At 41.9% G+C, this 1,153,433-nt stretch overlaps 3 protein-coding genes and 1 non-coding gene across 9 annotated transcripts; 2 read left to right on the top strand and 2 right to left on the bottom strand.

Moving 5' to 3' along the window:
* The first annotated feature begins 184,801 nt into the window (after positions 1-184,801).
* Trnas-cga (transfer RNA serine (anticodon CGA)) lies at positions 184,802-184,875 on the top strand. Its single transcript has one exon. It is a non-coding gene; the product is annotated as a tRNA-Ser (tRNA).
* A 9,391-nt stretch (positions 184,876-194,266) lies between these two features.
* Positions 194,267-196,614, top strand: LOC126251702 (uncharacterized). 6 transcript variants are annotated; one of them, XM_049952291.1, is made up of 3 exons: positions 194,267-194,739; positions 195,207-195,323; positions 196,207-196,614. In XM_049952291.1, exons 1-3 carry the CDS (start codon positions 194,437-194,439, stop codon positions 196,594-196,596), a joined length of 810 nt encoding a protein of 269 aa, XP_049808248.1. In that variant the 5' UTR covers positions 194,267-194,436; the 3' UTR covers positions 196,597-196,614. The 6 variants fall into 6 exon arrangements, 4 of the variants coding, with proteins under 4 accessions (XP_049808248.1, XP_049808252.1, XP_049808250.1 ...); XM_049952295.1 differs by lacking the exon at positions 194,267-194,739 and adding an exon at positions 194,829-194,947; XM_049952293.1 differs by lacking the exon at positions 194,267-194,739 and adding an exon at positions 194,935-195,042.
* An 88,868-nt stretch (positions 196,615-285,482) lies between these two features.
* LOC126253236 (E3 ubiquitin-protein ligase rnf146) lies at positions 285,483-327,589 on the bottom strand. The gene is made up of 3 exons (XM_049954424.1): positions 327,013-327,589; positions 326,688-326,936; positions 285,483-286,615 (listed from the first exon to the last, which is right to left on the bottom strand). The coding sequence occupies exons 1-3, from the start codon at positions 327,122-327,124 to the stop codon at positions 286,080-286,082; spliced, it is 897 nt and encodes a 298-aa protein (XP_049810381.1). The 5' UTR covers positions 327,125-327,589; the 3' UTR covers positions 285,483-286,079.
* A 95,121-nt stretch (positions 327,590-422,710) lies between these two features.
* LOC126252593 (kazrin) lies at positions 422,711-1,131,650 on the bottom strand (the record flags this gene model as incomplete). Its single annotated transcript, XM_049953495.1, has 19 exons — positions 422,711-425,166; positions 475,131-475,157; positions 497,893-498,094; positions 509,171-509,315; positions 519,610-519,733; positions 528,210-528,368; positions 539,250-539,438; positions 560,576-560,769; positions 561,826-561,989; positions 571,398-571,488; positions 582,313-582,402; positions 602,114-602,432; positions 612,283-612,462; positions 625,939-626,066; positions 633,166-633,492; positions 695,655-695,775; positions 695,827-696,000; positions 767,333-767,472; positions 1,131,626-1,131,650. Coding segments are annotated over 19 exons (3,099 nt in total), but the record flags the coding sequence as incomplete, so codon positions are not given.
* Positions 1,131,651-1,153,433: the final 21,783 nt, after the last annotated feature.

Below are 1,153,433 nucleotides of genomic sequence, written 5' to 3'. Positions count from 1 at the left end.
AAATACTAAACGACTTTTTTCCAAAATTGTTTCACAGGGGATGATGGCACTGTAGTTTCTCCTTTACATCTTCGCACGAACGACAAATTGACGCCGGCCGCGGTGGTCTAGCGGTTCTAGGCGCGCAGTCCGGATCCGCGCGACTGCTACGGTCGCAGGTTCGAATCCTGCCTCGGGCATGGATGTGTGTGCTGTCCTTAGGTTAGTTAGGTTTAAGTAGTTCTAAGTTCTAGGGGACTGATGACCACAGTATTTAAGTCCCATAGTGCTCAGAGCCATTTGAACCATTTTTGACAAATTGACAGATCTCGATATAAGTGACCAAGGGATAAGAAAGAAAATGAAATCCCTCAACAGGGGAAAGGTCACTGGACCTGGCGGGATACCAGTACGATTCTTCAGTAGAGTATGCGGAAGAACTTTCTGCTTTTCTAGTAGCAGTATACGGTAGGTCTCTGGAGTAACGAAGCATTCCTAATGATTGAAAAAAAAGCGCAGTCATTCTCGTTTTCAAGAAGAGTTGTCTGTAATAGAATTTTGGTACTTGTTTCATGCTCGCTTATTAAGACATCTCTGGAGCCCGAAAATATCATCTGCAGGAACTAACATGGGCTTGGAAAACAACGGTCGTGTGGAACCCAGCTCGCTCTGTTCGGACACGAGACCCCGAAAGCAGTAAATACAGGCGCCCAGATAGATGCCGTGCTTCTTGTGTTTCGAAATGCATTCGATACAGTTCCGCAACGCCGACCAGTGGACAAAATACGAGCGTGCAGAATATCAGACCACCTGTGTGACTGGACCGAAGACTTTCTAGCAAACAGAAAACAGCACGTTGTTCTCAACGGACAGATATCTAGAGGCGTAAAAGTAACCTCGGGCGTGCTCCAGGGGAGTGTTACAGAACCATAACTTTTCACCTAGTGGATAACGTCGAAAGTTCCATGAGGGTTTTCGCTTACGTTGCTGGGGCGTACAGGGAAGTCGCGACGCTAGAAAATTATGAAAATGTAGCAAAATGCAGGAAGGCCTGCAGGGGATCTGCGCTTGGGGCACTGAGCGGCAGTTGCCTTCAACATAAACAAATGTAACGTATTGCGAATACATAGACAGAAGGATACTTTATTGTATGATGACAAAATTGCATGACAGTCACTGGAAGCAGTTATTTTCATAAAATATGTAGGGGTATACGTACAGGACGATTTGCAGTGGAACTTTCACATAAAATTAATCGTGAGTAACGCATATAACATACTGAGGTTCATTAGAGGAATCCTCACTAAATGCAGTCCATTAACAAAGAAAGTAGCTTACAAAACACTCGTTCGATCAGTTCTGAAACACTGCTCGGCAGTATGGGATATGTAGATTAGATTAGATTAGATTTAGATTAGATTAGTTTTTCGTTCCATATGTCCGTGCTGAGGAGATCGTCCTGGATGTGAACATGTCAATTTTTTTTAAGCTGAAATAACAATACTAATTGTATGAATATATACAATACATCATTTGTTTCTATTAAAAAATTCGTCAATGGAGTAGAAGGAGTTGGCCACTAGTAAGTCTTTCAGGCTCCTTTTAAAGTGATCTTTATTTGTAACTAATTTTTTTATGTTTGCTGGCAAATAATTGAAGATGAGTGCTCCTGAGTAGTGGACCCTTTCTTGAACTAAAGTGAGTGCTTTTTTAAGTCCTTGTGCAGATCATTTTTGTTCTTGGTATTGTATGCATGAACTGAGCTGTTTGTTGGAAAAAAAGATATATTATTTAGGACAAATTTCATTATGGAGTAAATATACTGAGAGGCAGTAGTTAGTATACCCAGTTCTTTGAAGAGGTTTCTACAGGACGTCCGTAAATTTACTCCACAAATAATACGTATTACCCGCTTTTGGACTCTGAAGCAAACTTTTTCATTTTCATGTCGCCTATGTCTGCTAACACTCGAATTGTAAATACAGATTTGTTAAGGCGTGTCTACAGTTCTGTGGTGTGCTCCTCTCAACTGAATTTATTATCAAGTTGTAATCCCAGGAATTTAAGACTGTCAACCTCTTCTATCTGCTCTTCTTCATACTTTATGCATATGCTGGGTTGGAACCTCTTAAAGGTTCTGAATTGCATATAGTGAGTCTTTTCGAAGTTTAATGTCAGTGAGTTGGCTTTAAACCGTTTATTAATATCCATGAAAATATCATTAGCAGATCTTTCTAGAAATACACTCGACGTACTATTTATTGCAATACTTGTGTCATCCGCAAACAAACCGAACTCTGCTTCTGGCAGTGTAACTGATGAGAGATCATTAATGTACACAAGAAAAAGCAATGGCCCTAAGATGGATCCTTGTGTGACACCACATGTAATTTCTTCCCATTTTGATGATGACTGATGACTAGTCCCTTGCACTGACACCCTTTGTTCCCTGTTAGCGAGGTATGACTTGAACCATTTTGCAGCACTGCCCGTGACACCATAGGATTCTAATTTACTTAAAAGGATGTTGTGGTTCAAACAATCGAATGCCCTTGACAAATCACAGAAAATACCTGCTGCTTGTATCTTGTTATTTAATGAATTACGTAAATTTTCACGGTAGGTGTAAATAGCCTTCTCGATATCAGAACGCTTCAGAAATCCAAACTGTGTTCTTGATAATATGTTATTTGTGGTCAGATGGTTGAGAAGCTGCCTGTACATTACTTTTTTCTAAAATTTTTGAGAATGCTGGCAAAAGTGAAATCGGTCTATAGTTTGATGGTATCTCTTTATCCACTTTCTTGAATAGAGGCTTAACATCTTCATATTTTAGCCAGTCAGGAAATGTCCCAATTATAATTGACTGGTTACACAAGTAATTTAGAATTGTACTAAACTCACAAGTACATGCCCTAATTAACTTTGTTGATATTTCACCGTAACCACTAGAATGCTTTGTTTTCAAAGATTTTATTATGGAAGTTATTTCTTTTGGTGAAGTGAGTGACATAATCATGTACCTGAAGCTATTTGTAAAGGCTAGTTTCAGATATTCAAGGGCATTATTTACTGATCCTGACAATCCCATTCTATAAGTAACGGATATAAAGTACTTGTTAAATAGATTTGCCACACTATGCCCATCGGTTACTAATGTGTCATCTACCCTTAATGCTATTTTGCTCCTGTTCCTTTCTGGTTCTACCAGTCTCCTCTTTCACTATATCCCATATTGTTTTTATTTTGTTCCTTGACATTGCTATCTTCTTCTCGTAGTGCATTTGTTTAGATGTCTGAATTACTTTTTTTTAATATTTTACAGTATTCCTTGTATTTAGCTAAATCATCAGCACTGGAGCTATTCTTGGTCGACAGATACATTTTCCTTTTTGTCTTACAGGAAATCTTTATTCCTTGTGTAATCCATGGTTTTATTATAGCCTTCAGATTAATTTGATGAACTTTTAGAGGAAAACAGTTTTCAAACATGGTACTGACATTGTTCATGGATGTGTTATATTTTTCATTCAAGTCATGAGCACTATAAACATCTTTCCAGTTCATATCTTTGAGCAGTTTTCTAAAACACTCAATTTTTGGTTGACTGACTACTCTCCTTTACTCAGATTTAGCAGTCTTGATAATCTACTTAGAATTTACATCTAAAACAAGGAGTTGCATGTCATGATCTGATAGTCCATTTATTATAGGTTTTATGATATGATTTTGTTCCTTTGATTTGTCTATAAAAATGTTATCAATGGCTGTCCTTGAGGATTTAGTGATCCTAGTTGGAAAGTTTACAGTGTGAGTTAGATTGAAAGACAACTTTACTAAGTGCAGTAAATGTTTACTGGAAGATTGCATTAGAAAATCTGTATTAAAGTCACCAGCAATCAAAATTTCTTTGTTTCTTCCTGTTAAATAACCCAAAAGAGCTTCTAGATGATTTATGAATAGATTATAATTTCCTGCAGGTGCTCGGTAAATAGTTACTATTATATAGGATCTGTTATGGAACTCTACTTCTGTTGCACATGGAACTCCACCACACAGGACTGATAGTGGAAACAGAGAAGACCGAAAGAGGAACAATAAGTATCGTTACAGGTTCGATTAGTAATCGCGAAAGCGTCACGGATAGGCATAGCCAACTTCAGTGTCAGACGCTGGATGAGAGGCGTTCTGCGTCATGGTATGGTATGCTACTTAAGTTCCAACAGCGTACGTACGTACAAGAGTCAACCAATATATTGCTTCCTCCTATGTACAGGGGATAGGCCAAATAATGTGAACAGTGGTAGTAATAGGATGGTTCTGTTTGCTGGTCAACAACGCAAGTAAGGCACGTGCCGTGCAGGACTGTGCGTGTTCAATATAGACTAGGCATCAATGCAGGTTGTTTACGAGTAGTGCACACTTCGTATTTCCATTCAGAGGCCGAGGTCGACGTGCAATGAAAGACCTAATAGAGTTTCAACCAGGGAAGATTGTGGAGGTCCCATTAGCTGGAGCCTCAATAACCAAGACAGCTAACTAATTGAATGTTTCAAGAGCAACTGTTTCCACCCAACAGCCATGACAACCTACACAAAACACGGAAAGACAGCATCCTATAAACGTAATATTGGGCGCAAATCAAAACTAGATGACAGAGATCGTCGTACGCTAACACGAATTGTGTCAAAACAACACAAAAGTATGGCAGCTAAAGTGAGTGCAGAGCTCAATAGCCGTCTTCGAGACCTTGTTTCTGTCAACACTCTCCGCTGAGAACTCCATAAAGCGAATAGTCATGAAGGAGCTGCTATACCGAAACCATTCGTGACGACAACCAACGCAAAGAAGCGTGAAACATGGTTACAGAAGCACAAATCCTCAACGGCTGATCAGTGGAAACACGTCATATGGCCCGCCGCGTCAATATTTTCGTTATTTCCGACATCGGGCCGGGTTTACGTCTGGAGAACGCCACAAGAGGCCTACGATCCTGATTGCCTGATTCGAACAGTTAAGCATAGAGGTGGCAATGTGATGGTGTGGGCAGCCACATCATGGTATTCTGCTGGTCCCATCATTACTCTCAAAGGACGTGTTACAGCCAACGATTATGTGAACATTTTAGGCGATCAGGTGCACCCTATGGTTCAAATGTTGTTCTTCAAGAGTGACGCCATATTTCACTACGATAATGCATCTATTCGCACAGCCAGGACAGTACAATCGTGGTATAAGCAGCATGCAACTGAACTGCAGCCTCTTCCCTGGCCAGCACAGCCCCCGAACTTGAATATTATCGAACCCTTGTGGGCGGTATTGGAGTGCAGACTCCGTAGCAGATTTCTACCTCCCGCATCACTACAGAAGTTAAAAGATCTTCTGATCGAAGAGTGGCATAACATTCCACTGGAGACTAAACAATCATTATATGCCAGTATTCCAAGCAGAATCGGAGCTGTATTACGGTTAAATCGGGGTCCAACCCCTTATTACTAAACCATTCCCAAGTAAGTACAGGTGTTCACCTTATTTTGCCTATCTCCTGTATATATACGGAGAAACTAACAAGTTAAAATCAGAGAGATTCGAGTCTACACAGAGGCTTACCAGTAATCACTCTTCCCGCGAACCATACGCCATTGGAACAGAAAGAGGGGTAGGTGACACTGGTAAGCAAAGTATCCTCCGCCACACACCGTATGCTGGCTTTTAGAGTATAGATGTGTATCTTTATGACACTTCCGTGCTTACGAAATGAACCTGCAACAAAACGCGCTGATCTTCTTTTGATGTTGTCTGTTTCCTTTATCAATCCCATCTGGAATGGATCCCATACTGAACAGCAATATTCAGTTAATGGTCCAACGATGGTTTTGTAAGGTACCTTCTACATCTACATCTACATGGATACTCCGCAAATCACATTTAAGTGCCTGGCAGAGTGTTCGATGAACCACCTTCACAATAATTCTCTATTATTCCAAAAAACCAACACCTTTTATCTTTCCGTGCGAGCTCTGATTTTCCTTATTTTATTACGATGATCGTTTCTCCCTATGTAGTGATGACTGGGTTTTGTGTGCTGTCCTTAGGTTAGTTAGGTTTAAGTAGTTCTAAGTTCTAGGGGACTGATGACCATAGATGTTAAGTCCCATAGTGCTCAGAGCCATTTTTTTTCTCCCTATGTAGGTCGGCGTCAGCAAAATATTTTCGCATTCGGAGGAGAAAGTTGCTGATTGACACTTCGTGAGAAAATTCCGCCACAGCGAAAAACGCCTATCTTTTGATGATGTCCACAGCAAAACCTGTATCATTTCAGTGACACTCTCTCCCCTATTTAGTGATAAAACAAAACGTGCTGCCCTTCTTTGAACTTTCTCGATGTACTCCGTCAATCCTATCTGGTAAGTGTCCTACACCGCGCAGCAGTATTCTAAAAGAGGACGGACAAGCGTAGTGTAGGCAGTCTCTTTAGTAGACCAGTTACATTTTCTAAGTGTTCTGCCAATAAAACGCAGTCTTCGGCTAGCCTTCCCCACAACATTTTATATGTGTTCTTTCCAATTCAAGTTCTTCGTAATTATAATTCCTAGGTATTTAGTTGAATTTACGGCCTTCAGATCTGACTGATTTATCGTGTAATCAAAGTTTAACTGCCGGCTTGGGTGGCCGAGCGGTTCTAGGCGCTACAGTCTGGAACCGCGCGGCCGCTACAGTCGCAGGTTCGAATCCTGCCTCGGGTATGCATGTGCGTGATGTCCTTAGGTTAGTTAGGTTTAAGTAGTTCTACGTTCTAGGGGACTGACGACCTCAGAAGTTAAGTCCCATAGTGCTCAGTGCCATAGAAGGCAACGATTGTGTCTTGCCGCTAGCATACTTCACATACGACCAGAGTTCCTTTGGATTTTCTGCCACGTTTCGAGACAACTTTTCGTTGTGCAATCTATTATAAGCATCTCGCATTGAAGTCCGCGGTTAACTTCGAGCTTCTTTGTTGACTGACTACATTTCCTAAGGATTCTTCCAACGAATCTCAGTCTAACATCTGACTTTGATTAGTTTTATGTAGCTGTTACACTTTAAATGGCTCCGTAAACATACCCCTACATATTTTATGGCAGTAACTGCTTCCAGTGATTGTCCTGCAATCGTGTGATCATATAAACACATCAAAAAAAGTTTTGCATCACCTCGGTTCCAAGAGTTCCAGAACATGTACAGAAAATAGGAATAGAGCTCAACATAAACATTATTTCCGCCCTATTTATTGCTCATGAAAAACCACACATTGCATGTTGTACCACCATACTGCGAGACCTTCAGAAGTGGTGCTCCAGATTGCTGTACACACCGGTATCTCTAACACCCAGTAGCACGTCCTCTTGCATTAATGCATGCCTGTATTCATCGTGGCATACTATCCACAGGTTCATCAAGACACTGTTGGGCCAGATTGTCCCACTCCTCAACGGCTATTAGGCGTAGATCCCTCAGCGTTGTTGGTGGGGTCACGTCCTCCATAAACAGCCCTTTTCAATCTATCCCAGGCACGTTCGATAGGGTTTATGTCTGGAGAATATGCTGGCCACTCTAGTCGAGCGATGTCGTTATCCTGAAGGAAGTCATTCACAAGATGTGCACGATGGGGGCGCGATTTTTCGTCCATGAAGACGAATGCCTTGCCAATATGCTACCGATATGACTGCACTATCGGTCGGAGGATGCCATTCATATATTGTACAGCCATTACGGCGCCTTCCATGACCACCAGCGGCGTACGTCGCCCCACATAATGCCACCCCAAAACAGCAGGGAACCTTGCTGCAATCGCTAGACAGTGTGTCTAAGGCGTTCAGCCTGACCAGGTTGCCTGCAAACATGTCAGGTTGAAGGTATGTGTGACACTCATCAGTGAAGAGAACATGATGCCAATCCTGAGCGGTCCATTCGGCACGTTGTTGGGCCAATCTGTACAGCGCTGCATGGTGTTGTGGTTGCAAAGATAGACCTCACCATGGATGTTGGGAGCGAAGTTGCGCATCATGCAGCATATTGCGCACAGTTTGAGTTGTAACACGACGTCCTGTGGCTGCACGAAAAGCATTATTCAACATGACGGCGCTTCTGTCAGGGGTCCTCCGAGCCATGATCCGTAGGTAGCGGTCATCCTCCGCGGTAGTAGCCCTTGGGCGGCCTGAGCGAGGCATGTCACCGACAGTTACTGTCTCTCTGTATCTCCCCAATGGCCGAACAACATCGCTGTGGTTCACTCCGAGACGCCTGGACACTTCCCTCGTTGAGAGCCCTTCCTGGCGATTGAACCGCGGTATTGACCGTCTAGGCATGGTTGAACTACAGACAACACGAGCTGTGTACCTACTGTGGTGGAATGGCTGGAACTGATCGGCTGTCTGACCCCCTCCGTCTAATAGGCGCTGCTCATACATGGTTGTTTACATCTTTGGGCGGGTTTCAAAAATGGCTCTGAGCACTATGGGACTTAACTGCTGTGGTCATCAGTTCCCTAGAACTTAGAACTACTTAAACCTAACTAACCTAAGGACATCATACACATCCATGCCCGAGGTAGGATTCGAACCTGCGACCGTAGCGGTCACGCGGCTCCAGACTGTAGCGCCTAGAACCGCACGGCCACTCCGGCCGGCGGGCGGGTTTAGTGACATCTCTGAACAGTCAAAGGGACTGTGTCTGAGATACAACATCCTCAATCAACGCCTGTCTTCTGGAGTTCTGGGAACCGGGGTAATGCAAAACTTTTTTTGATATGTGCAATAATGGATCTTTCTGTCTATGTGCGCGCAATATGTTGCGCTCGCCACATTGTGGATATGTGATGCTGGAAACATCTCTACGGCCATTTTTGTCGACAGATGACAGTCTGTGTATCTCATTACGACATGATAGCTTCTTCTGGAGCTATGGGCAGTTGCCCGAAAGTCGGAAAATTGGGAAGCAACCGGCTCCGCGGCTATTGAATGCTGGGCACCCCCTTTGCTTATCGAACGCCACGGCTACCGCACAGCCCCCAGAGAATAATTGATCACAATGTTTTCGCCTTATTAAGCGTACTTCAAAGAGCCAGATGCCGTGGCACCGTCCGACCAGTGGGAAGAGTCAGTTGCATTCTCTCTAAAAATTTAGTTAAGCCAGTAGTCACTCTGGACAGCGTTCTTGGTGCTTAAGGTTGACCAATCGTGAAGACACTTCCTCAGCTCAGCAGCAACTATGTGTTTAAAAATAAGTGTCTTGTATGAAAAAAGGAGGGCAGTTATATGTGCTGTCCCCTTCTTTTCCATGAATTTAGGAACACGTCTCGCCCGTCACTTCGGTAACAACATAGAGTCGCCCTTTCCATGTAGACCTTTTTTGAAAATATATTCTGGGCATTCTCCTCTGGGCCGTCACAGAGAGGGGGTCACTCTAGCCGCTGCCTGGAGATGATCGGTGCTGTTTAGGGGAATGTGTCGCAATTGCGCTAGTAGAATCCATATTCCGTGTAGCTCGTTACTTGCTCACTTTAAAATGAAGCTTGTGTTGCTTCATTTGACTATAATTTTGTCTTTGTGTTGTAACACTAACTTTGATTTTGCGAGCCGCCGACGTAAGCTGATCTTGTTGCGCTTACTCCACACAGCCTTCCACACTCCAAATACATACGCACATCTACACAGATACTCCGCAAGCCACCATACGGTGCGTGGCGGATGGTATCCTGTACCATTACTAGTAATTTCCTTTCCTGTTCCACTCATAAATAGAGCGAGGGAAAAACGACTGTCTATATGCCTCAGTATGACACCTAATTTGTCGTATCTTATCTTCGTGGTCCTTACCGCAATGTATGTTGGTGGCAGTAGAATAGTTTGGCAGTCAGCTTCGAATGCCGGTTCTCTAAATTTTCTCAATTGTGTTTCTCGAAAAGACCGTCACCTTCCCTCCAGGGATTCCCATTTGGGATCCTCATGCATCTCCGTCACTCTTACGTGTTGTTCTAACCTACCGGTAACAAATCTAGCACCCCACCTCTGAATTGCGTGGATATCTTCCTTCAGTCCGACCTGATATCGACCCCCAAACACTAGAGCAGTAATCAAGACTAGGTCGCACCAGCGTCATATACGCGGTCTTCTTTACAGGTGACTCACTCTTTCCTAAAAAAGCTGGACACTAGTAATACTGTATCCGAAAATTACAGGTTCGCTCTTCCCACTCATCCGCATTTACTTACATTTTTCCATATTTAGGGCTAGCTGCCATTCGTCACACTAAATGGACATTTTGTCAAAGTCATCTTGTATCTTCCTACAGTCATTTAACTCCGATACCATACACCACGGCATCACCAGCCAACAACAGCAGCTGCTGAAAATCCTGTCCGCCAAATCATTTATGTATATAGAGAACAATAGCGGTCCTATCGCACTTTCCTGGGGCACTCCTGACGATACCCTTGTCTCTAATGAACACTCGCCGTCTATTATTTAAGAAGTCTTCGAGCCACTCACATACCTGTGAACTTATTCCATATATTCGTACCTTCGTTAACAGCCTGCAATGTGGCACCGTGTCAAATGCTTTCGGAAAATCTACAAATATGGAATCAGTCTGTTGTCCTTCATCCACAGTTCGCGGAATATCATGTAAGAAAAGGGCAAGCTGAGTTTCGCACAAGCGATGCTTTCTAATACCATGCTGATTCGTGGACATAAGCTCCCCAGTCTCAAGATAATTTATTATATTCGAACTAAGAATATGTTCAAGGATTCTGCAACAAACAGTAGTTAGGGATATTGGTCAGTAATTTTGCAGGTCCGTTCTTTAACCCTTCTTATACACTGGTGTCACCTGCGCCTCTTTCCAGTCGCTTGGGACTTAGTGCATTCACGATAAATGCAAGCTACTACAGGGCCAACGCCGTACAGTACTCTTTGTAAAATCGAACTGGGATTCCATCCGGACCTGTTGATTCATTTACTTTCAAACCTTTCAGTTGTTTTTCTTCGCCAGGGATGCTCATTACTCTTTGGACCTCCCCACTGTGTTAGCATAGTTTTGTAATTTGATTTAAGTTGTGCCGGATTTTGCTCTCTGTTATTTTATACAGTGATTTACTTCAATCATTAGAGCAAATAAATAACTGTTAGCAACAGTCTTGCCGGCCGAGATGCCCGAGCGGTTCTAGGCGCTACAGTCTGGAACCCGCGACCGCTACGGTCGCAGGTTCGAATCCTGCCTCGGGCATGGATGTGTGTGATGTCCTTAGGTTAGTTAGGTTTAAGTAGTTCTAAGTTCTAGGGGACTGATGACCTCAGCAGTTAAGTCCCATAGTCTCAGAGCCATTTGAACCATTTAGAACAACAGTCTTGACGTACAAGGAAAACCTTGAGTGCGAGGACGCAAAAGGTCAATGATTTTTACGGAATTCGACCCCCCACATTTTGTCCACCATGCAACCATAATATTCGCTGCAAATGGCAACAGGGGTCAGGAATGCAGGTATCCAATAGAGAGCACAGCATGAGGCTGCGGAGCGTAGTTGAACTGCTTAGTTGATCAGTATCTAACTACAGAGCTACAGTACTAGTGGTGTTGATTCAGAGCAGAGCAATGTCAACCATAAACAACGCAAACATTGCATTATATCTACAACAACAGTTGCCCAAGTTGTATTTCGTCAAAAATCAACCTAACGAATTTCATAGAGTGAGAAAGAAGTGGCAGATGAATTATAAGTGTTTCTGCAAGATGAGTCAGTGGATCGCGTGGTGTGCAGACAATGTACACGAGGAGAACAATGGTGACGATACGTACCTAACAATTGAAAGTGATGTTGAAATAGGTGTCGAGCCATGTAGTCCATCTTACTTGTCGGGCACGGTGCCACAAATGTACAGTCTTAGACAATAAAACTGACCGCCGGCCGGCCGCCACAGAGACTAAGTCCGAGTCATTCACTTAAGGTGGCCAATAAAACTGACCGCCCCTGACAACTCTAAGTCCGGCCATATGCACAATCTGGCAACACTGTAAGATGCGGAAGTGTTAGGAGGAAGTATTGTCTACTTCCGAGACGTTGTCGGACTATTTGAGCCCGTGGTCTAGTGGCAAGCGTCGTGCGTTCTAAGCTTATAGTCGCCTGTTCGCGTCCAACTTTTTTTTTTTTTTTTTCTCCACAGTCGGTCTAAAGTTATTAGTCTGACTGAACATCAAAGATAATTCGCTTAACATTCTACCCACCAGCAATAACAAGTATTCCAGAAACAATTCCGCAGGACAGCTCGTGGCTGCGTCGCGATCATAACAGCTTACGCTCGAGCGTTTCCTCGCGCTGCAGCGGCTACCGGCCACCGGCCAGGCGCCACCCGTCGCCTGAAATCCGGCACCGCTCAGGTGAACGCGGCGCGACGCTGTCAGTGTATGTATCAACTGTCATTTTCGAATTTGAAGTTCTAGTTATCATCTTGCAGTTAAGCATTGGATTTTGCATACTTGAGAATCATGAACTACAGTTAAGCATTGTAAAATTGAGTCGCAAGTGGAAATAGGTGTAACATCTGCAACACAACGTTTACTTTTGGTATAACAGAGGGGTGAATGCAGAGGAGGCAGCTAGAAAGATTTGAATTGTGTGTGGAGCGAGTGCTTTTGGGAAAAATACGCCAGAAAAAGATATTCTTGTTTCAACAAAGATCGTTCTGGCATCAATGATTTTCCACATTAAGCAAGTCTCGACTACTGATATATGTGATAGATTACCATTTTACCATCATGCGACATTTGCATTCAACAGGGAAAGTTCAGAAGTCTGGTGTACGAGTACTACATGCTCTAATTCGAAACAACAAAAATCAACGGAGTGACTATTATTGAACGTCATCAGGTCGCTCATTGAGCATTCGTATGCAGTACTGTAACTGGTGACGTGTTATGATGCCTTTATCATTAACTTCCTAAGAAGAAATGAAAGGCTGAGCCCCTCCAAAAGACATAAACTCGAGCAAAGAGTAGTGTGAACATAATATTTTACATCTGATAGCTCCAAAAGTGAGTTTTGGGCTACGAATTCTACCAAAACACAGCTGGAATTTGTTGCCAACAACTGAGACACCTTTCGGTCTCAGCGTAAGAAAATCGAGCAACACAACTACATCACATGTTCTACTGCATGATAACGCACTTCTTGATTTGAGAAACAAAACTATCCAGGAGATTGAAATTAAAGTCGTCTCTCAGGCACTTGTATTCATAGAGAAGTCCTCTCTCAAGCACTTGTCCCTCTCGTCATATATTCGTTAAGTTTTACCTTTCCCGCTCTTGATCGATCAACCGTCGACGCAATTCATTTCTAGACGAAAATACTCTTAAAACTACTCTGGTATAATTATATCGTTGAAACCAGTAGGTTTCTACTGGCGTAGAATTTGTAAACAACTTTAGCATTGTCAGATCGTTTTAGATATCGTGAAAGAAAATTCTTTTGCTGATTAATTTCTCAAAAATGGTTCAAAATGGCTCTGAGCACTATGGGACTCAACTGCTGAGGTCATTAGTCCCCTAGAACTTAGAACTAGTTAAACCTAACTAACCTAAGGACATCACAAACATCCATGCCCGTGGCAGGATTCGAACCTGCGACCGTAGCGGTCTTGCGGTTCCAGACTGCAGCGCCTTTAACCGCACGGCCACTTCGGCCGGCATTAATTTCTCATTGATGATTACTGTTGCGTTTAGTAAACTATCGGAAAATCCAATTAAAATATTCACTGTACTAATACAAAATAAATTCAGCTTACTACAGAAACATCACGACGGCAGACTATCTTAATAAAGCATTAAGTATCTGTGAGACGATTGAGCGTATTTTAACACGAATTAGTAGGACATTACCGACTTTTGACTTCGAAAAGATCCGTATTTACTTCATTTCCTGTATCATCCGCTATTATTATGAAAAGTGGCATTTCATAGATATAATTATGTATTCACAACAACAAAAAATATGTCGTCATTATGAATTTGGCAGTACCGTAAGGTTTTCGCTCTGACACTAAGGGTTACTGAAAGTAGCAAGGCGCGTTGTCTTACGATTCCTTTATTGCGTTTGTATCTGCCTGCTTGTAGCTCTGCTACAAAAGAATTAAAAATCTGGCTTTCAGCGAGTCTCGAAAGGCGAACGAAAGCAGCTTGCACCTGGTAGCCAAACATGTTTCTTGGGAACAGGCTACTTCCTAAGTGGGAAGACATTCTTTTGTGGTTGAATTGTTGGCAAATGTCAGTCAGACGTGTGCTGTTGGTCTAAGCGTTTCGGTGTGTTGAATTTGTACCAATGATTTTTCTACAGGTTTTTTCTGTCCCAAATAGAGAGTTGAAGCCTCCCATTAGTATTTTCACGTCATCTTGGTAAATTTTGCTCATAGTATTTTAGAGTGTGTTCCACAATTTTTCGACATTTTCGGTGTTTTCCTTATTTTCGATGTTGGTGGGGGCATGTGCATTTATGAGTGTATATTTTTTATAGGGGCTCTGAATGAGCATAGTCATAACTCGATTGTTGATGGGTGTGATTTCTTCGACAGAGTTGTTGATAGATCTGTGTTCGAGAAATGCAATGCCGAGGATTGGTGCGAGTTTCGCTACCTTTTGTTGTATTTTGAAGATGCCATGGTTTCCGTAATGCAAGTTTTAATTGTCAATTAATCGTGGTTCTTGAAGAGCAAGGATGAGAATTTTTTGGCGGACGATTTCTTTTGTGAGATTATTTAGGTTTCTTGTTTGGATCAATGTATCGATGTTTAGTTTTCAAATGAATGTTTTCTGCTTGTAGGGAAATTTACCAGAGATCTTCGATATTCTCTGCCGTGCTAACCTGGACTCCCCAGAGTGCGAAAATCCAACTGCCGCCTATCGGTGGCCAGGTTGTGTACCACCTGGGATAAAGTTACCTTTGCTTGCATAGTTCATGTTTTCTTGTGTTTCATTGGTTTGGCCTGGGTGATACCAGGACCGGACAGGACCAGAGGGTGTTGAAGCCTTTGGAAGCAAATATTTTCAGCCAAGCTCATTGAGCTAACAGACGGTGACCAGAGTAGCGGCGATTTTCACTCAGATGTGTCTGGATTTTGGGTTCAACGGATTGAGTAGCCGTTCAGGATTGTGTTAGTATTTGGTTCACCACAAGTATTTGATTTCCACGGTACCATCCATATGGGGGAGGGTTTCCCCTATCGGCCACACGGGATTTTTATTATTATTATTATTGTCATTATGTCATCAGCAAATCCGATATGGTGTATCTTCCCTCCACTGAAATAGATGTGTGTTGTTCGATTCAGTATTTCCATCACATAAACATGGTTTATAATTACGTTACATTGCTGCTAGTAGACATATTTCTCACTTTTTCTTAGACAGTTGCTAGCTGTTACCCCATCATAGGAATGTATGTGCGCAGCATTGTTGCAATACAGACGTTCAAATTATCCGATTTCTGTAATTTCATTTCGATACAAGATCGTCCTAATCGGATTCAGCCAGTCAGTCTTAATGTGGCTATCCGACTACGACGCTCATCATATGATAGACTGGGTGAACCACATTCTTAATCGGACTGTTGAATCCAGATCACTTATCTATGACAGGGAATGAATTCTTAAACACTGTGCTTATTACAAATACGTTATTTGAATATAAATATATGAACTAACGACATAACAATGTATTTACAGGAGCAGAGACCCATCCATCATAGTAGAGCAGTGCGAGATTGGTTTCAGGGCCAAGAGAGGATGAAGCTGTAGCCGTTTGTTCCACGATCACCGAACATCAACCAGATAGAGAATATGTGGGCAGAGGTAACAAGGTCATTGCCATGTGTCCCTACAAATGCAAGCGACCTTTGGACGAATATAGAAAACGTATGGTGGGAAGTAAACCATCACGCTACACTGTCGACGATTTAATGAAATCAATTTCCCTACGCCCTCGAGAAATCTTACGTAATGATCGTGGGTGGGTTGGTTACTAAAAGTATACCCGTCCACAAAGCCCATGTGGAAAGTTATCTGATAATCGGTCAAGCTTTGCTTTGTCGCAGCCCTTTAGCATACATCAAGTCCATTTACTTTCAGTCCCCTCCTTACAATTCTTGCAGTGCAAGGTAATTGAAAAATCTCATCCACTCGACGCCAACTGAGGAACTGACTGGTGCATGTGTTGTTCAACACACAGTAGTTGTCACCCTCACAGGAATCAATGACTGTGTGTGTGTGTGTGTGTGTGTGTGTGTGTGTGTGTGTGTATGTGTTTTCGTGTTAACGCACGATGTGAATCAATACTATTAACATTAGAGAGACAACCAACAATAAATATTGCATCAAATATGACTGTAAAGTATTTTAATGCGATGGGAAGCTACAAACTGAATTTTTACCCATCCCACGTCCTGCGTATTCCGTTAAGTAAGATCTATTAACTCCATAGTATCGTTAGCAGAGACAGTGCGCTCTTGTTGTCGAGGCTCGCGACAAGTGCAGCGATTAGCAGTGCCCAATGCCGCCGCGATTTGTTTATGTTGGCTGAGCGTGGACATTGCAGCAGACGCTTCGCCCTAAACAGAAAGAAATCACCTTGGCTCTGACTCCAGTGAGCGGATATCACTGCCTGCGTGTTCTTATAGTAACCAACGTGAGACTCTACTCACAGGTGCCATGGAGCAATTGCAACGGGTATCATGTCATTAGTCATCAGAATATTAACCAGTGATGAAACGTCCACTCTGTTTGAATCCCAAGACAATAGGAACCTTGTCACAAAGGAATGTGAGGTGATATCAAAACTTATCCAACATACAAAAATTAACTGCAGGGCTTTCATGTTTGCAGTAATAGCACACAAGGAAATACACTCCTGGAAATGGAAAAAAGAACACATTGACACCGGTGTGTCAGACCCACCATACTTGCTCCGGACACTGCGAGAGGGCTGTACAAGCAATGATCACACGCACGGCACAGCGGACACACCAGGAACCGCGGTGTTGGCCGTCGAATGGCGCTAGCTGCGCAGCATTTGTGCACCGCCGCCGTCAGTGTCAGCCAGTTTGCCGTGGCATACGGAGCTCCATCGCAGTCTTTAACACTGGTAGCATGCCGCGACAGCGTGGACGTGAACCGTATGTGCAGCTGACGGACTTTGAGCGAGGGCGTATAGTTGGCATGCGGGAGGCCGGGTGGACGTACCGCCGAATTGCTCAACACGTGGGGCGTGAGGTCTCCACAGTACATCGATGTTGTCGCCAGTGGTCGGCGGAAGGTGCACGTGCCCGTCGACCTGGGACCGGACCGCAGCGACGCACGGATGCACGCCAAGACCGTAGGATCCTACGCAGTGCCGTAGGGGACCGCACCGCCACTTCCCAGCAAATTAGGGACACTGTTGCTCCTGGGGTATCGGCGAGGACCATTCGCAACCGTCTCCATGAAGCTGGGCTACGGTCCCGCACACCGTTAGGCCGTCTTCCGCTCACGCCCCAACATCGTGCAGCCCGCCTCCAGTGGTGTCGCGACAGGCGTGAATGGAGGGACGAATGGAGACGTGTCGTCTTCAGCGATGAGAGTCGCTTCTGCCTTGGTGACAATGATGGTCGTATGCGTGTTTGGCGCCGTGCAGGTGAGCGCCACAATCAGGACTGCATACGACCGAGGCACACAGGGCCAACACCCGGCATCATGGTGTGGGGAGCGATCTCCTACACTGGCCGTACACCACTGGTGATCGTCGAGGGGACACTGAATAGTGCACGGTACATCCAAACCGTCATCGAACCCATCGTTCTACCATTCCTAGACCGGCAAGGGAACTTGCTGTTCCAACAGGACAATGCACGTCCGCATGTATCCCGTGCCACCCAACGTGCTCTAGAAGGTGTAAGTCAACTACCCTGGCCAGCAAGATCTCCGGATCTGTCCCCCATTGAGCATGTTTGGGACTGGATGAAGCGTCGTCTCACGCTGTCTGCACGTCCAGCACGAACGCTGGTCCAACTGAGGCGCCAGGTGGAAATGGCATGGCAAGCCGTTCCACAGGACTACATCCAGCATCTCTACGATCGTCTCCATGGGAGAATAGCAGCCTGCATTGCTGCGAAAGGTGGATATACACTGTACTAGTGCCGACATTGTGCATGCTCTGTTGCCTGTGTCTATGTGCCTGTGGTTCTGTCAGTGTGATCATGTGATGTATCTGACCCCAGGAATGTGTCAATAAAGTTTCCCCTTCCTGGGACAATGAATTCACGGTGTTCTTATTTCAATTTCCAGGAGTGTATTATGTCTTGGAAGCGTATATTTCATTTCCTCTTCTCATATTAACGCCCTTGTTTTAACATGAAGTGAGAAAATAAACACGAAAAACTAAAGTTCCTGAGAAGCATATAAGTCATTTCCTCGTCTCATATCACAACTTTTGTTTTAGTATTAAGTAAAAAAATAAACAGTTTAGAGTTCTGAAGCATAATATGACACCAGATTCTTATCGTAGGCGCTATCGGAAACGCCAAAAGCAGGGAGCTGTCCATTCTTTCATCCAACAGTCTGTTTCCTTTCATGTATTTATTCCTCCCGCTAGGAGATTATTATTTAAGGACTTGTGGGCATCAAGTTCTTCAGCAGAACAAGCCTTATGTTATTGTGCTAATTACCGTATGGAAAAAATGCAACAAAGACGAGTTCCGCTAGAGCAGTGAGGTTATTTGCACATGTGTGTATTCAGCAATGACTGCCAACTGCCACAACACTTCACAGAATCCTTGCGGCAGGCAACACAACTGTGCGTGCACTTCAGACTTCATTCAGTGAGACGTCAGGAGATGGATGAAAACGTCAAATTAACGTCGCTTTCCGAGTCGTATTCAATCCAGAATGAGGTGTTATTAAGGTAGTTGGGTGATCTAGCAATTCCACTTTTATGATTCCCATATGAGTATTTCGATAGCCAAAAGAAGCCGTTAGTGTGAAACTATCGGGAACTGCATTATATCAAACTGCAAGAACTTCAGACAATACGTGGACTCTACTCTTCGCTGGGTGACCTATTACTGTTATTTAGCATTCTCCCCGTCCTAGTCAAATGGTTCAAATGGTTCTGAGCACTATTGGACTTAACATCTGTGGTCATCAGTCCCCTAGAACTTAGGTTACTTAGGTTTAAGTAGTTCTAAGGACATCACACACATCCATGCCCGAGTCAGGATTCGAACCTGCGACCGTAGCAGTCGCGTGTTTCCGGACTGAGCGCCTAGAACCGCTAGACCACCGCGGCCGGCCACGTGCTAGTCGTAATGCAAATGGAACTTCAGAGGCGCTTTCCGCTATTCTTGACAAACATCAGTAACCTGTAATCACTGAGAGTCACAACTGCGTTCTAGGCGCTCAGTCAGGAACCGCGCGACTGCTACGGTCGCAGGTTCGAATCCTGCCTCGGGCATGGATGTGTGTGATGTCCTTAGGTTAGTTAGGTTTAAGTAGTTCTAAGTTCTAGGGGACTTATGACCACAGATGTTGAGTCCCATAGTGCTCAGAGCCATTTGAACCATTTGTCACAACTGCGTGATGATAATGGTTCAGGTTGTCAGTAGTTGTGGTGGTGTTACGTTGTCAAACTGCTTACAGTAACGTTAATGGTGGCGCACATACTTTAGCGCTGACTACCTACTTAAGTAAAGATAGTGTTGTGGCGTCGTCGCTTGTCATTATTTGGCCTCAGCTTGAGTAATCCGATTTAACGAACATGGTACTCCAATCGCGGGCTCCTAATAAAGTATGACTGCAGAGGTTATCGTGCGGATATTACATTAATTCTGCAATGAAATGCTTAACAAATCTTACCCTCAGATATGCAGCTGGAATGACTAATTACACAGGTACTCCATGTTGCACTAAGTGATCAGTTCGCTGCAATCCTGCTTGTACTGTTCGTAAATACTCGTATACTTCAGAAATGGTTCTAATGGCTCTGAGCACTATGGGACTTAACTTCTGAGGTTATCAGTCCGCTAGAACTTAGAACTACTTAAACCTAACTAGCCTAAGGACCTCAGACACACCATGTCCGAGACAGGACTCGAACCTGCGACCGTAGCGGTCGCGCGGTTCCAGACTGTAGCGCCCAGAACCGCACGGCCACTCCGGCCGGCTTGCCATATGAACCATTTGAACTATTTAACACAAAATGACATTAAAAATTTAAGTTATTCACGAGCAGCTAGTTGAGAATATGTATGAACATTAAATGACACGACGAACCGTCTTGTTCTGCATATGGATTCAAACCCAGCTCATGCAGACTAAGCAAAGATTTCGTGACTGACGGAAACTAACAGTCATTCCTGATTAGGCATACAGAGAGTGATATACCTCGATTTTAGACTGTATCAATTAGCAAATATCAACTTTAAATTGCATAACGCAAACATTTTTAACAGACTCGAATTCCTACCCAGCATCTATTGTCCCTGTTAACGAACTACGAGAGATGTTAAATATTGCTTCTTCACAAGTAACTTACTTGAAATGCCGTGAGGTAAAGCTGTGTGTTGGACACGGATTCGAACCCGGAACCTAATCGGATTGCTATCGAAGCACAGTCAAATGTGACATATCGGAATTTCGCGGCAGTAGCTAGATGTTTTAACTGAAATGACGAGATGAAACATTAATTTTTTCCTTCCCAGGACTCCAACCCGGCACCTATCGCTGTTATATTCTAGAGAAAACGAACGTTAAATATGGGTTTGTTGCACCAGCAGTGACATGTGAGCATGTTTGAACTGAAATAATATGACGAAGAGTTCAGCGCTCACTGGGAATAGAGCCCCACACATATCGTTGTTGACTACACACAAAGAGACGTCAGCAACCGAATTTTTCTCCACCAGCTGCTCAGAATAGCATCTTGAACTTACAGTCATCTCGCTAATAGTTCTGTGTCTCACTGGGAGTTAAAAACGTCAGATATCGTTAGTGTTGACAGCGAATGAAAATACATTAAAAATCGAAATTATTATCCACCAACAGATATGTATTATCAAGCTCTAGCATGAGAACACCTAATTAAATCTTTAGTGCCGGGCCAGGATTCGATCCCATTCACGCGTAATATGTGAAGGTGTTGAGGAATCTGCAGTTTTGAACAAATAACAAATTGTAGCCGAGCTGTATTGCCACGAAGGGACCAAATTCCGCGTTAAGGGCGGTCTGAGTTGCATTCCCAGTTCAGAACCAATTTTATCGACATACAGAAGCTCAAATAAAAGATGGAATAAGTGTCCTGTGACCATACATAGCGTTTGTGTCGTCACTTGAAATAAATAACTAGTATAAGAAAGGTTACTGGTGATAGAGTTTCTACATGTCGCCACTCCAGACTTTATTGTGGTTCAACCTACCGTCTACTTGGTAAAGAAGGAATATCATCTTTAATGTGAATTTCCAGACCACGCAGCCATTATATCTCCTTCACTTGGTGTAGCCAGGAGAGAATGGAATCTGTCTCTCCCTATCTAAAATCATTGACAGAAGTGGGAATCGAACCCAGACCATAGGTATAACAACCTACCATCCGTCCAACAGACCACGAAATCCTCTTCTCTGCGAGTCCTTTTTCTATCGTAACGCAGTTGCGCCACACTGGATGAAAATTCTGACACACAGGCTCCCTGTAGTAATTTGCAGCATGTTCAGTAAATTCATTTACTTGGTTGACCGAATCACCATGAACTAGCTGCCTCGCCTACCCAGTGCATACATTCGACTATTTTGTAATCACAGAAATAAAATCACGTAACTGCCACCTACACACAACTGCCAACAGTGTAGGAGGCAGAAGTTTAAATAGGAAGTGTTCCTTTCCACTTGAGCTTTCTATTGCGCTATCTGTTACTAGAAAACGTCGTTCAGTCCAAAAGAAAAGCTGTAACTGTTTGTCTCTCAGAAGTCAAGACCTGGCCATATGCATAATCTCACAGTGCTGTGGAATCCAAAAGTTCTGGAGGAATAGTTGCCGAGCTCTGGAGCTGTTGTAGCTACGTGTCAGCTTGTAGCATAGATAAAATGTCGCGAGTTCGAATACATTCAGTGCTACATTTTTTAAAACGCAATTCTGCTCTCTGCTGAAGTTATCAATCTAATGGAACTTTGAACATAATTCCCTTCACTTCTCAACCCAAAGTAGTCGCATGTGGAAAAAGGACTAACTACTGTGACATTTTGTTCTATTCAGGTTTAATAGACAGCAGGCAGCAGATGCATCTCGAAGATGTGCAGGGAGAGCGCATCGTGCCATAATATGTCAGAAAAGTATTTTCTACATTAGCCGTCGTGTGGTAGTGATATTTTAGTCTTCTTCAAACTTTGTTTGACAGCTTTAACTCAGAACAAGTTTTCTACATGCATGTAATCAATAAACTGCATGTGCATTGTCAGACTGTCATAGGTAACATCAGAGAATTCGCATATATCGTTGATGATTAATGTCTCTCTCATGTTTACTATTGTTTTAACAACACTAAAGGAAACCTTACGAAAATTGTGCACTGTATTATAAGAAATGAAATAAAACTAACCATGATAACCTTACGACGAAACTATCTGTACACAAGCATGCCTCTATCGACACGAATTAGTAAAATACTACTCACTTAGATTTTAATTGGGTCTGTGTTTAATTGGTATGCTGTGTCATACTCAAGAGGGATGCAAATGTGGCATTTCATAAATATAGTTACGTATTCCTAGAAACCCAAAATTCGCTTGTCAGCAGTGGAAAGAGGCGTTACCTGTTGTGCAGCATTGTAAGTTTTTCAACATTGCACTATGAGCTGAAAGCATTTTCTTGCGATTTCCTTATTGATGTTTGATCTGACTGCTTGTAGCTCTTTCACAGAAGGGATAAAAACGTTACCAGTCAGTGAGACTGGAACTGCGAACCGTAAAAGACGCTGTTTCACAGGTCAGCACGTTACTACAGAGCTGGCGAGGAGGTATGGGTCTGAGCTTCCTATTACGACGGCAATAGTAACTAGAACTCGTAAACCGCTATTTAAAGGTCGAGATTAGTTGCGATTTCCACTTGCAACGACTTTCCTGGGCTGAAAACCGTAAATTTTCAATCTTTTGTTACCCTTCAAGCGATAATAACTCAGATTATTCAATGGAAATGACAGGTAAAATCAAGTGAACTTTGAGGCTTAATTCCGTGCACACCAGGAAGTAACTCGTCGATCACAGAGTTGCCAAACATACGTTGCCTTGTTGCCAAATCTCAGTTACAGTACCAGCAGGAAGAAGACGAACCGATGTGATCCTACAGCGGTCTGGGAAGTGACCATAGCTGGTGTCTCCAAGTCGCGGCTGCTACGGCCTGGAATACGTAATGCGTCTGATTCGCTTTCTGTAACTAGGTTTAGGGACTGGAGCGTAGTTACTAATAATACTCAGAACTGACTGCAAACTGAGCATCATAAATCAGCAACTCTCATTGTTGTTTTTATATTTCTTTCGTAAGTGTACTCAAAACTAAGAAAGTCATTCACAGGCGTTTTCGTGCCTCGCCGATAGTCGAGCACAACATACAAATAAAAATAAAAAAGAATGTGTGTGTGTGTGTGTGTGTGTGTGTGTGTGTGTGTGAGAGAGAGAGAGAGAGAGAGAGAGAGAGAGAGAGAGAGAGAAAGAGAGAGAGAGAGAGAAATAAAAAGCAATGAGGGAGAGTGTAAAAAATTGTTGTAAAGAAATTGAATCATGGTATTTAAAGAAATCTTTCATTAAAATGACACGTTCCACATCATTACGAAATGTCGTATTCATGATCTATGGAACAAGAGTTAATCTAATGTAATCTTCTCACATCATATTGATGATTAGCCATGAAGAGTCATGAATTACCGAAATTTTTGCCAATACCAGTAACCAAATCTAAACTTGACAATAAAAGACGACAATTTTTGTAATAAACCGTGACTCCTATCAAGACCCTTTCGTCCCTGTTATCTAACCACGAAAGATGTCTGATATACCTCCATTCTGAAGTAACAAAGTGTGCATGCATTTAAAGATGAAGTGCATGATGTGAAGTTCTGTGACGGAGATACGAACCCAACACGTAATCCGATAGTTAACTAAGAAAAATCAAATGTTACGTATCGGTTTTTCTTACGAGCCGCTAGGTGTCTGAATCTAAAATAAGGATACAAACTTTTGTGCCTAAGCGACAATCGAACTGCACACCTACCGTGCATCCACGAATATAGCTTAAGTATCAGTTGCCTACTCATGAACAGTAAGATGTGTGCGTGTTTGACCAGAAATAACGACACATGTTGCGATTGTTGGCAACACATGAACAGACATTGAAATTGCGCGTTAACTTTCACTAGCAGGTGGGTGTGCACTTGATAAAGCTAGAAATGAAATTATGAATATTTTTGTACTGGATCAGGTTTCAGACCCACATACTTACCTTTGGAGGAGACCTAGAGAAGATTGCAGTCTTGGGAAAAGGAACGAAATGACTGAACTACTGTTCCGAGAGAGTCAGATCCTCGAAAGAGGAGATACGAATTCGAATCACAGTCCAGCACCAAATTTTTAAACGTCTCTAGTTCAATCAAGTACAAGTAAAATAACAGCCCTGTCCCTTTAAATGGCTAACTAAGAAATTTGTTGAATTTGTGAAAAATCAAAATGGCTTCACATCCAGCCTATGATGCCTAGAAGAGTCTTTACATCCTGCTGACATGAGAATAGCATAATCTCTGCGTCAGAAGCTTGCTTCTACTTGACCATTTAATAGACTCGCATTTTTTCCACCGGTGACTAATTTTGTAAGCTAAGCACATCATCCGTTACAGCACACTCCTGTGGCTGGGTAATGTGGCCACAATGGTCTGGTGGAACGAACTATCACAGGTGCAATGCGTGGGTTCAGGCATTTACTTTTAAGAGGCACAAACAGATTTATTTTAGCTCTGGTAACCTCAAGAGAAAGACATTATAATCCAGAATCCGCATTAATCATCACGTTCCTTCATTACCAACTAGGCAGAGCCGGTTTACGTTGGGAAATGACACAGCGGAAGTCATGGTAACCAGAAATACAGTCGCCAGTAAGCTTACTTACATTAGAAAATTTTATTTTATTTGATGAACCGATAGCCATTTAAAGGGACAGGGCTGTTATTTTACTTGTACTTGATTGAACTAGAGACGTTTAAAAATTTGGTGCTGGACTGTGATTCGAATTCGTATCTCCTCTTTCGAGGATCTGACTCTCTCGGAACAGTAGTTCAGTCATTTCGTTCCTTTTCCCAAGACTGCAATCTTCTCTAGGTCTCCTCCAAAGGTAAGTATGTGGGTCTGAAACCTGATCCAGTACAAAAATATTCATAATTTCATTTCTAGCTTTATCAAGTGCACACCCACCTGCTAGTGAAAGTTAATGCGCAATTTCAATGTCTGTTCATGTGTTGCCAACAATCGCAACATGTGTCGTTATTTCTGGTCAAACACGCACACATCTTACTGTTCATGAGTAGGCAACTGATACTTAAGCTATATTCGTGGATGCACGGTAGGTGTGCAGTTCGATTGTCGCTTAGGCACAAAAGTTTGTATCCTTATTTTAGATTCAGACACCTAGCGGCTCGTAAGAAAAACCGATACGTAACATTTGATTTTTCTTAGTTAACTATCGGATTACGTGTTGGGTTCGTATCTCCGTCACAGAACTTCACATCATGCACTTCATCTTTAAATGCATGCACACTTTGTTACTTCAGAATGGAGGTATATCAGACATCTTTCGTGGTTAGATAACAGGGACGAAAGGGTCTTGATAGGAGTCACGGTTTATTACAAAAATTGTCGTCTTTTATTGTCAAGTTTAGATTTGGTTACTGGTATTGGCAAAAATTTCGGTAATTCATGACTCTTCATGGCTAATCATCAATATGATGTGAGAAGATTACATTAGATTAACTCTTGTTCCATAGATCATGAATACGACATTTCGTAATGATGTGGAACGTGTCATTTTAATGAAAGATTTCTTTAAATACCATGATTCAATTTCTTTACAACAATTTTTTACACTCTCCCTCATTGCTTTTTATTTCTCTCTCTCTCTCTCTTTCTCTCTCTCTCTCTCTCTCTCTCTCTCTCTCTCTCTCTCTCACACACACACACACACACATTCTTTTTTATTTTTATTTGTATGTTGTGCTCGACTATCGGCGAGGCACGAAAACGCCTGTGAATGACTTTCTTAGTTTTGAGTACACTTACGAAAGAAATATAAAAACAACAATGAGAGTTGCTGATTTATGATGCTCAGTTTGCAGTCAGTTCTGAGTATTATTAGTAACTACGCTCCAGTCCCTAAACCTAGTTACAGAAAGCGAATCAGACGCATTACGTATTCCAGGCCGTAGCAGCCGCGACTTGGAGACACCAGCTATGGTCACTTCCCAGACCGCTGTAGGATCACATCGGTTCGTCTTCTTCCTGCTGGTACTGTAACTGAGATTTGGCAACAAGGCAACGTATGTTTGGCAACTCTGTGATCGACGAGTTACTTCCTGGTGTGCACGGAATTAAGCCTCAAAGTTCACTTGATTTTACCTGTCATTTCCATTGAATAATCTGAGTTATTATCGCTTGAAGGGTAACAAAAGATTGAAAATTTACGGTTTTCAGCCCAGGAAAGTCGTTGCAAGTGGAAATCGCAACTAATCTCGACCTTTAAATAGCGGTTTACGAGTTCTAGTTACTATTGCCGTCGTAATAGGAAGCTGAGACCCATACCTCCTCGCCAGCTCTGTAGTAACGTGCTGACCTGTGAAACAGCGTCTTTTACGGTTCGCAGTTCCAGTCTCACTGACTGGTAACGTTTTTATCCCTTCTGTGAAAGAGCTACAAGCAGTCAGATCAAACATCAATAAGGAAATCGCAAGAAAATGCTTTCAGCTCATAGTGCAATGTTGAAAAACTTACAATGCTGCACAACAGGTAACGCCTCTTTCCACTGCTGACAAGCGAATTTTGGGTTTCTAGGAATACGTAACTATATTTATGAAATGCCACATTTGCATCCCTCTTGAGTATGACACAGCATACCAATTAAACACAGACCCAATCAAAATCTAAGTGAGTAGTATTTTACTAATTCGTGTCGATAGAGGCATGCTTGTGTACAGATAGTTTCGTCGTAAGGTTATCATGGTTAGTTTTATTTCATTTCTTATAATACAGTGCACAATTTTCGTAAGGTTTCCTTTAGTGTTGTTAAAACAATAGTAAACATGAGAGAGACATTAATCATCAACGATATATGCGAATTCTCTGATGTTACCTATGACAGTCTGACAATGCACATGCAGTTTATTGATTACATGCATGTAGAAAACTTGTTCTGAGTTAAAGCTGTCAAACAAAGTTTGAAGAAGACTAAAATATCACTACCACACGACGGCTAATGTAGAAAATACTTTTCTGACATATTATGGCACGATGCGCTCTCCCTGCACATCTTCGAGATGCATCTGCTGCCTGCTGTCTATTAAACCTGAATAGAACAAAATGTCACAGTAGTTAGTCCTTTTTCCACATGCGACTACTTTGGGTTGAGAAGTGAAGGGAATTATGTTCAAAGTTCCATTAGATTGATAACTTCAGCAGAGAGCAGAATTGCGTTTTAAAAAATGTAGCACTGAATGTATTCGAACTCGCGACATTTTATCTATGCTACAAGCTGACACGTAGCTACAACAGCTCCAGAGCTCGGCAACTATTCCTCCAGAACTTTTGGATTCCACAGCACTGTGAGATTATGCATATGGCCAGGTCTTGACTTCTGAGAGACAAACAGTTACAGCTTTTCTTTTGGACTGAACGACGTTTTCTAGTAACAGATAGCGCAATAGAAAGCTCAAGTGGAAAGGAACACTTCCTATTTAAACTTCTGCCTCCTACACTGTTGGCAGTTGTGTGTAGGTGGCAGTTACGTGATTTTATTTCTGTGATTACAAAATAGTCGAATGTATGCACTGGGTAGGCGAGGCAGCTAGTTCATGGTGATTCGGTCAACCAAGTAAATGAATTTACTGAACATGCTGCAAATTACTACAGGGAGCCTGTGTGTCAGAATTTTCATCCAGTGTGGCGCAACTGCGTTACGATAGAAAAAGGACTCGCAGAGAAGAGGATTTCGTGGTCTGTTGGACGGATGGTAGGTTGTTATACCTATGGTCTGGGTTCGATTCCCACTTCTGTCAATGATTTTAGATAGGGAGAGACAGATTCCATTCTCTCCTGGCTACACCAAGTGAAGGAGATATAATGGCTGCGTGGTCTGGAAATTCACATTAAAGATGATATTCCTTCTTTACCAAGTAGACGGTAGGTTGAACCACAATAAAGTCTGGAGTGGCGACATGTAGAAACTCTATCACCAGTAACCTTTCTTATACTAGTTATTTATTTCAAGTGACGACACAAACGCTATGTATGGTCACAGGACACTTATTCCATCTTTTATTTGAGCTTCTGTATGTCGATAAAATTGGTTCTGAACTGGGAATGCAACTCAGACCGCCCTTAACGCGGAATTTGGTCCCTTCGTGGCAATACAGCTCGGCTACAATTTGTTATTTGTTCAAAACTGCAGATTCCTCAACACCTTCACATATTACGCGTGAATGGGATCGAATCCTGGCCCGGCACTAAAGATTTAATTAGGTGTTCTCATGCTAGAGCTTGATAATACATATCTGTTGGTGGATAATAATTTCGATTTTTAATGTATTTTCATTCGCTGTCAACACTAACGATATCTGACGTTTTTAACTCCCAGTGAGACACAGAACTATTAGCGAGATGACTGTAAGTTCAAGATGCTATTCTGAGCAGCTGGTGGAGAAAAATTCGGTTGCTGACGTCTCTTTGTGTGTAGTCAACAACGATATGTGTGGGGCTCTATTCCCAGTGAGCGCTGAACTCTTCGTCATATTATTTCAGTTCAAACATGCTCACATGTCACTGCTGGTGCAACAAACCCATATTTAACGTTCGTTTTCTCTAGAATATAACAGCGATAGGTGCCGGGTTGGAGTCCTGGGAAGGAAAAAATTAATGTTTCATCTCGTCATTTCAGTTAAAACATCTAGCTACTGCCGCGAAATTCCGATATGTCACATTTGACTGTGCTTCGATAGCAATCCGATTAGGTTCCGGGTTCGAATCCGTGTCCAACACACAGCTTTACCTCACGGCATTTCAAGTAAGTTACTTGTGAAGAAGCAATATTTAACATCTCTCGTAGTTCGTTAACAGGGACAATAGATGCTGGGTAGGAATTCGAGTCTGTTAAAAATGTTTGCGTTATGCAATTTAAAGTTGATATTTGCTAATTGATACAGTCTAAAATCGAGGTATATCACTCTCTGTATGCCTAATCAGGAATGACTGTTAGTTTCCGTCAGTCACGAAATCTTTGCTTAGTCTGCATGAGCTGGGTTTGAATCCATATGCAGAACAAGACGGTTCGTCGTGTCATTTAATGTTCATACATATTCTCAACTAGCTGCTCGTGAATAACTTAAATTTTTAATGTCATTTTGTGTTAAATAGTTCAAATGGTTCATATGGCAAGCCGGCCGGAGTGGCCGTGCGGTTCTGGGCGCTACAGTCTGGAACCGCGCGACCGCTACGGTCGCAGGTTCGAGTCCTGTCTCGGACATGGTGTGTCTGAGGTCCTTAGGCTAGTTAGGTTTAAGTAGTTCTAAGTTCTAGCGGACTGATAACCTCAGAAGTTAAGTCCCATAGTGCTCAGAGCCATTAGAACCATTTCTGAAGTATACGAGTATTTACGAACAGTACAAGCAGGATTGCAGCGAACTGATCACTTAGTGCAACATGGAGTACCTGTGTAATTAGTCATTCCAGCTGCATATCTGAGGGTAAGATTTGTTAAGCATTTCATTGCAGAATTAATGTAATATCCGCACGATAACCTCTGCAGTCATACTTTATTAGGAGCCCGCGATTGGAGTACCATGTTCGTTAAATCGGATTACTCAAGCTGAGGCCAAATAATGACAAGCGACGACGCCACAACACTATCTTTACTTAAGTAGGTAGTCAGCGCTAAAGTATGTGCGCCACCATTAACGTTACTGTAAGCAGTTTGACAACGTAACACCACCACAACTACTGACAACCTGAACCATTATCATCACGCAGTTGTGACAAATGGTTCAAATGGCTCTGAGCACTATGGGACTCAACATCTGTGGTCGTAAGTCCCCTAGAACTTAGAACTACTTAAACCTAACTAACCTAAGGACATCACACACATCCATGCCCGAGGCAGGATTCGAACCTGCGACCGTAGCAGTCGCGCGGTTCCTGACTGAGCGCCTAGAACGCAGTTGTGACTCTCAGTGATTACAGGTTACTGATGTTTGTCAAGAATAGCGGAAAGCGCCTCTGAAGTTCCATTTGCATTACGACTAGCACGTGGCCGGCCGCGGTGGTCTAGCGGTTCTAGGCGCTCAGTCCGGAAACACGCGACTGCTACGGTCGCAGGTTCGAATGCTGACTCGGGCATGGATGTGTGTGATGTCCTTAGAACTACTTAAACCTAAGTAACCTAAGTTCTAGGGGACTGATGACCACAGATGTTAAGTCCAATAGTGCTCAGAACCATTTGAACCATTTGACTAGGACGGGGAGAATGCTAAATAACAGTAATAGGTCACCCAGCGAAGAGTAGAGTCCACGTATTGTCTGAAGTTCTTGCAGTTTGATATAATGCAGTTCCCGATAGTTTCACACTAACGGCTTCTTTTGGCTATCGAAATACTCATATGGGAATCATAAAAGTGGAATTGCTAGATCACCCAACTACCTTAATAACACCTCATTCTGGATTGAATACGACTCGGAAAGCGACGTTAATTTGACGTTTTCATCCATCTCCTGACGTCTCACTGAATGAAGTCTGAAGTGCACGCACAGTTGTGTTGCCTGCCGCAAGGATTCTGTGAAGTGTTGTGGCAGTTGGCAGTCATTGCTGAATACACACATGTGCAAATAACCTCACTGCTCTAGCGGAACTCGTCTTTGTTGCATTTTTTCCATACGGTAATTAGCACAATAACATAAGGCTTGTTCTGCTGAAGAACTTGATGCCCACAAGTCCTTAAATAATAATCTCCTAGCGGGAGGAATAAATACATGAAAGGAAACAGACTGTTGGATGAAAGAATGGACAGCTCCCTGCTTTTGGCGTTTCCGATAGCGCCTACGATAAGAATCTGGTGTCATATTATGCTTCAGAACTCTAAACTGTTTATTTTTTTACTTAATACTAAAACAAAAGTTGTGATATGAGACGAGGAAATGACTTATATGCTTCTCAGGAACTTTAGTTTTTCGTGTTTATTTTCTCACTTCATGTTAAAACAAGGGCGTTAATATGAGAAGAGGAAATGAAATATACGCTTCCAAGACATAATACACTCCTGGAAATTGAAATAAGAACACCGTGAATTCATTGTCCCAGGAAGGGGAAACTTTATTGACACATTCCTGGGGTCAGATACATCACATGATCACACTGACAGAACCACAGGCACATAGACACAGGCAACAGAGCATGCACAATGTCGGCACTAGTACAGTGTATATCCACCTTTCGCAGCAATGCAGGCTGCTATTCTCCCATGGAGACGATCGTAGAGATGCTGGATGTAGTCCTGTGGAACGGCTTGCCATGCCATTTCCACCTGGCGCCTCAGTTGGACCAGCGTTCGTGCTGGACGTGCAGACAGCGTGAGACGACGCTTCATCCAGTCCCAAACATGCTCAATGGGGGACAGATCCGGAGATCTTGCTGGCCAGGGTAGTTGACTTACACCTTCTAGAGCACGTTGGGTGGCACGGGATACATGCGGACGTGCATTGTCCTGTTGGAACAGCAAGTTCCCTTGCCGGTCTAGGAATGGTAGAACGATGGGTTCGATGACGGTTTGGATGTACCGTGCACTATTCAGTGTCCCCTCGACGATCACCAGTGGTGTACGGCCAGTGTAGGAGATCGCTCCCCACACCATGATGCCGGGTGTTGGCCCTGTGTGCCTCGGTCGTATGCAGTCCTGATTGTGGCGCTCACCTGCACGGCGCCAAACACGCATACGACCATCATTGTCACCAAGGCAGAAGCGACTCTCATCGCTGAAGACGACACGTCTCCATTCGTCCCTCCATTCACGCCTGTCGCGACACCACTGGAGGCGGGCTGCACGATGTTGGGGCGTGAGCGGAAGACGGCCTAACGGTGTGCGGGACCGTAGCCCAGCTTCATGGAGACGGTTGCGAATGGTCCTCGCCGATACCCCAGGAGCAACAGTGTCCCTAATTTGCTGGGAAGTGGCGGTGCGGTCCCCTACGGCACTGCGTAGGATCCTACGGTCTTGGCGTGCATCCGTGCGTCGCTGCGGTCCGGTCCCAGGTCGACGGGCACGTGCACCTTCCGCCGACCACTGGCGACAACATCGATGTACTGTGGAGACCTCACGCCCCACGTGTTGAGCAATTCGGCGGTACGTCCACCCGGCCTCCCGCATGCCAACTATACGCCCTCGCTCAAAGTCCGTCAGCTGCACATACGGTTCACGTCCACGCTGTCGCGGCATGCTACCAGTGTTAAAGACTGCGATGGAGCTCCGTATGCCACGGCAAACTGGCTGACACTGACGGCGGCGGTGCACAAATGCTGCGCAGCTAGCGCCATTCGACGGCCAACACCGCGGTTCCTGGTGTGTCCGCTGTGCCGTGCGTGTGATCATTGCTTGTACAGCCCTCTCGCAGTGTCCGGAGCAAGTATGGTGGGTCTGACACACCGGTGTCAATGTGTTCTTTTTTCCATTTCCAGGAGTGTATTTCCTTGTGTGCTATTACTGCAAACATGAAAGCCCTGCAGTTAATTTTTGTATGTTGGATAAGTTTTGATATCACCTCACATTCCTTTGTGACAAGGTTCCTATTGTCTTGGGATTCAAACAGAGTGGACGTTTCATCACTGGTTAATATTCTGATGACTAATGACATGATACCCGTTGCAATTGCTCCATGGCACCTGTGAGTAGAGTCTCACGTTGGTTACTATAAGAACACGCAGGCAGTGATATCCGCTCACTGGAGTCAGAGCCAAGGTGATTTCTTTCTGTTTAGGGCGAAGCGTCTGCTGCAATGTCCACGCTCAGCCAACATAAACAAATCGCGGCGGCATTGGGCACTGCTAATCGCTGCACTTGTCGCGAGCCTCGACAACAAGAGCGCACTGTCTCTGCTAACGATACTATGGAGTTAATAGATCTTACTTAACGGAATACGCAGGACGTGGGATGGGTAAAAATTCAGTTTGTAGCTTCCCATCGCATTAAAATACTTTACAGTCATATTTGATGCAATATTTATTGTTGGTTGTCTCTCTAATGTTAATAGTATTGATTCACATCGTGCGTTAACACGAAAACACATACACACACACACACACACACACACACACACACAGTCATTGATTCCTGTGAGGGTGACAACTACTGTGTGTTGAACAACACATGCACCAGTCAGTTCCTCAGTTGGCGTCGAGTGGATGAGATTTTTCAATTACCTTGCACTGCAAGAATTGTAAGGAGGGGACTGAAAGTAAATGGACTTGATGTATGCTAAAGGGCTGCGACAAAGCAAAGCTTGACCGATTATCAGATAACTTTCCACATGGGCTTTGTGGACGGGTATACTTTTAGTAACCAACCCACCCACGATCATTACGTAAGATTTCTCGAGGGCGTAGGGAAATTGATTTCATTAAATCGTCGACAGTGTAGCGTGATGGTTTACTTCCCACCATACGTTTTCTATATTCGTCCAAAGGTCGCTTGCATTTGTAGGGACACATGGCAATGACCTTGTTACCTCTGCCCACATATTCTCTATCTGGTTGATGTTCGGTGATCGTGGAACAAACGGCTACAGCTTCATCCTCTCTTGGCCCTGAAACCAATCTCGCACTGCTCTACTATGATGGATGGGTCTCTGCTCCTGTAAATACATTGTTATGTCGTTAGTTCATATATTTATATTCAAATAACGTATTTGTAATAAGCACAGTGTTTAAGAATTCATTCCCTGTCATAGATAAGTGATCTGGATTCAACAGTCCGATTAAGAATGTGGTTCACCCAGTCTATCATATGATGAGCGTCGTAGTCGGATAGCCACATTAAGACTGACTGGCTGAATCCGATTAGGACGATCTTGTATCGAAATGAAATTACAGAAATCGGATAATTTGAACGTCTGTATTGCAACAATGCTGCGCACATACATTCCTATGATGGGGTAACAGCTAGCAACTGTCTAAGAAAAAGTGAGAAATATGTCTACTAGCAGCAATGTAACGTAATTATAAACCATGTTTATGTGATGGAAATACTGAATCGAACAACACACATCTATTTCAGTGGAGGGAAGATACACCATATCGGATTTGCTGATGACATAATGACAATAATAATAATAATAAAAATCCCGTGTGGCCGATAGGGGAAACCCTCCCCCATATGGATGGTACCGTGGAAATCAAATACTTGTGGTGAACCAAATACTAACACAATCCTGAACGGCTACTCAATCCGTTGAACCCAAAATCCAGACACATCTGAGTGAAAATCGCCGCTACTCTGGTCACCGTCTGTTAGCTCAATGAGCTTGGCTGAAAATATTTGCTTCCAAAGGCTTCAACACCCTCTGGTCCTGTCCGGTCCTGGTATCACCCAGGCCAAACCAATGAAACACAAGAAAACATGAACTATGCAAGCAAAGGTAACTTTATCCCAGGTGGTACACAACCTGGCCACCGATAGGCGGCAGTTGGATTTTCGCACTCTGGGGAGTCCAGGTTAGCACGGCAGAGAATATCGAAGATCTCTGGTAAATTTCCCTACAAGCAGAAAACATTCATTTGAAAACTAAACATCGATACATTGATCCAAACAAGAAACCTAAATAATCTCACAAAAGAAATCGTCCGCCAAAAAATTCTCATCCTTGCTCTTCAAGAACCACGATTAATTGACAATTAAAACTTGCATTACGGAAACCATGGCATCTTCAAAATACAACAAAAGGTAGCGAAACTCGCACCAATCCTCGGCATTGCATTTCTCGAACACAGATCTATCAACAACTCTGTCGAAGAAATCACACCCATCAACAATCGAGTTATGACTATGCTCATTCAGAGCCCCTATAAAAAATATACACTCATAAATGCACATGCCCCCACCAACATCGAAAATAAGGAAAACACCGAAAATGTCGAAAAATTGTGGAACACACTCTAAAATACTATGAGCAAAATTTACCAAGATGACGTGAAAATACTAATGGGAGGCTTCAACTCTCTATTTGGGACAGAAAAAACCTGTAGAAAAATCATTGGTACAAATTCAACACACCGAAACGCTTAGACCAACAGCACACGTCTGACTGACATTTGCCAACAATTCAACCACAAAAGAATGTCTTCCCACTTAGGAAGTAGCCTGTTCCCAAGAAACATGTTTGGCTACCAGGTGCAAGCTGCTTTCGTTCGCCTTTCGAGACTCGCTGAAAGCCAGATTTTTAATTCTTTTGTAGCAGAGCTACAAGCAGGCAGATACAAACGCAATAAAGGAATCGTAAGACAACGCGCCTTGCTACTTTCAGTAACCCTTAGTGTCAGAGCGAAAACCTTACGGTACTGCCAAATTCATAATGACGACATATTTTTTGTTGTTGTGAATACATAATTATATCTATGAAATGCCACTTTTCATAATAATAGCGGATGATACAGGAAATGAAGTAAATACGGATCTTTTCGAAGTCAAAAGTCGGTAATGTCCTACTAATTCGTGTTAAAATACGCTCAATCGTCTCACAGATACTTAATGCTTTATTAAGATAGTCTGCCGTCGTGATGTTTCTGTAGTAAGCTGAATTTATTTTGTATTAGTACAGTGAATATTTTAATTGGATTTTCCGATAGTTTACTAAACGCAACAGTAATCATCAATGAGAAATTAATGCCGGCCGAAGTGGCCGTGCGGTTAAAGGCGCTGCAGTCTGGAACCGCAAGACCGCTACGGTCGCAGGTTCGAATCCTGCCACGGGCATGGATGTTTGTGATGTCCTTAGGTTAGTTAGGTTTAACTAGTTCTAAGTTCTAGGGGACTAATGACCTCAGCAGTTGAGTCCCATAGTGCTCAGAGCCATTTTGAACCATTTTTGAGAAATTAATCAGCAAAAGAATTTTCTTTCACGATATCTAAAACGATCTGACAATGCTAAAGTTGTTTACAAATTCTACGCCAGTAGAAACCTACTGGTTTCAACGATATAATTATACCAGAGTAGTTTTAAGAGTATTTTCGTCTAGAAATGAATTGCGTCGACGGTTGATCGATCAAGAGCGGGAAAGGTAAAACTTAACGAATATATGACGAGAGGGACAAGTGCTTGAGAGAGGACTTCTCTATGAATACAAGTGCCTGAGAGACGACTTTAATTTCAATCTCCTGGATAGTTTTGTTTCTCAAATCAAGAAGTGCGTTATCATGCAGTAGAACATGTGATGTAGTTGTGTTGCTCGATTTTCTTACGCTGAGACCGAAAGGTGTCTCAGTTGTTGGCAACAAATTCCAGCTGTGTTTTGGTAGAATTCGTAGCCCAAAACTCACTTTTGGAGCTATCAGATGTAAAATATTATGTTCACACTACTCTTTGCTCGAGTTTATGTCTTTTGGAGGGGCTCAGCCTTTCATTTCTTCTTAGGAAGTTAATGATAAAGGCATCATAACACGTCACCAGTTACAGTACTGCATACGAATGCTCAATGAGCGACCTGATGACGTTCAATAATAGTCACTCCGTTGATTTTTGTTGTTTCGAATTAGAGCATGTAGTACTCGTACACCAGACTTCTGAACTTTCCCTGTTGAATGCAAATGTCGCATGATGGTAAAATGGTAATCTATCACATATATCAGTAGTCGAGACTTGCTTAATGTGGAAAATCATTGATGCCAGAACGATCTTTGTTGAAACAAGAATATCTTTTTCTGGCGTATTTTTCCCAAAAGCACTCGCTCCACACACAATTCAAATCTTTCTAGCTGCCTCCTCTGCATTCACCCCTCTGTTATACCAAAAGTAAACGTTGTGTTGCAGATGTTACACCTATTTCCACTTGCGACTCAATTTTACAATGCTTAACTGTAGTTCATGATTCTCAAGTATGCAAAATCCAATGCTTAACTGCAAGATGATAACTAGAACTTCAAATTCGAAAATGACAGTTGATACATACACTGACAGCGTCGCGCCGCGTTCACCTGAGCGGTGCCGGATTTCAGGCGACGGGTGGCGCCTGGCCGGTGGCCGGTAGCCGCTGCAGCGCGAGGAAACGCTCGAGCGTAAGCTGTTATGATCGCGACGCAGCCACGAGCTGTCCTGCGGAATTGTTTCTGGAATACTTGTTATTGCTGGTGGGTAGAATGTTAAGCGAATTATCTTTGATGTTCAGTCAGACTAATAACTTTAGACCGACTGTGGAGAAAAAAAAAAAAAAAAGTTGGACGCGAACAGGCGACTATAAGCTTAGAACGCACGACGCTTGCCACTAGACCACGGGCTCACATAGTCCGACAACGTCTCGGAAGTAGACAATACTTCCTCCTAACACTTCCGCATCTTACAGTGTTGCCAGATTGTGCATATGGCCGGACTTAGAGTTGTCAGGGGCGGTCAGTTTTATTGGCCACCTTAAGTGAATGACTCGGACTTAGTCTCTGTGGCGGCCGGCCGGCGGTCAGTTTTATTGTCTAAGACTGTACATGGAAAAACATCCACAGCATAATAGTATGAACAGATTTCGAATAAGTCCATAGCAATATGACAGTGGCGCGCAAAAGAAACTATGGATATTCATTGAGGAGAAGACGCACCTGATACAAAAACTGGTGTTAGCGCGTTTCAGACATGCTCGATACACTTTACAGGATGTGGCGTGATAGTGACGTATTGCATTATGCACGTCACAAAGTGCGTGACATACATTTCAGTGATTTCAAGGGAAGCTGTAGATGGTTGCATAACTTCAAACAGTGCTTAAGAATTGGAAGACGTAAGATAACGAAACTGCAGTCAAAGCGTCAACTTGAGGATGCGGAAAAGGCCCGGAAATTCGTAGATGAGATAAACAAACTTATCCCATCGCCCAGTAAGGAATTTGTTTTCAACTCCGACCAGTCGGAATTTGAAGAGGAAATGCACATGAAAGAAACCCAGGAAATTAGATGTACCAAGAAAGTTGTATAAAGATCAACCAACATCAATGCCCTAACTCATTTGTACGCAATTATGCCGATTGTTAATCTGCACGGTAAATTGGATGGAAAATTATTTATTGTGCCGCGAGAAGTTGGAGATGCTTTGTTCCCTACGAGTCTTTCCCGTGTGCATGATCTCGCAAGGGCAGGAGGGAATATTTACGTCACAGCAAGCTAGATTGGGAAAATGGGCTTAAGAGAACTACAACTACAGTATGGCCACTGCTTTCATCCAATGGCTGGTACGAGAGTCTCCGACTATCTTGCGTCTTCAATGGTGCAAACGTCGAATGACTTTCGACAAAATCCTTTTTTGTTTTGTATCACGCTACTCTACAAAAGGAGTAGCACCATTCCTAAAATACAGAATAACGACTTATTATTTCTTCGTAAACATGGACGAACACAGACAAGCAGGACTGACTAATCTCGTTCTCACACCAGAAACTGTGGAATTTCGTTTTGCTTGTTCATTTATTTCAAGCTACACAACATGGATATAAAATCAACATACACGAGGGAGACTTTGTACCCTTACATATGCCGACCCTTATAAACGAACAAGCGGAAAACGAAGTAAAAAAGATAAACAAACATACATAAAAGATAAATACTTTTACATTATTGTAAAACAATAAATCAAGTCTCCTCCTTTAACTGTTTTCATTTTGTCTTCGAAGACGACAAGTTATATTTTATTTATTTATTTTTCTTTTTTACGCATTGCAGGGGTAACAAACCGCTGAAGTTGTGGTCTGAAACGCTTGTACCTTTACAACCCAAGTGACCAGTCAATGCATCACTTAAAATACGTCATTTACATAGTACAGCATTCGTGATAATTATCATCCCATTAAACAAATATTAGAACCCCAGGATTTCAGTTTATATTCGTATGCAAAGAGTCGTACAACGCTTTTTGGGGTTTCATTAAGAAGTTTAGTTTTCATTATAAAATCCACAACAATCAGAAGAAATAAAAACCTTGAGGTTGTCTCCTGTTTGAAGGTTCTGGACAAAGTTTAATAACATCTAGTTTATGTGGGTCCAGTTTGATTCGTGTTGTACTCACTGTGTCCCAAAAATTTTCACCTCATTCCAAACAAATTGTGATTTTGATAGTTAGTTGTAATTCCTTGGGATCTTAGTCTATCGAAAAACTCATTTATAATTTATAAGTGTTCATTTCATGTGGTAGATATAGCTGCAATGTCATCAACATGAACTACAATCTTATCTCTTAAGTCGTTGTCCATGGCTTTGTGTAAGGCTCTTACAAACACTGACACTGAAACGTTTAGTCCAGAAGGTAATACCTGAAATTGGTATGGTCGTCCTTCAAATAGAAAAGATGTATACTTTCTATAGTCTTATCGAGTTGTATTTGCCAATATCCATCAGTGAAATCCATTGTGCTGATGTATCTTTAACATTTCCTCTAATATAGGCGGTGAACATTTCTTCTATTATAGGTGGCGTGTCTCTTTCATATTAAATTATTTTATTAAAACCTCTTGCATCTAATACTAGCCTCAAAGTTCCATCTGGTTTTTGACTACAACTAAGGGGTTATTATAGTAACTATCAGAAGATTCAACAATATTCCTATTACTCATCCTGTCAGTTTACTTTTGAACCAACACTTTTTTTTATAGAGACAGGTATTGGATATAGTCTTATTTAGAATGGATTGTGTGCCTTAATCTTTAGGGTACAAACAAAGTCTTTTGCAATTCCTGGTCTCATTGAAAAAACATGTATGCGAATAAAGAAGCCATCTGCTCTTTGTCGTTTGTGTTGAGATTTACTGATCTACTCATGTTGTTAACTATGTCCTCTTAATTTATTGGTAGGCCGTAATCATGTAATTTTCTATCATCATCGTTGACTATGTTAGCTTCTACTTCTAATGTAAGATTCATGTCTCGAGTAGTCACTGGATCCAACTGCAATGTGACTGTGTTTCCGTCTTGTCCATAAAGAAATCATGCTATGCTCGTTTGAAAATCTAACATGGTCTTCTGTTCTGTAATCCAGTCTTTTCTGAGAACAATTGGTATATTTAACCCTGTAATCACAAACACTGGATATTCAAATGTATATCAACTCAATTCAAATGTAATCAACAACAAAATGGTTCAAATGGCTCTGAGCACTATGGGACTTAACATCTGAGGTCATCAGTCCCCTAGAACTTAGAACTACTTAAACCTAATTAACCTAAGGACATCACACACATCCATGCCCGAGGCAGGATTCGAACCTGCAACCGTAGCGGTCGCGCGGTTCCAGACTGTAGCGCCTAGAACCGCTCGGCCACCCCGGCCGGCCTGTAATCAACATTTCTTCACAAATTGGTTTCCTTGTGTTTACAGCCTTGTTTTAAAAACCCATCGTCTACTGCACAAATAGCGTTATCAGAATCTAGAAGTATATTTACTGGTGTATGTCCGACTACTCCATTAAGTTCTGGTCGAAAACGTTGCTTAAAGGGTTGTGTTCTTTCTTCTAAGAGATCGTCTGTTAATGTATTTCCATTGTTATGGCTTATTAAACTAGTAGGATTGGTGTCAAATATTGTACCTTGGAGTTCTGTCTCATTGTTACCATTTCTGTGCGTATTTCCTGCTCTGTTAACGTCTTGACCACTGGGTTCTCTGTACATAATACTCTCACTATTTTCTCTTGTTCCCCATTGTCCTATGTTGTAACGCCAAATCATCGTGTTGTGTTTGTGAGCGTTGTTGCTGTTGTTATTTGATTGCCATCGGTCTGATTGTCTCTCAATGGTGTCTATCTGTTATGAATATTCTAATACATTATTAACATTGCTCAAATCTTTGCCGAGAGTCTGTTCCTTACTCTCCGTGGGAGGCCACTGATAACAAGCAGGAGTGACTAATCTCATTCTCACACCAGAAACAATTGAATTTCCCGCTGACATTCTTGTCAGCTCTACGTTCCGGCTGTGGTGTCACCGCCAGACACCACACTTGCTATAATAGGTGGTAGCCTTTAAATCGGCCGCGGTCCGTTAGTATACGTCGGACCCGCGTGTCGCCACTGTCAGTGATTGCAGACCGAGCGCCGCCACACGGCAGGTCTAGAGAGACTTCCTAGCACTTGCTCCAGTTGTACAACCGACTTTGCTAGCGATGGTTCACTGACAAAATACGCTCTCATTTGCCGAGACGATAGTTTAGCATAGCCTTCAGCTACGTCATTTGCTACGACCTAGCAAGGCACCATTATCAGTTACTATTGATATTGTGAATCATGTACAGTCCAGACCGACGTTCACCATTAATGGATTAAAGTTAAGTATTCCACCAGCTACGTCCTTTTTTCTAAATTCTAATTTCCTTGTCCTGTTCCAGACCTCACGCCAGCCTGCATGAGCTAAAACGCGTGCCTTTCGGCCTCCTCTAGTAACACGGTGTTGGCTCTCCTGCCAACCAAAACACCGGTCTTCGGCATTTCTTGGGAGCTGCGCACGGCCTGCGGTCTCTTTGCTGCTACTTGCGAAGACGTCACGGGCAGCTCGACTGTTCTCGGCGCCGCACGTAGCTCGAAAGGAATACCTGAGACAAGAATACAACAGCCGCAGACTGCGAGAACAGTTCTAAAAACGAAATAAGGATAATAATCTCCTTAACAAGAAACACTCTAATTCTCAACTTGTTCTACTTATTCACTTAGTTGAAGCTACACAATATCGATATAAAGTCAACATATGTAAGGGACACTTTGTAACCTTACACTGGTCAAAATAACTTGCTTTCTGCTTGATTCCTGGTCTGCGTATAAAATTCATACTCCTTTAGAGCAAACTATCCCTCCTGAAAAGTGTGTGACTTTGCAGTTGATACCATCTGGAACCACAGGGCAAATTCGACCTCTAGGCGTTTGTTTTTTCCGCGGCTATAAAACGTATTATCGTAATATATGCAGCTACGCCTTAATGTACAGCCAGTTTCACGATAAGCTCCACGATAGACTGTTCCGCATTCAGTTGCATGCCATCACATTCCACGAGTTCTCATCACTCCGTTATACCTTTCTTTAATAGCGGATACCTAGTTGACCGTCCTGCACGGTTTGTAACTCCCAAGGAAATCGCCTTCGATCTTGACGGAGCAAACCATCGTGGTCACTGTGGCGCGCCATTTTTCATTCGGTGTCCGTGGTGCAAGTTAATGGTTTGTCTTGAATATTTCTTGAATATCGACTACGTCCATTTTGTGAAGTGTAGTACCTAGATCCCGTAGAAGGTTGATCTGCCGAACATTCACTTTCTGTCGCCCTCCCAATGCCCGTGGTGAGTCATTAGCAGACAATATTTTTCCCCCTCACAATTGTTAATACAACACTTTCAAATGAGCCTTACTAAAGATTGAACTTGACCATGTACTCAAAAGGTCCTTATTATATTTCAAGGTCCTTTAACTTGTGCTGCAACATGTCGTGGTTAGGCGACTCATATATATATATATATATATATATATATATATATATATATATATTGTTGTGTCTATTTCATACAGCATAGACACAATGAGGTAGCTAGGTGCACGCTAACTAACGCAGACGGGCTTGAAGTACTGGAACAGGAGACTTATTAATGCACTAAAGAAAAGTACGTAGTTTTATAATACTTAACTTTATTCTCTTGTTGGAATACATCTCTCTTGAATATAAGTAAGCTATAAGCACTGATACAAATGGCGCCTTGCTAGGTAGTAGCTATGGACTAAGCTGAAGGCTATTCAATCTCTCTCGGCAAATGAGAGGAAAGCTTCGTACGTCTGGTCGCAAGCTATGTCGTCCGTACAACTGGGGCGAGGTCTAGTCCGTGTCTTGTGACCTGCCATGTGGTGGCGCTAGGTTTGCGATTACACAGTGGCGACACGCGGGTCCGACATGTACTACAGGACCGCGGCCGATTTAAGTTACCACCTAGCAAGTGTGGTGTCTAGCGGTGACACCACATATATATATATATATATATATATATATATATATATATATATATATATATAACGTGTTTTACACCCAATTAGTTCACTTCACTGTCTCAGGGTTTTTCTTGTTCACAGTGATCATTTACTAGGAAAATATACTTCTTTACTCTGCGAAAGCAGCGACTATTGCACTCGCTCATCTTGCATCAGTAAAATTTGGTTTTGCGTATTATATCGTGACAACAACGAGCATTGCACTCACTCGTTTTGTATTACTACAGCCTGGTTTCACTAACCAGGGATCAGAACTTCCAACTAATCCCAAAAAATAATATGCAAAATGCTCGTAATATGTAGTCGATTGATGATGACGATGATGATGTTTGGTATGAGGTTTAGTATGGGAATTCAGTGAGTGGTTTACGTAGACGAAACATGGAGTTGTACACACTGTACTTTGTCTATATACTGACAAAAGAACATGTGTGTGAGTAGTATAGTAGAAGAAAGGTGCAGGTCAAGATTTTAAACGATGCTGGACTCAACTCGTGATAGCGCTGTCCTCGTAACAATAGTAGAGTGTACGCTGTTGCATCCCCTTGTCTCTTTTTCTCGAACCGTTGTACTAACACCATTAAGTAAATTTCTGGAAACTGTGGCAGGTGTTGCAACGTTCCCTTAGTATGTCTTATGTTTCACATTGTGCTTGACACTCCAGCTGTTAGAGAAGCCACTCAAGAACGGACAGAATTTAAGACTGAGTAGGAACGTAGTCGAAGCCGTAGACGTGCCCTGTGTACCGCGGGGTCGCTGAAATTTTGGACGGCAGGTAATTTACTGCACGTGTCTTAGTGGGATGCTTTCCTACGTATGTTACCATAACTTTAATGCTCTAAAAAACTAAAAAAAGCTGGCAACGCTGTGAATCGCATAACGCACTAATACTGTCCAGAGTCAATCAAACAACCCCTTAAGTTATGACGAAACAATTGCAAACGATTTCTTCATTGTCGCTGATATTCATCGTCCGTTGAAGAGAGTATTCCTAGGCAGTGTCACACTTGGCAATCTACAGTGACGAAAGAACAGCATTGTCACAAAAGAAAACGTGTAGTATTTCGACAGCGTGTCAGCCGGTGATGTCAGATAGATAACCGAAATATTAGCACCCATAGCGAGGAACAGCATCTGATAAATTAATTAGTAACTAGTGAATAGGTAAAATACGTTGGCCGCGAGAGCTGACGAAGGGTTCATAGCACTGGATTCGCATTCGAGGGAAACTCAGGTCAAATACGCGTCGAGACATTCTGCCTTAGGTTTGTGTGGTTTCTCTAAATTGATTAAGGTGACTATTGCTGTGTTTCCTTACAGAAAGACAATGTCGACTTCCTTCCCCACCATAATGAAACTGGAGCTTTTATTCTTCTTTAATGACCTCGTTCTTGACTGGACATTAAACACAGATTTAGAGTCCTTTAAAATAAAATCAGATATATCTACAGGGTGGAACTTTGGGATAAGGAACCCAGGTCAAGCACGATTAAATCGATTGTTACAAAGCCAAGCGTGTTGTGGGACAACTGCCAGCGGAATACGAGAACCTGCGAATCATGGTTCGTACGGTGTAATGAATTTATGTGTTATGTAGGGGAGGTAAAGCCGACCAACATGTAGGCGGACACCTATTCTCAGCAGATTTATGCAGTGGCGTGGTTACTCCTGATGTAAAGGTTTGAAAGAACGCAGTTATGTTTTTATAAGAACAAAAATCTTCAGGGAAATTCAGGAATACAGAAATACAAGTCGCTCAGGAATAAAATAAATAGGAAGCGCAGGGAAGCTAAGACGAAATGGCTGCATGAAAATTGTGAAGAAATCGGAAAAGAAAGAAGTCGGAAGGACTGACTCAGCATACAGGAAAGTCAAAAAAACCTTGAGAGAAATTAAAAGCAAGGGTTTTACCATTAGGAGTGAAACCGGAATTCCATTGTTAAATGCAGACACTGGACTCGCATTCGGAGGACGACGGTTCAATCCCGCGTCCGGCCATCCTGACTTAGGTTTTCCGTGATTTCCCTGAATCGCTCTAGGCAAATGCCGGGATGGTTCATCTGACAGGGCACGGCCGACTTCATTCCCCGTCCTTCCCTGATCCAACGAGACCGATGACCTCGCTGTTTGGTCTCTTCCCACAAACAACCTGTACAACCAACCTGTTAAATGCAGAGGAGAGAGCCGGTACCGGTATGTGGAAAGAGTACTTTGAAGGCATCTATGAGAGGGGAAGATTTGCCTGATGTGATAGAAGAGGAAACAAGAATCGATTTAAAGAGATGGGGGATCCACTATTAGAATCAGAATTTAAGAGAGCTTTGGAGGACTTAAGATCAAGTAAGGCACAAAAGATCGATAACATTCCATCAGAATTTCTAAAATCCTTAGGGGAAGTGGCAACAAAACGACTATTCACATTAGTGTGAAGAATGTATGAGTCTGGCAATATACCGTCTCACTTTCGGAAAAATATCATCCACACAATTCCGAAGACTGCAAGAGCTGACAAGTGCGAGAATTATCGCACAATCAGCTTAACAGCTCATGCATCCAAGTTGCTAACAAGAATAATAAACAGAAGAATGGAAAACAAAATTGAGGATTTGTTACATGACGATCAGTTTGGCTTTAGGAAAGGTAAAGGCACCAGAGAGGCAAATTTGACGCTGCGGTTGATAATGGAAGCAGGACTAAAGAAAAATCACGACACGTTCATAGGATTAGTCGACCTACAATAAGCGTTCGACAATGTAAAATGGTGTAAGATGTTAGAAATTCTGGGAAAAATAGGGGTAAGCTATAGGGAGAGACGGTTAGAATACAATATGTACAAGAACCAAGAGAGAATAATAAGAGTGGACGACCAAGAACGAAATGCTTAAAAAGGGTGCAAGACAGGGATGTAGACTTTCGCCCCTACTGTTCAATCTGTACATCCAAGAAGCAATGATGGAAATAAAAGAAAGGTTCAGAAGTGGAATAAAATTCCAAGGTGAAAGGGTAACAATGATGCGGTTCGCTGATGACATTGCTACCCTGTGTGAAATTGAAGAAGAATTAGATGATCTGCTGAATGGAATGGACAGTCTAATGAGTACAGAATATAGACTGAGAGTAAATCGAAGAAATACGAAAGTAATGAGAAGTAGCAGAAATAAGAACAGCGAGAAACATAATATCAGGATTGATAGTCATGAAGTAGATGAAGTTAAGGAATTCTGCTACCTAGGCAGCAAAATAACCAGTGACGGATGGAGCAAGGAGGACATCAAAAATAGACTAGCATTGGCAAAAAGGACATTCTTGCCCCAGAGAAGTCTACTAGTATAAAGCATAGGCCTTAATGTGAGGAAGAAATTTTTGATAATATACCTTTGGAATAGAGTGTTGTGTGGTGCCGGCCGCTGGTGGCCGAGCGGTTCTAGGCGCTTCAGTCTGGAACCGCGCGACCGCTACGGTAGCAGGTTCGAATCCTGCCTCGGGCATGGATGTGTGTGATGTCCTTAGGTTAGTTAGGTTTAAGTAGTTCTAAGTTCTAGGGGACTGATGACCACAGATGTTAAGTCCCATAGTGCTCAGAGCCATTTGAACCATTTGTTGTGTGGTAGTGAAACATGGGCTGTGGGAAAACTGGAACAGAGGAGAATCGAAGTACACTCCTGGAAATGGAAAAAAGAACACATTGACACCGGTGTGTCAGACCCACCATACTTGCTCCGGACACTGCGAGAGGGCTGTACAAGCAATGATCACACGCACGGCACAGCGGACACACCAGGACCCGCGGTGTTGGCCGTCGAATGGCGCTAGCTGCGCAGCATTTGTGCACCGCCGCCGTCAGTGTCAGCCAGTTTGCCGTGGCATACGGAGCTCCATCGCAGTCTTTAACACTGGTAGCATGCCGCGACAGCGTGGACGTGAACCGTATGTGCAGTTGACGGACTTTGAGCGAGGGCGTATAGTGGGCATGCGGGAGGCCGGGTGGACGTACCGCCGAATTGCTCAACACGTGGGACGTGAGGTCTCCACAGTACATCGATGTTGTCGCCAGTGGTCGGCGGAAGGTGCACGTGCCCGTCGACCTGGGACCGGACCGCAGCGACGCACGGATGCACGCCAAGACCGTAGGATCCTACGCAGTGCCGTAGGGGACCGCACCGCCACTTCCCAGCAAATTAGGGACACTGTTGCTCCTGGGGTATCGGCGAGGACCATTCGCAACCGTCTCCATGAAGCTGGGCTACGGTCCCGCACACCGTTAGGCCGTCTTCCGCTCACGCCCCAACATCGTGCAGCCCGCCTCCAGTGGTGTCGCGACAGGCGTGAATGGAGGGACGAATGGAGACGTGTCGTCTTCAGCGATGAGAGTCGCTTCTGCCTTGGTGCCAATGATGGTCGTATGCGTGTTTGGCGCCGTGCAGGTGAGCGCCACAATCAGGACTGCATACGACCGAGGCACACAGGGCCAACACCCGGCATCATGGTGTGGGGAGCGATCTCCTACACTGGCCGTACACCACTGGTGATCGTCGAGGGGACACTGAATAGTGCACGGTACATCCAAACCGTCATCGAACCCATCGTTCTACCATTCCTAGACCGGCAAGGGAACTTGCTGTTCCAACAGGACAATGCACGTCCGCATGTATCCCGTGCCACCCAACGTGCTCTAGAAGGTGTAAGTCAACTACCCTGGCCAGCAAGATCTCCGGATCTGTCCCCCATTGAGCATGTTTGGGACTGGATGAAGCGTCGTCTCATGCGGTCTGCACGTCCAGCACGAACGCTGGTCCAACTGAGGCGCCAGGTGGAAATGGCATGGCAAGCCGTTCCACAGGACTACATCCAGCATCTCTACGATCGTCTCCATGGGAGAATAGCAGCCTGCATTGCTGCGAAAGTTGGATATACACTGTACTAGTGCCGACATTGTGCATGCTCTGTTGCCTGTGTCTATGTGCCTGTGGTTCTGTCAGTGTGATCAGGTGATGTATCTGACCCCAGGAATGTGTCAATAAAGTTTCCCCTTCCTGGGACAATGAATTCACGGTGTTCTTATTTCAATTTCCAGGAGTGTATTTGACATGTGGTGCTACAGACGAATGTTGAAAATTGGATGGATCTATAAGGTAAGGAATGAGGGGGTTCTGCGCAGAATCGGAGAGGAAAGATGTGAAAAAACGTGACAAGGAGAAGGAACGGGATAATAGGATGTCTGTTAAGACATCAGGGACTGACTTCCACGGTACTAGAGGGAGCTGTAGTGGGCAAAAACTGTGGAGAAAGACAGAGATTGGAACACACCCAGCAGATAAATGAGGATGTAGGTTGCAAGTGCTACTCTGAGATGAAGAGGTTAGCAAAGGAGAGAAATTCGTGGCGGGTCGCATCACACCAGTCAGAAAGCTGATGACTCAAAAAGAAAAATATGAAATGTGAAATCGACCAGCCCTAGTGAAATATCGTTGTAACCAGTTAACGAATTATGAAGCACACATAATTTTCATGAAAGAGCAAGAAAATAGGAACGCTGACACATTGTGTAGGGCCAAGCACTCACACACGAGATATCCAATGCGCATTATGCTTCTAAAGCTGTTTCTGTGTTTAAGATGGTATCGTTAAGACAACGACCATGAAGACAAAGAACCATGCGGACCCCCGATATGGATAAAGCGGTGCTTGCTTGCATTCATGAGTTAGGCATCAATCAGCATATAACACAACCACCTGCCACTGTTATACCATAACCTCAAAGCTGGAAGTAGTTCGTAAAAATGAAATTATTTTTATTGAAGCAATTTCAATATAAAGAAGCAGAGCAGTGTTACCCTCTGAAAGCAATTTAGTTGTGTTGACCGTGATATACCTAACAGAGGTGGCTTATCGGAAGTGAAAGTTAGAATTACGTAAATATTTAAACAGTAATAAACAATAATTTACCTATCTACAGTGTCCAAATGATAATAAAAACGGTCGCCAGCCTAATTAGGCATAAGAATGAGTAACATTCTTGTTCAACAAACTGAAAATAAGTAACTTCAGTGGCAAACACAGCCTATACTTTGTCACACGAGAGTGCAATGAACTCTGGCACTTGCATATGTTAACGTTAAGGCTGGAGCTGATAGAGCAGAACAAAATATTTGCATACATATAATAGATAACGATACACACTATTACCTTCAGGGCTTAGTCAACTGAATGGTCTCAATAATATTACTATTAATATTCACTGAAGAATCGTAAATTTGACATAGATTCAATATTACTTTTCAAACATATTCCTATCTGACCTGAAATATGTTCACAGCAAAATTAGTTATTGTGCATAGATTAAGTCTCTCACTGCTAAACACCTTTCTACTTAGAATGAAAATTAAATGGAGTTCACTAACAAATTACTTCTCTCTGTCTTTTGAATAAAGAAGTTACTGTTTTCATAGATAGTGGTCGTTCTATTAATCGTTATCTAGCATGAGCACAATAGACAAACTGTGGATCCTGTTACACCGATAATATGCATTTTTAATACACAAGAGGAACCCAATATTGAACGGAACTTCACAGGAATAGCAAGAGTAATTGAAACTTTCTATAATTAAGTAACTTTGAGAATTTGAACTACTTTCAATTGCGGGGGGGTGGCTTAATTTTGACCACTGTAGTACAGCACAATAAACGCACTTTCAGTACATCAGTGAAACAAGCACTTAGCAAGCATGAACATATAACTTTCAACAGTCGCAGTTCTGAACTGCAGTGAAACACAAAATTGAGATATTTGTAAGATCCTTTCAACAAACAATATTAAATTTAGCACACTCCATTGCCATATTAATTTTAATATACTTTCAATAAAGGACACTCGGTAAGCACTTTAGCGTGGAAGGGACCATAAGTGGATATGTGACTGAGGATAAATCACGGTAGGTACAAGAGTTCAGTCAAAATTTACCTTATATTCGAGTACACTATAACATCCTATGAGCTGATCCTTCACTGTACATTACTATAGTTCTTCTGTTCCATTACAGTGATTGCGCAATGTGGTGGCGAGTGCATGTTGGTAGGTGGATTTGCGGCTAGAGTTGCTGGACTCTGTCATTCCTTGGTGGCGATGATAGATATCAATTCCAACTTAATTCCAGCTAGTTACTGCATCCATCTGAGGCTTTGGCACATTGGAAAACGGCACAAAAAGCCCCTCTCGGCACCAGCACAATTCACAACCTTTTCGTGAGCTGTTGGTGGTTCAGTAGCTCATCCCCGACTGACTCTCCCTTACACCTTTCTATCCATGCCAACCACACTTTGCGCACGCTACGAAGTTCCGTTCCCGAGGGGAACCACAACACCTTTTACATACAAAATGACTGTGAACCCTAAGTGAATGTCAGCAGTTTACATAACAGCAACCAAACATATTAAATAAAACAGAACATTTGCACATATTGATATTTCTACAAAAAATTATTCAAACAAAATTACAATTATATACATTAAGGTTTGTTCTCTCCAAATGAGACAAAGAATTTAACTAATAAAGACAATACATTACATATGACTAAATCAGGACATCAAAGTTTCTACATAGAAAAAAGTACACATTTTTATACAGTACCGAATTAATCATAGAATAATTACAGAAACTCAACGATATAACATTAAATAAAACAAAAGCAAAATAAATCAGTACAGCATTACAGCTATCGTGTTACAAGCACTCCATCAGGTTGCACCTGGCATAGGCGTTGGTGACTTCGGACATCGCATTGTGTTGCCAATGGCTGCTACAGCGCGGTATCGCTGAAGCTCACTTTTCTGCAGACAGTATGTTCACTGCTGGGCGTTCCAAACTGCATGACAGAGATGAAAAGCAAATAAAGTAAAGTAAAAAATACACAAGACTAAATTGGTAAGTGGTTTGGGCATATACAGAATGAAAATTTAGCACACAGAACTGTCACCTACGTAGTGTTGCGCTCTACGAAAACTACGGTTCAGTCCTTTCGGTAAAACACGTAAATGACGTAGTAAATCGTAGGATAACTGGTAGTACTCGTAGCATTGGTAGCAAAAGGAATGAATGTGTAAGACAGAAATTGGGAGCCGACGACCTCTCTTTGTTTTTTGTTTGCTTGTTTTTCACATAATTAAGACCGCATAACGTTCAGTATTAGTCCATTTTGTACTTTATACCCTTACAAATCATAAATTGCTTTTATAAGTAATAAAAGAATATCACGTATCTTCTGGTTTTTAATGTAATCAGAGCAATTATTTTGGATGCAACTACAATTTACAAGCACAAACATTTATTATGTAAGTAGGCTGTTTAGGTTTTTATATTGGTAACGCCACGTAGCGCTCTGTATGAAAATCACTGGCTGTGCTGTGTGCAGTCTAAGGCTGGGTGGCATTGTTGGAATTTGCTATTGTAGTGTTGGGCAGTTGGCTGTTAACAGCGCGTAGCGTTGCGCAGTTGGAGGTGAGCCGCCAGCAGTGGTGGATGTGGGGAGAGATGGTGGAATTTTGAGAGCGGACGATCTGGACGTGTGTCCATCAGAAAGAGTAAATTTGTGAAATAGGATATCATGGATTGATATATATATTATGACTTTTGAACACTATTAAGGTAAATACATTGTTTGTTCTCTATCAAAATCTTTCATTTTTTAACTATGCCTATCAGTAGTTAGTGCCTTCAGTAGTTTGAATCTTTTATTTAGCTGGCAGTAGTGGCGCTCGCTGTATTGCAGTAGTTCGCGTAACGAAGATGTTTGTGAGGTAAGTGATTTGTGAAAGGTATAGGTTAATGTTAGTCAGGGCCATTCTTTTGTAGGGATTTTTGAAAGTCAGATTGCGTTGCGCTAAAAATATTGTGTGTCAGTTTAGTGTTGATCAGAATAAGTAAAGAGCGAAATGTCTGAGTACGTTCAGTTCTGCTGAGCTGTTTGAAAATCAAATAATGTAAGAGGTTAATCATCACAGTAATTTATTAATTTTTCTAAGGGAACATTTCAATTATTATTGTCGTTTTTTGTATTCAACAGAAAGTTCTTCATCATGATCAAAGGCAAGAGTTTCCTGTTATTACTGACAAGTACGGAAGTTGTTTATGAATAATAAAAACATGTTTTATATAAGCTCGACGAAGTATTGAGGCGATGTCTGCACTTGAGACATGCGTCGCGCATAGTACTGTGTGAAAGTAAGTCAGGGACAGTAGCAAACCGTAGTGGTCCTATGTAAAATCGCTTAGCGGGTCTAGGACTCCCATTCAGTCCCTTGTTGACCAGTCTGGTGTGCCAGTGGAAGACAGCAAAACGAAAGCCGAAGTTTTAAATTTCACGTTCAAGAAATCGCTCACAGTAGAGAAGAGTGCAAACATACCGTAATATTTATTGAAGGAAATCATCTTTACGCCAGTGGCTGTTATAGGTTTTTTATTGCACTATTGCAATTTCGGCCTTAGGCCATTATCACGTATTGATATTATGGCTTTCAGCCATGTCAACGTAATGTAAGCTGACACATTTGTATGTCGTTGTCAATACTGTTAAATACATTCGTGTCGTTGTTACGTAGTGCTAGCACACATATTCAGACATCGTAAAATAACATGATCTGCAAATGCTCATATTCGTTAACATATCACTAGTCACACATACATTAGACCACAGCTGCAGACTTGGTAGTCAGCTTACATTACGTCGTCATGGCTTAAAGCCATAACATCAGCACTTGATAATGGCCTAAGGCCGAAATTGCAATAGTGCAATAGAAAACCTATAACAGTCACTGGCGTAAAGATGATGTCCTTCAAAAAGTTTTGTACGACTGTGAATCTTAGCTACAACAAGTATATACCGTAATATAACCAACGGACAACTCCCGTATGGACGAAATAGTACACGCATCAAAACAAGTTTTGCATCACCTCGGTTCCGAGAGTTCCGGAACCTGCACAGAAAATTGGAATTGAGATCAACACAAATATCGTTTCCGCCCTTTTTATTGCTCATGAAAACCACACATTGCATGTCGTACCACCATACAGCGACACCTTCAGATGTGGTGCTCCAAACTGCTGTAAACATCGATACCTCTGACACCCAGTAGCAGGTCCTCCCGCATTTATGCATGCCTGTATTCGATGCGGCATACTGTCCATAAGTTCATCAAGGCACTGTTGATCCAGATTGTCCCACTCCTCAACGGCGATTAGGCGTAGATGCCTCAGAGTGGTTGGTGGGGCACGTCGTCCATAAACAGCCTTTTTCAATCTATCCCATACATGTCTGGAGAACATGCTGGCCACTCTAGTCGAGCGATGTCGTTATCCTGAAGGAAGCTTCTGCCTCCAGCCTTTCATATCTACCTATTAATCCCAATCAAAATTGTTGTTTATGTATAATTTTACCGCTGTAGCCAGTATGATTATTGTACTTAAAAGTCTGTAACATTTCACCTGATTGTTATAAACAAGTATGAAGTTTAAGCCATTTTAACATTTCACCTGATTGTATAAAAGAGTATGAAGTTTAAGCTGTTTTAATTTGTCATAATCGGATTTATATGCCACCTGAAGTATTTATTCCAACACATGTATTCGACACCTCAAAACAAATACTTTGCGATAAGGTCTTCTCCCTCTGCTATACACCTTGCACCCAGCAGTTTCCAGACGCCATATTTGTTTACAAATATGGCAGTTTTACATGTGATATGGCAGTTTTACATGTGATGTGTTATGTCAGCGAAAGGAACCTGTGACCACTGGAGGTACTCTGTTTTACCTACTTTATGCTTACCGTTAGATAAGTTTACTTTTTATCAGAAGAAACCCAAAACCGTGTTCTGAAATAGTGTCTTGTTTCTTCACTAGACAGTGCACAACTTCCTCCAAAAAATCGTAACACACGCACACACACACAAATGTCATACTAACTAATGGAAATCCACCTGGTGATGGAGGTTTAAACCTTTGAAACGCGTCGTGGAGATAAATAAAAACGTGACTGGTAACAGTAAACTTGTTGTTTCATTTATTGTCAATAACAGTCACAGTAAAGCCTAACCTAAAATGTTCGCATTTAAAGATAACCGTGCAACTTATATCTGAAGAAATCCATATTTATAAGCTGCCTTTAGTGAATGCTTTATTGGTGACTAGTTTCAGTAGGAAGTGCCATTTTTAAGTCGACGTATAATATATTATTGTCAAAAACATCTTGGTAGGATAGGTTAACATTTAAAACGTATAATTCAAGTTAACAGATAGTTTTGCCAAGAAATTGTATATTGAAACCTTCTGTACTAAAGTAATAAGTTCTCCATATCGCATATCAACACAGGTCTTTCACAGTTGTACGACCTACAGAAACTTTCTGCACTGCTGTCTACGTTCTCCACGTCATATACTATCACAGGTTTATCACAGCTATGCGAGGCATAAATATTTTCTTGTGACAGATAGTACAATTAAGCGTAACGTTGTAAAACGACGTAAGATGGAAACGAGTGCGTAAGGTCGATTGTACGGAAGTCGAATGGTTGCCTTTAGTTTGTTGGGATAGTTCTAGGAAAGTTCAGCTCATACATAAGGAGGACCGCATACAGGAAACTTGCGCGAGTCATTTTTGAGTACTGGTCGAGTATTTGGGATCCCCAACATGTCAGGTTAAAGGGAGATTTCCGAGCATTCAAAGGCATGCAACTAGATTTGTTACAGGTGAGTTAAATCAAGAAACGAGTATTACGGAAGCGCACCGTGCACTCAGACTGAAATCCCTGGAGCGACGAAAAGGATCCATCCACGGATCACTATAGAGAAAGTTCAGACAACCGTAATTTGCTACAGACTGCAGAACGGTTCTACTGCCACAAACGTACATCTCGCATAAGACCTAGGAGGCAACACAAGAGAAACCACGGCTCGTACGAAGCGTATAGTCGTTTATCCCTCGCTCCATTTTCAAGTGAAAGAGGAAAGGAAATGACTAGTAGTGGTACATGGTACCCTTCGCCATGGACCGCATGGTGGCTTGCACAGTATGCCGTATACAAAGAAAACATTCCAGAATTCGAATCAATAACAACTGCCAACGTGTGCAACTTAGAAGTAGATATCATCGATGCAGCGGAGCAATCAAAACACATAATAAAGGCAAAGCCTCCGGTCCACATTGTATACCAGTCAGGTTCCTTTGAGAGTATGCTGATACAACAGCTACATGCGTAGCAATCATATACAACAGTTCACTCGTAGAAAGATCCGTACCCAAAGACTAGACAGTTGTACAAGTCATACCAATACACAAGAAAGGAGACAGGAGTAATCCATTGAATTACAGACCCATATCACTTACTTCGTATCAGGGTTTTGGAACATATACTGAGCTCGAACATTATGAATTACCTCGAAGAAAACAATTTATTGACTCAGAAAATATCGTTCTTGTGAAACACAACTAGCTATTTATTCTCACGAAGTAATGAGTGCTATCACCATGGGATGTAAATTGATTCCATATTTTTAGATTTCCAGAAGGCTTTTGAAAATATTCCTCGCAAGCGACTTCTATTCGAATTGTTTGCCTAAGAAGTATAGTCTTAGTTGTGTGACTGGATTCGTGATTTCCAGTTAGAAAGGTAACGATTCGTAATAACTGACGGAAAGTCAATGAGCAAAACAGAAGAAACACCTGGCGTTCCGCAAGGAAGTTTCACAGGCTTTCTGCTGTCCCTGGCCTTCATAAACGATGCAAGAGACAATCTGATAAGCCCACTCAGATTGTTTGCAGATGATGCTGTCATTTACTGTCTTGTAAGGCCAGCAGGTGATGAAAATCAATTGCAAAATGATTTAGACAAGATATCTGTACTGTGCAAAATGTGTCAATTGACTCTAAATAGCGAAAAGCTTCAAGTCATCACATGAATACTAAAAGGAATCGGCTAAATTCCGATTACACGATAACTCAGACAAACCTAAAGGCTGTAAATTCAGCTAAGTACTTAGGGATTATAGTTACAAACAACTTAAATTGGAGCGATCACATAGATGATGTGGAAAAAGAAAAGATTGTGATTTACTTGCAGGACACTTAAAAAATGTAACTGGTCTACTAAGGAAACTGCGCACACTACGCTTGTCCGACCTCTTTTGGAGTATTGTAGTGCATTGTTGGATACGCATCCGACAGGATTGACGGAGGCTATCGAAAACGTATAAAGAAGGGGAGAGAGGGCCATGGATATGATACGCGAATTGGGGAGAAAGTCATTACAACAAAGAGTTTTTCGCCGCAGCAGGACGTTCTCGTGAAATCTCAATCACCAACTTCCTCCTTTCTTCTCAGAGTGTGAAAATATTTTGTTGGCGCCCACCTACATAGGGAGGAACGGTCATAATAGTAAAATGAGAGAAATCACAGCTCGGACGGAAAGATTTGTGTTCGTTTTTCCCACGCGCTGTTCGAGAGTGGGACGGTAAAGGAGTAGCTTCAAGGTGGTTCCATGTACCCTCTGCCAGGCACTTAATTATGAATTGCAGAGTAATCTTGTAGATGTCGATGTAGACGTAGATTTTGACCCGCATGAGACAGTCGCACTGATTACCTGGCCATTCTTCTAGTACATCGACAACAATTTCAAACCATACAGTAGTGGCAAGTACCTAGGTCAAAAGAGCAAAAGGCATAATTGCTTGGACTTCACACACTGTCTCGAGGGGGGGGGGGGGGGGCTGTAGCCGGGTAGCCGGAGTCCGGATGCCGCTGACGTCTGACCTCAGCACTTGATAACTAATGTGCCAATTCAGATGCAACGCCGAGCCAAGGCTGCAAACACATGCGCTTGTTAGATACATTAACACCTCTGGAGTACGCTGTTCGCTTGGATTTCTCCACAAGAGTCGACTACTCCTCCACGGCAGTACACAAAATTGTAAAGTAGCTGTTTCTCTCTCTCTCTCTCTCTCTTTACCAGTCTATCTGTCTTCTCCATCCCTTCCACCATTTTCACTATTTTATAGTCCGTCAGTCAGTGTACCGTTAAATATTGCAGGTTGTCACCCTTATACAACCATTTTCACTATTTTATAGTCCGTCAGTCAGTGTACCGTTAAATATTGCAGGTTGTCACCCTTATACAAGACGCGGCAGCATCTTGCTTTTGTTTGGTTCGCCTCCCATTTTAGATTTAACACATAAAGGCAAACAGTCGATAGAAACAAATTACTCGTAAGTGACGTGTAGTTAAGCCGTTTAAGAATAGTTGTTGTTGTTGCTGTCTTCAGTCCTGAGACTGGTTTGATGGAGCTCTCCATGCTACTCTATCCTGTGCAAGCTTCTTCATCTCCACGCTGCCTTCCAGTACTAAATTGGTGATCCCTTGATGCCTCAGAACATGTCCTACCAACCGATCCCTTCTTCTTGTCAAGTTGTGCCACAAACACCTCTTCTCCCAAGTTCTATTCAATACCTCCTCCTCATTAGTTATGATGATCTACCCATTCTTCTGTAGCACCACATTTCGAAAGCTTCTATTCTCTTCTTGTCCAAACTGATTATCGTCCATGTTTCACTTACATACATGGCTACACTCCATACAAATACTTTCAGAAACGACTTCCTGACACTTAAATCTATACTCGATGTTAACAAATTTCTCTTCTTCAGAAACGCTTTCCTTGCCATTGCTAATCTACATTTTATATCCTCTCTACTTCGACCATCATCAGTTATTTTGCTCCCCAAATAGCAAAACTCATTTACTACTTTAAGTGTCTCATTTCCTAATCTAATTCCCTCATCATCACCCGACTTAATTCGACTACATTCCATTATCCTCGTTTTGCTTTTGTTGCTGTTCATATTATATCCTCGTTTCAAGACACTGTCCATTCCGTCCAACTGCTCTTCCAAGTCCTTTGCTGTCTCTGACGGAAGCTGTTTCTCTCTCTCTCTCTCTCTTTCTATTTACCAATGTATCTGTCTTCTCCATCCCTTCCACCATTCCCTATTTTATGGTCCTTCAGTCAGTGCACCGTTAAATACTGCAGGTTGCCCTTAAACAAGACGCGGCAGCATCTCGCTTTTGTTTGGTTCGCTTCCCATTTTAGATTTAACACATAAAGGCAAACAGTCGCTAGAAACAAATTATTCGTAAGTGACGTGTAGTTAAGCCGTTTAAAAATTACACGGACTCGCCCATATTTTAGGTCAAAAATGTAGATGCCGCATGGCACTGTTCGTTCGGAAATCCCATACGTTGGGTTCAGCCGCCTGTCGGAAAGGATGTTCTTCGTCTGCGCACGTCGGCCCCTTTCCTTGCGGATATGTGAGAGTTGTGTCGAACGTGTAGTTGTAGAATGTAGGTGAGTGTAATAGACGTGTGTTTGCTGTAGGGTTATGTTTGTATTGTACAGTGATAATGAGAGAAGGGAGAGAGTGAAACGTGGTGCCGACATCCCCATTCTTCTCGAGACCACCAAGGGGGCCGTAGAGCTTAATGCCCCCCATCCGGCGCGAAACACCACCAACAGAGTCAAATGGTTCAAATGACTCTGAGCACTATGGGACTTAACTTCTGAGATCATCAGTCCCCTAGACGTTAGAACTACTTAAACCTAACTAACCTAAGGACATCACACACATCCATGCCCAAGGCAGGATTCGAACCTGCGACCGCAGTGGTCGCGCGGTTCCAGACTGCAGCGCCTAGAACCGCTCGGCCATCCCGGCCGGCCCAACAGAGTCACATCTCCTCACCTCCTGAGGCACTGAAGAGAGGTTTTGAATTTAATGCAGGAAAATTTTATCCACCACTAGTATTCGAGCCGGCTTATCTCCGAGTCGAGCGCTACCGCACAAAAGAACTCGATTACAGAATCGCGACAAGTTTAGATATTTAACCAGAGATGAATTATCGTGCTAACATAAAACATAGCTCAGTTTATACTTACTTCTTTACATAGATTGCAAACAAACATGCATTGAGCCTAATGAAATAACATGATACACAGTCTTATATCTCTGGGTGGACGGTGACTGAAGGTAATCGGACATTAATACTTTGTAGCGTTGGTGGCCGTTTACCATGCTTTATGGTGTTGGTGGCAGTTTACCGACACCTTATTTTGGTAGCCTAAACAGAATGAATTTGGGCGTTTATAAAACGTGTTGTCAAGCAAGTGAATTCTCAGCGCTTATTTTTGTCTCGAGAAAACCCGAAATCATGCACCTCAGACTGTGTATGGACTCACTTCCAAGACAGTTGACATCTTCAAATACTTAGGGAGTCTTTTTAGCAAAGGTGACAGAACGAACACAGAAACAAATGTCCGTCTGACAGGGTCTAACAAAGCACTTTAAGAGTTATGTCAGTATCTTCAGGAAAAGATCACTTAGCATTAACTTCAAAATTCGTCTTTTCAGTCATCTGTCTTACTACTAATATCTGGATATGAAGCTTTAATACGCAAGACAAATAATAATAATAACGTGCACAAACGAAGGAATTAGCCGAATAGGACGAAAGTTGGTCGATGTGGGGTACACGTACAGACAAACAAATCATTACACTTTCAGAAAAATTAGATGATTTATTCAAGAAGAGCTTCACAAACTGAGCAAGTCAATAACGCGTTGGTCCACCTCTGACCCTTATCCGAGCAGTTATTCTGCTTGGCATTGATCAATGCAGTTCCTCGATGTCATCCTGAGAGACATCGTGCCTAAACTCCATTCACCGAAACAAGAAACACAGCAAGGCGCATGACCACAACGCTGCCGTCGAGGGGTGTACAATGCAGGGGCGTCAGAAATTAAAAAATGAAAGTCGTGTTTTTTATAATTTGGCACCTGAACAGGATAAAGTGATCCGAGAACTACCTTCCGACAACTTTTTTATATTACATTAAAATTTATTGTCACTGAAAAAGAGAAATATTTAAGCTTTCAGGAAAAGTTGCTTTTTCACGTTACTCTATATTTATCACGCCATATCTCCTAAACTGTGTGTCGCACAGCAAAATAATTTTATAATTGGCTTCAGTACTATATGTTGATGACGTCTGCAAATTTTCTGCCCAATAGAGTCAGTAATAGTGAAGTAATAAATTAAAATCTCACGTCTGATGCAGAACTTTTACCAAATCATCATCCGAAATATAGTAAGCGAAAAACTTTTCCCCTTTAAATTTTTTTGTGAGGATGTAAGCGAGAAAAGTTTCAGAAAGGTTTGGATTTAATTTCGTAGTTTGTTCGAATGCGATGGGTGCAACCGTTTGTCCTTTATGAGCGATGCATTGTGCGGTTCGCAGGCGCGGCGCTCAGTCAGTGTGGCCGTCTCAGTTGCAGGTGTGAGCTCGTTAGTGGGTGCTGTACAGCGGCGATTTCAGGATATCTTAAGTTCATCTGTAAAGACGCTTGAAAGACTAGTTGTTGATTATTAGAGTAAGTATATGTCTTTGTAGTCACGCTGAGCATTCACTGTTTATGTGCGCATCCAATAGCATCGCATGGTTTCTTATTTTATATATTCACTTATTTCATTAGCATCACATACGGCTATCCTCATTATGTCATCCACGGATTCAGCGAGTGAGGTTGACGTGTCAGTTCTGAGTCAACCAAAGAAGCGAGCAAAGAAGAAATCATTAAGTTCTTCTGAGAAGCACATGGTGCTTAATGTGTATAAAACGGAACTGTTACATCCAGAGCAGTCGATGAGTGACATTGTTTCGAAAACAGCTGCAGCTACAGATGTTGGACGTTCTTCAGTGTATCGTGTGATAAGTGAGTACAAGGCCACACACTCTTTGAAGTCTTCCAAGACAGGAAAGTTACGACAGGAACTTTCTGAAAGTGTTGATGACTTCGATAGAAATGCGATACGAAGGAAAGTACACGATTTTTTTTTTTTCGTAACGAATTGCCAACAATTGACAAAGTGCTTACAGTCGTGAACGAAGATGCGGATCTGGGCAATTTTCGGAGAACTACATTTTATAAGTTATTGAGAGAAATGAATTTCAAATATGTCCGGCGTGGGCGCGATAGCATGCTAATAGACAGGGATGACATCATTTTATGGAGGCGGCGTTATCTTCGAACCATTAAACGGTTGAGAGATGAAGGCAGACCCATTTACTATTTGGACGACATTTGGCTGAAAGCAGGACATACCCGAAGTCACGTCTGGGTAGATGACACTATAAATTCCTCAAAACAAGCGTTGTAATGTTGTTGCTTTAATTTGTTCTGATTACGGTGCTGATATTCAATAAAAGCGGTTTAAAAGCTGTGAGCTATGTGGGGAAGTTAACCTTGCATTACTGCGCAACTGTTTCACCAGGTATCCAGTCTAGCTTACTAAATTCCCAACCAGACTAACATTAATTATAATCTTTCAATAGTCATACGACAACCGGTGATATATATATATATATATATATATATAAGAGAATTTAAATAAAAATAAATAAATCAGTTTATATTTGGAAATTTATTTTAACATTGATCATTGAAATTTCAGCACATTAAACTTGATTCATAACTAAACTGGTGCCTTATTTAGGATTGTGAAAATGTGAGATTGTAATCTTACGGAACACATCAAATATGGAGCCAAGTTTGGGAGACTGCATACAACACTGCATTCATAAAATAACACACGAAGAACGTTGAAACATATGCAAGAGGAAATTAACCACAACCAACCGATTCAATTTTCACCCAAAGAAGTTACGTTCGTAGCGCAATCCTGTCCGTCATGTAATTACCACACACTGGTATACTGAATTCATACTAACTCTCTGTGAAATCTTCCCGAAAAGAATAGCTGAGGGCTACTTTTATGATTACACCACATGCTTCACGTGTTCAACTTGGTTTACACAAAGAGTGTAACTCCACAATAATTTTGATAATTAAAATAAATTAGATCTAAAAGCAATTTACAAAAGAAAAACATCGAACTGGTTACTATCGTCTTACTATTAACCTGATGGGTCAAACAACTGTATAAGCACGTGGTACTGGTCTCACAAAGTACACCCCACGTGGGTTGAACATAAAGAAAACTTGCTATATTGAAAAATATTGTCAAGACGAGACGCTATAATCTCACGCACATTCGCATTGAAGATTGATGATGTTAGTTAGAGTTACTGATCAACACGTGGTTCCACTTTACTCACAAAGTAGTGACAAAGCAACTACCGGAATATATTCTGAACTTCACACTCGAATTACACTGCGTTGCCATTTAAGATAACATTAGATATTTTAGAGCTAAACCTGAAATAAAGGTGATTAAATTTTCAGTTAGGCTAATCTTAAGAAATCCATTGTCCTACGGACTTAGCAGACACGTGCTTAGCTGGAGATCTTACCACTTCAGACGCTCGCCGCGGACAGACTGACCTGGGCTCCTACCAATGGTGCTTCCGTATACAAAACGGAAGTGACCAGAGAGGCAGCTTCCTATACCAACATGACAAGGGACGGACAGGACCATACTAAGGATAGAAACCTCTTTGCTTTTAGAAAGCGTAGCTACCTGTTCCGACGTTGGTCCTACTGTTCTCTAGCAGACAGGCTTGTCTGCTACCATCCAGCATGCAACTAGAAATACATTTGCTCATTCATCCTCTCACACAGAAGGGAAGGGGGATGACAGTATCTTATCATATACAGCATACAAAAGAAAGCGGATGTAGGTTCCGTATGAGACTGTGTGACATGAATTACATATAGACTGTGTTTTAAAGTGTAGTAGTGTGACAGATCGTTCTTGTTTATGTGTAAAAGTAACACGTTCCACTACTCAGTCTCCTCCCAGATAGTCAGAAACGCCACAATAAATTTAGAAGAGGAATTTATGCCGTAAATGACAACAGATTTAAGAAATCAAGATGAAAGGAATCCAACAGAGACCTTTCAGCGTTTCTGTCCGGATTATCCACCGGAAGCAAGGGCCCATCAGGTAAAGGGAAACGTCTGATTATCGCACACATTGGCAGCAAAGCATGGTTCGTTGAAGGATGTTTGTGGACTTTCGAATCCAAGGAAAGTGGAGATTACCATGAGGAGATGTGCGCCGAAACCTTTGAGAAGTGGTTTCAAGATGTTCTTCCTCGGCTTCAGGAAAATGCAGTTATTGATCTTGATAACGCGCCGTACCATTCTCGGAGAAAAGAAATAGTTCCCAATGCGAATTCCAATAAGCACGAAATATCAGAGTGACTAAAATCTAAAAACATCGATTTCGAAGACGTTATGTTGAAGAAAGAACTTTTAGATATACAGGGTGTCCCAAAAGTCTTTCCCTGATTACATAAATTAGTAACTCAGGTTAGAAGTAAGATACAAACATGAAACTGGTGTCTAATTGTTTACAAACTGTCAAAGTTTTTTTTTCAGACATCAGTAAACTTTCACTTCCATTGTTGCCCAATGACAGTACACGTTGATATGACTTTGCGGTCGAAATGCTATCACGTATTGAGGACGATGATGGTTATCTCAGACAAATTGCCTTTTCCGACGAAGCAACCTTTTTTGTCAGTGGAGTAGTGAATCGCCATAATGTGCGCATTTGGGGTTCTCAAACCCCTGGCGAGGTCATGGAGTGCACCAGAGGCAGTCCAAAGGTGAATGTTTGGTGCGCGCTATTGCACGATCGAATTATCGGGCCATTCTTTTTCGCTGAGGCTACCATCACATCTGCAGTGTATCTGGACATGTTGCAACTGTATGCTGTTCCTCAGCTGCTTCAGTATCACCCCAATGTCTTGTTTCAGCAAGATGGTGCACCGCCTGATTGGGGTTTTGGCGTCGGCGCCTATCTCGATATGACCTTTCCTGGGCGATGGATTGGTCATGATGGGCCAGTTAGTGTGGGCCAGAATCAAAGGCTATGTCGCAGCGAAAAACAAAACATACAAAATGCCGGAAGTAAAAGTACTCCTAGTAGAAGCAGTAAGAACAGTGACTACAGAGGATTGGAACAAGTGCGTCCTACATGTAGAAAAAGTGGAAACTCAAATGTGGAAATTAGACTGCATTATAGAGGAGAGAGAGGAGCGGTTTGTTATAAACCTCAATGAAAACAGTTCAAGTTCGATAGAGTGAACCTTGTTTTGTCCTTTATCATTATTATTACTGGTATTGTTATTAAAATTAACAATTAATTGTGTTTGAATGGAGCGTTTTGTTGGCAACCTGAATGAAAGTAATCTGCTTCGACAGAATGAACTCAGTTTAGCATTATTTTAACATTATTGTTAAATTTTTTCGTACATTGTTGCCACGGTTTCTCATGGTCCGCTGTGACAGCTCGGCAGCCAGCTGAACGCCGCCAGCTGCAAAGCGTGCGCCAAGGATTTTCCACACCCCTACGTATCACGTGAACACCGAATGCTTTCTCTGGAAACGAGCGTAGACGCTCACGTGACACTGTTTATGTTTCATCCCGGCTCTCGGTGAATAGACTATAATTCTGTCCAATTGACACGCTAGATCATCAAAATCCCCTGCTGGTTGGAGGGTTCTGCCATTAATCCTCCAAACAATCTCCATTGGGGAGAGATCTGGCGACCTCGCTAGCCAAGGAAGGTTTTATTTTTCTGTAATATGTGAAAAACATTGTCATTTTTTCATGTCAGGTGCATCGAGTGAAAAGGACAAAGACAATATGCATGAGTTATCTGTGTCAACAATGATTAAGGAAGACAATCTATAATCTGTTACTTTTTATTTGTCTGAGAAAAGAGAAGACATTAGGACTTTTCGAGTAGTACCGCTGACCTAGCAAGACGCATTTTTCCCACGTTCCACATTAAGAGGCCTGTAACAAGTGCAATAATTGTTAATTTACCTAAATTGTTTTCAGAATACTAAACGTTATTTGTTACTATTGAAACCATATTTTATTTACAGGAGAATTGTCTCCTTTCCTGCAGCTATTGAAAGTTTTATTAGTTACGATCTTACCATATCGTTGTCGGTACAAATGTTTTTGGTAATTACAGCTCTTCCACCCCGGATATTATTAATATAACTAATTCAATTTATGCACTTATGAAAGTATTAAAGCATTCCGCCGTTAATTTCATTTTATGTTGTAAATTTTGCCGTACTGGGCCACAAATATCGAGTACGTTATTTTTCACGTGGGCGACATAACAGAGAAAGCTAAAACTAAATATCCTTCATGCAATTAAAATTAACAAACCATTGTGCTACTAAGAAATATACTTAGGTACGAACAATAAAGTTCCAGCCCTTGAGACCAAAAGAGATCATGTTCACATGTTGTTTTTGCTTTGGTGCGCAATAACGTATCAGCACAATAACGTAACATCAATAAAAGGAAATAATTATAAATTATTTAGCACACAGAAGTGTTGGGCATAATAAGTCTGTGTTAATATTTTTACATTTTAGAAGGTTATAAGAACATAACTAACCATTATCGTTTAAAAGACAATTTCATACAATACGTTACAATTACACTGCACACAGACAATATTTTTACACTACATCGTGTGCACTGGTTGTCGGGGCTCAGTTCGAAGCACGACTTTCACTGAAGCCAATTCTACTCCAGTCAATGAGATTCCAGGCCGAAGACGTGTCTGGAGACACACCCAATATCAGTGGGCTATCAATCTGTCTGTGGCCCACCATGTAAAGTAAAGAAAATTAATATTTGTCTGAAGATTTCTTTCTGAAATTCTCTGATTACTTACTCTGAAGGACTAAAGTTTTATGTTATCTGGACAGCTAGTAGTAATGTTCGTTTGAAATAAGCAAGAGAGCATCTATTATTCTTTGACAAATGACAATCTGGTAGTGGATATATTGAAGATGTTGCTATTTCTGAGGAAGCAGCGGCTGTTTTGAAAGTACTAGTTTCCCGCTAAATTTATTATGTTATATTCAGAATGAGAAAGCAGATGTACACTGCCTTACAAATAAATTGACGCTCCCAGAAGACATAGTCGGGTGTCACTGTAACCTCATACAAGCACACACCACTGGCGGGGCCGGCCGAAGTGGCCGTGCGGTTAAAGGCGCTGCAGTCTGGAACCGCAAGACCGCTACGGTCGCAGGTTCGAATCCTGCCTCGGGCATGGATGTTTGTGATGTCCTTAGGTTAGTTAGGTTTAACTAGTTCTAAGTTCTAGGGGACTAATGACCTCAGCAGTTGAGTCCCATAGTGCTCAGAGCCATTTGCCACCACTGGCGGGTACGTAAACGGCTAGAGTTGCAATTTTCTGTGACAGGTAGAATGGCCACCCGAGTGCATTAGTGTTGTTTGTATTTACTGTTATTCGTGTTTAATATAAACACATCAAAAAAAGTTTTGCACCAACTCGATTCCGAGAGTTCCAGAACCTGTAGAGAAAATTGGAATAGAGATCAACATAAACATCATTTCCTCCCTTTTTATTGCTCATGAAAATCACACATTACATGTTGTACCACCATACAGCGAGACCTTCAGAGGTGGTGGTCCAGATTGTTGTACACACCGGTACCTCTAACACCCAATAGCACGTCCTCTTGCATTGAGGCATGCCTGTATTCGTCGTGGCATACTATCCACAAGTTCATCAAGACACTGTTGGTCCAGGTTGTCCCACTCCTCAACGGCGCATCGGCGTAGATCCTTTGCAGTAGTTGGTGGGTCGCATCAATAAACAGCCCTTTTGAATCTATCCCAGGCGTGTTCGATAGGGTTCATGTGTGGGGAACATGCTGGCCACTCTAGTCGAGCGAGCCGTTATCTTGAAAGAAGTTATTCACAAGATGTGCACGATGGGGGCGCAAATTGTCGTCCACGATGACGAATGCCTCGCCAATATGCTGCCGATATACACTCCTGGAAATGGAAAAAAGAACACATTGACACCGGTGTGTCAGACCCACCATACTTGCTCCGGACACTGCGAGAGGGCTGTACAAGCAATGATCACACGCACGGCACAGCGGACACACCAGGACCCGCGGTGTTGGCCGTCGAATGGCGCTAGCTGCGCAGCATTTGTGCACCGCCGCCGTCAGTGTCAGCCAGTTTGCCGTGGCATACGGAGCTCCATCGCAGTCTTTAACACTGGTAGCATGCCGCGACAGCGTGGACGTGAACCGTATGTGCAGTTGACGGACTTTGAGCGAGGGCGTATAGTGGGCATGCGGGAGGCCGGGTGGACGTACCGCCGAATTGCTCAACACGTGGGGCGTGAGGTCTCCACAGTACATCGATGTTGTCGCCAGTGGACGGCGGAAGGTGCACGTGCCCGTCGACCTGGGACCGGACCGCAGCGACGCACGGATGTACGCCAAGACCGTAGGATCCTACGCAGTGCCGTAGGGGACCGCACCGCCACTTCCCAGCAAATTAGGGACACTGTTGCTCCTGGGGTATCGGCGAGGACCATTCGCAACCGTCTCCATAAAGCTGGGCTATGGTCCCGCACACCGTTAGGCCGTCTTCCGCTCACGCCCCAACATCGTGCAGCCCGCCTTCAGTGGTGTCGCGACAGGCGTGAATGGAGGGACGAATGGAGACGTGTCGTCTTCAGCGATGAGAGTCGCTTCTGCCTTGGTGCCAATGATGGTCGTATGCGTGTTTGGCGCCGTGCAGGTGAGCGCCACAAACAGGACTGCATACGACCGAGGCACACAGGGCCAACACCCGGCATCATGGTGTGGGGAGCGATCTCCTACACTGGCCGTACACCACTGGTGATCGTCGAGGGGACACTGAATAGTGCACGGTACATCCAAACCGTCATCGAACCCATCGTTCTACCATTCCTAGACCGGCAAGGGAACTTGCTGTTCCAACAGGACAATGCACGTCCGCATGTATCCCGTGCCACCCAACGTGCTCTAGAAGGTGTAAGTCAACTACCCTGGCCAGCAAGATCTCCGGATCTGTCCCCCATTGAGCATGTTTGGGACTGGATGAAGCGTCGTCTCACGCTGTCTGCACGTCCAGCACGAACGCTGGTCCAACTGAGGCGCCAGGTGGAAATGGCATGGCAAGCCGTTCCACAGGACTACATCCAGCATCTCTACGATCGTCTCCATGGAAGAATAGCAGCCTGCATTGCTGCGAAACGTGGATATACACTGTACTAGTGCCGACATTGTGCATGCTCTGTTGCCTGTGTCTATGTGCCTGTGGTTCTGTCAGTGTGATCATGTGATGTATCTGACCCCAGGAATGTGTCAATAAAGTTTCCACTTCCTGGGACAATGAATTCACGGTGTTCTTATTTCAATTTCCAGGAGTGTAGTTGCACTATTGGACGGAGGATGCCATTCACATATCGTACAGGCGTTACGGCGCCTTCCATGATCACTAGCGGCTTACGTCGACCTAACTTGCCTCCTAACACGACTGCGACGATTGTCTGGTTCAAGGCATATGCGATACTCATCGGTGAAGAACGTGATGCCAGTCCTGAGCGGTCCATTCGGCATGTTGTTGGGCCCATCTGTACCGCACTGCATGATGTCGTGGTTGCAAACATGGATCTCGCCATGGAAGTCGGGAGTGAAGTTACGCATCAAGCAGCCTTTTGTGCACAGTTTGAGTCGTAACACGATGTCCTGTGGCTGCACGAAAAGCATTATTCAACACGGTGGCGTTGCTGTCAGGGGTCCTCCGAACCATAATCCGTAGGTACCGATCGTCCTCTGCAGTAGTGGCCCTTGGGCCTGAGCGAGGCATGTCATCGACAGTTCCTATCTCTCTGTATCTTCTCCAGGTCCGAACAACATGGCTTTGGTTCACTCCGAGACGCCTGGACACTTCTCTTGTTGAGAGGCCTTCCTGGAACAAAGTAACAATGCGGACGCGATCGAACCGCGCTATTGATAGTCTAGGCATGGTTGAACTACAGAGAACATCAGCCTTGTACCTCCTTCCTGGTGGAGTGACTGGAACTGGTCGACTGTCGGACCCTCGTCGTCTAACAGCCGCCGTTCATGCATGGTTGTTTACATCTTTGGACGCGTCTAGTGACATGTCTGAACAGTCAAAGGGACTGTGTCTGTGATACAATATCCATAGTCAACGTCTATCTTCGGGAGTTCTGGGAACCGGGGTGATGCAAAACTTTTTTTTTTTTTTCGCGCGGGATTAGCCGGGCGGTCTGGGGGCGCTGCAGTCATGGACTGTGCGGCTGGTCCCGGCGGAGGTTCAGGTCCTCTCTCGGGCATGGGTGTGTGTGTTTGCCCTTAGGATAATTTAGGTTAAGTAGTGTGTAAGCTTAGGGACTGATGACCTTAGCAGTTAAGTCCCATAAGATTTCACACACATTTGAACATTTTTTATGTGTATAGTTGTCACGCCTGGTAGGATATGTTCAGGGCGTGAACAGTCTCAGTTGTTGAGTGATCACAGTGGAGGACACGGAGACGCCGCATAAGTGTGTGAGAATTCTGTCAGCACTTGACAGTGTTTGAATGAGACTTCATTGCGGGTCTCCTTTTGGCCAGGTGGTCAAATCATGCAATATCCATAGTTATGGGGAATAAGGATGTGATGGATGCAGTGCACGGGTATGTAAGGGCAAGCATACTCGTCGTCACAGTTCTACTCGATCACCTCTGAACACCACAAAGTTGGTGGGGGCGGGGGAGGATCGTCGTATTGTGCATCAAGCACATTTTAACCCTTTACATCTGTGGCTGCAATCCAGAACAAGTAATGGACCCCCTGAAGCATTCTGTGTCATCAGGCGCCATTGGTAGAAGGATAGCAACAGCCGGACTAGAGAATTACAGTCCACATGTAGACTCCACCACAACACTCACGGTTGTGTTTGGAGTAGTGCTGTGACCGTGAAGCACGAACTGCAGATGAATGGTGTCGTTTCAAGTTATGAAGTGCGGTTCGGCCCTACCCCAAATGCCAATCGTCAGAGAGTATGGTGGCGACCTGGGGAGGTGTCCCATTCTCCCTATGTTTTGGAGCAGCGGAGCGGTTTTACACATGGCATCTTGATGTGGGAAGCCATCAGGTACAACTTCATGTCACGGTTGGTGGTGAATGAGGGAACTGTGACATGTACATCTTGCGTCCTCATGTGTTACCTCTCATGTGGCAGTACTAAGGCGCCATTTTTTTAACAGGGCAACGCTCGTCCACAACTGGCACATGTTTCAGTGAACTGTGTGCGACGTGTTGAGGTACTCCCGCTGAAAGGCGTGTGTGCAAATCTTTGTAGGATATTTTCTCGTTCTGGGTGTCTGGAATGGCGCTCTTAAGGTCTGCACAGAGAAGCTGCACTGCACAGAGTTCAGATAGAGCTGATCTTTGCTCTGCGAAGATGCACGCCAGGATTATCTGTAGATCGCGAGGAGATGGGAGGGACAAGACAGTTGAGCTTTTTGTGTTCGATGTGAACAGTTGAGTTTTGGTTTAGTCACGATAAGCAGCAAACAATCGAGATTTCTGGGAATTGTATTATGAACTAGCTTAGCTCCCGCTGTTTCGCTCGCGTAGGCTGTATGGCCTGCAGAGATTTTTTTGTCTTTATTTAATCGAATTTTTATGTTGTTCGTAAATTTAACAACTTCTAAGCTCTTCACGCTAATTGAGGCCATATAAGCATGGTCTTTTCCGAATGTACTTCTGACCAAAAAGCGATTCTAGTAGCTAGAGTCCAAAATTTTTGTTACTCATCATTTTGCATCCTTGTGGAAATATTTCCATAGCAACTTTCATCCCCTAACAAATATTTATTTATATCTAACCGAGAAGTGAAATACCAGTTTTCATAACTTTAGCTTTAAACATTTTTTTAATACAACAAAATGTTTTCTTAAGGTTTTTTAACACCTTTTGCACTTCCTTAGGGGCTGAATTTCCAGAAACACTGATACACGTGTTTTTTATTTCTAACCGAGAAATCAAATACCAATAGTCATAGACGTAGTCTTAAAAATCCTTTAGTAGTTCTTTAGTAATTATGAATTTTCAAAAAAAATTCACCTACTATTTTACCCCTTTAGTGGTTGAATTTCCAAAAGCAGTGACATGAGTATACTTCACGTGGTGAAAGATCCGGGTTGTATGGAGGAAGTTGCAGTGTTTTGCAACCAAATTGCTGAAGCGTAGCCTTCGTCCGATTGACAGTGGCAGGTTGCGCGTTACCAAGCACCAGCACGACTCCGACGAACATCATTCTTGGGCGCTTTGACTTATGGGCGTCGCAGTTTCTGCCAAGACTCTTTATAGCGCTGTGTATTGATCGTGGTCCCACGCTCGAGGAAGTCGACGAGCTGAGGAAGCTTCCTGTTGCACGATAACGCCCCCCCCCCCCCCCACCCCACACACACACACACAATGCTACTCGGATGAAGGCTAAACTTGAGCCATTTGGCTGGGAGACAATGTAACATCCTCCGTACAGTCCGAATCTTTCTCCACGTGATTATCAGATATTTGGAGACATGTAGAAAGACATGCGTGGACGTTGGTTTCAGTACGGTATACGTACATCCGTTTTTATAATATGCTTGGATATAAGATGTTCCACAGCACTGAAGATTCTCTTTCATCATGGTACCAACGAATCAGGATAAAATAATGCACGAAAATGGGAACCGCTGATTTTCTTGTTTACGTCTTACGGTAACGAGGAAACGAAAAATGGACGAAAGATTCATTTAAAAAAATGGTTCAAATGGCTCTGAGCACTATGGGACTTAACTGCTAAGGCCATCAGTCCCCTAGACTTAGAACTACTTAAACCTAACTAACCTAAGGACATCACACACATCCAAGCCCGAGGCAGGATTCGAACCTGCGACCGTAGCGGTCGCGCGGTTCCGGACTGAAGCGCCTAGAACCGCTCGGCCACTCCAGCCGGCGATTCATTCAAATAGCCTCTTCCACTTTTACATCTATATTCAGCAAACCACCTCACTGTCTTCTGTGGAAGATAAGCCGACATCTGGTATCACCATCATTTCCTCATTCTCCTCCTCCCTTCGCGAATGCTGCGGAGGAAGTACAACTGTCGGTAAAACGGCGTAAGACTGCGGTCACAGCGGCACTGACATCGATGGATTCCACCGCCGACCGACATCGGCCGAAGACAGACGATCTTTTTATATCAGTAAGCCATTACGTGCGCGGTCACAATGTAGCCGATCTCATCGACCGAACGTACTGACTTTGGACGACAATCGGTGAAGTTCGCATCAATTTGTTTTCTTCGTTCGAATTGGCCGACGTTCTCACACAAGAAATACTGCCTGTGAGAAAGTGTAAGATTAATCCAAGAAAGAACTCACACTGACTTGTAATTACAGACTGACAGTTGTCACCATCCGGCTCAGCGTGAAGGGGTACTTCGTACCTTGGTACACAGGGCACATGTCGTTTCCGACACTGAGACTTTGCCAGTTGAGCTGGCCTATCTTGAAGCTACATTTTGTCAGAATGGTTATACTGAAAGACGGATTGGACGTGCGTTGCGCTATCAACCAACTGTGCATCGGGTGACTGATGACAATACTGAGTCGACGGCGAAGTCTACTGCCTTTTTGCCTTGCGCAGGAATCACTTCCAACAAAATCGATCGTATTTTACGGGAATACGATGTGAAATGTGTCTTCCAATCTCCATCTAAGATTAGAGTGCTTTTGGGTTCTGTTAAGATGGCCGCCGAGTAAGTGACGCCAGAAACCATTTCCAGAAAGATAAGTGATTTAGACAGTAATATAATTTAGTTTAACGCCGACAACAAATTAAATACGTGCATTAGTGTATCGTTTAGTCTTGCCATTAAAGGTTTCACTTTTCTTTGCGTATTTTTTCAGAAAACACAAAAAGATCGTAACTTCGCGAAGTCGCGCTTAGGCTTAAATTTTGTAAACGTGTTTGTTTCTTGTTTCACGGTAATTTAACTAGTTTCTCGGTAACAAATAATTAAACTACCGCAAATAGCGTATAACTTCATTGTTTTAATACAGATTTCAGAAAAACAGCGTAACTTTATATCAGAAACTTGCCTATATACATTTGTTTATAGGCCTAATTCTCGTAACGTTTTGGAGAATCAAAGTTAAAGTATCTCGTTTACTTGTCCTTTTTTTCATTCCATCGAGTGAAATATATAATAAATAGCGTATACCTTCATTGTTTTAATACAGATCTCAGAAAAACAGCGGAATTTTAAATCAGAAACTTGCTTATATACATTTGTGAATAGGCTTAATTCTTGTAACGTCTTTTTTGATTTTCGGTAATTTAATTGATTTATTCTAGCTAAAGTATTATTTTTGCCATGAGTGAGACGTGCCTGACTTGCCGTAGAATTGTTAGTTCCGGGGTTTGGTGTGATGGATGTAGTAGTTTTTTTCACTGGGGGGACTGCAGTGGCGTGGGTGTTGGGAAAGTGGATCAGGCTCATCAGTGGTTATGTAGGATTTGCAGCAGAGATAGGAAGATAGTGGAACAGGAGGGGAAAATTGCTGCCCTTCAGGCTGAGCTAGATCAGGCTAGGGAAGATCTGGACAGGTTAAGGAGGGAGAAGGGCAAAGAGAGGTGGGAAGTGGCAACAGGTAGCAGAAGGAACAGGCCTAGAACTAAGTCTGACAGTTTTGTGGTGAATGTCAAAAATAAGTTTGACCTGTTGCTTCAGTTAGAAACTGATGAGCCTCAAGCAGAGGTAGGTGTAGACAGGACACAACAAACTTTCAATAGGAAATTGAAAAAGAATGTAGAAAAGTTATCGAAAAGGAAGAAAGTTTTGTTGTTAGGCAGTTCTCATGCCAGAGGTGTAGGCCAACTTCTGCAGGAGGAATTAGGACCAGAATACCAGGTCACAAATTTTTTCAAACCAAGTGCTAGTCTGGATCAGGTGACAGAGGATTTAGGTTCACTCTGTAAAGGTTTTACCAGGGAAGACACCGTGGTTATTGTGGGAGGGCCAGGGAACAGCATTGACAGAGATCCTGGGTACAGTATAGAGTGTGACCTGGTAAAGATTGCGTCGGCATCGAGACACACCAATGTTGAATTTGTATCTGTCCTGAGACGTCATGACCGGCCTCATTTGGACTCTTCTGTTGGGAGAGTTAATTTGGAGTTGGAACGGCTGCTTGGGTCGGGTGCGGGGGCTCATATTGGTGTGGTTCCTGTTGATTATCTCAGTAGGTGGGACTATACCAGGCACGGCCTACATCTCAACAGGAAAGGGAAGGGGAAACTGGCTGGGGTAATAGCAGGAAATTTAAGGGGGGGAGGCACTGCCATGAATGGTAAAATACCAGTGGTTACAGGTGTTGGAGCAGCACCTTTTTTAGGATAGGTAAGACAGAAAGATGTCAAGTTCTACGAGAGGTCAGGATTGAAACAAATCTTCAGTTTAGGAAAGAAATTAAACAGCACAATTCTAGCACATTGGATCACCTATCACAGCTATCAATTATAAATTTTCACCAATCACCAGAAATTTTATTTCCACCAAGTTGTAGCTCAGTCCTAGGTAATTGCATTGATGAATTAAAGTCACCCAACCCAGTTGACATAATCTGCCTCTCTGAACACCGTGTGACCACTGGTATAGGAACTAGGCCTAAGCACAATGAGAAACTCAGACAGGAGAGTACTGCAAATGTTAGAATAAGGAAAGGTTCTCATAAAGGTATAATTAAAAATAATGTAAGTATATTTCATCAAAATATTGGGAGTTTAAAGAATAAAGTAGATGAGCTTCTGGTTTGTTTAGAAGATTTAGAAGCTGAGAATGAAATAGATATACTATGCCTGTCTGAGCATCACATTGTTACTGATATGGATAAGGTAAATGTAAGTGGATATAAGCTCTCTGCACATGTAATGAGAGAAAATATGGAGAAAGGAGGAGTTGCCATATATGTCAAAAGTTATCATTGTGCAAAAAGTATAGAAACAAAAAAGTTTTGTGTAGAGAAACATATAGAAGCATGTGCCTGTGAGCTTAAATTAAATAAAGGCACATTTATAATTGTAACTGTATATAGGTCCCCATCAGGAAATTTTCATCTATTTCTGAAAAATTTGGACTCCTTGTTGTGCTATCTGTCAGACAGGGGGAAGCAAATTATTATTTGTGGGGACTTCAATGTAGATTCTCTGAAAGAGGGTAATAGGAAAAATGACCTTGAAGTATTACTCGGTTCTTTCAATTTGACACCCGTTATTGATTTTCCTACTCGGGTGGTAAAGGATAGCAGCTCACTGATAGATAACTTCTTTATAGACCAAGATAAGTTTAACCAGATAAATGCTCAGCCTGTTGAGAATGGTCTTTCTGATCATGGTGCACAGCTAGTTACAATATATGACATAGCTCCATTCAGCAATACTAAACAGTCCTCCAAAGTGGTACGTTCAGTCTACGATTTAACAATTGCAAATTTCAGGGAAAGCCTACAGCAGTTAGACTGGGATGAGGTGTACCGTGAACCTGATGCCAATTTAAAATATAATTTATTTCATGACATTTTTGTAAATGCATTTGAAAACTGCTTCCCCAAGAAAATAGTTAAATATACTCGTAAGAAACCTTGTAAGAAACCATGGCTTACTAAGGGTATAAAAATATCTTGTAACCACAAAAGGGAAATGTATCTGACAGCAAGAAAGAGTAGTGACCCAGAAACTATCAAAAATTATAAAAACTACTGTGTTATATTAAGAAAAGTTATTAAAAAATCCAGGAGTATGTGTATCATGTCTGAAATCAGCAACTCTGATAATAAAATTAAAACAATTTGGAATATTATTAAAAGAGAAACAGGTCAACCAAGAGCAGAGGAAGACAGTATTACCATCAAATTGAATGAAAACTTTACGAACAAAAAGTCAGAAGTTGAAAATATTTTTAATAATCATTTTCTAAATGTTGTGGATATAGTAGGATCCAGGTGTTCATTAGAAGATGCTAGGCTGTTAATGGAAGAGGCCATACCTATGCAATTTGATACAATTGAAATCTCACCCACTTCTCCCTTTGAAATTAGGAAAATAATAAACTTGCTTAAAAGCAAAAACTCACATGGAATTGATGGCATTTCCAGCAAAATACTAAAAGCTTGTTCTCAACAGATAAGTAAGATTCTCAGCCACCTGTGTAATAGCTCTCTGGAACAGGGCATTTTCCCTGATAGACTGAAATATGCTATTGTTATACCTTTGCATAAAAAGGGGGATAGATCTGATGTCAACAATTACCGTCCAATCTCCCTTCTAACAGCTTTATCCAAAATTTTTGAGAAAGTAATGTATTCAAGAGTAGCTTCACATATCTGTAAAAATGAAGTACTAACAAAATGTCAGTTTGGTTTCCAGAAAGGTTTTTCAACAGAAAATGCCATATATGCTTTCACCAGTAAAATTTTGAATGATCTGAATAACCGAACACCACCCATTGGGATTTTTTGTGATCTCTCAAAGGCTTTTGATTGTGTAAATCATGAAATTCTGCTAGACAAGCTCAAGTATTGTGGCATGAGTGGGACAGTGCACAAATGGTTTAATTCGTACCTAACTGGAAGAGTGCAGAAAGTTGAAATAAGTAGTTCTCGTAACATGCAAAGATCAGCACATTCCTCAAACTGGGGAACTATCAAGAATGGGGTTCCACAAGGGTCAGTCTTGGGTCCTTTGTTGTTCTTATTATATATTAATGACTTGCCATTCTATATTCATGAAGAGGCAAAGTTAGTTCTCTTTGCTGATGATACAAGTATAGTAATCACACCTGACAAACAAGAATTAACTGATGAAATTGTCAATACTGTCTTTCAGAAAATTACTAAGTGGTTCCTTGTAAACGGACTCTCACTGAATTTTGATAAGACACAGTACATACAGTTCCGTACAGTGAATGGTATGACGCCATTAATAAATATAGACCTTAATCAGAAGCATATAGCTAAGGTAGAATATTCCAAATTTTTAGGTGTGTCCATTGATGAGAGATTAAATTGGAAGAAACACATTGATGATCTGCTGAAACGTTTGAGTTCAGCTACTTATGCAATAAGGGTCATTGCAAATTTTGGTGATAAACATCTTAGTAAATTAGCTTACTACGCCTATTTTCACTCATTGCTTTCATATGGCATCATATTTTGGGGTAATTCATCACTGAGGGATAAAGTATTTATTGCACAAAAGCGTGTAATCAGAATAATAGCTGGAGTCCACCCAAGATCATCCTGCAGACATTTATTTAAGGATCTAGGGATATTCACAGTAGCTTCTCAGTATATATACTCTCTTATGAAATTTGTTATTAACAACCAAACCCAATTCAAAAGTAATAGCAGTGTGCATTACTAGGAGAAAGGATGATCTTCACTATTCAAGATTAAATCTAACTTTGGCACAGAAAGGGGTGAATTATACTGGCACTAAAGTCTTTGGTCACTTACCAAATAGTATCAAAAGTCTGACAGATAACCAACAAGTATTTAAGAAGAAATTAAAAGAATTTCTGAATGACAACTCCTTCTACTCCATAGAGGAATTTTTAGATATAAATTAAGAAAAAAAAGAAAAAAATATTAAAAAAATAAAAATAAAAAATAAAGAAAAACAAAAAACACAAAAAATAAAGTTGTTATATTAACTTAAGTATGTTGTTAAATTAACCTAATTATGTCATGTATTGGAAAATTCGACTCGTTCCACATCATTACGAAATATCGTATTCATGATCCATGGAACTAGTATTAATCTAATCTAATCTAATCTAATCTAAGGCAGGTGTATATCGTATTCCTTGCAGCTGTGGCATGGCACACATTGGTCAGACTATGAGGTCCGTGGAGGGCCGATGAACTAAGCATAAGTGGCACAGACGATTACAGGAGCCAAGTAGATCTGCTATCGCCCAACATTGTTTGGATACTGGTCACCCTACGTTATATAACAATACCGAGATATTTACATGCACGTCCAGCTATTGGGTGTGTTATTAAGGAAGCGGTTGAGATTAAATTAGCGAGAAACCTTGTAAACAGGAATGGAGATTTTTGTTTAAACTCTGCTTGGATCCTGCACCCTCCCTTGTCAAAAAAATAGAGAGACAGAGGCAATGTTACCTCACATGCTAGTTCATAGTCTTTCCCTATCGATACCTCAGACTTTGGTCATCTTCGGTGGCACTAGTGTTCAGTGTGTGTGTGTGTGTGTGTGTGTGTGTGTGTGTGTGTGTTATCTTTCCTGAATTACTCCAAGAACCGAGGTTTTAAATTTGCTTTTACATCTCCTGTCCGTTGCAGTTTGCGCCTTCAAAACGGCGGGGTGTACTCCCGCCGAAATATCGGAGGTCGCTGTAAATATTACCTGGCTGAATTCCCGTAAATTGTTTGAATATTGTATACGCCAGGAGAAACTCAGATCTCAATAGAAAGAAAGTTCGTGGCATCCTGAAGAAGGAAAATATCATCTACATCTGCACGATTACTCTGCAATTCACAACGAACTGCCTAGCAGAGGGATCATCGATCCAACTTTAAGCTATTCATCTACCGCTCTACTCTAGAACATCGCGCGGGAAAAACGAACACTTAACGCTTTCAGCGCAAGTTCTGTTTTCTCTTATTTTATTATGACGATCATTTCTCCCTACGTAGGTGGCCACCAACAAAATATTTTGACACTCCGAGGAGAAAGTTGGTAATTGAATTTTCATGAGAAGGTCCTGCTGCAGCGAAAATTACCTTTGTTTTAACGACTGCACCCCCAATTCGCGTATCATACCCGTGGCACTCTCACCCTTATTTCGCAATAACACAAAACGAGCTCCCCTTCTTTGAACTTTTGCGATGTCCTCCGTCAGTTGTATTTGATGCAGATCCCACACCGCACACCAGTACCCAAGAAGAAGGCGGACAAGCCTAGTGTCAGCAGTCTCTTTAGTAGGCCTGCTCCATTGCCTAGGTTGCTGTTGTTGTGGTCTTCAGTCCAGAGACTGGTTTGATGCAGCTCTCCATGCTACTCTATCCTGTGCAAGGTTCTTCATCTTCCAGTACCTACTGCAACCCACATCCTTCTGAATCTGTTTAGCGTATTCATCACTTGATCTCCTTCTACGATTTTTACCCTCCACGCTGCACTCCAATACTAAACTGGCGATCCCTTGAAGCCTCAGAACAAATCATGCCAACCGATCCCTTCTTCTAGTCAAGTTGTGCCACAAATTTCTCTTCTCCCCAATTCTGTTCAATACCTCCTCATTATGTTAACAGAATCTTCCTCATTCATTATATGGTCTACCCATCTCATCTTTAGCATTCTTCTGTAGCACCACATTTCGAAAGCTTCTATTCTCTTCTTGTCCAAACTATTTATCGTCCATGTTTCACTTCCATATATAGCTACACTCCACACGAATACTTTCAGAAACGACTTCCTGCCATTTAAATCTATACTCGATGTTAACAAATTTCTCTTCTTCAGAAAAGCTTTCCTTGCCATTGCTAGTCTACATTTTATATCCTCTCTACTTCGACAATCATCAGTTATTTTGCTACCCAAATAGCAAAACTCCTTTACTACTTTAAGTGTCTCATTTCCTACTCTAATTCCCTCAGCATCACCCGACTTAATTTGACTACATTCCATTATCCTCGTTTTGCTTTTGTTGATGTTCATCTTATATCCTCCTTTCAAGACGCTATCCATTCCGTTCAACTGCTGTTCCAAGTCCTTCGCTGTCTCTGACAGAATTACAATGTCATCGTCAAACCTCAAAGTTTTTATTTCTTGTCTCTGGACTAATTCGTGCTCCAGTTTTTTCTTTTTTATCCTTTACTGCTTGCTCAATATACAGACTGAATAACATCAGGGATAAGCTACAACCCTGTCTCACTCCCTTATCAACCACTACTTCCCTTTCGTTGTAAGAGGTATGCGCTGTCTGCAATAGGCAAGGCATAGGAGAGTCTCTGACCAGAGAGCAGTATGTAGTTAGTTGTTGCTTGTCGCTAGTCTGCGGTAGTCTGCAGTAGTCTGCGCTAGTCTGTGCTAGTCTGCAGTCTGCTCTGGTCGGGACTCTGGAGGATGAGTATTATTGTATAAGGTAAAGAAGCAGCCTTGCGCATATCTAGTTATCTATGTGAACTGTCATCCAAACTTTTAAAAAAAAAATGCCCTAATAATAATTTTTATAATATAAAGTAATTTTTTTTAAAAAAGCATTCATTACAATTTAAAGAATTTATCCAATGCATGATCATTCCTTTCACGAATCACAAATGTATAGGCCAGCATTGCACGGAGTTGTGCCGGAAATTTTTTAGGTAAGAGCAGGTATATTCGCCGTTTTTATTGAGGTAAGAATTTTTGCTTTTTTTATTCAGAGTACAGGGCCGTGGCGCAGCGCTGCTGTCGTCCTAAAATTTACCAGGTTACTGAATTTTTTTTTTTATTTCGGAGTTTAGGAATTTTTCTGTTTCGAACTTAACATTAAATGAGAAAAGAATTTTGTGGGTACATCAAATGTGAATGCATTTCCGCATGGAGACGTTAAATGGGAACCAATTTTGTTCAGAGGTTACATTAAACTAGAATCACATTCATTATTCATTTTAGTATTTTGTGGGGAGGTTACACTTGGCGACATCCGGCCAGGATCGTATTTCTTTGTGAATCTCTGAGAAGTAGTTATATATCTGCTCTTATTTATTTTAACGTAGTTTGCATCTGGCGCATCACATTTACTAATTTGTCACTCTTTCTTTCACAGATCATCGGCAATTTGTTGCTCTTTGTTGTAATTGTGTTTGTTGCATTTTTGCATCGTCCTTGTTTCATTTGTGCTTAATTTTGATTAGTGAAAATGCCGCGAAAAACTGTTAACAGTACATCGCGATGTACAATCAGTGAAAAAGCTGACTCAAATAATTTGACCGATCATACAAGCGACAGTTTGTGTAATAATGATAGTCCTCCATTTACAGACAATCAGTGCGTACCGACCACTAGTAATGATTTTGATCCTAATGATGAACAAATAAATTCAATTGTGTCCTCTGTCAATTTAACGACAATTGATGACGCGGCGTGTTCTGTTACAATGAACGCTGCCCGGTTTAACACACCTGATTTGCAAAATTTACGTAGCGAACAGATAATTGTTCCTAACGAAGGTGAACAATGTACTCAAAGTACGTCAGATTTATTTGATTCCGAGGTAGTGACTAACAGTGCACATCGAAGTGGCGAAGCTTTTCAAGAATCAGAGAATGACCAACTGGTTACACAAAACGCGACAAAAGCAGATACACCATCACACAGCACAGAGAATACAGTAGCTAATTTTGGCATGGATCGAGTCATAGCATTAATGATACAACTTAACGAAAATCTCAAACAACAAATTAATGAAAGTCTTAAACAGTCGAATGATAAGCAAGACAACAATCACAAACAACTTGATGAAAATTTCAAACAACTTAATGAAAAACAAGACAACCTTAATGAAAATTTCAAACAACTTAGTGAACAGAATAAACAACTTAGTGAACAGATTACAGCCGTTGCCGCGCAATGTCACGATACTAAAGAACAATTACGTGAGGAAATTAAGGCTTGTGCTAGGAACAATAGTGAAGAAATTAGATCTGTGGCTCAAGAATTAAATAATACACATGCAGCTACAACTAAAGTACTTAGAGACGAAATTAGTGCAGTCGCTAAACAATGCTCTTAAAACGCAACACAGTTACGGGACGAGTTTAAATTAATGTCAGCAGAACTTTCACGCACACTGGATGCAAAAGTAGACGCGAAATTTGACCAACAGAACAGTCAAATTGACGAACGCTTTAATCACCACCTACAAAACAGTGAAACGCGTTACCGTAAATTTATACAGGAATAGAATAAAGTAAAGCGACAAGTCATGGAAACAATTACTGTACAGAGACAGGAAGATAAGCGTAAATTGTTTACGAAAGCAAAAACATACGTAGACAACAATATTGCTACAGTATCAGACGAAATTAATACTATCAAACAGTTGAACACCGAATTGCGTGATGAAATTTCCGATCTTAAATCAAAAACAGATACACACAGTAGACTTTCAGACAGTGACCGACAGACTTGAACAATTAGAACTAATACAGGATCCCGATGCCATCAAAGCAGACGTTAAAAAGTTGAACAAAACCACACGTAAAATACAAGAACAAATTAATGCTTGTGACACTAAAAACAGCTCGTGGTCGTGCGGTAGCGTTCTCGCTTCCCACGCCCGGGTTCCCGGGTTCGATTCCCGGCGGAGTCAGGGATTTTCTGTGCCTCGTGATGGCTGGGTGTTGTGTGATGTCCTTAGGTTAGTTAGGTTTAAGTAGTTCTAAGTTCTAGGGGACTGATGACCATAGATGTTAAGTCCCATAGTGCTGAGAGCCATTTGAACCATTTTGACACTAAAAACGATGATCAGGTAAAAATACTGACTGAAAAATATGATGAATTGGCCAGTCGTATTGACGTTATTGAAAGTAATAATGACAGCAAATCAGACGATACTTCACCGACTTCGTTTAATCAAACACCTGAATTCCAAAATTTACAGCAGACAATCAGTGAGATAGGTTCATCCAATAATACATTAGGCTACGTAGAAAATTGTCAACTTTACAGCAAGAGGTAACAGAGATGAAAAATGTTTCAGCCTTTAACACATCACAGCAGACGCCACTTTGCGAACATTTGTCAGACTCACACAGCCAGTATAATTTAGGTAATTTACAGCGACTTAGAATCCAAACAGTCACAGACAAACAGATTGTTACACAAACCTGAACCTGTTCACAGCCAGTATAATTTAGGTAATTTACAGCGAGTACGCGACTTATAATCCAAACAGTCACAGACAAACAGATTGTTACACAAACCTGAACCTGTTCACACATTCAGAGACGATAACGTTAATCATAAGCAATTTTTATCCGTAAAAAAATCTAAGGTATTTAAAAATGACAGAGCACAGGTACACGCTTTGAACTGGATACGTCGATTTATTTTTGTTCTTTCACCAGCTTGGCCTGTAACGCAGAAACTAGCTTTGGACTGGATACGACAACTTACTTTTGAATTTTCACCGGCATTGCCTGTAACGCAGAAACTAAAATTTATTTGCAACGCGTAATTGACCTCAGGGGATTCATTACGCTTCGATGAATATGTGCCGTAGCGTGCACAGGGCCCCGAGCTGTAGTAGCGCTATTTCATCTTTAGTTTTCTGCACTGCTGCCTTCTCTTCTACTATCCTTTATATCCATCAAAACAGCTCTTCAAGTATCGATCTATCTAGGATCAAGAATGAGTAAAGAAAACCCGATAAGACAAGTTTTACCGAAAGTTACAGTTTTCATTAGACGCTCCAGAAATGACAACCACGAGAACTTTAATAACAGATAAAATTTTAATTATCAGTATGTGTAAAATTATTAGCAACAGCGAACGCATTTTGGTAACAATAGAGGTTTTTCACCGCAACAGCAACAAAACCAGCCGGTTAGCATACCTAACCAACAATGTAATGTACAAGGTCAACCAAGCTTTAATGTTTCGCCGCCTGCACGTATAGCGTCGGCTCCAACAAATAGTAACGCACAGCAACAAGGAAATCAGTATGTACAGAAAACACACTATTTCAATTCCTATCGCAATGCACCGTACAGAAATGACTATCATGACAGACGTAAAAGTAATGAGCACAATTTTCAGCGTACGTTTAATAACAGTCGGTCTTATCAGCAGCAGAATCATCCGCAACAACAAATTATCATGAATGAACCAGACAGTAGATATCATCCCGAACGCAATACGTCAGGAAGAAATAACAGAACAGTACAAATAGTTGAAATGCCACAGCATCCTCCCGAAAATAATAGCACGTCAGATAGAATATGACTAGATACTGTACAGGTTGCATCTTCCAGTAACGTAAGCAATACTTTTGACACGCAGAATCTTGTTCACGAAAATGTTATTACTTTTGACGACATCCGACACACACTTTTGCATGAAAGACAGAATCACAACGTATGTAGACGACATTCTTATTGCAGAAGCTATCTGGTCTGAACACAATCTAATTCTTGAACAACTGTTACGAACTTTTCGTGCACAAGGACTCACAGTTAATCTCAGTAAATCGCACTTTGGCAAAAATTCTATAAAATTTCTTGGACATGTAATTTCAGCAGAGGGCATTGCGCCTGACCCGGAAAAACTTCAAGCTTTACGTGACATTACTGTTCCTACGACGAAGAAGCAACTACGCAGCTTTTTGGGTTTGATTGACTTTTTTCGTAAGGTTATTCATTGCTCTGCTTTAGACATCCCTAGATTATGTCAATTGACAGGTAAAAACACTATTTGGTCCTGGGATAGCCAAGCACATTCTGAATTTGTGAACCTGAAACAAGCTTTGTTGAATGCACCACTTTTATCACATCCAGATCTTACTAGAAAATTTTCCATTGCCACCGACAGTTCTAACACCGCTTTAGGCGTACACATTTTTCAGGAAATTGAAGAAGATGGCACTACAGTAATTAAAAGAATCGGCTTTGCGAGTCGCATTCTGTCACTTGCTGAACGCAATTATTCTGTTACAGAACTTGAAACATCATGTGTTGTATGGGCATTTACGAGATTTCGTCATTTTCTTTATGGAAGACATATGACCGTTTACACAGATCATAGAGCTATACAGTTTTTACTTTCCGCTAAATTTACACACGATAGATTAAGCAGATGGAAACTTTATTTACAGGAATTTAATTTTACAATTTTTCACATTCCCGGTACACAAAATATTGTAGCAGACGCACTATCCCGTTCTCTCAGCAACAATCAGCAAGACATCGCAACCAACTTCTGCAAAGCAAATTCCAGCGTCATGTACATTCAAGAAGTTGCATTTGAAAATTTCATTTCGTCGCCATTACAAGACATAGCACAAGAGCAGAGTAAAGACAACGTATGGAAAGAAATTAAACACCTTTGGCAAGATAGGAATAATGTTACCATTAGAAACCATTACACTGTACGCAATAACATTCTGTTTCGCCGCTCTCACCCTGACAGCAACAATTGGTTATTATGCATTCCTGACGAACTTGTTAACAAATTAATTTGGTATACTCATTTAAGTTACGCACATTACGCAGCCAGAAAATGTTTTCTTATACTGAGACAGAACTGATATTTTACCAACATGGAGAAACGTATTCGACGAGTTTTAGCGTCATGTAAAATCTGCCAGAAAGCTAAGTCAGACACGACTTCACATATTCCTCCGTTACATCCCATTGTACCTGTTAAATTGAGACACATGGCTGCTGTAGATATTTTTGGTCCGATTCCCAGAACTAATAGAGGTTTTTGCTACATCTTTGTCGCTGTTGAACTCACTTCAAAATTTGTTACCTTAACTCCGTTACGCAAAGCTACTGCTAAAACTGTTTCGAAAGCATTTGTAAAACATTTTCTATTCCATGTAGGGCATGTATTGAAAGTAATTTCCGACAATTGATCACAGTTTCGATCTGCTATATGGACACGTATGTTACGAGCTAGAAACATTTCTCCAGGTACCATGCTTCTTCGAAACCTTGGGAACGACTAATGAAAGAAATTGGTAAACTATGTAGAATATACTGCCATAAAAAACATATTGATTGGGTCACACACATACTCTCATTCCAGGATGTAATTAATTCCATACCAAATGAATCTACTATGCTATCTCCGACTGTTATACTGAAAAATGTTGAACCACCTAACAAAATTAAAGAATTAGTAACCTTTCCTACATCTCGTCGACTACGACACCATGAAATAATTGACATTGCGCTGAACAACATCAAACGTGCCGCAGAGCGCCGGAGAAGACAGCAAAAACAGGTTAGTACACGCCGTGACTTTCACATTGGACAGAAGATATTAGTACGCACACATTATTTATCTAATAGAGGGAAAAGTAGATGTAGTAAATTTGAGCTTCTATACGCAGGTCCATATCGAATTCGCAATATTCCTCACCCCAATGTAGTACACGTCGAAACTCTGAGAACCAGAAAAAGTAAAGACAATCACCATGTCTCCAATATTAAACCCTTTATTGAATGAACATACTTTATGATTTATCACACTGTAATGCCATTTCCTGATTATTATATGACCACTTATGCAATTATATTTACATGAACACTTACTGATTATCGTTTTTTTTTGGCAAGTGCCCGGCAAGGTAAGGTTAGCAGGTCGCTTTTCTTGTCGTTACACCTCAGACCGTGCACATTTTTCCAGATGAACTTACACATTTTATGACCACTTATGCAATTATATTTATGTGACTACTTACTGATGATTATCGTATTTTTTCTTGGCAAGTGCCCGGCAAGGTAAGGTTAACAGAGGCATTTCTTGTCGTTACACATCAGACCGTGCACATTTTCCATTCTTCATGTATGTATGATTGTTTTCCTGTTTTGTTTGTATGCACTATGAAATATTTAAGATATAACAAACATCAGTTGACTTTGAAATTTTGCCTTATGATATCTCAACATCGTGACTATTTTACATTTTTTTGCTGCTACATTGTGATACTCTGTGTACATTTTTGCACCTGCACACTGTCTATGTTTTTGACATATTACGTTTTCTGTCATGCTATGCTGTATGCTTAATTATATCACTAGAAACCAGTTTTTATTTAATGGGTATATGATTTAAATGAAAGACATTAATCATTGTTCATCATTTTCAGAAAGCAATAACGTGTAAAGAATTAAATTAAACAAACCACAGTGGATTACTGTGAAATGGGAATTTCACCTTCGGAATGAACGAAAGAAGATGCAATACCTCGTCACGAAGAGTAAATGGATCAGAATTAACAAGCATTAACAAGAATATACTACACACATCGTATGATAGCAGTCTTAACTAATTTTTTCTTTCAGAATACGAGGCGATTGATTCAGGCTGTCAGACAGAACTACACATCTTAGTTTTAGTGATGAAATATGCTAGAAATAAGGAACTCTATACTATGAATAGTTGTATAATGAATAATGAAGTGTCTTTTTGCAGATGATAACGAATGGTGATGAATAGTGATGAAGAATATAGTAATATGAATAATGAAGTTTTTCTTTACAGGTGATGATAATAATGGAGTTTTTCTTTGCAGGTGATGATAGTAATGATAACGAAGTTTTTCTTTGCAGATGAGGATAATGTTGAAGTTTATGTATTTATGCTATGCAGTTATTTAAGTATTTGTTGCAGTTCGTTTTGACAGTATGTCTTATGTCGCATGGTATGATGACTGAAGGTTTTGGAAAGGACAGATAGAGAACATATATATTTAATACACATTTCATTACCTGTTAATTCGAAGTTCACTACTTTTCAGCATAATATGCGTTCCTTCTTTCAGCTTAATAGTCCATTTTGTATTTTTTTTTCAGGAGAAGCTATTCATGAAATTAATGTGCTATAAGCAGTTGGTCATTAAACCTGTTCTAGTACTTGCATTTTTTTTACCCATTTGTGTGTGTCATTCATGAATGTGATCAAATATACTTTATTTGTTTCATAACCTTGCTACAGCTGACTCACGATGAATGACGTTACCTATCCTCATTTGCAGCAATAAGTCAAAAGCAAATATTGTTATGCCCAAGCAATTAATTATCGATCCCAACGCAATGCATTGCTAGCACAAAAAAAATGTATTACCAGTCCCAAATAATGCTACCAGTTTAAGAGAGTTCTAAGTAATACTGAATGATGTTGTTCTAACCACAGACTTGAGTAATAGTTACAGCATGTTATATTTTAAATATGTCTTATGTCACTTGAATGATGAGTTCTGAGTAATAGTGAATGATATTTTGTAATAATGCATGCATGCTCTACACTCATTAGCTCCTGTTTCGACTGATGACTTCTGATGATTTGTAACTGACCAATGAGTGCCAATAATTATTTTTAAATACGTCATATGTCACTTGAATGATGAAAAATGTTTTGTAATATTCAGTACTTGATGGCCAATGAAAGCCACAGTTTCTTATATTTTAAATTTGTATTATGTCACTTTCATGCTATATATATGAATACCAGTAGCTTGATGCTACACTCATTAGCTCCTGTTTTGAATGATGACTTCTGATGATTTTTAACTGATCAATGAGTGCCAATAATTATTTTGAATATGTCGTATGTCACTTGAATGATGAAAAATATTTTGTAATATTCAATACTTGCTGGCCAATGAATGCCACTGTTTCTTATATTTATATTATGTCACTTACATGCTATATATATGAATACCAGTAGCTTGATGCTACACTCATTAGCTCCTGTTTTGAATGATGACTTCTGATGGTTTGTAACTGGTCAATGAGTGCCAATGTTCTCTGTAAACAGATGACTTATGAACATTATTCTGTAATATTTCATACATGGTACAGAAATGTTCAGCAACTGGGCGATGAGTGCCACCAATTACTCAAATCAGTTGATAGACTAGTGTAATTATCAATGATGAGTGGCATAAGACTTAATGTCCTTCACCTTCTGACCTAATTACCAGAAATTACTACAATATCCATTAGTTCTGTCTATTCTCATGATCATGGAGCACTGTGATTTCCCTAAATCACTCCAGGCAAATGCCGGGATGGTTCCTCTGAAAGGGCACGGCCGACTTCCTTCCCTACTCCGATGAGACCGATGACCACGCTGTCTGGTCTCCTTCCCCAAACCAACCAACCAACCAACCATGGAGCACAGTATTTGGTTTTTGCACTAATTCTACGTTGGGGTACCTTACAAGAACGTGGTGTTGACACGACATGCTGTCCACCACCTTGAGCGATGGAGATGTTATTATGGTCCCACTGTTTGGTGTACCTAATGTACTACCAAAATGATAACATGGAATATTAATACGACATTTCAGTGTCTTGGCTACACTGATTAATACTTCAGGGAAAAGATGGTTCAAAAATGGTTCAAATGGTTCTGAGCACTATGGGACTTAACATCTATGGTCATCAGTCCCCTAGAACTTAGAACTACTTAAACCTAACTAACCTAAGGACAGCACACAACACCCAGCCATCACGAGGCAGAGAAAATCCCTGACCCCACCGGGAATCGAACCCGGGAACCCGGGCGTGGGAAGCGAGAACGCTACCGCACGACCACGAGATGTGGGCAGGGAAAAGAACTTCAGATTTGTCTCACTTGGTGTTGTGCTTCTGTAGAAAGATATGGACTTCCAGTGCAGCTGCGTGCAACCTAATGTGCTACAACCATGATGCAATCCTTCCCTTTCCTATCCTAGTTCTTGTAAAATAGTAAAAAAACTACAGTGCGTGTGCACTTTATATCATTTGTTAATATGATTTGTACTCATTGCGTATACATTTTGTGATTTCCTGATATGTTCTGTACTACAGTGCGTGTGCACTTTATGTCATTTGTTAATATGATTTGTACTCATTGCGTATACATTTTGTGATTTCCTGATGTGTTCTGTACTACAGTGCGTGTGCACTTTATGTCATTTGTTAATATGATTTGTACTTATTGCGTATACATTTTGTGATTTCCTGATATGTTCTGTACTACAGTGCATGTGCACTTTTGTCATTTGTTAATATGATTTGTACTCATTGCGTATACAGTTTGTGATTTCCTGATATGTTCTGTACTACAGTGCGTGTGCACTTTTGTCATTTGTTAGTATGTTTTGCACTCATTGCGTATACATTTTGTCATTGCTTGATATGTTCTGTACTCGGTGCATGTGCACTATATTTTATTTCATGTTCTGCACTTACATTCTGTGATTGTAAACATAGTTAATTAAGAAAAATTTGTTGCTCATGGCAAGTCCAATTGACTCACCATCGCTGCCAAATTTTTGCCCCCCCAGTGGAGGGTTATGTAAGAGGTATGCGCTGCCTGCAATAGGCAAGGCATAGGAGAGTCTCTGACCAGAGAGCAGTATGTAGTTAGTTGTTGCTTGTCGCTAGTCTGCGGTAGTCTGCAGTAGTCTGCGCTAGTCTGTGCTAGTCTGCAGTAGTCTGCGCTTGTCTGCAGTCTGCTCTGGTCGGGACTCCGGAGGATGAGTATTATTGTATAAGGTAAAGAAGCAGCCTTGCGCATATCTAGTTATCTATGTGAACTGTCATCCAAATTTTTTTAAAAAAATGCCCTAATAATAATTTTTATAATATAAAGTAATTTTTTTTAAAAAAGCATTCATTACAATTTCAAGAATTTATCCAATGCATGATCATTCCTTTCACGAATCACAAATGTATAGGCCAGCACTGCACGGAGCTGTGCCGGAAATTTTTTAGGTAAGAGCAGATATATTCGCCGTTTTTATTGAGGTATGAATTTTGGCTTTTTTTACTCAGAGTACAGGGCCGTGGCGCAGCGCTGCTGTCGTCCTAAAATTTACCAGGTTACTGAATTTTTTTTTAATTCGGAGTTTAGGAATTTTTCTGTTTCGAACTTAACATTAAATGAGAAAAGAATTTTGTGGGTACATCAAATGTGAATGCATTTCTGCATGGAGACGTTAAATGGGAACCAATTTTGTTCAGCGGTTACATTAAACTAGAATCACATTCATTATTCATTTTAGTATTTTGTGGGGAGGTTACATCGTGCCCCTCGGCTCTTATAACTGCCATCCGGTTTCTGCACAAATTGTAAATAGCCTTTCGCTCCCTGTATTTTATCGCTTCCACCTCTAGAATTTGAAAGAGAGCATTCCAGTGAACATTGTCAAAAGCTTTCTCTAAGTCTACAAATGCTGTAAACAGAGGTTTGTCTTTCCTTAACCTATCTTCTATGAGAAGTCGTAGGGTCAGTACTGCCTCGCGTATTCCTACATTTCTCCGGAGTCCAAACTGATCCTCCCCGAGGTCGGCTCCTACCAGTTTCTCCATTATTCTTTAAAAATGTTATCTAACAACTGTTCTGCAATGTTCCTGTAAGCAATGAACTACTTACCTCGTCTTGTCGCTGCAACTGTGCGAACAACAATACGCTAAAAAATATTTTAAAAGCAATACAGCGATCCATACATGGTTCAAATGGCTCTGAGCACTATGGGACTTAACATCTGAGGTCATCAGTCCCTTAGAACTTAGAACTACTTAAACCTAACTAACCTAAGGACATAACACACATCCATGCCCGAGGAAGGATTCGAACCTGGGACCGTAGCAGTCGCGCGGTTCCGGACTAAAGCGCCTAGGAACCGCTCGGCCACCACGACCGGCTCTATACATGTTCATAAGAATTGTAATAACTACGGCCATAGTTTTTATATAGAAATTAAATGATCAGGAAGGGTTTAAACTAGCCTTAAACGGTGTAAAAAATGAAAGAAACCAATAAAGACTTTAATTTACTACATTCGCAAAATAGATTATTTAAACACTGACAAACTTTACGTAGACCTTAATTGTTCCACAATGACCACGTTTCTGGCCACAACAAAGATATGAATATTACTCTCAATGCATAGATACTCAAAGCTGACAAAATCTCTCCAGTCCGCAAGTAAACAATAGCTATGTGCAAAAAAAGACAAATTACCAAAAATCCTCAATTAACACCCAAGTCTCCTCCGTTGCTACTATCACAATTACTGCAGGCTGCGACTCGTGAAATGAAATGTCGTGTGGCGAGGGCCTCCCAGGGCGTAGACCTGATATCTTGGTGCAAGTCTTTAGAGGTGACGCCACTTCCAGACTTGCGCGTCGATGAGGATGAAATGATGATAAAAACAACACAAACAGCCAGTCCCTGAGTGCAGAAATTCTCCACAACCCAGCCGGGTATCGAACCCGGCCACCCCAGCACGACAAGCTGGCGCGCTGTCCACACAACTGCAGTGGCGAACTGCGACCTGTAATGTCGTGCGACCTCTCTTCTCCGCAGGCTGCGTCCGACAACTTCCGACTTCTCTCAACAACTGTTCGCTCGCTGCTACCCGCGATGATAGTATCTCAGATTCAGATTTGTGTATGGACACCACAGCAGAATCATTGGTCAGCTCTGCAAATCTTTCACAATCACAGGTCCCATGGAAGTCCAGGTCAGTGCCCAACACAGCATAATATTGCACACACTGGCCTGTGGCCTAGGGATGGAAAAAAACTGTCCATTTGAAACTGATACCGGTATTTTAGGTCTGAAAAACCGGTATTTTTCGGTATTTGTTTGGTCTCGCATACAACGTGTTTTTTTATTTATTATTTATTAATGACCGTGTAAGAAACCAAAATATCAATTACTAAGGCTTTTTTTTAAAAAAAAGAGTAATCTTTATTCATAAAATTTGAATTGATTTGAAATATTGCGATTTTACAGGAAATGGGAAAAGCGATCAGTGCTCTTTTAATCACAATGGCGACGAACAAGCGACAAACATGTAGCATAAGAATTGGTACAACATTGCTGAGACAATGATGTTCATGTTGCCGTGTGCCGTCGGTAAAGGTACGTGTGAACGTGACCCCACCTGGTCTATACAGTAGCTACTCGTTGTCGTCGACGAAATCTGTTGAATTCCAGAAAGGCACCGACCTTAGTCTGGAAATATTTTTCGGAAGTAGCGTAGCAGTGATGTACAATGCTTCATTTGCATTAAAAGGCTAAATATTTGTCTGCCAAAAAAAAAGAAAATTATGGTAACAATAATAAATTAAAAACTTAACTACAATTCATTCACAGAATACAGAAAAATTAGCAAGTAGTTGATCTGCCGCCTGTGTTTACGTAATATGACTTTGTCCGCTTGTAGGTCTTGAAATAGACAACTTAACACAAAAAAGAAGACTGTTGAAAGGTGGCTGCACTGAGCCACAGCGCCAGAGATCGCGCTAGAGAGTATTGTTCCGCCGCCTCCACTGGCAGTGATTATTGAGAACTCGTAGTAGTCAGTGCTTGGGGAGAGCTCGTGGTAGTCAGTGCTTGTTAAGAACTCGTAGCAGAGAGTGTTTGTTGAGATGTGCTAGTAGGGAGTGCTTGCTGAGATGTGATACTGAAAAGTTCTTGTTGAGATGTGGTAATAGCGAGTCGGTGTGGAGATATATTGTAATGATTAGAGTGATTTTGGTCGATATATGAAGGTAACGAAACTTGATTTATTTTTCATTATTTCCATGTTTTAAATAATGCGTCATTACAGGTTCAGTCAACAAAGCATCTGGCTTGTGTTCTTGTATTAGAGTGTAATTCTGGTTTTCTTGAGTAATTATGGTATTTTTATTTTCTTTAATTAATTCAGTATAAATGATATTTAAAATTTCTTGTGTTATTGAAGAAGAACCGTGCCAGATGCGTACGTTGAGTCATACTTCCACACACAGAACAGTTACACTTGTGCTTTGGTTTCGTAGGTTTTATAGTTGCTGGGGACTTAATTAATTAATTGTGTTAATGAAAATTTCCATTTCATTCTTTGTTATTGTTCTATGCAGTCAGATAGCGTAATAATACTAGTCAGGGCCAACCGTTACGAGACTTCGTAACCAAACAGACAGCTACTGAAGCAAAAAATTAAAATTATTTGCATTATATTTTAATTAAGCCCCCATGCACGTGGCGACCGCTGCTTCGGATCGTCCCTTGGAATTCTTCTGATTGTAAAAATAGTAGACAGTAGTATTGTTGTAGTAATTTGTAGTTTAGTAATTGTAGTCTATTTTGCATGTGTAGATTTGGTAATTGTCATTCTTCTAATGGTATTTTATTTTGCAAAATTTAATTTTGTTATCTTGTATACGGGTTTGACAATTTTGTGCAGTTAGGAAGATTTCAATTGTTCGTTAATCGTGTTTGAGGGAAACATTTCGTGTGAATGGTATTGTTGGAGATAAAGTGTCATTGTGTGTAATTTTCATATAGTGACGAGTTTTGTATATTTTGTAAATGTTTACGCGATCAATGAAAAGGGCAAAAATGATGGATAGTCAGAATGACGAAATTGTTGACATGGCGAACTCGCCAACACAGGACAACAGTATGATGAATAATGAAGTTGAAAACAATTTAATAAGCAGGGAAAATAGTCCAGAACCATTTCGAAATTTTTCACAATCAGAAAATTTTCAGAATACGAGATTAACGACAGAAGATTCTGTAATAGTATCGAATACAGAGAGCCTTACAGCTATGACGAAGGAAGCTGGTTTTGCGGGAAATGTTAGGGGCGAAAAGAATTTCGAACAAGTTAATATGGAGCAGTTGATGAGTGCAATATTAAATTTTCGATCTGAATTTAAAACTAAGATGGGAACAATGGGATCACAGTTACGATCTGAATTTAAAACAGAGATGGGAACTTTGGCAACACGGTTAGACTCACAAATGGAAACACGGATGGGAACAATGGAAACACGATTAGACTCACGAATAGGGACATGTTTCAAAAATATGAAAGATGAGTTAAAGAAAGAAATCAGAGAAGAAGTACAACCGATTTTGAATTCTCACAATAATAGATTAATTGCAGTAGAGATTAGACAAAGGGAAAAAGATAGAGAACAGGAAGAAAGAGATCGCGTGATAGTACAAAAATTTTCAGAGTTAAATTTATAACATGCACACGATAAGGAAGAAATATTTGAGAGAATCGAGGAATCCGTACCAAATGACAGAATAAATAACTTAACGCAACAGTGTGAACAGTTAACTACTAAATGTGACAATACTGAAACCCGAGTCGCGACACTTACGGAAGACGTAAATAAAGAGAAAGAGCAATTAGGTGACTTATCGGAAAGAGTTGAGGAGATTTCAGATAAATTGACAAGTCTTAGTTTAAATGGGGACAGAGAATCGGATGATACAGCTCCATTGCCATTTGAGGAAACTGAAGAGTACCAGAACATAAATAGATATGTTGAAAATCAGGGAAAATTTAATGAACGCGTGAAAAGGGAATTTGAGGCATTACGAAAGCAAGTCAAACAAATCGAAGGCGAAATTGTAGGAAAGGACAGTAGAAGAAATTTAGAATCACAGATAGCAGAGGGGTTTGAAGAAAGTAATTTATTTCATTTACGAGAAGCAACAAGAGAGCGCCAGGCGCGCGAACTTGACAATAATCGACATTCGGACTGGGACAGATGCGGTAGGTCTTTGTCGCCACGAGGCGAAAACTTTGACTATAAACACTTTTTGACTGTTTGGAAATTTAAGATCTTCCGCAATTCTAAGAATGACATACATCCATGTTCATGGTTAGATCAATTTACGTACGCACTTCCGCCAAGTTTGCCATTAAGTCACAAACTGAAAATTATGTGCAGCTATTAATGTCATCAGGGGATTCACTATACTAAGTGAATATGTGCCGTAGCGTTCACAGGGCCCCGAGCTGTAGTGGTGCTATTTCCCTTTTAGTTTTCTGCACCGCTGCCTACTCTTTCACTATTCTTTGCATCTATAAAAAACAACTCTTCTACTATCCATCTATCTAGACAGTAGGTAAACAATAACCGGATTTGACTGTTTTACCCAAAAGTGACTTTGGAAATTACCGTTTGGACTTACTATATTATCTGCAGCATTCATTCGTAATTTAAACGAAATCTTACCTGTTTATCTTCGTGACAATATTACCTCATATGTTGACGATATTCTTATTGCTAAACGTTCTTGGAGTGAGCATAACAAAATTTTGGATTACTTATTACGTATTTTTGCAAGAGTTGGCATTACAGTGAACTTGGAAAAATCTGAATTTGGTCGTTCTCAGGTGAAATTTCTCGGTCACATTATTTCTACAGAAGGTATTCTTCCCGATCCAGAGAAACTAGACGCTATTCGTAATTATGCTGTTCCTACCACAAAACGTGATGTTCGTAGTTTCCTTGGTGTCTGTAATTTTCTTAGACGCTTGTTAGATTGGATGATTTGGCCACACCTCGTTTACGCATTTCAGTTATGCACACTTTGGTCCCAGAAAATGCTTTCATAAATTACGAGAAAATTGTTACTTCAGTAATATGGAAAAACGTATTCGATCTGTTCTTGCCAAATGCAAATTATGTCAACAGGCAACGTTAAAATTTTTGTGGAATGACATATTTTTGAGACATCAACAGTTATACGTAAACATGCGGAGAGTACAAGGATACCGCGCCGTGTTCCGGCGGCGGCAGATACTCAAAGCAACAGTGAAGTCTGCGCGCCGCACAAGGCAGTCGTTGACCGCAAACAATCACTTCCTACGTCACACGCCTACAGCTGATCGAGCGCTCAGTGCGAATGCACTGACAGACGTAAACAAATACACAGTCTAATTTCTCCGATTAAATTCAGTATAAAGCGATAATGACTTGATGAATTATTTTATTAACGTTTAGTATTTTTCAGGATATGGTTGTATAAAATATTTAAGAACTTCAGGTAAATTCTGTGCGTGTCCGACGTTAAGACGACTTGCTATCGAGAAAATTTCAGGAAGAATGTAATTTCGAAGATGAAACTAATAAACTAAAAAGGTAATGATTAATTGAGTTTATTTTTCAGGTAACATATTTCCACTTAGGTACGTACTTTAGACGTAATTTGCTGCTCGCGATTACGTGATTCAGACTTTGTGCTAAATTTCATGTTCCATGAATTTACTTGTGAAGCGACGTGCTTGTGTACATTTACTGATTTTGACAATTATTGATTAATGAACAGTGTTGTTACTTATGTATATTATGCATCGCTTGGCTGCACTGCTTTTTCACTGATGTCATATTTTTTTTATTATGTGCCTGCTGTGCTTATTTATTTAAATTATAATTGTCACCTGATTAATTGTGCTGACTGTGGTTATGTATGTAAGTTATACTTTGTGATTTATCTGCTTGCGCCTTCATGTTTACTTATTAAGATTACATATGAACATTTATTTGCTTATGCTGAATGATGCTAATGACTTGTTTATTACGTAAGATATATGTTTGCTGCTGTGCGTATGGATTGCATATTTACACACTTCTGTTTTGCTGTCATAACTATAAGTTGGTATATAGAAATGCTGATATACTGTGTACAAACATAGAGTTTAGGTCACACTATGGTATTAATTATAGATTGTTCGCTTGGCAGAGCCTCGTTGTAGGGATTGTGCTGCATCCACTTGTTGACATTCTGTTCTCTACTGGTATATTTACTCGCTATTGCATGTTTTGCTTACGCTCAGTGCTTTATATTTTTAAGATAAGAAAATGAACTGCTATAATTCGACGAACGACATTAGTACGAGAAACTTCATAGAAGTCACATGAGCTGGAGGTTTTATGGAAGCTGTATAAATTTATGCTAATAGGAAGGAAGATAACGACATGACATACCAACACTAGGTTTAGACCATCGACAGTTATTACACTGCATTTTTCGTGAGTAATTGAAATAGGAAGTGACACTTGACACAAGAAATACTCCACATGTTTGCTTCTGCCATGATTCTTGAAGTGGTGTACACACTGTGAAATATTATGATCATTCACACTCCGTAATCGTAATTAATTACTGAGAGTTATTCGAACTAAGTCTGTTAGAGGTCATGTACGCATTTCTTTTATTTAATGATGGACAAGGTAAACAAAATGTATCTTATAATTTATAATGAGTAGCAGATTTGGATCAGATGCATTACACGAGAAGTTGTGTGTTGACATTGTGTCTTCGGATTGTATGAGATGATGAATTGAGGTTTGCATTAGGATTTTGTCTGCACTTGTTCGAGGAGACTGACTAGAGGAAAGAGTTGTTATGGAAGTGAAATGATATTGGCAATGAGGTTATATATATCCTCGTATTGAAGAGGTATGATTGAGGTATTGAGATTATGTGAAGTTGATGATTATTGGAGTTTTCGTGGACAAGAGGTAAGGTAAATGATACTGATGATCGACGTATTGAAGAGGTATTATTGAAGTATTGAGATTATGTGATGCTGATGATTATTGGAGTTTTGGTGGATAAGAGGTGAAGTAAGTGAGGAGCATATTTTTTTTTTGTTGGTCTATATGGAACAAGGAGGATAAAGATGGCAGACTAGAACACTCAAGTAGAAGGAAGATTGTCTACACACACACTTTGTTAAATCACTCAGCAGTATATACTTTTTTGAAGAGAGGAAGTATTTGCATACCTTTGCTCACTGACAGTTGTTCAGCAACCGTACATTTTGATCTGGCTTGGCAAACATTGGTCTTGACATGATGACTATGACGTTAACTAACTATTATTGACTGTTATACATTGCTGCCACTACTACTTGATACACATGATGAACATAAAATTGTGACAGAATTGCATTTACACAGTTAACACTATTCAATTACACAGTAGCACTAATGTGGATGAAAGATGAGTGAGTGTGTTTTGTGTGTTTTCCTTTTCCTATCCCAAATTGGTACCAACCTATCTCCTAAATATTATTTTACTTGTTTGTTGTGGCTTGCACTGACACCCATAAATATTATAGGTTTACTGGTATTTGTGTATTGTAATAGTTAATAGGACAATTATCTGATATCATTTGTGTGTTTGTTATGATTTGTATGTTTAGTGTAAAAGCATTGTATGTGTATTCAAACTATTGTTCATGCCTGAACTGTCTGATTAGTGATGGTGCTGCACTTTTCAACATGATGTGTGACATTTAGTCATGTTTAATTTCTGCTGATGAACAGTGTGATTAGTGAAAGTGAATATTATGGACTGCGGTCTGCACCTGTTCAACATTGCTGGTGCCACTAATGGAACTGCTTATACTGAAATGGTGTTACTTGTTGGTGTCTGCACCTATTCAACATTGCTGGGTGCCACTGATGGACTGCTTCTACCGAAATGATGTCACTTGTTGGTGTCGGCACCTGCTCAACATTGCTGGGTGCCACTGGTGGACTGCTTCTACTGAAAAGATGTCACCTGTTGATATCTGCACCTGTTCAACATTGCTGGTGCCACTGATGGAACTGCTTATACTGAAATGGTGTTACTTGTTGGTGTCTGCACCTATTCAACATTACTGGGTGCCACTGATGGACTGCTTCTACTGAAAAGATGTCACCTGTTGATATCTGCACCTGCTCAACATTGCTGGTGCCACTGATGGAACTGCTTATACTGAAACGGTGTTACTTGTTGATGTCTGCACCTGCTCAACATTGCTGGGTGCCACTGATGGACTGCTTCTACCGAAATGATGTCACTTGTTGGTGTCGGCACCTGCTCAACATTGCTGGGTGCCACTGGTGGACTGCTTCTACTGAAAAGATGTCACCTGTTGCTGTGTGCACCTGCTCAACATTGCTGGTGCAACTAATGGAACTGCTTATACTGAAATGGTGTTACTTGTTGGTGTCTGCACCTATTCAACATTACTGGGTGCCACTGATGGACTGTTTCTACTGAAAAAATGTCACTTGTTGGTTTTTGCACCTGTTGACCATTGCTGGGTGCTACTGCTGGAACTGTCAACTGCTTATTCTTGAGCTATGGAAAGCGTTTATGTGAATATTTGTATAAACTGATTTTTTTGTGTATTACTGTTTGTGAAAAGTTATGAGACTCTTACCTGCACATATTCGTCATTGCTGACGCTATTGATTGAACTGTTTAACCACATAATACTTGTGTAAACTATTATGTAAAGTCACATGTATGAAGGAATTTGTATTGCTTACTGTATTTTATATATTAGGTTATTGAAAGGTCAGTGCAAAGCCAAAATTTTATCTAGTTATATGATATTTACGCATTAATATTATCTTTTATTTTTGTCTGTATTTTTTTTGACGAATTTGGTGGTATTTTCACCACCAATGCTGGCAAAAATACCATCAAATTCTAGCCTGTGGAGGAAGGGCATATGAAAGGTGGCTACACTGAGCCACAGCGCCAGAGATCGCGCTAGAGAGTATTGTTCCGCCGCCTCCACTGGCAGTGATTATTGAGAACTCGTAGAAGTCAGTGCTTGGGGAGAGCTCGTGGAAGTCAGTGCTTGTTAAGAACTCGTAGCAGAGAGTGTTTGTTGAGATGTGCTAGTAGGGAGTGCTTGCTGAGATGTGATACTGAAAAGTTCTTGTTGAGATGTGGTAATAGCGAGTCGGTGTGGAGATATATTGTAATGATTAGAGTGATTTTGGTCAATATATGAAGGTAACGAAACTTGATTTATTTTTCATTATTTCCATGTTTTAAATAATGCGTCATTACAGGTTCAGTCAACAAAGCATCTGGCTTGTGTTCTTGTATTAGAGTGTAATTCTGGTTTTCTTGAGTAATTATGGTATTTTTATTTTCTTTAATTAATTCAGTATAAATGATATTTAAAATTTCTTGTGTTATTGAAGAAGAACCGTGCCAGATGCGTACGTTGAGTCATACTTCCACACACAGAACAGTTACACTTGTGCTTTGGTTTCGTAGGTTTTATAGTTGCTGGGGACTTAATTAATTAATTGTGTTAATGAAAATTTCCATTTCATTCTTTGTTATTGTTCTATGCAGTCAGATAGCGTAATAATACTAGTCAGGGCCAACCGTTACGAGACTTCGTAACCGAACAGACAGCTACTAAAGCAAAAATTTAAAATTATTTGCATTTTATTTTAATTAAGCCCCCATGCACTGTATAGATGGAAGAAACCTTGAGATACCAGAGGGTATCAGATACATTATATAATGGTAAGACAGAGATTTAGGAACCAGGTTTTAAATTGTAAGGCATTTCCAGAGGCAGATGTGGACTCTGACCACAATCTATTGGTTATGAACTGTAGATTAAAACTGAAGAAACTGCAAAAAAGGTGGGAATTTAAGGAGATGGGACCTGGATAAACTGACTAAACCAGAGGTTGTACAGAGTTTCAGGGAGAGCATAAGGGAACAATTGACAGGAATGGGGGAAAGAAATACAGTAGAAGAAGAATCGGTAGCTTTGAAAGATGAAGGAAGCAGAGGATAAAGTAGGTAAAAAGACGAGGGCTAGTAGAAATCCTTGGGTGACAGAAGAGATACTGAATTTAACTGATGAAAGGAGAAAATACAAAAATGCAGTAAGTGAAGCAGGCAAAAAGGAATACAAACGTCTCAAAAATGAGATCGACAGGAAGTGCAAAATGGCTAAGCAGGGATGGCTAGAGGACAAATGTAAGGATGTAGAGGCTTATCTCACGAGGGTAAGATAGATACTGCTTACAGGAAAATTAAAGAAACCGTTGGAGAAAAGAGACACACTTGTATGAATATCAAGAGCTCAGATGGAAACCCAGTACTAAGCAAACAAGGGAAAGCAGAAAGGTGGGCGGAGTATATAGAGGGTCTATACAAGGGCGATGTACTTGAGGACAATATTATGGAAATGGAAGAGGATGTAGATGAAGATGAAATGGGAGATATGATACTGCGTGAAGAGTTTGACAGAGCACTGAAAGACCTCAGTCGGAACAAGGCCCCGGGAGTAGATAACATTCCATTAGAACTACTGATAGCGTTGGGAGAGCCAGTCCTGACAAAACTCTACCATGTACTGCCATCTGGTGAGCAAAATGTATGAGACGGGCGAAATACCCTCAGACTTCAAGAAGAATATAATAATCACAATGCCAAGGAAAGCAGGTGTTGACAGTTGTGAAAATTAGCGAACTATCAGTTTAATAAGTCACAGTGAAAAATAGTAACGCGAATTATTTACAGACGAATGGAAAAACTGGTAGAAGCAGACCTCGGGGAAGATCAGTTTGGATTCTGTAGAAATGTAGGAACACGTGAGGCAATTCTGACTCTACGACTTATATTAGAAAATAGATTAAGGAAAGGCAAACCTGCGTTTCCAGCATCTGTAGACTTAGAGGAAGCTTTTGACAATGTTGACTGGAATACTCTTTTTCAAATTATGAAGGTGGCAGGGGTAAAATACAGGGAGCGAAATGCTATTTACAATTTGTACAGAAACCAGATGGCAGTTATAAGAGTCAAGGGACATGAAAGGGAAGTAGTGCTTGGGAAGGGAGAGAGACAGGGTTGCAGCTTATCCCTGATGTTATTCAGGCTGTATATTGAGCAAGCAGTGAAGGATAAAACAGAAAAATCTGGATTAGGAATTAGTCCAGAGACACGAAATAAAAACTTTGAGGTTTGACGATGACATTCTAATTCTTTCAGATACAGCAAAGGACCTGGAAGAGCAGTTGAACGGAATGGACAATGTCTTTAAAGGAGGACATAAGATGAACATCAACAAAAGCAAAACATTGATAATGGAATGTAGTCGAATTAAATCGGGTGATGCTGAGGGGATTAGATAAGTAGTAGATGTGTTTTGCTATTTGGGGAGCAAAATAACTGATGATGGTCAAAGTAGAGAGGATATAAAATGTAGACTGGCAATGGCAAGGAAAGCTTTTCTGAAAAAGAGATATTTGTTGACATCGAGTATAGATTTAAGTGTCAGGAATCGTTTCTGAAAGTATTTGTATGGAGTGTAGCCATGTATGGAAGTGAAACATGGACGATAAATAGTTTGGGCAAGAAAAGAATAGAAGCTTTCGAAATGTGGTGCTACAGAAGAGTGCTGAAGATTAGATGGGTATATCACATAACTAATGAGAAGGTATTGAATAGAATGGGGGAAAAGAGGAGTTTGTGGCACAACTTGACTAGAAGAAGGGATCGGTTGGTAGGACATGTTCTGAGGCATCAAGTGACCACCAATTTAGTATTGGAGGGCAGTATGGAGGGTAAAAATAGTAGAGGGAGACCAAGAGATGAATACACTACGCAGATTCAGAAGGACGTAGGTTTCAGTAGGTACTGGGAGAAGAAGAAGCTTGCACAGGGTAGAGTAGCATGGAGAGCTGCATCAAGCCAGTCTCAGGACTGAAGACCACAACAACAATAACAACAACACAAAAAACAAAGCTCTTCAACCTCAGATTTCACCCTTCAGTATTGACTATTCGTAATGCCCAAATAGTGGAATGAACCTCGATTACAATATGATTTTTGTGGAGAGTTAAAAAATTTCAACCAGTAGGAGAATAGTGGCGATTCAACCAGTTACCTCTTTTCGAGAAACGCAGGAAGCAGTGGATGGACCATGTTTTCTTTTATTTGCCTCTTTAATTTAATATTTCGATTCTATGTTCTTTGAAAGTGAGAGAGTCGAAAATTTTCATTTTTTTTTTTTCGATGTATAAGTTTACTCGAAAATCGGGTTCAGAAACCAGTTATTTTGAGCGCCTTTAACAGTCAGGTTAAGCTGGCGTGGAAATGAAAGCTATACTATTGCAACCCGTTTGTTTCAGCGATAACCGCCATCCCTACAGGGTGACCGTGGTGCAGTGCATGTTTCCTGCAGCCGTTCGCCTGGGTTGGGTTGGGTTGTTTTTGAGGAAGGAGACCAGACAGCGAGGTCATCGGTCTCATCGGATTAGGGAAGGAAGTCGGCCGTGCCCTTTCAGAGGAACCATCCCGGCAACCATCCCGGCATTTGCTTGGAGTGATTTAGGGAAATCACGGAAAACCTAAATCAGGATGGCCGGACGCGGGATTGAACCGTCGTCCTCCCGAATGCGAGTCCAGTGTCTAACCACTGCGCCACCTCGCTCGGTCGTTCGCCTGGGTCACAGTGGATCCAGACAGGGCCAGCAACTTGGCTTAACGAGAAACGTCATTCATCCGACCAGATGACACGGTTCGTTGATAATCCAATTCCTATGATCTCAGCCCACTCAATTGAAACAGATGATGTTGTGGGGTCAACAAGGCAACACGGAGGTTTCCTCTATAGCGGAGCCCCGTGTTCAAGAATCTGCGGCGATAGGTGTGCTGGGAAACACTTGTGCCTGCGCCAGTACTGTACTCTGTCGTCATATCTGTCACGGATCGCCACCTGTCCTGCTTCACAGAGCGACCACGCCTCTGACCTCAACGGTCTTCGTTGAGGTGTGGAGGTCCACCACCTGGTCACGTACTTGTGGTCCCACCGTCCTTTACACATGCTCACGAAAGCAGCGCGCAAACGGCAGACCAGCATCGTTGTTTCTGAGATATTTGTCACCAGGCGCCAGCGCATAACAATCTGCCCTTTGTCTAACGAGTAGAACGAACACCGACTCAAAGGAAGGTCTCGGCGCTTGTTAGTGACGTCACGTCAGCTAGGCACGGCGAACGCCAGGTCTGTTGCAGGCATACTCGTAATGGTGGTGTCTCCCTCTCTGACACAGGAAAATGTGAAACTATTGGCGCTAGTTGACCAACACACATTGTTCTGAGAGATTTCTGCAATCAATTAATTGTGCAATTCATTACACTTCTTAACAAATAGTGTACTCCTGAACTTAAATTTCCACCTGTTTTAAGGGTTGGCATACAAAAAAAAACTTCACGGTCCAGCAGCAACAGATTTCGTGTTTCTTTACCTTATTTATAAATCTGAGGAAGTTACGTTTGTACTGGGTTGCTTTTACAAGAAACTGTGAACATATTGGTGCTCTTCTTTAGGTATCTTGGTTGACTATGGGGTGAGGAGCACTGAATATTAATGAAATATGTTGCGATTGTACACGTTGGGGGAGGGGGTGGGGGACAAAAGAAGAGGCAAAAGAGAGATACTTGTTTTATCAAATAAAATTTTTTTATCTTAAAGTTTCTCCGTTCAGTTGCAAGAGGGGAATATTTGCTAATGTGCATGTTTAAAAAAGTTTAACCTCAGCAGTATTTTCGATGTTGAAGCTATTTTGTTTCCTGTTTAGAATTCCTTTCGTTGAAAACGACTGTAATCTAATGACGCAACAGTTGGACATTTACACATGTAAATTAGTTCACATTTCCAGTGACGATGGCAAACGAAAATAAATAAATAAATAAAAGAAACGAGTTCATTTTAAGGGGGTTGGGGTAAGTTTCGATAACAAAATGGATCAAGTAAATATAGTTACTTGAATGTAAAATTTCCGAAGCTTGCAATGGGGCAAAGCATCTTCTCATATTGATCTACGTTTGTTTCGACAGGATTCAGTAATACAGAACTATGATCTTCATTTGTAGCTTTACGATAGTAAGAAAATCTTTCATCTAAATAAAACTGCAGAATCCAAAACAATACCAAACATTTTGTCCAAAAATAAGAGATTTATAGTGATAAGCACGCCCAGGAGTTTCTGCCTGCAACGGACCTGGCGTTTGCCGTGACTAGCTGACGTGACGTCACCATCAAGCGCCGAGGCCTTCCTTTGAGTCGGTGTTGGTAGAACACGGCAAGTGCCATACGCACATTTCTCTAAAACTACGCTCAGTGGAAGAGGAGTCAAAAACTCTGTCTCTCTTTCAACGTATTTTAGAATCAAAATATTAAATTAACTAGACAAATAAAAGAAACTTAGTCCGTCCACCTTTCGCTGTTTTCTCTAAAAGTGGTAAGTGGTCGAATACTAGGAAAAACCACGATTTTTCTCTTATTGATTGCAATTTTTTGAAACTCTGCTCAAAAATCATTTTAGACAAAACCGGTTTTTACTTTGTTTTTAATAGAAGTTTCGTATCTGTAAATTTTAGCCTGCCGTAGCATTAACATTTCATAAAGCAGCAGAAATACAGTACACCTGTACAGTATTCGTGGAGAGGGACTGAAGAGGGATTTTTGCTACGTTTATGCAGTTCGTGCAGCAATAAAATGCCAGTAAAATATAAAAACCTTTAATAAGCAAAGAAAGAAGTAGCACCACTGAAAATTTTTCAGTAATGTTGAACATAGTGTGTTACAATGAATGAGACAAATTTTTCAGTATGTTTAAATCTTACTGGAAGTGTTGACAGTATAAGTCACGAATTGCAACTTCGTTCCAGTTACTGTACCAGAAAAATTAATCAACAGTACCAAAACGAAAATGCAGTATTCTACACATAAATTACACGAAGGCCTACATTTTCTCCCATGCTCTTGTTTAAAATGATATACAAATGTGTTGTACTGTAACCAACATAAGGAAAATATCTAAAACATATAAACACAGCCGGCCGGAGTGGCCGTGCGGTTCTAGGCGCTACAGTCAGGAACCGAGCGACCGCTACGGTCGCAGGTTCGAATCCTGCCTCGGGCATGGGTGTGTGTGATGTCCTTAGGTTAGTTAGGTTTAATTAGTTCTAAGTTCTAAGCGACTGATGACCGCAGCAGTTAAGTCGCATAGTGCTCAGAGACATTTGAACCAAGCCATATGAACACAAAACATCAATAACGAACACACTATTATTTCATTTCTGTGTAAAAATTCCACAAATTGGAATTTAATTTTTTTTACAACTGCAGAAAACTTGTTTTAACCAGTCGCTGTAACTTTAAAATGTTTATAGTAACTCATACCATAGTATACTTTGTTTGCTTTTTGCAGTTAAGATGTGCGTACGCATTTTGCATTTGACGACGCATTTGTTTCAATGCCTGATTTGAAGCCAACAATTTACAGAAAACGAGAATTTGAAAATAAGTGTTCGTTATTGTTAGGAGTTAGTAATCTCCAAATACGTAACAAACAAAAATGAACATTGGACGTTGCAGCCCATATATTTCTCCGAAAATGTAATAAAAATAAGTCGTTTTTCGCGAAAAGTCGCTATAAGCGATGTCGTACTAACCGATTTTTAAATATAGCGTTTACGTAGGATTTAAACGGAACCGTTGGATGTCGCTGTTACAGCCAGTACGCCGTTAATAGCGATGTCGCTATAAACTGTATCCACTGTATATGCAATTTAAAACCGAAAACGAGAGGGAGACTCAACTGAGTTAACGAATAACTTCTACTAGCATCCATCTCAGATCTTTGTGCAGCATTATGCAGTGTTCCTCTACCAGTAATTCGCTGTTCAAGCCATCAAAGAGTCCACAATCGTATTCGCGATTTTATCCGCTGTTATCCGACATTTGCTAACTTAATTAATGCAGCTGCTTTATGCGCGTTCATTTTCGTAGAGAACCTGTGCCAGATGCAGCCAAGAACTGCCGCTGGAGAGCGCGCTGCGGTCGGAAATCACGATGAGGAACACGTGCCGTGAAATGTGGCAGATCGTTTTAGAGCGATTGGCAGACACGATGGCGTTCCTCGTGATGAGATCCACGTCCCGTGTGAGGACGGGTTTAGCTCTTCGCACACCACAGGAGACACTCAGAGCTGCAGGTCCGCCGCAGGCTGGTACGTTGGCTCTGCTGGAATGCCAGTCTCGCAAATCCGGTGAAAGCCGGGCGCCAACACCGGAACGGGGACGATCGGGTTACTCGTGGCACCTCACGGCCGCGTCGCCGGATCTCAACAGCTTGCCTCATTAACCCGTGCCTCTGCCGTCCCCCCCTCTGCTCAACAAACTATCAGACAAATAACACGCCGAGTTGATTCCGACTGCGGACAACCTCGCAGTGACATGCACGAGCGCGTTCGCGAATCGACTTGCTTAAAAGTACTTTCGGAAGTATCCGAAGGCAGTTTTATAGGGCGGTTACTATATATTTTTTAAAAAAGATCTAGTTTTTAAATGTACACTCCTGGAAATTGAAATAAGAACACCGTGAATTCATTGTCCCAGGAAGGGGAAACTTTATTGACACATTCCTGGGGTCAGATACATCACATGATCACACTGACAGAACCACAGGCACATAGACACAGGCAACAGAGCATGCACAATGTCGGCACTAGTACAGTGTATATCCACCTTTCGCAGCAATGCAGGCTGCTATTCTCCCATGGAGACGATCGTAGAGATGCTGGATGTAGTCTTGTGGAACGGCTTGCCATGCCATTTCCACCTGGCGCCTCAGTTGGACCAGCGTTCGTGCTGGACGCGCAGACCGCGTGAGACGACGCTTCATCCAGTCCCAAACATGCTCAATGGGGGACAGATCCAGAGATCTTGCTGGCCAGGGTAGTTGACTTACACCTTCTAGAGCACGTTGGGTGGCACGGGATACATGCGGACGTGCATTGTCCTGTTGGAACAGCAAGTTCCCTTGCCGGTCTAGGAATGGTAGAACGATGGGTTCGATGACGGTTTGGATGTACCGTGCACTATTCAGTGTCCCCTCGACGATCACCAGTGGTGTACGGCCAGTGTAGGAGATCGCTCCCCACACCATGATGCCGGGTGTTGGCCCTGTGTGCCTCGGTCGTATGTAGTCCTGATTGTGGCGCTCACCTGCACGGCGCCAAACACGCATACGACCGTCATTGGCACCAAGGCAGAAGCGACTCTCATCGCTGAAGACGACACGTCTCCATTCGTCCCTCCATTCACGCCTGTCGCGACACCACTGGAGGCGGGCTGCACGATGTTGGGGCGTGAGCGGAAGACGGCCTAACGGTGTGCGGGACCGTAGCCCAGCTTCATGGAGACGGTTGCGAATGGTCCTCGCCGATACCCCAGGAGCAACAGTGTCCCTAATTTGCTGGTAAGTGGCGGTGCGGTCCCCTACGGCACTGCGTAGGATCCTACGGTCTTGGCGTACATCCGTGCGTCGCTGCGGTCCGGTCCCAGGTCGACGGGCACGTGCACCTTCCGCCGACCACTGGCGACAACATCGATGTACTGTGGAGACCTCACGCCCCACGTGTTGAGCAATTCGGCGGTACGTCCACCCGGCCTCCCGCATGCCCACTATACGCCCTCGCTCAAAGTCCGTCAACTGCACATACGGTTCACGTCCACGCTGTCGCGGCATGCTACCAGTGTTAAAGACTGCGATGGAGCTCCGTATGCCACGGCAAACTGGCTGACACTGACGGCGGCGGTGCACAAATGCTGCGCAGCTAGCGCCATTCGACGGCCAACACCGCGGGTCCTGATGTGTCCGCTGTGCCGTGCGTGTGATCATTGCCTGTACAGCCCTCTCGCAGTGTCCGGAGCAAGTATGGTGGGTCTGACACACCGGTGTCAATGTGTTCTTTTTTCCATTTCCAGGAGTGTAGTTACATGAGAAGGACTAAAAACTAATGTGCTCATTAATGTTAACACCAAATATGCATACATGTCCTGTAAACTGACTCGTTCTACAACATTTCGATAAAAAAATCGTTCAGGTGATGTATGGAACATGTAAATAACTAACCAACTAATTTATACCAGTGGTCTAGGGGTGGGCAACTGTTTTGGATCGAGAGCCACTTTGTGGAAGCAGAGATCAGCGGAGGGCCGCACCTTTTCTGCTTTCTGCACTTAACTCTGCATTTCAGAAAAGGTATTATTGTGCCATAAAAATCAGTAAATATAACCAAAATAGTCGTAGTTTTATTTAGAGTGTTTTGCTAATTTCGTATCATCAACAACTGCAAGCACGTTTAAATTTTTCTCACCACAGCCTGCAAGTTAATGTCTGTCAAAGAGTATCGATATTTACTCTTCAATTTCGCTCACAAATATGATATACATAGACCCAAGTATGGAGAACATTTTCCCAGAAATATATATATTCACACATGAAAATTTTTCAGCTGACAAAGATTTGTAAAAAATCGATTGATGTCGCAGTGTTAAACATTTATTGCGCAATGTGTTCTGACTGCGTGATAATAAGTTCAAGGTGCAACTCTTCAGATTCTGTGTCAATACCAGCAGTGGTAGGATAAGAAAGAAAATCGAATTGAGATTCAATTTTCTTGAAGTCCTGAAACCATCTTGTGAACTCGTCCTCCAAATTCTGCAGGTGACTCCTAATCTTAGCAGAAACACTTTCAGGCACTTCCTGTTTTCCTAACAAATGGAAATGACAAAAACTGTCTTGTCCTTCTTGCCTTGTGAATAGACCTAGTTTTACTTTCGTCCACATTTAATGTGCAACCAACCCCTTTTTCCTGCAGTGTCACATTCCGTTCATACAATTTCGCCAATACCTCAGCTGCAAACATCATCTCGTATCTCCACTCATCACATTCTATTTTTGAAAAAAAAAAATTATGAAATATCTCTTTCGTGTCCATAAATAAGAGGATTTCATACTGCAGTGCCCAGACTCTCTTTGACACTTATCCGGGCTCGGCCACCTCACACTGCTGTGGTAAATTACGTCTTCATATTTTGCCCCCGCATCCTCAAGAACAGATCTGAACTGTCGATGGTGGAGTTTCCTTGCTCATAATGTGTTCACAACGCCAACAACAGAATCTACCAAGTGCTTTAATTCCAGCGCAGCTTTGCAAAGGCTCTCCTGATGCAAAATGCAATGAAAAGACAAGATTTCACTGTCTGCGTCTTGTGCTTGTAACTCGTTTTTTAAAAGGTTTACCATAACCACATTTTTCCCACTGAAAGCTCTGGCCCCATCTGTTGTAATGTTACAATATTGTTCCAGGACAAGCCGCTTTGCTCCACATAATTCACAGCACACTGGAGCAAGTGACCAGCGGTTAATTGATTCTAGACAACAGTATTATTTTATGAAAATTTCATTAATTCCACCGATTAATATGAATAATTATGCAGTGTCTTCGTTATCTGTGCTCTCATACACTGCTAAGGAAAATCAAACAAAATCTTTGCTCGCAATATTGAGCTATTCTGTGAACTTGTCTGCAATTAAGTCAATGTGCCGCAGTATAACCCCTGACAATGAAACGCTTTCAAATTAGCTTCCAACATCAGGACACAATAGTCGTGCACCTCTCCATACACTGCTTAATAAACTACTCATTTCGAAAGAGGCTTGTTGCGTTAAGCAAGGTTACAGGTTACCCCGAAACTTGCTTCTGTAGTGCTATTTTGAAATTCTGATTGTTCACTAAATGTTTGTTGCTTTTTCAGCCTTTTCACAAACTCCGCAGAACTTTTAGTTTGTGTTCTTCCTTGGAAAGTTTGCAGCCAAATTCGCTATGTTTTGTTTCATAACATCGTTTCAGATTGTACTCCTTTAACACGGTCATCGTTTCATGACACAATAAACACACTGATTTATTCCCGGTACCAACAAGGAAATATGTGTTTGTCCCTTCTTGATTAAACACACGACGTTCAGCACTGATTTTACAGTTTTTTTTTGTTTTCGCAGGTTTCATGGTTCCACTAGAGTTGGAAATTTACATATTTACTATTGCTCAGAAAAAACGAAAATAAACCAGATAAACCGGGAAAGTAATACTGTCGTTGGTCGTACTATGCTTGCAAACCAAGTTGACACTATGCGCGGTGGCTGATGGGAGCGCAAATAGTATCTACAATGCGCGTGCGTATTGACTTGGCCATCCATATTCGGTGGCGCACGGGAAGGAAATCTCGGTTCAACACGGATTTTTCTTTCATAGCGGACAGCACGAAAACCATCATCGCGCGGCTTGTGGTCCGCGGGCGGCTTTTTTTCCCACGCCGGCTCTAGTGGGTAACATTGGGGGCTACGTGAGGGTATTCGCGGACGACGTAGTTGTCGGTAGCAAGGTTACAACGCCACAAGAATCGACTTCAGACGCGGAGGCCGGCAATTGACCCTTAAACGAGAATAAATTTGCGCATTGCACATAAATAGGTGAAGAGATCCAGGATTGCTCGATTACACTATTTGCGACAAATCACTGGGAACAGCAAATACCGTAATATACGTTCAGCAAGCCATCTGGAGCGACGTAAAGTGGAATGGGCACATAAGACAGATGGTGGGATAAGCCGATGCCGAACTGAGGTACATCTATATCCACATGATTACTCTGCAATTCACAATTAAGTGCGTGGCAGAGGGTTCCTCGAAACACCTTTAAGCTATTTTTCTACCGTTCCACTCTCGAACAGCGCGCGGGGAAAACGAAAACTTAAATCCTCCCGTGCGAGCTCCGATTTCCCTTATTTTATTGTGATGATCATTTCTCCACGTGTAGGTGGATGCTAACAAAATATTTTCACACTCTGAGGAGACAGCTGACGATCGAAATTTCATAAGGTCTTAACGCAGCGAAAAGCGCCGTTGTTTTAATGACTGCCACACCAATTCGTATATCATATTTCCTGAACTCTCACCTTTGTTTCTCAATAACACGAAACGAGCTGCCCTTCTTTGAACTTTTTCGATGTCCTCCGTCAATATTCTCTTATGCGGATCTCACACCGCAACAGTACTCCAGAAAACAGCGGACAAGTGTGGTGTAAGCAGTCTCTTTAGTAGACCTGTTATATTTTGTAAGTGTTCAGCCAATAAATCGCAGTCTTTGGTTTGCTTTCCCCACAAAATTATGAATGTGATCGTTCCAAGTTATTCGTAATCGTAATCCCTTAAGCATTTAGGTGAGTTTACAGCCTTTAGATTTGTGTGATTTATCGTGTTACTGAACACATGGAGAATCTTAAGGAAAATGTAATTCATCCACGGAAGTAGTGGCTTATGAAACTCCCGTTCGATCGATTCTTGAGTATTGTCATTAGTCTGTGACTCTCTAAGAAGCAGGATTAACAGAAGAGAAAGAGAAAATCCAATGATGAGCGGCGCGTATCGTCAGGAGACAGTTCAGTCGACGCTACAGCGTTATGGACATGCTCAACAAACGCTCACAGACGCTGCAAGAGAGGCGTTGTGCAACACGGATAGGTTGACTGTTGAAAGTTGGAGAATGCGCGCTTCGTAAAAAATCTGTTATAGAGGGTGATTCAAAAAGAATACCACAACTTTAAAAATGTGTATTTAATGAAAGAAACATAATATAACCTTCTGTTATACATCATTACAAAGAGTATTTAAAAAGGTTTTTTTTCACTCAAAAACAAGTTCAGAGATGTTCAATATGGCCCCCTCCAGACACTCGAGCAATATCAACCCGATACTCCAACTCGTTCCACACTCTCTGTAGCATATCAGGCGTAACAGTTTGGATAGCTGCTGTTATTTCTCGTTTCAAATCATCGATGGTGGCTGGGAGAGGTGGCGAAACACCATATCCTTAACATACCCCCATAAGAAAATATCGCAGGGGGTAAGATCAGGGCTTCTTGGAGGCCAGTGATGAAGTGCTCTGTCACGGGCTGCCTGGCGGCCGATCCATCGCCTCGGGTAGTTGACGTTCAGGTAGTTACAGACAGATAAGTGCCAATGTGGTGGCGCTCCATCCTGCTGAAATATGAATTGTTGTGCTTCTTGTTCGAGCTGAGGGAACAGCCAATTCTCTAACATCTCCAGATACTGTAGTCCAGTTACAGTAGCACCTTCGAAGAAAAAGGGACCAAAAACTTTATTGGCTGAAATGGCACAGAAAACGTTCACCTTAGGCGAGTCACGTTCATACTGAGTTGTTTCCCGCGGATTCTCAGTGCCCCATATACAGACATTGTGACGGTTGACTTTCCCGTTAGTGTGGAAAGTTGCTTCATCACTAAACACAATCTTTGAAACGAAAGATTCATCTGTTTCCATTTGAGCAAGGATAAAATCACAGAAATCGATTCTTTTAATCTTATCACCTGCAGACAGTGCTTGAACCAATTTCAGACGATAAGGTTTCATAACTAACCTTTTTCGTAGGACTCTCCATACAGTTGATTGTGGAATTTGCAGCTCTCTGCTAGCTCTGCGAGTCGATTTTCCTGGGCTGCGAACAAATGCTTGCTGGATGCGTGCTACATTTTGATCACTTGTTCTCGGCCATCCAGAACTTTTCCCTTTGCACAAACACCCATTCTCTGTAAACTGTTTATACCAACGTTTAATACACCACCTATCAGGAGGTTTAACACCATACTTCGTTCGAAATGCACGCTGAACAACTGTCGTCGATTCACTTCTGCTGTACTCAATAACACAAAAAGCTTTCTGTTGAGCGGTCGCCATCTTAGCAGCAACTGACGCTGACGCCTAGTCAACAGCGCCTCAAGCGAACAAATGTACAACTAAATGAAACTTTATAGCTCCCTTAATTCGCCGACAGATAGTGCTTAGCTCTGCCTTTTGTCGTTGCAGAGTTTTAAATTCCTAAAGTTGTGGTATTCTTTTTGAATCACCCTGTATATTGCTTCCCCCCGTCACTTACGTCTCGCGCAATTACCGCGACGAAAACATCAGCGAGATTGGATGGCACATGGAGCCTTATCAACAATCATTCTTCACGCGCGCCATTCATGAATGGTACAGGAAAGGGGGGAGAAGATGGGAGAGCTCAATATAAACGGACAAAATGGTTCAAATGGCTCTGAGCACTATGGGACTTAACATCTTTGGTCATGAGTCCCCTAGAACTTAGAACTACTTAAACCTAACTAACCTAAGGACAGCACACAACACCCAGCCATCACGAGGCAGAGAAAATCCCTGACCCCGCCGGGAATCGAACCCGGGAACCCGGGCGTGGGAAGCGAGAACGCTACTGCACGACCACGAGATGCGGGCTTAAACGGACAAAACAATTCAATAGTAATGAATGGGAAAGAATATGAAAGAGTGAAAACATTTAAATATTTAGGTTCTGTAATAAGGGAGGACAATAAAGTAGCAGTAGAAATACAAGAAAGGATAACGAGTGGAAATCGTTGCTATTTTGCCTTGCAGAACGTATTTTAATTCCAGGAATGTTAGTAGGAATACAAAAATCAAAATATACACGACCATATTAAGACCTATAGTAATATATCGATCAGAAGGCTGGGTATTGATATTAAAGGAGGAGAACTGGTTATTGAAATGGGAAAGATACTGAGAAGGATTTTTGGAGCAGTGAGAGAGGAAGATGGCTGGAGAGTAAGGACAAATGTAGAACTACAAACACTTTTTGGACAGATGGATATTGTTGTTAAAATTAAGCAGGGAAGAATGAGATGGGCAGGACGTGTACAGAGAATGCCAGAAACTCGGAGTGTCAAGAAAGTTTTTATAGGAAAACCTGTCCGTCCCAGGTAGCAAAAAAAGAAAAAAAAAGTAGCTGATTGGTCAGCGTGACAGAATGTCAATCCTAAGGGCCCGGGTTCGACTCCCGACTGGGTCGGAGATTTTCTCCCCTCAGGGACTGGGTGTTGTGTTGTCCTAATCATCATCATTTCATCCCCATCGACGCTCAAGTCGCCGAAGTGGCGTCAGATCGAAAGACTTGCACCTGGCAAACGGTCTACCCGACGGGATGCCCTAGTCCAGTGGTTCCCAACAGGTGGTCCGCGGACCCTTAGGTGTCCGCGAGCTTTGCCAGAGGGGTCCGCAAGATGCTATTAGAATATAAAATATATGAAATATATATCGTATTATAACAGATTTTTTGTTTTGGCCGCTTCCTGCATGAGCAGAGCTTTAGCGAACACTAACTTCTGCGTGTAGCGTCTTCCTAGAGCCAACTGACACCAGCTCATTCTAGCGCAAAACTAGAATTAGATAGATGCAAATAGTTCTGTTGTATACCGTTGGACTACACGCGCTGCCTCTTTGCAGCTGACAACTGAGTCACTTTACTCAGAAACTCGCATCTCAGACGACAATCAGCCATTGTAAATTTATTTCTAGTGCTTTCACAGACCGTATTGTTCAATAGTCTGTATTAAAACAGTAGTGTTTGTAAAGCGTTGTTTTTTGGGAAAGCTACAGTGTTTTTAGGGGAAGCTACAGTTCGCGTAGTTAAAAATGGACCGTTGGTTAAAACATCAAAAATTTAACAATAACAATGATGGCTAAATTGAAAAAATTTTAAGCTCAATATTTTTTTCAATAATGAATATGTCAATGTTTTTTCTAAGAGCCAAAAACAGAAAAGGAAAAAACTCTTAATTTGGCTTTTTTAGGTACTTGATACGGTGATATGACAAGGTACTAATCATGCTCGATGAGGGGGTCCTCGAGAAAATTTTGTTGGGAACCCTTGCCCTGGTCACACGACATTTATTTATGGGAAAAACTGACGGGAGAAGGCGAAGAGGTAGACCCAGGAAAAGGTGGCTGGACGATATTGGAGAAGATGTAAAGGCGATGGGAATAAGAAATTGGAGAAGGAAGGCAATGGACAGAGAAGAATGAAGGCAGGTGATACAGGAGGCCAAGGTTCTTCAAGGAATGTAGAGCCAACCAGGAAGAAGAAGAAGATGGTGGTAAAAGATGTACCCCCCGTCACAACGCATAACATGGCTTGCGGAGTACAGATGCAGATACGGATTCGTTAATGCTGCTCAGGCAAACGCGAACATTAATTTTACATCAACAAAAAATTCAAGATAGCATTTTCTAATATGCCTAAAGATATTAAAGAGTTGACGAAAACTTATTTAAAAATGCGATTAAAAATTACCTATTAGGCATACGTTTCATGAATGAAGGATTATTTAGATGGCATATATTAGAGGATTGGTAAAAACTGTAACACAAATAAATAGTAATATAATGCCCTAGTCATATGTCAACACAACTTCCGCACAGTTATGTTTTTCCTGTAATACCTCACACTCACGTTTTGCAGTGAGTGAGTAACACTATACATGTTACCGTTTTTCTGAGTTCGACATCGCTCTCATTATGAAGGAGTGATGCTCCAGAATTCAAGACAAATGGTTCAAATGGCTCTGAGCACTATGGGACGCAACTGCTGTGGTCATCAGTCCCCTAGAACTTAGAACTACTTAAACCTAACTAACCTAAGAACATCACACACACCCATGCCCGAGGCAGGATTCGAACCTGCGACCGTAGCAGCAGCGCGGCTCCAGACTGGAGCGCCTAGAACCGCACGTCCACCGCGGCCGGCAAGACAAACAAATGGGAAATTACAGTACTCACAATGGGAACCAAATGTCATTGTTGTGGTGATTACTGCTGTGAAGAATCTATAATAACATTTTTATGTTAAGAAATAACTTATTTACAAGAATTTATAAACCAAACATCCGAATATCCTAGGTATAATATCCGAACAAGGTTGCGCTATTATAGACTGGCTTTGTATTCAAGAGGATTGAGGCTTTATTCCATATCTGGTAATACTGATTTATAATTTTCTTTGGTTCCTAAATTACTTCCTGCACCAGGCTGGTTCTTACTACAGCGCGCGCCAACCTGTCCCATTCTTGTCAAACTAGACCTATAATTTATGTTAGTGACTATGAGTTACGTTATTGTCCTTACTCTGCAATACAATGGCATATCCAGCATCCCTGTAAAAATGATCCATGGATGAAGAAAACTATTACTACTGTTACTACTGCTACTACTACTACTACTACTACTACTACTACTAGCATCCACGTGAAAATCCACTTTTCGTTAAGTCGATACAATCGATCTTCAAAGTTGGAGCTACACCTCTTTCTCTGACATTTCTGAAGTCTGCTGAACACATATATCATGGACGTAACTTATAGCGCAGTACCTAAACTGTCTAATGAGTGTCGGCAATCTGTCACTATACTGTTATCCATCCGCGAACGTACTTACATGTCACTACCGACAGCAAAGAGCAGTTTCTAGTCGCCCTAAAGACAACCGCAGCAAGTCGGTCGAAACGTCGGCAGTTTAGTTTCCTTTAGTAGTTTATAATGACACGGTTCAATACCCAAAATTATTTTATTCCAAATGGCACGGGCCTACGAATTTTGTCAGTTTCTAACAATTTCACTTCCATACTTGCTTGCCTGCCTCCTTTTGCCAGCGCCAGTACTTTGTGATGTCTTGTGGAAAACGAACATCATGAGGCCGGCTCTATATGAAAACACAGGTAATTTCTGGGAGGAAACAAAAGTAGCAACCAACTACAGTTCATTGTTAAATTTATTCAAAACAAGGCCGTAACCAGTTTTAAACCGACAAGTTCATCTTCAGTCGTCGTACAGGTGTTATTTGCCGGTTGCGCAAGGTCAAACTTCAGAAAAGAGGAACGTTTTATATTATATCAAATGACGAAGAATATAACAACATGTCGCTGTTTATAATGGAAGAATTTTGCGACGTTTCTGGACCACTGCCATTACTATTACCTTTGTTATTATCTGTTCTACGTCATTCCAGCTGGACAGACAGCGTGAAGTTTGCAATACTATTACTGTAATAAAATGCATACAATACAGCAACTTAATCTATAATACTAAAATGGGTACTATAAAACATAAATTTAATAACTAGATTACAATATACTTTACAACAAAAAAGAGAGTCAGTATTAGAACATAGTGTAGTAAAAACCAGAGCAGCTGCTGTTTTCATAGGCGCTGAGTTGCAGCTCAGGTAGATACTTTTCTATCACCAGAGAAGTATTCTTCAGTACTTAACACAAAATTTTAGTTCTAAATTGTTCGACTGGTAATGACTGAACATCCTTCGATAGAGCACTAAATAATTTTAGGGCCACCATTGGGAGGCTGTTCTGCGTCTTAGTTAACCACATCTTGGCCTGTCTATAGTGTCTTTATAGCGAGTGCTGTGTTGATCATTTCTCTTTGTGTGAACAAGGCAAGTGAAAACATATCGAGGTCAGGTGCCGCAATACCATCTATTGCACAAAATACATCACAGCGGTTTTGATGTTAAGTGACCCGTGTAAGAGTTCTTTTTTCCCTTTAAAAACTGTTATATTTGTTGCATGTATGGTTCTCGGGCGAGACGTCGGATGTTATAGTGAAAACTCCACAATATTTCGTCAGCACAACTGGCCGACATCTTCAGGTGCGACGAACACACCGCTAAGGCAGCACCAGGGCCCCCTATTTATGCCAGTTTTATACAGGAAGTGCGCATGCGTGGAGGCGCCAAATTCGATGGCCAATAGCGACGATATCAACTGATAGCTGGAAGGACAGTAACGCCACCTACAAAATGAAGGACCAAATACTTCGGCGCACACGCGGAGGCTGCCGCCGCTGCTCCGCACTGCCATCGGCAGCCCCAGCGACCTCTGTCGGAAGCCGCAAGGGCGGAGGCTGCCGCTATTACTCTGCGCTGCCATCGGCCGCCCCAGCGACCTCTGTCGGAAGCCGCAAGCAAAACTGCGCGTCCACGTAGGCGCCTTGATTATCCTCCGGTTGTCAACAGAATATTTATGTTGCTGGCTAATCGTCGTCCGTCTTATGACCAATAGTATTCCTCTCTGCTCGAAGCGACTTCAATATGGCCAGTGCAGGATCCCATGCTGAACTAAGCTGAAAGCCCGTGTCTCTGTTTACAAGATTCGTCGAGCTACGTATTTCCACTGCTTCCTTAATAACACTGTCCCAGTACGAACTCGTCGATGCGAGAATTTTTGTATGTTGATAATTCATAGAATGTCCTGTACTGAGACAATGCTCGGCCACTGCAGACTTTTCTGTTTGCTCCAGACGAGTGTAGCGTCGGTGTTCAGTGCATCTCTCTTCCACAGTGCGACAAGTTTGTCCGATGTACGACATGCCGCAGCTACAAGGAATCTCGTAAACACCGGGTCTTCTTAGGCCAAGGCTGTCCTTAGATGAGCCCAAGAGAGCTCTGAGTTTTGCTGGCGGACGAAAAACACATTTAACTTTATGCCTCTTCAATAGTCTTTCTATTTTTGAAGAGACACCGCCGATGTATGGCAAGATGACCATTCCCCTTTGTTCTTCGCCTTCTTCCACTTCCTCACGTTGGGTAACCCTCTTTGGTTGTAAGGCACGGCGAATCTCCCGTTCGAAATATCCATTTTGTTGGAAAATGGTACACAGATGGAGTAGCTCATTGGATAAGCTGTCTGAGTCTGATATGGCTCGTGCTCTGTGGACCAACGTCCTCAGTACGCCACTTCGTTGCGAAGGATGGTGACAGCTGGTGGCCTGTAAGTATAAGTCCGTGTGCGTTGGTTTACGGTACACTGCGTGACCTAATGTGCCATCTTCTTTTCTCCGTTCCAACACGTCCAGGAATGGAAGTTCGCCGTTTTTCTCCATCTCCATCGTGAACTTGATGTTGGGATGAAGCGTGTTAAGATGCTCAAGAAAAACATTCAGCGATGCAATGCCGTGAGGCCAGATAACAGGCCACACCATATGGTAACATGTGCATTATTGTATCAGCAACGATGTACCATCCTTACGCAATGTGTTTGTTGTTTGTTTCTGGCGCATTGTTGTTACTCGTAAAATAACACTGATATCTCTCCCAATTTTCTAGTATAACGCTATATTTCAAATCAAATGAAAATTTACGAATAAAATTTACTCTTTACGTTGAAAAAGGTTTATTTAAAAACCAAAAGATTTGTCACTGCTGCTATGGTTAATTGATATTTCGGTTTTTTACGCGGTTATTAGTAAAAAATAAAAACACCTCTTATAACCGAGGCCAAACAAATACTGAAAAATGCTAATTATTCAGAACTAAAATACCGGTATCGATTTTAGCCGGTCGGTTTTTCCCATCCCTGATCAATACTGTGAATTAATTGTTGTTAAATTTTTAATTTATTAGTGATATCATAATTTCTTTCCTCTTATATTATTTAATAGAAATGGCAAACAAATATTTTAAAGCAAATGAAGCATTGTACTTCATGCTACGTCACTTCATAAAAATATTTCCATTCTAGAGTTGGTGCATTCCACAATACAACGGACATCCAGCGACGACAGAGAGACTATGTGGGGGCAAGTCCTGCCCACTGCATGTACACACGTACTTCAAGCCACGACACGCGACAAAAGGGACTTCATTGTCTCAGCAACGCTGTAACAGTTCTTATCTATGTGTCTACTGCTTGTTTCTGTCGGCGTTGTTATTAAAACAGCACGGATCGCTTTTCCCGTTTTCTATAATAACGCAATATTTCAAACCAATCCAAGTCTTACCAACAAAAATTACTCCTTTTTAAGCAATATTTAGCAATATGCAGTATTTATCTAAACACGAAAAATTTTATCAATGCTGATATTGCTAATCGATATATCGGTTTTCTTACTCGGTTATTACTAAAAAATGAAAAACTGTAATATCGGTTTTAGCCGGTCGGTTTTTCACATCCATAATTCGTAACCGCCGGTTTGCTTCCTACAAAGAGGTGCCAATCTTTGGACTCGTTACCAAGTAGGCATGGCAGCAGGCCGGCACTAAAAATGGTTCAAATGGCTCTAAGCACTTTGAGACTTAACATCTGAGGTCCACTCTATCCTGTGCAAGCTTCTTCATCTCCCAGTACCTACTGCAACCTACATCCTACATATATTTGACATGACATACACAATTACAGAAGCCACAATAAAAGTACTCCAAAAAATATTTGCCATAGGAGGATACCCCCAAGACCAAAGTGTCCAACAATGGAACAAATTTTTATCAAACGAATTCAAAGATTTCTGTGCCAGGAATGTAGTAGAACACCAGACTACAGCCTCATTTCACCCTGCTCTAAATGGTGACGCAGAAATATTTGTCAAGATGTAACCGCTCCTCTTTCGTCAACAATTCCGAACTATGTGCACAGATTGGCACATAGCTCTGTTTTTCGTCAAGTTTCTTTTCTAATTCCGACACTCTCGTAATTACTTGGCAAGTGGTTGTCGCAAGCGTTTCTACTTCCCTTTTTTTTCTCTTCGCAGGTATTAGCCTGCTTCGTCACTTTGGTATCTACTTCAGATACTAAAGCCTTTGAAGTTTCCACCTTCTTTTGATCCTCTTTTTTCACTAATTGAATTTGTTCCGTCACCTTATTCTCGATGATCGGAGCAACTGCTTCTCCTACACTTTTCTCGATTCTGCTAATTTCGGAATAAAAACGAGTATTTATGCTTGCAATCTCCGCCTGAACGCCCATCATTTCCTGTTTAAGATTACCGATTTCAGTATTAATCACAACAATATCTTCTTTGATTTATCAACTTTTGTGTTAACAACTCCAACATTGTTGTTAACAACATTAATAGCTTTGTTCTGATTGTCTAGCATTCGTTCAATTTTTTCAGACTGAGCTTCTTGCTTGGCAGCCTGAGCTTCTTGCTTGGCAGCCTGAGCTTCTTGCTTGGCAGCCTGATCTTCTGGCTTGGCAGACAGAGCTTTAATTTCTGCCGATTGACTCTTGATTTCGTTAATCAAAACATTCAATAAATCAGTAGCGGCTTCCTCTTTAATTGTCCCCCCGTATTCGTCATCAAGGGATTCAGATTTGATTTTCACTTCCGATTCCGAAACATTTTCTAAAGTTTGGAATTCCATTTCTGCTCTTTGTTGCGTTTCGGCGGTCGCGTCGTTCATGCTAGCTACCTGCCCCTGAACAATGGGTACCGCGGTGCGCGTTTCCCACTGTTCGACCGATTGTTCCGTATCCATGTCTACCAAATTTTGGCAATTGTTGCCTTCACTCATTTTAATAATTTTCAATGTAAATGCCAAATCTCAAATCTAATTAGGATTCCTCACACTAATATTCTCGCTGACGTATCGACCATTTCGTAACAAGTACTTTGTTACGAGATTTGCAGAATGCAAAATTCTTGCCCAGAACAACCTCAAATTTGAATATTGTCCTGTCACCAGGTCGCCACGTGTAACCTCCCCCTCACTTATCGACCTTAATGACAGTGAAAAATTAAACCGCGTGTACCTAATGGAAATTTGGGAAAAGCAATCGTCACCGAAGTTAATCTGTCGGTAAAGAGGGAGGAAAGGGTTACATCTAAATGAAAGGAAAAATGCAAATGAAACTGGTGGAAATTAATTTTGAAAAGGGGTAAAGTTAATAAAGAAAGTAAATGTGCGACCGTTACGTTAACAATTAACTAGCGGTAATTAGATATTTGAGATTTGGGGGAAATTACGGTCGCCAGTCCTAAGGACAATTACTATAGTAACTGAAAAAAGAAAGGTTATTACACATATAATTAGCACTAGAAGCGTGGCAACTGAAAGTTGACACGTGTAGTGTGAAAACTGAAAGTTTGTCAGAAGTAATAAATTTCGCTACACTCTGACTTAATTTAGCAAAAGAATTAATAAAACCGGAAAATCGAAAGTTAATTTAGTGACTGAAGTTAATAGTGAGCTTTCTTTCTGAAGCACATCGAAATTCAGTAAAATACGGTTAGTCTTGTACTACCTCAACAATTATTTCAAAAGCTACTTGAATCTACGCAATTTAGAAATAACAGATTTAACTTTGAACTTGAATTAAATGATTCTGAACAATTAACAATAGTAAAATTTAGTACGTACCAAGCTGAGCTGCAGTCACAGGTAACTAAAATACGGTAACAAAACTCGCGCTCTTAATTTGTACTTGTGCAATCTAAATATTGTAGCCAGCTATGAATACCTTAACTGAACTTTGAAATTAAAGCAGTGAAATCGAATGATGCTGGCGTTTGAATTTCAACGACACTCGGGCTCATTTCGGAAAAGGAAGGGACCTTGCTTGGCAATGCAATTGCGACAATGAGCAACAAAGGTTCATGCTAAGTTGCTGTAATTTTGTGATGCAACAATTTTAAAAGTTTGAAAAGCTGAGGTCTGCCATACAGTTCTAAAACTTTACGTGCTTCCAGTCTTCCTTGTTGGCTGATTGAAGGTTTGAAACCGTCGATCGAGGAGGTGGCGACAGTCACTCATTGTCGGCCGTCGCTGTTGCAGAAGCTGGGTGTTGGCGCGCCTTCTTCTCGACACAGTCACCAGACGAAACGGGCTCTTGATGTGCGCCAGCTAATGCTTCCCGTCCGCGACACCATGTCAGAAACTTTCATCGCAAGTCGAGCGCAATTACATGCTGCCAAACCCCGAAAGCGCGGCAACTCGCGGTAGCTTCACACAACACACCTGCTCCACTGCACCACCCCAGCCAGACTCCCTCTCTGCTCTGCTCTGCCCACGCTCCACGCGGCAGAGTTAACACTTTGGTTGTCCACACGACCTATCGATGTATTCGTTCGACAGCATAGTTTCCTTAGGCCAGACCCAGCGTAAAAATACAAATAATCTTTACACAACAAACCAATTAGACATCGACATAAATGCATATATATATATACAAATAGTAAAACAATTACAATATACAAAGACAAAGAAACGTCATATATTCAGGTAACAAAATATAGTACAATAGATGGAAATACGAGGATATGCATTTCCGGCGTTACAAAGACTTTCTAGGAAGCCACAGAAAAGGCTAACTGGGGAGGACAGAACAAGCAAGATGCTCTGCAGAAAATATTGTTGTTGTTGTGGTCTTCAGTCCTGAGACTAGTTTGATGCAGCTCTCCATGCTACTCTATCCTGTGCAAGCTGCTTCATCTCCCAGTACCTACTGCAACCTACATCCTTCTGAATCTGTTTATTGTATTCATCTCTTGGTCTCCCTCTATGATTTTTACCCTCCACACAGCCCTCCAATACTAAATTGGTATTCCCTTGATGCCTCAGAACATGTCCTACCAACCGATCTCTTCTTCTAGTCAAGCTGTGCCACAAACTCGTCTTCTCCCCAATTCTATTCAATACCTCCTCATTAGTTATGTGATCTACCCATCTAATCTTCAGCATTCTTCTGTAGCACCACATTTCGAAAGCTTCTGTTCTCTTCTTGTCTAAACTATTTATCGTCCATGTTTCACTTCCATACATGGCTACACTCCATACAAATAGTTTCAGAAACGACTTTCTGACATTTAAATCTATACTCGCTGTTAACAAATTTCTCTTCTTCAGAAATGCTTTCCTTGCCATTGCTAATCTACATTTATATCCTCTCTACTTCGACCATCATTACTTATTTTGCTCCCCAAATAGCAAAACTCCTTTACTACTTTAAATGTATCATTTCCTAATCTAATTCCCTCAGCATCACCTGACTTAATTCGACTACATTCCATTATCCTCGTTTTGGTTTTGTTGATGTTCGTCTTATACCCTCCTTTCAAGACACTGTCCATTCCGTTCAGCTGCTCTTCCAAGTCCTTTGCTGTCTCTGCCAGAATTACAATGTCATCGGCGAACCTCAAAGTTTTTATTTCTTCTCCATGGATTTTAATACCTACTCCGAACTTTTCTGTTCATTCCTTCACTGCTTGCTCGATATAGAGATTGATTAACACCGGGGAGAGGCTACAACCCTGTCTCACTCCCTTCCCAACCACTGCTTCCCTTTCATGTCCCTCGACTCTTATAACTGCAATCTGGTTTCTGTACAAATTGTAAATAGCTTTTCGCTCCCTGTATTTTACCCCTGCCACCTTCAGAATTTGAAAGAGAGTATTCCAGTCAACATTATCAAAAGCTTTCTCTAAGTCTACAAATGCTAGAAACGTAGGTTTGCCTTTCCTTAATCTAGCTTCTAAGATAAGTCGTAGGGTCAGTATTGCCTCAAGTGTTCCGATATTTCTACGGAATCCAAACTGATCTTCCCCGAGGTCGGCTTCTACTAGTTTTTCCGTTCGTCTGTAAAGAATTCGTGTTATTATTTTGCAGCCGTGACTTATTAAACTGTTAGTTCGCTAATTTTCACATCTGTCAACACCTGCTTTCTTTGGGATTGGAATTATTATATTCTTCTTGAAGTCTGAGGGTATTTCGCCTGTCTCATACATCTTGCTCACCAGATGGTAGAGTTTTTTCAGGACTGGCTCTCCCAAGGCTGTCAGTAGTTCTAATGGAATGTTGTCTACTACTGGGGCCTTGTTTCGACTCAGGTCTTTCAGTGCTCTGTCAAACTCTTCACGCAGTATCATATCCCCCATTTCATCTTCATCTACATCCTCATCCATTTCCATATTGTCCTCAAGTACATCGCCCTTTTATAGACCCTCTATATACTCTTTCCACCTTTCTGCTTTCCCTTCTTTGCTTAGAACTGGGTTTCCTTCTTTGCTTAGAACTGAGCTCTTGATATTCATACAAGTGGTTCTCTTTTCTCCAAAGGTCTCTTTAATTTTCCTGTAGGCAGTATCTATCTTACCCCAAGTGAGATAAGCCTCTACATCCTTACATTTGTCCTCTAGCCATCCCTGCTTAGCCATTTTGCACTTCCTGTTGATCTCATTTTTGAGACGTTTGTATTCCTTTTTGCTTGCTTCATTTACTGCATTTTTATATTTTCTCCTTTCATCAATTAAGTTCACTATTTCTTCTGTTACCCAAGGATTTCTAGCAGTCCTCGTCTTTTTACCTACTTTATTCTCTGCTGCATTCACTACTTCATCCCTCAAAGCTACCCATTCTTCTTCTACTGTATTTCTTCCCCCCATTCTTGTCAATTGTTCCCTTATGCTCTCCCTGAAACTCTGTACAACCTCTGGTTTAGTCAGTTTATCCTGGTCCCATCTCCTTAAATTACCTCCTTTTTGTAGTTTCTTCAGTTTTAATCTACAGTTCATAACCAATAGATTGTGGTCAGAGTCCACATCTGCCCCTGGAAATGTCTTACAATTTAAAACCTGGTTCCTAAATCTCTGTCTTACCATTATATAATCTATCTGAAACCTGTCAGTATCTCCAGGCTTCTTCCATGTATACAACCTTCTTTCATGATTCTTGAACCAAGTGTTAGCTATGATTAAGTTATGCTCTGTGCAAAATTCTACCAGACGGCTTCCTCTTTCATTTCTTAGCCCCAATCCATATTCACCTACTATGTTTCCTTCTCTCCCTTTACCTACTGACGAATTCCAGTCACCCATGACTATTAAATTTTCGTCTCCCTTCACTATTTGAATAATTTCTTTTATTTCATCATACATTTCTTCAATTTCTTCGTCATCTGCAGAGCTAGTCGGCATATAAACTTGTACTACTGTGGTAGGCGTGGGCTTCGTATCTATCTTGGCCACAATAATGCGTTCACTATGCTGTTTGTAGTAGCTTACCCGCATTCCTATTTTCCTATTCATTAGTAAACCTACTCCTGCATTACCCCTATTTGATTTTGTGTTTATAACCCTGTAGACACCTGACCAGAAGTCTTGTTCCTCCTGCCACCGAACTTCACTAATTCCCACTATATCTAACTTTAACCTATCCATTTCCCTTTTTAAATTTTCTAACCTACCTGCCCGATTAAGGGATCTGATATTCCACGCTCCGATCCGTAGAACGCCAGTTTTCTTTCTCCTGATAATGACATCCTCTTGTGTAGTCCCCGCCCAGAGATCCGAATGGGGGACTATTTTTACCTCCGGAATATTTTACCCAAGAAGACGCCATCATCATTTAACCATACAGTAAAGCTGCATACCCTCGGGAAAAATTACGGCTGTAGTTTCCCCTTGCTTTCAACCGTTCGCAGTACCAGCACAGCAAGGCCGATTAGGTTAATGTTACAAGGCCAGATCAGTCAATCATCCAGACTGTTGCCCCTACAACTATTGCAAAGGCTGCTGCCCCTCTACAGGAACCACACTTTTGTCTGGCCTCTCAACAGATACCCCTTCGTTGTGGTTGCACCTACGGTACGGCTATCTGTATCGCTGAGACACGCAAGCCTCCTCACCAATGGCAAGGTCCATGGTTCATGGGGGGAGGCCCCTAGACTTAGAACTGCGTAAACCTAACTAACCTAAGGACATCACAGACATCCATGCCCGAGGCAGGATTCGAACCTGCGACCGTAGCAGCCGTGTGGTTCCGGACTTAGGAACCGCTCGACCACAGCGGCCGGCAAAGCCCAGTCGAAAGTGTAACAGAAATGCCCGGGGATCTTAAATGGAAATTCTTGGTAAGAGTGACTGAAGGAGGATAAGTTAACAAAGAGACCACACAGTATTCGGATTTTTGCAACTTTTTTATCTTTTTTACACGCGAAGTTCAGAACTGAAATACTAATCATTATAGTAGTCCGACGCAATTCTCAAATATTCTCGATAAAGTCGACTTTGAAGCTTTCCAAGAGACTTTAGAACGCGAAACTGAGATCGCTTTCTCGATAGGTACCGTGGATCTGTAGTAGACTGTTCGGATCTCTCGTGGGCGACCCGTGTTTGATTCCCGGGCGATGTAAATTCTTAAACACACGCGGGGGACATTTCCGTGAAGCTTGAAATATATAAAGATGGAAAAAATAGCTATCGCTCGAGATCGGTAATTGTTGATTCGAGTCTTGTTTCAATTATTTTTTACGCTTTTCTTTCATTCAGTTCGAATACCACTATCATTTAAATATAAAATCCTGCTCATTCAGATACATCTAATTGTCATTGTTATGAGAAATGCACGTCTTCTTATTTACAGTCACATATCACCCACAAAAGTCCAGTTTTCAATGCACATATTAAATTCTTAATTATCTATCTTTTATAAAGATTGTTTGGATAAAAAAACATTAAAAATTACTCTTTCTTCATGTGTATGTAATTTACTCTTCACTGAAATGCTAATAGAACATGCACCGTCGTTTTTAAAAATTTGCGTCAGCCGAGAATCGAACCAGGGCCGCCAACATGACAAGCAGTCAGTCTACCACGGTGCCACACTCCCCTCGAGAAACGGAATTTGAAACCAGTTTTGGGTACCAAAGACGCACGGATAACTTTCAAGTAGATTTTCTGGAAATTTTTTGAGAGGTACGTCGAATAGCTTTAGCCGATAGGTACTTGCGTCCTGAACTTCGCGTACCATAAAATATAAAAATTGGGCATGTACGAATAGGACTCGCGATCTGAGGTTCCGTACAAACTTAATATGTATACAGACAGTTTATCCACCCCAGAAATCGAGAATATCGAGCATTTTTGCCTGTTATCGGCACTCACACTGCCGTCCGTTGTGACCGAGCGGTTCTGGGCGCCTCATCCGGAACCGTGCTGCTGCTACGGTCGCAGGTTCGAATCCTGCCTCGGGCATGGATGTGTGTGATGTTCTTAGGTTAGTTAGGTTTAAGTAGTCCTAAGTTTAGGGGACTGCTGACCTCAGATAGTGCTCAGAGTCAATTTGACACTCCTACTCGCAAGATATCGGTTCAGGGAATTCCAAGACTTTTGAGCATGTTTTAATTTTAAGTCTGAAGTCGGATGACAAAAGGCAAAAGTAATATTTTTTGTGTGATATAATTACAAATTAACAATTTTATTATTTTCTTTCCTTCACTTGTAGCGTGAAACCTCGTTTCTTGCCAAATTTCTTTATTCTATTTCAACAAAACGTACCCTACAGGTTTTGATGAGCGAGTTTACGAGTATCAAAATATGTGACGTAAATGGCCGTATCTTTTGACTGCACTGACTTTGATACTTTATTTTTTTACACCGCCAAGAGACAGTAGACCTCAGTATGTGACGTAAATTTCAACTTGATGCGTTTACCCGTCCCTGAAGGAAAGGATTTTTAATAGCTGGACGGACAGACAGAAAACAAAGTGATCCTATAAGGTATCCGTTTTTACTGATTGATGTACGGAATCCTAAAAAATGCGATAGTGCCATTGCGTATGTTCTCCTTGTTAGCACTTCTATTAGGTGTGTTTGCTCTACACGTAGAAAAATGCAATTTAATTGAGATGGTAGGATCAACAGCTCTGTAACGTTCAAATACAGTATCAAAGTCAGGCCGATTAAATATCTAGGCGTAAAGTTGCAAAGTGATATGAAATGCAATGAGCACGTAAAGAAGGTTTATTGGAAGAGTTTTAGGTAAGTGTAGCGCACCTGCAAGGGAGACCGCCTATAGAACACTTGTGCGACCCATTCTTGAGCACTTTTGGAGTATTTGGGATCCCCACGAGATCGGATTCAGGAATGACATAGAAGCAATTGAGAGACCTACTGTTAGATTTGTTACTGGTACTTTCTATCAACACACAACTTTTATGGAGATGCTTCATGAACACGAGCGGAACTCATTGGAGGAAAGGTGACTTTCTTTTCGCGAAACAGTATCAAGAGAATTTAAAGAACCGGCATTTACACTGACCGCAGAACGATTCTACTGCCGCCAACGTACATCTCGCGTTAAGGACCGCCAAGTCCAGATAAGAGAAATTAGACCTTCTACGGAGGCATATAGATACCCGTTTCTTCTCGCTCCATTTGCGAGTGGAACAGGCAAGGAAACCATTAGTAGTGGTGCAAGGTATCCTCTGCCATGCAGAATACGATCACATGCGGAGCATGTATGCAGACGGACGAGGGGCGTTAAATAAGTAATACGACAATTTTTTTCTGAAAGCAGTTTGATGTTATTCAGGATTCCAATACGCTATATTATTCTCCATTCTTTTGGCTACAAAATCCTATTTTTAGACATAATCTCCATTCAAGGCGACGGCGTTACGTCACCTTCCTGCAAGGACTTGTATGCCTGCATGGTACCACTCTAATGGTTGATGTTGGAATCAACGTCTTTTTGCATCAATAACCTCCCATTACCCTTGTACTGCTTACCACGGAGTGCATCTTTCATTGGTCCAAACAGATGACAATCGGAAGGTGTGAGTTCTGGCTATAGGTTGGATGAGGAAGTACAGTCCAGCAATGCTTTTTGCACTCTACCAACAGAGACGTCCAACTGTGCAGCGAGGTGTTTGATTGCAATCCGTCGACCACATAGAATGAGACAGTCCGCATGTTCCAACACTGCCGGAATCGCAGCTGTGTGCAGCTGGCCGGCATGCTGGACATCAGACAAGTTTGCGCGACCCAGGCCCGGATCCAAGGGGGGTGGAGGGAGGGGGAGTGGGGCAAACCGGTTATCTTCCCCTGGCGACAATTTCAGGGGGCGCCACATTCATATTCTTGAAGAAAACAACTCACAAAGCGCCACAAAACGAAACAAACGACTAGCACCGATAATAGGTAAGAAAGTTTACATATTATCTTCTCGGTGTATCCAAGAAAATGAAATTTTGACGTAAAATTTTTGCCAGATTGCTACACTATCAGCTGTACAGTCTGAGGTTAGCTGCCGATTTAAGTTCCATTCTCGGAACAGCGCAGAAAACGCATTGTACAAACACGTAAAAACACCTGACTGAAGAATAAACACGGGATAACTGAACCAGTTATTCTGGCAGGTTTAGTGAAGATAACTGAGGAATAAATTTTGGCAGTGGCAGGAATAGTTAAAGAATAAGTAAGACGCGATTGTTTGTTACACCGAGCAAGGAGAAGAAACGGAGACATCATAAAAATTATATTTAAGAGTATGACAGTAGAAGGACAAACTATGTTCTGCCCCACTTTCCATTGTTGCCAAATTTATTCAAGACGACGGATCCAAGATGGCGGAGATAGATATGGCAATGTTGCAATGACGTCATGGTGGGAAGTTCAAATTTTGATGGGAAGATAGGTCAATTGGGCTACCACCAATAACTTAACCCCCTCTCCTCCCCCTTCCCCTCCCCTTCCCCAGAAAATGGCGGGAGGATCCAATTCCAGCAGGACAATGCAACACACCGCAGCTACATCCAGTAAACTAAGAAAATGGTGGGAAAATAGGTCGCTTGGGCTACCTTCGCTAACCTAAGTCATACAACTGCCACCCCTTCCTAGGAATTGGCGCGAAAAGGACTCAACCTGTGCTGGATAGGATGGATGTAAGTGTTTATTCTCCAGGCAGTCTTTACGTAAACAATTAGAAGCATTACCCCCATCCAGTATGTCCACCACAAGGCCCAGAGTCCAACTTACCTAGCACACAGTACTGCCACCAGTGGACGCTGTCGTCCCATGGTGGTATGGGTTGGGGAAAATGGCGGGAAAAGGTCTCAGCCTGTGCTGGGCTGCTGGATAGGATGGACATAAGTCTTATTTTGCAGGCAGTCTTTATTTAAACAATTTGAGGCAGTAGCTCCATCCAGTGTGTTCACCATGAGGTCTGGATTCCAACAGACCTAGTACACACGACCGCCACAAGAGGGCACTGTAGTCCCTTCCATGACATAATCCAAGATGGCGGTATAGGGTGAGGAAAATGGTGGGAAAATGACTCAGCCTATTCTGGGCTGCTGGAGAGGAGAGGGAGTGTACATTATTTATTTTGGAACAATTCATTTAGGGACGGATTTGACGTAGTTCATTTACTACACTGATGCAAAACACTCACCCTGGCATGCTTGTGGTCTCAGTAAATAGTCCACAGATCTGCAAACTACTCGTAAATCACGAAAATAATGCAGTACACTAATGTACAGACACGATAACAACTTGTGAATTACCGAAATAGTGCATAGCACACACTATAGACCTGCAAACTACTCTCAGATCACCAAAATAATGCATGCAAAACGCTCTGCAGACACGCTTCCTAACTATAAATTGTCGAAATAATGCAGTACACAGCAGATAGACAAGCAAACTACTTGTGATCACCGAAATAATGCATATATAACATTCTGCCAACACGCTCACAACACTTTAACAGCCGAAAATAATGTAGCGCACAAACACTCAGTGCATGTAAAGAATCGCTTTTGAACTATCGTCAACAGCGACATGTCAGCAAACTGTTCCAACACATGCATATGTCGACTACGCGAGCCACCACTGGACAGACAAATAGAGAGGCGCAAGCTACTGTTCACAGGCTGCTCCCCAGGGAAGTCAACATGTGAAAGTCGCACAGAACTCCAAGGCGCGCATACTGGGCTGCTATCTCATGCCGGTCCCTTACATTAGACGCCTCTGGACCGCGCACTTGTTTACCATTGCTGGCGCGATCTCTCTCTACCTGAGGATACTGATGTCACAGGTTGCTCTATAGAAATCTGTTCCAATGCGTCCCAGTATAGCACAGAGTGCATTGTTCCTAGCGATCCTGCCAGGCGATGCGAGCTGCATCTAGCCATGCACAAGTGTTTGCTGTGGCTGGCGCATAGCTTTTGGACTTGTGGGTCCAGCAGAGGTCTAATTGCCAAGTGAGAGACGTCTGATCAGCTACTCACCATCGCAGGTGTAGCTCAGAAACGGTAAACATTCTCAGCGCTATGTAGAAGCTCCTACGTCCCAGCACTTTTTAAAGGATGTCTTGTGAATTAATTGCGCATTCTGATTTGCTCTTATTGAATGTACCCACCAAACTGCTGCTGCTGGTACGGGAGGACTGTCAGCCTTTTTTACTTTTTTGCTGCAGATGAGACATTCAGCAGCAAAACTATTTTGTACAGATCGCCATATTGCACGGACAGCTAAACCCTGCAAAACTGGTCTACGGATCGTCAAACACGGAAAGACACTTTCTCAATTATGCCGCTCTGCCTCTGAGAATGGAAGTTTGAATAGTGGAGCATGAAACATGTACCACAAAGAAAGACAGCACCGTATATATCACTAGATATTTTCCCATAGCTGACGGTTACAAGCTATCAGCTGCCGACGCAGACCGGAGCACCCTCAGCGGACCAAAGTCACTCTCCAAATTGTTGTACAAAGACAGGCTCATTTCCCCGAAGCACAAAGGCGTCGCCGTTTCTAGTCCCAACCTGCTTGCTTGCTAGCTTTCTACACCAATCTCAAGATTGTGGGATTACAAGAACACACGTATTTTCACCTGCTTTGCCAGAATATTATACCATTTACGCGATATTTCTCGATATCAATCACATAGCAATATCACTTTCACAGCAGTATCGCTCGCGCAACATAATTCCAAAGATATAGACAGGAAGTCATTTCTCTAGAAACCTGAAACTTCAGCGAGGAAGCGTGCTGTAAACCACTGAATAACTAGAAACTTATTCCGTCTATGAAGACCTTTATGTGAAAACTAGAAAGAAAAGGGAAACTGATATTTCCACTCGCGAGTACTGATGTCGGTGATGTAACAGATTTCAAATCATTCTCATAATTTACAAAGTCAACTAAAGTGTTTCTCATGTCTAGAGAACCAGAAAAGGGTCTTCCAACCTTCTTTCACTTGCTAGATGCGTACACTGCAATCGATTTACCCTCAACTAAATAAAGACATGAAATGTGTAGAAGCAGTCAACCAGACAATTTACATGGGAGGGAATAATGGTCCAGCGCAAACACATGTCCATATTGAATCTTCTCAAATTTCCACGTGATTACGAAGACTGTCCAACACATACCAAATATTGATTCGCTATTCAGCCGTCTAGTAGAGGCCACAGTGAAGTCAGCTACATTCATGCATCCCAACAGGCCTCTCTATTTGAACAGCTTCTACTGTTAGCTGGAAGCGTGAATCATTCCCGCCACAGGCCACGCACCCCTGGACAGAATCGTCCTACATATTTGATCGCTATACTTGCAATTAAATGTTACGATTGTGGTCCCAACTGAACAACATTCGACAATGAGCGAAGTATAGGAAATACACCCTGGTGACAGCTTTGGTCCTGGAAATAGAAATATCTGTACCATTCTAATGACTTGACATACTCTTCCCTTTGCTATCACAGTATTCCACATCAAATCCATACCTTCCTTACGACTGGACATAGTTATTTCCTTTGCATGAGTCCGAACACACACCAACATACTATATAAGCCTGATGCTCATGGCGAACGTATCACGCATCTCCTACTACTAAATATAATACTGCGTCAATAACTGATTGCTGGCGATACGAAACAATACTGAGAGAAAATCTGCGATGGGTGGACATGTCTCGTAAGTTTATCCTGCGAGTGCTACCACTGTGTCTTAGAAAGAGAGGCGTAATCCTCTTACACACTGCTAAACACGAAAAAAAAACACGATCGCAACAACCATATTACTATTGCAATCAGTCTTGGTTCTACAGGTGCACACATGTATTCATGTTAAAAAAAATACTTGCTTCATAAATCAACGTATGGTATTACCCATGAATGAATTGGTTTTTCCAGACAAATAGTGCGACACTGAATATAGACAGTGATCGTAGGAGTATATATTATCAGACCAGCAATGCGGTTACATGTAGACCACGATGTTACCTCATGATAAAATCACTGAATTTTGAAAGTGATTTGGCTAAGGAACATGGTATGAAACTGGATTTCCAACTCCCTCACGCCACCACTAGATATTTCTCAAGTATTTGTAACGTATTCTGTCTCGATGCCATGTTAGAGGTTCCGTGATACATCCACTGGGCTATAAGCGAAGTCTCGCATCCGTCGGCCGTCGTAATTTAATTTATTATTTACTACAGAAATTGATTGGTAATGGTAATTGTTGCCGACTTACGTGGTGGGCCTTAATCAAAATGATATTTCATTCAATTTTGATTTACAATTAAATGTTCTTGTGAAGTTGTCTCTTTTTTAACAATAATAATCTTCACTGGTAATTATTTGTTACGTTAATGAAGTAAGACTCACTGAATCTTAAAACATGAGCATATAAGTTGAACAATGGAATAAACTTGTCATATTAATGTCCTCGGCTAGTCAGTTCACTTTAAAGCAAAAAATCTTTAGTTATTAATTACAATTGCGGTCCACACACGCGCGAGAGTATTTTTTCTTACCTCCGTTAACCATTGCATTGTCGTCGGAGTCCTCCTGGCTCTGGCTCTCGGCTGTTGTACTGAAAATAATAATCTTAAAGCTACGTATTTTCTGCAACGTCGGGCGGCTGTGGAGAAAAATGTATATTATGTTAATAGCGGGAGAGTTTTTCGCTTCCGCTAATTTTTATAAGTTAATATCGCCACGTAATGGCGTCGTTGGCTGCATCAGCCGCTGCGATTGTTGCACTGTAAATAACTCGAATGCAGGTTAATTCAAGGAAGGCCGACACGACGTCGGGATCACCTCTTACAAATTGAAAATGAACAGTAATAGTAAATCAATATATTTTCTGCTTAATTAGTACAAATATGCTTACATTTGCCAGAACTCGCAAGATGTCCGTCTACACGCAACCAAGACAAGAGAAGAAGTGAAGACGACTAAAAAATTAACAAAAGAGCGTATCTTGTCGTCTCTTTAGATCATTTTGTTATATTTCTTTGCCCTCGAAACTTACACAGAGAAACTATTATAATACGGATACATGAGAAAAATACATGTTCGCTTGAGCGGCTAGTGTCCACTTCTTCTTGATTTTTTAAATGTCTCTTCTTTATAAATAATATTTTAAGTCTTTTTTAATATTTCACTGGGAACGGTATATTGCCCCCCCCCCCTCCCCTGAAAAGTTTATGTCATAAAAAATGTTCGTGTTTTTTGACATAAATACTTCCTATTTCATGTCCACAGTGTTCACACACATGCATTTTTTTCTTTCACAGTCTACATATGTCACATCGTATGTTTTAATCATTGTACTTAGTGATGTTTGTTGCACACAAAGCAATACAGATGAAGTTATTTACATAACAATATAATATACAATTGGTTACGAATATATTCATGTACAAAAGAAAAGGACATAGAATACAATTAGTTTGAAAATTATGTTATGACATTTCACATTTGTACATTCATTTTGGCTGCTTCTTTTTGTGATTGCAGCTTATGCAGTGTTCGAAGGTATACAATTACGGGTTAGTCTGTAATTCTTGCAGTCCCAGGGGTGTTAACTGTTCGCTCCCCATTTGGCGCGGCCGTAGGGAAACCCTGGGCGAAAACCTCGGCGGAGCGGCAGACTAACCGCTTTGGTTACTTTCACTTAATTCTTTTTGGGATGTCATTGGAGTACAGGGTGTGCATATGTTACGAGCAATTTTTCGTTGCACTATGCAAAGATATGAGGTTATTATAACAATTAATATATTGTGGTTATTGATTGCTGTGTCGTTGATATACGCCGCGACGTTTAGCTCGCGACGGTGCACGTTCGTGTGTTCAGTGCTAGGCGTTCGCGGCGGCTGCGGAGAGGTCAATGCCCGCTCGACGCCAGCGTGTCTCTCGCCGTCGTGGAACGCCAGAATCAGCTGATCGGCTGCACGGTTGGCGATGCGCTTCTGTCTGGGCCGGGAGTGGCGGAGTGGGGTGATATCCGCCCCACGCGCTTGTTGGCTGGAGTCAGCTCTGCTACGCACCTCCGACGTAGTACATGAAACATACACGCAAACAACGTAATATTGCCCTCCCTCTGTAGATGGTTACGCTAGTGGGAAAGAAGCATTTATCAGTGCGGCAGTTGTTAAGTTTTAGCCAGTTTCCGAGTGTCAAGCCAGCATTGTCTTGCAGAATACATGACATGGATCTTATCCCGTGAATGCAGTTTTGATGCGTCACTGTTTTCATTACATGTCAGTTTCTGTTTTGATAAAATTATTTGTTTTCGCCGCACTCGAAGGCACGGGTGAGTGTCCCAATACGATCTTAGCACAATCATTCGCTGTTTCTGCGGTCGCTGTTTTCGAACAGTCCATTCATCGCATTCCAATCTCGCATTATTGTACTCACTGAAATTACAGTCTGTCCCAAAAATATTGACTGTGTGTTCACTTCACGTCAACAGTTCACATTTATAGGCAAATTCACAGTTTTTCGTGCGTAATATTGGCGTTTGGCGTCTTCGCCGCTGTTGCACGTTCAATACTAGCACTTCACTATTCTTTTTCATAGATTCACCTTCACAGTTTTTCACACTGTTTAAAGTAACTGTTTCGATTAGTTCACAAACACTAATGTATTTAATTCAGTCTGAACTGGATTTTGACTAGTACTGGATTTTACCAGTCTCTCGCACCAATTACATCGTTCCATTTTCCACTTACAGAGTCGTACTTGCCTTCAGACTTTTGACTATACAATTGTATTTCCGTCTCATCTGAGGTAAGTCCCCATGTCATGTCTGCCTACTCATTGCATACTTGCCCTCCAGAGCCAGGCTCGACTTAACAAAACTTTGCCTCTCGCATTATTTTACACATTTTGTAATCTAGGCCTAGCGTGCAAGTTCCTAGATTAGTGTTGGATTTGTGACTTTTGTTTATACGATAAATTCGTGCAACTCTCTGCCTTAGCAGATGGCATTATATTTTAACAGTGCTTCGCGTTAATCGCGTTTACTGATTTGCTTGTACCTTGTCCACAACACAGGAGGTACCTTGGGCGATGTACACCCTCCACTCATGTTCTATAGTAAATTATGATTGATCATATTTCAGGATCGGTACAGACATACACTACTGGCGATTAAAATTGCTACACCACGAAGATGACGTGCTACAGACGCGAAATTTAACCGACAGGAAGAAGATGCTGTGATATCCAAATGATTAGCTTTTCAGAGCATTCACACAAGGGTGGCGCCGGTGGCGACACCTACAACATGCTGACATGAGGAATGTTTCCAACCGATTTCTCGTACACAAACAGCAGTTGACCGGCGTTGCCTGATGAAACGTTGTTGTGGTGCCTAGTGTAAGGAGGAGAAATACGTAACATCACTTTGATAAAGGTCGGATTGTAGCCTATCGCGATTGCGTTTTATCGTATCGCGACATTGCAGCTCGCTTTGGTCGAGATCCAATGACTGTTAGCAGAATATGGAATCGGTGGGTTCAGGAGGGTAATACGGAACGCCGTGCTGGATCCCAACGGCCTCGTATCAGTAGCAGTCGAGATGACATGTATCTTATCCGCATTGCTGTAACGGACCGTGCAGCCACGTCTCGATCCCTGAGTCAACAGACGGGGACGTTTGCAAGACAACAACCATCTGCACGAACGGTTCGACGACGGTCGCAGCAGCATGGGCTATCAGCTCGGAGACCATGGCTGCGGCCACCCTTGACGCTGCATCACAGACAGGAACGCCTGCGATGGTGTACTCAACGACGAACCTGGGTGCACGAATGGCAAAATGTCATTTTTTCGGATGACTCCAGGTTCTGTTTATAGCATCATGATGGTCGCATCCGTGTTTGGCGACATCGCGGTGAACGCACATTGGAAGCGTGTATTCGTCATCGTACTGGCGTATCACCCGGCGTGATAGTATGGGGTGCCATTGGTTACACGTCTCGGTCATTGACGGCACTTTGAACAGTGGACGTTACATTTCATATGTGTTACGACCCGTGGCTCTACCCTTCATTCGATCCCTGCGAAACCCTATATTTCAGCAGGATAATGCACGACCGCATGTTGCAGGTCCTGTACGGGCCTTTCTGGATACAGAAAATGTTCGACTGCTGCCCTGTCCAGCACATTCTCCAGATCTCTCACCAGTTGAAAACGTCTGGTCAATGGTGGCCGAGCAACTGGCTCCTCACAATATGCCAGTCACTACTCTTGATGAACTGTGGTATCGTGTTGAAGCTGCGTGGGCAGCTGTGCCTATACACGCCATCCAAGCTCTGTTTGACTCAATGCCCACACGTATCATGGCCGTTATTACGGCCAGAGGTGGTTGTTTTGGGTACTGATTTCTCAGGATCTATGCATCCAAATTGCGTGAAAATGTAATCACATGTTTGTTCTAGTATAATATATTTGTCCAATGAATACCCGTTTATAATCTGCATTTCTTCTTGGTGTATCAATTTTAACGGCCAGTAGTGTAAATACATGGAATAACATATATATTATAGTATTGACTTTCGTAAGTTTCATTACTACTACAATTCAAAAATATGCATCACACACTAATGAAAAATTCCTTCATCATTACATGCTTTTGATTTTTTTTAATAATATTTTTAAAGCATTTTTTAAAAATTAAATTTGTAAAATATTCTTAAACCTACGTTCATTTTTCCTTCAAAATGGAATTTCTTTCAAATTACTGTCATTCCTAACATTTACAAAACTGAATCGCACTAATCCTGTGTGCCTCATTGTCTTCACATGTTCCACTAAAATTTGAACATTTTCACACAGAAAAAAATACACTATAAACTTAACCTACTACTCACATATGTAAGAGTTGCTCTACTGAGCGAACTTCTTTAAGTCTTTGTATGGATAGAGTCCTTTGATCTCTTCAGATTCTACGTCATTCAACAAATAATAACATCCATGTGGTATGTCTATGATTTTGTAGGGCCCGGCATACATCGGTTGCCATTTCTTATTCTTTTTCGCTAACAGAGATGACTTGGGATGAGTCGTTATTAGCACCAAGTCACCTGGTTGATACAGTGTCACCTTCTTTATCTTCTTATCATGCTTCTCTTTTCGGCGCTCCGCGCACCTCGTTAAATTATTTAAAGTCTCAGCTATAATTTGTTCGTGAGGTACAACTTGTCGTGGTACAGTCGGTAATGGTGGCAGCCAGCTGTCGGTTTCATTCTTTCCAAACATAACTTCTAGTGAAGTATAACCGGTGGCTGAATGTGGCAATCTATTGTGGAGTCCCTCAAAAGTCGAAACGTATTCTGCCCACTTGGTGTGGCGATTCGGAATGTAAGTTCTCATGAACCTGTTCAATTCTTTAAAGGTACACTCCATTAGACTGCTCTCAGGGTGAAATCGAGCAACAAAAATGTGTTTAATAGCCGGCCGGAGTGGCCGTGCGGTTCTAGGCGCTACAGTCTGGAACCGAGCGACTGCTACCGTCGCAGGTTCGAATCCTGCCTCGGGCATGGATGTGTGTGATGTCCTTAGGTTAGTTAGGTTTAATTAGTTCTAAGTTCTAGTCGCATAGTGCTCAGAGCCATTTGAACCATTTTTTGTGTTTAATACCTTGCTCTTGTAGAAAAGTTTTCCATTTGAGACCTTTAAAATAGGTGGCATTATCGGGTAACATGATCTGTGGTTTGCCAACATTAACAAAATAATCTTTTCTTAATTTCTGAATGAGGGGTGTGGCCGTTGAAGTTTTTACAGGATATAATTTTAGAAATTTGGAAAAGGCATCATATACAGCAAATATATATTTCACACCACCTCTGCCAGTGGGTAGTGGCCCTAGAATGTCAACAGAAACTAGTCGTAATGGTTTGTTAGGAACAACAGGGTGCAATTCACTTACAGTGGGCAGATTTGTAGGCTTCGTCCTTTGACAAACTACACATGTCCTTACAAAATTATGAATTATTCTTTTCATGTTCCTAAAGTGACATTGTCTTGCGAGAGGAGCTCTACATTTTTCAGTGCCCACGTGTCCCCACGAAAGGTGCACGTGCCAGATTAAATCACTGATACATACTTCCGGTACACAAATACACCACAGGTCTTTGTTAACATCCTTCCGGTAATATAATACCCCCATTTTACACAGAATAATGGCTATCTATCTGATTTCCACCCGAAGCTAGGAGTTCTTGTTTGACTACTCCCAAGGCGGTTCAAAAATGGTTCAAATGGTTCTGAGCACTATGGGACTCAACTGCTGTGGTCATAAGTCCCCTAGAACTTAGAACTACTTAAACCTAACTAACCTAAGGACAGCACACAACACCCAGCCATCACGAGGCAGAGAAAATCCCTGACCCCGCCGGGAATCGAACCCGGGAACCCGGGCGTGGGAAGCGAGAACGCTACCGCACAACCACGAGATGCGGGCTCCCAAGGCGGGATCTTCGTCCTGTAACGTAGGCAGTTGCTTGCACGCCTGCAGGAACTTTTTGCGACAAGTAGGTCTTTCATTACTAAAATTTTGTACTCTGTTGCCTGTTCTAGTATTGTTGTTAGCTCAGGCAGACCTTGCGGCAACCGTGACAAAGCATCAGGTTCTACGTTGTCACAACATTTTATATACATTATTTGAAATTGATATTCCCGCAGAGCAAGCACCCACATAGTCAACCTGTCGTGCATTAACTTGCATGTCAGGAAAAAACTTAGGGCCTGATGATCACAGAACAATTTTACATTCTTTCCGTACACATAATACCTCAACTTCTTCATGGCCCATACTACTGCTAGTGTTTCGAGTTCTGTGACTGTATATGATCGTTCACAACTTGACAACACTCGGCTTGCGAAACCGATTATTCTTACATTCTTGCCGCGTGGGATTAGCCGAGCGGTCTGGGCGCTGCAGTCATGGGCTGTGCGGCTGCTCCCGGCGGAGGTTCGAGTCCTCCCTCGGGCATGGGGGGGTCTGTGTTTGTCCTTAGGATAATTTAGGTTAAGTAGTGTGTAAGCTTAGGGACTGATGACCTTAGCAGTTAAGTCCCATAAGATTTCACACACATTAGAACATCTTACGTTCTTGTTTCCACCTTCCTCGTCGATTTGGAATAAACAAGCGCCTAGTCCGACAGTGGAAGCGTCTGTAGCAAAGCAAAATTCCTTTGACATGTCAGGATGTGACAGCAGATTAGCAGTTAAAAGGGCTTGTCGTATTTGCTCAAATGACTGCTGTCACAGCTCATCCCACATCCAACAAGTTTACGAGTGTATTATCATTTAAAAGCTGGTCAGGTATGAATCATCTGAAAAATGACACTAGACCCAAAAATGCCTTTAACTGTTTCTTGGTTCTGGGAGGAGGGAAGTTCTCAATTGCTGCCATTTTCTTCGGATCGGGCACAATACCTGTGGGTGATATTACATGACCAAGAAATTTTATTCTCTCCCTGCCAAATTTGGATTTTGCGAGGTTTGTGGTTACGCCCACCTCAGAAAATCTTTTTAGTACGCATCTCAGCGAGTCCATGTGGCTTTCCCAATCGAGAATAGCTATTAATAAGTCATCGACATACAACGTTACTCGGTCCAACAAATCTGGTCCAAATACTGTATCGAGTGCTGCAATGAAGACACCTGCACTAATATTTAATCCAAATGGTAAAACTTTAAATTGGTAACTTCTGCCAGCAAACACAAAGGCAGTGTATTTGCTCGATGATTCAGTTAGCGGAATTTGCCAATACGACGAACGTATATCGACAGAGGTCAGATATTTAACTCCATAAAACTTCTGTATCTGTTCATCCAGATTTTCTGGTCGCGTTCTGACAGGTACAATTATTTTGTTAATATCGCGCGCATCAAGCACGAGACGTATACTGCCGTCCGCTTTCGTTACTGCCACGAGCGGACTGCTGTACGGAGACAGAGATGGTTCAGTTATCCCCCAATCAAGCATTTTTCTTATTTCATTAGTAACTGCCTCCTTCTTTGACCACGGGATGGTATAGTTTGCGTGACAGAAAGTATCGTGAGGTACCACTTCGATGTTATAGGTGTATCCCTCGATAACACCGGGTTTTCCCGAAAACACATTCTCATAATCTGTAACTAGCTGAGTCAATTCGTTTTGTTGCGTCAAATGTTCTGACTCCATGACTTTCATGGCTATCAGTTTCCTTTTTTCCTCTCTGTCTTCAGTAATAAACTCTTTATAATACGCTTGTCTTGTACATAAGTCAGAATATACATTCATTACCTGTATTCCTTCGAATCTAGACTGAAAGCTCCGGCAATATTTACCGTGCATTTCCCGTGTCCTCAACAGTGGCAAAATTACACGTCTACCCTCATTCATAAGGCTTACTTCCCCGCACAAGAGGTCGATTTTTGCGTCCCTCTGGCGTAAAAATTCCATCCCCAGGATACAAGCAACACCTAATCCTGTAACTACTAGGAACGAGCTTTTCATTGCTTCATTTCCTACCGTAAACTCGACTTGCACCTGGTGCTTTATGATATGAGATTGTGCATCTATTGCACCTGTTACACGACAATTCTTCACTGGCAATAATGGTATTCTATTATTTTGACTCAAGTGACTCGTAAAGATTTGCACTCATGACATTGGTTGACGCACCGGTATCGACTATTATCTGTATTGGTGCTCCGTACATATCAGCTTGCTCCCACGCCCGGGTTCCCGGGTTCGATTCCCGGCGGGGTCAGGGATTTTCTCTGCCTCGTGATGGCTGGGTGTTGTGTGCTGTCCTTAGGTTAGTTAGGTTTAAGTAGTTCTAAGTTCTAGGGGACTGATGACCATAGATGTTAAGTCCCATAGTACTCAGAGCCACTTTGAACCATATCAGCTTGCAATATAGCCTCCACAACACTTTTGTCGGTCCGGTTCAATTTCTGCGGTATATCTACAAGTTCCTTTTCTATTTTCATTCCCTCATTGTATACACTTCCCCCATGAACCATGGACCTTGCCGTTGGTGGGGAGGCTTGCGTGCCTCAGCGATACAGATGGCCGTACCGTAGGTGCAACCACAACTGAGGGCTATCTGTTGAGAGGCCAGACAAACATGTGGTTCCTGAAGAGGGGCAGCAGCCTTTTCAGTAGTTGCAGGGGCAACAGTCTGGATGATTGACTGATCTGGCCTTGTAACATTAACCAAAACGGCCTTGCTGTGCTGGTACTGCGAACGGCTGAAAGCAAGGGGAAACTACAGCCGTAATTTTTCCCGAGGACATGCAGCTTTACTGTATGATTAAATGATGATGGCGTCCTCTTGGGTAAAATATTCCGGAGGTAAAATAGTCCCCCATTCGGATCTCCGGGCGGGGACTACTCAAGAGGACGTCGTTATCAGGAGAAAGAAAACTGGCATTCTACGGATCGGAGCGTGGAATGTCAGATCCCTTAATCGGGCAGGTAGGTTAGAAAATTTAAAAAGGGAAATGGATAGGTTAAAGTTAGATATAGTGGGAATTAGTGAAGTTCGGTGGCAGGAGGAACAAGACTTTTGGTCAGGTGATTACAGGGTTATAAATACAAAATCAAATAGGGGTAATGCAGGAGTAGGTTTAATAATGAATAAAAAAATAGGAGTGCGGGTTAGCTACTACAAACAGTATAGTGAACGCATTATTGTGGCCAAGATAGACACAAAGCCCATGCCTACTACAGTAGTACAAGTTTATATGCCAACTAGCTCTGCAGATGATGAAGAAATTGATGAAATGTATGACGAGATAAAAGAAATTATTCAGGTAGTGAAGGGAGACGAAAATTTAATAGTCATGGGTGACTGGAATTCGTCAGTAGGAAAAGGGAGAGAAGGAAACATAGTAGGTGAATATGGATTGGGGGAAGAAATGAGACAGGAAGCCGCCTTGTAGAATTTTGCACAGAGCATAACTTAATCATAGCTAACACTTGGTTCAAGAATCATAAAAGAAGGTTGTATACCTGGAAGAATCCTGGAGATACTAATAGGTATCAGATAGATTATATAATGGTAAGACAGAGATTTAGGAACCAGGTTTTAAATTGTAAGACATTTCCAGGGGCAGATGTGGATTCTGACCACAATCTATTGGTTATGAACTGCAGATTGAAACTGAAGAAACTCCAAAAAGGTGGGAATTTAAGGAGATGGGACCTGGATAAACTGAAAGAACCAGAGGTTGTAGAGTTTCAAGGAGAGCATAAGGGAACAATTGACAGCAATGGGGGAAAGAAATACAGTAGAAGAAGAATGGGTAGCTCTGAGGGATGCAGTAGTGAAGGCAGCAGAGGATCAGGTAGGTAAGAAGACGAGGGCTAATAGAAATCCTTGGGTAACAGAAGAAATATTGAATTTAATTGATGAAAGGAGAAAATATAAAAATTGCAGTAAATGAAGCAGGCAAAAGGGAATACAAACGTCTCAAAAATGAGATCGACAGGAAGTGCAAAATGGCTAAGCAGGGATGGCTAGAGGACAAATGTAAGGATGTAGAGGCTTGTCTCACTAGGTGTAAGATAGATACTGCCTACAGGAAAATTAAAGAGACCTTTGGAGAGAAGAAAACCACTTGTATGAATATCAAGAGCTCAGATGGCAACCCAGTTCTAAGCAAAGAAGGGAAGGCAGAAAGGTGGAAGGAGTATATAGAGGGTTTATACGAGGGCGATGTACTTGAGGACAATATTATGGAAATGGAAGAGGATGTAGATGAAGATGAAATGGGAGATAAAATACTGCGTGAAGAGTTTGACAGAGCACTGAAAGACCTGAGTCGAAACAAGGCCCCGGGAGTAGATAACATTCCATTAGAACTACTGATGGCCTTGGGAGAGCCAGTCATGACAAAACTCTACCATCTGGTGAGCAAGATGTATGAGACAGGCGAAATACCCACAGACTTCAAGAAGAATATAATAATTCCAATACCAAAGAAAGCAGGTGTTGACAGATGTGAAAATTACCGAACTATCAGTTTAATAAGTCACAGCTGCAAAATACTAACGCGAATTCTTTACAGACGAATGGAAAAACTGGTAGAAGCGGACCTCGGGGAAGATCAGTTTGGATTCCGTAGAAATGTTGGAACACGTGAGGCAATACTAACCTTACGACTTATCTTAGAAGAAAGATTAAGAAAAGGCAAACCTACGTTTCTAGCATTTGTAGACATAGAGAAAGCTTTTGACAACGTTAACTGGAATACTCTCTTTCAAATTCTGAAGGTGGCAGGGGTAAAATAGAGGGAGCGAAAGGCTATTTACAATTTGTACAGAAACCAGATGGCAGTTATAAGAGTCGAGGGGCATGAAAGGGAAGCAGTGGTTGGGAAAGGAGTGAGACAGGGTTGTAGCCTCTCCCCGATGTTATTCAATCTGTATATTGAGCAAGCAGTAAAGGAAACAAAAGAAAAATTCGGAGTAGGTATTAAAATTCATGGAGAAGAAGTAAAAACTTTGAGGTTCGCCGATGACATTGTAATTCTGTCAGAGACAGCAAAGGACTTGGAAGAGCAGTTGAACGGAATGGACAGTGTCTTGAAAGGAGGATATAAGATGAACATCAACAAAAGCAAAACGAGGATAATGGAATGTAGTCAAATTAAATCGGGTGATGCTGAGGGGATTAGATTAGGAAATTAGACACTTAAAGTAGTAAAGGAGTTTTGCTATTTAGGGAGTAAAATAACTGATGATAGTCGAAGTAGAGAGGATATAAAATGTAGACTGGCAATGGCAAGGAAATCGTTTCTGAAGAAGAGAAATTTGTTAACATCGAGTATAGATTTAAGTGTCAGGAAGTCGTTTCTGAAAGTATTTGTATGGAGTGTAGCCATGTATGGAAGTGAAACATGGACGATAACCAGTTTGGACAAGAAGAGAATAGAAGCTTTCGAAATGTGGTGCTACAGAAGAATGCTGAAGATAAGGTGGGTAGATCACGTAACTAATGAGGAGGTATTGAATAGGGTTGGGGAGAAGAGAAGTTTGTGGCACAACTTGACTAGAAGAAGGGATCGGTTGGTAGGACATGTTTTGAGGCATCAAGGGATCACAAATTTAGCATTGGAGGGCAGCGTGGAGGGTAAAAATCGTAGAGGGAGACCAAGAGATCAATACACTAAGCAGATTCAGAAGGATGTAGGTTGCAGTAGGTACTGGGAGATGAAGAAGCTTGCACACGATAGAGTAGCGTGGAGAGCTGCATCAAACCAGTCTCAGGACTGAAGACCACAACAACAACAACAACAACATTGTATACAAAGTTCATGGCTGTCATCAGTGAATGATCCCTCACTACACCATCCTGCAGCCAACAACGGAGAGCGTTTTGTAACTTTTTTTTAGTTTAAGTGGGTTGACAGTTGTCTGTCACTTCCACTGATCTCACATTGTGGTTCTGGTTGTGTTGCTACTGTTGGGTTAGCAGCCCTGCCTCCCCGATGGCGTATTTTGATACTGTGCATGGCTCTGGTTTTGCGGTGATCGTTTATAACCTCCTGACATGCTCTGTGATGGCCCTGGGTTGGCGTTCCATTGTGGCGCTGTGTTTTGTTGCCACTGTGGTGTCGGTTCATTATAACCACGCCACTGGTTTCGGTTGTTCCGCCATTCAGGATTGCCGTTACTATTATATCCACTAGTCACGCGTCCATCATGACGTCTCTTGCGATTTTGACGATTTATCACCGTTGCCGTTATAACCTTTGTCATTGCTTGTGCCTCGATTCTGTTGCCGGTGCTCTTGCCTCTTCCCGTTACCATTTGGTACTGAGTTACTACCGTTACTGTTGCTGCCATTGTAATCGGCTTTTTGTTGATTACAGCTTGCATGGTTCCCCTTGTTTTCGGTTTTCATGTCTTCGATCAATAAGTCAACAGAATCCACTATTTCCATGAATTGTTCTATATCATATTCCGTCAAAAAATGGCTCAAATGGCTCTGAGCACTATGGGACTCAACTGCTGAGGTCATTAGTCCCCTAGAACTTAGAACTAGTTAAACCTAACTAACCTAAGGACATCACACACATCCATGCCCGAGGCAGGATTCGAACCTGCGACCGTAGCGGTCTCGCGGTTCCAGACTGCAGCGCCAGAACCGCGCGGCCACTTCGGCCGGCATATTCCGTCACATTGATGAAATATCTTTTAATTTCACTGGACAACTACATTTTTATTAATGTGATTATGTCGCGATCGGACAAGAGCTCGTCCCAGTACCTGGTTTCAAAAATGGCTCTGAGCACTATGGGACTCAACTGCTGTGGTCATAAGTCCCCTAGAACTTAGAACTACTTAAACCTAACTAACCTAAGGACATCACACACATCCATGCCCGAGGCAGGATTCGAACCTGCGACCGTAGCGGTCGTGCGGTTCCAGACTGTAGCGCCTTTAACCGCTCGGCCACTCCGGCCGGCGTACCTGGTTTGTTTATATACTTTTCAAAATATTTGCGTAACGTTCCCACCTTAGGATTGTATATTTCTGGACTGTACAACTCCCTGCGTAGTCTTTCTTGGACGCTATTGGACCAGAATTTTTGCAAGAATGCACCTTCAAACTGTTGCTTCGTGAAATATTTTTCGGACACGTCGGTGGCCCACAGTGCCGCGTCACCTTGAATGAAGGAGACCACAAACTGTATTCTTTACGTCCATGGCCTGGGAAACACATTCCTTAAGCTCTTAATGAATACCACAGGATGGAATTTCAAGTGTTGGAATGTACTGTGTTTTAACACATTGTCCTCCCTTTTGCACATCTGATTGCTACCTTCTGTGGCATTCATTACTTCGTGATGCGCGGTGCATGATATCGCATATTGTTCATGCCCGTAATTAACGTTAGGTTGTGGTTGCGCACTCGCGTCCTGCATACCCTCTGCGTTATTATTGTAAACAGTACGCGGAGTCGGATTCATTACCTGTCCGCCACTGTTTACATTGCTTTCCAACACAGACAGTCTCCGCGCTACCTCCTGTTGCCAGTTCGTCAACTCCGCTGTCACACGGGATTTGATCTGTGTTAATTCGGTGGGTAGTGCGGCAGCGCTAGCGTCAATATTTACATTCGCGGCCACAGTCGCTTGTTCTACAGCTGTTTTTACATCGCTTTCAATCTTTGCAGATATCTCGCGATCCTTTACTTCTAGCCATTCATTAAATTCTTTTTCGACTTTTTGAGCTTGCACTTCCAAATATATATCAAGATTTTTCCGTGCAACTAACCACGCGGTTGGTTAAAGTCTGAACATTGTCTTCTAGCCTTGTCTGCGATATCTGTAGTTTTTGCATCTGGCCGGCTAGGCTTATGCACAAGATCAGGTATTTCTTTGCAAGCGTCTCGCGTCTCGGCAAGTTCGCTTTGGGTGCTGTTTAGTTTCGTTTCTAGTCTTTGGTCTCGCTCTCTATCTTTTTGCTCGCGCTCATGGAGCATTTGCGTTAATTTTTTCACCTGCTCATGTAGCATCTGAGCCAGTTTTTCGTCCCTTACTCTGTCTCTTTCTTTTTCCTTCTGATCTGACATTCTTTCTTTTCCCTTTCTTTCTGTTCTCTTTGGTGCTCTTGCTCATAGAGCATCTGAGCAAATTTCTGATCTCTCACCCTATCTCTTTCTTCTAACCTGCGCAGAAATTCTGCAATGGGTCTGCAATCGGTGAGCATACTGGTGCCCCGCTTAATCTAGCACTCGATTGCCCCCCCTGCCCAGGGAGTGGAGTTGTTATTCTATTCCCATTCTGCTGTGGAGCGTCATTCACCGTCCACAGATCCTCGCCCCCCGCTCCGGAAATTATGTTATCCGAGGCGGTGGCTTGGGATTCGTTTACGTTTTGCAAATGATCCTCACTTTCCATATTAACAAGATTTTGTTCGTCTGGTCCAGACCCCTTTGGTTGTCCTATTTTTCCCATAGTAAATTCACTTTAAGCCACTGACAAATCTTTAACTCTGATACACCCACGAATAATTATCCCCTCCAAAAATAAACACATAAATACACACAATTTCATTTGCACTCTACTTACTATTTTTTCACCGAAGGTCTCTCATGTGTATATGGGTTCGATATTCCGCACAGAGCTACACAGGATGCTTGCACAATAGGCCTTACCTTTGTTATTTCTCTTTCACGTAGTCCTTTTTCTTGTCTACACTTTTTCTTCTCCAGATCTCCTCAGGGTGTGTTGTTTTGTTGTTGTACATGTAAAAGAATTCGGAAATACAGAAGCGTCCGATCTTACCCGTCGGCTTTGACCCATGACGTCACAAATACCGCGGAAACGACCATAAACAACAATTCCAATATGGCGGATATAAAAACATCGAATACGTATTGTAAACACTGAAATACAGAAGTTTCACAAAAAGCCTAATGACTGTAACGGGACAAGCGTGGGAAATTGGGGGTTTTTGGGTGGGGAGAAACTAAATATGTCGTTATGCGGTGGGGGGAGTCTGCAGTGCCCCCCCATCCCCCCACAGGCTTCATTAGTGTCAAATCAATATTTTCGAATCATAGGCGGCCGCTGCCGCGGCCGCATTCCAATAAAAAAACTCCCAACCTCACCTCAAGTGGGCTACGCTACAGATCAATATGTTCATCAAATTGCTTCATATTACGTATACATGTTCTTTAAACAAGAGTACATCAAACCATGTATTAGGTTTTCCGCGCCGTAATGACGTCACACACCACAACACGCTTACGTCACGGGTCACAGCCGACGAGTAAGATCGGACCTTTCTGTTGACCCAAAGAATTCATATAGGCATTAATATTTTACAATAATTAGGCCCATACATAATTACATTCATTACAATAGTAAGTATCATATTAATAAATCTCGCATTTTCTTTGATAGGTCCCCAAAGTTTCGGCGCCAATCTCGCGTCCGTTGGCCGTCGTAATTTAATTTATTATTTACTACATAAATTGATTCGTAATGGTAATTGTTGCCGACTTACGTGGTGGGCCTTAATCAAAATGATATTTCATTCAATTTTGATTTACAATTAAATGCTTTTATGAAGTTGTCTCTTTTTTAACAATATTAATCTTCAATGGTAATTATGTGTTACGTTAATGACGTAAGACTCACTGAATCTTAAAACATGAGCATATAAGTTGAACAATGGAATAAACTTGTCACATTAATGTCCTCGGCTAGTCAGTTCACTTTAAAGCAAAACATCTTTAGTTATTAATTACAATTGCGGCCCACACACGCGCGAGAGTATTTTTTCTTACCTCCGTTAACCATTGCATTGTCGCCGGAGTCCTCCTGTCTCTGGCTCTCGGCTGTTGTACTGAAAATAGGAATCTTAAAGCTACGTATTTTCTGCAACGTCGGGCGGCTGTGGAGAAAAATGTATATTATGTTAACAGCGGGAGAGTTTTTCGCTTCCGCTAATTTTTATAAGTTAATATCGCCACGTAATGGCGTCGTTGGCTGCATCGGCCGCTGCGATTGTTGCACTGTACATAACTCGAATGCAGGCTAATTCAAGAAAGGTGGACACGAAATCGGGATCACCTCTTACAAATTGAAACTGAACAATATAGTAAATCAATATATTATCCTCTTAATTAGTACAAATATGCTTACATTTGCCAGAACTCGCAAGATGTCCGTCTACACGCAACCAAGACAAGAGAAGAAGTGAAGACGACTAAAAAATTAACAAAAGAGCGTATCTTGTCGTCTCTCTAGATCATTTTGTTATATTTCTTTGCCCTCGAAACTTACACAGAGAAACTATTATAATACGGATACATGAGAAAAATACATGTTCGCTTGAGCGGCTAGTGTCCACTTCTTAATCAATTTTTAAATGTCTCTTTTTTATAAATAATGTTTTTAAGTCTTTTTTTAGTATTTCACTGGGGACGGTACAGAAGGTTGATGAAGAAGGATCACAAACAGTAGATGGTGTGCTGATTAAGGTCGTCAGAAATGTACAAAGGCTTCTCAGAGCTCTAGTGTTACGCTGTCTGGTAGGAATGCTGTCTGGGATTTGGAATCAAGTCTTTCAATTTGTAAGATGGCAAGAACTATGCCGCTTACATGAAGTCATTGAAGATCACCTAACTCACGTTGAACGAACAGTAGGGCTGAACAAAAAAGACTGACACGGCACAATGCGTCTTGTAGAGGGTATAGTATGGACGTATTGGAATAATTAATGTCGGGTGATGTAAAGTAATTCACACGACGTGAAAACATTGTGGAACGCGTCGATTTACTGGAGGCTAGTTTATCCCAGGGATGTATTCAGAGTTGAACATACGCATGGTGTAAATCATGTTGTTACTGCTGCTACCATAACACACCACACACACTGGATGATTTTAAATAAAAGACAACTACAACATAAGGAAACTAGAAGAGTTTTGTAGTGTTGTGGAGCGTTTCCAAACTGCTGTCCAAAGGTAACGGACGTCCACTGCATTTAAACTCATCTGTCACAGTGATGGGATAGCTTATGGCTCTGCGTTCCATTTCGACTAATTGCTCATATTGCAGTCATGTACGAGACCATTGTTTGAGTGCTAACTATCCCCAGAAGGTGTTGCTCCTCCACCAAAACTCTTTCTCCATCTAAAACAAGCGATGTCAGTCAAACATTAAGTGGTAACCAACAGCGCACCAGTGGACAGATGAAGCGGAAATGACACCGTCGATGTACTGTAATAATACACATACCAGTTCATAGTGCGAACAGTTTTAGCAATTTTGTAGTAATTTCAACACTGACCAATGATGTGACAGCATGTTTCCCAATTTCAGTATCATAGCTAAACCGCCCATTCTCTACTTTGTATCATTGCGAATGTAGATAGATGACTGTGCAGCACGTCCACTCATTGTCAATTCTCGAACACATACATCATCAAAGTATACCAGACAGCACTCTACATATTTCTAGCACCTCGAGCATAATGCATAATTTATGATCTGTCTCTATGCGGATGGGAGTCAAAGAGTATTCTCGGTTTAGGATAAAATCAGAGACTGAAAGACCCCCTCGCACTGTCTTTGACCGGCCCACCGTGCAGCACCATTACCAATTTAATCTGCAGCTGACCAGATGTAGACCGCTACATTCCACGTCTCGTGAATGAATGGACCCTGCCGAGTCCTTGCCCATCCAAGTGCACAAGATTTCCCCAGATGCGCCCATGTCGAGGAGATAAGTACTCCTTATCGATGTATAGTAATAGATTTGAAAGTGTTTTGATGTAATAGTCTATGCTGCGACTTAAGGATTGAAGAAATGTGTGCTGTCTTGCTTGTCTCTTGTCTTTACTGCTTTAATGTTTCCTGCATTTAATTTTATGCCACACAAAAGAGGAAGTTATTAGCTAATAGGCAATAATAAGTGCAAATTTTCTGAAGAGATCTTATACTACTGGTCACAAGAGGAACCACAGGGCATTTTAATTTGCGCTGTTCTGAATATAAGTTTGATGGCTTCCATTACAAAATATACACGTCTGAATTCCACAGAGCGAAATACAGTGATGTGCGATAGAAGAATGCTGTGTGAAGAGGCATGGTGCTGCACTTTGGCACACGTCTTCATTTCCTTGAACATATATCTTTTATGTATCAAACTCTTCATAAAGACGTGCGATATAAGATGAACATATTTTAGAAAAATCTTTTTTTGTATATACAGGGTGATTCAAAAAGAATACCACAACTTTAAAAATGTGTATTTAATGAAAGAAACATAATATAACCTTCTGTTATACATCATTACAAAGAGTATTTAAAAGGTTTTTTTTCACTCAAAAACAAGTTCAGAGGTGTTCAATATGGCCCCCTCCAGACACACGAGCAATATCAACCCGATACTCCAACTCGTTCCACACTCTCTGTAGCATATCAGGCGTAACAGTTTGGATAGCTGCTGTTATTTCTCGTTTCAAATCATCAATGGTGGCTGGGAGAGGTGGCCGAAACATCATATCCTTAACATACCCCCATAAGAAAAAATCGCAGGGGGTAAGATCAGGGCTTCTTGGAGGCCAGTGATGAAGTGCTCTGTCACGGGCTGCCTGGCGGCCGATCCAATGCCTCGGGTAGTTGACATTCAGGTAGTTACGGACAGATAAGTGCCAATGTGGTGGCGCTCCATCCTGCTGAAATATGAATTGTTGTGCTTCTTGTTCGAGCTGAGGGAACAGCCAATTCTCTAACATCTCCAGATACTGTAGTCCAGTTACAGTAGCACCTTCGAAGAAAAAGGGACCAAAAACTTTATTGGCTAAAATGGCACAGAAAACGTTCACCTTAGGCGAGTCACGTTCATACTGAGTTGTTTCCCACGGATTCTCAGTGCCCCATATACAGACATTGTGACGGTTGACTTTCCCGTTAGTGTGGAAAGTTGCTTCATCACTAAACACAATCTTTGAAACGAAAGATTCATCTGTTTCCATTTGAGCAAGGATAAAATCACAGAAATCGATTCTTTTAATCTTATCACCTGCAGACAGTGCTTGAACCAATTTCAGACGATAAGGTTTCATAACTAACCTTTTTCGTAGGACTCTCCATACAGTTGATTGTGGAATTTGCAGCTCTCTGCTAGCTCTGCGAGTCGATTTTCCTGGGCTGCGAACAAATGCTTGCTGGATGCGTGCTACATTTTGATCACTTGTTCTCGGCCGTCCAGAACTTTTCCCTTTGCACAAACACCCATTCTCTGTAAACTGTTTATACCAACGTTTAATACACCACCTATCAGGAGGTTTAACACCATACTTCGTCCGAAATGCACGCTGAACAACTGTCGTCGATTCACTTCTGCCGTACTGAATAACACAAAAAGCTTTCTGTTGAGCGGTCGCCATCTTAGCATCAACTGACGCTGACGCCTAGTCAACAGCGCCTCAAGCGAACAAATGTACAACTAAATGAAACTTTATAGCTCCCTTAATTCACCGACAGATAGTGCTTAGCTCTGCCTTTTGTCGTTGCAGAGTTTTAAATTCCTAAAGTTGTGGTATTCTTTTTGAATCACCCTGTATATTTGTGACGTTCTATCTCAAACGCCCGAGGAGGGGGAGGGGGAGTGGCGTGGGAGCCACTATCAAGCTTTTACTCCAGTTCGGAAATGTAGTTCCAGGGCTAGCGCGCCTTGTTGCGTCGATGAAAGAGGCCTCGATCAGTGACTCATGCCACTTTTGTTCACTGCCAGTTCTCCGTAGACATTCTGCAAGCTCTGCTCTGGTTTTCCGCCAAAAGAAGCCCAATGGCAGTTCTCTGCTTGGAACACACCACCCTTACAGACGCCATTTTGGAGGCTACGCTTATTGTCGCAGCCCATCGAAACTTCCTGAAACTATAGGGTCTGAAGCGGGAATATTCAACGACGTCCGACAACAAATTATGTATTTTTTTCAAAGGAAATTGGCCGAGAAATAAATGTGCTGCATTACTTATTCAACGCCCGTCGTAGACGAAGACTAAGGAATTCTCGTGAAATCCTGTTGGGCAACTTTAGGGCGCCAGTATACATGGAACACTTGGCAATCATTCTGATTCCACCAAGTATGTCTCGTGTAGGAATCATGAGAATGAGATAAGAGAGATTGGGGAGGCATGTAGACGCTCATAGTTGATCAGTACGTGAATGCAATAGAAAGAAAACAGTTAATGTTGGTACGGTGTATTTCCACCAAGCAATGTACAGTAGCTTGCATAGCATTTAGATCAACATGTGGAAAACCTTTATACCACCTGAAATTGAAATTATCAGGAATTGTGCTTTTAACAGCCTTGCTTCTGAGTAACTAGAGTGGACTGTAGCTCGTCCCACATATATGCTTAGGGCAAAGTCTTATGGAACAAAAGGATCCTGAGTAATAACTGTCATCGTTTGTCTCGTATTGGACGTTATGGAACAGGGACACAGTGGAAAAGGACTGACTGCCCTCCTGCCTGGGTGTTATCCTTACATGCTCTCTATTTCAGTGAGCGTCATGGGTGTGTTCCCCCCGCCCCCCTTCCCAAACCCTCCCCCCACTGCCAGCAATTAAAATTGGCAGCCACCCTCACTTTTAACGTGCCAAACGTACCTGCGATTTTAATAGGTAATAGTAAGAATAAAACACATAAAATGTTTTAATATACCGTAATAATCTTCCCCCCATAACCATGGACCTTGCCATTGGTGGGGAGGCTTGCGTGCCTCAACGATACAGATAGCCGTACCGTAGGTGCAACCACAACGGAGGGGTATCTGTTGAGAGGCCAGACAAACATGTGGTTCCTGAAGAGGGGCAGCAGCCTTTTCAGTAGTTGCAGGGGCAACAGTCTGGATGATTGACTGATCTGGCCTTGTAACATTAACCAAAATGGCCTTGCTGTTCTGGTACTGCGAATGGCTGAAAGCAAGGGGAAACTACAGCCGTAATGTTTCCCGAGGGCATGCAGCTTTACTGTATGATTAAATGATGATGGCGTCCTCTTGGGTAAAATATTCCGGAGGTAAAATAGTCCCCCATTCGTTTCTCCGGGCGGGGACTACTCAAGAGGACGTTGTTATCAGGAGAAAGAAAACTGGCGTTCTACGGATCGGAGCGTGGAATATCAGATCCCTTAATCGGGCAGGTAGGTTAGAAAATTTAAAAAGGGAAATGGATAGGTTAAAGTTAGATATAGTGGGAATTAGTGAAATTCGGTGGCAGGAGGAACAGGACTTCTGGTCAGGTGAGTACAGGGTTATAAATACAAAATCAAATAGGGGTAATGCAGGAGTAGGTTTAAAACTGAAGAAACTGCAAAAAGGTGTCCGGGTAAGCTACTACAAACAGCATAGTGACCGCATTATTGTGGCCAAGATAGATACGAAGCCCACACCTACTACAGTAGTACAAGTTTATATGCCAACTAGCTCTGCAGATGACAAAGAAATTGATGAAATGTATGATGAGATAAAAGAAATTATTCAGGTAGTGAAGGGAGACGAAAATTTAATAGTCATGGGTGACTGGAATTCATCAGTAGGAAAAGGGAGAGAAGGAAACATAGTAGGTGAATATGGATTGGGGCTAAGAAATGAAAGAGGAAGCTGTCTGGTAGAATTTTGCACAGAGCATAACTTAATCATAGCTAACACTTGGTTCAAGAATCATGAAAGAAGGTTGTATACATGGAAGAAGCCTGGAGATACTGACAGGTTTCAGATAGATTATATAATGGTAAGACAGAGATTTAGGAACCAGGTTTTAAATTGTAAGACATTTCCAGGGGCAGATGTGGACTCTGACCACAATCTATTGGTTATGAAAGGTAGATTAAAACTGAAGAAACTGCAAAAAGGTGGGAATTTAAGGAGATGGGACCTAGATAAACTGAAAGAACCAGAGATTGTACAGAGTTTCAGGGAGAGCATAAGGGAACAATTGACAGAAATGGGGGAAAGAAATACAGTAGAAGAAGAATGGGTAGCTTTGAAGGATGAAATAGTGAAGGCAGCAGAGGATCAAATAGGTAAAAAGACGAGGGTTAGTAGAACTCCTTGGGTAACAGAAGAAATATTGAATTTAATTGATGAAAGGAGAAAATATAAAAATGCAGTAAATGAAGCAGGCAAAAAGGAATACAAACGTCTCAAAAATGAGATCGACAAGCAGTGCAAAATGGCTAAGCAAGGATGGCTAGAGGAAAAATGTAAGGATATAGAGGCTTATCTCACTAGGGGTAAGATAGATACTGCCTACAGGAAAATTAAACAGACCGTTGGAGAAAGGAGAACCACTTGTATGAATATCAAGAGCTCAGATGGAAACCCAGTTCTAAGCAAAGAAGGGAAAGCAGAAAGGTGGAAGGAGTATATAGAGGGTCTATACAAGGGCGATGTACTTGAGGACAATATTATGGAAATGGAAGAGGATGTAGGTGAAGATGAAATGGGAGATATGATATTGCGTGAAGAGTTTGACAGAGCAGTGAAAGACCTGAGTCGAAACAAGGCCCCCGGAGTAGACAACATTCCATTAGAACTTCTCACAACCTTGGGAGAGCCAGTCCTGACAAAACTCTACCATCTGGTGAGCAAGATATATGAGACAGGCGAAATACCCTCAGACTTCAAGAAGAATATAATAATCCCAATCCCAAAGAAAGCAGGTGTGACAGATTTGAAAATTACCGAACTATCAGTTTAATAAGTCTCAGCTGAAAAATACTAACGCGAATTCTTTACAGACGAATGGAAAAACTGATAGAAGCCGACCTCGGGGAAGATCAGTTTGGATTCCGTAGAAATGCTGGAACACGTGAGGCAATACTGACCCTACGACTTATCTTAGAAGAAAGATTAAGGAAAGGCAAACCTACGTTTCTAGCATTTGTAGACTTAGAGAAAGCTTTTGACAATGTTAATTGGAATACTCTCTTACAAATTCTGAAGATGGCAGGGATAAAATACAGAGAGCGAAAGGCTATTTACAATTTGTACAGAAACCAGATGGCAGTTATGAGAGTCGAGGGAAGCAGTGGTTGGGAAGGGAGTGAGACAGGGTTGTAGCCTATCCCCGATGTTATTCAATCTGTATATTGAGCAAGCAATAAAGGAAACAAAAGAAAAGTTCGGAGTAGGTATTAAAATCCATGGAGAAGAAATAAAAACTTTGAGGTTCGCTGATGACATTGTAATTCTGTCAGAGACAGCAAAGGACTTGGAAGAGTAGTTGAACGGAATGGACAGTGTCTTGAAAGGAGAGGGTATAAGATGAACATCAACAAAAGCAAAACGAGGATAATGGATTGAAGTCGAATTAAGTCGGGTGATGCTGAGGGAATTAGATTAGGAAATGAGACGCTTAAAGTAGTACAGGAGTTTTGCTATTTGGGGAGCAAAATAACTGATGATGGTCAAAGTAGAGAGGATATAAAACGTAGACTGGCAATGGCAAGGTAAGCGTTTCTTAAGAAGAGAAATTTGTTAACATCGAGTATTGACTTAAGTGTCAGGAAGTCGTTTCTCAAAGTATTTGTATGGAGTGTAGCCATGTATGGAAGTGAAACGAGGACGATAAATAGCTTAGACAAGAAGAGAATAGAAGCTTTCGAAATGTGGTGCTACAGAAGAATGCTGAAGATTAGACGTGTTGATCACATAACTAAAGAGGAGGTATTGAATAGAATTGGGGAGAAGAGGAGCTTGTTGCACAACTTGACCAGAAGAAGCTATCGGTTGGTAGGACATGTTCTGAGACATCGAGGGATCACCAATTTAGTAATGGAGGGCAGCGTGGAGGGTAAAAATCGTAGAGGGATACCAAGAGATGAATACACTAAACAGATTCAGAAGGATGTAGGTTGCAGTAGGTACTGGGAGATGAAGAAGCTTGCACAGGATAGAGCAGCATGGAGAGCTGCATCAAACCAGTCTCAGGACTGAAGACAACAACAACAACCGTAATAATAATAATAATAATAATAATAATAATAATAACTTGCATATGTTAATGCTTAGTACATTACTTAATCTTACAACTTCACTTTATAATTTACGTAATAAAAAATTTAAAAAAGTAATTATTTCATCTATATTTTAAACAGAAAGCCGACGCTACTGGGCATATTATAGAGGAATTAACGTTATTTGTACAATAGCCCCAATGTACGGTGAAGTAATAAAGCATAAAACAGAAACATTAAATAATGGAGTCGGAGAACAAAATGTGTTTAAGAGCGGGACATTAATAGACCCCTTACCCAAAAGCGGCTAGAAATGGGAATGAAAGTTGACTTAACACTTTTTGATACGAGACAGTCCCACTAGGTAAGTTATGGATAGTAATGCAAAATTTTGGTATCGGTAATAAATAAGTCCAGGTAATAGAAACTTCTATGAGGGTTGCAACAGTGTGATTAAAGTAGGTAACAAAATTCCCCAAGGTAGCTCTAAGACCAGAGAGCTCATTAGCACCGATTTTATTTAAAGTACGATGTTGCAGTGCCTGTGTTAAGAAATGGTTCAAATGGCTCTGAGCACTATGGGACTCAACTGCTGAGGTCATTAGTCCCCTAGAACTTAGAACTAGTTAAACCTAACCTAAGGACATCACAAACATCCATGCCCGAGGCATGATTCGAACCTGCGACCGTAGCGGTCTTGCGGTTCCAGACTGCAGCGCCTTTAACCGCACGGCCAATTCAGTGCCTGTGTTATTGTGAATTACTATGCCCCGCATGGGGCCTCCCGGCCAACAATGCCATACGATCATTTCCACTATGCAATGTTGCTTTGGACCTACATGCATGTTTAGAATAACACAGACACCGCAATATAGTATTTTTCCGCCGACACCGGGGAAGCGACTTTCAAGTAATATGTACGGAATATACAAAATGGATGTGAGAGTGTAGGCCGTGGACGCATTTTTTACGACATATGGAGGTCTGGATCTGGCCGTGAGGCGTGCGAGGAAAGCCAAATGTTAAAGCGACCGTTCACGATCAGCGAGAAAACCGGGTTGAGTAGCGGTCCTGCAAAAATTGTCATTGTCGTCATTCCATTCTTAGTTGATTGTTATACATATTCGCAGTTGCGAATGCATTTAATGTAGTACTTAAAGTATTCTTAGATAATGTTTTGCAGAATTGGAAGAGGAATCGTCGCGCAATGAGAATCCTTGTAGGGCAAGGAATACTGAATAGTTTACTCTTCGCCGATGATCATGTCCCGATAGCAGGAGACAAAGACGACTCCAGTTACTTAAACCCCACGAAGAATGTTCAGAACGAGGCCTCTCAATGAACGTAACGACGTCGGAATACATGACAGAGAATGAAGATGATCGAGAAGATTAAGATGTAAGACTCTGCAAAATTAAAAAAAATAATAAAAAAAATTGCCTGTACATTTAAATACTTGAGCATCACTTTCACAACAAACGGAAGAAGAACACAAGGCATCACAAATAAAATTGGGCAAGGAAAACGAGTAACTGGCCAACTTAACGCCTTGCTATGGAGGGCAAAATTATATAGAAAACGAACGTCTTGCTGTACAAGTCAACCGTAGAAAAACCATGACATATCGCGTTGAAATATGGGCGGGAACCAAAACGGAGAAAAACTAATGGAAGTCCCTTGAGATGGATTTATGGCGGAGAAATTGTCGCATCTCTAGGCAAAAACACGTCAGAAATGAAAGACTACGGGAAATTAATAGACGGAAAAGAGAAGTATTCTAGATGCTACAAATGGCAAAATATTAACTTTGTATGGCCACCTCCAATGAATGAATGATAGCCGTTCGTCAGAAAGAATCTATGAATTGACACCAGCTGAGCGAAAGAAGCGTGGAAGACCACGTAGAGGAGGGATGCAAGGAGTTAATTTTGCGATGAATTCACGGGGAATTCATAAAGAAGATCAGACAGATGGGAAACTGTGGCATTCGAGAAGCGGAATATCTACAGTGTGCACTTAGCATTACGGTTGTGAAACCTGGTCTCTAGAGTAAGCGAGTCTGTTAACAGGGGAAATAGTGATTCTTTAAGTCGTTTCTGCTTCCTGTTCGGGAAGGCCATCGTTTGGTTTTCTTGTTTTTCAAAGCCGCGTACACACTGAGCCTGAAACATGTTTTCAAAACATGCCTCCGGCTACTTGATGTGGACACCATTTGGAAACATGTTTCGAAACACAGAAACATCTATCCGTAGCAGTGTCGGTACTGATCAAAGAAAACAATATTTCAGGCTAGCTACCAGTTGTCACCGCTGCACGACGCTAGCGTACGTGTGTATGTATCGTCTACTGTTAAGTGGTGTTGTGTTTACTATAATGTCGTTATCGCTTCATTTTTCTAAAACAATGGAATGGTCAAGGCAGCAAATTGTTGATTTAATTGCCGTGTACCAGGGGGAGGATTGCTTATGGAACGTCCGGAGCAAGGAATATAAGAACAGTGTTAAAAAACAAGATGCACTTACAAAAATTGCAGCAGCTTTTGGCACGGACAGGGAAAGTGTAGAGAAAAAAATACGACCGCTCGTGGTTGCTTACAGGTGTGAGAAAAGAAAAATAATTTCCAGCAGACCATCTGGTAGGGGTGCAGACACTGCATACGACACCAACTGGTTCGGCTATCGGCTGCTGCAGTTCTTTTGACGATGCTCATGAGCCGAAGGAGACAACAGATACTGTGGAAAATGAGGTATCAAAATTATGTTTGTTTGTCTTTATGTGTATTTTATAGTACAGGTTCTATTTGAGATAGTGCTTGCTTCGAAATATGAAATAAATACGCAAGGCTCTGAAATGAAACTCCTGTTGCCAGAAAACAAAGCCTTTGGTTGACTAGTATTAAGAGTACAGCTCCACATATTATTACTGTTTACTCGACACCAGACATAAAGCAGCAGCAGACGTTATGAACACAATAATACAAGGAGCACTGCAGACGACATGAACACACAACGAGAAATGTTTGCCGCCAGTGTGGACGGAAACAGAGACCAGAAACAAAGTCGGAAACATTTGCGGAACATCGCAGAAAACAATGTTTCCAACAGAAACATGTTTCCAGCGGCAGTGTGTACGTGGTGAAGGGTCTCTCCCTTTCTGTCTTGCACCTTCCGGCTTTGTGCCGTTTCTACCTGGCACGCGGGTCGTGCTGGCAGCAGATAACGGTCGGCCCCTGAAGGGGCGTCTTTATCTGTCTGGAATGTTCACCGCAAGCGCTCGGGTCGCATAGCCAGGTGGTGGGTAGGTGGTGGTTAGTGTTTAACGTCCCGTCGACAACGAGGTCTTTAGAGACGGAGCGCAAGCTCGGGTTAGGGAAGGATTGGGAAGGAAATCGACCGTGCCCTTTCAAAGGAACCATCCCGGCATTTGCCTGAAACGATTTAGGGAAATCACGGAAAACCTAAATCAGGATAGCCGGAGACGGGATTGAACCGTCGTCCTCCCGAATTCGCATAGCCATCCACGTGGACAAGCCACTGAGAGAGTATCCTGTGTTAAACATCGCTTGTGGTTTGTAGAATTCCTTGTCGTTTTTCGAGGTTCTTAAATTTCATACTACCTCATTCTCCGAAAGTTAGCTGAGAAATTTAGAAACTGATATATGCGATGAATGGCGAAATAGTCTTGATATTTCGTGAAAACCGAGTCATGGTACACTTGCTGCTACTCTGTATCCACTATGCATTATTGCTGTCTTCCAACATGCTGAACTGCCAATTCTCTCTCTATTTGGCGGAACTGGATGCGCGTTCGGTTGGCGGAAATTGTTTTCCTGGGAGGAGAAAAGGGGGCGGGAGGGGTGAGGACGGCATCTGCGCTCCTTGTGTAAAGATATATGGTTTTGTGAAATTTAAAATTATCCCGGCGAATTAAATGTTGGAAGAGATTTCGGGATTGCAGCTGGTCGTCGTAAACTTCAATCTACGATCTTTCAACCAGTTATCTTCAGGTGAGCCATCGATGACTCAGGCTCTACCAAAATACAGATTAGGTGCTGGCATTTAATATAATAATTTGTTTACCGTTTCTTGCTAACGTATGTGATGTTTCCACACATCCCGTGAGTGCGACGTAACTCTTCGTGGTTACATGTAATATTTTCATCTTGTTTTTCTTTCTGATCAAGTATCCTTTATTATTGATTAGGCGCTCACTTGAGAAATTTTATCTCTGCCGCCGTTTCATTCTTACTTATTTCTAAATATATGAAAAGAGATAGGGGTAGACGTAATCTGTCTTCTCCCTAGTAGATGTAGTGAGCGTACACAAACAGAGCCGGCCGCGGTGGCCAAGCGGTTCTAGGCGCTTCAGTCCGGAACTGCGTGACTGCTACGGTCGCAGGTTCGAATCCTGCCTCGAGCATAGATGTGTGTGACGTCCTTAGGTTAGTTAGGTTTAAGTATTTCTAAGTTCTAGGGGACTGATGACCTCAGATGTTAAGTCCCATAGTGCTCAGAGCCATTTGAACACAAACAGAAATGCGCTCAGATTTTTGTTATAGGTCAACACGGATGACCGCAGACATCTTTCCAAGAGGGGGCAAGATTCGAAAAGTTTCATTTTTTGATAAACTGGTTAGCTGAATTCGAGAACGTGTCGTACCCTAAGAAATAAATTTGACAGGAAGTACACAAATCTGGTCCGCAACTCGTGGACTTGCGTTCTCGCTTCTCGCGCACAGAGTCCCGGGTTCGATTCCCGGAGGGGTCTGGGATTTTTCCCTGCCTTGAGATGACTGGGTGTTGTTGTGTAGTCTTCATCATCATCATTCATCCTCATTACGGTCGGAGGAAGGCAATGGCAAACCACCTCCGCTAGGACCTTGCTTAGTACGGCGGTGCGGGTTTCCCGCATCGTCCCTACGCTCCTCCGAGTATGGGACATCATCATCACACAAAGCTTATTGTATCTTTAAGTTTCGATAGTTATCCAGTCAATATTTTCTTGAAGGTACGTTACTGCTGTACATTCAATGTAACAATATTTCATTAATATATCCAAATTACATATTTTTAAATGCACGGACGTATGAAACCTGCGAAAACAGCGATCAAATTGGTCGGTAAAACCACTTCTTAACAGCCTAGTCCTTCTGGTTTGGCACATTATGGTGTAGACATGGCAAATGGACTGCAGAACTCGTAACTCTACATCTACATCTACATTTATACCCCGCAAGCCACCCAACGGTGTGTGGCGGAGGGCACTTTACGTGCCACTGTCATTACCTCCCTTTTCTGTTCCAGTCGCGTATGGTTCGCGGGAAGAACGACTGTCTGAAAGCCTCCGTGCGCGCTCGAATCTCTCTAATTTTACATTCGTGATCTCCTCGGGAGGTATAAGTAGGGGGAAGCAATATATTCGATACCTCATCCAGAAACGCACCCTCTCGAAACCTGGACAGCAAGCTACACCGCGATGCAGAGCGCCTCTCTTGCAGAGTCTGCCACTTGAGTTTATTAAACATCTCCGTAACGCTATCACGGTTACCAAATAACCCTGTGACGAAACGCGCCGCTCTTCTTTGGATCTTCTCTATCTCCTCCGTCAACCCGATCTGGTACGGATCTCACACTGTTGAGCAATACTCAAGTAGAGGTCGAACGAGTGTTTTGTAAGCCACCTCCTTTGTTGATGGACTACATTTTCTAAGGATTCTCCCAACGAATCTCAACCTGGTACCCGCCTTACCAACAATTAATTTTATATGATCATTCCACTTCAAATCGTTCCGCACGCATACTCCCAGATATTTTACAGAAGTAACTGCTACCAGTATTTGTTCCGCTATCATATAATCATACAATGAAGGATCCTTCTTTCTATGTATTCGCAATACATTACATTTGTCTATGTTAAGGGTCAGTTGCCACTCCCTGCACCAAGTGCCTATCCGCTGCAGATCTTCCTGCATTTCGCTACAATTTTCTAACGCTGCAACTTCTCTGTATACTACAGCATCATCCGCGAAAAGCCGCATGGATGATTGGATGTCACGCAGGGTTGCACTCCGTACAGCTTAAGAACTATATAGTTTAAGAAGTTCCGAACAGCTTTTTTACCTTAACGTTTCTTCACTTTATTCTCTCGTCAGGCGTAATAATTTGTACTTCTTCTGCATTTGGGCCCATACCCATAGACGGCAGTGAAAACAACTACAGTATAGCATGACGGAGATACCCTTTCTCTAATACAATCGCTTTACCGTGCGGATGAGATGCGAACTTAGTCGAACTTAGTGATAAGATTAAACCGTGCACAAGCGAAAGGCTGTTCTTATGGAGAATGGGGGCAGATACACTGCAGCCGTGTCTGCACTGTGCAAGGTGCTGGAATTGTCTCTGCCGCGCCGGATTAGCCGAGCGGTCTCAGGTGCTGCAGTCATGGACTGTGCGGCTGCTCCCGGCGGAGGTTCGAGTCCTCCCTCGGGCGTGTGTGTGTGGTTGTCCTTAGGATAATTTAGGTTAAGTAGTGTGTAAGCTTAGGGACTGATGACCTTAGCAGTTAAGTCCCGTAAGATTTCACACACATTTGTACATTTTTTCGAATTGTCTCTTTCCGTACGAGGAAGAGACAGAGGAAAGATAGGGTACTCTACAGGGTGGCGCACGAAAAACTGGTCCCGAGTACTTCACTGCTCTTTGTCACTAGCCGGTTTTCAAGGTCAATTAAGTAAATATACACCTTTGCATCGGCTTACTTGTGATTTATTAATTGTCAAATTTTTACATATTTATCTATTTACGGTTGTATCTGCTCATTTCGGGCAACAATTCGTGCGCAATTGGCGAGCAGTTTGTATTTGGGGCCGATCTTTCGTGCGCCACACTGTACTTCGGCAATGTTCTGTAAAGATTCACCTCCCCTAAGATTTCAAGACAACGCCTAAACCGCCGCCACGACAATTTAGCAATTTGCAAATGGTGCAACTTAGTACAGTAGAATGGCCGGAACATGGAGGCAACCTGCAGTGAGGATGGATGATTTTACTAAGATGCACACAGTGTAGTGCGTCACATGAAAGCTCCCTAGGTTTCTACAGTTTATCTTATTAGGCCACTGAGTAGGCTGGCAGACGTTATTGTTCGGAAACGGAAACTGATCAGATACGCATAATTTCGATGGCAACGCCCGCATCTCGTGGTCGTGCGGTAGCGTTCTCGCTTCCCACGCCCGGGTTCCCGGGTTCGATTCCCGGTGGGGTCAGGGATTTTCTCTGCCTCGTGATGGCTGGGTGTTGTGTGCTGTCCTTAGGTTAGTTCGGTTTAAGTAGTTCTAAGTTCTAGGGGACTTATGACCACAGCAGTTGAGTCCCATAGTGCTCAGAGCCATTTGAACCATTTCGATGGCAAAATATTGCATACAGCCGACAAATGACCGGATAAAGTATCTCAAGCGGGTTCGGGTACTCAATTGAATAGTAATTAACGAAAGGACACCATCCATGTGCGATTGTTCATGTCCGAACAAATGGTGCAACTTGATGACGGAATCGACACAAATATAGATATTAATAACATTTAGACCCAGCAAACAGTGACTGCTTACACACCTTGGGTCTGCACAGCTCAAGAGGTTCCGAAAAATAGAGAGAGAGATGATTTTACAGGAAAAAGATAAAAGAGCAGCGCTCCTTCAGTTATTCTCAGTGATTTTGCATTTACACCTTCTGGAAGTTTCGCCACGTTAAATGCAATCGTTGAACATTTAGCAAATACGTTTATCACAAATTGGTTTTTTACAAATGAGTTATTCTTTTCTTATTACTCCTTGTTACCTTATCAGTTATGAGAATAAAAAATAGAGCAAAAAAAAAATAGTAATAATATGAAATACTTCACCCTCCCTTGCGAACGCCTATGCAGATCAGTTCAATAAACGGCGAGTTAAAAATAGAATACGTTGGGGTATACTATACTAATTATCAACCTGTACAATTATATAATAATTAAAATAAATAATAAAGTAAAATAATTTATGTTGTTAGACCAACGGTAGAAAGAGAGTTATACAAGGCTACGAAAAGATTTCTTCCTCCAATAATACTGAAGTTGATATGAGAACTTTAATCGATGCAGAAATAGATGAATTTTATTCCCGTGTTAACAGTAGAAGTTCTTTAGCAAATATTTTCTCAGTGCTGAGGCGAGCACTATTGTTACTGCATGCTCACTGTACAGTTGCTTTAGCATGCATAAATAACTGTGGCTGCCACCTGATTCTTCCCTATAAATAATCTGTAACACTGCAAACTACTGTGAATTGCACGGCAAAGGGTACGTCCCATTGTACCAGTTATTGGGGCCTTTTTCTACTCCACTCATATGTGGGGCGCGGGAATAATGACTGCTTAAATTACTCTGTACGTGCTGAATTAATCAGATCTCGTCCTCACAATTCCTTTGGGAGCGATATGAAGGAGGATGTAGTATATTTCTGGAATCGTCATTTAAAGCCGGTTCCCGAAACTTTACGAGTAGGCTTTTTCGCGATAGTTTGCGTTTTTCGTAAAGATTCTGCCATTTCAGTTCTTTTAACATTTCTGTGAAACCCACAGATCAGACAAAACCGTGACCATTCGTGCTGCCCTTCTCTGTATACGTTCAATATCCCCTGTTAGTTCTATTTGGTACGGGTCCTACACACTTGAGCAGTGTTCTAGGGCGGGAACACTTGTTCTTATTACAGAAGTTTATTCACCCAGATCGCATAAAAATATACAATGATTACTAGTTTCAGCAAAATCAAATCGCCGTCTTCGGATCATTTCTCTAGAAAATTCTTTCTACAGGGTCAATCCATTTCGTCGACTGTTCACATTAACTGGACACAACTTATAGAGACGACATTCCATAGAAGCGGTATCATAACTTGCGGCCAATTGATGTTGACGGTCGATGGAATGGATTGACCCTGTAAAAAGAATTTTCTAGACAAATGATCTGAAGATGGGGATTAAGTTTCGCTGAAACTAGTAATCATTGTGTATTTTTGTGCGATATAGGTGAATAAACTTCTGTAACAAAATGAACGACCGTGTTTAGTTTCTGAGATCGCCTCCAGTACAGCTGACAATCTCAGGTGACCATCGTAATTCTACGATGTCTCGCACGAGTGATTTGTAAGCAATCCCCCTTCTAGTATTCTACCAATACATCCAACCCTGCCGCCTGCCTATATGATCATTCCATTTCATGTCCCTACAAAATGTTACACCCAGGCATCTGTGTGAGTCTACCCATTTCAGTTGTGACTTTTTGATATTATAGGATACGTCGTTCTTTTCGTTTTGTGAAGTGCTCAAGTACGAGTTGTGAACTGAAATTTCAGTATGCTTCCATTTTTTGCCGTGCCGTTTTCCAAAAATAAAAACGTTAACATGTGGAAGTGTGCTGTGAAATGACTAGGGTATATTTTTACAGTTTTTGCGTTTCCTACTCCATGCAATCTAAGTAATTCTTCCCTGTTATAATATATTACCTAGCAGGTACGTTTTAACTGCCTTTTTAAATGTGTTTTTGTAATATCTTTAATAGCACAATATAAGTATCTCCAAACCTCGAGCTATTAATTTGCCCTACTTTTAACTCGGCCGTTCTTTCATCCATTGCAGATATCTAACGGTAATGTAATTTTCCGGTAACGGTTGTGAACCGCTGAAAACTAATACACCGTGCAATGTCGCCTATAATTCGTTCGTCATAAAGAATAAACCTGATGTAAACAAACATAAACGCGATGATTGGTCAGAAGCCGTAGCACATGTACACTGGTGGTGTTACGCTCTTGGAAGTAGGTTCTACTCATGTATTAGATATCTTATTAAGAGGATGTAGATGAAGATGAAATGGGAGATATGATATTGCGTGAAGAGTTTGACAGAGCAGTGAAAGACCTGAGTCGAAACCAGGCCCCCGGAGTAGACAACATTCCATTAGAGCTTCTCACAACCTTGGGAGAGCCTGTCCTGACAAAACTCTACCATCTGGTGAGCAAGATGTATGAGACAGGCGAAATACCCTCAGACTTCAAGAAGAATATAATAATTCCAATCCCAAAGAAAGCAGGTGTTGACAGATGTGAAAATTACCGAACTATCAGTTTAATAAGTCTCAGCTGCAAAATACTAACGCGAATTCTTTACAGACGAATGGAAAAACTGATAGAAGCCGACCTCGGGGAAGATCAGTTTGGATTCCGTAGAAATGCTGGAACACGTGAGGCAATACTGACCCTACGACTTATCTTAGAAGAAAGATTAAGGAAAGGCAAACCTACGTTTCTAGCATTTGTAGACTTAGAGAAAGCTTTTGACAATGTTGATTGGAATACTCTCTTTCAAATTCTGAAGGTGGCAGGGGTAAAATACAGAGCGCAAAGGGCTATTTACAATTTGTACAGAAACCAGATGGCAGTTATAAGAGTCGAGGGGTATGAAAGGGAAGCAGTGGTTGGAAAGGGAGTGAGACAGGGTTGTAGCCTCTCCCCGATGTTATTCAATCTGTATATTGAGCAAGCAGTAAAGGAGTAGGTATTAAAATCCATGGGGAAGAAATAAAAACTTTGAGGTTCGCCGATGACATTGTAATTCTGTCAAGAGACAGCAAAGGACTTGGAAGAGCAGTTGAACGGAATGGACAGTGTCTTGAAAGGAGGGTGTAAGATGAACATCAACAAAAGCAAAACGAGGATAATCGAATGTGGTTGAATTAAGTCGGGTGATGCTGAGGGAATTAGATTAGGAAATGAGACACTTAATGTAGTAAAGGAGTTTTGCTATTTGGGGAGCAAAATAACTGATGATGGTCAAAGTAGAGAGGATATAAAATGTAGATTGGCAATGGCAAGGAAAGCGTTTCTGAAGAAGAAAAATTTGTTACCATCGAGTATAGATTTAAATGTCAGGAAGTCGTCTCTGAAAGTATTGGTATGCAGTGTAGTCATGTATGGATGTGTAACGTGGACGATAAATAGCTTAGAAAAGAAGAGAATAGAAGCTTTCGAAATGTGGTGCTACAGAAGAATGCTGAAGATTAGATGGGTAGATCACATAACTAAAGAGGAGGTATTGAATAGAATTGGGGAGAAGAGGAGCTTGTGGCACAACTTGACTAGAAGAAGCGATCGGTTGGTAGGACATGTTCTGAGACATCGAGGGATCACCAATTTAGTATTGGAAGGCAGCGTGGAGGGTAAAAATCGTAGAGGGAGACCAAGAGATGAATACACGAAGCAGATTCAGAAGGATGTAGGCTGCAGTAGGTACTGGGAGATGAAGAAGCTTGCACAGGATAGAGTAGCATGGACAGCTGCATCAAACCAGTCTCAGGACTGAAGACCCCAACAACAACAACAACATTACTAAGTTATGTTAAATGAAGCTTTAAGATGTTCAGATGTATTAACAGCAATCAACGTTTTTCCTATTCACGCTTTAGCTACGTAGTTTTTATTTCAAAATTCATGTACAGTCACAGCCTCTGCAGCGTTGTGCTCTAATTGTCGCGCTGTGCGCAGTATGAAAATGGCTGGGCTGATTGCTGTTCCGTAGGGAAACACGCATGTGGAACACAGTTAAAAAGTGCCGAGAAATAGGCTGTTTTTAATGTTTTTCACACATCTACGAAGATAATCGGCTTTTAAAGTTTTCCCAAAATTGTATATAGTCAACGTGTAGCTCAGTGGATAGCGTAATATGATGCAAAGCATGTGCTATTATTTATGCGTCGGTTCAAATCTCTCCACTGTCATTTTTTCCTCGTTCAATTTGAAATACCTACATCTCGTAGTTATAAAACTCATCATCATTTTTATGAATAATGCACGTCTTCTTGTTTCTAATTACATACTGGACGCAAAATTCCAGTTTGCATTTCAAATACAAATTCTTAATCATCGATATTTTATGAAAGACTGTTCATAAAAGTTGTTTAAATTAAGAAAACATTACATTTTAATTTTTAAGGCAAAAATGAAAAACCAAAATCTCTTTATTTCGACTTGTCCATCGTCTTATTCCACAGAGGTAGACAAGTACCGTAGAAACATGAAAAACAATCCTTTACACAGCATCGAGCACATCATATAAATGCTCCATTTTTACATATGCTGCTGTACCATTACAATATGAACCCAACATAACTGATCTGGAGTGAAGCTGTGGGATTTGGCCCGAGAAGTGACAAGAATGTTAAGCTGCCAGACGTACTGGAACTAACGCACGCAGCTGTTTCACACGTCACTGCCGAACGCTGTCGGGATACAGAACGGCTCGTCATAAAAGAAGAAGAGAAAATGCTGCGCCTGGTTGACTCGTTATCAACGTAGCAGGTGACACTTCCGGAACTGAAATGTATTTGTCGGATTCGGATAAGGAGCCGGCCGAAGTGGCCGTGCGGTTCTAGGCACTGCAGTCTGGAACCGCGAGACCGCTACGGTCGCAGGTTCGAATCCTGCCTCGGGCATGGATGTGTGTGGTGTCCTTAGGTTAGTTAGGTTTAACTAGTTCTAAGTTCTAGGGGACTAATGACCTCAGAAGTTGAGTCCCATAGTGCTCAGAGCCATTCGGATAAGGAAGGAGCTAAGAGATTACCTTCAGTGGCTTCAATATTTAACTATACGGTGAAATCTATCGCCGGCCGGGTTGGCCGAGCGATTCTAGGCGCTACAGTCTGGAACCGCGCGACCGCTACGGTAGCAGGTTCGAATCCTGCCTCGGGCATGGATGTGGGTGATGTCCTTACGTTAGTTAGGTTTAAGTAGTTGTAAGTTCTAGGGGACTGATGACCTCAGATGTTAAGTCCCATAGTGCTCAGAGCCATTTGAACCATTTTGAAATCCTTCAGTACTCCTTACGTTACAGATAGCTTATGCAGAAAAATTACCCTGAGTTTAAGTCCGGAATTTTCATCAATCTTGTTTTTTATTACAATAGTACGTTAACTAAAAATGATAACGTGTTGCGGTTTTCGTCTAGTCGTCTAAGGAGCGTATTGTGGGAGATTTGTAGTGTATTATTTCATTCTGCTTAAAAATTAAATGACGTTCGGAGCTGTATTGCTTCTCTGCTCGTCTCTTTCTAAATGTGAACTGCAGCTGGCCACGTCACTGCAGGCTAGCTTTACCATTTGACCGGGCAGTGTTGTCCAAGTTAAATGTACCGGTAAACCTGTTGTCCCGAATTTTCGCTAAGTCGATGTGGGCGTAACGCACAGCACAAAAAGTACCCTTATTGTCGTATTTGACAATACTCGAGACAGCTTGGCTGCAACCCCACGTGAAACGGAAATCCAATGAGGTTCTAGCAAACGCGGAAGAATAAATAGTGCAATGTTTACATCAGGTTTATTCTTATGACGAACGGATTAGGCTGCACCTACATTGCATCCGGAAGTCGTCCGTTCCGATCCCGTCCGGCGCCGTCTAACGCCGGAGTAAAAAACAAAAAACAAACACCAGGTGGCTAACGCAGGTGCCTTACATTAGAGGGAGAAGCGCCGTACGACGTCGTCCTGCACCGGAATGCCGGATTGGCCAACCAAACATGTTTGTTTCCAGTTCGGCAGTGCAGTCCGGCGGTGCACCATGAAAGGGATGATCGACAAGGAATTTCTAATTCATCTCGAGAGGAATGAGCCTCGCTTGTGGAACTAGCCTATTAAACGCTACCATAACCGGGATATTAAGCGAGAACTGTGGGAATCTATTCGGGAGCAACTGTCAGTCAAAGGTAAATATCGAAATTATGTTGCAATAGTTTTACTGCTTGCTTTCTAATCACTACATGTTACTACATATCAGTACTAATTTCAATCATATTACTTTTAACATATAATTTTTTTATGAAACTGTCAAAAGGAAATAAGTTTTTAATTGCTAAAGTACTACTCGATGCATTCGTTTTGCTACGGAACGGCGCCAATCCCATTGAAGTATGACTTGAATTTATCTCTGATAATTTGAGCCTGTTGTGACGGTCTGTTGAACGTTCTCGATGAACCACTTTCTTGACTTGGTGACGCACTTGCGTCTTCTTCTAAACTTGCGGAGTTAAAGATGTCACCACCTTCTCGGTCAATAATTGTGTTGTGTAGTAAGCAAATACATTTCACTACCCTCTGCGCTTTGCCAGATTCTGTTCAATACATTTTCCCAGTAAACGCCTCTTGGCAATCATGATACCGAAAGCACACTCCACACAGCTTCTAGCCCTCGATAGCCTGTAATTGAAAACTTTTTCTTCGTGTGAGGAATGTCGTTTGGAATAAGGTTTCATGACGTAAGTTTTCAAAGGATATGCATCATCTCCAAGCAAGACAAACGGCATATCTGTAGTAATTCCTCCGACAGGCGAAGGTTGCGGTCGCAGGTTCGAATCCTGCCTCGGGCATGGGTGTGTGTGATGTCCTTAGTTTAGTTAGGTTTAAGTAGTTCTAAGTTCTAGGGGACTTATGACCTAAGATGTTGAGTCCCATAGTGCTCAGAGCCATTTGAACTTTTTTTTTTTTTTTTTTTTTTTTTTTTTTTTTTTTTTTTTTTAAGGTTGCGGTAGCGTAGCATGACAGTTCTCCAAGAATGCAAACAGCGTAGAAGCCGAAAACGTTCCTCCATCACTAAGTTTTCCATAACCTCCCACATCTATAAAAAATAAATCGACAACAGTAGTCCGCCACAGCTTGTAAAACTATTGAAAGAAACTTTTTGTAGTTAAAAAAACGTAGTTGCACTTTGTTTTGGACACTTAATTCGGATATGCTTGCCATCAATGCATCCAACTGCATGAACAAAATTCCACCGCTCGTAGATTCCTCTCGCTATTTCTTCAAAAATTTTCGGATCGGGAACTGGTAGATGTCGCTCACAGAAATTCCTCCATATCGCATACACAACTGCCGAGACACACTTACCTACTGTATAATCACTCAGTCGAAATGTTAGGCCCAAGTACCGAAAAGACATCCCTGTTGCTAAGTACCTGAAAGAGTGAAATGATAATGGAATATTACTCAAGTGGTTTGGGTAGCCTTTGTTGGAGATGTTTTAGGAATCTTAAACATACATAAACAACAATAGAACATTTGTTCCAAGAACGGAGTACACCTTCTGTGCTGATTTTGTGAGATTTACGTTTCCTTTTGCAGGTGAACAAGCTCGGATAACGTGGCAGAATCTGCGAGACCCTTTAAGGAAAAAATATAAAATACAACATGACTCCAAAAGGGGTCAGGAAGCTACTGCATCTGATAAATGGCGCCATTTAAAAAGCATGCTGTTTTTGAAAGACATTATAATACCTGGGCCCAGCTCAGGAAACTTGCCTGCCACAGAGAAAGAGAATGAGCCTTCTCCACATGATCGAAGTCCTACCACAGCAAGTGAGAAAAGTACAAATGACGGTGAAATGTGTCTCTCTTCAGAAGAATGAGAGGTGTCAGCTTCTATGTCGTCTTCTGTGAAAGCAGACAGAAACAGAACAAAACATCGTGTAAAAAAATATGATTATGATTCACATGTACTGGACATTGAGAAAAGAAAGCTCGTCATATTTGAGCAACATGTTTCTCGAAAATAGAAATATCAGGATGATTACGACTACTTCTTCTCATGTGTTTACTGCCATCAGTCAAACAACTGGATCAACTGGAGAAAATGAGACTACGTATGAAAATTTTGGGGGGGCGTCACGGAAGCCTTAGAAGCTCAGAACTTCGAAAATGATGAGAGATCCTCAATTTTTATATAGTCACACACTGGATGTCCTGTACCATCGTTGCTACCGTCACCTTATCCGTCACCAGGTGCATCTAATTATGCCCAAGATTTTTCTTCCTTTGTGAGCGTAGTTCAAATGTGTCCTCCTGCCCAACAACCTGATGGCAATTCATTTTAATGGGCTGTCCCTAATGTACTGTTAATATGTTTTTATGTATAAACTAGACGTTTATTTGCCACAATTTTCTCATCAAATTCAACGCTGATATTTGTAAGTCTTGAACCAAACAATTGTTTCATTGTGATTTTCAGATCATACATAGATACGTGTTAAAAGTTGCTTATTTGCTAATAATATCTAATTACCGTGAAGGAACGTTAACAAATATATGTCTGTGTTAATAAATTTATTTTATTGTAACTGATGCCAGAATTTATTTATAATATTCTAATATTATTTGACCAGTTATGGCACTCACAATAACAAAAAGGCTTTTAACGTTGACTTACCTGATTGTGATGGTTTTTCTTCTCGAGTGGGCAGCATTCTCGCTTCTCGCGCATGGGGTACCGGGTTATATTCCCGGCGGGGTCAGGGATTTTTCCTGCCTCGAGATGACTGAGTGTTGTTGTGTTGTCTTCTTCATCATCATCATTCATCCCCATTACGGTCTGAGGAAGGCAATGGCAAACCACCTCCGCTACGACCTTGCTTATTCGGCGGTGGGGGTCTCCGGCATCGTTCCCTGCGCTCCTCGGAGTATGGAACCTCATCATCATCATCATCATTCCCTGAAGTTGGAATGGCCAGTTATATCGTCTCTTATGCCTTCAAGTATACAGTCAAACGTCTGTATAGACATGTGGTAATAGTCTTTGAACTTATCTGGAAAATTTTGCAGTGACTGGCAAGTTGTAAAAAAACTCCCCTGCAGATCTGTCTTCATTAAAACGATGCACCCAAGTCCTTTTCCTACGTCTTTTAAGGCGAATATTCTTGTCTAGCAGCAGCCAACACAAAAAACCATCATCCGAATCACTCATAATAGCTTCTCAACAACTGCTACTGCTGACCTACAACTTGTAACTGAGTACAGTGCGGAAACTCATGAATGACGACAGTACACTGGGTTGACGCTCAGTATAATCACTTCCCGTCCCACGTGCGACAGCTGCGCGCCGTTGCCGGATCGGCTCGGACCCAGGCATTCACGTCGGACGACGCCGGGCGTTTATTGCCCTCCACCGGACCGGAACGGAAGACTTCCGGACGTAATGCAGGTTACCGTAAAGCCGTTCGGGAGCCATTGTTTCTTGTGTTCGCACAGCAAATTTCTCCTGCAGATCACGGCAATATTCCACAACACTAGGAAGATCACTAGGTAAATTGGTTCAGTCGGATGTTTCTGGAGTCGGAAAGGCAACTGCATAAGACCTTTTGGACGTGCAACTCTGGATACGCGTTGTGGGGCAACATGTGTGTGTTCGTAGCCTCTATCGGGGGAAATTTTATGCTATCCTCTCTATATACTTGTACCCTTTAAGGTTCTGTACATCAGTTTGTAGAAACGGAACCCTCGTACGATCGCTTTATTGTCCATCTGTCTGAATGTCTGTCCGACTGTTGAAAACCCTTCTTCTCAGACAGGAGTAGATGTATCAAGCTGAAATTTGTGTCACGTACTGAGGCCTACCGACTCATGGCGGTGTAATAAATCGAAGCTTTTATGTCAATGCCATCAAAAGATACGGCCGTTTATGTCAAACATTTTTATAATCGCAAACTCACTCATAGAAACCTGGCCTGGAACCACGAAATTTGGCAGAAAGTGAGATTAAACAGTACAACCGAAGTAAAAAAAATCCCAAAACTGTAATTTCGTAAATGTTTCACATGATTTTTTTTTTAACCGACTCTTTCAGTTCGCCCATCTGTCAAGACTCCTTTATCTTAGGAACGAGTAAACGAATCAAGTTGAAATTTATGTCACATACTAAGGTCTATAGGCTGTTAGCAGTGTAATAAATGTACGTTTCTAAGTCAGTGCAGCCAAAAGCAACGGCCATTTAGCTCACATATTTCGATACTCGCAAACTCACTAATCAAAACCTCTGGCGTACTTCCCATTGAATTACAATGACGAAATTTGGCAAGAAGTAAGATTTCACAGTGCAAGTTCAGGAAATAAATCCGAAAATTGTTAATTCGGAAATCTACCACACGAAAAAAATATTTTTTTTTGTCATTTGTTATTCATCTTAAAAATTAAAACAGTCGGTAGTTCTGCATTCAGGCTGATTGGGTCGCAATGGTAAAAATCAAACATCAGGCATGGAATGACTTTTTGGCTCATATGACGCGTTTCGGAATTTATCCATCAGCAGATATCAAGAAGCGACGTAGATATGGCGTTTCAAGTTGTACGCGAAATAAACATTCACAGACTAAACAAACGTTGACTTTTACCACTGCAACCCAGTCAGCCTGAATGGGGAACTACTGATTATTATAATAATTACTTTATGTCACTTTCATATTATTAAAGTTAAAACATTCTCGAAAATATTAGCATCCCTGGGATCAATATCTTGCCAGTACCAATGTCGATAACAGGCAAAAATGGTCGAGATTCTAGATTCCAAGAACTGATTATATACATAATTAAGTTTTTGCGGATCCCACAGTACGCGAGTCTTACTCGCATCTGCCCTTGTTTTTTTTTGGGGGGGGGGAGGGGGGGGGCTTATCACCTCCCGTTTTTTTGTGTACGTTTGTTAGAGTTCCGTTTTCGAGAACTGATTTTTAAGTCTGTCGAAATTAGGATGTTGGTGATACTGGGAAGCCAACACGCACATAGCCGTACAGAGGCCATGGCGAGATAGGGCCCCTCCAAGGATGCACAAAAACTGACCGAAAAAAAAACCACCAGCGAGACGATTTAAAAATTAACCCTGATAGGTACATGAGTTTTCCCGTCCCATGTGCTATCTTTTGCCTGCGAGAAAAAGTCTTTCCCACTGTAACACGCAGTTATCACGACATCATGTCGTCCAAGTAGCATCATAAAGAAGTGACTACTACCAGAACAGACGTCACATGGGTTGTGCTTCAACAGTGAGCTTGGTTCTACAGCTATCGCATTTACACGGCTTAAAGGCACGTTTACCCCTGTGCATCTTGCCCTAGTCGCCGTGCCAAGCTAGTAGCGGCACGTGTCTCCCTGCGCCTGCGCACGGTGGCCTATGCGCACAACTCGGAAGCATGCGTGATTTTGCGCCGGTGCATGCGCCTCCTTGCCTCTTCGTGCAACGGCCACATGCGCCTAGTGCGCACAGGTGTAAGCGCAACTTGAAGGTGCGTTTACATCTGTGCGACTTTCCGTGCGCGCTAGACGCATGCGGCCGGGCCACAGTGCGTAGAAGCAAGAGTATGGGGGCCAAGGGCAACAGTCGTGCGGCCGCGCATGTCCGCGCTTCTCTCCGTTTATTGGTTTGTTTGGCTGTAACTGACAACTGAAAGATTCTGTTTCTTGCTCTCACTTGCACTAACCATGGCTAATTGAGCTAATGAGAAACAAACAGACTTTGTGGAGGATTATCGTTCCTTTCCTCGTTTGTAGTTCATCAGTTCTGCCGATTATAGAGACAGAATTACAAGGAATAATTGTCTGCGGATCTGACAAATACTATAACATTGCCGGACGCCGTCACCAGCGTTTGCTCGATAAAATGGGCCGACAGCTTTGTCACAGGTCGTCCGATCCTCTTTGTGAGCTTTTAGCGGGAACAAGGAAGTTAGGTTGGTAAGGTTAGAATCTATTCTACATGTACCTCCATACTCTGCGAACCACCGTGAAGTGAATGGCAGAGGGTACGTTATTGTATGAGTTGTTAGGGTTTCTTTCTGTTCTATTCACGTATGGGACACGAGAAGAATGTTTCAATGCCTCTGTGCAGGCTGTAATTATTCTAATCTTGTCCTCACGATCCCTATGTGAGCTATGCATAGGGGGTTGCAGTATATTCCTAGAGTCATCATTTAAAGCTGGTTCTTGAAACTTTGTTAGTATACTTCCTCGGATAGTATCTTCAAGAGTCTGTTAGTTCAGGATATTCAGTATCACTGTAACACTCTCCCACGGGTCAAACAAACTTGTGACCATTTGTGCTGCTCTACTCCCTACACGTTCAATACGCCCTGTTAGTCCTATCTGGTATGGGTCCCACACACTTGAGCAATATTCTAGAATTGGTCGCACAAGAGATTTGTAAGAAATCTCATTTGTAGACTGATTGCACTTCCACAGTATTCTATCAATAAACCGAAGTCTACCAACTGGCTTTACCCACAACAGAGCCTATGTGATCATTCCATTTCACAACCCTACAAAGTGTTACACCCATTTATTTGTATGGGTTTGCCGATTCCAGCTGTGACTATCTGATATTATAGTCATAGTATACCACGTTATTCTTTTTGTGAAGTGCAGAATTTTACATTTCCGAACATATAAAGCAAATCGCCAATTTTTGCACCACTTTGAAATCGTATCAAGATCTGACTGGATAGTTATGTAGCTTCTTCCTGACAGTATTTCATTACAGATAACTGCATCACGTGTAAAAAGTCTGAGGTTACTATTAATATTTCCGCAATGTCGTTAATACACAGCATGTGCAGCAAGGGTCCCAACACACTTCCCTGGGGCGCACCCGAAGTTACTTCTGGACTCCACGTCCCAAGATATCATGCTGTGTCCTCTCTGCCAAAAAGTCCTTAGTCCAGTCTCAAATTTCACTTGATACCCCATATGATCCAACTTTTGACAATAAGCGTAGGTGAGGTACTGATTCAAATGCCTTTCGTAAATCAAGAAATACTGCATCTACCTGAGTAACTTCATCCAAAGTTTTCAGTATGTCATGTGAGAAAAGTGCGAGTTGAGTTTCACATGGTCGATGTTTTCGGAATCCACAACGGTTGGCATGGTGGAGGTCATTCTGTTCAAGATACCTCATTATGTTTGAGCTCAGAATATGTTCTAAGATTCTACAACAAATCGATGTCAAAGATATTGGACGATGATTTTGTGGATAACTTCTACTACCCTTCTTGTAGAAAGGTGTTACCTGTTCTTTCTTCCAACTACCGGACACGGCTTTTTGTTCGAGAGATCTACGATGGACTATAGTTAGAAGAGGGGCTAACTCAGCCGAAGGTTTAGTATAGAATCTAATAGGGATTCCGTCGGGCCATGGAGCTTCGTTCCATTTTATTGTGTCTGAAGTAGGTTAGATTTTAACTTGGGATGGGATGGATACCACGAAGTCTCTGTGACTGGGGACGAGTGCTTTGGCTACCAAAAAGAGACAAACGTTCTGTTATATGCTCAAGATAATTCGTGGTGACTACGAAAAGTAAAATTAAAAACACTGTGTTTTGATATATTTATTTGAAGTTGTGCAGACATTCGTCAATTAAACTTCAACGTACGTCACTCAGCATACATGTGAAAGACAAGCATTAAGGGGAGGTTTATTATCTTTTGGTTCAAAAAATCGATTTTTTTAAAATTGAATTTTTGGATCCATAAAAGTGTTTAGAATCCACCCTTGAAACGGTTTTTCCGAATACCGAACGGAAATGTTCGTTATTCGCGGTTGAACAAAAATATGCACCTGCCTGAAATCGGCCTTTTTCACGCACCAGTTTTTTTCTTTCGGAGGACGAGTTATTGTACCGGTGCGGGAGGAAACACACAAAATTCAATTGAAAGTTTGAACGCGTGTGTTTGGAAGTTAGCCCCCAAGCATTTGCATTCTGGTGCGAAGACTGTGGAGACTGCGACTTTCCTGGCAGTGAGCAGCTTCAACGAAAGGTATTCACCAATTCTGAAGACAATGACAACGATGGACGTCACCCTGGGACTCTATACGACGCAGGTCGCCAAGCATTCGGACGACCACCGGATTCAAGCGACCGAAAACCGCTTGTCACCGGCCGTTGGCGGCTCTGGAGCAGCGCAGGATGGCCCAGATCGAGCAGAACGCCCTCTATGAGGAAGAGGAAGGACTAGTTTATGGACCCAGAATAGCAGATTGAACGTACGTTGCATAATATTGCATTTATATGTAGTCAACCCTTCAAACGCGTTTTTCTCGAAATCATGTTTTTTTTTTTTTTTTTTTTTTTTTTTTTTTTTTTTTTTTAATCGCGCGGTATGGCAACTTCAAATCTACTGAACCGATTGGCATGATTCTTTGTTTCCGACGAAGCTAACTAAATTGCCTAGGAGTTGTACCACTTTTATTCCGATCCATCAACTATAAATATTTTTACTTGGCCGACGAAGTCGAAAAATCGATGAAAAAACCCTATTTTTTTAAATGGCCGCCATTTTGTTTCCTACGGTCCAAATAACTTAGGCGAGGTACAACTCCTAAAGAATCTTACATACTTCGCTGACGTCAACTCAGTTTTGATTTCAGACGAGCCGACTGATCTGTGACATACAGCGCGTAGAGGTCTACATCGAAATTTTGTTTCACTCCGACGGCACTTCCGCCTTTGCTCTTCGACATTTCCGGTCGAAAAAATTCCAGTTTGTAGAGGAAATATCAATAAACATTTTGACCAAATTTGACCCTGATATCTATAACACATCCCGAGAAAAAAATTCTCAAAGAACGTGCTTTTTTCGGGCCAAAGATAGTAAACCTCCCCTTAAGTTTAGAGAAAAATACTCTGAAAACGTAAAGCGCTAGAAAGTGGTAACACATACACCACATTTGAAAACCACTTCAAGTCACGGAATCACCACCCTACGTTTCATCCCCATTGATGCGCAAGTCGCCGAAGTGGCGTCAAATCGAAAGACTTGCACCCGGCGATCGTTCTACCCGACGGGAGGCCCTAGTCACACGACCACCCTACTGGCTAAATAACGCCAATAACTGGCATAATAACGCCAATAAGCTACAGAAGAATGCTGAAGATTAGATGGGTAGATCATCATAACTAATGAGGAGGAGGTATTGAATAGAACTGGGGAGAAGAGGTGTTTGTGGTACAACATCACTAGAAGAAGGGATCGGTTGGTAGGACATGTTCTGAGGCATCAAGGGATCACCAATTTAGTATTGGAGGGCAGCGTGGAGGGTAAAAATCGTAGAGTGAGACCAAGAGATGAAGACACCAAGCAGATTCAGAAGGATGTAGGTTGCAGTAGGTACTGGGAGATGAAGAAGCTTGCACAGGATAGAGTTGCATGGAGAGCTGCATCAAACCAGTCTCAGGACTGAAGACCACAACAACAACAAGCAGTAATACCAATTTGTAGACACCTAATACCCACCTACAGCCGGCAAGGGGAGGAGTGATAGTAGCGTGGAGTTCCTGATCACCAGACTTTGCGCCAATGTCCTGGTTTAAACACCAGACTTATCCGCAGTGTTTCATACTTCTAGATAAGCTCAAGTACTGTGGTATGCATGGGACAGCGCTCAAATGGTTTAAAGCATACCCAACTGGAAGAGTGCAGAAAGTTGAAATAAGCAGTTCACATAATATGCAAAAAACTGAAGATTTCTCAAACTGGGGAACAATCAAGAATGGGGTGCCACAACGTTCGGTCGTGAGTCCTCTACTACTCTTAATATACAGGGTGAGTCACCTAACATTACCGCTGGATATATTTCGTAAACCACATCAAATACTGACGAATCGATTCCACAGACCGAACGTGAGGAGAGGGGCTAGTGTAATTAGTTAATACAAACCATAAAAAAGAATGCACGGAGTATGTTTTTTTAACACAACCTACGTTTTTTTTAATGGAACCCCGTTAGTTTTGTTAGCACATCTGAACATATAAACAAATTCGTAATCAGTGCCGTTTGTTGCATTGTAAAATGTTAATTACATCCGGAGATATTGTAACCTAAAGTTGACGCCTGAGTACCACTCCTCCGCTGTTCGATCGTGTGTATCGCAGAGCACCGAATTACGTAGGGATCCAAAGGGAACGGTGATGGACCTTAGGAACAGAAGAGACTGGAACAGCACATTACGTCCACATGGTAACACCTTTTTATTGGTCTTTTTCACTGACGCACATGTACATTACCATGAGGGGTGAGGTACACGTACACACGTGGTTTCCGTTTTCAATTACGGAGTGGAATACAGTGTGTTCCGACATGTCAGGCCAATAGATGTTCAATGTGGTGGCCATCATTTGCTTCACACAATTGCAATCTCTGGCGTAATGAATGTCGTACATGCCGCAGTACATCTGGTGTAATGTCGCCGCAGGCTGCCACAATACGTTGTTTCATATCCTCTGGGGTTGTAGGCACATCACGGTACACATTCTCCTCTAACGTACCCCACAGAAAGAAGTCCAGAGGTGTAAGATCAGGAGAACGGGCTGGCCAATTTATGCGTCCTCCACGTCCTATGAAACGCCCGTGGCCCGTGTTTGTTACAACACGCAACTGAATGTCGGAGGTTTCAAGCGTCAAATTTAGGTTACAATATCTCCTGATGTAATTAACATTTTACAATGCAACAAACGGCACTGATTACGAATTTGTTTATATGTTCGGATGTGCTAACAAAACTAACGTGGTTCCATTTAAAAAAACGTAGGTTTGTGTTAAAAAACATACTTCCGTGCATTTTTGTATGGTTTGTATTAAACAATTACACTAGCCCCCCTCTTCACGTTCGGTCTGTGGAATCGGTTCGTCAGTATTTAATGTGGTTTACGAAATATATCCAGCGGTAACGTTAGGTGACTCACCCTGTATATTAATGACTTTCCATTCTATATTCACGAAGATGCAAAGCTGGTACTTTTTGCCGATGATAACAAGTATAGCTATCACACCCAACAGACAAGAATTAACAGGTGAAATTGTAAACGATTTTTTTCAGAAAATCATTAAGTGAAGAAGAATGAGATTTTTACTCTGCAGCGGAGTGTGCGCTGATATGAAACTTCCTGGCAGAGTGAAAATCTCATTCTGGAAACATCCCCCAGGCCGTGGCTAAGCCATGTCTCCGCATATCCTTTCTTTCAGGAGTGTTAGTTCTGCAAGGTTCGCAGGAGAGCTTCTGTAAAGTTTGGAAGGTAGGAGACGAGGTACTGGTAGAAGTACAGCTGTGAGGACGGGGCGTTAGTCGTTCTTGGGTAGCTCAGTTGGTAGAGCACTTGCCCGCGAAAGGCAAAGGTCCCGAGTTCGAGTCTCGGTCCGGGACACAGTTTTAATCTGCCAGGAAGTTTCAAATCATTAAGTGGTTCTCTGCAAATGGGCTCTCATTAAACTTTGACTAAACACAGTACATACAGTTCCACACAGTAAATGGAATGACACCATTAATAAATATAGACTTCGATCACCACGAACCTACTACGGTGTCGTAGCAGGCGGAGAGGTGATACTCCGACGTGGCGCGTCCCAGGTGGCGGATAGGGGGGTCCTCACCGGCTTGCCGGCGGACTTGAGCGAAATAAAATAGCTCTCGCGGACCAAACACACAACATCAAGAAATCCATTAGTGTCTGTTCTGGTATCCAGCGACTAGTGGTCTGCGTCTGTTTACCTAGTTGGTGCGGCAGTGAAATATGGCTTGATCTCAACAATCAAGTCTGCAATTACCGTGATCTTGTTAAAGGTCACCACAACCAACTTCAACTTGAAGTAATCATGATGGAACAAATGGAAAGAAATCCGCTACCCCAGGCCCCAGTCAACGGACTGGACTTTCCTGGTCATCGGATTCTGGGGGACCAGGAACATCATGAGGAGAAGAGTCGGAGCTTCTCAAAACCTCTTCGCAAGCACTACCTTGGCACTCTCAATGCAAACACTCTGTTCAAACTTGGAAAACTAAAACAACTGACAGACATGCTAGATAAATTTCACATCAAAATTCTTGCCATTAAAGAGACGCGCTTCGTAGATAAAAACCATTTCGACACAGAACATTACAGGATTTACAAAGGTAAACCTGCGGTCAGAAGAGGAACACCATTATTGTTTGGTACAGGGTTTGCAGTACACAAATCAGTCATGGATAACATCATAGACTTCAATTCAATATCAGAACGTATCTCGACACTGTCCTTCAAATCAGGTAATAAAGCATACACAATTATCAACGCACATGCACCTACAAATGACCATAACAGAAAGAAGCCACAAGAAATTGAAGACTTCTGGGAAGACATGGAGGAAGTAACTAACAACGTACCAGAAAGACATGTGAAAATTTTAATGGGTGATTTCAATGCGCAGCTTGGTAAGGAGAGAAAATTCAGAGAAATAACAGGCCCATACTCAGCACATATTCGCACGAACAGAAATGGGGAACACCTCATAAAATATTGTCAAAACTTTAACCTCAAAATCGTGTCAACACAATTTCAAAAACCAAGACGAAAACTTACAACATGGAAAGCACCTAACACAGTGTGGGGAGAATTTCAGATTGATCATGTGGCCATATCCAAGAAAAATTCGCGGGGAATTCTAAATGTCAGAACACGTAAAGGAGTCTTCGAGTCTGATCATTATTTGCTACAAGTTAAGATTAGGCCAATCCCAAGACTGAAACAGACAGCGCAAAACAAAATAGTCAAACCTGATCCGGAATACTTGAAGATAAACAGGGATAAAATCGTTGAAGAAATTAATAGGCATTCAATAGACACATGGACAGATCTGGCGAAGGCAGTTCAGAAGACTATGTGCTGGGGACAACCACCTAGAAAACGCAAACATAGGTGGTGGAACGCAAATTGTGATGAAGCCATTGAGAGAAGAAAGCAAGCATGGGACAAGTTCAGTAGCTACAGAAATTCAGAAACATGGAAAGAATTTCACGAAGTTCAGAAACTAGCATCGAAGGAAATCAGAAGGGAAAAACGAGCATATGACAATAACAGACTAAAAGAAATTGAGGAAGATTTCAAAAGAAATAACACAAGAAATTTTTACAGAACTTTCAAAGAAAATATTAAGGGCTATCAACCCACTAGCCTCTGCTTCCGAAGAACAGATGGATCCCTGGAAACAAACACAAAAGAAAACTGTAAAATTCTCAAACATTACTTTGATAAACTTCTTAATTGCAAAAAACCTACAGGAAAATTAACATTCCAAAAAACCACATCTAATGCCGATTCTGATCCACCCACAATAGAAGAGATGGAGGAAATCATAAAACAAATGAAAAATAACATAGCTGCCGGAGAAGATGGTATTATCGCCGAGATCTGGAAACTCCAAGATGAAAACATCACCAAAAAAATCCATAAGATTATCTCCGAAATTTGGATCACAGAGAAAGTGCCAGAGGAATGGAAATGTGCATTGATCCATCCGTTACATAAAAAGGGTGATAAGTCAGATCCAAACAATTACAGAGGCATTTCGCTAGTACCAGTTACATACAAAATTTTCTCTAAGGTACTATTAAACAGACTAGAACCACAAGCAGATCTGCAAATTGGGGAATACCAGGCGGGCTTCAGAAAAGGGAGATCATGCATCGAACAGATCTGGAACTTGAGAACACTTTTGAAAGTCAGACAGGCAAGAAACACTGTAGTTACCTTTGTGGACTTTAAAAAAGCATATGATTCCATAGACAGACAGACACTCTTTGACGTACTGGAAGAATATGGTATCGACAGAAAAACCAGGACACTTATACAACAGACGCTTACAGACACTACCTCCAAGATTAAGTTCATGGGAGAAATTTCGGAACCCTTCCACATACACACAGGTGTCCGACAAGGAGACGGGCTCTCACCAATCCTGTTCAACATGGTGTTAGACAAAATTATCAAGCAGTGGGAGGAACAAGTTAAAGGAATACAGCTGGGAAGAACACGTGAAACCAAAACAATCATAAAATGTCTGGGATTTGCAGATGATATAGCCATACTCAGCAATAATACACAGGAGGCAAAGGAAGCACTGGAATGCTTGCATGAAATAGCTGCCAAAACAGGTCTGCAGGTATCTTACGAGAAGACACAATATATGGAACGACAGACCAACAATGTACACACCATGCATACTGTATATGGATCCGTAGAAAGAGTCGAAAAATTTAAGTATTTAGGGGAGTGTCCGCAGCTCGTGGTCGTGCGGTAGCGTTCTCGCTTCCCACGCCCGGGTTCCCGGGTTCGATTCCCGGCGGGGTCAGGGATTTTCTCTGCCTCGTGATGACTGGGTGTTGTGTGATGTCCTTAGGTTAGTTAGGTTTAAGTAGTTCTAAGTTCTAGGGGACTGATGACCATAGATGTTAAGTCCTATAGTGCTCAGAGCCATTTGAACCATTTAGGGGAGTACATACAAATGGGAGGATCAAACAAGGCGGCTGACATGGAACGAACGAAGAAACTCCAGAAGGCATACAAACTCACATGGTCACATTATAATAAGAAAAGCATATCGAGGCAGGCCAAACTTAGGCACTACAAAACAGTTGTATTACCAGAAGCATTGTACGCGTCAGAAACAACCACAATTGGAGCATCAGGCATCATAGACACAGAAAAAATAGAACGCAAAATTCTCAGAAAAATATTTGGACCAATTCACAGAGATGGCATATGGATGAAGCGACCTACCAAAGAGCTGTACCAGCACACTGACAGACTAACAGACGCGATCAGAAAACGCAGATTAACTTTCTATGGGCACATACAGAGAATGGACAACAACCGACTTACAAAGAAAATTTTTGATGTAGTAAACAGCTCAAGCAAGAAAACAAATTGGTATCATGAAATAGACGAAGACTTAAGGCAGATAGGGATCAACAGGCAAATGATAGGAGACAGGAAATACTTCAGAAACAAAGTTAGGAGTGCAAAATTTATTGTAAAGGAGAGAAAGAAGACAGGACATTATGGACAGAGCAAAGGAAACAGGAGCACAGCCAAAGGATGAAGAGATTTTGGGAAGAGAAGAGGAAGAGAGGAAAGAAGTGAAAATTGTGTCATCATGTGATTTTCGAGTTCAAATACTGTCCATAAGGGCAACAATGAAATGAATGAATGAATGAATAGACTTCGATCAGAAATCGGTAGCCAAGGTAGAATATTCAAAATTTCTAGGTGTATGCATTGATGAGGGATTGAACTGGAAAAGACACACAGAAGATCTGCTGAAACGTTTGAGTTCAGCTACTTATGCTATTAGGGTCATTGCAAATTTTGGCGATATACATCTCAGTAAATTAGCCTGCAACGCCTATTTTCATTCGCTGCTTTCGTATGGCATCATATTCTGGGGTAACTCATCATTGAGTAAAAGAGTGTTCATTGCAGAAAAGCGTGTAATCAGAATAATTGCTGGAGCTCATCCAGGATCATCCTGCAGACACTTATTTAAAGAGCTAGTGATCTTCACTGTAGCCTCACAATTTATATATTCACTTATGAAATTTGCTATTAACAATCCGAACGAATTCAAAAGTAATAGCAGTGTACATGGCTACAACACTAGCAGAAAGGATGATCTTCACTACTCAAGGTTAAATCTAAAAAATGGTTCAAATGGCTCTGAGCACTATGGGACTCAACTGCTGTGGTCAAAAGTCCCCTAGAACTTAGAACTACTTAAACCTAACTAACCTAAGGACAGCACACAACACCCAGCCATCACGAGGCAGAGAAAATCCCTGACCCCGCCGGGAATCGAACCCGGGAACCCGGGCGTGGGAAGCAAGAACGCTACCGCAAGACCACGAGATGCGGGCGGTTAAATCTAACTTTGGCTCAGAAGGGGGTAAATTATGCTGCCACAAAGGTCTGGTCACTTACCTAATAGCATCAAAAGTCTGACAGATAGCCATGCAGCATTCAAAAGGAAATTAAAAGAATTTCTTAATGCCAACTCCTTCAAGTCATTAGATGAATTTTTGGATATAGTTAGTGGGTAATTTGTGTAATGTAATATCTTGTATAGACAACTTTTATTAACCTGACACGTTCCACATCATTACGAAATGTCGTATTCATGATCTATCGAACAAGTACTAATCTAATCTAATCATGAAATGAGGGCATGTGGTATTGTTGACGGTGATCCGTCCGTCGGATGGAGACGTTAAGCTTGGCAGCTCTCTTAGTGCTTGCTAGTCGCGAGGAGAAAGCTATGTGCCGGCACACTCTCCCTTCTCTCATAATAATAATAATAATAATAATAATAATAATAAAACAACACACACACAAATACATACATACCAGTATTGAGTAATGGAGCATGTTGTAAACAAACAAAGCACCCATCTACAACAACCCAGAAAGATCCACTACAGTAACTACAAGCCTCCCCCGTCACTTGAAAAAATTGTTTTTTTAGGCTATAATTTACGCCTGAAATTTCCGATAAAGATTTCGCCTGCCTGTGTTTTCCTATAAACCTGTGATTTCGGTCCATAGATTCCGAACTAAAGCCCGATTATGATATTTTTTAATCCTCAGGATGCCACTCAAACTCGCTCTTTCTTGGACTTAACTGCTCACATTCCATATTCCATGTACGAGAACGTCGGCCAATTTGACCAAAGAAAACGAACTGGTTTCAGTTTCACCGATTGTCGTTCGAAGTCTGAACGTACGGACGACGAGATGGGCTACAGTGTGACCGCGCACGTAGTGACGTTCTGATTTGAGACGATCGGCCGTGTCGGTCGTTGGCAGAATCCACCGATATCGGTGCCACCACTCGTGTTCAACAATGGAGTTTTTGCTACTGCTTTACTACGGTATTGTAGACTCTTGGAGGTTGGCTCGCGGTAGCTGAGCTAATTATGCTGTTTGACCGAAGGCTTTTCCGATTTCTGACAAATGAGGACTGGAGTGAAACTATTTACGCTACAGTGCCTCAAAGTATTTAATAAAATAACAAGTGAACTGGGAAACAGATCTCACGCATAACACACCATTTAAACGAGAGCTCTGCATCTTATTTTGAAAAATATGCAGCAAATTTTGGTGCCAAATACAGACCGTAGCAGAAATGTCAATGCAGCTGAGGTAGTTAACGAAACAGCGGCATCCAGATTCCAGCAGAAAGAGCTGATCTAGAGCACATACACAGCCTTCCATATGGGAATTTAGAAGTTTTTTTTTTTTTAAAGTATGGGTTATAAAGTGACTGCAGCATCTCGTCAACACAGTTTCAGCCAATTAAAGATAATAAAAAACTACGTACTTGATGTTCGGTAGGCTTACAGGCGAAGCAGACTATTCATTTCAGTTGTCTTGTTAGAACATGACACAGCTGCTAAAATTGACTTACATCAAGTAATAATTAAGTTTGCTTCGCTCAAGCAAGGAAATGGAAAGCAAAATGAAGACAAAAACAAAGTTCTGGGAAAGGAACCTTTTATCAAGTCTTAACCCTCTATTGCATGGCTGTATTTTAGTACTGTACAAGATTTTCAGTGGGGAAAAAAAATTGTCCTGAGGCAAGGTCTGACACACAAAATACTATGTAACACGTTGAACATATAAATTTTGATTTAATCTATATTTTAGGTTTGTTCCCAAATGAAACAATTTGAAAATATTGATTAACTACAGTTACAGTGACATAGAAGCATAATCTTTGTTATCATCAAGCATCATTTTGCATACCTTAAAAATCAAAGTGGCAAAAATAATTCTCTCTTTCAGATGCTTTCGTGTATCTTTACACACACTCGACCTGCAGCAGAGATGATTGATTTTGAACTGTTTCTGCCAACACAATGAAGCTAAACACAGGTTAAATGGTTCAAATGGCTCTGAGCACTATGGGACTCAACTGCTGAGGTCATTAGTCCCCTAGAACTAGTTAAACCTAACTAACCTAAGGACATCACAAACATCCATGCCCGAGGCAGGATTCGAACCTGCGACCGTAGCGGTCTTGCGGTTCCAGACTGCAGCGCCTTTAACCGCACGGCCACTTCGGCCGGCTAAACACAGGTTAGCTTGATGCAGTCGGACTGTGTGTGTTACGAGGTGACATCACGCATATACGAGTGGTTTCGCTACAATTGTACGTAAATTTATGGTTTGTTGCCAAATGGGAACACCATGGAATATCGGGTTAATTATAGCGCTTTTTTTATTTCCAATGTATAATTAATCCACGATAATAATTTATAAGAACCAAATAAAATCTGTTCTTAATTGTACATCGTACTAAAATCAGTATACAGCTGCTGTCGTAAACACTATGTCGTAGATTTTGTTTTATTTTCAATTTTGTGGAATGTTTATACAATTTGTAATTTATTTATACAATTGTACATTTAATTTAATGTGTGCAATATCTATCGACTATCTAGCTCATTTAAGTAATATTACTCAACAATGCCGCATTTTAGTTACATCTTACCTTACAAATTAAAAAAAAAACTGTCTATAAAAATTGCAGCTTGCGGAACGGTAGTTTCCGGGGTGTGGGGGGGGGGGGGGGGGGGGGAGGCTGCAGAAATACCAGTTCTGCCAAGGGCGCAAGGTCACGGCTCTGGAGACAGATACACGTCTTACACAACAACTACATTTTCAAGGGGGAAACATAAAAGCCAATATCGTAGGCCTACTCTGATTACAGGTATTAAGGGAAAACTGTTCGGAATGTGTCTACTCAAAAAGTAACCATTTTAAAGATACGTTCCGAAATTAAACAAGGCATTCTGTTCTGTCTAAACCGTATTCAGAACATGATTCTACTTGTTACGTACAGAAATGGACTTGTAAGTACCGGTAGCTGATGAATGAAGTGACTGACACGACATGAAAGTTTTTCCGCATTCGGGCCTTGTTTTAGGAGCTGCTTTCCACATTTCACCAATTTTGAACTCAGGCTTACATTGTTCAGACATTTTATCTGGTGCATAGGAAATAGGGGTCGACAGAAGCGTCCGATCCCACGCGTCGGCTTTGACCCGTGACGTAAGGGTGTTGTGTGTGACGTCATGACGGCGCGGAGTTTGGTTTGAGTGTGGCTGTCTCCAGTTCTGTTTTATCTTATTTTATTTACTTTTCTGATCTGTTCGTTCTATCTCGTGAGATTTTTTTTTAAATTTAAAAACACTTATTACTTATTTTAATTATCTGTTTCCTCCAATTTCTGTTTTAGTTTATTATATTTATCTTTCTGATCTGTTCGTTCTATCCCGTGAGATTTTTTTTTTTAAAAAAGACAAAAAAACACTAATCAGCTACTGAAGCATCTTTATCTTCTATGGGTTGCAGGGGTTACGACCCCTGGGGAGGTGGGTGGGTATTCATGCATGGCTGTCTTCACTTACACGTTGTAGCTACGCAAGGCGTCTAAATTTGTTTATATTTAGTTTGCCCCCCCCCCCCCCCCCCCACCCAAAACACCCCATTTCCCGCGCTTGTCCCGTTAGTGTCATTAGGCTTCTTGTGGAAAGTGTGTGTGTTTGTTTTTGTTTCCGCCGTATTTGTGACGTCATGGGTCAAAGCAGACGGGCGGGAACGGACGTTTCCGTATTTCCGGAAATAGTGAATTAAGCTTTGTGTACAGGAGGAATTTCATAATCAAATGCCCGGATACAGTATTATTAGAATATTTATTTGCAATGGCTGCTGCAGTTCTTCTAAAACTCCCCTATTACAGCCGCAAGAGATGTTTCTGATAGTAATCAAACCGGACGATTTCTGTGTAACTGTGAGTGCATTAAAATGATTTGGCGCAGTTGCTACCGGTCATATTTCTCTACTTCTGACAGTCTCGCAGCGATGTTCAGCCGATTCCACTAGCAGAAACTACAAAACAGATTGTGCATCACGCAGAGAATTACCGGTACTCTTCAAATCCCGGGAGGGTAGGTTCCAAGAAGAGTCAAACAATATATTATTTCCTTTAAAATGTTTCAAGCGAAATGAGAATGACAGTAAAATTAGAGAAATATAAACCCATAGGGAGAATTACCATCAATAATTATTCCCACGCACCATACGTGAGTGGAACAGAATTGGAGGAATGATAGTGGTATTCGTACTCCCCGCCACACATTGTAAGGTGGTTTCCAGAGTATCTACGTAGATCTGGGTTTACGCGTGGGTCACTCCGAAAGTTTTCACATTTAATTACATAATTTCGATGAAAAGCGGTCGGTGACGGCACCCAGTGTAATGATAAGTTACTGTACAGGAGTCGTGCATATTTCACTTCATTCAGTCTAAGGTATGTGTCTCTGGTTCAACATTTGCTTGGCTACATGTCTTTGTTCGGCAGAGGAAAACCATACGATGTACGTCAAAACCTGAACAATGTAAGAACCGGCTCCATTAGCAAGACCACGTGAAGTACTCTTACAAAAGTAAATTTTTACCTGTTTGCTGCGGAGAATGGTAGATCGCCTTTGTGCGACGTCCATCCCTTATCTACTTAAAGGTAAACAAGTACCGGTAGGTGCTGAACAGCGGGACACGTACCGAGGCTGCGAACAATGTTCCTTTCCGCCAGAGGGGAAGCCGAAAAACGTTATCACAACAGAACAGGTAGAAGGAACAAAAACTGAACGGTTTATTTAAGCTCCTCGTGGTACGAATATATGCTCTAGAAAGGATTTAGTTTACGATCCGTTACACTACTGGAGTAGAGGGAAGACATTTTTCTAAAGTTGTCCAAACACGGACTACGGGGCATAACGAGTTTCGTGAGGTCACACGCTTTGAGGCGTTCACGCGCGAAAAATGCGTAGAGATTTTAGCAAAGTGGTACGAAACGTGAACCAATACGATGCGAGAACGATATTTACGTCACAGGCATGTCTCTTCCCTTTTCAGTTCTGAGCAACATGGCTACCGCATGGACAAGAGAACAAATGTCAGTGCTAATAGATGCTATGAAAGAAGAACAATGTCTTTACAATGTAAAAAGTAAAAATTATTACAACAAACGCTGTCGTGCGGAGGCGCTTTTTCGTGTATTTTTTAAAGTGAAATGTGTTAGGCCTCATTTGAGCAATCCAAAGGAGTGTCAAACGAAATTTTTGAATATGAGGAACATGTTCAACGTGGAAAATCGAAAGAGGAAAGAGAGTATGAGGACTGCAACCTGCGAAGATGATGTAAGTATTTACCATATTAGTAATTTTACGATGGACCGACCTCACATTTCCAGACGTTGTCCCTCATAGTGTGCTCATAAAAGATGCATTATTGGAAGATCAAATAGTATGTGCTGCAATTAAACTGCATATCTCAGTAGTGCGTGAAGTACAAAAACCTCTAACTACGTCACTTAAGGTTCACTACACGTAATCCAACATGGCGTCGGTATGTTTATATCAGCCAATCACAGCACATGACATATGACAAAACGTAAACTTGTTTTCTGGCGGCACAATGGATCATCGGGACTGTGTATTTCTGTATTTATTCATTGTTATTTTTTTTCCTACGCTTTGACATCGGCCCATTGTAATGTTACCTAAGTATTCACTCCTCGCTAATTGGTTTATGAATAATGGGTAATAGTATACCGTTTGCTGAATATAAATTGCATCCTGTTTTATTTGTCACTTTACACTTTCAGATATATCGGCCAGGTTTGTGGTATTTTCAGAAACTCGAATTTCTAGACGCTCATTACATGCCACGAATTAGGAACTCTGCTCCTCTACAGACTATGGAATGTAGTGACAGTTTTCAGGTATGTACATTTACTGATGATAATTTTTATTCTGAAAGCCATCGTTGTTTGCATGCATCTGTTTACCGATTACTTTTTGACGTTGCATTGAGAACTCCGATTATTTGCTTGTAGTTTTTGGAAGTAGATTGCTTGTATGTTGTTTATATGCGTTTCGCCGCTAGCAGAATGCGGATACGAGAGCGTTTGTGTGTGTGTGTGTGTGTGTGTGTGTGTGTGTGTTTCAAAGTGAGAATTGTCATGACTTTTAGGTGGATAGGAATGTTAATTTAACAAAAATTTTTACACAATCTTGGCAGTGCACATCTGCATGTATTGTGTCCGATTGAAAACATTTTGCCCTGTTCTCTTTTGCTGCCATTGTCTTTATATATCACTAAAAATGCACTTTTTGTATAGGAAACCACTGATAGATGTAAAGTGATTGCTAAACATTGGAACAGAGATTTTTATATATACCAACAGCAAGAGTATAATGCACTGCTACTGGTTATTTCATACCTGTGATCTTATTTGACCACCTTGTTTCAACATTTCATTTTAATTCTGGTGCGGTCTTTCAGGCAGGATAAATATATTTTATATAATTGAATTTTTTATTTGCTACTATTATGACTAAAATACTACTACTACTACTACTACTACTACTACTACTACCACCACCACCACCACCACCACCACCACCACTACTACTATTTACTCAAACACCATAGCCTCAGAATATCAAATACAGGTGAGGCAAACTACAAAGTTTTAGTTCAAGCTGTTATAGTTGTGTATTTATTGTGACTTGCATGTTCTAAGTAAATAATAATAACTTTCTAGCTTTTACAAAGGAACAACATGGTCATTTTTAGCTCAGTCATTATTTTGTACATTTCAGACAGATGAAAGCACATCACATGAAAGTGATGTCGTGGAATCTTCCATGAGCAATGTCATTGAATTTACAGAAGAAAGTGACGTGAAGGACATAGGACTAGTTGAATCTGATTCAATTCTAGAACAAGTACCACTAGCACAAACCTCATGGAGTTCAGCAGAGAGCGCTACATCCAGGTCGTCTACTGCAAGAAAAAGAAACAATAGTGACAGTTATGACACTGCAATACAATTAATTGTAGACAGACTGCAGGAAAGTTATGATGATGACATAACTGTTTTTGTAAAATATCTGGCAACAGAAATGAGACAAATAAAATGCAGAGAAGCAAGGAATGCCTGTAAGCAAAAAATACTAAAAATTGTTTATGATACTTTAGATAATGAATAAAACATTGTGTATATTGCATTTGTGTTTACTTTCTAAAAACATAACTATTTAATTGAAGGAAAATGAAATCAGTGTGAATCCTGCAATTCATTCTTCATGTGACGCATGGCTGTGATCAAAATGATGGCTGTCAGCAGTAGTAATAATATACTGAGTGCTACCAAATCACTGTAAATCTGATCAGTCTGAAGGACAGTGTGATTTGGTATGGGTAGTATTGTAATATCATTAACAGTGATATCAGAGCTGTACAGGATCATATGTTCTTATTTTTGCCAGTTGAGTGTTGTTTTCTGTTTTATTTTTTATGTGGTAATGTGCTGAAAAGTGATTTATTGTCTGTGAGTTGTGATACCTTGAAGAGAACCACAGCTGTAGAAGTAACTTCAGGCCTGCCCCAGGAAACTGTATTGGGACCTTTGCCCTTCATGTTGTATTTTAATAACCTGGCAGACAACATTAACAGTAATCTCAGACTTTCTATAGCTGATGCAGTTACTCTTAATGAATTAGTATCTGAAAACAGCTGCACAAATATTGTGTCATACCTGATTTTAAATGTTCAGAATTGTAAAATTGTGTTCTTCACAAAATGAAAAAACATTGGGCTGTTTTCGAATACTGGTTGGTGCTTTCTATGTGAATAAATAGCGTTATAAAAAGTGGCTGGTTGCTATTTCCTTCTCTGCAAGAATAAACCTGGAAAAATAGTATGCTATGACTACAGAATGACACAATTGGAATCAGTCTACTTGCATAAATATGTGGGTTTAACAATTTGTATGGATATGGAACATAAGTCACCTAGCCATAGTCATATTTAAAGCAAGTGACAGCTTTTGGTTCATGGGCAGGATACTGGGAAAACGCAATCAGTTTGCATTCCATCATAGAATATTGTTAAATATTGGAATTTGTACCAAATAGGACTGAAAGGGGATATTTAATTCATACAAAGAAGGGCAGCACAAATGGTTACAAGTTTGTATAATATATGGGAGAGCATAGAGGAGCTGGAAAACTTTAACTGGCATACACTTGAAGATATAGGCCAAATATCATACAAAAGCCTTGAACCTAAGAATTTATTACAAGCTCTTACATGTAGCTCCCACAGGGAGTACACTTTTCCAGGCACATCGCAGTGGTTTGTATTGATATATGTAAATGTAGAAATTTTTAAAAAAAAAGTTACACAAGTAAAGTGCAATATGAGCGAGTGTGTGGTTTGTGTGTACATTACTCTTACTGCTGCTAGGAGTGTATACTTTGACTAATAAATAACTTCTCTCTCTCTCTCTCTCTCTCTCTCTCTCTCTCTCTCTCTCTCTAGTTATTTATCAGAGGAGTGTCAGTGTGGTTGGTACACATTATCAAGGTGGTTGCACAGTAAAAACAGTACACATTGTTTACATCAAACACGCAGTTACAGTAAACATACTGATGATAATAATAATAATAATACAAGGCACATAAAATATACACTAGAGAACAATTTCTTAATTTTACAGTACATAGAAAATAGTGTACAGAAGTATCAAATAAACTATTGACTAAATACAAAATAGCCTAGTTTACAGTTAGAAATAATTTAGTATCTCAGGTCATTCTTAGAACAGTTTTGAAATGCTGAAAAATTGTAGAAAGCCTTTTCTTTCAACCATTTTTCAGTTTTTGTTTTAAAGTCATTGAGATGTGATGCACATGTTAAGGTGAAGTATTAAATAATTTTATGCCCAGGTATTTATAACTAGACTGTATTTTCTTTAATCTAGCTGTGGGCGTAGTTATCTGTTTCATTTGCTTAGTTTTATTTTGCTGTACTACTTTTTAGTAGGCAGCAGTGTCTAAAAAGTGATGAGACTATGAATAATTTTAAGTCTTTAAGAAGTGGTCCGGAGAAGGTTTTAGGGTTTGTAACTCCAGAAATAGTCCTGATAGCCTTTCTTTGCGAGGTGAAAATTTCTTGGTCCCCATAAAAGGATACTATGTAGCAGGTGGCAGTGAAAGAAGGAATAGTGGGAATTCAGCAACAAGGGTGTTATTACAAATGTCAGTAGTATAGTCAGTAAAAAGGTAACAATTGAGAGATTTCTTCACGCATGGTCTGTGTGTTTGTCTCAGGTTAATTTGAAATCGAGGGTTATACCAAGTAGCTTAACAGTTGAGCATTCAGTTTCACTGCTTGATAAACTGAAAATGATGTTCACTGTTGTTTCATAGTTGATGGATAACTCATTGGCTTTGGACCATGTACTAGACAGGTAAGGTACTCAATCTTCCAGTTTCAATCTGTTTATTTCTTTCCCAGAGCTAATGATGATGTGTCATCAGCATAAAGTACAGCTTTTCAGACCATGTTACATGGAAGATCATTCACAAATACACTGGTGTCCAAAATTAAAGCAACAAACTGCTGTTTTCCCATCCTGTGTCTAAATCATGACATAATTATACAAACTGACAACACGTCCATATGATCATGTTCTGCACAGAAAATGGCATTCCGGTCAACTGTCAACCACGCCCATCATGACGTCAGGACACCTGTCAAACGAGGTAGTATGGCGCAATATGGCCCAGAGGAGGAATGGAAGCAGGACAGTCACAACATGATGTGGCCAGATGCTTAATGTGAATCATTTTGTTGTTTTTCGGATGTGACAACAGTTTATAGAGACAAAAACTGTATCCCAAAGACCAGGGCAGGGGTGACCACAAGTAACATCAGATAGAGAGGACCGTTATTTGGCTGTAAGGGCACAACAGTACTGCATGGCAACTGGCATCTAACTTCGCAGCATACTCTGGACATGTTATATCGAGGCAAACGGTATGCAGAAGGCTTCGGTAGAGTGGCCTTTATTGTTGGAGACCTGTTATACCTCCGATGCGTCTTCACAGAAGGGAATATCTAGAGTGGAGTCATCAACCTGCCATCTAAACGGTCGAAAAGTGGCCCAATATTCTTTTCACAGATGAATCCTGATTTGGTCTGGAGAATGATTCTTGATGGATTCACATATGGAGGGAACATGGAACACGATTTCAGCACCCAGACATTGTGGAAAGAGACCAGTATTGAGGAGAATCCCTAATGGAGTGGGCAGGAATTATGTTGACCACTGAGACAGCTCTTCATGACATTGTACAGGTGAATCGAAAAGGTCTAACTGCTGTCAGGTATTGTGACAAAGTCTTGGGACCTCGTGCGGTTGTTGCGAGGTGCAGTGGGTCCAGACTTCATATTGGTGGACGATAATGCTCTACCTCATAGAGCAGAGGTAGTTGATGTTTTCATGTAAACTGAAGATATTGCTTGCTCTCCCGATTTGAATACCATAGAGTATGTCTCGGATGGAGCAGGGAGACTGCTTGCATCATGTCGGCATCCAGCAACCACTCTCCAATACTTCTGAGCAGCTCTGCAGGAAGAATGGGCGTTATCACCTCAACATAAGATTGATGACATCATTCACAGCATGCCCCATTGTCAGGCCTGTATTGCTGCCAGAGGTGGTCACACCTCATACTGAGCACATTAAACAGTTGTCGGAATGTGTGTGCAAATACGTTAAGTTGGAAAAAATGAAGTACTTTTTGTCTACCCTTTGCATGTTGCAGTTGTTTATGATCTGTATTTTTTACATTGTTTCTTCTTTACTATCATCTGTTTATATTGTTTTGTGGCAAATAAATGCAAAATTACAAAATTTCCACTTGTTCCTTTAATTTTGGACATCAGTGTACTATAAACAGTGAAGGGCTAAGCACGGAACCCTGATGAATGCTTCGAGTTACACTAAGTATTGGAACTTTTGGTTGTTTCTTGTCACTGAGACAGGGGCTTATGAGGGAGAGTTCCGAGTCTCTGACTCCATAACACGTAAGTTTCTTTAGTTCACTGAATCATATACCTTGCTTAGGTGTACTAGAATAGCTTCAGTAGATAACCTTCATTCAAATGAGGTTGGATATTTGTATAAAAGAAATGATGTCTTTCACTGTTGATAATAAGAACCTAAAACCATCCTGAGATTTTCTCAGAATGTTGTTTTCAGACAAATAAATACCTGCAAATATCTTTTTGTACACAGTTCTCTATTATTTTGTAGGGAATAAATACCAGTGAAATTGGACAATAATAATTTGTGCATATCTTGTTACTCTTTGTATGAATAGGGATGACAGCTGTTCTTTTTAGCCACTCTGGAAAATGGCCACTAGCATACATCCAGTTTATTAGTGTACAAAGAGAGTTTGATAAGAGATCCAATATTTTTTAATCAAAATTTGATAATTTATGTCCATGTGGAAGTTCACACACACACACACACACACACACACACACACACACACACGCCTTCTTATCACCAGTGTGGCAGCAAACTCTTTAGATTATTATTATTATTATTATTATTATTATTATTATGTCTACTGTTGTGGCTACAACAATAATAAACAAGTGCAGCACTAAAAAGCTGAAATGGAATAAGCACTGAAATAACAACAGCTTATATTATATTCATTAGGAACAAATGGAAATATTAGTTGAAATAGCCTTCAATTAAATCTTACAAAACTTTTTTCACAGACATAAAAGATGACAATTTTGTCACAGAATTCACGATGGCACTTCTACATTAATCATACCTCCCATTTTAAATAAACACTTACAGTAAATCTTCAGTGAAAATTAGAATTAAAATAAATTATTTTTTATGCAGAACCCATATATTCACTCTTGTGGCACAGGGCTGTATGACATTTAACATACATCAGTTGTGGGTTATAACTGAGGTACTATAATGCTGATTAACTAACGATAATATGTTCAGTAAATATTGCAGAACAACAGAAGTATGTGGTTGTTAAAAATAATTATTGTATTTGTCCTGTAGCAGATGCAAAGGAAAATTTTTCACATTCAAATATCACACAGCTTCCCATTTCCATTGTTCAGCACCAATTACATTGAAATAATTTCTGAAATCGCCTTTCATTTTCATGGTGAACTCACCCGGATGCTTTTTATGTCATATTGGAATTCACTCAATTCCAAATGTTACTTTCCATGTTACACAAGTCATTCAATTTCAGATGATAGTGATTTACTGTGAAAATGCCTGCTTGTATACAGAACATGGCAGGTTCTTAATAGTTTCCACCTTCTTAGGAACATATGGGCTTGGGAGAACCAGAAACTTATTGGTTATAATGTCAAAAGCATTTTGACTGCTCTTGATCTCTGCTCCGTTGATACTACAGCACCTTTTGTTCCACTGAGATACCTGTCTCAGGATATAGTGTCATTATGTACCGTTTCAGGGCAAATGCGTTAGCTGCCACAAACACGTATGGCTATTCAGGGCCCCTGAAATATTCCACTTTCTCCAGTGCTAGCTAATTCATATTGTTCCTCTTTAAGCCTCAAACAGTTAATTGCTGTTAAAAAATGCCCCATTGTTTACCCCAAGATTTGCACCAATGTTTGTATGAAAGAACTTACAATGTGCATTAACAATTCCTAGAATCACAGTTCTATCATTTTCTTTATAGTAGGCTACCTGAAGTAGGCATCTTTTGAAGTTCTGAGCCTGAAGATAACTTGTGGTTGATAATGGTACAAGTGCAATGTGGGAATTGCCAAGACAACTTGAATAAATGGGAAATTTGTTTTTATTAATTAGATGTAGCCGAAACTTAAACTAGATATAAATACTTTGTATTAATATTACTGGTGGGGATGTATTTGTGGTTTCTCTGCTTAAGAGACCCAAAGGAATTCCGGAAATATAAATAATACAAAATGTATATTTTTAAATAACTTAACCCATCTAACAAAACTGATCATATTAATCCTCTGAGAACGGGGGCTCCAAGTATGACTGAAATACAACATACTGTTCCCCTTCAGTACTACTAGACCACCTGGTTACTACAATGTATACTGATATATGCCACTACTCTTGCCACTGTACCCAAAAATTGCATTATAAGGTGACAGTAGGCAAATTTAAAAAAAAAAGTAGGTTCTAAACATACATTATCTTTACATATTTATGTTGCAAATGACTGAGTATTGCTTGAAGCTTGTCATGTATAATTAGTGAACATATGTTTGCAGCAATTTGAGTTGCACAAGCCAGACATCGTAAGTCAATGCTGGCCCACAACAAAATATAAACAAAGTTATACAGTGGAAGCTCCTGCTACTTACAAAAATATTTGTAAATTTGGGACTAGAAAACTTTGTGACAGAATAATTTTTATTAGGGCAATACAACGTCAAGAACACTGATATTAAAAACACAGAAACTGAAGTATGGCTACACTATATTTAAACTGTATGCAGCACAAAATAAAACTGTTTCAGATTAATTCTCATGTACATCTGTTCATTATGCAGCAGATGCACTGTTCCTTACTCTGTTTTTCACTGTTAAATCCAGTGGTGTGTCTGAGATTTTATGTATCTATCATTCACAATCACTAAGAAAAACAAGACAGCTAATTCATGTCTATTCATTCTTTGAAACAGCTATGTTTTAGTTTTATATATGTTCTGTCTGTTCTTTTGGACATTTCCAAAAGAACAGACACCACATATATAACTAAGGCCATGGCGGCCATTGATCCCTTCAGTGCAGATGCAACCAAGCATGAACTCGTACAGGAATTAGTGAGATGCCGCAAGTGACGAGGCTAATGAGCAGAGGCACTGCATCAGTAGTGTGTGGTATAAGGTGAGAAATTTGGGTCTGACCGAAGCTTTGTTAATGTAGTCAGTGTAGTTGTGGTGATCACTGTGTCTGGATGACATACCAGTCAGCACATCTGCCTAGAAAACAGGACATGCGGGTTCAAATCCCAGTCTGGGACCAGATTGCAACGTTCCCTATTAATGTAAATCAATGCCCATGGACAGCTAATCTCTTTAATTCCTTTCTGTCCGTTTTAGTTTGTTCAAAAAATGTGGGCGACAGCTGCTGCTGGGTAGTGCTGTTGTTGCAGATCGGCCTATGTGATTGTTTCAGAGTACCCACCATAGCTTGTATCTCAATACAAGGCAGCATGTCCAGGAAGAAAGGGAAGGTTAAGGAAACAGGGATAATGTCAACTAAACACATGCTGCCCGAAAGTGATAGACAGCTTTCTTATTGCCAAGCATTCAAAAGTGTAGTTGTGGACAATAATGACAGATACCAATCGACAGTAAATGTGTCAATACATTTACTCCCAAATGGTATTTATACTTAATGATAAAAATGAATTTGATGTGAACTGTGAAATTCACAACCACACTTCTAGAAGTAAAAATAATTTTCGTATAGATTGTGCATTCTGAAAGATATCTTGCAGAAATTTTTAACATGTTTGTTGATAGATATCAGGGAGGAAACTGAAACTCCCCAGATACCTAGAAAAAAAGTAAAAAAAAGTATCTTATTAGGCGTTTCATTTATAAAGTACTGGAATATTTGGACTTAAGACATGTAAATTATGCTTCATTCTAATGTTTGTATTAATTATATTTCGACTTTGCAAGTATAATATGGTTTTTGGTTGTTGTTGTTGTTGTGGTCTTCAGTCCTGAGACTGGTTTGATGCAGCTCGCCATGCTACCCTATCCTGTGCAATTTTCTTCATCTCCCAGTACCTACTGCAACCTACATCCTTCTGAATCCTCTTAGTGTATTCATCTCTGGGTCTCCCTCTACGATTTTTACCCTCCACGCTGCCCTCCAATGCTAAATTAGTGATTCCTTGATGCCTCAGAACATGTCCTACCAACCGGTCCCTTCTTCTAGTCACGTTGTGCCACAAACTCCTCTTCTCCTCAATTCTATTCAATACCTCCTCATTAGTTATGTGATCTACCCATCTAATTTTCAGCATTCTTCTGTAGCACCACATTTCAAAAGCTTCTATTCTCTTCCTGTCCAAACTATTTATCATCCATGTTTCACTTCCATACATGGCTACACTCCATACAAATACTTTCAGAAACGACTTCCTGAACTTATATCTATACTCGATGTTAACAAATTTCTCTTCTTCAGAAACACTTTCCTTGCCATTGCCAGTCTACATTTTATATCCTCTCTACTTTGACCATCATCAGTTATTTTGCTCCCCAAATAGCAAAACTCCGTTACTACTTTAAGTGTCTCATTTCCTAATCTAATTCCTTCAGCATCACCGGACTTAATTCGACTACATTCCATTATCCTTGTGTTGCTTTTGTCGATGTTCATCTTATATCCTCCTTTCAAGACACTGTCCATTCCATTCAACTGCTCTTCCAAGTCCTTTGCTGTCTCTGACAGAATTACAATGTTATCGGCGAACCTTAAAGCTTTTATTTCTTCTCCATGGATTTTAATACCTACTCCGAATTTTTTTTTTTTTTTTTTTCCTTTACTGCTTGCTCAATATACAGATTGAATAACATCGGGGAGAGGCTACAACCCTGTCTCATTCCCTTCCCAACAGCTGCTTCCCTTTCATGCCCCCAGACCCTTATAACTGCCATCTGGTTTCTGTACAAATCGTAAATAGCCTTTCGCTCCCTGTATTGTACCCTTGCCACTTTAGAATTTGAAAGAGAGTATTCCAGTCAACAGTGTCAAAAGCTTTCTGTAAGAATGAGATTTTCACTCTGCAGCGGAGTGTGCGCTGATATGAAACTTCCTGGCAGATTAAAACTGTGTGCCCGACCAAGACTCGAACTCGGGACTTTTGCCTTTCGCGGGCAAGTGCTCTACCATCTGAGCTACCGAAGCACAACTCAGGCCCGGTAGGTAGAGCACTCAGGCCCGGTTGGTAGAGCACTTGCCTGCAAAAGGCAAAAGTCCCGAGTTCGAGTCTCGGTCGGGCACACAGTTTTAATCTGCCAGAAAGTTTCAGCTTTCTCTAAGTCTACAAATGCTAGAAACGTAGGTTTGCCTTTCCTTATTCTTTCTTCTAAGATAAGTCGTAAGGTCGGTATTGCCTCATGTGTTCAAACATTTCTACGGAATCCAAACTGATCTTCCCCGATGTCTGCTTCTACCAGTTTTTCCATTCGTCTGTAAAGAATTCGCGTCAGTATTTTGCAGCTGTGACTTATTAAACTGATAGTTCGGTAATTTTCACATCTGTCAACACTTGCTTTCTTTAGGATTGGAATTATTATATTCTTCTTGAAGTCTGTGGGTATTTCGCCTGTCTCATACATCTTGCTCACCAAATGGTAGCGTTTTGTCAGGACTGGCTCTCCCAAGGGTGTCAGTAGTTCTAATGGAATGTTGTCTACTCGCGGGGCCTTGTTTCGACTTAAGTCTTTCAGTGCTCTGTCAAACTCTTCACGCAGTATCATATCTCCCACGTCATCTTCATCTACATTCTCTTCCATTTCCATAATATTGTCCTCAAGTACATCGCCCTTGTATAGACCCTCTATATACTCCTTCCACCTTTCTGCTTTCCCTTCTTTGCTTAGAACTGGGTTTCCACCTGAGCTCTTGATATTCATACAAGTGGTTCTCTTTTCTCCAAAGGTGTCTTTAATTTTCCTGTAGGCAGTATCTATCTTCCCCTTAGTGATATAAGCCTCTACATCCTTACATTTGTCCTCTAGCCATCCCTGCTTAGCCATTTTGCACTTCCTGTCGATCTCATTTTTGAGACATTTGTATTCCTTTTTGCCTGCTTAATTTACTGCATTTTTATATTTTCTCATTTCATCAATTAAATTCAATATTTCTTCTGTTACCCAAGGAGTTCTACTAGCCCTCGTCTTTTTACCTACTTGATCCTCTGCTGCCTTCACTACTTCATCCCTCAGAACTACCCATTCTTCTTCTACTGTACTTCTTTCCCCCATTGCTGTCAATTGTTCCCTTATGCTTTCCCTGAAACTCTGTACAACCTCTGGTTTAGTCAGTTTATCCAGGTCCCATCTCCTTAAATTCCCACCTTTTTGCAGTTTCTTTAGTTTTAATCTACAGTTCATAACCAATAGATTGTGGTCAGAGTCCACATCTGTCCCTGGAAATGTCTTACAATTTAAAACCTGGTTCCTAAATCTCTATCTTACCATTATATATCCTATCTGATACCTTGTCGTTTCTCTGGGATTCTTCCATGTATACAACCTTCTTTTATGATTCTTGAACCAAGTGTTCGTTATGATTAAGTTATGCTCTATGCAAAATTCTACCAGACGGCTTCCTCTTTCATTTCGTAGCCCCAATCCATATTCACCTACTATGTTTCCTACTCTCCTTTTTCCTACTCTCCTTTTTCCTACTCTCGAATTCCAGTCTCTCATGAATGTTTAATTTTCGTCCCCCTTCACTACCTGAATAATTTCTTTTATCTCATCATACATTTCATCAATTTCTTCATCATCTGCAGAGCTAGTTGGCATATAAACTTGTACTACTGTAGTAGACGTGGGCTTGGTGTCTATCTTGGCCACAATAATCATTCACTCTGCTTTTTGTAGTAGCTTACCCGCACTCCTATTTTTTTATTCATTATTAAACCTACTCCTGCATTACCCCTATTTGATTTTGTATTTATAACTCTGTATTCACCTGACCAAAAGTCTTGTTACTCCTGCCACTGAACTTCACTAATTCCCACTATATCTAACTTTAACCTATCCATTTCCCTTTTTAAATTTTCTAACCTACCTGCTCGATTAAGGGACCTGACATTCCACGCTCCGATCTGTAGAATGCCAGTTTTCTTTCTCGTGATATCGACGTCCTCTTGAGTAGTCCCCGCCCGGAGATCCGAATAGGGGACTATTTTACCTCCGGAATATTTTACACAAGAGGACGCCATCATCATTTAACCATACAGTAAAGCTGCATGCCCTCGGGAAAAATTACGGCTGTAGTTTCCCCTTGCTTTCAGCCGTTTGCAGTACCAGCACAGCAAGGCCGTTTTGGTTCTTGTTACAGGGCCAGATCAGTCAATCATTCAGACTGTTGCCCCTGCAACTACTGAAAAGGCTGCTGCCCCTCTTCAGGAACCACAAGTTTGTCTGGCCTCTCAACAGATACCCCTCCGTTGTGGTTGCACCTACTGTACAGCCATCTGTATCGCTGAGGCACGCAAGCCTCCCCACCAACGGCAAGGTCCGTGGTTCAGGGTGGGGGTGGGGGGGCTGGGTTTGGTTAGCAGCCACATTAACTATAACTCTTGAAATAGCTAGTGTAATAATACACACACATTTACTAACACAAAACATACAGCATTAATTCTGTACAATCATTTAGTAAAATACGTGAGCAACAACTGAATACAAAATTGAAAGTCTGGCATTTCTAAGCATGCATAGAAATTGTATTAAAATTTAGAAAAGATCAGATATAACATCATTATGAAAAGGATAGTTGTTACATATTACATAGAGATGATGTTGAATCGCAGATGGGCACAGTAAAAAAAAAGACTGTCCGAAAATGAGCTTTTGGCCAACAAGGTCTTCATTGGACATGTAACACACACACCCACTCAAGCAAATGCAACACACACACACACACACACACACACACACACACACACACACACACACGACCGCAGTCTCTGGCTGCTGAAGCCATATTGCGAGCAGCTACGCATGATGGGAGGTGCACCCAGGTGGTAGGGGTAAAGAGGAGGATTGAGCAGGGAGGGGGAGGGATAGCAAGGTGGAGTGGGGGATGGCGAAGTGTTGGCTGTGGGAGCATACAAGGATGAGATGGAGAGAGGGTAGGGCAGCTAGGTGCAGTCAGGAAGTTCAGATGGCAGGGGGAGGATAGGGGAGGGGAGCTAGCTGAAAAGGAGAGAGGTAAAAAGGCTGTGGATGCATTGGTGGAAGAGAGGACTGTGTAGTGCTGGAATGGGAACAGGAAAGGGGCTGGAGGGTAAGACAAGGACTGACAAAGGTTGAGGCTAGGAGGGTTATGGGAACATAGGTTATATTGCAGGGAGATTTCCCACCTGCACAATTCAGAAAAGCTGGTGCTGGTGGGAGGGATCCAGATGGCACAGGCTGTGAAGTAGTCATTGAAATGAAGATTGTTGTGTTGGGTGATGTGCTCAGTAGTGGGGTGGTCCAGCTGTTTCTTGACACAGCATTCATGCGGACAGACAGCTTGTTAATTGTCAGTGTAGCACAGTGGTTGCAGCTTAGCTTGTAGCTCACATGACTGGTTTCACTGGTAGCCCTGCCTTTGATGGGATAGGTGATGCTTGTGACTGGGCTGGAGTAGCTGGTGGTGGGAGATTTTATGGGACAGGTCTTGCATCTAGGTCTATTACAGGGGTATGAGCCATAAGGTAAGGGGTTGGGAGCAGGGTCGTGTAGGGATGGATGAGTATGTAGTGTAGGTTCAGTGGATGGCAGAATACCACTGTGGGACAAGTGCGAAGGATAGTGGGTAGAACAATCCTCGTTTCAGGGCATGACGACAGGTAGTCAAAACCCTGGTGGAGAATGTGATTTGGTTGCTCCAGTCCTGGCTGGTACTGAGTCATGAGGGGAATGCTCTTTTGTGGTCGGATTGTGGGACTTTGGGAGGTGGTGGGTGACTGGAGAGATAGGGCACAGATCTGTTTTTGTGCAAGGTTGGGAGGGTAATTGAGGTCTGTGAAGGCCTCAGTGATACCCTTGGTGTATTTTGAGAGGGACTACTTGGCACTACAGATGTGATGGCCATGGGTGACTAGGCTGTATGGATGGGACTTCTTGGTATGGAGTGGATGGCAGCTGTCAAAATGGAGATATTGCTGGTGCTTGGTAGGTTTGATATGAACGGAGGTACCAATGTAGCGTCTTTGAGGTGGAGGTCAATGTTGAGGAAAGTGGCTTGTTGGGTTGAGTAGGACCAGGTGAAGTGAATTGGGGAGAAGGTGTCAAGGTTCTGGAGGGATGTGGATAGGGTGTCCTCACACTTGATCCAGATCATGAATATGTCATCAGTGAATCTGAACCAGGCGAGGGTTTGGGATTCTGGGTATTTAGGATGGATTCATTTAGATGGCTCATGAATGTAGCGGCAGCTGCCAATCCAAGAGGATGCACTGCAGCAGCACTTGTGTGATAAACTGTAAATTAATTTAGTCTTTGTTTATGTGCTTCTGCAAAGAAGTGAACTGTATGTGTGTATTTTACTGTCTAGACTAATGGTTAGAAAATTAATCATATTTTTTGTTTTTGTGTAAGTCTTGAGAATATCCTGGTTTAGGGTGGCTTCCTGGTGTAAATTTTCCGTGTAGAGAAATTTATTTCTGTGTAATAACTTGCAGTCTCAGAGTTCAGTGAGAAATCTGCACACCAACTTTTAGTGTTCCTTTCTTCTCCTTTGGTATATTTTCAAACTCAGGAGCGCAATTTGAGACATTATATCTATTATATTCACAGTACGTTATGGCTAGGGACTGTGCTTGTTGTGAGTGGACACAAGGAGATTTGGCTGCTGTCCGTAAATGACTGGAAGCTGTGTTGCCTACCATTGACAAGCTTCTAGCTAATGCTCGAAGTTGTGGTGACATCAGGGCACCAGTGACGAGACCTGCAACACCTTTGGTGTCACTGGAATCCCCTGGTGGCCCGGATGTCACTGCGATTTCTGATACACAACATCTGACCAGTTTGTCGTCACCCCAGAGTGGGTGGCAGACAGTGGTGGGTTCACATGTCACTGGCCGGAAGGCGAAAGAGGGAGCTGGCGGTGCGGCTGGCTCCCTACATCTTAGCAAAAGGTATGAGGTGCTTCCCAGTGTTGATGATAACTCTGAGCCAGCATGGGATGCCTATCCTGTTGGGCCAGTGGTCAATTTTCCTGCCCAGTCCAGACAAGTACAGAGGGTGGGTATGGTAGTCATTGGGAGCTCCAATGTTAGTCGGGCAATGGAGCCACTCAGGCAAGGCGGAAAAGAATTCCAGTGTGCATTCGGTATATTTTCTAGGAGGTCTCATCCATAATGTGGAAGAGGCTCTGCTGGCGGCTATCGAGTGCACTGGGTGCAACCGGCTGCATGTAGTGGCACATGTCGGCATAAATGATGCGTGCTGCTTGGGTTCTGAGGCCATCCTCGGCTCCTTTCGGCGGCTGGCTGATTTGGTGAAGGCAACTAGCAATGCACGCGGGGTGCAGGCTAAAGGTACGTTATACAAAATTGTTGAGGCTTTCGTGGCCACTTGTTGACAAACTGCCTATTGGCTTCTGTCTCGGGTTCTTCGGCCGACGTTCATCTAATGATTTTTCTGACGTTTCGCCAGCACGAGTGGCTGGCATTGTCAAAGCTTCACCCTCCATTGCCGGTGGTGAACTGGAGCCGAGCTCGCGGGCGCAGACTATATGTACCTGGCGCGCCAACGTCCGAGGGCTTCTCCGCGGTCATTTCCGGTGCGGTTCTCCTCTTGCTACCTGCGACGGTCGTTCGCTGCAGTACGGGAAGCCAGGATCCGTTGACCTTAAGGCTTTCCTCTTTCTTGTTCAAACTGTTCGCGTGTTTTTGTATTTCTACAGCTTCTCTGAACAAGCGCATGTGATAGTGGTTCTCTACAGCCAGAACTTCCGTGTCGGCGAATTTTATTACGTGGTCGGTCTCATTCAGTGCGTGTTCTGCCACGGCCGATTTCTCCACCTGCCCCAACCTGCAATGTCGCTTATGCTCCTTGATCCTGGTGTTAATGGATCGTCCAGTCATCCCAATGACTATGCGGAAAAGTTTATGTTGGGATGACTGGACGATCCATTAACACCAGGATCAAGGAGCATAAGCGACATTGCAGGTTGGGGCAGGTGGAGAAATCGGCCGTGGCAGAACACGCACTAAATGAGACCGACCACGTAATAAAATTCGCCGACACGGAAGTTCTGGCTGTAGAGAACCACTATCACACGCGCTTGTTCAGAGAAGCTGTAGAAATACAAAAACACGCGAACAGTTTGAACAAGAAAGAGGAAAGCCTTAAGGTCAACGGATCCTGGCTTCCCGTACTGCAGCGAACGACCGTCGCAGGTAGCAAGAGGGGAACCGCATCGGAAATGACCGCGGAGAAGCCCTCGGACGTTGGCGCGCCAGGTACATATAGTCTGCGCCCGCGAGCTCGGCCCCAGTTCACCACCGGCAATGGAGGGTGAAGCTTTGACAATGCCAGCCACTCGTGCTGGCGAAACGTCAGAAAAATCATTAGATGAACGTCGGCCGAAGAACCCGAGACAGAAGCCAATAGGCAGTTTGTAAAGGTACGTTGTCCAAGACGCGACGCACACTAGCGACTGCCACGGGTCGCTACGTGACGTCAGAAGTTGCCTGCTGGCGCATGCGCAGTTCGAGTTTGGGATGCGACGCGCCACTGTTGCGGCAGCTGCCGCAGCACTGCACCAGTGAGCAGTGTTGCGACGGAAGTCGGACGACACAAAGACGTACGGCTGTCAGAAAGATATCGAGCCACTCAAGGAAAACTGAAATGAGCCACTCACAGGATGTGATGCTCTGTGAGCTGGTCTCGCAACATCCTTGCCTTTACGATTTCAAGAACCCTAAATATAGAGACACTATGTTCAGAGACAGAATTTGGGAAGAAATTGGTGCACAGTTGAAACTGGCAGGTGAGTGAAATATATAATATTTTCCCATTAATGGAAATGTTTCAGGCCTGTTATGAAAATCATATAATCCATGCAGATGTAGAATTAGAATGATGAAAATGAACTTGAAGGTCAATTTTCGCATTACTCTTTTTTGTGACGATAAAAATTGAAAACGGCAAGTACATTATAAAATGAACAATCTAAAGTACAACGAGAAAGTTACAATTTACAATACCTTCACTTCGAAAGTAAACGGTAGATTGGTGTCTTGATGATACCTTCTAGTTGTGAAAAACCACCACCAGATTGTTGTACAGCTTTCTGTAATCGATAGATGTTCGTTTTTGAGGAAGACGTTTCTCAACAGATTGCGCAGACAGTTTGCTGCAATGAGTAATTTGTCACATTTACTTCAATTCATTGGTAGAAGATGGTGCTCAAAAAACTTGTGCCAAAAGTGCACTACTGTTTTACAAGGCCCTTCTGGTCTGACACAGTTCACAATTGAAATTCGTCTTTTGTAAATCCTGGAGTCATCTTTTGAGTGCAGCTTGGCAAGATTAAATGTTCATGTCATACATAACGATGTATGCTGTCAGAATATAAGAATATGGAAGTTCATTTGGATGGGAATAAAGAGTCAGTCGGCTATGAAAGTTGCCTTAGCTTGTTCCAAAAGTTTCTGCATGGGAGAAATTGACAAGTATAATTTGGGGAAATTTTGTGAACAAGCACGGACATTATTTCTTCCACATTTCTGCTAGTGTATACTGTAGACGTTCAGAATGAAAATTCTAGAGATGTTTAAGGTGTAACCCTATCTTGTTGTCAAGAACTTGAAACAATGCAATGACGCTAGCGTGCGCTTATTGTTAATAAACTTATCTTTCATTGGAATTTTTGGTGAAATGTGCAAAAACACATGGAGGAATATTCGGGACTCGTATCAGAGAAATAAACGAGAAAGAAAGCTTGGAACAGGTTCAGATGCCTCAGCAAAACCAAGAAAATGGGTTCTGCTTGATCACTTGGCTTTAAGAAACCTACATTTCGTGGCATTTTAAATGAAATTGTCAAGAGCATATGGAGAAATATTAGTAACTCATACCGGAGAAATATATGACATAAAATGGTTTCATTAGGTCCAAATGTGTCAGCGAAACAAAACAAATGCATTCTCTATCGTGTGATGACCACACGATTCTCGATGCGCGTCGACAGAACTGGCGGCTAGTCGCGACGCTCCCGGAGATATATGAGCCCAAATCTCGGAAACGGAGATCGATATCATTCTGATCTCAACTTTAAAAATAATTTCGATATGTTAGCTTCTTTTCATCGGCAACGATGTATGACCTAACGTGAACCATACGTAAAGTAGCCAGCGACCACATTTTTCACTGTACACAATTCAAATTTTATGCAGTAGGTTACTTGTAAATTAAGTATCGGAATAACTCTGACGAATATCGGAAAAATAGACACCTCATTATCAAGCTGTGATGTGAAACTGTAAGATACGCAAACATCAATTTTTTGTGCCTTTTACTTTCCTCACAATTGATAGAGAAGTAATATACAGCGAAAAAAACACGCAAAACCGGAAGAGATACTTTTCAATTTTTTAAAGTAAAAGGAGAATCTGTATCGAAAAAGTAACTCTGGGAGCCGATGTAACTTTGTTGCATTAACATACAGTATTTTTTACAGCAAGAAAATCGGAATTCTTATTTTTCTTATGTATTTGAATCCGCCGCCGCCGACCGGAGCTTGGGAAACGGCGACGACTCCAGTCGTGTTGCGGCCGTGTCGCCGTCTGCCAGGGTGGCAAAAGAGGAGGGGGCAGCGTCGCAGTCGCAGCCAACTGTCGCGTCTTGCACAACGTAACTTAAGCTGTCTATTTGTAGCATCGTACCCAGGGATGACCGTGGTCCTCTGGTTTGGAGCAAAGTGGAAGGTCTAAACCAGAGGCTCAGATGGCTCTGTGATGGTATCAGATGCAAATTTCTCGACCTCCACTACTGGGTGCAGAATTGTAGGGTTCCCCTTAATAGGTCAGGCATGCACCACTTGCAGGAAGCGGCTATTAGGGTAGCGGAGTATGTGCGGTGTGCACATGGGGCTTTTTTAGGTTAGAGGACCCCTCCCTTGGGAGCAAACACAATTTGCCTGTTAAATCAGCCACAGCGACCTCAGACAATCTTGGTCCTCGCAGATCAGAGATAAAAAAAAAATAATAATAGGATTTTAGTAAGCTGCAGGAGCATCCAAGAAAAGGTCCCAGAATTAGTATCGCATATTGAAGGTGATAATGCACAGATAGTATTGGGAACAGAAAGCTGGTTGAAGCCAGACGTCAGTGACAACAAAATCCTAAGTTCAGACTGGAATGTTTATTGTCAGGATATGTTAGTCGCCAATGGTGGCAGCGTGTTTATTGCAGTAAAAAATTCGATAAAATCTAGTGAGGTTATCACGGATTCCGAATGTGAATTAAGCTGGGTGAAATTGAGTATCAAAGAATCGTCAAAAATGGTGATCGAATGCTTTTATAGACCACCTGGGTCAGAATCTGTAGTTGTAGAGCGCTTCAGGCAGAGCTTGCAGACTTCCATTAGTAATTTTCCTGATCATGCCATTGTAATAGGGGGTGACTTCAACTTGTCAGGTATAGATTGAGAGTATTATGCCCTCATAACTGGTGCCAGAGACAGGGAATCGTGTGGCATTGTTCTGGATGTCTTGTCCGAAAATTACCTTGAGCAGACAGATAGAGAACCAACTCATGAGGGTAAGGTCTTATACCTCCTGGCAACAAACAGACCTGAACTTATCGAATGAGTTAACATACAGGAAGGTATCAGTGATAATAAGGCTGTGACAGCATCTATGACGATGGGTCCTACAAGGAATGTTACGAAAAGTAGGAAGATATATTTGCTCAGCAAGGCTGACAGGATACAAATTTTTAGAATATCTCAGCAGTCAGCATCAAATATTCAGTGATGAGGATGAAGATATGGAGAACAAATGGAAAAAATTCAAAGCCATCATTCAATATGCCCTAGACAAGTATGTTCCGAATAAGGTTTTAAGGGATGGGAAAGATCCACCATGGTTTAATAGCCATGTTATAAAAGTGCTATGCAAACAAGGAGCACTTCATCTCAGATTCAAGAGAAGTAAAAACCTAGCTGACAAACAAAAGCTGAACGAAGCGAAAATGAGCATAAGAGGAGAGCAAGGAGAGAAGCGTTCATTGATTTTGAAACTAAGATGTTGTCAACCGTCCTGAGTAAAAACCCTAACAGATTTTGGTCGTATGTAAAGTCAGTAAGTGGGTCAAAATCATCTATTCATTCTCTCAGCGACCACAACGGCACCAAAACGGAAGATAACAGAGAGAAGGCCGAAATACTGAAGTCGGTCTTCCGAAGTTGTTTCACCACGGAAGATCCTAACACTGTCCCTCCTTTCAATCATCGTGCAAATGTTGAAATGGCAGATATTGAGATAACCGATTGTGGAATTGGAAAGCAGCTACAATCAGTTAGTAGTGGAAAGGCTTCAGGGCCAGATGAGGTACCTATAAGATTCTATAAATATTATGTGAAAGAACTTGCTCCCTTTCTAGCAGTAATATATTGTAGATCGCTTGAGCAATGAAAGGTACCTAACGACTGGAAAAAAGTGCAGGTCATTCCCGTTTTTAAGAAAGGCCATAAGACAGATCCACACAATTATAGACCTATATCGTTGATGTCAATCTGTTGTAGAATTATGGAACATGTTTTATGCTCAAGAATTATGACCTTTTGGAAAATGAACAGCTCCTCTATAAAAATCAACATGGATTCCATAAACAGAGATCCTGCGAAACTCAGCTTGCTCTCTTCCTCCATGAGATCCACAGCGCAGTGGACAATGGTGCTAGGGCTGATGCTGTGTTCCTTTACTTCAGTAAGGCATTTGACAGCGTCCCGCATTGCTGTTTAATGAAAAAAATACAAGCTTACTGAGTATCGGAACAGACCTGTGATTGGATTCAAGACTTTCTTGCAGTTAGAACTCAATGCATTGCACTTAACAGAACTAAATTGACAGAGGTAAAGGTAATATCCAGAGTACCAGGGAAGTGTGATAGGATCGTTGCTGTTCACTATGTATATATGATCTAGTAGAAAGCGTCGGATGCTCTTTAATGCTATTCGCAGATGATGCAGTTGTTTATACCAAAGTAGCAATGCCAGAAGATAGTAAGAATTTGCAGAACAACCTGCAGAGAATTGATGAATGGTGCAGACTCTGGCAGTTGACCCTGAACGTAAATAAGTGTAACATAATGCGCATACATAGGAAAAGAAATCCACTACTGTACAGGTACACTATTGATGACAAACAGCTCGAGACAGCATCTGCCGTAAAATGTCTAGGCGTAACTATCCAGAGCGACCTTAAGTGGAATGACCATACAAATACGATAGTGGGAAAAGCAGACACAAAACTCAGATTCATCGGAAGAATCATAAGGAAATGTAACTCATCCATCAAATAAGTGGCTTATAACAAAGAGTGGCGTGCTTCGTCACGGGATCGTTTAGCTGGCAAGATAATGTTACCGAGATGCTAAACGAACTCCACTGGCAGACACTACAAGAGAGATGAAGTGCATCACGGAGACATTTACTATTGAAATTTCGGGACAGCATTTTGCAGGAGGAGTCAGACAACATATTACTTCCCTCCACATACATCTCGCCTATTGACCACGAGGAGAAAATTCGAAAAATTAGAGCCAATAGAGAGGCTTACTGACAATCATTCTTCCCATGCACTGTTCACGAGTGGAACAGGGTTGGAGGGATCATGTAGTGGTACTGAAAGTACCCTCCGCCACACACCATTAGGTGGCTTGCAGAGTATGATATGGATGCGGATGTAGATGTAGATGAATAGGTTGGCATAAGATGGTACCATGTGAGTGCCCATAGCTGTACCCCGTATTTGTTTGTAGGTAATGCCTTCAAAGGAGAAATAATTGTGGGTGAGGATATAGTTGTTTGTGTCAGTTAGAAAGGAGGTTGTAGGTTTGGAATCAATAGGTCATTGAGAAAGTTTGTGTTCAATAGAGGTAATGCCATGGGCAATAGGGTTGTTAGTGTAAAGGGAGGTGGCATCAATAGTGATGAGTAAGGCACCATGTGGTAAAGGGGCAGGAACCGTGGAGAGTCAGTGAATGAAGTGGTTGGTATCTGTTATAGAGGAAGGTAGGTTGTGGTTAATAGGCTGAAGATGTTGGTCAATGATAACAGAGATTCTCTCAGTGGGGGGCACAGTAATCAGCCAAAATGTGGCATCCTGGGTGGTTGGGTTTTATGGACTTTAGGAAACGTGTAGAAGGTAGCAGCGCGGAGAGTGGTATGGGTGAGGAGAGAGATGGACTCCGAGGAGAGGTTCTGGGATGGGCCTTAGGATTTGAGGAGAGACTGGAGATCCTGCTGGATTTCTTGAATGGGATAACTGTGGCAAGATTTGTAGGTGGATGAATCTGACAGCTGGTGGAGTCCTTCTGCCAGGTAATCATTGCGGTTGAAAACAACAGTGGTGGAACCTTTGTCTGCAGGTAGGGTTGTAAGTTTGGGATCAGTTTTTAGGGGATGGATTGCATTTCTTTCCATTGCTGTAAGGTTAGTTTGTATGTTGAGGGAATGGGGGAATGATGAGACAAGGTTCGAGGTTAAGGAATTCTGGAAAACTAGCAGGGGGTGATTTGGTGGCATTGGTGGTGGATCACGGTTGGATGGAGGAGTGAACTGAGTCAGCCAGGGATCAACATTGGTCTTTAGTTGAGTCTGATTGGTAGGGACCGGTAGAAGGAGAGCAGGTCTTTAACAAGTCATGCATGAATGAATTTGGGAGTGGAGCAAAAGATGTGGCCTTTGGAAAGGACTGATACTTCTGCAGGTGTAAGGCTTTTGGAGGAAAGGTTCATGACTGTGTTTCAAGTCTGTTTAAGTTCTGAATTCTATATGGTGGTGGGAAGGAATTATTGAAGGTGATGTAAATGCAGTAGGTCTGCAGGGCAGGGTTTGTCAGCCATGATGGGATGCGGGGGAGGTTTGGAGGTTGTTGTAGAGGTGATGGGAAGTGTTGAGTGTTTATGGAAAAAGTTCAAGGCAATCGTAAAATGCGTTTTAGACAGGTACGTGCCGAGTAAAACTGTGAGGGACGGGAAAAACCCACCGTGGTACAACAACAAAGTTAGGAAACTACTGCGAAAGCAAAGAGAGCTTCACTCCAAGTTTAAACGCAGCCAAAACCTCTCAGACAAACAGAAGCTAAGCGATGTCAAAGTTAGCGTGAGGAGGGCTATGCGAGAAGCGTTCAGTGAATTCGAAAGTAAAATTCTATGTACAGACTTGACAGAAAATCCTAGGAAGTTCTGGTCTTACGTTAAATCAGTAAGTGGCTCGAAACAGCATATCCAGACACTCCGGGATGATGATGGCATTGAAACAGAGGATGACACGCGTAAAGCTGAAATACTAAACACCTTTTTCCAAAGCTGTTTCACAGAGGAAGACCGCACTGCAGTTCCTTCTCTAAATCCTCGCACAAACGAAAAAATGGCTGACATCGAAATAAGTGTCCAAGGAATAGAAAAGCAACTGGAATCACTCAACAGAGGAAAGTCCACTGGACCTGACGGGATACCAATTCGATTCTACACAGAGTACGCGAAAGAACTTGCCCCCCTTCTAACAGCCGTGTACCGCAAGTCTCTAAAGGAACGGAGGGTTCCAAATGATTGGAAAAGAGCACAGGTAGTCCCAGTCTTCAAGAAGGGTCGTCGAGCAGATGCGCGAAACTATAGACCTATATCTCTGACGTCGATCTGTTGTAGAATTTTAGAACATGTTTTTTGCTCGAGTATCATGTCGTTTTTGGAAACCCAGAATCTACTATGTAGGAATCAACATGGATTCCGGAAACAGCGATTGTGTGAGACCCAACTCGCGTTATTTGTTCATGAGACCCAGAAAATATTAGATACAGGCTCCCAGGTAGATGCTATTTTTCTTGACTTCCGGAAGGCGTTCGATACAGTTCCGCACTGTCGCCTGATAAACAAAGTAAGAGCCTACGGAATATCAGACCAGCTGTGTGGCTGGATTGAAGATTTTTTAGCAAACAGAACACAGCATGTTGTTATCAATGGAGAGACGTCTACAGACGTTAAGGTAACCTCTGGCGTGCCACAGGGAAGTGTTATGGGACCATTGCTTTTCACAATATATATAAATGACCTAGTAGATAGTGTCGGAAGTTCCATGCGGCTTTTCGCGGATGATGCTGTAGTATACAGAGAAGTTGCAGCATTAGAAAATTGTAGCGAAATGCAGGAAGATCTGCAGCGGATAGGCACTTGGTGCAGGGAGTGGCAACTGTCCCTTAACATAGACAAATGTAATGTATTGCAAATACATAGAAAGAAGGATCCTTTATTGTATGATTATATGATAGCGGAACAAACACTGGTAGGAGTTACTTCTGTAAAATATCTGGGAGTATGCTTGTGGAACGATTTGTAGTGGAATGATCATATAAAATTAATTGTTGGTAAGGCGGGTACCAGGTTGAGATTCATTGGGAGAGTGCTTAGAAAATGTAGTACAGCAACAAAGGAGGTGGCTTACAAAACACTCGTTCGACCTATACTTGAGTATTGCTCATCAGTGTGGGATCCATACCAGATCGGGTTGACGGAGGAGATAGAGAAGATCCAAAGAAGAGCGGCGCGTTTCGTCACAGGGTTATTTGGTAACCGTGATAGCGTTACGGAGATGTTTAATAAACTCAAGTGGCAGACTCTGCAAGAGAGGCGCTCAGCATCGCGGTGTAGCTTGCTTGCCAGGTTTCGAGAGGGTGCGTTTCTGGATGAGGTATCAAATATATTGCTTCCCCCTATATACCTCCCGAGGAGATCACGAATGTAAAATTAGAGAGATTAGAGCGCGCACGGAGGCTTTCAGACAGTCGTTCTTCCCGCGAACCATACGCGACTGGAACAGGAAAGGGAGGTAATGACAGTGGCACGTAAAGTGCCCTCCGCCACACACCGTTGGGTGGCTTGCGGAGTATGAATGTAGATGTAAATGTAGATGGTAGTGCAAGGCAGGACTAGGAAGTGAGCAGGGCAAAGCTTTCTTGAGGTGGCATTGTGCATGTTGCTCTAGTTCCTGGAGGACAAGTGTTTCAATGTGTGATATGGGATCCAGGAATTTGGGATTTCATAGCAGGAGAATTTTACAGACGGAGAAGAGATATTGCAAGGAAGTTTGGTCCAGACTGATATGGTTCTGCAGGACTATGTTGGTAAGGGTCAAGGACTGGTGGAATCTGAAAAGATGGAGAATATTGTGGGCAGAACAGTGGCAGCCAGAGATAGGTAATCTGATGGGAAGGCCATTTGGGGGGGGGGGGGGGGGGGGGGAAAGATATCACGAGCCAAGCAACAATGCAGAAGCAGTATGTGGGGACTGGGTTCTGTCTAGAGATAAGGAAACTTTTCTGTATTGATGCAGATGGAAGGAGCAAGGATCTGTGGTGGAGGAAAAAGATGCATAAAAATGCCTATCTCTCTCCTTACCCCAATCACTCCCCGCACTCCTACCTTCTAAGTGCTTCCTAAAGTACATAAACCCAATCACCCTGGATGCCCCATTGTGACTTATTAATGTGTCCCTCCTGAGACTCTCTGCTGTTGTAGACCAACACCTTACCTGCAACCTACCCTTCTATGTAAAAGATACCAACAATTTCCTCCACTGACTCTCCACAGTTCCTGTTCCTTACCATATGGTGCCCTGCTCATCACTATTGACGCCACCTGCCTGTACACTAACATCTCTAGTGTCCATGGCCTTACAGCTATTGAACATTACCTTTCCCAATGTCTGATGGATTCCAAACCTACAACCTCCTTCCTAACTACTATGACCAGCTACATATTCACCTGCAATTACTTCTGCTTTGAAGGCATTACTTACAAACAAATCTGGAGTACAGCTATGGGCACTCACATGGCACCACCCTAGGCCAACCTACACATGGGCCATCTAGAGGAATCCTTCCTAAATACCCAGAACCCCGAACCCCTTTCCTGGTTCAGATTCATAGATAAAATTTTCATGATCTGGATCAAGGGTGAGGACACCATACCCGCATTTCTCCAGAACCTCAACACTTGCTTCCCCATTCACTTCATCTGGTCCTACTCAACCCAACAAGCCACTTTCCTCAAAATTGACCTCCACCTCAAAGATGGCTACATCAGTACTTCCATCCATATCAAACCTACCAACCACTAGCAATACCTCACTTCGACAGCTGGCACCCATTCCATACCAAGAAGTCTCTTCCATTCAGCCTAGCCACCAGTGAATGTCGCTTCTGTATGACGAGTGGTTCCTCTTGAAATACACTGAGGGTCTCACTGATGCCTCCACAGACCGTAATTATTTTTGCAACCTTGTACAAAAACAAATGTCCTGTGCCTTATCTCTCCAGTCACCCACCATCTACCAAAGTCCCACTGTCTGGCCACAGAGGAGCGTTCCCCTCGTGACTCAGTACCACCCAGGACTGGAGCAACTGAATCACATTCTCCACTAGAGTTTTGACTACCTTTCATCGTCCCCTGAAATGAGGATTGTTCTATTCACCATCCTTTCCACCTGTCCCACAGTGTTTTTCTGCTGCCCACTGAACCTAAACAATATCCTTGTCCATCCCTACACAACTCCTGCTCCCAACCTGTTGCCTCATGGCTCAAATCCCTGTAACAGACCTAGGTGCAAGGTCTGTCCCATACATCCTCCCACCACCAACTGCTTCAGTCGGGTCACAAGGATCACTTAACGCAGGGGTCTGCATGAATGGTGACTGAAAAACTGTGGCCAAGAAACAGCTAGACCACCCCACTGCTGTGCATGCCATCCACCACAATGTTCTTCATTTCATTGACTGCTTCATAGCCTGTGCCATCTAAATCCTTCTCACCAACACCAACTTCTCTGAACTGTGCAGGTGGGAACTCTCCAAGCACTATATCCTACATTCCCGTAAACCTCCTGGCCTCAACCTTTGTCTGTCTTTGTCCTACCCTCTAGCCTCTTCCCTGTTCTCATTCCGGCACTACACATACCTCTATTCCACCAATGCACCCACAGTCTCTTTACCTGCCTCCTTTTCCACTAACCCCTCCTCCTCCCCTGTGGTGTCTAGACAAGACAGCCTAGACACAATGAGAGGAAGCCGAAAGGCACGCGCTTAAACTCACGCAGGCTGGCGTGAGGTCTGAAACAGGATACGTAATGAATGCTATAAAGAAAAGTACGTAGCTTCTGGAATACTTAACTTTAATCCACATTTGTAGAACATCGCTCTTGATGATACATTAATAGAATCTCAATATCAATTGAATACGGCGCCTTGCTAGGTCGTAGCAAATGTAGCTGAAGGCTATGCTAACTATTGTCTCGGCAAATGAGAGCATATTTGTCAGTGATCCCCTTCTGGCAAAGTCGGCTGTACAACGGGGGCGAGTGCCAGGATGTCTCTCTAGACCTGCCGTGTGGTGGCGCTCGGTCTGCTATCACTGACAGTGGCAACACGCGGGTCCGCCGTATACTAATGGACTGCGGCCAATTTAAAGGCTACCACCTAGCAAGTATGGTGTCTGGCGGTGACACCACATCCCCACCCTCTGTGTAACCTTCCAGCTGCATCTAGCTGCTCTAACCCCTCTCCACGTCATTCCTGTATGCTCCCAATGGCAACTCTTCACCATCCTCAACCCCACCATGCTATTGCTCCTCCTTCCCGCCTCAGCCTCCTTCTTACCCCCACCACCCAGTTGCATCTCCCATCACGCACACTGCTCACAGTGTGGATTCAGCAGCCAGAACTGCATTTGATTTTGTGTGTGTGTGTGTTTTTTTTTTTTTTTTTCTTTTTTCTTTCTATCTCCGACAAAGGTCTTGTTAGCCGAAAGCTCATTTTCAGACAGTCTTTTTGATGTGCCTATCTGTGACTCAGCATCTCCACTATATGGTGAGTAGCAACTATCATTTCCATAATATTATTGCATTCATCCTGGATTTTCAATTGAAAGATATAACACCCATTTCTCAAGTAATTTTATTATGGGCTCCAGCGTACCACATTTTAGGAGTCACTGTTGATCACCAAAGTTGGGTTGGTGTCCTGTTAATCTGTGTATTTTCTGGTTCAGCCCCTGAAGTATCCTGGGCTCCATTTTCATACTGTTCTACTGCGATCACAAGATATTCGAATTAAATGCCATTCATCTTCATTTCAGTGTTGATCACTATTCTTCAAAATATTACATTTTGTGAGCTGGTTTTGATGCCTTTTAACAGTTCCATAAGGCAGTTCATGAGGTAAAGCATATTTCCCAGCTGTTTTACTGCACTGCCAATGATCCACAGTAATCCACTTGACAAATTGTTGGAAAATTTTTAGCATACACTTGATCACCTGTTTGAAATTGTAAACACCTCTTTGGCTTTGCCTCTGTTTTAAAGGAAGGATTAGCGACAGTGTGACTGAAAGCCATGAAGTAGTTCAGCAGAAAATTTTCCAGATATTGGATTTGGAATTCTGTGATAAGTAATCAGTATTTTCTGCAGTAAAACTGAAGAAACTGCAAAAGGGTGGGAATTTAAGGAGATGGGACCTGGATAAACTGACTAAACCAGAAACTGACTAAACCAGATGTGGTACAGAGTTTCAGGGAGAGCATAAGGGAACAATTGACAAGAATGGGGGAAAGAAATACAGTAGAAGAAGAATGGGTAGCTTTGAGGGATGAAATAGAGAAGGCAGCAAAGGATCAAATACGTAAAAAGAGGAGGGCTAGTAGAAACCCTTGGGTAACAGAAGAAATATTGAATTTAATTGATGAAAGGAGAAAATATAAAAATGCAGTAAATGAAGCAGGCAAAAAGGAATACAAATGTCTCAAAAATGAGATCGACAGGAAGTGCAAAATGGCTATGCAGGGATGGCTAGAGGACAATGTAAGGATGTAGAGGCTTATCTCACTAGGGGGTAAGATAGATACAGCCTACAGGAAAATTAAAGAGACCTTTGGAGAAAAGAGAGCCACTTGTATGAATATGAAGAGCTCAGATGGAAACCCAGTTCTAAGCAAAGAGGGGAAAGCAGAAAGGTGGAAGGAGTATATAGAGGGTCTATACAAGGGTGATGTACTTGTGGACAATATTATGGAAATGGAAGAGGATGTAGATGAAGATGAAATGGGAGATACGATACTGCGTGAAGAGTTTGACAGAGCACTGAAAGACCTGACTCGAAACAAGGCACTGGGAGTAGACAACATTCCATTAGAACTACTGACAGCCTGGGGAGAGCCAGTCCTGACAAAACTGTACCATCTGGTGAGCAAGATGTACGCGACAGGCGAAATACCCTCAGACTTCAAGAAGAATATAATAATTCCAATCCCAAAGAAAGCAGGTGTTGACAGATGTGAAAATTACCGAACTATCAATTTAATATGTCACAGCTGCAAAATACTAACGCGAAATCTTTACAGACAAATGAAAAAACTGTAGAAGTCGACCTCGGGGGAGATCTGTTTGGATTCCGTAGAAATATTGCAACACGTGAGGCAATACTGATACTACGATTTATCTTAGAAGCTAGATTAAAAAAAGGCAAACCAAAGTTTCTAGCATTTGTAGACTCAGAGAAAGCTTTTGACAATAATGACTGGAATACTCTCTTTTCAAATTGTGAAGGTGTCAGGGGTAAAATACAGGGAGCGAAATGCTATTTACAATTTGTACAGAAAGCAGATGGCAGTTAAAAGGGTTGAGGGGCATGAAAGGGAAGCAGCGGTTGGGAAGGGAATGAGACAGGGTTGTAGCCTCTACCCGATGCTATTCAATCTGTATATTGAGCAAGCAGTAAAGGAAACAAAAGAAAAATTCGGAGTTGGTATTAAAATCCATGGAGAAGAAATAAAAACTTTAAGGTTCACCAATGACATTGTAATTCTGTCAGAGACAGCAAAGGACTTGGAAGAGCAGTTGAATGGAATGGGCAGTGTCTTGAAAGGAGGATATAAGATGAACATCGACAAAAGCAAAACAAGGATAATGGAATGTAGTTGAATTAAGTCGGGTGATGCTGAGGGAGTTAGATTAGGAAATGAGACACTTAAAGTGGTAAAGGAGTTTTTCTATTTGGGGAGCAAAATAACTGATAATGGTCAAAGTAGAGAGGATATAAAATGTAGACTGGCAATGGCAAGGATAGCGTTTTTGAAGAAGAGAAACTTGTTAACATCGAGTATAGATTTAAGAGTCAGGAAGTTGTTTCTGAAAGTATTCGTATGGAGTATAGCCATGTATGGAAATGAAACATGGACGATAAATAGTTTGGACAAGAAGAGAATAGAAGCTTTCAAAATGTGGTGCTACAGAAGAATGCTGAAGATTAGATGGGTAGATCACATAACTAATGAGGAGGTATTGAACAGAATTGGGGAGAAGAGGAGTTTGTGGCTCAGCTTGACTAGAAGAAGGGATCGGTTGGTAGGACATGTTCTGAGGCATCAAGGGATCATCAATTTAGTATTGGAGGGCAGTGTGGAGGGTAAAAATCGTAGAGGGAGACCAAGTGATGAATACACTAAACTGATTCAGAAGGATGTAGGTTGCAGTAGGTACTGGGAGATGAAGCAGCTTGCACAAGATAGAGTAGCATGGAGAGCTGCCTGAAACCAGTCTCAGGACTGAAGATCACAACAACAACAACAACAACAACATTTTATGCAGAGCATCTTGCTTGCTCTCTCCTCCCCAGTTAGCCTTTTCTGTGGTTTCCTAGAAAGTCTTGACAAATATTTCAGCTTCACCATTTAGAGCAGGATGAAATGGTGGTGTAGTCTGGTGTTCTACTACATTCCTGGCACAGAAATCTTTGAATTCCTTTGATAAAAATTTGTTCCATTGTCGGGACCTTTGGTCTTGGGGACATTCTCCTATGACAAAGATTTTTTGGAGTACTTTTATTGTGGCTTCTATGTCATATCAAATATATGTAGTATATGTGAGTATTTGTCCACACATACGAACCAGGATGCTTTCCAAAATGGTTTAGCGTAATGAGTATGAATCCCTTCCCATGGTGCTGTTGCTTGGGATAATTTTGAAAATCCTTTTTAGGAATTGGTTTTGCCATTATAAAACCATTCTTTTTGTCCATTTTTGGTCACCAGTTATTTCCTTGTGACAATGCCCCAGCGTCAACCACAAGTGTTTTCAGAATTTTCTTTTGGCACATTTTGTGTGTGATAACTGTTGTGGAATCTGTGTGAAGAAATAACAAGGCATAACTGTTGCTGATGGAAATCCCCTTGTTAAAATGTGGCTGCAAAATTTTTTGTCCTTTGGCAAATAGTGTGGTCATCTGTTTTTCACGTAATATAGAATTACTTTTAGTGCTGCATCTTTGACCATGGCTTCTTGAATGTTTCTGTGATCATCTGGAATGAATTGATCTGTTTATTAATTTCTTCACCAAGTTGCAAGCAAGATTCTTAGGCATATTGAATTTTTCATCCGGATCAGCAGACAGCCTTGATAAGGCATCAGCATTGCAACCTTTTTCCATAAGTCTGTATCGGATATCACTTTTGTATCCCATCAACGTGATTGCCCATCTTTGTAGTCTCTGTACTGTCATTACCGGCAGCCGTCTGCTTGGATGTGATATTGATACCAGAAGCTTGTTCTCTATGCTCAGTTCAAACCATTTTCCATAAAAATATTTGTGGCCCTTCTTGTTAACAGCTATTAATGTAAGAGGATGATCAGTGTGTTTTCCTCCCCCCCCCCCCCCCCCCAAAAAAAAAAATAGCTACCTTTTTCCTATATATCCAAATATAATATTTGCATGTTACTTGTTCCATATTCTTAAAGGATCTCCTTCATGAAGGGATTTACGGGGCACAATAAGGAGTGAGTGAATGGTTAAACAGACACAGCAGGTAATCAGTACCAGGAAGCCTGTAGTAAGTACTGTAACAGTCCAACTAAACAAAAATCCTATAAGTACAAAAGAAATGATCAAAGTTTGTCAGCAGTGTAGGAAAATGTACTCCAAATAGCAAACCTAACATAGACAAGTCATATGTGACATACAAGTTTCTCTAGGCCTCAAGTACATCTGTATCACTTAACAATCCAACAAGAGGTATATAAATGCTTCCCAAGTTTGTTCAATAAAAATTTTGAGAATAATTAGATAACACACTAAGGATAGATATACCTTGTAAGTGCAACACACCTTGTAGCTATTTTCATGTGTTTGATATAATGGAGAATTGTTCCAGTCCCCTTACATCCATTACTTGTGTGATGCCATTGATCCATCTCATTCTTTGATCCTGTCTTCTGTGTGCCTTCAATCTTAGCCAGCATTACAGTCCTTTCCAGTAAATCATATCTCCTTATGATGTGCCCAAAGTAGGTCAGTTATTGTTTCAGTTCAGACCTTCCAAGGAGCAATCTGGTTTTATTTGCTGTGATACCGACCTGCTCATTCTCTTTGCATTTGAAGTGTGGCATTACATTTGTATGAAATGGCATGCCTCACTCCCAGATTTCTGTGATGATAGATGTTTGTGATGTTCCATATGTGATGTTCCATATGTGCAGGTGGGAGAATGTCTTGAACCAATCACATCTCAAAATGGGACAGCAAGTGAGCAACTCCACCTGCTGTGTGAGACTGCTTGTTCCTTGACATTGTGATTTGAAGGTATTTAGAAGACAAGGAGAAAAAGAGAAGGCCCTGGATACAATGAACACTGTGGAAACAGAAATGAGTCTTGAACTGGCCTGTATAGAGAATACTTATCTTGATCTTATCCAAACTATATCAGCTTTAAAAAGACCTGTCAACCCATATTGTACTCAAGACAGTATAATAGACATGATGTTATTGTAAGAAAAAGTTTTATACAAAAGGTTTAAAGTTCAGTTGTTTACATTATGGGAACTCAAACATATTCCTTTGTTCACAACAAAAAATGCTCAGTATTCAGTAACAAGTTTATTATGCAAGCATGGGATGAAATAACTAACAGAAGATAAACAAATGTAATTACAACAGTAACTATGTGGACAGCAGCAAAGCTTTCTATAGTCTGCTATGGTTTTGCTCATTTCTCATGGCAAAGTTTATTGTGGTATTGCCAAATCAGCCCTCCCACCTGACCCTTTTTTGAAACTGGATGCTCCGGTACCTGAGAGGAATTGCATTTGAGCTGCTTACCGGTCCTCAAAAAAAAAGCTGGTACGGGCAAGGATTGCCCCTAGTTTGAGGTAGATGCTTTGGTGGGAGACTGGTGTCAAAGAGTCTGTCTCTTTGTTGAAGTGCAATGTTGTAGTATGAGAAGGGGACATACCCTCAATGGTATACACATGCTTGAGTCACTCTATTGCCACTGTAACCTTTTTACCATCCTTTTCAATCTTGACAGTGTGACTCTCACATGTGATTACTTTGTGTGGTTCTCAATATGGTGTAGTATCACCCATGAGCCATACCTGGGATGTATTTTCTAGGTCTTTATGTACAAACACCTGGTGGTCTCCATCTCTGACATGAGTGAATAGACTGAGTTGTTTTGCAAACTGGGTGCATAACTGTGCAATGACAGGTTATATGGATGCTGGTAAGATCATTTCTCCTGGAACCCTCAGTTGCTTGCTGTAGACCAGTTGTGCTGGTGAGCACTGGATGTCCTCCTTCGTTGCCATTCTCCCGAGTAGAGCCAGTGTCAATGATCTTGATCATGATGATGAATTGCACATTTGGGCCATTTTGAGTGTGAGGTGGAATAGTTCTACCATTCTATTGCTTGCTGTGTGGTAACATGTAGTGTGAAGGTAGCTGCAGCTGCACAGTAGGAGAAGTTCACTGAAAAGTTGACTTTCAAATTATTTCCCACACTCTGTAGTTATGTCTCGTGGTGCATCAAACCTGGAGAACCAAGCATGCAGTAGTGCCCTCGCAACTGATTCAGCCGATATATGTTTTATCTCAATGACCTTTGGTCATCTGGTAAAAAGATCGATGATTGTTAGTAAATAATTTTGTCCAGCAGAGTGTGGTAGTGGTCCTATGATGTCCAAATGTAAGTGCAAAAATGTGGGTGGCAGTGTCGGGGAAATGCGCAACAGGCACAAAGACATGCCTGCCGATCTTATTATACTGGCATGTCAGGCATGTATATGACAATGCATGACAATCCTTCTGCACTCCTGGTCACACGACTTTAGTGGAGACTAACTTGGCTGTTGTTCAGACTTATGGGAGTGCTAAGTTGCGCCATGTGTTGAAAACTTACCCGACAGTACTGCCCCTGTATGTAGGGTTGCTGCTTTGTTCTTGCTGTGTCTCATCAAATACCATCCAGCATATCCTGTGCTGGTACATATCTGTGCTGGTACATATCGCAACTCCTGTATGAGAGGGTGCAAAAGGAAATCATCTTGTTATTTTAACGCTATCTCTGCCCAATGAATAGAGTTTAAACTGGAACATTTTCAAGACAGGCAATCTGCAACCAGGTTGTCTTTCCCTGCTGTGTGCTGCACAGCATTTGAGAACTGTGCAATGTACTCAACCTACCTACACTGACACAGTGAGTTGAGATCAATGTCGTGCTGAAAAATGTCTTCCAGTGACCTATGACCAGTAAAAATTGCAAAATGTCACCCTTCAAGTGATGAGTTGAAGTGTTTATTTGCTAAATAAACAGTGAACGATTTACAATCAACTGCACTCCGTTTTTGCTGTTGTCGAGTCAAGTTCATAGAGAAGCAGGCAAGTGGCTGCCAGTTGCCTTCAACTTTCCGTTGCAGAGCTGCTATCACTGCTGTTTGGCTCACATCTACCATAACTGCCAAGGGGTGATTCAATACTGGGTGTCCCAGCAGTATGACCTGTGCTACATGTTTCTTGAGGTCTTAGAAAGCTGTTTGCTATTCGGGTTCCATGGTACCTTACGATTCCCTGTGGTATTCTTGTCGGTGGGTAATGCTGTGAGTGGCTCTTGGATGGCAGCTCAGTGAGGCAGGTGACACTGATAATGGTTTTGAATGTCTAATAATCTACAAACTCCATTGTAAGTTGTGGGAAAAGGCATCTGTTGTATTGCTTTGACCTGCTTGAGTAACAGTCCTGGTGGGGAAACCACGTATCCCAGTAAATTAACCTGTTATTTTCCCCATACACACTTTACTTCATTAATAATTGTGCCATATTCTTGCAGATGACTGAAGAGTTGCCACAGGTATACTGCATGCTGTTCTACTGTAGCAGAAAATACAAGAATGTCATCCATTTAACAAAAAACGGACAGTAGTTCTATAAGCACTCCATGAGTGAACCGTTGCCATGGTTGTGCAGAATTCCTGAGGCAAAGGGGCCCAAAAGTTTACTCACACAAGCCGAATGGAGTGGTCACTGCTGGTTTTTAATTTCAGCTGGCACCATGGGAAATTGCGAATATGGCTTGTGCAGTCTATCACACTGGATATTTTTGTATTACTCATGATATTGTTAAAATCCACTGGGTATAGGGTAGTAGTCTGAGAAATGCACTTCTATGAAGCACTCTTATAATCTCCACATATGCTCCAGGAATTTTCTTTTTTATTAACCACATGGATTGAGGAGGCCCACTGACTATTCGACTTGGTCACAATACCTGCTTTCAGCAGTTGGTTGAACTCTGCTGCACTGTGAATAGCTTCACTTGATGCAGAATGTGATATGTTGACAACGTGTCATGCAGATGTGATTCTGAATATTGTGTGAGCATTTTCTGGTGGCACAGAAGGGTTCGGTGAGTGCTGGAAAGTCTATGAGTAGATTATGAAAAAGTGTCTCCTCAGAAAATGCAATGATATTGTCAACAGCACATGAACTGTTATGACTCCTGGAGTTCTTCTTGCTTGACATCTACATCTACATCTAAATTAATACTCCGCAAGCCACCCTTCCTGTTGCAGTCGCGTATGGTTCGCGGGAAGAACGACTGTCTGAAAGCCTCCATGCACGCTTGAATCTCTCTAATTTTACATTCGTGATCTCCTCGGGAGGTGTAAGTAGGGGGAAGCAATATATTCGATACATCATCCAGAAACGCACCCTCTTGAAACCTGGACAGCAAGCTACACCGCGATGCAGAGTGCCTCTCTTGCAGAGTCTGCCGCTTGAGTTTATTAAACATCTCCGTAACGCTATCACGCTTACCAAATAACCCTGTGACGAAATGCGCCGCTCTTCTTTGGATCTTCTCTATCTCCTCTGTCAACTCGACCAGGTACGGATCCCACACTGATGAGCAATACTCAAGTAAGGTCGAATGAGTGTTTTGTAAGCCACTTCCTTTGTTGATGGACTACATTTTCTAAGGACTCCCCCAATGAATCTCAACCTGGCACCCGCCTTACCAACAATTAATTTTATATGATCATTCCATTTAAAATCATTCCGCATGCATACCCCCAGATATTTTACAGACGTAACTGCTACCAGTGTTTGTTCCACTATCATATAATCATACAATAAAGGATCCTTCTTTCTATGTATTCGCAATACATTACATTTGTCTATGTTAAGGGTCAGTTGCCACTCCCTGCACCAAGCGCCTATCTGCTGTAGATCTTCCTGCATTTCACTGCAATTTTCTAATGCTGCAACTTCTCTGTATACTACAGCATCATCCGTGAAAAGCTGCGTGGAACTTCCGACACTATCTACTAGGTCATTTATATATATTGTGAAAAGCAATGGTCCCATAACACTCCCCTGTGGCACGCCATAGGTTACTTTAACGTCTGTAGGTGTCTCTCCATTGAGAACAACATGCTGTGTTCTGTTTGCTAAAAACTCTTCAATCCAGCCACACAGCTGGTCTGATATTCCGTAGGCTCTTACTTTGTATCGAACGCCTTCCAGAAGTCAAGGAAAATGGCATCTACCTGGGAGCCTGTATCTAATATTTTCTGGGTCTCATGAACAAATAAAGCGAGTTGGGTCTCACACGATCGCTGTTTCCGGAATCCATGTTGATTCTTACAGAGTAGATTCTGGGCTTCCAGAAATGACATGATACGCGAGCAAAAAACATGTTCTAAATTTCTACAACAGATCAATGTCAGAGATATAGGTCTATAGTTTTGCGCATCTGCTCGACGACCCTTCTTGAAGACTGGGACTACCTGTGCTATTTTCCAATCATTTGGAACCTTCCGTTCCTTTAGAGACTTGCGGTACACGGCTGTTAGAAGGGGGCAAGTTCTTTCGCGTACTCTGTGTAGAATCGAATGGGTATCCCATCAGGTCCAGTGGACTTTCCTCCGTTGAGTGATTTCAGTTGCTTTTATATTCCTTGGACACTTATTTCGATGTCAGTCATTTTTTCGTTTGTGCGAGGATTTAGAGAAGGAACTGCAGTGCGGTCTTCCTCTGTGAAACAGCTTTGGAAAAAGGTGTTTAGTATTTCAGCTTTACGCGTATCATGCTCTGTTTCAATGCCATCATCATCCCGGAGTGCGATAGTCCTGAGTTGCGATGGGCACAAATTAAGCTTTCAGCTTTTGTCAAAGGCCTTGTTGGCTGAAAGCTTATCTTGTGACAACCTTTTCATTGTGCCTATCTGCAAATTGGCATCTCCACTGTATGGTGAGTGGCAGCACTACTTTTCATAATACTGTTACACAGCATTGTATATTGCTGATATGGTTGAAATTAAAGGTGCAATGGAAATTAGTATTACAGTTTGCCAACATATATGACTGCATATGGGATTGTACCCTAGAACTGCACTTCTCAACTGCCGTGCTGCGTCACATTGGCAAGTCGCAGATGTATCAGATGTGTAGAGAGATTTTTAATGTCTTCTAATCTTCCACAGATTAAATACCTAGAATATACAAAAAAAATTATCACCAAATCATTTCTTGAAGTAATGAATTTGCAAAATTTGTATCTCATAGTCATCCCATGAACCATGGACCTTGCCGTTGGTGGGGAGGCTTGCGTGCCTCAGTGATACAGATAGCCGTACCATAGTTGCAACCACAATGGAGGGGTATCTGTTGAGAGGCCAGACAAACGTGTGGTTCCTCTAGAGGGGCAGCAAACTTTTCAGTAGTTGCAGGGGCAACACTCTGAAAGATTGACTGATCGGGCCTTGTAACATTAACCAAAACAGCCTTGCTGTCCTGGTACTGCAAACAGCTGAAAGCTAGGGGAACTTTATAGCTGTAATTTTTCCTGAGGGCATGCAGCTTTACTGTATGGTTAAATGATGATGGTGTCCTCTTGGGTAAAATATTCCGGAGGTAAAATAGTCCCCCGTTTGGATCTCCGGGTGGGGACTACTCAGGAGGATGTCGTTATCAGGAGAAAGAAAACTGGTGTTCTACAGATCAGAGTGTGGAATTTCAGAACCCTTAATCAGGCAGGTAGGCTAGAAAATTTAAAAAGGGAAAAAGGGAAATGTTGAAGTTAGATATAACGGGAATTAGTGAAGTTTGGTGGCAGGAGGAACAAGATTTCTGGTCAGCTGATTACATGGTTATAAGTACAAAATCAATTAAGAGTAATGCAGGAGTAGGTTTAATAATGAATAAAAAAAATAGGAGTGTGGGTCAACTACTACAAACAGCATAGGGAATGCATCACTGTTGCAAAGATAGACTCGAAGCCCATGCCTACCACGGTAGTACAAGTTTATATGCCAGCTGGCTCTGCAGACGATAAAGAGATTGAAGAAATGTATGATGGGATAAAAGAAATTATTCAGATAGTGAAGGGAGACAAAAATTTAATAGTCATGGGGTACTGGAATTCAATAGTAGGAAAAGGAAGAGAAGGAAAAATAGTAGGTGAATATGAACTGGAGATAAGGAATGAAAGAGAAAGCCGCCTATTAGAATTTTGCTCAGAGCATAACTTAATGATAGCTAACACTTGGTTTATGAATCACGAAAGAATGTTGTATATGTGGCAGAGACCTGGAGACACTGGAAGGTTTCAGATAGATTATATAATGGTAAATTCTGAAGGTCACAGGTGTCAAATACAGGGAGCGAAAGGCTGTTTACAATTTGTACAGAAACTAGATGACAGTTATGAGTCAAGGGGTATGAAAGGGAAGCAGTGGTTTGGAAGGGAGTGAGACAGGGTTGTAGCCTATTCAATCTATATTGAGCAAGCAGTAAAGGAAACAAAAGAAAAATTTGGAGTAGGAATTAAAACCCATGTGGAAGAAATAAAAACTTTGAGGTTTGCTGATGACATTGTAATTCTGTCAGAGATAGCAAAGGACCTGGAAGAACAGTTGAATGGAATGGACAGTGTCTTGAAAGGAGGATATAAGATGAACATCAACAAAAGCAAAACAAGGATAATGGAATGTAGTCGAATTAAGTCGGGTAATGCTGAGGGAATTAGATTAGGAAATGAGACACTTAAAGTGGTAAAGGAGTTTTGCTATTTGGGAAGCAAAATAACTGATGATGGTCGAAGTAGAGATGATATAAAATGTAGACTGGCAATGGCAATAAAAACATTTCTGAAAAAGAGAAATTTGTTAACATTGAGTTTACATTTAAGTGTGAGGAAGTCTTTACTAAATGTATTTGTATGGAGTGTAGCAATGTATGGATGTGAAACATCGACAATAAATAGTTTAGACAAGAAGAGAACAGAAGCTTTCAAAATGTGGTACTACAGAATAATGCTGAAGATTAGATGGGTAGATCATGTAACTAATGAGGAGGTACTGAATAGAATTGGGGAGAAGAGGAATTTGTAGCACAGCTTGACTAGAAGAAGGGATCATTTGTTAGGACATGTTCTGAAGCATCAAAGGATCACCAATATAGTATTGGAGGGCAGCGTGGAGGGTAAAAATCGTAGAGGGAGACCAAGAGATGAATACACTAAGCAGATTCAGAAGGATGTAGGTTGCAGTAATTACTTGGAGATGAAAAAGCTTGCACAGGATAGAGTAGCATGGAGAGCTGCATCAAACCAGTCTTTGGACTGAAGACCACAACAACAACAGCGATCCTGGGATCATTTGCCATAGTAAGTTAATGTTCCATTGTTGCTGTCAATGTGTCACTGGCACCTTGGACAGACATTTATTTCTCAACCCGTATCAATAAGATCAATCTGATAACAAGTCCTGCATAACAATTGGTGTGATTGGTTGACTGCTGCTAATGTGGCATTTGAATATCTTCTTACCCTACTCTGGACTTGGCACTTCTGTTGTTGCTAATGGATGCTAGCAGGCAGCTAACACCCATTTTGAAATGTGGGTAATTGACCATCTTTGAAATTTGGGTAACTGCAGCACTGAGTGTACTGACAGGTTGAGTTGCTGGAATACCTGTGGCACCAGCACTACCACTCCAGCAAGTCTTGTTGCATGGGAGTCTTCATTACTGCTGCTGGTGTGTGGCTACCTGCATGTTTAGTTTCGCCAGTTGCTCGATGGTGGTTTGGCTGATGCATGCTGCTGGTGAGAAGTATTTGTGTGCATGACTAGACCAGTGGTGTCAGCTTTCACCTCTCTGCCTGTTCCTGCATCCTTGTCTTGGCCATAGCAGGTTTTTGCACACATGGAAACTTCACTTAAGCTTTTTGCAGTTGTATCTACCTTCTTTTCTAAATCTTGCAGTGCAAGTCTGTCTATGCCACAGTGATGGTGTGGATCATGGCTGGAAGTGTACAAAACCATAATATGCATTAAGACTGTTCAAGTAGAAATTCTGGGCTTGCTAATGTATGTCAAACTTTGAGCACTTGTGATGAAGTCCTGTTGCCCATGTTTTCATCTACAAAAATCTTTTGTAATTGCCTTTCTGGTGAAGGTGTGTAGTACTGTATGAGAACTTCCTTTAGTGCAGCATAGTTTTGCTGTGACAAGATTTCTTCAATTTCATCATCCACTTCTAAATCCAGATACAAGACCATAATATTAAATCTATCAGTATTATCAAACACCCAATGTGTTGAAATATGCATTCAACTTTTGTGAACTGAAGCTGAGGTCGTGTAGACCAGAATGCTGGACCTTAACATTTCTGTGTCACGTGATGTACTCCCATCTTGTGTGCTTATAACTATTGTGCCATTTTACAGCAAATCAAAAGTTGTGGATGGTGATGCTGGGTTGAGTGGTAAGTGTTGATCCATTCTGGTTCAAATTTCCAGTGCAAGTGTCAATAGATCCGTTATTTCCAATGATACATTTCACTGTTACCATTTGCTTTCCTTTGGTTTTTTGGTGTCTCCACTATAGGAACTTGAACTTATTCTCTCATTCACAATAAATATTGGTCAGTATTTGATAGTAACTTTATTATGTTGGCAAAGGATGAAACAATGAACAGAAGATAAAATGTTGTAAATAATGACAGGAACTATGCTGACAGTGGCAGAGATGCTTTTTATAATGCGCAATGGTTTTACACATGGATCACATCAAAATGTTTTGTAGTGTTGCCACAACATCATTCAAACAGTTTCAGTACCTACCCATGCACAACGGGATGAAGGCCAATAAAGACTGGGTTACATACCTGTGGTGTAAGGTTAGCGTCTTTGATTAGTAATCAAAATATCCTCAGTCCTGGGTTCGAAACTCCCCCCATCAATTGAATTTTGATTAATAATCAGCACTGGTGGCGGAAGACTTCAAGCATAAGAAGTCACCCTCATTCTCCCAACAGCCTTGTCAAGGAGGGCAGAGGGGCGGACAGACATTCAGGGTAGTCTCTTGTCCTGGAGGTGGGAAACTGCCCCTAAAGGCAAAAGAATCAGCAGTGAGGATGCAGAAAGCAATGGAAACCACCACATTAAAGACACATGACATATGTCCACAGGACATGTGGCCTGTAATTGAAAAAAGTGTCATGAAGATTTCTTCAACAGCAAAAGATTCCAGAATAGTCCCCCCTTGCATCTCCAGGAGGGGACTGCCCAGGGAAAGGTGACCACGAGAAAAAGATTGAATAAACAACAAAAGGATAACGTTCTATGAGTCAGAAGCTTGAATGTGGTAGGGAAACTAGAACATCTGAAATGGGTAATGTAAAGGCTCAATCTAGATATAGTAGGGGTCAGTGACGTGAAACGGAAAGAAGACGAATATTTATGATCAGATGAGTATAGGGTAATATCAACTGCAGCAGAAAATGGTATAACAGTAGTAGGATTTGTTATAAATAGGAAGGTAGGACAGAGAGTGTGTTACTGTGAACAGTTCAGTGATAGGGTTGTTCTTATCAGAATCATCAGCAAACCAGCAGCAACAACGATAGTTCAAGTATACATGCCGACGTCCCAAGCTAACGATGAAGAAATAGACAAAGTATTTGAGGATATTGAAAGGGTAATACAATATGTAAAGGGAAATGAAAATTTAATAGTCCTGGGGGACTGGAATGCAGTTGTAGGAGAAGAAATAGTTACACGAGAATATGGGCTTGGGGCAAGGAAAGAGAGAGGAGAAAGACAAATCGAGTTCTGTAATAAATTACAGCTGGTAATAGTGAATACTCTGTTCAAGCATCACAAAAGGAGGATGTATACTTGGGAAAGGTCAGGTGATACAGGTAGATTTCAGTTATTTTACATCTCGGTCAGGCAGAGATTCCGAAATCAGATACTGGATTGTAAGGCATACCCAGGAGCAGACATAGACTCATATCACAATTTAGTAGTGATGAAGAGTAGGCTGAAGTTTGAGAGAGTCAGGAAGAATCATTACACAAAGAAATGGGACACAGAAGTAGTAAGGAATCACGAGACAAGCTTGATGTTGTTTAAAGCTATCGATACAGCAATAAGGAATTTCTCAACAGGCAGTACAGCTGAAGAGGAATGGACTTCTCAAAAAAGGGTAATCACAGAAGTTGAAAAGAAAAGCATAGGTACAAAGAGGGTAACTAGAAAGAAACCATGGGTAACAGAAGAAACATTAGAGATGATCAATGAAAGAAGGGAGTACAAAAATGTTCAGGGAAATTAAGAAATACAAGTCACTGAGAAATGAAATAAATAGGAAGTGCAGGAAAGCTTAGAGAAAATGGCTGAACGAAAAATGTAAAGAAATCAAAAAAGAAATGGTTGTTGGATGGACTGATTCAACATACGGGAAAGTCAAAACAAGCTTTGGTGAAATTAAAAGCAAGAGTGGTAACATTAAGAGTGCAATGGGAATTCCACTGTTAAATGCAGAGGAGAGAGTGGATACGTGGAAAGAGTGCATTGAAGACCTCTAAGAGGGGATGTGATAGAAGAAGAAATAGGAGTCAATTTAGAAGAAATAGGGGGTCCATTATTAAAGTCAGAATTTAAGAGAGCTTTAGAGGACTTAAGATCAAATAATGCAGGAGGGATAGATAACTTTCCATCAGGATTTCTAAAATCATTGGGTGAAGTGTCAACAAAATGACTATTCGTGTTGGTGTGTAAAATGTATGAGTCTGGCCACATACGATCTGATTTCCAGAAAAATATCATCCACACAATTCTGAAGACTGTAAGAGCTGACAAGTGCAAGAATTATCACACAATCAGTTTAACAGCTCATGCATCCAAGTTGTGACAAGAATAATATACAGAAGAATGGAAAAGAAAATTGAAGATGTGTTAGACAAAAATCAGATTGACTTTAGGAAAGATGAAGGCACCAGGGAAGCATTTCTGACACTGTTGTTGATAATGGAAACAAGACTAAAGAAACATCGAGACACATTCATAGGATTTGTAGACCTGGAAAAAGCATTTGATAATGTAAAATGGTGCAAGATGTTAGAAGTTCTGAGAAAAATAGGGGTAAGCTACAGGGAGAGACAAGTAATGTACAATATGTACAAGAGCCAACAGGGAATAATAAGAGTGCATGACCAAAAATGAAGTGCTCAGATTAAAAAGGGTGAAAACAGGGATGCATTCTTTCGCCTCTACTTTTCAATCTGTACATCGAAGAAGCAATGATTGAAATAAATGAAAGGCTCAGGAGAGGGATTAAAATTCAAGGTGAAGGATATCAATCATATAATTTGTTGATGACATTGCTAGCCTGAGCGGAAGGGTAGAAGAATTACATGATCTGCTGAATGGAATGAACAATCTAATAAGTACAGAATATGGATTGAGAGTGAATCGTAAAAAGACAAAAGTAAAGAGAAGTAGCAGAAATGAGAACAGTGAGAAACTTATCATCGAGATTGATGGTCACGAAGTAGATGGAAATGGAAATGAGTGTTTGGTGTCATTGGCTGGGAGGCCGCCTTGGTGCAGGTCTTATTACATTCGATGCCACATTGGGCGACATGCACGCCGGATGGGGATGAAACGATGATGAAGACAACACAACACCCAGTCCCTGAGTGGAGAAAATCTCTGACCCAGCCGGGAATCGAAGCCGGGCCCATAGGACGGCAATCCGTCATGACATGAAGTAGATGAAGTTAAGGAATTTTGATACCCAGGCAGCAAAATAAATGATGATAGATGGAACAAGGAGGGCATCAAAAGCAGACTAGCACTGGCAAAAAGAGCTTTCCTGGTCAAGAGGAGTCTGCTAGTATCAAACATAGGCATAAACTGGAGGAAGAAATTTCTGAGAATCTATGTCTGGAGCACAGCGTTGTACAGTAGTGAAACATAGACTATGGGAAAAATGGAACAGAAAAGAATTGAAATATTTGAGATGTGGTGCTACAAACAAATGTTGAAGATTAGGTGGACTGATAAGGTAAGGAAAGAGGAGGTTCTGCACAGAATTGGAGAGGAAACACTGTCAAGGAGAAGGGACAGGATGGTAGGACATCTGTTAAGATGTTAGGGAATGACTTCCATGGTACTAGAGGGAGCTGTAGAGGGCGAAAACTGTTGAGGAAGACAGAGATTGGAATACATTCAGCAAATAATTGATGATATAAGTTGCAAGTGCTACTCTGAGATTTAAGAGATTGGCACAGGAGAGGAATTCACAATGGGACACATATACAGGGTGATTATAATTAAAGTTAAACTTTCAAACCACTGTAGAAATAACACCACTGGTCAGAATGATGTCAAATTACGATGGAATATTATCGGAGAAGGGGAAAGTGTATGGCAGAAGAAAAATAAATAGTTACAAAATGTAGCAATAAATGGCTCTGTAAGCATCATAATTTAATAGTGGTCAACTACAAATGACAAATGAATCATACAACAATGCCTAAGGTGTACATTTGACATTAAACAAACTGTACTACTCTGTGCACGTGTGTATAGGTGTGACACTTAGTTACGTAAGCCCATCCATTACAGCAAGGTCGTATCACATCGGATGGAAAAAATCGGTTTTTAATTGCCCTGAGGTCAAAGACTGCATAAAAAGCATCAATAAAAATCAAATTGGATTATTAATTTTCGTGTGACTGGCGCAAAGCATGTCCAATATGCTGTCCATTTTCTGCTACAAGTTGAAATCGAGAAACAGCATGTTCCACAACTGATCGATGTGTTTCTGGGGTTACATTCAGAATGTATTGCGCAATGCATGCCTTCAACGCAGCTAAGTTTGCAATCAGAATACTGAACACAACATCTTTCAGATAGTTGCACAGATTAAGATCAGGTGATCAGGACAGCCATGATGTAGGGAAATTGTGGCTGATAATTCTAGCATTTCCGAAATGGCACTTCAGCAGCTGCTTAACTGGATTTGCAATGTGCGGAGGTGTGCCATCTTCCACAAAAATAATCTGATCCACCCATCCACACTGTTGGAGAGCTGGAATGATGTGGTTGAGCAAAATGCACTCATAGCGCTTACCAGTGACGGTACAGGTAACAGGACCGGAAGCACATATCTGTTCGAAAAAATATGGCGCTATGATAAATGATGCCAGAAACCCGCAACACACAATGACGTCTTCAGGATGAAGTGGTGCTGGTTGATTTGCGTGTGGATTTTCTGCTGCCCATATTTGACAATTCTGTGTATTGACATCCTGTCAGATAGAAGTGGGCTTTGTCTGTCCACAAAATCTTCCAAGGCCAGTCAGTGTCCGCTTCCATGAAAGCGAGCAATTCTAAGGTGAAGATCTCTCTTTCTGGCAGATCAACAGGAGGCAACTAGTGCACAAGGGTAACCCAAAAGGACCCGGAGATGCCGTCGGGAGATCGGGGAAGAGTTTTCTTTTCTGCATGAGCGTTCAAGTTCCCTGGAATCCTCTAGCAGGGAGATAGAGTTTGGAACACAAAGAGCACCGCAGTTGCGGCGGTGTACCGATCTTCCCCTCGGACCATGAAAATCCGGGAGAGGGCCACGTGGAGGTGTCGCGCCGGTTCGTACCCATATCCACAGCAGGTCTGGAAGTGGGTCAGCACTAACATGCCGGGCCTGGGTAAGGTGAGTGCCGTAGGGGTGCTGGTAAGTGCGTGTGTTTAGCACGGGCGTGGTCTGCTCTCGTCGTTGGTCGGCCTCGGCCGGCGGTGCAGGATGCATGCACCTGCGCGGCGTTCGCACCCCGGTGCTTCAACCTGCGTGCAGGATCCGAGCTCGGTCCCGTGCCTTGGCCTCCCATGGATCTTCCTTGCTGCAAGGCTGCGTCTGCCTTAGCGTGCTCCTCCAGGGGCACGCGGGGGCGTGGATTCTCTTTGGCCACCATTCAATGATCAACTCAGAACTGGCACGGACTGTGGGAATCCGACTGCCTAATTAAAACAAAGCATTGCGATGGCCCTAGTGGGTGTTGATGCAATGTGATTTCTGCCCAGTGCTCTGAATGTCAAAGTGAAGAAATTCAAGCAAGCGCGGGTAAACAGCGGGAGTAACTATGACTCTCAAGGTCATAGCTACTGGGCAAGTGATGCGCAATACATGGGCCTAGCCCTCTTAGTCTCTCCTTGCCTGCGGCTTCCCCCCTTCCCGTGGGCCTGCCGATACGCCAGTCCTCTTTAGGGCTGGTAAGCAGAGTGGAAGTACACACCTGGGGCTTTTGAACGCGAATACGGGTACCGGGCCTTCTGCTGAAGGTCCTGGCCCAACTGTCCCGACTCCTAGCTCGCCAACCCTTCCTGGAGTAGAGGAAGCTGGAGAGCCATGGTTCCACTGTGGCATCTGCAGCCGCGCTTTCTGAAGTAAGATCAGGCTCGGACAGCACCGCTGCCACACCCATCCTGAGGCGGCAAATGCGGAAATAACCACCGAGAGGAAGCAAGCTCGGTGGGCGGAGGAGGAGACGCGGGAGCTCGCTCTGGCAGAGGCCAGGCTTCTCTGTGCCAGTGACTCGAAGTTCTTATTTGCCAACCAAGAACTTTTACCCCTGTTCCCGCATCGTACCCTGGACGCCATCAAGTGTAGGAGGAAGACGGCGGCACAAAGGGCCATGGTGTGGGAGTACGTGGAGGAGCTGACACGGGGACAACAGGCGCAGTGCGGACTGCACCACCCACCCGCCTCTGAGTCGCTGCCAGAGGAGCCACCCTCTCTGCCGGAGCTGGAGCGCCCGCCACCGACATCTGCAGTCGACGAGGCAATATGGAGGCACCTTGGCGAACTGCCACAATCTGCCTCGCGCTTCTCGGCCTTGGATGACCTTGCGAGTTTGGGGCCGGGTACGCCATCAGCGGTGGTTGCGGCTGGATTGCCAGAGGCCCTCCTCGCTGTCGGCTCTGAGGGAGTAGGAAGAAAGAAGAAGAAGGCGCCGCGCCCGCCATCCAAGCAGGTGCCTGGTCGTGGTCCTCCGCTCTCCAAGTGGAAGCGCCGCCGGTGGGAGTACGCCAGATGCCAGGATGCTTTTAGGAGGAACCGTGCACGTTGCGTGCGAGGCCTCCTGGACGGCACCCTGCTCCAGCCACCGCCGAACATCCCTGGGCTGGTGGACTTCTGGTGCAGCCTCTTTACGTCGGAGCCACCCTCCACCGCAGGCTCAATGCCTGACCGGCTTCTCCTGCGCGCGGAGCCTGTTGACTTAATTCGCCTGTGGGGGTTGATCACTGCAGAAGAGGCAGCCGTCGCTTTGCCGCCCAGAGGCTCCGTTGCTGGCCCAGATGGCCTCTCACCAGTGCAGCTGCACCGCCTTCCACCGGAGGTCACCACCAAACTGCTAAACCTATTCCTACTTGCCCGCAAGCTTCCCTCTTCCCTCCTCTGAGCCAGGATCTCCTTGCTGCCTAAAACAGCTGCCCCAGCATACCCCGCTGACTTTCGGCCCATCACCATCTGCTCGGTGTTAGCCAGAACCTTCCATAAGGTCCTGGCGACTCGCCTTATGCAGATGTGTGCTGTGGACGAATGTCAGTGGGCTTTCATCCGAAGGGATGGGATGCTGGAGAATACTTTCCTCCTTGACTAGGTGCTTGTCGGCGCCGTCCGCTGCTGTCGTTCTGTGTTCATAGCATCCCTTGATGTGTCTAAGGCATTTGATTCGTTGGACCATGCGGCCCTCCGCCCTGTACTTAAAGCCCATGGTCTTCCAGACGAATTTGTCGACTACATAGAGGGCTGCTATGCGGACAGCACGACGGTAATTGCGGGGGGGTGGCGACGAGTACCCGGCCGTGCGGCCAGCAAGAGCTGTTGGGCAAGGAGATCCTTCGTCCCCTCTCCTGTTCAACTTTGCTGTAGATTATGTTCTAGGCCAGCTGCCCTCGCACATAGGTGTTGGGCTGCCAGGTCAACGCAGTGGCCTTCGCAGACGACATTCTGCTCTTCATCTCTACGAGGGGGGGCCTGCAGTCCCTCACCAACGCAGCAGTAGCAGCCCTCGGCCAACTGGGGCTGCGGGTGAACCCGCGGAAGTGTCTCACCCTCGCACTCGTGGCGTCCAGCCGCGAGAAGAAAGTGAAGGTTGATGCTAGCGTCACCTTCACTGCCGGCGACACCACCATGCCGGCGCTGGGTGTGGGCGAGACCTTCCGCTACCTCGGACTGCAGTTTTCCTCCTCCGGGCGGTACCTCTTCCATCCGAGGTGCCACATAGAAGAGCAGCTGTCGGTCATCACGCGGGCGCCACTGAAGCCGCAGCAGTGGCTGTACTCGCTTTGTGAGATCCTTCTCCTGGGCCTGTACCATGGCCAAGCCCTGAGTCGCACCCGCATCGGTGCGCTCAAGGCCATGGACAACTGCGTTCGGGCTGCGGTAAGGAGATGGTTCCGCCTCCCAGCAGACACTTCCTTGGGCTACTTTCATGCTCCAATAGCCCATGGAGGCCTCGGGATTCCATCAGCCCGCTGGATGGGGCCAACCCTGAGGCGGGGCAGGCTCCTTACCCTGTTGCAGCTCGAGCCCTCCACCACCGACGCAGACCTGGGGGAGGCACGGCACGAACTGGCAGCGCTGGCGCGACACCTCATGTGGGAGGGTCACTTGCTGCAGTCAGCTGCGAAGGTTGGAGGGATGTGGGCGGCGCACCTGCACGTTACCTTCGACGAGGCAGCCCTTTCGTCATCAGCCAGGACATCAGGCCAACATGGCTGGGTTGAGGACACCAGTCATTTCCTGTCAGGCCGCGACTATGTGGCGTGCATCCACACGCGGATCAACGCGCTACCATCTGAAGCGCACTGGAGTCAAGGCCGGGACAGGGAGAAGATGTGTTGTGCAAGGTGTAACGCCGTCGAGACCGCGAATCACGTCGTCCAGGGTTGTGGGCTCACCAGCCGAGCCCGTGTGCGGCGTCACGACGTGGTGGTGAAATCGTCGCGCGCGGGCTGGCTTAACGCAGGTTCGACGTGTCTGTCGAGCCACTCCTCCAAACGCCAGAGGGAGTCTGCACGCCCGACATCATAGCGTCAAAGGACGGCGTGGCGCATTTCATCGATGCGCAAATCGTCGGCAACCACCTCGACACTGACTGGTGTCACTGGCAGAAGGCAATGAAGTATGATGTCCCGTCGGTGCGGCGTGCTATTGGCACTCTTCGACCGACGGCCAGCAGCATGGAATTCAAGACGGTGACGCTGAATTGGAGGGGGACCTGGGCACCAACATCTGCCCGCCAGATCCTCCAACTGGGCTTCTGCAGGCAGGAGCTAAGCATCATCAGCATGCGGGTGCTCAGGGGAACTGCATGGGTCTTCGGCTTGTTCGAAAATATGATGTCTGTCAGGCCGAAGTATAGGGAGGGCATGGGTTAGCGAGTCGGTATTTTCTAGGTTAGTTTGCCCTGACTCCTGGGGCTTCAATATCAGGAGCAATACCATTCTTTATTCTGTATTGTGTTAATTATTAATTGTATTTGCATTGTGTAATAATCTAAGGTATTGGCGGTTACACCACCAGCGGTAACCGGTGTCCCTGTAAGCTACTCTCGGGGAGTATGACGCATTAGTCTGTAAGTGTGTATACCTTGTATTATTCACATGTATTTTGTGAATAAAGATGGCTTCATAGCCAAATGCCTCGTCATCTAATTAGTGACGCGCATGAATGGATTAACGAGATTCCCGCTGTCCCTTCTACTATCTAGCGAAACCACTGCCAAGGGAACGCGCTTGGAAAAATTAGTGGGGAAATAAGACCCTGTTGAGCTTGACTCTAGTCTGGCACTGTGAGGTGACATCCTGTCAGATGGAAGTGGGCTTCGTCTGTCCACAAAATCTTCCAAGACCAGTCAGTGTCCACTTCCATGAAAGTGAGAAATTCTAAAGTGAAGATCTCTCTTTCTGGCAGATCAACAGGAGGCAACTAGTGCACAAGGGTAATTTTGAATTTATAGCAAAGAAGGATGTTTCGTAGGATTTTACGCACCGTGCTCACGGACATGTCCATTGTTTGGGCAATTCTCCGTACACTACACATTTGCACACCATCACTCGTCTCCTCCTGCATTGCTGTGGCCACTGCTTCCGCTGACATCAAATCAATTTGTTTTCTCCCTCTACTAGGATGTGCACCAAATAGAACCCATCTTTTCGAATTTCCGAATCATGTTCTCCAGAACCACAGCAGTCATCAGACCAACACCTTTTTTCAAACCCTTCAGTGTCGAGAACTTCTGCAGAGCAACGTGTGCACAGTCATCGTTATTGTAATACAGCTTTACAAGCAGAACACGATTCTGCATTGAGACAGTCATGGTGAACATCGCTGACGCAAAAGGAGGAAAAGCCACGTACCTGGCATGTTTATACCAACTTCAGGGGGTCATGCACATGACAGGTGTTTTCATGTACATATTCTGACACATACAGTGCCATCTATTGATCATTTTTCACACTATTTTTTTTTTCTTCTGCTATACTTTTCCCCCTTCTCCGAAAATAGTCCGTTGCAATTTGATGTCATTCTGACCATTGGTGTTATTTCTACAGTGATTTGAATGTTTAATTATAATCACCTCGTAGATTACACACAGGAAGAGAAACACTGATACCACACTGAAAGTCCTTGATGTTGTGTTTAATTATGGTAACATTAGTGAAGGACTCAGATTAGCAGTGCTAGAGAATGAGATAATGAGAATATTTTATACAAATTTCATCAAAATAACTTGGGAAAATATGTTGTTGCCATATACAACCAATATGGACAACAAAGAATAAAGAAGAATAAGCACATGCAGTGTAGCGAAATACACTGAACTACAAGAAGAAAAATAACTTCAAGTACTATCAAAAAGAAGAATTTTAAAAAACTGAACTGAAAGGGAAGTTTGAGACTACACTTTCTTGTCTGTAGCAACCCAGGCAACAGTAAATACAGCCTTGTTCGAGTCAAATAGGACATGTCAATAAAGAAGATTTCACCGTTTTACTAAGAAGATGTCCTGTCTTGGGGCAGAGGGCTACAACTGACTCAGCAGTCCATGACACTGCTACAGCAGCTGACAATTGACACAATGGAGGTTCATCTACACTCACTGCCCATGGCACAGAGCATCAACTCACTGCGTCAGCTACACATCTACTGCTCACTGAGCTGTTTTCATAAGCCAGTGAACTGTACTCACCCTAGAACAGTGATTATGTGTGTTTTGTTTGTGTTTAAATTCCCAAAGAACTGAATTAGTGTAGAGGAGTGAATATGAAGTGACATTATTTAAGTATTTTTAAATCTACAAATGTATTTTTGGTCTATATTGCATGCCTGTGGTCACATGAAGTGTGGAAGAAAATGTAGTGATCGTATTTGCAGAACTGGAGGAATTGATGATTGACATTAAAACCACTAAGACATAATTAACTTCTAGCATTAACACACTAGGTGATTAGGTTTCTAATGTGCCTAAGAAGACAATTACAGACTGAAAACCGAGCGAGGTGGCACAGTGGTTAGCACACTGGACTCGCATTCGGGAGGACAACGGTTCAATCCCGTCTCCGGCCATCCTGATTTAGGTTTTCCGTGATTTCCCTAAATCATTTCAGGCAAATGCCGGGATGGTTCCTTTGAAAGGGCACGGCCGATTTCCTTCCCAGTCCTTCCCTAACCCGAACTTGCACTCTGTCTCTAATGACCTCGTTGTCGACGGGACGTTAAACACTAACCACCACCACCACCACCACAGACTGAAGGAAATAAACAATGTGCTTATTAAGAAACCAAATGAATGGGCAGTTTAAAGAAGTACAAAATAGATTTAAGGCATTAAATGATAAAATCTCAGATGGATGGGTAGTGGTGTTAGAGCAGAGTAGACAATTTAATGAAACACTGGGTTCACAGAACACACTGACTACTTTGGAGGAATGGCTACAGAAATTAGTGGAGGAGAAAGTAATGAAAAAAAGTTGAATCTCCCAGCACTAAACCTAATTCTGTGGGCAGTAAGAAAACCAGAAAGAGTTTCAAATGTTGTAGGAAGATTTAGAGAAGACCAAACTAGAACTTAGCAAAAGATCAGCTGCCAGTAACAGTGGGATGACAGGTGATTGGTTAGAAGAGCTTCAACTCAGGACAGGAATAAACTTATCAAAACAGTTTCCTAAATTCAAACCAGATGGGGAAGCACATTGCATCTATTTTTAAGAGTATTCAGTTCATTACCAAAAAAATGGGAGAACTTGAGAAAAAAAAATAGTTTTCACACTTGGTTACCAGGTGTGGGTGACACTGAAGAATGGGGAGCTGCCCATTTGAAGGAAATTGAATCATGGGATGATTTTCAGGAAAAGTTTAAAAGTAAGTACTGGTTGATAAGCAAATTGGAAGAACTGACATTATAATTGTCAAATCTGAAATATTATAATAGTTCATGGGGAAGCTGTAAGAAGCATATTGAGTGGCATTTCACTAGATCAAAATATTTTGTGCAAGTCCACAGATACCACATTATGTTATAAAAGAGGTCTGGTATTGAGGGTGGAGGGATGTTACAACTTGTTAACTTTTGCTGAGGGCCTAGACACTCTAAATAACAAAAGATGTGATTATACACGAAGAGAAAATCACATAAGTGACACTAATGACAGTAAGCATTATCCAAACAAGCCCATAAAGAAAAAGGAAAGTACCTGCTGGAGTGTTAACAGCAAAAACAGGAATAGAGGAAATAAAGGAGACAGAAGAACATGCAGCCCCAATTATTTGTCCTGAATACCACAAATGATATCTGTGCTAATATAAATCATAACATGTCTTTTCCTAATCAAGGCACAGAAGAGGGTAGTTATCCTGTTATAGCAAAAGGAAATGAGGAACATCCTGGAAAACGGACCAGAATCCAGTATGTAATGCTACAACCATGGGCCCATATAAAGAAAAATTGATTGCTTTCACACAGGCTATTCTTACAAAGGAATGGTTATTGGAAGAAGATAAAGTATTAGTGTTAAGAGGACGAACAAACAGGAGCAATAGTAGTAAGAAACGTGGGGAAAGAAGGTAAACATTTATACTGAGTCAGTGAGCAAGATATCTCTGGTGTCACAGGATTTCTTAGAGAGGTTTAGAAATAAGATTCCTTGTCCCATATTACCATTGACTGGAGTCTGTATTATTGGAAAATGGGAAACAAAGGAAGGTTAATTAAAGAGGAAACAGGGTTAGCCTTAGCTATAAATAAGTTCCTACAAACTTTATTAGTGGTGCCAAATGTAAATTTGCAAATACTGTTAGGTATTGATTGGTTACTAACATACAAGGGAAAATTAAGACTCTAATGGGAAAGTACAGGGTGTTTCACATAGTTTTGACAGTTTCAGAGTTGAATAACATGCACTAAAAACAAGATACAATGACAGCGGTGCCTTTATTAGTAATGTGGAGTGTTAAGTTTCATCCTCTATACACTGATCAGCCAGAACATTATTACCACCTATCTAATAGCTGGTATGTCCACCTTTGGCACAGGTAACAGCGGAAATGCATTGTTGCATGGAAGCAATGAGGCCTTGGTAGGTCACTGGAGGGAACTGGCGCACACAAAGTCACCTAATTCTTGTAAATTCCGCAGAGGGAGAGAATAACCTCTGACACCATGTTCAGTCTCATCCCAGATGTGTTTGATCAGGTTCAGATCTGGCAAGTTGGGGGGGGGGGGGGGCAGCACATCAACTGAAACTTACCACTGTGTTCCTTGAACTATTCCATCACACTCCTGGCCTTGTGAAATGGTGCATTATCTTGCTGAAAAACCCACCAGGAAACAAGAGTATCATAAAGGGGTGTATGTGATCTGCAACCAGTGTTCCCTAGCTGTCTTGGTGCCATGCATGAGCTCCACTGGAACCATGGATGCCCGCACGAATGTTCCCCAGAGCATAATGGAACTGCTGCCAGCTTGTCTCCATCCCACAGTACAGGTGTCAAGGAGCTGTTTCCCTGGAAGATGATGGATTCCCACCCTCCCATTGGCATGATGAAGAAGGTATTGGAATTCATCAGAGAGCAGAGAACTGTCATGCGTGTGCAACATGCCTTTTGTAATCATTTCAAGGTGCAGCCACGATATCCACTTCCTGCTGATGAAACAATATTGAATTGGGTTAGAAACTTCCATGCATCGAATTGAAAGTCAACCAGCTGTCAAAAAAAACCATCGAAACTCCCGAGAACAGGTCTCAGTCGCCTACTTTAACAATGCCAGACTTTTATTTATGGGGCTATTTGAAGGTGAGAATGTACTCCAGCCAGCTGAAAAGCTTGCAACAATTAAAAGATCGAATTCAGGATGAAACTTCCAGAATTCCCCCACCAGGTATGAAAGATGTGTTCAAAAACTGGGTGAAATGCCTTGAGTATTGTAAGGTCATGAATGGCTGTCATTTGTCCGATGTAGTATTTCATAAATAAACTTAACTAAATGTTGTCCCTTGTGTAAACTGTTCAACTTTGTTTCACAACTAGTTCGTGTGTTATTCAAATTTGAAATCATCAAAATGTTGTGAAACACCCTGCATTGTACTGGAAAAATGAAAATTCCAATAAGTAGCAACAAAGATACATCACCTAGCAAATAAGCAAAACGCATTATTGGATAACATTCGTTTAGTTATACTGCTCCAGTAGTGAGCAAACAGGAATCAGTAATGGACATTGATGAATTGGGTGAACAGATACAGATTAAAGCTTATGAATCCAGCCTTTTAACTGAAGGACAAAGGTACAATTTATATAATAACCTGTTAAAGTATAGGAGTGTATTCTCCAATAAACCTGAAGTAACTGTTGTATAAGTCCGCCAATTTAAAATAAAAGATAACGAACCATTCTGTTGTAAACTGTATCCTGTTCCCTTAAGTTTTAGACCTGCATAACATAGGAAATGAATACGATAGTGGAAAATAGAGTAATAGAAAGAAGTTTAAGCATACACAACAATCTCTTATTAGTAGTAAGTAAAACTACAAGAGAGGTATGCTAGGTGTTACACACATGAACACTTAATAAACACACAAAAACAGAGACAGACAGACTCGTCTGTATTGACAAGGTGTTAATTAAATTTGAACATGAAGGGGAGGGAATATCTTAGCTCTATGGATTTAAGTGCTTGGTGTCAGCAGGTAAGCCTGCATGAGTATTCGCAGAAGTGTTCTGCATTTTTATTTGATGGAAAAGCATATCAATTTAGAGAGCTGTCTTTTGGGTTAAACATCTCAGTCTCAGTGTTCATACAAACACTGGATGAAGATTCAGGCAAGGTCTTATTGCAGGAATTAATCATTTATGTAGATGATATTTCACTAGTGTCAAAGACATGGTACTGAACATTGTTAATCAAAGATTTTATGTAAAGATCATTACTATTAAGTTATCAAAAACACATTTTGAAAGAGAACAACTCAAATTTTTAGGACATATTGTAGGAATATACAGGATAAGACCAGATATATAGTCAATAAGTGTGAACAAGAACTATCCAGAACTGAAAAATGTGAAACTGTTAGGTTCTTTCCTTGGATTCGCTGCATTTTGCTGTCGCTATGTACAAGGTCAACCTATGACTGATCCTAGGCTGCTTTTTCTGCCAAACCAAAGGTCTCAGAGGATATGGAATGAAGGAGCATCGGAAGCTTTTCAAAATATTAAGCAAGCTTTAGTGCTTATGCCAATATCAGGGACCCCATAATGAATGAACCATTTAAACTGGCAATGGATGCTTCAGAATATGGTGGGCATGTGAACTATTCCAGTGTGAGTGGAGTCCAAATTTTGGAGAATGTAACACCATCATCTTTTCTAGCAGAAGTATCAATAAGCATGAACTCAACTACACACTGACTGAGAAGGAGCTGTCAGCTCTTGTATGGAGCATACAGAAATTTCAAACATTAATTTGGAGCTCTAAAATAATTGCATATCTGGATCATTAAGCATTAGTGTCCCATATGGAAAGGATGCTTCTGCGTAACATAAATTTTATGGGTATTGATTCCCCAGGAATTTCAACTAGAGATCAACTACATAAAAGCTTTACAAAATAAATTACCTGAGGGGTTGTCGAGACTGCCATTAGGAATGAGTGAAAAGGCAAGAACCAGATGACAGAGTATTATTTTCTCAGTAAATTTTCTAGTTTTAAGATAGGGGAACCTCAGGGTTAATTGGAACATCACATTAATTAACAATACAAGAGGGATAATTATTTTTTTCATACCATAAAATTGTTTCCTTAGGTTGTATGTACTATTTGACGTTACATGGTTGCTATGTGTTAGCTGAATTAGCATATATATATATATATATATATATATATATATATATATATATATATATATATATATATATATATACACAGGGTGTCCAGAAAAGGACTCCCTGATTTCAAAATTAAATATCTCGAAAACAAAGATCGATAGAGGAGTGCAGTAAACGGTATGTTTATTGTGAAAGCTGTAAGAAGTTTATACAGCAGTTTGAAATAATAGTTACAAAAGCTGCTAACAGATGGCACTGTGATTGCCATACTTAATGCCTAGTATAAATAGTGATCCGAAGCCCAGAGCGATCAGTTCCACTATTGAAACGTGAAAGGAGGTTAGCGTACCGAAGGAAGAGATTAAAACCATGTACTCCATTGAACAACGCGTTTTTCTGGTGCTAGAGTACCACAGGTTAGAAGAGAGTCCTACAGCAACAAGGCAAAGTTTCCAAGCACGATTTAATGTTCCAAAAGGACCCGATGCGAAAACCATTCATACGCTCTTCGCAAAATTTCAACGAACAGGCAGCGTAACTGATGATCTAGTGGGGCATGTTGGCCACAAGCAAACTGAAGTTACACCTGAAAATATCGCCACAGTTTCTGGAATTATTCAGCGAAATCCAATGTCATCCGTCCGTAGAATTGCATCTGAGACTGGTTTGAAGCATTCCAGCACGCAGAAAATACTGAGAAAGAGCCTACACATGTTTCCATTCAAAATTCAAACGCACCAGGCCATACCCGTATGAGCTGTGCAACAAAGGGTTGCCTTTGCTAATCAGATGCTCACAATGATTGATAGTGAAGGATTTGATGTTGGCTGCATCTGGTTTACAGATGAAGCACACTTCCACCTGAATGGATACGTGAATAAGTAGAACTGGCGATTTTGGGGTTCCGAAAAGCCATATTGGTGTGAAGCGAAACCCCTGTATTCTCCTAAAGTTACTGTGTGGGCTGCAGTATGCAGCAGAGGCATTATTGGCCCTTTTTTATTCAAGAAACGGTCACTGGTGCAAGTTACATTGCAATTTTGGAACAATTTGTCGCCACACAGCAAGCATTAGAGGATCGACCAGGTACTGAATGGTTTATGCAAGATGGAGCCCGACCACATCGGACCGAACAAGTTTTTCGCTTTCTTGAGGGATACTTCGGGAATCGAGTCATTGCTTTGGAACATCCCAAATTTATTGGTGCAGGCATGGATTGGCATCCATATTCGCCGGATTTGACTCCCTGTGACTTTTTTTTGTGGGGCACAGTGAAAGACATGGTCTACCCGAAGCATCCCGCCACACTGGATGAGCTTGAATCGGCGATCTCTGTGGCATGTGAATCCATTTTGGTTGAGACACTACGAAATGTGATGGTGAATTTCATTCTTTGTTTGCGCCACCTCTGTAGTGCCAATGGTGAACATTTCGAAAACATTGTGATGTGATTGTTTGCAAAGATTGTTTTCATACGATTATTTCACTTATGTATGCTGATATGAGCTGTACAGCGTACAGCGCCATCTGTTAGCAGCTTTTGTAACTATTATTTCAAACTGATGTATAAACTTCTTACAGCTTTCACAATAACCATACTGTTTACTGCATTCCTCTATCGATCTTTGTTTTCGAGATATTTAATTTGAAATCAGGGAGTCCTTTTCTGCACACCCTGTATATATATATATATATATATATATATATATATATATATATATATATATAATAGAGGGAAACATTCCACGTAGGAAAAGTATATCTAAAAACAAAGATGATGTGACTTACCAAATGAAAGTGCTGACAGGTCGACAGACACACAAACAAACACAAACATACACACAAAATTCAAGCTTTCGCAACAAACTGTTGCCTCATCAGGAAAGAGGGGAAGGAGAGGGAAAGACGAAAGGATGTGGGTTTTAAGGGAGAGGGTAAGGAGTCATTCCAATCCCGGGAGCGGAAAGACTTACCTTAGGGGGTAAAAGGACAGGTATACACTCGCACACACACACATATCCATCCACACATATACAGACACAAGCAGACATATTTAAAGACAAAGAGTTTGGGCAGAGATGTCAGTCGAGGCGGAAGTGAAGAGGCAAAGATGATGTTGAATGACAGGTGAGGTATGAGTGGCAGCAACTTGAAATTAGTGGAGGTTGAGGCCTGGTGGGTAACGGGAAGAGAGGATATATTGAAGAGCAAGTTCCCATCTCCGGAGTTCGGATAGGTTGGTGTTGGTGGGAAGTATCCAGATAACCCGGACGGTGTAACACTGTGCCAAGATGTGCTGGCCGTGCACCAAGGCATGTTTAGCCACACGGTGATCCTCATTACCAACAAACACTGTCTGCCTGTGTCCATTCATGCGAATGGACAGTTTGTTGCTGGTCATTCCCACATAGAATGCATCACAGTGTAGGCAGGTCAGTTGGTAAATCACATGGGTGCTTTCACATGTGGCTCTGCCTTTGATCATGTACACCTTCCGGGTTACAGGACTGGAGTAGGTGGTGGTGGGAGGGTGCATGGGACAGGTTTTACACCGGGGGCGGTAACAAGGATAGGAGCCAGAGGGTAGGGAAGGTGGTTTGGGGATTTCATAGGGATGAACTAACAGGTTACGAAGGTTAGGTGGATGGCGGAAAGACACTCTTGGTGGAGTGGGGAGGATTTCATGAAGGATGGATCTCATTTCAGGGCAGGATTTGAGAAAGTCGTATCCCTGCTGGAGAGCCACATTCAGAGTCTGGTCCAGTCCTGGAAAGTATCCTGTCACAAGTGGGGCACTTTTGTGGTTCTTCTGTGGGGGATTCTGGGTTCGAGGGGATGAGGAAGTGGCTCTGGTTATTTGCTTCTGTACCAGGTCGGGAGGGTAGTTGCGAGATGCAAAAGCTGTTGTCAGGTTGTTGGTGTAATGGTTCAGGGATTCCGGACTGGAGCAGATTCGTTTGCCACGAAGACCTAGGCTGTAGGGAAGGGACCGTTTGATGTGGAATGGGTGGCAGCTGTCATAATGGAGGTACTGTTGCTTGTTGGTGGGTTTGATGTGGACGGACGTGTGAAGCTGGCCATTGGACAGGTGGAGGTCAACGTCAAGGAAAGTGGCATGGGATTTGGAGTAGGACCAGGTGAATCTGATGGAACCAAAGGAGTTGAGGTTGGAGAGGAAATTCTGAAGTTCTTCTTCACTGTGAGTCCAGATCATGAAGATGTCATCAATAAATCTGTACCAAACTTTGGGTTGGCAGGCCTGGGTAACCAAGAAGGCTTCCTCTAAGCGACCCATGAATAGGTTGGCGTACGAGGGGGCCATCCTGGTACCCATGGCTGTTCCCTTTAATTGTTGGTATGTCTGGCCTTCAAAAGTGAAGAAGTTGTGGGTCAGGATGAAGCTAGCTAAAGTGATGAGGAAAGAGGTTTTAGGTAGGGTGGCAGGTGATCGGCATGAAAGGAAGTGCTCCATCGCAGCGAGGCCCTGGACGTGAGGAATATTTGTGTATAAGGAAGTGGCATCAATGGTTACAAGGATGGTTTCCGGGGGTAACAGATTGGGTAAGAATTCGAGGCGTTCGAGAAAGTGGTTGGTGTCTTTGATGAAGGATGGGAGACTGCATGTAATGGGTTGAAGGTGTTGATCTACGTAGGCAGAGATACGTTCTGTGGGGGCTTGGTAACCAGCTACAATGGGGCAGCCGGGATGATTGGGTTTGTGGATTTTAGGAAGAAGGTAGAAGGTAGGGGTGCGGGGTGTCGATGGGGTCAGGAGGCTGATGGAGTCAGGTCAAAGGTTTTGCAGGGGGCCTAAGGTTCTGAGGATTCCTTGAAGCTCCGCCTGGACATCGGGAATGGGGTTACCTTGGCAAACTTTGTATGTTGTGTTGTCTGAAAGCTGACGCAGTCCCTCAGCCACATACTCCCGACGATCAAGTACCACGGTCGTGGAACCCTTGTCCGCCGGAAGAATGACGATGGATCGGTCAGCCTTCAGATCACGGATAGCCTGGGCTTCAGCAGTGGTGATGTTGGGAGTAGGATTAAGGTTTTTTAAGAAGGATTGAGATGCAAGGCTGGAAGTCAGAAATTCCTGGAAGGTTTGGAGAGGGTGATTTTGAGGAGAGGAGGTGGGTCCCGCTGCGACTGAGGACGGAACTGTTCCAGGCAGGGTTCAATTTGGATGGTGTCTTGGGGAGTTGGATCATTAGGAGTAGGATCATTTTTCTTCGTGGCAAAGTGATATTTCCAGCAGAGAGTACGAGTGTAGGACAGTAAATCTTTGACGAGGGCTGTTTGGTTGAATCTGGGAGTGGGGCTGAAGGTGAGGCCTTTGGACAGGACAGAGGTTTCGGTCCCAATCCGAAACCTCTGTTCTCATTACCAACAAACACTGTCTGCCCGTGTCCATTCATGCGAATGGACAGTTTGTTGCTGGTCATTCCCACATAGAATGCATCACAGTGTAGGCAGGTCAGTTGGTAAATCACGTGGGTGCTTTCACACACACACACACACACACACACACACACACACACACACACACACACACACACACACACACACACACATATATATATATATATATATATATATATATATATATATATATATATATGTGAAATACACTGGCAAGAGTAATTTTTATTCCATTGTGAAACACCTCATTTGAAGCTAAAAAGGAAAGATAGGAAAGTGGATCCATCATGAACGGTCTTACATAAGTCAGTTAATTATTTAAATGAGATGATAAAATCATAAATCAGTTACAAATGGAGCTGAAACCATTTTCAAAACAACTAATACAACAGAAGATACTCAAGATAGAAAGAATAATAATTAGGATATGCATAAGTAAACAATATCAAGTAAATGGGAATTTGAGAATAGATTCAAATGAAACAGTATTCAAGACAATAGACCCAGTAATGAGCATGATCAGGAAGAAATGCATCTCATTCTTTGGACATGTGATGAGAACACCAAGAAACAGAATTTATAAAAGAATAACAAAAAAAAATGTGTAGTAGTAAGAAAGAAAATATCTGACAGAATGGTAAATATTCACCAGACAGAAGAACAAAACAACCTTTATATCATAGTAAGTTATAATAATCCTTGTATAATACTGCATTAGTGAATTGTCTTATTGTGTCCACCTGCTTAGCTGAGTGGTAATGTGCTTGCCTCCGATGCAAGCGGGCACAGGTTCGATTCCTGGCCAGGTTGGAGATTTTCTCCGCTCATGGACTGGGTGTTGGGTTGTCCTCATCATTATTTCATCCTAGTCGCCGGCACGCAAGTCACCCAATGTGGCGTCGACTGAAATAAGACTTGCACTCGGCAGCCAAACTTCCCCAGATGGGGCCTCCTGGCTAACAATGCCATATGATCAATTCATTTTTTTGTGTTATTGTTAAGCAAGGAAGCACTGTAACAAATATGTCTCAAATGGCTGCGTGCAGAATCACAATTGGCAAGTCTTGGTACCCAGTTCATATTCAAGATAGGAACATGGGGTAAAAAGTTTTTGGTTTAGGTCAGGCCAGCTGTTATTTGTATAGTCATTCGAATATCTGGCTTACTGTAGCTATGTTACAATATGTTAAACAAGGTTTGAATGACAAACCAGAGCTGCTGACCAGCAAATTGATTAGTTCCTTTTGCAGAAGATGTTAATTAGTCTGAAATTTATGCTCGGCTAATGGCATCATTTGTATATGCACCATTAAAATTTTATGTGCAACTATGTGAAAAAAAAGTTTTTCTGGGAGGTTTTTGAAGCATGCCACTTCTATACTGTAAACTTGTATGAACAGGTTCAATCTTCACACTAAGGTAGATAAAAGGATAAACTCAAAGAGAATTTCTTTTTCCAATAATTTTAATCCATTGTAAAGATACGTTGGTTTAAAGTTGAGCTAAATGTAGCATATAAAATTCATTCTTACGTGAACTGAATAAAAAATGCGTTCATACAATAAAGCTGAAAACTCACTTTCAAAAATCTGGGTTCATTTGGATACTATGTACAAAATAACAGTTTTTTTTAGTTTCTTTACACATTCCATGTATACATTTCAAACTTGTGTGAACTGGTTCAAATTTTGTGAGAAAGTAGACAGCTACATGCAATTAATGTTTGTCTTGTTGTTTTGTAAAAGATTTCTCCATTGCCATGATATAAACAAAACGGTTCAAAAGATGATGAAAAACCTACACTAGACCAGTCAACAAAAATCTACATTAGTTGTCAAGCTATGGTGGTCTAATATGAAAATGGCAGAGTAAAAGTTGAGAATCAGAATGAAAATCCTCCTATCATGACATGAAAAAAGGTGAACACATCCTGGGTTGAGTTAGGGATGCAAAAGAAGGGAACTAGTTTTTTGACTTATCTGGCAGCTTCAAAGACATTTAAATCAAAACATCTTCGCACTTTTTCAAGTGTTAATCCTACTTCCCCAGTGCAGTGAGCTCTCTTGAAATTTATAGACTAAGTCCTTGATCCATGCCTAAAATCCAGAAGATTCACCAGCCATAGTAAACAATATATAGTATCATATAGCTTGTATCATGTTACCTGACTTGACACAATGCATTATATTACATGGCATGGGTACTAATACCAAAAAGTAAAAAAGTGTGAATATGTCAAGATCTTTTGATTTAAATGTCTTTGAAGCAGCCAGATCAGTCAAAAAGCTAATCCCCTTCTTTTACATCCCTAACTCTGCCCAGGACATATTCATCTTAAAGTGCTGTAATAGAAGCATTTTTCATCCTGGTTGAATTATTATTGAAGTGAATTGTGTTATTGAATAACAACTCCAAGTGCAAGCCTATGTATAATTGACTGCAGTGGTCAAGAGGGCTATAAAACAATTAAAAATAATAATTTACTTCTGTGGCAGCTTTTGAATGAACTAGTGTCACTACCAAACCAAGGAAAACAGATGGTGCATGGTTCACATAAAACATAACCGTAACATCTTTCACTTCGTTTCTGCAGTTAGTAATGATGGAGAATACATTTAACTGTAGATGGAAAAGGAATCAGCATAAAAAATACGAAAAGTTGTTTTCATATTTGATGGAAGTTTTTCACTGAAAACTGTGGGAATGTGACTGTCCCATGAAAACACATATTCCCACATCTGTATGACTATAAAACATTTTCTTGTCACAGACTACAGTCAATATGCCTCAACACCCTCTTTGTCATATTTTGTCCTCTCTAAATGTAGCACTTAAATTATTTACAAAATTGCGAAGTGTATTCCAAGCAATGGAAACTGGGTTACACCTTTGTGGATGAATTCACATTGAGAAAGAACATGTAACACTTTCCTCTTCACGAGACTAATAAATGGTGTTAAGTCTTCCACTTTTTACATAAAAAAGTGTATTACAATACCATGGCTGGCTTCAGTTATGTTGACACCTGCTTACTACAGACACTTCTATTGGACATCCTATGCAACTTTGCTGTGGAACTTAAGGCAAACCTTAAATTAAATAACATTATTTGGCATCAATAGTTACAATAACTATACTTCTGTCATACCAGTATAGCGCATTCATTAAAAGTTTTCAAAGCATGTGTATGGTGTTGAAATGAATCTGTACCATTCTGACACCCAAACAAAAGTAGCTGATGATACATCTCTGCTTAATGAGCCATTTGATATAATTCATGTTTTGACAAAGTTTCTTTGCAAACTGCACTTCTTATTTTGGTTGTGGGCATTTTGGGATTATCATATTATTTGGAACTATTATTTGAAATTTCACTTATGCTTTTACACTCCGAAAAACTGTTTCTTTCACTTTTGTGTCACTTTTGAAAGCGTTAATTATCCTATGAAATTGCATCTGTTACTTACCTCGGTAAGTGGAAGATAATTATAATTTACCATAATGGTGAAACTTAATTACGTTCATTTTATCATCATTGTGATACCTAAGGGTGGGAATGGGGTTGTTAAGAGTGTGCTGCTGCTAGTGAAACATCAATCAACAACAACTAGTCTAAATATTTTCCACTTGATCTTGTTTTATGGGCACTCAACTGTAACATTTCGTCTTCCGATGCTGGAGACATCATCATATGCTATTCAAACTCGAAAAGCAGTTACAAACTGAATCAGAGGCTGAGACGGTTCTGTGACCGTGTGGGCTGCAGATTCCTCGACTTGCGCCATAGGGTGGTGGGGTTTCGGGTTCCGCTGGATAGGTCAGGAGTCCACTACACGCAAAAAGCGGTTACACGGGTAGCAGGGGTTGTGTGGCGTGGGCTGGGCGGTTTTTTAGGTTAGATGGCCTTGGGCAAGTACAGAAATGGCAACAGCCTCAGCGGGTGCGGGGCAAAGTCAGGACATGCGGGGACCAAGCAGCAATCGGTATTGTAATTGTCAACTGTCGAAGCTGTGTTGGTAAAGTACCGGAACTTCAAGCGCTGATAGAAAGCACCGAAGCTGAAATCATTATAGGTACAGAAAGCTGGCTGAAGCCAGAGATAAATTCTGCCGAAATTTTTACAAAGGTACAGACGGTGTTTAGAAAGGATAGATTGCATGCAACCGGTGGTGGAGTGTTCGTCGCTGTTAGTAGTAGTTTATCCTGTAGTGAAGTAGAAGTGGATAGTTCCTGTGAATTATTATGGGTGGAGGTTACACTCAACAACCGAGCTAGGTTAATAATTGGCTCTTTTTACCGACCTCCTGACTCAGCAGCGTTCGTGGCAGAACAACTGAGAGAAAATTTGGAATACATTTCACATAAATTTTCTCAGCATGTTATAGTCTTAGGTGGAGATTTCAATTTACCAGATATAGACTGGGACACTCAGATGTTTAGGACGGGTGGTAGGGACAGAGCATCGAGTGACATTATACTGAGTGCACTATCCGAAAATTACCTCGAGCAATTAAACAGAGAACCGACTCGTGGAGATAACATCTTGGACCTACTGATAACAAACAGACCCGAACTTTTCGACTCTGTATGTGCAGAACAGGGAATCAGTGATCATAAGGCCGTTGCAGCATCCCTGAATATGGAAGTTAATAGGAATATAAAAAAAGGGAGGAAGGTTTATCTGTTTAGCAAGAGTAATAGAAGGCAGATTTCAGACTACCTAACAGATCAAAATGAAAATTTCTGTTCCGACACTGACAACGTTGAGTGTTTATGGAAAAAGTTCAAGGCAATCGTAGAATGCGTTTTAGACAGGTACGTGCCGAGTAAAACTGTAAGGGACGGGAAAAACCCACCGTGGTACAACAAAGTTAGGAAACTACTGCGAAAGCAAAGAGAGCTTCACTCCAAGTTTAAATGCAGCCAAAACCTCTCAGACAAACAGAAGCTAAACGATGTCAAAGTTAGCATAAGGAGGGCTATGCGTGAAGCGTTCAGTGAATTCGAAAGTAAAATTCTATGTACCGACTTGACAGAAAATCCTAGGAAGTTCTGGTCTTGCGTTAAATCAGTAAGTGGCTCGAAACAGCATATCCAGACACTCCGGGATGATGATGGCATTGAAACAGAGGATGACACGCATAAAGCTGAAATACTAAACACCTTTTTCCAAAGCTGTTTCACAGAGGAAGACCGCACTGCAGTTCCTTCTCTAAATCCTCGCACAAACGAAAAAATGGCTGACATCGAAATAAGTGTCCAAGGAATAGAAAAGCAACTGGAATCACTCAACAGAGGAAAGTCCACTGGACCTGACGGGATACCAATTCGATTCTACACAGAGTACGCGCAAGAACTTGCCCCCCTTCTAACAGCCGTGTACCGCAAGTCTCTAGAGGAATGGAAGGTTCCAATGATTGGAAAAGAGCACAGGTAGTCCCAGTCTTCAAGAAGGGTCGTCGAGCAGATGCGCAAAACTATAAACCTATATCTCTGACGTCGATCTGTTGTAGAATTTTAGAACATGTTTCTTGCTCGAGAATCATGTCGTTTTCGGAAACCCAGAATCTACTATGTAGGAATCAACATGGATTCCGGAAACAGCGATTGTGTGAGACCCAACTCGCTTTATTTGTCCATGAGACCCAGAAAATATTAGATACAGGCTCCCAGGTAGATGCTATTTTTCTTGACTTCCGGAAGGCGTTCGATACAGTTCCGCACTGTCGCCCGATAAACAAAGTAAGAGCCTACGGAATATCAAACCAGCTGTGTGGCTGGATTGAAGAGTTTTTAGCAAACAGAACACAGCATGTTGTTATCAATGGAGAGACGTCTACAGACGTTAAAGTAACCTCTGGCGTGCCACAGGGGAGTGTTATGGGACCATTGCTTTTCACAATATATATAAATGACCTAGTAGATAGTGTCGGAAGTTCCATGCGGCTTTTCGCGGATGATGCTGTAGTATACAGAGAAGTTGCAGCATTATAAAATTGTAGCGAAATGCAGGAAGATCTGCAGCGGATAGGCACTTGGTGCAGGGAGTGGCAACTGTCCCTTAACATAGACAAATGTAATGTATTGCGAATACATAGAAAGAAGGATCCTTTATTGTATGATTATATGATAGCGGAACAAACACTGGTAGCAGTTACTTCTGTAAAATATCTGGGAGTATGCGTGCGGAATGATTTGAAGTGGAATGATCATATAAAATTAATTGTTGGTAAGGCGGGTACCAGGTTGAGATTCATTGGGAGAGTGCTTAGAAAATGTGGTCCATCAACAAAGGAGGTGGCTTACAAAACACTCGTTCGACCTATACTTGAGTATTGCTCATCAGTGTGGGATTCGTACCAGATCGGGTTGACGGAGGAGATAGAGAAGATCCAAAGAAGAGCGGCGCGTTTTGTCACAGGGTTATTTGGTAACCGTGATAGCGTTACGGAGATGTTTAATAAACTCAAGCGGCAGACTCTGCAAGAGAGGCGCTCTGCATCGCGGTGTAGCTTGCTGTCCAGGCTTCGAGAGGGTGCGTTTCTGGATGAGGTATCGAATATATTGCTTCCCCCTACCTATACCTCCCGAGGAGATAACGAATGTAAAATTAGAAAGATTAGAGCGCGCACGAAGGCTTTCAGACAGTCGTTCTTCCTGCGAACCATACGCGACTGGAACAGGAAAGGGAGGTAATGACAGTGGCACGTAAAGTGCCCTCCGCCACACACCGTTGGGTGGCTTGCGGAGTATAAATGTAGATGTAGATGTAGAAAGTCAACGGAAGAAATTTTATGATGAAATAAATACGCAGCACATCCAAGGAAAAAAAAAAAGAGTCCAGAAGATATAATTTGGTGATAATTAATAATTAAACTAGAAGAATTGATGGCCAACACTATGACTGTTCCATCCAGAGCAAAAACTGCACTACAGCAGCACACAATAGCTACATCAGCGGTGCACTTATCAACAGTAGTCCAGTTCACTATGATTAGGGATCTGGGGCTTCACTGGCATCACAACTTACTTTAAGACAACTTCAGTGAACTGTATTGAATCCCATCTGATTTTTTGTTGCTCTATGATGGTAGTGTGTTCTGTGGATAGTTAAAGTGTATGTCCATTCAAAAGATTGTTTTTAACTGAGTTACTGCTAGTGGGGTGGCAAGTCATTAGTAGGAGATTAGTCTCAAACTAACTATTGGTTCAGTTGCATGCCTGTGTTGACTCAAAAGACGGAAGATATATGGAGGATGTGCAGAAAGTGGAAACAACAACTTGAGTAACACTGATAAGAACATTATTACTATTGAGGATCCTTGTGGGAGTAAAAGAACAGTTAAATACACAAGCTGCTAGGTTAGATACTACTAATGCAAGTTTAAAATCTTAAGGTGATGAGCTAGGTGCTAGGCTGAATACTACTAACACCAGCATAAAGGCTCAAGGTGACGAGTTGAAAGCAAACATAGTTTTCCAAGGTGTTAAATTCGAAAAGGCTCTGGCAGAGACAAAGGAAGAATCTCTGATCTTAATGGTACACAAGAGATCACTAATGCTGATATAAAGAAGAAAACAAATAAGAAGGTCCAGAAGCTAGAGCACATAAGTAAGTCTCTAAAGGATAATTTAGAAATTAAGAGTTACATTTTGGCATGTTTGCACTGTATGATTTCGTCATTAATTCATAGCATGTATATGCTGTCGAATTAACTTCAAGGACGAGTGTCAGCTTGAATATTTTAGAGCTAAATACAGTTTTATGTAGGGCAGAGTTTTGTGTCCCACTCTGTCAACTCTGGAGGAGTGTAGCAATGATTTCTTTAAAGTAAAAGTTCATCAAAATGTTGAGTCAACTATTAACAGACCTCTCTCGGCAGATGTTGTAGCTAAGCAACCTATTTGGGATAGATTATTTGATTTTACTGGATGGTTACAATTAATTTGGTGGACCACTTATTTGACGTAGTCATCATTTTCGAAATAACCATGCACACTTTAAGTGTCTATTATCATTTGGTGTTAATTATACGACATGTATGGTATTTTCGTATGATCAAGTACAAATGACTTAATATTAACAGTTGGTAAAATGATTACTTACGAAAAGAACAGAATAAGTTTTAGCTAGACATTTACATTTGAACTTTATACTATGTTGAATACTGGCTTTAGATATTTATGGAAGATTAAGAAGAGATGAAGAGGGAGATCTGAAGTGGATATCAACAGCCTCATGCCTATATTATGCAAACTGACGTACATGGGTCAACTGGAATATACAAGATAGCATCTTGAAACATACTTTTCAATGCCACTGTCAGGAATGGGTTATAGTTGCACGCCATTGACCTCAGACGGTTCACAATCTATGTTAACTTTGTAGAGTAATGCCTTATACTGCTTCTTCTTTTGGTTTCGATGTAATGATCCTTCATCTTTTACTATCCTACCTACTTTAAATTATAATTTTCCTCCACTGTCCCAATCTATTTTGCTAGAATAACAGGACGTTAGCATATGCTTCTCTTACAGTGGAGCAATTGCCTTTCTCTAGCAGGCATTCCAAACAGATTATAAGTTTAAATAACCCATACAAAACAGCAATGATTTCATTTGTCATGAGCATGCACTGCCAGTACTGCAGAGCACAACAGAGCAATTGTTCTTCTGAACAAGAAACAATCTTCAGAATGGGAAAAATGAATTGAAGATCGAGGAAACCTGGCAAATAAAGTCAACTGTTGTGAGCACACAGAAATTGCAGAGCAGTTGCAGCACAGTGAAACAGTTCCCACCAACAATGGGAAAAGCAATAATCCTGCTCACCGAAGTGGGGCAAGAAGACACCACCAGCCACAATGTACAGTCACTATGAATGTGATATATCATGAGTGAGAACAGAGAAGATTTGAATTTACTAGTGAAGTTGGGCTTTAAAATAAAGACTATCTGTGATGGCCATATTTTGCAAATGCAAGTGACAACTACTGGGAATCGCAAAGCAGTGTGTCATGTGTACCAGCAACGCAAAATTCCACAACCTCTGATTTTTAAGAATGGCAAACAATGATACGTTAAAGTCATCATCCAAGGACTTCCATGGATCGTCACATGTGAAGAGGTAAACAACTACTTTTGCGACCTGAGATTCTGGTGGGGAAAGGTACATCTTCATCATAAAACCAACCAGAAGTGCAACCCCCGCCTTCATCTTCAAGAGGAGGTTCCAACTGCCATCGGAGCCCAACAAGAACAAGAACTCAGCCCCTGAATTCAACAACCTACTCCCAGTCACCAAAGTACTCGGTACCTCAGTGTAAGTAAAGATGATGCCAGAAGAACTCAAAAGGAAATCGCAATATTTCAAATGCCGTGCGTACCGATATGTGGCGACGTATTTCAACAATAAGCCCACCTGCATAAAATGCACAGATGACCACGTCAGCCACAACTGCACTAAAAGTACAGAAGAACTGCCAAAGTGCACAAATTGTGGTGAAGAACACAATCAGTAATTTGCTTGGTTTTGCTGCAGCGAAGAAATCTCAGCTTACCAACCTGGGAATCAGGAACAGAAGATTCAAGCGAGGCACAAGTATCGCTGACAACCAACATATGTCAGGCGCTACCGATTCCCGGTGGTGGCCACCTCCACTCTCCTGCCAGTGGCAGCAATGGGATGGGGAGATGGCTGCTGCTACCCAGTCAGCCGCATGCCACTGCCCAGGCAACATGCAGTGTGCGACCACCGGTGAGAGAAGCAGTCACAGTTAGTGCTCCAGTGAAGAAGACTGATGGCAGTCTCATACAAAGCCTCACAGCTCTGAGATGCAATGAAAATGGTTACTAGCGAGCTAGTCACCACCATAAGATATGCAATGGTGACTGCACTACATGCAACCTTCCTCAAACTAACAGCCACACTCACTGTACCAAAATAAAGTGGCAAAACCAGCAGTTCTAGACACGGTTTTTGGAGGTTTTCCTTTGGCTGTTAAGCGAATGCCAGAGCAGTGCCCCAGTTCCTCCACTGAACATCTTCTTCTCCCAAATACAATAATGTCAAATGAGAATATCTCTAAGTTAAGCTCATAGTATCAGCTGAAAAGGGCTACGCTCTTCTGCAGCCCGCCATCTGCCTCTGAGATGGAATGAAAGGTAAATAACAATAATAATAATAATTTTTGAATATGCTTACATTCTGTGGGCAGAGTTGTATGTATTGGAGCTTGGATTATATTAACACATGCTTATGTCATATCGGGAGGTCATAATTACGAACACCACATAGTCAATTATCATTCCCTATTTAACTTTACCACAAACTTGTTTACATCATAGTTATGGATCATCATTTGCCACACAATATACACTGATGAGCCAAAACATTGTGACCTTCTGTTTAATAGCATGTCATTCCACTTTTCAAACACAGTACAACAGACATTCTGTTTGGCATGGATTCTACAAGTCCTTGACAGGGTGCTGTAAGTATATGACACAATATGTCTATGCACAGGTCAAGTAATTCCAACAAATTATGGGATAGTGGTTTATGGGGATGCAGCTGGCACCCAATATGTGTTCCAATAGGTACAGACGGTGCAAATTTGCTGGCCAAGACATTAATATGAGTTCAATATAATGGTCCTCAAACCACTGTAGCATTCTTCTGACCTTGTAATACGGACAGTTATCCTGTTGAAAGATGTCATTGCCATAGGGGCATGTGCCTGCAACACCACCAGGAAGCATTCAACCTCACAGTAGGCCTTGGTCATAATGTTTTGGCTCATCGGTGAATCATTAAATCTACTTGTATAAGGTGTAGAAATAACTATAAGATGAAAGTACAGAAATCAGTTAACAACAGAAATTGCTATTCCCTTGCAAGTATTCTCATTGTACAGAACAGCTTTAGCCTACAATTGTTTTTGTGGAAAAATTACATTTGTATTTGAACAAGGTAATTATGTGGTAAACATATTGAAGAACGATCTTACTAACCAGGATAAAACATACTTTCCTTTGACACAAATCCAACATGTAAATGGAGAATGTCAGCAATGTCGTGTGAGGGGGTGCAGAAAGCAAGGGTGAAAAAGTATCAAATCTAGACTAAGTTATATGAAGTGCTAACATCCAAATGAGATCATTAAGATACATAGCAGCACAATTGTGGTTAAATAAATAACATGTTTTGGTCACTCTAAAAGGAATGTAGGGGAGTACTCAGGAGACAGAAAGGAGAGAAATCAGGCAATCGCGTGTGGATTCATAATCAATCACGAGTAAGTTTATCTCAAAATACAGGAGTCGTTTCTACGGAGGAAGAACACTGCAGATTTTTGAGGCTTATTCCAACGTTGCAAACTAGAGCAACTGTGGTGTCACCGCCAGACACCACACTTGCTAGGTGGTAGCTTTAAATCGGCCGCGGTCCATTAGTACATGTTGGACCCGCGTGTTGGCACTGTCAGTGATCGCAGACCGAGCGCCACCACACGGCAGGTCTCGAGAGACGGACTAGCACTCGCCCCCAGTTGTACGGACGACGTAGCTAGCGATGCACACTGTCCAAGCCTCGCTCATTTGCAGAGCAGATAGTTAGAATAGCCTTCAGCTAAGTCCATGGCTACGTCCTAGCAAGGCGCAATTAGCATGTATCTACAGAGTCTCACTTGTATTGTCAAGAGCGATGTACAACAAGGATGGATTAAAGTTAAGTATTCCAGAAGCTACGTACTTTTCTTTATAGCATTCATTACGTATCCTGTTTCAGACCTCTCTAGCCTGCGTGAGTTTAAGCGCGTGCCTTTCGGTTACCCGTCAGTGTGGACTGGCTGTCTTGTCAGTTCACAACATTTTTGGCGACGAGGCTTAAAAGAGGATTTCGCGTTCGTATTGCTCTAATTTATTTGTGTCATGGCTTCGCCACAATCTCCAGATGTACTGTCCGAATTTTATCGCTTGCAGAATCAGCAGACGCAGGCGTTATTGGATGCCCTTGGACAGCTCGTCCAGGGTCAGCGTGCAATGCACATCGATGCGGCAGCCGCCGCTTCACCGCTACCGCAGCCACAACGTGCTGTTGCACCCCCGTTCCGGCAATTTGATGCGGCGATGGAAACCTGGACGGAGTGGTCCCGCCAATTTGGATTCCATCTCGCCGCCTACAGAATTCAAGGTAACGAGCGGCAGCCTCACTTATTGTCTTGTGTCGGCGTGCAAACGTACCGTGTGATAGTGAAATTGTTTCCCCGACGCGACGTAGCAACTCTGTCCTACGAAGAAATTTTGTCAGCATTAGGATGCCTATTTCAAAGAAACAGTCAATGTCGTTGCAAAAAGGTATACGTTCTTTCATACAAAACGTACGGCCGGTCAGACTAATAGGGAGTGGGTTGCAACATTGCAAGGCCTTACTAGGGATTGTGCGTTTGAGTGTGAATGTGGCATCCCTTATTCAGATACAATGGTACGTGATGCAATAGCACAGAACGTTTCTGATGTTTGTATACGGGAACAAATTTTGAAACTAGTCAATCCCTCCCTTCAACAAGTGATAGACATTTTGGATAGGCAAGACACACTTGACTTTGCTCAGGAATCATTTGCAACTTCGCCAGCTGTGTGTCACATTAACCGGCCCGCCGGGCGCGCTGCACGGAACGATAAACAGCCCTCGCGCCCGTCCGCACAGCTGCCGCCACGCTCTCAACCAAGTGTGCCGCGTAAGCGAGCAAATGCAGTTCTCAAATCATGTCCGCGGTGTGCAACTAGACATTCGCGTGACAATTGCCCGTCACGCCAAGCTATTTGCTTTTACTGTAATAAGAAAGGACATGTTCAAAGTGTTTGCCAGAAAAAGTTCAGATCAGACAATCACAACCATTCCAGGCCCTTTGCTTCGCGCCGGAATCGAACCAAGACTAATCAGGCTCGTGGACCTTTGCTCATGGACATTCATGTAGTTAATTCCACTCCGTCCAGTGCCACTTTCTCTAACAGTGACTGTGTTCGTCCCACACATAGTGTGCGTCGACGTCGCCAGAAACCTCGTCAGGTCGCAAGTGCTTCTGTACCTGTATCAGTTCAAATTGCGCGAGAAAGTCGCTCTTGTCGTCAGCAGGACAATAAACTTTTTGTAGACTTGGACCTTGAAGGCAAAGTGATCCCATTCCAGCTCGATACCGGAGCTGCAGTTTCCTTGATCAATCACAACACATACAAACAACTGGGCAAACCTCCGTTGCGTGCCGCAAATGTTAAGTTAAATAGTTATTCAGGACAAGCTATCCCTGTATTAGGACAGTGCAGCCTTCTTGCAACATACAAGGGACAAACAAAACTTGTGTCATTTTACGTACTTCGTTCTTCTTCTGCTGTGAACTTGTTTGGTTTAGATTTATTTCAGTTGTTTAACATGTCTATAGTAAATCAGGTACTATCAGTGAACCAGACTGTGCCTTCCGCCAGTGTTTCTCATCTATGTGAAGAATTTGCAGACATTTTTGCACCGGGCCTTGATTGCGCGAAGGACTATGCGGCACATTTGGAACTGAAAGTACACGCACAACCAAAATTTTTCAGAGCGCGCAATGTTCCCCACGCATTGCGTGATGAGGTCACAAGAACATTACACGATTTAGAATCACAAGGTGTAATTGAACGTGTGCAGGCTTCTCTCTGGGCCTCACCATTAGTAATTTTGCCAAAACCTTCCGGAAAACTGAGACTTTGTGTGGACTTCAAGGCAACAGTGAATCCACAACTAGTGATTGCAACTTTTCCTTTACCCCGCCTGGAAGATCTTTTTGATAAACTGTGCCCGGGTAAATACTTTTCGAAGTTGGACCTAGCAGATGCGTACTTGCAAATACCAGTGGACGAAGAATCCCAGCGCGTCTTGGTGGTTAACACGCATCTTGGTTTGTACCGATTCAAACGACTGCCATTCGGGTGTGCATCCGCCCCTGCATTGTTTCAGCAATATCTGCAAACTATTTGTGCGTCGGTCCCTACTGCAGCAAACTATCTGGACGATATTGTGATCTCCGGAAAGACGGAAGACGAACATTTAGCAAACCTACGCACATTATTTCAGGTCTTGCCACAAAATGGTCTTCGCTTGCGGAAGGACAAATGTGTTTTTTGCTCGTGACTTACCATATTTGGGACATGTCATCAATGCCCAAGGCATACATCCGAGTCCAGAGCACCTCCGTGCCATCCAAGACTTGCCTTCACCGCAGAATTTGAAGCAGCTGCAGAGTGTGTTGGGAAAAATTAACTATTACAATAAATTTGTGCCGCGCGCTTCTTCCATTTCAGCTCCGCTTCATCGTTTACGCCGTAAAGGTGTTCCGTTTGTCTGGACGACGGAATGCGAACGCGCCTTTCGCCAGTTGAAATCGGCGTTGCTTTCAAATACTTGCCTTACGCCATTCGATCCCTGGAAACCCCTTTTGTTGATGGTAGATGCATCGGATTTCGGGATCGGTGCTATGCTTGCGCACAAAGAAGGATCGCATGATCGCCCTATTGCCTTTGCGTCAAAATTGCTCTCATCTGCGCAAAGAAATTATTCACAGATAGAGAACGAAGCTTTGGCTCTCGTATTTGGTGTTACTAAGTTCCATGATTTCTTGTATGGTCGTCACTTTACCATCATCACGGACCACAAACCTTTGACATCGCTTTTTCATCCGAACAAGCCTGTACCTCCACGTACAGCGCAGAAATTCATTCGCTGGTCTATTTTCCTCTCGCAGTACTGCTATGACATCTTGTATCGGTCCACTGCTAAGCACGGAAACGCCGATGCGTTGTCCCGTTTGCCTGTTGCTGAGGATCGAGCATTCAATTCTTCCGAACTTGCTTGCATGTTCATTGATGCGGAAACTGATAACGTGGTCGAATTGTTTCCGATTGATTTTCGTCGTGTAGCTACAGCCACAGCTGCTGACCCTGTCCTTGCTACCATTGTGCATTTTGTTGCTACGCAATGGCCCTTGTCATAGTCGTGGATCGAGGATCCGCTGGTTCGCCGATTTTTTGCTCACAAGGAGAGACTTTTTGTAAGACGTGGTGTTTTGTTGTTGCGTTCTGATAATGATCAGTGCAGGGTCGTGGTCCCACGTTCGTTACAGTCATCTGTCTTAAAGCTTCTCCACCAAGGACATTGGGGTATAGTGCGAACGAAACAACTTGCTCGTCAGCACTGTACTTGGTTCGGCATCGATGCTGCGATTACGAATATGTACTCTTCTTGCATGGCGTGTGCCGAACAACAACCGCACCACCGCGGAAATACTTTGCATGGCCGAAAGCCACTTCCCCTTGGCAACGCTTGCACATAGATTTTGCTGGTCCATTCTGGAATGCTCGATGGTTGGTTGTGGTCGCTTCTTTCAGTAATTTTCCTTTTGTTGTCCGGATGTCTTCCACGACGTCATCTGCCACCATCCAAGCGTTATCCGCTATCTTTTGCATTGAAGGTCTTCCACAGACTATTGTTTCCGGCAATGGCCCACAATTCCTGTCCGCAGAATTTCAGTCATTCTGCAAGGCCAATGGTATTCAACATCTGACATCCGCGCCGTTTTCGCCTCAGTCAAACGGTGCCGCTGAACGATTGGTCCGGACTTTCAAGTCGCAGATGTTGAAGCTGAAAGAGTCGCATTCGTGGGAGGACGCGTTATTGCTCTTTTTGTCTTCGTATCGCTCTCAGCCCCGAGATGGTCGCTCGCCGGCTGAGTTGCTCCATGGTCGTCCTCATCGAACCTTGATTTCTTTGCTGCATCCGCCGCATCAGGATCCTGTGCAGCGGCAGACGCCTGCTTTTGCTCCTGGCGACGTTGTATTCTATCGCACCTATCGAGGTTCACGGCGTTGGCTCGCAGGGCGCATTTTTCGCTGCCTCGGCTGCGCGATGTACTTGGTTTTGGGGGCCTCTGGTGAGGTGCGTCGGCATCTCAATCAGCTGCGCCTCTGTCGTCGCACGGGTTCTGCCGCTCCCCTTCTGCTTTCAGCGACGGTGCCGTCCGGTCAGTGCCCTGGGGACCCATCTACTGGCTCGCCTCATCCCCAGGTGTTACCGATGCTGCCTTCCATTTTGCCCCATGGCGACGCGCCGTGGCCGCCGCCTGTTCTCCCGCCGGCGCCGCCCGCAGAGGACGCGTCGCTGCAACCGCCTGGCGCCTCCCTGGGTCATGCGCCGCTGATCGCTTCCCGTGACCAGATGTCCTCCGCCATGGAACTTTTGCCCGCTCCGGACCAGATGTCGTCTTCGCCCGTCGGGTGCCCCGACGCAATGGAGGTCGACCCTTCGGCCCCTCCTGTCTCTCTACGGGCGCATACACCGCATGTTGACGTGCACCCTGGACTAGATTTTCAGGCGTTTCCTAGCTCCCCTCGGACCGAATGGCAGGATGCGGGTGGCACAGCCTCGCCTGTTGTTAGGCTCCCCACCTCATCACATATGTCAACATGGGGTCCTCCCCACAGTGGGTGGAAGCCTTATAACACGACCGTTCGCCGATTTGCGGGGGAGGAATGTGGTGTCACCGCCAGACACCACACTTGCTAGGTGGTAGCTTTAAATCGGCCGCGGTCCATTAGTACATGTCGGACCCGCGTGTCGCCACTGTCAGTGATCGCAGACCGAGCGCCACCACACGGCAGGTCTCGAGAGACGGACTAGCACTCGCCCCCAGTTGTACGGACGACGTAGCTAGTGATGCACACTGTCGAAGCCTCGCTCATTTGCAGAGCAGATAGTTAGAATAGCCTTCAGCTAAGTCCATGGCTACTTCCTAGCAAGGCGCAATTAGTATGTATCTACAGAGTCTCACTTGTATTGTCAAGAGCGATGTACAACAAGGATGGAGTAAAGTTAAGTATTCCAGAAGCTACGTACTTTTCTATATAGCATTCATTACGTATCCTGTTTCAGACCTCTCTAGCCTGCGTGAGTTTAAGCGCGTGCCTTTCGGTTACCCGTCACTGTGGACTGGCTGTCTTGTCAGTTCACAACAGCAACCATCTGAGTTGTAGTGGTTAAATAGGGGTACTGATTCAGATAATAATTAGCAATGAGACAAATGTCTGAGATTTGTATGCTGTCACTAAGGAAGGTTATAATTAATGAAGAAACACAGTAAAGAAAGCTTCCATAAAATGTGTGTGTGTGTGTGGGGGGGGGGGGGGTTGCAGAAACAATAGAAGAGAGAACACAACATACTATGAAGGAATTGTCTAAATGGGATGGAAATTGGTAAATGTGATGTACATGTACAGAAAAACAAATGATTACAATTTCAGGGAAATTAGATGATTTATTCGAGAGAAAGTGCTTCATAAACTGAGCATGTCAATAACACATTGGTCCACCTCTGGCCCCCTTATGCAAGCAGTTATTTGGCTTGGCATTGATTGATAGAGTTGTTGGATGCCCGCTCCAGAGATATCGTGCCAAATTTTGTCCAACTGGTATGTTAGATCGTCAAAATCCTGCAATGGCCCAAGGGCCCTGCCCATAATGCTCCAAACGTTCTCAACTGGAGGGAGATCCATGACCTTACTGGTCTGGAAAGCACAAGACAAACAGTAGAAACTCTCGTTATGTGAGAGAGGGCATTATCTTGCTGAAAGGTAAGCCCTAGGATGGCTTGCCATGCAGGGCAACAAAACTGGGCATAAAATATTGATATACCAATGTGCTGCAAGTGTGCCACAAATGCCAACCAAAGGAGTCCTGTTATGAAAAGAAACAGCAGCCCAGGCCATCACTTAACATATTCACAATTCCAATATAACAAATTTTCTTGAGATTAAGAAACTTATGTCCATGAATCAGCATGGTTTTAGAAAGCACCGCTCATGCCAAATTCAGCTTGCCCATTCCTTGCTTCATATAATGCGAACTATGGATGAAGGGCAACAGGCAGATTCCATATTTCTAGATTTCCAGAAAGCAGGCTGTTAACGAAGGCGCTAGAATGTGGAATAAGTTCCCAGATATGAGAGTGGCTTCAAGACGTCATAAGTCATCATCATCAGTTATCTGCTATATTAGCAGGTCCTTTGCCTCTCCATTGCTTCCTTCTTAAAGTTGCTGTATGTTGTACTGTCCATCATGTCATCCAGTATCTGGAATCTCTTCCTTCCTCGCTTCCTTTTCCCTTCTACATAACTTTCTAAAACTATTTTTATCAGTCCGTCATTCTTTCTTAATATATGCCCAATCCAATTTCTTTTTCTTCTCTTTAATACACCTAGTAACTGTCTTTTCTCTCCCACTCTTCTCAGTACCTCTTCATTTTTTACTCTGTCCATCCAACTTATTCTTTCCATCCTCTGCCATGTCCAGATCTCAAAAGCCTCCAGCCTTTCTCTGTCTTTCTTCCTCATAGTCCATGTTTCAGCGCCATATAGAAGAACACTCCATGTTGTTGTTGCGGTCTTCAGTCCTGAGACTGGTTTGATGCAGCTCTTCACGCTACTCTATCCTGTGCAAGCTTCTTCATCTCCCAGTACCTACTGCAACCTACATCCTTCTGAATCTGCTTAGTGTATTCATCTCTTGGTCTCCCTGTACGATTTTTACCCTCCACGCTGCCCTCCAATACTAAATTGGTGATCCGTTGATGCCTCAGAACATGTCCTACCAACCGATCCCTTCTTCTAGACAAGTTGTGCCACAAACTTCTCTTCTCCCCAATCCTATTCAATACTTCCTCATTAGTTATGTGATCTATCCATCTAATCTTCAGCATTCTTCTGTAGCACCACATTTCGAAAGTTTCTATTCTCTTCTTGTCCAAACAATTTATCATCCATGTTTCACTTCCATACATGGCTACACTCCATACAAATACTTTCAGAAATGACTTCCTGACACTTAAACCTATACTCGATGTTAACAAATTTCTCTTCTTCAGACATTTTATGAGTCTCTTTCTGAGTTCTCTGTCCAGACCGCTGCAGAAAATTCTCCTTTTCTTATAAAACGCCTCTTTTGCCATTGCTATCCTTGTTTTAATTTCTGTAGTGCATTTCCAGTCGGTGTCAATCCTGCTTCCAAGATACTTAAAATTTTGCACCTGTTCTAGTATTTCTCAATTCAGCATAATTTTTATTTCCTCCTAGTGTCAATACTTTTGTTTTATTTGTGTTAATTTTCATTCCATATTTTTTTCCGTTAGTTTCAATGATGTCCACCAAATCCCGTAATTCTTTTTCCCCTGTGGCTAGAAGGACCATGTCATTAGCAAACCTCCAACACCCTACTCTTCTTCCTCCAATTTCTACTCCTTTGTCATCTAATGAGCATTGGTCAATCATACTTTCCAAGTACAGGTTGAAAAGAGTAGGTGATAGACAGCATCCTTGTCTTACTCCTTTTCCTAGTGCGATCTAGTTTGTACTTTCTCCTCTCACTTTAACTGAAACTTTTTGATTAAGATATAATGAGTTTACAAGTCTTCTGGTTTTCCAGTCCACTCTCTTTTCCCTCATTATAGTCGCCAGCTTGTCCCAAACCACATTCTCAAATGCCTTTTCTAGACTGATGAAGCACATATATAGGTCTCTTCCTTTTTCAATAAAACTTTCTCCCAAGACTCGTAGGAGCCCTATTGCATCTCTGATGCTCGTATTCCGTCTAAAGCCAAACTGCTCCTCGCCAAAATTCTCCTCCATTACTTTTTCAAGACTTTTATTAATTATTCTTAACATCATTTTGGCTGCATGTGGAATGAGGCTGATTGTCCTGTGCTCGCTGCATTTCTTGGTTCCTCATTTTTTCGGTAATGGAATCACTACTGTTGTCAGAAAGTCCTCAGGCCATTCACCACTGTCATATATTTTATTACATAACCTCAATATTTCTCTTATTCCATCTTGGTTCAAGCATTTTAATATTTCTCCCAGTATTGTATCTGTACCTACCGCTTTGCCATTTTTCATTGCAGCTATGGCAGACTTGACTTCTTCCATTATGATGGTTGGTCCTTTCTCGTCATCACTTACACTGTTGTGTGATTCAAGTTCCCGAGTTTCTGGTTTGCTATTTGTGTCATATAGCTCTTTTAGATATTCTTCCCATCTCTGGAGGACATCGTCACGATCTTTATACACTACCTCTTCATCTTTACTCAAAATTTACATAGTAGCACTTCCTGCTCTCTTTTGTTCCCATGTCATAGTCTTTACTCTGTTGTATAGTAAGTCTTATCTTCCCTTCCTGTCCAGTTCTTCAATTTCATCACTTCTTAAGTAACAGAACCCAGTATGCTGTCCTCAACAGTGAATGTTCTTCAGAGACAAGGGTATCGTCAGGAGGGCCCCAGGGAAGATGATATGATTGCTGCTGTTTTCTATATACATAAATGATTTGGAGGACGGGGTGGGCAGCAGTCTGTGGCTGTTTGCTGATGATACTGTAGTTTACTGTAAAGTGCTGAAGTTGAATGACTGTTGGAGGATGCAAGATGACATAGACAAATTTCCTAGTTGGTGTGTGATGGCAGTCAGCTCTAAATGAGGGCAAATGTAAATTAATGCAGATGAGTAGGAAAAACAAACCTGTAATGTTAGGATACAGCATTAGTAGTGTACTGCCTGACAATCACATTGTTGAAATATTTGGGTATAACATTGCAAAGCGATATCAAATGGAATGAGCATGTGAGGACTGTGCTAGGGAATGCAAACTGTCAGCTCCATTTCATTGGGAGAATTTTAGGAAAGTGTGGTTCATCTGTAAAGGAGACAGCATATAAGACACTGATACGACCTATTCTTGACTACTGCTTGAGTGTTTTGGATCTGCACCAGGTTGGATTGGAGGAGGACATGAAGCAAATCAGATGTTGGCTGCTAGATATGTTACTGGTAGGTTTGAACAACATGTGTTACAGAGATGCTTCGGGAATTCAAACAGGAATCCCTGCAGAGGAGGCGATGTTCTATTTGAGGAACACTATTGAGAAAATTTAGAGAACTGGCATTTGAAGCTTACTGTAAATGATTCTATTGCTGCCACCATACATTGCACATGATGACCACATAGATAATATACGAGAAATTAGGGCTCATAATGGAGGCATGCAGCCATTTTTCCCTCACTCTTTTTGCAAGTGGAACAGAAAAGGAAATGACTAGTAGTGGTAAAGATTAACCTCAGCCACGCACTGTACTAATCTTGCAGAGTATCTATGTAAATGTAGATCACTCCTGGTTATCAGGCTATGCTAGCTAGGCGAGTCAGGTTGGTTTTTTGTGTGGGATGTCTTCAGACACCTCTTTGGCCTGGAAGCTCACTGACCGGCAGAGAACTGCCTTCAGTGATGAGTTCCATTTCAAACTGAGCTCTGACCAACCAAGACATGTACTGAATGATATGACTGGATTTGAATAATATTCTAAAGATGATTAATAGTTTAAAAGTTACACAATGAGAACTAACATAAATGTAATATGCTTAGCCAATCATATACTTATTTTGACATACCTAAAGAATTTAAGAATGGGCTACATGTACAGCTGAGTACAAGTAATATAGAGATTGTTTATGGTTAAGACATTTATAATTTTATCATACCTAAACAATTTAAGGACAAATTACATGAGTGGCCACTTGGAGAAACACCCAAGTAGCTTCTGGGACAATGTCAGCTAATGTTAAAGTCATAAAAGGAACTAATATTTACTTGATTTTCATTCAGAATAAATAAATGATGCAACAAGTCACAATAAGAATTGGTCAAGTGTGAGTATGACTTGCACACTGAGGGTGCCATACAAACTTAATTATGTACGTAGATAGTTCACCCATTCTGGGAATCAAGGAACTCGATGAATTTTCCCGTTATCAACATTGATACTGGCGAGATATCAGCTACAGGGATTCCAAGACTTTCGAGAATGTTTTAATTTCAAGCCTGAAGTTGAATAACAAATGATGTGGTGACATCATTCTTCTAAAGGAGAGGATATGTGGTACAATTTATCACTTTGGTACAGCAGTGTTTTACCCAACATCTGCCTAGCCAATGAATAATGACTGCAGCAGCTGAAACCATTTATTAGTTAAATAGTTTGGAACTGAAAACTGTGTGGAAGTTTTTGTCATTGTTTCTGCATGAAAGATGATACGGATGGATATTGTGTGTCTTCAAGGCAGGACAGATATTACAGTTTGCCATGAGTTGCATACCTGCAGGGCATTACATTTGCTCAGTGCTTCGAGATGCTGGCTTGGAGAAGTAAGGTGTGTTATCAAGTAAGAGTGCACCAGAACAAAGCGAATGATGTCCCAGCAAACAGAAGACCATGAGTTAACTGTCAAATCATTCCTTCCAATATAAAATGCTAGATCACTTGCATGTAAAGTCAAAGTGAACGTATGCACACATACTATACACCCAGTGTTACTCTACATTAACTATCTGTATTAGTAGACACAACAAGACTGTTCTGATACGAAGTAGTACTTCCTATTCATTTGTAGGTAGTTGGAAACAGTTCAAGGGTTTACAGATTTCCAGCCCAAGACACAACTGCAGAGGAAATGAAATCCACTGTGTGGAATCTGCATGGTCTATGAAGAAATCATAATTACAGGTGCTGCAATTCAGAATTTGAAGATGGCCCCTCTATACATCTTAGCATAGCAATAACTGGAGCTTTGTAAAACCACAGTATTGGAGAAACAAATCTGGTGGTTCCCTGTTACTGCCTATTTATCCACCTAGCTTGATGAGCTTTTTTGAGTTTGTAACTGCCTTCTGAGTCTGAATAGCTCCTGATGATGTCTGCAGCATTGGAGCTTGGATCACAGCCTAAAGTCCATACAACAAAAATCATGAAAGATATAAATACTGGCCATCAAAGCCTGCATCTTATTGATTCTTGTGTCCATTTTGACACTACGCATTTCTTCTCTTGGTTATTATAAATATAGGCACTTCGTAACACGTAAACCAACAGAGAGGAATTTAACACTGCTGTGTCAACAGTAATTACTGTAGTGCCTGTTTACTGTATCACTAATTTCCTGAGGTCTTCCAAGTTTTCCAACACACTTTCACAAATAAAGTGATAATACTTTGTAAACAGAACAATTGGAAAATGATAAAATTAACAATGAGCATTAATTACATTTAATAGTAAAAATTCTTCAATATAAATACATATTTATTTGTGATTACTGAAGAAGCTGCACACATTTTTAAAGGACACTTATATTTATAAAACACTAGTTGCAGTTTTAGGAAGCTCATTTCATACCACATGGTTCAGTCATTATCAAAGATTTATGTACATGCATAATGTACAAGTCATGATTATGATACATTTAAAATTAACAACAGAGAGAAAATTGAACTAGTCTACCATTTCACAAGTAACTACTTATTTCCTTAAAAAAGAAGACACACTGAAAGACAAATTTCATATTTTTTACTTATATGAAAAGTAGTATCAATAGATAACAATAACAGTGATGGAAGACATAAACAGGTTATACACTGATTTTTGTGCATGTATTTGAACTAGCAAGAATAACAGTTTCTTTACTACAACGCAGACACAAGAACAGTGTATTAACAAATTAGGTTGTTTTGCAGTTTAGATCTCCTCATTGAAAAATAAATTCAAACAACTTCCTGAATTGTAGCCTCACATTCAGTCATTTATTCATAGTGCTTAATAAACACTATGTGTTGCAACTTTAAATTATGTAAGACTTCCTGACATTGCATATCTCGGTCATCATATAGATGAAAGAATGAATCAGTAAATGGAGTATACAAAAAATTAAATATGATACATACATAATGTAAGAAATCAAATGCCTGATTGGACAGTGACAATTCAGCATGGATAATTAGGTAACCGTACTGAAGTTTAAAGAAACGTGATTCAAAAGGTTAAAGCAAATATACTCAGAAACTAACCAATGGTAATAGAATCATTTTCTAAACTGGTGATAAATGGAAGAAATGATTTAATGCCCAGTCATTGATGGGTTTGTTAGAGATGGGCACAAACTCAGGCAGGGCAAGGGTGGGGGAAGGGAATTGATTGTATTCTTTTCAAACGAATCATCATAACATTCACTTAACTGATTTAGGAGAAAAAAATAATCCACTGCCTCAACAATTACCACCATGCTTTGTCTCAAAAGCACATACTCTGCTGATGCAAGAATTTAAATGCCAAGTTCAGAACAGAGCACTACAATAAAATGTTACTTGGCAAAGATTAATAACCACTGTCACATAGCAACTGACCTCCTGATTAAGGAAGTACTTATTACGAGTTTAACAGGTTCATTGATAAGTCGTTGTTGTGTCCATTACAATTTACCCCATTACACAAGGAAATACAAGCAAGATACAGTGACATTCACAATAAATTGTATAAAAAGGGAGTTCACTTGAGAAAAGTATAAAAGTACATGACAGAGTTGCTGGCTGGTAAGAACCTCAGTGTGCACAAATCTTGGTACTGCTGAAAGACAAGCATGAAAGTACAAATGACTATCGCCACTTCTGGAAATATTAGTTCCTTCCTCGGGTTCAAAAGAGGCAGATTGGAGAAGGTTACAAAGGAATGGCAGTTCATTCAAATCCTTGAATGAGAGGGATCCATCTGTTGAAAGGATACATTCTCTATGTTTCCAAGTCTCATTATGGAACAAATTTTTGTAATTACAATATAGCTGGTAAGGGAGGGGAGTTGATGGCAGCTTACAGTTCTTGCTCATCGGACTCTTCCTCAAATCTGAATTCATTCAAACCATCTGGCAGTGTATTTTTGAGAGAAGCCATAAAACACTGGTGATTGTCGTCTGTCTTGGATGGGGTGTTAGGCACAGCAACATACACTGAGACGAGTGGGCTGTGTGTCAGCATTACGATTCTTTCTCACTTTGATTCCACATCTATAACATTACTAAATCATACAAAATTCTCTGAGATTGTGGACCCCCCCCCCCCCCCCCCCCCGCCCTAGTAACTCCTTTGCATTTGTATGCACTCTTTAGCTTTACAACCTTGCATTGATATTTCAGTCAGTCATTCAAATGAATCTTGTACATGGCCAGCATATTCTTACATACATAATTTTAAAATGTTTGTATCTGTTTGGAAAATAACAGTTTAATTTTTTTCCGAGATATCAGCCTGCTGGTTTGTTTGATGTGGTCTACCACGAATTCCTCTCTTGTGCCAACCTCTTCATCATAAAGTAGCACTTACTCCCTACATCCTCAATTATTTATTGGATTTATTCCACTCTTTGTCTTCCTCTACAGGCTTTATCCTCTACAGTTCCCTCTGTGGTACCACGAAGTTATTCCCTGATGCCATAACATGTGTCCTCTCTCTCCTTGCCAGTGTTTTCCATATGTTCTTTTCTTTACCATCTCGATGGAGGATCTCCTCAATTTCTCAGCCCACATAAAACTATTTATTATACGATCTACAGATATATAATTAATCAACCAGCATTCTTGATGTTTGAAATTAAGTTAATAAATACTTTTTCAAGTGTAGTTTTACCGTTCTGCAACAAAAAATTATCAGCAGTTGCTACGTCTGATGCATACTGCTGGAGATTCATAATACAGTAAAAACACTCGTGACTGTCCATTGTTGGTGAGAGTACTACCATACAAATAAGCCTCATCATCAACTTCATCCAAGTCTATTGAGAGTTGTAGAATTCTTTGAAGAAACTTAATGAAGAACTTCCATGCATGAGGCATCTGTAGTCTACTGAACCACAATAAATTATTTTTGGATTCTGAGCTAACAGTAACTTCACAAAAATATCTTAACATACCCTTCTCCTGTCCTGGGAAGTTTTCTCCAACTCATACAGGAGAGATCATATTTCATAGGAGACTCATAATCAGAATATAACTCATTTTAAGTGACAACTTTCAAAAAGTATGAGAATGGTCCAATACATAGGCAAAAAGAGCTCTCATGCATATATGTCTCATGCAAATTAAATTCCAGTCTACACACAAGAGAGCATCAAAGCTTTCAAAAGTCACCAGTTACTGGAAGTAACTGCGTTGTTGCACTCTGAATTAGAGTTTCGAAATGGAGGCATATTGTTATATAGTTGGTGAATGGAATGCAAAGAGTAATAAGGTTTTTAGTTAAAGAAAATGTTCTTGTTGCTATTCTTCATCAACTAGTGGAAGTTTATGGAGCAAGTGCAATGTACCAAAACACGTATAGTTTTGGTGCCAGGAATTTGGTAAAGACAGAACGGATGTGTGAGATGAGCAAAGGCCCAGGTGACCAAGCACATCCACCTCAGATGACAATATGTACAGTACTGAAGGACTGATTCCAGCTGAGCTGATCCACTGCATTCATGTGAGGCAGATTGCGCAAAAACTCAACATCTCTATTGGGAATGTAATGGATAGTATGCACAACAGAATAGACTATTGGAGGACGTGGTCTTTTTGGGTACTGCTCTCAGTTGAGAATAAAGCCAAGCAATGTGGTTCTCTCGCCAGCACTTAATGTGGTATCAGGCAGGCAGTGTTGCACTACTGCACCATACTGTCACACAGGGCAAAGCATAGGTGATGCCCGAGATGAAGAAAGCATCTGTGTCATGGAGATTACCCTCTATTCCACCCTCTCACATAAAATGTTCAAAACAACAGTATCCATGAGCAAGTGTTGTTGGCCAATTTCCCCACCCTCAAAGAGGACTTGATTCCAGTTAAGTATTGTGCCACAATGGAATGGTTGCAGGAGACGATTTGGAGGTAATGAACGGGACTGCTTTTGGAAGGTGTCTTGTTGTTGTACGAGATTGTCTGAATGTATACAACCTTGGTTACACGTGATTTGACTGTATTGGAACACAATTCCTAGTGCCTGTATTTCACAGTAAGTGATTTCTATCTCTTCAGATTGTTGAAGTACCTGGTCAGTTGACAGTTCAGGGCTGCAGCTGACATTCAGGATGCTCCCTACACCAGGACCCTGACAGTTTTAACAGAGTGGTTTACCAACAGAATAAATGCTTAGACAACTGTGTGGACTACGTCAATAACTTTGTGTCACTCCTCTGATTTTTTTTTTAATAACTCTTTTTTGCTGAGAACTTGTTATCTTACTTTTTGTACCATCTTCGTAAGTTGTCGCTCCTGTCTGAGGAGGACGTCATTTCGCTGCAGTGATATTGCCACAAAGCATGATTCTTGCACATATGACCAACAGCTTTATGATCTCCAAATCACTGCACAAAAATAAAATTTTCATATCCATACAACAAATATTTTTTACGAGATTAGACCTAAAACTTAATAGATATACTGTATGTTAATAAGCATGTTTTTAAGAAACAAATAAATTAATGCCAAGGGAATGAATTTCAAAGGCAAAATCTGAGGGTTAATTGGGAGTGGAAACATGCACAAAGTGATGGAAATGATCTACATGTAAGTGCCTAATATGCCATCTCCATGTACAGAAGAGGTAATTTTCAAATTTTCTGTAATAACGGATTCCTTTTATTAAGCTCTTGTTAGAATAAATATTATGTTATGGACACAATACTTTGTGAACAAATGTATTAACAAAAAGTTAAGAACTTTTATTTCAAACAGGGTAAGCTTGCACCTATATTCTAATTTATTCCCTTGCCTGGTAATTGTGGCCTTTCCTTGTTCATGCTCCAAAAGTTATGTGCTAATAAATTAAAGCCTGTAGTGGTGTAATCAATTCCTAACGTTTTCTGGTGTGGACTATTAGCACTTCACATTTATATTTTGTTCTGAAAGGACCACAGATTACTTGCTTCTGAAAGTTAGGGCTTTAAATTTGTTATAGACAACACCAAATAATTTTAAATAGTGAAGTTTTGTCTGACCTCATCTCATGCTCAATTTAGATCTATTTCCTGAACTTATAAATATGTATTCTGTTTCACATAACGGGTGCATCTAACAGTTTAGCAAAAAATGAAATTTGTAAACATATCGTAAAATTATTTTTCAGCTAAGTGTTTAAATCACTAAATGCACTCTCCCTGCAGGCTCTGCATCTAGACAGAGTCTGGAGAAGCCTTACTTAATTAGATAAAGGACAATATTTTGATTTGGTCTCTGATGCCCATGGAAAGAAAGAACAGAAATAATGCCTCAAAAATTGATGTGACAACCATTTAACAAAATTATTTTAGGAGTGGGAAGAAATGATCATATACTACAATGAGATCCTTATGACAAATTCATGCTAATACTACTAAACAAACTTCCAGAATATTACACTTTCACATGTGACATTACTTTCCATCCTACAGAGTTTATAACAAAATAAATCAAGAACAAAAAGAAAAAGTTACAACATTATCTAAATTAAATAGTAACACTCCAAATACATTTTAAAATGTTAGAAATCTGTCATTTTCAAAGACAAAAGTAATTGTAATCATAATCACTGGAACTGTAAAACTACCTGGAACTGACACTCATATTGAATACTGGACAACAAGGGATAACCAAATAAAGAGAAGAGTGATTAACTAAATAATGAGAGTATTATTCATATTTTTCTCATTTAGTGTCTAATTTTGTTGTATTCTTTATACATAAGTTAAACAAAAAATGTTAACTATCATATACATATCTATCTTTATTTTCTAGAAATTACGTCTTATCAACTCTATGCTCATGGCACTGGCACAATTAATATTTCAACACTTGCAAAAATTTTGGACAAAAATAATGTATTAATACAATTTCATGGCTTTTTCTATCAAAGTTATATAGTACATTACAGCTTGTGTCCACTTGACATACACTGGCAATTACGTATATAACAATGTGGCACCATCAATCTAAAACGTTCTCATGCTTTCTATAAAAACATCTCTGTTATTTGGATGCTGCCAGTAGCTCCTAAAGGACATTTCAAAACTTTATGACATAAGACAAAAATAAATAGCTAACACACAAATTCACTACCTTGTTTAATACTGTTTCTAATCACAAGACATTCTTTTCTGGCATTGCCTTTGACAGTATTTTATCCATCTACAGGACAGGGGAGGGACGAGGGGGATGGTATTCTTAACAAATAGCAAATCGTTGCTCATTTACAATCACAGTCAAGTTCCAGATGAGACAGAGAAAGGAAAGAAAAAAGAACTTAATAATTATTCTATGGAGTTCAAAAAATCACCTATAGCCTGCTATCTGAGTTTGAAGAAAAGTTAATTATGGCAGCAGTAGCAGCAGACAAATCTGGGAGTGCAGAGTCTTCATCCCCACTGCCACTGCTCTCTGACGAAGAATGGTGGCGCACACTGAGGATCCGTATTTGCTCTATAGCACGTCGTAATGAAAGGTGTCTGTCTGGTGTGGTGCTTCCACTGGTTGCACCACCAGCAGGAGTCTGTGGTGTATTTGTGGGTGGCACAGGTGTGGTTGCACCATCACTCTGTCCTGTGGCAGTTAGGGATTGGGGCGTGGGACTCTTCGGGCGATCTTCTCCTGTGCCAGATCCAAGCCTAAGCCCAGCCACACCCTTCTTTGGAATGGTAGCGAGATCACGTTTTATACGTCTCCGCCTGGATGGGTCATTTTGTCGAACTTGCAGCATGTCATCAAAATCAGCTACATAAAGGAAGCCTGCTATGAGCAATTCACAAATCCTTTCCCCTTTCTTATAAGCTGTCTCCAATTCGTGACTGGTCCGTTCATCATACTGCCACCAACCTAAAACAGTAGCAACAACATTGTGAGACAAGCAATGAAACTTGGGAGTTGAAGCACAAGAAATATATCAGTATTAATGCAAACAGTTAGACAGCTAGCAACACAGATATAAATTGTAAATCCATACATATTATAAAAATGGGGATGCATATTTAAAATGTATGTATGTTCCACATCTCCTCCTAAATCATTTGACAAATTTGAAACAAACTTGGTACAAATATCACTTACTGCCTGTAAATCATCACTGATGTATAAACAACCACAGGGGTGGGGTTGAAAAAGCAGTGTAGCCCACAATGTGCAAAGAACTACACTTAAGTCATCCAGTATTTGAGAATGATAGCAATTAAAAACTTGCAACAAACTTTACATGTAATTTCAAACCTTTATGAAACGTTTTCTCGCTGACAACCACGACAAAATGATGAAAGGAAAAAGATTGGTTGCTCACTATGTATTTGCTGTTCATGAAGTAAAACTGCTGTATGAAGCCTGATGTTTCAATCTGTTACTTCTTTACTACTAACTCTTTTCCCAACACATTTCATAGACAGTAGCCACTTATACTACTAGATGTACCTGCAAAATTATGTCACCGCATAGCACATAGTTCAGGAGATATGACATCATAAACATTGAGCTGCATGAAAATGAAAACGCAGGGCAAAATTTGCTAGAGATACACATGAAATGTGTGTACAAATACATGTGAGATAGAGATATAAGGGGTGTTCAAAAAGAAACGAGCTGGAGGCATAATTACAGAAACCAGTACATGTATGTTAGAAGTATTTACCCTGGCTGTTGAGACACTTGTCCCACTGTGACACAAGGTGGTGAATGGCTGTCTCATAAAATTCCCGGGACTGTGATGTTCACCAGTTCCGCACGTACAGCTGGACGTCGTCGTCCGAGATGACTCGTTTGCCCCTCAGAGCCTTTTTAGGGGGACCAAAAATGCATAATCACAGGGAGAGAGGTCCGGACTGTATGGAGGGTGGCCAAGAACCTCCCATGTGAATTTCTGCAGGAGTGCCGCGACTGTGTTGGCCGTATGGTATGAGGCTTTGCATTGTCGTGGAGCAGAATGACCCCACAGGTGAGATTTCCTGGTCACTTTAATTTGATCGTTTGGCATAGGGTGGTCAAGGTTTGTGAGTAACGCATTCACTGTTCTTCCATGCTGCAGGAAGTGAATCAGAAGGGGGGCCATCTTGGTCAAACGATCTGAGGGGCAAACGATTCACCTCAGATGATGACGTCCAGCTGTACGTGTGGAACTGGTTAACATCGCAGCCCTGGGAATTTTATGAGACAGCCATTCACTGCCTTGTGTCACAGTGGGACAAGTGTCTCAACAGCCAGTGTCAATACTTCTAACATGCAGGTACTGGTTTCTGTAATTATGCCTCCAGCTTGTTTCTTTTTGAATGCCCCTTATATGTTAAATATATGTGAAAAGGGTCAAGAGCTCACCCTAAAGCCCTGAAATTATTCCAATCAAATTTGGAACATATGTTAGTTAAAATCTGGAAACAAATACGGAGGGGATAACTGCTGCCAGCCTCCTATTAGTGTGTGCATGATGAGGAGGTAGGAGTTGGGCAGAGATAAGACAGGTAGGGGTAGAGGGAGGAGATGAACAGAGAGAGAGAGAGAGAGAGAGAGAGAGAGAGAGAGAGAGAGAGAGAGAGAGAGGGGGGGGGGGGGGGAGAGATGGACAGGGAAAGGAAAGAGGAGACGGATGGAGAGAGGGGTAGGACAAGATAGGCGGAAGTAGGGGAAGGAGGAGATGGGAGATGAACAGACAAAGAGGTAGGAGGAAATGGATAGATGAACGGAAGAGGAGATGGACAGAGAGGGGGGGAGGAGATGGACAGGGAGAGGGGGGGCAGAGATGGACAGAGAGAGGGGGGCAGAGATGGACAGGGAGAGGGGAGATGGAGAGGGGGAGGAGATGGACAGGGAGAGGGGAGATGGAGAGGGGGAGGAGATGGACAGGGAGAGGGGAGATGGAGAGGGGGAGGAGATGGACAGGGAGAGGGGAGATGGAGAGGGGGAGGAGATGGACAGGGAGAGGGGAGATAGAGGGGGAGGAGATGGACAGGGAGAGGGGAGATGGACAAAGAGAGGGGGGAGGAGATAGCTAAAGAGAGGGGGAGGAGGAGATGGGCAGAGGGGGAAGGAGCAAATGAACAGAGTGGGGAGTGGAGGAGGTGCGCAGAGACAAGGGAAGGATAAGATGGACACAGAGGGGTTGATGGAGGAGGTGGACTAATAGAATGGAATAAATACAAATTTGGTCAATGCTGGTTCTCAGCTAGTCGATTACAAATCTGCATTTTTTGACAACTCTACTTCCTATTCTGAAATAATGGACGCAAAACACACACGTCCAAACCAAAGAAATAGAACAACTATCACAAATTCCTTAGTCCTGGACTGTGCATAACACATTTGGAATAGCAACACATGAAACAAAGGAGCAAAACTTATCTATAGCAAATAAAGGCACTGCTTCAAACAGAAGTTTGGCTGTCTAAATGTTCTTGACACGTAGTACACCTCAAAGCATGAAAGTGTACCACTCATTCTGTCTTGTGCATTAATACAGAAATGAAATGTCATTGTTTCATTGCTCACTTTTTATCAAACACATGAGAGATAACCTACCACTGCCCTTGTTAAATTTGCAAACAGGCAGTTCCCCTGGTCAGTAATAACCTTTTAGAAGGTACAGTTCCGGCTTTTGTAACTGCAGGTTCCTTCTTCTGGGAAGAAACAGAAATTTCTTATGGGAAGGGCAGATCACCACGTGAACAGGGACCTCACTAGTTTTCTGTATCCACAGCAACACAAATTATGTCACTCACATCAATCATTAAGTTATGCAGTAGTGAACCTATTAAGAGTAGAGTAAATTTGGTGCATCAGATGGAAGTTACTCCCGTGACAGTGCAGTGACAATTTTCTTGATCAGAAAAACGTCTGTGTCAGCCTACACACAAAGGGAAAAACAACACAATTCATAGCATCAGCCATCACATTTTCTGCTACAATAACACAATGAAGTACATGGACAAAATTATAGTTCAAATGCTAGCATATGATATGGAAATATTGGCCTACAAACGTGGAACTGTAAATTTGTAGATCCCCCAATGAGGAGTGTTAACTTAAGGATGGATTAATTAATGGAGAAACTATATTATGAAAATTTTGGATAGTTGCTATTCACCATATGACGGAGATGCAGATGGGCACAGCAAAAAGACAGTCGCAAAATGAGCTTTTGGCCAACAAGGCCTTTGTTGAAAATAAACAACATGCACACACAGACACTCAAGCAGACACAACTCACATACACATGACCACAGTCTCTGGCAGCTGAAGCCTCTCTGTGACTCAGCATCTCCATTATATGGTGAGTAGCAACTATCCTTTTCATAACACTGTTCCATTCCATACTGGATTTTCCATTGTTTAATGGGAAAATTAATAGACAGTGGCTCAAACTCCATGTCGCTACTTGCAGTCTACATTAAGAACATTTCCAGGAGTATACAGTGTCTTATATTAACATTTATCACTTCACTGGGTGCTTTCCTGCCTTTGTGACGAAACAAGCTGGGATACTTTTACTTGCCCTCTTGTTCTGTCATCTGCCTCCTTAAATTCGTTTTTTCTCTTTTAACTAATCATCATTAACATACTTGAGTATAATCGGCATTTTCATAAAAGAAATAGGTTGGCCCTTAGTCTTAAAGAATATACCAGCAGATCTAATTTTGTGCTTAGTTTTATGTATGTAATTGATTTTCTAATTTATTTTGGCTATTCCTAGTTAGTATCTTTGCTATAGGGTAAAATCAATAATTGTTTTGTAACTTAAATTCTATCAGTGACGTATAAACAAATATAAATTCTGTACTGATTATAAACATTTGGGGGAACAATTAATAGTATTCTTAAAGGATCTATTTGGCTCTATTCGAAAACAAGTTACCAAAGCCGGCCCTTGATTAATTCAGAAGTTTTCTCAAAAGTATTGTTTGCGTAATGATATCTGTTAATTTCATCATTTAAACAACTAATATGGCTTAACTCTTGTAGTAGAAGAAACTGTTAAAAAGACGGAATTTTTTGATGTATTCAGTTGATTTAATGAGTTAAGCTTTAATAGTAATTTCTGTAAATTAAACATCAAACAATGTGTAGTTTCAGTGTCTATTATTGTGTTGATATATAAGGGTCTAATTTTTGGTCCCGAGACAGTCAGTCCACAGCCGAGTTTCAGACGAGGAACATGTACTGGTTAGATCAACAACAATGCATTAACTTAACTGTGAAACAAATGTAACACAAATAGGCTGTGATAAAGCAATGACAGTGCCTGTTAAATTTATCTGAAAGACTGTTAAATGTGTGGTTAGGTTTTTACTGCTTGTAGATGTTCAACAGTAAACCAACTGTAGCAGTATGTTGATGTTTGCCTGTGAACTATTAATGAGGCTTATCGAAAGTCAAACAATAGTGCACTGGCCATATTAACTGGGTATATTGTGGAGGCTGTGAACAGTGAAAGTAAAGACCTGTGAAACAGAAATGTGCACCTGTCGGCTACATCATTTAAAGCAGTCAGTGTTGAACCTCCATTCCCCATTTTTCAGCCAGTGTAGCAACACAGTATGTCGACACCGAGGACAATCAACAAAGAAATAATGCAGGCGAACATCACACCTTGAGTGCTCTGCAACGGCTGCTATTTTGAGAGCTTTGTATATGATTATGCTGCTCCTCTGAACTATTGGTTCATACATAATAAGACCAAATGAATGGGTTAACATTCACTCCAAGGCCTACCATATTCCATACTGCGAATCAATAGCTATACCGCATGGCTATGATTGACAGCCAACATATTGGAGTCATTTGCACCACCACATAATCTCGGGCACCGTACATATTGAAACTTCCTGGCAGATTAAAACTATGTGCCCGACCGAGACTCGAACTCGGGACCTTTGCCTTTGAGTATTGCTGCACTATGAAATCAACATAGTGGTAGCACCCAACAGAGAGTTAATCAACTTTTGTCAAGGACCATGCCCATACAACAATTTATTGTAAGGGGCAGTCAAATGAAAACAAGACAATGGAAAAAGTAAGTAAACTCTTTATTATTTCAAAAGTAATTACTGTAACTTAATACATTTATACCACTATGAGACAAAATGATCAATCCCTTCACAGAATAATGTTTGTGGCTCTTACAGAACCATAATTGTCCCAGGTATGCACCTCTTTGACCAAATTGTACTGACAGCCAGGAATGTATTTCTTCAGAGCTCCAAAAATATGGAATTTGCACTGGGAGAGATCAAGACTGTACGGTGGATGTGTAAGTGCCTCCCAGTGAAACTTCTGCAGCATACTCAAAACAACCTTGGCAACATGTGCCCTGCCTAATCAGGGTGTCAGTTTTTATGTGGGAGGAGAAACAACTGACATGGCTGACACATACTGGAACTAGTCTCAGTAGGTGTCAAGTAATTTGAGTAACAAGGAGTAAATGTGTCTCCTGAAATGATCAGTGAGTGTAACTTGTCCCATTATGTCAGGCTTATGAGCCACCATATTAAGTCATGGATGGACTTGTCATGTTTTGATAACTCCATAATGTTGTTGTTGTTGTGGTCTTCAGTCCTGAGACTGGTTTGATGCAGCTCTCCATGCTACTCTATCCTGCGCAAGCTTCTTCATCTCCCAGTACCTACTGCAGCCTACATCCTTCTGAATCTGCTTAGTGTTTTCATCTCTTGGTCTCCCTCTTCGATTTTTACCCTCCACGCTGCCCTCCAATACTAAATTGGTGATCCCTCAATGTCTCAGAACATATCCTACCAACCGATCCCTTCTTCTAGTCAAGTTGTGACACAAGCTCCTCTTCTCCCCAATTCTATTCAATACCTCCTCATTAGTTATGTGATCAACCCATCTAATCTTCAGAATTCTTCTGTAGCACCACATTTCGAAAGCTTCTATTCTCTTCTTGTTTAAACTATTTATTGTCCATGTTTTGCTTGCATACATGGCTACAACCCATACAAATACTTTCAGAAACGACTTCCTGACATTTAAATCTATACTCGATGTTAAAAAATCTCTCTTCTTCAGAAACACTTTCCTTGCCATTGCCAGTCTACATTTTATATCCTCTCTACTTCGACCATCATCAGTTATTTTGCTCCCCAAATAGCAAAACTCCTTCACTACTTTAAGTGTCTCATTTCCTAATCTAATTCCCTCAGCATCACCTGATTTAATTAGACTACATTCCATTATTCTTGTTTTGCTTTTGTTGATGTTCATCTTATACCCTCCTTTCAAGACACTGTCCATTCCGTTCAACTGCTCTTCCAAGTCCTTTGCTGTCTCTGAGAGAATTACAATGTCATCGGCGAACCTCAAAGTTTTTATTTCTTCTCCATGGATTTTAATACCTACTCCGAACTTTACTTTTGTTTCCTTTATTGCTTGCTCAATATACAGATTGAATAACATCGGGGATAGGCTACAACCCTGTCTCACTCCCTTCCCAACCACTGTTTCCCTTTCATACCCCTCGACTCTTATAACTGCCATCTGCTTTATGTACAAATTGTAAATAGCCTTTCGCTCCTTGTATTTTACCCTTGCCACCTTCACTCCACAATAAAAAAAAAAGCATCACAACACCAATAAATAATTAATATAGAGTAATGAAATTTCAGGAATTCATTTGTGTAGGTAAAATATTTGAGTGATTAACTGTGCAAGATCACAAGTTAATATAAGCGCAAGATAAGCCATTGCAAATGTGAAATGCTGGTACACTAATATACAGTGTAACTGCCAGAGTAATGAACGCAAGCAGGCATGCATTGTTTTGTTCTGCATGTGCCACTTGTCACTTTGTGGGATGGGGTTCCACGTCTATTGCACTTGGTTGGTCTATACAGGGACAGCTAATGCTGATTGTCCCATATAAACTCGATTGAGGACACATCTGGTGATCGATAAGGCCAAGGCACGTCGACACACTGTAGAGCATGTTGGATTGCAACAGTAGGATGTGGATGAATGTTAGTGTTGGAAAACACCCGCTGGAATGTTGTTCATGAATGCCATCACAACATGTCGAACCACCTGATTGATGTACAAATTTACAGTCATGGTGCACGGGATGATCACGTGAGTGCTCCTGTTGTTATACAATATTGCACCCCAGACCATAACTCTGGGTTGACTGAAGGGCCCCAACTGGGCTCCACCTAACCATAACACAGCCATCATGGCACAGTGGCAGAAACGGCTTTCATTATAAAACACAACAGACTCCACCCTGGCCTCCAATGAACTCTCTCTTGACACCACTGGAGACGCAAATAGCGGTGGTTTGGGGGTCAGTGGAATGCATGCTACCAGGCAGTTGCCTAGGAGTGTCCTTGATGTAATCTATTTGTTACAGTTTGTTGTGTGACTGTGATACCAGATTGCTGCTGTAGATGTAGTACAATGCTCCCGAGTGATACACTGAACATGATGGTCTTCTGTCTCAGTAGTGCCATGTGGTCGTCTGGAGCACGGTCTTCTTGTGAGCATACATTCTTGTGACCACCACTGCCAGCAATCATGTACATTGCCTTAATTCCTGCCAAATCTTTCTGAAATATCATAGAAGAAACATCCAACTTCTCATAGCCCTATTACATGACATCATTCAAACTCAGTGAGGTGTTGATAATTGCATCTTTGTCACCTTAAAAGGCATTCTTGACTAACATTAACTCGCACATCCAATGTCAAAGGTAACTAATGCTCACAACTATTACAGAGCATACTTAAAGCAAACCTGATTTGCATCCTCAACAGTGGTGTTACTAATGCCACTCTTATGAGACTAGTGTGTAATCTTTCAGATTAAAAAACACACCTATCAACTTTTGTTTCTGCCACACAACTCCTCCTTGATGTTGTGATCTTTATTTTTTGCATCAGTGTATTTGTTATCAGTTCACTCAATAATGATTTATGTATCTCAATATTGGGCAGCACACCTAAATCTGTATTAATGAACTATTTGATGTGCTCGAGTATGAGAGTATTTTTTCGCCAATGTTACATGTCATGAAAGATGTGAAAAATGTTTGCAGAACCTATGCTGGCCTACTATTTCACCTAATGTCAATACTTCTCAGACACTGAGTAACTATACAAACAAGGGAAAGAAATTTTTTTAAAGAAAAACAGATATTTCCACAGGATAATATTTATGGCGACATCGTATTGTGTCCTAAAACTACATACATTACTCACTGATTCAATCTCTGATGAGCTGAAATGACTAGCTAAGCATAGTGTGACAATGTCACATCTTGAACGTCCTGTATATTTTCATAAAACTTTGAGAAGTATGTCTTCTTTAGTTCATGTATTTGAGAAAACTAAAGAAAAAAGTAAGATTATAATAAAGAAACAATCTGGCTTTAGAAGTGGATGTTGCAAAAGGAATCAGTTGCATGTCATGAATGACATAAAATAAAGCCATAAGTATCAATTTCAACTTTGTCTAGGATTCATAGATTTTGACTTAGTTTCAACAAAACCAGTATTAGCTTATTCAAACAATTATGAAAAGTTTAGAATTTAAGGAGTAGTCAAGCAGGATGATTTCATATTGCTGAAAGTATCCTCAGTACCCCAAGAGGAATTTTCAAATCCTTAAACTGAGAAAATCAAGAAGGAATGTGTGTGAATGGAACATATCTGAACCATATGGAAGAACAAACAGTCTAACTTGCAAAATTGGATTTTTATTTTGTTTAGCCTCCAAGGACACATTTTGCCTTAAGCAAGGCATCTTCAGATTGGCCTATAAGAAAAAATATGTTTCATATTTTCTTATAGGCCAATCTGAGGAGCAGGAAACACGTCATTGGAGGATAAATAAAATAAAAATCCAGTTTTACAGCCAAGACTGTTCTTTCATATTGTTGCCATTGGTTGCTATATCACACCGCCAAGGATTGGAAAACATTGTATCTGAATCATCTTTAATTTGCTGATGGTGTCTCAAGCACAGATAACCATCAAAAATAAATCTCAGTAGTAAACAGGTCTAGTGTTAAAGTAGGCCTGAAAATGAATTACAGTGAGACTCAATTAATGTAAATAGTTGAGAATTATGATGAAATTATGTTCTTTCAAGAATTGTCAATAATTAAAACAATTAAAAGTGAAAAGACAAATCACCACTGAAGTGACAGAAGCAGGAAATGTGGAACATCCCCCACCCTTCTCCTCAGAAACAGAGACAGACAATGTTCAAGAAAATCACCCACGGAAACTAATTCTAATGTATACCAAAGAAGGAATTTGGATTTCACAAGAGGGCATATCTTTTCTGGATCCAGGGTATATGAGAACTCAGGATAGCCTCCACAACTTTCAACTCCATCGGCTGTCTGATATTGCATCTATCGGCTGTCTGATATTGCATCTATACTATCTTCACACAGATACAATATGAAATTGTGAAACAACAGGAGCATAGAATGCAATGAGCACTGTAAGAACAACAATCCCAGAACAATATTAAATAGATTATTTATCAATAAAAGTTAAAATTGAAGAAGTGGCACACAATTGATGATAATCAGGGGTCTAAGGTAAAACTGTCCTTAACTTCAGGGTTGGTTCTAACACTACAATTCTTTACTACGCATGGCCCTACTGGAGGTGGGATACCCTAACTCTGGGGTGGGCTTCATTTCAACATGGTGTTGAACTGTATTGCAGCTGGCATTCTTCAGATATATAAACTACTGTCAAATGTCAAAGATGCGATAAGTGATATATATATATATATATAGAGCGAAACATTCCACGTGGGAAAAATATATCTAAAAACACAGATGATGTGGCTTACCGAACGAAAGTGCTGGCAGGTCGATAGACACACAAACAAACACAAACAAACACACAAAATTCAAGCTTTCGCAACAAACTGTTGCCTCATCAGGAAAGAGGGAAGGAGAGGGAAAGACGAAAGGATGTGGGTTTTAAGGGAGAGGGTAAGGAGTCATTCCAATCCCGGGAGCAGAAAGACTTACCTTAGGGGGAAAAAAGGACGGGTATACACTCGCACACACACACACATCCATCCACACATATACAGACACAAGCAGACATCTCACAAGCAGACATATTTAAAGACCAAAATATGTCTGCTTGTGAGATGTCTGCTTGTGTCTCTTTATGTGTGGATGGATATGTGTGTGTGTGCGAGTGTATACCCGTCCTTTTTTCCCCCTAAGGTAAGTCTTTCCGCTCCCGGGATTGGAATGACTCCTTACCCTCTCCCTTAAAACCCACATCCTTTCGTCTTTCCCTCTCCTTCCCTCTTTCCTGATGAGGCAACAGTTTGTTGCGCAAGCTTGAATTTCATGTGTATGTCTGTGTGTCTATCGACCTGCCAGCACTTTCGTTCGGTAAGTCACATCATCTGTGTTATATATATATATAAAAACAAACAGTTTGTTGCGAAAGCTTGAAAATCCGTGTGTATGTTTGTGTGTCTGTCGACCTGCCAGCACTTTCGTTCGGTAAGTCACATCATCTATATATATATATATATATATATATATATATATATATATATATATAAAGAAAGTGATGAGACTTACCAAACAAAAGCGCTGGCAGGTCGATAGACACACAAACAAACACAAACATACACACAAAATTCTAGCTTTCGCAACAAACGGTTGCTTCGTCAGGAAAGAGGGAAGGAGAGGGAAAGATGAAAGGAAGTGGGTTTTAAGGGAGAGGGTAAGGAGTCATTCCAATCCCGGGAGCGGAAAGACTTACCTTAGGGGGAAAAAAGGACGGGTATACACTCGCACACACACACATATCCATCCGCATATACACAGACACAAGTCTGTTTTTGTCTGTGTATATGCGGATGGATGTGTGTGTGTGTGTGTGTGTGTGTGTGTGTGTGTGTGTGTGTGTGTGTGTGTGTGTGTGCGCGCGAGTGTATACCCGTCCTTTTTCCCCCTAAGGTAAGTCTTTCCGCTCCCGGGATTGGAATGACTCCTTACCCTCTCCCTTAAAACCCACTTCCTTTCATCTTTCCCTCTCCTTCCCTCTTTCCTGACGAAGCAACCGTTTGTTGCGAAAGCTAGAATTTTGTGTGTATGTTTGTGTTTGTTTGTGTGTCTATCGACCTGCCAGCGCTTTTGTTTGGTAAGTCTCATCACTTTCTTTCTTTTTAGATATATTTTTTCCACGTGGAATGTTTCCCTCAAAGATGATGTCTGTGTATGTGCGGATGGATATGTGTGTGTGCGCGAGTGTATACCTGTCCTTTTTTCCCCCAAGGTAAGTCTTTCCGCTCCCGGGATTGGAATGACTCCTTACCCTCTCCCTTAAAACCCACATCCTTTCATCTTTCCCTCTCCTTTCCTCTTTCCCGATGAAGCAACAGTTTGTTGTGAAAGCTTGAATTTCGTGTGTATGTTTGTGTTTGTTTCTGTGTCTGTTGACCTGCCAGCACTTTCGTTCGGTAAGTCACATCATCTTTGTTTTTAGATATATTTTTCCCACGTGGAATGCTTCGCTCTATTATATTCGTATAATTAATTTGAAGCCAACAATTACGTTTGTTATTGTCACTTTTGCATTTTGAAATCTTTCCTGTCATCTTATATTCTCTTTCTGTTTTTGCAAGTAGTTAAACTTTGTATTCACCTTACTCCTCTTTACCGCCTATATATACTCAATAATACGTAACTCACTTCCCCCAAAAAAAAAAATCCGCTTTCAACAATACCGCTGCCACAAAATCCACCGTTTCCAGTTCACAAACAGTTCCTTTCAGCTATTAAACAGCCTTTTCGGCTAGTTCTAATAACTTTTGTTTTTTCGCTTTTTTTCCATTTCCGTTTTTCCCACATCACTGATTTTTTTAGCCGCTTCCCACAGGTGTTAATGTCATTATTTCTTCGTCAGACAATTGTTAGCCTCATTTTCACAATCTGCCACCACTAAACCACTCCTTTTAATACATTTACTCGCAGTTTTCGAAATTTTCCCGAATTGCCCCAACATTTAACGTGTTTTGGCGGCAACACAACCACATAACCTTTGTGCACATCGTTGTCTACCAACCCAAGTTCACCACAGGATCAACATAGCCCAGCTATAACCAACACTTTTAAAAAGGTGTCTGTGTATGTGTGGATGGATATGTGTGTGTGTGTGTGTGTGTGTGTGTGTGTGTGCGCGCACGCGAGTGTATACCTGTCCTTTTTTCCCCCAAGGTAAGTCTTTCCGCTCCTGGGATTGGAATGACTCCTTACCCTCTACCTTAAAACCCACATCCTTTCATCTTTCCCTCTCCTTTCCTCTTTCCCGATGAAGCAACAGTTTGTTGTGAAAGCTTGAATTTCGTGTGTATGTTTGTGTGTCTGTCAACCTGCCAGCACTTTTGTTCGGTAAGTCACATCATCTGTGTTTTTAGATATATTTTTCCCAAGTGGGATGTTTCCCATATATAAAAACAAAGATGATGTGACTTACCAAATGAAAGTGCTGGCAGGTCGACAGACACACAAACAGACACAAACATACACACAAAATTCAAGCTTTCGCAACAAACTGTTGCCTCATCAGGAAAGAGGGAAGGAGAGGGAAAGACGAAAGGATGTGGGTTTTAAGGGAGAGGGTAAGGAGTCATTCCAATCCCGGGAGCGGAAAGACTTACCTTAGGGGGAAAAAAGGACGGGTATACACTCGCACACACACACATATCCATCCGCACATACACAGACACAAGCAGACAAAATAATATATCCCAGGATCACCAGGCACTTGAACCTTGATCATTTGGATATGTAATTTGACGATGACTCATTTAGACCACCACTAAAATTTTGCAAAAATGCCAACTGTGCAATAAGTAGGATATGTAACGTGTTCACATTGAATTTCATTTTTTCTATTGCCACATTTTTTCTGAAGTATATGTCAAGATTTCCTGGCTGTAATCATCAGACTGCAGGGATGATGAATTCATTTTTACTCTCCTTGTGTATCTGCTTTCATTTAGCAGCAACAAGAATGAAAATAATGTTTCCTGATTTTGAATCACTTGTTTGTTGAATTCAATCTTTCCGTTCTAAAAATACTTCTACATGCTATTCGACTTTTTTACCTCTTCTCACAGCTGTTGTCCTGATCCTTTTAGCCACTGCCCTCCTCAACGACTAAGCTTTTACATAGATTCTCAGACAATTTAATATTAGTTTACACGATTGTCATGTGTTCGCTTGCAGCCACCAACTCCAGTGGGAAAAAGGGAGCAAACATAACATGTAATTTACAAACCACAAGATAACAGGTGTGTGTGTGTGTGTGTGTGTGTGTGTGTGTGTGTGTGTGTGTGTGTGTGTGTGTGGGAGGGGCACTTTAATCTTAATATCCAAACAATTTTCAAATGATATGTACAAATGGAAGTTTTATTTACTACCATTTGAAATAAACTTATGAACAGATGAACGCAAGGATAAACTACACCTGTAATTTTTCTTGAGGGCATGCAGCTCTATTGTATGGCTAAATGATGATGGCATCCTCTTGTCTAAAATATTGCAGAGGTAAAATAGTCCCCCCATTTGGATCTTGAGGCAGGGACTACTCACGAGGACACTGTTATCAGGAGAAACAAAACAGGCACTCTACGAATCGGAGTGTGGAATATTAGATTCTGGATAAACACAAAGAACCAGATGTTATAATGAGTTTAAAAGGGAACACTAGGGAATGATTGACAAGAACAGGGGAAAAGAATACAAAAGAAGAAGATGGGTATCTTTGAAAGATGAAAGAGAGATGGTACCAGAGGATCAAGTAGGTAAAAAGATGAGAGCCAATAGGAATCCTTGACTAACACACGAGATATTGAATTTAATTCAGGAAAGCAGAAAATATAAATATGCAGTAAATGAATCTGGCAAAAGGGAATACAAACATCTAAAGAAAGTGCAAAAGGGCTCAGCACGAATGAGTAGAGGACACATGTAAGGATGTACAAGCATGTATCCACTAAGGGAACAATAGATGCCGCCTACAGGAAAAATAAGAGAACATTGGCGGAAAGTGAACCACATGTGTGAATATCAAGAGCTAGGGTGGAAAACCAGTCCTAAGCAAAGAAGGGAAACCAGAAAGGCGGGAGGAGTATATAGAGGGTCCGTACAATGGAGATATACTTGAGGTCCACTTATTGGAAATGGAAGAGGATGTAGATGTGAATAACTTGACAGAGCACTGAAAGACATGAAGAATTTGACAGAACACTGAAAGACCTAAGTCAAAACAAGGTCCCGGGAGTAGACAACATTCTGTTAGAACTACTGATAGCCGAAGGACAGCTAGCCACGACAAAAATCTTCCATCTGGGGAACAAGATGTACAAACAAGATAAGCAAAATACCCTCAGACTTCAAGAAGAATATAATAATTCCAATTCCAAAGAAGCAGGTGCTGACAGGTGTGAAAATTACCAAACTTTCGGTTTAGTAAGTCACTGTTGCAGAATACTAATACAGGGGCTTTACAGAAGAATGGGAAAAACTGGTAGAAGCTATCCTTGGGGAAAATCAGTTTGGATTCTGGAGAAATGTAGGAACACACAAGGCAATACTGATCCTACAACTTCTCATAAAAGGTACAGCATTTGCAGACTCAGAGAAATGGTTTTGACAATATTGACTGGAATATTCTCTTGCAAATTCTAAAAGTGGCAGGGGTAAAATACAGGGAGCGAAAGCCTATTTACAATTTGTACAGAAACCAAATGACAGTTATAAGAGTCGAGGGGCACAAAAGGGAAGCAGTAGTTGAGAAAGGAGTGAAACAGGGTTGTAGCCTATGGTTCAAATGGCTCTGAGCACTATGGGACTTAACATCTGAGGTCATCAGTCCCCTAGAACTTAGAACTACTTAAACCTAACTAACATAAGGACACCACACACATCCAAGCCCGAGGCAGGATTCGAACCTGCGACCATAGCAGTCGTGTGGTTCCGGACTGAAGCGCCTAGAACCGCTCAGCTACCGTGGCCGGCGTTGTAGCCTATCCCCGATGTTATTCAATCTGTGTATTGAGCATGCAGTAAAAGAAACAAAAGAAAAATTTGGAGTATGAATTAAAGTCCAGGGAGAAGAAATAAAAACTCTGAGGTTTGTCGATGACACTGCAATTCTGTCAGAGGCAGCAAAGGGCTTGGAAGAGCAGTTGAACAGAATGGGCAGTGTCTGGAAAGGAGGATATAAGACTGCCTGAAAAGGAGGATGTAAGATAACATCACAAAAGCAAAACGAGGATAATGGAATGTAGTAGAGTTGAACCATGTGATGCTGAGGGAATTAGATTAGGGAATGAGACTCTTAAAGTAGTATATGAGTTTTGCTATTTGGGTACCAAAATAACTGATGATGTTCAAAGTAGAGAGAGGATATAAACCAAAGACTGAAAAAAAGATTCTGACGAAGAAAAAATTAACATCGAGTATAGATTTAAGTGTGAGGAAGTCTTTTCTGAAAGCATTTGTATGGAGTGTAGTCATGTATGAAGTGAAACTTGGACAATAAACAGTTTAGGCAATGACAGAATAGAAGCTTTTGAAATGTGGTGCTACAGAAGAATGCTGAAGATTAGATGGGTAGATCATGTAACCAATGAGGGGGGGTACTGAATAAAATTGGGGAGAAGAGAAATTTGTGGCACAACTTGACCGACCAGAAGAAGGGATCATTTGGTAGGGGACATTCTGAGGCATCATGGGATCATCATTTAGTACTGTAGGGATGCATGGAGGTGTAAAAATTGTAAAGGGAGACCAAGAGATGAATAAAGTAAGCAAATTCAGAAAGCTGTAGATTGCAGTAGTTACTCGGAGATGATGAGGCTTGCACAGGATAGAGTAGCATGGAGAACTGCATCCAACCAGTCTTAGGACTGAAGACCACAACAAGAACAGGGGATAGTTATACCCTGCTAATTTATATAGCCCAAAAGATGAACTTAAGATAAGAAATATAAATCATTAACACAATTGATTTCTGTATGCACTGATTATTGTCCTATGTTATAGACTCAAAGACATGTAACTAACTGTGATTGTATAGATCTCATAATTAAATTTCCCCGAGACATTTAAGTCTCATCTTTATCTATGATAATGTTGGAAGGTGAGGATATGAGTTGAAATTTGTGCCATGGCCATGCACAGTGCTGCAGTGGTGTAATGGTCAGCATTTCTGCCTAGTAAACAAGAAGAACTGGGTTCGAGTTCTGTGGCTGTGGCACAAATTTTAGTTCATATCCTCAGCTTCCAACAATATCGTACATGTAACTAATTTTAAAATGAAATCTATTACTTGCACATCATGTAACAGAAACCAGAATGACAGCTGGACACCAACTTAAACATTGATTCAAACACTTGCCCATTTTTGAATGCTACAAACTCTTTTAAGATTGTGCTATTCCATAGTAAATCATTTTTGGGAACAGAAATATCTGTAGGTGACTAATTCAAAGATATCTGTAAATAATTTAAGATCAGTAGATCCTAATATTGTCTTTACTTTTGAAGGTTACTATTCTGCTCATAGTTGTATGAACTGAGTAAAAGAACCACAGTGCTTCATGCATAACTGAGGTCATAGGGGATACTATGAAAATCTCCATCTTTACAACCCAAATCCTGAAAATTATTCCTTTGAATGAATGACGCCAATAGTGCATGAAATAAATGTGAGATAAACCAACTTCCTCTAAACACCTAACATATCTCTAATCATCAGTCACTGCTTAATATTTATCCTCTCATTCTTTAAATACACAAAATCTTGGCACAAATAAGAACAGGTTATTATATCTCCAATTCTGCTAATAGATGATAAGAGGACGACAGTAGTAATGACAAGCAGAAGCAACTAAAATAAGGTTGGTAAGACTTGGATTTAACATAATGTAACAGCAAAATCACTGGTGACAGAACACACTTTCAGTCTGGACAAGGACAGAACAGGAATTCAGCATCAGCCTACTGAAGAAACAATGCCAGATCACATAAATCAATTTAGGGAAAGTGTACAAAACCTGATTAGCAGCACAAGAAAGAGATTTAAAACTCACTCCTGCCAAACAGAACTCGTGACGTAACTACTAGACATCACTTCGTCTTAGGAACTCCCAGTAAAGGCAAAAATGTGAGTTCAAGTCTTACTACATAGTTTTTCCATAGCTGAAATGATTCACATCAGAGTTGCTTGTCCTAGACCAATGTAAAGATATTCATTATTGCCGTAAGTTTATCATGTAAATTGCAAATTTTTTTATTGTACATTCCACAGTTGAAGATGAATTTTGGTCAAGAGTGTCTTACAATAACACTAAGGAGTAGTTAGTGACAGGACACTTCTTGGGACAATGGATGCCTAACTGCATCTTTCAAAGGATTTGTGATTTACTTTGTTATTTAGGTTTGAAACTAACTTCTTTGTTATATCCAGGGATAACTGTAAATCATATCTTACATTTTTTGCAATGCACGTGGGCACTTCTCTACAAAGATAGTACAGCATATTCTGTTTGACTGAAAACTTTAAGCTGTGTGTCTAATTCGAAATCTGGGTGCCTTGTCCATTCAATTTTTTCCTTGTCTCCTCCTGAAAAAAACATTCTTGCCTAAACATGTTAATTGTGTCATGTTAACAGCATATTTTCATCAACAATAACTGTAATTTATTTTAATTTCAATTATAGAAAGTAATAGCCTCAATGTGAAATTCATACACTGAAAATATCAACAGACTTCTCCCAAATGAAAGCGGGTTATAAATCTCCATAACAAGATCAAGGTGACGTAATTACCAATGCAAACTGCAGCAGATAGCCTGCCAGATAACATTGCAATTCGATTTCACATACTGAAATCAGCTATCTGGTGGTACTGGTGCATCTGTCTAGTAACCCCTTGTAGCATATTAATAAAGATGGTTCGATATCATCAAGACAGAAATACCTTTACGAGGTGGATTCAAGGTTGTAAGCAAAAGCCATATCATGACTGAATAATGATTTAGTAAAATATAGAAGTTTCCAGAAACCTGGTTTGTGTAAATGATAATCCTGCTGCCTTAGCCATCCAAGTTACCAAAGCTGAATTATTAATCATGGGTTTGGAAGAAATGTAATGGTTAAAAAAAAAGACATATAATACATCCATTTCTGTTAAGTGGTATATTTCCTTTTGAGAGCTATGTACATTTTTATATTAAAAAGATATTTATTAAAAACAATAGAATTTTTTGCACTATGTTGCAAACATATCCAACAAATTATCACATGGAAATTCCTTGTCAACATTTTTAGTTCTGCGAATAGCACAAAATGTCCTATCGGAGACCAGCTATTCCTTTAGTTTTGGATGATTTTTTGTCCCTCTTTATTCTCCTTTTCTTTCTGGGGTCTTTCTTCTGATGTTGGATGTTGTCTTTAAAATTTATTACATACAGTGTGCCGCAAATCATCATTTCACAGCTTGTTTCCCCTAAGTTGTATATTTCTTCAAGATCAGCACTTGTCCGCTCATCGTACATCCACCAACCTACGTCAGAAGTGAACAGTAAGCAATGAACTGTGTGATATGATCATGATATAGATGCAAAAATAATTGGTGGATGCTTGCTCCTTTATTTCATGTCACTTGATAACATTTAGGGGAAGGAGAAAAGGAAAGGGTCTGTGGGGAAAAAACGAGCAATATTTGTAATCTGACGACACAAAGAATAAACCAAACATTTTAAAGGAAGAATAAATAAAAAATCTGAAATTAACAGGAATGGGAAAACAGAAGGTACCTATATAAACACTCCCTTTGATAGCCAATTGAAATAATGGGCACAAGTAAAAAAATGCAAGATATCATTTAACATGCATTTCCTGTTTTCGTTATGAACATGATATTAATACCAATAAAACCTGAACTGGCGGAAGTAAAGCTGTGAAGGCGGGCTGTGTGTCATGCTTGAATGTTCAATCAGCTGAGTACTTGCCCATGAAAGACAAAGTTCCCAGATTCGAGTCCCAGCTCCACACACAGTTTTAATCTGCCAGAAAGTAACAATAAAGCGTAACTGGGAAAACACACATAGGTGAAACAAACAGTGGTCCAAACAAACCCTAGATACACAATAAGATCCAAACAGTAGTTAACATAGTGAAATTTGATGATATCTGAAAAAACACTGGTTAACAGATTTTTATGTCATTGTTCTGTATCAGCTTCCAATTTCCTTCCTGTACTTTTACAATATCACAAACAAATCTTAGTTCTGAATAGAGCCACAAAAGGATTTTAATTAGGATGCATTCACGGTGCTATCTCAGATATACAAGGACCAATTTACAATAAATACGAAAAAAATAAAATAAAGAGAAAAGAAATTAAGCAATTTTGGAGTTGGCCAAGGATAAGTTTGTACAAGTATGTTGCAACAGTCAGGGACAAAGACATAAAAAATTAAAACGTATGTAACTGAGAAGGTGCGGGTTGCTTGAACACAAAAGGGGTGAAGACCTTTAGAAAGCCATGAAGTCTAACCACAGTGCAAGATGACACAATTGGAAGCAAATAATATGAAAATGATTACGGCATGACAAAGTGTTACATAGCACTATAACATAATGGCAAAGGAGTGCCTGCAATTCAGAGCTGAGTCTACTCCAGGTAATAAACAACCAGTTTAATATGTATGGTTCTGAAAGGAATGGAACCAACTTACGGCAGTCCCTCGGCCCACAGTTCTGCAATATCACTGTCATTAAGCCAAGATCCACATATTCGTATGCTTTTCTAAAGCCAAACGTATTTGTTACGAACAGGTTTTTATCGCAATTGTGTGTGTATTTGATTGCAAAAGAGCTTATGAGCTATGAGGCTACATTATCAATATACTGATGTGCCAAAACATTACGACCACCTGTTTAACGACAGGATTGCAATGCAGCAGTGATTGTTTTACTATTTTTGTAAATTACATGCCACTGGTTTGTGGGCACGTAGCTGGTGCCTGATAGTTCCCAGATCCATTCAATTTGGTTCAAATCAATAGGAATTTGTTGGCAAAGACATCAACAAGAATTCACTATCATGTTTCTCAAACCAATGTAGCCCAATATAGCTTGATTTTTGCTTCGTGACATGGACAGTTACCCTGCTGTAAGTTGCCACCACTTTTGGGGAAGCCCTCAAATATGAAGGGAATGCAATAGTGTTCACGGGGAACCCTGCTGTCATGGTGCCTTCGATTACTACTCACGGTAGTCCATGTGAGAGCCATCCTACTGTCCTCCCCACAGCATTGCTCTACCAACCTGTGTCTGTGGAGTGATGCAGGTTTCGAGCAATCATTTGCCTAGACGACGGTCTATCTATACACGACAATCGAACTGGTGTAACAAGAAATGTGATTTGTCCAACTCGGCTGAGCATTTCCACTGATCCATGGTCTACTCTCAAAGATCCTGTGCCCGGTCATAATTGATGATGTCACTGGGTTCACATGAGAGAAGACACACCCCCAAGCTCCATGATCTGTGATGAGGCATTGATATTCAAAACCTTGCATCTATTCACAGTTTCACCATCATTCAACCATTTTCTATGAATGGTTACAACAATAGCACATGAATAGCCAAACAGCTTCATCATTTCTGAGATATTTGTGCCCAGATGCAGGGTCATGACAATCTGCCTTTTTTCAAAGTTGCTTATGTCAGCCTATTTCCCAATTTGTGGCATGTTGTTGCCCCAGAAAGTTTTACAATTTGCCTCTGCTCTGCTTACACACTTACCTTACTGTGTCATATGCCCCCTATTTCACCAGTCGGCATTCGAGTGTTTTTATTCTAAAATATCAGCACTATACATTAATTCATGTGCTCATTTAACACTGCAGTTTTGACAATTCATTTGCAGAGGTCTTTCACTCAAATACATTAAATTAAAAATAAAAACCATATGGAAACAAAATTTATGCTCAAAGACTATATGTTTGAATACGTAAGTCACATAAAATTTCGTAATCAAAAGGCTACCAAAAATGTATTACACATGAAACCTGCACACATCTGAAAGTTATCACAATTACTTTTTAACTTTGCAGAACGTGATGATAGCTTGTCAGAAATTGAAAATTATTGGACAATATGACCTGATGGTAAATAAACAAGGGCATGGGCACCAACTAGGACTTGTGGAAGTGTAATGATAACTGATGACTGAAAACAGACACGGGATTATATTTAATTTCAATTAAGGTGTACCAAAGAAATCTTGGTAATGATTATCACCTATGTCTACATCCACAAACTGCAAACTACTATGAAGAACACAGTAGAGAGTACTTCCCAGTTTACCACATTCCTGTTCCATTCATGTAAGAATGAATCTAGAAGGGTGGGACTTAAGCTTGGACAGAAGACGAATATTTTGCAGGATCAGTAGTGTGTTCTTTGTCTGACACACACCACAATCTCTAGCTGTTATCTTCCCTGGCACAACAGATAAAGCCGACACATCATCCAGCTAGGGAATTGTTTCTACTTCTGTCACAACCCCCCCCCCCCCCCTCCACACGCACACCTGTGCGCACATGCACAAAGATTTATAAGTATACAGGGTGGTCCATTCTTCATAGTGACCGGGCCAAATATCTCACAAAATAAGCGTCAAATAAAAAAACTACAAAGAACGAAACTTGTCTGGCTTGAAGGGGGAAACCAGATGGCGCTATGGTTGGCCCGCTACATGGCGCTGCCGTAGGTCAAACGGATGTCAACTGCATTTTTTAAAATAGGAACCCCCATTTTTTATTGCATATTCATTTAGTACGAAAAGACGTATGAATGTTTTAGTTGGACCACTTTTTTCGCTTTGTGACATATGGTGTTGTAACACTCACAACCATATAAGTACATGGTATCACGTAACATTCTGCCAGTGCGGATGGTATTTGCTTCATGATACATTACCCATGTTAAAAATGGACCGTTCATCAATTGCAGCAAAGGTCGATATCGTGTTGATGTATGGCTATTGTGATCAAAATACCCAAAGGGCATGTGCTACGTATGCTGCTTGGTATCCTGGATGACATCATCCAAGTGTCCGGACCGTTCGCTGGATAGTTACGTTATTTAAGGAAACAGGAAGTGTTCAGCCACATGTAAAACGTCAACCACAACCTGCAACAAATGATGATGCTGAAGTAGGTGTTTTAGCTGCTGTCGCATCTAATCCGCACATCAGTAGCAGACAAATTGCGCGAGAATCAGGAATCCCAAAAACGTCGGTGTTGAGAATGCTACATCAACATCGATTGCACCTGTACCATATTTCTATGCACCAGGAATTGCATGGCGACGACTTTGAATGTCGTGTACAGTTCTGCCACTGGGCACAAGAGAAATTACGGGACGATGACAGATTTTTTGCACGCGTTCTATTTAGCGAGGAAACGTCATTCAACAACAGCGGTAACGTAAACCTGCGTAATATGCACTATTTGGCAACGGAAAATCCACGATGGCTGCAACAAGTGGAACATCAGCGAGCTTGGCAGGTTAATCTATGGTGCAGCATTATGGGAGGAAGGATAATTGGTCCCCATTTTATCGATGGCAATCTAAATCGTGCAATGTATGCTGATTTCCAATGTAATGTTCTACCAATGTTACGAGGTGCATTCAAGTTCTAAGGCCTCCGATTTTTTTTCTAATTAACTACTCACCCAAAATCGATGAAACTGGCGTTACTTCTCGACTTAATCGCCCTGCAGACGTACACATTTTTCACAAAGCTGACGCCATGATTCCATGGCAGCGGTGAAGGCTTCTTTAGGAGTCTGTTTTGACCACTGGAAAATTGCTGAGGCAATAGCAGCACGGCTGGTGAATGTGCGGCCACGGAGAGTGTCTTTCATTGTTGGAAAAAGCCAAAAGTCACTAGGAGCCAGGTGAGGTGAGTAGGGAGCATGAGGAATCACTTCAAAGTTGTTATCACGAAGAAACTGTTGCGTAACATTAGCTCGATGTGCGGGTGCGTTGTCTTGGTGAAACAGCACACGCCAGGCCTTCCCGGACGTTTTTGTTGCAGTGCAGGAAGGAATTTGTTCTTCAAAACATTTTCGTAGGATGCACCTGTTACCGTAGTGCCCTTTGGAACACAATGGGTAAGGATTACGCCCTCGCTGTCCCAGAACATGGACACCATCATTTTTTCAGCACTGGCGGTTACCCGAAATTTTTTTGGTGGCAGTGAATCTGTGTGCTTCCATTGAGCTGACTGGTGCTTTGTTTCTGGATTGAAAAATGGCATCCACGTCTCATCCATTGTCACAAATGACAAAAAGAAAGTTCCCATTCATGCTGTCGCTGCGCATCAACATGCCACACGGGCAGCCATGTGGTCGTCCGTCAGCATTCGTGGCACCCACCTGGATGACACTTTTCGCATTTTCAGGTCGTCATGCAGGATTGTGTGCACAGAACCCACAGAAATACCAACTCTGGAGGCGATCTGTTCAACAGTCATTCGGTGATCCCCCAAAACAATTCTCTCCACTTTCTCGATCATGTCGTCAGACCGGCTTGTGCGAGCCCGAGGTTGTTTCGGTTAGTTGTCACACGATGTTCTGTCTTGATTAAACTGTCGCACCCACGAACACACTTTCGACACATCCATAACTCCATCACCACATGTCTCCTTCAACTGCCGATGAATTTCAATTGGTTTCACACCACGCAAATTCAGAAAACGAATGATTGCATGCTGTTCAAGTAAGGAAAACGTCGCCATTTTAAGTATTTAAAACAGTTCTCATTTTCGCCACTGGCGGTAAAATTCCATCTGCTGTACGGTGCTGCCATCTCTGGGACGTATTGACAATGAACGCGGCCTCATTTTGAAACAATGCGCATGTTTCTCTCTCTTTCCAGTCCGGAGAAAAAAAAATCGGAGGCCTTAGAACTTGAATGCACCTCGTACTACAAGATGTTTCACTGCATGACAGAATGGCACTGTACTTCCAACATGATGGATGTCCGACACATAGCTCGCGTGTGGTTGAAGCGGTAATGAATAGCATAGGTGGATTGGTCGTCGAAGCACCACACCATGGCCTGCATGTTCACCGAATCTGACGTCCCCGGATTTCTTTCTGTGGGGAAAGTTGAAGGATATTTGCTATCGTGATCCACCAACAACACCTGACTACATGCGTCAGCGCATTGTCAATGCATGTGCGAACATTACAGAAGGCGAACTACTCGCTGTTGAGAGGAATGTCGTTACACATATTGCCAAATGCATTGAGGTTGACGGACATCATTTTCAGCATTTATTGCATTAATGTGGTATTTACAGGTAATCACGCTGTAACAGCATGCGTTCTCAGAAATTATAAGTTCATAAAGTTACATGTATCACATTGGAACAACAGAAATAAAATGTTCAAACGTACCTACGTTCTGTATTTTAATTAAAAAAACCTACCTGTTAACAACTGTTCGTCTAAAATTGTGAGCCATGTGTTTGTGACTATTACAGCTCCATCTATCACAAAGCAAAAAAAGTGGTTTAAAAAAAAAAGCAGTTGATATCCGTTTGACCTATGGCAGCGCCATCTAGCAGGCCAACTATAGCGCCATCTGGTTTCCCCCTTCAAGCTAGACAAATTTCGTTCTTTGTAGCTTTTTCGTTTGACGCTTATTTTGTGAGATATTTGGCCCAGTCACGATCAATGGACCACCCTGTATATATATATTTGCTTTTTCCCCCAACCAAATGATGTTAGTAACTGGCATACGATGCAGTACCCTGCTACTTGCTACTGTGTATTGTCACACCATTATACCTTCTTAATGTGTACATCACTCTAATACAGGCACTCTAATAATAGGCAACTGAAATCTGAGACTGCAGTCATGTGTGTGAGTTGCGTTTGCGTGAGTGTTTGTGTGCGTATGTGTATCTATTGTTGGCAAAGGCTTTCAGAGAATAGGGGGGATGTGAAATGAATTGGAATCTTACTTCCATTAATTTTGCGACCACAAAACTGCTGAGATGTGTGCTGGTGCATTGTGATGATGGAAAAGGACTTCTTTGCTGTCTGATCACCAGCGTTTTTCTTGCAGCTCGGTTTTCAAACGGTCCAGTAACAATGAATAATATGCACCTGTAATAGTTTAACCCTTTTCCAGATAGTCGATGAGGATTATCCCTTGCAAATCCCAAAAGACAGTCACCATAACCTTTGCGGCCGAAGAAATGGTCTTCGCCTGTTTTGGTACAGTTTCTCCCTTGGTAACCCATTGTTTAGATCATTGTATGGTCTCAAGAGTACAAGTATAGTAATGTATCCATGTTTCATTCACAGTGACAAAATAACACTTAAAGTCCTGCGGGTTCTTCCTGAACAGCTGCAAACCATCCTTCTTCACACGATTCCATTTTTGGTCAAGCATGAGCAATTGCGGAACCCATCTTGCAGATAGCTTTCTCATGTCCAAATGTTTATGCAAAATATTATGTACCCGTTCATTCGAGATGCCCACAGCACTAGCAATCTCATGCACCTTAACTCTTCTGTCATCCATCACCATATCATGGATTTTATCAATGATTTCTGGAGTCATAACATCCACAGGGCATCCAGAACATTCAGCATCACTTGTGCCCATATGGCCACTCTGAAGATTTTGAAACCACTTATACACTGTTCTAATCGAAGGTGCAGAATCACCGTAATGTTTATCAAGCTTCTCTTTAGTCTCCTGAGGCGTTTTGCATTTCATAAAGTAATGTTTAATCACCACACAATATTCTTTTTCGTCCATTTTTTGACAATCACTCAAACTTCCTTCATTCACACGAGTGCCAAACACAAAGAAATAGACCAATACGGCTGAAACTTGGTGTGCATTCTTTCCAAAGGTGCTACTAACTAAACATGACCTCGATACGCGCCGATGGTGCCATCTCTCAGACTTTGCACTGACTTTTCAAATGCCCCTCGTACTCCTATATCTCAAGCTATAATTAAATTCAATTAATTTTCGATGATAGGAAAACAGCTTTTAGAAGAATAATAGCAATACCAAACAATAGTAGTTACAATACCCTTTGTACTATAAACAATCAAAATCGTGTGTTTAGAAAATGTCTTAAACTTGTTCTAGCAAAGTAGGGTGTATTTTAGAGGTTTTGATAATGTTGTTAAACTATTTCATATGATAAATTATGTTTTCCATTATTATAACCAGTAGTACATTGTAGGAAGAGTATAAATACTCGGCCTCGAGTATTGTTAGGGCAGATGAGAGCTGGATCCACTAGAGGACACATCTGTGCACACAGCTGGGATAAGTTCTTGGTGAATGATTCAGGTTTGGATTTATAATAGAACAACTTGTGTGTTGGACATTGTCTAAAACAGCACATTACAACAGTGCGATGATGGATTATTTGGGAGTGATAAACAGTTGCAAAAGGCAGAATGATATGTGACTTTATATTCGTACTTTGTTGAGTATTAATGCTGAACAGTGCAATGGACCTCACACAAACATTTCTATCAAATTACTGCATCTGGACTAATTAATATCGCCAGTGTAGTATGTGCTACCATCGCTTAGCTGTAGTAATAACAACAAGGCTTATTACACTGAAGACTGATCATGAGCTCATAAGATACAGGTTTTGAAGTGAATAAATCTACGTAGTTACTTTACTTCAGTTGTGACCTACATCACTGTAGTGAAATCCATTATGGTATCCTGTATTTATTGAACAAGCATATTTTAGCTCATGTATGTAGTCATCAAGGGACACCGAAGGCAAGATATTCACAGGTATTTAACCAATTTTTAAGTACTAACTAACTGGTGGGACGTTACAAAGTGTATAATCACTCTTTTGTCTTGTTTCGCACTTGTTTGGGGAATATTGAAGAATAGGATACAACCTGTCGGCTTTGAAAAATGACATCACAAGTTACCACAGTTGATCACTGCACAGGCATAGACAAATGATAGAAACAAAGGACTGTAGATTGTGGGATACACCGCAAAAAAACATATTTCAGATGTGACTTTACATAAATTGGTCTTTTTGCAGTAGAAAGTCCTAGTATCATTCTTCAGTTGACCTATACAGGTCAATTGAAGGATAGAATACTAGTGCTAGGGGAACAAGGAAAAAGTGACATATGTAACATTGGCATGGAATACCTCAGTTGACATATATAGGTTGTATTGGGCACTTCAGTTGACCTACATTAATCAGCTAAACACAGATTACAAATGTTATGTATGTGTTTTTCACATTTGTTAGTACTAGTATCAAGTGAAGTACATGCTACTAGTACTAGCAAAGGTGAAAAAAGCGACAAACATTAAATTTGTATCTCATACTTCAGTTGACCTACATAGGTCAATTGAAGAATAGGATACTAGTGCTAGCAAAGACACAGTACAGAGGGTGGGTATGCTTGTCATTAGGAGTTCCAATATTAGGTGGCTGATGAAGCCCCTCAGGGAGATAGCAGACAAGGTGGGAAAGAATTCCTGTGTGCATTCGGTATGTTCGCCGAGAGGCCTCATCCGGGATTCCAGGAGTCCCTGCCGGCAGCTATCGAGCGCACTTGGTTCAACCGGCTGCATGTAGTGGCACATGTCAGCACGAATGACGCCTGCTGCTTGGGTTCTGAAGCCATACTTGGCTCCTTTCGGCGGATGGGTGATTTGGTGATGGCAACTAGCAATGCATGTGGGCTGCAGGCTAAGCTGTCTAATTTGTAGCGTCGTACCCTGGGTTGATCATGGTCCTCTGCTTTGGAGCAGAGTGGAAGGTCTAAACCAGCTCAGACAACTTTGCGACAGTATCGGATGCGAATTTCTCGACCTCTGCTATCAGTGCAGAACTGTAGGGTTCCCTTTAATAGGTCAGATGTGCAGTACATGCAGGGACCGGCTACTAGAGTAGTGGAGTCTGTGTGGCATGCACATGGGGCTGTTCTAGGTCGCAGAATCCCCCCCTTGGCATCAAAGACGATTTGCTGTTAAATCAGTCATCGTATTCTCAGACAATATTGGTCCTTGTAGATCAGAGATAGAAAAGATTAATATGATTTTAGTTAACTGCAGGAGGAGTAACATCTTGTTAAAAAACTGGGTCCATCTGGCTCCGGATGGTGGCACCCTGTAAGGGGACCTGCCTAGGGTTACTAGGTGAAACCTGGTCAACAGTCTTAAAAGCGGAAGAGGAAGTTCAGATTCCCAACGGCGAAGAGAGCAGAAGAACTACCTCCAGGACTCACAATCTTGGTTGTATTTTTTGTGGCCTTTGGGCCACACCCAAAATAACTTTCATCAATTATGGAAGTGTGTGATTTAACTATTTTACCCCAGGTGGACGATCCACCATACGCCAGTACGTTAGCAGACATTCGGATTCTGGGGAGTCTTCAACATTGCACAAAGACAAGTCGGAGCGTCTTGGAATCTCATCCAAATTTCAACATAAGCAATCAACGTACCTAGCAACTTTCAATGCAAACTCATTGTTGAAAACCGGAAAACTAAAACATCTAACAGATATGCTAAAGAACCACAACATACCCATAACAGCCATTCAAGAAACAAGATACATGGATACAGATACCTTTCATTCCGAAGGTTTTAGAATATACAAAGGCAAAGTGGGGCCGATAGTAATGAAAAAAGTACCACATCTTGGAACAGCCTTTATAATCAACAAACAAATCTTGAACTCAATAGCTGACTTTGATTCTTAATCAGAAAGAACCTCAAGTCTTACATTCACAAGCACAAACAAAATCTACACAATTATCAATGCACACGCCCCTATAAATGAGGACCATAACAGTAAAAACAAAGAAAAGTCGAGACCTTTTGGAATCATCTAGATGACATTAGTCAGAAAATTCCAGATAAAAACATCATCATTCTTCTTGGAGACTTTAATGCACAGATTGGTGAAGAAAAATGATATAAGAAAATAGTTGGAGACTATCCCGCACACAAGAGAACAAACAGAAATGGTGTGAGGCTAATAAAACTTTGCCAAGCACACAATTTAATCCCTAAATCCACAGCTTTCTAGAAACTACCACGAAGACAAAGGACATGGATATCACCAAATACTAGCCTTGGGAAATTTAAAGTTCATCATGTGGCAATCAAGAAGATTTCTCGCAAAGAAATCACGAATGTTAGGTTACTCAAGGGTGCAAACTTGGATTCAGACCATTACCTTTCTAAAATTAAGTTCAAAGTCATCCCAAACAGGAAACACAGCATGAAACAAATTAAGGGTCAGAAGTAGTACAGCTTGGAAAAGATATTAAAATCAGATGAATTCACAAAAGCAACACCAACCACACAGACACAAAGCTGGGAGGATATCAAGGAAAACCTCATTTCTACAGCCGAATGGATAGCACCTAACATAAAAAGTAAAAAACATGCCTGGTGATCGCTGGAATGTGATGCCCTCATTGAAACAAGAAAACAGGCATGGCAAAACTGCAGAAGAAAGCAGATTAATGATGAATTTCATTAGAGTTAGAAAACTGGTAGATAAAAATATAAAAAGGATTAAGAAGACACATGAAAACAAAACCCTCCTCCAAACTGATGAAGAATTTACTAAAAACAACACAAGAAGCTTTTACAGAACTTTCAAACAAAGGTTACCAAGATACAAAGCACACACCCAACAATTTCGAGATGTAAATGGGTTGTGTGGGATGAAAGGGACCAGACTGCTACGGTCATCGGTCGATGTAAATGGGACCATCGCTCACGATAATGCGTAAAATTGCAAAATACTAGCAGGATACTTTGAGAAACTCTTGAATTGTGAACCCATCCTTTAAAAATTTGAATCCATCCCAAATAACTGTGATAAGCTGGATTCAGAAGCACCAACAAATGCAGAACTACAGAAGGTCATTTCAGAACTTAAAAACAACAAAGCATTTGGAGAAAACCAAATAGTGGCTGAATTATGGAAAAAAGCTGACAAAAATGCAATTGCATCCCTTCAGTTTGTTTTCATAAAATCTGGAATAAAGAAGAGATCTCCACAGAATGGAGGACAGCTCTCATTCACCCTATCCACAAGAAAGGTTTGAACACAGACCCCCAACAATTACAGAGGAATTTCACTGCTGGATATAACATACAAGATTCTTTCTGAAGTCCTTTTGAACAGGGAAGGGCCGCAATTGGACCCGCAAATCGGGGAATACCAGGGAGGTTTTAGAAAGGGTAGATCATGTTCGGAACAAATACTAAACCTCAAAAACATTATGACATACCAAAAATCAAGGGCAAAGAAAACAACTAATATTATAAAAGCGACCCTTACAAATACATTTTCGAAAGTTAAATTTGTGGGCGAATTATCGGAACCCTTTGAAATAAAAACGGGAGTGTGACAGGGGGATGGGCTCTCGCTGTTGCTGTTCAATTGTGCACTTCAGAAAGTAGTCAGAGAATGGAACACAAATATTAATAGTGGTATAAGACTGGGTTGCAAAATGAAGGACCTTAAAGTAAATTGTATAGCTTTTGCAAATGCAGAAACAATGGAAGAGCATGGGAGCAAATCCTTGAACTAAAGAAGTTTACATCTCCTTTGAAAATACTAAGATATTGACAAACACCAAGCACTCATGTAAATACCTCAAAGTTCAAGAACAAAAGACTGAAATAGTAAAAGAATTCAAATATCTTGGAGAATGGATTAGTTGGAATGCTGGGGAAAGCAAAGCAATGGAATCCAGAAAAAATAAATGTAAACTGGCCTTCCAACTAACAAAAAATAATACAACAAAAAATCCCTATCGTGGGGGTCCAAAATTACAGTGATTAAGCCAGAAGCACTGTATGCAGCAGAAACACTAAACATGAATTTCAAAGGCCAAATGGAGAAACTTGAGCTAAAGGAAAGAAAAATTTTAAGCAAAATCATAGGACCAAAATTTCAAGACAGTAAGATTATATACATAAAAAATGATACTCTCTATTGAAAATTGAAAAACTTTCAGATAATATGCGAAAAAGGAGGATAAATTTTTATGGTCACCTTCTCAGAATGAATTCCAACAGATTAACCAAACAAATCTTTGACTTTTTCCGTAACTGAAAAACGAAGCCCAACTGGTTTAAAGAAACTAAGAAAGATCTTGCAGAATTAAAGATTTCAGAAAATTCACTTATTGAGTGAACAGCTAAATTAATTACTAAAAGATGACAACATCAGGTTCCAAGACAAATCTGTGAAATAAAAGAAGAAGAAAACTGTAGGAGCATCCAAGGAAAGGTTCCAGAATTAGTATCGCTTACTCAAGGTTATAATGTACAGATAATATTGGGAACAGAAAGCTGGTTGAAACCAGATGTCCATGACAATGAAATCCTACATTCAGATTGGAATGTTTATCATGTTGTTGTTGTTGTTGTTGTGGTCTTCAGTCCTGAGACTGGTTTGATGCAGCTCTCCATGCTACTCTATCCTTTGCAAGCTTCTTCATCTCCCAGTACCTACTGCAGCCTACATCCTTCTGAATCTGCTTAGTGTATTCATCTCTTGGTCTCCCTCTACGATTTTTACCCTCCACGTTGCCCTCCAATACTAAATTGGTGATCCCTCAATGTCTCAGAACATGTCCTACCAACCGATCCCTTCTTCTAGTCAAGTTGTGCCACAAGCTCCTCTTCTCCCCAATTCTATTCAATATCTCCTCATTAGTTATGTGATCAACCCATCTAATCTTCAGCATTCTTCTCTAGCACCACATTTCGAAAGCTTCTATTCTCTTCTTGTCTAAACTATTTATCGTCCACGTTTCACTTCCATACATGGCGAAACTCCATACAAATACTTTCAGAAACGACTTCCTGACATTTAAATCTATACTCGATGTTAACAAAGTTTTCTTCTTCAGAAACGCTTTCCTTGCCATTGCCAATCTACATTTTATATCCTCTCTACTTCGACCATCATCAGTTATTTTGCTCCCCAAATAGCAAAACTCCTTCACTACTTTAAGTGTCTCATTTCCTAATCTAATTCCCTCAGATCACCCGACTTAATTCAACCACATTCGATTATCCTCGTTTTGCTTTTGTTGATGTTCATCTTACACCCTCCTTTCAAGACACTGTCCATTCCATTCAACTGCTCTTCCAAGTCCTTTGCTGTCTCTGACAGAATTACAATGTCACCGGCGAACCTCAAAGTTTTTATTTCTTCTCCATGGATTTTAATACCAACTCCGAATTTTTCTTTTGTTTCCTTTACTGCTTGCTCAATATACAGATTGAATAACATCGGGGAGAGGCTACAACCCTGTCTCACTCCCTTCCCAACCACTGCTTCCCTTTCATGTCCCTCGACTCTTATAACTGCCATCTGGTTTCTGTACAAATTGTAAATAGCTTTTCGCTCCCTGTATTTTACCCCTGCCACCTTCAGAATTTGAAAGAGAGTATTCCAGTCAACATTGACAAAAGCTTTCTCTAAGTCTACAAATGCTAGAAACGTAGGTTTGCTTTTCTTAATCTAGCTTCTAAGATAAGTCATAGGGACAGTATCGCCTCACATGTTCCAATATTTCTACGAAATCCAAACTGATCTTCCCTGAGGTCGACTTCTACCAGTTTTTCCATTCGTCTGTAAAGAATTTGCATTGTATTTTGCAGCCGTGCCTTATTAAACGGATACACTGGTAATTTTCACATCTGTCAACACTTGCTTTCTTTGGGACTGGAATTATTATATTCTTCTTGAAGTCTGAGGGTATTTCGCCTGTCTCATACATCTTGCTCACCAGATGGTAGAGTTTTGTCAGGACTGGCTCTCCCAAGGCTGTCAGTAGTTCTAATGGAATGCTGTCTACTCTGGGGGCCTTGTTTTGACTCAGGTCTTTCAGTGCTCTGTCAAACTCTTCACGCAGTATCATATCTCCCATTTCATCTTCATCTGCATCCCCTTCCATTTCCCTAATATTGTCCTCAAGTACATCGCCCTTGTATAGACCGTCTATAAACTCCTTCCACCTTTCTGCTTTCCCTTCTTTGGTTAGAACTGGGTTTCCATCAAAGCTCTTGATATTCATGCAAGTGGTTCTCCTTTCTCCAAAGGTCTCTCTAATTTTCCTGTGGGCAGTATCTATCTTACCCCTAGTGAGATAAGCCTCTACATCCTTACGTTTGTCCTCTAGCCATCCCTGCTTAGCCATTTCTCACTTCCTGTCGATCTCATTTTTTGAGACGTTTGTATTCCTTTTTGCCTGCTTCATTTACTGCATTTTTATATTTTCTCGTTTCATCAATTAAATTCAATATTTCTTCTGTTACCCAAGGAGTTCTACTAGCCCTCATCTTTTTACCTACTTGATCCTCTGCTGCCTTCACTACTTCATCCCTCAGAGCTACCCATTCTTCTTCTACTGTACTTCTTTCCCCCATTGCTGTCAATTGTTCCCTTATGCTTTCCCTGAAACTCTGTACAATCTCTGGTTCTTTCAGTTTATCCAGATCCCATCTCCTTAAATTCCCACCTTTCTGCAGTTTCTTCAGTTTTAATCTACATTTCATAACCAATAGATTGTGGTCAGAGTCCACATCTGCCCCTGGAAATGTCTTACAATTTAAAACCTGGTTCCTAAAGCTCTGTCTTACCATTATACAATCTATCTGATACCTTTTAGTATCTCCAGGGTTCTTCCACGTATACAACCTTCTTTCATGATTCTTAAACCAAGTGTTAGCTACGATTAAGTTACGCTCTGCGCAAAATTCTACCAGGCGGCTTCCTCTTTCATTTCTTAGCCCCAATCCATATTCACTTACTCTTGAATTTTAGTCACCCATGAATATTAAATTTTTGTCTCCCTTCACTACCTGAATAATTTATTTTATCTCATCATACATTTCATCAATTTCTTCGTCATCTGCAGAGCTAGTTGGCATATAAACTTGTACTACTGTAGTAGGCGTGGGCTTCATGTGTATCTTGGGCACAATAATGTGTTAATGCAATAATGCGTTATCGTAAGGATAGGTTAGTTGCCAATGGTGGCGGCGTGTTTATTGCAGTAGAAAATTCGGTACAATCTAGTGAGCTAATCACAGATTCTGTTGTGAATTAATTGGGTGAAACTGAGTATCAAAGAACGGTCAAAAATAGTGATTGTATGCTTTTATAGATCACCTGGGCCAAGATCTGTAATTGTAAAGCACTTAAGACAGAACTTGCAGAATATCATTAGTAATTTTCCTGATCATGCCGTTGTAATAGCAGGTGATTTCAACTTGCAAGGTTTAGACTGTGAGTATTATGCCAACAGAACTGGTGTGAAAGACAGGTTCATTGGTTGGTTTGTTTATAAGAAAGGGGGGAAGGGACCAAACTGTGAGGTCATTGGTCCCTAGTTCCTGGTAAAATAATTACACAAGGGAGAGAAGAAAAGAAAGGAGATGTACAGCATAATAACAGGACAATGGAAGAACCAGAAGATCGACAGAAGGACAACAAACACTACTATGGACAAAACAGGAAAAGAAAATCTCAAAGAGAAGCAAGAAACAGGTCGAAGGGATAAAAACAAGAGAGCAAATGACCGTGCCTGGCCGACCACGAGAATAAAAAGGAAAAGCCAGCCACTGTGCAACACATTAAAACATCCAGCCTAAAAGCATTAGCGTGGAGAACACAAAGGGACAAAGGACATGAGCGAAAACTTATTTACAATGATAAAACCCACTGTCACATATAAAATGTAAAACTAAATTAGCCAATGAGGCGTTGCCAGGTAAAATTAATGGCAACGAGTCCGGTAACTGAAGAGACCGTACCGTCAGCCGGGCGCCGCACCGACACTGAGGTGGGTCATCACGGCGCACGAGGTAGCCGTGTATCACCGAAGCGTGATCAATGTGGAGCCGACAGAGAACCACAGAGACCCTGTGCGAGGCCTGCGTGGAGGTCTTCCACACATTCGTAGTCTCCTTAATGGCAAGCAGTTTGTTCTGCGTACTGAGGTTATGCCATTCCATCTTGCAAAACCGCAAAACTTTGTGGTGTAGTACTGAACATAGGTCAGTTGCAGAGAAGCCAGTATCCATAAGCGGTTTCGCATAGCCTGTTTGGCCAGCCTGTCAGAAAGTTCGTTGCCTGGAATTCCGATGTGACCTGGGGTCTAGACAAACACTACTGAACGACTGGACCGTTCCTGGGCACAGATGGACTCCTGGATGGTTGCTACCAAAGCATGATGAGGGTAGCACTGGTTGATAGCTGTAGGTTGCTCAAGGAGTCAGAAGAGACGAGAGCACGAGATACAGACACCAGCTCGGCAGTGAAAACACTGCCCCCATCAGGCTAGGAATGCTGCTCAATATGTCCTCCATGGACATACATGAAGCCAACGTGATCATCAGCCATTGACCCATGGGTGTAAACCACTTGATGGTTTTGGTACATGTCAAGAATTGAGAGGAAGTGGCAGAGGAGAACCACGGGATTAACTGAGTCCTTAGGGCCATGTGAAAGGTCCTGGCGAGTCAGCGGCCTAGGTGTACATTATGGAGGTGTATGTGAATGGACCTCAAATATAGGTGGTAAAGGCAAGGACTCCAGTTCGGAAAGAAGGGATCGGACACGAACTGCAATTGGAAGCCCTGACCTGGGCCGCCGATGTGGGACATGAACCGCCTTTGGTGGGAAAAGGATACAGTAATCCAGATGCGCAGGAGAACTATAAACGTGTGCAATGTAACTGGCCAGCAATTGTGCATGCCTAACCTGCAATGGAGGGACTCCGGCCTCCACAAAGATGCCGGTCACCAGACTCATCCTAAAAGCACCTGTCGCTAGGCGAACGCCACAGTGGTGGACTGGGTTGAGTAAACACAATGCTGAGGGTGCCGCTGAACCATAAACCAGACTCCCATCATAGTCAAGGCGGGATTGAACAAGGACTCTGTAGAGCTGCAGCAGCATAGAGCGATCTGCACCCCAGTTTGTGTTGCTCACGCAGCGGAGGGCATTGAGGTGCTGCCAGCACTTCTGCACAAGCTGACAAAGGTGAGGAAACCAAGTTCAACTGGGCATTGAAAACCAGTCCTAAGAATCGATATGTCTCCACTACAGTGAGGGGATCGTCATTAAATAAAGTTCTGGTTCCGGGTGAACGGTACGACGCCGACGGAAGAGCATAACACATGACTTTGCGGCTGAAAACTGGAAGCTGTGGGCTAGAGCCCATGACTGCACCTTGTGGATGGCTCCCTGTAGGCGCTGCTCAACAACACCAGTTCAAAAAAATTTTCAAATGTGTGTGAAATCTTATGGGACTTAACTGCTAAAGTCATCAGTCCCTAAGCTTACACACTACTTAACCTAAATTATCCTAAGGACAAACACACACACCCATGCCCAAGGGAGGACTCGAACCTCTGCCAGGACCAGCCGCACAGTCCATGACTGCAGCGCCTCAGACCAAACAACACCAGTACTGGAGGAGCAGTACATAATGCAGAAATCGTCTGCATAAGAGAAGGTGAGACGGGCGGCCCTACAGCTGCTGCTAGACCATTAATGGTCACTAAAAATAGAGATACACTCAATACAGAGCCCTGTGGGACCCCATTCTCCTGGACATGGCAGGCACCAACTTGGACATGGAAAGTACGAAGTGACAGGAAATTTTGGATAAAAATGTGGAGCGAGCCTCGGAGAACCCACTCATATAATGTGGCAAGGATATGATGTCTCCAGTTCATGTCATATGCTTTTTGTAAATCAAAAAAGACGGTAACCACATGTTGGCGTCTGGAAAAGGCTGTTTGGATGGCAGACTTGAGGGACACAAGATTATCAGTGGTAGAGCGACCCTGGTGGAAGCCGCCCTGACATAGAGCCAGTAGGCCATGTTACTTCAGGACCCAATCCAACCGCCGACAAACCATACGTTCCAGCAGCTTACAAAGAACATTGGTGAGGCTGATGGGCAGATAGCTATCCACCTCAAGCAGGTTTTTACCTGGTTTGAGCACCGGAATGATTGTGCTCTCCCACCACCTTGATGGAAAGACGCCATCACACCAGATCCAGTTGAAGATCATCAAGAAATGTCGCTTCTAGTCAGATGAGAGATGTTTAATCATCTGACTGTGGATCCGATCTGGCCCATGAGCAGTGTCGGTGCAATGTGCAAGGGCACTGAGGAGCTCCCACTCTGTAAGTGGGACGTTATAGGATTCACTGCGGCACGTAGTGAATGAGAGGACTTTCCCTTCCAGCTGCCGTTTGAGAGTGCAAACGTACGGGGGGCTATTCTCTGACACAGAGGCTCGAGCATAGCGCTCAGCAAAGGGCTCGGCAATCGTGATTGCATCGATAGATAACACGCCATTTATGTTAACACCGGGAACACATGTTGGGGTTTGGTACCCGAAAACACGTTTGATCTTTGTCCACACTTAGGAAGGTGACATATGGTACCCAATGGTCGAGACATATCTCTGCCAACACTTCTGCTTCCATCATCTGATAAGTTGATGAATGCGGGCACGGAACCATTTGAAGGCTATGAGGTTCTCCATGGAAGGGTGCCGCTTATGCTGCTGTAGAGCTAGTCGACGATCCTTAATTGCTTCAGCAACTTCTGACAAACCACCAAGGGAGTGCCTTCGCCGGGGGCACCCTAAACAGCGAGGGATTACATTTTCTGCAGCAGAAAGGATTGTTGTAGTCACCTGCTCAACCATTACATCAATGTTCCCATGTGGGCGAGATTCAACGGTGACAGCAGAGGTGAAAGTTTCCTAGTCCGCCTTGTTTAAAGCCCACCTGGGCAGGCGTCCTGGGCCTGACGCCACGGCACTGACAGGAAGATGGGGAAGTGGTCACTACCACACAGATCGTCACATGCTCTCCAGTGGATAGATGGGAGAAGTCCTGGGCTGCAAATTGATAAATCAATGGCCGAGTAACTGCCATGAGCCACACTGAAATGTGTGGCAGCCCCAGTATTTAAGAGGCAGAGATCCAACCGAGACAGTAAAGTTTTGACAACTCTGCCTCGGCCAGTAAGCACGGTGCCACCCCAAAAGGGGTTATGGGTGTTAAAATCTCCCAAAAGTAGGTACGGCTTAGGAATTTGATCAATCAGTGCGGCTAATACATCAGGGGTACTGCACCATCTGGAGGAAGATATACACTGCAGACAATTATTTCCTGTGTCGTCCTTATTCTCACAGCCACAGCTTCAAGAGGGGTTTGAAGGGGCACACCTGACACTCAATTATAGACGCTATGGTTCCTGTAATATCCCTCCCTGTTGACTGGGAAGACATGGAACATTCAATGAGGTAGTTTACACCTCAGGGTCACCTGCTGCCACCGACTTATTGCCTGAGCAGTCTATATCCACTGTGTCTGAGGGTCTGGCGGTACCTAGGTCCTCAGCGGACAGCAAAATCTCCACCTCATCCACAGACACAGAGCTTATAGATAGCAGTGGTGTAGTGCCATTGCAATTCCCTTGGTCTTGGGGATCATCATGTTGACGGGTGTGATTTGTGCTTTCTTCCCACCATGGACACAATTTTTTTTATTTGAGCATTTCACTGTACATTATGATGAAAATGAGAGCTAACTCAGCTGCAAATTCCATATGGCATGTGACAGTGATTCCTCAGAACCTGCAACCCTTACTAAAGTACAAACCTGACAGTGATTCCTCAGAACCTGCAACCCTTACTAAAGTCCAAACCTATGTTTAAATGTTGGGTCGGCTGTTTCCAGAAATCAGTTTTGGACAATGATGTAACGATGCTATGAAGTGTGATGACAATTGTGTGCTAACAGTAACATAAAACACTGAACATATCTATTTTGCTTTGGAATGCAGGTTGTGGTGAAAGGTTCATCTGCAGCATAGTTAAAATGTCTAGCTTAAGCTGGAACACGACATTTTAATTATGAATTGGTGAAGACAACACGTGATGCCACACTCAACTCTAATACTTGCTATGACACATATTTTCTGCATAATGGATTCTGATGACTGATTCAAGACTGTTTTGATGGCACCATGGACAAAGCACACAGATGGTATTGTCAGACTAAGTATTTTTGAAGGTCAAACACGTCACGACTTGAAAATATCAGACGACTTGGAGAATATGTAACTATGGAATAACATATGTGAAGACTGTTCTGACACATTTGTCGGTTTCACAAACTCCCAACCAAGCCATCACCTTATAATGTAAAATGGACTTCAGGCTATGCTTTATTTCACACACAACAGTGTGTCTGTGGAAATTTATAAAAGATTTAAAGTAAAGAGCACAACATAAAACATATTCCTCCTCAAAGTATATCCTTGCTACCTAGCATCTCCACTTCGTCTATATAGCTCTAATGAACAAAGCGTTCTAAGCCACCACACACGAGAAATAACTGAAATATATTCAACGAAATATACAACAATTAATTTTTAGTAAACGGATAAATACATACAAAAGCATTTCAGACATAATCGCAAAACTTACGACGTACTTCAACGAATGGACCGATGGGGTTGGCGCGTTTCAGTAGACTTGGAAGGTTTTTCTTGTATCTGATGTGAATATTTTACTTTCATTCTCAGGGGATTTCTTAATTTCCTTGTTGTATGAATCTAAGACAATCTCCGTGTTAACACAGCATTTAAAACGACGAGACTGTAATTTAAGACGCTGTACTATCCTTCTCTATCGTGTGTTTGTATGGGATGTTAATTACTACCTATCAGTATTCTGTGGCAGTGAAAATTGATGTCAAACACCGAAACCATTACTCACCATTCCTTCCTTCATAAAACCACTGGTACCCATCATCGAAGCTAACAGTCTCCTTTTCTAGTCCACTGACTTCGACAAGCTGAGGTTTTTCCAAATAATCCGGTGGAATTTCCTGACGGCACATTGCACATTTTCTGCTCTGATTGGCAACACCTTTTACACACAGAAAGCAGAAGATATGTCCACAAGGAAGCTGGGCGGGGTGTATACACGTTTGGAGACAAACTGCACATTCTGGAATCTGCGGGCCTGAAATCGACAGCAAATAAAAATTAGTATCTACTTACTTACCAATTTCGTCGAAAGTATAACACAAACTCGTTACCTTCAAATACTTGTTCCTTATTTCCAGTTGCTGCTGCGCGCTCTTCTTTGTCCTCTTCTTTCGCTGACATCTTTATTTTATTTGGCTCAGCAGACGTGCCACCCTCAGCCATTTTCAGTTTATGACTAGCTAGACCGCATGAGCACCACCTTCAGGACACCCACGCGTTTACAATTTAACAGCTACACCCCTTAACACGAAACGACAATAACATTTGTTTTCATAATAACCCGTTGAGATTCACCTCTTTCACTCGAACGAAAACATAACATGATAACACCCAAAGTCAAAGATATTACATCACAACATAACGGATCTTGTTATTAATTATTGTGACTTGTGGTCCGAAGGCCGTATATCCTTCTCTCAGAGTTTTGGAGATTACGGAGTAATGTTGCATTTATCAATGAATATCATAATTTTTTTTTAAACTGCGATATTATTTTGATGGAGTGGAGTAGTTGGAAATGGTTGATCACATCGTATTAGCTGTTGAATGAAATCGGTTTACTGATTTGCGTACAGTTAACATTAATAAAATATGTCACTGATATTCCCTACTGTTATTCCGTCACATTCACAATAAGAGTTATCTCCAACTTGTATTCGGAGAAGATGGCTAGGGAACGATCCAAGATTAAATCACATCCGAATACGGTGCTTATAAACTTTTTATTCGTCTGAAGTATGTGGAACCTGGGCTTCGAGGGAATGACTGGCTGTATTTGACCGTGGTATTTACCTTTCATGTGTATTGATAGTTGATATTCGTCTCGCCATTCATGTCTTATTCTTCCGTATAATGTAGTCTACAGGTCTGATGGCGGCAATAAGATGTTTTTAACCCCTTGTTAGTCGCGTACGCATCTGTGGGATACGTGGACTAAATTTTGTTCAGAATTACAGCAATACATAAAGGTAAGTGCTTGCCAGCCCAGGACTCTTGCATCATACCTTTGTTATTGTGGCACGGAAGTTTCAACCCTATTTCGACGCTGTTGAGGTCGCAAACGAGGCAGACGTCGACACGTGTATCAGGTTGTGTCTACTAGAAACATCGCGCGATTTCAGGTAATGCATTGTCGTCGCTATCCATTGCAACTATAGTGTTGTTTAGAGCATGCTTAACCCTCTGGCTGGCGCGCCTACTGTTGTCACACGATTAGGCGCACGTTGTAAAATTTACAACATGGTCATTTGTCAGTAAAAACAAACTCGTCTTAAACAGACTATTATATTTATTAAAGAAAGGAGTTCATATTCAGTATCTTCAACATTTATAACAAACATTTTTGCTCTTTTAGTTCATTAAATAACAATCTAGCCGGTTTTCTGACATATATTCACTTTCATAAAACTTTTCACAGACAATTAGTTTGCATATTAATTCCGACAATGTCCTTAAAAATGAAAAAGTAGCCAATGGCCATCACCTTGTAATTCTTGAAATGGAATATCAGGCACACATTTTAGCCACAATGTCAACTCCACCTTTTGTCATGTTGTACTCAATTATGATTTCAAGTTTGTGTGTTTCTTCATCCAGTGTCGCTATGTCATGTACAGCAGACAAACTTATTATAGCACAGTTTTTACAAGGAACATATGAAACTAAGGTCTTATCCAAACACTGCACTTCCAATTTCTTTTGTTTTGTTTGGGAGAAATTCTGGAAGAGCTTCACATCAGTTGTTCGTCACTGTACTAATGCAAGTGATAGTCTTCTGCAGTAAATATTCAGAAAGGAGTTAGCATGAGTACCATTGTCAGTTGTAAGGTTCCTGTTAGAATTTTCTATAGGCACCACTTATCTTTTCACTAAGTCCTCAGGAGCATTAGATACCCGATATTGTCCTTTGGTTGTATGCCACAATAAACCTCCAGATTACAGCAATAAAATGTTTTTGCATCACAAAGAGCAAACATTTTTGTCTTATTTCCTGGGTATGTACTGAATGCATCTACAGCGGTGTCCGTATGGGTTAAGCATTTCATCTATCGTGGTGAATTCCCCAGGCTGTAAGGACATTGACAGTTAGTAGCAATAGGATCCAGTACAGTACAAATTGCAACCAACTTATCAGATTTTCTGCTGCCATTCCTCGTTTCCATATCAACAAACCGCATACAGCTTAGAAAAAACATAAACCTATTGTAACCCACTGCAGTCCTAAGCAGCAACATTCCCATTACGTCTGCTGCCCAGAGTTCCAGTACATTAGACAGATGGCATTTTCTTCTTCTTCTTAAAAAAAATCCCAAACGCAGCCATTATTTCGTCACTTTATTACCTCTTTTGCACGAGAATTGATGTGTGTCCCGCTGTTTATTTATATAGGTATTTGTATAGTTTACGATTTCATTAATAAAGTCAAAAAAGCGCTAACTTCATCAGTTATCTGGTGGAATTTACACAATGTTTTTTGTGTTAATTTTTGATGTTTTGGCACACTCGCTTTACACCAACGTGAAACTCTGTTTTTTCAATGAAGAGCCCTGGTGCATCTGCTGTTTCTTGATGATACAAGCATAATTATTAATCCAGTTAAAGAAACTCCAATTGAAAATTATACAAATAAGGTCTTTGGAAAAGTCATTAATTGGTTTTCGCAAATGGGATGGCTTTAAACTTTGAGAAAACTCAGTACATCCAATTTTCTGCTGCAAAAAGTACAGTTCCTTCAATAAATATAACACATCAACAGAAGTCAGTAGACAGGGTAGAGCATACTAAGTTTTTGGGTGTACATATAAATGAGAATCTTAATTGGAAAATTCATATTTTGGATCTTCTAAAGCGACTAGGTTTAGCAACTTTTGCAATCAGAATAATAGCCAATTTTGAGGATATAGAAATTAGTAAGCTAACATACTTTGCATACTTTCACTCTCTGATGTCATACAGAATAATATTCTGGGGTAACTCAACACTTAGACGAAAAGTATTCACTGCTCAGAAGAAAGTGGTTAGAATAATGTCTAGGGTTGATAGTCGCACATCTTGTAGGCATCTTTTTAAAAGATTGGGAATTCTTACAACAGCCTCACAGTACATTTACTCACTAATGAAATTTGTTCTCAACAACATGGATCAGTTTAAAAACAACAGTGTCATTCATGATTATAATTCCAGAACAAAGGAAGACTTACACCATCCTTTACTCAACCTACCTTTGGCACAGAAAGGGGTAAAATATGCTGCTATAAAAATTTTTGGCAGATTACCAGATGAAATAAAACGTCTCACAGACAGCAGTAATAGCTTCAAAAATAAATTGAAATCATATCTCCTTGACTACACCTTCTATACCATAGAAGAATTCTTGAATAGGAATAAATACATCTATAAATATAGAATATGCATTTTGTGCCATTTAAAGGAATGGGGTAAATAATAGAAATATTAATCTTTAACACTGTACAGCACAGTGTTGAAGTGAAACCCACATCCTTTCGTCTTTCTCTCTCCTTCCCTCTTTCCTGATGAAGCAACCATGGATTGCGAAAGCTTGAAATTTTTGTGTGTGTTTGTTATTGTCTCTATCAACAGACCAATGCTTTCATTGGTAAGTTACAGCATCTTTGTTTTTAGATATATTTTTCACACATGGAATGTTTCCCTCTAATATATATGGTGTTACAATAAGGTACGGACAAACTTTCAGGAAACATTCCTCACACACAAAGAAAGAAAATATGTTATGTGGACATGTGTCCAGAAACGCTTACTTTCCATGGTAGAGCTCATTTTATTACTTCTCTTCAAATCACATTAATCATGGAATGGAAACACACAGCAACAGAACGTACCAGCGTGACTTCAAACACTTTGTTACAGGAAATGTTCAAAATGTCCTCCGTTAGCGAGGATACATGCATCCACCCTCCGTCGCATGGAATCCCTGATGCGCTGATGCAGCCCTGGAGAATGGCGTCTTGTATCACAACCGTCCACAATACGAGCATGAAGAGTCTCTACATTTGGTACCGGAGTTCCGTAGACAAGAGCTTTCAAATGCCCCCATAAATGAAAGTCAAGAGGGTTGAGGTCAGGAGCGCGTGGAGGCCATGGAATTGGTCCGCCTCTACCAATCCATTGGTCACCGAATCTGTTGTTGAGAAGCGTACGAACACTTCGACTGAAATGTGCAGGAGCTCCATCGTGCATGAACCACATGTTGTGTCATTCTTGTAAAGGCACATGTTATAGCAGCACAGGTAGGGTATCCCGTATGAAATCATGATAAAGTGCTCCATTGAGCGTAGGTGGAATAACATGGGGCCCAATCAAGACATCACCAACAATGCCTGCCCAAACGTTCACAAAAAAATCTGGGTTGATGACGTGATTGCGCAATTGCGTGCGGATTCTCGTCAGCCCACACATGTCGATTGTGAAAATTTACAATTTGATCACGTTGAAATGAAGCCTCATCCGTAAAGAGAACATTTGCACTGAAATGAGGATTGACACATTGTTGTATGAACCATTCACAGAAGTGTACCCGTGGAGGCCAATCACCTGCTGATAGTGCCTGCACACGCTGTACATGGTACGGAAACAACTGGTTCTCCCGTAGCACTCCCCATACAGTGACGTGGTCAACATTACCTTGTACAGCAGCAACTTCTTTGACGCTGACATTAGGGTTATCGTCAACTGCACGAAGAATTGCCTCGTCCATTGCAGGTGTCCTCGTCGTTCTAGGTCTTCTCCAGTCGCGAGTCATAATCTGGAATGTTCCGTGCTCCCTAAGACGCCGATCAATTACTTCGAACGTCTTTCTGTCGGGACACCTGCGTTCTGGAAATCTGTCTCGATACAAACGTACCGTGCCACGGCTATTGCCCCTTGCTAATCCATACATCAAATGGGCATCTGCCAACTCCACATTTGTAAACATTGCACTGACTGCAAAACCACGTTCGTGATGAACACTAACCTGTTGATGCTACATACTGATGTGCTTGATGCTAGTACTGTAGAGCAATGAGTCACATGTCAACACAAGCACCGAAGTCAACATTACCTTCCTTCCTTCATTTGGGCCAACTGGCAGTGAATCGAGGAAGTACAGTACATACTGACGAAACTAAAATGAGCTCTAACATGGAAATTAAGCATTTCCGGACACATGTCCACATAGCATCTTTTCTTTATTTGTGTGTGAGGAATGTTTCCTGAAAGTTTGGCCGTACTAACACCCTGTATATATATATAGGGTGTTACAAAAAGGTATGGCTAAACTTTCAGGAACAAGATTTTTAATATATATATATATATATATATATATATATATATATATATATATATATAATATCTTGTTTCATATGTGCATTTCTTGTGCACTTGACACGTTCCACATCATAACAGCTACAGTACTGTGCGACTGATCAATGGAACACGCAACCAACTATCTACCTAACTAACTAACTCTCTTTGAGATCATCTCCATCATCACCTTCAAATTCAGATTCACTGGTATGGTCCCATTCAGTATTTTCATCACTCAAATCTACTTTAGTTTTCTACAAGTCTGAAAAGTCTGAATGGACTTTATCATCACCTTCTTCGAGCAGTCTGCAAATTTCTTCATCTTGTGTGGCGGCGAGTAAGTTACTTTCACTGGTTTTATTGTTTTTATGCCGTCTTTAATCACGTGAGCCTGGCAACTAATTTGGTGGTCGGCCAGAAAGAGAAGGGAAACATACTGGCCTTAGTTTCCAGTCTGCACGGCCACATTCCGGTCCAGCCCACTGGAAGAAAAGTGTCTATTTCCCATTTAGTTGCGGGATCAGGACTATGATTTCAGTAAAAGTTTAAAGTTCCAATCAAGATTTAATTTAATTAAAGTTTTTCACAAACAACACTTCAAATTGCGTTATGTTCAATTGAAAACAAGTCTTTCTAATCTAACAGCAATTGAAAGTTCGCAATAAATGTTCAAAAATTAATGCTCGCCATAAATGTGGAAATAAATTCACCACTTGCCACGCGGAATTGAATTTCACACGGATGGCACACTAACAGTTATTTTACCGAATTCTAAACGATCTAGGACGGTGTACAGTCCCCGCTAGTTCACTATCTGTTTTCACTGGCAAATACGCGCTGTCACAGCTCGGCTCTGACGTCATCCGAGGCAGAGCGCGACGAGACGTTTAACTGGCGTGAACCTCACAGTGTCTGAGAGCGAAGTGAACCTTCCTACTGCTTCAGGGGCTGTATTTATAAAGTGCCGGTGCGGACTGCCCAGAAAACATCTGTTGTCTCTGTCTATTTGCATACGGCGGCAGTCTACAAATGACCGCTATCTCGGGCACGTAATCTTTAATAATATAGTTACCAATTACTTCAGAAACTTCTTAATTTTTGCTGGTATGCAGATAAGCAGTTTGAAAGCACGTAGAAAGTTTCAGCTCGCTAGAATGAAAACTTTGCTTGACAGAATTTATTTAGTGGAACTAACGGTAGATTGTTACCTCTGAACCATACCTTTGCTAAGACTTATATCAGTTGCTATTTATGTTACAAGTCATAAGCTTGGCGTAGCTCTATTATTTGATATATTTGATCATCTGGCGTAACCAAAATCCTCTATCATTAAAATTTCAAATACTTAATCTACAACACTTAGGAACATTTTAGGTACAGAATTAGTTTTTATTTAATTACTCAAAAACTATAAGAGGTAGATTAAGGTGGACTCTCTGTTATTATTTTTGGGGTGTGCTGAAGCATAAAACAAATTTTCAAGTTTCTAAGTCCATTATTTAGCGCCTCTGATTTTTCCGAAAAAATGTAGATTCTAGCGTTAATTTTTGTTTTATGATTTTGGAAACCAGCATCACTTATTTTTAACTTCTAACTGCACCTTCTGACCAAATTCTGGCTTCCTAGCGTTATTATTTAGCGCCTCTGATTTTTCTCTTAAAACGGCATTTTTCCGTAAACTATTACGTTTAGAACACCAAGACTTGGTATTTGGAACATTATTACACTACACTATAATTTATAAAGTTTTAAACATAAATTTTGATTTTTAATTTCATACTAAATTGTGGTGCAATACTTGTGCGCTACATGCAGAAGCGTTAAGGTGACTTGGCGCTACTAGCAGTGAACTGGGGTAAGTCCTGGCGCACTCGCTCGCCTTTGTATCTCACACATGATACAGCGCTTGGTTTGCTTAAATCTGATAGACCCTTGGAACAAGACATCAAGGAAATGAAATGAATAAGTACATTCAGATGTCAGTGTAACCAAAGTAACATTTAATGTGCATCTATAAAAACTAAAAAAACCGAGCAATTGCAGTTAACTTTTTAGTACACTTTCCTCTGGACATTTAGAGCTCAAACAAAGATTGTAACTGTCACACCAGCAGGCGTGCATTGTACTTTTTACAACATTCGACACATCATTGCTTACAATTCTGAAAACAAATTGAGAACTCTAACCAAATGAACTGAAGCCACTTTAACATTGTCGAGAAAACATTAACAATGGAATACACAGCAGCAATGGCGTAATAGCTCAAGGTTAAGGCGTCGATTAGCCATAGAAACTGCTGCCGTTGTACTTTTTTCAAAAGCGCGACTGCTCGGGTTAAGTCTGTAGTTCTGTTGTTGTCTGGTAAATAAAGGAACATTTCGTTGCTAATACGAATCCTATCTTTGAAAACGAATAAAGTGTATGGTATAGAGAATACTAAGTGTTTAGAATGGTTATGTCACATTCTTTTCGACGGTCAGGTACCCATTGATGATCATTTTGTAGAAACTGATTCTGAATATGAACACATAACTGAAACAAGACCTTTAGACTCAGATGCAGACAATGACGATGATGAGAAGCAAAATAATGAAGCACAGGAAAGCGATGAAATACAAGGAGTGGAAAATGTAAGGAATATGATAACTGAATTTGACTGCTGGAGCCCTTCCATCTGTGATGACATGTCATGTCTAATAGTGGAAAATACGAATAGGTACATAATTGACTTGAAAGGTAATTTTGAACGAGAAAGAGTGATTGCAGACCGACAGACATAGTGGGAATGAAAGCTGTTTTGGCTTATTACATCTTGCTAGAGTGTATCATGCAGGAACGCAAAATATTCACGACTTCAGGACAGCAGATCACCTTTGTGTCAATATGCATTCGTTTTGATGATGGCACCTCGAGACAAGAACGGCACAAAATAGACAAATTGTCTTCCCTGAGGCAAATGTTCATGTTGTTTGTGAATAACTGCAAATCACATTACTCCCTCTATCAAAAGGTCACTGCTGATGAACTGCTACCAGCATTTTGGGGCCAGTGTGAAGTTCCTCAGTTCACATCAGCAAAACTATCTAAATAAGGCATAAAAATCTTCTGTTTGTGTGATGCTAAGCTATACTACACTTACAGTATGAAGATATGTTGTGCCCTACATCCTGAACATCCCTTTCAAAATAATAATTCTGCCAAAACAGGAGTTTTGATACCTGCTGGGTAAATATATTAGAGAAGTAGGTATGTTATGGCAGATAATGGGTTCTCTAGTTTGGAGATAGTGAGAGAACTGCAGAAAAGGAAGTTATTTTTTTCAGGAAAAGTTAGAAAAAATAAAAATCAAGTGCCTTCAAATTTCATATGCCCAGTAATATGATAACATATCTGGCTACACCAAATATAAGCACTTGCTTTGTACGTCTTGAAAAAAGTGAACACTATGCTCCTCTTTTTAGGTATACACGGATAGTCAAACGAGGATTTGGAAGGATTAGAGAAAAAGCCACTTCACTATAATGACACAAAATCTGGGATTTAAGTGGTTGACAGACTCCGTGCAACCTACCATGTAGATAGGTCAATAAGGAGATAACCTACGGTGAATTTTTTCCATAGCGCTAAACGTTGCAGGCATCACCTCAAGTGTAATTCTCTGGGGCAACAAGAATAAATATGGAGATAGGAGTGAGTATCGGAAAGCTTTGACTCTGGCTCTACTGGAAGACCAGCTTAGATGAGTGGTAATTACAAAACTATCAGATGGTGTAAAATTAATACTGGTAAAGTACAAACCCAATGTACATCGGCAAGAAAACGCTGAATTTCCTTTGGAAGCAGAGAACAGGAGTAGAAAATGGTGCGAGTCATGTAACAAGGAGCCAAATAAACGTGCCTCAGAAAGTATTCATGTGACAAATGTGGTACGCATCTTTGTTTGCAAAAACAGGCAAAAATAGTTCGTGAAAATTGTCTATCTGTAAGGAGCAGTCAAGGCACGAGAAGGTTTTGTGAATATTTTAAAGCTTTGACTATAGCTATAGCTTCTGCTGAGAAACTAAAAGTTTCAATGTGAAACGAAATCAATTCTTTATAACCTGTGGTTGGGCATAGAAACGCACTGTTCACTCTGTCATTATCTAAGGTTTTGGGGCTGTCAGTCTAAATATGGAAATATTCTGGGAAATTATCAGCAATTCAGGTTTTCGGTGGTTGTTCTGCTCCAACGCTTCTTTTTTTGGAAGAGAGAAGACATCAGCTACTGATATTACTTCGCTATAAGGTAGTCTGAACTTGGATATGTTGGTTTTCTTTGGAGTTTAGGAAGAAGGTCTTTTAAATATATAAAAATTGTACATAATTCTGATTTTAGAGCAATGTTAATTCTCTGTCTGCTCATTTCTTCTTGTTGCAATCTGCCCAGTTTCTGTTTCTGTGGGTGGTCAGTTGCAGAAAGTCTTTTTAGTAAGAATGTATCCATCATTAATTTTCATCATAAGACATTGGCCATTTCTGCAGCTTCCAATAACAATGCATTTGTTGGCATAGCTCCTAGGCAACCTGACGCAATTAAACTGGAGTTTTCCTAGTTTCGAAATTGATTTTCTGTTGCCTCTACAGAACAACATGTTTTTATAGTCGATTTTAGATGTTATTGGACCTCTGTATAATAGCAGAATAGTATTAACAACTTCATACCATACTCATATAACTGAGCACATAATGTTGTGACAAGGCTCAGTCTTCTCTAAGAGGTATGCAGTATGCCCCACCCGTGATAGGCGTGAGTCCATTATAATTCCTGGGAATTTAGTTTCACTCATCACTGACAAAAACTGGTTATTTAATCTTATGTGTGTTAGTTCCTGTGGTATTCTTTGCTTGCTGAAATTAACGAAACCTGTCTTAAGGACTGAGACCTGTAAGCATTTAGATGCTAACCAGGTTCCTAACTGGGATGTCACTAACACATTACTCTACTCGTTTCTTCAAGGCTGTTATCAGAAGTGTATCTGCATATATCATCAGCTTATTATAGTATCTAAATTACTTTTGGCAGCCTAGTTCTCATGTCTGCTGTGTAAACATTAAACAGGATAGGACTCAATATCGATCCCCATGTAAGTCCAACAGTGGTGTACCTTGGGCCTACAGTTCTATTTTTTACATGTAAGAGGATAGGTCTTCTAATGAAAACTTTGCTTATATCATAAACAAACTTGTATGGTAGCCCTATCTACAGTAACAGCCAGTAACCGGTTGGCCACACTTTCAAAACACGTGCCGCCAGTTATGCCGCAGTGTTTCCTACAGCTGCCACCATGGTATGAGGGCGCTGACATGGACGATCACGCCACCACCAAAGAGGTGCAAGCATCCGCTCTCCGGAGCCCCAGCAATGGGTGCATTTTCGTTCGAACATTTATGCACTGAGTCCATTTTGCACATTTGCCCACTGAATAACATTTACAGACCTTCATATTGGTCAGGGCTCATGATCTATGGAATAGTTATTGTATTGAAGACTGACTTTTTTGTAAATCTACTGTATCTGTATGCAACTACAGGAACAAAGTTATGTGTTATTTTTGCTGTTTGATATTAGATCTAGAATAAATTAATATCTGAATTCTCTGTTCCTGAAAAAGCTGTTCCTCACTCCTGTACCTACTAAAAAACCACATAGCGTGTAAGGAAGTTATAACGCTACCTCAACCATTCTTTGCGATAATAAGGTAATGATAACGTTATCATATGCTCTTTCAGTGTACACAAACATGGATCTCATGTACTGTCTATTCTCAAATGCACTTTGTATGTGAAAAGTGCATTGTGTTAGATTATCTAACACAGAGCAACGTTTCAGAAAGTCATTTTGATAATCTAGTTGTATACTATTAATACCGAGGAACCATTCAGGATGATTTTTAATAAATTGTTCCAAGGTTTTCGCAATGCACAATGAGAGTGCTATGGGTCTGCAGGAGTCAGTAGATGTTGGATCCTTTCCAGGTTTCACGACTGCTATAATGATCTGAGTAGTTCATATTCAGGAAATGTTTGATTGAAGATATCCAGCAGCCACCCTTTTGCAGATTCACGTAAATTTCACAGTATTTCATAATAAATCTTTCCAATTCTGGAGCTGTGGCAGCTGAGTGGATTAAGGCAATCGACAGTTCTTCCTTTGTAAACTGTGAGCATAGGAAATGATATGATACTTCTTCTGGAGCACTGAAAAGTTTTACCCCTATTGAAGGATGTGGTATGTTGTTTCTTGTTGTGGTCTTCAGTCCTGACACTGGTTTGATGCAGATCTCCATGCTACTCTATCCAGTGCAAGCTTCTTCATCTCCCAATACGTACTGCAGCCTACATCCTTCTGAATCTGTTTAGCGTATTCATCTCTTGGTCTCCCTCCACGATTTTTACCCTCCATGCTGCCCTCCAATACTAAATTGGTGATCCCTTGATGCCTCATAACATGTCCTACCAACCGATCCCTTCTTCTTGTCAAGATATGCCACAAACTCCTCTTCTCCCCAATCCTATTCAATACTTCCTCATTAGTTACGTGGTCTACCCATCTAATCTTCAGCATTCTTCTGTAGCACCACATTTCAAAGGCTTCTATTGTCTTCTTGTCCAAACTATTTATCGTCTATGTTTCACTTCCATACATGGCTACACTCCATACAAATACTTTCAGAAACGACTTCCTGACATTTAAATCTATACTCGACGTTTAAAAATTTCTCTTCTTCAGAAACGCTTTCCTTCCCATTGCCAGTCTACATTTTATATCCTCTCTACTTCGACCATCATCAGTTACTTTGCTCCCCAAATAGCAAAACTCCTTTACTACTTTAAGTGTCTCATTTCCTAATGTAATTCCCTCAGCATCGCCCGACTTAATGCGACTACATTCCATTATCCTCAGTTTGCTTTTGTTGACGTTCATCTTTTATCGTCCCTACAAGACACTGTCCATTCCGTTCAACTGCTCTTCCAAGTCCTTTGCTGTCTCTGACAGAATTACAATGTCATCGGCGATCCTTGAAGATTTTATTTCTTCTCCATGGATTTTAATACCTACCCCGAATTTTTCTTTTGTTTCCTTTACTGCTTGCTCAATATACAGATTGAATAACATCGGGGAGAGGCTACAACTCTGTCTCACTCCCTTCCCAACCATTGCTTCCCTTTCATGTCCCTCGACTCTTATAACTGCCTTCTGGTTTCTATACAAATTGTAAATAGCCTTTCGCTGCCTGTATTTTACCCCTGCCACCTTCAGAAATTGAAAGAAATTATTCCAGTCAACATTGTCAAAAGCTTTCTCCAAGTCTAGAAATGCTAGAAACGTAGGTTTGCCTTTTCTTAATCTAGCTTCTAGGATAAGTCGTAGGGTCAGTATTGCCTCACGGGTTCCCATATTTCTACAGAATCCAAACTGATCTTCCCCAAGGTCAGGTTCTACCAGTTTTTCCATTCGTATGTACAGAATTCGCGTTTGTATTTTGCAGCCGTGACTTATTAAACAGATAGTTCGGTAATTTTCACATCTGTCAACGCCTTCTTTCTTTGGGATTGGAATTACTATATTCTTCTTGAAGTCTGAGGGTTTTTCGCCTGTCTCATACATTTTGCTCACCAGATGGTAGAGTTTTGTCAGGACTGGCTCTCCCACGGCTGTCAGTAGTTCTAATGGAATGTTGTCTACTGCTATTTTGTCTAGAAATATGTCTGTGAGAGATTCATCCGTCCTTTTGAAACTGATATTTCTTTGGTTCCCATGTCAAATAGCCTTAATATGCCTCCATGTATCTGTGACATTAGTATTTTTTTGTAAGTTATTACAAAATGCTGACCTGCTCTTTCTTCTTTTTCTTTAAACTACACTTCACTTGTGAATCAATTTTCTTACACAGTAAAGGGAGGAAGGAAGTTTTTGTTTAGCATCCAATTGACAGCAAGGTCATTTAGAGACAGTGTTGTACATTAAGTACTTATCGAGTGATTAGTTTTTATGATATTCTCTCAATTACATTTTTCTACTTCCTTGTCCAGTGTAGGTCTTATTGCTAGGTTAATTTCTATTGGGAGATGACCTGAGCCCAATGTATAATTCTGAACTGTCGACTGAGCTAATGTAGCCAATTCTAGTGAGCATATGGTCGCCTATCTGAACTAGATACTGTGGTTATTAAGTAGTACTAACCCATAGTCTTCAATTACCTCTTCCAGATGTGTACTGAACCCATCTGTAACACAACAGTCCCACAAAATGTTAAATGCATTAAAGTCTCCACACACTAGATCTTGCAGTTGCATCTGGCTAAAAATATTTATCCATTTCCTGTCCTGAATCCTGGTTGTTAATGGGCACCAACCAGAGATTAGAGAGAAATTGTGCATACATCAATGAGTTCTAACAGCTACAACTTGAATTTCTTCATCCAGTGGTAGTTGTATGGGTACATTGAGCAACAAAGTTCCTCCAGACAAGAATCGCTACACTTCTTCTCTCATCCATTCATTCATCTTTCTTGTAGCATATTATTCTGAAAATACTGTACTTGTAGTAGTTTTAAACCATGTTTCCGAAAGTGCTGTGACATTTACTTTATTTCTGCGTTATTCTTGTATCAAATGTTCTTTATGTGATACTACTGATCATGCTTTCTACTGTAAAATTTTAAGCATTAGATTGTTTAATCAGTTGTTTGATGTTCTTCCTGATTTATTGTGTTTATTTTCACCTCCTACTGATTTTATTTGCTCCATATAGTTAATATTAAGCTGAAAATACCATCCACTAATTTGTGATCATCTGTAGTTTGTCTCTCAATGATGCCTGCTTTGTGAAGTGAGGGTGCGTATGGATTTGAAGTTATTGACTATATTCTTTGTTGAGAAGGTGTGTGAGCTGAACGATATGTATTCCAATGGCTGGTGTTATATCGTTGTAGAGAGCACATACTTGTTTTGATGTTGTGTTGAGGAGTGAAATGGGTTGCTCTCATCTATAGTTGTTGGTTTATGTTGAAAGGTCTCTGATGGACTCCTTTCATGTTAATTTCTTAACTCTGTTGTCATCTACAGCATGAATTCCTCTTCTAAATTTACTGTGGTGTTCCTGACTCTATCTGGGAGGAGACTGAGCAGTGGAACATGTTAATTGTACACATAAACAAGAACGATCTGTCACACTACTACACTTTAAAACACAGTTTATATGTAATTCATGTCACACAGTCTCATATGGAACCTACATGCGCTTTTTTTATATAGTGTATAAGATACTGTCATCCCCCTTCCCTTCTGTGTGAAAGGATGAATGAGCAAATGTACTTCTAGTTGCATGCTTGATAGTAGCAGACAAGCCTGTCTGCTAGAGAACAGTAGGACCAACGTCGGAACAGGTAGCTACGCTTTCTAAAAGCAAAGAGGTTTCTATTCTTAGTATGGTCCTGTCCGTCCGTTGTCATGTTGGTATAGGAAGCTGCCTCTCTGGTCACTTCCGTTTGTATCTGTGAAGCACCCTCAGTAGGGGCCCAGGGCGGTCTGTCCACAGCGAGTACCTGAAGTGGTAAGATCTCTGGCTAAGCGCCTCTCTGCTAAGTCCGTAGGACAATGGGTTTCTTAAGTTCAGCCTTACTGAATATTTAATCACCTTTGTTTCAGATTTAATCTAAAATATCTTATGTTATCTTAAATTGCAATGCAGTGTAATTCGAGTGTGAAGTTCAGAATATCTTCCAGTAGTTGCTTTGTCACTACTTTGTGAGTAAAGTGGAACTACATGTTGATGAGCCATAACTCTAACTAAGATCATCAATCTTAAATGCGAATGTGCGTGAGTTTATAACGTCTCGTCTTGACAATATTTTTCAATATAGCAACTTTTCTTTATGTTCAACCCATGTGTGGTGTACTTTGTGAGAGCAGTACCACGTGCTTATACAATTGTTTGACCCATCAGGTTAAGAGTAAGATGATAGTAACCAGTTTGAGGTTTTTCTTTTGTAAATTGCGTTTCCATGTAGTTTACTTTAATTATCAAAATTATCATGGAGTTACACTCTTTGTGTAAACCAAGTTGACCACGTGAAGCATGTGGTGTAATCATCAAAGTAGCACTCAGCTATTCTTTTTGGGAAGATTTCACAGAGAGTTAGTATGAATTTAGTATACCTGTGTGTGGTAATTTCATGACGGTCAGGATTGCGCTAGGAACATAACTTCTTTGGGTGAAAATTGAATCGGTTGGTTGTGGTTAATTTCCTCTTGCATATATTTCAATGTTCTTCATGATTTATTTTATGAATGCAGTGTTGTATGCAGTCTCCCAATCTTGGCTCCAAATTTGATGTGTTCTGTAAGATTACAAACTCACATTTTCACAATCCTAAATAAGGCACCAGTTTAGTTATGAATCAAGTTAATATGCTGAAATTTTAATGGAACAATGATCAATGTTAAAATAAATATCCAAATATAAACTGATTTATTTCATTTTATTTAAATTCTCTTTTTATATATATGTCACTGGTTGTAGTAAGATGACTATTAAAAGATAATAATTAATGTTAGTCTGGTTGGGAATTTGGTGAGTTAGACTAGATACCTGGTGAAACAGTTGCTCAGTAATGCAAGGTTAACTTCCCCAGATAGCTCACGGCTTTTAACCCGCTTTTATTGTCTTCAATATCAGCACCACTTTCAGAACAACTTAAAGCATCAACATTACAATGTTCATTTCCTGGTGTGCGCCACTTGAAGTTGCCAACTATCCCTCATACCCAGGAAATCCCATATTTTCACTTAATTTCGACGAAAATCCTGGGTCGTGTATTTATCAAGAACTACCCTGTTTTTTCAGAATTTCCTCCATTGATTCGTTTAAATTAGGTGATGGTTGGTTTGATGCTCCTTGTCACTTTCTTTCCATTGTTTTCCTCCACCCTCCTATCAATGAATTTAGGCTCGACAAAATGACTTCTGTTTAGTGTTGTGTCAGCCCGATACATTTCAATGTGTGATGAGGTATTCTTCTTTTACTATCGCTCAATCGCTGCAGTTGTGCTCTGAGAGGACAATGTGTACCAGTTAGGCACTGAAATATTTTTAAAGAGTTGAAGATGAGTGATGCTGTTGAATACAGCGAAGAAAAATATCACCAAGAAAGAATATAAAATCGTTATGTGTGTATTTCACTAATTGGGAGGAAATGTACTTGTGGATTCCACATGTAAAGAATAATCGTCATAAAGCTCATTGTTCTTTCAGCAAGAAGGATTTTAGTATTGCACATTGTGGCAATGGAGGCTGTCTTCAACATTCGAAAACTTTGTTTAAGTAGTATGAATTATAGGCTTATCGTCATTATTTATTTTGTGTTATTCATTTTGTAATGCAGGAAACGCAGCACTGACATTAGCTGTTATTATGTCTTAGAAGGTCACAAAGAGAGGGAAAGGAAAGTCAAGCAGGCATACAAGACATCTAACGTCTTCAGCGGCACATCACAAAAAAATTATGCAGCACAATTGCAGGAGAACTGACTTTATGTATCACAATGTGCAACATAACATTGGGTATAATAGCACGGATTGCAACGTGAAATTAGCTACTGAAGGGTACAATAACTCGTGTATGTCAAAATATATGCAATGTGGTCGTCCAAAAGCTGAAAGTCCAGTGAAAAATGTTTTGGCCTCCGAAAGTGTGTCCGAATTTACTGAAATTTTGAAATACCAACTTAAGTAGAGCTTGTTTTCCTTTATTTGTACTTACATGACTAACCACAAAAACAGAAAAATGCTACCAGTAGTCTTACGCTACTTTGATCCAGATGTTGGTATACAACATAAACTTTTAGACTTTATAGAACAAAGTGATGAAAGGGCCATAGGCATTCACAACTTGCTGAAAATTTCCTTGTGTCTCATGGCTTAGATGTTTCAAATTGTAGTGTGGACTGCGGGGATAATGCAAATGTAAACTTTGGAAAGCACAGTTCAGTTATGAAACTGCTAAATGATGATAACAGAAATATTTTAAAGGCTCATTGTTCGAAAAATGTTTTACATAATTGTGTAAAACATGCATGTGATACTTCAAACACTGATGTATAAAATGTAAATTTAAAATTGTATGATAATTTTTGCATTTCTGCAAAGAGAAGGGATTCTCTTAAATCATGTTTTTGAATATATAGAAATGGAATGGAGTGAAACGCTCAGGCATGTTCCTACCAGCTGATACACTAACTCCTGTTGTTGGAAGAATAATTAAAAACTGTGATCCCATAAGAAGTTATTTTAAAAGTGTTGTACTTAAGTACTACAAAAATTTCAGTTACTCTAATGATCCAGAAAAGGAAGTCATATTACAGTCATACCTTTGGTTTTTTTCCTTGTATTGGTAATGTAACAATGGAATACCCAAAGAAACTAGAATGTGCTGACATAAGTATAATTTAGTGTTTTGAAAGAGTCAAATTGTAATTTGTAAAATCAATCGAAGAACAGCTGACAAATTTTGGTAGTGCTACAAAGAAAATGTTAAATGAATTGTTTTGTTACAGGGCAGTTATTGAGACATAATTTAAAGATTTCTATTCCATTTTGCACGAATATCCAAATCAATTTCAAATTTTGGATACCATTTACTATAGTGTATGAAGAAATTTAAGCACATTCAGAAACTTCTGGAATTTCTTCAGATCGAAGTTGATGAAGATGCTTTGTACGAGAAATCTGCCAATTCCTATGACATTTTAAAAATGCCATCCATCAGGAAGTAAGTATTTGTAAAAAATGGGTTTCCATTTTTACTCCTTCAAAAACTAGAAATGACGGTTTGCTTAATATTTTGAAGGTATTTGGACTTGTTTTCAGTGTGCCTGGATCAAATACAGATACAGAAAGAATTGTTCTGATAATGAATAGTAAAAGTAGTGACATACCAAACAAGAGAAGTGTAGTGCTAATAAAAGCAGAAGTTCAGGTTAGTGTAAATTAAGAATATAATTTTAACGAATTTCTCTCTTTTGTAGACAGTGACACACTTTTAGAGAATGATGCACAATCTGCTGCAAAATACCAGAAAGCTATCAATAATTAAAAGATAAGGTATTAAATCACTGTAAGTGTGATGTGTCAAGTACAGAACATCTGTTCTGGTATGTTTTTTTCCTTTCTTTTTTATATTTGCGGGAATGTGTGAAATTGGTGTTGTTAATGTAGTAATATAATTTTTTAATACAGAATAATAATACAATAATGAGAGAGGACAAGTTACTCTCTCACCTATTTTTCATATTGGGAAAATTATTAAAGATTTTATTACAACCTGATGCACCTTGAGCGAGACTCTAGAAAGTTAATGGCCTCAGCAGACATTGATGGAGCTTGGTAGGGCGCTAAAAGCATGAGGTATTTTTGTGGTCCTTAGCTCATAGAAATGGCATGTTGGGAGTTGGAAGCAACTGGCGGCCAGCCTATCCCTCAGTAAATCTTGCCAGACAGGCCCACAGCCGTACAGGGCAGACAGAGCAGCCTCTCGTCAAGACAGGTCTCCAGCAGAACAATGCCGCGATATGTGCATTGGAGCCAGCCAAAGCCTGGGCTAGGGGTGACAGACTGAAGGAAGGCATCTATACAGTGGAGTTGTAAACCAGGCATTGTGTGCAGAGCCACGCATAATAAAAATTCACAAGTTTTCGTGTTCATCGATACTGCAAATAGGCCTGTGACCGACTTCCACCGGCCGTCTCGGTTGTATAAGAAACTCAGCCATCTGCGAAACGTTTAGAGAGAGAATATTTATTACACCTCATAGCTAGGACTAACAAGCTCCAAGAAACAGGCGATTTAAATAAAAAGAGAATATTTATTACACCTCATAGCTAGAGAGAATATTTATTACACCTTATAGCTAGGACTAACAACCTCCAAGACACAGGCGATTTAAATAAAGATCTTTAAGATTGTATGTGTTCACTTGTTGCCATGGGAAGTGACGCGACTTCGGAGAAAATCATCTTCAACCACCACAAAAACTTAAAAAAGCCAATAATTGGATTTTTCATTTTTTCTCCAGGGATGCAGGCTTCTTAACTCTTGACCTGGCTCGACAGGAATTTTTGCTGTTGTGTTGGAGGGGAGATTTAGCGCTTCTAGAGTCCTATGATTGTCTCAAGATGGCGTGAAGGCGATGTCGTTCGCGCACTTTGTAGGATAACTTTTTTTTCTAAAGAGGTGCGAGGTACTGGGGTGCTAGACTTTGTTCTGGTAGGAGACTTCTGCTCGATGCTCTGGCATGTGTGGTTGGGCTTGGGACCTGTCCTGAGACTGACTTCACTTGAAAGTAGTTTAGACTGGGGAGACTGTGTTGAAGTCCATTCTTTACTAACAGTGTGACTTCAAATATCTTTGACTACTAGTTTGCAAAGGGCACACTTATTCGTTTTTGGTTTACCAGTCTTGATGGTAGTATCTTTGTGCACACTGTCGTACAAGTGAGCCAAATTGGTCCTTGGTACAACCAGGAAACAGGTGTGTTACACAATGAAATCTACCATGGTTTCAGGGCTCTGGTAGAGAGTAAATTGCGATCCGTCTGCCTGATCACTAGAGTATGAGATTTTTGTACTTCTTTCATGGCTGTGATCGATTCACAGGTGCTGCCTCACGTCTCACCTCTGCCACACCCATCTCGCCAGCTACAAGTTACATTGCTGCACGAAGCAAACAGGGTAATGTACTGCTGCTCTGGCATTGTCAGGGCGTACAGATCTCAATCGCCACTTGCTCTCAGCTGCACCTATGTAGTGAAACCACAGTAGATTTAATCAATCAAAGTCTGCTCAGCGCAGATCAATTCAGATTGTGTTATCCACATTTTTAGGGCCAGAGTACTTGACTCACTTCTGCCAACCATGATCCTTGTCCATTGTACTCTGAAACCAACTGTTAGTAGTTTACAGTATTCAATCAGTAACTTGCTTAGCATAATGTATGTCTGTCTTTATTTTGGAAAAATAAATGTAGTTGGTAAACTAAATTTTGCATACATTCTGAATCATTTCATATAACAACCCCACAGGTTTAACTTTCACTGTGGAGTCTCATGCTAGGATTTCGGATTCGTGGCACCTTCTGTGAGTACTGGAACAATGTTCGTACGGCCCCAAAGTACCGTTATCCAAGATGGAGGCGATGACGTCACCCCAGATAGTGGCGATGACGTTATCCAATATGGCGGCAATGACGTCAATAAATTTTGGCGGGAAGTTTGAATTTTGGTGGGAAAGTGCCATGCCCCCCTTCCCCAGAAACATGGCGCGACTTTCAAATTCCAGCAGGATAATGCACCACACCCCGCTTATCTCTACTAAACAAAGAAAATGATGGGAGAAACGGACTTGTCTTCATTATTTAACCATTTTCAAGAAGATGTGTTCGACACTGGGTCTGGACTCAAACTGGCTTAGTTCATATTGGTGCGACCAGAGGGCGTTCTCCTGATGTCAGGTCATGACGTAAGTACCATTATACAAGATGGCGGCAACAAGTGTGCTCACCACGAGCTCCAGAGCCCAACTGACTTAGTTCAATCGTGGCCACCAGAGGGTGCTACCGTGACCTTGGGTGATGACACAAGATCGTTTGTTATCTCTCTCTCGCGCATTATAATTGGACACGCGTCACGTCAGCAGCCCACGAGCGAGTGGCCACTGACGCCACAGCCTCCAGCCTAGACCTTAAATAATCTAACTAAAGTAACACCCACATCCCACATCTAACGTATTAATTAGCTAAGTACTTAATTCTATTTCAGTTTTAATCATATTGAATAAGTAAGAAGTTCCACATTTTCCCACTATGAGCACAGTGCACAGTGTTCATCCATGACCTAGCACCCCCCCCCCCCCCCCGCCACCCTAGCTGCACTCCTATTGGCTACTGCATTAGTCACGTGCTTCGATTTCATAGAACCTAACCTTTGTTGATCCATTATGGACTGTGGGACAACGGCTGGCATGTATTTCTTGATACAATGATTTACCAAGAGCCGTATGTATTGTAGAAATTTATTTTATGAACTTCTTATATGCTACCAGTTTCGGCATTACATTGATGCCATCTTCAGGCCACACAAGTGATAGTCGTAAAATCGCTATACATAGAAGGAGCAATATAACTGGACCCGTGAATCAAATCGCTATGCAACAGCTCTTGGTGGCCAGGCGATACAGACTGTGCATTTATCTGCGACACAGGCGTGCATATACACAGACATACAGAAAACAGACCAACCGCTCTCTCAATGTGGAAGTGGCTGGATACAGTCAAGTACAGTGTTATATTACACTTCCCGATCAGTGCATTTGGGCTAGGTGTTGTCAGCTGTGCTACATTTACAATCAATTTTAGAACACAGAACGGGACGTTATGTCATGATCGCATGGATAGATCTGACCTAAAATCGATAGAATTGCGAAAAATGACGAGGGAATAGGTGTAAATTGACCTAATACACACCAAAATGCAGGGAAATTGAGGAAGTACTTGCATATGTTCTGGTTCATGCTGAACAATTTGTACATGGGATCAAGTACGCTGCATCAAGAGGAATCCGGGAAAACGTTGACATCAAAAGGAAGGGAATCAGGGAGGGAGTCAATTTTTTCCTTTGAGGTAGTATTACACTGTATGTCTATTGAGGTACCAGTGATACACACGAGTTGACTACTGTATTTGGTGCTTTTCAGGAGGACAGAGAACTATTCACCTCTACACTTACTTGCATCTGCACTAAAGGATAACCGAGAGTGGATGGGTTGATCAATTCAGATACAGCTGTAACAAGGTACGATTTAATGGTTGACTGATTCATTCTAGAGAAGGAGATGTTGCTGGAGGTCAATTTTTTTCCAGTGTTCTGTCTGGATGCATCAGTCACGTGACATAGCCTGCGTTCTACTCGTATACAGCCACATGTTCCGTATATGGTTTAAAGCACTGTCTACTTGCAATCGTTAACTTTAAACTTGTCGGTCATCAGAGGGTTTCCATCTCATGTGTGATGAAACTTGACACAGTCCTCTAAACGAACTTTGATTTATGCAATCCCCCCTGTCGCATCTTGGGTGTAAAATCTAGACTTCAGCGTCTTAACTAAGTTAGTGATAGGAGATTGTGAGGCGCTGCAATCCCAGTGTACACAATTGCCCAACAGATGTGGTGCTTACAGAGTTAGTGACAGAATGACTTGTAATTTTCACATGTAGGACACTGCTGCTATGCGTTTATCTGTTTCCATGTAGGATGTATCCTCCGCTGCTAACGATCATTTTATATAGACCTTATGGAGGAATGGTATAATTGCTGAACCATGGTCGGATGTGAACAGTGTATGCTTTACGTCTCCGCAAAGCTATATTAAGCTCGTATGACGCAGAACGAGCGTTTTACGGAAGTAGTTTGTTTTTCGTTTTACGGTTCGATAAGATAGTTCATCGTAGAGCAACCAGGAAGAAGGATGTATGTCCTGCACTTGAAATATCTTTCACACAATGCAATATTAACAATGCTACAATCCATACGACTGATAGGTCGGAAACGTAGGCATATAACATTATAGACCCGTTTTAAGTGCAGAACATAGTAGCCTTAGGAGTGTGTGTGTTTATGTTCTCTCTCTTACCAGTACCTTCCAGGTACCGATCCTAGAGTCTAGAACAGTATTTTAGAGTTGATAGTTTGGATGAATTAGGTAAAAATTTATCGGACTCCATCCGTCTGGAACTGCATTGCGTATAAGAATGAATACTTCCTTGTTCTTCTTAACTGTCTGCTATTACATTACGGCACTTTGAAATCTGTTACTATACATCGATAAGGAGTGCCAGTTTGTGCACATGGTCCCATCTCGAGAAAACTGGTGCACTTGGACGGGTTAGGACTTGGAAACCTCGATTCATTCACGAGACGTGGAGTGTAGCGGTCTTCTTCTTCTGATGGCTGGCTCTGAGCACTATGGGACTTAACATCTTAGGTCATCAGTCCCCTAGAACTTAGAACTACTTAAACCTAACTAACCTAAGGACATCACACACATCCATGCCCGAGGCAGGATTCGAACCTGCGACCGTAGCAGTCCCGCGGTTCCGGACTGCAGCGCCTAGAACCGCACGGCCACCGCGGCCGGCTCTTCTGATCGGTTGCAGATTAATTCGATAACGGTGCTGCATGGTAGATTGGTCAATGACAGTGTGAGGGTGGTCTTTCACTCTCTAATTTTACCCTAAGACAGGGAGAATGCTATGTGACTCCCATACACAGAGAGTTGGATCGTAAACTAAGTACTATGCTCGAGGTCTTAGAAATATGTAGAGCGCTGTCTGATATACTTTGATTATTTATGTGTTCGAGAATTAACAATGAATGGGCGTACTGAGCAGTGATCAATCCATGTTCGCAATGATACTCGCAAAGTAGAGAAGGGATGGTTTAGCTATGATACTGAAATTAGGGAAACATGCTGTCACATGAATGGCCGGGGTGTAAAGTTAGTTCGCCTCCACGTGGTGCACCCTGGGTAACGCTAAATGAACTAACACAGCTGGCGGCAGACCGAACGAAGAATTCCTGCCCCGCATCACAGTAAAACAGAACGATAGACAAAGCGCTATGCAAGATACATACAACGGTCCTTTTAGGGACCAACTGACTAAGGATCTCGGACCATGCATCCGAATCTGCCATTTCAACACTGAGGGCAAAAGCAGAGCAAAATACCAAGTATTGCAGAGAATTTTACACGATAACGACATTGACCTGGTAGCCATACAGGTAACTCGTGCTGAAAATAGAGCCCAACTTGAAGCTAGAGGAAGGATACTGGGATATGATCTACTTGGAACCACGTATGACAGACACTATTGCGTTGCGACATATGTGCGTGGGGACATAGAGGACGCCTTTCTAGTTAAAGCCCCCATTGCAAATGATATCCATGAAGTTGTCATCAAAATAGGAGAAGTTACAGTAACTAACATCTATAAACCTCCTGCTACTACATGGCCAGCTGAAGTGATAAAGATCCACCCACACCCAAGCGTATACGTTGGGGATTATAATAGTCACCACGAAATGTGGAAATATAGTACGAATGATAACAATGGAGACATGCTGGTCGTTTGGTCCAAGGAACAAAATACATATCTGGTCTTTGATGCCAAGGACCGAGGGACATTCAGATCAGCCGCATGGAACTGCGACTATAACCCGGATCTGTGCTTAGTTTCGAGGGATACAAACGATAAACCACTGACAGCCTGTAGAAGAGTCCTGACGGACTTCACTCATAGCCAGCACCGCTATGTGCTTATTAATATCGGTATATCCATCCCGATGGATATATTATGGAAATGGAAGAGGAGGTAGATGAAGAAGAAATGGGAGATATGAAACTGCGTGAAGAGTTTGACAGAGCACTGAAAGACCTAAGTCGAAACAAGGCCCCGGGAGTAGACAACATTTCATTAGAACTACTGACAGCCTTGGGACAGCCAGGCCTAACAAAACTCTACCATCTGGTGATCAAGATGTATGAGACAGGCGAAATTCCCTCAGACTTCAAGAAGAATATAGTAATTCCAATCCCAAAGAAAGCAGGTGTTGACAGATGTGAAAATAACCGAACTATCAGTTTAATAAGTCACAGCTGCAAAATACTAACGCGAATTCTTTACAGAAGAATGGAAAAACTGGTAGAAGCTGACCTTGGGGAAGATCAGTTTGGATTCTGTAGAAATGTTGGAACACGTGAGGCAATACTGACCCTACGACTTATCTTAGAAGAAAGATTAAGGAAAGGCAAACCTACGTTTCCAGCATTTGTAGACATAGAGAAAGCTTTTGACAATGTTGACTGGAATACTCTCTTTGAAATTCTGAAGGTGTCTGGGGTAAAATACAAGGAGCGAAAGGCTATTTACAATTTGTACAGAAACCAGATGGCAGTTATAAGAGTCGAGGGACATGAAAGGGAAGCAGTGGTTGGGAAGCGAGTGAGACAGGGTTGTATCCTCTCCCCGATGCTATTCAATCTGTATATTGAGCAAGCAGTAAAGGAAACAAAAGAAAAGTTCGGAGTAGGTATTAAAATCCATGGAAAAGAAATAAAAACTTTGAGGTTCGCCGGTGAGATTGTAATTCTGTCAGAGACAGCAAAGGACTTGGAAGAGCAGTTGAACGGAATGGATAGTGTCTTGAAAGGAGGGTATAAGATGAACATCAACAAAAGCAAAACGAGGATAATGGAATGTAGTCGAATTAAATCGGGTGATGCTGAGGGAATTAGATTAGTAAATGAGACACTTAAAGTAGTAAAGGAGTTGTGCTATTTGGGGAGCAAAATAACTGATGATGGTCGAAGTAGAGAGGATATAAAATGTAGACTGGCAATGGCAAGGAAAGCGTTTCTGAAGAAGAGAAATTTGTCAACGTCGAGTATAGATTTAAGTGTCAGGAAGTCGTTTCTGAAAGTGTTTGTATGGAGTGTAGCCATGTATGGAAGTGAAACATGGACGATAAATAGTTTAGACAAGAAGAGAATAGAAGTTTTCGAAATGTGGTGCTACAGAAGAAAACTGAACATTAGATGGGTAGATCACATAACTAATGAGGAGGTATTGAATAGAATTGGGGATAAGAGGAGTTGGTGGCACAACTTGACTAGAAGAAGGGATCGGTTGGTAAGACATGTTCTGAGGCATCAAGGGATCACCATTTTGGTACTGGAGGGCAGCGTGGAGGGTAAAAATCGTAGAGGGAGACTAAGAGATGAATACTCTAAGCAGATTCAGAAGGATGTAGGTTGCAGTAGGTATTGGGAGATGAAGAAGCTTGCACAGGATAGAGTAGCATGGAGAGCTGCATCAAACCAGTCTCAGGACTGAAGACCACAACAACAACATCCATCCCCATAATAAGGTCTTACCAAGGTGGAATTTTACAAAAGCTGACTGGACAAAATTCTCTGAACAAGTTGATTATACCTTGAGCTGGATCCCTCCAACCAGCAAGAGCTATGAGAGGTTTGTGGGAGCGGTCATTAGCTCTGCAAAAACAGCGATCCCAAGAGGGTACCACAAAAAATACATTCCCGGTTGGACTGGTATATGCGATGACCTGTACGCGGAGTTCCTCAAGAATGGGGACCGGGAAATAGCGGATGAACTATTACATAACATCGAATTTATTAGACGGCAAAAATGGGAGAATACTATGGAAAATCTAGACTTTTCAAAGTCAAGCCGACAAGCCTGGTCCCTACATCGTAAACTTGGAGGCGCAAATCCACCTGAACATAGAAAGGACGACATATCTCCCAACAAGGTTGCATCCAGCGTAGTTTCTACGTCTAGAGCTCCACGAGATAGAAAGCACACAACAAAAGTGAAGAAGGACCCGTGCAATGGACTCAGAATATTCATCAGATATTCGTATCGAGGAGGTTACCAATGTCCTGAAGAAGATTAAACCAGGCAAAGCTCCCAGTTTCAATGGTATCCACCCAGAGTTCCTCACACATGTCGGAGCCTACACAAAACAATGGCTGGCTAAGTTCTTTACGGACATTCTCCAAGTGGGTAACATTCCTCCCTCACTTAAACGAGCAAAGATCATCGCAGTCCTGAAACCTGGTAAACCAGGCGATAGACCAGAGAGTTACCACCCCATTGCTCTTCTCAGAATGGTCTATAAATTACTAGAAAGACTGCTCCTCAACAGAATAGGCCAAACTATACTCAAATAAATCCCCATCGAACAAGCAGGATTCCGTCTCTATCGCTGCTGTACAGATCAAGTCCTATAACTGACAACATATAAAGAGGCAGGGTTGCAGAAGAAACATAAAGTAGCTGCAGCATTCACAGACCTAACACCAGCCTATGATACAGTTTGTAAACAGGGACTCATATACAAATTAATCTGTGCTGTCCTCTGAAAGAAGATAACCAACCTCATTGATGATGTGTTGTCAAATAGAACCTTCCAAGTAATAATGGGGAATGAGAGAAGTAAACAGATGAAACTCAATGATGGACTCCCACAAGGCTCTGTCCTTGCGCCCCTTCTTTTCAGCCTTTACATCGCTGTCATGCCTGCAACCAGATCGCGCAAATTTGGTTATACTGACGACTGGGCTCTGGCAACAGCCCACAGAAATATAGAAACTGCCGAAGATATCCTTACGAGTGACCTAGGGATTCTCAGCGAGTAGTTTAGAAAATTGAGGCTACAACCTAGTGCTACAAAGACGGAAGTATCTGCCTTCCATTTGAACAACAAAATGGCCAACAGAGAACTACATGTATATGTAGACGGGAAAATACTAAATTACAACAAACACTCAAAGTACTTTGGTGTTACCTTAGATAGGACACTAACATTCAAAGAATACCTGACGAAAACTGCAGCGAAACTTAAAACACGCAACAACATTTTGCAGAAGCTCTGTGGCACCACTTGGGGCTCCTCAGCATCTACCTTAAGAACATCCGCGCTTGGCTTGGTTTATCCAGTGGCAGAATACTGTGTCCCAGTGTGGCTCAACAGCAAAAACACACACATGGTAGATAGCCAACTTAATGCAACAATGCGTATTATATCAGGCACAATCAGGCCAACTCCTACAGTGTGGCTGCGCCGAGAACACGCTCTAGTTAGAGAATTTCAAAAAATCATGACCAACCCTCAATCACAAATCCATGAAGATACTCACGACATCCAAGGAAACCGACTCCGGTCTAGGTATCCTCCACTAAAGACCGCACAGGCGCTGCACCAAACCAACTTTAAAAGAAATGACCGATGGAAAGACGAATGGGAGAGCAGAACAGCAGTAAACTGCCACAGTATGCCACGCATCTTTAGTAAAACAAAAGGATTTGATTGCCCTCGCACAGTTTGGTCAACTCTTAATCGCATCAGAACCAACTGTGGGAGATGCGCCGACTCCTTACACAGATGGGGTAAACTTCCTTCGGCCGCTTTCGACAGCGGCGCTGAGAGACAGACGGTCAAACACATTGTGCAGGATTGCCCACTAAGGGCATACGACTGTGACCCACAGGATTTCCTAATGGCGACCCAAGAGGCAATCGACTATATATTATCTAAGCTGGACGTTTGTTTGTGATTGCTCTTCTGTGAGTGTAAATATACAATTGCTGGAGTCCTTATATACAAACTGTTATTCATTGGTCCGCAGCTCGTGGTCGTGCGGTAGCGTTCTCGCTTCCCACGCCCGGGTTCCCGGGTTCGATTCCCGGCGGGGTCAGGGATTTTCTCTGCCTCGTGATCACTGGGTGTTGTGTGATGTCTTTAGGTTAGTTAGGTTTAAGTAGTTCTAAGTTATAGGGGACTGATGGCCATAGACGTTAAGTCCCATAGTGCTCAGAGCCATTTTGTTATTTATTGTTCTGTTTATACATATGTGAATTTTTTTAAAAATCGTGTTGGTCCTGTAATTTTATTGTGATGTTATGAGCCATACGCTAAATAAATAATAAATACATGATTGGCCGGTGTTGGAGTTACTGTAAAATTGCTAAAATTGTTTGCCCTATCAACTCGTTGCTTAATATTACACTACATGGGCGTTGTCTTTTCCATCCCATCCGTGCATTGATGTGCTGTTGGTTACGAGATAATGAATGACTGACAAGTCTTGTTTGAGCTGGGGAATGAGTTTTGTGGATGGGTGACTGCTTCTGGGGGTTTCTAGCAGTGAAACAGTGATCGCGTACATAAGTGCAAAATGAGGAATGCAGAGCCATAATCTATTCCATCATTGTGACAGACGAGTTTAAATGTAGAGGTCGTCAATAGCTTTGGGACATCAGTTTGGAAATTCCAAACAAAGCAGCCAAAGTTTTCTAGTTTCCTTATGTTGTAAGTGTCTTTTATTTAAAATAATTCACCGTGTGTAGCGTGTTATCGTAGTTACAGTAAGAAAATGATTTACACAGTGCGATGTCTAGTTTTCTGTGAGAGGCCGTCGATCAGAGCGTCTTAATGTCAGTTTAGAACCTGACACAGGCATCGAAGACGTGGAAGAAAAATGAAATCTTTGGTGTTGTACAAAAGCGTATTAGAAAACAGTGTTTGAAGCAACTAAACAGGACCAAAGGGAGCATCTCATACGATCATTGGTCTAGAGCAGGGCCGCACAAGGTGCATGCACCGGTGCATCGCACAGTGCAGAGTGCAGAAGACGGCTGCGCTATGTTGACGACGGCGCAGACCCCCCACTCCTCGGCTTTGCGCAACAGCGCTGCCTCTCACTTCCTTAGCTTGTGTCGCTCGCGCCGCCTGTCTCGACCTGTTGTCTTCGTCATTGCCAAATACTAATGTACACTAGGTGGAGAGCTTACTTTGGTGTACCGGTACAAAAGAGATTTATATAATAACTGTAATGGTAACTGTTATATCCTAGCCAGTAATGCCAACCGAGCCCGCTGCCAAAAAGGTTGGCAGCACCAAAGTCCGGACGCCATCCGCATAAGCAGCGCCAGCGATACAGGAAATCGCCGCAAGTCTGCGCGCACCACCGCTGGCTTCTGGCTTCTTAAGCGCTGGAGTCGCGAGCGCTAAGACAGTTCTGGATTCGCCGCTCAGTTGTATACTCGCCACCGAATTGTGTACCTGCTAGTCAGTTGTGTGTTCATCGCAGCAGAGTTGTTGTTTGTCGTCAGCCGACGCTGACCAAGCCGCTCCGACTCGAACTAGACAGACTTCTGTAGACCATGTTCACCACTGTGTTCTGTATCGTCGTTAATAAAGATAAGTACCGACTTTCATTTAATCCGAGTGTTTGGGTTTTCATCTTTCGGTTCACTGTTCCAGCGGACCGGTCGGCCCGCTATTAAAAAGTGTGGCGGTGACTTCGTAGGCCGTTTCTACAGCGAAGTGTTGTCGCTACGAAGGCCGTCACAAAAGTAACAATTTTAAATTTGGTTTCAACACAGATGTGCTCTTTATTTTATTTGCAATTATGCTACTAAGATCTGGAACAAGAGATTGGCTGACAGCAATTCTGAGAGAATATTTTAAATTACAATTGGAAATACTCGCACGCAATCTAGTTTTTGTACAAGACAAAACAGAAAAAAACCATTCTCATACACAAGTGTAACCAAACATAGAAATAATCTTCGCTGCTTCTCTGTGTAACTTGGGAAATTCTTCCTTCGGCCAGTTCTGGTAGAATTGGAGCAAACGTTTTGTATTGTAAAACACATCCTTTCGGTGAACATCGCTTTGCAAATCAATTAGTTCGAAATGTAAATCTAAAGGCGCACTTTCAATACCCATCGAAAAAGGTTTCACAAAAACATCGAGAATTGGCTGCAGGTAGGTAATTTCCTGAAACAATAACAAAGCCAATGTTAATAAATGAAAGTAATGTAAGCCGTTGTTTCGAAGTACTAAAATGCGATAGATTTTAATAAACGTGTCATGTGTACTATTGGTTTTAATGTAATGTTACACTTGCATATGTAACGCAATCTCCTTTATTTAGCTGTATGTCATACCGGCACATTACCTGGAATCGGTCGTTAAACGCATTTTCAAGGGATTGTAGCACCTCGACGTATTTTTCAAAGCGCGCTCCTTCCTGCACAGATGCTGTCAAACAAAAACATAGTACCGTTTTGATTAGAACGGATATAAAAATCAGGTTCTTTTAATAAAGGTACAATTTATATCTCGCTTACCTAGTTCAGGAAAGTGTTGCGTATTTTTCTCTGAAAGGTTGTTTTTGAGGAGCTTCAGTTTATACCGGAAAGCGTTTATTTTGCTGAACATATCGTTGATGAGATTGTTTTCTTTTTGGAGTTTCAGACTTAAATCATTTAGGAGAGCCATAATGTCTGCTAAAAATCCTAAATCAGCTACCCATTCAGGGTCATGAAGAAGTGGCTCCCGACGTCCTTTGCTCTCCAAAAACTGAGCCACAGTGTGGCGTAGTCGAAAAATTAGGAAAATCACTTTCCCTTTGCTCAGCCAGCGCACCTCAGCGTGGTAGGGAATATCTGGATACTCCTCTTCAAAGGAAATCAAAAATTCTTTGAATTGACAATGAGTGAGTCCATGAGAACGAATGTAGTTCACGATACGCACCACTACCTTCATCATATCTTGAAGACTGATAACTTTCGCACAAAGAGCCTCTTGGTGTGCAAAACAATGACCGGAAGCTAAATTCGGCATGTTAAGTTTTTTCCGCAGTACGCCAATAAACCCTTCTGCTTTCCCGCACATTGCTGGTGCCCCGTATGTGGTTACGGAAAACAGCTTTTCCCAAGGTAGTCCTATTCCTTCAGCTGCCATTTCAACAGCTGCTAAAATATCCGCCCCTGTAACAGTGTCCTTCAACGAAATCATATCCAGGAGCTCTTCCGTTACATGTAGGTCGTCGTCCACGCCACGCAAAAATATTGCAACTGAGCCGTGTCGTTAATATCCGTGGACTCATCAAGTGCGATGGAGTACGCTAGGAAGTTTTCAATTTTGGCTGCCAGTTGTTCATGCAAATTCTCAGCAATGTCGTTGATTCTCCGATGTATTGTCATTCTGGAAAGTGGTATTCTGCCATACGCGGGAGCTAATGTGGGATTCATTGTCTCTACTACGTCCAACATAATGTTTTTTATTAATGGCCCGTCCATAAATGGCCTTCCTGCTCTTGCTAAACGTAGAGAAACTTTGTAACTAGCTCTGAGAGTCCTTTCGCAACACCCCTCATCTTCTTCACCCTAAAGTAGAGAAAAAAAGATATGTTAGAAATAATTTATGCGAAAACGAAAACTAAGGAATCCAAACAAATGTTATTTCGTTTCGCATGACCTTTAACTAAAATATACATGCTAAAGTACTTGCAACAAACCTCGTTTGTAGGTACAGAATTCTCTTCTGCAAGAGTTTGCAACTTCCGTAATTCTTCCTCTCTGGCATCCACTGTTATATCACTATACTTTTCTGAATGCAATTTGCTGTAGTGACTTTCAATAGACGATTTTCTGACACACGTAATTAGTGTACCGCAGATTAGACATTTGGCTTTATCGTCACAACGCACAAAAAAGTAGGGGAGTTCCCATTCCGGTTCAAACTGACTTTCGGCAATTTTCCCTTTTATTGGAGCAGATGGTTCCATTATTCCGGTAATTGTCTTGCGCTTACGTATTCCAGTGTTGACTAAACCGTCCGGCAGCACACAGCGTCGGCCTCACCTAGCAAGCCGAGTTGAGGCGAAGTGTGCCGAGTTGAACCGATGCACTGTGCAGGCATTCGCTGCACCTCGCTTTGCACGCGTGCGGTTTTCCGTGTTTGTGCGGCCCTGGTCTAGAGTATAGATAAACAAACTTTAAAGTGATCTCTGCAGTGCCAGTATATTTAATAGGATCGTGTCAGAGACAACAGTAGTAGCAGTAGCAGTTTGATGCAAGGGTCTGGGTACACCGTTAGGAATGTTTGGATGACTGCATGCTACGCTATTCTGGTGAAGTATTGTGAAATGTCTTTCACAGCGCTGGAGAACCACCGCAGCTATACGTCATTGCACGCTCATCGGCCCATAGGTGACTTGTAAATATGATGAGCTTTTATAGTTCGTAATTTTTCTATGTGTGGGGGAAAAGAATATTGATGATATGATGTTTGGCTGATTTATTTGAATGGGCGCGGATCTGTAGTACTTGTATCTAGTTTGGGGACGTAGGACATTGCGCGCATTTCCGTCGAATGGTCAAAACACGCTCCTGTTGCAGTAAATGTGGTCGTTCTATTCCTACATGGAGTGCTGAATGTATTGTATACGTCTTTCTCCGACTTCTGCTCAGTTCCGACTTAAACTGGAGCGATCACATGCGCGAAGCTGAAATGGGTGCGGCTGCAACATGGGTGCGACGAAAGAGATCTTTTAATTTTACTGTAACAGATAGATTACAGGAAAGTGACTCGTTTAGAGATATGAGTGCCTGAAATATGATTCGCTTGTGGCTGTGTGCATATTGAAGTATGTGCTTGAATGGAAAGATCTTATTCGAAATGATGGACATAATTTCTAACATATAGTATAGCACTAGAGATCGGAGAAGCTAGTATACATTTGTCTTCTCACGACCTCAATCAGCACATCATCTACTACTACTGTTTGTATTGCTTCTCAATGAGTCATGGCCTATAACTCAGCGGATATATCGTGGAACCTCTGATATGGTCTCGAAACAGAATGCGCTGCAAATAATAAAGAATTATCTAGTTGGGGTCGGTGTGAGGGAGTCGCAAATACCGCTTATATGCCACGTTCCTTAGCCGAATCACTTTCAATGTTCATTGTTTTTATCCCGAGGTTGCATCGTGGGCTTACATATTGCTATGATCACGGTCACGGTATTTGTCCCGAAAAAAGAAAACTACCTCATTCAGAGGTAATGTCGTACCACCATTTGTAAAGTGGGTATAGCTTTTAACATGGATACTTGTGTGCACCTGTAGAACAGAGAGCGCTTGTGAGACTAACATGCAGTAGTTGTTGGGATGGGTTTTTTTCTTTAACATCTGGTCGATGACATCTCTCTTTCTATGACACTGTGGTAGGACTCACAAGAAGAACCTAAGGGACATGCATGCTGATCGTTGATTCTGGGTCAGTATTATTTTGTATCATAGGCAATGATTTATTGACGAACTTTTATACTTAGTAGTAGCGGTGGCTGCGTGATATGTACGTATTTGTGAATTAGGTTTATAAAGTATGTGTTTGTGACTATTCCCTATTGTAGGGAAGGCATGGATTTGACTTGGAGTACTGTGATAGCAAAGGGAATAGTATGTCCATTCGTAAGGCAGTTACAGATATTTCAATTTCCAGAGCCACCGCCTTCGGTAGGGTGTATTTACGATACTTTGCCCATTGTTGAATGACGTTAAATTGAGATCGTGATTGTAAGATGGGCAACTTTCGTGATCAAGTGGAAATTTGAGAAGATTGTGTATGGAGTTGCGTTTGCGCTGGATCGTTATTCTCTCCCATGTAAATTGTTCGGTTGACTGCTTCTGCATATTTGGCGTCTGTATTTAGTTGAGAGAAGATCGATTGTGGTGTGTGCATCTGGCATGTGGAAGATACGTTTCCCTATTCTCTAGACATGGGAAAGACTTTAGTTGGCTTGTAAATTATATGGATGATTTGGAGTATGTTAGATCAGCGAGATCGGTATTCACGGGTGGAAATATGATTTTTCATGTGTTTGTTTCTAGTTAGTCAGTGGTCTAGAGCACGCTCCACGTACCTGAAGTTTCGTGTTTGTAGAGAAATGATTTCGAGTATATATGTCGGGAATTATGTTGCGTTAGCGATCGGTAGGACGCCGCCTAGTGCTTGATATGGAGAAGTATAGCGAAAATGGTATAATATTATGTCGAAAATACGTGTGTTCTTGTAATCACCGAGTCTGGAGATGTGAATAGAAAAGCGATTAGGCGAGGAAGCAGAGACAGTAACGCGTTTGTGTCGAGGGGAAACGATCGCGAAAATGTAGAACAGTTCTGAGAGCGACTTCGGCCCGCTGATTTAAAAGGGGCGATTTTGTATGGTGGGGGATATGAACTGTATGTTTACTAGACCGACACGGTACTTGGTGATATATTGCTGGGATGGTGATCGGTTTCACGCTCCAATATTCTTGCGAGTCTGGTATGTATTTGATGATCTGTGGACAATTTTGAGAGATTTAGTTGTTGGTGCGCAATGGTGATCAGTGTAAAGTGGTTTATTACCGCTGAATGTCGCGTCTGTAGAAAGAAAGTAAAGGCTGACTGTGTTTCCCTAGGACTGGGGAGCATCGTAACATATTGCCGGTGTTAGTGTAGGCGTACGATAATTTTTTTGGGTGCTGTACAGATATAAAAGATAACTACACTGTTTGTCTAAAATGTATATATGTTGCATTGTAAAGTTAGTGTGGCTTACATTGTGTAAAATGTGTATGTACTGCATTGTATAGATAGTATGGTTTATGTTATGACAGGCCTAGAGAGGGTGACTGTGTGTCCTATCGTGAGGGACGTATAGATTGAGCAGATTTATATCGACAAAGTTATGAGATAAAGTTTTTAAGTGAAAAATTATATGCGCTATAGAAACTGAACAACAGTCGTCAAGAGGAAAGATTACCAATACATTGGTTGGTGTCAGACTGTAGCAGCAATCGTAATATTTAATTGTAGTTACATGGTAAATATCCTCCCGTTGCAATATTCTTGTGAGTCTGGTACGTATTTGATAATGTGGAGAGAATCTTGCGCGTTTAACTGTCAATCCAATTTAGCGATTTGTGTAAAATAACTGCTGGGAGTCCGAGAAGGAATATGTGGATGGTGCTTCGATACCTGCAGCATAAGTAATCGCCATGTAAATTCGATAAGAGCCAATCAGAATGCTCGATCCATTCACATCTTTTGTGCTAGGATATAGGAGTCTCTACATAGTGGAGGGAATGTTTGCGTATGTTGAAATCTGGAAGGGTAACACGTTAGGAGCGCTGGGAAGACTGCATTCGGCGTTATTTTCGTAAACAGGTTCTGTTAGAGTAAGAATTTCTGTGCATACAAGCTGAGGCATGAATAAAGCGAGTGTTAACTATTTCTGGGGCAGTATATAATTCCCGAGAGGTCGACTTGGCTCTTATTTTTTTACAAAGCGATATGACGTAAGAATAACATTGGGAACGTTGTTAGATGAGTTTGTAATTATGGGCGTGCACTTGGCGGTGTTGCGTCAGTCACGCTAGGTAGTTAAGTACGGTTAAACACGTGTGTCACGTCGCGCTAGGAGCAGTGAGCCCTGTGCTATTCTGTCATCAGCAGTAAAGACAAGTGGTGCATGGAGATGTCTCGCATATGAGATTGGCTTGAGCGCTCCTTGGACTTCCGAGAAGTCGGTATAACGGAGACCGTATAGAATCAACTTTCACATGCGTTTGGTTGCAGCGGCTCGCGGGTGTGACAGAGCGCGCGTCCCTGGCTGGTGGCGCCAGGAGCTGTGACTAGGTGAGCAAGTATTTGGATAGGAATTTCTCAGAAATGAAGTATGAAACGGATGTGGTCGCCTCATGCTTGCGGGACCCGAGCGGGGATCTGTGGGCAGGGTGTGGCGGAGGGTGCTTGCACGCATTGATTGCATTATTTTGTAAGCTGGTCTGTAGGCTGTGATATGCGTTATTTGGACAGTTTATTGTACTTAGCGTGTCTACACATCACTGTGCTGTATTATTTAGGAGCGGTTTGCAGGTCTGTACTGAAATTATTTCGGAAAGTTAGGAGTTGTTTGCGTGTCTGCAGACTGTGTATTGTGACGCCAAGCACCTTAGGGCGAGTCTTTTCCATGAGTGTGATAAATGTAGTCAATAGCTAAATAAAATGTTTAAAAATAAGTAGAGTGCACTCCTTCCTCGCTCTATCCAGCAGCCCAGCGCAACCTGAGTCATTTTCACGCCATTTTCTACTCCAGACCACGATCTTGGATTACGTCACACCAGGGATGACGGCACCATTTGGTGGCAGTAGTGTGTACTAGGTCAGCTGGAGTATAGATCTCGTGGTGGACACACTGGCTGAAAAATTAAGACTTGTGTTCAGATCTGTTTTCCCGCCATTTCGCCCACCATCGGATGACGTCATACGCTGTGCTCGTTAGTACACTCTAGTGCACGTTAGCCCACCAACATGGGTCAGTAAGGGGACGTGGTGCTGGGTTGAGGATCATGGTGGAGACTTTAACTATTTGATTCCATGTTCAGGTGCGTGTGGCATTGGCGAAAATTGATTTCAAGTCCTAGGTTCTATGACTTTCTTGATGCAATAATTTACCAACAGCTGTCTGTATTGTAGAAATTTATTTTATGAACTTCTTATATGCTACCAGTTACGGCATTACATTGATGCCATCTTCAGGCCCCACACGTCATAGTCGTAAAATCACTATACACAGAAGGAGCCATATAACTGGATCCGTGATTCAAATCGCTATGCAACAGCTCTTGGTGTCCAGGCGACACAGCCTGTGTCATGCTGCCCAGTCGTCTGCTAGTGCAGGCGGCACATCTCAAGCCAGCTCAGACAGCAGGACGCCCCCCATGTGCCGGCAGCAACCCTCTAGCGGCCAACGAGCCGCCAGGCCGCTAGTCAAGGGACAAGCGAGTCGCGTGGCACCACAGTTGACGCGTGAACCGAGCCTAACTGACTCAGTAGAGTGCCGAGAGGGATGTGTTCCGTCGACAACAGGTGAGCTAATTCGATGTCCCATGCCGGGAGGCGCTTTCCGATGTGGAGGTGAACGGGAAGAGCAGGGCCATTCCGTGTCCCGCTAACACTAAATGGACTTCTATGCCAGGGGTCAGGTTGCACGTCAAACGCAACGCTGTCACGCCAGTCGCTGACAGCTAACTGCTGTCTGACCAGGATGATGCCAAGAGTCTAGCTGCAGTCCAGAAGCTGCCAGAGGTGCCAGTTGCTGCCCAATTGGCAGATGCTGCCTTGAGACGAGAGAAAACGCCAGAGACGTCTGCCGCCATTTCTACCACGTCCCGCATTGAGTGAGAGGCCATTCCGCTCTGGCGCAAATTGCTGTTCATCAGTCCTACCAGTCAGAGTTTCACAGTTTGTGCGAGTGCATAAGTGCCATGTTTTCAATTCGTGTGACATTTTCACTTGTAAAATTTGTCTCCCCACGGACCCTTGTGGAGGGAGTGATAGGATTTTATATAGTCCCCCCAGCATTACCTTTCAATATGATTATTTATTACTTGTTATTGTATATGAGTAGTCAACTTTAGGTCTGTTATTTTTTGCATTTGTCCCTTATTTTCACTTCTGTGACACACTATTATCCCTTACCTCCATTTTAAAGAGTTGGCAGCCCTAGAGCCACCAGTCCTTTGTAGTGCAGGAAATTCCTCAGTGTTATTTACCTGGCACTGCATGTCAGGTGTATTGTTCAGAAGAATATGTCCTACTGAACAGTATGCAGCAGTGGGTAGATATATGCATTTAACTTCTTGTTTGCTTCGTTATACGTTGTTGTAGGTAGCTACTTCTTGTATTTGTTTCCTTCTGATGTATTCATGGCATCTGTGGCTAGGTGATTTTCTTGGCAATAAATACATACAATCGATGGAGATGTGCAAGTATGTGATGTGTGGTGTTCATCGCATCTTTCGCACCTCGTTTCTCCTCTGCATTGATTGCTAATATGACCATAGCATAGGGATTTGAAATATTGTCTCATAGTAGGAACATAGTGTTCTACAGAACACCTCGCCCCATGAATATGTAAAAATTCTGGCAACGTTTGAGCATCAGTTGTTAATACACAAGTCATACGTTTCTAGAGCATTTACATTTCATTTTGCATCACTCGTTTTGAAAATCTTCGAACCTTTGTAACTTTAAATTCACTAACAATAACATCCAGTATTTCCTCTTCTTATTGATAGGACATTGTCCCCAATTATGTCTTGATTGTTCACTGAGTGAGTGGGATTATACACATCGCAATTATTTTCTTTGAAAACCTTCACCTGTTTTTAATTGGTTTGCTGTCTCACTTTCGGCAAGCTCTTTTTTGAGAGCAAACAGCAGACACTTTCACGATATCAGATTTCATAATGGTTACTTTTGTACAAATTTGTTTACTCACAGGCATTTGATGGAGTTTGCAAATATTTTGTCGCGACTTTCGATGTAAACTATGTGTGGTCCCATATCTGTCTTCTATATCTGTTCTGAGATGTTCGTTGTTGTGTTGAAATTAGTTGCATTCTCTCCTGTGTGATCTCTTTGGTGTTTACCTCCCAGATGACACTTGTTGTTGGTTGTACAGGTTTTCCTGTCTTCGTCTCTTCAAGAGTCTTTGCTGTAGTTTACGCTTGCCATTCTTCCCCGTTCTTTTATTCATTGTTCTCTCGTCATTAGCAGAGTCCATCTAAGGTCTACCCGCTAAAGTACTCATTACCTTAGAGGTTGTCTTACCTGAGCTGTGAGTAGTATCTGACGCTGTGTGTTTATCCATCTTCATCTTTTCCATCCTTGCCTGCCTTTTTCTCGATGCTGCGGTCTTTCAGTACCCATCTAAAGGTCTTCCTGCATTGCCTGTACACATGGCGACAGTCGCCTAAGTTTCAAGATTTTCCATCAAATCTCGATATTCACCTTTTCTATAACCCCCGCTAGCCATAGCGGAGTATCCACTACGGACCTTTGTAGATCAAAATATAATTTTTGCACTATCTTCTAACTTCGAAATATTATGTTTACTTAAAGTTTTCTGGTTGCTCTGGCGTGAGAGCTACCGGACATTGTACACTACACAGGAACGAAAACTTTTATTCTTCGCTTAATAACAGGATGTGAATATTCCTATTCATTAATATTATTGCGCTGTACGTTAATAAAAAACAGTGCTATGTGCCAAAGGATACAACTGAATTTAATTTTTATCCTATAAATGTTGGCAGTAGAACTTGTTGCACTTTGTTTTTAAATGAGGTTCATGAAACGATCTGTAAATGTGCATAGTTTACTAATGTGAAGAGCTACAGGTGTTGAAACAAAATTGATTTTGTTACGTATTATGGTTCAAATGGCTCTGAGCACTATGGGACTCAACATATTAGGTCATAAGTCCCCTATAACTTAGAACTACTTAAACCTAACTAACCTAAGGACATCACACACAGCCATGCCCGAGGCAGGATTCGACCCTGCGACCGCAGCAGTCCCGCGGTTCCGGACTGCAGCGCCAGAACCGCTAGACCACCGCGGCCGGCGTTACGTATTAAATGAGACTCCGTGTCCAAACTTTCTTCGTGCCCTCGTATACAACCAACTACTTTAATACTTCCAGGATGAGATTTTCACTCTGCAGCGGAGTGTGCGCTGATATGAAACTTCCTGGCAGATTAAAACTGTGTGCCCGAGCGAGACTCGAACTTGGAACCTTTGCCTTTCGCGGGCAAGTGCTCTACCAAAGCACGACTCATGCCCGGTACTCACAGCACTCAGAGCACTTGCCCGCGAAAGGCAAAGGCCCCGAGTTCGAGTCTCGGTCGAGCACACAGTTTTAATCTGCCAGGAAGTTTCATATCAGCGCACACTCCGCTGCAGAGTGAAAATCTCATTCTGTAAACATCCCCCAGGCTGTGGCTAAGCCATGTCACCGCTATATCCTTTCTTTCAGGAGTGCTAGTTCTGCAAGGTTCGTAGGAGAACTTCTGTAAAGTTTGGAAGGTAGGAGACGAGATACTGGCAGAAGTAAAGCTGTGAGTACAGGGCGTGAGTCGTGCTTCGATAGCTCAGATGGTAGAGCACTTGCCCGCGAAAGGCGAAGGTCCCGAGTTCGAGTCTCGGTCGTGGCACACAATTTTAATCTGCCAGGAAGTTTCTTTACTTTAATACTGTCGCTACGGTCGCAGGTTCGAATCCTGCCTCGGGCATGGATGTGTGTGATGTCCTTAGGTTAGTTAGGTTTAAGTAGTTCTAAGTTCTAGGGGACTGATGACCTCAGAAGTTAAGTCCCATAGTGCTAGGATCCATTTGAACCATTTTTTAATACTGTTAGTCCACGATAAGTTGACGATTCGCAAGGCGACTGTCGGGAACAGCCTGACCCCCGCACTGTGGCTGCTGAGGAGCGAGGAGCTGTGAGGAAAAAGCAGCGTCGGTTGTTGGTAGCAGTGCTGGCACCATTACCCGTGTTTTGTGCTTGATATTAAACAGAAGGTGGTATTCACGGAAATACTGTCCACTTAAATGACGCTTGCATCGGAGACGACTGTAAAACTTACGACACTATGAACCAAAAATCACAAACTGATTTTTGGAAACTGTGTCAGTTAGACCCTCAGTGAGGAAGACCTGCGTTCCTGTTGCATGTGAAGGCGAGTGCATCGTTCGTTTGGGAATTATATTTAAGAGTACGGTCAGCTGACACACCGCATAAGAAGCGACTTATTTTATATGTCTTCAGTGTTCTTTAGCTTCAACTCCTATATTTCGTGCGTGTTTATTTCTCTATCAGTCACAGTTCCGCGCTTTATTAACTCTATAGTGCATAGATCCGCTGTTTGCATTGCACCAGGTATCTTTTTATGCTTCAAAAGCCACTTTTAATAGTTATACCCAAATGACAGCTCTCCTAGCACCTGCGCATTAGAATAGTGTGAGTTGACGCAGCTTCTCATAAAAAGCGACTTACTTTACATTTCATCAGTATTTTTTTAGCTCCAACTGCTATATTTCGTGTATGTCTTTGTACTTACCAGGCCGTCTTTAATATGGGTAGGTACTGTGATAACTGTGTTCAGATGCGAGCTGAGTTGGTGACCTATCGCTCACAGCTGCAGGTGATGATGGCTTTGGTCAAGAAGCTTGAGGATGTTGCCAGTAGGATTACTGTTGGGGGCCGGAGAGGACGTCCAGCATGACCCTTGTCTCCTCCGATCGATACACTACTGTGATCGCTACGGGTACCACCCGCTCTGAGGTTGATTCCCCACCTGTGGTGTAGTGGGAGGACATTCCAAGGTGTGGCCGGCAGCGAAAGACAATCTGAGGGGCTAATGGGAGGACCTCCCAGTTCATCTGACGTAAAGGTTTCAGGTGCTATCGGTGGCTGACAAAGTCCCTGATCCAGATGAAGTCGCTCGACATGTTCCAGAGGAATCCTCTCAGTCTGCAACGTCTGGACATTCACAGTGGATGGAGTTACTGGTAATTTGGAGCTCCAACATTAGTTGCATAATGGGTCCCCTTAGGGATATGGCTGATAAGGAGGGGAAGAAATCCAATGTGCACTCTGTGTGCATATTGGGCGGAATCATTCCAGATGTGGAACAAGTGCTTTTGGATGCCATGAAAAGCGCAGGATGACACCAATTGCAGGTGGTGGCTCGTGTGGGTGGCTTTCGATCACAAGAGTTTTTCTCTGGCTGGGGGCGGCTAGCTGAAGTAGTGAAGACTGCTAGTCTTGCTTGCAAGATGAAGGCAGAGCTCACCGTCTGTCGTATCATCGACAGAATTGACTGTGGTCCTTTGGTAGATAGCCAATTGGAGGGTCGGAATACGAGGTTCAGACAGTGCTGGGACTGTGTAAGTTGCAGATTCCTTAACTTGAGCCATAAGGTAATGGGTTTCTGGGTTCTGCTAATAGCGCATTAAAAAAAAGGCCTTTTTTCGCTGCAGCAGGACCTTCTCATGAAATTTCAGTCGCCAACTTTCTCCTCATAATGTGAAAATATTTTGTTAGCGTCCACCTACACAAGGGGAAATTATCATCATAATAAAATAAGAGAAATCAGAGTTCATAAGGAAAGATTTAAGTGTTCGTTTTTCCCATCAATTGTCCGAGAGTGAAACGATAGGGAAATAACTTGAAGGTGGTTCAGTGAAACCTCTGTCAGGCACTTAACTGAGAATTGCAGAGTAATCATGTAGAAGTAGATGTTTACAAATTGCATTTATTAAGCAAAGCGCAGCAGTAAAATTTACTGAGTTTAACTGACTATACCTGAAAGGCTTATTTTGAGTGGTGTCGGACATGTCTGAAAGAACAGACACCACTCAAACACATGCATTTATGTCAGAGCGCGACTGCTCCTTGACGTTTGTTTCAGTGTAGATGCAATTGTATCTACATCACACTCCGCAAGCCACCTAATGGTGTCTGGCGGAGGGTATTTTTGTACCACTAACTGAGCCCTACAACCTTGTTCCACTTGCGTATAGGAAGAATGATTGTCGGTAAGTCAGTTTTTTTTTTTTTTTTTTTGAGTCATCAGTCTTCTAACTGGTTTGATGCGGCCTACGGCCTGCCATGAGTTCCTCTCCTGTGCCACCCTCTTCATCTCAGAGTAGCATTTGCAACCTACATCCTCAATTATCTTCTGGATGTATTCCAATCCTCTACAGTTTTTGCCCTCTACAGCTGCCGCTAATACCATGGAAGTCATTCCCTGATGTCCTACCTTCCTCACCCTTCTCTTTGTCAGTGTTTTCCACATAATATTTTTCTCTCTGATTCTGCACAGAACCTACTCATTCCTTACCTTATCAGTCCAACTAATTTTCAAAATTCGTCCTTAACATCATATCTCAAATGCTTTGATTCCCTTCTGTTCTGGTTTTCCTGCAGTCCATGTTTCACTACCACACAATGCTGTGTTCCAAAAGTACATTATCAGAACTTTTCATCCTCAAATTAAGGGCTATATTTGATACTAGTAGACTTTTCTTTTCCTGGAATGACCCTTTTGCCAATGTTAGTCTGCTTTTGACGTCCTCCCTGCTCTGTTCATCATTGGTTATTTTGCTGCCAAGGTAGCAGAATTCCTTACCTTCATTTAGTTTGTGACCATCAATCCTGATTTTAAGTTTCTCCCTGTTCTCATTTCTGCTTCTTCTCATTACTTTCGTTTTTTTTCGATTTACTCTCAGTCCATATTGTGTGCTCGTTAGGCTGTTCATTCCATTCAGCAGATCATGTAATTCTTCACTTGCACTCAGGATAGCAACATCATCAGCGAATCATATCATTGATATCCTCCCACCTTGAATTTTAATGCCCCTCCTGAACCTTTCCTTTATTTCCATCATTGTTTCTTCAATGTACAGATTGAACAGTAGGGGCGAAGGAATACAGTAGTGGGACAAGGGGGGTGCCACCCCACACTCCATTTTGGTCAGATGTATCCAATATGGCGGCGATGACGTCATTCAAAATGGCGGCATGTAGACTTGGCAACAGCGCATGATGTCATCCAAGACGGCGGATTTTGGCGGGAAGTTTGAATTTTGGCGGGGAGAAGGTCAATTGGGCTACCTCCACTAACCTAACCCTCCTGAAAACAATTGGCAGCAAATTCAAATTCCAGCAGGATAATGCGTCACGCCACGAAAATGGCTGGAAGAAGGTCAATTGTGCTACCTCCACTAACCTAACCCCCCACCCCGTAGAAAATGGTGGGAAGTTAAAATTCCAACAGAATAACGCACGACACTGCTCTTATTTCTACTAAGCAAAGAAAATCGCACAACCACTACCTCCTCCTTCGAACTGGCACCAACTTTTAATTTTTGCCGTAAACAAAATTCAATTTCCATATGTCTACTGAGCTAACAAAAATGGCGCAAAACAAAAGACACTTTACTAACCTCAGTCACCAGTCTGCCACCACCTTCTAAGGATTCGTGGGAAAAGGACTTTGACATAAGACTTTATTTAAACAATTCATTGCAGGTGTGTTCACCACAAGGTCAGTACTCCAACTGACTTAGTACACATCGCCACCAACAGAGGGCGCTCTCATCTGTGACGTAATCCAAGATGGCGACACCCAGTGTATTCACCATGATGCCTGACTCCAACTGACTTAGTACATATCGTCGCCACCAGAGAGCGCCACTGTGACGTCATCCAAGATGGCGACTGTGACGTCAATCAAGATGGCTGCAACCAGTGTATCCACCATGTGGTGTAAGATTGTATACTTGGCCTACCTCCACTAACCTAACCCCATCCCCAAGAAAAATGGCGGGAAGTTCAAATTCCAGCACGATAATTGCGGGAAAACCGGACTTGTCTTTCTTATTATTTAAACAATATCATGCAGGTGTCTTCGCCACGAGGTCTGAAGTCCAACTGGCTTAGTACACATAGCCACCATCAGAGGACATCAGTCAAGATGTCGGATTTTGGCGCGAAGATAGGCCAATTGGGATACATCCACTAACCTAACCCTCCATAAAAAAAATTGGTCACAAGTGGGAATTCCAACACAATAATCGGTCACACCTACGAAAAAATGGTCTGAAATAGGCCAATTGGGTCACACCCACTAACCTAAGTCCACTTTATCTTACGAATTCTCAGAAGCTTGAATTTTGGCGGTTAGTTATGTTTTAGCTGCTAAGCTATGAAAATCACGTCAAATAAAGTACACTTGTACTAACCTAAGTAACCTCCTGTCGATTGGCGGGAAAAGGACTGAAGTCTTTATTTCAAGCAGTACGGTCATCACTTATGCTCCAGCAGACTTAGTACACATCTTCGAGATGGAAACACCCAGTGCGCTCGCCACTAGGTCCAGATTCTAACTGACTTGGTTCAAGTCGTCGCCGGCATTGGAGGCTACCCCTGGCGCCACTGATCAGCGGTAGCCCGCTCGCGTGCCACTGGTCCAGCGACCGCTCACGTCACAGCCCTTGGTCGGACGGTGCCAAAGTTGTTTTGCTGGACAGTGGAATCTGCCCTGACGTCACACAACCGCCGGTCCACCACGAGGCTTGCTCGACAAAGAACGCTCTCGCTAAGTTAACTGATCACACAAGTCTCATTATTCAACCCACATGGCCCGAGTACCTAATCCAAGATCATTGCGAACACACACGCGCGTATGTGTGAGCCATCGCTCACGCCAAACTATCTACCTCCGCAAGTCGATCTAACACAAAGTTCCCAACTCAAATCCCTATCTAGAAAAAAAAAAAAATAAATAACGACTCATACAGGTAAGAAAACGTGTTCACTATACTTTCAACCATCTAGTTTCAACTACTTTTCAATGTTCAGACCGCCACCTCTCCCCAGGAACCGGCGCTGAATTTGAATTCTGCCAGTAAAGAAAGGTCACTTGGGCTTTTGCTGCCAACCTAAGAAAATTGGGGCAAAGAAAGCACACTTGTGCTAACCTCAGCCACCCGACCGCCACCTCTTCCTAGAAACCGGCGCCGAGTTTGAATTCTGGCAGTAAAGAAAGGTCACTTGCGCTTCCGCCACCATCCTAAGAAAATTGTAGCAAACAAAGCTCACCATCACTAACCTAAGCCTCCACGACGCAACCTCTTCCTAGGGGTTTCTGGTAAAAGGACTCAGCCTACACTAGGAACATGGATGGAGGAACGAATGTACTTTATTTAGGGATGGAGTATATGTATCACAGAACACACGCACTGACATGACCCACAGCATACAGACCTGCAAATCACTCCTACATAACTCAAATGGTTCAAATGGCTCTGAGCACTATGGGACTCAACTGCTGAGGTCATTAGTCCCCTAGAACTTAGAACTAGTTAAACCTAACTAACCTAAGGACATCACAAACATCCATGCCCGAGGCAGGATTCGAACCTGCGACCGTAGCGGTCTTGCGGTTCCAGACTGCAGCGCCTTTAACCGCACGGCCACTTCGGCCGGCTCCTACATAACTCATTTATAATGCTCTACGCACACGCTTGCTAATTGTAAACCGCCAAAAATAACGCATAACCAAACAGCTCCTAATTTCCCCAAATAATTTCAGTGAAGACCTGCAAACTGCCCCTAAATAATAAAGCAAAATGATGAATAGACACGCTAAGTGCTCGTAAACTAGTCAAATAGCGCATTTGAAGGCCTACAGACCCGCTCCTGAAGTAATGCAATCAAAACGTGCAAACACAGTGCACAGCCACCCCCGTCCATTGAGTACACAAGAGGTAGCGATAAATGACGTATACCTCAGATATCAAACCGCGCACAGCCCCTGCTCGGCTTCCACAACCATGAGGTCGCGACACATCGCATTCATATGTAACACCTGAGAAATTCCTATCCAAATACTTGTTCACCTACACACACGTGCCGATGTGATCGGGCGGGAGCGCAACCGCGAGCTGCAACCGAATGCATGCCAAAGTTGTATGTAGGCGCCGTTAATGACCAGGCGTTTATTTACACAGCGCGCACTCCAAGTAGAGCCGCGCGCGTTCAGCGTTCCTCGCTACCCTCACTCTAACTGCGGTCCGGCAAAGACGCTGCAGAATTCCGTTCCACAATAGCAGAACCTGCTTTCCTCCCTTAGCGATTCTAATGGACCACAAGTGACGATTGACTGACGCTTCACTGCACGCGCCACAACCCCCGCGTAGTGAGGCAGCCAAAGCTAGGGTCCCGCGCGTGTCGTCGAACACCGGTGAAAGTTGCATTCCAAGCATCGCTCACGCCAGTCTCATTTGCCAGGCATCTCCAGAAGCCACTTGTCTTTACCATTGAAGGCAGGGCATGTTGACACACACACACACACACACACACACATTTAACCATACTTAACTACCCAGCACGGCTCTCGCCTCGCCGCGAAACGTCTGCGTGACGACTCGCCATCTAAAACGTTCTCAACATTATTCTTACCTCACATCGCTCTTTAAAAAAATAACACCCAGGTCAACCTCTCGGAAATTGTATAATGTCCCATAAATAGTTAACGCTCACTTCCTAGATGTCTCAGGTTGTGTGCACGGAAATTCTTCCCATAACAGAAGCTGTTTACCAAAATATCGACTAATCCAGTATTCCTCCCGGACATAACGTGATAGCCTTCCTGCTCGCAACATACGCAAATGTTCTCATCGCTTCTATATCCCACCACAATAAATCGAGCATTCTCATTAGCTCTTATCGAATTTACCAGTCGAATTACTAACGCCGTCGCTATCGAAGCACCATCCACCTTTTCTTTCTCGGGCTCTCTCTAGTTATTTTGCAAAGATTGCTAAATTGCACGGACAGTTCCCTCAACCTATACAATGTCAACCTGTTCTTTCTTTCTACAGACGCTACACTCAGTGGTAATAAACTATTTTGCACTGATCACCATTTTTCACAGACAACTAAACATCGCAAAATTGTGTGCAGGTCATCAAATACAAATGATACTCGCAAGAATATTGGACTGTCAAACAGATCTGCAACCAGGGAATATATCACTGAGTACCGTCAATTTTCACTGTACTTCTCGATATCAAGAACACCGCACTAGCCTCCTGATCGCTAACGCAACATAATGCACAACATATACACTGTAAATTATTTCTCCAAAAAACACCAAACATTTGCGATGTGCAGCGTGCTGTAAACCATTGACTAACTAGAAACAAGTAGAGTAAACTGATATTCGCACTCTCGAATACCGAAGTCGGTAATCTAATAGATTCGAGATGATCAATATTCTCTACAAACCAACTATGGTCTTTCCCACGTCTAGAGAACAGGCATATGTGTGTCCAACACACCACAATCGATCTTCCCTCAACTAAATAAAGACACCAAATGTCCAGAAGCAGTCGATCGAACAATTTACATGGGGAGGGGAGGTGGGGGGGATAACGCTCCACAGCAAGCGCAACATCTTCTCAAAGTTACACTTTATCACGAAAGCTGCCCAGCACATAATAAGTATTAGTTCGCTATTCATTCGTCTATAGAAGATGGTAAAGTTAACTCTAATACATTCCTACACTCCAACAGGCCTCTGCATTCGGTAGACTGCTACCATTAACAGGGGAACACGAATCAATACCACCACAGACTTTGCATACACGGACACATTCCAGAAAACCCCTCACATATATCTTCTATCATTATACTTACAATTAAATCTTACGATCGCGGTCTCAACTGAAGTATATTCAGCAATGACCAAAGTATTGGAAATACACCCTGCTGTCAGCAGTGGCTCTGGAAATAGAAATGTGACTACCATTCTTATGACTTGACATATTCTTCCCTTCGCTATCACAGTACCCCTAGTCAAATCCATACCCTCCCTACAACAGCACATAGACATTATTATTACATCCTCAATAACTGGATGCATATGACACCAAAAAATACTGACTGAAAACCAACGATGCGTGTGCATGTCTCTTACTTTCATCCTGCGAGTCATACCACCGTGTCATGGACGTAATCGAGCAAATGTTAAACAAAAAATCTCTATCCCAACAACTACTGCATGTTACTCTCACAACCGCTCCTCGCTCTACAGATATCCACTGGTAAAGATGTTAAAAGTTATATACTTGCTTTATAAATATAGGTACGACATTACCTCTGAATGAGGTCAGTTTTTGTCGAAACAAATACCGAGCCGGTAATCGTAGGAATGTTTATTATCAGACCAACACGTACCCCCCTATGCAACCTAGTGATAAAATCGGTGAATTTTGAAAGTCATTCGGCTAAGGAACGCGGTATGTGACCGGCTTTTGCAACTCCCTCACGCCGCTAGATATTTATCCAGAATGTGTAACGTATTCTGTCTCGATACCATGTCAGAGGTTCCGTTATATATCCACTGAGTTAAAGGCGATGACTGCTTGAGAAGGATCACAACGACAAGTGAATCATATCTCGAAACGAGTCAACTTTCTCGAACCTATTTGCTACAGTAAAAATCCAACATAGTCTTAGTTAGTCCCTACACATCTTGCAACTGCTTTCATTTCTACAGCTTTGCGCATGTGATCAACCATTTTAAGTCGGAACTGAGCAGAAGTCGGACAAAGCCATATCCACTACCTTCTACAACCCGTCTAGAAACAGAGCAAACTGAATTACTGTGACAGGACCATGTTTTGACCATTCGGCGGAAATGCGCGCATTGTGATGCGTTCCCAAACTACATACAAGCACTACAGATCCACATCCATTCAAATCTATAAGCCCAACATGCTATCGTCCTTATTCTCTACCCACCAGCAGACAAAAATTGACAACTATAGAAGCTCAAATAACTTCATCCGATATAGAACTCATAGAAGCCATAACTCGCGCGATGACGCAAAGCTGCGTTGGGAGTCCAGCGCGGAGAGAGAGAGAGAGAGAGAGAGAGAGAGAGAGACAGGGAGAGAGAGATTTCGCAATGCTTCCAAGAATAGCACAGCGTGCAGCCCTCCAAGCATTCCTAACGGCATACTTCGCCCCTCACTGAATTTACCCCTAAAACTGCTGCTGCTACTGCTCCCTGCCTCGAACAAACCTATTAAATACACACTTATTCATACACTACAGAGGATAATTTGAAGTTTAATCACCTCTACTCTAGGTGAATGATCGTACCCCACGTACTGTACTGTAAATCGCAAGAAACGCCCACCGTGGCCCTGTTTAGTTGCTTGAAACACTGTTTTCTAACGCGCTTTGTACACTGCTAAACATTTCTTTTTTCTGCCACAACTTCGAACTCTATGTCAGATTCTAAACTGGCATTAAGACTCTCTGATCCACGACCTCTCACAGAAAACTAGACATCACGCTATGTAAATCATATTCTTACCGCGGATAGCATAACACTGAATCATTTTTAAATAAAACCCACTGACAACATAAGGTAACTAGATGAGTTTGGCAGCGTTGTGGAGAGTTTCCAAACTACCATGTGGAAGTCTTTCATGACCTCTACATTTAAGTTCATGTGTCGCCGTGACGGAACAGATGATGGGTCGGCGTTCCATTTCGAGTTATTCGTAATTTTGCTCTCACGTACGCGATCGCTGTTTAGATGCCAGCAACCCACAGAAGATGTCTCCCACCCACAAAACGTCTCCCCCAACTCAAACAAGCTATTTCACTCAATCATTATGTGGTAACCGGTGCGCGCATGTGATGGAAAAGACACCTTTGATGTACTGTAATATTAAACAAACAGACTTGATAGTGCGAAGAATTTTACACTAAGTTCAGCACCGGCCATTGATGTGACAGCATGGCCCCCAATTTCATTATCACAGCTAAACCGCCCCTTTCACATCACTTTGCGTGTATGATTGAGAATGTGGGTTGATTAATGTGCAGTACGTGCATTCATTGTTAATTCTCGAACACATACATGTTGAAAGTACATCAGACAACGCTCTACATATTTGTAACACTTCGAGCATAGTGTTTAATTTAAGATCTATCTCTCAGCGTATGGGAGTCACAGTGCATTCTCCCTGACTTAGGGTAAAAGACCAACCTCACACAGTCGTTGATCAACACACCCTGCAGCACCGTTAGAGAATCAATCTCCAAGCGATCAGAAGAAGAGCGCTACACTCCACGTCTCGTGAATGAATATACCTCTCCAAGTCCCAACCCATACAAGTGCACGAGATTTCTCGAGACGTTACCATGTCGAGGAGCTTAGCACTCCTTATCGGTGTATTGTAACAGATTTCCAAGTGCCGTAATGTAATAGCATACAGTTAAGAAGACCAAGAAAAGACTTATTTTTATACGTGATGCAGTTCGAGACGAATTGAGTTGGACACACCTAAATCAACGAAGCTATCAACTCTAAATTATTGTTCTAGAGTCTCGGATCTGTACTTGGAAGGTAAGATAAAGAATAAACACACACTCTCCTAAGACTAAAACGTTCTGCACTTAAAAACTAGCTGTAATGTTAGATCGAAAACCTCCCCCCCCCTCCCCATTAGAGATACATCCTTCTTCGCAGTTTCTCTATGCTGAACTATCTTATCGAATGGTAAAAATTTGCTTTGCATGATACAAACGCAATATAGCTTTGCGGAGACGTATAGTGTTCACTGTTCACATCCGATCACGGTTCAGAAATTATACCATGCCTGCATAAGGTCTACATAACATGATAGTTACTAGCTGGGGATACACTCTACAAGGAAACAGATAAACGCAAAGCAGCTACGCTACAGATCAATTTATTTATGGAAATACAAAGTACAGTCTCCAACAAATTTTACATATTCACATACACCTTTACCTTTAACCCAAATAAATACAGACTCATTTACAGATATTTTACGTCTTCTACGGGTGTACAGGGATAATGGGGAAGGTGACATATTCACAGATTTACCAAAGTCTTTATTTGCAAGTTCTCCAATATGATATGTGCGATAGGCAATAATGTCTCTATCGACGAAACTCTCAAGGCCACCAACAGAAGGAACACCAGTACCACCTCTTACAATGGCTACAGTTAACCATCCATTGCCATGGGTAAAGGAATCATTAATGTCAATGCTGAAGTTCAGTCTGCATCCACGAAAGACACATGGTCCGTCGACAAGTGCAGTAGCAGCAATATTCTTCACAGTATTCTTCTTCTTGTCTGCAGCTGATGTGGTGAATTCGATGTTCTCAATTGTTTTGTAGATTGTTTGACGAGAACGTCGACGGTACCTTCTGTACGGCATCTTGGCAGCGTTCAATGCAGTTGCCTGTGCAGCAGCAGCAGCGCGAGTGATCCGCTCCGCGGGCCTCGCTCGCTTTTATAGACGCGCGATAGTGCGTGACGTTGATTCGGACTTAGAATATTTCACAGTTCCAGCCGCGCGTTATCCCGGACGGGAGCACTCTCGTCAAACAATCTACAAAACAATTGAGAACATCGAATTCACCACATCAGCTGCAGACCAGAAGAAGAATACTGTGAAGAATATTGCTGCTACTGCACTTGTCGACGGACCATGTGTCTTTCGTGGATGCAGACTGAACTTCAGCATTGACATTAATGATTCCTTTACCCATGGCAATGGATGGTTAACTGTAGCCATTGTAAGAGGTGGTACTGGTGTTCCTTCTGTTGGTGGCCTTGAGAGTTTCGTCGATAGAGACATTATTGCCTATCGCACATATCATATTGGAGAACTTGCAAATAAAGACTTTGGTAAATCTGTGTATATGTCACCTTCCCCATTATCCCTGTACACCCGTAGCAGACGTAAAATATCTGTAAATGAGTCTGTATTTATTTGGGTTAAAGGTAAAGGTGTATGTGAATATGTAAAATTTGTTGGAGACTGTACTTTGTATTTCCATAAATAAATTGATCTGTAGCGTAGCTGAGAACCGGACAAGGGTACATCACGAACCGGGGGCTCAAGGAGGCAAGAGCATGTTCCATGTTAAAGTTCTTATCAGTTTGACCTTTGACCCCAGCGCGCGAGGCTGGCTTACGTAATCTAGGCAGCGCGCCAGCCGCGGACTGTCACGTGACTGTTGCATCCGGAATCACTGGTACCTCAATAGACATACAGTATAATGCAGCCTCAATGGGAAAAAATTGACTGCCCCCTTATTCCCTTTGTTTCAATGTCCACGTTTTCCAGGATTCCTCCTGTTGCAGCATACTTGGTCCGATATACAAATTTTCGGTGTGAACCAGAAGATAGCAAAGTACTTCCTCAAGTTCACCACATTAGGCTCTATATTCAGTCGGTATATGCCTACTCCCTGGTCACTTTTCGCAATTCTATCGATTTGAGGTCAGATCTATATATGTGATCATGACATAACATCTCGTTCTGTCTTCTAAAAATGATTGTAAATGTAGCACAGATGGCACCACCTAGCCCAAATGGATTGATGAGGACGTGTAATATAGCACTGCACTCGACTGTATCCAGTCACCTCCACATCCTGAGAGCGTTTGCTCTGCTTTCTGTATGTTCTTTTGACATTCCCTTATAATTGAAGGGATACCAGTACTTAAGGTTTGTTTAATTGCATTCAGCTATTTGTTACTCATTGGATTGCATTAAAAAAATAGGAAGTGAATGCTCGTGGATGAATGCTTACTAACTGGTAATGGTACCCCTACATGTGTATCACTGACATCAATCAGAAGTACGAAAATGGCAGGTGAAATCCAGGTTGTTGTTTATGTTTTCTTTTATACACCCTCAGAGCGGGTTCGGATATTTATGGTACCTCTCCACTTTCCTCTGTCTTCCATCGTTTGTCTACTAAAACTGTTTTGTTTCAGTCCGCATTCCTCCTCCTTATAATGGTCTCAATGTACTGACTCGATTACTACCAGTGCAAGAAGAAGGTATGTCGACCAGAACAAAACTGTTGTAGTGGAAGAATATTGGAAATACAGGGGAAATTGCTGTAGTATCATAGAAGTGCAAACATGGACTGATCATGGGTAAAGGAAAACGAAGACGACTGGCTATCGTTATTAACCATCCTGGCATTCACCTCCACGATTTCCATACTTATATTTCACTCCAGTGATTCACACATTCCATAAATAGACGTTTTAAAATTACATTGTATTTAATACAAATACAGTCCACGAACTGACTTTAGCATATTATGTGATTACTCTGTCATTTGCAAAGGGTACGATCATCTTTGGTAGCCTAATGTATATGAACTGATGCCTCATGCTTATTATTACTATTATTATTAGGTAACAATGGCGCTGTTAAATAAAATTTATATAATTATGGTGATTACATTGTGTACTTATTTCTGATGCCTCATGCTTATTATTACTTTTATTATTAGTTAACAATGGCGCTGTTAAATAAAATTTATATAATTATGGTGATTACATTGTGTACTTATTTCTTTCTATCTGTTTACTTCCACTTCAATGTTTGTTTTGCTATTGGGGCTTTAATGACAACTAGCAAATTTGCTGGGACTCCCTCTCCCATAATTTCCTACACAATAAAGAGCTACACCAAAGCTGAACTTAATCACAACATAACTAAAATATGAACACAAAATTCAATCCATAGACAGTAGTTAAATAACAAAGAGGTATTTGTAAGAGATCTGTATATAAAACTAAATGCAGAAGCATTTATCAGAGACATGTGACAAGAGCAAAATATTACTGGAAGATGATGGAAGTTATCTTTAAATAAATAAAATATATCTGAAGTACTCTGTTTCTGGTTGTAAGCCTGCACTGTGATAATAAATGAACTGTTGTAATGAAACTTGTACTGTCGTAATGTGCAATAATAACAATTAATTGTTATAATGAAATTGGAAGTCTTTCATATTGTAAAAGTTAGCAACCTGAGTGCAAGAATTTAGAACACTATAAACTGCCTGAATAATTAATTTGGACATGAAACCTTCAGTAATTGGCTTTGCAAAATTTGATCACAAAAACTGTCTCTGAGTAACGTAAGTTGGCCACGACTGAATAAATAAAACAATCAAAATATTTCCTCTTTACCTCTAATCTGCACAAATCTGCATAATGCATTGCAGTACTGCTCTGTCTTGTCCGCCGCTATGCTAAAGCTATAAATTAGTGCATCAACAGAGAACCTTGAGAGGTGCAATGAGTTCTCTGTTAATTGCAAATCGATCATACTTGTCTGGATCATCCATTAAAAAGATTGTAAGAGAAAAGTTGGTAAGAAAATGAAATATGCACATAAATGACAACACTGTGTTTTTTTTTCTTTTTTTGTATATTGAGAACAAGCGCTCAAGGCAGATTTTAAATTTAATGAACTTCTCAACATCCAAACAATACACTTTCCTATCTCTCAAATGTAACAGCTTTCAGTACAATAGCCAAGTTAGTTTGATAGCACAGCAATAGTGAAAATAATATCATTATTGTATTTACCTGACATTCCATTAGATTTCTTCCACCACAAATCAGTTTCATAATCATGTTGCTTGTAGAAAAGATAACTTTTAATTTTCATTGTAAAACTGCTATAGTTTCATCACTAACACTGCTTAAAATTATCAGCTTAACTCTAACACAGTTGAACTTCGTCTCCACACGCTATCAGAGCTAAACGTTGTCTGCCCCCACTGCGCCCTCGTTCAGCTCAAAGATGTTAGCTTAACTCCTGTGATATGGCTTACAACAGCGCTGTTCGCTCACAATCGATTCAGATACCAAAAATTCACATATCAAAATTATACATGACACCTATCAACAAACCTAAGTATTGATAACTCCAATGATTACGACATCAAATCATTCTGTAGCTTATGTGGCACATTTAAAAGATTTTTTTGGAAAAAAAACATGACAGTCCCAGAAGTCCTTTATGATGCAGTGTGTTGGAAGAAAAACTAAGAATCCAGGAGCAGAAATGGGGTTTCTATCCTCCAGCATTTGAATACACAACAGATGACTGCAGCCACAAAGAAGATACAATTCTCACATAGGGTGCAACTGCAATACTGAAATTGAACATCAGATAAATAAGTTACACAGGAAGAGAGGGCAACTGCAGAAATAAAAAGCAGTGCATAGTGAAGCATTGTACACAAATACTGCAGTAGGATGGAAATATTAATTTATACGTCCTTGAAGGCAAAATAGCCTCAACTTCTTTTAGAGTATTTGCTGCACGGTGCAGCAGCGTCTTAGATATATAAATACAAAAATAATACTAACCCTTAATGTTGCTTGTCATGATTGTTTATCATCATCATCACATCATTTTGGCAATTTATATATATTGATTTCTCCAAAAGAAAATGTGCATTTGTGCGTTTGTTGGAAGATACCTAGTGGTGTTTACTGGATCCTCAGTTGCGAAGAAATGGAAAATCTATTAACGCAAGCAAGAGCTCTTATTTCTCATGTTGCGATAATTCATTAATAATTAGATGATGGTTCCACTTCCTTGGTACGGTTGTGTGGAAAACCTCACGGAAACAGCATCTGGATAATCAGGTGAAGTTGATCACAAGTTTCCCAGGTATTATTTCGACGTCCTGGCTCTGCACCATCATGTCTGGCGTCTTAGTTACGAACGAGGCATCCAATAATCATTCCTTTGCGTTAGAATTGAATGCCTTATCACAAAGAAAGGAGCCTTAATTGCAAATTTGTCCTCTCCCGCATGTTTACATCTGATCAAACCCAGCCAGGGCATAACAATATTGCAATTAAAGAGGAGAGTACATATTGATTACGTTCATATATTTATAATGCAGAGAAAAATCTTCTGGATTCTTTACTTGTAATAGCCACACGGTAGATCCTTGTTACACTAGTTGCTCGTACTCTAGTTCCGATGGTTACTGAATATCTTTGCTGGCTGCTCACCTGTCAAATGATACTCGCCTTCCAATGATCACATTCACAGTAAATTTCTGCTTCAGATAATCGTTCGAATGATGGAAAGTCGAATTCAAGAAAGAAAACAAAAAGTTATACATTTGCTATGTTCTTCGACATGAAAGAGGTGAAATGTACCGCATCCTTTCACTTCCGTTCAATATACAAAAATGGCTGAATAAACATCGTGTCTTCAGAAACGCTACTTACTTTGCATGTTTTTCACAATGTAAATAAAATATTTATATGACCCTACATACATTACTATATGAAAGTACAGAAAAAAATAAAGCCATAAAACAGACAAAACACTGAAAAAATGGCTCTGAGCACTATGGGACTCAACTTCTGAGGTCATTAGTCCCCTAGAACTTAGAACTAGTTAAACCTAACTAACCTAAGGACATCACAAACATCCATGCCCGAGGCAGGATTCGAACCTGCGACCGTAGCGGTCTTGCGGTTCCAGACTGCAGCGCCTTTAACCGCACGGCCACTTCGGCCGGCAAAACACTGAAAAATTGGCTTCTGAAAAACTGTGTATTTGTTCACAGGGGGATTTTAAAAAACTGTGTATCAGTTCACAGTGAGATTATTTAAAAAATGAGGGTAATTACAATACGATTTGTGATTTTGCATTTAGCAGGTGAACAAGATGTTGCTACCATCACAGCTGACCATATACTGATATCAAATTATGGTTATCTGAACAGAAGCCTATTAAAACTGGACAAATACTTCGACAAAAAGCAAAATCTATCAAACTAATTATCAGCTGAAATACACGATCAAATATTTCAGTAGTGTGGTTGTTATCTAATGCTATTTAATGGTAAACTGTTTTCACATGATAATATTCTTCTCGGGTGTGCAGCCGGATCATAATGTCATCTTGACACAATATTTGAGCAGTCCGCCTGACCTCCATCTTCAGGTGAGAGTGCTGATACACGATCTGGCCGGAACTGACTTCTCAGCGTGTTTTTCTTTATTGTCATTTTAATACCTTATACAGGTAGGCCGGCAGCGGCTAAACTACGCCGCTCTTCGGCCACAGATATACATCTAGTACATATGAAGACATAGAAAAATAAAACAAAACGATGGAAAAAAAACAGTAGACACACAAAGTAAAATACACTCCTGGAAATGGAAAAAAGAACACATTGACACCGGTGTGTCAGACCCACCATACTTGCTCCGGACGCTGCGAGAGGGCTGTACAAGCAATGATCACACGCACGGCACAGCGGACACACCAGGAACCGCGGTGTTGGCCGTCGAATGGCGCTAGCTGCGCAGCATTTGTGCACCGCCGCCGTCAGTGTCAGCCAGTTTGCCGTGGCATACGGAGCTCCATCGCAGTCTTTAACACTGGTAGCATGCCGCGACAGCGTGGACGTGAACCGTATGTGCAGTTGACGGACTTTGAGCGAGGGCGTATAGTGGGCATGCGGGAGGCCGGGTGGACGTACCGCCGAATTGCTCAACACGTGGGGCGTGAGGTCTCCACAGTACATCGATGTTGTCGCCAGTGGTCGGCGGAAGGTGCACGTGCCCGTCGACCTGGGACCGGACCGCAGCGATGCACGGATGCACGCCAAGACCGTAGGACACTACGCAGTGCCGTAGGGGACCGCACCGCCACTTCCCAGCAAATTAGGGACACTGTTGCTCCTGGGGTATCGGCGAGGACCATTCGCAACCGTCTCCATGAAGCTGGGCTACGGTCCCGCACACCGTTAGGCCGTCTTCCGCTCACGCCCCAACATCGTGCAGCCCGCCTCCAGTGGTGTCGCGACAGGCGTGAATGGAGGGACGAATGGAGACGTGTCGTCTTCAGCGATGAGAGTCGCTTCTGCCTTGGTGCCAATGATGGTCGTATGCGTGTTTGGCGCCGTGCAGGTGAGCGCCACAATCAGGACTGCATACGACCGAGGCACACAGGGCCAACACCCGGCATCATCGTGTGGGGAGCGATCTCCTACACTGGCCGTACACCACTGGTGATCGTCGAGGGGACACTGAATAGTGCACAGTACATCCAAACCGTCATCGAACCCATCGTTCTACCATTCCTAGACCGGCAAGGGAACTTGCTGTTCCAACAGGACAATGCACGTCCGCATGTATCCCGTGCCACCCAACGTGCTCTAGAAGGTGTAAGTCAACTACCCTGGCCAGCAAGATCTCCGGATCTGTCCCCCATTGAGCATGTTTGGGACTGGATGAAGCGTCGTCTCACGCGGTCTGCACGTCCAGCACGAACGCTGGTCCAACTGAGGCGCCAGGTGGAAATGGCATGGCAAGCCGTTCCACAGGACTACATCCAGCATCTCTACGATCGTCTCCATGGGAGAATAGCAGCCTGCATTGCTGCGAAAGGTGGATATACACTGTACTAGTGCCGACATTGTGCATGCTCTGTTGCCTGTGTCTATGTGCCTGTGGTTCTGTCAGTGTGATCATGTGATGTATCTGACCCCAGGAATGTGTCAATAAAGTTTCCCCTTCCTGGGACAATGAATTCACGGTGTTCTTATTTCAATTTCCAGGAGTGTACATGGAGCCGTTCACAGGCGTAGTGAATTAAAAAACGTTCATCACTGGTACACGAACATAGATGACAGAAATGATACACGTGAATGATGGAGCACTGACAGTGAAACACTAAGGCACTAACACGATGGCACACAAAAAACAGATGGTGATGATATTGAGAGGTGGCATGAGCCCCCTCTCATATTTCTATCTTCCCACGCAGCGTCTCTCGTCACCCGGGTGGTCCGGTGACAGGTGGGCTCTGCGGATCTCGAGAGGGTTAAGCCGACGCGTGTGAGGGAGTCGAGTGAATGCTTTCCAGACGCCTACATTGTCAAGAGACACGTCCGCAGGGGCCTGAAGTAGCGGCTGGGCTAGAGGTTCCGTTACTTCGCAGAAACTTAGCGAAAACACTTTCTGGCGGGCTACCAGCGAGGCGTGGGAATGACTTGTGTACCCAGGCAGTTGTGGCGGGAAAATTCCCGCGTTTTCTGCAAAATAGTAACTGTGATTGGTTTGCTCAGGGCATAGCTCCGTGACGTAGCAAAATCAGCGCAGAAATTGGCGCCAAGAATCTCCATTGGTGGAATGGTAGTGCTCCGGCAATGGAGTGGAATTTTCCGCCGGTTTTCGAGTTGCTGATTGGAATGTTTAACCACGGCCACTGTCGTGGGGGCGGGAATGTTCTGTGTTCGGCCTGTACGGGTGCTCTAGGTAGTCGGCTCTCGCCTTTCGGTCGAGGACGTCGAAGCAACCAGCCATCACCGCCGATACGCCAGATCGTGTTCTGGCAGTCAAGAAGACAGTTTGGTAATGTATGTCCGCAGCACCGGCACATAGGGATTTTCCTAGTCAATCAGAGCTCAGCAGAGCGCGCCTGTTCGTCTTTTTCTAACTTTGTTCTGTCTTGAGTAGCAACAATTACTGTTGGGTTAGCTGTGTGTCTCTCTTGAGATTTGAGTGGCAAGGAATTGGCTCCACATACCACTTCATCTTAAACCTCACGATCTAGTTTAGGGACAACTTCACCTTTACAGTGTTTGTATGAGTCTCCAATTTGAGCCAATTTGATGTATTATAAATATTTCATGTGTTTTTTTATTATTTTGTGTTTAGTCTTAATAAATCATATTGTTATTTTGGACAGAACTTTCATTCTGTTAATCGGTAGAGCAACCCATCATTTCCCACTATGTTAATGAAACCTTCGTTTATTTAACTTATTTATCAAATTAAATTATTGCAGGTGCCAAACTCTCTTCTACTCCACTGGCAGGGTTGATTAGAGTCAGTTCGCGTGTTTTTTTTTATCCTTGTGCAACAGCAAAAGTCGGAGTTAGAATAGGGGGGCTTTGAGCATCATTTACATATGTAGATTCAAGAAGAATTTAGTGTCAAATACACTGCTAGCCCCGGCACCTCGCATAATATGGCGACCCTTAGCCTCGGATCTTTCCTGTGAATCACTGATAAGCCAACAGGATTCTTAGTAGGAACATTCAATTGTTTTTCTCTATTTTTTTTAATGAGTAATACCCAACTTGTTTTTGTTGTAGTTCCGCGATTAGTTTTTAAGTAGCGGCGCATGTTTACTGTTTTTGTTTTCAGCGTATATATTTGTTTGTTTGTTCATTGTTTTATATGTTTCTTTGATGTGGTGTCCGTACTACTTCACACTTTGTCGGGTTTGTGTGCAGTTTCTGTGCATGTAGTTACAGCGGTGGAACGGCGTTGTTGAAATTTTGTGTCTATGTCGAAGAATATATGGAGTAGATTAGTTTTATTGTGCATCTTAGATAAAATTGTTTTTCATGAATGATCACGAGAAGTAAGGCACGACTATTATCGAGCGAAGTTAAACCAAAAGAGAATTGCATAATGGATAAGGGGCAGTTTACTGACGGGGATAGGTTCGGAGATGAAATGGGCACATTTTTAGCAGGACAGGACGACAGGGTCATCGATGAGGAAGGTGATTTGGACGCGATCTTAGAGCAACGTCGCCGCCGTGATTATGATAGTGAGGTAGAGGATGAAACAGAGACAGGCACACAGGTCGAGACGGTAGTAGAGGTTTATAATCAAATGAACGAGAGCAGACAGGGGCCAGCTCGGCCACGTCAGAGCTCTAGCGCCCAGGTGTCCAGAGTTACATCACCCATGTGTGACGAGGATCAAAATGATGACATTAACCCAATACTGAGCTTCCTACGATCAATGAAAGAAGAAGCTGACGAACAGCGTAAGAAGGAGAAAGAAGAAGGTGACGAACAGCGTAAAAAGGAGAAAGAAGAAGCTGACGAACAGCGTAAGAAGGACACGGAGGCAATAATTTCGCATATAGGGGAAAATCGTGGGGAATTATTAACAATAAAGAAAGAATGTGGAGAAGCAAAACAAATGTCAATGGTAGCACAAAAAGTAGCAGGCCTAGCCAAAACTGCAGCAACAGGGCAATGAAAATCGCAAGAGTAACTTCTCAACTCGCAGGGCGCTTGCGACGTGTGACACAAGTCCACTCAAAATCCCTAGCGGCCTTAAAGACTCAAGGTAATATTGCGGTTACGAACATCGCGAAACGAATGAAAGAAGTAGAGAGTCGGATAGCGAAACTAGAGCGAAACGGGCACACGAGCACTGCGCGTTCGGATACCAATGATGGAGTACACAGAATTGTGTCTCCGAGGAAAAGCCCGCCGTGCTCTAGCCCAGTGACAGAGTGCGGAACTAACAATGCACACGCAGAAACACCTAGTAATAGCTCCAATAATTGTAGCCCACTTAGGAGAGTGAATTCTGAGTGCCACTGCCACTGTGATACAGAGGTAGTACATCACAGTTATCAGCAAGATAGATCAGGACACTCAGCAGACGTGCAAGTATCGGAAACGAGTGACAACACCCGTGCGAGGATCGGACAGGATTTTGATCACAATCACTTCCTGTCGATACTAAAATTCCAAAAGTTCAGAGATAATGGAGGGTCGATGCATCCCAAGAGCTGGGTGATGCAGTTTACCAACTCATTACCGTCATCATGGCCAACCCTGGCAAAATTAGAATTCATGTGTGGAAACATCGAAGGCCAAGCCGCGGAAAAGATGCGGGATGTGGCAGCGACGTGTCAGACTTATCAGGAATTTGTTGATGCGTTCCTGGGGATCTACTGGTCAAAGGAAACGCAAGACAGGATTAAAGAGGAAATAATATTTTGTCCTGAACTGGAAGTGTCCGGGCAAAGGAGCGCAACCAAATTTTTTTAAGATTTACTCAAGAAGAATCAATTTTTAGATAGTCCATATAGCAAGGGAGAAATCATCAAATTTTGTTTTTCCAAATTGCCTGTTAGGTATCAACAGACACTTGTTGGCAAGTGTGGATCTGACATAGAAGCATTCAAGAGTCTATTGCGCGAACTCGAAGTAGTCTTCGATAAACAAGACGCAAAGGACAGGAAGAAGGCGCAAAATAATAAATACCACGGGCCAGAAAGGGCAGACGACAACAGATAGCATAATCGCGGTCGTCAGTTAGGAAATCAGGGTTACGGAAATCAAGGTTACGCAATTCAAGATTATGGAAACCAGAGACACGGAAACGAGAACGTTAGGGAACAGGATCAATCTAGACAAGGAATCTGGGACAGGAGGAATAACGAACGACAAAGCGACCGTAATTGGAGAGAGCAAAACCAAGGGCAACAGGAGAACCAGGAGATTGAAACTAGACCCGCAAATCCTAATGCATGTCAGAGGAGGGGTAGTCTGACAAGGGATTGGCGCTAGTCCATAGGACTCCACCACATCTCTCACACAAATAAGTTCGTGGAATAATGGTAGTTTAAGTGGTGTACATAGTAGAATAGGCAAATATATGAATCTTTCTTCGGGGAACAATAATCGTTGCATTAATAGATTAAGATTGTTAAAGTATTAACACGCTGCGTTTTCTCGCATAAGAATTTACTGCTGTTAACTTTTTCGTCTATGTTCGGGATCTCCTCTGTCGTTGCGATAAGAGGCACTACCTTTCCATGAGCAATGTTTTTGTCCTTTCCTATCTGGTGTCCATGTTAAGGGATAAAGATGAGTGACGAGATGTCGCACAAACGGGCGCATACAAGAACGTGCTCTTAGAAGCGTTCTGAGAAGTCGTGATACGCTCCTTAGCGGCCACAACCAGTTCGTGAGACGTTCATACCAATGCTTGCAGGCACGCGTCAGTGCACTGCAAGATTGTGGTATATTGCGTGATTTCGAGGATGAATATGGGCAGTATAGTTGTTTTGCAGAGCTGCGCCAGCATCGTTGTCTTGCAAGTCGGGGTGAACCTGTGAGCGTTTGACTCCAATGGTGCCCTAGACGAGAGAAATGCGGGCATAAAGCCTACCATGCCAATGTGCTGGTTGGGGATTTAGCGTGCTGCTCGTGACCGTCACAGATGAATAACCAGGGACTTATACTTGGATATTCGTGACATACTGTGTAGCTGATGTGTGGTGGGCGACGGAATCCTCAACAGGAACCGGTCCTGGCTTGGACATATTACATTGCCTCTGGAAAGGTGTGCTTTGATCGCGAATACTGCATCACATAGAGAAGGAAGTTGCAACTATAAATTTATTGTCGTGTATAGCCATGGCTAACCCAGTCTCTGGAGTTTCAGTGAGGCGTAATGAAAACTCGGAGGTCATGTCGTACGGCGCGCACATCACTGTCGTCAATAGCGGCGAGCAGCGAGACATCTCAACGTAACAGGAATTATGTAAGAGTATTGTATAAGGTAAACAAAAAATAATAATAAATAAATAAATAAAAAAAGAAAGTACGATATACTAGGATAAGTTAAACTTTAGGATTTAACAATAACTAGATTATTATTGTGGGGGTTTTCTACCACAAGTGTGGCGCGCGCCTGTTGAGATGCTATTTTTCAGGTCACCAAACCACAGACCCGAGATGGAGGGACGACGGGCGAGCGAAAGTAGCATAGTTGCATGTTCCTTATAGCACAGTAAAACTTAGATCTGCATAACAACATAATTGAATTAAAGGACATAGAATGTAGATCGTTGGCTAATGGTAGTTAATTCTTGAGCATGTCTACTGTCGATCTATATAATTAATAGTAATATTAGTGCGGGCCCGCACATTTAGTTCTTCATCCAATATAGTGTCACACACCATGTACAATAGTGAGATCGGTCTCTACACAAATATCAAGATCAATTTATTTCCATGATTTTTGTTATGATAGCTACAGATAAATAACTATAAAATTAAAATTAGAGTGTCTGAAATGACAGACCATCAATGTATCGTGATGTAAATTTATTATAGCATAGAAGGTCATGGGGAAAAGTTAGGCATAAGATTTTTGTAAGAATTGTGCAGATGACGGGGATCGTGGCAATGCAGAGGCCAGCCGGAGGTCATCGGCTACCTGCAAGAAGAAAGCGTCAGCGCGCTACCTGACGTGAAGGGCGCGAGAACATCCGGTCCTACAAGCTGACAGTCACCGGGCCGTATACCTGAGGGATTAAGCGGGATCCTCGCCGGGCCACAAGCGAAAGTGAGGCTGGCCGTTGACACTGACACGCGACCCACACGCGACAGCCTGCTAGCTCTCCGGACGCGGCAGCCGTTTGGAGGGATTCCCTGCGGCAGACCACGTTGTCGTGAGTACACGAAGAAGATCACATATCGTGTCAGAACCTGCGCCTCATGTGCCTCAGGACAGAAAGGGACGCTCTATACTCACCTGTTTGGGTTTTTACAACTCACTAGCACTGGCTGATCTGCATACACAAAGCAGTATCGTGCCACACTAACAAATGTATGATCTCATTTCTAACTTCTCCTCTCTATTAGAGAGCAGTTTTAGCAATCGTCGCTCCTAGTTCGATCCTGTATGGATGACCTCACACACTTGTGGAGTCACTCCACGTGCCATCATCCCTCGTCGAACTGCAATATTGGGAAACGTAAAGTACTGTCCAGCGAGAGAAGAGACCTAGACTAGTGATGTATCCCAACAAATAGACCTCAGAGACAATTAATCGTTGTGAGGAGAGCCTATCACTGTGTCTTCCTACCGTACTGCCGTGATCATATGCGTAGGTCTTGGTGCAATCTCAACAGAGTACTGCAGATGCTCCAGCACACCCTATTACCGTTGCAACAACGTAGCAACAACACCCGACGTTTAGCCCTATGTGATGTCAGTACTGTGGAATTTGTGAAGTGCTTCGAATATTTCTAACAATGTGATTTAGTGCCTCATTCTCAGCACAGTTGTGAACTTTGTGCAATGTGCACGCACAACTTGATGCCCCATGAACCTTGTTTTTTTCTTAAATTTCTTTCTCTAGGGTTGTTTTTGTAATGTATGTTATACCTTGCATGTGTGTGTTTTTACACTGTAATTCTTATTACAAATTACTGTATTGTTCTCCACACCATGTTGTTTTGTATTTTGTATTTATTGTTGTGTGTATGCAAACAGTGTGCCTGAAGTCCCCGTAAACTGAAGCAGATACCACCACTGTCATTGTGAATGGACCATCAGTTCAGGGAACATTTTGTAAAGGTTATTCTTGCTGCAGGGAGACAGAATGAATCGGAGGTTGTAACTAGATTCTGAAAGCTCACAAAGAGATTGTTAACTTAAATAGTATCATGTGTGAGTGAGTTCAGGTTAGTTTCATGATTCAAATTGTTGTAAAATCTTGGGCATTTAATTGCGGAGCACTCCAACTCTGATTGTAAAGAATAAACTGCTCCATATTTGGCTCACATGCCCGGGCCATATTTAGAGCGTGAATGTCTGTGTGAATCGGTGTTTGGAAGGGGCTCCCTGGGTATGGATGTGTGATGTGAGTGTTAGAGTTCCATATTAAGAAGGTGAAGTTGGCTACATCATAAATAATCCTCCCTCTATGAGCTGCATTTTTCAGTTGCAGTGATTTTTTTTATAGAGTGCGGCATGTGGAGTCAGTTTGTAAGATTGTTCTTGGGCGATTGACTCACTACCTTGCTCCTAAGTGAGCCAACCGCTCACCAATTACAATCTAAAATGGCGTGGGCAATGAGAGGTGGCATGAGCCCCCTCTCATATTTCTATCTTACGATTCTCCTCTCTAATTTGCATGCAGTGGGAAGTTGCTATTCCTTCACATGCGGACTTCCCATGCAGCGTCTCTCGTCACCCGGGTGGTCCGGTGACAGGCGGGCTCTGCGGATCTCGAGATGGTTAAGCCGACGCGTGTGAGGGAGTCGAGTGAATGCTTTCCAGACGCCTACATTGTCAAGAGACACGTCCGCAGGGGCCTGAAGTAGCGGCTGGGCTAGAGGTTCCGTTACTTCGCAGAAACTTAGCGAAAACACTTTCTGGCGGGCTACCAGCGAGGCGTGGGAATGACTTGTGTACCCAGGCAGTTGTGGCGGGAAAATTCCCGCGTTTTCTGCAAAATAGTAACTGTGATTGGTTTGCTCAGGGCATAGCTCCGTGACGTAGCAAAATCAGCGCAGAAATTGGCGCCAAGAATCTCCATTGGTGGAATGGTAGTGCTCCGGCAATGGAGTGGAATTTTCCGCCGGTTTTCGAGTTGCTGATTGGAACGTTTAACCACGGCCACTGTCGTGGGGGCGGGAATGTTCTGTGTTCGGCCTGTACGGGTGCTCTAGGTAGTCGGCTCTCGCCTTTCGGTCGAGGACGTCGAAGCAACCAGCCATCACCGCCGATACGCCAGATCGTGTTCTGGCAGTCAAGAAGACAGTTTGGTAATGTATGTCCGCAGCACCGGCACATAGGGATTTTCCTAGTCAATCAGAGCTCAGCAGAGCGCGCCTGTTCGTCTTTTTCTAACTTTGTTCTGTCTTGAGTAGCAACAATTACTGTTGGGTTAGTTGTGTGTCTCTCTTGAGATTTGAGTGGCAAGGAATTGGCTCCACATGCCACTTCGTCTTAAACCTCACGATCTAGTTTAGGGACAACTTCACCTTTACAGTGTTTGTATGAGTCTCCAATTTGAGCCAATTTGATGTATTATAAATATTTCATGTGTTTTTTTTATTATTTTGTGTTTAGTCTTAATAAATCATATTGTTATTTTGGACAGAACTTTCATTCTGTTAATCGGTAGAGCAACCCATCATTTCCCACTATGTTAATGAAACCTTCGTTTATTTAACTTATTTATCAAATTAAATTATTGCAGGTGCCAAACTCTCTTCTACTCCACTGGCAGGGTTGATTAGAGTCAGTTCGCGTGTTTTTTTTTATCCTTGTGCAACAGCAAAAGTCGGAGTTAGAATAGGGGGGGCTTTGAGCATCATTTACATATGTAGATTCAAGAAGAATTTAGTGTCAAATACACTGCTAGCCCCGGCACCTCGCAATATCTGGCGCCCGAATGTTCACTGTTCTTGTACGAATCCGGGGACCTGCCAAAGGGGAAGTGGGGGAGGAGGGAGAGGGGGAGGGTGTAAATGCCAGTTGCAGAGGAGTGGGGAGGGGGAGGAAAGAAGGTAGGGGGTAAGGGAAGCCCAGGGGGGAGAGGAGGGAGGTAGGAAGAGAGGAGGGAGAGAAGGGAGAGAGGGTGCCCTTGGGAAAAACACAGGGGGTGGAAGGAGAGGATCAAAGTTGGTAGGAGGGGAAGATGGAGGGGATGAGGTCACCATCAGGGAGGAGGAGTTGACGGAAGCCACCTTGGGCAAGGGAATGGAGCGTGGAGAGATGGAGAGCGGGTGGGACATCGGAATACAGGCACAGCAGCAGACGGGGGTGGGAAAGGATGGGAGAGACAAGCGGGTGAAAGGGATCAAGTTTGCGGGAGGTGTAGACGATCCATATCCATTCAAGGAAAAGGAAGAGGTGTGGGAACAGATTGAGGTCATACAGGATCCATGTGGGGGAGGGGAGGCGGATGTGATAGGCGAGGCGAAGTGCATGGCATTCCAGGATTTGAAGTGTAACAACTATAACGACTTCTGATACCAAATGTATCAGTTGTGATACTAAATGTGGCACTTCTGTCACTACATGTAACTGGGTTTTCTCTTTTGATGCAAGTCAATTGTCAGGATGAGCATTCTAAAGCATTCTGTCAGGGTGAAAATATTAAATAAATTAACTTTTCTCTCTTAACAACATGTGGGCAGGGTGGGTTCTTCCTTGGCTCGGGTATGAGGTCGAATGAAACATCATTTTTACATAAGATAACTTTTATTGAAGATTTGTACAACTGTATCTTACGGAATATTCTGGTTCGGAGAGCGGCAGCTGTGTCGTTTGTGAAGTCTTCTGCTGCGGCAGCGGCAGCGGCGGCGGCGGCGGCGGCGGCGGCGTCTGATTACGCGTAGCGGTGTGTATCTCGTGTCGCTGTCTCGCCCAGCTGACGGGAGACGCGCAGCGCGAGGGGGCCGGTTTAATTATTGCGAGCGAAGTCGTGCGTCGGATGATACCTTGGGTGTGGCGTCCCAGTGTTTCTCTTCTCTATGCTGCCGCGTGTGTTGTGCGTCGACCAGCGGAGCGGCGCGGCGGGGGAAGGCCAGTGTCCCGGACTCGAACCACGGACTCCCGCTTGCCAGTCTTCGGCTGTCAGGTCTTCATCCCAGCTCACAGGTGACTGCTGAGGTGAGGCCGTCTCCTTCCCGTCCTCACGAGTCACCCGGGTATGTAAAAACCAGACTTTAAATACCTTTTAACTTCTGTCTTCTGGCACCGCGGCTGCTGCCTGCTATTCCATTACAGCGGCGGACTTGGTTCGTCTATGCATGATGCAGACTCTTCTTGCATGACGGTCTTTAACACCGAAACTGACTGAAAACTACTTCGTCTTCTTCGTCTCTCCTCTCCGTCTCCGTCTTCGTCTTCGTCTTCATCTGTCTTCATCTGACTTCATCTGTCTGGCCCACTGCGTCTCGCGTATTTATTCACTTCAGTTTACTGGAGGTGAACGACTTCACGGTCATTGCCTCGTCTGTCACGTTGAAAAGCTTCTCGAAGAATCTTCTTAACGTCGGTCGTTGGCTCTTGGAATGTAGGTGAGGGCCTTTGATCACATACGACAACTGAGAAACACGTGAGCCGGTCGGGCGATGCCCTGACGGCTGAATCGACAGCGCCCGCTTATGTGGAAGTTGCTGACTTCATGGTCATTGTTTCTTCTGTTCTGCTGTTCGGCCCGCTGTTTGCGAGTATGTAACTCTCTAAACTAAACCAAGTTTTTCATTTATATTCTAATTTCTAGTTCACTTTGATTTCACTAATTTATTTACTTAAGTACCACTCAACATTCCTCCACCCTTCGGAGAAATTCGCCCTCGAATTTACCACTCAACATTCCTCCACTCTTCACACGGCAAAAGCACTAACATAAGCAATGAAAACTCTCGACTTAGAAGATTACACACGCTTCACATTAAGTATGTTGAAAATACTTTATCACTTTACTAAAGCACTGTACGCTCATAAATCACATAGTTCACACATAAATGGTTGTAATAAGTGTAACAAATCTTTGATGACAATGAATAAACAAAAATAGATTATTCACTTAGAAATTTACATAGCAACACCTGTTTAATGTACCCTATATGAATGCAAGAATATTTATTCTACAGTATTGTTTATTTTAACATGAGTCTGTTTAATAAAGAATGAAGTACAATAAACAAAAGTAGTACACTAATGCTCAAAAGTAACTACTGAAGTACACCAGTTAAGAGTGTGGTATCCAGTGAACAGGGATTTGATGAAGTGGTATATTATTATTTGGCTTATTTTTTCGTCTTAAATAAAAGAAAACTGTACAAAGCAGAAACACCAACACAAAGGTTCCAGATATACCCGTTCCTAAATTTATACTTTTACTTTTGTTTTCACTTTTTAACTTTAAAACATGTAGCATCATAACATTGCCATCAATTTTGCCTTGCTGTGAGTTTATGAACATATCTAATGACTTCAGAAGGGAACTGTCAAGGGAGTCATTGACGTAGGATAGGTTTTGTGTAGGAAATGCTTGCATGGCGTTTTCTGAAAAAAGCAAACAACATGGTTATGAACCTACCAACCTAGTAAAAACAAAAACAAAGAAAAGAAGGAATACATTGTTAACTACAAGATCTACATGTTTCTACGTTCAACTTTTCTTTCTTAAAAAATAAACCATTATCATTTATTAATTATTTACATTTGTATATTATCCACAGTCTACTAAGATTCCACTAGGACATTCGCACTCTTGGTCGAAGATTGTATGGTGCCATGTCTGTATGTTGTGCTGGCGTGGCCACTCTTTTTCCTTTACGGGAACTTCCTCCACCCTTCGGAAAAACAGACACTATTGTTGAAGGAATTACATCTGGAGCGCCCTTGAAAGGTTTTAAACGACTTGCATGCACAATGGTAGTTCGGGTGGGCAGTTGCAATTTAACGTTGACTGGTGACGTGATCTCAATAATTTGGTAAGGACCTCTGTAGTTTGTTACAAATTTCTTCGTTTTTCCTTTAGCAATGTAAGGAGTTGAAACCATAACCCACTGACCTATTTTGTAATTTGGATATTTAGCTTGGGTATTACCTAATCTTTCCTGTCGTTCCAAAGCCTTTGTATTAGATTTTTGAACCTTTTTCCATACATCCTTCATCATTCGACTGAAATCTCTTACTGTTTCTCCGACTTTTCCGTTTTTCTGCCTGAGTACATCAAAAGGGGACGGCATTTTTCTGCCATAGACCACTTCATAAGGTGACATGCCAGTTGCTTCATGTGTTTTGGCGTTGTATACCGACACGATTATTGGTAAATACGTATCCCAATTAGAATGTTGTTCGTTAATATAATAACTAAGCATCTTGCCAATTGTCCGATGAACTCTTTCTGTGCGCCCGTTGCACTGAGGGTGTAACGGAGTTGTGCGTAATTTACGTATTTTTAGTAAGTGGCATAGCTGTTTCATTAGTTCAGACATAAAATTAGATCCCTGATCTGTGATAATAGCTTCAGGTACGCCAAATTTAAGTATCCAGTTGTTAACTAAAGCTTGGGCAACTGTATTTGCTTGCTGATCTGGGAGACTCACCATAGCTAGATAGCGTGAAAAGTGATCGATAATTGTAAGGACATACTTATTACCAGCAGGTGTTCTATGATATGGCCCGTAGAGATCTAGTCCACAGATTTGAAACGGACATGAAGCCTCGGGGAGCCTCTGTAAGGGTATTTTTGAACGAGAAAGTTCAGCTCGTCGTGCGCACGCAATGCAATTACGAACGTACTGCACAACATCCTGCTTTCTGGTTTGCCACCAAAATCGCTCTGCTACACGTCTTTCGGTTGTCCGCTGTCCACCGTGTCCTGCAAGGATATGATCGTGGGCCTCTGCCATTATTTCTTGTCTAAGGTGTTGGGGAACAACAATTCGCGGTCCAAGTTTTGTTTTACGGCATAATACACCATCTTCAAAGCAAAATTGTTTTTGAGTTGCGTATTTTTTGCATTCTGTATCCTCATCTTGTGCCTTTCTCCAGTCCTCAGTATCTCGGCCTGTTGCTTCCAAAAGTGCTATTTTCCGACTTAGACAATCTGCATTCGTGTGTTTTTTGCCTGGTTTATGGATAACTTCGAAATCCATTTCGGAAAGACATAGGGCCCAACGCGTGAGACGACTAGATGGATCCTTTAATCCAAGCAACCATTTTAAAGCTGCGTGGTCTGTAATGACTTTGAATTTCCTACCATACAAGTAGCATTTAAAGTATTTGATACCATAAATAACACTTAACAATTCTTTCTCCGTTGTGGAATAATTTCTTTCTGCCGTTGTTAGTTGTCTCGAAGCGTAGGCTATGGGGTGTTCCGCGCCATTAATATTCTGACTCAAAACAACTCCTACTGAATGACCACTTGCGTCACAGGATAAAATAAATTCTTTATTATAATCTGGGTAGGCTAATACTGGACTGTGTGTTAACTTATCTTTAAGGGTTTGAAATGCTAATTCACAATCTTCAGACCAATGAAATTTTGCACCCTTTTTCAATAATTGGGTTAAGGGTCGGGCAATTTCAGCGAAATTTTGAACATATTTCCGGTAGTACGATGCGAGACCAATGAAACTTTGTACTTCCTTAACGCGTTGTGGTGTTGGGAAGTCCTTTACTGCCGAAATTAATCGAGGATCTGTTTTAATTCCTTTTTCACTAATGACATGCCCTAGGTATGTAACCTCTGTCAATGCAAAAGTACATTTTTCCATATTTAATGTTAATTTAGCTTTTCTAAGTCTCTGAAAAACATTACGCAGACGCACAGCATGTTCATTAATGTCTTTGGAGAATACAATAATATCGTCTAGGTATACACAACATTGCTGAGTTTTGAGTCCTCGCAATACTCCATCGAGTAGTCTTTGAAAAGTTGCTGGTGCATTTTTCAAACCGAAAGGCATTCTTTTAAATTGCCAGTGGCCTCCAGAGGTAGAAAATGCTGTTTTATGCCTATCTTCAGGTGCAACTTCCAATTGATGATATCCGCTACGTAGATCGATTGTTGAAAAGTATTTACTGTTACCCAAACTGTCAATGATGTCTGTAATGTTTGGAAGAGGATAAACATCTGAGATAGTTTGTTTGTTAAGGTGTCTGTAGTCACAACAAAATCTATATCGTTTCGTACCGTCGGGGGACTTCTTTGGAATAATTACGATATTTGAATTATAAGGCGAATCAGAATATTCTATAATTCCATCTTTTAGATGCTGCTCTATAAATTCATCCAGTACTGGCTGTAAGTGATGCGCAACTCTATAAGGCTTCCTATAAACTGGGGGGCTATTTCCTGTTGGGATCCTATGCTGTGTGATATCTGTTGCTGGCAGTGGACCTTCTTCATTAAATAAATCTTGAAACTCAACTAAAACTGCTTCTATCGTGTCTCTATCATTTCCTTTCAAATGCTCAATCTTCTGGCGTAATGCGGTTTTATAGGCGTCTGGTTTCTGACCATCATTAATATCTGACCAAATGAAATCTTCTTCTTCAAAAGTACTGACTGTAGCTACTAATATTCCCTTATGCAACTCTTTGTCCTCCACTCCGAAATTGTCAATATGTACCGGTACTTTTCTTTCTCCCTCAACGTCTTGAACCCGTACAACACTTCTACGTACAAAACAATGTGATACATCTAATTCCTCATTTTCCTCTAAAGGCTCTATTAGACACACTGTATCTGTAGGTACTTCGGGGTCAACTGTCATCCAGAAAAGTTTTCCTGAGCCAGATGGTATCTGATCCCGCGAATCAACCTTCAAGGACGTTGCACGCAGTATAGTTGATTTCGCCTTCCGGTTGGGGAAATCTTGCGGCAGCGGGCCCTTTGCAGTTCACTTTGATTTCACTAATTTCACTAATTTATTTACTTAAGTACCACTCAACAGAAGGGATTTGTGAAAGGTAGGAGGGGCAGAGATCCAGGCGGGATGGGCGTAGCAGAGGATAGGGCAGATGAGGGATTTATAGGTGTGGAGGAGGTGAAGGGGTCCAGACCCCATGTGTGGCCAGAAAGGAACTTGAGGAGACGGAGTCAGGAGCGTGCCTTGGCTTGGATTGTCCGGAGATGGGAGGTCCAGGAGAGGTGATGGTAAAGGGTGACGCCAAGGTACTTGAGAGTGGGGGTGAGGTTGACAGGACGGCCATAGATTGTGATATAGAAGTCGAGGAGATGGAAGGAAGGGGTGGTTTTGCGTATGATGACTGCCTGGGTCTTTGAAGGATTGACCTTGAGCAACTTCTCAGCGCAAGTGGCGGCCCCTATATAGGCCGCAGAAGGCCCACAACGTGTGCGCGAGAAGGTGCCATAACTGCCCTCTAGCGCTAGTAAACATACAGCTCCCCAGTGGTGGAACAGGCGAAATCTAGATATCGCTATCAAAAATTAAAAATTATTCCGACGATCGAAACACAGACCATTGTTTTTTAATGTCTGATAACACCGGGTTCCAAGTCTTACATAAAAGGTAAACCTTGTCTCTATTAATAAGATTATCAGATAATCGAATCTCTACGGATTCTTTTGAAACACAGTCCCAAAAGCGAGATGCAGGGGCAACCAATTGTGTCTCGTCATACAGCATTCTATGTCCCTTGGTGAGACAGTGCTCCGCCACTGCAGATTTCTCAGGCCGAAGCAACCGTGTGTGCCGCTGGTGCTCAACAAATCGGTCCTGAATGGTTCGGATTGTCTGACCAATATAAGCCTACCCACAGTGGCAAGGGATCTTGTACACCCCGGCTTCCTCAAACCCAAGTCATCCTTATCTGAGCCAGGTACCCAGTGTTATCAGACATTAAAAAACAACGTTCTGTGTTTCTATCGTCGGAATAATTTTTAATTTTTGATAGCGATATCTCGATTTCGCCTGTTCTACCACTGGGGCGCTGTATGTTTACGTGCGCTAGAGGGCAGTTACGGCAACTTCTTGCGCAGGCATTGTGGGCCTTCTGCGGCCTAAATAGGGGCCGCCGCTTGGTCTGAGAAGTCAGCTCTGGCGAGATCGTGTACCAGCACTCTCACCTGAAGATGGCGGCCAGGTGGACCGCTGAAATATTGTCTCAAGATGACTTTATGATCTGGCTGCATACCTGAGAAGAATATTATCAATTATTACGCTGGAAAGCGTTTGTTTTCATATGAACAAAAGTTTGCAAAAAATATTATTTTGTTACCAGTTTGAACTTTACAACAGCTATTCTTCCAACAAAAATATAAGGTTGTTCCAAATTTCATGTTCAGTACAAGAGATCGAACTTAGTTGCCCCCATAAACAGATCAGCTGGTACACAAAAAAATTCTTTGCGTCTCACTGAATTAGCATATCATTATGTGGTGCTATTGAGGCTAATGTACAGTACTTATAATCTGTCAAGCAAAATACTATTTTCGTTCAAAGCACTTCTGAATCATAATAGTGACACGTTTGCTCTGAGGCAGAGGGAAGACCGAAGTAGCTTGTTGTCAGGTGAATTTGCTTACCATTTTCGATGTACGGAGCCAGCAGTAAGATGAATATTACGTATCCACACTCGCTGAATATAATTGCATACGTATATGTTCCATGCACACACTTAAAATCACAATAAAACCATTTTTATTCACCAAAACTAACACATCTACTTCCCTGACTACCACAAAAACCTTGTCCCTGCACACACAACCACAACCCCAAAGAGTACTGAGTACACATGTACTGATTCGCCTACTGCCATATGACCAAGACGTCAATCGGAAAGTAATTACATTAGCACGGCGATTTGACTTTCGGAAAATATAGCAGGCATGTTGATATTCATCAGTTAATCGTGACGTGTTTGCGTTGTTTATCATTTAGTGACATAAACTTCCACTAGATAGTTCAACCCAGTCCTGAGAGAATTGATGCTATATAACGTTTAAAAATTATGATAGTTGAAACATAAATGACAAAGAAGTTTTTTCGTAACTTTTAAGTACAAATTAACACTATTTGCATTTTGTCGGAAATATTGCTGCTAGTCTTCGTCTCTCGTCGAATATTATGCTCCTAGGTCGAATAGGAAGCACCTAAAATGGCCGATGTGTGAGTTATCGATTACCATAATGTAGTGGAAATCGCTGTAATGATCGATTGCAATGACTTAGAAGCTTCTATATAGTACACAACGAAGGGACCACGGATATCAGTACGTGACATAAACTTCCACTCGATAGCTCCTCCCAGAACTCAGAGACTACGTGCTATGTAATGGTCGAACATTACGAAGGTCGATATAGAGATGACAAAACAGCTTTTTCGTAACATTTTACTAGAAATTAATACATTTGCGTTCTGCTGTAAATATTGCTGCCAATACTCATCCCTTGACAAATATTACGCTCCTAGGTCAAGTGGGAAGCGCCTACAATGGCCAATAAATGACTGAAGTGAGTTATCGATTACTGAAATATGTAATTGAAATCGCTGTAATTTTCGATTGCAATGACTTAGAAGCTTCTGTTTTGTACACAACAAAGGGACCAGCCACCTTAGTACGTGACATAAACAAGTTTTCTGCTCATAAAATCCAAACAAAGCAAGTTTTCTTCAAACAGTTGAAACTTAACATTAGCCCGAGGTTCGACACACCAGTGGACCGAATTTGAACTATCAATATCGTACAAGTCATTGAGTTATTTAAGGCTGACGATTTCTGCACATAAAATCCGAATGATACACTTGCAAACGGTGCCATTAGCTGAGTATTAATTTCAGCCCAATTAAAATCTTATGCAAAAGTATTTATCGAGTGGCACAATTTTCCTGAGCATCAACTCCAGATCATAGTTGAAACTTTACTTAATATACTGTAACAAAACTCCTGTAAGAGAGATGTTCGGGATGACTTTACGAAAGTCCGCTAGTCTGGACCAAACCAAAAACTTTTTGTTCTTAATTCATGTAAAAACTGAGCAGCAAGACGCCGCAAATCAAGATTTTAGCGCGCAGCATGACCATACTTCCACGCTGTAACGATTGCAGATCAACCTTTTCCCAATCCATTGCAGTTTTTAGTTTACGACTGAATACCTCAGACAGTGCTGTGAAGCTCACTTATCCAGTATCCCTGCGAATGCATTCAGACCTGTTCTGTACTTGGCAAACAGGTATGTAATTCTAGGAATGTGCCAACTGTGCTGCAAGCATTACAAGTTAGCTATCCTTTTATCTGTCCATGATGGCCTCTAGTTGATGACAATATGTAACTCAGAGTAGACAACCAGCATATCAGCATCCCGAACAGTGTGTGGTTATCGTTTCAACAACCAGCATAATACCTGTGTGTTTTTCTGAAATATGGCGACCATGACAGGAGAACTACTTGCAGGGCAGCCTCTTCCCTACTTGTAGCAGCTTGTGGCCTGTGTCTCACTTGATGCAGACGAGTGTTCCAGTATCCCTATGTGCATAGTAGTAGTAGTTGTTGTAATATCCCTACAATAAACGCAGTGTCCGGCCAGCAAGTGTCCCTTCTAGCCACCTGAGTCGTCATCCGTGGTGCGTGCTGCACCTCTGGGTCCAGACCAGCCTTCGCGTGTCCCCAGCACATGCCGGTCACGCATGCAGCCCTTTCAGGTTAACGACCAGACAGGAGGTGGAGGCCAGGAGATACACAGTGTTTTTACAGGGACGCCGGCACCAAGGTTCGCGTCTTTAGCGTACGTGGCATTCAAAGTCCCCTTTCTCGCAGAATGGTGGGCACTACGAGGTACACCTGATCTCTACATCCTGCACCTGTTCCTGCATCCCCAATACCTCAGAATGGCCACTGCGTGGGCGAAACTGACGCCGTGATACAAGGATATTCTGGTCAGGAGTGGCAATGTAATACGCTAATGAGAAAATTTCCTACGCTTAAGGGGCCGGTTCAGCGTAGCGGTCTTATAACGACATAACAGTAGCGAAAACGCCCAGAAGACCGCGGAGGTTGCCGTATGGAAGACCAGAAGCTAAAATATTTGTAATAGTATTGTGAATAGCAGCGATCAAAATGAACAGTAAAAGCCTTTTTATTCGTAAGTGTTGACTGGTTTCGCCCTGTTGTGGATCATTTTCGGACAACACTCGAGTGATGACTTGAAGAGACGATGGCATCAAGCAAGAACTGTGGATACCATCCACTGATCAACCACAGCAGTAGGGGTGGGAAAAATCAATCGGTTAAAATTAGTAAGGGTGTTTTAGTTCTGGATAACCGAAATATTTCGAAATTTGTTTTGTCCCTGGTATAACAGGTGTTTTTTATTTTTTTGCTAAAACCGAGTTAAACAAACCATAATATCAATCAGCGATAGTAGCACTGCTAAAATTTTTCGTTTTTAAGTATACCCTTTTTTAAAAAAAAGAGTAATTTTTATTAATAAATTTGCACTGGTTTGAAATATTGCGTTATTATAGAAAATATGTAGTCAGTGCTATTTCAATAACAATGCCAACAGAAACGACCAACAAACACATAGCACAAGAATTGGTACAGCATTACTGAGACAGTAATGTCCCTGTTTCCACGTGTCGTGGTTTAACGTGCTGTGTTGCGAGACTCGCCCCCACCTGGTCTACACGGTAGTTTCTCGCTGTCGTCGCCAGACTCATGTTGTATTGCAGAATAGCACCAACCCTAGCCTGGAAATATTATTACATTGTGACGTAGCAATGCAATATTACGACTTGTCTGTCACATCTATGAAATAATAAAAAGGAAGAACGTATGGTAACAGTAATGAATTAAAAACTTAATAACAATTCATTTGTAGTACACAATAAAAAACAGAAAGTACTTGATATACTGCCTGTGTCTACATAATATACCTTGATCTGCTTATTGCCCGTAAAAACGGGCAAATTAACACGAAGAAAAGAGTCCTTCAAGATCAGTTTTCACCCTTCAGCAGTGACTATTCGTAAATCCCAAATAGTATGATCCCTAATTGCGACTTGATTATTGAGCAGAGTTTCAAAAAATTAGAATCAATGGCAGAGTACATGAGACTTTTTTTGTAGCATTCAACCACTTTTCACTTTCCAAGAAAAGCAGCGAACGGTGGGTGAACTATCTTTTCTTTTATTTAGCTGTGTAATTTGATATTCTGATTCTCTGTATCTGGAAAGAGAGCAATAATTTTTCCATCTTTGTTCAATTTCTACATTTATCACAGGAAATAATATATATATTACCGTAAAGTGTGAGCTGCTAAAACTCAGAAACAAGTCCCAGTACGATCAGGGGAGTTGTATGGCGTGGTAGCCATCTACCCCCATTCATGAAGAACGTTCCCGTTTTTACCTGAAGGGCGTACTTTTGAAGATATAAGGCCTGCGAAGTTTTGCCCTCTAGAAATTTATAGAACATTGCAGAACATCCGAGAGCATTCCACATATTCCAGAATGTTCCACAATGATCCGGGATGTTCTGGAATGTTCGGAAATAGTCCACAATGATCCGAGATGTTCTGGAATGTTCGGGAATAGTCTGAAACATTCGGAAAGATTCCAGAATATTCGGGAACATCCCGCAGCATCCCAGATCATTGTGGAACATTCCCTAAACTCTTGAATTTTGTGAAATGTTCAGCAACATTCGAAGCCATTTTGGTTGGTTGGTTGGTTTGGGGAAGGAGACCAGACAGCGAGGTCATCGGTCTCATAGGATTAGGGAAGGACGGGGAAGGAAGTCGGCCATGCCCTTTGAAAGAAACCATCCTGGCATTTGCCTGGAGCGATTTAGGGAAATCACGGAAAACCGAAATCAGGATGGCCGGACGCGGGATTGAACCGTCGTCCTCCCGAATGCGAGTCCAGTGTCTAACCACTGCGCCACCTCGCTCGGTAGCCATTTTGGTATGTTCTGGGATTCGCCACTGGTGGTGCTACCCGTTGGATACATTGGCTGAATACAAACCGAAAATAAAGTGTGAAAAGTATGTAAAGTGTACTTAAGGTATTTGTTAGTAAAAAGTTGATTTATTTATATTTTTTAGTCAATGACCAAATGTAAAACAGGAGGAGATCTTCCCAGTTTTTAAGTTAAACGGCGAAAACAAAAATAACAGCGAAAAAACGAAACAGACGAAGAGTGTAGAGCATGTTTAAGTTCCCAACAAATGATTAGTGAGTAGTGTGAGATGCAGAGAAACCGAAGAACAACGAAATGAACGGGCTGAAGAATCAAAAATTGCGACAGAGTCTTACAAATGACTGTGAACTCAAGCCGGCCATGAAAATATCACACTCGAGAAACACAGACGAGAACAAGTAAACAGTACAACGTAACAAATAAAGAATTCCAGTACTACCCGACGAAAAGAATGTAACAAACACAAACACATCGTAACCGGAACAATGGATATCCTCTGCCAATTTTGCAACGCGAAAAAATTCAGTAGAGAGACACCAGGATTCTACTGCATGAATGGAAAATTTCGGTTACCGCCACTGGAAGCGTCTCCTCAGGAATTTTTGCATTACTAGGCCCGGGAGAATCTAAACACTTTCCTCAAAATATAAAAGTGTACAACACCTGCCTCCAAATTACTACTTTCGGTGTCACTTCGATCAGCACTAACATAGGTGAAATCGATTATGTTTTTCCATCTAAGGATAAATTTATCACAACCACTACCCAACGAAGATCATAAATTTCTGCAAGTATGTTCAACGCCGTCAGAGATGTACAGAGGATCTCACACGAATATAATCACCTGATTCACATATTCAAAACAGCCTTAGACCGAATGATTTCTGATTACTATAAACTTATAATTGCAGCCAACAAAAGACCATCTGGAGAAGAAGAAGAAGATGATGATTTATGGTGGAGGGCGCTAAACAGCTGGGTCATCGGAGCCTTGCATTAATGTTATACTGAAGAAGATTTTCATAATCTTTGGAAGCAGACCAACAAACTGGAAAACTACGTTTGATCCCACCACAGGAAACGTAAAGCAACACCAGGAAGGTGAGGTTCAGAAAAGCCCGTAATAAAACCCCAGCGAGACACAGCGGGATAACTAAACGAAATCATGGAGATAATAACTGTAAAGATGCTGTTAAGAAAGGGACAAATAAGCGTGGCTGGCTGGCGACTTAGGAATAATACGTTACCCAGGCACTCTGTGACACATTAAGATTGCACACCAAGTATTTTGGAAAGAATTCCGGACACCGCACAAAATTTTAAGACACGAACAACACTCTCCTCTTTATCAGTTAAAATAGAGGGAAGATCCTGTGAGAGACCCAGTTAAACCCTCAGGTCGTCATATAGAACACACTCGGTTAAAAGATGTCGTACTGACAGTTGTGCCCCGCATCTCTAACATACTGGGGGCTCCTCCCAACGTAAGAGGAAGCCGTGTGTCAGTGGGCAATGTCCCACTCTAAGCCGAGTAAGGGCAGGAGGAGGAAGGGAGCAAGTCTCCTTAGCAGCAGCAGCAGCGAGTTGGTTTCCCTGGATGCCTATGTGCCCTGGAACCCAGCAAAAAATGATTTCCTTGTTTTACCTGTGCAGGAGAATGAGAGCGTCCTGCATTTGTTGCAGCATCCGATCTGCTGGGTACATCTGTCCAACAGCAAGAAGGGCACTTTGAGAATGATAAATTTTTTTGTCACGGCGCCGCCTCTTCTGTTCCATTGCCCTCAGGATAGCAAACAATTCCGAGTAATAAACTGAAAACTGCTCTGGGAGCCCTATCCTGAGGACAGCGTCGGGGAACACGACAGAACAACCGAAAACATCTCCCTGCTTAGAACCATCCGTGTAGACGGTAATAAAATTTGGGTGGCTATGTAAAATTTCATTAAATTTAATTCTAAAAACATGGTCTTGGCTACAATGCTTCTTGTAAGCAGTCAGTTCTAAAAGCAATCTAGGCCTTGGTAGTAGCCAGGGGGATACTCTACTCCACCCCTGGCTTTGGACCTTAATGCCCCCCCCCCCCACCTGTAATAATTAAAGGCTCTCCCTTGTACGGATCCCAAATGGCCGTGTTGCTTGTGGTCGATGATCGAACAGCCGTTCCAGTGGCGGCTGAACAACGTAACTGGATGCTGGCGATGTAGGAACGGACAAAACCCTATTTTCTTGGCGTACCACAAGCAGAAGACGTCGAATAGACAGCGGAGGCTCACCAGCCTCTGCACACAAACTAACAACAGGGTTGACACCCTGTTGACAGCCTTGTACCCTCGTGGTGAACTGCATCCAACATTTTAAGGTATGAAGCCCTTGCTGACACATAAATCTGGCATCTGTATTCAAGCCAGGGTCGCACGAAGGCCTTATAAAGTTGGAGCAGACGTGCTCTGTCGGCTCCCCAAGACCTGTGACTAACACATCTAAGAATGTTTAAGGCCTTGAGACATCTCAGTTTCAGTTCTTTAAGTTGTGGCAACCATGTTAACTTCTCATCAAAGATAAGACCCAGATACTTCACCTTTTCCTTAAAAGTGAGATCGGTGTCCCCCAGTTTTAAAACGGACAAATTAAAGAGAGAGTGGGAAATATTAAAAGAAACACAAACAATTTTCTCTAATGAGACTTTAAAACCTGTGGTGCGAGACCATTCCTCCAACCGCGTGACCGTCAGTTGCAATTGCCGAGTAGCAGTGGCGAGGCTGGAGGATGCACAGAAGATGGAGAAGTCGTCTACAAATAAGGAACATAGTACTGGACGTCGCACTGTGGTTGAAATACTATTGATTGCGATGGCGAAAACCGCGACACTTAAAACACTTCCTTGAGGGACACCATTCTCCTGCCAAACGGATCCATCAGCGATACAATACTTTAGGTCGACGTCCCTACCTATTACGCGTGGAACAAGAAATATCTTTTAATGACGAAAACAAGTAGAAGATCATCCAGGAATCATAGACACTGGCGCACTAGGCAGTGTAAACGCCTCACATCCGAACATAAACTACACTGGAACAATAGTAATCTTATCCTCATCATACATAGGAAGTCCGAGACACATGCAAAAATACACTCAAGATGCCATGGCTTACATAAGAAAATATGGACATGACCTCTCCATAAAATTCAGAGGCGACTCGTTGTGCCAGAAATCAAAGAATAATTAAGATGCGAACATGCCCCCAGGCATCGACAGGACATTATAGCCCGAGTCTTCTGGCAAAAACAAACGATATTTGTTGAAGTAATCGAAAATACAATATCTTTGGAACCGTTAGACACTGAATGTACACTATCGAATGGCAAACACGAGAAATGCCTCGCTCACACAATCTCATATGGCTACATGACAAAATTTGTCCCACGGATATGGGCAACATCATCCAAGCTGAATTTCCCAATCTACAAGAAGATCCATAACTGTAAGATATAGTAGCGAAAAACATTATTCACGGAACATGCGAGCCATTAAACCCAAATTCGTCATCTATGAGTGATGGAAAATGTAAAAATAAATAAATAAGTAAAATAAAATAAAAAAAAACGAAACCATACTTGGACGACACACAACCTGGAGTTCATGGCTATCCCCAGTATAGGAGAAGATCACACGGTGGCTTCACAGCAAAAATACGAATACGAAGCAGCGACGAACTGGAAATACAGGGTGTTTCAAAAATGACCGGTATATTTGAAACGGCAATAAAAACTAAACGAGCAGCGATAGAAATACACCGTTTGTTGCAATATGCTTGGGACAACAGTACATTTTCAGGAGGAGGAGGAGATTAGTGTTTAACGTCCCATCGACAACGAGGTCATTAGAGACGGAGCACAAGCTCAGGTTAGGGAAGGATGGGGAAGGAAATCGGCCGTGCCCTTTCAAAGGAACCATCCCGGCGTTTGCCTGAAGTGATATAGGGAAATCACGGAAAACCTAAATCAGGATGGCCGGACGCGGGATTTTACCGTCGTCCTTCCGAATGCGAGTCCAGTGTGCTAACCACTGCGCCACCTCGCTCGGTAGTACATTTTCAGGCAGACAAACTTTCGAAATTACAGTAGTTACAATTTTCAACAACAGATGGCGCTGCGGTCTGGGAAACTCTATAGTACGATATTTTCCACATATCCACCATGCGTAGCAATAATATGGCGTAGTCTCTGAATGAAATTACCCGAAACCTTTGACAACGTGTCTGGCGGAATGGCTTCACATGCAGATGAGATGTACTGCTTCAGCTGGTCAATTGTTTCTGGATTCTGGCGATACACCTGGTCTTTCAAGTGTCCCCACAGAAAGAAGTCACAGGGGTTCATGTCTGGCGAATAGGGAGGCCAATCCACGCCGCCTCCTGTATGTTTCGGATAGCCCAAAGCAATCACACGATCATCGAAATATTCATTCAGGAAATTAAAGGCGTCGGCCGTGCGATGTGGCCGGGCACCATCTTGCATAAACCGCGAGGTGTTCGCAGTGTCGTCTAAGGCAGTTTGTACCGCCACAAATTCACGAAGAATGTCCAGATAGCGTGATGCAGTAATCGTTTCGGATCTGAAAAATGGGCCAATGATTCCTTTGGAAGAAATGGCGGCCCAGACCAGTACTTTTTGAGGATGCAGGGACGATGGGACTGCAACATGGGGCTTTTCGGTTCCCCATATGCGCCAGTTCTGTTTATTGACGAAGCCGTCCAGGTAAAAATAAGCTTCGTCAGTAAACCAAATGCTGCCCACATGCATATCGCCGTCATCAATCCTGTGCACTATATCGTTAGCGAATGTCTCTCGTGCAGCAATGGTAGCGGCGCTGAGGGGTTGCCGCGTTTGAATTTTGTATGGATAGAGGTGTAAACTCTGACGCATGAGACGATACGTGGACGTTGGCGTCATTTGGACCGCAGCTGCAACACGGCGAACGGAAACCTGAGGCCGCTGTTGGATCACCTGCTGCACTAGCTGCACGTTGCCCTCTGTGGTTGCCGTACGCGGTCGCTCTACCTTTCCAGCACGTTCATCCGTCACGTTCCCAGTCTGTTGAAATTTTTCAAACAGATCCTTTATTGTATCGCTTTTCGGTCCTTTGGTTACATTAAACCTCCGTTGAAAACTTCGTCTTGTTGCAACAACACTGTGTTCTAGGCGGTGGAATTCCAACACCAGAAAAATCCTCTGTTCTAAGGAATAAACCATGTTGTCTACAGCACACTAGCACGTTGTGAACAGCACACGCTTACAGCAGAAAGACGATGTACAGAATGGCGCACCCACAACTGCGTTGTCTTCTATAGCTTTCACATCACTTGCAGCGCCATCTGTTGTTGAAAATTGTAACTACTGTAATTTCGAAAGTTTGTCCGCCTGAAAATGTACTGTTGTCCCAAGCATATTGCAACAAACGGTGTATTTCTATCGCTGCTCGTTTAGTTTTTATTGCCATTTCAAATATACCGGTCATTTTTGAAACACCCTGTAGATAATCAGTGGGTAGTACCATATAACACACTACTTTCCAAAATGTTCCAAGAACACAAACATATAATACTGCAGTTCCGTGAAATCCTTCAGATAAAAGTATGTTAATAAAGGCAGTGACTTGGCAGTATTTCAAATAGCCAAAGACAGCGAACAACAATACGAGATCCTCATGTACCAAACAGGAAGACACAACAGTAAAGAAGCAAGATGGCAGATTTTCCCCAAGGCAACACCAGCAGATGAAATCAATGCATACTTAAAAAATCACATATCTGCCACACATACAAACATCGCGACTAACAAAAAAATATGAGAGTTGAACTATTGAAAGATGAAACAACAGCACATTTTGTTCAACAACTTTTACAAATAGGCGAAGCCACATATCCCACTGATCAGACGACCGGCTTCATTAAACTCAACAGTGATTTCTGCAACATAGCCAGTGCTGAAAACGAACTCTCGACCAAATTTATCCAAACATTGTTCACAACTATATCAATTCACACAGGCTATTTGAAAAGGCAATTTTGGCAATTAAAAATAATATTGTCGACGATATCATCTTTAACATTCAAAAGAAAATTCCCGGGGAAGAGCGAATATACAAATCGATCGACGTGATGGTAAACGTTGAAGAAAGTGAGAACTGCCCTACGGAATTTCTAAACTTTTTGCAAGTACCAGAAAAGCCATTACACTGCGTTCGACTTAAAATTGGATCCCTGATCGTACTGCTCAGAACACTGAACTCACCAAAACTATATAATGGAACATGGATGATAGTCAAACAGCTACCGAGTACATCATCGAGGCTGAACTTATGACTGCAAAGTACAAAGGACACAAACTATTTATCACCAGAATACCACTGATCTCTACTGAACTGCCATTCCAATTTAAGAGACTGCAATTTCCAATCAAATTAGCCTACAGTTTTACAAATAACAAAGCGCAAGGGAAAACTTTAAAAATTGTGGCATCAACCTCAAAGACACCTGCTTCTCTCATGGTGAACTATACGTAGCTTGCTCTCGACTAGGTAATTCGAAAAATTTGTACTTATATACCCTCAATAACGAAATGAAAAAAATTTTGGATATAGACAAGTATAATAAAATGTTTACTTCTTATACTTTAACAAGTATTTTAAATAGTTAGAATATGTTTTCGATAAAATATTTTTACCTTCAATACTTTAAAGTTTATCCTTTTATTTCAACTGCCACAGAATCTAACAGCAACTCGCTGATCAAAGTCGGGTACCCCCACTAGTACGAATAAAAAACCGAAAATGGGTTATACCAAAAATTTTGAACGGTTTTAACAGTGAGATTAAAGTGGCGCGGCAAGAAAACGATATAACCGAAAACCGGTATTTTAAGGGATAACCGCCATCCCTACCCAGCAGTTGACACGAGTGGGTGGCATCCACAGTTCATGCTATGGCCATCGTCTCCACACATCATCACTTGAGTGTGGTCCGAAGATGAACCAAGTCGGGTAGAAACTCACCACGAGATTATTCTCATTGCGAAATTTTAAGCTCTGTTTCTATACTTGTAGGAAATAATAACTTAAAATGAGTCCACCTTCTTGCAAGAAAGCAATTTTTTTTGAGCCCCAAACAAGTTTCACCACACTTGAGGCATCTTCAGTGAATTTTTTCGTGTATGTACACATACAGATTTTACGACGTCAGGAATATGTTGACAACAGATTGTGTTATCTAAATTACATTCGCACTTTACCGTTTTTTGCATTATGTGTTCCCTGTGGCTACCAACAGAAATCAGCCACAAGTCTAAATAAATGTAGCATGGCATCTGCAACACAGGGACGTTAGGGCAACATCGAGCCACTGTACACTTATTTATGAAGATTTGGTTTTAAGTTAGTAGAAAGCTTTTTTCTTCCGGGAAACGATCTACATCTACATCTACATCCATACTCCGCAAGCCACCTGACGATGTGTGTCTGAGGGTACATTGAGTACCTCTATCTGTTCTCCCTTCTATTCCAGTCTCATATTGTTCGTTGAAAGAAGGATTGTCGGTATGCTTCTGTGTGGGCTCTAATCTCTCTAATTTTATCCTCATGGTCTCTTCGCGAGATATACGTAGGAGGAGAAATATACTGCTTGACTCTTCGGTGAAGGTATGTTCTCGAAACTTTAACAAAAGCCCGTACCGAGCTACCGAGTGTCTCTCCTGCAGAGTCGTCCACTGGAGTGTATCTATCATCTCCGTAACGCTTTCGCGATTACTAAATGATCCTGTAACGAAGCGCGCTGCTCTCCGTTAGATCTTCTCTATCTCTTCTATCAACCCTATCTGGTACGGATCCCACACTACTGAGCAGTATTCAAGCAGTAGGCGAACAAGCAGTATTCCAATGAATCTCAGTCTGGCATCTACTTTACCGACGATCAGCTCTATATGATCATTCCATTTTAAATCACTCCTAATGCGTAGGCCTACTCCCAGATAATTTATGGAATTAACTGCTTCCAGTTGATGACCTGGTATTTTGTAGCTAAATGATAAGGGATCTATCTTTCTATGTATTCGCAGCACATTGCACTTGCCTACATTGAGATTCAATTGCCATTCCCTGCACCATGCGTCAATTCGCTGCAGATCCTCCTGCATTTCAGTACAATTTTCCATTGTTACAACCTCTCGATACACCATAGCATCATCTGCAAAAAGCCTCAGTGAACTTCCGATGTCATCCACAAGGTCATTTATGTATATTGTGAATAGCAACGGTCCTATTACACTCCCCTGCGGCACACCTGAAATCACTCTTACTTCGGAAGACTTCTCTCCATTGAGAATGACATGCAGCGTTCTGTTATCTAGGAACTCTTCAATCCAATCACACAATTGGTCTGATAGTCCATATGCTCTTACTTTGTTCATTAAACGACTGTGGGGAACTGTATCGAACGCCTTGCGGAAGTCAAGAAACACGGCATCTACCTGTGAACCCGTGTCTATGGCCCTCTGAGTCTCGTGGACGAATAGCGCGAGCTGGGTTTCACACGACTGTCTTTTTCGAAAGACATGCTGATTCCTACAGAGTAGATTTCTAGTCTCCAGAAAAGTCATTATACTCGAACATAATACGTGTTCCAAAATTCTACAACTGATCGACGTTAGAGATATAGGTCTATAGTTCTGCATATCTGTTCGACGTCCCTTCTTGAAAACGGGGATGACCTGTGCCCTTTTCCAATCCTTTGGAACGCTACGCTCTTCTAGAGACCTACGGTACACCGTTGCAAGAAGGGGGGCAAGTTCCTTCACGTACTCTGTGTAAAATCGAACTGGTATCCCATCAGGTCCAGCGTCCTTTCGTCTTTTGAGCGATTTTAATTGTTTCTCTATCCCTCTGTCGTCTATTTCGATATCTACCATTTTGTCATCTGTACGACAATCTAGAGAAGGAACTACAGTGCAGTCTTCCTCTGTGAAGAAGCTTTGGAAAAACACATTTAGTATTTCGGCCTTTACTCTGTCATCCTCTGTTTCAGTACCATTTGGTCACAGAGTGTCTGGACATTTTGTTTTGATCCAACTACCGCTTTGACGTAAGACCAAAATTAATAGGATTTTCTGCCAAGTCAGTACATAGAACTTTACTTTCGAATTCATTGAACGCCTCTCGCATAGCCCTCCTCACACTACATTTCGCTTCGCGTAATTTTTGTTTGTCTGCAAGGCTTTGGCTATGTTTATGTTTGCTGTGAAGTTCCCTTTGCTTCCGCAGCAGTTTTCTAACTCAGTTGTTGTACCACGGTGGCTCTTTTCCATCTCTTACGATCTTGCTTGGCACATACTCATCTAACGCATATTGTACGATGGTTTTGAACTTTGTCCACTGATCCTCAACACTATCTGTACTTGAGACAAAACTTTTGTGTTGAGCCGTCAGGTACTCCGTAATCTGCTTTTTGTCACTTTTGCTAAACAGAAAAATCTTCCTACCTTTTTTAATATTTCTATTTACGGCTGAAATCATCGATGCCGTAACCGCTTTATGATCGCGATGCATCGACACGTCCTAAAGCGAAGAAAGATAATTGCTTGCCCAGTGTTCGGTATCATATAAACATAAGAAAGGGCCGCACCGCAAGTAAATATAGTTGTAAGTATGAACATGATAGTGTGAAAATATGTGGTGAAGAATACAGTTGCAGTACGTCGCATCTCACGATGCTGAACTAGGGTGGAGCACCACCAAATAATCAGGGGATCGAAACCTAACTACTGTGAGCGTCGACTACTCATGAAAGCGTCAAGCACCTGATTTACATTGGAGTTTTTATACACGTTTGCTACTTATACAAAACCCTATTTTACGCTCATTGTACATAACATATAGTATTGATAGATACTAATGAAATATAGAGTCACACATTATCTTAATATGAACAATCTGATAAACAGTAATCAGCATGGATTTCAAGCTGGAAGTACCGAAACAGCTGTACTAGAATACACAAAAGAAATAATCACTAAATTGGAAGAGGGAAAAAGTGTAGTTGGGATAAATTTAGATTTGTCAAAAGCCTTTGACACTGTTGACCACAGCATACTTTTGAAAAAGCTTGAAGCTATAGGTATCAGAGGACCGGCAAAAAAGTGGTTTGAGTCTTATCTAGAAAAGAGGATGCAGGAGGTTGAAATTGCAGCACCAAATATTAATCAAAAAATTAAACTAAGATCATATCCAAGGGAGGTCACAGTAGGAGTACCCCAAGGAAGTGTATTAGGCCCCTTACTGTTCCTCATTTACATTAATGATATTCAGGTGTCAGAGAGAAAAGCTAGAATCACGTTATTTGCTGATGATACTACGAGGGCAGTTCAATAAGTAATGCAACACATTTTTTTTCTGAAACAGGGGTTGTTTTATTCAGCATTGAAATACACCAGGTTATTCCCCAATCTTTTAGCTACACAACACTATTTTTCAACGTAATTTCCATTCAATGCTACGGCCTTACGCCACCTTGAAATGAGGGCCTGTATGCCTGCACGGTACCATTCCACTGGTCGATGTTGGAGCCAACGTCGTACTGCATCAATAACTTCTTCATCATCCGCGTAGTGCGTCCCACGGATTGCGTCCTTCATTGGGCCAAACATATGGAAACCCGACGGTGCGAGATCGGGGCTGTAGGGTGCATGAGGAAGAACAGTCCACTGAAGTTTTGTGAGCTCCTCTCGGGTGCGAAGACTTGTGTGAGGTCTTGCGTTGTCATGAAGAAGGAGAAATTCGTTCTGATTTTTGTGCCTACGAACACGCTGAAGTCGTTTCTTCAATTTCTGAAGAGTAGCACAATACACTTCAGAGTTGATCGTTTGACCATGGGGAAGGACATCGAACAGAATAACCCCTTCAGCGTCCCAGAAGACTGTAACCATGACTTGACCGGCTGAGGGTATGGCTTTAAACTTTTTCTTGGTAGGGGAGTGGGTGTGGCGCCACTCCATTGATTGCCGTTTTGTTTCAGGTTCGAAGTGATGAACCCATGTTTCATCGCCTGTAACAATCTTTGACAAGAAATTGTCACCCTCAGCCACATGACGAGCAAGCAATTTCGCACAGATGGTTCTCCTTTGCTCTTTATGGTGTTCGGTTAGACAACGAGGGACCCAGCGGGAACAAACCTTTGAATATCCCAACTGGTGAACAATTGTGACAGCACTACCAACAGAGATGTCAAGTTGAGCACTGAGTTGTTTGATGGTGATCCGTCGATCATCTCGAACGAGTGTGTTCACACCCTCCGCCATTGCAGGAGTCACAGCTGTGCACGGCCGGCCCGCACGCGGGAGATCAGACAGTCTTGCTTGACCTTGCGGCGATGATGACACACGCTTTGCCCAACGACTCACCGTGCTTTTGTCCACTGCCAGATCACCGTAGACATTCTGCAAGCGCCTATGAATATCTGAGATGCCCTGGTTTTCCGCCAAAAGAAACTCGATCACTGCCCGTTGTTTGCAACGCACATCCATTACAGACGCCATTTTAACAGCTCCGTCCAGCGCTGCCACCTGTCGGAAGTCAATGAAACTATACGAGACGAAGCGGGAATGTTTGAAAATATTCCACAAGAAATTTCCGGTTTTTTCAACCAAAATTGGCCGAGAAAAAAAATGTGTTGCATTACTTATTGAACTGCCCTCGTAGTTTAATAGTTAGTGATATGAAGCAGTCATTGCACAGTACTGTGGACCATGTCCTACAAGATATACAAAAATGGCTTAGTGCTAACAAGCTAACACTGAATGCAAAAAAAACTAATTATGTGCAATATGGAAAAATAAATGAACAGGATGACCTAAATCCCACCATGGAGGGCAAACAACGTGAAAGAGTACAGTGTGCAAAATTCCTGGGTATGCACATTGATGAGAAGATTAATTGGAAGGACCATGTGGTGAGCTTAGCACTAAAACTAAATTCAGCATGTTTTGTGCTTAGAATAATTTCAAGAGTTTGTAGTAATGACTGTACCAGATTAGTATATTTTGGCTGTTTTCAGTCCATTGCATCCTATAGGATAGTATTCTGGGGAAAAACAAATTGTCGTCTAAATGAGATTTTCAAATTACAAAAACGTGCTATTCGGATAATGACCCACAGCCCACCTCAAACACATTGTAGGCCCCTTTTTAAAGCATTGAAAATTTTTACAATTCCATCATTATACATTCTGAAATGTCTGTTGGTGATCAAAAGAAATCAGGACAAAATGAAAACCAATACAGACTTCCATAATTACGATACACGGCAGTGTAAAGATCTCCGCATTCAAGCTTTAACAAGGACCCGAAGCCAGAAACATGTATGTAATCAAGGCATCAAACTTTTTAATGCACTACCAAAACATATCAAAGAGCTGGAAAATGACGATAAATTTAAAACTGTTATAAAGAACCACATGCTTGGAAAATGTTATTACAGCATAAGTGAATATCTCTGTGCAAATAAATAACAATATATGTTTAAGTTAATGTGACAAATGAAATTACATCAGTGCATAAGAAATTATGTTATAAAAACACTTATTAGTTGTATATTGTATTAAACATAAGATAGATTAATATGAATTCAGCACAGATACAAATTTTGTAATGATATTATATAGCTGTTAAAATGTACCCTGACAAATCCTAGATCACAAATGTGATCATTGGGATGATAATAAATAAATAAAAAATAAATAAAAAGAATATGAAATGGTCATCCTTTATACAATGAACATAACAAGTAAATATTGACGTGCACTTTAAACACTGAATTAGTATTCGATACGAGTGGTATGGTCAGGTTTACGTTATGTTTGTAAACAACAAACTGTTTTTGTTAAGTCCAGTAAAGAGCCGTAACTGAGCACCTAAATGCCTTTCCGTGAAATTTCCTTAACACTGTAGTGTGTAGATCCTTCCTGGAGAAATCTAGAGAGGCGAGGCCACGCGTAGTTATTTAAACAGAGCGTAGACTATGTTGTATCGACTATTGTTTACTTCTTTAATTCTTTGAAATTGATAAATATGCTCCGACAAGAAGTCTCTGTGTATTTAAATGAAAAGTATGCCAATTTATGCCATAAAGGGAAAACAAATCTATTACCGGTATTGTATGAATGTTATGTAAGGCAAAAAGAGTACTCATATAATTGGAATTGAATTTCTCCGCTCAGGGACTGGGTGTTGTGTGGTCCTAATCATCTTCATTTCATCCCCATCGACGAGCAAGTCGCCGAAGTGGCGTCAAATCGAAACACTCGCACCAGGCGAACGGTCTTCCCGACGGCAGGCCTTAGTCACACGACGTTTTTTATTGGAATTGAACAATGTAACGAAATTATAATTTGATACAATGTACTAAAACAAAATGATAATCAGACTGTAGTGTATGTAAGTAGCGAAAATGGCATATCAGCAGATGAATAGGATAAGTTTATTTTCGTAGTTATAATTTTTCTTTTTTGTTATGTGTATATTATGTGGAAAGGACACTACAAAAGCTTTGTGTAATGCAATGGTGTGAAAGACGCTCAAAAACATACGAAACCTGCCTGCAAAGTGTTAAGTGTGCGTGTGAGGTATGTGGATTTACGCGTGATGAATTAAAAAATGACAATACTTCGTGTAACATGAATTTTCTGTGCTCGACAACATCGTAAAATCATGAATTTTCTGTGCTCGACAACGTCATAGAAGCGGCAAGAAACTTACATTGATGTCGGATGTACGGCTGCTATCCCCACAGTGCGAGCGACGGGTTGAAATACATTTCTCGGGCCGCTGGTATGGAAACCAGTTGTTACCACCTCGAAGATTTCACAAAAGATCTTGCCGCTGAATACGGGCTTTACGAGTTTGTGCAGTAAGGACTATGTGGACGCACGATACGGGCATTCTGACTTTGTGTTAAACATGTCAAAGTGAGAGCAGTGACAGCAACGGACGTCGAGTTGCGCGTGCATGCTTCGCAAGCTAAACAGTGACAATAATGGGACTATACGCTTACAGCAAGCACTTTGTTATGAAGGAAAACTTATGTATATATGTGTTAAGGGAGTTGACATGCCTGTATAAATTGGTAATCATATAGGATAACTTCAATGGCAGAAAAATAAAGGCTATGCCCATACCGGCCAGGGTTATCAACGCATAAAAAGAGGGATAAGTTCAGACACTTGTGTACCTCCGTATGACGTCAGTGCACAGTGGGGGGCATATATAATATAATATATTGTTATTATTTCCTTCTTTTCTCTCTCGTTCTTATGGTATTGTTCAGAAGTGTGCATTCCAATTGTGCATTGGAAAGTATTAAAGAAAGTTATCGAGGTATCAAAGTTTATTCGTACATTCACGGCGATGATACCCGTGTGTTCATCTCTCCGCGACGTGCCGGAAATCCTGCAGCAAGAGGATCAAAGCAGACAAGAATAATTTGCGTGAGCAGGAGAGGAACGATCCGGAACAAGTGTCGTCTTTCCAAGCTCCATGCACAATGGCGGTAACAAGAAAAAGAAGTACGCAAATTTAAATTTGAATAAATGTATTGAATATTGAAGGTCTGTTTATATTAGTGCCAGTTAAAGTTCACTCAGGATATGTGTACCTTCCAATTTTTTTTTTCAATCATTCTTTCAAAATTTTACTTTTAATTATTTAAGCAGCAAATTTATATTCAGTTTTCCAATATATATATATTACATTTTATATCCACCCCACCCTCCCCCACTCTTATTCAAGCAACAATATTGGGTTGAAATCTGAATCCAAAATTATTTTTAGATTTAGCGAAAGGACTTATTTTTGAGACTATGATTTGTTTGTTATTCATGGTAGTTAATACTGGCGCAAAAGGCACATTAAAAACTCTTGAGGATAGGATTATTGAAATCAAACGGACCTGCTGCATATTTATGAAATTACCACACCTATACATTGTTCGGCAGGTGCATTAGTAATGAGTGTGGAAGTAATTTTATCAGTCAGAGAATCTAGTTACTTCCACAGGGAAGAAAGTGGGATTGGTTGGGGAAGTTGAGGAGGGAGTGGCAAATCACAGACTTCTGGTTGAGAGAGAACCATCTGTTGTGAGGATGAGGGGCCAGAAATTGAAATCAGACTGAGTGACCTGCCCCTCCTTCCTGGATACTGTAGGTTAGTATTAGCTAGCTGTTCTGTCTCCTTGTAATTTTAGGCATGACATTTACTCATTAAATGGTGATATGTTTTTTTGGTGTGCACACACATTAGACTGTCCTGTACACATTTCCTTCCAAAAATGAAATTTAAAGAACTGACAGAAGCAATTTCTTTGGGGAGATGATTTGTCAGTAAGGCTGATACCTCAATTGTAGACACATGTGCACTTACCTCCTCCATCCCCCCTCTCCCCACTGAAAAAGGGGCAATCCAGAGAAACTTGAGAATAACGAGGGTCGTACACTATGATAAACTTACAATGTGGTGCCCATGACGTAATCACTCTGTTATATCGGCATTCGTATTTTGCAGTTACCACTTACTCATTTTCAAACATCTCTATGTTGATATAATAGGGACTGAAATCTAACAATAAGGTAAAAGGATTTTATCATACATTTATTCATTTTAATACTTTAATATACACATTATAAATTACATAATCAGATACAGGTTAATAACACTTCAGTTTATTCACAGAACTGGTTCTCAGCTACTCAGAACCACAGTCAGCATCATTCACTTGTTCTTCATTCAATATAATTTTACTCAGCTTTTTCTTTACTCTGTAAAGAAATATTGCTGATATTTCTTACTGAAAGCAAATCTTCATTATACATCACCATTGGTGCTCCTCTATCTGCTTCTCTGCTTTCAGAAGTTGTTATCGGATCTAAGTAATTTTCAGCTGCTATTACTCGTAGCATCAACAATATATTTTGAAGCAATTTATGATAAGCTGTTTTTTTTTTTTTAAACTGCGTACCCATTTTTCAATATTTTTGTCTTGGAATATGTAAGAATATGATGTCTTATATTTATGATATGTGATACAGAGCAAATGCAAATACATTCCAGCATTGTTTGTTGCTAAATAAACTCTTTCACCCATACAGAATCGAGTATGTCCTATCTCCTTTATTGGAACACATCAGATATTAAAGTTGATAAATATCAGGAACATGTGTAGTACATAATGCACTATTAATGTGAGATATATTGACTGGGGTATTTCTCTGCATTATTTTAATGTGATAGATCTGCTGTTTTATTTGAGTGAAACTATAAAGGAACCCATTTTCTAAATGTTTTAAGGTCATTGTCCTATAAGAAATAAACAAACAAATTTTTGATTATGTGGACAAGTTGTTTGTGAGGAACCATTGAAATTAAAGGTGTGGATGTATCCGAAATTGGTTATATTTTTATTTTCATTGCAGCACTATTGCTTCAATATTAACGAGTGGTATCCGTCTTTTTTGTAGAGTCGGTCAGGTATAGCAAAAACTATGTTGTTTTTTTCTCTAACAGTTGATTAAAGCTGCACTCTCAATTCTGACGTCTGAATATTTGATATGCTAGACAGTATCATATATAAAGGAGAATGACATCACATATATTCTACAATTAAATAGCTGATATCACAGTTGGTATTTACACATTGAACCGCAATAGATACTTGATATAGTCAGTATCCAGCAAGATTTACAACTGTATGCTTTTAATTATCAGTACAATGTGGGAAGAGTTTCCTTTGTGTTCCCTTTGGCACGCAGTTGCCATGCTCATGTATAATTAAGAAAAAGAGAGGAAAAAAAAAACATTTGGACATGTTTAATTCATCTGCCCACTGCATATGAACTAAAGGAAGTTGACAGAGATGTTAATTATTCACATTTATGTTTTACATGAATTGAGGACCAATTCACTTTTTCTACTTTAACTTAGATTAATGTCTGATGACACAAGTGTACCATCAGTAAAAAAAATTATTCATTTCTGAAAAATGTGATTTATCTCATCTGAAAAATATACTGTTTAAGGGCTTCTCAGTATGGTCATTCATCCTTGTGGGTTGTCATTAATTGAGACCTGCCCCAAAAGAAATTGTGATGAGTATTAATTAACCTAAGGCTGACACATTATAGAGGAAAAATGGTGTTTTCTAGTAACATTCCAGTAAAGATATTTTATCCAGCAATTTTATAACTGAAGCAGAAGCAAATAATTAATTAAAAGAAATTGTCTCTATTTCACAGTTGTATTCATTGTTATAAATACACCCAAAAGATACAACTTTTAATGTATTTTGCCTGATGTACTCTCATGAGAATGTGTGCTAAGGGTTCCATAGGAAATTCTTACTACAGCATAGTTGTCAATGTTTCTTTAGGCAGCCTTCTACATTTTTAATAGAAAATTACCTGCTTAGTTAGATATATTTAATTTCATGGTGTTTACATTTTGCACATAGTTATTTAAACATTCAGGGACTTAACAGATTTAGTGAAAATTCCATTCTTGTAACAGTACTGGCATTTAATACTTATACCTTGGTCCACTCATGTATCTGATATGCCTCATTTTTGTTTTGTTTGTCAAAGAATAATTTTGTTCAATACGAAGACTCTGAGGCATCTGGAAAAAGATTTAATAATATTGTTTCTGATATACAACAATTTTGTATCATATTCCACTTGATTGTCTTGGGAACATTTTAAGTTAAAACAGATGACATACTCTGATCTTTAACTTCATACAGGTGTTACTGTTACTGTGTCAATATCTCCTATAGACTTTACTCTACGGTGATGATGGCGCTTTTTCAATGTGCCAGATGATGCTATTGCTGGTCTCTGTGGTGAAGCACTGTTATTGGCATCTGTCTGCTGTGGTGATGGCACTCTGCAGTTGAAACTGACAACTGAGGAGCTGTTCTCTGATGAGGATGATGGTGATGCTATCCCATTACTATTGCCTGTAAAGTCACGACTGTCTCTTTTGCTGCTGTTGTCCTGACGCATCTTCAGTCCCAAAGCGCGACTTAAAGACCCCTGTGTTAGGAAGATAAAAGTTTTAAATTGTGAAAATTTACCTTTAAGTGAAGTGAGAGGACATTAATCATTACTAAAATACATTAAGCAAATTCTTAATTAAGAGCATTAACAAATGGCAAGGAAAAAGCCTTCAATATTTTGAGCTCAATAATGAAACTATATTTGCTCCTAAAATAAGTATGTCATATTTCTGGAGTGGAATATCCATGATCTCAGACTCTAAGAATGAAAATGTTTTCTCTTCTTTGCTGCATTTGTGCCTGTTACTCTACATGAAACAACCTTATGCATAAATTTTCATACCTGCGAGCTCCTCCATGATGAAAACTATGAAGAAAATTGCAGGAAGAGGTTTAAAAAGCTGCTCTAATTTTTCTATTTTTAAAATGTTGCTTAAACTCATAAATATAATTTTCCATTGTACATTATGATCACTAACGTTAAACAATGAACTACTGCAGTTAAAGAAAAAGTGTAGTTATAATATAAAGTAAAATTTTATACACTTTTTTTTAAAACAGTGTATGTGTATTATGGGAAAAAAATGATGTTTGATTCTTCATAACAAGTGTGTGACACAATTTGTCCTGGAACTTCCACAGTTTTTAAGACTGTGACAAAAAATAGAGCTGTTGAAGGGACGATTCTACATTTATGTCTACATTTATAATCCACAAACAACATTATGGTTTGTGGTAGAGGGTACTTCGTGTACTACTGTCACTCCCCTCCCCCCCTCCCCCCCCCTGTCCCCTCGACCTCCCACCCCCTTTCTTCTTTCAGTTGTGAATGGTGTGGGGAAGAATGTCTTTCATAGGCCTCTGTATGATCCTGAAAACTTTAATTTTACCTTCTTGGTCTTTTTGAGGGTGAAAGCAATATGTTGGTTGAGTCTTCTAAGTATGTAAGCCTTTGGAATCTTTAACAGTAAATGGCTTCCTGATGCACAATCCACTTCTTTCTGTGTGTATCCATTATATTTTTGTGTTTACTAAACAAACCCGTGAAGAGTTATTAACTTCTGGTAGAGATGGTGGTGGATAAGTTAACAAAGTGCAGCAGACTAATTCCCACCCTGAGCATAGGGGAACTTTATTTTAAGGGCAGCCATCTTAGTTTCCACTCGACTCGCGAGTAGTGCACTTTGAATATTGATATGACTATCTCCAACATACATCAAGCTATGGGTGACAGCCTCAAAGCACTGTATGTCTAGGAAAAGTACTTAAAAGTCTGGTATATCAGGCTGTGAGAAATATCATTAAAATTATTTTAGAAAAGGCTTCATTTGTTGAGTAACAATCATACTAATGTGCTGTTTTTCCTTGCAGGAGAACCACTGCAACTAATGCTGTCCATTTTTGTATTCTTGAATAAGGTCAGAATTTAACTTTAGTGACATAATGTTGGCAACCGATACTTTTTGTGCCTTGTGAAAAGTGTTTATTTGACAGCTGGCAGAATTCTCCCAGAGAAACTCAAATATTATGGTATTAGATATCTTGCTTTTATCTGTATCCCCTCAAAATACAGTGCTTCACATTAAGAAATCTATGGAGTGTACACAGTGGAATAATTATTACATGTGTACCAGAGGAATTGATATTGCATCTGTTTTGTTTTATTATATACAGGGTGAGTCATGCAGGGTGTAACACTTCTTTTATTTCATGAATGGTTCCAGATATCGAAATGAGTTTTTTGGCAAATGATAGTATGCTAAGGGCACATGGTTTTGCTTCGTAATAAAGATTCTCACTCTTGTATTGAGCAAGATATTGAAGCAGATATAATTTTTTTAAATAGAATGATATACTTTTTGATATACTCTAGACTCTTGTTAAACCAGCCATTCCTCGCACTTATGGGTGCTGGATTAGCAGAAGTGCCGGATTGTTGAGAGTGTCTAAAATTTAGTATAAACACATAGGGATTGTACTTAATCAAATCAAAAGATACGTTCATTTTTACATAAAACTTAGTCCTTGGGTGTGTACATGCATATTAGTATCACTCGACATTCACTATTAAACATGTCCCAAAGTTTAGTTGTCACCATGATGATACGCAATGGTAGTATGCTTTATCACACAACGGCTTTACAAGCATTTCATAGGTCCTGCCATGTTTTTGATTGTTGCTTAACACTTACAGCACGGTGCCCGTATGCCATACGGGCGCGGCCGCCCTGACGTTGGCGACGACGCCCGAATATCGTATGGGCGAGCCTTTATTTGGCTCCGTAAGCGTGTTTAGCACATCTCCGAAGCAGTTTCGTCAACTAATGTGGACGTATTTCATTCTTCTTCCGCAAGAGGCAAGCACTTATTGGCTATCTCATCCTGTGAGCGGCTGTGAGCACTGCAAAGTCGAAGTTACCTGCAGTTCATTCACAGCGAGTTGACGGAGGCAGAGATCTTAGATATTCTTTATGGAGAAGAAGGATCTGAAGTTGATGATTCTGACAAAGAGGATTTGTACTCTCCAGACGAAAGTACAAGTGACGATTCAGGTATGTATATGTCTCAATTGTTCATAAAGTGAAGAGCCCGTTTGCCCGAAAAACTTTGAGTGGTGGTAAAAGCTGTTTTTCCACTCGTTTATAGTGTCAACTGCCAACAGTTTTATTTTATATAAAGAGAACACTAGCTAGAATGTATTCCTCGTAGACTTTATTCACAGAGTGGGGAAGAAATTGGCTGAGAAGGGCGGAAATATTTTTCAGCAACAAGCCGCTTCATCCTCACAAATTGAGAGGACATTTGCAAGGCACTTTCCAGAGAAGGTCCCACCCACTGCAAACAAGGTGAATACTACTAGGTACTGCAAAGTATGTTCAGACAGGGGGAAGAAAGAGACGGGTAAGCGCATCAGGAAGGAAGTAGATGGTGGTACAAGGACTGTGGTGTTGGCCTTTGCGTCCCACATTGTTTCCAGGATGTTCACACGAAGGCTAACTACATCTGAACTATTAAAATACTCTAGTTTACAGGTACCGGCAGTTAGACAGTCAAGTGATATTTTGTTTTAAATTTAGATACAGTAATAATGGCATTACTCAAGAGAGAGATCATGTAAAACTTTTGTATCCACGATATTTTTGTGTTTTCTTTTTTTAATTATAACACCCATTTGTATTTTATATTGTAAAATAAACTCACTATCATGTAAAGCTCTTACTTTTTCCTTTTAAATGATGCAAGAACCATATTCCTATCATTTTCCTGTTCTTTGCAATCTAATTTCAAACATTAATTAAATATGCCAGTTCACAGCCAAGTGCCGCGTGTAAAGAGGGCAGTGTTGAAAGTGTTAATGTACTCCAGGAAGATGTCTCCAACTTCAGCACAAACAGTTTAAAATATCCTTGTTCTCTTCTCCTATGTCCTCTTCTTTATCAGTTTCATTGGAAATTTCCTTTGAGCTTATGATTACCTCTTTTCTGCTGAAGTTTGGTCATAGATAATTGCTCGTCCAACCTTGTTGCCAGCAACAGTGGTTTTCTGTGAAGAACCTCAGTTCAGTTTATATCTAATTTCGAGTTTCTGCTTGAGGTCTAGCAAAATGTGTTTCCTTTAGAAGCCATGATAATGATCAGCAATGAAAGCCATAATTTCAAGGTGAACCTGAATGTTGAACATCATAATTAACTAACAACATTGCTGCAGACGAAATTTCATTATTGTAGACATCATTTCAGGTTGAACAACTAGAAGCTGGAAGTGTGCCGGATTACTGAGAGGCTGGACTACTGAGGGCCGTATTAGCAAGAGTTTAGTGTACTTTTTTCAATAGCATCCAAAATGCTTCAGAAGACAAGTACAGTGGTGTAATGCGTGTTAACTTTGAGGTAGAAACTTTTCACAAAGGAATGTGAGAAATATCCTAAAATTGAGAGGCAATCGGCTGGAATCGGCTGTTGCATGTAAATGCTCTCTTGCAGGGCTACTTCATCATATCAAGCCTTTCAACTGTTTATGACGGTCTTTCAATAAGTAATGCCCCACATTTTTTCTCAGAACATATTTATTGTTAAGAGTCAGAATTTGGTGACAACATACATCAACAGGTCTTGGTCATGTCCTACTTTTCTACATAGTCCCCATCTTGTTCTATGGCCATATGCCAATGTTGTGAAGAGCATGTATTCCCTGCTGGTAAAAGCTCTTGTCCTGTAGACGTAGCCATGTTTTCATGGCATGACTGACACTCTTGGTATCTTCAAAGTGTGTTCTCTGTAGAAAATCGTTAAGTGTCCCAAAGAGATGGAAGTCCGAGGGTGCCAGGTCTGGACTGTAGGGTGGATGAGGCAATGATGTGCAACCCAGTTTGGCGATATGTTCCCGGGTTCTCAGACTTGTGTGTGGATGTGCATTATCATGTTGGAGCAAGATTTATGCAGGATTCTTGTCTGATCAAATAAGTCGGAAATGGTTCTTGAGTTTATTCAGAGTCTTCACGTATGCCTCTGAACTGGGGTTGACCCTCTTGGCATCATATCTATGAGAATGTTGCTATCAGAATCCCAGAAGACTGTCACTATGACTTTTATGACAGAGGGGGATGACTTGAATTTCTTCTTTTGTGGTGAATGAGGATGATGCCACACCATTTTTGATTTCAGCACAAAGTGGTGCACCCAGCTTTCATCCCCCATAACGATCCATGACAGAAAGGCCTCTCCATTGGTCTCAAAATGCTTCAACAATTCAGATGAAATGGCCATTCTTTGAATCTTGCGGTCTGCTGTGAGCATTCGTGGAACCCATCCAGGGCACCTCTTTGAATATCCCAGAGTCTCAATTGTTGCAGATGCATTTTCAATGCTGACTGACAACTGTAGAGCCAATTGTTGAGTTGTGATGCGCTGGTCGGCATGAATAATGGCATCCACATGATTCAACACGTCTGGAGCAGTGGCTGTGACAGGACGTCCCGAGCATGGCTAGTTATGGAGCTCTGTTTCTGCATTTCCTGAGGCTGTAACTTTCTTTACCTATCACCCAACTATACTCCTATCAACTTCATCATTGCCATACACTGCACTCAAACATTTATGGATCTTCACCACAGTTTCTTTTTATTCACGCAAGAATGCAATTAAAGCACGCTGCTTGTAAAATGAGTCATATGTAGATGCCATTTTCACGCTGTACTACGGCTCTGCCATCTGCCAGAATGGTTTGAAACTTTACCGGTGCACAGAACAAACATCAAATGTGAAGTACCAACAATGATGTTTGTCTATTATATTAATGGCTTTTTAAGAAAATGTGGGGCATTACTTATTGAATGAACCTTGAACTTGTCTGCTCTGCCGAACTAGCAGGAACCATGTTGTTTATTGGCAGGTAATATCTGCTTCAGCATTCCGCACCTGCAGGCTTGCACACCAATGGGGAGAAGTTAGACATACCACTTTTGTATGGTGAACGTCAAAGAAATAGTATCAAAATGGTATGGCAGTTGAGGAATGTCCATCCTGACAGTCACTGTCTGTTGTGGCAAGCACGTGCATGAATTATTGGGCCACTAGTGTGAACAGGTGGCAGCAACGTCAAACACAGGATGAGGATGATGACTGCAACTGACAGAACATATGAAGACACTATTCTGACTAGGACACTTACCAGTTCAGAATTTGGCATGAGACAAATTTGCAAGGAATGTGGAATCAGCAAGACAAGTGTTGTTCCCATCCTCCAACTACAAAAGTCTATCCAATTCATGTCATTTATCAGGCACTCTGAGGACATAATTTCATATTTCATGAAGAATTTTGACAGTTTGCTCTGCAACATCTGGGAGATGACACTATGCTTTTCAAACATGTGCTCTTTACTGACAAAGTAGTGTTGACAAATCACAGTAATGTAAATTTACTTAACAAGCACTATTAGGCACCTGGAAATCTACTCTGGCTTCATCAGGTACAACTTCACGCTAGTTGACCATAAATGTACTGTGCAGCATTGTAGAAAATTCCATTGTGGGACCTTACATCATAGGGATGTAAAATGGAAATTCATAGGCACACTTTTGTATGAAGAATCTACCTGTTCTTCTAGAAGAGATACGACTGAATAAGCAACTGTGTATCTGGTCCAACAAGATGGCTGCCCAGCAGTGTTCCTGTGTCAAAACACAAATACCGAATGAAAAGTGTCTGACTACTGGGTAGGATGGTATGTTGCAATACAGTGGCTGAATGCATTTTTTGTGAGCCTGTTTACTACCACTTATGACTGTTTGAATCTCCTCTACAGTGTGAAATCTTTTGCTTTTTAACTTGAGTTTCATTATTGGGCATAAGGAACAACTGTCATTTTGTTTTTGCCAGAAACTCCTGGGTGATCAATGCAGCTTGTAATCTTGCATTGTCATGATGGAGGAACCAATTGCTTGTCCCACTTTCATTAAACGAAATTGTCTGCTGCACCCCACAAGACAGCACCATGACATAGCATACATCCCAGATCTTCTGCCTACGATCTTTCAGCACTGTATTCTGAAGAGCAGCAACATTTTCAGAATTAATACTGGTTGACAGCTGTTCTGAATAAGGATCATCATCAGATGATTGTCTATTATCTTGGAAATGTTCAAAATAGCTGTAAGTTTGGCTGTAACCTAAGGTGTCTTCATCAAATGCTTGCTTTCAACATGTCATGTTTGCCTAGTGGTTTTTCTGAGTCTGAAACAAAAGCTTATGCATAGACATTGTTCCCAAACACCCACCATATCAGTGTTGCAAGCCACACAGCACACAAGAATGAGGAAATGTGTGTAAAAATTAAACATAACCACCTAGCCCAAACTCGCTTTGGCTAACTCTCAAAGGTTGTGTGCAGTAGCACCTTGCGGCATTTCATTGTGCTACCTACGGTAGACTTCTCTAGCTACAAATGAGTTCCAGAAACTTCTGGGTAATACCTTGTGAAATGTGTGTTATGGCATGTGTGACTCTCACTTTATAAATAAGAAGCTGAAATAGTTCTCTTTGGCTAATTATAAAATTATTATAATCAAGCCTATTGGAGAAACTTCAACACTTGAGAATGTGCAGCAAATTTACTTGGACATTATTATCTGGTTCTATGTTAATGGACTGTCACTAAGCTTAGATAAATACACAAACATAAATTCTGATAAATGCACAGCCTGACCACACTATTAGAAACAATGAAATGAAGTAGAAAATGCTAAATTGTTGCATGTTGGTAAGAACCTGAAATGGAAATCACACCTAATAGATCTTTTTAAACATAAAGATTCTTCAACTTTTGCATCATGAATAATAATAGTCTTCGGAGATGGAAGTGAAAAAAAGAGTATTCCATTTGTAGAGTAACTGGTATATTAAACATCATAGTGAGAGATTACAATTAGAGTCCAATTAATATGCAAATAACTAACCAATATCATCACAGTTTTCATCTGGCTTGACACTGTGCTCTATTTTGTTAATGCTTATGCTCCACTTTTTGTCTCTGCATATCAGTTGCATCCAATATACTGTGCACTATATATCCAGTTTTTATCATTCTTATCATTTTTCTCTCTCTGCTGTTTCCTCCACTACCAGATTAACCACTACAGGATTTTACCATGCCAGCCTGATAGATTTATTTTATAGATTTTGTTCATTACCTATTTCATCCAACACATCTTCATTTTACATGTCATCTCTCCACATCATTTTTAATTTCTTTCAAAAACTTTAAATTTTTGGAACTGTAGACAAAGCAAAACTGTTTGCTCAAGCAGAACTCAAACTTGAAATCTTGCCTTTTGTGGACAAGCCTCTTAATGACTGAGCTATTCAGGCATGACTCATATACAGTCTCAATTCTATCATACATGTCTTCTACTTTCTAACACATAAGCTGTTCTGGATTTCTTGTTGATGTAGCTCTCCTGGAAGGAAGGACACTATGGAGAAGTGGCTTAATCATAGACTAGGCCAATAGTTTTCAAACTTTTTGGGTTCACAGCTCCCTTGACCTGAAAGTAAACATCCATGGCTCCCTGTGCACATGACATCTGACTCAAAATTGTGGGGTAAATACATTTAATTTTTTTTTAAAAAATGAAGAAGAGTAGTTATTTCATTATTAATTGTTGACATAATATATTTTATTCAACTTTTAATGTGGTTGCGTCTTACTCTTGCAATGAAATCAATGAGAAGGATGAGCCTGCTTCTCCATCATCATTTCTGTCATTTCTGTCTTGGCAAAAGATTTGAAATTGTGATTCACATCTCTTTCCCCACATTCATTTGTTATCTACAGGGTGTTTCAAAAATGACCGGTATATTTGAAACGGCAATAAAACCTAAACGAGCAGCGATAGAAATACACCGTTTGTTGCAATATGCTTGGGACAACAGTACATTTTCAGGCAGACAAACTTTCGAAATTACAGTAGTTACAATTTTCAACAACAGATGGCGCTGCAAGTGATGTGAAAGATATAGAAGACAACGCAGTCTGTGGGTGCACCATTCTGTACGTCGTCTTTCTGCTGTAAGCGTGTGCTGTTCACAATGTGCACGTGTGCTGTAGACAACATGGTTTATTCCTTAGAACAGAGGATTTTCCTGGTGTTGGAATTCCACCGCCTAGAACACAGTGTTGTTGCAACAAGACGAAGTTTTCAACGGAGGTTTAATGTAACCAAAGGACCGAAAAGCGATACAATAAAGGATCTGTTTGAAAAATTTCAACGGACTGGGAACGTGATGGATGAACGTGCTGGAAAGGTAGGGCGACCGCGTACAGCAACCACAGAGGGCATCGCGCAGCTAGTGCAGCAGGTGATCCAACAGCGGCCTCGGGTTTCCGTTCGCCATGTTGCAGCTGCGGTCCAAATGACTCCAACGTCCACGTATCGTCTCATGCGTCAGAGTTTACACCTCTATCCATACAAAAGTCAAATGCGGCAACCCCTCAGCGCCGCTACCATTGCTGCACGAGAGACATTCGCTAACGATATAGTGCACAGGATTGATGATGGCGATATGCATGTGGGCAGCATTTGGTTTACTGACGAAGCTTATGGGGAACCGAAAAGCCCCATGTTGCAGTCCCATCATCCCTGCATCCTCAAAAAGTACTGGTCTGGGCCGCCATTTCTTCCAAAGGAATCATTGGCCCATTTTTCAGATCCGAAACAATTACTGCATCACGCTATCTGGACATTCTTCGTGAATTTGTGGCGGTACAAACTGTCTTAGACGACACTGTGAACACCTCGTGGTTTATGCAAGATGGTGCCCGGCCACATCGCACGGCCGACGTCTTTAATTTCCTGAATGAATATTTCGATGATTGTGTGATTGCTTTGGGCTATCCGAAACATACAGGAGGCGGCGTGGATTGGCCTCCCTATTCGCCAGACATGAACCCCTGTGACTTCTTTCTGTGGGGACACTTGGAAGACCAGGTGTACCGCCAGAATCCAGAAACAATTGAACAGCTGAAGCAGTACATCTCATCTGCATGTGAAGCCATTCCGCCAGACACGTTGTCAAAGGTTTCGGGTAATGTCATTCAGAGACTACGCCATATTATTGCTACGCATGGTGGATATGTGGAAAATATCGTACTATAGAGTTTCCCAGACCGCAGCGCCATCTGTTGTTGAAAATTGTAACTACTGTAATTTCGAAAGTTTGTCTGCCTAAAAATGTACTGCTGTTGTCCCAAGCATATTGCAACAAACGGTGTATTTCTATTGCTGCTTGTTTAGTTTTTATTGCCGTTTCAAATATACCGGTCATTTTTGAAACACCCTGTATATTTCATGTTGATGACTGTCTTTGCTGAAAACCCTACCTCACATAAATACGATATTACATAAAGTATCAGCATTTGTAGGGCTTTGTCACCTGCTTTCAGGTAATCCTACTTCACAAAGCTCCAAAACTCAAGCAGTTATGAGGAAACAAACTTTGATTTCAATGTGGAGTCTGAAAAAAGATCAATAAATTGCTCTTGATCTTCTTAATGGAAGTTGAGTATTGAAAGGGTCTTTCGTCCAGTTGTGTTGATCAGCTTGTTCTGGAAAGTATTTTAGAAAGTAATCACAGAGCTCAGTTGAATGATCTACAGACACAGACTCCACTTCTTTACTCAGCTGAAAGTTTTCTTGACAGTTGCAGAGTTTTTAATAAATATCATAAAAGTATGACAGTTTCAAAACATTGTCACTGTCTACAGACTTCTGCGAACTCAAAATGTTTCTCTTGAACAAGGTAAGAGTGTAGTTAATTCCTTAGTTCATACACGCTTTTCAAGACTTTCTCATCTGGAAGCCAGCAACATTGTATTGTAGTAAATTACAGAAATGTGTTCAGTCACCATATCAATGCATATTTGTTGAAAACATCTTGACTGAAGTGGCAGACTTTTAATGAAATTTATCACATTGTCCACTGATTCAAGGATAGGGCTCAACATTTTGGTGACAGTGCTTCTCAATAAATAAAATAGTGTGTTGAAGTAGCATGAGGAGCCTCTTTAAAGATCAAAGCTTGCAGTTTGGAGTAAAACTAGCGATACTGTGATCTCCATCTGTACACACACTTGCACCATTTTCCCAATTAACGTTGTTTTCTTCTGTAAAAGAGTGTAGTATTTCAAAAAGATCTGTTACTTTTGTACCAAGAGTTACTTTCCTGCAGAAAAGATCTTAAAGAAATTTGTTGTCATGTATAAACCACACATAATAGATCAGATGTGCAGCATTGTGGTTGTCTGGAGCTTCATCCAATTGGGTAGCAAAATCACCATTACCTTTGAGTTTTTCAACCAATTGATAACTGATGTCATCAGGCATATCGACTATTCAGCCGCTAACAGTGTTGTCTGCCAAAGGTCCTACTGACCAGTTACTTGGCAGATGACTCACGTATCATAATAAATATCATGTCCAGAGCAGCTGGTAAAGTAAGCTGTGAGGTGTCTTGTTTTTAGCTACAGGAAGGCAACTTTGTAAGATGCAGGAGAAGCCTTTGTAGGAATCATAGCTTGTTTAGTGAAAATTTTTGTTGTCGTATCATTTCTTTTAACTTGTGGGAAAAGAATTCTTGTGGTTTGTTTACTAAACTACCATGATTTGAATCCAAATGTTATTTCATTTTATTACGAAGCATGCTTTCAGTAGCTAGGACTTTGAAACAAATGGCACACTGTAGTTGTTCTTCATTTCCAACAGTAGTACACAGAAACTGAAATTCAAGTAACTGTTGTCATGCTTCCGGTATTTTTGTCTATTCATATCTTTAGAACTGCATGATACATGTGAAATACCGTTGCAATTACACTTAAAAATTTTACCATTCTGACAGAAAAACATAAATCACAGAAGACAAGATAATAATTAAAAAGATCTGCATTCAGCAAAACTAACCACCCGACAAATAATTACTGAATAAAAACAATTAGAACAATTAGGCTACCATCTATAATCCTGTCATAGTAACAACACTTACTTGCCAGTCCTCTAGATATTTATTGTTAGCACAGATGTTGTTCCTTTATCCAGAAAAACATGTAAACAAAACTATTATTTTCACAAAACAACTGTGACGCCCTTACTGTAATGCTGTGACACTCCTGGGACCCATGATGTCCAGTTCGAGAAACTCCTGGTCTAGAATTTATTTCTAGAATGTATCTTTCACTTTGCAGAGTATCCACTGATATGAAAAACTGTGCCACACTAGGCACTAAGTAAGGACCTGGGCCAAAGTCACATTCTAGCTCACAGTTTTAATCTGTCAGATTGTTTCATAACCACACACACTTTGCTGCAGAAAGAAAGAGTCACAGAGAAAGAAGCCTTTCATGATGGCATTGTTGTATTACACTTTCTCAGACTTCTTGCCATGTCAGTTCAGGGTAAAACCTCAAGCTTTTGATGATATCCACTATCATCTTCGTCAGGAGCAATTGACTGTCAAAATTGTTACTGTGGTGGCCTTATATAGCCCAAGAAGGCTTCTGATTGGTGGGGCATTATGTCTTGCTGTCACAGATGATGCCAACATTTGCATTGCTGGCATCACCACTCCCTCCAGAACATAAACATTGCAATGAATATCAATGGCTCTCCTCTGCATCAAGAGCTCAAGTCTATGCACTGCTAAGATTATATCCACCATCACGGTTGAAGGTTTTCCCACACATTCTTATTTTTACAGGCTCTTTAATTATAGAGGCCCAGTAAGTGGGAGCCTGGGACAAACCTTTTGTTTTGTCAAACAGTTTTTTATGTTTGTTTGTGAGGCTGTGCCAAGCAACTGTAGATTTCTCCAGTTCTCAATTTTTAATATGCACTGATGTTCTGCACAAGCTAGGTACTAAAATGGGATCCATCTCTGTCATACAGCAGAAAAAAAATGGTGGAGCTCCTGAAGAATTCTGGTCTATCAGAGGATGCATCAAAAGCCTTAGAGCATTATCTCCTAGACCTCCCAGGCTGTACAGTTTACCTTAAGTCCATAAGGAAGATATTCAATTGAGGCCAATTGTTAGCACCATTGGTTGTCCTACAGGGTGACCAATATTTAAGTAAGCTGATGGCTTTGATAGTTGGTTGCAGTGAACATCACATCAAAAACTCCAAGATGTTCATTGAGAAAATTAAACAGATTATAGTTGGCCCAAATGATATTTTATTCAGCCTGAATGTGACCTCACTATTTACAAAAATTCCTGTGGAGGGCACATTGAAACTGTTGCCAGAGCATTTTCCTCCTGAAATAATAAAGTTGTTCTGATGTGATAATGACTGCCTACTTCTTGTACAGCGGTAAATTTTATGAAATGACGGATGGAATGGCTATGGGTTCTCTGTTGTCTCCAGCAATGGCCAGATTTTTTTATGGACCATTTTGAGGAACATGCATTAAATTCAGCTCCCTTTCATCCATCTTCATTCTATTATTATGTTGAAGACACATTTAAGATCTGGCCACATGGTGTCGAAGGGCTTGAGCACTTCCAGAAACATATGAGCAGCATCACCAAAACAGCTAGTTCACTGTCAAGACAGAGAAAGAGGGAAGGGTGCCATTTTCAGATGTTCTGGAAGATGACACACACAGATTGGTATCTTAATGTCCAGAGTTTTCACCATCCAGTCCAGAAGAGAGCAACTTTAAATACACTGGTACACAGAAAAAAAACTGTTTCTGATGAAGACCACTTGGATTCCAAAATTAATCATCTGAAATATATGTTTGGAAAGAATGCCTGTGTGTCACATGATATCAAATTACTATTTTCTGACTGCCTAAGAAGATAAAGGAGTTTCTGTGTCCTGTTAAGGACAGTCTCGGCCTCAGGATTGCTGAGATTTACATCCCATGTGAGTGTAGAAGCAATTACATTGGTCAGTTCATCCACACCATTTCTGACCACTGTGCAGAATATGAGCGGCATATTAAAAAATCAAGAACATGAGAAATCTTGCAGTTTCTGAGCACAGTATCACAAGCAAACATAAAATACTGTTTGATGAAACAAAAGTTTTGTCTCAGGTGCCCACATACTGTGACTCAGAATGTGTGAGAAAATCTTCAACTGTGATGTCAGATAAAATCTTAGCAGTGCATGGGAGTAAGCTCTCAATGCAGAGAAGAGCCATAGATACTCATCACAAAGTTTTCGCTGTGGCAGGAGAGGTGGCACCACCAGTGCAGATGATACTGACACCATCAGTGACAGCATGTCATACTGTAACTACCAACCAATGAGAATCCATCTTTGGGCTACACAGGGTGAGTCACAAGGTTTTTCCCAGTTGCTGGAGGTTATTCCTTAGGTTATTTGGAACAAAAAATGTAGATACATTAATGTGATCAGATCCATAATTAAGGAGCTACAACAGAGTTCCGAAACATGCAACAGTGTATGGAGCACTACACTTGTGTTCTTAGGACACACAATCAGTCTTAGGTAGACAAGTGCAATGAGTGGTACATTTGCACAACAACCACGTTGTTGATACTGCAGTTACTGTTTAATGTTATTGCCTCCTGTGTACAATACATTTTGCAATGCCGTACAAGTTTTCATTGGAAGAGTATGGAGAGATGGTGTATATTTTGGGCTTCTGTTATGGTAATGCAAAAGTTGCTGTTGCCGAATATCACACTTGGTATCCTAATCGTAGGATTCCCAGTGCCAAAACATTTAGTGGAACATATTGAACGTTGCTAGAAACTGGTACTCTTCCCAGGATTTGTATTCACTCTGAAAGACATTGTGACATTCAAGAAAAGGAAAACAATTCAGTAGAACGCAGTCCCCATTCAAGTGCATGACGCCTAGCTACCCGATTGAACGTTACACGATGTAAGGTATGTAGGATTCTTCTTGAGAATGGACTGTATCCTTTTCATGTGCAGAAGGTTCACCATTTAGACCCACATGATTGTGCCAACTGTTTGCATTTTGTGACTGGTTTAATGTATATCGGCAGCTCTATTGCTTCATAATGTTCAGTTAGGAGGCAAGAGATGGCATCAACAACATGCATAACATGTATGTCTGGGCAGACAAAAATTCCTATGCCATGGTAGTATCTCAATTTCAAAGCAAATTCAGTGTCAATGTCTGGTGTGATGTTGCGTGTGACCAGTTACTGGAGCCATTTATTCTTCTGGGGAATTTAAATGGTCAGATGTACAGTAACTTTTTACGAGAAGACCTACTGTATCTTCTTGAAGATGTTCCTCTGGAATCATGATGCTACATGTACATCCAACTTGATAGGGCACCTGCACACTTCCACCATGTGGTAACAGCTTATCTTACTCTGCAATTCCCACATCGATGGATAGGTCGCGGGGGCCTATCAACTGGCCTGCCAGATCCCCGGATTTAACACCCCTAGATAACTGCATCTTGGGGTGTATGAAAGACATAGTGTACGAAGTTAAGGTGGAAACATGAGAAGAATTGATACAATGCATTTTCGATGCCGCAATGTCAATAAGGAATGAGCATGTGAAATTACGAAATGCTACTCGTACGGTTCACTCCCATATGAAACCTCTCCCTTCAAATGCAGGGAGGAAATTTTGAACACTTCCTTTAAATCCACTCAGAATGCAAGAGACTGCTACAAAATTGTTTAAATTAATTATTATGTGCATTTTTGATAGTGAAATCCTACAATAAAAGTTTTTTCTGCTATTTTCCTGAGTTTTTTTAATTACTGTAGCTCCTTAATTATGGATCTCATCCCATTACTTTATTTTCATTTTTTGTTCCAAATAACCTAAGGAATACTCTGCAAAAACTGGGGGAAACCCTCATGACTCACCCTGTATAAGGTCACCACAGCAGCAGTTTTTACAGTCAGTTGCTCCTGAAGAAGACAATAGTGGAAATCATTGAAAGCTTGAGAGGTATTACCTTGAATTGATACAGCAAGAAGCCCGAGAATGTTTTATACAGAAAGGGTCATGACCAACCACAAATATCAGATTCAGCCCACATGTGAACTATAGAAAACTTTTCAGTGGAATGTACTGTTCATAAATTTTAATCTAGGAGAGAATGATGTACTGTCTTTGGAGATAAAGTGACTGAGTGACTATGTTCTATTATTTTTTATATTTTTTCTTATTATGAAATTGCGGAATGTCCATAGAATTGTGTGTGACTTGAGGAACATGTTTTCTGTAACTACTTGAAAACAATCATAACATCAGAACTTTTCTTCTGTCATTCTTTTCCCTAGCCAACAATCCATGAAGATTTTCTCGTATTTATTCTCCTCTCTGCCTGCAATCAAACTGACTGATTGTGTGAATTACACAGAAGAACTCTCTGTCCTAGGAATCTGTAGTGTTCATACTTTACAGCATGATTTAAGGGATCACATATGTGCTAAACCACACAGACTATTTGGATCCTCCCATCCAGCACAGGTTCCCTGAATTCTTTAGATGCGTCAGGGAGAATAGTAGGTCAAAATTTGCATTTTAGTTACAGAATGATAGAACTGAGTTAGTGTGAAACAAGGGTATTTTTCCTCCCCAACATGTACTCTCATGCTACCATCCTCTTGGACTTCACTTTTCGTATATAGAACTTGTTAGAATATTATTATTATTAACCAATTTATATTCAACTTCATTTACTGTTTCTCATTTTTTCTCTCCTTTTTTTCCCTGTCTGTAACAATTCTGGCACCTGTTATATATTGTTTTGTAAAAGTTTATGGAGTAATAATTACATTATCACCCAACCAGATAACAGGTGCCTGAACTGTTAGAGATAGGATAATAGGGTACACATTATGTAGTAATAATAAATATTAACACAGTAACATACTTAACATCTCTCATATTTTCTTTCTTTTTTCATCTTATTTCTAGTCCTTAAATGTCCATCCAAATAATTCCTCACTAGATTAAAACTTTTAATTCTGATTGTGGAGGGTATGCCAGAATTTATACAAATGGTTAAGGATCTTAAAGTGAGTACTTTGGGTTACTGAACTAAAGATTGGTGGAAAGGCATCAGGACCAGATATGGTGCCTGTAGGATTCTTCAAAGATTATGCAAAAGAAATTGCTCACCTTCTAGCAGAAGTTCATCTTAGATCACTGGAACAAAGAAAGGTACCTAGTGAGTGGCAAAAAGTGCAGGTCATTTCCATTTTTCAGAAGGACCATAGGCCAGATGCAAGTAATTATAGGCCTATATTATTGAAATCAATCTGTTGTAGAATTATGGAACATATCTTTTGGAAAATGAAAATTTCTTCTATAAAAAACAACATGGATTCCATGGAATCAAGTTCAGCTCACTCTGTTTCTTCAAGAGATCCATACCATTGTAGAATACAGGGTCAGGTTGCTCCCATGTTCCTTGACTTCAGCAAGGCATTTGACATTGCCATTTAGTGAAAAAAATATGAGCTTACCATGTATCAGAACAGATTTGCAGCTGGAGTAAAGGCTTCCATGCAGACAGACCTCAACATGTCACTTTTAATGAACAAAATGGACAGATACAAATGCAATTTCCAGAGAACTCCATGAAAGTGTGATAACACTGGTACTGTTTACAAAATATTTAAATGTACAAGTAGGATGCTCAGAAGCTCTTTAAGACTGTTCCCAGATGATATGGTTGTCTATTAGGAAGTAGCAACACTGGAAGACAGTATCAATATGCAGAATGACCTGCAGAGGATTGATGAATGATGCAGGCTCTGGCAGTTGACCTTGAATGTAAAAAAAATAATGTATTGTGCATACATAGGAAAAGAAATCCACTACTACACAACTGCACTATTGATGACAGATTGCTGAAAACAGTATCTGCTGTAAATTATCTAGGAGTAACTATTCAGAGTGACTCTAAGTAGAATGATCACATAAAGCAAACAGTGGAAAAGTATATGCCAGGCTGAGATTCATAGGAAGAATCTTAAGAAAATGTAACTCATTCATGAAGGCCCTTTTTCAACCGATTCTTGAGCACTGTTCATCTGTCTAGAATCCTTAACAGAAAGGAGTGGCATTCTGACCAGAGATACTGGAGTTGGCACTCATGTGTGCATATATGCGTATGACTGGTGTGTGTTTCTCTTTTACTGATGGAGGCTGCGGCCAAAAGCTTTATGTAAGTGTCTTTTAATTGTGCCTGTCTGCAACTTGATGTGTCTTCTTTACAGCAAAGTAGCAATCTGCCTTTTACTACATTGATGGACTGATAGAGGAGGTAGGGAAGGTCCAATGAAGACTGCTGTATTTCATCATGGGATCATTTAGTCAGCACAAGAGCATTGCAGAAATGTTCAGCAGATGTTGCAAGAGAGGCATTGTGCATCATGGAGACGTTTACTATCGAAATTTCAAGAGAGCACTTTCCAAGAAGAGTCAGACAACATATTACTTTCTGCCACATACATATTGCAAAATGATGACAATAAGAAAATTTGATAAATTAGAGCTAATACAGAGGGTTAGTGACCATTTGTGAGTGGAAAAGGGAAGGGGACACCAATTAGTGGTACCAGAAGTACCCTCCACCACACACCATTAGGTGGCTTGCAGAATATGACATACATGTCTATGATGTGGCAGTCAGTTAAGATAATCACTTAGAGACACCTGTCACTTGGGTTTGGAGGCCAACCTCAGTTTGTAATGGTAGCCAGCGGCAGTAGTGAAGACTTCTAGCATCACTTGTGGGGTGCAAGTGTAGCTTACAGTTTGCAGTATTGTACCCAGAAACCCAGAATTGATTGGGATCCCTTAGTCTGAAGCCGAGTGGGACGAGTCAGCTAGAGGCTCTGTTGATTCTGTTCCAGTCTTGACTACAAATTTCTGAACCTGCATTATGGGAAGGAGAATTGTAGGACTCCCCTTGATAGGTCAGGGGTGCATTACACAGAGGCATCAGAGTTCTTACAAAGTACCCTTTTTTGTGATAGTTTCAGGTTTTCTGATGAAGACTCCCAGCCAGTACACAGAAAGTGGAATCAGATTATATACACAATAAAGACATTTTGAATGCCAAAATAGTAACATTAAATTGCTGAAGCAAAATCTCTGAATTTATCACTGTCCAGGAAAGCTGTCTCACTCAAACTGGAATAGAGACTTGGATGAAACCTAAAGTATAAAGCTCTGAAATACACTCCTGGAAATGGAAAAAAGAACACATTGACACCGGTGTGTCAGACCCACCATACTTGCTCCGGACACTGCGAGAGGGCTGTACAAGCAATGATCACACGCATGGCACAGCGGACACACCAGGACCCGCGGTGTTGGCCGTCGAATGGCGCTAGCTGCGCAGCATTTGTGCACCGCCGCCGTCAGTGTCAGCCAGTTTGCTGTGGCATACGGAGCTCCATCGCAGTCTTTAACACTGGTAGCATGCCGCGACAGCGTGGACGTGAACCGTATGTGCAGTTGGCGGACTTTGAGCGAGGGCGTATAGTGGGCATGCGGGAGGCCGGGTGGACGTACCGCCGAATTGCTCAACACGTGGGGCGTGAGGTCTCCACAGTACATCGATGTTGTCGCCAGTGGTCGGCGGAAGGTGCACGTGCCCGTCGACCTGGGACCGGACCGCAGTGACGCACGGATGCACGCCAAGACCGTAGGATCCTACGCAGTGCCGTAGGAGACCGCACCGCCACTTCCCAGCAAATTAGGGACACTGTTGCTCCTGGGGTATCGGCGAGGACCATTCGCAACCGTCTCCATGAAGCTGGGCTACGGTCCCGCACACCGTTAGGCCGTCTTCCGCTCACGCCCCAACATCGTGCAGCCCGCCTCCAGTGGTGTCGCGACAGGCGTGAATGGAGGGACGAATGGAGACGTGTCGTCTTCAGCGATGAGAGTCGCTTCTGCCTTGATGCCAATGATTGTCATATGTGTGTTTGGCGCCGTGCAGGTGAGCGCCACAATCAGGACTGCATACGACCGAGGCACACAGGGCCAACACCCGGCATCATGGTGTGGGGAGCGATCTCCTACACTGGCCGTACACCACTGGTGATCGTCGAGGGGACACTGAATAGTGCACGGTACATCCAAACCGTCATCGAACCCATCGTTCTACTATTCCTAGACTGGCAAGGGAACTTGCTGTTCCAACAGGACAATACACATCCGCATGTATCCCGTGCCACCCAACGTGCTCTAGAAGGTGTAAGTCAACTACCCTGGCCAGCAAGATCTCCGGATCTGTCCCCCATTGAGCATGTTTGGGACTGGATGAAGCGTCGTCTCACTCGGTCTGCATGTCCAGCACGAACGCTGGTCCAACTGAGGCGCCAGGTGGAAATGGCATGGCAAGCCGTTCCACAGGACTACATCCAGCATCTCTACGATCATCTCCATGGGAGAATAGCAGCCTGCATTGCTGCGAAAGGTGGATATACACTGTACTAGTGCCGACATTGTGCATGCTCTGTTGCCTGTGTCTATGTGCCTGTGGTTCTGTCAGTGTGATCATGTGATGTATCTGACCCCAGGAATGTGTCAATAAAGTTTCCCCTTCCTGGGACAATGAATTCACGGTGTTCTTATTTCAATTTCCAGGAGTGTATTTAATGAGGCATGGAGTGTGTGTCAAAAAGATAGGTTAGACACCATAGGAAGGAGAGGGTTTATTGCAATTGGTAAAAGTATTGGGTCTATTGAGGTTGAAGTTGAGTCTGACTGTGAAGTTATCTGGATCTGAGTAATAACTGGCTTAGGTGAAGTCAATTAATCATCAGATTCCACTGTAACAATTGTAGAATTGTCCAAAGAAAGACTGTAGTCTGTGTGAGAAGTCTATGCTCTATACTGCAGAACTACCCTCATCATGCAATATTAGCTGGAGGCAATTTTAACCTACCGATTATAGATTGAGACATCTGAGTTCATTGCAGTTGGTACAGACAGACAGTCTTCCGAAGTAGTTTTGGACACATTTTCCAAAAACTGTCTTGAGCAGCTACTCTGGCGGCCCACATGCAATTGAAATATTTTAGACCTTGTAGCTACAAAGAGGCCTGATCTTATCAGTAATGTAAGTATAGAGCCTGGTATTAGTGACAATGATGTTATCATTGCAACAGTGTTTACCAAAGTTAATGAAAAAGTTAATAAATCCATCAAGAAGGCTGGAAGAGTTTTTATGCTAGAAAGCATTTGGTAGTATCTTACCTACACAATGAATGGAGTTCATTTGGTTCCAATATGATGATCATAGAGGAATGATGGGCAAAGTTTAAACTGATTATAAATTGCACTCTGGAGAAGTACGTGCCAAGTAAGTGTATGAAGGACAGGAAAGATCCACCTTGGTGTAATAACAAAATTGAGAAAATGTTGAGGAAGCAGAGATTGTTGCACTGTTGGTTAAAAAGAGGACACAGGACTGTGGATGAGAGAAAGTTAGTAGAAATTTTTGTGTCCACAAAAACATCACAAAGTGGAAAGCATGCAACAACTTCAACTGTCATACTGTAGTAAAGATCTTGCTGAGAACTTGAGAAAATTTGGGTCCTACATAACATCACTATGGGGGTCAAAGGCTTCTGTTCAGTGACTTGTTGAGCAGTTAGGCATGGCAAGAGAAGACAGTAAAAGGAATGCTGAAGTTTTAAATTTTATGCTTAAAAAATAATTCACACACAAGAATTGAACAGACATACCATTGTTTGACCATTGCATAGAGATCATAATAATAGGCATCTTTGGAATTCAGAAGCAAATGAAAGAATTGAAAACAAATAAGATGCCAGAGCCAGATGGAATTCCAATTCAGTTTTGCAGAGAATACTCTTCAGCATTGGTCCATTACTTAGCTGGCGTTTATTGTGAATCTTTCACTCAGTGCAAAGTCCGAAGCGACTAGAAAAAGCACAGGTGACTCCTGTATCTAAGAAGAGATGATTGCTGTATATAAGAAGGGTAACAAAAATGGACCCACAAAATTACAGACCTGTATTCATAACACTAGTCTGCTGTAGAATTTTTAAGCATATTCTAAGTTCAAATATAATAAATTTCCTTGAGACAGGGAAGCTTCTCTCCACAAATCAGTATGGCTTTAAAAAGCATTGCTCATGTGAAACTCAGCTTGCCATTTTCTCACACAATTCCCTGCAAACTATGGATAAAGGGCAACAGGCAGTTTCTTATTCCTTGATTTATGGAAAGAATTTGACACAGTGCAGACTGTTAGCAAAAGTCCAGGCACATGGGATAGGTACCCAGATGGGTGAGTGGCTTGAAGACTTCTTAAGTAATAGAACCCAGTTCATTGTTATGGACAGTGAGTGTTTATCAGATAAGGGTGTGATCAGGAGTGTCCCGGGGATGTGTAATAGGACTACTCTTATTCTCTATATATATAAATGATCTGAGGGAAAGGGTAAGCAGCAATCTGCAACTGTTTGCTGATAATACTATGGTGTTTCAGTACATTAATGCTTGTTCCACACACACACACACACACATATTTTTCAGTGCTGGGCCATCAACAAGTGTCAGTTCGTGAAACAATCACCGAAACATTATCAATATGGGCTTTTGGAGCTGAAGGCTCACTCATGTACCCTGGATGACCGCATGACACAAAGCTTTACACCACACCTGGTACCATCAGCACTGACATTGGACTGTTGAGGACTGGAAACATGTTGCCTGGTCGGATGAGTCTCGTTTAAAATTGTATCGAGCTGATGGTTGTGTATGGGTATGGGGACAACCTCATGAATCCATAGTCCCTGCATGTCAGCAGGGGACAGTTCAAGCTGGTGGAGGCTCTGTAATGGTGTGTGTGTGTGAGGCGGGGGAGGGGGGGGGGTGCAATTGGAGTGGTATGGGACCTCTGATGTGTCTAGATATGGCTGTGACAGATGATATGTATGTAAGCATCCTTTCTGATCATCTGCATCCATTCATGTTCATTGTGCATTTCGACGGACTTGGGCAATTCCAGCAGGACAATGCGACACCCCGCACGTCCAGAATTGCTACAGAGTGGCTCCAGCAGCACTCTTATGAGTTTAAACACTTTTGATGGCCACCAAACTCCCCAGACATGAACATTTTTGAGCATATCTGGGATGCCTTGCAATGTGCTGTTCAGAAGAGATCTCCACCCCCCTCGTATTATTTCTGATTTATGGATAGTCCTGCAGGATTCATGGTGTCAATTCCCTCCAGTACTACTTCAGACATTAGTCAAGTCCATGTTACATTGTGTTGCAGCATTTCTGCATGCTCACGGGGGGCCCCTATACTGTATTAAGCATATTAAGCAGGTGTACCAATTTCTTTGGCTCTTCAGTGTATGATGCTATAAGAAAGCAGTGAATGAAAGTAGGCATAGTAGGCTAGTTTACTGATATGTTTATCACCAAAATTTGCAATAACCCTAATAGCATAAGTACCTGAGCCTAACTGTTTCAGCATATCATCAATGTGTTTCTCCCAATTCAAATTCTCAACAGTGTGCACTCCCAGAAATTGTGAATATTATGCCTTAGCAACAGACTTTCATTCAAAATCTATATTTATCAGTGGTGTACAGGAAAGTGTTGCACTGAGTGACAGTAGGAGGAGACAAGATGACCTAAACAATTTCTAGTTGATGTGATGAATAACAACTTGCTCTAAAGTGATTAAATATTTAGGTACAACATTGCAAAGCGATAAGAAATGGAACAAACCTGTAAGGATTGTAGAGGTGAAGGCGAATAGTTGACGTTGGTTTATTGGGAGAATTTTAGGAAAGTGTAGCTGATGTATGATGAAGACCATATATGGAACATTACAGCAACCCTTTTTTGAGTACTGCTCGAGTGTGTGTGATACCTGCCAGGTTGGATTAAAGAAGGGCATTAAAGTAATTCTGAGCCATGCTGCTAGATTCATTACCACCAAGTATGGTTAATAAGCTAGCTTTATCGAGATGCTGCATGAACTGAAACAGGTATCCCTAGAAGGAAGACAAGTTCTTTCTGTGAAACAGTATTGTGAAAATTTAGAGAACTGACATTTGTGACTGACTGCATCTACATCTACATCTACATTTATACTCCACAAGCCACCCAACGGTGTGTGGCGGAGGGCACTTTACGTGCCACTGTCATTACCTCCCTTTTCTGTTCCAGTCGCGTATGGTTCGCGGGTAGAACGACTGTCTGAAAGCCTCCGTGCGTGCTCGAATCTCTCTAATTTTACATTCGTGATCTCCTCGGGAGGTATAAGTAGGGGGAAGCAATATATTCGATACCTCATCCAGAAATGCACCCTCATCGAAACCTGGCGAGCAAGCTACACCGCGATGCAGAGCGCCTCTCTTGCAGAGTCTGCCACTTGAGTTTGCTAAACATCTCCATAACGCTATCACGGTTACCAAATAACCCTGTGACAAAACGTGCCGCTCTTCTTTGGATCTTCTCTATCTCCTCCTTCAACCCGATCTGGTACGGATCCCACACTGATAGGCAATACTCAAGTATAGGTCGAACGAGTGTTTTGTAAGCCACCTCCTTTGTTGATGGACTACATTTTCTAAGGACTCTCCCAATGAATCTCAACCTGGTACCCGCCTTACCAACAATTAATTTTATATGATCATTCCACTTCAAATCGTTCCGCACGCATACTCCCAGATATTTTGCAGAAGTAACTGCTACCAGTGTTTGTTCTGCTATCATATAATCATACAATAAAGGATCCTTCTTTCTATGTATTCACAATACATTACATTTGTCTATGTTAAGGATCAGTGCCACTCACTGCACCAAGTGCCTATCCGCTGCAGATCTTCCTGCATTTCGCTACAATTTTCTAATGCTGTAACTTCTCTGTATACTACAGCATCATCCGCAAAAAGCCGCATGGAACTTACGACACTATCTACTAGGTCACTTATATATATATTGTGAAAAGCAATGGTCCCGTAACACTCCCCTGTGGCACGCCAGAGGTTACCTTAACGTCTGTGGATGTCTCTACATTGATAACAACATGCTGTGTTCTGTTTGCTAAAAACTCTTCAATCCAGCCACACAGCTGGTCTGATATTCCGTAGGCTCTTACTTTGTTTATCAGGCGACAGTGCGGAACTGTATCGAACGCCTTCCGGAAGTCAAGGAAAATAGCATCTACTGGGAGCCTGTATTTAATATTTTCTGGGTCTCATGAACAAATAAAGCGAGTTGGGTCTCACACGATCGCTGTTTCCGGAATCCATGTTGATTCCTACAGAGTAGATTCAGAGTTTCCAAAAACGACATGATACGCGAGCAAAAAACATGTTCTAATATTCTACAACAGATCGACGTCAGAGATATAGGTCTATAGTTTTGCGCATCTGCTCAATGACCCTTCCTGAAGACTGAGACTACCTGTGCTCTTTTCCAATCATTTGGAACCTTACGTTCCTCTAGAGACTTGCGGTACATGGCTGTTAGAAGGGGGGCAAGTTCTTTCGCGTACTCTGTGTAGAATCAAATTGGTATCCCGTCAGGTTCAGTGGACTTTCCTCTGTTGAGTGATTTCAGTTGCTTTTCTATTCCTTGGACACTTATTTCGATGTCAGCCATTTTTTCGTTTGTGCGAGGATTTAGAGAAGGAACTGCAGTGCGGTCTTCCTCTGTGAAACAGCTTTGGAAAAAGGTGTTTAGTATTTCAGCTTTACGCGTGTCATCCTCTGTTTCAATGCCATCATCATCCCAGAGTGTCTGGATATGCTGTTTTGAGCCACTTACTGATTTAACGTAAGACCAGAACTTCCTAGGATTATCTGTCAAGTCAGTACATAGAATTTTACTTTCGAATTCACTGAACGCTTCACGCATAGCCCTCCTTACGCTAACTTTGACATCGTTTAGCTTCTGTTTGTCTGAGAGGTTTTGGCTGCGTTTAAACTTGGAGTGAAGCTCTCTTTGCTTTCGCAGTAGTTTCCTAACTTTGTTGTTGAACCATGGTGGGTTTTTCCCGTCCCTCACAGTTTTACTCGGCACGTACCTGTCTAAAACGCATTTTACAATTGCCTTAAACTTTTTCCATAAACACTCAACATTGTCAGTGTCGGAACAGAAATTTTCGTTTTGATCTGTTAGGTAGTCTGAAACCTGCCTTCTATTATTCTTGCTAAACAGATAAACCTTCCTCCCTTTTTTTATATTCCTATTAACTTCCATATTCACGGATGCTGCAATGGCCTTATGATCACAGATTCCCTGTTCTGCACTTACAGAGTCTAAAAGTTCGGGTCTGTTTGTTATCAGTAGGTCCAAGATGTTATCTCCACGAGTCGGTTCTCTGTTTAATTGCTCGAGGTAATTTTTGGATAGTGCACTCAGTATAATAGTGTCATGGCGGCTGCAGTGTAACACGTGTTAAGTTCGGCTCGCGAAATTTAGTCGAATTCGAAGGTGTTCTCGCAGGTGGTGTTGTCTAGTACAAGTGGAAATCGTGTAAACGACAGTGTTCTGTGCAGTAGTGCTATTTTTTTTCTGTGCTCCGCCAATATCTTCAAGAAAATGGTAAACAGAAGAGTCAACAGCAGCGCGTCCAGCAGCGGGGAAGCAGCAGGTGCGGCGGGTCTGCTCTTGGCGGAAGGTGCGGCCGCGGCTCCCGGCATAGCGGATCTGGTCCGCTCTGAGGTAAACGCTGCGCTTCGCGATAAAAACAATCTCGATCTGATAGCAGGCACTATATCAGATACTGTAACGGCAGCAGTATTGGCCAAAATGCGTGAAACTGTTGAGGCCAATACTGCCGAAATTACAGCACTAAAAAAGTCTGTGTCTGAATACGAGAAAAAGGCACGAGAGTTGGAAGTGAAACTATCTGCCGCAACTGACGAACTAGAACAGTACCAAAGGCGAAATAGTCTACGACTGTTTGGAGTAGTAGAAAATAAAGAAGAAGACACGGACAACCTGCTTATACAGGTTGCGCGTGAAAAATTAGGCGTAGAAGTGACCAAGGCAGACATTGACAGGAGCCATCGGGTGGGACGAAAACTACCAGGTGCCACCAAACCTCGTCCAATAATAATTAAATTTATCTCGTACCGAAAAAGGGCAGAGATCTTTACCCAGAAGAAGAAGTTAGCAAGGACAGGGCTTACAATAAGGGAAGATCTGACACACGAACGGCTAAAGATTTTAAACAGTGCCATATCCCATTTCGGTCTTCAGAATGTGTGGACTCAGGATGGCAGAGTAATCATTAAGACAGCAGTTGGAAAGAAGACAGTCACAAACATGACAGAACTGAATAGTATTAAGTGAAGCTACTCGAGCCAAAAGTGCAAACTTAACTCCATTTGCAAATTGTAACAGCCCTATACTCAGATATAGTCTTGTAATTTTATTAATTTTTTAATTATACCCATATTTGTACCTTCAACTAATTGTTTTTGTAACTGTCTTAACTTTTCACTATTTTTTTTGTGTCTGTAGCTCTAACCATTACTTAATTTTAGTTACTGCTAATACTTTTTTCATTTTCTCAGTTTATTCTCTTCCGTTCTGAATTAGTTCTATTGCAATTATTAGTTTCTCCTTTAGTTCATTAATCACCCATCCCTTCGGTTTAAATTGTTCATAACAAAAATCACTATCAGTATCACTTTAGCAAATTTCAATCTAATTGTAGCTTCCTACGATAATCACTACCAGCATCACTTTAGTAAATTTCAATTTAATTCTAGCTTCCTACGATAATCTATTAATTATTAAGCTTACTTCTCTCTGCTGGCAGCATCGGCCTCTTAAATCACTCCCTTTTCCCTAATTTCCACCCTAAGCTGTTTCAAATACGCTAATTACATTTCTCCTCGTATGACAGAGGATACACAGTGACACACAGCCGTCACTATTTTGGTCATATTCTCCTTGCACCGAATACCACTAATCCATTTTCTATACTCCCGCAACCTCAGGAAATCTCTGGCAGTCGCCTTTCTTTCGGCACTCGCGGTGTCACACACAGGGCGCGCAAAATCTCGGACACCCCTGTGTTATGTCACTTGGCGGAAGCAGCGGCCAGTGCCCCTCGCGGCAGGTAGTGCCTAACAAAGGGACAAACCAGTCTGCCACCCTAGTTCAGGCTGCCCAGCGGAACGCGTCAGAGCTTTTAGCAGCTCACTGCAACATCCAGTCTTTACCTGCACATTACGAAGAACTTAGCCTCCTCTTCAACCAACTAAACTACCACGTAATCCTCTTATCCGAAACGTGGTTGAAACCACACATATCCTCTGCATCTATTCATCTCCCAGGGTACACATTTCTTAGGGCAGACAGATCAAAAAAGCGAGGTGGCGGCGTCGGCGCGTATATACGAACAGATCTCAAAGCGAAAGTCTTATGTACGTCAAATCCTGCTGAAGAAAAAGAGGCTGAATTCATGTTCATTGAAATAAATATACAAAGTCGGAAATTCTTGACTGGCGTCGTGTACAAGCCACCAAAAATAAGCTCAATGAGTTCCTTCCAGTCGGAATTACATTCACTTCAGTGTCAATACGAACATGTCATCGTAATGGGTGACTTGAACATAGACCTGCTAAGAGACACTCCCTCCGCAATAAACCTAAGAAGACTGTTTAGTTGCAATAGCATGAACATTCTTCCATTACAACCTACACACCATACGGCGCACAGTCATACTCTTATAGACGTAATCGCAACGAAACAGACTGACAAAGTAAGAGATGTTGGTCAAACATCGGCCCCTGGCCTCTCAGCACATGATGTAATATTCCTGGCCTACTCTGTGCAGCCCCCAAGGATCAAATCGCGTTACATAACTTGTAGGAACATGAAACGTATTGACCTTGACGCTCTAACAGCCGATTGCTCAGAAATCTCATGGCATCAAATAAACAGAAAACCCACAATCGACGGCAAAATTAATGAACTTGGTGATAAACTCACTGCCCTCTATGACAAACATGCACCTGTGCGCACAATCCGTGTAAGAAAATCTCCTGCTCCATGGCTGACAGCTGAATTACGTCAAATGATGACTAATAGGGATGCTGCCCACAGGCGTTTCAAGGCAGATCCGAAACCCGAGCGTTTCGAAGAATATAGAAAGCTACGGAACAGAGTGAAACAATGCATTCGTAATGCTAAAATCAGGCACGCTCGCTCCCTTGTATGCAGGGATCTGACGCCCACGACTCTATGGAAGAATCTCCGTAGCTTGGGGGTCGGAAAGGCAAAATCGGAAACCACTTTTCATGTGTCAGCTAACGAATTAAATGAATTCTTCTCTGCACCTCTGAATACCAGCACAGCTGATAATTACCGTCCACAAGAATCCCTAAACAGGATAACTAACAACGATACCTTCCATCTAAAACATGTAACAACAAATACGGCAAGAAAAGCAATAATGAGAATCTCTTCTGATGCAATAGGCAACGACAGTATCGGTATAACCATGATTAAGAATGTTGCCGATATCTTAGTGCCTGTCTTAACTGACATATTTAATTTTTCCCTCGTGAACGGAATATATCCCACTGCATGGAAAAGAAGCCTAATTCGACCCATCCCTAAGATCGAAAACCCGCAACTGCCTAGTGATTACCGACCAATTAGCATGCTGCCTGCTGTTTCCAAAGCACTTGAATATATTGTTCATGACCAAATCACTGAACACTTGCATGAATTCAGCCTATATGACAAATTTCAATCCTGTTTCCGTAAACATCACAGCACAAACACTGCTCTAATTAAAGTAACTGATGACCTGAAATATGCCATCGACAATCGAAAGGCAACAATATTGACGCTACTGGACTTCAGCAAAGCTTTTGACACTGTTAACTTTGACATAATGCTCAGAAAAATGCAACAGCTTAATTTCTCTGAAAGTGCAATGAGATGGTTTGAAAGCTACTTAAAAGACAGACAGCAATGTGTTGTCTGCGTAAATGAAAAATCTTCCTGGAAACATGTTTCCTCGGGAGTGCCACAAGGATCAGTCTTAGGACCACTTTTGTTTTCTTTATATGTCAACGATATTTCATCGGTTCTGTCCTCCTGTAAATATCATTTCTATGCCGACGACCTCCAGCTCTACCTAAGCGTCAGACCTGAAGATGTAAACACTGCAATCGCTCAGATGAATGATGATCTATCTTCAGTAGTGACATGGGCGAAAAACCTGGGGCTTAAACTAAATGCAAAAAAGACGCAAGTAATCTTAATAGCCCATCAGAAATTAATAAGTTCAGATTTCCGCAAACGGCTACCTCCTATTCTGCTCGACGGTACTCCAATACCATATCAGAAAACAGTGAAGAACTTGGGTGTAACTTTGGATGAGCATCTCAACTGGGCGGAGAATACAGTCGCAGTGTGCCGAAAGACGTCTGCTTGTCTCTATGCTCTCAAAAAGTTTCGGAACATATTTCCACAGGACTTGAAACGCCAGCTCGTGCAAGCACTCGTTCTACCGAACCTCCACTATTGTGATGTGATTCAACAAGGCATGAGCAGTGAAAACAAAAGACGGCTAGAGCTAACCATGAATGCCTGTGTGCGTTACACCTGCAACATTCGCCGATACGATCATGTTAGTGCTTCATACTCCCAGCTAGGGTGGCTGCGGCCGGACAAATTGCGCGACTACCACACTCTATGTCTACTCCACCGACTCCTCGAGGCGCAAACACCCCAGTACCTTGCTTCAGAGATTAAAAACCTGTCATGTCATCATAATCGAAACACGAGGTCACTCTTATTTGGTATCCTAACTGTGCCCACTCACAAAACAAAAACTTTTGCAAACTCCTTCTCAGTTGCCGCTGTCCGCCTCTGGAACAAACTGCCCCTTACCTTGCGCAAAATTCAATCTCCTGCTGCTTTTAAGAAGAAGTTGAAGCATTTCCTACTATCATCCTTATAAAGTTCTCCACAAAATTAATGTACAAGGACAATCCCCTCATCTGTCAAATAGCAAAGCTAGCGTCTCCTATGTTGCTCCTGAGATGCCTTCCTCTTCATCCATCTCTATTAGCCATGCAATATTCTTTTCCTTTATATTTCCTTAATTATGTTTCATCATGTCTCTCTATTCTTCTCCTCCCTTCACCATGAGTCTCCCTCATACTCCCTGCTGCCAGCACTCCTATCTCAAATCTGTGTTCAATAATGTCTAATTATAACAGTACTTGTGATCTAAGAATATAAACTCTATATGTATGTATTTTTCCAGGTGTACCTTTCAAATTGTTTATTTCACTTTTTGTACTAGATGTAGTTTAACATGCTTACTAAAACATATGAATGTAAAATAAGTAGAATGCCTGGTTAGATGTAAGAGAGGGCCTGATGGCCCTAATCTTGCCAGGTTAAATAAATAAATAAATAAATAAATAAATAAATAAATAAATAATGTCACTCAATGCTCTGTCCCTACCACCCGTCCTAAATATCTGAGTGTCCCAGTCTATATCTGGTAAATTGAAATCTCCACCTAAGACTATTATATGCTGAGAAAATTTATGTGAAATGTATTCCAAATTTTCTCTCAGTTGTTCTACAACTAATGCTGCTGAGTCGGGAGGTCGGTAAAAGGAGCCAATTATTAACCTAGCTCAGTTGTTGAGTGTAACCTCCACCCATAATATTTCACAGGAACTATCCATTTCTACTTCACTACAGGATAAACTACTACTAACAGCGACAAACACGCCACCACCGGTTGCTTGCAATCTATCCTTTCTGTGCCTTTGTAAAATGTTGGCTGAACTATTATATTGCCACTAACAAACTTGTGGTGTAAGGACTGGGGACAAAAGATATGAGAAATTAGGGCTTGCATGGAGGCATATCCATTTGTTTTTACCTTGCTCGATTTGCATGTGGAACAGGGTACAGAATAGGTATTGTCAAGTTGGCATAAGACGATCTCTGACAACTAACAGTGCTGTTGCCAGCTTTATACTGTGAAGTGTGAATGGCTGCAAGCTAAAACAATAGCCATATATAGAGCTATAACAACACTGAAGTGTTGCCATTGAGACGTTTACAAAATCATGTTATGTGATTGGTTGAGGTAGGTGTGTGAAGCTGCCTGGCCCAGTTCACTATAACTGCTGACTCTACTATAGTAGTGATACAGAGTACTCTCTACTGTGCACCAAATGGTGGTTGTGCAGAATATGTGTGTAGATGTAGATATAGATGTAGACATGACTCCAAGGAAAGAAACAGTTCGTCCATCAAGACTGGCGTAGTCTTCACTTTAACCACTGAGTGTCAGGTCATAAGTGAAACGTTCATATCACATACTACACACAAAACATGATCTGAAAATGCAATGAAAAACAATTTTTGACACAAATGTATTGTGAATTTTCTTAAATGAAGTTGATGTGCATCTCTTAGCCTCTGATCACATGTGTGAAAACGTGTGCTGTAATATGCAAAAATTAAAAATAACTGAAGAATTGCTCAGATAAAAATAAAAAAAAAAAAAAACTGAAGTGCTTTGCACCAAAATGGAGTTCAAGGAAGCTAGAATACTGAAATACTAACTAAAGTGTAAAGGAATGCATTTAAAATGCATTTTTTGTCAAGTCATTCACAGTTACCATTATGGTCAATGACATATGGCTTTTGACAGATAAACAGATTAAAAATGTCTAGAGAGACACAAGAGGAAATTCATTGGCTTGGATCTTGTATCTAAGAGAAAACAACACACAGTCAGTACATACATTTTATGAGGAACTAGTAAATTTGACAGAAATGCTATATAGGTGAAGAACAATTTCTTAAAAATGATCTTCAATACAACTTCAGTAAGAAATTAGATGTTATAAAAGTCAGAGGGACAATCATGAATCCATGCATACCATAGCTTCAATTACAAGCTAAAATATATAAAGAAAATAAAATGATCAGGCTATTTGTCAATAATGTTAACTGCTGTACAAACAAAATTAATCAATAATTTAATAAGAAGAGGATTTTATTTCTCATACTTATTACAATACAAAAAAATAGTGCTATTTTTGCCCATGAATAAAAGGGTATAAAAATTCTGCACATCTGTTTTCAGTTTATATCAAATATGTACTAGTATCCCTATTACAAAGGATGCCTATGTGTAGTAGTTCTAAGCTGACATTGATCTGGAAATGAGTATTTGACGTGATTGAAACTTGTAATCCAAAAATGTAAACTTGACTGTCTCTAAATGTGAAGATTTCTTTCACAAATATAGCTGTCATTGTTATCACCATTGGGATAAAAGTTCCTACCTCACAAAAGAAAACTTTGTCAAAAGTAGATTAATGGACACTACTAGATGAAATGAAGTGAAATGTGCATAGGGAATATTTGTCAGGGAGTCCCTTTTCAGGGAGCTGGCCATCTGGTGCGTCTTTCTATTTGATGTCACTTCAGCGACTTATATGCTGATGGTAATGACATGATGATGAGGCCAACACAACACTCAGACCCCAAGCAAAGAAAATCTTCTATCTGGCTGGGAATTGAACCGGGGTCCTTGCATGGCATTCAGCCACATTGACTGCTCAGCTGTGGAGCCAGACACTATTAGATGATAGGACCAAAAATGGAAGGCAGTACACTTGCAAAAGTCTCACTCACATTAAATGTGGTTAATAAGCTGATCCATTGTTGCTTATTTGAAACTGGGTTAAGTCAGTGTAGTGGTAATGAATTGGAATGATGTTTGATAAACGAAGTCCAAGTTCTGTTCTGAGTATTTTGAATTAGATTTGTTTTACCTTTGTTATTTGATTTGTGTGAATGAACAGCCTATGATAGCAGTATTAAAGCCAGTTTTTCTTGTTTCTTTGTCAAAACTGAGCCAATGTTCCACTCTCCATTTGAAACAACAATACTTCTAAAGTAAATTAAAAGGAGAAAAGAAATTTCTTATAAGGAAAATAGTAATATTTGACACACATTATCATAAGGAGGCACTCTTTTGCAAATGGGCACTGCAAGTTAGTGTATGTTATCATAAGCTTTTGTGTTTGACACTATAGATCAAGTGCTGAGATGATCAAAAGTTTCATACGATATTTGCTTTTAATCTAGATGCAACATAAGCAGCAGCAAATATCAAACTCATTGCGGTAAAGAATAGGTATAGTTGAGAGTCTAGGCTCTTGACACCAACAGATACATTAATCATAAAGCTAAGTTCTGCCTGCTTTGCACAGTGTGAATTGAAAAGAAGCTTTCATTCACTCCTATCCTTTGGCACAATCTTCTGGGAAAATGCAGTTAAAGTCAAAAGAAGTATTTATTCTATTAAAATGAGCCATAGGGATATGATGTGAAGTTGATTACCTAATATTTTGCAGACGTTCTGTCAGGAAACTTGCAGTTCTTACTCTTATATGCGAATGTACTTACTCCCAAATGAAAGGAGTAAATTTTGAATGAACTCTGCAGTTACAGTACAATAAGTAAAGATAATTTCTATGTAAATTATGTGCCACTGTCTACAGTTAAAATTTGTATAACAGTTCACATCTAGATTTCATGAAGGACATTGAAAATCCTCAGACACACAAAAACAAAGTGAATGATTACTTACCTTACTAACTATTCCCTTTCTAACTTATCAGAATATTTGGACTCAGTGATGTAAATTTTCTGTTAACAATAATCTTCATATTACACATGTATTTAACCTTCCCAACATATAGACATCCAATAGTGTCTGTGAAAACAGTAAAGGTACATAAATGATTAGTATGAAGAAGTAGATAAAATCAGTGACCAAGTGGAGTAAGAGGCGGGGCAGTCGTTTCTTTTCCAAGGTGGTTACTTTTCTCCTTCAATTCACTGTTATTATTAAGCACAAATACCATTAGGAAGTAAATATATTGGTCTATAAGTGTAAGCACTTGTATTCCCCAGAGTCCCAGAAGCAGCTTCTGTAAGGTGTTTGGTTATCAACATGGCATAATATTCTTATGCAATACTTGTACAGAATGAATATTTTTCAACGTTATATACATTTTCCCAGAAAATTACATTAAAGGATGGTTTTGCATGAAAGTACACTAGCAATCCTGTCTGCAGCTCAGCACAGTGCAAAACAGACAGAAATAACCCTTTTCTTAAAGTATCCACTTGTTGGTGTTGGCGCCTGGAAATACAGTTAAATCTATTCAACAGTCTTGCTTCAGCAGGCATCCAATTTAGGCATTGTTAAAAGTATGACAGTCTATTTAACACTGCCTAACTCTGCCAGGAGCTGGTGCAGCATTGCTTCCCTACTTCCACAAATGAAGCAGTGTGTGGGTTTTGCAAATGTGGTCTTAAATTGAAAATGTGGAAAATGGTCTTAAACTCCTTTACCTTTTCAGTATGAATATATAAAAGTAATACCATAATTGTCCATGTAAGTAGATTAACAGTAATCATTATTTGCTGTTAGTGGACATTACAGAAATTGCCTATTAATTTATAACTTGTCTCACTTCATATCCTTGAAGGCCATCCTTCAAGATAACATTTATGAAGCACAATGTGTGAATGAATAAATTGTACCATCAGTAGAACTATTCTTGAATGACAGCTGAGAATGCCTGAAGTTCATGAAATAATCCAAAGCTTCAGCCGTTAATCAAAATTGACAAAATGCAGTGATACAGTATGAGTAAATGTAAAAATAAGAAATGGACTCTGTAATTTTCTTTTATGACAACAACATCTGGTACCATAGGACTTTGATATAGGTATGAGTTATTTCTCAAAAGACTATTGGCATATTTTTCTTGAGAAAAATTTCAGCATCAAAAAACGGTATGAAAAATTCTATGCTTAAGTTGTCCTCTTTAAGGCACTCTAATACAGGAGTTATGAATGGTTTTTGGCAAGACATGAGTGATAGAGACTAATTAAAAATATAGTGTACAAAATTGAGCTGTAACACAAAGGTATATAAGAATAAAATTCATCTAGCACATCTCATAAACATCACTGACAGACGTTCATATGCAAACTACCCCCTCTCCCACACACACTCCTGATAAGGGATATTTTTGTAACTGATGTTGGTATGCAACAGATGACAACAACAAATTTACATTAAGGGTCCATAGATGTTTGATCTCTGTTGTATTTCTTAAGAAAAACAAAAAAGGAAAGATATGGAACAAAAAAAACTTTAAGTAATAAAACCTGTTTCATCTCGCTCTGTGAGGTTAGACTTCTGAAAACAAATCTATCTAAAACAGCTCCAGTTTAAAAATACGTAAGCTGTTTGATGCCTGGAATACAGCAGTTTCTATGGTAGTGGATATTAAGCATTTTCAGTCTTTGAAAGAAGTTTATGAATATGCTAAAGTTATCAGTGCTAGTAACGTAGTCTAATTGCCAACACACCGTAATGGATCAATCACATGCCACATGCCATTTGTGTTAGTTATCAAACAAACTACACTTGCTCCCTTTGTGCTGCAGCTAGTTTCTACCGATGTAACAGTCACTACATTCAGTCATGAGGGAGTAGCAGTCAAAATGCAGAGAAAATAAAATATAAATATAATACAAAGGATGTTTATCAGTATTTTGGCAAGTTTCTGTGTGAGCTCATATTTTTCAAGATTTGAATTCAATTTAAGAAGGAAAATGAGATACTGTTGCTTTCAGTAACAACGAATTATGCCAGGATCGAAAACATGAATAATTTTTTCTTTGTGATTGCTGTTACTCATAACAAACAATATACTGTGAAGTAAGTGCCAGATACTTCTGTTTATGTTGATCTGAATATTATTTGATATATTCTTACAATATGTGTATATTAATTTGTGTCATAATGAAAAAAATTACTTTGCTTTTTTCTAACCCATAACCACTGAAAAATTATATTTTAGAATGATAAACTTTGGAATCTGTCATGTAATTTTTTGCTGCTCTAATAAGATATAGATATCCAGAAAAGGCATCAGTTCTGTCTCTGTCATCATATTTTGACTCTGAAGTTTGTTAAACTTTTTTTGAGAGAATGTCTCTCATTTATAGTGGTGCTACAACAGAATGTTATAACATATGACAGAAAAGTGTGGAAATTGATATTTTTAAATGGATATCAACCTAAGAATTCTAAATGTGGAACAATTTGAATTTGTATTTATGCATTATTTTATTAGTTGTGAGAATATTTTGAATGAAATATTTTGTATGTCACTGAGGAACTATGACAAGATAAACAATTCAGAGAAAATTACCATCTTCATAGGGAGGGATCTGAAAAGGTAAAGTAAGGGCATACAGGTTTTCAAGTGTTTCATTTTTTCTCAGTATAGGGAAAAACTGTAGGAAGGACACACACCCTGCTATGACTGTAGGTTGTATGAAGTTCCTGACAACTGAAAGCATATGTCAGTGGTGTAAAGTAGATCTCTGGAACACGGAAAATAAGAGACAGAGCTGGGCAGAAAAAGGGCCTCTGAGGGATGAGACAAAAAAGAGAAACAAATACGTAAGAAGTTTGAAAAAAGCTGGGGGACTGCGGGAGCATAGTTGTATTGTCAATTCAGAAAATGTGAAGAGAAATAAGAAGGAGAGAAAATGGTTAGATGAAAGAAAATAAAGAAAAAAATAAAGTAAGAAAGGACCTTATGAATGAGCTCAGATCAGCAACACAGCAGCTGTCTAAAAGAGCTGCAAAATGGACTGCAGTTGACTGTGGGCTTTTAGAACGTCATTTGTGAGTAAATGTGTGCAAGTAAATAAAATGTTAGATCACAATGTTTCATTTACTAACACCTGCATTTGTTCTGTTTCATATTGTTTTCATTAGTTTTCTCAGAAACTGTTAAGAACAGGACATATGTTGATATGACATTCAGAATTGCTAACACTATCACCCCTCAAAGAATGTACCTTTCCTCCAATTCAACCTGTATATTTATTGGGTGATAAAATGAGAGTGCTCTTGTTTTTCAACTTCACTTTCTTTGACTGTCTGTACTTAAATCTCTCTCATTTTTCTGATTCATCCCTCTCTAAATCTCTTATATATTCTCCATATCTGAATTCTTTATCCTAAAAAATGTGAATTTAAGGATAAGACAGGTTCTTAACTATTGTCATGTATGAAGCACAAAATGTTGCCATTATTCACAGTTGTCTATTGATAAAGCAATATAACCAACAGTTTTGTTAAGCAGTATAAGCTACATGAAAAAATGAAATGTTGTCAAGGGTACATGGATTTAAGGGTGCAAAAGGAAGAAAGTTTAACAGAAATGATACTCAATGATAGGTGTACCAAATGAGTAATGTGAACTCTTTTCTGAGCTGAGGTATAATGCACTGTTAGAAGTTTCAGTTTTGAGCCATGTACTAAATGTGAATAATTATTGCACAACAAACTAATACAATTTCTACTGACAGAAAAATATTCCTTTAAAATATATCATTAACATTCTGCAACCATTATAATAAATTTTTTTTTCCAAAAACCAAACAATGGAAACTCCAGGATGGAATAACACCACTGGGCGCCCTGCTCATCACTGTCAATCCCACCTTGCTCTATACTAACATTCCCAATATCTATGGCCTTGGAACTATTGAACACTACTGTTCCCAATGCCCATCTGACTCAAAATCTACAACCTCCTCCAAGTCATCATGACCAACTATATCCTCACCCACAATTACATCTCCTTTCAAGACACCACCCACAAGGCACCATCCTATGCGGGAGGACACCTTAACCACATTCCTCTGTAAACCTCAACATCTTCTCCCCCTATTAGATTTACCTACTTTTCATTAGCCTAACAACTACCTTCCTTGCTGTTGACGTCCACCTCAAGGATGGCTACATCAGTACCTCTGTCCACATCAGATCTACCAACCACCAACAATACCTCCACTTCAGACTTGCCACCCATTCCATACCAAGAAGTCCCTTCCATACAGCCTAGCCACCTGTGGTTCTCCAATCTGTAGTGTTTAGCAGTCCCTCTCCAAATATTCCTATGGTCTCATGGAGGCCTTTACAGACTGAAATTACATTATCAGAAAGAGATCTCCCATGCCTTGTCTCTCCACTCACCTACCACCTCCCACACACCTACTGTCCAGCAACAAAGTGCACCCCTCTCATTACTAAGTACTACCCAGGACTGGTTGAATCACATTCTCTGCCAGGGTTTTGACTGTTTCTCTTTGTGCCCTGAAAGAAGGAATATCCTACCCACAATCCTCCTCATCACACAGTAATGTTCTGCCACTCACCAAACCTATGTTGTATCCTTGTTCATCCTTGCCCCCAGCCCCTTACCTCATGGGTCACATCCCTGCAATAGATCTAGATGCAAGATCTGTCTCATACATCCTCCTCCTACCATCTACACCAGTCCTGTCACAGGCCTCTCTTACCCCATCGGAGGCAGAGCTAACTGTGAAACCAGCCATGTGATCTACAAACTAAGCTACAACCACTGTGCTTTTTTCTACGTGGGCAGACAATGGCCACTGTTAAACTTTGCCCAGGAGATAGTTGTACCACCCATTTTATGCTAGATGGATTGTTCCTACTTACACTAACTTCGCTGAACTGTGCAAGTGGAAACTCGCGCTACAATGTATCCTTTGTTCCTGTAACTCCCCGGGCCTCAACCTGTGCTAGTCTGTGCTTCCACCTACCTATCTATCCCCTTCCCTGCTCCCACACCACCCCTACACAGGCCTTCTATTCTGCCTATGCATTATAGTTTTATCCCCATCTCTCTCTATCTCCTTTCCCCTCTACATTTCCTGACCCACCCCATCCTCCCAGCACAGTTTCCCGACTCTGTACCTAGGTGTCCTATCTCATGTCTCCACCATATCCCTGTATGCTCTCCCGTGCATCACGTATCTTCTCTGACTCCAGACTGCTGCTCACATCAGACGCAGCAACAGTCCACAGGCAGCCCACAGCAGCCAGAGACAGTGGCCATGTGTGTGTGAGTTGTGCTTATGTGAATTTGTGTGTGTTTTATGTTTCCAAAGAGGGACTTTTTTGTCAAAAAGCTTACATATTTAACAGCCTTTTCACTGTGCCTGTCTTCAAGTCAGTGCCTCCTGTATATTGTTATTTTCCAAAAACATATTCAATAAAATTAATTAGATAAAATGATGTATAACATCATAAATGTACAGGCAAACAAATGAACTAGTAAAATATCTGTCCATAACTGCATTCAGTATCAAAATAACTACATTATTTTTCAGATGTATCTATCTATGGTCATACCACTATAATTATTAAAGAATGACTTCTCACACTGTAATTTTGTCACTATTGTACCTGTTGTAACGATTTGTCCTTTATCTCTCTAATTTTTTTATACAGTATTGAAGGCTTCAAAATCAGTAAATCAAGTTGTTCACTGTGCAATATTTCTAATGTTGCTCTTTGTTTTACATCATGTTAAAATGAATTTACTAAAACATATTTTCTTCCAAAGGAAGATTGATGACTACACCATAAATTCCATGAGGAAATTACAGAAAATGTTAATAGATTAGGAAACGTGAAGCAACATAGGACATTTATCAGTCTCAAATGTTCTTGCAATGAAAAATATTTAGTAAAGAAAGAGTTTACACGAGATGGAAAGCTTGGAAGTTGAGAATGTTTAAGTAAGGACAGGAAAAGATAATTCTGAGCGAAAATTGCAGTGTATTTGTGCTGGGAAGCGGTAAGGGCATTCTCATCTAATGAACCATGGACCTTGCCATTGGTGGGGATGCTAGCGTGCCTCAGCGATACAGATGGCCATACCATAGGTGCAACCATAACGGAGGGGTATCTGTTGAGAGGCCAGACAAACGTGTGGTTCCTGAAGAGGGGCAGCAGCCTTTTCAGTAGTTGCAGGGGCAACAGTCTGGATGATTGACTGACCTGGCCTTGCAACATTAACCAAAACGGCCTTGCTATGCTGGTACTGCGAACGGCTGAAAGCAAGGGGAAACTATGGCCGTAATTTTTCCCGAGGGCATGCAGCTTTACTGTATGGGTAAATGATGATGGCACCCTCTTGGGTAAAATATTCCGGAGGTAATATAGTCCCCCATTCGGATCTCCGGGCGGGGACTACTCAAGAGGACGTCGTTATCAGGAAAAAGAAAACTGGCGTTCTATGGACCGGAGCATGGAATGTCAGATCCCTTAACCGGGCAGGTAGATTAGAAAATTTAAAAAGGGAAATGGATAGGTTAAAGTTAGATATAGTGGGAATTAGTGAAGTTCGGTGGCAGGAGGAACAAGACTTTTTGTCAGGTGAATATAGGGTTATAAACACACAATCAAATAGGGGTAATGCAGGAGTAGGTTTAATAATGAATAAAAAAATAGGAGTGTGGGTAAGCTACTACAAACAGCATAGTGAGCGCATTATTGTGGGCAAGATAGACACAAAGCCCATGCCTACTACAGTAGTACAAGTTTATATGCCAACTAGCTCTGCAGATGATGAAGAAATTGAAGAAATGTATGATGAGATAAAAGAAATTATCCAGGTAGTGAAGGGAGACGGAAATTTAATAGTCATGGGTGACTGGAATTTGTGAGTAGGAAAAGGGAGAGAAGGAAACATAGTAGGTGAATATGGATTGGGGCTAAGAAATGAAAGAAGAAGCCGCCTGGTAGAGTTTTGCATGGAGCATAACTTAATCAGAGCTAACCCTTGGTTCAAGAATCATGAAAGAAGGTTGTATACATGGAGGAATCCTGGAGATACTAGAAGGTATCAGATAGATTATATAATGGTAAGACAGAGATTTAGGAACCGGGTTTTAAATTGTAAGACATCTCCAGGGGCAGATGTGGGCTCTGACCACAATCTATTGGTTATGAACTGTAGATTAAAACTGAAGAAACTGTAAAAAGGTGGGAATTTAAGGAGATGGGACCTGGATAAACTGAAAGAACCAGAGGTGGTACAGAGTTTCACAGAGAGCATAAGAGAACAATTGACAGGAATGGTGGAAAGAAGTACAGTAGAAGAAGAATGGGTAGCTCTGAGGGATGAAGTAGTGAAGGCAGCAGACGATCAAGTAGGTAAAAAGACGAGAGCTAGTAGAAATCCTTGGGCAACAGAAGAAATATTGAACTTAATTGATGAAAGGAGAAAATATAAAAATGCAATAAATGAAGCAGTCAAAAAGGAATACAGATGTCTCAAAAATGAGATCGACAGGAAGTGCAAAATGGCTAAGCAGGGATGGCTAGAGGACAAATGTAAGGATGTGGAGGCTTATCTCACTAGGGGTAAGATAGATACTGCCTACAGGAAAATTAAAGACACCTTTGGAGAAAAGAGAACCATTTGTATGAATATCAAGAGCTCAGGTGGAAACCCAGTTCTAAGCAAAGAAGGGAAAGCAGAAAGGTGGAAGGAGTATATAGAGGGTCTATATAAGGGCAATGTACTTGAGAACAATATTATGGAAATGGAAGAGGATGTAGATGAAGATGAAATGGGAGATACGATACTGTGTGAAGAGTTTGACAGAGCACTGAAAGACCTAAGTCGAAACAAGGCCCCGGGAGAAGACAACATTCCATTAGAACTACTGATGGCCTTGGGAGAGCCAGTCCTGACAAAACTCTACCATCTGGTGAGCAAGATGTATGAGACAGGCGAAATACCCTCAGACTTCAAGAAGAATATAATAATTCCAATCCCAAATAAAGCAGGTGTTAACAGATGTGAAAATTACCGAACTATCAGTTTAATAAGTCACAGCTGCAAAATACTAATGCAAATTCTTTACAGATGAATGGAAAAACTGGTAGAAGCCGACCTCGGGGAAGATCAGTTTGGATTCCGTAGAAATATTGGAACACGTGAGGCAATACCGACCTTACGACTCATCTTAGAAGAAAGATTAAGGAAAGGCAAACCTATGTTTCTAGCATTTGTAGACTCAGAGAAAGCTTTTGACAATGTTGACTGGAATACTCTCTTTCAAATTCTAAAGGTGGCAGGGATAAAATACAGGGAGCGAAAGGCTGTTTACAATCTGTACAGAAAGCAGATGGCAGTTATAAGAGTCCAGGGGCATGAAAGGGAAGCAGTTGTTGGGAAGGGAGTGAGACAGGGTTGTAGCCTCTCCCCAATGTTATTCAATCTGTATATTGAGCAAGCAGTAACGGAAACAAAAGAAAAATTCGGAGTAGGTTTTAAAATCCATGGAGAAGAAATAAAAACATTGAGGTTCGCCGATGACATTGTAATTCTATCAGAGACAGCAAAAGACTTGGACGAGCAGTTGAATGGAATGGACAGTGTCTTGAAAGGAGGATATAAGATGAACATCAACAAAAGCAAAACGAGGATAATTGAATGTAGTCGAATTAAGTCGGGTGATGCTGAGGGAATTACATTAGGAAATGAGACACTTAAAGTTAAAGGAGTTTTGCTATTTGGGGAGCAAAATAACTGATGATGGTCGAAGTAGAGAGGATAAAAAATGTAGACTGGCAATGGCAAGGAAAGCGTTTCTGAAGAAGAGAAATTTGTTAACATCGAGTATAGATTTAAGTGTCAGGAAGTCGTTTCTGAAAGTATTTGTATGGAGTGTAGCCATGTATGGAAGTGAAACGTGGACGATAAATAGTTTGGACAAGAAGAGAATAGTTTGGACAAGAAGAGAATAGAAGCTTTCGAAATGTGGTGCTACAGAAGAATGCTGAAGATTAGATGGGTAGATCACATAACTAATGATGAAGTATTGAATAGAATTGGGGAGAAGAGGAGTATGTGGTACAACTTGACAAAAAGAAGGGACCGGTTAGTAGGACATGTTCTGAGGCATCAAGGGATCACAAATTTAGCATTGGAGGGCAATGTGGAGGGTAAAAATCGTAGAGGGAGACCAAGAGATGAATACGCTAAGCAGATTCAGAAGGATGTGGGTTGCAGTAAGTACTGGGAGATGAAGAAGCTTGCACAGGATAGGGTAGCATGGAGAGCTGCTTCAAACCGGTCTCAGGACTGAAGACCACAACAACAACAGATTGTTTCATGAATACCTAAAAAGTTATGCTTTCGTTTATCTGCATTATGAAACAAAAGCATGTGTACCATTTTTTGAGATCTGTAGAATAAATTACTTTAAATGTTCCAGCACATTGTAGAGTGTAATATAACAGCACAGAGGCTTTTCTGTCAAGAAGCCAAGGGAATTTCATCAAAAGATATGAATGAAAATTGTCTTTTCCTCTATTTTTTTCATATATGCACAAATATACTAGGTAATTATAAAGTCCATGAAGTATTTTAAAACATCAGCATAGGCAAATGGCTAAGTATCATGCAACACATTGTAATGGATCTGGGAGATGTGTTATTTTCTACTGGAATTGTCAACACCAAATTGTAAATGTTTTCTTATATTTTTGTCAGAATTTTTTTATTGTAATTTGCCTTATCTTATGTTAATTTACTTATATTTTTGAGAGTGACAGCATATTGATTACTATTAGTAGATGTAACAAAGAATATCAAAGAGACTGGTTACAAGTGGAAGCTTGTGTGTTGTGTAAAATGTCTTTGATGCTGGAGTCGCCTTTGACTATAGTCAGTCGGCAGTTAACTCTTGGTGTGTGTTGACGGTAGAACAATGTGCAGTTTGCCGTCATAATAATTTGGAAGTGAAAAAAAAAGGGTTACTATTTTTTTTATATAAACTTTAAGAAGAAACCACATTCGAAGAAATGGTATTTGAAGCACCAAAAATGAGGCAAACGCATTGAACCAGGTCATTTCTGCAGCCAACAAAACTGCATTGTGGAATCATACTTCCACTAGACAACTGAAGCCAAGACAACTATCGCCTTGTAAATATTATACGGAAAAGGTACTGTCACGAAATATGCCAAATGTAAGTAAATAAAAAATAGTGAGCATATTTCAACATGATACAGCATGTTCAACACAATCTAACAAAGGTTTTTTTACAACATGGTACTGTCAGGTTAATTTGGAAAACTGCCAGCAAGGTTCCGATCAATCATAATTGCTGCAAGTGACTTCTAACCAGACAGAGAAAGCATGTTGGGTGCTAGAATTTGCCTGTTGCCAGTAAGTAGTGAGTGTGCAAAGAGCTTTTCGTGGCAAATATCACAAGGCACCACCAGTTTACAACAGCATAGCGAAGTGGTGCAAGAAATTCGAGGACAATTGTTGTTTGTGTGATGCAAAATGTTCAGGTTGGCTGGGTGTGCCAGAACAGACAGTGCAGTATGTAAGGGACATGATGTTGCAAACTTCACACGAAGTCTACTTAATGAGATATGCAGAACTGAACATCTCTCAGCTGATGGCATGGAAAATTCTTTGTAGGCCATTAAAGGTGAAGCCCTACAAATTGCAGCTTGTGCAAGCCATACATCCTGATGACAGATTGAAGTATCTCAATTTCTTGAAAATGAAGTCTTTGCAAGCAAATTAATTTTCAATGAAAATATCACTTTACATCTTTTCTGGAAGTTCAACTTACGTGACATGCACACAAACACACACACACACACACACACACACACATGGGAAACAGAAAATCCACATATAAATGTTGAACATTTCCGGGGTTCCAAGATAGTTAATGTGTTCTGTGCTGCATCCGATAAGACAGTCTGTGGACCCTTCTTCACTGAGAAACTGTCAATATATCACTTATCTCACAGGCTGCAATGTGGCTCATGCCATAACCTGAAACTGATGGCAGTGATTTCATCTTTCAGTGTGAGCCTCCATATTTGAGATTATCAAAATGAGATGTTGCCACATCACTGGATAGGCCATGGTGCATCCGCTGCCCTGACACTGCTTTAGTGGACCCTACAGTTGCCAGACTTGATGCCTTTGGTATTTTTTCTTGTGGGGTTACATCAAGGGTAGCATTTATGTTCCACCACACCACCAAACCTTGAAAACTTGCAATACCACATTGCAGCAGCTGTTATTGTTTCTGTCACTGCTGATATGGTGTGTCAGATATTGGCAGAATTGGTCTACCAATTAGATACATGTCATGTGATGAATGGTGCATACATAGAACATTTGAGAAGATGATATGCAAAGATGAACATGTCCACTAAATGCAGTTTTCCACAATCAATATAAAACTAACTTCAGGCATATGTATCAACAGAAATAAGATATTGCAATGTAAATGCCTTTACTTTTGTTCCAAAAGACAGTTAATATCCATAAATCAAATCTACAATGAAAACATTACTTTCAAAAGTACATTTAAATATGGATGTGTTCTTATTTACATTAACCATTTGGACATTTTTGGCTTTGAATGATTTTCAAAATCAAATATTTTGTTTTTGCAAAATCACTTACATGTCACTGCATAATGCTTGTAATACTATATCATATTACAATTTCGTATTTGAAATAATCGAAAAAATTATAAATTGGCAGCTGAAACATTGATATTCAGTTTTTTAAAATAAAGTTCTGATTTTATTGTTGCTTCACAATTATTTTAAATATTTTAAATCACCATAACATACTATAGTGAAGTAACACTGGCATTACCTATTACTAGAACTTTTCTTTGAGGTAGCTGTTACACTTAGGCATATAAACCAGAGGCATCTCGTAAGTAATCACAAGCAATTTCCTCCACCTCTTTGTTGAACAACATGGGTACATCATCAGTGAACAATGTATACAAACTTAGGTCCTCTTGGTTTTGCTGGACTTCTCCAAAAGCAGTTTACAATAAACCCTTAACGACTTTTTTCTTGTCACCTGTGCTTCATATTTAAGAAAAGAGTTTCATAATGGCCCATTCACATTTCTAAAGAGACTTCTGCTCTTGTACATCTTTTTGGAATCTGTACGATGCAGGTGCTTCCATATTAATCAGAGCATTTCCCATAGTTTCATACTTCTACACTAATCAGCCAGAACATGATGACCAGCTATCTAATAGCCAGTATGCCCACCTAAGGCATGGATAACGGTGGCAACGCATAGTGGCATGGAAGTAATGAGGTCTTGGTAGGTCGCTGGAGGCAGTTGGAACCATATCTGCACACTCACAAGTCATCTATTCCAGGGGGGCAGGGGGCGATGGGCACTGACGCCATCTTTGGTCACATCCCAGATCTGTTCAATCATGTTCAGATCTGGCGAGTTGGGAAGGGGGGGGGGTGGCAGCACATCAATTGGAACTCGCCACTGTGTTCCTTGAACCATTCCATCACATTAATGGCCTTCTATCATGGTGCATTATGTTGTTGAAAAATGCCACTGCCATTGGGAAACATGATAGTGATAAAGGGCTGCATGTGGTCTGCAATCAGTGTACGATATTTCTTGGCCATCATGGTATCTTACACGATCTTCACTGGATCCATGGATGCCTACATGAATGTTCTCCAGAGCCTAATGAAGCCACTGTCAGCTTGTCTCTGTCCCTCCATTCACGTGTCACGGAGCTGTTCCCCTGGAAGACAACAGATTCGCACCTTCCCGTAGGCATTATGAAGAAGGTATCAGGATTCCTCAGATCATGCAAAACTCTGCCACTGCACCAAGCCCAGTGCTGATAGTCATGTGCCCATTTCAGTCATAGTTGCCAATGTCGTGGTGTTAACATTGGAACATGCATGGGTCATCAGTTACGAAGGTCCAACTTTGGAGTGTTCGGTGCACTATGTACTCAACACTTGTACTCTGCCCAGCATTGAAGTGTGATGTTCCACCACAGTTTGCTGCCTCTCCTGTTTTACCAGTCTGCTCAGCCCATCTGTAATGTGGCATGGCTATCCAACCCCATGACGTCTGGACATGGTTTCGCCATGTGTTGAAGACACTCACCTCAGCATTCCTCAGACAACTGATAAGTCATGCAGTTTCTGAAATGCTCATGCCAAGTCTCTGGGCCATCAGAGTCTGCCCTCAAAGTCAGATAAACCAGGCTTCTTCCCGATTCTATACATGGACAGCACACTCACTGATGCAACATGCACCATGCATGTGTGTGAGTAGCAGTCATTCCTTGCCAGATGAAGCTACTATCGCCTGGATGGATTTATATCAATAGTAGGTCGATGGTCACAATGTTCTGGCTTATCAGTGTATATGGAAATTCATTATATTTCAAATGTGTGATCTATATTTTGTAGGCCTTTAGATAGGGATTTCATGTCTATCACTCTCCAATCTTCACCAAGGCTTCTTGCTTCACCCATGCTCTATGAAAAATGTAGTCAGCAGGTAAGTAACTGTGTCCTCATAATAATAATTATGATTTATATCTAAAAACAAAGATGATGTGACTTACCAAACGAAAGCGCTGGCAGGTCGATAGACACACAAACAAACACAAACATACACACAAAATTCTAGCTTTCGCAACCAACGGTTGCTTTGTCAGGAAAGAGGGAAGGAGAGGGAAAGACGAAAGGATGTGGGTTTTAAGGGAGAGGGTAAGGAGTCATTCCAATCCCGGGAGTGGAAAGACTTACCTTAGGCGGAAAAAAGGATGGGTATACACTTGCACACACACACATATCCATCCACACATATACAGACACAAGCAGACATATTCAAAGACAAAGAGTTTGGGCAGAGATATCAGTCGAGGGGGAAGTGCAGAGGCAAAGATGTTGTTGAATGACAGGTGAGGTATGAGTGGTGGCAACTTGAAATTAGCGGAGATTGAGGCCTGGTGGGTAACGGGAAGAGAGGATATATTGAAGAGCAAGTTCCCATCTCCGGAGTTCGGATAGGTTGGTGTTAGTGGGAAGTATCCAGATAACCCGGATGGTGTAACACTGTGCCAAGATGTGCTGGCCGTGCACCAAGGCATGTTTAGCCACAGGGTGAGGAGTGGCACAGCCAGCACATCTTGGCACAGTGTTACACCATCCGGGTTATCTGGATACTTCCAACTAACACCAACCTATCCGAACTCTGGAGATGGGAACTTGCTCTTCCATATATCCTCTCTTCCCGTTACCCACCAGGCCAACAATCTCCGCTAATTTCAAGTTGCTGCCACTCATACCTCACCTGTCATTCAACAACATCTTTGCCTCTGCAATTCTGCCTCGACTGACATCTCTGCCCAAACTCTTTGTCTTTGAATATGTCTGCTTGTGTCAGTATATGTGTGGATGGATATGTGTGTGTGTGCGAGTGTATACCCGTCCTTTTTTCCCCCTAAGGTAAGTCTTTCCACTCCCGGGATTGGAATGACTCCTTACCCTCTCCCTTAAAACCCACATCCTTTCGTTTTTCCCTCTCCTTCCCTCTTTCCTGACGAAGCAACCGTTGGTTGCGAAAGCTAGAATTTTGTGTGTATGTTTGTGTGTCTATCGACCTGCCAGCGCTTTTGTTTGGTAAGTCACATCATCTTTGTTTTTAGATATATTTTTCCCACGTGGAATGTTTCCCTGTATTATATTAATAATTATGATTGTTAGAACTGTGGAATATTGTTACAAGGGAGCACAGAAACACAAACTGATGCTAACAGTTGCTCTGTGTGGGAACATCTAGCCATGAATGGGATGAAAATTAAGTGATTGGAATCAGCATCTCCTTGTGGCCTTAATGAACTAGTTCTTCTCTGCACAAAATGTATGTGTGGACAGTTCATGTTTGCTCTGGACCATTTGTTTTCATAGGCTTGTATGTTGCCAGCTGTCTGATTGTGTGATGTATTTAGATTCTGCTTATCCTGTGTGTGCGGTTCCATTCCTTATCTCATTTTTAAAAAAAATTGTGGACATGTTGGAATTTGTGTGTCACCTTCTCATTTACAAACATCATGACAGGAAACTTCGAGAGTTTGCACTTTCACATAATGTCTTATTTGTCATGTTATTCTTGGCTGTTTATATGTACCAATTTTTTAAAATGTTTCATGAACTTTAAAACTGCCCTGTACCTGTGGCAATAATGCAATAGGCAGTTAAACAGAAATTCACTGAGAATTTGTTCATCCACGAATTAATGGCGTCATCATTTCGGTTATGTTCTTTTTTAAATAATTTCATTCTCATTCTTGGTAAAATAATGTGGATCTACCTTCTGTAACTAATTTAATATCTTTGTGTGAAACTAAATATATTTGCAGTAATTTGTGTTTGACATCTTCAAAAAGCAGACATATTTGGTTTCAACAACTAAATAAATTCTGCCATAAAAGATGCAGTTGAGAAAAATATGTACCTCACAAGTGAGGGTACTGACACATATATAAAAAGAATTACTTTACTTTCCTATTCTACACAGAATTAAGGTTTTCTTTGCAGAAGACTGAAATTTATATTGTGCCATGAAATGATCTGCAAGTTTGCAAATCAAACAGATCAGAAAATGTAGCAAAAATGTTTCATTAACTCTTATATGTTGCCTACAACCTACATTAAAATAAAAATTAAATTTAATGCCAACCTTTTTCAAATACAGGAGACTGTAGGTCTGATGTAAGTGTTCAGAATTTTGATCAGTATATTAAAATTCCAGTGGTTTGATGAACAAGTGGAAGGCAGCAAAAAATATAAAATAGTTATTAGATTCATAGACAGAAGTTATAAATTAGACACTAATTGTGAAAAGACAATGTACACATGTATGTCATGCATGGCATGTGTGTTAGTTACTGTAAAGTGCACACACTTTGATGACATGCAAAAACACACACACACACACACACACACACACACACACACACACACTTGCACAATTTATAGGCATAAAATAATTCAAAGTATGTAACTATAATAAAGAAGATTGTAGAAAATGGCAGCATTTCATGGCATCACAGTTAACTGCACAAATAAGTATGAAGTTAGGAGAGCCAGTATGTGGATAAAAATCTAAAAAGCTAAGAACTGATGCTGCAGTAACACCAAACACTGATGACACCATATCAAAGGGTTTGCATAAAAGAGATATAGAACATATACTGCCAAAATACTTAGGTATTTGTGTGTTTTATTCATGCAGTAGGTGAAAAATAGGTTCATTTAACCCGTTGTTGCCTGACGGTACTTAAAAGTACCAGTAAGTTTTGACTCTCATTATTTTCTCGTGGTGCAGTTTCGTGATCTGAGAGCCTGTTGGTACGTAACAGTAACTCTTCTCTACTGTTTCATAGATGTTACTGTGCAATACATAGACCTCTCTGGCGGTCAGAGCTTGAAACTGTTTTTCGCGCGCTGCTGTGAAAACAGAAGATTGTATGTGCTTGTTTCCATGGTGTTGCCTGAATCTGTGCGCAATTTATTGAAACTTCCGTTGAATTTCCATTGTACGTACTTACTTTCTTTGTTTTTTTATAATAGTTTGAAGCATTACATTGCAAGTGAATGAGAGAAAGTGGAAATTATAAGGCGGACTTATTAGTACCGTCAGGTTGTGCAAACACTTTATTGTAGCAACAATGCGTTACCTCTCACTAGTTGTTCTGTCCACTTTTTCTCAAACAGAAATCGGTAAATACATTTGCCTGTGGAACAATTAGAAAAATGTCTAAATCAAATCACAGAGAGTCATCTTTAGACCTAACAATATTTCAATGGAAGGAAAATAAAGTAGTGTATTTTGCGTCAACTTCCATGGCACTGAACAGAGCGTAGTGACAAGAAAACAGAAAGATGGAACTAGTATGACTATACCATGTCCAGTTATTGTATGTGATTACAATAAAAACATGGGTGGTGTGGATCATGCAGACAGATTACGTTCAACGTATGGTCTTGACAAGCGATCAAAGAAATGGTAGCACCGTCTCTTCTGGGGAGCAATACAAACTGCTTTTGTCAATGCTTATGTCATTTTCAGTGATATACATGGGGCACTGCCACTGCTGGAATTCAGGTGTCCTGTGGCACTAATGAATGAACAGCAAGTGCCAAATCTCAAAAAGAGAAACTCTGGTAAAGATGAAATAACTCTCCCAAAGAGAAGGAAGGATAACTTTTCTGTTCCGAAGGATGTACGTCTTGGCATCCGAGGAAACCATTTTGTAGTGTTCAGTTGTAAAAGAGGACGATGCAAATGTGTGCGAAAAATAAAATTCAGTCGAGACCTCATTCACAATGTAGTACATGTAAAGTGTATTTGTGCTGCAATGAGAAAAAGAGCTGTTTCCTACAATTTCATGAGGTATCACTAAATATGTGATATGTATATACTGTCAAAAATGTATAGCTAAGTTACTATGTATTGGGAAGTTGCTCTAGGATAAATTTATGCGAAATTTAAAAAAAAAATATTTAGAAATATATTTCTGTTAATTAATTTTCTAATGTAAGAAAATTTAATATTTATGTGGAATAAAGCACAAGTTATAAAAATTGGAGCATTTTTCTGCGCATGTTGTGATTCTGTCCATGGAATCTGTAGGTACTTCTGAGTACCAGGAGAGAAAAAAGTTGTGAAAAATAAAATAAAATTTTACAAAAAATCCTACCGTCATTTGAGGCCACAATAGCATAAATTCTGCAAAGAAAATGTTAAAAAGTAAATTTTTTCTTATGTCAGGAAACAAAGGGTTAGCCACATTTTCTTCTGATTTCTTCAATGGCAAACCACTGTAAAATGCACAACTGAGGATCCTTTCATTGCACCACTTACTAATGTCTAGTCCCATTCCATCTCTAGTCAAGTAGTTTGACTATTTACTACCTCTGTGTGAGTTGGTATTTATTAAATTAAGAGCTGACAAAACCAGCATTGCCCAGGTATTAATTTTGCCAATTTTCTATTAGAAAGGAAACCTTAAAAGTGCTCCTGCAGTAGACTCAGTGTGAGATGATCCTGGACAGTTTCTGTATACTGGGCACAGCTGTTTTGAGTCTACAACAACTGTTTTGCATGTCTACAAATCAGTTTTGTACACACCTCTATGGAAATGCCTCTTCACAGCTCTGTAGATGGCTATTATTTTTGCCTACATCAGTCTGTGCTTCACAGTTGAAAATTGTCAAAAGCACTGCCAGGTGTCAGGGATTTCCTTAAGTGGACTTGACTGTAGGAGGAGTATTTTGTAGTAAAGAATATATGTATAAAAACTTCATGCATGATGTGGTATTTTTTCCGCACTTCTCAGTGTTTATGATGTCATATCTCTTGAACTAAGTGTCATACAATGAGATGTTTGTGTAGGTACATTTAGCAGCATATGTGTATACTGTCTGCAAAATATGTTGCAATTAGAGTTAGTTGCAAAGAAGTAATAAATTTAAATGTCATGTATGATTCAGCAGTTTTCTAAGTGTGTCAGTGTTTATGACATCATATATCCTTAACTATGCATGGTACCATGATATAATTTTGTAGGAGCAGTTTGTGACATATGTGGATACTGTCTGCAAAATTTATTATAAACAGAGTGAATAGTTAGAAGTAATAAATTTAAATGTCATGCATGATGCAGCAGTTTTCTATGCATCTCATTGTTTATGACATAATATCTCCCAAACTATAAGTAGGTAGTTCTTACATTCTCAGAAATTGTTGCCTGGCTGTAAGTTTGATTGAAAAGAGCCCAGCAGTTTAGGAGGAAGGTGGACCGAACACCCCACCCCCCGACCACACACACACACACTTCCATTATTATAATATGTATGGATATCCTGAGGTCACCATGAGAGCATGAATGTATGTGCTGATGAGTGCTAATATATTACACCCTGCAAACCATTCATTGAATTTCCTCAGCACTTTTTACAAAATATATAGAGTTTTTCTTCTGGTGATTGCCTACTTAGAGTCTGCAACCTTTATGTAACTCTCATGTGAAGCAAATGAGATAATGGCTATCAACACCTCTTTATACAAGATCCAGTCACATTAGTCTGACCACTGCTTATGTTCAAAGTCAACATGCTATAGCCACTCAGATGGCAGGTAGCTGAGGAAGGTATATAAAGCATGTTGGGGGACACAAAAAACAGTGCAGTTGTAGTCATAATGCGGAAATGGAGTGATTTATCTGACATCAAAAAGGGCATGATCATTGGTTTTACGTCCGAGGGTGTTAGTGTTTGTTAAACAGCTGAGTTTGTAAACTGTTCCCATGCTGCTGTGGTTAAAGTATACCATGCTTGACAAAAGAGCACTATCAAAAACTGGCGCAGAGGCAACTGTGGTGAACCACAGGCCAAAGATGGAAGGTGTGAATGATAGCTGTGGAGATGTACTTGGTGAATAGATGTGCAACTGTTGAGTAACTGACCACTCAGATTAACAAGGAGCTATGAACAGTGACTCCTCAATGACCATTCAGCAAATGTTGCTGCCTATGGGCCTTTGCAGCAGATGCCTGGTTGATCTACCCATGCTGATTGCTATTCGTCAGTGTCAAAGGCTGAAATTTGCATGCCAGTACTGCAACTGGGCTTCCACTGAATGATGACAGGTGGCCTTTTCACATGAATCCCATTTTATGCTCTGTAGAACAGATAGCCATTGATGCATGTGGCCCTGCGACAGTCATCATAATGGTCTAGGTTGGAAGACATAGCATTATTGTTGGGAAATGTATCTTTTGCATTCCCTGGATGATCTCATCATTCTGTAAGACACAATGTATAAACACAAGTATGTATCTATCTTTGGGACCATGTAGACCTCTACATACAAGTTGTTTTTTCCTTGGCACAATGGCACCTACCAGCAGGACACTGCAACATGTCACACAGCTCACAATGTACATGCATGGTTCAAAGAGCACCAGTGTGAGTTTACTTTATTCCCCTAGCCACCAAACTCCTCAGATTTAAAGCTAATCAGAATTATGTGGAACCACCTAGAGAGAGCTGTTCACACTATTACTCTTCAGCCAAAAAAAAAATATAGCACTGCTCATCACAGCAATGGAGTTGTCATGGCTGTACATCCCTGTCAGTACCATCTGTAGCCTCACTGACTTTCTTCCTGCAAGTCCGTGCTGCAAAAGGTGGGTATGAAGTTGCATTGATATGACTGGGCCATGTATATAATCATTGGCTCCCCTTAGTCTAACTTTATATGGGCCCTTACAGTTAAACAGTATTTCTTTAGGTATCAAAAAGCATAAATATTATCAACGAGAAGGTTGGTTTGAACATCACTGTTTTTTGCTGGTCAGGTCCCCTTGGAGATGGTACTACGCCTCACCTTCATTTGACTTCTGAACTGTTTTTCCTAGACTAGTAAGGAGGGGTGGGGAGGAGGTCATAATTTGAGACAGGCTGCAAACCATGGTATAAGTTTGCCTTTTTCACATGCACATGAACTTAATTGACACATAAGTGACAGAAAAACTCCTGGAACTGACTGATAGAATGTGAGTCCTGAATCTTTGGATTTGTAGGATCACACATAACTATTCAACTAGAAAATCATATTATACATGTATAATATTAATGCTGTTTGCCACATCCAGGGACTTAGACTTGACTGACTATAAAGGATTCATTACAATGTAGTTGGATATTAATTTTGTGTTTTGTGCCATTTAAGATTTCTCTACACTTATACCTATTTGTGTCAGGTTGTTAATTATCATGATGACTTTAATTCTTATACTGTGAAATGGTGTCAGTACCAGTTTAAACTGTGCATGAAGAAATACACTAATGAGCCAAAACATTATGACTGCGTTTGCAAAAGACACCAGTTGGTGTCTCCATGCAAAAAAAAAAAAAAAAAAAAAAAAAAAAAAAAAAAAAAAAAAAAAAAATTTACAATAAATACGACTGCTCCCCACTACAAGACTGAATGCCACTCAGTGGTATTGCAGGCATATGATGCAGTAAGGAAAGTCATCAGTGGAGCAGAGGCAAATGGGGAATCATTTTAGTGATGATATGGACCACAAACAGGAAATGCCAGTTACCTAAGTGACTTTGACAAAGAGCAGATTGTTGTAGCATAGTGCCTGGGAATGAGCTTCTGGGAAAAAGTGAATCTGTTCAGCTGCTTGCATACTACTGCTGACAAAATCTATGGTAAGTTGTTGAAGGGTGATGAAGTCAAGAGCAGGTGACATGGTATTGACATTAGTGCCTTATCAAATAACATGGAGATTATAGACTTGCCTTCTCTGCAAAGCAGGAGGAGTATAGTGCTAAAGAAGGCACAAATATTTTGGAGCACACTGTTCAGTGCACATTGTTGAACATGGGGCCATGCAGCAGGCAAACCGTACGTGCTCCAATGTGTGACCAATGTCATCGTCAGTTACTACTGCAATGAACACATGACTGTTGAGATTGTAGTCTGGATCAATGGAAACATTTTGCCTGGTCAGCTAAATCATGTTTCTTGTTAACCAGTTTGATTGCTGTATCCAGATATGCCATCATCCAGCTGAAACGCGTACCGTGCCATGGACAGAGGCTGGTGGGGGCATTATTATGCCATGGGGGACATTCACCTGGGTTGCCACGAGGCTTGTGTTAATAATTAAAGGCTCCATGAGAGCTATGGACTATGTGATTGTTGACAACCGGTGTTCCTTCATGGTTGATGTCTTCCTTGATGGCCATGCGAACTTCCAAAAGAAAACTTTCCAAGCCACAAGGCAAGAATCATGCTTCAGTGGTTTGAGGAGCATGATAGTCAACTCATGTTGCTGTCTTTGCTGACAGATTTTACTGATCTGAACCTGATGGAAAACGTCTGGTATGCCATTGAATGCCAGTTCCGTGCCCACAAATCATTGGTCTCTAATTTATGGGCATTGCATGACCAGTGTGTAAACATCTGGTGTTGCATACAACCAGAAAGCTATGAAGGGCTTATTGAGTACATGCCACACAAAATTGCTGCTGTATTGCACTCCACTGATGGAATGAGACACTATTGTTAAACAGGTGGTCATAAGTTTTTGATTCATCATTGTATACAAATCTGCTACACATTACAGAAGTAAACCTTCACCCAGCTATCACAAGAAATGATGTTAAAGTCGAAAGAAACATTTGGATTCCTTTGAAAAATATGGTAAAAAAAGAAATTGACACAAGAAACAAGGAAATGGATTGCTGTAATTCAATTAATGCTGGGGCACAATGCTGGTGGTCATATCCACATGGCCTATATGATCTTCAACTGCTGTTCAAAAATGTAACACTAAAAGTAGCTGTATTCATAAGTGTATGCCACATGTAGCCCTGAACACACTACTGTACCATCTGGTATACAAGGGGGGACCCAAAAGAAACCGGATTGTTGTCATAAAAAATTTATTGATGAACCTTTTTACAAAATTACTTCAGTCACCTTCAAAATACTCTCCATTACATGCGATGTACTTGTCAAGTCTCTTTTCCCACTGTTGGAAGCATGTTTGGAACTCTTCAAGTTTGATATTGTCCAGTGCCCTTTGCGAAGCTGTTTTTACCTCCTCCACATCATCATAACGCTCCCCTTTTAGCGTTTTTTTCATTCATGGAAATAGGAAAAAGTCACACGGGCTAGGTCCAGCAAATACGGAGCGTGGGGGACGACAAACAACCTCTGAAATGCCAAATAGTGGGTCACTTGTAAGGCCGTATGTGCTGGACCGTTGTCGTGATGCAGAAACCAGTCACCTGATTGCCAAAGTTCCGAGCGTTTCCTCTTCACATCCTCTCGCAGATGCCTTAAAAAGTGCTGGTTAACAGTCTGGCCAGGGTTACGAATTCCCGAGGCACAATTCCACGAACATCAAAAAAGACAATGATCATCATCTTCACATTTGACCTCACTTGCCTTGCTTTTTTTGGTCTGGGAGAGTTGGGAGTCCTCCACTGGCTAGATGCTTGCTTGGTTTCTGGGTCATACCCGTAACACCAACTCTCATCCCCTGTTATGAATTTGTTCAAGAAGTTTGGATCATGTGCAATCTCTGTTTTCAAGTCCTGACACACATTCATGTGGATGGTTTTTTGCTCCTGTGTGAGAAGGCGCGGAACAAATTTAGCAGCAACACGACTCATGTGCAAATCCTCACTCAAAATCCGCTGGCACGAGCTCCAACTGATTCCTGTCTCTGCTGAAATTTGGTCAATCGTTTGGCGACGATCCTCGTTGATCTTTTGGCGAACCTTTTCAATGTTCTCCTTATTTCGCCATGTTGAAGGGTATCCAGAATGAGCTTGGTCTTCAACACACATCTCACCACGTTTAAAGCACCCAAACCACTCAAAAACCTGTGTGCGGCTCATATCGCCCTCCTGAAAAGCTTCCTGAAGCATTTGGTGTGTCTGTGTTGCAGTTTTTTTTTAAGCAGGAAACAAAATTTCACACACTCTCTTTGTTCTTTTAAAGTTGCCATAACGATTTTGCAGAGGTAACCCGACAACAGTCAGAGAAACACAATACCACACTTGCACGTTCAGCTCTACGCTGGCGCCGTCTGCACAGCTGTTTCATGAAGGTCTCTACTAGCATGAGAACCCTGCACTACATCTACTAGTGGCAGTGGCCTTGGAGTCCAGTTTCTTTTGGGTCCCCCCCTCGTATATATATCTTTCACTTATAGAAAACAAAATTTCAAGGAAAACAAAATGTAATTTCTTAGAGAGGATTTCTTATGCAGAAAACATTTAAGGCTGTTTATTTTCTTTCTGTATAATGTGTGTAAAATTGTATGCTATTAAGATAGCAGCATTTAAAATTTATTGTATACATCTATTGTCAAGTATTGAAGTCATAGTAATCTTCTACATTCAGAGAGCAAAGATAATACAATGGATTATGTTTTCTGTTGCATAGTATGTCATAAAAAGTGTGTGTGTGTGTGTGTGTGTGTGTGTGTAACACACTTGGAATGCCATTGACACCCTTAGGAGTGTGGTTGGTGTGTGAAAGAGGTGAGATGAAAAATAATAAAAATTTGTTACATCGGTTTCAGAGTCACAGTTTTTAAGATTGGGGGTAGATTAGTGACATGTCCAATGATATTTAACCCATTTTGGAGAAGATGTGGCAGTAAGAAGGATGCGATGTAAAGTGTAACTGTGGAGCACATTGGGAAGTATCATCCAAACTTACACCACAAATGAGTTATTATCTACTGAAAAATACTGAGGAGATAAGGTACCCTGGAAAAGGATTACAGGATCTGCTGAATAGAATAAACAGTCTAATGAGAACAGGATACGGATTGAGAGTAAACCAGGAAAAGACTAAAGTAATGAGAAGCAGCAGAAATGAGAATGGTAAGAAACTTAACATTGCAATTGATGACTATGACGTAGATGAAGTTAAGAAATTCTATTACCTTGGAAGCAAAACAACCCATGATGGATGAAACAAGGAGATACAAAAAGCAGACTAGCTGAAGCTAAGAGAGCATTACTGTCCAGAGATGTCTACTAATATCAAACACAGGCGTTAGGCTGACAATATACGTTTGGAGCACAGCATTGTATGGCAGTGAATCATGGACAGTGGGGAAACCAGAACAGAAGAGAATCAAAGTGTTTCAGATGTGATGCTGCAGAAGAATATTGAAAATTAGGTGGACTAATAAGATAAGGGATGAGGAGGTCCTCCACAGAATTGGTGAAGAAAGGAACATGTGGAAAACATTGATAAGAAGAAACAGAGTTATGTGGCATGTTTTAAGACATCAGGGAATAGTCTTCATGATACTAGAGGGAGCTGTTGAAGGGAAAAAACTGTAGGGGAAGGGAAGACAGGGATTGTAATATGTCCAACAAACAATTGAGGATGTAAGGTGCTAGTACTTCTCTGAGATGAAGAGGTTGGTACAGGAAAGGAATTCATGGGGGAGCTGCATCAAACCAGTCAGAAGACTGATGATGAGGCATTTCACCATCATAATAACAGCATTCCTTCTCCCAAATATGTTCATAACATCAGTCATGGAATACTCTCAGCAACCCAATTTTTGGGGGATGAGGATGGAATGTGGTGATGTGTATGTATAACTCTCAGAGACTTAATGTCTGAAGAATACACTGAAGGGGTAAGGAACCATTAGGGTAGGAAGGAGATGACAGGTAAGAATAATTGAAAAGGATTAGTTTCACCGCAGAGCTACAGTTTTCAATGTTGTTTGGCTGAGTGATGATATTTCTAAAGATATTTCACACATAGCTGTTTGGTGGATGTGAGGAGGGAGTGACATGTAAAACGTAAGTGTGTAATGTTTGGAGTAATTTCAACCAAATTTGTTACACAATTCACCTTCCATATTGAAAAAAGCAATGAGAGTATGACATGCCTAATATCTGTAGGTATGGAGAGGGGAAGGTGGTGACAGAAATAATTGAAAATGATATTAGTTTTATACCCAAAGGCCTTCAGGGTTGCTGGCTGATTGGTGACAGTCATGATGACATTTCACCTCTAGTGGCAAAGTAGGGGTGGCAAATCAGTGACTTAAAGAGAAATAACTGGCCAACACTGAGCAATCAGCTAGTTTCAATATATTCTTAGTCATTATTTGACACACATTTCAGATTTAATTCTGAATAAAATAACAAAAACTGAAAAATAAAGAAGTTTAGAAGATTCAGTTTAATTGGGATCTGAAACTACTATATTTGTATTCACCACTTTTTTGTTATGCTACAGTTATATTTACCACTATTGGTAAATTTTTGGCATGTGATGGACAAGCTATAACTGTAAGCAGGAAATAAACTGCAGCAAGAAGAATACCACATTCTAATATCTTTCTTTTGATTTAAATCTTAAGCACAAAGTAAAGGTGATGTGTCTAGAACTTCTGGAGTTTCAGATCTTTTATTACATAAATTTGCTTATTGTCAGATGGATACCAAGCTGTAATAGAATCATTACATACATAAACTAATCAGGAAGCTCATTTTGGCATGTTTTAAGCTAATAACCATCTCCCACTGTGCTAGCTTATTTTGCATTGTTCTCTTACAGAATTATCTCCAGAATCAATATGGCTGAATAAATTATTTATTTTTCAAAAGTGAGTGGTAAAAAAAAGCTGTGTAAAATAGGTAATTGCACACCATGCAGAGTTATCTTCAAATGTTTTGGAATTCTTACACTCATTTCCCAGTGCATTTATCCAGTACCAGTTTAACTGCAGCTTATATAAGGTTCACACACACACACACACACACACACACACACACACACACATACAGAGAGAGAGAGAGAGAGAGAGAGAGAACACTGTTAACTCTCCCAGCACTTGGGAGTAACAGTGTAATGGAAGTGTGTATGTGGTGTGTGGTGGTGTGTGGTGGTGGTGGTGGTGGTGGTGTGTGTGTGTGTATGTGTGTGTGAGAGAGAGAGAGTGTGAGTTTAGGATTGTGTACAAGAGCTAAGTAGTTTATCACATTTCTTTGTGCCTGTTCTCTGCTCATTGCTCCCATTTGACAAGAAGTAATACATCTTTGTGCTGAAGGTGGGTTACTCCCCATCTTGGTTCTGAGTGATCAGCTCCTTTTCCCAACCTTTCCCAATTGATCCCTATTTTCCCCATGAGAAAGGGACTATTGGTTACTAATGCTAGATAATAATTTTTTTGTTCCAAATGTAGCTTTTCAGTGACATATTTCATTGTTTGCTTTGGTTAGAGGAAAATGTCTCTTATTATAAAATGATATGTGAGTCCTTTTAAGATGTCAAACACAACTGTGCAATGGTTAAAACACTGGCTCACCTATATCTTTTACATACTTAAAATATCAATGTTTTCAAAAAGTATTACTGAACCTTTTTTGTTGTTGATAATATGGTTTATTTTTTGAAAGTTCATTAGCAGTGTACTCAACACATATGTTCAGTCCTCAGTGTTACTATGTGCACTCTAATGAATGCACATTTCTGATCTGCACATACAGTAATGTGTGTAGGCAATAAATTATGGTCATAGGGTGCCCAAAATGGAGCCTTGGTGTTAAGTTTTTGAGAAGCATTAAAAATTTGCTCATTGATATATTTTGAGGTTCCAGTCACAAATTTTAACTTTTAATCAGTTTTCTTACTTTTTTCCGTGTAACTTACGAGAGGTATATTTTTCAAGTAAAATCAGTCTGTATTAAATTGATTTGAGATACCAGTCACAAATTTGAACTTTCAATCAGTTTTTTTACATTTTTCCTTGTAACTTAAGAAAGGTTAATTTTTCAAACAACATCATTCTGTATTAAATCGAGTGAGAATAAACTCCCAAAAAAACTGCAAAGCAAACCTCTGCATTCTGGCCCAGATTGACTAATTACAACCGACTGAACTCTATGTCATCCTCAGCCGATGGTGTCATTTGGATGTGGTATGAGGCGTATGGGGTCAGCACATTGCCCTCCCAGTCACTGTCAGTTTTTTTGACCTGGGAGCCAATACTTCTTAATTGTATAGCCCCTCAATTGGCCTTGTGAGGCTGAGTGCACCCTATTCCAATCCTTCCTCCAAGGAATAGTCCCTGGGAGTACAAGGAATTGAACCCAGGTTGTGTGCATAGTTGCCAGGCATCCTGACCACTGTGCTATGGAGGTGGACCAAGAAAGTTGGACCCTAATAATTTTCTTTTCTTTCTGTTACCTTGTGTACTTTCCTTTTGAGTGTTTTCAGTTATTTCCTTCATTTCTATCTCAGCATTCATATCCTAAGCCCCTTATGGGACCTGCAGGTGGAGTCCTGTTATTTGAATCTGCCTTCTTTCCCCTACCACCATAGCTTATGTGCCCTACATCACTTATACATTGCCTTATCATATTCTTTTGTTCAGTGCTTTTTTGAATTAGTTGTCTTGAAGACAAGATAATTATTTCGGATCAAACTATTCATCACGTGACATTTGTCGGAAATGATGCAGGACTACCTGTGGTTAAGGTATGGGATCTTCATAATATTTATCCATCTTCAGAAGCTCTTATACCTTCCATTTCTGATTTCTTGTGGCATAACAGTAAAAATAAAGATATATGGGTATTCCAGTGTCGAATGTGTTAACGGCGGAAAGTACCAAAAATATCCCCTATTAAATAATTTTCAGAGGTTGTTAGCCATTCACAACTGTTCCTTCCAGTAGCTATGACTTCACCATCACAGCTTTGTTGTGTGCAGTGGGGAAGACTGAAAAACTGCATTAAAAATGTGCATGGAAAATGACAGTATTACGAAAAGGGAAAGCAGAAAGGTGGAAGGAGTATATAGAGGGTCTATACAAGGGCGATGTTCTTGAGGACAATATTATAGAAATGGAAGAGAATGTAGATGAAGATGAAATAGGAGATACGATACTGTGTGAAGAGTTTGACAGTGCACTGAAAGACCTAAGTCGAAACAAGGCCCCGGGAGTAGACAACATTCCATTAGAACTACTGACAGCCTTGGGAGAGCCAGACCTAACAAAACTCTACCATCTAGTGAGCAAGATGTGTGAGACAGGCGAAATACCCCCCTCAGACTTCAAGAAGAATATAATAATTCCAATCCCAAAGAAAGCAGGTGTTGAGAGATGCGAAAATTACTGAACTATCAGTTTAATAAGCCACAGCTGCAAAATACTAACACAAAATCTTTACAAATGAATGTAAAAACTGGTAGAAGCTGACATCAGGGAAGATCAGTTTGGATTCCGTAGGAATGTTGGAACATGTGAGGCAATACTGACCCTATGACTTATCTTAGAAAATAGATTAAGGAAAGGCAAACCTACATTTCTAGCATTTGTATACATAGAGAAAGCTTTTGACAATGTTGACTGGAATACTCTCTTTTAAATTCTGAAGGTGTCAGGGGTCAAATATAGGGAGTGAAAGGCTATTTACAATTTGTACAGAAACCACATGGCAGTTATAAGAGTTGAGGGGCACAAAAGGGAAGCAATGGTTGGGAAGGGAGTGGGACAGGGTTGTAGCCTATCCCAGATGTTATTCAATCTGGATACTGAGCAAGCAGTAAAGGAAAGAAAAGAAAAATTCGGAGTAGGAATTAAAATCCATGGAGAAGAAAGAAAAACTTTGAGGTTCACCGATGACATTGTAATTCTGTCAGAGACAGCAAAGGACCTGGAAGATCAGCTGAACGGAATGGACAGTGTCTTGAAAGGAGGATAAAGATGAACATCAACAAAAGCAAAATGAGGATAATGGAGTGTAGTTGAATTAAATTGGGTATTGCTGTGGGAATTAGGTTAGGAAATGAGACACTTAAAGTAGTAAATGAGTTTTGCTATTTGGGGAATAAAATAACTGATGATGGTCGAAGTAGAGAGGATAGAAAATGTAGACTGGTAATGGTAAGGAAAGATTTTCTGAATAAGCGAAATTTGTTAACATCGAGTATAGATTTAAGCGTCAGGAAGTTGTTTCTGAAAGTATTTGTATGGAGTGTAGCCATGTATGGAAGTGAAATTTGGATGATAAATAGGTTAGACAAGAAGAGAATAGAAGCTTTCGAAATGTGGTGTTACAGAAGAATGTTGAAGATTAGATGGGTAGGTCACATACCTGATGAGGAGGTATTGAATAGAATTGGAGAGAAGAGAAATTTGTGGCACAACTTGACTAGAAGAAGGGATCGGTTGGTAGGGCATATTCTGAGGCATTAGGGGATCACCAATTTAGTATTGGAGGGCAGCGTGGAGGGTAAAAATCGTAGAGGGAGACCAAGAGATGAATACACTAAACAGATTCAGTAGGATGTAGGCTGCAGTAGGTACTGGGAGATGAAGAACCTTGCACAGGGTAGAATAGCACGGAGAGCTGCATCAAACCAGTCTCTGGACTGAAGACCACAACAACAACAACAACAACAACAACAATATGACAAGGATGTTTGCTACTCACTGTACAGTGGAGAAGTTGAGTTGCAGATGGGCACAACAAGAAGACTGATAAACAGGTAAGCTTTCAGCCAGAATGCCTTCTTCTGAATTAGACAACATACATACACACATTCATGCAAACATAACTTACACACACACACACACACACACACACACACACACACACACACACATACACACACACTGTCTCTGACTGCCAAGGCCAGGTAGAGTATAAGGCCAAATCTGGTGGCCTTGCAGCTGGAGACAGTGGACATGCATGTGAGTTGCATTGTATGAAGGTGTGTGTGTATGTTGTCTAATTCAGAAGAAGGCACTTTGGCCAAAAGCTTATTTGTTGTGCCTGTCTGCAATTCAACATTCCACTATAGCAACTTTTCGTGTTACTGTGCGTGGTAAAATTTGATACACCATAGCATTGAAGGGTTGAAGGCAAGTCAACATTCTGACTGCCAACTTTCAAATGTTGTCATAAGACTTTTTTGATTCAATTTCGCAATGACTCATAAGAATAATAGGTTTTGTAAAAAAAGGGAGTTGCCTGAAGGAACTGCTCTGCACAGTTTATACATATATACAGGCAACACTTTTGAGGAAGAGGTCCCCAAGCAGCTCAAACCTTCCAGAATAAAGACTACTTTGATATAAATATTTAGCCCCTGAAGTTCTAGCCATTTACTGCTCATAACAAGTAATACTAATAACATTTTATATGCATACATTTCATTGAATACTTGATATCTACAACTTTTCAAATTCTTCATTATCATTCAGCAGTTTCTCAAAGAATTTTTAATAATTTTCAGAGAAACCAATGAACAGTGAAAGAAAGTCTTATTGACTTCATTGCATACATTAGAGAAGAAGTGATAAAAAAATTTGGCAGTGGAAAGCAGTGATTCATTGACATAAGCATTTGCTATAAAACTGCACAATAGACCGAAAAGTTATTATGATCAAAATTGCAGGGAATTTATTCTCATTTAATGATGTTACTAAAAAATGCATTGTTTTTATGTTACATGCTAAAAAGGTAGAAAGATTTGTATCAGCACAAAAAAAGAAAGGAAAGAAAGCAAGTTTTCAGTACTTCTCTAAAGCTGTCCGGGTTGTATCCCCATATTCCTGGATGACAAAGAGCATATGCACTTATCATTAACTGATACTGCTTGAATAATTATGACAAATCCCATTTCTGGAGATAACAGTATTGACGTACTTTTCATTTAGGATTAAAATGCTGACAGTTTTATCTCTATATCTATGTCCAGTAATGGAACTAAGAGACTTGATTTTTCTGGGACAACTAACAAATGCATGGTAAACATGAAACTTCCTGGCAAATTAACACTATGCGCCAGGCTGAGATTTGAACTTGAGGCCTTGCCTTTTGCGGGCAGTGCTGGTACCAACTGAGATTTACAGACACAGCTCATGACATGCTCACACAGCTTCACTCCCAACAGTACATTTCTCCTACCTTACAAACTTCATGAAGTTCTCCAGCATGCCTTGTGACAGAAATTTGTCTGCATGCCTTGTGAGACTAGCCCTTCTAGAAGGAAGGATAATACAGTGAACTGGATTAGCCACAAACTATGGTATTGTTTCCATAATGTATTTTTCACTCTTTGGTCTGTAGTGGAGTGTATGTTGTTTTGAAACTTCCTGACAGATGTTTACTGTGAGCCAGTCCATGAGAGGGAATGATTCATTATGGAAACAATCCCCTAGACTGTGGCTAAACAATTTCTTCACAATATCCTTTCTTACAGGAGTACTAGTCCTGCAAGCTATGCAGGAGAACTGCTGTGGAGTTTGGAAGTAGACGAGAAATGTTGGCTAAAGTAAAGTTGAGTGGGTGGGTTATGAGTTATGTCTGGATGTCTCAGTCATAACAGTATTGCCCGCAAAAGTTTAGTCTCAGCCTGGCAGCAGTTTCAATCTGCCAGAAGGTTTCAAAACAGAGTACACTCTGCTTTAGAGTGGGAATACATTCTGAAATACACTAAATAGTTTAAAACAGCCTGTAAATTGCTTTTCTTACCACTGAAATCATTAATTACTTCCTGTACAAGTATTCTTCAGTAAAAATATAAATTGTCCTTTCAGTTATCTTATTTACAAAACTCACATTAAAGATGAAGAGATAAGGAATAAATATATACAGAAAAGGTAGTGAAGAGCGAAAAGCTTGAAAACTTTTATGTTCCCACACAACAGAGATGTAGTTTACACTTCTTATCTTCCTGCCTCTCCTTTGAAATGAATGGCCGTCTGTCATGTCAGTCATTGTTTACAAGAATTTCCTTATTTTCAGATTAGTGGAAATGAATGTGTATTACATATTTGTGTTTCTACATGCATAAATGTTCTGCTCTGAAGTAGGTTGGAAACATGAAAATTTTAATCATTGTTTTATACACTGATTTCTCCTTAAGGTCGGCAGTGACCTGTTCTCTCAGTGATTATTTACAGACTGAGATGATCTTCCCATTATTGTAATTACCTATAAAGCTCTCTAACACAATCATTGTGTAATCAGTTATGTAATAAAACCCAAATAATTATTTTTAAATATATTTTTATATTCTCTTTGAATGACTCTTAATTACATACCAATATTTACAGAAAGTAGGTCACATTGTATATATTTAACAGTGAAAAATAATAAGTTAATGGTAGAATTCTTTTCTGTCCACCATTATATCTTTAAGACATATCCATAATTCCCACTGGAAGCAGTGTGCATAAACCAGTAATAATTTCTTCTCTGCTTTATATGATCAGACAAGTGGCACATCTTACTTCTGATTTTCATAAGTTACATATACACTGAACAAGACTTTCAGAAAATGTTACATATATATCTGAATCTTCAGATTTACCTATTTTAGGTGGGAATTAGGGATACACTATTCTAATGGTGACAAAACATGTAATCATTACAATGGGATGAGTTAGAAAGATTACCATAAAACATGGTTCATGCCTCTCTGTTTTTGTGACAAATTATTTACAAAATATTTGCGTATTTATTGTTTATGAGTCCTGATGTTTGTCTGCAGGAAAATAAGAAACTGATAATATCACCTCAACTGTATGACACTGCAGGTATCAATAGCAGTACACTGAGACAGCTTTTATAAAACTGCTGGCAATGCACAGACACCTAACTACAGCAGTAGAAGATTGAGAGAATCAAGAGGTAGGTCACCCAGTTCAGTACATTTAGAGTAAATCTGCCATTAAAGTGCTTTAGGTTTGTGTGGATTTAAAAAAAAGTAATAGTTCATATAATTTTGTGTCTGTTACATTCAGTTATTTTTTCATTGTTTGCAGTTACATTTTTTGAAAACACCATTTATCATTGAAACTATAAATCTTGTGAAATATTTGTATGTGAATGAACAATTTTGTTGTACACATTGCTACTGTATATTTGGGTGATTGTGGGAAAGTCTCGAAAAGCATCCTCACAATAGTGAATATTTCCCATGGGCATATATTTTAAGCAATTCATATCACATTTCTCTTGTTACACAGTTTTATTTCTGTGAGGCACTTTGCAATTGCTTTTATTACTATCACTGGCTTGAAGACAATGTAAAAGGTAATGCTGTCTTGTACTTCATATTTAATACTGCCAGTAAAAGAAAAACCAAGGGAAGTTACAACCGCAAAACAAAAGAAACAACAGTTAATATGTTTCACTGATTAATATGTTAACTCTGATGCCTGAAATATATATATTATGAAAATATATTTCAAAGTTGTACTTTTTAGGTATGGTTGTTGAGACAACATCTGAATAGTAAGCAATTTACTGAGTATGAACAAGTGCTTGATTGGGGTATTGGCCAAGTGAATTTGATATAATGTGTGTAATCTCATCTGATGTGAAGTAGGACAGTATCAGACCAATACGTATGTAGAGAAGTTTCAGGTACAAGAAAAATTTATATAAATTGTGGGTGAGAGATTAAAGGGAAGAGAAGGAAAAAAGATATGCTACATTTAAATAGAGGAACTTGAATTCAGTTGAGACCTGATGGATGAAATCCAATCAAGAAAAAACAAGGACTGGTAATTCTCATGTTAGATTTGTCTATGTGCAGGTGAATAAAATCAATTTATCATGCAGATCATTAGTAGTCTGTAATAAGATCATTAGTAGTCAGTAATATATACTGGTACTTATTTATATGTATACTATTTTGTTTTACACACTAGACACTGTGATTTCAGATTAAGAAGTCCCAGTAGGAACTGTTTCTAACTGGAGAGGTTGTAAACGTGTAAAACAAAATAATATACACATAATATATGTATATTTTAGACCACTGATGATGCTTTTCAAAAATTAATGCAAAATATTTATAGAATGATAAAACTGGTTTTATTCAGTTACACGCAGATGGACCTAATGTGAAAATTTTCAGAATTATAGTATGTGCAACTGAGGGCCAGAGATCAGTAAAAGTTAAAAATATAAGAGAAATCAGTAAGTGAAAACTAGTGAAGAAAGAAGACATGAGTAAGAACACTGACAAAGAAATTTTACAGAAATAATAGGCAGGCTCCTAGCTGAAATTGAAATCATGAGATACCAGCTTCAAAATGGGGAATGAAATCTTCGAACTGATATTGACTGGTACCTAATGGGAAAGTAAATCTTCGATTTCTTATCGATCTGCCTCCAGCATCTTGGTTGTCCACAAGCAACCCTTAACCACATGACCAACATTATTGGTGTAGACTCATTTCTACATCAAGTTTGATAACACTAAAACTTTTCTGTACCAAACATAAAACTGATTCTGCTACATACACTGAGAATAAATAGACAGCAGGAGACTGATATGCTGCATTGATTGGGAAATAAATGTAATGAAGATATGACTTGGAAGTTGAAAATCCAGCAAAGAGAACAGCGAAGGTTGAGAATAATTCTGTTAATTAATGACATGATTTTTCTGGGGTCATCTCTAATGTCAGCACTTATTGCATTCTTGATTTCATTGAACGATGCCTATCTATAAATGAGAATGGCAAGTATTGATAGGCTTTTAGATGTGTTTGAGCTGAGTGAGTACTCAGTGAAATTGGCTTGTCATGACACACAGGTGAATCGATGGGCAACCAAACAACAAGCGAGACATTTTGGAAGATTAGAAGATATACTAAGAGAAAAAAAAAAACTACTCCAATGAAACTTTTCCAAAATGCAGCTACAGATGAAAATGAAGTTATCCAAATAGTATAAAACTTATATAAGGCCTCTTTTCATTTGTGACAGATGTTGCAAATCTGTTCTAGTGCAGGTTTAAATGTGCACATGCTTGTGCATGCATTCCCTCACCCCCCCCCCCCCCCCCACACACACACACATTAATGCATGCACACACACAAACATGTATGCTGCATAGTTCTCAGTACTTCCTCAAACCACTGTATTCAATACCCAACATATTTTATGTGTTACTCTGTTTTCATTCATGTTTTCTTTCTCCTATGGCCCTTCCCTATTAAAATATCTACTGTTTCTTGTTGTTTTTCACAATATTCCCTCCTTATCATCTTTGGTTTTAAAATTAGTACTATGTCATTGTTGTTGTCTTCAGACAGTGTCATTGTTATTCATGTTTGCTATATTGCTACTTTATTTTCCCAATTACAGGACCATAACATATTTTTCATAGCTCCCCTTTATGTAACAATCCTTCTTAAAGCCTGGTGTATGGGTAATACATTATCTTTCAAATCATTTTGAAGAAATAAATTATTGTATTATCTCTAGTCTCAATATGCTGCCCACAATATACATGTTGTTGAGTGTAGCCTTCCGCCTACTATTATACATGAGAACAATCTCATCTCATTCAGAATAGTATTAATTTTAGACCATGGATGGTCTTTCAAAGGAAAGTGGTGTTGCTTTTCAAGCAAGCATATTTTGATAGAGACGCATGGCAAAATACTGTTGGACTACTGACAAGGTGATTTGTTCAAATACGAGCACAACATATGTTACTTATCAGCATGAATGTGAAACATAGTGAGATGTGACAACTATGCAATAAATTAAGAAAGATGGTGAAAAACATTTGAATAAGAAAATGAGGCAATAATATTAACATTTACCCACAAAATATGAAACTGAATGACGGATGTCAATGAACTGCAAGAGCCAATGAATTGGTATAAACAGTTCAGAAGAATCTGATTGTCTAATTACATAATAAATAATAAAATAAGTCACAAAAGAAAAAGTGTAGGTGAAAATATTCTCAGTGAGCTCATGGATAGTAACTTCAACATTCCTTCGGATTTTAAAGTTGTTGATTGTCTCATAATGACAAGCCCACTCTTTCGATGTTGCTGAAAGAGGGACCTATAATCACTGTACTGTATTGTATTTCATGAAAAGGTTGTTTATGTGGGCTTTTCAAAAGCCTTCCAGAAAGAAATATCAATTTTCAAACCACCAGAAAGAAATACCAGTTTTCAAAACAGAAGCAGGGGTGATTTTTTCATCTCACAAAAGACATACCAGGTGTACAACATCTTTCATTGTTATTTTTAGAAGTTTTTTGTGGGTAATATGTGTGCATTTGTTACGAGAGAAGGAAATATTGATAGTTGTGATGTTTTCAGCTCTTACAGCAAATAAATTATTTTATTACATACGTTGTACTCAGTAATGTAGAGCGAGCAATCTAAGAGCTGATATAAAAGAAATGGGCCACAGCAATATATTTCTGTTTCATTTCCTAGGCCACAGGCAAGTAGCACACTCCTAATAAATGTACAATGAGAATGGTAAGAGCCAGACACCATAGCATCTGTGGCACGTAGCTGTGAGTTTGTTTTACTGCTGCAGGAGTTTATAATGTAGAGAAATAGCGTACAGAAGGTTATGTGCTATGGACAAACACTAGTAGCACTACCCTCAATGTAGATATGCAGTTTCTCTAAATGCACATTGTGTGAAAACCTAATATATCCCTCAACAAGCCCATTCCTGAGCCTCTCCCACTCTTTTCCAATCCAGGCTGATGATCCATTTCTAATGACTTTGACATTGATGAGATATTAAACTGTAACTATACTTCCTCTCTTCAATTGATGACTTTGATGTTGAAGAGACATTAAACCAAAACTGTACTTCTTTTCATTTATTGGTATAAAAGGAAGCCAAAAAGTTGTCCATCAAATCATAGTATTTGGTTGTCATTTTAAAGCATTTTGTGATAAGTATTTTCACTTGGCAGTTTTTTTCAGCACCATACATTATATTTTATCAAAATTTTGTTTTCATTTGTCATTAAATGTTCAGGTAATAAAAAATATAGCCGTTAGATACTCTAATTCCATGGATACATACTTTACAGCACACAGTTCATTATTTACACGTTTTAAATTGCCTAATTCTTGCATGCTCTTTTGGTGTAAATAACATTATTATTATTATTATTGTTATTATTGTTATTATTTATATTCTATTAATGTGCTTTTTCTGGCCTCTAGCTTTTGCTACATTTACATTGATCCTAACTATTGGAAGTACATCCAATTTTGTCACATCTCTTTACTGAAATAAGACTTAAAATGGCATAGCGAAACAGAACATGTACATAATTGTTGACATTATGATGCAAAATATTGACAACCAAATTTATGAAACAATTAACCAAAACAATGTCAAATAAGGAAGCAAGTAAGCCATGCATCACACAACAAAAGTAACAGCAGCATCTTGCAGAAATGAAGGAGTGTGAGGACCCTTCTTTTGTAATAACAGTAATTGTCAGTGTGTGATGTTGTTCATTCCTAAAGTTTAATCCTATTCCAGGTCAGTAGTTTACTAAGTGAGACTGTATTTTTACAAAGTCATGTGATGATATGTGTTGATGAAATCTTCTGTGAATGGAAAATGTTATTATTGATATCAGGGGTTCCCAAAGAGTGAACAGCAGTTAAGAACTGTCATTTTTAGAGATAATCTGTGTGAATCAAGTTAAAAATTATATCAGTCTTAAACATAAAGGCAATTTACTTGTATTTTTAAAATATGTTTTCTCAACCATTATTCTAAAATATATAACAATCCAAAAGGGATGTGTTTTGTAGAATTTGCATTTTTTATCTTTCTTAAATATTAGGGTACGAACAACATACACTTTCTGAACCAAGTACAGCACCAGGTATTTATGTTGTTTTTGTCATTCACACCACTGCTTTCATAGTTTTCCTCTGTAGAGAGCAGTATTTTGGGAAACCCTGATTTATTGGGGGTGAATGGAAAACATCAAGATGAGTGTGGGGCTGCACAACTTAAAACTTAAAAGACCAGCCATTTTTACATATCTGGTCTTATTTCAGTAGTTTAAAAGCAAGATGTGGGATATAGTTCTGTTTGAGGCTTACTCTGAGACTAGAACGCCTGCGTTCCTTCTCTTGCTCAGGTGCGGGCCCAGGACCAGGGCGTTCAGTAGCTGGGGATGAACGCTCTGCCAGCCCACCTGCGTAAGAGCGAGAGAAGCTCCGCCCCAGACTTCCCCCACCGACCAACTTCTCAGCACGCCTACGCTCCGACTTGCTTACGCGCACAAAGTGCTCAAAAGCAGCTCTGAGACATGGATAAACAGAAAAAATGGTTGTAAATTAACTAATACTTTTGTCATTTAAAAATTAATGAAGAGAACAGTAATACATATCTACCTAAACCCTGTTTATATGGGAATTGAAACTGATCTATCATTATGCCAAACAAAAGTGTCACATTGGAAATAAAATGTTAGGTCTCATACAGTACCAAGTGTGGCCTGAGAATACTGTTAATAGTGTGTCATGCCAGTGTTTCCTAATGTTTTACCATCAAGACAGATTACATCATTAAAGGTACTTCATGATACCTGATAATGTGGTTAGTGATTACATTAGACTGTAAGCATTGAAATTCATTCTGTGCAAGAAGTGAACATATGAATAGTTTCATGAAATGTATGCAAGGTTATTATAACCCACAAAATTGCTATTATGCTGATAATAAATTTAACTTATGTATCTTTTTCTGTTCGTCCAGAGGATGTTTCTTACATTTCTTCTATTTGTGAAATATGTGTGCATTAACACAAGAGGCTTTGTTTTCCATGTACATATGCAGCCACACTTGCTAACTATTCAAAAACAAAAAATAAAGCACCAGATAAGAATAATTTAAACTGAAATTTTGGAGAGAGTGGTAAAGAAAAATAAGCTTGATTTACTGATATAATAGGAAGTAGTGAAAGAATTCATAAATAATTCAAGATTTCAAAACAGGTGTTGATTCTTCTGAGATTCCTTCTCCAGTTTCACAGTAATTAACATTACTCTAAAATTTTAGAGCTTTCATTGCTGCTTGTATATTTTCAGTGTATTCCTGATTATCTGTGTGCAGATTATCCAAATTGTGGAGTATATGCGCATAAAAAAAGACATGCAATGTTTTTCTCTGGCTAATAGCAATAAATGACACACCATGTGACAATAAGTGCCATTTCCATTATTTAAATGACTGCCACATCACAACAGAGTAACATTTCCATTGTTATTGGCCAACCTAGCCTGCTCCATGTACATTGAAAACAAACTCAGTTTTCTGATGTCAATTGGCATGCAAGTGTGAATGAAGCAAGTTAAAAGAAATTTGTAATGCAGAAGCAAACAACACGTCAACAAATTAGAATCAACTGAAAGATTAGAGAAGGGGGAAACTGCTGCAAAACCAAGTGCTGATTATGTTACTGGAATGCAAACTGTTCCGGACACTAAAAAGAATAAGCAGAAAATAAAGATTTTATCAGGAATTGTGATTCTAGTTCTGGACCACCTGCACAAAAAAGCATGAAGAGATCTATATTTGATGAATTATGCTGCTCTTTTACAATGGCGCAGCCAAAAATGAAATGAAGGCATCATTGTTTCAGGTGCAATGTATGCCTAAGAAGTTCAATTTTTTCATGGAACTCTAGGGTTGGAGGGAGAATCTTGGTCTGAGATGCTAGAGTTGACAGTTGTGTGTGCATGACGTGTGTTTGCTTATGTGTGTATATTGTGTGTGTGTCTCTTTACTGACAAAGACTGTGGCCGAAAGCTACATGTGAGTGTCCTTTAATCTTGCCTGTCTGCAACTTGATCTGTCTATTTTTCTATAAGTAGCAATCTATCTTTGCCTACATTGATGGTATTCCTACCTGGAGTTTCCATTGTTTAATCTAATTTCAGGTGGATTTCATCACCTATAAGAAATATGAAGGTATGGTGCATGGTATCAATTACACTTAAAGATTGAGAAGCCTATCATTGAAACCATGAAGTAGTGTACACAACTCAAGCAAGCTAATATTGTGCAACTAAGTACATTGTTCAAGCTAACATTATGCAACTAAGTACATTGTTCCTAAAAGGAGTACAGTCACTTTGTAGGAGGTGGTTACTGGGGTGACCAGACATTCACAGATGTCCAATCTGCGAGTAAAATAAAAAAGAAACACTAAGATTAACCTATAATCCAAGCATAATCACTTTGGTATTAGAGTTTTTAGACACTCCATTCATGTAAAGTTCAAAAAATGCATGGTGGCACAACATACATAAATGGCATAGTGATTGACAGTTTTGACTACATGACACTGTTTACACCTTTCATTTAAACATTGTGTAGATTCTTTAGATTGGGTTCTTCTGGTTAATGCTGAAGTGAAGACAAATGCTGCATAATTAGTTCTTGAACCTGTGTTTCTGGGGGAAGGGGGGGGGGTCAGTTACAAGTACCTGATTAATTACATTTGTCCTTCAAAGAGCATAGTCTTTTCCTTATAGACTGAGAACAAGAGAGTCAATTTGATGGATGTGCATATAACAGCTGGAGGAGAAAAATAGTGTTTAACTATTTCAATGACTTCTAAATGCCAGCCAGATCAACATGAAACAACCCACAACAATATTTGTTGTATCCCAGTACAGGAGCTATTTAATTCCCCATTGACTTTATACTTTTGGGGGAAAACTAAAATGGAAATTTTCAAAACCTTTTGCAAGAGCCCTCGGCTTTAGAATTGTATCAGTTGAGTATTACCAATAATTAGATGAAACGGCATTGTTATGATTGAACCCTGGAGAACAGAGTGTTGCTCTACATCAAACATTTTGAAGATGCCCTTAACACATGAGGATTAAAACTGTTGAATGCAGTGTTTCAGAAGAACCAGATATTGGTTTTAGATTCTTTCAGGAGAGATCTCAGATCTTCAGTGAAATTCCTGACTTGAACCCTACCAAAGAATCTTGTGGAACTATTTCAGACATAATCTTAAAAAGAAATATAGGCCTCCAATAAACTTCTGCTAGCAAAAGGAGAAGGTGGTCACTGAATAACTTTAGGTTAGTCTGGACTACATTAAAACAGTTTTCAGGTACATGTCAAGTCAAACCGCTGACATAATAAACATGAGAAAATATGCCTGCAGTGAGGTACATTTTGCACAATGAACAGCAGAGACCTGGATATATGTCTAGCATTGATCTTGCTACAGAAAGAAATCAAATCTTTGTGTAGTAGAATAATTGGTAAGAAAGTGGTATAAAGGCTTCATAATGATGTTACCATCTGTAGGATGTTCCATCCTTCTCTTTCCTAAGTAACAGCCAACACATGCCCAATGTTCACCAAAGGTGTTTCATTATAGTGCTGCTATTACCATCTTACAAGAGATATTTCTCTTATAGGTAACTTATGAAAAAAGTGTAACACACTAGCAGACATGTAGTAGATCTAATGTTGTCATGAGGAAGTTCAGCTGCAAATAAATGCACGGAAAACAGCTATGTGTATTACATTCATACTTATGCACCAAAACATACAATATAATGAGTGGACTTACAAAATAAATAACTGACAGATGGTATAATTTTACTGGTATGTAATTGTCCTCTTGCATGAGAAAATATTCTTCCAATGTGGATATTCTAGGAATTATACACTTTAATGATTGAAAACTATGATTGTCCAGCACTAAAGGTAGCTCCTATTATTTGTCCATGGCTTTGTGTTAATGTTGCCTGGAAATACTGAGAGAATAATTTCACCTTTAAACAATTTGAGTTTTCTGTTTTCAGGTTACTTTTATGGTGCATTCCTACATGGAGAATCAATGACCATTGCACACCATCATACATGTAGCAGTCCCATCAACAGCACATACATACAACTGGCAATAAAACTTCTAGAGATTAGAAGTTGGAAAACTGCTAAAAGAATGTTTCAGTACTTTTTGAATTAAGTTGTTCTTTCTTAAACTGATGTTTCTGTGTAATATTTGGATTTTATAAAGTCAAGGAAAAGATATGGACATCAGAATCTAGAAGCTTTCAGCATTCTAAGTGTTAGTTCTCATTGTCAGTAAAGGGCATAAAATACTTGTTTTCCAATGTTTGGTGTGAGCAAGCTTACACTGTGTTACATTATGTCACATTGGCAGAAAATTTTCCAGGATGTTGTTATAGAAACAAAAAAGAAAGCTTTTTGTTCCTGCAGTAATACATTATTTTGAGCAATCCAGCTAATTTATGTATCACAAAAGAAATTATATCAACTGCAAATGTAATAGTAGTAGTTGCAGAACATGGAAACAATGTATCCTTTTTTGTTATTTTTTATTGTACATTGTTAGATAATTTTCAACCCAAATACTAACAACCCATTATTATTTTTGGGAAACTATACTGTGAAAAGTTAACAAGTAAATAAACCTAAGTAAACTGTGTGCATGTATCCTAAATCCTTATTTTAGGAGAGGTTTGTAGTGAATTAATGAAACCAGTTCATTGTATTTCTCAAGCTTATTATGTAAACGCAAGTTCTCAGGAAATGGATGTTGTGTCCTTTTATTATTTGGACACTCTAGATACTGTAATTATATTTGATAGGGATTATGTCAACAATGAGTTAACAGAAAAATTTAAAATGTATGCAGACATAGGGTCAATAAATAACATGTGGCTCCTAGTGTGTTAACAAGGCTTTCGATCTGCCTCCACTTTCTGACTGCATGTTAATTTTGCCACTTTTATCAAGCAGTTTATCATTTGGACCACATTTATTGAGTGTACTCCATTCTATATCTTCCCACCACAGAAAAATTGGAGTTGGTCACTTCTAGTTAAATCCAGGCCCGTCACATCAGTTAACTGGCATGCTAACTCCTAGGCTACAGAGGTGACCATGGACACAGGATTGAATACAGCTACTGTATTCAGCTTTGGGCAGTGGTTGATTATATGCCTGGTATGTGATGCTGTACCATGTTGAACGATAAAGATAAACGATGAGCTGTCTGAAACACATGATGTGTCAGCTGCAATGATCTTTAGTTGCTACTTACACTTGTCATTTATGTTTGGTTAAATTACAGATTTCATAAACAGAACATGTTAACTACATTAATGAGTCCATAGGCTTCAAACTGCAAATCATGACATTGCTGAATTAGTTGCTGCAGTGTGAGCTAATACAATTTTCCAAAGACGTATCAGTTTCATTATTTTAAATGAGTTTTTATGTAAAGTAAATTACGAACTTCAAGACAATTTTAACCATATTCTTTCTAAGTCATCCCACAGTACATTAAAATGTGATACATGTAGTGTCAATCCTAGTGAAAGAAAATAAGACTTTCAGGCCTTAAAAAATGGTCGTACATTACTATATATCTGCTCACAACCATGAATATGTTATTGGTCTCTACAGAGAACAGCATTTAATATGAGTCAAAATTAGAAATTCTTTTGAACACAGGATGAAACATTTCCTGCAATTTTATTTTTACTTGATACTTAATTTTGTTCACTAAAATTCTCTTCTCCTTAGCTTTTCAGTGAGTACTGAATGAAAATCAGAAATGCATCTTCAAAGCATCTCTTCAGTTAAGTAATGAGAATGTTAAAATTTCACACATACAATTTCTGTATAGCATCCTCCAGAATATAATATAAACAATCCTTATAATGAAATTTTTAGGTTTACTTCAATATTGATTCTTTACTCTCTTCCATAATAAATGAGAAAGAAAAATAGAACTCCCTAATGAAAATCAATTAACAGTGTGTTCAACAGCAAAAATATTTAGTACCTAATGATTCTCTGTGCAATCTTGCCAAAATTAGTGCTCCTGCTTACAACTATTAAAAAAATATATATCGGTGCATACTTCAGTTAAGCTGTGACTCTGATTTATTTTAATGAATGATTGTGATATAGCAGATATTTACAAATGACTTCATATTAACAATAAATCCATTTATATTAATAAATTTGGTATCTTAAAGGAGATTTCAGCAGTTAAGCACCACAATGTAGAGGATATATATTGATAATCTCTCATTTCCAGTTCATTTTCTTCAAGAATAAAATAACAGCTTATTTCTGATTTAACATACTTCCTTGATAGAGAATATCTGTAGGCAGGAATGCATAGGCAATGTTTGCTTGCCAGTACAGCATTTTTGAGTGGTTATAGCAAGAAGCTACTTACCATAGAAAACAAGTTCACAGTACCAACAGTTCACAAATTCTTTTCTGAATGCATTTTACAGGTTTAGCCTGAACTTCCTTGTGGGACATATTCCACCCAACACAAGATAACAGATAGGATAGGAATCGTTTATATGTGTATCCATTCATATTATGGTGTGAAAATGCAAAGAAGTGTATTTATATCTGCTAATTTACTAAATTTTAAATCTGAGTTTGAAAAAAATATCACTGGTTTGTTTCTTCTGTAACTTGTAGTATAATGAAATTTCTAACAGTGACTGTATTTATGCCTGTGTGCTCATTTGAATATGTGATTTTTTTTCTTGAAAATGAGGAATACTCAAAATAGAAGTCACAAAAATAGATTTTTATGACAGATGTAAGAGGTAACTATCATATTTAATAATTACATGAAGACTATGGAGCCATCCCACGTCTATGAGGGCTGTTAGAAAAGCACCCAACCTCATATTTTATTCTTGAAGCCAACAGTGGTATTAGGGCATGTGCACTCTAAGTTTGTACACATACTTAATGCGTGTACCTGATTTTTTTCATTGTATAGACAACCAGTCACTGGCTATCTCTTGACAAGTGAACACATGTAAACTGAAGTAATCAGGTTTTATGTTGTGGATAAAATGACAGAAAAAGTGGACGAACATTATTACTTCAAATTTTGTTTTAAGCTTAACAGTTATCAAGTTAAAACAATCTGCATTATGTGACAAGTGATTGGGGACAAAGCAATGGGTATCACACAGATAAAGGACTGGTACAACTGCTTCAAAGATGACCACTCATCAGTAAAGAGTGAAGCAGAATTAGATATGCCTTCAACGACCACAAATGAGGTTATTATTGATCACTTGAGGTCCCTGGTGAAGCAGGATAGACGAATCATAATCAGAGAACTTGTAGACAAGGTTAAAATTGGTACTGGAGCCATTTGTTCAATTTTAATGAAAGATTTGGACCTCAGGAGTATCTCAGAAAAATTTGTGCCAAAGTTAGTAACAACTCAGCAGAAGCAACTTCATTCAGAGGTTGCACAGAATAAGCTGGATTCTGTGAACATCAATCCCAACTTTCTTAAACAGTGATCACTGGTGATGAATTCTGGGTTTATGGGTATTACCCAGAAACAAAGTTCCAGTCAACACAAAGGGAGCATCTCTGAGACTCAAAAAGGCGAGGCAGGTTGGCAGCAACGTGAAAGTCATGCTGACTATCTTTTCGACTCCAGTGATGTGGTCCATCATAAGTATGCCCCAGAAGGTACTAATGTCAATAAGGAGTACTGTCAAGAAGTTCTGTGTCACCTTCATGAGGCAGTGAAATGCAATTGGCTGCAGTTATGGGCAGCAGGCAGTTTGCACCTTCACCGCGATAATGCAGCTGCTCATCATTCTCAACTAATTCTTAATTTCTTGGACAAACACAAAATGGTTTGTCAGCCTCCCTATTCCCCTGGGCTATCATTAAGTAACCTCTGGGTTTTCCATAAACTGAAAAAGACACTGAAAGGGACCAGATTTCAGAACAGGGAAGGTATTATGCAGAATCTGATGGAGAAGCTGTGTACCATACCATAAGAGGCTTTCCAAAAGAGGCTTTGCAGCGATGCTTTCAGCAGTGGCAGTAGCATTAGGAGAGGTGTGTAGAAACTGAAGGGGGCTACATTGAAGGTGACTAGAGTAAAACAATTGTATCTCAATAAAGATGATTTTATAAATTAAAGTCGGATACTTTTTGAATAGCCCTCTTAATTGCATTATTGTCTCAGCTGCTGTATAACAAAATGATAATTGTGACTAAAATGGCAGATATTATTTTTCCATTGTGATTAGAAACTCTAGAAAAGTTGTAATGTACTTGTGATTGTAGAGGGGTTTGGCAGCAGGAAATTAATGACAATGTTCTTAGCAACAACATGAATCAATATGTGTATCTCTCTTGAATTCAAACAGAAATCAGCAGTTTGTAGACCACTGTAAAAATATGATTTGGCTAATTGGTGAAACATTCAGTTGACAGTAAGGTATCAGAATGGTGCAGACCCCATGAAGCAATGGGTCATCATGGTACAGTAAGACTTGGTTGTTGTTCTGTAATGATATGGACTGTATTGTTGTGGTGTATTTCCAGTTCTCCTGAAAACAGAACAATTTATATTGGTGAAAATGCTGAGTAATGCAGTTGGGTGACCATGTACATCATTTCTGAACTTTGTTTGGTTAGAACTAAAAATGTTAAATAATTACTATTCCAAAGGAGAAATGTAGGGAATTATTCTGCAAATAATTTTAAATATATAACTAAATTATTTGTAGTGATTAGTAGTTAGTGCAGAAATTGAGTCAGAGCCTAGATGATTGGGGCTTCTCATCATTCACTGCAAATGCATTATTGGTCATAGAAAGCTGTCAGTTTCTGGACAATAAAGTTCCAAGAGAAGTGTGTGAATTAATTATTAGAAAGAAAATAAAAAGCTTGTGCTAAAATTTTGAAGGCCACCTAAAGGTAATTATTAATTAATAGAGCTTGTTATACTGTTTGGTAATAAAAGGAAGTCTGTGGCTTTCAACCCATGAATGAGCTTCTGACCTCGTTGCAGTAGAGGGCAGCCTTCTGTCCACTGTGGCACTAGGAGAGGGAAGGTGGCAAGCCTATCAACCCAGCTGTCTTTTACCCCCGGGGATGCTCTACCTGCTACACCACCATTGCCAGAAGTATTTGGTACTCATATAAATGACACAAGGCAGGTTGAAAGCATCATACTTTTTCTAATCACATGATAGCTGGGGAATATCAGTTGGGATGCAATGAAGGAAAACAACAGTGGAAGTAACAAAAGTAATCCAGGAAATTAATGGACACACAGGATCTCCAGTTGCATGACACAGGGTGAATACTTACAGTTTCATGATTAAATGTGTGGATTTTTATTTGTGTGTAAGGCATCACAGGATGATGCTCTGAGGTTTAATATAAATAAATTAAACAAAAGGAAAAACTGCATGGAAAATGTTCCCAACAATTTAGTTCTAATTGAATTTGTGTACTTGTGGTAAAGTGAAAACACAGTTACTCTAGTTAAAAATCTTAAGTTATGACAACAACAAGTACATACATTAAACACCTTTCAACAGTTGTCAGAATCAGGTACTAACTGTAAGCATTAAGGAGAACAATTTTTATACACACATTTAAATTTTTACATAATTCTTTCAGACTATTCCACATGTTTAAAAATGTATAGCTACTTGTCTAGTTACAGATTTAAATCATTTTACTTAAACAGTTCATGCTATTTCAAGATAAACACCCACAAATTTGATCAATTAAAACAGATTACATATTCGTTGCTGCTAACTTAAAGCATTCTTAGATGCTCCATAGAACACAATGTTATTTGTTTTCTCATATTACGTTCTGTCATGGCCACATACAACTGATTAATAACATCTCTTTATCAAAAGCATCAGTTATTGACATTTTCAGCATTTCTCATCAGAATATATTAAGCTGACTATTTTGGTATATTGTATCAAGACCATAAATTATATTAACAGTTCATAATCAGAGCTAGATGCTGAATAAATTAAATTTTTTTGTTGTCGCAGCAATGTACTGTCTGGTAGCTATCAACTAGCGTATCACTTTCCAAACTGTGACAGCAAAACTCTTGTTTGGATTGAATTTGTGACAAATACTGATGTAATTCTTGAGTTTTTCAACTTATGTGGTGAGGCCTTGTATTTATAGATTGCACTTAAATTTTATCTTCTCTGCTTGTGGTATATACATATTTTCTCACTATCACAGATAATCCATTGTTCTAAAGAAAATGCTTCTTTTTTCTTCTCTCTTTCTATTTGCTTTTTAGTTTCTTCATTTTTTCATAGGATGATGCATGATCAAAGAAAGGAATGGAACATTTTTATGCAATATTTACAATAGATGCAACTGAAACTTATGTCACATGTTATGTTAATGTGATGTGGTTCAATAAATTTTAATTTTGACTTAATAAACCATGCTGCAAAGATGAGGTTGGCTGTAAAATAATTTTATTATGATGTTTACTTAGGAATGTTGTATAAATTCCATTAACTAGAGCTAAAGAAAATTTGTAACGTTGTAATGCCAAACATGCTAGGTGGATATAAGCACTGTTTTATAGCATTAATGTAACATATTTTGTTTGTTTGTAGGATGATGTTACAGCATCCAATAACATGAATTTGTAGGGAAACAATTATGTTCACAAAACAAGTTACTGTAAAATATTGATTCTCATTAACCACGTTTCTGCATTGAATTAATCCAGTGGTTGCTTCTAATTATAATTAGGACTGCAGTTACATTTTTGCCAAATGTAATTTTTGTGATGAAGAATGAAAAGGTATTTTATGGTTGTTGATATTATCTGAAGTACAAATTTACAACATTTTGGTGGGATAATATATTGCAGTGAATTTTGTGCTGCTACTTGGAGAATGAATCCGCAATTCCAACTAAAGCTACATTGATCCTTGCTTATCTCTGGAAAAGTAAGAAATTCAAATTAAAACCTTAACATGCATAAGCACCATAATTAGTATAAGGAAATTAAATTATGTAATGGTATTATGTATAACTCTCAGATGAAAGATTTTCTTCACAATGACAGTAAGCTGTCTTAAAATGCACTTTTACTGCCAAAATGCAGTTAATTGCATCCTACAGAGTTCAACAGTAGTACTTTACATACAATAGTGAAACGATATTGAAATTGGTCGCTAGAAACTAAAGCATGAATGTGAAAAAAACCTGAGTATGGAAAATCACATTTTATCTTCGTAATGGGTTGTCCCTCTTTTGCACTTATTATGACTATTGGCACATATTTCACAACAAATAGCCATAGTTCTCTAAATGATGCAAATAATATGAAAAGTCTGAAATCAGAATAAGTGTGCTGATAATGATTTATTTGTGAAAACCTAAGAGCATTATTTGGTTGTTATGTGTGTCTGGTACTCTGATTATGCACAATCAGTTTATCTTGTGACCTGCTTGACATTGTTGACAGCTCTGGCCACTTCAGCCTGGTATTCTTCCATCTGGCAGAAGATGACATACCTGGCAGGCAGTACTAATGCCTCCAGCTCCGTGCTGAGGTGTCGCCGTATGATGTTCTTTGAAGGAGGTATGCCTAAGGCTGTTGCCATTGTGTCACCATTGAATGAAGGCTCAAGGACAACTAAGGCTCCATGGACACCACTATCTGCAAATTTCAGAAACTAAGATTACTCATTATGTACTTGATGATTATTGTTGTTATACAGTTAGTGATTCTCTGTTTGAATCAGTCACTTCAACAAAATTTAATTTGCTTATGAATACACATATCATAATCATGTGGTACACGGAAGTATTACATGATCTACTTAAACATGGTACAAATTTAGATATAGTTAGATGTTATGACTCTGCATGTGAAACACGAAGGAATCTCTGACTACATAGACTTTCTGGCATAATAATAATATATAAGATTCTTCTCAGTGTTACTCTGGGCCAGACCATTCAGACAGATCATGACTTGTGTGTGGACACCAAACTAGTTACAACATCTGCATAAATCCACAGTGGTGTAACATTGCTTGACTGGGGGATGTGGTATGAAATATGAGGAAAGACAAATAATTGCTGCCACATTCAATTTTTGTCATTGAGTCCTTAAAGCAGCAATGTAAATCATGTTGATGGATAATAATAATCTCATTAACAGTGACTAGGGCTCCATTATAAGCAAGATGCAAAACCCGCCATTAATCTGCTTCATAACACAATACACTTGGGCCTGCCTGCTAAAAGATTGCTGCAGCCATCTTTGGCAATGGTAAATCATTCCTGTCAGTGATTGCCATATGGTGGTATCACTGCCAACGTTTGACATAAGCACCAAGTATGTTGTGTTACCTATGCAATGTTGCTGTCTGGCACTAATGTTGTTATGGTAAATCTTAACAACAGTGTTTCATGTGAAGATGATGCCTAACAGGCCACTTAAATGTTAAGTTAAGTTGATTTTAATGTCAGACAGCAAGACTGATAAATATACCATTGAAGAATCTGTTATTTAATTAAATATACAGTTGAAATTTTTCTTGTAGTATATATGCTAGCTACTCCTGTACATAAATTAGAATATGATGCTTTGTACTTCTTTTTCAGTTGTTTTTGAAATATTTTTGGTTTCTGGTATACAAGCAAAGAAATTTTTAGTATCATAATTCATTCCTTTGATCCCAATGACAGGAAATTCTGTTGACCATCACCCTCCTTTACATAACTTATTGTGAGCTCTCTTAAAAAAGAACCTAAAATGTTATAATAGCTGAAATGCACAGCAAAAGGTGACTCCTGTATTTTTTTTATATCCTTATCGTATGGAAAAGTAAAGGCACCCAAGAGACAGTATTTACAGAAACCCATTAAGCTCGGATTTGTACTGTTATGCCAGCAGTAGTCAATAAGCTGTGTGGAGGTATCTTTGCATTACTTAATAAGTGACACTTGCAGTATCTGGATGTCACCACAATCCACTGTAAGGTTACATCAAATTAAGAGAGTCTAGTAGATGAAACTAGTGAGTGAAAGACGATAGTCAAGATAAATTTGTGTGATAACCTGCAGATACAGAACACCCTTCAACAGTTAGAACTTCCATGATCAAGGAATGAGGGAGGAAGGCACAAAGCAACAGTGTATCTTCTATATGCTGGACATATGTGAAGGCTAAATGCCAGAGTTCTGGGGTATTGTGGCAGATGTGGCATCACAAACAAAGGTGTCATGCAGAACTTTGCCAACTCACTAAGTTAGTTGTGGGTGAGCCATACAGTGGAAGACAAAACTAACGTGTCCATTGCCCTACCTCTCCTAGGACTGAATAGTTGCAGGAGTTATCAAAATCTGGCTGGATAACCTCATGGACAAAGAGAATGTATTATAAAATATTGAAGCTTGAGATCCTCTAGCAACATGCTAGGGTAATTTTTCATCTGAACAATGAGTCATATTTTATACTGATTTTTACATCTGTGAAATCATTATTTGTCTAGCAATGGATGGGCACATCAGTATGAAGGCTTTAGAGTTATCTAACACAACACTGAGTGATGTGTTTAAAATTACTTAAGCTTATGAAGTTACAGTTTCAACATAAGCTTTGTCTGATGATTTTGTAAGTGTATAATATCTTTCAGATTGTCAACATTGTGTTTGTCAGGTAACTGATGACACTCAGTAAATGTCATCATTGATTAACAGAGCATCCAGCCATCCACTATTCTAGTGGTGCATGGTGCAGTAGTTGTATGGAATTGGGATTCACTCTTCTCGACATTGGTAGATGTGCACAGAAAAAAAGATATTTAGGTACCTGTCATTTCATCCCAGAGCAACAACAGCCCAAGTAAATATTTTCCCCACATTGTTGCTTTCTCTCCCCCCCCTCCCCCCCTCTTGAAAAGCCAGGTCAAATAAATAGTATCCAGACTGTGATGCCAGGCGCCAGTGACCATTCTGTGATGCCAGCTGTTTTGTCTGCAGTAAGTCCAGACACTAGGCGAGTGTTTGCTGCAAACAGAAATCAACAAAGTGGGCCATTGCATCCCTGCATGCCACCCGTTCAGTGCCTGTCACCACACAGGCCCCTGCTGCAACTCACAGTAATGCTCAACATCAGTGGAGCAGCAGTTGATTTCCAGATGCACACTGGAGCAGTTGTATCTGTAATAAATCTGGGCCCATAACTGCAGCAAATTTCAGTTTGGACCCCACTGCAGGCTCAAACAATGGCTTCACTTAAGTATAAGAACGCTGGGGGGGGGGGGGGGGGGAAATTTGTATGCACACTTTTTCACCCTGTCTTAGGTGATGCTGTGAATTTTGAAGTGCACATTTTGTTAAGTCAATCAGTGAAATCCTGCCTCTTTTAAAGCAGTACTTATGTTCTGTAGAACATGTCCAGTGCCCTTTGCTATGTGCGAACATGTTAGTGCAGAACTAGACAGGCTGGAAAGTAATGGAGGTCATTTCATCTTTCTCTTCAAGTAAATGGGCAGCGTCATTGGCAAGTGTTAAGAGACCAAATGGGGCAGTTACACTAGATGGTTATTTCAAAGTTGCAGTAAATTCTCAAATACCAGTAGATCTGTATCCAGTTCCTAGACCAAAGCAGTTGCTAGCAGTCATTTGTTTTCAAAAATTAATCTGACTTATGCCACTTGCCTGTTGACGAGGAAGCAAAACAGACTGTAATCATTAATACGTCTTTTGGTATGTTGAAATACTTCAGATTACTGTTCAGAGTACCAACTGCTCCTGTGATTTATCATAGTTATGTCAAACACTTAATTCAAGGAATCCCTAATCATGCAAAATATTTGAATGAAATCAGGGGCAATCAAAAAGTTTTCATACAAAGGCTGTACAGTCCAGAATTAGTATGCTAATCAGGTAAAATCACCATGAGCATTTAGGCAGTCATCCCACCAGCACACCAGGTTGAAGATAACCCTTCACTGTGATCTGCTGCATGAAGAAGTCCGTAAGTGCATGATGCACATCCTAGTCTGCAGGAACTGTCAACCCTTCAAGGCCTTTTTTAGAAACCAAAGGCACGATAATCTCAAGGGGAGAGATCAGGACTATAGGATAGGTACCTGAGTGTGTACCACTTGAGTTGGCATAACTTATGCATTATGACATTTGTGATATGGGGTGTGTGTTCTCACTGTTTTCATTCCACAACATAGGTTTCCAACAGGCATTGTGCCCAATACAAATTCTTCATTCTCCGATGGACGCCTACCAGTGTTTGTTGTTGAGCAACCAAGAAAAGAACGACAGCACATTGGGCCTGCTTGGACACATTTGGTAATAATGTTGCCATAGTTCACATATCTGCTTTTACCATGTGCTCATTGGAAAGACATGAATGCCACACTCACATCTTGCCTGCATGTCGATGCTTATATATCCACATCAGAGGCACTCTATGTTGCATATATGCTGCAGCAATGCCCTCAAACAGAAACCTTTTGACCACACTCTATATAATTTATATAAATACAGGTGAGCAGCATGTTCAACACTTGCAAGTTGTGAAACTCCTGGCAGATTAAAACTGTGTGTTGAACAAGGACTCAAATAGGGACCTTAGCGTTTCACAGGCAAGTGCTCTACCAACTGAGTTACTCAAGCACAACTCAAGACTCACCCTCACAACTTTAATCCTGCCAGTACCTCATCTTCTACCTTCCAAACTTTACAGAACTTCTTCCACATACCTTGTGAGACTAGCACTCCTGGAAGACAGGAGTGTTATTTGAGTGGCTGCAAATGCATGGACTGTGTTGCCAGCTCCACAAGTGTCAATGTTTTTCTTCATGAATAATAAATTCCACTGCAGTTATTTTCCAAGTTCCTTTATTCATATGAAAGCATGTGCACTATCCAGATTTCTGGTCACTAATCCTATTTTCATGTGCTACTGTAACAGTTATTAAAGTTTTGGTAGGACACTAAACAAAATATATAAACAAAGAAGGGCAGTTAAGGTTGTAAACCAACCATATGACATACCTCAATTATGCATGACAAAACATACAAGTCATATGGAAACATTAACAAATTTATCCAGTAGTAGGAGAGAGCATGTGCAGGTGAGGCATGAAAAATGTAGGATCAACCAGTGAGACTCGAGACAAATAGCATGACCAAAAAAAAGAACTAAATCCATAAATATACACTTATAGACAAAAATAATATAATTTGATGACCTACTATAAACTGTTTTGGTTGGCAGGAGAGCCAACACCGTGTTACTAGAAGGAGGCCGAAAGGCACGCGTTTTAGCTCACGCGGGCTGGCGTGAGGTCTGGAACAGGACAAGGAAATTAGAATTTAGAAAAACGGACGTAGCTGGTGGAATACTTAACTTTAATCTGTTAATGAAGAACGTCGGTCTTGACGGTACATGAATCAATATCAATAGTAACTGATAATGGTGCCTTGCTAGGTCGTAGCAAATGACGTAGCTGAAGGCTATGCTAAACTATCGTCTCGGCAAATGAGAGCGTATTTTGTCAGTGAACCATCGCTAGCAAAGTCAGTTGTACAACTGGGGCGAGTGCTAGGAAGTCTCTCTAGACCTGCCGTGTGGCGGCGCTTGGTCTGCAATCACTGATAGTGGCGACACGCGGGTCCGACGTATACTAACGGACCGCGGCTGATTTAAAGGCTACCACCTAGCAAGTGTGGTGTCTGGCGGTGACACCACACAAACGACCAGAGAAGTGGCATGTACTTAAGAAAGGGAACATAAAGGCAAAAATGCTGTTACAAGCAACCAAAATGCCAATTGCTGATCTGCACAGAGGCACTTACCATATTAGAGCTCTGGCAGCCGCATCTCAAGTACACCCAGCATAACTGACAGCCATGCAGAGCACAAAATGCCCCAGTATATGCGTGCCATTGAGTGGCCATGGCATGAACTAGAACCAAAAGAAAGGGAATAATACTGAAGGAATTCAATTACTGACGTCCATGCCTCATTCCAACACTATCTCACAAACCAACCCAGAACAGATATGTCTCTGGCCATTTGCAGTAGGTCAGGTTATATTATTTTTGGCTATGAGAGCATATTTACAGATTTAGTCCCATTTTCTTGGACAGGCCTTGTTTGTCTTGAGCCTCACCAGCTGATTACGCCTTTTCCATGTCTCACCTGTGCAGGCATTCACATACTACTGGATAGAATTGTTACTGTTCATATGTGACTTGTATGTTTTGTCATACAGAATTAAGCTATGGCTCATGGTTAGTTTACAGCCTTAGCAGACTTTTTATGTTCATTTATTTCATTTAGTGTCCTGCCTAGGCTTCATTTATTGTTATAGTAGCATCGAAATATAGGATTAGTGACATCAAAACTGGGTAGTGTACATGACTTTATCCAATTAAAGGAAATTGGAAATTATGACTGCAGTGGATTTTATACATCATGAACAATCCAATAAAGAGTTGTGTATGTTGTGGATGTTCCACTAAGAATATATTACACAGATGTTTTTAACTGAGTATTAAGTACCTCAGTCATATCTTTAGCAAAAAGGTGCTTATACCCACTGAGGATCATGTAGGGATTATAGACAAGCTACCAATCCCCAAACCTATAAGATTTGCAGTTGTTCTATGGTGAAGTAATTTATTACAAGTTCATTCCACAGACTGCCCTCATTTTGCACCAGTTCAACCAATTGCATAAAACAGTGATGAAATTTGTCTGACCAGAAACATGGCATAATGCGTTCTTAAGTTCAAGAAGTTTCTTTGAACGGCTCCCTGTATGACTACTTTTACTTCAGGTAAACGTCTTATTCTGATGAAGGATGCTTCATTTTGATATCAATGTCTTACTACTGTGTAAGCATTGTCCCAGCATCAGCACTTCCTTTGAGTACACAATCGAGAAACCGTCATATCTGCACTCACAGTCAGTTGCACCACCACCTTGTGTTAATCCCTGGCACTGTCCAGAGCACCCTTGGCAAAAAGTTCACATTGATCTCACTAGACCATTCCAGGGGACAGTGTGGCTGCTTGTTGTCTATGTCCTTTCTAATTTCCCATACATGAAATGGATGCCTAATCAAACAATGCTGGCTACTGTCTGTGCTCTGTCTATGATCTTTTCAATTATGCCATAGAGGCAGCATCCAACAACATCTTCTCTGCCAATGGCCATCAATTAATAGATTCTGCATTTCAGTTATTCTGTCAGTGCAACATTGTCGAGCATATGACCACTGCTCCATTCTAGCCAGTGTCAAATTCAGAAGAGAAGTGACTGTTCAGAACATTCAAACCACAGATGTGCAAATAATGGTGATGGCCATTTCCATGGAAGCACTCACCAACTTTCTTCCCACATAGTGTCCTCACCCATCAAGAAAGACAGCCTGGCCAAAATACTGTACATGTGCAGGCCGCATACATTATCTGATTTGCTGTGCCTGCTCTTTCAGCAGCCAGAGCCCAAGCTGGACTGAAAGTGTCATTGTCAACTATAGGGGGAGACAGATATCTGAAATCAAGGCTGGATATGAAAAGATAGTTCAGCATCAAAACCAGATCCCGTTGCAGCAGTCCACAATTCCCCCTCCCCCCCCCCCCATCCAAAAATCCCCAAACAGTCATAACTAGCACCACTCTCTCATCCACCTCAAAGTATGACCTCCGCTCCTGCCCATGATTGTGGCAATGTAGTTGGGTCAAAGAAATTCAGCAGCAGGAGCTGTTGGGAGTGGAATCATTGCCATCCACCACCATTTCTTGCACCATTCACCATCACATGTGATCCCCTTCATAAATCGGACACAGTAACAAAGATCAGTCTTCAAAACAGTGAGCACTTCCACCCATAGCACACATTCCTCTTCAGGGAAACCCATGCAGCATAATGGGTGCGTATGATCAGAAAATATCCCTGCTACTCATCCCAGAATGGACCAAGATGCAGCAGGTGCATTGGTAGGGGTCTCAGCACCTTTTTCTATGCTTCCTTGATGGACTAGGTACTAGCCTGGTCACTTTCAGCCTTACATGCTGATTCAAGAGATCTGAAGCTGACAGATTCCCTACAAAGCCGCAAATGGCAGGTAGATACAGTACCTTGTGCAGACAGTGCAAACCATGAATACAATGTGTGCTCTCTCCGGAAGAGTTTGGTTCTTAAATGTGCAGACAAGATCACATACTGGCAATTGTTTATTAGCATTTGAAGCATTCAGGCTACACTATTTGCTACAGTGGTCAATTATTGCTTGTGGTACGTTTTCCCTTTCCTGGTATCTGGTATTCACTCTGGAGTGATCTTGTACACTTCCTGTGTTTTGGAAACTGTTTTCTAACTGCCATACTATGTGAAATTAGTTATTATTGACCACTTGGAACTACCATTTGTTCCACGGGTCACTGCTTGCCAAGTGATACAAAACTTTTACTACCTATGCGAGTAGGATAGTAAAGACCTTAAGCTTGTATCACTAAAATCATAATACAAAGTGAGGTTTCATCACAGCAATGTTAAGATGACATGTGTAGAGACAACCTATCACACCATCTATGTGGTTGTAACAGGGGTACCAACAAGACTATACGTTTGGAGTAGACAAAAGTTCTCAAAATGTCTCTTGTAAGTGGCAACAACTGTTACTGTAATATCTTGAGTAACCAAGGTCCTTAAATTGGTAAATATCCAAAACGAATATGTGTACTTCTAGCACAAAGTCATTAATGAAGTCATCAGTAACTTTTAAGAGCACAAGCTTTTACAGCCAGAATTCATTTTGAGGCTGCCTGAAACTGTTGTTGGAACATCAGTAGTTTTATCCATAATAATGTGGCCACATACTCAGAAGAATTTTGTTGAAAAAAATAATCAGAAGTAATTTAGGTTGAAAGTTCTCTCCATTAATCAAAAACTTCATTGCTACCACATATTTTTTGATTGTTCTTGCAAGATTATCAAGGTGTGAAATAACTCAAAGGAAAGACATGAGTATTGCCTTCTTGCAGAAAATTAATAACAAGAGTACACAAAGTGAGAGACTGGGGAGGAACTTAAACAGTACCTCAGCACCCAGCTTGTTTTTAAAAAGTCATTTGATGCTGAATATTCTTTAGTAAAATACACATGGAGACCTTAGTGAATTGTGGTTTATGGGCATTAGGCCAAGATGACATCATTAGACACTTAGACTTTGATGAGCTCTTTAGAATTGGGAGACAAAACATTAGTCCTAATGCCTATAAAACAAAAATCACCATGGTTTTAAATACCAGCCATGAAATCTTGAATTGTATAAACAGATGGAGACTGTCTCAAGATGTATCCCTTTATCTCCTTTAAGTTATGGTATCAAATATATTTGTTCTTGTTTTAATATAAATTGTATATGGATTCTTCCAGGTAAAATTTCCTACATTTTCAATCACTGAGATAATGTTGGTCAAATCACAGCCATGGCAAATTCATTAGTGTAGTGAAGTATAAGGGGCATTCAAATGAAACCCAGTCACTAGTGTAAAGTAACGGTAACGATTTTATTAACTGAAAAATGAAGTTATACACAGTACATATACTCAAAAATAGTCACCAAAACTGTTGGCAAATTTATCCTATTGTGACACTAGCTGGTCCATTCCATCCTTGAAGAAGCTAGTAGGCTGCTGTCGGATCCAGACCTGGACCCAGTCACACCCCGCGTCATCCATTGCGAACTGATGTCTGCGAATAGCTTGTTTTAGAGATCCAAACACATGAAAGTCACACAGTGAAAGGTCAGGACTGTACAGTGGATGTTCCAGCATTTCCCACCAAAACTGCTGCAATGTCGTCTTCAGTGCATTGGTCGTGTGTGGGTAGGCATCATCATGCAGGAGGATAACACCTTTGGACAAAATGCCTCGGCGTTTCAACTTGATGGCTCATCTACGATTCTGTAAAATGGCTTGATAATGCTGGGCATTGATGGTGGTTCCCCATTCCAGGAACATGACAACTAGTGGACCCTTGTGGTCAAAACAGAAGGACATCATGACCTTAGCAGATCTGGTGTGCAGAACCTTTGATTTCTTTGGAGGTAGTGAAGTCACATGTTACCACTGCTTGCTCTGATGCTTGCTTTCTGGTTCAAAATGGTGACATTGTCTTTCATCTCCTACAATAGAAGACAGAAAGCCATATTCCCCCTAATGATAATGCTGCAGATAACTCAAAGACATTGCCATTCGAGTATTGCAATGTTCGGCAGTCAATTGGTGGGGAACACACTGCAGACAGATTTTTCGAAAGTTCAAGTGTTGATGCATTATGGTGTGGGCAGCGCCCACACTAATACTCAGTAACTAATGGATCTTGTCCATATTGATTCTGTGGTTGTCCAAGACTAAAGCATTCACTTCTGAAACCATTTCCGGTGTGATGGCAAGATGAGCATGTCCAGGATGAGCATTGTCTTCCAGTGACTTGCGCCTCTCAAGGAATTGTTTGCGCCATTCCACAACGCTTGACGGTACACAGCCTTCATCCATCAATACATTTCATGGCCTCCAACTCCATCCGCAGCCAAAACTCGAATCACTCCTCGTTGCTCCTACTTACTTGCCTGGTAGTGGACGATAACTTGTGTGACCACCTTCTCTTTGGTGTGAAACATCACTGGTGCTATGCAACATCAAATGGTGCACACACATCAGTCTCTCTATCAGTAGATGGCACGACCATACCCGCAGTTACATGGTGCCACCTTACATGTAATGCATAGGTAAATGCACTGACCAGGTTTCATTTGAATGAACTTCATAATACTGTACTACCTGATGTTACTTCCATCTGGACCACATATTCTTCTCAGAGTATTTACTTTCTCTCATATTTCCTAACTTTCCTTAAAAAAATCTGCATTTTAAATTAGAAATGAATTTCAGTGTCTCACCCTTTAAGTTCTCTGCATATTCACTGAGATCAATATTTCTTGCCCATCTAATGAATCTTTGATTTGTCCAGACAAGAGGATCTGCATCAATTGTTTCACATTGATGTCTCCGGACTGCAAGTGCCTTTAACAATATGAAATAAAATGTAATGATGACTTATTCTAGAGAAGACAGCATGAGAGACATTAAGATGAATTTAAAAATGAAATACATGAACGAAATGGGTACAAAACCTTGTGTAACACCTAATAAATGTAAAAGAAACACTTTATTAAACATAATGTGAGCACATATACATTTTACTAGAAAGTACCTTTTAAAAATAAAATTCATCAATGAAATAGGTACACAACCTTGTGTAACACATAAAAAATGTAAAAGAAACAATTTATTAAAAAGAATGTGAGCACATATACATTACAAGAAAGTACCTGTAAACTTCTGATTGTTGAAGGGACCAAATTCCCATGTATAAAACAGTTTCAAGCTTCTGATTATTTTACAAACGAGTTAATGTGTTAAATATTTGATGTGAAGCATGTTAAGTGGAAAAAAAAGTTTAAGAAAGTTGAAATTGCATTTAATGTTGGTTGTAAGTTGCTATGTGCTTCCATTATCAAATAGTGGATTAGTATATTCTGGGTAATTTGCATCCCATTTTAAGCAAAATCTAGTTTTTCATACATCATCATATCTCATGATTCATGTGTTGTTCAATGATATAATTTTGCAGGTACATTCACTGCTATATGTGGACACTCTTTGCAAAATGTGTTGGGAATACAATTAGTAGAAAAGGAGAAATAAATTAAAACATCAAGCATGGTGTGCAGTTTTACTGCATAAACAGCGAAAATGTAGTAAGGGTTCAACTTTTTTCTTGCAAACAGTAAAGGATACAAAAGAAAAGTTCAGAGTAGGTATTAAAATCCATGGAGAAGAAATAAAAACTTTGAGGTTCGCCGATGACATTGTAATTCTGTCAGAGACAGCAAAGGACTTGGAAGAGCAGTTGAACAGAAGGGACAGTGTCTTGAAAGGAGGGTATAAGATGAACACCAACAAAAGCAAAACAAGGATAATGGAATGTAGTCGAATTAAGTCAGGTGATGCTGAGGTAATTAGATTAGGAAATGAGACACTTAAAGTAGTAAAGGAGTTTTGCTATTTGGGGAGCAAAATAACTGATGATGGTCGAAGAAGAGGGGATATAAAATGTAGACTGCCAATGGCAAGGAAAACATTTCTGAAGAAGAAAAATTTGTTAACATCAACTATAGATTTAAATGTCAGGAAGTCGTTTCTGAAAGTATTTGTATGGAGTGTAGCCATGTATGGAAGTGGAACATGGACGATAAATAGTTTAGACAAGAAGGGAATAGAAGCTTTCGAAATGTGGTGCTACAGAAGAATGTTGAAGATTAGATGGGTAGGTCACATAACAAATGAGGAGGTATTGAATAGAATTGGGGAGAAGAGGAGCTTGTGTCACAACTTGACTAGAAGAAGGGATCGGTTGGTAGGACATGTTCTAAGACATCGAGGGATCACCAATTTAGTATTTAGGGCAGCGTGGAGGGTAAAAATTGAAGAGGGAGACCAGGAGATGAATACATTAAGCAGATTCAGAAGGATGTAGGCTGTAGTAGGTACAGGGAGATGAAGAAGCTTGCACAGGATAGAGTAGCATGGAGAGCTGCATCAAACCAGTCTCAGGACTGAAGACCACAACAATAACAACAATTTTGTGGGTGGTGTTAGTACGAAGAAGTTTTGTAAAAGTGGATGAGTGTAGTCTGGGTATTTGCATGCTGCCTCAAGACACACACACAGGTTATAACTCTAATGTGTCATATTGTGTTGAATTTTCCACTTAAGATTATACCATTTAATGAGCAGATTATGTCAACAAGTTAAATTTTTAAACTAGAGTGCTATTTATCTGAAATACTGAAAATCAGTTTTTGTATCCATTAAAGCTGCAACTGGGTGTGGGTTCTATGGCTCGGCATAAGTCACTTGGTAATATAGATGAAATATTGATCATTAAAATTATGTACTAATTAATATTATTGTCAGATTTATATGTAATATGCTTCAGTGGCCGTATACATTTCAGTTACGCAGATTATACATACAATCATTTAATCACTCAGTGTAACCAATATCCGTCTTTTACTGGAAGACTGTGGTGTCTCCTAGAATTAGGAGTATAAATACAAAAAATAGACATAAAAACACATCACCTTAGTAAGAAACTCAACAATATAGAAAACTGATAGTGAATGGTCTGCTTAGTTAAAATGATAGCTTGGATCTTAAATTAAGAATGATAAAAATTAGTCATAATGTAACAGCACTATTTGATAAACTATACACTCTAGCCACTCAACACATGACAGAAATATATTATTTCCAATGACAGTAAATTGACCTGACATCTTTGAAGATGTATGCATTGAAATCGGTATCAGTGACAAGGCAGCAGCTGTAGGAACAGTGATTACCAAAGAACAAAGGGTGACTAAAACAAACAGAAAGATTTACATGTGTTCAGTAAAATACATAAAGAAACATAGTACCATATCTTGAAGAAGAAGTTGAAACCCTTAGCTGTGGGTATGTGCAAGTAGAAGATCTGTTGCTTAAGTTTATAAAAATAGTCAACCAAGTACTGGATAGATATGTATACAGAGCAGGGCCGACCACAACGTGCCAAACTACACCCATGCAACATGTGCAGGCCAAAGCCTGGCATGTCACTCGGCTTTGCTTGGTTCTTCTCAGAAGTACCCGGAACAGTGTGACATTTCATTTAGCATTGCAGTGCATCATTTTACAGTTAGCATGGTGCCAGTGTTTGTTCATTGTGTGAAAGATGTTCACTGGTCCAGATGGATGTATTCAAAAAGAGGCAGTCTAGTGACCTGTCGTCACTGTTCTTTAAAATGAATGGGGGTCACAGAAGAGATGGATGAGATTTCTCAGTTCACAAAAGTGATGGGTACCACTTATTTGCTATGAATTGACTTTATAGTACCATGCTGAAAGAATTTAAACTTTTGGATGACAATGAAAGAGCAAAAAATTACAATGATCAACAGACAATTCGTTGTTCTGTACATCAAATAGAACTCTGAGCTAAATTTGCAGGCATGGAGCACTTGAAGAAATTGATGGTAAGAATAGTAAAATTTCTGTACTCACACCTATTGTTCCATTTTTAGTTGCAACAGTTTTCAGTGGAAACGAACAAAGAGTATGGAGACTTAATATATTTCTACAAAGTACGTTGATAAGTCAAGCAATATGCTTGAAACAATTTTTCAATTTAAATCTCACTATTCTTGGATTTTTGAAGGAAAAGGAGTGCAGCAATGAAGATTAGAACGTTTGGAGTGAACTGCAGACTTCCACATTTTAAATTGACTTGACTGCACACTGCCCACAATAAGACATTGCAAGGTGATGATTTTCTTATTAGATGGTGATGCATTTAAAAAGGAACTCATGTTACAGAAGGGACACATTCTGGTAAACACAATCCAGTTCCCTAAGCTCACTGTCATTAAAGAAAAGTGCAAGGCTTTGAAGAATTATTGTGGACTTGCAAGAGTTACAGTGATAGTTTTATAAAGATTTTGAGGACACTGTCAATCTTACATCTGTTTTTGAGCTATTTTCAAGACCATTTACTATTTCACCTGAAAGCACCCCTGTGCATTTGCAAATGTAAATTATTGACGTGCAAGGTAATTCCAGTTTTAATTACAAATAATTTTACGTTAAAACTGTTGAGGATATCTACATTGCTTTTCCCAGGTCGATTTTTCGTCTCCATAATGAGGTTGCAAAACTGCTACAATATTTTGATCGACATAAGTAATGATTACATGGCACTGTGAAATTCCATGTGTCTGTCTGTGTGCCAACAGTTTGTACCAGATAAAAATTATATTATGTTTTCGGCAAACCAAAAATAATTAATTAATACTGAAAACTTGTTTTGTTTGTGATCTATGTTGTTGAAAAATGTAAAATATAAAACCAAGTTGCATGCAGTACAACTGCAGTGCCATTTAAAAATGGCACCTTCACTGTTTTCCCATCTTAGACAGCATGGCATGGTGGTGGGGAAAAATGTGAATCTGGAATGAGTGCTTTGGCACTCAGACCTGCACATGGCCTGCGAGCCAAGATCTCGAACATTCCTGATTTAGTGATTGGATGGACACATTATACAATCACTGTAAAGAAACTTCTAAAGAAACAGCAACTATAGCACAAAAAGTGTAAAACAAAAATTGAGCTATTGATAGAGACATGCCAAACAAAACATATTTAACTGTTAGAAGGACATTGCATGAAAGCTTACAGTGACTACACTGACAGAAGCAAAGCAGAAGAAAACGTGCTAACTCCAGTTTCAAACATTTCTTTACAAAGGAAGATACAGGAGTTCATCCACAGTTTAATTCTTGCACAACTGCTAAGATGAGTGATATACATAATAGTGTTGGCAGTGTTGAGAAACAGCTGAAATTACTAAAAATAAACAAGTTTTCAGGGCCCGGTGTAATACCTATTAGATTCTATACAGGTTCCAGGGCCCTGTGTAATCCCTATTAGATTCTATGCAGAATTTGTGACTGAGTTAGCAGCTCTTTTTACCATTATATATCATAGCTCTAACAGACAAAAAATTGTGCCCAGTAACTAGAAAAGGCAGAGTCACACCTGTCTACCAGAGGACTAGCAGAGGTGATCCACAAAACTGTTTTCCAATCTGACTGATATCCAGCTATTGCTAAAGATTAGAACATATTCCTAGTCAGATGCAATGAAATGTTTCAAACACAAAGCCCTCCTCCACTCTAGCCAACATGGATTCCAAGTACATCATTCATGTTTCGAATCACTTTTTCACTCGACATGCTGAAAGGCATGGAGCAAGGCAGTCATGCAGGTGCAGTATTTCATGGCTTCCAGTGTTTAAATCAGTACCACAGCAATGCATATGAATGAAAATACAATCATATATTTCATTTCAAATGAAATATATCCAAAAACAAAGATGATGTGACTTACCAAATGAAAGTGCTGGCAGGTCGACAGACACACAAACAAACACAAACATACACACAAAATTCAAGCTTTCGCAACAAACTGTTGCCTCATCAGGAAAGAGGGAAGGAGAGGGAAAGACGAAAGGATGTGGGTTTTAAGGGAGAGGGTAAGGAGTCATTCCAATCCCGGGAGCGGAAAGACTTACCTTAGGGGGAAAAAAGGATGGGTATACACTCGCACACACACACATATCCTAAGGTAAGTCTTTCCGCTCCCGGGATTGGAATGACTCCTTACCCTCTCCCTTAAAACCCACATCCTTTCGTCTTTCCCTCTCCTTCCCTCTTTCCTGATGAGGCAACAGTTTGTTGTGAAAGCTTGAATTTTGTGTGTATGTTTGTGTTTGTTTGTGTGTCTGTCGACCTGCCAGCACTTTCATTTGGTAAGTCACATCATTTTTGTTTTTGGATATATTTCAAATGAAATTTTAGATTGGATTGAAGATTTCTTGGTAGGGAGAATGCAGCATGTTAGCACTGACAAATGTAGAAGTAACTTCAGGCATGCCCAAAGAAAACGCATTGAGACCCTTGCTGTTCATAATGTATGAGATATTAGTGACCCATCAGACAGTGTTTATAGTACCATCAAACTTTTTACAGATAATGCAGTCATTTATAATAAATGCTGTCTGAGAAGAAGCTGTACAAATGTGTAGGGAGATTTTGGTAATATTTCATAGTGGTGCATAGACTGGTGGCTTGCTTTAAATATTCAGAGATGAACAATTGTGCATATCACAAAATGCAAAATTGCAATGCCATATAACCACAATATCAATGTGTTACAATTGGAATCAGTCAACTCATACAAGTACCTAAGTGTGACAGTATGTGAGAATATGAAATGAAATAACAGTGTAAGGTCAATAATAGGTAAAGCAGGTAATAGACTTCAGTCTAGCACTTTGAAAATGGAGTCAGTCTGCAAAGGAGGACTGCTTACAAAACACTTGTCTGATCCATCTTTAAACATTGCTTATGTGGGTGGGAGCCATACCGGATAGTTTGTTGCAGGAGATATTGAACATATATAAAGAGAGTAACACAAATGTTGACAGAAGTATTTGAGGCCCACAAAAGTGTCACAGAACTGTCGAAAAACTTGAAATGTCATACACTTAAAGATAGATGCAACTATCCCATAAAAGCCTACTTACAAAGTTTCAAGAACAAGTATTGAGGAATCTAAGAATGTACTCTACATTCTGTGTATTGCTCCCACAGGTGCCTTGAAGACAAGAATAGACTAATTACAGCAGCAGAGAGGCATTTAAGAATCAGTCATCTCATGCTCCACATGTGAATGGAATGTGTACTATGGGAATCACTCTCTACCATACACTTCCCAGTGGTCTGGATGTAGATGTAGATCAACTCTGTGACAGTAGTGTTAAAAATTCTTTAAATGAATGCAAAAGTCACACGCTAACAGTCTTCTGAATGTTTGCTCTCAGCTTTTCCAGTGGAAAGGGCTGTACATCAGGAAGCACACGTTAAACGTTTTCATTGCAGCTACTGCACTCTGCTTTTTTTTCCTTTCTCTATGCACTCCACTAATAAAATTTTCAGTGGTTGTTCAGAAATGTCTTCTGAGTATTTTGTTACCAGGGGTCCATGGTCTCCAAAAGCTCATTGCACAATAATAAAGTAATTATATTTACTTGATTTCTAACCCCCATCACCTCTGTTTCTGTGAAAATATCTTCACAACAGTGAATATGCCTGTAATACGCAAATACTAGAACTTCCAACACAAAACAAAAGTAATGCAAGACCCTTCAACAGATGCAGAAATACCATGATGTGGTTGCTGTCTCTCTGCTAACAGGTCAGCCTTGTGTCATTTAGCTACTCTTCCACTACATTCAGTGAATCTGTAGATGAAGTGGATATTGTCTATCCCTTCATCAGTAAACCTATCCATACTGCATTGTGTCTCATTGTTAACACAGAACTAACACTGCTAGAAAAACAAACCCATGTGAGAACTGAGCAGCACTGATTGCAAGATTGAGAGCAAAGACTAAGCAGCTGGTATGAATGGAACAAGACATACAATGCACACCGTTCACATTTGCATTGTGGCTTGGAACCATTGGGCCTTCATGGCCTGTCTGTGCGGAGATCAGTTCAGATATTTTCAGCGAAATATAGAGATACAAAGATAAATGTGAATAAGAAATCAAACAAAACACAGTTATTCTGTAATGAGCAACCACAGATCAAGAGTCCCTTATAACAAAATACCCCAAACATGTTCCTGAAAAGCAAATGAAAATCTTCCAGCAGGGTTTCGGTTTACCTTGTATATACGAAAACAGAAATAAAATACAAACTTTTCGAAAATGTGCTCTAAAGAAAACAGAAGCCGTCTATCCAAATGAAATGGATAAGAAATATGATAATAAAAGTCTTTAGTGTGTAGTAATTCCTTGAAAACATATTGATTGCTAAATACTGAATTTGTGATGCTTTCTGAGTAAGCATCATCAGATAAAATATGCTTAGGAAAGACTATACAAGTGAGCAATACAAGAAAAATGCAGACTCTCATGCGCTATTGCCATTAGGGAAAAATGTTCTGTCAGAATGTAAATAATTTAGGAGTAGAGGAGACAACTCATTTGACAGTACAAGTGTTGAATAACATTTCATTTTTCAAGCCACCTCAGTTCGAATAGAGTTGTCAACTTTTGATGGCTATCTCCGCCACTGATGTCAGGAGTAAAATCCAGTGACTGTCAGTGGTTTTTACTCCTGATAATGATGGTGGAGGTAGCCATCAAAAGCTTGAGTATTTTATTTGAATTGACGCAGCTCGAAAACAGAAGATTTTATTGGTCATGTTGTCACAAAAGACTCCAAGGACAGTAGAAAGGTTAAGTCATTGACAGATGCACAAGAAAAATGAAAACTGTGTTAGCTATCAGATGAATCCTTTGGTGAGATAGAGTAGACATGCATACATACCTGTGCTCACCTGCCCCCTCCCCCGCACGCACACACACACACACACACACACACACACACACACACACACACCAGTTACATTGTGCCAGGTATTTGTGTGTGTGTGTGTGTGTGTGTGTGTGTGTGTGTGTGTGTGTGTGGTGTGTGTACGTGCTTGTGTGCGTGTGTGTGGAGGGGGGGGGGGAGGGGAGGGGTGTAGTGGTGTGCATGTGATGTGTGCACACGCAACTGCATACTCAAGCTCCTCAAAATATTCATCCAAAAGCTAACAAAGTTTTCAATCTTTTTTGTGTGTCTGTTGATGACTCAATTCTTCTTACTATTTGAGAGTGGTCTCCTTTCCTCCTAAGTTATTTATGAAATGTATAGTAGTAACAGAATAGTGTTTCAGTTAGGAATATCTAAATTTCAGGTGCAATGAATGACAACCAGACATAAAATGCTGTTTTTATTTTTAATTATGTATTTGCAATTAGAATATTAACATATCATCATTTTACCTGTCTGTCATATTTCATCATTCTTAAAAGGTGAATTCCATGGACAATAGAGGCTTGGTGAAATTTCCTTGTTACACCAAGAAATTTCTCCAGCTCCTTCTTGCTGAGGTGATCCAGCATCCTTGCATCCACCATGTTTGTTGCAAAATTCTCTGAATACTGGTAAATAATACATAAAATGTGACATGATATTTCACCTCACAAATATGTACTAATAATTTATAAGAATAATAATGAAATGAGAAATAAAAATATTTGTTTGCTTACTACATTACAGAGATTAATATTAAAACTAAAGTTAACAATTCATGGAAAATCAAATTATAGTGGATAATAACAATGTCATAAGTAAATATATGAAGGAAAGTCTAATGTGAGTGCCTAAAAATATATATATTTTAAAATATTTCAAAGACAGGCACTACTTGTTAGAAATAATTTTTTCCTAAAACATAATGGAAAGGCAAGATACAGTTGTTATAAATATCTGAAAGTGAAGTTTCAATATCTACTATTGACCCCCCAATTTCTTTTATATACTCTTGAAGGAACAATCAAACAGAATAACAGACAAGAGAGAAAGAGTAAACAGGTTCTGTATTGAGAGGAAAGGGAAAAATTCATCGTGTTTTGACTGTGCCAATTGCTGATGTAATATAATGACTGAATGGTAGTGTAAAAAAGATGCATGAAAATGAATTAATGTAAAAACTAACAAACAGGAAATTAGAAAAAGTGAAAAGAAAGTAAATGTGATAATCTAATAATGGAAGTAGTAATTCTGACAGAAATGTTTCTGTTGGCAATAGTAGTGGCAACTTTGAGGACAACAACTGAAATATCTGAAATGTGTTTTTTCAAGCATTCAAGATTTTCCCTTTTGAAGTGTGATGGTAAGTGACTAATATTCCCTTTTTAACAGTTACAAAACTTCTGTTTATCTCTTAAAGAATGAAATGTTCTGCTGTCGCCTTTATTAATTGACAGAGAATTTACTACTAGATGGTACACCAGTAACACTGTTCTCAACAGAATTGGAATAGAATCTTGGCTCTGTAGAAATAACAGGACAGATGAGAGCATAAAGTCTCAGTGAAATGAAAGAAAATGCTTATAAAATTCCATAGATGAAAGAGGAAAACAAAGAAAATGATAGATGTGCCTTTCCTGTTTCCGTAGCCAGTAGTTAATTCAAGGGAGGGAAGTCATGTGAACCATCTATCTGTAAATCATGTGAACTTTGTTCTGAATATTATCATATTTTAACTGTTTGTGTATCATATTTTTTTAGGTAGAGATAGGGAACCAGCCCATCATTTGTCTAAACAAATACGGAAAACTTGTTCCCAAACAAGACCTTCATTGCATACTGTTGACATTTGCATTGTTGCTCAGATATTTTTAGTGAAATAGAGATGCAAAGATAAATGTGGGTAAGAAATCAAACATAGCTCAGTTATTATGTAATGAGCAATCACAGATCAAGAGTCTTTTATACTGAAATACCCAGAAAATATCCCTGAACAACAAACAGAAATTTTACAGTGGGTTTGAGTTCAGTTATAACCCACACTCAGTCTGGGTGGTGTACTAGACCAATGGTCATTAATCTATTGTGCAAATTCAGTTTGGTATTGTCTCACTTCCATACATTTAAAGCTAGTATGTTGTGCATTATGCTATATGAGTAGGTCAAAATGATAAATAAACTAATAACAACCAGGGTGGCAGTTCTTCTGGAAAACGGGAATTATCATGGAATTACATTTTACCTGGAAAAATCAGGGAAATCTCAAGGAATTTCATAAAATCGCAGGGAATACTGCATTTTTAACCTAGCATTCAACTTAAAATTTATTGAGTTTTATAAACCACAAATTTTAAAGTACTTAATGTTTCAAAGTATGTTGATTATATGAGTATTATACCATTTAAATTATTTATGTTTAAAAACTGCAGTTAAACTACTGCTTAAGGCTGGTATTTAGCACAACTGAGAGGAAAGAAAAGTCATTATTGTGGTATGCTGCTCCCCACCCCTCCTGCTCATTGTTAATTTATCAGCTTCTTCTTGGCACCATCTTCCTCCTCACACTTGGAATTCTCAGAGATTTTTTTTTCCTGAGTTTGAGTAGCCACCCTGGCAACTTTTGAGAACATAAAAATTCAAATGTGTACAGTGGAAAAGAGAGGAAAAGAAACAGGGAAGTGAGGCAACAGAAAGAGACTGAAAGGGTTGGGGAGACTGGGGATTGAAATGTGAACTTGAAATAACAATACCTGAGAAAGACAGAATAAGAGATGGATTATAAACTAATGGATGGTGTGAAAAAAATCATTGAAAGAAGGGCCCTAACAAGAGAAGACCGCACTATATTCTGAGAACCTGTTACTAATGCCATCATAACCATAAAATGAGGTGCTATTGTGTGATATACCCAATGTGGAAGACATGTGAGGGAGTGGAGGAAGGGGGGAAACGAGACAGGTCAGAAAATAGAAGATATAGAAAACAAAAAATTGAGTGGAGAAAATGAGTAGCTACTGAAAATAAAAGCTGGGTGAAAGAAGTTAACACAAAATAAAGACAGGTGGGTGGGGAGAACTAAGAGCATGTTGCAATGCCAGTTTCCAGCTGCATAGTTCTGAGAAAACGTTGTCATTGGGGGGAGAATAGAGATGGCGTGTGTGATGAAATGGTCACCTAGGTCAGGACTGTCATGTTGTAGGCCACACTGTGCAACAAGATGTTGTGTGTTGCCAGCATACATCCTCTATCTACGCCCATTCACTCTAACTAGTAACTTGATGGAAGTCATACCAATGTCATATCAATGTGGGAGGCTGAAAGCTGTGTATATCAGGTACTTGACGTGTCATTTCAGAGTTGGCTCTCCCGTTAATGGTATACATTTTGTCAGTTATGAGACTGGTATAGGTGGTGATAGGAGGGTACATACATCAAGTTTGCAGTGGTGCTGGTCACAGGGGTATGAGCCATAAGGTGGGAAGTGGGTGCAGAAGAAGCAAAGAGTCCGAAAAGAATTTTTTTTTCTTTTTTTTTTCTTTCTTTCTAGGTGTGGTGAGCAAAATGTCAGACACAATCGACCTCATTTCAGGGCATGATTTTAGGAAGTAATAGCCTTGTCGAAGTAGTTGATTAATACAGTTAAGAGTGACTGAATGACAAGACTTGGACTCCTACGTTCTTTTATTGGGGAGATAAGCAGTACCAGGATTGGTTTGAAGGCCTCAGAAATCTACTTGTGGACTAGGCTGGTGGAGTAATTATGTCCAGTGAAGGCTGATTTGAGAATGGTGGTGTGTTGCTGTAAAGTGTCTGCATGTGAACAGATGTGTTTGCCTCAAATGCCAAGGCTGTATGGAAGGGAATGTTTGACATGGAAAGGGTGGCAGCTGTCAAAATGTAAGTACTATTGCTTGTTAGTAGGTGTAGTGTGAACACAAGTACACAGCTGACCCTTGGTGAGAATGAAGTCAACATCAAGGAAAGTGGCATGAGATTCAGAATAGGACCATGTGAAATTTAATTGCAAAAATGTATTTAGAGATTGCAAAAATTTTAACAGGTTAGCCTCACTAAGAGTCCAAATGGCAAAGATGTCATCAGAGTATCTAAACCAAACCTTGGGCTGGTATACTGGAAAAGTCCTCTCCAAGTGACCCCATGAAAAGGTTGGCATAGGAAGGAGCTATCTTGCTTTCCATGATTGTGCCTCAGATCTGTTTGCTTTACCTACTCTTCAAAGGTAGAGTAAAGGCAAGCAGAAAGGCAAGCAGAAAGGACATCATAGGTTTTGGTGCTGGTTGATGTAATGTTCTACAACAGACAGACTATATCCATGGGGAATGTTGGTATAGAATGAGGTGGTGTCAATAATGATAAGGAAGATATGTGATGGGAGTGAGATGGGCACAGATTTCAGACAAACTAGCAAATGGTTGGTGTTTTTGATACAGGAGGTGAGTCTTTTTACCACAGTTCACAGGTATTGACCAAGTAAGGCAGATATATGTTCAGTGGGTGGTTTGAAACCAGCAACTATGGAATGGCCAGGTTGACTGGGTTTGTGGATCTTAGGAAGAAGGTAAAAGGGGGGGAGTGCATGATTTGGGTGGAGTAAGAAGTTGTGTGGATTGACATGCTAGTCCTTGAGAGGAGCCTGAGGTTTTAAGAAGGTACTGTAGGTCAGTTTGTATCAGAGTATATTGATGCAGATGCTCTATGTGGAAATCTCAGAAAGCTGGTGTAGTCTCTCACTTACATACTCCCATTGGTCAAGTATCACAGTGGTAGATCCCTTGTTTGCTGGGAGAATAATGATGGAGTCATCAGCTTTTAGGAAAGGAAGATTTTTATTGCAGTGTTGGCTCCATTACTGTTTATGACTTTGCATGTAACTCTGTGTTTATGGTTAACCAGGCACTGCAAGGTCTTCTCCCAATTGTCTTTCACTGATTTATTTGCAAATTTGATAGTACTTTTTTTCCTTTCCTTCTTTCCACTTATCTTCCTTCTCAGTGATTCTTTCACATTTTTGTGTGTTTGTCTTTCACTAAACTCCGCTGATCAATTGTAAATTGCAACATCTTGCATTATTTTCTCACCAAAATGCAGTAGTTTCCATTTTCTCAAATGATTTTCTCTTTCTGTTTGCTCTGTTTTTAAGCTTTTTTTCTGTGTACATGTCTTTTCCATTAACTTTCCCAATGATAATTTACTATTGCAGTTATTTTTCTATCATATAGCCCACTTTTCTTGCAAGAAGTACTGCCTCCCCCCTCCCCCCCATAACCTCATCTTAACCCTTGTCCTCACAATTTTGATGTGAATGTTTCTATATTGTTCTGATCTTTATCCTTGCTTGTCTTACTTTTTTCTCACATCCCCCCTCCTGCCTTCTTCTTCTTTTTTGCCACTCCCATCATCTCTAATACAGCAAACTCTCCTCTGTTGCCTCAATGAATCCCATCACATATCATACCTAGTCCTTTCAAAAATGTTTTTGCACTGTCCAGACTAAGATTCCATGTTCTGGTTCTTGAAATTTGAACATCCCTGGGAGCTACCCCTAAAGGCCTTACATTGAAAGTCCTTATTTCTGGATGTAATCAATCTCTACACCAGCCCCTTTTACAGTTTCAAATACAGTCATCTCTTGCATGTACCAGCTAATCTGCATGTTACATGCCTTATCTGCCAATTTCCAATCCACCAGACATAACTCCTTCTACAAAACCTGCAGTTATCTGCCCCTCATGATTCCTTGGATGGTATCATCAGTCAAGCCAGCTTTATACTGCAACAACAAGTGAGACTTCACTTCAAAAAGCTGTCCTACCTTCTCCTAAACTATCTCCTGTCTTTCTCCAACACCCTACACATTCACACCATTAATCACCATTCCTGTCCTACAGACCAGTCTTGGGCAACCTTCTTAATATTTCCCACTCTTTGCCGCTGCCTCCCACAGCAATGGTAACTCATGATTACAAGAACCAGCCACAATATTACAGTATTCTCAACCTCTAATCTAAGGCCCTCTACCCTTGAATTATCTGTATTATTCAAGAGTCTCACTTACAGCCATAAACCTGCATTTATTCATGCTGCATTGGTTAAGGACACACTTTCCTTCAGACATAATGTCACCTGGAAATATCACTTGAAACCCAATCTCAAAGCTTTTTCAACAGCAAATCTGACATTGAACTTTGTCTTGACTGTTCTGACCATGATTCCAACTTGATGCACCACCATTACCTGCAAATCACCCCTTACAAGCATTCCAAGAATGCCTAAAATCCAGCATTTCTCCACAGCCCTTTCTCAGGTCCCTACAATGTAATCAAAACCTGTCCTCTGCAAAACTATAGGCTCTTCATTCCATAAAAACTGATAGCTCCATTATTATCCTCCTGTCAGGCAAGAGATCTACCACTGTGGTACTTCAACAATGGGGGTATGTAAGAAATGACCTACACCAACTGTTTGACACATGTCCATATAGCATCTGCCATCAAGGTCCCATCCCTGTGATACAAACTGACTTGCGGTACCTCCTTAAAACCATAGCCCCCTCCCCCCAAGGACTAACAACTCAGCCAACAGAACTTCTTACCCCAACCAGGTCATGCACTTCCAAGTTTTACATTGTTCCTAAGCTCTATAAACCCAGTCTCCTAGCCATCCCTTAGTTGCTGGCTTCAAAGCACCCACTGAATGTATATCTACCTTAGTTGATCAACACCTATAACCTGTAGTACAAAGACTCCCCTCTACATTAAAAATACTAACCAGTTCCTAGTTAGTCTGAAATCTGTGCCTGTCTCACTCTCACCACATACACTGCTTGCAATTATTGATACCACCTCCCTCTGTACCAATATTCCCCATGTATATATCTGTCTGCTGTTAAAAATTACCTCAATCACCACGCAACCCATGACATCCTTCCTGCTCACCTTTATCAACTTTATACTTATGAACAACTACTCTACCTTTGAGGAGCAGACATACAAACAAATCCGGGACACAACCATGGAACATAAGATGGCTCCTTCCCATGGCAATCTTTTCCTGGGTCACATGGATGCCAGCCCAAGGTTTGGTTAAGATACATTAACGTCATGTTTGCCATATAGACTCCTAGTGAGGCTAACCTGCTAAATTTTTGGCAGTCTCTAACTAAATTCTCTAAATTAAATTTCACATGGTCCTATTCCAAATCCCATTCACTTTCCTTGATTTTGACCTCATCCTCACCAAGTGTGAGCTACACACTTGTGTTCATATTAAATCTGCCAACAAGCAACAGTACTTAAATTTTGACAGTTGCCATCCTTTTCATGTCAAATGTTCCCTCCACTGCAGCCTAGGCATTCAAGGCAAATGTATCTGTTCAGATGCAGACACTTTACAGCAGTACACCACCATTCTCAACTCAGCCGTCATTGCACGTAATTATTCTATCAGCTCAGTTCATAAGCAAATAGCCAAGGCCTTCACATCCAATCCTGGTACTGCTGATATCTCTCTCTCTCTCTCTCTCTCTCTCTCTCTCTCTCTCTCTCTCTCTCTCTCTCTCAAAAAAAAAAAAAAAAAAAAAAAAATCTTGTCACTCTTCTCTTAATTGTATTAATCAGGAACTTTGACAAGGCTATGAGTTCCTAAAAACAGACCCATTCCATCTCACATGTTACCCACCATACCTAGAAAGTTTTTATGGAGGGGGGCTCCACCAAATTTACACAATATTCTGTTCAGACCCTATGCTTCTTCTGCACCCATTTTCCTATCTTATGGCTCCTATCCCTGTGACCATCCCATCTGCAAGACTTGCCGTGTATACCACCCTACCACCACCTAGACCAGCCCTGTAACTGACAAAACACATACTATCAAAGGGAGAGCCACCTGTGAAACGTTGTTATGTAAACAGTGTTTGGCCTTTCACATTGGTATGACTACCACCAAGTTATCAGTTATGGTGAATGGGCTTAGACAGAGGAGGTATACCGGCAACACACAAGATCTTGTAGCAGAGCATGCTCTATGAAAGACAGTCTTGACCTTGGTGCCCATTTCACCACACATGTCATCTGGATTCTCCCCCCCCCCCCCCCCTCCTCTGCCCCCGACAGCATTTCCTCAGAACTATGCAGGTGGAAACTGGAATTACAACAGTACTTGATTCTCACAACCCACCTGGTCTTAATTTACCTTAATTTCTTTGGTCTCAGCATTTATTTTCAGTACCCATTCCTTTTCTTCACTGCCTTTTAGTTTTCTAGATCTTCTATTCAATGACCTGTCTATTTTCCCCCACTCCTTCCCTCCCTCACATGTCTACCACGTAAAATGCACTTAGCTTCCTGTTCTTATTAACTCTTGCACAATGTTTTGTCGGTAATCTCTACCTTGCTTTTAGCCTGTCTTCCACCTTTAAGCTCTCAGGTTTTCAAATCTTTTCTAGTGCAGTCCCCAACAATCAGTCTTTTATTCCCATCCCATACGCCTTGGGTGACTTTTTTGTAACTCTTTCCACTTTCTGAACCTTGCCAGTCCTTTTCCTTGATCCCTCTTCTTTCCCCTTCAGCCCTTCTGATGGAGGAAGGAGCTACTGGCTTTGAAAGCTTGCACATTTCCTCCTGTGACTGCTTGGAGTAGATTTTTTATCTATCCAATTAGATTATGTTTTCATGTACAGTATTTTTAAAAATTGATTATTTTCATAGATATATTTTTATTGTTTATTATATTCTGAGCACAAGATATAACTCTAGGTGAAGCCTGTCTTTCCTCCTTTTTTCTGTCCAGTTTCCACAGACAGGGGAAAAATTTGAAAGAATTGAACAGGTAAAATTAGCTAGGTTTTCATTTTCTACACTTCACTGACCTCATGTAATATCTGATCAACGTGATCACTGTAAATTATGGCCATATGTTCTGAATTAACCTCTATTTGTGATTCTGATGACCAGTATTTTTCTTCTACAACCTAACAGAGCACATCGTTTTGTCATGATTTGATAAAGCAAATATTGTTTGTATTACAATTACTGGCTAAAAGCAGTTGGATCTAAAAGCAAGTTTCAAGTTGCTGTTACTTGATTATGGTCTACCCTGTGAAAATTTGACCACAGCTTCACCTCATCACATTTAGGTACTATTTGACAGAAAATAGACATAAGAATCTACAAAAACCATAATGACTCTTTATTTAAATTTTTCATAATATTATTAATGCTCTAATTACAGACTGAAATTTACTCTAGTTATATTTTCAGTGGATTTGATAGTTTACACACACACACACACACACACACACACACACATGTTCTTTATCAAAATACTCTCTCTGTCACACAGATTCTGCAGTCACATATCATTCTGCTGGTGGTGTTAAGTATGATAAATGATGAATATTTGTGACAAGATAAAATTCTGTGCTGGACTGGGACTAGTCACTAGTTCATTTACATATTTTTTTAAAAATTCCACAGAGGCACTTCCACATTACTGCAGGACTAGCATCTCTGGGCGAAAGGATATATCGGAGAGTTTGACTTGCAGGGAGAGGTCCCCAGAGGTGGGATTGACTTTTTGGATCCATATATACAGTTATGTAGGTTAAGATCCAAGGTATCATGCACTGCAGTCATTCACCCTGATGGGGTTTCATTTTGGTATAAATGGTGACAAAATTTTGCATGATGCTCAATAGCATTAAAAAGGTTGTAATGTCCAGAATGGTTGTGTGGTATAATGGATATGGTAAGGATTTCACATGCAGGAGGTTATGGGTTTTAATTTCATCATGAGCATCAATTTTTATTGAAATGACTTTGATCATAATTTTTATTCAATTAATTGATTTAAATGTAATTTTTTATTTCTATTCCTTTGTCACATCATTTTGATCATATCAGCTTCTTCATTTGCTCTCATTTTTCTTCCTATAATTCTTTTTCTACTTGAAAACTTTTTTCATGTGTTTTTGTTTAATTTTATGTATTAATTTTGGTATAATTTCAATGTTTTTATTATTCTATTTTTATTTTTTTTTTTTTGTCGAGATTATTACATTCATTATATCTATTCCTCATATTGCTTGTTTAATATATAAACCCATCGTTTGTTTAAATCTTCATCTGTGTTATTTTGTCCATAGTGCATTACGAATTTAGGTTACGTTTTAAATATTTCTATGATGATTACCATGAAAAAATGCACATCTTGTAATAGAAAATGCATTTTTCACACCCCTTGACATTCAAAATAAATATATTATTTCGTCTTTTGTTTTTTAACTGTTGGATCAGAATGTTCAAATAATAGATTATTATAGTAGATAAATGTAATTAAATTCACATTCACAAAAATTCTAAGTGGAGGAAGAATGATACAAAGAAAAAATGAAACACATTAAAAAGTTCATATGATGATTAAAATGATGTGACAAAGGAATACAAATAATAAATTACATTTAAATCAAATAACTGAATAAAAATAATGATCAAAGTAATTTTGATAAAGATTTAAAAATAAAAAAAATTCATGTACTTGACAAGGTTTGGAACCCACAACCTCTTGTATGTGAAGTTCTGACCCTACCCATTACACAACACAACCAGTCCACAGAGTACAACTTTTTAATGCTACTGAGCATCATGCAAAATTCTGAAATTTATTTTTGTCAATTACTCACAAACAAGGGCCCACCGGAGTGAATGGTTGCAGGGTGTGATGCTTGGGATCTTAACCTACATCACCATATATTTGGTTTCAAAAAGTCAATCTCACCACTGAGCACCTCTCTTTGTTAGTCACAGTGTTGAACTGTTACTAAGAAGATCTGTTTTTGCTCTCTATCAGAGAATACACCATAGAGAACATCTATCTCAACTTAAAATTATGGACTGTGCCAGAACTCAAACCTGAATGCAATGTCTAGTGGAGAATATTCTCTACAAAGATGTAACAATGCATCCTATTGTTATCAATGGTGTGTTATTGTACTCTGTATGAGGTGTTTTATTTAAAAATCATATAGAAAGAAATTTGTAAAATTACAGTGAGACAGAATGAGCTTTCATTATTTATCTTCAGAACATAAAATTTGCTTCCTGAAGTAAGTAACTGTCAATCAATCTGTCTTCTTGATGTTTTACAGTTTTCTCAAATTAAAAATCTCCTCTTGATACAAAATAATTTTTTTTGTTCCAGTAATGACAAAATAATGATTCAGATAATGAGAAACAAATAATACTTTCAGTTTTGTCCATCTCCTTTCTTTTCTTTTCTTTTTCTCTCTTTCTTTCCACTTTTTAATTAGGCACACAAGAGCACTTCAACATCTGTATGAGTAAATTTTTCTAACAATAAAATAAAACAATTTGAGTGAAACAGTTTAATATATTGCCCCATGAATCCTATGTACTTCCCATTACTCATCTCTTGTTTTCTCTGTTTTACTTTAACTCGTATCTTCTCTCATGTAGGTATTTTATGCTTACCTGAGCAAGACCAAGGTCTGGTAACCACTCACTGGACACCCATGTGTGTCCTAGCTGTGCTATACATGGGTATCGCACAAGTGCAGGGTGCCTATGCTCTTCAATGGCCAGGCGAAGCTTTTTTCGGTGCATAGGATGTGTTATTCCTAGCCCAAGTTCTAGCTCAACATCGCTAAGTTCAAGAAGCACCTGAAATTTGTGTTTTTTCATTAGATAATTTGGTTTTCATTAGAGTTAATTGAAAGTTTTATAAATTTTTGGATGTATAATAATACTAAACTCAAATGTATATGGCTAGCGAGAAGATACAATATCAGCATTACGATAATGATTAAAATTTGTTCTACTGTATTCATTTATGTATTAATTCAACGATTTCCATGATGTGTTTCATAATCCCACCAAGAAGGAGAATGAGTCTTAAGGGATGTGGAAGGAGTCAAGTTATACGCTAACAGGTACAAGCAGATACTCAAGGCTATTTCTGTGATAGATTTGGACTTTTTTCAATATACATCTATCATTAGCAAACATTACAGTTTTCTAAGGTGTTCTTTTTTGGTAAATGATTTGTGCAGGTAAAGAACTGGATTGGACAAGTATTGAACCACACAGGATACCACATTCAAAGAGACTCTCCGTTTTCTGCTATAGAGATATGACTCCATTCGTGCAAGGCAAATATCTTTATACTACAGCGCTTTAGTTTCTTTAGTTTGCCCGTTAAATTTTTATCTTCACACATTCAAATTCGTTGCAAAGCTCAAAGAAGATGTCATTTGGATAATTTTTCTTCTTTTTGATTAGATTAGATTAGATTAGATTAATACTAGTTGGATCATGAATACGATATTTTGTAATGATGTGGAACGAGTCGAATTTTCCAGTACATGACATAATTAAGTTAATTTAACAACATAAGTAAGTTAATATAACAACTTTTTTAGTTTTTTTATTAAAAAAAATTTTTTTTATAATTTTTTGTGTTTGGTTTTTCTTTTTTTCTTAATTTATATCTAAAAATTCCTCTATGGAGTAGAAGGAGTTGTCATTCAGAAATTCTTTTAATTTCTTCTTAAATACTTGTTGGTTATCTGTCAGACTTTTGATACTATTTGGTAAGTGACCAAAGACTTTAGTGGCAGTATAATTCACCCCTTTCTGTGCCAAAGTTAGATTTAATCTTGAATAGTGAAGATCATCCTTTCTCCTAGTATTGTAGTTATGGACACTGCTATTACTTTTGAATTGGGTTTGGTTGTTAATAACAAATTTTATAAGAGAGCATATATACTGAGAAGCTACTGTGAATATCCCTAGATCCTTAAATAAATGTCTGCAGGATGATCTTGGGTGGACTCCAGCTATTATTCTGATTACACACTTTTGTGCAATAAATACTTTATTCCTCAGTGATGAATTACCCCAAAATATGATGCCATATGCAAGCTATGAGTGAAAATAGGCGTAGTAAGCTAATTTACTAAGATGTTTATCACCAAAATTTGCAATGACCCTTATTGCATAAGTAGCTGAACTCAAACGTTTCAGCAGATCACCAATGTGTTTCTTCCAATTTAATCTCTCATCAATGGACACACCTAAAAATTTTGAATATTCTACCTTAGCTATATGCTCCTGATTAAGGTCTATATTTATTAATGGCATCATACCATTTACTGTACGGAACTGTATGTACTGTGCCTTATCAAAGTTCAGTGAGAGTCCGTTTACAAGGAACCACTTAGTAATTTTCTGAAAGACGTTATTGACAATTTCATCAGTTAATTCTTGTTTGTCAGGTGTGATTACTATACTTGTATCATCAGCAAAGACAACTAACGTTGCCTCTTCATGAATATAGAATGGCAAGTCATTAATATATATTAAGAACAACAAAGGACCCAAGACCGACCCTTGTGGAACCCCATTCTTGATAGTTCTCCAGTTTGAGGAATGTGCTGATCTTTGCATATTATGAGAACTGCTTATTTCAACTTTCTGCACTCTTCCAGTTATGTACGAATTAAACCATTTGTGCACTGCCCCACTCATGCCACAATACTTGAGCTTGTCTAGCAGAATTTCATGATTTACTCAATCAAAAGCCCTTGAGAGATCACAAAAAATCCCAATGGGTGGTGTTCGGTTATTTAGATCATTCAAAATTTGATTGGTGAAAGCACATATGGCATTTTCTGTTGAAAATCTTTTCTGGAAACCAAACTGACATTTTGTTAGTACTTCATTTTTACAGATATGTGAAGCTACTCTTAAATACATTACTTTCTCAAAAGTTTTGGATAAAGCTGTTAGAAGGGAGATTGGATGGTAATCGTTGACATCAGATCTATCCCCTTTTTTATGCAAAGGTACAACAATAGCATATTTCAGTCTATCAGGGAAAATGCCCTGTTCCAGAGAGCTATTACACAGGTGGGTGAGAATCTTACTTATCTGTTGAGAACAAGCTTTTAGTATTTTGCTGGAAAAGCCATCAATTCCATGCGAGTTTTTGCTTTTAAAAAGTTTATTATTTTCCTAATTTCAATGGGAGAAGTGGGTGAGATTTCAATTGTATCAAATTGCATAGATATGGCCTCTTCCATTAACTGCCTAGCATCTTCTAATGAACACCTGGATCCTACTATATCCACAACATTTAGAAAATGATTATTAAAAGTATTTTCAACTTCTGACTTTTTGTTCGTAAAGTTTTCATTCAATTTGATGGTAATACTGTCTTCCTCTGCTCTTGGTTGACCTGTTTCTCTTTTAATAATATTCCAAATTGTTTTAATTTTATTATCAGAGTTGCTGATTTCAGACATGATACACATACTTCTGGATTTTTTAATAACTTTTCTTAATATAGCACAGTAGTTTTTATAATGTTTGATAGTTTCTGGGTCACTACTCTTTCTTGCTGTCAGATACATTTCCCTTTTCCGGTTACAAGATATTTTTATACCCTCAGTAAGCCATGGTTTGTTACATGGTTTCTTACGAGTATATTTAACTATTTTCTTGGGGAAGCAGTTTTCAAATGCATTTACAAAAGTGTCATGAAATAAATTATATTTTAAATTGCCATCAGGTTCACGGTACACCTCATCCCAGTCTAACTGCTGTAGGCTTTCCCTGAAATTTGCAATTGTTGAAACGTTGACTGAACGTACTACTTTGGAGGACTGTTTAGTACTGCTGAATGGAGCTATGTCATATATTGATATTGTATGTTATGAGGGTCGGATGAAACGAAATGCCTCCACCTCTGTAACTTGGGTTTTGGTGAGAATATTTTAATAAACCAAATGCACAAATAATCCTTATAATTTGCTCTTTTCCACATATGCACCAGACAATTGGATGCTCTCTGCCATTAACAAACAAGTTCTCTGAAGCTGTCAGGGAAATGTAGACACACAGCCTCCAGCAGTTCGCTAACTTTATCTAATATTCATGGTAACAGATGGTAGACCAACAGCGCCAAATCTAGACTTTATGGAGGATGCTATATGGCTGTGACCTTCATTTTCTGCTGTGGCACTATATGAAGTGTGCAGTCTGGTACAGTCATGCTGCTGGAAGATATTTCCCTTTTTCTTTCAGTTCCTTGTTATTCATCATATCAAAGTTTGAGATGTTGTCATGTAACACTGAACTGATTGGTGTTCCATGTTTTGCTTGTTCAGCTCAGTGACCATGTCACATGACATCCAACTCTTCCTTTGTCATGCAAGTCAGACATTCCTGCACCATCAACTTTAATCTTACTGGACCAAAGATGGGCAGTGCTTAGGATCAACACAGTCACCATAAACATAAATGGTTAGCATTCTTTGATGAATTTCCTTCTGCTGCCAAACATTTTTGACTGACCTTCCATTATTTACTCTATAATAACACAACTGTTCACTGCTAAGGCTTCCTGTCAATTGGAACTATAGAAGAGAATCTACAGAATAGTTCAGTGCCTCCTGCATATCACTGATACCAGCTTTTGATGAGTTACAAAAGTGGAGCCATTACTTTTCTTTCAATATGGTTTGTGCATGTAGTGTTCACAAAGCTTTCAAGTACTTGGAGAAAGGTAGACATGAATGTTAAGAAGATGCAATATGATTTTAGTCTTCCAGAACTTCCTAGACTGTCAATATGACTTTATTTATACGCAGCTACTTATGATAATACTAGCTTATTCTGATTGACATAGTCAAGCAAGCAAACTAATATGACTTGATAGTATTTAGTGGGGTGATAGTGTTCTCAAAAGTAGTTGTGAATGTAGAAAGTCATATTCTAGCTTCTTGGTAGTTATGTCATCTTTTTTCAAGATCATATATTGCTTTCCATGTAGAGTAAACTTTTTGTTAGAAGCTATCTTCTCACAAATTTTGGAGAACATAGAGGGAAGGGGTGGGTTGCTTATTTCTACTTTCAGACAAGGATGTATTAATACTGCAGAGTTCAATTTTTCAGAAAATATATCCTGACTCATTGACTTATTTCTTAGGCAACTCAAAGAGGACACTATCGAGTCAGCACAAAATTTTAGTACTTTGGTTAGAATACTGTTATAGTCAGACGAGGTACTGCTCATCAGCAAACTAATGATTTTTTTTGTCTTTCTAAATGGAGAGTTGGCAAAACTAATTCCTGCTGGTGTGTTATGAATCCATCCACCCACTCTGGTGCCCTATATCTGGCCAATGCCAGGCCAGGATTGGTGTGATACTTCTCCAATTGTGTGGAGAACCTTATCTGTATAGAAGCTATTATTATGCCTCCCAAATGCATAACAGAGCTACTGCCAGCTCCCCTCCCCAGGCAGGAATTTGTGTACACCCTCTGTCTGCGTACAGTGTATGATTAAATTGCATGGTCGAAAGTGACATTGTTTTTCAATGTTTGAGCATTGTGTAACTGAGGCTGAGTCTGGGAACCAGTGCAGTATTTACCTAAGTGGATGTGGCAAACCACCTAAAATCAAGGGCACAACTGGCCATCATAATGGTTCCCATTGTTAATTCATAAGGCAGATTCGATCTGTGCCTGGCTATCCAGACAGGTCGTAGCATGCAATGCCTGTCTAAGTAAGCCTAAAGGATCTGCTTTTGATTATCCATTTTTTGGTCATTGTGTTTGCAGCTACTGTCAGGAAGAATTCATTGACTTTAGGGGCAAATGATTAAACCTAACATCAAATGTCTCACAAGAATGTCACCAAAGAGTTGATTATCATTTACCTTGTCAAGTGTATTTTTTTTTTCTATGCTTAATAAGGCTCCACTTTACCTTTGCTTTTTCCCTTGTAATTTTGTAATTTTTGTGCTTGGTTCATTGTTTCTTTTTTTTTTCTTTTTTGGTGACATGGGGAATAATTTGTCATCACTGGTTTTAGTGCATCTTTAAATCTTGATTAGAGCTAGGTTTCTTCATTAAGGAATTTTCTCTGTTTCTGGCAGAAGATACTTTGATTACAACTGGTAGTCACCCTTTCCCTCAGCTTCCACCATATTTGCCTGTGACTATTATAAAGAAAATTAAGTTTTTAGAGCTGTAGGTTAGTTTTAGAAAAGAATTAAATTTCTCAAATGCTGCAAATTTTGTTCTCATTGTTCATCCGGTAAATTCTTTCTGAACAATGTGACTGCATTTGCAATTCTTTGAAACTAGTAAAGCCCTACTGAGAGGGATGCTTTATTGTTGTTATTTTATTGTTGTCTTAATAGAACTTGCATTATAGCCAATATGTTTTGATCGAGGAAATTACTGACCCCTGAAAGAAATGAAAACAGGAAAGGCTCCTGCTTTTGATGGAATAATTCATAGTTTCTGCTTAACTGGGTGAAATATGCAGTAATGCAGCTCTAAAGGTGTATCACTGATATAATGCAATTGGCAAACATACCCCACCTCCTAAGATAGCAAAAATAGTTATCGACTTAAATCAGGTAAATCCACTAACATATCCTACGCCTGATCACCCTACTAAACAAACAAAACTGTACAGATCAGGTACGCTAGCACTTTGCATCTACAAAGAGCCTTGCAGAAGCATCTAAAGATAACTGCTATGTTTATTTTTTGACACTGTCTCAAGGCAGAGCTTAATTGGCAACTTTTTTTGTATCACAGCCTGCCAAAAAATAGATCACATACTGAATAAGGTGCTTAGCAACAGACTGTTAGAAGTTGTCATAAGTAATAGAAGGAGCAAACAAATATACTTAAGCAATGGGCTTCCACAAGGATCCATTCTGACATCACTTCTTTATATATGCATATCACCAACATATCTGAGATAGAGTCTGTAATATTTGGGTACTGTGTCTCTGGGAAATAGCTACCCAACATAAGTGCATGGAAACAGAAGAGGAAGTATTGTTGAAGGACTTAAGAACTCCTGCATTATACTTTTGTGAATGAAGACTTTAACATTGAACAACTAAAACAGAATCACATGTTTCTCCTTAAACAATGGATTGCCCCATCACAGATTACAGCACATTTTGAGAACAGCACTCTTCCTTACAGTTAAATTTCAATACTGCAGAATACAGAGCACCACTGTGGCTCAGTATTGCTCATCTGAAGAAGGTCAACATAGAATTGAACCATTCAGTGTGACTGATACCCGGAACAGTAAGGTATCATGGCCTTGGATCCTTATGCTCTGCTGCATTTACCCAATCCAAATATGGTGGAATCATGCTCTTGTCAGAAAATACTCTGCTTGGAAAAGTGCAACACCCTCATGGCTTGTTTTCAGTGACACCTGGGTATAATATGTGTGTACTGAGGGGCTGTAGTGTGATTGATCATTTGTCACAGTCATTGGTGATCAAATGGCTCTCAGGAGCCCTGTTTAGGTGTCCTCTGTTTTGACTTTGCAAACAGTAACTGAGCTGAGTTTAGAGGTGAACAGTGTTTGCAACATTGATTCTAGGGTACAATTATGTCCCACCGATGATTACAAACTCCTGTAGAACTGTTGAAAGGCTTGAGCCATTTGAAAGGGATCGCATTGTTGGTCTGTGGGAAGCTGGATGGATGTAATGTTGGATTCTGTGCATGTCAGGTACAATGTATTGGTGATGTGTTGCTGCTTCCAACAGTGGTCTGTGGAACATTCTCACACCTGTCAACCATGTAATATTTGTATGCATAGAATGGATGCACACTATAATAAAACTGGTTATGGTGAGATGAATACACTAACAGATCTTGGATCATATAAAATGACCAACTCCTAAGTTGAATATTCAAAACCCAGAAATTCACTACCATAGAGTTATATGAAACTGTATAAATGTCAACATATATAAACACTTAATGTAATTACAATGACGATTATGGACTTCTTAAAAAGAGAAGCAATGATAAACAATTACTTGTACTTTATTTTTGAAATGTATGTTTCAGAGTTGGTTTTGCACAAATAGATTGATATGTGATAGTATTTTCTTTGCTACATGTTGTTAGAGGTAAATCTTTGTCTTTGTGTAGTTATTAGTATGCGTTTGAAGCATGAGGATGGAGTACAAGTTATGTGTGTCGTGTTAGCATCATGGATGATGTTGATTTGTATTGTAAAATGAAATGACTGAAAATATATGTGTTCAACACCAGAAAGTCCACCAGTGTTCATGTTATTCAACAAAATGAAGCTGAGCATCCTCTAGAACAGTATAAAAAGTTACATTTCAGAATGGTCTATGAGCCTACAACTTACAACAAAGAAGAAGAATAAAAGATCAGTATTATGAAAACTGTTTGTTCAGCTTCTACCATCGCTATCTCTCACTGCAGTGTGTCACTAACTCAGCATGCAAAGTGCTGTGAAAATGTGACCAGCTGCCTAAATTATAAACTTGCTTCAAAATTAATAAGTCAACATTGGGCTACAAGAGGGTGGTTATGGTTAGAATGCCCAGATCAACACATTGTGCAAGCAGTGGTGATCAACAGAACATCATCCAGGGATGAAATCCAGGCACATGTTGCATCTGCTGTGTCATCACGTACCGTTGGTAACCATCTGCTTGCAGCAGGATTTAGATCATGTGTGTCTCTGACCAGGCTACAATTGGCACCACAACACTGCCAAGCATGGCTACTCTGGTATTGCAAAAGAGTCAAGTGGAGAATAAAATGAGACTCTGTTATCTTCAGTGATGAGGGTACATTCTGTCTGTATGTGAGCAATGGATGTACATGGGTATGGCGTAGACCTCGTGAGCTGCCTATTCCAGAGTGCATTCCCCCACAACACACAGGCTGCATCCCATGCTTCATTGTGTGGGGGCCATCTGTTGCAACTCTTGGTCACATTTGGTGTCACTTGAAGGGTAAAGCAGCCAGTGCCTGATACACATTACATAGGCTGTTATGTGCATGCTATTGCCATTTCTTTGACAGGAAGATGACATGAATTTTCAGCAGAGCAAAGCACATCTACATAAGGCTGCTGTGATGCAACATTCTCTTTGTGGTGTACAACAACTGCCCTGGCCAGCAAGATCATCAGATCTCTTGCCAACGGAACACATCTAGGACATGGTAAAGCAAAAACTTACTTGTTCTTTTGGGAGTGCCAGAATCATTTCCGAATTGCAAGAAAAGGTGCAAGATGCTTTGGACAATGCAGAATGTCATTTGGCATCTTAATGATCTTTTGTGTGTGAGAATACGTGACTGTTTTGCTGCCATATGGGGCTTCACTACATATTGATGAGATTGTTTGGGCAGTGATGTGTGTTTCATTTGATCTAAATTTGTTATCATATACTCCTACAGTGGTGAATTACTTATCATGTCACTTCTCAATAAACTGACCTTGGCCTTGAGTGTTTTGCATTTTTGTCAAGCAGTGTATATTTAAATATAAAGTAATCCTTTACTCCTAGTTCACCAGATATATAAAGATGCGGATGATATGAGCTCTGCAAACAGGGGCCATGTTGTCTAGGAACACAGCAGCACCACTAGGGGTCAAACATTGTACCATGTACAGATCTAATCAGTCAAAATGGTCACGCCGGCCGAAGTGGCCGTGCGGTTAAAGGCGCTGCAGTCTGGAACCGCAAGACTGCTACGGTCGCAGGTTCGAATCCTGCCTCGGGCATGGATGTTTGTGATGTCCTTAGGTTAGTTAGGTTTAACTAGTTCTAAGTTCTAGGGGCTAATGACCTCAGCAGTTGAGTCCCATAGTGCTCAGAGCCATTTGAACCATTCAAAATGGTCACATAATCCTTTGTAGTAAATTGACCATGCAAAGTAACCAAGGGGCCCATGGAATACCACAGTATGAGTGTCCAAATCATCAACAAACAGCCACCATGTTTCGCTCTTTGAAAAAAGACTCATCTAACCAAACAACTTCCTTCTATTGCTTCATAGTCTAGGTTTTATGACTTTGGCACCATGTTTTTCTGTTACAGGAATGTGCATCAATGATGAGTGGTTTTGGAATTCAAGTTTGCCCTACAATTTCCAGATAATGGAGCTCCCTTCACATTGTCTTGGTGTTGACAGGGTTTGTGCATGTGACATTCAGTCCTGCAGTGATTTTTACAGCCATCATCCACATTTTTTTCCATCTCAATTCTGTTCAGTGACTATTGCCACAATCACTCAATGCACACTTTTGTCCACAATGTAACTTAGTGGATGACATTTTTTTCACTTTCCAGTATGCAGTATAAATCTTCAATACTGTGCATCTTGAAATATGAAACACTTCAGCTACCATGGTTATGGAAGCTCCCACCATATATGCACCTAAACTTTGCCCACATTCAAATTCACTTAACTCCAACTTCAACCACAGAGAACACTGTTCTGACCATGACTGACACTTGTAACACATTGAGGACATTGTGCAGGTGCCACTAATGTCAGATACAATAGCACAACCTGTAGGCTTGGCTAGTATCTGCTTTCATGTTCACAAAATCATTTCACATGGTGTTTCCATATTTTTGTCAAATCCCTGTTATCATGCATCTTCATTATTCAGTGTTAATAATCAGTATGCTGATTACAGGAGTATATATAGGTTTGCTGAAAACCATGTTGATAAAGAATAACTAATAATTGAAAATGTTGCTGTAGCATTTAATAGTAGATTTTGACAACCTGGAAATATTAACATAACCATTAGAAATCTATGACTCCAGACTTTACAGCAACATGTTTTAATTTTCCTGAAAGTAATTAATGTGACAGCTAATTAGTGTTAAAGCCCAGGGAAATCCAAAACTAATTTTGATTTTTGTATCATTATATCTGTCTGATTCCCAGGTTTATGACAGTACTTTTGTTGCCCTAAATTTTCTGGACTGAATACCACCCTTCATTATCCAACTAAGCCATTAATTAAACACCTGCATAATTTATCATCATTTCAAACTTGCCAACTGTACTCATAATTAGGTAAGTCACAACACATGCATACAAACATTTTTCCTTCATTAAGTAACCATTTGTTAGGTAAACCAAGTCATTGTTGGAACACATACCTTATCTACTAGTGTTCATTTCAACATATCCATTTCATAAACCGATATGTATCTCCTGAGATCATGAAATATTCATGTGCAATGTTATAGTACCTCTCCCCTCCCAAGAATCCTGTCTGCCACCAGCATCTATAAGACTAACCTTTCTGTGTTGGTTCTGTGGTCATGTAGTAAAGTTGGTGTCTAGAAAGTAGTTCTTTAACAGTTTGATACAAGTTTGTGCTTGTTTGGACCAGCTTATATATTGAAGGATATAACAGTCTGTCAGACGTAGTATTTGGGAACACTTAATATTGTTTCTCTCACTGACAACATGTCTGTGTGAAATAACTGTACAAACTTCATTGTTTGTTGCGAGCAAAGACTGCGTTTACCAGATTGCTCTTTGTAAATGTTTCTGTTCCATGCCACACTAAATGTTTATGGTGACTTTCATACAGTGCTCAACTTTCTTTCCCTACAAATTGTGAATTATGAGGTGAGTTTCATTATAAATGTAAACTGTCATCATCCAACAGATCAATTTAAAGTTAATAAATGTGTGATAAAGTGAAACTGAAAAAACAGTGGCATTGTGTACATTGTGTATAACATCATTCACTATGCCAGAAGTTTCCAGTGTGGAGACTACAAACTTATGCACAACCAAGATGAATAAGAAGATGAGTCTTGAACTAGTTTATTACTGTTTCAAGACAGATAAAAAATGAGAATGATGATTAGTTTCTCCACCAATAATTTCACCATGAAAATCATTTATGCCTTACTTTTCCATATTATGAAATTTTGCTATTAAATTCATCAATATTTTGTAATATTATTTTTTTCATGAAGAAGATGACTCTATCACTCACACATGTTCCATAAATTCCTTCATAAATGACAACCTTCAGGGACGTCGAATGAGTCAAGCTATACATTAACAGAAAGCTAAGGTACTATCACTGATAATCATGGGCATTATGTCTAGATTATGAAAGAAGCCACTTTCCTCTTCTTATATACTCATCTGCTCTTTGCAATTAATACTTCAAATGAAGAATTTATGTAACTTAACACAGATCACTATCAGTTGGCAGAACTGGCCAAGTTAAGACACGTTTAATACATACAGTAGAGTTATGTGGAATTTACACCATGAGTCCAAATATTCTGATCAAGAACTGTAAAAAGATAAACATAATATTCTCCTCTGGGACAGCACACCAAGATGTACAAACAGTTTCCTGTATTCACACCTCCACTTCACAAGCTTTATGAGCATATGTTCACTGCACTGAAAATAAGTAACATTTTATTTACAGGTGAGATTTTTCAGTTCAATTTGACAACTACCTTAGAAAAGTTTGTATATACTCTTCACCAATGAAAAGGGCATTGACAAATACTGTTGTTTTACATCAAATTTTCAGTACAGAGTCTCATGCCAGTTGTGCATGTGTTAACGCATTGAATAAAAATTATGTCACCTGATCAAATTGCTGACACATTGATTAAAACATTGAACTAATATTCAGGAGAAATTTGGTTCAGGTCTCCTCTTGTAATATCTTCCCTAAATCACTTTAAATGAATTCTTGGATTAATCTTCCAGCCTTGCCCATGTGCGCTAGTACCCTTATATCCAATGACCCAAGTAGCAACAGATCTGAGGAGTAACATGAAAACTGATCAAAAATGGATTAATATTTGCAAAAACTGCATCATCAAGAAGGAAACTGATATGAATACTGTATCACAGATTAGGTTCATGACAATATGAAATTATTATGACAGACTGTACACAAACTCTGTTAATACTGTATGGAGAGAAGCCCCAATGTACTACACTCAGAGCATCTTAACTTTGTGGCATGAGATGTTTCTGGAGACTCTCTCTATGCATCGTTTGTGTAGAAGTCCTGAGATCATTAAATGTTGTTGCTGGGCAACCACAATGAATAATTACTGACCAACCATATTAAAAACATTTTTGATGAACAAGATGTATGGTGAGTTTGTCTGGTATTGCCTTGCTAAAGTAAGGCATGTTGACAGACTCATTGAAATGGCAGTACTATAGGCTTTAAAATTTGACAGATAGAATGGTTGTAGCTTAGACTGCTCTCAATATGCAGGAGTAAAAGAATGAAAAAAGGAAGTAAGATTAGTGTTTAACATTCTGTTGACAATTAGGTCATGATAGATGGAGCACAAGCTTGTATTAGGGAAAGATGGGGAAGGAACCTGGGAACCTGGCTGTGCCCTTTCAGAGGAACTGTCCTGGCATTTGCATCACATGATTTGGGGAAATCTTGGAAAATTTAAATCAGGATGGCTGGATGCAGATTTGAACCATCATCTGCCTAAATGCAAGTCCAGTGTGCTAACCATTGCACTACCTCTCTCAGTCATAGGAGTAGAGATTGTATGTTGTGTGTCATGCCACCTGAAAGCATCAGATTTCATATATGTCTAATGTACCGCTCAGCACGGAGGCTGCCAAATTTTGACTACAACAGTAGTGTAGCCATCACTATAGGATAAGTTGAAGAGGGACTCATTTGAAAACCCTTAACTTCAAAAAGCAGAGCATCAAAACAGTGTTCATGTCCACTTTTCGGTCAGAAACAATTTTAGTTTCTGGTCTGTGTAATGCATTGCAGTCATGTGTGTACCACCAATCCATTCCACAACAAACAGCATGCAACTGTTGATGAAGACATGTCTGTACCTCTTGTCATGTTCCAGCATCAAGCCAACACTGTGGACAACACTTTGCCATCAGTTATTGCAATACAGATAAGGTGCTGGTAACTATGTGCTATGGTCTCATTATGTGTACCAGTACCTATCTGCTGCTGCATATGATGCTATATTTTTTCATTGGATCCATGTACAAATCACTGTTGCAGTGCTAAGCTTCCCACAGGGCAAACTACTACAGAATTACAAACCCATTTCTTACTGACAGATTATTGTGTCCTGTTTGAATTTTCCCACTTGCTGATATGCCCTTTGAGTTCAGTAATACATAATGGCACTTGCTCTTATTTTTCTGTATTCCTTGATATCCATTCTTTGTCTGAGCTTTGTGCAACACAAACTTTTACAGTCATGTAAGATAAGATACCGTTAGGCATGTGTGTACAACTTCTTGGAATTTAGTTATCTGTTTCCAGAATGTATCTTTCACTTTGCAATGGAGTGTGCCCTATTTTGAAACTTCCTGGCAGTTTAAAAGTGTGTGTTGGAGGGGGACTCAAACTCAGAAACTTGCTTTTGGGGTACTTTGCTTACTGACTGTGCCATCCAGGCACAGACAACTATTACCTACTGCTGTTGTTGTTCTGTGCATACATCTATTATCTACAGCTGTTATGCTGTGCATACATCTTGCAAGTTGAATTCATTAGAGCCATTCTTTTTGATAATTGTAATTTACACAAATATTAGTATGCTAAGTTAGGCCATTCCAGGAAAACTGAAACATAGACTGAACAATTATTTTATTGTGCTTCAGTACTAACATGTTGTTTTATATGTGCTTCATACTTTAGTACACAATTTCTATGTCACTTCTCATTAGTTTCAGACTTATACTTGTGAATACATGAACTAGAATAATAAATTCTGATAAACACTTCTTTGCCAAGCATAGAGAAGCAGCAATATACCTTTAGAAAGATTCTGCAATTGATTCCTAGTGCCAATGTGGCACCTACAAGTCATGTATTCTCACTAGCCGTAAGTACTGTGTATGATATAGGTGGAACAATTTGATGAATAAAATAATGACTCAAAAGATAAATGAATTACTAAGCACTGGATTTCTGTATCTACATCTACACTCCACAAGCCACCTGATGGTGTGTGGTGGAGGGTATTTGTGGTACCACTGTCTGATTCCCCTTTCTCTGTTCCATTCCCGAATGGCATGTGGGAAGAATGATTGTTGGTAGATCTCCACATTACCTCTAATTTATTCAACTTTCTCTTTGTTGTCATTTTGTGAGACAAATCTGGAAGGAAATTATACATTGTCCTACTCTTTCTGGAACATACTCTCTTGGAATTTCAACAGCAAACCTCTATGAGGTGGACAAAGCCTCTCTTGTAGCATTTGCCATTGGAGTTTGTGTCCATAACACTCTTGTACTGACTAAATGATCCAGAGATGAAACGTGCTGCTCTTCACTGGATCTTGTCTGTCTCCACTATCAGTATGATATGGTAAGGGTCTCAGGTTGAGCAATACTTAAGTATTGGTTGAACGAGGTTTTCTGTTAGCCCATCTTCCATGGATGAATTACATTTCTCTAAGATTCTACATTTCATGGAGATTCTTCCTATGAATGTCAGTCTCACATCTGCTTTTACTACAATTTGTATTATGTGGTCATCCCACTTAGGTTCACTCCTAGTTACACTGAAGTGCCAAAGAAACTGGTATAGGCATGTGTATTCAAATACAGAGATATGTAAACAGGCAGAATATGGCGCTGCAGTTGGCATCACGTATATAGGACAATAAGTGTCTGGCGCAATTGTTAGATCAGTTGCTGCTGCTACAATGGCAGGTTATCAAAATTTAAGTGAGTTTGAATGTGGCGTTATAGTCAGTGCATGAGCAATGGGATGCAGCATCTCTGAGGTAGTGATGAAGTGGGGACTTTCCTATACAACCATTTCACAAGTATACTGTGAATATCAGGAATCCAGTAAAACATCAAACAGCTGGAAAAAGATCCTGCAAGAACAGGACCAACGATGACTGAAGAGAGTCATCCAATGTGACAGAGGAGCAACCCTTCTACAAGTTGCTGCAGATTTGAATGCTGGGCCATCAACAATTGTCAGCGTGCAAACCATTCAATGAAACATCATTGATATGGGCTTTTGGAGCCAAAATCCCACTCATGTACCCTCGATGACTACATGACACAAAGCTTTACATCTCCCCTGGGCCTGTCAACACCAACATTGGGCTGTTGATGACTGGAAACATGTTGCCTGGTTGAATGAGTCTTGTTTCAAATTGTATTGAGTGGATGGACGTGTATGGGTATGGAGACAACCTCATGAATCCATGGATCCTGCATGTTAGCAGGTGGAGGCTCTGTATTGGTGTGGAGTGTGTGCAGTTGGAGGAGATATGGGATTCCAATATATTTAGATACGACTCTGACTGGTGACACGTATGTAAGCATCCTGTCTGATCACCCGCATCCATGGTGTTTTCTGATGGACTTCCAGCACTACTTCAGACATTGGTCGAGTCCGTGCCACATTGTGTTGCGACACTTCTGTGTACTCGAGAGGCCCCTACACAATATTAGGCTGGTGTGCCAGTTTCTTTGGCTCTTCAGTGTATTTTGCGATAATTCCTGTTTCCAGCAATTTGCCACTTATAGTGTGCAGTAGTGGATTTCTTTTTCTATGTTTGTGCAATATGTTACTTTTATTTACATTCAAGGCCTACTGAAAGTCCCTGCACCATTCATCAGTCTTGTGCAGGTCCTCCTCCTATGGCCTTCTGACATTTCTGCCTTCTTATAGACATCTGCACCATCTGGAAGCAGCCTTATGGTGCTTCCAGTGTTATGTACTGGATCATTTATGTATATATTGTAAACAATAATGGTGCTATCACATTTTCTGTGTTTTCCTGGAATTACCTATAATCTGTTGATTGCATAGCATTAAGAGTGATTTGCTGAGTTGGTCTGCAAGGAAGCCTTGAATCCAGTCACAAAAACATGGTCTGATGATCAGTAAGCTCATATTTTTTCTCACTGAATGACAATGTGAGATTGTATCAGATGTCATCCCGAAGTCAAGGAACACAGCATCAGTCTGAACACAGTTGTCTGCACTGCTGTGAGTCTCATGGAGGAACAGAGCAAGGTGAGTTTCACAAGATCTCTGTTTGCAGAATCCATGTTGATTTCTATAGAGGGGATTTTCATTATGTAAAAGATATAATAATATGTGAGCATAAAATGTGCTCAATAATTCTGCGACAGATTGTCTCAGTAATACAGGTCTAGAATTACGTGCATCTGCCCTATGATACTTTTTGAAAATGAGAATTACCTGTGTTTTTTTTCCAGTCACTATGAATCCTTCATTGTCACAGCAACTTATGAAAAAACTGCTGCTGGAAGGAGAGCAAGTTCTTTTGCATAATCTCTGTAGAACCTTACAGGTATCTCATCTGGTCCAGATGGTTTTCCACTACTAAACAGTTTTAGTTGCTTTTCTACTCCACAACAACTTATCTCAGTGTCTGCAATTTCAATGGTCATGATGAGTGAAGGGAGGGACCATTATTACTGTCGTCTGTGGTGATCACATAAACAGTCTACACCTGTAACTTAGATATATAGTTCACATCCATCATCAGTATGCACACATACTGCATGAGCATGCACATGAGTATGTATTTGTGTGCACACATCTATGTACGCTCACACACACACACACACACACACACACACACACACACACACACACACACACATGTTCCTGTGTCCTAATACTGCACCCCAACAGGGATGTGTAATGTTTTCACATGGAGCAGGAAGGTAAGATGGAAACTGAGGAGTAGGACAAACAGAAACCATTAAAAGAGCACTGTGAAGCCAGGTGAAGTACTCAGATTAAAAGAGAAGATGCTAGGAAGATAGAGAGATATCCATATTGAGTTTATAAAATAACGAATGTATGCAACAAGGAAAAGTATAAAGTTAGTGAGGGGACTGGGGGAATGGCTTGGGAATTTAGGCATGAGTAGGTACTGTGAAGGAATTTCAGTTTACTGACTAGCAGCAAGGGTTAGTGGAAATGAAGGCAGTGAGGCTGTGTGACTGAAGGGAATAGGAAACACTTATGTGTAGCATGCTCTTCAGTCAGGTGCTTAAGTTCACCTTTTGTAGTGGTGGCCTTTCATATGGGTGGAGAGTCTCCCTACCTTGTGACTTTGCTATTTAGGTCCACATATACTATATGTGACCACTATTAGACCCAACTGGACTGCAGCACTGTGAGAGAGGATGACTGTATCTATACTGTATGGGTATGCTCTGATGGAATTCACAAGTTTACTAACTGAGTTAGTCATTGACCCTTGATTATGTGCTTATTTGCCACTTGATGCCTTTTCTACACCTACACCTACACCTACTCTGCAAGCCACCTTGTGAAGTATTTGAGGATGCTTCTCATACCACTATTATTTCCTCTCTTTCCCATTCATTTTGTATGTGCAGGGAAGCAATATGTTGGTTATCTCTTTTTCGAATGTGTGATTTCAGAATAAACAGTAAACTCCTCTTACGATACGAAACACTTCTTTTGTAGCATTTGGAACTAGAGTTTGATGAGTATCTCCATAATGTTCCAATATTTACTAAAAAAAAAAACATGACAAAATATGCCATTCTTATCAATGTCAGCTTTATTATTAATCCTACCTGATAAAGGTCCCAGAATGATGAAGAATACTTAAGAATCAGTTGAATGAGTGTTTTATAAGTGACTTACATTTTGTAAGTGAATTACATTTTATAAGGATTCTTCCAGTGAATCTCAGCCTGGCATCAACTTTTCCTACAACCAGTTTCAACACTTTGGGGATGAGTCATGTGGCTCATACATTGTGTGGATAATACTCCAGAAAGATAAGCAGCATAGGACCTACAGAGACCACTTCTCAGCTTTGTAAATATATTCGAATATTGTCTTGCATCTGTCATCAGTAAAAAGGTACTGTATGATGCTTGTACTACCAGAAAAAAACACAGATAGCAGCACCTATTACTCACATTGGCAGGAAAGGAATACAGACAACAGTGTGTGTTGTTTGCTTTGTGATGTTTACATTTCCCTTGTTGCCACACGTTACACCTCACAAAGTCACATGCAGTGACCAGCAAATGGACTAATATCCTTCTGAACAGAAACAAATAAAGTGACAGAAGAAAGCTTTTTTTCACATTGTCATGATGGTGTTTGTAAATTCATGTGTTTTTCTAAATACACTGTCTATGTCTAAATGCAAACATCTTGTTGAATTTGTTACTGAATTGGCAGCAGTTTTGGTGAACAAAGATGTCCTGGTTGTATCAACTTCCACTCAAAATAGTTCACTAGTAAAGATACTCAGTGGAAGTTTTTTCCTAAATTTGTTGTAGCACAGAAATATCAAAATGGCTTCAGAGGAGATTTAAGGTTTGCGTAAAACGAGTCAAGACAAGATCTAGGAAAGTGGCAAGAAAAGATATTAGGTACTGTTGTGAAGAATGTGACACAGGACTTTGCTTTTCCAAAATGTTGGGAAATTTTTCATATTAAGGCCAATATAACTATGTAATTTTCAGTAAAAAACTACATTTTGAAACTGTTTTATTTCAGTACCAACAGCTTATAACTGTATCTCAATTTAGGAAATGGAAGATGAAAAATACATTTTTTGTTATTGTGAAAACAACACATTTTCAATATAAAACAATGGTCACTGTTTTAAGTCTATTTTTCTTTGCAGTAGTTCATAGAAAAAAAGCTGACAAGGTTCTTTATATTAGAATTTTCTACACAAAATTCAGAAAATGTATGAAAAAGCACAGTACTGATATCACCCAATTGAATTAGCCCTAGCTGCCCAGTCCTTGAAGTGTTAAAGAGATTGTTTCTACTTTAAGTCAGTCCAGATGGTTGTTCCAGATTTTACAGTTGTTACTAATTTCAGTGATTTATTGCCAATTGTGTAATAAAAGAGCAACAGGTATTTCTGCCTATTTATGTACAATGCATTACATTTATTTATGCTGAGAGTCAACAGCTAGTCCTTGCCCCAAACATAGACATTCCTCGTGTCTTTCTGTTATTTCACTACTGTTTCCTGCCAGAGCAATTCTTCTACGCATAACACCATCATCCATGAACAGTCTCACAGAGCTTCTGACATGTCCACAAGATTATTTACACAGATTGTAAATACTAATGGCCTTTCAGAAAGAATTTCCACACTGCAGCAGAGTGTACGCTGGTTTGAAACTTCCTGGCAGACTAAAACTGTGTGCTGGACAGAGGCTCAAACGTGATACCTTTGCCTTTTGTGTGCAAGTGCTCTACTGAATGAGCTATTCAAGCACAACTCATGACGCACCCTCACAGCTTTACTTCTGCCAATACTTGTCTCATACCTTCAAAACTTCACAGAAGTTCTCCTGTGTACCTTGTGGGTTAACACTTCTGGAAGAAAGGATATTGTGGAGATGTGGCTTAGCCACAGCCTGTGAGATTGTTTCTAGAGTGAACACAGTTTAAATCTTCCAAGAAATTTCAAATCAGCACACACTCCACTGAAGAGTGATTATTCATTCCGGAAAAAATTTCCTATGCTTTGTCTAATCCATGTCTCCCACAAAATCCTTTCTTCCAGTTTTGTCAGTTGCACAATGTGTGCAGCAGAACTTTGGTGAAGTTTTGAGGGTAGAGACGAGGTACTGGCAGAAGTAAAACTGTGAGAGTGGGTCATGAATTGTGTTTGGACAGCTCAGTCTGTAAACACCTGTGAAAGACAGAAGTCCCTGGTTCAAGTTCCATTCACAGTCTGCCTCACCTCAGGGAGCAGCACTATTACTACCATTAACTGATGTCCTTGAAGGATAAAACAAATGGGAAACAATGGTGTGATGCATTTTCTTGGGTGATGTTGGGCACACATACTTCCCTGGGTGACACTGGGCATATACATTTCCTTCAAAGAGGACTTGCAGGCATCTGTATCAGAAGTCTTGTATAGTGAACCATTGCATCTCACAGCAGAATTTGTTGACTGACCAAATGTGTCAGAGCTACTGAAATTAGTCAGCAGAGTATGAAAACACATCACTACCAAAACTACACAGCATAGATTGCCGCGCGGGATTAGCTGAGCGGTCTAAGGTGCTGCAATCATGGACTGTGCGGCTGGTCCTGGCAGAGGTTTGAGTCCTCCCTCGGGCATGGGTGTGTGTGTTTGTCCTTAGGACAATTTAGGTTAAGTAGTGTGTAAGCTTAGGGACTGATGACCTTAGCAGTTAAGTCCCATAAGATTTCACACACATTTGAACACATACACAGGATAACAAAAGTTCTTGTGAATAAGGCACTCACATTTTGTGACTATGTGATTTAAGAGATGACACTGTATGACTGGCACCCACAAAAAGTTCTTCAAAGGGGAGACACAGTTGTCATTGTACTGCCTGATGAGCCTAGTCCTCAATGATGATCCACTCACACACATGCCAGACACTGTGGCAAATATGCCAGAGGAGCTTGAACCCTTTTCATTGCACCACATTGAACAACAGACTGTCTTCAGCTGTGTCTACACCCCCAAGCTTGGATGATGAACAACACCCCTGTTTTAGCTGCCCACGCAGTCAGTGAGGCACTTACAGGATTGTATTCTGGACTGAGTGAAGGCAAAATGCTTCCTTCTCAATTGTGCTTCATACTAAAGAGAGGGGGGGGGGGGTGTTAGGGGGGAGTAGTCTCTGTGGGGCTTGCAGACTGTGAAGCAATCAAAAAAATTACAAAGTACAACCTGTTCACTAGGTCACCTCTCTGACATTCGAGTGAGGAGGGTTAACACAGACACTCTTTGCTTCAAGCGGTCTGGCTCTGACTATTGAAGAGTAAATGTGTGCTTTTAGATTGTGCAGTGTTATTAGCAGTAATGTGTCTTTTGTCAAGCAACATTTCAGATTTGAATACTTCTATTAACTTTCCTGCAGTGACAACTACATATGTATCTGTGTGCAAACATACCTTGCCACTCTTAACATTCTCTGCACATCGAGGACCGTACTGTGGCATACCGAGAGCAATTTCAAGCCATGCTAATACTGTAGGTGCTCGCCACCTTTCCATTGGGATGGAGGCAGCTTCTCTCAACAATCTCAGTTTTTCTGCATACCCTTCCTCTGTTAACGGTGACCAACTGCGGTATGCATCTGATGCTTCTGTAGAATTAAAATGAAAAATGCAATGATTATCACAGTAATGAATTTTCAGTTTTATATCCATGCCTTAAACAAAAAATCATGATAAATGAAACTCCATGTTTCCAGCATATTTCTCTGCTGATAGCATCTGAAACAAACAATTCCTAATGAGTCACAGCATTTGGTCTCTGATCTCATTTATATATACCTATTTCTATTTTAAATGCTTCAGTTATTATTTAAGAAACATAGATCTTCTTTAAAATGCACAAAAAAGTTTTCAATGAATGTACATATAATGGTACAACAAGAATTTATGAAATAGCATCATAAATTTCTTTTATGTGAATCTTTGTAATTCCTTGTTGTCTCTAACTAGAACTTACATGTTTAAGCTGTTTGGTAACATTGGTTTGTTGGGGAACTAAAAACAAGGCACAGTATTATTGTCTTCTATGTAAGTATATTTTATTTCACTTGCAACTTGTGCTACTGAAAATTTGTAGTGTGAGAAGCTGTCGCATGACAAGAAGTTTTTGTAAAACGAAAAATTTGTAATCTATGAAGACAATTCTTGTATTGTCTCTCAGTGTAAATCTGAATATAAAAGATTAAAACACATGGATTTTGAGTGAGAAATATTCAAAACGTATGTTGAAGATAAGCCTTCTACAGAAAAATTGCAGTTTGAAAATTCCATTTCAAAACCAAAATTGTTTCATTGACAAATATTTGGAGTTTTCTGCATTCCATTTTCTCCCTGATAAATCTAATTAAATTTTGTAACTACCATTTCAAGTTCAAATACATGAAACCATTAAGGAGGATATTGATAAAACACACTGAAAGTCATTAGACATGGTTTGTATGATGAGAATAGCTTCATGTTACATATTAGCTGGCATATTTACTTATAAGCTACTCCAGTTTCTGATAAGGGCATCACATTGTAATAAGTAAATTATAAGTGAATCAAGAAACATTTTAAATAATTGTTTCATTTCATAATAATGGATTGGAAAACAACAAAACAGTGAAATTTATGTAAATCTGAGTGCGTACCCTGTCACTTACCCTCCTGACTTGGGCTGGCTGCCTTACGATGTCGACTTCGAGCAAAAACTCTGGATATGCTGCCCCATGTTCCACCTCTACTACCACCACTTCTACTCACAGGAGCCACATTTTTTGGTCTTCGAGGCTCCAATTCCATAGGATTGCTGAGCTGCTCAACTGACCTAAGAATCACAATAACAAGTTAGTATCATACAGTTCCTTTGAGAATTGAAAGTAATTACTTTAACCAGCACTTTGAGATCATTTGAAATACACAATGAATGGCAGAATTTCGGTAGCTGCAATAAACTATGAAAAATACAGTAATTTTATTAAAATGTGAAAGACAATAATTTTATTTTGTGGATTAAGTATTCAGGTTAATAGTTTCAGAAAAAATATAGTGTTCAGATGTGAGAAAAAGTGGACTAGTCACTCACATGCCATTGAAGTGAAACTTTCAAAGTCAAAAGAAAAAAGGAAATACCTATAGTTTAGGACAGACGTAATAGTATTCCACTGAGAAAGCATAGTTAGTGAAGAAAGAGGTACGAAGTCATAGAAATAATTTTATAGTGTGTAGAAAATAAATATTTAAGTAATAATATGATTTATTTTAATTAAGTTAATTGTAGATCCTTGGGGAAACATTATAATGATTGCACTTGAAAGTGCAGATTTTCACCTGTGGCATATAAATTTTTTACTTCACATTACATAGGCATCAGGTTGCAAAACAGTTTTCTTGCATTACTATTTCAAAGATGTTATTTATGTATTCTACTGTGAAACAAAGAATCTACAACCACCAAAAAGATTACATGGTAACTGAAAATGCAGTGTCTTACAGTAAACATCAAAGAAATCAAATGGCATTGTGAGACATTGATGGGGTGGCAGATGTTATATATGATTTTACATTACAATATGTTGATATAAAATTAGTACATATGTAATAAACATATACACTGATGAGCTAAAACATTATAACCACCTGCTTAATAGCTTGTTTGTCCATCTTTGCAATGAAATACATCACTGATTCTGTGTGTCAAGGATCCAACATTTTGTTGGTAGGTTTGTGGAGGTATGTGGCATTAGATGTCTATGCACAGGTCTTGTAATTCACATAAATAATGGTTCGCAGCTGTCAGTGTGTCTTTGATTACTGCCACAGGTTCCATGCAAGTGCAGGAGAATGTCTCCCATAGCATAATCTGCTCACACCAGCCTGCATCCATGGCGCACTGCATGTTCTGAGCAGCCGTTCATCTCAGTGATGGCATTTATGAAGATGACCATCAACCTTGCGTAGCATTGTTCTCTTTCAGCAGAGACATCACAGATCACCATCTATCATACTTAACAGAGCAGACAAGCCTCCATACCCCACATTCTGTGATGAGTCACTGATGTCCAACCATTTAGCTCTTAGTGGTAGTTTCACAGTTCTACCTCTTTCTGTGGATGCTCATGACAGTAGCACATGAACATTCAATCAGATATGCTGTTTTCAGGATACTCATTCACAGGCTCTGCGTAATAATAATAACCTTTGTCACAGTTGCTTGTATCAGTGGATTTACCCATTTGGAGCCCATATCTTTACTAGTGTGATCCTCTGTCTGTGTCTGCTCCGCTTACATACTTTTGTTACCACGTCACATGTCCACAACGCTACCGGGTGACATCCAGTGTCACAGTGGGCAGTGGTCATAATGTTTTGCTCATCAGTTTACATTGCTCATCATTGTTCCAAGACTGGTTTTATTTCTGGTGTATGAGCAATGCCAGCACAGTAACTGTGGTGGTAGCTTGAACTAACAATTGTAAACAACTAATGTGCATTTGACTAGTCAACTTGAGCATGCTATATTAAGCAGTGGAATTGCCATGTAGTTTGTTGATGCAGTTGCAACACAAGTCACAATGGAGCAACACCTCTCATCAAGTCTTCAAGACGTTCTCCAGCATGTTTTGAAGTAGAGAAAATTGTGTGCAAAGTTTGTTCTGCATATGTGGACTCTCAAACAAAAACAACAAGAGACACCTGCCATAAATTGACTGAAAGGCAAGATGTAATCAATTCTTTAATAGAAAAAATTATCATAGGTAGTGAGACTTGGTGTTATCAATACAAACCTACCATAAAACAACAAAACTGCAGAAATTCTCATGAGGAGATTACACTAGTTGAACAACATCCCAAAAAAGGCCTTTCCAGACAGTCTCACAAGGTTGTATGTGTGTTCTACTCAAGTTGGGAACAGGGTGGAGGGGTGTGTGTGTGTGTGGGGGGGGGGGGGGGGGGGGTTGGTTGGTGCTTACACCCAAGCTTTAAAACCTTCACCTTAATTTTTCTGTATTTTTGTTATTAATCCAGGTTTTGGACTTTTTGTTCTGAAACTACATACACTGAAGCAATAAAGAAACTGGTATAGGCATATGTATTCAAATACAGATACTTAAACAGGCAGAATATGGTGCTGTGGTTGGAAATGCCTGTATAAGACAACAAGTGTCTGGTGCAGTTGTTAGATCCGTTACTGCTGCTACAATAGCAGGTTACCAAGATTTAAATGAGTCTGAACGTGGTGTTATAGTCAGCATGTTAGTGATGGGACACAGCACCTCCAAGGTAGCGATGAAGTTGGTATTTTCCTGTATGACCGTTTCACGAGTATACTGTGAATATCAGGAATCTGATAAAACATCAAATCTCCAACATTGCTCCCTACAAGAAAAGGACCAATTGTGACTGAAGAGAATCACCCAATGTGACAGAAGTGCAACCCTTCTGCAAATTGCTGCAAATTTCAATGCTGGGCTATCAACAAGTGTCAGTGTGTGAATCATTCAACAAAACATAATTGATATGGGCTTTCAGAGCCGAAGGTCCACTTGTGTACCCATTATGACTGCATGACACAAAGCCTGGGCCCATCAACATTGACTTAGGACTGTTGAGGACTGGAAACATGTTGCCCGGTCAGACAAGTCTCATTTCAAATTGTATCGAGTAGATGTACGTGTACAGATGTGGGGACAACTCATGAATCAATGGACCCTGCATGTCAGCAGGGGCTGTTCAAGCTGGTGGAGGCTCTGTATTGGTGAGGGGTGTATGCAGTTGGAATGATATGGGACCCCTGATAGATCTAGATATTACTCTGACAGGTGACACATATATAAGCATCCTGTCTGATCACCTGCATCCATTGTGTTTTTTTCTGATGGGCTTGGGCAATTCCAGCAGGACAATGTGACACCCCACACATCCAGAATTGCTATGGAGTTACTCCAGGAACACTCTTCTGAATTTAAACACATCTGCTGGCCACCAAACACCCCAGACTCATCATTATTGAGCACATCTGGGATACCTTGCAACGTGCTGTTCAGAAGAGATTTCCACCCCGTCACACTCATACAGATTTATGGATAACCCTACAGGATTCATGGTTTCAGTTCCCTCCAGAACTACTTCAGACATTGGTCAAGTTCATGCCATGTCATGTTGTGACACTTCTGCATGCTCGAGGGGGCACTACACGATGTTAGGCAGGTGTATCAGTTTCTTTGGCTCTTCAATTTATTTAAGGGGACACAGTCGCGAACAGGCTCAAAAAAATCGAATTTTTTTTTTTAGTCTTAATCTATGCTCCAATTATTTGGCTACAAAATGCCATTTGTTTCATACAAAACTGATTATTAGATTCAGAGTTATTATTTTGTTCGTGAAGCATGGTAACTAGCGCCACGTCCATTTTTGCTGTGTCTTGCGCAGTAGTCAGCATTGACTATAGTACAACAATCATTTATGTTCTACGGATATAAATACTCTTTATTTGGGTTGCAAGAGAGAATTGTTATTCTGATGTTTGCCAGCCTGTCTGCATTGTCGACTATCGTTTGTCAGTTTCTTCATCCTAGTTGTTTATGTTTTGGTGATAACTGTAATGATTTTGTGAAATGTTATAACACAATGGGTAGAATAAGGAAGTTTAGATATAAGCCTAAGTTTTGTGGAAATAAATATGTAAAAATAAACCGCAAAACTGCTAGTTTTGAACAGAGGGCAGAAAATAATATTGAAAGTGAAGTCAGTGCGAGTGTCAGTGCTTCAAGCAAGAAGCTTCTAGGTGCTGCCGGTTCTCCAAGTGCCTCTCAAATGCGTGACAATGCAATATGTTGTGTGAACAGTGTTTCTGTTGTTACTGACACAAACATTCTGATCTCCATGAGGTTATTACATGAATTTATCGAAAAACACACAAATTGTAAAAACTGTGGTGGAAAAGTTACTTTGCACGAAGATGTGGTGAAAACCAAGGGAATTGTTTGTAATTTAGTTTTGACATGTTTGGAATGTAGCTGTACTGCCAATACAATGTCATCCCACATAAGAAGAAGCAGTTTGTATGATAACAATATAAGATTAGTGTATGCACTTAGATATATTGGAAAAGGGCGAAGTGCAGGTGCTGTTCTGTGTGCAGTGATGAACATTCCTCCAACTCCAAGAAAGTTTGATGTTTACAACAAGACTATTGGTGCAGTTGTAGCTGAGGTAAGTGAATCTATAATGTTGAAAGCAGCCAAAGAAGCAGTTCAGTTGAATGATACGAAATCTGACCCAAGGCAAATTTCTGCTGGTTTTGATGGCAGTTGGCAGAAATGTGGGCATACATCCCTAAATGGCATTGTGTCAGCAACTTCTTTTGATACTGGGAAGGTTCTGGATATTGAAATTATTACTAAGTTCTGTGACATCTGTAGCAAAAATCCCACTATAAAACATGTGTGCAAAAAGGACTATGATGGTTCTAGTGGAGGCATGGAAGTGGCTGGTGTTGCTAACATTTTCAAAAGGTCTGTGCAGTCAAGAGGTATCCTCTATACAGACTATCTTGGGGACAGTGACAGTAAGGCTTATCAGAAAGTGGTAGAAGATAAACCTTATGGGCCTAGAGTCAAAATTAATAAACTGGAATGTATAGGACATGTACAGAAAAGAATGGGATCACGACTTCTAAAGATATGTAAGGAAAAAAAGTTAGGTGGTAAAGGGAGCCTGACAAAGGCTGAAATAGACAGGATCCAGACTTTATGGTATGGCCATTAGAAATAACTGCAACAATGTAGAAGCAATGAGGAGAGCCATCTGGGCTATATTCTTTCATAAAATTTCAACAGATGAGGAACCACAACATAACCTTTGCCCATGGGGACATGACAGCTGGTGCAAATTCAACAACCCAGCTACATCTTCCAGCTATAAGCACAAACATTCAATTCCAGAAAAAATACTGCTAGCTGTGAAACCCATTTTCAGAGACCTTAGCCAACAAGAGCTCTTGAGAAAGTGTCTCCATGGAAAAACTCAAAACCCAAATGAAAGTTTGAATTCTGTCATTTGGACAAGGCTACCAAAAACTGTTTTCATTAGAAAAGAAACACTAAAATTTGGTGTTCATGATGCAGTGATGTGCTTCAATGCTGATGTGTCAAAGAAGACTGATGTATTAAGACTCTTGGGAACAAAGGATGGTATCAATACTGAAAGGGGACTGAAAAAGATTGACATGGACCATATCTGTTATGCTAACATTTCTGCAGGAAATGCTACCAAGGAGGCCAGGATAGCCAGCAGATCAAAGAAAAGAAGAAAAGAAGATAAAGATCAAGAAGCTGAGCCACAGTATAGCCCTGGAATGTTATAAAAGTGTGTCTGTATGACATTGTACATTACTTTCTTGCATGTAAAACTTTAATACCATTTTTCTCAAAATTACATTTTTTGACTTTCTGGTACACTTTTCTCAAAAACTATGACTGCCACAGACATCAGACATACAGTATTTCTTGTTAATACAACGATGATTAATTAGATTAAAAAATAGTCCAGTAGTGATAAAAAGAACAGATTTACAAGCTCCAAGGTGTTTAGAAATTTTTTGTCTTACAGAACAAAAACATGATTACTCATGAAATATATAAAATACATTAACCATTTTTTATGTGATTTTAGAATGATGTTTCAGCTGTACACTGTAAAAGTTTCAGGTCTTTATCTCCATTAGTTACTTCAGAAAGTGTACCTGATGTTTGCTCGTTTTAGCATTGATTCCTTGTCGGAGTTCCCTCGCGACTGTGTCCCCTTAATTGGTAATTTGAGTTAGATTTTACACATTCACTGTCTCTTTTTGTCATTTATTTTCTTTGTTATATACTGTAAGATCTGTATATATGTTCAGATGCCATTTAATTTCTTTGTTTTGTTATATTTTCTTTATGTCTTAGTATACATAAAATGTGAATAACATCTTTCAAACACTACTACTAGAGTCCTAGGTCATGTTAAATAAGAAGTTGTGAAACATGTACCAAAAAGGGATATCCACCACATAAACAGTGTGTTGACTGCAGAAAATGATAAAGTTTTTACAGTAACCAAGAAATATTCCAGTAACGGTGCCAGATTTATATTTGCAACTGCATCTGCATCTATACTCTGCAAACCACTAGGAAGTGTATGGAAAAGGCGTGTCCCAGTGAACCAGTTATTAGGACTTTTCTCATTCCATTCATGTGTGGAGCATGGTAAGAAAGGCTGTATGAATGCTTCTGTGTGCACTGCAATTACTCTAATCTTGTCATCACAATCCTCATGTAGTGATAATTAATCAGGGAGTTGTAGTATATTCATACAGTCATAATTTGAAGTCAGTTTTTGAATAAGTAGCCTTTTTCAGGATAGTTTACGTCTATATTCAGCAGTCTGCCATTTCAGTCCCTTCAGCATCTCTGTGACACTTGCCCATAATTCAGACAAACTTATGACCATTTTCGCTGCCCTTCTCTGTATACGTCAATATCCCCTGCTAGTCCTCCTTTGTACTGGTCCCACACAGTTGAGTAATATTCTAGGATGGATTGCACAAGTCATTTTTAAGTCAATCTCCTTTCTAGACTGATTGCATTTTCTTAGACTTCTGGCAATAAACTGAAATCTGCCACCTACTTTACTCATGACTGAGCATACATCATTATTCCACTTCATATCCCTACAAAACGTTACAACCAGGTATTTATATGAGTTGACTGATTCCCGTGGCGATTCAGTGATATTATAATATTAGGATACTTCTTTTTTTGTGTGTGAAGTGCACAGTTTTACATTTTTGAAAATTGAAAGCACATTGCCAATATTTGCAGTACTTTTAAATTTCATCAGGATCTAACAGAATTTTTGTACAGCTTTTTTCAGACAGTACTTCATTATAGATGACTGCACCATATGCAGAACATCTGAGGTTGCTGTTAATATTTGTCATCAAGGTCATTAATAAACAACAGGAACAGCAAGGGTCCCAGCACATTCCCTGGGGCACTCCTGAAGTTACTTCTACATCTGCTGATGACTCTCCATCAGAGATAACATACTGTGTACTGCCTACCAAGAAATCTTCAAACCTGTAAAAAATTTCACTTGATAACTACATGAACATAATTTTGATAGTAAGTGTAGATGTGGTACTGAGTCAAATGCTTTTCAGAAATTGAGAAATATTGCATCTATCTGATTTCCTTGACCCATGGCTTTCAGTATGTCAAGTAAGATAAGTGTGAATTGGGTTTCACATGATCTATGTTTTTGAAATCCATGCTGACTGGCTTGGAGAAGGTCATTTTGTTGAAGGTATTTCATTATGTTTGAACTCAGAATATGTTCTAAAACAGTACAACAAATGGATGTATTACTTCTGCTACACTTCTTGCAGACAGATGTGACCTGTGCTTTCTTATGACTACTGGGGAAATTTTTGTCTGGGGAATCTATGACAGATGACTGAAGAGGACAATTTTGAGTGAATCCGTCCCAGTATTGACTGATGAGAAGGTGATATAACAACTCTAATATCTCTAAACATTACCACAATTTGGGAACTATTTTCCAGGTAACCTTGGGATATTTGCCTGTTGGTAGTAATGTGCCACCCAGGGAGATGCAGGATGACAGCAGGCATGGTTGTTATGAGAAAACTGGTAGCTTTTGAGGATGGTATGATGACAGTTGGCAGAAATGAAGGATGAGAGAAAAATACTGCTGGTAAGGTTCTTAGTCAAAAATTTCGGTCAGTTAATATGATGATATGTGACCTTTTTTTTTAAAAGAATCTGAAAGACTTGATTAATTATTATTATATTTAATTTATTTTATTAAAATTATTGCTATTGTGGGATGGATTGTGTCTGATAATGTAGTTAATTTGAAATAAGTTAAACTAACTCACATTTTCATCTAATATTTTCTCTGTAAGTTGTGTTAATATATTTAGGTGTTGTATTAGCCTCCAGTGAATTCATGGTAATTACAGAAGTCTGTTTTTATTGAAAGCTTATTTGACTTATAATTGTAGTGGACATACCTATAAGATATGCTAGCTATATTGTATAGAAGTGCAAGATATAGACATACATGGAAAGCCAAAAACTTGTTTATATGCCATACCTATGCTATGATTATGATGTCATATGAGAAAAGTGTGAGTTGGTTTTCGTATGATCAAGGGTTTTTGAAATCCATGCCAGTTGACTCGGAGGAGGTCATTCTTTTCAAGGTACCTCATTATGTTTGAACTCAAAATATGTTCTAGGATTCTACAACAAACTGGAAAGATACTACTACCTGTTAACAGCCATACAAAGAGAGGCAGACAACTGTTTGCTTCAGTAATTATGGGACTTCCAACTCCTACAGATTGAATATAAAGCTGCCTGCTATCTGCATAATGATAATGCTTGAAAAGTAACATTCTGTAATCAGTAATCAATGACAGGGGTGGTGTATTCAATGCCACATTTGTTCCACATGTCTTAATTTTTGTGTAATTATGGTGTTGTTTCACTGTTATCATTGATCTTATATGGCAAGCAGTGTATAAGAAGATTTTACAGGATGTTTTTTGTATTTGTTAATTTAGATTTTCCTTTCCTTGTAGATTTCATGAGAGGGGCAACAGTGGCCAAAACCGCTTATAATTTCAAATATAATTATGACTGGGACTGATTGACAAATATTATAATGATTTCACAGTGAGAATTAGCTGTTAGCAACTCATGTGGTTACGTTCATAATTTTTTAAATGTTAAATGCATATTGTTAGATGTTACTAGAAATGTAGCACATGCTCATCTTTGGAGAAATGTTGGAAAGAATTAGCAGTGGCATTACTGTTGAATTGCTCTAGAGATTTGCAGAAAGCAAGGGAGCATAAATCAGCTTAAAAAAGCCTTAAAACTTGTGTTCATCTGCTTCTGCCTGCTCAGTCAGGTTGTGTTCTTCATTCCAGTCCTCCTGAAATCTCTCTCTCTGAGCCACCATGCAATTCTCAATTGCGTGTTTTTATTTTACATATGAAGTGGACTGTGAATACAGCATCTTAAATTAACACAGTAATAGAAACCACATAAACAGTTTTTTTTAATCAGAATGCATTTATGAATGTAAGCCTTAGAGCAAAGCATAACATATGAAATTAGAAGCAGAACAATAATTTAGACAATATAAATAATGTTAAATTCACCTTGAGAGAACGCTGTTGTCAATGGACTTCGAAAAGGCATTTGCGTTCAGTGGTGACAAGGAAGGACTGCAGTCCTTTGGTGTTGTAGCAGCTGGAAAATTTATTGAAAGCCCATAATTACTAATCATACATTTAATTGTAAGTAAGACTAATATGTTAAAACTTACTCCAAAAGACATATTATAACATCAATGTTGTATGTTCATTAAATACATTTCTTTTGCTTTCCATGATAAGATCATAGTATTTCAAGGATATTGAAATCTTCAAAGGTTGTTGTATCATTATGTTATGCATAGATAAATTATGAATTACTTCTTGTCCATGAACCAGTCTAATTTTTTCAAAAAGTTTCCATTAAATGAGAATCACTTTAAAACTTTTGAGGGTGATTAGTCTCTGGTCTGTTGTGAGATTTCCAAGATGGTCAAAAGACAGACACATTGTATCAAACATATTGTTGCAGGTTTCACAAGTTAGCAGCTATTGGAAAGGTAGAAAAACTTGTAGTGTCATAACAGATTGTTACATTGCAGGGTATTCAGCCAGCCAATCTCAATCAAGAATTTCAATGACTGAAAAGTAATTTGAGTGACTAACACAGTTACATGTGGATATATTCCTCCTTTCATTTAGACAGTAAAATTAATTAAGAATGAAAGCTTTTTCTTTTCTTTTTTTTTAAAAAAAAACAGTACTGTAAAGTTGTAGATGTATGGGAGTTGCCAGAAGAACATCTGTGAATGCACAGTGAAATGAAGCATTATTCTGTGGTGATGAGTGCATGGACAATCTGCTTTACTCTTTGATTTTTAGTAGTATTCTTTGTATTGACTTAGATTTTTCAGTTGATTGGTGGTCAAGCTTTAGGAAATAGAAAGCTATTGCCTGACTACTACATTGTATCTCTTTAACAGATGGAGATAAGCAGTAGTTGGCTAAAGATGGAATACAAAGAATGGAAGAAGTGAAGATATTGACTAAATTTGGCTGATTTGTTGAATGATTGACAGGTGCATAAACTTGACTGAAATTGTCATCAAGCTTTTAGACAATATCTGTTCTGAGAAGTAACAAATTGGGAAAAAATGGACTACTTTGCACCAAGACTGCAGCTCATCTAGTGTGAGGACAGAGTAGGTGAGGCAAACAAAGGAAAGGGGTGGAGATGAAAGGACTGGAGAGAAGAGAAGGAGAAGAGAAGATGATGTATGGGAGGGAAGGGAGATAATGGAAGAGGATAGGAAGAACAAGGTAAGAGAAAAGGAATTCAGAACTAGATAACCTGCCCTGATGCAGGCAGGGAAGTTTTTGTAACAATCCAAGTGGTGGAATTGGTTGGAGAAGGGGGAGAAAGATAGCAAACAGGAAGGAGGACTGCAGAGAGAACAGTGCAGGTGTATATTATTGAAGTGAAGATAAAGGCATGGAAAGAAGAGTTGAGGTGGGTATGGGAAGGGCTGGCAGAGATCATGGCCAGATAAGACATGGGATCAGAGGATATGTTGTAAGGGAAATTCCAATCCATGCGGAATTGAGAGAAGCTGATATTGGGAAAGGGGGGGGGGGGTCCTGTTGGTATGAGTTACAAGGCAGTCACTGAAGTCAAGTGTGTTATGCTCAGTAGCATGCTCTGCCACAGGGAAGTAAACTTTTCTCTTGGTCACAGTTTGGCAGTGGCCGTTCATACTGGTGGATCGTTAGTTGGTGTCATACCTGTTGGGTGCACCTAATGTTAATGGAAATTTTCAGAGGTAGATTGCAACACCATGCTCAGAGGACATACATGTGCAATGTACTGCCATCTTTCAGTCTTCAAGAAAGGCAGAATCTTTGGCATGAAGATTCAGGAGCATCATACTGACCGACTGCACAAACTACTGGTTGTTGTTCGATGACTATAGAATGAGAGGTGACTAGATGGACCAGAAGAGCAGTGTCCTTCCAGAAGGGCTACACCACAAGAAGATTGTATGATTGTTCAACTGACTCTGATGAATAGAGGACTGTCAACAGTTGAAATCCAGGCAGATATTAGAGACAGTGCCGTGATGAACTGCTGGGAACAGATTATAAAAGCTGGATTAGTATCTGGAGCTGGCAAGTGTCATTTATTGCTGACACCTTACCACAGACAACAGGGATTTGCATGGTTTAGAGCCAGAATTAATTGGCACATTGAGTGGAATTCAGCAATGAATCATGCATCTGTTTGTAACAGTCAGATTGATGTCAATGCTGTGGTGAGACATCACAGGCAGTAATGATTCTAACCTTTTAAACAGATGCCTACAAGATATGTGACTATGAACCCCACACATTATTCTAACTATTTTCTTTTGAGCAGTGAATACCTTTTGCCTAAGTGTTGAGTTGCCCCAGAATATTATTCCGTATGAGATCATAGAGTGGAAGTATGCAAAGTATGTTAGCTTACTAATTTCTATATCCTCAAAATTGGCAATTATTCTGATTGCAAAAGTTGCTGAACCTAGTCGCTTTAGGAGATCCAAACTATGACTTTTCCAATTAAGATTCTCATCTATATGTACACCCAAAAACTTAATATGCTCTACCCAGGCTACTGACTTCTTTTGATGTGTTATGTTTATTGAAGGAATTATACTTTTTGCAGCAAAAAATTGGATGTACTGTGCTTTTCCAAGGTTCAGAGCAAGCTCAGTCACAGAAAACCAATTAATAACTTTTCCAAAGACCTTATTTGTATCATTTTCTATTGGACTTTCTTTTATTGGATTAATAATTATGCTTGTATCATCAGCAAACAGTGTCAGTTCAGCATCTTGTTTCACATAAGAAGGGAGGTCATTCACATATATCAAGAACAAGAGGGGACCCATGATCGAACCTTGTGGAACACCTAATGTAATTTCACCCCAGTTACATGAAGTGGCAAACTCCTTTGAATCACTTGAAGCATATAAAGAGACTTTTTGCTTCCTGTTCTGTAGATATGACTTAAACCACTCATATGCTGTTCCATTTATACCATAGAATTGTAATTTCTCTAACATAATCTCATGGTTCACACAATCAAATGCTTTGCATAAGTCACAGAATATTCCTACTGGTGACATTTTACTATTTAAAGAGTCTGTTATGTGGACAGTGAAATCATATATTGCTGTCTCAGTGGAACAGCATTTCTGAAATCCGAACTGTGATTTACTAAGTATCCCATTACTGTTGAGATGGCTAACCACTCTTGAGTACATTACTTTCTCAAAGATTTTTGAAAATGCTGTAAGCAAGGTTACTGGCTGGTAATTATTGACATCCATGGTTTCCTCCTTTTTGTAGAGACGCCTGGCAATGGCATATTTTAACCTGTCTGGAAAAATACCCTGAGTCAGTGATGCTTTACATATGTGACTCAAAACATTTATTTTTCAAAGATTTAATAATTTTCCTTATTTCACAAGAGACGCCTGACAATGGCATATTTTAACCTGTCTGGAAAAAACCCTGAGTCAGTGATGCATTACATATGTGACTCAAAACATTTATTTTTCAAAGATTTAATAATTTTTCTTATTTCACAAGAGGATGTTAGATGAAACTTAATCTGACTAAAATTTTTCAAAACTGACTCTTCCATGTACTGCCTGGCTTTTTCTTTTGAACTATTCTCATAAATTTTTTCTCCTACACTTAAGAAGTGATTGTTAAATACATTGGCTACCTGTGTACTGTTGGTTAAGATGGTATCATTCTCTTTAACAGTAATACTATCTACCCCAGTGGTTACTTTTCCTGTCTCCCTTCTAACAACATTCAACACTGATTTGATTAAATCATGGGGGACTGGAATGCAGTTGTAGGGAGAAGAGCAGAAGAAAAGGTTACAAGAGAATATGGGCTTGGGGCAAGGAATGAGAGAGGAGAAAGACTAATTGAGTTCTGTAATAAATTTCATCTAGTAATAGCAAATACTCTGGCCAAGAATCACAAGAGGAGGAGGTATACTTGGAAAAGGCCTGGTGATATGGGAAGATTGCAGTTAGAGTACATGATGGTCAGACAGAGATTCTGAATCAGTTACTAGATCATAAGGCATACCCAGGAGTGGATATAGATGCAGATCACAACATAGTAGTGATGAAGAGTAGGCTGAAATTTAAGAAGTCAGGAAGAATCAATATACAAAGAAGTGGGATATGGAAGTACTAAGGAATGACGAGATATGCTTGAAGTTCTCTAAGGCTATAGATACAGCAATAAGGAATAGCTCAGTAGGCAGTGCAGTTGAAGAGGAATGGACTTCCATATAAAGGGCAATCACAGAAGTTGGAAAGAAAAACATGGGTACAAAGAAGGTAACTGAAAAGAATCCATAGCTAAGAGAAGAAAAACTTCCGCTGATCGATGAAAGGAGGAAGTACAAAAATGTTCCGAGAAACTCAGGAATACATAAAAACAAGTCGCTGAGGAATGAAATAAATAGGAAGTGCAGGGAAGCTAAGATGAAAAGGCTGCATGAAAAATGTAAAGACATCAGAAAAGAAATGATTGTAGGAAGGACAGACTTAGCATATACGAAAGACAAAACAACCTTTTGTGACATTAAAAGGAAGGGTGGTAACATTAAGAGTGCAATGGGAATTCCACTGTTAAATGCAGAGGAGAAAGTGGATAGGGGGAAAGAATACATTGAAAGCCTCAGTGAGGGGAAGATTTGCCTGATGTGATAGAAGAAGAAACAAGAGTCAATTTAGAAGAGATAGGGGATCCAGTATTAGAATCAGAATTTAAAAGAGCTTTGGAGGACTTAAGATCAAATAAATCAGAAGGGATAGATGACATTCCATCAGAATTTCTAAAATCATTGGGGGAAGTGGCAACAAAATGACTATTCACATTGGTGTGTAGAATGTATGAGTCTGGCAACATACCATCTGACTTTCAGAAAAATATCACCCACACAATTCCAAAGACTGCAAGAGCTGGCAAATGCGAGAATTATTGCACAATTGACTTAACAACTCAAGCATTTAAGTTGATGACAAGAATAATATACAGAAGAATAGAAAAGAAAGCTGAGGATGTGCTAGATGACGATCAGTTTGACTTCAGAGGGGTGGCCATATGAGCGTCTCTGCTAGCTCATCATCAATTGGCTCATAAAAAACACCAACCATTCCTATCCTATGTCATCAATGTGACAATAAATGATGTCTTTATTCTGATACAAGGAAAGAAAGGAATGGCTGAGCCCAAACAAAGCAGCAACTCCTTGTACAAAGACCTGCACATATCCACAAAAGATAATATTATGCATCTGATGGAACAACAACAGTGTGCTGTATCACGAATTGCTTCTCCAAGGTGTAACCATCACTGCTGACATTTATTGTCAACAGTTGAGATATATTGCAGACGCAGTGCAAAAATGACCAGGAGGACTGTATGAAGTGCTGCTACTGCACAATAATGCCAGCCCACGTTTTGCTAGAGTGACAAAAAAACACTATACCAGAGTCGGGTTTGGAAGTTATTCCTCATGCACCTTATTCATCTGATCTTTCATCCTCAGATTTTCACCTTTTCTGCTCTGTATCAAACAGCCTTCAAGGAACTTCCTTTTTGGATACAATTGTTCTCTGTACATGGCTTGACAAGTTCTTCACCTCATAACGACATGATTTCTGTAGTCATAGAATCAAAAAGTTACCCCATCCTTGGCAACTGTTGTAAATAGTGAAGGAGAATATATTATTCATGACAGAAGTCTCTGTTATGTTTATTAAATTTACAGAAAAATGCTACAAACTTATGCATCAACCTAATATACTGCAGTCCCTTATATGTCACTTCCATAGGAGCTATTAAGACAATTTTAGACCAGTTTCATCACACACAGAGGAATTTAAACATTTGTTCTTTCTGCACTCTGTAAGTGAATGTAACTGATAGAAACCCTAATATGAGGTACAATGGTATGTCCCTTTACCATGTACGTCACAGGTGTTTGTAGTGTATAGATGTGTCCCTTATGCTATCCTACAGTGTACAGTATATGGTGTTTGATGGCAAACAACATGTACACCATATGTACACTGCAGCTTACAACTGTGTTTTGATTTTTTTTAACTCTCAGACAGGCATGCTGTTTTTCATAACATGAGTGGGTGCACGGTGTACTTTGTTTATGTTACCACGGTTAACAAGTAAGAGCAAAATCACAGTTTAATCTTAATTTTATTAAACAATGACTGAATAAATTTATATGAAATGAGCTAAATCACTGTTTAGTTATAATAACTAAACTCTCATAATAAATAATAAAATAAACTTTCATTGTATCGATCTGTTGCTGTGGACAAGTGTTACCTGACAGTAATGACCCTCTAAAATCATTAAACTCCATTAAGCAGTGCAGATGCATTGTATCCAAACCATCTGCTTATTTGATTACTAATTATCTTGTAGACAACTGCTTCATTGTGGGATTGTGCTGCTAGCTCATAATCTGTATCATTTTCTTGCATGGATTGCAATTTTTTCCTCACCTAACTCGCTGTTTATTTTATTTTACTGCTACTCACTTGGTCATATGACAACACAGTTTATCACTGTGTTAGCTGAAGTAATAATGAAGGAATAGGTATGGGGTCACAGTTGTAAAACAACAATGGAGCAGTACAAGACAATGTTAATTGTGCTTCTGCTTGTGTTTCTACAAAAGTGCACCTACTTGAAAGTTAAATATGTGTATTATAAAATTACAAAATTTCATAGATTATGTCAGTTATACAGGTACATATAAAAATGCTTATAATGTTAAATGGCATGTGTGTAAATGGCTTGCCATAGTTAGTATCACTGTTTCATTTGGCCAGATGATGATAATACTATCAGAACTAGTCACTCATTAAAGTCACACCACAGCTTTCTAGCAGTCATTTTGTACTTCTTCAGTTAATATTACTATGATGAGAGAATGTAGGATGGTATTACTACTTACAGTATTGTTCGATTGGGTGGATGGTTCTTTATTGGACTATTTTTATCATACACCACAAATTGTGTAATTGATGTTGGAGGATTGATAATGTTGGCAATGATTGTACACAACATAGTACCAATTCAGAACTACATAGTCCAGATGCCAACATAAAGTAATGCTTAATATCTAGTGGTAGGACCTTCTTCATGTATGTAGTCCTCCTCCTACTAGCTATAACATGTGCTATCATACTGCTGCTGATATCATCTGGTTATCCAGTAAGCTTTTTCCAGTCTCCAAAGTGTTGAAGCTGCTGATGAGGTAAAGATAACAATTTGAAGATTTTCAACATCTTTTAAATAATTTACTTATTTTGGCTTTGTTTTACCATTAATTTAATTATCTGATATGTTACTATTAATGTTGCTACTGCAACTGCTACTCTTAACTGCTCTGATTACTTCTGGGTTTCTGGCAAATACTGTTGAAGTTTAACTTTAATTACCTCCTTGTCATATCAGTGCAGAGAAACAATAACAAAAAGATAGCCTAAATCATTTTCAACCATGTTGCAGCATGGTTTCATGTATGAAAATTGTTCAATGAAACATTATCCTCATATGATCACATTGTTATGGACAGATGATAATGCAGTTAACATTATACAAAATGAGCTAAATGAAAATTAAATTTCACAGCAAAAATTTTTGTGACCAGAAATTTTGTACTCAATGAGGTGATGAAAAAATAGTGTAAATAATTATAACATGCTAACAGTAGACAAAAAGCAAGAGGCTTAAAATTTCTGCAAATTCAAAACAAAATTTAAACTATGTGATATTAGTCACTTCTAGAATTTATTTGACTGTCTATATTCAAGAACTGTAAACTCCTTCATTAAAAAGCACTAGTAAATGAATGACAACTACAGAAACACTGAGGAAGCAGCAACTTTTTTCCCCAAATTAAAGACTTTCCTGCTAATTTTATTATTTTTTTAAATTATTATTTTTTATTTTTTTTTTTAACCTGTGTAAGCACTGTGTATGACGGTTCAGCGATAGTTAATTGTTAATACAGGGTATTAAATTAGTTTCAGAAAGGTGCTAAGTTTTTGAATTTTAACCTTGAATTGGTCCACACTCCAGAAGTACCTTTTTCAATGTGTAGTCTACAGAATATGACAAATAGAATAACTGGGCCATTGAATTAATATGTCTGGTGTTCCTACTTGTTGGCCTTTGTTGGAATTGTATGTAATTGTGATGTATCTTCTTCCTACTTAACATTTTTTTTAGAAAAATTATTATGTTAACACTTATGCAACAGTAGATATAAAAATAAATGTTTTAAAAATAAAAACTGTTCAACAGAACTTGTGAGCAATTAAGTTAATTCATTTTAGCAGCACTTACAAATCTTCATCTTGTAGATGAAAGTCTACTAAAGATTCTGGGGCGAGGCCTTACCTAGTCTTTATCTGCCTGTGACAGTATTTCATGTGCAAAGATATTACTATAAAGGTTAGGGTAATGAAATGAAAACAATTTTTTTCAGAATTCTGTTAAGCTAAACGTGCATTTGTAGCTGTACCAGCCAACCAAACTTATCATTCAAGTGTTCTGAAGTTGGCAGATCAAGTAAAGAAGTGAGCAGCATTCAGTCTTGGATTCATTTGAGCAGATTATAAGCTTGCACTGCTTGCTGCACATTGTTGTTAAAAGAAAATTTATTTTCACTCTCACAGTAAAATTACGTGCTAGTTCCAGGGTATCTATTAAAAGAATTGCATATAGTCTGAACTAAATCATTTGACCAGTAAATATTCTCCGAGAAAATGGTCAATTGTGCCAAAATTTAATGGATGGTTAATCAGTGCTAAAATTAGAATTCTGGATTTCTAGCTAGGAAGCAGCAATATCTTAATAATTACTATTTATAAAAAGGTGCGAATTAAAGATATGGGACTACAGATATGTGCAAGATACAGTGTAAATGATTACAGGCATGTTCTATCAGTTTTGGAAAACAAATACAACTGAAATGTTTCATGATGCATTGGCTTATTATTGACCAGTAACTTTAGCTCAATTTTTTTTGCATTTTTTTTACTGCTATAAGCATGAAGCTAGTACATGGCTCAAGTACATGATACCAGATAAATGAGTAGGATTATGATGTATAATACTAACCACTATGGTTTATCAGTGTTTAGAAAACAAGTGGCTAAATTCATTGAAGAAGTTAGTAGTCTATATCATCCTCAGACACTAACTTAACTATATTAGTTTGCATTTGCAGCAGTGTCCATGCCCTTATGAGGAGTGATAACTAGGGCACAGAAAGACTTGTCATTTACTGCATAAATATCTGTTAAAGTCAGATGTCAATAATATTACAACAGATACGTGAGTGAAGGGATGCTGATCTAGTGACATCTTGGAAGTACATTTGTGAGACAACCTTTACTAAGCTAATCAGGGATACAAATAACATAAAAGATGGCTCATAAAAATTTGCTATCAGTACTGCCAAAAGTACAGGAATCTATGGATAAATATTATGTGTGATGACAAAAGCCAAATATATTTCCATACCTAATACATAAAATATGTCAGTGTTGTGATACCAATGTACACAACAGATAGCTATGGTCAGCAATAACAACTGATAGTAAAACCAATACAAAATTCGTGAATTTTAAAAGATGTATATAGTTCTTTTTCTGTTTTTGACATCTTCCCTCATAAGACTTATTTTAGAGGGAATACACATTTTTGAAATAATAAAAATCATTAAGTACCAAGACAAGTTATGGAACAACGTAGGTAGGAAAAGACTTTTCCACTCATGTGACAGGATGTTGATTATAAATATGTTCAGTGCAATACTTCATGCAAGTGAAATCTCATAAGAAAAATAAAATGAGACATCTTCTTGAAGTACCAGCTGCTACAGCCGTACAATTTTTGTATTAGTAGTGATGATATTGCCTGGAAACAAACATGACCTTTCACCATTGCTGAGTTAAATGTTGGGTTGACAACATGTATAAAATTCACAATTAGATACCACAGAAGTAAGCAGTTGTAAGTCCTGTATGCAGAAAGAAGCACTGTACTCAAGAAAAGGAAGCATATAAAATTTTAGTTTAATAACTTTAATACTTTTGGCATTATGTGAACAAAGTCATGAAGGTTGTTATGAATATCACATTGATGTTTTTAGCATGATTGTATTATAACTGGAATGCCTTCTTCTAACAGGCCTGTGACAACTGGCACAACGTAGAAGTTCGAAACACGGTGCTTCTTTGCATCTGATTTTTATTTTTCTCACATACACTAAGCATTTTCAGAGGTGACAACTTCAGTAGGTATTAGAAAAAAATCTTAAAGTGGATTAGGTACTGAAGGCCAAAATTTTGAATTTGTTTCTCAAATTTTTACCAATCCTAAATGAATAACAATATATGGTGAATTACTAAGACTCTAAAATAATTTTGTTGTTTGAGTTTTCAAGGGCTTTTTTACTTAGTTTAATTTTGTTTGATGGATTACTCTTTGGTAACAAACAACAGTTAACGTAAATAAAAGCATTAAAGAAAGAATGTCTATTCAAAGAATTAATTTCTTCTGATGAGTGGTATTCAGTCACTTATTATGCATTTACTTTTAATAGTGAATTTTATGTTGGTGTATATGAACTCATTAAGCAAGATGCAAAAACGTTTAAAGAACCTCTGTTGTTACTTGGATGGAATGCATTAGATTTTTGAATGAATATATGTTCATGATTTAGCATGTATTGAGACATGTTTTTGATCATGGCTCAGAGGCAAATGGAACTGCGAACTTAGAAAATTAATAAAAGGTCTATTCAATGAAAAAAATAATTGTGTTTTTGAATGGGAAAAACATTTTGTATTGTGAAAATAACTCCACTTACATTGACAGGTATGTGGAGTGGCTATGTAGGATATTAAAGATACTGAGTCCGTATCAACATTGCTTCCTTCCACGGTGATTGTGGGTGTTCCTGGAACCAAAAACTCCTGTTCAACCAGTCCCAATAGTTAAAATGAGTTTTATTGATGTGTTGTAAAAACAGGAATATTCTGTTTGTGTGTTATGTTAATGAAAGTTTCAGTCAACAGAAAATTTCATATCTAAACCAGCGCTTGTTACTTAACATCAATCAGTCAACATTTTCAACAATTGTGTGCCCAGATAATCTATTGTTATTACTTTCAGTGTTTTTACTTTAACTGCTTCATGCATGTGTTTGAAAGAACATCAAGAACCTTTGTACTCTGTATGTTGTCTGTATACAGTCTACCTCTCAATTTTATTTTAATATAGTAAGAATATAATTTACTCTACAAACATTATAACTCAATAAAAAATTGTCACCAGGATCTGAAACCCCAACCTCATAGTGCTTTTTAATTCTGTAGGAGAATTTCAGGTCAATTGATTACAGTACATTATTTTTATCATCTGCATGAAGCACTACTTATGTTTGACTGCAATTCTGGGTAGTTGTTATATACTACCTGTAATGACTCCAGAAGTTTTACTATTTGGCAAAACAAGTGCAGATTAAATAAACTGTTTGGGACAAATAAGTATTCATGAGGCAATGACGCTTCAATGGCAGCTCTCCTAATCAGCTTCTGTCTCTAACAAATAGTAGGTCACATGCATTAGACTAAAATTCAGCACCTAAAATTATAACTATTTTGTTTAGCTGATTAAGGATTGTGTCTGCATATAATTAATCCAAACAGAGCAGAAGAAGCGTTTGTGCTAAGTGCATCCTATCATGCAATTAACTGAATAGTGAAGATGAAGATTCTTACACAGGTGCCATTCATATGCAGCAAATATAGAATACTACACACTGCAACTTGTCTCATGTAATGTTTGTATGCGTTATAAAAATATGCTTAATATGTTAGGGATAATATTCAGGGGATATACAGCAAGATGCTATTGTGTCATCATGGAAATTCATGGTTAAAATAGTGTTTCAACATATTTGTTTTCTATTTCCTGTAGTTGTGTAAGTTGAACACTCCAATATGAAAACACTAATTTCATGATTTTAACCATTCTACTCAAAGAATATGTTCTAATTTGGTTAAAAATGACTACTAATACCACCCCAAAATTGTTACAAGTAACATTCTATATCAATTCCACACTAATGATGAAAGCTGTTACAAAACTCTCTTGTTGCATGCTCAATAACTAGTTCTTCATAATTTTCTAAATAATCTGAAATAATAATGATAATTATTAACTAGAATTTGGAAAAAGTGAAACACTGAGAGCAAGAGATGTGTCCACAATGAACTTTATTCCACCAATATGATTAGCATTACAGACCTGTACATGCACTGTGACTGTGGAAATTCAGTATGGAGAAGCACCGACAAGTGATTAAGTCAGAGCCACTAGATGTCATGCATGGAATCAAAGAGCACCTGAATATACTGTTGGAGAATTCTCTGCATACAGTTTGTAGATGCATCCACAAAGCATAAACTGTAGTTGCAGGAGGACCTGGACAAACAATTTGCTGACTGACCACATCCCAGACATGTTATGAAAACAAGCAGGCCTGGGAAGCACAGGTACCTGCCGTTCTTCAAAGAAGCCTTGTACATTCCTTGCCAAATGTGGCTGGGCATTGTCTTGCTGAAGTGTGGAATGTGGAATGGCCTGCAGGAAGGGCAGTGCCTCAGGCTGTAAAACCTCCCTATGTAGCAGTAGTTGTTCAGATTGCCCTGAAGATGTAGGAGGCAAGACTTTATGATATAGGCAAAGATGATCCAAACCATCACACTTGGCATTTGTCTGCTATGCTGCTCAGCAATACAGTCTGCTTGATTGAATTCACCAAGGTTATGTTGAATGCGTATGCAGCCATCACTGTAGGACAAGTAGAAGTGGGCTCATCCAAAAATGCCATATTTTGCCACTCAGCACACAAATGTTGGCATTCACGTGCCCATTGCATTCTGTGTTGTTGGTGAGTTCTGATCAATGGGAACCAAAGCAATGGCATGCATGCCACAATCCCAGCCGGTGTCAAACCATCAATGCAGACATGTCTGCACCTGGTGCAGTGCTCCAACATCACACCAACACTGTGGACAAAGCTGTTCTGTCTGTTGTAATCAAATGGACAAGATGGTGGTCATCTTGCACTGTGGTCACATTGTGTAATTCAGTACCCTATCAATGATGTGTATGGTTCTCTTCTCTCCACTGGTTCCACATCTGCCTCACTATTGAGGCAGCATGCTCTGTACAAGCTGCAAAGTCATGGAATGACAGACCCATCCCCGGAGATGAATTATTCTGCCCCATTTGAATGCACTCAGATGCCTACATTCCACCCTGTGATGCTGGTGAGACATAATGGCACTTGGTTACATGTTTCCACTTCATAAGATGGCTCTGCACTTAATGAGTATTGTGTAACACTGACCTGCCTTGTCACATAAAAGAAGGTGCTGTGACACCTACATGCATGCCACCTCTCTGCCATTTAAATCACTTATTATGGTTCTGCTATTCTACACTTCCTCTTATAGTGGCACATTGCAGACCACTTATTTTAACTGTTTCACTTTTTACAAACAGTAGTATATTATTGCAGCCTACTAAAATGAATCAGTAGCACATAGAGAGAAAAAAAGCTTGCTTATGAATATAAATATCAGTTAATTAGTATCGTGAAACTGCTCTTCAACATTTCTCTAGCACATAATGTATACACTACAAACATTGTGAACAATAAAAAAGAGAGCCATGTAGAGGTATGAATTATTTATAATGTGTACATGTGAACTCATAAAACTATATTTCACTGTTTATCTCTGGGCCCTGTCACAAGCTGTAATTAAAAACTAAGTCCTCTTCTGCTGTTTGGTGTTTTATTCAAAAGACAAGACTCTTAATTTTTTCTAGAAATTACATATTATCATATGCAATGCAGTTCTGACAGAGACCAGTATTCATATTCTGAAAATCTGAGGCACTCCCCTATTACGACAGCACATTGGGCTAGAAACTGTGTCGTCCCTGCAAATATGTAACTCTCAATCGTTACAGATCAATCTGATGAGTTTTAGTGACCATATGTATACTTACAATATTCTGAAAGCTGATTTGTTAAATTTATTTATTACACTTTCAAATACAAGTCACTTTTAATCAGTGTATGTTAGCATGTTGGCACTAACAACTGAAAAATCCTTTTACTGTGAAAGCTGTGTTGGTCAAGCTGCCTCACCCCTCCCCGAACACATTATTTGATTATGTCTGCATCTGAACTATTTATTGTGAGGAGTATGGGGAATTGATCTCTCTCAAAGGAGTCGATTTTCCTGAGGTTACCCTCCCTCTCTCTCTCTCCTCTTTGAAGATTCAATGTTTCCAATGAGACTGTCCAATCACAAGGGCAATAAGCAATGGAAGAGGTTGCTGTAATTTTATCTGTACCAAAATGAGAATATTGTGGAAGCAAAACACTTGCTGCAAAGATGCAGGTGAGATTTAATGTGTCTAGATAATTCAATGATAACAGCACAATTCTTTCATCATTCCAGGCTCAGGTGCCAAACTGATGCAGGTACTAAGAAGTAGTCTTCAGTGAGGCCATGCAAAAGACAAGACTATGTTGTAGTCACATTATTACATTATTCTCTATTGATTACAGCCAATACGGGAAAAGGATTTAATCTTATTTCAGTAAATTGTAGTTTATTATTGGGTAAGAAACTTAATACACAAATTCACTTCTTAATGAAACCAGAAATTAATAATAATAAAAATCAAGGATCTGAACTGTTAATATGGCTTAAACAACAACCATAGCAGAAAAAATTGACTTAAAAGAAAGGCATTGGTAGTGAACAACTTGATCAAGTCACATGAAAATTATATAAAACTACTGAACAATCAGAATACTTGATGGAGTACGGAAATATTTTGTAGCCACTCAGGCATTGATCACACAGGTATTATGAAGGATATATTATTTGCTGCCAGTTTAAGTATACAGGAGAAAAGGTTTATAAGCAGAAGATGTGGTTAGAAAATAAATGTTAGTCGAATGTTTCCAAGTTCTTTTCACTTGGAAAATGACATGGTTAATAGAGAAAAAGATATGAATGGAGAGATTAAATTCATGAATAAATCAGAGTCATTTTCATATTATCTATTCCTGAGTTAGTGGGACAGGTAATTTGTATGTGATCTTTAAGTTAGTTATGCAGGAAATAGTGCAAGATATAAGCATGTAGTTGTGTCTGGGCTTGAAGTATTCATGCCACAGGCTAATAGTGGCAGTTGTATTGTTCAGCACATGTTTTTGTAGGATACATGTGAGCCTATATGCATCTAAAGAAATATTCATCTTAATTTCTGGTATGTGAGGGTAGGGTGTCCTGGTTCATTGATGGTATCTTCATGATCTGGTCTCAGACCACATCCTTCAGCAGGGCTGTGGTTATCTATCATCACATCCTGAAATGAGGGACATCCTACCTAAGGTCTTTCCCACCCCTCCTAAAGTTGTGTCACACTGCCCACCCAACCTTCACAATGTTCTAGTCCATCCTTATGCCACTCCCACTCCCAGCCCCTTGCTACAGGTATTATATCGCTGTCCCTGTGGGACACCCAGGTGTGATGCCTACCCAATCCACCCACCCAGCACTTCCTATTTCAATCCTGTCACAGGACTATCCTACCTTATCAGAGGCAGGGCCACCTGTGAAGGCAGCCATGTCATATACCAGCTCTGCTGAAATCATTGCTCATCTGTTTGTATTGGTATGACTACCAACCAGCTGTCCACCAGGGTGAATGGCCATTGCCAAACTGTGGCCAAAAGCAAAGTGGACCATCCTATAGCACAATATGCAGCAGAACATAGCACACTTGATTTCATTGGCTGCTTCATAACCCGAACCATCGGGAGCCTTCCCTCCACCATCATCTTTTCTGAACTGTCCGGATGGGAGTTACCTTTACAACACATTCTCCATGTCCAAAATCATCCAAGTCTCAACTTATGGTAACCTACTGTCCCCACACCCTTTACCCAACTTTTCCACCCCTTCTATCCTGTTATTTCCCCCCAGTTTGCGTCCCCTCACCATCAATGTGTGCTACCCTCCACTGACACACCCCTTTGGTCTTTCCCCCTTCTCTGCTTGTCTCCTTTCCACTTCGTGTTTCCCACATCTCCCCTCCCTCCCACACAGCCTCCTGAAGCTGTGCCTGGCAAGCTTGTCTGAACACCTCAAATCCCTGCAATCTCCACCAGGCAGTGCTGATTCCTCTTCCCCCACACATTGTATATTGAACTGGGAACCTAGAAATAACAGAGAGGCTTCGTCCCACCATAGCTGTCAGTGGTTAACAACCCGGCAACAGGCCACAGCAGTCCACCTGCCACCCCACACCGAACCCAGGTTTATTGTGCAGTTCAGCCTCCAGTGGACCCCATCTGGAATGTCTCATACCGGATGAGTGTACCCCATATGTTCATGTGGTAGAGTAATTATGGTGTATGCATATGTGGAGACAGTGTCTGTGCAGCAATTACTGACATAGTTTAACTGAGGCAGAATAAGGGGAACCAGCCCACATATGCCGAGGAAGATGGAAATCCATTTAATAACCATCCACAGGCTGGCCGGCACACCAGTCCTCGACACTAATCCACCAGATGGATTCATGCCGGGAATCGGCACACCTTACCACTCAAGAAGCAGCTGCCCCACCCATACTCTTCTATCCTTCCCCCTTCGTTTTCCCATTCTGGATTGTTGCTCCCACTCAATAGCATTCAGTTGCAGTCTGACTGGAACAGCTGTAGACAGCAGTCATGTTTGTGTGAGATATACTTTTTTTGTGTGAATCTGTGTGTGTGTTTTTCTTTTCTGAAAAAGGCTTTCGTCAAAAGCTTATATGAACACTCTTTTCATTGTACCTGCCTGTAACTCAACATGTCATCTTCATGATAAACAGCAATCTGTTCCACTCATAATAGTGTTCAGTTGTACATACTTTTAACTGTGTAGTGAAGTGTACTCTCCTACTTCAAGATCTCATTCTCATAAAAGTGCATACATGTTCACATGAACGTGGTTTTTGAGTGTACGTTTATAACTTTCTTGTTTGGCATTGCCTTCCAAGTAAATGAACACTCCTAGAGAAGGACACAAACTTTAACAAAGCTTCTATCGCTTTGTGCTCTTCTAGCGATGGTTGTAAAGTATATGCTGTCCAACATTTCTTGGCAGACATGCTGACACTCACCTTTCCTGTCAAGCTTTAAAATGTGACCCATCATGAAAGTAAATAGCAGAAGCCTAGTTTTGATATTATGGAAGAAAATGTACATCTCAGACTTTATCTTCTGTTTCACTGTGAACTGTACTATATAATAAATTCCTTTACATGTTAAAAGTATGGCCAAATAAGAGTACAGGCTTTAGTCTTGATCTGGTGCTGACTTGTTATCTGACAGGAAGCTATGTTAGGGCTTAAACACCACGAATGAGTGAAATATTCATTCTGGAAGCTGGCTTTGGGATGTAGCTACACTTTTATCCACCATATTCCATAGGCTCTAAAAGATATGTGGAGTTCCGAAACTATGAGAGATTGACAGATTAAAGCTCACACATACCTGCCTCAAAACGATTCAAACATTAGTCCACAAAGAGTGGACACTAACTACATGCAGATGATGCAATGGCTTTGTATACGTCCTCAGAAGGTGGAAAACTAAATTATGCAGGTAGTGCCACTGGCCCAGACACACCCCATGGGAAATTGTCTCATGTGTTAGCTATGTAACCCAGTATTGATCTCGAACAATAGCCATTACCATGAATCAGCTGTTTGCTACTCTTTGGTTTGACTTCATTGGTTGTCTTCAAAGTGCTAATGGGTTACTATGACTGGGTCTGCAAGGGACTTCTTTTATTGTAACCTGCTACAGACTGTCTGGCTTTCTACTTATGACAATAGTGAACTTATTTCATGGACTTGATTTGGGGAACTCTTTGTAACTATTGGTGGTTTATTTATAAAAACCTTGTAGAAAATCATTTCTGGGCCACACTTGTGCATTTGTCCTGTCTCTGTTATGTACACTACAGGGCCATCATGTGGTAGCTGGGGGAAAGAGGTTTTTGTAAGCCTCAAGTTGACGAGCCAGTTTTTTATAGGCTTTAGTCTTGATCTTAAACAGTACTCCCATTTTGTTATCATGAAGATTATTGGCAGAAGTTGCTCAGAGCCAGTTGAAAACAGTGTACATATTAAAGTCCAGTGATTTGATCCTGGAATCTTTCCAAAAGTGTTGGGATTACTACAGAGCTTTGATTATTGATACTGGAGTAGTGAGGAGTTTAACTATGTCTCACGGGTCAGAGCAAGGATGGCAACGCTTATTTAGAACAATTTTATTTGGGTAGCAGTGCAGAGTAATAATCCAGTTTCACCAATAAACATTTGTAATTAACCCTAGCACCACTAAACTCAGATCCGTCACATGGATGTCTAAAGGGGGGAAGGGGGGGGGGGAGGGCAAAAATTGTCCTCACATTCTTTTCACATTTTAACATTTTTTGTTTGTTTGTTTGTTTTGTTTTGATTATTTAATGAACTAGGAATTTCTTTACTAGGCTGCAACACACTTTCCAAAGTTATCAGGAACATCATAACATATACAAATAAAATAAAATAAAGTAGTGAATATGAGAACTATTATTATATAATTTGTCATGAAACTAACACTTTCATATACATCAGACTTACATTAAGAAATCATAAAAGAACATACAATAGCAAACCACAAATAAGAAAACAGAAAATCAAAATCAGAAATTAGAATTGAGTTTTTCTTTCCTACTCACTTTCAATTTCACAACCTTTGCATATGATTGTTTTTGCAGAATGAGTGGAACACACACAGACTACTTGGAACACCTGCAACAAACTATAGACACTTTTGTCATCTTGTCTTTTTCCTTTTTAGAGTTTTTACTCTTCAAACAGATGTGACGTCTTCCTCCTGAATAAAATTCAACAGATTGAACAGTTGCAGTAATGTTGGGCAGCATTTTCCCTAGAACACTTTCCATTGCAGTGATGATAGGCTTTTGTAAACCCATGATATTCTTTGCTCTCTGTTCCACATCTGGCCCAATGAGCTGTAGACCTAATTCTAGCAGATACAACCTTCTTACATTATGCTTCTTCTTATTCCAGTTTGGGTTATTTATCATGAAAATTGTTCCAGCATTGAGACAGGCAACATCTATCAAGGTGAAAAGAGAGATAATGACCACCTTCTCATCCCTTGTTTAACTGAATGATGTCATGTCATTTGGTCATTTGATCAATCCTGTCCATGCCCCCTTTGGTCTCATTCTAGTAGAGATTGATGTTTGTCTGTTTTCTCTCTGTTGACTCATCCACCTTGTTATCATTGTGTTGTGTGGAAAGAAGTATGAGATTCTTAGTAGGCTTCAGTTTGGAGATGTATGAAACCAAGGTAACTGGTGCATTGCCTGTTTACAGATCTGTGAATAAGAACTTAGAGGAAAATAGCTCTTGACCCTATTTCTTCATTAGCTGTTCTGGTATGTGTTTTCTGTTACTCTTTGATGTTACCACCAAAGTTAACTTGTCACCATTGTAAAGCTCCTTGGCTAGGTCTAAGGATGTATAATAATGATCTGTTATTATATTTCTTCCACTTCCTGTCAGTGGATTCACTAGGCGTCTAACAACTGGCTTTGCACTCTGTTCCTCGACAGGTTGTTCGTGCTTCCCTGCATAGACCTTCATTTTTAGAACATACTGGGTGTGTGCATCTGATAATATCCTAATCAATATGCCATACTTCCCAGGATTGTCTTTCATAAAGACAAAGGGACATCTTCCTCGAAATAGGGAGAGCATTTCATCGATCTTTAGATCTGCACTTGGTATGTAGTATTTCACAAACATTTCATCAATTTTGTCAAAAGCTTCAGAAAGGGGGCAAAACTTATCCTGCTTTCATCTTTTGGTTCTTGTTTCTTTATCATGAAATCTAATCAGGGGCAGAAGTTCTCCACATCGAATACAACTCATTGTAGCTATGTAGATATTCTTTCCCAGTAATTTCCCCCGTAAGTCCTCAAGAGGCAGTCTAGTGTTATTATTTGTGCCCATGAGTATCAGAATACCAATGAAGGCATACATTTCTTTAATGGTTGAAAGTTTTAAGTCCTTATTATGAGCTTCTTGGTTTGTATAGTCCACGATAACCTTCATTATTTCGAGAGCTATAAACTTTTTGAAATATTCTGACACACTACAGGTCAAGTCTTCAAGAGTCAAACGTTCACAAAAATTCACTATATTTTGTACTGACCTGCGTACTTGGCTTGGAGGTGCAGTAATATATTCCCTACCACTTTTTGCTGTAACAATGATGCTGGAAGCAGTTGCATGCTGTTCATCAGGGGATTAACTCAGTGAACTTGACTCATTTTCAATTGCTGTGTCACTACGGTATGTCACAACTGTATCATCTTCTTCTGGATCACTTTCATCACCTTCACTTGCTTCATTTATTGTAACTGACACCTCTTCATCTGTGAGAAACCTCTGATGCTGATGAGACATTTTATTTGAACAGTGAGTAATGTACAACTGCTCAAAGAACAAAAGAGTTTTATTTCAAAATAACAATGGCAACACGACAGAGCGGTACCAACAGTCAGAAACTGCATTTATTTCTGACATATTGAGATATATTTTAATGAGAAAAGTTGTCTCACCAATGTCTAAGGGGGTGGGGGAGGAGGGGCGGGGGTGCAAAAACTGCCCACACTTAAATTAAATATAATAGGCAGATTTAAATAGTTCACAAAAATTATAAAACCATGACAGCACATACTCTTAGATATTTTTCTACAACTACCTAAATTCTTACTTTTTCACTCCAACAAATAGATATATTACACAAATAAAACAAATACTGTGGGCAATTTTTGCCCCCTCCCCTTAATGGTGCTAGGGTTAAATCTGTAGAGCAGTACATTGCATAATTCATCTTTCATGCTGCACATCACCAAGAGAGCATGGATTCTAGTCACAGTCAAGGTTGTGGGACTTGGTGTGACCCAACGGAAGCTTCAAGACATGTTTCAACCTGGATATCACACCTATGTGTACCTAAACTTACCTAAACTGTGGTGAAATAAACTGCTGTCTAACAGTTACAGAGAAAATGGTGTTTCTGGATAAAGTATGCTCAGATAACTCAGTTGGTGAGACTCTTTCCTGCACAAAGCAAATGCCTGAGTGGCAGCCTATTCCAACAAATGATTTTAATCTATGAGGAAGTTTCAGTTCCAGGTCTTCTCCATAATTAACATGCATACAGGCACCATGTGTTAGCTCCAAAGCCCCGTATAAAGAGGATACCGAACCTTAAGGATCAAAATTATTCAGATGGTGGAGAAAATTGTACTGTGTTCTTTGAGATACTGAGCTAACGGCTGAAAATGAATATTTGGTTTATTTATTGACATAAATGGGCTACAACTTGTAACAACAACTTAAACTCATAACAACTATTGTTTGACTTCATTGGTTACACACACTGGTACTCCACCAATACTCGCTACTATATCTTCATTGAAGTATGCATTTCACATAATGAATCTTCTCCAACATGATCCAACACCATATCCTCAAATAATACTGAAAGAGCAATTCTTTTTTGAGGTCTTTGGCCAACTCTATGTGGTCTAAATGAAACCATCTATTGTAGGTCTTAATTCATAACAGAGTATTTCTTCCACTTTGGATGTCTCGTGTTGTGAAAGTTTTGTATGTAGATTACATCAGGCTTGCTATGCATTACATCCTATTGCATCATATAAATGGAAATCAGCAAGTTCTGGTTATGAGTAATGATCCATATTTGACAAGCCATGAACTGCAAACACTTGTGGACACATTAGAGACAAGTGTGTGTTTCTTTAGGCAGTGCTACTGACATTGATGAGGGAGGTAGATTTTTGCTATGAAAAATAACAGTTTACAAACATGTGCCTCAAAATGCTTGTTTAAGACATAAAGCTGCCTGAAATACAGCTTTTCTTATCAAAAAATGCTACTCAGTTTCAGATCATTTACCCCGAGTATCATTTCCACACTAAAGGTTTAGTACACACTTCGAGTAGTTTTCATTGAACTATTCCAGTTGACATCAGTCTTGTTGGACAATGAGGTTTGTGGTGGACACAAAAATGACTTTATACAATGGCTTTATCTGAATAGTGAAACAGTGCTATGCAGTGTGTCAGTTGGCTCTCACACTTTGTAATAGCAGATTTTCATGCAGTCCATTAATGGTACATGTATCTTTGCTATTCCTTGATGTAGAGGCAAAGAACATAATGCAAACTTCACCTTATAGCAGATATGGTACCTCTTAGCCCAAAAACTGTAGATCATTCCCTACTGCATTTTGGGACATGTCTCTGTAGGTGAGGTAACAAATATACTAGTATATGATGGCGCTCAACTTTGATATACCTTGTTTGAATCTTGATTGTGGAAGAAATTTTCACTATGATAATTTGGCCAGCAATGGGTGAGAAGTGAGGATGTAAGGTTCCTGGTCTCCAAACTTCACGCCCATGTCCTGGAGTAAACTGTAAACCTCTCCACCGTATCTTTAGGAGTGAGGGCAGGGGATGATGATTTGTCTTTTAGACAGGGACTCCCCTCTTGGTACTGAACAATAACATTCTGCCACACTGGCTGGCCCTTTGACAGATTAACATATCCCTTTATTTTGCCTTGATTACAGCACAGCCTTTAATTGTGAAGTCCAGCCAACCCCCTACGTTTTAACATTGTGTGATTTGATGAATGTTAGGAGTCTAACCTCATACATTCATTTTGATGAGTTAGACTATGTGAACATTTGAAAATGGCTCCACAGTTGAAACTTTGTAGTAAAGGACACAACACAAAGGAAAGCTTTACTTTATCCAGTAACATCCAGCATGGCAGAATGTTATTATTCAGACAGCACATAGTAGCTGTGGACCAAGTTACAGTTAAAGTATTCTTTGGTGTTATTTGACAGAAGTAGGCTTTATACTAGTCCTGGATATCATCCTCTCCCTTTTTCCAACCATCAATAACACATAATTAAGCCCTAAAAATAATTACACCAAAAGACACTGATTAACAGTTACCTCCCCGTTAACCAGATACACTTGTCAACTTTCACACTACATGAAGGAATAGTGCCATTGTGTGTAATGAAGAAAAAGTTTTCAGATCGAGCAGTTCAACAGTCACAGAGGCAACAGTGCTATAGGATCTTTCTCCTGCAACATGAATAAAGTGCTTTCTTTACCCATTATAAGTGAATGATTGGATATGGACAATTTGTCAAACACCTTACATACCAGTTTACCTTAATATACATTGCAAAAATTGAGGATGAGTTTGGCTTTAGAAAAAATAAAGGCACTGAAGTGGCATTTCTGACAATGTGTGTGGTAGTGGAGGTAAGATTTATGAAAAATTATAACATTTTCATAGGATATGTTGACAAAGAAAAATTGTTCAACAATGTAAAATGGTGCAATATGTTTAAAATTCACCACTCTGCAAAACCGAAGGATGAGATAGATAATTCTAAATATATAAGCAATTATAAGTATAAATAATTATAAATATAAGTAATTACAAATATATTAACTTCTTGGTGGAAATGAATGGAAGTGTGGGAGCATGTTGCCAGAGGTCTCCCAGGCATGCATCATTGTGACTATAGCTCACAAATTGAGCTGGCTCTGCAGTCTGAGGCAGTTGAAAGAAGGGGAGAAGACAGACAGACAGACAGACAGAGAGAGAGAGAGAGAGAGAGAGAGAGAGTGTGTGTGTGTGTGTGTGTATGTGTCAATCAGAGAACAGTTACACTGCACTGTGATGGTGTTTGTCATTAAAACATGGTCCAGAGACAACACAAGGGGAATAATCATCGGGAAACTGCAAGGAGGGTGAAGTGTGATGAGTGTACCCCATGAATTTGGTGTTACTAAGTATCGTTGTTTCATGTGCATGGGGTGTGTTTTGAAACACAGGCACTGCTGCCTGAATGAGAGGAAGTGGTTGACCACAGCCAACTACAGCAGAAGATGACTGCTACATTGTGCAGTGGGCAAGAAGGGGCCCCACATGAAACAGCAGGTGCAATTGCAACCACATTTAACAGCACAGTGAAGCACACAATCTCACACTCTATGGTGACATGGCAACTGCATGGGGGTGGTCTCTCGCCCAATGATTAGTATATTGTGTCCTTGTGTCCTGTTGACAACCACACATGGGTAGTATTATCTGTGATGGTTCCAAGAACATAGGAACTGGACCAACGAGGAGTCAGGTCACACGCTTTTCTCACAGAAGAGCAGATTCAGCCTGAGTAGTGATTTTGGACATACTTCCATACATCAAGAGGTGGGAACATGTAATGCATCCAGGAACACTGTTGATGGTCTAGGTGTTATGGTGCTGGGAAGTGTAGTATTAAATGGGTGCACTGACCTCTGAATCATTGCATGTGGTACACTCATTGTTAAAATTATTGTGATACTGTACTCCTTCCCCAGGTGCATCTTTTCAAGGCTGATTTTGGTGTTTATTTCATTTTTGTCGATGAAAATGCACAAATGCTTCAAACTGAATAGGGGGAGGAGCTCTTCGAACAAGAGGATATTCGGTGAATGGACTGGCCTGACCATTCCCCTGACTTGAATCCCATCGAGGATTTGTGGATGTGGTGGGGAGATGTATTGCAGTACGTCCATATACAGTGCTGACAATTGAGCAGTTGTCAATGGCGCTGGTGGATGAATGGAACAGCCTACCACAAAAACTCCTTACCAACCTTGTGGCCACTGTGGGAGCACATTGCAAAGTATGCATTGCTGTCCATGATGATCACATACCCTATTAAGAACCACGTCCCACATTTTGACTTCACTGCAACTATTGTATTTGAATAAAAGTGTTTGTTTCTGATTGTTGCATTTCTTTCAGCTACCTTCTATGCTATGCTGTAGCAGTTCTTTCTATGTATGGTCCAAGTTTTGTTGGATATGTTACCTGGCAGTGGAATATCATGTCAAAGTCACTTTTTTCCTTATGTTTTGCACAACGGTGTATGTATAAGCTGTAGGGAAAAGATAGATAATATACAGTATACATAAGATCATACAAAGAACAGCAAGAATGGAAGATCAAGTTAGCCGTAGGCCAACTCAGATTTATAAGACAAGGAGTCGGCCTTCATGCCTTATTGTTCAATCTTCACATTGAAGGAGCAGTGAAGGAAAATAAGGGTCAGGAGTGAGATTAAAATTCAGGGTGAAAGGATATCGATGATAAGTTTCACTGGTGGCACTACTGTTGTCTATGAAAGGGAAGAAGAATTACAGGACCTGTTTGATGGAATGTACAGTCTAATGAGCACAGAATATGGTTTTCAAGTAAACTAGAGAAAGAAAGTATTGAGGGGAAGAAGACGTGAAATTAGTGATAAATGTAATATCAGATTTGAGGAACATGTAATAGACAAAGTGATGGAACTAGTTCAACTGCATTTTCTGACTACATATGCATTATGAAATTGGTCTGATATTCCACATGACTATGTATTTTATTCGTGAATTTATTGTTGCCTAACCAAGCACTATTGGTGCAGCTTTAATAGGCCTGGTTTGAAAATGAACTTGGGAGTTTGAAATTAGTCACCAGCCTGATAATAAGCAACTGTGATGGAATTACTATGAATAATTTTAAAACCAGGTTATGTGTACTGATTAATTAAGTTTGCTGCAGTTTAAAATATAAAATTAAATAACATTCCTTTCTCTTTCTCTCAACGGCTGCTGGATTCATGCTTGTATCAATAACTGTGTTGTGTGCAATGTCCATGTTGGTATTCAGTGTTAGTTCACAGTGTGAGTGTATACTGGGTTCAAGTTGTGTCAAGGTGAATAATTTAAAAATTATTAGGCATGGAATTCTGTTTTTAAGATATTTTTATTTTTCTCGGACATATTCCATAAGTCAGCTATTTCAAAGCATGTTTTTGCTCTGTGTACACGTGCAAGTATACCAAACTGGGTAGTATCAGGAACGGGAGCCTAACCTTGGGAACTGTTATGTTTCAGACTGATAAGAAATGAAGAAGTTCTCTGCAGAAGTGCTGAGGAAATGAATACGAGGGTTGGAACTCTAATAGTGGCAACTATTTGTTTACAGCTCATACAAAATAGAGACGTGTTTCAAAGTTTTGCTGACCTTCAAAATAGTCACCAGCATTGTGATTAACCCGTTACCAGTGATGTGGAAGTCGTAGGATGCTCTTAGCAGTGCCAGTTGTGTTGACAGTTCAAGCGGCGTGGTCTATTGCCTGACAAATTTGTAGCAGTCCTGAAACAAATGCTGTTAAGTGTTTCCTTCAGTTTAGAAAACGAGTTGAACTTACGAGGGCTTAAGTCAGGGGAGTGCAGTATGTGGTATAGCACTTAGCAGCCCAATCAGTCAAACAAATCAGTAACAGCTTGCACTGTATGTGCTTGAGCATTGTCCTGCAAAATGATGGTCAGGTCCTGCAGAAAGTGTCATCACTTCTGTCTCTGTGCTGTTCGTTTTTGGAACACAACCTATGACCAGCTTAGAGACAGAATGTCAGTCAGTAAAACTTTGAAACACATATATATTTTTTACGAACTGTAAATAAGTAGCTGCCACTATTAAAGTTCCAACCCACGTTTGTGGGAAAGAAGTCACAAGAAAAGGGTATAGGACCATAGCACACGTGTAAATGCATCAAGGAGTAGTCTTCCATGGTACTACAGAGAGCCATAGAGGACAAAAACAGTAGAAGCAGACAGAGATCATCATACATCCAACAAAGAACTGAGAACTTGGAATGAAAGTGCTATGCTGGCAGCCGGCTGGAGTGGCTGAGCAGTTCTAGGCGCTACAATCTGGAACCGTGTGACTGCTACAGTCGTAGGTTCGAATCCTGCCTCGGGCATGGATGTGTGTGATGTCCTTAGGTTAGTTAAGTTTAAGTAGTTCTAAGTTCTAGGGGACTGATGACCTCAGCAGTTAAGTCCCGTAGCACTGAGAGCCATTTCAACCAATTTTTTTGCTACGCTGGCATGAGGAGACTGGCACAGAAAGGGATGTTGTGGTGCACTGCGGTAAACCAATGAGAAAAAAAAAATTACACTGTCAGAAAAAAAAAAAAAAATAGTACACCTGGAAAGATGACGTCGATTTTGATCTGATGATGGCATATGCTACCCAGGGAATAGTAGATGTATTGGTAACTGTTTAAGAATTGCCTGCCAGATGATGGCATAGAGACATAGCTACCACGGCCCCATCCGTCTCTACCCTTTGATAGGAAATGCACAGAGTGGTGCAAATGTGTGAAGAATGCAGGCAACCATTCCACAGAGAAAATCTCGTGCTTCCTAACAACTGAGCAGGCCTGAAAGGGGTCACATTCTGTACTTAGGTATGGCGTGATGGTCGTTTCGGAGAACTGCCACACAAGTTCAATGTGCTGCATAAGTTGTGTAATGCTGGTGATGTGAAAATTCTCACCCTGTAGACACGATTGTGGCCATCTGCACAGCACAGATGCCCACCAGGTTTATGGTGTTGTAACTACAGGAGTTACAGACCTTACAGACACCACAGGAAAAATAAAAGAGCTTGCAAGCCTAGATGTGTCAACAGGAGCTGTTTTGAACTGGTTGTTAGCAGCAGGGGTACGGGGCAGGCCCACCTCTAGTCCGTCTTCCAATCACGCCACAGCATCGACGTACACAGCTTTATTGTGCTGTCGGAGGATCACTTGGGAGACGGAATGGCATGCCGTGGTTTCCAGCGATGAAAGCAGATTTTTACCTGCATGTGAGTCGGAGACACACTGGCCCCGCCCCGTGCCTTATGGGTAGGGGTGCAATAAGCTACAACTCTCGTTCACCTTTGGTGTTTCTGGAGGGGAGGCTAACCAGCACTTAGCATGTGCAGAATGTTGTTAGACGCATTATTTTGCCGTTGTTGCAGCAGGAAGGTGGTGTGTTGTTCTAACAGGATAATGCCTGCCCAAACACGCAACTTGTTCTACAACACGTGCAGCAACTTCTTCGGGCAGCACAATCTCCAGAATTGTCTACAACTGAGCACGTGTGGGATGAGATGGGACGAGAAGTGATTTGTGCAACTCATCAACCGACAACTTTTTCAGAACCACATGAATAGGTCCAACAGGTGTGGCATAAGGTATTCCAGGCAGTATTCGCCATTGTACAATCGACTAGATGCCACCCGTACACATACTAATAGGGATGTGCAGCAACTTCTTCGGGCAGCACAATCTCCGGAATTGTCTACAACTGAGCACGTCCAGGATAAGATGGGACGAGAAGTGATTTACACAACTCATCAACCGAGAACTTTTACAGAAGCACATGAATAGGTCCAACAGGTGTGGCATAAGGTATTCCAGGCAGTATTCGCCATTGTACAATCGACTAGATGCCACCCGTACACATACTAATAGGGATGTGCAGCAACTTCTTCGGGCAGCACAATCTCCGGAATTGTCTACAACTGAGCACGTCCAGGATAAGATGGGACGAGAAGTGATTTACACAACTCATCAACCGAGAACTTTTACAGAAGCACATGAATAGGTCCAACAGGTGTGGCATAAGGTATTCCAGGCAGTATTCACCATTGTACAATCGACTAGATGCCACTCATACACATACTAATACGGATGTGCAGCAACTTCTTCGGGCAGCACAATCTCCGGAATTGTCTACAACTGAGCACATCCGGGATAAGATGGGATGAGAAGTGATTTACACAAATCATCAACTGACAACTTTTACAGAAGCACATGAATAGGTCCAACAGGTATGGCATAAGGTATTCCAGGCAGTATTCGCCATTGTACAATCGACTAGATGCCACCCGTATACACACTAATGTGGATGGTCCAGCATGGGCCAATACCTGATACCTCAGAACGACTTGTGCTATTGATCTGTAAATGTAATCATTTCATATGCTCAGTATGCACTGTTGCAACAACAAATCTTGAGTGAATTGGAATGCTCTAAGTGGGTGTACTAATTTTTTTCTGGGATGTATAATAATATAATAATTACCGAACTATCAGTTTAATAAGTCACAGCTGCAAAATACTAATGCGAATTCCTTACAGACGAATGGAAAAACTGGTAGAAGCCGACCTCGGGGAAGATCAGTTTGGATTCCGTAGAAATGTTGGAACACGTGAGGCAATACTGACCCTACGACTTATCTTAGAAGAAAGATTAAGGAAGGGCAAACATACGTTTCTAGCATTTGTAGACTTAGAGAAAGCTTTTGAAAATGTTGACTGGAATACTCTCTTTCAAATTCTGAAGGTGCCATGGGTAAAATACAGGGAGCGAAAGGCTATTTACAATTTGTACAGAAAGCAGATGGCAGTTATAAGAGTCGAGGGACATGAAAGGGAAGCAGTGGTTGGGAAGGGAGTGGGGCAGGGTTGTAGCCTCTCGCCAATGCTATTCAATCTGTATATTGAGCAAGCAGTAAAGGAAACAAAAGAAAAGTTCGGAGTAGGTATTAAAATACATGGAGAAGAAATAAAAACTTTGAGGTTTGTCGATGACATTGTAATTCTGTCAGACACAGCAAAGGACTTGGAAGAGCAGTTGAACGGAATGGACAGGGTCTTGAAAGGAGGGTATAAGATGAACATCAACAAAAGCAAAACGAGGATAATGAAATGTAGTCGAATTAAGTCGGGTGATGCTGAGGGAATTAGATTAGGAAATGAGACACTTAAAGTAGTAAAGGAGTTTTTCTATTTGGGGAGCAAAATAACTTATGATGGTCGAAGTAGAGAGGATATAAAATGCAGACTGGCAATGGCAAAGAAATCGTTTCTGAAGAAGAGAAATTTGTTAACATCGAGTATAGATTTAAGTGTCAGGAAGTCGTTTCTAAAAGTATTTGTATGGAGTGTAGCCATGTATGGAAGTGAAACATGGACGATAAATAGTTTGGACAAGAAGAGAATAGAAGGTTTCGAAATGTGGTGCTACAGAAGAATGCTGAAGATTAGATGGGTAGATCGCATAACTAATGAGGAGGTACTGAATAGAATTGGGGAGAAGAGGAGTTTGTGGCACAACTTGACCAGAAGAAGGGATCAGTTGGTAGGACATGTTCTGAGGCATCAAGTGATCACCAATTTAGTACTGGAAGGCAGCGTGGAGGGTAAAAATCGTAGAGGGAGACACAGAGACGAATGCACTAAGCAGATTCAGAAGGATGTAGGCTGCAGTAGGTGCTGGAAGATGAAGAAGCTTGCACAGGATAGAGTAGCATGGAGAGCTGCGTCAGACCAGTCTCAGGACTGAAGACCACAACAACAACAGTATAATGATAAAGGGACCGCGCGGCCTACGTCAACTACGCATTGTAATCGCCCCAACTAGAAACTGATCGTAACAGTGTGGCTGAACACTGGTCGGGTGATCCTGTGAGTTAGCAGAGAGCGGGGAAACGCCGTGCGTACTGACCGTCGGTGGTGGAGTCGGAGAGGTTCCCGCCGCCCGAAGTGGCGCCGCCCGACTCGCGGTCGGAGCTGCCGCGCACGCCCGAGTCCGCGCTGCAGCTGCCGCGGTCTCCGGGCAGCAGGCCCAGCCCCGCGGTGGGCGTGGCCAGGCCGCCGTTGGCGCGCGACGCCGACAGCGACATGGAGGCCAGGCTCTCCTGGTCGGACAGGCAGCCGCCGCCGCCGCCGCTGCCCCCGCTGCCGCCCCCGCTGCCCGGCCCGCCGCCGCCGCCCGCCAGCACCACGGCGCCGCCGCCCTGCACGGCCGCCAGCTGCCGACGAGCCTGCGGTGGTCACACCAGTCCACTCATCGTGTTCCGTAGATCCAATCAATGAAGTGAGTGCCTGCTCTGGATATAGCGTGTGATAAAAAAGTCAGTATAAATTTGAAAACTTAATAAGCCACGGGATAATGTAGATAGAGAGGTACAAATTGACACACATGCTTGGAATGACATGGGGTTTTATTAGACCCCCCCCCCCAAAAAAAAAGCAAAGTTCACAAAATGTCCGACAGATGGCGCAGGACAGCAAAACTGCTACCGTGACGGGTGAGAGGTACGCCGATATGTTACAGAATCACATCTTCCCCATCCTGGCTGATAAACATCTGCTGGAATGTACGATGTAAATGCAGGATGGCGCTCCACCCCATATTGCTAGAAGCGTGAAAGATCTCTTGCGCGCGTCGTTTAGTGATAATCGTGTGCTCAGCCGCCACTTTCGTCACGCTTGGCCTCCCAGGTCCCCAGACCTCAGTCCGTGCAATTTTTGGCTTTGGGGTTACCTGAAGTCGCAAGTGTATCGTGATCGACCGACATGTCTAGGGATGCTGAAAGACAACATCCGACGCCAGTGCCTCACCATAACTCCGGACATGCTTTACAGTGCTTTCATAACATTATTCCTCGACTACAGTTATTGTTGAGGAATGATGGTGGACATATTGAGCATTTCCTGTAAAGAACATCATCTAGAAACAAAAAAAATACAAACGTTCAAAAATGTCCGACAGATGGCGGTTCATCTGATCAGAATAGCAATAATTAGCATAACAAAGTAAGACAAAGCAAAGATGATGTTCTTTACAGGAAATGCTCAATATGTCCACCATCATTCCTCAACAATACTTGTAGTCGAGGAATAATGTTATGAACAGCACTGTAAAGCATGTCCGGAGTTATGGTGAGGCATTGGCGTCGGGTGCTGTCTTTCAGCGTCTCACCCGTCACGGTAGCAGTTTTGCTGTGCTGCGCCATCTGTGGGACATTTTTTGAACGTTTGTATTTTTTTGTTTCTAATAAAACCCCATGTCATTCCAAGCATGAGTGTCAATTTGTACCTCTCTATCTACATTATTCCGTGATTTATTCAGTTTTCAAATTTATACTGACTTTTTGATCACCCGGTATAAAAAGGACGCTGTTGTCCATTACAATTGCAACACCAGGAGCGATAGCAATTAACGAAATTTTACTTATTGTGCATTTGCAGTACAGTAGAAAGAACGTACGATTGTAAGTGATTTGGTGCGAACTTTAGTAGACACAGCTTCCACCTCTGGCAGCAACAACGCCTCGTTCCCGGCTGGACATCAACTTGAACTGAGCTCGGATGATAGGTACGAGGTGAGCCAATTGATAACAAAATCAAAACAATTTGGAATATTATTACATGGGAGACAGGGCAACCAAGAGTACAGGATGACGGCATCACCATCAAAGTGAATGGAAACTCGATAAACAACAAGCCGGAAGTCGAAAACATTTTGAGTAATCATTTTTTAAATGTTGTAGAGAAAATAGGATCTAAATGTTCATTAGAAGAAGCAAGGCCGTTAATGGAAGAGGCCTTACCCACACCATTAGATACAATTGGAATTCCACCCATCTCTCCTTCTGAAATTATGAAGGTAATAAACTCTCTCAAGAATAAAAGCTCACATGGAATTGATGGCATTTCCAGCAGGATAATAAAAGCTTGTTCCCAAGAAATAAGTGGGATTCTTAGCCACATATGTAATAGCTCTCTGAAGCAGGGTATTTTCCCAGATAGACTGAAGTATGCCATTGTTAAACCACTGCATAAAAAAGGGGATACGTCTGATGTCAACAACTACCGCCCAATCTCTCTTCTGACTGCCTTATCCAAAATTCTTGAAAAAGTAATGCATTGTAGAGTAGCTTCACACCTTTGTAAAAAATAAGTTTTAAAAAAATGTCAGTTTGGCTTCCAGAAGGGTTTTTCAACGGAAAATGCTATATATACTTTCACTAATGAAATATTAAATGCTCTGAGTAGCCGGAAGTTACCCGTTGGGATTTTTTGTCATCTATCAAAGGCTTTTAACTGTGTAAATCATGGAATACTTCAAGATAAGCTCAAGTACTGTGGTGTGAATGGGACAGTGCTCAAATGGTTAAAATCATACCTAACTGGAAGAGTGCAGAAAGTTGAAATAAGCAATTCACATAATATGCAGAACAACTGGTGATTTCTCAAACTGGGGAACAATCAAGAATGGGGTGCCGCAAGGTTCGGTCTTGGGTCCTCTGCTGTTCTTAATATATATTAATGACTTGTCATTCTATATTCACGAAGAAATCAGTGTGGCCGTGGCCTTCATTTGTGTAAGATCCGTTATTTTGCTTTGCTGGAAAAATGGTAAGCGTAATAATAGAGCAACGAACTGTCGTGAAGTTTCACGCGAAACTTGGAAAAACTGCTACTGAAACCTGTCTTTTCTAAAGGAAGTGTATGCTGAAGACTGTTTATCACATCCGTCAGTTTTTCAGTGGTTCCTCACTACTGGCCATTAAAATTGCTACATCAAGAAGAAATGCAGATGGTAAACGGGTATTCATTGGACAAATGTATTATACTAGAACTGACATGTGATTACATTTTGAAGCAATTTGGGTGCATAGATCCTGAGAAATCAGTACCCCGAACAATCACCTCTGGCCGTAATAACGGCCTTGATACGCCTGGGCATTGAGTCAAACAGAGCTTGGATGGTGTGTACAGGTACAGCTGCCCATGCAGCTTCAACACGATACCACAGTTCATCAAGAGTAGTGACTGGCGTGTTCTGACGAGCCAGTTGCTCGGCCACCACTGACCAGACGTTTTCAATTGGTGAGAGATCTGGAGAATGTGCTGGCAAGGGCAGCAGTCGAACATTTTCTGTATCCTGAAAGGCCCGTACAAGACCTGCACCATGCGGTCGTGCATTATCCTGCTGAAATGTAGGGTTTCGCAGGGATCGAATGAAGGGTAGAGCCATCGGTCGTAACACATCTGAAATGTAACGTCCACTGTTCAAAGGGCCGTCAATGTGAACAAGAGGTGACCGAGACTTGTAACCAATAGCACCCCATATCATCGCGCCGGGGGTGATACGCCAGTATGGCGATGACGAATACGCGCTTCCAATGTGGGTTCACCGCGATGTCGCCAAACACGGATGCGACCATCATGATGCTGTAAACAGAACCTGGATTCATCCGAAAAAATGAAGTTTTGCTTTTCGTGCACCCAGGTTCGTCGTTGAGTACACCATCGCAGGCGCTCCTGTCTGTGATGCAGCCATGGTCTCCGAGCTGATAGTCCATGCTGCTGCAAACGTCATCGAATTGTTCGTGCAGATGGTTGTTGTCTTGCAAACGTCCCCATCTGTTGACTCAGGGATCGAGACGTGGCTGCACGATCCGTTAGAGCCATGCGGATAAGATGACTGTCATCTCGACTGCTAGTGATACGAGGCCGTTGGGATCTAGCACGGCATTCCGTATTACCCTCATGAACCCACCGTTTCTATATTCTGCTAACAGTCATTGGACTCGACCAACGCGAGCAGCAATGTCGCGATACGATAAACCGCAATCGCGATAGGCTACAATCCGACCTTTATCAAAGTCTGAAACGTGATGGTACGCATTTCTCCTCCTTACACGAGGCATCACAATAACGTTTCACCAGGCAACGCCGGTCAACTGCTATTTGTGTATGAGAAATCGGTTGGAAACTTTCCTCATGTCAGCACGTTGAAGGTGTCGCCACCGGCGCCAACCTTGTGTGAATGATCTGAAAAGCTAATCATTTGCATATCACAGCATCTTCTTCCTGTCGGTTAAATTTCGCGTCTGTAGTACGTCATCTTTGTGGTGTAGCAATTTTAATGGCCAGTAGTGTAGCATTACGTTTTCGAGATGGCCGAGAAGATGCTGAAGATGACTCACGCCCAGGAAGCCCTTTAACATCAAAACCGGATGAAAATATCGAAAAAGTAGGTAATCTGATTCGATCTGGTCGTCGGTTGAGTATTCGATCGATTGCTGACACTGTAGGAACTGAGGAAGAATTTGTAAGGAAAATTTTTCGTAAACAGTTTAACATGAGAAAAGTGTGAGTAAAACTGGTGCCGAAAATTCTCACGATCGAACAGAAAGAAGCTCGTGAAAATGTTTGTATTGGCACTTTGAATACCACTGAAAATGATCCTAATTTCTTGGAAATAGTGATAACATGTGACAAATGTTGGTTTTTCACTTACGGCAGGGAAATCAAGCGCAAATCCATGCAGTGGAAGGCCCCAACTTTACTGCGAGCGAAAGAAACTCGATTGAAGAAATCCAGAGTCAAAGTTGTGCTGAATGTCTTTTTTTTATTATTATTTTTTTTTTTTATTCAAGGAACTGCGTTTCTTCACTAGGTTCCTGAAGGTGAAACTATTAGCCAACACTGATAACTTGAGGTTCTTTGCTCATCTCCGTGAGAAAACAAGAAAAAAGGAGAAAAAAGAAAAAACGACTCGAACTGTGGGAAAACGATTCATTATCTTTGTATCAAGACAACGAACCGGCACATATCACATTGTCCACCCTCGGGCATGTGTGTGTGTGTGTGTGTGTGTGTGTTGTCCTTAGCTTACGTTACTTTAAGTTAGATTAAGTACTATGTAAGCCTATGGACCGATGACCTCATCAGTTTGGTCCCACAGGAACTTAGCACAAAAAAAAAAAAAAAAAAAAAAAAAAGCGTTCCGCTACACCGGGTTGCGGAAACACTTCAGCAAGGCGGCCAACACCCTGTACTATAATACGCGACAATCAGGAAACGGAAAAATCGGAGCACCCGGCACCCGACCTCATTTGCGGCCGACGACAAGCATGCCCGATATCTTGCTCACGTAAAAAACCAAGATCTGTATACTGAAAACATATGTACGTCTTATAAAATTACAGCGCAAGGGTCCATCAGTTTGAAGATGTATGTTGTTTATATATTCCAGTGTTTTTTTTTTTTGGGGGGGGGGGGAGGGAGTATATATTCATGATTAAGGGGCTTGCGAAAATATCATTGTGTAAGTGCATCGAAAGCACTCCGATTTCTGGCCATTTGTATTCATGTTAAAGCAGTAAAAATTTTAGTGGGTATTTTCGGGGTGTGTATTTTATGTTCATGTCTTCGTTGTAAGCGCATTTACAGCACAACCAACTCCACTGGAAATCAGAGTCAGTACATATTTTGATGGGTTTTGTGGGTGTATACTGACGTTAGGGGAATATTGGGTTGATTTCACTGTATTTTCATAAGTGGGAATAAAAAACCTCGTATGTACACTGCAGCGCCAAGGAAACTGGTACAGGCATGCGTATTCAAATACAGAGATTTGTAAATACACACATCAAAAAAAGGTTGTACCGCCATACAGCGAGACCTTCAGAGGTGGTAGTCCATGTTTTTGTACACACCGGTACCTCTAATACCCAGTAACACGTCCTCCTGCATTGATGCATGCCTGTATTCGTCGTGGCATACTATCCACTAGTTCATCAAGGCACTGTTGGTCCAGACTGTCCCACTCCTCAATGGCGATTCGGCGTGGATCCCTCAGAGTGGTTAGTGAGTCATGTCGTCCATAAACAGCCCTTTTCAATCTATACCAGGCATGTTCGATAGGGTTCATGTCTGGAGAACAGACTGGCCACTCTAGTCGAGCGATGTCGTTGTCCTGAAGGAAGTCATTCACAAGATGTGCACGATGAGGGCGTGAATTGTCGTCCATGAAGACGAATGCCTCGCAAATATGCTGCTGATATGGTTGCACTATCGTTCGGAGGATGGCATTCACGTATCGTACAGTCGTTACGGCGCCGTCCATGACCACCAGCGGCTTACGTCGGCCCCACACAATACCACCCCAAAATATCAGGGAACCTCCACCTTACTGCACTCGCTGGACAGTGTGTCAAAGGCATTCAGCCTGACAGCGTTGCCTCCAAACACGTCTCCAACCATTGTTTGATTGAAGGCATATGCGACACTCAACGGTGAAGAGGACGTAATACCAATCCTGAACGGTCCATTCGGCATGCTGTTGCTTCCATCTGTACTGCGCTGCATGGTGACGTGGTTGCAAAGATGGACCTCGCCATGGACGTCGGGAGCGAAGTTGCGCATCATGCAGCCTATTGCGCACAGTCTGAGTCGTAACACGACGCCCTGTGGCTGCACTTACAGCATATTCAATATGGTGGCGTTGCTGTTAGGGCTCCTCCGAGCCATAATCCGTAGGTAGCGGTCATCCCTGCAGTAATAGTCCTTGGGCGACCTGAGCGAGGCATGTTATCGACAGTTCCGGTCTGTCTGTATCTCCTCCATGTCCGAACAACATCACTTTGGTTCACTCTGAGAAGTCTGGACACTTCCCTTGTTCAGAGCCCTTCCTGTCACAAAGTAACAATGCGGACGCGATCGAACCGCGGTATTGACAGTCTAGGCATGGTTGAACTACAGACAACACGAGCTGTGTACCTCCTTTCTGGTGGAATGACTGGAACTGATCGGTTGTCGGACCCACTCCGTCTAATAGGCGCTGCTCATGCGTGGTTGTTTACATCTTTGGGCGGGTTTAGTGACATCTCTGAACAGTCAAAGGGACTGCGTCTGTGATACAATATCGACAGTCAATGTCTATCTTCAGTAGTTCTGGGAACCAGGGTGATGCAAAACTTGTTTTGACGTGTGTGGGCAGAATACGGCACTGCGGTCGGCAACGCCTATACAAGACAACAAGTGTCTGGCGCCGTTGTTAGTTCGGTCACTGCTGCTACAATGGCAAGTTATCAAGATTTAAGTGAGTCCGAACGTGGCGTTATAGTCGATGCACGAGCGATGGGTCACAGCATGCGAGGTAGCGATGCAGTGGGGATTTTTTCGTACGACCATTTCACGAGTGTACGGCGAATATCAGGAATCCGGTAAAAAATCAAATCCCCGACATCGCTGTGGCCGGAAAAAGATCTTGTAAGAACGGGACCAACGACGATTGAAGAGAATCGTTCAACGCCGCAGAATTGCAACAATTCCGCAAATTGCTGCAGATTTCGATGCTGAGCCATCACCAAAAGTCATCGTCGAACCATTCAACGATACATGATCGATATGGGCTTTCGAAGCGGAAGGCCCAGTCGTGTACCCTTGATGACTGCACGACACAAAGCCTTGGCTCGTCAACACCGACTTAGGAAGAAGCTTCTGCCTTGCAATGTGCTGTTCAGTAGAGATCTCGACCCCCTCATACAGATTTATGGACAGCCCTGCGGGATTCATGGTTTCAAGTCCCTCCAGCTCTACTTCTGACATTAGCGGAATCCACGCTACATCGTGCTGCGGCAGTTCTGCGTGCTCGCGGGGGCTCTACACGGTATTAGGCAGGTGTACCAGTTTCTTCGGCTCTTCAGTGTACAGGGTAATCAAAAAGTCAGTATAAATTAGAAAACTTAATAAACCTCGGGATAATGTAGATAGAGAGGTAAAAATTGGCACACATGCTTGGAGTGACATGGGGTTTTATTAGAACAAAAAAAAACAAAAAACAAATTTCACAAAATGTCCGACAGATGGCGCGTGAAAGATCTCTTGCGCGCGTCGTTTGGTGATGACCATGTGTTCAGCCGCCACTTTCGTCATGCTTGGCCTCCCAGGTCCGCAGACCTCAGTCCGTGCGATTATTGGCTTTGGGGTTACCTGAAGTCGCAAGTGTATCGTGATCGACCGACATCTCTAGGGATGCTGAAAGACAACAGCCGACGCTAATGCCTCACCATAACACCGGACATGCTTTACAATTGAGCATTTCCTGTAAAGAACATCATCTTTGCTTTGTCTTACTTTGTTATGCTAATTATTGCTATTCTGATCAGATGAAGCGCCATTTGTCGGACATTCTTTGAACGTTTGTATTTTCTGTTTCTTACAAAACCCCATGTCATTCCAAGCATGTGTGTCAATTTGTACCTCTCTATCTGCATTATTCCATGATTTATTCAGTTTTCAAATTTATAATGACTTTTTGATCACCCGGTATCTACGTCACAGAATGTTATGTCAGTGCAGACAAGCTCGATGTTGTAATGGCGTCATCGATGTTCATAAATCGCTCATAGGGGAAACCTAACCCCCCCCTACCCCGCCCCCTGTGTGCGCTTTGGAATTTTCTGTTTATGTCGACAGCAAAGAAGACGACAACTAACAAGGAAGCAAGTAGTTTCACCAAGCGAGTCCAGAGTCACATCCCCAAGTGCTGAAAACTCCACAAAGTCAAGGTGTAAAAAGCACAACAACTATGCTGCGAGTGCACCCCCGAAGGGTGGTGGCCGTGGTGGAGGTGGTACTGGTGGAGATGAAGACACTCGACCGCGAACTGTGGCCTCCAGTGTCAGCGCTAGTGCTGTTGAGTGTGGAGGGCTATAGCGCGGACACTGGGGAGTCACGGTTCTCAGCTGGGTGCTGCTACCGCCACCACTCACCGAGCGTCCGACAGAGACGCGAATGGAGTGATGGAGGGTGTAATGCCACTTCCTCGGACGAGAAATAAAAATCAAAAATTAGCTCCCAATACCCCAAAGATTTTCCCCCCAAGTCCCAAATTCCCAGAAAAGTGAATAAGCAAACGAAGTTCCATTCATCACTGTTATTAGGACATTAACAAGTAATTAAATCAGGAATCTAGGACTTGACAATTTAACAATCTACGAAAGAAAGATTAAATTTCAGTAAAATTAAAATCAAATTCACAATAAATCGCAAAATTAGCATAAATTAACATTCGCAAAGTAGAACCAACGATCCCAAAGAATACTCCGTGTGAGTACTCTTTGGGAATCGTGAGTAATGACTAAGTATAGTTCAGTGTATTGTCACTACGTTACGAGAGTTAGCCGAAGCAGGTCATATATTTGAATGGTCGTCCATGTAGGCGCACTTGGATTGTTTTTGAGATTGAATAATTGCGGTCTATTATGACACAGTAATACGATCTTCTGACTTCAAATATCACGGCATTAGAATTCGAACGGAGGACTTTTACCTACTAGAGTAAAGTGAACTTTTAACTAGATAATTGAACTAAACATTACTTAGACAGTGATTTAGGCAACGAACACTTATAGACAATTTTCATTCATAATAGCCACTGGTTTATGGAACTTCAGTGATAGGTCCGAAGCATATAATTTAAATCCCCCCAATACCTGGAAAAGTTTTCTTCTCAAGGCTCGGTTTGGAAGTGACTGATATTGTGCAATAAAACACCCTCTCGTGCCAAGTCGTGCATTTGTGATTTAAAATTCTATCAAATTATTGACATCAAACTCCCGAGTAATAATTTGACTGTAGCGCTCGGCGCTTGTGTAGAATCTTTGACTCAAATAACAAGCCCACTGTCACGATTTCTTAGATACTTGAAATTACGACCAGCTTGTAGGGAATTTGTTGTGGATGTGACTGTATTGGTTTTATCATTAATATTTCATCATTAATCAGTTAAACATCGATTACGAACGATTAATTACGATTCTTGGTGAAGTAAATATCTCACGCACGTCGACATTTCGGTTCAGCACTGTTATTTTGTGTAACGTCGTCTTCGTAACTTGATCTCAACACTCTACCGACTGTCGCCGAGTTTTAGCCGAGGCCAAGTACTAATCAAACCAAATCATAAAGAAGAAGAGGCGTTATAAGGGGTAACGGCCAACGCACGTAGGACACGGACAAGAGCAGAGCAGGAGTCATCAGAAAGCACGGACCCGTCAGCCGGAGTGTCGTGGTACAGGGAGTACGTACCTCTAGCAGCTGGTCCTGCAGCTGCTGGATGTGCTGCTCCTTGGCGTCGAGCTGCGCGGCCAGGGCGAGGCTGCGCTCGGCCTCGTCGCGGGCGTGCCGCAGCAGGCTCCAGCGCTCGCGCTCGCGCTCCTCGCGCTCCGTCGACAGCTGCTGCAGTGACGCCTCGCTCTCCCTCATCCGCTGCACACAAGAGGAGCACAGGGGTAGCCGGGCCGTGCCACGGGCACTGCGTCTACAGCAGCCTTCTCACACCTCCACCCACAGCTCCTCGCCCAACAGACTTTCCTACACGCTCGTGTCAAAATTACGAATCTTCCTTTGTGATATTTGCATATGTACCCTTACGTGTTAGCAACGTGGGAGCATATTCATTACTACACTAAAATAGGTGAAAATTACAGCACCAAAATAACACATACAGAGTGACTTTAAATGCGAACATTTTTAGGTTAGGCTTTACCGTGACTGTTACTGACATTAAATGAAACAACAAGTTCACTGTTACCAGTCACCGTTTTATTTATTTCCACGACGCGTTTCGAAGGTTTAAACCTCCATCATCGGGTGGATTTACATTAGTAAGTATTACATTTGTGTGTGTGTTGTGTTACGATTTTTGGAGGAACTTGTGGCACTGCCTTCAGTGATCACAGGTTCCTTTTGCTGTCGTAACACATCACATGTATACTGCCACATTTGTAAACAAATCAGCTGATCCCAGACGCCATATTTGTTTACAAATGTGGCAGTATACATGTGATGTGTTACGACAGCAAAAGGAACCTGTGATCACTGAAGGCAGTGCCACAAGTTCCTCCAAAAATCGTAACACAACACACACACAAATGTAATACTTCCTAATGTTAATCCACCCGATGATGGAGGCTTAAACCTTCGAAACGCGTCGTGGAAATAAATAAAACGGTGACTGGTAACAGTGAACTTGTTGTTTCATTTAACATACAGAGTGGTCCATTGATCGTGACCGGGCCAAATATCTCACGAAATAAGCGTCAAACGATAAAACTACAAAGAACGAAACTTGTCTAGCTTGAAGGGGGAAACCAGATGGCGCTATGGTTGGCCCCCTGGATGGCGCTGCCATAGGTCAAACGGATGTCGACTGCGTTTTTTAAAATAGAAACCCTAATTTTTTATTACATATTCGTGTAGTACGTAAAGAAATATGAATGTTTTAGTTGAACCACTTTTTTCGCTTTCGGCAGATGGCGCTGTAATAGTCACAAACGTATAAGTACGTGGTATCACGTAACATTCCGCTAGTGTGGACGGTATTTGCTTCGTAATACATTAGCCGTGTTAAAACGGACCGTTTACCAATCGCGGAAAATGTCGATATCGTGTTGATGTATGGCTATTGTGATCAAAATGCCCAACGGGCGCGTGCTGTGTATGCTGCTCTGTATCCTGGACGACATCATACAAGTGTACGGACCGTTCGCCGGATAGTTACGTTATTTAAGGAATTAGGTTCAAAAATGGTTCAAATGGCTCTGAGCACTATGGGACTTAACTTCTGAGGTCATGAGTCCCCTAGAACTTAGAACTACTTAAACCTAACTAACCTAAGGACATCACACACATCCATGCCCGAGGCAGGATTCGAACCTGCGACCGTAGCGGTCGTGCGGTTCCTGACTGTAGCGCCTAGAACCGCTCGGCCACCCCGGCCGGCAAGGAATTAGGAAGTGTTCAGCCACACGTGAAACGTCAACCACGACCTGCAACAAATGATGATGCCCAAGTAGGTGTTTTAGCTGCTATCGCGGCTAATCCGCACATCAGGAGCAGACAAATTGTGCGAGAATGGGGAATCTCAAAAATGTCGGTGTTGAGAATGCTACATCAACATCGATTGCATCCGTACAACATTTCTATGCACCAGGAATTGCATGGTGACGACTTTGAACGTCGTGTACAGTTTTGCCACTGGGCACAAGAGAAATTACGGGACGATGACAGATTTTTTGCACGCGTTCTATTCAGCGATGAAGCGTCATTCACCAACAGCAGTAACGTAAACCGACATAATATGCACTATTGAGCATACGTTCTGTATTTTAATTTACAAAACGTACCTGTTACCAACTGTTCGTCTAAAATTGTGAGCCTTATGTTTGCGACTATTACAGCACCATCTATCACAAACCGAAAAAAGTGGTCCAACTAAAACATTCGTATTTCTTTACGTACTACACGAATATGTAACAAAAAATGGGGGTTCCTATTCAAAAAAACGCAGTTGATATCCGTTTAACCTATGGCAGCCCCATCTAGCGGGCCAACAATAGCGCCATCTGGTTTCCCCCTTCAAGCTAGACGAGTTTCGTTCTTTGTAGTTTTTCCGTTTGACGCTTATTTCGTGAGATATTCGGCTCGGTCACTATCAATGGACCACCCTGTATAATTGACATAATCCCGTATTCGATAATGTACTACAAGTAGTCATTAAGTTTTAATCATGAGTTCAGAAAAATTAGACTAAGTAATGAACTTTTTTGTCTGTTTCCTGTTACACTTATGCACCCCTCGTGCACTAGGATGGTCCGTAGCTATACGTAATTTTCTGAAAGTTATTATTTTAGTTCTCCCACCGCCCACTTTCGTTTCAATTGACAAAAAAACAGTCACTGAAAAATTTCGTCTCAATCTAACAAATACTCGGCGACTCTCAAAAGCCTCCAAGTTGGAACGTAGCATGTGCAACACCTATGTCCATTAAAACACATGGTATTCTTTCTTATCTCCACTGTATACTCTCTTTCATGAGAGTAATACATATGACACATTTAAATAAACCCAACAATTGTTTAATACCATTTTTACTCATAGTACTAAAAAGTTCATTCGAGGTATTCAAAACACAATGTGAAAAATTTTTTTGTTGAACAGTTGAATAAACGATAAGTTTATTTCCCATAATGTCCACATTTTCAATTTGAGAAGCTATTTTACTTACATTCATCATTTTACAACATTCATTTTTGTACAATCAAAAAATAATTTGATCGAATTGGCACTTAACATTATTTATTGCGAAGAGAAGTTTTTGTTATAGCTGGGTGCCCGCCCGTCTAGCCATGCGGTCTAACGCACTGCTTCTCGACCGGGAAGGCGTACCGTTCCCCGGCACGAATCAGCCCGGCGGATCATCCACACTAGTACGAAAAGGGATCCATGAAATTTCGGTTACAAGATAAATCACACGAATCTAAAGGTTGCCACTTCAGCTAAATACCTAGAACATATTGCCGGCATACTGTCGGTGTAGCAGCGACGAATACAATACTGAAAAAGTTTGCTTTAGTCCATAGTCGCACTTTATTTATTCTGCCTAGCGACTGAATGTTTCGGTACACAGTACCATGCTCAAGCCATATCCTGGCACGCAGTTGTCACGTTCGCTTCCCATATAGGCGACTCAAATACAAGTGTTTGACACACCTTCGCGGAAAGCGAACGTAACGACTGCGCGCCAGGGGAGGGTCTGAGTGACCATGGTACTGTGTGACCGCTCGCTTAGCTGCGCGGTCTAACGCGCTGCTTCCCGAGCAGGAAGGCGTGCGAGTCCCGACACAAATCCGCGCGGCGGATTAGTGTCAAGGTCCGGTGTGCCGGCCAGCCTGTGGATGGTTTTTAAGGCGGTTTTCCATCTGCCTCGGCGAATGCGGGCTGGTTGCCCTTACTCCGCCTCAGTTAAACTATGTCGGCGATTGCTGCGCAAACACTGTCTCCACGTACGTGTACACAATACTTACTGTACCACGCAAACATCGGGGTTACACTCGTCTAGAATGAGACGTTCCCGGTGGCGTCCGCACAATAACCCTAGGTGGTTCGGTAAGGAGCGGCGGTGGGGTGAGCGGACTGCTGTCTCCTGTTGTGGGGTTGTGTACCACTGACGGCTACGGCGGGGACGGAGCCTCTCCGTCGTTTCTAGGTTCCCGCTTCAATAGATACAATAGCTGGGTAATTTCTACGATGTTCAGCAAACATTTGTAAAACAAATCGATTCTCAGTCCTCCTGATAATTTATCAATTGACTCATGGGTAAGAAGTTGCCTTCTGAATAATTAATAGAATGTGCCCCCAACGCCGGCCGTTGCTGCCGAGCGGTTCTAGGCGCTTCAGTCCGGAACCGCGCTGCTGCTACGGTCGCAGGTTCGAATCCTGCCTCGGGCATGGATGCGTGTGATGTCCTTAGGTTACTTAGGTTTAAGTAGTTCAAAGTCTGATGACCTCAGATGTTAAGTCCCATAGTGCTCAGAGCCATTTGAACGATTTTTTTGTGCCCCAAACGTTTAATTAAAGCTAAAATACATTAAGAATAAATTTTCTCTGTGTTAATATGCCTGTAAACTAGGGAGAAAAGGCCATGATTTAATATGAGGGATGCATTTTTTGCTGTTCCGATAAACAATTTTCCAGAGAAATGTTTCTATATTGATCTGTAAAGCAAGTTGAAAGGCAGTCGCCGTAATTTGTTTTGGACTACATAAAAGCAGTAGCTGTGAGCTCTCTCTCTCTCTTTCGTTTGTTTTCGATGGTTGTTTCACAAAACGTTCAAATGGTTCAAATGGCTCTAAGCACTATGGGACTTAACATCTGAAGTCGTCAGTCTCCTAGACTTAGAACTACTTAAACCTAACTAACCTAAGACATCACACACAGCCTTGCCCGAGGCAGGATTCGAACCTGCGACGGTAGCAGCAGCGCGGTTCTGGACGGAAGCACCTAGAACCGCTTGGCCACAACGGCCGGCTAACAAAATGCAAGTGTCGCTCTCGTATCCATAACTTTTGGTTAACTAATGACGCTAATTTAATTTCAATAGCCGTGTTTGAATTAAGAACCTACTTTCCTCTTCCATAATGCCGCATCTCAATTTATTATCTTGCATTTTAGAACTTTTTTACGCTGCAGCGAAGGAGAATTGCCGACGAATTGTTTGGTGGCCACAGCCGATCCCTACTAGTGTTCAATTGGCATTTACTTCATCAAACTTTTATTTCAGCGTCCCTGAGATATCTGTTACCGATCTTTTCTGTCAGTATTCGGGCAAGGTAATGACGCAAACTGCGTAATTTTGAGATCGGTCACTGGCCTCTAAACAATGCTGTCGGTCAACGTTCTCGTTGGTCTGATGGGAATCTGATGCTGGATGGCGGAATGCAATTTCATGACAAACTAAAAAAAATTTCTGTGCACCATTTTATCATTTTCAGAAGCTTTACGACCTGCAAAAGTGATAAATGTAATACTATTTTATTATTTTTTTGGAATATCAGTAATATTATAATGATGTTGTGCCCCAACTACATGAGACTGTTGCTGTGAACCTGGATGAGTGTCACACCTCTTTCTGCATCGTTCACAACAACCATCTCCTCAAGATTATAGATTACACTTTTGTAATGAGAATCATCTCTCCACTTTGAAGAGCGCGCGGAAAATTGGTAATTATCGGAAATCTTGCGTAGGAAGTTTTCGGAACAGCTGTTACAAATGCCGAAAGGTCAACATTCCTAAAAGAAGGAAGACAGTTTTTGTGTATAACGTACGTTTTTCCTTGGTTTTTTGTATACTATTTTTCAACTTTTGTAATTTCAAGACAGCTTTAGCTATATTTGCCTTAACCTTTGTTGGAACATTATCATCAAACGGAGTTTTCTCATTTTGAGATTACTGAAGGACGATCTGTTTTAATTATTAAAAACCATTCAATAGCCAAGATCGCATAAAATATTTCTTTATTTAAGACAACCGGTTCCACCAGACTTTGCTGTCTCTTCAAGTCTTAAACTTTTTACTGTAAAATATGTTAATCTTTGTTGTAAAACGTGCATTTTTTGCTGAACCTCACGCACAAGAAGTCAAATGTATAAAAACCAGTACACTATAAAAAGTGCTGGTTTTCATCCACATGATGTCCTGTGAGTCAGGTTCAGCGCAAAATGAATATGTTTTGCAACAAAAAGTTTAAGAACTGAACATGACAGCAAAATCTATTGAAACCGGTTGTCTTAAATAAAGAAATATTTTATGCAATCTCGGCTGTTGAGTGGTTTTTAACAATTATCATCAAACAAAAGTAAAAAAAAAGTAAAACCGTTGTTTCTGCAACCATGTACCAGAGGTGTCTGAAAATTCTTTTTCAGCAGCTGTATCTACATCTACATCTACATCCATACTCTGCAAGCCACCTGACGGTGTGTGGCGGAAGGTACCTTGAGTACCTTTATCGGTTCTCGCTACTGTTCCAGTTTCGTATTGTTCGTGGAAAGAAGGATTGTCGGTATGCCTCTGTGTGGGCTCTAATCTCTCTGATTTTATCCTCATGGTCTCTTCGCGAGATATACGTAGGAGGGAGCAATATACTGCTTGACTCCTCGGTGAAGGTATGTTCTCGAAACTTCAACAAAAGCCCGTACCGAGCTACTGAGCGTCTCTCCTGCAGAGTCTTCCACTGGAGTTTATCTATCATCTCCGTAACGCTTTCGCGATTACTAAATGACCCTGTAACGAAGCGCGCTGCTCTAAGTTGGATCTTGACTATCTCTTCTATCAACCCTATCTGGTACGGATTCCACACTGCTGAGCAGTATTAAAGCAGTGGCCGAACAAGCGTACTGTAACCTACTTCCTTTGTTTTCGGATTGCATTTCCTTAGGATTCTTCCAACGAATCTCAGTCTGGCGTCTGCTTTACCGACGATCAACTTTATATGATCATTCCATTTTAAATCACTCCTAATGCGTACCCCCAGATAATTTATGGAATTAACTGCTTCCAGTTGCTGACCTGCTATTTTGTAGCTAAATGATAAGGGATCTTTCTTTCTATGTATTCGCAGCACATTACACTTGTCTACATTGAGATTCAATTGCCATTCCCTGCACTATGCGTCAATTCGCTGCAGATCCTCCCGCATTTCAGTACAATTTTCCATTGCTACAACCTCTCGATATACCACAGCATCATCCGCAAAAAGCCTCAGTGAACTTCCGATGTCATCCACAAGGTCATTTATGTATCTTGTGAATAGCAATGGTCCTACGACACTTCCCTGCGGCACACCTGAAATCATTCTTACTTCGGAAGACTTCTCTCCATTGAGAATGACATGCTGCGTTCTGTTATCTAGGAACTCTTCAATCCAATCACACAATTGATCTGATAGTCCATATGCTCTTACTTTGTTCATTAAACGACTGTGGGGAACTGTATCGAACGCCTTGCGGAAGTCAAGAAACACGGCATCTACCTGGGAACCCGTGTCTATGGCCCTCTGAGTCTCGTGGACGAATAGCGCGAGCTGGGTTTCACACGATCGTCTTTTTCGAAACCCATGCTGATTCCTACAGAGTAGATTTCTAGTCTCCAGAAAAGTCGTTATACTCGAACTGATTACTGGATCAATATCCTGATAACTTATCAGTTGACTCATGAATAGGAAATCATGGTCAGGTGCCCTAATTGCTTCTGTTGACAGAAAGCGGGCTAGGACGTACACGCGCGCAAGAAAAATACATTTTCTTGTTAATTAGTTGTATCAGATAAGTGAAATTGATTTTGAAACATGTATAACTCGCATGGGTATATTGCCTTTGCCATCCACCTGGGACGTGAAAAGACATCTCATTCTTTGGAATGCCGCGAAGAAACGTTATCTGTACCTCCAGCAGTTTTCGATAATCATCTCGCGTTTGCTTCTGTGTCGAAGGTTGGTTTTCAAGAAATCTGAGAGTAATATACCGTACATCATTCTACCGATCATTCACTGCTACCGGCCATGTAAGCGTTCTTGTCGAGTATCAACTAAGTTATTCTAAATTTCTTGAAGAATTCCGTGTTGGGGGCAGAAGTTGCCGACATAAGTTAATTGAAATAGGTCCGTAACACCAGTTCCAAAATGAGATGACGGCAATGGGGATGTAACATGTCAAGATTGAACAACTTTTCTAGATTGTTACAGCTGACATTTACTCCACCTGTATCGCTCGCTGTCGTATCACAACAAAGTGCCCGAATTTTGTCAGCTATACCCGACTTCTCTAACGCCTGATGAATAGCCATGGCTTGATCTTCTCCAGAAGATTTTGGGATTTCTGGGACTCCCATTATTGTTCCTTGCCTTGAAATGTCACTAATACTCTCATATACATTTTCAGCACCTTTGAGTGCTGCGAGCAACTTTCCATCCGACTACAACACTAATTCTTGGCAATCATTTATGTCAAACTTGTGCTAAATTTCTGCATGTTTCGCTTCTATAAATTTTTTATGAGACGTTGAAAAGAAGTTCGATTTACAGCGAGATTTTCAGTTTCATGCCCGACCGGCAGCTATTAATATGTAAACCCCATTTCTATCACTGATCTCGCATCTGTCAAAATCTTCAGAGAGATGTTGTTGTTGTTGTTGTGGTCTTCAGTCCTGAGACTGGTTTGATGCAGCTCTCTTCAGAGAGATAGGGAGTAAAAAATTGCTGTGAACCTCTAGTTTTTGTTACTGTTCAGTTTTTACTCTTGGTGATATTTGCTGAATGACAGAGAAATTTTCGCTGTCGACACTACTATCACTTGTTTGACTTCTTGATATCCAATAATATTTATTATATATTAGTAGTAAATATTATTATGTATTAGGATTAGAGTCCTAAAATAGGGTTATTAAAATAAGTAGACATGTATTTATGCTTTATATGTGAGATTGTTCTGTTTTTCTACATCATTTGTTTTGATTAAGGTTCAATTAATACCTGAAACAAAACAAGCTTAAATCACTACTTGTACCCACAGTCAATTGTACTATTAAAGTTAAGTCGATCATCTGCGTTTTCTTAAGTACAAACAGATCATTATCGCAGCACCGTGCCCTGCACGTCTCGAAAGCTGACGACAAGGCAAACCCATTTACTGAAAACAAACGATTTTACTGTGTTCAAACTTGCCGGTCTTTTGAGATTACCCGACTTGACTTTAAACAGATCTACTGGCAAATACCGAGTGGTTATAATTAAATTGCAACTACTCACAACACAGCAGACTGGGCTGTAATTATCGTATGGCAGCGAAACGTGGTGGATATGCTAATGCGTTAATGCGGAACCAATTTACGTTGGAAAAAAAAATAGTTCCAATTTTGGCCACCAGTTGCAAATCCGGCGCTGTGAATGCAAGAAAGGCTATAAAATCCCTTATTTGCGGAAATTAAATGCCGCAGTTTAAGTTACGTAACAAACGGTACTAAAAGCGTCACAAAGTTGTCCACTGTTACGGTGTCTTTAACCTTAATACTGTGTGCGTCGATGGTCGTTCTGATATTGGCACAGTTTATAAAATGAGTGATAGGGCGACAGTGATCGTCACGATGCTCCAGTCGCTGTGGATGCCATCACTTGCCGTCGGCCGGCCGCGGTGACCGAGCGGTTCTAGGCACTTCAGTCCGGAACCGCGTGACTGCTACGGTCGCAGGTTCGAATCTTGCTTCGGGTATGGATGTGTGTGATGTCCTTAGGTTGGTTAGGTTTAAGTAGTTCTAAGTTGTAGGCGACTGATGACCTCAGATGTTAGTCCCATAGTGCTCAGAGCCATTTGAACTTGCCGTCGGCGGCTACTGCTCAAGCAGAACAAGCAGTCATCGACTTTGTGTACACGTAAACAGATACACTCACTTGTGCAAGACGTTTTCATTTTTTTTCTAGTACGTATTGGTACAGAATTAAATTGAAAATGGTTCCCAGCCCTAGTTCTAATCAAAATTTTCAGGATGTTTGGCTTGGTTGTAAAGCAAATGAATGAACAGAAAATCCCCCACAAATACACTGACGGAGAAAATCGTAATATCAAAAAATAATTAATGTACACTAACGAAACTTTGTGAATATATTTGTCTAGGTAACATATTTAAGTGATTAACATTGCAGGATCACAGGTTAATGTAAGCGAGAGATAAGCTACTGCAAATGTGAAATGCTGGTACATTAATAACCGGTGTAACCGCCAGAATGTTGAACGCAAACATGAAAACGTGCATGTATTGTGTTACACAGGTGCTGGATGTCAGTTTGTGGGACGGAGTTCCATGCCTGTTGTACTTGGTCGGTCAATGTAGAAACAGTTAATTTTGGTTGTGGATGACGTGGGAGTTGTCGTCCAATGATGTCCCGTACGTGAGACAGATCTGTCGCTCGAGCAGGTCAAGACAACATGTCGACACTCTGTTGAGCATGTTGGATTGCAAAAGCGGTATGTGGGCGAGCGTTATCCTGTTGGAAAACATCCCCTGGTATGCTGTTCATGAATGGCAGCACAACAGGTCGAATCACCACACTGCAGTACAATTCTGCAGTCAGGTTGCGTGGGATAACCAAGATATTGCTCCTACTGTCATACGAAATCGCACCCCAGACCATAACTATAGATGTAGGTCCAAGTTGCCTACACACGGTCATCACTGGCGCCGAGCAGAACCAGTTTTCATCAGAGAACACAACAGACTTCTATCCATCTCTATATCGAGCTCTCGCTTGACACCACTGAGTCGCAAATGGCGATACCAACTCAGTTTTTAGTTGATGGTTGCAGACACAGCATCGTTGTTATGGTAGTCAACGGAAACCAGTTTATAGATGTTGGCCGCTGAAGGGATCACGGATACTACTAGAGCTTACGTCCTCAATGTCAGTTAAGTCCTGAAGGTGGCTTACTGAATTACCGAAACTGGTAGCTATATAATACATAACATCGAAAGGACGACTGCAGGTGCTCCATCTAATTATAATATTCGTTTATCTCGCACAACACTTTCTTGATCTTGCGATCTTTTCCCCGGCAGTATTTTTTCAACTGGGACTCCTCCTCCTCTCGTAGTTGAATCTCTCCTGGTATTTGGCTGAGAGGATCATAGCTCTACAGTGGCTTCGCGCTCAAGAAGTTCACCCTACATTCAGGAACAAAAAATGAAATGTAAAACCTCGAAAGCTTAAGTCCTACCCAATTCTCAAAGCACAACTTAAGCTTTTTACTCCAAACTTATACTTTACTGGTGCAGATCCTACAATTTCGTACAGTGTTTCGTCTTTATTATAATGACTACCATCAATATCACAAACTACAAAGATTTTTGTCATCACCAACTTGCAATCGTTTTTTCTAATAATTAAAAATATGCTAATACTTAAAAATTTTAATATTTTAAATCTACCCTTGCATATTTTTATAAATCTCTTGACAGAAAGCAGCAATTCATCACGTCCCACTGAAGAATAACAAAAAGAAAAATGTGAGTTCCAAGTTGAAGAAATATGAGCTCTCGCGTTGTTACAATGGCCCTGAAATTTAGGTGAAACTTCAACTTTAGTCGGTCATGTAAGTAGCAAACTTTTAACGTCTCTAACGTGCTGCGAGCTTCTGTTATCACTACTCAGTCGACGTTATTCGTCACTGTGTTAGCTGTTTAAGGAAACACTTGCTAATGACCATATGCCAAAATCAGACGGTAGTGCGTGTCATGTGACCGATGAAATAAAGAAACATTGATCCTAAAATTCGAAACAAAGGTAGTAACATGGTTTTAACCTTCAATAAATCTTAATATTACTACAGTACATCGGGCAACATAATAAATGTTCGACCGTTCTAAATGACAACAGATGTTAAAATGCATGCGTGCACATGCATATGGAGAGACATGTTATGAAATGCAGTATCGCACCAAACACTCAAATCTAAAGCATATAGGGTCTTACAAACTTGAGGGTGAAAATCATAGGAATTTCAGAGGATTTTTAACTGAGTATCTGGAGATAAGAGAGTAATGGGTGGAAATGAATACTGGTATTTCAAGCGTTACGAGGTCTTGAATGAGGCAGCGCTACTTCGACAAACAGTACCCAGTCCTTCGTGATGTAAACACAGCGGAGTTTACCACTTCCTGAATGGTTCACCGGCGTTACGTTTGATGGTGTTGCGTAAATCGTCCAATATTTCCACGAGACTGCTGCTCGTCATTTTCAGGTGATACTGACGAATTGCTATTTTGGTTCGCCAAAGTAATTAGAGGTAAGAACATGCTTAAAAAGATGTTAAGATGTCCCCTTCCAGCTTAGATTGTATGAGTTGTAATGAATCCACAAGGGGCACTCGTATGGACAAGGAGACCACTTCATAACTCATTAGTACGTCGGTTCGTTCGAGTCGCAGGTTCTTCAGTCGTCGCATAAAATCTTCTGAATTCCGACTATGGTGTTTACATTTCAGTACCAAGGGGCTCAAAACAGAAACTAGATGTTTTGCTAGGTGTTACACTGGGGTTCCTACAGTGCTCAAAATGGAGCACAGCCGAATCCCTTCTTTGTGTATCTTTGGCAGTCGGGGTGGAACAGGCATTCGTACTCTTAAGTCAGGAAACTGGCTGGGTTTAAAGAGGGAAGATTTCTTCCTTTGTGGTGCATCCGTTGGATCCTTCTAGAGGTGACGATACGCTGAGTCTTGCAGAAAACCCATCAACAGGTAAAATTACTATTACTGTGTCTTCTGTTAAAGATCGGATCGCTTTTCTTTCTTCAGTGGTGACATTCAGGGTGTCCCAGAGGGAACGGTCACTATTCTGGGATATGACAGGAAGGATTATTCAAAGCAAAAAAAGTAAACATAGACTGTAATATACATAACTTAAGACCTATAAACTCTTCTTCATCTTAGAAACTGTGAAACACATCTCTTCTATTGAACAAGTGTTCATAGCTCTTAAGGTATGCATTTTGGGGTCCATGTTTACTAGTCTTTTTTGCTTCGAATTGTCTTTCCTCTCATATTCCTGAATATTGACAATTCCTCCTGGGGCACTCTATGTAGTCCCTTGTCCAACACTTATGTCGCAGCGTCACTCAGTGGTCTAGCTGCGAAATTAAACACAGTGCGTCTACGTAAAAGACTATGTAACATCAGTATGACCTTATTGTAAAGTTGTTTGTGTAATGTCATTTAGCCTGAAGATGAGGTAGAACCCTCGAAACAAGTCGCTTTACATAGTTACATTGCATGTTGCGTTATTTATGAAAAACATCATATTCATTATTTCACCATACACGAATCGTCATGTTAATGCCACTTACATGGTATGTCACGATAAAAAATGAAAGTATCATGCAGGTTACCAAGAATTTTATACAAAGTTATTGTCAGTCAAACGGAAAAAGCTTTACCATTTAAACAGTCTTGATGAATGATTGTCGTACGACGAACTCGATAGGTCGTTACCTTACACAGTGACTCAAATTTTTAAAATTCGTAGCCGAGTTTTAGTCTCCTTCATGGAATGGAACATTCGTGCAACACAGTAAGAACGTCATAACTGATATGGCAGTAGGACTAATGCACTGTCATCGACCATCCGAAGACGTTGCACTGTCTGCAAAGCGATATCGCTCTCTACGCGGCGCTTGCCTGAGTCGGTCTAGTGAGCTGGGCGGTGCACAGAGCTGGTTTGTGAATACCAAGCGTGACGGTGCGAGAAGGGGACATTCGTACTGCGATGGCAGAGGGAGCGAGGATGACCGAGAGTGCGGCGGGGCTGGCTGTGGTGCTGGGGACATGCCTGCAGCGTGCTTCGCCTCGCCCACCTTCTTACCTGTTCGTAATTCCTGATGAAATCTCGCAGCTCCTTCTCCTTGTCTTCCAACGTCCCGTACAGCTGCTTCATCTGGTTCAACAGGTCGAATTTCTCGGCTTTTAACCTCTTCCGATCGGCTTTCAAAGCTGAAACATTCAAAGAAATCACTCAGCCAGAGGATAAGCAATTACACTATATTTAATTGTGAATCTACACAGGTCACACGATGAGATTCGTGAAGGGTAGGGAAGGAAATTGGCCGTATGATTCCCAAAGCAATCATCCTGGCATTTGCCTACCGTAAATTAGGGAAACCACGGGAGATATGGATTTTGATGGCTGGATGAGGATTTGATTCACTACAGTATGGAAAGCGAATCCAGCTTCTTGCCACTACGCGACCTCAAAAATTTATTTACTCAACTAGTTTGAATCTTTATTTATAGGCATACGTCTGTACAGATTTAAAGCCCAACACCACAATACCGTACAGGAGCTTAACAAAATGGCGCAGCCCGTTTATAAAGTGGAGATAAAAGCCTGCGGCAATGCGGACATCTGGGGAGGGGAGCCGACAATATTAATTACTTTCTGGTTAAAGATAAAGGAACGTGTCAATATGCAGATTTTCGTGTGCTTTTGTACACTACAGGCCATTAAAACTGCTACACCAAGAAGAAATGCAGATGATAAACGGGTATTCATTGGACAAATATATTATACTAGAACTGACATGTGATTACATTTTCACGCAATTTGGGTGCATTGATCCTGAGAAATCAGTACCCAGAACAACCATCTCCGGCCGTAATAACGGCCTTGATACGCCTGGGCATTGAGTCAAACAGAGCTTGGATGGCGTGTACAGGTACAGCTGCCCCATGCAGCTTCAACACGATACCACAGTTCATCAAGAGTAGTGACTGGCGTATTGTGACGAGCCAGTTGCTCGGCCACCGTTGACCAGACGTTTTCAGTTGGTGACAGATCTGGAGAATGTGCTGGCCAGGGGAGCAGTCAACATTTTCTGTATCCAGAAAAGCCCGTACAGGATCTGCAACATGCGGTCGTGCATTATCCTGTTGAAATGTAGGGTTTCGCAGGGATCCAATGAAGGGTAGAGCCACGGGTCGTAACACATCTTAAATGTAACGTCCACTCTTCAATGTGCCGTCAATGCGAACAAGAGGTGACCGAGACGTGTAACCAATGCCACACCATACCATCACGCCGGGTGATACGCCAGTATGGCGATGACGAATACACGCTTCCAATGTGCGAACATCATGATGCTGTAAACAGAACCTGGATTCATCCGAAAACATGACGTTTTGCCATTCGTGCACCCAGGTTCGTCGTTGAGTACACCATCGCAGGCGCTCCTGTGCGTGATGCAGCGTCATGGGTAACCTACCGAGCGAGGTGGCGCAGTGGTTAGCACACTGGACTCGCATTCGGGAGGACGACGGTTCAATCCCGCGTCCGGCCATCCTGATTTAGGTTTTCCGTGATTTCCCTAAATCGCTCCAGGCAAATGCCGGGATGGTTCCTTTCAAAGGGCACGGCCGACTTCGTTCCTCATCCGCCCCTAATCCGATGAGACCGATGACCTCGCTGTCTGGTCTCCTCCCCCAAAAACCAACCAACCAACCAAGGGTAACCGCAGCCAAGGTCTCCGAGCTGATAGTCCATGCTGCTGCAAACGTCGTCGAACTGTTCGTGCAGATGGTTGTTGTCTTGCAAACGTCCCCATCTGTTGACTCAGGGATCAAGACGTGGCTGCACGATCCGTTACAGCCATGCGGATAAGATGCCTGTCATCTCGACTGCTAGTGATACGAGGCCGTTGGGATCCAGCACGGCGTTCCGTATTACCCTCCGGAACCCACCGATTCCATATTCTGCTGACAGTCATTGGATCTCGGCCAACGCGAGCAGCAATGTCGCGATACGATAAACCACAATCGCGATAGGCTCCAATCCGACCTTTATCAAAGGCGGAAACGTGATGGTACGCATTTCTCCTCGTTACACGAGGCATCACAACAACGTTTCACCAGGCAACGCCGGTCAACTGCTGTTTGTGTATGAGAAATCGGTTGGAAACTTTCCTCATGTCAGCACGTTGTAGGTGTCGCCGCCGGCGCCAGCCTTGTGTGAATGCTCTTGAAAGCTAGTCATTTGCATATCACAGCATCTTCTTCCTGTCGGTTAAATTTCGCGTCTGTAGCACGTCATCTTCGTGGTGTAGCAATTTTAATGGCCAGTAGTGTATTACAAGCGACAAGCCGCGTGTCCTAAAAGGGCGCCCGGGTCATTTCTCTGATGTTTCGACATATATTTACAATTTTTGAAATGTGTAACTGTCGTCAGCGCAGACAAATACTGCTCGTCACGTCTTTCATGCGAAGCCCAGTGTCCACATCAATTTTAAAGAGGATTTTACGTGCTCATTCGACAGAGCGGTCCCAGATTAGTCTAGTGCGATATTTGTTTTATCGATATGTTTTAACACGGACAGTAAAACACGAAGAATAACCAGTACCCCGGCAGGGGTGAGCAGCAGTGCTTGCATGCCAATACCAGGGTGGTGCTGTCGCTGCTAGGGTATTGGTTATTATTCGTGTTTTACTGTCGCTTTTAATACATTTTGATATAACGAATATTAATCAGACTAATTTGGTATGGCTCTACCGAACTGGAAAGTAAAATCCCGCTTTAAAAATAATTTTGTTTGTAACTGGAAACAAACCAACATTTTCCGTCTACAACGTGTGTCCCTTGAAAGTCATGATGAGCAATATTTGTTTGCTCTGACTTCAGCTACACATTGCAAAAACGAAATCGTAAATATTTGAGAAAACGCCAGAGAAAATGCGACTGACGTCTCTGAGGAGGGACGCCTTGTATAATAATGATTTTTACTGTTTGAGTTATTATTATTACCCAGCCGGGGAGGAATGCCGGTAAATATTTGAAAGATAGTTGTATAATATTTTCTGTACAGTGGGAAGTCAAATGAAGTTGCATTACAAGTTACCGCCACATTATGCATTTTGTTAAATGTAGCCATGTTAGTTGTACGTTGATTCAGCATAGTGTTAAATCATATTATTGTGTTACAGCTCTCAGTGTAATAAAGAGTTGCACTGCATATTTATAAGTATTTTTAAGAGAAAAATTGATGGCACCGCTGATTCAATAGAGAACATCGTTGTATATCGTATGTGATACAGCAATAGGAGTCAGACCTTGAAGCGAAGATTGCATTGCTTGACTGTTCCTTCGTGGCAGCTTTCGGCAATGACGAAAGTGGCCCCTTAATGTAAACGAAACACGAATGCCTTAGAAGTAAGGCAGCTGCTGATACGACGGAAGCAGCATGCACGTGTAATTGTGCGAAAAATCAAGAATGATCGCTATGTCACCTTCTTTAACTCTTTCAGAAGTCATCAACTAGTCTACTGTCTCTAGGATACTCCGCATTCAAGTACTTTAGTGGTATTCCTTCCCGAAGCGGTAATAGTAATAACTTAGAAGAATAATGGTCATTATTATAGATCGCTTGTAATGCAAAAACAGTCGAAAATCGTGAAGTTTATGCTGCAGTTTAACCGCAGGGTAGTAATTTTTTCCGGTATTCGCAGATCCAACTGCGGATATCGGCATCGCCGCAGGTTTTAGCCGCAAAGTCGAAATTACTGTGGACATTCATAAAGTACGAGTAACTATGGAGTGAGCATATAGCCAACATCAAACCAAAATAGCTACGTGACGCTGGTATAGTATAACATCTGTTTTCACATGTTTGTTTATTACTAATAGCAATGATGTTGAATTACTGTTGCTACAAACATAAATCGCAATTCAATAAAAGAGGAAACGTTAGTTTCGATAGCTGAGTACTACAAAGGTGTGAGTATAGCTACCAAACTATCAAGACGCGTTTTATGTATTGATTCATATCGAGCTGCAGTGCTAAAGGTAAAGTCTGTGGCTCAAGCCCGTGACCGGGCTGCAGGAAGAGTGTAGCAGCCCTTCTATTCGCCACGGTGCCAGGAGGGGGAGGGGTAGCCCCCCTTCCCCCGGCAATCTTTCGACAGCAGGCTGAGTGGAACAGCGAAGGACTAGAACGAACAAAAGTACCCGCTACAACTGGGATTAAACCCGGGACCATCGGGTCCAGAGTCGGGTGCTCTACCCGCCAGACCACCACAGCCGATACAATGAAATGAAGTTATAAAATCTTTTGAGATAATTTTTGTGACTGTATCGCAATGTAGCTATGAGATAAGCGCTAGATGAACTGGTTATTGGGGAGTGTGCTGGCATTCAGTCCGTTTAACGTACAGACATTTCGAGCAATGTTCACACACATATAACATTTTTGTATGGCAGTCTGAGTCATTTCCTTTGTATTATTCAGCTGTCGAAACACTTGCTTTTTTTTTACGTTAGTAAAGTCCCTATAACGTGGTGAATGATTATGCGCCGTCAATGTTTTAGTTTCCCTAACGCTCAACAAAGCTTAAAAAGATTATACCAAAAGGTGAAAAAGGAAGGATTTAGTTCCCAAAAATATTTTTTAAGTGTGGTAAATCACTAATTTGCTGCTTGTCATGGCTTCAGAATCTAAGTTTATCCCGTCGCTTTCAAATTGATGCGCAAGGAAACCATCGCACGACCGCAGCAGCATAATTAAAAGCGAGGTTCGGCTATCGATTCTTCTTTCGATACAAAAAAGCCGCCGCGCGGGATTAGCCGAGCGGTCTGGGGCGCTGCAGTCATGGACTGTGCGGCTGTTCCCGGCGGAGGTTCGAGTCCTCCCTCGGGCATGGATGTGTGTGTTTGTCCTTAGGATAATTTAGGTTAAGTTGTGTGTAAGCTTAGGGACTGATGACATTAGCAGTTAAGTCCCATAAGATTTCACACACATTTGAACAAAAAAGCCGTTATCAGAGCTGTGACACTTGTCGCAAACAAGCGAAATGCCCTTGCTTTAATATCTTCAAAGCTTGAAGCCAAGTTCACTCCAGACATTGGGTGTAAATGATTAAGTTGGTTACGGGGTGTGAGTACAAAATCCAGTGTGCACTATTTATGTAACAGCGTTCAAAATCTGCACGGTGGTAACGGGCAACCTTTCCGCCGTGCCATAGTAGCTATACTGATGGAGTCTGATTACCAGACTTTTCAAAAACCTTCGTCAAGGCGAAGTGTGGACACACCCCATTTTAACGTCCAGTAATAGGTGTCCTCATACTTCTGATCAGACAGTGCATGTTGGCGACAGAAGTTCCGTTCTGCGCATCTAAATGCTCACTGCGTAAATATTCCTGTACTTTGCGTTTATCCGCTTCCACGCAGTCCACTTTCTTCAGTCAAAACAAAGTAATGGACTTTTCCCGTCGGAAAACCGATGCACCTGATTGCCTCCGTACTGCGGGCGTCTATGAAATGACTTGTGGCTGCGGTAGAGTGTATATAGCTGAAACATCGAAATGAGAAGGACTGTTAAGGACGTATTAAGGAACACGAACGCCACAAGCGGCTAAAACTAAGTATAAATTCGGCGATAACGGAGCATCACGAGAACAGTGGCCTTGACTTCGCCGGCCGGGGTGGCCGAGCGGTTCTAGGCGCTACAGTCTGGAACCGCGCGACCGCTACGGTCGCAGGTTCGAATCCTGCCTCGGGTATGGATGTGTGTGCTGTCTTTAGGTTAGTTAGGTTTAAGTAGTTCTAAGTTCTAGGGGACTGATGATCTCAGAAGTTAAGTCCCATAGTGCTCAGAGCCATTTGAATCATGTTTTGGCCTTGACATCGATTTCAATAACGTACGTGAGCTGGATAAGGAAACCAACAATTATACAAGAAAAACCCGAGAAGTGACTGGAATTTCTAAGAACACATGTAACTTCAATTAGAGAGGAAGGCTACATAGGCTTCCGGCATCGTGGCTCCCCTCCATCAACAAAATGAATACACGGCTGCGGCGTGCGAGCAATACAAACAACGACCTGGAAGCCACATATTTTGGTGAAACGTGCCCGCTCTCTAGCTCAGCCCGTTTCGCTTCTAGCCAATGATGTTGGGCCACCAATAGCAGCAGGAGAAATTGTAACCAATATGCCTTTCCAGCATAAATGCGGGAAAAATCCCTTTCTAACCAATGATTCAGAAATGTAAGGACTATGGTATGAAGATTAGCATCTCCAAAACGAACGTAATGTCAGTGGAAAAGAGATATAAACGGATTGAGTGCCAAATAGGAGGATCAAAGTTAGAACAGGTGGACGGTTTCAAGTACTTAGGATGCATATTCTCACAGGATGGCAACATAGTGAAAGACCTGGAAGCGAGGTGTAGCAAAGCTAATGCAGTGAGCGCTCAGCTACGATCTACTCTCTTCTGCAAGAAGGAAGTCAGTACCAAGACTAAGTTATCTGTGCACCGTTCAATCTTTCGACCAACTTTGTTGTATGGGAGCGAAAGCTGGGTGGATTCATGTTACCTTATCAATAAGGTTGAGGTTATGGATATGAAAGTAGCTAGGATGATTGCAGGTACTAGTAGATGGGAACAATGGCAGGAGGATGTCCACAATGAGGAAATCAAAGAAAAACTGGGCATGAACTCTATAGATGTAGCAGTCAGGGCGAACAGGCTTAGATGGTGGGGTCATATTACACGCATGGGAGAAGCAAGGTTACCCAAGAGACTCATGGGTTCAGCAGTAGAGGGTAGAAGGAGTCGGGGTAGACCAAGGAGAAGGTACCTGGATTCAGTTAAGAATGATTTTGAAGTAATAGGCTTGACATCAGAAGAGGCACCAATGTTAGCACTGAATAGGGGATCGCGGAGGAATTTTATAAGGGGGACAGTGCTCCAGACTGAATGCTGAAAGGTATAATCAGTCTTAAATGATGATGATGAACCAATGATAGTCACAAGAGTTTTAGCCGATAGCCCCCTTTTCCGGCTCTACCGCGGAAATACTTCTTTTACTATCCAATGACGATGGCTCACCAACGGTAGCCACAGATTTCTATTTCTTAATTAATTTTTGTTTACCCAATAATCCCACTTCTCTAGCACAAGCGCGAAAAAATTGTTCTTTGGAAGGAGGCACTGGTCTCTGACAGCGCTCAGTCTGCAGTCACACAAGAGCCTGAAGAAGATCCCAGCAGAGGGGTGGAAACGAAATGTGACGCTGCATAGCAACACGGAAGATTTGAACAGTACCTGCGAGCGCCTCGCGGGCGTGCCGCAGCTCCATGTCGAGCGCCTGGACGCGCAGCGACTCCTCGGCTCCGCTGCCGCCGCCAGCTGGTGCGGCCGCCCCCGCCGCCCCCTCGGCGCCGGCCGCCGCGCTGTTGGCCGCCCCCGCGCCCGCGGCCGTCAGGTCCCTGGAGGCGACCAGCATGCGCAGCTCGGCCACCTCGCACTTGAGACGCTCGTTCTCGAGCCGCAGCCGCATGGCGGCCGCCGGGTTGTTGACGGCGTCGCGCTCCGAGCAGCTCCCAGACTTGCCCTTGGGACGCGAGCCGCCGCCCGGCACTGCGTCCGCGTCTGCACAGTGGGAGCGACCACTCTCTGTAACGGGCCTGCAAACACACTACGAGATAAATCAGTCACTGCCAAATATAGATATATTCAAAAGGAAACTCGTGGGTCTCAATTATATGTAACCAGCCATATTCTTCAGATTCTACCTCGGCTGTTACTTACAAGTATTTGCTTTATTGAAAACCCACAGTTGGCTAATTTCGGCCTTTCACTTAATTTACAAGTGCTATCTACTATGAAAGCAGCACAAAGATACACCAGGTTTATGTCTGGCTTACCGACATACTAAAAATACATTCTACACTGAAGCGTCAGAGAAACTGGTATTCAAATACAGAGATATGTAAACAGGCAGAATATGGGGCTGCGGTCGGCAACTCCTATATAAGACAACAAGTGTCTGGCGCAGTTGTTCATTCTCAACAGAAAAAAGCACACTGAGTAGGAGGGTGTCGAGGTCCATATACATGACACTGATTAGACCTCTGAGGACGTACGCAGCTACCGTCTGGGGATATGCAGCTCCTACACGACTGCGCCGCCTGCAGATCATACAGAACAAAGTGCTACGAATCATTAGCAACACTTCACGCTGCACACGCACCGTGGATCTTCACCATGAATACCGCCTTGATACCCTCAAGGAAGTATTCAAAAAACACGCCACACGACTATACAGGAACTCGAGACACTCGAACAATCCTTTCATCCTCACTCTGGGAAACTACGATCACAACCATAGGTGGAAGCACAAGCGGCCAAAGACACTGCTAGCTAGGGCATAGCCACCTATGGTAAACTAACATACGCAAACAAGCGACAAACGTCGGCAAGCCCCTGCATATCAGCAACACTGACTGGTAACTACCAGCTGCTATTAGAGCCGACCAACAGGCCACACGAGGGACACGGACGAGCTCGTCCACTGGCGCACAAGCAAACCGCCAACATTACCTTACACTGTGCTTCCGATATATGACCTATCGGACACAAAAACGAAGATAATCCTAACTGTTGCAGGCTGTTGACGCTGAACGAGGACTCTAGACCGGCACCCAGCGCCAGCCTCCGAGCAATACAACCGCACAACGTCAAGGTATCGACATGCATGATACCCACTACTAACAAAACCTATCCTTGCACGACCTATCGCAGGCAGCAAGACATCCGCTACTGTTCTTACCACCCGACCTAACTATCGCAGAGGTCTTTTTCCCTTGGCTCTTGCCTTGGCACTTTTTTTCCTCTGCCCTTCAAACCGCTACCCTTCGTTCGATTTCGACCCAATCTATCTCCAGATGAGCGCGTCTTTATGGTTAACCTTAACGAGACGTACGCAAACATCGCAGTACCCACATCCTGCGACACCTCACTTTAGTGAAAACTAACCCTTATGCAGAGATGGCAGTAGACCTATTGTGTTGGCCATCATGCCGGTGTGGGTGTGGGAGGGACATCACCTCTTACAAACACAAAAAAAAGCGCAGTTGTTAGATCGGTTACTGCTGCTACAATGGCTGGTTATCAAGATTCGAGTTTGAACGTGGTGTTATAGTCGGCGAACGAGCGACAGGGACACAGCATCTCTGAGGTAGCGACGAAGTGGTGTTTTCACGAGTGTACCGTGAATACCAAGAATCCAGTAAAACATCATATCTCCGACATCGCTGCGGCCGGAAAAATATCCTGCAAGAACGGGACCAACGACGACTGAAGAGAATCGTTCACTGTGACAAATGTGCAACCCTTCCGCAGATTGCTGGAGATTTCAATGTTGGGCATCAACAAGTGTCAGCGTGCGAACCAGTCAACGAAACATTATCCATATGGACTTTCGGAACTAAAGGCCCCTCTCATGTAACATTGATGTCTGCATGACACAAAGCTTAACGCGTCGCCTGGGCCCGTCAACACAGACATAAGACTGTTGATCACTGGAAACATGTTGCCTGGTCGGACGAGTCTCGTTTCAAATTGTATCGAGCGGATGGACGTGTACGGGTATGGAAACAACCTCATGAATCCATGGACCCTGTATGTCAGCAGGGGACTGTTGAAGCTGGTGAAGTCTCTGCAATGGTTTGGGGCATGTGCAGTTGGAGCTATCTGGGACCGCTGATATGTCAAGATACGACTCTGATAGGTGACATATACGTAAGCATCCTATCTGATCACCTGAATCCATTCATGTCCGCCGGCTGGAGTGGCTGAGTGGTTCTAGGCGCTTCAGTCTGAAAACGCGCGACCGCTACGGTCGCAGGTTCGAATCCTGCCTCGGGCATGGATGTGTGTGATGTCCTTAGGTTAGTTAGGTTTAAGTTGTTCTAAGTTCTAGGGGACTGATGACCTCAGAAGTTAAGTCCCATAGTGCTCAGAGCCATCATTCATGTCCATTGTGCTTACCGACGGACTTGCGCAATTCCAGCAGGACAATGCGACACTCCAATTACTACAGAGTGGCTCCAGGAACACTCTTCTGAGTTTAAACATTTCCTCTGCCCACCAAACTCTCCAGACGTGAATTTTCTTGATGCCTGGGATGCCTTCCAACGTGCTGTTCAGAAGAGATGTTCACCCTTTCATACTCTTACGAATTTATGGACAGCGCTGCAGGATTCATGGTTTCAATTCCCTCCAGCAATACTTCAGACAGTGGTCAAGACCATGCCACGTCGTGTTGCGGCACATGTGCGTGCACGCGAAGGCCCTACACAATATTAGGCAGGTGCTGCAGTTTCAAATGGTTCAAATGGCTCTGAGCACTATGGGACTTAACATCTGAGGTCATCAGTCCTCTAGACCTTAGAACTACTTAAACCTAACCAACCTAAGGACATCACACACATCCATGCCCGTGGCAGGATTCGACCTGCGACCGTAGCGGTCGCGCGGTTCCAGACTGAAGCGCCTAGAACCGCTTGGCCACAGCGGCCGGCGCTCCAGTTTCTTTGGCTCTTCAGTGTCAGAGGAAAAAAAAATGATGCAACACGAAGGAATTATCCAATTGAGAATCATCCAATTGAGGTTCAAATCCTGTCTCGGGCATGGATGTGTGTGATGTCCTTAGGTTAGTTAGGTTTAAGTAGTTCTAAGTTATAGGGGACTGATGACCTCAGATGTTAAGTCCCATAGTGCTCAGAGCCATTTGAACCATTTTTGAACTAGTGGTCAGAAACTTAACGCCACCATCTCTTCTCCCCTTGACCTCCGATTGCCATTCGCAGGCAGCCTTACGATACAACGGTATGTCAACAATATTCTACGCCCCATTTTTTTTGGCCTTCTTGGCAAGGCATTTTGCGCTTACCATTTTCCTCAAAAGACGAAACACCGCTCGACTTGATGGAATACAAGTTCGATTTTACACAGAGTACGGGAAGGAACTTGCCCCCCTTCTTGCAGCGGTGTACCGTACGTCTCTAGAAGAGCATAGCGTTCCAAAGGATTGGAAGAGGGCACAGGTAATCCCAGTTTTCAAGAAGGGACGTCGAACAGATGTGCAGAACAATAGACCTATATCTCTAACGTCGATCAGTTGTAGAATTTTGGAACACGTATTATGTTCGAGTATAATGACTTTTCTGGAGCTCTGTAGGAATCAGCATGGGTTTCGAAAAAGACGATCGTGCGAAACCCAGCTCGTGCTATTCGTCCACGAGACTCAGAGGGCCATAGACAAGGCTTCCCAGGTAGATGCCGTGTTTCCTGAGTTCCGCAAGGCTTTTGATACAGTTCCCCACAGTCGTTTAATGAACAAAGTAAGAGCATATGGACTATCAGATCAATTGTGTGACTGGATTGAAGAGTTCCTAGATAACAGAACGCAGCATGTCATTCTCAATGGAGAGAAGTCTTCCGAAGTAAGAGTGATTTCAGGTGTGCCGGAGGGGAGTGTCGTAGGACCATTGCTATTCACAATATACATGAATGACGTTGTGGATAACATCGGAATTTCATTGAGGGTTTTTGCGGACGATGCCGTAGTACATCGAGAGGTTGTAACAACAGAAAATTGTACTGAAATGCAGGAAGATCTGCAACGAATTGACGCGTGGTGCAGGGAATGGCAACTGAATCTCAATGTAGCCGAGTGTAATGCGGTGCGAATACATAGAAAGAAAGATCCCTTATCATTTAGCTACAATATAGCAGGTCAGCAAGTGGAAGCAGTTAATTCCATAAATTATCTGGGAGTACGCATTAGGAGTGATTTAAAATGGAATGACCATACAATATTAATCGTCGGTAAAGCAGATGCCAGACTGAGATTCATTGGAAGCTTCCTAAGGAAATGCAATCCGAAAATAAAGGAAGTAGGTTGCAGTACACTTGTTCGCCCACTGCTTGAATACTGCTCACTTGTGTGGGATCCGTACCAGATAGGGTTGATAGAAGAGATAGAGAAGATCCGACGGAGAGCAGCGCGCTTCGTTACGGGATCATTTAGTAATCGCGAAAGCGTTACGGAGATGATAGATAAGCTCCAATGGAAGACTCTGCAAGAGAGACGCTCAGTAGCTCGGTACGGGCTATTGTTGAAGTTTCGAGAACATACCTTCACCGAGGAGTCAAGCAGTATATTGCTCCCTCCTACGTATATCTCGCGAAGAGACCATGAGACTAAATTAAGAGGGATTAGAGCCCACAAAGAGGCATACCGACAATCTTTCTTTCCGCGAACAACACGAGACTGGAATAGAAGGGAGAACCGATAGAGGTACTCATGGTACCCTGCGGATTAGGGATCTAGATGTAGATGTAGATGTAGATGTAGAAGGCAAGGCCCGCCCGCACACGGCGAGAGTTTCTACTGTTTGTCTTCGTGCTTACCAAAACAGACCTTGGCCAGCAAAGTCACCGGATCTCTCCCCAACTGAGAACGTTTAGAGCATTACGGGCTGGACCCTCCTACCAGTTCCGCGATTTCGACGATGTAACGCGTCAGTTGGACAGAATTTGGTTGGATATACCTCAGAAGGATATCCAACAACTCTATCAGTCAGTGCAAAGCCGAATAATTGGTTGCATAAGGGCCAGAGGTGGATCAGCGCGTTATTGACTTTCTCCATTACGGAAGCTCTTTCTCTTGAATACATAGTCCAAATTTTCTGAAACTATAATCATTTGTTTGTCCGTACATGTACGTCACATCTACCGATTTCTACCCAATTCGCATAAGTCCTTCGATGTGTGTCTTCTTCTTTTTTTTTTCCTTGGTCGCTAACTAATTTACTGACGCGATTCAATACATCGTCATCAAACACAGCTGCGGTAAAAACAAAGAAACAGAATATAGAAAAAGATGCATACATTTTTTGATAGCTCTTTATTGTACTGTGTTTCCGGTTTTTGGGACAGCTATGTCTGATGAAGACGTATCGAAACACGTCAACAAATTAATTTGTGACCATGATCTTTCACAGTTCACTGTGTGCCGATTGTGATTGGTCATCGGCCTTATAGATGGAGGTATTTCATTGTCTAGTGAAGGAAAAAAAAAACAAAGGACAGCCTAAAATATGCACTGACAGATGCGATCGATGTTTTAGCCTGCTATACATCTTTTAGTCGATGCACCATCTCACATTTTTTGCCGGTAGTAGCACTTTTTTATGTATGGCGACCTTAGGTGTATGAAGCTAGATTTTAAACTGACTATCGTTTCATTGTATATTGCCTCGTTTTTACACATCGTCAACATTTGCTATAGCAAACGACTTTTATCACTTTTTTAAATAAATGGGTCTTCATATTTGTCGTTTATTACGTTAATTTTATGTATATATATCATTTAGCTGGACCATGTATCACAATAACTGTTAAGACTTTGAATGCAAGCTATCTTCAGCCGCAAAGTGTCGCATTGCAGATGAATCTTAGTCTTTTGTATTTTCTGGTACATATTTTTTAATTATTTTACTTCCAAAAGCAATTAAGAATTCCTATCTCCTTTTCCTCGACCTTAATTGACTCTGCAGACGCAGTAGCTGCTTTGGCACACGGTTCAGACTAAACTTATTTGTTGCAAATTCGAGCACCTGATATGTCTGTAGTTACAAAGATATTTGCGTATACTTCTCTGAGACACGTATGTCGATATCTGAACACACGGACAGAACTACTGGCAGGCGGTTTTTCAACAACGAAACCGAGCACATACAGTTACTTATAACGTGGGAATAGTTTCGAGGATTGTTATCATTGCATTCAGTAAACATTCTGTTTTTAAATTTGACGCTTGCACATTATGTGGTCGGTCTGAGAACTGCTGCGAAAGTTCGCGCCAGTATTTCGGTAGTGGTAGCTCGCACGGCCTGGTGTTGCAATCAGTCTTACGCCTACAATATGTATGGATGAACCCAAAAAGTTCTGCAGTTCGCTACTAGGTGGCAAAGGCGTCGTTTCACTGCGGCAGGGGATTTTAATGTATCGTAGTTCAGCAAATTTGCACAAAATATGTATAAATTATACAAACAAACCTTTCTTGAGAATCAGTCTACGTAATAATGAAAGCCGTATCAAAAACCCTATAATAGTTCCTGAGCTTAGCCTGGAAATACAGGCAGAAAGAGTGGCGGGGAACTAATTTGTGTGTCTACAGACTGAAAGAAGAAGATTTGTTGGTGATACATAAATAGAAGACAGATTCTGTGGTTTATAACACATGATCTACAAGAAGTGATCCACAAAACTACCATCCAATCACATTGACTTTCATCTCTTATAGAATGTAGGACATATTCTGAGCTGAAATGTAAAGAGGTATTTTATTCTATCCATCATTGATGATGTGGTCCCAAAGGTATGCAATTCCGTTGTATTTTATTCCCTGAAAGACAGACTTCCTCGGCTGTACTTTGTTGAAGTTGATTATTCATACAACAAACGTATTCGATTTCATAATACACATTTCATCGTCAGGAAGTAGAGGAAAATCAGAATTTAACATAGTTTGACATGTTTCGACATTAGCCAACAGATCAAAACAGAGCAAAAGGAAAGAAATAAGCGTCAACTCATTGTGAGCCTAAACACAAACTGGGTAGCGTAGAACTTGGCAACACGATTAGTAAATACCAAAATAAAATCTGAAAAACAGATACTCTGTATCACTCTGAATTTATGGTACACTGGATCAACTTCCAGACCAAGCCTCGTGACAAATGACTGAGGAGGCGCTACAGGCAAAAGCGGATAGGCTTACCAGTTGAATATTAAACTTAAAAGCTTCAATCATAAGATGAAACGACATAAAAATACATTTAATGATTTAAATGACTCAACAGTCCTATCCATACAAATAATAATAATAGTAATAACAATAATTTCGTGTTGCTCAGTGACCGCGTGCAAGTCTTTCAATTGAACGGCTCCTCGGCGACTTGCGTGTCCTAATCTATCCACACATCCACCAGCAAAGTGGAATCCGAACCACGTGTCCATTTCTCACATTGTTGAAAGATGACAGTTAGATTGAACGCAGACTGGCGGTTTCCGTGGTCGGACCAGGATTCGATTCCGCGAACCCTCGGTTTCCTGACACGCGCTTTATCACTGGACCACCAGGCTCGACACTATGTAAAAACCAAGTGTGAATACATTGCACTAATTCAGTACGGTCCTCTTTGCACATCTTTGAAACGTAAAATACAAAAATAAAAAAAAAATTAACAGATACAATCAGACGATGAAAAGTTCAGAACTTAGCGAAGGCAACCATGATGATGTATCATTACGTAATCACACTTGGTGTTCATATTATGTATAGGAAGAATGACTGTTCCTGCCTTTTAAATTACTTAACACGTTCTGATGTGGTTTTATCGTATTACTAAAGCTATTATGTTTAATTTTCAGCTGGTCTGTCAATCAGCATTTGATTGTAGTGTCACGTAGTGGTTATTTGTTATCAGTATCTCAGTAAGCCATCATCAGACTCAGTCTGGCATTTGATTGCTATAATGTACAGTTCAGTTGTTGACATGACATTGTTTCTGTGTTTCATATGTTATTTTCAAATGTATTAATCGTAATGAAATGTTCTATGCTGACCAGTTCGTGTATCAGTTAAAATGAACTGCTCCTTGCATGTTTCCCTTTTCTGTATTTAGATGTTTTGATCACATCATCACAACAACAACAACAACAACAACAACAAGAAGGCTGATGACGACGACAATAGCTGTATCTATGGCCGAAATGCGTCATACGGAACGATGAACACACTGTGATCGAAACGAATTCATCTACATCTACATCTCCATGGATACTCTGCAAATCACACTTAAGTGCCTGACTGAGGGTTCATCGAACCACCTTCACAATAATTCTCTGTTATTCCAATCTCGAACACCTATACCTTCCTGTGCGAGCTCTGATTTCTCTTTATTATGATTATTGTTTCCCCCTACACAGATCGGCGTCAACAAAATAGTGTCACATTCGGAGGAGAAAGCTGGTGGTTGAAGTTTCGTGAGAAGATTCCGCCGCTTTTGTTTTAATGGTGTCCAAATACGTTCGGTAACATGTCAGTTACACTCTCTTCCCTATTTCTCTACACTACAAAGCGTATTGGTCTTCCTTGAACTTTCTCGACGTACTCCGTTAATCCTATCTGGTAAGGATCTCACACGGCGCAGCACAACAGCAAGAGAACGGACAAGCATAGTGAAGGCAGTCTCTTTAGTAGGTTCGTTGCATCTTCTAAGTGTTCTGCCAATAAATCGCAGACTTTGGTTCGCCTTCCCAACAACATTTTCTGTTACTTTTCAATTTAATTTGTTCGTAACTGTAATTTCTAGGTATTTAGTTGCATTTACGGTCTTTAGAGTTGACCGATTTATCGTGTAACCGAAGTTTAACGGAATCATTTTAGCACTTAGTGATGGCCTCACAAGCCGGCCGGAGTGGCCGTGCGGTTCTGGGCGCTACAGTCTGGAGCCGACCGACCGCTACGGTCGCAGGTTCGAATCCTGCCTCGGGCATGGATGTGTGTGATGTCCTTAGGTTAGTTAGGTTTAATTAGTTCTAAGTTCTAGGCGACTGATGACCTCAGAAGTTAAGTCGCATAGTTCTCAGAGCCATTTGATGGCCTCACACTTTTCATTATTTAGGGTCAATTGCCAATTTTCGGACCGTAAAAATATCTTTACTAAATCGTTTTGCAATTTCTTTTGATCTTCTGATGGTTTTACTAGACGATAAATGACAGCATAATCTGCAAAAGGATGGAAACTGAATGTAGAAAAACCATCTGCAAACAACCTAAGATGCCTGATCAGATTGTCTCCTAAGTTGTTTATGTAAGGAACAAATGGTTCAAATGGCTCTGAGCACTACGGGACTTAACATCTGTGGTCATCAGTCCCCTAGAACTTAGAACTACTTAAACCTAACTAACCTAAGGACATCACACACATCCACCCCCGAGGCTGGATTCGAACCTGCGACCGTAGCAGTCGAACGGTTCCGGACTGAGCGCCTAGATCCGCTAGACCACCGCGGTCGGCTGTAAGGAACAGCAGAGGGCCTATAACACTACCTAGGGGAACGCCAGAAATCACTGTGTGTAAGTGATAAGAATGATCGCCGATCCTAGTATGGATTTCCTATCCTATGTAGAATTTCTTTAATTTATTAACCCAAACGGTCCTTAAGAAAAAAAAAGAACACTAAAATGTAGGTGGCTTTTCTTCGGGCGGAAGATAGTACCAAAACTATAGGAGGGGAAAAAGGATCCCAAACAGTGTTTTGAAATACGGTACCAATGGTCGGAAATGGACAGTTCAAGCGTTGCCACATCTAGAATGAGCTCTTGCAAGTGAGAATGGTACACTTGCTTACATCCTGGTTGTGTCTCATAAAAATAACTGTTTACTTCATACACTTGGAGATGCCTTCCTTGAAATACTATACAGAATCTGTGATGTGCGCACGGTGGTTTATTATCGTTTGCAATGCGTGATTTGTTGTCGAAGATGGAGCATTACTCCTTGCCAGAACTTGCAGGCATACATTTTAAACGGGCTGTAGCATGATTTTCACGTGAAGGAATTTGAACAACCAGTATTCTAGGTTGCAGTAGATCGCTCATGATACTATTAAGGTTAAAATTTACTTTATAAATCGCATTCATATCAAAACAACTGGAACTGCAGAACGTGTTTATGGAACAATTATTACCTCTGTAGTAGTTATTATCATTAACGCGACAGAAGAGAGGTTCAATGAGAACTTTAGGAGATGGCCACGACAGAATACTTAAAGTACTCAGCTTACAAGCACTATATACGTAATTTTACTGCTAGAAATAGATGTTCAACGCAAACGTTAATTAGGAAAGATTTCCTGAACAGGGCAAAAGAGTAAGGTTCGGCTACGCAATTATTTCTATTTTTTTTAACAAAATAGCTGACGTTAAGATCTCAACGTTAAAATTCTTGGCAACCTTCTAAGATTTGCAGATCGTTCAAAATGTTAAATGTTACGTAAATATTGTTTCCCCTGGAAGTATAGTACCATCGTCACATGTGCCGGAATCGTTGTTGCAAGGTAAGCTGGTATAACTTCGAATTAAACGGTCGTATTTTACGCATGGTGTTGCAACGATTTCCACAAAACGCCTCGGTGGGTAGCGGTCAAATTCACTGACGCAGCAGTGCAGCCCGTCCAGGTGAACGGGAGAATCATCGTGCGTAAAATTGGAAATTAGATCAGTGTACCTTGTACCAGTGTTCCCAGTGTATATTTATCAGCCTTAACTCTACAGACCGAAGACGATTACAGACTGTTGGTGCTCCGGGAAAGCGTGAAAACTGGCATTAAATCCGTTGGTCGGCCAAGTGAAAAATGACACAGAGCGTCCAGGTTCTAGAACGCGATATTTTGTCTACTGCTTGTGGAAATAAGATTTTTCTTCCATGTGGCCAAACCTGTGTGGAGATTACCAGGAGAAACGTAGGTAAACGACTGAAGGAAGATAAACTACGAAACTTGTCAGTGGGCTAAAATTAATTAATTGTACTGGCGTATCGCGTTCACCAACGCGCAGCATCTGGTTCCATATTCCAGGGTACTACCATTCACTGACTGGTTTGTACTTATCGTTATAAAAAGGGAATCATTTCTTTTGTTTCACAGTGCCGAGTGTTAACAACACACATAAACTTCTATTTTCCGTTGGTTCATGGGCATTTAAGTACCAACTTGAAAAATGCTACATGGAAGGAGGGTATCTAGTTTCACGTCTGGGTTTCTCAAATAGTCTTGCCGAAGAAATCTTTTGGATATATAAAATTAAATAGGTGAGTGATTAATGCGGTCCTTGGTAGAGTATTTTGAGACTTATCGTTTTCATTACCAAACCTGTTGCAAAAACGTAAGCACGCCGCTCTTGGCAACCTCTCAGCTTCACCAGCCCTAGAAAAAGACAAATAACGTGTGCCTCTCACTTCTTTCATTTATTTCGAGACAGATGAAAATTAGGAGGTAGCAGAGGCACAATTGCTCAAGTGAGCGCCTACTCGATAGCAAAAACAGAACGAGAAGGCGCAGTTTTAAGCACACTGGACTCGCATTCGGGAGGACGACGATTCAAATCCACCTACATCATTATTTAAATTTTCCGTGATTTTCCTAAATCGCTCCAGACAAATGCAGGGATGGTCCTTTTGAAATAATGCGGCCGGTTTCTTTCCCCATTCTTGAAACAATATGAACTTGTGCTCCGTCACTAATAACCTCGATGTCGACGGGACGTCAAACTCTAATCTATATCTACATGACAGTTCTGTAATTCATACTTAAGTTCCTGTCAGAGGATTCTTCGAACCACCTTCAAACTATTTCTGTACCTTTCCATTCTCTAACAGCGCACGGGAAAATGTACACTAAAATCACTCCATACTATTCTAAATTCTCTTATTTTATTATGATGATCATTTCTTCCTATACCGGTTGGCGACAATATTTTGCATTCAGAGGAGAAATCTGGTGCCCGAAATTTCGTGAAAAGATCTCGTCGTAACGAGAAACGCCTTTGTTCTAATGATTGCCACCCCAACTCGTTTATAATATTCGCGACACTCTCTCCCCTACTTCGAAAGAATACAAAACAAGCTGCCATTCTTTGACTTTTTCGATTTCGATGTCCTCCGTCGATTATATCTGATAAGAATCTCATACTGTGCAACAGTATCTTAGCAGAAGACTGACAACGGTAGACAGTAGATCTGTAAGTGTTCTTACAATAAACGCAGTCTTCTTTTTTGCTCCTCCATTTGGTCCTAAGAACCTATAAATAAAAAAAAATTATTTTTCACTGTGTGCTACTGTTTTAGCAGTAGTTTATCTTAGCATTTAAGACTCTTCGCGCTACGGTCGCAGGTTCGAATCCTGCCTCGGGCATGGATGTGTGTGATGTCCTTAGGTTAGTTAGGTTTAAGTAGTTCTAAGTTCTATGGGACTTATGACCACAGCAGTTGAGTCCCATAGTGCTCAGAGCCATTTGAAACATTTGACTCTTCGGATTGATGTAAGCAAATGATTGTGGAAGTATAAAGTTGTGATGTACTTCTTACTGTGCTCTGCGTGTTAGGCGACGAAATTACCGACAATAACGTCATTAAATGAACTAAGTACATGCTTATCACATAATGTACATACTATAACATATTTATCTTCCCGAATAGGCGTCTTTTTCGACACATAACCTCACCGTCACACACAGCCATTGAACCTAATCAAACTTCATATTAATTACAAAGTAAAAAAAAACTGTAAATGTATCTGATGATTGCAGCATGCTGCTGATTTGCACCATGCTAGTAACAAGTGACTGTTGCAGTATATATTATTATCTTAAAATCTTACAATTCAGACGCACCCCTCAAATAACATTCATATAACATTGATAAATTTAAGTTTATTTATTTTGCCTTGTTGCTACTCAGTGCCATTGACCGTGGGAGGTGCCGCCGTGGTTAGCACACTGGACTCGCATTCAGGAGGACGACGGTTCAATCCCGCGTCCGGCCATCCTGATTTAGGTTTTCCGTGACTTCCCTAAATCGCTCCAGGGAAATGCCGGGATGGTTCGTTCGAAAGGCCACGGTCGACTTCCTTCCCTGTCCTTTCCTAACCCGATGCGACCAATGATCTCGCTGTTTGGTCTCTTCCCCTAAACAACCCCAACACAGTGCCGTTGAGTATTGTATTGTATTAAACCGGGGACCTAGAAACGACGGAGAGGCTTCGTTCCGCCGTAGCCCTCAGTGGTTCACAACCCCACAACAGGCCACAGCGCTTCAGTTTGGAACTTCGCGACCGCTACGGTCGCAGGTTCGACTCCTGACTCGGGCATGGATGTGCGTGATGTCCTTAGGGACTGATAACCTCAGCTGTTAAGTTCCATAGTGCTCAGAGCCATTTTAAACAGGCCACAGCAGTCCACCCACCCCACCGCCGCCCCACACCGAACCCAGGATTATTGTGCGTTTCGGCCCCCTGTGGACCACGCCCGCGAACGTCTTATACCAGACGAGTGTAACCCCAGATTTTTGCGTGGTAGCAGAAACCAGATGGCAGCCATAAGAGTGGAGGGACATCTTTATAAATGTAGATGTAGATGTAGAAAGGGAAGCAGTGGTTGGGAAGGGAGTGAGACAGGGTTGTAGTCTCTCCCCGATGTTATTCAATCTGTATATTGAGCAGTGGAGGAAACAAAAGAAAAATTCGGAGTAGGTATTAAAATCCATGGAGAAGAAATAAAAACTTTGAGGTTCGCCGATGGCATTATAATTCTGTCAGAGACAGCAAAGGACCTGGAAGAGCAGTTGAACGGAATGGACAGTGTCTTGAAAGGAGGATATAAGATGAACATCAACAAAAGCAAAACGAGGATAATAGAATGTAGTCGAATTACGTCGGGTGATGCTGAGGGAATTAGATTAGGAAATGAGGCACTCAAAGTAGTAAAGGAGTTTTGCTATTTGGGGGAGCAAAATAACTGATGACAGTCGAAGTAGAGAGGATATAATATGTAGACTGGCAATGGCAAGGAAAGCGTTTCTGAAGAAGAGAAATTTGATAACATCGAGTATAGATAAGTGTCAGGAAGTCGTTTCTGAAAGTATTTGTATGGACGATAAATAGTTTGGGCAAGAAGAGAATAGAAGCTTTTGAAATGTGGTGCTACAGAAGAATGCTGAAGATTAGATCGGTAGATCAAATAACTAATGAGGAAGTATTGAATAGGATTGGGGAGAAGAGAAGTTTGTGCCACAACTTGACTAGAAGGAATCGGTTGGTAGGACACGTTCTGAGGCATCAAGGGATCACCAATTTAGTATTGGAGGGCAGCGTGGAAGGTAAAAGTCGTAGAGGGAGACCAAGAGATGAATACACTAAGCAGATTCAGAACGATGTAGGTTGCGGTAGGTACTGGGAGATGAAGAAGCTTGCACAGGATAGAGTAGCATGGAGAGCTGTATCAAACCAGTCTCAGGACTGAAGACCACAACAACAACAACAACAACAACAACAGAGGTATTATGGTGTACGTGTGCGTGGAGACAGTGTTTGCGCAGCAGTCACCGACATAGTGTAACTGAGGCGGAATAAGGGGACCAGCCCGCATTTGCCGAGGTAGATGGAAAACCGCTTGGAAAACCATCCACAGGCTGGCCGGCACACCGGACCCGCACGCCTTCCTGCTCGGGAAGCAGCGCTGAAGAGTGCGCGGTTAGCCAGGCGGGCGGACGGTACCCTGGCGCGGAGTCATTATGTTCGCTTTCCGTGAAGGCGTGTCAAATAATTGTATTTGAGCCACCTATGGGAAGCGAACGTTGACTACTGCGTGCCAGGGTATGGATTGAACATGGTACTGTGTACCGACCCCTTCAGCCGCTAGGCAGAATAAATAAACTGCGACTATAGACTAAAACAAACTTTCTCAGTATTGTATTCGTCGCTGCTACACTGACAGTAAAATGGTTCAAATGGCTCTGAGCACTATGGGACTTAACTGCTGTGGTCATCAGTCCCCTAGAACTTAGAACTACTTAAACCTAACTAACATAAGGACATCACACACATCCATGCCCGAAGCAGGATTCGAAGCTGCGACCGTAGCGGTCGCGCGGTTCCAGACTGTAGCGCCTAGAACCGCTCGGCCACTCCGGCTGGCACACTGACAGTATGCTTGCAATATGTTCTAGGTATTTAGCTGAAGTGGCAACCTTTAGATTCGTGTGATTTATCGTGTAGACGAAATTTCATGGATTCCTTTTAGTAACAGTGTGGATGACTTCATACTTTTCTTTATTTACAGTCAACTGATACTTTTCGCGCCATCCAGATATCTTACCTAAATAGTTTTGCAAATCTTCTGATGGCTTTACCAGACTGTAAACCACAGCATCATCTACAAACAATCTTGTATGACTCTACAGATTACCTCCCAAATCATTCATGTAAATTACCGACAACAGAGGGCCTATAACAATTTCTTAGGGAACGACAGTTAACACTTCAGTGTCACCCGATGACTTTCTGTTGATTATTACGTACTGTGACTTATCTGATAAGAAGTCACGAGTACAATCACACAACTTAAACTTTACTCCATAAACTAGCAGTTTGATTAGAAGTTTGTTGTGCGGAACGGTCTCAAACGCCTTATGGAAATTTAGAAATTTAGAATCAATTTGAGATCTCCTGTTGGTAACTCACATTTCCTTTCTTGAGTAGTGACCTGTGCAATAACGCTAAAGACGTGTATGACTAACAGTTATTTTGGGCAAGAATGGTGATAGAATATTGTTTTTCTTTGGTTCTATAACATCTAAGATCACAATTTTGAATAAAAATACAGCATCAAACCAGTGTAGAAAAGGCCGTATATACTGAGAAAGCTATAACGTTATTGTCCGCAGCTAGTGGTCTCGCGGTAGCGTTGTCGCTTCCCGAACACGGGGTCCCGGCTTCGATTCCCGGCGGCCTCAGGGATTTTCACCTGCTTCGAGATGACTGGGTGTTGTTTGTCGTCCTTATCATCATCATTCATCCTCATTACGGTCAGAGAAAGGCAATGGCAAAACACCTCCGCTAGCACCTTGCCTAGTATGGCGATGCAGGTCTCCCGCATTGTCACCTACGCTCTGTCAAGGAGTATGGGGCCCATCATCACCATAACGTTATTACACAACATCATCCGTAATCTCATCATTAAGTGAGGCTGAGGTTGCCGTTTTCCTGGGTGTACGGGAATGTTCCAAAATCATTTTACAAAAGAGATGTAATACTTCATAGCAATCAGCCGCACAAGTCAGGGGAAATTTTAAATTGTGTTTTGAACAAAATCCTATGCAAAGAATGTAAAATGCGCTGCTTAATAAACATGTACTTACAGAGTCAATTATTTTGACTTGATATTATACAACTATTATCATTTTTATTTCTCTTGTTCCACAATACATAAAAATGTCAGACTTTGTAAGTTGAAACACAAGCCTCAAACAGCGTCCAAAATATCAAACCAACTGATCGCGTCCACATCACCGTGTGCTCACGTACGACAGTTCATCTGCTGGCGAGTGTTTCGTATTTTCGCTCGGTCGCAGCAATTTGCTGACCATCCGGGAGGACGACAGTTCAGTCCCGCGTCCGGCCATCCTGATTTAGGTGTTCCGTGATTTCCCTAAATCGCTCCAAGAAAATGCCGGGATGGTTCCTTTGAAAGGGCACGGCCGACTCCCTTCCCCGTCCTTCCCTAATCCGATGAGACCGATGACCTCGCTGTTTGGTCTCTTCCCCCAAACAACCCAACCCAGTTCGCTGACGTAGGATGCCACGGGAAACAAGAGATACGCGAGTCTTGCAACGAACTTGTGACGTCACGCTAGTTGCCTTGTACAGCGACATATATCGCGAGGGCTCGGCTCCTTCCAGGGCACACGGAAAATTAACAACGACAGCTCGCTTATATTTAAAAGCGCACCTAATAATTATTAAATTCGTCTGAAATGATAACTCGCTTCCCGCAGGAGACGGCCACTGGAAGTCATTATGACCAATAGTGTCGCTTACTGTGACACACGCAGCGGGAACAAAACTCTCGTTGACCCCGAGACGTTCCCTATGTGGATTCTGGAAGCGGTCGCGACACAGTGGGCCAGCTCGCTTCAAAACCTAGACATAACAGAAAACTTCATATAAAATCTTACGAAACGGTATTCTTATTACGTTCTTTGCGTTGCTGCTTAGCAATTCGACGTCGGAATGACAAAATTCAAAATGGTGAATTCAAACTGTCGGATCAAAAATTGTAAATTTAGCGTGTTCGAGTAAAACTTGGGTTATAAAGTATTGTGAGGTCGATAATAACAAATTACAAGTCGAAATTGGCGTACTGAAATGTTTTATTCGATATATTATATTTTTCAATCGAAATCATAGTCACATTCCTTGCTTGTGTCATTATTGCTTTCAGAAAGGTCGCTGTCGGGTTGTCCATTGGGAGTTGCTTCGGAAATCATATCTTTTACCTTAGGTGGAATCTATCTATCTTCTTCAATAGTCATTTTCTGGACTCTCGAGTTGAATGAATCCGTAGATGCCGATGGAAGACATCACTTTCTCACGGGGATACTTGTGTGTAAAATCTTGTCGACTACGCTGGGTATCCTTATTCCAATCTCGGTACGCATCTTCAGACAGCCGACCAATCGGCAACGGAGCAGCTTCGGTTATGGCATACCGTGCATCAAAACTACATAGAGTAGTATCGGCATTGGGCATTATTTCAGGATATTGTGTCCAGTGAAGCTGGCACCCGACTTTCAAGAAATATACATTTTTTCAGAGCTCTTCATTGATGTGTTTTAATTCTAGAGTTTTCTGTACAAAATTGGATTAGTTCTGCAGCATTCCGCAAAAAAAAAAAAAAAAAAAACGATATTACTCGTGAAAAATTTATTTTTGTAAAAAAGATTATTTGCCAATTTGCGAAAAAATAGTAATCACAATTCCGAATAGGTCCTCAAGAATTCTACAGAGAACGAAATTGACATTTTTTGTGCAGATGATAGTTTATAAGATAAATGCAGTAATGAGGGACCGAGTTTTACCGTGTTGTGCTGCAGCACGGCAGAAAAATGACCGCCCTACAAAAACGTGCTGATGTGTGCACGAAAACACATTTGAATTCGTTAACTGTAGTATTTAGGTAGTAGGAGAGCCATTTACAAAAGTGGAGCCACGCAGAGGAAATTTTTTAGCCAACAGTTTCGGATAATATCAGTAGTAGCTTAACTGTAAGTCGCTAAACGTAATTACATCGGTTAAAAATATCAAACATACGTTCTAGAGTGCTAACCATCTTATTGTATCCTGAAAATCAGGCAGCATCGCTGTCATATATTAAACAGGCCATACAGACGCTGTTTCTTGTTCGATTTACTGTTTACTGTCAACTGTCATGTCGACTTGAGACTGGAATGTTAGTGTCGTATTAGACAAGGACGCACCAGTCCTATCTACACCAGGTTTCGCTGGACCAAAGTCAGCATGCACACCTCTTTTGTTAGTATTTTGTCGAGGTTTTGAAGCGAGTTGCCCCACTGTGCGCCACTGTGATTTCGCGGGACACTGCGGAAGCTCCGAGGCGCAGACGAAAGGAACGTTTCATTATTATTGTAGTTTATATGTTATCATTATTATTTTTATTTGCCCGCCCGGTTGGCCGTGCGGTCTAACGCAAGGCTTTCCGGGCGGGAAGGAGCGCCTGGTCCCCGGCACGAATCCGACCGGCGGTTTTGTGTCGAGGTCCGGTGAACCGGCCAGTCTGTGGATGATTTTTAGGCGGTTTTCCATCGGCCTCGGCGAATGCGGGCTGGTTCCCCTTATTCCGCATCAGTTACACTGTGTCGGCGATTGCTGCGCAAACAAGTTCTCCACGTACGCTTACACCACCATTACTCTACCACGCGGTTACACTCATCTGGTGTGAGACGTTCCCTGGAGGGGTTCACTGGGGGCCGAACCGCACAATAACTCTGGGTTCGGTGTGGGGCGACGGAGGGGTGAAGTGGACCGCGGTGGTCGTCGTGGGGTTGTGGACCACTGCAGCTGCGGCGGGGACGGAGCCTCTCCGTCGTTTCTAGGTCCCCGGTTAACATACAGTACAATACAATACAATTATTTTTATTTAATTAAAAATGTAATGCAGACAGATTTGTCCGCGGAATCTCCTGGTATGATGTAAGAGAGTCCTAATCTGACCGACTGAATAAATAAGTTATTTAAAAATGTCGCTAGCCACGGGTAGCCCCGATAGAACTGCTCTTACCAAAGCTGTATGCACGGTTGTTGCAGCGATAAATGCGCATATCTTCTTCTGTATTCTTCCTTTCGGCGCGACAGTCACAAAAAAGCGTTTGTACCCGGCGGGAAGACGTCTGTCTTCAGTTGATAGGAGCTGGTCCTGTGATAGCCATCAGCGGTGCAACTTGACCGGCGCTGCAGTCTCTCTGAGGAGCGCCACGTGTCCGTGCTGGGACAGGTGAGTCGTACACAGCAGGGGGGTGGGCCGTCTCCGCAAAGAAAGGCCGCTGACAAAAGGCGGGACGCAGAGGAGAGGAGAGGAGAGAAGACCGATTGAAAACAAATTGCTCCGCGGAAGCTGCAGGAGGAGGGGGAGGGGATAATGAAGAGGGGACAATGCGAGCGGCGTTAACCTGCCAGCTGCCGGAGCGCAAATGACGCTCGCCCGGGGCGCCGTCGTCCGCCCTTCCTTCAGTATTCCTCACCCCTCACCTCCTCCCCTCCGATCCCTAGTTTATGCATGAACTCTTTCGTCTTATTCGTCGTCTCTGCTAGCTCTCTGTTGCCACAAACTCGCTTTTCACCTGCTCCCTGAAATGAGAAGCTCGGTAACGAGATGTTTCAATTAAACGGGTTCCTCCAGCGCCTCAGTACGCAAGACACGGCGACTTTATCCGCAAGCCACAGTTCTCGCCGTAAGGTGTTTTTACTTCTAGAAATGACCTAGCTCCTCGTTGCAGATAACACATGTGTGGCTAGAGCTCTTACAGGGGCACCGAGCCGTGTTCCGACTCGCGTTTGTGCCGTTGACAGGTTGGCGTCGTGTATTCGGATTGTGACCTCTCGTTTTCTTAGTCCGTTCACTGGCGCCACTACGTTTGCTCGCTTTGTCTGTCCATGAGTGGCAGCAGCGAGTACTGTGGTACTATCTTTGGAGTGACCTCTAGTATTTCCCGGTCGTCGTGTGTCAGAATGGGGGGGGAGGGGGGGGGGACGGAGCAGCAGTGAGGTCAACAAAGCCAGTACTTGCCCGATCGCTGGCGACATACATGCGCTGCCCAACAGAAGGATGTGGTTGTGAGAACTTTCACTTGCGTGTGTGTCCGTCCGTCGAAGTGACCCCATGCCAAAAAAAAAAAAAAAAAAAAAAAAAAAAAAAAGTTTCAAATGGCTCTGAGCTCTATGGGTCTTAACTTCTGAGGTCATCAGTCCCCTAGATCGTAGAACTACTTAAACCTAAGGACATCACACACATCCATGCCCGAGGCAGGATTCGAGCCTGCGACCATAGTGGTCGCGCGGTTCCAGATTGGAGCGCCTAGAACCGCTCGGCCACTCCGGCCGGCACCTCATGCCATCAAGCTGTCATTTGGCGGTTTTATACTTGACTAACTTGATTGGCAACGATTGATGGTTGGTCGTTCGGTCGGTCGTCTCAGTGGACGACCTGTATCTGGGCTTTAGATCGTTTCTGTGTTCTTAGCGTTCATGTCTATGTGCAATTCGTCTTGTTGCCGTATAGTGACTGTTTTAGCATTGAGTTGTTTGTGGAATTGTCTTTTGCGGTTCCATGTGCATCTAGTCAGATTTTGAAGAGGCAGTTTGGTTTTAACCCTGTCTGCGTACTAGGATTTGGTGGAGCCAACTTGTGTAATTAAATGCTTGTCAGTTGACGACGTTAACTGTTATTCTATCGTGGTATTGGTTATCGCATTTTAGGTGGATTTTCCGAGGGTGCTGGTCGGCGTTTCAGCTGTCCCTAGTTTGAGTTGCCACCCTGTTAAGAGAGCATAGCTCTTGGCTGCCTGTCCCACCGCTTACTCAGCTGTAGTGACTTTTCTCAGGTCGATACTTGGAGCACTGTCTGTGGATCACTCCCTTTTTTTTTAATTTGGTGTGATTGGGTAAAGTATTTAAAAATAAATTTTGTTTAAATTATTCCTATTGCTTGTGGCCTTCAGCCGACAAATAATTTAAATTATTCTTAATAAGGACTTGAGTTTGTGTTACAGTCCATTTTTTAAATGATTGTTTTAAAAAAAATATTTCCTTGAATAAAGTGTATGTGTTTACTATGCAACCAACGGCAAATGATTAGACCCCGTCCGCCGGCCGGTGTGGCCGTGCGGTTCTAGGCGCTTCAGTCTGGAACCGTGTGACCGCTACGGTCGCAGGTTCGAATCCTGCCTCGGGCATGGATGTGTGTGATGTCCTTAGGTTAGTTAGGTTTAAGTAGTTCTAAGTTCTAGGGGACTGATGACCACAGATGTTAAGTCCCATAGTGCTCAAGAGCCATTTGAGCCATTAGACCCCGTCCACACCTTTTCCTGCTTTCCCTACGTCCCACGTTTCAGGCACATTATTGGTTTACGTGTCAGATCAATCAGACACCTACTGTAAGCTTGAAATGTTCTCACCTATACATTTAAAGTTCGGATATAATTGTAAATTACTCAAATTTACTACAACTGCCTTCCACATATAGATTTTGTTGCTAGCGTGAAGAAAAAGGTTTATCAAGAAAGGTCACATACGTGAGAAATCTCACGACAGTTAAAAGAAACACATTATGCCGCAGTATAGCCAAATATTCCGCGAGAAACCAGATTCTCCCAAATCAAGCTATCTAGACCTCATACCAGTACCACAACGCGCATCCGGCTGGGTCACGTTTGTTACCCTTCACATCTACATCTACATACATACTCGGCAATCCACCATACGATGCGTGGCAGAGGGTACCTCGTACCACTACGAGCATCTTCTCTCCCTGTTCCACTCCAAAACACATCGAGGGAAAAATGACTGCCTATATGCCTCTGTACGAGCCCCAATCTCTCTTATCTTATCTTTTCGGTCTTTCCGCGAAATATAAGTTGGCGGCAGTAAAAATGTACAGCAGTCAGCCTCAAATTCTGGTTCTCTAAATTTCCTCAGTAGCGATTCACGAAAAGAACGCCTCCTTTCCTCCAGAGACTCCCACCCGAGTTCCTGAAGCATTTCCGCAATACTCGCGTGATGATCAAACCTACCAGTAACAAATCTAGCAGCCCGCCTCTGAATTGCTTCTATTTCCTCCCTCAATCCGACCAGATAGGGATCCCAAACGCTCGAGCAGTACTCAAGAATAGGTCGTATTAGTGTTTTATAAGCGGTCTCCTTTACAGACGAACCACATCTTCCCAAATTCTACCAACGAACCGAAGACGACTATCCCCGTACCCCACAACTGCCATTACATGCTTGTCCCTCTTCATATCGCTCTGCAATGTTACGCCCAAATAATTAATCGACGTGACTGTGTCAAGCGCTACACTACTAATGGTGTATTCAAACATTACGGGATTCTTTTTCATATTCATCTGCATTAATTTACATTTATCTATATTTAGAGTTAGCTGCCATTCTTTACACCAATCACAAATCCTGTCCAATTCATCTTGTGTCCTCCTACAGTCACTCAACGACAACACCTTGCCGTACACCACAGCATCATCAGCAAACAGCCGCACATTGCTATCCACCCTATCCAAAAGATCATTTATGTAGATAGAAAGCAACAGCGGACCTACATATTTATAGGATGAGAGTTCAGCCATCTCCATACTGTGAAGGCCACCCAACTGAAATTGCAAACCTCAGCCGTGTGATACTAGGATGTTCACGCTATGACAGACAACGCTGCAAGTTAAGGCCTTGATCAGAGCAGGAATTCCTCAACCTACATCTGTGACGGACCTGTTTCGACAGCTGACCACAACGGACTATGCCAATGTTGCCCAGTTTCTGTAAGAAGCGGACAGCCAGTTATAAGTCAGACTCAAAGGTTCGAGCGTAAGAAGTTGTGGTGTATGGACTGTGTTGTGTGCGTGAATGTACAGACTGTACCATGGAGTTTACCTGGAATTAATGTAATTTCTAATGTGTATGCTGTATATGTGCTATTGTTTACCATATCTGTAGGTACTCACTTCTCTGGCTAAATGGATAATTGCAAATGCTAGTAAATTATATATAAATAATACTCAAAATAACGGATATTTTATTTATTTATGAGATTCTGTGGAACCATACGAGGCAAAACTGCTTGTTCATGGAACAAGTTTTCAGATTACTGATTAAGAAAACTGTAAACAAAATAAAGCAAAGAAATAAAAAAACACAAAAATTGAGGCAATGTATGAACATTTTTTGAACGATTAAGATAAACTTCTGTACAATGTAGACTTAGTATCTCTCCTGGAAATACTTCGAATTACATTTGAGCACTTCTGAGTTTACAACTCAATTTTTTTCGATTCTGCTGGAAACCTATTAAAAACGGAACCTGCTGAATAGTGCACATCTTTTTTTATTGTGCTTAAGAAAGTGTTATACAGGTGCACATCATTCTCCCCTTAGTGTTCACTGAACAGATGCAGTTTCTTCTGTGTGATACAGGGTGATTCCGTGATGATGTTACAAAGTTTCAGGGGTGGTAGAGGAAGGTAAATGTATCAATTTGACGGAAAGGACCCTTGTCCAAAAACAACCGTGTTGCAAGTTATAAACGGAAATCGTTTTGATATCTCTGGCAGTGGAATTCATATATCGGTACTGTAAAATAATGAGCGTACGGCATTGGTGGCCGGGAGACCCCACGCGGGGCGGTTCGGCCGCAGCTCCTCAAGTTCTTTAACGCCACTACGGCGACTTGCGAGTGAATGAGGATGAAATACACACAACACCCAGTCATCTCGAGGCAGAGAAAATCCCTAACCCCGCCGGGAATCGAACCCGGGACCCCGCGCGCGGGAAGCGAGGACGCTACCGCAAGACCACGAGCCGCGGACATCGGTACTGTTATTTTTAAGATTGCAGGGCAGGTAACTTTTGCATGTGGTAATATGAACCAAAACAAGATAAAAGTGTCTAGTAAACATAGGCTCCAAATTGTATACCTTAAAAGCTATGAACACTCGTTGATCTTCCGTACTGCCAAACACATCTCTCATACTGCAAGCTTTCTGATTTCCGTATTTTTGAAGGAGTTAGTATGGATCAAACCGAGACAAAAATGTTCAATAAATATGGGCTCCAAAATGCATACTTTAAGAGCTGTGTGCACATGTTCAGCAGAAGAGGTGTGTTTCACATTAGCGAAGATAAACGAGTGCCCGCATTTACTAGATTTTTTGTTGTTGCTTGTTTTGGTCCCAAAAGTTTCCTACCCTACAACCTTAGCAACAACAGAAACAGTACATTTATTCCATTGACAGAGGTATCAGAATGAACTTCGCTTATAACTTTCGACTCCGTCGTTCTCTGTCCGGGATCCCTTACCTCAAATTGATACATTTACTTTCCTCCATGATCACTGAAACTTCGTAACATCATCACGGAATTACCCTGTTCGTAGCGGGATGACAGAGTTCAGAGACACCTGAATTAACGCCCTACACGAGCTTCGCGTGCTGACCCCAGAGCACAGCTGGACTGCCATTTACTGGCCTACTGCAATCGTTTAGACATAAGCACACGGTATTTTGACTTATCTCGTGCTGGACCTTACGAAATGGTCATTGTAGGCAAAACATTTGCAGTTTCCATTACAGTCTCGATTTCATCACAGTTTTTGAATGCTGCATATGTGAACTGGTGACTTCCCGTTTTGTTTTAAATTAATTTCTCAGATTTTTCATGCTTTTATTAGATACATGTTGTTTATTTGTTTTAGTTGCAAGATGTTAATTCGAACCACATAAGTCATCTTTACAACTAGCTCAGGCTAACACCAGATCTGAACTCTCATTATATGTGCTCACTAAAGATTGCGTGATGGACAAAGAGTGGGCCATGCGCCAGCTATGATAATGTCTTTGGACATTAGAATCGATATTGCGGGAGGCTGGGATATCTGCGGCGGATGGCCGGCAGCTAGAGGCCAAGACAGTTGGCGAAGAAGGGGGATTTTGTCTGTGCGGGCCAACTGAGGGCAGTTGGAGTTGGATCGGAGGTACTCTGCGAGTGTAAACAGCTGAGGAGGTTCCCGATCGCGGATACGAGGACGTCACTCGATGTTTATACAAGCGCCGATGGCGGCAAGTCGAGACTGGGAAGTGCGTGGTCTGTTGTGGTTCTCTAGTTTGAAATAAGGCCTGTTGAGCGGACGCACCGTGGATTCGTTCACGACTGCACATTCTGTTGAATGAAAGACCTGTGGATTTAGGAGGTCTCTAACGATTCAGCGTTCTGTTAACCACGTGTCATTATTGTGTACATTGAAAACAGAAGATGCGTAGCCCTTAGTGGCGTCCAAGGTTTATTAAATTCTTTCGCTGTAATAATACGCTTGTAGTTGTAGCGAACGATTATATTGTGTGCTTATGTGTAGCGAGTATACCATTTGGGACAATCGATTTCCAGTAGTTTTGAGTTGCTTATTTCGTGTGTGTAATTCGTGTCATAGGTTTCAGGCAGCCACGGAATTAAGTTTCAGACCTATCAAAGCCTTGCACTTAGACCACTGACTTCAACATTTGTTGTTAAGACTTTAGACGAGTGGTCTTGTTGATTGTATTTTTGCGGCTGTTTAGTATCTGTTGCGGTTGCCGCTATCTCAAAAGGTGAATTTTTTTAGTACTATTAACTACTATTTAATCTATGTTTAAGGTAGTCCTCAGGTAGGTTTTAAGGTAAATTACTAGCTGATTTACATGACTAAACTCTGTGATCCTCAGGGGCCGTGTTTTCATCTGCAGGCGCCATAATTGTTAATAAGCGTGTTCGCTATCTACACCGTTACTTGCTTGCATTGGGGCACGTTTTCCACCAGCTGACTTGTTCACATACTACTGTGCCCCTTTCATTTCAATGGTTGTCGACTAAAAATAACACCAGATATTTCTTGATCTTGCATTCTACCGGTTATCTACTGAATTCTTACTGACCACGTCATTAGGAATAATCTGTTACTTTATAGCTGCAAATCACTTACATTTCTCAAACTTAAAACTGGTAGTTGGCCGTTACTGTGATTTAAGTGACATTCCCAGACCTTTTTTATTTACATTACGTAAGATAATTCAAGATTTGTCTTAACGATAGTTATTTGACCTGGAAATTCTTTCTTCCGGTTCTGAAACGGGCCGCTGGCCGTTATAACAGTTAACTGTTACTTGTGGGATTTGTCCAGAAGTTGATTACCTCTTAACTGAATTACTTAGTATTTTATTTTATTACCGTGATGCTTTTGATGCGGGCCATGGGGCCGCGGCAGCAGCGATATAGCTGCGTTATGCCGATTTGGTTTTTTTATACTAGCTTGTATATTAATTGTCATGGTATTCTATTTAAAACGTGTTGCAGGTCGATCATCATAGAGACAGAGTTGTATGACAGTGAATGTTGGAGAAAGATTGTTTCTTGAATCTGTCCTTAACACTGTAATTAACCTTTTGCCCAGTGAGTTATATGATAATTGCTTCCAAGTTTTGAATGTTGATACAGGCTGTATAGTAACTGTTTTTATTTTCCGTCTTGATTAATTCTGTATTGTTTTAGGTCAAATATACTTTAGTTGCCCCAGTTGTTGCCCAGTTGTACTGGGCAATTCCAGCAGCACAATGCGACACCCCACACGTCCAAAATTGCTACAGAGTAGCTCCAGGAACACTCTTCTGGGTTTAAACACTTCCGCCTGCCATAAAAATCTCCAGAGATAAACATTATTGAGCATATCTGGGAGGCCTTGCAACGTGCTGTTCAGAGAGATCTCTACCCCTCGTACTCTTACAGATTTATGGACAGCCATGCAGGATATATGGTGTCAGTTACTCCAGCACCACTTCAGACATTAGCTGAGTCCATGCCACGTCGTGCTGCGGCACTTTTGCGTGCTAGCGGTGGCCCTTCACGATATTAGGCAGGTGTCCAGTTTCTTTGCCTCTTCAGTGTATATGAAATAAAATCGTCATAACTTCTCAATGACTTGCGATAGGACGTCCAAACTGCACGGTTGACTACGGGGCATGATGGGAATTAATATACGCCTGTATGGTTTCGCCCATTTTCATTTGGATGGGTTCTTCAATAAGCAAAATTGGCCCATATGGGTGACTGAGAATCCTTATTTCGCAATCGAGAATTCTCCTCAATATCAAGGGATCTGTCTTGTGTGATACGTCCTGTTACGGAATAATCGGTGTATTATTCCTTGATGGTACGGTATCTACCGAACGGTACGTGAAGGTTTTGGAAGATGATTTCATCCCCATTACCTAAAGTGACCCTGATTTCGACTAAGACGTGATTCGTGCAACACGGAGCTTGACCCCTTCGAAGCAGGAGAGTGTTTGATATCCTGGAGGAGCACTTTGCGGACCGCGTTCTGGCTCTGGGGTACCTAGGGACCACTGACATGGGTCTTAATTGGGCGCCATATTCTCTGGTTCCGAACACATGCGACTCCATTTTGTGGGGCTATATTAAAGACAAGGTGTACAGCAACAACCTTAGAACCGTTGCTGAGCTGAAAACAGCCATTCAGGGGGTTATCGACAGCATCGATGTTTCGACACTTCAGCGGGTCATGCAAAATCTCGCTAATCGTCTGCGCCATATCATGATGGCAGGTATATCGACCATGTCGTAACCTAAATCCGAGTATCTATAGTGACGTTTACATGTTGAATATAGTGTGTGCACGCCGTAATTTGTAACTAATTTACGTTGTTTTTTCATACAGTTAATTGTCATCCTGTATTTAGATGATCTAAAGAATTAAAATTTGCCGAAACTAGTCGTCTATAGACGTACTTATTGCGATCGGGGCAAATAAAACTTCTCTAATCAGAAGATTATATTTTTCCTCATTTCTGCCTTTTTAAAATAATTTCCCATATCAACTTTCTAATGCTTTGCGTTTTATTTGCTGTGCGCGATGGAAATTTTCTGCACGGAACCCAACGGAATTCCCTTGCAATACCGTCAATGGGTGGTTATTTTCTCCCTCTACAATATGAACGTGCAATCAATACTCGCTTAATGATCGCAGTCAAAGTGACACCGATCGTCGAAAGCTATAGTCTTAATTTGATATGCAAGATGTTTTCTTCTCTTATGTCAGCTCTGAGTGATACGTGCTACGTCTATACTCTGCGAATCACTGAAGCTTGTTGCAGGATGCACCTTTTATTCTTCCATATTTAATGGTTTCTTCCCAATCCATTTAGGGCTAGGGTTAAAGAGGCAGGCAGCCGCTCTTTAGCTGGCCTGAAAATTTGCCTTGTTGGTAGACTCGGACTCGATTTGAGTAACGGTGGTTGTCGGAGGTAAGCCGGTTATGTTATACTGAAGCCGTGAATGGACACACACACACACACACACACACACACACACACACACACACACACAGAGAGAGAGAGAGAGAGAGAGAGAGAGAGAGAGAGAGAGAGAGAGAGAGGGGGGGGGGGGGCGGAAGCGACGACCGCCACTTGTGGATAATTAGGCACGAGCAGAACGCCGCGTCCAACTACGAGAACACCGCCTCCCCGCCCACCAAAAGTTCCCTCTCAGGGCTGACCCGGAAAAGGCTGTTTGTAAACTAATTAGGCCGTCTCTCCATTTGATGTGCGCTATACTGGTTGCCCAGCGCTGGTACGTAAAGAAGCTGACAGCTTTGACCGAAAATTTTCCCGTTTTCTGCCTTATCCGAACAAACCTAATGGCTTTTCCTTTGATGGACATATATAAAAGCTTTTGGCTCCCCCATTTTGAATATTCTTCCATTAAAAAATATTCGTCATATACATTAAAGCTCCAAGAAGGTAATTCCCTCTACTTTATTCAACTTGTTATTAGGATAGGGACCGAATTAGTCTGAAAAAGCACACTGTGTTTTGTACAAGTGGAATGTGATGCCCGTATAGTCCTCTCGTTCTTCGTGTCAGTACTCTCTACAAGTGAAGAGACGTGACCTCTAGTATAAGCTTCTTTGGCACTCCAATTCGATTGACAAAATAATTTTCAAGAGAGAAAATCCGATGTATACCGTAGAATTGACGGGGCCCCATAAATCGATATCAAGCTAAAGCGGCCGATAATCAAGGGCAGCTATGTCTTTTTTTGTCTAGAATTAATGCACATTGAGTAGTATAATATAATAAATAATGGAATAGATGATAATAAAATGTTGAAATGCGTGGCTTTTTAAAACGTATTGAATTAATGAGATTAATATTTCGGCATGAATGACAAGCACAATAAGCTGAGCTATGTCTGGAAATAAGTTCGTATTAGTTCATATTATTTTGCAGGGCGAAGTAATTTCTTTCTCCGCTGTAGATTTGTGCTTACCATTCTTTATAATGCTACGTTTGGTCGCCGTGTTCACCTTTGAAGTCTTGACCGTGTTCCCATGAAGCTTATCGGATCTTCGTAATTTTCCAAAGTACACAGGTGGGCTTCAGTTCTTGTCATTATCGTACTATTTGAAATAACAACTCACACGACCTTTCTGTTAATAAAAAAATACTGTATTTTTCTAAACGGTGCACATATGAAATACATACTCCTCACTAATTCATAGCGACCCCAAAATGGCGGTCTACAATTAATCGCTTAAAATGGCGTGCTTCTCACTTGTTCACTAGCTGAGCGCGAATCCTTCCTTCCTCCTCCTGGTACAAAAAAACTCCTCTCTTTTTTAACAACTGAAAATCAAAAAACCTGACGGTAGGCATAGGTTCTATGATGGGCTACCGCTTCATCTTTTCTCTTTGCCTTTAAAGAAGACGAAAACATAAAAGAAATGCAAAAGGTTTATCACAGTAGTTATTATCTAGATGCATTTCTTTCTTTTTCTTTATTGCTGTAACGTGTAATTGTGATTGGTCTTGCTGAACGTGTACGAGGGGATGTCAAAAAGTAAGTTACAAATGTCGCCCCAAGCTAAGACCGTTGTAGAACAAGAGTGGCACATTGTCAGAAGAGAGAGCATGTTCCGAGTTTCCTGCAGACATAGTTCTGTTGCGATACGGACTGCAGGTGTATCACCATGTAAGACTGAAATGGCGCGGCGACTGAAAATGTACTACAGAGTTGAAGTACGAGGAACATTACGAGTCTTCGAGACAAAACGTCTACATTGCTCACAGATTCACCGTGAAATTCTGGTTGTATATGACTAAAATCCAACGTCCAGCTACAGTACATGGTGCCGACAATTTCACCAAGGCCGTACACACCTCGGTGATACTGATCGGCAAGAAAGGCTATCGACACTGACCACAGACTACCTTGTCTTGACAGTCGAGCAACTGATTCGCAGACGTCGCAGATTTTCCATCGATGACGACGTTCACTCAGTGGTTCTCGAATAGCTCCGCGACTGAGGAGCGGATTTCTATGGTGGAGGAACTGAAAGACTGGTAGAGCGTTCCTACTGTTGTTTACAGAGACTTGGTGACAATGTCGAAAAATAGTGTCACGAGTCGGTGTCGCTTTGAAGTGCAGCTCAGGATTCAATAAACGTTACTTGGTCTCCCATAATAATGTGTAACTAACATTTAGAAGTCCCCTCGTATGTAATGGATGTACAGGAGTTGGACAAAGATATGTAAATTAAGTTTGTACTTGCGTTCCGAACACCGAACGAGATGGCCTTTTATTAGGAAGGACGGTGGTTCGAATACCCGTCCGTCCGTCCCCATAATTCCCGTATATCACTTAAAGCAAATGCTCGGACGATATCTTTAAAAAGAGCCCAACCGATTTTCCTTCCCAACATCATCCATTCTGAGTTTCTACATCGTCTCTGATGACCTCATTATCGACGACACGTTAAGTCCTAATCTTCCTTTTTTCATTGCAGACTGCTTTCCTTTTCCTATCTAATATGATACTGGTATAAATGCGTAACCGAGCAGCGCCAGCAAAACAGGAATAAACGGTGGTAGAGTTTCACTAGCATGTCTACTGTTAAACGATCTAGCCAAATATACACTGAAGAGGCAAAGACACTGGTACACCTGCCTAATATCGCAGAAGTGCCGCAACACGACGTGGCGTGGACTCGACTAATGTCTGAAGTAGTGCTGGACGGAACTGACAACATGAATCCTGCAGGGCTGTCCATAAATCCGTAAGAGTACGAGAGGTTGGAGATCGGTTCTGAACAGGACGTTGCAAGTGCATGTGCTTAATAATGTTCGTGTCTGTGGAACTTGGTGGCCAGCGGAAGTATTTACACTCAGAATAGTGGTCCTGAAGCCACTCTGTTGCAATTCATGACGTGTGGCGTGTCGCATTGTCCTGCTGGCATTGCCCAAGTCCGTCGGAATTCACAATGGACATGAATGGATGCAGGTGATCAGACGGGATACTTACGTACGTGTCTCCTGTCAGAGTCGTATCTAGAGGTATCAGGAGTCCCACACCGCTCCAATGCACACGCCCCACACCATTACAGAGCCTCCACCAGCTTGAACAGTCCCCTGCCGTCATGCAGGGTCCGTGGATTCATGAGGTTGTCTCCATACCCGTACACATCCATCCGCTCGATACAATGTGAAACGAGACTTGTCCGATCAGGCAACATGTTTCCAGTCATCAACAGTCCAATGTCGGTGTTGACAGACCCAGGAGAGACGTAAAGCTTTGTATTGTGCAGTCATCAACGGTATACGAGTGGGCCTTCGGCTCCGAAGGCCCATGATGATGATGTTTTGTTGAATTATTCGCACGCTGACACTTGTTGATGACCCAGCATTGAAATCTGCAGCAATTTGCGGAAGGGTTGCACTTCTGTCACGTTGAACGATTCTCTTCGGTCCTCGTTGGTCCCATTCTTGGAGGATCTTTTTCCGGCCTCAGCGATGTCGGAGATTTGATGTTTTACCGGATTCCTGATATTCGCGGTAAACTCGTGAAATGGGCGTACGGTAAATCCCTACTTCATCGCTACCTGGATTTGCTGTGACCCCTCGCTCTTGCGCCGACTGTAAGATCACGTTTAAACTCACTTAAATCTTGATAACCTGCCACTGTAGCAGCAGTAGCCTATCTAGCAACTGCGCCAGACACTTGTTTCTTATACAGGCAATGACGAGTCCAGCGAAGTATTATCCGTGTTTACATATCTCTGTATTTGAATACGCATGCCTATACCAGCTTTTTTGGCGTTTCAGTGTAGAAGGATAATGTAGGAATACTGACATTACCCAGTGATTCCAATGGTGTCTATACCGTATAAATGAAGTTCATGGCACGACCCATCTGTATGAGCGTAGGCTTCCACACCCCTTTGTGTTCCAGGTGTGGACCTCGCCATGATGTAATATGTCCCAACGCACCGACCAGAATTGCGTGTGGAACGCAATATATGCGCAAAGCAAGCGCATGCCTGCAGATTCATTAGGGGATGCGCACCGAATAATTCCCTCGGCAGCTGCCGCAGGACGGCAGGTAATATTTTCTCGGAACTGACCACACATTAAAGTGCAATGCGGGTAAATTAATTTTTCTTTAATAAAAAAATGCACACCATGAAATTTTCATCTCCTGGATCGGCGTCAAAGGCTCTGCATTTTCGTTTCCGTTGCTAATCAATGACATGGTTATGGCTATAAAACTGCACATAAACACGTTAAGTCATTTGAATTTTAATTGCAGCTGAAGAATTTTCTTCTGCGATGCAGGATATGAAAATTTCATGTCCAAATGAATATGCTAAAGTGAAGCAGATGTAACGTTCAAAATTCGGCAACGTAGCCCTTGAAAATGGAGTTGCTGCCACGAAGTGCGACGGAAGACCGCCAGGAATATTCCAGCATATAAATAAGTGACGTATAGCCTGTGAGGAAATGTCTACTAATATCGTCAATTTCATCAGTTTTATACAGCATTATTATTTCCAATCAGTAAAGCCTGCAAGATGCATAAAAATAAAGTCTCTAGGATGCATCAACATAAGAATGAATGGCAGACATGATCCACGTGAAATTTTTAGGCTGGATGTTATCCTGCTCCGAATGAAACGTTTGACGCCCTGTGGTAAAGCTTTCGAGAGTGCACGAGAAACAGTAAGCAAATCGAAAATGAAATCTCAGCGGTAAAAAAAAGCTCTGGAAAAACAGGTGGCCGGCCGCGGTGGCCGTGCGGTTCTAGGCACTTCAGTCCGGAACCGCGTGACTGCTACGGTCGCAGGTTCGAATCCTGCCTCGGGCATGGATGTGTGTGATATCCTTACGTTAGTTAGGTTTAAGCAGTTCTAAGTATAGGGGACTGATGACCTCAGATGTTAAGTCCCATAGTGCACAGAGCCATTTGAACCATTTGATGCAATTACTTTGGTTTTAGAGAGGTTCTGTTCAAAGACAAGAAATACGGAGGTGATAAACTTTGACAGGGCAAACAGTACAATATTTGTGTGGTTGCTGCGTAACACAAACTGTGACTCCTTGATCCCTGGTAGGCTGGGAACAGGGAAAACCTGAATTACGAACATATTTTAGAAATATAGGAACGAATATTTTCGCGGCCGCCCATGACGCCCTTCAAGTAAGCCAACCATTCTGTCGTAGCTCAACTTGTTGAATCGTGCGGACATGATCTGATTTTGCTGATATTCACCTTATAGCATAATAGTGAGAATCGCTGTAGGTTGTCGGCGGCTTTGTCGCTGGCCACCAAACTGAGAGGACGCCAAAGGTGCGTGCAAACATAAATGCAAACAACACGCCAGCCCTTTTCCGCCGTTTAGCCCACAGTTAGTCATAAACAGCTATAGCGATAACCGCGGGAAACACTGACTTTAAATTTGCGAACCTACGAGAGTGCGCCACTGTAGCTGGAAGAAGGTAAGAAGGCCGAAAAGATGGATCTGATGATTCTACAAGAAGGTCGAAATACAAGAATTTTTAAGATCGCATTTTCGAACCTTCCCATTGTCAGTTTTCTCTTAAAACTAGGCTGAATAATGTCACCTACGAACCTGTTATAAGATTATTGATTCCTGGAAACTGAAGTAGGATAGTAACTTCTAACATTCGTTAGCTAAAAGGGCCAACGAAAAAAACTTATTACTTTTGTTAGAAAACAGTTTAATCACATTTTGTTTTGGGTACTCAACGTATATCTGACAGGTTCTTTTGCTTTTTATTTTTTGTTTTTTGTTTTTTTAATATCCGGTCCAGTCAGTTTTGTCAGAATGTCAATTCGCTATAAATTTAAAAAAAAAATGGGAAATCACATGTAAACGAAATTAAAAGCACGGTACTTAAATTTTTCAACATGAAAAATAGCTTTATTAAGGTATACATATGGAAAGATTCCTTAAGTGCATAGGAATTGCATGTCCATTGGCTTACAGTTCTTGTCTCCCTTCTTCTTGAAGCAACTAAATAGCTTTTTCTACTCTGAACTACTTTTTGGACATCTCGGTCAAGCGAGCAAGAGTGGTCTCACACGGGTGTTCCAGCCTGACACCGCCTCTACATCACCCTAATGTCTTGATGAAAGCGTTCGCCTTGTTTCTCATTAGCACCGCTCAAATTTTCATGGAAAAACGCAACGCGAATGTTCAAAAAATGAATCTAACTTCCTGTCGGCTACTACAGAAATATAATGTGTCTCCCTTATTGATGTGTAAGGACTTAGTGACGACTTCAGTGAGTGATACCCTAGCGCCCCTCTCACTCAGGCATTTTTAACTTAACGTTGGAATCGAACATCATTTTCCGATGGTCAGGTCCCACTAACACGCCCTATTACACTTCCGACAAATAAAGAAACGTCCATCTTTGGGTAATACTGTCGGAAACTGTTTTATTAGGATCGACATAACGTGTAGAGGCGCTAATACATACATCAAAAAAAGTTTTGCATCACCTCGGTTCGAGAGTTCCGGAACCTGTACACAAAATTGGAATAGAGATCAACATAAACATCATTTCCACCCTTTTTATTGCTCATGAAAACCACACATTGCATGTTGTACCACCATACAGTGAGACCTTAAGAGGTGGTGGTCCAGATTGCTGTACACACCGATACCCCTAATAACCAGTAGAACGTTCTCTTGCATTGATGAATGCCTGTATTCATCCTCGCATACTATCCACAAGTTCATCAAGGCACTGTTGGTCCAGATTGTCCCACTTCTCAACGGCGATTCAGCGTAGATCACTCAGAGTGGTTGGTGGGTCACGTCGTCCATAAACAGCCCTTTTCAGTCTATCCCAGGCATGTTCGATAGGGTTCATGTCTGGAGAACATGGTGGCCACGCTAGTAGAGCGATGTTCTTATCCAGAAGGAAGTCATTCACAAGATGTGCACAATGGGGGCGCGGACTGCCTAGCCAATTTGCTGCCGATATGGTTGCACTATCGGTCCGAGAATGGCATTCACGTATCGTACAGCCGTTACGCCGCCTTCCATGACCACCAGCGGCATACGTCGGCCCCACATAATGCCCTCCCGAAACATCAGGGAACCTCCACCTTGTTGCTCTCGCTGGACAGTGTGTCTAAGGCGTTCAGCCTGACCGGGTTGCCTCCAACACGTCTCCGATGATTGTCTGGTTGAAGGTATATGCGACACTCATCGGTGAAGAGAACGTGATGCCAATCCTGAGCCGTCCATTCGGCTTGTTGTTGGGCCCATCTGTACGGCGCTGCATGGTGACGTGGTTGCAAAGAAGGACCTCGCCATGGGCGTCGGGAGTGAAGTTGCGCATCATGGAGCCTATTGCGCACAGTTTGAGTCCTAACACGATATCCTGTGGCTGCACGAAAAGCGTTATTAAACATGGTGGCGTTACTGTCAGGGTTCCTCCGAGCCATAATTCGTAGGTAGCGCTCATACACTGCAGCAGTAGCCCTTGGGCCGCCTGAGCGATGCACATCATCGACTGTTCCTGTCTTTCTGTATCTCATCCATGTCCGAACAATATTGCTTTGGTTCACTCCGAGACGCCTGGACACCTCCCTTGTTGAGAGCCTTCCCTGGCACAAAGTAACAAAGTGGAAGCGATCGAACCGCGGTATTGACCGTCTAGGCATGGTTGAACTACAGACAACAGGAGCCTTGTATCTCCTTTCTGATGGAGTGACTGGAACTGATCGGCCGCGGGACCCCCTGCGTTAATAGTCGCTGCTCATGCATGGTTATTTACATCTTTCTGCGGGTTTAGTGAGATCTCTGAACAGTCAAAGGGACTGTGTCTGTGATACAATATCCACAGTCAACATCTGTCTTCAAGAGTTCTGGGAATCGGGGTGATGCAAAACCGTTTTTGATGTGTGTAGACGTTTTGCTGATCTATGAGGGGCTTGTGGAGCAGGAGAAGAGTGAAAGAGCTTATTATAATAGTTACCATAGATTCGAACCAGAACCACCACAGCCACCTAAATTATTATTAATGGAAATACTGTATGAAATTAGCCGTTCGTCCAAACAAGTGCAAGCGGCGACAGCGCAGTAATTACGGTGGCAGTTTGAGCTAATAACTGTACACAACAGATGTGAATTCGACCAGTCATTTGTGAGCAGGCAGTGTTAAGTAGTGGACGTGTGACAATAGTTTGTCGACTCTGTTGTTTCACGAATCGCAAAAGAGCAACATCTCTAAATCAGGTGTTCAACACGTTCTCCAGATTATTTTTAAGAAGAGACGAGAGCGTGAAAAATCTGTCCCGCACACCATTACTCCAGAATAAAAACATCGACTTGATTGAAATGCAACCCGGACAACTGATTTGTGAAAAAAAAATCATCACGGGTGACGAGACCCTGTGTCATCCACATGAACCTACCATAAAACGACAAAGTGCGGAAACTCACACGAAGGACCAACGCTGTGACGACACAACCGACAGTCAGGCCAATGTGACGCACTTGTTGAACAACATGCCGAAGAAGGACTTTTCTGACAGGTTAAAATGGCTATACGAAAGTTCTATGCGTTGTACTGACGTAAAGTGGTATCTCCTTTCGTTGTACGTTTAATCTTAGCTTTTTTCTCAGGTGCTACAATGAAGTAAGTATCATTTTTTTTAATAGAACGATATACCAGGAGAGTTCACTAAACAAAAGCACAGTGAGTCGTTGGGCGAGGCATCTGTCATCATTGCAACAAGGTCGCGCAAACCTTCCTCATCTACCTTATAGTCCGGATCTCGCAACTTCCAACTTCCATCTATTGGGTCCAATGAAGGATGCATTCCGCATCAAGGAGTATGCGGATGATGGGAAGGTTATTGATACAGCGAGACGCTGGCTTGGACATCGACCAGTGGAGTCGTACCATGCGGACAAACAGAACCTCCATTGAACGGAGATTACGTTGAAAGTTAGGGTTGTGTAGCCAAAAGAGTAAGGAATAGTATTATGTATTGGAATCCTGTTAAAACCAAACTGATTTCTGAAAATAGTGTTGCATTATTATTGAACACCCTTCGTTCTTTTTCTAACGGCATTCGAAACTTGTTGATGTAATGCTTGGTAATGTTTGTGTACAAACTTTTCCCAAACGTATTTGAGTACCTGGCTAAAAAGTGAAGGGGGTCGGAATTGGTCACAGTGAACTGGGGGTGTTATGCGTGGCTCCGTCGCTGTACGAAACCTTTTGAGTCGATTACTTGTTTCCACGAAAACTTCTCTTAGATATGTGTATGTACACACAATTGAAATTGTTTCGCTAAGTGCCACAGATGAAAAGCATATGATTCTCTTTATAAAAATCATATCTGGTCAATATGTACATCATATGAATTGGAGCCGAGAGATAATATGTTGTACCTTCTTACTGCATATAACGACGGAGCCTGCCATGAGAGCCTCAATTCTAGATGTTGCCTCGTCTTGCCATGCCTTTAAATTTGAGTACATTTCTCGGAAGCTTTTGCGAAGAGCTTCGATGGCAAAGTTAACAAGCGTTGTATCACTATAACCGTCTTTAAAAGACCTTTCCAATGTTGATAAAAAAGGTATGTAGTTCTACACAAAAAAACATATTACTTCAGTATCTTGACGGGAGGGACCGATGGCCTTTGTAGTCTGGTCCCTTCAACCCCGCCACTAACCAACCAACCAACCTTGACGGGTTAAGCGTTAACCAAGCAATAAAATTAGAAGTTTCGCCACGTGCTATCATTCCCCGAAAGCCTAAAAAAAATAGTTCAAATGGCTCTAAGCACTATGGGACATAACATCTGAGGTCATCAGTCCCCTAGAAACTTCGTAAACCTAACTAACCTAAGGACATCACACACATCCATGCCCGAGGCAGGATTCGAACCTGCGACCGTAGCAGGCGCGCGGTTCCAGACTGAAGCGCCTAGAACCGCCCGAAAGCCTCATGTTTATATTATTTTCAACTGTTTACGAAATAAATGGGGTATTGCGTTAACGCGACTCACCGTGTGTATTCATAAAATCTGGAAAGTATGCATATTAAAAAATATTGTTGATTGTAAACACAACGTAGGAGATAATTCTTAGTCATTTAAACGTGTTTTTATATCGTTGGACTATGTAAAAGCTTTGTGTATCGGCACGGGATTGCAGAAATGGCAACAAATAGATGTTTTTGGCGCTAACAACCTTGTGGATGAGCGCGCCTAAACCACAAACACACAAATGGTTAGGATGGACGATATTTTGGATACTCACGCTATGCCGCCGTGCAGGATTACTCATGGTATGCCACTGTGCAGTACATGTCGGGTAAGAGTGCTTTACTTTTGGACGGAATTTACGATGGAGACACGTCAGCACGTAATGGAACAGACGTACCGCAGTGGAAGCCTGGTTAGTGCCCAGAGGGCGCTCCGTCCTCCTGAGACAGCTTCCCACCCTGCCCGGTGCTCTGTACCCCGGCTGGTCTCTTTGAGGAGGACACGCCGCCTCTCCCTGGGGCTATTCGTAATTACTCAATTAGCGTTGGCAGCCTCCGTATCCCTCTCAGCATTGCTGCTGCTGCTGCGTCAGCAAAAGCACTGCAGCGAGGGGCGCCGACTCTAGTCTGGCTGAGAACGTAATGCAGTTCCCTCTAATCCCCTCACAGACCCTCCAAAGAGAAAGGTCCGTGCTTGACACATCCTTAGACGCTCTCCTTTGTACCTACATTTACATCTGCACCTTATTTTGCAAGCAACTGCACTGTGCGTACTTGAGGATAAATAGTTCATGAACATCACCCACGCCTCCGCCCTTCTCTTTTCCATTTTCAGATGGTATGCAGGAACAAAAACTCTGTCGCTAACACTCGGTATGGGCCAAATTCCTCTAATTGCAACATCGTGACTCGGTCTGAAACATGAACTCGGCAGTGCGCAATGTCTTGCAACGTCGAGTTAAAAATGCCTTAGTGAGAGGAGCGTTAGGGCATCTCTCACTGAGGTCGTCACGAAGTCCTTAGACACCAAAAAGGGAGCCACATTATATGTATGTATTTCTGTAGTAGCCAACAGGAAGTCAGATTCACTTTTTGAACATTCACGTTGCGTTTTTCCATAAAAATTTGAGCGGTGTTAATGAGAAACAAGGCGAACGCTTTCATCAAGATGAATGTGATGTAGAGACGGAATCAGGCTGGAACACCCGTATGACAGGAGACCACTCTTGCTCACTTGACCGAGATGTCCAACAAGCAACTCAGAGTAGAAAAAGTTATTTAGGTGCTTCACGAAGAGGAGACGCAAGCCAATGGACACACAATTCCTATGCACTTAAGGAATCTTTTCATATGTATACTTCAATAAAGCTATTTTTCATATTGAAAAATTAAAGTCCCGTGCTTTTAATTTCGTTTACATGTGATTTCCCAATTTTTTAATTTATAGCAAACTGAGATTCTGAAAAAAGTGGCCCGGATATTAAGAAAACAAAAAAACATAAAAAGCAAAAGAACCTGTCAGATATACATTGAGTGCCCAAAACAAAATGTGATTAAACTGTTTTCTAACAAAAGTAATAAAAGAATTCTTTTAGTTGGCCCTCGTAGTTAATAAATATTAGTCATTAGCCTACTTCAGTTTCCAGGAATCAATAACATTATAACCGGTTCGTAGGTGACATTATTCAGCCTAGTTTTAAGAAAAAACTGACAATGAGAAGCTTCGAAAATGTGATCTTAAAAATTCACGTATTTCGACATTCTTGTAGAATCTTCCGACCCATCGTTTCGGCCTTCTTCCAGCAACTGTGGCGCACTCTCGTAGGTTCGAAAATTGAAAGTCATTGTTTCCCGCGGTTATCGCTATAGCTGTTGATGACTTACTATGGGCTAAACGGCGGAAAGGGGCTGGCGTTTTGTTTGCATTTACGTTTGCACGCACCTTTCGCGTCCTCGTAGTTTGGTGACCTGCGACAAAGCCGCCGACAACCTACAGCAATCCTCAATATTAAAATTTTTGAGGCGTTTGGTTATAGCAACTGCCTCTCTGACTACCCTTTTACACTGATATGATGCTATAAGGTGAATATCAGCAAAATCAGATCATGTCCGCACGATTCAACAAGTTGAGCTACGACCGAATGGTTGGCTTGCTTGAAGGGCGTCATGGGCGGCAGCGAAAATGTTCGTTCTTATGTTTCGAAAATACGTTCGCAATTCAGGTTGTCCCTGTTCCTACCCTACCAGGGATCAAGGAGTCACAGTTCGTGTTACGCAGCAACCACACAAATATTGTACTATTGGCCCTGTCAAAGTTTATTACCTCCGTATTTCTTGTGTTTGAACAGAGACTGTCTAAAACAAAAGTGACTGATTCTTCAGCTAAGAATTCAAAAAGCAACCAAACTGTTTCATCCATAGATTACATCACAATGTATCTACCCTAACTGATGAAACCTTGCACAAGCCAGGAGGAGCTACGTTCTTTAGGTTCACTTTTTTTTTCTTCCAAGGAAAGAGGAGAGGGGTGGGGTGAAGGAGGATGAAAATCTATTGACCAGCAGCTGCTATGCAAAGGACAACAGAACTGAGTTTCCCTCATTCTCCCGATGAAACATTTATAATTTTGAAAGATACAACCGCCATTTGACCGTACAACAGATTTCATTCCACAATCTAGATTTCGGCCTTATGCCATTAGCAAGTGTAAAATTATCAAAATTCATTAGAATTGAGTAGAATGTAAGTCGTCGTGAAACTGTATTTTCGGTTATATAAACCGAGTCAAAAGTAAGTGCGAGCACATTTGTGTAATAGGCTAATTTAGCATGACTTATTCTATCACACTAGACTCGCATTCGGGAGGACGCCGATCCACACCGAAGTCCAGCCATCCTGATTCAGGCTATCTGTGATTTCCCTAAATCGTTTCAAGCAAATCCCGGGATGGTTCCTTTGAAAAGGCACGGCTGACTTCCTTCCCCATCCTTCCTGACCCGAAGGACCGATGACCTCGCTGTTTGGTCCCCTCCCCAAATCAAGCAACCAACTTATTCAGTTGATGTGGTTGTGAAATAAAATAGATGAACAAATCACTTACACTGGGTTTAAACAGCAGTGATACAGTGTCTGTGGCTGTTGGACAGTCAAATTGCGGTTATATCTTTCTAAATGTTTTATATGACTGTTGCTTTCCACAACAAAGTGAAACTATCGTTCACATTGTGTTCTGTGAAGATTTTGGCTCTCGAAAGTTCTCTGATTTGTGACTGACAACAGATTCCTCTTCGAAAATAAAGCCAATTGCTTTTGGCGATTATAATGGTTTGCTTTTATAAGACGAATAGGGAAGATAGTCCATTACACGAGAGGACTTAAAAACCTAAGTTCTACATTATTACGGCAAGCTAGCACTACACTTCAAAGAGAGACAGATACATGACACGGATGGTCACTAAGTCACTATAAACAACGGTCGGAATGTTCTAGCGAATTTCAGTTCCTTGACGGTAGAAATCCGCTCTTTGGTCACGGAGCCATTCGAGAACCGCTGTTAGAACGTCGTCATAGTTTGTAATCGAGCTGGTCCCGGCGGAGGTTCGAGTCCTCCCTCGGGCATGGGTGTGTGTGTGTGTTGGTCCTTAGGATAGTTTAGGTTAAGTAGAGTGTAAGCTTAGGGACTGATGACCTTAGCAGTTAAGTACCATAAGATTTCACACACATTTGAACATTTGTAATCGAAATCCAACACACACACACACACACACACACACACACACACACACACACACACACACACGTTCCTCGATTGCCTGAACATTGTCCTCTGTGGTCGATGTTGATGGGTTTCCTTCACAATCAGTATCATCCACATCTGAGTGGCCTTGGTCAAATTGTTGGTACCATTTCATTACGGCTGGACTCGAGGTTGCGTTTGGTCCAATATACAAGGTGAACCTCTGTGCAATTTGGATGTTATGCCCACACGAATCGTACCATCCCAAGCACATCAGATTTGGATTATGTTTCCAGTGCCGCACCATTTCACTGGCACACTGTGATGCACCTTACCCGTAACTCGAGTCAGCAGGAAACCTGGAACATGTACCCTCCCTGCTGAAAATGTGCCACTCTTGTTGTGAGATTTCTTAGCTTGAAATCACATGTTTAACTTACTTTCTGAAGAAATTACGTAGCTAGACGGAAGCCATCTGCTTCAAGTCACTCCAAGTAATGTCATAAAACTCTTTTTCGTATCAATCCAGTAATTAATCGTCACTGGTGGAACTTTGATAGACCTGCGATAAAATGAGGCTGAAGAGATACTTCGGATTTATTCTGGATTTCTAAAATCACTGGGGGATGTGGCTACCAAAGTAGAATCTATGAGACCAGAGACATACCACCGAACGTCCGGAAAAATTTACAGAATCCCGAAGATATCAAGGACAATTAAATGCGAGAAAAATCGCGCAATCTGCTTAACAGCCCATGCTTCGAAATTACTGACAACAATAATATACAGAATAATGGAAAAGAAAATTGATGACCTGTTAGATGACGATCGGTTTGGTCTTAGGAAAGGTAAAGTTTGCATAGAGGCTGTTCTGACGTTGAGTTTTCGAGGTACGACGTAACAGATCCCAAGTTACTTAAATACGGATTTGCAGACTAGGAAAAGTGTTTTAACGGATCACAAGTTACTTAGATAGGATTTGCAGACTATGAAAAGTGTTAGACACTGCAAAATTATTGCAAGATGTTTAATATTCTCAGAAAAACGGATATAAACTGCAGAGAAAGACGATTAATGTGAAATGTGTTCAGGAACCAATAGGGAACAGAAGGAGTGTAAGACGAGGAAAAAAGAATCGGTTGAAAGACAGATGCAGTCTTTATCCCCTACGCTCAACCTGTACATAGAAGAAACAGTAACAACAAAGAGGAGGCAGTAGTGGGATTAAAATTCATTGTGAAAGGATGTCAAAGATGAGATTAGCTGATGACATTGCAATCCTCAGCCGAAGTGCGGAAGAATTACTGAACATGTTGACCAAAATGGTCTAACAAGCACAGAATATGAAGAGTAGCAGAAAAGAGATCAGCACAAAACTTAAAATCAAAACTGGGGACCACGAGGAAAACCACACTTGGCAGGCGAAGCAAGGAGGCTTTAACAGCAGACTCACAAAAGCTAAAAGGTCGTTCCTCTCTAAAAGAAACTACTAGTATCAAGCAAAGGAAAAAAAATATGGAAGTGAATCATGGCCAGTGGAAAACCAGAAAAGAAAATAATCGAGCGGTTGAAATGTCGTGTTGTAGAAAGATGATAATAAATGAGGAAATTCTCTGCTGAATCGACGAGGAAATAATAGAAAACACAGACCAGAAGAAGGAACAGGATAATAGGTCACGTATCAAGACATCAGGAAATAACCTGCATGGTTCTACAGGGTGCTTGGAGTGTTGAAATCTTTTTCTTGTGCCTTTGGCGCAAGTGCGGCGAGGGCGGATTCGGGATGGTTAGTTTAAGGGAGAGCCTGATTTCCTTCCTGCCGTGTTCCCTGGGACGGAATATTTATACCCCAACTGTCTGCATGTAGTGTTATTCACTTGAAACTGTGCGAAAGTTCTCTAAATGTTTGTGAATCGTGTAACTGTACTGAGGCACGACTAAAGTATCAGCCCGGTATTAACCTAGTGGGATGCGGTAACTGCCTAAAAACTAGCACACCGACCTCGTCGTCAATGTGCTGGTCGGATTCTGCATCTTCATCTACATCTACGTGATTACTCTGCTATTCACAATAAAGTGCCTTCAAGCTGCCTCTACCGTTACACTCTCGAACGTGAAGTTCACACTAGTTACTGCCCACCATCCATGTGGAACACGTGTTGGTCTCACCGCGGACTTCTAGACTGAGCAACACACAACTGATTTCATCAGAGTGTACGGGCCTGAAGATGGCGTTGACGCAACGTCGAAACTAGTAGCGAAGTAAATATAAAATCTTAAGTACAGCTTGAAGAAATTCATTTTTAATAAAAATACTTCCGGAACGTCCCTGAGTAATTTGATTGCTAAGGGCTTTTAACCCTTTAACTGCTCTGGACGTGTTAACGCGCGCCTTTGTACCTGCCACTGTGTTCTCTGAACGTACATTACTGGCCATTAAAATTGCTACACCACGAATATGACGTGCTACAGACGCGAAATTTAACCGACAGGAAGAAGATGCTGTGATATGCAAACGATTAGCTTTTCAGAGCATTCACACAAGGTTGGCGCCTGTGGTGACTCCTACAATGTGCTGACATGAGGAAAGTTTCCAGCCGATTTCTCATACACAAACAGCAGTTGACCGGCGTTGCCTGGTGAAACGTTATGGTGATGTCTCGTGTAAGGAGGAGAAATGCGTACCATCACGTTTCAGACTTTGATAAAGGTCGGAATGTAATCTATCGCGATTGTGGTTTATCGTATCGCGACACTGCTGCTCGCGTTGGTCGAGATCCAATGACTGTTAGCAGAATATGGAATCGGTGGATTCAGGAGGGTAATAAGGATTCCGGAATAGTCCCCCATTCGGATCTCCGGGAGGGGACTGCCAAGGGGGAGGTTACCATGAGAAAAAGATGGAATAATCAACGAAATGATAACGTTCTACGAGTCGGGGCGTGGAATGTCAGAAGCTTGAACGTGGTAGGGAAACTAGAAAATCTGAAAAGAGAAATGCAAAGGCTCAATCTAGATATAGTAGGGGTCAGTGAAGTGAAGTGGAAGGAAGACAAGGATTTCTGGTTAGATGAGTATCGGGTAATATCAACAGCAGCAGAAAATGCTATAACAGGTGTAGGATTCTTTATGAATAGGAAGGTAGGGCAGAGGGTGTGTTACTGTGAACAGTTCAGTGACCAGGTTGTTCTAATCAGAATCAACAGCAGACCAACACCGACAACGATATTTCAGGTATACATGCCGACGTCGCAAGCTGAAGATGAACAGATAGAGAGAGTGTATGAGGATATTGAAAGGGTAATGCAGTATGTAAAGGGGGACGAAAATCTAATAGTCATGGGCGACTGGAATGCAGTTGTAGGGGAAGGAGTAGAAGAAAAGGTTACAGGAGAATATGGGCTTGGGACAAGGAATGAAAGAGGAGAAAGACTAATTGAGTTCTGTAACAAGTTTCAGCTAGTAATAGCGAATACCCTGTTCAAGACTCACAAGAGGAGAAGGTATACTTGGAAAAGGCCGGGATATACGGGAAGATTTCAATTAGATTACATAATGGTCAAAGATTCCGAAATCAGATACTGGACTGTAAGGCGTACCCAGGAGCAGTACAGACTCAGATCACAATATGGTAGTGATGACGAGTAGGCTGAAGTTCAAGACATTAGTCAGGAAGATTCAATACGCAAAGAAGCGAGATACGGAAGTACTAAGGAATGACGAGATACGTTTGAAGTTCTCTAACGCTATAGATACAGCAATAAGGAATAGCGCAGTAGGCAGTACAGTTGAAGAGGAATGGGCATCTCCAAAAAGGGCCATCATAGAAGTTTGGAAGGAAAACATAGGTAGAAAGAAGGTAGCTGCGAAGAAACCATGGGTAACACAAGAAATACTTCAGTTGATTGATGAAAGGAGGAAGTAAAAACATGTTCCGGGAAAATCAGGAATACAGAAATACAAGTCGCTGAGGAATGAAATAAATAGGAAGTGCAGGGAAGCTAAGGCGAAATGGCTGCAGGAAAAATGTGAAGACATCGAAAAAGATATGATTGTCGGAAGGACAGACTCAGCATATAGGAAAGTGAAAACAACCTTTGGTGACATTAAAAGCAACGGTGGTAACATTAAGAGTGCAACGGGAATTCCACTGTTAAATGCAGCGGAGAGAGCAGATAGGTGGAAAGAATATATTGAAAACCTCTATGAGGGTGAAGATTTGTCTGATGTGATAGAAGAAGAAACAGGAGTCGATTTAGAAGAGACAGGGGATCCAGTATTAGAATCGGAATTTAAAAGAGCTTTGGAGGACTTAACGTCAAATAAGGCAGAAGGGATAGATAACATTCCATCAGAATTTCCAAAATCATTGGGGGTAGTGGCAACAAAACGACTATTCCACGTTGGTGTGTAGAATATATGAGTCTGGCGACATACCATCTGACTTTCGGAAAAGCATCATCCGCACAATTCCGTAGACGGCAAGAGCTGACAAGTGCGAGAATTATCGCACAATCAGCTTAACAGCTCATGCATCGAAGCTGCTTACAAGAATAATATGCAGAAGAATGGAAAAGAAAATTGAGAATGTGCTAGGTGACGATCAGTTTGGCTTTAGGAAAAGTAAAGGGACGAGAGAGGCAATTCTGACGTTACGGCTAATAATGGAAGCAAGGCTAAAGAAAAATCAAGACACTTTCATAGGATTTGTCGACCTGGGAAAAGCGTTCGACAATATAAAATGGTGCAAGCTGTTCGAGATTCTGAAAAAAGTAGGGGTAAGCTATAGGGAGAGACGGGTCATATACAATATGTACAACAACCAAGAGGGAATAATAAGAGTGGACGATCAAGAACGAAGTGCTCGTATTAAGAAGAGTGTAAGACAAGGCTGTAGCCTTTCGCCCCCTCTCTTCAATCTGTACATCGAGGAAGCAATGATGGAAATAAAAGAAAGGTTCAGGAGTGGAATTAAAATACAAGGTGAAAGGATATCAATGATACAATTCGCTGATGACATTGCTATCCTGAGTGAAAGTGAAGAAGAATTAAATGATCTGCTGAACGGAATGAACAGTCTAATGAGTACCCAGTATGGTTTGAGAGTAAATCGGAGAAAGACGAAGGTAATGAGAAGTAGTAGAAATGAGAACAGCGAGAAACTTAACATCAGGATTGATGGTCAAGAAGTCAATGAAGTTAAGGAATTCTGCTACCTAGGCAGTAAAATAACCAATGACGGACGGAGCAAGGAGGACATCAAAAGCAGACTCGCTATGGCAAAAAAGGCATTTCTGGCCAAAAGAAGTCTACTAATATCAAATACCGGCCTTAATTTGAGGAAGAAATTTCTGAGGATGTACGTCTGGAGTACAGCATTGTATGGTAGTGAAACATGGACTGTGGGGAAACCGGAACAGAAGAGAATCGAAGCATTTGAGATGTGGTGCTATAGACGAATGTTGAAAATAGGTGGACTGATAAGGTAAGGAATGAGGAGGTTCTATGCAGAATCGGAGAGGAAAGGAATATGTGGAAAACACTGATAAGGAGAAGGGACAGGATGATAGGACATCTGCTAAAACATGAGGGAATGACTTCCATGGTACTAGAGGGAGCTGTAGAGGGCAAAAACTGTAGAGGAAGACAGAGATTGGAATACGTCAAGCAAATAATTGAGGACGTAGATTGCAAGTGCTACTCTGACATGAAGAGGTTAGCACAGGAAAGGAATTCGTGGCGGGCCGCATCGAACCAGTCAGTAGACTGATGAAAAAAAAAAAAAAAAAAAAAAGAGGAACGCCCTGCTGGATCCCAACGGCCTCGTATGACTAGCAGTCGAGATGAGAGGCATCTTATCCGCATGGCTGTAACGGATCGTGCAGCCACGTCTCGATCGCTGAATCAACAGATGGGGACTTTCGCAAGACAACAGCCATCTGCACGAACAGCTCGGAGACCGTGGCTGCGGTTACCCTTGCCGCTTTATCACAGACAGGAGCGCCTGCGATGGTGTACTCAACGACGAACCTGGGTGCACAAATGGCAAAACGTCATTTTTTTCGGATGAATCCAGGTTCTGTTTGCAGCATCATGATGGTGTTTGGCGACATAGCGGTGAACGCACATTGGAAGCGTGTATTCGTCATCGCCATACTGGCGTATTACCCAGCGTGATAGTATGGGGTGCCATTGGTTACACGTCTCGGTCACCTCTTTTTCGCATTGACGGCTCTTTGAATAGTGGACGTTACATTTGAGATGTGTTACGACCTGTGGCTCTACCCTTCATTCGATCCCTGTGAAACCCTACATTTCAGCAGGATAATGCACGACCGCATGTTGCAGGTCCTGCACGGGCCTTTCTGGATACAGAAAATGTTCGACTGCTGCCCTGGCCAGCACATTCTCCAGATCTCTCACCAACTGAAAACGTCTGGTCAATGGTGGCCGAGCAACTGGCTCGTCACAATACTCCAGTCACTACTCTCGATGAACTGTGGTATCGCGTTTGAAGCTGCATGGGCAGCTATACGTGTACACTCCATCCAAGCTCTGTTTGACTCAATGCGCAGGCGTATCAAGGCCGTTATTACGGCCAGAGGTGGTTGTTCTGGGTACCGATTTCTCAGGATCTATGCACCCAAATTGCGTGAAAATGTAATCACATGTCAGTTCTAGTATAACATATTTGTCCAGTGAATATCCGTTTATCATCTGCATTTCTTCTTGGTGTAGCAGTTTTAATGGCCAGTAGTGTATTTACGCGCTCCACCGGTCCTTCTACCTCGTAGTCTGAACAACTTTACACGCGCCGCCTTAAAGTGGCACCTGTGTGCTGCTGACCTGGGAAAAGCCATTAGCGCAGGTACCAGGAGTAGGCGGCCTCAACGGCGCGCTCGACTCTGCTAGATGGATGCACGGCTGCAGCAGATTAATTACCGTCTTAGGAGTTGTGCGATGCTCGCGCGTCAAAGCAAGGCCGACGGTCCGTCTCTTTACCCGTGTAGCATTGGGGAGAATTAATCGGCGTTCGCCATGAAACGTTTCCGATTAAGTCTGTGGAGCAGTACGTCACGTAGTTCGTCTCGCGCTCCGCTAACAGCCAAGAGGGCGTGTATTCAGACGTGGTGAGAGTGTCACGTGGTGCGGCGCTGCGGTAGCTTCTACGACGGCCGAAAGGAACATTTCGGAGTTTCAGTTCCTAGGCAGACGCCGTCATAAGAAGCTGCTCGGCGTGTTCCCAACAAAAAGGTCAGCTTCCGGCACGGGCGCGACCGCGGTTGCAGCAGAGCAGGTCGGCGCCCCGGGCACGAAGGCGACCTGCAGGGCCGCGCTCGTGGCCGGCAGCGGCTGCCGCTGTGACTGCGGCACACGCCGCTGTCGTCATCCGCTGAGGGAAATACGGCGGCGCGGGGGCGTTCGCCGGCCGGGATCGTGACGACGGCCCGCCCTAAATTTCCCGCTGCAGACGTTCCATCCTCCGCCGGGGGCCATAAACTGACGACGGCGTCATAAATACGGCAGCCAGACGCCACGCAGTGCTGATTCGCTCGTGTGCTCCTCGGCAGGGGGCAAACCACGGTCGTAGTAGATACCTGTTCCCCTCTCACTGCCGGGTATAGGTGGTTGACGCAGGACATCAACGGAACGGAACAAAAGACGACCTCAAATTGCGGTGTGTTTACAGCAAACGGAAGGCCAATATGTCACTTCGCTTAGCTCGGGACCAAACGGTGAAAGTGAAGATCTGAAATACCATCTGTGATAGATGATTCGGCATGTACCAAGAGAGTCAGGAAACTAGCAGCGACAGATTTTATTTATGCTGAAGCAAAGGTTATATCGCAAATTTTCCACACAGCTGAGAAGTGAAAGAATAAAAGTGTCATCCGAACACACACACACACACACACACACACACACACACACACACAACCACACACATGTCAGAAAGTAAGTTCTGAGGGCCGATCGGTCGTGAAATGGAAACCACAATGAAAATCAGAAACGTTTTATTTGCAACAGTTAGGTACACCTTCCAACTACTTCTCTGCGTAGTCGCCGCTCCAACTTCGAGTTTTGTCGTAGTGTTGTATCAACTTTCCAATATCCTCGTGGTAGAAAGCAGCTGCCTGTGCTTTTGCCAGTTATCTGCACTGGTTTTGCAGCTCGTTGTCTGTGGAAAAATTTTGTCTTCTCAGCCAGCGGCTCTTGTGAGCAGAGATGAGACTCAGGGGAGCCAATTACGGACTGTATTGTGGGTGATCAAACATTTCTCATCGGAAACGCTGCAGGAGCGTCTTCATTGTCCCTGCAGTGTGCAGCCGAGAATTGGTATGAAGAAGGAACTGCTCGACAGTTGTGTTATGTGGGCTGCATGACACAGGCGAAATCTCTAACCAGGCCCTCATACTTGGCGGGAGACGCTACTCCCTACGCATCTTTACGTGCTCACTATTCACTCAGAACTGAAAAGAGCGACGCGACACAATCGACGGGCATACTAGAGACACTACCCAACACATTGTGCAAAGCTTTACCGGATTTTCCCATTTTCCCAATGGTTTCCATTTCGCGACCGATCGGAACTTTCTTTCTGGAGAACCCTCGTATACACACACACACACACACACACACACACACACAAATGCGAGACTGTGCGGCTGGTCCCGGCGGAGGTTCGAGTCCTCCCTCGGGCATGGGTGTGTGTGTTGGTCCTTAGGATAATTTAGGTTAAGTAGTGTGTAAAAAAAAATGGCTCTGAGCACTATGGGACTCAACTGCTGAGGTCATTAGTCCCCTAGAACTTAGAACTAGTTAAACCTAACTAACCTAAGGACATCACAAACATCCATGCCCGAGGCAGGATTCGAACCTGCGACCGTAGCGGTCTTGCGGTTCCAGACTGCAGCGCCTTTAACCGCACGGCCACTTCGGCCGGCCTAGTGTGTAAACTTAGGGACTGATGACCTTAGCAGTTAAGTCCCATAAGATTTCACACACATTGGAACATTTTGATTTGAAACGCGAGACGGCCAATGATCAGTCCAGTGCAAACCAGGCTCGAACTAGAACGGGAATCGGCGAAATTCCGCGAGTAATGAGGATAAAGGGCATGAGGTACTACATTAGTGATGTGTGGGTAAGTTGAGAATTTGGGTCTGCTAGGGTGTGCTAAGGTGACCACTGTGTCCGGATGGCTCAGTGGTTGGAGCATCAGTCTAGTAAGCAGGAGACCCAGGTTCGATTCTCGGTAAGGCACAAATTTTCGACTTTCCTCATTGATTTCAAACAAGGCCAGCTTGCAGCCAATGTCTGTAACGTGTTGGCTGATGCTTTCACGGTGGTCTTCTTGTAGAAATAGTTCTCGTGAGAGACATCGGACATCGTTGTGAAAGCTCCACACTATTTCATCGGCGCAACCGACCACAAATGACCACGCGTACGTGCGATATTATGGGGGGACTATATGTGAATGTCAGATATGTGAACGGATTGAGGAAACTTCTAGCTCGTACGTGAGACTTCCTCGGATGACGGTTCAAAACACAGCTTATGGACAGCAGGGATGGGGCTTTGTCGGCTTTTGGCACACAGCTCTGTATCTGTGAAAGTAAGTTTCGTAGCAGCGTCCAAACCGTTGTACGGGAAACTCCGATCTCTATCATGTAGTGGCGACAGAACATACAGCTTTGAGGGTACCTGTTTCTTTCATGGCCTCAGGATTATGACAATACGTGTGGACTGCACAGGTTGTTGTAACAACCACAGTCTAAATGGGCCCACTTTATCCTGAGAGTCTTAATTACATGCGTATCTTATCCCACTTGAAGAGCTGGCCTCGTGCGAACGAGACAAATGACAGAAGTTAATTAACATATCACATGTACATAACAAAATAATGATATGTGTAACTGAAAGCTCGAAGCGCAGTGGTATACACATCGACAAACTGCCGGTACCGCAAGGCAAGTCAGCGATCAAATGGCTCTGAGCACTATGGGTCTTAACATCTATGGTCATGAGTCCCCTAGAACTTAGAAATACTTAAACCTAACTAACCTAAGGACATCACACAACACCCAGCCATCACGAGGCAGAGAAAATCCCTGACCCCGCCGGGAATCGAACCCGGGAACCCGGGCGTGGGAAGCGAGAACGCTACCGCACGACCACGAGATGCGGGCAAGTCAGCGATCAATCGACAAAGCAGCACCACATCAAAAGCTCCGTTGTTCGACGTCGGTTGAGCTCGTCCTGTTTTTATCAGTGACTAATAGTTATTGTGCTATAGAATATTTCATCACCGTTGTATCAGCAGTGTATGAAGGACCGAACAAATTCTTGTTCTACTTGCACATCCAAGACGAAGAACTAAAAAATCCTTACGAACTTGAAGAAACAGGATTTCGTACGAGGGTGGAATTTCGACCATTTGGAAGGGTTAAGGAGGTATAAGTGTATCCGTTACAATGTCATTAGAGACTGAGGTCTATCTCAGGTGGATAAAAATCAGCCACAGGAACCGTCCCGGAATTTACCTTATCTGAGGCGCTAACGAAACACGTATCCGGATGGCCGAGACGGGAACTTAACCACTCTTCTGTGTCATAACCATTGTGCCATTATACTTAGTTAATAGTTTTGGAACAACTCTCCGTTTCCAGCTGAAGTAAAATTAAAATTGTATTGTATTTTATGGAACTGGGGACCTAGAAACGACGGAGAGGCTTCGTCCCTGCCATAGCCCGCAGTGGTACTCGACTCCACAAAGGGCTACAGCAGTCCACTCACCCCACCGCCGCCCCACACCGAACCCAGAGTTATTGTGCGGTTCGGCCCCCAGTGGAACCTCCCGGGAACGTCTCACACCAGACTAGTGAAACCCCAATGTTTGCGTGGTAGAGTAAGTATGATGTAGTACGTGGAGACAGGGTTTGCGCAGCAATCGCCGACATAGTGTAACTGACGCGGAATAAGGGGAACCAGCCCGCATTCGCCGAGGCAGATGGAAAACCTCCTTAAAAACCATCCAAAGACTGGCCGGCACACCGGTCCTCGACACCAATCCGCCGGGCGGATTCTTACCGGGGACCGACACGCCTTCCCGCGCGGAAAGCAGTGCGTTAGACTGCACGGCTAACCGGGCCGGCTTAAAAAATTAAAATAGTCAATAAACCTACTGAACGGGAAACATTCAGCCTCTACTTTTTGTGATGCAGCGTGGATGCTCAACATTTCGTCGTCTGCTCGTGGTTTCGCCGTCGTTCAGTAACTTTTCATAGATGCTAACGACAGTAGCTTGCGAACGAACGAACAGCTTCGCCGCTCCAGTGACGGTCGTTCCCAGGCGCCGGGCTATAACAATCTGCCTTTTGTCAAAGTCGCTTACGTCACTGAGTTTCTGCATTTGCGGCATGTGTAGTCATTCTCACATCGCCATCATGTTGCATTCAGTGGCGAGTGTGGCAATGGTCATAATCTTCTGGTTCATCAATATACGTATGTTCAAACATTTTTGTAAATGTAATGTCGCACCCGTCCCGCTAGTTACTGACCTGAGGTATTTGGCAGTCATGTTTGCGGAGAGTGTGCGTGGAACGGCCGCGGCCAACTGTCAACGGTTACTACGGATCGTACGTGTGATGGCACACCACAACCTGCTCCGGGCCTTGAACCAGCTGCCATGTGTGGAATACCTGAATCTCTACGTGGCGCAAAAATTCAAGTCACGTGGCACATGTCCTCCCTATACCGGCAGTGATACTTCGCAGACTTCAGGCGGCCTTCGGTTATTACCTGCCCACAGGACACGTATTTAAAGTACGTTACGACAGTCTCACTCCCCCCCCTGTGCCACGGAGGGCTCGGACTGATTAACGTCCGGGCATGGGCAGGGGTCGTTTGTTGGACGTCCTGATGCCGGTCTCTCACGTCCCACCTGTGTCGGTGGTGATGTCGCGACACATCTCTCCCATGCAACGAAATTCATTCTCGAATACGGCTGTCTGATCTCGGATCTCTCCGCAGTGCACCCGCCGAAAGACTTTTATACCACCCTTCCGCGGGCGGTTGTGCGTAAGGTGCTAGAATTAAAATACCCATTGTTCATTGGCCGCGAGTGTGGAAGACGATACACCACCACTTTATCCCAACCACCGTGCACGCGACGTGGTATCGAGTTGCCAATAAAAAATATGCGACGAGGCACCGGCTCCACGCTATCGGATTAACGGACTAGACTCCCACCTTTGTCCTGACTGTCGCCTCCTGGACACCGATGAACATCTCTTCACGTGCGTGCCGTCGTCCGGCGGCTGGCGACTGACATAGAAGATCTTAGCTTATTACTTACGTGTCACACTTGACGTGATTGGATCTTGCACGCTCCTGTGTCCGGATGACTCTTACTCTGCCCCCGCAAAATATCATGCGCTTACATGGTTGAAGATTTGGAATGAATAACGGGAGAAAATCTCTTAAGCTGAGGAAAGCCGCCGGTCTAGACGGAATATTCCCTGAATTCATTAGACACCTGGGCCCCTCCGCCCGTGCATGGCTTAGACAAATCTACTGTGACATCATGAACACCAGCCGGGTTCCCTGTCAGTTCAAGATAGCCAAAATCCTCGCAATCTTAAAACCAGGAAAGCCACAGGATGACCCAGCTAGCTATTGGCCAATTGCCCTATTGAGCATTTGCTACAAGCTATTAGAAACACTGCTGTACAACAGAATATATGACTCCATAGATAGACTAATTCCCGCAGACCAGGCAGGATTTAGGAACAAACGGAGCTGCTGCGAACAAATACTTGCCTTAACCTGATACATTGAGTCAGGCTTTCAAAGGGCCCAAAAAACTTGTGTGGCTTTTGTGGACCTCTCGGCCGCCTATGATACCATCTGGCTCGACGGAGTTATACTCAAGCTGAAAAAAGCGATCACTTACCGCAACACAACTAAGCTTCTGGAAAACATGTTGAAAAATCGCTACTTCAGAGTGAACGTAGGTCAATCTACGAGTAAATCCTACTCAATAAACAATGGGCTCCCACAGGGATCAGTGTTGGCTCCCCTTCTCTTCAACCTATACACGAGTGACATGCCAGCAACTGAATCGCAAAAATTCTGCTATGCGGATGACATTGCAATAGCCACTCAGAGCAAGACATTTGAAGAGGGGGAAGCTACTCTGTCAACGGACCTTCAACTTCTTCACCAGTAGTATACGAAATGGACGCTCTGCCCAAATCCAAATAAAACTGAGGTAAGTGTATTCCACCTGAACAATCATAAGGCAAGACGAGAGTTACAAGTAACATTCTGCAATGAGCGATTGCCGCACAACAGCCATCCAAAATATCTAGGAATCACTCTTGACCGGTCACTAACCTATAAAAAACACCAAGAAATAACCAGTCAAAAGATAAAAAATCGAAATAACATATTAAGAAAGCTGACTGGAACCTCATGGGGAGCTCAAGCTAACACCCTACGCAACGCAACACAATCTCTTGTTTACTCGGTGGCAGAATACTGCGCCCCAGTCTGGTACAAGAGCACACACACGACAAAAATTGATGTCCAGATTAATACCACCATGAGGATTGTCTCAGGAGCTCTGCAATCAACTCCACTCCCCTGGTTTCATGCCCTTTGCAATATAGCTCCTCCCTCCCTCAGAAGGCAACAAGCAGCTATCCGAGAAAAGAAGATATACCTATCCGAAAAATATTGGACCATCTAACAGATACCCGCCTAAAATCCAGGAAACCTATATGGGAAGACGAAGTCCTCAAATTCCCAGAAAGGTACGACATAGCAAGGGAATGTCGCTGAATAATCACCATCCTCTCATCACTGATTTTGATCCTTCGATACCGGTGGAAGGAATGCAAATGCCCAGAAGAACTTGGTGCAGGCTTAATCGTGTGAGGACTAACCACGGCAGGTGTAAGGCCATTCTCCACAAATGGAAACTCACTGATGACCCACGATGCAACTGTGGTGCAGAAGAACAAACAATCCCTCACCTGGTCTTCGAATGCCCTACAAGGAGGTTTGAAGGAGAATGAAGGGATATCATGAATGCCACTCCACGTGCTGTTCAGTGCGTGACCTGCTTAGATGTGGACTTGTAATAGCTGCAGTGGCTGTCTACCTAATCTTTTGCATATTGTTGTTTGCAATCAATCATTTAATAATATATTCGTAATTCGTTTGTTCAGTCATTAATAGTATGTGTGCGATTTTACTCTGTAGATGCCATACGCTAAATAAATGAATAAATAAGTGAATGACCACCGACTACGTCTTCGGCGCCGGGGAGGAAGTGGAAATTGCTTACTGATGGTACCTGTAAAACGCTCACAACGCCTCGAACTTACACCGGCGTACCGTACACACTTCGCGAAGTACGACTCTTATGCAGGATGGTGCTCCATTCTGTATAGCTACAGGTGTGAAAGACCTCTCGCGGACATCGTTTGGTGTGGATCGCTTGCTGAGCCGCCACATCCATTATGCTCAGCCTCCCAGGTCCCCAGGCCTCAATTCGTATGTTTTTTGCCCGTAATTTTACCTGTCTACTGCGATGTCCGACCTTATTAAAATTGCTAAAAGACTACATAGGATGGCAGTTTCTCACCACACCTACCTATATGCTGCACAGTGCTGTTCACAACATTGTGCCTCGGCTACAGGTAATTTTGATGAAATACGGCGGACATGTTGAGCATTTGTTACAAAAAATGTTTTTTGCTAATAATCAGTTGTTATGCTAATTATTGGTTTCGTAACATATGAAGCGCCATTTGTTGGTCATTTTGTGCACTTTGTTTGGTTTCAATAAAACACCATGTCATTGCAAATATGTCTGTCAATTTTTACATTTCTACCTACACTATTCCGTGAAGCACTGAATTTTCGAATGTTAACGGACTTTTGGGTCCCCCGTATATTAAATGCTCTCACGTCTTCAATGCACTAATCCTTTAAATACAAAGTCGGTGAAATTTTCTATTCGTGTACATGATATCAGTAACTGCTCAATCAGTAATTCGTTATACTGGTATTCTGTATGCAACATCTGAAATGCGTTTCTTCGTTACGATGCACGCTTCGTTCTATTCAGTCGAAACATCGACAATGGTAGGATTTCTTGCTTTTAATGTAGAAATGATGCTTGCATTCACGTTTGATTTAAATTTTGCCCTCTGGCGATGAATTAGTAAATAAAAAAATAGAAACTGTGAGGCAATAACAGACTACGAATGATACACAATGTAACCGTAGGTTTCTGCAGCCGTTGTCACTGACAATTCTTGAGGGTTTGTTATCAAATGGTCAATGTTTAAAATTCTCGAATGTTTCTGCCAGTAGTGTAAATGGCTTTCCTCAGGACACTGTACTGACTGCACAACAAAACACCCTGACGAAGTCCATTTGAAACAGTGTAGAAGTTTATATATTGACCATACGGTCACATACCCTGAAGGATAGTACTGACAATGGCATATAAGACTGATAATAGTCTGTTGGTAAGGTTATATTTTCCCGTTGGCCAGTAATATAGTGCACTGAAATATGCGGAACTTAAGGGACGAAAATCAAGGGCTGTTTCCCAGCTCCCTGCCTCACCCTTCGCAGGTACTGTCCTCATCTGCCTACATCCTTTCTATGCAATGTAGCAATACTCCGATGCGGGCATGTAAACAGCGACATACGGCGTTCGTGTCTTTCCGACGTGCGTGCGGTAAATGAGGAAACATGAACTATGGCGACGTTTTTACCAAATGCGTTCAAACGGGACCAATGTGCTGTTATTCTTTTAATAATTTTTTCATAATGCTGGGCCACAGTCATAATATATTTCTTTAAAGTCAGTACCGCCATCAGACTGTTGTTTATTTACAGTGTTACATTTACACTTACATAATCATGATTTCGGCTTCAAAGTGCCATTATCAAGTGTTTTAAGTGCAATAAATTGCCTAAGATGGCATGCTGTCGTATTGTATTTTAATACTACAGTATGCCATCTTAGGCAATTTGTAACACTTAAACACTTGATAATGGCACTTTGAAGCCGAAATCATGATTATGTAAGTGTAAATGTAACACTGTAAATAAACAAGTCTAATGGCGGCACTGACTTTAAAGAGGTGTTATTCTTTTCTCGGTTGGCGAAGGACCAACACCGGTAGACAACCATTGGAGAGCGGAGAATGTGTATGGGTCAGGATGCCTATCGAAAACCACCGTTGTCGAATCGTGCGCCAAGGTGTGCTGCTCCTTCAAGATAACGAACGTCCCAGTATCGCCAATGTCGTAACGTAAAAGTTAAGTCAACTCAAGTGGGAAACAGTCTATCATCTGACTTACAGTCCTGATTACTCACTATGCGATTTAACGCCTTGGATCCCTTATCAAAGGCCATGAGTGTCAAAGATTCCTGTCTGACAAGGAATTGGAGCAGGCTGTTACGGACTTCTTCACGGAGCTGCACATGGTGTCTCATCAAATTGGTATCTTTAAGCTGATGCGTCGGTAGGACAATTGCATCAGTGCTCACTGCGATTTTGCCTCACTGCACAGCCTTCGAACGGAAACATTTTGATCGTCCTTCATATAATAATCAGCCTCACTAAGTTACACATTCTGACTTGCGTTGCAACGAAGTTGTACAGCCTTCAGGGTATCACTAGCGTTGTTGTCTAGTGCTGACCATCTGTCCAGAAACCAGTATGACAGGTGGTAGGTATTTGCCACGACCCTGTCGGTCTGTGAGTCTTCCTCTGTGAGATGCAGCAGGGGCTCGATTGCGATTTCCCAAAAAGAAGATTTCACAAATGTAGCCTTGGGGGCCGCCTTTTCTAATCTTTTTTGGGCCGTGGCTGGACTGGTGCCAGGGCTATCTTTGGTTACACACTATCGATTCCCTTTGGCAGAAGTTTGTCTTTGGAGCCTGTGCCGGCTCAGGATATAGCGGGCAGTACGGAGTGGAAAGGGACAACGACGTTGCGCACGGCACGCGGAGCTGCGCGTATTAGCGAGGCGTTGGAGAGACGACAGCTAGCACGGTGTACCTGAGTATGGACAGCAGTTGGGGCTTGATCGTACTGGGGACAGTAACAGCGGGCCGGCGCTGTGGCTTCTTGGCAACCTCGTGAAGCTATGCGTGCGCTCGCTTCCGTGAAGGAACACGCTGTTACTATCGGACTAAGGAACGTCTGGTGTCTTCGCCACATCGATCCAGCAGCTGGCATCAAGTCCTACCAACGATTAGTGAAATATAATGATGATTGCTCTTGAGGCAGCGAAGCGTTGCAAGGACTGTCATGTGATATTTCATGCCTCTTATTAAGTGTGTGCTTCGCTCCTTAATAGTACTGTTCTTACTTCAGCTGGCAAGTGTCTAAAACATTGATACGTGTGCGCAGCCTTAACGAACGATCTATATTCCATGTCTAAAGATTGCCGCGTGGTACCTTAAAGGCCCACGTAAGGTGCTCCATGTGATGCTTGGGTTTTAATGAGCCAGTTCCGTTTGCATCATTCGTGCACGTGGTTCTGCTTACAGGAATGAAAACAGTTTTATTATTGTCAATTTTATCAAAGTAGTTTTCTGTATAAGTTTGAGTATTAAGGTGAAGGAAGGGTTGTTTGGTTCCCTGTTGTCACTTCTGATTTCTGTTTCAAAGATCGGAAGCAGTGGGCCACCGAAGTGCAGAGCCTCCCCTTTTAAATTACTAGCGAGCGTACGGGCGGTGGACTTCGCCTGAGCTCGCGTGTGCTGTTTGGTTCCGATTTCGGTGTTCTGAACGGGGTGGAAGTACAAACGGAGTCCACATCTTAATTCGAAGATAAGTACTCAGTCGCCTCCACCGTTCGTGGCCAAGTCGCGGCCTCACAATCTCGGGCCTCAGTTATTGTACAAGCTGCAGTTTTCTAAAACTTGTGTTGGCTATGCAAGGTTGTCCGAGTTAAATGTTTTAAATATTTTTCTTAAGAATTTTGAGGGATTTCTAGAAGAATGTGTGTTAATTGAAACCGTTTTCAAAAATTTCGGTGCAATTCAGCCTTAGTGGCGTATATCAGTTTTGATGGGGAAATAACTGGGTTTATTGATCAAACTGTCTATAACGTTGTAAAGTTGTTTGGTAATATCTCGCCCGGGAGAGGTGGTTTTCAATCTATGTGGAAATAGTAATTGATTTCCTGGTTATTTGATGTAAAGTTAATTTTAAATGATTTACTTGGCCCGAGTGGCGGTTTTTTTTAATGTTTGCAAAGAGATTAATTCGCTTGTGGTTTCATATAACAAGCAGTTTGTAAAACTGGCCTGAGTGGCGGGTTTTTAAGTGTTTTTAAAGAGATTAAATCATTTATGGTTTTATATGACAAGCAGTTTGGAAAGTTTGCCTGAATGGCGTTTCTTAAAGAAATTATTATCTGATTTATGATTGTAATTCTCTTAATGATTTATCTATGATGCAAATAAATATGTTGTTGTTGTGGTCTTCAGTCCTGAGACTGGTTTGATGCAGCTCTCTATGCTACTCTATCCTGTGCAAGTTTCTTCATCTCCCAGTACCTACTGCAGCCTACATCCTTCTGAATCTGCTTAGTGTATTCATCTCTTGGTCTCCCTCTACGATTTTGACCCTCCACACTGCCCTCCAGTGCTAAATTGATGATCCCTCGATGCCTCAGAACATGTCCTACCAACCAGTCCCTTCTTCAAATGGTTCAAATGGCTCTGAGCACTATGGGACTCAACTGCTGAGGTCATTAGTCCCCTAGAACTTAGAACTAGTTAAACCTAACTAACCTAAGGACATCACAAACATCCATGCCCGAGGCAGGATTCGAACCTGCGACCGTAGCGGTCTTGCGGTTCCAGACTGCAGCGCCTTTAACCGCACGGCCACTTCGGCCGGCAGTCCCTTCTTCTTGTCAAGTTGTGCCACAAACTCCTCTTCTCCCCAATTCTATTCAATACCTCCTCATTAGTTATATCTACCCATATAATCTTCAGCATTCTTCTGTAGCACCACATTTCGAAAGCTTCTATTCTCTTCTTATCCAAACTATTTATCGTCCACGTTTCACTTCCATACATGGCTACACTCCATACAAATACTTTCAGAAACGACTTCCTGACATTTAAATCTATACTCGATGTTAACAAATTCCTCTTCTTCAGAAACGCTTTCCTTGCCATTGCCAGTCTCCATTTTATATCCTCTCTACTTCGACCATCATCAGTTATTTTGCTCCCCAAATAGCAAAACTCCTTTACTACTTTAAGTGTCTAATTTCCTAATATAATTCCCTCAGCATCACCCGACTTAATTCAACTACATTCCATTATCCTCTTTTTGCTTTTGCTGATGTTCATCTTATACCCTCCTTTCAAGACACTGTCCATTCCGTTCAACTGCTCTTTCAAGTTGATATGAAATGGTCGCTGTATGGGACAAGTCCTTCCACTCCCTTTATATTAAAGGTTAAGGAAATTGCTGTATAACGTTCCATTTTTGACTAATTTTCGGCTTCCTGCTTGCCACTCTGCGACTATGTGCTGGAAGCTCCGTCTAGCTATTGTTCGAGCAACGCTCGGTACTCTACGGTGCTCTGCGGTATACCAGGAAATCTCGAAGTCGTCCGAATGCGAGTATCGTTGGGCGACCCGTAACTGCAACTACGCTGGAAATCGGCCGTACCTGACGCGGCGGTGGCGGCAGCAGAAGTCACGGCTGTAGAGGCGGACGCCGCCCCGACGCCGACGCCGCCCGTCGCGGAGGCGTCGCCGGCGGCGGAGGCGGCTCCGGCGATGGGCGAGGGCGGCCGGATGCCGGCGGGCTCTTCGGCCGTCGTCGGTTTGTCCTCGGCGGCGCTCGGGTCGGCGCCGGCGCCCGCGGCCACCTTGGCCAGGTGCTCGTCCAGGCGTCGCGACGCGTCGTGCAGCTCGCCGCGCACCGCCGCCACCTCTTCGTGGGCCACCGCCAGGTCGCCGTCGATGCGCGCCGCCAGCTGCTTGTTCTCCTCCACCATCCTGCGGAACTTTGCCTGCGAAAACACGCAGACCGATCGCTCGTCATTCTTCTGTAGCGTTCGGTGCAACACTACGACATTATGCATGGTATCTCAAACCTTTTGGATCAGATTGAAACAGGTAATAGTGGATCCGCGATCGATTATATTGAGATAGGGAAGCAGTGGTCGGAGATGCATATTTATTGTGTTACAGATATACACAGGTACACCTCATAACACCAAGGTAGCTGATTGTGTTTATTTAAAACGACGACCGCCAGTGTCGTGATGTACGTATTGCAACGGCACTTGTTGTTCTGCCACATTCTCTTAAAGATCCCAGGTGGTTCAAATGGCTCTAAGCACTATGGGACTTAATATCTGAGGTCATCAGCCCCCTGACTACTTAAACCTAACTAACGCCATTCATCAGCCGTCCGTGCTTCCCAGCCACCGTACAACTTCAAAATCAACGGTTGTGTTGCGATGACTATGGCACAGAACAGGAGTTCCCTAGGCCTGCTGCTGGCAGTCTCTGACCGATAGTGTGGGATGACAAATGCGGTTGCAGGAAGTTTGCTACTTGTTCTTGGATGACAAGCAGAGATGTAAAGGTGCTACCTCGTGCTTGATGCATAATAGGGCGGTCCTACTTTGTAATGGCCAGACGTGATTGTCCGAAACCTTGTCGAAGAGTATGCCTGCCCACATGAATCCAACATCAGGCCGCTGTCACATCCGCATCAAATCTGGACACTGCACGGTTCGACCAGACGGCCAAACGGAAACTCAAAATTAATGTCCTTTCAAACTCTGTCAAGTTCTGATATTTACACCTTCTAACAACCCTACCACAACAAAGGTCAGCATTTAATAACGATTGTGGTGTTGCTCACGCTGCTAAATACTGCATTTTTGGGCAACAACAGTCATATTATGTGGCAGGTGTCATTAGAGCACAGTTAATAGTAATTTCATGTAATAATGAAAAAATTAGGCACTCATCTTTTTGTGTTTCCCACGCTGGTCTCGTTGTATGATCATGGCTCAATCGTTGAAAATCTAGGTGGTTATGATTCCAAGCTCGGGTGCAAAGAGGCCTAGGTTTTATTCTGCTATATTCAAAAGTTTTGTAGATGCGTTTCACAAAACATTCTTCAAGATTAAACCTTTCAAAGTTAGCACAATGGTGATGTAAAAAAATAATCAGCACTCCAAATTTAAGTTACACTTCCTTTTAATTGCTTTTATTGCAATATCACGTAAACACAAAACATCACTTCACAATACAAAACATACTTTAAACCATCTCTCTCACAGTCACTGTTAAAGTTCACATTTTATAAGCTGACGACAATATTCGTCTTTCCAACATGACGTCCACGACTTGTCCTTCTCAAGGTCGACTCTCTAACAAGTTAACAACTAACTAACAATCGCTTATGCACCCAAAAATCTGAGTTACATGTACGTCAAATATCATAGTGACAAAAGAAAGAATACACATAAGAATAATATCATTGCAATATAAACATATCGATGTATCACAAATAAAATCAAATCTGAATGTTGTCTCAGAAATATGTTAAGTAGTTAACAGAAACACAGTAGAATATTACTGGTATCGATAAGTTCAGGTGAGGTGCCGTAATGGTTGCGTAATTTAAGTACCATTACAACCTGCACTTACTCACATACTCCACAAGCCACCGTACGGCGCACGGCACAGGGTACCTTGTACCTTCCTTTCCTGTTCCACTCACAAATAGAAAAACGACTGTCTAAAAGTGTCCATACGAGCCCTAATTTCTTGCATCGTATCTTTGTGGTCCTTACGCGAAATATACGTTGGCGGCAACAGAACCATTCTGTAGTTGGCCTCAAACGCAGGTTCTCTAAATCTGCGCAATAGCCCCTTGTGGAAAGAGCATAGTCTTCCCTCCAGGGTTTTCTATTCGAATTCACGAAGCATCGTCGTAATACACTCCTGGAAATTGAAATAAGAACACCGTGAATTCATTGTCCCAGGAAGGGGAAACTTTATTGACACATTCCTGGGGTCAGATACATCACATGATCACACTGACAGAACCACAGGCACATAGACACAGGCAACAGAGCATGCACAATGTCGGCACTAGTACAGTCTATATCCACCTTTCGCAGCAATGCAGGCTGCTATTCTCCCATGGAGACGATCGTAGAGATGCTGGATGTAGTCCTGTGGAACGGCTTGCCATGCCATTTCCACCTGGCGCCTCAGTTGGACCAGCGTTCGTGCTGGACGTGCAGACCGCGTGAGACGACGCTTCATCCAGTCCCAAACATGCTCAATGGGGGACAGATCCGGAGATCTTGCTGGCCAGGGTAGTTGACTTACACCTTCTAGAGCACGTTGGGTGGCACGGGATACATGCGGACGTGCATTGTCCTGTTGGAACAGCAAGTTCCCTTGCCGGTCTGGGAATGGTAGAACGATGGGTTCGATGACGGTTTGGATGTACCGTGCACTATTCAGTGTCCCCTCGACGATCACCAGTGGTGTACGGCCAGTGTAGGAGATCGCTCCCCACACCATGATGCCGGGTGTTGGCCCTGTGTGCCTCGGTCGTATGCAGTCCTGATTGTGGCGCTCACCTGCACGGCGCCAAACACGCATACGACCATCATTGGCACCAAGGCAGAAGCGACTCTCATCGCTGAAGACGACACGTCTCCATTCGTCCCTCCATTCACGCCTGTCGCGACACCACTGGAGGCGGGCTGCACGATGTTGGGGCGTGAGCGGAAGACGGCCTAACGGTGTGCGGGACCGTAGCCCAGCTTCATGGAGACGGTTGCGAATGGTCCTCGCCGATACCCCAGGAGCAACAGTGTCCCTAATTTGCTGGTAAGTGGCGGTGCGGTCCCCTACGGCACTGCGTAGGATCCTACGGTCTTGGCGTGCATCCGTGCGTCGCTGCGGTCCGGTCCCAGGTCGACGGGCACGTGCACCTTCCGCCGACCACTGGCGACAACATCGATGTACTGTGGAGACCTCACGCCCCACGTGTTGAGCAATTCGGCGGTACGTCCACCCGGCCTCCCGCATGCCCACTATACGCCCTCGCTCAAAGTCCGTCAACTGCACATACGGTTCACGTCCATGCTGTCGCGGCATGCTACCAGTGTTAAAGACTGCGATGGAGCTCCGTATGCCACGGCAAACTGGCTGACACTGACGGCGGCGGTGCACAAATGCTGCGCAGCTAGCGCCATTCGACGGCCAACACCGCGGTTCCTGGTGTGTCCGCTGTGCCGTGCGTGTGATCATTGCTTGTACAGCCCTCTCGCAGTGACCGGAGCAAGTATGGTGGGTCTGACACACCGGTGTCAATGTGTTCTCTTTTCCATTTCCAGGAGTGTAGTTGCGCGCTGATCGAACCTTCCAGTAACAAATACAGCAGCACGCCTCTGAATTGCCTGTAGTTCTTCGAAGTCTTCTTTTAGTCCGGCCTGGTGGGGATCCCATATACTCGAACAGTACTCAAGAATGGGTCGCACTATATACGACGTCTCCTTGATGGGTGAACTATACTCTCCCAAAATTCTCCCAGTAAAACGAAGTCCAACATTCGCCTTCCCTACTACCAACCTGACATGCTCATTCTATTTCATATCGCTTTGCAACGTTAGACCAAGGTATTTAATCGAAGTGACAGCGTCAAACGTCACCCTACTAATGCTGCACACGCTGCATTCGGGAGTTACAGGGTTGTTTTTCCCATTCATCCGCATTAACTTACATTATTCTATATTTAGAGCAAGCTGCCATTCATGACTCAAACTAGAAATTTTGTCAAAGTCATCTTGATCTTTCTACACTCACTCAACGACGACATCTCCCTTAAAGCACAGCGCCATCAGGAAACAACCTTAAGTTGCTGCACACCCTATCCATCAGGTCATTTATGTACCTAGAGAATAAAACCGGTCCTACCACGCTTCCCTGGGGCACTCCCAAAGATACCCTCGCTGTCGAGGAGCATGTACTAGGTTCTATTACTTAAAAAGTCTTCGAGTCACTGACATATCTGGGAACTTAAACCGTATGCAGGGATCTTCGTCAACAGGCTACGGTGGGACATAGTGTAATGCTTTCCGGAAATCTAGGAATATGAAATCTGCCTGTTGTCCTCCATCCATGGTTTAAAGGATATCACATAAGAAAAGGGCAACGCTGACAGTACAGTCTGACACGAGTACCAGGGCTCTCTATGTCCTTCATAGTAATCACTCAACATCTGACTCTATTCACGCCCCTTATATAAAGCACCAGGCCTGGTAATAACACTAAATGCGAACAAGACTAATGCATGCAGGTTGCCGCTTTATCTGTCACGTAGAATTGCAACTTTAATCATTTATATACTCACCGGTGGGGTGTACATGAACCAAGTTACATTGACATCTGACTATGTCTTCTGCGCTCTTCACTTCTCTTGTCAGTCACTGTATACTCTTATGTACCAATTGTCACTATAAACTGAACTTGGATTACCTGCGGTTGAAAACTATCGATTTCAGATTGAATAAAATTTGGAAAAGGTAGTACTTATTGGGTGTCTCAAACCTTTTGGGTCAAACTGAAACAGTTGATAGTGGGTGCACAACCGATTATATTGACACAGATAATCAGTGGTGGGAAATGTATATTTATTGTGTTATGGACATACACAGCCTACACTTCATAACAACAACATAGCTCATAATAAATGTTAGAAGTGACGACTGCTAGTGTCAGTGCATGAATGGCAACAGCCCATGAGGTTCTGCTACACTCTCTCAAAGATTACTGCTGTCTGTCGTATCAGGAGATAGGCAGCTTGGACCCTAGCAAGCAGGTCTTCATCCATTTCTACGGGAGATTCGTATACCAACGTCTTGACGTATCTCCAGAGGGAAAAAGTCCAGAGCTATGGGATCTGGCTGTCGAGGTGGCTGTGGGACAGGACCTCTCAATCCAACGATGAGGGTTTATGTTGTTCAGGTGCTCTCAGACATTAACACTGAAATGGGCTGGTGCACCATAGTGTTGAAACCACAGCCTTTCGTGGTCAATAATGGGCACAGTCTCCAAGAACTGTGGCAACACATTTCGCTGGAACACGGCATAACGTTGACCACTCAAATGTGGAGGCAGAAAATACGGTCCTATTAGATATTCTTGGACAATGCCCCATCATACGTTGACAGAGAATCGTTGCTGGTGGTCACCGATGTGGGTGGAGTGGGGATTGTCCTCGCTTCAGACAAGACTGTTGCAGCCGTTGAGAACACCATCAAGAATGAATGAGGCCACATCTGTGAGCAATAAAAACTGTACAAAGCTCGGCCCTATAGCACTGCAGAGGATAATCGATTGACAGAAATGAACACAGGGATCAAAATCCGTTGGTCCCAGTGCATGCACATATTCTTTATGATAGGGGTGTAATATCTGTTCCACCAATACACTCCACATTGCATTCTCCATAATGTGTGCTTCGCGGACAAGTAGAAGGGAGCTCATTGTTTGTGGTCGGCCACATGATGCAACACCATAGCCTGTGTTTGGACATGTCTTTGGAAGGAACCTTGGCTGGGGTGAACGAGCACACCTCTCGTAAGCTCATATCCACGGAGATCATTTCTTCCAATTAGGATGATGTCTGTTGGAAAAGGGCTCTCTATACATTCACGCTGCTTTGCGGGCACCACATCCTGCTGCACCGTACATTAAATGCATGTCTGCCAACTCTAGTGATCAGTAACGTTCCATCTTTGACTCGTAAGTAACACATCTCATCATGGGCACATCGCCAGCTTTCTGGTGCAATGGACAACTGCGTGCGGTACAACTTACTGCACCGGTGCGATTCCTGCGGTCATCACGTGACACAAGTGCTATGAGTTGTTTACAGTGTGTCTGTTTGGTGGTCAGGGTTGTGCGCTGTTTATCAACTAGTACCAGTTCCAGTGCACAACAAACACCTGGGATCCTGGAACAGCGCGACCGCTACGGTCGCAGGTTCAAATCCTGCCTCAGGCATGCATGTGTGTGATGTCCTTAGGTTAGTTAGCGATGAACAGCGGATGTGAACTACCCCGGATTACCATCGTCGGCGAGTATGGCGGCGAAATGGGTGGAGGTCCTACTTGAGAAGTGGCGCGGTTGCTGACGTCGCCTTTCGAATTCCTGTCGCTATTAGCTCGATCTGTCGTGTGATGTCCCTCTGTGAGAATCGAACTCACGACAGAATTCAGCACGGCGAAACTGGCTTCAGCTCTCTCCTCGGTGTGCCACGTCACAGAGCTACCTGGCGAGGCTACGCACGAAGACGGCGCTCGAAGTCAGCCACGGATTCAAATCGACGCACAAATATGTCCAGCAACCGGTCGCCGGACTTCGTGCCCAAGACGCTTGCGCAATTGCTCCCCTTAGACCTCCTCGCTCCGTGACCACTCTCCAACTCGCTACGCTACAATACGTCCCGTCCCTCATCGACAACCTCGATCGAACATCTTAGTGGCCTCAAACTAGAGGGACATCACACGACAGATCGAGCTAATAGCGACAGGAATTCGAAAGGCGACGCCAGCAACCCCGCCGCAGCTCAGTACTCTTGCCATGTTTTGGAGAGGCACAGTGATGTTACTCTTGGCGTCAGGGTGTGAGGAGTCATTGGGAATGACTTTAAGTCAGGGCTGGTACTGACGGAAGAAATCCTGACGGCACAGTGGTACGTCACGGATATCCTGTATCCTCATGTGTTACCTGTCAGGCGACAATATCATACTGCCATTTTTCGCCAGGACAACGCTCGTCCACAAGTGTCTCTACGAGCACTCCTCTTGACGCTGAGCTCCTTCCGTGGCCAGCAAGATCCCCAGATCTGTCTCTGACAGAAAATATGGGACAAGTATCCATGATATAAAGTACCGTTCAAAATGGTTCAAATGGCTCTGAGCACTATCAGTCGCTGAGGTCATCAGTAGCCTAGAACTTAGAACTAATTAAACCTAACTAACCTAAGGACATCACACACATCCATGCCCGAGGCAGGATTCGAACCTGCGACCGTAGCGGTCGCTCGGTTCCAGACTGTAGCGCCTAGAGCTGCACGGCCACTCCGGCCGGCTAAAGTACCGTGTTCAACAGTTGTAGGCCAGATTTTCCCAGAAGACGATACAATTACTTATCACTCCATACGTCCAGACCAAACAGCGTGCAACACCATATGATAAGTGGACTCACATTGCTAAGTTATTTGTGAATTTGACTCGATTTGTAATCACCCTCTCGTCTGTGAAGTTCGATTTCGTTTCCTCCTGGGTGCTTCGTTTTTCTGTGAGGCTGCGCATTTAGTATCAATGTGTAGAGAAATGAAAAGACTATCGCTATATTCACATTGGCTGTATTAAGATCACAGTCATTTATTTTATTAGTATCAGCTGATTTCGGCGATGTGCCATTTTCAAGTACTTACTCTGGATCACCATACAACACATGATACATACTCGTACATACCAGGTCGTATGCTTATAAATTTGTGGGCCAGTCCATATTGTTTATATGTAAATATGGTACCATTTAGTTTGCATTGTTTGTTACCATGTTCGTATTTTACAAAGTTAACCTCTGTCGGTGTTTACAATGTGCTCTTTTTTTTAGTTGTATTTCGATTCCCCACGAAGGAATGGGCTGGGACCGGATAAAACCTGTCTTGAGTCTAACGTTTTTCATATTTAATAGAAGTTTTAAAATATATAAAAAGCACGTTAAATAAATGATGAATTTGAAAATACACGTTGATGGAATGTTTCGTTGATTTTGAAACTTTTTAGATGATTTTAATTACAAATAAAATTCGCTGATGATAATAATGTAATGTAGTGTCATGTGACTAGGGCCTCCCGTCGGGTAGACCGTTCGCCGAGTGCAAGTCTTTCGATTTGACGCCACTTCGGCGACTTTCGCGTCGATGAGGATGAAATAATGATGACGATCAAGAAAACGCAACACCCAGTCCCTGAGCGGAGAAAATCTCCGACCCAGCCGGGAACCGAACCCGGGCCCTTAGCATTGACATTCTGTCACGCTGACCACTCTGCTACCGGGGGCGGATATGATAATAATGCTGCTATGGGATAATGGTGATGCTGATAGTGCGTTAAAACGATAATGCTCATGATGTAGGTGGTATGAAGGGCATGACTATGGGGTCTTGCGTAGAACCAGGTAGCGACTAAAAGTCGTTGAGAGAGGAGGAGGAAAGTGAAAGGATGGTGGGAGAGCTGGGAAGAACGGTATATCTTAAGACGGATTTCATCGTTAGGTAGTGGGAATTGGTTGAAGTTCTGGCAGGAGATGATGGATAAGGCGTGAAGTTGCATGGAAAGTGGGTTATCGATTTAGTGCCACTTCAGGATAACTGGATTGGGGATTGCTAGGTAGGTATTGGGTGCCGCCGCTGGGTTTGGTGGTTAATGTTGTTTTGACCCAGAGTCGCAACCCCTGTCACGTAGACTACCCTACAGCCACGGCAGGTGGCCGGAACTACATATACGACAGGCGAAACTATTACGTCAGCATTTCATTCGATGGCTTAGCTGGAAGTGTGTGTTATTCAGCGGAGAGTCCGACAGAGCTATCCAACAGCCCCGGATGTTCCCCAGCAGTAGCCACTACAGCTCTAGCCCCACCGTGCATCTGACCGAAGAAGAACTAACACTCTTCAACAGTGTTTACAACAGGATAGAGACTGTACTGTATTGTGTAATTGGACTTAGCCATTGACTTTACTGTTACCGATCTTGAAGTTGAGTATTAGCGTTCTTTTAATAAAAGTGCGTCTTTGGAACCGTGAACTGTAATAATTGTTTCAGTGGTTATATTTTTTAGAGTGCGTGCATGGTGTGAAGTTGGGAGTAGATCCCCAGTTACACTGACATCAGTGGCACCTCATTGGCTGTCCGGATACATAGCAGAAACTGACGACGAGAATATCAGACCTCTACGGGCAAGCCCAGGCCTAAGTTTTGGTGATTATGAGATTCAGACTTGGTCGAATTAAAACAACTTTTGTGTCGTAGTGAAAACTTAGTGGTTTTGGACGCAATGGCTGAACATTTTTCATGTGTTGTCTTTCCTTTGAATTTTCTCTCTAACCTGTCACAAAGTACACTGTCTAATCTCTTGTTTCCAGTAATCCTATATAAGCACAATAATCAGTGTGCAATACAGCTTCAAATGACGCAAAAAAACTGACCTTATGGTACAAATATTGCACCTTTTCTCAGTCTATTTGTCACTTGCAGGTAAAGCGGCTGCAAAGACAGAACAAGAGGGTCCACCGGCAAGAGAAAGACATGTGGACACCGCCGGTGCTCCATCCGTTTGACTGGATGAAGAAAAAATGGACAAATTACTTCGATGGATGGAGGAACGCTTCACGGTGCACAGAACAACAGGTAACGTCATGCAAAGAACCTTTTTGAGTCTAAAGTTGGAGCTAACGTTTACGGTTTATTTAATTTTTGTAGATCCCCCATGCTGATGTGTATGCAGGACTGTGGCTTATTGTCGTGCATTTAAACTACACACATCGATTAAGTGGAATCAACGGTATCCAGTTCAATTACAGTACCTATTCTATGTGCGCCAATGTTTGGTTCTCTCCAATCATTTTTCACACAGGTGGCTTGAAGATGAGGCCAATGAAGCTTCGAAACTGGTTACTTAAATAATAAAATATTTTAGGAAGCATTACAGCTTCTTGTATCCTTTTTCTAAGATTTATGATTTAGAGATATAGTTGTTTCCAGACAAGGATCCAACTGCATTAGGTTATACGCAGCTTATAGACAAATTGTCTGAATATTCTGAAAGTCAAACTGTCGTAGCAGCAGCACGCTACAAATTGTAGAGACCTTATAAAGAAACCCGATTAGACTTTCAGGGTGAGGGTCAGCCTCCTTCAAAGTGCAAGCAGAGACTGTAAATTCGAATGTCAATATCGTGAACGTAATCTTTCGTATGCGGATACAGTAATAAGGGGTATGCTCATAGTCCATGCTCCTGACGCAAGCCTACTGAAGGACCTCATTAGATTCAGCAACCTCACTCTCCAAGAACTTTCATCCGTCATTCAGGTATTTGATCAGAAGAAACAGAATGGACTCTCGATCATGGAAGAGCCGGTGTGTTTAAAGCAGAATTTCGTCCCCCCCCCCCCCCCAAATTTCCCGTGAACTCCAGTGACAGAACTGCAAAACCACCCATATGAAAAGTTGGAAAGCTCATTTAATAAATTTCAGGGTGTGCTAACAAGATACAATGATCAACTGATCCTAATAACCGGCCGCCGTGTACTAAGTGCTTAGTATAAGCACAAGGTAGTGCAAGCAACGCTGCTCGTGACGTAGTTTCCACTTATTGCGATTATGTTGGGACGATCATTTTGAGCAATTAGGGTTCACCGTTCAGGACGCAGCCAATCAAAACACATAAATGGAATGTAAACAACTCTTTTAAGGAGTACAGCCAAGATTTTTACGGCGCTTCGTGAAGCTCTAAAGATTATCAGGTACGTATCACTTCCAAACGTCACACAATTCCGAAATTCTGCAAGGCTAGACCCGCCCCTTACGAATTGTGTACAAGGTCAAGCAAGAATTGGATAGTCTAGAAGGAACTGGCATATTTTAACTCCCTCTCGATCAGTCTCTTGGTCACGCTCTTGGTCGTCGTGGAAAAACCTAACAGGAGGCTCTGGCTGTGTGCCGACTCACAACCATCTGTGGATGCTTATTTGGTCATTGGTCCCTTTCCTCTCTCGGCCGCTAAGATGCTTCACGACAGAAAGGATTAATTTCCCTCACTGCATCTCACACACATGGAGGAACCGTCATTGGTCATTGGTCCCTTTCCTCTCTCGGCCGCTAAGATGCTTCACGACAGAAAGGATTAATTTCCCTCACTGCATCTCACACACATGGAGGAACCGTAGCCGAGAGTCAGCATATAGGAAACGGTAATTCGACATTCACGGGAAAATATCGGATGTAGAGGTACAACAGGAGAAGAATTAATGGTGCCCAGTGACTGTGATCTGAATAGGAACTGCAATGTATGTAATAATTCTGTTCCTCAAAATCTTACCGTCTCCACTCTCAAAGCAACTCACTAACTCTCTCAACTTACACTCGGCTACCTCAAATCGTACTCGCGCTCAACTTGTCGAACTCGCATTGTCAGTGCAATAATGCCCAACGAATGTCCGTCTCCCAAGGAACAAGGCTCCCTGTCGATATGGTGAGCTTACATCTGTTATCGCTGTCTCGGCTCTATGTACGACAGGTAAAGAGCGACCGAATGATCGAGTGGGTGAGAGAGTTAGCTGAATCAAGCAGACGCCTCCCGGCAAACCCTTGAACCGGCAACTTAAAACTGGCACTGAGGTAGGCGTTCAGTTTCGACAAGCAACTTAAAATTCACCCCAAGATTTAGAAGAAACAGTCTTCTGCAATCAGATGAATGCTTTTGGAACAACTTGTATATCTTTTGACAGATATTCTCGTATTATGCAAGTCACAAGGGATAAACACTTGGACCAGTTTTGGCCGCGATATGACGCACTTTCTCATTCCCGTTTCAGTCGAGGAGAATTCGTCAACCTTGGATGGTGAAGGAGTAATCATGGAATCACAGTAGGCAACCAGAACCAGAACCTTCAGAGTTGGAGCCCAGGAGGAACAGCACAGAGGTCAGCATGTAGGTTGACTTTGTCTGTCCAGTACAGTAATTGCAGAAGAAAAGGATGCTTCGCATCTCTCCCTTGCGGGGGAATGATGTTGTCACCCCGAGCCACAACCCCTTCACAGTGATTACTATTCATGCACAGGAGGTGAGCAGGTCTGCCTATACGCCAAGCGGAATTAGTACGTATACTAGCGGCTATCAGCAAATGTCGCCGACAGCGAGGTACTATGTTGCAAGTCATTCGTCACGTCCAGCCAATAGGACGGAGCTATAGTGTCATTGTACGTCGTAATATAAGTCGCCCCTGCAGCTTAGACAGCAATGTGTGTTACGCTGCGCAGAGTTTGACAGAGTTATCCAGCAGCGAGAGTCTTCGAGTGTATCCACAGCAGAAGCCACTATGGCTCTAGACACATTGTGCATGTTTACATCAGGATAGAGACTCATTGTGCAATTGGACTTAGTCACTGACAGGATTGTTACGAGCCTGCATTTTACACTATTCTTTAAATTATGTGTTTGTGTTCTTTTAACGAAAATGTGTCTTTGGAACTGTGCGTTCTGTAATGATTTCAGGAGTTATGTTTCTTATAACGCGTTCCTGTCACGCTTCCATCAGCGGCAGCTCAGAGCCTGTTCTCGATATCTTACTCGGCAAGGCCAGAACCACAACAGAAATTCGAAGCGATCGAGACCAGTATACAGTATACACAGTAATAGTACTGGATCCGAAGGTGCTCGAGGGACAGAAGGTGTTGGTAATGGCTGAGTTAGCATAGGATAAGAGTTGGGGAAGGTAGGTGTACGCGGAAAGCGATGAGGAGTGCATGTCTTTACAGGATTACAGAGATCGAGGCTATGATGGCATTTAATGGACGTCTCTCATATTCAGTGTAATTAGTGATGTAGTAAACTCGAACGACATCACCATTTCCACTCTTGTCAGCCATTCGGAGGACACTACTACCGTAATGGTATTCGTAAGTAAATACAAGTAAATATAAAATATACGATAAATCGCGCAGAAATCACTCTCATAAGGTTAATCTGACATAGTAGATTGTACAAAAGCAGCAGTTCAGTTGTCTGATCGAACCTATCGGTATGCGTCTAAGATATGGAGCCTAGTTGTTACGTATTTTTGTCGACGTGTTTAGCATTATCATCACATCCTGTAGTAAGATATTGTACATTCTGCCTTAAAACTGCATTTAGAGATGCGGATGGTGGTGTAACTCTCTTTATTTGTGGGACGATACCTCAGGTCTTACACTTTGCACGTACAAATATGTTAAGGCTTAAGACATTCAACATAGCAAGTTGTTCTACAAAACTGAAGTCTAAGTTTTAAAAATTTCAAACACTGAAATTTAAGAACTATCACAAGCTTATCGAAGTTTCCAGCTGGAATATAACGAAACACACTCAACCGCAAAATACCCGAACACTTATTTGTTACACTTATATGCTTATTGTAAACATATGTTTATTCATTGCAGTGCAGAAATTATGTGACTTGCATAATACGATAATATCTGTCAGAGCATACTCAGGGCGATTGAAAAACATTCAACTAGTTGTACAAGACTGTATCTTCTACACGAATGAAAACAACTTGGATAAATTTGAGGCTCGTTATCGGCACTAAAGGTTTTAGGTTGCCATTCAAAATGATTGCCGATAGATGCCTCCCTTGTGCAGCTGCCTCATTCTCAGTTCTCTGAATGGTGCCCGCTAAAGGTTCACATTGGAGATGTCTTTCTGTGCAGATTTTGTTTACTGGTGCAGCTTCGTTACAACCTATGGGCAAATCAATCATCATAACATACAGAAATGATCAGTTGAAAAGCCACGCCGGTTAGAGAAGTGGATAAACTGCGACCTTGGTCTATACAACGTGTGATGCGGGATTTTTAAGAAGCGCTTCATTGGTCCATATTTTATTGATGGGACTCTAAATGATCACAGGTATCTACAAGTCTTAAGAGATATGCTGCCTCTTTTACTGGAAAACATCCCACTGGCCATTCTTCTGGTACCAACATGACGGACGTCGGCTCCCGTTTCGCGCAAATAATTACAGACCATCTTAACAGAACGGAGATCGTTGATTTGGTTGTTTGCGAAACACAAAATTGCCGACACGCTCAATGTATTTCACACGTTTGGGCTTTTATCTGTGGGGAGAATTAAAGGAGAATTTAAATAAGCAGCCTACAAGGAAACACCGACGATTCCAGAGCACATGAAATGGCGTATAACAGGTGTCTGTGGTGCAATAACTCAGCATGAAATTCAACACGCAGCACTGCCTGTCCGGAATCGCTTTACGCTCGAGATAAACCATTTTGGATCCTTGATACGAGTTTGCTTACGTTTGGTGCTGTAGGAACGACTTTTGCGTGACCTCTTCTGCTAATGGCGGGACAGTAGTTGGTGGCGCTCATCTTGTTGCTTGATCAAGTTCCACACATATTGAATTGTTAACGTCCTCTTCGTAGGTCCTTTCCAATGACACAGACGAAGTATACAGTTCCATTAACAAAAACTGCGGTGTCATAGTTCAGCAGCTATAAACCATAAAAATTATTTGCGTAGGTCAGAAAATTCACCACAATGTTGGCTTTAAATCAGCGGAAACTAACCTCTATGTAGTTGTAATTAAAGTGCAGATAGTCATAGAGGCCCAGTGTGGGCTGGAATTATCACACGGAAGCAAAACTTGGTAGATATTCTAATGCGTTAATGCGGAACCCATTTACGCTGGAAAAAATTAGTTTCATTGTTGGCCACCGGGTGCAAATCTGGCGATGTGATTGCAAGGAAATCGTATAAAAATGTTTCCACATGTAACGGATTAAGTACGGGTCGCGGGCAGGTAAGGTCAAACAAGTGAGAAAGACGTTGATTTTATTATTAACCGTCGCTTACACAATTTGTTCAGTGTGAACACTGGAAACGCTGGCGGGATGCTGCATCCGTAAAACGTCGTGATCAACAACCGCTAGCAACAATACCGGTGGAATCCGAGCAACGTGTTCTTGTATACTGGCCTTCAAATCAGCTAGAAACAGAACGTGTAAGTGGTAAATGCGTTCTTCTAGATATCCCCAGAGCCAAAATTCACATGGATACAGGTCAAGTGATCTTGCGGGCCATGCTTCTGAAAAACCTCTGGAGATAACACGTTCGCTCAAGGTTGCATTAATTATATCTATCGTGGGTTGAGCGACATGAGGTGTTGCTCTATCTTGCATGAAAACAGTGGTTGCCATACAGTTGCGCTCTTCCAAAGCAGGAATCACATGTTGTACAAGGAGGTCTCGATAATGTGCAGACGTCACGGTACACCTGTCAGGCACTACGGGTGTATTCTGTTCAAAGAAGAACGGACCGAGAATAAAGGTGCTTGTGAATCCACATCACACACTCACATACTGCGAGTGAAATGGCTCTTTGTGCACAATACACGGTTTAACAATACCCGAAATCCGGCAGTGCTGTGTAGTCATTGCACGCTCTAGTGTAAAATGTGCCACATCAGTTGCCTGCTGTGCTGTGTCAAAACGCACGGGGTACGTTCGCCCTTTCTGGTGCTGAGCGTTCTGCGAGATAAATCAATGATAACACCTGGTGGTCACGATAATATGCGTGTATGATGTGGTAAAACCAAAATCAAATTGTGTACTAGATGATATGAGAGCGTCTACGGAATAGCAGGTGGCGAGCATGCGCGACTGCAGCGATATACCATATCGCCCTCGCTGCGTCCAGAGATGCCGCCTGACCGACGCGCAGCAGCCGGCCGCTATTGCGAAGAATCGACAGCATCGATGATTATTACATTATTTGTTAAAAGTTGGCGTGGCGTTGCGTGTTTGTTCGTTTTAAATGGTTCCTGTTGTACACCGAAAAGGGTTAGTTAGTTCCCGGATAGCCCTCTCACCGACCAAGTGGTGGTAGTGGTGTATATCAGGTCTGATCTTATAGTGTTTCACTGCGTGGTGTAGTGAGGCTACTCAGTTGACACCTAAGTCTTGGGAGAGTGCACGGAATTTTGTCGATTATAGTTGTGGGAACAGTTTCGTTCGTAAAATTTGCTGGGGTGAGTCCCGCGTGAGCCTGATTTAATTGAGAGATTGATTTGTTAGGTGCTGAGTTTTGTGGAATCGGTGTGACCGATATCCCGTCTGCATTGTATGTTGAGTGGTCGCGACGCGCCCAGAGGTAATTGGGTTGCTTGTCGTTTTTATGGAGGTGGTTCGGGTATTGTGCGTGTGTGTATCGAGAAGGGAAGCCTCGAACACGTGTTGGTAGTTGTATTTTCAAGACTACTAGCTTGCAGCAGACAGCGAATTGGCGCACAGAACGACGAACTGTTTCACTATACGGTGATGGTGTGCACGTATCACTGAGTAGACAAGCGATAGTAAATTGAAGGAACCATTTAACGAGCTACACGTAGCTAAACCAAAACTTGATTCATCAAGGTGACGAGTGGCCGATTTAAATGTTAGGGAACTTAGCGGGTCGCGTGTGGTCAACGCCTGAAGAGGTCGAGATTTGCTTTTAAATTGTAACTTAAGATTAGCTGAAAAGTGGCGGTGACATTTAGGATATTTGTTTGATTTTTTTTTATGACTTGTTTCCGTATTGTGGGGACTGATAATTTATTTGCTGGCACTCGTTCACTGGTGATAACCAACGTGTAATGAGATGCCTAGAAGGAAAATAAATCCAATTTTATTGGGGTTAAAGGAAACCTTCCAGTCTATTTAATTAGTATCTAGTGTGAATATATCGAGTGTAATTCAGAGATATTGATACAGTGGAGTCGATATCACATATAATGTGGTGTTTTTAAATGTGCTTGGTAAAAGGTTTTTGAAAGAATGAAATTATAAATAATCTACTGAAAGTAGATCTTCTCAATATTAAAGAAAAGATTTCAACTAAGGGAAAAAGCTTCCTAAATGATGAGTAAGCTTAATTGAAGTAATTGAATTATTTACGGAAAGGCCACAGATTTTGCAACTAACAAAGATTCGTTATTCTGTGACGCATGCGGAGTCTCATCACTTACATATTATCGCTGCGTCGAGTTGGAAAAATATTTAAGGGAGAATTAAAAATGTTTTAATTCCTAACAGTAATGATGGAAGTGTCCATAAACAGAATAATCATTTCAAGACGGTAGACAGATTGGTATTTTAGTACAACTAATAAAATAGTTCCGAGTTTATGTCAGAGAGAACGTACTGCGTTGTGAGCTCGTTGCGAAAGATAACAATTGCTAGCTGGATGTCGCATTTATCATCACGCAAGATAATCAGGCACTGAAATTAAAGTAATTTGTTGCTCGGACGAGCTCAGTATCGTAGACAACGAGAATGGTTCATTAAATTGGCCCATTTACTCACTACCGGTTAACTTCAGTGATCATTGGTGTGTGAATGTTGTTAAGTGATTATTCGTAGTTCTATCGTGGCTTGGTACGATTTCGGCGTCGTGTCTAGGCAAGGTGTTGTTCCCCTTATTTGGCAGACAGGCTGTTTGCATGGTCAGCGGTTGAGGTGGCTGCAATATTAATTGTACTAAGGCTGATTTCGTGTCCGATTAGTTCATTGCCAGTGTGATTGCGGCGCGGGCTAAATTCTTGTCATCAGAGACTCCTCTCCAACTGGAATCTCCTGCAATTAGATAGCGTTCTGCAGTCTTAACCTCTACTTAAAAATAAGAAACTGTACCTAGTTAAAGGTGTGGTGGTCGACTGGTGGTTTAAGTACTTTACGCAACAGGATACTCTGCAGTAACGACATAGAGACGTTGGTACAGTACGATCCCTTGTCGTCGTCAATCGATCTTGGGTACTGCCAGTCACGGACCAGTACACTGCCCAAATGTCATTAATTTCGATTCGTGCGAGAAATCGAAGAGCAAATTCAGAATGTTCCTGCGAATCATGAGTTTTGAGTTGCTGCACCGTTCGGCGGGTACCAGTGTAAAATAGACCGAAAAACTTTCCATACTGTTGACCATGGAATGGACAGCTCTCGTGACACTGCTTTAGCACGACCAGGGGCACGTGTTGCGTGGTCAGTTATGGCAACACCAACCTCATCAATAACTAACACCGCGATAGGACGCCTTCCTCTTTGAGATGCCACACCAAACTCTGCCGCGTTTTCTAGCTTCATTATTATCTATTTAAACCGTTTAATGGCATCGGGCCTCTCCTGAAACCTTTCAGTCGGCGATACATACGGCGCACAGTACCAGATTTGCAACTGGTGGCAAAATTGGATCTATATTTTTTCCGACGTATATCGGTTCCACATTAAAGCATTAGGAAGTATCGCTGCTGTAAGATAATTACAGCGCAAACTGGACCTCCTTGAGTAGCCGGACTTTCACTATAACCACCCGGTATTTACTGCTTATGGATATATTCTGGGTGGTATTAGTTATACTCCACACAAAAACACACAAGTTTCTAAGAGTGCTTGTACTACCATAGAAGCCATGACATTCCGAAAATCCTCACTCCACTGCCACATTCTACACTGGGCAACTTCTCATCATGCCTTCACTGACGTACCAGTAAGGTCGGGCACAATGTTATGAAATCCAGTACAATTAAAACATCTATACAAAGAAATTTTGACTTCAAGCGTGCTTGTAGATCAGCCAGTGCACACAGATAGCCGATAACATTTGATAACTAAATATGAACTTTAAGCGATCCTGCTGGCTTTGTACGATACAACGCTCCGGTAAATGCAAACGACTCGGAACCATATATTTGCACTAACTTCTTCTGGTTCGGCCTCACAGGACCGATAATTTTAGAGAATGACATCGTTTCCACAAGCCTTTTATTCCAAATGAGTACTTTAGTCGGCACTATTGCATGGTTTCGAGCGTGTGGTCACTCTCAATCCAAACTAATTGCACATCCAAGAACCTCGTTCACTTCCTACCAGTCTGTCATTTGCTGTATGCGGTCTTCATGGCGTTGTAATTTTAATGAACAGCAGTGTATATCTAACTGCATGCAGTTCCACGGCACGTATACACATGCGGTACAATTCCGAACACGCGTGTATGTATGATTCGTGGATACGTATTCCGAGGTCGTGTCCATTGACGTCCGTGCGATGTGTTACTCTGCATGGCATGCAATTTATGCCTTATACTGCTTACAAGGATTATGTATCGAAATCTGCTGTACACTTGAGAATGAGCGCACGCTCGTAAGGATCTGATGATGCTGAACAAAATTCAGTTTTGAAATAAATCCCGGTGGAAACGATGTAATTTTTACAAAATTTATAATTACGATAATAATTCGTGGCGTTAGACCTGACGATGATCGGCAGCTCAGACTGAAACCCGTAGTCGGTAATAAAAGTTGTGATTCAGGCAGTGTCAGTTTATTTATGATAACAAAAGAGATCACGGTTCCTACACATGGTGACAATTATGAGAAACGTTATTTGGTTAAGACAAACTAAGATTTTCACAAGATGAACTTGTAACTGAGGAAGACTAGCTGCAAATATTAAGGAGATTGTAAATGTATTTGAAATTTAAAAAAAGTATGTTGATGGATCACAATCAATGGAAATACCTAACAAAACAAAAATATTTTACTAGTTTCCTCCGTGCTAAGGTCCACAGTCCTCAAACCCTGAAAATGGCAATGTGGTTGGAATTGGGAAACAGCGGAGAATAAAATACAGTGCATAAACGTAGTCTCTGCCGAACAGTAACTTCTCGTAAAACTATTTTATTATTCTAATAGCATTTAATTGGAATTTGCAAGCAAACGCTGAAATTTTTGGTATTCTTCAAAACTGTAATGTTGACTGTTTACTGCGTAAAAGGTAGGCCTACATAATTTCGCTCTGTATGACGCTTGGAAGTATTTTATTTTTGTTTTTACTACACTAATCGCTTATCTGTGAAGCTAGCTGATTTTGGAGAGGCATCTCTTTGTATATGGATACCTCTGCAACTGCTCCAATAGAAAGCAGCTGTTTTTTAAATATCGACGGGAGATACGCAGCGCTTAGTGTTGGTTACCTTGCTGTTTACAATATGTCTGTCGCTTAGCTTTGTTTCGTACGAAAATATGTGACTTTCGTGTGGAATAGTGTCTTTCTAAGGGCTTTGGTTCAGTTTGACAGACTATAAGCATGCCTAGAAGAGCAAGACTCTTTTAAGAAACGTAAGTTTGTATAGAGAAAAAAAAACTTTTACAGGGCCAATCCATTTCGTCGCCTGTTCACATTAGACAAAAATTGTTGTGTCCAGTTAACACTCGATAAAATGAATTGACCCTGAAAATTTTGTCTATATAAATGATTTGAAGATGGCTATTTAATTTCGCTGAAAAAGGTAATCATTGTGTATTTTTTACGATTTGGGCGAATAATGTTCTGTAATAAGGACAACTGTATTTAGCTTCTGAGATAGCCTCCAATACAGCAGACAATGTCAGCTAATCATCATAAACGGAAGTTTAGTGGTAACCAGCATTCTAGAAACGTTAAATCATGTGGTTCTCATGAGAAAGATGCATCAGCAGGGTAGAAAGGAATGATAAGAATGAAACATAAGACAACAAGAGAGACACGCCTCATACTAGGACACGTGAAACTAAATTAAGTGAACAGTTAAAAGAAATCACTGGAGAACACACTGGCAAATAGTACTTCACGTGTAGGCCGTGTCTGTCTTGGTATGAGCATTATCTACACTGAGAATCCCAATGAATAATTCAGGACTGTTATTCGGACACGAGAGAGGGTAAATACTCTGAAATGGGGAGTCGGTGATTCTGTGTTATTACTTAATGCTGCAAATGTGGGAAGAATGAGTGCTAACACATATGAACATCAATGCTGGCTAACATACTGTACAGAGATTGCAGCTTTTTCACACATAAAGACTTGGCAAGTCACAATGTTCAGCCGAGTTCAACACCAAAGAAGCAAGGTCAGCACGGAGGAAGATGCTTTTAGAGGAAGAGGGGACGAGGAAGAAGATTCTGATTATGCTGCTGGGTGCTTTCGAGCCTTCTTTTAAAAATGTCAGTAAATATTTATCATTTTCAGCTTTTGACTAGGTTATTTCAAAATGGTCTTTTTTACAGTTAACGTTCCTGTATCTGCAAAATTATGCGTGCTAGTCGCCTGCAATTTTGTGAGCCGCTTTATTATCCTTTCTTCCAGGAGTGCTAGTCCTGCAAGTTCCACAGGAGAACCTCTGTGAATTTTTGAAGGTAGGAGACAAGGGAGGTACTGGCGGAAGTGAAGCTGTGAGGAGGGGTCGTGAATTGTGCTTGGTTAGCTCAGTCGGTAGAGTACTTGTCCGTGAAAAGCAAAGGTCCGGAGTCTGGGTCCGGCACACAGTGTTAATCTGCCAGGAAATTTTGTTGCTTTGTTATAATTTATTATACCTATGAAGCTGAATTATGGCAGTGGTTTGAATGGGTATGAAGTTGTGTTTGCATGTACAACTATTTAATGTGAAATGTTGCATATTTAAATAAATTAATGTCGTTGGTTCATTGAATTTCTGTAAGTCTGCTTCAGTCAAAGTAAATAACAAGGATGTATGTGACATGTGTGTGAAATCTTATGGGACTTAACTGCTAAGATCATCAGTCCCTAAGCTTACACACTACTTAACCTAAATTATCCTAAGGACAAACACACACACCCATGCCCGAGGGAGGACTCGAACCTCCGCCGGGGCCAGCCGCACAGTCCATGACTGCAGCGCCTTTGACCACTCGGCTAATCCCGCGCGGCTCACACGGATGTATTAACTGTAAAAAAAGTTAGCGTGTTTTCCTCATTGGTTCCAAAGACAAAGATACATACAGTTAGCTTATTTAACACTGGAAGCATAAACTTTGCAAATTCCCCTTAAAAGCGTTTGTATAGCGAATGACTCGAAACAGAGCGTCGGTTGTGAGGCACCCTGTGTAAGCACAAAAATATTCTTTCTTCGCGGAGTGTGTCTTAGTTTAGTTGTCGACATTTAGCTTTTCACTGACGCAGAAAGCACCTTTGGGAAGCGCACAAACTTTCCGGGAACAACCCGTTTGTTTTAAAAATTATGGCGGAATGAGTGCGCGCGCGATTTATTCCCTCATTTATTCCCCCCGCGCCCCACAAACGCTAGCTCTAGAATCTGTCCCGCGTTTCTGTGTCGAGGGCGACGGAAGAGAGCGGAAAGAATGAAACAAGGTGGATGGTGGAGGGAAGAGGAAGCGGCAGTCAGAGTGAGAGAAGGGGGGAGTAGGGGGAGGACCATCGGCGCACTCGCTCATTATCCCCGCCCAGCCCAGGCCGGGCGGCCGTCCCATTGTGGCCGCCAGCGCTTTGTTCGACTCGCCGCTGGCGAGCGTTCTCTCCGCAGATGTGGAACAGGACAGCCCCTGCCGCCGCCGCCGCCGCAGCAGCAGCAGCAGCAGCAAAATTAGCAATTTTTAATTTGGCTAATGGCCGCGCGGCCAGCAAAGGCGGCGGCCCAGCCGGCCCTTGCAGGGAGGCAGGTAGAGAGGAAGAGGGGCCCTTTTGCGCCCCAGAGTGGTCCTCGTACAGCGGCAGGGCTGACACCTGATGCGCCGGCAGACGCGCGGACACGCTAATTAGAGGCGAGCCACGTAAGCGGCACACAGCCGCCATCAATAGGACCACCGCTGCCACTCTGAGTTGGCGGGCGCGATGCTAAAAATACCACACAATCAACTCCCGAGAGCTCCAGCGAATGCAGCAGTAAGTGACTGGGCACAATAATTGCCCGAGTTCTGTTTATTCCCATCTTCTATTAGTCCATCTTCACCACCCTCTCTCTCTGCTCGTCTCCTCCATCCCCCACTCTCTGCCCATCTCTTCTACATCTACATTTATACTCCGCAAGCCACCCAACGGTGTGTGGCGGAGGGCACTTTACGTGCCACTGTCATTACCTCCCTTTCCTGTTCAAGTCCCGTATGGTTCGCGGGAAGAACGACTGCCGGAAAGCCTCCGTGCGCGCTCGAATCTCTCTAATTTTACAGTCGTGATTTCCTCGGGAGGTATAAGTAGGGGGAAGCAATATATTCGATACCTCATCCAGAAACGCACCCTCTCGAAACCTGGACAGCAAGCTACACCGCGATGCAGAGCGCCTCTCTTGAAGAGTCTGCCACTTGAGTTTGCTAAACATCTCCGTAACGCTATCACGCATACCAAATAACCCTGTGACGAAACGCGCCGCTCTTCTTTGGATCTTCTCTATCTCCTCCGTCAACCCGACCTGGTACCGATCCCACACTGATGAACAATACTCAAGCATAGGCCGAACGAGCGTTTTGTAAGCCACCTCCTTTGTTGATGGACTTCATTTTCTAAGGACTCTCCCAATGAATCTCAGCCTGGCACCCGCCTTACCAAAAATTAATTTTGTATGACCATTCCACTTCAAATCGTTCCGTACGCATACTCCCAGATATTTTACAGAAGTAACTGCTACCAGTGTTTGTTCCGCTATCATATAATCATACAATAAAGGATCCTTCTTTCTATGTATTCGCAATACATTACATTTGTCTATGTTAAGGGTCAGTTGCCACTCCCTACACCAAGTGCCTATCCGCTGCAGATCTTCTTGCATTTCGCTGCAATTTTCTAATGCTGCAACTTCTCTGTATACTACAGCATCATCCGCGAAAAGCCGCATAGAACTTCTGACTCTATCTACTAGGTCATTTATATGTATTGTGAAAAGCAATGTTCCCATAACACTCCCCTGTGGTACGCCAGAGGTTACTTTAACGTCTGTAGACGGTACTCTCCAGTGAGAACAACATGCAGGGTTCTGTTTGCTAAAAACTCTTCAATCCAGCCACACAACTGGTCTGGTATTCCGTAGGCTCTTACTTTGTTTATCAGGCGACAGTGCGGAACTGTATCGAACGCCTTCCGGAAGTCAAGGAAAATGGCATCTCCCTGGGAGCCTGTATCTAATATTTTCTGGGTCTCATGAACAAATAAAGCGAGTTGGGTCTCACACGATCGCTGTTTCCGGAATCCATGTTGATTCCTACAGAGTAGATTCTGGGTTTGCAGAAATGACATGATACGCCAGCAAAAAACATGTTCTAAAATTCTACAACAGATCGATGTCAGCCCCTCTTCCTGTTCATCTCCTTCCCTTTCTTCTCTGTGTCCATCTCCTCCTCCTCCAACTCTCTGCCTATCTATTCCTCCTCTTTTCTCTGTCCACCTCCTCCTCTTTCCTTTCTTTGACCGTCTCTTCTCTCATCTTTCTCTGTCCATTTCCCACTCCCCGCTCTGTCCATATTCTCCTATCTGTGCCTATCTCCTCATCCTCCCTTCTCTCTCCACATTACATGCTCACCCCAGTAGGAGGCTGGTGGTTCTTACCTACACACTATTTCTCGTCGTATTGTATGTAATGTGTGTACAGAACTTGATAAAAATCTTTCTAGTGGTTTAGGATGGGCTCTTTACCTGTGATTTTGCCCACATACACACAAGTCAAATATATGTCATACACATTTAACAAATCTCGTGCGTATTTGTACACAGTTTTCACCTGTATGTCCAGTGAATTTTGCCCAGATATTTCATTTTCACACAGCCCAGTGTTTATGACGTCTTGCCTGTTGAACGATTTGCTGTACAATCACAGAATTTTGTATATTTGCTTACTGTCTAAGAACTGTGTTGTGAAAACAGTTAGTAGCAAATAAGTAACAAATTAAAACGTCATGCAAGATGCGGCAGTTTTTCACGAATCTCAGTATTTGACGTCATGTCGTCGCACTGAACGGAGATTATGTTGATAAACAGAGTTTTGTAGCCAAGAGAGTGAGGAATAATATGGTGTACTGGAATTCTGTGCAAAACCAGCCTGCTTCCATAAAATAAAAATGTTGCATTACTTAATGAATGTTTCTCCTAATATAATATCATTAAAGACCTTTCTTTTGTAAATGTGTTTAATTTAGTGGTTACTGATTGGCGACTCCGTAGAGTGCTGCGTGCACAACGACCACGTACGTGAAATTAGAGTTATTGTGATCGTTTCTTAGCTTTGGTTACTGATAATAACTTGACACCAGTGTCTATGAGTTTAATTTGTGCACTACAACACTGAAGATGATCACTATGTGATTGAAAATCGATTTTGCTGTCGCCAGCCTGGATGGACGAGCGGTTCTAGGCGCTTCAGTCTGGAACCGCGCGACCACTACGGTCGCAGGTTCGAATCCTGCCTCGGGCATGGATGTGTGTGATGTACTTAGGTTAGTTAGGTTTAAGTAGTTCTAAGTTCTAGGGGACTGATGACCTCAGATGTTAAGTCCCATAGTGCTCAGAGCCATTTCAACCATTCGATTTTGCTGTCAATAAACCATCAAAATTACGGCTAACGCTGACCTTCCTTCTAATTTACTAGTGTTCGAATAGTTTTTCAATAATAATAGAGTGGGTTGTCATCTATAAACATAAATGTGACTTATTGTTCCACGCCACGCAAACATCACCGAAATTCAGAATCCAGGCCTTATCTCGGTTCGCTTCGTAAGCCTGGAGTCAGACGCTAGATGCAAAGTGCCACGGAGTACTATGGATCCCAACTAAATGCATGAATGCTGTCAGATTCATTAATACATCGGCTTGCGATCCGTCCGCATAAAACTCACGTTTTCTACCGTACGGATGGCTTAGCGACCGGCGCTGGTTCCTGTACTTGGACGATTCGTAGCGCCGTTGGATGACATTTACAGACACGGGTTTCTATCCTCAGTTTGTTTATCAGAGACACCACTCTAAGTCTCTCGCCATTGATTTCATACACCCTGTATAAAGGAGACGTCACTTTTACAAGTGCAATTTAAACTACAACAATACAGAATTTATAAACTCTCTTTACGACTTTTTGTGCAGCTTTCGCACTGTCCGTCCTTGTCGACATAAATCTTCATAAATTTGTCCGAAATAAGGAGGTAGAGCTTTGTTTCGAAGGCGCCTTCGAAAGCAGAGACCGTTAATTGCACAACGGGAAAGTTAATTTAATTAAGCGCTCGCACAGAGGTATTATGTGATGACGTTAAACGTGAAGTACAGAGCTGGCAAATTAATTCAGAGCAGACGTCGTATGCGGAAAGGCACAGCTGCTTCCGAGGCCAGCCAACTTACTGCGTTCCCGCTGCTTTTCTCTGAATTTATTGCCGTTTCTTCGGCGGTGTCATAAATTCATAATCCGTGCCTTGCGTAGTCAGTTGCACAGCACCATGAAAAGCGTTTTCGAATATTGCCGGTGCTCCCCTGCTGGTGCTGAATTGTGAAAGAAGTGGATGAGTAATATCCAGTTTCTGAAATTCGTTATCGTTTGCAGTAAAACAGTTGGTCATCAATTTAACACAAAATATGGGAAGTCTTTAATATTAATTTATTATTTCACAGTTGTTACTACTGCCCCAGATATAGCTAGTGCCTTACTTTGTGATTATTTTTTACGGTAGCTGTTGTTTGCAATAGGCATGCAGACAACTAAAAATCAGGGGAGATTTTGTTTCCCCTCTTAAGCAAGTTCGTTCCACAAATGTTCTTACAATTTTGTTTTTCGAGTTTATGTAAACTTTTAGACCGTCTATATTAATTTGGACACCGCAGTTTTCTTCAGATATAATTTCTGAACACACATAAAAATTACAATTTCATATCAGTTGTATTTGCTGGCATAAATAAACACGTAAGTTGGCCAAATGGTGAATGAAGCTATATACTGTGTGTAAAGATACGAAGTTCTACTGGATGTAGAATCAAGTAAAAGCCTGTTAATTGTAAATTAGACGTTAGTGTTCAACTAGGAAAACTTGATGGCTATAGATTTTTTCCTCCGAAGGACACCTCACGCATGCAACTTGCAGTCGAAATTATCGTATGATGATGAATACATCACTGAAATGAAAAAAAAAAAGAATGAACAGTGAGGGTTGAACGAAGTGAATGAATGCGGCTGTTCTTGGATGTTTAACTAGCTGAGCTTGAAGTATTCCAAAGTGTTTGGTCGACGATGTGTAGCAGCTGTATATAATGCCCATGGAAGTTAGGAAACTCTTACATTCATTCTGGTAATTCGTTACACACCATGAAAAGAGAAGGAAAAAAAATTCGCTAAGTGCAGACTGAATCTGCTGCTTCGGTGTTAGTGGACTATGGAAACGAGTAGGAGAGGAAACCTGCACTTAAATAATCAATAGCACCTTGTGAGATGACGGACGCCGCAGTGCGGAGTGACTCTGGATACAGGTGGACATGTCTGCGTATGGAGTTGTCAAACTGTAACACATGACGGATGAGCCTCCGCTATTGGCGGGACTACCTATTAGGAAATAATCGGCAGCTGTCAGAAAGACGGCAGGTAAAGTGAATGGTTACTGCGTCTTGTTTTCCACGGGCGCATGATCGTTGCAAGGCCATGTGCAGAATGACGGCGTCGCCACAATACAAAGACCCAAAGAACGCAAATCATTTCACAGCCGGCCCATGAGCAACACCAATAACAATGAAGCTACGTAAAAGGCAGTGACACCACATCAAAGAGAAAAATGGAGCGAGGAAGCACGTTTAAAGACCCACTTTGTAGGTGGGTAAGTACCTTAACAAACGTCTTAGAGATCAGAAGAAATACCTATAGAACTTGAATAGCACTATCGAAAGCAAGTACAATTTTTTTTGTTTATAAACGCCGCATAATTTGAATAATGAACATGGAATGTTGATTCCGATGATTCAAAACGCATTGAAGTAAAAAATAATTTGGAAAACAGTACGTACACAGGCAGTACATCTACGTCTAGATCACACTCAGCAAACCACCTAATGGTGTGTGGCGGAGAGTGCTTTCGGTACCACTATCTGATCGGGCTCTTTATTGGCCCTAATTCCTCGAATTTTCTCCTCGTGATCAATATGCGAGATGTATGTGGGGGGAAATAATATGTTGTCCGACTCCTCCTTAAAAGTGCCGTCTCGAAATTTCAATAGCAAATCTCTCCGTGAAGCACAACGTCTCTCTTGTAACGTCTGCCAGTGGAGTTTGTTCAGCATCTCCGTACCGCGCTCTAGCCAGCTAAACGATCCCGTGACGAAACGGGCCGCTCTTCGTTGTATCTTCTCTATCTCCTCTATCAGTCCTACCTGATAGGTATCCCAGATAAATGAACAATGCTCAAGAATCGGGCGAAGAAGCGCCTTATAAGCCAATTCTTTCGTGGATGAGTTACATTTCCGATGAATCTGAGTCTGGTGTCTGCTTTTCTCACTATCTGTTTCATATGGTCGTTCCACTTAAGGTCGCTCTGGATAGTTACGGCTAGATATTTTATGGCAGACGATGTCTTCAGCTGTTTGTCATCAATAGTGTAGCTGTACCGTGGCGAATTTCTTTTCCTATGTATACGCAATATGTTACATTTATTTACGTTCAGGCTCAACTGCCAGAGCCTGCACGTCGTTCTACAAATTCTTACTATCTTCTGGCGTTGCTACTTTGGTATAGACAACTGCATCATCTGCGAATAGCCTTTAAAAACATCCGACACTTTCTACTAGATCATTTATACATATTGTAAACAGCAACGGTACATCACACTTCCCTGTGGTACTCCGGATATTACCTTTACATCTGTCGATTTAGTTCCGTTAAGAGCGACGTGTTGAGTTCTATCTGCAAGAAAGTATTGAATCCAGTCGCAGGTCTGCTCCGATACTCCGTAAGCTCGTACTTTTTTCATTAAACGGCTATGCGAGCCTTACTGAAATCAAGGAACACGGGATCAGCCTGAGCGCCGTTGTCCACTGCGCTGTGGATGTCATGGAGGAACAGAGCGAGCTGAGTATGCGTTAATAACTCAGAAAAATTGTATGTATAAGTATGGATCTTCTTAGGTACAAGTAGTTAATCGTGAATAATGCTTAATTTTGACTACTCCATAATGGGATGCTAACAATTCACAACCCAAGTACCATGCACAACAATCAATGCTCCCATATCAACACTGGTGGAATTGTGGTAGCAGTAACTTTAATATAGTTATTATTCACTGAAAAGTCCGCGCTAACTCACGAGAGACGCCGCAGCTTAGCGGTTCTAGGCGCTTCAGTCCGGAACCGCGCTGCTGCTACGATCGCAGGTTCGAATCCTGCCTCGGGCATGGATGTGTGTGATGTCCTTAGGTTAGTTAGGTTTACGTAGTTCTAAGTCTAGGGGACTGATGACCTCAGACGTTAAGTCCAATAGTGCTTAGAGCCATTTGAATTTTTCAAGAGAGACATTAATCAAGATGCCCCATAAAAAGCAAGCCACCTGGTATATTGAACCAAGCACCTAAGCACGAGTAGTGTGGAATATGTGTATATATATAGAGTTAGGAATAATTCATACCAGTATAATAAATACGTCTAAAACAATGAACCGATTTCGATGAAATTTGGTATGGAGATAGCTGGAACCCTGAGGAAGAATGTAGGCTACTTTAGAAAGTAAAATAAAAAATAAATAAAAAAGCGTTGTGCCATAAGAGGGTGAAGTAGGGAATGGAACTTCTTCTTTTACAGTGAACATAAACCATGTCAAAATATTATTAAATTCGCTGCAAAATGCACATGTTGCTTAATGTATAGCTACATCAACGGCACATTGCATAGATGTGTGTTCCTCACCAGCACCACTACGAATGCCGCCACATCATGCATTTGGGCAGTTTGGGGGAAGGAGGAGAAGGGGGCGGGACACACATCATGAGACGCGTGAGGGCAGATGACGTTACTGCACGTACAACAGCTTGCTAGTTCACCATTACTCATCATAAGAAAAATACGGACATGCAAGTGCAGCCGCAACCAGTGTGTATATCAATACATTTTTGTAAGTTTAGCATCGGCATATGTAAGACTATGGGGATTTGAGGATGGAGGCAATATTGGCCTGGGCGAGTTGATCGTACAAGCTCGTCGAGAGAAGACCTGTGCGGATGTGTGACATGCCAACCACCAAGAGCTTGACATTTATCGTGCAAGATGTCTATGAACATGTAAAATATGCGCACGATATGGTGCATGTAGGAATGCTGTCCACAATATTTTTTCGGACTTTGAACAGCGGCGTAGTGTTCAGGACTTGCTGAATTCTTGACCGAGTTCGTGGATCAATTTTTTGTTGCACTCACAGCAGATAAGTACGTGTAAAAAAAAAACATTTTTGTTTACCAGGCAGTAACCACACTTTGTTAAGGACATTTTTACTTCGCCAATCATACCCTGCCTGCAAATTAATCAATTATGAAGACGTTGGTCGAGCAGTAATGCGGTAATGTGGCGTGTTTGTATACTACTGGCCATTAAAATTGTACCCAGTACAACCATCTCTGGCCGTAATAACGGCCTTGATACGCCTGGGCATTGAGTCAGAGCTTGGATGGCGTGTACAGGTACAGCTGCCCATGCAGCTTCAACACGATACCACAGTTCATGAAGAGTAGTGACTGGCGTACTGTGACGAGCCAGTTGCTAGGCCACCATTGACCAGACTTTTCAGTTGGTGAGAGATCTGGAGAATGTGCTGGCCAGGGTAGCAGTCGAACATTTTCTGTATCCAGAAAGGCCCGTACAGGACCTGCAGCATGCGGTCGTGCATTATCCTGCTGAAATTTAGGGTTTCGCCGGGATCGAATGAAGGGTACAACCACGGGTCGTAACACATCTGAAATGTAAAGTCCACTGTTCAAAGTGCCGTCAATGCGAACAAGAGGTGACCCAGACGTGTAACCAATGGCACCCCATACCATCACGCCGGGTGATACGATAGTATGGGGATAACGAATACACGCTTCCAATGTGCGTTCACCGCGATGTCAGCATACACGGATGCGACCATCATTATGCTATAAACAGAACCTGGATTCATCCGAAAAAAATGACGTTTTTCCATTCGTGCACCCAGGTTCGTCGTTGAGTACACCATCGCAGGCGCTCCTGTCTGTGATGCAGCCTCAAGGGTATCCGCAACCCTGGTCTCCGAGCTGATAGTCCATGCTGCTGCAAACGTCGTCGAACTGTTCGTGAAGATGGTTGTTGTCTTGCAAACGTCCCCATCTGTTGACTCAGGGATCGAGACGTGGCTGCACGATCCGTTACAGCCATGCGGAGAAGATGCCTGTCATCTCGACTGCTACTGATACGAGGCCGTTGGGACCCAGCACGGCGTTCCGTATTACCCTCCTGAACCCACCGATTCCATATTCTGCTAACAGTAATTGGATCTCGACCAACGCGAGCAGCAATGTCGAGATACAATAAACCACAATCGTGATAGGCTACAATCTAAGTTGGAAATGTGATGGTACGCATTTCTCCTCGTCACACGAGGCATCACAACAACGTCTTACCAGGCAACGCCGGTCAACTGCTGTTTGTGTATGAGAAATCGGTTGGAAACTTTCCTCATGTCAGCACGTTCTAGGTGTCGCCATCGGCACCAGCCGTGTGTAAATGCTCTGAAATGCTAATTATTTGCGTATCACAGCATCTTCTTCCTGTCGGTTAAATTTCGCGTCTGTAGCAAGTCATCTTCGTGGTGTAGCAACTTTAATGGCCAGTAGTGTAGTATGTCCCTACACGCTTTATGAAGCATTTTTACTGAATTGTGTGTACATGGTGAAGAATGAGTTACCACCATTCTGTTTATTCGTGTAGTAAATCCTGTTCTTTCGCGCCTGTGCTTCGCATGATTACGCTACCATCTGTACTGACTTTCTGAATGTCAGTTTATTGTGCTGTTTGTGGAATAAGATATGTTTAGATTCTTGTAGGCTTTTACAGTGCCCTGGTCGCTGCTGTTCTCCAAAGCTGACTTCTGGATGGAACAAGGGCACAGTGCTTCTGCCAAGATCAGTTGCTTTTTGACTGCAGAACGAATTGCTGCAAACCAGAATCCTCAATGGCGGCTTCCCGCTTACGACAGTTTTCATTTTTTCCTAACTGATCATATGTGACAAGATACAATTTTTTATGAACCCACAGATCTAGCAGTTAGGCCACCAGGACACTCCTAACGCATCCACTCAAATCTTCGATGTGCTACTGTCTCCTGTTCAGTTCTCCTAAGTTCCACGTTATCGTGTTACGAACTATCTGGAGTTTTGTTTTCTGAAATGAAAGAAACATATCGTGTGTTCAAATGGTCAAATGTGTGTGAATTCCTAAGGGACCAAACTACTGAGGTCATCGGTCCCTAGACTTACACACTACTTAAACAAACTTATGCTAAAAACAACCACACACCCATGCCCGAGGGATGACTCGAACCTCCAGCGGGAATGTTCGCGCCGTCCGTCACATGGCGCCTCAAACCGCATTGCCACTCCGCCCGGTTCATGTGGTGTTGTTTTAATGTCTTCAAAATCAACGGGAAATCGGTGTAAAAACTTTTACTTTAAAGAAATGGGATGGTTTTTTATTTGTTATGAGAGTGGCATAATAACCAAAAATTACAGCGTAAATTAGCGGTTTCAACCAGACTACCTTCACTACGATGACAATATGGTTTCGTCACCATATTGCCTGAATGATTTGTTTCTTTCACTGTATTCACTTAAAAAGGACAGTGGTGTCTGGAACTTGTAATGCTAGCGAACAAACAAATCGTTCTCTGATACGACAGAAATGTCATTTTCCTAAAAGCGCGTATAAGGTCGGATCTTTTTATCTGAGTGGATTACTCAGAGAACGAAATAACTCCCGCCTGGAATAAAAGATAAATGAATGAAAAGAAATAGTTACATATACCTTAATCAAAGCAGCTTCGTTTTCGTATTCATATTCTGCGGATAAAGCTCAGATTATGTCAGAATATAAAGTTCTGGAGAAATGAGGGCCATGGAAACTAAAGAAATGATGAGGGGTTTCAGTTTCAAACAGCTGACGACTAAGCGCAGTTTATTCCTGGCTTATCTGGCAGTGCAGTATAACTTTAGTCTAAAAAATAATTTTGCTAAGAGGATTAAATATCTGCGAAGAAATATTTTATTCGTAAAATTTACGTAATTTAATTTGACTTGTAGAAAAAAAAAACTATGAATCACTGATGAAGCTGCTTCAATGTCTGGCGGCTGTCTGACTACAGAGAATTCATTAATTTTGCGTGTGCCAAAGAGCCAGAGGGAACGCTTTGATTTGTTCGGATTGACTTTGCTGGGAGCAACAGTGCTGCAGTCACTTTACCTAACACAGAAAAATATTTGGAGGACTGCGTAAACATTGTTCGATCATTTCCGCCTGGGTGAAACTGTGCCGGTTAGCAAGATCAAAATGAAACATCTTTCATTGTTGTTGTTGTGGTCTTCAGTCCTGAGACTGGTTTGATACAGCTCTCCATGCTACTCTATCCTGTGCAAGCTTCTTCATCTCCCAGTACCTGTTGCAACCTACATCCTTCTGAATCTCCTTAGTGTATTCATCTCTTGGTCTCCCTCTACGATTTTTACCCTCCACGCTGCCCTCCAATGCTAAATTTGTGATCCCTTGATGCCTCAAAACATGTCCTACCAACCGATCCCTTCTTCTAGTCAAGTTGTGCCACAAACTTCTCTTCTCCCCAATCCTATTCAATACCTCCTCATTAGTTACGTGATCTACCCACCTTATCTTCAGCATTCTTCTGTAGCACCACATTTCGAAAGCTTCTATTCTCTTCTTGTCCAAACTGGTTATCGTCCATGTTTCACTTCCATACATGGCTACACTCCATACAAATACTTTCAGAAACGACTTCCTGACACTTAAATCTATACTAGATGTTAACAAATTTTTCTTCTTCAGCAACGATTTCCTTGCCATTGCCAGTCTACATTTTATATCCTCTCTACTTCGACCATCATCAGTTATTTTACTCCCTAAATAGCAAAACTCCTTTACTACTTTAAGTGTCTCATTTCCTAATCTAATCCCCTCAGCATCACCCGATTTAATTTGATTACATTCCATTATCCTCGTTTTGCTTTTGTTGATGTTCATCTTATATCCTCCTTTCAAGACACTGTCCATTCCGTTCAACTGCTCTTCCAAGTCCTTTGCTGTCTCTGACAGAATTACAATGTCATCGGCGAACCTCAAAGTTTTTACATCTTCTCCATGAATTTTAATACCTACTCCGAATTTTTCTTTTGTTTCCTTTAATGCTTGCTCAATATACAGATTGAATAACATCGGGGAGAGGCTACAACCCTGTCTCACTCCTTTCCCAACCACTGCTTCCCTTTCATGGACCTCAACTCTTATAACTGCCATCTGGTTTCTGTACAAATTGTAAATAGCCTTCCGCTCCTTGTATTTTACCCCTGCCACCTTCAGAATTTGAAAGAGAGTATTCCAGTTAACGTTGTCAAAAGCTTTCTCTAAGTCTACAAATGCTAGAAACGTAGGTTTGCCTTTTCTTAATCTTCCTTCAAAGATAAGTCGTAAGGTTAGTATTGCCTCACGTGTTCCAACATTTCTACGGAATCCAAACTGATCTTCCCCGAGGTCCGCTTCTACCAGTTTTTCCATTCGTCTGTAAAGAATTCGCGTTAGTATTTTGCAGCTGTGACTTATTAAACTGATAGTTCGGTAATTTTCACATCTGTCAACACCTGCTTTCTTTGGGATTGGAATTATTATATTCTTCTTGAAGTCTGTGGGTATTTCGCCTGTCTCATACATCTTGCTCACCAGATGGTAGAGTTTTGTCATGACTGGCTCTCCCAAGGCCATCAGTAGTTCTAATGGAATGTTGTCTACTCCCGGGGCCTTGTTTCGACTCAGGTCTTTCAGTGCTCTGTCAAACTCTTCACGCAGTATCTTATCTCCCATTTCATCTTCATCTACATCCTCTTCCATTTCCACAATATTGTCCTCAAGTACATCGCCCTTGTATAAACCCTCTATATACTCCTTCCACCTTTCTGCCTTCCCTTCTTTGCTTAGAACTGGGTTGCCATCTGAGCTCTTGATATTCATACAAGTGGTTCTCTTCTCTCCAAAGGTCTCTTTAATTTTCCTGTAGGCAGTATCTATCTTACCCCTAGTGAGACAAGCCTCTACATCCTTACATTTGTCCTCTAGCCATCCCTCCTTTGCCATTTTGCACTTCCTGTTGATCTCATTTTTGAGACGTTTGTATTCCTTTTTGCCTGCTTCATTTACTGCATTTTTATATTTTCTCCTTTCATCAATTAAATTCAATATTTCTTCTGTTACCCATGGATTTCTATTAGCCCTCGTCTTTTTACCTACTTGATCCTCTGCTGCCTTCACTACTTCATCCCTCAGAGCTACCCATTCTTCTTCTACTGTATTTCTTTCCCCCATTCCTGTCAATTGTTCCCTTATGCTCTCCCTGAAACTCTCTACAACCTCTGGTTTAGAGAGTTTATCCAGGTCCCATCTCCTTAAATTCCCACCTTTTTGCAGTTTCTTCAGTTTCAATCTGCAGTTCATAACCAATAGATTGTGGTCAGAATCCACATCTGCCCCTGGAAATGTCTTACAATTTAAAACCTGGTTCCTAAATCTCTGTCTTACCATTAAATAATCTATCTGATATCTTTTAGTATCTCCAGTATTCTTCCAGGTATACAACCTTCTTTTATGATTCTTTCGTTACAATTTCCATTTACTGTTTCATCAGATGAGAATATTATAATTTGTTCTATTTAATAGAAGAAACAACAGACCCCTCATAAAATATAACCTTTCATAACTGAAAAGTTTAGTAATTAATAATAATGTTATTAATAATAACTAATATAATGGTACAAACCTAAATTCACTTGGAGTTAGACTTTAAATTGTTGTAACAGTGTACAGGCAGAGCTGATCTCACTTTTATCATAAAACAGAGATTTATGTGAAGAAAAAATAAACAAAAATTTAGAAGATGTAGAGTCAACTCTCGGAAACCTCTTTTAAGATTAGTGCTCACGCCATCTTTTTCGATGTATACTGACATTATGACCACCTGCTTAATAGCTTGTTGCTCCCCCTTTGTAAAGCATTACAGCACCGCTTCAATGTATCATCGATTATATAGGTCGTTGGTAGATTTGTGAAGATATCTGGCTCCAGATACCACCCTGAGTTAAAAGAACAGTTGGCCGGAAAGCGATTCAGCTCCGACGACGAGGTGAAAGAAGAGGTTCATAACTTTCTGAACAGCATGGCGGCGAGCTGGTATGACATGGGCATACAAAAGCTGCCACAGCGTCTACAAAAATGCATCGACAGAAATAGTGATTATTTCGAAAAATAGCTAAATGTTCAAGCTGTAAACTGATGTAAACCATTGTAGAAATAAACAGGTCTGTGTACTTATATATAAAAAAAATAGGAGACCTTAATTTTGGGATTACCCTTGTAATTAGTGCTATCCAAGATGAACATAATGACTATGAAACTAGCAGTTAGGCAAAAGTAATTACACCAAAGAAGACTGCAACGTCCCTCGCAGGACGAAGAACATTTTATGGTAATATAAAGGCCCTTAAGCAACCCTAACCCGTGTCGTCAGCTTCGCCTTCAAATCCGTTAGTGAAACATGTGCGCTTTTGACCACATTTACTATTACCATGAAGCAAGACTCATAGAAGAAATATGCTCGCTATAAAGCCCGTTTCAATGCTACATAAATCTATAACAAGCTGGACCAATGTGCCCAAAGTATGTTTTTGGATGTGATTTAATAGAAATTTTACACAAGTGATGGAAAAGCAGCCTGTTTATCAACGTTATTTTCATGTTTAAACCACGCAATGTGTAGCACGAAGTACTGGTCAGCGGTCTAGTCTGTGTTATTGCAATCAGCGTAAATTACATCCATGACACTGGTTAACTAAATATCGAGTCCGTAAAGGCCAAAACAGACCATGAAATATTCTGATGTAGTATCAACCTCAACATAAACATGTAGGTACGTAGTAAGTGCACTACCTATGTACTAGATGTTTAGTTTGACTCTGATACTACATCAGAATATTTTATGATCTGAAGATAGCAGTAGACGAAACCGATAACAGTGAAGTGTAAAAGTTCGTGTTATCAAGACGGACCTGTAAAATAAATTGCCAAAATATGATCGCAGACTCATTTTCAGACTTTATGCCTTCAGTTGATAAAACTATAACAAGATTTTTAATCTGCTGACTGATGTGCATTTGACCATATTTTGCCGGCCGGGGTGGCCGAGCGGTTCTAGGCGATAGTCTGGAACCGCGCGACCGCTACGGTCGCAGGTTCGAATCCTGTCTCGGGCATGGGTGTGTGTGATGTCCTTAGGTTAGTTAGGTTTACGTAGTTCTAAGTTGTAGGGGACTGATGGCCTCACAAGTTAAGTCCCATAGTCCTCAGAGCCATTTGAACCATTTTTTTTGATAATATTTTAGATAACACTCTGCTAACTGAAGCGAGAGTCGAAATTTGTTTTCCGATCAGAAACATAGCTTTACGAAACTCTGATAGCTACTGCAGAAACATTATAAGGCTCCCTCAGTGTGTGTCGACTTGCACTGAGTGAATTTTTTATACTTGTCTACATATTATGTTCCTTCGTCGTTCATATATTACATTTCTGTGACCCGATTAATTTAAGGAAATCTGAAAATTGTCGATACTATTTTAATAAGTAGCTGTCTTGTTCAGTATTCTAGAGTTTTTGAACTTTTCATGAGATGGAAAATGGAAATAGAAGGAATTCCGCCGTCAATTTTATACACGTCTTCATATTTCAAGTTAAAGAGAGGTTACATCAAAGATAAAAACCCAACTGGCGCGGTATATAATTCTCTTGAGAGAAGGGAAGAGAAAAAAAAACAAAATTAAAAATCCTGTTTCCGAACTTGAAATTAAACTTCACAAATAGTGGTGTTAATTAGAACCCGTCGTGTTATCAGGAGCACTGAGGTGGAAGTAATTTTCCCGTCAATGGAAGGTAACTCACAAAGATACACGGACTTCAAAGGAAACGAGAGCCAATATGATGCCGAAAAACACGTTAACTGACGTATGTGACCCCAATTTTGTTCCTGTTATGTTCAGGAAAAAATAATATAGGTAAAGAATTCCTCCCAGCGGAGCTTGTTGTTATCGGAGGATTTCAAGAAACAGTATCATTGAGTTAACCCACGTGTTCAATATTTACTTTATGTTTCATGTATTTTGTCCGTCCTCTTCGAGAAGAGTAAAACTGAATTTTGCCTCTGTTTTGGGCACCTCCTTAAATACACAGTGGGCTCAATGCAATTGGCCAGTGACAATCATGTCATGAAGTGGTGAGATTATCACGGGCTAAATCCTGCACATAACTGTGGAGGACTAGGAGTGTATTGTATACAAGTCTCTTCGTCTCTGCAAAACTAATGCAACCAACATCCACTTCAAACTGCTTACTGCGGTCAAGTGTTGGTCTCTCTCTCTCTCTCCCTCTCTCTCTCTCTCTCCTCTTCCCTCTACTGGCAAATTAACTATTCGACGATGCCTCAAGTTGTATCCTACCAAACTATCTTTTAATCAAGTTTTTCCACAAAAATTTTTTCTCCCAGATTCGATTCACGTTTTCTTTACTTATACGATCTCATACATTTTTTCTCCCAGATCCGTTTCACAACGTTTTCTTTGCTTACACGACCTACTATTCTAATCTTAAGTTTTTTTTTCTCTACCACTATATTTAAAAAGCTCCTGTTCTCTTCTTCTCTATAAAGAGTGAATACAAACGGACTTTAAAACTTTGGAATGATATAGAAACGTATTAACTTTCCTCAAGTTTCACATAAAAGTGTCAAGTGTTATTTTGGTTCGATGCGACTACCATATGTGATGCTGCAAACGTCCCACCGGAATCAATTTCTTCCTACAGCCGTTGCAGAAAATCGGGCTTAACTTGTGCAACGACAGCCTTGATTCGATTTTTCAGGTCGGTTATATTGCTTGGTAAGGTAGGAACATACACACGGTCTTTATTGAAACCGCAGAGAAATAAATCCAGTGGTATCAAAGTCTGGGGCTCGAGATGGCCATGCGCCCCACCGACCTGCGAAGAGATTATCGAGCAAACTTGGAACTTGCGTGAGGAAATGAGGTGCTGCACCGTCTTGCTAGTAATCACCCATCCCATCTCGGTCAGCTTCATCGATACGTGTAATCAAAAACTTTTCAATCTTGTCCAGATACACAACACCAGGGATAGTTCTGTCCATGAAGAAGAAAGGCCGTATACTTTCAGTTTTCTAAGAGAATAAAACAACAACAACTTTGGTCTCTGTATGTCCATCTTTTGAGCGATGGTCGCGGGACTCGGCTGTTCGACTGAGAATGTCAAATTAAACACCTTTCAGCAGTCAATTTTCAACCTTATTTTATTAGGCAACCAATTTCGGCACTTTATTACGCCCCTGACCGACGTGTTGGAATAATTACCTTACTTGTGGTCGAAGCAGGAACCAGCAATACTGGTATTAGGAGGTATCTACTTGCGGCAGTGACACGTCGGTCAGGGACTCAATTCGAATCGGGAGTTATCACTGAAGACAACCCCGCGCCATCCAGTGAGATTCCAAGCCGAAGACGAGTCTGGAGACGTCCCAGACAGCGGTGGGATAACAAACTGGGTATCGCCCAACATACCGCCCGACAACCAGGAGCGATGGTTTGGGGTGCCGCTTCCTTTCATAGCAGGACACTGTTGGTTGTCATCCGCGGCAGCAAGGTAATACCAGCCCCAACTCGGCGAGAGTTTCTACTGCTTGTTTTCGTGCTTACCAAAGCCTACCTTGACCAGCAAGGTCGCCAGATCTCTCCTCAATTGGGAGACTTTGGTGCATTATGGGCAACGCCTTCTCACCGACTCGGAATTTTGAAGATCTAACGCACCAAATGGACAGACTTTGGTACGATATCCCTTAGGAGGACTTCCAACAATATTGTCAATCAATGCTAAACCAAATAACTGGTTGCATTAGGGCCAGAATTGGGGCAGAGCATTGTTGACATGCTGAATTTGTGAAGCTCTTTATGTTTAGTGAATCAGTGAATTTTTCTGAAACGTAATCATTGGTTTGTCTGTACATGAACACACATCACATCTACCGATTTCTTCATCAACTGTCGATAATTCCTTCGTGGTGCGTCTTTTTTTGGCTTAGAGTCTATTATCTAGGACATATAAACGTTTCTCACTGTTTTGTGTCATAATTCAGCTTAGCCTTCTTGTGTTAAACTGATTCGAAAGAAATAAGTCTTCCGAATGCATTAGCCTTTGAGGCAACGTGTGCCTTTGCTATCGATGCCGCATTTACCCATTTTAATACTCCGCTGTGTTCGGTTTTTTACCCGTATTGCTTGGATCTCCTCTGCTCTTGTGGTTCATATATTTTGCAACCAATTTCCATTCCAATTCCCAGTGACTGCATCAGTGAACTGCTCGAATTCTTACAGGAAATTTAAGAATTTTTAACATTATGCGGCCCTGTCAGCAACTGTGATAATTGAACATGTAACACGTCAGTCTCAGTTGCCAATAGAAACCAATCTTTATTCAGGTTTCAGCCAAAATAATTTGGCCTTGTTCAGAAGCCAGTGACACTTGGCATGCAATAGTTCAGTGTCACTGGCTTCTGAAGAAGGCCAAATTATTTTGGCTGAAACTGGGTAAAGATTGGCTTCTATTGGCAACTGAGGGTGACGCGTTATATGTTCTTACAGGAAATTACGCTGGGAGGGTGAAAACGATAGATCTAGAATATGAAAGGAATGTACTATTATCAGGCAGTATACACAGTGTTCAGAAACTGTCTGAAAAGCTTGTAAGGGTATTACAGGGTAGGCTGTGCTGAGAAATATTTGTTAAAAAATTTGGTGCATTTGACTGTTTCCGAGTCAATTAGCACTGAAGTTAGCCAATTACACTGTAGAGCGCGTAGATTCACGCAGCCCGCTAGAGACATTATCACCAAACGAGTTCTTCCATTGGTTTACTAAACTCGAACAAGAGAGCGATACAAAAATTGGACATGGAACGATTGTAAGATTCGAAACCGAACGAAAGGCTGAGCAGTCTCGTCCGCTGTCATCTACGCTGTAAGAACAACTGACACAAATTGTAGCTGGGCGGTCACTAGAATTTGCGCCGGCAATGGATTCTTTGGCAAACTTCAATGTTAACTGACGCGGAAACGGCGCAAAGTATCGAATTCTTTTCTTAACAATTATTTCTCAGCACACCCTACCCTGCAACATCCTCATAAACTTTTAGGACCGTTTCTGACCACCCTGTATTGGCAATTTATAACACGGAAGCCAGTAGCAACAGTTGGTGATACGATGGTAAGCTTCACAACACGAATGCATGGTAAAACTTCATTCAGATCAATGACGTGCCCTCCCGTTAGCTGGCAGACCGTTCATCGCGTCTTCACTTCGTTTACGAACCTAGGCTGGGACTTCGCCAGTATACACAGTCTCCTATTAGACGCGACATACTGCACACACTGTCCAACATAATTTTTAATCTTGTTCCAAATTCCTATGGCGGGATTCAGTACAGATCTAGTCTCTTCTTTTTAAATCCGAAGCTTATTCACAACTCTGCTTCCCATGTTTTAAATACAGCCCCTATAAAACCTCCATAAGAGCTACCTTTATAGCCTTCCCGAGAGTTCCACAGCAGGGTCCCATCAAATTCTCCTTCAACTTCTCTACTTTCTACCAGGAGTGACTAATTCTCAAGATGGCAAATTTCCATGCCTTGCTGGCTATACTTCAGCTAATGACCTGCATCAGCGGCCTGCCTCACAACAACGTAAAGTAAAAATAAAAGAAAAGCTCTAACTACTGTGGTGTGGGCTCATTGAGGCGTAGACGTAGACCTAATTGTTCTGCATAGACTTTTCGTATGAAGTTATCTGTGCGCTGCTGACATGAATTAAGACAGCGTTCAAACCTCACTCTCCGTCTCGTGGAACATCCAGTGGCGCCAGGTCAAACGCTTGGCAAAATCGCTAAGACGTTTGTCAGAATGGTTACTGAAACTTGGGCAGTTTGAGATGAGTTCTATTTTATGGAAAGCGGATATCTTTCTTACTTCATTTCATCCAAAGAAGAACCCATTAAAATGGTTTTCTTCATGTCGCCAGTTCTCTCTAAGACGGAGAAAACAACTTTCGGATACCTTCATTCTTTAATGTAACCTTACAAGGTTTCTTAAGGTTACAGCATCTGACATAATTTACTGATTTGTGATGCCGTAGCAGCGTCACACCAGAGCGGTTTTAACAGGCAATTAAAACGTCAAATAAACGCGGAGTTTTAAAGAAGTACATATTTTATGATACAATGCAGGCTTTCGTGGTCGGTATTTTCTTATGTGGTGATTTTTTTCTTTTATGGGCGTTTGGCCTTGATCCAAGGCATATCTCTCTGCTTAACGTTCGTCTTGCAAAGCTACAGTACAGGCTTTCGCGGCCGATATTTGCCTGTTTGGTGATGTTTCTTTTCTGGCATTTGGCCATGGTCCGAGGTATATTTCTCTGCATAATGTTCACCTTCCAAATCTGGAGACATCATGAGTCGCTATAACGACTCAGAGAGCATATACAGTCTCCTGAAAGCTGAACTGTTTATACACGTTGTAGGGAAGCAGCCTACTCACGCTGTAGTAAATGCATATCAGTCTTTCCATTGTGTGCCAGTCAGTCTGCTGTAACTAGCTCTGACGTCATAAATGTTGCGCAATACCTTAAAAATCAAGTAAATGACATAAAACGTTCCTAGTATGTCAGAAGTAATGCTAAAGTAATGTGTGTTAAATATCAGTTGGATAACTTCAGCCAATTCCGAAATTTGGACGTTTTTCTATAAAAATAATTGGCGCAACAGCAAAGAGCTAGAGACTTCAAAATTTATATTTAGATTCATCTTTCATAATGATTTAATAAAAACAGTACTTTGGATTTCACAAATTAAGATTTTAGTGTAAATTCATGATTTTGTGGTTTTCGTCTCAAAACTGAAGGAAGCAAGATAGGTTAAGTGAGCTTATAAATAAGACTAGGATGTTTAGATTTAAATAGGTTGGAGGTCCGCTATGACAATGAATATGTGAGAAGTTTCTTTTGAATATCTATAAAATTATAGCGATAGCGGATCTCAAAAGGGACAGTTCAGAGCTCATATTCTGCGTGCAGTGCAATTAAATAAATTCTCTCGCCCAAGTTATTTAACTTAGCCACGTCAAAATTTTATTATCAATACTTATCTACGTGCTGAATGCATATATAAATTAGGAGCTTCATCGGCCTTCAGCAAGAGAAGCTAGAATTTATTATGTAACTTGAAGTGGTGCGTTACTAGCCCAGCGGCTAGTCGAGGCAGCCGACTTGATCGAGCGTTCCCTCCGCCGTCCGCACCGCGGCTTTATATATAAGAGCACTGTGCGAGGAAAAAAGGCCCCAGTTCTCTCCAGACGCTGAATGACACGCCATCTGTGTCGGGAATCGCATCGCGCCAGTATCAGCGCTACTAACAGCCTCGGGTGCCGTATTATGTTACTCGAGATGCGCGCAACTAGGAAAGCGTTTCAAGTAAAGTGTTAACTTTGGGATGATTTTCATTATCTAGTCTCAGTGTGCGTTTTGTCGTATTTTCACGTGCCGTCGCGGGACAGACATTCTACCAATTATTTAGCGTGGCGTTTGGTGAAATCTCTCATCAAATTATGGCGAGCATTCATTTCAATATTTAACTCGGACATTTATAGTTGCATCAGCGCAATAGACTCTGAACTGTTCTGTTGGTTAGGTTGTAGGGATACTTGTGTGTGTATTTGTGATTTGGAGAATATACTCAAATATTTTGGAATATCGTTTTGATTAGAAATCCCGGACAATCTCCTAGTTCCTCAGAGCTATAAGCTGCAGCTATAACATTTTTCTCAAAAGAAGTGGGCACTAGGAACTCTTATTTACAGGCTTCAGGTTTTGTCAAATCGCTTTCTGGTGGCCTACAAAGTAAATAGAGAGCCAGTGTTGAGAACGGCGAAAGACAGCATTAACAACATTATAAAAGCCTGAAACTTTTATACAGCATTCAAACATTTATGCATCAACGATACCAATTCAATGCTAAAATACTAACCGCCGCCCCACATATGGTGCATCGGCCGGGAAACAACTAAGTGAAAGTGATTTTAACTATTCGGATTCGCGAGTGAAATGCGACGCGCAACTGAGTAATAGACAGTGAAAGTGTTACGTGTGCATGTGAGCGACGCAATTGGATTAACAACGCATCTGGATTGACGGAGCTGGCACTGAGTCTAGCGGTGCAGCCGGCATCGCGAGAAGCCAGTTTCACCTTACCGCAGTCGTCCGCCGCAGCAGCCGGATACGCGCCTGCAGTTACGAGCCACGCAGACACATCACAGCCGTCGGAGTGCCGTCTGCAGTTCAACGTGTCACGTCGCATCAGTAATCCCGATACGCCGCGCAGACAACGTCGTGCAGAAGGAACTAAGTTAAGTGAAAAGCTGTTAAAAATTTTACTAACCTGCACTAAAAGACTGTCGGCGATGGAGCCGTCAAAAGAAACGGAGTTTAAATTTAAATTAGAACATATGTCTGTTGAAGGAACTGTAAATTCAGACGACGATTCAATTGTAAATATGCATGAAAGGAATAGTGTTAAGGTAAAATATGAAGTATTGTCTCCTGACTGTAGTGTGGGAAGAGGCAATGATTCTGTAATAGAGACCCCTGTAGTAATGCAGAAAATTGAAACTGTAAATTTATTTGAGGATAGTTTCTCTGATGAATTGAAAATGAAACAGTCATCAGAGATAGTAGAATTTAAAAAGAAGAAGTTAGACATGTCTGATCAATCAGATGTTTCATTTAGTTTTGATGACTCTGGTATTGGAGCTAGTTTTTCGTCACCTGAGTGTGAAAAGAAACCAGCTATTGAGACACCCAAAGATACTGGGGCTGTTGATTTAAATGTTATATTACGAGCAATAACTGCCAGCAATGCTGAATTAAAATCTGAAATAACTGAAGTCAAAAGCAGTCATGCAGAAATGTCAGCTAGAATGAATGCTGAATTAAAGTCTGAAATAATTGAGGTAAATAACAGGATTGTGGCCAGTCAAACTAATTTTAATAAACGATTGGAGGTAATGGACGATACCTTCAAGGATGGTTGCAATAAGTTGAAAGAGGATCTAGACAGTTTAAATTATAAAATTGATTACAATCATGAGGATATTAAGAAAAAGGTTGCTCAACAGTTTTCTGATATGTATAAAACAGTAAAATCCGAAGTTGCTGAGGTTCGCAAAGACTTCCAAATGGAAGATGCGAAGCTGGAGCACAAGTTAACAGAAAAGATCGAGGCGGAGTCTGAACTGTGCTCAGATAGGTTTAAAGATGTAAATATAAAAATAAACATATGTCAAGCAGACGTAGATGCAATCAAAACGGATACTACTCATATTGTACAAAGAGTAGATAATGTGGAAATGAAAGTAGAAAGTATAAGTACTAACATTGCTAACATAGAGAGTAAAGTAGCTTCAGTAACTTCTGGTAATGGTAGTATACAACAAGTTGTAGCTGCAAACGCCGCTTTTATCGGGTGTCGGCAGTTCTTGCGGTTCGATCCAGATAAAAATATCCACCCGCTAGATTTCTGGAACGATTTTGAAGATGTGATTCCACCGACTTGGTCTGAACGAGAGAAAATCTCATTTATTAAAAGCCATTTAGCAGGTGACGCCATGCGTTGGTCAGCTGATGTTATGTTGAAGTGTAAAACATTAGCGGAGTTTAAAACTGCTTTCATTAATGAGTATTGGTCTGGCCATAAGCAAAATGAAGTGTTAAGAGAATTTTGGAGTGGAAAACGCTTCAATGCAGGCAAAGAATCTATTAAAGAGTTTGCTAGGTCATGGATTTCACGTTTGTTGCATTTGGACGAAAAGCTGAAACCTGAGATGATTATACTAGGTGTTGAAGCCAAACTGCCATGGTATTGGCAAACTAGAATTACACTCCTGGAAATTGAAATAAGAACACCGTGAATTCATTGTCCCAGGAAGGGGAAACTTTATTGACACATTCCTGGGGTCAGATACATCACATGATCACACTGACAGAACCACAGGCACATAGACACAGGCAACAGAGCATGCACAATGTCGGCACTAGTACAGTGTATATCCACCTTTCGCAGCAATGCAGACTGCTATTCTCCCATGGAGACGATCATAGAGATGCTGGATGTAGTCCTGTGGAACGGCTTGCCATGCCATTTCCACCTGGCGCCTCAGTTGGACCAGCGTTCGTGCTGGACGTGCAGACCGCGTGAGACGACGCTTCATCCAGTCCCAAACATGCTCAATGGGGGACAGATCCGGAGATCTTGCTGGCCAGGGTAGTTGACTTACACCTTCTAGAGCACGTTGGGTGGCACGGGATACATCCGGACGTGCATTGTCCTGTTGGAACAGCAAGTTCCCTTGCCGGTCTAGGAATGGTAGAACGATGGGTTCGATGACGGTTTGGATGTACCGTGCACTATTCAGTGTCCCCTCGACGATCACCAGTGGTGTACGGCCAGTGTAGGAGATCGCTCCCCACACCATGATGCCGGGTGTTGGCCCTGTGTGCCTCGGTCGTATGCAGTCCTGATTGTGGCGCTCACCTGCACGGCGCCAAACACGCATACGACCATCATTGGCACCAAGGCAGAAGCGACTCTCATCGCTGAAGACGACACGTCTCCATTCGTCCCTCCATTCACGCCTGTCGCGACACCACTGGAGGCGGGCTGCACGATGTTGGGGCGTGAGCGGAAGACGGCCTAACGGTGTGCGGGACCGTAGCCCAGCTTCATGGAGACGGTTGCGAATGGTCCTCGCCGATACCCCAGGAGCAACAGTGTCCCTAATTTGCTGGGAAGTGGCGGTGCGGTCCCCTACGGCACTGCGTAGGATCCTACGGTCTTGGCGTGCATCCGTGCGTCGCTGCGGTCCGGTCCCAGGTCGACGGGCACGTGCACCTTCCGCCGACCACTGGAGACAACATCGATGTACTGTGGAGACCTCACGCCCCACGTGTTGAGCAATTCGGCGGTACGTCCACCCGGCCTCCCGCATGCCCACTATACGCCCTCGCTCAAAGTCCGTCAACTGCACATACGGTTCACGTCCACGCTGTCGCGGCATGCTATCAGTGTTAAAGACTGCGATGGAGCTCCGTATGCCACGGCAAACTGGCTGACACTGACGGCGGCGGTGCACAAATGCTGCGCAGCTAGCGCCATTCGACGGCCAACACCGCGGTTCCTGGTGTGTCCGCTGTGCCGTGCGTGTGATCATTGCTTGTACAGCCCTCTCGCAGTGTCCGGAGCAAGTATGGTGGGTCTGACACACCGGTGTCAATGTGTTCTTTTTTCCATTTCCAGGAGTGTATCTCTGCCCCTAGAGACAATCTTGATCGTTTCATTGAATATCTGGAACGTGTAGAACGTGTTGCTGCCAATGAGGAGCAAGCACGTAATAACAGAAATGCCAATAACAATAATAGTAATTTTAGGAACGAGCAAAATGGCAGTGTAAACATTAGAACCGTAGGTGTTCGCCAGCCTAGGAGAGGTAAGAGTTGGGGAAATAATTATCCGAATCAGCAGTGGCATCCAAATGATAATAATTTTGTTCCAAACAGAAATATGCATGTAAACCACAGTACGGAAAGTAATGCTGTGCCAGTCAATTATAATGAAAATAAAGGAAACAGCAGTAGGCCGAGGCAGGAAAACTAGTTCCCGTCTATGAGGACACTGGCGCTCACCAGGCGGTTACTTTTCCTAAGCCAGTAGTTAAGGGAATTGGTAAGACAGATCAAAATACTCAAACTGAACATGTGGATGAAGAGTCGGTAGCACCTAAGGATACAACAGAAATATTAGATCACTCACAATATTTGATAGATACCGTGTTAGAGACGCTTTCTAAGTGGGAAAAGCAAGAGAAGGCGCAGCTGTGTAATGATAGGGAAGAGCTACAAAATATTGAATTGTCAGGTGAAGAAGCAGAAGAAATTCAGGCTTATATTTACGATGAAGATGATGTGCTCTTATCTAAAGTGCCTGTGCAGGATGTTGATAATGTATTAATAGATTTAGGACAGGAAGTAAGTGAGAATGTAGAGGGTAGGTTGTTGGGGGTCGATGAACCCGGTAGCTGTGACCAGTTGTCACTTGAGAAGGAAACCGACGATAATGGTGAAAATGGTTTAGCTGTAACTAATGTTATGCCCGGTCTGGAGGCGCAGAATCGCTCAGACTATAGTAATTTGGGTCATGTTCAGCAAACTAAATGTAATGAAGTCGTGCGGTGTTTCGATTTAAAATTAATAGACCGACTGGAAAAGGCAGCTGAAAATGTAATTCAGGAAACCCCTACACACTGTGACCTAAATGTAATGAAGACAGATGTCGATCACTTTAGTTGGAGACAAATCCAAAAGGAACTATTAGATGAATTTGAGAAACCACCTGTACAACCTAGAATAAGCCACCCTATAATAATAGTGAATATGTTGGGTATCAATGTACGTTGTCTCTTAGACAGTGGAAGTGAGGTGAGTGCAATATCACAGTCCTTCTTTGATGCATTACCTGGTAAAGACAAGCTTACAGTAATGAGGGTATCAGGACTGAGAATAATTGGTGCTACTGGCAAGGTGTCAAAAATGGTAAAGCAAGAAGCTTTACTGCCCTTTAATATTAATGGTAATTTAATTGATCATCCATGTTTAATTGTAAACAATCTGAGTATTGAGGTTTTAATTGGCATAGATTTCTTATCAAAATATCAAAGTGTTGTTGACTTCGAAAAAAGCCAGTTAAAAATGGTCATGCCAATAACAGGAGTAATTACAGTCCTTTTTAGTGATAAACATGAAGTAACTAATGATGAAACTTGGGAGCTGCCTATACGAGTTCTGAAAAATAGGAGGTATTGGGACGAGGATGTTAATCTTAGTAACAGTAAGCTGAACACAGAAGAAGAAGAAGAAGCAATTGTTTTAAATAAAATAGAAGCTAGATTGCAGGAAATCGATAAAATTTCAGACGATCGGAAGGAAGAACTGAGACAGGTTCTAAAAAGGCATCATAAAGTATTTTCAGATCGACGGGGCAGATTCATAGGCAGCCAATGAGTGCTGTAGGGAGGAGGTTGTTCTGTAACCTCTACACAGTGTGGCAGCTGTGCAGTCCCAGCTGTGTGAGATCTTCTTTCCTTTTCAGGTCTCACTCGTTCTTCATCTTTCCTATCTACAAAAATTTCGACCCCTTCTTTCCAACAAATTAAATTTTCCGTTATGATTATTAAGCCAGCATTCAACTAATGAATGCTGTAGGGAGGAGGTGGTTCTGTAACCTCTACACAGTGTGGCAGCTGTGCAGTCCCAGCTGTGTGAGATCTTCTTTCCCTTTCAGGTCTCACTCATTCTTCATCTTTCCTATCTACAAAAATTTCGACTTCTTCTTTCCAACAAACTAAATTCTTCCGTTATGACTATTCAGCCAGCATTCAACTAATGAAAGCTGTAGGGAGAAGGTTGTTCTGTAACCTCTACACAGTGTGGCAGCTGTGCAGTCCCAGCTGTGTGAGATCTTCTTTCCCATTTCAGGTCTCACTCATTCTTCATCTTTCCTATCCACAAAAATTTCGGCTCTTATTCTCAAGTACTAAAATTTTCCGATATGACTATTAAGCCAGCATTCAATTAATGAGTGCTGTAGGGAGGAGGTTGTTCTGTAACCTCTACACAGTGTGGCAGCTGTGCAGTCCCAGCTGTGTGAGATCTTCTTTCCTTTTCAGGTCTCACTCAATCTTCATCTTTCCTATCTACAAAAATTTCGACCCCTTCTTTCCATTACGAAAATTTTTTCTGAAGCCAGCATTCAACTAATGAATGCTGTAGGGAGGAGGTTGTTCTGTAACCTCTACACAGTATGGCAGCTGTGCAGTCCCAGCTGTGTGAGATCTTCTTTCCTATTTCAGATCTCACTCACTCTTCATCTTTCCTATCTACAAAAATTTTCGACTTCTTCTTTACAACATTAAATTTTCCGGTATGGCTATCAAGCCATCAATTATGTAACCATTCTATCTACCGATTAGTGAAGAAAAATACCTGATGTGACAAACCTAATAGTGACAAACAATAGAGAAGTATGAAGTAATTAAGAGAAAATGTATTTGAGTAACAATTATGTATAGAACCCTGGTAATATAGTAAGTACAGAGTATTGTTTTATTGGAAATGGTCCACCAACAGTAATTTAAAAAGATATATGAATTCGTGTACGAGTAGGATCTGAAGTGGTAGTGAAATCTAGTGTATGCATTAGAGCCAACTGAGAAATAGTAAAAGAGATTGCTTAGTGTTATAAGAAAAATACGCAGACAAATTGTAAGATTAAACTCACCTGGTGTAGCAAGGAAAGGCAGTGTAATAGATTTGAGCAGTGTTTGTGGTTGAGACGTGAAGGACACGTCCCTGAAGTATTTATAAGGTTGGAGCTGGCCATTATTTTGGGTGTAGTGTGTGAAAGGATACACCTACACGTATTGAGGTTATGAGTTGGAGGCGTGAATGCGACCATAGGTACCCTTATGTTAGATGAGACAGAGCAGCTCATGGTGTCCTATAGGTTTAAGGAAATTAGCATTACGCTCATCCATAATTACTTGATGCATTTCAGTGGTAAGTCGAGAGAGACTACCTGTGGTTTCAGCGTCCGATCGAGTGGAAATGGATTGCCACGTGAGCAAACTAATCAGCTGCAATATACTATGAATATGAAATAAATGTGCTATCCTATGCTTTAAATATTAATAGAGTGAGTGTTAAATAAGTACATACACTAGCAACGTAATTAAGTAACATGATGGCAGACGTAAAACATTATTTTAGCTCAGCATAAATACACGTCAAAGTAAGTAAGTACCTAATTGCAGATGTGGAACTGACAACAGTAGAGGACCAATAAGTGGATTTAGTAATCAACTAAACGTAGTGTGTTTTGAACACTCAGAACTGTACTATTACCAAAAGTTACTCACATGTACAAAGAAGCTGAAAAACAACTACTAATCAAATATACTCATACTATCTCTAAGAATAAGGTAATCAAAGATGAGTCAGCTAAGTGAATAAAATACAGATTTATCAGGAATGTACCGAGCATTGGTTCAGTGTTCCGGCCCAGAAATAATAAATTCAGATTAAATATGATTTATAATTATATGCCTTGAGCATAAATTTTCTCTAGTACGTGACTAACGGCGTTTTGAGCCATTTGTTTACCGATTTTATGACAGTTAAGTAACTGTAAGAGTAAAATTGAAAAAGTTCTGTTAACTTTGTTCCAGAAAAGTATTGAAGGATTAAATGTATATATCCCCATTTCATTGTGACCCACCCTTAGAGCCCGCATCTCGTGGTCGTGCGGTAGCGTTCTCGCTTCCCACGCCCGGGTTCCCGGGTTCGATTCCCGGCGGGGTCAGGGATTTTCTCTGCCTCGTGATGGCTGGGTGTTGTGTGCTGTCCTTAGGTTAGTTAGGTTTAAGTAGTTCTAAGTTCTAGGGGACTTATGACCACAGCAGTTGAGTCCCATAGTGCTCAGAGCCATTTGCCACCCTTAGATATTAAGTGAACAGAGTCTGAGGCACTCTTTTTGTTTGTTCAACAGGACAAACCAGATAATGGCAGCCTGGTAGCTGCGTGAAAGCGTGGAGTGGCTTGGACACAACTCACAGTGACCCCTCCCCTTTCCCCTGTAATTTAGAGAGAACGTAAAGGACGCACACCATAGCAACTTCCCTCCTCTACCCTTGTGAATGGAAGTGTAGGACGCCAGCCAAAGCGGCTACAACCACGTGTGTAAAAATTATGTGTGAACTTTTCTTTCAGGTTTATAAAAGACTGATAAGGAATAATCATCTGTTTATGTATCATGTTATTTTCTTTGAATTTGTGTATGTAAAAATGTATTTAATGTAGTTAATGAATCTAAAATTTTCATAATTTTCAATTTGTATGTGTTTGTTGGTCTAAGGCAATATGTATGCCAAAATATTTCGTTGACTTTGCTTAAAATTTGAGTAATGACATTCTTTAAGTGGCAGTGAACATGCCCACAATTTAAATAATTAATGTAGGTAATCAGTTTTCTTTAATGTGTCTATATGTTTAGATTTCAATTTTGAATTTGCATAGGGAGTTAAACTGTACTCTTGCTTCCCTTTTTGTAATTAAATTTTTTTTTTATTCATTAACATTCATAAACAAAAAATTTAAGTAGAGGGTGATGTAGGGAAGCAGCCTACTCACGCTGTAGTAAATGCATATCAGTCTTTCCATTGTGTGCCAGTCAGTCTGCTGTAACTAGCTCTGACGTCATAAATGTTGCGCAATACCTTAAAAATCAAGTAAATGACATAAAACGTTCCTAGTATGTCAGAAGTAATGCTAAAGTAATGTGTGTTAAATATCAGTTGGATAACTTCAGCCAATTCCGAAATTTGGACGTTTTTCTATAAAAATAATTGGCGCAACAGCAAAGAGCTAGAGACTTCAAAATTTATATTTAGATTCATCTTTCATAATGATTTAATAAAAACAGTACTTTGGATTTCACAAATTAAGATTTTAGTGTAAATTCATGATTTTGTGGTTTTCGTCTCAAAACTGAAGGAAGCAAGATAGGTTAAGTGAGCTTATAAATAAGACTAGGATGTTTAGATTTAAATAGGTTGGAGGTCCGCTATGACAATGAATATGTGAGAAGTTTCTTTTGAATATCTATAAAATTATAGCGATAGCGGATCTCAAAAGGGACAGTTCAGAGCTCATATTCTGCGTGCAGTGCAATTAAATAAATTCTCTCGCCCAAGTTATTTAACTTAGCCACGTCAAAATTTTATTATCAATACTTATCTACGTGCTGAATGCATATATAAATTAGGAGCTTCATCGGCCTTCAGCAAGAGAAGCTAGAATTTATTATGTAACTTGAAGTGGTGCGTTACTAGCCCAGCGGCTAGTCGAGGCAGCCGACTTGATCGAGCGTTCCCTCCGCCGTCCGCACCGCGGCTTTATATATAAGAGCACTGTGCGAGGAAAAAAGGCCCCAGTTCTCTCCAGACGCTGAATGACACGCCATCTGTGTCGGGAATCGCATCGCGCCAGTATCAGCGCTACTAACAGCCTCGGGTGCCGTATTATGTTACTCGAGATGCGCGCAACTAGGAAAGCGTTTCAAGTAAAGTGTTAACTTTGGGATGATTTTCATTATCTAGTCTCAGTGTGCGTTTTGTCGTATTTTCACGTGCCGTCGCGGGACAGACATTCTACCAATTATTTAGCGTGGCGTTTGGTGAAATCTCTCATCAAATTATGGCGAGCATTCATTTCAATATTTAACTCGGACATTTATAGTTGCATCAGCGCAATAGACTCTGAACTGTTCTGTTGGTTAGGTTGTAGGGATACTTGTGTGTGTATTTGTGATTTGGAGAATATACTCAAATATTTTGGAATATCGTTTTGATTAGAAATCCCGGACAATCTCCTAGTTCCTCAGAGCTATAAGCTGCAGCTATAACATTTTTCTCAAAAGAAGTGGGCACTAGGAACTCTTATTTACAGGCTTCAGGTTTTGTCAAATCGCTTTCTGGTGGCCTACAAAGTAAATAGAGAGCCAGTGTTGAGAACGGCGAAAGACAGCATTAACAACATTATAAAAGCCTGAAACTTTTATACAGCATTCAAACATTTATGCATCAACGATACCAATTCAATGCTAAAATACTAACCGCCGCCCCACAACGTCCACACACTACACAAAGGAAGCGGATACTCGGGTAGCATTGTGGAGAGCACATGGTTCTCTGATGAACGTTCGCCAGGCGACACGCAGAGAGCGATTTAAGACCGTGTAAAAATAAGACACACCAACTGTCAAAATTTAGCAGTAAATTTTCGAAGTATTCCTAACAATTACGGTATATTGATAATTTTTTACTTATGGACCGTCTGACAGCAACTGAATAAAACACAATTTTAGTGCCTAACAAAGTTCCTGAATGTACTGCCCTCCAGGAAAGATGTCACGCTCAAACTATTGCCGGAACCGAGATGTGGCTGAAAGATCTGAAATATTTAGCGAGGTATGGAACGTTTATCGAAAAGACAGATTAGGCGTTATAGGAGGGGGAGAGTCCATCGCCGTCAACAAAAATGTTGTGAACATGGAGGTCGAAATTCAGTTTAACTGTGAAGTTATCTGGAGGCGAGTAACAGGCCTACGTAAACTCAAGTTAATCATCAGATTCCGCTGTAACAGTTGCAGAATCATGCTGAGTAGCGCGGAAATACTCCAGATCATGCAATATTAGTTGCAGACAACTTTAAACTACCGAATACACACTGGGACGTCGATGGATTCATTGCGGGTGGTACAGACGAGTGGTAGTATGAAAGGGTTTTGAACATTTTTTCCGAAAAATGTCTCGAGCAGCTAGTTCGTAAACCCACACTCAACGGTAGTGTTTTAGACCTTGTAGCCTTAAAAAGGCTCGATCTGATTGACAGTGGGAGAGTAGAGACGGGCTTTAGTGATCAGGATGTCATCATAACGATCACAAAGCTAATAATTGGAGCCTATTTTTGCTAGAAAGAGTAGATAGTAAATTGTTAGCATCCCATTTAGACAATGAATAGACATCATTTAGCTCCATTATGATGGATGTAGAGGAATTGTGGACAAAATTTAAACTAATTGTAAATCGCGCTCTTGAGAAGTATATATCGAGTAAGTTGCTTAATGACGGAAAATACAAATCTTGATTTAATAAAATTCGTAAAATTTCGTGGATACAGAGATTGTAGCACTCTCACTTTAAAAAGGATCGCACAAATGTCGATACGTAAAAATTACTACAAGTTCGTACGTCTATGAAAATATCGATGCGTGGAATATATAACAACTTCCGCCGTCATATCTTAGCGATGGATATAGCCGAGGACTCGAAAAAATTCTGGTCCTACGTAAAATTACTCAGTGGTTCGTAGGTATCTGTTCAGCTACTCGTCGGTACTCGGCAATAGAAGACACCAGAAAGAAAGCCGATGTTTTAAATTTCGCGTTTAAGAAATCATTCACGCAGGAGGATTGTACAGACATACTATAGAATTGATCGTCGCACAAGATTCCCGTACGGCGGACGTGGAAGGAGGCATCCCTGGTGTAGACAATCAGATGGAGGAGCTAAAAACAACTAAGTCGCGAAGTCCGACTGGAATCCCATTTCGGTTTTACAGCGAGTTCTCCACGGCACTCGCCCCTTACGTAGCTTGTGTTCATCGCTAATCTCTCGCCTAGCGCGAAGGAAAAACGCAGGTGACAGCTGTATGTAAGAAAGGTAAAAGAACGAACCAGCAAAATTACAGACCAAAGACCTTAACACGCTCTGAGTTCGAACATAATAAATTTCCTTGAGACGGATAAGGTTGTGTCCACAAGTTAGCACTGATATGGGAAACATCCCGAAACTCAGCTTGGCCTTTTCTCACATATCCTGCGAATCATGGATGAAGGGTAACAGGCAGGTTCCATATTCCTAAATTTCCTGTAAGCGTTCGACACTGTGTCCCAATAAAGGTTATCAGCGAAGGCCCGAGCATACGTATTAGGTTCTTAGATATGCGAGTGATCTAGTGCTCTAAGACAAGTAATAAAACCCAGTACCTTATCCTCGACAGTGACTGTTCATCAGAGACAAGAGTACCGTCAGGGGTGCTGCAGGGAAGTATGTTAAGAGAGCTGTTATTTCCTATACAAAAAAATGATCTGGTGGACAGGATAAGCAGTAGTATGTGGCTGTTTGCTGATGATGCATTGTGTACGGGAAGGTGTCGAAGTTGATTGACTGTAAGAAGATACAAGATGATTTCGACAGAATTTCTAGTTGGCTTGATGAATGGTGGTTTGTCCAAAATGAAGAAAATGATGACGTTTGGTTTGTGGGGCGCTCAAATGTGCGATCATCAGCGCCCGTACAAAGTCCCAATTTTTCACTGTCCAATTTTGCCACTGTTACGAATGATGATGATGAAATGATGAGGACAACACAAACACCCAGTCCCCGGGCAGAGAAAATGCCCAACCCGGCCAGGAATCGAAGCCGGTACCCCGTGTTTCAGAGGCAGCAACGCTAGCCGCTAGACCACGGACTGCGTATATGAAGGAAATATGTAAGTTAATGCAGATGAGTAGAAAAAAAACAATCGTGTTATGTCCGAGTAGTGTGGTGTCTGACGCAGTCACGTCGATTAAATATCTTTGCGTAACGTTGCAAAGCAGTATGAAAATGAACAAGCTTGTAAGGTCGGTAGTAGGGAAGGCGATTGGCAGACTTCGCTTTATTGGGAGGATTTTAGAAAAGTTTAGCTCATCCATGAAGGAGACCGCGTAAAGACCAAGTACTGCTCGAGTGTTTGGGATCGACACAGGTCGGATTAAATTAAGACATTGAAGCAATGTAGAAGGGTGTTGCTAGATTTGTTACCGATGGGTTCGATCAACACGAAAGTATTACGAAGATGCTTCGTGAACTCGGATGGGCATTCCTGGCGGGAGGATAATGTTCTTCTCGAGATACACTACTGACAAGGGAACCTCCCCATCACACCCCCCTCAGATTTAGTTATAAGTTGGCTCAGTGGATAGGCCTTGAAAAACTGAACACAGATCAATCGAGCAAACAAGGACGGTGTGAGCTTAGGAGCGCCGTGGTCACGTGGTTAGCGTGAGCAGCTGCGGAGCGAAAGGTCCTTGGTTCAAGTCTTCCCTGGAGTTAAAAGTTTACTTTCTTTATTTTCGCAAAGTTATGATCTGTCCGTTCGTTCATTGACGTCTGTTCACTGTAATAAGTTCAGTGTCTGTGTTTTGCGACCGCACCGCAAAACCGTGCGATTAGTAGACGAAGGAACGTGCCTCTCCAATGGGAACCGAAAACATTTGATCGCAAGGTCATAAGTCAACCGATTCCTCCACAGGAAAACACGTCTGATATATTCTATACGACTCTGGTGACGGCATGTACGTCACATGACAGGTGTATGTTGTCGACCCACCTAACTTGCACACTTGGCGAATGGGTAAAAAAATTCTTCTACCTTGTCCGATTTAGGTTTTCTTGTGGATGTGATAATCACTCCCAAAAAAGTGATGAAAACATAAGAGTTTGTCACATAAACTGCAACAAATGAATGCAACACTTTCACAGTCACACAGTTTTCCCTGTGCTCTGGCAAAACATATGTTTTTAACGTTTTCAAATTTTTCCGTGTATAGACCGCCAAATCCTGCATACGTCCAAGCAAATCTGAACATGTCCTGGAATTTTGGAGAGCGAAGTTGATTATGTGTGAGTGCCTGAACTTTGATAATTGACACACGATCAGGTAAACAATACTGCTCTGTGTACCTGTGCAGCTTCGCAAAATAATTGTCTGAAAATAAAAAGTTAAAATTTTCATTCGAGGGAAGACTTGAACGAAGGACCTCTCGTTCCGCAGCTGCTCACGCTAACCACGGGACGACGGCGCTCCGGAGCTCACATTCTCCTTGATGTTGCCTATGTTACACATGGACTACTCAGTTTGTATATTTTGCTTATTTTTTTCATACTTCCACACAACTTCTTCCTGTTTTCTCGAGTGATCTGTGTTCAGTTTTTCAAGGTCTATCCACTGTGCCCACTTGTAACTAAATCTGAGGGGGGTGCGATGGGGTGGTTCCCTTGTGAGAAAATTTGGAGAACTGGCGTCGGAACCTTATTGTAGGAGGATTCACCTGCCTCCAACGTACACTTTTCTAAGAACCAAGAAGATAAGAGAAATTAGGACTCGTTCAGAGGAACATAGTCTAAGGTACCCTCCGCCATGCACCATACCCTAGCTTGCGAACTATGTATGTACGAGGGCGTGCCGAAAAGTTATGCTACCGAATTTTTTATGTGAAAGCTCCTAAAGCTTTTTAAATAAAACAAATTTTATTAAGATTCTACATCTTTATTCTTCAAATCTACATATTTATTTCTCAACATAGCCATCCTGGCGACGAACACGTCTCCGAGCGAGATGTCAGTTTGTTGATACCGCCTCTGTAGAATTTCTGTTGATAAAGTCACAACCACATCTCTGCTTGCACCACTTCATCGCTATCAAATTGAAGTTCTCGAAGGTGTTCTCTCAGTTTTGCAAACAGATGAATCTCGTGTGGGACCAAGTCAGGACTATATGGAGGATGATCGATAACAGTGAAACCAAGGCGTCGGATTGTTGGAGATGTCGCAGCGCGAAGGAGATGGAGTTTCATGTGTGGATGAAGTCATCGATTTCGAAACACGATTACAGCACACTGTTTCTCGTGTGCCGACGTAGTTAGGTTGCACACCGCGTTACACGCTACAATTCGGAGCCCTGTAGGGCAGAAGTTGCAGCTTGCGACAGCGAAGCAGGAAACTTCACCGAGTAATATGGATGACACGTAATACCTTTATCGATATTGAAAACAGAATAAAAAAAATTCGAAGGCTTTACTTTTCAGCACCCCTCGAAGATGCAGAACGATCTGTTCGTGACGTTATCAGACCGCTACCTAATATCGCGGTGTCGTACGGACATGGAGCTTGTAGTGGGGAAGAGTTGGCTCTGTATGCGTTATTCAGCACAAAGGCCCATAACTTGTATAATTTCAGTTCTACACCATTTCTGTTAACGTTGTTCTTGTGCTTTTATATTTCTATGGCCCCTCTGTACATCCTAGCGTAGTAATAATGGGATGTTCATAAAACCATAGTATCGAAGAAACGATTTTGATGATTCCCTGAGCCCAGCGCATGATCTGCTACTGCCAATTTATCACTGTCGCACAGACGACAATTATTGTTCTTGTGTTCCTTAAAGCGTGTCTTAATGTTTTTTATAGTTCCTATGTACACTTGATTACATGTGCAAGGGTACAAAGTCAACAGAATGTCCACTCACACTGATAGATATCTCCAAAAATATTCCAATTACCATGTGAAGCAGAAAAGATGATTGATAAAAACATTGGCAAACCGCGATAAAAGAATATGTTAGCACATTACTTGGAGGACGAGTTCGAATATTTACGAACTGCTTTCAGAAAGAAAAGTCTACTCTGACAAAGATATAAAAGGGAGACTAGATCCTAAAAGGTCTTGGGCCTCTAGTGAAAATAAACCAACTGAAAGAAAAGTTTTCCTTCTGTTCGTAAAAACAATCACCGATCAACCATATAAGCAGAGTACGCAGAAGATGCGGCATTGGCACAGCTTCTAACACCTTCACGCCGGCGTTGAGAATTGTTTGCTTCTGTGGAATGGCCCGCTTATTCATGCTTTCCTTCATTTGGCGGCGCTGCTTTTCTGTTTCTCGCCATGGGGCGGTGGTCGTAGTGAAACGACCAGGCTACTACTTTAATGTACGAGCTTTTTATTTTGGAAGACCGTACTTTTAAAACAAGAACATACTTTTAAAAACAACGAGAGATCACATAAAATAATACAGTAAATAAATAATTAATAATAAAATATTACAATAAATTAATCATTAATCACAAATTTTGTGAGCTCTCATTTGCTCAGAAGGCTCTGTCATTGAAAAGGAGGGTGGGGGTGGGGGGTGGGGGAGGGAGGCGGGGAGAGGGAATTGTATTCAAAACTGTTCGTTGCGCCTGGCTGATAGGTAACACATCATACGTTAGTGTTGTGCTGGTAGCGTAACTGGTAGGGGCGAGCGTGAGCTACCGGCAGTACACACACACAGCCCAACGGAGGACCTAGCGAGAGCCGCCGGTGATGGTACACGCCGGCGTGCACGTGGTAACAACTAAATCAAGAAGAAAGGTGCGCGAATACTTGAACACTGCAAACTACGAGTTGTGGACCTTTTTGGCAAATAAAACAAACGGCGTCAACTCTTCCCCACTACGAACTCCATAATGTACGTCGGCGTGACTCTGCGATCTTAGGCTGTACAATGGCGTCAGATACCGGTCGTTGCATGGATACTTATAAACAGTTCAGTTTTCTGAATCGTTATGGCCTCTGACGACGTCTGGACCCTTAGAAGACGAACGTTAGGCAGAGAACTATGTCTTCGATCAAGGCATAATGCCCGCAAAATAAAAATCAGTGAATGCCAATTTATTTTTTTAAAAAATTGTTGTACTACCAATTGAGAGCACGACAAAATTTTTTAACATCCCTATTACAGCATTATGGCGGCTGTACTTGTCATTGAAGGGCATAATATGGAACTGTCGTGGCCACTGTGTCAGTCATTTTAGATGAATAACAACAGCGTAACAACAAAGTAAAGCTATCACTGTAATAAGAATTTTTGTACTTGTCTGTGTAACCTATCGTTGTGGACCACTGTGAAATGCAAACTAATCACTATAAAAAGGATAGCGAATTTAAAAGCAGAAATGAAATAAATTGTTCAATTTTCAATTGTGTCGTCAATTCAACAATTATATAGTAAAACTGTACAGAATTAAATGAAACTTTGAATCCTTCATTATAAGTTTTTAATTTTTAAATGATTTTGTTGTGGATTAATTAACATAAAATTTCTTCTGGTGGGGACCGAACCGCAGGATCAGCCTAGGGATCTTGTGTTGTTGTGGTCATCACTCTGATGAATGTTTCGATGCCTCTCTCCACGCTGGTCTGTACTGCATACCCATTACAGCCCACGTTCATTTGAACCAGTTTACTATAAGAAGCTCTTGGTCTCCACCTTTGGAATTTTCTCCCCAAATACTTCCATCCACTAACAAATTTTCAAGTCCATGATGTCTCAGGATGTGTTATGAACCGATGCCACTTTTAGTTAATTCGTGCCATAAAATTTTTTTCCTCCACAATTTCTTAGAGTACTTCCTCGTTAGCTGTGCGATCTACTCATCTAATTTTCAGCATTATTTTATAGCATAGCATTTCAAATGCTGCAATTATATTCTTTTCTGAACTGTTTCTGGACCATATTTCGCTTCCGTACAAGTTTATATTTCAGACAAATATCTTCAGAAAAGATTTCCTGACGCATTTAACAAAGTTCTTTTTCCCAGAAGCAATTTTCTTGCTACTGCAAGTCTTCATTTTAAATCTTCTTTACTTCGGCCATAGTCAGTTATTTTGCTGTCTAAATAGCAAAACCCATCTATTAGCTTTAGTGTCTCATTTCCTTATCTAATTCCAAAAGCAACGCCTGATTTAATTCAAATATATTTAATTACACTCGTTTTCCATCTGTTGACGTTCATCTTATAGCCTGTTTTCAAGATACAACCCATTCCAATCAACTGCTCTTTCAAGTCTTTTGCAGTCTATGACAGAATTACAATGTCATTTGCAAACTTCATAATGTTTATTACTTCTCCTTGAACTTTACTTCGCTTTCCAAATTTACCTATTTCTCCTTTATCGATTTCTCAGCGGACAGAGAAATAAGATCAGTGAGAGGCAACAACACTGCCTCACTCCATTGTCAGCCGCCTCCTGCTTTATTTATTTATTTATTGATCCGTGGGACCAAATTAAGGAGAAGTCTCCATGGTCATGGAACGAGTCAATACATGAAATTATAACACGCTAGTAGAAACAGATAAAATGAAATATAAAAAACATAGTCAGCCGACAAGTCGTAAGTTTAAATAAAGAAAATCATCAATGTAACACTGGAATTTGCTTAATTTTTTAGCTCTTACATGAGCTCCTCGACAGAATAGAAGGATTGAGCCATGAGGAAACTCTTCAGTTTAGACTTAAAAGAGTTTGGGCTACTGCTTAGATTTTTGAGTTCTTGTGGTAGCTTATTGAAAATGGATGCAGCAGAATACTGCACTCCTTTCTGCACAAGAGTCAAGGAAGTGAATTCCACATGCAGATTGGATTTCTGCCTAGTATTAACTGAGCGAAAGCTGCTATCTCTTGGGAATAGGCTAATATTGCTAACAACAAACGACATTAAAGAAAATATATACTATGAGGGTAATGTCAGAATTCCCAGACTATTGAATAGGCGTCGACAAGAGGTTCTCCAACTTACACTACATATAGCTCGAACAGCCCGTTTTTGAGCCAAAAATACCCTTTTTGAATCAGAAGAATTGCCCCAAAAAATAATACCATACGACATAAGCGTATGAAAATATGCGAAGTAGACTACTTTTCGTGTGGAAGTGTCACTTGTTTCAGATACTGTTCTAATGGTAAATAAAGAAGCATTTAGTTTCTGAACAAGATCCTGGACATGGGCTTTCCACAACAGCTTACTATCTATCCGAACGCCTAGGAACTTGAACTGTTCCGTCTCGCTTATAATATGCCCATTCTGTCTGATCAAAATATCGGTTCTTGTTGAATTGTGAGTTAGAAACTGTAAAAACTGATTCTCACTGTGATTTAGCATCAAATTATTTTCCACAACCCACGAACTTATTTAATGAACTACATTATTTGATACTGTTTCAATATTACATAAAAGATCCTTCACTACCAAGCTGGTGTCATCAGCAAACAGAAATATTTTTGAATCACCTGTAATACTAGAAGGCATATCATTTATATAAATAAGAAACAGCAGTGGCCCCAGTACCGACCCTTGGGGAATGCCCCACTTAACAGTGCCCCATTGGGACTGCATATCACTACTACTCTCAATATTGCGGAGAATTACCTTCTGCTTTCTGTTCTTAAAGTAAGAGGCGAACCAATTGTAAGCTACTCCCCTTACTCCATAATGGTCCAACTTCTGCAGTAATATTTTGTGGTCAACACAGTCAAAAGTCTTCGTTAAATCAAAGAAAACACCTAACGTTCGCAACCTTTTATTTAATCCGTCCAAAACCTCACAGAGAAAAGAGAATATAGCATTTTCAGTTGTTAAACCATTTCTAAAACCAAACTGAACATTTGACAGCAAATTATGTGAATTTAAATGCTCCAGTAACCTTGTATATACAACATTCTCGATAACTTTAGCAAACACCGATGGCATAGAAATAGGTCTAAAATTGTCAACATTATTCCTGTCTCCCTTTTTATAAAGTGGCTTCACTACCGAGTACTTTAATCGGTCAGAAAACCGACCACTCCTAAAGGAAAAGTTACAGATATGACTAAGAACTGGGCTAACATGCATAGAACAATACTTCAGTATTCTGCTAGATACCCCGTCATATCCATGAGAGTTCTTGGTCTTTAGTGATTTAATTATTAACTCAATCTCCCTCTTGTCAGTATCATGGAGGAGCATTTCAGGTAACAGTCTCGGAACACTTTTTTCTAAGAGCGCTATATGATTCCTTGTTGGGACTAGGTTTCTATTTAGTTCACCTGCTATATTCAGAAAGTGATTATTAAATACTGTACATATATACGTCTTATCAGTAACACGGACATTCACACTACGCACTGATTCTATATCCTCGACCTGTCTCTGCAGACCAGCCACTTCCTTTACGACTGACCATATGGTTTTAATTTTATCCTGAGACTTAGCTATTCTATCTGCATATCACATACTTTTTGCCTTCCTAATAACATTTTTAAGCACCTTGCAATACTGTTTGTAATGGGCTGCTGCATTTAGATTTTGACTGTTTCTAACGTTTTGATATAATTGACACTTTGTTCTACAAGATATTCTTATCCCTCTAGTCAGCCACCCAGGCTGCCTGTTTGTGCTAGTATCCTGTTTTGAACGTTCTAACGAAAAGCAACTTTCAAAGAGCACGAGAAAATCTTGAGAAAAGCATTATATTTATCGTCTACTGTATCAGCGCTATAAACATCTTGCCACTCTTGTTCCTTGATAAGGTTTACAAAGGTCTCTACAGCAACTGGATCAGCTTTCCTAAACAGCTGATGACTATATTTAACACGTGTTGTAGCACAAAAATCTTTTAAGAGTTAAAATTTGTGCATCATGATCTGAAAGGCCATTCACCTTTTTGCTAACGGAATGCCCTTCTAATAATGAGGAATGAACAAAAATGTTGTCTATGGTTGTTCTACTGTTCCCTTGCACTCTCGTTGGAAAGAATACGTTTGCATAAGATTATATGAATTAAGGAGGTGTACCAGCATCCTCTTCCTTGCACAATCACTTATACAATTAATATTGAAGTCACCACATATAACTAACTTTTTGTATTTCCTATAAAGTGAACCAAGAACCTCCTCTAGCTTTAGCAAAAATGTTGTGAAATCGGAGTCTGGGCATCTATAAATAACAACAGTTAGAAGTTTAGCTCCATTAAATTTAACCACACCTGCACAACATTCAAACACCTTTTCAGTGCAGTACTTTGAAACATCAATTGACTCAAATGGGATACCGTTTTTCACATACATGGCTACTCCCCCACACCGCAAAGAGCTCCTAGAAAAGCTGCCAGCCAACCTGTATCCTGGTAAAGGAAGCCTCTGAATTATCTCCTAATTTAAGAAGTGTTCAGATATACCAATAATTTCAGAGTCAACATCTATAAGCAGTTCACTAACTTTATCTCTAATACCTTGTATATTTTGATGAAATATACTAATTACCCTCATTACTCGGATACCTAATCTTTGTCAAAAGTGGTTCCTTTGTTAGAGAGACTTCCCTTAAGCAGGAATACCTATCAGCTGACTTCAATCTAAAAAAGGTGCAGCTCTAACACCCACTACTGCAGTGATCCCACGAACCCCACCTATGCTGTCACCTATAGGCTTTGCCAACCTCCCGTTCCCATACCTGTTGAGGTGCTTTTAATGTCCTTAACTGTTAACGGTAGTTTGGTTGCTGTGCAAGCTGCAGAACTTTTGCCCCCTGTGTTTTATCCCTGTTGTCTTCAGAAAGTGTGTATTCCAGTCGACAATGGTTTCTTTAAATCTAAAAATACTGTAAATGTAGGTTTGCCTTGCTTTAACCTATCTTCTAACATACGTATTAGGTTCAGTACCGCATCGCGAATTTCTACGTACCTCCGAAACCGAAACTTGTCTTTCCGAAGTTGTCTTCAAGTAGTTTTTCCACTCATCTGTCAACAAGCAATATTTTGCAACTATGAATTAAACTGGTGGTTCAGTAACATTCAAACCTGTCAGCATTCGCCTGTTTTGAAACTGGAATTATTGTATTCTTCTTGATGACTACAGGTACTTCGCCCGCCCGGCTAGCCGTGCGGTCTAACGCACTGCTTCCCGAGCGGGAAGACGTGCCTTTCACCGGCACAAATCCGCCCGGCGGATTAGCGTCGACGTCCGGTGTGCCGGCCAGCCTGTGGATGGTTTTTAAGGCGGTTTTCCATCTGCCTAGGCGAATACAGGCTGGTTCCCCTTATTCTGCCTCAGTTACACTATGTCGGCGATTGCTGCGCAAACACTGTCTCCACGTACGCGTACACCATAATTACTCTACCACCCAAACATTGGGGTTACACTCGTCTGGAGTGGGACGTTCCCGTGGGTCCACTAGGGGCCGAACCGCCAATAACCCTGGGTTCGGTGTGGGGCGGTGGTGGGGTGAGTGGACTGCTGTAGCCTGTTGTGGGGTTGTGTACCACTGAGGGCTACGGCGGGGATGAAGCATCTCCGTCGTTTCTAGGTCCCCAGCTCAATACATACATACATATAGGTACTTCGCCTGTCTCATGCTTCATGCATATCGGGTACAATAGTTTTCTACTGACTGGTTCTTCCAAAGACTCAATAATTCTCGGGGAATATCTTCTTCTCCAGTGCCCTAGTTTGCACTTTTAGGCATTTTAGTGTCCTGTCAAATTCTTCTCACAGTATCATATCTCCCATCGCATCTTCATCTGCTACCTGTCCTGTTCCCGTAACATTGTCCTCTAGTTTGTTTTCCTGAAAATAATTAGGTAAATTTTGAAAAATATAGTGTAGGGTTAATAGATCCACAACACCGCTGGCAAGATGCTCCCAGTAATAAAATGAAAAAAGCTAAAAAATCTGTTCACTTATGATGAGAGTAACTGATAACACAAGGAAATGTTTTTCATTTATTTTATCTATTTCACCCACAGAAACAACAGTGTAATTTTTGCATAAAATAATTTTGGGTATTGGGCCGCGCCAGTGTAACTACTACGACAGCTAAGTTGCCGAAGTTTCGGCCGACATGCAGCAGTCCTCTTCAGGGCTGTTAATTTTTGACTATACTTGCTGCAATCACATCGATGTTTATGTTAGAAGCGCTGCTGTTATTATTGTCCACACCACTCATTTGCTAGGAGTGAGAAGCAAGTGGTTCAGTTGCGATTGACTGTCATCCCCTTCCCCGCCCCTCTCCCCCTCCACCACTTCACACACCCAAGACAAGACGTGCCGCAGGCGTTTCGCACGTGGCGTCGCGGGACAATAGGAACACCATAACGGGAAATAGCCCACTTGCCAGCTGCTAGCGAACCAGATAATGGCTGATTCCTAATGACTGCACCTACACGGTTAAACGATCGTCGCCGGGCGCAGCGGCCCATTCAGTGGAGACAAACCGAAGAAAACCTAGCGGAAAATTAAACGAATCGTTGCGGTGAAGCCAGCCCCGCCATAGGTCTACGACCTGCGTAAAGAAGGCACAAAGTCTCATGCAACCATAAGTGTGGTATAACTTTCCAAATGTAGCTCTGGTGCAATATGAACGGTAAATGGAAAAGTCAGCAGGGTGAGAGGGGAGTGTGAAGGTGTTTAGGATTGCTCGTAGGCTTTTTATCCGTTGATTAGAAAGCTTTGTGACAGACGTTTTGGCGAGTCGAGTGGCAGGGGACAGACGTCACCCAACCACAGTTCCTTCCACATCTCTAAGTGCTGGCTGTGTTGCCTGTTTTGTGGATACGCGTATGACTTTATCAGGGTCTAAGCTGGTCTACTGCAAATAAGTTTACTGCCTATCCCGCTGGCTTCTGTTGCAACATGGTCTGAATGATGTTACTTGCTTTCCGAGGCTACACCTGAGTAAAGCTGAAGTTATCTTCAAGATATTAATATCTAAAAACTTGCGAAATTGAGGACTGAATAAAAATCTAAAAACTTGCGAAATTGAGGACTGACTGGTGCAAATAACTGACAGTTGACTGTAGATGTTCATAAATATATAGTAGTACAAATATGTTAGTTGAACTGATAGTCGACTGTAGATCTTCATAAATATATAGTAGTATAAATATGTAAGTTGAAGACTCAGAAATAAAGAAATGTTATGGTTATGAGTATAGCGGTACTAGATCCTTAGATGCCACTCAATAGTGATAATAAACAGAAAGCTAACATTCAACCAAAACTTTATTACAACGCATTAAATGTATTTCTTGGATCCCACAGAGACGAATGTCTCGAATATGAAAATAATTCAAGGACATTCATTTTATTCAAACTCAGAATCACAAATGACTTAACAAGATGAAATATGATAGTATTACACGGCTAATATTTATTATATTACGACCTAATAAAATTTATTTGATCATAATTTTCAACTCATTTGACAGAATTACTGTATAGAACGCTTTATAATTCAGTTGTAGGCCCCACCACAATATGTTTTGGCTAGTTGTTGAATTCATGTATACTCATGTATGCTATCCTTTCTTCGCTATTGTTGACCCACTGAAGGCTTTGTGGAAGTAGTTCCTGGTTGTAGTATTTTACTGGGTGTGTCATCTACCACTACCTTTGGGTTTTACGAAACCCGCAACACCCCCAAATACCACGTGCCAGATTTTCATATTCTCTCGCTCGTAACACACAAACTATTAGTCCTACAGAAAAAAAATGAATAGGTCCTTCTTTCGTAAATTTACTGTAGTTAAATTTGGTACTGGAATACGTTTCCGCTAGAGACCGTAGTTTTCGAATTATTCACGAAAAACGTACGGAAATGCCCTCCAAATGTGTTTTTCTTAAATAACTCGACAACCGTGGCCTCCAGCGAAACGTATCCCAGTACACAATTTAATTACAAAAATATCCAGCTCAGTTTTTCTGTAGGACCAATAGCTCGTACATTGTGAGTGAGGGGATATGACAATCTCATGCTTTCAAATAACTTCCGGGAATTCAGCCAGGTAACACTTTCAGCGACCGCCGATATTTCGGCTGGAGAACACCCCGCCATTTTCAAGGCAAACTGCAACGGACAGGCGGCGTGCTTGGTTTTTGAAGGCGTCGCGAGTTGCAGCTGAGTCAGCCTATACACATATTTTGCACTAATCGGGAAAGATTGTTAACAATATAGAATAATACTGAATTTGAGTTGCCAAAATACGAAGTTTCTTTGAAGATTGTCTAGAGGTGTTCTGGAACAAACATCAGACGTTGTTGTCATACCAAGCATCTGGCTTCCGAAAACATAATTCCTGTGAACTGTGCTTACACACACAAAAAATTATTCCATAACTCATTAGAGATTCGAAACAGGCAGAATGAACTAGTTCCTTTTTAATTTTTAAGTCACCAGTAACAATAACCATGCATATTGCAAATGTAGCTGAACCAAGGATCTTCGTTACGTCTATGGTGTGGGTGTTCCAATTCATGTTGTGATCCGGTTGTAGCCCCAAAAATTGAAACCATCGACTTCTCGTGTTTCATTAACTGAGTCGATCATTTGTACGCCTGCAGAGTTCTATGAGAAGCGCTGAATCCTACATACTGACACTAATCGTAATTTAATGACAATGGATTTGCTTTGAATCATATTCAGTACCTGCCCTTTCAGGAAAAGCATTGATGCGATGTTTTATATCTCTATTTATGTGCCGGCCGGAGTGGCTGTGCGGTTCTAAGCGCTACAGTCTGGAGCCGAGTGACCGCTACGGTCGCAGGTTCGAATCCTGCCTCGGGCATGGATGTGTGTGGTGTCCTTAGGTTAGTTCGGTTTATTTAGTTCTAAGTTCTACGCGACTGATGACCTCAGAAGTTAAGTCGCATAGTGCTCAGAGCCATTTGAACCATTTTTTTCTATTTATGTCGTCTGCAAGAACTGTGGGTGGTAACGTTCTATCGCAGTGGGTATTGTCGCATGGACAAAATATGGATTTATTTTCCTTTCATTACTGCTCATTTTCGGCTATGAAGATATTTTCAAATGTCTGAACGGTATAACCTGTCGCAAAGGATACACACGGGTTAAATCTCAAGATTTCAGAGCTGGCTCTGTAGCTTCACGACCAGTATCCTATCCGTTGAGCCACGAAGGTGAACCAAACCCAGATCGAATTCACGCGGCGGATTAATAACTGTGGCTTGGTGCACGGGACAGCTTGAGTGTGGTTTTTAGGAGATTCCCCACGCTCATTTTGGTAAATGCTGGTCTCGTCCCCAAAATACTCTTCAGCGAATATGATACACAAACAGATAAAAATGCAGTATCACTCAAACCATACACGATTCGCAGGCAGATGGCACTAAACGACCTCTGTCCCATGGGTTACATTTACGGCTGTGGGATCAGGAAGGGCATGTAGCTAGAGCTGCAAGCGGGGGCCCAATTCGCCTGTGGTGTGCAAGGAAAGGGGTGAAGAAACTTCGCACAGCTTGGTGGAACTTGCCGACCGCCGACACTGTCTCGGCTAGTGACATAGGCACGCGGAAATGACGCGGATTCGCATGGCTGCGAAGTTGCAGTGTGGATACGCCTCCTGGTGCTTTCTCTCTCTTAGCTAAGCCCCATGTTTTCTTAGCCGCGTGGAAGTGATCCACCCTCCCAACACGCTTCTGTTAGCTAGCACTGACTGAGCGCTCACGCCTGAAAGCGGGTGAGACCGAACCCCGTGCACAGCGAGCGAAAAAAAAAAAAAAGAAAAAAAGAGGCTCTGAGCACTATGGGACTTAATTTATGAGATCATCAGTCCCCTAGAACTTAGAACTAATTAAGCCTAACCAACCTAAGGACATCACACACATCCATGCCCGAGGCAGGATTCGAACCTGCGACCGTAGCGGTCGCGCGGTTCCAGACTGTAGCGCCTAGAATCGCTTGGCCACTCCGGCCGGCGATAGAGAACTCAGGTTCGCCACGTGGATGCAGTGTTCCATATTCGTCAACATAGTGAAATACTGAAAAATAAAATTCGCCAAGTCCTGAAAAACAGATCCAACACTAGACGGGTTAAAAGCTAGGGGAATGAGGGAGATTTCAAGAATTCAACAAATTACAAACTCACACACTTCTGAGTGTTGTTTTAGATCGGTGGTGTAAAGATACACTTGATGTCATTTAGCTGATAATTTTGGCTTCAGGTCAACCCCCTTCATTTTCATCTAAGTGTGTTTTGATGAATTCTGTGGCTCTAACCGACGTATGTCAGTTGTTAGAGTTCCGTCCCTCAATCAGTAAAAATGAAACCCTTACAGGATCACTTTTTTTGGCTGTCCTTCTGTCTGTCCGATTGTTCAAAACCATTTTTCTCAGGAATTGGTATCCGTATAAAGTTGAAATTTTATGTCCCTCGCCGATGTAAAAAAAGTGAAGCAAACAAAAGTACGGCCATTTGTGTCACATATTGTGATACTCGAAAACTCACTCATAAAAACCTATAGGGTACTTCCCATTGGTTCACAATCGTGAAATTTGGCAAGAAAAAAGGTTTCTCTGTACAAATAAAGGGAAAATCGGAAATTGTTAATTTGTAATTATATCACAGAAAAATTTCTTGGCGTTTGTTATCCGACTGTCTGTCTGTTCCTCCGTCTGTTAACATCCCTCTTTCTCAGGTATGGGTAGACGTATAAAGTTGAAATTTATGTCACATACTGAGGTTTATAAGCCTTTGATGGTGTGAAAGTGTTAAGCTTCTAAAAGTCAGTGTAATCAAAAGACTTCAAACTTGAAATTAAAAATATTCTCGAAAATGTTGGAATGCATGGGACCAATATCTTGGCGGCATCATTGTCGATGACAGGTAAAATCATCGGTATCCTGGATTCCCGAAATTGGTGAACTGTCTGTGTACATGATTAAGTTTGTAAGGAACCCTCAGTGCCCGAATCTAGCTCACAGATGGTCAGTTTTTTGTTAGATTATTCAAAAATTTAAAAATACGAGTAGCTCCATGAGCGACTCTGAGCAGTAATGAAAGCACAATAACGCAATATTTAAATCTATGTCAATGTGATGGAGTCTGTTGCAATAATATTTGGAAAAAAAAGTCTTGTACTTTTTGACAATGCAAACGGCTAACCACAGTTGTGAATCGGAAACAAAAGTGGATACAAAATAGATCCCTTTGGTACATCATGTATGTGGTGCGTATTGCTACGAGATAGACAGTAGAGAGCAGGTGGTGTGCTGACCTGAGCGTCAACCAGGAGGCGCCGCATTACAGCCATGGAGGAGTGGAGGCCGTGCGGCTCGCCATGATGCGTCGCGGGCAGGAGGTCCGGGCCGAACGAGATGGCCAACTGCCGCTGCAGCGAGTCCAGCGCCTGGATAGCTGCAACACGCCCAACACACCTTTCTGTCAACACCTCACAGAGCCGAGCACACTATTTCACAGTTGTCCATTCTTAAGTATGCGTTACTAAAACATCTGCAAAAAGACAAAAGATGGCTCTGATAGAGAATGCTTAAATTAAATTTTATGTGTGGTCTGCATTTCACTACAACACCAACACTTTTTAACGGGGGTTGGAAGCAGTTGCAAAAACAGCAAGACCGGCCTCAGTGTCCGCGCTGTTCTAGGCGCTTCAGTCCGGAACCACACTGGGGCTACGGTCGCAGGTTGGAATCCTGCCTCGGGCATGGATGTGTGTGTTGTCCTTAGGTTAGTTAGGTTTTATTAGTTCTAAGTCTAGCGGACTGATGACCTCAGATGTTAAGTCCCATAGTGCTTACAGCCACTTTTTGAGCAAAAACAACAAGTTTCTCTGAAGAATCTCTGCAGGATGCTCTAGAATAAACATTAGTTGTTGATGTCGTACCAATCATCTATCTCCTGAAAACATAATTCCTATAAGCTAGGGCTGCCCAGAATATTATTCTGTATGGTGAAATATTATTCACTTCTGTGAATCTAAATACAAGAATCGAATTAAATTTTTGTTTTTATATCGTCTTCCAAAACTGACTCCAATTGTCATTCTTGGCTATTGTCATAGAATACTATGTTTTGCATTTCGTGAAATGCAACATTTTGAATTTCTGCACATTTAAAGCATACTACCGATCTTTGCATCATTTTCAAATCTTATTAAGATCTGGCAAAAGATTTCTGTAGAATTTTTCCGATACTACAACACTGCAGACAAGCGCATCACCAAAATCTCTTAGGTAGCTAATAATGTTATCTATTAGGTCATTACTACGCAACGTGAACAGCAAAGGACACAGCGCACCTCCCTGGGTCCCGCATGAGCTAACTTTCACTCCCGTGATGACCCTCCATCTCAGATTAGATGCTGCCTCCTCCATACCCACAAATCCCCGACTCTCTGAAATGGTTCAGATGGCTCTGAGCACTATGGGACTTAACATCTGAGGTCATCAGTCCCCTAGAACTTAGAACTACTTAAACCTAACTAACCTAAGGACATCACACACATCCATGCCCGAGGCAGGATTCGAACCTGCGACCGTAGCGGTCGCGCGGTTCCAGACTGAAGCGCCTAGAACCGCTTGGTCACAAAGGCCGGCCCCGACGCAGTCAGAAATTTCATTCGATATCAGATATAATCACACTTTAGTCAATAATTTTCGTTTTTTTGGACTCAGCCTTCTCCAAAATACAATGCATTTCTTTTACTATTCAAACAAACATGTTTCGACACCTGTGTGTTATCCTCTGTGGGTCTCGATTTATTTCTGGACCTACATAACTTGTGGAAGTGGATTTCTGCAGGTCGGCTTGTTTTTATGCCTGTTATATTTAGACAGCAAGTCATATTTTCGTACAATAGTGCATATTTAGTATGTTTTCTTCTTATATGGTATTTATAAACACTGTTGTCCACATCTTTTCATACTTCACTGCTATTTTTTTCACGTGATTTTTACACAAAAACGAGATCTGAGAAAAAAATTATGTCACCATACTCAAAGAGAAACGCTTATGGAGCCTCAAGTCTCGGTTTTGTCTCAAAATCGTGTGGAAACAGATGGGAGTGAAGAATAAAAAGAATTGACAACAGTGTTTGTAAAAACAATAGAAGAAGAATATGCACCAACGATGTACAACTTTACGAAAATATGACTTGGAGCACAACGATAAAAGACATAAAAATCCACTTACATACATAGCGTAATTTCAGCAATAAATAGAAGATGAGACATAGGTGTCGAAATAGTAAGTGGAAAAAGAAATACATTGCCTTTTTCGGATGGCGAATTTCAAACAACCGAACTTACTAACGAAAGTTCAATCATATCGAAGATGATTTGTGCTTGGATCCGGGATTTACATGTTGGGAGACGCAGCATGTTATCTTGGATGGAGAGTCATTGACATGCATGGAAATATCTTCAGGTGGACCACAGGGAACTGTGTTCGGACCTTTGCTGTTGCTTTTGGCATAACCAAGACCTAACAGATAATATGACTATTTTCAGATGATGCGCTTGTCTGTATATAATTAAGTACTATGGGTAAAACACCCCACAGATCTTCTGTCAGGTCTCAATAAGATTTAAAAATGATGCAAAGATCAGAAAGATGCTTTGAATGTAAAATGTTGCCTTTCACAAAACGAAAAAATATAGTATTCTATGACTACAATAGCCAGGAGTCACAAATGGACTCTCATCAGTTAGTTATTTAGTTACGTGTTCCATTGATCAATAGCACGGAAAAACCGTTATGATGTGGAACGTGTCAAATGTACAAGAAATGCGCACAGGAAAAAAGGCTTTTTTACATTATAGTGTTATATCTAAATATTTCTATTATATATTCCCTTCAATGACACAAAATGCATATATCTCCAGATTTATTTACTCATATTCAAGAATTCACCTATGGTGTAGAAGGAGATGTCAAGGAGGTATGATTTCAATTTGTTTTTGAAACTATTACTGCTGTCTGCCAGACATTTTATTCATCTGTTAATTTATCAAAAAGTTTTATAGCAGCATATTTTACCCCTTTCTGTGCCAAAGATAGGTTAAGTAAAGGATAGTGTAGGTCTTTCTTTTTTCTGGTATTATAATCATGAATGTCGCAGTTGATTTTAAACTGGTCAATGTTGTTGGGAAAAAATTTCATTACTGAGTAAATGTACTGTGAAGCAGTTGTAAGAATTCTTAACCTTTTAAACAGATGCCTACAAGATGTGCGACTATGAACCCCACACATTATTCTAACTACTTTCTTTTGAGCAGTGAATACCTTTTGACTAAGTGTTGAGTTGCTCCTGGATATTATTCCGTATGACATCAGAGAGTGGAAGTATGCAAAGTATGTTAGCTTAGTAATTTCTATATCCTCAAAATTGGCAATTATTCTGATTGCAAAAGTTGCTGAACCTAGTCGCTTTAGGAGATCCAAACTATGACTTTTCCAATTAAGATTCTCATCTATATGTACACCCAAAAACTTAGTAAGTTCTACCCGGGCTGCTGACTTCTTTTGATGTGTTATGTTTATTGAAGGAAAAGTTCAGAGCAAGCCGATTCCCAGAAAACCAATTAATAACTTTTCCAAATATCTTATTTGTATCATTTTCTATCGGACTTCCTTTTACTGGATTAATAATTATTCTTGTATCATCAGCAAACAGTGTCAGTTCAGCATCTTGTTTCACATAAGAAGGGAGGTCATTCACGTATATCGAGAACAGGAGGGGACCCATGATCGAACCTTGTGGAACACTTAATGTAATTTCACCCCAGTTAGATGAAGTGGCAAATACATCTGAATCACTTGGAGCATATAAAGAGACTTTTTGCTTCCTATTCTGTAGATATGACTTAAACCACTCATATGATGTTCCATTTATACCATAGAATTGTAATTTCTCTAACATAATGTCATAGTTCACACAATCAAATGCTTTGGATAAGTCACAGATTTGTATGACTCGCAGAAGAGCGTTACGGAAATGGTGAAAAACCTGACCTCGCTGACGCAAGTTACCCCGCAAAGGCAACTTACAAACTTTCAAAAACCAGTATTATGTACGGTATTTGTTGCGAAAACGAAGGCAAGACTACATTTACAGCGGGCACGTAGGCTATTCTTCCCGTTCTCAGTACGCGAACTGTAGAGGAAGAATATCTGCTACAATAGGAAGTACACCTTGCCTTGCGCCTAACACCGGTTTGCATTCAGTATATGTGTATCTAGTTGGTTCTGCACCAGCATTCGTGAATGAGACTTGTTAGCATACGCAAATGACTGCTGAAAGTTAATTGACACGTAGAAATACAAATACGTTCAGAGAAAGTCACGTAATAGCTGTACGGTTTTGATTCTCAGTCAAATAAAATGTAATAGATCACGTACTAATATTCTCCAAATTATGGCGGAAGCTGCCAAACGTCTGTAAAGAGAAACTAACACGAGAAACGGCGTGACGTACGTTTCACGAAAGTGGCTTGGTGGCACATGGCGCATAAGCTACGATACCTACTGAATAATATGATCCATTTTCAACACAATGTTTCTCTTGCTGTGTGCCAGGAAGCCTTAGTGTTCAATATCGTCAGGCTGAAATAGTTTATTAAGGGTTAAGCGATAGAAAACATTCCATCTGCTTCTATAGATCCCAGAAAGATACCATACGGGCTGCTGTGAAGGGGCTGTAGTTATTGAGCGAATGCAAATTGCTTAAACCAGTAATCTCTGGCATATAAAAGCTAGTCTATTGCGGGGAAAATCCGACTAATTAGCGAAATTGAAGTAAAAGCAAAAGTCATTCCAAACAATCCCCGATGATTTAACGAAGTTAGCAAAACTGAATAAACAGAACGTAATTGCCAGCACAAAATAAAACTGCAGAGGGTGAGCAGCGAATACGGAGATTAGCAATGGGGTTGTGATGTCGAGTGGCAAATAATTATGTTATGTCTGCTCTCAGGAAAGGCAAATGACAAAGGACGTTTTCTAACGAACCATTTTGTATCAGAATCCTTCACGGTTTTACAGTAGCGCCGAATAAAAGCTCACAGGGCACAGGAGCACACTTGCCGCTTTGTAGTGTTGTAGATGCGGAGAATTGGTACCGGTCGGCCACGTCACACCCCACCTCTGACGTCTGCTTATTTTAATCAAGTGTTAATCAAGTGTTGAGTTCCCTTTTTCATCTTCATGACGAGCTTGCTGTACACGCTCCCACCTTCCAACGATTACAGCCTTTGTAACGGAAAAGCATTATATTTACATTTCCACAGCGATTTGTCAGTATGTAATGTAACTTCTTAATGATTATTCCAATGTGAGTATGGGATAGAGATATTCTAAGATGATTGTAAAAGTGTGTTATGATCAGCGAGTGAATACTTTATTTCGATGTTATACACTAATGTATTTAAAAAAAGTCATATTTGTGAAGTCTGGTCCCTTCCTCAGAAAACAATAATTAATTATAATACGTAAAAATGTCATAGTACGAAGAGAAATACACTTTAAAATGGGAATCATTTTCCGAAACGCGTCGTGTAAAATATGCGTAAAATAAAATGGTAACTTGGAGCAGAAAAGTTATTTATAAACAAATGTATTGTTTTATGCTTATGGGTCAAAGTGGTGAGCGAAAATTTGTACAGAGGCCGGGAATCGAACCAGGGTCGCCTGCTTAGTGTGCAGATGGGTTACTCACTAAGCCCCCTTAGTACAGCGGTTCACACAACTGCACGGATTACCTTCGAAAGCCTCCCTCCTCAACCCAAATCCTCTCACAGTCTACTTTAAATTCCCCTGACACACAAACAGAATTGCCGAGGTTCTCCATGTTCTGGAATAACACCCCCGCATTAAACGTAAATGGGGGATCAAGCCTGAAACACAAATGCAAAGTTTCGCCCGCCGCTTCAGTCTGTATAAATGAAATCATATATGTGTGAGACTAGTAAAGTCTCTGAAATTGTGTCATTTCAGTTGTATAAGCACCTGGGTTCATGATGGATCCCCAATTACGTTCGATGCTGAGTGTTATTCCAGAATATGTATAGCTTCGGCAATTCGGTTCGTGTGTAAGGGGGAATTTAAAGTACGCTGAGGGTGACAATGAGAAATTGGATCGAGAAGGGAGACGTGCCAGGGTAATCTGTACAGTTGTGTGAAACTGCTGTGCAAAGGTGGCCTAGTGGATAACGTACTTGCCTAATTAGCAGGAGACTTGGGTTCGATTCCCGGCCTTGAAACAGGTTTCATTCCCCGTTTCAATCTATATACATAAAATACTATCTGTATGAGACCAGTAAAGTCACTGAAAATGTGTCATTTTATCTGCAAGCCCATTGTTTTCACAATCGTAGGCTTTCAAAAAACCATTTGTAATGGACTAAATCACAGTCGTATTTAGTTGATGAGATGGAGAACTGTGAACTGCCAAGACTTTTCCCTTGCCGTTTCCCTTTCTGGAATACCTTCCCCACGGCAGAAATGCGCAGTAGACCGGCCCAGACACACCGCGGACATAGCGTTAGCAGGTGGCGTGGTAGTTTCCGTTTCGGGGACGCCTTATTTTTTTTTTTTGGAACGACGAGTATGACAGGCCGGCTGAAGTGAGAGAAGTAGCCAGCTAGTAGTGGCTGAGAGAGGCCATCTATGGATGCGCTGATCTTTGATATTTTGTGCTAACATCGGTGCAGTTTATGGAGGAAGGCGGTAAACGGTACTTTTGCATTAATGTTGGATTAATACAGTAATAGTTAATTCTCGGAAGTGTTACTTTCTTATTTCAAAAACCTTATATTTTCTTTGTTATAACCTATTTTAAAATTATTGTGTTAAATGCAAAAGCAATTGCATTTAATGCTATGTTTGTGTTGTAAAAAAAATGGTTCAAATGGCTCTGAGCACTATGAGACTTAACATCTGTGGTCATCAGTCCCCTAGAACTTAGAACTACTTAAACCTGACTAACCTAATGACATCACACACATCCATGCCCGAGGCAGGATTCGAACCTGCGACCGTAGCAGTCGCGCGGTTCCGGACTGAAGCGCCGAGAACCGGTCGGTCACAGCGGCCGGCTCGTGAGTTTCATTCTAGTATTAAAAGCTACAATGACATTCATCCAAGGATAAATTCACTGGCTGTTTCAAGTTTGATGAACAGAATTATTTTGAAAATTCATTCCTTCAGGAACAGTGACTGGTATTAGGCAGCAAAATTACAAGAGATTTCTTTTTTTTTCGTTTTTTTCAGGCTCCGATTGGTCGCGAAATTAAAAGTACAGTGAAAATTCGAGGGAGCTTTGCGCAGATGTGATGTGAAGTGTCTCTACTATGCCCGTCGATCGTTTCGCGTTACACTTTTCAGTTCTGAAGGCACGGAGAGCACATGAAGATGCTTACAACAGTAGTATCTCCCGAAAAGTGTGAGGTGTCATTCGATTACTTCACGCAGAGGGATTCCACTGGATTTGATGCAACCCACATGGAAAATTTTGAAAATTTGTAGTAATTTCCTATGAGACCAAAGTGCTGAGGTCATCGGTCCCTGGGCTTAAACATTTCTTAATCTAACTTACACTAAGGACAACACACACCCATGCCCGAGGGAGGACTCGAACCGTATCAAGACGCTCTAGACCGCGCGGCCCACCCAACCTGACGTATCTGTTATGCACGACAGCAAAGTGCAGCAGTGGTGCAGAAACTTTCACGTAGAACGTATTGACGTTCATGAAGCAGGCAGCCAAGGAAAGAACAGAGTGTTCAAATGGTTCAAATGGCTCTGAGCACTACGCGACTTAACTTCTGAGGTCATCAGTCGCCTACAACTTAGAACTAATTATATCTAAGTAACCTAACGACATCACACTCATCCACGCCCGAGGCAGGATTCGAACCTGCGACCGTAGCGGTCGCTCGGTTCCAGACTGTAGCGCCTAGAACTGCACGGCCACTCCGGCCGGCGAACAGAGTGTCAATCGATGATCTTGTTCAGCGTGTGGATCAGGCCACTTCAGAAAACTGTCAGTTCACTATTTCTATGTTGAGTGATTCGTTTCCCGAGCATTTTTCCACAGACAACGAGCTGGAAACCAGCGTAGATAATTGGCCGAAAGCAAAAGTGGTTGCTTTCTATGACGGATGTGTTGGAAAGTTGTTACCGTGCTATTACATATGTATAAATATTTCAAAAGCCAAGGTCGCTTGAATACTGTTTACTGGAGTAAACAGTATTCAAGCGATCTTGGCTTTTGAATTATTTCTACAACAGTGTTATCGCCCCACTACGCACTATGTGTTCACTGCAAAAGAAATGTATAAGTCGGAGAGGCGACAATGAAGAAAAGTAACTGGAAGGTAGTTTTTTCAGAAGGAAAGTTCTCAAGGTGAGATTGTTCTGGCTCAATGGTAAATACTGGCACTATGTTTTCGTGTTTGTAATTTTAATATGTGAGCATCGAAAATTGAAGCATCGATTTGTAATGTTAATCATATAAGGAAGCCAATGAAACTTATATAATTCGAAAAGTAGTTTACCGTAGATGTACACAAAAGGAGGTCAAGTGTGGACGTAGTCACTACGAGAAGTAAATGGAACTAGGCACACACACACACACACATGAGAAAGTTTTCTCCGTCTCTCACAATGCTGCCAACTTCTACCCCACGTACATATGAGGTGCAGTGGTAGAAATGACACACGAAAGCAGCAACGTTTCCTGAAATTTTAGGGTCGTTCATGTTTAAATGTTGCAGATTGTTCACTTGCAGTAACACACGCATACCGGGCAGCTGCAATCCCACAACTGCTAGGTCGCCAATGTCAGCAATGGAAAACAAAACGTCATAATAAGGAAGAATTCGGGGGCAACACAGATTGTACAAAACGTTGTATATTGGCGTCGTGTTTTCGCTTACGTTTGATAAGGGTACACAGAACTAATTTGTATTCACGTGCCGTCTTTACCAAAAACTTGAGGTAAGTATTTAATTTTCAGTTTCTTCATTTTAAATAGTTAGGATTTCCCTTGTTGTACGGAAACTACGCCTCGAAGAAGAACGCTAACGGGGTGGACTGAGAGACACAATATCTGCGAAGGAAAAGTAAAGGAGTATGTTGACATTGGCAATCATGATTTTATTGTTATGTTAAGAGATATATTGCAATGTGCACTGAACGTAACTGCAAACAATTTTGAGCGTTATTACCGCGCTTGATGAATTTACAGGGGAGATTTTTTATTGAAAAAATTTCACATCTGATGTTACTTTACGTGTTACAACGGCATTCGCATTGTGTTGTCATAAGGGAAAAGTTAATTAGCTGCTGTGAACATAAATTTTATTTTTCAACGCACTGCATCAAGGACGCGCTTCAAATGATCGAACGATCAAAGAATTATTTGAATAATACTTGAAGCTACAATGCAGCACACTCGCACAATTGGTCGAATTTTGACCACGGGCAATACGACTAACATTAATTATCAAAACTATAATTTAAGGTAAGGTGTGGAGTCAAGTACACTACTGGCCATTAAAACTGCTACACCAAGAAGAAATGCAGATGATAAACGGGTATTCACTGGACAAATATATTATACTAGAACTGACATGTGATTACAGTTTCACGCAATTTGGGTGCATAGATCATGAGAAATCAGTACCCAGAACAACTACCTCTGGCCGCAATAACGGCCTTGATACGCCTGGGCATTGAGTCAAACAGAGCTTGGATGGCGTGTACAGGTACAGCTGCCCATGCAGCTTCAACACGATACCACAGTTCATCACGAGTAGTGACTGGCGTATTGTGACGAGGCAGTTGCTCGGCCACCATTGACCAGACGTTTCCAGTTGGTGAGAGATCTGGAGAATGTGCTGGGCAGGGCAGCAGTCGAACATTTTCCGTATCCAGAAAGGCCCTTACAGGACTTGCAACATGCGGTCGTGAATTATACTGCTGAAATGTACGGTTTCGCAGGGATAAAATGAAGGGTAGAGCCACGGGTCGTAACACATCTGAAATGTAACGTCTACTGTCCAAAGTATCGACAATGCGAACAAGAGGTGACCGAGACGTGTAACCAATGGCACCCCTTACCATCACGCCGGGTGATACGCCAGTATGGCGATGACGAATACGCGATTCCAATGTGAGTTCACCGCGATGTCGCCAAACACGGATGCGAGCATCACGATGCTGTAAACAGAACCTGGATTCATCCGAAAAAATGACGTTTTGCTATTCGTGCACCCAGGTTCGTCGTTGAGTACACCGTCGCAGGCACTCCTGTGATGCAGCGTCAAGGGTAACCGCAGCCATGGTCTCCGAGCTGATAGTCTATGCTGCTGCAAACGTCGTCGAACTGTTCGTATAGAAGGTTGTTGTCTTGCAAACGTCCCCATCTGCTGACTCAGGGATCGAGACGTGGCTGCACGTTCCGTTACAGCCATGCGGATGAGATGCCTGTCAACTCGACTGCTAGTGTTACGAGGCCATTGGGATCCAGCACGGAGTTCCGTATTACCCTCCTGAAACCACCGATTCCATATTCTACTAACAGTCATTGTATATCGACCAACGCGAGCAGCAATGTCGCGATACGATAAACCGCAATCGCGATAGGCTACAATCCGACCTTTATCAAAGTCGGAAACGTGATGGTACGCATTTGTCCTCCTTACACGAGGCATCACAACTACGTTTCACCAGGCAACGCTGGTCAACTGCTGTTTGTGTATGTGAAAACAGTTGGAAACTTTCCTCGTGTCAACACGTTGTAGGTGTCGCCACCGGCGCCAGCCTTGTGTGAATGCTCTGAAAAGCTAGTCATTTACATATGACAGCAATTTCTTCCTGTCGGTTAAATTACGCGTCTGTAGCACGTCATCTTCGTGGTGTAGCAATTTTAATGGCCAGTAGTGTATTTAATATTGTTTCTGGATAGAACGACCGCCTAGCTTTTTATTAATGGCTTCAGAATAAGTACGGTAGTGTAAGCATTTCTCAAAGTGTACATTTCATTATTCTTTCCGACTCCGTACTTAGATGCCAAGAAAGCCATACAAGGTTGTAACAAGGTCAAGCAGTTTTGAGGAACGACCAGCCACTCGAAATAAAAGACGGTAAAAATAGTCTATAGTTAGGAATAGAGTAAAATCATGTAGGGGCGTTATACCATGATCAGACAGCTATGCGCATACTTTCCTGGTTTGACGGACACTCAGTCGCTCTGTCGAAACTCAATTGGCCCTCTGATGTTAATGGCTAGAAAGTATTTGGTACAATGTGGAACAGTGTGTGGAACGTAGCATTGAGGCAATTTGGCAGCTTTACGTGATCTGACCATCAATATGTAGCTTCAGCAGGATATGGTATAACTAAAGAAAAACTCGTGGATTGTATTCCTTGCCGAATTGGGGTCGTTATCTGGTGCATAGGCGGTATTAGTGCAGTGTCTGTTACCGGTCACCAGTTCATTATCCGGTGTGCTTACATATCACCCCCAACAGCCGTTCAGCAGTGTTTTCATTGATTTAGAAGCATCACGGTACTCGCACAACAGCAGCCAGTGAAGCTATTCCGCCGAGACAAACTGGCAGGCCGGGACACGACAGTTCCCCGAGGACTTGTTGGCCCAGCGATGCTCCCATGGGCAAGGGAGGGGGAGGGTTAGGGGTAGGTGGAAGAGGAGGGGTCGCATCTTGCTTCTGGCTACTCGCTGGACTTCCTACAGGCATAGGCGGTCCAACGATCGACAATTAATGCTAGAGTACAAACGGAAAAATTTTACATGTTTCAGAAAATAAATTTCAACACTCTTCATATGAACAATAATTTATTCGTGCGCAAGACCATACTATCGTACCAATGTTTGAGCGATGCACAGACCCACAAACTAGCGCGCTGGCACCAACAGTATTGAAAAACTAGTAAGGCTGCTGAAAGCGAACAAGGCATCGAGCCCTGAGGACAGTGGTCGTCAAACTTTTTTGATCAAAATCCAATACCGACATTGTGGCGTGGCACCTCGGGTCGCACATGTACCGATCTTATTATTAATTAGTTGCTTCCGGGCACGCGTTGTTTGTGGCTCACTCTGGTGAAATGGAAAATAAAGAAAAGTGGGAGCACACATTTCTAATGCGTAGCCTATGGGAATCTCATAAACGTCCTAAACTTCTTCTCCCCCCTGTCTCTGTCCATCACCTCCTTGCCCTCTCTCTCTCCATTTTCTCCTCCCCCTTTCTCTCCATCTTCTCCCGCCCCCTCCCTCCCCTCTCTCTTTCCATACCCTTCCCCCCCTCTATGTCCATCTGCCCCTTCCCCCTCTCTCCATCTCCTCCCGACCCCTCTCCTTTCTATCTCTTCCTTTCCACTTTCTACTTCATTTTCGCCCCACCCTTCTGTCGACCTTGCCCCCTCTCTCTGACCCTGAGCTTTGTTTATTCTTATTGCAAATTGTGATGCCGTAGTAGTATTCTAATCATAAACTGATAAGTCATAAATTCGACTTTCCTGTTTGCTAAGCACGTTTCACTATTATATATTTTATAAATGTGTTATACTGTCTTAATTACGTTGCCATCACAATATTTGCCGCCCATAACTACCCACTTCCACCTAGCGCGAATAAAACACCATAGTGCACAATGCGAGACTTTAGGCTTCCATGCATAAACGCCATTGGTCTGCAGTGAGTAGTTTTAGCTAAAAAGTGAAATATATGGGCGCGATTTTCTGAATGTTGGTGTGTACGTGATAGCTGAGGCAACTGTGTCGACACTGTTCTCACGTTTACGCGAGCGGTTTTTCCTTCAGTATTTTTTCCGGCGGTTATTAAAAACAATATTGAGACGGGCTGGGCAGGGATCACACCACAATATTTTTGTCGGAAATGACGTTGGCATTAAAATTTTTACCACGCAAAATCACCCATTGCCACCCACCGTGGCCAAATCACCATAGTCCACAATGCGAGACTTAAGACTACTCTCATGCATATACGCACAGGTCTGCAGTGAATACTTTTGGCTACAAATTAAGGTATACGGACACACGTCCCACATAACTTAGTACGAGGGCAGTTCAATAAGTAATGCAACACATTTTTTTTCTCGGCCAATTTTGGTTGAAAAAACCGGAAATTTCTTGTGGAATATTTTCAAACATTCCCGCTTCGTCTCGTATAGTTTCATTGACTTCCGACAGGTGGCAGCGCTGTACGGAGTTGTTAAAATGGCGTCTGTAACGGATGTGCGTTGCAAACAACGGGCAGTGATCGAGTTTCTTTTGGCGGAAAACCAGGGCATCTCAGATATTCATAGGCGCTTGCAGAATGTCTACGGTGATCTGGCAGTGGACAAAAGCACGGTGAGTCGTTGGGCAAAGCGTGTGTCATCATCGCCGCAAGGTCAAGCAAGACTGTCTGATCTCCCGCGTGCGGGCCGGCCGTGCACAGCTGTGACTCCTGCAATGGCGGAGCGTGCGAACACACTCGTTCGAGATGATCGACGGATCACCATCAAACAACTCAGTGCTCAACTTGACATCTCTGTTGGTAGTGCTGTCACAATTGTTCACCAGTTGGGATATTCAAAGGTTTGTTCCCGCTGGGTCCCTCGTTGTCTAACCTAACACCATAAAGAGCAAAGGAGAACCATCTGTGCGGAATTGCTTGCTCGTCATGTGGCTGAGGGTGACAATTTCTTGTCAAAGATTGTTACAGGCGATGAAACATGGGTTCATCACTTCGAACCTGAAACAAAACGGCAATCAATGGAGTGGCGCCACACCCACTCCCCTACCAAGAAAAAGTTTAAAGCCATACCCTGAGCCGGTAAAGTCATGGTTACAGTCTTCTGGGACGCTGAAGGGGTTATTCTGTTCGATGTCCTTCCCCATGGTCAAACGATCAACTCTGAATATTGTGCTACTCTTCAGAAATTGAAGAAACGACTTCAGCGTGTTCGTAGGCACAAAAATCTGAACGAACTTCTCCTTCTTCATGACAACGCAAGACCTCACACAAGTCTTCGCACCCGAGAGGAGCTCACAAAACTTCAGTGGACTGTTCTTCCTCATGCACCCTACAGCCCCGATCTCGCACCGTCGGATTTCCATATGTTTGGTCCAATGAAGGACGCAATCCGTGGGAGGCACTACGCGGATGATGAAGAAGTTATTGATGCAGTACGACGTTGGCTCCGATATCGACCAGTGGAATGGTACCGTGCAGGCATACAGGCCCTCATTTCAAGGTGGCGTAAGGCCGTAGCATTGAATGGAGATTACGTTGAAAAATAGTGTTGTGTAGCTAAAAGATTGGGGAATAACCTGGTGTATTTCAATGCTGAATAAAACAACCCCTGTTTCAGAAAAAAAATGTGTTGCATTACTTATTGAACTGCCCTCGTATTTATGAGCCCCCAGTAACCTACTCATGGTGAGCGCGCGATACCTTGGGCGCCGATCCCCAAATCGTTATACGTCGGCGCCATTCCGAACACTCGAGTCGAATGTTTTCGTTTTCAGAATGCGAGCACCGGTAGTGACCCCACAGTTGACACGATCAGCACCTGATGAAGGTTCAAATGGCTCTGAGCACTATGGGACTCAACTGCTGAGGTCATAAGTCCCCTAGAACTTAGAACTACTTAAACCTAACTAACCTAAGGACAACACACACATCCATGCCCGAGGCAGGATTCAAACCTGCGACCGTAGCGGTCGCGCGGTTCCAGACTGTAGCGCCAGAACCGCTCGGCCACCAGCGGCCGGCCCTGATGAAGGGATAATGTTCATGTAGGCAGAGGATTTATCGGTTGATAGCAGTAACTGCTCCTATATTTAAACACATTATGCTGTATAACAGCCGGCCGGAGTGGCCGAGCGGTTCCACGCCCTTCAGTCTGGAACCGCGCGACCACTACGGCCGCAGGTTCGAATCCTGCCTCGGGCATGGCTGTGTGTGATGTCCTTAGGTTAGTTAGGTGAAAAGGTTTGCGACAGGATTATGAGCGCGCGGTGGGTATTAACAGACTTTGAACGCGGAATCGTTTTTGGAGCTAGACGCATGGAACATTCCGTTTCGGAAATCGTTAGGGAATCCATTACTCCAAGGTCTACAGTGTCAAGAGGGTGACGAGAATACCAAATTTCAGGCATTACCTCTCACTGTGGAAAGCGCAGAGACCTGTGGCCTCAATTTGACAATCGTGAGCAGCGGCGTTTGAGCAATCGTCACTGCGTGAAATAACCGCAGAAAGCGAACGTACGACGAACGTATCAGTTATGACGATGCAACGAAATTTGGCGTCAATGGGCTATGGCAGCTGAAGACCAAACATGGTTCAAATGGCTCCGAGCACTATGGGACTTAACATCTGAGGTCATCAGTCCCCTAGAACTTAGAACTACTTAAACCTAACTAACCTAAGGACATCACACATCCATGCCCGAGGCAGGACTTGAACCTGCGACCGTAGCACCAGCGCGGTTCCGGACTGAAGCGTCTAGAACCGCTCGGCCACAGCGGCCGGTAGCAGAAGACCGAGGCGAGTGTCTATGCCAACAGCACGACCATATCAGTTGGACCCTAGACGACTGGGAAACCCCGATCTGGTCAGCTGATTCCCGATTTCAATTGGTAAGAGCTGTCGGTGGTGTTCGAGTGCATCGCAGACCCCACAAAGCCACGGACCTAAGATGTCAACAGGGCATTGTGCAAGCTGTTTGCAGTCATTCGTGTATATCATGTTCCAAAACCATGACGAAATTTTTATGGATGGCAATGGGCCACGTTACCGGGATACAATTGATCGCGATTGATTTGAAGAACATTCTGGAAAATTCGAGTGCGTGGTTTGACCACTCAGATCGCACGACATGAATCCTATCCAACACTTATGGGATATAATCGAGAGGTCAGTACGTGCACAAAATCCTGCACCGGCGGTCCTTTCACTATTATGTATGGCTGTAGAGGCAGCAGGGCTCAGTATTTCTGCAGGGGAGATCCAACGAATTGTTGAGTCCATGCCACTTCGAGTTGCCGCGCTATGGCGGGCAAAATGAGGTCCGACTCGATATTAGGAGGCATCCCACGTCTTTTGTCACCTCAGTGCGTATCTCGCGTACAGATCATGAGGAGTGGATTATAGAGGTTAGGAAGCTTACTGACATGAACAGAGTCTTGGAAAAATTTATGTAGATGTAGCCGTTCGAATGCGAGGGCAATAAGGCTTTACTTTTATTCTTTTTTTAATGGAATGAGTAACTGGAGGGTGCTTTATAGTGAGAGTTACATGAGGCAGCAATTCCGCACAGCTTGGTGGCAAACGGGGGCAGTGAGTGAGTGTGGGAGCACGCGGGAGCGCCGCCGCCTATCGACCTGTGGCGGCAGACACGGGGCAACCAGCCAGCCGGCCTTATCTCCCTTTGTGTTGCTGCAGCCGCCGCCGCCGCCGCTGCTGTTGTTGTTTGTTTGTCGTCGGTAGTTTGTCGCGAGGCGCGCCGCAGCGCTTTATCAGGACAGGTAGCGCGGGCGGCTGCACTGCGGTTGCAGGCGCGGAGCTTTGTCAGAGGCGGGCGGCTTTTGCTGTCGGGTCTCACCTGCAATTTTTGCGCGCATTCTGTGTGTGCCAATTACGTCGCGTCTCTTCGTCCTTTCTGTCCACAGAAACGTACAGATATCGTAGCTGCTTTGCTAATGCATTCTGCATATGCTCATGTAGGCCGTTACGTTACCAGGCTGACATTTTATCTAAATGCTACGTTCGTATTAGTAATACTGGAGTGTATCTCATCGATTATCGCGCAGTGTTAAGAGACATTCCACCAAATTCATCCTAATTTCAGCGGAATCTTTTCAGTTTTTACAATAATTTTTTATTTTATTTTATTTTTTTTTTTTAGTTTCGCCTTACTGCGGGATAAATTAAGTGTTACATGACAAATATGAGGACTATTCAGAAAGTAACTTACGTTTTAGAACAAAAAAAGGAAAGATTCCTAAAAAGCACAATGTTCAGGTATTTTCCAACATAATCACTGTATGTAAAAGGCAATGTCCCGACTGACTGATTTTTCGATATTCCGTCGCTAAGGGCGTCAAATAAGAGAGGAAAGATTTTTTGAAAAATGTCGCTTTTAAGGCAATTTTGAAGCTAGATTTACCAAAATTGATATTTGATTTCTCGGTCAGAATCAAAGAAACACGTTTCACATTTTTGGAAATCTAACCCATATGAGGGTGAAATATTGGGTGAAGGTTTATTTAAAAAATAAATCATTATTAAAGAACTTCCGAAGTATTTTTAATGCTACGTCTATGAAATTTGGCATTTGACTTTTCAGCTACAAATAAAAAATACATGTTTCAGTGTTTTTTGAAAAATTCAACCCCTAACGGGGTCAAATAGGAGATGAAATGTTTTATGAAATATTTTATTATAAATATTTTTGGATGTGTGAAAATTTGAATTTGGCTCCTCTGTTACAAATAAGAAAACACGTATTTCATTGTTTTTGGAAATTCAACCCCTAAGGCAGTGAAATAGGGGGTGAAATATGTTATGAAAATATTACATTGCGAAAGAATTTTTAAATCTAAAACTGTCAAACGTGATATTTGACTTTTCAGTTGGAAATGAGAAAATACGTGCTTCACTGTTTTTGGAAATTAAACTCGCAACGGGGTGTAATAGGGTCAGTCTGATTTACGGACTCAGCATCGTCCAAACCGCTATTGATAGAAACTTGAAATTTGGAAAGGGTGTGGATCTTAGACTGTAGGCATAGTTTAACAACGGACTGTTCGAAATTCCACTCCTAAGGAGGTGAAATAGGGGATGACAAGCTTTTTTAAAATATGTTGCTATTAAGGTAATTTTGAAGCTAGAACTACGAAAATTGGTATTTGGTTTCTCAGTTAGAAACAATAAAGCACCCCTATGGGGTGAAATAGTGGCTGAAATTTTATTGTGAAAATAAATAATTATTAAAGAACTACTACAGCATGTTTGAAGTTACATCTATGAAAACTGGTATTTGACTTCTCTGTTAGGAAAAAATACGTGTTTCAGTGTTTTTAGAAATTCAAGCATGTGTGTGTGTGTGTGTGTGTGGGTGTGTGTGTGTGTGTGTTTGGAGCTCGCGGGCGCTCAGTGCCGCTTGGAAATTCAACCTCCTAAGGGGGTGAAATAGGGGATGAAAAATGTTACGAAGTTATTTCATTATGATAGCATTTTCAAAGCTAAAGCTATGAAACTTTGTATTTGGTTTCTCTGTTAGAAATAAAACAAAAGCACTTGTTGAGAGGCTTTTGGAAACTGAACCCCTAAGGGGGTTGACATAAGAGCTGAAAATTATTAAGAAAATATTTGGTTATGTTAAAAAAAGTTTAAAACGAAATCTTTGAAAACTGGTATGTCAGTTCCCGGTTAGATGTAAAGAAATATGTGTTAGGGAGTGAAAGTTTCTATGGAAATATCACCACAAGAACGCAAAAGGCGTTTGACACCTGCTAGCAGTAACGCCTTTTGGTCAGAAGTACATTCGGGAAAGACCATGCTTCTTGCCTTAATTGGAAGTTTTTGAAAGTGTTGCACTTTGTGAACAAATCAAAGGTGCAGCTAAAGGAAACACAAAAGATCTGTGCAGACCATACAATCTAAGTGAGCGAAGCAGCCGGCGCTAAGCTAGTCTCCGTGTAAATTAAGGCATTTATCACAACGGTCTACCAGCCTGTTAATTTCATCGTCATAAAATATTGCCGCTTGAGACTTCAACTGTGAACGGACGCTGTCTTGCAGACCGAGTTTTCGCACGTGAGAGAAAGTGGAAACCGCTCGGAACAAGGTCTGGACACCACGGTGGATGACCAAAATACCCACAAGCGGCATGGACCTTAGTACCAGCTGCTTATCGCACGGTCAGCTTTACGTGACTTTCCAGTTTTAGTGTAGCAAACCAGCTCCTCGTTCATGTCCCCGATCATCTACATCTACGTCTACATGGATACTCTGCAAATCACATTTAAGTGCCTGGCAGGGGGTTCATCGAACCACCTTCACAATTCTCTATTATTTCAATCTCGTATACCGCGCGGAAAGAATGATCACCTATATCTTTCCGTACGAGCTCTGATTTCCCTTATTTTATCGTGGTGATCGTTCCTCCCTATGTAGGTCGGTGTCAACAAAATATTTTTGCATTCGGAGGAGAAAGTTGGTGATTGGAATTTCGTGAGAAGATTCCGTCGGAACGAAACACGCCTTTCTTTTATTGATTTCCAGCCCAAGGCCTGTATCATCTCTGTGACACTCTCTCCCATATTTCGCGACAGTAAAAAACGTGCTGCCTTTCTTTGAGCTTTTTCGATGTACTCCGTCAGTCCTATCTGGTAAGGATCGCACACCGTGCAGCAGTATTCTAAAAGAGGACGGACAAGCGTAGTGTACGCAGTCTCCTTAGTAGGTCTGTTACATTTTCTAAGTGTCCTGCCAATAAAATGCAGCCTTTGGTTAGCCTTCCCCACAACATTTTCTATGAGTTCTCTCCAGTTTAAGTTGTTCCTAATTGTAATACCTAGGTATTTAGGTGAATTTACGGCTTTTAGATTAGACTGATTTATCGTGTAACCGAAGTTTAACGAGTTCCTTTTAGCACTCATGTGGATGACTTCACACTTTTCGTTATTTTGGGTCAACTGCCACTTTTCGCACCATTAAGATATCTTTTCTAAATCGTTTTGCAATTTGTTTTGATCATATGATGACTTTATTAGTCGATAAACGACAGCGTCATGTGGAAAAAACCGAAGACGGCTGCTCAGATTGTCTCCCAAATCGTTTATATAGATAAGGAACAGCAAAGGGCCTATAACACTACCTTGGGGAACGCCTGAAATCACTTCTGTTTTACTCGATGACTTTCCGTCAATTACTACGAACTGTGACATCTATGACAGGAAATCGCAAATCCAGTCACATAACTGAGACCATATTCCATAAGCATGCAATTTCACTACGAGCCGCTTGTGTGGTACAGTGTCAAAAGCCTTCCGGAAATCCAGAAATACTGAATCGATGTATAATCCATTGTCAATAGCAATCACCACTTCAAGTGAATAAAGAGCTAGTTGTGTTTCACAGGAACGATGTTTTCTAAACCCATGTTGACTGTGTGTCAATAGACCGTTTCCTTTGAGGTAATTCATAATGTTCGAACACATCATACTACTAAAAATGATGCAACGAAGAAGCTTTATAAGTCAAAAATAAATTCCATGCGTACGAAATGTCAGGCCCAGCTATAAATAAATTCCGGGGGAACGCCAGGTATCTCGGTTTGTGATAAATAAAATCTCAAGTGGTGCGATTTAGGCAACTCTCATCTAATGCAATGAGAGGCGGACGTAAGAGAAAAGGTATCGACTGGACTGCGCTCTGCTCTGTTGTGGTCGTGGTCCTGGAATTGAGAGTCGCCCCATCTGGTCTGCGTCCAATATCGGCGCACGGTCACCATTGAAACGAAATTAAACTAGTGCTCCGTGGTCTCTGTGGCGCCCCCGATTCCCCTTATTAAGGCAGCCTGCAGCCAGCGCTTAACCGCATGCCTCATCGCAGTTGCCACGCATTGCTAAAGCGATCGGGCGGCTATCATCTTTTCTTTTTCACCGCCCTCATTCTGTGCACGTTATTACGTTGTCGAAGGGAAGTAGCGCGCTGATTGCTGCAGAGTGCTCGTGGGAATTTTGTATTCAGCAATGGCGGTGGAGAGTCGTCGACTATGAATACCTGCGAGATGTAGTATCCATTTCGACGTCCTTAATTTAATCTATTGAAATTTCATAGCGAATTTATATCTCTATAATTAACATCGTGAGTCATGATGACAAATATGTTATATCGGTAGTGCGAATCCATGTCCCAGCGCTTGTTTTAAATTCATTATTCGGAGAGTCGTTTGGACGAACTGGAGAGAGTGGTGCTAATTCTGCATACTATTTCTGAAATTACTATTTCACTGAATCGAAGACTGTCAGATGTTGGATCGTTGACTCAATACTCGAGATTTCAAAAACGTAAAAATCACACCGTCAAGTTACGACAGTAAAGCAAAAGTAAAAAAAATTAATCCTTATGTTTTCAATGTTCAATTAATTCATCTCTATTGAAGCCAAATACCTCCAGGTTGTAAGGCCACGTCATGTTCAATTTCTTCTAACAAGGGGACCACGCGAACTTTCCCTCACCTATTTGATACATACTGACATGGTGTGTAGGGCACGAGTACCATTTCAATATATGTAACCAGTAAGAGGCTATTCTCAACCGTTTTCAAGAAAACCGAGTTTGAAAATTTTAGGCATGGTCACACACTTTGTATGGTCGCTAATATTTACAGAGTCCACAGTCGAAGCGCTTAGTTTCATAAGCACGTGGTCTCCGGTGCCGCTAACGTTTTTCATTGCCACGTAATTCTAACAAGAGCTTTATTATGACTGTGTAAATTAGCAATATTCAAAGAGTCACAATTTTTCCCGGGGAAAAGGAGAACAATTTTTTCCTAATGAAATTAGAAATAAAAAAGAATACACGAAAACTTTCAATCAAATAAGTACAATCATTTAATTTATATTAATGTGTGTACATTTGTGACAAGCATAACGGGAACCCTACGTAAAATTGCGCAAATCAAGATGATACTGATCGCAGACATACAGAAACCAATAATTCTTGCCACATGCGCCATATGCAATGAACATCATAAGCTGTTATAATAGGTACCTACTTCTAAAACTTCACAGAAATATCCGATTTTCCAGGGTAAAGATTAAGAAAATAATGAATGATTCATTAGATATTGATAATCTGCACAGTGTAAAGATCAAGAAAACAATAAATGATTCATTAGATGTTGATAATCTGCACAGTTGTAATAAACCTGCTTATATAATTGTCAATAAAAAAAGTACCAGCAGCGAGATTCGATTCAGAGATTTCCCACGTAAGCAGCTAAGCACTTAATCGGTCGGCTGCGGAGTCCCTAAATACTAGCAACAGTACAAAGTATATAAGAATGCCTAAAATTTTCAAACACTATTTTCTCGAAAACGTTTGCGAGTTGCGGCCTCTTGTTTGTATACAGGATGTGACGGATATAAGTGCAAATATTTTTTATATGGTTTCTTAATAGGTGCAGACATCAGTGTGTTTGTTGTTTCTTCTCTGTGTCGAACAGTCTTTCCACAAACACGTCACAAGCTTTACTACAAATGGTTCAAATGGTTCTGAGCACTATGGGACTTAACATCTGTGGTCATCAGTCCCCTAGAACTTAGAACTAATTAAACCTAACTAACCTAAGGACATCACACACATCCATGCCCGAGGCAGGATTCGAACCTGCGACCGTAGCAGTCGCGCGGTTCCGGACTGCGCGCCTAGAACCGCTAGACCACCGCGGCCGGCAAGCTTTACTACCTGATGTTTTCTGTATGGTCTTAACTGCATCTCTAAGAGGACTATACCTGTCAGAATAGACTTGTACCCATTACACCATGTATATTGAAGTCCAGGCCGTGCCCTTCACACCTTGTCAATATGAATCAAATCTATTAGGAGAAGTTCGTACAGTCTCCTTGAAAGCGATAGACGTTTCGACCGCTCTGAAATGTCAAGTTCACTTATAAAAGGAAGACCTCCCGCACTTATTCTGAAGAAATGGGGTTAATGGGTAAAAATTCTTGCAGCTATTATTGGTGAGCCATTGTCACTGCACTGAAGGGGAAACAGATAGAGCAAGGTGGGGGGTGGGGGGGAGGGGGGAGAATTTTTTTGAAAGTAACACAGCGAGATTCTGCCATCACGAGTGCAGAGTTAGGACGTTCTGCTTCAATTCTATTAAGTATCACTTCACCTTATCAAGTTCTCACAGGTGAACCATTACTAATTTTAACCCATGACAACTTTTCAGAATAAATGTCACTTGGTTTTATAGTAAGCTATTGACTTCGTCCTTAACGGCATAAATGGTTGATGATAGTAGCGTGTGGTATACGCACTCCCACTAAGTGGTTCTTAATTGAAATATAATATGGTTGCCAACATTATAAGATGACACATAACATGTGTAAGTTAAAAAGTATGATTGTATCAGTGTTTGCCCATAACTACGAGTAATTGTAATTTTATGTACAGTTGAACATGAACATAGTAACCCTAGTGTGATCTCATGACCAGGAGAGGTCTAATGACTTGTACGAGGTGCATTCAAGTTCTAAGGTCTCCGATTTTTTTTCTCCGGACTGGAAAGAGATAGAAACATGCGCATTGTTTTAAAATGAGGCCGCGTTCATTGTCAATACGTCCCATAGATGGCAGCACCGTACAGCAGATGAATTTTACCGCCAGCGGCGAGAATGAGATCTGTTTTAAATACTTAAAATGGCGACGTTTTCCTTACTTGAACAGCGTGCAATCATTCGTTTTCTGAATTTGCGTGGTGTGAAACCAATTGAAATTCATCGACAGTTGAAGGAGACATGTGGTGATGGAGTTATGGATGTGTCGAAAGTGCGTTCGTGGGTGCGACAGTTTAATGAAGGCAGAACATCGTGTGACAACAAACCGAACCAACCTCGGGCTCGCACAAGCCCGTCTGACGACATGATCGAGAAAGTGGAGAGAATTGTTTTGGGGGATCGCCGAATGACTGTTGAACAGATCGCCTCCAAAGTTGGCATTTCTGTGGGTTCTGTGCACACAATCCTGCATGACGACCTGAAAATGCGAAAAGTGTCATCCAGGTGGGTGCCACGAATGCTGACGGACGACCACATGGCTGCCCGTGTGGCATGTTGCCAAGCAATGTTGACGCGCAACGACAGCATGAATGGGACTTTGTTTTCGTCGGTTGTGACAATGGATGAGACGTGGATGCCATTTTTCAATCCAGAAACAAAGCGCCAGTCAGCTCAATGGAAGCACACAGATTCACCACCACCAAAAAAATTTCGGGTAACCGCCAGTGCTGAAAAAATGATGGTGTCCATGTTCGGGGACAGCGAGGGCGTAATCCTTACCCATTGCGCACTACGGTAACAGGTGCATCCTACGAAAATGTTTTGAAGAACAAATTCCTTCCTGCACTGCAACAAAATCGTCCGGGAAGGGCTGCGCGTGTGCTGTTTCACCAAGACAACGCACCCGCACATCGAGCTAACGTTACGCAACAGTTTCTTCGTGATAACAACTTTGAAGTGATTCCTCATGCTCCCTACTCACCTGACCTGGCTCCTAGTGACTTTTGGCTTTTTCCAACAATGAAAGACACTCTCCGTGGCCGCACATTCACCAGCCGTGCTGCTATTGCCTCAGCGATTTTCCAGTGGTCAAAACAGACTCCTAAAGAAGCCTTCGCCGCTGCCATGGAATCATGGCGTCAGCGTTGTAAAAAATGTGTACGTCTGCAGGGCGATTACGTCGAGAAGTAACGCCAGTTTCATCGATTTCGGGTGAGTAGTTAGTTAGAAAAAAAATCGGAGGCCTTAGAACTTGAATGCACCTCGTAAAACAGTCCGTGAGTAATGCTGTTGTTTTGTGTATGTAATTTTTAAAAAGGATTTTAATGTGAGTGCAACCGAAGATGGGGATGGTAGTCCCGAAACTGATAATGCATTAAAGAGACTGAAAGCAACGGCTGCAGCTAGAGGCTAACATGTTTATAATTTCAACTCAACGCACGACAGCGTTCCCGCCCTCCGTAACCATAGAAAGCTTAAACATTTGTCAAAATATTATTGTCGTAGCTCAGAGGTGGCTTATTGGTCGTTGTTTGTATTCCCCGCTCACGGTGCCTGCGTGTTTACATCCTTGATGGAGGGAAGCCACGAAGCTGGAAGTCTATAGTAGTCTTCTCTATTGAAGTTACATTCGTTCTTGGAAATCCCAAACCGCTTCTCGTAATTTCCTGCTATGCATGTTTATTTCCTTGGACAGCATACATACAATGCTGAAGGCAATTTTTTGGCCGCGGTTACCTTACCGTTCTGTTATTGCAGATTTTAAGCTTCGTTATAACCGCGTACGGGCTTCGTGCTCGCTAAAAGTTCTTTTACTGGCCTTTCCCGGTCCCCTATGTACACTACCATAATCACATTTCACCTCATAGACACCCACAGTGTGGAGGTAATCAGGTGCTTCCGTTTTGCGTCGGAAAAATTTTATTTTGTTCGGGCAGAAAAAAAAAGACCGAACAACAAGCGTTATGTAATGCGCCACTAAAACCTTATTTGAAAAGGTTTAGAGCCACTTACGGACGTGATAACCTATTCCGAATGCTTGAACCTTTGTTAATAGTCTTCGTCGGCCGGTGTGGCCGATCAGTTCTCGGCGCTACAGTCTAGAACCGCGCGACCGCTCCGGTCGCAGGTTCGAATCCTGCCTAGGGCATGGATGTGTGTGATGTCCTTAGGTTAGTTAGGTTTAAGTAGTTCTACGTTCTAGGGGACTGATGACCTCAGATGGTTCAAATGGCTCTGAGCACTATGGGACTTAACTTCTGAGGTCATTAGTCCCCTAGAACTTAGAACTAGTTAAACCTAACTAACCTAAGGACATCACAAACATCCATGCCCGAGGCAGGATTCGAACCTGCGACCGTAGCGGTCTTGCGGTTCCAGACCGTAGCGGTCTTGCGGTTCCAGCGGTCTTGCCTTTAACCGCACGGCCACTTCGGCCGGCAACCTCAGATGTTAAGTCCCATAGTGCTCAGAGCCATTTGAACCATTTAATAGTCTTCAGTGTGGCACTGCGTCTAACGCATTCCGGATATCTAAAAATGTTGAATCCGCCTGTTGCATTTCATCCATATGTAACGTTCCCTGGCATTTTCACAATTTATTTGTAACATATACGCCGATCTGGGATTAATATTACTGAATGTGGTATGAAATATGTTTGTTATTTTTATTATATTTTTTGTAACATTTCTCTGTATTAGGATAGGAAATTTCTATATTTATTATGTGAATGTAAAAGTGTCAGTATTTGCGGTATCAGCGATATTTGCTAGAAATCGATTTACAAAGAAATGTTAATAATCGTAATAGTCGTGCCGTTGTTTATCTTTGGCATGTGGAGACTCTCTGTCGTTGTATGGACAGAGCCGCTAGAGTGAGGAAGGGTCAGTTGTGGACAGAGCAGCTAGAGTGTGGAAGAGTCAGTGTGTAGACAGAGCCGCTAGAGTGTATGGACAGAGCAGCTAGTTGTGTGGACAGAGCCGCTAGAGTGAGGAAGGGTCAGTTGTGGACAGAGCAGCTAGTGTGTGGAAGAGTCAGGTGTGTGGACAGAGCCGCTAGAGTGAGGAAGGGTCAGTTGTGGACAGAGCAGCTAGTGTGTGGAAGAGTCAGGTGTGTGGACAGAGCCGCTAGAGTGAGGAAGGGTCAGTTGTGGACAGAGCAGCTGAAGTGAGGAAGAAGTGAGGAAGTGTTAATCCATGATCGCTCTAGCAGACGCGATGTGCAGCTACGCTCGCGCCCATTAGACGCGCCTGATTCATTAACCCGCATTGTGGGCACTAAAGTTGTGTATGCATTGTGGTTATCCAGCAGAGTTAAGATGTACTTCTTTTGTATCTGTCGGGACTTTGCCGCCTTTAATCAAAGCGTACGAATTAATGTGAGTTGACTTGTCGTTTGGGCTAAATATATTAGTATTCATTAAAAGTGTGAATTATTTATGTAAATGAGCATGCCCACGTCATCTATAAATCACATGCGTAATGTAGTAGGTTTGATCAGTGATAAATGTCGGCTTGGCAATAATTAAGACATTTTCTGTTAATTAAAATATTCTTGTGTTCTATGGCTAGTGCCGGGATAAAAGTCAGTAAAAATATTTCACAAAAAGAAAAACCCACTGCATTCTGGAAAGTGTATGCCAAGGCCGAATGATTTAAGAGACTCAGTTCTTATCCAGATAGTACTATCCAATTAATATGAGTGCACGTAATAATTTCCTTTAAATGTACGTAATCCTTGAGAAAGTAAAATTTGTTTTTTTATTACCACACGTAATGAAGAGAGTGGTTCTACAACAAAGTTCGCACTAAGGCAAATTAACTTTTAAGCAAGAAATAAAATTATTATTTCCTTTTTTTTATTTCTACGAAATTTCAAATCATTCATTCCAGTAATTTCATTAAAATGGCACCCAGCGTGAAGCTCGATTCAATTTTAAGAGAATATCATTAAAATGGCGCCCAGCGTGGGGCTCGATTCAATTTTAAGTGAATATCATTAAAATGGCGCCCAGCGTGAAGCTCGATTCAATTTTAAGAGAATATCATTAAAATGGCGCCCAGCGTGGGGCTCGAATATGCAGTGGCCACGAAATACCCTTGAGATACCTAGGGAATTAATATAGTCGAACTTTGTTGCAGGACATTTAATAATTTTGTCATGTACTGTATGTATTGCTTAACCAATATTGTGTGGTAATACCTGTGTATGATTTTTTGCATGAGAACACTATGTATCCGGAGCTGAAGCAGAGAGCTCATTATTTTGAAAAATTAATAACCTTCCACAATATCAGGGGGCAGCAGCACCCAAGATAGATCACCAAAAGGTAAAGCTACAGTGTAGTTGTCCTGTAGGTAGTAAAGTAGCCTCCGTGCAGTGTCCTCGGATCATTAGTGGTGTGCTTGTTGTTAGTACTTTGTTTTAAAATAACAGGACATTTAAGTAGTTAGTCATTGTAGTATATAGTACGTATGTATTGGGTAATGTCCATTTCTTGTGTGCTTATGTGAGTGAAACCTGAAGTGTTAGGATACTTAGTTCAGATTTTATTTCTTTTGTTTACTATGGTTAGATTGCGTAGTCAGAAAGATATCAACATGGATAATGAGCAACAGTTAGTTAATAGTGATACCGAGTTAGAAAATGGGACACAAAGTAATGTTAGTGACGTAGCTCAGGAAGTACAATGTGAGAATCTGGGGGCAGAAGGGCAAGAAATGTTGCCACTGCCACCCAGTGATTCAGTTGATAGCGTAAATAGTGAGCCATCCGCAAGCACTGGGCACGGACCAGAGAGTGGTGTGATGTCAGAAGTGCAATCATTAAAAGATATGTTTGAGCGCATGATCACTTTCCAAGCTGAATTTGTACAAATGCAAGCAGAGCGTGATAAAGAACGTGATGCCGAACAAGCAAAGCGTGACCAGAGATTGGTAGCTGAATTTGCATGTAAACAAGCAGAGCGTGATAAAGAACGTGATGCCAAACAAGCAGAGCGTGACCGACGCATGCATGAGAGGGACTTGCAATTGATGCAAGCTTTAGAAGTTATGCAAAGTGACATTGTTAACTTGAAACAAAAATATGAAACCATGCCCAAAACGGTGCAAGCATTAAGCGAAGGACTAAATAGTATTCAAATGGCTAATGCCAATATCGTAGAGGAAGTCAGTGTCCTGACTAATAGGGTCGAACAACTAGAACTTAACACAACCCACGTAATTGAGAACAAAGTGATCGAACATGTGCACAAAGTAGAACGTAACTTCATAAAGGAATTAGATGAGAAAGTGCACGCCGCAATTGAGGCCAGAGAGATGGATTCTACTGCGGATGTGCAAGATCTTAAAAAGATAGTGCAAAAGGACATTCCGCTGTGGCAGCGGAGTGTGGACCGCCGTCTTGCCGAAATGGAGCTAAGTTTGCGGCAAGACGATGCGCAAGTCCAACAATGATAGGCATATAAATACAGCAGTACACAATTGTGACTGCAAGACAGGACAGGCAACCGATGTAAGCGGAACAAATAAATGTCATTCCAAAGTAGTGATTGAAGAAAGTCTGATTAGAAACCGACAGTTTCAGATCTTTACAACGGAGAAGAAATCTGTTCACCCTGTAGTGTTTATCAAGGGATTTAGAAACATTTTGCCTAGCGTTTGGAGTCATACCCAGAAAATACAGTTTGTTATGTCTTACATACAGGGAGATGCTGCGTTATGGGCAACCGAAGCAGCTGACAGTTGCGATACATATGAGCAATTCGAAAAGGCATTCTTGGCCAAATATTGGTCAACATGTATTCAGGAGAGATTACGGAAGGAAGTATATAATCCAGAGCCGTATTCTCCTCGATTAGGCAATTTGCGAAAATATTTTGAGAAGTACATTAATAAGACCCGTTACTGGGACGAACAGATTTCATCTCGGGATTTGATCAGACTTTTGAAATCACACTTGCCGATAGATGTAAAGGAAAAGCTTATACACGTGCCCGAAAATGATATGGAACATTTCTTGTCTATTCTGGACGCAATTGACCTGATTCAGGAGGACATTAAGGCGGCCTCTGAACAGATTAGAAGTAACGGAAATAGTTATAGAAATGGTAGAAATAACACGCCTCTAACCAGTAATAGAAACGGCGGAGGTAATAATAGGAGACAAGGGTATACACAAAACGGAAATAGAGATAGAGACCGGAACGGAAATAGACCACCGGGGAATAATGATAGGAAAAGGAGGTTCGATGACCGGTATGAAACAGGCCCACCAAGCAGTCATAGATGGAAAAATGCCAGGGGGCCGTACAACACTAATACTTATAATGATGCAAACCGAACTTGGCCACAGAACCAGAGGCCCAGTCCGGACCGGCAAAACAGTGATAGATATGACAATAACCGACCGCCACCACAAAATGCGCCAATTGCGCAGCCGTGGCGGCCGACGCAACACAACGTGCACATAGTGGAGGTCAATGACACAGAGCAGCCACGCCCATCCACTAGCAATAATTCAACAAACTAGATGCGGCCGAGATACGCTCTCCATCGTCGGCTACGGTTTGGAGTGAGAGCAGCCCGACACAAAACAAAACACCGAAAACAATCTGTATCCTTAGGTATAATGACGGGGTACAGATGGGAGATGAATTAATAACCGAACCATCCACGTGCATAAAGGAACACAAGGACAATGTACAAGTGATAATAGAAGTTAAAATTAACAATATTGATGTGCAAGTGGTCATAGATACAGGTGCTACTGTTAGTGTTATGAGTATGGACTTATTCAAGGTACTGGGGAAGGAAAGGCGTATGCTGACTTTTCCCGTGAATAATTGTAGAGTCACTGGAGCCATAAGTGCACAGCGACAAATAATTAAGCTCCAAGTGCGGGTAGAGATGTATATAGGGGAAGAAGCCATAACGAGCTCATTCCTGGTAGTAAAGGGTTTAAAGGTAGCCTGCATTTTGGGGGTAGATTTTTTGAGAGAGAGGGACGCAATAATAGACCTTTCTCGGGGAAAATTAAGTTTGATGAATGCTGGTAGGAGAATAGAATTTTCCATGCTTAGATCTGAAGAGGTACCTGTACCTAATTGTAACGCCATAAATATAAAATGTAGGAATCAATCGATACTACAATTAGACAATTATTGTCCAGGGCAGAATCTCTATTATCCTGACGTACAAGGTGATCAATCAAAGGCGAATATGGATATATTAGTGAACAAAGTATCACAGTCCGAAAATTTAAATTCAATTCAACAGAAGGAAATAGTACAGTTATTATCTAATTATGCAGATGTATTTTCTGAACGACCAGGAGTTGTTAAGGGATATCAATACAAGATCGAGGTAAAGCCTCACAAAACTTACTGTCGAGCCTCATACTCCATTCCTTGGTCCAAGAAATCCGCGTAAGGATGTAAAAGCATTCCTACAGTAAAAGACTAATAGTCCTATGCGGACACCGTTCCTTTGTAAACAATGAACATTAATAAGGTGTACTACTGTAGGAGTGTATAGTTATAAGAATATGATTGACTTTTTTCATGTGTGTGGATATTTGTGTTATGTACTCTTTTAATTTGTGTTTAATTTGAGATATTTCTTGGCACAATCCTTTATATTATGTGTATCTATGTGTAGCTGTCAGATTGACAGATCTGAACCCGGAACAATATTAGTAATATAAGGCCCTGAGAACTTTATTATCTCACTAGTGTTATCACAAAATAATGCACCCAGTAGTGACCCGAGAGCACCACGGGAGGCAACCTTGTTGTAAATTTATGTAGCGTAAAGAAACTCACAAAGAAGCTTCAATTGAAGCATGTGCAGATTCAATCAATAAGAAAGAGCTAGCCAGATACGGTCCAAGTAAATTTTCGCCTACAGAGACTTCACTGTGGTTACGTAGGACGTTGATTGTATGTACGTAAATCTTACACTCTGGTAAAAGGTTACGAATGTGCTGTTGCAAACAAATTCAGCAGCGGACATTGTAAATAGAAATAAATAAACTGTAACAAAAGTGTAGTATTGTGCGGCAGAAACAGACAGTGACAGTCACTGATAAAGAACTAGCACAACACGAACAGTGAACCGATAACGGACGGTGGATAAACCTAGTGTCAAATTTTAACTTTTTGTATGTAAAGGGACGCTAGGAAAGAGCGTGTGACTAATGACAAGTCATGACGGTGGAAAATATTGTGTGCCCATAAAAGTGTACTGTGACAATGAAACCTTATGCGAACCAGACTAGTGAAGGCCTGAGTAATAACTACCACTAATTGTGTGCGTTCTTTCCCACAGCAGGAAATACGGATAGTATACTGTTTGTGAACTTGTTGCATGTTTCCTGGAGCACCGCAAGAAGACGTCGCACGGGCGAGCTGGTATCCAACGCGTTCGGCTATAGCAGCTATGCAGCGGCCACAGCAGCCCGTAGCAGACCAGACAGCCACGCCCGTACGCGCCGTAGCTGTCAACGATGGGGCGGTGACCTACACGAAGTCAGCGCGCCGCGCCGAGCGCCGCACCCCACCGCTCATCAAATACATTATTGGCTTTTGAAATGTTTACATAAACTGAATAACATATTAATGACTTCATTTTGATAAACATTGAACATGTACTATGTACGTCCGTAATTGATATATCCTAGGACAAGTGACCTTGTAGTGTATCACAAGAAAAATAGTGATATTGTGTAATTGTGTAAACCCGTTTGTGACAAACTGCAAAAATACTTCAAATGAAAAACTGTTAATATGGACTATAAACCAACTGGGATGGCTGGGCTCCGGCACAGTTTTGCCCAGGTTTCCTGATTGCCTACGCCCAAATGGGGGAGCCATGTACTTATATAATCCTGGGGCTAATTACAAGAGCCATTCCATAAAACATACAGAGGTGTAAAGAACGTTACTGGCACCATTGTGTCAAAGTGTAAAACCTCTTTGCCAAATGCTGCCAGGGGGCAATGTAACGTTCCCTGGCATTTTCACAATTTATTTGTAACATATACGCCGATCTGGGCAAGTTATATATATATATATATATATATATATATATATATATATATATATATATATATATATCTTAATATTACTGAATGTGGTATGAAATATGTTTGTTATTTTTATTATATTTTTTTGTAACATTTCTCTGTATTAGGATAGGAAATTTCTATATTTATTATGTGAATGTAAAAGTGTCAGTATTTGCGGTATCAGCGATATTTGCTAGAAATCGATTTACAAAGAAATGTTAATAATCGTAATAGTCGTGCCGTTGTTTATCTTTGGCATGTGGAGACTCTGTCGTTGTATGGACAGAGCCGCTAGAGTGAGGAAGGGTCAGTTGTGGACAGAGCAGCTAGAGTGTGGAAGAGTCAGTGTGTAGACAGAGCCGCTAGAGTGTATGGACAGAGCAGCTAGTTGTGTGGACAGAGCCGCTAGAGTGAGGAAGGGTCAGTTGTGGACAGAGCAGCTAGTGTGTGGAAGAGTCAGGTGTGTGGACAGAGCCGCTAGAGTGAGGAAGGGTCAGTTGTGGACAGAGCAGCTAGTGTGTGGAAGAGTCAGGTGTGTGGACAGAGCCGCTAGAGTGAGGAAGGGTCAGTTGTGGACAGAGCAGCTGAAGTGAGGAAGAAGTGAGGAAGTGTTAATCCATGATCGCTCTAGCAGACGCGATGTGCAGCTACGCTCGCGCCCATTAGACGCGCCTGATTCATTAACCCGCATTGTGGGCACTAAAGTTGTGTATGCATTGTGGTTATCCAGCAGAGTTAAGATGTACTTCTTTTGTATCTGTCGGGACTTTGCCGCCTTTAATCAAAGCGTACGAATTAATGTGAGTTGACTTGTCGTTTGGGCTAAATATATTAGTATTCATTAAAAGTGTGAATTATTTATGTAAATGAGCATGCCCACGTCATCTATAAATCACATGCGTAATGTAGTAGGTTTGATCAGTGATAAATGTCGGCTTGGCAATAATTAAGACATTTTCTGTTAATTAAAATATTCTTGTGTTCTATGGCTAGTGCCGGGATAAAAGTCAGTAAAAATATTTCACAAAAAGAAAAACCCACTGCATTCTGGAAAGTGTATGCCAAGGCCGAATGATTTAAGAGACTCAGTTCTTATCCAGATAGTACTATCCAATTAATATGAGTGCACGTAATAATTTCCTTTAAATGTACGTAATCCTTGAGAAAGTAAAATTTGTTTTTTTATTACCACACGTAATGAAGAGAGTGGTTCTACAACAAAGTTCGCACTAAGGCAAATTAACTTTTAAGCAAGAAATAAAATTATTATTTCCTTTTTTTTATTTCTACGAAATTTCAAATCATTCATTCCAGTAATTTCATTAAAATGGCACCCAGCGTGAAGCTCGATTCAATTTTAAGAGAATATCATTAAAATGGCGCCCAGCGTGGGGCTCGATTCAATTTTAAGTGAATATCATTAAAATGGCGCCCAGCGTGAAGCTCGATTCAATTTTAAGAGAATATCATTAAACATAGTTCGCGAGAAAAGGATGAGCGGAGTTTCGCGATGCTTTATAAACTCGTACTGATTTTTGGACAGAAGTTTTTATCTCTCAAGGATGTTTATTGTATTCGAACACAGAATATGCTCAAGAATCATGCAGCAAACCGACATTAAGGACATTATTTTGAATTTTTCCGGGTCCGTCCTTTTATCCCTTTTATATACGGAAGTCACTTTTTTTTCTAGTCGCTTGGGTTTTCTCACCGGGCGAGAAGTTAGCGATAAATACAAGATAAGTATGGGGCCAATGCCGAAGACTGTTCTCTGTAAAACTGATTTGGATTCCATCAGGACCTGGCGACTTAATTATTTTCTACTCTTCCAACGCCAGGGATGCCTACTTCTATGTTCTCCGGACGGGAGTTTGCGCTGCAGTCAAACGGTGGTATGTCGTACGATCCTCCTAGGTGAATGACTTTTTTAAACTTTAGCTTTCCTTTTGTTATATTCTACTGCCACACACCCTGGTTTGCGATTGACTGACTGGAAGCCTTCGATCCGCTTAGCGATTTTATGTAGAATCCGAATTTTCTAGGATTCTCGGCGAGAACTTCGCGAACATATCCAAAAGGTTTCGCGATTGCGATAATAAAACACACAGAACAGTTAAGACACTGTTTTTCATGCTTCAGGTGTTCCCTCTTCATTACAACACACAGAACGTTCACAAAACCATGTGAAACCATCAGAAAAATCCTTCTTTGCGATGTTGTCCGATTCGTGCGTCACATTGGCTTGACTGTCCCTTATGTCGTCAAAATGCTGACCCTTAACGCTAATTTCTGCACTTTGTCATTTTGTGGTAGATTCTTATTGATAACATCAGTTCTCGTCACTCATGACGATCGTTCCCAGAACAGAATTGTCCGCGTTTTGCATTTCAGTCAAGTCGCGCGAGACATCCGCGCTTCGTTGTCTTTGTTCGGGAGTGGATGTCTACGTTACAAACTTGGCACAACGTCTAAAACATTGCATGGGGGCTTAATTAAAATAGAATGCAAATAATTTTAATTACTGCTTTAGTAGCTGTTTGTCCGATTACGCAATGTCTCGTCAACGGTTGGCCCTGACTCGTATTATTACGCTATCTGACTGCATAGAACAACAACAAAGAATGAAATGGAAATTTTCATTAACACAATTAATTAATTAATTAAGTCCCCAGCAACTATAAAACCTACGAAACCAAAGCACAAGTATAACTGTTCTGTGTGTGGAAGTATGACTCAACGTACGCATCTGGCACGGTTCTTCTTCAATAACACAAGAAATTTTAAATATCATTTATACTGAATTAATTAAAGAAAATAAAAATACCATAATTACTCAAGAAAACCAGAATTACACTCTAATACAAGAACACAAGCCAGATGCTTTGTTGACTGAACCTGTAATGACGCATTATTTAAAACATGGAAATAATGAAAAATAAATCAAGTTTCGTTACCTTCATATATTGACCAAAATCACTCTAATCATTACAATATATCTCCACACCGACTCGCTATTACCACATCTCAACAAGAACTTTTCAGTATCACATCTCCGCAAGCACTCCTTACTAGCACATCTGAACACGAACTGACTACTACGAGTCCTGGACAAGCACTGCGCACTACGACATCTCAATAATCACTGCCAGTGGAGGCGGCGGAACAATGCTCTCTAGCGATCTCTGGCGCTGTGGCTCAGTGTAGCCACCTTTCAACATTTAGAGACGTTACTCCATTACAATTTGTGACCCGACATTGCTGACACACTACGGCCGCACGTCCACTACTTCACACTGCCCATTCACAACTGATTGGTCGAATGCGCTTATAACCCAGGAATAAAAACCAGTCTCGTAACTTTGTGGACGGACGGTTGTATGACAGCGGAACTAGTTGTATGCTTCGCACATCGATCTTTTTACAGTCGCAAGAATTTCTGTAACTTTTTCATTTTGACATTTCGTCGATATTATTTGAACCGAGATAGCAACTCTATCTGTTTTCTCAGTATTTTCAGAATTTTGGTACTAGACTGTGGCGAGTCCTTTCGGGCCTTAATCCTTTTACTCGGCACATAGTTCAGAGGACGAAATACACTCGGTTCAGACTTTGCCGTTAGTTTCTGTACGAGCATCATGCAAGCACTACAAGACATACACTAAGTACGATGCTAACACATCTGCTTTTTGCAGGATGCACGTTATAACTTGGAAGTGAAACGCGTGAAACTGAAGTAACAGTGAGTAGTACTTTTTCCATTGGGAACCACAAAACCATCATTCAAATTACAGAAAAGGAAGTAATTTCCAAGGTACTCTTATGGAAGAACATGATATAATTAAAAAATACTGAAATTGGAGTGCATTGCAGATTAAATGTGACTTTGCAGATTCATTGCTATAATTTAGTTTCTACACACGTAACCACATAGTAACCTTGTTATACAAATTTATTTATCGTTGAGCCGTGCGCGGCTCGTGTTCATGCCGTTTATTGTTTGTCATCTTCTCTTACGGTACTGCCGCCTCGTTTTCTTATTCCATTTACTGGCGTCACTAAATTCCTGCCTTGCCTGCCCGTGAGTGGCAGCAGCAGCGCTTATTGATAAGTGCACTCTCGTACCATCTCTGTAGCGACCGATAGTATTTCCGGGTCGTGGTGTCGGGAGGTGATAGAAGCAAGCACCAGTTCAGTCGGGACGCAGCAGCAGTGAAATCGGGGACGGAGCGCCGGTGAAGCGCGGACAGCCAGTAGACGCACGACCGCTGGCGACACACATGCATTGTCTGACGGAAGGAGATTTGAGCGGGGACGACCTTTCGTTGGTCGTTCGGTCGGTCGTCTCATCGGGCGACGTGTAACCAGTTCTCTGACCGCTTCTGGGCCCCTTCAATTGGTCATCCAGACCGACCGACAACCTCTTAATCGGAAGGCAACCCAACCAAAGGCCGGCCGACAAACCAACCAACCAAATCAGTTCTGCTCCAACCGACGAGCAAAACGACAACAAGATGTCAATAGCTCAACGTGGGTCGGTTCCTTGCCTGTGCAGAGATGTCAGCCTCGCCAGTGTCCCGGGTCGTCGTGTGTCCGAGTTGCGGACGGACCAGCAGGGTAGTCGGTCTGTTGGCTCAGAGCTGTAAGGAGGTCCCCGTCGCGCGGCGTCAGGTCGGAGCCGCTGGAGGCGTGCACGAGCGGTAGCAGTTGTGAGGCGATTCTTGCGAGGGTTACGAAGATCGTCGCCCACCGATCTTGGACTCTAAAGTTGAGTGCTCACTTAGCCTGCTATCAAGCCTCAACTGATATCATTTCTCTTCGTTTGATCCTGGTGGTTGCTTTTACGAGATTCCCATGAGCAACAACGTGTGTGCATTCAAGTCGGCTAGAACTGTAAAATGTGTGTGAAATCGTATGGGACTTAACTGCTAAGGTCATCAGACCCTAAGCTTACACATTACTTAACCTAAATTATCCTAAGGACAAACACACATACCCATGACCGAGGGAGGACTCGAACCTCCGCCGGGACGAGCCGCACAGTCCATGACTACAGCGCTTCAGACCGTTCGGCTAATCCCGCGCGGCCTGCTACAACTGCCGCCGTTTCCTTGGATGGGGTTTAACTTAACTGAATTCACTGCTTCATTAGTGAAGTTCACCATGGGATCTTTCACCTTGTGACCGTTAACGTTCCGGTTACCTGACCTGGGTGTTGACGTAGTTTTTGGCAGTGTATTTTCCTCGTCGTGTTGTTGCTGTCCAGCACGGCGTGTAGTTCGACAGCTGAGGTGTGTTAGTAGTTTTCGGCGTTTTTTCTGACTTGGCTGGATTGGGCACCAGTATCCAGAACGTTGAGCTGGCGTTTATGACTCGGCTGGATTGGACACCAGGATCCAGAGCGTTGAACTATTGACATCTTGTTGTCGTTTTGCTCGTCGGTTGGACCAGAATTGATTTGGTTGGTTGGTTTGTCGGCTGGCCTTTGGTTGGGTTGCCTTCCGATTAAAAGGTTGTCGGTCTGGCTGCCTGTCTCACCTAAACGTGCGTTAGTGTTACTTCCCAGGTCGACCCTTGGAACATTCTGAGCGCCGCTCCTTGTGTTTTACATTGCCTTTCAGTCTTAAGTACTCCGTGTGGACTTCAGCCGACTTTTAGCTTACTATAATTTTAAGTTTTTTTTTCTTTTTAGGCCTTAAGTTGTGAAATTGTTTTCTCCACTGTGTGTGGCCTTCAGCCGAGTTTTAAACTCTCTTAAACTAAAAATTTAAAGTCTTGCTATTTACGTTAAGTCATAATATTGTTATTTTTTTTAGGTATGAGGTCTTAAGCTGAGTTTGCATGAAATGTTTCAAGCTAAGGCCCTCAGCCTTTTCAAATTGCATGCTCTTTTTTCCTAGGACTTAAGCTGTGAAAATTTTTGACATGGTGTGTGGCTTTCAGCTGAGTTATAATCTCTTTTAAATTAAAATTTCAAAATTTTGGTCTTGCTCTTAGGTCATAAGACTGGTATTCTTTAGTATGTGGCCTTCAGCAGAGTATGCATGAAATGTTTTAAGCTAAGGCCCTCAGCCTGTTAAATTGAAAGTCCTTCTTCCTAGGCTTTAAGTCGTTAAATTGTTTGGTTTATATGTGGCCTTCAGCCAGGTTTCAGCCTGTTTGGAATTAACAATGAAAATGTTTGTTTTGGCCTTAAGTAGTAACACTGTTCTTGCTTAATGTGTGGCCTTCAGCCTATTTTTATTGAATTAAAAAACAATTTTTTTTGAAAGAAGTGAAACTTCCAGAAGAACTTCTGGACCTCAACTCCTTGCTTAGACCTTGGGCCCTGGATTTTCGTATGTGGCTTTCAGCCGATTTAAATCAAATCAACAGAGCTCTTTCGTTAAAACCTTGAGAGTTTTTAATTCTTGCTTATGTTATGGTGTGTTTTAACTAATAAAATTTATATGTTGAGTGTAACTGACAGCAACTTATTTTGGCCTCTTTCCACAAATATAACCTCACCTGTTCTGTCCTACTAGTCTAGGGATTTCAATCGTAGTTCAGTGTGTAAAGTTACCAGAGGGAATGACCGAGTGAAATCATTGCCTGAAAACTATCAAACAAGCGACTGATCAGTTCTGATAAGACATAAATGTGTGACAGAGGTGATGTTAAACAACAGGACCGCATGGGAGTCGGAGCGCAAGTGAAGCGACATATCTACAAAAGCTCCCGTGTTTTCCACCAGAATGCTCGTTGCCTCACAGAAAAAACCGTGCTGTCCGCAACGTCAACGATATTTGTCTGTGTTCCGGTAATTAAGAGAGTTTTCAAAAATATATACAAAATATCTTATGCAGGGAATTATTTATTGTTATTATATTTTATTAATTAGAATGAAAGCACAGCAGAAAAGCGAATATTATAAAATTCTATTTGACGAGATTTAAAAGCACGACTCACGCCCGGTCCTCACAGCTTTACTTCTGCCAGTATCTCGTCTCCTACCTTCCAAACTTTACAGAAGCTCTCCTGCGAACCTTGCAGAACTAGCACTCCTGAAAGAAAGGATATTGTGGAGACATGGCTTAGCCACAGCCTGGGGGATGTTTCCAGAATGAGATTTTCACTCTGCAGCGGAGTGTGCGCTGATATGAAACTTCCTGGGAGATTAAAACTGTGTGCCCCACCGAGACTCGAACTCGGTACCTTTGCCTTTCGCGGGCAAGTGCTCTACCATCTGAGCTACCGAAGCACGACTCACGCCCGGTCCTCACAGCTGTACTTCTGCCAGTATCTCGTCTCCTACCTTCCAAACTTTACAGAAGCTCTCCTGCGAACCTTGCAGAACTAGCACTCCTGAAAATAAGGATATTGTGGAGACATGGCTTAGCCACAGCCTGGGGGATGTTTCCAGAATGAGATTTTCACTCTGCAGTGGAGTGTGCGCTGATATGAAACTTCCTGGCAGATTAAAACTGTGAAGGTAGGAGACGAGATACTGGCAGAAGTAAAGCTGTGAGGACCGGGTGTGAGTCGTGCTTCGGTAGCTCAGATGGTAGAGCACTTGCCCGCGAAAGGCAAAGGTCCCGAGTTCGAGTCTCGGTCGGGCACACAGTTTTAATCTGCCAGGAAGTTTCATATCAGCGCACACTCCGCTGCAGAGTGAAAATCTCATTTTGTAACATAAGGTTCATCATCGTCTTCGTTTCCCCTCTATCCAACATCTGGTCGGGTTGGGGTATCAATGGTACTTCGCCACTTTAATCGGTCTTTCCACCATTCTACTTCGACAATTTGGTTCCATAGCAGGTTTCTCCTCCTTAAACTCATCTTTATTGTATCAGTCCATCTCGTTCTCGGTCTTCGTCTTGGCCTCTTGCCCTCAATCTTTAACTCCATCGTTCTTCTTGGTATCTTCTCTCTTCCATCCTCTTCACATGCCCAAACCATTTTAATCTATTCTTTTCAATTTTCTCAGTCAACTTCGCCACTCCAATTTCTTTCCTAACATATTCATTTTTCACTCTGTGTCTCCACGTCTTCCCTAGCATAGTTCTCAGATACCGCATTTCATTGGATTGTATCCTACTCTCCTCTGTTGTAGTCGTTGTCCAAGTCTCTGAGCTGTAAATTAGTATGGGTGTGAAGTAAGTCTTGTATAGCACCAGCTTGCACCTCATTGGCACTTCCCTTCCCCACACCAAGCCTCTCAAACACTGGTAAAATGTACTACTCTGTTGTATTCTTTTGCTAATTTCTGTCTCCAAACGAGCATTTCCCATTAATACACTTCCCAAATATTTAAAGTTGTCCACTATTTAAATGTCGCGTCCCTTAATATGAATTTGTCCCTTGACTTCTCTATCCCCTCTAGTCACCACCATGGTCTTGCTTTCCTCCACACTAAATTTCATTCCATACCTCTCGACCTTATCATTTAGGACGTCTATTTGTTTTTGTACCTCTTTACTGCTTGTTCCCCACACCACAATATCTTCAAAAAATGTCAACATAAGATTATGTCTATTAATAAGTACAGTTGGCAGCATTTCCAATTTTTAAATTCGGCCAATAATTATGCGAAATATCAAAAATAAATTTTTGTTGCACCTGGAAGACATTGGATAAACAACCGCCAAGTGGTAATGGGTCCTGGCATAGTCGTTTAGTAATATAGATTCTTCCATCTCGAGCACTGGAAACTCCCTGCTACATGCGTGTCGTATAGATCAGTACATATTTCTAGTGTCGGTGCCTGTTACGAAAAAGAGTGTGTGTGTCGAGTGCAGTGCTATGTATGACGAAGGGAGAGAATCAAACCCAGTGTATGTAGCTTGATTTCCGCATCCCCTCACTCCGTCAGTCACGACTGAGAGCGTTAGGGTTCCGTACTACAATAATGGTGGATAGCGTAAGTGAGCACTACATCCCATCCCATCTCCTTGCTGACTCGATTCCGGTGGCGGGACTTCCATCTACTCCCGCAACTACTCCCGCAACGAATGCCATTATACTAGCACGTGCTATTGACGTCGCCCTCGAAGACGGGAACGTATTCAGTAATTTTCTGTAAGAATATATAGAGTGTTTTCTGTAGTATGAACCTCTTTTTATTTTTTAAAAGAACCTCGTGTAATCAGAAAATTGGAAGACAAGAATCGTGACTTTTGGCGCTCCCTTTTCTTATTGTGTTTCATTGTATCTGCTACTCTGAGATGAGGAGGTGGGCACATCTTGAGAATTTGCCGCAGGTGAGGAAGTTGTCGCAGGGTGCATCAAACCAGTCAGAGGGCTGACGGAAAAGAATCCGGATAAGTGCGAGTTGGATTTACGCACCGATTGTTCCGTACAAATTTAATTGTATATATAGACTAGCTGTTACCCGCTGCTTCGTTCGCATATCAGTATTTTTGTTGTGATGAGCGATGGTAAGTAGCTAGCAATTTTACGACATGTCTGTTTGTACAGTGGTGTGTATAAAAAATATATGCAGTGCCGATATGAGAGTACATAATGAAGGTGTTTCTATTATTTTGCTTTAGTCGAGTCAAAAAGCATGTATAATATTTTCTAATTATGTTTTAAAATGCCTCCATTCATTATCGGCTCACCTAGTGCTGGTTGTGAGATTTTGCCACCATAGCGACACGTACCAACCGTTTCTCCCTTCCATTTTAATGCGTTATGCTGCCTACATTTTTATCCGTCCCCCTACATGCCTAATTTATGATTAACATAGTCAGTTAATAGATGATAATCAAGGGCACCCCACAAAAAGCCTAGCACGTTCTACATGTAAACGTACGGTTCTCTGTTTGTCGTACAGCTTTTAAATGGCGGCGTTGTTGTGAGTCTTCAAGTTTCTTGAAAGCTGTAAGAGACACGTGACGTTCAGCGTCTAAAATGCGACGGTCTTGTGACTGTTCTAATGGACCTGCATCTCTCAGGGCTGCTTGATGTTCTGCATCCAAGTTCCGGCGGACATGAGACTGCTATGGGGCTTGTTGGATTCGAGTAACTTTCGCAGCATGAGTTATCTTGTGAAACAAACAAACACTGTCCGAAGAGACCTTGAAGGTTCAACCGACCGCCGTGTCATCCTCAGCCCTTTGGCGTCACCGGATGCCGAGACGGAGAGTCACGAGGTCAGCACACCGCTCTTCCGGCCATTGTCAGTTTTCGTGTCCGATGACGCTACTTCTGAATCAAGTAGCTCCTCAGTTAGAATCACAAGAGCTGAGTGCAACCTGCTTACCAACAGCACCCTGGAGATCCATCCAAGTGCTAGCCAAGCCCGACAGGGCTTAACTTCGGTGATCTGACGGGAACCGGTGTTACCACTGCGGTGAGGCCGTTGGTACGAGTTCTCTTGAAATTGTACCCTAATCAGACTTGCGTTTGAGAGGTTTTTAGTAGTAATGAGAAGAGTGCTCCACCTACCATCTTTCAAGGATGCCATGGGTCTGATGATGGTCATGTGATATGATCGAAACCGGTCTCCTATGTTCATGTAGCATACGTGGTGCGATCAAGATTGAATTTTAAAAAGAAAAAAAATTTTAAAATTTTTTGGTCGCTGTTCCAAAAATGTTTATTAAAATTTTTAATATGGTTCTCCGGCTTACCACCCGCTTTTATCGTTGTATCCCCATCAGAACTCTGCAGCTATGCCAGGTGGTGTAGAAACTCCTTATCGTAAACCACGTGAACAATAACATTGGATTCGCCCTGTCGCGGAATAATCTGAAGACACTAAGAGTTGCCGACTATCGCACCAGTGTCGTCTGCTTGCCAGTCACGTATACCACACTTGAAAGTGTTAATAATATTCTAAAAGATAAAACTTCTTAAAGTAACCTATGGTCTTCCTCAGGCTTCAAGCTATTTCCAAACCAAATACCATCAAAATCAGTTCAGCATTAGAGTTGTGAAAACATAACAGAGTGAGTTACTTTCGCAATTAATAATACTGGTATTAGTATGGAAGTAAGGATTAAACATGTCGAAAACTGAATAAACATCGTATTGATTACGTTGAATCATATTACATAGAACATATCAACCAATTAAAGCACTTTCATAAATAAGATAAAGTTCAAAAGTCAAAGAGTAAGTAACTTTGTCAAGGAGTAATTATTGTTCCTTATTTCGGGTCATATTCTTCAAATCAATAAAGATGTTGCACTACAGACTTTCTAAAGTAGCCTGTGTTCTTCCTCAGTGTTCAATCTGTCTAAATACTAAATTTTATCAAAATCGGTTCAGCGATTTAGTCATTATAGCGTAACAGACAGACTTACTTCCGCATTTATAATGTTACTGTGGAAATATGGATAATTCATCCATCCAGGGAATGAGAATTTCGACGAGTTTTGCCTGTTATAGGTATTGATACTGGATATGTGACATATATGGCCGTATCTTTTAATTGCATTGACTTAGATGCTTCAGTTTTTTACACAGTCAAGGGACCGTAGAGTTTAGCAAGTGGCATACACTTCAACTTTATGCATCTACCCCTGATAAAACGGGGTCTTTACAGAAGGACGGACAGACAGACACAATCGGATATCAAACGACAAAAAATGTTTTGTCAAGTGATATAATTACAAAGTAACAGTTTCCGGTTTTTTCCGTTGATTGTGCTGTGATACCTTGCTTCGTGCCGTATTTCATGTATTTGACATAAATTTCAATACGATACACCTACACGTTCCTGAGAAACAGCGTTTTTGACAGTCGGACAGACAGGCAAGAAAGTGATCCTACAAGGATTCTGTTTATACCTATAGAGATATGAAACCCTGTAAACGACTAAATGCGGCAGCCCATTGGAACAGACGTCTTTGTATGTCAATATCGATAATGAGCTTATTTAGTACAAATGTGCTAGACACCTTGCAAAAACTGAAAGCTAGCCAGTAAGAGGATCCATGAGTTGCTTATGCAGAACAAAAGTTAGGCGCCTGAATCACGGACTATTACAGTTAATTTCAGAAAGTTAAATAACAGAATCATGTAAAACAGCTCTCACGTGGAATGATCTGAAAAGGAACTGAACTTAAGAAAAAAAATGTTGAAGACCTCATGTCATTCTTAAATTTTTGTGCTACTGTACAAATAAATCATACAGAAATTACATGCGAGTCGTGAGTTGAGCAACAGGCAACCTTAAACAGAAAAGCTTAATTATCAAGAAGTGTTCAGGCAACGGCTCTGAGCACTATGGGACTCAACTGCTGAGGTCATAAGTCCCCTAGAACTTAGAACTACTTAAACCTAACTAACCTAAGGACAACACACACATCCAAGCCCGAGGCAGGATTCGAACCTGCGACCGTAGCGGTCGCGCGGTTCCAGACTGTAGCGCCAGAACCGCTCGGCCACCAGCGGCCGGCGTTCAGGCAACGGAAACAAGGATAGTATACCATTGGCGAAGAAGTGATCACACTTTTAATGTAAGTCCTCCCTTTTCTGCATAACAGGGCTGGTTTTGAGAGCAACTAGCATTGTGTAGCCAGTCAAAACACACACACAAAAATGAACTGTGTACAAACGAGTGAAACGGTTAGAAGATTCTTACGATCTGCGGAAGACTCGCAGATTATCAGTGCCTAGCGCAAAAACTGACAAATGAGTCATATCGTTAATATAATGTAATGTAAAGCGTGAAACAAGCCGAAAATATTGAACATCTGTTGGCTAAATGACCATCAATCGGCCATTGATTTCTGTCAAAATCATGAAAAGTCCTGGAGACCCTGTCTGGATCAATTTGACGCGGAAGGACACGGATATCAAATACCAGACTGAGGAGGAGGAGGAGGAGATTAGTGTTTAACGTCCCGTCGACAACGAGGTCATTAGAGACGGAGCGCAAGCTCGGGTGAGGGAAGGATGGGGAAGGAAATCGGCCGTGCCCTTTCAAAGGAACCATCCCGGCATTTGCCTGAAGCGATTTAGGGAAATCACGGAAAACCTAAATCAGGATGGCCGGAGACGGGAAATACCAGACTGAGATTTAAGGGATGAATACTAAGAAAATTTCATTCGGCCATAAGCTGTCTTAAGCCCTTACGAACTGACCCTCTAACAATTTCTGTGTGTTGGTTGGCATAGTGAGAACACAACGAAGGCGGGATGGAGAAGAAGAAATGGGGATTCGAATAAGAGCTGATCCATTTGTGACGGAGATTTTTAGCCGTCAAGAGATCTTAAAAATTCTTAGTAATGTACAATGAGAGACACAAAACGAAGGGCTCGTACTAAGTGGTAGACATTCTTTCAACTTCCGACAGGTCACGTCCCTATACACATCAACTCCTACTATATACAATTCACATAATGACTAAGGTAGTAAAATTTGAGCTATACGTTTTGCACAGATGGATGCTAAGTATCATTCTTCTCGTGAGCAATCGCGAATGGAACAGGAGCGGGAAAATGCACTGTATATCCTCAAATAGACGCAGTACGGTACCACTCACATCAGTGATGCATGTGTAGATATGACAAATGTAAACAATATATAGTTCAACAAACTAGAAAGAGCTATTTCAAGTTGAAAAAGTTTTTCATTATAATGAAACTAGGAATGCGGAAATAGAGTTGCGTGTCGTGTGTACAGTTATTTTTTGTTGCACTACGCTAGAAAGTTTTTGTGCCCGCCAACCTTATTTGTTTTCCATTTTCGCAATTTTCATTTTAGTACATTTCTTTCTTTCCCTACAAAATTAATATGCCATGTTATAAAAAATGTAATCTGTAATGGAAAAACGTAAAAGAAACATATTGTGAAATCCGCACTGAAGTGATCTTCCTGCTGACAGTTATCTTTCTGATTTAAAAAAAGAAAACTGTACCAGAGCGGGGGAGAAACAAGCTCGGCTTACGTGATATCGCGTTTTGGACAGAATGGAATGCGCACGAAGGAAACGCAATAGATATTAGCACCTTAAAATAACAACGAAGAAAATAAGACAAATGCGGTTTATTCACAGAAAGGAAAGATATAAATGTATTTCATGTGAAAACCTGAATGTAACTATTAATCTAGAAACTTAGATTAAGACGTAGAAGCCTGTTCCGCGATATTTCATTTTGGTAGTCAACAGCTATGTCATCACGATTAATGCCACTTACAATCTCATCTTCAATTTGAAATACAGATAATATGTTCCTTACATAGCAGTAAATCGGATATATTTTTTAATACTTTTTAAATCAGAAAACGACCTCCCCGGTGAATAATTAGATACTGCCGTTGACAGATGCATTCTGAGCCCAACCGTAATGTTTTCACATAATTTGATCGGTTATTTTTCTTGCCCGAAAAGCAAAAGTTTTTCTGTCGAGGTTCTATTTCATCTTTGCTCATAGCATGTTCCAAGTGGAGTGCAAGATTTGTACATTCGCTTTCTCTGTACGTTTCATGGATAGCCTGAACCTTTTTAGTCGTTGTCTACGTTCATCCACATAAAGCTTTGTAAGCTTAGGCATTTTGCATACTCCAAATCTTTTAGGGTTGGCAATATCTTCCCTTTCACATTCAGCAATTCGTGTCCTATTTTGTGCAACACTTATCTCCCTAACGTTGCTGATCGAACTGGATAGACTACGTTTAAAAAAAGCATTATCTAACAAGGGCAGAGATGGCAACAGACAACCAAGGCATGATAAACTTGTACGCGAGTCAATGCGAAATAATTACACACTAGTGTGATAAATGCGGTTGCAGGTTTTCTCGGTGTATTACAGCCAAGGATGATGGGTACGAAACTCACCGAAACGTTGCGACAAGACGACGCCACCCCTCGGTTGATCACCCGAGAAGAGTTCATCAACTATACAGCAGTTGCAACAACCAACATAAATAATCACCCTCCATCTGGACATTGCAGTGAACCAAATGCTGCTCTAGCGACTGTTCTTATGACTACTGGTTTGCTTTCCACGTTTCCAAATTACATATAGGTTTTGTTGTGACGGTATCTAGGCGGCCCCTTTCCGCTCGGCGCCCTAGAACCGGTCAGGTCTATTTGCCCTAATCGAAAATGCGGCCATGATCACAATTCTACATATGTAAGTCTGCAGGCTTTCGTGGCCGTTGTCACTGAAGTTAAAATCTTCTGGGTTATTAGGCCGCGTCATGTTTCTTCTAAAATGTTCGACACACAGTGTTCTAGCGGTAGTGGACACCAAAAGATCCTGAGGAAGATCCCAGCAGAGGGGTCGAAACGTCAAACATTTTAGAAGAAACATGACGTGGCCTAATAACCCAGAAGATTTTAACTTCAGTCACAATTCTAAATAATCACGTAGTTCTCCAGCCCTTACACTTTTGAAGAAACACAAGATTTCTGAGGTGTCTTTTGGTGTTTGTTACTTTGGGAAAGAAACAAATTTCGGTGGGAATCCGCTTGGTGTAGAGCGGTGTGCTACGCCGTGTTGTCTCGCCGCAGGCGCGAGGTAGCGAGCGAGTTTATCCCAGCTACAGGCACGCCTAACGCGGAGACCGCAGCTGCGTTTGCGACACGCATTACCAATTGAGCCGGGCGCGGGCTTAACTGCGCCATTTGTCTGCCGGCCGCTTCCATCACCGCCCGCGCGATATGATCCCCACGGCCCCCCTTTCTGCTCGACCGCTGACAGCCGCGTTTCCACCGACTGCACGCTGTACGTTACACAACGGCCGCGAGTAGACACGGCGCATAAACGTAACACGCTTCTGGCAATCCACGGGCTTTGAATTTTTCTTCGGTAGATTTCTGTCACAATTAACAGTGTGTTTTCCTGGTTGTCGTGTTACTGTTTGATTTCAGAACTGAGACAGCCGCAGGCTAGTTTAATAAAATCCCCGCAACAGGTTTTTCTCTGCGACAAAGAGAAATTTATTTCGAAGCTGGGACAGTCTTTAAATGACGCCAACCTTAACAGTTGAACATGTTTCTGGTAACCTACAAAAAGAGGCTGTCCTCTGTCAACAAAAAGGGAACAGATTTTAATCAGACTGGGACACTATAAATTGAGGACGTACCGCAGGGTTCCTTTCTGGGGCCACTGCTTTTGTTAATGTGTATCTATAATTTTCCTCTAAAGATGGCAGATGACTCAAAATTTTTGTTTCCATATGAAAACTCTTGTCAAAAACATGGAATGACTGAGGAAATGCCGGCCGGGGTGGCCGAGTGGTGCTAGGCGCTACAGTCTGGAACCGCGCTACCGCTAAGGTCGCAGGTTCGAATCCTACCTCGGGCATGGATGTGTGTGATGTCCTTAGCTTAGTTAGGTTTAAGTAGTTCTAAGTTCTAGGGGACTGATGACCTAGAAGTTTCGTCCCATAGTGCTCAGAGCCATTTGAACTGGGGAAATGAGATTTTAGCTCTTACCTTACAGAAAAATTATTTCAGCTTAAATTAATAAATAAAGGATTATTAAAACAAAAAAGTATTTATAATATACCGCGTTTTTATATCGGACTAAGAAGTATAAAATAATATCTCCTAACGCTATACGTACTCCTAACGCCATACAGATAGTCCCGAAAATATGTGCTTGTGAATTTTTAATAGCTATGCAAATACTTGCAAGATAAAAAAAAAATGGGCACCTGCAATACATAATTGATGTATCAGTAGTTCATCTCCTTACTATTTCGCTACTTACTAACTGATGCATGAATAGTTCACCCCCATACTATTTTCCATTCCATGCTCACCACTTTTTTCGTTTTACGTGTTACAAGTATTTTCATAGCTACTAAAAATTCACAACTGCAAATTTTCAGAACTACCTGTATGGAGTTGGGGATCTGTATGGAGCTAGTAGAAATTGTAATATACTTTTCAGTCCGATTTAAAAACGTGGTATATTAAAAATTCATTTTTATTTAAAAAATTATTTTCTGCTTTTTAGTTTTCTGTTTGTGAAATTTTTCGATCGCCATCAAACAATTTGATGAGAATACAACGTAGAGGTGTGGTAATTTTAGCTTTATTTAAGTTCTTATTTGTATGACTCAACCAATATATTGTTTCTTCTTACGTATATCTCGCGGGAAGATCTTGAAGGTAAAAATGAGAGACATTCGAGTTCACGCGGAGGCCTACGAGCAATCGTTCTTCCAGCGAAATATTCGCAACTGAAACAGGAAAGGGGTCAAATGGCAGTGGCACGCAAATTACACTCCGCCACAAGACATGAAAGTGAGTTAATACGGCATTGTCATCCAGTTCTGTGCTATGTTTAAATTTAGGGTGTCTAGCACATCGGGAATTTGGTTTAATATCATTTACAAAATTCGTACCGTGCAGACAGTGACTTAATAAAAATGTGGTAAACAAGCGAAGGCGAACTTTTTATACGTAAGTTGGAACTTAAATAGTGGCAACAATGCTGTGGAGACACTTTGCAATGGAATCTACTATTGTCGCTGACAGCAAAAGTTGTTGACATACCTACCTTACCTCCGAGCAAATGGAGTCGCCCGTCTCACGTCACCGGCATGCGCATAATCGAGGGATACACAGTCACTTGTGAGCGAGCGGTCTAACGTAAAAGTGTCACTATGTTTTCGAAACAGGAACAACAGAGTTGGATCAAGATTGAACGTGCCAGAGGTCGTACAGCACGACATTGTCATCAAGGTCTTCAAGAGCTTTGCGAAAGAAGCGGCGACACTTTCTGCGCAACCCACCCGCCATTTTGCACGGCAATGCGCGGGCGCATACAGCGAAAGCTATGGCTGCTCTGTTCGGTCGATGGGACTGGGAAGATCTGTACCATCCACCATAATCCCTGGACTTAAGTCCTTGTGACTTTGATTTGATTCCGAAGATAAAGGAACCACTTCGTGGCATTCGCTTCAGAACTGTTCCAGAGATTCGACAGGCAGTAGACCGCTACATTCGCACCATCAACAGAACAGGCTCTGCTAACGGTATACTACGCCTTCCACATCGCTGGCAACGGGTTCTACACAACGCTGGTCACTACTCTGAAGGACAGTAACAAGTGCAAAGATGTAACTCTTTTGTATAGGTTGTGAATAAATAGTTGCCACTATTTAACTTACAACCATCGTATTATTAGGAATGAAGATAGATGAAAACCTCTCTTTGAAGTACTCCATTCAAAGTTTTGTGAGAAACAAAATGCTGCTACCTTGACTATATGAATAATCTCCATTGTCTCTGATACGCTTGATTATGTTGAATAGTTTCACACTGTTAAATTTTGGGGCAGCTCTGTAGATTCACAAGTAATGTTCTCACGTCACTCCAGAGAAGGACAGTAGGAACAACTCGCGGCATCACAGCGTAAACGTGGAGCGTTTCGGACTTCTAACTCTGCCGTCTCTGTACATACGTTCCGTCATCGCATTTGTAATGAATAATATGCCATCATTCAATAGCAACCTGCCACATTCTCTTAGTGAAAACAGGGCCCTAAACGGTTTCACTTGGGTAACACTTCTGTAATAGCAGTACAGAAAGCTGTGCTCTATTCTGTTGGTCTCATTTTCAATAGAATCACAGCAGAACCGAAAAATCTAGATCGTAATCCTTAAATGTTGAACTCTTACGTTAAAAGATTTATTTGCAGAACAGTCAATGCATTCTGTGGCTGATTCCCTCGAAATAGTTTAGAGTTTTTCTTCGCAACACGTTATTTATTTTTGAATTTTTGTAGTCCCCTTTAACGGTTTTTAATTTCTTACTACGTGTCTGTGAATTATGTAGTAACTCTTATCATGCACAAATATCTTTGCCTCGAATAATGCCACTAGCCCTGAAGATAAAATACATTACACTAACGAAACCGCATGTTTTCATATGAACATTCGTGGAAAAAACGCAAGTATCCAGAATGAAATTTGTTCTGTGCGTCACAGCGGACTATAGAATGAAACATCCTGTTAATTTTAACTGTCTCGAATACGCATTTAGTTTATATGGCATAGGCAGTTTTACTATGCGAGAAAGATTCGTGTTAAGGTTTTTGTGCCTTGCAATGCTCTAGCGGTTACACTGATATACGTTGAGTACCGTATTTAATTAGTTAATTAATTAAAATGTGCCTTCTGTACAGAAACTACAATTAAAAAATACAAAAATGAAGTTATGTGCGCCAACTGCCTGGAATGGAACTGCACATGTATCAGGACCACTTCTTTTTTTACTTATCGCACAGCTGGGAAGGCGTGAATGTCACATTTTGTTTCAGTCGACAGATTTAATTGAAAAGTTTCTATTTTATTTTGAAGCGGTGGATGTGAGTTTTCTTCTTTCTGAATCTCTTTCTCTCAGAGCAACAGTTACACCAAGCGCCCAAAATTATTGGTTGTGTATACTATATTCCAGTCTCTATTTTCCCCTATAGTTTTTTCCCTGTACTGCTGTTCCGGTATCATGAAAGTTATTCGCTGGGTCCTGTTACAGTTCCCTCGTTTATGGTTTCCCGTATATTGCTTTCCTCGCTAATTCTGTGGAGAACCACCTAATTTGTTTACCTTATCAGTCCATTTAATTTTCAGTATGTCTATATTATAGTTCAAATGCTTCAATTCTCTTCTTTTCCTTTCGTCTCTCAGTCCGTGTTTCAGTACTGTCGTTCCAGCATGCATTCTCAAAAATGTCTTCCTCAGTTTAAAGTTTGTGTGAGATTTGATTTTGGTCTGATACCGTGGATAGCTTCCTCGGCCCCGGGTTCGAAATCCGCAACAACTTAAATTTTGATTAATAATCAGCATTGGCGGCTAAAGACTTCCGGCATAAGAAGTCACCTTCATTTTGCCAACGGCCTTGTCAAAAGAGGGTGGAGGAGCAGACAGAACTTCAGGGCATTCACTTGTCCCTGGGGTGGGAAACTGCCACTAAAAGCGGAAGAATCAACAATGATCAGCGGCATGCGGATGCAGAAGACAATGGAAGCCACTACGTTACAATCACATAACATGAATTGTGGCCTATAACTGAAAAAGTTTCGTGATGATCTCTCCACTGGTAAAATATTCCGGAAGAGCCCCCACTCGGATCTCCGGGAGGTAACTGCCAAGGGGGAATTGACCACGAGAAAAAGACTGAATAATCAACGGAAGGATAACGTTCTACGAGACAGGACGTGCAATGTCAGAAGCTTGAACGTGGTAGGGAAGCTAGAAAATCTGAAAACAGAAATAAAAAGGCTCAATCTAAATACAGTAGGGGTAAGTGATGTGAAATGGAAAGAAGACAAGGATTTCTGGTCAGATCAGTATAGGGTAATATCAACAGCAGCAGAAAATGTTATAACGGGAGTATAATTCGTTATGAATAGCAAGGTAGGGCAGAGAATGTGTTGCTGTGAACAGTTCAGTGATAGGGTTGTTCTTATCAGAACAGACAGCATATGAACACCGACAACGATAGTTCATGAATACATGCCGCCGTCGCAATCTGAAGATGAAGAAATAGATAAAGTATATGAGGATAACGAAAGGGTAATACAGTAGGCAAAGGGAGATAAAAATCTAATAGTCGTAGGTGGACTGGAATGCAGTTGTAGGGGAAGGAGTAGAAGGAAAGATTACAGGAGAACATGGGCTAGGGACATGGAATGAGAGAGGAAAAAGACTAATTGAGTTCCGTAATAAATTACAGCTAGTAATAGCGAATACTCTGTTCAAGAATCACAAGAGGAGGAAATATACTTGGAGAAGGCGAGTTGATACGGGAAGATTTCAATTAGATCACATCATGGCCAGACAGATTTCGAAATCAGTAACTGGATTGTAAGGCGTACCCAGGAGCAGACATAGACTCAGTAGTGATTAAGAGTACGCCAAAGTTTAAGAGATTTGTCAGGAAGACACAATATCCAAATAAGTGGAATAAGGAAATGCTAAGGAATGACGAGATACGCTTGAAGTTCTCTAAGGCTATAGATACAGCAATAACGAATAGCTCAGTCGGCAATATAGTTGAAGAGTAATGGACATACTCTAAAAAGGGCCATCACAGATGTTGGAAGGAAAACATAGGTACAAAGAAGGTAATTGCGAAAAACCATGTGTAACAGAAGAATACTTCAGTTGACCGATGAAAGAAGGAAGTAAAAAAATGGTCAGGGAAATTCCGGGATACAGAAATACATGTCGCTGAGGAATGAAATAAATAGGAAGTTAAGACGAAATGGCGGCATAAATAATGTGAAGAATTCGAAAAAGAAATGACTGGCGGAAGGACAGCTCAGCATATAGGAAAGTCGAAAAAAACCTTTGGTGAAATTAAAAGCAAGGGTAGTAACATTAGAGTGCATCGGGGATTCCACTCTTAAATGCAGGGAAGAGAGCGGGTAGGTGGAAAGAATACACTGAAGGCCGCTGTTAGGGGGAAGATGTGGCGTGATAGAAGAAGAAACAGGAGTCTGTTTAGAAGAGATAGGGGATCCAAAAATTGAGGATATGTTAAATGACGACCAGTTTGGCTTTAGGAAAGATAAAGGCACCAGAGAGGCCATTCTGACGTTGCGGTTGCTAATGTAATCAAGACTAATGAAAAATCAACACACGTTCATAGGATCTGTCGACCAGGATAAAGCGTTCGACAATGTAAAATGACGTAATATGTTCGAAATTCTGAGAAAAATAGGGTAAGCCATAAGGAGAGTCGGGTAATATACAATATGTACGAGAGCAAAGAAGGAATAGTAAGAGTGGACGATCAAGAACGAAGTGCTCGGATTAAAAAAGGATGTACGACGGGGATGTAGGCTTTCGTCCCTACTGTTCAATCTGTACATCGAAGAAGCACAGATGGAAATAGAAGAAAAGTTCAGAAGAGGGATTAAAATTCAAGGTGAAAGGATATCAATGATGCGATTCGTTGATGACATTGCTATCCTGAGTGAAAGTGAAGAAGAATTAAATGATCTGCTGAATCGAATAAACGGCCTAATGAGTATAGAATATGGATTGAGGGTAAATCGAAGAAAGAGAAAAGTAATGAGAAGTAACAGAAATGAGAACAGATTTTACGTTCGGAGCACAGCACTGTATGGTAGTGAAACATGGGCTGTGGGAAAATCGGAACAGAAGAGAATCGAAGCATTTGAGATGTGGTGTTACAACACGAATGTCGAAAATTAGGTGGACTGATAAGGTGAGGAATGAGGTTTCGCGGAGAATCGCCGAGGAAAGGAATATGTGGAAAACACTGACAAGGAGAAGGGACAGGCTGGTAGGACATCTGTTAAGAAATCAGGGAATGACTTCCATGGTACTAGAGGGAGCTGTAGAGGGAAAACATCGTAGAGGAAGGCAGAGATTGGAAAATATCTAGCAAATAATTGAGGATGTAGGTTGCGAGTGCTACTGTGGGATGAAGAGGTTGTGCACAGGAGAGGAGTTCGTGGCGCGCCGCGTCAAACCAGTCAGAAGACTGATAACTCAGCAAAAAAATAGGAGACGTTTTTCTGCGAGGAATGCCCTCTTTGCGTGTGCAGCTCTGCTTGTGGTGCTTCGTCGTCGTGTGTTATACTGCTTGCAGGATAGCAGAATCCCTTCGCTTCGTTTATTCCGTAGTTCTCAGTTCTTACGTTAAGTTCATTGCTAATCGTATTTATGCTTCTCCATTTTTTCGTCATCTTTCAGTCTACATTTTGTGCTCAGTAGTTAGTTCTTTCTATTCAAGAAGTCCTACAGTTTTCCTTCATTTTTGCTAAAGATAGCAATGTCATCAGCGAATCTTATGATTGGTGTCCCCTCTCCCTGAATTTTATTGCAACTTCTGAAACATTATTTTGATTCCTTCGTTACTTCTTCGATATAAAGGCTTAACAGTATTGGATAAAGATGTAATCCCTACCCCTTTTCAATCTGAGCGCTTCTTTGTCCTTTACTCTTATTTATTCCTCTTGGTTTTTGCACGTATCGTTATATCCCTATAGCTTATGTGAGTATGTACGTTTTTGAGAATTTTGAACATTTTGCTCCATGTTGGGTTTCTGAACGCTTTTTGGAGATCAACAAGTTGATGGAACTTTCTCTTTTGTCTTGCATCTTGCTTTCATTATGAAGCGCAATATCAAATTTGCCGGCCGAAGTGGCCGTGCGGTTAAAGGCGCTGCAGTCTGGAACCGCAAGACCGCTACGGTCGCAGGTTCGAATCCTGCCTCGGGCATGGATGTTTGTGATGTCCTTAGGTTAGTTAGGTTTAACTAGTTCTAAGTTCTAGGGGACTAATAACCTCAGCAGTTGAGTCCCATAGTGCTCAGAGCCATTTGAACCATCAAATTTGCCTATCTGCTGCCTTACCTTTCCTACAGCTCAACTCATTCTCATCTAATTGCTCCTCATTTTGATTTCCATTCTTTTGTGTATTATTCTTGTGAGCAACTTGGATGCGTATGCTGTTCAGTATGCTATTGTTTACATTTACTGACTTCAAATCTTCTGGGTTGAGTGGATGATACTCTTTCAAAAGTTTTACCGATTATGAACTATTGAAATACTTTCTTAGTGACAGGAAAATGCCTTTAAGATAGACTAATCTTTGCTTAATACACCCATAAAAACATAACTTAACAGGGTCTTGATCTATTTCACCTTTCTTGTGCCTATGATTACCTACTGAAAGAGGTGACTGCATATTCGGTGTACCGTATGGCTTATGAGTTTCTGATTGTATATTTTTCTGCCTCGAGTATTTCAATTTATACAGCTTTTGATCTCCACTGAAACCTTTGTGCCATCTAAACTTTAACTCCTAAATTCTATCAGGAATTTTCTTGTCTGCTGTTGTAGAGAATATGGTCTAAAGACGTCAGTCTCCTTAGCCAGATGGTATTTATCGTCTCCCACATGTTGCTTTGTACTTCGTCGTTCTCCCGGTACTTTCACACTAGTTTCAATGGCTGCTAACCCAGCTTCTCCATTTCCGATATAAAAGCTCTGCGTTCTGATTCACACGTCACATCCGGTCTTCCGGCGGTCTGGTAGTGTTGTTTCTTTCCTTCCCCTTGTATCACTACCTAATGTAGCCGCGGAGACCGCACAAACGTTGGGAGGTACTCGCATCAAGTGCGGTGTTTCTTCAGCTACGACGCGTGGCTTTATATAGGGACCAGTATCATCCAGTAGCACGTTCACGTCACCTGACTGACAGGGCTGACCTGCAGTGATTTGGAATTTCTTTTTACTCGATTTCTGTATGGAAGACTGTGTCATTTGCGTCCGGCTTGGCTGTCGATTTCTGGACTTTCTGGTTTGTCTTCTTCTTTTGTGGTTCTGCTGGACTTCTACTCGGCACGGGCATTGCATTGTGCTTCAGTTGTGAATAAATCAGTGTTCACCAAGGCAACACGACTGTGTTGTTATAATTAGCGGTAGATTTCGCGTGAAGATGTTTTCTTCTATATAATATCCCAATCTCGCCTTTCTGGCTACAGACTCTCTTAGGTATCGAAGCACCTTGTGTTATTTTTAACTTGTGCCTGGTTATCCGCCAAAAGAAACTCAATTACAGCTGTCTGCCTGGAAACGCAATTCTGAAGCCTACCTATAGCGCCGCCACTTATCGGAGCCTCATGAAACTGTGGGGGGGGGGGGGGGGGGGGGGGAAAGCGGAAATATTCCACGATGCCCCACAACAAATTCTGCAGTTTTTAAACCGCAGCTGGCCGAGAAGAAAAATGTTTTGCATTACTTACTTAACGCCTCTCGTATGATGTTTTGGAGGTGTTTTCGTTGCATTAATTGTGCAACGCATCCACCAGCATGTTTATTATAGCATTATCTTTGGCCAAGTGTTGTCCTTTCTCATTAAAGGTTTGCTGTGGGCTCTCCCGTCTTCCAAGATGACTGCTTCGTGTTCACGGGCTGCTTGCAAATGTTAGGGATACGATAAACGTTCAGGCAGCTTACCGCACTTCGACCGGCCCGCTAAATCCTCCTACCGTAATACCACAGAAAATGTGTGGATGTATTTTAACCCTAGGAATCAAAATGCTCAATAGCATGTATTGGTTTCCCGCACAATCTGAATCAGCCCCTCGGTCGATCGTCTGTAGGAAGTCCAAATCGCGTCCTCTACTGATCGCTACGCTGAGCCTGTATATTGGTGCGGCTTGTGCAGGCTATAGGAGGTGAGTCGAGTGGGTACCGGCAGGGACGAGTACGGCAGAGCAGTCGTGTCTTGTGAAGATGAGGCAGCTGCTTTGGAAGCCACTAGACAGTGTGTTTGGACGGTAGGGCTTTAAGCAGTTTTGTCGATGTGACGCATTGTGCCCAGGAACGCTTAAGTTGTGGCAGTTGCTAAACAAATCTGACGAACGTTGTGTGTTCAGCAGCCGTGAGCTATAAGGTACTGTATCATTGTGATAGCAGTCTGCTTTCTCTTCGTATGAACTGCAATGGAATTGAACAAGCTATAACGATGTTGACTGAAGTTATATTCTTCCTTAGGTTAATGATCGTCTTATTGTATCGGTCTGCACTGCAATAATTTGGAGTTTACTTCAACACCCCCACTTCAGTACGCCATAACAGTGAATCCGGTATCGTATCTTCAAAGTGAACGGCAAGTATGTCATTTGGTTTAAGCTAATGTATGCCTTCCTTGAACTAAGTCTACCTGTTATTGGGTAAAATTGACTGAATGTAAGCTAGCGGGTTATTTGGCACCCAAGGAAGGCTTGTAGTAAAGTTTAAGCGTAGTTGCTGTATGTTTGATTTAAGAAATTATCAGCTTAAGTTGGTTTACTTGGCAAGTCACGTAAGCTGCGTTTTTCACTAGTTGCTTCCTGTGACGGTCAACATGATCATCGTGTGTGATTAACACCAGTTCTCTTGCAGGTTTCATCTAATGTTAATCTGCCTTGTCTTGTTAAGATGCGGACTAAATGACTGACGGCCTGGCCGTTGCTCTGAATCTGTTTATATTGAATAATGTTGAGCCCACGTTTGAGATGCAAAGACGTGTCAAGATCTATCCACGTTCTAAAGGATTTTGGAACCTTCCGGATTTAGTAAAAATACTTTTTAATAATTATCAGTGAAATTACTTTTGTTTCCAGTCGGCCAAGCTATTGTGTGTTTACTGATGTTGTATCCAAAATAAATTTTGCTTCGCTGAAGAATTCTTAATGCATCGTGTGTGTGGAAAATACAGATTAAGATTTTGTTATGTTCTTGGAAGAAAAAGGTGATATAAGTGTATCCGATGTGCGAACTGGTCCTGCTCACCACGCAATTCCTCCCAGTTGTACTGGTATATTGTTTCGAAGGTGGGTTAGCTTTGTGCAGGGGTAACGGGGATCTTGATGACAACGAGAAGCTTACGCTACGTTTATCATACCTGAAGAAGCTTGTAAACTCTGTTCCTCGTCGAACTGAGCGCATTGTAAAGACTGTGGGCTGTGGTGTTGCACGATTTTAGCATGATGTCTCCTAGAGAGAGGGGAGGGGGAGGAGGGCCTGTAATGAACCAGTCAGTTTACTTTCTGTAGTCAATTTTCTTCCCTTTGCATCTATGCGTGCTAGCTAATCCGCTAGATCACAGAATTTCCGGAAATAAGGATGCAGGCCATTCATTTTTTGTCGGGTGTTCTTCCATTCTGATACTCACTGATAAATTACTTTATTGTATGATACACCTGGCACTTGGCATTCTAGTTGTTATTCGGGTATTATTATTTATATTACTAAGTGACTAACCCCGAACCCGCCGCCAGTTGCAGGCTGCCTATCAATAGCTTTCTGGGGCAACAAAAATTTGAATTTCAATGTTTCGCGTGATTATTTCCCGAATTTGAAATTTTAAAAAAATGCCGTTATCTACTCATTAATTGTTATAATTTTTTGTTAAAAATTTAACACAAGAAGACAAGTATTACTGTTAGATACTATGTGTTTGTTGGTTGGGTGGGTTGTTTGGGGGAGGAGACCAGACAGCGAGGTCTTCAGTCTCTTCGGCTTAAAGAAGGACGGGGAAGGAAGCTGGTCGTGCCCTTTCAAAGGAACCATCCCGGCATTTGCCTGGAGCGATTTAGGGAAAACACGGATGGCCAGACGTGGGATTGAACCGTCGTCCTTCCGAATGCGAGCCCAGTGCTATGTGTTTGTCTTGAAGGAAGGAAGGAAGATTGGGTTTAACGTCCAATCGACGTCGAAGTCATTAGAGACGGAGCACAAGCTAGTATGGTATCAAGGACGGGGTAGGAAATCGGCCGTGCCCTTTCAAAGGAACCATCCCAGCATTTTCCTGGACCTATTTAAGGACATCACGGAAAACCTAAATCAGGATAGTCGGACGCACGTTTGAACCGTCGTCCTCCCGAATGCGAGTCCAGTGTTTGTCTTGAGGCAGTGTAATCGACGGCGCGCAAATAGTCGGGTTTTACTCTGATCAGCCAGAACAATTTGACCACCTGCCTAGCAGTCGGTGTGTCCACTTTTGGCACGGATAACAACGGCGACGCGTCGTGGCATGGAAGCAATGAGCCCTTGTTAGGTCGCTGGAGGGAGCTGAAACCACATTTGCACACACGAGTCACATAATTCCCATAAATTTCAGTGAGGGGGAGTTGTGAGCTCTGAGGCCATGTTCAATCACATCCCAGTTGTGTTCGATCGAATTCAGATCTGGCGAGTTGAGGGGGGGGGGGGAGGCAGCACATCAATTGGACCTCGCCAATGTGTTCCTCGACACACTACACCACATTCCAGGCCTTCTGACATGGCGCATTATCTTGCTGAAAAGTGCCACTGCCGTCAGGAAACATGATCGTCATGAAGTGGTGTACGTGGTCTGCAACCAGTATACGATACTCCTTGGCCACCAAGGTGCCTTTCATGAGCTCCACTGGATCCATGGTGGACATATTCTCCAGAGCATAATAGAACCATTGTCTCCACCACGCAGTACAGGTGCCAAGGAGATGTTTCCCTGGAAGACGACGCATTCGCGCTCTACCTTCGCCATGATGAAGAAGGTATCGTAATTCAACAGACTACGCAACGGTCTGTCACTCCGCCAACGTCCAACGCCGATGGTCACGTGCCAATTGCAGTCGTAGTTGCCGATGTCGTGGTGTTAACATTGGCACATGCATGGGTCGTCGGCTGCGGAGCCCCATCGTTGGCAGTGTTCGGTGCAGAGTGTGTGCAGACAATCTTGTACTCTGCCCAGCATTAAAGTCTGATTTTAGTTCCGTCACAGTTCACCGCCTGTCCTGTTTTATCTGCCCGGCCTACGATGTTCGTCTGTAATGAGTGGTGGCCGCCCAATTCCACGACGTCTGGACGTGGTTTCACCTGGCTTTCGCCATGTGTTGAAGACACTCACCACAGCACTCCTCGAACACCCGATAAGTCTTGCAGTTTCCGGAATGCTCTTGCCGAGCCTCCGGGCCACCACAATCTGCCTTCGGTGAAACTCAGTTAGATCGCGTGCCTTCCCCATTCTACACACAGACAGCACGCTAACTGATACTACAAGTACGGTGCGTGTGTCTGACTAACAGTCATTCCTCGCCAGGTGACACTGCTGTCAGCTGGAATTGGTTATATCGATACTACGAGTAGCTCTGTGGTCGTGATGTTCTGGGTGGTCAGTGTATTACACACTATTTGAGACTGGGACTTTCAACAACCTTTACACATGATTTGAAACCTTTGTGAAAGCTTCACTCACTGACACCTCATCACAAAATTGTTGTTGTTGTGGTCTTCAGTCCTGAGACTGGTTTGATGCAGCTCTCCAAGCTACTCTATCCTGTGCAAGCTTCTTCATCTCCCAGTACTTACCGCAACCTCCATCCTTCTGAATCTGTTTAGTGTATTCATCTCATGCTCTCCCTCTACGTTTTTTACCCTCCACGCTGCCCTCCAATGCTACATTTGTGATCCCTTGATGCCTCAGACCATGTCCTACCAACCGGTCCATTCTTCTTGTCACGTTGCGCCACAAACGTCTCTTCTCCCCAATCCTATTCAATACCTCCTCATTAGTTATATGATCTACCCATCTAATCTTCAGCATTATTCTGTAGCATCACATTTCGAAAGCTTCTATTCTCTTCTTGTCTAAACTATTTATCATCCATGTATCACTTCCATACATGGCTACACTCCATACAAATACTTTCAGAAACGACTTCCTGACACTTAAATCTATACTCGATGTTAACAAATTTCTCTTCTTCGGAAACGCTTTCCTTGCCATTGCCAGTCTACATTTTATATCCTCTCTACTTCGACCATCATAAGTTATTTTACTCCCCAAATAGCAAAACTCCTTTACTACTTTAAGCGTCTCATTTCCTAATCTAATTCCCTCAGCATCACCCGACTTAATTCGACTACATTCCATTATCCTCGTTTTGCTTTTGTTGATGTTCATCTTATATCCTCCCTTCAAGACACTGTCCATTCCGTTCAACTGCTCTTCCAGGTCCCTTGCTGTCTCTGACAGAATTACAATGTCATTGGCGAACCTCAAAGTTTTTATTTCTTCTCCATGGATTTTAATACCTACTCCGAATTTTTCTTTTGTTTCCTTTACTCCTTGCTCAATATACAGATTGAACAACATCGGGGAGAGGCTACAACCCTGCCTCAGTCCCTTTCCAACCACTGCTTCCCTTTCATGTCCCTCGACTCTTATAACTGCCATCTGGTTTCTGTACAAATTGTAAATAGCCTTTGGCTCCCTGTATTTTACTCCTGCCACCTTCAGAATTTGAAAGAGAGTATTCCAGTCAACATTGTCAAAAGCTTTCTCTAAGTCTACAAATCCATGAAACGTATGTTTGCCTTTCCTTAATCTATTTTCTAAGATAAGTCGTAGGGTCAGCATTGCCTCACGTGTTCGAACATTTCTACGGAATCCAAACTGATCTTCGCCGAGATCGGCTTCTACTAGTTTTTCCATTCGTCTGTAAAGAATTCGCGTTGTATTTTGCAGCTGTGACTTATTAAACTGATAGTTCTGTAATTTTCACATCTGTCCACGCCTGCTTCTTTGGGATTGGAATTATTATATTATTTTCACAAAATTATGAAAGGAAAAAAAAAATCCCTTACTAGATTTTTGCTGTTCATGTAGTAAAACTTCACCATCAGATATGACGTTTTAATTTATTACTTCTTAACTGAAGAGTCTACTTAGAACACAGTTTGCAGACAACATGCACATGTACCACTGAATGTACTCTCAAAATTATATCATTGTAACACACATACTTCAGCAGATATGAGGTCATAACATTGAGATGCGTGAAAAACTAGCTTCTGGTTAAACTGGAGTTCAAATTAGCCAGACAATATGCATCCAATGTCTCACAACTGACTTAAGTAACAAATTTTAAACATTATTTCAAACTTTTTCTAAATATTTTCTCGCCTACGTGCTTCACGTCAAATACACTGACGGGAAAAATTCGCAACGCCGAAAAACAATTAAAGTAGAGTAATGACATTTGTCTAGTTAACATATTTAAGTGGTTGACATTGCAAGATCACAGGTTAATATAAACGCGAGATAAGCCATTCTCGTGATCACAGCTGCCAGCAGACATGTATAGTTGTTGTATTCCTGCCAAATCTTTCTGTGAAAATTGCAGGAAGATTTGCCAGCTTCTAGTTCAAGCTCAGTGGGGTGTTGACAGTGGCATCTTTGTCGCTTTACAGGCATTCTTGACTAACATCAGCTCACAACGTCCAGTTTCAAAGATGAGAAACGCTCAAGTCTGTTACGGCGTATATTTAAAGCAAACCTGATTTGCATCCTCATAGAGGCGCTACTAACTCCACTCTTATGCGACTGGCGTGAAATATGAGTAGACATCATCTTTCAGAAGTAGAAGCGCGGCTACCAACGTTCGTTTATATCGCACAAGTCCTTCATGGTGTTGCAAATTTTTTCCCGTCAATGTATTTAACACGTGAACCTTTTTCTAAAGTAAGCAGACGTTTGAAACAGTTTATACGTGGGAGTTTACTACACTAGTGGCTACTAAAATTGCTACACCAAAAAGAAATGCAGATGATTAACGGGTCTTCATTGGACAAATACACTCCTGGAAATTGAAATAAGAACACCGTGAATTCATTGTCCCAGGAAGGGGAAACTTTATTGACACATTCCTGGGGTCAGATACATCACATGATCACACTGACAGAACCACAGGCACATAGACACAGGCAACAGAGCATGCACAATGTCGGCACTAGTACAGTGTATATCCACCTTTCGCAGCAATGCAGGCTGCTATTCTCCCATGGAGACGATCGTAGAGATGCTGGATGTAGTCCTGTGGAACGGCTTGTCATGCCATTCCCACCTGGCGCCTCAGTTGGACCAGCGTTCGTGCTGGACGTGCAGACCGCGTGAGACGACGCTTCATCCAGTCCCAAACATGCTCAATGGGGGACAGATCCGGAGATCTTGCTGGCCAGGGTAGTTGACTTACACCTTCTAGAGCACGTTGGGTGGCACGGGATACATGCGGACGTGCATTGTCCTGTTGGAACAGCAAGTTCCCTTGCCGGTCTAGGAATGGTAGATCGATGGGTTCGATGACGGTTTGGATGTACCGTGCACTATTCAGTGTCCCCTCGACGATCACCAGTGGTGTACGGCCAGTGTAGGAGATCGCTCCCCACACCATGATGCCGGGTGTTGGCCCTGTGTGCCTCGGTCGTATGCAGTCCTGATTGTGGCGCCCACCTGCACGGCGCCAAACACGCATACGACCATCATTGGCACCAAGGCAGAAGCGACTCTCATCGCTGAAGACGACACGTCTCCATTCGTCCCTCCATTCACGCCTGTCGCGACACCACTGGAGGCGGGCTGCACGATGTTGGGGCGTGAGCGGAAGACGGCCTAACGGTGTGCGGGACCGTAGCCCAGCTTCATGGAGACGGTTGCGAATGGTCCTCGCCGATACCCCAGGAGCAACAGTGTCCCTAATTTGCTGGGAAGTGGCGGTGCGGTCCCCTACGGCACTGCGTAGGATCCTACGGTCTTGGCGTGCATCCGTGCGTCGCTGCGGTCCGGTCCCAGGTCGACGGGCACGTGCACCTTCCGCCGACCACTGGCGACAACATCGATGTACTGTGGAGACCTCACGCCCCACGTGTTGAGCAATTCGGCGGTACGTCCACCCGGCCTCCCGCATGCCCACTACACGCCCTCGCTCAAAGTCCGTCAACTGCACATACGGTTCACGTCCACGCTGTCGCGGCATGCTACCAGTGTTAAAGACTGCGATGGAGCTCCGTATGCCACGGCAAACTGGCTGACACTGACGGCGGCGGTGCATAAATGCTGCGCAGCTAGCGCCATTCGACGGCCAACACCGCGGTTCCTGGTGTGTCCGCTGTGCCGTGCGTGTGATCATTGCTTGTACAGCCCTCTCGCAGTGTCCGGAGCAAGTATGGTGGGTCTGACACACCGGTGTCAATGTGTTCTTTTTTCCATTTCCAGGAGTGTATATTATACTAGAATTGACACGTGATTACATTTTCACGCAATTTCGGTGCATAGATCCTGAGAAATCAGTACCCAGAACAACCACCTATGGCCGTAATAACGGCCTTGATACGCCTGGGCATTAAGTCAAACAGAGCTTGGATGGCGTCTACAGGTACAGCTGCCCATGCAGCTTCAACACGATACCACAGTTCATCAAGAGTATTGACTGGCGTATTGTGACGAGCCAGTTGCTCGGCCACCATTGACCAGACGTTTTCCATTGGTGAGAGATCTGGAGAATGTGTTGGCCAGGGCAGCAGTCGAACGTTTTCTGTATCCAGAAAGGGCCGTACAGGACCTGCAACATGCGGTCGTGCATTATCCTGCTGAAATGTAGGTTTTCGCAGGTAGCGAATGAAGGGTAGAGCCACGTGTTGTAACACATCTGAAATGTAACGTCCACTGTTCAAAGTGCCGTCAATGCGAACAACAGCCGGCCGCGGTGGTCTAGCGGTTCTAGGCGCTCAGTCCGGAACCGCGCGACTGCTACGGTCGCAGGTTCGAATCCTGCCTCGGGCATGGATGTGTGTGATGTCCTTAGGTTAGTTAGGTTTAAGTAGTTCTAAGTTCTAGGGGACTGATCACCACAGATGTTAAGTCCCATAGTGCTCAGAGCCATTTGAACCATTTTTTTGCGAACAAGAGGTGATCGATACGTGCAACCAATGGCACTCCATACCGTCACACTGGGTGATACGCCAGTATAGCGATGACGAATACACGCTTCCAATGTGTGTTCACCGCGCTGTCGCGAAACACGGATGCGACCAGCATGATGCTGTAAACAGAATCTGTATTCATCCGTAAAAATGACGTTTTGCCGTTCGTGCACCCAGGTTCATCGTTGAGTACACCATCGCAGGCGCTCCTGTCTGTGATGCAGCGCCAAGGGTAACCGCAGCAATGGTCTCCGAGGTGATCCGTTACAGCCATGCGGATAAGATGCCTGTTATCTCGACGGCTAGTGATACGAGGCCGTTGGGATCCAGCACGGCGTTCCGTGTTACCCTCCTGAAGCCACCGATTCTATATTCTTCTAACAGTCATTGGATCTCGACCAACGCGAGCAGCAATGTCACGATACGATAAACCTAAATCGCGATAGGCTACAATCCGACCTCTATCAAAGTCGGAAACGTTATGGTACACATTTCTCCTCCTTACACGAGGCATCACAACAACGTTTCACCAGGTAACGCCGGTCAACTGGTGTTTGTGTATGAGAAACCGGTTGGAAACTTCCCTCATGTCAGAACATTGTAGGTGTCGCCACCGGTGCCAACCTTCTGTGAATGCTCTGAAAAGCTAATCATTTGCATATCACAGCATCTTCTTCCTGTCGGTTAAATTTCGCGTATGTAGCACGTCATCTTCGTGGTGTAACAGTTTTAATGGCCAGTAGTGTATTAGCGCAACTATTGCGCAGAAAGCCAGTAGTGTAGTTATTGCTGTTCAGTTTCTGTGCTGGTATGACGACCAGTGGTAATCAGTAACATGCCTCCTAACAGCCGAAAACGCAATTTCTCTGCAACATTAGCCAATTGGCATACTTGTCGTGTCAGAGAAAGACAGCGGCCCCACAGTTTCCCAAATCGGAGCGAAACATTGCCCGCGGTGCATGACGGAGCAGGGGGCGCGTTTATTATTCTGTTTTCCAGGCGGGTCGCTCGTGTGATGGGCGGAATACCTGTCCAGCAGCTGTCTGCGCTGTCCGCTGCAGATTGCTCGGCAGTGGCAAACGGACTGTGTAATGAGCGAGCCGACACGTCGCACCGCCCGCCAACAGCAAGTCCCTGTAAACCACGCAGGAGCCCGCCGCTGCCCACGAATGACACTTTGGGCTAAAGGATCAGCCGGCCCCGATGTAGCGTAACTCTCTTTCGCAAGCAGCCCATCTGCTTCTCTCTCATTCACTGTAGTGCAGGCGGACTTACGTGGTTCAACACACACACATTTCGCCTCACAAACATTAATATGCGCTCAGTAGTAAAGGCCTGATGGCCTAAAGTTATCGAACAATTGTAAAGTAAAAGAAATAAACCATCGCATACCAGCGACAGAGTCTATTGTTCTTTATCTTTGCCGTTCTTGCGCGTTGCCTGTAAATCTCTATGTACATGTATCGATTAATGGTATAAAAAAGAATTCTGTTGTTTCAAGACAAATGGGGCATTTGGCGCCTCACCTTTTACTGTTTGTATTCTATGAAAGGCGGAAGCGGACTTGCTGCGTTCCTCAACTGTATTTTATATTTTATGTGAAAATATTGAGTGAATATGCTAATTGTTATTTTTTTTTTCAATCAGAAAACATGTAGTTTCTTATAACTGATTACGAACAGACAGCATCAAGAGGACATTTTGACTGTAATGTATAAAGTATTTAACCACAATGGTCATCTATTGTAATTTAATATGAAAAGGTACGTAGCATAAAAAATACGTGTGTTAAAGATAAGTGTGCTTATTTTAGTAAATTAATCTTGATGATTTCCATCTCCTTATTTACCTCAATGATAATTATTTTGTGTTACTTCATCACCAGAAATTACGATCACGCTGATGGGCCGAACGCAGCAGGAGGCAGAAGGAACATTATCGTTTTCCTATTATTTCTGAACCAACTCTTTTTTAATTGTGTAGTGTTGCATTTCCTTTAAAGTCTATAAATCTTCTGGACCCTTAGTGTTGATGCGGGTATGACTACATCGCGACTATAAAAATGCACAGAAATGATGTTTCTTCCGAACGATCTCCAATATATCAATATGCTGCTCTTATTCAGGTATTTAATGCTCAACATATTTTATTATAATAGTGTAATCAATCCCTGATTCTGTTGCCAAGTGGCCCACCAAAATAGTCACTTTTTCGACATTAAAAAAGAAACAATTCATTTTATTTACGTCCCCCCAAGAGCAACGTTACAATATATACGCGCGCGCATGCAACCCGTTGTCGGCTTCTAAAGTGGATCAGAGAGAACACCGAAAAGAACAAAATAAACTGACAAAACATTTCTGAAAAAGTCTCTCTCTCTCTCTCTCTCTCTCTAATACAGAATGACTCCGGAAAACGGATGTTATTTTTCTTCGTACATCCATATTTAAACTGGATGAAGGTGCGACACAGTTGGTATACTATTTTTTATTAAAAATGAAATTCCTCCAGCTATACTTAAGATTTTTTATTTACTTCGCTACTAGTTTCGACGTTGCTTCAACGCCATCTTCAGGCCCGTACACTTCGATGAAATGAGTTGTGTGTGGCTCAGACTAGAAGTCCGCGGTGAGACCAACACGTGCTCCACATGGATGGCGGGCAGTAAATAGTGTCAAACACTTGCCCGCCATCCATGTGGAGCACGTGTTGGTCTCACCGCGGACTTCTAGACTGAGCCACACACAACTGATTTCATCAATGTGTACGGGCCTGAAGATGGCGTTGACGCAATGTCGAAACTAGTAGCGAAGTACATAAAATACCTTAAGTACAGCTGGAGGAATTTCAATTTTTAATAAAAAAGGATGTTATTTGATTGGCTATACTCTGTACTGCGAGAGAAGAGCTCTGACGGTTGAGGTGGCCTTGGCACAAGTGCTTATCGCGTCCACGATACCAGATCATGAGATTTTATATACGTTACCGTGCCAACACCTCAGTGTTGCTGCAGTGCTGTGAGACCCCTGCTTTCAGGCAGTGGTTCCGCGTCCTTCATTCTGGTTTGTGTGTGTAAGTGTGCATTCCATTAATTCTGTGAGTTTCTTGCCGTTGTGTGGGAAATGGCTCTGTGCAGTGCAGAGAAGAGGAGTTTTGGAAAAGCAGCTATGCTGAAATCTCAAGCGCGCGAAATTAATATAACTTATATATAGATTACGTATCCACTTGGAAAGGGTGAGTGAAGTGAGTGACAGGGTGGCAGAAGCATTGAACATCTCTACAACGACAATGATGAGAGCTACAGATGATAAAGAGGATGATAATTCAGAAGGGAGCCTTTTGACTGTGACGTCTGGGAAGTCAAGGAAGAGATCGTGTCGTGTGGCTGAAACAGACAAATTTGACGAAAGTGCTATCAGGCAACGTATATACGCGTACCACCAGCAATGAGTACCCGATACTTAAAAAGTTAAATGTAAATGTCGTGTGACTAGGGCCTCCCGTCGCGTAGACCGTTCGCCGGGTGCAAGTCTTTCGATCTGACGCCACTTCGGGATGGGGATGAAATGATGATGATCAGTACAACACAATACCCAGTCCCTGAGCGGAGAAAATCTCCGACCCAGCCGGGATTGGAGCCCGGGCCCTTAGGATTGACACTCTGTCGCGCTGACCACTCAGCTACCGGGGGCGGATCTTAAAAAGTTGATGGCGCCACTGTCGAACGGCGGTGTGTTCACAAGCAGAAATACAAGTCTCTCCATTTTTCTTTTAATAGGTTCCGGTGGAAAAAGCTCTCAGGAAGAAGTTACTAACGGAACGGGGAGACATTGTGGCATGGAGATGTTTCCTGCAGGGGTCGCTATCAGTGAATCCTGAGCATGTAATACGGCTTGACGAAACATGGATCAACGTGCGTCATGCACGCTACATCGCGTGGACAGACGATACGCGCCATAGAACTATGAGTGTGCCAATTGGTAAGGGAGAGCGACTAATTATTGTTCGCGTTGGCTCTAGAACGATTTTGCGCCCGTTGCTATGATAAAGTTTCAGTAAAGAAAGGACTGCCGATTACCACCAGGATATGAATGCAGATATATTTCAAGAGTAAAAAATTGTTCAAATGGCTCTGAGCACTATGGGACTTAACTTCTTAGGTCATCAGTCCCCTATAACTTAGAACTACTTAAACCTAACTAACCCAAGGACATCACACACATCCATGCCCGAGGCAGGATTCGAACCTGTGACCGTAGCGGTCGCGCGGTTCCAGACTGTAGCTCCTAGAACCGGTCGGCCACCCCGGCCGGCTATTTAAAGACTAATTGGTTACTCGTTTCCTCACAAATGCCAGTTGTGGTAGTGTTTTTGTTATGGACAACGCGCCGTACCATTCTGGACGATTAAATAAGTCACCATCGGCTGCTGCAAGGAGAGACGAAATAGTCAGCTGACAGAAAGATAGTAAAACAGGCTTTGGACAGAATATGCGAAAAGAGGAGCTTCCGGAATTAGTGACACGGTATAAGCCACAGGTGACGCAGTATATAACTCGTGCGTTAGAAACGAACCACGGCCATAACGTTATACGTCTTCCGCCGTACGACTGGTATTACAACGCCATCGAACTTGTCTGGGCTTAAATAAAAGCAGGTGTTGCTGAGCAATATAAAACTTTTAAAGTTGGGAGACACAGAGAGGTTGGTAAATGAGGCTGTCGCACGAATAACGCCAGAAAATTGGAAGAACGTTGTGAACCATGTATGGGAACAGATTAGAAGGTCGAAAGTAGAAGAAGGCGTAAGAGAAGAATCCATACAAAATATGTTAACTTTTTATGAGACTATGAGGACAGCAGCAACGAAGATACCGAAGCCTGTGTGGTCGTGACGGAAGATGATTAATCAGGTGACGATGGCCTTGGACTTAACGTTTCCCCGCAAGAAATATAAAGGCAATGTCTTCATTCGATATTTTACATGCAACATTTCTGTATTTTGTTGTACCCTGTTCACGTCGAAAATATATGTGTTTGTGTAGGAGGCAAACACTGTTAGCGCACGAGAAAAGAACATCGCTCAGTAGAATGTTGCCAACAAAATTGCTGCAATGAATCGTGCGGCATTGTTAGGCTCCGTAACCCCGGCTCCCGTTGGGTCGAAGGGTGGGAGGGGAAGGTCTGTCAGCCCGCTCGCGTACCCCCGGTCGCTGCCCCACTGCACTTCCGTACTGCAAATGCGCTGCCAGCTCTTCTCTCGCCGAACGAGCTTAGTAAATGGTTCAAATGACTCTGAGCACTATGGGACGTAACATCTGAGATCATCAGTCCCCTAGAACTTTGAACGACTTAAACCTAACCAACCTAAGGACATCACACACATCCATGCCCGAGGCAGGATTTGAACCTGCGACCATAGCAGTCACGCGGTTCCGGACTGAAGCGCCTAGAACCGCTCGACCACCGCGGCCGGCTGAGCTTAGTACATCACTGTCAATGGTATGTAGAGCTGTAAAAGTAGCGACTAAATTTTGTATGCGTGTATTTGGTATTCTCGAGAGACGTACTCGCTACAAACTATGCCTTACTCGTTACTTTCGCTACTGAATGTTATTACTCATAAAACCTGTAAAACATGCATAAACCACTGAGCAACGAGCATGCTGTTGTTCGCTTTGACAAACAGGCCCGGTTCTACGGGGAGGGGAAGAAGAGGGGGGAGGGCGTGGGGGGGGGGGGGGCGTCAAACCGGGGCACCTACCCTGGTGGCAATTTCAGGGGGCTCCAATTTCATATTCTGAAAGAAAGAAAAGCTTGTTTGACAGAGCGCCTAGCATCCAGCGTACGTTGGTCTATCGAGTATTCTTATGATTCTGAAACGCAGCGCAGTTGGTTTCTGAACATTTTTGAACACATTCTAAGTTGATTTATGAACGAAGCATAAGTTGATTTCTGAATGTGTGCATAATGTCTCTGTCAGTGGAATCCCCGTTGCATCTAGAAATAAAAAAAAAAAAACTTTCCCTCACACAAAAGAAGACGGGGCTATATGAGCTGAGCCGATTAAACCCGAACGGGTGAATGCCAATCGCCGTTCGTTTATGTGGTTGACTGGATGTACGAATGATCAGCATCGTTATAATTATTAGCGAAATCCATAGATTCAGATTACCAGAGTGGAAATAAACGACAAACAGGAATAACAGGTAAGGAAGGTGATATATTACTTCTCGGCATATCCAAGAAGACATAAATTTATATGCCAGATTCCTACACTACCAGTAGTACAGTGTCCGGTTAGGAGCCGCTTCAAGTTCTACTCTCGGAGCAGCACGGAAAACGTAATAGTGATCAGCCGGGGAATAAACTCGAGATGACCTGTATCTGTGAACCTGGCAGCGTTAGTGAAGTTAACTGGAGGATAAGTTTTGACAATGGCCGGAATAGTTACAAAATTAGTGATGACAAGTTTGTTTGTTAGAACGAGGAAGGAGAAGAAACAGGGACATCATACAAATTATATGGAAGAATATGACGAATCCAAATTTATAAAAAAATTTCGTACTGTTACTTTTCGATTTCATGCTTGAGAAATTCTAGCATATGAATGAAATTGAAACTATTTCCTAAGACTTTCTGCTTGTAGTAGGCCTAATAGGCGTATGATATTGGTACGTCGTGTCGTTTATTTAAATGAGGTACATAAAAATGACCATTCGCGCCAAAACAGTCTCACTTATTTGGCGTGTGTTACAATTGCTGCAATATTACAAAGGCCTATTTCGTTTTATCTAGCAGACAGTGACAAAATAGACGTAATCAAATCGAGAAACGATATCAGTCTTGGGTACTATCCGTATTAACAGCTTTCTCAGTATTAGACAACAACATTTTGATTTTTCATGTAGCAAAACGTTTGACGAACTTTCAGATTTAGAGTCTTTCGCAGAAAGGAAAGCACGTCGTGTAAAGCCACAGCAAGATAGAGAGATAGAGTTCTGGGACCTAAGGATTGAAGAAATGTGCACTGTCTTACTTGTCTCTAGTCTTTACTGGTTTTATGTTTGCTATATTTAATTTTATGTCACACAAGAGAGAAAGTTATTAGCTAATAGGCAATAAAGAGTGCAAATTTATAGAAGAGTTCTTATTCTGTCTGTTACAAATACACTCCTGGAAATGGAAAAAAGAACACATTGACACCGGTGTGTCAGACCCACCATACTTGCTCCGGACACTGCGAGAGGGCTGTACAAGCAATGATCACACGCACGGCACAGCGGACACACTAGGAACCGCGGTGTTGGCCATCGAATGGCGCTAGCTGCGCAGCATTTGTGCACCGCCGCCGTCAGTGTCAGCCAGTTTGCCGTGGCATACGGAGCTCCATCGCAGTCTTTAACACTGGTAGCATACCGCGACAGCGTGGACGTGAACCGTATGTGCAGTTGACGGACTTTGAGCGAGGGCGTATAGTGGGCATGCGGGAGGCCGGGTGGACGTACCGCCGAATTGCTCAACACGTGGGGCGTGAGGTCTCCACAGTACATCGATGTTGTCGCCAGTGGTCGGCGGAAGGTGCACGTGCCCGTCGACCTGGGACCGGACCGCAGCGACGCACGGATGCACGCCAAGACCGTAGGATCCTACGCAGTGCCGTAGGGGACCGCACCGCCACTTACCAGCAAATTAGGGACACTGTTGCTCCTGGGGTATCGGCGAGGACCATTCGCAACCGTCTCCATGAAGCTGGGCTACGGTCCCGCACACCGTTAGGCCGTCTTCCGCTCACGCCCCAACATCGTGCAGTCCGCCTCCAGTGGTGTCGCGACAGGCGTGAATGGAGGGACGAATGGAGACGTGTCGTCTTCAGCGATGAGAGTCGCTTCTGCCTTGGTGCCAATGATGGTCGTATGCGTGTTTGGCGCCGTGCAGGTGAGCGCCACAATCAGGACTGCATACGACCGAGGCACACAGGGCCAACACCCGGCATCATGGTGTGGGGAGCGATCTCCTACACTGGCCGTACACCACTGGTGATCGTCGAGGGGACACTGAATAGTGCACGGTACATCCAAACCGTCATCGAACCCATCGTTCTACCATTCCTAGACCGGCAAGGGAACTTGCTGTTCCAACAGGACAATGCACGTCCGCATGTATCCCGTGCCACCCAACGAGCTCTAGAAGGTGTAAGTCAACTACCCTGGCCAACAAGATCTCCGGATCTGTCCCCCATTGAGCATGTTTGGGACTGGATGAAGCGTCGTCTCACGCGGTCTGCACGTCCAGCACGAACGCTGGTCCAACTGAGGCGCCAGGTGGAAATGGCATGGCAAGCCGTTCCACAGGACTACATCCAGCATCTCTACGATCGTCTCCATGGGAGAATAGCAGCCTGCATTGCTGCGAAAGGTGGATATACACTGTACTAGTGCCGACATTGTGCATGCTCTGTTGCCTGTGTCTATGTGCCTGTGGTTCTGTCAGTGTGATCATGTGATGTATCTGACCCCAGGAATGTGTCAATAAAGTTTCCCCTTCCTGGGACAATGAATTCACGGTGATCTTATTTCAATTTCCAGGAGTGTAATACCACCTAGTATTAATTGTGAGTTTTTTTTTAAAGGGGGAGTAGGATGTCAGACCGGCCGACTGGGAGCTGGAGAGACACTACAGGACATTTTGCTTTCCACTGTCCTGAATAGGAGTTTGATGGCTTCTATTACAAAACATACACATTTGAATCCCGCAAAGCGAAATACAATGACGTGCGATAGAAGAATGCTGTGAGAAGAGGCGTAGCACTGCACTTTGGCACACTACCTACATATGTCAACTGAAGTACGGGATACAAATTTTACAAGCCTTGCTTATTTCGTCTCCGCTACTACCAGCATCCTATTCTTCAGTTAATACTAAGACCGAATAATGTCTTATATTTCGTCGAACCTACACTACTGGCCATTAAAATTGCTACACCAAGAAGAAATGCAGATGATAAACGGTTATTCATTGGACAAATATAGTATACTAGAACTGAGATGTGATTACATTTTCAGGCAATTTGGGTGCATAGATCCTGAGAAATCACTACCCAGAACAACCACCTCTGGTCGTAATAACGGCCTTGATACGCCTGGGCATTGAGTCAAACAGAGCTTGGATGGCGTGTACAGGAATAGCTGCCCATGTAGCTTCTACACGGTACCACAGTTCATCAAGAGTAGTGACTGGCGTATTGTGACGAGCCAGTTTCTCGGCCACCACTGACCAGACGTTTTCAATTGGTGAGAGATCTGGAGAATGTGCTGGCCAGGGCAGCAGTCGAACATTTTCTGTATCCAGAAAGGCCCGTTCATAACCTGCGACATGCGGTCGTGCATTATCCTGCTGAAATGTAGGGTTTCGCAGGGATCGAATGAAGAGTAGAGCCACGGGTCGTAACACATCTGAAACATAACGTCCACTGTTCTCAGTACCGTCAATGCGAAGAAGAGGTGATCGAGACGTGTAACCAATGGCACCCCATATCATCATGCCGGGTGATACGCTAGTATGGTGATGACGAATATACGCTTCCAATGTGCGTTCACCGCGATGTCGCCAAACACGGATGCGACCATCATGATGCTGTAAACAAAACCTGGAGTCATCCGAATAAATGACGTTTTTCCATTCGTGCAGCCACGTTCGTCGTAGAGTACACCATCGCAGGCTCTCCTGTTTGTGATGCAGTGTCAAGGGTAACCGCAGCCATGGTCTCATAGATGATAGTCCATGCTGCTGCAAACGTCGTCGAACTGTTCGTGCAGATGGTTGTTGTCTTGCAGATGTCCCCACCTGTTGACTCAGGGATCGAGACGTGGCTGCACGATCCGTTACAGCCATGCGGATAAGATGCCTGTCATCTCGACTGCTAGTGATACGAGGCCGTTGGGATCCAGCACGGCGTTCCGTATTACCCTCGTGATCCCACCGATTCCATATTCTGCTAACAGTCATTGTATCTCGACCAACGCGAGCGGCAATGTCGCGATACGATAAACCACAATCGCGATATGCTACAACCCGAGATTTATCAAAATCGGAAACGTGACGGTACGCATTTCTCCTCCTTACACGAGGCATCGCAACAACGTTTCACCAGGCAACGCCGGTCAGCTGCTGTTTGTGTATGAGAAATCGGTTGGAAACTTTCCTCATGTCAGCATGTTGTAGGTGTAGCCACCGGCGCCAACCTTGTGTGAATACTCTGAAAAGCTAATCATTTGCATATCACAGCATCTTCTTCCTGTCGGTTAAATTTCACGCCTGTACGTCATCTTCGTGGTGTAGCAATTTTAATGGCCAGTAGTGTATATGTTCTATATATCATACACTTCACAAAGATGTGCTTTATAAAATGAACATATTTATAAAATGAACATATTTTTGACAGGACAATTTTTCGTCCTATCGCAAACGCTCGAGGGTGGGCTGGGGGTTTGCACCACTATCAAGCTTTTGCCCCGGTTCGGTAATATCGTAGATTTGGAGCTGTTGACAAATGAATGGCGCTACAGGAGACGGGGCTGGAGTAGCAGATATCGGTGAAAGGGTTATTTTGAGATATCAGATAGCACGGTTGAAATTAGCTTTCGGTGTCGGAATTGATTTCATAGTTCTGGAGGTAAAGTGCCGTACGGAGTGGTTCTGTATTATAGCTTGTGGGTGATGGAAAGAGTGCTCTTTCTATTCATAGTGCACGAACCTGCCGTAGATGTTGCAGCTCTAATGGAAATAAACTATCATTGATAGATTAGTGTTGCGTTAGGATATGCATTTTTCAAATCTGTTGTGGTCTCTTCCGTAACTGAATGTGACTGTCGTCAGAAATCACACTTTGGTTTGTTTCTTGGCTCTTCTGTGGAAAAATTTTACATGATTAAGCTACACAATTAGGAAATATATCAAATTACCGTTGAGGTCAACTCGTACGAGGCGTAAACGGAACCTATCTCTCCACTCACCTCCGATTTCAGTCTAGTCATCGAAATGATCACTTTGTAAAAACCGTAGGTAGGGCGAATTATGCGATGTTGGAGACCTACAGCTCCCGTGCAAGTCAGTCACAGCATCTACTTCACGCGCGAAACATTTCTGGGAGTAAGGAATTGGTAGCTTACGAATACAGCCAGCTATGCCCAAGTGCGACGCCAGATGCAAAGGGAAAAGACCTTGGCGACCGACAAAATGTGTTCGTTACTGTGCATCACCGACGGATTGCTCCTCCGAGAATAAGAAATTGAAGGAATCCGAAAACCAACGAATCCTCACGAAGCGTGTGGGGAAGAAGACAGGCCAAAAATGGAGCATTTCTGTTACTCTACTGATCATAACGAATTCGAGGAATACGAAAACTACCGACTCTGTCAGAGTCGGGCACGAGGTGCGTGCCGGGAAGAAAACATGTGAGTGACGAAATGTTTCAGTCAGCAATGAATCGGTACTTCGAGTCCTGTGGAATATTCTTTACTCTGTAATTAATAAGTACGAAACGCATCTGCCCTGCGGGTGGTACTGAAGCGGCGCACATGGTCATTCAGTTTGGGGTTGATAAAGATTTCAGTAACAATGCAACAGTGCGCCACAGGGCATCGCCTATTCGTCTACGATACCTTTGCTCTAAATGTTGACTCTGTCGTTAACACGGGGCGGATATCTCGTCGGTATTTTAATCACACAGCTCCAAGTCCCGGTAGGATCCTACGATGGGTTATATATAGTCTTCAGAAAAACAGGAAATGTTGTTAAGATGAAGCCGCTAGATCGTGATATATAAGCAGGGACACATGAAAACACAGAAAATGTAAGAAAGGCACTCATTAGGAGCGCACGACGATCGGCACATCAAAATACACACTGTCTACGTATGAGCCTTCGGTATACGAGAAAAATGTTTCGCATTCCTGCCAACTTTCGGTACGAATGACCAAAACCGCGGCTCAAGATCTCGAGACAAGTCGTATGAGTCTTTCCCGTGACGTTAAAGCTGTAAGAACGGAGATGAAGTCGCAAGAACTACCCAAAACGTTCAATCGTAAAACCAGGGGAAGGAAACTACTCGCCTGTAGCGGACTGGTGCGTGATCGACAGAAACACGTGAAAGAAAGCAGTTAATCTGCCATTTATTTCCGTTATAACACTTCGAGCGTAAATTTTCATCATCTTATGTTAAACTTCAACTTGTTGTAAAGTCCCGCCGCGCGAATAAATACCGTACTAAAATTCCCTGTTCTCGGGCGGCTTCCCGTTTCGAACATTTAAATTCCAGTAATTTTTACATTTTCTCCACTTTTTTTTCCGCATGCTTTTAAACAATGATTTTGCCACCTTGCATTGCATAAATGTCGCATCGGCAAATAGTAAAACATACAAACGACGGACTTTTCGACGCTCGATAATGCATGGAAACTTATAGTTTCAAGAAACCAGCGAACAAAAAACCGAATAAAAGTGCTACGAATATGACGAATAAGATTCGCGTGAAATAACCGCTTACACAAAAATAAAGCCTTTCAGGGATTCAGATAACAAAATAACACTCATCAACTCTAGATAATTATACCGATTACTAAAGCGTTGAATAATAAGCGACTTCATTTAAGCACAATGAAAACACAAAAACACAAGTTCTAACTGAGTACAATACTGAGCAACTGAGCAATACGATTATCTACAAAATCCACGGGAATGAGGCGAATAACAATGTATATGCAGGTCACATAAGACTTGCTGAGTTCTATAAACTTCCATACTTACATCAATTAAAACAACTATGAGCGAAGGACTTCTGACCATTGGCCAAACAAACTGAAGTGGCGCATTTTCTAAACAAATGTATTATGATGGACGATTATTAGCTAAAAATCTGGAGAAATAATGGAATAATTGGGAAGCGGGAGATAAGGGTGGAAAATCGTGAATCTCTCGCCTAAATCGGGAGAGTTGGAATGTATGGTTACGTTTGGATTTAAAATTCCATCCTCGTAACAAATCGTTGACTCGGCAGATCAAAGACAGGGACATAGAAGAACAAGAAGACTTCGCTGTGAGTGTACAAGTGATCTTTGAAGATCCAAGTAAGAGATCGTTTATGAGCGATAAGTCATAGTGTCACTTGAATGGGCCAGTTAACGAACATAGCTATCGTTTTTCGGCCCCTGAAAAGCCTTGCGTAGTTTATGAAAGGCTTTTTCAGTTCCCACGTTCAATGTATGGTGTGTTCGTGGAACCGAGTCTTACCGTTTTGAGGATGACACAGTAACATTGACCACAGTGAACTCCGAAGGTTACGTACATAAGCTGAACATGTTATTTGTGCCACAACTGCGGAGACGACGGACAAACATGAAGAGTATTTTCTACAGAATTCTGCACCTTCGCACACTGCAAACACATCCATGGCAGATGCGAGGAATGCTTTCCCTGGAAGCTCATTTCTCGTTTCGATGAGATGCCGTAGCTACTACGGTCACCAGATATCCGCTTGTAACTTTTTTGTATTTGAAAGAGCGTGTCCATGCTAAAAAAAATTTAGCGTAGATGAAAGCTTCCACTGATTGATCAACGCCTTCTGGCAAAGTTGAAAATTGTATTCGAGAGAATATTTGCCACCTGCATGCAGTGATTATTCGTAAGTGACCATGTAAATCAAATAGATGATGTTAACCTTTGATTTTGTATAAACAGTTTATTATTCTTAAAAGTTTAGATGCTGCTGTTCATTTGAACGCCGTCTGTTTCCCGTAAGTTTCCCTGTATAAAAGCGAGCTATGACTGGTTGACAGTATTATTCCTTCTTGTTTGAAGTGTCTTATGACAAGTTTCGAGTGGACATTCTCCGTTTTCTTGTGTCCTATGCTTCTTTCTTAATCTGCTGCTATCTTCGTTCATTTTTGTCATCCAGCATTCCAACTCCTCTTCTTCCTGTCCTTCTTCCCTGCAATCTTTCCTTCAGTGACTGTTCGTTTCAGGCAATTTCTTCGCGTTATACCTCCGAGACAAGATTTTTTCTTTCGTCTCTATTCTTCCTAATGTCCAGTTTTGGCATTTTACCCAACAACTACATTTTAAAACTATACAAGTACCATCCAAGTATACTTGGAGAGGTTGAAAGAACTATCAATTGATTTTTCCTGTTTCTTTTTGACTGTTCACTATTCACAGTCTTACAATAACACATTCCACACAAAACATTTGGCGAATCTCTCTCTTAATTACGTCGGAATTCTTTTTGCTCTCAAGAGCCCGTTCACCTTTTCAAAAACTCTTTCATCCACTAGTATTCAACTTTATTTCCTGTATACAGCTTCCATTTTTCGTCACCGAACTGCCTAAACACCGTACTTAAAACATTTTATTTCTACAAAGATTGTTCCTTCCAACGATATTTTGACGGAAGTTTGCTGGTTCTCACCACGCTGGGCTTCCTTGTATTCATCTGCATACCATCCTCTTTTTCCCACTTTAACCTTTCCAACATAAAATATACTTCTACCTTCGTTTTCCCCAACAGTACTTGACCATAAACATACTTAGTTGTCTTAACCCTTTCTTCTCCTACTATTGGTCCCCTTACTTCTCCTAGTGTTTTGTTAGTTTATCAGCATAAACATTGAAAAGTGTTGGCGACAAACAACATTTTCTAACACCTGTTCAGGTACCTCTCTCATCTTGTTTCCTTATCGCCAATCCTTACTACCACCTTCTACTATTGTGTTAGAGTTCCTTTATAAATCTTCTGCCTTGCAGGCTACATCAGCATCTTTTAAGGTATTCAGGAGAATACTCTAGTCCACTTTGTCAAGCATCTTTTCCCAAACAAAAAATAAGAACATAATCCTGCTAGCTTCCAGCATTCTTTGTCCTATCTTCCGCAAACATTCAGTAGCACCTCGTATTCCTTGTCCGACCTTGAATCAAAACTCATCCACCCTCACGTTTTACTCAATTTTTGTTCCCAATTTTTCCTAGCAAAACGCTGTACGCAATCATTTAAATGTGAGATATTAGAATCCCAATGAACGAATCGGATATGCATAGTAGTATTATGAAATATAAACACTATATTTAGCCCCAGTTTGAATAACAATTACAACGGCAGGTTAGAGACAACAGCATTATTCAGTGGAAATATCGGTGAATAGAAGTGTAGCGCAGTCTTTCTCTCTTTGCCAGTATTGGAACCCCCTCTTCATGCGGCTTTACGGCCGTTGATCCTCTCGCGCTATCCATTTACGGCTCTATTACCAGCCGCGGCTGTCGCAACGGATTGTCAGTAATCCAACTGTCTGGCTCGCACGCCCAGAACAGGTGTCCTGCCGACCTGCGGGCGTACTTACGCTCATTGCCTGCACGACAGTGATTGATGGCCGTCTCGCTGATCTGGGAGCGATCGGCGAGGCGTGCAGCGCACAAACACTGTCTGCTCGATCTCTGCAATATATCGTCTGTATTCCGTAAGGTAATAAAGGATACTTAAGGCAGACTTGTTTCCATTTTAATTTCAAAGAAATTGAGACATATTCTATGCTTGCGCGATAAAGTTATACAATTTATCATTTCACGAACAATAGTATTTACTCTACTTCAAGAAAAAGCTCTTTATCAAAGAGACCTGCCATTAAAAAATTCTACAGACACGGCGCTGTTTTTGTCATGTCAGCAGGGTCTGTATTCTTGTTTGGCTCTTTGTTTTGTTTTTTAAGTTTTCTGCGTTTCGACTGGTTTGACTCTGTCCTTCACCTTTTCCTGCCTTGTGCAACATCCTCTGTAATCTGTTTTGCATTTTGCAACCTTTACTTGAAGCTACAATTTTTCGTTCTCTGCTGATTTTTCCATCAACAAGTTAACTATTCCTGAATGATGTGGTGTGTTTTCTTATAAGACGCTTTTACGTTCTTTCCTGGTCTATTTTTTAGAACTAGTTCTATTTTTTCTTTTGTGTCAACTCAATATTTAAGATCGTTCGATAGCACCACACTTGAACTGTTACCAGCTGCGTATTTTTCTGATTTCCTATGCGCCACCTTTTACTTCCACACAATGCTGCAATAATCCACACGTACTATCTCTTTTATGCTATGCAGTGCAAATAAGTCTTGGTTACAGAACTAGATTTATTGCTTTATTTGTTTATGACGCGCTTTTCGCCTAATACAAGTCATCTTCAGGTTGACCAGTACGTTGTTTGTAAACGGGTTTTTGGATGCCACGTTTAGTGTTCGGCAAAAATAGACTGCCCTCGTCGTATATAGCAAAATACATCGAAGCAAATATGTGCTTACGTCATAAGCTAAAAGCGTAGTACAGGATAACCTTGCAGGTCTGCGTAGGATAGACCAGAGGATACATGGTAGGATTAGACACGTACATAGTCCGTCATATGGTGAATACGCTAGAGGCACCGTTTTCCGTTCTCCGGTCTTATACACTGATCTGCAATGTTACCAGGTTCAAATGGCTCAGAGCACTATGGGACTTAACATCTGAGGTCATCAGTCCCCTAGAACTTAGAACTACTTAAACCTAACTAACCTAAGGACATCACACACATCAATGCCCGAGGCTGGATTCGAACCTGCGACCGTAGCAGTAGCGCGGTTCCCGACTGAAGCGCCTAGAACCGCTCGGCCACCGCGGCCGGCTGTAAGCTTAGGGACTGATGACCTTAGCAGTTAAGTCCCATAAGATTTCACACACATTTGAACGTTTTTTAAACCTATGTAGCTGATGAATGATTTTTATTTTCGTTGAAGAAATACGCACCATAGCTGCTGAACAACAGCTATGAACAAAATCTTAATTAATCAGTTCAGAAGCCCTTGTAAATAAAGCTGAATTGGTTTATCTTACGCGGTCAGGATGGAGACCCCTGATTTTGTACGAGATTACAGCCAGTCAAGGAATATTTAGGGAATTGGTTTACAAAAATTACACTCCTGGAAATTGAAATAAGAACACCGTGAATTCATTGTCCCAGGAAGGGGAAACTTTATTGACACATTCCTGGGGTCAGATACATCACATGATCACACTGACAGAACCACAGGCACATAGACACAGGCAACAGAGCATGCACAATGTCGGCACTAGTACAGTGTATATCCACCTTTCGCAGCAATGCAGGCTGCTATTCTCCCATGGAGACGATCGTAGAGATGCTGGATGTAGTCCTGTGGAACGGCTTGCCATGCCATTTCCACCTGGCGCCTCAGTTGGACCAGCGTTCGTGCTGGACGTGCAGACCGCGTGAGACGACGCTTCATCCAGTCCCAAACATGCTCAATGGGGGACAGATCCGGAGATCTTGCTGGCCAGGGTAGTTGACTTACACCTTCTAGAGCACGTTGGGTGGCACGGGATACATGCGGACGTGCATTGTCCTGTTGGAACAGCAAGTTCCCTTGCCGGTCTAGGAATGGTAGAACGATGGGTTCGATGACGGTTTGGATGTACCGTGCACTATTCAGTGTCCCCTCGACGATCACCAGTGGTGTACGGCCAGTGTAGGAGATCGCTCCCCACACCATGATGCCGGGTGTTGGCCCTGTGTGCCTCGGTCGTATGCAGTCCTGATCGTGGCGCTCACCTGCACGGCGCCAAACACGCATACGACCATCATTGGCACCAAGGCAGAAGCGACTCTCATCGCTGAAGACGACACGTCTCCATTCGTCCCTCCATTCACGCCTGTCGCGACACCACCGGAGGCGGGCTGCACGATGTTGGGGCGTGAGCAGAAGACGGCCTAACGGTGTGCGGGACCGTAGCCCAGCTTCATGGAGACGGTTGCGAATGGTCCTCGCCGATACCCCAGGAGCAACAGTGTCCCTAATTTGCTGGGAAGTGGCGGTGCGGTCCCCTACGGCACTGCGTAGGATCCTACGGTCTTGGCGTGCATCCGTGCGTCGCTGCGGTCCGGTCCCAGGTCGACGGGCACGTGCACCTTCCGCCGACCACTGGCGACAACATCGATGTACTGTGGAAACCTCACGCCCCACGTGTTGAGCAATTCGGCGGTACGTCCACCCGGCCTCCCGCATGCCCACTATACGCCCTCGCTCAAAGTCCGTCAACTGCACATACGGTTCACGTCCACGCTGTCGCGGCATGCTACCAGTGTTAAAGACTGCGATGGAGCTCCGTATGCCACGGCAAACTGGCTGACACTGACGGCGGCGGTGCACAAATGCTGCGCAGCTAGCGCCATTCGACGGCCAACACCGCGGGTCCTGGTGTGTCCGCTGTGCCGTGCGTGTGATCATTGCTTGTACAGCCCTCTCGCAGTGTCCGGAGCAAGTATGGTGGGTCTGACACACCGGTGTCAATGTGTTCTTTTTTCCATTTCCAGGAGTGTATTTGAAAGCCCTCAGTCAAGTCTCTACAAGTTTACTCCCGCAGTAACTCGGCTATGCCTATGTGGCCGAAGGTGCCTATCTTTCAGACCCAAGGAAGTTCCGTCCGGTTAAAGCTGCTGCCAAGAGCCGCCTTCAGCCCTGTGTTGAAGTTGCTAGCGAACTCACGCCATCGTTTCACCCAGTAGCGTACATGGGAGACAGGTCACGTATTAGAGCTAGAGGATTTTGCAGGGCAGAACACAAGTTTCTTCTCTCTCTTGTGATCGAGACCTCGAGTTGAATAGACCTCTCTTTTTGGGAGGCAGAGCGTACGGTTCTTCGCTCCGCTATCGGCCACAACATGAACCGCCACCTCTCCCATTGCCCACATTCTTCAGCTGTTCGACCTCCTAGATTGGCCAACTCATGTTAATTTATTACCGTAGGCGCGCCCCGTGTATCCCGTACACTGAAATATATTCTGCTTATCTGATTAATTTCCTGTTCTATCATGTAACGTCTGCCCTGGACGCACACATGCTAAGTCCTGACCACTCGACCACCTGTACACTAGCGTCAGAAGCGGGATACAATAACTCCTCTCTTCACGCACCAGTACAGCTTAAATGGAGTGGCAATCTGTCATGCGAAAAGCTATCAGACAGTTGTATTTTTTCATCCAGTATCTCTGGAAGGAAAATTAGCACAAACCTTTCCTTTCAGTAAATATGTTTCATGTACACTACTGGCCATTAAAAATGCTACACCAAGAAGAAATGCAGATGATAAACGGGTATTCATTGGACAAATATATTATACTAGAATTGACATGTGATTACATTTTCACGCAATTTGGGTGCATAGAACCTGAGAAATCAGTACCCAGAAAAACCACCTCTGGCCATGCAGCTTCAACACGATACCACAGTTCATCACGAGTAGTGACTGGCGTATTGTGACGAGCCAGTTGCTCGGCCACCATTGACTAGACGTTTCCAATTGGTGAGAGATCTGGAGAATGTGCTGGACAGGGCAGCAGACGAACATTTTCTGTATCCAGAAAGGCCCGTACAGTACCTGCAACATGCCGTCGTGCATTATCCTGCTGAAATGTAGGGTTTCGCAGGGATCGAATGAAGGGTAGAGCCACGGGACGTAACACATCTGAAATTTAACGTACACTGTTCAAAGTGCCGTCAGTTCGAACAAGGGGTGATCGAGACGTGTAACCAATGGCACCCCGTACCATCACGGCGGGTAATACCCCAGTATGGCGATGGCGAGTACACGCTTCCAACGTGCGTTCATTGCACTGTCGCCAAACACGGATGCGACCATCATGATGCTGTAAACAGAACCTGGATTCATCCAAAAAAATAACGTTTTGCCATTCGTGCACCCAAGTTCGTCGTTGAGTACACCATCGCAGGCGCTCCTGTCTGTGATGCAGTGTCAAGGGTAACCGCAGCCATGGTCTCCGAGCTGGTAGTCCATGCTGCTACAAACGTCGTCGAACTGTTCGTGCAGATGGTTGTTGTGTTGCAAACGTCCCCATCTGTTGACTCATTGATCTAGACGTGTTGCACGATCCGTTACAGCTATACGGATAAGATGCCTGTCATCTCGATTGCTAGTGATACGAGGCCGTTGGGATCCAGCACGGCGTTCCGTATTACCCTCCTGAACCCACCGATTCCATATTCTGCTAACAGTCATTGGATCTCGAGCAACGCGAGCAGCAATGTCGCGATACGATAAACCGCAATGGCGATAGGCTACAATCCGACCTTTATCAAAGTCGGAAACGTGATGGTACGCATTTCTCCTCCTTACACGAGGCATCACAACAACGTTTCACCAGGCAACGCCGGTCAACTGGTGTTTGTGTATGAGAAATCGGTTGGAAACTTTCCTCATGTCAGCACGTTGTAGGTGTTGCCACCGGCGCCAACCTTGTGTGAATACTCTGAAAAGCTAATCATTTGCATATCACAGCACACAGCATCTTCTTCCTGTCGGTTAAATTTCGCGTATGTAGCACGTCATCTTCGTGGTGTAGCAATTTTAATGGCCAGTAGTGTATTTTTGTTGTATGACATGTGCTGCAACCTTGAAAGCATTGTCGCTGTGAATGTGTGGAACAAAATGTTAATGTAAACTAGGCTGGGTAAGTCAATTCGTAAGTCAATGCATGCCCCCCCCCCCTCCCCCCCGATAGCAGAATGGTCAGCGCCAGCGTGACGGACTGCCGTCGTAAGGGGCCCGGGTTCGATTCCCGGTTGGGTCGGGGATTTTCTCCGCTCAGGGACTGGGTGTTGTGTTGTCTTCATCATCATTTCATCCCCACCCGGCACGCAGGTCGCCCAATGTGGCGTCCAATGTAATGAGACATGCACCAAGGCGGCCGGACGTGCCCCGTAAGGGGCCTTCCGGCCAATGACGCCAAACGTTTAATTTCGAGTATCACCATGGTGTATTGGTTATGATACTTAACTGTTGCACGAAGGGTCGCGAGTTCTGAACTCAGATGGACTGTAAAATTAGCCGGCACGGTAGCTCAGCGTGTTCGGTCAGAGAGCTGGTTGGCCTCTGTAATAAAAAAAAAAACTGAGTGGAAGGATCAACAAACGAACTTATAAGGATGTCAGGTGACGTCCGCAACGACCAAACACAAAGATTTTTTTTAAAAAAGAAGAAAAGTATGGCACCTACAATAGGACCTGTCTAGTGAAGCACTACGATTATCAAGTCACCCTTCGGCTTGATGACTGCTTTACGGAAGGAATGTATCCTGGAAGTGTGAACGTACCATTTTGGTACACTCTGTTTAAATGTCAAAGTTTAAAGTTTTCGGTGAGGTGTCTGACTTGAAACCGCATGACGTCGACATCACGCCACAATATTTCGGCTGCCAGCTATTCAAACAACTTCAAGTGAGCTCTAAATTTGGTGACTGCTGCTGCACGCCGGTGATCAAAAATTTGCGCGGAGACGCAAGGAGCAGTACTAAGGCACTCTGTCTAGCTTAGCGACTGAGATATTGCTCCACGGGAGGCGTGTACGCAGTTGCATAACTGCAATATTACATGCACACCCTCAGTCGAATTGTGGGTCCTTGGAGTTAAAATCCAGTAGTCAAAATACTGGACATCTCATTAGGCGTAATTTTTTTTCTTTCTTAAGGTACTGAAGAATTTCCAGGTTTTCGCATTGCAGTGGATAGTTTCTTCTGTATCATTTAAATGAGAGTCAGTAAGAATTCGGATTGCTCGCAGCGTAATAGTGCACTTGTGCTGGACAGGCCCAGGCTGATGGTAGCTCGTTTGCGGCGCAGTTCTACGCGCACACACACCCGGTGAGGAACTTGTCCGGCAGGAACTGCCGCTGTGCAGTGCTGCCAACCACAGTAGATCGATGGAGGCAGGCCGGACGTGGGACGTGAGACACCGCCGCTGCGGCTGCCCTGATTAATGGCCAGAGACAGCGGCTATGGGCTCAGGGGATGGTGGCGAGGGGAGGGGGATGGGGTAGCAAGGCCTCGTCACCGCAGGTGGGTGGGCGCCGGCCGCTGCTGTGGTGAGCAAAGACGCCGCCAACGGGCTGCTAATGCGCGAACCTGACTCCAGCCTGCCTCCGTAACAGATGCAGTGACCTAACTAAGACAATCTTACGATGAAGTTTCTTAAACGATTTATACAGGGTGTGACTGGAATTCGATAGTAGGAAAAGGAAGAGAAGGAAACGTAGTCGGTGAATATGGATATGGGGTAAGAAATGAAAGAGGAAGCCGCCTGGTGGAATTCTTCACAGAGCACAACTTAATCATAACTAACACTTGGTTCAAGAATCATAAAAGAAGGTTGTATACATGGAAGAAGCCTGGAGATACTGACAGGTTTCAGATAGATTATATAATGGTAAGACAGAGATTTAGGAACCAAGTTTTAAATTGTAAGACATTTCCAGGGGCAGATGTTGACTCTGACCACAATCTATTGGTTATGAACTGTAGATTAAAACTGAAGAAACTGCAAAAAGGTGGGAATTTAAGGAGATGGGACCTAGATAAACTGACTAAACCAGAGGTTGTACGGAGTTTCAGGGAGAGCATAAGGGAACAATTGACAGGAATGGGGGAAAGAAATACAGTAGAAGAAGAATGGTTAGCTTTGAGGGATGAAGTAGTGAAGGCAGCAGAGGATCAAGTAGGTAAAAAGACGAGGCCTAGTAGAAATCCTTGGGTGACAGAAGAAATATTGAATTTAATTGACGAAAGGAGAAAATATAAAAATGCAGTAAATTAAGCAAGCAAAAAGGAATACAAACGTCTCAAAAATGAGATCGACAGGAAGTGCAAAATGGCTAAGCAGGCATGGCTAGAGGACAAATGTAAGGATGTAGAGGCTTATCTCACTAGGGGTAAGATAGATACTGCCTACAGGAAAATTAAAGAGACCTTTGGAGAAAAGAGAACCACTTGTATGAATATCAAGAGCTCAGATGGAAACCCAATTCTAAGCAAAGAAGGGAAAGCAGAAAGGTGGAAGGTGTATATAGAGGGTCTATGCAAGGGCGATGTACTTGAGGGCAATGTTATAGAAATGGGAGAGGATGTAGATGAAGATGAAATGGGAGATACGATACTGCGTGAAGAGTTTGATAGAGCACTGAAAGACCTAAGTCGAAACAAGGCCCCGGGAGTAGACAACATTCCATTAGAACTACTGACAGCCTTGGGAGAGTCAGTCCTGACAAATCTCTACCTTCTGGTGAGCAAAATGTATGAGACAGGCGAAATACCCTCAGACTTCAAGAGGAATATAATAATTCCAATCTCAAAGAAAGCAGGCGTTGACAGATGTGAAAATTACCGAACTACAATAAGTCACGGCTGCAAAATACTAACGCGAATTCTTTACAGACGAATGGAAATACTAGTAGAAGCCAACCTCGGGGAAGATCAGTATGGATTCCGTAGAAATATGGGAACACGTGAGGCAATACTGACTCTACGACTTATTTTAGAAGCTAGAGTAAGAAAAGGCAAGTGGTATTGGGGGGCAGCGTGGAGGGTAAAAATCGTAGAGGGAGACCAAGAGATGAATACACTAAGCAGATTCAGAAGTATGTAGGCTGCAGTACGTACTGGGAGATGAAGAAGCTTGCACAGGATAGAGTAGCACGGAGAGCTGCATGAAACCAGTCTCAGGACTGAAGACCACAACAACAACAACAGGGTGTCCACACTGAGACTCCAACATTTTAATATCCTATATGTTTCTCATTTCAGATGGTGGACCTGTGAATCCTGAAGCGGCATACAGAGCAACTCAACAAGTTTGTGGTGTGCAAATTTGTTACGCCAGGTAGCCGTAGTGGAGCTGCAATCAATTGTTTTAGCAAAATGGAGGCTATGAAGGAGCGTGCTCAAGTGGTCTGGTGGTAGGCAGAGACAAAATCGGCGACCCAAGTGCAAAGAAACTTTCGTAGAGTTTACAAAAAGGCGCCCCCGTCGTTAAAGACTATAAAGAGGTGGTGCGATCAGATTTTGGCTACTGGGAGTGTTGCAAAAGGGCATGGTGATGGTAAGGCTGGGATCAGCGAATATCATATAGAACAAGTGCGGCGGTCATTCGAACAAAGTCCACAGAAGTCAATGCGACAGGCAGCGCGAGAACTTCGTATGAAACGTTCAACAGTGCACAAAGTGCTTCGTCAGCGATTACGTTTGTACGCATATAAAGTGCAGGTCGTGCAAGTAATGAAGCCTGATGATCAACCAAAGCGAGAAGAATTTGCATGTGTCATGTTAGATTGCATTGCTGCGGACGAGACATTTTTATCACGCGTGAAATTCACTGACGAGGCAACCTTTCACGTGTCAGGGGCTGTCAATCGTCACAATGTGCGCATTTGGGGCTCCGAAAATCCACATGCACCTAGGGAACATATGCGCGACAGTCCGAAAGTTAATGTGTGGTGTGGTTTGATGATAAATCACATTGTTGGGCCGTTTTTCTTTCAGGAGCCGACTGTGGATGGAGCTATCTACCTGGACATGTTGGAACAATTTGCCGTGTAACAGATAACAGACCTGCAGCCAAATGTGATGTTTCAACAGGACGGTGCAACACCCCATTGGAGCCTTGATGTCCGAAAATATTTAAATGACACATTCCCGCAACGATGGATTGGCCGTGGAGGTCCAATTCCTTGGCCGCCACTTTCGCCCGACATAATACCCCTCGATTTTTTTCTTGTGCGGTTATGTGAAAGACCGGGTATGCGCTACACCAGTAAAGGACCTGCAAGACTTGAAACAGCGCATAAGAACTGTCATCAAATCTGTCACAGAACAGATGCTCCGTAACAAATGGCACGAAATCGATTATAGACTTGATATTCTTCGCACTACCCGTGGCACCCATGTTCAAGTGTACTGAACCGTCCACCTGTGTATGAAAACTTGATGAGCTGCTCTATGATTTCCCTGTATTGGTTCGTCAATAAATTGTGTTTCCTCTCAGATTTTACGAGTTCAAATGTTGGAGTCTCATTGTGGACACCTTGTATTTCTTTGAAGTCATCAGTCCTGGTATTCATTTGATGCTGAATTACACACTAGAAGACAAAAGAATGACACACGACGAAAGAATTATTCGAATGGGTCAGAAATCAGTAGATGTTATGCACATGTACCGACAAATGATTACGATTAAAAAAATGGATGATTTGTTCGAGAGAAAATGCTTCATACACAGAGAAAGTCAATAAAGCGTTGGTGTACCCCATGCCCTTATGCAAGCAGTTATTAGGCTTGTCATTTGTTGACAGAGTTGTTAGGAATCCTTTTGATGGATATCATCAAAATTCCGAGCTGGTTGGAGGCCTCTGCCCATAACGCTCCAAACGTTCTCAATTGGTGAGAGATCTGGCGACACTGCTGGCTGAGTTGGGATCTGAGAAGCACGAAGAAAAACGAGAAATTCTCGTCGTGAGAGGACAGGGATCATCACCCTTACAGTACAGCAATATTACCCTTCATGGCAAGCCATCCTGGGCTTACATTTCAGCAAATGCACGGTCGCGGACGGCGGTAGTTTCTGCTGCTCGTCTTCGTGCTTGCCAAACACTACCTTGTCCAGCAAGGTCGCCGGATCTCTCCCCATTTGACAATGTTTGGAGCCCTTGGACCAGTTCGCTATTTGGACAACCTAAGCGCCCCGTTGGACCGTATTTGGCACGATATCCCTCAGGAGGGCATCCAACTCTATCAATCATTTCCAGGCCAAATAACTGCATGCATGAGGGCCAGAGGTGAATCAACGGCCGGCCGATGTGGCCGAGTGCTTCAAGGCGCTCGGTCTGGAACCGCGCTACCGCTACGGTCGCAGGTTCGAATCCTGCCTCGGGCATGGATGTGTGTGATGTCCTTAGGTTAGTTAGGTTTAACTAGTTCTAAGTTCTAGGGGACTGATGACCTCAGACGTTAAGTCCCATAGTGCTCAGAGCCTTTTGAATTTTGAATCAACGTATGATTGATGTGCTCAATTTGTGAAGCTCTTTCTCTTGAATGGACCATCTAATTATTCTGAAACTCTAATCATTTGTTTGTCTGTACATGTGCATCACATCTGCTGTTTTCCGTCGCATTCGGTTAATTCCTTCGTGGTGCTTCCTTAGAGTGTATCTTTTCTGTTTAACCCGCGTCATTTCGAGTAAGATTCTGAAGGTTTCGGCAGCTACTACGATGCCAGTCATCAAGTTTTAATCATCACTAAAGAATCGGGCTGGGACTACGAACCTTGATGAAGGTGTTGGTGCTAGTCCTGCTATACATATTCACCCTTGAGTGCGACACATTTTTCCCACCGAGCGAGGTGGCGTAGTGGTTAACCCACTGGGCTCGCATTCGGGAGCACGACGGTTCAAATTCGCGTCCGGCCATCCTGATTTAGGTTATCCGTGATTTCCCCAAATTTGAAGTGCGTGTCAAACTGCACTCCCGATGGTATTACATACTAGTTTCTGTACGTTCCATTCAAGTATGAAGCGCAGAAATGTCTAAATGCCCCCGTGCGCGCTGCAGTAGGAATCTTGTCTTTTCTGTCCCTATAAGAACGATCCGTAGACAGCTGTAGTAAATTCCTGTACTCTTTACTTAAAAATAATTCTTGAAACTTTGGAAGGAGGCTTTCACGGATTGGTTGACTATGTTAAAGCGTCTGCCTCTTCAAATGTTTCAGCATTTCCCCAACTTTTTCCCCCGGGTCAAGCAAACGTGTGACCATTCCTGCCACCCTTCTTCGCATACGATCCAAAAACCTTTGTGTTATCGGCCCACACACTAAGGTAATAGCCGGCCGGTGTGGCCGTGCAGTTATAGGCGCTTCAGTCTGGAACCGCGTGGCCGCTACGGTCGCAGGTTCGAATCCTGCCTCGGGCATGGATGTGTGTGATGTCTTTAGGTTAGTTAGGTTTAAGTAGTTCTAAGTTCTAGGGGACTGATGACCACAGATGTTAAGTCCCATAGTGCCCAGAGCCATTTGAACCATTTGAACTAAGGTAATATTCTAGGATGGATCGCAGTAGATCCTTGTGACCAGTTCGTTTTGTGGACTGCATGTTCCCAGTATACTTCCAATGAAATGAAGTCTGCGACCTGCATTACTTGCAACTGAACATTTTATTTCACATCCCTAAATACTGCTACCCCCAGGTGTTTTTATGAATTAACTGGTTATAATTACTGTTTTATATTGTAGTCGGGAGACACCATTTTTCTGCCTTTGTAAAGTGTACAATTTAATGTTTCTGATGACTTAAAGCCAAATGACAATATTTGCGTCTTAACTCTTATCAAGATCTGACTAGATATTTTTGTAGCTTCTGTCACACGAAACTTCATTATAGATAAGTGCATCGTCTATAAGTAAGCTAAAGTTGCGTTAATATTGCCTGTAAGGTCACAGAACATGCGGTTGGTTCCAGCATGAGACTTGTACTGTATATCAATTTTTTCAACACATGATGATGTCACTACTTCGGCCTTACATTCGGTGAAAAAGTATTAAACCTGGTTTATAGATAAAACGGCACGTTCAGAAACATGGAATACACAAATGCTATAGACAGTACAAAAAAGCATTAAATGAGAATAAAATGGCTCACTTCAAGGGCATATTGTACTATTGAGATTTAAAATTACAATATTTTTTATTGCTTTATTTTATGTTGTTAGAACAAATATGTGGGAACGGGGAATGAAACTGAACAGCGTATTCTGTGTATCTGTATGAAAATTAAACCTTACGTGGCAGCTTTTCGTAGAGTCCTACTCCCCCTGCTGGAGCACTGCTTGTTACTTACACCGCTTGAAACATCGTGAGGAGGAATACTCACCTGCAACGAAAGAAAATGTTTCAGTTTTTTTATGTACAGATCTTTGATAACACGATAAAACCAACATAATACATTATTTGTCAATACACTTCTTACATCTTTAAGATATTCTGATCACGCTGGGTACAGACCTATCATTTAGCTAATAAAACAATGGGTTTATTTTGAACGCAAAAGAACTCTACTAGACACGCTCATGTTGGAGTAGGTGCGCCGTCGCCTGTCGCCGACCTCTGAACTGACTCACCCAGCCAGTTGGAGGGCAGCTACTGCTCGATGTGGACTCCGAACCATGGTTCGGCTTAACATTTTCCACACTCACAAAACGACTCCAGGGGTGTAAGAATCGGTAAGTGAAAGAAACAGTTCTATTCTTAACGAGGACTGACTCCCGGTTCTTAGGATCTGTAGAGCGACATTTGCCCATTTACATTTAGCCACAAAGATTATAGAACTGGACTACAAACAGCTAGTACTAGAAATTACATACAGTTATTACAAAACTTTTCAACTCCGTGGATGAACGCCTTCAGTATTTTAATGGTGAGGCAGCCATACATGGAAACGAAGTTGACGCGTTACACTTTAACTGGGTGTTAAGGTAGAGTATCTGCTTCCTTTTTGCGAACTTTCAACTTGCACTTCAAATTGGCTATAAAGCCGGAATAATGATTGTGTGAAATAAATGAATAATAATTTACAGTTTAATCGTGGAAATTTCTTTCAAAACGGTTGTGCATGTAGCGGGTATGCCGCGAGTCCGTGGCTATACTTGCGAACTCGTCTAGCCGCTCTCCTTTCTGAGCGAGTCGACTCCCCCTTGTACCCGACAACAGACACAGGTGACAAGCGGGCTGCGCCGGACACTCAAAAAAGTCGTCTACGGGCACACGGCGACGGCGAGTTACAAGATGACGTCTCAGGACTCGATGACCAGTTTAAAGCGAGCACACGGAGCTCAGTTTTCATCCCTAGTTTGCATGTTTCTAGCAGTGTGGTCTTGTCAGACTAAGCTGCTCCTTTGTCATCTTGTGGTGTTCGTGCTCTGATGTACTTGTTGCCGTTTCGTGTACCTCACCGGAGTCACCATGGAGGAATCTCAAGCAGTTGATGTAAAAAAAAAGAAATGATTTGAGAAAAAAGAGGTTTCAAAAGTAATTTCTGTTTTATTCTTATCTTTGTTTACACTTATTGATCTACTATATCTGTAAAAACAAAAGTTCATTCATGCTCTCAGCACATTTTCCAAAATTACAACCTGTGACACAACCACTTCTACTATCTTACTACAGTACTGTTTCTGCAATATAGCCTATTACCTGAACAGGTCAATAGTATTACGGTAATTTTAGCGTAGTTGGTTTGACAGGTAAGCTTTACTCAGGAAACAACGCAGTAAATTCGCGTCTAACGAAACCAACCACGGTTAGGAATTTTAAATTTACCTAGCTGTGACTGTTCAGCTGTGTCCACTATATTCAGCTTTCTTTCGCTTGTGCCCTTATCCCGCTGTTTCGCAGGGTCGGCGTTGTTAGGAACAGATTTGGCAAGGTTAATGTTAAGAGGTGGCCAGATACCCTTCCTGCCGCCACCCTGTACCCCACAGGGCCGTAATTAAGGTACCCCAGCTGTCTGCGTGTAGTGTAATCCATGGAATAGTGTAAACGTGTTCAGATGTCTGCGAGTCGTGTAACTGAGTCGGGAAGTGGGGACCAGCCCGGTATTCACCTAGGCAGATGTGGAAAACCGCCTAAAAACCACATCCAGGCTGGCAGGCACACCGGCCCTCGTCGTTAAGTCGCCGGGCGGATTCGACCCGGGGCCGGCGCGCCTACCCGAGTCCAGGAAGCAGCGCATTAGCGCTCTCGGCTAACCTGGCGGGTTATATTCAGACAATTTAATCAATCAGAAATTGTGCTCCATAGCATAACAAAGATTATCTGGGGCGAGTTAGTTTAAACGCACACACTTATGCTCGTTCGTCCCTGACTGGCTAACGTTTTACGGCAGTTCCTCCACAACTGGGTGTTTTCGACATGTTGTCACTTGGAAAATTTTGCTCCATTCGAAATCCGCTAACCCCCTATGAGTGAGCCGTGAGTGCGTGAGAATCATCACCTGCCGCTCATTAAACTTTTCTGTATTTCGTATCATAGCACCGGGTTCGCCAGCGTTCTACAAGAGTCAGCGTGGCCGCGTCGCTGAGCGGATTTTACGTCACGCGCGGTCCTCCGGCCCTCAACGTTCGCTTGCTGGTCCACGTGGTAACTGGGGTTAGTTCGCTGAACATGGAGGTCCGGTTCGCCGTGTTATGAATGTGTGATAGTTCATTGTGAAGTTTGAAGATTACTGCTTCCCTCTGCCTTCGTGGTCGCGGGTTCGTATCTTCAGAGTCAGGAAGTTTTTTGTTTCTACTGCTGTGGTTTGTGGATGCTGAGCTACCAGCATTTACTATACAACCAAGGGTCGGAGTAATAAGAAAAAGGTGAGCGACTTCTGTAACATGTAACTAAAGTAATGGTTGTGATTCACGAAAACCCCTGTAAGTTGAATCAGGCTTTGTGATAGATATTTAATTTGGATTCTCACGTGTAACGCTGGCTGGCTTTGATTAGTGACCGTCGTATTGGTCTTAGTCCTCAATATGGATCAACATTCCGAGTTACCACAATATGCCCGAGTTATTTTTAGGCCTACCTGCAAAAAAACAGTACCTTGCCAAGCTGAAGTTTTTTCAGTTTGTGCTATCACGGCTGGCCATTGCAACCACTCGCCCATTTGGTTGGATAATGAGTATTAGATAGTTTTCGTTCATTCCTTCTTCAAACAAACGTTTCGGAAACGTATTGGAATGATATTTCAATAAAGAGTATTTAAAAGGGAAAGCATGGTAACTAAGAGTAAAGATACTATAAGAAAATAAAGCTCAACGCCGTAGCTTCTTTATGTTATGTAAGTCCGAAACATTCATTATACTCTCTCTCTCTCTGTCCAGATCTGTTCTGTAAGAACTAATCCCTTCGATGTGATGTAGAATTGTGAATTGGAAGATGAAACAATACATGATTATTAGTAAAAGTGTGTTTTACCTGATTTATTCCAAAAAGTACGAGCGGGTGGAGATCTCTTCTGAACAGCACATTGCAAGGCATCCCCGATATGCTCAATTATGCTCATATCCGGGGAGTTTGGTGGCCAGCGGAAGTGTTTAAACTCAGAAGGCTGTTCCTGCAGCCACTCTGTAGCAATTATGGACGTGTGCGGTGTCGCATTTTCCTGCTGGAATTGCCCAAGTCCGTCAGAATACACAATGGATATGAATCGATGCAGGTGATCAGACAGGACGCTTACATACGTGTCAGCTGTCAGAGTCTCATATCCAGACATGTCAGGGGTCTCATATCATTCCAACTGCACACGCACCACACATCACAGAGCCTCCACCAGCTTTAACAGTCCCCTGCTGACACGCAGGGTCCATGGATTTATGAGGTTGTCTCCATACCCGTACAGTCCATCCGCTCGATACAATCTGAAACGATACTCGTCCGAACAGGCAACGTGTTTCCTGTCATTAACAGTCCAATGTCGGCCCAGGCGAGGCGTAAAGCTTCGTATCGTGCAGTCATCAAGGGTACACGAGTGGACTTTCGGCTTCGAAAACCCATATGGATTATGTTTCTTTGAATGGTTCGCTAGCTGACAGTTGTTGATGGCCCAGCATTGAAATCTGCAACAATTTGCGGAAAGGTTGCACTTCTGTCACGTTGAACGATTCTCTTCAGTCGTCGTTGGTCCCGTTCTTGTAGGATCCTTTTCCGGTCGCAGCTATGTCGGGGATTTGATGTTTTACCGGTTTCCTGATATTCACGTACACTCGTGAAATGGTCGGACGGGAAAATCCCCACTTGCCCGCATCTCGTGGTCGTGCGGTAGCGTTCTCGCTTCCCACGCCCGGGTTCCCGGGTTCGATTCCCGGCGGGGTCAGGGATTTTCTCTGCCTCGTGATGGCTGGGTGTTGTGTGCTGTCCTTAGGTTAGTTAGGTTTAAGTAGTTCTAAGTTCTAGGGGACTGATGACCTTAGATGTTACGTCCCATAGTGCTCAGAGCCAAAATCCCCACTTCACCGCTGCCTCGGAGGTGCTGCGTCCCATCGCTCGTGCGCCGACTGTAACACCACGTTTAAATTTACTTAACTCTTGATAACCAGCCATTGTAGCTGCAGTAACCGATCTAACAACTGTGCCAGACACTTGTCGTCTTATATAGGCGTTGCCGATTGCAACGCCGTATTCTGCCTATTTACACATCTCTGTATTTGAACACGCATGCCTCTACCAGTTTCTTTGGCTATTCAATGTACTCGATATTTGCTCTGTGAAATTTTAACGTAGCGAACAATACGCTAACCGGTAGTCAATTGTTTGAGTGATTTTAGAAGGGAATAACAGTTAGAATCTCTGGTTTCTCCGCCAATCAAACTGAGACAAACATTATTACATTTCACATGATCGTTAATTTGCCTTCGCTGGATATGCGAGGGAGATATTCAATTCAGAACCTTATTGCTCCAGCTCGAAATAAAGTGCTCAGTTTTAGCGTAAGCTTGGATAATCGTGAATACAGCTTGTTGTGTAGCGCTGTACATCGCCGGCCGCGGTGGTCTAGCGGTTCTAGGCGCTCAGTCCGGAACCGCGCGACTGCTACGGTCGCAGGTTCGAATCCAGTCTGCTTTCCGCAGCGCTGCGCCGAGGACGTCTTGTTTACGTCGCGAGTGCCCGTAGTTGTTTACTACTGCGTTGTCGCTAGTTTAGAGTCCATCACTACCGACGCAACATGGCACATTCATACAGACAAACCACCATCAAGATCAGTTTTCAAACCGATCATGCACGACCGCGAGCTTTTGAAGTGGAACGTTTTCTACGTGACGACGTTAAAATTGACCCGCGAGACATAATTGGTATCCATCTCTCTATCACGAGCAGTGTTGTCTACGTCAAGCTAGTAAGTGACGAGATGAGCAACAGAATCGTGAGCGCACATGCGAACGATCTTAAATTCAAACATTCTGATGGCCATATTGGGGCGGTCTCTATCGATCACGCGGGGCTTGGCCTCCGTACGATACGCGTCTTCGAACTCCCTTTCGAAGTACCACCGGACGTAGTCACCGCGGCTTTCCTGCCCTACGGCAAAGTGATCAGCCATATGGCCGAAAAATGGACCACCTTTACAACGTACCCCGTTCTTAACGGGGTACGACAGATTAAAATTGAACTGACCAAACATGTTCCGTCATATCTTGTCATCGGCGGATGTAGGGCGATCATTATGTATGACGGTCAGCCACGCACTTGCTCTGGTTGTGGCCAAGTAGGGCACGTCCGGTCGGATTGTCTCCGACGACGGCTTACTCAAATCCCGACAGGTGAATCTATGACTCCTTCTACGGTGACGACCCTTCCTCTCAATTACGCCGAAGTTACACGGGCAGCAACCTTTTCCGATGCTGACGACATTAGTCCGATAGCCGCCCCCGATGGAGAGACCAAAATGGCTTCTGCAGTACAGGATCCGGCCTCTACAACGGCGCCCCCACCTGAAGATAATCACCGACCGACCTTGCAAGAAGGCGTGGAGGCCAGGATGGACATTGACCCACGGGTTGTGCCGACAGCGGCTTTTCTTCCAGACACCGGAGCAGCTGACGAAATCCACCCACATTCAGATACTGAAACACACGTCCGTAAACAGCGTTCCCCGCGAAAACACAAGAGACGGCGGCGTGCTCCATCGGACGAGTGTTTGCAGCGATCGTCTGACATGGACTGTGGAAATTCCGACGACGGTACCGGCGGTACAGAGGCCACTGTAACTTCAAACTCAACAGATCGCCGTGGTGACGGCTTCAGCCCCTCAGACCCCACAGCACAGCAGGATCACAAGCAGACAACCGCTGCCGATTCCCAGCCAGCAGAGCCGATGGAGTCAGCGCCGAGTGCCGCAGCAGCCACTAACAGCCACCAACAGCCGATGGTGTTTCATGGCGACTGGGCGGACGACTGTGAGGAACACTCCTTGCCCATCGTGTCGGACGACACGGGGGGAAATTTACCCCACCAGTGTTGGTCCTTTCCCGCCGTCAGTTACAGTGACGAGACAGCCTTATCAGGGTATTGATGGCCAACACGGATGCTGTGGATAGACCTCAAACTTATCGCGTTGCAACTATAAACATCAACACTATACGGACGCGCGCTAAGTTATCCTTGCTTCAGGATATGTTGAACTCTGCTTCCATCGACATAGCCCTTCTCCAGGACGTGTACGTCGACGACTTCCCAGGCATGTACGGTTACGATGCTTGCGTCTCTCCAGCTTCCCCAACAGGCAGCGGTGTCGCTGTACTTCTTCGGGAAGGGATAGTGGCAGACGATATCCTGTTTCTGCCTGGGACAAGAGGAATGGCACTCACAGTACTGGGTGTCCGCCTTATCAATATCTACGCACCTTCCGGGACGGACAAACGTCGCGAACATTCACGATTCTTTGCAGAAGACGTCGCCCCGCTCTTCCAAGGCCGCCACGACCATCTGGTGTTTGGAGGTGACTACATTTGCTTACTGGCGCCCAGAGATCAACTCCCACGACATAATCCGTGCCCGGAACTCGGGACGCTAATTCGAGACCTGCAGATGGTGGACACTTGGGAACATCTTCACGGCCACCGACCGGGATTCACGCACTTCACAAGTCACTCTTCCAGTCGTATCGATCGGACTTATGTCTCACGCTCTCTCGCCGCTGGAACACAGGTTGCGGAACTGTGGCCTGCAGCATTCTCGGACCACTCAGCTTACATTTGTGCCGTCACCCTGCGGCGGCAACAAGTGTGGAGGAGCCGCAGCCCGTGGAAATTAAACATCGCTCACCTGTCGTACCCGGATTGCTGCCAAGCCGTTGAGGATACGTGGCATTCGTGTGAAAATCGCCTCCGTGCATATCCCACAACGATCCGCTGGTGGTTGGACTGCGTCCAACCGGCACTGAGGCGAACGTTGATAACCTACGGTCGTGACCACGCTACTTGGCGAAGACATACACTCGATTTTTACTTCCGGGTACTGCGCGACTGCGATGCTATGGCGCCGTCTCCGGAACGACAAACGGCGGTCCACCGTGCTAAGGCTCAGATCCTCGCTCATGTGCGACGCCACATAGAGGGGGTAGTCATCCGCTCGAGGACGCAGGATCGGATACCGAGCGAACGCCCGTCGATGTTCCACGTCCTTCGTGAACGTAAACGACGCCAACGAGCGCTGATACGCTTCATCGACACGGAGGACGGTCGTCGCCTCACCACGCAACAAGACATAAACACAGCGTTCTACAATCATTATTCCCAAATCTATTCCGCTCAGACCCCTGATCCGACAGCACTGGAGGACGTCTGTCAGACGATTTACGGCGCCGTCACCCCGGCAATGGAAGCGGCCTTGATGGAAGAAATTACAGAAGAAGAAGTGATCGACGCCATTAGAAAAGGAGCTGTCAACAAGTCTCCGGGTCCTGATGGCCTCCCCTTGGAATTTTACCGGACTTTTCAATATTTATTAGCCTCCCGATGGACGGACATCTGTCGCGAACTCCTATCCCCGGACGTGCCGCTCCCTGCGGCCCTTGTGGAAGGGATGATTATTCCTATTCACAAACCGTCCGGTGGCTCACGACTGCAGGACTACCGCCCGTTGACGCTATTGAACTGCGACTTTAAGATCTTTTCTCGACTGTTGGCGGCGCGGATACGCCAGACTCTACGAAATGTTATCTCACCCGATCAAACGTCATTAGGAGGCGACAATAACATTCAAACAGCACTCAGTGAATCTCGTGACTTGATCTCACTGGCGAGGGCATGTCGTCTGAAGGGTGCACTGGCGGCAATCGATTTTAGTCAAGCTTTCGACCGAGTGGACCACAACTATTTGGAAGCGGTCCTCCAACATATGTGGTACCCACAGCCATTCGTCACTGTCGTCATGCGACTACTCCGTGGCGCGACGTCCAAGGTGATCGTCAACGGCCGACCTTCGCAGCCCCTCACCATTTCTCGATCGATACGCCAAGGGTGCCCTCTGTCCACTTTACTTTACGCTGTGGCCATGGAACCTCTCCTCTGCGGCCTGCGCCAACGACTAACGGGTATGACGTTACGAGGCCACACTTTCCGGTGTAAAGCGTACGCTGACGACCTGGTGATTGTCATCCGCAACGGTGACGACACCGCTAGCGCACTAAATTGGATAACGAAATATGGCATGGCCACTGGTAGTCGTATCAACGTCGCAAAATCGGTGGCGATGAACTTCGGGGTCGGATTGTGTGAGAACAGTGTCACCCCCTTACAGCTCAGAGATAGTTTGAAATGTCTCGGCATTGACTTTACAGACGATATACGACGGACCGCTGCTCACAACTTTCGACGGCTTTTACGGAATGTTCGGACTGGTATTGCCAACAACCGCCAACGAGCCCTGGACATCGTCCAACGGACCCAGTATGTTAACACACATTTAGCGTCACGCATTCCGCACATCGCCCAGATATTACCTATACCGGTGATGTTAGCTCGCCGTATACGTGCGGCTTTTGGGTTCTTCGTGAGTTCAGGAATGCTTTTCAAGATAAAATATGAGACTCTCACCCTTCCCCCGGATCGGGGAGGGCTTGGCCTTTATCACGTTTATGACAGAGCGGTCGCCCTATTTGTGCGCACATTAGTCAAACTATGGCACCGCCGTCCGGACAGTCTGACCAGTTTGTTAATAGAAGAACTAGCACCGCCCTCCCTGTTGCCGCCTGTGCCGATACACCACGTCCCCTCCTCGCTCTTCTACATCGGTGTCTTTTACCTCGAACTCAGTTACGTTCGACTTGCCTTACCAGCGACTCAACTGGCGACGGCAAAGACGGTTTATAGGGTCCTGCAACGTGGACTACCCGATAACGTTGTGGAGAGGAAGCACCCGAACGTCAACTGGCGAGTAGTGTGGAGGACAATTCACCACGTAACACTGGACACTGACGTCACAGCTATGTGGTATATCACTGTCAACGGTAAGCAGGTGACCAGATCAAGGCTACATGCGATCCACATGGTAGACTCACCCACGTGCACGAGCTGTGGCGTTCAAGACGACGATGAACACCGTCTTAGCTGTGGCGAGTCTACGGCAGTGTGGCACTTAGTGAGGCAAATGTCAGCATACTTCCTTCGGGCAACGCCGAATCATATCGACCCCAAGACTATCTTATTCCCGGATGAAACGTATTACCCACGCACTAAAACTAATGCAATGACGTGGCTTCGTGGACATGCAGTGCATTATTTGTTTCAAGACGGCACTAAGGACACTTTAGACTTTTGGAACTATTTGCAGGAACGACATTGCAAGATCCTCCGTAACCCTAAGTATCGACAATATGTTTCCAATTTTTTGTGGAGTGCGTTCCACGACCCTCCACGTAGCTGGAACATCACGGGTAAGAGAAGCTAAAATTACAGTACGATGATAGAACACTACACGGTACAACGTGGGATCTACTTTCATCATTACGAGAAGTCATACCTGGATGATACAGCAGATGGAGAGTTTCGTTGTGAACCCTCACACTCTGTAGCAGTATTTGCCCCATTTCCTCTTTTTGTACCCGGTGCGAAAAGGTCTTCGCAGTTTTAGTTTTCCCATCCGGTGCAAGATGTAGCACTGGTTAATGGTGGTATGGATTCCACCCTTCAGTTTTGTTTCATGGTTTCCTTCGCCCCGCACTTTGCTCTCTTTCTTTATGGGACCCTTACCAGGTTGGATTAATAGAAAAGATAGACATGATCCAGCGAAAAGCAGCGCGATTCGTCATGGGGACATTTAGTCAGCGCGAGAGCGTTACGGAGATGCTGAACAAGCTCCAGTGGCGGACACTTCAAGAAAGGCGTTACGCAATACGGAGAGGTTTATTATCGAAATTACGAGAGAGCACATTCCGGGAAGAGATGGGCAACATATTACTACCGCCCACATATATCTCGCGTAATGATCACAACGAAAAGATCCGAGAAATTAGAGCAAATACGGAGACTTACAAGCAGTCGTTCTTCCCACGTACAATTCGTGAATGGAACAGGGAAGGGGGGATCAGATAGTGGTACAATAAGTACCCTCCGCCACACACCGTAAGGTGGCTCGCGGAGTATAGATGTAGATGTAGATGTATGCCTTTTTCTACAACTATTAGCGTGGTTTAAGTTATGTGCGTCCCCAACTCGACGCAAAGAGTGCACTTACTAGTTTTCAGTTCCTTACTGTTAAAAAAAATTAAAAAAATTGAAAAAATGAAAATAAAATAAAATAACAAAATTAAAAATACATAAATGAATAAATAAAATAAAAAAATCACAATAATACCCCAACTGCATCCTTTGTACCACTTCACATCCCCAGGATGGGAGAAGGGAGACATCGTGGACAGGCCTCGGGTCGCGACCCCTGCCCACCTTGCCTCCGCCAGCCCACTACCTGATTTAAAAAAAAAAAAAATCCGGCCTCGGGCATGGATGTGTGTGATGTCTTTAGGTTAGTTAGGTTTAAGTAGTTCTAAGTTCTAGGGGACTGATGACCACAGATGTTAAGTCCCATAGTGCTCAGAGCCATTTGAACCATTTTCGCTGTACATCGTAAATTTTTGCACGATTTGCACGCACTTTAAAGAATCTTTTTTTACGCTACATCCAAAGTGAAAAGTGACGACAAAGTAGGCTGTCTACTTGTATCGGGTTTTTCCATCAAGGAAACAGAGATCAGTGCGTCCACAAATACTATAGCTAACTCGCCATCTTCAGCAAGGAAGCAAGAACTTCATACTGAAATTTCACCACGATACTACTATAACGGCAAGAAAAAGCAGAATCCGGAAGACTATTAAATTTTTTTAAAATTTTGGTTCTTCTTTTAAAGCTCACGCATAAAACAATTATGAAAAGTTAATCTCTTAAGGTGTTTTGTTCTCTTTAAGTATTCATCTGTTAAACTGACACAATTATTTCTCCTGCGTCGAAATATTAAAACTTGTGCTGTTTACAATTAAAGACTGAAAGGACCGCATGTGATCTTTTGGCGTGTGGTTTGTAATGTACGAGGACTATCCACAAAATACATTACGTTTTGGAATTAAAAATAAATAAAGTATTGGAATTTTTTTTTATTATATACAGATGAAAGCCACACTTAAATACTACTTTTCTACACAGTTGCCATTTAAATTAAGGCACTTATTGTAGCGATGGACGAGCTTGGAAATTCCTTCGTCGTAAAATTCGGCCGCCTGCGCCTTCAACCACGTGGTTAATCAGTAACCCGGTAGAAATACGATTTTTGTGGATTTCCTGGAAAGAGGCACTACAATAAACTCTCAAAGATATTGACAAACTCTGCACAACCTCAGAAGAGCAATACAAAACAAGCGCAAGGGGAAAGTTGGGCTCAAAGACCTTGCTGATTCACGACAACACCCGGGCCCACACGGCAAATGCCACTCGTGAAGTTCTCGAATCTTTTAAGTGGGAGTTGTTTCCTCATCCGCCGTACAGTCCCGACCTGGCACTGAGCGACTTCCACTTATTCCCAGCAATGAAGAAGTGGTTGTCTATGCAGCGTTTTTATGACGACGCACAGCTTCAAGAAGAGGTAGTAACCACGTGGTTGAAGGCGCAGGCGGCCGAATTTTACGACGAAGGAATTTCCAAGCTCGTCCATCGCTACGATAAGTGCCTTAATTTAAATGGCAACTATGTAGAAAAGTAGTATTGAAGTGTGGCTTTCATCTGTATATAATAAAAATTTTTCCAATACTTTATTTATTTTTAATTCCAAAACGTAATGTACTTTGTGGATAGCCCTCGTATTTCCGTTGTTGTCAATTTGTGGCTATGTGGTTTTAAATTTTACCTTGTTTGTATTGCTGAATACCTATTCTCAGGTGAATGAAGGCTGCGAGCTATGTCTGGGCTAAGCACAAGCTGGTCAACGCCTAATTACTAATGAAATGAATTTGTTTACAACCGCTACGGTCGCAGGTTCGAATCCTGCCTCGGGCATGTATGTGTGTGTTGTCCTTAGGTTAGCTAGGTTTAAGTAGTTCTAAGTTCTAGGGGACTGATGACCTCAGCAGTTAAGTCCCAGAGTGCTCAGAGCCATTTGAACCAATTTGTTTACAGCCCGTTGAACTGTGCTTTAAAACTGTTATTGTTTTCATTGTATAATTGTGTCAATATTCAGCCACCGTTTATGCTCAAAAGTATAAAATTTTCTTTAAATATTTGGCGGAATTACTTGAAGGGTCACTTTTCTTGTTTGATTCATTCTGTGGTGACTGCAAAACGGCTGGTATGGATTCTTCATTCTAAGTTAATATTGCTTAAATGCCGCTGAGGCGAAAAAAAGTTGTGAAAAAATCTTTTTTCTTTATGGGTATGTTTAGCCCAGCATCTTACTATGCTATCTACATTTCACTGAGCTTATTATGAGGTGGTAGCCACGCGGTCTGGGGGCGCCTTGCCACGGTTCGCGCGGCTGCCCCCGTCGGTGGTTCGTGTCCTCCCGCTGGCGTGGGTGCGTGTGTTTTCCTTACCGTAAGCTGGTTTAAGTTAGATTAAGTAGTGCGTAAGCCTAGATGACTGCAGCAGTTTGGTCCCACAGGAACGTACCACAAAAAAAAGTAATGAGGTTGGTGTTCTCCGACCTGTAAGTTCCTTATGACATCTATGTGCTACGTGTGTAGCGAATTGCCTTGATTGGACGAAGTAACGTCCCGTCGCTTTCAAAATGAAGCTCATGCAAGTCGGACAAGTGCGGATATTTTTCACTGGCGGTTATAGTAATTGCGACACACACACACACACACACACACACACACACATCGAGTACCCGTAGTCAGTCGGAGTTTCAGGGAACGCCCGGATTTTCCGGAGAGGGAGTGAGAACGAATGGCGGGCAGTGAAAGGCGCACGCCCCTGCAACACTCCCTGCATTTCCCCGGGGAGCCAGCTACTCATTTCTCTCCGCGCCCGTTATCCCAAAGTTCTCCTCCTCGCGAAATGAAGCCGCTGACGCAATATCTCTGAGCAAGCGTGCAGAGTGAATTTATAAAACAAACACTGTGGGGCCCCGTATCCCGAGAACCACAGCGTCTGTTACGGACCTCCGAAGCGAGAGCAGTTGCACCCAATCCAGCCCTCCCCACGCGGCCCGCCGCCACGCTGCTTATCCCTCTCTACTCTTTTTCTCTCTGAACTTTCCGTTCGCTGCCTTTCGTTTCCCCTCTCTTCCTAACCTGCTATCTCTCTCTCTCGTTCTCTATCTCTCCTGCTCACCCATCGGCCGTACTCTACCTGATGCAGCCGAGAAAAGAGATTGCCTGTCGTTCGACGAGAACGCCGGCCACCTGCCTCCGCCAGCCGTGCCTCGAGCGCCCCTGGATTCGCATTAAGAGGATCACAAATCCCCGTCGCCCCTACCCTCTGTTCCGGTAATCGCGTCAGTTTCTGTGCGTCCCATCCATCGACAGGGAAGCAACTTCCGCTGTACATCGAGATTCCCCAACTCGTACTGGTGGGGACATTTGAAATGTGGCAGTTTCTTTGTGGAGGAGCGAAGATTTTTCATAAGGGGTCGAGGAAAGCGGGCGCTTGGGTGGGTTCTTTCTCAGCTTCCATTAAATAAACTCCCCGTCGGTGCCTGCATCGAGATAGATGAAATAAGTCACTGCCGACGTGTAAAGGGGGTGGGGGGGGCAGAGGAGTGAGGAAGGTGCTCGCGACACGTATAAAGGCAGCACCGGAGCGCAGCTGGCGGCTGTTGCCCAGCGATTATTATCTGCCGGAGGGGGGTCGAAATTAATGTGGCAACAACTGCGCGACAGTAATTCATTGCCGAGTGGCTGCTGACAAGTGTTTCCTTGGCGGTACAGGGATTTATTCGGGAGGGCGTGGAGAGGAAGCACATCTGTACAGCGGAATAAGACGGAGTGAAATTGTCTTACGAAAAGGAGTGTTCTCCAACAAATAAGCTCTCCTGATTAAGCAACATTCGTATGTTTAACAGCGACCAAAGAGGCCTCCAGCGCTAACGAAATTTCGGAGGTTATTGTCGGATATTTTCTTAGTATTGTGGCACAAAAGACCCACGGAATTCGGCGACACGGTGCAGACTAGTAATACACTACTGTTCAAAACCCGAAAAAAAAATTATGGACAACATTCTTACATCCACCATAACGAGCACGTATTTTACATGTTGATAGACATCTTGCACGATAAATGTCAAACGCTTGGTGGTGGATGGCATATCAAACATTTGCACAGGTCTTCCCTCGACGGGCTTGTATGATCAACTCGCCCAGGCCAATATGGTCTCCATCCTTAAATCCCCATAGTCTTACAGATGTAGTTGCTAAACTAACAAAAATGTATTGATATACACACACTAGCGGCGGCTGCACTTACATGTCTGTAGTTTTCTTATGATGAGTAAAGGTGAACTACACTATTGGCCATTAAAACTGCTACACCACGAAGATGGCGTGCTACAGACGCGAAATTTAACCGACAGGAAGAAGATGCTGTGATATGCAAATGATTAGCTTATCAGAGCATTCACACAAGGTTGGCGCCGGTGGCGACAGCTACAGCCTGCCGGAGTGGCCGTGCGGTTCTAGGCGCTATAGTCTGGAACCGAGCGATCGCTACGGTCGCAGGTTCGAATCCTGCCTCGGGCATGGATGTTTGTGATGTCCTTAGGTTAGTTAGGTTTAATTAGTTCTACGTTCTAGGCAACTGATGACCTCAGAAGTTAAGTCGCATAGTGCTCAGAGCAATTTTGCCTGGTGAGACGTTGTTGTGATGCCTCGTGTAAGGAGGAGAAATGCGTACTATCACGTTTCCAACTTAGATTGTAGCCTATCACGATTGCGGTTTATCGTATCGCGACATTGCTGCTCGCGTTGGTCGAGATCCAATGACTGTTAGCAGAAGATGGAATCGGTGGGTTCAGGAGGACAATACGGAACGCCGTGCTAGCTCCCAACGGCCTCGTATCGTCGAGATGACAGGCATCTTATGGCTGTAAAGGACCGTGCAACCACGTCTCGATCCCTGACTCAATAGATGGGGACGTTTGCAAGACAACAACCGTCTGCACGGACAGTTCGACGACGTTTTTGCAACAGCATGGACTATCAGCTCGGAGACCATGGTTGACAGACAGGAGCGCCTGCGATGGTGTACTCAACGACGAACCTGGGTGCACGAATGGCAAAACGTCATTTTCTCGGATGAATCCAGGTTCTGTTTACAGAATCATGATGGTCGCATCCGTGTTTGGCGACATCGCGGTGAACGCACATTGGAAGCGTGTATTCGTCATCGCCATAGTGGCGTATCACCCGGCGTGATGCTATTAGGTGCCATTGGTTACACGTCTCGGTCATCTCTTGTTCGCATTGACGGCACTTTGAACAGTGGACGTTACATTTCAGATGTGTTACGACCCGTGGCTCTATCCTTCATTCGATCCCTGCGTAAACCTACATTTCAGCAAGATAATGCACGACGGCATGTTGCAGGTCCTGTACGGGCCTTTCTGGATACAGAAAATGTTCGTCTGCTGCCCTTTCGAGCACATTCTCCAGATCTCTCACCAATTGAAAACGTCTGGTCAAAGGTGGCCGAGCAACTGGCTCGTCACAATACGCCAGTCACTACTCTTGATGAACTGTGGTATCGTGTTGAAGCTGCATGGACAGCTGTACCTGTACACGCCATCCACGCTCTGTTTGACTCAATGCCGAGGCGTATCAAGGCCATTATTACGGCCAGTGGTGGTTGTTCTGGGTACTGATTTCTCAGGATCTATGCACCCAAATTGTGGGAAAATGTAATCACATGTCAGTTCTAGCATAATATATCTGTCCAATGAATACCCGTTTATCATCTGCATTTCTTGTTGGTGTAGCAATTTCAATGGCCAGTAGTGTACAATCATGATTTATGCGATTTGTTTCCCCAGTCACCTATGTTTCACAAAAGTGAAAAAGCCTGTCATAATATTTACCTATTACCAGATGCGAAAGATCTGTGATGTGGTTGCCGTCGCTACCGGAGCAGCTCAGTATAGCATCGTTGTCCCGTTCTTCCACTGCACTCAGTGAATTCGTGCACGAAGGAAACATCGCCAACTCTTCAGCAGTAAAACGCGTTGTGCTCGAAATAAAGGACAATGCTGACGGGCAGTAGCAAAAGTTAATTTACAAAAAAAACAAAACCATTATTTTTGCAGCCCCGGGCTTTCACTAACCGTTTCTAATGGAACAAGTTTGCTTTGAAACACGGTGCTCACTGTATACCGTGATATCAGCATTGTTGTGCAGATATTTCCAGTACAATATGGATAAAAATGTTCGTGGTGGTAAGAAATCAAAACAACATCAGTTACTCAGTAACCACAGGAGACCATGGATCATTCACAGTAAAATTGTCAGAAAATATCCGTGGACAACTTCTGGAATTTTGTCCGTGAAGTTCGGGTTCACCCGTCTAAGACAATAATTACTTAAACAAAAAAAAAAGTAAGATACCACGTTTTTAAATAAAACTAAAAAGTATAAAATAATTTGTCCCAAAATCCATACAGATTCCTAACCCCATACAGATAATCCTGTGATTGTGAATTTCTAATAGCTCTAAAAATACTTGTAAGATTTTAAACGAAAAATGTGGGGCGCGGGCAACAGATAAAAGTAAGGAATCGATTCATTCGTGTACTACTTATGTTTTACATGCGCCCCAATTTCACGTTTTAAATCATACAAGTATTTCATAGCTATCAGAAATTCACAATCATAAATTTTCAAGGCTGTCTGTATGGGGTTAGTATTCTGTATGAGGCTAGGAGAAAGCATTTTAGACTTTGTAGTCCGTTTTAAAAACGTGGTATATTAAAAATTCATTATTATTAAATAAGTACTTTCTGCCTTTTAGCCTTATGTGTGTGAAATTTTTCAGTAGATTTAAAATGCTTTGATAAGATTGCAGGAGTGACATGCGGTAAGTTTCACGTTTATTTCAGTTCCTCTTCGCCTGACTCAACCAATATATTGCTCCCTCCTACGTATGTATCCCGGAAAGACTGTGAAATTAAAAGTTAGAGAGAGATTGGAGCTCACACGGAGGCTTACCGGCGTTCATTGTTCCTGCGAAGCATTTGCGACTGGGACAGAAACACGGGGAAATGGTGGAGGCACACAAAATACTCTCCGCCACGCACCAAGCAATAAAGCGAGTTAATATTGCATTATCATCCAGTTCTGAGCTACCTTTAAAATTTGAAGTCTCTAGCTCACCGGGAAGTTAGTTTAAATTCTATTGCAAGATTTGTACCGAACAGACAGGCAAGAAAGCGACCTAATAAAAACGATAATGTATATGACATCTTTTAGAAAAACCAATAATGGATTCAACACTCATATGCAAAGCAAAGTTGTCAGTGTGTTAATTTTAGTTAGCAACCTTTGATTTCAAACTGGCAGCGAAGCTTTTTGTGACGTCACAGCAATATGTGATGCACAAGAAATACTTCCCGACACACTGAAGAAGCTATTCTGCAAGAAATTTGTGACTTATCACGTAGAACTTACTACTATATTTTATAATATGGAATTAGAGTGACCTCTGGCAACAGCACAGTCCATCAGACAGTTTCGCAGAATCTGTGCAACTTTTATTATGATTACGCATGTAATGGCCCAGGGTGGTTGCACCAGCTCCCTGTCTATCACGCACTCTGCAGCGTTCAACTGACACACTCTTGACTTCCCATCGTAATGTGGTGGCAACACAGCCATTCAATGATTTGTAATTATAAATAAATCTGCCTCTGGAACAGTATTTCGCCATCGCGCACTCCTCGGTACGCCGGCACGAGCACTCGATGGGTGACCTGCAATATTACTGAAAACCAGGGCTTCTGCAGGGTTGCAACGCCCCAACGACCACCTTAAAGTCAATTAAGAAAGAACATGAAGCAGGGAAAGTTATCTTGGCAGTTACGACATCTTTAGCGATGAGTTAACACGAAAGAGTTTTGTCAACAACCACATTGTACACCACTGAGCATATTTGCTAGCGAAAGAGAAAGAAGAAACATCGTTTTCAGCAATGGACAAATATCCATGTGACAAATGTGAAATTAATATCTCAAAAGTTAAGTCCAAAGTAATGTCATCAGAGATAACTTTTATGTAGAAGAGAGTTGTAAGCGCAACGAAGAAATTCAGTGCGCCTACAATGCTCTTCCACAGAAGAAGTCGCTTGCTAGAACTCATCCAGTGCAGACGTACGAGAGCAGTTCTTATCTGAATTATTGAGATTGCGAATCGTGATGAGATTGTTTTCGAGTATAGAAGTGTTTGTTGCGTGACGGGATTCACGGCTTAAGAAACTGATTTTATGAACTGAGACAGGAACAGATACTCATTTAACCGTGCACTACGGGTTAATTGAAATCTAATAACGGAATTAGTGAACATTGGACTTGACTTTAAATTAGTTGGACCTTAAGGAGAAGTGAACATTCTATGAAAGAATACACGCAATTAGTCTTGAGTAGGACACAAGTACACGACATCATGAAGATAAAACAATTACGCTAAAGTGTTGAGTTGTGGTAATTGCCAAGAAACTATAACTCAATCGGACTGACTTAACTAAACTATTCCGTGTGCGTGTGGTGCGGGAGTTATAAGTATTTAGTGATAAAATAACAATAAACTGTTCGTTACCAGTTAAATACCCGGTGTGGACTACATCATTAAATAGTTTGATAAATGACTAAATCAACGACTACTCATGAAAGACTATTTCATTGAATTGCAAATATTCACGTCATTAGTTGAGCGCCGGCCGGAGTGGCCGAGCGGTTAAAGGCGCTACAGTCTGGAACCGCGCGACCGCTACGGTCGCAGGTTCGAATCCTGCCTCGGGCATGGATGTGTGTGATGTCCTTAGGTTAGTTAGGTTTAAGTAGTTCTAAGTTCTAGGGGACTGATGACCACAGCAGTTAAGTCCCATAGTGCTAAGAGCCATTTGAACCATTAGTTGAGCAGTGAACTTTAAAATATTTTCGTATTACGACGCAATCTTACAAAGACTGAGTCAAAGAGTATCTCTGGATCTCGCCGCATACCAGCACAACAATTCCATAGCAACGAGACAACAGCGTAACAAAAAAACTGTTAGTCGCGCGGGATTAGCCGAGCGGTCTAAGGCGCTGCAGTTATGGACTGTCCGGTTGGTCCCGGCGGAGGTTCGAGTCCTCCCTCGGGTATGGGTGTGTGTGTTTGTCCTTAGGATAATTTAGGTTAAGTAGTGTGTAAGCTTAGGGACTGATGACCTTAGCAGTTAAGTCCCATAGGATTTCACACACGTTTGAACAAAAAACTGTTAACTAAAATATTTCCTCGCAGTCAGTGTCGTGTGCTATGCGAACAGGAGAAGAATTAACGTTGTTGTTGTGGTCTTCAGTCCAGAGACTGGTTTGATGCAGCTCTCCATGCTACTCTATCCTGTGCAAGCTTCTTCATCTCCCAGTACCTACTGCAACCTACATCCTTCTGAATCTGCTTGGTGTATTCATCTCTTGGTCTCCCTCTACGATTTTTACCCTCCACGCTGCCCTCTAATGCTAAATTGGTGATCCCTTGATGCCTCAGAACATGTCCTACCAACCGATCTCTTCTTCTAGTCACGTTTTACTACAAACTTCTCGTCTTCCCAATCCTATTCAACACCTCATTAGTTATGTGATCTACCCATCTAATCTTCAGCATTCTTCTGTAGCACCACATTTCGAAAGCTTCTATTCTCTTCTTGTCTAAACTATTTATCGTCCATGTTTCACGTCCATATATAGCTACACTCCACACGAATACTTTCAGACTTCCTGACACTTAAATCTATACTCTATGTTAACAAATTTCTCTTCTTCAGAAACGCTTTCCTTGCCATTACCAGTCTACATTTTATATCGTCTCTAGTTCGACCATCATCAGTTATTTTGCTCCTCAAATAGCAAAACTCCTTTACTACTTTAAGTGTCTCATTTCCTAATCTAATACCCTCAGCATCTCCCGACTTAATTCGACTACATTCCATTATCCTCGTTTTGCTTTTGTTGATGTTCATCTTATATTCTTCTTTCAAGAATTAATAACTACTGCAAATCTGGGCAGTTAACAACACAATATTAATAATAAAAAGCATCAATTATACGAGTTCGCATAAGTGGAAACGCCGCGGACTTGTAATTGAGATACAACGGCTACGCGAGGAACGCCTTTTCGGAAGTTTTTCAGGTTTTTTCTCCAGTTAATCTACGGGGACTGACGTTATATCGCATCGTGTCTCTACTCTGCCGCGAGAGCTGTGGCAGTAGCAGCTCTACGGCGTCGACTACAGCAGCACGCGGTTGGAGTCCGGGGGCACGCGCCACACAGGCTACCACCATGTGGCATTGCACCGCCACTCTATCGCCAACGCTGGAGCAACCATCACTCTCCGCCACCCTACATGACCTTATGCCTAACGTTCCAGCATCAGCTCAGATGGGCCGAGGGTCCCTTCTAGCCACCGACCCGCTGGGCATCCAACGTCGCCTGGCGCTGCCGGCGAGGCCGGGGTTCGCTCCTCGGATGGCATTACTTCCATCACGTGCCACTGCTGCCGCAACCTTCCAGTGCGCTCTGCTAGCAACTGACGCAGCTCCGCACCCGGTTGGGACTGACGGCGGTGAAAGGTCGCCCTATTTCCGGACAGCGCTGACTGTGGCGACCGCAGTCGACTATATGACAACCCATCACCGCCGAGGACCGTGGGTTGGACGCCCACACCCAACCCGTTGAACGTGGACATAGGATTTCCGTAGTACATTGAAACTAATAAATAAATTGCTACCAAGCGCAGTGTGACTCGATTTACCCTCGCCTATACACTAGAGAACGGAACGCTGTCACACGCGCATAAAAGTTTTCAAGTGCCCGCACAAATAAAACAATTTTGAGTGTAGGTGCTGAGAACGCAGAAAGCAGGATATTGGCCTAGCTGTTCCTATCCAAATCACAAAATTTGTTGCTAAAAGTGGGAATGAGGAAAATCTACAGCGTGGATGCAGCATATGAGAGACGAGTCGAAGTATAGACCTTCCGAGATCGAGATCGAGCCGCAGTTTTTCGGCTGTTTTTCAGAGACACAAGCTAAGCAGCTGGACCATACACTGATCAGCCAGAACATTACGATCATCTACCTAATAGCCGGCATGTCCACTTTTGGAGCGGATGACAGCAGCGACACGTAGTGGCTCAAAATGGCTCAAATAGCTCTGAGCACTATGAGACTTAACATCTGAGGTCGTCAGTTCCCTAGAACTTGGAACTACTTAAACCTAACTAACCTAAGGGCATCACACACATCCATGCCCAAGGCAGGATTCGAACCTGCGATCGTAGCAGTCGCGCGGTTCCAGACTGACGTAGTGGCCTAGAAGCAATGAGGCCTTGGTAGGTCGCTGGAAGGAGTTGGCACCACATCTGCGCACACAAGTCACATAATTCCCGTAAATTATGAGGAGGGGGCGGGCATGAGCTCCGACGCCACGTTCAGTTACATCCCAGATGTGTCCGATCGGCTTCAGATCTGGCGAGTAGGGAGGTGGGGTAAGTACATCAACTGGACCTCGCAACTGTGTTCCTCGAAACACTCCAACACATTCCTGGCCTTGTGACATGGCTCATTATCTTGTTGAAAAATGCCACTGCTGTCGGGAAACATGATCATCATGAACAGGTGTACGCGATCTGCAACCACTGTACGATACTCCCTGCATTCCACGAGCTTCACTGGACCCATTGATGCACACGTGAATGTTCCCGAGAGCATAATGTGACCGCCGCCAGCTTGTCCACGTTCCGCAGTACAGGTGTCAAGGAGCTGTTGCCCTGGAATACGATGAATTCGTGCCCTCCCATTAGCATGATGAAGAATGTATCGAAATTTATCAGACCATGAGACGCTCTGCCATTGCACCAACGTCCAGAGCCGGTGGTCACATACCCACTTCAGTCATAGTTGCCGATGGCGTGAAGTTAACATTGGCACATGCATGGGTCGTTGGCTGCTGAGGCCCGTTATTAAGAGTGTTTGGTGCACTGTGCGTTCGGACATACTTTGCCCAGATGGGCCGAGTGTCCCCTCTAGCCACCGACCCACTGGGCGTCCAAACTCGCCTGGTGCTGCTGGCCTGACTTCGAGGCCGGGGTTCGCTCCTCGGATGGCATTACTTACTTCACGTCGCCGCCTGTCCTGTTTTACCAACCTGCGCAGCCTACGACGTCGACATCTGTCGTGAGGGGTGGCCGTCCAACCTCACGACGTCTGGACGGGGTTTCACCTTGGTTTCGCCACGTGCTGAAGACACTCACTACAGATCTCCTCGAACACCTGACAAGTCGTGCAGCTTTTGAAATACTGGCCTGCCCTTGGTCTATGTGTGTGGGATGTGTCCTGGAAAGTTGGTCTTACGTTTTTGTTTCACTTTGTATTTCTGGCAAAAGTTTTTAAATACTCTGAAGAGGTAATCGTTGCTATAGACATAAAAAAATCTTCGAGGCCTCTTGAACGTCATCTAAATCTACAGCCTTAGTCGGCGAAACAGTCTGGTCCATAGCATGGTTTCACGTGTTACTTCTATATTCTGCCTTCTACTCTACACATGAATATCTTAACAGGGACTGTTAGACCAGCTTAAGTAACAAATGTCTACTAGATTTCAGTTTTGACAGCACTTAGTCACAACAGTCAAGATTAGGTATATTGTGTGTTAGTGTGTTATAAATTTATTAAAAGTGCACAACTATGTTTCTTTCTAATAGTGTAAATATTAGCAGTTTCAGTTTACAGTAATGTATTCACCTATTTTGACAGTCTCCTGACATATGATGAGCGTAGTGATTATTATACTCTGATGTTTTATGTTTCTTATGTTATACTTTCTGACTTGTTCCACCCGCACGAGAATCATCTCGTTTTTGAGTCTACGGAAGAATCTAAAAAAAGGATTTCTTCCCATTCCAATCACATATGGAACCTGGAAAGCAGATCGGCTTAAATAGCCTCAGTGGTTGCTGTAATACGTCGCACGCCCCTGTGAGCGATACGTGGAAGGCTGTAGCATATTCCTAGACTCTTCATTTATACCTGTTCTTTTAACTAGATATACGCAGGATAGATGATGTATTTCTGTAAGTTTCTGTTACTTCAGGTTTCCCAGCGTTTCCGTGGCGCTCTACTGTGGCTAAAACAAATCTGTGACCATTCAATATCCTCTGTTAGTCCTAACTGATATGTATTCCATAGCTCTCAGCAATATCATACGTTGGGTCGCACAAGTGTTTTGTAAGCAGTCTCCTTTGTACAGTGATTGCATTTTCCTAATAGCTTACCAATGACCCGCAATCCTTTTCATACACTATCAAACTGTTATACCCGGATACTAGTGTGAGTTGATTAATTAGAATTGTGAAACATTGAAATTGTGGTTATCCAGTTCTACATTTCAGTGTAGTCATAAGAGACAACATTTCTTTCGTTTTGTAAAGTGCACAGCTTCACATTTCAGAACATTTAAAATAAGTTGGTATTCTTTGCACTACTTTGAAACCTTATCAAGATCTGACTGAATATATGTGCAGCTTTTTTGAAGATAGTGCTTTATTATAGACTGAGATAGTGTTTTATTAGAGACTAGCTTAGCGTCCACTGCTTCGCTCGTATTAACTGTATATTCTGCACGGATTTTTTTTTTCTTTTTGTGTTTTCCCTTAATCGAATTTTGATGTTGTTCACAAATTGCAACATCTTCTAAGCTTTGCACGCTAGTTATGGTCATAGAAGCACGGTCTTTACCGGATGCACTTTGGACCACAAAGTGATTCTGGCAGCTAGAGTTGGTCTTTGTTAATCCTGCCTTTTGAGTTCTTGTGCTGATATTTCCATAGAAACTTTCATCCCCTGTTTTACCCCCTTAGGGGATGAATTTTCAAAGCCACTAAAACCCATATGTTTTTATATCCAACCGAGACGTCTTTAATTCTTTAATAATGATTTGTTTTCAAAACAACTTTCGCCACCTATTTCACCCACACAGGGGTTAAATTTTCAAAAATGCTGAATCACGTATTTCTCTGTTCCTGACCAAGAAACTAAATACCAGTTTTCGTCATCCTGGCTTTAAAATTTTTTAATAGCGACGTATTTTACAAAATCTTGGAATTTCAAAGAATCCCTTATTAAACGATGCCCACAGCGAAAGTTCAATAGCCTCTGCAAATTTCAAGCTTCTGTCCCTAGCGGTCTGGACTGTGCAGTGATGAATCTGTCAGTCAGGCCATTGCCTTTCATATATAGGGATAACGTCTGTTATTACTAATTTTGTCACCCGGTAAAATAGAGTACAATACGAACAACAACGGTCCCAACACACTTCCCCACGGCATGCTTGAAGTCAGTTCCACATCTCTCGAGGACTCTCCACCAACGGAACACGTGCGTTCTCCTTACCAATAAGTGCCCAATCCCGTTACAAATTTCGGTTGATACCCCGTATGACCTTATTTTTCTTATTAAACATTGGTGTGGAAATTAAGCAACTGCTTTCCGGAAGTCAATACATATTGTGTCTACCCGATTGCCTTGATACGCAGCATTCAGGACGTCGTATGAGAAAACACGAGTTAGGTTTCACGTTACCGATGTTTTAGGAAACCATGCTGGCTGGCAGGTACTTCGGCTGTGTTACAGCGGATAGTGGGAGGACGACGAATGTTAAAGTTACGAGGGGCATTCAATAAGTAAGAAAACATATTTTTTTCTGAAAGCAGGTTTGTTTTATTCAGGATTCCAGTACATCATGTTATTTCCCACTCTTTGGTTAAAAAACCGTGTTTCTCAGTGTAATCTCCGTTCACTGCAAGGGCCTTACGCTACCTTGTTGGAGTGGCCTGTATGCCCCCATGGTACCAATAACAGTCTACGTCGGAGCCAACGTCTTGCTGCATCACAAAGCTGCCTGTTATTCACGTACTACGAGGGTCACTCCTAAAGAAATGAACACTATTTTTTTTAAATCCATCTTTTATTCTACAGGTTTGAAAGTTTTGCAGTCTGTAGATACATGCTTTAGGAACAATATTTTCATTTTTCCACATAATTTCCGCCGGCCGGGGTGGCCGAGCGGTTCTAGTCGCTACAGTCTGGAACCGCGCGACCGCTATGGTCACAGGTTCGAATCCTGCCTCGGGCATGGATGTGTGTGATGTCCTTAGGTTAGTTAGGTTTAAGTAGTTCTAAGTTCTAGGGGACTGATGACCTCAGAAGTTAAGTCCCATAGTGCTGAGAGCCATTTGAACCATTTGAACATAATTTCCACCCCTCTCAACTGCCTTACGCCACCTTGGAACCAGCGCGTTTATATCCGCACGGTAATATTCTGGACCAACCTGTTGGAGCCACTGTTCGGCAGCGTGCACAAGGGAGTCATCATCTTCAAACTTGTTCCACGAAAAGAGTCTTTCAGTTTCCCAAAGAGATGATAGTCACATGGAGCCAGGTCAGGACGGTAAGGCGGGTGTTTCAGTGTAGTCCATTCGAGTTTTGTGATCGCTTCCACGGTTTTTTGACTGACATGTGGCCGTGCATCGTCGTGCAACAGCAAAACATCCTGCTTTTGGCGATGTGGTGAACACGACTCAGTCGAGCTTGAAGTTTCTTCAGTGTCGTCACATATGCGTCAGAATTCATGGTGTTTCCATTTGGCATGATGTCCACAAGCAAGAGTACTTCGGAATCGAAAAACACCGTAGCCATAACTTTTCCAGCGGAAGGTGTGGTTTTGAATTTTTTTTTTCTTGGGTGAATTTGCATGATGCCACTCCATTGATTGCCTCTTCGTCTCTGATGAAAAATGTGAAGCCATGTTTCTCCACCTGTCACAATTCTCCCAAGAAATTCATCTCCACCATTCTCGTACTGTTCCAAAAGTTCGCTGCATGCCGTTTTTCTTGTTTCTTGGTGAGCCACTGTCAACATCCTGGGAACCCACCTGGCACAAACCTTTTTTAACGCCAACACTTTCAGTATTCTGCAAACACCTCCTTCCCCCATCCCAACGTAGCGTGACAATTCGTTCACTGTGATGCAGCTGTCAGCAGTCACCAATTCGTTAGCTCTCTGCACATTGTCTGGAGTGTGTGCAGTACGAGGCCTGCCGGTGCGAGGACAGTCCTCAATATTGCCATGCCCGCTTTCATCACGTAACCGCCGGCCGGTGTGGCCGTGCGGTTCTAGGCGCTTCAGTCTGGAACCGCGTGACCGCTACGGTCGCAGGTTCGAATTCTGCTCGGGCATGGATGTGTGTGATGTCCTTAGGTTAGTTGGGTTTAAGTAGTTCTAAGTTCAAGGGGACTGATGACCACAGATGTTAAGTCCCATAGTGCTCAGAGCCATTTGAACCATCACGCAACCTGCTTGCCCACCGACTAACTGTACTGCGATCAACAGCAGCATCTCCATATACCTTTTTCAACCTCTTGTGCATATTCCCACTGTCTCGTTTTCACAGCACAGGAATTCTATATCACGTTGCTTCTGACGAACGTCAAGTGTAGCAGCCATCTTGAAGACATGATGTGGCGGCGCCACTCACGGGAACAGGTTGAACTAAGTTTGAAAACAAGCGGGAGGGATGTATCTACACACTGTAAAACTTTCACACATGCAGAATGAAAACTGTATTTTTACAAAAATAGTGTGCAATTCTTTTAGAGTGACCCTCGTATTTCCCGAGGAATTCATATTTCGTTGGGCTTAACAGATGGAAGGTGCGACATCAGGGCTGTTGAGTTGGTGAAGAACAGTCCAATGCAGTTTTTTGAGGTCCTGTATGGTGCTCAGACTTGGGTGAGGCCTTGGGCTGCCATGGAGAAGAATTTCGTTTGCATTATGGTAGTGACGAACACGCTGAAGCAGTTTCTTAATTTTTTGAGGATAGCACAATACACTTCAGACTTGGTCGTTGCATCACAGGCCGGTGTGTGTGTGTGGCGGGAGGGGGTGGGGGGGGGGGGGCGAGGACACATCAGACAGAAAACCCCTTCACAGTCTCAGAAGACCGTCCTATGCCCTTACCACAACTGAGGGTTTGGATATAAATTTTTTCTTTGGAGGAGAGGTGGTGTGACGCCGTTTTGTTTCCGGTTCGAGGGGATGTGACGATGTTCGACAAAAAATTGTCACAATTAGCCTCGTAACGCTGAAAAGATTCCGCACAGATGGTCCTACATTGCTCTTCATGTTCTTCTGTTAGACGGTGATGAACCCAGCAGGCACATACCTTTGAGTAGCTGGAGGCAGGAACCGCTCTATGATAATTACCGGACAATATGTGCGATACTATGACCAGCGCAAGTAGCTCGCGAGTAGCCCAGGGCGTGACGGAAGAGAGTCCAGTAGGACTGCGATTGATGTCTCTGCTGTAGAGGGACTTGGCCTCAGGAGGGCGGGAGGGGGCGGGAGGGGAGTGGTTGATCTGCCGCGGGCTGCGAGTTGTTACAGGCCCGCATTTGCATGCAAAGTGGTCCAGCGGAGGTCCTCGCCTGAAGCGGCGCACAGTGTCTCAGTAAGACGCGATCCCGGCGGCGCCGGGAAATTCCATTAGCGTCGCATGCAATATTCATGGCGGCGTGCCACGTGTACACACATTAGCGTCCACTCGTCACCCGCGGTCGGCGCGACGAGTAAACTGACGTACCGCATCGTGCCGTAGCGTGCCGTGTGTGTGTGTCAACCTCCGCTTTCCGCTCTGGGGTAGTCCCCACGTCACACGTTGTTTGGCGACGCAGCGGCTCACAACGCTATCGGTCAGCACACTCGCTCGTGACTCGCTCAGCTGCCAGACGAGAACAGCATCATGTTTCGATCGCCTGCAGACGTGTGCGTATATTCCACATGCAACGTTTTTCCGTGATGACGAGAAAAACTCAGCGATGATGGAAAAGAAAAGAAGATTAAAAGCTCAATCGTCCAAGTGTTCGTTTTCGACGAAGCACAAGGTCAGATCGGGTAAAGATGGGGAAAGAAAGCAGCTCTCTTCCCGACTTCCCGACCATCGCCTTAAAAGATTTAGGGAAATCACTGAAACCGTTAATATGGATGAACGATTGGAAATTTGCACCGCTTTATTGCCGACGTGTCCAGTGTCTTGCGAACTTCGCTTGGTATGGATGATCACGGGTCAAATTTTGTGTAAAGAATCTAGAGATCAGATTAGATTAGATTAGTACTTGTTCCATAGATCATGAATACGACACTTAGTAATGATGTGGAACGTGTCAGGTTAATAAAAGGTGTCTATACAAGATATTACATTAAACAAAATATTACATGACACTCAACATTTTTAATTTTTTTTGGTGAGTGTTGGGGAAATTACCCACTTACTATGTCCAAAAATTCATCTACTGAGTAGAAGGAGTTGCCATTAAGAAATTCTTTTAATTTCCTTTTAAATGCTATATGGCTATCTGTCAGACTTTTGATGCTATCAGGTAAGTGACCAAAGACTTTTGTGGCAGCATAATTTACCACCTTCTGAGCCAAAGATAGATTTAACCTTGAGTAGTGAAGATCATCCTTTCTCCTAGTGTTGTAGCCATGTACACTGCTATTACTTTTGAATTCGTTCGGATTGTTAATAACCAATTTAATAAGTATATATATATATATATATATATATATATATATATATATATATATATGTTGTTGTTGTTGTCTTCAGTCCTGAGACTGGTTTGATGCAGCTCTCCATGCTACTCTATCCTGTGCAAGTTTCTTCATCTCCCAGTACCTACTGCAACCTACATCCTTCTGAATCTGCTTAGTGTATGCATCTCTTGGTCTCCCCCTACGATTTTTACCCTCCACGCTGCCCTCCAATACTAAATTGGTGATCCCTTGATGCCTCAAAATATGTCCTACCAACCGATCCCTTCTTCTGGTCAAGTTGTGCCACAAACTCCTCTTCTCCCCAATCCGATTCAGTACCTCCTCATTAGTTATGTGATCTACCCATCTAATCTTCAGCATTCTTCTGTAGCACCACATTTCGAAAGCTTCTATTCTCTTCTTGTCCAAACTATTTAGCGTCCATGTTTCACTTCCATACATGGCTACACTCCATACAAATACTTTCAGAAATGACTTCCTGACACTTAAATCTATACTCGATGTTAACAAATTTCTCTTCTTCAGAAACGCTTTCCTTGCCATTGCCAGTCTACATTTTATATCCTCTCTACTTCGACCATCATCGGTTATTTTGCTCCCCAAATAGCAAAACTCCTTTACTACTTTAAGTGTCTCATTTCCTAATCTAATACCCTCAACATCACCCGACTTACTTCGACTACATTCCATTATCCTCGTTTTGCTTTTGTTGATGTTCATCTTATATCCTCCCTTCAAGACACCATCCATTCCGTTCAACTGCTCTTCCAAGTCCTTTGCTGTCTCTGACAGAATTACAATGTCATCGGCGAACCTCAAAGTTTTTATTTCTTCTCCATGGATTTTAATACCTACTCCGAATTTTTCTTTTGTTTCCTTCACTGCTTGCTCAATATACAGATTGAATAAAATCGGGGAGAGGCTACAACCCTGTCTTACTCCCTTCCCAACCACTGCTTCCCTTTCGTGTCCCTCGACTCTTATAACTGCCATCTGGTTTCTGTACAAATTGTAAATAGCCTTTCGCTCCCTGTATTTTACCCCTGCCACCTTTAGAATTTGAAAGAGAGTATTCCAGTCAACATTGTCAAAAGCTTTCTCTAAGTCTACAAATGCTAGAAACGTAGGTTTGCCTTTCCTTAATCTTTCTTCTAAGATAAGTCGTAAGGTCAGTATTGCCTCACGTGTTCCAGTAGTTCTACGGAATCCAAACTGATCTTCCCCGAGGTCGGCTTCTACCAGTTTTTCCATTCGTCTGTAAAGAATTCGTGTTAGTATTTTGCAGCTGTGGCTTATTAAACTGATTGTTCGGTAATTCTCACATCTGTCAACACCTGCTTTCTTTGGGATTGGAATTATTATATTCTTCTTGAAGTCTGAGGGTATTTCGCCTGTTTCATACATCTTGCTCACCAGATGGTAGAGTTTTGTCAGGACTGGCTCTCCCAAGGCCGTCAGTAGTTCCAATGGAATGTTGTCTACTCCGGGGGCCTTGTTTCGACTCAGGTCTTTCAGTGCTCTGTCAAACTCTTCACGCAGTATAGTATCTCCCATTTGATCTGCATCTACATCCTCTTCTATTTCCAAAATATTGTCCTCAAGTACATCGCCCTTGTATAGACCCTCTATATACTCCTTCCACCTTTCTGCTTTCCCTTCTTTGCTTAGAACTGGGTTTCCATCTGAGCTCTTGATGTTCATAGAAGTGGTTCTCTTATCTCCAAAGGTCTCTTTAATTTTCCTGTAGGCAGTATCTATCTTACCCCTAGTGAGACAAGCCTCTACATCCTTACATTTGTCCTCTAGCCATCCCTGCTTAGCCATTTTGCACTTCCTGTCAATCTCATTTTTGAGACGTTTGTATTCCTTTTTGCCTGCTTCATTTACTGCATTTTTATATTTTCTCCTTTCATCAATTAAACTCAATATTTCTTCTGTTACCCAAGGATTTCTACTAGCCCTCGTCTTTTTACCTACTTTATCCTCTGCTGCCTTCACTACTTCATCCCTCAAAGCTACCCATTCTTCTTCTACTGTATTTCTTTCCCCCATTCCTGTCAATTGTTCCCTTATGCTATCCCTGAAACTCTGTACAACCTCTGGTTCTTTCAGTTTATCCAGGTCCCATCTCCTTAAATTCCCACCTTTTTGCAGTTTCTTCAGTTTTAATCTACAGGTCATAACCAATAGATTGTGGTCAGAGTCCACATCTGCCCCTGGAAATGTCTTACAATTTAAAATCTGGTTCCTAAATCTCTGTCTTACCATTATATAATCTATCTGATACCTTTTAGTATCTCCAGGGTTCTTCCATGTATACAACCTTCTATCATGATTCTTAAACCAAGTGTTAGCTATGATTAAGTTGTGCTCTGTGCAAAATTCTACCAGGCGGCTTCCTCTTTCATTTCTTAGCCCCAATCCATATTCACCTACTACGTTTCCTTCTCTCCCTTTTCCTACACTCGAATTCCAGTCACCCATGACTATTAAATTTTCGTCTCCCTTCACTATCTGAATAATTTCTTTTATTTCATCATACATTTCTTCAATTTCTTCGTCATCTGCAGAGCTAGTTGGCATATAAACTTGTACTACTGTAGTAGGTGTGGGCTTCGTATCTATCTTGGCCACAATAATGCGTTCACTAAGCTGTTTGTAGTAGCTTACCCGCGTTGCTATTTTCCTATTCATTATTAAACCTACTCCTGCATTACCCCTATTTGACTTTGTGTTTATAACCCTGTAGTCACCTGACCAGAAGTCTTGTTCCTCCCGCCACCGAACTTCACTAATTCCCACTATATCTAACTTTAACCTATCCATTTCCCTTTTCAAATTTTCTAACCTACCTGCCCGATTAAGGGACCTGACATTCCACGCTCCGATCCGTAGAACGCCAGTTTTCTTTCTCCTGATAACGACATCCTCTTGAGTAGTCCCCGCCCGGAGATCCGAATGGGGGACTATTTTACCTCCGGAATATTTTACCCAAGAGGACGCCATCATCATTTAATCATACAGTAAAGCTGCATGCCCTCGGGAAAAATTACGGCCGTAGTTTCCCCTTGCTTTCAGCCGTTCGCAGTACCAGCACAGCAAGGCCGTTTTGGTTATTGTTACAGGGCCAGATCAGTCAATCATCCAGACTGTTGCCCTTGCAACTACTGAAAAGGCTGCTGCCCCTCTTCAGGAACCACACGTTTGTCTGGCCTCTCAACAGATACCCCTCCGTTGTGGTTGTACCTACGGTACGGCTATCTGTATCGCTGAGGCACGCAAGCCTCCCCACCAACGGCAAGGTCCATGGTTCATGGGGGGGGATATATATATATATATATATATATATACTCCTGGAAATGGAAAAAAGAACACATTGACACCGGTGTGTCAGACCCACCATACTTGCTCCGGACACTGCGAGAGGGCTGTACAAGCAATGATCACACGCACGGCACAGCGGACACACCAGGAACCGCGGTGTTGGCCGTCGAATGGCGCTAGCTGCGCAGCATTTGTGCACCGCCGCCGTCAGTGTCAGCCAGTTCGCCGTGGCATACGGAGCTCCATCGCAGTCTTTAACACTGGTAGCATGCCGCGACAGCGTGGACGTGAACCGTATGTGCAGTTGACGGACTTTGAGCGAGGGCGTATAGTGGGCATGCGGGAGGCCGGGTGGACGTACCGCCGAATTGCTCACCACGTGGGGCGTGAGGTCTCCACAGTACATCGATGTTGTCGCCAGTTGTCGGCGGAAGGTGCACGTGCCCGTCGACCTGGGACCGGACCGCAGCGACGCACGGATGCACGCCAAGACCGTAGGATCCTACGCAGTGCCGTAGGGGACCGCACCGCCACTTCCCAGCAAATTAGGGACACTGTTGCTCCTGGGTTATCGGCGAGGACCATTCGCAACCGTCTCCATGAAGCTGGGCTACGGTCCCGCACACCGTTAGGCCGTCTTCCGCTCACGCCCCAACATCGTGCAGCCCGCCTCCAGTGGTGTCGCGACAGGCGTGAATGGAGGGACGAATGGAGACGTGTCGTCTTCAGCGATGAGAGTCGCTTCTGCCTTGGTGCCAATGATGGTCGTATGCGTGTTTGGCGCCGTGCAGGTGAGCGCCACAATCAGGACTGCATACGACCGAGGCACACAGGGCCAACACCCGGCATCATGGTGTGGGGAGCGATCTCCTACACTGGCCGTACAAAAAAATGGTTCAAATGGCTCTGAGCACTATGGGACTCAACTGCTGTGGTCATCAGTCCCCTAGAACTTAGAACTACTTAAACCTAACTAACCTAAGGACATCACACACATCCATGCCCGAGGCAGGATTCGAACCTGTGGCCGTAGCAGTCGCACGGTTCCGGACTGCGCGCCTAGAACCGCGAGACCACCGCGGCCGGCCTGGCCGTACACCACTGGTGATCGTCGAGGGGACACTGAATAGTGCACGGTACATCCAAACCGTCATCGAACCCATCGTTCTACCATCCCTAGACCGGCAAGGGAACTTGCTGTTCCAACAGGACAATGCACGTCCGCATGTATCCCGTGCCACCCAACGTGCTCTAGAAGGTGTAAGTCAACTACCCTGGCCAGCAAGATCTCCGGATCTGTCCCCCATTGAGCATGTTTGGGACTGGATGAAGCGTCGTCTCACGCGGTCGGCACGTCCAGCACGAACGCTGGTCCAACTGAGGCGCCAGGTGGAAATGGCATGGCAAGCCGTTCCACAGGACTACATCCAGCATCTCTACGATCGTCTCCATGGGAGAATAGCAGCCTGCATTGCTGCGAAAGGTGGATATACACTGTACTATTGCCGACATTGTGCATTCTCTGTTCCTGTGTCTATGTGCCTGTGGTTCTGTCAGTGTGATCATGTGATGTATCTGACCCCAGGAATGTGTCAATAAAGTTTCCCCTTCCTGGGACAATGAATTCACGGTGTTCTTATTTCAATTTCCAGGAGTGTATATAGTGAGGCTACAGTGAAGATCTCTAGCTCTTTAAATAAGTGTTTGCAGGATGATCTTGGATGAGCTCCAGCAATTATTCTGATTAGACGCTTTTGTGCACTGAATACTCTTTTACTCAATGATGAGTTACCCCAGAATATGATGCCATACGAAAGCAGAGAATGAAAATAGACGTGGTAAGCTAATTTACTCAGACGTATATCTCCAAAATTTGCAATGACCCTAATAGCATAAGTAGCTGAACTCAAACGTTTCAGCAGATCCTCAGTGTGTTTTTTCCAGTTCAACCCCTCATCAATTCATACACCTAGAAAATTTGAATATTCTACCTTAGCTACTGATTTCTGATCGAAGTCTATATTTATTAATGGTGTCATTCCATTTAATGTGTGGAACTGTATATCCTGTGTTTTGTCAAAGTTTAATGAGATCCCATTTCCAGAGAACCACTTAATGATTTTCTGAAAAACATCCGAGCGTTTCTAGGCGCCTCAGTCCGGATCCGCAGTGCTGCTACGGTCGCAGGTTCGAATCCTACCTCGGGCAAGGATGTGTGTGGTGTCCTTAGGTTAGTTAGGTTTAAGTAGTTCTAAGTCTAGGGAACTGACGACCACAGATGTTAAGACCCATCTACATCTACATCTACATCCATACTCCGCCGCATTCGGGAGGACGACGGTTCAATCCCGTCTCCGGCCATCCTGATTTAGGTTTTCCGTGATTTCCTTAAATCGCTTCAGGCAAATGCCGGGATGGTTCCTTTGAAAGGGCACGGCCGATTTCCTTCCCCATCCTTCCCTCACCCGAGCTTGCGCTCCGTCTCTAATGACCTCGTTGTCGACGGGACGTTAAACACTAATTTCCTCCTCCTCCTCCATACTCCGCAAGCCACCTGACAGTGTGTGGCGGAGGGTACCCTGAGTACCTCTATCGGTTCTCCCTTCTATTCCAGTCTCGTATTGTTCGTGGAAAGAAGGATTGTCTGTATGCTTCTGTGTGGGCTCTAATCTCTCTGATTTTATCCTCATGGTCTCTTCGCGAGATATATGTAGGAGAGAGCAAATTACTGCTTGACTCTTCGGTGAAGGTATGTTCTCGAAATTTCAACAAAAGCCCGTACCGAGCTACTGAGCGTCTCTCCTGCAGAGTCTTCCACTGGAGTTTATCTATCATCTCCGTAACGCTTTTGCGATTACTAAATGATCCTGTAACGAAGCGCGCCGCTCTCCGTTGGATCTTCTCTATCTCTTCTATCAACCCTATCTTGTACGGATCCCACACCACTGAGTAGTATTCAAGCAGTGGGCGAACAAGCGTACTGTAACCTACTTCCTTTGTTTGCGGATTGCATTTCCTTAGGATTCTTCCAAAGAATCTCAGTCTGGCATCTGCTTTACCGACGATCAACTTTATATGATCATTCCATTTTAAATCACTCCTAATGCGTACTCCCAGATAATTTATGGAATTAACTGCTTCCAGTTGCTGACCTGCTATTTTGTAGCTAAATGATAAGGGATCTTTCTTTCTACGTATTCGCAGCACATTACACTTGTCTACAATGAGATTCAGTTGCCATTCCCTGCACCATGCGTCAATTCGCTGGAGATCCTCCTGCATTTCAGTACAATTTTCCATTGTTACAACCTCTCGGTACACCACAGCATCATCTGCGAAAAGCCTCAGTGAACTTCCGATGTCATCCACGAGGTCATTTATGTATATTGTGAACAGCAACGGTCCCATAGTGCTTAGAGCCATTTTAACCATTTTAAATCTATCGAATCGATGTTGGAAGTGAAAAAGAGAAAATTAAAAATTTTTCTTGTGATTTGTTGATGATCACAAACACTCAGGTAAAGATATTACTGAAATTACTTACACGGACATTTTGCACAAGATGCTGCTTTTCGATTAGTCGAAGTACCGTTCGCCAGATTCTGTCAGGCATGACACAGACCCTCAAACCTCTGTTGTACCCATTAGATCAATCCCTGTATTGTTCTAACAATGTCCAAAACGGAGAGAATTCTTGTCAGGTGGTGTGGCCTACACCAAGTAATCATCACGTACCTCGTTATAGTTACTGTTTATACACTAGTATACAGCCGGCTGTTGTGGCCGAGCGGTCCTAGGAGCTTCAGTCCGGAACCGCGCTGCTGCTACGGTCGCAGGTTCGAATCCTGCCTCGGGTATGGATGTGTGTGATGTCCTTAGGTTAGCTAAGTTTAAGTAGTTCTAAGTGTTGGGAACTGATGACCACAGATGTTAAGTCCCATACTGAGAAACTGTAAGACGAATGCCAGAACTGGAAGTTTTCGCCCAAATATTCCCATTTATAACTCTCTCTGCCCCCTTGGTTTTTGCTTGTGATCGTTGTTATTCAGAAATCAGGTGAACAAGCTGGCCACGAACTATATCTCGTCTTCCAATGCATCACTTGCCTCGAGATGACTGAGTGTTTGTGTTGTCCTCATCATTTCATCATCATTCATGGAAGTGGCGAGATTGGACTGAGCAAACCAAACACCATCATCATGGAATTCGTTCAGAAGTGCTACAGCAGGTCGCTCCACAAATCACCCCATACCTGACGACACTTCTTAACGACATGCTCTGGCTGGGACAAGAGACTGCAGCCTGGAAAGTGGCAAACACAGTTATCATTAAAAAAACCCAAACCCAAACCTCATTGACCGATCTGATTTTTAAATTCATTGGCTAAGGTATAGGAGCGACTTCTCTCTGATCGCCTTCAGATACACTGGGCGCTCAGGGACGTTAGTCCATATCTATTTGGATTGACATCCAATCGATAGATGGCGCGTTTAATCAGACTATTCGAATAGTGAACAGAACAGAAAAGAAATAAAGAATAACAGTACTAACAGTTATAGTAGGAGCATTTTTACATGCCTTCGAAATCTGCAGCTCCTGGTGGTTCTAGACAATTCTCTTCTTCACTATTGCAAGAACAGGGTCGTCAAGTGACAAGCGGATAATCACGATGTGATAAAAGATATTACTACTAAGCGATACCCGCAGAAGTCGATTTGCGGACCCGATTTGTCGAACACTCCCTCTGAACCCCTCCTTACAGTAATGGAAGGGGATGATCACACAGAAGAAGTGTTGCATATGCTGACTGACTCCTCCTTGCTATAGCGGCCAACTCGAGAGAGCACCTTGAAGCGAAAACGTCACCAGTATTTCAAACCATGAATAACAGGTGTACCACAAATAAACTCACCATTGCGAAAAAAAAGAAACCTCTACACTATGTTGAAAGGAGTGATGTGGGTAACTGAAGTCACATTGGCACCAAAGTTCACCACAATTATGACCAATGCCACCGTGAACGGGACGATTCAAGCCTTTCCTGAAGACATCGTGGGCCAACAACCACGATTCAAGCCGTTCCTGAAGACATCGTGGGCCCACAACCACACTGAATGTGAGCGCACACCTTTGGAATGCAGTGAGACTGCAGTTTTTGTTCTGGGGTACAGGGACAGTTGAAAACCATTCGACGAAATCTGAAAGCGATCCGAAGCAGCAAATTGTGCTTATACTTTTACAGCCTTCCTGTTTCGCGATCTCCTTCAGCGTGATCACAGAGGGGTGCGACACTGACTCATGCGTGAATAAAATGACAAACTGTCCCCCAAAAACTACTCAGTTCAGCACCATACTTGGTGCCATCTATCAACTTTGTTGAGCACCTTAAAAAGTCTACCTGTCCAGACAGAACCTATGACGAGAGTCCTAGGCGCCTGCAGGCAGGCTGCACAAGCTGTCCTTGCGCCGGCTAGCAAGCCATCTGGAAGCGGATGGGTGTCGAAGAGGTTGCCAGTCTGCAGGCGCCTAGCACTTCGTCTCAGTTTGTCTCTATCTTCAGGTACGTTTTTAAAGTTCTCGACAAAGGCGGGAATGACACCAAAGGTCTTGCAAACTGTATGTTCGGGTGGGGAGGGGTGGGGGGAGGGGTCGGTCTTACAAGAACACTTTGTTATTTTATTCACGTGTCAATGTCACACCCCTCTGTGACCACGCCAAAGGAGGGGGCGTCACATGTCCACAGCGGTGTTGAACATAATTGGGTGAAATCTGGTGCCAATCTTACGTCGTTAACCCTCACTTGAATTTTTGAGCTCTAGCGTTTTTTTCGTATGTGTCAACACCTTACTGTCTGAAGCTTCACTGAGCCCACAGGGCGCCATGTTTTTGTACCATTACAGAGGTAGGTTGTAGGGACCTTTGAACTAAATTTCAAACCTGTGCATTGCAATTGGAGACAATTAGGGAGCAGACAGATGGAAAAAGCCTCAAGAGAAACGTGGTTACAAGATATTTGGGCATATTCCTAGATCAGAAATTAAACTTTAATCAACATTTCGAAACAGCTACAGAAAAGGCTTGCAAGTTACTGCACAAGCTTGTGAGGATCAACACAGTGAACTACAGATTACCCACGACTATAATACGAAAAAAACCACTGCGCTCTCCTCGAGTCAACAGAAATTAAACTTTAATCGACACATCGAAACAGCTACAGAAAAGGCTTGCAAGTTACTGCACAAGTTTGTGAGGATCTTCACAGTGAACTACAGATTACCGACGACTATAATACGAAAAAAACCACTGCGCTCTCTTCGAGTCAACAATATGTAATGCTGCCAGCGTGTGGTTGCATCGGCTCTGCACAGCAGCTGAGGTCATGGGGGTAGGGCGTGGACAGAAGAGTGTGCTCTTACGATTATCGGGGCCTTTCGGCATGACGTTCGTGGAGTCACCATGCGTGGTGCTCATGATGTACCTGATAAGCAGAACTATTAAGCATCGCACACCAACATACTGGCTGAAAACGGGCAGGTCATACGAAGTCAGAGACCTCTTATTGGAGGAAACACAGACCTTGAGACAGCTCAAAACCTGGACAGTGAGTTCATAGCAAAGGGCGTGGCACATCTGTGAAAAGGTCCGTAAGATAAATGCGTCCTTCCCCACATCAGGGAACGTGTGGGGCATTGTTCATTCCTTAAACAGTCATGGACCCTACTCCACTTATTTGCTGCCTCTAAATCGCGGTCAGGAAATTGTAAGTCAGTCTTTACGCTGAGTGGTTGAGAGATTTGGGATTTTCAGTACAAGCCGTCACATTAAAAACACCTTCTGCCGCCTATGTTTCAAATTTTATTTTACTTACGCGACCAGTTTCGCCGTTTCACTATGCTATCTTTAGGCCGCCTTACCGACTTGTAGCAAGAATGCAGCTTCATTTGCATACGAAATAGAGGCCAGCAATCACTAACTGGTATCCGCAGAGAAATGTTTTAACAATGCGATCCCTTCGGTCATCAAGTGCAGGTGCACTGCAGTTGCCTCGGCGCCGGCTCGGGATAGCGCCATTTTGCCATGCACAGTGTACTTTAACCACATGATCCGCCAGGGTAGCCGAGAGCGCTAACGCGCTGCATCCAGGACTCGGGTAGGCGCGCCGGTCCCGGATCGAATCCGCCCGGCAGTTTAACAACGAAGGGCCGGTGTGCCAGCCAGACTGGATGTGGTTTTTAGGCGGTTTTCTACATCCCTCTAGGTGAATACCGGGTTGGTCCCCATGTTCCGCCTCAGTTACACGACTCGCATACATTTGCAGCACATTCGCCCTATTCCGTGGCTTACATTAGAGGCAGACAGCTGGGGTACACTTATTCCTTCCCGGGGGGTACGGGGTGGCGGCAGGAAGGGCATCCGGCCACCCCTTAAACTTACCATGCCACATCCAATTAACCATGGCCGACCCTGCGTAACTGCGGGACAAGGCTCAGATAAGGAAAGAAGAAAGAAATAAAGTGTACTTTAACCACATCGGCACGCGAACAGTTTGAAAACTTAATAGTTTCAGAAATTCTTCAACCGTCAGTCTGAAAGACAAAGATCATGGCCTTTTGGACGTCAAATAATCAGTCAGTTTCCGCATTACTGTTTTTTTTCCCGTCCCTCTTACACACTTTTTATACCTTCAGTCTGCACTTAGTCATCAGTCTTCTGACTGGTTAAATGCGGCCTGCCACGAATCCCTGTAGCTCTTGAAACCTATCTCCTCAATTATTCTCTGAATGTATTCCAATCTCTGTCTTCTTCTGCAGTTTTTACCCCCTACAGCTCCCTCAAATACCCTGGAAGTCATTCCCTGTTGTCTTAAAAGATGTCTTACGATCCTGTCCCTTCTTCTTGTCAGTGTTTTCCATATATTCCTTCCCTCACCTATTCTATGGAGAATCTCCTCATTCCTTACCATATCAGTGCGCTCAATTTTCAACATTCTTCTGTAACACCATATCTCAACTGCTCCGATTGTCTTCTTTTCTGGTTTCCCCGTAATCCAAGTTTGCTACCATACAGTGCTGTGTTCCAAACGTACATTCACAGAAACTTTTTCCTCAAATTGAGACCTACGTTTGATGCTAGCGGATTTCTCTTGGCCAGGAATGATCTTTTTGTCAGTGTTAGTCTGCTTTTTATGTCCTTCCTGCTCCGTCCGTCATGGGTTATTTTTGTGCCTAGGTAGCAGAATTCCATAACTTCATCTACTTCGTGATCACCAATCCTGATGGTCGGCCGTGGTGGCCAAGCGGTTAAAGGCGCTACAGTCTGGAACCGCGCGACCGCTGCGGTCGCCGGTTCGAGTCCAGCCTCGGGCATGGATGTGTGTGATGTCCTTAGGTTAGTTAGGTTTAATTAGTTCTAAGTTCTAGGCGACTGATGACCTTAGATGTTAAGTCGCATAGTGCTCAGAGCCATTTTGAACCAATCCTGATGTTAAGTTTCTCGCTGCTCTCATTCCTGCTAATTCTCATCTCCTTTCGTCTTTCTTCGATTTGATCTCAATATATAATCTGTACTCATTAGACTGTTTATTCCATTCACCTTCACTGAGGACAGAAATGCCATCAGGCAATCTTGTCACTGATATCCTTTCACCTAAAATTTTAATTCCCCTTTTGGACCTTTCTTTTATTGCCTTCATTGCTTCTTCGATGTGTAGATTGAGCAGTAGGGGCGAAAGACTACATCCATATCTTAAATTATTTTTATTCTGAGCATTTCGGCCGGCCGCTGTCGTCGAGCGGTTCTAGGCGCTTCAGTCCGGAACCCCCCTGCTGCTACTGTCGCAGGTTCGAATCCTGCCTCGGGCATGGATGTGTGTGATTTCCTTAGGTTAGTTAGCTTCAAGTAGTTCTAAGTCTAGGGGACTGATGACCTCAGATGTTAAGTCCCGTAGTGCTTAGAGCCATTTGAACCATTTGATCTGATCATTTCGTTCGTAGTCTTCCAGTCATTAAAATTCCCTCTCCTTGTTCGTACTGTATACTACCATTTTGCACCAATTTACATTGTCGAACACTTTTTCCAGGTCGACAAAGCCTATGAACGTTTATTGATTTATGTTCGCTCATGTTTCCATTATAAACCACAACGTCAGAATTGCCTCTCTGGTGCCTTTATCTTTCCTAAAGCCAAACTGATCGTCATCTAACATACATCAATTTTCTATTCCATTCATCTGTATATTATTTTAGTCAATAACGTAGACACATGAGCCGTTAAGCTGATTGCGCGGTAATTCTCGCATTTGTCGGCTCTTGCAATCTTCAGAATTGTGTGGCTGAAGTTATTCCGAAAGTCAGATGGTATACCGCCAGACTCACACATTCTACACACCAATGTGAAAAGTCACTTCGTTGCCACTTCACCCAAAGAGTTTAGAAACGTTGATGGAACGTTATCGTCTGCTTTATTCGATCTTAAGTCTTCCATAGCTCCTTTAAACTCTGATTCTAATACTGGATCCTCTGTCTCTTCTGTATCGACTACTGTTTTTTCTCCTGTCACGTCGTCAGGTAGATCCCACCGTCCTCACAGAAGTCTGCAAGTACTCTTTTCACCTACCCGCTCTCTTCTCTGCGTTTAACAGTGGGATTATCATTGCACTCTTAATGCTACCACCCTTGGTTTTAATTTCACCGACGGTTGTTTTGACTTTCCTATATGCTGAATCATTCCTTCCGACAACCATTTCTTTTTCGATTTCTTCACATTTTTCCTGCAGCCTTCTCGCTTTAGCTTACCCGTACTTTCTATTTATTTCATTCCTCAGTGACTTCTATGCCTGTATTCCTGAATTTCGCCGAATATTTTTCTAGGCTATGTTCAGACTTCAAGAAGAATATAATAATTACAATCGCAAAGAAAGCAGGTGTTGACAGATGTGAAAATTACCGAACTATCAGTTTAATAAGTCACGGCTGCAAAATACTAACCCGAATTCTTTACAGACGAATGGAAAAACTAGTAGAAGCCGACCACGGGGAAGACCAGTTTGGATTCCGTAGAAATATTGGAACACGTGAGGCAATACTGACCCTACGACTTATCTTAGAAGCTAGATCAAGGAAAGGCAAACCTACGTTTCTGGCATTTGTAGACTTAGAGAAAGCTTTTGACAATGTTGACTGGAATACTCTCTTTCAAATTCTGAAGGTGGCAGGGGTAAAATACAGGGAGCGAAAGACTATTTACAATTTGTACAGAAAGCAAATGGCAGTTATAAGAGTCGAGGGGTATGAAAGGGAAGCAGTGGTTGGGAAGGGAGTGAGACAGGGTTGTAGCCTCTCCTCGATGTTATTAAATCTGTAGATTGAGCAAGCAGTAAAGGAGACAAAAGAAAAATTCGGAGTAGGTATTAAAATCCATGGAGAAGAAATAAAAACTTTGAGGAGGTTCGCCGATGACATTGTAATTCTGTGCAGGCAGCGGTGGCCGTGCGGTTATAGGCGCTTCAGTCCGGATCTGCACGACTGCTACGGTCGCAGGTTCGAATCCTGCCTCGGGCATGGATGTGTGTGATGTCCTTAGGTTAGTTAGGTTTAAGCAGTTCTAAGTTCTAGGGGACTGATGACCTCAGATGTTAAGTCCCATAGTGCTCAGAGCCATTTGAACCATTTTTGTAATTCTGTCAGACAGCAAAGGACTTGGAAGAGCAGTTGAACGGAATGGACAGTGTCTTGAAAGGAGGATATAAGGTGAACATCAACAAAAGCAAAACGAGGATAATGGAATGTAGTCGAATTAAGTCGGGTTATGCTGAGGGAATTAGATTAGGAAATGAGACACTTAAAGTAGTAGTAGTTTTGCTATTTGGGGAGCAAAATAACTAATGATGGTCGAAGTGGGGAGGATATAAAATGTAGACTGGCAATGGCAAGAAAAGCGTTTCTGAAGAAGAGAAATTTGTTAACATCGAATATAGATTTAAATGTCAGGAAGTCATTTCTGAAAGTATCATCAATTTTCTATTCCGCTGCTCGCGCTATTCGTTCACGAGACTCAGAGGGCCATAGACACGGGTTCACAGGTGTTCCGCAAGGCGTTCGATACAGTTCCCCACAGTCGTTTAGTGAACAAAGTAAGAGCATATGGACTATCAGACCAATTGTGTGATTGGATTGAAGAGTTCCTGGATAACAGAACCCAGCATGTCATTCTCAATGGAGAGAAGTCTTCCGATGTAAGAGTGATTTCAGGTGTGCCGCAGGGGAGTGTCATAGGACCGTTGCTATTCGCATTATATATAAATGGCCTTGTGGATAACATCGGAAGTTCACTGAGGCTTTTTGCGAATGATGCTGTGGTATATCGAGAGGTTGTAACAATGGAGTATTGTACTGAAATGCAGGAGGATCTACAGTGAATTGACGCATGGTGCAGGGAATGGCAATTGAATGCAAATGTAGACAAGTGTAATGTGCTGCGAATTCATAGAAAGATAGATCCCTTATCATTTAGCTAGAAAATAGCAGGTCAGCAACTGGAAGCAGTTAATTCCATAAATTATCTGGGAGTACGTATTAGGAGTGATTTAAAATGGAATGATCATATAAAGTTGATCGTTGGTAAAGGAGATGCCAGACTGAGATTCATTGGAAGAATCCTAAGGAAATGCAATCCGCAAACAAAGGAAGTAGGTTACAGTACGCTTGTTCGCCCACTGCTTGAATACTGCTCAGCAGTGTGGGATCCGTACCAGATAGGGTTGATAGAAGAGATAGAGAAGATCCAACGGAGAGCAACGCGCTTCGTTACAGGATCATTTAGTAATCGCGAAAGCGTTACGGAGGTGATAGATAAACTCCAGTGGAAGACTCTGCAGGAGAGACGCTCAGTAGCTCGGTACGGGCTTTTGTTGAAGTTTCGAGAACATACCTTCACCGAGGAGTCAAGCAGTATATTGCTCCCTCCTACGTATATCTCGCGAATAGACCGTGAGGATATAATCAGAGTGATTAGAGCCCACACAGAGGCATACCGACAATATTTCTTTCCACGAACAATACGAGACTCGAATAGAAGGGAGAACCCATAGAGGTACTCAAATGGTTCAAATGGCTCTTAACACTATGGGACTTAACATCTATGGTCATCAGTCCTCTAGAACTTAGAACTACTTAAACCTAACTAACCTAAGGACATCAGACAACACCCAGTCATCACGAGGCAGAGAAAATCCCTCACCCCGCCGGGAATCGAACAGGTACTCAAGGTACCTTGCGCCACACACCGTCAGGTGGCTTGCGGAGTGTGGACGTAGATATAGATGTAGATGTATTTGTATGGAGTGTAGCCATGTATGGAAGTGAAACATGGACGATAAATAGTTTGGACAAGAAGAGAATAGAAGCTTTCGAAATGTGGTGCTACAGAAGAATGCTGAAGATTAGATGGGTAGATCACATAACTAAAGAGGAGGTATTGAATAGAATTGGGGAGAAGAAGAGTTTGTGGCACAACTTGACTAGAAGAAGGGATCGGTTGGTAGGACATGTTTTGAGGCATCAAGGGATCACCAGTTTAGTATTGGAGGGCAGCGTGGAGGGTAAAAATCGTAGAGGGAGACCAAGAGATGAATACACTAAGCAGATTCAGAAGGATGTAGGCTGCAGTAGGTACTGGGAGATAAAGAAGCTTGTACGGGATAGAGTAGCATGGAGAGCTGCATCAAATCAGTCTCAGGACTGAAGACCACAACATGCTCATATTAACTGGAGCGTGTAGCTTGGCCACATTGACAGCGTCTCTGTTCCGGGGTGAGACCTGTTAGGACGTCGCTCGTTATAAGGAGGCAGGTGGTAGCGCATTAACACGAGGACGCTGCTAGCCGTGGGCGGGACTTAATACGCCTGCGCCCTCCGGGGCAGGCAGCGCACGTAGCGCCGGCCACGGCCGCGAGCGCCCCGCGCTTTGCACGCAGGGGCAGGGGCAGGCACGGGCACCGGCGGGCCGGCTAATTAACGCTGCCCCGCCGTGAGCGCGAGCCGGGTTTTAATCAAGTCCCGCCCGCTAACGGGCTTGTCACCGGAGCCGCGCGCCGCGCGCCGCAATCAAACCCGCCGTGTGGGAGTCCGGCGCAGCGCTGTGCGACCATGAGGTACACGCATGAGGCGTAACGTTAGCGACAGCCCCGGACGGTGCACAAGTCCCGCCCAATCACCCCCCTCCACACCAATCCATACCCTAAGCTCCGCGCATGGTCTGCCGCATGTTCCAACATCAAAGTTGTTCGTATCACAGATATGCCAGTAAGAACGAGGGAGAAAATCAGTAGTTAGTACGAAATACAGTTTTTCCGGTACGATTGTGAAAAGAATTGGAAATACGTTCATTGAATATGCGAGATGAAAAATCATCAATAAGTATGAAAAATAAAAATGGCATCCACACTGTCTTTTTTATTTCATGAGCATTCAGCTGCACTATATCAAAAAATCTGATATTTGTTAACTGCAGTGAGCGCAAATTTCCGTCACCTCGCGTAGTGTAAGAAATTCTGTTGGGAAATATTAATTGGTACTATCGCCAAGGATGCTGTCCATTATCTCGAATGTCTAAAGTCAATGTTGTGCATAAACAAGGCAAAGTCGATGTCTTGGTTTGTTTCTGATTACCTCGTTAAGACTAAAGAATATAAGAGTGGGATAATGTAGAAATGCGTAATGCAAGCAAGATATTTATAAAGTGACATTCTTCATTAATATTTGCCTGTGTAATGGATGAATTTTTACTTGTGAACTCTTATGACTGCTTGCTTATAGCAGACACGAGATTACTTTGAGTTCTTCTTCAGTGTTTCAGAGCTTTAGAGCTGCCTATTGTTAAACATATGTATATAATTTCGTCAGTGTCACTCCAACACATCTTATCGTACTTTAATGTCTGTTAGATATCAGTTTCGACAGCAGTTGGCCACAACAGTCAAGATTAGGTACCTTGTGTATGATAACTTTTCCGCACGACCGCTACGGTCGCAGGTTCGAATCCTGCCTCGGGCATGGATGTGTGTCATGTCCTTACGTTAGTTAGGTTTAAGTAGTTCTAAGTGATAGGGGACTAATGACCTGAGAAGTTGTGTCCCATAATGCTCAGAGCCATTTTTTATGATAACTTTATTGAGAGTCCATATCTATGTTTCATTTTGACATTATTACACAAACTGCTAACAAGTACTAAGAGCACAACACTGCTAGTATGAACAACCGCGGTAAAACAAAAAACGACGAACAAAAACACGACACCGACGTGGACTACCAAAGATCATACTGATGCGCTCTTGGTTGGTGTGGCGGGGGGTAGGTGTGGAGGGGGGTAAATGGGCGGGGCTTGTGCAAATGTTCGGGGCTGTCGCTAACGTTTCCTATGCACGAGCCGGGGGGGGGGGGGGGGGGGGCGGAGCACGCGACGAGTGCGCAGCCTTTGAAGCCCGAACGCAGGCGCGGGGTTCGCTGTTCGCTGTTTCTACACAGCGTGGTTCCCTTAGTCTACGTCGAAATTTCCTTCCTTGCGCCCTCATCCGAAAATACTACTCACGCATCTCGGATTTTCATAATATGAAGCAGTATGTAATCTACATCTACACAGATACCCCACAAGCCACCGTACGCTGCGTGCAGAGGGTACCCTGTACCACAACTTGTCGTTTCCCCTCCTGTTCCACTCGCAAATAGACCGAGGGAAAAACGACTGTCTGTGCGCCTCCCTCTGAGCCCAAATTTCTCGTATCTTACCTTCGTCGTCCTTACACGCGATGTATGTTGCCGGCAGCAGAATCGTACGGCAGTCAGCTTCAAATGCAGGCTCTCTAAATTTTCTAAATAGTGTTTCTCGAAAAGAACGTCGCCTTGCCTCCAGGAATTTCTCCCACTGTCCTGTATGGCCTCCTCAATGTCATGGACTGTTAGACCATCACGGTTTAATACGCTGTATGACTCTTCAGTATCTGATCAAACTATGCAGAGCATGGACATTAAAATGGGATGTTTTTGTACTTTCAACATTGCAGCCCAGCCAGAAATCGTGATAATTTAATATACAGGGCGTTACGAAAAGGTACGGCCAAACTTTCAGGAAACATTCCTCACACACAAATGAAGAAAAGGTGTTATGTGGACATGTGTCCGGAAACGCTTAATTTCCATGTTAGAGCTCATTTTAGTTTCGCCAGTATGTACTGTACTTCCTCGATTCACCGCCATGATTTCATACGGGATATTCTACCTGTGCTGCTAGAACATGTGCATTTACAAGTACGACACATGTGGTTCATGCACGATGGAGCTCCTGCACATTTCAGTGGAAGTGTTCGTACGATCCTCAATAACAGATTCGGTGACCGATGGATTGGTAGAGGCGGACCAATTCCATGGCCTCCATTCTCTCCTGACCTCAACCCTCTTGACTTTCATTTATGGGGGCATTTGAAAGCTCTTGTCTACGCAACCCCGGTACCAAATGTAGAGACTCTTCGTGCTCGTATTGTGGACGGCTCTGATACAGTACGCCATTCTCCAGGGCTACATCAGCGCATCAGGGATTCCATGCGACGGAGGGTGGATGCATGTAACCTCACTAACGGAGGACATTTTGAACATTTCCTGTAACAAAGTGTTTGAAGTCACGCTGGTACGTTATGTTGCTGTGTGTTTCCATTCCATGATTAATGTGATTTGAAGAAAAGTAATAAAATGAGTTCTAACATGGAAAGTAAGCGTTTCCGGACACATGTCCACATAACATATTTTCTTTCTTTGTGTGTGAGGAATGTTTCCTGAAAGTTTGGCCGTACCTTTTTGTAAGACCCTGTGTAAGAAACTATCAGCCTCTATTGCGGTAATGAAACCAACCTTTACCTAGGTTTCAGCCCAAATAACGGAGCCTTCTTCAGAAAATATACCTGAATCTGTAATTTGTATAAGAGGGCATGGTCTAGAAATAAAACTAAAATAGCCTGAATACGCGTAGTCACATTTTAAAAATGCGGTACATAAGTAGATAGTGAACATCAAACTTAATTACAATGAAATGAAAACCCTTAGCTGCTTACAGGCGTTGACATACTTCAACGGGGACAGATGAAAATGTGTGCCCCGACCCGGACTCGAACCCGGGATATCCTGCTTACATGGCAGACGCTCGTTCCGTCTTTTTTTTTTTATCATCATCATTTTGTTCGGTATTGTTCGTTGCATTTGGTCTAGGCGGATGTCACAAGACATCCGTTCAAGGTGATCGTTGATTCCTTTCCTCAGTTTTTTATTGCAGAGGGTCGAGCAGCCCTCTGACCGAACACGCTGAGCCACCGTGCGGGCTTCATTTTGTTCGTTTTCGTTCGTTGCATCTGCTCGGGGCGGACGTCGCAAGACACCCGTTTCAGTTCGTCGTTTATTTATTACAGAGGGCATCTTACCCCCTGACCAAACACGCAGAGTTACCGTGCCGTCGTCCATCTGAGCCACCGAGGACACAGAGGATTGTGCGACTGCAGGGATTTATCTATGGCACGGCTCCCGCGAATCCCACATTCTCAACGTATTGTCCCCCACTACATTCGTAGTGCCCCCGCCCATTATACTCATTACTCGCGGCGCGTTGGCGATTCCCGTAAGAATGGTTCAAATGGCTCTGGACACTATGGGACTTAACATCTATGGTCATCAGTCCCCTAGAACTTAGAACTACTTAAACCTAACTAACCTAAGGACAGCACACAACACCCAGTCCTCACGAGGCAATTCCCGTAAGAGTTCGGGCACTATTTGTGCATTCGCACAGAAGAAGAAGATGGTCAAGTGGTCGGTGAGCCTTAACTATATATATACTAAGATGGTATCTGTTCTTTCGGACATGTCCGAATGAACAGATACCATCTTAGTATATATACCAAGACTTAAGCTTTGACTTGCGCCTCGTCTCCATGGACGCCGTGCATTGGGCCTCGGGAGCTCTCGTGAGGCGCAAGTCAAAGCTTAAGTCTTGGCTTCTGACTTAGTACTTATGTACCGCATTTTTAAAATGTGATTACGCGTATTCAGGCTCTTTTGGTTTTATTTCTAGACCACGCCCTCCTAGACAAATTATACATTCAGGTTTATCTTCTGAAGAAGGCTCAATTATTTGGGCTGAAACCTACGTAAAGGTTGGTTTCATTACCGCAATCGAGGCTGATAGTTTCTTATATAATATGGGGTGGGTTCACCGTTCACTATTGGAGAACACTTCCAATGTGATGTCAGTGCATGGATGAATGGCAGCACAGTCTTCCTCAAGCGCCGGAACCAGAGAAGATAACGATGTTGGACGCTCGAGTCTGGAGCGAAGTTGACGTGCCTATTCATCCCAGAGGTAGGTTAAATGAATTCGCATTTGCGAATGAGGACAATCATCAGGTGTAGAATGGAATGCAAGTCCAAAGGAACTTAGCATTGTAATCAGAACGACAAAGGCACTGCAATATCGTATGTAAATATCGCATTCCAGAGGTGTTCCATTCGGATCACGTCGGGACTTGTAACTGATCTCTATTAATATTTGACTGCATCCTTCAACAAGTAGGTAATGAAATCTTCACTTTCTTTTGGTTGCTGTAGTTTTTGGCGAGGATCAGTTATGAATTTCTCGCAACTGAGGAAATGGTTATCTGAATTAAATGATATCTCTGACTTAAGTACGGAACATTAGTAAAGACTGCATATAAGAGCATCTTTTTCACTCTTACATTGATTAATACCTCTCTTTCTTGATTTTCTGCTCAAGCCAAAGTTAATGAGTAGTTTCGGCTTGTGTTGTTGCGTCTGAAAATACATTTACTGACAATTAATTTAGACCACGTGACATCGTAAAAGCATCGTACTTCAAAGCAAGAAAACTATTTAAACGGTAGATATAAGAAATTGCTATTAAAGATGAAAATAATCTAAATGTAACATACAAATCCAGTCTGATTAAAGTAGCCACATAATTTAGGAAGACAAAAGGGAGGGAAATTCCGTAAAAAGGTTAAACATTTCTCTTTTGCTAATAATAGTAATAATCATTATTATTATTATCATTATTATTCCATTTAGAACAAGAAACTTACGTTCATTTGTACAGATGTGCTTTATTATGTAATCTCGATCAGAACAAAAGCAACAATGAAAGATTCAGTGTCCTAACATGAAAAATGAAACAAACCAGGGGCGCTGGCTCCTTGCTGTGTTGTTTCTCTTAGACGAACGCAGAACTGTACATAAATCGTATCACTGTAGGCTACATTAATTTTCATGATATACTCGTAGAATTATTGAAAAAATCCGACCTCTTGTCCTCAAATACTAGGTGGTTCATAAAGAGGCGCCTCAGTCTCTGGGCATGTCAGTGGATTTCAGGAGTTGTGGTCGACAAGCCGTTGGGTCACACATGCTGCTTAATGACAGGGTCCACTGTCATACTGATACAATCAGTCATAGTCTCCGAACTATTCCTGTACTTTACGCAGTACACAATACTATAAAATGTGTTCTAATCTTTCCGCGTGTAACGTTTCCGTAAGCGCAATAAGAGGATCGTACCTTAACCACGGAAAACACCCCCACGCCGTAACACAACGTCCTCCGTACTCCACTGTTGGTACTACACAAGGCGACAGCTACCGTTCTCCAGACGTCCGCCAGACTCGAATCCTTGCACCGGACAATCGTTGGTACAGCGTGACTCGTCTATCCAAATTACTGGTTTCCGGTTGTCCACTGTCCAGTAGCACCGCTTAGCGTTGATTAAGAAATCTATGGCCTATGAGGAGCTGCCCTATTGTTTGTGTCCTATTCTTTTTAACTCCTTGCACACACTCGCTGCGCTAGCTGGATTGCTGGCAGCACTTCAGAACTCACTAGTGAATCCTTCCGCTGATTTCCAGCAGAGGAAACATTCCTGCCTAGTCTTGGTACAGCTATGTGTATTCTTTCGCGTTTCCACTTCAAAATCACATCACCAACTCGGGTAGCTCTAAGAAGGTTGTAATGATGCTGAAGGATTTGTCACTCCGGTGACATGCAGTGACTAGTTCACGTTCGAAGTCACTTCTTCTGACCAACCCATCCTGCTGTTACTGGTTCTCAACTGACAACAAAATACTCTCCACCTCCTATTACACTACTGACCATTGAAATTGCTACACCAAGAAGAAATGCAGATGGTAAACGGGTATTCACTGGACAAATGCATTATACTAGAACTGACATGTGATTACATTTTCACGCAATTTGGGTGCATAGATCCTGAGATATCAGTACCCAGAACAACCACCTGTGGCCGTAATAACGGCCTTGATACGCCTGGGCATTGAGTCAAACAGAGCTTGGATGGCGTATACAGGTACAGCTGCCCATGCAGCTTCAACACGATACCACAGTTCATCAAGAGTAGTGACTGGCGTATTATGGCGAGCCAGTTGCTCGGCCACCATTGGCCAGAAGTTTTCAGTTGGTGAGAGATCTGGAGAATGTGCTGGCCAGGGCAGCAGTCGAACATTTTCTGTATCCAGAAAGGCCCGTACAGGACCTGCAACATGCGGTCGTGCATTTTCCTGCTGAAATGCAGGGTTTCGCAGGGATCGAATGAAGGGTAGAGCCACGGGTCGTAAAATATCTGAAATGTAACGTCCACAGTTCGAACTGCCGTCAATGCGAACAAGAGGTGACCGAGACGTGTAACCAATGGCACCCCATACCATCACGCCGGGTGATACTCCAGTATGGCGATGACGAATACACGCTTCCAATGTGCGTTCACCGCGATGTCGCCAAACACGAATGCGACCATCATGATGCTGTAAACAGAACCTGGATTCATCCGAAAAAATGACGTTTTGCCATTAGCGCACCCAGGTTCGTCGTTGAGTTCCTTATTCTGCTAACAGTCATTGTATGTCGACCAACGCGAGCAGCAATGTCGCGATACGATAAATCGCGATCGCGATAGGCTACAATCCGACCTTTATATCAAAGTCGGAAACGTGATGGTACGCATTTCTCCTCCTTACACGAGGCATCACAACAACGTTTCACCAGGCAACGCCGGTCATCTGCTGTTTGTGTATGAGAAATCGGTTGGAGACTTTCCTCATATCAGCACGTTGTATGTGTCGCCACCGGCACCAACCTTGTGTGAATGCTCTGAAAAGCTAATCATTTGCATATCACAGTATCTTCTTCCTGTCGGTTAAATTTCGCGTCTCTAGCCCGTCATCTTCGTGGTGTAGCAATTTTAATGGCCAGTAGTGTAAGTGGATGAATGACGCTTGACCAGCCTGCAAGAGAGGTCGCGATGTTTGCTAAGCGTTACGTAAACTGGTGAGGGGTTTCAAAATGGTGACTTTGACACTCGCTCTGTGCACTAACTTTAGGACAGCTGTTTGTGCTGACTTACACGAGCACGCGCTGTTTGTTGTTAAGCTAGAGTAAGAAGACAGTAGCACAATGAGTGAGGAATGCTGGCAGAGTCCTTTGTCGAAGCAGTAACGGCGTCCATCGGGATGGGGAAGGGCAGCACTCCTTGGTAAATGTGCTGTCCCCGGCAGTTGCCGTCCTCTGCGAGACGTTGTAGCCCTCGGGCGGGCAGCTGTAACTTAAGCGTGTTTTGCTCCCAGCGGGGACGAAAAGTTCTCCCCTTCTGCTTCGCTGGTCGATGTCGCTACGCCGACGACACACACTCGCCCATCTGGCGAGTCGACGTGAGTGCCGTCACGGGAGCAGCCACCTTAAATTGCCACCACTACCTTCGGAAAACTGTCCAAAAGGAACATGAGGAAAAAACGATGCAGTTACAACTGCTCCTTAAGCACAGAGGGCAAAATCTACTTTAATATCACATAGTTATCCATCATTCAGTCCAATAGACGGAACATTAGATGAAAAAAATTAGAAAAATACATTATTTCTAAATACGAATGTTTTTCGTTCTTTTTATATCCCCTAGCGTTCATTTCGTCAAGTACAGGGTCTCCCTGTTCAGCATTCGGCAAATTATTATTTGTATCATTTAACTTGTGCCCGGTTGCCTTTCGTGTCGCTACGCGCTCGTGTGAACAGTGATGCGTGTGTTACCGTATTTAACTATTTGGGTGAAGCGGAATATGGGGAGCAGCCCAGAATTTAAGTAAACGAGTATGGGAAACCACCTGAAAACGACACTGAGAGTGGCTGAGGTACCAGCCCACCGTCGTCACTACCCCCCTCCCCCCCACCCTCCCCCCACGCGGATTCAGCCCAAGTCACCTGCTCGCTACGCTATACGAGCAAATTTATTATCATTAAATTACAATAGTATTACTGAAATAATCGTATACCATTACCAGGAGGGAGGTGTTGAGCGTCGGATGCATGTTTCTATTTGAAGCCATTTCGGCGACTTGCGTGTCTTTGTGATGGAGATGAGATGAAATGATTTGGACAATAGATACATCCAGTTTCCGAGAAGAGAAAATTTCCGATGATACTAATATGCAGGAACTTAATGGAACGCCTAATGAAAAATATTTTTTGGAATAAGAAGCTTCTCATTTTGCATATATCCAGTTTCATTTCTATTTGTGGAGATATTAAGGAATGAGCCCCTGAAGTAATAGATTAGGTTTGCTATTTAGGCAGTAAGATAATTAATGACGTCCAACAAAAAGAGGGCGTGAACAGCATGCCGACAATATAACGAAAAACATTTGAAAAAGAGGTATTTGTTAACTGGAAAAGTAACTTACGTGATAAGAAAGTTTTTTCTGAGGGAGTTTGCACGGAAGTGAAAAGTGGATGATGAACAGTTAAGACAAGAAGCGAATGGAAGCTTTTGAAATATGGCGATACAGAAGAATGCGTAACTGATGAGATATTTTCAGTCCAATAGGGAAGAAAATAAATTTACGGCACAATTCGACATAAAATGGGATCAACTGAAAGAATAAATCCTGAACCACGAAGAAACTGTCAGGTTGGTAATGGAGGGGGAAGGGTAAAAATCGTAGACGTGTACCAACAGATGAATACCATAAGATGATTCAAATAGATTTAGACTGCAGAAGTTACGTAGGGATGAAGTGGCTTGCGTAGAATATACTAGAGTGGAGAGTTGCTTCAAATCAGCCTCTGGAATGAAGACCACAACAACAATAGAACCTTCTCAAAATCGATAAATCTGAGACTTCGTCAACGACGCGCGTTACTTACTCTTAAAGAAATTTGTCATACAGGTAGCTGCTAACAAGTGATACGTTTGGTATACTGACATGCCACGATGGCATTAAAGTTTTTATAGGGCTAAAGATTCAAAGTCCAGGAAAATCACACCTACCATACCATTAACAGTGAATAATTATATTTCCCGACTAGTCACCATCCATAACAAAATTATGCTTTCCAGAGGTCCATAAGCAATTATGTACCGTGTTGCACAAGGTGGTACACATTAAATTAATAACAATCACACTGACTGATTTCTTATTCTTCCACTGACAGTCAGTAACAGTTACTGTTCTTCCACTGCTGTAAGGTGCTACATGCAACAATAACCTTCTTCGCAATAAATGTATAATATACTGCTGAGATCGTTTTCACAAATCATTAACAAACATCAACTGTGTACTCGTTAATGATAAGTATAGCTTCAATCTTAGCATCGGCTGACTGCATTCATATTTTCTTCTAATTTAACGCCGTTAGATGTATGAATTGTTTGAACAACTTACGGACAATTGTAATTACAAAATTAAAGCGTCTTGGTTGGCCACAAATTGTGTGTCTTTTAAACAATGAAGATAATATTTATTATTTAAAAAATGGTTCAAATCGCTCTGAGCACTATGGGACTCAACATCTGAGGTCATCAGTCAACTAGAACTTAGAACTACTTAAACCTAACTAATCTAAGGACATCACACACATCCATGTCCGAGGCATTTATTATTTACTTACACTAAGACCCCATTTCTCACTTCTGTTCTTTTTCTAAATGTCACACCGTCAACATAATACGATCAACCGAAATAAAAATAATAAATTAGAAGTAATGTATTTACTTATTACTGCTTGCGTGAAGACGGTCTAGTGGAAGTCGTAGAGTAACATATGGCTCACTCGGTTGACATTCACTGTCTGAACAATATAATTTTGTGTGTGTTCATATTTATCACCTTATAAATCGGCTTGAAAAAGCAACTAGGAAATACTGACACGTAAAAGTCAGTTAAGTAATAAAATATTTTTTATATCCCATCAACCGAAAACCGGAACGAAGGCAATATTTCCCACAGATCCACCACGTGGCGTGCAACAGTATAATATGGGTTTCCTGTTGTACTATTGTTCTTTAGCATTCCTTCCCAAAAAAATTCCGTCGGTGGTAATAAACGAAACTTAGTGAATACATCAGCGGGGAGCATTTGGTGCGTTATAATCAGCTTTTCTGCGGCTTGCTTCGCCGACGTTAATCAGATTTTCCGGGAGCTTATTTGAATAGCGATAATCAGCTTTAATAGCGCTAATGAAAGACCGCGGGAGGCGGTACGCACGGAAAAGTCTTGAAATACAGTATGGGAGCGGCTTGCGTACTGGCAGCGCAGTAGCGTCCTGCGTTACGCAATGAATGCACGCAACTTTTAACTTCTCCTTCCGCGCTTTTAAGGGCTGGTGCTGCTTCTCTACAACAGCAAACGTTGCTGGTGACACGAGGGAGACGTTTCTAAGTAGAAACTGCCACGTGATTATGTTTATTCCTCTTATAGCACCGTCGACGTGTATTGTTAAAGGAAGAGACGTTTTTATTTTTTTGTTTTAATTTTTAAATAGATGATGTACATATTAATGAAGTAAGGAATTGGCCGCCTTTTTGCAAGTACACAACTGTCGTTTTTCTGAAATACTCAAACACGTTTCACTGCAGTTGTAGCATACTCAGTCGACTTCTTATTTTCCTTACATTTTACATTGTGTATGCTCTGCTGCTGCAACATAAATCAGCTACAGTCTAACTTAATGCACCATGTCATCGTTGCCGCAGTTCGCTTGTCATGAGCTGTGGCTGGTTTTTATGTGTGTGCCAAACGTGTTTACGTGCAGTTGGACTCACGTTTCCTCGTGTTCATTTGCAAATTCTGCGTCTTGTTATATTGCTGCGGCTTTGACACACGTTTCACTGCACAATTTACGTTTATGAGCCAAAGACAATGTACGCATAACACTTCAGCAGTCGATATTTGCCCACAAGGCATTATTTGGTGCATTTTGGGCGCTCGGAATAATTGGGCATTATTTTTTCGAGGACATATAAATGTAGTGATGATGAACTGTGTACGTTATCACAGCACAATGTGAGTTTCGTTGGCCCAAGTTGGAGTGTTTAGACCTCCAAAACCAGCAGTTCCTCTCATACTGCACGTCAATCACACGCATTGTGGTAGGAGAAGTTTCTGTATCTTGTAATTTCGAGCAGTGGACCTATAAATTTGTAACCAATGATTAAATAATGCCGTGTGACTATTTCTTGCAGGGTTACCTGCGGAAAACGTTTATGCAATCTAACCCAGCATGATTCCTGAGTTCTTGGACTAAACTGAGCGCGTTATAGCGGAAATCGATCCATAAATATGAGAAAATATCGCTAAATTTTGTAAAGAAAGGGTAAGAGTTTATCAACATAGTTTTTCACATTGTCTAGTCATGAGTTTGCACAAAAAATATCGTCGTTGCAAGTAACTACAGAGTTTTATTCAAAAACTGAATAGCTCATTTTTATTGGGACACACTTTAGTTAACTACAAACACTGAAGACCAAAGGTACTCTTCCCCCCCCCCCCCCCTCCCCCATTTTTACTCCCCAACCAGTTTTAGCCGTTGGCATTTGTCATCAATAATAAACTTCTGGCTATTGTGACATGTCTTCTGAGCCTTCGGTATACGAGGAAATGTGTTCAATTACTCACATTTGTGCTGCAACACAATATTTCCATCTCAGCGAAGACTGCAACATTTTTTCGTATGACTGGTGTCGAGTAGCAATTAACGAAGCTTAAAGAATACTGATTCCCTTCGCTACAACTTCCACTATTTCAACAATGAAAGCAAACACAAGGAAGTGAATAAATTTGGAACACGATTAACAACACGCCTTGGTTGGCAGCAAATTGGATATAAGGATGGAAACTGATGTATCGGCAACAGAGGTGGCCTATAAACACAAAAAGACATCGACAAAAAGATGGCACATTAATATGTTCCGTCAGATGGGCACGCCATTTTGTTTTTGTAAGTTATCGATGTGCACATCAAAGAGAGAGCAAGTTATGTTACTGCTAAACAATCTTTGGTCTTGTTGTGGCACAGTCTTTGCCTCTGCTCAGTCTGATAAATTGTTAGTTGAACAGTGGTACGTGATGAGCGTATTCAGTAGTCTTCTGCTGACTTGTGATTGTATCTGTTAGTTAAAGAAAGACTTATTGTAAAGGTCAACAAGGATGAATATGATGTATTTATTGAAAAGCGAAAAGAATACAAATTTTGAATATGTTATTTTTTCCAAGAGAAAAAGTTTGAGGTAAGACTGTAACATTGCACAGCTACTTTGTAGGAATGATTATTGTCACCTAGTTACTTTGTTCACTTGCTCAGAGCCGAGTGAAAGACCACTCCACATCCCTGAGTCATGCATTAACGTATCAACTGATTAAGCTGTTTAGTTTTTATAGAAATTCTATACTGACATTATCTGTCTATCTATGTCCGGATCCCGCTCCAGCTACTGCTGGGTCTGGGTGCTCACGAGTCCTCTGCATTTGGCTCGGTCCTCCCACCACTTTTCTTCCTCCACTTGCTGCAAGGTCACACCTCTCCTTTCCACGGATATTCTCACTCCAGTTTTCCACCTTGTTCTTGGGCGCCCTCTAGGTCTTTTTCCATCCATCTTTAGTTCTTCCATAATTTTGGGGAGTCTCTGCCCACACATCCTCTTAACATGCCCATACCATCTTAATCTCTTTTTTCGATTTCTTCTCTCATTCTTTCTTCTTTAAGATCCTTTCTAATATCTACATTCCTTACACTGTCCATTCTGCTCTCAGAAATTTCATTTCCCCTGACTGCAGTCTGCTCCAGCCCCTTTCTGTCATTGTCCATGTTTCTGCTCCATAGGTGACAATAGGGAAATAATAACTCTTATACATAAGGAGTTTTGTTTTTTTCTGAAACTTCCTTATTCCAAATCAGGTGTTTTATTGTTTGGTAGAAATTGCCTCCCTTCTGTAACCTCCTATTAATTTCGTTGGTTATTCTTCGATCACTAGATATTTCACTCCCTAAATAAGTGAAACTGTCTACCACTTTGAGGGGTTCTCGATTCAAAATAATACACTCCTGGAAATGGAAAAAAGAACACATTGACACCGGTGTGTCAGACCCACCATACTTGCTCCGGACACTGCGAGAGGGCTGTACAAGCAATGATCACACGCACGGCACAGCGGACACACCAGGAACCGCGGTGTTGGCCGTCGAATGGCGCTAGCTGCGCAGCATTTGTGCACCGCCGCCGTCAGTGTCAGCCAGTTTGCCGTGGCATACGGAGCTCCATCGCAGTCTTTAACACTGGTAGCATGCCGCGACAGCGTGGACGTGAACCGTATGTACAGTTGACGGACTTTGAGCGAGGGCGTATAGTGGGCATGCGGGAGGCCGGGTGGACGTACCGCCGAATTGCTCAACACGTGGGGCGTGAGGTCTCCACAGTACATCGATGTTGTCGCTAGTGGTCGGCGGAAGGTGCACGTGCCCGTCGACCTGGGACCGGACCGCAGCGACGCACGGATGCACGCCAAGACCGTAGGATCCTACGCAGTGCCGTAGGGGACCGCACCGCCACTTCCCAGCAAATTAGGGACACTGTTGCTCCTGGGGTATCGGCGAGGACCATTCGCAACCGTCTCCATGAAGCTGGGCTACGGTCCCGCACACCGTTAGGCCGTCTTCCGCTCACGCCCCAACATCGTGCAGCCCGCCTCCAGTGGTGTCGCGACAGGCGTGAATGGAGGGACGAATGGAGACGTGTCGTCTTCAGCGATGAGAGTCGCTTCTGCCTTGGTGCCAATGATGGTCGTATGCGTGTTTGGCGCCGTGCAGGTGAGCGCCACAATCAGGACTGCATACGACCGAGGCACACAGGGCCAACACCCGGCATCATGGTGTGGGGAGCGATCTCCTACACTGGCCGTACACCACTGGTGATCGTCGAGGGGACACTGAATAGTGCACGGTACATCCAAACCGTCATCGAACCCATCGTTCTACCATTCCTAGACCGGCAAGGGAACTTACTGTTCCAACAGGACAATGCACGTCCGCATGTATCCCGTGCCACCCAACGTGCTCTAGAAGGTGTAAGTCAACTACCCTGGCCAGCAAGATCTCCGGATCTGTCCCCCATTGAGCATGTTTGGGACTGGATGAAGCGTCGTCTCACGCGGTCTGCACGTCCAGCACGAACGCTGGTCCAACTGAGGCGCCAGGTGGAAATGGCATGGCAAGCCGTTCCACAGGACTACATCCAGCATCTCTACGATCGTCTCCATGGGAGAATAGCAGCCTGCATTGCTGCGAAAGGTGGATATACACTGTACTAGTGCCGACATTGTGCATGCTCTGTTGCCTGTGTCTATGTGCCTGTGGTTCTGTCAGTGTGATCATGTGATGTATCTGACCCCAGGAATGTGTCAATAAAGTTTCCCCTTCCTGGGACAATGAATTCACGGTGTTCTTATTTCAATTTCCAGGAGTGTATTACCACTGATCCCTTTGTCTCTTCCAAATACCATTACTTCACTCTTATTTTTATTTATTTTTAATGCATACCTTTTCTGTATTTCCTTCCACGTATGAAGTTGTAACTGTACAACTACCTCTTTATCGCCCCATATTACCATATCATCTGCAAAAATCGTCTTTCTATTTATTTCTTTTACTACATCCTTAACTGCCCTATTCATTCCCTCCATTACAACATTAAAAAGTGCAGGAGATAGAATACTTCCTTGTTTAAGTTCTTATCTTATTTCGAAGTATTCAGAGTTCCCCAATGGCGTTCTAATTCTACAATTGCGTCCTCTGTGCATTGTATTTATTACATTAATGTATTTATCTTCAGTACCTATCTTCTTCATTTCTTCCCAGAGTATTTCCCTGTTAACTGAGTCATATACCTTTTCTATGTCTATAAAAACCATTATCACCCTTTTGTTATACTTCCAACTTTTTTTCATAAGTTGACGGATAGAAAATATCAGGTCGATCGTGTTTCTTCCTTACCTAAACCCATGCTGTTCTTCACTCAGCTCCTTTTCTGTCTTCTCACTTATTCGATTTTTTTTTTATTATTTGGGGGGGGGGGGGGGGGAAGAGACCAAACAGCGAGGTCATCGGTCTCAGCGGATTAGGGAAGGATGGGGGAAGGAAGGTGGCCGTGCCCTTTCAAAGGAACCATCCCAGCATTTGCCTGGAGCGATTTAGGGAAATCACGGAAAACCTAAATCAGGATGGCCGGATGCGGGATTGAACTGTGGTCCTCCCGAATGCAAGTCCAGGGTGCTACCAATGCGCCACCTCACTCGGTTTATTCGATTTAGTAAAATTATTTAAAAATATTGGCTGTATGACTCATAAGGGTTATTCCTCTGTAGTTTTTACAAAGTCTTTTACTGTACGTTTTGAAGATGGGAACAATGTCTCCTCTTCTCCAATCGCCAGGTATTGTACTATTTCTCCACACACTTGACAGTACTCTATACAGCCACTGCATTCCCACTGGACCTGCTGCTCTTATCATGTCCACTGATACTTCATCAGGTTCGATTCCCGGTGGGGTCAGGGATTTTCTCTGCCTCGTGATGGCTGGGTGTTGTGTGTTGTCCTTAGGTTAGTTAGGTTTAAGTAGTTCTAAGTTCTAGGGGACTGATGACCATAGATGTTAAGTCCCATAGTGCTCAGAGCCATTTGAACCATACTTCATCAGGTCCTGGGGCTTTCCCCCCATTCATCTTCTTCACAGCTATTTCCACTTCTTCCCGTGTAATTTGTCCTAATTCTGCTTCCCAACTTCTCTCAATTTCTCCATTATTAGTTGTTTCCTCGTGTATAAGCTTCTCAGCGTTTAACAGTTTCTTAAGATGTTCTCTCCAGAGATATTTTATATTCCCTGTATCTTCAATCACAGTACCACCCTCTGTTTCCATCTTTACTGGTACTTCAGGAGCCTTCCTTTTATTTTTCTTCATTTTATAGAACATTTTCTTATTGATCTTCACATCTTCTTTAAGTTTTTTTTTGTAAACTCTTCCTAAACATTTTTCTTTGCTGTTTCCACTATTTGTTTGCACTTCTTCTTTTGCTCTCTATATATTTTATGGTCCTCGTCATTTTTAGTTTTCCACCACTTTCTCCATGCTTCATCTTTTCTTCTAACTGCTTGGACTGTGGTATCATCCCACCAACTTGTCTCTCTTACTTTTTCCTTTCCAGATGTTCTACCACATCCTTTCTGTGCTTCTTCGACTTCAGAGTCTTTAAATAAAGTCCATTCTTTTTCTACATCGCAGAAAACTTCTTTAGGAAATTTTTGTGTGATTAATTCTGTGTACTTCTCTGTACTTTCACTCTCCTTGAGTTTCCAAACCCATATCCTCATCACTTTCTTCTGTTTTCTATTTTTCACACACTGATTCATTTTCCATTGTCCCACCAAGAATCTATGGTATCCATCTACACTCCACTTGGAATTTCCTTCACATTTGTTACTTTCTCACTGCGTTCTCTATCTACTAAAATATAATCAATTACACTCTTGGTTCTTCCATCCCAACTGTATCTGGTGATAACATGACTTTCTCTCTTCATAAGCCAGCAGTTTGTTATTTTCATTCCATACTTCTGGCACAAATCCAGGAGTCTTTCCCCTTCTTCAATTCTGCCTCCATATCCAAAACATCCTAATACTTTCTCAAATCCGTTTCTGTCTTTGCCTACCTGTGCATTAAAATCTCCCATCAGTATATTAGTACTCTCTATATGATTCTCTAACTCATATTCAAAGTCCATCTTCTCTTCTTCGCTACATCCCACTTGAGGCGCATAAATCTGGATAACATTTAGTGTTTCTTTTTGGAATCTCAAGTTTAAGATTATGATTCTGTCATATATATATATATATATATATATATATATATATATATCACACTTTCAATACAGCTTTGTACTTTCTTTTTCACCATCACTGCCACACCATTTCTTCCAAACCTTTTATTCCCACTCCAGTACAGTTTTCCTCCTCCTCTCAAATTCTTCTCACCTTTTCCCTTCGTTTCGCTTAATCCCAAACTATCTAACTTTCTCTCTGTTAGTGCATCTATCATTTCTTCCATTTTTCCATTCTATTAACATTATACCCTTTTTTAAATCATTGTTTGTTAAGCATAGTATTGTTCAGGCCAATGTTAAGTGTGAAGATCAAGCCAAGTTTTACTCAAACTTTTTGAATACATATTTCATTCTAAAATCGTGTCTTGGAATATCATTTCATAGGAATAGTTACTTTCCCCATTCCACTATTTAAATAAGGTTTATCTTTACGCATTGCAAAATTGTACCTTGTGGTATGCAACAGTTTGAATACCGTTTGGAAACTTTATTTAAAAATAGAAATCTACCTTAGCTGCTGCCTGTTTGCTGTTTACTGTTGTGCTTCCGAGAAATCTGCATCAATGTTGTCAAGTCACGAGGTAAGTTAAAATTTTGATTAAGTCAAGATAATTGGTTTACTTCACTTGCGCATTTAATGTAAAGACAAGTTGTATTCAGACCAGTTACAATTCAATTCAAATTAGGTTCTGTTTAGTCAAAGGTTAGCATACGATTTTACATTGGATAACAGTTGGTGGGCACATAGTTGCGGTAATACGTAGACCTTTACAGAGTGAGAGGTAAATCTGGGCTAAATTTCATACGGAAACACATAGTATAGAACTTACGAATTCATTTAAAATATGTACACTTAATAATTGAGACATACTTTTAAATTCTGTAGGTCCTTGTGTGGTGTTGAATTATATGGAATAAGAGTGAGATTCTTGATAGAAACAGTCTTGAATGCTAATACACTCACTCTCTGAGTATTAGTAATGCTTAGTTCCGTCATGCTACGTCGATGTAATATCCCTCCCTGCTTTCGTCCTTACTAGTGTTGATGTAATGTGAAAGTTAACTGAATCTGGGCGGAAGGTGTGAGTGTGGTTGCTCCGAAAGGTGCGCTGGCCAATCATGCGCTGGCCAATCAGAGCCACAGGCAGGGAGGACAATAGAATGCGTAGTCCTTCCCCCCTACCACCTTCCCCCCCGCCCCCCCCCCCACTTGCCCTTCACCCCAACGGGAGAAAGTGAGCGATAGATGAGCAAGCTCGCCCGGTAGCGCGCTCTGGGGAGATTTAAATGTCCCATCTTCCACGAAGCTGCGAGCTGTGTCCGGAAGAAAGAGCTCAGACGCCGAAGACACTGCCGATACCGCAGAAACAGTCAACACCATCCGTCTCTCATTCACTAGTTATTTCCCAGTGTAGTAAAGAAAACCTACATAACACATGAGTTCTGGTTGTTTGAACCTTAACTAAAGTTGCAAACTTTGCTCAATTTTATAATAACGTGCACCAGCTAACGCTGGTGGTAGGTTCAAATGGTTCAAATGGTTCTGAGCACTATGGGACTTAACTTCTGAGGTCATCAGTCCCCTATCACTTAGAACTACTTAAACCTAACTAACGTAAGGACATCACACACATCCATGCCCGAGGCAGGATTCGAACCTGCGACCGTAGCGGTAGCGCGGTTGCAGACTGTAGCGCCTAGAACCTCTCGGCCACCCGGCCGGCGCTGGTGGTAGGAACCGTCCACCTTATTCAACGGAAACTGCAAATTAGAGTTAGGTCTACAACTTTGCTTCCGCCGTTTTTTCTCGAAGTTCGGGGCTTTATTGTGAAACACTTAGAAAAAAATTATGATTTATAGTACTGCCCATTGCTGGCCACTACATTGTCCCATCTTTCGGACAGCATATGAATCCCGTGGCGGAAGAACTGGGCGTCTTTTGTGGGGATCCATGAATCATTTCAATTTTGCACTTATCCATATGATTGGAAGTGTTGGCCAGCCAGACTGTATGCCACTGATAGAAAAAGGTGGTAGTCAGAGAGAGCAACGCATGGATAATACGGCGTGAGGGATAAGACTTCTCATTTCAACGTTTCCATGTATATTTTGACGGATTTTCGACATGGGGTCGAGCACTGACCTGCTGCAAAATTACCTTTAGGTGTCTATCACTGTATTGTGGCCGTTTGTGTTTCAGTGCTGGGCTCGAACGCATCAATTGCTTTCGATAATGATGTCCTGTGACTGTCTTCGTCTGTTTCAGTAGCTACGAAAACGTTCTGTCTTCCACCGCCATGCCGATCTTCGACATCGAAATCACCTTTCTTAAGGCGTTGAAAACATTCTCTGCACGTTCTTCCACTAATAGTTCCCTCGCCATTGGTCTTACCCAGCATTTTAAGAGCCTAGGCCGCAGATTTCTTCATGTTAAAGCAGAAATTAAAACATCCCGCAAATGGCGAGAAATGGATACGTAAGTTGCCGTACTTAATCGAGAATAACCTTATGATGCAATCACAAATCGACTAATATTTTTATGGCATTATGTTTACAGATGCCTAAGCGTATTGTATTACACCTATGACCAACCACCCGAACCCCACTTGTCGCTACTGCCGCCTATTGCAAAACGGCGGAAGCAAAGTTGTAGACCTAATACATAAAAAAATCGGATCTAGAATCTTTTGTTCTTTAAGAAAAACTGACTAAATATAATTAGGGCGTGCTCAAAAGTAATGCCTTCGAATTTTTATGCGAAAACTCTTAAAGCTGTTTAAATAAAACAAACGTTATTAACATTCTACATCTTTATCCTTAATGTCTAAATGTTTGCAACCCTTTGGCGCTAGAGGGCTCTGAACTGTAGCGCCTAACATGGCGTTGTGTAACGAAACTATGTCTGTACGTGGGAAACAGAGTGCTGTTATCGAGTTTCGAATTATAAGAATTCTTCCACACATGGTACACCCTTTCCTTCAGACTGACAATGCCAGACCACACACGAGCGTTGCGATATCTATAACAATGAGCTACCTTCAGTTCACTGTCGTCGATCATCCTCCGTACAGTTCCGACTTGGCCCCATCCGATTTTCATCTGTTTACAGAAATTAAAGAATATCTTTGACGACTTTACTGTGGCAATGATGAAGCGATGCAAGCAGAGGTCAGGCTGTGGATTCGTCAACAAAGTCAATCTTTGTACGGTGACAGTATCAACAAACTGGTCTCTCATTGGGAGAAGTGTGTTCATGGCCAGAGTGATTATACTGAGAAATATAAATATGAAGACATGAAGAATAAAGATGGGGAATGTTAACAACTCTTGTTTTATTTAAACACTTTTAAGAGTTTTCACATGAAAAGTTCGGAGGCATTACTAATCAATAACGGATCTTCATCATGATTAATAATTTCACAGATCTTGGGAATCGTTAACGTACAGAGAATAACATATGAAACGAGACGTCCAAACTTCGTTCAAATGGGTTCAAATGGCTCTGAGCACTATGGGACTCAACTGCTGAGGTCATTAGTCCCCTAGAACTTAGAACTAGTTAAACCTAACTAACCTAAGGACATCACAAACATCCATGCCCGAGGCAGGATTCGAACCTGCGACCGTAGCGGTCTTGCGGTTCCAGACTGCAGCGCCTTTAACCGCACGGCCACTTCGGCCGGCCCAAACTTCGTAAATGCTATGGTTTACAATAGGATTTTACGCAGTCCTCGCAAAATGATTTCTTGCAATATGTTTCGTAAGCGAAGCCGCAAACTACTCGCAATTGTGTGTAGTGCTTCACTGTATTTGCTTGGGAATATCCTTGGTTACTATTTCCTATTATCCGGACACATAGCAGTGTGCGTTAAGTTGCCGCTTCCAGGACGGAGACAAGCACCAATCCTGGTTAGAATCCGCCCCGCGGACTAACGATACGATGCGGTGTGTCGCCCAGCCTGGATGAGGTTTCCCACATCTCATTAGGTGAATAGCGGGTTAGTAACCACGCCCTGTCTCAGACACAAGCTATGCATTTCGGACGCTTTTTAACTCTTGTTCGTGCAATTACTTTACACGCAAACATATGGAATACCGTAAACTGATTTCGTCCCTTAGAGGGGAGAATGAAAGTTGGGCAGGGGATTGAAACTGATAACCTTAGAATTTTTCCCTTCTTAAACCAATAATGAGTAGCATTATTTCTTCATACAACAAAATTTACATGTTTTCATTGCCAATCATGAAGGCAACGATGAAGACACAAGTTGTCTTTCTGGTTTCCATTCTATGTAGAAACCTTTTGGCACGACACTCGAAACTGATGTTGTCTTTTAATCAGCCATTTCGCTGGCCGACGCTGGATGAAAAATTAACCTTTTTGTAATGGCATCTACGAACTTTCTGACGCCCACTGCGCACCATTTACATTTAAATTGTTCCTCAGATGTGATGTTTTAAAATGAACAGCTACGCACTAATTTCACGAATGAGCGGACAACAGGTGTGTCGTGTATCCACGTGGATGAAATATCAGATCGTCATTACTCGAAGCAGAATCGAACGACGCTACAAAATGGGAATTTTTATTTTTAAAGAAAATGAGACTCGCCATAACAGCAGAGAAAGTAGAGAGGGTAGTTAAGATGCCTGGAATTTCATTATTCACACATTCTTTCATTTAAGAGTTCGTATTCGTCTTCTTCCTATATTTCCTACTAAACGTTTAGTCTTTTGAGAATAAGGGATAAGATCTAGATAGTGAATAAACTTGTTGTACCTGGGATTCACAGTCATAAAATTTTTTTTGAAGGACATCATCTTTCCGCCAGTGACTGTTATAAGTTTTTATTACACTATTGCAATTTCGGCCTTAGGCCATTATCAAGTGCTGATATTATTGCTTTAAGCCATGTCAACGTAATATAAGCTGACACATTTGTATATCGTTGTCAATATTGTTATATATACTCGTTACGTTGTTACACAGTGCAAGCACACATATTCAAACATCTTAAAACAACATAATCTGTAAGTGCACATGTTCATTAAACCATATCAGGACTTGATAATGGTCTAATGCCGAAATTGCAATAGTGTAATAAAAACTTATAACAGTTACTGGCGGAAGGATGATGTCCTTCAAAGAGGTAGATAGTCTTAATAATCCAGCATGTCTTAGCTACTTGGTGTTTGTGCTCATGAATTTGTGCTCTTCTGATATTGTATCCAGCCTACATATTTTGTATCGCATCCGTTCTTGCAGTTTCTGCCCTCACAACTGACTCAACATCACGCAATCTTGACTCATTTTGTAAATCTTCGGTAGAGAGAAAATTTTTTTATGGCGCCGTCGTCTATCGGTCGATGTGTGAAAAACATTTCAGACCAAATTAAGCGATGCAGAATACTGCGTCTACGTGTACGTGTACGTGTACGTGTACGTGATTACTCTGCTATTCACAGTAAAGTGCCTGGGAAAGGTTCAATGAACGACCTTCAAGCTGTCTCTCTACCGTTCCACTCTCGAACGGCACGCGGGAAAAACGAGCACTTAAATTTTTCTGTGCGAGCCCTGATTTCTCTTATTTTATCATGATGATCATTTCTTCCTATGCAGGTGGGTGGCAACAGAATCTTTCGCAATCGGAGGAGAAAACGGGTGATTGAAATTTCATGAGCAGCTCCCGTCGCAACAAAAAACGCCTTTGTTTTAATGATTGCCACTCCAATTTACGTATCATGCCTGTGACACTATCTCCCCTATTTCGCGATAATACAAAACGAGCTGCCCTTCTTTATACTTTCTCGGTGTCATCCGTCAGTCCCACCTGATGTGGATCCCACACCGCACAGTAATACTCTAGAATAGGGCGGACAAGCGTGGTGTAAGCAGTCTCTTTAGTAGATCTGTTGCACCTTCTAAGTGTTCTGCCAATGAATCACAGTCTTTGGTTTGCTCTACCCAAAATATTATCTACGTGATCGTTCCAATTTAGGTTATTTGTAACTGTAATCCCTAAGCCCTTCTTTATACTTTGTCGATGTCATCCGTCAGTCCCACCTGATGTGGATCCCACACCGCACAGCAATACTCCAGAATAGGGCGGACAAGCGTGGTGTAAGCAGTCTCTTTAGTAGACCTGTTGCACCTTCTAATTGTTATGCCAATGAATCGCAGTCTTTGGTTTGCTCTACCCAAAATATTATCTATGTGATCGTTCCAATTTAGGTTATTTGTAATTGTAATCCCTAAGTATTTAGTTGAATTTACAATCTTCAGATTTGTGTGACTTATGGCGTAATCGAAATTTAGCTGATTTCTTTTAGTACTCATGTGAATAACTTCACACTTTTCCTTATTCAGGGTCAATTGCCACTTTTCGCACCATACAGATATCTTATATAAATCATTTTACAAGTCGTTTTGATCATCTGATGACTAAACAAGATGGTAAATGACAGCATCATTTGCAAACAATCTAAGACGGCTGCTCAGATTGTCTCCTAGACTAGTACTAGTAATCGATCATTTTCAATACAGCACACGCTGTTCTAACTAGACCAATCGCGAACTCGAGCGCGAGTAATACATTGTCGGAAAAAAGAATACAAGTGGAAGGACGACGTTGATTTTGATCCGATGACTGCATATTCCACCGGAAGGCTCAGAGTGGAGCAAACGTGTGAAGCAATCAGACAACCACGCCACGGAGATGCACTCGTGCTTCCTACAGCTAACTGAGCGACTTTGAAAGGGGTCGAATTGTGGCCTTCCGAGTGGCGGGATGGTTGTTCGGGAGAATGGCCACACGAGCTGGAGGTTCTGCGTCAGTTCTAGAACGATGCTTGTATCAGCAGTGGAACTATGGGTACACAAACCTCTAGCCCCCCTTTCACTCACGCCCCAGCATCGACGTGCACAGTTTGACTGGTGCCGTCAGAGGTCACTTGGAAGATGGATGGCACGCCATGGTGTTCAGCGATGAAAGCAGGTTCTCCCTGCATGCGAGTGATGGTTGTTTGCCCTTGAGACATAGAACTGGTGAGCACTGTCTCGTACAGTGCATTTTCCCAAGACGCACTGGACGCACCCCAGGCATACGGTCTTGGGTGCGATAAGCTACAATGCTTGTCCACCTTTGGTGTTTCTTCTTTGTTGATCCATTATGGACTGTGGGATAACGGCTGGCATGTATTTCTTGATGCAATAATTTACCAACAGCCGTATGTATTGTAGAAATTTATTTTATGAAGTTCTTATATGCTACCAGTTTCGGCATTACATTGATGTCATCTTCAGGCCTCTGTACAATGAGTAAAACAAATGTGCTATTATAAAAATATAGAACATACGTTAACAGTTGACAGGTATCATGTTAACTATGTAAAAGGTCCGCCCCCGGCAGCTGAGTGGTCAGCGCGACAGACTGTCAATCCAAAGGGCCCGGGTTCGATTCCTGGCTGGGTCGGAGATTTTCTCCGCTCAGGGACTGGGTGTTGTGTTGCCCTAATCATCATCATTTCATCCCCGTCGACGCGCAAGTCGCCGAAGTGGTGTCAAATCGAAAGAATTGCACCAGGCGAACGGTCTACCCGACGGGAGGCCCTCGTCACACGACATTTCATTTCAACTACGTACGTGGCTCAAAAGGACATATTGTATATCATTAAAACTCGACCTTAGGGCATTATGCTTCTGCCTATTGCGGCGCGGCACGTTACCTTTTACCGCCCTGCCAGTGTCCAGCAATCTTCATTTGTCTAGCTAAAAGATGTAGAGAATACTAGACTACTACTGTCTATTGCAGGTCGCAACATACATACAATTGTCCGGATGTGGCTAGCTACTGAAATAACAGTTTTAACTTGGCAATGTAAATTTTCAGGTGTATTTTTATGATAAAGATCACAGTTAATACTGCCAACTCCATACTAAGTGTCTACCCAATGTAAAGTTCCCACGCACACCACAATCACACACGTAGCCAGTTTATGGTATTTACACCCGTTACCGAAGTTAATAGAGTTCACCGGATCGTTTAGTTATGAAAATGCTCGCTCAAATGTTGTGCACTCTGCTCTACACGTAATACCTGTTCCAGTCTTAGATCGCACAACACGCCACGCGGTTTTAACTAACAGTAAAAAGCAATAATTTTGATATTCCATCCGAAATTCCACACGACTTCCACTATACCGTTCACTTAAATACTTGTACTACTTCGCGAGCTCGTAATTAGCATTTTTCGGCGATTTTACAGTACTTTCGTCGAAGCTGCTTTCAATGAGATGTTACTAGTTCGAACCCTCAGCCCCGACCCCCCTAGATCACACCAAAGGCTTTGTTCCCAGCATAGATTGGCGCGAGCCTGCTGTTTTCTGATTGGCTGATATCACAAACAGCAAATCAGGTTGCAGTATTATCCCGCGCTTTACTTCAATGGCCAATCATAGTAAAACATTTCTTTTTATGGCAATTGCTAAATAAATAAATTTAGAAAAGTATCAAATATAAAATTACTCCTTCTGAAATTACCGTTTAATTTGTGTTCTACTCACGATTTATTAGTACCATAAACTGACTACACATTTAACTATAGTAAATCCCCTGTATAGTTTAACTGGTACTTCGTGAATAAACAAAACAATTTTCATTTACTTCTGTCTTCTTCACTCATACAACACTCACACTGCTAATTACTACACATATAAAACAATTATAATTATGCAGATACATTAAATATTAATCAAACATACCTTTACAACATTGTTTTGACTACGACTGCTAGCACTGTCCGTCAACTGCTGACCTCTGCCGCCTACTAGTACAACTACGTGCAGCTCTGTAACTCAGATCCACATCAGCTGGTGACATCTGTCGATAACTCATGCCTATAACGATATCGTCCTCACAAGTGACATTAGCGATGCGAAGACGTTATGCCTCACTATGTCATACTGTTGTTAATAGTTTCACTGTTTTACTCGCATATAGCATAATAGACGAACATATGTATACGCTATTATTCATAAATCCGTACCACACAGTTGTAATAGGCCATGCATCACAACAATCAAATGTACTGCATATAACCATATCTCCAGTGGAAGAATTTTTTAAAATAATTAACTAATATAAATAGTAAAATAAATTAAAATACAATAAAATGTGACATAACCATGTCAGAATACATAAGTTACGTATCTGTGGCCTAGGTCGTGTTATGTGTGGTACGATCGAGAATCCTCTTTGTCACTATGGCTATATGAGGCAGCTACTGTCGTTGCATTAATCCATTCAGCGCAGTGCGAGGTGGTCTTACATAGGGGTTCTAATGCAGTGCCTATGGGACCAGGTGTTTGATGATTTTTATAGTACGATTGCATTGGTTTAATTCGTGAATGCAACTGGGTTTTAGGACAAACTTTTTTATGCTTCTTATCGTTAATATTTCGGCAGCTATTTATCGTACCACACATAACGACCTAGGCTACACATACGTAACTTACGTATTCTGACAGGGTTATGTCACATTTTATTGTATTTTACTATTTATTTTAGTTAATTATTTTAAAAAATTCTTCCACTGGACATATGATTGTATGCTGTACATTTGATTGTAGTGATGCATGGCCTATTACAACTGTGTGGTACGGATTTATAAATAATAGCGTATACATATGTTCGTCTATTATGCTATATTCGAGTAAAACAGTGAAACTATTAACAACAGTGTGACATAGGCAGAAGCATATTTGCCCTAATATTAAATATAGTTTTCATGATATACAATAAGCCCTTTTAATCCACTTGATAGTTAACATGATACCTATCAATTGTTAACGTATGTTCTATATTTTTATAATAGCACATTTGTTCTACTCATTGTACAGGGGCCTGAAGATGGCAACAATGTAATGCCGAAACTGGTAGCATATACGAAGTTCATAAAATAAATTTCTACAATACATACGGCTGTTGGCAAATTATTGCATCAAGAAAGTTTGGTGTTTCTGGTGGGGACGCTCACCAGCGCTCGTTACTTGCAGTTTGTCGTTAGACCCATTATTTCGCCGTTGTTGCGGCAGGATAGTGTCGGAAGTTCCATGCGGCTTTTCGCGGATGATGCTGTAGTATACAGAGAAGTTGCAGCATTAGAAAATTGTAGTGAAATGCAGGAAGATCTGCAGCGGATAGGCACTTGGTGCAGGGAGTGGCAAATGACCTTTAACATAGACAAATGTAATGTATTGCGAATACATAGAAAGAAGGACCCTTTATTGTATGATTGTATGATAGCGGAACAAACACTGGTAGCAGTTACTTCTGTAAAATATCTGGGAGTATGCGTGCGGAACGATTTGAAGTGGAATGATCATATAAAATTAATTGTTGGTAAGGCGGGTACCAGGTTGAGATTCATTGGGAGTGTCCTTAGAAAATGTAGTCCATCAACAAAGGAGGTGGCTTACAAAACACTCGTCCGACCTATACTTGAGTATTGCTCATCAGTGTGGGATCCGTACCAGATCGGGTTGACGGAGGAGATAGAGAAGATCCAAAGAAGAGCGGCGCGTTTCGTCACAGGGTTATTTGGTAACCGTGATAGCGTTACGGAGATGTTTAACAAACTCAAGTGGCAGACTCTGCAAGAGAGGCGCTCTGCATCGTGGTGTAGCTTGCTCGCCAGGTTTCGAGAGAGTGCGTTTCTGGATGAGGTATCGAATATATTGCTTCCCCCTACTTATACCTCCCGAGGAGATCACGAATGTAAAATTAGAGAGATTAGAGCGCGCACGGCGGCTTTCAGACAGTCGTTCTTCCCGCGAACCGTATGCGACTGGAACAGGAAAGGGAGGTAATGACAGTGGCATGTAAAGTGCCCTCCGCCACACACCGTTGGGTGGCTTGCGGAGTATAAATGTAGATGTAGATGTAGGAAGGTGATACGTTGTTCCAACAAGGTAAGGCTCTCCCACACACTGCCCGCTCTGCTAGACGCGCACCAGCTTCCCTGGCCCGAACGATCTCCGGACTTGTCTCCAATCGAGCACGTGTGGGATATGATGGGACGAGGAGTGATTCGAGCGAATCGTCAACTAACGACTCTTACAGAACTACGTGAAGAGGTCGAGCAGGCGTGGCGTAACGTATCTCAGGACAGTATTTACAGTGTTTACGATTGACTGGACGTCAGAATCAGCGCCTGCACTGCCGCCCGTGGAGGATAGACTACCTACAACCGCTTGTGCTATCGCTCTGTAAATGTAATCATTTTATGTACTCCATATGCACTGTTGCAAGAACAAAGCCTGAGTGAACTGGAAACCTCTAAAACGGTATACTAATTCTTTTGGCAGTGTATGTTACTCTATATCACATTTCACGGCTTATTTACCTCTGTAAATACATTAAATGCCTTGCAATGGCACTCGAATGAGTACAAGGAAATGTATTATTATTGTGGGTGACCTGTTTTTGCTCTACATTTATTCACTTTATTTGCTGTGAAGATAATATGATGATATGATAGTCACAGTATTTGTGAAATATGCCAGTAACCTGGTACAAAGTAACGCCATCGAGATTCGAACTTACTCCTGGACAGAAATTTGTGTACTTCGTTGTTACCTGCCATTGGTACGTGTAGCGACATACGCGTAAGACATTCACATCCTCTGACATTAAACAATGTAATCAAATTGTAGTTAACATCTTTTCTAAAACATCACAGCTGTTTCAGCGTCTTCTGGAGCTAAGGTGAAGAACTTTGTCAGTTTACTTTTCGCAGATGTTACTAACAGGAAGGTGATGATATATTAAACCCTTGAGAGTCTAAGGATTTGCTTTGTTGCTACACCTCACATGCTTCCGTCATAACGGAAAGGTCATGCTGGTTATACTTTCATAATCCTTTGTTTCCCACTATGAGCTAAAATATTGTTACCTCATCATAATGGGTAACAACACCCCTACCAAACTCCATAATTTACCTGCTCATCTCTACCATAGTCTTTATGCTCGTCATTGCGTGAGATCCGTTTTACACTACTGGCCATTAAAACTGGAGCATCAGGAAGCAGAGGCAGTAACGAAATATTACTTGCTGCGCGAACACAATATAGAGCAGGAAGAATATCTGATTAGATTTGTAGGTGATTTGAGAGTAAAGAGGGTGTAAAGTGTACTTCACCGACCTGCCACCTCTGGCAACAACAATGGCTCTAGCGTGGCTATAGTCGAGGCAGGTCAGAACAGGGCGGGCAACTTACGATGTTGGATTCGTAAATCCATCACAAGAATATAACATCAGCCGGTCGAACTGTTACAGCAATATATACCGTCACTCGTTATTTTTGAACACTTTATTTAGGCTACTAGATTCAATGCCTGCAGAAGACGCTACTGAGGCATCGGAACTAGTAGCCTAAGGAAAGTGTTCTAAAATAACGGCTGATGTATTTTTCTACAATGTGCATTCTCTTATTGAAAGGTAATGTCAGGGACACTTGGATAGAGCACAGAGACTGGCCTTTACACGTCAGAAACATGGCGCCTATCATCGAAATTACTGGTATGTGAACAAGAGTTGACGGTCTTGTGTATCCTGTGGCAACCCATACCACAACGCAAGGTGCAGGGTTCGTCTATGATGACGTGGGGCCAATGTTGTGTCCAGTGTAGTACTAGGGTGCATTACTGTCGGTGCATCCCTCTGCTGGAATGTCAAGAGAAGTTAGAAAAATTGTCGCCATGCTTACAGACGTCGTCGCCTCTCAGAGTGAATATTTGTCTGCAAACAAGCACATATCCTGACTCAAGGCAAGTGACATCGCTGTGCGGTCCTGCACGGCCTAAAGAGCAACGTCCTCTCGGGCGCTAGTCGTGTAGGCCATGGAGATCCTGCGTGACATTACGGCCCTCCTAAACGTATCGAATCCAAACCTGCAGGACAGTCGTCGACCCGACCAACCGAGCCCCGATGAATTCCGACTCTTGTTGGTGTACACTGAGGTGAACAAAGTCATGGGAGACCTCGTAATATCGTGTCGGACCTTCTTTCGTCTGGCGTAGTGGAGCAGTTCGACGTGGCATGGACCCAACAAGTCGTCGGAAAGTCCCCTGCAGAAACATACAGCCATGCTGCTTCTATAACCCTCCACAATTGCGAACGTGTCGCCAGTGCAGGATTTTGTGCACGAAGTGACCTCTCGATTATGTTCCGTACATGTTTGATGGGATATACATCGGGCGATGTAGGTGGCCAAATCATTTGATCGAACTGTCCAGAATGTCCTTCAAACACATCGCGATCAATTGTGACGTGCCGCATTGTGATCCAAAAAAATTCCATCGTTATTTGAGAACTTGAATGGCAGCAAATGATCTCCAAGTCACCGAACGTAACCATTTCCAATCAATGGTAGAGGTTCAGTTGGACTGAGGACCCAGTTCATTCCATGCAAACGTAGCCCACCATCATGGAGCCACCATCAGCTTGCACAGTGCTTTGGTGGCAACTTTGGTCCGTGACTTCGCGGGACCTGTGCCACATTCGAACTCTACCATCAGCTCTCACCTACTGAACTCTACATCTACATCTACATTTACGTCTACATATATACTCCACTAGCCGCCAAGAGGTGTGTGGCGGAGTGCACAATTTTCGCCAAATTCATATTTCACCCCCTCTGTTCCACTCGCGGATCGCGCGAGGAAAAACGACTGTCTGAACGCCTCAGTACGAGCTCTTATTTCCCTTATCTTTGAGTGGTGATCATTAAGCGATTTGAAAGTTGGTGGTAATAATATCCGTTCTTCATCCTCGGCGAAGATCTGATTTCGGAATTTTGTGATCAGCCCCTTCTGTTTAGCGCGTCGTCTATTTGCAAGTGTGTCCCACTTCACACTTTCTATGAGATTTGTAACGCTCTCGTGATGGATAAATGTACCAATCACGAATCTTGCCGCTCTTCTTTGGACCTTCTCAATCTCTTGAATCAGATCTAACTGGTAAGGGTCCCATACAGACGAACAATACTCTAACGTATTGTAAGCAATTGCCTTTGTTGAAGGGCTGCATCGCTTCAGGATTCTACCAATAAACCGCAATCTAGTGTTCGCCTTGACCGTTACTTGTGTAATCTGATCATTCCATTTTAGATCATTTCGGATAGTCACACCCAGATACTTGACGGATGTTACCGCTCCCAAAGACTGGGCATTTATTTTGTACCCGTACATTAATGGGGATTTTGGCCTTGTTATACGCAGTAGGTTACACTTACTAGTATTGAGAGATAGCTGCCAGTCATTACAACACGCATTTATTTTCCGCAAATCCCGTTGATATGTTCACAACTTTCGTGTGATACCACTTTCCTGGAGACTACAGCATCATCGGCAAACAGTCTAATGCCGCTGTCAGTACTATCAACCAGATCGTTTATGTAAATCGTAAAAAGCCGCGGACCTATTACGCTGCCCTGGGGAACATCTGAAGTTACGCTTGTTTCTGTTGAAGTCACCCCACTCAGGACGACATACTGCTCTCCGTCTGTTATAAAACTTTCTGTCCAACCGCATATGTTATCGGATAGACCGCAAGCGCGCACTTTTTGGAAAGTCGAGAAATATGGCATCAACCTGGGAGAGGGTATCTAGAGCCTGTTGTATAACATGCACAAAGAGGGCCGGCTGTGTCTCGCATGACCGCTGTTTCCTGAAACCGTGCTGGTTTCTGCAGATGAGCTTCTCAGAGTCTAGAAAGGTCATTATGTCTGAACACAAAATATGTTCGACAATTCTACAATAAATCGATGTCAGTGAAATTGGCCGGCAATTATGTGCATCTGATTTTCTCCCCTTTTTATACATTGCCATGACCTGGGTCTTCTTCCAGTCCCGTGGAACTTTCCGCTGTTCCAATGATCTCTGATAGATGATGGATAAGAATGGTGCTATACTTGTAGCATAGTCAACATATAATCTTACGGGGATACCGTCTGGGCCAGATGCCTTCCTGGCGTCTAAGGATCTTAACTGTTTTACGATCCCAGATACACTATACACTCGAGACTCATCTGACCATGCCACGGTTTTCCATTAGTCTAGGGCCCAACCGATGCGGTCACGAGCCCAGCAGAGTAAAACTGAAGTGATATCAGGTGTTCCCCAGGGAAGCGTCCTGGGACCTCTGCTGTTCCTGATCTATATAAATGACCTGGGTGACGATCTGAGCAGTTCAATTAGGTTGTTCGCAGATGATGCTGTAATTTACCGTGTAGTAAGGTCATCCGAAGACCAGTATCAGTTGCAAAGGGATTTAGAAAAGATTGCTGTATGGTGTGGCAGGTGGCAGTTGACGCTAAATAACGAAAAGTGTGAGGTGATCACCATGAGTTCCAAAAGAAATCCGCTGGAATTTGATTACTCGATAAATAGTACAATTCTCAAGGCTGTCAATTCAACTAAGTACCTGGGTGTTAAAATTACGAACAAGTTCAGTTGGAAAGACCACATAGATAATATTGTGGGGAAGGCGAGCCAAAGGTTGCGTTTCATTGGCAGGACACTTAGAAGATGCAACAAGTCCCTAAAGAGACAGCTTACACTACACTCGTTCGTCCTCTGTTAGAATATTGCTGCGCGGTGTGGGATCCTTACCAGATGGGATTGACGGAGGACATCGAAAGGGTGCAAAAGAGGGCAGCTCGTTTTGTATTATCACGTAATAGGGGAGAGAGTGTGGCAGATATGATACGCGAGTTGGGATGGAAGTCAATAAAGCAAAGACGTTTTTCGTCGCGGCGAGATCTATTTACGAAATTTCGGTCACCAACTTTCTCTTCCGAATGCGAAAATATGTTGTTGAGCCCAACCTACATAGGTAGTAATGATCATCAAAATAAAATAAGAGAAATCAGAGATCGAACAGAAACGTTTAGGTGTTCGTTTTTCCCGCGGGCTGTTCGGGAGTGGAATGGTAGAGAGATAGTATGATTGTGGTTCGATGAACCCTCTGCCAAGCACTTAAATGTGAATTGCAGAGTAATCATGTAGATGTAGATGCGGGCGATGTGGTTCTATTAGCAGAGACACTCGCGTCGGTCTTCTGCTGCTGTCGCCCATTAAAGCCACATTTCACCGCGCTGTTGTAACGGATACGTTCGTCATACGTCCCACATTAATTTCTAGGGTTATTTCACGCAGTGTTGCTTGTCTGTTATCACTGACAACCCTACGCACATGCCCTTCTCTCGGTAAAGTGAAGGCCCTGTTCCACTGCGCTGTACATGGTGTCAAATGATGCCTGAAATTTTGTATTCTCGGCACATTCTTGACACCGTGGATCTCAGAATACTGAATTCCCTAAGGATTTCCAAAATGGAATCTCCCGTGTGTCTAGCTCCAACTACCATTCCACGTTCAGAGTCTGTTATTACCGTCATGCGGCCATAGTCACATTGGAAACCTTTTCGCCGGCCGGAGTGGCCGTGCGGTTCTAGGCGCTACGGTCGCAGGTTCGAATCCTGCCTCGGGCGTGGATGTGTGATGATGACCTTAGGTTAGTTAGGTTTAAGTAGTTCTAAGTTCTAGGGGACTGATGACCTGAGAAGTTAAGTCCCGTAGTGCTCAGAGCCATTTGAACCACTGTTTTGAAACCTTTTCACCTGAATCACCCCAGTGCAGATGACGTCTCCGAGAATCACTTCCCTTTTGTACCTGGTGAACGCGGTATTGCCGCCATCTGCATATGTGAATATTGCTACGCCATTAATTTAGTCACCTCAGTTTATGCTTCTCCTTTTTAGACGGGATAAGACACGATCTTCTCACTACAAATATTATTCAAATGAGATTTCTGAGTGAGAAACCTGCTACGTGGTCAGAACGTAGATGGCGTTAGTCATCCTTGCTTTGTGCGGTTGCTAGGAAATGCTAATAATTTGCAAATAATATCAATACGGCTTTTGTTGCATGTCGTGTTTATGATGCTGCAATTTTAAAGACCAGTAGTGCGTTAAGCCGGCGCAATCGGGTCAGCAAGCGGCCTGCCTCGAGTAGTGTCGGACTTTTACGACTTCAGGCGGCCCGCAGCCATATTTTGCGCGGCTGCTTCCGCTGTGTCGCCCGGCTGACTTCCTTATCGCGAAGTGTCGCGACAGCCACACACCGACTCGGCGCCTTCAGGCACTTCAGAACTTCGCCCGGCCGCGCGCTGATGTCTTATTCAGGCCGCCGTCCCATGGAAGAGTTCGCCAAGGGAAGTTAAATGCCGCAGTTCACGCTGACGAATGGTTTTCCTTTAGAAAACTAGACATTTTCTCAGTGGAGAAACAGCTGAAGTTAGGAAACTGCAGAAGTTCACTGTCGGTAATTCTATACTTGTTAGTCTTTGTTACATAGGCATTAGGGTTGGGTTGTTTGGGGAAGGAGACCAGACAGCGAGGTCATCGGTCTCATCGGATTAGGGAAGGATGGGGAAGGAAGTCGGCCGTGCCCTTTTCAAAGGAACCATCCCGGCATTTGCCTAGAGCGATTTAGGGAAATCACGGAAAACCTAAATCAGGACGGCCGGACGCGGGATTGAACCGTCGTCCTTCCGAATGCGAGTCCAGTGTCTAACCACTGCGCATGGGCATTAGGCTGTGGTCTAAAACAATTTTACGGCCTCTCTGTACATCCAAATCATTCACTGTACACAAATATAAAAAGAAAAAAGGACTGTGATTAGAAAAGCTTTACGTCTTATTGCTAAATAAAACAAATAGCACCATCTCTTCAAATCTACAATCACCATAATACCCGTCGTCATGACACCACAATTTTTAGAAACCGGTCTGATGACGTCACGACTCGACCGTTGCACGGCTTCGTGTAAACAGACCGTCTTTCGGAGCTTGTTGGGGTTTGAAACTACTATCTGAGTGTTTACAGCCTCTGATGATGTCTCCAGCATTAGGAGACGAAACGCCATACAAAGAAACATGTCCCACATCACGGCCTAATGCCCGTGTAATAAAAATCAACAAGACCAGGAAACAACTGTCTCTTTCTCATACGGGAGTGGTTGAGTTGTGCGGGAGCAATTCTTGCATTACTATTGAAAACAAACGATCCAGTTGCCAGTGGTGTTGTTTTATTCGCACGTCCAGTTTCCATTCAACTAAGTCACTTTCAAATGTAGTAAAGGGTTTCAATCGAAGGCCTAGCGGTCGCTTAATAAAATGTATTAGTTCGGAAAAATGCATCGTTGTTAGCTGGCGACGATATAATTAAGAACAAACCAGTTTCTGCTGTGTTTTGTGCCCGACCATATTTTGCAGATATGTTGGCGGAGATCTTGTTTTGTGTAGTCGACAAATACTAAGCGCTATGAAGTTGATGAATTCTTTTTGTTAAGAAGAGGGGTGGAAGGCGCCATGATGTTATGGGTCTGCGGATTTTTGGGGCTGTTATTTCGGGTGAGGATTCTGTTGATGTATTACGGATGGTTGACACTCTTAGTAAACGTGTTTTATCTTCATTCAAAGATGAATATGTAACAGAAGAATCTACTTTTCAGATAGGTTCGCTTCCTATAAATGGCTGGCCAATAAGGGCTATAATTATCTTGTTGTGAATTTGGAATTTAAAGACTATGAGACTGGATGCTACACCAATACTACTGAGCGATGCTAGAGGGGTTTGTCAGATCTGTTGTTGGCAGGGGGAATAGCCGCTATTCTGTCTTCCATGTTCACCTTGATGGTTTGTGCCGGCTGAAGAGTGTTCCCCAGGGTAGTTGTATGTTCCAGGGGCTTATGAAGATAGTAGGGAAAACGTGTAGGCGGCGAGTGGTAAGTTAAACGGAAGTGGGTATTTTCTTTTAGGGTGGGAAGGGGGAGATTTGTCTTTTGTTTATTTCAGTAATCACACTTCTTTTTTTTTTAAATTTTAAGTTTCTGTTTTTATTATTTCTGCATTTTAAAATAGTTGTTAAATTGCTTTATTTTATTATGTTTGACCGTTTTTTCTTTGTCCTTCGGTTTTTTTTAAATTTTAAGTTTGTGTTTTTATTATTTCTGCATTTTAAAGTAGTTGTTAAATTGCTTTATTTTATTATGTTTGACCGTTTTTTCTTTATCCTTCGGTTTTATTAATGGTCATGATTCTCGATTTCTCTTTTATTTTGTGTCTGATAAGTTTGATTCTTTGTTCTTGTTGCTTAAGTATTTGGTTTTCTTTATTGGTATTGGTCCTTTAAGTTCACCTATACAGCTCAACCGAAGCTTCTGATACCAGTTACAACTGCTTCGCCACGTTTGTGTTTTGAATGTTTGAAACTATTTCTACCGCGTTTTTATCGTTGTTTCATTTTGTATATTTTACTACGTGATTTTGAGGATGTTATTTCAGATCTTAGTTTGCCTCGCCCAAATACGCCATTTTCTCGAAGTAGTCCCATTAGCTTCAATATTTATTGTTAAGAATTTGTTCGATTCCGTATTTTATGTTTATATTTTTGCTCCATGGAAACGTGTTGCTCGCCATTTTGAAATAATGTTTGTGTAGCATGTTGTGGGTTCATGTGAAGTCATTGGTCAAAGTCTTCAGGTGGTGTCGACGCTCTTGTATATCACATTCTAAAATAATTGTAGCATTTGTACCTGTTACTCGAAAGCTAATTTTTATCATATCTGATGCATTTAGTAATATTTCATACCATCTATATTAATGTTGGCAGCAGCAAACTCTACCAATGAAATCTATTCTGTTGACGTCACGTATGTTGTTATGGCAAACAAATAAGCAAGTTTAATGAAAAGTAAACATTACATTTATCATTATTACGTAGCACTGTATGTATGGATGGAAGGTCACAATTTAAGCCATCACATCTTCCCATAATCAACGATTCGTCATACACACATGTAGAAACACAGTGCAATTCCACCACAGAATGCCACTGGATATTAATATTACAGGTTTTATAAATAACTATGTATACAGATTTGTAGGATTATTGTTTTGGTTTGTGACGCAGATGTAAAAGGCGCACCGCTTCGTCACTAGGGGTCCTGGAAGGGTTTAACGCTGGACAGCTCTTATGCCAACTTTCACGGTTGTTTTGACTGCTTCGTATGCAACAGGTTGACGTTGGAATCTGATTTGCGACACAATTACATCTTTCTGACGGGAAGGGAAATTCACATTACTGCTAGCAGTGTCCAAGTTCCTGCATTACTATTGTTTGTTTGTTGTGTTTACATGAAAATTTCTACTGGTGTTTACAGATTCTTAATGGATGATTACAATCTAACATCTAATCCATGAGGACGGGCAATCTAACAGTCGAGCAGGAAGCGACTGAACGATTTCAGGGAGGAGATTACCGAATCATGTCACATTTCAGACTTGATGGCTGCCTTAGTGAAACAGGATGCCTTCATCAGACCAACGGGAAACTGGTAGTTATCATAGACTGCGAACTGCTGTTTGAGAACGCTATGTTGCAACGAATTGAAGATAATTTCAGGACCAGCCGACGAACTAAATACCTTCAACGTCAGTGTGTGAAAGTCTTGAACGACAGTAGCATGCACCCGTTCAAGTACCAGACTGTACAAGACAACAGTTGATGACATTCTGCAGCGCATGGAATTCTGCCGAAAGTACATCAAGTTGCAAACATCATTCTCAAACATGTGTTTTATTTACTGACGAGGCTGCCTTCACGAGGGAGGAAATATTCAACAGCCACTGCAGCCACGTTTAGGAGTTGGAAAGACCTAAACAGCTCGTTTATTCCACCATTAACAGAGATGTGGAGCTGGTATTGTTCATGACCATCTCAATGGGCCGCATCTTCTGCCTAAAACGTTCGTTGGAGCAAACTACCGTATCCTATTCTAGGCGCCGGCCGGAGTGGCCGTGCGGTTCTAGACGCTACAGTCTGGAGCCGAGCGACCGCTACGGACGCAGGTTCTAATCCTGCCTCGGGCATGGATGTGTGTGATGTCCTTAGGTTAGTTAGGTTTAATTAGTTCTAAGTTCTAGGCGACTGATGACCTCAGTGCTCAGTGCTCAGAGCCATTTGAACCATTTGAACCTGTTCTCCGTGAAGAAACCAGGTATGTTAGAAACGGTCAGGCAACGATTATGGTTCAGCATGATGGGCCCCGTTGGTGTTAGAGGACATTTAATCAATGTTTGCCCAAATTTGTTCGAGTGGGCTGTGTGGGCCAATACTGTCGTCGTCATGTTTTCCTGACCTCACTCCTATGAATTTCTTTTTGCGGTGGGAGCTGAAGTTTTTGGTACATGAGTCACCGATAGATTCTCCAGAAGAATTGGTTACTTGTTTGACTGAAGCTGCAGCTGTATACTCCTGCTTGTTTTGAGCGTGTTAGGTAATCATTAGCGTGCAAATGCCAGCTATACATTAATGTGAACTGGCAACATTTTCAGCATCTATCTCGAACACAATATTCATCATAAGCCAATGTGAACACTTTCTCTGATCATAGTTAGCGTCAAAACATACTTAGACCCGATCAGTGGCTCACTTTACTGCCGCAACAGTTAAGAAAAGGACTACCCGACAAACTTTATAAACTAATTATACATACAAAGAAATTGTAAAGTAATATTATTTCACATTTCGCTAAGTTCTAAGATATGAATAATATGAGTTTTATCATGTTTCAAATAATTTGTACTCATATATTGGCTTTGTTTCTAAATTTGTTTATTTAATTTTACTTCCATTTGAAGTAATCCACGTTAAAATGGTTAATTATAAACTTTCAAAATAAGTTAAAGAAAAGATAATAGGTAAGTAATTCATTTGTTACGTAAAGTACTTTCTTTGTTGTACATACAATCTCTGTCCTTTTTAGTTTATAGTTCGAAGTCGTATGACGTTGGCAAGAGTGAGATGTAGTTGTTGGCGCATAGTGCAATGGCGTGCAGTTCAAATTTCGTTTTATACTTGGAAGTTAATTCAAATGATTATGTGAGATAAAATTTATGAGAGTAATTAGGCGTTGATGTTTTGTTTCATTTATGTCAATCTGTTTCGAAAAAGTGGCATACTTTTTTCATTTGCAAAACTATTGTGACTAACTGTAATGAAGAAGTTGTAAGTTTGAAGATAATATGGAGAAATAGAAATTACTATATGTGAAGTGAAGGTAATGAATCAAGAGGTAAAGGCATTTTAATGACATGGTGGTCTTATAAGAAAATCAAAATCTGCGTTTAATACCTAACGTAAATTATTTTCGTCAAGGAGCCACAAGAAAAACATGAGTAATAAATTTTTTTATTGTGCGACGTTCTTTCTCACTCATTGTGGCTGCACTATACTAGCGTTGTCATTGCTAGAAAAAGTGCACTTGACTTAAATAATAATTAAAGACGTTTCTCAAAATTGGAACATTTAATTGTTTCGTGCATTGATAGAGGGGAGGGTCGTAATGCACCAGTGGCATTTTTGTCACATAAAAGTGTTTTTATCTCCTTAACACTCAGTAATATTGCATACGTAGTTTTTTACATCTTATAAACATCTCAAATTATTGCGGAAATTCCGAGTAGGAAGCTAAGTGATACAAAAAGTAACTAGCAAAACTATTTAACAAATTCATTCACAAACGGAATGTTTGCCCTTACGTTTATTTCACAAGGCAGGAGAATGACAGCACAGACTCTTATGAAAGGCAACAATAGGTCTAAATTACAGCTTTCCGTAGGGATCGCACATTTTGAGAAAGGTAATGACTCAGCGTAAAACCATCAGTCGTCGACAACCAGGGCACTGATTTAGCTTGAGCAGAAGAACATGCACATCGCTGCTACAGCTTCTATTGGACTTTTCCGCAAGATAGTGCGAAATTCAATGCTAAAGAGGAGTCACACAAGGAGATTCGTCATCACGAAAACTGTTCTCAGCACTCCTAGAACAAGTTTTCAGAGCCTTAAACAGTTAAATCGAAGAAGGAATATGTGTTAGTCGATAATTAATTAACAGTCAGGTTCCAATTGCTGGCATGTTCTTTATTCCATTACTGGTTTCAGCTTTAGCGCCCGCTGCTTCTTTCTCATGGATTGTATGTCTATACAGATTTTTTTGTTTTTCTTTAATCGAATTTTTATGTTGTTCGCAAATTGCTACACTTTCTAATCTTTTCACGCAAATTACGGCCGTATAAGTATGATCTTTCCGAACGTACTTCGACCAAAAAACGATTCTGATAGCTGAAGTCCAAGTATTTTGTTAATCATGCATTTTGCGTTCTTGTGGTGATATTTCCATAGAAACTTTTATTTCGTAACACGTTTCTGTATATCTTACGAGAAGTGAAATACCAAATTCATAGATTTAGCTTCAAAAACTTTTTAATATAATGAAAGATTTTCTTAAACATTTTCATGGCCGCCCGGTGTAGAGGAGCTGTTCTAGGCGCTTAAGTCTGGAAACGCACGACCGCTACTGTCGCAGGTTCGAATCCTGCCTCGGGCATGGATGTATGTGATGTCCTTAGGTTAGTTGGGTTTAAGTAGTTCTAAGTTCTAGGGGACTGATGACCTCAGATGTTAAGTCCCATAGTTTCCAACTGAGAAGTCAATACCTAGTTTCATATATGTAGCTTTAAATTGCTTTAGTAGTAATTTAATAATGATGTATTTTCACTCACTGTTTTATCCTCTTAGTGGGCGAATTTTCAAAGAAGCTGAAATACATCTTTCTTTATTTATGACCGAGAAACCAAATACCAACTTTCGTAGTTATAACTTCATTACCACCTTAATAGTGACATATTTTCAAAAACCTTTCATCTCCCATTTCAGCTCTTAGAGATTTCGAAAAATCCCTTCTTAAACGACGTCTAAGCCCTCTCCAAATTTCAAGTTTCTATCCTTAGCAGTTTGGACTGGGCGATGATGAGTCACTCTGCCAGGGCCTTGCATTCGTCACTTCCGTCTCCAGATACACGTCGTAGATGTTTGAGGCTTGAAAATTTCTCTAGAACCATTCAGTTTCAGTTTATATTTAAGATATTTTCGAATGGATTTGAAAGTACTAAAGCCGAAACCGGCCGTGTAATAAAGGACATGTTAGCAGTTGGAGCGACTGTTCATTAATTTGGTACACAATCCCGCCCAACAGCACTCTCGAAAGATAGAGAAACAAATTAATGGATTACATGTCTGTTCATTAATTTGGTACACCGTTCCCGCGCAACAGCACTGTCGAAAGATAAACAAATTAATGGATTACATGTAAACTACCTCTATTTGTTGATGATATGCGTTGTTACCCTATGCTGCAACAAGAAATTAAACAACTGAATAGAGCAAATTTGAAAGTATGTTTTATAATAATTAAAATTAGACTGCAATATTTTACAATAAACGTATCGAAAGTAAAATTGTTCCCGTTAACAATGAAGTCATAGAACCAGCTACAAGTTGCGATTTTTTGGGAAGATGAAGACAGTGACTTGATGTACAGCAAAAGACGGAAGCAATGGAGTAGAAGTGGCCTCGAGTAGGTCTGATAAACTAAATAACGTTTTCCAAATAAAGCTTCATAATGTCAGCATGGAGATTATTATGCACAAATTGTCCATATGCGTGAAATATCTTTAATTTAAAAAGGCAACTTGTTTCGGGAAGTTATCCCATTATGAAATTCTAAAAACAATGAAGACATGAATCGCAATTTAGCATTATTTCACATACCAACGTACATATAATGGACATCTATTCCTGTTGCCCATGGTGCAGACCGGCTCAGTCAAAAAGGTACAAGTTGGAAAAATGAATTATCAGATGAATAAAAAATTCCCCATTTTACATGTAACATGGTATAAAGATCTTAATAACTGGTGGCGCTTAAGTCTGATACATGCGTATTTACTGATCGATGACTAAAGACTGTAACACAAGAAGTAAAGCTTCGTAACTGAAAAGAAAAGACACATGGGAATTAAGATTTGGAATTTTAATACTAATGTTAATAACTGCTGGCCGCTTAGTCAGCGCCGGCCGGAGTGGCCGTGCGATTCTAGGCGCTACAGTCTGGAGCCGAGCGACCGCTACGGTCGCAGGTTCGAATCCTGCCTCGGGCATGGATGTGTGTGACGTCCTTAGGTTAGTTATGTTTAATTAGTTCTAAGTTCTAGGCGACTGATGACCTCAGAAGTTAAGTCGCATAGTGCTCAGAGCCATTTGAGCCGCTTAGTCAGCAATGAGGCATAATAGGAATTACTAGGAGATACAGGGAAAAAGGAACCTTGAAACAGACTGAAGTGGAGAAGGCAATGACGTGACGCCAATCAAAATGCAATGGAGATGGACGGGACATGCAACGAGGCTAATGGAAGTTCGTCTCTTGATGCGGAGACTAAGAAAACGGAGATGATGATCTAACGAAGATGGACTGATACATAAGAAAACATGCAAGAGCTGTATGGCCTTGTATAGGTAAAGAACGTAGTGCTTGGAAAAGTGTTCATCCTCCAGCCGTGGAATGTAAATAGATTGGTGATTAGGGATTTATGTGAAAATTTTAGTAACTTGTGCTACTATATTTTTCAGCAGAAGCTGTTGAATGCCTCTGCGCATTTGTGTAACTGCTTGATTGGAAAGATATCGCAAGCGACTACAATTATCTTTTTGACTGGTTACAATAACGATAGTTAGAATTCGGTATATCTTTGACAAATTTCGCAGTAAAATGCAAATAATGTGAAACGCTCCTTCAACATGTCAGGAAATGCGCATTGATTTCAGGCGGTCCTACAACTTTCTTTAATAGTATTCGTACGTATGCTGTCTTTACGACTGCTACTTTCGTGATCGCAAGACACATTAGGAGAGTTTATATAGAATCTTTCAATTCGATTTCAAAATAAATTACTGCTTACATGGCAAAGAATGTGCGCAAGAATACGCCTGAAATGAATTTTACCGAGGGAGGCAGAGCTTTTTTTAAATTTATTTAACTTCTCATATTCTGGCGTTGTGGAGCTCAGCTCTTTCCAGCTAAATCCGAGCGAAATGGGAGTGGGGCAGCCGGGTTCTCAATTGGAAATATTTGCGAGGGGATCACCGGTTCCAGCGCTTGCCTTACAATCAAGGCAAACCTCCCGAAAACCTCTGTCAGAACAGCGGGGAAAGGAGCAAGTTTTAATTTCTCTCTGGGACAATATGTCCTTGAAAAATTCTATTACTTGCACCACATGTACAGTTTGCCTGCAGTCATTGTATATTTTAATACTTTTCATTCGCTGTCCACAAGGCTAATGCCACACTAGGCGATTTCTTCCGTTCGATGTAATTCGCGGCGGTAATAGTTGGCGAAGGTTGTCACACCTGACACGATTACAATGGTGACAACGCGGAAGATGAATTCGCATCAGAATGAAAACTGGGAGTCACACTGGCGACAAAGTCTATTGCTTTAGCAATTGTGTTGAAACCAATCTATTACATATCTTACAAGTTGATTCTCATCGTGGCCCTCAAATATTTAGCAAAAACCCGTAAAACATATCGCGTCAACAGCTGCACCGTCCGTTACAGTGATAAATGCCAGATTGGCACTGCGAGTCTAGGTATCTGATGTGTACACACAAATTTGTTTTTTTCTGTCTGCATATTAATTGAACAACTCGTTTGGTTCCTGATATATTCCAAAAAGTTCAGTCATTTAATCATCTGTCCGTCTCAATCCACTGAATCGATAGATCATGTGCATGTGTGAAACCAGTCACACGTCTACATTTTGAGTTTGGTTGTTCAGTCACGTCCACGTGACTTAGTTGTTTTCACTGTTAGCTTGCAAATTTTGAAATTACATATTTCATCTTTCTTTGATTTACTGTGGTGTAAGCTACTAAGCTGATGTAATGCGGCATGGCTGCTGAAAGCAAAGAACGGTAAGTGTGGAATTCTCGGAAAAATTAGAGAACTTAAAATATCATTTGAAACACCACAAAATTAAAGAGGAAGAGTAACCAAATCAAGTGAGACGCATATCAGCAAGCTAGTGGCCAACAGCACACCCACACAAGACACTGATTCTGCTCCAACACCTACCCTGCCTCCATTATCAGCAAAACAGTAGAAAATTTAACTTGTGGTGGTTCAACATCAGCTGTTCCGCGCAAATACATCGCGTGGCCGTCCATCAAGTGCAACTGATATTCAGCCGTCTACCCAACTGTCATTCGAAGAAATTAAAATGCTTGTCGTGCCAGAGTGTACCGAAACAAACTTTTTAGGACGCACTAGGGCAGATTAATACTGTCACTGCCTTTTGTAAATTTTATTCTATCGCTGTGAGAGGGTGGATCTCACAATGAAAGACCACACAAGAGTTTCTTCATTTCATTCGTAAAACAAAGTGTGGCAAATGTGCAGTTTTTTAAAGAGTGAACTTATTCTTGAACTGATGACTATTTTTAATATATAAATTGATACCATTGTAAATATTTCTTAGAGCCAACATTAAACTAAGCTACCAAGTAAAGCTTTAAAAAAGTTGTAAGTGTGTGGGTGTTATGTTGACGAGTTGCGCAATGGATTGATCTGACAAGAAGCAATTTCCACCCCACACTACTACAGAAGTCAGACAGATGCTCCTAAGGTACCAAAAAGAAATGCCTGAAAAACTTTCAGCAATAAATATCTTCTGGAGTCGTCCGCTGTAAGGAAAGGACACAAAAATTTTCTATTTTCTTACTAACTGGTGGGATACTTGGGTACTGGAGTATTGCTAGTTAGTGTAAGAAAACGTTAAACTCACAGAAAATATTACTTATTGCAAAATCTGAAAAAAGTGAAACTTTTATTTATAAACTGATACACAAATTTCTGGGTTCTTTTTTGGAATAGGAGGTTACCTCTTACGGATAGGAATCCTGTTAATGAAATATATATATACAAAGTGCGGGAAAGCTCTTTTATCTCTTTTCTTTAAGAATATTATTTACTCAGCAGAATGGCTGAGAGCTGCACCTAATCAACTTGAATAATTATCAGATTGAATTTTTCTAAGTACGGTCGAGGCTGTCGCATGAGAAATGTAATTGAGTGACTTGAATGAAGTATGTTATTTCTAACGGAGGAAAGATGAGGCTTGCCTATGCAGTAGCACACAATACCATGAGCTGCGACGACTGCTGCCTGCGTCGTTTGCTGCTGAAAAATAGCAAAACTATCTCTTTCCATCTGGATTCACCTTCGCCAGTCGAACTCTCACTACACCTTGATGAAGTCAAGACTCCTGTGTGCCCCTAGTCTTAACTATTGGCGTGGTACACCGGTCAGATAACCAGTCCACCGTGATGCCACTCAATGTTCGCTCACAGGCGCTAACTAATGCTCTGTCTGTGTTCACATCGCACATTAAGTGTCGCAGCCAACACAGTGAACAAACGCTTAATCGCGAGTGACTCAATATAGAGTATCACTCCGGTTCGTTCTCTCAGTGCAGTACTGAGTAGAGACTTTGTTCCTCGCTCTCGCTCCCGCAACGTGTTCCCGCTTCAAGAGCGTCACCAGAATGACCCCTCTCCACGCAAAAAGCTAAAGGGTATATCATCCGCTGTCTTTCCCTCACTTCTCTGGCTCATTGCGTCAGAAATAGTCCGCCAATCAGCGTTACTCTTACAAACGGGAGAATGGCGCTCCATTTAAGGCGATGGAGCATCTGAGTTAGGCATTTACTGTCCATCTGTGAGAACTCCGAAACTGCGCACTAGGTCCGTGAAAAATGCGTATGCTGGGGCTCTCCCAAACAGTACAGTGGGTTTTGCTTTTAAGGTGAACACGCAGGCCATTATCCCTTTTCTCTGGCAGAAACTGTTTTGGCCCATGGGCAGTCGGCTGGCCGGTGCAGCTGCGTGCTAAATCACCCTGCTACAGACTTTCCAGCAGGTTGGTTGCCTCAGCCAAACAAAAACTCCTGTGGCCGTCGTGTCTTGAATGTTTGTGTACGCCAGGCTCGACTTTTTAATCTTGGTGTGCACTTGCAATTTTTTTTCTAGATTTGCATATCTATTAAATGGAAATTTGTAAACTTGACTCTACCCTATCGAATTTGGGCTTGAATGAAACGTCTTGATATGCAGAATACGATGGTGAGGTCGGAATATGTAAGAAATGAAGGTCAGGAGACCACGCCACCTTACAAAGTGATTATTTTATGATTTTGAATTTAGAATTATTTTGTCTGATACCTGCATTAACATATGCCAAGAATAATTTACGAGCTCGATAAATTCTCTATAATTTAAAAGCAATTAAAATGCTTACAATTTATAAACATGAAACAATTTAAAAACACCAGCTTTCAATAATAACAAACCTAACGGCATTTCAAATGGAATGTTCCTTTCTGATACATCGAAAACTTGATATGCAGTATCTAAAACATCGATATTTCACCTCTAATATTTTGCAGGATCTATACCACTCAGATAGTTTATCGAAAATTTGATCTACGTTTGTCATTCTTACGCGAAACTAGAATCTTGTTTAGTTGTTCGATGAGCTAGATGAGGGATAATATTTCATATTCCGTCCCCAAATTCATTGAAGGTCTTCGTTATGGCACACACACAATTATGAAAAGTCACGGGGAGCCTGATATCTAAAGGGATTTTGTGAGATGTATGTGTGCACAGTATACTACTTTCTTTCTAAAAAAAAAAAAAAAAAAAAAAAAAAAAAAAAAAAAAAAAAACTGTCTGTTTTTGACCCAGAAGAAGACCATGAACAAGTTTATTATGTTGTGGACTAATAAATTTTTAAAAATTTAGACAGTCTTCAGTGATCAGTGCGAGAATATTTTGATGAAAGGCGTCCTATGACTACATTGAAGATATTATGACGCTCGCAAAGCCACGCAGAAAATTTTTGTCTTTGCTGTACAACAAGAAATGAAAATTGCTAGATCAAGTAAGTCTCATACTATGCACTTTCACCATTCATGTCTCCCTGTTTAGCACAACAAATCTGTCTTACGGTGTTTGTTATTTGTAGTGTTTGTAGTACGGAACTATTACGATGGAATATGCGATCAGTTTTAGCTACTGCTGCGTCTTGCATCGACATTTTTCTACCTCTCCTTGGTTTCCTGCATGTGTAGAACTGCTGAAAAATCAGATTTAGGTTGAAGCCATTTACATTTATACCATAATAGCGAACCCGGCAATCATTTGTAATTCCAAATATGTATGGGAATTGGGTATGTCCTAATCTGAGGTATCCCTGGGAATTGTTTCAGGACGCAAATTTCGGCTCCTCGTTGCGACTTTGTCCACTTTGAACGCATGGAACTCGAAATTATAGTAAGTGACACAGAATATGAATGATAAATACCCCTTTGTTTTCATTTTTGATTTGTATTGTTTTTAAGATTTTTAAAATTTTGTGTGTGCAATATAGTGACGATACAATTGCAAAGCTCCATAATATAAAACATTTTTCATTTTTTGCCTACAGTGCTAAGTGTATGAACAGGATTTCTGAATCACGTGTTAGTGAAATGGCAAATAGAACAGACCATGCGAAAAACTTGCCTAATAAATTGTTTGAATAGCTTGCTATCGTAGTTAAACCAGACTGTTCGGAAGAAAATAAAACAGCATCTTTTCATAGCTCATGTGTATACTACTCTTGTTTTAACACATATAGTGCCCGCATCTCGTCGTCGTGCGGTAGCGTTCTCGCTTCCCACGCCCGGGTTCCCGGGTTCGATTCCCGGCGGGGTCAGGGATTTTCTCTGCCTCGTGATGGCTGGGTGTTGTGTGCTGCCCTTAGGTTAGTTAGGTTTAAGTAGTTCTAAGTTCTAGGGGACTGATGACCATAGATGTTAAGTCCCATAGTGCTCAGAGCCATTTGAACCATTTGAACACATATAGTCTATGTTTTGATATTATATGGTATAGTTTTAGTGTTTGTGATACTGTATGGTAAGACTTAGGGAAAGGGCACATACAATCGACGACGGTAAGGATACCGTTATCATTAATGAATTAAAAAGTCTTTGAATGTCGGGCTTTGAGCCCTCTTTTATTGTTTTGCAAACGAAAACTCGATTTGCTTGAAGTGAATGGGACTGTTGGTATACAGGGTATGAGAGAGGCCTCTCCAGCTACTGTATCTGTGTGAGTAGTAGCTTCAATGACATTATTTTCCTTTGTTTTAACATGAGCTTCAAGCACTTGTTCAATAGAGGAGAGGTGTTTCACAGCAGCAGAGATGAACAAGTGTTCATAGCTCCTCAGCTATGCATTTTAGAAGTCATGTTTGCTTGACTTTTTTCCTTGTTTTGGACCATACTATAACCTCTGAAAGTTGCATACACTACATTCTTAGCAACAACAATACTGGTAGATGTATTCCACTGTCAGAGGTATCGGATCAATTTTCGCTGCAACTTTCGACTAGTTCGTTTCCGAATCAGGAGTCGTTACCTCTAATTGATACATTTATCCATCTCTATCACCCTAGAATGTTTGTAACAACATCACGGAATCACCCTGTGTATACATACATTTACAGACGCCGGCGCCTACAACGACGACGCTCTGCAGCATCATTGGATGACGTTCCCGAACATAGGTTCCCATTCAGTATTATGTGCTTACTCCCCTCTACAAGTCCTACAAGTTTCTAACTAGAATTTCCGGAGACCCCACCCTGTATAGCTTATGTCTGTCCGAATGTTTATTAGAGTTTTGTGTAAAACTTTGAAGTAAATCGGTGACTTTTTGAGATTTGTGGAAAGAACATTTCCCCTTTATAAGCGTATATTAATGTAGACCAATTGTGTGGTTTGCTTTATATGTCTACCTTGTTCTGCACGTCAGACTCGCAGAAACTGTTGTAATTGTTAGACTGGACTGCATAAATTTAAAGTACTGGGCCAGACGTTTGGTACTTTGGTCGGGAAAATGAGTGGTCAGATATAAACTAAATGATAATTTAATCTACTGGGATGGCCGGCATACCAGATACGACTAACAGATGACACACGCTAATGTTCACACTGTAGAACAGTGGCAGTAAACCTGGTCCCTACCGTCCACTAGTGGACGTTCCAGGTTTTGTGGTGGGTGGTAGTACGTAGGCTTTTTAAAAACATTTTTAATCAGGTTTTTATAAAATTTTGATATAACGTGTTTGTAATTAATTATTGTTTCATGGTTTAACTCGCTGTAACATTGCTTTATGAATTTTATAAAGTAAAATTACTTCCCCACCTTATCAGTTACCATTACTGTGCAACCGGTGGGCGGTTAGAAAATGTTATTACTAACAGAAACGAAAATGGACGGTAGAGAAAAAAGATTGACTACCCCTGCCCTAGAACATTTCGAGAAAAATAAATATATTGCCTGTGGTTGGACCACTGACATCTGTTTACGCAGTAAGTCTGTCACAAAGCATGCGATATATGTTCACTGGCAAGGCTTCCATACTCACAAAATTTCCAGATTACACGTCTACAGTGTCTCTACTTACTCTTAGAAGGTGTAGCGAGAGCAGCTGGCAGCCAAAACTTACCTGAAACAAAAGAAACTTCGTGAAATTCACGTATGATCAAGTGGTATACAAACAACGCTTCACTTTCAGTCAGTAAAGGAACTGTAGCTAGCAGAGCTACTTCTAAAAAAAAAAAAAAAAAAAAAAAAAAAATACATAGTCAGTGATATATGCCAAGCGATCCTGAGGAAGCTATGTATTAGCCTACTTCAACGTACGCCTGCTGGTGAGGTTATAACGAAGTATACCCAGCCCCAGCAAAACAACAGGATTTTTTATTTTTGATGTGGTAGACGTAACGATAAAGATCAACCCGTTCGAAAAATCCTTACCGTATCCACATTGCTATGCGAAAAGCTTACGTCTGGTTAACAATCTTTGCGGTAGATCTCTCTGAACACTACAAGTGAATTTCTGGACGGTTCTTTGAACCAAACACGTCACTCGCTTACTCTCCGTCCTCCAGTACTGACCTTTTCTTCCGCCCATAATAAACTGGTCGTATACGAGACGTGAGCTTACTGATGTGTCACGTCTCATGCGACAAAATAGTGGTGCCGTTTTTCTAGAAGAAAATGCTCGTGTGGCTATAAAATGCCTGCGTTATAGAGTTGCTCCTGTTGTAACCTCCCCACAAAATTTTGAATGACAATACTTAATAGAAATGGGAGCCACAGCTAAGTGTGACCTTCCCACAGAAATTTTAAAAACAATATTTATTAGAAATGGTGCCACAGCTAAGTATAAACTCCCCACAAGAATATTAATGGCAAAGACAATTAAATGAAAGCTCGCTATCTGACTCAAGTACAAGTTCCCATTAAATAATGAACGCTAATTCCATGATAATGAAGCTGTAATGATAACCTAAACTCAATTCAACCGAAAAGTCGGTGTTTGCCCTGTGCGAAACGAGAATAAATTTCTTACCTTAGTGAAACTGCATGTCAAAATTCTGCTCTTATTGTTCTCTGGCGCTTGCATGAAAAGCATTGGAAGTACCTTTTAAAAATCTTTGTTAAAAGGAAATGGAAGGAAATTTGAATGATTGTCTCTAAAATTGCTTTTAAATCAAAATTATTATTGGGGGCGATTTTTGAAAGTTAAATTACAATGACTGTTCGTTACATTATCTGATGAGCGCAAAGCTGCATGATTATTTATTTAAATAAATTATACCTCGTCCTGAATCTCGACCATTGCGATGCCGACGCCCGCCGACTGCTCTCCGCTACTGCTAGCAACCGACTCCAAGCACTACTGAGGACTGACTACTGCACACTGACTGACTGACTGCTACTGCGAGTCGAGCGCAACTGCTCTGGTCAGAGATTCTACAATGTCTCAGCATCGCTGCCGCACAACATACGTGTTTCATAACCCTCCACTGGGGGGGCAAAAATTTGGCAGCGATGGTGAGTCATTTGGACTTGCCATCGTAACAAATTTTTCTTTTAATTAATTAACATTTACAAAATATTTAGATGTATCATATGAATTAAATGTTGTGCGCATGCACCGATTACAAAACATTACAGACAAGACAAAATATAAGTACAAAACAAATCAGGAAAAATGTATATACAAATTATTTGACAGATAACAAAGTGTACACACACTGAAAAATTCTTTAGCAGTTTCATAACAGGCAAAAAAAAAAAAAAATCATGTTGACAAGTGTCATGAGTGCACATGCACTGCAGTGGAGAACATATCAGTAAAAGACGAAATGTATATACAAGAGTAACAAATGACATAAATCATAAAAGGTATACAGAATGAACACAAATCATATCGAAAATTGAGAAGAGTGCACAGGCACTATAGTTCAGTTGAAAACATATTCACATAAGTGCACATGCACTGAAAACTTTTGAACATTTTTATAACAAATAAACGCAAGAGTAGAAAAAATCATCAAATCACAAAAAGTATATACAATATAGATGACAAGAGTGCACACATACTGCACTTCAAAACAAATCGAAAATGTCTTTAGTATTTTGACAACAAATGGCAAAAATCATGTCGACAAGTGACACAAGTGTACTCGCACTAGAGTTCAACAAATCGAGAAAAAATGTATATGCCATGAACATAAATGGTGTTAGTAAAAAATGATTTTCACTATTAGGATAGGAAAGGAAGGATTGCATCATGGTTGTAGCACTTTAGTTTGCACATAGCTGCACTGAAAGTCCATATCTTTCCACAGAATCACAACTAAGTGATACAATCTGCAGTTCCGTTCCCAGAAATATTTATCAGAGTATCAAGACAGTGAAACGTCGTAGTAGTATTCCATACTATCATTTGGCAGTATACCAGGTACACCAAACAGTGGGACCAGAATAACGTCTTCATCGCTTACGGTGGTGGACAGCATGTCGTGTCAACACCACGCTCTTAAGAGGCGGCACACAGTGCTCCATAACAAAGTCTTGATTAGTGATTACATAAGTAGTTTCTTCGCCTACAGTGGTGGACAGCATGTCGTGTCAACACCACGCTTTTAAGAGGCGGCACACCAACGTAGAATTAGTGCAAAAACCAAATATAGTGCTCCATGATAATGAGGATGGACAAGACAAATGGATGTTACAATAATTTCAGGTAGTTAGGTCAGAAGGTGAAGGACATTAACTAACACACAAGTCTTGATTAGTGATTACATAAGTAGTTTGCGGTATCCATACTCTAGTCATTGAACATTTCTGTACCATGAATGTAGTATTACAGAAAAATGTTCATTAATTAATTTAAAGACAAGAGTGGTAATCAATCGCCATCAAGTATTGAGTATTACAAAACATTTTTCCTCATTCAAATGACATATTTACAAGTAACTATTAACATTCAGTGGCCTAGCAACTTTCGATTAGTACAAAATATTTATCATCATTCAGTATTAATATGGGAAGTCATCATTGAAAACACTAACAAAACGTTAAGTTACATTAATTATTGGCACTCAGTGGCCAGCAAGTATTGAATAGTATAAAACATTATTCATCATTCAGTATTCTTCATATCATTAAGAAATCATTATTAAAAATCAGTTAATTACAGTCATAGCCTTAATAATCATGGGCATAATAAGTTACATTAATTATGGGCACTCAGTGGCCAGCAAGTATTGAATAGTACAAAACATTATTCATCATTCAGTATTATTCATATCATTAAGAAATCATTATTAAAAATCAGTTAATTACAGTCATAGCCTTAATAAGCATGGGCATTATAAGTTACATTAATTATGGGCACTCAGTGGCCAGCAAGTATTGAATAGTACAAAACATTATTCATCATTCAGTATTATTCATATCATTAAGAAATCATTATTAAAAATCAGTTAATTACAGTCATAGCATTAGTAATCATGGGCATAATAAGTAATTACATTAATTATAGGCACTCAGTGGCCAGCAAGTATTGAATAGTATAAAACATTATTCATCATTCAGTATTATTCATATCATTAAGAAATCATTATTAGAAAAATCAGTTAACTACAGTCATAGCATTAATAAGCATGGGCATTATAAGTTACATTAATTATGGGCACTCAGTGGCCAGCAAGTATTGAATAGTACAAAACATTAGTAGCATTAATAAGCATGGGCATAATAAGTACTCTCATTACAATAGATAGTGGCAATTATGTTTTGGTATCATTAAGAAGTAATTATTCAAGTGACATACTATTCAGAGCTGATCAGTGTTATTCAGAATTATCATAAACTAGTGACATTATCTGGGACTGTTAATACATTTTGTTTTTTCTGCTAGCAATGCATTGCTTTGGGTAATTATAAGGGAAAGCAAGAAGAAATAAGAGAAAAAATTGCTTCTAGGTTGTTCCTATAAATGAAAAGATTGTGTAACGTCATTCGTCATGAGTCAGTTGTAGCAAGGTTATCACATTTATAAATGATAGACACAAGTGGGTAAGAAAAATGCAAGTACTAGAACAGGTATAATAAGTAACAAGTTTAGTAAGTATCATAAAAAGCTTCTCCTGAAAGAAAAATACAAAATGGATTATTGAGCTGAAAGAAGAAACGCAGACTATGCTGAAAAGTAGTGAACTTCGAATTAACAGGTAGTGAAATGTGTATAAAAAAATGTGTTCCATAGCTGTCCTTTCCAAAACCTTCAGTCATCCTACTACGCAATATAACACCTGCTGTCAAAGTAAACTGCAACAAATACTTAAATAACTACATAGCATAAATACATAACTTCAACATTATCCTCATCTGTAAAGAAAAACTTCATTATTCATATCATCATAACTCCATCATTATCATCACCTGTAAACAAAAACTTCATTATTCATAGTACCATATTCTTCATCATTGTTCATTATCAGCATTCATTATCATCTGCAAAAATCATTTCATTATTCATCACACAACTATTCCTAATCCCTAGCATATTTCATCACTTAAAACTAAAATGTGTAGTTCTGTCTGACAGCTTGCATCAATCGCTTTGTATTCTGAAAGAAAAAATTAGTTAAGACTGCTATTCTGCGATGTGTATAATATATTCTGGTTAATGCTTGTTAATTCTGATCCATTTACTCGTCCTCATTAGCTTATTGCATCTTCTTTCGTTTATTCCGTAGGTGAATTCCCATTTCTGTTTAATTCATTTCCTGTACGCATCATTTATTTCTGAAATTGATGAACAAAGATTAATGTCTTGCATTTAAATCATATACCCATTAAATAGTGACTGGTTAATGGTGACTCAATTAAGCATACAACATAACATGACAGAAAACGTAATATCTCAAAGCACAGACAGTGTTTAAAGGCAAAAAGTGTACAGAGAATATGGTAATGCAGCAGCAAAAAAGGAAAATGTAAAACAGTCACGATGTTGAGATATCACAAGGCAAAATGTCAAAGTCAAATGGTGTGTGTTATACCTTAACTAGTTCACAGTGCATACAAACAAAACATGAAAACAATCGTACATACATAAGAAAGACAAAATGTGACATTCGTTGTGTTCAGCTTATATGTAGTGTAGTTAATAGATGCGATAATTAAAGACTTCAATGGAGAGAGAATTTGATAAAATTAATGCGTCATTATAGAGAATTGCATAATTATTCATAAAATGCGTAAGTTCATCTGAAAAAATGCACGGTCTAGTGTGTAACGACAAGAAGAGCGACTTGCTAACCTTACCTTGCCGGGCACTTGCCAAGAAAAAATACGATAATCATCAGTAATTAGTCATGTGAATATAATTGCATAAGTGGTCATAAAATGTGTAGACGGCCTCATAGCATGTTACATCGTAAAGTGGTTTCATTCGATAAAGGGTTTAATGTTTGACACATGATGGTTCCCCTTACTTTTCCTGGTTCTCAAAGTTTCGACGTGTACAACATTGGGATGAGGAATGCTGCGAATCCGATATGGACCTGCGTATAGAAGTTCAAATTTACTGCACTTACCTTTTATTTTGCTGGATAAATAGTGTGTACGTACTAATATCTTCTGTCCAACGTGAAAGTCTCGGCGTCTACAAACCTGTTTTTGCTGTCTTCTCCGGCGCTCTGCGGCACGTTTGATGTTGTTCAGCGCAATTGCAATTATTTCGTGGTGTCGTAATCGACGAGATGTAGGGAAGTTTACTAATTCTTTAATTTTGTTTGGTGGTTCAACGTTTTTCAGTATAACAGACGGAGATAGCATAGTGGATTCATTTGGAATGGAATTAATTACATCTTGGAATGAGTGTATGTGTGTGTCCCAATTAACATGTCTTTTGTGGCAGTATATTCTACACAGTTTACCAATTTCTTTCATTAGTCGTTCACAAGGGTTCGAAGAAGCGTGGTACTTGGATATATAGATCGGAGAAATGTTTCTAGCTCGTAACATGCGTATCCATATAGCAGAACGAAATTGTGATCCATTGTCAGAAATTACTTTCATCACATGCCCTACATGAAATAAGAAATGCTTTACAAATGCTTTCGAAACAGTTTTGGCAGTAGCTTTGCGTAACGGAGTGAAGGTAACAAATTTTGAAGTGAGTTCAACAGCGACAAAGATGTAGCAAAAACCTCTATTAGTTCTCGGAATTGGACCAAAAATGTCTACTGCGGCCATATGTCTTAATTTAACAGGTACAATGGGGTATAATGGAGGAATATGTGAAGTGGTGTCAGACTTAGCTTTCTGGCAAATTTTGCATGACGCTAAAACTCGTCGTATACGTTTTTCCATGTTTGTAAAATAACAGTTCTGTCTCAATATAAGAAAACATTTTCTGGCTCCGTAATGTGCGTAACTTAAATGAGTGTACCAGATTAATTTGTTAACCAGTTCGTCAGGAATGCATAATAACCAATTGTTACTGTCTGGATGAGAGCGGCGAAACAGAATGTCATTGCGTACAGTGTAGTGGTTCCTAATCGTAACATTATTCTTATCTTGCCAAAGGTGCTTAATTTCTTTCCATACATTGTCTTTACTTTGCTCTTTTGCTATGTCCTGTAATGACGACGAAATAAAATTTTCAAATGCAACTTGCTGAATGTACATGATACTGAAATTTGCTTTGCAGAAGTTGGTTGCTACGTCTTGCTGATTGTTGCTGAGAGAACGCGAAAGTGCGTCCGCTATAACATTTTGTGTGCCGGGAATGTGAACAATCGTAAAATTAAATTCCTGCAAATAAAGTTTCCATCTACTTAACCTGTCGTGAGTGAATTTGGCTGAAAGTAAAAATTGTATAGCTCTGTGGTCTGTGTAAACGGTGGTGTGTCTACCATACAGAAAATGCCGAAATCTCGTAAAAGCCCATACAACACATAACGTTTCTAATTCAGTAACGGAATAATTTCGTTCAGCAGGTGACAAAATGCGGCTTGCAAATGCGATGTTTTTAATTACTGTAGAGCCATCTTCTTCAATTTCCTGAAAAATGTGTACGCCTAAAGCTGTGTTGGAACTGTCGGTGGCAATAGAAAAATTTCGAGTAAGATCTGGGTGCGATAAAAGTGGAGCATTCAACAAAGCATGTTTCAGGTTCACGAATTCAGAATGTGCTTGCTTATCCCAAGACCAAATAGTGTTTTTACCTGTTAATTGGCATAATCTAGGCGTGTCTAAAGCAGAATGATGAATAAATTTGCGAAAAAAGTTAATTAACCCCAAAAAGCTGCGTAATTGTTTCTTCGTTGTGGGAACAGTAATGTCACGTAGAGCTTGAAGTTTTTCTGGATCAGGCGCAATGCCTTCTGCTGAAATTACGTGTCCAAGAAATTTTATAGAAGTTTTACCAAAATGTGATTTACTGAGATTCACTGTAAGTCCTTGTGCATGAAAAGTTTGCAACAGTTGTTCAAGAATCAGATTGTGTTCAGACCAGTTAGCTTCTGCGATAAGAATGTCGTCTACATACGTCGTAATTCTGTCTTTCAGTTCTGTCGGAAGTATTGTGTTCAAACCGCGAATAAAAGCTGCAGAGGAAATAGTTAAGCCGAATGGTAATTTGCAAAACTGATAGCAATCACCAAAACAGAGAAATGCTGTGTACTTTCTACAATTTGGATGAAGTTGAATTTGCCAAAATCCCGATTTCAAATCTAATGTGGAATAAATAGCTGTACCGTGAAATTTCTGTAGCAGTTCTTCCAGTGTCTGTGGTCGATCGGTTTCATTAATAATAATGTCATTAATGTGACGTGAATCAAGTACAAGGCGAAGTGAGCCATCTTTTTTCTTAACAATATGCAGCGGGTTTATGTACGGACTAACTGCTGGTTCTATAATTCCTTGATCGAGCATATCCTGCAACTCTTTTTTAACTTGTTCTCTATGAATATATGGAATCGGATAATGTTTTGCTTTAAATGTATCGTGCTGTTTCACTTGAAATTCATACATAAATCCGGACATAGTACCAGGAATGTTGTCGAAAACTGGAGCTTGTTGTAAAAGAATTTTATGTAATTGCGTTCGTTCATCGTCTGTATTTGCACTGCTTTGTTTAACTTTATCAGAAATCATTTGCATTACGTCGTAGTCAGTTTCGTCTGGAGTGTTATAGTTATGTACGTACGTGTCGGTGAACAATGCGGAATTACAGTTTATGTTACGTAATACTGAAATGACCTCTGTACAGTTAATTGTTTCCTCTTCTGATGATAATGAGTGCTGAAATTCTAAAGCCAATTGCACATTTTCGTCCTTCAACATTAAATAAGAATTTTGAAAATCGACCACTGCGTCGTGTTGTACCAGAAAGTTCATGCCTAAAATAACGTCTGTTGTCAATAACGGAACAATCCAAAAATTTGAATGAAAAGTATGACCTCCAATACAAAATGATAAATGTGTCTGTAATTTAACATCTACTCCTTTACTTGATACTGCTCCTTTTACTTTCGTTTTGCCTAATGGTAATGTGGGATAAGTATTCTCTTTGTTACACTCGTTAAAAGTTTCCTCATTAATGACTGACATAGGTGATCCGGAATCGATTACTGCTGAAAATTTCGATGAACCAATTTTAATTTCGATGACAGGATGTGAAATAGTTTTCTGAACTACTGGTCTTTCCTGTAAAAGAGTGTCTCGGATGTCGTCGAAAGTAATAACATTTTCGTGAACAACATTTTGCGTGTCAAAACTAGTGCGGGTGTTATTGGAAGATGCGTCCCGTACAGTATCTAGTCAGATTCTATTTGACGTGTTATTATTATCAGGAGGATGTTGTGGCATTTCTACAATTTGAACAGTTCTATTACTTCTTCCAGACGTGTTACGCTCTGGATGATACCTACTGTCGGGTTCGTTCATGAGAATAGGTTCTTGTGGATGATTTTGCTGTTGGTAAGATCGACTGTTATTATATGTACGTTGATAATTGTGCTCGTCATTTTTACGTCTGTCGTGATAGTCATTCCTATACGGTGCATTGCGATAGGAATTGAAATACTGTCTTCTCTGCACGTAGTTATTTCCTTGCTGCCGTGCGTCACTATTTGTTGGATCTGGGACTATACGTGCACGCGGCGAAACATTGTAGTTGGGTTGACCTTGTGCATTACATTGTTGGTTATGTATTCCAACCGGCTGACTTTCATGCTGTTGTGGTGGAAAACGTCTATTGTTACTAAAAGGTGGTTCCTGTTGCTGAAAGTTTTGATGATGTTGATAATGAGAATTTTGTCTGCTGTTAAAGTTCTGGTAGTTGTCGTTCCTAAAGCGTCTGTTATTTTTCCTATTGAAATTACGTCCCTGATCATAATTACTGTAAGTTTGTTGACCTTGGTTATTATACGAAAAGTTTTTATTTACAAAAGAATAATCAGATTGTTGTACTTCCAAGAGCTGTAACAGATCTCTGAATGCTGAAATATTTTCCTTTTGCTGACCGGTTAGAAGTGACACTCTTAATGACCGCGGTAATTTAGAGATGCATAATTGTATGAGGGCGGATTCACTGTACGGTTCACTTAGGTACTGGTTCTGTTGCACCATGTGCTCAAAAAATTGCGTCACACTGGGAAAATTGGAGTTCTCATAATTCGGTAAACTGATTAACTGATCTTTAATTCCGCGCTGTGTCGTCTTCGACCAATACGCTGATAGAAAAGCATTCTGAAATTCTTCTACTGTGTAACATTGCCTCGCGATCGGCCTCATACGAGTTGCCGGTTCGCCTTCCAAAAAGCTGCAAATAAATTCCAGTTTGTGTGTTACAGGCCAAGTCGGTGGAAAAGCAAAGCTAAATTGCTGGATCCAATCTAGCGGGTGAATCTGTGTTCTGTCGTTTTTAAACACTTTAAACTTTCTCACTGACAGAAAATGTTTGTAATCGAAATTATCGTCTCTGTGTGACGGAACAGGTTCATGGTTGTAAGAGAATCTGTTGAACTGTGATTGTTCGGAATCGTAGTCGTGTCCTCTTTGTGGATTACCCAAATTACATGCGTTGCGCGAATCTGATAAATGTTCGCAAAGTGGCGTCTGCTGTGATGCGTTATTAACCGAAATATTTTTCATCTGTGTTACTTCCTGTTGTAAACTAGACAATTTTCTACGTAAAGTGTTGTTAGATGAATCGATCTCATTAATCGTCTGCTGTAAATTTTGAAATTCCGGTGTTTGATTAAATGAAACCGGTGTAGTATCGTCTGATTTACTGTCATTAGTATTTTCAATGATGTCAATACGACTGGCCAATTCATCACATTTTTCAGTCAGTATTTTAACCTGATCTTCGGTTTTAGTGTCAGTGGCCTTAATCTGTTTTTGCAATTTACGTGTAGTTTCGTTCAGTTTTGTAACATCGGAATCCTGTGTTAGTTCTAACTGTTCGAGTCTATCGGTCACTGATTGAATATCTACTGCGTGTGTATCTGTTTTTGATTTAAGATCCGAAATCTCATCACCTAATTCTGTGTTTGACTGTTCGATGGTATTAATTTTGTCGGACACTGTAGCAATATTGTTGTCTACGTATGTTTTTGCTTTCGCAAACATTTTACGTTTGTCTTCCTGTCTCTGAGCAGTGATTGTTTCCATAACTTGACGTTTGACTTTATTTTGATCCTCAATAAATTTGCGGAAACGCGTATCACTGTTTTCTATGTGAAGACTAAGACGTTCGTTAATTTGTGTGTTCTGTTGTTCGAACTTCGCATCAATCTTTTCATCCATTGTGCGCGAAAGTTCTACCGTCATTACTTTAAACTCGTCGCGTAATTGCGTAGCTTTTTCGGAGCATTGTTTCGCGACTGTACTGATTTCCGCTCTAAGTGTTTCTGTTGTGGCTGTTTGCATTTCTCTTAATTCATGAGCAACAGACCTAATTTCTTCGCTACTTTTTTTTGAACAAGCCTCAATTTCCTCGCGTAACTGTTCCTTAGTGTCATGACACTGCGCGGCAACGGCTCTAATTTGTTCACTAAGCTGCCTGGAATTGTTGTCTAATTTCTCATTTAACTGTCTGTTTTGTTCACTAAGTTGTTTGAAATCTTCACTCTGTTGTCTGAAACTGTCTTTAAATTGTTTGTTATCTTCACTCTGTTGTCTGACCTGTTCATTAAGTTGTTTGAGATTTACATTCTGTTGTTTGGACTCTTCACTCTGTTTGTCTTGTTTTTCAAGAACTTGTCGCAATAATGCCATGACTGGATCCTCAGTAACATTACCTATCCTATTATCTGTGCTGTTTAATGGTAGATCTGGAATTGTTTCGCTTTCTGTAACCATTTGGTTATTTTGAGATTTACTAAAAGGTTTGTCAGTCGGATGTGTACTGTCAGACATTATTTCGGAATTAAATAAATCCGGCGTACTTTCCGTACACTGATCATTTTCATTAGACAAATTTGTCTGTTCGTCACGTGAATTTAGTAAACCGGTTGTGTTAGGCTGGGCAGCGCTCATTACAATAGAGCGTCCCGCGTTATTGATTGTCGTCAAATTAATAGAGGAGACAATTGAGTTCGTTTGTTCATCATTAAGGTAAAAGTCGTCATTAGCGGTTGGAACGCACTGACTGTTAGTGAACACAGCATTGTCATCACTACTCTGCGCGTCACAATTGCTATCGGTCATGTTTAAGTCGGAAATTTCATTCAAAATACCTCGCGATACACTATTCACAGTCTTTCGCGGCATTTTCACAATAGTCAAAATTATTCACAAAAACAAATAAGCACAATGCAAAAACAACACACAAACACAACAGAGCAACGAATTGCCGATGATCTAAGGAAAGAAAGTCACAAATTAGTAAAAGCGTTGCGCCAATTCTAATTATATCTAAGCAAATAAGAGCAGATATCTGATTGTTTTTCAAAAGATTCTCACGAAATACGATCCTGGACTGGGTGTCGCCAAGTGTAACCTCCCCACAAAAAATATTCGATGACAATATTTATTAGAAATGGTGCCACAGCTAAGTATAAACTCCCCACAAGAATATTAATGGCAAAGACAATTAAATGAAAGCTCGCTATCTGACTCAAGTACAAGTTCCCATTAAATAATGAACGCTAATTCCATGATAATGAAGCTGTAATGATAACCTAAACTCAATTCAACCGAAAAGTCGGTGTTTGCCCTGTGCGAAACGAGAATAAATTTCTTACCTTAGTGAAACTGCATGTCAAAATTCTGCTCTTATTGTTCTCTGGCGCTTGCATGAAAAGCATTGGAAGTACCTTTTAAAAATCTTTGTTAAAAGGAAATGGAAGGAAATTTGAATGATTGTCTCTAAAATTGCTTTTAAATCAAAATTATTATTGGGGGCGATTTTTGAAAGTTAAATTACAATGACTGTTCGTTACATTATCTGATGAGCGCAAAGCTGCATGATTATTTATTTAAATAAATTATACCTCGTCCTGAATCTCGACCATTGCGATGCCGACGCCCGCCGACTGCTCTCCGCTACTGCTAGCAACCGACTCCAAGCACTACTGAGGACTGACTACTGCACACTGACTGACTGACTGCTACTGCGAGTCGAGCGCAACTGCTCTGGTCAGAGATTCTACAATGTCTCAGCATCGCTGCCGCACAACATACGTGTTTCACTGTGTCTAGCAATATCCCCAAATATGATGCCGATAGAACGCGGGGGGACTGGCTATAGCATCAGCTCCATCCCAGTGGCATCCTCCAGCATATCAAGGACCAATTACAGATGTAGGCCAGCTTGTCTCAGTAGAATACACAACGGCTTTATGACACCCTTCACAACCGAATCAGTGCATGCATACACGCAAGAGAGTGTGCTACGTCATACTGATGAGTGGGCTCATACCGCCAAGTTCTTTGTAAACTTGATTCGATGCTGTAATCACTGAAATAATATCACATACTCTCACAGCCCGCGAAATTTCATTTCGTTCCTTCTCCGCTTATGAGTGCTTCTCTTCTTTTGCCCGGCAGTGTACGCCAAATGCACATCTACAAATTCTTGTAACGAATAATGTTCCCCCTTAGACATCCAGGCATGAACCATAACCATTGACAAACTGCACCATGGCCGGCCGGGGTGGCCGAGCGGTTCTAGGCGCTACAGTCTGGAACCGCGCGACGTCTACGGCATGGATGTGTGTGATGTCCTTAGGTTAGTTAGGTTTAAGTAGTTCTAAGTTCTAGGAGGCTGATGACCTCAGAAGTTAAGTCTCATAGTGTTCAGAGCCATTTGAACCATTTGAAACTGCCCCATGTACACATCACAAACCATTGTGCATTGTTTTTGAAAGTAGCGCTGCTACATTTGAGAAAACTACTCGTGGATTATTTCCCGTCCATCACACAACAAGTAACGAATAATGTTCCCCCTTCGATATGCAGACATGAACCATAACCATTGACAAACTGCCCCATCTACACAGCACAAATCATCGTTAATTTTTTTGAAATTAGCGCTGCCGCATTTGAGGAAACTGCTCGTGGGTTATTTTCCGTCTACCACGCAACACACGATGGCTCGCAGAATACAGATTCAGGTATAAAACAATACGGAAGTCTTAATGATCAAATGCGAAATAACTGTATTACTTCAGGGCTCAGCAGAAAAAAAGAGGCTAGCCGCATTATACAACAAAACTTAAAACTTGGTCTGCAAAAAAGATTTGTGTCTGAACAAGATATCTTAAAAAATGATTTCGTGCTGCTATTATACTGTCACAGTAATCTTATTTCGAAACTTGAGCGCAATCGTTGACTTATTTAGATGACATCTTCTAAACGACGACAAAGCTGCAGACATACATGTACTGCCATATAAAGATGTGTAAAAGTAAGTGGCATAATCAGCCTGCTAGAGTGATCTTTATAAGGAATGGAGTAAAAGATTAATGGTTGTCTCCTTCCAAGTTCCTTTTTATAATATTAAATTGACGGATAAAATCGCCTCACAGTTTCAGGACTCTTTAGCAACTGTTTATCTTCAGAGTACTGGCGTCGAAGTAGCATGCTAAAACATCTTGTTTCTTTAGCAGGCACGCACTGATAATGAACCTAGAGCTCGATCTGATAGGCATACGTAACGATCATATGATAAATCTTCGGCGAAATTTAGTGGCAGCCTAGAAAGATTTGTTTCACTTTTACAACTCATGGAGCTTATACATCATTTCTATTAGTACAAAAATCTGTATATTCAGCGATCAACATGCTTAATCTGTATATACACTCCTGGAAATGGAAAAAAGAACACATTGACACCGGTATGTCAGACACACCATACTTGCTCCGGACACTGCGAGAGGGCTGTACAAGCAATGATCACACGCACGGCACAGCGGACACACCAGGAACCGCGGTGTTGGCCGTCGAATGGCGCTAGCTGCGCAGCATTTGTGCACCACCGCCGTCAATGTCAGCCGGTTTGCCGTGGCATACGGAGCTCCATCGCAGTCTTTAACACTGGTAGCATGCCGCGACAGCGTGGACGTGAACCGTATGTGCAGTTGACGGACTTTGAGCGAGGGCGTATAGTGGGCATGCGGGAGGCCGGGTGGACGTACCGCCGAATTGCTCAACACGTGGGGCGTGAGGTCTCCACAGTACATCGATGTTGTCGCCAGCGGTCGGCGGAAGGTGCACGTGCCCGTCGACCTGGGACCGGACCGCAGCGACGCACGGGTGCACGCCAAGACCGTAGGATCCTACGCAGTGCCGTAGGGGACCGCACCGCCACTTCCCAGCAAATTAGGGACACCGTTGCTCCTGGGTTATCGGCGAGGACCATTCGCAACCGTCTCCATGAAGCTGGGCTACGGTCCCGCACACCGTTAGGCCGTCTTCCGCTCACGCCCCAACATCGTGCAGCCCGCCTCCAGTGGTGTCACGACAGGCGTGAATGGAGGGACGAATGGAGACGTGTCGTCTTCAGCGATGAGAGTCGCTTCTGCCTTGGTGCCAATGATGGTCGTATGCGTGTTTGGCGCCGTGCAGGTGAGCGCCACAATCAGGACTGCATACGACCGAGGCACACAGGGCCAACACCCGGCATCATGGTGTGGGGAGCGATCTCCTACACTGGCCGTACACCACTGGTGATCGTCGAGGGGACACTGAATAGTGCACGGTACATCCAAACCGTCATCGAACCCATCGTTCTACCATTCCTAGACCGGCAAGGGAACTTGCTGTTCCAGCAGGACAATGCACGTCCGCATGTATCCCGTGCCACCCAACGTGCTCTAGAAGGTGTAAGTGAACTACCGTGGCCAGCAAGATCTCCGGATCTGTCCCCCATTGAGCATGTTTGGGACTGGATGAAGCGTCGTCTCACGCGGTCTGCACGTCCAGCACGAACGCTGGTCCAACTGAGGCGCCAGGTGGAAATGGCATGGCAAGCCGTTCCACAGGACTACATCCAGCATCTCTACGATCGTCTCCATGGGAGAATAGCAGCCTGCATTGCTGCGAAAGGTGGATATACACTGTACTAGTGCCGACATTGTGCATGCTCTGTTGCCTGTGTCTATGTGCCTGTGGTTCTGTCAGTGTGATCATGTGATGTATCTGACCCCAGGAATGTGTCAATAAAGTTTCCCCTTCCTGGGACAATGAATTCACGGTGTTCTTATTTCAGTTTCCAGGAGTGTAGTATAAGATCCCAAGAAAGATAGGAAAATCACACATTATGATGAAGACGAATCGTTAGCCATTCTCTCCATGAACTACCATCAATACTGCTTAAAAATTACAGTTCGGTCTAACTGCGTGCCATATTGCTTTCTCAAATGTGTGACTTCTCGATATTTTGATTTTCTGTTTTACTAAATAACGAGTTTTGTGAAAAACAATAACGTCACAAGTGCCAAAGGCTTGCCAGACTTCTTCATTGCGTTGACACAGAAGTGATATATAAGGTGTCCATATTGACTCATAGACGAGGTGTTTTGGACGACTCTTCAGTCGCTCCTGTAAGTTATAAGTATGTTGCTACGTGCTTTTAAACTTGTATGACTAACTATATAGGCTATATTTTCTATGTTACACTTTTTAATCAACCAGGGGATAGAAGAAAGAAATTGAGCAGGTCGTGCAATCACTGTTACGTCGTTGCCACTGCGTCACTGAAGCTAACAAGCAAGCAAGGGAGAGGATTCTCTGCGGCTGAAGGGTGTAGGGTGGGAGTGCCACGAGGGGGGGGGGGGGGCAGGAAGAGGGGAGGCAGGAGGGGGGGACCGGCCAGCGTGCTGTTCCTTTTGCATGGGGTCGATAGTTGCGGCCACGAACCAAGGACGCTCGGCTCGAGAGGACGCCTTGCGTGAGCAGGCGGCTCGCGCTAACCGTGAAGAGGATCGATGCTGGGATTGCGCCGTACTGTAATAAACGCATTTTCTGAGCGGGAAGTTAAGACAACTACATCACAATCACGAGTACATGTCCGCTTAGCATTTCTAAACATTTTCTCTAATTTCATGTAATTGTATCTTCACTGATCCAACCTGTCAGAAGATTTTGTCCAGGGTTATTGAAATGACAAGTGGCTGAAACATTATGTTTCTTTTATCTATTTCTTCATTTATTATATGTTCTTGACACACGCTGACAACACCTTTAACCTATACGTTGTGCAATTTTCTTGAGCTAGACAAAGAAAATAATAGAACAGAGAACATTATGTACCAAACTCAACAGCTTCTAAAACCACGCTTACGCTAACTTATCCAACTCTGAAGCAACTCTGATGAACTTAGTGCGTAAAGAACATTACAAATTACGAGTCCGATTTCCAGTACGTTCTAGAATAACATATAGCCCAATCTCGCATTAATATGGCTGTCTCAGTTGAAACTGTTTTCAAATTCAATTTATATGATGTTTTCTTTAAATAAATATTTACGTAAAAATTTATAAGCCCGCTGGTTAAAAGCGCAGGTTCCAAATTTAGATAATATGAAAAATAGTAGCGTCTTGTTATTTTATGCGATCTATTTCACTATCGATAGTAAAATTAGGAAATAATATAAATGAAGACAAAAATTTTGTTTGCATGAAAACTCAAGCATAACAATTTTATGTGCACTGTAAATTCGTTTCTAGATCATGTACGTTGAAAATTGTGATTACTAATTTTCATGGTACAAAATCTACACTCCTGGAAATTGAAATAAGAACACCGTGAATTCATTGTCCCAGGAAGGGGAAACTTTATTGACACATTCCTGGGGTCAGATACATCACATGACCACACTGACAGAACCACAGGCACATAGACACAGGCAACAGAGCATGCACAATGTCGGCACTAGTACAGTGTATATCCACCTTTCGCAGCAATGCAGGCTGCTATTCTCCCATGGAGACGATCGTAGAGATGCTGGATGTAGTCCTGTGGAACGGCTTGCCATGCCATTTCCACCTGGCGCCCCAGCTGGACCAGCGTTCATGCTGGACGTGCAGACCGCGTGAGACGACGCTTCATCCAGTCCCAAACATGCTCAATGGGGGACAGATCCGGAGATCTTGCTGGCCAGGGTAGTTGACTTACACCTTCTAGAGCACGTTGGGTGGCACGGGATACATGCGGACGTGCATTGTCCTGTTGGAACAGCAAGTTCCCTTGCCGGTCTAGGAATGGTAGAACGATGGGTTCGATGACGGTTTGGATGTACCGTGCACTATTCAGTGTCCCCTCGACGATCACCAGTGGTGTACGGCCAGTGTAGGAGATCGCTCCCCACACCATGATGCCGGGTGTTGGCCCTGTGTGCCTCGGTCGTATGCAGTCCTGATTGTGGTGCTCACCTGCACGGCGCCAAACATGCATACGACCATCATTGGCACCAAGGCAAAAGCGACTCTCATCGCTGAAGACGACACGTCTCCATTCGTCCCTCCATTCACGCCTGTCGCGACACCACTGGAGGCGGGCTGCACGATGTTGGGGCGTGAGCGGAAGACGGCCTAACGGTGTGGGGGACCGTAGCCCAGCTTCATGGAGACGGTTGCGAATGGTCCTCGCCGATACCCCAGGAGCAACAGTGTCCCTAATTTGCTGGGAAGTGGCGGTGCGGTCCCCTACGGCACTGCGTAGGATCCTACGGTCTTGGCGTGCATCCGTGCGTCGCTGCGGTCCGGTCCCAGGTCGACGGGCACGTGCACCTTCCGCCGACCACTGGCGACAACATCGATGTACTGTGGAGACCTCACGCCCCACGTGTTGAGCAATTCGGCGGTACGTCCACCCGGCCTCCCGCATACCCACTATACGCCCTCGCTCAAAGTCCGTCAACTGCACATACGATTCACGTCCACGCTGTCGCGGCATGCTACCAGTGTTAAAGACTGCGATGGAGCTCCGTATGCCACGGCAAACTGGCTGACACTGACGGCGGCGGTGCACAAATGCTGCGCAGCTAGCGCCATTCGACGGCCAACACCGCGGTTCCTGGTGTGTCCGCTGTGCCGTGCGTGTGATCATTGCTTGTACAGCCCTCTCGCAGTGTCCGGAGCAAGTATGGTGTGTCTGACACACCGGTATCAATGTGTTCTTTTTTCCATTTCCAGGAGTGTATATTACGAAATGAATAGATATGAATAATGAGAATATATTAACAGAAAAACAGTTTTTTGGCAATCAGCTATGTTCAGAGATATATACACCTAAGGAATATGTAATTTATGTAACAAAACTGATCAAAGCACGACCACAGCTTGTGCGTAGTCGAATATTTTGGTTAATCTGCTGAGGTTCCAGTGAGGCAAGGTTCATTAAAATTTACACCCATTTTGGTAGTGTAAGCCACGGTTTCTGAGTGACTGCATTCCTACAACCGTGCTGCTACCACATACCCAGCGAGAGAAACTGCATTGGAAGTGTTCGGAAATCATATGTGGGAACATCAGTGACAATGAATATTTGAGTAAGGCATGAAGTCAGCCTCATTACTTCACACTTTCAGATTATATCTGAACGGTTTACTTTAAAGATCGATGACACTGCATGTTCACTGAACTCACCCCAAGTGCAAGGTAAAACGAACACAAGTATATCCTGTAGCGGTGACAGCAGTCTGCTGTAGAATTTTGTAACACGTTCCTTGCTTGTGTATTATGATCTTCCTGGAGACCGAAAATACCCATTGTAGTAATCAACATTGATTGCGGAAGCAACGATCGCGTGAAAGCCAGCTCGCTCTGTTCGTCAACGAGACCCAGAAGGTTGTAAATCAAAACGCTAGTTTCATGCCATCCTTGCCTTCCGGAAAGCTTTCGATACTTCACAATATCGCCTAACGATCAAAACAGATGGGTATGGAAGATCGGATCAGCTGTGTGACTGGACTGGAAAAGAAGACAGCATGTCTTTCTTAAAGGAGAGGAATCTTCAGAGGTAAGAGTAACTTTATGCATATCCCAAGGAATTGTTGTATGACCATTATTGTTCACGATTTGTACAGAGTGTAACAGGTAAAGTGCAGACATTTTTATATGGGGTAGCTTAATACGACCACACATTAGTGTGTTGGTTGTTTTGTCTGTGCATCTAACATTCTTCCCGGAAACGCGACACATAATTTACTACCTGAAATTTTCCGCACTGTCGTAACTCCACCACTAAGTGGAATACGCCTGTCAGCACAGACTACCCGTTTTGCGCCCACGCGTCCACACTTCAACAACTTACCTGGCGCCCAGGGAAAAATAAACTGTAATAGGGTGGTGGTAAGTTCTTTTGGGACCAAACTGCTGAGCTCATCAGTCCATAGGCTTACACACTACCTAATCTAACTTAAAATAACTTACGCTAAGTAGAACACACAAACCCATGTTTGCAGGATGACTTAGACCTCCGATGCCTGTAATAGGGAAAAATGCCTGCTCTTGACACATGTAGTTGGAGGTACTATCCAACCTACTAGCATACGATTTGTAATAGCTACAATTGTTAGTTTGCAGATGACGTAAATTCTGATGTAATACTGTTCTGTACATCATCCTCAGTAACCAATAAAATTATCTGCTCTTCACCCTAACACGCTTTATATGTGAACTAGTAGATGCTGTTCGTAGATGATGCTATTTTGGGTATACAAATGGGAACGCTAGGAAATTGTAGCGAAATGTAAGAAGAGCTGCAAAGGTTCGAAGCTTGATGCGACTGGTGTTTTACCCACGAAATAAATAAAAATAGCACACTGCACATAAATAGGTGAAAATATCCGATAATCCACGATTGCCGAATGGTCAGTGAAAGCAGTCACATCTATTAAATATTTGGGAGTTTGCGTACGGAGCCATTTAAATTTGCATGGCCACATAAAACTGATTGTAGGAAAGGCAGCTATTCATTGGAAGAAACCTCAGGAAGTTTAGTTCGCCCACGAAGGAGGTAGCTTAGGAAACCTTAAGTTAGCCTGTTACTTGAGTACTGGTCCCCAGTCTGGGATCCCTAGCATAATGAACTGATAGAGTACATTCAAAGAAGATCAGCTCGTTTCGTCACGGGTTCACTCAGTTTCAGTGGCAGACGCTACCGGAGAGGCGTTTGCATCACGATGTGGTTCACTATTAAAATTCCGTCATTCGCTGTTGCTACGTATATCTCGCGCAAAGACCATGAAGGTCAAAGTAGAAGAGATTAGAGTTCATAAGACGGTTTACCAACAATCTTTCTTCCCACGGACCCTTGAAGGCTGAAACAGGAAAGCGAGGGAGCGCGAACAGTACATGATGTACCGTCCACCACACACCATAAGATGACTTGCATTGTAGATGTAGTTTTAGTGCAGGACGGATCACGAATCGTTCCTAGATAGTTCACCGAACGCAAGTTTTCTGGTTCTGTTCCCGGGCCAACAAACTGGGTTAATCTGCCGGGAGACCAATGTTAAAGGTTCATCCTGGCGTTTTTGAGCTACAATCGACCTTCGGTGTAAATAGGTGTCGCAGATTGGAAAGCCTCTGTGACGAAGTGAAAAATACTCCGTTTTAGAAGTGATGTCGCTAGTGAGGGGCCTGGTGACCGCGGAACGTCGAGGTGTGCGCGCCCACGTGTCAGCGCCCTGACCTGCGCCAGCTCCGAGCCTCGGCGGCGCGGCGCGGAGCGTAGCACGGCCTCAATAATGCAGGAGGGGTGCGTTTTCATTAGGGGCGGCCGCCCCCTCGTGTTTAATTCAGGGGCCGCCGCATTCCGCCCTGCAGCCCGCCGCGCCCAAGCCCCGAGGGCTGAGGAACATTCGCGTCTCCAGGTACCGGTGGTCGCCGCTTCACCATGGAACAAATTTCTCGTAAAGACACGTAATTTCTGAACACAACCAGACCTGCGGTGGCGCCATATCAACAGCTGAGTGTAACTATTTTGAAGACTCTTGAAGTTTCTTTAACTATGTGGTTTAAGGGGTGCAGATTTGCAGATTGTTAGGCCACAGTCTCCAAGTGTTTTGATTGGGTTGCAACCTTTCGGCCTAAGCACATGGTTGTTCTTTTTTTTTTTATTTTTTTTTTTAGTTGGTCAGCAAGATCTCTTCCCTCCATCCCCAAGATGTGGGATACTCTTCTTCAGGACCCTCTGCTAGGAAGGAGATTGAGGAGCTGTTAGGTGACAATCAATCTGGCTTTAGGAAAGATAAAGGCACCAGACAGGCGGTTCTGACGTCGTATTTGATAGTGGAAGCAAGACCGAAATCCAGACAAGTTCATACAGGATGGCCCATTGATAGTGACCGGGCCAAATATCTCACGAAATAAGCATCAAACGAAAAAAACTACAAAGAACGAAACTCGTCTAGTTTGAAGGGGAAAACCAGATGGCGCTATGGTTGGCCCGCTAGATGGCGCTGCCATAGGTCAAACGGATATGAACTGCGTTTTTTTTAAAATAGGAACCCCCATTTTTATTAAATAGTCGTGTAGTATGTAAAGAAATATGAATGTTTCAGTTGGACCACTTTTTTCGCTTTGTGATAGATGGCGCTGTAATAGTCACAAACGTATAACTACGTGGTATCACGTAACATTCGGCCAGTGAGGACGGTATTTGCTTCGTGATACATCACCCGTGTCAATATGGACCTTCTACCAATTGCGGAAAAGGTCGATATCGTGTTGATGTACGGTTATTGTGATAAAAATGCCCAACGGGCGTGTGCTATGTATGCTGCTCGGTATCCCGGACGACATCATCCAAGTGTCCGGACCGTTCGCCGGATAGTTACGTTATTTAAGGAAACAGGACGTGTTCAGCCACATGTGGAACGTCAACCACGACCTACAACAAATGATGTCCAAGTAGGTATTTTAGCTGCTGTCACGGCTAATCCGCACATCAGTAGCAGACAAATTGCGCGAGAATCGGGAATCTCAAAAACGTCGGTGTTGAGAATGCTACATCAACATCGATTCCACCCGTACCATATTTCTGTGCAGCAGGAATTGCAAGGAGACGACTTTGAACGTCGTGTACAGTTCTGCCACTGGGCACAAGAGAAATTACGGGCGGGCCGGTGTGGCGGAGCGGTTCTAGGCGCTTCAGTCTGGAAGCGCCCGACCGCTACGGTCGAAGGTTCAAATCCTGCCTCGGGCAAGGATGTGTGTGATGTCTTTAGGTTAGTTAGGTTTAAGTAGTTCTAAGTTCTAGGGCACTGATGACCTCAAATGTTAAGTTCCATAGTGCTCAGAGCCAGAAATTACTGGATGATGACAGATTTTTTGCACGCGTTCTAATCAGCGACGAAGCGTCATTCACCAACAGCGGTAACGTAAACCGGCATAATATGCACTATTGGGCAACGGAAAATCCACGATGGCTGCGACAAGTGGAACATCAGCGACCTTGGCGGGTTAATGTATGGTGCGGCATTATGGGAGGAAGGAGAATTGGCTCCCATTTTATCGATGGCAATCTAAATGGTGCAATGTATGCTGATTTCCTACGTAATGTTCTATCGATGTTACTACAAGATGTTTCACTGCATGACAGGAGGCGATGTACTTCCAACATGATGGATGTCCGGTACATAGCTCGCGTGCGGTTGAAGCGGAATTGAAGAGCATATTTCATGACAGGTGGTTTGGTCGTCGAATCACCATACCATGGTTCGCACGTTCACCGGATCTGACGTACCCGGATTTCTTTCTGTGGGGAAAGTTTAAGGATATTTGCTATCGTGATCCACCGACAACGCCTGGCAAGATGCGTCAGCGCATTGTCAATGCATGTGCGAACATTACGAAAGGTGAACTACTCGCTGTTGAGAGGAATGTCGTTCACGTATTGCCAAATGCATTGAGGTTGATGTGGTGTCACCGCCAGACACCACACTTGCTAGGTGGTAGCCTTTAAACCGGCCGCGGTCCGTTAGTATACGTCGGAACCGCGTGTCGCCACTATCAGTGATTGCAGACCGAGCACCGCCACACGGTAGGTCTAGAGAGACTTCCTAGCACTCGCCCCAGTTGTACAACCGACTTTGCTAGCGATGGTTCACTGCCAAAATACGCTCTCATTTGCCGAGACGATAGTTTAGCATAGCCTTCAGCTACGTCATTTGCTACGACCTAGCAAGGCGCCCTATTCAGTTACTATTGATACTGTGAATCATGTACCGTCAAGAGCCACGTTCGTCATTAATGGATTAAAGTTAAGTATTCCACCAGCTACGTCCGTTTTTCTAAATTCTAATTTCCTTGTCCGGTTCCAGACCTCACGCCAGCCTGCGTGAGCTAAAAGGCGTGCCTTTCGGCCCCCTCTAGTAACACGGTGTTAGCTCTCCTGCCAACCACAACAGCTGATGGACATCATTTTGAGCATTTATTGCAGTAATATGGTATTTACAGGTAATCACGCTGTAACTGCATGCGTTCTCAGAAATGATTACTTCACAATGGTACATGTATCACATTGGAAGAACGGAAATAAAATGTTCAAACGTACCTACGTTCTGTTTTTTAATTTAAAAAAGCTACCTGTTACCAACTGTTCGTCTAAAATTGTGAGCCTTATGTATGTGACTATTACAGCGCCACCTATCACAAAGCGAAAAATGTGGTCCAACTAAAATATTTGTATTTCTTTACGTACTACACGAATATGTAATAAAAATGGCGGTTCCTATTTAAAAAAACGCCGTTGATATCCGTTTGGCCTACGGCAGCGCCATCTAGCGGGCCAACCATGGCGCCATCTGGTTTCCCCCTTCAAGCTAGACAAGTTTCGTTCTTTGTAGTTTTTTCGTCTGACGCTTATTTCGTGAGATATTTGGCCCGGTCACCATCAACGGACCACCCTGTATAATTTGTCGACCTAGAAAAAGCGATCGAAAGTGTGAAAAGGTACAAAATGATCGTAATTCTTTGAAAAAATAGGAGACAGCTATAGGGAAAGAGGATACAATATGTACAACAACCAAGAGGGAACAATAATATTAGAAGACCGAGAACTGTGGAATGATCTATCGATACCACCCTAACGGCGTCTCAAAGTTGGCAACGGAATTACAGGTTTCCGTCAGGCGCCGATAGCGGTGGTACAGAACCAGCAAATCCAAGGCGCACGCTCGCTGATCCACGCCTCCAGCGGCTCCTTACCACGAGCGCCCTCTGCCGCCGCGATATGGGACGGCTGGCGGCAGCCTCACGACCCCCTCGCTCTTGGAACCACTTCGCTACGCAGCGCTATGCAGACTCCATCTACGCTCATGCTCATAAATTAAGGATAATGCTGATATAAGGTGAAACAACGCTCTGGTGGGCGGTTTGGAGGTTTAAATCACCTCGGGGTATGACCATACGGTGCAACTGACCTGCTGTCGTCGCACTGTAGCGCTGGCAGCAGTCCACATACGCACAGGTGTGTTGGTGCATGTCAGAGTACGGCGCAGCGAGTAAGTGTGCAGACTTTTCAGACGTGTTAATTGTGACTGTGTGTTGAAAATGGCTCAAGGAACAAATACTGATGACGTTATGAGAGGAAAAGAAAATTGAGAATGCGCTAGGTGACGATCAGTTTGGCTTTAGGAAAAGTAAAGGGACGAGAGAGGCAATTCTGACGTTACGGCTAATAATGGAAGCAAGGCTAAAGAAAAATCAAGACACTTTCATAGGATTTGTCGACCTGGAAAAAGCGTTCGACAATATAAAATGGTGCAAGCTGTTCGAGATTCTGAAAAAAGTAGGGGTAAGCTATAGGGAGAGACGGGTTATATACAATATGTACAACAACCAAGAGGTAATAATAAGAGTGGACGATCAAGAACGAAGTGCTCGTATTAAGAAGGGTGTAAGACAAGGCTGTAGCCTTTCGCCCCTACTCTTCAATCTGTACATCGAGGAAGCAATGATGGAAATAAAAGAAAGATCCAGGAGTGGACTTAAAATACAAGGTTAAAGGATATCAATGATACGATTGGCTGATGACATTGCTATCCTGAGTGAAAGTGAAGAAGAATTAAATGATCTGCTGAACGGAATGAACAGTCTAATGAGTACACAATATGGTTTGAGAGTAAATCGGAGAAAGACGAAGGTAATGAGAAGTAGTAGAAATGAGAACAGCGAGAAACTTAACATCAGGATTGATGGTCACGAAGTCAGTGAAGTTAAGGAATTCTGCTACCTAGGCAGTAAAATAACCAATGTCGGACGGAGCAAGGAGGACATCAAAAGCAGACTCGCTATGGCAAAAAAGGCATTTCTGGCCAAGAGAAGTCTACTAATATCAAATACCGGCCTTAATTCGAGGAAGAAATTTCTGAGGATGTACGTCTTCAGTACAGCATTGTATGGTAGTGAAACATGGACTGTGGGAAAACCGGAACAGAAGAGAATCGAAGCATTTGAGATGTGGTGCTATAGACGAATGTTGAAAATTAGGTGGACTGATAAGGTAAGGAATGAGGAGGTTCTACGCAGAATCGGAGAGGAAAGGAATATGTGGAAAACACTGATAAGGAGAAGGGACAGGATGATAGGACATCTGCTAAGACATGAGGGAATGACTTCCATGGTACTAGAGGGAGCTGTAGAGGGCAAAAACTGTAGAGGAAGGCAGAGATTGGAATACGTCAAGCAAATAATTGAGGACGTAGGTTGCAAGTGCTACTCTGAGATGAAGAGGTTAGCACAGGAAAGGTACTCGTGGCGGGCCGCATCAAACCAGTCCGTAGTCTAATGAAAAAAAAAAAAAAAAAAAAAGAGGGTTAGAATAATAGCGACTGGAGGCTGGTCAAACACAGCAAATCGTAGCACAGGCCCTCCGTGTGCCACAAAGTGTAATGTCAAGACTATGGCAACGATTCCAGCAGACAGGAAACGTGTCCTGGTGCTACAGTACGGGACGTCCACAGAGTATGGCACCACAATAAGACCGATATCTCACCATCAGTGCCCACAGACAGCCACGGAGTACTGCAGGCGGCCTTGCTCGGGACCTTACTGCAGCCACTGGAACAGTTGTCTCCAGATACACAGTCTACAGACGACTGAACAGACATGGTTTATTCGCCCAGAGACCTGCAAGGTGCTATCTACTGACCCCTGGTCACAGGAGAGCCCGTAAAGCCTGGTGTCAAGAACACAGTACATGGTCATTGGAGTAGTGGTCCCAGGTTATGTTCACGGACGAGTCCAGGTATAGTCTGAACAGTGATTCTCGCCGGGTTTTCATCTGGCATGAACCAGGAACCAGATACCAACCCCTTAATGTCCTTGAAAGGGACCTGTATGGAAGCCGTGGTTTGTCGGTGTTGGGTGGGATTATCATTGGTGCACGTACACCCCTGCATGTCTTAGACAGAGGAACTGTGACAGGTCAGATGTATCGGGACGTCATTTTGCACCAGTATGTCCGCCTTTTCAGGGGTGCAGTACGTCCCACCTTCCTCCTGATGGATGATGACGCGGCCCCACCGAGCTGCCATCGTGGAGAAGTACCTTCAAACAGAAGATATCACGCGAATGGAGTGGCCTGCCTGTTCTCCAGACCTAAACCCCATTAAGCACATGTGGGATACTCTCGGTCGACGTATCGCTGCATGTCTCCACACCCTTAGGACACTTCAGGAGCTCCGACAGGCACTGGTGCAAGAATGGGAGGCTATACCCCAGCAGCTGCTCGACCATCTGATCCAGAGTATGCCAACCCGTTGTGCGGCCTGTGTACGTGTGCGTAGTGATCATATCCCATTGTAACCTCCCTACAAAAATATTAAATTAAATGATGAGCCATGTGTAAACTCCCCACGGAAATAATAATTAAATGAATTTTAAATATTGTAACCTCTGAACAAAATTGGTTCCCATTTATAATCTCCGTGCAGAAATGCATTCACATTAATGTACCCACAAAATCCTTTTCTCATTTAATGTTAAGTTCGAAACACAAAAATTCATAAACACCAAAATAATAAAAAAATTCAGTAACCTGGTAAATTTTATGACGACAGCAGCGCTGCGCCACGGCCCTGTACTCTGAATAAAAAAAACAAAAAAATTCCTACCTCAATAAAAACTGCGAATGTATCTGCTCTTACCTAAAAATTTTTCGGCACAGCTTCGTGCAATGCTGGCCTATATTTTTTGTGATTATTGAAAGGAATGATTATGCATTGGATATATTCTTTAAATTGAAATGAGTGCTTTTTTTAAAAAAAAAATTACTTTATATTACAAAAATTATTATTGGGGCATTTTTTAAAAAGAAATTGGATGACAGTTAACATACATTACTAGATATGCGCAAGGCTGCTTCTTTACCTTCTACAATAATACTCATCCTCCAGAGTTCCGACCAGGGCAGACCGCAGACAAGCGCAGACACGCGCCGACTACTGGCGACTACCGCAGATTCACGCAGACTACTGCCGACTAGCGACAAGCAACAACTAACTACATACTGCTCTCTGGTCAGAGACTCTCCTAAGTCTTGCCTGTTGCAGGCAGCGCATACATCGCATACCTCTTACATAACCCTCCACTGGGGGGGGGGGGGGGGGGGCAAAAATTTGGCAGCATTGGTGAGTCAATTGGACTTGCCATGAGCAACAAATTTTTCCTAATTAACTAAGTTTACAATCACAGAATATATACATATATATAAGTGCAGAACATGAAATGAAATATAGTGCACATGCACTGAGTACAGAACATATCAAGCAAAGACAAAATGTGTACACAATGAGTACAAAACATATTAACAAATGGCAAAAGTGCACACGCACTGTAGTACAGAACATATCAGGAAATCACAAAATGTATACGAAATGAATACAAATCATATTAACAAATGACAAAATGTGCACACGCACTGTAGTACGGAACATATCAGGAAATCACAAAATGTATACGCAATGAGTACAAATCATATTAACAAATGACATAAAGTGCACACGCACTGTAGTTTTTTTTTTTACTATTTTACAAGAACTAGGATAGGAAATGGAAGAATTGCATCATGGTTGTAGCACATTAGGTTGCACGCAGCTCCACTGAAAGTCCATATCTTTCTACAGAAGCACAACACCAAGTGAGACAATCTGAAGTTCTTTTCCCTGAAGTATTAATCAGTGTAGCCAAGACACTGAAATGTCTCATTAATATTCCATGTTATCATTTTGGTAGTACATTAGGTACACCAAACAGTGGGACCATAATAACATCTCCATCGCTCAAGGTGGTGGACAGCATGTCGTGTCAACACCACGTTCTTGTAAGGTACACCAACGTAGAATTAGTGCAAAAACCAAATATAGTGCTCCATGAGCATGAGGATAGACAGGACAAACGGATATTACAGTAATTTCTAGTAATTAGATCAGAAGGTGAAGGACATTAAGTCTTACGCCAGTCATCATTGATAATTACTAGTCTATCGACTGATTTGATTAATTAGAGGCACTTATCGCCCAGTTACTGAACATTTCTGTACCACGTATGAAATATTACAGAATAATGTTCATAAGTTATCTGTTTAGAGAGAACATTGGCACTCATTGACCAGTTACAAACCATCAAAAGTCATTATTTTAAACAGGAGCTAATGAGTGTAGCATCAAGCTACTAGTATTCATATATATAGCATAAAAGTGACATAATACAAGTTTAAAATAGAAGAAACAGTGGCATTCGTTGGCCAGCAAGTATTGAGCATTACAAAATATTTTTCATCATTCAAGTAACATATGACATATTTAAAAATAATTATTGGCGCTCATTGGCCAGTTACAAATCATCAGAAGTCATCAGTCAAAACATGAGTTAATGAGTGTAGCATCAAGCTACTGGTATTCATATATATAGTATGAAAGTGACATAATATAAATTTAAAATATAAGAAACAGTGGCATTCATTGGTCAGCAAGTATTGAATATTACAAAACATTTTTCATCATTCAAGTAACATATGACATATTTAAAAATAATTATTGGCGCTCATTGGCCAGATACAAATCATCAGAAGTCATCAGTCAAAACAGGAGTTAATGAGTGTAGCATCAAGCTACTGGTATTCATATATATAGTATGAAAGTGACATAATATAAATTTAAAATATAAGAAACAGTGGCATTCATTGGTCAGCAAGTATTGAATATTACAAAACATTTTTCATCATTCAAGTAACATATGACATATTTAAAAATAATTATTGGCGCTCATTGGCCAGATACAAATCATCAGAAGTCATCAGTCAAAACAGGAGTTAATGAGTGTAGCATCAAGCTACTGGTATTCATATATATAGTATGAAAGTGACATAATACAAATTTAAAATATAAGAAACAGTGGCATTCATTGGTCAGCAAGTATTGAATATTACAAAACATTTTTCATCATTCAAGTAACATATGACATATTTAAAAATAATTATTGGCACTCACTGGCCAGTTACAAATCATCAGAAGTCATCAGCCAAAACAGGAGTTAAAGAGTGTAGAGCATTCATGCATTATTACAAAATATCATTCACTATTACTCAGAACTCATCATTCAAGTGACACAAGACATAATTAAAATGTAACACTCTGTAACTATTACTCAAAGTCTGTGATTAGAAAACATCATTCAGTATTACTCATAACTCTTTTAAATTGGTAGCATTATTTGGGACTGGTAATACATTTTTTTGTTTTGTGCTAGCAATGCATTGCGTTGGGATCGATAATTGATTGCTGGGGCATAATAGTATTCGCATTTGACTTATTGCTGCAAATGAAGATGTGTAACGTCATTTGTCATGAGTCAGCTGTAGCAAGGTTATGAAACAAATAGAGTATATGTGATCACATTCATGAATGACACAGGTTTAATGACCAACTGCCTATAGCACATTAATTTCATGAATAATTTCTCCTGAGAAAAATACAAAAATGGATTATTAAGCTGAAAGAAGAAACGCATATTATGATTAAAAGTAGTGAACTTCGAATTAACAGGTAATGAAATGTGTATAAAATATATATGTTCTCTAGCTGTCCTTTCCAAAACCTTCAGTCATCATACCATGCGACATAAGACATACTGTCAAGACGAACTGCAACAAATACTTAAATAACTACATATAATAAATACATAAACTTCAACATTATCCTCATCTGTAAAGAAAAACTTCATTATCATCACTATCATCACCTGCAAAGAAAAACTTCATTATCCATATCACTATAATTCCATTATTATCATTACATGTAAAGAAAAACTTCATTATCCATATTAGCATATTCTGCATCACTATTCATCACCATTCATTATCATCTGCAAAAAAGTCACTTCATTATACATTATACAACTATTCATAGTGTAGAGTTTCTTATTATTAGCATATTTCATCACTAAAACTAAGATGTGTAGTTCTGTCTGACAGTCTACATCAATCGCCTCGTATTCTGAAAGAAAAAATTAGTTAAGACTGCTATCATACGATGTGTGTAGTATATTCTTGTTAATGCTTGTTAATTCTGATCCATTTACTCTTCGTGACAAGGTATTGTATCTTCTTTCGTTCATTGCGAAGGTGAAATTCCCATAATTTTTTTCTTTTACACGTTATTTCTTTCTGAAAATGATGAACAATGAGTAATGTCTTGCATTTAAATCATATACCCATTAAATAAAAACTGGTTTATAGTGATATAATTGAGCATACAGCATAGCATGAAAGAAAACGTAATATGTCAAAAACATAGTCAGTGTACAGGTGCAAAAATGTACACAGAGTATCACAATGTAGCAGCAAAAAAATGTAAAATAGTCACGATGTTGAGATATCATAAGGCAAAATGTCGAAGTCAACTAGCGTTTGTTAAATCTTAAATATTTCATGGTGCATACAAACAAAACAGTAAAACAATCATACATACATGAAAAATGGAAAATGTGCACGGTCTGATGTGTAACAACAAGAAATGCCTCTCTTTGTTCAGCTTGTATGTTGTGTAGTTGATAGAGGCGAGAGTTGAAGACTTTAATGGAGAAAGAATTTGATAAAATTAATATGTCACTAGATAGAATCGCATAATTGGTCATAAAATGTGTAAGTTTATCTGGAAAAATGTGCACGGTCTGATGTGTAACGACAAGAAAAGCGACCTGCTAACCTTACCTTGCCGGGCACTTGCCAAGAAAAAATATGATAATCATCAGTAAGTAGTCACATAAATATAATTGCATAAGTGGTCATAAAATGTATAAGTTTATCTGAAAAAATGTGCACGGTCTGATGTGTAACGACAAGAAAAGCGACCTGCTAACCTTACCTTGCCGGGCACTTGCCAAGAAAAAATACGATAATCATAAGTAAGTGTTCATGTGAATATAATTGCATAAGTGGTCATGAAAAAAGTCAGGAAATGGCATTACAGTGTGACAAATCATAAAGTATGTTCATTCAATAAACGGTCTGATGTTGGAGATATGGTGACTCCCCTTGGTTTTTCTGGTTCTCAGACTTTCAATGTGTACTACATTGGGGTGAGGAATGCTGCGAATTCGATATGGACCTGCATATAGAAGCTCAAATTTACTACATCTACTTTTTCCTCTATTAGGTAAATAATGTGTGCGTATTAATATCTTCTGTCCAATGTGAAAGTCACGGCGTGTACAAACCTGTTTTTGCTGTCTTCTCCGGCGCTCTGCGGCACGTTTGATGTTGTTCAGCGCAATGTCAATTATTTCATGGTATCGTAGTCGACGAGATGTAGGAAAGGTTACTAATTCTTTAATTTTGTTAGGTGGTTCAACATTTTTCAGTATAACAGACGGAGATAGCATAGTAGATCCATTTGGTATGGAATTAATTACATCCTGAAATGAGAGTATGTGTGTGTCCCAATCAATATGTTTTTTATGGCAGTATATTCTACATAGTTTACCAATTTCTTTCATTAGTCGTTCACAAGGGTTCGAAGAAGCATGGTACCTGGATATATAGATCGGAGAAATGTTTCTAGCTCGTAACATACGTGTCCATATAGCAGATCGAAACTGTGGTCCATTGTCGGAAATTACTTTCAATACATGCCCTACATGAAATAGAAAATGTTTTACAAATGCTTTCGAAACCGTTTTAGCAGTAGCTTTGCGTAACGGAGTGACAGTAACAAATTTTGAAGTGAGTTCAACAGCGACAAAGATGTAGCAAAAACCTCTATTAGTTCTGGGAATCGGACCAAAAATGTCTACAGCGGCCATGTGTCTCAATTTAACAGGTACAATGGGATGTAATGGAGGAATATGTGAAGTCGTGTCTGACTGAGCTTTCTGGCAGATTTTACATGACGCTAAAAATCGTCGAATACGTTTCTCCATGTTGGTAAAATAACAGTTCTGTCTCAGTATAAGAAAACATTTTCTGGCTCCGTAATGTGCGTAACTTAAATGAGTATACCAGATTAATTTGTTAACAACTTCGTCAGGAATGCATAATAACCAATCGTTGCTGTCAGGGTGAGGGCCGCGAAACAGAATGTTATTGCGTACAGTGTAATGGTTTCTAATGGTAACATTATTCCTATCTTGCCAAAGGTGTTTAATTTCTTTCCACACGTTGTCTTTACTCTGCTCTTGTGCTATGTCTTGTAATGACGACGAAATGAAAGTTTCAAATGCAACTTGTTGAATGTACATGACGCTGAAATTTGCTTTGCAGACGTTGGTTGCGATGTCTTGCTGATTGTTGCTCAGAGAACGGGATAGTGCGTCTGCTACAATATTTTGTGTACCGGGAATGTGAACAATTGTAAAATTAAATTCTTATAAATAAAGTTTCCATCTGCTTAATCTGTCGTGTGTAAATTTAGCGGAAAGTAAAAACTGTATAGCTCTATGATCTGTGTAAACGGTCGTATGTCTTCCATAAAGAAAATTCCGAAATCTCGTAAATGCCCATACAACACATAATGTTTCAAATTCTGTAACAGAATAATTCCATTCAGCAGGTGACAGAATGCGACTCGCAAAGGCTATGTTTTTAATTACTGTAGTACCATCTTCAATTTCCTGAAAAATGTGTACGCCTAAAGCGCTGTTAGAACTGTCGGTGGCAATGGAAAAATTTCTAGTAAGATCTGGATGTGATAAAAGTGGTGCATTCAACAAAGCTTCTTTCAGGTTCACAAATTCAGAATGTGCTTGCCTATCCCAGGACCAAATAGTGTTTTTACCTGTCAATTGACATAATCTAGGGGTGTCTAAAGCAGAGTAATGAATAAATTTACGAAAAAGTTAATTAAACCCAAAAAGCTGCGTAGTTGTTTCTTCGTCGTAGGAACAGTAATGTCACGTAAAGCTTGAAGTTTTTCCGGGTCAGTCGCAATGCCCTCTGCTGAAATTACATGTCCAAGAAATTTTATAGATGCTTTACCAAAGTGCGATTTACTGAGATTAACTGTGAGTCCTTGTGCACGAAAAGTTCGTAACAGTTGTTCAAGAATCAGATTGTGTTCAGACCAGTTAGCTTCTGCAATAAGAATGTCGTCTACATACGTTGTGATTCTGTCTTTCATGCAAAAGTGTGTATCGGGTGTCGTCAAAAGTAATAACATTTTTGTGAACAAGATTCTGCGTGTCAAAAGCATGGCTTACGTTGCTGGAAGATGCAACCTGTACTGTATTTAGTCAAATTCTATCCGATGTGCTATTATTTTCGGGAGGATGCTGTGGCATTTCAACTATTTGTACTGTTCTGTTATTTCTTCCTGACGTATTACGTTCGGGATGATATCTACTGTCTGGTTCATTCATGATAATATGTTGTTGCGGATGATTTTGCTGCTGATAAGACCGACTGTTATTAAACGTACGCTGAAAATTGTGCTCATTACTTTTACGTCTGTCATGATAGTCATTTCTATACGGTGCATTGCGATATGAGTTGAAATGGTGTGTTTTCTGTACGTAGTTATTTCCTGACGCCATACGTGCAGGCGGCGAAACATTAAGGCCTGGTTGACCTTGTACATTACATTGTTGGTTAGGTATGCTAACCGGCTGGTTTTGTTGCTGTTGCGGAGAAAAGCCTCTATTGTTACCAAATTGTGGTTCCTGTTGCTGATAATTTTGTCGATACTGATAATTAAAATTTTATATGTTATTAAAGTTCTGGTGGTTGTCGTTCCTGAAGCGTCTAATGAAAACTGTCACTTTCGGTAAAACTTGTCTTATTGGGTTTTCTTTACTCATTCTTAATCCTAGATAGATCGATAGTTGAAGAGCTGTTTTGATATATATAAAGGATAGTAGAAGAGAAGGCAGCAGTGCAGAAAACTAAAGATGAAATAGCACTACTACGGCTCGAGGCCCTGTGCACGCTACGGCACATATTCATCGAAGCGTAATGAATCCCCTGAGGTCTATTACGCGCTACAAATAAATTTTAGTTTCTGCGTTACAGGCAATGCCGGTGAAAATTCAAAAGGAAGTTATTGTATCCAGTCCAATTCTAGTTTCTGCATTACAGGCCAAGCTGGTGAAAGTACAAAAATAAATCGACGTATCCAGTTCAAAGCGTGTACCTGTGCTCTGTCATTTTTAAATACCTTAGATTTTTTTACGGATAAAAATTGCTTATAATCAACGTTATCGTCTCTGAATTTGTGAACAGGTTCAGGTTTGTGTGAGAATCTATTTGTCTGCGATTGTTCGAAATCTAAGTCACGTACTCTCTGTAAATTACCTAAATTATACTGGCTGTGTGAGTGTGACAAATGTTCGGAATGTGCCGTATGCTGTGACGTGTTATTGACTGAAACATTTTTCATCTCTGTCACTTCTTGCTGTAAAGTTGACAATCTTCTACGTAATGTATTATTGGACGAATCTATCTCACTGATCGTCTGCTGTAAATTTTGGAATTCAGGTGTTTGATTAAACGAAATCGGTGAAGTATCGTCTGACTTGCTGTCATTATTACTTTCAATAATGTCAATGCGACTGGCCAATTCATCATATTTTTCAGTCAGTATTTTTACCTGATCATCGTTTTTAGTGTCACAAGCATTAATTTGTTTTTGTATTTTACGTGTGGTTTCGTTCAATTTTTTAACGTCTGCTTTGATGACATCGGAATCCTGCATTAGTTCTAATTGTTCGAGTCTGTCAGTCACTGTATGAGAGTCTATAATGTGTGTATCTGTTTTTGATTTAAGATCGGAAATTTCATCACGCAATTCGGTGTTCAACTGTTTGATAGTATTAATTTCGTCTGATACTGTAGCAATATTGTTGTCTACGTATGTTTTTGCTTTCGTAAACAATTTACGTTTATCTTCCTGTCTCTGTGCAGTAATTGTTTCCATGACTTGTCGTTTTACTTTATTTTGTTCCTGTATGAATTTACGGTAACGCGTTTCACTGTTTTGTAGGTGGTGATTAAAACATTCGTCAATTTGGCTGTTCTGTTGGTCAATTTTCGCGTCTATTTTTGCATCCAGTGTGCGCGAAAGTTCTGCTGACATTAATTTAAACTCGTCGCGTAACTGTGTTGCATTTTCAGAGCATTGTTTACCGACTGCACTAATTTCGTCTCTAAGTGATTCTCTTGTAGCTGCTTGCGTATTCCTTAATTCTTGAGCAACAGATCTAATTTCTTCACTACTTTTCCTAGCACAAGCCTTTATTTCCTCACGTAATTGTTCTTTAGTATCATGACATTGCGCGGCAACGGCTGTAACCTGTTCACTAAGCTTTCTGGAATTGTTGTCTAATTTTTCATTAATTTCATTAATTTGTTGTTTGAGATTTTCACTAAGTTGTTTGTGATTGCTGTCTTGCTTATCATTCGACTGTTTGTAATTGTTGTCTAGTTTTTCATTAAGTTGTTGTTTGAGATTTTCATTATTTTCATTAAGTTGTTTGAAATTTTCACTCTGTTGTAGCAATAGTGCCATAATTTGATCCAACTCAATGTTACCTACTCTATTCTGTGTGCTGTTTGATGGCATACCTGCAATTGACACGTTTTCTGTAACCATTTGGTCATTCTGTAAATCTTGAAAAGGACTGCCAATCGAATGTGCACTGTTGGTCACTAAATCGGAATCAAATAAATCTGTTGTACTTTGAGTACACTGTTCATTTTCGTTAGAAAAATTTATCTGTTCACAATTCAAATTTTGCAAATCGGGTGTGTTAAACTCGGCAGCGTTCAGTGTAACAGAACGTCCCGCGTCATCAATTGTCGTTAAATTAACAGAGGACACAACTGAATATGTTTGCTCATCATTAGGATCAAAATCGTTACTAGTGGTCGGTACGCATTGATTGTCTGTAAATGGAGGATTGTCATCATTACACTGAGTGTCGCAAATATTATCCGTCAAATTATTCAAGTCGGCTATTTCACTCATTGCACATCGCGATGTACTGTTAACTGTTTTTGCGGCATTTTTTACAAATCAAAATTAAGCACAAATGAAACAAGGACAATGCAAAAATGCAACAAACACAATTACAACAAAGAGCAACAAATTGCCGATGATCGGTGAAAGCAAGAGTGACAAATTACTAATTGCGTTGCGCCAGATGCAAACTACGTTTAAGTAAATAAGAGCAGATATACGACTACTTATCAGAAGATTCACAAAGAAATACGATCCTGGCAGGGTCGCCAAGTGTAACCTCCCCACAAAAATATTAAATTAAATGATGAACCATGTGTAAACTACCCACAGAAATAATAATTAAATGAATTTTAAATATTGTAACCTCTGAACAAAATTGGTTCCCATTTATAATCTCTGTGCAGAACTGCATTCACATTAATGTACCCACAAAATCCTTTTCTCATTTAATGTTAAGTTCGAAACACAAAAATTCCTAAACACCAAAATAATAAAAAAATTCAGTAACCTGGTAAATTTTATGACGACAGCAGCGCTGCGCCACGGCCCTGTACTCTGAATTAAAAAAAAAAATTCCTACCTCAATAAAAAACCGCGAATATATCTGTTCTTACCTAAAAATTTTTCGGCACAGCTTCGTGCAATGCTGGCCTATATTTTTTGTGATTCTTGAAAGGAATGATCATGCATTGGATATATTCTTTAAATTGAAATGAGTGCTTTTTTTTAAAAAAAAATACTTTATATTATAAAAATTATTATTGGGACATTTTTTTAAAAGAAATTGGATGACAGTTAACATACATTACTAGATATGCGCAAGGCTGCTTCTTTACCTTCTACAATAATACTCATCCTCCAGAGTCCCGACCAGGGCAGACCGCAGACAAGCGCAGACACGCGCCGACTACTGGCGACTACCGCAGACTCACGCAGACTACTGCCGACTAGCGACAAGCAACAACTAACTACATACTGCTCTCTGGTCAGAGACTCTCCTAAGTCTTGCCTGTTGCAGGCAGCGCATACATCGCATACCTCTTACACCATATTGATGTCGGGGTACATGCGCAGGAAACAGTGGGGTTTTGTAGTACATGTGTTTCGGGACGGTTTTCTCAACTTATCACCAATACCGTGGACTTAGAGATGTGTGTCGTGTGTGTGCCCTACGTGCCTACGCTATTAGCGCCAGTTTTGTCCAGTGCCACGTTGTGTGGCACCACATTCTGCAATCATCCTTAATTTATGAGCATGAGTGTAGTTGCTGCTCCGACTCCATCTTTCGTACTTTATCACAGAGAGCCTCATCCTTGTTGCTGCTGTATTAGCTGGAATTTATTTCATGCTGCACTATCTATAATTAGTCTTCGTATGCCTGGTTAACTACAAGTTAGGTAAACCTCCTGTTTTCTGTGTTAATTTGTTTGCTAATCATTTCTGTACCTGACCATCTTTCCTACAACGACACTTGCAGCACAGATCTGTAGGCCACCTCTAATTACCATTGTCTACCACGTCGTACAAAACAAGAATGAAGTGCTCGTATTTAAAAGGAGGTTTAGACAGAGGTGTCATTTTTCGCTCATACTGTTCAATCTATAAATAAAAGAACCCTTCACTGAAATAAAGGAAGTGTCAGGAGTGCGATTGAAACTCAAGGTGAAAGGATATCAATGACAACATTTGCTGATGACATTACTGTCCTCAGTGGAGGTGAAGAAATACAGAACCTGTTGAGTGGAATGAACAGCCTAATGACTACAGAATACGAACTGAGAGTAAATCGAAGAGAGACTAAAGTCGAAAGAAGTAGAAGAAATGAGAACTGGCAGACACCTAACATCAAAATTGGTAATCACGAACTAGACGACGTTACGGAATTCTACCACCTTGGATGCAAAATAATCGATGACGAATAAACGAAGGAAGACATAAAAAAAATCAGGCTAGCACGGGAAAAGTGGGCTTCCCTGGGGAAAGAAGCCAACTGGTATCAAACATACGCCTCAATACCAGGAAGAAATTTCTGCAAACGTTCGTTTGGAACACAGTATCGTTTAGTAGCGAATCATGAACTATGGGAAAACCGGAACGGAAGAGAATCGAAACGTGGGCGTTGTGGTGCTACAGAAGAAAGTTAAAAATTAGATGGACTGATAACGAATGAGGAAGTTCTCCGCAGGATGGGCGAACAACGTGTGGAAACTACTGACAGGAAGCAGGGACAGGATGATAGGAATGTTTTAAGACACCGGGTAATAACCTCCATGGTTTTAGAGGAAGCTGTAGAGGATATAAAGTGTAGGGGAGGGTACGGATGGGAATACGTCCAGCAAATAATGGAAATGTAGGTTGCAAGTACTACTCCGAGATGCGGAGATTGGCACAGGAGAGGAATTTGTGGCGGGGGCGCATCAAACAACTCAGAAGACTGATGGCGCAAAAAAGACTGCGGACTGCAACTACAAGAAATAGCGACGAGTTGCAAAGTACCTTTAGGTCTGTGACTTCGTAATCTGCTTGGAGCGTGTGTAGCCAATACATCAACTACGCAAAAAGTGCCTTTTTTCCTTCGGTCTGTTGGCTACACAACGATCTCTAAGTGTTCTAGGGGCTCCACACGATTTCACACGGTAAGGCTACATTTATTTCAATCCTTATTATTGTTTTGGAAATAAATATGTTGTCTTTGATGCAGGAAGACCGGTGGATTAGTGGGAAATGATTGATAATATTTAACAGTTGTACATATTGCGTTTGGTGGGTTACATATAGGCAACAAGCAAATAAACTCTAATTTGTGTATTTTATTATTACTCTGTCACATACAGAGTAAGGATTACTTTGTTCGTGTGTTAGTAAGAGATAACTGGGAAGTAACCTTGGATAGAATTTTTATTTGGCTTGATGAATGGTTGCATGCTTTTAATGAGGAAAAACGTAATTTAATGCAGATGAGTAGCAAAAGCAATCCTGTAATGTTCGAATACACTATTAATGGTGTGCTGCTTCACACAGTCACGTCGATTGCTCAGAAAGTGCCGCCGGCCGCTGTGGCAGAGAGGTTCTAGGCGCTTCAGTCCGGAAGCGCGCTGCTGCTACGGTCGGAGGTTCGAATACTATCTCGGGCATGGATGTGTGTGATGTCCTTAGGTTAGTTAGGTTTAAGTAGTTCTAAGTTCTAGGGGACTGATGACTTCAGATGTTAAGTCCCATAGTGCTCAGAACCATTTTTTGCTCAGAAAGTGTAGTTAGAATGAAACTATCACTTTGCAACGGAGTGTGCGCTGATGTGAAACTTACTGCCAGATTAAAACTGTGTGCCGGACCGCGACTCGAACTCTGGACCTTTGCCTTTCGCAGGAAATGCTCTACCCAACCACGACTCACGATCCGTACTCATAGCTTTACTTACACCAGTATCTCATCTCCTAACTTCAAAAATTCACAGAAGCTCTCCTGCAAAACTTGAGAGATTGGTACTCTTGGACGAAAGGATATTGCGAAGACATGGCTTAGGCACAACCTGGGGAGTGTTTCCAGAATGAAATTTACTCTGCAGCGGAGAGTGCGCTGATATGAAACTTCCTGTCAGAAGCTCATCTACAAAGGAGACTGTATACAGAAAACTTATTCCATACCTTCTCGAGTACTGCTCGGGCATTTAGGATTCGCTCTCGGTCGATCGAAGCAATTCAGAGGCAGTATTGCTAAATTTATTACCGGTGAGTTCGATCAGCACGCGATTAATATGGAAATGCTACGTGAACTCAAATGGGAGTTCCTGGAGGAAAGGTGGCATTCTTCTCGAGAAGCACCATTGAAAAATACACACATCAAAAAAGTTTTGCATTACCCCGGCTCCCAGAACTACTGAAGATAGACGTTGACAGTGCATGTTGTATCACAGACACAGTCCCTTCGACTGTTCAGAGATGTCACTAAACCCGCCCAAAGGTGTAAACAACCATGCATGAGCAGCGCCTATTAGACGTAGGGGGTCCCACAGCAGATCAGTTCCAGCCATTCGACCAGGAAGGAGGTAGACGGCTCGTGTTGTTTGTAGTCCAACTACGCCTAGACGGTCAACACCGCGTTTCGATAGCGTCGGAATTGTTACTTTGTGCCAGGAAGGGCTCTAAACGAGGAAATGTCCAGGCGTCTCGGAGTGAACCAAAGCGATGTTGTTCGGACATAGAGGAGATACAGAGAGACAGGAACTGTCGATGACATGCCTCGCTCGGGCCGCCCAAGGGCTACTACACTGGATGACCGCTACCTACGGATTATGGCTCGAAGGAAACCTGACAGCAACGCCATCATGTTGAATAAAGCCTTTCGTGCAGCCACAGGACGTTGTGTTACGACTCTAACTGTGCGCAATAGGCTGCACGACGCACAGCTTCACTCCCGACGTCCGTGGGGAGGTTTATCTTTGCAATCACAACACCATGCAGCGAGGTGCAGATGGGCCCTACAACATGGCAAATGGACCGCTCAGGATTGGCATCACGTTCTCTTCAGAGATGAGTGTTGCATATGCCTTCAACCAGACAATGGTCGGAGACGTGTTTGGAGGCGACCCGCTCAGGCTGAAAGCCTTAGACACACTGTCCAGCGAGTGAAGCAAGGTGGAAGTTCCCTGATGTTTTGGAGTGGCATTATGTGGAGCCGACGTACGCCGCTGGTGGTCATGGAAGGCGCCGTAACGGCTGTACAATACGTGAATGCCATCCTCCGACCGGTAGTGCAAACATATCGGCAGCGTATTGGCGAGGCATTAATCTTCATGGACGACAATTCGCGCCCCCATCGTGCACATCTTGTGAATGACTTCCTTCAGGATAACGACATCGCTCGACTAGAGTGGCCAGCATGTTCTGTGCCTGGGATAGATTGAAAAGGGCTGTTTATGGACGACGTGACCCACCAACGACGCTGAGAGATCTACACCGAATCGCCGTTGAGGAGTGGGACAATCTGGACCAACAGCGCCTTGATGAACTTGCGGATAGTATTCCACGACGAATGCAGACATGCATCAATGAAAGAGGACGTGCCACTGGGTATTAGAGGTATCGGTGTGTTCAGCAATCTGGACTACCACGTCTGAAGGTCTATGGTGGTACAGCATGCAATGTGTGGTTTCTATGAGCAATAAAAAATGCGGAAATGATGTTTATGTTGGTCTCTATTCCAATTTTCTGTACAGGTTCGGGAACTCTCGGAACTGAGGTGTTGCAAAACTTTTTTTGATGTGTGTATTAATAATTAATAAAAAGCACCTATAAAGGGTGAATAAAAATTCGCGCACTCGGACTTCACAACGCGATTCCTCACATATTAGCAATGGAAAAATGTCTCTCACAAAATGTCGTGCCGCGCATATTTCCGGCAGTAAATGGACGTTAAAGACTGGCAGTCTGGCAACACTACAATCACATGTACTGTAACTACCTCTCTTAGCAGTTCTGTGTAGTTGGTGCAGTGGAGAGCGTTTTGCGTTAGCATGCAGGAGATCGATAGTTCGATTCTCGGCCGAGGTATGTGTGTGTGTGTTTTTATTTGCTGAATGTACTCTGCGCGGCATTTGGCATCTTAATCGTCAAAAAGCTATTGCAGTGGGTCTTCTAAAATACATTTGCCCTTTCGTACTACGAATACAAAAATGGAAGTTCAATCGTTTTCATTGGCCAGCTTTTAAAGAAATCTTTTGCACGTCGTGGACGCGAATTGTATCACATCACTGCAGCTACTAGATTCCAAACCTGTTTTCTGTGTATCATCCTTCAATGGTCATATCGATTAGTACCAATTATTGTGCTTGCCACGTTCAGGTCCATTACATTTCGTCAAGGCCTTACGTCACCATTGCAACATGCTTTGCAAATAATTTCTAAACTAGGTTACCATTTGTATGTATTATCACCATGGAACGATTAATTATGCTGTAACCTCCCCACAAAATTTTGTTTAAATAATAATAATAATGAATATGATTCAAATTTTTTTTTTTGTGTAACCTCAGAACAAAATTGGTTCCCAGTTATAACCTCCCTACAGGAATTCATTCACATTTAACCTCCACACAAAATTTGTTTCCCATTTAATGTACCCACAAAATTCTTTTCTCATTTAATGTAAGCTCAAAACAGAAAAATTCCTTAACCTCGTAATAAAAAATAAATTCAGTAACCTGGTAAATTTTGGACGACAGCAGTGCTGCGTCACGGCCTTGTAAGATCATTCTGAATAAAAAAAAAGGAAAAATTCTTACCTACATCTACATCTACATCTATACTCCGCGAGCCACCTTACGGTGTGTGGCGGAGGGTACTTATTGTACCACTATCTGATCCCCCCTTCCCTGTTCCATTCACGAATTGTGCGTGGGAAGAACGACTGCTTGTAAGTCTCCGTATTTGCTCTAATTTCTCGGATCTTTTCGTTGTGATCATTACGCGAGATATATGTGGGCGGTAGTAATATGTTGCCCATCTCTTCCCGGAATGTGCTCTCTCGTAATTTCGATAATAAACCTCTCCGTATTGCGTAACGCCTTTCTTGAAGTGTCCGCCACTGGAGCTTGTTCAGCATCTCCGTAACGCTCTCGCGCTGACTAAATGTCCCCATGACGAATCGCGCTGCTTTTCGCTGGATCATGTCTATCTCTTCTATTAATGCAACCTGGTAAGGGTCCCATACTGATGAGCAATACTCAAGAATCGGACGAACAAGCGTTTTGTAAGCTACTTCTTTCGTCGATGAGTCACATTTTCCTAGAATTCTTCCTATGAATCTCAACCTCAATAAAGTCGCCAAATATCTGCTCTTGCAATAAATTTTTCCGACACAGCTCTGTGCAATGCTGGCCGATAGATTTGTTATTTATGAAAGGAAGCAACTGATTTTTCTTTTGCAACAATCGGAATGATCATGGATTGGAGAAATTAGTAAATTCTTTAAATTGAAATGAATGCTTGTTAAAAATTACTTTAGTAGTTAGTATTAGGACATTTTTTTAAAAACATTTACATGGGAGTTCAGATACATTACTAGATATGCGCGAGGCTGCTTTTTACCTTATACAATAATGCTCAGGCTCCGGCATCGCTGCACCGCGACCGGCCCAGCCAACACGATGCACTATTCCAGACCAGAGCAGACTGCAGACAAGCGCAGACTAGCCACTAGCAACAACTTACTGCTACAGCTACACAGTTCCTACTCAGTCAACACTGCTCTCTGGTCAGCTATTCTCTTATACCTTGCATATCGCAGGCAGCGCACGAGCAATACATCGAAATTACATCTGCTCGGACCTCTTACATAAAATTACATCTGCTCGGACCTCTTACAATGCCTTTCGACTTTGAGTTTGATCAGCGCATACTGTTTAGTATCTGCTTGTGTTACTATTATCATCATCGTCGATGGAATCGCGGGAACATGTCAATTACCGTTAGGGAAACAGTGTAAATGTCGGATACGTTTTGCTTTTGAAACGGTGTGTATTACAGTATTATATGGCAGAATGAAATTGACAAATAAAAAAAAAAATTACTCCTACACCCAGACTCGAACCCTCGTACCTCCTGCATGTCAATCGCTGTCGACTGTATCAACTGCCCAGAACTACAATCGTCTGTGGCACAGGTAGTTACGTTACGTTACGTTACGTTACGGTTTAACCCAGTTGAAAAACAAAATTGTGTTTTGATAAAGGCGGACCCTCTCCAAATACATACGCATTGTTAAAGCAAACACGGAAGAAAAGAGCTTCAACCCCAAGATGACTATTATGTGATTACAGTGTTGCCAGTCTGACAATCTTTAACGTCGATTTACTGCCGGAAATATGCACAGGTCGAAATTTTGTGAGAGACATTTTTGTTTTGCTAGTATGTGAGGAATCGCTCTGCGAAGTCAGTGTGCGTGAATTTTTATTCACTCTGTGTATATTCTATAAACCATCATACCGACTGGGATAGCGGCGCACTGACCACACGCCCCTCCTATCCGCATCCACAGCTGAGGATGACACGGTGGTCGGGTGGTCCCGATGGGCCACTTGTGGCCTGAAGACGGAATGCTTTGTGTATAGTCTACATTGTGCAATAAAGGCATCTCGCATAATAGTATTGACAGCGTATGATGGCTTCTAGGAAATGGTTTCACCATTCAGAGATATTTTATTCGGTTTAACTGTATGGCACGAGGCCTTTGAGGGTGGCTCGGCTGCTGCAGTTGTTCTTAATATTCCCTTTTCCTTCGTTTTGATATGTGATGTCGCTTTTCATATTGACTTGTTGCTCGTCTATTTAACGTAGTATTTATGTGTGAGGGTGGTACTTTAATTTTTTTCGAGAGTGCCAGTTTGTATGATGAGTTTCGCTAAATAAGGCGTTGGACATTCCTGCAGTTTCCTACAAGCATATACTCTTTGGAGTGAATTGCATAGATTCCAGGCAAGTCACGATACAACTAAACTGTATATCCCCCCCTGTAGTAACCAGCGATATGTTGTACAGACGAATGGTATCTTTGTTCTGGATGAACACTCGAATTTGCATTTACTGTGAATGACGTCGGAGAAGCTTCGGGAATCACAGCACTGGTGCGTTGCTGGTGCTGCAGAGACATCGTGTGTTGAAGCTGCCGGTGTTGCCCGCGACCAGACTCGTATTTCCGCTGCTGTTGACATGGTGCGTGCAGCGGCGGTGCGGCGTCGCCCACGCGCTGGTCTCGGCAGGGCGGCTCCTTTGTTGTGCAAAAGACTCTCGCTGGCTGGCAGTCGCGCACTGAATCAACGTTGCCTTCTGCTGCCGGCCGCCGGGGTACACACAAACACACTCCCTACCTGCTGAGAACACCTCTTCCCCTCCCCCCTTCATGGCTATGTGAAGCTTAATTCCCATCGAACATAACGTCTAGCAGTGAACTGGGAGTCAAAGAGTTATTTCGTTAAGAAGATTTTCTTACTATGTAGTCCTCACGCCACGACACGAATACTGACGAGTGGCTAATACTTGCCTTCGTGCTATTCCATCCATCGTGATTGTTACCATAAATTAGTAACAAAAAGTAATGTATTTTGAAAATCACAGCAGGGATGTGCCCAGCGAGTGGACAAGAAAGTGTGTGAATAATTTAGATACCAAGATAAATTACTGTTTCAAATGTGCTAATGAAATAAGAGTAAGTAAATGTATGTAAAAAAGTTTGTAAGTTGCCAGGAGAGAGAGACAGAAGTGCTATGACAAAAATGTTTCCGTCAAGACAGTAGTTTGTTAGTATACAGGGTGGTACATTGATAGTGACCGGGCCAAATATCTCACGAAATAAGGATCAAATGAAAAAATTGCAAAGAACGAAACTCGTCTATCTTAAAGGGGAAAACCAGATGGCGCTATGGTTGGCCCGCTAGATGGCGCTGCCATAAGTCAAACGGATATCAACTGTGTTTTTTTAAATAGGAACCCCCACTTTCTATTACATATTCGTGTAGTACGTAAAGAAATATGAATGTTTTACTTGGACCACTTTTTTCGCTTTGTGTCATACCCACAAACGTATAAGTACGTGGTATCACGTAACATTCCGACAGAGCGGACGGTATTTGCTTCGTGATACATTACCTCTGTTAAAATGGACCGTTTACCAATTGCGGAAAAGGTCGATATCGTGTTGATGTACAGCTATTGGAATCAAAATGCCCAACGGGCGTGTGTTATGTATGGTGCTCGGTATCCTGGACGACATCATCCAAGTGTCCGGACCGTTCGCCGGATAGTTACGTTATTTAAGGAAACAGGACGTGTTCAGCCACATGTGAAACGTCAACCACGACCTGCAACAAATGATGATTCCCAAGTAGGTGTTTTAGCTGCTGTCGCGGCTAATCCGCACATCAGTAGCAGACAAATTGCGCGAGAATCGGGAATCTCAAAAACGTCGGTGTTGAGAATGCTACATCAACATCCATTGCACCCGTACCATATTTCTATGCACCACGAATTGCATGGCGACGATTTTGAACGTCGTGTACAGTTCTGCCACTGGGCACAATAGAAATTACGGGACGATGACAGATATCTTGCACGCGTTCTATTTAACGACCAAGCGTCATTCACCAACAGCGGAAACGTAAACCGGCATAATATGCACTATTGGGCAACGGAAAATCGGCGATGGCTGCGACAAGTGGAACATCAGCGACCTTGGCGGGTTTAGTATGGTGCAGCGTTATGGGAGGAAGGATAATTGGCCCCCATTTTATCGATGGCAATCTAAATGGTGCAGTGTATGCAGATTTCCTACGTAATGTTCTATCGATGTTACTACAAGATGTTTCACTGCATGACAGAATGGCGATGTACTTCCAACGTGATCGATGTCTGACACATAGCTCGCGTGCGGTTGAAGCGGTATTGAATAGCATATTTCATAACAGGTGAACTGATCGTCGAAGCACCATACCATGGCTCGCACGTTCACCGAATCTGACGTCCCCGGATTTCTTTCTGTGGGGAAAGTTTAAGGATATTTGCTATCGTGATCCACCGACAACGCCTGACAACATGCGTCAGCGAATTGTCAATGCATGTGCGATCATTACGGAAGGCGAACTACTCGCCGTTGAGAGGAATGTTGTTACACGTTTTGCCAAATGCATTGTTGTTGACGGACATCATTTTGAGCATTTGTTGCATTAATGTGATATTTACAGGTAATCACGCTGTAACAGCTTGCGTTCTCAGAAATGGTATGTTCACAAAGATACATGTTTCACGTTGGAACAACCGAAATAAAATATTCAAACGTACCTACGTACTGTATTTTACTTTAAAAACCAACCTGTTACCAACTGTGCGTCTAAAATTGTGATCCATATGTTTGTGACAATTACAGCGCCATCTGTCACAAAGCGAAAAAAGTGTTCTAACTAAAACATTCATATTTCTTTACGTACTACACGAATATGTAATAAAAAGTGGGGGGTCCTATTCAAAAAAAGGCAGTTGATATCCGTTTGACCTATGGCAGCGCCATCTAGCGGGCCAACCATAGCGCCATCTGGTTTCCCCCTTCAAGCTAGACGAGTTTCGTTCTTTGTAGTTTTTTCGTTTGACGCTTATTTCGTGAGATATTTGGCCCGGTCACGATCAATGGACCACCCTGTATAGTAAGGAGCTGTGATACGTTTATTTTTAATAACTTTCTTTGTTTCATTTGCTTTCCTTGCTGTGCTGCCTTGCTGTTCGACCTGTTTAGAGATCAATGTTCAGATTGTTAGTAATAGTGGATTTTAATATTCATTACCTTGCTGATGCTATGGCGCTGGAAAGCAAAATCCCACAGCTGTTTGTTATTTATGAATGTTGCGCCAGCCGATAAACAAAAATTATCAAATGTTTGTAACTTGTGTTCGATGAAAATATAAGTTTAACTGTTTTACCACTTTCACTTCAGTAGCGAATAGAACCTTCACAGTGATCGCTAGAAACTGACTTCCATAACTAACGGACAAAAATTTTAGATGAAAGGCAATCAGTGATTTATTAATAATAACGGAATGGACTTAACTATTTTTCAAAGTAATTTGAAGTGCTAAATTATTTTGTTATTGTTTATGATGTTGTTGTTGTGGTCTTCAGTCCTGAAACTGGTTTGATGCAGCTCTCCATGCTACTCTATCCTGTGCAAGCTTCTTCATCTCCCAGTACCTACTGCAACCTACATCCTTCTGAATCTGCTTGGTGTATTCATCTCTTGGTATCCCTCTATGATTTTTACCCTCCACGCTGCCCTCCAACACTAAATTGGTGATCCCTTGATGCCTCAGAACATGTCCTACCAATCGATCCCTTCTTCTAGTTAAGTTGTGCCACAAACTCCTCTTCTCCCAAATCCTATTCAATACCTCCTCATTAGTTATGTGATCTACCCATCTAATCTTCAGCATTCTGCTGTAGCACCACATTTCGAAAGCTTCTATTCTCTTCTTGTCTGAACTATTTATCGTCCATGTTTCGCTTCCATACATGGCCACACTCCATAGAAATACTTTCAGAAACGACTTCCTGACACTTAAATCTATACTCGATGTTAACAAATTTCTCTTCTTTAAAAGCTTTCCTTGCCATTGCCAGTCTATATTTTATATCCTCTCTACTTCGACCAGCATCAGTTATTTTGCTCCCCAAATATCAAAACTCGTTTACTACTTTAAGTGTCTCATTTCCTAATCTAATTCCCTCAGCATCACCCGACTTAATTCGACTACATTCCATTATCCTCGTTCTGCTTTTGTTGATGTTCATCTTATATACTCCTTTCAAGACACTGTCCATTCCGTTCAACTGCTCTTCCAAGTCCTTTGCTGTCTCTGACAGAATTACAATGTCATCGGCGATCCTCAAAGTTTTTATTTCTTCTCCATGTATTTTAATACCTACTCCGAATTTTTCTTTTGTTTCCTTTACTGCTTGCTCAATATACAGATTGAATAATATCGGGGAGAGGCTACAACCCTGTCTCACTCCCTTCCCAACCACTGCTTCCCTTTCATTCCCCTCAACTCTTATAACTGCCATTTGGTTTCTATACAAATTGTAAATAGCCTTTCGCTCCCTGTATTTTACCCCTGCCACCTTCAGAATTTGAAAGAGAGTATTCCAGTCAACATTGTCAAAAGCTTTCTCTAAGTCTACAAATGCTAGAAACGTAGATTAGCCTTTCCTTAATCTACCTTCTAAGATAAGTCGTAGGGTCAGTGTTGCCTCACGTGTTCCAATATTTCTACGGAATCCAAACTGACTTTCCAAGAGGTCGGCTTCCACTAGTTTTTCCATTCGCCTGTAAAGAATTCGCGTTAGTATTTTGCAGCCGTGACTTATTAAACTGATAGTTCGATAATTTTCACATCTGTCAACACCTGCTTTCTTTGGGATTTAAATTGTTATATTCTTCTTGAAATCTGATGGTATTTCGCTTGTCTCATACATCTTGCTCACCAGATGGATGAGTTTTGTCAGGACTGGCTCTCCCAAGGCCGTCAGTAGTTCTAATGAAATGTTATCTACTCCCGGGGCCTTGTTTCGACTCATGTCTTTCAGTGCTCTGTCAAACTCTTCACGCAGTATCGTATCTCCCATTTCATCTTCATCTACATCCTCTTCCATTTCTATAATAGTGTCCTCAAGTACGTCGCCCTTGTATAGATCCTCTATATACTCCTTCCACCTTTCTGCTTTCCCTTCTTTGCTTAGAACTGAGTTTCCATCAAAGCTCTTGATATTCATGCAAGTGGTTCTCCTTTCTCCAAAGGTCTCTTTAATTTTCCTGTAAGCAGTATCTATCTTACCCCTAGTGAGATAAGCCTCTGCATTTTTACATTTGTCCTCTAGCCATCCCTGCTTAGCCATTTTGCACTTCCTGTCGATCTCATTTTTGAGACGTTTGTATTCCTTTTTGCCTGCTTCATTTACTGCACTTTTATATTTTCCCCTTTCATCAATTAAATTCAATATTTCTTCTGTTACCCAAGGATTTCTACTAGCCCTCGTCTTTTTACCTACTTGATCCTCTGCTACCTTCACTACTTCATCCCTCAAAGCTACCCATTCTTCTTCTACTGTATTTCTTTCCCCCATTCCTGTCAATTGTTCCCTTATTCTCTCCCTGGAACTCTGTACAACCTCTGGTTTAGTCAGTTTATCCAGGTCCCATCTCCTTAAATTCCCACCTTTTTGCAGTTTCTTCAATTTTAATCTACAGTTCATAACCAATAAATTGTGGTTAGAGTCCACATCTGCCCCTGGAAATGTCTTACAATTTAAAACCTGGTTCCTAAATCTCTGTCTTACTATTATATAATCTATCTGAATTCTGTCAGTATCTCCAGGCTTCTTCCATGTATACAACCTTCTTTTATGATTCTTGAACCAAATGTTAGCTATGATTAAGTTGTGTTCCGTGCAAAATTCTACCAGGCGGCTTCCTCTTTCATTTCTTACCCCCAATCCATATTCACCTACTACGTTTCCTTCTCTCCCTTTTCCTACTGCCGAGTTCCAGTCACCCATGACTATTAAATTTTCGTCTCCCTTCACTATATGAATAATTTCTTTTATTTCATCATACATTTCTTCAATTTCTTCGTCATCTGCAGAGCTAGTTGGCATATAAACTTGTACTACTGTAGCAGGCGTGGGCTTCGTGTCTATCTTGGCCACAATAATGCGTTCACTATGCTTTTTGTAGTAGCTTACCCGCATTGTTTATATGAAGGACTAAATTTCAAAGTGAGATATCGTAGTAATCAGAGTTAATGTTCAGACTGTTGGTGAATCAATGTTGGAGTTATTACTGTGGTGCTCTTGAAGAAACTCTGTTGTCTGATTCGAAGGAGGTAACGAAACATTTTCTACGTGTAAAGGTTAACGGAATCTCGTTATATCTAGGGTTATTGAATGAGTAACTATTTTACCATTCCATCATCGTAATTGTTACCAGAAGCAGCAATAATTTTCCCTTTCGTAGTACTGATTTATAGGCAAATACGAAGCCCAAACGCAGGCTACGTCGTCTTAATATTCATAAGATTTAGGGAGACGGCGAAGTGGCCACAAAACTTTTACTTAGTTGTGCATCTATTGTTAATCGTTGATGTCGATATGACACTCTGTCCAGTCTAGGGAAATTAAATACTTATCCCGGAACAGTCTGTCTGAGACGAACCTTTCTTTGTGTCGTTAGGCACTAGATAGGAGTATTACGAGGAGCCGAACACATCGATTACTGCGCCAGAAGACAAGTACCGGCATTTCTGGTCGGAACGATAACTAACGGCGAATAAAACAGTGCTGCGACGAAGCTGCGCTATTTCAATATTCGCTGGACAAACAAGCCCCTTTTTTTCTTTTGCCCTGTGGCGTGGGAACTGGCGCACGCGGAGCAGTGCTCCCGTGTTTGCTTAAACACGGGCCCGAACGATCTGAATTCTGCAATAGGGAGCGCGAGAGGGTGCGGGATAAAGAACGGCTGCCTCTGGGAGAGAGTAAACAGTTGTTACAAAACGCTCGCCTGATTGTGAGCGACGATCAGACTAGTTAATAAGCAACAGACATGTTACACACAGGCGCTAGAATTTCTGGACGGATATTGTTTTTTTAAAAATTGTCTCACTGTAGCAGCGGTCCACACTCTTTTTTGTGCGTATTTATGTATGCAGTGACGTTTACGAAAGTTCCTCATTTATCGATGTGTGTGTTGCCAGAAAGTGAAACTTTGAAAGGGTCCTGTAGCCGCCTTTCATTAGTCCGGTAGCCCATTTTCACTAGCATTTCTCTTCCTTTTCCTTGTTTCTCTTTTCTCATAACTCTCATAGTGGTGTGATTGAATCAATGTGGTTGTGTGTCACCTTGCTAGACGGTGGCGTAGTCCGCTGCAGAAAGTCTGCGATAGTCATCCAGATTCAGCAGCAGCTGTTCAGAATAGCCAACTCTCGTAGTGGTCAAGTAGGCAAAGAGGTTTGCGCTACTTGTGAGAAGTCCACCTGCGTTAGGTTGGTGGCGGAAATGGCATCTTTGGGTTTTCCGAGCCACGCGGAGCGTGGAAGAGGCTGGAGAATAAAAAGGGAGGCAGTCTGCCGCCGGTACGGAAAGCGTCCACAGCTGTGCTCCAGTCGAAGAAGGGTGAGTTAGACTGACCGCTTGGCGCGTTGTTACTTGGCGAGAGGAGAGCTGTTAGCTTTTGGTCTCGCTTTTCACATCTGATAGTTTGCTTTGCCTTTTCGCAGCAAGGAATGCAAAACTTTGGCAGATTTTTCTTTTAGTAAATTTCTATAGCAGACTTGGATCCGCCGGAAGAGCGCCACACAAAGGTGTCGATAAGAAGTGAGCACTGGCTTCTGTGTGAATGTCTGTTTGCCTTCAACTGTGACTGTATAAGCTTTTATTTTTCTAAGTATTAATAGCTTTGCTTTCTCGTAAATTTTCCTTCTTTATGTATCTTTCGTCCGTGGGGAGCCAACCACGTGGTTGAACATTAAAGTTTGTTGGGCTACCGCCATCACTAACTGTCCGATATAATGTTTGTTTTAAAGAATGTTAACTGTTCATGATTGTGTGATGTGATATTGTTGCAACTTGGCCACGATACCTAGAAATTACGTCTCCACAAACCACGTGGGCACGCGATTGTACTGAGGAACGTGTTCCGTTTCACGAGTTAGTGTGTAACGTTGTTGCTTTAATTTGCTATGTAAGCGGTGCTGCTAGACAAGACCATAAAAGTGGGTTAAAAGCTGTGAGCTATCTGAGGAAGTTAACCTTACATTACTACGCAACTGTTTCACCAGGTATCCACTCTTGCTTACCAAATTCCCAACCAGACTAACATTAATTATAATCATTTAATAGTCATACGACAACCGGTGATATATATATATATATATATAAGAGAATTTAAATAAAAAGAAATAAATCAGTTAATATTTGGAAATTTATTTTAACATTGATCATTGAAATTTCAGCATATTAAACTTGATTCATAACTAAACTGGTGCCTTATTTAGGATTGTGAAAATGTGAGTTTGTAATCTTACGGAATACATCAAATATGGAGCCTGCATACAACACTGGGGAGACTGCATACAGCACTGCATTCATAAAATAACACACAAAGAACGTTGAAACATATACAAGAGGAAATTAACCACAACCAACCGATTCAATTTTCACCCAAAGAAGTTACGTTCGTAGCGCAATCCTGTCCGTCATGTAATTACCACACACTGGTATACTAAATTCATACTAACTCTCTGTGAAATCTTCCCGAAAAGAATAGCTGAGGGCTACTTTGATGATTACACCACATGCTTCACGTGGTCAACTTGGTTTACACAAAGAGTGTAACTCCACAATAATTCTGATAATTAAAATAAATTAGATCGAAAAGCAATTTACAAAAGAAAAACCTTGAACTCGTTACTATCGTCTTACTATTAACCTGATGGGTCAAACAATTGTATAAGCACGTGGTACTGGCCTCACAAAGTACACCCCACGTGGGTTGAACATAAAGAAAAGTTGCTATATTGAAAAATATTGTCAAGACGAGACGTTATAATCTCATGCACATTCGCAGTTAAGATTGAAATTCTTGGTTAGAGTTACTGATCAGCACGTGGTTCCACTTTACTCACAAAGTAGTGACAAAGCAACTACCGGAATATATTCTGAACTTCACACTCGAATTACACTGCGTAGCAATTTAAGATAACATTAGATATTTTAGAGCTAAACCTGAAATAAAGATGATTAAATTTTCAGTTAGGCTGATCTTAAGACATCCATTGTCCTACGGACTTAGCAGACACGCGCTTAGCCGGAGATCTTACCACTTCAGACGCTCTCCGCGGACCGACTGCCGTGGTCCCTTCCTGAGGGTGGCTCACAAATACAAACGGAAGTGACCAGAGAGGCAGCTTCCTATACCAACATGACAAGGGACGTACAGGACCATACTAAGAATAGAAACGTCTCTGCTTTTAGAAAGCGTAGCTACCTGTTCCGACGTTGGTCCTACTGTTATCTAGCAGACAGGCTTGTCTGCTACCCTCAAGCATGCAACTAGAAATACATTTGCTCATTCATCCTCTCACACAGAAGGGAAGGGGGATGACAGTATCTTATCATATACAGTATATAAAAGAAAGCGGATGTAGGTTCCGTATGAGACTGTGTGACATGAATTACATATAAACTGTGTTTTAAAGTGTAGTAGTGTGACAGATCGTTCTTGTTTATGTGTAAAAGTAACACGTTCCACTACTCAGTCTCCTCCCAGATAGTCAGAAACGCCACAGTAAATTTAGAAGAGGAATTTATACCTAAATGACAACAGATTTAAGAAATTAACATGAAAGGAATCCAACAGAGACCTTTCAACTGCGATCAGTTATCAGGCAACAGCAGTTGTATGAATGATTCACACCAATGATTGTAGGTGTAGATTATAACGGTGAATGTCTCGATGCTTTTCTTTAATGTTTTAGGAATTAATATTATCAGGAATTGTGTACATGCCTCACATCCATATCTTAGGAATAAATGATTTTATCCACAATTTTCTCTTGTATTCCGAAGTTACGTTTTTGCCCCAAAGTCACTCTCCTCGTAGCTTTCCCGTTAGCACATCCAACGCGTTTCCTTACGCACAGGTCCAGTGATTAGTTTCCCCTTTTATTTTAAAACAAATGCTTTATATTAAGTCTTATTTTCAGGTGAGTTTCTGGGAGCTGATGTTATGCAGTGTTCATGCATTTTCTATTTTATTTTAAAGGTTTGATTCTCGTGAACAGTGCACGGGCAATAGTATTAATTACATCGCATTCCCTATGAGCGACATCAAAACGTATGCATTTTTATGACTTTTTGGTCTGTGATCAAATTAATTTATTTTCCGACTCGGCCAAACCTTTGATTAGTTGTGTGGTTAGAGTCGGTGGTGACCCTAATCTTAACGTAATAACCCGTAGAAACAGGTTATTTACAACTTTCTCCCTACACTTAAAGTGAGTCTTACGCACAACGTATGTAAATGCAGTTGAGCGCGGGAGTTTGTGTCTCAGTAGGAGTCGTGGGCGGACGTTAAGGTATTTGTGCCAAAATTATTTGCTGTTACGGGTAAAAGATTTAATTTCATGTTTTACGTCAAGGTTTGTGTGATGTGCGTACTGTAAGACCTTCAGTACACACACCATCAGATTATTTGACTTGTCGCTCTAACGAAGTAGGCGAGTGTCAGCAATATGTCTCGTGGTCTTATCGTGGCGTGTTTATCTTCTGCCATTAGGTCAGGCGATAGAAATGCCACTTGCTCGCTTAGAGTAGCAGATTGACGGTGACCAACTTTAAACAGAACTTGATTTATTTTCACACACATTTATTAAAATAATAACAAGCATAAAAATTACTTAACTTGGTTCTGGATGCTATTTACAATTGACAATCTGAAGTTCCTTTGGTATTGGTACGTTAATCTTATTCTTACATATATCTCTGATACTTGACAAAAGTGTCTATACATTTATATTCATAGCTATATACAGGAATATGGTAATCTTATTAGGCGCAGACTGAAACTTGACTATGACTGGTACAGACAGATGTAGAACACGTACAGACTGGTACAGACTAATGCAGACTGGTGCAGACAAATGCAGACTGACTAATCGGAGATCTGTACACTCGTTATAATACCTCGCGCGTTCATGTATCACTGCGCGAGTGTGACTGATGACCGTAGATGTTAAGTCCCATAGTGCTCAGAGCCATTTGAACCATTTTCGGATGTGATTGCTCCCTGTAGCCACTTGGATTTGCGCTAATCATTCCTTAAACCACTTGGACGTGGGTCCCGAACACTTGGTATTGCAAGTCCATGTAACTGCGGTGTCCTCATTGCTCTTGAATTACAAGTGTGGCCAAAATCCGGCGATTCCGTTTCTTATTATCATTGTTAATATGTTAAGTGGTCAGTTCTATAAATCGAGATTTATTCCCCGTATAAAACTTCAGTCACATATTTAAATTAGAATTGAAAACTTCTTTGTTGTGAACTATCATAGTAACATTTTGCGCCGTCTAACGGTGCTTTGGTATTTAAGGTTGTGTGCGGATTGTCTGGTCATTATCACCTTCAGCTGGTTGTGGTTTATAAATTTCCGTGCGTTCTAGGCGCTTCAGTCTCGAACCGCCCGACCGCTACGGTCGCAGGTTCGAATCCTGCCTCGGGCATGGATGTCTGTGATGTCCTTAGGTTAGTTAGGTTTAAGTAGTTCTTTCTAGGGGACTGATGACCACAGATGTTAAGTCCCATAGTGCTCAGAGCTATTTGAACCATTTTTTAATAAATTTATCAAGTGAAATTTCACTTCATCCTAAATTGTTTAATGAACTATTGCATTAATAAATAACTGCGGTTGTCACACTACAACGTGTAACATCTCTTCCTGTATTAGGTGCTCAAAATGGTTCAAATGGCTCTGGGCACTATGGGACTTAACATCTTCGGTCATCAGTCCGCTAGAACTTAGAACTACTTAAACCTAACTAACCTAAGGACATCACACACATCCATGGCCGAGGCAGGATTCGAACCTGCGACCGTAGCAGTCTCGCGGTTCCGGACTGCAGCGCCTAGAACCGCACGGCCACCGAGGCCGGCTATTAGGTGCTACCCAGTGCTTGGTTGTTGGTTTTAGTATTTTAGTGAACTGTATATTAATACTGGGTTTATGAGTTCTAGAAGCTGTTATTGGTGTGCGCAGGCCCTCCTGCCTGTTGTTGTCACTTGAGCTCTCGAGCACGGAATTCAGACGCTCGGCCGATGTGAAAGCCAGACCCCCAGAATGTGCTGATTGCTGTGTAGATCTTTCAGGCTATCATAACATCATATTGCCGAATGTTTTCCATAATAGTTGATTCACGTATTTATGAGATTTTGCTATTTGAGTATTTTTTGAAACCTGATAGCTTTTACAAATTGTTATTTTTCATATTCACAAGGACTGATAACCGACTTAATTTCACAACTAGTGAGCTCAGATCTGCAGTTATGTTAAAGTTATATTTGTGTAAAGTAATTTTTATTAATTTAAAGCCGCGCGGGATTAGCCGAGCGGTCTGAGGCGCTGCAGTCGTGGACTGTACGGTTGGTCCCGGCGGAGGGTCGAGTCCTCCCTCGGGCATGGGTGTGGTGTTTGTCCTTAGGATAATTTAGGTTAAGTAGTGTGCAAGCTTAGGGACTAATGACCTTAGCAGTTAAGTCCCATAAGATTTCACAGACACACATTAATTTAAAGTTGAGGCCCTAATTTTTGAATTATTCTCATTGCTTTCATACAACTGAATAATCGGTGTAGATCACCGCAATTTGCAAATGCTATTAATCATTGTGTTGTTACCAGTGCTCTGTTTTAATTATCGTGGTGAAAATAAATTTTAGTATTCTCAGATGGGGTCAGCATTCCACTCCAGCAGCCCATGTGCCCTGTTTACCAATCCTATACCTTACCACGATCGAAGGGTTCAAGTTTCGCAAATAGCTGGGTAAAGTCCCCTGCCTTCATGTGTAGCACCAGAAGTAGCTGATGTTACGGTATAGGGTTTTTTTCGTGAATATGGTATGATCCCCTTATTGCTCTTAAAAAAGGCTTCATGCGGCAATACGAGGATTAGAACTTAAATAGTGGCAACTATTTATTCATAACCGATACAAAAGAGTTATTTGTATGCACCTGTTACTGTCTTTCAAAGTAGTCACCAGCGTTGTGTAGAATTTGTTGCCAGCGATGTGGAAGGCGTAGTATACCGTTAGCAGAGTCTGTTCAGTTGATGGTGCGAATGGAGCGGTCTACTGCCTGTCGAATCTCTGAAACAGTTCTGAAGCGAGTGCCACGAAGTGGTTCCTTCATCTTCGGAATCAAATGAAAGTAACAAGGACTTAAATCGTATTACTCTTCGTTTTTGGAGCATCACCTGCGACCAGCTTTGCGAAAGAAGAGGCGGTACTTTCTGCGCAACCCACCCATCATTTTGCCCGACAATGCGTGGGCGCATACAGCGCAAGCTGTGGCTGCTCTGTTCGGTCGATGGGACTGGAAAGTACTGTGCCATCCACCATACTGCCCGCACTTAAGTCCTTGTTTCGTCTTCCGAAGGTGCAGGCCGAAGAAGTAAGACAAGATGTGTCGAGAGTTCTACGGAAATCGAAACCTCCGAAAAGCAACATATCGGCGCAGGAAAGGAAATCTCTTATTGAACTCATGAGAAACGAAAGCATCGTTGTAACAAAATCGGATAATGGGAATGCTACTGTTATTTTGGACGATGTGGATTATCACAAGAATATGGAACAACTACTAGCTGATCCTGTGTATCGCAAGTTAAAAAGCGATCCGACGAACAGAATCGTTCGGAAAGTGAAAAACCTGATATCAGACTCCAGACTGGACAGCTCTATTACAAAGAATTTAACACCTCGAATACCTGTCTCACCCAGAATGTACGGACTACCGAAAATACATAAAGAATCGGTTCCTTTGAGGCCTATAGTCAGTGTGATTAACTTGCCGACTTATTTTTTAGCACGTCATTTATCTTGCAAGCTGAGACATCTCGTTGGTAAAACAAATACTTTTATAAAAGATTCGAAACATTTTTTAGAAATTATACGCACACTGAGGATATCTGCAGATGACATTCTTGTTAGCTTCGATGTGACATCGTTATTTACTAACGTCTCAGTATCAGTTACAATGGAGATCATAAGAGAGAATGTTGCTCCAGATGTTTGCGACTTAATTGAATTATGTCTTCGTTCGAGCTATTTTAAATACAATGGTGAATTCTCTGAACAGGCTGACGGCCTTGCCATGGGCTCACCCATTTCGCCAGTTACAGCTGACGTTTTTATGGAACATTTTGAGCAACAAGCGTTAAGTAGTGCTCCTTTGAAGCCTTCTTGCTGGCTCCGCTATGTGGACGATACATTTGTTATATGGCCACACGGCGAAGAAGAACGTCATGCGTTCCACAATTTCTGAAATGGAATCCACCCCAAAATCAAATTCACCTTGGAGGTTGTGAGTGAGGTCGGTCTCCCGTTCCTAGATGTGTTGGTATACAGATCTGATAACATTCTAGGTCACAGAGTGTACAGAAAGCCGAATAACACAAACAGGGATTTAGATGCCACTTCGCACCACCACCCAACCCAGAAGCAACCAGTACTCACCACTCTGTCTTCACGTGCCTTCCGTATCAGCGATGACGGCAATTTGGAATCGGAGTTGAATTTTTTAAAGAGGACATTGAAGGCAAATGGATTTGATAGTTATTCAATCGACAGGGCTTTTAGGCGGAATATTTATACCGCTAATAAGAATGACGAGGAACCGCCTTCTCACTCCTTCAGGTTACCGTTCGTTTCTCGGGTCACTGACCGCATAAGCAGAATTTTAAAGAAAAATGGTATTCAGACAGCTTTCCTTAGTCAAAACAAAATAAAAGACTTTTTCCGACGGGAAACGGATGCACCCGATTACCTCCACAATGCAGGCGTCTATCAAGTGTCACGTGGCTGCGGCAAAGTGTATATAGGCGAAACGGGAAGAAGTGTTAAAGAACGCATTAAGGAACACGAACGGCACATGCGGCTAAAACAAAGTGCAAATTCGGCAGTAGCGGAACATCACGATAACTGTGGCTCTGACATCGATTTTAATAACGTACGTTTACTGGCTAAAGAAAAAAACATTTATAGAAGGAAGGTCCGAGAAGCGGTTGAAATTTCTAAGAATGCATCTAATTTCAATAGAGAGGACGGCTATAGGCTTCCGCCATCGTGGCTCCCCGCCATCAAGGAAGTAAATACGCGGCCGCGGTGTGGTTCAAAAATGGTTCAAATGGCTCTGAGCACTATGGGACTTAACTTCTGAGGTCATCAATCCCCTAGAACTTAGAACTACTTAAACCTAACTAACCTAAGGACATCACACACATCCATGCCCGAGGCTGGATTCGAACCTGCGACCGCGGTGTGGTAGTGGCATAAAAAACGCGCTGCAAGTCACCTCGGCGGACAATAATATTTTGGGTAAACATTCCCACCCTTTGTTCTGTCCGTTTCGAATCTAGCCACTGATGACGACCAACCAATAGCGGTAGCAGGCATTTCAACCAATAACCCTTCTCCAACATAGTGTGGAATAGTGCCTTTATATCCAATGACGATGACCGCCAATGGTATCCACAGGAGATGAGCTGCCAACGCCCCTTGTTCTGTATTAGCCTATGACTATGGTCCACCAATGGTAGCAATATGAATTTTAACCAATACTATCACTTCTCCAGCACGAACGCCAGAAAATCCCCCCTTTGTAAGTGGACGCGAAATTCGTCTCTGACAGTGTTCTAGCAGTAGTGGACACCAAAAGATCCTGAGGAAGATCCCAGCAGTGGGGTCGAAACGTCGAACATTTTAGAAGAAACATGACGTGGCCTAATAACCCAGAAGATTTTAACTTCAGCTACAATGATGTTTTGTTGTGAACCAAATTTTTGAAAGGTAAGTGTGTAGTTGGGTAACACATTCAGTCCTAGTTACTGCTCACAAGGGAACTTCCCCATCGCACCCCCTCAGATTTAGTTATAAGTTGGCACAGTGGATAGACCTTAAAAAACTGAACACAGATCAATCGAGAAAACAGGAAGAAGTTGTGTGGAACTATGAAAAAAATTAGTAAAATATACAAACTGAGTAGTCCATGCGAAGATAGGCAACATCAATGAGACTACGAGGCAAGGTGCGCCGTGGTCACGTGGTTAGCGAGAGCAGCTACGGAACGAGAGGTCCTAGGTTCAAGTCTTCCTTCGAGTGAAAAGTTTAATTTTTTATTTTCAGTTAATGTGTCAAACTCTAATGTTTTCATCAGTATTTTGGGAGTGATTATCACATCTACAAGAAAACCTAAATCGGGCAAGGTAGAAGAATCTTTTTACCCATTCGCTAAGTGTACAAGTTAGGTGGGTCGACAACATATTCCTGTCATGTGACGCACATGCCGTCACCAGTGTCGTATAGAATATATCAGACATGTTTTCCCGTGGAGGAATCGATTGACCTATGACCCTGCGATCAAATGTTTTCGGTTCCCATTGGAGAGGCACGTCCTTTCGTCTACTAATCGCACGGTTTTGCGGTGCGGTCGCAAAACACAGACACTAAACTTGTTGCAGTGAACAGAAACGTCAATGAACGAACGGACAGATCATAACCTTGCGAAAATAAAGAAAGTAAAATTTTCAGTCGAGGGAAGACTTGAACCAAGGACCTCTCGTTCTGCAGCTACTCACGCTAACCACGGGACCACGGCGCTGCTGAGCCCGCGTTGTCCTTGATATTGCCTATCTTGCATATGGACTACTCAGTTTGTATATTTTACTAGTTTTTTTCACGGTTCCACACAACTTCTTCCTGTTTTCTCGATTGATCTGTGTTCAGTTTTTCAAGGCCTGTCCACTGTGCCAACTTATAACTAAATCTGACGGGGGTGCGATGGGGAGGTTCCCTTGTCAGTGGTGTATGGCAGACGCCCAAAGTGATGTTCCCCTAATGCTTCTGAGCAGTGCATATGATTATAAATGCAATCTACCTACTGATGACTGAAGACATTATTAGCGGGTCAGTACCGCTTCGGCATCCTGTATCAGAACACTGCACGGGAGGACTGTTACCGATATAGCTCCGTGTGGAGCACAAGGCCGCCGCGGTCGATTCTTATCTGCTCGCAGGCGGCCGTCGCAGCGACGGATAGGGAGAGACGTTATCTGCGCCTGCATCGTGGCTGCGGCCCAATTCGAATTTTGCGCCAAGGTGAAGGCGTGGCTGAGGAAGGAACCGTTTCGCGCGCTGCGTTCGCTGTTGCAAACCAGATACTCTGGCGCGCGGCCAAACTTTTATCGATGTCGTTGATCACCAACACCGCGTGCGAGCATTTCGTTTTCACTGTTCAGCCAGACTGGTCAAAGCACCGACGTTAGGGAACTGTTAAAATTAATTATACCGTGCTCAAACTGTATATCGAATAAGCGTCGTCATCGTCATTGTCTTATATTCTAGGGTTAGGCATATGCCTGTTCCTTCTTCACCTACATTTGCATGACTATTCACATTTAAGTTTACTTAAATTTATCCATGTTATGGGATATTATTTGACGGCTGGCACACACAGAAAAGGCAACTAACCTCACTTCATATCAATTACAATGTAAAAGTAATTGTAAATGCAACTGATGATGGCAGAATGCTGCCGAAACTCGTCGTGCTAATAAAATATTAGTAGGAAATGACTGCTGCAGTATTTATTATTTCATAAAAATCACACTTAAGTGACTGGCAGAGGATTGTTCGAACTATCTTCGACTGTTTCTCTATCGCGCATGGGAAAAATGAACACTTAAGTGGAGATTATATGCCTTATGCTGGAAAGTTTTTAAGACACCAACTTCAAATTTTCCACAATAATTTACTTTCGTAAATATACTGGACTACGATTATTGCAAAAATTGTGTTATTCGGCATGGTATGGAATTTTTCTCAGACATTAATTTTTTTGGAAGATTTTTATAAACAAATGAACATAAAAACTAAACAATATAGGCTATTTTTATTATTCTAGTTCCATATGTCTTGAACTTATTCTTGGCATGGTGTGAAAATTTAATTTTTTAGCTTCAGTACTTTTTGGAAAAAAAAGGGTTATTTTTAGCAAACCCCACAAAAAAGGTTTTTTTTACTATATTTTCGCCGTCATCAGCGGACCAAAGTCAGGCAGAGGATTCCAAGACGGCTATGTACAGAAAATGGCTGACATTTTTACGATATACTACTGTGATCCCAATCTCGAATAGCCTAGACCAGTGGTTCCCAACAGGTGGTCCGCGGACCACCAGGGGTCCGCAAGATGCTAATAGAACAAAAAATATATTCGTATGATAACAGATTTTTTTGTTTTGGCCGCTTCCTGCATGAGCAGCGCTTTAGCGAACGCTAACTTCCACGTATAGCATCTTCCTAGAGCCAAACCAAAAACAGAAAACGTATAAAAAGACTGCTAGTTTGACTTTTTGAGGGCCTTGATACTGTGATATGACAAGGTACCAATCATGCTCGATGAGGAGGTTCTCCAGAAAATTTTGGGGTCTAGTGAAGCAGGGGATACAACCCGTCGGCTTTGACCAATGACGTCATACATTAGTCATAGATAGTAATGTCTTCACTTCGAGGCATAGATAATAAAACAGTTCTGGGTTCCGAATAAGCAGTATCATTGTACATTAAAATTATTCGCAATGATATTGAGGTAATTTGGAGTATTAGTTTGTTATTGTAGAACAATTTTTAGTGTCTTATTTTCGTTTATAGGAATGTATTTGTCTGTTTGTGGGTATGTAATTTTCGTTACTGTCTGTCTAGAGGAGCTTCGGTTATTCCTCGATATTTCCGTGTGGTAAGTTCACTTTTCCATTTGCTTCTTTCACTGTATTTCACTATTTTGCCATATTTCACTGTTTTATTCCACCAATATGTGTATTTTCGTGTTTTGAAGTACGTAACAGAAATTTGTCAGCTGTCGATCTTGTTTCGTTTCCCAGCTCCAGTATCAGTACGACATTTTCGAATGTATACCTTCGAAAATCCCGAGGCAACTAAAATTTGTATCCCGTGCTTCACTTCACCTTCACACTGACACTACATATGTCAGTTGGAGAGCAAGATACAAATGTTTCGTACAGCTATATAGCTAATGTAACGAATGGGATACTATTTGCGTCCAAGGCAACAAGAAAACTTTACCCCATAGTGACGTACGGGCTACAAATTGTACATGTGTGGTCTTCTTGTCTCCGTGTAGTTCAATTGAGGTCCAGGTTGCAAATGTAACGTACGTCTATTTCCACCTTTTTGTTACCAGTGTGCATATACAGAGCTCAGCGGAAGTCTGGTATACATATATTACAGACGTAGGTCCTTCTGTCATCAGTAGTACTGATATGTACGTAAGAAGGGACTGTTAGTAATAGTGGAGAGGAAATAAAAAACACATCTACAATTTGGATCCCGTGTTCCATTTAAGGTTTTCTGAAGCGGTGGATACATCGTTCAAATGAAAAACACGATAGTAATGCTGGTGAAAACGAAGAAATCGACTTACTACACACTCGTATTCCGTGCTGTACTTGGGCAACACACTTCGAATGAGCATTTAATTTGTATCTGGTGTTTCATTTACGGTTTAGTGAAACAGGCGATACATAGTTCAAGTGAACAACAGGAAAGCAATACTAGTTAAAACTAAGAAATCGACGTACGCTAAACTTGTATCCCGTACTGCACTTAAGCAATATAGTTCGAAAGAGTTTCGAGATACAACTGACATACATGTAGCGTGATGTATTCTTTGCTACTAATATATTTCATTCATTTCTTTCCACTGTATTTTGCGGAGAAATACTAAGATACAAACAACCGATATCGTTAACGTGAAAATACTACTGACCCTTATTTATGTGAAGTACAGTTTTTCTCTCTCGCATTCCTTTGTTTCTGAATATTCTTCTCACCTCTTTCACTTTTGTAATATATGCTCTCTGGCCAATCTGACGTCATTGGTCAAAGCCGACGGGTTGTATCCCCTGCTAAACTAGACCCCTGTATAAAAAGACTGTTAATCTGGCTTTTTTAGGTACTTGATACTGTGATATGACAAGGTACCAATCATGCTCGATGAGTGGGTCCTCCAGAAAATTTTGTTGGGAATCCCTGGCCTAGACAGTTTTCCTGATATCTTTATCCGCTTCCACGATACAGAGGTTCAAATTTATCCTACTTGTACGTGTAAAAATCGCACGTAAAATCCCATGTGAGGCAAAAACGTAGTTTATAAAGTGACATAGTTCGGAGGAAAATGTTCTAGAGTGTCTCCGTTATCATCTGGGAGCTCCATGCTGTAGTACTGAAGCACGTGTAAATTGTTTTCGCACGTAATATCTGTTCTCAGATGTAAAATCAGTATTGCAATTTTCAGTTTCACCTAAGTAAACTATGTAAATTTTACTGAACAGTACCTTTCTTTTGATTTGAGTTACAGTCCATGTTTCAGAAGACAGTAAATGATATAAGTTGCCGCGCGGAGTGGCCGCGCGGTTATAGGCGCCATGTCACTGATTGCGCGGCCCCTCCCGGCGGAGGTTCGAGTCCTCCCTCCGGCATGGGTGTGTGTGTTGTTCTTAGCATAAGTTAGTTTAAGTAGCGTGTAAGTCTAGGGACCGATGACCTCAGCAGTTTGGTCCCCTAGGAATTCACACACATTTTTTGATATGTGTTACAAGTTCGTTATAAATCGGGCCAGAGGTTTAGGAGGAGATCTGGAACGTACGTACACACATAAGTACGCTCATTTTCGTAATTTGTATGAATATCGCGGCGAAACCATGTATTCGCACATATCTGTTCTTGTTCTGATTGCTTGTTATGCGCCAACCACATTATCAGCTACAATGTTGCTTCCCTTCTCCACTCTGGTGTCCGGTGCAAACGATTGCAGCGGTTTCCACTGCGATGCTGCTAGCAGAGTTCGTCTGACGCCTACCGCCACAGGCAACCCTACACCGGCGCGTCAGAGTGGAACACTGTAACATCCCCAAGGGCGCCCTGCCGCTCCTAGAGTGTTGAATGACTCGCCTTTCAAGGCGCGGAACCCAACCTTGCAGCACTCAGAGTAAACAAAGAAAAAAAGCCACGTCCTTTTAGACGCACGGCAAGCGCAACTTTATTCTGTGCACAACGCGATCAAAACGGTACTACGAGGCTGATGTATAAGGCATTAAAGTGAAGAGGTTGAGAAGTTCGACAGAGGAAACATTGTAACGAAATGACAGTTGATGTTTGAAGATCAACCACTTTCGGCGTCCAGAACAAAACCTTTCGCTTTTCAGAGGTGTGTGCGGTAATTTGAATATTAGTGCCAGATTAAAACTGTGTGTAGGACTGGGATTCGAACCCGAAACCATTCCGCATTCCTAGGATAAAAATTAATTTCAGCCAAGGGAATTCTCCCGGGAAGTTGCGGAAGGTGGTGTTCGGTTTAGCGACGCCATACTCAAATTTCATCCAACCGCTCTTTTCTCCTAGCTTATTTAATGGGGCCAAGCTCGTACCAACGAACATATCCCGTGGAGAATACGTGTTTATTGGAACAGTAGTTCGGCTTGTATTTGATAATGTTAACCTACGTCATTCGAGCCACAGTAACCTGAAAGCAACAGTAACGTTAAAACTACAGTATTCTGAAAGCCACAGCAGCGTGAAAAGCTGATGCTAGACCGTACGATGTAACGTAGAACGTTGGCGCAGACGTCCTCTGCCTCGTGGACTAATGAAGGTGTGTGAAACTGGTGCTGATAGCCCCTTGCGATGTTTACTTTACGTAAACTAACTCCTAGGTATTATTAAATAGCACCAGGCTTCTCTCAAATGACACGGAAATCCACGTGACTCACTGTGCTATGACTCTGCTTCCATATTTCAACACCGTTTAACGAAACGCATCACACGGGACGTATCTATGGACCCGCAATCGGTCACTCAGTTCATACGCAGTCAAACTGAAAGGATGCGAGCGAAAAAAAAAAAAAAATAACACCGCGTAGATAACATTATTTCATTAACTTCAAAATACAGACAACATAAGCTAATTCACCATCTATGATATTTATTTTAAGTAACTCAAGCAAAAAGCTTCGAATAAATTTCAACTGTGTATGTAAAGTATCCTTCAAAATACAGTCATTTGATTAAAAAAAAAATACTTTCAGTAGCCAAGATCGCATGAATTCGCCTTTATTTTTGACAACTTGTTTCGACAGATGTGTGTCATATTCTGGTCCTCAAAAAATGTTTGCTACTACTAAAAGTCTTAACTGTGAGTAAGGCCCTTATGTTATTTTTCATTATGGTGGATAAAATATAGCACTTCATACAAATGTTTGTTATAAATAAACATTACAGTTACAAAGCACCTTGTGCGGACGGGTATGTCCTTATAGAAAGCACTTAAGAATTAAGAAACGTCTAGGAGGACTACATACAGGGAGACGGCGATGGGCACAAGGTGCTTTTTAACTGTAAATGTTTTATCTGTAACAAACATTCGTATGAAGTGCTGTATTTTGGCCACCATAATGACAATATGGCATGAGGCTCTAATTCAGAATGAACACGTTTAGTAACAAATATTTTTCGAATTCCAGAAGATGACAGTTATATCTGTCGAGAAAGATTATCAAAATAAAGATGAATTTATACTATCTTGGCTGAAAGTTTTTTACCAGGTAAAACAGATCACTCCTTCTAATTCTCAACATGAGGAAATGCAATCATGACATATAAAGTGTGTGATAAGAAAGGCGTACATTGATTAACACGTGTTTAACTTACGTCACAGTTTTCGAAAAAATGCGGCTTACCTCTGCGTTATTTAAGTTATTGACGTTCTCTGTAGAAGAAGCACAATAATTCCGGTACTTGCTAGGATAATGTATTGGTGAAGAGGAAGATGGACACGGAATATAGCATTGAGTACACTCTCTGAAAAGAAATGTTTCTAAATTGTGGGGTTTCACCATGAAACCAGTGATTCCGCGGAGTTGCTTTTGCGGTATCGGTGGACGCACTGCGGAGGTCTGTGAACTGCGGGGGGAAGAAAGCAGGAGCGTTCTTCACGCAGTAGTGAGAAGTGCGTGGCCAAGTTGTACGCCGTTAAGTTAGCAGCCGCCTGTAAAACCCCGCAACTGTAACAAGGACATGAAAGAAATCACTGTGCAACGCGTCTCGAGCACTACTCTCACAGACATACCACTTGGTAGGTGCCCATGACCTGTTCGTATCGTGCGCTTTCCATAACTACGGTTCGGTAGTTCTGGTACACTATACAAGTGACGTAGTAAATGGTAGGATTGCCGATAGTATTGGTAACATTGGTAGGGAAAGAAACATAAATGAATGTACAAGGGAGAAACTGAGAGTCAACGAGTCATCTTTGTTTTTTTGTTTGTTTGGTTGTTTGTTTTGCACATAATTAGAACAATACGCCATTCGGTGTTAGTCCATTGTGTATTTTATACCCTTTCAGAACATAAAATGCATTTTATAAGTGATAAAAACTAATTGATCGGTTAACTTCTGCGCTTTTATGTAACCAAAGAAATTACTTTTGATGTAAGTAATGTTTATAGGCAAAAACATAAAAAAATACAATGATGAGATAAAACACTATGACCATCTGCTTAATACCTGTTTTTCCGTTTTTGGAACGAAATAAATCACCGATTCTGCGTATCAGGGATCCGACAGGTTGTGGTAGGTTTGTGGAGATATGTGGCATTAGATGTCTACGTACAGGTGATGTAATTCGCGTAAATAACTGGCCGTTGATTTGCGTACACGGTGATTGCGCCAGATAGCGACGAAGATGGGTTCCATACGATTTTCAGGCGAATTTTGTTGCCGAGATATCAACCTGAGTTCACTATAATGCCCCTCAAACCACTGTAGCAAGGATCTGGCTCAGAGACAAGGATATCCAACGGCACTATCGATCAATGCCAAGCCGAGTAACTGCTTGCATAAGGGCCAGATGTGGACCGAAACATTACTGACTTGCTCAATTTATCAAGCTCTTTCTCTTGAATAAATCAACCAATTTTTCTAAAATTGTAATCACTTGTTTGTTTGCACATGTACAACTCATCTACTGACTTCCGTGCCATTTGGATAATTTCTTCGTGGTGCGTCATTTTTTTTATGTGATAGTCTACTTACCCGTAACTGTCCGGAGCAATCTGAAGTGAAATGACCACAAGAAAGTAATTGTAGGAGGGTTGGATTCGATCGAAAAATCGTAAGGAAATCTAATTTATCCACTTGTTCGACTGGTTCTTCAGTGTTGGTCAACAGTCGGGTTGCATTACAAGACATGTGCAAGATCCAAGGAAGAGAGGCGCGTCTCGCCTTATAAACACGACAGTATTTCGGAGATGAGCAACAAATTCCAGTACCGGACGCTACAAGAGAGATTTTGTGCACAGCAGAGAGGTTTACAGTAAAAATTCGTGGAGCAGACGTTCCCAGAAAAGTTCGGCGACATATTACTTCCTCCCCCATAGTCTCGCGAATTCACAACGTTAGAGAAGTTAGAGTCCATACGGAATTTGATAGAAAGTCGTTCCTCACACGCAGCATTCGAGAAGTACCTGCGAAGGACTTGGAGAAACGGTATACGAGTATTTGGTGGCTGAGCGTCTGAGAATGACGTCGCAGCGTCGTCCGATGTACACGTTCGTCGTCAGCAGTGCCTGCTGCAAGTGCATGGATTCTGCTGAAACTGATGATTGAGGCCTAGATATTGGATAATTCAAGCACACGCAAGTCGAAGGTCGCCAGTACTGCATCTGAAAACAGCGTACCAATCCTGGTAAAATAGAAGCTTTTCGGGCCACGGTATTAATTAGTGTTACAGGTCATCTGCTCGTCTTGTACATACACACCCCCTATTTTTTGTCTCGTCTACCTTCCCAGTTTCGATCGCATCTTTCATTTGTTAATTTTTACAACGGAAACGAGTTATCTGGTCAGCTGAACAGTGCTTCCTGCAGAACAACATGAATGACCGCGTCGAGATATGTCGTAGAATTTCATCCGATCAAGACCAAAGGAAGGAAGGCACGATGATGATTAGAGTTTATGCCGCTCGACAACGAGATCATTAAAGACAGTGCACAAGCTTCTATAAAGCAATGGTGTGTAAAGAAATCTATGCCCTTTTTAAAGGAAATATCGTATCTTACACCGTAACCGATTTAGGTAAATGACAGAAAAAACATATTTGGATGCCCAGACGCGGATTTGAACTCTGGTCCTCCAGAATGAATGGCCAGAGTAACAACCACGCTGCTAGCTCTTCATGTTTCTCCTCATACGTCCTGGACGGTACACAACACTGTGCCAACATTTTTGTTGCTGCAGGGGTTTTACCGTTGTTACATAACCAAGGAACCTCAGTTGGCTGAACCGCCTGCAACCCATGCACAGTGTGAGATACATCGTGACAGATGACATGCCTCGATGATATGATGATGAGAAACATCGGAACTAGTAACGTGTGAAGTACATAAAAAATTACTTGCCATCTGAACTCATTAATATTGACATTAACATTATTGCTGACAACGTCGGATACTGCATTGTAAGACTATAAATTTTTGGAACAATGTGTGCTCCAAAGTGTGTAGAAGTGAATGTAATGTGGTGCTGTGGAGTTACAGACAGCAGCACGAAAGGCAGCTGCCGCATTCAAATGACCATAAATATTTACGACATTTGAAGATGGGACAAAGCTAAAAACACATCTAGTCAAACATAGATTTTAAAATGGGTAGTTACTGTATAGTCTGAATTGACATTCTATAATTATACTTCCAAGTACGCTGCTAAATTGGATTGCTTTTATTTTTACTATAGGCCCATTTCGGCTGAGTTGCCATCATCAGGTTACTGTAAGTAAATGGTAGACAATTTTGGTACTTTATTTCTAGTTTTATAGGTAATTATTAAATGGATTTCCTTAGTATTCATTTCTACATACGTCTGATTGTTTTGTCATCTATGCGATATCGTCACTGTCTATCTGCTTGTTAGTTACGTTCCTTTGGTGTTTTTGGAGAAATGATGGTTGATTATCACCTTACCTGACTTTTGGCTTCATGTCTTTATCAGATTATTCTCTATATTAGTATTTTCGCGACAGTTACTGCGACTATTTAAAATGCACTGAAATGTTATAATAAAGTATGTGCTTCACTGTTACCAACATACCGTTGTGATTTCTTGTTTAATCTCTTTCTGTTGAATTTCCAGTTCATCCACGAAACTACTGAATACAAGCGCCTCTCGCATTCCGGACGGCCCATCGTCGCTAAGAGATGATGTCGGCTGGTCATCAGGAGCGAACGCATCGATCCAGGGCGTAGCCCGTTCTCGGAGCACGTAGTTATCTGAAGAGTTATACTCCGGCCATTACAAGCGCGGCGATCCCCAGACTACCACTTCTTGATAGCAACTGACTCACTTGGCCACCAGGTAACGAAAAGATAGTGGAAGACCGCACATTCTCTCCATTGCATAGACTGCTGTATAAGACGAGTGATGTATCCTAGCCAGGTAGCATAAGGAACGAAATGTAACAAGATACTGCGAAACAGAACAACAGCAGAAACATTTGAATTAAGCATTAGCACAAACGTATACAATCATGTAGCGAAAAACGAAGACGAAATCAGGAAAAAAAAAAGACTGTTGTTCTACAGGCAGACTTAAAGAATAAGTCCTAGCAGAATGACAAAAAAATTAATATCATTTTGAAAAATTAAAAGATAAAGCAAAGTGGATTGGGAAGATGCATTATAAGCTAGAATTGGCATAAATCAGCGAGAAATTACAGATAGAACAAAATATAGAAACAAAATTAAGATGTGGGAAAGTCTCCAAGACAAAATAATTACAAAAAAGACTGGGAAGGAACTGGATAGCAGAATAGAGGTTAGAAAAAAAAGGGAACAGTTGAAGAAGTACCACACAAAGCATAAAGCCAGATTAGCTGTGAAAACGCGGTTCTTAGCAGGCCTGTAAAGAAAGATGATGATAATGACGAAGAAGAAGAAATGTAGAGGAAATAAAAGTGGTTACCGTCAATGAAGAAACATTTTTATTTGTGTTAATAGCTACTCAAACTCAAGTGAACAAATGTGCAGATCCTTCGAAGAATCAGAACATAACAAGAAATTTCCTGTTACCAAAAATTTCATAGTACTTTTATTTATACAGCAGTTTTCTTTTGTAACTCTTAAAATAATCTAGGAACCTTATTTTTCCGTATATGTACGTTTTTCATATTAGGTGCATTGTGCAGCCACCTACTGCCAGGTATTCCATATCAGCGACCTCAGTAGTCATTAGACATCGTGAGAGAGCAGAATGGGGCGCACCGCGGAACTCACAGACTTCGAACGTGGTCAGCTGATTGGGTGTCACTTGTGTCACACGTCTGTACGCGAGATTTCCACACTCCTAAACATCCCTAGTTCCACTGTTACCGATGTGACAGTGAAGTGGAAGCGTGAAGGGAGATGTACAGCACAAAAGCGTACAGGCCGACCTCGTCTGTGGACTGACAGAGACAGCCGACAGCTGAAGAGGATCGTAATGTGTAATAGGCAGACATCTATCCAGACCATCACACAGGAATTCCAAACTGCATCAAGATGCACTCCAAGTATGACGGATAGGCAGGAGGTGAGAAAACTTGGATTTCATGGAAGAGTGGCTGCTCGTAAGCCACACAGCCGGTGAATGCCAAATGACGTCTCGCTTGGTGTAAGGAGCGTAAACAGTGGACGAATGAACAGTGGAAAGACGTTGTGTCGAGTGACGAATCACGGTACACAATGTGGCGATCCGATAGCAGGGTGAGGGTATAGCGAATGCCCGGTGAACGTCATCTGCCAGCGTGTGTAGAGCCAACAGTAAAATTCGGAGGTGGTGGTGTTATGGTGTGGTCGTGTATTTCATGGAGGGCCTTGCACCCCTGGTTGTTTTGCGTGACACTAATACAGGACAGGCCTACATTGATGTTTTAAGCACCTTCTTGCTTCCCACTGTTGAAGATCAATTCGAGGATGGCTATTGCATTTTTCAACACGATCGAACACCTGTTCATAATGCACGGCCTGTGCCGAAGTGTTACACGACAATAACATCCCTGTAATGGACTGGCCTGCACAGAGTCCTGACCTGAATCCTATAGAATACCTGTGGAATGTTTTGGAACGCCAACTTCGTGCCAGCCCTCACCGACCGACTTCCATACCTCTCCTCAGTGCAGCACTCCGTGAAGAATGGGCTGCCATTCCCCAAGAAACCTTCCAGCACCTGATTGAACATATGCCTGCGAGAGTGGAAGCTGTCATCAAGGCTAAGGGTGGGCCAACACCGTACTGAATTCCAGCATTACCGTTGAAGGGCGGCACGAACTTGTAAGTCATTTTAAGCCAAGTGTCCAGATACTTTTGAACACGTAATGTAAGTTTTCTTTAACGTGTTAGTTTATTTTACATATATGCAAACAGTGTTTCCTCTGAAACGTTTAAAGTTCCTTGATCTGAGTATTGTGTTTCATAAAGAGAAAGTTGGAAATTAGCTCACGAGTCCCCTACAGTGAGCATGGAATATCGTCAGGGGATCTCGCTGGAGTCGACCAGCACATCTGTGTAAGAACACAGTAACTCACCAAGTGAGATAAACTCCAGTGGCGCAAACAACAAGAGAGGCGTTGTGCACTACGGAGAGGTTTCCTATCGAAATTCTGAGAACATACGCTCCAGGTAGAGTCGGGCATGACAGTACTTACTGCCATAACCATGGCAGGAAATTGAGAAAAATTAGAGCTGATGCAAGGTCCTAATGACTGTCGTTCATTCGCGGACGATACAGGAAAGGGAGGGGAATTAATAGTGGAACCCAAGGTACCTTCTGTCGCACACTGTAGACATCTTGCGGAATATGGACATACGTGTGATTGTAACTTCCAGTCACAGTGTCAGACAATGTTGTGATTACTGGCAATCGAGAGACACAATGAAAATAGATAGAAACTGGATTCTACGATAGAATACCTAAATTTACTGGGTGATCAAAAAGTCAGTATAAATTTGAAAATTGAATAAATCACGGAATAATGTAGATAGAGAGGTACAAATTGACACACATGCTTGGAATGACATGGGGTTTTATTAGAACCAAAAAAATACAAAAGTTCAAAAAATGTCCGCCAGATGGCGCTTCATCTGATCAGAATAGCAATAAGTAGCATAACAAAGTAAGACAAAGCAAAGATGATGTTCTGTACAGGAAATGCTCAATATGTCCACCATCATTCCTCAACAATAGCTGTGTAGTCGAGGAATAATGTTGTGAACAGCACTGTAAAGTGTAAAGCATGTCCGGATTTATGATGAGGCATTGGCGTCGGATGTTGTCTTTCAGCATCCCTAGAGATGTCGGGCGATCACGATACACTTGCGACTTCAGATAACCCCAAAGCCAATAATCGCACGGACTGAGGTCTGGGGACCTGGGAGGGAAAGCATGACGAAAGTGGCGGCTGAGCACACGATCATCACCAAATGACGCGCGCAAGAGATCTTCCACGCGTCTAGCAATATGGGGTGGAGCGCCATCCTGCATAAACATCGTACGTTCGAGCAGGTGTTTATCAGCCAGGCTGGGGATGATGCGATTCTGTAACATATCAGCGTATCTCACCCGTCACGGTAGCAGTTACAAAACCAGAATCACGCATTTCCTCGAAGAAGAAAGGTCAATAACGGTAGATGTGGTAAATCCAACCCCTACCACGACTTTCTCGTCGTGCAATGGAGTTTCCACGACAGTTCTAGGATTTTCGGTAGCCCAAATTCTGCATTTGTAGGCGTTGACAGACCCTCGGAGCGTGAAATGAGCTTCGTCGGTCCACAACACGTTACTCAACCAATCGTCATCTTCCGCCATCTTTTGAAACGCCCGCACTGCAAATGCCCTCCGCTTCACTAAATCGCCAGGTAACAGTTCATGATGCCGATGGATTTTGTACGGATAGCATCGGAGGGTACGCCTAAGTGCCAACCAAACAGTAGTGTATGGAATGCCGGTGCGACGTGCGACTGCACGAGCGCTGACTTCCCCGTGCATAGACGAACCCGCTACAGTCTCCATTTCTTCCTGAACTGTCTCAGCAGCATTACGCCTTGTGCTCGGAAGGCCACTACGGGGTCTATCGTCTAAACAACCCGTGGCTTCGAACTTCGAAATCAATCTCGCCACAGCTGCATTTGTCGACGGACCTTTACCCGTTCGAATCCCCTTCCTATGGCGACAGGATCGTAGCGCTGAACTAGCACATTCCCCATTCTGATAATACAGCTTCACTAAAAGCGCCTTTTCAGGTTAACGTCAACATACTGCGACTGCTGGCGCATCTGATTCTCTCTCTCTCATTACAGCTCCTTTTATACATGATTGTCATGCGCAGTCACTGACGTTTTGCTGTCCAGCGCCATCTGTCGGACATTTTGTGAACTTTGTTTTCTTTTTCTTTTTTGTTCTAATAAAACCCCATGTTATTCAAAGCATGTGTGTCAATTTTTACCTCTCTATCTACATTATTCCGTGGTTTATTAAGTTTCAAAAAATTATACTGACTTTTTGATCACCCGGTACTTCTCCACTCCGCAGCCACCTTATGGTGTTCGGCGGGAGGTACTTTGTATGCTACGTCGCTGTTCCTTGCCATGTGATTAAACGAAGAAGATGAAAAGAAGAACAAATGGATGACGTCGAGAAGAACAAGACAGCGATCTTGATCAGAAGACGACTGCAGTGAGCATGGTGATGTATAAGAATGATGATGTTCAAGGAGTATGAGAAATAGCAGAAGAGGATAAAGTAAAGGAGTAAGATAATGTGTAGAATAACTGAAAACAAACGCAAATGTGTTTATCGGTGATGGCAACAGAAATCCTCCAATCACACACGAATTCACTCACCATATTCGCTCTGGTGCACTGAAATATGAAGTATAAAAATAATAAGTGATGAGAGATAGCAAATTGTACAGAAAATATTAGAAGTAATGACAAAGCGAAGCACGATCTTCTTTGGACACTCCTCACACAATCGAAATTAACAGACACAATCTTTTTTTTAGAAGAAAATTCTAAATCTGGAAGGTTTTCAAGCCAGAAAGAAACAAAATCAGGAACAACATTGACAGAAGAGAGGAGAAGACGACGTGGGTACAAGATGAAGCAATACAGGAAAAAGAGGAAACAACAAAGAAAGAAGTTCTCATCTTATTCCAGTTGGTTACCACGTAACTAGAAAAATCTACAACTATCTACATACTGAGCAAGCCATTGTATGGGGCATGGTGGCGGGTACTGTGGCTCACAATCTATTGCAAGCTGCAATGAGTGTATAGCCGAATTTGTCGTTTTGATGACAGTGAGAGTAAAGGACCAGCGACTAAAAATGAAACGTGGTGACAATTACCGTTAAATGGAACCGAGGGAGATACAAAATTTAAAGTCCCCATCAGAAAAAGATAAGAACATCAACTTTATCACATTGCCTCATCCATATGACGAAAAACGGGTGCACTGTCTTGTAACAAGAAACTGTAGTCTCACCACCTCTCCTCCCCTTCCTGGAGAAATACTAGCTATGAACATTTCTCTCGCCATCTCGTTTAGAATCAGTTACCAGCACATTAGCATACGAAGGCACCTTCTGGCGTTTAAGGGAATCAAGAAAATAATTTCAGAAACGAGAAATATCATTTATCTCCTTACCAATCTGTGGAAGCATGTGCGAACTCCCACGTAATTACTTTGCCCGTATCATTTTAAAATTGTGCATATATAAAAAACTAGATATCTGGTCAGTACAAGGTAATTCTTAGGCTTGCTGTTAATTTCCCATTGCGCTATAACGATAAACATTTACGGTGAAGGTCTTCTTTTATCATATTCTTTCAGCTAAAAATTGTTTCATATAATTTGCTGTGCAAAACATTTAAAAGTTAGTAAATACTTTCTGCTCGTGTCATATACTATTTTTTCCGATCTCAAATTTCATGCTTTTGTAGAAACTCTGTAGTACCATGAAGCTGACGCTTCTCCACTCAGACCATAATATTTATTAAACCCTTTATTTATTCACTGAACTAATTCGGAATTCATTGCGATTTTCAAGTGTTTCACGTTCTAGAGTCAATATGGGCGACAAACATCAAGAGTGACAGTTATGCTTGACAGCTATAGTACATATTATGCAACACCACTCTCAAGCCTGTTCTCTCATCCATTTATTTGCGGATTCTAAAATTTCCACTTCAAACACATCGTGAGCTCGGTTGTGAGAATTCAGCACTGTACGCCATTTTCATTCTTCTGTCTGTTTCTTTTGTTACCAAACCAATAATAGTTCTCAGCTGCTCTAAATACAAAAAGTCGTCAACTGATTCCATGATTTCATTATTAATTTGTGCTGTTTCTTTCACTCAAAAAGTGTTCACTGTTCCTTAGTTCAGTCTAATTTATTTGATTTTCTGGCCTACTTTTTCTTTCAAGTTTATTCATTTGTTACTGAATTTTATATGCAGTAGGGACAGAAAGTGTAATATAATAAACCAAACCAAGATGGTTTATAAATCTGCCAGTGAGATGTATGCGTTCTTTTTCTCAGCTTATGGATTTTAAGCATTTTCTACTGCTACTGGCAATGATGAGAAGTGAAATGGTCACCTTGAAGATAATAGGGATCTAAAATTCGATAATACATAAAAACCAAAACAGACTATGATCGCACACAAGCAATGTGCTAACGACGCTCCTACATTACGGACCATGAGTGTTTACTACAGTTTTATCATGCTTTTGTACCATCTGAAGGTGACAGTCATGGCTACAAATTTTATATCCCTCTTCTGCTAGATTCAAGAAGACAGAAAAATTTCATGATTACCGGTACTTTCGAAACCGGTTACTGAATAAAAGAAATACTTGCGATCATACACTGCTTTGGTTTTTATATGTTATATGGTGAGTATGGTTTGGGCGATATGGAGTCCCTAACCGTGTTCCATTTTCTGTTTTCAATTTTCCAGTTTTTGTAATGTCTAATGGAAGCTATAGCATTGCTAAACGTACTTTTCAGTGCAGCTTGACTCAGTGCCTTGTTTCCCAATGGTAATTACTCTAGAGTTTGTTGAAACTGAGGCAAAAGATTTTACAAAATCTTTAAATCACATACTCACACGATGACTTCGATTACAAATTCCAAATGGCCAATTCTGGTATAACGACTTCTGAAGGCAAGTTGTTCCCTTGGTTAATTAAAATCCTGTGGTTTTTTCCCTACGCGGTTAGTTACGATTCTATCAAAGTTTTGTACAGGCTAGTAGTATACAGGATTTGTTAGAAATGCTCCATCTGTCTCTTTTCTTGTAATGTTGAACTGTTATAACGAACTGCTTTCGAAAACGGCGTTCTATCACACAAACATGCTGTAATTAATTTTGCAAAAAAAAAAAAAAAAAAAAGTGGCTCTGAGCACTATGGGACTTAACATCTGAGGTCATCAGTCCCCTAGAACTTAGAACTACTTAAACCTAACTACCCTAAGGACATCACACACATCCATGCCCGAGGCAGGATTCGAACCTGCGACCGTAGCAGTCGCACGGTTCCGGACTGCGCGCCTAGAACCGCGAGACCACCGCGGCCGGCTAATTTTGCAAGTTTCTTTTGTATTCCTTTACCTGTACATTTAATAAATGCTATTTTGTTTGAAACTGACATGGTGGGACCGTGGCTGTGTACAATTAATGTGGGTTAATTCTTACAAAGAAGAAAACAGCAACCAGCCACTATTAATACCGCTATTTATTTAGGTAAATAGCGCCGTTACAGGTTTCGAACTGACAAGTTCATCATCAGACGGCTGTTCACATGATTTTAAAGATACAGTTTACATTACTGTCCGTTTCCGATTTTTATTATTCCACAACACACCAAAAATACTTCGCCACAGTGGACTAATAAAAATCGGAAACGGACGATAATGTAAAGTGTATCTTGAAAATCATGTGAACAGCCGTCTTATGATGAACTTGCCAGTTCGAAACCGGTAACGGCGCTATTTACCTAAATAAATAGCAGTATTAATAGTGGCTGGTTGCTGTTTTCTTCTTTGTAAGAATTAACTTACATTTAATAAATGTTACTGTAACACCTTCACCACATACGTATATACACAGTGTACCGTAATTAGTAGCGGGAACTGACACTAGTGAAAGTACACGGCAATACAAGCGAAGATGTCTGAGTAAACATGGACTCTTACGTGAGGCGTTTGCGAGACAGTTGCAAATGTGTGGTTACAAGCCGCCATTGACTTAGATATGAAATGTCGTCACACTTAATGCCAAGACATTCTATCGTAAAAAAATTAGTACAGCTGAAGATGTCGATTTTGATCCGATGACGGCATATGGAACCTGAGGAATAGTAGATGTACTGATGATGGTCTTCCGCCAACAGATAACGTAGTGGCATAATTACCAGAGCGCCATCTGTGTCTACCCTTTAATAGAGAGTGCTCACAACCAAAAGGCTCAGTATAGTGCAAACGTGTGAAGCAAGCAGGCAACTATGCCACGGAGATGTACACGTGCTTCATACAGCCAACTAAGCGAGGTTGAAAGGGGTAAAATTTTGGTCTTCCGAACGGCAGGATGGTGCTTTCGGAGAACTGCCTCGAACGTTGGAAGTGCTGCGTCAGTTGTGCAACGATGCTGATATCAGTGGTCACGTGAACATTTTCACATCCATAGTTGAGGGTCTGGACGCTACGCAGCACAGGCGCCCGCCAGAATCGGCGTATTGTATGGGCAGCAGTGGCAGATCTTGCAGCTACCACAGCACATGCAAAAGGTCTTGTGAGCCCAGACGCGTCAACACCAACTGTTGCGAACCGTTTATTAAAAGTAGGGCTATGGGTACGGCGTCCTCTAGCCCGTCTTCCGCTTGTAACGCCGGAAATGCATATCAAAAAAATGGTTCAAATGGCTCTGAGCACTATGGGACTTAACATCTATGGTCATCAGTCCCCTAGAACTTAGAACTACTTAAACCTAACGTAAGGACACCGCACAACACCCAGCCATCACGAGGCAGAGAAAATCCCTGACCCCGCCGGGAATCGAACCCGGGAACCCGGCCGTGGGAAGCGAGAACGCTACCGCACGACCACGAGATGCGGGCGGAAATGCATATCCTCCTGTTTCCAACTCTTGTACTATAAATTTTTTTCCTTATTTTGTTACCTGAAGATATGACATTTCTGTGTCTTTATATACTGTAATTGTTCTATATATAATGCATTTATGTCGATGTATAATTGGTTTGTTTTGTAAATATTATTTGCATTTTTACGCTGAGTCTGGCCTAGGGAAAACTATGCTATCGAACGATTACATCGATAGCCCGCATCTCGTGGTCGTGCGGTAGCGTTCTCGCTTCCCACGCCCGGGTTCCCGGGTTCGATTCCCGGCGGGGTCAGGGATTTTCTCTGCCTCGTGATGGCTGGGTGTTGTGTGCTGTCCTTAGGTTGGTTAGGTTTAAGTAGTTCTAAGTTCTAGGGGACTGATGACCATAGATTACATCGATAGGTCGTATGGAGAGCCAAAGCGTTTAGGATCTTTGGTAGTGTTAACTCTGCCGCATGGAGCGCGGGCAAGGGGAGTCTGGCTGGAGAAGGCCGGTGGAGCGGGTGTGTTGTGTGACGCTCCCGCGAGTTTCCGCGCTTTCGGGGTTTGGCAGCATGTGATTGCGCTCGACTTGCTATGATAGTTTCTGACACGGTGTCGCGGACGGGAAACGTTAGCTGGCGCACATCAAGAGCCCGTTTCGCAAGGTAACCGTGTCGAGAAGAAGGAGCGCCAACATCCAGCTTCTGCAACAGCGACGGCCGAAAATGAGTGACTGTCGCCACCTCCCCGATCGACGACTGCAAACCTTCAACGCCCGCAACGACCGCAAATTTTTATTTTCTTTATTAATTTTACCCTTTTCTCAAAATTAATTTTCACCAATTTCATTTGCATTTTTCCTTTCATTCAGATGTAACCCTTTCCTCCCTCTTTACCGACAAATTAACTTCGCTGACGATTGCTTTTCCCAAATTTCCATTAGCTGCACACGGTTTAATTTTTCACTGTCACTAAGGTCGATGAGTGAGGGGGAGGTTACACGCTCATGCCAAAGCACTGATGTGTTGAGCTCGGTTGGTGCCGTCAGAGTATCACTTAGAAGGTGGAATGCCACGCCTTGGGCTTCACAAGCAGATTCTGCCTGCACGCAAGTAATGGTCGTTGGCACGTACCACCTAGAGTTGGTGAGCGCTGGTTCGTAGTGTTCATTCGTCCAACAAACACTGGCCCCATCTCAGCCCCTGTGGTCTGGGTGCGACAAGCTACAGCTCTCCTTCACCTGTTATCTTTCTGGAGGGGACGCTAACCAGCGCTTGGTATGTGCAAAATGTCAGACCCGTCCTTTTGCCGTTCCGCAACAGGAAGGTGATGTGTTGCTCCAACAGGATAATGCTTGACCACACACTGGCCGTGAAACTCAACGTGCTCTGCAAGATGTGCAGCAATTCCCTGGCCGGCACAATCTCCGGACTTGTCTCTCATTGAGCATGTGAGGGATATGATGGGACGAGAAGTGATTCGTGCGACTCGTCAGCCAACAACTCTTACAGAACTAAGGTAACAGGTCGAGCAGACGTTGAGTAACGTATCCCAGGATGGTATTCCTCATCTGTGCGATCGACTGGATGACAGTCAACGTCTGCATTGCCGCCCGTGGAGACTGCACCACGTACTAATATGGGTGTTCCAGCAAGTGTCGAACTTGCTACCTCATAACCGCTTGTGCCACTGATCTGTAAATGTAATCATTTCTAGTGCTCCATATGCACTGTTGCAACAATAAATCTTGAGTGAATTGGAAACCTCTAAAATGGTTATTAATTTTTTTCCAGCAGTGTAATTGAAATGTAAAATTTTCGATTGAGTCTTCATCTTCGATACTGCTGCGCGGGAATTTCAGTGTGTACCAGACAGGAACGAGCAACCAAATAAAAAATTAAAAACGTAACTTTATTTTTTAGAGACGATGATAAAAAATTTTCTGCCTACCCCTCGTAAGCTTCTACCTTTAGTATTGTATTAGGCGGAGAATACAGCAACGTCTACATCTACATTCTACGAATTGCAAAAAAATATGTTCAAAAATTCAAATGGCTCTGAGCACTATGGGACTTAACATCTGTGGTCATCAGTCCCCTAGAACTTAGAACTACTTAAACCTAACTAACCTAAGGACATCACACACATCCATGCCAGAGGCAGGATTCGAACCTGCGACCGTAGCGGTCACGCGATTCCAGACTGAAGCGCCTAGAACCGCACAGCCACACCGGCCGGCACAAAATATGTGACGAAAGGTACTTTTACTGCAGCACCGATGGATGGAGCATGGAGAAGACTCACTGTACTCCCACGTGCGAACCGTTATTCGCCTGATATTATCTGCGCGACGCGTCAAGACTGAATAATATCTCTAGTTCCTCGCCTGAAACATATTGACACTTGGGGAGACCAAGAAAGAACAACGAAATTTATGACATCGTGGCCCAGCTAGACGTTTTACAATGTAAAAAGAGCAGACAAGTCCAGTGGACAGCCCATGTAATTCGCATGCGAGAGAACTAACTTTCTAAGCACGCTTTCATTGCTAACATTATAAAAAAAGACCCGTCAACAAATAGATGGGAAGATGACGTAAAGAAAGGTTCAAATGGCTCTGAGCACTATGGGACTTAACTTCTGAGGTCATCAGTCCCCTAGAACTTAGAACTACTTAAACCTAACAAACCTTAGGATATCACACACATCCATGCCCAAGGCAGGATTCGAACCTGCGACCGGAGCGGTCACGGGGCTACAGACTGTAGCGCCTAGAACCGCTCGGCCACTCCGGCCGGCCGTAAAGAAAGATGCGGACGCTTTGAGTGTAGTCAACTGGGAGAAAATAGCAACAGACGGAAGGTGGCGAAGATAGATTGATGACGTTACGCACCGTCTATAAATCCGATGATCGTTGCATAAGTAAGATAAGTACTTGAGTGAGTAAGTTCCTGCCTTGAAAGACGATTCGTGGAATTTCCTGAGCCTGAAGTTATTAGACGTAAGGCATCTTTTTTCGACTATGTGCCAACTAAGATTTTTCACATACTATGTTACACCGCCTCACCAGTTGTTAGCTGAAACATGTACTATGAAATATAATGATATTTAAGTAATCTTTATGACAAGCTGTGGTGAACTTATGTTAAGAATCGACGATCCACCACCATCACGCCATACGTCACCAATACAAATGTTTCCAATATTTCAAATTGTGAGTAGTTTGTAGCTTCGAAGTTATAGGGATGTACAGGATTAAGAAATACCTGTACTACTTAGTACTAAATTAATACGTTGTCAGCATAAATTAAACGATCTTGCACATACATCATCACTGAACTTTACTTTTAATACAAAAAATTACCTTTTTGAAAGTACTTCATCAATTATGCTTAGGAGTAATTAGTTGGTGTGCAATACATTCCTAACACATATATAAACGAACATATAGATCACATCATAAACATTTCGGGGTGGAATGCTAATTTGGATGTTTAATTAGTTTTCACTCTCTCTTCCCTATCCCCGCTTTGTCTTGTCAAAGTAATCTACTCATCCACTGTGTTGACAATTAATCGCATAAATTACGTGGTATGTTGTTCGATCTGTTCACATATTTTAATAACAAACATTAACAGTAGCAACAGGCTGAATAGCTGTGTGTGTGTGTGTGTGTGTGTGTCCGTTGCGGCACTGAAGCTACACTCGATTTTCAACACAAAGAAATAACGCGAACTAACCAGTATGGAACATGCTGAGTGTAAGAAATCAGTCTGGTGACCGAGGGGTGGTTCCTGCGTTAGCCTGAATCATTCAGCTGTAAATCTTTCAAAAAAATGAAAATAAAATAGTATAACAAGCTGAGGCTTTTATTTGCGTCGAGGCACTACTCTTACTCGCAATAATTCGGTATGTTTTATTTTTCTTGGTTCTCCTATTGACTTGCATTTGAAAATAACGGAGGATGAAAATAAATATATGTGACGCACTGTGACACTAGCGCTCACAAACTTAAATGCGAGGAAATTCGATTTGCGGTGAATCCACTTCAACGAAGACGGAAGGAAGATCAGGACTTAAAGTCTCGTTGATCCCGAGGTCTTCAGAGACGAAGCGCAAGCTCGGATTGTGGAAGGCAGGGGAAGAGAATCAGCATCCCTTTTAAAGGATCAAGCGGGGCATTTGCCTTAGGCGGTTTAGGGAGGCAACGGAAAACCTCAATCTGAATGTTTCCGACGGAATAAACCCTAAGCTTCTCCGATGTCTTCCGGATAACCGGACGAGGATTTGAACAGCCTTATTCAAGAATAAGAATGCCACCTCAGTCAGTGCTAATCTTTGGACTAGTTACAAACCTGTCTCAAATCGAGAGTTGCTGCTGGTGAGATACAGCACATAAAAAAAGGAAGCAATTTCCTCATCGTAAATAGTATAGTTACAGCTGGATCATAGCACCAGACACGCTTAAGCATCACGTCTACCTTTACGAGACATACGAGTGTTAAAAACACTGCTTATTATTGATGCGCTACACATTTTCAGAGCCTAACCTAGGTTTCTGTGTCCACTTGGAATCGGTACAAACAGACAACAACCACCACCACCACCACATTCTTGTTACATCAACTACTGCTTGCAGACCTTAGATTTCTATATGAAAAGCTTTCTAGTATGGCGGCGAGTTGAATACGTCGTGCGCACCTTATCATGAGTTTTGGCACTTTTTGAGGCCACGCATAACATTGTCTTTACCATAGCAACAACAAAAGAGGAGTTACTAGAAACGGCAAGACACATTTATCGAGAAATAGACAGCTTGAAAAAAAAAAAAAAAAAAAAAGAAAACGATTCAAATGGCTCTAAGCACTATGTAACTTAACATCTGAGGTCATCAGTCCACTAGATTTAGAACGACGTAAACCTAACTACCTAACTAACCTAAGGACATCACACACATCCATGCTCGAGGCAGGATCTAACCTGCGACACACACACACACACACACACACAAACACAAACGACGTATATGAAACGTTTTATGAAAAGATTCATCTGATTTTAAAAATGTATCTTCTACTTTAACGAAGATACAAGTATTGACTTATGGATCGGAACTTAAAGTATACTTTGGCACCACTCGCAAATTTCCGTTAATATATTTTCTGCTAGGGCCTCCACATTGCCGATATACGACTTGTATGGTCAATCATCAGTGTATGGAACTTGTCAAGCTAAGGCAGACGGAATGTGCTAATGTGCATTTTACTATATATTGCGAGTTTTAAGATTTAACAATCATCTGTGAGCGCTGCATATACAGACATAGTCATGTGCACAGCGTGCTTTGTGATTGTAAAAGTTTAATTTCTGACTAACTTTTGTACAGACTGCTACATTTTATTCACTAGAATGAAAACTTGGCACGAGGTTCAAACTCACGACGAACAGGTTTTGTAACAAAAAATTTTTGTTGACAAGAAGACACCAAAGTATGTCGATACCGATTGTAGAAAAGAAAGTATTCATGCGATGTTCGCTACAGAAAGTTTTTTGCGAGATAATGACTTGTGCAGTTTTGTGAATTCATTCTTGGTCTGAGGATAGAAGATAACAATTTCCTTCTTTCACATTTGGTGATCAGTGATGAGACTACGTTATATTTAAACAGAAACGGAAGCTTTCCGAGTAAATATTAACGTCTCAAACATCCAGTGAGTTCAGGTTCGGTGAACGGGAAGGCCATGCTACAAGACCTCATTGACCAACACACTTCCCACGAAACGTTGCGGTTAGGTGCTCTCGCCAGATTTATAGGAAATAGGATTCCCTTTTTGCAAGGGTAACGTTCTCCAATAACGATAGTTATTCATGGTGCAGAAATCGGTGTTACACAGCACCTGTTAATCTGCTTGGTGAAGTGTGTGGCCCCCTCAGTCTATAGCAGACAGTTCGTGCACATGCATTGATACTGAAGTGACCCTGATGCCTCACCTACACAACTGCTCGAGGATTTGCGTCAACTCACACATGCGTATTGTGGTAATTTACTGTGTTACTTCTGACGGACCAGACCACCGAATGCCACACATTATTCGTACAAATAAAACGACCCATATTTAAACAGGTATTGGTTTCGAGGCATGTAATCGTAGGTACTTTTTTTATATTTTTGACCATCACCATTTCCTGCCTAAATAAATTTTTTAGTCACTTTATACACCCTATAAACACACTACATGCAGGGTATTTCTGTCTTTGCATCGTCTAGGGGTGATACATCACACCACGGAGAAAAGTTTTTGTTAAAAACAAAATATTCACAGAAGATTCTCGCAGAACGTAGGCGTGTTTTACAATTGCTTATGCCTCTACTACATGGCAGCACGAACGCATTCTGCAGCGTTGGAATGCTACGTGTGTTGTCTATAATCCAGTCATCTGCTCCGCGACACAGAGGATAGGTTGAGCTTTGAAAGTATCTTTCTTCGCTCCGAGATACTCAGTTCTTAAGGTTTTCTTGTTGGAAATCACCCTCAATTGGCAGGACACTGGTTGACATACCCTGCTAGTTCGATGAAATCTCGTCGTCGCGGGGCCCGTGAATTAATAAAAAGACGGCTAGAATCGCCGGGAAGCATCAGCAAACATTTTGTCTCTCACAAAAGCTGTTCGCCATGACGTGACCTATCACTTCTAGACGTTTGATGCAAAGACTTCGAAATGACCTGTATATACTCGTAGTGTGTGTGCATGCTGATTTTTTTTAAATATATATTTTACTTAATAATAAGAAAAAATCGGCACAATCGATAGACGAACTTCAATGCAAATCCGCATGTCCGACCCATACTAAGTTCACCACTTGCCCACGGTAATGGATCACAATGTGGCTGTAGCAATAGAACTAAAACAACACTGAAAAACTCTACGCCGATGTTATCAAAATCTACTCAGTCTTTTGCCAAATACAAGATTATTCCAAATTTCTGTTTTCGGCGATGAACATCTGTACAAAATTTCATCACTGCTCGTGATCTACAACTGTCAGTCCTCCCGTGTGGGTTTCAGAAATGTTAAGCCACAAACTGACCCATGTTCCGCGCCAGATTGTAAGGCCTCACGAACCTCTTCATAGGTCTTAATAAAGATATTCACTTACGTAAACAATAACCTTCATTCAGCTTCGCCGTTTTGAAGTAAATCTCTAGGACCCTGACGGTTTACTGTTTTGTTACTCATTCTTATTTCAGAGTGATGTAAGGGTACCGTTGTCGACATCCTTACTAAATAATCGATTATAACCACTTACTTCCGGTGGATACTGGTGGATACTATATCGTTGGCCTTCTGGAAGTTTCCAGGAAGGAACAGTTTGCACCAATAGGCGGCAATCCCCGCGTTAGATCACCACACTCAGGCAGACGCTGGAGAAGCAGATCAGTCTGTGACGAGCAGCCGATGATGCGGTCATAGTGCGGCCCCAGTGTCGGGGCAGCATATGCTAACTGAAGGAAAATCTGGATGATTAAGACTTTGAGGAGTTCAGTGAAACGATGAAGTAATTCTATAATTGCGGAAGAAGTAGTGTCAACGTATTTGCAACGGATCGCAAGTTATAACTGGAAATGAGATTGCTGAATAATAGTACCACGTGGGTGTTTCAACATTAATAAATAAAACGGTAGACATTATCGGACATCGGACGGTAGATATTATCGGACATCGGAAGAGATTGTATTATGCGCCATTGTGGCTGTTTTACTCTTCAGAACGTGTTCCCCAAGTTAAATTTTATGTCGTGGCTATACGGTGTGAGTGCTGGTGAATCTTTGTACGAGACGATTAGCGACCTTTTTCTTGTCTCAGAAATCAATAAACTTTTCTTCTATATATTAACTTTTATTATTCCAAAAAGTCTTTAAATATATATCCTGTGGGCTGCGTAGGTTGGTTTTAGGCGCATGGTAGCTTCCAACAACCGCCTACGTATCTGGACGTAATCACCAACCCTCTTTTCTCACGTGCCCGATAGCCGAACGAACTATTAAATAAACGAGAGGACGGTTGCAGAGAGCAAAAATGTTATGATGTGGTTATTCATTTATTTTATTCCCATCAGAGGCATCAAGAGCAAAGTTAATTTATTTCTTGTGGGCCCTTGTGTAGTTTTAGCCTCGTAACGAAAGTAGTCAATTCTTCCGAGTGTACAAAGGGACTACCGAGCTCTCGAAGAGGGGGGGAACAGCGCTGTGGCACCCTCTGCCACTGTTATGGCGGCGGGTGGGGACTGCGTTGCTAGGAGACATCGACCACGCAGCGGGAGAGAGAGACAGAACCCTTGTGCTGACTTGTTTCTCAGCTACCGGGGCATCTTCTATTATTTGCGGCCAGCTCTGTCACTTTGTAACGTGCACGTGGCATCATGGACTCGGAGACAACACAAAGATACTACAAGTTGTTGATTACGTGTTAGAAGAATATGGACTTTGGACGAAGAGGAGGGCATCTGACCTTAACACGCTAATAGGGAAATTTACTAACACCGCGCACATCGGACACTTAAAAGTAAGTGGAAACATTTACAGAGTGGACAGTAACAGAGTCACCAAAAGACAGCTCAACATTATTTATCCACAATAAGGTAGAAGTAAATTAGAAGAATCTTGGGAAAATTTACAAGACAGATCACGCAAAAAAATAGAATAAAGTCTCAAACCTTCGAAACGCAAGTACAGAAACATACACTGATGCGCCAAAGAAACTGCTATAGGCATGCTTATTCAAATGTAGAGAGATGTAAACAGGCAGAATACGGCGCTGACGTCGGCAACGGCTATACAAGACAACAAGTGTTTGGCGCAGTTGTTAGATCGGTTACTGATGCTACAACTGCAGGGTATCAAGATTTAAGTGAGTCTGAATGTAGTGTTACAGTCGGCGCACGAGCGTTGGGACACAGCATCTCCGAGGTAGCGAGGAAATGGTGTTTTACCGTACTACCATTTCACGAGTGTACCGTGAATACCAAGAATCCCGTAAAACATCACGTCTCCGACATCGCTGCAGCCGGATAAAGATCCTGTAAGAAAGAGACCAACGATGGCTGAAGAGAATCGTTCAACGTCACAGAAGTGCAGCCCTTCCTCAAATTGCTGCAGATTTCAATGCTGGGCCATCAACAAGTGTCAGCGTGCCAATCATTCAAATAACATCATCGATATGGGCTTTCGGAGCCGAAGGCCCACTCGTGTAATCTTCATAACTGCACTACACAAAGCTCTACGCCTCGCCTGGGCCCCTCAGCACCGACAATGGACTGTTGATGACTGAAAACATGTTGCCTGGGCGGACGAGTCTCCTTTCAAATTGTATCGGGCGGGTGGACGTGTACGGGTCTTGGAGACAACCTCGTGAATCCATGGACCCTGCGTATCAGCAGGAGACTGTTCAAGCTGGTTGGGGACTCTGTAATGGTGTGGGGCGTGTCCAATTGGAGTGAGGTGGCACAACTGATACGTCTAGATACGACTCTGACTGGTAAGCATCCTGTCTGATCAGCTGCAACCACTGATGTCCATTGTGCATTCCGACGAACATGGGCAATTCCAGCAGGACAATGAGACACCCCAAACGTCCAGAATTGTATTAAGTGGTTGCAGATACACTCTTATGAGTGTTAAAAACTTCTGCTGGCCACTAAACTCTCCAGACATTAACATTATTGAGCATATCTGGGATGCCTTACAACGTGCTGTTCACAAGAGGTCCTCACTCCCTCGTACTCTTACAGATTTATGGACAGTCCTGCAGGATTCATGCAGTAAATTTCCTCCAGCACTACTTCAGACATTATTCGAGTCCATGCTACGTCGTGTTGCGGCAGTTCTGCGTGCTCGTGGGGGCTCTACACGATATTAAGCAGGTGTACCAGTTTCTTTGGCTCTTCATTGTAGAGCCACGAAGAGAAGACTAGGAGGTAAATGTCAGAAGAAAGAAACAAAGAATATAGTGAATTAAGTAAGAGATTCTTTGAGAAGATAAAAGAATTCGTGGTTACCAGCAGGAAACACTTCCTGAAGAGTGTACTGCAGCTTTAGCGACATCTCTTACTATTCCTATTGTTCTTTCTTTTTTCCTTCGGTTCATCCACTTCATTGAGGCAATACATGATGGAACCTATGAACGCTTGCACTGCATTCATGGGAACCGCTTTGAACATAGTTGTAGCAAGGAAGAAATTAATATCATGTAATAGGTAATGCTGTGTATAAGAACTAATACACTACTGGACATTAAAATTGCTACACCACGAAGATGACGTGCGACAGACGCGAAACTTAACCGACAGGAAGAGGATACTGTGATATGCAAATGATCAGTTTTTCAGAGCATTCATACAGGGTTGGCACCGGTGGCAACACCTACAACATGCTGACATGAGGAAAGTTTCCAACCGATTTCTCATACACAAACAGCAGTTGGCCGCCGTCGCCTGGTGAAACGTTGTTGTGATGCCTCGTGTAAGGAGGAGAAATGCGTACCATCACGTTTCCGACTTTGATAAAGGTCGGATTGCAGCCTATCGCGATTGCGGTTTATCGTATCGCGACATTGCTGCTCGCATTGGTCGAGATCTAATGACTGTTACCAGAATATGGAATCGGTGGGTTCTGGAGGATAATACGGAACGCCGTGCTGGATACCAACGGCCTCGTATCACTAGCAGTCGAGATGACAGGCATCTTATCCGCGTGGCTGTAACGGATCGTGCAGCCACGTCTCGATCCCTGAGTCAACACATGGGGACGTTTGCAAGACAACAACCATTTGCCCGAACAGTTCTACGACGTTTGCAGCAGCATGGACTATCAGCTCCGAGACCATGACTGCGGTTACCCTTGACGCTGCATCACAGACAGGGGCGCCTGCGATGGTGTACTCAACGATGAACCTGGGTGCACAAATGGCAAAACGTCATCTTTTCCGATGATTCCAGGTTCTGTTTACAGCACCATGATGGTCGCATCCGTGTTTGGAGACATCGCGGTGAACGCACATTGGAAGCGTGTATTCGTCATCGCCATACTGGCGTATCACCCGGCGTGATGGTATGGGGTGCAATTGGTTACACATCTCCGTCACCTCTTGTTCGCATTGACGGCACTTTGACCAGTGGACGTTACATTTTGGATGTGTTACGACCCCGTGGCTCTACCCTTCATTTAATCCCTGCGAAACCCTACATTTCGGCAGGATAATGCACGACTGCATGTTGCAGGTCCTGTACGAGTCTTTCTGGATACAGAAAATGTTCGGCTGCTGCCCTGGCCAGCACATTCTCCAGATCTCTCACCAATTGAAAACGTCTGGTCAATGGTGGCCGAGCAACTGGCTCGTCACAATACGCCAGTCACTACTCTGCGGTATCGTGTTGAAGCTGCATGGGCAGCTGTACCTGTACACGCCATCCAAGCTCTGTTTGACTCAATGGCCGGGCGTACCTAGGCCGTTATTACGGCCAGAGTTGGTTGTTCTGGGTACTGATTTCTCAGGATCTATGCACCCAAATTGCGTGAAAATTTAATTACATGTCAGTTCTAGTATAATATATTTGTCCAACGAATACCTTTTTATCATCTGCATTTCTTCTTGGTGTAGCAGTTTTAATGGCCTGTAGTGTAGCTTATTAAACACTCAGCGTCCATCTCCGATCATGATGTGAACTTTTTTGTTCCATTTCCTGTCATGAATAAGGAGCTGTAGTTTGCCCCTTATTTAAGGTTGACCATGTGTATATCGTGGGATATAACAGCCCCAGTACGCTTTCCTGAGCTACGCCTGATGATATCTTCTATTTTTAAGATCCCCATCTCTGCGGAAACCAGTGAAGCGAATCGAGGATACATTCTAATGCTGCGGTTTGTGGCACGTAAACGGATCCACACTAGTTTCCACTGGATGTGTATCGAGCGAGTGGTCGGAACTGGTGCACTACCGACGTAGAGGCTGTTGCGGTGAGGGGATTGAGTATGTGGGTGGCGCGTGGAATGCGTATCGGATAGACGGCATCGGAAATTGGACGTGGCTTCACACAGCCCACCCCTTTCTCTGTCTGGCACGCGCGCCACGTAACCCATAACTCTTCTCTGTGCAGGCCTCTAACATTGCGAGCGTTCGGCAAGGGGAGCACACACTGCAAGCAGATGCTAGAGAAGCTTTCACTGCACTTTTACTGCTTCATCCTTGATCCACGTTTATCACTCCGAAAAGACTTCTTTACTCCGTAACGTAATTTTCAAGTGTTTCCTCCCTTCTCTTTCTCTGAAATAGTGCCAATTTTCAGAGAGGCGATTCACTCGAATTAATTAAATTGAATGACATGTATCTAACAGATACTGACAACAGTCGCCACAAGTGGACAGCACTCCATTTCTACATCTACACCTACATTTATACTCCGCAAGCCACCCAACGGTGTGTGGCGGAGGGCACTTTACGTGCCACTGTCATTACCTCCCTTTTCTGTTCCAGTCGCGTATGGATCGCGGGAAGAACGACTGTCTGAAAGCCTCCGTGCGCGCTCGAATCTCTTTAATTTTACATTCGTGATCTCCTCGGGAGGTATAAGTAGGGGGAAGCAATATATTCGATACCTCATCCAGAAACGCACCCTCTCGAAACCTGGCGAGCAAGCTACACCGCGATGGAGAGCGCCTCTCTTGCAGAGTCTGCCACTTGAGTTCGTTAAACATCTCCGTAACGCTATCACGGTTACCAAATAACCCTGTGAGGAAATGCGCCGCTCTTCTTTGGATCTTCTCTATCTCCTCCGTCAACCCGATCTGGTACGGATCCCACACTGATGGGCAATACTCAAGTACAGGTCGAACGAGTGTTTTGTAAGCCACCTCCTTTGTTGATGGACTACATTTTCTAAGGACTCTCCCAATGAATCTCAACCTGGTACCCGCCTTATCAACAATTAATTTTATATGATCATTCCACTTCAAATCGTTCCGTACGCATACTCCCAGATATTTTACGGAAGTAACTGCTACCAGTGTTTGTTCCACTATCATATAATCATACAATAAAGGATCTTTCTTTCTATGTATTCGCAATACATTACATTTGTCTATGTTAAGGGTCAGTTGCCACACCCTGCACCAAGTGCCTATCCGCTGCAGATCTTCCTGCATTTCGCTACAATTTTCTAATGCTGCAACTTCTCTGTATACTACAGCATCATCCGCGAAAAGCCGCATGGAACTTCCGACACTATCTACTAGGTCATTTATATATATTGTGAAAAGAAATGGTCCCATAACACTCCCCTGTGGCACGCCAGAGGTTACTTTAACGTCTGTAGACGTCTATCCATTGATAACAACATGCCGTGTTCTGTTTGCTAAAAACTCTTCAATCCAGCCACACAGCTGGTCTGATATTCCGTAGGCTCTTACTTTGTTTATCAGGCGACAGTGCGGAACTGTATCAAACGCCTTCCGGAAGTCAAGGAAAATAGCATCTACCTAGGAGCCTGTATCTAATATTTTCTGGGTCTCATGAACAAATAAAGCGAGTTGGGTCTCACACGATCGCTGTTTCCGGAATCCATGTTGATTCCTACAGAGTAGATTCTGGGTTTCCAAAAACGACATGATACGCGACCAGAAAACATGTTCTAATATTCTACAACAGATCGACGTCAGAGATATAGGTCTATAGTTTTGCGCATCTGCTCGACGACCCTTCTTGAAGACTGGGACTACCTGTGCTCTTTTCCAATCATTTGGAACCTTACGTTCCTCTAGAGACTTGCGGTACGCGGCTGTTGAAAGGGGGGCAAGTACTTTCACGTACTCTGTGTAGAATCGAATTGGTATCCCGTCAGGTCCAGTGGACTTTCCTCTGTTGAGTGATTTCAGTTGCTTTTCTATTCCTTGGACACTTATTTCGATGTCAGCCATTTTTTCGTTTATGCGAGGATTTAGAGAAGGAACTGCAGTGTGGTCTTCCTCTGTGAAACAGCTTTGGAAAAAGGTGTTTAGTATTTCAGCTTTACGCGTGTCATCCCCTGTTTCAATGCCATCGTCATCACGGAGTGTCTGGATATGCTGTTTCGATCCACTTACTGATTTAACGTAAGACCAGAACTTCCTAGGATTTTCTGTCAAGTCGGTACATAGAATTTTACTTTCGAATTCACTGAACGCTTCACGCATAGCCCTCCTTACGCTAACTTTGACATCATTTAGCTTCTGTTTGTCTGAGAGGTTTTGGCTGCGTTTAAACTTGGAGCGAAGCTCTCTTTGCTTTCGCAGTAGTTTCCTAACTTTGTTGTTGAACCACGGTGGGTTTTTCCCGTCCCTCACAGTTTTACTCGGCACTTAACTGTGTAAAACACATTTTACGATTGCCTTGAACTTTTTCCATAAACACTCAACCTTGTCAGTGTCGGAACAGAAATTTTCGTTTTGATGTGTTAGGTAGTCTGAAATCAGCCTTCTATTACTCTTGCTAAACAGATAAACCTTCCTCCCTTTTTTATATTCCTATTAACTTCCATATTCAGGGATGCTACAACGGCCTTATGATCACTGATTCCCTGTTCTGCACTTACAGAGTCGAAAAGTTCGGGTCTGTTTGTTATCAGTAGGTCCAAGATGTTATCTCCACGAACCGGTTCTCTGTTTAACTGCTCGAGGTAATTTTCGGATAGTGCACTCAGTATAATGTCACTCGATGCTCTGTCCCTACCACCTGTCCTAAACATCTGAGTGTCCCAGTCTATATCTGGTAAATTGAAATCTCCACCTAAGTCTATAACATGCTGAGGAAATTTATGTGAAATGTATTCCAAATTTTCTTTCAGTTGTTTTGCCACTAATACTGCTGAGTCGGGAGGTCGGTAAAAGGAGCCAATTATTGACCTAGTTCGGTTGTTGAGTGTAACCTCCACCCATAATAATTCACAGGAACTATCCACTTCTACTACACTACAGGATAAACTACTACTAACAGCGACAAACACGCCACCACCGGTTGCATGCAATCTATCCTTTCTAAACACCGTCTGTGCCTTTGTCAAAATTTCGGCAGAATTTATCTCTGGATTCAGCCAGCTTTCTGTACCTGTAACGATTTCAGCTTCGGTGCTTTCTATCAGCGCTTGAAGTTCCGGTACTTTACCAATGCAGCTTCGACAGTTTACAATTACAATACCGATTGCTGCTTGGTCCCCACATGTCCTGAATTTGCCCCAAACGCTTTGAGGCTGTTGCTCTTTCTGTACTTGCCCGAGGCCATCTAACCTAAAAAACCGCCCAGTCCACGCCACACAACCCCTGCTACCCGTGTAGCCGTTTGCTAGGTGTAGTGGACTCCTGACCTATCCAGCGGAACCCGAAACCCCACCACCCTATGGCGCAAGTCGAGGAATCTGCAGTTGAACGGTCGCAGAACCGTCTCAGCCTCTGATTCAGACCCTCCACTCGGCTCTGTACCAAAGGTCTGCAGTCAGTCCTGTCGACGATGCTGCAGATGGTGAGCTCTGCTTTCATCCCGCTAGCGAGACTGGCAGTCTTCACCAAATCAGATAGCCGCCGGAAGCCAGAGAGGATTTCCTCCGATCCACAGCGACACACATCATTGGTGCCGACATGAGCGACCACCTGCAGATGGGTGCACCCTGTACCCTTCATGGCATCCGGAAGGACCCTTTCCACATCTGGAATGAATCCCCCCGGTATGCACACGGAGTGCACATTGGTTTTCTTCCCCTCTCTTGCTGCCATATCCCTAAGGGGCCCCATTACGTGCCTGACGTTGGAGCTCCCAACTACCAGTAAGCCCACCCTCTACGACCGCCCAGATCTTGCAGACTGAGGGGCAACCTCTGGAACAGGACAAGCAGCCATGTCCGGCCGAAGATCAGTATCAGCCTGAGACAGAGCCTGAAACCGGTACGTCAGACAAACTGGAGAGGCCTTCCGTTCAGCCCTCCGGAATATCTTTCGCCCCCTGCCACACCTCGAGACGACCTCCCACTCTACCACAGGTGAGGGGTCAGCCTCAATGTGGGCAGTATCCCGGGCAGCCACAGTCGTAGTCCGATCGGGGAATGCTTGGGACGAGCTGGCCGTCCCCGACAAACCCCCATCCAGACCCCCACAGTGATGCCCATTGGCAACAGCCTCAAGCTGTGTGACCGAAGCCAACATTGCCTGAAGCTGGGAGCGAAGGGATGCCAACTCAACCTGCATCCGAACACAGCAGTTGCAGTCCCGGTAGTTAGTGATTCTGTCACCGCACATAGTTCGTGCTACGAAAAGAAAATAAATATGTTCAGCACAGAGTGCTGTAAGAGAATAATAGACCTTTTTTCTGCCACCATCGATTAAAATAGTACAGCGGGGCCTGTATTTGACTGGCACTGAAGATCGACAACGTCACTGTATGGAGACCAATGACTGAATCTTTCTCAACATAACTTTCACAAAAATTACTGCAAGATACTATAATGAGCGGTAAACTGTCTCAGGCAGCTTTGTATTTTGTTCAAAGACAGATTAATGATTGAAAAAGGTATGCGTTCTGTCATTATGTCTCGTTGCCGACTTCGCTGTTCCAGCAGTCGAATAGTCTAAAAAAATGAATAAATATATATACATCATGAAATTCGAGGAAAGGAAAGTATTCTTTAAATAACAATGGCATAGGCTACATATACAAGTTTAGTCTTATTTAATGCCAGAGAAAAGTACGTATTCGGCCAGACACTTACAGAATGACAACTCTGCATCACAGAAGCCAAAAGACAAGATAGAAGTGAGCCAGGGCTCATAAAACAGGAGAAGTATATTTACATTCTATTGTTTTAGCAAACGAATGCCGCATGTTTCAGAGTGTCTAGAAAGTTGTGATTTGAAATACAGATCACTCGTATCTTTCGTACGATATCTGCGTTTTACAGTACCGATTTAAATGAAATTTGTGTTTACGTAATTAAAGGAGGAAAGATGCACGTACGCAGCGTTAGAGCTAAGCAATAACGTTAATACAAATAAGAAAAACATGTTTATTTTTATGAAGAAACATCTCAGTTTCCAATAGCTTCTCAAACCAACTGAAGACGGTCAGTAACCAGCAGAATGCCGTTAACTCCATTTGAAGGTTTTGGTCTTGTCACACTCCTTGAAACCTTTTCAGACGTATCTGCGGTACATTTAATTGTAATTCTGCTATTGTAACTTGATTCAACGAGTGGAATTTAAGGAATAGTATTGACGCAGTAATGGCGCAAGCTTATTTATTCGAAATATCCCTAATAACTTAAGGCGGATGTGTAGATTTAGTACAGAAAGACGGTGTTGTCTGTGAACATATGCTCTAATCAGCTTCTCTCAGCCTTTCAATAATTCCGAACCAGTTTTGTATCATAATTTTCATCAAACCCCCACGACCCCCAGCCTTCCATGTATGATAACTGCAGACCTTACATATTACCGAGAGCAAGTAAATTTATTGTTATTTCGCAACAGCGATCTTCTACATTGATAAAACTGGAATCGACGGCTGCCTATTTCTGTCTTACAGATAGCGCGCGAAAAGTTGCTGGATTAAATCAGGGGTGTTGGGGTCTGAGGACATGGGAAAGGGGATATTTTCTCGCTTGCCTTCCAGAGCTGATAACTCACTGCCGTGCGAGCCACGTACCGATCATCTGCAGTTTGTAAACATATGCGTACTGCACATTCAGCGTTACTGTTTTATTGCGAGGCAAGATGATTATCACGTGCGAAATTTTTGTAGAAGAGGAAAACCGACCGGAAGCCGTGAAGTTGGATACCTTGAATGCACACAGTGTTAGAAACGAGTTAATGCTTTTTAAACAAAGTTAGAATTGTGAAGCAGAAATTTAATACTCAACGTCCTAGAAAGATTTGCAAATGTGGATGAATCTGTTAACATGTACAAGACCTAAGAAAAACATGTAAAAACTGTTTTTGTAACCACTGAAAATCATTTAACCACTCTGGAAAAGAATTTTAAAAAGTATTTTCTTGCTGATGAAAACTTGGGCTCGTTATCACGTTACGCGTGCTTTAGAGATCCATTTCAAAATACTCCCGAAAGTCTCTCAACTCCCGTATAAGAAATCTACACAGACTTCACAGAAAATTATGAAAAAAAATTATAAATCGATCTTTGACTTTTGGGCAATGGTGGCTGATGAGTTTTCTGCACTGAAAACCAGAAAACTTCGTATACCACTACCATTTTCAGCATCCCACCTTTGTGAGACCGGATTTCCTGCGACGGCTGCTTTGAAGACTAAATATAGGGTGAGTCAAAAAGGACTTTACAACTTTGGAATGATACAGAAATTTACTGAGTTTTATTGAGATTGAAATTGATGCCGAACACTTGCTGTGGAGTTCATTTAATGAAACCAAAACTCACAGCGAGCACGCTCCGCACCAGTGAAAGTAGCCATTGTAGCTGCGCACTACGGTGGAGCAATGGGGTACTGATGTACTATGTGAATCAAACTTGAGGTTGTTTGCTTCAAAAAGACATATCTGCCGATTCTACACGTTATCTCAATAAATTTCTATATCTATCCAAAGTTTTAAAAGTCCTTTTCGACTCACCGAGTATTGATCTTAGCTAAACATAGAAAAATGAATAATATTAAACCTTTCTTTGAGAAACTGTGCTCTGTAAGAAATTCATTGTGAGGTATTGATACACTGTATCACTGTAAATGTGAATATTAAATTTTATGTCAGAAAGTATTTTGCTTTGCATACTTTTCAATAAATTAATCAATTTTTGAATTCATATAATTTTCTTTTAAAAAAGCTTGCGTCCTCCATTTAGTGTTATCACGCTCACAACGGGTTGAGAAATAGCTGCTCAAGACGATATGCGACGTATGCGTTTACTTTCAGTGTGAATGAGTCAACAATAGATGACTGCCAATGATGTTTCGTAAGTTACTGTGTAGCACACCGTACGATTATTTTGGCTAAGAAGGTTTTGGATGAGATTGTTTTACAGACTTATCAGTACTGATTTTCAGTAACTCGACTTTCTGTTGTTTCCCTTAGAGATCGTCGATATTCTGTTCTTTTCAAACTGTTAGCAGTTGCATAATCATATTGCATTACTGGCCGGGAGACCCCGTGTTGGGGTTGGTCGGTCGCTTGGTGTAAGTATTTCTATTTGAAGTTACTTCGGCGACTTGTGCGTCTGCGTGACGAAGATGAGATGAAATGAGAAGAACGAGGCAAACTTCCGGTGCCAGAGCGAAGAAAATCTCTGACGCGGCCGGGCACTAGAGGTACCAACGCTAACCACAGGTACACATGTTGCAGTCGGATGGTACGGTAATGTACACTATTGCAACACAGTTATACCTCGGAAACAGTAGTAGTGTATTTCAATGAAGATACTGCCCACGTCGAAGTCGGTAGCGAAAAGTTATGGCGGGAAGGGGCACTGGGAAGTGTTATTAGTGGAAGCAGGAAATGACGACTGAAAATGCCTGCACTCTACTCTTGAGGTTCATTACGTCAAAGACATGAATGTTAAAAACAGTTTCATGGAGTTCCCGAACTCGGGAAGTCAATTGGCAGCTCTACTAGGTATAGAAGTGTTGGGACCTCTGGAGTCAAGATGCTGATTTCGTAGTTCAGATGTTACTGAGCTAACGCAACACATAGAGTATATTGGTCACACTGGGAGGATGTTTAGAACTAGATTTATCGAGCATTTGTTAACCAAAGAAAGGTCAAGTAAAGCAGCACATCTGAAGACTGCAGGGCACCAGCCACCCACGCTCGATGATCTTTGCATTTTACATTCTGCTATGAAGAGCAAAAAGCTTGATTTGTTGGAAGAGTTGGAAATCCTTAAACAGACGTGTACGGTCGAAGAACAATTGCTGAACGATAAGCTCACTAGTAGGAACCAAAGCTATTATGATTCAGTGATACCAGTTTCTAAAATTTTTCATGGTTTTGGTTACGTTCATCTCATGGGTTTCCGTTTTAGTATTATTTATTACCCCTCCCCTCTCCCCCCTCCCAATTGATTCATTCTTAGACATTATACTTTCCCAGTCGACTCGGGACTTACTGTTTTAAGAATTTGTTTTATCCCCGGTTATCAGGATGACGCCCTTCTTTAGTGGTTAACTTTCCATTTTTAATTTACTTACGGCTGGTGTTATTTTAAGTGTTTGGAGAAATTTAAAGTTTTCCTTTATGTGCGACTAAGTTTTGACTAATGAAGCCTCTTAATTTCATTACAGTGACTCAATCATTTTTAAATGTCTTTTTTAAGGGCTAAATGTGCTGTCATAGAACTACCCTGAGCGACACCTGTGTGTGTCCTCTGCAGTCACTGTATGCAAGCCACATTCCATTGCTCGCCTGTGTGCCCCCTTTACGCTCCTGCCGTGAAGTAGCGGAGGCATCTCCGTGCATTCTGTTTAGATGTGTATACTTGTTTGTGAGTGTGGGCCTACTATTGCGCCATTCTGGTACGAATTTATTAAGGTATGTTTCGTTCAATTTGATTACTTATTTAACATTCTGCTACGCCGTTACACGATATTACGTCAGCTCTTTTTGAGTAGTCCTCTGCGGGTTTATCTGATTTGACGTGTGCTTCGTTCTAGCACAGAGCCGCTTCGTGGTTTCTAAAATGTTTTAGAAGGAAAATTTGAAGGTAAGTAACGATTCCTTCTTCACATTTAGAATCGTGCATGCTAGGACCATACATTAATTTTAGCTTATTTTGTTATCCCTATAAATAATCTGAAGACATTCCACGAAGGCGAAAGGCGTTGTTAACCATGAGCCTTTCTAATTCAAACACAAATTATTTCTTCCAGAACGGAAGATTTACAAGAATTTGCAAGTGCATTTCTCGTTTCTGGATATTGAGTGCTGAGGATTTTTTCCAGTTTTGTATGCAAGTGAGCGGCTTACTCTGTACTCGTGTGTTTCGTAAGAAGAGACATATAGCAGGTAGTACAGTCATTAACTCGCTGAAGGTGGTATTTTATGGAACGGGAGGAGATGGCGAGATCTGACTGAAGCAGATAAACTGAGTGTGTCTATGGATTGGAAACTGTTGCCCTGTTATTATCTTTGTTGAAACTGGCTGCGGTAGTATGAAGGAGCAAGTGGGAGGCACTGTATCGATGGTTAGCGTCAAGTCTGAGAATCTTTATGAAGGAGTAATGACAATTTCAGTCTTGTTTCTCAGGTCAAAGCGAAGCGGCTGGCCCTTATTAAGACTGTTCTCTGGAGTGTAGCATGGCATAGAATTAATCCGTATCCACGGACAGCCGCTTCCTAGTTAATTAACGGAGTTATTCGTCGTGTAATTTGTTTCACGCGCTGCAGTGGATGGGTGTTGGGGATTAACAAGACGCCACAGAACTCCGAGTACAAGAGGAAGGGACGTTTATAATTTACGTACTGATGCGTACTGCTGAGCGGAGAGGCACGTTAGCTAGTCTGGCTTTGTGCATGGCGTATGTTCCACTGTTGCGAAAACATTACGGGTACATACGTTACACGTGTTTTTCCACTGCGTATCATCTACATATCTCGCTGTATCAGGGTGATGTAATGATATAATTCAAACCTGTTGTAGGCAACATGTTCTATTCCCTCATAATGCGCTAAGCCAGAAAACCAGCGCCATAGAAAAATGATTTAAACGCAACTGAATAGTAATTCATTGGAAGTGAGATGTCATTTATGAAATTAATGTATGGTATGTGGCGCCATGCTTCTAGAAGTTTATATTTGACTGTGTAGGGGCAATATTAGGAGACTGTGTTGTTATGGCCTCCCTCCGCACACATCCCTCTATTACTAAACTAATGTTCCGTTGGTACGCCGGCCGTTGTGGCCGAGCGGTTCTAAGCGCTTCAGTTAGGAACCGCGCTGTCGCTACGGTAGCAGGTTCGAATCCCGCCTCGGAAAAGGGTGTGTTTGATGTCGTTAGGTTAGTTAGGTTTAAGTAGTTCTAAGTCTAGGGGACTGATGACCTCAGATGTTAAGTCCCATAGTGCTTATAGTCATTTGAACCATTTGATTCTGTTGGTACCTCAGGAAGTGTCCCATCAACGGATCCCTTTTTCTGTCTGTGATACACATTTATAAATTCGTTTTCCCTTAATTTCACTTAGAACTCCTCGTTAATTTTACGATCTTTCCATGTAATGTACAGAATTCTCGTGGAACACCTTATTTCAAAAGGATATCAAAGTAACCACCTTTCAGCCCTCTAGTTCCAACCTTATTTTATTTGGCAACCAGCTTCATCGTTTTACTACGCCATCTTCAGGCCGCTGACTGACGTGTAAGAAGGTTCCACCTTGGTTGTGATCAAGACAGTGGCCAGCAATACTGGAATTATTAGATTTTTGCTATAGCATTCACTTCAACAATCATCTGCAGACTGAAGATGGCATATCAAAACCCTGAAACTGGTTGCCAAATAAAATAAGGTTGGGAACTGGACTGCTGAAAGGTGGTTAATTTGACATACTCTATCGAACAGCCGAGTCCCGAAGCCATCTCTAAGGACATACAGAGACTTGTTTCAAAAGCTTCCGCTCTCTTCTTGTCTCAACTGTTAAGCGACCACGTTTCACTTCTGTACGAAACTACACTCCATACACCCCAAGAAAAAAGTTATCATCATTTATATTTATATTCTATGTCAACAAATGTCTCTTTTAACAGTGCTTTCTTGCTATTATCCGTCTGGATTTTTTATCATCTCTACTTCGGCTGTCGACAGCTAAACCAGTCTATCACTCTTAGGGTGTCATTTCCGAATCTAAATCACACAGTATCGCCTGATTTAATTTCACCACAGTTCCTATCCTTGTTTTACTTTTGTTCACGTTAATAATCTAACTTTTTCTCAGAACATTATTCATTATTTTCAAATGCTCTTACAAGTCCTCTGCCATCTCTGACAGAATTATGTCATTGCCGAACATCAAAGTTTGTATTTTTTCTCTTTGGCCCAAACTTCGCTTTCCAAACTTCTCATTGGTTTTCATCACAGCTTGTTCCATGTACATACTCAATAAAATAGGGAATAGGTTACGAAAATCCCTCTCCTCCATCCCTGTTCTTGCTAGGCCTTGAAGCCCTTCTAAATGAAAAAAGCGTTTTCATTGTCTCTTGCAAATAGGTAGCTTGTTATAACAGTCAAAACCTATATTTTAATGACTTCTGTTTTCTTCCTTCTTAAGTAGCCCAGACAGCACCAAGAACGAACTGCTGATCATTTCTTGTCAGTTCTTCACAAGGAGTCCTGTATTCCTACATCTACATCTACATACATACTCCGCAAGCCACGTGACGGTGTGTGGCGGAGGGTACCTTGAGTACCTTTATCGGTTCTGCCTTCTATTCCAGTCTCATAGTGTTCGTGGAAAGAAGGATTGTCGGTATGCCTCTGTGTGGGCCCTAATCTCTCTGATTTTATCCTCATGGTCTCTTCGCGAGATATACGTAGGAGGGGGCAATATACTGCTTGACTCCTCGGTGAAGGTATGTTCTCGGAACTTTAACAAAAGCCCGTACCGAGCTACTGAGCGTCTCTCTTGCAGTCTTCCACTGGAGTTTATCTGTCATCTTCGTAACGCTTTCGCGATTACTAAATGATCCTGTAACGAAGCGCGCTGCTCTCCGTTGGATCTTCTCTATCTCTTCTATCAACCCTATCTGGTACGGATCCCACACTGCTGAGCAGTATTCAAGCAGTGGGCGAACAAGCGTACTGTAACCTACTTCCTTTGTTTCCGGATTGCATTCCCTTAGGATTCTTCCAATGAATTTCAGTCTGGCATCTGCTTTACCGACGATCAACTTTATATGATCATTCCATTTTAAATCACTCCTAATGCGTACTCCCAGATAATTTATGGAATTAACTGCTTCTAGTTGCTGACCTGCTATATTGTAGCTAAATGATAAGGGATCTTTGTTTCTATGTATTCGCAGCATATTACACTTGTCTACATTGAGATTCAATTACAATTCCCTGCACCATGCGGTCAATTCGCTGCAGACCCTCCTGCATTTCAGTACAATTTTCCGTTGCTACAACCTCTCGATATACCACAGCATCATCCGCAAAAAGCCTCAGTGAACTTCCAATGTCATCCACAAGGTCATTTATGTATATTGTGAATAGCAACGGTCCTATGACACTCCCCTGCGGCACACCTGAAATCACTCTTACTTCGGAAGACTTCTCTCCATTGAGATGCTGCGTTCTGTTATCTAGGAACTCTTGAATCCAATCACACAATTGGTCTGATAGTCCATATGCTCTTACTTTGTTCATTAAACGACTGTGGGGAACTGTATCGAACGCCTTGCGGAAGTCAAGAAACACGGCATCTACCTGGGAACCCGTGTCTATGGCCCTCTGAGTCTCGTGGACGAATAGCGCGAGCTGGGTTTCACACGACCGTCTTTTTCGAAACCCATGCTGATTCCTACAGAGTAGAAAAGTCATTATACTCGAACATGATGTGTGTTCCTATCTGATACAATCTTCGATTCTCTGGAATGGTACCGGTGAGATATGTTCGAAGCCAATTTCTGTTTAAATCACCTGCTGGCATCCCTGTATTTGACATTGTGTGCTTCCTTCACGGCTACCTTACCGACCACAAGCGGAGCACAGTAGCAGCGGGGTTGGACATCAGTGTGAGATTGTGGAGGGGGGTGGGTGGGGAGGAGGGGGGAGGGAACGTGGATAGTGGTTCGATGAGGGGGGCTGGGGGAGGGGGGGGGGCATTCCAGCAGCGCGTAATTACCGACTTTGCTCTCCAGGCTGATCCGCGTCCGGCCGACTGGCAGCCATAAAGTTAATCGATTCCAGTTTAACTCGATTACCTTGCGCCGGAGCAGAAGGCTAATATTTAACGAGTAACGCGAGACGCTAACAGCCCTTGAAAGCGCGCGGCGTACTCCCACCACCGCTGCTGCGTGTGCTGTGGCCTCGGTGAACCCCAGGCACTGCAAACGTTCCCAAAAACAGCGACACAGATGAGGGGTGGCTCAAGTCTTGCCTCTTGATCGCATTCTCTGCAACTTTTCTGGAGGGAAATATATTTCGTACCTGTTAATAGCGTCTTCCACGAGGCTTTCTGATGAAGAGAAAAATAAGGTTGGAATTTAACTTCTCAAGGATGTTGTAAGGTCTGTTATAGCGTGACGTAATACGAGGGGCGTCCAATAAGTTGTTGAGCTCCGCAACTCATTTGCCACACCAAGTGCCATATAGCACCATTTTGCAAAGTGGACAGGTCAGTCTCTCCAGTGTATTCCGCCCCCTGTCGGGAAATATTGTAACTTTGTTCCTGCGGAATGGACTTCCCAGGTTCTTTGTTCAGGCAGGTACTGACAAGGATCCGTTGAGACCGGATGGCTCAAGTAGCCTGGAAACACTGTAGTGAACAGACGTATGTCTCGACCAGTCAAGAGCAGCATCTCGCAAGAAACTTCTACTGTATTACTGAATAACACTTTGTGAACTTGAAAGGTAATACGGAATAAAGTATTGTGTTCCGTCTGACCATTGTGTTGTGGAAATTAGGGTAGGGCAGTGAATCCTCTCGTACTCCACATTGCGAACTTAAATGTACCAGTGCAAGACCAGAGACCTGCTAGTACAAAGTAATGCAACACTTATTTTTACTCGGCCAATTGCCGTTGAAAAAATGCGGAATTTGTTGTGGGACGTTTGGAATATTCTCATTTCAGCCACTCTAGTTTCGCAATGTTCCGATAGGTGGCAGCGCTATACACGGCCTTCAAAATGAGGTCTGCGACGGAGCTGCGTTCCAAGCAGAGAGCTGTCACTGAGTTTCTTTTCGTGGAAAACCAGAGGATCGCAGATATTCATAGGCGCTTGCAGAATGTCTGCAGTGATTGCCACTGAACAAAAGCGCGGTGAGTCGTTGGATGATGCGTCCTGTCCGATCTCCCGCTTGCCGACTGATCGCACATAGCTGTAATTTCTGCTCAAATGGTTCAAATGGCTCTAAGCACTATGGGACTTAAAATCTGAGGTCATCAGTCCCCTAAAATTAGAACTACTTAAACCTAACTAACCTAAGTACATCACACACATCCATGCCCAAGGCAGCATTCGAACCTGCTACCGTAGCAGCAGCGCGGTTCCGGAGTGAAGCGCCTAGAACCTCTCGGCCACAACGGTCATTTCTGCCTTGTTGGAAGGTGAGGACACACTCATTCGAGATGATACACGGATCACAGTCAATGACCTCGTTGCAGAAATGGACGTCTCTGACGGTAGTGCTGACTCACTCGTCCACCAGTTGGGGTACTCGAACGTGTGTGCTCGCTGGTTTCCTTGCCGCCTAACAAAAGACCATGATGATAATGATGTCGTTTGATGAGGGCTTCCCGTCGGGTAGACCGCTCGCCTAGTGTACGTCTTTCGATTTGACGCCACTTGAGCGACTTGCGCGTCGATGGTGATGAAATGATGATGATTAGGACAACACAACACCCAGTCCCTGAGCGGAGAAAATCTCCGACCCAGCCGGGAATCGAACCCGGGCCCTTAGGATTGACAGTCTGTCGCGCTGACCCCTCTGCTACGGGGGGCGGACACAAAAGACCATAAAGAGCAACGAATAAACATTTGTGTGGAATTGCTTGAGCGCTACGAGACTGATCTTGCCAATTTTTGTCGAACATCGTCACAGGTGATGAGACATGGGTTCGTGACGTCGAACCAGGAACAAAACTACAATCCATGGAGCGACGCCACACCCTCTGTCTTCCGAAGAAAAAGTTCAAAGCCGCACCCTGAACCGGTAAAGTCATGGTGACGGTCTTTTTGCAAAGATCAACTCTGAAGTGAATTGTGCAAATTGAAGAAACGACTTCAGCGCCTTCGTCACAACAAAAATACAAACGTGACAACGCAAGACCTCATCCAAGTTTGCGCACCCGGGAGGAGCGCAAAAAACTTCCATCTGTTTGGCCCAATGAACGCTGCACTCCGTCGGAAGCAGTATGCCGATGATGGGGAGTTTATTGATGCAAGACATTGGCTTCGACGTCGAGCGGTATCAAGGGGGCATACAAGCCCTCCCAGTAAGGTTGAAGCGTCCCCTTAGAAAAATTTATCAATGATTGTGCTGATAAAACCCTTACGTTATTTGATTTTCAAACAACTGAGCAGAACTGAACGTACTCAGACATTACTCTCTTTACTTATTCTGATCATCACTAAACTGACACACAATATTTTTAGCGCAACGCAATCTGACTTTCAATAATGCCTACAAAAGAATGGCCCTGACTAGCAATAACCTATACCTTTAATGAATCACTTACCTCACAAAAATCTTCGTTACTCGAACTACTGCAATACAGAAAGCGCCAATACTGCCAGCTAAATAAAAGATTCTAACTACTGAAGGCACTAACTACTGATAGGCATACTTAGCAAATGAAAGATTTTGATAGAGAACAAACAATGTATTTACCTTAATCGTGTTCAAAAGTCATAATACACCTATCAGTTCATGACGCCCAGTCTTAACAAATTTCCTTTTTCTGACGGACACACGTCCGCTCTCAAAACTCTGCCATCTCTCTCCCCAAATCCACCACTGATGACGGCTCACCTCCAACTGCGAAACGCTACGCGCTGTTCACATCCAACTGCCCAACACTACAATAACGAATATTACAACAATGCCAACCAGCCACAAACTGCACTCAGCACAGCCAGTGATTTTCTTACAGAGCGCTACGTGGCGTTACCAATATAAAAACCTAAACAGCCTACTTACAAGGTGCCGTAGGGCCGTCCCATTGAAATGAGATTATGTTGAAATACATGGTTTTGTAGCCAAAAGAGTGGGAAATACTATGGTGTATTGTAATCCTAAATGAAACCTACTTACAAAGCACCTCGTAATATGCAGTGCAGTAGCTGCTGCGTGTTGTGATGTTTAAGCCCCACAGTAGTGGCTGCTGAGCTTGCTATCGCCTAGCCGGCCTGAGTGGCCGAGCGGTTCTAGGCGCTTCAATCTGGAACCGCGCGACCGCTACGGTCGCAGGTTCGAATCCTACCTCGGCCATCGATGTGTGTGATGTCTTTAGGTTAGTTCGGTTTAAGTAATTGTAAGTTCTAGGGGATTGATGACCTCAGATGTTAAGTCCCATAGTGCTCAGAGCCATTTGAACTATTTTTTTGCTTTCGCCTAAGATGTATGCGAGCCTGTACGCTCGTTGTATAAAATCAAAGAAGTCACAATTATAATGACGTATTTTAGCAAATGTTAGAATGTGAGAAGTGTGTCTTATTAAGTACTACACATTAATAAACCAGCATATTTGGGACTTAACATGTTTATCGGTTGCAGTGAAAACCGTACATGATTGTGAGTGGTACTCACCATCTAACCTGACGATAAGGTTCATTCTGACCTAGAACATATCGACTAAATTAAAAGAGTTTATTTACTGCGAACGTGAAGATAGAAGAAAAGTGTATCGTCGGCACCTTTCGAAGTCGGTTGTTGTGAACTCGAGCAAATGTTCGTTTGTGACACCACATAACGTGAAAATTACTAATGATATCTCCTCATTCTGGGAACTGACAAATGACATCAATAGGTAAATGAAATCAAACACACAAGTTTATGAGGTTAAGGGGTTGATGTATGAGTGGAACAGATTGCTTAGATGCTTAAAACGTGAAAGAAATATATTTATTTCAGTACCGTTTGCACAAAACAAACAAAATTACAAATCTGAGGGCCGATTTGGCTGGGATTGGACACGACAAGTATAAGGGGAGGGGGGAGGAATCACCTCACGTCATCATTTTCTCGCGTCGTGGTGACGGCGGCAGGCGTTGGGTATTCACGGCGCGAGTTGGCTGCCCAACCTGGTGTTTTCTGCGGCAGCGCAGCCAGGACCCTGATATGAAATCCGCGTTGTCTGCCCGTTGCGGGTTGTGTGGCCAAAGCTGCTATATGGCGGTGTAGGAAGGCGGATGTTGGCGATTGATGGAAGAGGCTCAGTATCCTCCTGCTTCCGCGCTGTCTCACCGACTCCCCTCTTCACTCCTCAGCCATCTCTCAGCTCAACTACACTCGAAAATTTTCTTCCTTTCGGCGTTGTCATTGGCGGACAAAATTTTCAATGCCCCCCAATGACTGCTCGCCGTTTCGTGACCACGCCTCCCAGTGCAGTTAGGCAATTCTTTATCTTGCGTGACCTTGTGTGTGACTCGGAAATTCGCGACTTTTTCGCGATTTCACATTCCTTCGATATTCTTCTGCATGCCGAAGTTGTTGCAAGAGCTGCCACACAACACTTCTTTCAACCGCTTTCTCTACGTGAGGTTTCGTCTCAAAGTCCACTGGCTTCCATAACTTATAAGCAATGTCCTTACTGACCAGAAAAATCTTTTTAAGAAGGCAGACTTCATTCACACACCTACCTTTGCGAATTCTTCGCACTTTATGTGCGCTTTTCCCAGGGCCTGTGGGGTGTTGGAATTGTCGACACGTTCTTGCTTTCTAAGGCGGGTAAGACGGCTACTACCAGGCCAGAAAAATTCGCATGCTTTCGCGTATACATTCTTGACGTTCCATCCTAATGGCTGCAGGCGTCCATTAGTTTCCAGCACGCTTCTCATTGTCCGCCAGGCTCTTCGCAGCGCGTCCATTCTTAGGCGAGGCGAGGCCGTCCGCTAGTTACAACGTGAGTGGTTGCAGAATGGCTCCAGTGTCCACTTCCCCGGCGCACACCGCTTGGCGTCCGGCTTCCTCCTCCTCCTCGGCCACTGGCACTGTGAACTGGCAAATTGTGGCCCTGTGTAGAGGTATCACACGGTATTATTAGAAAGCGGCCATGTTGCTTCTCTTCAGTAGCTAATTAAAGCAGTTATACAGCTTTAAAAGAATGACAGCTTAATATTAGTATTGCTGAGATTGTGTGATGTGGTAGCTTGAGACTTATAAGGATGATGGTAAAGTCTGTTCTTGCTGACATTTCCTAGATGAGGGATTTGGATGCAGACCGTGATGACCCCTGACACTGCATTAGAGTGCTTTAAATGAATGTGAACCTGTTGAAGGAAACACAAAACACAAAATGTTGGTGCCGTGGTGTCCTAGACATCAGGCGCCGACGGCACCATGCACAACTTATTCGTCATGCGGGTTTGCAGCGAACTCAGCCCCTACAGTACGAAGAACTCAGTAGAGGGCAACAATAGCGTTCCGGCCAGGTCACCAGGCGGTGTACAAGGCCACGGTTGAGATCGTTGGCAAATCTCTTCATGCGTCTGATAGGTCATATGCCAAAGATATGCCAGCATGTATTAGTCCGCGAGACGGCTATTTAGGCTGGCACACGATCTCTGGAGAGCAATTCCATCACAACCAGCACCCTGGAGATCTCGACTACGCCGTGCCAAAGACTGGACCCTCGACTTCTGGACAGCATGCCGCCTCTTTAGCTGGGACTAAGTGATCAGCAATATGCTCAATGAGATTTGGTATAATTGTACTGTTTCTCTTCTAGCCGACATGACAGTGTTAGTCTGGAAGTTTCTATTCCTAATGCACTCAGATTTTAGTTACTGTTGGTTCTCAATACTTCTTCGCCATGAAGCTGCGAAGTCTTTTCTTATTGACCGGTGACTGGTTTTAAACCTGAAGTGAGAAACTTATTTTTCCATCTCTGTTGGTCCATTGCGGCCAGGGGACGTCAGCCGGTAGGTACTTTTCAATTCAATAAACTTTACCAGCAGCCGTACACATTAAGATACTTCATTTTATTTAGAAACAATCAGTTTCGGCAATTCATTTTCCCATTCTTACCTAAAGTTATTAGGAATTTGAGGCGCTGCTCATTAAAGAGAATGTGACTACCGAAACTAAATTCCCTGTTTTTAACGTAAAGCTGTTCAGACTTCATTATTGTTTTCACTAAAGGGTGTGAAACTCTTTCAAGTACCACGAAACTTGTTTATATACTTTGTAATTGTGGAAGTCCAAGGGGCTTCATTATTTACGAACCATCATTTATTTTGTTTCAGTTACTGGAGGCCTAGCATCCAATTTGTTTCACCCATTAAAAAACTATCCTTCCTTTGTTTCATTATTGAGAATATTTTTGTACAAATTGTGCTCAGTAAATTTATGTTTGTTCCCTGTATTTTGGCTCTTTACATGTGCCCACCAGCAGCGGACACATCAGTTGGGATAATAAGACGCTTCACCACACACAACTAAATGCAGTAGAGTATATTTATTTGTTAGTAAGACCTATAAATTTGGACAAGTAAACTGAAATGAATGAAAAAGAATTTGAGTACCGAATTTGTCAACTAACAGAAAAGGGACTTGCTGTTGTGTGTGTAGACGGATCACCGACAGGTAATTTTCCTTTATTCTTAGAAAATGGAACTCCTTTAACTAAAGTTCAAATTCAGACAGACAAAACGCACAGAATGTTAGCTGACTGGTATGTAACCTAAAGGCGATCCACTCTCATACAACCTGTCACCAAAACTACAAGACACCTCTGAACATGGTCATCGAAGAGAAACAACAATGATCAGATATTTACTGACAACATTCGTTTTTCAGGTCACAAGACAATTAAATTTCCTATTAAAATGTGATTAATGATAAATCCATAATAAATGATAGCTGCGTTACAGGAAGAGTCATGAATGAAAACAACTAAATGCGACAAAAGTAACTGGAAAACGGTGACCCAAGATTATTTCAACAAATTGTCTGACTTATTTTTCCGTCACTACGAACATGTTTTGATTTGCACTCACAGCGAAAAATATTAAAATTATGTAGAGAATGTAAAAGAAAATCGTATTGTATAAATGGCTGGGGGCTAGAACTGGAAAGTTATTCCCTATCTCTCGCACCCGGAGGCACGTTTCCTTCACGAAGTATGTGTGTGGAAGTCTTATCTGTTAAAGTGTAGGTGACAGTAATGGGTGTATGAGTAGTGTAATGTCAGGTTCGCGTTGGAGATAATGAGAGAAGGGAGAGGGCGAAACGACCCCATCCGAGGGACGGATCTTAGTCAACAGACACGCATACTCTCGCTTCACAGTGCAGTGAGGTCTGGAACTGAATCCATGACATTTGTGCAAAAGGCTGATGAGCAGGGACTTTTACTCCGCCACCCCTCCTGTCGCTTCTGCCGTAAAATGAAATGGAAAACTGTCAACAGCGCGCGGCATACCCGGAATGTATAGGCCACGCCCGATGGCGCTAAACTTCGCTCAACTGACGAAACTGGTGTATCCACCTCGGCTCGGCCGTTAACAAGTCAAATACACAAATAACACAGAGCCTAAAGAATACATTTCGAAACTGAATTTTAAATTGCAAATCATTTCCAGGAGCAGATATGTTTTCTAAACATAATTTACTGATTATGATACATAGGTGAAGAGGACATCAGAGACACAGTAATGGGAGAACGATTTGACAGAGCACTGAAACACCACAGTCAAAACAAGAAACCTGGATCAGGCGAAATTGCTTGAGAATTATTGAGATCCTTTGGAGAACATATCATGACAAAACCATTCCACATGGTATGCACGATATATGAGGCAAACTACATGTCCCCAGACTTGCAGAAGAATATAATAATTCAGTTTGAATCTATACAATGCAAACCACGCTATGTGGCGGCGAGTACTTCAGATTCTAGGAAAACTCTCCTCCCTCCCTCCTTCCCTTATGTTGTTCCACGACGGATGCTAAGAGCCCGTACGAGTTCGAATTCTTCTGGTTTTGCCGTCATATTCATCTCACGAGATATATGTGAGAGGAAGTAGTATAATACCTGTCCTCTTCTTGGAACGTCCCCTCTCGAAATCATAATAGAAAATCTCCTCGTTATGCACAGTGTCTCTCTTGCTGCGTGTGCCAATGAAGTTAGAAGAGCATTTCGCTAACGCTCTTGCGCTTACTAAAAGAACGTGTGACGAAACACGCCGCCCCTCTTTTTGATATGCTGTCTCCATATTGCTCCCTAACTATGGATCAATATTTCAGAATCGGTGGAAAGAAAGTTTTATAAGCTCCTTTTCTCGTGGAGAGCTACATTTCTTTCGGATTCTTCGAATGAATCTCCGTCTGGGATCCGATTTACCTCAACTACTCTGGCTGACAAAAAAGTGAAGCACCCAGACGACATGGTTCGATGTAAATGGATCTTCGTACACGTACACAAAATCGCTAGGCATGTACATGATTAAAGTTGCAATCCTCTGTGACAGGTCGAACAGCCACTGGAGTGCATTAGTGTTATTCGTGTTAAGTTTCATCAGGTGTGTGAGCAGTGGCAGATATTGAGGGGTCACTGCGAAGGATGCCGTGTACCAGAGTGATACAGCGTTATCAACACCCGACTCAGTTTGAAAGAAGCCTCATTCTGGGACTCCATTTGGTCACATTGTGGGGCATTCAGATGTGACACTGGCTCCGCGCTGCACTGCTTGGGAACATGAGCGCAAGCGTACACGGTGACAACGTTCCAGTCGGCCACTGCAATGGATCGCCGAATTGTGCGCATATATATATGGTATATACATCTGGCAACTGAGAACAAGTAAAAACATCCTGTGTCACCCTGCACCATCGGTCCGAGACTAACGGACTAGGGAATTACCATCCCACGTGTAGGCTGCCGTTAGCACTGTACCGCAAACGACTACGTTTAGAGTGGTGTGTAAATGGGTGAGTATATACTGCTGATGAATGGCGTCGCATTGTGTTCAGCGCTACTCCGGATGACCATCGTTGCCAGTATGGTGGTAACCTGGGGAAGCTCCCGTTCATCCAATGTTTTGTAGAGGCACAGCGGTGTCAGCAGCCATCGGGTATGACTTCAAGTCACATTTGTAAGTGACTGAGGGACATACGAAGGCAAAACTGTATGTGACGAGTATCCTGTGTTCTCATATGTTACCTCTATACAATAGGATCGTGGTCCCATTTTCCAAGAGGATAACGCTCGTCTGCGCACGACGCCTGTCTCAGTGAATTATCAACTTGGTACTGAGATGCACCCGTGGCTAGCAAGATTCCCAGATCTGTTCCCGGTAGAATATGTGTGGGACCAGCCCTGATGTCAACTCTGTCCCAGTGCCAGTGTCCAGAATATAAAGGATCAGTTACAACAGCTGTGAACCAGTTTGCCTCAAGAGAGGACACAACGGCTTCAGGACTCCCTTCCCAACCGAATCATGGCATGAATCCAAGCCAGAGCCCTGCAAAGCCATTCTGGGACAAGTAGACTCATACTACCACTTTCTTTGTAAATTTGTCTCGATATTGCTTTCACCGAATCCGTGACGTCTCAGACCGTTTCCTCTTCTCCTTCTGAATGGTTCACTTTCTTCGTCATGCAGTTTTGCCTATTTTTTGTTCAAATAAACATGGCATCAAATACTGAGCATCCTGAGGAAAATCCCTCTTCATTCACGTTGTAAGTAGGCTGTTTAGGTTTTTATGCTGGTAACGCCACGTAGCGCTCTATATGAAAATAACTGGCTCTGCTGTGTGCAGTCTGTGGCTGGTTGGCATTGTTGGAACATTCGCTATTGTAGTGGTGGGCAGTTGGATGTGAACAGCGCGTAGCGTTGCACAGTTGGAGGTGAGCCGCCAGTAGTGATGGATGTGGGGAGAGAGATGGCAGAGTTTTGAGAGCGGTTAATCTGCACGTGAATCCATGAGAGACAGTAAATTTATAAGACTGGATGTCGTGAACTGATATAATATATTATGACTTTTGAACACTATTAAGGTAAATACATTGTTTGTTCTCTATCAAAATCTTTCATATGCTAACTATGCCTATCAGTAGTTAGTGATTCAGTGGTTACAATCTTTTATTTAGCTGGCAGTATTGGCGCTCGCTGTATTGCAGTAGTTCGAGTAACGAAGATTTTTGTGAGGTAAGTGATTCATTAAAGGTATAGGTTATTGTTAGTCAGCGTCATTCTTTTGTAGGGATTATTGAAAGTCAGATTGCGTTGCGCTAAAAATATTGTGTGTCAATTTAGTGATGATCAGAATAAGTAAAGTGAGAAATTTCTGAGTATGTACAGTTCTTCTCAGCTGTTTGAAAATCAAATGACGTAAGAGGTTTACCAGCACAATCATTCATAAATTTTTCCAAGGGGACGTTTCAACGTTTCATGTTCTAAGTTTTCTATATAATTTATCTATATATGTCATACTGAATAACTTTTTTTCAAAAACTTTTACTTCGTGTTACGTGTGCTTTAGGTATCTTATTGAACTGCTGCTAAAAACTGACTGTTGGTTGCCCCTGTGAAACAAAACTTAAATCTTAATGAAACGCTGAATTTGAAATAATAAAATGAAACTAATTAAATGGTAAAAGAAACTAATTATGTCCTCAGTGGAAACTACGAGGACTATTCGGACAGTAAGGAACGATAGGACACGAAATGGAAGCCACAGTGAAAATCAGAAGTGTTTTATTTGAAACAGTTTGCTATAACTTCCAGCTACTTATCTCCATAGTCACCGATCCGACTTAGACGTTTGTCGTGACGTTGTACCAACTTTTCCATACCCTCGTTATAGGATGCAGCCACCAGTGCTTTCCGCCAATTCTCTACGCTGGCCTACAGTTCGTTGTCTGTGCCAAAAATGTTGTCTTCATAGCCAGTGGTGCATGTGAGCAGAGATGAAACTCAGAGGGAGACAAATACGAGCTGTATTGTGGGTAATCAAACATTTCCAATTGAAAACGATGCAGGAGCATCTTCATTGGCACTGCAGAATGCGGCTGAGAATTGTCTTGAAGAAGAAAACGCACGACAGTTACGTAATGTTGGCTGCATAGCTTCAGGCGAAATTTCTCACTAGCCGGCCGAAGTGGCCGTGCGGTTAAAGGCGCTGCAGTCTGGAACCGCAAGTCCGCTACGGTCGCAGGTTCGAATCCTGCCTCGGGCATGGATGTTTGTGATGTCCTTAGGTTAGTTAGGTTTAACTAGTTCTAAGTTCTAGGGGACTAATGACCTCAGCAGTTGAGTCCCATAGTGCTCAGAGCCATTTTGAAATTTCTCACTAGGCCCTCGTACTTGGCGTGAGACATTGTTCTAGGTATATTTATTTGCTCCCTGTGTGCTCAGAACTAAAAAGAACAACGTAACGCGATCGACGGGCATACTAGAGACACTGCCCAACACACTTGTGCAAAACTTCATTAGATTTTCATTGTGGTTTCCATTTCGCGACTTATGGTTCCTTACTTTCCGAATAACTCTCGTACTTAACTGACTGCTTTATGAAAGTTACGTAACATAAAGTTCAATACCTGACCTGAAATATTCACGAAATGAAATACCGCTCAACAGGGAGAAAATAACTGTTTAATTTACCTTCACTAGTCACTGTCAATTAATCTGTTTACTTAGCAGAACACCTGGACATTCTGACGATGTACTGTGAGAATGCAAAGTGATACCTCCCTTAAAAGAAAAGTAACTTATTACCTCTTGCTCAGCATGCTATTATATGCCTGGTGTACTGATGTTCTCGGAAACAAATTAAACTCAACCATTGCAGCGGCTAAAGAAAAATAATCTGCTCTAAATTTTTCTGTGCTTGTCAGAAACAATCGTTGGCTGAGTGTGGCGTAAGATCCAATGCACAGAAGACAAGATATTTTTAACTTTCCTAAGAATGAAGAGGGAGGGTATTACTTTGAAGAAAATTGTTCTTAAAAAATTATTGTCAAAAAACATTGTACACCATAAGACGACTATACAAACTACGAAATTCTCTCACTACAACAATTATATATTTCAACCCATTGCGTGATTTGTGAGACAATGAAAACAAAGAGACGAAAGTAACACATAATGAATATTACTAGTTATCTAAGAGCCAGCTGCGCGGGATTAGCCGAGCGGTCTAGGGCGCTGCAGTCATGGACTGTGCGGCTGGTCCCGGCGGAGGTTACAGTACTCCCTCAGGGATGGGTGTGTGTGTGTTAGGATAATTTACGTTAAGTAGTCTGTAAGCTTAGGGATTGATGACCTTAGCAGTTAAGTCCCATAAGATTTCACACACATTTGAACATCTCAGGGGCAAAGGTTTTCTTTAAATCATAGTTCTGACAAACAAACATTTCATTCTTGTACGTGCATGGGTTACCTTGAAATATTCCTATGAAAATCTTCTCCATCAATACAATCAATAAAATAGCTTAATGAACACGTTTTCGTCTCTATAGTACAAATTCCAGATGTCCGCCCCTGGTAGCTGAATGGTCAGCGCGACAGAATGTCATACCTAACGGCCCGGCATCGATTCCCGTCTGGGTCGGAGATTTTCTCCGCTCAGGGACTGGGTGCTGTGTTGTCCTCATCATCATCATTTTATCCCCATCGACAAGTTAGTCGCCGAAATGGCGTCAACTCTAAAGCCTTGCACCAGGCGAACGGTCTATCTGACGGGAGGCCCTAGCCACAGGGCATTTCCATTTTCCAATATTCCAGATAATTTCTCCCAGGTTCTTAAATATCTCATTGCCTTCTCTGAAACTGAACAGCTCGCTGCTATGCCTTTAATAAGAATGCCCCAGCACTGCGCAACTGACTGGCGACCAAGCGCGCCACAGATTATATTAAACACAGAATCGAAGAACTTAGCCACTACTCTTGCAGCGCCCTGGTGCATCTTTGTCCTAATACAGCAAAGGTGAGTTATTTACAGCTGCAGAAGATGTATGAAATCCTCACAGTGTCATTCCATTTCATTTAACTATTCGTCGTAGATTGCACGTAACTGATATATTCGCGATTTAAAGACGTGTAACTCATTAACTACCAGCGAGACGCCGTACAGCCTGGGAGGTATCGACTTTAGCTGAGCTTATTCGTAGTATGTGGAGCAGGCGATAGCGGTGGGGACCCAATTTGGGTAAGTGGCTACCAGTGTAAGGCGGGTGGCGGACGTCGCGGACCCGTCATACTCGTCCGGCGCTGCCTCCAGCCGTGATGGATTATCCCGGCCGACGTCATCGACACAGGTAGAGGCGTCGGCTGCCGAGCACCACGCCGTCCATCCGTCTCACCCGCTCAACAGAATACAGCTCTGCCGAGCGGGCGATGAACTGCAGAACTGGAGGTTTTATGAAGTCTTCTGTACCTTTACAAACACATATTCCATTCTCTATCGTCACCACCACCACCACCACCACCACCACCACCACCACCACCACCATCAACTACAACAACAACAACATCATAAAGACGTTTTCCATCCAATGTTTGTACATCTCTACTCCGTAACAGCAACGTACAGGCCCAGATCACGTAAGAAACAGATTGCCCTATCGCTTGGTCTAGCAGGCAACCCTTGTCAGGGAACGGCCACCAGGCAGCGACAGCGTCACACCCTTACTTGTGGCACCAACCAGTAGATGGCACTCCGTTCTGTGAAATATGTGGCAACATTGTCCGAACGCGTGCAGCTTTCCACCGTTTGGCGTCTGTGAAGTACAGCTGTTTCTGACATACCGGTGGTAATGGATCGTGTCGTCATGCCGAGTGCCTGCGAGTATTTCAACTGTGGAAGGAGTAGACGGACAAATCCTGAACTAAAAATGTTCAGATTTCCCATTAAAGATAAAGTAAGGTTACGGAAGTGGATTTTAAACTCAGGTAAATCAATAAATTAGTTACAAGTAAGAATTAATAAAGAGCCCTAAGCATTCGATCCTATCTAAATTTTGTCGACCTTATATTCTGATATAACGTGGCAGCCCTTCCTGTACAAGAATCCTTGATCACTCTACCACGTTTAACTAGAGAGAAGTAATGTGTTAAATCTGAGCAAAACAGTACTGCTTGTGACAATAGTAGATGTGCTGACCGCAAAGTTAAGATGTTTACCGTCACAGATTTTTTTTTACTCACTATATTTGAAGTTTCACAATATTTTTTTTTTGCCAAAGATATCGTTAAGTGCGTACATGAAATTATATTCGTCTACAACTAACAGTAATCAAATGCAAAATGTGGTTATACTTAAGAACGCTTACAGAAATATTTAGAAAGGAAGCAAAATCTGTTTCTGAAACTTATTTACAGTCTCAATGTGAAAAATATATTGTCGTTATAACTCACCTAATCCCTATAAATACTCTATGCAAAATAATTAATTATGTCGGTAATGTCAGGACGCGAAACCCACTGCTCGTTACAATATTTGTCAGTAAATTAACTGATTATATTTCAAAGATGTTGAGAAAATTTTGAAAGCTTTCTAGTGTTAACCTGCGCATGGAGATCTTTTTTACCGCCATAATCTGTATTGGAAGAGCTGTATAACAAAGAGGAAATGGACGGCATGGAAGGCGAGAGTAAAACCTATGCGACTGAAATACAGTCTGCATTTAAGGAGCAACTCGCCAGAAATGTTTGTGTGTTACTTTTCATTTATTTCATTTCGAAGATGATTGTGAGAAGTAGAAATAAACTTGGTTTGAAGAATTACAGGAGCTAATCTACATTCTTCGATCGAAAACTCGGGAAAAACCACAGCCGATCATGGTCTACAGTCAGCTGTGTGACGAATGCATTTCGCGCGCAGCGCTCTAGCCGAACACAAATCAGCCGCATTCACGTCACCGAAGATACAGCGTTGCCAATTCAGTGACATGGACAGGTCACTTAGCATTGTAGCGTCACCTGCGACATCTGTTGACCGACGGGAAAACTATTTTTTCGGTTGCCTGTTCCGCCGCAAGGATGGTCAATCTGTTTCTTACGTGATCTGGGGTACAGGGTAGCGTTGGTAAGTACCACCCACCGCCAAATTCTTTGCTCCCCCATCGCTTTTCGCCGACATCCACCAATTTTTCGTTTAATCTTCATAGCTGCTTAGACTGATTGGTCCTTTATTCAGATGAACACGAGTTTACAGTGAAGTAGAAGATACACATTTCAATAAATACTTTTGTATGAGATAATTCAAAATATGGATCGAAAAAGGTTCATCGCTTACAACAGTGACGCGTCTCGTTTTGCCTTGTTTCATTGTCGATTAATACAAAGCTGTAGAAAACAAAAACGAAAACTGAAAAATATATTATTAGCGCTTTCAGAACTCTGGTTTACGAAATGCCCTCCTGAGCACTGTTAGTGTTATGTTTCTCTCTCTCGCTGTACATCCAGTCGATGTCCTCTGTTGCTTGAAATACAAAAACTCTTCAACAGGATCTATGTCTCCAGTTTTCATTTGTACAATTTTCTTTTCTGATTATTTATTACGTTAATCTTCTCATAATTTATTCCATGTCACGTTCAAATTTATTAGGGGCTGAAGTTTATCTGTACTAGCGGCAAACAGTAGAACATGAACGAATAAAATGAAGGTGTGTTCCCGTTTTTCTGTTTTGAGAATCTGAAAACGTTGCTCTAGATCTGTTGAGAATAGTTTCAGTGATACGAAAATCTTCTCTCCGCTAAATTTCTGAATTTTTTCCTAGCATGATGAAGTCAGCGGCTTTCGAGCTACGTTATATCTATACCTTCGGGACAGCACAGCGTTCCTAAGCGCGACACAGGAACTATTCGGCTGTCCATCTTTGGAGTTACAACATTAGATCACTTGCCATTGACTGACACCACTAGAAAGATTGCGACGATACATATTTTCTGTAAGTAGCGTACTATGCTTTATATTAAATAATGAAATTACTGTTGACTGCTCTACACTATTGCACAATACTCTTACGTATTCAAACTACTGACAGAGTAGCACAGTGTCCGATTACAATGCTCTTAGCGACTGATCTGTACAGACGCGACTTATCATCTAGCCGCGGCTTCACTTCCGTAGTACCTCGCTCCAACTTTCCAAACTTCAAAGAAGCTTTGCTGCATAGCTTGCGGGAGTAGCACTTCTGGAAAAAAGCATATTGGGAAAATGGATCACCCACACCCTAAGAGCCGAGACAAAATTTTAATCTGATAGGAAGTAGCAGAAATGAGAACAGCGAGATAACGTCAGAATGGGGGATCACGAAAAAAATGAAGTTAAGCAACTCTGCTGCCTAGGAACCCATGATGTATGGAGCAAAGAGCACATAAAAACCAGACTAGTACTTGTAAAAAGAGCATCCCTGGCCAAAAGTGTACTAGCATCAAAAGTGGGCCTTAATTTGAGGAAGGAATTTCTGAGAATCTGTGTTTGGGGCACAGCTTTATATGGCTGTGAGACACGGACTCTGAGAAGGCCGGAACAGAAGAGAACCGAAGCCTTTGAGACTTGGTGCTTCAGAAAAATGTTGAAAATTAGGTGGACTGATAAGATATGCAATGAGGAGGTTCTCCGGAGAATCCACGAGGAAAAGCAGGTATTGAAAACATTGACAAGAAGAAGGGTCAGGGTGATATGGCATCTGTTAAGACAGAAGGGAGTAACTTCCATGTTACTAGAGGGTGCTGTAGAGGGTAAGACTGTATAAGAAGACAGAGAATGAGGATGTAGGTTGCAATCCAATTGCTACTCTGAGATGAGAAGGTTGGCGCAGGGGAGGAATTCCTGGCGTTGCACATCATCAAAACCAGTCAGAAGAGTGATTCCAGAAACAATACCCAGAACCAGGACCATTGCTCATCATTTATCGGGACTATCCTTTCTTCGACGAGTGTTGGTCTAGCAGTTTATGCAGGAGAACTTTGGAACATCGGAGAGAGATACTGACAGAGAAGCCTTTCAGGTGAAGTACTCCATCTGCCTGCGTCCAGATTAAATCGCATGTTTAAATGCGAGAACATTTTGTACGTTTTTGGAAGACGGCAGTGGTTTCGTTGTTGACGTCACGTTAAATCCTAATTGCCTTACTCCCTCCGAGAGTAACACGTTTTGTGGAGGTACAGGGTTTCACCCTGTCCCTCAGTGTCAACATGAACAAAACAAAAACGATGCTACACTAAAGACACACCATAGTCACCCACCCAGCACACAAGACACCTGCATGTCAGCCGCTCAACTACCGTAACTGGAAAGTAGCTTCCAACAGGCCTTGAGCGTCACGAGTTCACTGCAGTGACACCATTGAATGCAGCAAGAATCCAGCTTTCATACTTTTCTACTTTGCTACAGGGAATTTCCGTTGTCTTAGAACTGGAGACGGGAACGATCTTTTCGTACGTGTTGTGTAGCAGACCAGTTGGACGCTTGTCATCAGGACTGTCCTCATGATCCAAAATATTACAATCCATGTCCACCGCGAGACTGAATACTGCCTAATGGCGTTATGGCACGTGACGCACTGCGGAAGGTGTGAGGGGCGTTCCATAAGTAATGCGACGCCTTTTTCGGAGCCAATTTCGGTTGAAAAAATGCGAAATTTGTTGTGGAACATCATGAGGTATTCCCGCTTCAGCCCCTAAAGTTTCGTGAGGCTCTGATAAGTGACGGCGCCATACGTAGCTTTCAAAATGGGGTCTGTAACGGACCTGCGGTCCAAGCGATGAGCGGTAACTGAGTTTCTTTTGGCAGAAAACCAGAGCATAGCAGGTATTGGGAAATGTTTGCAGAATGACTCCGGAGACGCAGCAATGAACAAAAACACGACGAGTCTTTGGGCACGGCATCTGTCATAATCGCAACAAGTTAGCACAAACCTGTTGGATCTCACGCTTACCGGCCGGCCGCCCTCAGCTGTGACTCCTGCAATATTGGAACGTGCGAGGTGGTTGACGGATCTAGTCAAAATATAGCTGTTCGTCGACACAAAAATTCAAACTAATTTCTGCACGACAACGCAAGGTTTTACACTAGTCTGCTCACCCGAGAGGAGCTGACAAAATTTTATTGGACTGTTCTTACTCATCCGTCTTACAGCCCGGACCTCGCACCTTCCGACTTCCATCTGTTTGGCCCAATGAAGGCTGCACTCCACGGGAAGCAGTACGTGATGATGGGCTGGTTATTGATGCAGGAAGACGCTGGATCCGACGTTGATTAGTAGAGTGGTATCCTCCCACTATGCTGCGGAAGTCCGCCAATTCAACGGAGATTATGTTGAAAAGTAGAGTTTTTTTTAGCCAAAAGAGTGGGTAATAAAATGGTGTACTGAAATTACGAATAAGAGCAACCAATTTTCAAGAGGAAAATGTGTTTTGTTACATGGTGAACGCCTCTCGTATATAGCGGAGCAGAGACAAATGAATTATTCTAGCGATGATACAGGCCCCATGTAGGGAGTCCAGTAACGAAAGTAACTTACACGAAAAGCAGACTGTTACGACCCGGTGCCTGGGAATAGGCATCTCAGAAACGGATACTTGGTCGGCTGTTCCCATGCTACTGTCGTGAGCGGCTAAGGAAAGCGGCTGAAGGGCGGTGAAACCACGAGTGGCCAACAAGGTGTTGGACGTTCACGCCTCATCATAGAACGAGGAGCTCAGAGGTTTTCCCGCTCTGAAAACAGGGTAGGCAGCAATCTGCGGCTGATCAGACAACAGAGTGCAAATACTGGTACAGACACTGCTGAGCCGGAGCACACATTGTTGAACATAAAGCCCCGCAGCAGACACCCCCTAATGTTCCCATTTTGACATAACGACATCGTCAATGTCTATTGCAGTATTCATCGCCTTTGAGTCGTGGCTAAATGGAAACGTGTCGCCTGGTCAGATGAATCATGTTTTTCCCATCAGGTCGACGGTCGTGTATCGGTACAACGTCTTCCTGGAGGACAGCTGCTCGAAACACGTAATGCGACACTGATGGAGGCCGGTAGGAGTAAAGTTTTGTGATTACGTGGGCTTTCCCGGTGTGGTAACTGATATTATTCTTCTCGTGTCTGTAGCTGCAACATGAAGTCATCTTGACGCGATATTTCCGTAGTCCACTCGGCCGCCGTTTTCAGGCGAGTATGCTGTTGCAAGAACTCGCTGAAACTACACTCCTGGAAATGGAAAAAAGAACACATTGACACCGGTGTGTCAGACCCACCATACTTGCTCCGGACACTGCGAGAGGGCTGTACAAGCAATGATCACACGCACGGCACAGCGGACACACCAGGAACCGCGGTGTTGGCCGTCGAATGGCGCTAGCTGCGCAGCATTTGTGCACCACCGCCGTCAGTGTCAGCCAGTTTGCCGTGGCATACGGAGCTCCATCGCAGTCTTTAACACTGGTAGCATGCCGCGACAGCGTGGACGTGAACCGTATGTGCAGTTGACGGACTTTGAGCGAGGGCGTATAGTGGGCATGCGGGAGGCCGGGTGGACGTACCGCCGAATTGCTCAACACGTGGGGCGTGAGGTCTCCACAGTACATCGATGTTGTCGCCAGTGGTCGGCGGAAGGTGCACGTGCCCGTCGACTTGGGACCGGACCGCAGCGACGCACGGATGCACGCCAAGACCTTAGGATCCTACGCAGTGCCGTAGGGGACCGCACCGCCACTTCCCAGCAAATTAGGGACACTGTTGCTCGTGGGGTATCGGCGAGGACCATTCGCAACCGTCTCCATGAAGCTGGGCTACGGTCCCGCACACCGTTAGGCCGTCTTCCGCTCACGCCCCAACATCGTGCAGCCCGCCTCCAGTGGTGTCGCGACAGGCGTGAATGGAGGGACGAATGGAGACGTGTCGTCTTCAGCGATGAGAGTCGCTTCTGCCTTGGTGCCAATGATGGTCGTATGCGTGTTTGGCGCCGTGCAGGTGAGCGCCACAATCAGGACTGCATACGACCGAGGCACACAGGGCCAACACCCGGCATCATGGTGTGGGGAGCGATCTCCTACACTGGCCGTACACCACTGGTGATCGTCGAGGGGACACTGAATAGTGCACGGTACATCCAAACCGTCATCGAACCCATCGTTCTACCATTCCTAGACCGGCAAGGGAACTTGCTGTTCCAACAGGACAATGCACGTCCGCATGTATCCCGTGCCACCCAACGTGCTCTAGAAGGTGTAAGTCAACTACCCTGGCCAGCAAGATCTCCGGATCTGTCCCCCATTGAGCATGTTTGGGACTGGATGAAGCGTCGTCTCACGCGGTATGCACGTCCAGCACGAACGCTGGTCCAACTGAGGCGCCAGGTGGAAATGGCATGGCAAGCCGTTCCACATGACTACATCCAGCATCTCTACGATCGTCTCCATGGGAGAATAGCAGCCTGCATTGCTGCGAAAGGTGGATATACACTGTACTAGTGCCGACATTGTGCATGCTCTGTTGCCTGTGTCTATGTGCCTGTGGTTCTGTCAGTGTGATCATGTGATGTATCTGACCCCAGGAATGTGTCAATAAAGTTTCCCCTTCCTGGGACAATGAATTCACGGTGTTCTTATTTCAATTTCCAGGAGTGTATTACGGCCGGTCGCGACACACTGCTTTGTTTTCGATTGGAAGTCCATTATCTGTCGACCATAATATTATTTCATCTGGGAATGTGGGCGCTTCGGTCGGCTTATAATGAGTTTTTGTCGTGATATTTCTCGAAAAGACGCCGAATCACTTGATAGTACGAGTATATGCCCAGCTGTCTTGAAATCATTCACAATGAAATGCGTCTTTCTCAGTTACCACTGTACTTGTTTACTGTTACCTCACAGTGCGTCTCTGATAACGGCCTAGCGAGGTTAAATACGATAATTACCGGCCTCTGACAATAAAGTTCGATGAGTAGTCCTGCCGGCCGATGCGTCCGAGCGGTTCTAGGCGCTACAGTCTGGAACCGCGCGACCGCTGCGGTCGCAGGTTCGAATCCTGCCTCGGGCATGGATGTGTGTGATGTCCTTAGGTTAGTTAGGTTCAAGTAGTTCTAAGTTCTAGGGGACTGATGACCTCAGAAATTAAGTCCTATAGTGCTCAGAGCCATTTGAACCATTTCTGAATAGTCCTGTAACATTAACTATAGTTACCTTACTGTCCTTCGCAATAGACACCTGAGGTCTGCCATACATGTCCTGGAAACTTCGCACAAAGTCTTCCTTTGGGATGGTGTTCAAAAGCTGCGTCACGTTTCGTTGGATGTCAGGAACATCGTCAAATCTCTTTCCTCTTAAAGCGAGTCGAGAGAATAGGAAGAAGTCTGGAGGAATGAGGTCCGGCGAGTAGTGTGGATTTTCAAGTTGCACCACGCCCTTTTTTGCCAGGAACTGTTTGACGATATTGGCTGTGCGTAGGTGAGCGTTGTCAGAACAAAAAACTAGAAACCTTGTTGTACGTGCTGTGGTCGTATCCTGCGTAGACGTTGCATGAAACGGGTCAAAATTTCAACGTAATAGGTGATGAGCACCGTTTTGATGCGTGATTTTTCGGCTCTGACCTTTTCCGACGAGGTGATGTCGGAGAACGTCTTTCCATCCTTTGCCGTTTCCTTTCAGGGTCGTAGCGTAGACACCAGGTCAGTGACAATACAGTTCAAGAAATTGGGTGTCGCGTCCACCGTTTCGACAAAATCCTGTGAAGCCTCTAAACGTGCCTGCTTCTGATTCAGCCAAGTGTTGTGGCACAAGACGATAACACGTTTTCCACTTCCCTAACTCCTCGATAAGGATTTGTCGCACGGATTCGCGGTTCATCCGCACAGTTAATCGAAGGTCGTTCGTGATTAATGTCCTCACTTTCACCGGTCGTCCGCCACGGGGATTGTCAGAAACACTTTCCCGGCCTCCTCGAAAACGGGCGAACCACTAGTGCATACACTTCATGGACAGTTCTTGATCCCCATAAACACGTAACCAGCATTGCATGCTTTTCTTTCGGTGCCTTACCAAGCTCAAAACAAAACTTTAAATTGATTCTTTGCTCGTTCATTGTCCTGTTTTCATTTCAGGACCAACACACTAAACACGCACTTCGTCCAACAGGTCTAACACGGAACACACACACGATGCTCAACTGAAGTACGGTGGGGGCGGGTTGTCAACACCGGCGCCTACGCAGGTGCAGCGTTGTGAGTCGCCAATGTTGCCCGATGGAGCGTTCTGACTTCATTCACCGAACTTTATTGTGAGAGGTTGTAGACGCCACGTAAACAAGTTCATCGCAGGCGGCACTCTTATCACCCTTGGAGGTGCTACAAACACGTTACTACTTGCTTGCGCGTATCACGACCCGCAGCTACACCATGCCACGAGTAGATAACAGTCGTAGCCGTAGCAGGATTTGATTTAGATTTTTGGTCTTGCTGGTTAACTATCGTCAGCGATAGGCACCTTACTGGATTTATATTTTCCAGTTAACTCTCGATAATGACTGGGGTCCGACCGGATTTATTTCAACGCCAAGTGTTGTTGTTTCCTGTCAACGAACTTATCACATCGGAGGCTATTATTTCATATCTACAATTCATATCAAGAGTCTTATTTTGTGTATAATCAGATTTTATCAATTTGTGTCCCTGATTATGAATCCTTTCATTTTTGTGTTGTACGCCCTGGTAGCGTAATGGTCGGCGCGACGGAATGTCATACCTAACGGCAGGGTTGGAGATTTTCTCCGCTCAGGGGCGGAGTGTTGTGTTTTTTCTTATCATCATAATTTCATCCCCATCGACACGCTAGTCGCCTAAGTGGTGTCAACTCCAAAGACTTGCACCAGGCGAACGGTCTACCCGGAGGGAGGCCCTAGCCACACGGCATTTACATTTTGTGTGTTGTTGGAATGAAGTGGTCTCACCCAAGGTCATCACAAGTGCAACGAGGGAAATATTCACCCCATGGGTCATTCATTTTGCTAGTCTCTCCCACGACTGCAGTATATCCGTAGATGCAAGAAATACTGCTATAGTACTGCGAGCTTCTTAAGCGTTTCCAAGAATTGGCGGTATCAAGTTTTACGAGCCTGTTGAATACCATACTACGGCAACAACCATTGAACAACGGTATTAGCGCAGCCAGATAAGATGGCACACTGCCTCTCTGCCTAACCTCCTAATCTCTTGACTTCTTTCCAAATGTGTCAAGAAAAGCATCGCGCTAACGAATGATGTTTCTTCGGAAAGGAACAATAACAATAATGATAATCGAAGTGATACGTTCGTGGTGAACTGTATTATGGGGATCCAGATACTGTTGTGTCTGCCCTGTGATGTACACTGTCCGTTCAAACAGTTGCGAGACTAATTTTATTCCTGGCGTATAAGTGATGTCAGCGCAGTAAATACGGTGGCAGCTTGAACAAACAGCTGTAAACAACAGATGTGCTATTCGAGCAGTCAGTTGTGAGTAGGTAGTGTTAAATAGCGACGTGCGCCCACAGTTTCCAAAAGCGGTCGTGCTCAAACTGCAATGGAGCAACATCTCTAAATGAAGAGTTCAAGACATCCTCCAGAATGTTCTGAGGAAGGAAGAAGCGTGTGCAAAGTTTGTCCTGCACACCTTGACTGCGGAACAAAAACAACGACGGTGTGGACGCCAGCCGCGACTTGATGGAAACGCAAACAGTAGGCAGTCCTTTTCTGGGAAAAGGACTGCCAGGGGCGTACAACACAAAAATGAAAGGATTCATATTATAAGTACGAACCTAGCACCAAAACGCAAAGTGCGGAATAAGTCTCTGATGATTCGCTACGACCGAAGAAAGTCCGAGGGTGTCGCGTGACTTGAACATCACAAAGAAGGACTTTTCTGATAGCTTCACATGGCTTTATGAACGTTCTGCGAGTTGTGGTCAAGTGGGATTTGGGATATGTAGAACACCTGAAGCGTTAAACCACTATCTTAACGATTATCTATTTTAAATTAATCCAGTCTCTATATTTTTTGGACTGATGGGGTAACACTTCTGTAGATAGTCGTCTCGTGATTATTATGTTGTTCTTCACATTCTGTTCCTGCATCAGTGTACAGCTCCGGTATTTGCATCTTTGTTGAAATACGCATAGTTTACGACAAACTTTATATTTCAATCACAATTGTTTTAAATGGAAATGAGCTGTAGTTTCCTCTATCACGCTTAAAAATAAAATGCGTGTTTCGGAAACTGGCAATCATAAAATGTGCTTGCAGCAAGTCTCTATTATGTATTTCATGCTTTTAGGATAGATTACCAACCAAATGCTCTCGGCATATCAATGACTAAAAACAATTACAACGACTTCGCTGAGATAAAGTCAATATTCACACGATAAATATACAATTCCATCGACATTCCTTGTTCATCTCGACCACGAAAGTACGACTATATTTATCATCATCATCATCGTCGTCATCATTGTTACTATTTCTTTATTCCTTTACGAAGAAACACGCTTCGATGCAATGATTAAAGTGCTAGGTGGAAGATTAGGAGGGAAAAAAAGAAATAAATTGAGGATACTCCAGCGCAGTACAGACAGACCTCTAATCTGCACCTTGGACGGTTATGTAATTCCTTTTGTTGTTCCCAAAATAAAATAAGAATTTCACATGTATTATAAGAAAATAACCATGTGATATTCATGTTGATCACATAAATGATGTGTTCGAATTTGTTTTGATGAAGGATGTGTCAAAATTTTTGTTACCTAAAGTTTAAAACTAATAAAGTGCCGGCCGCTGTAGCCGAGCGGTTCTAGGCGCTTCAGTCCGGAACCGCGCTGCTGCTGCTACGGTCGCAGGTTCGAATCCTGCCTCGGGCATGGATGTGTGTGATGTCCTTAGGTTAGTTAGGTTTAAGTAGTTCTAAGTTCTAGGGGACTGATAACCTCATCTGTTAAGTCCCATAAATAAATAAATAAATAAAAAAGCATCCCTGCTTCTGTATGACTGTATCCCAACGTCTCCGAACTTCCGTTATTTCATCCCGGACACCACTTCTGTCCGTCTGTCGAATGGATCGTGTAACGGTGGTAGAAAGCTCGGCCAGAGAAAGATAATGACGTCCACACATAAAGTTTTTCAGCTTCGGGAACAAGTCGAAGTCTCGTTGTACCCATGTCCTTGATGTAGGGAGGATGCGGTAACACTTCTCATCTGTATTAGCACAGGTTTTGGTTTACAACACTTCTGGTATGCGGGGGTGCATTGTCGTGGAGCCTAGACTCGAGCAAGCGAGATAGTATTTTGTGCATTTTTCTGCACAAGTTTTGTATGAAGTTACGATAACACACTGTTGTGACACTTGTTCCACATGGGGCTCTATATGTCATGATGATCATAAGCAAAAAATCATCTTTCGCTTGAGCTTTGATTGAGCACTCGAAATTTTTTGGACGTGGAGATCTGAAGCTCTCCACTCAATGGACTGTGATTTCAACCCCGGTTCAAAGTCTCTAATCCACGTTTCATCAATAGCGACAATTTGACACCAGAATCCTTAACCTTCACCGTCGACTCTTTGTTTGAGCATGGTTGTAATGTCCAGGCGTTTGCGCTTCTCTTCAGCAGTCAAACAGTGTGGGACCCATCTCGCAGAATCTTTTCCCTTCATTTGTCAGAATACAGAATACTGATGTTGGGGGGAATTCCCGTGTCTGCAGAGAGTTCTTCGCAAGTCGCACTGCGATCTTCTACAACAGCATCTGCCACAAGTTTCACACTTCTTCCACCTGTTGACATTTTTGGCCTTCCGGGTCTAGGATTATCGTCCATGCTCATACGACCATCACGCAAACGATTAACGCAGCGTGAAACTGTACAAAAGTCGACTGTATACTCATCACAAACTTCATTAACGCACTGTGGATTTCTGTCGACTTTTTGCCACGTAAAATTTCGATGGAGATGTACGACCTCTGGTCTTCAACAGCCACAGTATGCGAGACCCCAGCAGGGTCCATTTCTATCTCTCGCCAATTGTATGTTCGAGTACACAGCGAAAAGACAAAAAAAAAAAAAAAAAAAAAAAAAAAAAACGTGCTTCTTTCTCAAGCTTCCAACTACATCTGGCGTAATTTTCATTGTTGTTGCGTCAAAGAATCCGTGCATTGTTTATGAAATGTCCCTCCTGATATACAACACACATTTTTCATTACTTTTGAAAAAGAGTTTCAGGGGTCTGCGACATGTTTGGATCAATAATACACCCTTGTCTCGGTCGCTATATTCTTTTTATTATTGCTCCTGATTACGCATTTCGGTTTAACAGCATCTTCAGATCAAGTATTATGGATACAACAGTTTTCGTATTGTCAGAGTTGAAACTCTTTATTCAATATTAAAAGCCAAACTCATTTTCATGGCTTTCATCGGAAATTTCTTGTTACCTCAAGCAATACTTGGCCTCCATTGAATTCTGATACGCAGTCAAAGGGACTGTATTCTAAATATTATTTATAAATTTTACAATATTTTCCAGAGTGTCTTATTGCTTCAGGCGTGTGTGTTCCTGGTCTGAATAGGAACTACTGCCCATCATTTTCAGTTCTTGACCTGTCCTGGGAGTTACGCACAGATAACTGTGCACCGACGCTTAATATCTGGTTCCTAGATGAGATCTTAAACTCCAATGTCTAACGACAAAAGGTAATAAAACTTGTATGTTAGTGCCCTTGATTTGACGATAACTACGTCAAATGACCGACAAGTTAGTCCAATGCATCGTGTTCAGAGTTCAAGAAAAATACCTTATCTGGCCGCTAAACTTGATCGACGTTTATAAGACTTTTGGCGGTTTATGGTAGGCGTAGAGTTTTTTCTCTCACACCCAATTGCTAATGTTGATTGTTTTCTTGCTCAAATACGTAGGGTGTTTGACTATTGTAGGTACAAACGAGAGGGGGAGGAGGCAGACGATATGAAACATGCAAATAAACCTAGTGAACATTGGTCCAGAGGCCAATACTTTCTCCACGACGGCGTATTACAACTGAGTACATGAACACGTTATAACATAGTCCCCGAGGATCCAAGTTGCAGATAGTCACTTGAGGACAAACACATTACAAGTGTCAATGAAATTCTTCTGTCGACCGCTTGTCACTACAAAAGAATTGAACGTGTGGGCAAAATTCTCCGCCGAGCAGGCATCAAACCAGTCTTTCGGAACAATAACAAAATGAGAGATGTCCTAGGCTCAAAGAATGATGTGGTCGACAAGCTAAACACCACAGGTGTCTACGAAATCGGTTGCGAATGTGGTCTCATGTATGAAGGAGGGACGAGCAAACGAATTGCAGGGCATGAAAGATATATTCGTCTGAAACAACGCTCCAAGTCAGCGGTAGCTGAACACCAGGATGAGGGCGATAAAGAGAGAATATTCCGCGATGCCTCCTTCAACGTGGAGAAAGATTAGAGAGGCGATATAAATAGCCAAGCGACCCGCCAACATGAATAGAGAGGACGGGTATGGGCTTCTGGAATCCTGGTTGGAAGCAGTTCAACGCTACGGGGAGACGGCGCCCGCAAAGCAATTCACACAGACGCGCGGGAGACCGCGGTGGTCGTACGTACACACAGCGCAGGCACGCCGCAGCTCCCAGCTGGCAACAAGTAAACAGATCTACGTTACAGCTACCGCCCGTTTCTAATTTGCCTGTTTCCACTAACGGCAAGAAATAGTGTAAACACCAATCAAGCGTTTCTTTATCCACGAATGACAAGGAATAGTATAAAGACCAATAACGAACGCCTAACACCCCTCCTCCTATCCTCAAGTAACCTATCAAATTACGTAAGCAGCTTCCTCCGCTACTATGTAAGATTTAAAGTCTCTCTTAATCAGCTGTCAGCTCAACACAGCTCTGAGGAAGGCCACTTGCAATAGTGGCCGAAACGTCGGACAATTTTGTGTGTTGACAGTGCGGTCAACAGCCCAGAAGAATTTTACTGACAGTGACAATGGCCACGGAAGCCTACGCTTATACATTACAAGTGCTCCACATGGTCAACGTTCACGTGACAGGCTTCGCCGTGTCTCCTCGTCGATGCCCGTGCACATACGAAAATCCCAAGCGAGTTCAGAGTGCATTGCCAACCATCCACATTAGGTTTCTGGTATTCACCGACATTATCAAAAGGGCTTAAATACACCATAGCTTTTAGATATGCCCACACGAAAAAATCCAACAGGATCAAGTCGGGGAAGCTGCGAGCCCATGGCATTGACGAGTCACGACCAATACGCTTGTCGAAAGGCTATTTACAAGAGCTTAAGATGGTTCAAAAATGGTTCAAATGGCTCTGAGCACTATGGGACTTAACATCTATGGTCATCAGTCCCCTAGAACTTAGAACTACTTAAACCTAACTAACCTAAGGACAGCATACACATCCATGCCCGAGGCAGGCTTCGAGCCTGCGACCGTAGCGGTCGTTCGGTTCCAGACTGAAGCGCCTAGAACCGTACGGCCACGCCGGCCGGCAGAACTTAAGATTACCAGAGGGATGATAAATTATAGGAGACAGTTATTTACGCCTGACTAGCGATGTTTTCAGATAGATGTAGCCTTAGACATTAACGGTGCTTTAAGGTTCGAATGGCCGCACTTGTGCATATGTTGCATCGGGAACAATTTTGGTTTTCAGACCTACACTATGTGATCAAAAGTATCAGGACACCCCCCAAAACATACGTTTTTCATATTAGGTGCATTTTGCTGCCACCTGCTGCCAGGTGCTCTATGTCAGTGCCTCAGTACTCATTAGACAACGTGAGAGAGCAGAATGGGGTGCTCCGCAGAACTCATGGCCTTCGAACGTGGTCAGGTGATTGGGTGTCACTTGTGTCATATATCTATACGGGAGATTTCCACACTCCCAAACATCCCTAAGTCCACTGTTACCGATGTGACAGTGAAGTGGAAACGTGAAGGGACACGTACAGCACAAAAGCGTACAGGCCGACCTCGTCTGTTAACTGGCAGAGACCGCCGACAGTTGAAGAGGGTGGATAGGCAGACATCTATCCAGACCATCAACAGGAATTCCAAACTGCATCAGGATCCACTGCAAGTACTATGACTGTTAGGCGGGAGATGAGAAAACTTGGATTTCATGGTCGAGTGGCTGCTCATAAGCCACACATCACTCCGTTAAATACCAAACGACGCCTCGCTTGGTGTAAGGAGCGTAAACATTGGACGATTGAACAGTGGAAAAACGTTGCGAGGAGTGACGAATCACGGTACACAATGTGGCCATCCGATGGCAGGGTGTGGATCTGGCGAATGCCCGGTGAACGTAATCTGCCAGAGTGTGTAGTGCCAACAGTAAAATTCGGAGGCGGTGGTGTTATGGTGTGGTCGTGTTTTTCATGGAGAGGGCTTGCACCTCTTGTTGTTTTGCATGGCACAGGCCGATATTGATGTTTTAAGCACTTTCTTGCTTCCCGCTGTTGAAGAGAAATTGAGGGATAGCGATTGCATCTTTCAACACGATCGAGCACCTGTTCATAATGCACGGCCTGTGGCGGAGTGGTTACATGACAGTAACATCCCTGTAGTGGACTGGCCTGCACAGACTCCTGAACGGAACCTATAGAACACCTTTGAGATGTTTAAGAACGCCGACTTCGTGCCAGGCCTCACCGACCGACATCGATACCTCTCCTCAGTTCAGAACTCTGTGAGAATGGACTACCATTCTCCAAGAAACCTTCCTCCACCTGACTGAACGTATGCCTGCGAGAATAGAAGCTGTCATCAAGGCTAAGGGTGTGCCGACACGAACTTTTAAGTCATTTTCAGCCAGGTATCCGGATACTTTTGCTCACAGTGTATGTTTACTGGGATTATTTTCTTGTTTCATTCTATTCTACTCGTCCCTTTCATTTTCACAGGGACTGGAGAAAAATATGGAAACACCGAAGACACATTAATATGTAGGAAATCCGCAGGCATTCAAAACAGTTTCCAGTCGTTTCGGAATGGGTAAAATCGGATCTCGTATGGTTTTCAAGTATGTCTTGTACCATTCTTCCTGCACAATACTAGTGTGAAATTCAGGCCACGTTGATGGGGCTTGATAACGATCATTCACCCTTTCCTCCAAAGTAGACTACAATGGACCAATAATATTGCACTGAATGACTGTGGTGGCTGGCGGAGATGTGGCAATTCTTCCTCCTTATCACAAAACCAGTCCTGGGCGATGCCAACTGTGTGAACAGAGGCCCTGTCGCCTTGGAACAGAGCATCATAATTGGAGAACAGCATGGACCTGATCAGCCAAATTGACCACATACTCCTTGGCAGTAACGCGACTTTCCAATGTAGTCCTGGGTCCGATGGTATAGCACGACATGGGTGCCCAAATAATCACCGAATTGTCGCCATCTTTCAGTCTGGGACGTAAACCGGCCAGAAGTTGGGAACAGTGTGAAAGAAGTCTCATCCGACCAAGTAACTATGTTCCACTGCTCGAAAGTCCAGGTTTTGTGCTTCGCCACAATCCTTTTCAATACCCGTCTGTCACGATCACTCAACGAACGTTTTCTTCCGCGTTGTGACTTAACGGATGATGTTTTTTTCCATTTTCCATGTATGCAGTATAAGTCATCAACATGGTGCCTCTTGAGACACCAATCACTTTGGCTCCCTTGGTTACGCAACCACGCACCATATGAGCACCAACAATTTCCTAACGTTCGAATTCGCATAGCTCCGATATAATGCACTCACAACCACATGGAACTGAATTCTGCCCACGACTGACACGTACTGCGGAACACAGGTGCCGTTCGTGGTCAAAAACAACTGTGCAACCTTCAGACGTGCCTAGCAGCTGCATTTACGCTCAAGCATTCATTTCTTGCGGTGCTTCCATTTGTCCAACCCCTGTACCTAAAATCGTCGAACACCCCGTACGTGCTTCTCAGCGGCTGACGCTCTCGTAAGATATTCAACGGGCTTGTGATACGTTGAATCTCTATTTCTTGAGAAGCGTACCGTACCAGATCAGTATTTGGTGCACCGCAATAACAATGGAGATACTATCGAAGACAGTGCTGCCAAAGCGGATTTACTAAACACAGCCTTCCGAAAAGTCTTCACAAAAGGAGACGAAGTAAATATTTCAGAATTCGAATCGAGAACAGCTGCCAACATGAGTAACGTAGAAGTAAAAATCCTCGGAGTAGTGAAGCAACTCAAATCACTTAATAAAAGCTAGTCTTCTGGTCCAGACTGTATACCAATTAGGTTCCTTTCGGAGTAAGCTGATGCATTAGCTCCATACTTAACAATCATATACAACCGTTCGCTCGAAGTAAGATCCGTACTCAAAGACTGGAAAGTTGCACAGGTCACACCAATGTTCAAGAAAGGTAGTAGTAAGAGTAATCCACTAAATTACAGGCCCATCTCGTTAACGTCGATATGCAGCAGGATTTTAGAACATATATTGTGTTCGAACATTGTTAATTACCTCGAAGGAAACGGTCTAAGTCAACATTGGTTTAGAAAACATCGTTCCTGTGAAACACAACTAGCTCTTTATTCACATTAAGTGCTAAGTGCTATTGACAAGGGATTTCAGATCGATTCCGTATTCCTGGATTTCCGGAAGGCTTCTGACACTGTACCACACAAGCGGCTCGTAGTGAAATTGCGTGCTTATGGAATATCGTCTCAGTTATGTAACTGGATTTTCGATTTCCTGACAGAGAGGTCACAGTTCGTAGTAATTGACGGAAAGTCATCGAGTAAAACAGAAGTGATTTCAGGCGTTCCCCAAGGTAGTGTTATAGGTCCTTTGCTGTTCCTTATCTATATAAACGATTTGGGAGACAATCTGAGCAGCCGTCTTTGGTTGTTTGCAGATGACGCTGTCGTTTATTGACTAATAAAGTCATCAGAAGATCAAAACAAACTGCAAAACGATTTAGAAAAAAGATCTGAATGGTGCGAAAAGTGGCAGTTGACCCTAAATAACGAAAAGTGTGAGGAGGTCCACATGAGTACTAAAAGTAACCCGTTAAACCTCGGTTAAACGATAAATCAGTCTAATCTAAAAGCCGTAAATTCAACTAAATACCTAGGTATTGCAATTACGAACAATTTAAATTGGAAAGAACACATAGAAAATGTTGTGGGAAAGGCTAACCAAAGGCTGCGTTTTATTGCCAGGACACTTAGAAAATGTAACAGGCCTACTAAGGAGACTGCCTACATTGCGCTTGTCCGTCCTCTTTTAGAATACTGCTCCACGGTGTGGGATCCTTACCAGATAGGACTGACGGACTACATCGAAAAAGTTCAAAGAAAGGCAGCACGTTTTGTATTATCGTGAAATATGGGAGAGACTGTCACAGAAATGATACAGGATTTGGGCTGGAAATCATTAAAAGAAAGGCGTTTCTCGTTGCGACGGAAACTTCTCACGAAATTCCAATGACCAACTTTCTCCTCCGAATGCGAAAATATTTTGTTGACACCTACCTACGTAGGGCGGAACGATCACCACGATAAAATAAGCGAAATCAGAGCACATACGGAAAGATATAGGTGTTCATTCTTTCCGCGCGCTATACGAGACTGGAATAATAGAGAATTGTGAAGGTGGTTCGATGAACCCTCTGCCAAGCACTTAAATGCGATTTGCAGAGTATCGATGTAGATGTAGATCTACATTTATTCTACAATCGTGTGAAAGAAGGGCAAAAATCGGCGACTACTTGGATGTGTTCTTCCCTCATAAGTTCTGACCACAAAGAACTGGGCGGGACAAATTAATGCCTCTGTTTTGAATCGAATGCTGGCAACCCTGGTGTGTACCGAGACACCTTAGCTGCTGCCGGCTGCTGGAATATCAGGGGACAAGCGAGGACGTCGCGGGGGCTTTCGTAAGTGCAGCTGCTCGGGATGAGACGTTATCGGGCGGCAGCGGCTCTGTTGAGAGTGGGAGTGACGGACGGACGTGTTTTGTCCGCCGCCTTTCTGGCCGCAAGTGCAGACAGACTGCTCTGTCTCTCTCTGTCCTCTCCTCACGTCTCCGGCCGCCGTGTTTTGGTGGAGGCTACTGTACTGCGCCCGCCAGAGCCGCGACAAAATGCCCAGTCACGTCCGCCGCCTGCCCTGCACTGTACTGTAGGGTGGCGCGAGAATTCCTCTGCCGGATTACTGTAGTGGGACGCCACGTCGCGGCCAATCTGATGGCCATCTGTCAGCTGCTTGCTGCCCGCCTCACGTATTCTCCGCTCCGTCCTCTCTACCTGCTCTGCTCGCAATCGTCCGCGGCCATCCAGTCTCAAAAACGTACCTTACAGCCGATATTAATGGAGGAAGGAGCTACTTACAAAAATGTGGTGTCACCGCCAGACACCACACTTGCTAGGTGGTAGCCTTTAAATCGGCCGCGGTCCGCTAGTATACGTCGGAACCGCGTGTCGCCACTATCAGTGATTTCAGACCGAGCGCCGCCACACGGCAGGTCTAGTGTAGAAAGACTTCCTAGCACTCGCCCCAGTTGTACAGCCGACTTTGCTAGCGATGGTTCACTGCCAAAATACGCTCTTATTTGCAGAGACGACAGTTTAGCATAGCCTTCAGCTACGTCATTTGCTACGACCTAGCAAGGCGCCATATTCAGTTACTATGTCTTCTGAACAGATAATATTGTGACTCATGTACCATCAAGAGCGACGTTCATCATTAATGGATTAAAGTTAAGTATCAAAATAATTACGTCCTCTTTCTGAATTCCAATTCCTTGTCATGTTCCAGACCTCACGTCACTATAGTCCTTCCCTCCTCACGCCAGCCTGCGTGTGCTAAAACGCGTGCATTTCGGCCTCCTCTCGTAACACGGTGTTGGCTCTTCTGCCAACACTACAAAAAATATCTTTCGCTCTTGTAGACTTGACAATCATCTTCACCTTAATTCCGAAGATGAATTTTATTTGTGGGTCCGTAGCTGAGAAAGTGTTTTTGGGAACAGAACTTCCATAGCTAGACTTTATTGTTTTCATTTCATTTGCAGCAAACTTACAGCGGATTCGAATCTGCACGAGCAACTTCCAAAACACTGAAGTATTATAGGACCTCTGATGTTCCTAATCTATGCAACTTTAGATTGTTTGTAGATGGTGCTGTCATTTACATCCAATGAAGTCATCAGAAGATCAAAATCAGTTGCAAAGTGATTTGGACAAGATACCTTGTAAGTAGGCTGTTTAGGTTTTTATGTTGGTAACGCCACGTAGCGCTCTGTATGAAAATCACTGACTGTGCTGTGTGTGTGCAGTCTGTGGGTGGTTAGCATTGTTGGAATTCGCTATTGTAGTGGTGGGCAGTTGGATGTGAACAGCGCGTAGCGTTGCGCAGTTGGAGATGAGCCGCCAGCAGTGGTGGATGTGGGGAGAGAGATGGCAGAATTTTGAGAGCGGACGATCTGGACGTGTGTCCATCAGAAAGAGTAATTTGTAATACTGGATATCATGAACTGATTATATATGACATTTTAACATCATTAAGGTAAATATATTGTTTGTTCTCTATCAAAATCTTTCATTTGCTAACTATGCCTATCAGTAGTTAGTGCCTTCAGTAGTTAGAATCTTTTATTTAGCTGGCAGTATTGGCGCTCGCTGTATTGCAGTAGTTCGAGTGATGAAGATTTTTGTGAGGTAAGTGATTCATGAAAGGTATAGGTTATTGTTAGTCAGGGCCATCCTTTGTAGGGATTTTTGAAAGTCAGATTGCGTTACGCTTAAAATATTGTGTGTCAGTTTAGTGTTGATCAGAATAGGTAAAGAGAGAAATGTCCGAGTACGTTCAGTTTTGCTCAACTGTTTGAAAATCAAATAACTTAGAGGTTTTCCAGCACTGTCATTTATAAATTTTTCTAAAGGGATGTTTCAGCCTGTATTGTGCGAAAAGTGGAAATTGACCCTTAATAATGAAGTGTGAGATCATTCAAGGGAATCCGTTGTATTTCGGTTACACCATAAACAATACAAATCTAAAGGTTATCAGTTCAATTAAATACCTAGTAATGACAATTATTCCGGCATCGGTGGCCGTGCGGTTCTAGGCGCTACAGTCTGGAACCGCAGGACTGCTACGGTCGCAGGTTCGAATCCTACCTCGGGCATGGATGTGTGTGATGTCCTTAGGTTAGTTAGGTTTAAGTAGTTCTAAGTTCTAGGGGACTGATGACCTCATAAGTTAAGTCCCATAATGCTCACAGCCATTTGAACCATTTTTTTGAAGGGGTAGACTGGACATCGGCATGTGTTGGTAATGCAATGTACCTTGCAATGCTTGCATTGCAGGTCCTACAATATCGTATCTATCCGCCGATATCAAGCTGCGACGTTCAATTAAAATGTCCTCTCCCTGTGCTGCAATTACGTAATCTATACGAGTACAGGTTGTGGCGCACAAACGGCGATATATGGAATTTTGGGTCGGGCCGTGTGTCGTGCAGGGATAGCAAAAGCAGTTAATGCGAACGCTCGCATAAAGCAGGAAATCTGGGTTCGAGTCCCGGTTCAGCACAAATTATCATGGTCCTCATTCCGTTATATAGCTGCGAATACATTTCATATATTTTACGACGGCTGTAGTGCCGCAGTGCCTGTTCCTTTGGACATGCGTACTTCAAATGGTTCAACTGGCGCTGAGCACTGTCGGACTTAAGATCTGAGGTCATCAGTCCCATAGACTTAGAACTACTTAAACCTAACTAACCTAAGGACATCAGACACATCCATACCCGAGGCAGGATTCGAACCTGCGACCGTGGCGCTCGCGCGGTTCCAGACTGAAGAGCCTAGAACCGCTCGGCCACACCGGCCGGCAGACCGAAGAAAGTCCGAGTGTGTCGCGTGACTCGAACATCACAAAGAAGGACCTTTCTGCTGGCGGACATGCAGTGCTTGTTACTTCTGACATGAATGCATACCCGAAGGAGCATTGGACAGTACTTCGTAACATCACAGGCACTGAGATATCGTAATGTAAAGAGTTTTGCTCTGTGTAGCTATTGGTGGTTGAAGCTGTTACTGGTAGGTAAACAGCAAAGCCAGAAAATGTAGAAAGACTTGAACAAAATCGTTTAGACAGGGACTGGCAGTAGACCATGAAATTGAACAGGTTGTGTCTCAATGATTATAAAATCGACGACAGATCATAAAAAGAGTAGCAATCTTAAAATATCTTTGAAATCTAACAACCAGAAGAGAAAAATGTATACAGGGAGAACCAGAGCTCCACAGACAAAATATCGAAGATTGTACACGTATTTTTCTATTTTCTGGGTACCATGGACCCATAGTCTCCGGCGGTTTGTTGCACAGTTATTGCATTTCACGTTATTCCTTACTCTACTTTTTGTGTCTGCTCTACCCTGACAATATACGCACAATATTGCAGATGTCGTCGATATTCAGTTTGTTTCCTGTTTGGAAACAAACTTGTTCCATTCACTGACTGGACTTTCTGGTGGCAACCGTAATTTTCATTTTACACCGAAGTGACAAAAGGCATGGGATAGCGATATGCACATATACAGATGGCGGCAGTATCGCGTACGCAAGGTACAAAAGGGCAGTGCGTTGGAAGAGCTGTCATTTGTACTCAGGTGATGAAAAGATGTCCGACGTGATTGTGACAGCACGACGGGAAATAACAGACACTGACTGCGTAATGGTAGTTGGAGCTAGACGCATGGGATACACCGTTTCGGAAATCGTTAGGGAATTCGAATTCAATATCCACAGGATCCAGAGTGTGCCGAGAATACCAAATTTCAATCTTTACCTCTTACCATAGACAACGCAATGGCCGAGGGCTTCACTAAACGACCGAGAGCAGCGGCGTTTGTGCAGAGTTCAGTGCTAACAGACAAGCAACACGGTGTGAAGCAATCGCAGAAATCAGTGTGTGACGCATGACGAACGTATCCATTAGGACAGTGCGGCGAAATTTGGTGTTAATGGACTATGGCAGCAGACGACAGACGCGAGTGCCTTCGCTAACACCACGACATCGCCTGCACCGCCGCTCCTGTACTCCTGACCATACTGGTTGGACCTTAAACAACTGAAAAACCGTGGCCTGGTCAGATGAGTTCCGATTTCAGTTGGCAAAAACTGATGGCCTGGTTCGAGTATGGCGCATACCCCACGAAGCCATGGACCCAAGTTCTTAACAAGGTACTGCGCAAACTGATAGTGGCTCCATAATAGTGTAAGCTGTGTTTACATGGAATGGGCAGGGTTCTTTGGCCTAAATGAACCGTTCATTGATTGGGAATGATTTTCGGCTATTTGGAGAACATTTGCAGCCATTTATGAATGGAATTTTTTTGAATGACCATGCACCATGTCACAGGGCACCAATTGTTCACAGTTGGTTTGTAGAACATCCTGGACAATTAGAACGAATTATTTGGCCATCCAGATCGCGCGACATGAATCCCATCGAACATTAATGGGAATAATCGAGAGGTCTGTTCGTGCACAAAATCCTGCACCTGCAAGACTTCCGCAATTTTGTAGAGCTATGGAGGCAGCATGGTTAATTATTTCTGCACGCGATTTCCAATGACTTGTTGAGTTCGTGCCACGTCGACTCGCTTTACTACGCTGGAGAAAAGGAGGCCCAGCTCGATATTATAAGGTATCAAATAACTTTTGTCGTCTCAGTGTAGACTGTAACAATCCACCGGAGACCACGGGTTCAACACAGAAAATATCCGTGAACAAAATTTTATCAGTGGATTGAAATACATTTCGTTGAGTTCCAGCTGATTCGAGGTTACGAATTGCCAGATGCCCGATACGGTATACCTCTAGCTTGTATCAAAGGCTTTTATCGATTGTTGACAAACTACGAAAACCTAAATCTGATTCCTGCTTCTTTAAATAGTTTCATTAACACGACGTAGATGGTTTAATCAAGGAAAACATTCCAAAATTAAGGGAAAAAAATCCACAACTGACTCGGTATGGAAGCTACCAGACTATTGGGATGTGTAGTTGAGGGAAATTACAGCAAGCAGACAAGAATGACTTGATCCTGGTGCGAGAAACAATGTTCGTGATCAAGAATCTGGTGTTTTACAGCTGGACCACCATATAATGTCACAGATAACCTATTGCACTGATTATAAATTCCTTATACACGTCTGAGTCGATCGCTGCCGACATTTAACTCCATTCAAATTAATGTTTTTCAGCTGAATAGCCTGCAATAAGCTGACGCTGCACGACATCACGAATCTCCATGACATTTTGCTCTTACCACACGACGAATATATTATACGACACGATAAGATCGAACAACTATTACGAGATGCAGGACGAGCGTGAACTGGTTCTTGACCTTCCGACCAGTTTCCATCGGAGCAGCCTTGAAACACGCATTCATTATCAGCGGACCTAGTTTTCTTCGAACTCTGAAGTCGACAATCCGGCCAAGGAGTCTTCATGGACAAGCAGCGCTATTCGGCGACATACGGTGGACACGGTATTTCAGTACGAGGATATTTATTGCGCTGAATTCCGAAGCCGCACATTGCTGGGAACACTGATCTAATATTTGGGAGGTGCAGGTTTTAAAACTCGCAAGGTTATCGTCATATGCGATACCTATTTTTCCCCAAATCTGCCTAACGTAAATGCCGGGAGGATTGTTTTAGTTCGTTCAAGGCCGAATTTATTGCCGCTTGTAGTCGAAATACGTTCTTTACGTGATGGATTCTTAAGATGATCCCCTACTCTTCCTACCCTGTAGTGGGAGTTACTTTGTACGTAGAGCTACGTTTCGCGAAACATCCTGGCAGATTAAAACTGTGGGGCAGGCCAGGACTCTAGCTTGGGAGCTTGGGAGCTTACCAGTAACACTCTACTTTCTAAGGTCGACCCTAGATAGCTCAGTTTGTAGAGAAGAAGGCAAAGGTTCCGCGTTCGAGTCCCAACCAGGACCGGGATTTCCCTCTTATCGCGAGCGGTCGCCTTATTACGCTGTCTGAGCACTGTTCACGGCCAGACACAGACTTCCATATGTCGAAACTATGTGCTGCAGTCTGTACTCGTACACTCATTATGTGTATTCCCGTAGAGGGGAGACATACATCTATGTCCGAAGGAACACTGAATCCTACTTCTGAACAACAGGATTACTGCAGTACCGTACAGATGTAATCTGTCAGGAAGTTTCAGATCAGCGCATACTCCCCTGCAGAGTTAAAATTTTTGTGTTTTATAACTGAATTTATCTTTCAACTTTTATTCTATGTCCTGTTGTACAAGATGGTCTGTGTGACTTTTCGACCCTTAACAGAGCCCAGTATTTCCCTGACATATCACAGCGAAATGGGATTGGGGCATGAGGATCTCAAGCGGAAAATCTGAAATGGGACTACCGCGGAAAATTCACGCAAAATCTAGTTTAGTAAAGTGCCAAAGCATTTATTTTTAGTTTGTGGAAGAATTTGTCCTGGGCAAAAGTTAAACACCTGGTGTATAACTGAATGATAAGTCCACACGTGCAAGACGCATATCTCATACACAAAAAAAAAAAAAGAATAAAATTTGTTAGGAAACCCTTAATTTCCGTGTAAGAATCAAGTTTCTACAGCATGATTCATTAATAGTGGGAAACATGCATGAGCATAGAGTACCAATGTATCATATGAAACTGTTTCGTACGAGAAATGATAAGAATGAGGTTCGTCTAGTTATACTTAAATAGATTGTTTCATTTAATAGATCAGATTCTGTGAGATGGGCAGAAATTGGTGGACCAATTCCCTAGCCTCCGGCTTCCTCTGACCTAAACATATTACACTTTTAATGCTGAAAAGGAAACACTGTGTAATGTTCTACACTTTGTTAGCACACTTCATGTTATTAACTGAATTTTCCGTCTGTGCTTCGCAGAATACTAGCAAGTGTTTCCTGTTTAATACTGTTATGTTCTGTCAAGAAGCTACGGAAGACTTAGTTAATTATTATTTATGGGAGTATTGAAAAGCTCTTGTGTACATAACCCTTGTGGAAGATGCAGGAAGTCTTCGCGCTTCTGTTAGAAAGATTGCGAAACCAAAACCAGCACTCTAAGGATGGGCCTATATGAGCACATCAAGGATTCAGTACGAATGCTCGTTCATGCGTAATTAAAAAAAAAATAAATGAAAGCAGTCATTTCCAAACTACACACCTTACAGCTACAGAGAACGAATGTGTCTCTACCTTTACAGGATAAATCGCTGTGACAAATCTTCTAGCTGCAGGCACTGTGTGATGTTTGTTTTCTGCTTATTAGGTGTGCTAAAACGATACCTGGGGACGCGAAGGAATCTTATACGTTGCTTGACCCCACATCACTCTCCTCAATACCTGCTATCGCATCAGCATCTAAGTAAGTGCCTGCAACTGTATATTGTCGAGGATGTAGGACGAACAACTGTTTCTCTTCAATTACACACAGGTAAAAAAAACTGTATACAGTTTTCAATTTTCCTTCTTTTGAATCATCAGGTGTCTGACTGCTTTGATGCGGCCCGCACGAACTTCTCCGAGCCATAATCCGTAGGTAGAGGTCATCCACTGCAGTAGTAGCACTCGGGCAACCTAAGCGAGGCATGTCATCGACAGTTCCTGTCTCTCCGTATCTCCTCCACGTTCGAACAATATCGCTTTGGTTTACTTCGAGACGGCTGGACACTTCCCTTGTTGAGAGTCCTTCCTGGCACAAAGTAACAATGCGGACGCGATCGAACCGCGGTATTGACCGTCTAGGCGTGGTTGAACTACAGACAACACGAGCTGTGTACCTCCTTCCCGGTGGAATGACTGGAACTGATCGGCAGTCGGGCCCCCTCCGTCTAAAAGGCGCTGCGCATGCATGGTTGTTTGGGTGGGTTTAGTGACATCTCTAAACAATCAAAGGGACTGTGTCTGATATAATATCCATAGTCAACGTCTATCTTCAGGAGTTCTGGGAACCGGGGTAATGCAATACTTTTTTGATGTGTGTATTAATAAAGCAACACTGTCATATTAGAAAAGTACTCTTCAGAGTTTATGGATACATGAAAACGTTAAACGCCAAGACAAACTACTCACACCACAACACACTCGCAGTAAGTGGAAGCGTACCTACTCTATATGATACAAGGTAGGCCTATACCCTGTACTGTGTGTCGCATGTAATTTCACGAACTCGGCAGACGATGTCAGGAGGATTAATTTGCATAGTTCTATGATTATAATTATAACTGAGTCTTTAAGTTGTTGTATTATGCTAGGCTTTTTAAGCCATGAAACTAGTCATCATTAGGCGTATACAACTACTGTATTTCTGGATTGTTTCTGCATTCAGTTTTAAAACGAAAACTAGGAAGAATATTAGGAAATAAGTTCGTATGTTGCGAACACGCATTGTCATCAATTGTTTGCGACACATGAAACTTTGTGCCAGACTAGGAGTCGAACCCAGATTTCCAGCTTGTCGCGAGCGGTCGCCTTAACCAGTGGGCTACCCGAGCACGCCTCCAGGACCGACACAAACTTCCATATATCACAACCGTTATACTCGCGTAATTTGTGTTTCCCATGATATCATTGATGCTTACAAAGTCTGTGTTTATACAGTGTCTGCATCTTCATATTTGCAATAAGTGGACTTATTTCGTACGGTTTACCACAGCTGTACTCACCAATGACTGTCTGTTCCTGCAGTCATTCATGCATGCACGGAGGACGTTGTATTGTGAGAATGCAGAAACTGTATAAACTCAGACACAGCAACCATCAATAAGAAAATGTGTTTAGGTTCAACAAATTAACCAAAATAATATTCAGTATAATAAACATAACTTTATTACTTTGGAAGACGGTTAGGAATAACCACAATCATTGTGCATCCATGCTGTTGATCAGTGCCTGCCATTTCAGCGGCATAAAAACAAAACATGTGTAAGCAGTAGACTTTGCGGGACGAAATAAAACCGATTTCCACGTGAATAATTCGTTATTCGGAAGGTAAAACTAATTTTTCGCTTATTTTGGCACGTTGTTTACCAGTACTTGCTATTTATAACAGATCTGCTGGTTTTGTGGACACCTAGTTTCATCGATGGCGTAGACGTGTCGGTAAATCTAGTAGTACGTCGGTAAATCGACGCCATTTCGTAAGCTGCTTACATGCAATTAATTTTGTTTAATCTCGTTTTATCCCTCAGTAGGATAAAGCTGAATCAATTCACTGAACGGTCCGCACACGGCTGCGTGGCTGTGTTTTACGCTTGCGGGAAATGTGAAAACACATATTGACTAGTTACCTCGGCTACGTAACAAATTATTTAGCAGCTACGAGTCTGACGCAAAGGCAGTCTCTCCGCAATATACTCTTTCCTCGGTGGCACTAGTCTTGCATGGCTAGTAAGGGAACATGTATGGAGTTTGCAATGACCAGCGTGAGGAAGAGGTGGCTGAAGCGAAGTTGTTCCGTTAGGCATGAACTGAGCGTTCCACTAGAAACTCACGACCCGCTAAAAGCAGGAGTCCAGGGTCGTACTCCAGTCGTTGATGGAAGACACTGAGTAATTTGCTAGGCAAATGTGTTTCGTCCATGGTAGATGCGCTACGCTGTAAGTCTAAAACATGAGTGCACGAAATGATTACATTAACTCAATGACTCGTAATTATTCACCTGTCAGAGGAGAGAAACCTAAAATGTACTAAGACCCCTCGTAACAGGTCAGACATGTGCCATGCAGATTAAATGGTTCAAATGATGACTGAGCACTATGGGACTTCATATCTGAGGTCATCAAACCCCTAGACTTACAACACCACTACTGGCCAATAAAATTGCTACACCACGAAGATGACGTGCAACATATGCGAAATTTAACCGACTAGAAGACGATGCTGTGATATGCAAACGATTAGCTTTTCAGAGCAGTAACACAAGGTTGGCGCCGGTGGCGACACCTACAACGTGCTGACATGAGGAAAGTTTCCAACCGATTTCTCATACACAAACAGCAGTTGACCGGCGTTGCCTGGTGAAACGTTGTTGCGATGCCTCGTGTAAGGAGGAGAAATGAGTACCATCACGTTTCCGACTTTGATAAAGGTCGGATTGTAGCCTATCGCGATTGCGGTTTATCGTATCGCGACACTGCTGCTCGCGTTGGTCGAGATCCAATGACTGTCAGCAAAATATGGAATCGGTGGGTTCAGGGTGGTATTACGGAACGCCGTGCTGCATCCCAACGGCCTCGTATCACTAGCAGTCGAGATGACAGGCATCTTATCCGCGTGGCTGTAACGGATCGTGCAGCCACGTCTCGATCCCTGTGTCAACAGATGGGGACGTTTGCAACAATAACCATCTGCACGAACAGTTCGACGATGTTTGCAGCAGCATGGACTATCAGCTCGGAGACCATGGCTGCAGTTACCCTTGGCGCTGCACAACAGACAGGAGCGCCTGCGATGGTGTACTCAACGACGAACTTGGGTGCACGAATGGCAAAACGTCATTTTTCGGATGAATCCAGGCTCTGTTTACAGCATCATGATGGTCGCTTCCGTGTTTGGCTGCACCGCGGTGAGCGCACATTGGAAGCGTATATTCGTCATCGCCATAGTGGCGTCTCACCCGTCGTGATGGTATGGGGTGCCATTGGTTACACGTCTCGGTCACCTCTTGTTCGCATGACGGCACTTTGAACAGTGGACGTTACATTTCAGATGTGTTACGACCCGTGGCTCTACCCTTCATTCGATCCCTGCGAAACCCTCCATTTCAGCAGGATAATGCACGACCGCATGTTGTAGGTCCTGAACCGGCCTTTCTGGATACAGAAAATGTTCGACTGCTGCCCTGGCCAGCACATTCTCCAGATCTCTCACCAATTGAAAACGTCTGGTCAATGGTGGCCGAGCAACTGGATCGTCACAATACGCCAGTCACTACTCTTGATGAACTGTGGTATCGTGCTGAATCTGCATGGGCAGCTGTATCTGTACACGCCATCCAAGCTCTGTTTGACTCAATGCCCAGGGGTATCATGGCCGTTATTATGGCCACAGGTCGTTGTTCTGGGTACTGATTTCTCAAGATCTAAGCACTCAAATTGCGTGAAAATGTAATCACATGTCAGTTCCAGTATAATATATTTGTCCAATGAATACCCGTTTATCATCTGCATGTCTTGGTGTAGCAATTTTAATGGCCAGTAGTGTACTTAAACATAACTAACCTAAGGATATCACACACTTCCACGTCCTAGGCAGGATTCGAACCTGCGACCGTAGCAGCAGCGCGGTTCCGGACTGAAGCGCCTAGAACCGCTGGGTCACATCGGACGGCTGGGATTTAGGATAAATCACGTTCTGATTTCAGAGAAAGAGCGTACTGCCCGCCATGACAGATAGGATAATGTCAATAGTACTAATTAACTGCAGAAGCGATAGTGGATGGTCTCGGACCGCTTATAAACTGTGATAATGTTCACATAGCGTCAACGGACTTGCCACAATAATAACACTGGTTCTCGTCAGATGACAGAAGTTAAGCGCTGTCTGGTTTGGCTATCACTTGAATGGGTGACCGTTCGGGTCTGCCGAGCGCTGTTGGCAAGCGGGGACGTACTCAGCTTTTGTGAGGCCAATTGAGGAACTACTTGATTGAGAAGTAGCGGCTCTGGTCACGAAAGCTGACAACGGCTGGAAGAGGAGTGAGCTGACTACATGTCCCCCCCCCCCCCCATATGCGCATTCAGTGACGCCTATGGGCTGAGGATGACACGATTCTCGTTCGGCACCGTTGGGTCCTCCAACGCCCGTTCGGGCGCATTTTAGTTTAATGTCTTCGTAATACTATAAACAGAAATTTGGGTGGTACCAGGTGTTAATGACAATTCGACTCTAAATTTCGAGTGGAGTTTATATCGCGAAGATGTGTTGAATTACCACGGCTGCTTCGTGTTCATAGCCTTAACTAATACGATATTACCTAGTGACACTAGTACAGATTACGAATGCGAAGTAATTTGCATCAGTGCAAGTGCCAAAGGTGGTTCAAACATGAAAATCGGATCCTTTTATAGGCCTCCTGATCCAATTTTAGTGGCGGAATATTTAAGGGGAAAGATGGAGAATGTCTGGCGTAAATTTCCTGGTAAATGTAAATGTCGTGTGACTAGGGCCTCCCGTCGGGTAGACCGTTCGCCGGGTGCAAGTCTTCCGATTTGACACCACTCCAGCGACGATGGGGATGAAATGATAATGATTAGGACAACACAACACCCACTCCCTGAGCGGAGAAAATCTCCGACCAAGCCGGGAATCGAACCCGGGCCCTGAGGTCTGACTGTCTGTCGTGCTGACCACTCAGCCGGACAATTTACCGGTTATGCTATAGTTTTTGAGAGAGCTTTAAACTCAGCAGCTTTTGACTGGAAGACCCGCGTGATTTGGGCGTGTAGTAAATGCCTAGCTCTAAAACCACCCTGAGCAGCTGATAAGAGAACCTGATCTCCTGGTTACAAACGGACCCAAATTTTCGACTCGGTTGACATACAACATTTAATCAGTTGTTATAAGGAGATTATAGCATCACTGACTACGGGTGTCAGAAGGAAGTTACAAGGTACGGAGTTAATTGTGTTTAGCAAGTGTTACAGATTACTCGAGCAGTCACTATCAAACATTCATCTGAATATAACTGGATAAAGTTCAAAAGGATTGTGCAATACGTCTTACACTAGTATTGCTGGACAAAGATGTGAGGGATGAAAAAGACGCGAGAAGCCGTGTTAGAAAGCTGCTCCGAAAGCGAAGAGGGCTTCATCACAGATTTAAACCAAAACTTCGTAATTAATGTAAGAAGGACTTTGCATGAATTAAAATTCTGTCTCTAAATCAGACAGAAAATGCTGAAATGTTTTGCTCTCATGTTAAATAAATAAACGGATCAGAACCATCTTTTCAACGATTCCGTGGCTATACTGACACTGAAACGACGGATGGAAGAGGAGGCCGAAATACTAAATTCTGTTTAGTAAACTCTCGAAATAAATGACTGTGGGATAAATTATCGACTAAGATCCTCAACAGGACTGAGGGTACCTACACAATTCTACATAATGTATGCAGAAGTACCTGTTCCTCTTCTAGAAGGTCGCTGAGTGAACGAAGCTTTCCAAGCGACTGGAAAAGTGCACAGGTCATTAGCTTATTCAAGAATGGTTGTTGAACTGGCGCACTTTACTATAGACTTCTATCACTGTCCTCAGTCTGTTGTAGAATTTTAGAACACGTTTTTTGTTATGACCTTTCAGGAGCCAAAAAATCAACAGGGATTCCTCAAAAAACTAGTATGTAAAATCCAGTTTGCACTGTTCGTGCATGAGACCTAAAAGGCAGTAAAGATCCAAAGATCTCCCCCCTCCCCGCCACGTCGATGCCTTGTTCCTTAAGTTGCGAAGGCCTTCGATCGATACAGTTCCACACTGTCAGTCAGTGAACAACTATGAACGTACGGAATATCAGACCAGACTTGTGATTGAGCAGTAACAGAATGTCATTCATTACGGAGAGATGTCTTCAAAAGTAAACTGCGGGTCTACCGAAAGGGTGCCTTGTACTGCCATTGCTGTTGCCATGTCTGTAAATGACCAAGTGGCTAATGTTAGAAGCCTTACGAGGCTATTCGCAAATAACGTTGTTGTAGCAACGCCAGTGGAGGATCACAGACATTGCTGGAGTTGTACCGAGTGTCACCATTCATGAGGTTTCCCACCACCTTTATTTCTATTGAATCTCTTGTAGCACTGTCTCAAAGGCTGGAGGTCTGCTCCAGAACCCTCGTTTTTTCAAAGATCATGGTATGATTAATTTCCAAAGAGCTCTCGACAACGGCTGATTTAGTTGCCCAGTCCGGAGTGTCTCCGATATTCTTGGCATCGGCTATCAGATGTCGCTCAGGAGACCTGTGCGTGCACCCTTTATTTTGCGTCTGCTGGTTTTAGACATGAGAACAGTGTTTGCAACATTCATTCGAGGGTACAATCACGCCTCACCGACGAATACGTACTCCTGTTTAACAGCTTCAGTCAATTTAATGGGGCTGCGTTTTGGGCCTGATGGGAACTGGATGAACGTATCAACGGATTCCTGCACAATTTATCAGCGGTGTGTCGCTGCTTTCAACAGTTGCCTGTGGAACATTTGTAGACTTGTAGACAAGATTCTGAAAGTCCGCGTAGTACAGACGCACTTCAGGATCGACGCATTGTGCGAGCACCGGTGGCCTAGTGAAGATCACCCAGGGACGAAATTCGGGCACATGTGACATCTACCTTTTGGAACCGTCCGCTTGCAGCAGGGCTAAGATAATGTGTGCCTCTGGCCAGATTACCACTAACACCACAACATCACCACGCACGGCTACTCTGGTGCAGTAAAAGAGTTGACTGGACAGTGGAATGGCGCTTTTTCGTCTTTAGTGATGAGAGCAGCTTCTGTCTATATGCGAATGATGGACGTACACGTGTATGGTGTGGACCTAGTCAGCTGCCTGTTTCAGAGTGCATTCGCTCACGACGCACAAATCCTACCCCAGGCTTCGTGATGTTGGTGGTCATTAGTTACAACAGGCGTGCTGTTATCTCTGTGCTACTGTATTTTCTTTGGAAGGAAAATGATTTGCTTTTTCAGGACGATGCACGTCCACATACGGCAGCGGCGATGCAACATCCTCTTCGTGGTATACAACAACTGCCCTAGCCAGCGAGATCACGAGATCTCTCGCCAAATAAACAGGTATGGGACATGATGTAGCAGAACTCGCTCGTTCTCCAGGGCCTGCAAGAAACATTGCCAATGTGCAACAAAAGGCGCAAGATGCTTGGGACAATCTATCTCAGGATGCTACTTGGTACCTTTATGATGATTCGCATGCGAGAATACACGGCTGCGTTACCGGGTACACTGCGTATTGATACGAATGTTTGGGAACTCTTTATTGCGACATGTGTGTTTCATTTGGTCTGAACTTGCTGTCATATACTGCCACAATAATGAACTGCCTGTCACCTCACTTGTCAATAAAATGATCTCGCTGTTGAGGGTGTTGCATCTTCTTACTGGAGGAGCAGAAATTTCTAGTTGTCGTTTACTAAGGTCATCTTTTACGTTCCCCAGCAGGACTGCCGAGTACGAAACAAAACAGAGCACCAGGTACACCGTACCGAGAACGATGCATCGCTGTCAGGCGCACCAGACCGAAAATGGAACGCCACCTAGCGGCCAGGCGCACCGAACCGTTTCACGACGATTCTAGTGGGAAAGTACCGCAAAAGGAGGGCCCAGAAACAGAGGACCGAACATCTCAGAACTTTTCTATTGGGAACGGATCGTAGACGGAGCCCCTGGAGCAGACAACGAAGGGGCTAAGCATTAGTTATACATATTGGACCCGTTCCACTAGACTAGCAGTCACAGGTAGCACCCGATGAGGACAACGAGTCTTGTTTTCAAAATATTGTGCGCAGAGGACTCTGATATCCCGCAGAACATCAGACACTTCAAGGTGTCAATAATGATAATGATAATAATAAATTAACAACAAAAACCTATAGAATGCAGATTTGTAGAATTCTAAAAGGTGTACGACTCGATAGATAGGCCGTCACTATTCCAAATTTTAGAAGAGAGGGGACTAGATTCCAAAACAGGAGAACTCATAAAACAATCACTAACTGGTATGAAATTTAAAGCAAACTTTGTGGCGGAATCTCAGAAGCCTGTGACACTCAAACAGATGCGAGCCAAGGAGATGGACTCCCTTGTATTCTGGTCAGCGTCATCACAGACAAGGCAATGGAAGAATGGCAGAAAACGTGTGTTTTGGAAGCCAGTTCTGAGTTTTCCCAAAAACAGCCATTATATACCACACCTCAGGTTTGAACATGACCTGCAAGAAGAGTCTGCGGTCAAACAGCTTAAATAATGTGCACAAAAAAGTAGGGTTACAAATCTCATTCGAGAAAACTGACTTCTTATGCTCAAAGACAGAAAGCCCGAGCTTGAAAACGAAGTACGGTAAAACCAACAGAGTCGCATACTTGAAACATCTCTCAAAGGCAAAAAGCGCGATCTTGAAAACAATTTACGGTAACATCAACAGAGTTCCATACTTTAAATACCTAGAAAATTCATCGGACCGAAAAAAAATTCCACAGCAAAATCGCCTGCAGAGAGTCATAAATAATTAGGCTAAGCCCAAAACCTCTACAACAAAAAATCTACGTCACGACAGACAAAAATTAGGCACTACAACACAGTCACAAAACCAACAGTCCTCTATGGAAAGGAAAGACAGGCACTGAAGAGAAAAATCGAACCTCAAGAAATCAACAAAGAAGAGAGAAAGATCATTAGGAAAATTTTAGAAGCAAGACATACCCAAGACGGTTATAGGCTGGAAACAATCAAAACAGAAAAGCTTTCAATCATCAAAACTGACGTAAAAAAGGCGAATGAAATTCTTTGATCATCTCAAGAGACTACCTTAAAAGCGACTGACAAAATAGATGATATACTATCACGCTGCCACACTTAAACTGCCTACCACAGTTTTTATATCTGAGGCAGGCTGAACGAAAAGAGCTTACCCCAGCTATTATTATTCTGTCCAGTATCTGACCGAGGGAAGGCGGGAAGGCATTGACTACTACGCTACTTGCAGCGAGCTAATGATCAGAATGGGTACTGGGGGTAGGTGACAGAAATCGCAACAAAAATAAAAGATTTAGAAACTAGATGCTGGAATAGCTGCTCTCCCGCAGTATCACGAAATACTCGCCATCGACAAACGACCGAAAGGGCGATCGAATCCGAGCATCATTATTACACTGTGCCTGAAGTCTCGAACCATTAAGCTCTACCCTCTTAGGGGGGAGCATACCTATGGACGACAGGCGGTCGCAGGCGAGACGGCAGCTAGTGGGCGTTCCAAAGTGCTTGAGCGACGACGCTCAGGGCTTTTGTTTGCTGGTCGGCACCTCACACCAGTGTGTCTACGGCTGAAGAAAGTAGGTCCGGTGCCACCTTGCTGGGTGGTCAAGCGGTTAGCTGTCGCCTGCTGGGCCGTAGACCTGGCCGCTTCTTCAAGACGAAGACGACGTTCTGTTTAAACTTCAATCTTTGTTTAACAGCCGCTGCCATTTTGAACATTTAATTAATTCCTCTCAAAATGACGGCACGGGAATTATTATTACAAGGTTTCTTTCGTTTCCGTGATATGCAAATTATGGATAGTGTAGCGCTCTGTTCCTCGTCAAAAGGTCCCGAATCTGTCACCTGATTTCATATTCATTAATTACTCTCGACTCATCCTTTGTTTCCGGCCTTACGCGGCCGCCCACGCGCTCGTCACTGCACGTGTAGTTCTTGGGAGGGTTCGTAACACGATGTGTAACGCTACGTAACATCACTAAAAACTCGACACCTTGGGTGAACGAAATTCGAAAGGACTTCAAAAACGAAAATATAAGACCAACTGACATTTTAGAAAGGGACACCTCCAGCCACAAGTAGACAAATGGAAAGTTTCATCACAGGAACTTAAAAATAGTACACACAACCAATGGTCGGAAGAAGGTAAACAAGCTTTCTCGGAAAGAAAGAAAGCGTACTGTAACTACAACAAGAACCTAAAGAAAAGTTTACTGAGTTATTTGCTTAACGTCTTCCATTTATTGGAAGTGAGACCCCCTGCTAAACCCGCAGGACAGGGCAGGTAGTTTAAGTTGTGGGAAGGGGCCAAAATAAGTGGCTGTCAGTTACACTCGAACTTACAACCTTTTATTTGATCAAATATTGCAAGAACCAAGAAAAAATTAAAAAAGAAACACATCTTTAGTTTCAGAACTTAATTAGCGGCCGAATGCGCCGTACAATCTCATGCCTTAAGGGCAAGACCACTTTAATTTAAAAACGACTGAAAGCCAATAACTTAAATCTCAACCAAAATCAGAAATTTAAAAGGCAAAGCCTTATCTTAAAACAGTTCCTTAATTAGGCTGAAGGCCCAAAGAATCTGACACTTTAAGAGCAAACAACTTAAATTCAAAATCGGCTGAAGGCCCAACACTTAAGACCCTATAACATTAATTTAAAAAACAGCCAAAGGCTTTATGTAAGACAGTTCTTAAATTAGGCTGAAAGCCCAAACCATCTGACGCCTTAAGGGCAAAACAACCTTAATATAAAAATCGGCTGGAAGCCATACAACTAAAAACAATAAGAACAAACAAGAAAAGGCAGGACACCCAAGGGCGCTCAGAAGTTCCGAGGGTTGGCCTGGAATTCAAACTCTAATGCTCGCTTAGGTGAGACAGGCAGTCGGCCCAACCATTGTCGATCCGACGACAACACAACCGACCGACAGACAAAGGACCCACCGACAAGATAACCTCCGCTTCACCTGACCAGCATACAACAGGGAGTTCAATAGAACAACGTAGGAGGTATTGGCGCCCACAACCTATTATACATTGAACTGTCAAACTACACACCATGCTGTACACCGAAAACACGATGAGGAAAATACACTGCCTGAATTTACGCCAACGGCCAGGGCAGGTAACCGGAACGTTAACGGCCACCTGGCAGAAGATTCCGCTGGTGCACTTCAATTCCACATAGGGGCCACCAGCGGGCCCGGCCAAACCACGCGCCGCAGAGATCTCCTCGCTGCTCCACGCCAACCGACCAACTGCCCGCACACAGCCCAGCCGGAAACTATAAGCGCCAGGCCAAAGATAGTCCAAGGTGCGAATATCGATACACACCGCTGCTGCTACCCGTGGAAAGAGAGGATAACAGCAGAATCGCAATAACCGCAGGAGACTAAACACAGAATAGCAACCAAGGTTTAATCCAATGCATAGCATGAGCCAGCCACGGCTCGGGAAGAATTCGCCAATAATAATAATAATAATAAATTAAGTAAAAGGGGTCCTTATAGCACCAGAAATATCCTCAGCCAGACAATGTAAGGTGAGAAGTGAAGTAGTAGCTTCGGAAAAAAGTCAAATGTATTTGTTTGCTGTAGTCTTCCATTCCTATCTCGCGCCAGCAGATATTGCATGGGGGCTTAATTAAATGCAATGAAAATAATTTTAATTTCTGCTTTAGTAGCTGTCTGTTCGGTTACGAAGTCTCGTAACGGTTGGCCCTGACTAGTATTATTACGCTATCTGACTGCATAGAAAATTAACAAAGAATGAAATGGAAATATTCATTAACACAATTAATTAATTAAGTCCCCAGCAACTATAAAACCTACGAAACCAAAGCACAAGTGTAACTGTTCTGTGTGTGGAAGTATGATTCAACGTACGCATCTGGCACGGTTCTTCTTCAACAACACAAGAAATTTTAAATATCATTTATACTGAATTAATTAAAGGAAATAGAAATACCATAATTACTCAAGAAAACCAGAATTGCACTCTAATCCAAGAACACAAGCCAGATGCTTTGTTGACTGAACCTGTAATGACGCATTATTTAAAACATGGAAATAATGAAAAATAAATCAAGTTTCGTTACCTTCATATATTGACCAAAATCACTCTAATCATTACAATATATCTCCACACCGACTCGCTATTATCACATCTCAACAAGAACTTTTCAGTATCACATCTCAGCAAGCACTCCCTACCAGCACATCTCAACACGAACTGACTACTACGAGTCCTGGACAAGCACTGCCCACTACGACATCTCAATAATCACTGCCCGTGGAGGCGGCGGAACAATGCTCTCTAGCGATCTCTGGCGCTGTGGCTCAGTGTAGCCACCTTTCATATGCCCTTCCTGCACGGCTAGAATTTGATGGTATTTTTGCCAGCATTGGTGGTGAAAATACCACCAAATTCGTCAAAAAAATACAGACAAAAATAAAAGATAATATTAATACGTAAATATCATATAACTAGATAAAATTTTGGCTTTGCATTGACCTTTCAATAACCTAATATATAAAATACAGTAAGCAATACAAATTCTTTCATACATGTGACTTTACATAATAGTTTACAGAAGTATTATGTGGTTAAACAATTCAATCAATAGCGTCAGCAATGACGAATATGTGCAGGTAAGAGTCTCATAACTTTTCACAAACAGTAATACACAAAAAATCAGTTTATACAAATATTCACATAAACGCTTTCCATAGCTCAAGAAGAAGCAGTTGACAGTTCCAGCAGTAGCACCCAGCAATGGTCAACAGGTGCAAAAACCAACAAGTGACATTTTTTCAGTAGAAGCAGTTCCATTAGTGGCACCAGCAATGTTGAACAGGTGCAGATATCAACAGGTGACATCTTTTCAGTAGAAGCAGTCCATCAGTGGCACCCAGCAATGTTGAGCAGGTGCAGACATCAACAGGTGACATCTTTTCATTATCACATCTCAGCAAGCACTCCCTACCAGCACATCTCAACACGAACTGACTACTACGAGTCCTGGACAAGCACTGCCCACTACGACATCTCAATAATCACTGCCCGTGGAGGCGGCGGAACAATGCTCTCTAGCGATCTCTGGCGCTGTGGCTCAGTGTAGCCACCTTTCAATATCATTTCAGCACAACCGCTGCACCCCACATAATCGACGATCTGCCTTGTGTTCTTATATCTAGACCTGCTGTGCGACTGTTTCCTTCTACGATTCCTTCACAACTTTAATTTACAGCAACCACTCACGTCGCAATATTAGCCCAACCATTCTGTCTCATCGTTACGTGAAGTTCTGTAGTTCCTGCGGAGTATATGGATGCAGATGAGCCATGAGGGGCGTCACGTAACGCTGGAAGAAACGCGTTTGGCCTAACTGTGGAGTAATCTGCCCCTCCAGCCGAGCACCCCGCGCGGCCGCTGCCGGTTTTACTGTCGCCGTAAAACGCGGACGCGCCCTCGCTGTGGCGCGCTTTTACGCCCTGGGCCGGGCGTGGACCGGAACCGTGGCGGCACTGCTGCTTGCGCTGGCCAGCCGCCCGCTCCCAGTTGCAAATCCCCATTAGGGCGCGCCCGTCCACGACCGTAATGCGTGCTACAGCGACCTCTGTGGGCCACGTAATGACTCAGACCACCGGCTGTCCTCGCGTTTCTGCCTAGTTGCGTCCATTACAAATTTACGGCTACGACTCTATGCGGTGCTAGTAACTGCACTGTGCAGGATAAATTCTTTTTTTTTCTCCTGAAATAGTACTTGCTAACTTTGCAGCAAAGACGTAGGAAAAGACGAAAGGTAATGGTTAGCGCCGCTCTGTAACGTAGCAGATGATTTCGAGTTGTTATTCCTTGCAGTGAAATACGTGATCTTAACCCTTTCGTGGGCAAATTTATTCAGCAGTTTTTTTTTTTTTTAATGAATGGAGAGCAGATAGTAGTTAACAGATAGGTATATTTATCATACAGAATATCAAATTTGCTCCAACTGTGAAAGTGAGGTCACACAACAAGGTGGGAAGTATTCTTCCCACTGCCCTTCCTTGGAGTTAAATAACAAAAACAACTTTTTCAATATATGTCATATTTATTTGATAAATTAACTTCTCTTGTTACAATGATTGTTCACAATTACTTGCCATGAAATTTTCTGAAACATGGGTCTATGCAAAGTGGTATTTGACAATATGTACAAACATAGCGAGTGCTCTTTTCCGCAGCTTTGGTACTACAATGACGGCACGTCCAGTAGGTTTCTCCTAAAATGGGTTGATGCTCTCTACAGCCACATGACGAAAATCTTCAGGTACTTTACCCCTTTTTGCCAGAAAGACAGGTTTTTGTCCAAGCCTTTCTTGGGACGAGAAGCCAACGATCAATTGTCTGGCTAGATGGATCCTGTATGTGAGCTGATCATGCTGTCCACTTTCTCTTTTACTTATTTTCCACAAGATAAAACTGTTCACTGCAGCAACGTCCACCACGAAACAAAATATTCTGTGCCACCATTTTACAGAACATCTGCCAATAGCATACCTTTCTCGTAATTGATCAAACTTATCGACACCACCCATTATTTTGTTGTATTCTGCCACAACTTCAGGACAAGAAATCTCTATACTAGTACCGTTCTTGTTTTTCCTTTTCACTGTGGCTGTTTCTCATGGGTCATGAATTGAGGACAGGAAAGTGACTGGACGGTTATCCATCCATTTTACTGCAGAAATGGCTCCTTTTGTATCAAACTGGAATTCTCCTCCCGCCAATTTTACGTTTTCCTTCATAAATTTGGGTAAATCAAAAGTATTTCCCTTTACTATAGCTTTGAGGAAAAAATCAGAAAATGTCACGCAATGAAAAGGTCCTCTACACAGCAACACCCAGCTATACAGTGCCTCTGCGCGAAGGTACAGCAAAAACGGCGGGATCTTCCGATTGGAAGTAGTACCCTATACTGTTCACTAGGTGGTAGCACCGTACAGAGGTGGGAACTGTGAATCCCACGGGACTAGGAGCGAGTTCATTGTAGTGGGAAAAATGTTTCCCAAGGCTCACGAAAGGGTTAAAGTAGTGTGTCTTGTTCTGTGGTCGGTACGGAGAGACTTCTTCCCCCCCCCCCCCCCCCTCATGCATCCGCAGAGCGCTTGAGCAGCGACCGACATGGCGTATAATCGAAACTTATATTCACATTCCCTATGAATCTGAAAGAAGTATTATTAATTTTTATTCGATTTTCTTCGTAGCACATACACAGTCTTGTGTTGCTGCCACATTTAGAGATTGTAGCATGTATGCATACTCCTGACATCTATGGATCTGACGGTGAACCAGCTATATCTACACACATGCTCATAAATTAAGGATAATGCTGGTACATGGTGAAACAACGCTCTGGTGGGCGATTTGCGGGTTTAAATCACCTCGGGGTATGACCATGCGGCGCATTTGATCTGCGGTCGTCGCACGGTGGCGCTGGCAGCAGTCTACATTTGCAGAGTTGTGTTTGTGCATGTCCGAGTACGGTGCAGCAAGTAAGTGTGCAGACGTTTTCAGACGTGCTAATGGTGACTGTGTGTTGAAAATGGCTCAAAGAACACATATTGATTACATTATGAGGGGTAGAATACTAGGGCGACTGGAGGCTGGTCAAACACAGCAGGTCGTAGCACGGGCCCTCCGTGTGCCACAAAGTGTGATCTCAACGATTCCAGCAGACAGCAAACGTGTCCAGGCGTTACAGCACGGGACGTCCACAGTGTACAACACCACAAGAAGACCGATATCTCACCATCAGTGACCGCAGACGGCCACGGAGTACTGCAAGTAGCCTTGCTCGGGACCTTACTGCAGCCACTGGAACAGTTGTCTCCAGACACACAGTCTACAGACGACTGAACAGACATGGTTTATTCGCCTGGAGACCTGCAAGGTGCACTCCACTGACCCCTGGTCACAGGAGAGCCCGTAAAGCCTGGTGTCAAGAACACAGTACATGGTCATTGGAACAGTGGTCCCAGGTTATGTTCATGGACGAGTCCATGTCCTTGAAAGGGACCTGTATGGAAGTCGTGGTTTGATGGCGTGGAGTGGGATTATGATTGGTGCACGTACTCCCCTGCATGTCTTTGACAGAGGAACTGTAACAGATGTATCGGGACGTCATTTTGCACCAGTATGTCTGCCTTTTCAGGGGTGCAGTGGGTCCCACCTTCCTCCTGATGGATGATTAAGCATGGCCTCACTGAGCTGCCATCGTGGAGTAGTACCTTGTAACAAAAGATATCAGGCGACCACGTCTGGGATGCTCTCGGTCGACGTATCGCTGCACGTCTTCATACCCCTAGGACACTTCACGAGCTCCGACAGGCACTGGTGCAAGAATGGGAGGCTATACCCCAGCAGCTGCTCGACCACCTGGTCCAGAGTATGCCAACCCGTGGTGCGGCCTGTGTACTTGTGCATGGTGATCAAATACCATATTGATGTCGGGTACATGCGCAGGAAACAGTGGCGTTTGGTAGCACATGTGTTTCGCGACGGTTTTCTCAACTTATCACCAATACCGTGGACTTACAGATCTGTGTCGTGTGTATTCCCTAAGTCCCTGTGCTATTAGCGCCAGTTTTGTGTAGTGCCACGTTGTGTGGCATCACATTCTGCAGTTATCCCTTATTTATGAGCATGAGTGTATATTGTTAATCAATATTGTGTACATGAACATTCACGTGAATCTGTCCCACCGAATTTCCACGTGGACACAAACTACAATGTACAATATTGTTGGTCCACACTGTCAATTGTTATGTAGGGCTGCCAACAAAATTTTGAGTCTACAAGATGTATGTAGTAATATTTCGTATTCGTAGGTATATGGGTAGTTCTATCTGGCTCCCGAGGCACAGAATGTGTTCAATGAAAATGATGGTAATAAGGATCATGAAGTGTCGGAATAGGTCAGAATTGTGTGTGCAGTGCAATTGTTATCTGTAATTTATGTTCTTATTCTAGGGTCTCATTGATTACAAACCTTACAAACGTCAAAACGCACTACTGGCAGTAGCCTGTATATGGAAATATTATGAGTAACACTAATAATAAATGTAAACCTACTAAAATAAGTCTAAACATATATATTAGTTAATTCTTCATAAAAAAGTGGGTACATTATTTTTTCATAGGAAATATAGGTGATTAGACTTGGTTAAAAACAAGTCAGGCCTATAAATTAGATCTTCTCAAAATTATATTTTTCTCAGAACTTTGTTTCCGTGTCTGTTATATTCAATGTATGCTATGGAAATTTACCTGAAAACAATAATAATTTTTCTTGTGCCGCAAACGAGAGCTAAGGGTTGTAATGTATTCACTTATAATTTCATCTAAAAACTGGAACTAAAAACATCAGTTCATATAAATTGTTTATCTAAAATTTTCTCCGTTTTCGCTACGCTAGTTTGCTTATATAAAAATAATCATTTCAAAATTAATATCTAATTAAATTCTGTTGTGTAAGTGTTGCGGAAAGAGTGACAGAAAGTATGGAAGACATACGTGAAGTGTGGCTATTTTATTTTATTGGAAACAAGGTAAAAGTATGCGAGGGAAATCCTTGTGCTATCGTGACACATGTGACATATTTCCAGTGCGCATGCTTTTGTATAAAATTAAGTGTTAAATCAACGTATATTTATTTTGCAGAGATAATTCGGGCTTTATATACTTGGTGTCTGCTCTTACGGACATGTCCAAGAAACAGACACTGTTTTGATCCTTCAGCCACTATGAATCAAGACATAAAGACATTAGCTACCAGTGGGCACTGATTTATATCGATGGGAAAACTTGAAAATTTGTACTAGATTGGGATTCGAAACCGAGCCTCCTCACTACAATGCAGGAGCTCTGACCACTGTATCATCCGGGCACGGTGATCACCACAAGCGCACGGACTTCCCTAACACGACTCCCGTCAATCCCAAATTCTCAAGTTACACCACACACCGCTGATGCAGTACTCCTGGTTATTAACCTCACTACTCTTGAGAATTTGGGTTTGACGGTAAGCGTGCTACAGTGGCCTCTGTGGTTGTAATGCCCACTGTGTCTGGATGGCGTAGCAGGCATCACATCTGGCTAGTAAGCAGGAGTCCTCACTTCGAATCCCGATCCGACACAAATTTTCAACTTGCTCCGTTGATATAAATCAGTGCCCACTGGTAGCTAGTGTCTTTAATTCCTTTGTATCTTAATTCGGACCCTATTTCCTTTTATTTAAATTTGGCTCCTTAATTTCAGAAGTTTTTTCATATTTACTTTTTGCAATCATACTGGACGAGTTACGGATTATCAGCGAGTATTTGTGGGCAGGAGCTTTTCCGACTGGCTGTCCAGATCTCTCGTGCTTGTTGAACTGCACCACACAAATTTCGACTAATGTTAAGAAAATCATTTATTATTTCTTTATGAAGCGACTACAGTTTTAAAAATTCATTTATAGTTTGAGAATTTTAAGTGAATTAGGACGATACGTCCATGTGAATTTCCTGGTCGTACAACAAATCTGCTTGCAGGTTCCGTGAACATTGACGGAATATTACGGTGAGTAGTAACTCGCGAACAGCTATTGATCAGTGACGTTAAGAACGTGAAGACTTGTGGTAAACAAATAAGATAATGAACCTGCAATGATACTAATTTTCGGCAGTAAATGCGGACTTGATAGACATTTATAACTTGTTTCAGAGGCAATAAAGCCTAATTAACTGAACTTTGAACCTTCTATGCGAGTAAAATCTTGAACGCTCGATGTTTTATTAGAACATTAGAGCTGCTGCCTCCAAACTTGATTTATGCGATCTTTGTCTGACAGGTTTGAGTCGGAGTTTCTTCAGCGCTGCTTTTCGTCGCCTTTAACAGAAGCTATGTCCGCCCGTGGTAGCTGAGTGGTCAGCGCGACGCAGTGTCATACCTAACGGCCCGGGTTCGATTCCCGGCTGGGTCGGGGATTCTCTCCGCTCAGGGACTGGGTGTTTTGTTATCCTTATCATCATCATTTCATCCCCATCGAACGCAAGACGCCGACGCGGCATCAACTCGAAAGACTTGCACCAGGCGAACGGTCTACCCGACGGGAGGCCCTCGCCACACGGCGTTTCCATTTCCAACAGAACCTATCAACACAGAATGCAGGGGATAGACTTGCAGGGGGCCGGTGCTCTGCGCCTCACACAGTTTCAATGTGCCAGGAAGTTTTATATCGGCACACACTCCGCTGAAGAGTGAAAATTCATCCTGGAAACAATCCCCCAGGCTGTGGCTAAGCCGAATCTTCGCAATATCCTTTCTTCCGGGAGTGCTAGTCTTGCAAGGTTTGCGGGAGAGCTTCTGTGAAGTTTGGGAGGTAGGAGGTGAGGTACTGGCGAAATTAAAGCTGCGAGAACGGTTCTTCTGTCGTGCTTGGGTAGCTCAGTTGGTAGAGCAGTTGTCTGCGAAAAGCAAAGGTCCGGAATTCGAGTCTCAGTCCTGCTCACAGTTTTAATCTGCCAGGAGCTTTCAGGACAAACTTTGTCTGATTTAAAAGACTCATTGAGAGCATTCTTTGGAACAGGGCTCTCGATGCTTGTGAAACATGGACAGTGGAGGAGAAAATGAAACATTTCGAAGCATCTGGGCTCTCCTACTCGCGACTGTTGAAGAACAGATGACGTCAGGCGATGAGTCAGCGAAAGAAAAAGTGACAAACAAAGACTGTAACGCGTGGAATAGGCAGAATTGGGTCCTTTTGCGAAACTGAGTCGTTGCTGAAAATTGGGCAGACCGTTGACGTCGAGGGAAGTGGCAGGTGTGCTGAAACGAAGAGGACTGCGGGCAAGTGACAGAGAAGGAGCACCTTAGAACTGACAACTCACACAACACGAGAAGTATAGCGCTAGTTCAGAGGAGGATAGCAGATAGTGAACAAAACGTTTTTAATACTATTGCTGGTACAAGCGGGATCAATAAATTGTAGCTATATGTGAAATTATTTATTTTGAATTTTTATTGACTAGAGCCAAGAATCGGGGCACTTGGGAACTTGGAGAATCTCACAACGCAGCTAGTAACTGAGTAGTGGTCGGGTAGTGCGGCTGGTAGTGGACTTCACCGCAGAAGACAAAGGTCCGACAAATAGTTTTAATCTGTCAGGATGTTTCATCTCAGCGCACACTTCGCTGCAGAGTGAAAATTTCGTTCAGTAACTCTACAGTCACCCAAACTGGTGATTAGAAAGGAAAAAAAAAAAAAAAAAAAGAACCTTGTGCATGTGAGACTGTGTACCACATTAGCATACCAGATCAGCATCTCATACACCTCACATTGTAGGATTATGAAAATAGTTTTCCAAACAGAAATTTGCCCTATTCTGACATAGCACATGATAAGCGGCGTGTGCTCGGGTCTAAAGAAAGAATAAATGAGATTTTGCCAGTCGACGCGTTATACAATGTGACAACCCAGAAGAGTACACCACCTAGGCGTCCTGGTCTGAACACTGCTGGCAGACGACACCTCTGAAGACATCTCACTGCCCTCTCAAACGCACAGAAGCCAGCGGACGCCGCTGGCCTTACGTTAAACCTCAACAAAAGGCACACATAAGTCAACCTGTAATATTAAAATGGTATTTCTCAGAGTCTGAGAGAATGTGAAGTTTAGTATAAACGCAATTTCAAATCCTAAATTACCTCTTAAATTCTATGTTCTTGCTACCCATGGGGATTTTCTCTGCCTCGTGATGACTGGGTGTTGTATGATGTCCTTAGGTTAGTTAGTTTTAAGTAGTTCTAAGTTCTAGGGGACTGATGACCATAGATGTTAAGTCCCATAGTGCTCAGAGCCATAGCCAAGGCTACCCATGTTTACCAGTAGATCTGGTAACTATAATAAAAATTTGAAATTTATATAGTCGCAGCCCAAACGGGCATAAAAAAACCTGCCAATAGTCGTTGTAGTGCTTCGCTACAGAGCTCACAACAAATTGTTCGAAAGTAGGATTTTAACTCTATGTACTCTCTCACCTGGCATCTGTAGAACACACACTGGGCGTTACGTTCTTCATTTTTCGAGTCAAATGATGGCTTTGGCAAGTTTCATTGGTCTTGTGAAACGATCTCATTTGCCGCGCTAAAAAGAAACGCACACTTCACAAAGACGTTCCTTGTAAGGGCATTTATGAGCAACGCTTAGTTTGCTTGTATCTGCAAACTCTTTGATCCATTGAGTCTTCTTTTCCTCAGGTTTGCGCCTGCCAACAAGGCTTGTATCCTCTGACCCGCACCTACAACAGTACTCTCGACGAGTGTGGCAAATGTACGATCTCACATTTCTCCTGCATTGTATTGTATGTTAACCGGGGACCTAGAAACGACGGAGAGACTCCGTCCCCGCCGCAGCCGCAGTGGTCCACAACCCCACGACGACTACCGCAGTCCACTTCACCCCTCCGCCGCCCCACACCAAACCCAGGGTTATTGTGCGGTTCGGCCCCAGGTGGACCCCCAGGGAACGTCTCACACCAGACGAGTGTAACCCCTAGGTTTGCGTGGTAGAGTAATGGTGGTGTACGCGTACGTGGAGAACTTGTTTGCGCAGCAATCGCCGACATAGTGTAGCTGAGGCGGAATAAGGTGAACCAGCCCGCATTCGCCGAGGCAGATAGAAAACCGCCTAAAAACCATCCACAGACTGGCCGGCTCACCGGAACTCGACACAAGTCCGCCGGGCGGATTCGTGCCGGGGACCAGGCGCTCCTTCCCGCCCGGAAAGCCGTGCGATAGACCGCACGGCCAACCGGGCGGGCTTTTCTCCTACATACTTTCTACACTGTCACACAACAATATTTTTTTGCTGCCACACTCGACTGCGTACGTTTCGCTACATTTAAAAATGTCATTCACCACAAGAACTGACCGCAAACCACTCAGCGCAACCACGTTGGTTTCACGTTGCTGTGTGCCGGCAGTGTCGTCTGCTATAGACAGTTAAGCGTGGGCGGTATGGCGCTGAGCGCCGTGCTGTTTGAGTTGTGCCCTAGGGCAGGTACTGCAGAGTTGTGTGGGACCGCAGCCCGCTCTCCTCTGCTGTGGCGAGGTCGTCAGCGGCTGCGCATACCCCGCAGTGGACTGCCCGCGCTCATTAAAAACTTCCGGGGCAGCGCCCGGCTTCCGCCGCTGCATGTGGCAGCCGGTATAACTCCGTACGTGCCTGCGGCTGCGAGGTGCAGGGTGACCTTAAACGTCGCCACACGAGCAGTGCCAGCCACGTGGCTTAAACCCCGTGTAACGCCTTGTTTTGTCACTTTAACAACGTCGCGTCGTCGAGGTTGGCTTTTGTGCGCGCTCTGGAAATCTGAAAGCGAGCTTTAATTGCACGCTTCTTCGTCTACATCTACATCTATTCACGGTATTATGCTTGGCGGAGGCGAAATAATGTACCACCTTCATTTTCCCCCTTCCTGTTCCCCTCGCTGATGATACAAGAAAGATTGTGTGTAGACCCCCTATTGTTTTGTTCGTATGTTACAAGATCACATGATATCTTGCGAACCATGGATGAAGGGTATCAGACGGATGCCATATTCCTTGACTTCCGGAAAGCGTTTGACTCGGTGCCCCAATGCAGACTCCTAACTAAAAAAAATGGCTCTGAGCACTATGGGACTCAACTGCTGTGGTCATAAGTCCCCTAGAACTTAGAACTACTTAAACCTAACTAACCTAAGGACATCACACACATCCATGCCCGAGGCAGGATTCGAACCTGCGACCGTAGCGGTCGTGCGGTTCCAGACTGTAGTGCCTTTAACCGCTCGGCCACTTCGGCCGGCTCCTAACTAAGGTACGAGCATATGGGATTGGTTCCCAAGTATGTGAGTGCCTCGAAGACTTCTTAAGTAATAGAACCCAGTACGTTGCCCTCGACGGCGAGTGTTCATCGGAGGTGAGGGTATCATCTGGAGTGCCCCAGGGAAGTGTTGTAGGTCCGCTGTTGTTTTCTATCTACATATGTGATCTTTTGGATAGGGTGGATAGCAATGTGCGGCTGTTTGCTGATGATGCTGTGGTGTACGGGAGGGTGTCGTCGTTGAGTGACTGTAGGAGGATACAAGATGACTTGGACAGGATTTGTGATTGCTGTATAGAATGGCAACTAACTCTAAATATAGATAAATATAGATAACTTAATGTAGATGAATAGGAAAAAGAATCCTGTAATGTCTGAATACTCCATTAGTAGTGCAGCGCTTGACACAATCACGTCGATTAAATATTTGGGCGTAACATTGCAGAGCGATGAAGAGGGAGAAGCAAATAATGGCAGTTGTAGGGAAGGCAGATAGTCGTCTTCGGTTCATTGATAGAATTTTGGGAAGATGTGGTTCATCTGTAAAGGAGACCGCTTATAAACCACTAATACGACCTATTCTTGAGTACTGCTCGAGCGTTTGGGATCCATATCATGTCGGATTGAGGGAGGACACAGAAGCAATTCAGAGGCGGGCTGCTGGATTTGTTACTGGTAGGTTTGATCATCACGCGAGTGTTACGGAAATGCTTCAGGAACTCGGGAGGGAGTCTCTAGAGGAACGGAGGCGTTCTTTTCGTGAATCGCTACTGAGGAAATTTAAAGAACTAGCATTTGAGACTGACTGCAGTACAATTTTGCTGCCGCCAACTTATATTTAGCGGAAAGACCACAAACATAAGATAAGAGAGATTAGGGCTCATACAGAGGCATATAGGCAGTCATTTTTCCCTCGTTCTGTTTGGGAGTGGAACAGGGAGAGAAGATGCTAGTTGTGGTACGAGGTATCCACAGCCAAACACCGTATGGTGGATTGCGGAGTATGTATGTAGATGTAGATGTAGATCTGTAGTCCTTTCCTAATTGAAATTAACGTTGAGGTGGTTAGCTAACAATAGACAAAAAAATAATGTTCCCCTCTACTTTTGCTACAAGGTGATGTGCAATGGCTTGTATATGGTTTTAATGCTCGTTATTTTACTTGAAATTCTCTGTTAGTGAATATTCATCAGTTTTGTATCGACTCGTTTTTGAAACTGCGTACACACGTGAGTAGATAATGACAAACTGTGGAAATGAACTTAATCCTAGAAGCAATCTGACTTCTTTTGCACAATTCCACAGGTTCTATTTCAGAAATACTAAAAAGAACTGAAAACATAACGTAATGGCTCTCACCAATAATTCTGTTAAAACTCCGAATCGATCCTGCTTATGGAAGACGGTCACATTTATACTTATTCAAGAGCATTAGTACAGTCACGGGGAGCGTAACTTTAACTCGGTAACACGACACACATTTAAACCAACTTCTTTATAATATTAATCACTGACTGAAAGGACGGCATCCAAGACAATAAAAGAGTCCAGTCCAGGTTCATGGAGTCAGACAGAGCTCAACATTAACACAAGATAAAAACAAAGATCACTTGTCGTGGTCTTCTTACATGTACTATGCTTTTCTGTCATCTGGCCGGCCGTTGTGGCCGAGCGGTTCTAGGCGCTTCAGTCCGGAACCGCGCTGCTTCTACGGTCGCAGGTTCGAATCCTGCCTGGGGCATGGATGTGTGTGATGTCCTTAGGTTACTTAGGTTTAAACAGTTCTAAGTCTAGGGGACTGATGACCTCAGATGTTAAGTCCCATAGTTCTTAGAGCCATTTGAACCATTTGATTTTTCTGTCATCTCTTTGGGTGTATTACTTTAATTACTGTCGTATGATATTTAAAGTGCTGTTGTGGTCTTCGGTACGAAAACTGGTTTGATGCAGTTCTTCTCGCTACTTTATCCCACGCGAGACTCTCCTTGTCTGTATAGCTACTGCTGCTTACATCCATCTGAACCTGAAACTTCCTGGCAGATTAAAACTGTGTGCCGGACCGAGACTCGAACTCGGCACCTTTGGTGGAGAATTTGCCCGCGATAGGCAAAGGTCCCGAGTTCGAGTCTCGGTCCGGCACACTTTTAATCTGCCAGTAACTTTCATATCAGCGCACACTCCGCTGCAGAGTGAAAATCTCATTTTGGATCCGTCTGAACCTGTTTACTGCACTCAGTCTATGGTCTCTTTCTATTATTTTTCTGTCCATACATCCCTCCATTGCCAAACTGACGTTTGCTTGATGATTCAGGATGTATGATACTGTGAAAAGCCAACCGAGCCTGAACGCATTACTTTGGAAAAGCTACTGGATCTGCATCAGGTGGGCTATTGAGACGCAGATCGCTTCCCAATGACCTCAGGTGCTAAATTAATAATTGTTGCGCAACAGACTTATGCTGTCTTCACAAAATCACTAAGTATACTGCATGAAAAAGGGTTTCACTAAGTATTAAACTGAAACCTTGTCCAAAGTGAAGCCAAAGTTTATTCCAATCATATTCAGTGTGCATATGTTAGTCAGTGACATAACATGAGGTTTAATTCGGCACACAGTAAAAGAAACCTCTAATAAAAACAAGTTACTGAGATACGCTGGCTTTAATTAACTTGGTAAAGTGTTTTGAAAATGGGAAACTGGGAACTAGAGTAATCACCTTCCTAGAATATTAACTGTATGAAACACAGTCACAGTAGGCACGGAGTGATTTTAAGATCGAACCAAAAAATGCAGTGAAAATAATATGCAACTACACTTGCTTCCTCCTTCTTGGATGAGTCTCCGTAAATTTAGCTCACACTCAAACCTCCAGATGCAATAGAGTCAGAGCGGTACGGAACGTCGTATGTCGACAGAGTATCAACCAAAACTCCGACGTAGTTTGTACTCTATGCTGTCATCTACGAGAACGTGCGTGAACGGTAAGTAATAAGTAACACCTGACCTACGGAGTACAGAAAAAGGGAAACTGTGAGCAACTGTAGCGCAGCGCTCACGTATCACGGTCGGGGCACACATTAGCCGGCAAGGTAGCTCAGCGTGTTCGGTCAGAGGGTTAGCTGCCCTCTGTAATAAAAAAAAATAAAAAAAACTGAGTTAATCGATCAACAATGAACTTCAACGGATGTCGTACGACGTCCGCCCCGAGCAGAAGCAACGAACAAAATCGAACAAAATAGGGTAAAAAAAAGAGGAGTAGTCGGTAGAGCGTTAGTTTGTCATACCAAGGGTCCTGGGTTCGAGTCCCACTCATGTCAGTTTTTATACTCTAGTATGTGTGAAGCTGTTATACGGTACAACATGTGCCTGACATAAGTATTGTTTGGGTTTTATAGCAATGTTCGATTGGCAGTCCGTTTTCGCTTCGTTTATCTGAAAGTAGCAAACCTATAAAGTACATAAGCAGTTTCACGGAATAAACAAAGTGGAACAGAAGTATTAAAAGTAATAATAAGTATTCTTATTCTTGTTATTACTAATACTTCCGCACGTGTGATGAAACTGTTTCTTTATTTCTTCTGCTCCGATTGTTTATATTTATGCGGAAAGCTGGTCTAAATGTGCAATTGAAGTGTAAACCCGAGAAAGAAGTAATATCTAGAAACCGCTTCTCCTGTCCCTGTCCTGCACAGCACTGGCCAATGGGATATTCATTGCTGTCATTCTCCCACCAAATAAGTATGTAAAAACTGTTCCCGAATCAACCGGCTTTCCACATACGCTGTTTCGAGAACAATCTGCACCACGAACCCATCTCACAGATTCTTTTTAGCCCACCAACCCGCGGTCTTCCTGCGTTTAGCTTTCAGACAGACGTCTCCATACCTCTCGCTCTCAACGGTATTTTTGCGAGTTCCCATTAAGCTCCTTTTTGGTACGTTGGTGGAACAGTCCCTCACCCAACCAGGGCTTGGTGCTTTCACATAATGGCGAAGAAGCTCAGAAAACAAAGCTGAATGGCTTGGCTTTCTTTGCGTCTGGCAGGGAGATAACAATCTTGTTCAGACAGTTCCCTCACCCCACGTGCATTCCGAGAAGTCACCAGACTATTGAAAATGCTCTCACCCAGACTGTCCACATTGCCAGCTGCAGAGTTGTCTGACGGACCTGGGGCAGGTTGCAAAAGTGGCCATTTATTTTCTACGGGCTGGTCTTCACGGTTTATCATTTAATGTTTTTATTTGGACCCGTGCATTAAGCACTGCGTTCCTCCAGCTCGAAGAAAATGTTTGTAGTGACCGCCAGACGGACACCGAGCAGAACAATAAGAGTCAGTAACTTAGCTGGACCGGTTGCCTAAAACTGATAACCTTTTCCTTCTTGGCAGGGACTCACAAGACTGCCTGCATCCCTTGGGAGTCTCGCCGTGGGATTCTCGTCCCGTCGTCTTTGCTGTGACAAACTGCTGGCTTTTCAGAACTCAGCTCGCTGATAAAATCTAACGTGTGAGTTTAAAAATTTTCCCAGTGAACTGAATTTTCAAACAAGTTTCGGGCTTGCAGCAGGTCGTCGTTTAATTCATCGCACCATATTTCAACTCAGTTGATAGAATAGAGTCATGGTTCGCCTGAAGATGTCTGACTGGTGATCAGTCGAAATATCGTGTGATGAATCGGCCATTGTGGCCGAGCGGTTCTACGCCCTTCAGTCTGGAACTGCGCGACTGATACGGTCGCAGGTTGGAAACCTGCCTCGGGCATGGATGTGTGTGATGTCCTTAGGTCAGTTAGGTTTAAGTAGTTCTAAGTTCTAGGGGACTGATGACCTCAGATGTTAAATCCCATAGTGCTTGCAACTTCACTCGGGCTTGTACACAACCTTTTACCACAACTCGTCTGCAAAAGAGGTTCGGTTGTGCACAGTTGCATTCGCGCACTATATTGAGTAAATAGCCAGCCCAAGTACAGCAGTGAATGAATTCAAGTATTTGTCTAAATCACGATCGTTCACAAATGATTTACACCGACAACAGTTTAGAATGAAAACGTTTTTATTTTACTAACTCACATCCACCAAAACAATCTGATGGCCACGTGATACTATGTCGGTGACTCTTTTTTTAGCCGCACCGATCTTACCGCACCGACGGACCACGATCAAAAGACCACGACCTTTGTCCCCTGTCCTCTGTCCTGTGTCCGGTCACGTGACACTACATTAGTCAAATATATTATTTCTAAACATGGCCATCATGCATTTACAATGTTACAATGTTAAAATACGTAAAACTAAATACCTTAAATTATTTTGTAGACAATCATCAGATTATTTACATATTTAAGGGCACTCCACTTTTTGGCAGTTTCACCACTGTTCTTTTGTTTAATCACGTCTTTGCCTAAAAGGTGTGGCAATCGAAATACTCATTTTGCTCTGCATAGATCGGAAATTGAACAGTACCTTCACAATAAAAGACTATAACTTATTATGCAGAGGTTCTCAAACATCCTTACAACTTAATTTTTATATAAAACATGTTCTTTAATGTCCGAAATAATATCCCTGCTACTATGCTTTAAATTTGAGTTTTTAACTATTTTGAAGAGCTCTTATATTTATGGAGTACTCCTCCTATTTCAGTGATCAGATACCCAGCTAATCCAATGATGAGCAAGACAAGCACACCTTACATTATTAACTTATGTACCAAGTTATGCACTGAGACTTAGGCAATTATGTAACTTAGTAATTAAATGTGAAACTGTTATATGCTGCCTCCTCTCTTTATCAAGAAGGTGACTCCGTAAATATATTGACTTGTGCTTGCTACACCCCAACTGTTCTTCCACAGTAAACACTACCACATCCAGCAAATTAGTTATACTATTACAGTATCTCTTGTAACCTCACATGCTCAGAGCCATTTCAACCATCGTGTGACGAATTTAACGGTGTCAGGCTGAAAGGCCGGCCGCGGTGGTCTCGCGGTTCTAGGCGCGCAGTCCGGAACCGTGCGACTGCTACGGTCGCAGGTTCGAATCCTGCCTCGGGCATGGATGTGTGTGATGTCCTTAGGTTAGTTAGGTTTAAGTAGTTCTAAGTTCTAGGGGACTAATGACCACAGCAGTTGAGTCCCATAGTGCTCAGAGCCATTTTTTTCAGGCTGAAAGCCGAAATTTGTTCAAACAAAATCTATATTACACATGCACAGATTCCCTATCAGAATATATATGGTTAATAAATAGAAAAGGATGGCTTGCTTCTTACAATCACTGATATCATTACTGTAATTAGTATGAAATCAGTTGGTCGAAAAATGACTTTAATAGTGACTGATACAGTTAGCATAGTTAAAATGACACCAGGCCTTTCATTATCAGCTGATCTCTTCTTTTAGTCAAGTTGTACAGCAAAATTGTTTTCTCCCGAAACTGATCCATCATTTCATCATCATTCATTCGATCTACTCTTATAATCTTCAGCATACTTCTGTGGCACTACATATCATAACCCCAGTAACTGTGCGAAAGCGACACCTCAGTTTATTTATTCATTCTGGATATAGTTGGGGAAACTGTCTTAGGTGATTCACCCTGTATACAATACAGTAAAAGGTAGCCTCTGCCACACACTGCATATTCGCGGAGAGTAGATGATTCAGGAAATGGGCTTTCCTGCGATATATCTACACGGACATCTAGAGCACCACAGACTGTCAGCATGGCGACCATTCTTGTGGCTTTCCTTGATGTGAGGGGTGTGTCTAGAGTGCAGCGCCCAGCGACACGGCTGATGCATGAGTGGCACTGTGATCCATCTCAGCCGTGCGAACTTGTCTCTCCGCTCTGGCGCTATTCGCGTGGGCGCTATGAGATCCTGCACGACTTTATGGCCTTCCTAGAGCCATCACTTCTTTATTCGCCTGATAGTTGTGTGATGCTGACCGATTCAAGCAGCGATATCGTGGATCAATGGACCACAGTTCCGATGGGCCTCAATCCTGAAGCTAGCGAATGCAAATATGACTATGGATTGGTAGATGTTTAACCTTGCTACAGCAGGTGTGTAACAAGTGTTGCAATTTTAATGACCAGCACTGTATTTTCTCAGGTCTATTTCCCGCCGGTCTATACACACACATTGACACACAGTGTAGGAGCATGTCTAATAAAGCAATGCAGAACCTTGAACTGAGGGTAGTTGTACACTTAGCTTAGATACAAAGAAGGAAGTAAACGAATCTTAAGCACTTAGCGTTCGTTTTCTGCAACACCACTGGTGCAAGAGGACATTGTATGTTATGAATGCTGCTGTAGGATAATATGTGGATGCGCTTTGTACATATTCGACGGCACGGCTCGTATGTCCACAGAACATTCTCAACAGCAAGGCTACAGTGCATGTACTTACTCTTGGTAGACTGTATTAGCAGCCCTCAGCCAAAACTTACCTGAAACAGAGGAATAATGTAAGATTCTTGTATAATTAACTACTATACAAATAACGGTTCAATTTTCATAACCAAGATTATTACCTGGTTTCGTTATTAACACTGTTAGATTACAAAAGACGCACTATTGGCTCTGTAGAAACATAGCTATTAGAGCCACAAGAATGTGAAACATGTGAGAAAAACAAAAATAGAAAATACATATCTACACAATAATTAATATTCCGCAGATTATAATTGAGATATATTTCAAGTATGTGTACAAGTTAAACTAATTTATACGCTTTTATTATTTATACGTTAGTTAAAAAGCTGACCACAAATACACTCCTTGAGTGAATCACCCAGAAGGAGCGGAGGACACGAAATGGAACCTCACGGGTTCAGAGGGCAAGTTTCACACAGAACTGAAGTCAAATCATTTATATTCCATGGTATGTAGTTCACAAATTCACATTGACACCTGACCATGTCTTCCGGGTTTTCTAGTCTGCATTTCTGTAGCAATGTCTTCTATGTATTATTGTAAAATTTCTATACTCCTCATTCTAATAGTATAGTGTGTGTAAAAGATACAAGGGCAGATATTTTTATATGTTGTACATTAATACAAAGATGAAAAAAAGTTAATCATCACCCCGGTTCCCAGAACTCCTGAAGATAGACGTTGACTGCGGGTATTGTAAAACAGACACAGTCCCTTTGACTCTTCAGAGACGTCACTAAACCCGCCCAAAGATGTAAACAACCATGCATGAGCAGCGGCTATTAGACGGAGGGGGTACGATAGCCGATCAGTTCCAGTCATTCCACCAGGAAGGAGGTGCACGGCTCACGTTGTCTGTAGTTCAACCATTCCTAGACGGTCAATATCGCGGTTCGATCATGTCCGCATTGTTACTTTGTGACAGGAAGTGCTCTCAACATGGGGAAGTGTCCAGGCGTCTCGGAGTGAACCAAAGCGATGTTGTTCGGACATGGAGGAGATACAGAGAGACAGGAACTGTCGATGATATGCCTCAGGCCGCCCAAGGGCTACTACGGAGTGGATGACCGCTAACTACGGATTATGGCTCGCAGGAACCCTGACAGCAACGCCACCATGTTGAATAATGCTTTTAGTGTAGCCATAGGACGTCGTGTTACGACTCAAACTGTGCGCAATAGGCTGCATGATGGGCAACTTCACTCCCGACGTCCATGGCGAGGTCCATCTTTGCAACCACGACACCATGCAGCGCGGTAGAGATGGGCCCAACATGCCAAATGGACCGCATCACGTTCTCTTCACCCATGAGTGTCGCATAAGCCGTCAACCAGACAATCGTTGTGTTTGGAGGCAACCCGGTCAGGCTGAACGACTTAGACACACTGCCCAGCGAGTGCAGCAAGGTGAAGGTTCCCTGATGTTTTGGGGTCGTATTATGAGGGGACGACGTACGCCGCTGATGATCATGGAAGACGCTTTAACGGCTGTACGATACGTGAATGCCACCCTCCGACCGATAGTGCAACCATATGGACAGCATATTTTCGAGGCATTGGTTTTCATGGATGACAATTCGCACCCCCATCGTGCACATCTTGTGAATGGCTTCCTTCAGGATAACGACATCGCTCGACTGGAGTGACCAACATGTTCTCCGGACATGAACCCTATCGAACATGCCTGTGATAGGCTAAAAAGGGCTGGTTATGGATGACGTGACCTATCAACCACTCTGAGGGATCGACGCCGAATCGCCGGTGAGGAGTGGGGCAATCTGGACCAACAGAGCCTTGATGAACTTGTGGATAGTATCCCACGACGAATACAGGCATGTGTCACTGCAAGAGGATGTACTACTGTCTATTAGAGGTACCGGTGTGGAGCAGTCTGGACCACTACCTCTGAAGGTCTCGCTTTATGGTGGTACAACATGCAATGTGTGGTTTTCATGAGCAGTAAAAAGGGCGGAAATGATGTTTATGTTGCCGCGCGGGATTAGCCGAGCGGTCTTAGGCGCTGCAGTCATAGACTATGCGGCTGGTCCCGGCGGAGGTTCGAGTCCTCCCTCGGGCATGGGTGTGTGTGTTTGTCCGTAGGATAATTTAGGTTAAGTACTGTGTAAGCTTTGGGACTGACGACCTTAGCAGTTAAGCCCTATAACATTTCACACACACTTGAACTTGATGTTTATGTTGACCTCTGTTCCAATTTTCTGTACAGGTTCCGGAACACTCGGAACCGAGGTGCTGCAAAACTTTGTACACACATTAGTGTGTTTGTTGTTTTTTCTCTGAGTAACTATCTTCCCACAAATAAGACACATAATTTACTACCTGATGTTTTCTGCATGGTCGTAATTGCACCACTAAGTGTACTATGCTGTCGGTGCAGACTAACCGTTCCACACCCACGCATCACTTTTCAACAACTGACCTGCTGCTCAGGAGAAATTAAACATTAATGGCCTGCTCTTACCACGTGCACTTGGGGGTAGTAACCAACCTAATAGTTATAATGTTTATAGTCTTAATAGTTATAACGTTTAATCTGCAAACGACGTAAATACCGAAGGAATGTTGTTCAGTACACAGTCCTCATTCACAAATAGAAAAATCCACATTTGCATCCATTACACCCTGTATTTGCTAGATACTTGAATACAGGTCTGCTGTTAAGAGTGCACAACCACTTGGATCTGTAAACGTATTACATATTCCGCAGTCGAACTTCTTACACAGAGGAACGGCCCTGCATTCGGCGGGCCGCGCCTGTCAGCTGCTACTGAAGGAACGCCTACGTTCCACTGCGAATTACGTGATGCAAAGGCGGGCCTATTAGAAGGGTCACGACTATCACACACGGTGAGAGTACGATAGAACGTTGCTAATGGAGACGCTGCATGCGCGTGACTAACACCCTGATCGCACCGACATATCTGTGAGTAGTAAACTGCGAGATGGAACACTGATTCTTCCTATTACAGTGACAAGGCACGAATGATATTGATTTTCATAAAATTAGTTCAAAATGGCTCTGAGCACTATGGGACTCAACATATGTGGTCATAAGTCCCCTAGAACTTAGAACTACTTAAACCTAACAACCTAAGGACATCACACACATCCATGCCCGAGGCAGCATTCGAACTTGCGACCGTAGCAGTCGCGCGGTTCCGGACTGAAGCGCCTAGAACCGCGAGACCACCGTGGCCGGCTAAAATTAGTGAAATTTCAACAATAACAAGAGAAACACTGCAACAGAAACTGGAGTTTTCTCATTCAGTCAAAAAAAAAAATTGAATAAGATGTAGCATGGAACGTATTATATTCTTAATATTCATGTGTAGGTATGTATAGTGTTACCTTAATAGTTACGTTGTAATGGATCATGTTGCGTGCGCGTACTCTGCGCAGTTTTTATCGCTTCTGGTGTACGAGCACAAATTAAAAGGTACTATATGCATGGGAGTTCAAGGTTCCGTTGGCTATTCTTCTCGTCTCACTAGAACAGTGAATGAAAGAAATGAAACGGCATTCAGATATCAAAAAACTTTGTCTATACTTGTCACGCAAGCAACTGCGTATGAAAAGATTATGAATAAATGACGTTGAGGTGAACTTAACTGTGTCAGGGTACATAATTTCATGTAACGCTGTCATAAAGATCAAAGATTAATAATTAATTACTGATTTGCAGTAACTGGAGGAAGTCACATAGGGATCTTACTAGAAGAACACAGCAAATGTCTAACCCCATCTCCCAGAAACTTCGCTCAGTGGAAGAGGACCCAAAATAAGGGAACATGTGTCTCGGCTTATCCGCAGACTCTTTCGGGTCTGGGAAAACGACGGTCAATGTTTTCGAGGTAACCTGTGCCTTTCAGCGCATGTTCAATCGAAACGGTGGCACAGTTGCTAGCTTCACAGTCTTGCGCTCTGTTTTCGAAACCCGATTATTGTTTTTATTTTTGTTTTTGTTTTTATGTATCCATGTCTATAAAACATTACTAACGAATGTTTTCCAGTGTTTGTTGAAATGACGTTGTCCTTATTCGTCTACTAATTATCTGTCTGGTGAATAAATTTAAAAAAAATTAGAAAATAATTTGAAATTATTATCGGTGAAATTCCTGTAGCGTATCTTTTTTCTCAATTGCAAGCACCAGTTTTCGGAAAAAAAGACCCGTTATGCAGGGTTTGCTGCGAAGTTATTGCAGTGCGTGAAATCCTCAGCAATGTAAACGATCCGTATCATCCAAGGGAATGCACCTGAAGAATGAACGTAAAAATAAAACGTAAGAATTAATAAAAGTACTGATATAACAATGAAATATAAGAGTTTGAGAATTTAAAAAGATTGTGACCCCTGGAATTACCATACACACTCATATATCATATAATAAATGTATGACACTTATTGCGAAAACCCTGTTGTAATTTTAGTTAATATAACACACTTGAATTTCATACTTTCATATAAAACATTTTTATAGTAACCTTCCACGCACATGGGTAGGTAAACGAAATGAAATAAAACTAAATTAATAAGAATCGGGTTTTGAACACGGGGCGAGAACGTACGAAGCCGCGACGCTACCGTCTGTGCCACAGCTTCAGTTTAACTTGCTCCCTCCTAAAAGGCATATAAAGTACGGCGAAATCTTTGACCGCCCTTTCCTAAAAAATGATCGAGTATCTACTGATAAGCCGAGACACGCGTTCCCTCATTTTGACTTCTCTTCCACTGAGCGAAGTTACTGGGAAATTGAGTGATGGCCCTTGCCGTGTTCTCCTCGTTAGTCGATCTTATAGCGTGTGACGCATTATAATCTATCTACTAGGTTCGATTATTAAATCACTATTCAAGCATTAATTTTCTTTCGCGACGCTGAACCTGCACTTAAGAATGGATTTTTCTATCCAAGCCGGCCGTTGTGGCCGAGCGGTTCTTGGCGCTTCAGTCGGGAACCGCGCTGCTGCTATGGTCGCAGGTTCGAATCCTGCCTCGGGCGTGGATGTGTGTGAATCCTTAGGTTAGTTAGGTTTAAGTAGTTCTAGGTTCTAGGGGACTGATGACCTCAGATGTTAAGTCCCATATTGCTTAGAGCCGTTTTTTGTTACCATCCGACAAATACCATGTGAACGAACGTGATATTCTGCTTGGCACATTGTGAAGTTAAATACAGCCCATCCCTACGGTAACATACACTCTAGAAACCCGTGGGAAAAGCCATCGGCACACAGGATGAGACAGCTAGCGTTGACGCGCACGCAGGTGGGATATCCAGCGCCACGAGACACAGCGCTGACGGCACACGGGACAGGCTCGTTAACGTGATTTTGCGCTTTCAGCGCTTTCCGGTGGCAGTTGTCAGCAGCATCTGGCTGGCAAGCCAAATCGTTTGTTCACGAAACTGGATGCACGTAGAACTACGTTAGCTTCATTGAAATGCACAGTTCCTATCTTCTCCGTATGCCAGTCATGTTGTTCCGCCTGTGATGTACAGAAATGAAAGTGAATGTTATAACAATACCTCCAATAACAGTTAATTAGTCCAAAAATTATCACGTCGCCCATCAAAGTATGATCTTTTTATTGCGCAACTAAAAGGTCTTTAATGTGGCAGGTATTGCTACATAGATTGATTACAGTCACTGAAGAAAATTAACAATAATATCTCTTATCTTGTATTTGCAATCCAACGACGATCTCGCTCTGGAATTGGCTTGTAATTAAAAATGTTCTCTAGGTAGCATGACTACCGCTGTTGGTGCGAAAGGCACTCGGATGTTTATTACGTCGAACTGAAGAACTTACGAAGACAATATGCTTCATACTTTTTTAAACAATGGTCACTTGAGGATAATTCTTGACACTCAAACATTTTTCGTTGCCCACAACTAAGACTCATCTTTTCATTTCCAGCACAAAGTCAAGTCTGTTCATAATCAACACAAAAACGTGACTACCCTGTACGCTGCCGCAACAAAAGTCACAAGCCAGCATCAAAGATAATAATAAGTACAAAGACATTCACACTAGATATTATATCCATATCAACATCTCGAAATATCGACGTACAAACATATAAAACCAAATTTGAATAGAGTGAACAATATGAGACATTACGCAGAAAAATATTCATTAATCTACGGTATCGAAAAATAGGGTTAGCGGGTGGTAATGGTTTCGCAAATAAAGAACCATTACAATGTACAATAAGACAAAAATGAAAGACATGTGTTGACTCAATATGGACAACAGCTTATAAAAGTTCATTAAATCGAACAAACTTACTCCTGACAGGGAACGCACTTATGTTTAGATAATATAATATTTATTTCTGGTAGTTTCATAGGAAAGTCCGACAACCTTTTACAAAACGCACAGGTGAAAAGAAAAACCATACACGGCGGGACGCGAAATCGCTATGTTCTGCCCACTGGTCCCGTAACATGGCGCCTCAACCAAATACCCAATGGTAACTCAGATTCTATTGACCTGGTGTTTTATGTTACAGTCGTCTAAAGGTTATTAACTGACTTTTAATTATAACAAATACTAACATGAACGACACGTTTTCGTGAATCTTCAATGGATCATTGCCTGAAAACCGCCGCTGTTGTAACACGCGACATTAACTCGAAAATAACTAAACGCGGAAATTCTTTAGTCACCAGTATGACGTTTCGCATCACTTTATTACAACAAATCGTAATAGTAACGATTCTTTCCCCACATTCCATATGATCTTGCTTGTTGTTGTTGTTGTGGTCTTCAGTCCAGAGACTGATTTGATGCAGCTCTCCATGCTACTCTATCCTGTGCAAGCTTCTTCATCTCCCAGTACCTACTGCAACCTACATCCTTCTGAATCTGTTTAGTGTATTCATGTATTGGTCTCCCTCTGCAATTTTTACCCTCCGCGCTGCCGTCCAATACTAAATTGGTGATCCCTTGATGCCTCAGAACATGTCCTACCAACCGATCCCTTCTTCTAGTGAAGTTGTGCCACAAATTTCCTTCTCCCAAATTCTATTCAATACCTCCTCATTAGCTATGTGATCTACCCATCTTATCTTCAGCATTCTTCTGTAGCACCACATTTCGAAAGCTTCTATTCTCTTCTTGTCCAGACTATTTATCGTCCATGTTTCACTTCCATACATGGCTACACTCCATATAAATACTTTCAGAAATGACTTCCTGACACTTAAATCTCTACTGGATGTTAACAAATTTCTCTTCTTCAGAAACGCTTTCCTTGCCATTGCCAGTCTACATTTTAATTCCTCTCTACTTCGACCATCATTAGTTATTTTGCTTCCCAAATAGCAAAACTCCTTTGCTACTTTATGTGTCTCATTTCCTAATCTTGTTTACAAACAGTATATTCATAGGGTGCAACGTATGACACAAAAACCACCCAATATGGGCTTCTAGTGAACACGAAAAATACAGTATAGCGCCTTGCTTTCTGCTTGTGAAGTAGGGAGCGTTCTTGTTTGCTACTGGTTCTACTTTGCGTCGCATGTTGCCTAAATATCGCAGAACTTATTTTGTGCGTCAAGGGACGAAACAACTCATTAACGTGAAATAGCTGGAAATGACGTTACAAAATTCGTAGAGCGCCAACTTGACAGTTAGCTAACTCGTCCCTTGTGCCGACGGCGTAAGTAGCACCTACGGCTGCGTGCCTTAGTCTCGTACACGGGCTCAGCACGGATGGTGCTGCAAGCTGAGCAGTGCCGGCCCTTTCTGCCGGCTCCAGCAGCAGTGCGTCCTGAGCTACCTGTTTTGCCAGTGTTGTGCGCACTACTGTTCTGGAGGCTTTCTTATGTGAAGGCTGTCAGAGCCTTGTTATTCCAAGTGGCGTATTATTCCGGGGAAAGAAAGACCGGCCGCAATCTCAGGAAGCGTTCCTTGTTTCTCTCAGGCGCCGACCCCGACAAAAGCCGCCGCAGCCGTTGTCGAGGAGGCGGGCCGCGCAGGCGCTCAAAAGCCGGCGAAAGTGCCGCTGCACAATGAATTAATAAACCCAGCCAGCTAGGTGAGCTAGCAGCCGTCTCGAGAGCTGCCGGCCTCCAGTTTTTCTTTTTTACTATGTCGCCTCGCGTGCCGTCAAAGACTTGGCATTAAATATTCACAGCGTCTGACGGTCGATAAAAATGGCGCGAAGTGCATCAAGTATTCAGCAGGCATTCAGACTGAGCTGCGCGACGCGCGAATAATTAAACCCGCGCCACCGGCGGGCTTTGGGTGTGGCGGGGGAGCGGTTGGGGTAGGAAACGGTCGTGACTGCGATCCCGACGTCGTCTTCTGTGTACGCAATGAAAATCATCCAGAAAATGTCGATCAACTGTCCTGACTCGTGGCGGAGCATTCGATTAATGGTATAGGCGCGTTGATTTTTACGTATTAATTTTCTTCCACAGCATAATAATGTCGTCCGCATACACTGAGGCGACAAATGTACGGGTACCTCCTAATAACGTGTCGTACCTCAGCAAAGGACTTGGAAGAGCAGTTGAACGGAATGGACAGTGTCTTGAAAGGAGGATATAAGATGAACATCAACAAAAGCAAAACGAGGATAATGGAATGTAGTCGAATTAAGTCGGGTGAGGCTGAGGGAGTTAGATTAGGAAATGAGACACTTAAAGTAGTAAAGGAGTTTTGCTATTTCGGGAGCAAAATAACTGATGGTGGTCGAAGTAGAGAAGATATAAAATGTAGAGTGGCAATGGCAAGGAAAGCGTTTCTGAAGAAGAGAAATTTGTTAACATCGAGTATAGATTTAAGTGTCAGGAAGTCGTTTCTGAAAGTATTTGTATGGAGTGTAGCCATGTATGGAAGTGAAACATGGACGATAAATAGTCTGGACAAGAAGAGAATAGAAGCTTTCGAAATGTAGTGCTACAGAAGAATGCTGAAGATAAGATGGGTAGATCACATAACTAATGAGGAGGTTCTGAATAGAATTGGGAAGAAGATGAGTTTGTGGCATTACTTGACAAGAAGAAGGGACCAGTTGGTAGGACATGTTCTGAGGCACCAAGGGATCACAAATTTAGCATTGGAGGGTAAAAATCGTAGAGGGAGGCCAAGAGATGAATACACTAAGCAGATTCAGAAGGATGTTGGTTGCAGTAAGTACTGGGAGATGAAGAAATTTGCACATGATAGGGTAGGATGGAGAGCTGCATCAAACCAGTCTCAGGACTGAAGACCACAACAACAACAACCTCCTTTCGCCTGCCATAATGCACCGACTGGACATGGCAGGACTCAACAAGTTGTTGGAAGTCCCCTGCAGAAATAGCCATGGTACTTCTATAGCTGTCTACAATTGCGAAAGTGTTGCCGGTGCAGTATTTTGTGCACGAATTCATCTCTCGCTTATGTCTCATAAATGTACAATGGGGTCATGTCAGGCGATGTGGGTGGCTATACCATTCGTTTGAATTGTCCAGAAGGTGCTTGAAACTAGTTGCGAACAACTGTGGCCCAGTCACATGGCGCATTGTCATTCACAAAAATTCCATCGTTGTTTGGGAACATGAAGTCCATGAATGCAAGCAAATGGTCACCAAGTAGCTGAACATAACTTTTTTAAATCTGTGGTTGGTTCAGTTGAACCGGAGGGCCCAGTCCATTACTGACAGGCATAGTTAGCAAACGAAAGATTATGATAGAGAACAAACAATGTATTTACCTTAAAAATGTTCAAAGTCATCATATACATCTATCAATTCACGACATCCATCTTTACAAATTTCCTTTTTCTGGCGGACACACGTCCAGATCGTCCGCTCTCAAAACTCTGCCATGTCTCTCCCCACATCCACCACCGCTGGGAGCTCACCTCCAACTGCGCAACGCTACGCGCTGTTCTCATCCAACTGCCCGACACTACAATAGTGAATATTCCAATAATGACAACCAGCCACAGACTGCACACAGAACAGTCAGTGATTTTCATACAGAGCGCTACGTGGCGTTACCAACATAAAAACGTAAACAGCCTACTCACCTCTGGTGGTCCACCAATACCGTAATCTCTGCCAGGAGTACAGTGGGTCTGCTCTGTGATGACCTAGCTATCAATATTCTTCAAAATTTCGACTGATTCTGCTGTGGGTTTGCTCTGTTGTGGCCCAGTACCTGTCTGCGTCTCAAGAGTTAGCACTGTCTTTTCGTTGGAAGGATAATACTACTTCTTCAAGACTGCAAGGAAAATCCACTACTTCCGTGTGCATTTTCTTTTACTGATCAGACTTTGTGCAATGTAATTACTACTGTGATGAATGATCAGGACTGTCTTTATGGACAGTGGTCAATTTTTGCTTTTGACCAACGGTGTATCAATAATTGTGTGCATTTGATATATTTGTTAGCGTTAATATAAAAACAAAGTTTTAACAAATATGTATTGGGCACTGCCCAAAACAATTTGTAAAATTTTTGGTGAGGAGCATGGTGGCTATGTAAGTAGGCTGTTTAGGTTTTTATATTGGTAACGCCACGTAGCAGTCTGTATGAAAATCACTGACTATTCTGTGTGCAGTCTGTGGCTGGTTGTCATTGTTGGAATATTCAGTATTGTAGTGTTGGGTAGTTGGATTGGAACAGCGCGTAACGTTGCGCAGTTGGAGGTGAGTCGCCAGAAGTTGTGGATGTGGGGAGAGAGTTGCCAAAGTTTTGAGAGGTTGCTACAAGCGGACGATCTGTAGGTGTGTCTGCCAGAGAAAGGAAATTTGTAAAGATGGATGTCATGAATTGATATATATGTATGATGACTTTTGAATACTATTAAGGTTATATTAAGGTAAATACATTGTTTGATCTCTATCAAAATCTTTCATTTGCTAACTATGCCTATCAGTAGTTAGTGCCTTCAGTAGTTAGAATCTTTAATTTAGCTGGCAGTATTGACGCTCACTGTATTGCAGTAGTTCGAGTAACTAAGATTTTTCTGAGGTGAGTGATTCATGAAATGTATAGGTTGTTGTATAGTCAGGGTCATTCTTTTGTAGGGATTATTGTAAGTCAGATGGCGTTGCGCTAAAAAACAAAATTGTCATTTTAGTGATGAACAGAATAAGTAAAGAGAGAAATGTCTGAGTACGTTCAGTTTTGCTCAGCTATTTGAAAATCAAATAACATAAGAGGTTTATCAGCACAGTCATTCATGATTTTTCTAAGGGGACGTTACAACGCTCTTCTTGAAATTCCCAGTCTGCTTTTTACTGTTGTATATTCTCTACGTAGGCCACCATAATATATTTTCCTGTACAAGTAACAAACCTCAGGTACGATGTTTAGTGTCTGATTTCCTAATCTAATTCCATTAACAACACTTGTTTAATGGGCCTATGGACCCCACTGGACTGCCCAGTGACTTGTTGCCAGCTTAGGTCCACGGCTTCGTGGGATCTGCACCCCATTCGAACACTTAGTATCAGTTCTTCCCAACTTAAATCGTGAGTCTCCTCATCAAGCCATAGTTTTCTGGTCGTCTAGGGTCCTATCAATACGGTAACGAGCCCAGGAGAGGTGCTGCAGGCGAACTCGTGCTGTTAGCAAAATCTCTCGAGTCTGTCGCCTGTGCCACAGCCCATTAACGCCACATTTCACCCCACTGTCCTAACTGATACGTTCGTCGTACAACCCACACATTGATTTCTTCGGTGATTTCACGCTTTGTTGCTTGTCTGTTAGCACCAACAAAACGCAAACGTCGCTGCTCTCGGTCGTTAAGTGAATTCCGTCGACCACTGCGTTGCCCGTGGTGAGAGGTAATAATGCCTGAAATTTGGTATTCTTGGCACAATCTGGACACTGGAGATCTTGGAATATTGAATTCCCTAACGATTTCCGAAATGTTATGTCCCGTGTGTCTAGCTCCAACAACTGTTCCGTGTTAAAAATCTGTTAATTCGCGTCGTGCGCCCATAACCACGTCGGAAACCTTTTCCCATAAATCGTCTGAGTGTAAGTGACAGCTCCACCAATTCAGTGGCCTTTTATACCTTGTGCACGCGATACTACCGCCATCTGTATACGTGCACATCGCTATCCATATACTTTTGTCATCTCGGTGTAGTTCTTCCATACATACGTCGCCTACAACTAAAGTGCTGCTACGGGATTTCATTTCAATTGGCGAGCAGTGGTCGCTTGCTGATATACACAGCGTTTCAAAAATCAAAAACATTTTTTCTATTTCACAAGACCAGATCTTATACAGGACTGAAAATTTGGGAAGTATTTTTAAGTTGGCATGTTGGCTTAATGCTGTGTCAACCTCTTCATCCCAGAGTATCGCTTGAAAACTACGTTCTGAATTGTTTGTTCAGTGTATTCCTATCTCTGAAACTTCCTGGCCGATTAAAACTGCGTGCTGGACCAAGACTCGAACTCGGTACGTTTGACTTTCGCGGGCAAGGCTCTACCATGTGCCCACGAAAGGCAGAGGTCCCGAGCTCGAGTCTCGGTCCAGCACAAAGTTTTAATCTGCCAGGAAGCGCACACTTCGCTGCAGAATGACAATCTCATTCTATTCTTATCTCTATTTTCCCCTATACTTTTCACTTTCTGCATGAGACTTTTTTTCTCCAGAAATGATCTTTTTACCAGTGATAGTCTGCTTTTTACGTCCTTGCTTCGTCCATCACGGATTGTGTTTGCTTAATTTCGTCATGACCGATTATGATTTTAAGCTTCTCGCTATTTTCATTTCTGTTGCATGTTATTACTTTTGTCTTTTTTCGGTTTACTGTCAGTCCATATTCTGCACTCATTAGGCTGTTCATTACACTCAAAAGATTTTGTAATGCTTCACATTCACTGTGGACAGCAATGTCATCATTGATATCCTCTCATCCTGGATTTCAGTCCCACTCCTGAGCTTTTCTTTTAATTACGTTATTACTTCTTGTATATATAGATTGAAAAGTAGGAGTGAAAGACTGGATTCCGTTTTACCCCCCCCCCCCCCTCCCTTTCAATCCGAACCCATCGTTCTTGGTCTTCCAATCTTATAACCCTCTCTTGGTTCTTGTGCCTATTGTATAACTAAGAACCAAAAATTTATCTTGGCTCCAGTTGTAAGTCATCGGCAGCATCATCCCTGGTGCAGCTACCTAGCTCGTTCACTCGTTCGTTACGCACTGTACGTCGAGTCGAGTGGTGGTCACAAGTCAGCAACAAGACTTTTCTTGTTATAAATTTCAACAGATGCAGTTCATTTACAACTGTGCTTCGCGAATTCCGTTGAGAGTACGGCACTGCATCCGCAATAGCATAAGGACCATACGGATCCCGAATTAAAACAATGTCCTCCCTAAATGAGATTTTCACTCTGCAGTGGAGTGTGCGCTGATATGAAACTTCCTGGCAGATCAAAACTGTGTGCCGGACCGAAACTCGAACTCGGGACCTTTGCCTTTCGCAGGCAAGTGTTCTACCAACTGAGCTACCGAAGCACGACTCACGGCCCGTCCTCACAGCTTTACTTCTGCCAGTACTTCGTCTCCTACCTTCCAAACTTTACAGAAGCTCTCCTGCAAACCATGCAGAACTAGCACTCCTGAAAGAAAGGATATTGCGGAGACATGGCTTAGCCACAGCCTGGGGGATGTTTCCAGAATGAGATTTTCACTCTACAGCGGAGTGTGCGCTGATATGAAACTTCCTGGCAGATTAAAACTGTGTGCTGGACCGAGACCTGAACTCGGGACCTTTGCCTTTCGGTAGCTCAGTTGGTAGAGCACTTGCCCGCGAAGGGCAAAGGTCCCGAGTTCGAGTCTCTGTCCGGCATCCAGTTTTAATCTGCCAGGAAGTTTTAATGTCCTCCCTGGCAGCCTGGTCTCGTTTTTAGTGGTAGTAGTGGTGGTGGTGGTGGTGGTGGCGACGGGGGGAGGGGGGGGGGGGGGTTCTAAAACACTTGGTATCTGCACCTCCCCTCGCAACAACACTGCGACGCAGCATAACAACATCGGAGAATGCAATGACTCTGTACAGGTCCGCAAAAGTATGGGTTGATTCTGAGTATCGTTTTGATGTTTTTCATACGTCCCAAGGATGGCACACTGGACATTTGGGAAAGGAAAAACAAAACTTTGGTCCTCAAGCTAATTGTTAAAAATATGCCAAGATTGTATGAGCACACTTGTAAAAGACATACCCTTGCAAAGTCGGATAGTTCTTTTGAAAATAAAAACTCTTGTTGTCCAATGCAGAAGTTAACATTCAATCAAGTTTGAAACTTCATTCATGTGGAAGATATCCTTATATTAGATCTGCCCATGTATAGTGACAATGGTATGTGTAGAACGCAGATTTTGAGTTAATTAAATATGAAATCACTTTCATCATGTTGAGCTTCACAGCTGATTAACACTAATATTAATGATTAGTGAAAACCACCAGAGCCATATTACTGCACATTTATTATGTGATGACTGGTTTCCTTCTTGTAGAACACAGCACGCCGTGCTGCGTAATACCCTACCACGATTGCACTTGGCCTCTCGTCTCGTGGCCGTTATAGGAAACACGCCATGATGTTACAGTAAACAATTACATTGGTGTCTAAGGAAAACACTTCGCACTGTGAATGCTTTCCGGATAGTTGTGAATGTGCTATCGAGTGTTTCAGTGAGTCCTCGTAAAATATTACGATCAAAACTCACGATAAGCCGATCGGAGCGTCCTCGCTTTCATATGCAACAATATTATGGTCGTCTAATACACATATTGCTTGCCATGCTTCCGGCTGGCTCTCGGCAAAATTTCTATGTCAGCAGTGTCCAGTATTTCAGTTTAAGTGAGCCACCACAATGGAAGAAGAGTATTTTTTTGGATCACTCATAATGTGCTTCACACTAACAATAAGCACTGAGGAAAAATCAGAATGGACCAATGAGCGAATTGCATCGTGTGGCGGGAGTTTCAGACTGAAGGTATGCAATTTACATCATAACTTTACACGATACTGACTCAACTTGGCAACCCGAAGATGTAATAAAATGACGAAACTGGTCGTGAAACGGTAAGTGTGTATTAATACATTTTCATTGTTCTTCTTATATCTTCGTTATGCCCAGTTAATGAGCTAGTTTGAACTTGTTGGCTTAGTCCGACGGCTTCCCTTTCTTCTTCTCTGCCAAAAATCTCTTCATGAATTAGCTACGTTGTTTCTCTCCACTGTTTTCTAATGGGCTTTTTAGTTTCATCTTCGAAATTGTGATTTGCATTAATCATTAGTATGATTATTAAATCGTTTTTAGCAGCTCTACATTTACAATATTTGTATATGCTTTCGTCTTCTTGTTGTGGTCTTCTCTTTGAAGACTGGTTTTATGCAGCTCTTCAAGCTAGTCCATCCTGTGTAAACTTCTCATTTCTGCGTAAGTAATTCGGCTTTCTAGCATGTGAGCCTGCCTACTGTAGCCAAGCCTCGAACTCCCTCTAAATTGGTACAATCGAAACTTTCGCCATTAAAAAACTCGCGATTGTCTTATGTCTCGGGATGCATCCTGTCAACTGTCTTTTAGTCAAGTTGTGCCATAAACCTGACTAAGTAACTTTTCATTAGTTATCCAGTCTAATCATTTAAACTTCACCATTATTCTCTAGTTCCACGTTTCAAAAGTGTCTATTCTCATCTTATCTGAACGATTTATCGTCCAAATTTCACTTTCGTGGAACGCTACACTATAGTTAAAGTCATTCAGAAATAATTTCTATAATCTGAATTTATATTTAATTTTAACGTATTTATATTTTTCGCAAACGCTCTTCATGAAATTGACAGTCTACATTTTACTGGTGTATATTCTCTACATAGGTCATCGTCAGATATTTTCCTGTACAAGTAACAAACCTCAGCTACCATGTTTAGTGTCTCATTTCCTATTCTAATTCACTTAATAACACTTGTTTAATTGGCCTATATAACATTACCCTCGTTTTACTTTTGCTAATATCTGTACCTTACCAACAATTTTAGTTTAAGCGTCTATTAGTCTTCCTGAATGGGTCTAAGGAATCAATGTTATGTGTAACGGTTAAAACACTAGTATTATTGGAATAAAATTATTCGTGCTCCGTCCTAAACGCCGTAACCGTTTTATGGTTCTTTCACTTCCCAGGACATATTCTGACAATAGATTCCATATTCAGATGGTAAAGTATTTCAGTTAATGCTTAAAGTTCTAAATAATAATTTTCGTGTGTATAGTCCCGTTCACAAGAATGGCCGATTAAGGTATCATTTAGCAAGGTTTTATATTGGACCGCAGTGGCTGACATTGTAAGTAGGCTGTTTAGGTTTTCTTATTGGTAACGCCACGTAGCGCTCTGTATGAAAATCACTGGCTGTGCTGTGTGCAGTCTGTGGCTAGTTTGCATTGTTGTCTGCCATTGTAGCGTTGGGCAGCTGGATGTTAACAGCGCGTAGCGTTGCGCAGTTGGAGGTGAGCCGCCACCGGTGGATGTGGGGAAGTGAGATGGCGGATTTGTGAGAGCATCAGAAACAGTACATTTGTAAGAATGGATGTCATGAACTGCTATATATATTATGACTATTAAGGTAAATACATTGTTTGTTCTCTATTAAAATCTGTCATTTGCTAACTATGCCTATCAGTAGTTAGTGCCTTCCGTAGTTTGAAACTTTTATTTAGCTGGCAGTAGTGGCGCTCGCTGTATTGCAGTAGTTCGAGTAACGAGGATTTTTGTGAGGTAAGTGATTTGTGAAAGGTATACGTTAATGTTAGTCAGGGCCATTCTTTTGCAGGAATTATTGAAAGTCAGATTGCGTTGCGCTAAAAAATATTGTGTGTCAGTTTAAGCACAGTCATGTAAAATTTTTCTAAGGGGACGTTTCATATGGCGACCCTGCCAGGATACCTCACGGGAATCTTCTGATTTTTTTCTTGTAGTTTGTGCTATTAGTGCAGCCTTTGTTTATTGCTAGCGCGTAATTGTAGAGAGAATTTCCTTTGTAGTTCTGTGTTGTCGTGTGAAATATTGTGACAATAATGGCGTGTGAAAAACGTAATACTAGGCTCCAAAGTAAACTGAGAAATGACAGTGAAGATGAAAGGAGTGTGTTAGCGCCACTGTGTAATGCATTAACTAATGTTCAAAGTAGTAATTTGGTACTTGTGCATAGGGAAATAGACCGGGCTGCAAATAATGGTGTAGGCAGTGAAACAATTAGTGAACAGGGAAGCATTATCGATCGATCGGTCGGCAACAGCTTGCCTCAGGAATCCGAAATGACAGGACACAATCCTACAAATACTGTAGATTCAGGTATTGCGCCCTCGCCATTTTCTCAAATAAGTCATGGCACATTTCCTGCATTTCAAAATGCGAATATTGCCGGTTCAAATGCATTGTCGAATAGCACTGAGGAACATGTTTCAGACACCAGTGCATTGTTATTACAATTAATGCAACAAATGGGACAAATGCTTCAAAAGTTAGACACAATGGAACAACACCAGAGACAAAGACAGCAACAGTTAGACACAATGGAACAAAATCTTCAAAAGTTAGACACAATGGAACAAAATCAGAGACAAACACAGCAAAAGCTTCAAAAGTTAGACACAATGGAACAAAATCTTCGGAAGTTAGGCACCACGCTTGAACAAACACGTGAAGATTTAACTACTGAGTTACATAACATTGAATCAAAATCTCAAAAAGTCTGTAATGACGTAAAAACACAAATTTGTGAGCATTTTCAACTTATTTTTTCGCGGCATGAAAATGCATTACAGAATCACGAAGCAGCCATAAAAGAACTGCAAACTATTGTTCATGAAAATCATGAGACCTTGCAAGCTAAAATTGACTCAGTTGCATCTACCGATTTGGTTACGCAACTTGCAAAAACTCAGGAAAACATAAAGGACACAGTAGATACTCTGAAAATTGGTTCAGAAAGACACATGGAGGAAATTAGTTCATTATCAGAGAAAGTAGTTGAACTTTTGGATCAGCTAAATAATTTATCTACGAAGGTAGATGATAATCTGAATGACACAAAACCGGTAGTCTTTAATGACACAGAAGAGTGCGAACAAATTAGGAAATTCAAACAAAATCAGAATCAAATTAATACGCAACACCAAAGAGAAATCCGGGATGTACAAGATCAGCTGACACAGGTAATACAAGAATTACGTATTTCAGAGGACACTCGCGCCCCTATACGGAAAGAGGGACATAGAAATACGGAGCAGCCACAAAATAATAACACAGCGCATTTCGGAAATTATGAAAGTAATTGGCAAGGTGCACCGAATTTTGAAATGGAACCGCCGAAACGACGTAACAATGACCGATATGCGACTCGCCGACACGATGATTTTGACTATAAGCTGTTTATTACTACATGTAAATTCAAAACATTTAAGAATTCTGGCAACGACATTCATCCATGAACATGGCTTCATCAATTCTCTCATTGTTTTCCTCCCAACTGGTCATTACAGCACAGATTAGAATTTATGTGTGGCTACTTAGAGAATGCACCAGCTGAAAGAATGCGATCGGTCATTCACGATTGTCACAGTGAAGGAGAATCACGCCTTCCTCTCAGCGTATTGGTCTCAAGCTACACAAGACCGAGTAAAACATAGCATCATAATGATCAAACGTTTCGAACAATCTGAATTTTCCAGTCTTATGAAATATTTTGAAGGCATGTTGCATAAGAATCAACATCTTTCAAACCCATACAGCCCTTCAGAACTCATCCGCATTTGCTCAATGAAATTGCCTGAACATTTAAGAAATATTATTTTGGCAGGACGTTGCAAAGATGACACTGAAGCTTTTCAGGGACTCTTACAAGAATTAGAAACTGACACTGACAATCGCGCGACACGAAAACAGGAACACAACAATTACAGGTCACATCCCTCGCAATTCCGCGATGAAAGAAATAATAGGACACGACAAGGCTATTCTCACAACACAAATCGTGACCAAAACAGACACCACCCGTATGACAACCACTGGCAGAGTAATAATAGTTACAGAGAAAGATCTCATTTCCGTAGTAATGAATATGACAGAGATAACCATAGAAACAGACAATATGGGAACCAAAATAATTATTATCAAGCGAGACAGAATAACTTCAGACGCAACAGTTCAGCGCGCAGTTACGATTCCGTTAGAAATTCTCCACCACATGACCGACAAGCAAGAAACTATGTAAACTACCGACAAAACTACAGACCTGAATTCCATCGGAACTGGCGAGCTTCAAGCAGGGCAGGGCCTTCTCGTCAAGGTGAATTTGTAGAAGTTAGGTCTCCTAATCCCAATAACGGCGCGCGCCAACAAAGAGACAGACAATGACTTGCACCGCAGGCAGCCACGTTTGGCTCAGAGAAAAATAACATAGACGCTAACCTTGAGAAAAATGTTAGCATTCCTTACCGACATATACCACATGATAATTGCGTTGAAGTTTAAACTCTGCGTACTAGGAAGAGTAAAGGTTTACACCACATTTCACATGTAAAACCGATTATTGAAAGATAATCTGCAATGTTTGAAGTTAAATATCCAGTCAAGAACCAAGAGAACTTATTTAAACAGAAATTACGAATGCATTGTTATAGTGAACAGACGACACAGTGTTGTTATTTGTACATTCTTGCTTGTTGGTTGCACGATCACGTAACGACTATAAGGCTCACATACTTAGAACATATAATGGTACTGCTAATGAGATTTTAATGCAACATTTTGGTTTACTTGAAAATACATTCTGGATTTAAAGTACTTTCTGTGAGATACCAGATGACACAGTGGTTAGTTTATGTGACAGCTACACGATTTTATCACGACGCTACTAATGAGTGACAATTTACAATGTTGCTTTTGCAGTGTTTCTGTTTTATATCTGCACAGTTTTTCTGTATTATTCTGGAAAGTAAAACATGTTTTAGTAGTAACTTTTGTGGTATAGCTACAATGAGACTGCCTTTTCCGTAGCACAACAATACGTTACAGCACAGTACTTTCTTCATCACGGCAATAAGCGTAATAACTAAGATATATATACGCAAAGCATTTCACTTTTGTTTATCACGAGGTAAGTACATTCGCTTCTGCAGAACTTAGCTTTCGGAGGACAATAACTACGAAACTTCCACAGAGATTATCTTACAACAAGACACACATTTAGCGCTACAGGACACGTATTTGAGTGATTAATTTTGCACTTAAATCATATATTTTTAAAGATATTTGAAGTACAATGATACAAAGGTTTTCCGTGATACATTTCATTCCATTGCCGTAATCTGTAACACCTGAGGGTATAATTACATTAATTCTCAGGGGGTACACGCCTACCTTGTGTACCATTTGTTTGGCAAGCACAAGGAGCCCTAGCTAATATGGTATTTGCTTATACAACTTTACACATCGGTACCATATTTCTCTAACACAAAAATTACACAGCTATCTGATTATTTAACAGAGAAACAAACATTTTTTTACTGCATCAGTGACACATGTTTACGCAATTACACAGATGGATAACTTCACATTTATGAAATTGTATTTCGTCTGTACTTTGTGAACTGTTCGTACTTTTTTGGAACCATTGTGATACTATGAGAGCTCTGAATAATGTATTTGATATGGGATCATGATTTTTAAAGTACGTTGGAGGTAGATGACACTGTTGAAATGAGCAGAGGTTTGTTATTTAGGTTTTGACATTATTGCAGAAAGCTACGACGTTTTTGAGATTTGACTGAGGTGTTATGATGTTATTATTACGACGACTATGTGTATTATGCTGTTGCGGTATGTTTATGATCAATAAGCTGATGCTATATGAGTTATTTGATTATGCCACGTATCTGTTATGATGAAATATTGAAGAAGTGTCGACGAATAAGGTAAGAATAATGAGTAGTGGTTAGGGACTCTGGTTTGTGAAAAAGGTTGTTGGAAACCAAGAATCGTACTTTAAGAGTTATGAAATGTATGTAAATGCGTGAATGTATTACAATGCCGACGAAAATTTTTTGGACACTGTCATATCATTAGGATTTTGTTTCTACAGATTTGTAACGCAAATTCTTGACCTGTGAAATATTTTTATATGAGACTGTCACTGTAGCGGAAACTGCTGTCGTAAATATTCCGGTAAGAAAGTTAAGTGACCACCTTCACGTAATGCGTCGTGGGCACCCAGCTGCACGACAGACGCCTGGAAAAAAGCCGTTAGCATAGAGGCACAGGTGGAGAAGAAAAAAAAAAAAAACAAAACGAGGCCATTATCCTCGCTATTGACATTCCTTTGTAGAAAGCATCGTAAATATGACACCCTCAAACTTGAAAACATGATTACACTGTAGAGTTCTTAATTTATGATATTTACTGAAATGAAATGATGAGAAAAATTTCATGTCTATTGTCTTGCTAGTTGAAAAATTGTTTACTGCATTATGAATTGCCATATGGCTAGTGAATGACGTTTCACGCCTTGCTTTGCCTATTTTGTTTAATATCTAGTTTCTAGCTGCACTGCAGCATTGGTTAAAATAAAATTTTATGGATGTACTAATATAGATATTTTCTGTCTACAGATCCAGTAAATAATAATTTTGTGATACTTCCAAAAAAAAATGAGGGAGCACAAAAAGACATTTCCCTTCACAGAAACTGCATACATAATTTTCTTTTCAAGTATTTGGTAATTTATTTCATAGAATAAGTTTTTGTGG

This window comes from Schistocerca nitens, chromosome 4, assembly GCF_023898315.1.
Source record: "Schistocerca nitens isolate TAMUIC-IGC-003100 chromosome 4, iqSchNite1.1, whole genome shotgun sequence".
Classification (NCBI taxonomy): domain Eukaryota; kingdom Metazoa; phylum Arthropoda; class Insecta; order Orthoptera; family Acrididae; genus Schistocerca; species Schistocerca nitens.
Note: the sequence above shows the minus strand (reverse complement) of the source record. Positions and strands in the feature narration are given on the sequence as shown.

Coding starts and splice junctions, on each gene's coding strand:
- LOC126251702 (XM_049952291.1), top strand. CDS start 194,437: ATGTCTCTTCCCTTTTCAGTTCTGAGCAACATGGCTACCGCATGGACA. Junction 194,740..195,206: donor CTGCAACCTGCGAAGATGAT/GTAAGTATTTAC, acceptor TTACACTTTCAG/ATATATCGGCCAGGTTTGTG. Junction 195,324..196,206: donor AATGTAGTGACAGTTTTCAG/GTATGTACATTT, acceptor TGTACATTTCAG/ACAGATGAAAGCACATCACA.
- LOC126253236 (XM_049954424.1), bottom strand. CDS start 327,124: ATGGCTGAGGGTGGCACGTCTGCTGAGCCAAATAAAATAAAGATGTCA. Junction 326,937..327,012: donor TAAGGAACAAGTATTTGAAG/GTAACGAGTTTG, acceptor TGTCGATTTCAG/GCCCGCAGATTCCAGAATGT. Junction 286,616..326,687: donor GTTTTATGAAGGAAGGAATG/GTGAGTAATGGT, acceptor CTACTGTTTTAG/GTTGGTGGCAGTATGATGAA.